We start from the raw sequence: 1,153,433 nt of genomic DNA on the forward strand, positions 1-1,153,433 counted from the left end.
TACTTGGGTTTATGTTCCTCTCAAAAAGTTTGTTTTTTTAGTCACCATAATTCTTGTGTGATGCACCCTACCAACAGACTCTATAGAAGAGGACATGTAAAACTAATATCACAGTTACTGCTGATGATGTGAGGCTCTTATCAAATAGTCATAATGAAAGTGATGACAGCTCAACCTTGTGACTGTATACTTATGGTCTGTAGCTTATTTAGGTGAATATACAAAGTAGTGATAACCATCTGTTCATTTGATGTTGTGCTGATGCATCATGGGATTGATAGTACAGAACAGTGAAAGAGTTAAGGCCCTTTTACACAGAACGATTATCGTTCAAAAAATCATTCAAACGAGCGAAAGTGAACAATAGTCGTAGTCTAAATGCAGCCAACACCTGAACAACGAACGATAAATCGTTCACTTTTCGTTCATCGCTCATTTTAAAAACCATCGTTGGTTCATTCACTTACTATTAAGTTTAAATAACGCTCGTTCAGTCGTTCTCATTCACTTATGCAGTGGATGTGAATGACTGAACGAATTCTGGTTTGAACAAGCCAATGATGTATCTGCCTGTTTAAACAGGCTGTCTGAGCGAACTCTGACATCGTTCACTCGTTCAAAAGATATCTTTGGTGTAAATGGACCTTAAGTAGGGGCAAATCTCAAAATCAAGATAGTGCCTGATAAGCATCAAACAAGAGGTCACACTGCATGGAAGTGTAAGCACTGTACATACGAGACATCTAGATTGTAACAGGCTATCAGGTGAGGGATGTAGGGATGTAAAAAAAATGTGTTTTCACTGGAATGGCCCTCTAAGATCTGGGTTTATATCTAAAGCTGTTTGAACTACAGCAGGTATATTCTTTCTTGAGTAGTTTCCAATATGAGTTCATACGTCCCACAACACAATCCAAACACTGTATGTGAGTATGCGGAGATAGTCATTTTTCTCTATACAATGCTTGGTTGGCTAGCTGCAGCAAAAAGACTCCTAAACTACTCTCTAATAGGAGAATAGGCAAGCTAAGCCTCACGTTTTACTGACATTGCAGTTAAAAAATAGGAGAGGACCTTGAGGTGAACATAGTATATTAGGCTGAAGAGAGACAATGTTCATCTAGTTCAGCTTGTTTCCACCCCCCCTTGTTGATCCAGAAGAAGGCAAAAAAACCCCATTGAGGCAAAAACCAATTTAGCCCATTTGGGAAGGACTATTGTTTCCAGGGTATGAGTTATAGGAACTCGCAAAAAGTCTTGCAGACTGATAAAACACATTTAGGTTTAGTGTGCCTTTAAAAGTAAGGATCCTTTCACACAGTACAGTTTATTTATTCAAAAATGTAGACTGTATAGGTCATAAGAGTGATATATTAGTAAGAGGAATAGAATAACACACTGTTGATACTTTCACAATTTTCTAATCAGAATAGTGCAAATGTCATACATTTAACTAAAATATGGCTGTAATCTCCATACTGGAAAAATATAAACAAGAGTAACTCCTGCACCAAAATAATTTATTAAACTTTGCAATATTTTACATCCCCATACAAAGAGAAGACCTTGAAGTAGGACAGTGCAGATGCAAAATGTTGTCTTTTCTTCTTAACGTGCGCATGTAGCGACCTCATAATTAGCATCAGTGACTGGGGATTTCGGTGCTGGTCTCAGTTTACGTCATATAAAATAGAAATATTTTATCTTTAACAATCCTTAAACATTTTGCCTTTAGAAGGTTCTGCAGTGGTGTGAATGACTTAAAGAGCATCCGTGCGATATAAAGACCAGGGTGAACCAATAGAGATAACAACAGGCAATCATATTGCTTAGAAATAGAATATATTCATCTACCTTATTGACTAGATTATAATCCAATGGCAGTTGGTTTCTACGCTGTGGAATACTTAAAAGGGGTGTATGAGTTTTAAAAAAGTCTGCTTTCATCCAGATAGAGCACCACTCTTGTCCGTAGGTCTTCGGTATTGAAGCTCAACAACAATCACTTGAATGAGGCAGAGGTGTAATAGCACATGTAGCCCATAGACAAGGGTGGCGCTCTTTCTGGATGAATGCAGCCGCGTGTTTCTAATCTGATACCACTTCTCTAAGGAAGTGCATGGTAACGGTACAAGAAGTGGGTTAGAATCTGCTTTCATTACGTATTTATCTTCATCTTGAATGTTGCTAATATTTGTTAAAAAATAGCGGCAGATAGAATCAGGTTTCTGTACGTTATGGCACAATTTTACTGCAGTTTCCTGTGCACTTCCAATATTCCCTCAAGTGGGAACATGTACATAGTCGAGTGCAAAGAAGGTTATCTAGAACAACCATGAAACTGTTGCTTTTAAACAGCCCCAGACAAATGCTAACTAGAGTTTTGACCAGAAAATGTAAAAGCACTGATTTTCTTTGCACTAGTTCCATTTTTTTTTTACCTGAACAGAACCATAATATTTTATCTTGTAAATTATAAGGGTAGTTCACGCTTGATTCTTTAAATTTTTACATATTTAGGCTTCATTCAGATGAGCGTGTGTTTTGCGCACACATAATGCATGTTTCTAAAAGAACTAATGGGTTCCGCATATGCGTGGAATTTGAAGTGCAAAACAGCACACACCTAAAAAAGATAGGACATGCACTATCTGTGGTGCACATTTTGCAGGAGTTTCTTTTGAGTTCTATAGAAACAGGAGTTAATGGAAACTCCTCCTCTGCCAGAAGCACCTTTTAAATGTCCCACTGTTAACTCCTTAGTCTCCGCGGGGATGAGGGGACTCCCGGAGGGTCTCATTAATACCCGCGGGGAGTCCCCTCATCACTGAACACTGTGACAGTGTTCAGTAATGAGGGGACTGCAGTGGGGATGAAAGAATCCCCTGCCACACCTGTGACAGGGGACCCAGATGCCTTTTCATTGCTTTTAATGGGGCCGGCACTGCTGTGGGATAGAGGCAACCCCCGCAGCGATGATTTTCGATGGGGAGTGGGGGCTTGAAATGTAAGCCCTACCCCGAAAATCATCCCTAGCTGTAGAAAAAAAAAAGAAAGTTAACTCACCTAGAAGCACTGTCCGGCTCTTCTCCCTGTCCCCGGAAGTCTTCTTCTGTATTCTGGTGGCTGGGCAGCGCTCAGCCATTCATTGAATCCCCAGCCACCAGAACACAGAAGAAGACTGCCGGGGACAAGAAGAAGAGCTGGACAGTGCTTCTAGGTGGTTTAACTTTTCGTTTTTCTTTTCTACAGCTAGGGCTGATTTTCTGGGTAGGATATAGGCGCGCGAAAAAGCACGCTCGTCTGAATGAGGCCTTAAGTGCATTTTTAGCTTTAGTTTTCCAACCCGTACACCATTGAGAAAAAAGTAAGGAAAAGCATATTTCTCCAAAAATATGGGATTTTCCTTAAATTGAAGTACATGGAGTACGGATTGGAGAACAATACACACTCTTAATAGATGCTAGTGTGCACACGCCCTATTGCTGCTGTCCATAAAGCTTGCTGCACTGTAACAGAAGCATTAGATATCTTATGCTTTGTTTAAGAGGCTACTTTAATTAGAGGACATTACAAAAACAAAAATACAAAAACACAAATAAGTCATCCAAAAGTAAATTTTCTTTAAAAAATAATAAAATATAGGTATAAGTAAAAATTTAAAACACAGGCCAGCCATTTACATCCTTACAATTTTAGACCTCACTTGTAAATTGGAGAGAACAGATACACTATATAAGGATGAATATGACGCTGTATCCTACAAGTGGTTGGCGAAGAAAATATTGTGTGTGAAAAATTAAGATCCTTAAAATGACTACTATAAATATTTAAACTGAACTTGTTACATTTAAAGCAATTTCCATCGTCGGTGAATTGATTTGGTACATGAGCAAGCTATATTTTTGACAATGCAGGGGCTATTATAAATCGCAACATATTGGTATAGTATATAACACTGCCTTTATAATGGTACTTCCTGTATTTGCTATAAATGTGACAGGCTGTATTTGGTTAAATGGCTGAAAAGACAAAAAAAAGATGTCGGGACACAGATCGAAAAACTAAGAATAATAATAAAAAAATCAGTCTAGATTAGAGCATAAACTTGTATAGGTCACCTTTGCCTTTGAAGACAGTGAGATAAGCAATATTAAAATACTCTTTCAAGTGGATTTTGATTTAGTTCTGCTGAATAATCAGACCTGCTTCTTTAATAGAAGAGCAGAAATCAAACATTGTACATATATTACAAAATAAAAAATAAAATAAAAATAAAGGCAGAATCTTTTCCCGATTACCGATTATAGAATTACAGCGCCTTCTATTAGAAAAGGCTGCCCACATTAAAAATAGCTTACATTCAACTCTTGAAATTTTTCTTAAAATACTGCAATCACTAATATTGTCTTTTTACAAGAGAAAAAAAATAACATATTTCTAACACTTAAGTATACTATTCTTGTATAACATCTGTTCTGTTTTCATATCCATAATTCAGCAACAACATACTTTGTGTGACGAATGTGCAACACAGAAACATGAAGTATTTGGTACAATAGTGCTTGAAATAAACTTTTAAGAGAAGCTGTCACCTACTTTTAGCCCTACAAGCTAAGCTTATGGGCTGAACGTAGGTGACCCGTAGAGCCATGGGGATCTAAGTGTTAGACTTACCTTACCCGTCATTCCTCCAGGGGGAGCACTGAAAGCTGTTGCAGTGTCTTGATAAGTAGGCCGGCCATTAGAAAATTAGAAGGGGCGGTCTACCTAGCACACCTCCCAATGCATTAAGCAGCATCTTTCAGCGATGACACCGGGGAACGACGGGGAGAGTAAGTATAACACTTACATCCCCGGACTTCACAGATCCCCTACTTTCAGTCCATAAGCCTAGCTTGTGGTGCTAAAAGTAGGTGACAGAGTCTCTTTAACTAAGTTACATATTAATTGTACAGACATTACCTTGTAAATCAACAGCCTACTGTAAAAGTAAACATCAAAAATCTGCTTTATCCATAGTTTTTTTTTGTCTTCAATATTTCTCATATAAGCAACAACTCTTCATAATTCTTCAGACATAAAATATGCTTTAAACACAATATTCTTTAAGCTTGTGCTGTAATCCTGTTACAACTCTCTAAATCCAATTATAAAAATGTATAACACTATAGGACCCTGCAGTCGACCATTTTCCTAAGGATTTTCCCCCACTGCCTGCTGTTGTCTCATGATTCAGCATTGAAGGCCTGTAATGCATTGCTCTGCAGTGTTTTGCAGGCCCTTCGAGGACTGAACAGGGTCGAAATAAAACGCTTACTACATTTCAAAAAATGTAATAAGTTCTATAGATTAGAGTCACCATTATGTTGTGACTGACTGATATATATATTTATATATATTTATATATATATATACTTTTGTACATTCGATTATCTAAGAAAACTCCTCCTCTGATGCCTCGTCAACCTGTAATAACCTGGTACCCAACCTGCTATATTTCTTAACTTTTGCTCTTGTTGGTAACTGGGAGGTTGGCAGCAGTCGTATACTTTTTGCGTTTGTTGTACTGTGGTGAAATTTAGGCACTTCTGCAAAGTCTTGGTTAAAAAACATTATACGCTCACAACTAAAATAAAGGTATTCAAGACTTTCTGGTGTATGACAGTCATACTGTGCAAATGATCACTTTTTTGTCCTTTTTGCTTTTTTTTTTGAATTCACATCTATTCCAACACAAGAGTGTTTTAGTTTCTCTTTTGTACACTGGGTGTGAGACCGGTTTGTATGCTTTGAATTTGTGCTTTAAAATAAGCCTTGGTTTCCACATTTGAGAGAGTGCTTTATCTTCTTGGTCTTCTCTACAAAGGGGAAGTTGATCAATTGCTATATTAATGGCTAAAATAATCTCTAATGTATTACTCATATCCACAATCTAATATTGTATATTAGCCATTGGAACACAAAAATAGTGGTAAATTTTAAATGTTTTGCAGCATTTACAATATACAATAGGACATGGGGGAGGGGCTAAACTCTTGGTTTTGGATGTGATAGGAGATAAGACAGTATTATCAAGTGGGAGCCAGGTATACAAAATATTAAAAAGTAAACTTTACCCACTAACATCACAGCTGGTATCAGGTAGTTAACTATTTTATGTTGGAATATATTACGCATATCATATATATTATCAATTTAGAATATAGCAGCACTAGCTTTCTAAGAGTTTGTAGTTTGTCCATAAAGAGAACAAGATCCTTTTGTTTAGCATGCAGTTTGTGGCAACTCTATAGAGGAGGAGACTGGATAGTATGTACAATATGAATGCTTTGCTATCTTCTGTGAATCTTCTTGATGCTCTACCCCGTTCTTCGTTATTATTTCAGTATGATCTGGTAAAGGGAAGACATGTTGTAAGTTAGTTCTTACATTTGAATTTTGGCTAAACAAATAACAAAAAACTCTGTTACAATTCAGCACAGTATTTTAAAGAGTCATCATGTGAAGTCAAAGAATTTCATTGATACAGAATTACACCATCCTGATGCACAAAAATAGTTCTAGATATACTTTTTAGGAAGCAAAAGACAAGGTCACAGACAATGGAAACTTCAGATTTGCAAATGTTACAATTTTTTGGAAACATTTAACCAGCCTTTATCACAGTGACCACAAGTTTTCCAATGTGAATAAGTTTTTATGAGAAGGCCAAGGTGTTCACCAGTAACTCGTGTCATGAGGGATGATAATGGGTGTCATGAAATTCCTCAGATAAGTCACCGGTGAATTATGAGGGCTCAGTCAGACGAGCGTTTTATTGACGCATATATAGGCATGTTAGAAAAATGCCAGATGCATGTGAAAAAAACATGTTACCAAAGCTAAAATTTGTGTGACCCCACTGAAAGCAATAGGAGAGTATCGCTATCCCCTGCTGCGGCTGTGGCAGCTGCAGCTGCAACAGGGTATTCCTTGGATGTGAAAACCCAGGAAGCTGTCACATCCAGGAGTTTCACCTTGTTGTCAAGTGCCGCCGCTTCGAAAACATAGGGAGAGGATTGCGCTCCTCTGCCACTGCTGTGATTCCTTCATCCCCGCGGGGAGTCCCCTGCCACAGCTGTCAGAGCAGTGTGCTCTGTGACAGCTATGGCAGGGGATTTCTTCATCCCTGCGGGGGTCCCTTCCTCACTGAACACTGTGAAAGTGCTGTCACAGTATTCAATGATGAGGGTACTCTCTACCAGAATGAAGGAATCCCCTTCCACAGCTGTAATCTTCCCCCATTGCTTTCAATGGAGTTGGCGCTGCTGAAATATAAGCTCTACCCTGAAAATAACCCCTAGCTGCAGAGAAAAAAAAATCACCTCCTGTCTTCTTCCCGACACTGTTCTTCATTTCTTCTGAGCGGGGATTGAAAAATCCCCGCCTCCTGGAAGCGCTGCCTCTGATTGGCTAAGCACTGTGACCAATCACAGCCATTCATTGAACAACTTCCACTAAATCATAAACTACCATTTTGTTGGACAAAACTTTAAAAAGAAATTCAGCTTAAGGGCTCAGTCAGACGAGCGAATTTTTCATGCATGTATAGGCGTGTTTAAAAAACAGATTACAACCACTGCTTTCCAATGAAAGTGGTCACATGTCCATATTTTAGAATGCCTGTGATTGGTCACAGCACTCAGCCAATCAAAGGCAGCGCTTCCAGGTGGTGGGGATTTTTCAATCCCCAGATAGAATGAAGAACAGTGCCGGGGACCCAGGGAGCACACATGCTGGAGCCGGACAGTGCTTCTAGGTGATGTATTTTTTTCTGCAGCCCTTATTTAAGGGCTTTGATAGTAGGATTTCCTACTGTCAAAGTTGCATCGCATTCCACTTAAACCGCGTTTTCATGTGAAGTGATGCAAGAGAGAGGAAGAATCCACTTCAAAAAACGCTGTTCTATCTTTCGCAGGTGCAAATTTTAATTCAAATTTTTTATTAGAAAGCACTGGTTCTAACAGATCCGTTTTTTAAACACGCCTATACATGCGTGAAAAATCCGCTCGTCTGACTGAGCCCTTAAGCTAAATTACTTTTTATAGTTTTGTCCCACAAAATGGTAGTTCATGACTCAGATAGTGGAGGTTGTTTAGGAAAAACAATGAAACTAATAAATGAAAACCATCTGAAGATTTCCAGTGACTTCTTGAGGCCAAATCGACGGTTTTAACATTAGAATAAATACATACTTCTATGTTTAACTCTAACATGATAACAACATAATACAAGGCAGTACAAATAGATTAGATTCTAACCATTTACCAATGTAATGTACAACCATGTCAATAATATTTAAATGAAGATTACTGCAAGTAAAATGACTCGTGGTTTAGAGATAAGTGCGTGCTGGACTCATTCTGCACAGATGACTTTTCCCAATACTCTCTTTCCGTTCTCAGGTTCACCCAGTGCTTACTATCTTGACCTAAAAGTGTAACTGTCTTTGAAAAGACTTTCAGCAAACACTGTATAATTTTGGGGACTCTTCCTACAGACTGTATAAGCCAGAGATGACATTATCTCAAAAAAGAGTGTAAAATGATAATTTGTAATGAGCTGAACTAAACAAACCTAAAGTCTAGCAGCTCTCAGATATGATTCCATTTGCCCATACATATTAGATAAAAATTGATCAAACCCATGAATTCTGTCAGAATTGGCAGATTATCTTATGTGTATGAGTCTCCCTAACCTTCCATAATGTCAGAGAAAAGAAGGATTGGGCATGAATGGAGTCCTAAGCTTTCACTCACGACCTGAAGGTTGCGGGTTCAATCTCCGCTTGGTTCAGGTAGCCGCCTCAAGGTTGACTCAGGCTTCCATCCTTCCGAGGTCGGTAAAATGAGTACCCAGCTTGCTGGGGGCTAATAAACAAATTACCTGAAAGGACTGCGGAATAAGTTGGCGCCGTACAAATAACAAGTCCCTTCTTGCAGAAGATAAAACATTTTGGCAAGTGTCTTATCTCCCTCTTCCAATTTAAAAAAAAACACGCAGACTTAGCCATCTTTATGGTAGAGTTTGAAGAAACAGCTGGTGACTAGAGATGAGCGACTATACTCGCTAAGGCACATTACTCGAGTGAGTAGTGCCTTATGCGAGTACCTGCCGGCTCGTCTCAAAAGATTCAGGTGCCGGCGGGGGGCGGCGAAGGAGAGCGGGGAGGAACAGAGGGGAGATCTGTCTCTCCCTCTCTCTCCCCCACTCACTGCCGCAACTCACCGCTCTCCCCCACCGGCATCCGAATCTTTAGAGACGAGCGGGCAGGTACTCGCATAAGGCACTACTCGCTCGAGTAGTTTGCCTTAGCGAGTACGCTCGCTCATCTTTACTGGTGACTAAAGAAGCATTCTGTCAACAGCTATCTCAAGTGCATTATCGGCTTTAGTTATCACAAGTGTACAGTTATTATAAAGCCTTGCACTATCTGTTGTAGACAGCACCTTCAATATATATGTGCTGTAATTCATGTATAGTGACATGTATAATCAGTGAATAAAGGGCAGGTCAAATAAGAGGAGAGGCCTTGTCTCATGTAATCCTATATAATGAAGATGGCAGCCATGACATATATCCATAAAGCACAATGCTAGGAGATTACAGTGTCTCACAATGTGAACACAACTATAGACAGAGAGCATGGTACTCAGATTTACATCCTATCTTCATTTAGCCCATGTGAAAAAATACAGAATAAGATTTTAGAAATGATGCTCCTCTAAGGATGTCTTTCTCACCTAGTAGAAAATGCAAGCACAGAAATTAAACAGCGCAATGCCTTTAAGACAAAGGGAGTTGAAAGCACATATAAAGCGGAGGCTTGTTAGCAAGTATTGAACATGAATTATGTTTTCATTGAGACATGTATGTGACATTTATGTTACAATTATAAATGATAGTCTTTGTAGCTTACAGTAGAAACATAATGGAAATATACTTAACATTGGAGAACTCCAACCTGTTTCCTATGGCCTGGGGTGCATTATCCTATTCTTTCTATTGTTGGCTATGGTGTTTTAAGTGGTTAGTTTCTGAGGTTGCCTAGCACTGAGATCATATATTTCACCCACACCATGACATTTTTGACAGTAACTATGAATCCAGGATGGAGTGGTCAAAATTCTGACTATTTCCCGTTAAATCTCCGGTGACTGATCTCCTATCTCCCCCGGTAGTTTTTATCTGCACTGAGTGTGATTTGGTCGAGTGCTTGTGGAAAACTAAATTTCCCATAATGCACTACAAACGAGTGAATGTGCACGGAGTATCTTAACTAAGTTGCTTGCCTGAGTCTGTCAGCATACTGATGGATTCCTAGAGGCAAGTAGTAGAATTCTGCGCTTCTTGGATGTGACTAGAAAAGAGGTACAATGTAGCTCAAAATCAGCACAATACAAGGGAAGCAAATGTTAGAGTTTTATCTAGATCTCAATTAGAATAATTTATGTAGGAATAAAGGGTGAATGGGGAAAGTATTACTTGAAAAGGACCTCCTGCTACTTTCAGTTATTTGTACGCATTGGTAAAAGTTACGTTTTTTTTTTTTGCAAGAACATGAAGTATAAACCTTAGTACTTCTGTGCATGAGAATAAGGCGATTCCAAATCTAACACTAGAACTCACTGCCTTCTCTTAATAAATATTAGCTCAATTGTCTTTACGCAGGATCTTTTATTATTTCCCTGTCTGCTCTGATCGGAATTACATCTGCGCTGACTTGGAGAACACATAAGCTGGGCATGTGCAACATGGCAGCAGCCATTGCCCATTTATACTAGGCACAGGAAACACCACTGTGAATATTAAAAGACAAAAGAAATTAACATTCAACTATTGTAAGTGATTATTGATTATGGTTCAGGTAGTCAGCTCAAGGTTGACTCAGCCTCCATCCTTCCGAGGTCGGTAAAAGGAGTACCCAGATTGCTAGGGGGTAAAGATGACTGGGGATGGCAATGGTAAACCACCCTGCAGAAACAGTCTGCTAAGAAAACGTCATGATGTGACATCACCCAAGGAGTCAGTCAGGACTCGGTGCTTGCATCGGGGGACTTTACCTTTACATTGTAAGTGATTATTGTACAAATAGGTGGCAGGTTGATCTTAACCCTTTCCAATCCACTGTCTGACCTCTAAAGACATTATGATTTAACCCCTTGAGTGGCAGGTTTCCTACCACCCTGTCGTGCCCACCAGGGCAGGTTTTTTAAAATGGTCTAATCATTGAATTTCAACTAGTTTTGCAGTTGCGTCTCAAGAGCCATAACTTTTTCATTTTTCCATTGACATGGCCATATAAGGGCTTGTTTTTTGCGGGACAAGTTGTGATTTTTTAAACAGGGGGGGCGGGGGGGGGGGGGGAGAATGGAGAAAAAAGAAAAAAGGGGCCATGTCATTAAGGGGTTAAATAATGTATTAACTTCCTTCTCTGGGTTATTACGACGCATGGATACCACATGTGTGATTGTATTTTTGATTTTTTACAAAGTAAAGGGAGACAAGTGTTTTTTTTATTTTTTTAATAATTTTTTTACTTTTTTTTTTTAAATTTTTTAAAAATTTTTTATTTTTTTTTGTCCCTTTAGGGGACTTCCACAGGGACCCATCAGGACCCCTGATCACATTCCGGGGGTCCGATGGTGACAGCCCTTTACATGCTGCAGTGACAGCCCTTTACATGCTGCAGTCACATAGACTGCAGCATGTAAAGGGTTAACACAGCAGAGATCGGAGGTTTTCTCTGATCTCTGCCGTAAGAGCTAGTACCTAGCTGTCCTCTGACAGCTAACAACCAGCTCTCCCTGCCACAGAGACCATCGGCTTGCTTCTGACAAGCCGATGGTCTCTATGGCAACCTGTAAACAAAGCAGGACATTGCCGACATGTCGGCAATATCTTCTGCTGGTTTTTCAAAGCCCTTGCTTTGTTCTCTGTGGGTCTGTGCAGGCAGAGCACACTGTCACAGCTTGTGGCATTGTGCTCTGCAGCTCCCATAGTGATACATAGCCCGGAAATCTTCCGGGGTATATCACTATGGGCAGTGGAGCTTGTCACGGAACTTTTCCGGGCGTGCCACTCAAGGGGTTAAGGCTGTACAGCTCCGATGTTGGAAGACATCCGTCGGGGTTCTCTTACTGTATACTGCCAGCCTCTCTGCTGTCGGAGCCTATCCAACGTGTCACCTCATGCAGTACTGGCTTTAGCCAGCAGATAGTGCCATTTCATAATGGCAGAAACAGAGTAAGCCCCCTAGGAAAACCAGGGTACAAATTGGATTGGAAAGGGTTAAAATCAATGAGATCAAACTGGTTTCTAGAGACACAACTGTTTGTTACATTTTTATAACAGTTAATACAGACTTATTGCTCGCCGATCCTCCATATTGCTGCTACTGTTCCACGATTAACCAAATCTACACCTGAATAGGGTCACAAGCAATGTGGCAGATTTCTATACCCTATAGGTAGTAACAGAAGGATCGGGGGCCTCTAAAGGAGAAGCATTAAATTGGGCCATATAGGTAAGCTCTACTGAAATGTATAGTGTGCCTCTCTTCTAGTAGAGGTGTTCTGTAAGGGCATTTATATTTTTCTTTGTTGTTTCTTGGCTATAGTATGTTACTTTAGTCCTAATACTGCAAGCTATACAAGTGGCAGTCATCGATCTGTTAGTAATAAGAGGTTAGCTTTGTAAAGTAGACCTCATAGCAAACTAAATGATAAAAAGGTTGTTTCATGAAAAAGGTGTGAGATACTAAAACATAGCCAGATGGTTTAAAAGGAGTCTGTCGGATCGAGCCTGCTGTCCAAAAGGCAGGCAGTGTGTTAGAGAGGAGGAGCTGAGCAGATAAATATATATGGTCCTGTGGGAAAAGACTCAGTATAACTAGTGGTTTATACATTTAAAGAGCCCCTGACAGCTACTTTGAGCCTTATAAACTGAGCTTACAGGCTGACACATGGGGATGTAAGTTTTCCCCGCTGTCAGCTCTCAAATCTGCTACTGTCATGGATGCCACAGACTACATGGCACGCTATGTAGTCCTCTCATTCTGTGCGCGTGCCATGTAGACAGCCAGAAGCGGTCAATGGCAGGTATGACAGCGGACACCAATGGAATGGTGTGCAAGGTAAGTATGAAACAAACATTCCCGGACTCAGTGTGTCAGCTACTTTGAGCCTATAAGCTTAGCTTATAGACCTGAAAGTATCTGACAGAGTCTCTTTAACCCCTTAGTGACAGAACTTTTTTGTTTTTTTTCTGTTTTCGTTTTTTTCCTCCTTCCTTTTAAAAAACCGTAACTCCTTTATTTATCCATCGCCGTCGCTGTATGAAGGCTTGTTTTTTGCGGGACGAGTTGTATTTTTAAATGGTACTATTTAATGTACCATATAATGTACTGAAAAACTTTTTAAAAATTTCAAGTGGCGTAAAATAAAAAAAAACTAAACGGTGGGTCTTGTTTCTACGGCGCACAAACTCTGACAAAAATGACATTATAACTTTATTCTATGGGTCAGTACGATTACTACGATAGCTAATAGTTTTTTTTTAGCTCTACTACTTGTATTTATTTGTAAATATATTTAATTTTCTTTAAATTACATTTTGTCTCCATCTTCTGCGCGCAATAACTTTTTTATTTTCCCGCCGACATAGTTGCGTGAGAGCTTATTTTGTGTGGTACTTCCTGTAGCTTCCGTTGGTAGTTTTCCGTTGAATACATACGAGTTTTTGATCGCTTTTTCTTACATTTTTTCATGGAGACAGGGTGGCCAAAAAAGCGCATTTCTGGCGTTCTATCTTTCTTTATTTTTAATTGGATGACGTTCACCGTGCGGGGTAAATAACGCATTACTTTGATAGATCGGACTTTTATGGACGCAACGATACCCAATATGTATTTTTGTTTAATTATTTAGATTCTCTTATTGTAAATATGACAAAAGTTTTTTTTAAAAAGTTTTATGACTTTTTAAAAAAAATAATTAGTAAAACTTTTCTTGTTCTTATTTTTACATTTTCTTTTAGTCCTCCTAGGGGACCACATGTGATGCTTTGATCGCTCCTGCAGTACGATGTAATGCCATAGCATTACATCATACTACAATCTGCCAGGCAGTCTATCAGGCCACCCCACGGGAATAGATTGATAGGCACACTGCCAAGACAGCCCTGGGGCCTTTCAAAAGACCTCTGGCTGCCGTGTCACCCGCACGACTCCCTGCGATCTCATTGCAGGGGGGCTGTATGGTACCACAAACATCGTTTGAGGGATTAAATGCAGCCGTAAGAATTGTCAGTGGCATTTAAAGTGTTAACAGCTCCAATCAGTTGTGCGGCTTGTCGGGATTGTTGCCCGCGGGTGTTAGTTGTAAGAAACAGCTGACACCCGTGATGTATGGAGGGAGCTCACAGCAAAACACTATAAGGCGGTCACTAAGGAGTTAAATATCTCCTCATTCTGAGCTTAAAGGTCCAGTGGGCGGTCTTATCAGTGATTGTCAACTATCTGTGTATAATTGTGCATAGAGAACTAGCTATTTTTCACTGACAGGACTGCCCACTGCACCTCTAAGCATAGAAGGAGCAGGAATTTAACCCCTTGATGACGTGCCCTATTTTTTTTAAACATTTTTGTTTTTTCCTCCTCATAGGTGATGAAAGTCTGATCTGTGGGTGTCTTACCTCTGAGACCCCCCATCAGTCCTGAGAGCCAGGCTCCCATGTCCCCTTCTTGTCACTGTGGGCTCCCACCCACTTGACGGAAATAGCTAAGTACATGCACTCAGCTGTCTCTGAATGGAGTGGTGCCGTGCATGGACGATACCTCTCCATTCATCTACAATGGGACTGCCAGAGATGATTCACTGCAGTCCCCTGCATTAAGAAGGAAACTGAATGGAGTCGCAGTCAAGCATGCATGGTGCCCTCCTTTCATCTTCAACGGCCTGACAGATAGCCGAGTGCTTGTACTCAGCTACTACTGCCATCCCTATTGAAATGAATGGGATGGTGCCAAACATCTGCGACTGCTGCACTATTCAATCTCCATGTCACTACAGGTGCAACGAGCCTGCAGTGACGAGAAGAGAGGAACATGGGACCCCTGTTCCCAGCATTGGTGGGGATCTCTTCAGTCTCAGTCAATCTTGGTACAACCCCTTTAAGTGCTAGCAAACAGGCTCTGGTACATAGTGATGCGGTGTGTAGCCTGCTACTATACTTTACATGCCAGTCACATGTAATGAGATCATTGCTATGAAGTGGCAACTGTGAAGTCTTCTAAAAACCAGCCACAGTTGTTTTAACTATATGAATTGATAACCTTGGCCAGAAACCTGCATCTGTGTGCACTATGGAAACAAGCAACTGTCTACGGGGTGGCATCGTAGGAAGGTGAATGGGCTAACAGCAGTGGAGGACAAACTATTCTTTCTAAAAGATAAATAGGTAAATGCAAATAGTTATTTTAACCCTTTCCAATCCACTGTCTGACGTCTGAAGACATTATGATTTAAGACTGTACAGCTCTGATGTTGGAAGACGTCCGTTGGGGTTCTCTTACTGTATATTGCTAGCCTCTCTGCTGTCTGAGACTATCCAACGTGTCACCTCATGTAGTTCTGGCTTTAGCCAGCAGATAGCGCTGTTGTATAACGGCAGAAAAAGAGTAAGCCCCCTAGGAAAACCAGGATACAAATTGGATTGGTAAGGGTTAAAGCGAATATTCCAGTGGATGTATCATACAACTTGTAGATACAAGTCAGTGCTCAAAAGTAGTCCAAAACCTATGCACCCTGCTTTAGTGAAAAAAAACGTGAAAAATTCTAAAGCTTTATTAAATCATGTTTACTGTATGCATTTAAAGGAGGACGATACTTTTGGTTATGTCACATTTATTCTGCAGTAGCCTGAGGACTGGGGAATAAAGGAATGATATTTGACACAAGTAATGATTGGTGACAGTGATGTTGAGATCAAAGAAATACTTCTTATTAGCCCCGGAGTTTAATAGAAAACAAAAACCACCTTGGGTGCCCGGCGGCACATTTCTAGATGGCTCCATGATCTTAGTGGTTTGTCTGCCCCATAGTGATGCAACATACACTGCCTAATCTTGGGGATCCTAGAACAGGCTCCATCACTAATATCTGTCTTCTCTGGTTTCCTAGGCACATCATAGTAAATATTGTAATACTGAGGTAATGACAAGCTTTTCTAATGCAGAGTACTGTTTATTTACCATAAACAGGGTGTAGCTGAAGATGTATTATGATGCCCCGTAATAAGACTGTCAATAATTGCAAAACATTCAAGGAAACATAAAACAAAAAGACCAATACTTGCAAAAATGTTAACTCTGAATAAGTGCAAACTGCTCATGAACACATTTGTAAAAAAAAAAAAAAAATTTAACAAAATAAAAATTTGATGGGTAGACATTTATAAAAAAAATTCTTCGTAGAATTTTTTTTAACATATTAGCACTCATTTAGAGTTTGGGATTTGTGAAAGAAAGCTTTAAAAGGAGCAAACCTGATTGGCTGTGGCTGTTGCGGCGAAGGGGACACTTGTTGCAGGAGTTGTTGCTGCAGAGACAGTGGCGGACGTAGCGCTGTGCATCATGGGTACTTTCAGGAGGGGAACCATGGAAGCAATGAACAGGAGGGTGTAGCATTATGGTAATAGAAGTGGTTTGGCATGGTGAATATCACATAGCAGCAAGCCATCATGGGTTAAACCAGCAGATGGCATGCAATCACAATGCAAAGCAAGGAAGCGTGGGAGAGAAATAAAAAAGGGAAAATAAGCTTATTACAGGTACAATTAAAGGAAGTTTGTAAAAAATATATTATCAGTGATTCCCAGAAAAAGAAGATTAAAGTGGTAGGCAGCTGAAATTCTATATGCCAGTCTAGATTAACCACGCTTTAGAAAATAATATCCGATCAACCGTATATATATATATTTCATGTTTGCACTTTTCTTGCTATTTTAATAAAATGATTCAATTACATGAAATCGTTTGGTGCCTGTACTGACCTCCAGTAATAAAAATGAATGTATACCATAAAGACACTGCCACAATACAGAACGCCAACCTTATGTAGAATGGCAGTGTATTAATGGGATCTGATGCACTGATACAGTAGTAGACCTGTCAACAGACTGACAGCACATCATCTTTTCCTGTGTTTCAATGCTACAGTTATTAAAATGTGTTGCAAGCTGGGATTGAATAGGTTAATTATTAAATCCACTCCTGTTAAAAGTGATTGATGCTGCCTGCTATCATTACGCTATATACGCTGTTAGTTATGAACCACGTTTCTGGGAAACTCTGATGAAATATTCTAAACATAGCAAAAAGGAGAAAAAAAGCACAACGCTATGACACGTTAAGACACAGGTGAAAACTACTTACACTTCAATTTCAATAAACTCAACAGACATCATAAAATAAAGTTAAAAAAAAAAAGCACATTTTTTTTTTGTTCTCAACACAATCTGCCAAAAGGTAAAATTAAAAAAGCCACAGAGCAATAGAAGACATATTACATATTATAGGTGATCATTAATTACAGACTGAATATTCTAAGCATTGAGTACTACAGTAACACGTAAAGAGCCGGAAATATTCTAGAACATTTTAGATAACATTGAGAATCACAGAAGGAAAACTTGAATAGCAAAAAAGTAGAGAGAAACCTACCAATACTGGTAGCTGGTGTCATGCACAAAACTGACCCTGCACAGCATGCAACGAGAGGTGGAGAAATGAATAAAGGGAAAGAAACAGGTTAGGAATACAGAGTTAACATCTGCAGTGAAATTCAGGCACAGTTTTAGATCAGTAGCAGTTAGTGCAAACATCATTAACCGAGGCCATTCATGGGTTCACATCTTACATCATCTTACTGCCCGAGAGATATTAGAAAGAGCATCCAATCAGTTTCCATTAGGCCTATCTACTCGGCTTTATCTTGCTGAGGCTTTGGTTTTCTTTCCTAAGCCCTCAGCTACCTCCGATTTTACCTTTTTATTTGAGGCTTACTATGGTCCATGCGATGCACACTACTTTATCCTACTACCTCAGGTAAGGCTCTGTTCACACTGCTGTTTGTATGAAGCGATCATTTGCAACTTTGTGCAAACCTACTGTGTGGTCTTACACTTTATTTTTTTACATGTTGATGGCTGGATCTAATGGACGTTTGATGGGTTGCATGGCGGTTGATTATTATCTTATATGTCTGGATGGCTAAAAAAAAATAAATCCTGTCTGTGCACATCTATCACCATAACCAGGGTTGTCTGATAACACTAAGATTCTTTCTGTCAAAATAATTTCTGGCCATTGCAACAATTATTGTCAAGTTAAAATTGTAATTTTGGGTCACTAATAGGTAGAGTTCCCTTTATTTTGTGCTTTTTTTAATGAGGTGTAGCAGGGCAGTGTCAGACTAGCCTGCAGAGATAGGCATTCTGACACCTGCAAAGAGAAGTAAAGGGTTAACACCTGATGAGTGTAGCAAGAATTGGCTGCATAAAAGCCAGTTCCTGCCAGAAGCAAGGGGGAAGTTACAGCTTGGTAGTGCAGGACAGGCTGCAAGCTGAGGTCCAGTGTGGACCAGTTGGATCTGTCACCCGTTCTGAAGGAGGTAGAGACACCCTCCAGACGCCCCAGGAGGGGTTAGTGACAGAACCCTGGGGGTTGTGAACCCCAAGCTTTGTGGACTGTATATAATGTACGTTGTTATGTGCTGTGAAATAAAGGCTGGCAGGAGCCAGAACCAAAGCGAATCCATGTCTCTGGGTCATATTTCGTGTGAGGTGGCCATTCCGGTATCCCAAGGTGGGCGATCCAGTGGCAAGCAGACCCCAACTTGCCACAGAGGACATCAATATTGTTTAATTGTATGAATTGTATTAATGGGGTGGTGAAAGAACACAAAGTTGTATAACTGTTCTTAACTACAAAGCGTATTTCTCATATTTTATTTTTGTTTAAACGGCAGAAAAATGACTTGTAAATTAGTTGTGGGGATCATCCATTACATGTGAAGAAGCCGGCCTTGGAAGCTTTATCTCCATTTATCAGTATAATTGTATGAAATAGGCAGTAAGTGCATAAACAAGTCTACCAGCCCAATACTACTGGTGTTTTATGGCTAATATAGGGCATATATCTATGTACTTTTCGGATAATATTAGGACTAAGGTTTGTTGAGGAAACTGATGAATGGCCTCAAAGTGAAGGGCAGCACATAGAGAGTACACCGCGTTCACAGAGGAGCTGCTTAAGCATTCTCTAAATAAACAGCTGCAAGGGGAACAAATTCCAGCTAGCTAAAGCACCATGGCAGAGCGAATCAGTCCAGGAAGAGAGAACTGAACAAGCTGAATTACACACGCCAGTTATGTGTAAGAGATCAAGTAAAGCAAATTCCTACATCCTATGGAGATAAGAACTGAGTGGGATTGGTGGCTGGTTTATTGGATAGGAAAGGTGTTGATTAGAGTGATTTCGATAACTAGAGTTAATGATCTAAGAAGCCATGAATAAGGTATATTGCCAACCAAAGAGCTGGCAAAACAAACAAGGTGAAGGTCTGCCTTTCCATATCAAATAAAGGAAATAGAACACAGGCAGTTATAGTGAAAGAAAGATAATTGGTAATATCAGAAGTTTTCCCTTTGAGCCTTCTGAAAACTCTTCTATACAAGCTTCAAACTTAGGGCTCATGCACATGGCAAAGCCACATACATTAAGCCTGTATAGAAGTGTGTATTACAGAGCTGTGGCCACTTTGTATGCTGATTCTGTGTTTCTCTTTATAAAATCAGAGGCACACAAGGGTACAGTATGAGCCGTATAAGGTTATGGGCACCATATTATGGATCCATACATGACAGATCTGCAATATGTACGTAAGCCCGAAGGGTAGGCTTACAAGCAGACTTTCATGTCATTTTGTCCATGCAACAAAATCATAACATGCGACCTACAGAATGTCATATAAAATGTCCCCGCTCACACAGTGACTTGTCATTGCAGCTTGCACCCACTAAAGCTAAGGATGTAAAATAGTTGCGGAATAGTTTGAGAATTGAGGCAGTGATGTGGATGCTGGAATAAGATTAAAAAAAAAAAAAAAACTACCATTGAACTGCCGAAGCACAAGGGCTCTGGAATTGTCTTTACACAAAACTGTAATTGTAGTGACCTAAGGCTTATGATTCTCTACTACATTTGTATAGCAGCATAATACTATTACACCAAGCGAACTGCAGAAAAACAAGCAAATGCTAACGTGTCCTGAAGAAGCTTTAGGCCAGTTTCACACGGGCGTAAACGCATTTATGCTCATATTTGCGCCCCGTATTTGCACAATAGGCATTGCGTATTTGCGCAGACGTGTGTTTTACTGTATTTTTTGTGTGTGCATTTGCGCGTGCAAAAAGAACACGCAACCATGCTCCGATTCATTGAAACGGGCAATTAAGTTAATTAGTTCAATATGTATTCTTTTTGTTCACAAATGTGCAGGAAAATATAGTTTGCTGCATTTTTTTGAACCACAGGCAGCATGAACATGAGACAGATCTGCACAGTGCCCCCATGCGAGTGCTACTAAACACATTCGAAAGTTTGTCTGTTTGACTCGGGAAAGGAGCTCTTGAGTCTAAGAGGCGGCCGGGCGGTGCAGGGCTCTCCCCACCTATAGCATGTTGACTGACATCCTTTCCCTTCTTGTGTATAGAGTCAGTCAACATGCTATGGAGAGCCCTGCACGGCCTGCCTCTTAGACTCAAGAGCTCCTTTCCCGAGTCAAACAGACAAACTTTAGAATGTGTTTCTTTTGAAAACACTGCAGCATTTTAGAATAACACTTACATGGAAGCAGTGTGCAGATCTATCCTGTGTTCATACTGCACAAGGTTCGGGCAGCATGAATCTGGTGACAGATTCCCCTTTAAACACTCTCTATTGAGCTGTAACTGATTGTCATCTATATAGATTAGGAACATGCAGTATAAGACGAAAGTCAGTTTAAGCTGCTTTGTCATAAACACTAGTAATTATTAAGAAATCATAGTACCAGTGTTTCTGGTGGCGTAATGTGTCACACAGCTGTGCTACATGGTACATCCATTATGATTCCCACACATGACACACACAGCTCTACTACATGCATCCTGATTCACACACACAGCTGTGGTATATCCATGCTGATTTCCAGACATCACCAGCTCAGCAAACTCCTGGATACAGCAATGAGCCCCTGGTCATGTGATCCCTGACTCCACCCACACCGGTGATCACATGATGGTGACATCATCACAGGTCCTGGTGGCTGCTGTCAGCTTATCCAGTATATAATACTTTCTACCACACTGCACAATGGCTCCTCCCCCAGCAGTGGCATCACCGCAGGTCCTTCAGCCCACCGGATCTCTGTAGTGACGGTAGGTCAGTGTCTTCTGTCAGGACTGCTGAGTTGTGTCTGAGATAATAATGGCTTAGTTGTATTCTCATTTTGTTATTTTTGTCCTCCCCTTACAAAAACCCTAACTTTGTTCTTCTTCTGTCGGTCAGGCTCTGTGTTCTATATATGTTGTAGGACCTGCGATGATGTCACCAGGGGGCACAGTGATGACATCACCAGGTGGCGGAGCATGAGAAGCACCCACACACAAACATACATACTCACGGTCAAGTGGTCGTTGGTAGTTCGATTCTATATTACAGTTATGCATGCATAATAGTGAATAGTATAAGTGGTATATTTCATTATAATAGGTGCCAACAAGCAGAAATTGCAAGCATTTCTCCAATTTACATCCACTGTGCACCTGTCCAATTGCTAAAACACTCAGGAATCACAACACACATGCTTGTTTTCCTTCAGTGTCTAAAATGTAACATCAAGTTTAACTTGACTGTAATAATTTTCTGCGACAAGTTATCTTAAGCTATTGAAAAGCTATTGTGAAGCTACTGAAAGGGTAAGCAAGCTATGGTACAGAAAGTTATCATAACGCGTTAAGAGTCAAATTATAGTTGGTTCCCTCTGTAGCAACAGTCAAATATGCTACAGTATGTCTGAGACAGACTAATAAGGCTCTCCCTAAATCATGTCGGTCTGAATAAACAAACATATGTATACTATAGATGTATGCTTTGTACTGGATACCGATATCCATTATATAAAAAAATATAACAACATTAAAATCAGTGTCCACCCTTGAATGTGAATTTTAAACATATCTTTATAGTAGTCGGACCTTTGTTTTTTTTATACAGAGTCTTAAATTCCCTACATAGTTCTAGAATTAAGTGTTAATATCAAATGCACTATGGACCTTAAAGGGATTATACTAAAATCGAAAGTTATTCCCTAAACACGACAGGGGATAACTTCATGATCTTGAGAACGGGGGTCCCATGTCCCCTATGAGGTCACTTCTCCCACCTGCAATAATGTCAATCTGAATGAAGTACTAGCCACACATGCGTGACATCTGGTCCATTAATTTCAACGTAGTACGATGGAAAATGCCGAGTAGATGTACTTGACCATCTCTGGCAGCCCCATTAAAAGTGAATAGAGTGCCACTGCACGTGTGCGACCACTGCTCCATTGAATTTCCTCTTCAGTTGTGACCCCCATGATCATAAAGTTATCAACTAGATAACTTTTTAAGGACTAAGCAACTATTTTTACTGTTTATCATCACACATCAAGATTGATTCCTTTTTTTTAGTTTGGCGCTATTTCAGAAAAATAAGGCTTTTGAAGACTATAAAATATATTTCAAAATAAATGACATTAGGAAATGTTGTACTAAGAAACAACATGGTGTTAAAGGGTGGACATTCACTTTAAGGCTTAACTTCATGTGTGGTATTCTGATGTAATGGAAAGTATATATACTAGCCAGACAAGTTTATGCTAAATGGATATCTTCCAGACATATACATCACTTGTAGTTGGCGAACACAGTGTGAACAGAGCCCCAAAAAATGGTAACTGAAAAGGCCAGCTCAATTGGGAAAATCTTATAGCGTCTTTCAGTCTAATGGGTTATTACTACTAACATATATATGAATTATTAATATTCTAAGAGCAGACTCTGGTTTGTGTACGATAGATATATTAGATAGATAGATAGATAGATAGATAGATAGATAGATATGAGATAGATAGATATGAGATAGATAGATATGAGATAGATAGATAGATAGATAGATAGATAGATAGATAGATAGATAGATATGAGATAGATAGATAATAAAAGTCAAATAAAGTAATTATCAGCACATAATGGACCATTTTAGGGGCAGGAACAATTTTGCGGTCACTAGTAATTACACAATAGCCTCATTCTAAGTGAAATAATAGACTACATTAGGATGACTACTGGTTGGAATACGCACAAGTTCTATAAGAAACATATACGTTGAGTAGAAATATGCCTTTTCAAACAGAGTAGTTTATAAGCTACTTAATACATTTGCTTAAGATTCATATCAATCAGTCAAGGAAAAAAAACAAACATATATTGTATTTTCATTACTGTAACGACTATGAAACATACCTGCTGGGAAAAATGCGGTAGGCTGTTGCAGCTGTGCACTCGCAAGAGCCTGTTGGTAGTGCAAGACACTAGGATTAAAAAGTGCGCTGGCACCATTGCTTTTTTCTAGAGCTGGTCTCTTTGGTAAAGTGTGAAGAACGCCGGGTGGAAAAGCCTGTTAACAAAGAATTAGATGACACTTGTAGAGGTCAGAATGTCTATGCAAACCTGGAAACACACATATACAACAAATTACGGATTGTGATAAAATCTGAAGTAAAGAAAAATTTAACTAAAATAAAGATGCCTTGCCATGCACCTTAACCCAAACTGAGGCAATGCAGAATGAGTGAGATTTGGTTATTGGTAGCAAAAGCATGGTTACCATAACATTAAGCCTGTAGTCACAAGACTACAGCAATGACATCATTTACATGAGCATTATAGCATCTGTGCAGATCAAATTCTATTCTTGATTTCGTCTATCGACAATTATAATATGAGATTTGCTACATTCCATATCAATTTGTAATTTGGCCAAACGTCTCTACTATTGCAATGAATGACATAGAACATAGGTTCAGCTTTATCTTGTATACAAGTACTTCAAAATGAAGCCATGTTAGCAGTATAACAGCAATCTTTATTTGTAACGTATGAAAAAAATGAAGATGGCTATTTACGACTTTGATCATTTCCATACATTAGCTATATGCATTGGTTGTCTCAGATGATGTTAAAAAAGCAATAAAAAAAAAATATTAGTTGCTTCATTGAAAAAGCTACATGCAAAGCAAAAGGTGAAAGGTCAAAGTACCAGATCTACAGTTGCTTCGAGAGGTCGCTTCATTGCTTTGGCAGTCGACTGCGTCTTTTAATAACAGGCAGCGAGCACATGATGGCAGTGGGCCAATGGGATTCAAGCGAATTAACATACAGGTAAACAGCAAGCAGAGGTGCATCATGGGAACGGCATTGCATTGTGGATAGGTGAGAAGGAAAAAAATATTCTGAATGCAATATACAACATATAAAACACTAGGCATGCACAACAACAAAAATGTTTCTTTAAAGAAATGAATATTACACCTTGAATTAGTACTAAAGCAAAATGCATCTACTGTACCTTAGTTAAAGCAGATAAGAGAGTAAAATACAGATGGTTCAGGTAAATTCAATTAATATAGCATCTCTCAGACTCCATTAAGCATTTGCAAATTAAAGATCAATTCATAGCAAGATTAAATAGCTTCCACCATGGCAGACGAGAAGTTAGTTGCTTATTTTTTAATATGTGCTGCCACCTGGACAATACGCTGTCATTGTATTTTACTACTCTTAAAAGTATATTGATGCCTAGTAACTTTAAAGCAAATGAAATAATAGATTATTTGTGTGATCATTTTAAGTTCTTGTATTGCAAGATGGGTTTAACCATTGTCTATCTCACAAATATTGGCAGCTAAAATATCATCTCACACACGTGATCAAATATAGAAACCGGCTACTTCAATGGCTCACTTATCAAAGTCTTTGGGCTGCACAGAAACAGTAATAAAGATTAGATCCTGTTGATGCTAGGGTAACACTCTACATTTTATTAGGGCTGGATTTGCATATTGGTGCAATTGAGAACCATGGCACAAAAAAAAAAAAAAAGAATTTTGATGCAATTTTGGGTTGTCAACATGCCCTACAAAAATTGGAAAATATACGTGATGAACCACATGTAAAATATTTTACATTACAGAAGTTGTCCAAGACCCATAACTAAGTTTATTCAACTCTTAAAGTTAATATTAACATAATAGGTTTGCTATTAAGAATACAGTGGTGCCTTGGGTTAAGAGTTTAATTTGTTCCGTGACGGAGCTCTTAACTTAAAACACTCGTAAGTCAAATCAATTTTCACCATTGAAATGAATGGAAAAGCCATTAATCAGTTACGGATTGCGAAGCTCTCCCACTGATTTCAATGGGGATAGCGTTGCCCCACTGAAAGCAATAGGACGCTAGCACCCCCACAGTGATTTTCGGGGAAGGGCTTTAAATATAAGCCCCTCCCTGAAATCATCCCTAGCTGTAATAAGAAAATAAAAAAATATATATACTCACCTGTCTGCAGGGGCTTAGGCGCGTCTAGCCGCCGCTTGTTCTCCCTGCACTACTCTGAAGCTTTTTAGCAGGTGGGAATTAAAAATGCAGGGAGAACAAGCGGCGGCTAGACACACCTGAGCCCCGGCAGCAGCGGACAGGTGAGTTTATATTTTTTACTACAGCTAGGGATGATTTTCAGGGAAGGGCTTATATTTAAAGCCCTTCCCCAAAAATCACTGCAGGGGTTGCCGGCAGCCCATTGCTTTTAATGGGGCCACCGACAGCAGCAGCGGCCCCATTGAGAGCAAGGCTTGTTACTAGAGATGAGCGAGCTTGCTCGTTTAAGGCTGATAGGCACCAGCTGCACAACTACCACTTGACCATTAAGCAGATCCACAGAAAGAAACATATTTTTAATAGTAAGCCTATTACAAAAATGTTAATGGTAACAGAAACAGCTGAATAAAGCTTAGTTATGGGTCTCTGACAACATCTCTAATTTAATTTTTTTATATTAGCTGTTATTCCCATTAGGTTTAAATCACATATGCAGGGCGGCTTTTGAGACAAAACAGAAGTGGATCTGTGAGAAAGGAGAAGTATAAATCCTTTCTTTATATTTCCTATGTCTTTTGAACCCACTTCTGGCTTTGGCTAAAAAAAAACTACATCAAAAAGCACGCCAAGGACTACATGTGTGATTCCAGTCTCAAAGGGAAACTGTCATCACGTTTAAGCCCCAAAATCTATGCTATGGGCCTCAAAGGTAAGGCAACAGGTGGCTGGGGAACTTTAACGGGTGTCCAGGGCTCAAAAGTACTGACAGGTCCCTTTGAAGACACGGTCTCATCAGGTTTTAGAGGCTTCCTTCACGCATAGGGGGAAATTTATCAACCTAAAAGTCGTTTAAAAAGGCACAAAGTTTGATGTTTTTTAAAAATTTTTATTCAGATGGGCATGTTTTAACATAAGGAATTGTGGACACCTTGACCACAGATTTAGTTATAATTTACACCACAAACGGACATAAATTATACCAGTAATCTGCTCTAGGTCATAGCTAGTGTATGTTTTCTAACAGGTGAACCGATGGCCCAAGACACACCAAATCTATCAAGAGGTGTGCGCCTCTTAAAACATTAGGTACATTTTAGGGTATGTTCACACGGCGGATTCCAATGCAGATTTTCCCATGTGGATTCCATCTCTAAAAACCGCAGAAGAAATCTGCAGCTGAAGAAGTGGATGGAGGAAACAGCATGACGCCAGACATTTATGGGCAGATTTATGAAACTGCCTTAAAAAAATGACTTAGTTGTCCATAGGAACCAATCACAGCTCAGCTTTCATTTTGCATTCTGCTCTGGTAAAAGGAAAGCTAAGCTGTGATTGGTTCCTACAGGCAACTAAGACAGTTTTTCTTTTAGACAGTTTCATAAATCTGCCCCTTAGTATTTCAAGGCTTGTTAACGCTTTCTGTTCTTGCTCATGGAGGGGGTATACAACAGACCTTTCCAGTATGGTTGAATGGTCAAATTTTTCCATGTGGATCCCCCCTCTAAAACCATGGCAGAAATCTACAGCTCAGCCCCGTATTTCTGCTGTGGGTTTGCCCCTCTGTTTCCAATTGGATTCATCTGTGGTAATGGTTTGGATTCCTTGTCAAGAAGTGATGTGCCACTTCTTTTTTATTTTCACTGTGTAAGACTTTAAAGTATGCGCATAGAAAAAGTCAGCGTCTAATGCCTATAAATGGGCAGTTTACTGAAGTGGATTTGCCGTGAATTTGATGCGGAATCTGCAAAGATTCCACGTCAAATCCACTGAATATTTCCATTATGTGAACATACCCTAACAGGGCACATGCACAGGAGTTGCCCTGATAGGAAAACTTCTTTAACGTCAGTCATAATAATTGGCACAAAAATACAAAAACTAGCTCATAAAGTAATTATATGAGAAAACAGAAAGCTCCAAAATTGGTGCAAAACTGCGCCAAATTTAAGTAAAAGAAAAAACTGTGAAAATTGGAATTTGTAAGGTCTAAAAACAGCCCTGTGAAGACCTGGCGTAACCCAAGTAGGAAACCTATGGTATAAACAATATACTACTGGAGCAAATTGGAATGAAATGAAATCACTGTCAGGTTTGTAGCCCAGAGACTTTTGTAAGTAGCAACTAAATACTGCTTGTTAAGATACAGAAATATTCTAGCAACAGTGAGGCCCACAACGACAATTCTGCTCAGGTTTACTTAAGTCGCTGAGTCATGTGACAGATGCTATGCTAAAACCAGGGCCCTCCTATATAGTGTCTTCCCAAGAGAAGAGTTTCCAATGGCTACGACAAAATAAACTAATCATAATGTAACGTATTTCCCATTTTAAATCTGGTAACCTATGGAGAAGAATGGTGGAGGTCAGTCAAAATAAGATCTGTCACTGTTGCAAAGTAGTTTGATGGCTAGATATGACCAATGCTGGCCCTGATAACGTAAAGATAGTGAACTTTACAAGAAAACACATGTAGGCCACAAGTGCAATCATTCCCTTTCGATGTGATTAACTGTATCATTATGAATGTGTATTACATAAATGTCACAACTGATTCTATTCCATTAGTACTAAAGCCTAGTGGGTATAGCAGTAAGCTTTTTAGCAGATGTACATTTCTTGCACTCCCTCTCTATCAGGATGTAGAGTCTTACTGTCTGCAAGCGTCACTGTTGCTATAGCATTTACATTCAGGTTCTTCACAAACAATAAAGAAGATGAGATTCAGAATTAACCATTACATAGAAAGACAATAGTAACAAGGCAAAACTTAACTCATATCCTAGATTTTAATTGTACACAAGAATTAGCAATACGTTAGGTAATCTTATACTGATCTCTGATACTAATGTCTGAGGGGATGGATAGAACAGGGGACTTATACATATAATATGCAGCCTCATTAATAAATCTAGAATGAACATAACATATATTGTATGAATATGACTATGCTAACACTTCATCTACTCCGCAGAACAGGTAAGGAACAGCTTGGTTACAGCTCTACAGCCATTATGCCACCACTTTCCAATGAATCCATGCTCATCAGTATATGAGAGGGAAGCTTCCCTATTACACGTTTCATCTATAATTCACTCCTTCCATTTATCTTGAAGGTGTTGCTTTTCTTGTATTATTACTTTTTAAAAATAATAATATGCACTTAAAATGGGTACACCAATAGAAAATCAACTCTCATATAGGAGAGGAAGTGCAGGAAAAACTACGATATTGATGCAAACTACAAAATAGTTGACTTTGAGGTGATAGGTGGTGAATAACTTTATTATATGCAGGCACGTGACGCGTTTCAAGGCAAGGCAGTCTCTTCTTCAAACAGCTGGAATAAACTGCAGGAGATGAAGTGTCCGATGGGGTATTAAATAATGAGCATTACGACCATGGTATTACTATTGGTACTCAGTGGCTACTAACATGAAATAGTGGCTCTTCATCTGATAACTCTCCAGCAGTTTATTCCAGCTGTTTGAATAAGAGGCCACCTTGCCTTGAAATGCGTTACGTGCTGGCATATAATAGTTATTAACCATCTATCACCTCAAAGATTCCTTTTCTGGTTTTCACCAAGATCCAAGTATTTCCTGCACTTCCTCTCCATGGCTCTATAGTGTCACTGGGATGACAGCACCCTTCGTCTTCATCAGACTTCCAGGTTCTTTCCACATTAGAAGCTCTGCCCACTCTCTGTTTTGGTCTATCATAATAGATTGAGGCTCTGTACACATCACACTATTGGTTCACATACATTATGCCATCTAGTTGCATACTGCCCCCATAGGCTCCTATCTTAAAGAAGCACATATGGCACAGTATATGTATTGTTGTATAACCTATGGACATTAAAAAAGTAGCTTACTACGCCTTTCAGAAGAAGAAAAGGCATACCTACCAAATGTCTGTCAATGAGACTCAGTCAGCAAACTTGAGCCCTATACGTTAAACTTATGGGCTCAAAGTAGCTGTAAATGTTATACTTACCTTCCCCGCCTTTTCCCCACTGTCATCTCCCAAACCTGCCACTGCAATGCATTCCGTGGACTACATACTGTAGGTGCACACCATGTAGTTCTTCCTTTCTATGCACAGGCCATGTCGGCTGCCTGATGTATTCAGAGGCAGGTCTGACAGCTGACACAGAGGGAACGGCAGGGGAGGTGAGTATAAACCTTCCGTGGACTCAGTAAGTCAGCTACTTGGAGCCCATGAGCTTAGCTTGTACGGCTCAAAGTAGCTGACAGATCCCCCTTAAAAAAATAATGGGATTCTGTTATTGTGTCTATCATTTTGATGGGAAAATAGTGTTATATGTATTCTTCCCTTCAAAACTTATGGAGTCTATGATGGAGCCTCCAACACAACACAGACGAGCCTTACAAACACATATACACGGCATGCAGTTGGTATACAGCTGCACCTATGTTTGGTGTATACGTTTAACTAACAAAAAACGAGTTTATACCTCTGACGTCACCCTGCTTTGTTGTGATAAAATGTGCCAAAATACAAATTTCGAAAATCCTCCTGACAGCAAAGCATGTTCCATTTTAGGATTTGCAGTTCACTTGCTGTATTCTTTTTTAATACTTGTGGGCTTAAAATGTTCCATGTTATCCAGAAAAGAAATGTTTTCTTTAGCATGACTCAGAAACTGGCAAGCGCATCAGTGGAACAGCTTTACTCCTTCGTAGCTATAAGGACATGTGGTGTGCTTTAGAGATCAAATCCTTTTCAAGGGTAGGAAAAGAATAATATGGATGTGTGTGAAAACAAGATTATAACACTGACTGCTGTACACTTACAGAAAAACTCCATTCACTAGAGACAAATTATCCCACCGGGGTGTGCTCTTACAGCGGACTATCTAAGGTAATCAGAAGACCTGACAGGCATTATCATACAGGTAATGACACGGGGATCTTTTCTGTGCTCTTGTACTGTAAATGTATATTAATCCGCTTTTTACTGCCCACATGCAAGTAAGGCAAGTACTGCAGTAGACAACTGAGCACAAGTTACATTAGCTATATAAGGTCAATGGGAAGAATTCTGTTCAAAAATCACTGCATCTGTATCCAACCACTGGATGACATGTATATTGTGTGGGCCAGTCTGAGACCCAGAACAGTTCAGTTCAATGCATTACACGAATAGAAAGAGCACAAGCCACAGACTCCCTTCTCCGCCTTTCCTAGAACTACTTCTACACATGTTCCCCATCCGAAGAGAGTCTGAGTCTCCCACTGGCTCAGCACCTTGCCGCAGGCATGTGAGTTTCTGCGGAGGGGCAGCGAGGGCACTCTGGTACCATTGTTAATGGAGGAACCCTAATGGCACTGTAAGGCTTCATCCGCATGGGCTACAAGACATCGCTCATGTGAAGGAACCCATTGGAAACCATGGGCTTCACATTGTAGCGAGAGTTTGTGGCCAGAGCGGATGCAGCCTCAAGCTGCTCATACACATGTGACAAAAGTTGACTGAAATGTCAGATTTTTGCCATTTTTGGTGACTCGTTGGAAAAAAAAAAAAAGCAAATGATGGCGATCAGACTATAGTCTGTCAAAGATGCAATCGGCCATGTTGAAAAATCTCGACCACAACTGGCTAAAAAGAGCAGCCTATGTGTGATTGACTGAATTTGGCTAATCATTAGCTTTTTTGCGTAAGGCTATTGCATTTCTTTTCTAGTTTTTTTTTTAGGTTTTGCACTTTGTTGGCTAGTTTAATCTCACTGTGACTTTACACCAGATGACTTTTGATCAACCAGCGACTACATTTTAGGCGAGCTGAAACAAAGCAGTTAGCGACTCATCGCCCCACTGGTGGCGCTCTTCACACTGAACAACTATTGTTTGAATTCACTCTCTCCAGTGATTATTCAGACGATAGTCATCACATGTGAAGGTACCTTAAGGCTGCCTTCACACGTGCGAGAAAATTGTGCGAGATTTGTGCATTGCGAGACGCAGAAATATGAACCCTATTCTTTTGAATGGGATCATACACATCAGCGATGTTTTTCTGCATGGCATTTGCAGGAAACAAATTGCAGCATGTCCTTTCTTTATGCGTGCTCTTGCATCGCAACGCCCTTTGTTTTCAATGGGGATGGCGGCAGCATCGCAGCACATATGCGAGGTCTCTTCTACAAAACAAAGGGAGAAACTCCACAATCCTCCGCCGCGGCTGACAGATGTGACAGATGATCGGTACAGCCCCGAAGTGATGCGAGGCGGTTTTGACTCGAAAACGCCTCACATCGGCTGGGAATTCACATGGTGGAGAGCGTGAGATGAGGCTGTGATTCCCGGCCCCATATCGCACTCGCCAGTGGGAAGTTAGTCTTACAAGGGAGAACTATGATGAACAATATGGGAGTGGTAAATATTTAATACAACCCTCATATCTATTGAGACAATGTGATGCAATCTACAATGCTACCCCTTTGCCATGGAATAGAACTCTGGTAGTGTTAAAACAAAGTAGTACAATATTTATAAAATGGATTGTAATACAAAAGTAGGACCAGTGGGAATGATTCTTTACATTTCCACTAGTAATAACCCAAAATGATCTCTAAATAAAAGTGATTTCAAGAGATAATGCAGAAAAAAGCAGTGCAGTACTACTCATCCATATCGGAAACGTAAGAGTTAAACTTTGCATTAAGTGAGCTGACAATGGTCTGCATTCATTCCCTTCATTACAATGTGTGTGGTATGAGCGCCAGCTTTGTGCTCATTAGTTCCGTACAGTAGTGCTTGTTGGCTTAGAATGCTGCTATTCTTCAGACACATGATTGGATATGACATGTCACACTTATATGTAAAGTGTATTATACGCCATTGTCTACCACCACTCGCATGGACACTGGCTTTTGTATACTAACAAAAGGAATCAGAATATAAGGTACAACGGATCTATTGAAAGGTCTAACCGATGATGAAGGACTGATGCCTGGACTAACTGTACCAACCGTGCATTGAGGAAACCAGGAAAAAAATATCCTTACAATAATAAATATGGAAACACCGGCTTATGACGCACGTCCAGAAACAAAAGTCCTGATTACACGAGCGGATGAAAAGGTGTGGAAATGAGCAGAAGGTGGAAGAGACCTATTATATGAGTACACAATCACAGAGACTGAAGCGTGAATCCAGACCAACAGTGCATAGTCCTGCGGTGTGTCTGCCTTGTCAGATTCCTACCTACTGTAAACTGCAATATCTGTCTTGTAACCCGAGAGCCGCTGTTCGAATTTTCATGCGGTTTTCTTTGTCATTGTATCTACATGAGAGGCTTTGTTTCATCCAAATCATCCAAAGTAATAACCTGAATAGCCTGAAATCTGTATTTTCAATGAAATATTATTCTCTCCATATGAAAGTTAAGTGATTTACATTTTAAGCCTTATTTTATTTAAACTGAAATTTATGCATAATATAAAAGCTAATTTTTTTTCATCTGCAATTTTCCTATTTCAATGAAATACAATGAAGCACATTTATGAAACTGTCTAAAAGAGAAACTGTCTTTGTTGCCCATAGCAACCAATCATAGTGCACCTTTTAGGCCTCATGTCCACGGGCAGGTCGGGTTCCGTGGGTGGGAGCCCACCTGGGAGCCCACCCTGCCCGCAGCATGAGGATATTCCGGACACGTGCGGGTCTTCCAGCATCTCCTCCGCACATGCGCAGTGGAGATTTTTTTTAAAAATCTCCCGCTTTCCCCGCTGCACACCAGAGTGACAAAACGCAGCATGCTGCGATCTGTTTTTCAGACTGGTAGGTCCAGAAAACAAACCCACATACTTTAATTAAGCTGCGGGCGCCCATGAATAGTCTATGGGCGGCTTGAACTCCGGATCATCCGCGCAGGTGCCCCACGCAAATCCCGGAAGTCAAACCTGCCCGTGGACATGAGCCCTTACTTTGTAAGAGCACTATTAGGAAGAACAGCTGCACTGTGATTGGCTGCTGTGGGCAACATAGGCAGTTTCTTTTTTACAGAGTTTCATAAATCTGCCACATTGGGGGCTTATTTACAAATACCGTCTTAGGCCGCCTGCACACAGCAGAGCCGGATTCCACATGCGGAAGCTCGCCGGGGAGTCCTACCCTGACAGCAGTGGCGACCGCGTGTACCTGTGATTTCTGTTCTTCATCTGTACTGCGGATGGACCTGGCGGCTCGCCGTCAGACATGCACAGTAAGGATTGAAAAAAAACTCGGGGATGACGCGGAATCTGCGACCTGTCCGCAATGTTAATTGCAGATGGGCCGTGGGTCAGACTGCTTCTGTTGACTTCAAAGGAAGCTGTCCACGCTGAACCCGAGCAAAAATAGAGCATGCTACGATTTTCCCTATGCGTGAGTTCCAAGCACGATAGAGGATCGGAAGTGTTTCCCATTCGAGAGCCATATGATGTATTTAATTGCAATCAATGGACGTTGCGCTCCGAGGAACGTGAACAAAATAGAACATGCCATGATTTTTTTCTTCGGAGCATGACTGTGAGGTAAAACTTCGCTCATGCCTATGATTCCATTCCAAAGAATGGAGTTCATGTTTGCGCAAGTTTTGTGAATCTCGTAATGCACAAAACTCCATGCGAGATTAGAACTCGTGTGAAACCGGCCTAAATGGGAATCCAAGAGCACAGAGAGAGAGATTAATATCTACATTACCGGGGGCATCAGGTAAGTTTTAAAAGGAAATTGTGCAAATAATACCTACCTACTCTCTATTGTGTATTGGAAAGTAATACAAACCAAGGATTATGACGAAGGCAAATAGTATTTGGATGATATATGAAAGTCGGTGACATTTGCTGTATATATCAGTAAGAGCTGTAACCGGATTACAGTACCTTTTCTGCAGAGCAGTACCTTGTGAGGCAACACAACAGTCTATTTCTCACCTACAATAATAGATATCAGTGTGTGTGATCCAGCTGTGTATATATGTAAAATCACCTAAACTGGCTTGCTTCATACATAACCATACTGAAGGTGGGTGAGTACTTTACTTCCACTTACCATTACGGTTGCAGCTGCAGCAGCTGCTTGTGCTGCTACTGCAGCCTGGTTGGCTTGATGTTGAGCAGCTTTGATTTTGGCCTGCAAATGTGCAGGAGGGTGAAAATATTTGCATTTCTCCCTCATGCAGCGACCCTTAATGTAATCCATACAAACGGTTACAGTGTTATCATTTGTATCAATCATCGTGCTGTCTGCTGGGTGCGCAAAGCGGCAATCAGTTTCTCCCCGTGCACAGTTTCCTCTCTGAAACTCCCTGCATACCTACATAAGACATACAAGGGTAGATCAATGATGGTCTGCACACTTCATATAGCTGCAATACAATGCTAGTACAACACTGAAATCTAGCTGACACATAGCAAATCCCAGGTTCACAAAAGTAGTGTAGAAAGCAGTGTGTAAGGCAACTAGAGATGAGCGAGCGTACTCGGTTCGGGTGTTTTTGAACTCGAGCACCACTTTTTCTGAGTAACTCACTACTCGGACAAAAAGATTTAGGGGGCGCCGGGGGATGGTGTGGTGGAGCGGGGGGAACTCTCTCTCCCCCCCCACTCCCCTCTGCAACCCCCCGCTCACCCCCGGCGCCCCTCGAATCTTTTCGTCCGAGTGCTCGAGTGCAAAAACACCCGAACCGAGTAGATTCGCTCATCTCTAAAGGCAACGCACAACTAATGTCAGATCAGCCATCAGGGCTTCACCCAAGTTACCAGCTTGGAACAGCTAGAGAACAAGCAGGACTTTGCTGCGTAGGAATGATGTTCTGTGCAGTCTAGGATTAGGCCAGCTTCACATGAACCGGGTTTTCCACAGCAGATACGCAGGAAAACTCCAGAGACCAGATCCACACCTGGAATTAGCCATGTTTTTTTAGCAGATCTGCTGCGGGATTTAACCTTTTTGTATTTGGAAGGGTTGAATTCCACAGCAGAAATAGACTTACTGTGGATTTCGAATCCACAGTGTTTTTCAGAAAGACTGCCGATTCATTGTGGAAAGTTTCCCTTTATGGCTTGTGTGAAGGTGACCTTAGAGCTGCAAAAACAATATTTTATATCTATATCGTCAATAAGCAGTTTTTGTGTGGAAGTAACAATAATTATCCCATCTAGGGATAGTTCTTAGTTGGAACAAGAAAAGGCACACATTAAAGGGGTTTCCCATGGAAAATACTATTGACGATCTATCCTCATTGATAGTCGATCGTCTGGGTTCTGTCACTCAGGACCCTGACTGATCAGCTGAGAGGGCGCATGCTGTCAGTGCTGTAAGTACACAGAGGTGGGAACCCAGTCAATCAACTATTATAGGTATAGGTCATCAATAGTATTCTCCCTGGAAAACCCCTCTAAAGATTAAGAACTAAGGAAATCCTGTTGACTAACTTGTGCAAAAATCTGATGTAGTCATGAATATTTCCAGGTTATGATGTAAACTGTACCTCCAATTTATCTGTCCTGAGAAGTTTCTGAGTAGCAGTAGAACCGGTGACAGATACAGGTGGACTTCCAGGAACAATGACAGGTGTAGAGGGCAAAATTTCAGTCGGGACTAATCCGACACCTTGTGTCATCGGAGTAAGATATGGAGCAAAACTAATAGCTGTATTAGCTCCTAATGCTGGACCTACAGGAAATGTGGGCTGGAAGAGAAATACATTAGTAAGTATAAGACACAAATGATTCTAACGGATTGTGTTTATACAAGAGCTATCTATCTATCTCTCTCTCTCATATCTATCTATCTCTCTCTCATATCTATCTATCTCTCTCTCTCTCTCTCATATCTATCTATCTCATATCTATCTCTCTATCACCTATCTATCTATCTATCTCATATCTATCTATCTCTCTATCTCATATCTATCTATCTATCTATCTATCTATCTATCTCATATCTATCTATCTTTCTATCTCATATCTATTTATCTATCTATCTATCTCATATCTATCTATCTATCTCATATCTATCTATCTCTCTCTCTCATATCTATCTATCTAATATCTATCTATCTATCTATCTATCACATATACATTTTTATCACAAATCCCATTATAGTCAGAAAGAGGTCAAATATAATGGGGTGAGCGGAAAAATGAAAGTGGGATGGAACCAGACTGCTTGTCCCGTCTTACCTTATGACTGGAGGTCCGGGTCAGTTTTTCGTTTAGCATCTCATACATGTGAATAATTTTATGTCTACTGTATTTTGCTACAACACATTCAAATCATAACATGTGCAGTCCATGTACTTTTGTGTACTTCATGATGTTCTTGCTTAGCTCCAGCACACAGGAACTAATGCTAGCCACACACATGGGAAAACCGACAGCCGCAACACGTCTACAGATGTAGCAAAGTTTAACTTGACACCTAACGCATTGACTAAAAGTTTTGTGACACAGTTTGCCGTTTTCAATGGCTTTTGCTGTACTAAGATAACTTGTTGCAGAAAGTTATCACTGTTCAGTTAGAGGGGGTTTTCGATTGATAAGTTATTGGGGACAAGTTATACATAACCAAAAAAAATCTGAGAACTCACTTCCCCCCGATTATTGGCTCCTGTGACCACTGCAGTCAATAGGAGGCCCAATAGGGACGTGATCTGCAACGTCCCATAAACCTGCCTGGGGTTTCTACATTAGTAGCTCACATGGCCGAGCCTTCTAGCCCTGTGGCGACACCTGTCAGATGCCGTGGCGGAAGTCTGGTGACATGTTGATTCCTCTGATTTTATACAGTTTTGGGCCCCAAACTATATGAAAACCTCTCTAAACTTTGCTACATCTGTCCTGCTGACAAGTAATGCATCAAGAAAAGGACTTTCATGATGGATTTGACTGATAATTGCTTGTAATCCGAAGTTTAAACCCTTAGTGATGGCCCTATCGTAAAACTACGTCCTGCTGTTGCAGGACGTGTATGGAGGGAGGTAGCGGCGCTATCTCCCTCCATACAGCGCGGGCATCAGCTGTTTATTACAGCTGACACCCGCGGGCAATAGCTGCGCTCAGCCGTTCGCGGCTATTAACCCTTTAAATGCCGCTGTCAATTCTGACAGCGGCATTTAAATCCCCCGAACGCTGTTCGGGGGTCCCGCACGGCCCCCCCGCGGTGAGATCGGGGGAGTCGTGCAGGTGTCATGGCAGACGGGGGCCTAATGAATGGCCCCAGGGCTGCCTTAGCAGACTGCCTATCAAGCCATCCACACAGGGTGGCTTGAAAGACTGCCTGAAAAAAAACAGTATGACGTAATGCTATAGCATTACGTCATACTGCAGGAGCGATCAAAGCATCGCATGTTAAAGTCCTCCAGGGGGACTTCAAAGTAATGTAAAAAAAATAATCAATAAAGTTTTTTTAATTGTTAAAAAAAAAAAAAGTTATAAAAGTTTAAATCACCCCCCTTTTGCCATATCAATTATTAAAAAATCAAAATCATAAAATAAAAATATGTATTTGATATCGCCGCGTCCGTAAAAGTCCGATCTATCAAAGTAGTGCATTATTTTTCCCGCACGGTGAACGTCGTCTGAAAAAAAAAATAAAGAACGCCAGAAATACACTTTTTTAGTTACCCTGTCTCCTAGAAAAAATGCAATAACAAGCGATCAAAAAGTTGTATGTATTCCAAATTGATACTATCGGAAACTTCAGGACATCCCGCAAAAAATGAGCCCTTGCTCAACTACATCGACGGAAAAATAAAAAAGGTATTGCGCGCACAAAATGACCGCAGAAAATAATTGAAAAAAATTAAATATCTTAAAAAGAATAAAATAAAAGTACTACAGCAAAAACAATACTATATAAGTTTGGTATCGTAGCAATCGTACTGACCCATAGAAAAAAAATATCAGGTCGTTTTTGTTTCAATTTGTGTGCTGTAGAAACAGGACGCACCGAAAGATGGTGGAATGTCGTTTTTTTTCCATTTCTCTCCGCTAAGAATTTTTTAAAAGTTTTTCAGTAAATTATATGGTACAATAAATAGTGCCATTGAAAAATACAACTCATCGCGCAAAAAACAAGCCCACATACAGCGACGTTGATTGATAAATTAAGGAGCTACGATTTTTTAAAAGGGAGTAGGAAAAAACAAAAATGGAAAAAAGCAAAAAAGCTCCGTCACTAAGGGGTTAAGCTTCAGATATCATATATGGGTCTGGTTTACTGTTGCATGGTGGTGTTGCATCCAGCAGTTACATACAGCACTAGCGCCACTAGACATAGCAATGTGGCACTGTGGCTAAATTATCTACATGTGAGGGACAGACGCATGAATGTTAATTAACATGAACTGCATTGTGATCTATATGTAGGTTTCCATCTATATTTTATGTCCCGCTCCCAAAAACCGAATAACCCCTTCTATGTTACCGCAATACTGGTTGAATATGTTAAAAGGAAAGATATTCTCAACATTTTCCCAAATCCTTCTAGTTCAAACCCATAGAGTTAACAAATTTCCATTTATGAGTAATTCTAAGACGTGTTCGGTAATTCTGGTGACCGTTTGTACACATGTTGCAATTCGGAAATGATTACAGAGAACCATTCACAGACCTTCCCCTTCCTGTCCCTCTTCGCGTCAGAATACTGGTAATCTCTCATTAGAGGGCCAGTCATCATGGTTTATCCCTGAAGGAAACAAAGCCGGGCAGATATTAACATACATGTGAGGGTTCACACTGAGACGGACTTACCATTGGCTGTAGCTGTGTACCCGGGAACATGAACTGCATTTGCTGGGCAAGCATAGCTGCAGCTGTTTTCTGCTGAATGAGATTGTTCCTGCCATTAATTTCTAGCTGGGTTTTGAGGTGTGTTGGCGGATGAAGGTATTTGCAGTTCTCCCTTGAGCAGCGTCCCTGAAAAATATAGAATTATTACATTCAGTCACTTTTTTCAAGGCTGATACACTGTTATTGAGGAACACGGAAAACAAGGTTATTTATTATTACGTACCGTTACTCCAGAAAATAAGCCCTACCCTGATAATACGCCCTAGCCAGACTAGGTAAAAAACAAAAAGCAATACTCACCTAGCTGCCAGCATCTGTGTCCCTTGCGTTGGTCCCTGGCGCTGTGGCAGGCTGCAGTCCTCAGCGCTGACAGGATTCTCTTCTGGTGACAGGGCTTTGAATACCCCACCTCTGGTAAGCGCTGTAATTAAATCGAGCGCCAGTCAATGAAAGACGGCGCTCGATCACTTACAGACATTCAGTAAATGACATCACTAAATGGCTATGATTGGTTTATTGAGCGCCAGCTCTGATTGGCTGGCGCTTGACCCAATTACAGCGCTTACCTGAGGTCGGGTATTCAAAGCCCCGTTACCAGAAGAGAATCCTGTCAGCGCTAAGGACTGCAGCCTACCACAACACTGGAGACCAGCGCCGGCGACTAGGTATTTTTTAACCTTATTGCTTATACTCACCTAGCTGCCAGTGTCTATATCCCTCTATATCCCTCGCGCTGGTCCCCACGCTGCTCCAGGCTGCAGTTGTCAGCGCTGACAGGATTCTCTTCTCCTGGTAACTGGGCTTTGAATTCCCCCGACTCCGGTAAGCGCTGTGATTGGATCGAGCACCAGCTAATCAGAGCCAGTGCTCAATGAATCAATCATAGTGCGTATTGGAGACGGGGTATTCAAAGCCCTGTTAACAGGAGAAGAGAATCCTGTTAGCGCTGAGGACTGCAGCAGCACAGGACCAGCGCGAGGGACACAGATGCCGGTGGCTGGGTAAGTATAAGACACCCCCTGAAAATATGACACTGTGCCTTTTTTGAGGCAAAAATTAATATAAGACAGTGTCTTATTTTCAGGGAAACACAGTATGAGCAACATTTTGGCATTTGTGTTGGGTGCTTTCCTGAAGCTTACATTGCACGTGAAGGTAGTATTGAGAGGACCTAAACTTATGCTAACATGTTGCATGTTGTCAACAGCATTTTACATATAAAACCACAAACGTGATGTTATGATATACCATAATGCACAGCAATCAGCTGTTTTGGATAACTAATGGTACAAATAAAGCATTTCACCTGATGGTATACATAAACAGAGATGAATAGAGATAAATTACAAAGACCAATCAACAGAGGTCTAACTTGATCAAAATACAAGATCTGTAAGTGCCCCTCCGCCACCACGTGCCATTTATATACTGGTGTCTTCTTAAGTGGCAGACAGGCCTTTGGGTCCCTTCAGACACCGGGACTTGGTTGAAAAGGCTACCTCTGCTGCCCCTATAGACACATCCATGCCGAGCAACATATTGTATAAATCATAAATTTCTTTAGTCATGAATTTAGTCTTCGCCATGCCCATTGGCACAGGGAGTGGTCAGGAATGCCGTATGTTGCTGTATGATGTTCCATTAGGTGTCGAATATTATCTATACAGAATCCGACAACTAAAACTTCTGTATGGAATCACAGTCTTGTGGGGGGGGTCTCATACGAACAGATTCTATTTGAGGAATAGCCAAACGCCGTCCACGCGGAGCGGCAAAACGCAGTCATTGAAGGCATGTAGTTTTGATATTTCCTTCACACTCGCAGATACAAATTGCATAATCCACGAGTAGAAGAAAAATCGCAGCATGCTCTATTTTGCCGCAGACTCTGCATGGACAACCTGCATTAAAGCCAATGAAGGTGTCCGAACCATAGCCCATACGTCATTATTAACATAGTGTATGGTCATCGCTAAGTGATGGTGCGGGAAATAACTGTACTGCATATGACCGCTGGTGAGCTGCGACAGTCATCCGCAATACAGTTCAAGCAGGTACACAGGGTCACCGGCCGGGCTTGCAGATGGAATTCCACTGCAGGCCTCCCGCACGGAATCTGACTCGTTGGTGCAAGCCTGGTCATACAGAGATACAATAAGGCTCCACGCAATTCTATAAGGGTCTGGACAACACATGTGCCAGAAGCCTAAATCACATTTGGACTTTTTAGGTTCCCTTAGGAAGTTGGTGTAGTGAATGGTCATGTGAAATGCAAATTGAAATCCTCAAGCTTTGTCTCTGCAGATCAGAAGTACTAAACAGGAATGAATGTAGATTCTTGCCCAAAAATGTCTTTCTGTGTAATGCACTTCCACATTTGACCTATTATGGGACGATGCTGACAATCCGTTCAGCTTACTGCTTGATATGGAGTGACGGATTTGAGTATAATATAACATTATAAAGATAACATCAACTTTGTATGAATGAATCACTTTAAGTGAATGTGCATATGTGCCGGACTGCCTGTGCTGAAGGAATAGTGAATGAGGAAACGTATAGGAGAATTGCCCATGCTGGGGCCATCTCTGGCAATTTTCATGGCAGGTTCTCCAGCACTTTTCCATATTGCCGTTTGATGAGAGTCCTTGTCTAAATGCCAAATTGAGGTGCTGAACAACACAACCTTCTGACAGATGGCAGCCTCGGCTTTATTTCAGTTTATTAACAGATCTTCGTGTATCAGATAGCTAAGCTTCTCATGGCCAGTCTGGTCTACTTTATCCTTCTGAGCAAATATCTTCTGAGCCAGCTTTGTGTCTGATCTGACTAGAAGGAGAAGATGAAGAAGTTTCATATTTCTCCTGAAGAATAATATATTAAATTCAAGGCAAAATGAATACGAATGAAGACATGTATATTTGAACCAAACATTAACCTATGAAAACATGTCTATATATATATATATATATATATATATATATATATATATATATATATATATATATATATATATAATATATATATGTCTTCCAGTTAGTATAAGCAGCAGGCAATTGGTTAATGTGTTAATATTTTACACTTTTATGGTCAAGATTCTTGCATTCTCTTTTACACATCGTTCTCAGGGGAAAACTGTCAAATAGAGCTATTCGTGCCCCCTCCCCTCGCACCCACCTTTGCATTTTTAGGCTAACGATCACAGTACAAGTTTCATTTCTCCTGGTTTCTTAGAAATCACGTGTTTTAATACTAACACACACCTTAAGGCGTTACCATATGATAATCATTAGAGATTAGAACGTATCCTGAGTTCTTATAACTTTATGGGGATGTAGCTCTACTGTTATGTCATTTTGTGTATATATGTACCATGATGCCATTAATAGATAGAGAGTTCCTTGGATACCACAAGATGCTGGTGTCTGTCTTATTTCTCTCTGCGTACTTGTCACAACCTAATATACAACCAATTTGGAACAGACAGTGAAATCAAGAGGAACCGATTTGGTTTCCACGACAATGAGAAAATAGGTGGTGCTAACTGCAGCCTGAACTAAGGGTTTACAAACATCCACTAGGACGGGTGCTCACAACTGTGCAGTGCTGTTTTGTGTTCTGAAGGAAGAGAACCCTGGAGAGTTAGAGACAGAGAGGTAGTCTGTCCCAGGAGGATAGAGGTAATAGAGGGAACTTCTATCAGTCTTGAGAGCTGTTGCAAAAGGGGCTGCTAAGGGCAAATACATGGACACTCACTGATTGCAGTACTCTTGTCTTTCGAGGAGCATTGCTGCAAAAGATGTGATTACTCACCAAGTGATTCTGTCAGCAATGACAGCTGATTATGAAAGGTTGCAATCTCCAACTAGCAAGAAATCACATCTACACCTGCTATGAAAAGGTGTAGCCTGGAGCCACAAATCCGCACCCTTTTTACTGATTTTACTTACAAAATTTAACTTAAACTACGTACATCTCCTTAGAGACCATGCTTATTTTTCTGCTTAGGTTTAACGAGTGAAGAGAAAAGACGATGTAAATTTGTTGTGCCGACAAACTGCTTAGCAAATGTTGGCCTGTGTCTTGTATAGGTATACCCAGCTCTATTTAACATCACCATGGGATATGGACTATGTTTCATATGAGTCAATCTTAGGGTTAAACTTTAAAGCAAGGACAGGCAGATTTCTAGTCTTCAGGGGTGACATGAACAGAAACCAATTCAAAATGTTAGGTGTCAATATATTTTAACCCCTTCAAGACAGATCTAATTTAGGTGGTAGGGACTGCATTTTTTTTTTTTTTTTTTGCATTGCCTATTCTGTGTTTACATAGTTGTATGAAGGCTTGCTTTTCAATGGTACCAATTTGTGGTGTACTTAAATTAAAAGTTAACTTGTTGTTTAACTTTTTTTTTAACTTTTTGAGGTAGAATGGAAAAAACTTTGTACACAATTTATCATGTTTCACAAATAATGTGTTAGCTCAATTGGATTATTGCAATATCAAAAACACGTATAATAGTTTACGTTTCACTAATTTTGCACAATAAAAGCATTTCACGGGAAAAATTGTTTTATGCCACCACATTCAAAGAGCCATAACTTTTTTTTCATTTTAGCTTGTTCGTTTCAGAACAAGTCATATTTTACAAATGAGGACTAGCCATTTTTTGATTTTGCTGTCATTTTTTTATCCTCACTTTTAAACAGGGTTACTTTTTTATTCTTCTGTTGACAAAGCCATAAGAGGGTTTGATTTTTGCAGTATGAGATGTATTTTTTAATTCTATCACTTAATGTACCTTACAATGTATTCAAAACTTGTAAAAGTTTCTAATGTGAAATGTGAAAAACAGCAATCACACCATTTTTCGCTTTTATGGTGTTCATAGTGAGGTAAAACGATATGTGAGCCAGTACAATAACAATACCAAATTTAGTTTGTATTATGCTTCAGTCCTAATATATTAGTATATAGTGCTTACTATGTTTTAGTACTAAAATATTAAGCTTAAAAAATGCTTTTTGTCACCAGATTCTGACTCCCATAATTTTTTTATTTTTCTATCATTGGAGTTGTACATTGGCTTTTGCAGGTTGAGCTATTGTTTTTATTACCAAAATAGGTAATAATACAGCTTTTTGATCACTTTTTATTCAATTTTTAAAGTGGCAGGGTGACAAAAAATTAGCGATTCCGAGTGTTTGTGGAAATAGTTAAATAATTAAAATATAAAATACCCAAGCATGGTTCAGAATGGGAGAATTAACCAGAGGAGGAAAACTTGGAGCTTGTCCACGAATGACCACAGGAGTAACTTGCTGGAGATAAAGATCTTTTCATATTCAACAAAGGAAACACTACCAATTTACAAAAACCTTGTTATTCCCATCCTAAAATTGGCCTCAAACAAGCTGAATCTACTGCTCCGAGAAAGCATATAGATTTTTTTTCCCTTCAGACCTTCAGGGCACCAGTGGAGATGTGGACTCCTATAATCATTGCTCAGAACCGAAAACACACAGCAGTAAATGCGCCGGGGTGAGGTTCCTCATTGCGATGTTCCTCAGCAGGCTCTTACTCATCTAAAATAGTGGGGAAAAGCCCTGCTTCCAGAGAGGTCACTAAAAGGGGTAACTTAGTTTCTTTACAGGCATCCCCCAACTCCAAAGCCCCTTTTTCCAAAAAAGGAACTCATTCTACCACTGTGGATGATCCAAACATGGAGAACTTCTGTTGCAATTTACAATCTTATCCAGGCATGGACAATCCTCTAACTACCAATTATTTAAGAAGCCGCTTTTGTCTCTTTAAAATGACATTTCTGAAGATGTACAAAAAATTCTAATCAACTTCAATCCAGTATCGACCATCCTGCCACACATGCATCCCATATTGAACAAAAAATTTGCAAATTTTCCATTGCTCACAATGAGCTGGTAGATGCTAACAATGTTCTGGAAGAAGTCTCTCATCTACATGAAAAAATAATAGACCTTCACAAACAAATAACATAACATTCTGGAGTCTGTGACTTTTCTCAATACCTACTCCAGCTTTTTCAAACTTTGCTTCCATTCCTGTCTCCACTGCGTCCATCCCTGTCTCCTGTGTGCACTGGAGAGCACATAGGATTCCTAAGGCTCGTTCCGTTCCTGGGGATACTCCACGATAAATCCTAGCTCAAATCCATTTTTACCAGACCAAGGAGAAACTTCTAAAAGGATTAGATATCTTTTAGTTGGGCATAAAATCACTCATCCTCAAGAAATTGGTAATGCATTTGGCTCATATTATTCCTCCCTTTATAATACCTCCAGAATATTAATCTCCTGTGTTTATCTTTTGATTAGCTTCTCTTTCTACACCGATCCCTATGTCTGAAGTTCTAGAAACCATCAAAACGTTAAAACCCTCAAACTTCTGGGCCCAGATGGCTTTTCTAATAATTAGTATAAAAATATTCTTCCCTTTTGGCTTTATATTTAGTAATGGTGTTTAATAAGGCAATGACTAAAGGCTCCTTTCCCTCAGAAATAGTGGAGGCCCTTATTGTCCCTTTACCTAAATTTGCGAAAGAAGCTACCGTATATACCGGCGTATAAGGCGACGGGGCGTATAAGACGACCCCCCAACTGTCACCTTATACGCCGGTATTCAGTGGAGAAAAAAAAAAAAATTCATTACTCACCTCCCCCGGTGTTCTGTCGCGCTCCGGCAGGATGTCGCTCGCTCCGGCAGGCTGTCGCTCGCTCCTCGTCCCCGGCGCAGCATAGCTTTCTGAATGCGGGGCTTGAAATCCCCGCTTCCAGAAAGCTAATACACACGCCGGCAGCCATGACAGCATTGAATGGCTGTGATTGGCTGAAGGCGCACGTGTTAGCAATCACACTATTCAATGATGTCATTGAATAGTGTGATTGGCTGAAGCCACGTGCGCTTTAGCCAATCACAGCCATTCAATGATGTCATGGCTGCCGGCGTGTGTATTAGCTTTCTGGAAGCGGGGATTTCAAGCCCCGCATTCAGAAAGCTATGCTGCGCCGGGGACGAGGAGCGAGCGACAGCCTGCCGGAGCGAGCGACATCCTGCCGGAGCGCGACAGAACGCCGGGGCAGGTGAGTAATGAATTTTTTTTTTTTGCACTTTTTTTTTTTTTGAATTACCGGCGTATAAGACGACCCCCGACTGCAGAGCAGATTTTTCGGGGTTCAAAAGTCGTCTTATACGCCGGTATATACGGTACTTCCCCAGCTAAGTTTCCGTCTTACTTTCCTATTGAATACTGATGTAAAAATTAATACTAAAATCCTTAGCACCCGACTCCTTTCTATTCTTCCAATGCTAGTTAGTGAAGAACAAGTAGGCTTGATCCCACAGAGACAGGCCTCCAATGGAACCCACCAGCTCCTGAATCTCATTAGGACTGCTGAGCTTGGTCATATACCTTCTTTATTCTTGGCCCTAGATGTAGAGAAAGCATTCGATTGGATCCACTGGGGTTATTTAGAGGCTACCTTAGGGAAATTTGGTTTCTCTGGTCCCATTAAATCTGCAATCATGTCATTATACTAAGCACCATCTGCAAGAGTTTTTTTTTATCAGGATGTATTTCCCCTTTATTTACAATCTATAAAAGGTACTCAACAGGGTTGATCCCTCTCGTCCCTCATTTCTGAAGATCAGAATGGATAACAATATCAAAGCAATTAAATTAGAACACAGGAACATGAAATAGGTTTATGTGCAGAGGACGTCATTTTAGCCTTAACGGACCCTATATCCTCTTAAAACAAGCCCAATCTGTAATTTCTGAGTTTAGGAAAATTTTATATTGCACAGTAAGCACAAAATCTCAGTTGCTAGGTGTTGAGATTGATGATACAAAACGGCAGTTTATAATTAATTATTTCCCATATGTATGGAATGGCCGTTATTTAGGTCATTTAACAAGACCCAACCTTTACCTAAGAATTATTTGCCCTTGCTTAGCTACATTTCACAACTCTTAAATAACTTTCAGAAACCCTTTATTTCCTGGGCAGGAAAAATAGCAGTGGTTAAAAGGATGATTTTGCCACGCATTCTTTATATTTTTAGAACTGTAGTGATTCCTATCCCCAAATCCTTCTTTACTAAACTTCAGACTATTCTTAGCTATTTCATTTGGGGCAGCACTCATGCTAGAATTAAATTCTCCACTTTAGTTAAGCCATATGAAATAGGTGGTATGGAAGTCCCTACCCGATATTAATATATTCATGAAGCAATTTTGGACCAAATCAAACATTGGTGGACATCTTCAAATAAAAGGTGGGTATCAATAGAATCCACAACTTTAAGAGCCCCCTTGATTTCTCTCCTGGGGGTTAAACCCTCTCCTTTATCATCTTATTCTCTACCAAGTTTGCTAATCTCAGCTCAGGTCTTTCAGTATTATGTTTTCTCATCAGCATTTTTGGTTCCGATCTCGGCCCTTCGTTTACGTTTTCTATCCCCCATTCTCACGGACTTTGATTTTGGAGCTTGAGACTCTCTGGGCATAAGAAAAATTGGCGATTTATATGAAAATAATTTTATATTAGGTCTTCCTTCACTTTGCAGGTGTTTCTAATACCTAGCAGTATGTTTTTTGCCGTTCTGAAATTGCAACATGCTCCTCAATCCCTAGATGTTCATAGACCTTTCCTAACCTGCTTTTATTTTGCCTGCACACTTGGGCATCGAGGGGTATTTCCATCTTTTCTGCCAGTTACCAAAAACAAATCTTCACACATGCCACTATGGGAAGGAGGAATAGAGGATGGTTCAATCTTAGACTAAAACAAGTATCACATGGAATTAGGCATTGGAAGCCTTCGCAAAAAATATTTATGTGCTGGTATCGAATTCGTGTTAAACTCCCCAAAATGAAAAATACAATCCCTGAAACATATTGGAGAAGCTGTGGCCTCAAGGACATCTACTTCCGTATGTGGTGGACTTGTCCTGTCATTCACTCCCTTTGGAATAAGATGTTTGATTTTGTTTGTACCGCATCACGTCATTGGCCCTGGACCCGGCACTGGTTCTGCTTTATATCCACGAACTCCCCTCTTTTTATTCAGATATTATTTCTCATATCTTTCTAGTGTCTCGCCTGGCAATTGCCAAAAAAATGAAATGATTTCGGATGCACCTTCTTTGAACGAAGTTACTAATTCTATTAACCTTACGTATCATTCGGAGGAGCTATGGGAACCTTGGACGGAATATCTAACTATAATGTAGTCCTTTTTATTTTATTGATTTGATGTGAACACTGGGACAAAGAGGGTGTTTTCAACTTCTAATATTTATTTTTTCCTAATATTGAAATGTTTTAAATTAAATTTATTTTTACCATTTCTTTTGATCTTGTGATTATTTGATTGCTTGTAAGGTCCCCTGCACACTTAAATTCCGCATGCGGAATTCGGCTCTGGCAGCAGCGGCGTCCGCATGTACCTGCTCTGTCAGCTTCTTTTCTGTACTGCGGATGGACCCAGTGGCTCACCGTCGCACATGCGGAGTACACATTTTTCCCCCTCACCCCATCCCTAGACGTAATCTGCGGCCAGTCTGCAATATCAGTCATAAGTTATTAAAAAGTTAATAGAACATTTCTAAGGGTTACATACAAAGCCTGTTTGAGGCCTCATGCCCACGGCCAGGTCGGATTCCGGCAGTGACCCCCAGAGACCCATACTCACCTGTCCGAATCTGCCGCAAGTGTCTCGGGTGGTGAGCTGATGCGCATGTACAGTGCAGGGCATGACGCGCCATCACGTCGGCGATGATGTGGATTTGTGGTGACTCGCCGCGGGACGGACGGCTTCCTTTGACTGCAAAATAGAGCATGCTGCGATTCTTCCCCACGAGTGGAAAATCGCAGTTGATTTCCGCTCATGGGCTTGGAAGAATCTTTTAACATGGCCTGCTATGGAAGGGCATTGCTGCGGAAATTCGCAGACAGATGCCCGTGAGAATTGGGCCTTAATAATGGGGAAAAATATTCCACTATTGCTGTTTGTTTTGTTGTTGTTCACCATGTGGTTTACCATATTTTATAGATTGTTATGGTCATGGTGATACTGTATATATATATATATATATATATATATATATATATATATATATATATATTTGCTAAATAAAACCATTCTTTATGGAAAGGTTTTCTTTTTTACTATTCTTTTTTTTTTTTAACTACAAACACTTCTTCATTCTTAATAAACTTTACTTAGTATTTTGTAGTCCCACTAGGGGACTCCCCATAGTGGTCACCTCTATAATGATTTGGTATATTCAGTATAATAAAGAATAATTGTCTGTCCGTGTTACATTGACAGGAAATCTGTTAGTAGTCTTTGTTAGACCCCCAGCTGCTATGGCAACTCATCAGCAATGGGACAATGATGGGGTCACATCTAAGGGGTTAAATTGCCAGGATTGGAGTTATGCAGGGTGCTGCAATAGGATATGAACTGTATATTACAACCATCACCCATGCCGTGTGATGCACTGGGTGTAACAATATGCATTATTGAGGTCTCAGGTCTGCATTTAGGACATAACAGTATGCCCATTTGCAGGAATGGATTAAGGCACATTAGCTACTTGGCTTCTGGGATTTATACAGCTCTGCTTTAAAGGGGCTCATGTAATCCCTGGATATACTGAGCAAAAGCAATTTCAGCCAAAGGCAGGCTGGATTATGAGCACGGCACATGCCCCAGTTCCTCTGCCACATTGGGAATATAGGGAGCCTCCACCATCTACCATCCATGCCGAAGGTTGTATTTCCCAACTCAGATGGGAATAATCAGTCATCCAGCAGGCGCTGGGGACCTTCAATTACCGGCCGCTCCATTCACCTTGTAGACCATGGCCTCATTTTAGGAAAGAACATGATCTTCCTAATATTCCATATATTCACTTTGCTGTTTACAACCTTTGAAGCTGTGCGAGGTTATCACAAGTGTCGGAGGCAGATGGTGTTCCTAAACCATGAATGTCAGTGTCTGTGCAAGATGCACTGTAAATGCTGCCTTATACAAGAGAAACCATCATTTCAGCTAGATGCATACATACATTTACGGTATGATTGTAGTAAAATAATATTTTATGCATTTTGAACAGAACTCTGTTTATTACACATAATCAGCTATATTAAAGCATTGGGAACCCATCATCATCCGGAATAACAGGTTGGTGGTGAATTCGGGAAGGCTATATAGTGCGGATAGATTCCCTTTAATTACTTACTATGCATCCCTCACTTGAGAAGGAGCGCAATGTATTTGAATACACACATTTTTAATCCAATCATCGGGTTTTATTTAGTGCTATGTCATAAATGTATTGTTATACAGAAGGAGGTCAAGATTCTCCTTACGTGTAGGAGGAAAATGCATTGATGCCAGAAATCACTAAGATAACGTTAAAGGGGTTGTCCCGCGGCAGCAAGTGGGTCTATACACTTCTGTATGGCCATAATAATGCACTTTGTAATATACATTGTGCATTAATTATGAGCCATACAGAAGTTCTAAAAAGTTTTATACTTACCTGCTCCGTTGCTAGCGTCCTCGTCTCCATGGTGCCGACTAATTTTCGCCCTCCGATGGCCAAATTAGCCGCGCTTGCGCAGTCCGGGTCTTCTGCAATCTTCTATGGAGCCGCTCGTGCAGAATGCAGGCTCCGTGTAGCTCCGCCTCGTCACGTGCCGATTCCAGCCAATCAGGAGGCTGGAATCGGCAATGGACCGCACAGAAGAGCTGCGGTCCACGGAGGCAGAGGATCCCGGCGGCCATCTTCAGCGGTAAGTATTGAAGTCACCGGAGCGCGGGGATTAAGGTAAGCGCTCCGGTAAGCTTCCTTTACCTCCCTGCATCGGGGTTGTCTCGCGCCGACCGGGGGGGGGGGTTGAAAAAAAAAAAAACCCGTTTCGGCGCGGGACAACCCCTTTAACCTAAAGGTTCAGGTCTACCATAGTGTTAGGCAGAGTGCCAAGGAAAAATACATTTTCCTATTGAAACACATGAAAAATGAGGAGAAAAAAAAATTGCATGTTCACCAATGTGACTTTCTTACAAATCACATCGCACTCACATGGGAAATCACATTTTACATACATGATATCAGTCCGAGATTCTCAGTCTGATATTGTGTTCGCCCGTATAGAGACAGCCGAAGAGAGGCAAAATAATATTGCAGATATTAAGCTCTTTCGAAGAAGCACAAAGAAACGGGCAGTATTGAGCACCGTAGACACAGCGGTCAGCCAAGGAATCGCAGTGCAGGACATAAAGACACATCATGCTTACTTCCCTTGGGAAATGGAAGATGTCCAGCAGTGCCATCAGCTCAGAACTGGCAGAAACAAGTGGGATGCAGGTGCACCCATCTACTGTTCGGACAAGTCTAGCCAGAAGTGGTCTTTATGGAAGAACGGTGGCCACAAAACTACATCTTTAATGTATAAACAAGGCCAAGCGACTCAACTATGTATGAAAACATAGAAAATGGGGTACAGAAAAATATTTGGCTGTAACGCTTTGTCCGCCGAAGGACTGGAGAACGGGACAATAATGAGTGTCTGCAGGTAGCAGTGAAGCATGGCGGAAGCTCCTTGCAGGTTCGGGGCTGCATTTCAGCAAATGGAGTTGTTCAAGATTAATGGTGTCCTCAATGCTGAGAGATACAGACCGATAATTATCTGTCATGTAATACCATCAAGGAGGCATCTGATTGGCTCCAAATTTATTCTGCAGCAGGAGAACAACTGCAAACATAAACCCAATGTCATTGAGAACTATCTTCAGCATAGACGAGTCCTGGAAGTGACGATACAGCCCCACATAGCCCTGATCTCAACATCATCTAGTCATTACATGAAGAGACAGAAGGATTTGAGCAAACCTACATCCACAGAGATCTGTGGTTAATTCTCCTGGATGTTTGGAACAACCTCTCTGTAGAGCTCTTTAAAAACCTGTATGCAAGTGTAACTAGAAGAAATGATGCTGTTTTAAAGGCACAGGGTGTTCACACTGAATATTAATGTGATTTACAACATACATTTCTCTTTGGTTTATTTAGTTTGTATTTTGTTAATTGAAAGAAATAAACTATTAACACTTCCAATTTGGAAAACAATCTTACTTTTGCACAGTACTATATACACACACAGGTGCACAGACATGGTGTGATTAATTAGCTTTTCAAAAAGCTACAGAACAGTAAATCCTCAATTAGTCCACAGAAGTAATAAGTGTAGAGTGTTATTGTCTCCAAGGGCCCTTTTACATGGAATGATAATTATCATTCAGTTTATCACTACCGTAGATTGTGCAGAGCTAAACGAATCGTTCAGTGTAAACACTGCCAGTGACTGAATGAGGACTGACCATTTGTCATTCAGTTTATGCAGGCATACTATGCTTCCTGGAAATGTGCGAATAACCGGAAACTTGTTGTTACCATTCCCAATGTCAATAAGTTGCCAGTTAACACATCTTAAATTGTGTAGGGTTCCCCTGTGAGTCGGTTGCTAACAACTGAATGTTAGGATCACAGCTACCAATTTGGAGTCTGGATTGGACAGTTAACCACTAGACATCAGGTATTCATGCAAGAACACAAACCCCTTCAGTAGACTAGATCACCAGGAATGCTAGATTTTTTTTTAATCAACCCCTCAACTACCCTGGATCATGTCCTACCACTAGGTATGTTGTGATAAACTTTCACTACCCTAGATCTCAGCAATGTTACCATTAAATATTGCTTTATACCACCAAGAATGTTAACATGATCCCTCTACCATCTTGCAATTAAGGAATTTTCCCCCAAATGGGCTAATTGGCTTCTGCCTCTTGGGGGTTTTGCCTTCCTCTGGATCAACTATGGGTTGAAACAGGCTAATCTAGATGACCATAGTCTTCATTCAGCCTAACATACTATGTTACTATGTAGACAACTAAGGAAGCTGTCACGAACCTTTTCCATACCCTAGTCCACCAGGGATACAGACATTAGTTTCACTTACTGATACCTAACAGGTGTTAATATAATCCCCTTTTTAACCCCAAAGTTTTATATTGGGTTCTTAGTATTAACTCATTCACCTCAACAGACCACTAGGTAGGCGGTTGCTTCAATGGGTAGGCTAGAAATTCTACAAGCTGCTCTGATTTTCTCTGGATGCTGAATGCAATATTTATTTAGAGTTTTACATTGTGAAAGTCTAGATACTATGAGATTGTTTAATGGACTCTGCTAATAGTCCAGGGAGATGCAGAGCAAAGGGGTGTTTCCTGATGGGACGACACCATTATATAGGGCTACTACGATCCTCTAGTTTGTCCGAAAATCGACAACCAAATCTACAGTAAGAACTACAAAAATAGAAATTGACAATAACAGGAAACTAAAAATTAAAAAGTTTTAGGGAAAAAGTTTTAAACATAGAGATAAAAGATAAGGTGAAAGGGAACCTATATTTTCTGTAGCTTCTGTACAACCGGCAAAATAAAACTCCCACCAACTAGGTACAATGAAGTAAGTAGCGGTACTTGGTGGTCACCGTTGTCAATTCATAGAATAGCAGACCTGGAACTACAGGTTGTATCCTGCAGTCATTATCAGTGACCTCAAAGGTTTCCACATCAAGTAGACCCATCAACACGAATTAGAGCGTGCTGACAAATGTCCGCTGTACACCAGCACAACCTGACAACTAAACCATTTCTCCCATTTAATCAAATCGGTTGATGTAAAAAACTATTTTAACAAAAGGTAAATATTAAAGAGCTAGCAGATTAGCAATGGCTAAGCTCCCCAATTGTGTCTACAATGTAGAGTATAACTGTACAGAAAGGGATTAGATATTAAATGCAGTCAAGTTAAAATGGCTAAGATGACACAGATTGAACCGTGTCCCTTTGTGCTTCATGGACTTAAAGGTTAATAACTAATTAGAGAGCACAGTCTCATTCTTAAAACCTATTAATAAACTCCTCAGCTTATTAAACACATTCTGCATGCACTCTCGGCTGGCATGCTTAAAAATAGGATAAAGCAGCTAACTTCTTAAGAAACTTATCCTGCTAGAAAAGACAATAGAAAAGCTATTAACGTGACTTAAAACCTACATCTCTAATGCAGAATTTATACAAATACACTCATTGTCAAAAAACAAAAATCCCTCCCCTAGAAGGAGTTGTCGGAATTGAATGAAACTTTGTGATTGTAACGTTTATATAAGTAGGTGGTTACAATATCAGAGCAAAAGGAGAATTTATTGTAGAAAACTGAACCCTTGAAGGGAGGCTCTAGCACCCTGTTATACCACCTCTAGCTTGGATACAAGATGTGATACGGGCGAGCATGGAGGCTCTAGTACCATGTTCTATTGCCTATAGCTTGGAGGCTCTAGTACCCTGTTGTACCGCCCCTAGCTTGGATCCAAGATGTGATATGGGAGGGCATGGAGGCTCTAGTACCCTGTTGTACCACCTCTGGCTTGGCTACAAGATGTGATACAGGTAGGCATGGAGGCTCTAGTACCCTGTTGTACCGCCTCCAGCTTGGATACAAGATGTTATACGAGCGGGCATGGAGGCTCTACTTCCCTGTTGTACCGCCTCTAGCTTGACTACAAGATGTGCTATGGATAGGCATGGAAGCTCTAGTACCGTTGGGACATGTCTATCTTGGATATGAGATGTGATACGGTTGGGCATGGGGGCTCTAGTACCCTTTTGTACCGCCTCTAGCTTGGATACAAAATGCGATACAGATGGGCATGGAGGCTCTAATATCCTGTTGGGCCGTCTATCTTGGATGCAAGATGTGATAGGGATGAGCATGGAGGCTCTAGTACCCTGTTGGGCCATCTCTATCTTGGATATAAGATGTGATACGGACGGGCATGGAGGCTCCAGTACCCTGTTGTATCGCCTCTAGCTTGGATGTAAGATGTGATACAGATGGGCATGGAGGCACACAGGTTCCTTATGGTATCCTGTGACATATGGCTCCACATTTGCTGTAACTGAGCCTCTAGATCATCAAAACTTGTAAGCTGTCTAAGCTGGCATCTCAGATGATCCCATACATGTTCTATTGGCAATAAATCTGAGGATCAGGCAGGCCATGGAAGTGTGACAATGTTTGGGGACATTCCTGTGACACCCTTACTGTGCGCGGCCGAGCATTATCCTGATGGAAAATGCCACTTGGAAGCCGCCATGAGAGGAACACATGTGGCTGCAGGATGTCCTGAACATATCGCTTAGCTGTCATTGTCCCTTGTATCACTGCTAGGGGTGACCGATTATTAAATGCTATGGCTCCTATAGTGGAACGCTGCCCCTACTAGCAGTGCGGGCAGTGTACCGCTCAACAGCAAAGAACACAGCCATCGTCAGCGCCCAAACTAAACCTGGATTCATCGCTGAAGACAACCCAGTTCCACGTTGCAGCAGTCCAGTTTCATAGTTCACTGCAAACGGAGGAGATGGTGGGTGTGAAAGACAGTACAAATAATTGGTGGTATGAGACCAAATGTCCTTTAGCCAAGTGCCTGGAAATGGTTCTGACAGACACAGGAGTCTATAGTGATGGGGCCGCCTGTCTCTGAATGATGGACAATGAAACACTTGGAGCTGACCGTGCCTGTTAAATGATCAGACGATCTACCGGTGGTGTGTTCAGGGCACCCAGAGCCCGGTCACCTTGTGTGCGTGCCCTCACACATCCACTGGTCCCAACACTTACTAAATGTCTGGTCACAACACCCCATGAGGCAGCCAATTCATCGATACGACCACCCAGATTCTCACATTTCAATAATGCACCCCCTGCATTAACTGGGTTAAATCTCTTGATTCTGTTGTAGAGGCGTCTAGTGGTCAACAAGCTCTACACAAGCAGAAAAAGATCTATTACACACAAGTAGCCACTGAGAGCCTTTTTATTGACCAAGGGTGAAACCACTTTTAGGGTCTCAGGTGGCAAGACCGTTCATCTAGTCAGGTAACTCTAATCTCTTGCATATCTGCCTGAGATGTAACTGCATGCCAAGTTTTGCAGCAAATGACAGCTTCTTCCAGGTGCTTGATTTTCCTATTACAAAGAGTGTACAATTAAAGGGTATGAAAGATAGATATGCACTCAGTTCTCAATCTTCCTAAGCCAAGTACCCTCCAAAGTTCATGAATGTAAGAACCCCCGAATCTATTAGCACTGTATGAGTACCCCCTAAACCCATGGCATGTGGCCCTTGAGGTACATGTACCACAATTGGAGAACATATGTATTAGACCAAACATGTTGCCCTATAAACAATCAGCCCAAATTGATTGTTAAAATGAATGTCCTCTATTGAACACAATTTTGATTTCAGATGCAGTAGTCTAAGCCGATTCATTTCATAATATAGAGATCCCTTAATGTACAATATTAATCGGCTCTGGGATGACCAATATGTTGAAAATATTGTATCTTGAAATCATAACTCTAAGGAAGATTGATAATTGGTTCCAAAGCCCACAAAATGTCAACCAAGAGTAATGCAAACGGAAGATCAAAGAAAAATAAGCATATAACTAATACAGATAAATCAAGTCCTTATATATAATGATGAGACATAGTTGCTGTAAGATCTACAGTAAATATCTTTCTATGTACAGGACCGGAGCCTCTTTAAGGTTGTATACAGTAGACACAGAATGATAAAAAAATACAGAGGAGCAGCCCATCCTGGCACCGGTAAGGAGAACATATAGTACCGTACTGTACTGTAGAGAGGCGCTACCAGACAGCTAATCACTGCATGTTCTTCTGTAATATAGGGGGTTTACCAGTGAAATGCCCATGCAGAATGGCTTGATTTCTCATCAAAGTGCACATGTTACAGATTCCGACTGTATATGGCATTGTATATGGAGTGCGGCTTCAAGTTACATTGGCTCTAGAAAGACCATTGAATGTTGAAAATATTGTATCCTAAGGCCATTGTAACTTGAGGGACCACTGTATATCTTTACAGGGGCTGGAGCTCCTCTGACAGGATACGATAAGCATCAGATAGAAGAGGTCTTCTGTTCTTGGCAGAAAGGTATCCAGCATGTGTGGTCACTCTCCATAGTATATGGGAGATCCGTGCTCACTTGGGTATCGTATCACCCACACCTTGGGTCCCAGTATTGGAGTCCCAATATTTCTAGTGGATCCTTTAAATATAGTTTGTGGGTTAATACATTTATGGCTCACTGACAAATAGACAACCTTTTTGCTTATTAGTTTTCTCAGGGAAATTTGTTAATAGCAATTCTAATAAATATTCATCATTTGCCAAATGTGAACTGGTTTGCCTTGGGACGCGAGCCAACACAGCAGTTCAATTACATTTTATTTGGAGGCTATTTTGCTCAGACAAGTAGTAAACTGATGGTCAGTCCAGTGGCCAGATCTGTGCCGGCCAACCTGCCTTTTCAATTAGAACATAAGATGTAATTTCTATCTTCTCTGGTTGTACCTGAGGTGATAATCCCGGGACTCTGACCTCTCCATCTGCTGAAGAGGAAATGAGAAAACTGGAGCACACAGAGTCCCAGGCTTACCAGCAGGAGCGCCCAGCAAGGGGAATCTGGGAAAAAGAACTGCAGATTTACCCCAAAGTATAAATAATATTTGTAGTATATGTACAAGAAACATATAAAACAAAGTGAACAATATTAGAGTATGTACACGTTAATCTCATACGGCAGGCTGCACGGAGGTAAACATTTACAGAAGCGAGAGGCAGCGGCATCCAACAAACTTACTAACTTAGGCCGGCTTCACACGACCGGCTTCCAACTGCGTCCCCAGCAAGTTGCATGCATTAAAAAAGGCATGGACTTTTGGTTTTCCGCTCATATTTGCGGATACGAATTGAGTATTCCACAAATGGAGGGAAAAAAATCGCAGCATGCCCTATTTTGCTGCGGAGTCCGTGCAGACGGCCTCCATTGAAGTCAATAGAGGCCATCTGACCCGCAGCCCATACACAATTAACACTGCGTATGTGCTGCAGGTACCTGCGTCATTACTTATCAACGGCGCAGGAAATACAAGTATTTAAAAAAAAAATCAGTACTGTGCATGACCGACAGCGAGCCGCCGCGGTCATACACAATGCAGAAACCAGAGGTAGCCGCATGCGGAATCCGACCCGCTCGTGTGAAGCCGGCTTTATATTGGGGTCCAGTATCTGTCATTTTCATGGGAAAAACGGAGCCCCACTCCAAAGTAGTTGTGAACGAACCTTACCTTTCTTACTTGCACAACGCCTGAAAATTACTTTTAATGCAGAGCCACAATTACAAAAACACTTTTTTTCCAAGAACCAATGGAGAAAGTTAAAGGGGTTGTTCTGTCCACCATATTTTCTTAAAAACAGGCCCGCCATCAGAGAAAATAGAGGTATGTACTCACCTTTGCCAGCTTCCCACATCTACCACACTGCAGCTTCATCCTCTGTAACCTGATCAATGACATCTATGATTGGCTGCAGCTGCCTGTGACATTCTGTACATGGACTGCTGCAGCCTGTAAATATTACATCATTGATGTACAGAGGTGGGACAGAAGACCATGCGCCAGTGTGTTATTTTCTATAATGGGGAACCTATTTAAAAAAAATAATAATAAAAAATTATATATATATATGTCGGACAGAACAACCCCTTTAAAAGTGTCCGGAAGTTATAATACTAGAGTAACAAATACATATCTGAGATCAAACTCCCAGTCTCCTCTACACTGGGCTGAGCTGAACATGCACTAATAAGAACTCGGGGCTACTGACTGATGGATAAACAATTGTTCAACAGCTATAACATTGTGACATTCCCACTGAGTATGCCAGAAAAGTCTGATGGGTAAGGGGTCTGGCGGCTTTACAGGCCGGAGAACTGGATCATTTGCAGAAAATACCTTTGTAAAACTGACATGATGGGTTAAAAAAACACGTGCATGATCCGCTGGGCCGAGGGTGCATGTATATAGCAGGGGGCTTGACTGACAGCCGTGCCTGATGTATGTGCAACCTGCAGAAAATGATGGTATATGGTCGGCCAGCTACTTTAAAAGGGGCTGCCTTTGTGAGATCTCAAATAGAACACCCTTGTCATACTCTTAATAGACGTCCAATTACAAGTTTATGCTGCAACTGCTGTGGCAAAAGTTCATATGTTTTCATTAAAGTTGTTATAGCAAAACAAAACACTTCCATAAAGAGCCATACAATGCTCAAATAATAATAATAGTAGATATAGAATAAATGAAAGCAATGTAGTTTTATGTCATTAGACCACGCTTGACGTTACATGAGCTGCTAAAGGTGTCTTGGGAGGAATGGTGCCGGGATCATGAGGGAGTAATGCATCTCTTACCCACATATACATCTGCTCTCTGCCCTACCGGGCTTCGGCTCCACATAGGTGAGGGGCAATGGCTGCCAATTTGGATCTCTGTACTTTTTTCTGTATGTTATGCCAAAGTAAGTGCCATCTCCATATCATAGGGTCTACTTCATTACTAAATCAAGTGCCTTGCTGTGACAGCTTCTTACAGAATTATGCATTTAAAAGTTAATAATCTCCTTAAATTAGGTGGAGACCATGTTCAAGGTGTAAACTACAGAACAGCCAATTGCAGGTTAATTATTCTACGAGCTGCGGCTATTTTAGTCTGTTGTAAGTATGTCAATGTACTAATTATTTCAATTTGCACTAAACAGGAATTACATGCTCCTAATTAAAATCCAGAAGCGTATTTTTCACCCATTTTTCTTGTGATCTCAATTTGATATTCTGCTTCTTTACAACACCTTGAGTATAGCACAATAGTTAGGTCCTTGCAATCATGTCACATTTAAAGGCACCCTATTACGTGCTCCGCAGATGGAAGAGGAACCGGTGCTGACAACGTTCTTTTTTATAAAATTTGGTTTCCAAACAATAGTCTGTTACAAAAAATGTTAGAACACGGGGTAATGTACAAGCCGTGACGGCACACAGGAGGATGCGGATTATTGGATGTGGGATCCACCGATCATTCCTATTACGGTGCACACATACAAGGTGCAGCATGCCATGACAAAACTAACCTCACAACCTACGTAAATATGACATGGGCTTCATTCTCACCTCAGTATTGGCTAGGGATGGTTTATCCACTTTGGGGGGCTGTAGACCACAGATTAGTTGTTAGCTACTGTGTGGCAATTCTGACAAATGTTTCATGTATGCAAAACTTGCTATTCTTAGTTAGGACATTCTGTGTTCTCACCACTGAGGTCTACAGGAAATGGATCACATTTTTAATCAAATGAAACCAGATAAAGGGTGTCAGCATGTTAAATCAGGAAATTCATCATATGTGTTGAATCAATAATTCACCAAATATGGCATATATTATATCTAGAGATGAGCGAGTATACTCGCTAAGGCACATTACTGGAGCGAGTAGTGCCTTAGCCGAGTATCTCCCCGCTCGTCTCTAAAGATTTGGGGGCCGGCGGGGGGGCAGGAAGCGGCGGGGAGGAACGGAGGAGAGATCTCCCTCTCACCCGCCCGCTTCCCGCCGTAACTCACCTGTCACCTGCAGCGGCCCCCGAATCTTTAGAGACGAGCGGGGAGATACTCGGCTAAGGCACTACTCGCTCGAGTAACGTGCCTTAGCGTGTATACTCGGTCATCTCTAATTATATCCCAATAGTTTAATATCTCATAGACCAAACTGTGTCATACAAATTGTTTACAAACTCATATACTATAATAACAAACCATATTAAACAAAAACATTGTGTCCCAATACCATAACAGATACAAAGTTCTTTGCACGATGCTGAGAGGTGTAGACTACAGATCCACAGGCCCTACTGAAAATCCTCATGCGCATAGATTCGTTTTCTTTGTACCTGTGTTTTTGACTGTTTGACTATATGTACTATTAGGTGGTTTATGTAATAAACTGACAGCCAATTAAATGTTGTTTGGTGTCTGTGGAATAAATCAGTAGCTTACAAGTTGGCACTGGTATGTTATTCCTTTTGCTGTACATCGTGTTCTGCCTTTTTGTTACATTTCTTCCAATGTGCTGCGGTTTTGTCAACATGAATGGGTCTGAATTTCCTAAACATTAATGAATTTCTGCATGAATTATTTAAAGTAAAGATGAAGTTTAGATTACGACGGCTGCTGTTTCTGTTGGTAAGACAGGTCTGGATATCTCTGCACATTACTGCGGTATATCTGGGTTGCTCACAGAGCTGCTGTCCATGTTCAAATGATCTTCATTCTGATTAATCTCTGCGGAATTCATTGCGATATTTCCCATGTGAATACTGGCTGTGTCGAAATCTGCGGCTTTTGGTTGTGTTTTTTGCAAGCGGAATTTCAACACGGAAAATCACGTTTCCGCGTCAAGAAGTGACAGGGCTTCGAGTTGTAATTCTGCATGCGAATTCTGCCCATTGACAGGGCAAAAAGCGCATGCAGATCTGCGGCAAAAATCTACGGCAGAATGTTGCGGATTTTGACACTTTTTTTGATGCAGAACTTGCTGTGAAAAGTTTTTGCAGGATTCCCCCGTCTGAACATATCCTGTTCAGAGCCTCCGGCACAGATCCATCAAAACAGTGAAGTCAATGGGTCCGTTTGGCATATCTGTTTCCATCACAAGATCTAGAGTTCCTCTTTTCTATAGTTATGAAGTAACAGAAGAACAAAGTAAAATGCTGCTGCTAGCCCAGTGTACAGTGTAACTGCCTGTGTCATACGGACATGATAGAAGTTGTGTTGGTGGGAATAACAGACATAGACGTCCATAGTGTAGTGAATTGCGCACCATCAGTTTCTCTTGACTTTTAACTGCAGAGGTTTATTCATCCCCTCTGTGACCTGCATTCACCTTTCCTGAGAGCAATAGGAGCATTGTGCTCTTCAGATGCCTCTTTGGTATGTCAACACTCATTGCTTTCAATGGTGGGGTGAACTTATCATTGAAAAACTTTATTAAAACTACATCAGATTCCATTTTTTATATTCAGATTTTTTTTTATAGAACACCCCTATAATTCCCATTGTGCCCTAAATGTTCCCACGCCTGCAGAAAATATTTGTAACTTTCTCTATTAAAGTATATGTTTGCAGAAAGTACCAATGAAGTATGGGCTAAAACATGCAATTGGCCAGAGCAATCACCTTCCCAGACATTAGTCTAATGACTATATTTACCTTGTCTGTCAGTGGAGTGGCACCCGTTATTCATACACTTTGGAGACAGCCCTCCTCCTCTTGGAGAAAAGACTATAAAATGTATATACTCAGAATTTCCAATACGAGACTCCCTTGGCCCGGATACACAGCGAGCCGAGGTGAGGATTTGTGAGCCCTGCAGAATTATCATTACTGCAGTTGTAAATTAATCTGACTTACGAAATGTATAGAACAGCCTAAATTCAGAAAAATGAAATCCGATGATCCCAACATCCCACATCCTCCTGTCTTTATTGGATGCAATGACCCATACGATGTCTTGGTTGGAGGGACTGAAAGCTATTATCATCATGTGAAGAAGATTGCCATTCAGATGCTTCAATAATGAAATGGTCCACAACTGTGTCTGTGTCCAATTTAGCATTTGGTAATGTGCCAAGCGGTGCAGTTCTTACTTGTATGCGCTATATTATTACACAACATGGCAAAATGCTGCTCATTGATGTAGATAATGGGGCCTGAGGAGATGTACGGAGTGTCCCCCCACCCTTGTATATTCCAAAATCCTGGCACAGTGATTACCAGGCACCAGCGACCAGGAATTCATCCCCTTTGCTTGCAGGATTGCCCTTTGTGCAGATGTACATAAACATGCAGTCATGGCTGGCACACCACTGGGGCCAAGTACTGTCTAAGTGAAGAGGAGGGCCAACAGGCTATAAAGGGGTTGTCCAAATGAAGGGAAACCCTTGTCACCAGGCCCCCCATGGTATAGAACAAATTAGCAGTTACTCACCTCTCCCCACTCCCCCATTCGTCCTTTGCTCCTGTCTTTGCTATCTGTTTACAGGCAGCTGTTTCCCTTAACCCTGACAACCCCTTTAATCATCACTGCATTTTTAAGAAACTTTACAAAAATTGATAGTTTAGGTTACACATGTCAATCACAAGGCCTGCGGGACGAATTCAGCCCACCGCCTGATTTTATGTGGCTCAGTGGCCAGGTATTAGACCTTAACCAGGGGTTATCCAGGCAGTGCTGGGATACACAGGGGTTGGTGAAAGCACTGCTCTGACCCCTGCGTAGTGGCCGGTGCTTGTAATTGCAGGTGCAGCTCTCAATTAAATCAATAGGACTCCAGCTTGCAATTACAGGCACAGCTCCCATTAATTTCAATGAGACTTGCACTTGCAATTAAGAGTGCTACCCACTACACAGGGGTCAGAGCAGTGCTTCCATCAACCCCGGTGTATCCCGGCAGGTGCTGCCTGGAAAATCGCTTTACAAGAATTCGACTCATCCGTCAGCAGCTCCGGTTTGGCGGCTCAGTGCACTATCTGTGCTGAGGTGAGAGGTCATCGGTCACAGGATCAGCAGCGTCTGTCACCGCTGGACCAGAGCTACAAGCAATGTGAGTGGAATGCATGTAGGGATGCTGCCCAACCAGAGCCTTCTGGCCAGGCAGCATACCTGGGACTACTACGGGCCTCAATGTAAGTACTGGGGTCAATATAGGGGCCACTATGTGGGTCACTGTTACTACTGGGGCCACTATGGTGGTGACTGTTACTACTGGGACCACTATTGGGGTACCTATTACTCCAGGGGCCACTGTAGGGGTCGTTATTACTACTGAGATCACTCTGGGGGCACTGTTAGTACTGCAGCCAATATGGGGGTAAATGACTACTACTATGGCCACTATGGGGGTCATTACTATTACTGTGGCCACTATACGGGCGTTAAGCGCATTTCGGTCATAAAAATACGCTGAGTATGTGTGCAACCAAAACTCGCTTACGCCAAAGTTTTTATATGCACAACTGCGTATTTGCACACACAAAAAAAGAACGCAACAGGCTCATTGAAATGGTGCGCAAATACGCAGTAAATCTGCGTGTTTCCTCCATACCCACTGCATATTTGCCTCTATTCACACACTTCAATAGTCTATTGCGGTGCGTAGTATGCACAAAAATAGGTCATGCCGCATATTTTTTCACGCGATTGCACAGCAAGTGAAAAAGTATGCTTGAAATCAATGGGTTTTATTCACTGCTGCACATGTATACTCATGTGAACGAGCGCTTACTATACAATTACAATCGGCCCTTTGAGGGCAACCATAAGGATGGTGTGCCTCTCGGTGAAAATAAGTTTGACACCCCTGGTCTAGGTGAACACAAGAGACTTGTTGATATATCTTATAGGAGAAAAATTCCCCTATTTATAGGAAAGACAATATTATGATGTGTACATGTGCACTCCATGGGTAACCAGGCTGTCACCACAGAGGCCAAGTACTGTGCAAACAAGTTGTCCTCTATCATCTATATATATAAAATTGAATGTATGTGTGTCTGTCTGCGTGTCTGTCTGTCCGTTATGCATTACTACATCATTCATCCGATCACCATGAAACTTTGGGAAGTTGTTGAGTACACTCCTGGAAAGATTACTGGCATAGTACATCTATCCTACGATAAATGGCGCGCGTGCGTCGTCGACAGTTATGCCCCCCCACGTAGATCGTTCGATTTCCATCATTGCCACTAATTCTCTCCCTTCCCGATGTCATAGAAACATGAAATTTGCCACGAGCATTGATTATGTCATAAATAGGAAAAGTTAATGGGTCCCAACTCGAATATTCAATTCTAAGTGCAAAAGAATTAGCATCCAAATTTTACGTATGGAATGTAATTCTCTCACTTCCTAATGTAATAGAAACTTGAAATTTGGCATGAGCATTGCTTATGTCATAAATAGGAAAAGTTAATAGGTCCCAACTCGATTACTCTATTCTAAGCGCAATAGAATTAGCGTCAAAATTTTATGTACGGAACCTAATTCTCTCACTTCCCGATGTCATAGAAACATGAAATTTGGCACGAGCATTGATTATTATGTCATAATTAGGAAAAGCTAATGGGCCCCAACTCGATTATTCAATTCTAAGTGTAAAAAAATTACCGTCCAAATTTTACGTACGGAATCTAATTCTCTCACTTCCCGATGTAATTTGGCACGAGCATTGATTATGTCATGAATAGGAAAAGCTAATTGGTCCCAACTCGATTATTTAATTCTAAGCGCAAAAGAATTAGTGTCCAAATTTTACGTACGGAATCTAATTCTCTCACTTCCTGATGTCATCTATATATATAAATGAATGAATGTCTGTCTGTCTGTCCTTTAAGCATTACTACACCATTCATCCAATCACCATGAAACTTTGGGAAGTTGTTAAGTACACTCCTGGGAAGATTACTGGCATAGTACATTTATCCTACCATAGGTGGCGCGCGTGCGAGCATCGTCGACAGTTATGCCCCCAGACAAAGATCGTTTGATTTCCATCTCAAGCACGAAAGCAAAAGGCATTACAAGCAACGGGATGCGTGTTCAACTACAAAATGATGCATCCGCCGAACGTTTCGCAAGACAATTGCTGGATATTGAGAATGCTGAGGTAACATGAAAGCTGTGCTGTGATTGGTTGCTATAAATTATACTGCTGAGGCAACATGAAAGCTGTGCTGTGATTGGTTGCTATAAATTATACTGCTGAGGCAACATGAAAGCTGTGCTGTGATTGGTTGCTACTTCTTATACTACTGAGATAACATGAAAGCTGTGCTGTGATTGGTTGCTATATATTATACCGCTGAGATAAAATGAATGCTGCGCTGTGATTGGTTACTATTTTTTATATTGCTGAGGCAGAATAAAAGTTGCGCTGTGATTGGTTGTTATATTTTATACTGCTGAGGTAACATGAAAGCTGTGCTGTGATTGGGTGTTATATATTATAAAGCTAAGGTAACATATAAGCTGCGCTGCCATTGGTTGTTATATATTATAAAGCTAAGGTAACATGTAAGCTGCGCTGCGATTGGTTGTTATATATTATATCACTGAGGTAACATGAAAGCTGCGCTGTGATTGGTTGTTATCTATATATATATAAAAACAAATGTATGTCTGTCTGTCTGTCTTCGCAGCAACGTGCGATGGGTAAGCTAGTCATCGTATAAAAAGAAGGATATGCTAACATTGCATGGATGTGCCACAGGCGAATCGGCTGTGATCCACAGCAGAAATCCAAAGCTGAAACTTGGCTAGCCCTCCACATGTGGATTAGCCCAATTGTGATTTAATCAAGCTTATCCACAGCATCTTCATGGGAAGTCTGCAGCTTTCCTATGCAGGTATATATATAAATCCTGACAGAATCAGGAACATGTGAACTGGGCCATATGCGGACTACTCATCTATAATCCAACCTTAACCCCGAGCACCGGGCACTAATTTTTCCAGGGCCACCTATAGGCACATGCCTCTTGTACCTAATGGAAATCTGGCGTTGCATAGCACCTACAATAATGTGATCTACAGGGGAGATCCTGTACCCATCTTGCCTCAGGTAACATAGTAGACATAACAGAAAAGGCAGCACTAACTATGGCATCAGTGAGAGCATTAATACAGAAGTACCAGATGCACGTAGAATGCTTTAAACCCTCTAACAATTCCATTGAAAATGTATTGGTTTAACATTACCTTCGATAAGCTATTCCACTAAGGATAATGCACATGGCTGGGCATGTAGCACATTATTATTTAGCTGTGGATGCAGTTTCAATCACATTCCATCTTCTCTACTAAGCCACAGATTACATTTCCTATAGTTCAATGTCTGTCAAATAAATCCATCAGGCGTTGTGCCAGAGAGGGCTAGAAGCGGCTATGGTACCATCGCTTAAAGCTGATTGAGTGATGTCACCTGATGAAAGCGTTGGCGATATCCAATAAATGCCCTGTGTGCGTCCTGAACGTGAGGAGGACCTGCGCTCTATATTGTTATATCATCAAGGACGCAGAACTGAGGGCAGATCATGCTATAAGCGTACCCACACTGTTAATAAGTTATCATGTGTGTACATGTGGAGTAGCACTATATATCACGTGTATATGCAATTGTTCAGCAGTTTCCTATCAGCAGGCTGTATTTTCTAGGTCTCTCAGCTGCTGGGAGTAGAAAAGCTTCTGTGATACATACAGAGAAGAGGAGATCCTGTTCCTTATCACTATCTTTAAGGCTGGATTCAGACGACCGTATATCGGCTGGGTTTTCACGCCGGCCGATATACTCGTCTCTCTCTGCAGGGGGGTGAGCCTGGAAGAGTCGGGAGCAGTGCTCTGAGCTCCCGCCCCCTCTCCGCCCCTCTGCACTATTTACAATGAGGAGAGGCGGGGAGGGGCTAATTCGCAAAATTTAGCCCCACCCCTGTCCCGCCTCCTTTCATTGCAAATAGTGCAGAGGGGCGGAGAGGAGGCAGAGAGGGGCGGGAGCTCAGTTCCTGCTCCTGGCTCTTCCACCCTCCCTTTCCTGCAGATGAGGACACCATATATCGGCTGAAAACCGAGCCGATATACGGTCGTCTGAATCCACCCTATAGTAGTAAAAAAATGTCATTTATTATGTAACTAGCCCCCCAGCATATAGAAGCTAGCTAGTATTAGCTCCATTTCTTCAGGTGGGTGATGTGATCTCACTGCGATCACTTGGGAATTACTTGTGTTTAGGTTCTCTCCAGAAGTCACTATTTCATGAATCTGTATGGGCTGTATCACACAAGTTCTTCACAGGGAGGATAGAAACTCCTATCATAGTTACTACTAATGATTAGATGCTCCTGTCACACAGTTATAATGAAGAAGATGACAGTTCATCCTCTATGACTGTATACTTCAGGTCTTTAGCTTATTTAGGAGAATATAGAGTGTAATGATAATCATACATCCCAGTAAGCAGAGAAGGTACTGGCTGTAGCTGGTCATGTGATGTTGTACTGATGAATCATGGGATTGCTAGCAGAGCAAAGAGAAAGATAGGAGAAACCTAAAAATCAAGATGGTGTCTGATATATATCAGACAGGAGGCTGCCCTGCATAGAAATCAGTGCAATATACATAGGAGATGTCCAGAGTGTAACAAACAATCGGGTGAGCGGTGCAGTGACGGAAAAAAGTATTATCACTGTAGTGGCCCTTCAATATACAGAGAAACAGCAGTATAGGGGGCATTATAGAGCAGTACTTAGTAAAAATGTTAACACAGCACCAAGAGTAAAAAAAACACTTACCAAAATCTGAAGCCCCCTCTCTGTGTGAGTTTCTCTGCTTCAGTTTCCCACCAGCTCCCCTTACCTCTCTATAGACTTCTATGGGCAGCATGAGTCATCCCTTCCCTCACTCGCTGTCCTCCGTCATGTTTTCTATGTTACTAGAAACGGATTTCACAAGACCCCTATGTGGCCAACACCTTAAGGCCGGGTTCCCACAGGAGGAAAATCCCGCGGCTTAGCCGCACCGAAAAGCTGGGGGATTTCCGCAGGAGGTTTGCAGCTTTAAAACCCGCGTCATTTCGCCGCGGGTTTTGGAGCTGTTTAGTCGCCAACATTCCATTGCAGCTTTCTCTCCCCATAGAGAGGAGAGAGGCCGCAATGGGAAAAAAAAAGAACTGACATGCTGCGGCTGTCAATTCCACGCCACAGCGCTGATTATGCCCGGCTTTGCCGCAACGGATTTGCCGCCCTGTGTGGACGAGATTTTTGCAAAATCTCATCCACATGGCTGGCTAATCCTGGAATTAGGAGCCAGAGGCGGATTTGTCACACAGACATTCCGCACAGAATTTCCGCGGCATACCCATCCCGTGTGAAGCCAGCCTGAATTTTGCAGCATAAAAAGATAATTTTAGGTAAATAAAGTGATTTCTACTTTTGACAAATATTTCACTGGCTACCACATGAGCGCAGGTTTTTGGAAAGTGCTGTGATCATTTTAACATTGCAATCACTACAAATGTGTGAGAATGGGAATCCAAAAACTCCCTCTCATTGACAGGTAACATCTGGCGGCTGTGCTGCTGACCGCAGCCTTTTCATAGCCGATTACTCCTAATCATTGGAAATGTCATGGCATGTAAAGCTGCCTGCAGACAAGTCCATGATTACCCCTTATTATGTTACCGCTAATGGTCACAGCACCTCTAGCAGCTGCTCGTCTTCTCCCAGGAACCACATACTGGATGATAAGGAGAAGCCAAGGCAAACTAGCCTGTACTTCTGCAATGTCAACAGCGGCAAAGCAAATAGTCTCTGGGCAAGTTCCATATTGTGGGGACTTCTGGGGTAATGGCATTAGTTCTACCTGCTCAGATCGACAGGCATAATTAACCCTGCTCCTCAGATGCAGGAAACGGTGGGGCACGGCAGTGCGGAGACATGGGCTTGTCTGGGCACATTAGGGAGTGGTATGGTCTTCGAATATCTTCCACACAGATATGTTATATTACACATTCCAGGATAACAATTAGGGCACGTAGGAAGTTACAGAAGAGCTAACAGAAGCTTACTGAGCTTGCAAAGAAAGGCAGCATTATCTGACTGGCTGTTTATGGGGTCAGAATAGAGCCAAGGACAAGACAACTACTTTGTAGAGTATAAGGCCCCCTGCACACGGCTGTATTTGCATTGGGGTATCCGAGGTCGGTGTTCGCCACCGCGTTCTGCAGCAAAAACCTTCCATAGCATGCTATTGAAAAGCCCTTTTTCCTGCCCACGAGGGGAAAAAAAAAATCGCTGCTCTATTTTTGTGTGGGCTGCGCACAGTTGACTTCCATTGAAATCAATGGAAGCTGTCCGTCCCGCGGCCCTTCTGCAATCATCATTGCAGAAAGGTCGCGGGACTTGTGTCATTGCCTAGTGACGGCACAGGTATATCTGTACTGCGGCCGGCACATCCAAAGCTCAGAAGAAAAGAAGAATGACAGGTTCGCAGGGGTCACCGGCCGTGCACAGAGACGGATTCTGGTGTGGCCTAAGGCTACTTTCGTACCCACATCAGGGTCAGTTCAGGGTTTCCATCTCTCTGCTCCGTTTTTGGAGGAACTGAAATAAATCTGATCCATTTTTCCCCAATTGATTTTAATGTGGTTTCACAAAAACAGAAAGCAAGTGGAAAGACTTCCTTATGCTTCCATTCCGCCAGGTTTCCATTTTTCTGGATGGAAAATAACGCTACAGATTGCGCTATTTTTCTGTCCAAAAAAAGGGAAACCCAATGGAATAGAGGTGAGAAAAAGCCTTTCCGTTTTTCTGAAACCCCATTGAAATCAATTGGGGAAAAATGGATCAAATTTATTACAGTTTTTCCAAAAACGGTGCAGAGAGACAGAAACCCTGAGCGGCCGCTAACACAGGTGTGAAAGCAGCTTTGATTTTAGGCAATAACATACAATACAATGTACTATTATGTATCACAAACATGAGAGGTGACTCTGCTTCTTCCATACTGACCCAAATGTAGTTTTACTATACTACTGGCTGTGTCAAACCAATTCCACACAGTCTGTCCTCCATAAAACACAAGATATCAGTACTTAAGGCATTTGTCCATCTTTTAAGACTATTTTAGTTGTCTCTGCATCAAATATGCGCTGCTTACATTGTATTGATATAGAGTTCTAATCCATTTTATAGCCGAGACGCTGCATTCAAAATTCTTCAGGTTGCTATTGGAAACAGTCAACAAGTTAGTAGACAGATGTATCTTAGCTCATCTCCCATAATGCAGTGCGCAGTTTCATTTGTCAGAGAACTAAGCAGTGCCTAACTTACAGATGCACATTCCCAGAATGCATTTCACCAGCGAAAGTTCTGTGCAGACATCAAAAAGGTTGTCCAATTGATTGCTGGGCTCTGCTATTGGCTGCAGCACATGGGACGTCCCCTAAACTAAATGGGACTGCAGCTGTAAACCAAAGCGGGGGACTGAGCACTGGCCTGGGACACAGCAAGAGAAAGGAGAGAGATGAGTATATTACTATTTCGGATGTTACTGCATGGGAAAGGGGTTGTACTGAGATCCTACAACTCGGACAAAACCCTTAATGATCTTCAAGAAAATCTGTAGACTGATTTCCCTCACACAACCACTTTGGGGCAGATGTACTAATATTGTCTAATAGTGCAAAACTAGCCTAAGAGTCTTAAATAGTGCCAGTTTTATCACAGTGGCTCATGCTGGCATATGTTAGACACTTCTGTTTAACTTTGTACCATCTATTAGCTTAGTGTATGCCAGTTTTTGTGCAAAACTTTTGGCACCCAATATTGTAATTAGGCCCTGCGCCCTCTTATTGTTAAAGGGGTTGTCCCGCGCCGAAACGGTTTTTTTTTTTTTTCAATAGCCCCCCCGTTCGGCGCGAGACAAACCCGATGCAGGGATAAAAAAAAACAAACGGGTAGTACTTACCCGAATCCCCGCGCTCCGGTGACTTCTTACTTACCTTGTGAAGATGGCCGCCGGGATCTTCACCCTCGGTGGACCGCAGGTCTTCTGTGCGGTCCATTGCCGATTCCAGCCTCCTGATTGGCTGGAATCGGCACACGTGACGGGGCGGAGCTACGAGGAGCCGCTCTCTGGCACGAGCGGCCCCATTCAGAAGGGAGAAGACCGGACTGCGCAAGCGCGTCTAATCGGGCGATTAGACGCTGAAGATTAGACGGCACCATGGAGACGGGGACGCCAGCAACGGAACAGGTAAGTGAATAACTTCTGTATGGCTCATAATTAATGCACGATGTATATTACAAAGTGCATTAATATGGCCATACAGAAGTGTATACCCCAACTTTGTTTCGCGGGACAACCCCTTTAAGTCATGCCCCTTTTCGGACACAAGAAAAAAAAGAAGTGTGTAAAAGTGTCTAAAACACATGACAAATGTAGTTCAATGTATGTAAGACAGCTTTCTGGTGCAACTTGTGCCATCAGCAAATCTTCCCCATTCAATGTGAGCTGTACCAATCGTGGCAATGTAGTTCCCAACCTTTCCTTATACAAAGTATAATTAACTTTACTACAAGCATGAAATACTCCCTTACCTTTAGGGAATCGAAGCAGGCTATAACACGTCCATTTTCAACCTGACAACTTTTAGGTGGATGTGCAAATTTGCATTCCTCATCGGATCTTGAACACGTCCCCCTCTGGAACTGCCTGCACACTTCGAGGGTCAGCCATTTAGTGTCTCTTACCGGAGCTACATTCAAAGCCATGCTGGAGAAACGGAAGGGAAGCTGAAGTCTGTCTGGTGACTTTCAAGCTGAAGTCAGCTGGAGCCTTGAACTATCCTCAGCAAGCTTTAGTAGAAGAACAATATAATTGCTCTAGATGGCCTGAACTGCTGAATGGAGTCCAAAAACGCAAAGCTGCATGAGAAAAGCCAATTAATCAGCATTGAGTCAGTCATCAATCAAGTCGCACTACTTCAACAAATTTGGCTGAGAAGACAACATACTCTGAGACCTCTACAGATGGAAACGTCAGGGTGGGATTACGGCTCAGTTGATAGCTGCTTTCCATAAAGTACTTCCAGTCTTGGTGGTTCTGTATGGAATAGGAATCCTCCCTTCAGTAAAAGTTTAGCTAAGATGAAACCGAAGATTGGCCTTTTTAGGGAATCCCAAGTCTTGACAGGACGGAGCCTATGTTCCCGTGTGCAGCAGATATTTAGTCCATTTCTCGATGAGTCATTGGCAATAACACAGTAGACATACAAGGTAACTTCAGATAAAACTACAGGGCAGGCTCTTGGGTGTTTGGCATTGAACGGGAGTCCGCTGTAGCACTTACTGGCAGAAGTGACTTTGGAAAAAGGCACTTTCCAAATAAGCAGAAGACCTAAAAGACAAAGAGTGCATATACAAGGTTAGTAAAGACAAAAAGGCGGGCTAGGAGAAAACGCTGATCGTAGACTAACCCCACCTATCCTAAGAGGAAGTGTCACATAAACCAAGTGCATAATACAAGCCTCTGTTCTGATCATAAAAAAACCCGTCAGCCTTCCCGCAGAAGATCTGCATGACAGCAGAAGAACCAATTGGAGCACATATTGCTGTAATATTCTAGGCATCCATCCAGCACATGGGAGTGACTCAGAAATGGATGAATGTTACAGACACAATAATTAGACAAGCCACTTCGAAAACAATTCACTCTAATGTGCTTAGCCTCCTAACCAATTTATTAAGACTCCCATTTCCAATTAATAGCAGATTTTAGTCCTAGAGATTATATTTTCTGTACATAAGAACTGTTGTGCTTGCCAATATTCCTTGCTTTACATTAGCCAAGATGAAGTAGTCCGGGCAGAAAAGACTATTTTCACAGTCAAGCATGTAAGGAGCAAGGAAGCTAGAAGTGATGGATAATAAAATATGCTACGGTTCTTGACATTTAGCAATCCTTACACGCCCACTAAGTCACACTGAGGGCTTATTCAGACCCGGCCGATATACGCTGTCCCTCTCCGCCCCTCGTCACTGTTTGCAATGGAAACTTAGCTACGCCCCGTCCCATTGCAAATAGTGGTGAGGGGCAGAGACGGGGCGGGAGGTCAGTGCACTGCTCCCATCCCGCCTCCTCCCCCTGCAGAGAGGGACACCGTATATCAGCCGGGCATGAAAACCCAGCCGATATATGCATGTCTGAATAAGCCCTAAAGCCCCATTTAGACAGAACGATTAGTTCAAACGAGCAAAACTAAGCAATGCGTGTTCAGTTTAAATGCGGGCAAATGACTCAATGACTAACAAGAATTGGGAGGTTCTCGCTTGGTGTTCAGTGTCAGCCGGCATAAAAACAGCAGCGGCTTGTTCACTTGTCGGGCAGTTTAAACTTGTTCAATGCTTCACGTAGGACTGTAGTTTAGACAGGCGTCCAGAGCGCGGATGGGTTAGTGATGATGTCACCAGCTCGTCCGCTCGGGCAAATGAGAATCATGAGATTCTCAACCCGTGTAAAAGGGCCCTAAGAACTTATTAAAATACATGAACAGTAACTTCTACCAGATCTGAAGATATTCCAGATAAAATGGGAGTATGGAGGAAGACATTTTTCAGCACACCTCAGATATCCTATTTAATAATCTGTAGCCTCTTGCAGCAACATAGTTAACACTGGGCTGCAAGTTAAATATAATACAACATGAAATAACTAATTTTCTCATAGGACATGGAGACATTTCAAGGGGCTGTCCATTTCCATATACTCTACTTGCTTATTGCTAATGGACTAATCTAACATGCAGTGAGTGCCCAAAGCAGATCCCCCTTTACATACATACACTAATAACTTCTTTTTCCCTTATGTAATAATTTTTACGGAGCTGATTGTGCGGTATGGTGATGAAGCAGAGGAGAACAGCTTGACACCCCAGAGGTAGGGGGGTCTCACACGAATTAATCTGAATTGCAGAATTCGAGATCGCCGTCCATATGGAAGATTCGCGAAAACGTTGGCATTGAAAGGCATGTATTTTCACATTTTCATTCACACTCACGAGTATGAATTGCGTATTCCATAAGTGAAAGAAAAATCACAGCATGCTCTATTTTAGCGTGGATTCCGCGCGGACAGCCTGCGCATGAGCGATGGAAAAGCTCGCAACTGCAAAGGAAAAACCATCTGAAAGAGAGATTATTCATCCGTGCGAACAATATGCCGTGCATAGCGCACATCCGTGCGGAAAAACGCCCACATCAACGATCATTCTCAATTACTTTCTGCGAATGATCTCAGGTCTTCCACTGTGTAAATCCACATGCGGAATCCAACCCGCTTATGTGAGCCCGGCCGTAGACTCCTGATATACTGTTCCACATGTCTGATGGCTTTTAATGCTTATCCAGTCCATCTACTGAGTGTCTCCGATTATTTGACATCTCTATCCTAGGAACGATGATGTCATCAGAGGCCCAAGGTTGTGTCAGTCTGCTTCTGCGTTTCGAGAATGATACCTGCTTTAATAGCAGATTGGCCTTTACCAAAAAGCCATTCTTCCTTAACCGGTGGCTTGGGAGCCACATGACACTCACTGGGCCCCTGTATACGGCTCCTCAGCTGCGGCATCCAGATTTTTTCTGAGAGTCTATTAAAAATATGGATAATATCTCCATAAATTGCATTTATGTGTTTGGTTTTGGTGCTATAGAGCTGTCTTTAGGTTGTGTAGCCTTTTGTCCAAAGTGCAGCAGGTTGAATGTGTGGAATTTTTAAGGCATTTTCTTTATAGGCTTTTCAATAGGACTTCAAAAACACCTTAAAGGGGTTGTCCCGCGCCGAAACGGGTTTTTTTTTTTTTAACCCCCCCCCCCCCGTTCGGCGCGAGACAACCCCGATGTAGGGGTTAAAAAAACAAACCGGAGAGTGCTTACCTGAATCCCGGCGGTCCGGCGTCTTCATACTCACCTGCTGAAGATGGCCGCCGGGGTCTGCTCCCTCCGTGGACCGCAGCTCTTCTGTGCGGTCCATTGCCGATTCCAGCCTCCTGATTGGCTGGAATCGGCACGTGACGGGGCGGAGCTACACGGAGCCGGCATTCTGCACGAGCGGCCCCATTGAAGACAGCAGAAGACCCGGACTGCGCAAGCGCGGCTAATTTGGCCATCGGAGGCCGAAAATTAGTCGGCACCATGGAGACGAGGACGCCAGCAACGGAGCAGGTAAGTATAAAACTTTTGATAACTTCTGTATGGCTCATAATTAATGCACAATGTACATTACAAAGTGCATTAATATGGCCATACAGAAGTGTATAGACCCACTTGCTGCCGCGGGACAACCCCTTTAAGAACAACTTGGTACTACAAATACATGTAAAAAAAAGCCTTAAAAAACATTCATAACCGATGGCTTTTTCTAATTTCTTTTTTAAATGCTACTGACTCTAAGGCCGATTTCACACAGGCATACATACCATGGGCACATTTTTTCTACTGTATGATGGCAACAAATCCTGGCCCTATTGCGGGTTTGCTGAGCCAAACTAACAACAACAGGGATCTGGCATGCTATTAGTCCGGGTCAGTAGAGCCATAGTCAGGCCTGGATTTGTGACTGCAATGCAGGCGCAAAACTGTACAATGCAAAGAGTGAAATATATGGAAAAACCACAACAAACCTTGCATGTCGCACAGTAGTATTTCCTCACAGATTTCATCCCAGTGCAAAATCTACTGCGGAAAATCTCTACTAACCTACATCTGGACTTACTCATAAACTCATGAAACCAGCCTGCAGCCATTCTGTGGATACATCAGTTCCTCAGTACTGGGCCACTCTGACGAATACACATTTTCCATCCCTACCCCCTAACCTGATTGCCTGTCACACTCTGCAGGTCTCCTCCATGTATTCCCTGTCACTTCCATGAAATGCAACTTCCTGTCTGATGCTTATCAGGCATCATATTGAAGAGTGAGATTTTTTTACTTTCAATCAATCCCATGATGCAGCAGCACAGCATTAGATAAGGTTATGCCATTCTGCGTGCTGGGAGGACAGTTAGTTTACTAATACCTTCTGTATTTACCTATATAAGCTACAGTCCACAAGTATATAGTCAGGAGAATGAGCTGTGATCTCCTCTACTATAACTGTGTGACAGGAGTTAGGTGTTCATCATCAGTAACTGTTATAAAAGTGCCTGTATCTCTTTTAGGCAGTTTCTGTGGTAGATCCATGTAACTGCATCACACAGGCTGAGAATCTGACAAGAAAATAAATCCATAACCCTGAATAGATCTGAGCTGGTCAGAACTGAGATCACATGACCATCTGAAAAAAAAAGACCAGGAGTTTCAAATAGAAATAACTGACCAAGGTAACACTAGCCATATATATACATATATATATATATATATATATATATATACACACATATATATACATATATATATATATACACACACATATATATATATATATATATATATATATATATATGTATACACACACACACATATATATATATATATATATATATATATATATATATATATATATATATATATATATATATATTGGGGGAATAGCTGCTTAAGAGTCCCTTTAATTTTCTTTTCATCTCAGATATGAATGGCGCATATTCATTGCAAATTTTCAGACCAGGAAGAGTCCATTTATTGCAAAATGTCAGTTTCAATGTATAAAGCAGATTACATTATTAGCTGACTGAGAAAAGCTGCTAAGTATAACTACTAAACCTTATAGCGCACATACATAAACACGCTCTTTTTATTTAGAGAAAACTTTGTAGCTTTAGTTACCATGAAACAGAAATAAAATAGGAATGGAGGAAGCGCTTGGTGTTACTTGTGATTTGTGTTTATGAAGTGTGAGACAATGGTTTCTGCCAACTTTCTATGACTACGATGAGTTATTCTCTCCCTGCAGCTGAGGCACCTAGCCATACATGGAGAACTATTTAGCAGAGTCCAAGTAAACAAGTAAAAGCCTAAAAGAGATGTCGGTTCTGCAGCCATGTACTGTACTTTTCAGGGATAAAAAAACAGCATTTAGGGCAATTCTACATAAAAATATAATCCAAGGAGAACTGCCACAAGTCTGGTGTAAAACGTTTAGTAACTCCGTAAAAATTCTCTCTTTTGTTCCTTAGCAACAAGACAACTTCTTGAGTGTATTTTTAATTACAAAGTGACATTTTGTACCCATTGTACTCAAAAGATGTTCCACATGTAATAATTTTATGTCAGTGCAAATATGTTACGCCATTTTTGTATGCTTTACCACAAGTGTATCTAATGGATCTAAGGTGACATTACATTTGTTACATTTTCTGCATTATGCATTGCATAAAGTAGAGATTTTAGCTTACAATATATTCCAAACGCCATGTGGTGCACAGGGGCAACCGTCTAAGGCTGACTGCATACAGGCGGGTTGGATTCCACATGCGGAATCAAACCTGTGCCCAGCATCCGCGCATACCTGCCTTTTCTTTTATCTTCTCTGCACTGTGGATGGTCCACACGGCTCGCCAACGAACATGTACAGTACACATTTTTTTTTTAAACCCCCTACTTTTCCTGGGTCATCGACTAGCGATGATGCTGAATCCGTGACCTTTCCGCAATGTCACTGCTTAGAAATTAATTCTTGTACAACCAAAATACTATTCGTATATGTAAAAATGTGCCAAAAAATGACAAACACAACTTCATCTATTGTGTTGATGTACATGACCCTCCAGATTAATATACACAAACCAAGTGGCTTAAATTATGGTATTTATTTGTACTGACGTGTACATTAGGGATAACGGTAATTCGGATTGGATCTATACTGGCCCTCATGAATATAAAAAAAAAAAACTGATCTGAAAAAAGTGTCAGCCTTATATCAGATTGTTTCTGCAGGAGGGAGGGAAAATGAAAAAAAGTAATCTGATAGATAGAAAACAACGCAGAGAATGTTGGTACTGCCTTACAATAGTTCTAACGGATGAGGCCCCGTGTCAAAGGAGAAACACATTGAGATGTGAACATAGGGAGTAACTTGTGTTATCATAGCTGAGTGCATTCTACATAAACACACACTTCCTAAGAAAAGTATGTCCAGCTAAGAAAAACATCAACTCTACATCCTAAGAAACTGTCTTCTTGTTTTCGGAAGACCTGCCGCTCCTCTCTCCCAACTCACTGGCAAAAAAAGACAAGTGAACATTTCTGTACTCCGCCTAATTCTTCTTCTTCTTTTACATAAGGAATGTATGTTGGAGAGGGATAAATGCTTTCCTCTATAGAAAACATCTGAAAGCCACCCATAGTGCAATAAAAATGCAGAAACTTACGGCGGCTTTACACAGATGTATTTGCGCACGGAAAACACAGAAACTAGAACCCATTGATTTTAATCAGTTTGTTCTCATTTCCTTTTTTGCACGCGCATGAGAAAAAAAATATCGGTCCTGCCCTACCTTTCTTCGTATTTGTGCAGCAAAGGTCCCCTGGAAGTGTATGGTGAGTGCACAAAAATCGCAAAGGGATGTGCAATACACTGTGCTAAATTGTGGGAAAAAGAACACATCTGGACCCTAGCCTTTTAAATCTAGTTTACTGTGCAAATACATTGCGCTGAGGCAGGTGTATTTGCACATACGCTCATCTGAAGCCGCCCTCCCGCTAACTCCACATGGGCGAGCGTGCTATGGGGGCTGTGAATTCCGCCCCCATCATGTGAATTCCTTAAGGATTTCATTTGAAAACAGCCTCGCATGACTTGAGGGACGCAGGGATCCTCCGGCGGGGCTGTCAGCCGCGGCAAAGGTTCGTGGAGTTTCTCCCGTTGTTTTCAATGGAAGTTCTCGCATCGCATGCACCAAGCATATGGCGCGATGCTGCCACCGGTCCCATTGAAAACAATGGGTGGTGCGATATAAGAGCATGCACAAGATTGAACATGTCGCAATTTGTTTCCCACATAGCATCGCATCATGGTGCCACGCAGGAAAACATCTCTCATGTGTCTTGCACAATCTTGACGCCCTTGTGAAGCTGGCTTTAGGGTAAGGTAAGTAGCAGAATTGTTGAGGAGTTTCGGCTGTGGAATGTAATGGGCCGAATGACAAAGCAACAAACTAAGCTTAGTAAAGTTACATACTTGTACTGTCAACCCATACAGAACTGGAAAATAATGAGAGACCATGATGGAGGGGGAGTTTACGTGTAATTCCTCATTGTTACAGTGATGGAATATCGGAGATCTCTAGGTTCTAATTCCTCTTCTAGAAAACTGTATTTAAAGATGCAAAAGAAGTAAATAGGTGGAGCCGAGGAGTTAATAAATACTTGCTGAGAGTATGACACGTCTCAGCAGCATTATGTGCCTGTGGCATCACACGCCTTGTACTGTGTTGGTTCTCACAAACCACCTCCCTTAGGCTCCCGCACATGGCAGCACGGGGTCTGTACGAGGCACAGGCCCAATGACTCCACATTATGGAGCTACAATTGTGCTGCAGTCTGCTCTTTCAGGCACCTTTGGAAGAAAGGGAGAAAACCATCGACTAGAAAAGGAGGTTGATTTCATGCATTTTGTTACCCATTAAAAGCTATCATATCTACAAGATTACTTGGTTTTTCTTGCTGGAAACATTCAGATTTTTCTCTTTGAAATGGGCTAAAATCGACTACGGATGATGCGCTGTGACTGCAAGTGCGGAACCAACGTGAAAAAATTTGACATGCCTTCCGCCGTGAGAATATAGCCTTTAGATACGTTAACATGCAGCGGGAATGCTGCGGATTTTGACTCAAAATCAGCTACGGATCCAACTGCCCGTCGCCTGTCTTACATACTTCACCCAACATCTGCTACTAAGAGCCACCGCCACCAGTCAAGTGATGCAGAAATGGGAGCATCACCTGCCCAGCGCTAAGTGGCAGATGCCGAGTGAGGGCTACACAGAGTGGCTGCTGATTTTGAGGAGGGGGGATCGGTAGGCTAAAATCATCTGGGAATCCGCAACTGATCATGAGTCAAAATGTGCACCAATAGTGCAGATTTTGACTCTTTTTTTGATGCAGAAATACTGTGGAATATTCTGGTTCAAAAAATCTGCAGCATTCCCGTAACCCAAAAACTATGTTCTCATGGCGGTATGCTCGTACATTACAAGTACAGGAAAAATGTGTACAAACACGCAAGTTTAAACACATAGGTTCTGTTTTTAGCATATACATTACACATGTAGCCATATGTCTTCATACATTACGGTTCCCTATATTTCCTATTGACTGTAATCTAAAAAAAAACATTCAGGACTTTTTTACAGACATTTGGGACCAAAAAACATATAGGTTAAAAGTATGAAAAGATACCGCCTTACGATTCCCTAGATTTGCTATTGCTTCTTTTGTAGAACGCTTTTCTATCCCACAAAAAAGTATACAAGCATAAGGGAAGTGAAACAGTCAGGGCGCCCATGCCATTGTGTTTTTTTAACGCGAATGTCAATGGGACTTTTTTAATGTCAAAAACGCATCACACAAAAATCGCAAAGCACAAACTTGTGATGCGTTTTTAACATTAGAAAGTCCCATTGACAATCGTGTTAAAAAAACCTGAAGTGTGTGGGAGCCCTCAGAAGTATGCAATTTTGATTACGTCTTAATACTCTTTTTTTGTATTCCATTTGCCTCTTACAGAGTATACTGTTGGCGTCCGTATACCTAGTGTATCTTTAGCCGTGTTCTCTTATATCTAGCTTCCTGGCTTTTTTTGTGTTGCGTCTCAGTGAAACGCAGGAGGGGCACTGATGCCATTGTATTTTGTGGGGCAGTTCGTGACATCAGTGCCTCAGTCTTGATGCCAGATGCTGCACCGGACAGAATAATGCTGCATGTTGCATCTCTGTCTGGTTACATCCGGCTATGGAGGCCAGACCTGATGTAATAAGGCATCAGTTGTGTCCAGCTCCAGCATGAAACAACCGGCTGGACACATCTGATAAATGAGAACCCAGATTTAATAATATGCAGAGGAAATAATCACTTTTAACTAAGGATGAGCGAGTATACTCGCTAAGGCACTACTCGTTCGAGTAATGTGCCTTAGACGAGTATCTCCCTGCTCGTCCTTAAAGATTCGGGGGCCGGCACGAGGCGGGGAGCTGCGGGGGAGAGCGGGGAGGAACGGAGGGGAGATGTCTCTCTCACTTTCCCCTGCTTCCCGCCGCGACTCACCTGTCAGCCGCGGCGGTCCCCGAATCTTTATGGACGAGCAGAGAGATACTCGTCTAAGGCACATTACTCGAACGAGTAGTGCCTTAGCGAGTATACTCGCTCATCCTTACTTTTAACCCCTTGACTACCAGTGTATATTGGGTCTGATTTGTGATGTGTGTTGCAATAATGGCTATAACTTTACCGATCAATGTAATATGGCTTCTCTATTATCTTACCCCCATTTGATATAATGAATATATAATTTAAACTTCAAAATTTGTCCATGTACCAGTAAATAACCCCTGCTTAGAATGAGCCGGGCGGTGAACTATCTGTAATCTTCTGTGATCGGGGATGTTCATATCTCCTACATCGAACTGTAGTATACATTCAATACCCTCCTCTTATTGCAGCGGCTCATACAAGGATGCCCTGAGTACATGGGACAGGAGGAAAGGGCTTGTCTGCATGCAACAACTAGCAAACCAAATCTTTCCAACCATAAAATGGCAAGAAATGGGATTATCCAGTTACATCCCCAACAATGTGATTTAGCATAACTAGTAGATATTTAAACTCTACATAAGCGTCACTGATGACCATCATAGTGATCACTAGCAGGCAAATTTGCATCTCGATTGTGATCCTTGTTTATGGAGCCTAATGTTCTAAAGTCCTTATATCCTCTAATATCAGCGGTCTATGGGTCCTAGTGCTGCCTATTCCTGAACGCTTTAAACATACGAGAGCTTGAGGCACAAGTTCAGCAGCTTGAAATAAGGCGATTACTTCACTGCTAAGGAAGCAGATCTGGAATGGTGCTAAATGCTAGCGAGTGCCTAAGTCTGTGTACCTTGCATGTTATGGACTTATTAAAGCCTCCAATTCACAGGATGATGCGTCAATGTCTACATGTGGCTCCGGTATACTGACTGCTATATTCACTACATCCATCATAAAATGTAGTCACAGAACTTGATAAAAATCAAGGTCTAACTCATAACAGAATGAGTCATATATAATTATCGCAGCCAACCGCCATCCTACACGCACACAGCTCTTGTAGCAAGGTAATGGAAAGTGTACCGCTTCAGCTCTTGAAAAGAAGTAAAGCAAACATATAACATGTTCTACCATTCACTTAGGCCACATTCACCCAATACATTACACACTGCAATATGGAGCCGTACTGCAGTTTGCATTGTGTGTAGTGTATATCCACTTCCACCAAGAAGTACTGAAGCATATTCTTTAGGGAAGACTATACTGCAGGCTTATATATGCATTGGCCAAATCGCACGGCTCCAAACTGCTAAGCTGACATTGTGGTGCCTATTAGGCTCAGTGCACAATGCGTTTTGCCAGCCGTACTTCCTAAATATTTCCCAATGTAAGGAAGGGTCTGACGTGTGCCACTGTATAAGCATATTGCGTTATACAATGACCAAAGGTTTTTTTTTTACGATGGCTCTCTATACAGGAACTGCTTTGCACTCTCTTGGCTCTATCACTCATGAGATAACCCCTTTAAAGATTTTCTGTCTACCAGATTGACCCCCTTGACTTAGGGTATCCAATAGACCATACAATACAGTTGTTACCAGATGGAAATGGCCAATCAGAGTGGTTGACCTAATCTCGCTGAAGCAGGGAAAGGCACGAGAGGAGAATGGATGTTCAGCCGAATATATCGAAGATAGGAAACCAAAGTTGAGCTTTGAAAATGTATCTCTTATGTCTGGCAATTATAAGCAATAGAAACACCTCATCACTCAGACAATATGGATATATGATACATCATATATAAAAAGACTACCAAGACAAGCGCATAGCACCATTCATTGCCACCCATGTCTTTGTTATGTGATTATGTATGAGTGTTCATAAGTCAAGAACCAAAGTTGGAAGTCTAGTCCACCACCCATAGTAAGTCCAGAAGTTCTTCTACCAGTTGGCATCTGCTCATTTTAGAAATTCTGTAATACCTGCAATGAGTTTATACAGCACTAAACGGGGCTTTTAATGCAATGAATCTGGAACGGTACAGCAGATGGACGTTAATTAATCAATTTACCATGATGAAACTGTGTGTACATCTCACTTACTGTAGCCACCACAATTGTTACAAGGAGGTACATAATAACCATAATAATAATGATCGTTATAAACCATCTTCCCAAAAGCCCAGCACAGATCATATGTTGTTGTCCTAAAAGCTTTTAACGTTCCTTCCTGATTCTTAAAGATTTTCATCTTCTATTTCTTTCCATTCCCGCTTCTTGGATTTCTGACTTCACACCTTCAAAGTTCTATTCAGAATGGTTGGCGATAGGAGACTAAAATCTATTTTAGAATGATTCCCCGTGCCATACTTATGACTCATCAGATATCATACTACGGGAAAGGGATTACGGTATTTAACTTCATGTATACAATTAGGTACAAAACCACCGCTAACAGTGACACACAGTGATACACAAGGAATGGCACTATGCTAGAAAGCATATAGCGGTTTTGCGTTTGACCTCTGCAGCTTGCAGGTATCCATCCTCTCACTTTAACCATCTCATTTTTTTGTGCATATGGACAGCTAAGGTGGTACCATAAAGGCAGTATGTGTAGCTGCCAAGGGGTCCTACAGAAAGGCCACATTCTAGTTGGCTAATCCTATTCTCCGAGAACCTGCATAAGACCCCCTTTTCCAAAGACACCTACAAAAAGAAAGTAGGGAACCAACCCGATAGTTGCTGGAAAGGGCTAGAAGCAAGCAAGTCCCAGGGCCACAGTCTTGGGTGGTTAGTAGTATTGTGTGCAAGCAACAGGGTCCTTCTACACAGAGCGAGTATTCTTCAAAAAATGGTTGCCCATGAGATAATGAAGGATAATCCATTAATGTAAACACGGCCAATGACTGAATGTTGAACGATAATTTCTTCTCTTTTTCTATATCGTTCATTTTAGGGGAATCTTACACAGAGTGATTAATAGACAATCATTTTTACACCATTTATTCCCCATAGCTAGTCCAGTCCATCGTTGGTCTGTCGAATGGGGGGGGGGGGGGCTGGAAATGGGTTGTAAATGACTGAACAATCGCTTTTTACGTGCAACAAGGGGCAAACAACGAACAATGATTTTTATGTCTTCATAAAATGAACTACGAACGATAAGTGAATGAATGAATGAGCGTTTATTTTCGCACAACAATTACTTGAAGGATAATTGTTTTGAGTTAAAAAAAAGCCCTTAAGCAGCTGTAAGAATCATTCATTGTTTGCCAGTCATTCTGTGTAAAACGCGATCGTTCAGCGGTTCACAAACCATTTCCTGACAGTCCGATGACGGACCGAATAAGCTATGCCGAAAAAGTGACAAAAACTATTATCCGCATGTGTTAACAGATATAGTTTGAAAGTAAATGACTCGTTCGCTCGTTCCAACGACTAATTGCTCCGTGTAAAAAGACTCTAAGATAATAAGGAATCATTGCTCGGGGTTAATGTGGCATTGACTAGAGGAAAACCGGGGAAATCACACTTTTTAGAGCCGTGAGGCCCGAACATTCAACATCTTGTCTCTAAAAGCCTTTCTCCAGTATGTTCAATGATACGTCGCATTCCCCCATCATCACATTAAAAGTGTCGAAAAAAAAGGTTTAGTACCGTGTTAGCCAGTAGAGCAAAATGTGATTCTACCCCATCCAGATCTGTTTCACTATGCCTGAGGAAGGATCCTGAGAGGTCTGAAAGCTCGCAATAACATCATGTATTTTTGTAAGCCATTAAAAGGTATCATATCTACAAGATTACTTGGTTTCTCTTACTGAGAACAATCACATAAAAAGTGTCATTACGGTTGGGTCTGTATCCAGAAAGAGAGGGATAGCAGAGCGGCGGTGGCCATGCTCTGTGACAGCAGTGACCTGGCTGGTGGCTTCACGAGGAATGGATAAGAACGTTTACAGAAGTCTATAAACACTGGCGTTTGGGACCCATAGTGTCTGGATCAGAAATGTACCAGGAAAGAAGTGTCCTGGTTGCCAATAACAACAAATATTCAGCTTTCATCTTCTAAACTGCGCCAGAGTGCACAGATAATGCGGGGGGTCATTGGCATTGTGCTAGCTCGCCAGTATAATACACCGGCATGTACATTCACAGTCTTTATCCTCCTAATGGATTCTGAGGGACTTTCCAACAACCTTGAATGTGTAACACTCTTTCATGTATATAGGCAATTCTAGTATGAAGAATACATTAGGGAATTGTTATTTATGCAGCTCTTACTATATTAGTTTAAATTCCCCAAAGACGTTCACATTAAACACCTATTCTAAAGTGATCTTAGCCTAACATGAGAGGTCGTACCAAGCGGGTAACCTCTTCCCTAAATTAAGACTCCTTAAAAGCGGGTTGCTGTAGATCATATATATGGGCAAGCCTTGTGCAGTCATGCATCTCCCTTGTAGCGGCCACTGCAGGAAGAATGTGGAATTACAGGCTGTATATTCCAATGAAGTCCTCCACAACAGTAGTAACACTTGTCTGCTCTGACTGGAAAAAAGATGGCTAAGGGGTGATCAAATAACTATGTATAAATACATGAGGGGATGATACAAGGATCTCTCCCATGATCTGTTTATACCCAGGAGTGCGTCGGTAACAAGAGGGCATCCGCTACATCTAGAAGAAAGCAAGTTTCATCACCAACACAGAAGGAGGTTCTTTACTGTAAGAGCAGTGAGACTGTGGAACTCTCTGCCTGAGGACGTGGTGATGGCAAAATTCATAGGGGAGTTTAAGAGGGGACTAGATGTCTTTCTAGAGCGGAAGGATATTACAGGATATAGACATTAGGTGACCAGTGGGGTTGTTGATCCAGGTCTTTGAGTCAGGTAGGAACTATCAAAGGTTGATTTAGGGATTATTCTGATTGCCATTATGGAGTCGGAAATGAATTTTCCCCCCGAAAGGGGTAATTGGCTTCTGCCTCTTGGAGTTTTTGCCTTCCTCTGGATCAACAGGAGGTTGAACTAAATGGACATTGTCTTCATTCAGCCTAACATACTATGTATGACTGAAGGCTCTTTAAGACGAGCCAACTTTCTGCCTTTTAACAAGCGCTGATCAATAAATAGTGCATTGATCGCGCTCGCTACTGTCGTTCAGATGTGGCAGAGTTCGGTATTATGGGGTGAACAATTGCTTATATGACCGTTTGTCTCCATATAGACAAACTGCGTCCGCAGCACGTCCTCATATTTAAATGGAGGGATTTCCTGCCGACAAGCGAGCATTTTTATAAAAGATCCAATCAGCTGGCAAACGAGTGTTTGCTCATTCATAGGCTGATCAAGGTCATATTCAGAAGGGCCAGAGATTGGGCAAACAAAGTTCACCCGAATGTTTGCGCCCAATCATTGGTCCGAGTAAATGGGCCTTAACAAATGCGGGGTACTTTAATAACGCATTCGGGCTGATACACACCGGCAAGGGAAATAAGCCATATCCAACTTTAGCTGCTCGTTTGCCATATGTGATGGTGTATTTTCTTAGTAGATCACTGGAAACTATAGTATTTGGTCAATGTCACAGGGAAGCACAGGGGAAACTATGGTATAGGTCTCCTCATATCTCAGGTACTGGAGCCAGGTTTTGGTAGAGAAGGGGAACCTTCACACAGGGCATAAAGAACCACAAAAGTATACCAACAACCAAGCACATATTTTTGTGACATGGCTTCATGAACTACACAGTCTAGATGTAAGTACCACAATAAAAAAGCAAGTAAAGTTGTGCTTATGGCTCTCACTGGAAATGGGGAACATTTATTGTATATGTAAATTGCAAGTCTATAATAAACCGAATGATGATAAATGTTACCGGAAAAGCCAATAAAATACAACATTCACAAAAAAATAAAGCCCCATGTAAGTAGCATGTTTCACTAATATTTTGCAGCTGATTAGCTATTTGTGCATGCTGAAAGCCTTTTATTACACTGCATACTTTTCTCCTAAATTGCGGGCATAGCAATTAAGTCATAGTCACTGCAGAGGTGCTGCAGTCAACTGCTCCCACTACTACTGTACAAAGTGGCTCTTCATCGCTGCAGCGAAGGAAATATAGCTTTTTCGGCTTGTAGCTTCTATGTCTCACTTTTACACAATGCGAGTTCCTTTTTTCCAGAAGAGGTCTGTGCTCGGTCCAGTGGCAGTCATGGCTGCACATGAGGCCTAGCCAGCCTGGCAGGGCTACAGACTTAGCCATAGCACTTAATATGCCCTTTGCTGCAGACACACAAATCTCAACTAAATATTTCCTATCTCGCTGAAAGAAAGCTAGAAAGTTATACATGAGCTAATAGTGGTTTTTCTAGGGGATAAAAAAAAAAATCAGATGCCATTAATTTATTCTGCTGGCTGTGTGTTCTCATTAATATTGCATGAACATGGCATAATTGAAGTAGGCGTTATTATCATACAAATCCAATATACACTTACAACCTATAGGGTCCAAATACTCGGAATCGATAACGAGCGGTCTAGATTACGCAACCCTTTACACTTTCATCAGAGGGATAATCTGAAGCAGACATATGCACTTAGCATAAGGTGTTTGCCTGAGCTGTCAAAGCCCACCAAGTACTTCAGCTTACAGCGAAGGGTAAATCTGCAGCATGACATGTAGCATCAGATGGTGTGCCAGCCATAGTTCCTGAAGCCCTGCTCCTGACTTGTGCATGCAACGTACAGTATGCAGCAGACTGCAGCAAACTCTTATTACATCCAGGGGCTCTTAAGAAATCCTCTTACCTTCCACAGCACTTGTTATTCCTCTGCACTGTCCATCCGCCCCTCGCTGACATGCAGCAGCATCCTTCAGACTAGACTAAGGAATAATCTGCAGCAGACACTGTTTTGTGCCCTGTCTTGTTGGCACCCTGGCAGATGCTTTGCCCTTCCAGGGGTTTCCCATCAGATGATGAAGCAGAGAGAGATGGCTTGTACAGTGTCGCTGGATATCTGCAGCCCTTCCTTTCTATCCCTCCCAGTCTACAGGAACCAATAAGAGGCAAGTTCCTCATCCCTAGTTTCTCTGCACTGGCTCAAGGATCCTGATTGACACTGCAATACAGCAGAACTAGTGTGCAAAAACAACAGTGCATCCATACTGATGAAAATGGAATTTCCTTTCCAGAATGTCCGCGTCACCCATATCTGGATCTGATGAGGGGATCTGCATCATGCTACTGCAGGGGTAAGCAACCTTCAACTGTCCAGCTGCTGCTGCTGAAATACAACTCCCAGAAACCTCAGCGCCTGCTTGAAGGTGATAGGGACTGTAACTCAGCAACAGCTGCAGTGAAAAGCTCCTCCGTCCTGCTGAGTAAACAGGAGAGCTTTCTGCACCACAACCAACATCACCCAGCTCTCACCATTCCTGCTGCAGTGCCACTGCAGTCTACCAGCTTCATGCACTACCATCCACTCCTGCATTACCCCTCCAGACATTGCTGCAAGTCACTGCTACACCGGCTTATAGCATGCATATACTCAAACATCTTATATACAGATGATACAGGTCACCCTCCAGTAATCATGGTTAGCAATGTGGACCTCTTTGCTACACTGTAACCATAAATCCCCCATAGGGTAGGTTTAGGCAGCCCTCTACTGGAGAAAACAGCAAGCCACAAATGTGCACCTTTTCTTGCAGTGGCATCACTAGTACTGATACATGTAGCAAGAACTAGTCTGCTACTATATGCTTATACTGATACATGTAGCAAGAACTAGTCTGCTACTATATGCTTATACCGATACATGTAGCAAGAACTAGTCTGCTACTATATGCTTATACCGATACATGTAGCAAGAACTAGTCTGCTACTAGCTGCTTATACTGATACATGTAGCAAGAACTAGTCTGCTACTAGCTGCTTATACTGATACATGTAGCAAGAACTAGTCTGCTACTATATGCTTATACTGATACATGTAGCAAGAACTAGTCTGCTACTATATGCTTATACCGATACATGTAGCAAGAACTAGTCTGCTACTATATGCTTATACCGATACATGTAGCAAGAACTAGTCTGCTACTAGCTGCTTATACTGATACATGTAGCAAGAACTAGTCTGCTACTAGCTGCTTATACAGATACATGTAGCAAGAACTAGTCTGCTACTAGCTGCTTATACTGATACATGTAGCAAGAACTAGTCTGCTACTAGCTGCTTATACTGATACATGTAGCAAGAACTAGTCTGCTACTAGCTGCTTATACTGATACATGTATCAAGAACTAGTCTGCTACTAGCTGCTTATACTGATACATGTAGCAAGAACTAGTCTGCTACTAGCTGCTTATACCGATACATGTAGCAAGAACTAGTCTTCTACCAGCTGCTTATACTGATACATGTAGCAAGAACTAGTCTGCTACTATATGCTTATATTTATACATGTAGCAAGAACTAGTCTGCTACTAGCTGCTTATACTGATACATGTAGCAAGAACTACTCTGCTACTAGCTGCTTCTACTGATACATGTAGCAAGAACTAGCCTGCTACTATATGCTTATATTGATACATGTAGCAAGAACTAGTCTGCTACTAGCTGCTTATACTGATACATGTAGCAAGAACTAGTCTGCTACTATATGCTTATACTGATACATGTAGCAAGAACTAGTCTGCTACTAGCTGCTTCTACTGATACATGTAGCAAGAACTACTCTGCTACTAGCTGCTTCTACTGATACATGTAGCAAGAACTAGTCTGCTACTATATGCTTATACTGATACATGTAGCAAGAACTACTCTGCTACTAGCTGCTTCTACTGATACATGTAGCAAGAACTAGTCTGCTAGTATATGCTTATACTGATACATGTAGCAAGAACTATTCTGCTACTAAATGCTTATACCAATACATGTAGCAAGAACTAGTCTGCTACTATATGCTTATACCGATACATGTAGCAAGAACTAGTCTGCTACTATATGCTTATACTGATACATGTAGTAAGAACTACTCTGCTACTAGCTGCTTCTACTGATACATGTAGCAAGAACTAGTCTGTTACTAGCTGCTTATACCGATACATGTAGCAAGAACTACTCTGCTACTAGCTGCTTATACTGACACATGTAGCAAGAACTAGTCTGCTACTAGCTGCTTATACTGATAAGTATAGCAAGAACTACTCTGCTACTAAATGCTTATATCAATACATGTAGCAAGAACTAGTCTGCTACTAGCTGCTTATACTGATACATGTAGCAAGAACTAGTCTGCTACTAGCTGCTTATACTGATACATGTAGCAAGAACTAGTCTGCTACTAGCTGCTTATACTGATACATGTAGCAAGACATAGTCTGCTACTATATGCTTATACTGATACATGTAGCAAGAACTACTCTGCTACTAGCTGCTTCTACTGATACATGTAGCAAGAACTAGCCTGCTACTAGCTGCTTATACCGATACATGTAGCAAGAACTAGTCTGCTACTAGCTGCTTATACTGATAAGTATAGCAAGAACTACTCTGCTACTAAATGCTTATATCAATACATGTAGCAAGAACTACTCTGCTACTATATGCTTATACCGATACATGTAGCAAGAACTAGCCTGCTACTAGCTGCTTATACTGATACATGTAGCAAGAACTAGTCTGCTACTAGCTGCTTATACTGATACATGTAGCAAGAACTACTCTGCTACTAGCTGCTTATATTGATAAGTATAGCAAGAACTACTCTGCTACTAAATGCTTATATCAATACATGTAGCAAGAACTACTCTGCTACTATATGCTTGTACTGATACATGTAGCAAGAACTAGTCTGTTACTATATGCTTATACTGATACATGTAGCAAGAACTAGTCTGCTACTAGCTGCTTATACTGAAACATGTAGCAAGAACTAGTCTGCTACTAGCTGCTTATACTGATACATGTAGCAAGAACTAGTCTGCTACTAGCTGCTTATACTGAAACATGTAGCAAGAACTAGTCTGCTACTAGCTGCTTATACTGAAACATGTAGCAAGAACTAGTCTGCTACTATATGCTTATACCGATACATGTAGCAAGAACTAGTCTGCTACTAGCTGCTTATACTGATACATGTAGCAAGAACTACTCTGCTACTAGCTGCTTATATTGATAAGTATAGCAAGAACTACTCTGCTACTAAATGCTTATATCAATACATGTAGCAAGAACTACTCTGCTACTATATGCTTGTACTGATACATGTAGCAAGAACTAGTCTGTTACTATATGCTTATACTGATACATGTAGCAAGAACTAGTCTGCTACTAGCTGCTTATACTGAAACATGTAGCAAGAACTAGTCTGCTACTAGCTGCTTATACCGATACATGTAGCAAGAACTAGTCTGCTACTAGCTGCTTATACTGAAACATGTAGCAAGAACTAGTCTGCTACTATATGCTTATACCGATACATGTAGCAAAAACTAGTCTGCTACTAGCTGCTTAGAAGAAAAATAAATCAGAGCAAATGTGTTACATTTCTTGACACAATGAAGCTGCTGCATTGCTTAATAGCCAGTCAAGAAAGACAGTACTTTATTCTTGTATTTGCTACAACCGAAATGTACACTTTATTTACACAAATTTATAGATTTTTGTAAGTCCCATAAAACTACAATTCTTTTTCAGAATATAAATTCACTTTGGGGCAAGAAAAAATTGTGCTAAAAATTTCTTGCATCTTATAGTCTGCAGTCAGGAATGCCCGACGGCGTCCAGAGGGAAGGCAACTAGGCCACTGAATGAAGCCTACTCCCACCTTGGGGCCTGATCCAACTACCACACATCATGTATGCCAGCCAACAGCTGCTGCTCTCCTACCCACATCTGCCAATGGTCACACTAATGCCACCTTGACCTGTGCCTAGGCAACGGGGACAATCAGCTCATGCTCCCATTTACATTTGTGCTATACCCTTCCAACGGGATTTTACATAGACCAGGCCCAGGTGGCTGTAATTTGCGGCATGCCACCCATGAGAGGCACATTGCACGTAGCAATGACATTTTGTGCTTGCTGCATGCCATCCATTGCCATGCACTATCTTGGCATTAATACACATGTAATACGTGCCAAAATAGTGCATTCTACGATTTTTCTTGCACCCGTTTGTGTGAGATTGGTAAAACCTGGAATACACTATGCACTGGTTGTCCGACATTGTGTAATACTGTTATTAATCTATTTCTTTATTCAGGCTAAAGAAAGATGAGAATGCAGAGAGGAAACGGGGTGCTCACGAGGAGTGTGGGGGAACCTCAAAAGGAGGAAGCTGCAAGCAGTAAAATGTGGAAGGCAAGGGAGTGACAGGAGTAGACAAGGGTCAAACATTGGGGGAACACATTAATAGAAGACAGCACTGATAAACAGACTGAGGTGGCATGGCAGAAGATAAGCAGAAAGAGCAGTGAACTAGACAGCAATGAACACAGCTAGATGAGGAACACTCCTGCCCGGACTGCGCTATATGAGAGCGTACCCCTCCAGCAGACCTGGGTCCCTCTACAGGTGCCACCTTCAGTGCTCTTCTTTCAGCAAACTTCTTGGTGCACCTTTATAACTTTATTCTTTATGCATTCATTCATTATACCAATGCCACTGACTTGTTTGCACAGTGCCACCCACCCTTTCCTCTTCCCAGTGACAGCATTCATCCGTTTTTACTACACATAAAAGGGATGTTTTCCTGCTATTATATGCCTGTGTCATAGGTATAGTATAAAAGGCATTTAAAAGCTTGCATCAAATACTTAAAGGGGTTGTCCCGCGAAACAAAGTTGGGGTATACACTTCTGTATGGCCATATTAATGCACTTTGTAATGTACATTGTGCATTGATTATGACCCATACAGAAGTTATTCACTTACCTGTTCCGTTGCTGGCGTCCTCGTCTCCATGGTGCCGTCTAATTTTCAGCGTCTAATCGCCCGATTAGACGCGCTTGCGCAGTCCGGTCTTCTCCGTGTTGAATGGGGCTGCTCGTGCTGGAGAGCTGCTCCTCGTAGCTCCGCCCCGTCACGTGTGCCAATTCCAGCCAATCAGGAGGCTGGAATCGGCAATGGACCGCACAGAAGACCTGCGGTCCACCGAGGGTGAAGATCCCGGCGGCCATCTTCGCAAGGTAAGTAAGAAGTCACCGGAGCGCGGGGATTCGGGTAAGTACTATCCGTTTTTTTTTTTTCAACACATGCATCGGGTTTGTCTCGCGCCGAACGGGGGGCTATTGAAAAAAAAAAAAAACCCGTTTCGGCGCGGGACAACCCCTTTAATGTAAAAATATTAACCCCCTCTTCTGCCCTAGAACACCAAAGTTAGGGCACTCTCACAAATGCGCTTTTTACCGCAACAAACATGGCGTTTGGAACGCGGTGGTAATCGCAGTATAATGCTCCTATTGATTTCACCTTGATCGTGGCGTTAGAAAATGCCGCATTTTTCAAGCTGTCTACTCTTTTTTCCGCCTTTTCGCACTTTTTAACGCACCTCATCACCTATCACAATTAAAACAGCTGTAAAATCGAGGCATTTTGACGACATTATGTGTGAGAGTGGCCTCAGTGACATTAACCTCTCCGTTGGCCACCAGGAAAGTGTTAATTATTATGATTTTTTTCCCCTATTTTTAGGTGCATTTTATAGATAAAAAAATATAGTAGATCTGCTTAAAGCCGACTGCACACGACCGGGTCGGATTACACACGTAGGAGACGGCAGTGGAAACCGACCCTGTGCCCAACCGGCATCCGCATATACATGATACTCTTCTTCTTTTTCTGTTCTGCGGATGGTCCGCACAGCGAGCTGGCAGACATGCGTGGTACAGTTTTTCTTTTTAAATTCCTGCTTTTCCTGCGTTGTCGCTAGGCGATAACACTGGTACCCGCAACCTTTCTACAATGTCATTGCGGATGGGCCGCGGGTCGGATGGCTTCCATTGACTTCAATGGAAGCTGTCCGCGCGGAATCCGCACTGAAATAGAGCATGCTGAGATTTTTTCCTCCGTGAGCGGAAAAATCGCAATTGGTTTCTGCTTGTGTACAGGAAAAGAACACTATTCTATAACATGATATGGGTGGAATGTGCCGCGGAATCCGGAGGCGGACGCCTGCTCTGGATTCCGCGTTGCAAATCTGGCTGTCTGCAGCCGGACTAAAGTGGAGAAAAAAAACAAAGGAAGGGAAATCAAAATATTAAAATCCTACAAAAAGAAATAAAGCCTGAAGTAATAAAATATACTGCAATCCCTATTGGAGATACCAGGCCACAGAGAACATGAGGCCACATGTTCCTTTTCCTGAGCACTAGTGCTTATGTTCTGCTCTGTGCTGCCCTACAACGATGACCACTCAATAAACCTAATGCGTAGCGGAAATGAACCACTATAGGATGTGTAACATGTCCCTGGCGGTTCCCTCGATTGAAGGGTCTTCAATGCAAAATCACTAATCCACTTCTTCCAAAACAGCAGAAGCGTAAACTAGAAACAGAGCAGAGGACTATGAAGCACAGAGAAAGACTACGAAGTCCATTCAGTATGACTTTTGATTATTTGATGTGGGTTTTGAGTGACCTTCTTCTTCATAAGATAGACTAGTAATTATTACCAAATTATAATACCAGTGTTTCTGGTGGCGCCACACAACTTTGCTACATGCACGTCACACACACAGCTGTGTTACATGGGCATATGATAGACACACACAGCTGTGCTACATATCATGCGCCTGACAAACACAGCTCTGCTACATGGCATGTCCGTCAGAGACACAGCTCTGCTACATGGCATGCGCCTGACAGACACAGCTCTGCTACATGGCATGCGCGGCACAGAAACAGCTCTACTACATGACATGCGCATCACAGACACAGCTTTGGTACATGACATGTGCCTGACAGACACAGCTCTTCTACATGGCATGTGCAGCACAGGAACAGCTCTGCTACATGCCATGCGCGTCACAAACACAGTTTTGGTACATAACATGCGCCTGACAGACATGACATGCCTATGTTACAAACTCGGCTCTGCTACATGACATGCGTGTCACACACACAGCTTTGGTACATGACATGCACCTGACAGATATGACATGCGCATGGTACAAACACAAATCTGCTACATTATATGCGTGTGACAGACACATCTGTGCCACAGTACATGCGAATGTTACAAACTCAGCTCTGCTACATGACATGCCCATCACAGATACAGCTGTGCCATGGTACATGCACGTTACAAACTCAGCTTTTCTACATGACATGTGCGTCACAGCACAGACACAGCTCTGCTACATGACATACGCGTGACAGGCATAGATGTGCCACAGAACATGCGCATGTTACAAACTCAGCTCTGCTACATCACATGCGCATCACTGACACAGCTTTGGTACATGACATACACCTGGCAGACATGACATGCGCACGGTACAAACACAGCCCTGAAACATTATGTGTGTTTGACAGACACATCTGTGCCACAGTACATGCGAATGTTACAAACTCAGCTCTGCTACATGACATGCACGTCACAGATACAGTTGTGCTACAGTACATGCACATGTTACAAACTCAGCTCTACTACATGACATGCCCGTCACAAACACAGCTCTGCTACATGACATGCGTGTGACAGACACAGTTTTGCCACAGTACATGCGCATGTTATAAACTCAGCTTTGCTACATGACATATGCATCACAGACACAGCTTTGGTACACGACATGTGCCTGACAGACATGACATGCGCACGGTAAAACACAGCTTTGCTACATTATATATGTATGACAGACGCAGCTGTGCCATAGTACACGCGCATGTTGCAAACTCAGCTCTACTACATGACATGGGCGTCACAGACACAGCTGTGCTAAATGACATACATCCATGCTGACTATACACATTACACGCACAGCACATTAGACAAACAGCCACCCACAGCTCTACTACATTTATGACACACACAGCTCTTGGATACAGTGATGAGCCCCTGGTCATGTAATCCCTGACTCCACCCACACAGGTGATCACATGATGGTGACGTCGTCACAGGTCCTGGCTGTTTCTGTTGGCCTATCCAGTATACAGTACTACCAAACTTCAGAATAGCTCCTCCCACAGCAGTGACATCACCACAGGTCCTTCAGCCCACCAGATCTCAGTGATGACGGTAGGTCAGTGTCTTCTGTCAGGACTGCTGAGTTGTCTCTGACATAATAAAGGCTTAGTTGTATTCTCAGTGTGTTAGGACCTGCCATGATGTCGCCAGGGGGCGGGGCTATATCTGCCAGGGGGCGGGGTTATAATGTCACCAGGGGCGGAGCAGCGACGTTGCCAGAAACGCTGGAGCACTGGATGGGCTATTAATATATATATTATATTTTAAATTAACATGTTGCGGAATTAAATCCTGAATTACATATCAATGTGCAAACGGGTTTTGTGTATATTTTTTGCACACCATGTGGATGATTTTCAAACTTTCATCCACTTTGCTGTTACAGCTACTGTAAATTCCGCAGCAAATCCGCCCCGTGTAGTAGTATTGACCCCATATATTGGGGGACCCAGTAGTAATATTGTGTCCTATATTGGCCCCAGTAGTAAGTGTCCCGTATATTGGCCCCAGTACTAATAATGTCCCCTATATTGACCCTAGTAGTAATAGCAGTGCAGATTACAATAGGGGCGATTGGGATGGCCGTTGGCCTCCTTGGAGTCTCGAGCCCGGGGCGGTCGCCCCAATCATAATCCACCATTGGTCCTTGCTTTACTCACCGCTGTAGTGGTGTCCGGACAGCCTGTACTGAGGAAATGAACATCCAGGACCTGCAGTCAGTATAGCAATGCGGATCACATGACCATAGCCGGCTCATCTGATCTGCGTTGCTATGCTGATTGCAGGTGCTGGACGTTCATTTCCTCAGTACAGGCTGTCCGGACACCGCTACAGCGGTGAGTAGAGCGGGGACCTAGACCCTCAGTTGGAGCACCTGATAATCTGCAGAGCACACTTTGGGAAACCCTGCTATAGGGTACAACTGTCTGATCAGTGACGATCCGACTACTGAGACCTCCACTGATCATGAGAAGAGGGGTCCCATGTACCCATATGGAGCGGTGGTCCAGTATGCACACTACTGCTCCACTGATTTATGTGGGACTACCGGAAGTAGCCGAGCACTGTACTCTGCTTCTCTTCAGCAGTAACCTAGAGATGAATGGGTTGACAGCGCACATCCTCAGCCACTGCTTCATTCATAGGACTATCCATTTCAAGCAGTTGGACCCCCACTGATCAGATGCTAATCCGCTATCTTGTGGGACAGGAACCTCCGTCTGGGAAAAAGCAAAGTTACCTTCTTTTGGAAAATGTCCACCTGACTGTAATTAAAACTGCTAACATAATCAATGGGGTTTCTGATCTTTTGGAACAACCCTGTATACACTGACTACATCGTAAAGATAAAAAATAGCCACTAACCAACCTTTCAAATTCTTATTATTTATCCTGCTGCTCCCATACGGATGGCTCTTTGAAACTTCCCCGATCTTCATTTACTTGGCGATGACATGTCACACTTGACAAGTGAACAGAGACAAGAGTGGTGTCAGAATGGATGGCATGCCTTCCACTATGGCATATGAACAAACAGTAGCAGGGGCTACAGAAATGGCACGACAGCAGGGAATTTTGTAAGTGGTCATAAGACCCTTTTAAAAGGTTTCAGTTATGTCAACACTCTTTATGTTCTCTCAAAGTTGTACGTATAATGTTCAACTTTTACTGCCATAGAGGTAAAAAACTGCAGTGCATCACTGATCATCTGTTTCTGCCAAAGTGCATAACAGCGCAGAACAGAACCCATTAGAGTCAACGGGCTCCGTTTGGCACATTTTGAGTACGGCATGTTCTGGATCCATCACTTCCGCATTTGCCGTTGTTCAACTCCTTAAACAGCGCCAAATAACAGAACTGTTAAACAGCAGTGTGAACGAGCCCTAAAACTAGTAAACCCAAGTTGATTCAAATGAAGGCAAAAACCACAAAAAAATATTGCGGAAACCCAGTTAGTAATAAAATAGAAAAAAAAAGTTGCTGGTACACAACTCTACATTAGTCCCACATTTTAAGCGAAATTCTATGTCACTACGTTCCATGACGTTATGGTTTGGACAAGTACTCTCAACCTTTATGTGATTCTTCCCAGTAAGAGAAACCAAGTAATCTTGTAGATATGATACTTTTTAATGGCTAACAAAAATACATGATGTTACAGCAAGCTTTCAGGCCTACACAGGGATCTTCCTCAGAAAATTCACTGCAGATTTCCTTTATCACAATATAATATCCTGCAAGTTAATCTGCACCAGAACTACAACAAAATCGTGTGCAAAATGTAATTGTGGAAGCAGAGTGGATACTTTCCACTGCATGTGAAACTAGCCTACAATGCCTGGTGAGCGGCTATGAACATCTCTGCAACTGTAGCACGTGCGACGGCGATGGTTTTTACAATACGACTTGTCAGGGACTTAGGATGCATGTCGCACACAAAGCCACGTTACATCTGCTTGGAGGCTACATATGGAGCCTAAATACCAGATTCTGTCAGATTTGACAGGAAGAATACACTATAGATACCATGACGGAACACGTGATACAGGAAGTCAGTGGGGGTCATCAGCAAAGGTGGAATTGGGTGGCAGATGTGAACAAGGCCTTATTTCATTATTTCTTATATTTTTTGTAGCTGTATTTTCAGACAATCTCCAATATTAGTTGCAGTGTAGCCACAGCCTTTCAGATGGGCGTAATATTGTATAAGTCATATTACAGTCACAAGACCAGAAACTTCTGCAGTTCTAGTGAACCTAAAGAAACACATTCCTATGTTTGGGGGGCGAGAAATGCATCACAATATCGGCGTCCTCTGCTGTGAACAATACAGTACTGCAGTTCCTCCCCTCCAGACTGTATATTCTGTATTTTTCCTTCAGCCTTCAGGTCACATGACCCATGCTGCCCACACCCCACCGTTAATGGAGCAGATTTATGGCAACTGTTATAAAGAAAAACTTACTTTCTTGACCAGAGCAACCAATCACAGCACAGCTTTCATTTCATATTCTCCTCTTGAAAATGAAAGCTGCGCTGTGATTGGTTGCTATGGTCAAGAAAGTAAGTTTTTCTTTAAAACAGTTGCCATAAATCTGCCCCATTAGCTGTAGGACATAGCAGAATATTTTACCAGCATACTATGCAACTGATTTTTGAAGAAGCACACACCTCTTCATATACGAGTCGCATCGCGGCTTTTACGTGCGCCAACACAGAAAGCTACTGTAGTTTCTGTCGCAAATCATACATAAATATGCCGCTCCAGGCTGCACAGTGAACGTTGTAAAAATATTTTTTTAAACTATGCAAGAATTGCTATTTTTCATACATTCACCTCCTAAGAAAAGCAATCAAAAAATCCCATGTACTCTAAATAGTACAAGTAGTACAGCTCGTCTCACAATAAACAAGGCCTCAGACAGCTCATTTGGCAAAAAAATGTCTTGTGGAATGCAGCGATGCTATTTTTTTTAAACTGATTTTATTGTGCAAAAGAAGTACAAAGAATCCACAATAAAACTTTGTTACTCTTGTAATCGTATAGACCCAAAGAATGAAGTTAACATATTACATAGGGCTTATTCTGACGTGGGTATATCGGCCGGGTTTTCACGCCTGGCCAATATACGCTATCTCACTCTGCAGGGGGAGGAGGCGGGCCAGGTCGGGAGCAGTGCACTGACCTCCCGCCCCCTCTTCGTCCCTTGCCACTATTTGCAATGGGAGGGGGCAGAACGTAGCCCCGCCCCCGTCCCTCTCATTGCAAACAGTGGCGAGGGGCAGAAGCTCAGTGCACTGCTCCTGACCCAGCCCGCCTCCTCCCCCTGCAGAGAGGGACAGCGTACATCAGCTGGGCATGAAAAGTTGGAATAAGCCCTGAGTCTATCTTCACACACAGCGTAAATCCGCAACATGTCTATTTATGAAATACAAGGGTTTAGGTGTTTAGGTGCAGATTTTGCCACTGCGCATTTCTTGTATATTTGCTCTGGGTTTTCTGCTGAGGAACGTCTGCAGAGAATATGTTTTGTGAGACCAGACACCAGACACCCGCCACGAATTCCGCAATAATATCCGTCCATAGACAGGCTATATTAAATGATTCTCCCCTACCCACAAGCGGAAATCAACAGTGATTTTCTGCTCACAGCGGAGGATCGCAGCATGTTCTATTCTCTGTGGAAAAACGCACGGACGGCTTCCATTGCAGTCAATGGAAGCCAACTGTCCCGTGATATTTCTGCTGCAGAGCGGAAGTACCGGGAGAATCTGCGTCACTGCCCAGCACCGGTGCGTCATGCGCTGCACTGCGTATGTGCGCTGACTCGCCGGGCGAGACACTCGTGGTGAACCCTGAGAGATAAGTATAGGGTCTCTGGGGGGCGCCGGATCTGTTTCCACTGCGAGATTTTGCCAGTGGAATCTGACCCGGCCGTGGGCATGGGCCCTAAAGCATAGTATTATGCCAGTATTGCTGGTTTTTGTTCATCTGCCCCTCAAAAAAACCTAATAAAAATGATCACAAACTCATGTGTACTCCAATATGGTACCTCACACAGCTCTGTTGGTGGAAAATTAAAATATTATGGGTCTTGGAATGCAGCAATGCAAATACAATTATTTTTTAAAGTGTTTTTTATTATGGAACTATAGTAACACATAAAAAACGAATAGCATAATAGTGGTCACTTCAGTGAACCCCCAAAAAACCTTGCGCTACTTGCAATATAAGAAGAAAATATGAAGGACTTACTTCACTAAGGAGGGATTTGGATAGCACCAACGCCTCCCCCAAATCCCAGTCAGACAAACACAAATAAGGCAGATAGTGGAGGAAAATCTTCGTCCAGATGTTTATTGATAATACAGACAATACATCACATGCAAATCTGTACAGGAACGCGTTTCGGGGTACACTGGACCCCTTTTTCAAGCCTGTGCTCAGTGTGTGCTCTACTTACTTAAATATTCTGGCTCCTCCTAAGTAAGTAGAGTATACACCGATAGTAAGCTTGAAAAAGTGGTCCAGTGTACCCTGAAACGCGTTGTCTGCCCCAAGTGAAGTAAGTTCTTCCATATTTTCTTCTTATATTGCAAGTTTTTTTAGGGTTGACTGAAGTTACCACTATTATACTGCTTATTACCGAGGCTGACAGACCGCAGATCCTCCTCCTATGCTGCTCTCCTGGCTTACTCCATCATAGTGGAGTACAATTTTTTGAATAAAAGTCGAACAATACATTATATGTATCCCAGAGCCATCATACAGCTATGTCAACGACAAGAAAAAAAAGTTATTGCTCTTGGAATACCACGATGAAAAAAAGCAAAAAAACGGGCCGGTCACTAAGCCGCAAAATAGGCTGATCACTAAGCGGTTAAAGGTTATTTCCTCCTTAAAAACATGTTTTTATTGGTCCAACGCATCAAAAATGAAAAAGGAAGCAGCTTTGCATGTCACCTTAATTAAAACTTTTCTATCATTTTATGCCTATATAAACCATACAGATATATAATATATATATATATATATATATATATATATATATGTTTCCATGGTAACAGACAACAAACAAACCCTGTGTAGTCATACTGCTTAAATTCACTAACTACTTATTTCTAACTTACATTTGGCAGGTAAGCAAAAAGTAGGGAATAGATGGCAGGAAGTAGGACTCCAGGATCAGGCTACACAGTGTTTGTTGTCTGTTACCATAAAGGTCTGTAAAGCAGCTGTAAACAAAACACAATAGCAAATGTTATCCAAAATAATTTGTAAAATTGCTTTTTAAGATGGTTTGGATCAATTTTAAAAATATTGGCAGTGAAGGTGTAACTATTTCCCCTTTACCAGCTCACCATGCTGCTCTCTATGGGTGTAGTATTATGGCTGTTGTCTTGGAAATTCGCAACACTGTCCGGAAGAAAGAATAAATTAAAAAACTTTATTGAAGCCTAAACAGTCCAGCTGCAAGTAACGAAGGCAGAACGTATAGCGTTAATACAGCTGCTCGGGGAAGTACCGGATGTTCCGGGCTCTATGGACGTCTCTCATGCACGCTTACTATAATATGCAGTATGGTGGCTAGAGGCCGCAACATTCGGTACTAGGAGACCGAAATACTTGGTGCTAACCCAAGCAGGTATACTAACGCTTCATGTGAAGCCTTGATTACTTGGGCTGGACTGTTTACAGCTCAATAACATTATGAGCTTTCCCAATAAGAGATTGCTGTGGATTGAGTGACGGTGACAGTTGTGCGAATGAAGCCTAACAAGCAGTGCAGTACTGTCAGGGCGCCAAAAAGAAATGTGACTTCTGGACTCTGCAGATGAGCAAAAAAGTTGTAGTGCAGCGGGCAGCGTATTGTATGAAAGTATTATCAACTATGTAAAAATATTATTTCATTGAGTGGTTCATGAGGGGGCTTAGGAGGAGCCAGGCTTTTTTCCCCTATATGATCTAGGCCGCCTGCACACGACCGGGTAGGATCCTGCAGCAGGATCCGACCTGATGCCCAGACGGGGACCCCGTGTACCTGTCCGGATTCTTCTTTTCTGTACTGCTGGCGCGCCGGTACACATGCGCAGTACAGATAAAGCTGCATCGTCGCTAGGCAATGATGTGGATCCTGCTACCTTTCGGCAATGATGATTGCGGAAGGGCAGCGGGTCGGATGGCTTCCACTGACTTCAATGCGATTTTTCTCCTGCGGATGCCCGCTTCTGATTCCGCAATGCAAATCCAGCCGTGTGCAGGTGGCCATACATGGTAAACTTTGCAACGCACCTTCCCGAACATTTAGCTGCACAGAAAGAAGTTGTCAGAATCGTTCTGCTCTGCAATAACACCTTCTGTGCACGAATAGTGCTTTTTGTGTAAACAGTCGGCTCCCCAAGAAAGACAAGTAGCCTAAATGTGAATAAGAAGCTTTGCTGCACGAACTGCAGGTCACTTGAAATGTGTCATTCTTTTCAATAACGGAGCACCTGCTGAGCATCTATTAAATCTCCAGCCGGTCAGCAGAGAGTGCGGAAGGACATGACATCACTGGTAAGGTAATTCTAGTTCTATTAGATAACTCTATACTGGTTGGCTCTGAACTCTTGGAGGTACTCTGAGAGGTGCTAATGTCTGCCTTTGAAAGGAATTGGATTGCCTAAGTGTCTCATCTGGAAAATATCTTACAAGAAAGTTGTAGTGTAAAAGCATTACGGATGGCTCAAACAATTCTATCAAGTAAATACATCATACGTCTAGCCTTTTTAAGGAGTTGTGTTGACATTTATCTTACATTAGCCCACAGCACCTTGTAGCAGACGGAGCAGATCCCCGGAGGCTCTACATAACCGTTATTTAATGATACTGCCCATGATGTGCGCAAATAATGCACTTCAGCTAAAAGTAACGGGATTGAACTGGATGTGGCAGAGATGAAGAACAGAAAACTGCTGCAAAATGGGGATCTTTGATGGCGCGTTATTTTTTTAACACATGAGGACTGACTATAAATCCATATTTTGCTAAATACTAAGCAATAAATTTAGCAATTTTAAACAAGACATCTGCCTTTTCTAATGGCATGGTATTATCAGACTTGCTGGTAACATTGGGATTTGTAAGGGGTAAAAGGTGAAAACTATTAGTACTCTATGATCGGCATGGTCTGTCCGCTTGGGTAGTTCTCTTCCATCGAAGTGAATGGGAGAGCGCTGCCCTACCAAACCGGCGCACTTCACTACATAAGGTGTTTGGACAGTTCTAGCCATCCACTGCTCTTTATTATCAGCTGATTGGTGGTGGTCCCAGGCGGCAGACCCCTGCCCAGCTGCGACTGGTAGCATACTAGATCAGCAATAGTTTTCAGCTGGATAAACACTTTAACACAGATCTACAATATTCTTTAAAATGCCATTTACAGACCTTAGACCAGTGGTGGTCAACCTGAGACAATATGGGGGTCTCAAATGCAGCCCTTAAAGGTGTACTAAAAAAAAACAACTTTTATCAACTATCTACAGGATACATGATGAATGTCTGATTATTGGGGGTCACACTGCTAAGATTAAGAACGGGGTCCCGTGTTCTTCACGTCTCGTTACTGCGGGTCAGCTGCACCCACCCACAGTGACGTCAGGCTGAATGGAATGACGGTCGCACATGCGCGGAGCCATCCCATTCATTTCAATGAGGCTGATGGAAATAGGCAGGTACAAGTGCTCGGATATTTTAAGCAGTCCGACTGAAAATTAATGGAGCGATGCAGCAATCTCCTCACTGCAGGGGGTGCAGCAAGACTGCAGTATGGAGGAATCAGGGAGGAGGGTCTCAGTAGTGAAACCCTCACTAATCAGATAAAAGTTGCTTTAAGGGCTTCTACCCACTAGCGCTTATTATACTAGCGAGAGGGATGATTATGAAATCAATGATTTTTAATGGTTTCATACTCATTTGCGATTTTTCACTCCAGCCTCGCAGCGCAGAGAAAAAATCTGCGATATCGCTCAGAGTTTTCAATGGGGCCATTGCTTTCTATGGGGTTGGCGCTGCTGCGGCCCCATTGAAAGCAGTGGGTTGTAGGCAACCACTGCAGCGATGATTTTCGGGGAAGGGCTTAAAATATAAGCCCTTCTCTGAAAATCATCCCTAACTGGTGAAAAGAAAAATAATTATATACTCACCTCTCTGCCGCTCAGGCACGTCCTCCTGCTGGCTTCCCGGCAATGCTGTGAAGCTCTTTCAGCAGGCGGGGATTTAAAAATCCTTACCTCCTGAAAGGGCTGTGATGATTGGCTGAGCGCTCAGCCAATTACAGGCTGCGCTCAGCCATTTGAAATCCCCGCTTGCTGAAAAAGCTTCACAGCAGTTCTGGGGAGCCAGCCGGAGGACGCGCCAGAGAGGTGAGTATATAATTTTTTTCGCTCTCGCAGCGCAAGGAAAAAAAACGCTAGTGGGTAGGCACCCTTACTGCCAACGAAAGCTGCACACCACTGTGCAGAGTAGGGCGCTACTTGCACACACATGTATGACTAGCTCACATAGACATACTCAGGGGCTGTGTTTATTCTACCATAGTAACATAGAACTTAAGGCCAAAAAGACATATTTCCATCCAGTTCAGCCTATTTTCCTGCAATGTTGATCTAGAGGAAGGCAAAAAAACCAAAAAACAGCAAGGTAATAGCTAATTTTCCTCATTTTGGGCAGAAAAAATTGTTTCCGTGTTCTTGTTTTCAGCAAAATACATATGGAGCGACCACAAACAGCACACAAGGCTATATATATTATATATACACACACACACATATATATAGACTAGCTCACATTTGGATACACATATCCATGTAAACACATCACAAGTTTTGAAGGTGGAACTGATGCAACAGTGCTCACATAGCAAAGAAACAGACAACAGCACTATTCTTCTCTTTCGATGGTTAACCCTTTAGTGTCAGGCCCATTTTACACGCTAATGACCAACCAATTTTTCTTACTTTTACTTTTTTAAGAAGATTTAAAAAAAAATAAAAAAATTTCACCATTTTGGGGGGGGGGGGGGGGGTTCAATTTTTACAGAGTTCGACATGCAGAATAAATAGTGTGAAAGCATTATTCTCTGGGTCAGTACAATTGTGGTGATACTAATAAATTGATGCATTTTTAAAAATATTTTCCTGGTTTTGTACACTAAAAACACTTTTTAAGATATGCTTTTAAGTCTCTGTATTCCAAGAGCCATAACATTTTCATTTTTACACCAACAGAGCTCTCTGAAGTCTTGTTTCTTGTAGGATGAACTGTAGGGCTTATTCAGACAGGCGTATATCAGTTGGGTTTTCTGCGCCCAGCGGGTATACGTTGCCCCTCTCTGCAAGAGGAGGGGGCGGGTGCACTGAGCTCCTGCCCCCTCTCCACTGCTTAATGGTGCTGTGGGAGGTTTTTTTTTGGCAGGACTTTTTAACGGTATCATTTTTTGATCCCTAAGACAGAGACAGAGTCTCTTCGGTCCTTGCTGTTAGAGTAAGTGCCAGGCTGCTGATGCAGCGCTGTAAAAAAGAGCATGCATTACAATAAACCCTCTTAACAGCAGCTGTCAAAAGGCGTATGGGTGATCGTTAAGGGGTTAAACAAATATGGTTTCTCATGGAATACTCCTGTCTAATCATGAGCTAGTACCACATTTGATGGTGCTACTTTCACCAAGGGCTTGACATATGAGGGCTATAGCCATAGAGTAAGGCCCCTGAGCCACCAAGTAGTTGTTGGGCTTGATGTTCATCTGTATGTGAAACTATTCCTTGTGTTTTACAAGGCAGTATAATGTAGTGCAATGATATTTACTATGTATGAAACCTGTCACACTTCAGAGAGAATTAACTATTAACAAAACAAACGGTCACATTTCCTATTACTTTAGTTTATACATTATTACAACAGACATTACAACACATATTACCACTAAAATAACAAGGTGACATTTGATAGAAATAGTATTACATCTTGGACTGCATTGACGATACTTATGTCTCCTGCAGACGGCCGGGTCGGACCCCACTCTGAGCATTCTTGCAGCGGGATGCACGCCGTGCCCCTGCAGTGACCGCTGCGGCTCACCTGCTCCCGGTGTCTCCCCGCTCTGGTATGTGTCATTAAGGCCTCTAGGACATGCTGCGGTTTGTTTTCACGCGGTCAAATTGCGGTCATCTGCATTGGATTGCATTATCTAATGCAATCCTATGGCAGTGGGCACGTGCGGAAATTATGCAGGAAATCCCTCCGCAGAATTTCCGCCTGTGTGCAGGAGGCCCATCTGAGGGACATTACAAGTGAGGGATCATCACCGTATAGCAACAACTTTCAAATATACAAACAACCACCAGATCCAAACTAAATAAGAAAATTCTGCAAAATAATCTAAAGAAATAAAATAAGGAAACGCACATTGGCCAATGGGTAATAGGTCACATAAAAGTTGTCACTGTATCTGTACACACTAATTCATGCACAATTTGCTTTGTGATAGAACATGCCCATCTAAAGTTAAAAACACACTGAATGGCAGCTTTTAACGCCTTTTACATAAGGGGGCATTGGTCCAATCTGCTAAGTGTTAACTATTAGGCCGAGCTCACACCAGCATATCTTGCTGCAAGATACACGCACGTATCACGCAGCCAATACGCAATTACATTTTGTACTGGCTGCATGCCTCTAATCGCTATGTACTATCTTGGCGTCTATGCATGCGTAATATGCATCAAGATAGTACATGCTGCGATTTGTCTTGCGCAATTCGTGTGAGCGGTAACATGGGCACCTATGGGAGAGTGGTACAGCGTATTCTGCACATGTGAATACTCTGTACCAGTGCACTGGGCCTTATGCTGCAATATTCAGGAAACCTCTTCAGTTTTCTTCGGTTACATGCCTAATAAATACACACCAGGCAGCAGAAAATAATCTGGTTCCATACGCAAAACAATGTGGTCCTAAAAATCTTTAGATTTTCCACCAGAAATAGACCAGGAAAGGACTTAGTAAGCTATAAACATCATATAACTGAATGTCAATGGAGGCAGTGCAACTACTAGTAGGAAAAAAAAGAATCGATCATATCGGGTTGCAACACTACCCAAAAAATTCTGCCAGAGGAGATGTAAGGGTACGTTCACACGCAGCGGAATTGTTATGCCATTTTCTTAGTAGAAAATTGAAACATCTGCATTGGAACTTCCGTCCGGAGATCCATCACGGCTGCGGCTGAAGATACTACAAGAAGTTAACAATGTTACTAATAAAACAATACGGCAGGGTTAATGCGGGGCGGAATTTCAGTGTGGAATGCCCACACAGCATTTCCACCCACGGCTCCTAATCCCGGGATTAGCCAGCAAAGTGGACGAGCTTTCGCACAAATCTCGTCCACACGCTGCGGTCAATCCGTTGCGCAAAGCCGCACGAAAACTGACTTGTAAATTATGTTATTGAAACTACTAATACAAATCATTGAAAAAGAAAAAAGAAAATGCTAGAAAAAAAAAGTGCTGCTTGTATGTTTCATCCCAAAGCCAGTCAGCTAGGCGGAGAGCGGGTAGACCCCATTATAGTCAATGAGATCAGCGTTCGGTTCCATCCAGGGAGAGAACTGCTCAGCTGCGGGGATTTCCAGTCGCTGCTCCCCAAACGGAGCAGGAAAGCGGAATCCCCAATGAAGATGTGAAACTAACCCAAGATTAGAGATGAGCGAACGTACTCGTTTAGGGCAATTACGCAATCGAGCATCACTTTTTTTCGAGTAACTGCCTACTTGGGCGAAAAGATTCGGGGGGCGCCGGGGGTGAGCGGGGGGTTGCAGAGGGGAGGGGGGGGAGAGAGAGCTCCCCGCTGTTCCCCACTGCTACCCCCCGCTCCACCACGCCGCCCCCTCAAATCTTTCCCCCCAAGTAGGCAGTTACTCGAAAAAAAGCAATGCTCGAACGAGTAATTGCCCTAAACGAGTAAGTTCGCTCATCTCTACCCAAGATCTATGTCAAAATACACTGCGGGTTTCGATGCGGATCCCCGCTGAAATCTGGCACCTTATACTAAATGTTCCCCACAGCAGCTGCTATAAAGGAAACGTATGGCCTGTCCAGACTTCCCCTGTGATGGCAAAACCCCATATCTACATCATGGGACCCGAAGCCGATTTTTGGCCCCCCAATTTCATTGAAAACCCATTTAACAAATCTTAAAAGTCAGTAAGAACCACAATTATCCAGACAGGTTCTGTGAATGTAGCAGTTCACCTGTTTATGTTTCACAGTATTTGGATTTACAAAACAGACTGAAGAGCAGGAACAAATGTAATTGGGACTGAATATGAAAACTTGTCCATTGTGTGTGCTCAGGGGAAAATGACAGACCTGCAAAGTTTCTGAAACTGATTGCAAGAGGCAATAATACTTTCAGGATGTACTCGGTGAAGACACTTTACTGATGTCTGTTCACACTTCACCTCAACAACAATGGCTCTCTTGGTGGGAACAAGAAATAATGATTGGAAAGTGGCCCACTTTCAGGCCTGAGTACAAATGCTGATTGTCTACGGCAAGAAAAGTGAATGACCCGGACATAAGGAAAACAAATAAAATAACCATCTCCACATAATATGTCAGGTGAGCAATGAAACAGTGAGCAGAATTCCCGTACTTCCCATATAATAGCAGATGATATGGAGATAAGCTTGTCTTGTTATTAATAGGGTGAGCTCAAGAAATAACTCCTTTCTATATGTCTCCTTGATTAGTCAGAACAGAGAGCTGCTTAACAAGAAGGACAAGTATTACAGTACATGGTTGCCCATTCTGTTAAATGGCTGGCATATAATCCTACATGTGTGGGACTTGCTTTGGTAATAGCACTAACCATCATGGGTTTCTGTGGCTCCCAGTGATCAGCTTATCCCCATCTGGTTTCATTGTAAAAATGGGCTGCCTTGAAGACAAAGCCCTTTTAAAGGGGTTGTACCGTAAAACACTTTTATCACTTATCCATATAAGAGATGATAAAAATGAGACCTTCACTGATCCTGGGAAAGGGGGTCCTGTGTCCCCCACCTCCTCACTGCAGGCTTACTGCACTCCCCACAGTGAGGAGGAGAATGAATGGTGCGGCAGCCCCATCAGTCTCACTGAAATAAATGGTACGGCGCCCACACATGCTCACCCGCTGCTGCTTTTAATCTGCCGTTACTATTTGTGGGTGTAGAGAGCCCACAGGGACACAAGAGGGGGAAACGGGACCCCCATTCTAAGGTTCGATGGAGGTCTTAGCGGTAAGAGCACCATGCTTTACACTTTTATTACCTATGCTAAAAGTATTCTCTGGTACAACCCCTTTAAAGGAGTCATCCACTTTAGACAATCCCTTTTATTAGAAAAGGCCCTCAATGATAGGCTGCTCGCCCAGGATTTCCCATTGTTGTGAACTCAGCAATCCCAGGTAATCCATGGGAAAATCTTTCTTTTAGGCCGTTTTCACAAGGCCCAAGAAAATCGCGCAATACTTGTGCGTTGCGAGACACACAAATCTCGCACAAATATTAACCCCATTCTTTTAAATGGAGTCAAACATATGAGCAATTTTTTTTCCCAGCATCATGGTGCAAGGAAACTTTGTGGCATGTCCTATCTTTAGCCATTCCCTAGCATCACATCACCCATTGCTTTCAATGGGACCAGCAAAGCATTGCACGGTGTGCGAGGTGCACAAAAGTGCAATGCGAGGTTTCCCATTGTAAACAATGTGAAACACTCCGCTTTTAGCTGCGATGGAGGATCGCTACTACCCTGAAGTGATGCAAGGTGGTTTAACACAAAAGCACTATGCATCCATGGAAACATCGCACATTGGCAAGCGTGATATCGGGTCGAGTTTCACAGCATGATATTGCACTTGCCCTACCTCAACAACACACCACTAGTACTACTTTATAAGGCCTATAGAGACGTTTCTGAACATATTCATGTGTGACACGCAGTCAGACTATTGGTCCAAGAGAAAAATCGTTTACATGAATTAACCCATTGAAATAGCTGGTCCTGTGCCTCTGCGATGTCTGTCCATCTCAGAATCAGACAGAACTCTCCTGGGAATATAGCCTCAAATAGTGTATGAAACTCTGTTTAACTAAACCAGACAGCCCCTCTAACATTATTAATGGTTATTAGTATTATTGATAGTACCAGTATTTCTGGTGGCGCAATGCGCCACTTACTAATGTAATATATAGCGAAAGGCATTGGAGTTGGTCAAAAAATTTTTGTGCAAATAGTTCAGCAGCTCGCTGAGGAGACATGTTGGCTCGTTGCTTTTGCATATGAGCTGCATGTGATTTATGAACTTCAGCAGCTCGCTGAGGAGACATGTTGGCTCGTTGCTTTTGCATATTAGCTGCATGTGATTTATGAACTTCAGCAGCTCGCTGAGGAGACATGTTGGCTCGTTGTTATTGCATATAAGCTGCATGTGATTTATGAACTTCAACTGGTGGCTGAGGTGACATCGTGTATATCGCCGGGTTATATCAGCTGCATTAGCTTCACAGCAGCGTTGAGCCCTCTGTGGTGACATGTTTGCACGACAACAATGGTTTGTTTCAACACTGGACAATGGTTCACGATTAGATGAAAGCTGGACTGGTGTTGGCGGTATTAGTGTATCTTGACGCAACCAGGAAAAACTGGTGGAGTCAAGATTGACAGGGGGGTGACGCCCCCTATATGTGAATGGCTGCAGAGCTCAATGGGCTGCAGGTCCTGGCAGCCCACTAAACTCAAGCAGCAGCTGCACTGATTTGTGAGAGGGATGGAGGGTTAGGATGAGGGCAAAGTGTAACAATTAGTCTTATAGATATAATATAAGGCTAACTGTTACACGTACCCCTCACCCTGGCACAAACTGTCAGACAGTGCTTTGCCTATGCCTCACAGCTGACAGCCATCCTCCCTTCCCTGGCAAAGTATAGTCCAGCGCCCGCTCCCCCTGTGACCGAAGCAGCCGGGAGTGATGTGAGTGCCGTCACCGCTGATGTGCCCTGCTCCCGTAGCACTGCCAGAATAGTGTTCACCTGCCGCTCCCCCTGGTAGATACTTTGAGGCGGCTGTGGAACGCGCTGTGCTGCCAGCGCTTCCTCAGTATCAGTAACCAATCCAGAGTGCAGGGAGGGTGGTGGGGAAGGCGCTCTGCCACCGCCGCTCCCTTAATGTCCGCACCCACAGCCCAGTGCAGCCAGGTCGGTGAGGAAAAGTTTTTGCCGCCGCCGCTCCGTCACGGTCACGTATCGCTCACAGTCCACAGGCACAGACCAGTAGAGGCAGGACGCCGCTGCTCCGTTACTTCCGCCGCTACTGCTAAGTGCAGGCAGCACAGTGGGGAAGGCGCTGTGCCGCCGACGTTCCCTGGCCTTGCAAGCACACGTTAGTGAATTGCAGTACCTGAGAGTGGGGAGTGGCCAAGCTATTAACCTGATTGTATCTTGTCACCACCCACACTTCTGGTGGCGTCAAGATACACTAATACCGTTGGCGGTATTAGCACCTGAGATGACATGATATCACATTCAGGAGATGTGAAGATAGTGGTGAAGGACTATGCTTTAATGTTGTTGGTCAATCTACACTGTGAGCTATGTATGTGGACATTTGTGAGCTGTCATTTATTGTAGTCTCCACACAGGTGTGCAGCTGTCTCACAACCAACTACAAACTGTCAGGCTGAGTACTGCTGTATCCATAGCAAATGAGGCCGCAGGGGTTTGTGGGGAATGTAGTCTGCCCATAATCTCTTATTCAGTGCACAGGGATGAAGCACCTGTGATGATGTCCCAGTCATGTAATCAGGGGTGGAGCCTAGAGCCCAGGTGACTGATCACATGACTTTGACATTATCACAGGTCCTGGGAGCAGACGGCTGCTGTCAGGCTCTGTGTTTTTTATATGTTTTAGAACCTGTGATAACATCACCATCATGTGATCAGGGGCGGAGCATGTGAGCACTCACATCCTCCCGGACAAGTGGTCGTTAGCAGTTTGAAGACTGTGTAACAATGCTATAATTCACATCAATATTTTTACATGTTTCATTACTAATTATTACTATTACTTTGTAGTATTATTATTATAAGTCCAATAAATGACTCAATACATTGTATTTGTTAGGGGAAAACACTGTATATTCATATTTCATTCCTCTTACAATAGAAAACAAACATTAATTTACCTTACTAGCTTTTTAGCATCCTCTTACCACGCTTTCTATCATACTATCAAATCTTTTGTGTGTACATCAAAGTAGATGAGTGACTTGAAGAAAACCTGTAAATTGCCCTGGCTGCTATTTCACTTGGAATATTGCACTTGAGAGCGTGCCACAGAGAATCCAGGAAGTTAACATTTTCACTGCTAAGTTTCCATGCCAAAATTATACAAAACAAGCCCTAGTATTTAGGAGAAATAGCTGGGAACAGTGTCCTAAGTATGGACAATTTATCTTCTGGGAAAAGAATAGAAACACTTTCAATACTTTACTTTTATGCTTTTTCTTCTACTTCTTTCGCATAAATCCAGTAAGAACGGATGACGGACGGTGTTACACTTGCTGAAATGTACCGCTATGGCCGCCTGCAGACGGGTGGAAATTCCGGATGCCCCACGCAGATTCCACAAATCAAATCTGCCCGTGGACATGAGCCCTAAGGTACAGATGTAGCAAAGTTTAACATGGACACTTATTAACACATTAAGAAAAAGTTCCATGCCGATTCTTATTTGCCTTTTCAATAGCTTTTCAGTGTTTTTTTTTGTGTCAAGATAAGAATTTGTTGCAGCAAGTTATCCCAGTTAAGTTACACTTTGCTACATTTGTACATCCTGGTTCCTAGGGGAGTGTAGAAGCGAAAATAAGGATATTTGGAACATTTAACAATAACTCATTACAGTGGCACAATCAGTCAGCGCAGGCACTTAAAATTCATTAAATATGACTCATTATGATACTAATGTGATGAAATTATTAGAATTTATGCCCAGGGGCATTTCTTTTGCTCATAAAAGCCTAAACAGCAAACAACTGCTAAAATGCTAAACTTATTACATAAAACTATGACCAGAGAACCTACTGTGATAGTTCAAGACCCACGAGTCTACTCATAACAACATCCTTGCCAATTACCCTAAGAGACCTCGCACTTGCTCATGCAGCCATCTATTTTAAGATGCTGCCATCAAAGGCCACATATGCTACCTTCCCGTTGGCCATATTGTTCTTCCCGTACATATGAGCACAATATACTGTCCTGTATATCCGGAAATCTTATAGTAAGGGCATGCATCCCCTAAATAATAATCCTTTACAATCTTTTACCCTATAGAAGAAGCTATCAGTAAACATGGAAAGTATGCCCCACAGAAACAAGGGAAATAGTTACTATATCTTCCGAAAAAATATTTAACAAGTTGACCAAAGCAAATAGATAACTACAGTGTTTCCCCAAATATAAGACCCTGTCTTATATTAATTTTTGCCCCAAAAGAGGCACTAGATCTTATTTCAGGGAATGTCTTATTTTACTTAACTAACAGGCTCGGTCCACATCCCTCATGGCGCTCTCCGAAGGTCCGCGCTGTTCTTCAATCCTAGCTGCTCGTAGAACATCACTTCCTGGTTACAGGATTCATAAATCCCACCTCCAGGAAGCGATGCTGTACGAGCGGCTAGGACTGACGAACAGAGCGGACCTCAGGAGAGCAGCGCAAGGGAGCCTGCTAGGTGATGTATTCCTTTTTTTATGAATTGTACCTGTGGCTTATTTTCAGGATAGGGCTTATATTTCAAGCTTCTCTGAAAATCCTGAAAGATCAGGGTAGGGCTTATTTTTGGCATATGTCTTATTTTCAGGGAAACATGGTATTACCAGCATCACAGTCTGTCGTATTTGGAGGCTATGGCAAAAATAAAAACAAAGGAGAACAAAATAACACCTACATAAAGAAAAACGTGCGCGGATCTAACACATTTCAACAGCAAAACTATTGAGACGGTTGTAACCTTTAGGCCTAATTCCCACGGGTGTTGCCCCACAGCTATTAGGTTCTATTGAAGCCAATAGCGCAATGCTATTATAACCCGAAATAACCCGTAATCACCCACGGCATGTTCTATTTGCTGCGGGCGTACGCGTAGACGGCTTCCATTGCAGTCAATGGAAGTCATCCGTCATGCTATCTTCCGTTGTAGCACAGCGGAAGATAGCGTGAAAACGCTTCCCTGACCACCGCTGCCCGCGTCATTTGATGTGGCCGGCGCATCATGTGACGCTGTGGGCTGTACTGCGCATGCGTGCCGGCACGGGATGCGGGACGTCGGGCAGCGGATCCGGAGGTGAGTACGTGGTCAAACATATTCTATTCTGATTCACATAATGCGGCAACTGTGACTTATGACAGATATTGGTCTACTCGTTGCGTACCAACAGTCCTAGGGGACTAAATTAATATAGAAGATATGATAAAAGCCAGAAGCATGGCGTAGATAGAAAAGATGGTGCCCCATAGCAAAGATCAAAAGGGGTTTTCCAGGCAAAAACTGTTGATGACCTATCCTTAACATAAGTCATCAATCAATCATTGATCTTGGGGTTCCCGGCAATTTCACTCCAAAAGTTTATTTTCTTAAATAGCACTATTGAAAAATACAACTCATCCTGCAAAAAACAAGCCCTCAGACAGCTATGATTTCTAAAAACGAGGAGGAAGAACCGAAAATTAAAAAAGAGTTGCGTTCTTAAGGGGTTAAGGATGGCAGGGGACAAACGTGTTGGTGTGAGGGTGCTATTAAATCATTTGCACTGAGGCACAGAGTCATGTTTCTGCGCCTGATCTTTGTCTTCCCTGCCATAGGGGGCAGTCCGGAGGACTGATATGGGACATTAATCTAATGTGTATAAACAGCTTATGACCAGAGAAAAAAATATTTTTGAAGTGCTTAAATTGAACCAATATCCTTCTATTGAAATCATTTCTGCAAGTCTGCAATCCAGTAACATTGATAATCTCTGACATTGCTGCATTACTATATGAGAGTAATTTTTGTTGTGATTACTTCAGTAACTAATTGCTACTTGTATCCTGATTTCAGTTTGGCAATTCAATTCTAGTGGGGATGCCATAATAGTGGAAACATCGCCATTATACTTGTCATAACAAGATACAATATTTGAGCAAATAGGAACACTTGTGTTTGTACTCAGTGATAATCTCTGCTTCTATGGTTAGAATGGGATTGTGTTCAACCAAGAGAAATGTCTTTCATCTGGAAATAAGGAATCAAGAAGGCTGGGACATTTTTCTAACCGTGTAGTTAACACTAGGTACTGGTAATTGGCCATCTGATAATATCCTTACGGGGCTGTACAGAAGAGTGTTCCTATTGTAGGGATTTGAAGAGTGGAGAATTATTCAGATCCTTGGGATAAATTAATTCACTTAATATTTTTTAATCTAAAAGCATATGGTATGTCAGTCAAAAATGGAGAAAAAACCCATATGAATGGAGATCATGATATGTAAATGAAGTAAAATGAATTACTGTGGGTAACAGGATTATCTAATCCAATAGGAGTGAGCTGGTCTAATCACTTACAGTATATACACTATGCATTAGTCAAGCTGTTGGATGACAGTGTATAGAATGATTCATCTTCCCTCCCAGCAGATTATGTGGGGGCCAGAAGTGGACATGTAGACAAGGACAGCAGATGTAGCCTTCCTGGCCTGTCACTGTTAGACAGGGATATCTGTATTTTCCCGTCTGGACTCTAGTCTTGCGTGGGATGAGTCAATACAGTGATAGCGGCTAAACACATTAAGAACTGCAATGAACTAAAATCGACACTTCCATATGCTAGATATATACATTAGCCCCAGTATGTGAGACCAATGTATCCCATTTATTCATAATACAAGAAAGCATGGGTTTGAGATCTGCTGAGTTTTTAGAAACCCCCGCAGTAAATTTCATGTTCTGCTCTGTTATCCAAAACACTCTCACTCCTAATAGGTGCACTTACTATTTGATGGCCCTCGATGAACCAGAGTGGACAGCCACTAACGGACTTGAACCGTCCATGTATCAGGTTCAGATCACAAAGGCAGATTATTGAGCCAAGCACAAAAGTGGATACAAAAAGAGAGGAAAAGTATAAGTCTGTTCTATATACAGGGGATGGACAAAAATATGGAAACACCGTATGAAAGGCGTGCCTTAAATTACATGGGATTATAAATCATATTTCAAAAAGACATGTAGAGACCAATTTTAATTGGAGCTAATATGACACAGATGCTGCCCGGCAGAAATGAACATCTGCCAGAGCGACAAGGTTCCATTGATCAGGGGTTTGAGCCACTCAGCGGCTGTTACAAGCTGGCTCCCAAAACTACCCAGAGCAGGGCAAGAGGTGAAGTGAACACAAATTTGGCAGGAAAGCTCTCAGCCAAATAGGGGTCAAAAGGGCAGCTCAATGCTAATGATTAAAATCCCATGCATTTCGTATGGCATTTCCATATTTTTGTCTGCCCCTTCTATGCTTCTTTCTTGAATCCATTCCTGTATTTAGATTACATAATCACACGTTGGGAAATAAACAAGCGGCTACATTAACATCCAGCAAAATCAGGCAGACCACCAGTGCAGCTCTCAGATTAAAGGTGTTGCCTGAGGTACATTATATGGTACATTAAGAGTTATGCTTTTTTGAAACTGGGGAGGAAAAACCAGAAATGAAAAACAAAAAAAAATGGCGGCATCCTTAAGGGGTTAAAAGAACAATTAGCCCAGTCTGCTGCAATATTTGTTCCATTTTAAAAACAGAAACCTAACAGAACACAGGCAGACATAAAGCTGAGCTTTAGAAAAAATCCCATTGACATCCATGGTAAAAACTGAACCATTTAATTCAGATTGACCCCTTAAGGACATTTTCTTATTTTTCATTTTCGCTTCTTTCCTCCCCACTTCCAAAGAATCTTTTTTTATTTTTACGTTTCCATAGCTGTATGAGGGCTTGAATACTATGAGAAGAGTTGTATTTTTCAATGGTACCATTTAATGAACCATATAATGTACTGGCACACTTTTTAGGATTTCTACGTGAAGTGAATAACATAATTTTCCCAGTTGTGGGGAGAGAGGTTTCTAGTTTCTACGGTGAACACAATGCAGCAAAAATGACACGCTAACTTTATTGTATGGGTCAGTACGATTATTACGATACCAAATTTATATAGTTTTACCTTTGCTGCACTACTTTTAAAAATAGCATATCTTTAGAAAAAAAATAGAATTATATTTCTACATTTTCTCACCACCATAATTTTTTCATTTTCCCATCAATCTAGTTGTGTAAGGGATAATTTTTCGTGGAACGTCGTATAGTTTCAATTGGTACTTTCTATTGGTACTGGTATTTTGGAGTTTATTTAAGTGTTTTAGATTGCTTTTTCTTAAATTTTTGGAGAAGACGTGACCAAAAATGCACAATTCTGGCGCTTTTGTTTTCAGAGACGTTCACTGTGGCGGGATAAATAATGTTACTTTGATAGATTGGACTTTTATGGATGTGGCAATACTAGGTATGCTTTTACTTTTATTTTAATGTGGGGGGTTTAAACTTTTACTTCCTTTAGTTTTTATGTTTTTTTGAACTTGAAGTCGTTTGATCGCTCATACAGTGTAATGCAATACCACATTATTACATTATACTGCATTTTGACAGACAGTCCATGAATGTGGGCCATTATATCCAGACTTTGCGTTTTTCACCAAGTTTTTCCCCTCTGGAGGCTTTATCTCTCAGTCTTTCTGATTGGAGGTTGTACAACAGGTGTTAAGAGGACTCTGATACACTGTACACATAGGAGAGCAAAATATCTTATTCTCTATCTCTAGTACACTTTCTTAAGTAACAGCATTATGAAGGACATTCTACAGCTCTACCGAGCAGTTAAGATGTGATTTCAGAAACTGTTAGACAGCAAACATGCACTAATTAGTTATGTAGGCCTTTCTCCCTCCCCCAGTGTCAGACAACACCTGTCTCCACTTCCTGTTATCTATCTTTTTATCTCTGTTACTAGAGACAGATTTCACTTGACAACTGGCAGTGGACAGCAATTTCAGGGCTCAGTCAGACGGGCGTTTTTTCGCGCGATTTGCGCATGCGCAAATACTACAGAGAGCAGTTCAGGAGAACTGCCGCCGGCCGCGGCAGCACTCCGTCTGCCGGGACCAGGTGAGTATATATATTTTTTTTTTTTTACACATTTCTGGATGAATTGCAGGGAAGGGCTTATATATTTAAGCCCTTCCCGAAAATTCATCGTGAGATCGCATGCAGCGCATTGCTTTCAATGGAGCGCATTGCTTTCAATGGAGCCGGCTGTATTGCCGGCTCCATTGAATTCAATGCGCTGGACAGCGCTGCACTGCTCCGGCCCGTTTCTATTGAAACGCGGCTAGGAGCAGTTTTTTCGGGCGATTTTTCGGCCTCGGTCACGCGATTTGCGGATGCGCATCCGTCATACGATCCGCAAATCGCGGGAAAAAACGCCCGTGTGACTAAGGCCTCAAGGAGACCTCTAGTAGTCAACAATTTAGATGGATTTTTAGCACAGAAAAAAAATCATCATTTTAGATAGTTATCACCTTGGCAATCACAAAAACACTAGTTGCTTGAAAAGTCAGTGACTATTTAATATAGCTTCAAAGGAGTTAACTTTAATTTTTAACTCCCTGACATCTGCAATGATTGCTGAATAAACATACTGTAGTTACATGACCTATTACATATTATGGTGGCAATGACACCGCAACTAAATATTAAACAATTAACCCTTTACATTGTGATTTCCAGACCGATTACAGCAATAACGAAATGAAGGTATCAGTAGAATTACCCCCATATCGTTACGGCAGGATACCTGTGGCATTATCCATGGCATTTACATTGAGGTATTTAACTAATTTACAGCTATATTAACAGCAGATTTTGCTCAGACCTCAAATGCATCATGTTAGCAGTTTCTATGACAACCCCAATCACTACTGATTCTCCCAGCAAGATAAGCACAGGTTGGCACAAATGTTCTGCATAATGGCCTTGAAAGCAATATTCATCTTATTTGGAGCATGTTAACTGTCTTTTAGTCTTCTATAATGGAAAACAGCTGGGGTCTGCGAAAGAAAATGCTTGGGTTCTGTTTCTTGACAACATAGAATTTATCATTTGGGCCTGATCACCGCGCTGACAGCTAAGGACAGAGGCTGTGCTAACTATACATACAGCCAGATCCACCTAGCATGTTTTCCATAGCCGAAATCTGAAGGTTTCTTCCACCCTATTCTGCATCGGATTTCATGACCTGGCGAGACAGACAGAGCCATTTTGGTCCTTTCCCTAAAAGACAACTAGCCCAAAAAATATTCAGAGTGAGAAAAAGTCATCAGTAAATCAATCGGAATGAGTGTCGGCTACATACAAAATGCTACTGCTACATCACTATGGAAGAGAGACCGGAACCGGTGCGAGCTGGCGACTATCAACTAACACTAAAACCTTGCATCCGAATAATCAAACTTATGCTTCTCTCACATGAGCGCATATCGGCTGGCCGTTTCACGACTAGCTAATATACGCTATGATCTGATGCATTAGATTCCAATGCGTGGCTGCTAAACACCCTCCCTCTGCTCTCCCCCCCCCCCCCCAGCAGACTCACCTCTCTTCTCCTCTCCGCTGGCTCTCTGCAATGGAAGGGGGCGGGATGGGGGTAGAGCAAAGCGCCGTCCCGTCCCCCCTCCTCCCATTGATAGCTATGGGCAAGTGGCGGGACGTGGGCGGAGCTAAGCTCCCGCCCTCTCCCCACCCCTTGTCCATAGCCATCAATGGGAGGAGGGGGGATTGGACCAGCGGTTTGGTCCGCCCCGTTCCACCCCCTTCCATTGCAAAAAACGAGCGGGGAGGAGACGAGAGGTGAGCCTGCGATGGGGAGGGAGGGGAAATGGGCGATGGCATGGTGAGCTCAACGCATATTACCAGATTTTTCACTCCCAAAGTAATGTATAACAATATATCCTTGTGCGAAAGAAGCCTAAAGCTGTCTGCAACACTCCTAATACTCAGTACTACAACCGCTAGCTGGGCTAACCAGTCTTAGAAAAAAACTTATGGGCTGCCTGGGCTATCAACCCAGCAGTTGGATAGCAGAAAGGGTGCTTAACCCTTTCCTGTCCAGGCAGAGTAAAACATATCAGTGCCAATAGGTGCAATATGAATCTGGAAGTCATGGCACAGCTACAATTCTATTGTTGCACTCATGTGAATGGATGAGAAAACGCTAATTAAGATCGTGACTCGATCACGGCTATTCTTCATTGATGCGACTTTTAGCTGCCATGCAGCCAGCGTAAAACCACAACACTCATGTAAATGAGGCCTCACCCTCAGCTAGAATAGCCAGGGCAATGCATTTCCCTTGCAGAGTTTTACAGCATTACATGTTGGCCGGTCAGTCGTGTTGTGCTTGTAAACTGCTTTATAGGTCAGGAGGTACACTAATGTTGTGCTTAGATGTCACAATTTTGCAAAGAGCCATCATGCAATCCAAGTATTATCTGATGAAATCACAGGGCATTCATTCTGATCCCGAGAACTGAAAAATACTTGTTTCCGTGCAGCAAGCAACACATTATTCTTCTTCTTTGATTACACAAATTTTAAGAAATGGCTTTCGATGACGATGACAGCGATTCTGATCAACCTTTGCTGTTACAATGTTTCAACATAAAGATAGATAAAGTAACAGTCCTGAGTAATGACGTCATTCCGATTTCAATGCCAGCTATATTGGACAGAATCTCCTACATAATTTGTTGAATGGTAAATAGTCAAAGGAGAGACCTTCTTATCAGATAAATTAGTAACAAACAGAAGTACAAACACTTGTCCTGCTCACTACCCAAAGCGTCATGTTACATTTTGCTGTGGACATATTGTCACCTCTTGAAATTAGGTCACCCATGTATTCAACAAGAAATTAATGAGCTTTGATAAATCATCTTAGTAAAAGCCTGCTGTCCTTTAACTATTACTCAATACCAAAGAAGGCAGATGTCATCGGGCTACAACATATATATTTACCGCACAAAATGACAAAATAGCAGGTCTTTATACATTTACTGTTACATCAGGGTAGTGTTTACAGCAGCAGGGGGCAGTGCTTGAGGGGTTCCTTAAAATGTCACAATGGTTTTGTTTAGAAGATGCACAACCCTTTCTGGGCAGTCCTTAAATGCGTTGTCCAGAACTTCAGGCATTTTTTTTCTATTGATGACCCTACCCCAATATAGGTCATCAATAGATGATCAGCTGATCACCACTGAATTTAATAGGTGCTGCGCCTGCACTACGGACCTAGACCGCTGCAGTACAGTTGGTGCAATCTGTTTCCTGCTTTTGTCTGGTAATATCTGTCACATGTGCTCAGTGTGAACCTGCTCTCATCTATGAAGAGAATGGGGAACTAATGCCAATTCTGTTTTTTTGTTTTTTTTTGGCAAATGCTAGTCCAGCTGCATGGTGGTGGGCTGTGAGCGCAGGTACCCACTTCACGGAGTTGGTTTCTTACAGCTTGGTCAGGTCATTTTGGAGGGCTCTGGTAGTGCTCCTCACACAATGGAGCACATACTGGTCCCAATGCTGGGCTGATGCCCTTGTACAGCCCTGCTGTGCTCTCCCTGGGTAAAGACCCGTGTCCTGATATCTGCTCCATGCTCTTAGTACTGTGCTGGGGGACACAGCTCATCTTCTTGCAACAGTATATATCGATGTGCCATCTTCGAAGAGCAAGACTACCTGTGCAACCTGATTGGGCTTCAGATACTGCCCTCTGCTACCAGTAGCGACAAGAAAACTAGCAAAATGCTAAATTAGAGAAGGATCAGTCAGGAAGGATGAGGAGAGAGTAATTGTCTGTGGCCATCACCTGCAAAACCATTCCCTTTTGGGGGTGTCCTGCTGTTCCTTCTCCCATGAACCTGTTGTCACTCTCATTTGCATAAAAGCAGGTGAAATCGATTCACAAGCACTAAAGGTCCATTTAGACACAACGATTATCGCTCAAAATTAGCTCAAAAGCCGTCTTTTGAGCGATAATCGTTGTGTGTAACTGCACTGACATTGTGCAGTTTTCGTTATGCCTTCGCTCATTGTTGTCTTTCAGCATGTTGAAAGAGAACGATGAGCCTTATCAGGGATTCACAGCGGGATACAGCTGATACTATTGTTTCAGCTGTATCCCGCTCCCTGATGACAGGCTGGGTATGAAGAACAGAGTGCTCCAGCTCTGTTCTCCATACCCCACATGGAGGGCTCAGCTGTATAACAGCTGGGTGCTCTGTGCAGAAAACAGCTGGATGCAGAAGACAAGTGGGGACACCCCGCTTGTCTTCTGCATCCTCCGCTCGCAGCACTCGTCTGTATAACAGCCGGGCACTCGGAGCAGGGAACAGCTGGATGCAGAAGGCAAGCGGGGACACCCCGCTTGTCTTCTGCATCCTCCGCTGGCAGTGCAAGGTGATCGCTCATCTTGAGCGATCATCTTGCACTGTAAATGACACAACGATTATCGCTCAAAAGTTGCTTGAACGACATCTTTTGAGCGTTTATCATTTTGTCTAAATGGGCCTTTATGCTTCTCAACTGGAATGATATCCCTTATGTTTAAGTGTTTCCTTAATTTTTTTAAACAGTATACATTACTTTTCTAAAAAAAAAACCTCATAAAGCACTACATTAAGTGAGATGATAGTGAAATCTTACTGTTCTGCTAATGTAAAACCTGATGTACACGATGCAGCTGCACACATAGTATGGAGGTATAGGAGCTATATGGTGCCTCCATATGTATTATGGAGATACTTTATGCTGTCCTAGAAGCAATATCTCTGTAACAGCATCTGATGGAATGTGAAATGATTTTTTCACTAATAGATTTATATAGATTCTGTAAAAAATGTTTGGGACCATACAATAGCAACCTGGTTATTAGTGCCTCATAGAAGTCTATGTGTTCCATGTTATGACTCCATACAACTCAGAGGTTGCACAGAGCTGTAATACAGTATTGTGTATAATCCCAAAGATTTGATCTATATAAATATATATATATTTTTTTAAGTTATTTTAATGCGTTACATTGGAAAAATGGAAACCTATAGCAAATACCCCATCACCATCATCAGGGAAAGTTGATTTCACTTTGACAGACAAGTATATCACACTAGTCATTTTTCAGCTTAGCAATCACTTTAGCAATCTGAATGCATATTGTTCATTTGCACTTTAAAGGGAATCTGTTGGCTGGAACACGCTGTCCACACTGCAGGCATCATGCTAGTGATCAGGAGGAGGTGAGCAGATTGATAGTTTGTAATGGATAAAAATTGGTATAACTTGTATTATAATCATTTAAAGGGGTTGTCATTAAAAAAAATGCTATACTTACCTATTCCCTGGCAGTCTTCTTATCAGAGCTTGACCTCACCGATCTTCTCCTGGCTCCTGCAGTCTCCCGGGTCACCTCACCTCCAGCTGTCCAGATCCTCCTCTTCCTGTGACGAAGCGTACATTGCCCGCAGTCTCCTTCCTGCAGGTCAATGTACCCGGTCACTAGTGACATAGCGTTCTCTGCCTAGCAGGGAATGCCAAACCCTCGGCAGCCTGCTTTAGTGTGACGGCGCATGCACGATGTCTCGCCGCTAGTGTTTCATATACTATATCGCGCATGCACGCTAAAGCAGCCAGCCGATGCTTTGGCATTCCATGCTAGGCTGTGAATGCTACATCACTCGTAGCATTCACTGCCATGCAGGAAGTGAACTGCAGCTAATGGACGCCCGAAAAGAGGAAAAAGAGGATCCGGACGGCTGGAGTTGAGGTCACCCGGGGGACTGCAGGAGACAGGAGAAGATTGGCGAGAAGAAGATCTGGTAAAAAGACTGACGGGGAAGGAATAGGTAAATATTGCTTTTTTTTAATGACAGAACTCCTTTAAGACTTTGCTCATTCTGCGCTGAACAGTCCAGTGGGCGGCCCTATCAATGATTGACAGCTACCCCAGCCATCCACAGATAGCTATCCATCACTGATAGGTCCGCCCATTGGACTGTTCAGCTAATTTCCCCTTAAACTATACATATATAATCTGCTCAGCTCCTTCTGCTCTATAACACAATGTTTGCAGTTTGAACAGCATGTTGGAGCTGACAGATTCCCTCTAACTCACCAAAGCATGTGATCTCATCATGTCTGCACTTCACCTCAATAGAAGCCCTATACAGTTATCTTTTGCGCAAACAGTAATCTGTATTAAACAAACACAACACTGCAGCGTGCAAAAAGTTTTGAAGTACAATAAATATTTATTTTTTAAAATCATATGAATAGGAGGAACGATCGAACACCAGCCCGATTTAGTTCTCCATCCAGATTTCAGTAATAAGAGACTGTTGAGAATAGTTCCAAGTCTCTTGCATTATACATTCAATAAGCTATTAGGACAGTACTGGAAGTAGCATCATGATGCTTGAGATATTGATTCGGAGAACATAAAACCCCGCACAGATATCTAGCCCGTTTTTTGTCATTTATCTTTATTAAACATTTGGATAGAGCTTTCAATTCTTGTTCATGCTTTGGTGGATAGCTTGTAAAGCAGAAAATAGATGATCCTGCTGCCAGGTACCTGCTCCTTCATCATCATGACACACAAGCCTGATATCTCCAACCCCAAAAAAATCATGTTTGAAATTTTAATAAAAGTATTTTTTTGAAGCACAATAAAGTGTCCATAGATTTGAAGATAAAAGCTGAGAATGCAACCTGTGTGGCCCACTGTGGAGCAAGCTGAGCCTCACAGTATTCTACATCTGTTCTTAGTCTTATCCATGACTTTCAGGGGTTGTCTCACCCAACAGAAGAGATTTCCTATGAAAAGGCTAAGGGATAACTAGCTGATAGGTGAAACTTTCTACTCCCACCACAACTCTAATCATTTGCATATCTGCCTGAGATGTAACTGCAAAATGACAACTTCTAGATGCTGGATTTTTTTATAAAGAGCGTATTTAGGACCCCAGAGTGTATTAGAAATTTATGTAACACAGGAACATCCTTTCGGTATACATTTAGCTGTTGAAGGCTATGGGTACATTGGCATGCATGTTGGGAGATTTTCCTGTAGATTTACACCAGCTGGGCACTAGAGACATCTTGTAAAGTTTTGAGCAACCACAATACTTTTTCTGCTTGTTTCCTATGACTTGATAAACAAACTTTATAGCATACAGTACATGTAAATCAATACCCCACATTGTACTGATAGTTAATGTATGCTTTCCTTATAGGACAGGTACGGGTGAACAGTTGCAGCAGGACTGGGGCCAGACAGACGACAAATCCAGGAAAGATTTCAAAACTGATAATGGGCTTACAACTGCAAGAATATTAGGGATGCCTCTGTAATAGGAAACATAGAACTAAAATGGCATGCTCGGCTAATAAAGCAGATTCTGGAGGAATGCCAATATGCCCCAGTGTATTGGGAGGTTAAAGTGTAAATTACATTTACCAAGAGATAAACAGATGCATCATCTTTATTGTGTCCCATGATAATGCCTGCATGCCACTCAGAAGGATCGTAACAACACAACGCACTTGATGGCAAACGGGTTTTGAATTGTATGAAGTATGAATGTCTATTATGGGAATCTGGGGATTTGTGCTCTCCCAACATGCCTCTTGTAATGCCTGCAACAACAGCTCTTTGCGGCTTCTTGGAGGAGCAAGCAAGGAACTTGAAGAACTAATGTGATGCACTTAGTAACAAAGTACTACACTAGACCATCTACTCTCACTTCTGCCTGTATGCTCATTATATTTTATATTTCTATGTTGTGCCTAATCTAGAGATGACCTGATGACATTATCAACAAATGAACAGTGATGGCTGAATCCCAGGTCATAGAATCATAGAATGGTAAAGTTGGAAGGGACCTTCAGGGTCATCAGGTTCAACCCCCTGCTCAGTGCAGGATTTACTAAATCATCCCAGACAGATGTCTGTCCATCCCCTGTTTGAAGACTTCCATTGAAAGAGAACTCACTACCTCCCGTGGCAACCTGTTCCACTCATTGATCACCCTCAGGGCCCTTTCACACGGCCGTAGGCATTTTTACATGCGTCCGCCGGCGTCGTAAAAACACGTGAACGGGCACACAAGTCTAATGTTTGTGCACCTGTTCAGACCACACGGGCCCAGCGCATATACGCTGAGCCCGCATTGCCGTCGAGTGGCGGGAGACAGTTTAGCTCTGCTAAACTGTCTCACCCTTCCCTCCCCCTCGCCGGCTCTCTGCAAGGGAAGAAGGCAGGACAGGAGTTACGGTGCTAAGCTCCCGCTCCCTCTCGGCAGCCAGCAATGGGAGTGGTGGGCGGAGCTTTGCATCTAGCTCCCATTGCAAACAGCCGGTAATTGGTAGAGAGAAGGGGGAGGAAGTTTAGCAGTTTAGGAGTGGACTGACTCATAAAGTGTTTTGTCTATTGCTAGTCATCAGAGAAGTGTGCAGTCTAAATTCACTTTATGGCTTGTCACTACAATACAGGATGATACGAACAGAGTATAAAGGGATATGTGGCAAATACTTTAATGCTCTATCAAAGCTTTGCCTAGTAGATTTAGGTATATTACTACATTACCCCATCCTTTTCCCAAAAAGGTAAGCCACATATAGATATCAATGCTGTGCCAAGCAATTATTTTGGCTAATATGTATGAATTACTCTATTACATGATTGATACAGTAATATGGGTTAGATCATTTCATTGTTTTGTACAGTTCATGAACAGGCTTGTTACTGTCACTCACACACACAGTTGCAATCAAAATGATTGAATTCCTATTGCAAATTAGGTTTTGACAAATGTACAAACTTTTAGCTGTTTGCAAAAACAATTAAGCAAGAACAATTTAAAAAGCCCAACACAGCTAATGTAACAAATGGTTTCTCCACTTACAACACAAAATGATGCTTTTAATGACTACTGCAGTCCCAGAATTATTAACCCCCCTGAATAGAATCCCTCATAAGAGCACAAATTTGAAGATCAGGTGTTGTCTTAAACACACCAGATGCAACTAATCAAGGTTTTCATTAGTTTCCTCAGATGTGCTTGAGATAAAACACACCAATCCCTGGACTCGCTAGGGCTTTTTGACTTTGACTGCAAGTTAGAAATGAAGTTAAGGCAAGATAGTGATGTAAAAAGTTAAGAAAAGAGATTGTTGCCTTGCACAAATGGAAAAGGATCTAAAAAGAGAGCAAAAGCACTGAATATTCTTAAAGATACAGTTGGAAGTTTCCATCTGCACAGCAAGGCCCATACTAAATGCTGAAGATCTGCATGCCTGAAAGCCACCTTTACTGACCCAAAAGCACAATAAAGTCAGCTACAATCTGCTCAAAACGATATAAAAAAGTCACAGACATTTTAGGATTCTGTTTTGTGAAGCAATAAAACAAAACTGGGGCCTATAGATCAACTGCATGTCTGCATGAGGAAGAATGAAACATACGCTATAAAGAACATCCAGCCTACAATGGGCTAAATTGGCTTCTGCCTCAGTGGGTTTTTTTTTGCCTTCCTCTGGATCAACAAATATGGGTGGAAACAGGCTGACCTAGATGGACATTGTCTTCTTTCAGCCCAACATACTATGTTACAGTGAAGCATGGCGGTGGCTTAGTGATGCTCTGGGGATGCTTTCATTCCTCTGGCACTGGAAACCTGTAACGTGTGGAAGGAAAGATGGATTCAATCAAGTAATAGGAAATTCTAAGAGAAAATGTCGTGCCTTCTGTGAGGAAGCTGAAGTTGCTGACCTTTCCAACAGGGCAGTGATCCCAAGCGTGCCTCAAAGTTCACCATGCCTTGGTTTTAGAAGAAGTCCTGAAGGATTCTGGAGAAGTCGTTACTGTCACAGTCTTCAGTGGGATTTAAAGAAGGCAATTGCAGCATGCAGACCCAAGAATATTAGTGAACTGGAGGCCATCATCCATGAGGAAGCTGGTGTGTGCCTGTGCATCACATTTGCAGCAGGTCATAAGAGCAAAAGGGTGCTCTACTAAGTATTAAAGACATTGGTCATGAAGCGGTTAAATAATGCTGAGACTGCAGTAGTCATTAGAAGTGGCATTTAGTGTTTAATTTAAAGAACTCGCTTATTATGTCAGGACCCATTCACATGCGTGCCAGAGGTTCCATTTGGAGCCTCTGAGGCAGATTCAGCAGAAAATCCCAGAAGAAAGAGTGCAACATACTACACTATTTCATCTGGGGAGCTGCCAGAAGGCCAGCTAAAAGCAAGACGGACCCCATTATTCATTAATTCAATGCCATTTGGTACGTGTAGCGCCATTTGGTTCAGGCATGTGCCGGATCCGGGTGGGTTCTTGTAGTTTTGGTATTTGGCTCTGAGGATGGAGCTGTATAATAGAACTCTGTCAAAGCCAAGGGTGCAGATGTGAATGGGGTGTCAGTTGGGTTGAGCTTTTTAAAATTGTTCTAGTTTATTGTAATTTTTTTTGCAAATAGTTAAAAGTTTGTAAATTTGGCAAGAAACCCGATTTGTAAAGGGGGTTGGGTTAATTGCAACTATACAATAGTGATGTATGATATATATGGAAAATTGGTACCATAGCCTAAATGTAGTTATCTTCTCTTCATATACTCAATATCTCTACCTGCAGTGTTTTGTTTTACAAGAACATAGATACAAATCATTTCAAATCTCATGTCAAATGTTTATTGCTCCCCACAAATTGATGTAAGTGCACTTTCTATATACCATGTTTAGGCGAAAATAAGACACTGTCTTATATTAATTTTTGCCCCAAAAGAGGCACAGTGTCTTATTTTTAAGGGAGGGGATGGGGGCTTATGACTCACCTGGTCCGCAGCATCCCAGTGCCTCGTACTGCTGGTCTCTGGCGGCGATGAGGCAGTCTGCAGTGTCCTCCGCACTGAGATATCCTCTTCTTTCTGGTGACGAGGCTTTGAATACCCCGCCTCCAGCAAAGCGAGTGCTGTGATTGAGTCGAGCACCAGCCAATCAGTGCCGGTGGTCGATGAACCAATCACAGGCATTCAGTGATGTCATTCACTGAATGGCTGTGAATGATCGAGTGCCGGCTCTGATTGGCTGCGCTTGATCCAATCACAGCGCTCGTTTTGCTGGAGGCGGGGTATTCAAAGCCTCGTCACCAGAAAGAAGAGGATATCACAGCGGCGCGAAGGACTCAGCAGCTTGTCGCAGTGCCGGGTCCATCGCGAGACGCTGCAGGCCAGGTGAGTATTGTTTTTCTTTTTTTCCATGTACTATAGGCCTCCTGCAGATGGCCGGGTCGAATTCCGCTGCGAGATGTTCCGCAGCAGGATGCAAGCCATGCCCCTGCAATGACCACCACGGCTCACCTGCTCGCAGTGTCTCCCCGCTCTGCTATGTGCCAGCTGCCAGCGGGCACATGCGCAGAGCAGAGCCGGAGCCTCACTAGTGACGTTTCTGCGAGGCTCGCACAGAAATAAGACATGCCACTATTTGTTTACCGTGCGAGATTTCACGCGTCAAATCGCGTCTGTCTGCATAAGATTGCATTATCTAATGCAATCCCATGGCAGCGGACACGGGCGGAAATTCTGCGGCAAATTCCACCGCGGAATTTCCGCCTGTGTGCATTTGGCATTATATAGGGCTTATTTTGGGGGGAGGTCTTATATTTCAAGCCCCCCTAAGCCATGGTAGGGCTTACTTTTGGGGTAGGTCTTACTTTTGTGAAAAAGCGGTATGTGGGGGTGCCAGAATTCTCAGGTGAAATTATGTCCACCACATTTAGCGGTAGGAATAAGGATACTTGACATATATGCTGTCAGCCATATTATCCACAACCAACTATTTTCTTTTCCAATCAGCAACCCAGTCATCCCATCCCTTCTAGAAGTAGAAATGTTTTTTCTGATCTCGGACTATCCTTACGATTGGAGATGATAATTGGCTGCAGATGAAACATATTACTGTGAATGAGAATCAAGAGATTGTCTTGTAAGTGTATTCTGATTATACATAATCAGACTGTGACATTTCTGTTTATGCACATATGATTTAGAGATCAAGGAAGGAATTATCACGTGTGGGCACATTTATTGCATATGATCTATGGTGACAACTTATTTTTGCTCACTGCCCTTCATCCTACACCATTCTGTGAAGCTGCAGAGATGTCAGTGTGTCTTGTATGAGTCAGCTGGTAGCACTGAAAGAAAAGACATCTGATTTATTACCTCTATTTTTATCTTTCCTAAACTCCTTCTAGCCATGTGCGCTCCTTTTCTTCGGCTTTTCTTGAGTAAAATAAAGTAAATTATTATCTGTAGTAACATACAGAGCAAACATGACACGTGATGATGGAAAACCTTATAACCTAAACACTATGTAACTTATACAAGGTCCAATGTCAGATTATGGTCATGCCATAAGGATCCAAAGGAAAACATGATCCGCAGTGTGCGAAGTGTCCAACATGAGTACAGATAAACTACCGTATTATGCAGTCATACTTCCTGCAGAGGAAAAATACTGTAGCAGCTCGCCAGCTTTACAATTATATGTACCTGCCCGCAAGAGACGATGACTAAAGAACATTCATTAAACGAGGCTTAGCAAAGCCTCCACAACAAACTTGTAGCATGCAACGGTATTAGTGTATCTTGACGCCACCAGGAACTCCTGGTGGAGTCAAGATTGACACTGTTGCAACGCCCCCTGTAGCTGATTGGCTCCAGAGGTGCTTTGGCTTCAGGTTCTGGAAGGGCAGTAAAGATGTAGAGAAAAGTGATACAGCCCAGGTGCAGAAGGCATACAACGTGGCCATCTGTACCAAGGGCTTCAACGCCAGTGATACTTAATGACACAGAGGAGCAGATGTATCCATATATCTTGTAACATATGTTATCACATAACTAAGATATTTGGAAATGGCTCTGTTCACATTTACACTCTAGATTTCTGTTGTTTGGTCCCATCTTAGGAGCCAAACATGAAAAATGATGCCGGGTCCAGCTCTTCACTGGCATGGCCGGTGCCCCTCGGACCTCATTGACTAGAATGGGATCTGTTGGGTCTCCATCATGCAGTCTGGACAATAGAGCTCGGCATACTGCACTATTCCGGGCTGGAGCCTCTGCAGCAGATATAAACAGAGCCGAGACACCTCTTCTGCGTCCTGTCTTCCAGAAGGAGCAGTACATGCTTGTGGTGTCTCGGTGAGGAGGACTAACAATGTGAAGACGGTTAGAGCGGCTGTAGAATATGTCATTGTATTAGAGTAGGCAATGCTAGATTGTAAATGGAATGTTTCAAGACAGCATATCCATCCTAATATTATAAATGTGGAAGTAACTGTCTTTTTGTCTGTTTGTTACCTTTTCGCGGCTAATCTGCTGAAGCGATTTTGATGATATTTGGCAGGGAGGTAGCTTGCTTTTTGAGCAAGGACATAGGCTATGTTATATCCCAAAAACTTATAGAGTTCTCTAGGGAGTGCGACAAGACTGATTTAGGCGGAGGGGAAGGGGGTGTACATCATACGCTAGGCCTGCCTAAACGGGCAGACACGTGAGGGCAGACATTGTTGCCGCACGCATGTGATTATTAAACTAGCAGGGATACCCAGCGTTGCCCGGAATAAAAAACTGAACAAAGACACATTAACATGGATTGAGATTTTTAAAGAAAATCTGTGTTGCCCATAGCAACCAATCACAGTGCAGCTTTTATTTTATCTCAGCAGTATAATAAATCCCAACCAATCACAGCGCAGCTTTTATTTTATCTCAGCTGTGTAAGAAATGGTTTCCTTTTGTAGTATTTGACAGTATTTCCTATCCATTTTTTGGTCTTGAACATGTTTTCCTCCTGGGCAGCTGTATGCGGCGGCTCACGTGTATACAGCCCACAAACCTTTATATCCTAGCCAAAGATGACAAGACCAACAACGTACAGAACTGTGCTGACATAGCATACTGCAGTTGCGTTCCTTTCACTATTTTTTTTAACTTTTTACGTTTCAGCAAAACACAGATTTGATTAAGAAAAATACAAATTTCATGCGGACGAAGTAGCGGGTAACAAGCTAGTAGTGAATAAATGTGTAATACACAGTTACAATGGAGACATTAGTCCTGCAACATCCCCTCTCTATATATGAACTTGTAGATAGAAAGACAAGATTGATGTTTTTAGCATTTGTAAGCCAATTATTTGCGTCTGATTTCCTGCTGTACCAACCTGATAACCGTGACTGGTTGGAAGTTATCCTTCCTTATAGATGCTGCACATTCTACATTGTGATGTTACAGATACTATACTGCGATCTGGGACTGCTCCCTCGGCACCGGTCCCCGGTGAGCTCATTACTTAACCACAGCAGGTCACCACCAAGTGCTGCCAAACACCATGCGCAATAATAGGATACATGGCAGCCTGCTTGTCTCACTGCCTCATGCTCCATCAGAACATAGTCAACTTCTGGCCTTACTAGAAGGCCTTCCAGAGCGGGCAACATTTATACCCATCTATACAAGTTTTGTAAGATTCTTCAAAGTAAAACATGACAAATATGGCATCCATTAATGTGTACAATGCTGCGAGTCTTCCGGTTGCTATTGGCACTGCGCATGTGTAAGGGCTGCGTGTGATACGTGGAGGAATAGAGCATGCTGCAATTTATTTCTCCTACATATCACTCAGGTGTGAATGAAAGAATGAAAGTCCATCAACTTTCATTGCCTCCCTTTACCGTGTGTTGCACACGGGACATACACGATACACCCGTGTAAATGAGCCCTTATTGTTGTTCTTTATGAATACTAGTCCCCACTTTGGGAACCGCCTGTGGTCCCCTGTACTCATATACTTTGCATATTGGCTGTCTTTTGTTTTTAATTGTTTTAAGCTGTGTCCAGAGATGCCCATGCTTTAATAAAGGCTGTTTCTGTTAGACTTTTACTACTTTTGGGTGTGTGCTACTTTTTGGATGTAGCTTTTTGTGCGATTTCCCTTCAGGGTGCATCCACATGGGTGAGTGCAATGCGATTTTTCTTTAGCCCACATAAGAATTAATGGACAATTCTGAAGCGAGAATCGCTGAAAAATAGGTCAAGCAGTGATCTTTCTATCTTGGACCATTGGTCCGCGAGAAAAATCATTTGTGAATAAACATATAAAAATCAATAGGCTATTTTCATGTGCGAGATTCGTCCATATCGCAGTCAGAGGGAACTCACACGTGAAACTCACCCATGCGAATGCACCCTCACATTGCATACTTGACGCGTGGCATGCAGTGAATTACGTATGTGTGAAGCCGGCCTTACTTGACTGGATGTGTCCGGCAGCTGCTAAACACTCTTGCCTACATAGACATTTATCAGTAAGATATATATATATATATATTATATATATATATATATATACACACATACACACACACATAACCTTTGTGACAAGTCTTCCAGATAGGTGTCCGATCACCTAGTGTCTGGTTGATGAGCCATGCATTCACCAACTCTCCGCTGAATCCAAGGACATCACCCTTTTTTCTGCAGATCAGTGGGGTCCCAGCTGTCTAATCCCACCGGTCTGAATATTAGGACATGCCTGATCGGACTAATCTCTGTTGAGACTCTGCACAGAGTGGGGTTGGCAACAATCAATATGCTGAGTTAGAGTCTCTTCATATGGTCAGTATTGTTTCCTTCGATATAGGTCAAACCGCCCGACTGTTGTCCACTGTTCTGTCTAGATACAAACATGCTTCTTCATGTGATCTCAGCTCGCCACTCTTGTGAGGGTCAGACTATTAGTCCAGCGGTTAAGTGGAGGAGCTTCATAAGTAGTCATAAAGTCCCCGGTGTTCCAGACTCCACATCAATCACAGATACAAGATCAGGGCAGTTTAGGAACAGACATTAGAACACAAGAAACACAATTATGTAGCAACTTTAATCTACAGGAAGACAACATCCCAGAGAGATCAAAGCCGCTACAAATGGAAGAGAAGCGGAGAGCAATATGGAGTGACACTTTCAGAAGCAGCTAAACCAGCTTGTCACATACAGGTTGGCTTTCTCACTAAATCCATACATCCTGGTCGTTAAGCTTTCTGCTGCGGAGATGAATGTATTTATCAATTACTGCTAAACATTTAGCCAAACAACAAATACATCAACTGGGCTAGACACATTGTCACTTATGTTTACTGTCCTCCCATAATACCAAAAATCAGAGGATGAGACCTCTAGATACGCGGAACACAAAAGGCAAACCAACAGGGTAACGCCATCATTAAACACCATAACAAAACCAAGGAGCGTCCCAAAACCCGGAGCACACCTACCCATACAGCGGGAAAAATAGCCATTAAATTAGATACAAAAGCTGCTAGTGAATTGATGATATAAAGAGTGCAAATAACATTAGAACTGTATGACACAATTCATTCTAATATTGTACCCCTCAGATATTGGACCAATATCAGGAGTATAGATACAAAATCATCCCAATTGGTCATTGCTCCCTCCCCAATGTGTGTTTAGATGCGCAAAAATGACACCGCAAAAGACAGAGCATCAGCGACTGAACACGGTGACTGATTTTATACGCGGCCAGAAAGGATAGGTCTTGCCTTATCTTTCGGGCGATATACGCTGGCAGCTCCCATAGGATTCGCCAGCCATGTGGACGAGATTTGTCAAAAAATCTCCTCCACACAGGACGGCCAATCCGTCGCAGCAAAGCTGGCACTGCGGCGCGGATTCCCTGACCGCAGCATGTCAATTTTTGTTTTCTGTTGTGGCTGCGCTCTCCTCTACGGGAGCACCATCTGCAATAAAAAAGCATGCAGCCGAGCCGCTCCGAAACCCGTGTCCAAGTGCAGCGTGTTTCGAAGCTGCACTTTCCTGGTAGGAAATCTCGTGGTTTTTCGCTGTGGCCAAACCGCAAGATTTCCGGCGGGATTCCACCCTGTGTACTTTTTCTTGTAAGTCAATAATGTGCTATTCACAGACGGTAACAGGACACTGCAGTGTTGATTGTATGGAAATGAGGCTCACAAAAGTGTAAGGCTAAATTTACACAAGAGAGTGCAATATCGGTAGAGTTTCATACTAATATCGCAATTTTAAACATGCGGTTTTTCTACGCGTTTTCTAACGCATGAAATAGCATGTTGCTATTAAAAAAAAAATCGCAATCTCATGAAAATCGCATGTGAGTTTGATGCAATTTTTGGGGGGCTCCCATGTAAAATAATGAGCAATTTCTGAATAGAATCGCCCCAAAATAGGACACGCTGCGATTTTTCTATCTTGCAGCATGGATGTGAGAGAAAATCTCCCGTGTAAATGTACTCATTTAAAGTAATCAGTTCTTTTCCCACTTGGTTATGTTTCTAGCGGCATACAATCTCCTGCAGTGCACCCCGGTAAGTAGTCCTCCTAATGCTGCTGCGCTCGCACTGCATGGTCCAGGATGCTCCTGAGCTCCTCTGCTCCCCTTCACCGCTGAAGAAAGCTGTGAGTCATCCGCTGAGCTGGCAGGGGCATCCGGACCTCATGGATATCCCAGACTGCTTGTTGGTTTTATTAAAAGTACAGCTGCTAAAAATGTAAGTGAGCTGGTGCATCACTCAGGACCCCCGGCACTAGACTATGAGGCCCACAGGGCCACATTCCCTTTATTATGAGCAACTAAGAAAATAAAATTCACTAAATACAGTATAAGGGCGCCCACCCACTGGCGTTTGCGATTTCCGTGCGTGAAAAACGCCGCGTTTTCGCGGCGTTTCCATTAATTTCCATTGACTTTCATGGGTGCATTAGGAGAAAAATAAGGACACATATGCAACTGACAGTTCCTATGTTAAAAAACGCCACGCAACGCAACGCAAAACGCCAGTGGGTGGGAGTACATTCAATTCTAATTGCACTTGAGAAAAAACGCAAAACGCAGAGAAACGCAAATCGCCAGTGGGTGGGCGCCCTAAGGAGGACAATCCCCAGGGAATCCCTGAGTGCACTACTGAGTACTTAAGATGCACCTAATTCTTCAAAATGTCACATGCAAAATGTAACACGCGCAGAGTGTTATGGCAGCAGAAATCCAGCCCTAAGCTCTTGCTAATGACCTGAAGGTTGTGAGTTCAATCACAGCATGTTTCAGGTAGCCGGCCCAAGGTTGACTCAGCCTTCCATCCTTCTGGGGTCGGTAAAATGAGTACCCAGCTTGGTGGGGGTGGGGGGGGGGGGGAGTAAAAAAGTTACCTGAATGTGCTGCAAAATAATTTGGCGCTATACAAAATAACAAGATTTTTATTTATTATGCAACTTTTTAAAAAAGTCGCATATTATAAATCAGGTCTACACCATTGTGCCATCTAAACCATGCCCACAAATTTAGACCTGGTGCACAATGTTCATAAATCCGTTGCAATGTAACTAGACCAGAAAAAGTTGCATTTTAGGACAAAATGCAGAGGCAACAGTTTTGATAAATCTCCTCCTAAATGTTTAAAATAGAAGAAAAACACCGCCAAAACTAACGTGTGTATGAAGGAGGCCCTATAATGGCCAATTCGGATCAGATTTATGCTATAAATTTTTATTATATGAGGGTGACATAGAAATTGTACAATCCTTCTTTCTGCTGCTCTCATCCAACTTGCATCCACAATATGCTGACTTGGCAGAACCATAATTATCAGCCGAGCGGACGTAATTGGGAGTGAGTAAAGTTCCCCACACTAAGCACTCTGAGGGACACAAACAGTAACAACCTAGCTGTACTCCAACCAGAGAAAATACTCCAGCTCAGCAAATACAGCAGAGATCTCCAAACTAAGGCAAGCCTCGGCGCTCGCAGCCCCACTACCTACTAAACGCAAATTCATTGTGAAAAGTTTATGTTTCTCCCACCTGCTTGGTGTAAGGAAGTTACAGCGCGGCAACTGGATATGTCGGAGCCTGAATGCCAAAAGTATTAAACGTCACATATTTGTTTAAATGCCAGCCATGCTTGAAACGCAGAACGGGGAAACGGGCTCTCAGCTGGGAGCTACAAAAGAACCTTATTTAGGAAATTCTGAAGAGTCACAGAGGCCATGTGAAATGGGAACAGAATAATATGAATGTATCTAGATGTCAAAGAGCAAGGAACGTCAGTATATAGAGCAGATAATAACCACCGTACAGCATGCAAGTCGGTATGGTAAGACTTAAAGCGCTACTGCTATAAATGTAACATCGCCACTCATCCTCTATACATATGGCATTTGTCTGAAAATCAAAGACGTAGAAGTGGTACCAGCAGCACTCAGGGGTCTCCCTCATGTACAATCACATCCTTAGATGTACCTTTACCTCGAGCGACATTGCCTTTAGCGAGTACCTGCCCGCTCGAGACGAAAGGTTCGGGTGCCGGCGCGGGGGAGCGATGAGTAGCGCCAGTCAGCAGGAGGGAGCGGGGAGGAGAGAGAGATCTCCCCTCCGTTCTGCTCCGCTCTCCCCCGCAGCTCCCTGCCCGCCGCCGGCACCCGAACCTTTCGTCTCAAGTGGGCAGGTACTCGCTGAAGGCAATGCTTGCTCGAGCAATTGCCTTTAGGGAGTATACTCGCTCATCTCTAGTCCACATAAAAGCAACGTTTCGACTTGCATGAGGTCTTTGTCAAGCTCGGTTGTTGCCCGAGGTGGTCCACTAGGTAAGCCCCATCAACTGCTGATTCATGCCGTCTATATTACCTTACGGTACATTTGGGTGGAACGATTAGGCTGCGTTCACACAAGGCTGGTACGGGTTCCGAAGTGGGTTTCATTGCGAATTCCTGTGGAGAATTCACTCCCTCAGCAGCGGAGACGGCGACATAATTGACATGTTGCGGATTTGAATTCTGCGCCGCAAGTCAATTTCCTCACTGGTGGGTTATTTCCGCAGCTTGCGAATGAGATTTTCAAAATCTTGCCCACTTTGGTGCTACTGTAAATGCAGCGGAATTTCCGTACAGACGGTCCGCACAGACATTCCACGACAACTCCACCCCGTGTGAACCCAGCGCCAAAAATATTGCTAAATCGTTCAGTGTAAACATGGCCAGCAATCAATGATGAACGATAATTAGTTCACTTATTTCATGCAAGCACGAAAATCATCACTGGCTCGTTCGCTAATCGTTGCGATCTAAATACCAATTGTTACTGTTGAATCCTATGATATACCGCAGCAGATATCTCAGGGGCGGTGAGAGGTTTTTTTAAGAACACAATCTCTACCAGAAGCCATTTATATATACATATACATACCTGCTAACAGTATATAATGATGTTTGATCTCTAGGTAATGAGGCTGTTGGAGGATATTGTGACAACTGTTGATATTACTTGGATCCTTGTGATATATCTTACATGCTTTTTGAAATAAAGGATCTCTGTGGGGAAGGATATTCACAAAAAGGGCCTGACTAGAGGAATGCAGACTGTGACCCTGGAGGCAGCGGGGCAGAACTTACTAATGGCATCAAGCCAGGCTTTCCAAAAGCAGGGTCAGGGCCGTCATCCTTAGCATCTACATAAAAGAGGAGAATGTTTTTCTATATGTAGAGAATAAGAGGAAAGAGGAGATTTACATCCCTACATAATATAAACTATTGGAGCTGATTACATACTTGTATTGTATTATGTTATATTAACATACTGCATGGTGGGTGCTGTTAAAAATAAAAAACATGTCAGAATGGCAGATTTTGTCTCCAGAAAAAATGGAATAAAAAGCAATCAAAATGTTACATATTCCCAAAAACTGGATAAATGAAGACTAGAGCTTATCCCGCAAAAAACGAGCCCTTATAGAGCTCAGTTGATGGAAAAATAAAAATACTACAGCTCTTGGAATGTGAGGACACAAAAGGAAATGTTTGAAAAAAAATTCGTCTACAATTTTGGACACTCCGTAAAAATGAAATCCAAAAAAACTAATGGCAGAATTTTTTTCCCCACTCCCTCTAAAAAAATGTATTAAAAGTTATACATTATATGTACCCAAAATAATGCCATTACAAATACAACTTGTCCTGCAAAAAAAAAAAATCCCATATGGCTATATAGCGACGGAAAAATGAAAAATGTATGGCTTTAGGAATGCTACAATGAAAAAAACTGAAAAATGAGTTGGTCACTGAGGTGCAAACAGGCCACTTGGCCACTAAGGGGTTAAGTTAAATTGTTGCAGAAAGTTATAACCCTCAAGTTAAAGCTTGTTGCATCTGTATGTTTACAGCCTTGAAGCAAATATCGTACGTCTTAGTAATGGGAAGAGCTAGTTGTTGCCACATAACTGATGGTTGAACAGTTATCATTACTCCCTGCCTAATTACCATGCCCAGCAATGATATATATATATATATATATATATATATATATATATATATATAGGTAGAAGCTGGCTATGGAAGGTCCAGCAGGTAGATGACTCTGTAGGGTCTCTCAGCACCTTACCTAATCCATCAATATCCGGCAATACTGGAGCTACACTTACAATGGTTATCCAGGGAACATTCTTTTGCCAACACCTGTACAGACTGTACCAACAAAAAAGAAGGCATATTCACCTCTCCTGTCGCTTTCACACCTTTGGTGCCCAGACCCCCGCTGGTCTTCATTTACAGGCGCACAATGATGTGACCGTTGCAGCATTTCATTGCCTCAAGTGAGTCAGTGATTGGCTGCAGCAGTCTCATGGCCTGTCAGTGACGTCATCGCTGGCTCCCTGCACCCAGACATGATGACCAGTAGGGGGCCAGGGAGCAGAAGTACAGGAGGAGAGATGGAGGAATCACTTTTTTAATGTTTGTACAGTAGCCTGAGTAGTTTGGGGGGGGCGGAGGGGGAAGAGTCCCCAGATAATCCCCTTTAAAGCTTCTACAATGTACACGGATCTACATCTGTCTACCGGAGTAAAGGTCTATTCACATCCACATCAGAAGATCCGTTTGGAGCCTCCATCACTGAATTCCGTTAAAGACAGGATGGAATGCAAAATTATTTCGGCCTGTAAGAATATGTCAAATGGACAGATGGAAGCCTAAAAGACCCCATTATAATCAGTGGGGTCCGTTCAGCGCCATTCATTTCTGTCACATGACAGCGCCATTCGATCACTGGGTGCTCCCATAACAGAGCAGGAACACGAAACCTAAAAGTGACAAAGTGGGCGAGCCTAAGAGCATGTGCCAACTATAACAGCGTTATCACAGGAAATCACCAGGTTTCTACATCCATGCTCCATGATGGTCCATGTAATGCACGGCAGCCATCAGGTCTACACGTCACTATCAGGAAACGTCTTTGCGGACAGTAAAATGCCTGGATGTCTGGAGAGGATAGAACTCGCACTGAGAAAAGCTGTCAGAGATGATCAAAAGTTCAACCAGCTTTCAGCGAAATCACGTGTGACCATCTGGTGGTGAGGGCATCTAACCGTATAGGCAGCAGGTTCGTAACTACCAGGATAGCCAGCTGTTGACAGGGTGCCATCAGACAAAGACTCAGACCTCATGCACACGGTCCGATCATTGCTGCGGAATCCAGAGCGGGCGTCCACCTCGGGATTTCGCAGCATTAACCCTCCATAGCATGCTATGGAAAAATGATTCTTCATGCACACGAGCGGAACCAATTGCGACTGATGAAAAATCGCAGCACACTTCATTTTCCTGTGCTTCCAGCACAGACGGCTTCCATTGAAGTCAATGAAAGCTGTCCGACCCGTCCACAATTGACATTGTGGAGGGGCCACGGATTCCGTGGGAAAAGCAGAAGTTTAAAAAAAAAATCTGTACTGTGCAAGTCCGATGGAGAACCGTACGGACCATCTGCAGTACAGAGAAGCCGGAAGAAGACAGGTCCGTGCGGGCACCAGCGAAGAAGATGACAGGTACGCAGGGTCACCCGCCGCAGTCAGGGCCGGATGCTGCGTGGGAATCCACAGTCAGAATTCGGACCTGCCGTGTGCATGAGGCCTTATTGTATAAATCACGTTTTTTATGTTAAGCATATTTCTAAAAATTCTTGTTTTTTTAAATTGCTGATGTCATAATAAATATTTTAAAAAGACCGCAATATCCTGCAGTTTTCACACTGACCACTGAACCTAATAGAGAAAACTTTTCAGCAGTCATCTCTTATTATCATCACAGGCGGGATTACAGTAAAGATAAGATATATGGTCACAGCTCACCTCCACTCCCTCCCTGCACAATGACCTCAGAGCATGCCTACAAATAGTCTCCCAAAGACACCAATGAGTCCCCTCCTGCCCTTTGTATGAATGACTATAAAAGACTTTTCAGAAAGTTCCTAAGGGCAGGGAAGGGGCTAACATTAAAAACTAAGCAGTACTCAGTTCTTGTAACTGTGGTCCCCTTAGTGCCAGCCTAAGAAGCTCTCTGCAGTGTTCTCGTGCCGTTCTTCCTTTAAAGAACCACTGCAGCCAATCACCGGTCTCAGAAGTCATGTGTGCATGAATGGCATGTGACCGCTGAGCTCAGAGATTGGCTGCAACAGTCACGTGACCGTTGCAGGAGCTCCCAGGACCTGTGCGGCAGGGATCAGAGCAGCTGCACTGAACTAGAGGGGCATTTAATTTTGCTTAATTTTTTTTAATTTCAGCCCATTCCCCGCCCTTAAGAACGTTTTGAAAACTCCTTTAAAGAAGTTATCCCCTATGAACTATCTCTTTCAGAGGCACTGGACATGTCCTCCCATAATGTTCTCATCATAGGGGTCCTGTGGGAACCCGCATGTGGAATCCAGCTCTGCCGTGTGCAGCCGGCCTACGTTGAATATGAACACCATTTTCTATCTCTTACTGGGGCATTAGCCATATTTTTTTAAAGGGAACCTGCCACATCATATAAGCACCATAACCACGCCCACCGCTGCGCACGGACTGACCAAGAGCCAACATCCACCGATGCCAGTGCAAGAACAGGGAAAATAATACCTACCCCGAAAATAAGCACTACCCTGATTTATTGGGATTTTCAGGGAGGCTTGAAGTCCGAAAATAAGCCCTAGTTACATTACATTTAAAAAAAGCAATGCACCTCCTGCTGCTCTCTGGAGCTCCGGCAGGTTTCCTGCAGTCCTCGGCCACCTACATAAGATTGCTTCAAGGTTACGGGATTCATAAATCCCACCTCCGTGAAGTGATGGGTCTGATTGGCTGAGCAGCGCTTGAGAACCAATCAATGCAGAGCTTGATGAGCCAATGTGATGGCTGTGATTGGTTCATCGAGCGCTGCATTGATTGGCTGAACAGCGCTCAAGAACCAATCACAGCCTTTAATTGTGGAGGCAGGATTTATGAATTGGTCAATCAATGCGCGGCTCAACCAATCCATAAATCCCGTTTCCATAAAGTGATGGTTGTGATTAGTACTCGAGCTCTGCTCAGCCAATCGGTGCAGCACTGGATAAACCAATCAGAGCCATCGCATTGACTGGCTGACCAGCATTCGAGAACTAATCAGAGCCATCGCTTCCTGGAGGCGGGGTTTAGGAATCCCGTAACTGGGAAGCGATCTTCAGTGCGCAACCGAGGACTGCAGGAAACCTGCCGGAGCTCCGGAGAGCAGCGGGAGGGACGTGGACTGAGCATGGTAGGTACGTAAAATAAAACATCCCCTGAAAATAAGACCTAGTGCCTATTTTGCAGCAAAAATTTATATAGGATGTAGTTTACGGTGCTCCCAGGACATAACAAGTTCCTTTCCTACATTTGCGCACACAGGGCATGTTCATTGGCGCACAGCAGACAAACGCGCCCTGATCTAGATGGGTATTTATCATCATGAGGTCCACGTGTTCTTTTTTCACAGAATTACACAGTGTATTGCACATTTACGTACGCATTCAGTGGGCATTTGCGCACCTCCCATAGACTTCTATGGGGAACTTGTATAAAAGTAGAGAATGCGCCATTTTGTTTCCACGTGCGTGATATACACACGCAAAAAAGAGAAGTGAAAACAAACTCATTGAAATCAATAGGTTCTATTCTCTGCATAATGAACGCGCAAATACGCCGGTGTGAAGCCGCCCTAAGGGTGCAAGTGTGACGCCAGAGCTGACCCCCCATCTGCGCCGCGCCATACGACCGTCACACTTTGTGGGGTTTCTCCCCTCGCACACGGCAGCTGTCTGCGGGGCACACAGTGTTATGGAACGCCATTCATATAAACGTAGGCGTACAACAGAACCCGGAGCCGCTGACACCCATCCTGGGCACAATGCCGGCGGGAGCAGAGGATAGCATTCATGTGCACATAATAATGGGGATAACATTCACAGAAACATGCCGAGAACAGCCGTGTCATGGGGGACATAGTCGTCATACAGAGACATGTAGGAGGGGCGCTCTGAGACTAACGTCCCCCGTATCATGTGGTACACGACATCCGCTGTTGGTGGTGGGGCAGAACAGTATGAAGCTTCTCACCAATATTTGATACATTTTGAGGGGAGAGGTGTGTTGTGTGAGCCACAGGTCTCTTCATATACTGTACACGTGTGACCGTGGTGAGGCTATCTGTATACTGTACATGTATGAACGAGGTGAGGGCTATGTGTTTTACTGTACATGTATGACCGTAGTGAAGGCTGTGTGTATACTGTACATGTATAACCGTGGTGAGGCTATCTGTATACTGTAGATATATGACCGTAGTGAGGGCTGTCTGTATACTGTACATGTATGACCATGCTGTGGGCTGTCTGTATACTGTACATGTATAACTGTAGTGAGGGCTGTCTGTATACTGTACATGTATGACCACAGTAAGGGCTGTCTGTATACAGTACATGCAGCACATATATGACCCTAGCGAGGGCTGTGTGTATATTGTACATGTATGACCGTTGTGAGGGCTGTCTGTATACTGTACATATATGACCGTAGTGAGGGCTGTCTGTATACTGTACATATATGACCACAGTGAGTGCTGTCTGTATACTGTACATTTATGACCATGGTGAGTGCTGTCTGTATACTGTACATGTATGACCGTAGTGAGAGCTGTCTGTATACTGTACATGTATGACCATAGTGAGGGCTGTCTGCATACTGTACATGTATGACCACAGTGAGTGCTGTCTGTATACTGTACATGTATGACCATGGTGAGGGCTGTCTGTATACTGTATATGTATGACCATGGTGAGGGCTGTCTGTATACTGTACATGTATGACCGTAGTGAGAGCTGTCTGTATACTGTACGTGTATGACCACAGTGAGGGCTGTGTGTATACTGTAGATGTATGAACGCAGTGAGGGCTGTCTGCATACTGTACATGTATGACAGTAGTGAGGGCTGTCTGCATACTGTACATGTATGACCGTAGTGAGGGCTGTCTGTATACTGTACATGTATGACCGTAGTGAGGGCTGTCTGTATACTCTACATGTATGACCACAGTGAGGGCTGTCTGTTTACTGTACATGTATGACCGTAGTGAGGGCTGTGTGTATACTGTACATGTATGAATGTAGTGAGGGCTGTCTGTATACTGTACATGTATGACCATGGTGAGGGCTGTGTGTATACTGTATATGTATGACCGCAGTGAGGGCTGTCTGTATACTGTACATGTATGACAGTAGTGAGGGCTGTCTGTATACTGTACATGTATGACCATGGTGAGGGCTGTGTGTATACTGTATATGTATGACCATGGTGAGGGCTGTCTGTATACTGTACATGTATGACAGTAGTGAGGGCTGTCTGTATACTGTACATGTATGACCGTAGTGAGGGCTGTCTGTATACTGTACATGTATGACCATGGTGAGGGCTGTCTGTATACTGTACATGTATGACCATAGTGAGGGCTGTCTGTATACTGTACATGTATGACCATAGTGAGGGCTGTCTGTATACTGTACATGTATGACCGTGTAGTAACATAACACGATTAGTTTCGGCGTGACCCTTGTATACATATGTTACACAGACATGTCTACAGGATGACTCAGTGTCCATCCTCCAGGATACAGTGTACCCCACAGACCTGCCCCGTCCTGCGGTCATACATGTAGTGTATGTGCAGAGCATTCTCCCTGTATGTAGTATGTCCTCCTACACGACAAGCACTAATAATAGCACCATGATGGCAGGCAGGCATACAGGGCCGGCCCGCACTACATTACACAGCAGCCCCCTCCCCCAGCACCCTGCCCGAGGAAGCACTGACACCCAGCAGCGGGACAGGGAGCGGCTGACACATGGAAATCCCTGCCTCACACACCAGCGCAGGCCCGGCACAGCGCCACCCGCTCCCGGCGGCCACATCTCCTCCGGCCGGGGGCCCCGCAGCGCAGGCCCGGGCCCCGACACAAGCCCGCTCTTACCTCCTGGCAGATGTCTGCAGGGTGACAGCGAGCAGCCGAGCCGTGCAGCCTATGGATGGCAGCAGGAAGGCGGATCTGCTGTTGTCACTGAGCCAGGAGCAGGGGGGAGGAGAGCGGGAGGGACCAGGAAACTTGTCAACTTTCCTCCACTCCAACTGCACTCAGGGGGGTGGCAGCTGCAGGCTGGACGGTCACAGTTATGTCCTGCACTACTAAGGACTGCAGTGTAGTGTGTGGCAGGTAGGCACACGGGCGGCAGCGCCATGAAGTGACATTTGTATTAGGTCCTCCACAACTGCACACACATGTATAACACAGGAGGACAGTGCAGGAACACATGTGCAGGGTGACATGACAGACCTCTGCTTGGTGTATTTACTGCCCAGTAGCTGGGCCACCATGGCAGTGTGATGATGGGGGGATATCTGCTGAACAACATGGAGGCATGAGCGGCATACACAGAAATAGCTTCATGACCAGATTCCATAGAACCACAGGTTGGTCCTTTCCTCATGGACCTCACATAGACGGAGCTGCAGAAGTGACTCAAGAGCCATTTTCCCATAAAGTTTCCTAATCCCATAGGATGTGTCCCCTTACATACCGTGTCCCATATAGCTGTGCATTAAAGGGACGTATGGAATAATAACTATACAATTTGCAAGAACACAAGTATGCAGGGGGTCCAACCGCGCATCTTGCAACGCACAAAACTCGCACAAGATTCACAGTCATATGAATGTAGCCTCACTTTGTCACTCCCAATCCTGACCGCCTCTATCCAGTATCGAGGGGAGGACAAGGGATGGTGGTCTCATCTTGGCCAGCTGCTGCCGTGTATCCCTCCCCTACTGTCAGAAACGGCCTGTGACAGTGAACTGTGCATGGATATTGTTGTATTATGTCGCCATCGGAAGTTAGGGGTGGCAACATAACACAGCAGTGTCAAAAAATGTTAACGCCCCCAGCTTCTGATTGGCTGGGGGTGTGTTTCATCTACAAAGTGTCGTCCTGAGGACCGCGGCACCAGGAGCATCTGTGACAACGGTACATGGGCAGAAACTGTAAGCATGGGACCGGGCGTGACAGAGCAGAAAGCCAGTCGGCAGCTGGGGACACACCACACAGGCGGTGGCCGGGACAGAGGCGTCATCCTCTGGGCGGCCAGGACGCATCAGACAGAAGCAGCATGGGACCGAGCACAGCTACGCCTCAAGGGATGGAGCACAAACGCGCTGGCTGGGAGCTCCGGTGAGAGTCAAAGCTGCAGCGTGTGCATTGCTTTTTGCCCGCAGGCTTAGATTATAAACTGTAAATGCTGCCATGTTATAGCTGTAATAAGGCAGCATTTACAGCTCATAATCTAAGCCTAACTGGAAAACGACCCCTAAGCCTGCAGGGCAGGCAAAAAGCAATGCACACGCTGCTACGACCTTCAAGCCTTGACTCATTCGGGAGCTTGGGGCATTCCTGCATCCAAGCTCTGTGAAACCCCTAGCTTCTGGTGGTGTCAAGATACAATAATACCCTGCACATGTCTGTTTTCAGGACTTGCATGTACAAGCAGGCACTGACTTCAGTCTGGTGTCCATATTGCGTGGCGGTGGGATTATTTGGAGAACGACGGGCGTTGTGTGGAGGACGACGGGTGTTGTGTGGAGGACGACGAGTGCTGTGTAGAGGAAGAAGGGGGTTGTGTGGAGGACGACGGACGTTGTGTGGAGGACAACGGAGGTTGTGTGGCGAACGATGGGGGTTGTGTGGAGGACGACAGAGGTTGTCTGGAGGACGACGGGGGTTGTAAGTAGTTGTGGGTGCCTTCACACTTGTGATAAAATTGCACAATTTTTCACATGATGCAAGAGTGAGTAAAAACGCAGAATTATTAAAACAATGATTTTCAATGGTTTCATTCCAATTTAAGATGTCTTCGATCTTGTTACAATAAGAAAAATCAAAGCCCTATTTTTCTGCGCTTTGCAAATTTTTATTGCTCCTGTTTCCTTATGGAGCCTCCTTTTTATTGCAACCCACGAACTTGCGATTTCCATGCGATGCAGTGCGTTTTAAGGGTGCCCACCCACTAGCGTTTTTTTTCACTGCGAAATTCGCAGGGTTTTTTTTTCTGCAGGGGGTCTATGGGACTTGTAATGTAAAAATCGCGATCGCGCAAAATTGCAAGTTTACCGCGATATCACGATTTTGCACGATCGCGATTTTAGCTTTGCATGTCCCATAGCCCAAAGACCCCTGCAGAAAAAAAAAAATGCTGCGAATTTCGCAGTAAAAAAACGCTAGTGGGTGGGCACCCTAAGCATTAGAAAGTCCTATTGAATTTCACACTTAAAAAATCGCGCAATTTTATCGCGCAAAAAAGCTGCAGGCAGCAGTGATGCGATGCAATATTATTGTCAGGAAAAAGTATCACTAACGCTCAAGAAATCGTGAGAACAAGGATGCGATTTTGCTGTGATTTTCTCAAGTGTGAAGGAGCCCTCAAGCAGACATCCTGCACACAATGCACGTCTTCTTAAGATGGCCTGTCTGCTGGCTTCCTCAATGACTCAAGAAGCTTAATTAAAAGAGACCAGTGTGTGTGTGGGGGGGGAAGCATGATTGGCTCATGTATGCAGCAGAGAAAGGTGATTTGGTGCGTGTATGCAATGCGGGATCGGGATCAGTGATTGGCTCATGTATGCAGTGTGGGATCACGATCAGTGATCGGCTCATGTATGCAGTGGGGGATCGTGATCAGCGATCGGCTCATGTATGCAGTGGGGGATTGTGATCAGTGATTGGCTCATGTATGCAGCAGAGGAAGGTGATTTGGTGCGTTTATGCAATGCGGGATCGGGATCAGTGATTGGCTCATGTATGCAGTGTGGGATCACGATCAGTGATCGGCTCATGTATGCAGTGGGGGATCATGATCAGTGATCGTCTCAGGTATGCAGTGGGGGATCGTGATCAGCGATCGGCTCATGTATGCAATGGAGGATCGTTATCGGCTCATGTATGCAGTGGGGGATCGTGATCAGTGATCAGCTCATGTATGCAATGGGGGATCGTTATCGGCTCATGTATGCAGTGGGGGATCGTGATCAGTGATCGGCTCATGTATGCAATGGGGGATCGTTATCAGCTCATGTATGCAGTGGGGGATCGTGATCAGTGATCGGCTCGTGCAGCGGGGGAAGGCTTGTATATGGTGCAGGGTGTCCCAGAGGAGACATGTGCGACCTGCATATGGATGTTGGGGGACAGGATATCATTATACTACGTCAGGGGGGGACTAGGTATGATTGTACTATGTCCAAGGGGTGGGGACGATGGAGACTGAATATAAGCACGCTGACTCTCGCTAGTGCATGTGTTTCTTGACAATCACCAAGCTGCACTTGCAAGTGCAGGTGAAGCTCAGCAATCAGTGATATTGATGCTTGTACCTAACGATGTTAGGTCCCATCGAAAACAATGGGAGATGCGATGTGAGGGCATGCCACGTGAAAACGGCCCAAGGCTAGATTAATACTGATGTGTTTGCACACGCAAAATTTACACACACAATACGTGAAAAATAGAAAACATTGATTTCAATGGATTTGCGTATTCTCCTGCGCATTTTTCGGTCACGCAAAAAGAACACAGCATGATCTATTTCCACGTGCATTGTGCACCAACGGTTCCCGTAAAAGTCAATGGGGGTGTGCAAATGCACGTGCAATATACTAGGAGATGCGTGATACGCTGTATAATTCCGCTGGCAAAAGAAAACATCTGGAACTCAGGCTAATTAGCCATTTCATGCATCTTTGTTTGCTGTGCACAAATGAACATGCCTTGCAAGTGCAAAAAGTACAGTAAAATACACCGATGAGTGTGCAAATACGCATACGCTCATGTGAATGGGGACTAAGGGCTTATTGACACGAGTGTATATCGGTTGGCGTTTTCACAGCCGGCCAATATATGCTTCCATCTGATCAGTCCCCCCTTCCCTCCCCCTCACGGCTCTCTGTGTCTCTCCTCTCCTCAAAACGGTTTGCTAAGCTCCCGCCCCTCCCCACCCCTTGTCCATAGCCAGCAATGGGAGTGGGCAGGGCAGAGCGGAGCTTAGCTCCGCCCTGTCCCACCCCCTCCTATTGCAAACGGTGGAGGAAAGAGGCAGAGAGGCGGTGAGGGGGAGGGAAGGGGGAACTGCTTAGAGCATATTGCTAAAGCGCATATTGGCTTGCGTGAAAACTCAACCGATATACGCTCATGTAAGTAAGCCCTAAGGGTGACTACCCACTACAGTTTTTTTTCACTGCGAAATTCGCAGAGTTTGTTTTCTGCAGGGGTCTATGGGACTTGTAATGTTAAAATCGCGATTTTGCGCGATCGCGATTTTAATATTACAAGTCCCATAGATCCCTGCAGAAAAAAAACGCTGCGAATTTCACAGTGAAAAAAAACTGTAGTGGGTAGTCACCCTTAGGGCGTATTTTAGGTCCGTGTTTTTTATGGGTGTAACACAGGCAGCATACCGCACCATTGATTTGCATTGGTCTATTCAGATCAGTGTTTTTTTGTAGACTGCTTGTTCACGTAACAGAGGCAGCTGTAGTTATGGATCGAAATTGCCCATTAACCCCTTAGTGACAGCCCTATCGTAAAACTACGTCCTGCTGTTGCAGGACGTGTATGGAGGGAGGTAGCGCCGCTATCTCCTTCCATACAGCGCGGGCATCAGCTGTTTATTACAGCTGACACCCGCGGGCAATAGCTGCGCTCGGCCGTTCGGCCGATCGCGGCTATTAACCCTTTAAATGCCGCTGTCAATTCTGACAGCGGCATTTAAATCCCGCACGCCCCCCCCCCCCGGCGGTGAGATCGGGGGATCCATGCAGGTGTAGGGGGTCAAAACCAGACCTTTCAGCTGATGCTGTCTGCTTCCGAATTAGTGTTAAATTATAAGAGTATACTCTTGAGGATTCTATGGACTCCACACAGTAGGTGTCAACCCAAGAAATGCCCGTTTAATGTTCAATGTATTCAATCTTTATACAGTTCTTACGAAGCAAGTGGCTTTATGCCAGATACAATTAAAATTTAACAAGCACATACATTGATTTAAAACATATCGTCCTCTTATCAGTATGTCCTCCTCTGTGTGGGGAGGTACATTCCTGTGGGCTTGTTAGTAAGTTTCCAGAACAGGACGTAAACCCAGTGTTTATCCAATTAGTAATTCCAGGTGGGTCATTATAATTGGAATCTAACATCTTTCTAGGTGAAAGTTGAAATCCATACAGATATATGTGTATTATAGCAGTTTGTGAAGAAATACAAAATGAAGACTCTGTAGTCTATTTTTAAAGCGTCAGCCCTTACACGTATAAGCTTAAATCTTTAGCAGAAGAAGACGCAAATTATAAACACATAAGTGTTCTGTGAAATACACTTATCATTCTCTATTTAAAGGCATAAACCTGAATTAACCCCCCACATTCCCCCGTTTGGACATAGGGTCCACCATCATGCTAGGTACTACAACCGATTCCCTAGAGTCATGTGGTGGTCCCAAAGTCCATCTGGGTGGAAGTTTAGCAAAAGCCTTTTCACTACAACGTGTGGTACAAGACATGATTAACTTTAAAGCAATATATATATATGACGAACAAAATCATCACTACTTAAAGCATACTTTGTAATATTCCCATGAACCACCCTCCTAAACCAGAGAACCAATTGGCAGGGTTCAAAGAACTAAATGTGTTACCCCACCAGCTATCCCTGGTTTCTGAGTTTTCATTTGTCCATGCAAACAGTTCCTTTTTTTTTTTTCCGACGGAACAGGAACAGCCAAGAAAGGAAAACTAGTGGCACCAGGTGTGTGTGTACAAGTCCAACAGTCTTTCACCTGTGAGGTGTTCAGTCCATCTACCAGTATTTGGTGGTGTCTAACAAGGTGGTTCTGGGCATTGTCCTTTTGCACCCTCTTACAAGGGCGAAGCATAGAGTGAGGAGTCCAAAAAGTCCATCAATAAACAAAATGTCCTTCATTTTCCTTCACATGGGGGGGGCAAAGTAGGGCGTAAAAAGTCCATTAGTCCCAAAACAAACAACAGTTCCTTCAACTTTACTGAAGTAGGTGTGATCAGCAGGACTTGATAGGGCCCCTTGAATCTGGGCCCTAGGGATTTCCGGACACGCCTCTTTACGACCACCCAATCTCCAGGTTGTAGGGAGTGAGATCCCCCTAGGTTTTCTGGGTCTGGAATGGGAGAAAAAGACTAGATTCTGGGTTACCATTAGTTGGTCACACAGGTGCTTTACACATCCGGCTACTATGTCATAGCCCTGCTGTAGGGCCTGTGGATGATACAGCCCCAATCTTGGCATAAAGCCAAACAACACTTCTTTTAACTTAAGTGTACCATTTAGTCTTTTAACTTTGCCTAAACTCTGCAGGTGTGAAGTGTGTACCTTTGTTTGAGTCAATCACTTCCAGTGCCCCATATCTGCAGGTTACCTCATTCATCAGCTCCTGTGCGATTACCTGCTTATTTACTTTGGTAACAGGGTAGGTCTCCGACCTGAAAAGACATCAACAACAACAAGCACGTATTCATACTTCCCAACAAGTGGGAGCTGAGTGTAGTCAATTTGCAATCCCTGAAATGGGTAGAGTGGTCTAGGCAAGTGTTATGTGGCAAATTTACTTCTGCCCTGTTGCTTACGGCAAAGATCATGCAAAATTGGACAAATGATGATGCAGCAGCTACAGAAAACCCAGGAGCCACCCGTCCTCGTTCAAGCGTCGACATCATTGCTGCTTTGAGAGGTGTGTCTTTCCGTGTATCAGCTGGGCCATCATGGGGCACAGGGACCGTGGTGGGCAAGTGCTGTTGACTGTTTGCCATATGCCGTCCCGTTTCTGTTGCTCCCATATTAAGTCCATTTGTCTTTTTCTTCCTTGCTGGCTTGTAACTGTAAAGTCTTTAGCATATCAAAGTCCAAGGTTTGTATCAAAGTCCAAAGTTTGTATCAAAGTCCAAAGTTTGTTAAATTCTTCTTTTCTTCTTTTCTTCCATGGCTTGAGGGCCACTGCCTTTGCTTTGTGGTCTGTGATGGCATTGCCTCTTGTTTCTCTGGTGTAGGAATTGGTGTGAGCTTTCCACTTTGTCAGGTAGAAGTAAGTAGGGCCTCCGTGAGATTCTGCACCGCTGCACCATTCTTAATTGGCTGTCCTGCTGAGGTAACAAGCTGTCTGGCCTTCCATGTTGTGCCGTAATCATGAGCTATGCCAAATGCATACCGGGAGTCAGTGTAAATGTTTGCCGTCTTACCTTCTACCACTCTACACGCTCCAGTGAGGGCCGTCAGTACCGCTTCTTGTCCTGAAACATGCGGAGGCAGAGCTTCTGCTTTTTAGGACATCTTGTTGTGTGACCACTGCATATCCAGTGTGGAGTCGTCAATCACCCCTGGTACCATCTATAAAAAACAACTCAAAATATGCATTGTTAGCAAGGGGCTTCAGTAACCTTTATTATGGCCACCTGTTCTGGCAACATGATGGCTTCCATTAGTAAACTTAAAGCTTTTCTATTCTTGATGGAGGAAACACAAAAGGCTTAGTGATACATTGAGGTAAGTATTTGGGTCAGGAGTACATAAAAAAAAGTAAATCATCAACATATTACAAGAGGGTGGTGCCCTCGGGAATTGGCCAGGCATCTAATATCAGCTTCATGCATCTGGTGAACTGGTTTTGGGCTATTCTGTGCCCCTTATGGCAGCACTGTCCAACAGTACTGCTTTCCTCTGAAAATAAATGCAAACAAATACTGACAGTCTGACTGGCCCTTTAAACTCTTTCTCTTTAACGGGGAACAAAAGGGGTATTGGCTGGGAAGACACATTTCTGAAGGGCTTTAAGTTAACATAAAGAGACAGTGTCTGCAATTGCATCTTCCTGGACATGTGCCAGGGGGTACTGACGGACCAAGGGGGCTAAGAGCTTGTTCCTCTGCGTGCGTAAGAGTGAGGACAGGGAGAGGTGTCGTTTGGTCTGCTGTCATCCGACAGAAGGTCGGGTGACTTTCAGACCCGGGGTGTATACGAGCCTCACCGGACAGGTGAAGTTTGATACAACATCCCAAGGGTCCCATCACGCAATTCTCAATATGCTTTCAGGACCTTCCAGCACAAGGAAGCGCGTGAGGCATCGCAACCCTTTAAACATTACCTCAAGCGGTTCAGTTTCTGCCAGCTGAATTGGCACTTCTGAACCCCTTGCACCGATTACTGCTAGACAATCAGGCTGGTATTCTATTTCAAATAGATCATAACCTTGTTGCAAGAAGGAAAAAGAATTTTTTTTTTTTAAATTTAAAAAATAGCAGACCTGCAATACCTAGATCACCTATATCTTCCCTCCCCCCCTTTGAACTAGGGTACTTAATTGGAAGAGTAACTGAGTTCAAGGTAGTAGAAGAATGACAAGAGCACATTGTAGCTGAATTTGACGGGCCAGAAATAAGTGCTTGGGTTGCACTTGCGTGTATATGCTCCGGATGTCATGGGGGGGGGGGGGGGTGAGGACCACTAAGGGGTTAGTTCAATACCAACTCCGAAGATTTATTAACCATTGCCTGTACTGCTGCCACCGCACAAACACATGAGGGAGCTCCTCCAGCCACTGGATACAGCCTCATGGGGTAGCATCCAGGTGGCCGTGGATGTCCCCCGTGCCTTTGTGTCAATACTGTCGTCCCCTGGCCAGAAAATTCAGTACAGAAAAGAATAAAGGATAAAGTGTAAAAAAAAAAAGGGTGAGAAATGAGCTTCAGGGGTGAGAGAGAGAAGAGAATGATTGAAAGACAGTCATAGAGTAGTTGCATAAGAGCGGAAACAGAGTGGACCCAGGGCCGGCAGTATGAAAACAAGGCCCAGAAAGGTGCAAAGTTTGGCAGCAGGTGTAAGTACAGGTATGGCCGTTTGCGCGTTTTTTTTTGTTTTTTTTTCTTCAACAGAACATTCTCTCAGAGAGAGTATAATTGTGGCTTGTTGGCAGGCTTCAAAATTATCAGCACACAGCGCCTACATCACACACATTATACATTCATTACAGTCTGAACACGGGTCATTAATTCTCATCCGTTCATGCGGTCAAGTCTCATTCAAATGTTAGTAAGAGTTCACACAGGACGTAACGCGTATGATGCAACTGTCCTCATCTTGCAAACAAATGCATTCAATTCTGTTCAAGCAAGCAGGGCTACTGCCCAGTGTTTTCGCTCTAATCTTTGGCCTTGAGAAGCACACATTCCTTCTCTGCAAATCTCACTAAACTCTGAAGGGAAGGGGGGCTGACAAGGGGGAACAGAGCTCCACACTAGTCAAACATTAACCCTCAATCTATTTCTATACATATATTCTCCATTTTCAAAACCATACAATTCACACAATACATTCAACGTCTGTCTTTTTTCTATGACTTTGAATTTTTTTATATCTCTATGGAACAGAACAATAACTAAGATTTTTGCAAAACAGACAGAATATCCAGACTCCAAACAAGACCAATCATTAGCAACAACAAGAGGTATATTTCTCTGCACAGACTATCAAACCCGGACGGCAGAGGAATGTTTAAACACATAAAAAAAGGACAAAGAAGACTGAAACGTATAACAAAGATTAGATTACATAACTTGAAGACAAACAATATTGGTTATTTGACACATAATTATCCACAGATTCTGCATAAACTTGCTTTATGTCCCAAAGGAACACAAACTATAAAAGAATTCCCTTTCTCTGATAACTGCCGTATCTACACGTGCCTCAATCCATCTATTCTAACATACTTTACCCAACCCTTGCTTATCTCTGAATCTTTACGAAACTTGTTGGTCTCAGATTCCCAAAATTCTAACCTACTTTTCTCAACAACTTGCTAGATTCTCTCCCCACGGCTAACTTGCTTTGTCTGACCTTTGCTATTTCTCTAGCTGTTCCCATATAGACATACTCCTTGATTTGTAGCCCCAGTGTCTATAAGGAAGGGCACTTCCTCACCTCATATGGAAGCAGGCTCAAAGGTCTGAGTGGCTCGGTCCTTTGTTTCCACGGTAGGGATACTGGGGCGGGATCGCCGGGACTTATGAAAGCAATCCCTGGCCAGGTGGCCTACCTTGCCGCAATTATAACACTTGTGTTTTTCTCTGTTGGGCCTGTCCTGGAGCTGCACCTTCCCTTCCTGGTTGCTATAGTATTTAACCGCCACTGCAGGGCGCTTCTCATCCATAGCAAACCCTACTGCCTTTTTATACAAGTCCCTGGGCTCGGCTTGTCGCCAGTCGGGGGTACATGCTTTCCTAGCCGGGTTTGGCACCGGGGGTGAGTACACAAGTATCCCGTCATCCCTTGTTGCGCAATCCCATGGTTCTACATTTACCTTTTTTCTATATCTTATTATGGTTTCTATCCCTCTTCCTAGACCGGCATCTCTGATCTCCTGCATGTGTTCTTCCTCGTACTGTTGCCAGAACTCATAGTTAAAGGTTCCCGCCGTTTTACCTATCTGTTTATATATTTCATAGGCTTGCATACAGATGTCCTTCCCTTCCCCCAATCTTATTATCTCAATGGGTGTCAGGAAAGTCTGAGACCCCATTCTAGCTATGGACTTTACTTCTCGATTTACCACTATTGTCCCTACTGCCGAGTCCGCAACTGGCAGGATACTATGGACTTTAAGTCCCTTCTGCCTACGTCCGCAACGGGGCAGGATATTTGAGGGCCCTCCTGCCAAGTAAGTATTGGCAGGATATTTATTTTCTGCAAGTCCGCAACTGTCAGAAATACTTTTGGACTTAAATGTCCCTTCTGCCACGTCCGCAATGGGCAGGATCTTCTGCGAGTCCGCAACTGTCAGAAATACTTTCGGACCCCCCCTACCTTGTAATGGCTCTTTTTTCATAATTTCAGGTTGTCTTTAATTGTTTAACCCCCACAGATACTTATAGAAGGATCTCAACCAGAGGACTCTGATATACCATAGATCGTTCAGTATTCGATGTACTGCTCTGGCCTATACTCCTACTATATTCTAACCACAAATGTTTGTAATGAAGGTATTATAGAGTGTCTCCGTGTGGGGAGAGTTAACAGTAATATTGTTTTTAGATGTAAAACTTTAATAAAAATTTGAATTTAAAAAAAAAAAAAAAAAAAAAAAAAAAAAAAAAAAAAGAAATACTTTCGGACTTTTCAGTCCCTTCCGCCACGTCCGCAACGGGCAGGATATTCGCAATCTATATTACGTATATATTACTACTATACTTACGGGGATAGAGGAAGGACCACGGCTTGCCTTACTGGGCGGCTTTTAGTAATCTTATTACAAATTACAGCTAACATTATGAGTCCGGCAAAAAAAACAATAATTTCTACAGCACACAGCAGACAGCATGGCAATATACACAAGGGTTCTTCCGTCTAGCACGGTTACTAAGAACACTGTAAATAACAGGCAGAAGTGTCCTATAAACATGCAGCAACTACCCGTCTGTCGACACGTGACTGAGGTCCGGGGAATCCAGATCTTAAAGTGGTAAGTCAAGGGCTTACCTTACACCGGTGTTTTGGAAATCTGGGGTCCCGTGGCCTCTAGTCCGGATGGTCGGCAGGCAGGGTCGTCAGGTATCGGCTGCAGGTAAGGAGTTAACTTCTGCCCCAGGTTGGATGCGCCAAGTATTGTAGGGGGTCAAAACCAGACCTTTCAGCTGATGCTGTCTGCTTCCGAATTAGTGTTAAATTATAAGAGTATACTCTTGAGGATTCTATGGACTCCACACAGTAGGTGTCAACCCAAGAAATGCCCGTTTAATGTTCAATGTATTCAATCTTTATACAGTTCTTACGAAGCAAGTGGCTTTATGCCAGATACAATTAAAATTTAACAAGCACATACATTGATTTAAAACATATCGTCCTCTTATCAGTATGTCCTCCTCTGTGTGGGGAGGTACATTCCTGTGGGCTTGTTAGTAAGTTTCCAGAACAGGACGTAAACCCAGTGTTTATCCAATTAGTAATTCCAGGTGGGTCATTATAATTGGAATCTAACATCTTTCTAGGTGAAAGTTGAAATCCATACAGATATATGTGTATTATAGCAGTTTGTGAAGAAATACAAAATGGAGTCTCTGTAGTCTATTTTTAAAGCGTCAGCCCTTAAACGTATAAGCTTAAACCTTTAGCAGAAGAAGACGCAAATTACAAACACATAAGTATTCTGTGAAATACACTTATTCTCTATTTAAAGGCATAAACCTGAATTAACCCCCCACACAGGTGTCATGGCAGCCGGAGGCCTAATGAATGGCCCCAGGGCTGCCTTAGCAGACTGCCTATCAAGCCATCCACACAGGGTGGCTTAAAAGACTGCCTGTAAAAAAGCAGTATGACGTACGTCATACTACAGGAGCGATCAAAGCATCGCATGTTAAAGTCCCCCAGGGGGACTTCAAAGTAATGTAAAAAAAATAATCAATAAAGTTTTTTTAATTGTTAAAAAAAAAAAAAGTTATAAAAGTTTAAATCACCCCCCTTTTGCCATATCCATTATTAAAAAATCAAAATCATAAAATAAAAATATGTATTTGATATCGCCGCGCCCGTAAAAGTCTGATCTATCAAAGTAGTGCATTATTTTTCCCGCACGGTGAACGTCGTCTGAAAAAAAAAAAAAAGAACGCCAGAAATACACTTTTTTAGTTACCCTGTCTCCCAGAAAAAACGCAATAAAAAGCGATCAAAAAGTCGTATGTATTCCAAATTGATCGGAAACTTCAGAACATCCAGCAAAAAATGAGCCCTTGCTCAACTACGTCGACGGAAAAATAAAAAAGGTATTGCGCGCACAAAATGACCGCAGAAAATAATTGAAAAAAATAAATATCTTTAAAAAAAAAATAAAAGTACTACAGCAAAAAAAATACTATATAGGTTTGGTATCGTAGCAATCGTACTGACCCATAGAATAAAAATATCAGGTCGTTTTTGTTGCAATTTGTGTGCTGTAGAAACAGGACGCACCGAAAGATGGTGGAATGTCGTTTTTTTTCCATTTCTCTCCGCTAAGAATTTTTAAAAAGTTTTTCAGTAAATTATATGGTACAATAAATAGTGCCATTGAAAAATACAACTCATCCCGCAAAAAACAAGCCCACATACAGCGACGTCGATGGATAAATTAAGGAGCTTCGATTTTTTAAAAGGGAGTAGGAAAAAACAAAAATGGAAAAAAGCAAAAAAGCTCCGTCACTAAGGGGTTAAATATATAGGATCACATAAAAATGCAGCAAATACACAGTTCCATGCATATTCACAGCGTTTTTTTTACGCATGTTGCCTGGACACAGAAGAAAGAAAAAATAACATCAATTGAGTTTTCTTGCAGTTTTTTTTTTGCAAAAACGCAATGAATACAAATGCATCAGGGGTGTAAAAAATGTGCATACACACCAAAAACCCACCAAATAGACACCAAAGGCACATACACACAGAGCGCATTTTTCGAAGATCAAAATTGCATACGCCCGTGTGAATGAGGCATTTGAGTGCTCTTAAACGAGCGTCGGGTAATAGTGGTAACTGCCAGGCTGCACATTCGCTTGCAGGTTGAGTTTGGCCATTGTCAGGTAAACACGAGCGTCAGGACTCCCTCACAAGGGCGTATTCTTCATCAGTATTTTGTGAGCCAAAACCTGAAGTGGAACGCACAGAAAGTGGAATGGAAACATTTGTATTTCTTCTGTATTTTGGACCTGGTTTTGGCTCAGAAGATACTGATGAAAAATACTGACGTGTGAACGAGCCGTTAGTGGCGGCCGCTAGCAGTCCTATAATAGCGCCCTTTTGGTACTATGGTGTGGGCTGAAGGTTAGAGAGCTCTCACACAACGCTATGGAAAGCGTGCATTGCGTTCCCCGCGGCTGGATTATCACTGCGGGGAACGCAATTTAATAACGCCCATGGACAGGCAGCCTTAAAAATGCCCTGTGCTGTTGATATGGAGATACTGATCTCCATGGTTGAGCAGAGGCCATCTCTCTGGGCTACTGCCTGCGCGATAATACAGAGACCGCCAGCACAACGACTCCTGCTGGCAGGAGGTGGCCCAGAGCGTATTTGTGGACAATGAGGACACTACCACAGTGCAGCAGCGCAAGCAGTTCTATTAGTAGTTTTTCATTGCTTTCTTTTGCCATCTTTATGCCTCCTATCAAGGAATGCACACCTTGTTTTATATGCGTAGCATGGCACTCTTTGTGACACTTTCTGTTGGAGTCAGCTGTAATTCTTCACAGTGCTTCTAGAAGTTGTGTGCATTTTAAAGTTAAATGAACCCCTGTACAATGTACATGTAAACAGATTTGGGGCTCACCTCTTTGTAATGATAACTGAAAAGCATTTTTGCCTATAATGCTCATATTGCCTGCACTCCTTTTTGTTTTTTGGCGGTGAAGTAAAGAAGATTCCACCTTTATTTGTATATACTGAGCAATGTAATTTTTTTCAGCCTCATAGTGAATGATGTCAAGACAAGTTAGCCCGGTGGGCCAATAGATCTCATGATACATTAAGAGCTACCTGGGACCCTTGGTCTAAATTGATTTCAGTATAAATGCTCCTCTAGATGGGTCCACTGCAACTCGTACTTGTTTCCTTGGTGGTGCACTGCTCTGAAAGCCTCCTAACCTCTTCTCTTCTTTCCCTCCTTTCCATCCATGTCCTCTACTCCTTTCACATCCCTTAGGGCGCCTACCCACTTGCGTTGCCGATTTTCGCGCGTGAAAAATGCGGCGTTTTCTGCAGCCCTCCATTGACAATCATGAGTGCATTAAGAGAAAAATAAGGAGACATATGCAACTGACAGTTCCTATGTGAAAAAACCCCACGAAACGGAAAAAAAACCCCAGATGGACAAGAACACATTCTATACTAATTGCTCTTGAGAAAAAACGCAAAACATCACAGGAAAAAAAATCGCAAGTGGGTAGGCACCCTAAGGGTCCTTTTACAAATAACGAGTGTCGGGCAAACACTGTCCGACGTTCGACCTGTGGTGCTCGCTCTGCACAGGGGTGAGTATCGCTGGATCACTGACAGCGCAGACAGCAGGGAGGCATGGCGTCTGGAGAAGAGTTCTCTCCCCACGTTCTCCCCTACTCCTCTCCATTCACTGGAAGCAGCGGCTGTTCAGTACTGAATGGCTGCTGTTTACATAGAATGATAGTCGTTCATCTTTTAAGCTGCTTAAAAGTGAATGACTGGTTCAAAACCCCGCGGGAGAACAATAATCGTCATGTGTAGAAGGGCCTTAACTCACTCCCCCCCCTTTTACTCAAACAAATGAGCGATAATTATACTGACATGTTATTTCATATCTTATGCCGAAGTTATTAAATCTATCAGCTATCTATGTTATTCGCTTGAAATTTCAATTAAAACAGAATTTGTAAAAACAAAAAGACAAGTTAGCCTGGGACCAGTACCCGCACAAATCTGGTTCCCAACCCATAAATATAGCAGACTATTGCAGTTTCTCAGGAGAGTGGTAGACAAGCCTCGGTACGTGTTTTACATCGTTGTATTCATTTTCTGGGTTTTGATTGTCATTTGGAAACTGTTCTTCACTGATAAATCACTATGTGCTCTAATTTGGCAGAGAAAAAGGTGACATTAGCCCAATAGTTATATTGTGTCACTAATGAAATGTCCCATTGGTATGGTTTACCGCAGAAACATGATGTAAATGCCCTCCAAACTGTGGAAAATTGCATTAACTAGTTGTGTTTTACATCCATCAGGTTTGCTTCATGAAAAGCAGACCGATACTTATCTGTGTTTAATAACTTTATAGAATTATATCTGTTAATTGCTTTGAACTTTGATAATGCAACAAATTCTTTAAAAGGACCGTTTGATTACAGTCTGTTTTTTCTTCTATTGGGTCATCTGTTAACTTTCCTGATGACGATATTAATGAAGGCGAGGAGACTGACCCTGCTGGCCTCTCCTCACCATGTACCATCACTCCTGAGACACAGGAAGCTGATTAGAATCTTGCATAGTCCCCTACCTCTGCGAGAATGTCATGGCTTGCTGCACCAAGGGCCTACTTGCAATCCAGGAGAAAGAAGGACTGGGCACACGTATACTGCCATAGTTTGGCACATAACTTCAGGGAGTTGCCATGGCAGAAGGTCCATGCCATGCAGGCTGCAATTGCGACGCTTTTTGAGGCCTCTCTACCGCCCATTGAAAGTGATAAATGCTTTTTGGTACTAGACTAATGGAGGATCAATCACAAAAGGCATTTGCAAGCTCATGCAGAATACTTATCTGCTTCTCCACCATCTTCCTAACCCCAGTACTATCGCTGTATGCACTATTTAATTGGCCATGGGTCTCAGACTTCATTGGATTGAACCCATGGTCATAGGCATATGACCGCTATTATTCCCTCCCCTTCTGCCCCACCTCAAAATCTTATCCTGAACCTTTCCCCCAGCCTGGCACTAGCACAATGGCTAGAGCACAAAGACTTGAGCTATTGAACCCACATGCCACTGAAAATTATTTGAGAGACCTGTAAAGTGTAATTTTTTGGTACCTGTTTCTTTTTTGTACAATTTTCTTTTAAAAACATGAAATTAATGTATAATTTATGTTCATTATTGATTATAATACGTTGGTTGTGTTGTAGTACTTTATTAATCTGACATGGTAAAGAGGTGCATGTCTACAGCTTAGTTATTGCCAAATGTCAACGTTTGTGGCAGTTATGAGCCACTGTGTATTCTCTGACAATATAAACACACTATTACATTGCTGTCATACCGTGTGCTACCATTCAGTTTCCCACAATATATGAAAGCAATAATGCACATGCAAACAGTATTGCACTACTGTGCATGACAGCTGTTAACTGTTCACTGTCGCAACTGTCTGACGCATTTTTAGTCAAATATATTTGTTTTAAGTGGGGTACCACAAGGCTCTGTTCTTGGCCCGGTGTTGTTCAACATTTTTATACTGTAAATGATCTGGAGGAGGAAATTGATGGGAAACTGATCAAATTTGCTAATGACACAAAGCTAGGAAGGATAGATAACACTAGAGAAGAGAGTATTCAAAAAGATCTAGAAAAGCTTAAACAGTGGGCGGTGACTAACAGAATGGTATTTAACAAGGAGAAATGCAAAGCCCTACACCTGGGCAAGAAAAATGGAAAAAGCACATACAGAATGGTAGGAATTGGTCTAAGCAGCACATGTGAAGAAGACTTGGGTATTTTAATAGATCATAGACTGAACATGAGTAAACAATGTGATGCAGCAGCAAAAAGGCAAACGGAATTCTGGGATGTAGTAAGAGACGCATAGAATTTAGATCACGTGAGGTAATTATCCCCCTCTACTTTTCCTTAGTTAGACCTCATCTGGAATACTGTGTCCAGTTCTGGGCACCCTGATTTAAAAAAGACACAGACAAACTAGAGGAAGTTCAGAAAAGAGTTACCAAGATGGTGAGCGGTCTGTAAATCATGTCCTATGAGGAACTGTTAAAGGACCTGGGAATGTTTAGCTTGCAAAAAAGAAGGCTGAGAGGAGACTTAGCTGTCTACAAATATCTGAAGGGCTGTCACAGTGCAGAGGGATGAGCCCTATTCTCATTTGCACAAGGAAAGACTAGAAGCAATGGGATGAAACTAAAAGGGAGGAGAGACAGATTAGATATTAGAAAAAAACTTTCTGATAGTGAGAGTGATCAATCAGTGGAACAGGTTACCATGAGAGATGGTGAGTTCTCCTTCTCCTTCAAGTGTTCAAACAAAGGCTGGACAGACATCTGACTAGGATGATTTAGTGACCCTGCACTGAGCGGTTGGACCCGATGACCCTGGAGGTCCTATCCGACTCTACCATTCTATGATTCTATGATGGCTAGACAATTGGGTCAGAGCATCTCTTAAATGCCACGTCTTGTGGTGTTGTCCCAATAAGCAGTGGGTGAACCAGCAACACAGCTATGGGTGCCTGCCCAAGGGTCATTGATGTAGATGGCATATCCCCCCAATACTGGTATAAACACAACCTCCAAACATGAACTAAAGGCCCATGTACACACAACGATTATCGCTCAAAATTCGTTCAAATGAGCAAAAGTGAGCAATTATCTTACATGTGGAATTGAAACTTTCACTCACTTGTTGTCAGAGGTTGTTTGGGTTAAACCATTTTCTACGTCCTGGAGCGTCGGGGGTATGCAGTGAGGTCGGGTTCGGCCGATCGTGGCTATTAACCCTTTAAATGTCAGTTCTGACTGCGGCATTTAAAGCCCCCGAACGCTGTTCGGGGGTCCCGTACGCCCCCCCCCCCCCCGCGGTGAGATCGGGGGAGCCTTCCAGGTGTTATGGCTGCCGGGGGCCTTCTGAAAGGCCTCAGGGCTGCCTTGAGAGACTGCCTATCAAGCCATTACGTCATACTGCAGCAGCGATCAAAGTATCGCATATTGTAGTCCCCCGGGGGGACTTAAAAGTAAAGTGAAAAAAAGAGCAATAAAGTTTTTTTAATTGTAAAAAAAAAAAGTAACAAAAGTTTACGCCCTTTTTGCCATATCTTTAATTAAAAAATCTAAATAATAAAATAAAAATACACGGTGAACGTTGTCTGAAAAAAAAATAAAGAATGCCAGAAATGTACTTTTTCAGTCACCCTGTCTCCCAGAAAAAAACGCAATAAATAGCGATCAAAAAGTTGTACGTATTCTGAATTAGTACTAACGGAAACTACAGGACATTCCGCAAAAAATCAGCCATTGATGAAGTATGTCGACGGAAAAATAAAAAAGTTATTGCGCGCACAAGATGACCGCTGAAAAAAATTGAAAAAAATTAAATGTATTTGAAAAAAATTAAATGTATTTGAAAAAAACAGAGTAGTATAGTAAAAAAAACTATACAAGTTTGGTATCGTAGTAATCGTACTGACCCATAGAATAAAGTTATCATGTCATTTTCGTTGCAGTTTGTGCGCCGTAGAAACAAGACACACTGAAAGATGGTGGAATGTCGTTTTTTTTTTCATTTTACTCCACTTTTTAAAAGTTTTTCAGTACATTATATGGTACTTTAAATAGAACCATTGAAAAATACAACTCGTCCTGCAAAAAACAAGCCCTAATACAGCGACATCAATGGATAAAGAAAGGAGTTATGATTTTTTTAAAGGGGGGAGGAAAAAACAAAAATAGGGAAAAAAAGAGCCGCGTCATGAAGGGGTTAAGCTGACTTTTGTGTCCGCTTAAATGACCTTGTTAGCACTCGTTAGCTCGCTGGCTTCTCATGCTGTCTGAAAGCTGCACGCACAGCACTTCCCATAGGAAGCACTGATCGAAAAGCAGACGAGAAGCGAGTGAGCGGCAGGACTAGGTTTGAAAGCACTGCACAAGCACTAACGACCTTAGCAGGGATATCAGCGCTCTTGCAGTTGCTGAAAAGATTGTCGGCCGGTGTAAAAGGGCCCTTACTTAACTTCCTTAACACTTAGGTATTTGATCAGTTTTTTATCAGTTCAAGTCTAGATGCACCTTAGCTGTAATGCGAATTGTGCCCAACTGATTCAGGCACAACTCACATTGGACAGCACGAGGACAGCCGTAAATTTACAGCGCAACGTGTTGATTCAAGAAAGAAAATCTGTTTAAATGTTTTCCATTATTTTACTGTGTTTATGATACTCTTAGTTTTGACCAGGGGCGTAACTATAAAGGGTTCAGGGGATGCGGTTGCACCCGGGCCCAGGAGCCTTAGGGGGCCCATAAGGCCTCTCTTCTCCATATAGGGAGCCCAGTACTATGAATAAAGCATTATAGTTGGGGACCCTGTTACAGGTTTTGTGCTGGGGCCCAGAAGCTTCAAGTTATTCCTCTGTGCAGCATGGTTTAGGTATGGGTACGGGTACAGATACAGACAGAGGGGGGGCCCAGCTCATCTTTTGCATCAGGGCCCCTGAGACTTTAGTTACGCCCCTGGTTTTGACTTAAAATACTGATCAAAATACTGGTGTGTGAATAAGGTATTATAGTGAGAAGTATAAAGATAAGGGTGCTTCACCATGGCTAAAAAAAATTAGCAAAGTCTTGGATGTCATTTGCACTGCAGATCTGGAACTTATTCAACAAAGTAAATGGTTCTTGCGCAGTCTTCTTCTCTTTCATAATGGGGACTTAGTTAAGCTACACTACTGGGCCATAGCGGTATACCCCCTAGCATTACCAAGGGAGGGGCTTCTGCTCTGAGATGCATCTGTTACTGTCTTTTCCTAGAATAAAAGAAGAATCAGGATTTAACCCTCCTGCTTTTCGAGCATACTTGCACCAGAATGTTGCTCTGTATAACAGTCTTTACTTTCTTGCTCATTGTATATCATGGCCATTTTTTGCTATTGTGGCATAATTATGGCTGGCAGCACCTCCTAAGTACCATCACAAGCACTTTTTTTATACAGCCTCTTGGGCATATAACATCAATTCTGATGTTAACTCCACCTGATTTCCTCTTGCGCCATGGTCACAAAATAAGTATTTGTATTTATGAAGATCAAATCAAAGCTAGTGCACTTCCTTTAAACTGATATTATGTTGAATTAATTGAAAAGTTATTAATCTACTAAATAGCTTCTCTATACATATTAAATAATTGTTACATATGTTTGCTTTGCGTTTGAATAAGGCCTTCGGCATGCTAATTCATATCTCTGTGCTGTGCTTGTCCGCGGCAAACCTTTCGGGCGCAGCTCACACACTCAGTAAGTTTGCAGCCGCCCCCAAATCTGAATGTATCTACAAATGAAATAGCAACATGACACTATTTGAAAGCTATAGCAAGAGGGGCTTTAACTTTTTTGGCACTTTTGATAAACATTTAAAAGCCAAGAAGTGAAATTTATGAATGTGCAGATACAGTGTCACGTTTGCCCTGAAAGCAAAACATACCACATCCAGGCCGAATGTGAGGCTGTGTTCACAAAGGGAGCAGACTGCGGCCTGGAGTGAAGAAACAATAGAATCAAAAGAAAAGAAAAGAAAAGATAACCTTTTCCTGACTTATAGGATGGAATAGCTCTGCCTAAAAGCCAGCTTATCGCCCTGAAAAGGTGGACCCATGTCCTGTGCCTTGGCACTAACTCTTACACCTAACACAAAGAAAATACAAATAGACAACAAAAGCACCACTTTACATTAAATCAGAAATAAACAAGAAGAATACTAATTATCAGCAGAGTTCCAAGGAACACAACCTCACTTCACCAAAGCTGAGACAATATTCAGTAACAACAAGCCCTTCTCAATGGGCAAAATGTGCGTGTAGAATTTTTGATATGGGTCTTCCTTAAAAATTGTCAAGGTAACATGTCACAACTTTTTTTTTATCACCACATGGATTTGAAATCTGCAGTCGAAAAATCCATTTCATGCAGCAGATTTTCTATTTTCTATTCAAATGAATGGGACGCATATTGTAAGCACATCTTGGTATGGATTCAGCCCTAAAATCTACCATGTGATGTTACCCTTTACATTTTTTTGCACTTCATTTAGCATTATAACTTTGTGCAGTTGTCATACTTCAGATACAATCTTCACCAATTGTCTGTATGAATAAGTACTGTGTTTCCCTGATAATAAGCCTTACCCTGATAATAAGCCCTGCCCTGATTATTTTTTTTTGGGGGGGGGGGATGAAGTATAGGCCTTCCCCGAAAATAAGCCTATGTAGCTACACTACATGTAAAAAAAACAATACTCACCTAGCAGCCAATACCAACCAATACTCACGCTGGGCTGCAGCACTGCTGCAGGCTTCCGTGTCCTCCTGCACGCCAACAGAGCAGTTTTTCCTGGTAGCGGGGCTTGAATACCCCACTTCCAGCAAGCTAATGCTCTGATTGGTTAATTGAGGACCACATCAGCCAATGAAAGACGGCACTCACTTAACCAAGCACAGCCATTCAATGATGTCATTCAATGAATGACTGTGATTGGTTAATCGAGCACCGGCTCTCATTGGCTGACGTGGTGCGTGATTAACCAATCAGAGCATTAGCTTGCTGGAAGCAGGATATTCAAGCCCTGCTATCAAGAAGAAATGCTCTGTCTGCGTTCAGGAGTACACGGAAGCCTGCAGCAGTGCCGGAGACCTGATTGCCGGCTGCTAGGTGAGTATTATAAGACACATCCGAAAATAAGACACTGTGCCTCTTTTGTGACACAAATTAATATAAGACTGTGTCTTATTTGGGGGTAAATATGGTAGTTACCACTCCGCTGCCCACAGTTATATATTACCCATAGGTCACCCATGCATAAGGTCTGCTTATTGAGGAATTTTACATAGAATATAACTTTTAAAAGGACATATCCTTTAATAAAGGTAGAAGCACGTACAATGACTGCCCTTTATATATAAATGTTCTACGGTTTCCTGAAATCCTCTTTTTTGCTCTACCCCCTTTTGTGCCTGCCACACTTTTATTCATAAATCTCTGCTGGCTTTCTATTCACTCTATATACAATAAAATGTGCTTTCTGTGCCCATTAAAGTCCACTGTTCTGTCTCATGCTGTTACTTCTTTGTACCCGGCTACTTTTATTAGAATTTTTATACAGTCCACATCATCACAATGTGCATGTTGTCATCTGTGTTTCATAATAAACTCTTAAGAAAATACTGCAAGAGCAATTCTGAAAATAAGCCTTGCTGGGGGATACAGCTGAAAGGAAGCAGAGAACTCTCAGTTCTAGCAGTATTAGGCCGGTTTCACATGGGTGACACAATCACGTGATTTTTTTGCGATGCAACAGTGCTACAAATCGTGTGGATGTGAAGCCCATGCTTTCCTATGGGTTCCTTCACATCAGAGATGTTTTGTAAGCTGCTACATTGCGAGAATCTTGCCGCAGTTTGTGAGGTTTTGTATTCCATGTTTCCCTATGGAGCCTTCCTTTCTGATGCAGCGCTGGCTCTGACCGGCTGAGCCGCAGCTCTCAAGAACCAATCACAGCCAGCACTTCCTGAAGGCGGGGATCTTGAACCTCCAAACCAGGAAGCGCTTGCTGAAAAGTACATGCAAGTCTGCCGGAGCTGAAGAGGAGATGTGAAATGGACCTGACAGTGGCTGTTAGGTGATTTTTTTTTTATTTTAATGCAGCCATGTCTTTTTTTGGGGGGTAGAGCTTATATTTCAAGCCTCCCTGAAAATCCCGGCAAAGGAGTGCTACAAAGTCACACGACTTTGTAGCGACACAAATTTGCGATATCTCTGCGAGAAAATGCAGCGATATCGCACAGAACACTGATATGGTATCACTGAGGTTTCTCCACTCCTGGCAGTTAGAGCAGGAGCCTGGCTGTCATTAGTCAGCCACGCAACCACCTTAATAAGATGTATGTGCAATTTTAAAGCCCATTAGTGAGTTCAGTAAAAAGGTGTATTGGCCTTCACTAAGGTCTTATGCACACGGCCTGCACGGATTCCGTGTGGGGAATCCCGCATGGAATCCGCCCGTGCCCGCTGCCGGCGACCCTGCTTACCTGTCATTTTTTCTTTTCTTCTGTACTGCAAATGTGCTGCCAGCGCACATGTGCAGTACAGATTTCTCTGCGCCGTCTCTGACACGATGATGTGGATCCTGCGACACTTATGCATTATTCACTGTGGAAGTGCCGCGGGACGGGCAGTTTCCATTGACTTCAATGGAAGCTGTCCCTGTGTGCCCACTCTAAAATAGAGCATGCTGCGATTTTATTTTCAGCATGTTGTGTCCGCAAATAAAATCCGCTTGTGTACGTGGAGAGAGGAATCTCCATGGACATTTATGGGCAAATTGAGCGGCGGATCGCCCGCGCCAGTGACAAGTGTGGGATCCGCAATTCAATTTGCCCATAGATGTGCATGAGGTTCTTAGGGGTTATACTGTACAGCGTGAAAGTTTGCATTATTGTAAACAGAATGAAAGAATTAACGGACCTGTTATGTTACATGACAAAATATTTTCTTTAAGTGGCTAAACTTTTAAATAATTGAAGTTCAGAACATCATCTAGCTGAAATTGTAGTAAGCCCCCTTCCTATTCCTTCCCCTAAAATTATTACATTGTAATTTTCCTTTTTATTGACTTCCTTTGACAAACCAAAATTCTTAAGCCCTTGAGGACACAACCATTTTACAATTTTCATTTTTGCTTTTCTCCTGTCCACCTTCAAAAAAGCCATAACTTTTTTTTTATTTTTGTGTCAACATGAATTTTTTTTTTTGCTTCACAAGTTATATTTCTCAATGTTACAATGTAATGTGCCATGTAATGTATAGCAAAAAATTACAAAACTTCCAAGTATAATGAAATGGAAAAATATGTAATTCTGCCATTTATGGGGGGTGGGGGGGGGGGGGTCTTTTTTTTACATTGTACACAGCACAGCAAAAATGGCATGTTAACTTTATTCTGTGGGTCAGTGCAATTAAGACAATGCCAAATTTATATAGTTTTACGTTGTACCACTTTTAAAAAATAAAATATCCTAAAAACATACTTTCTATCACCACCTTCTGACTGCCATAACTTTTTTGTTTTTCTGTTGATAGGGTTGTGGAGGCTCATTTTTTGCGAGTTGGCCTGTATTTTCTATTGGAACCATTTTGGATTTTGGGGTACATAACACTTTTATTGCTTTTTATTTAATTTTATCTTGAAGATGGAGTAACCAAAAAAAGTGCAATTCTGGTATTGTAATTTTTTTCTGATGGTTTTCACAACGTGGGCATTATTACCAAGGTTTAAAGTCAAAGTTTGAGAACCGCAGCACTGTAGGCAAGCTATTTGGAAAATATGCTCTCAATCCTGACAAAGGCCTAATTGCTTCCTATAAAGTCTCTTTATTAATAACGCAATGTGGCATATCACATACTATTGGGGAAACACTTGTTTTACCCACAGTTAAAGAGATTGTCAGTACTATGCTGGGGCCTAATGCATGTGAGACAATGAAGCATTTCCTCTAGCCTATCTTTGTTTCATTAATCGGAATGAAGAGGTAGTAGAGGAACTGTTGTTTACCAGAAATTTAACCACAGACACGAAAGGCTCCTCTATATACAAAAGAGGAAAAAACATCCGTTTACCAAATGTGCTTGCTTGTGCAACCGACGGAGCTGCATCCATGATTGGTCGATATTGCGGATTTATAGCCCAATTAAAATCTGCTATACCTGGCATAATGGCACTGTGTGATCCATTGGTAGCACCTTGTTGCTAAACATTTATGTGAGAGATTGCATGATTCTCTGCACTTTGTAATTAATGCTGTTAACAAGATAAAAGCACACTCTTTGAACGAACGGCTTTTCTGCAAGCTCTGTCAAGACCATGATGAATGGTTCGAATGTCTACTCCTACATACCAAAGCGAGGTGGCTGTCAAGAGGAAAGTGCTTACAATGCTTCTACAAACTTTTTGATACAGTAGTCGAGTTTTTTCGGCCGATTGACCCAAGCCTTTGTGATGCAACTACGAAGACTTGACATTGCCTATCTCACAGACATATTTTACAAACTCAACAAGGTCAACACAAAGCTACAAGTAGACGAAATTAATTTCATTAAGGCTAAAGATATAATCTCTTCTTTCATTTCCAAACTTGACCTGCATACCAAGCTCTATCAGTTTCCAAGTCTTCAAAAAATTGCACGCAAAGACAGAGATAAACTTCAAGATGCAAACCTAGACATTTTTTGCTCACACCTCAAACAAGCCAAAGAAGACATGCAAACTGGGTTTCCATGATCTATGTACTCTTAAAATACCAACGTGGGTACTCAATCTGTTTTCAGCAGACGCAGGAGAATTTGATCCCAAATTAAAAGAGTAGTTGATTGACTTGAAACGCGATAGCGAAGCCCTAGCACTTTTTCAACAATGTGGCTATGAATATTTTTGGGTGAAAGGGAAGAATTCCTAACCTATTCTGTGCCAGGAAGTTAAGTTGCTTGTGTTAGCTTTTCCATCTGCGCACTTAGTGGAGAGGGGCTTCAGCATGTTTCAGCAGCTCCTGACAAAAGCGAGAAACAAACTTCAGACATATAGTAAGGGGCAACTTGAGACTGCGGTTGATGGAAATAGAACCAGATATCGCGAATTTGGCGTCCGCTCATCAGGCCCAAGGCAGCCATTAATGACACAGATTAATGGTGGCAAACATTATTATTATTCTTAGTAGAATTACATTATTCTTGTATTTTAATTAGTCTTCTGACTATTAAGGATTAAGTCTATCTTGCATTTTCTTTATACGTTGTACGTTTCTATCGAATAATAATTAAAGGTTGTATTATTGCTTGCTTCCCCCAAAAAATTATCTCCTGCACTAAAATCTATTAATTACTGTATCCACAATTAACCTGTTTATAAATATTTAGCACCTACATTTTAGTAGCTAAAATTTAGCTAAAATACTTCTTTGGTAATTCTTAGAGACATGTTTTCACAATTAATGCTTATCTGTTAAACACTATCAAACTTTCCAAAAAAAAGTATTTAGTATTTTAATTTGGACTTTCACCTTTTTGTAGACAAGGTAAACCTTGAATGGGTTAATCTAGTAGGGCTTGTGGGGGGTGGCGGATGGGCTGGCCACCATCCCAATACCTAAAGGGGGTGCTGGGCTGAAAAAGTTTGAGAACTACTGATTTAGGACATGGTGGTATCTAAAGCTGTGTTCACATGGAGGAATACAACTAGAGATTTTTTTTTTCAATTCTTTATTTTCGCTTTTTCAGGTTCCATACATTAACATTTTACCACATTTCTGCAATCACAACATGTATATTGTAACTATTCCAACAACTATACTACGGATAGCTAAATTCCTAGAAAAACAGAGAAAACCATATGATAGCAAAGAACTTCAGGGTACCCGAAAATTCTCGGCTCTAAACTTTCCACAGTCTAACACTCACCTATAACATGGGTTACCGAAATAAATCTCAGCATGCTATCCTTCTGCTCTTTTTACATGAACACATGACACATAGGGGGATACGTTGGGGAGGAGAAAAGGGAAAGAAAAATAAAAAAGGGGGACAACTAGAGATTTTTCACATGGATTTCACCTCTAAAAACCACGTTAGAAATCCACAGAATTCCTGACACGTGTTCACACGCATATAACCCTGTGAATGGGCAAAATCCACGTGTGCAATTTCCAACTCCATTCCACGCAGATCCAAAGCTTTGTTTTGTAATGCTTATTAACAAAGCACAGGGAAAAACTTTGAGGGTAGCAGGCATGGATTTGCCCATTCCGTGTTTCTAGCACGGTCAGCTTTATTTGATGTGCTCATGGGTAGGCTCTAAAAGCAATCTTTTTCTCCTTGTAATGGATAGGAAAACAAAAAATGTGGTATATACAGAAAATCTGTAACACAAGTAAAAGTAATAGTATACTGTATAATAGCATAACAAACCTTTTACACAGAGTGAAATATTCTTCAACAGCCCTCCTGTAGAATATTCAGCCTCGAAATCCACACTGCTAACGTGTGCATTTAGTGTTTTAGTGCAGTACTAGACATAACAGAATCCTGCCAGTAATCCGCATCAAAGTCTGCAGTTACTAGTACGGATTTTGGTGCAGAATTCAGGGCCGACATATTTTGCAATGCTGTTGCTGAATATTCTGTCCCATGTGAAACGTCTATTAGGAAGGCATTTTCATATTTAATGGTAGATACATTCTGTAGACTGTTTCCAGAGACGTCATGGGCACCGTGAAGCCAAATGTCCTTCAGCCATGGTTCTGGAAATGGTTGCGACAGAGAAGGATTGCGGATAACTTTTTAAATATATGTTTCTTATTATTCTACACAATGCAATGGTGGAGAAAACATATAATTTATTTGATTTTGCAATAATGATACCTAATAGGTGCTGCATTTGTAGAGAATCAAGTCAGTCCAAAATAATATGATTGCTATGTTGCCCTGTTATTTAACCAGCATAGTAAGAGCTTTTTACTTGGTCCGATGACTGGACCTCTTGTAGGACGATGGTGTTAATTAAAATTTTTGCACCGCTTTGCTTCTGCAGCTTCTGTATACTTCTGTATACATTTCAGATCCAGTAAGGTCCACAAGAAAGTTTTATATCTTTTTTATAAAGTAACTGTGGGAGATGGCCGATAGGTTCACCATTTTGTATGTATTTTCTGTTGTCAACTGTGAAGATACTAATGGTGTCTATTATGTAAACCTCTGGGGGAAGGGAACATCGCCCCCCCCCCACCTCCACAAGAATTGGAGGAGCAGTGCTTTGTGTCCATAAACTGGTCAAACTGGTTCTAACTGGCAAAAACCTATCTAGGAATGTCTTTGTCTTGGACAAGCAGAGAGGAGAAACAGGATGTTCTTCTCATGAGACCAAATTCAAGAATGAACTGAGCGTGCTCACCGAAGTTCCTCCCAGATGGAAGACATCACAAGCTACCTCACAAATACCTCCCTCTGAGAATGACCTATCAGCACACTAAATAATGTAACTGTATCCTTAATTACTTAACTTCCTGTGTTAAAACTTTATTTAAACTTTACGCATGTTAATAAAGACGGACTCTTTTGGGACACATGATGGTCAGACGTGTGGTCTTTGAAAGGCTCTCCAGGCCTGCACATTATTCTTATCTAATATGACACCCACAGTATATCTAGAAGCGTAAAAATTGCGCTAACATAACTAATAACATTTAGCTACTGATAAATAAGAAGTGTATATAGTGTATATATGGTAGAATATGTAAGTCAAACTGTAGAATTTTTTAAATGAAACCCTACTGCAAAAATCATTTTCAGTCCCAAATATATGCATTTAAGCAAAGCAGTTGCCTCCAAGGATGTCCATAGCTTTTAAGGACACGATTTATGAGCCCAGCCTGCAGTTAACTTTTGTTCTGGATAGACTTAGAGACAGGAGACACCCTACTAAATTTAATTAAAGTGAAACATTAAGCAAGAATAGTTGGCAAGTTACCGTAACGGAATCGTCACTGAAAGTATTGCATAGAGAGCATACCTTGTCCCAATCCGAATCCATGTCATTCATCCTAAAGTCTCTAATCTATGTTTCAGAGATTGTTAAAGTCTTGGATCATAACTTCACATTTGGTGGTCCTGCCCAGTAACACAAAGATTCTGAAGAAAAGTAGCTCACCTCATCGCTTCGGTAGTGGGAACCTACCCAGGACTAAACACCACTATCGTGTTACTGGGCAATAAACTTACTGGTATTCACAACGCTCCTTTCAAAGTCTTACAATTTATCACCATGGCTGTCTGTATTCATATAGCACAGCAGTGGGAAAAATCCCAACTCCCTTTTCATCTACTCATTCAACGTATCAGTAGGATACTTCTTTACGAGAAATTGACGGCCATACGTCTCAGTAGTGTGACCCAGTTTGAAAAAATCTGTCATCCATGATTATCCTTTGTTAATGTACTAAACTTACATTACTATATCCAACTATATCATGCCTGAGGAAGAACCCTGAAAGGTTCGAAAGCTCGCTATAACATCATGTCTTTTTGTTAGCCATTAAAAAGTATCATATCTACAAGATTACTTAGTTTCTCTTGCTGGGAACAATCACATTTTATATCCAACTTTAAAACCTCATATGTCCATAGCAAGAATAAAGCAACATCTCCAGGGTTCTTCATCTGCCATAACTACCTATCTCATTAATAGAAAACTGTCAGCAGCACTCACCAGAAACCCCAATATTTGGTGGAACGAATCTGATGCAGGTCTCAAAGGATCAGACCCAGATCCACAGAACAGTCCAAATAACATGCAAAAAGGCAGCATCAGTGGTGCCAAAAAGTCATCCAACTGGATATGCTTTATTCCTCATGAATCAATAACAACGATTGCTGGGAGCAATCACATTTTATATCCAACTTTAAAACCTCATATGTCCATAGCAAGAATAAAGCAACATCTCCAGGGTTCTTCATTTGCGATAACGACCTATCTCATTAATTCAGAACAATACCTCAGCCACTAACTACAGTGAAGTCCTTTAGATGTAGTGGTATATAATGTTTTCTACAATGTGACCTTTAGTGTTGTTTTGTTGTGTTCTTTTCAATGTTTTATATTATATTATACAAATGCCTTTCACTATGTCGCTATCTATTCCCCTGCGTGGGGTCTTTAAGACAGTTTGTTCCCATATTTTTCTCTCCAAAATTCAATAAATACGTTTGAAACATAAATGTAATTGAAAATGGCAGGAGATGCAATGTAACTGCACAGTTCTACAGAGTATGAATATTTAGCACTTTCAGATTAGAATAGTTTTACTATCATAGACATTTACAACATCATGACATAGTTTACTGTAAATCTCTAAGAATATGGGTGCCCACCTGGTCTACCATAGCCAGCAGAGAGGAGGCAGCAGATCTTAGAATCTCAGCTTTTTGACCCAGCCAAACCAAACATTTATAGCATATCCCATTAATGTCTATGACTATTATGGGAACCTTTTTTTATTCAAAGTGGTGCATGTGATAGATGCAAGCTACCTTGTAAGCAAAAGAAAGAAAAATGTATTGTTCATAGGAAAGTAACCTATTCTGAGTTAATCATTAAAGTAATAATGTGGGAACAGTCCATGGGTAATTGGCAATTTGTAATTTTTGCTGCATTTTAATCCAGGAATATGTAATTAGGGATGCCCTATTTGACCTGAGTGTTTGGTGGAGTGAACTATTAATGCGCTATTACCTTTCTCAGGTGATACATTACAGTAAAAAAACGGAGTTGTGAAGAAAACTAATGTTCAAAAATGGGTTAAAAGCAAAAACTTTATTCACTTCATCTTAAAATACAAGTAGATTTCTTGGAAAGACCAATCAACTGTTTTTTACTAATAGTTCAATCTCATTTTGCCTGAGATAGCAGGCAATCCTTGAACAGGAGAAAAGCTTATTGGATATGATCTCACCGAAGTACTGATGTTTTACACTATCAGTGCTATCAAGCATACATCCTACTGTCTTAGGGGCACTCTAGTTTCCACTCTTTTCCATGGAATATATTGTAGATATGTCCATTTCAGAATAGGGGTCACATTCGTAACTCTTTCTGATACATATAGCACATGGTAGCATGATTTGTACGACAAGTGAGAACCTCACGATTCTTTTCGTCGTTCAGTCATTGGCTGCATTTCAACTGTACAATTATAGTTCAGTTTCACTTTGAATGATTTTCGGAACGGTAACACTGCCTACAAAACAAATCTTTTTTCCTTTCACAAGAATATTTAATAGTGATTCTAGTAGTATGGATTTCACATAATGTTGAATTACATAAATACTAAATTTATAAAAGTTGAAATGTGTGTCACAAAAAACCCTGATGGAAAAATTCTAACAACATCTTTGAATTACACTGATATACACATCCTGCCAGGGAGTCAAGAGAGTGTCTCCGTCTATAAATACCAACCGGAAAGCATACCCATATAAAGTGACTGCCAGAGAGTGACCCATTTGAAATTACTACCCAGAGAGTGCCAGCCATTGTGTCCCCATATTCTATGCCTGCCAGAGACTGCCCTTTGTACAGTCCACTGTCCCTCCCCATGCCCATACTTACTTCCCTCCTCCTATTTTTCAATAGCTTCTCAATGTTAGACTACAATGAATGGTATTTTTTTTTTTGGCATTTTATTAAAAAGAGAACTCTGTTTGGAAATATTCCCAGTGTAATTATGATATTCCATTCACTGAACTGTATCTTCGCACTTAATCTCACAATGTATATAAAGGCATGTACCGTGCTTTTTGCAGAATGATAAATGTATTAAAAATATTATGTATTCCAGTTATCATTAATATTCATATGGTTTCTTTTGCTAATGAAAGGAAAATTACAATAAATATATGCACATAACGAAAGATCTCAGTTAAATTACACATGCAGAAGAAATTTATTGAAAGCAATGGTTGCCACCTAGCAACTACTAGTGGGTGGCTGCAAGGCTTCTGAACAAAACAATGCAGCAATGAAACATTCCAGTGAGCAGTGGTACACCCACACATTCTTCACTGTGCATCAGCACCTCCGATGAGACCAAAGGAAATGAGACAGGACTGTAGTGACGGAAAATATACTCTTACTAACCGTCTGCACTTTATAAATCAAAACTTAAATGCGCAGATTATTTTAATAGGATGCCTTTAGTCTAGACTGCCAAACATGTTGTAATGTTACAGGAATGAACAAAAAAGTCTTTGTTCAAAATCTTAGAGAAGAAAACAGTTCTCAAAATGAAAAAACGGTATGTAAGTTTACAAGCTTGGCATTTCAACCAAGAAGAACAAAGCGCCAATATTTACAAAACTTAGCTGGACAAGAAGAATCTATGCCAATAGTCCTCCAGGCCCAAATGTTATTACAAGAACTCAGTTTCAGTGAGTGTGGAAGAGACATAATGAAGAATAATAAAGGATATAAGATGCTCTATGTGAAATGGCTTATAGGCTTTGTAATAAGAATATGCTGAGAAGTGATCATTGGTCTGAATGACTACTAATAACATAGTCAGGGCTTTTGCACAAGATTGTATTACATCTCTATATAAGTTCCAAGATGTATGAAGCTGTAATATTCAGGTGCATCATGTAAGTTTGGGACTGTGATGTACCTACTTATGGCTTGTATTTTATACAGAGGCATGCTAAGGGATTTTCCTTAAAATTCCTATGGAATCCATTAGAAAAAAAATGTGCCATGTTTTATAGGAAGTCAGATTATACAGTGATTAACCACCTAATACAGGGAATGCATAATATTTTATCCTTGTGGTAGGCGTAAAGACAGTCTAAGGACTCATGCACATGGCAAAGAGCAGTACACTGAGCCTGAATGGCACATGGAGTCCATCATACTGTGTAGTATGGAGCCTCTGTATATTGCTGTTCATTTTCCAACAGGAAGCATATATAAGAAGACATTGTGATCTAGAACTGTACTTAACTGTAGCATGCCCGGACTGGTAATCTACCAGGCCAGGCAGTTTCCCAGTGGGGTGGTCATTCACTGCCGAAGATCAAACTGCACTGATAATACCGGTCCTTGAGTATCAATGCAATTTGTGAGCCTAGAAGAGGATGAAGGACCAGTGAAGACATCACAGTCACATGACCATCACAGGTCCTTCATCATGTAGATGAACGGCAGTATGCAGAGGTAAGAGCCTATATATAGTGCTCTGCCTCCACCTCCATCATCACATGGAAATCTGAGGGGAAAGGTAAGGGGGACAATGCCAGTGCCGCTGTCACTGGAGGAGGGTGGGAAAGAAAGTGTTAAAGTTCTGCTGCCTGTGGGGAAAGGGAGGTGTAAAATGCTGCTGCTATTTGAGCTACACTGTCCTGTTTGGTGCAACTGAAAGATTACTTTACACTATCATGTAGTATTCATCTGGTGTTTCTAAGGCAATGCTTTAATAGGGTAGTTCCATCTTGACTTTTCATGTGAGACCCACGCCAGGCTTCTGATGTAGCTGCCGTCAAAATATGGCACTGTAGAATAAAGCCCCTTAATGTCCACCATCAAAAGATGTATGGGCAGTCATTAAGGGGTTAAGAAACTTGTATCATGCTTATAAAAAATTTTTTGTTCTTGTTATAATAGTCAGTTTTCTTACTCACAAATGGTGGTCTCACATGAACAGATTTTAATTCCGGATTCCGGTAAAAAGCGGGCATTGAAAGGCATGTATTTTCTAATTTTCCTTCGCACTCAGGGCTATGAATTGCGTATTACACCAGCCGAAAAAAGATGGCAGTATGCTCTATTTTAATGCGGATTCTGTACAGACGGCCTCAATCAATGTCTATGGATACAAGTGATCCACAGCCCATTACCGCAATTAACATTCATAGGAAAATAGAAAAGCTGGAGTGCTGGGTGGAGGGGGGAGAGAGATCTTTTTTCCACGTGGATAAAATATCCTGTTGTTATCCTAGATAGATAGTAAAGAAGCAGGGTCAGCGTCTCTATTCACACCTGACCTTTTACATTTAAGAATGGCTTTACACGACTGTATGCATAATACGCTCAGCGCAGCTGTGCATGGCACTGCACTTTTTGTACACGCCAGGCCAGTTCACAACCGCGTAACACAACCATTCTGTGGATTTCATGGCTAATTAAAGCCTAATGAGCTCCAGATGTGTTCTTTTTCCTGCATTTTGCGCAGTGTCACACATTTCCCCTTGTGTATTTTTGCACATTCCATAGATTTATATGGGACTTTTGCTGCACAAAACGCAGGGAAATCGGGCAGGTCTTACCATTCACGTAAAACGTGCTTATGAGAATGAGCCTATTGAAATCAAATACCTGCACAAACACGGTCATATAAAGAAGCCCTAACACTGATTTAGACAGTTTTAGTATGCAACAGTTTCTGTTGAAGGCCTCATTCACACTTGCATATTTTTGTGAGTACTTGCATTTGCATTTGTTTGCTTAAACTAGGAGAACTGTAAATCTTTCTTTTAGGCTGGATTGTACATTGTGTACACTTGTATTAGTAGTATATACTAATTTAGTAGTATGTACATATTGTACATACTAGTACATTGTGTACTAGTTGTGGAATTTTTTTGCAGCAAAATTGCGGAACTTTGTACAGCACAATGTTGATGAATGGGGCTTTAATAAACTATATTCACGTGGCTGAGAAAATAGTGTGAGATTTGTGCGTTTTGAGATGCACAAATCTCGCATGAATATGACCCCTATTTATTTGAATGGGGTCATACACATGAGCCATATTTTCCCACATGGCACCGCGATATGCTGCTATGCAGAAAACAAACCGCAGCATGTTATATTTTGTTGCATGCTTGTTTTCAGTGGGACAGCGGCAGCAGCGCCGGCCCCATTGAAAGCAATTGGAGAACTCTGCGATGGATGTGACAGCTGCAGTGGGGATTCCCTTCATCCTCAAAGTGATGCGAGGCTGTTTACACATGAAAACGCCTTGCATCCATGAGGATTTCACATGGTGACAAGTTTGGTGTCCTGCAGCAACAGAGACACGAGGCACATGCTGAGGAGATGGCGGGGGTAAAGATGGCACTTGTCATGGTGATTCTACCAAACTCCTTCCCAAGTGAACGCATACAGCCTCTTCCAGGCAATGCTGGGACAGCGGTTACCTGTATAGATGTGTAGTGGACTGAAGAAGTTGTCACTCATGACGCCACCATTTCTTCACACCATTGGTTGTCCATACACAGTTATAGTTGAATATCTCAATCACTGGGAACGGGCAGTGACTGGAACAGGGAGGAGACACCGAGCCTACAGTTGGCCTACAGTCCTAGTTATCTGTATGACTCTGCTCCTGGACAGACATGCAAACTCCAGGACACAGGATGAAATGGGCCTACAGGCTGAGTTATCTGTACAACTCCGCTTCTGGACAGAGACACCGGAGGTGGACAAAACACTCCACAGACACTCACTTTCGATGGTAGCTTAAACACTGCATGGTGGGCTCCTTTCTCCACTCACTCTCTAGGTAGGGATCCTGGGATGGGAACATCAGGATACCTCTCCTCAGCCTCCATTCTTCACCACATGAGGGTTGAAGGTACCCCCATGTGGCTGGTACTCTCTCTCAAGGAACCGAGAAGAACAGACAGGCAGAACTGAAGCCCTTTGCACACCTCTTGCAAACACATATATAATGCAACATCACGTGGCAAGACAATTTGTTACATTTTCCAGACATATCCCAGACATTCACAGACATTAGCCTCTAATTGGCTCTCACAGAACATGGAACCAGGATAAGTATGGACAAACCCAATGTACAAACTCACTTACCACACAACCTCGCATGCTAAAGCAAATGGTAAAACTGAATATAAAAGCAAGGAATTAGTTTGTACATTGCCCAATGAACTTAAGCTGCAAGGCTCCTCGTGTCTTGCAGTACCTATACTAGCAAGACACCAGATCAGTCAGCACAGGACACAGTTCACACAGCCTGGAACGCAAACAGATCACACTGCAAGCTGCAAAGCAAGACGACAAGACACTACTCACTCAGCAAGTTGCAAGCTGACCAGACACTACACACATAGCAAGATGCAAGCTGACAAGACACCAGCACAGGCAGACAAGACTGAGGAGATACAGCTTCCTCTTGCAGAGGGGCTGGGGTATATATCTACCCCCACACCCAGGGAATTGGCTGACCAGAATCACCACACCCAGCCAGCTCAATTAACCATCACCTGTGCAGGTGTGCTCCTGGAACCCTGTAGAACAACAAACTCTAGCAGCACAACCTAACAGTACCTCCCCTTTAAAAAAGGGGCCTCTGGACCCCTGAAGGCATAAACAAAATTTGTGCAATTCCAAACCACCCATGTGTACAGGATTTACAAAGACCCTGACACAAATGACAAAGCTGAAAAAATGGGATGGAGTAAAAAATTGTGCACCTAAAAACAGGACTACTGCGCCTTACACTACCAGCCTCAGTCACAGTAGCCTGCAAGGCAAAGTGCACCAGTCCAGAGGGGAAATATGGCAACCCTCCCTACTGACATAGCGTGCACAGGACTTATGACTACAGGCCTGATGCGGATGCCAGCCAGTCAGCAGGCGAAGGAAAGAAGCACCCAGGTACATAGCAACAGTAAAGACTTGTTCTTGATTATGTCCGCTGGGCTCACCTTGCCGCAGCACGGACCCGCTTGCTGGAACACCACTCAGACAACATGCATGCCACCAAAACTGTATGGAGCCACCACAATACCCACCGTACAAGGGGAAGGAATGCTAGGAACACCTATCCGGCAAATAAAGAAAATCATGGCCGGCATCACCAGTCCACACCACGCAGAAGAAATCAGATGTTTGGAGGCTACATCTGCCAAGAGAAAGGAGAAACCTGCGAGTGGCTACACCTGTGCGGTCAAGATACCACACACTACCGGGTGCACCACCCCAGAACTCCAGGAGGGGAGCAACAGTAGGTGTCCAAACCGTCTGTGGGAAAATACTGGTGAACTCACTCCAAACCGCATGCAACTACACCACAGCATATGCATACAACATAATCCAACATACGGAGAACAGGACTATCCACACCTGATGTCTGGAAACCTGCACAGACCCTGGACCTGACAAGGTTCATGCACAACATATCATTGCATACCACATACAAAATATCAACATACTGACATAACATAACGCATGTCATAACGTAACATATTGCAACAACATTATGCATACAAACATAGCATACCACACAATGCATAACAACATACATCATAAGGTCCCCCCCCCAGTTACAAAAGGGGGGTGCATTATGCGGCTTTGCTCCTGGAACCCTGTAGAACAACAAACTCCAGCAGCACAACCTAACAGATATCCCAATGTACTAATCCAGTTCACCTCTAGGAACACTGCACAGTCTCGGATTTCCTACCCTCCGGTTATTTATACAGAAAATTAACCCATTCTAGTGTTCTGAGGCCACCTAAAGAATGTCACTTTCTTAGTAAGACACTACATTATGACAGCATGTATGAAATAGTTTTGGCCAAAACCATGAAGGAACTTCTGCTATGCTGAACTGAATTCAAGATACACTAGCATAGCTATGGGGCATATACATGACTCTTCTCCCCAAAGACAAAAGATATGAGGCAAGTGGAATGAATATCACTTACTCTGGGAAAGAGAATACAACACTGATGCAGTACTAGAGAATAGAGAAGGGTGAATAGCAGGAAAAACAAGAGACAAGTAGAATGACCATCACTTTCTCTGAAAAGGAAAAGACTCTGTGACGGAAGGTAGCTTAAGTCAATATTCCCTATCCGGGACTAGAGGATGAGGTGAAAAGAATGCCCTATCTACTGGGACAGTTAGGACAGACACTGGCACAAAAGAAGCACGGTAGGGAACAAAACCTCCATTCATACACATTTATCATTCACACCATTTGTGCGGTCACATTCAAACAGGAGCTTTTAGCATATTAAGAATTACTTTATTTAACTTATTACTGTTTTCTCCTCCTGCACATAATCTTTAACTTTAATGTTGCAATAACATTGTAGCACATAATAACATAATGTACGGTATAAACAAGTAGCAGCATCAAACTATACATATGGGGGAAAATATAAACTTTGTAGTCCTTAATTTTTAAGGGGCTTACTGAACAGAACAAACTGAAATGTTTCTCACATAAAGAGCCTATGTATTAATATTTAAAACAGTTCCTGGGTCGCAACACCAAGAAATACGGGTTTTCCCTTTCTGAGTGAGTTATAAAACTGGTCTGTGTGGCATGACCTTCTCCCGAACTGTTCTCAATGACAGAACTCTCTGTAGGACTAGCTTGTGTAAGACTGCCACCTCTTCATCACACTCATCTACCGAATCTGGTTGAGCATGGCGAGTAGTAGAGTGTGGAATAGCCAGTAATTCCTCCTCTGAGGAAAAAGTGTTACTAATCACAATAGGAGATGCTACAAGTCCACTATGCGACTGTCTTAGTGGAGGGTACGGCACTCTGGGTTGCGCTCCCATAAAGTAGAAGGCATAGTTCTGATCCTCATACTCACATACAAATTGTTTTAGTAAATACGGAAGACAGCCCTTCACCACTAAATTATTCCGGTATATCAAGATCCAAGGTGGGTGGTTCGCTTATACAATGGCAACGGGCACTTTAGTTAGAGGCATTGTGAATTGAGAAGTCCAACTAGCCTCATGCCAAATAATTTTTTGTTTTTTATTGTTTTAATTTTTTTGTTATAAATATGGGAAAAAGTTATTTTTTTCTACTCATTGTTATAATTTTTCTTAGTTCATAGGGGACTTGATCTTGTGATCATTTGCAGGCTCAGTATCATTAACATAGTATTATAGTATACCACGATCGGACAGGTATGCAAGCAAGCCATGCCTTAGGTACTGAGCCATGGCAGTAATAGGGGTCTTCAGAAGGCCCCAGGCTTCCTTGGCAACCAAACAGGATCTCGCGATAATATAGCGGAGAGTTTGTTTGGGAGATTTAAATGGCACTGTCAAAACCGACAGAGGCATTTAAAGGGTTAACAGCTGTGATCAGCGTTCACTCTGATCACGTCTGTTGCCGGTGGGCATCATCTGTAAGAAACAGCCAGCTCCTGATTCCCCTCCATACAAACCCTGAACACACAGGACACCAATTCACATCTTGTGCTGTTAATGGGTTAAACAGAAAAGAAACTCAGGGTGACAGCATCCGTGTAGGTGACAAATCCATGTATTTATCAATGTATCCAACACATAATTGCTATAGTTCAACCCACACAAAGATCTCTACTTGATAATGCTTTGATAACGACCCCTATCTGGGTAGAAACGTAGCTATTATGTGATGGTTACATTAATAAATGTGCATTTTCTAACCTGCATAGATGCTGTCACTTTCAGTTCCAATGACCTATTTAAAGTCACTGAGTTCTTCAGTACGCCCCACGCTAATACCAATGTTTGTCTATAAAGATTGCATGGTTGTGTGCTTGATTGTATGTACCTGTTTGCAATGGGTAAGGCTGAAATGTCTGAACTCTGGCCTGGAAAATTGTGCTTGTAAATTATCTCTCTAGTTCCATCTAGAGATTGCTACTCTGTAGGTCAATACCTGATCCATTAACCCTTCAAGACCAGAGATTTTTCATTGTTTTATTTTAATTCTTTCTTCCCCTCCTTCCAAGAGTCATAACTTTTTATTTTTCCTTCAACTTAGCTGTTGCAAGGCCTGTTTTTTTGTGGGAGGAGTTGTGTTCTTCAATAGCCTGCTTTCTTGCACCATATAATACATTGAAAAACTCTTAAGCATTTTTAAGGCCTTAGTCACACGGGCGTAAATACGCGCGTATATACGTGCATAAAAACCCACGGGCGTAAATACACGCGTATATACGCGCGTAAAAACGCACCTACAAAAGATAGAACATATTGGTGGCAATGGACATGGTCACACGTTTTTTTTTACGTGCGTATATACGCGAGTATATACGCGCGTATTTACGCCCGTGTGACTAAGGCCTTAGAGGGGTGAAAAAAATCAATAGGCAACTGCATTTTTTTTAGGGTTTAGTTCTCATGGCTTTCTCGTTGCAGTAAAATTTTCATCATCATCTTCTGAAACCCATAGTGTTTTAATTTTTTTCATGTTGCGTGAGAGCTTGTTTGTCGCATGATGAGCCGTAGTTATTAATAGTTCCATTTTGTGGTACATACATATTGTCTAGTCAGGCTGCGGTCATTAGCTGCACTTCTAGGAGGAGAGTATTTGGGCTGGCTACCTCAATCTTTCTGGCAGGTAACCCTCTCAGATCAAAGAGATATTGCAATGCTTAAGTCTCTCTATGCTGATTTGAATTATGCTGTAATGCACCAACAAACTGCCCACCACAGATGAGTAGAACTAGCAACTCTGCAATGGATTGAATAGATATCAAAAGACTGGACTGGTCTGAATGTCAGTTACTCTCCAGCAACCTACCATCAGGGTTGCTGGTTACACTATCTCCACTATCTTCATTATAACTTTCTAGCTTTTGGCTAGGTATATCACTCTTAGAGCATACTTGGACCTTATTGTCTTAGACCTAGTCGTTCTAACGATTTATTAGAGGTTAGCTAAAGTCTAGACCTTGTTGTCTTAGACTTAGTCATTCTAGTCTCTTGCGAGTGGCTCATTCCTATTAGCATTTTAAGCCACTTATTATTTATTGATTTAGCTCTAGCTAGTTAGGGCCTTTAGGCCTACAACTTGTCCAAATCTTGTTGTTTTAGACTTAGTCATTTTTACGACATGCTATTGGCTTTCTATAGCCTAGATGCTGTAGACTTGCTCATTCTGGCTACTTTTGTTTGGCTCACTACTGTCGGCATTTAGGTTTGAGGACAGTCTCCTTTCATTGCCATTCATAGGTTATTATTCAAGCTCTCAGTTAGGTAGTACTATCTAGCCCTCTACATACATGCTTCTATCTAGACAGAGGTATCTGGATCCTGAAGAACTATGCAAATAGGGAACCGCGTTGAACCACGATATTGTACCATGAAATGAATCATGAACTTTGAACGAAAAAAAATTTAAATCATGAAATGAATTGCGAACTTTGAATCATATGTTTAATTGTGAAATTTAGGACAGAAAAAATTTTTGTTGGACAATATCGGTCTGATTTTTGTCCTTTTGGGACAAATGGTACACATTTTACAAACCTTTTGAGTACCTAGAAAGGGACATTATCCAATAATGTACTAGGGGCTTCTATCTATCCACCAGGAGTAGCGCTGACAGTTTTTTCAGTCTTTTTTTCCTGGGATTGGATTAAGTACGGACCATATAATGAGTCAGATGTACTCATTACTGCTGCGTCATTGCACCACGGATTTGTCATTCAATAATTGTGTTTGTTCCGATTGACATCAGAGTGTTTCTGTAGTGATTTTTCACAACTTAGAATTTCCCCTGGTCAGAGGCATTCTTTACCGCTTCTAGGCCCCAATGCAAAGACTGCAATGGGGTCCCTAAATATAGTGCTTTATTCACAGTACTTGAGGTTTTTATACAAGAGTAAAATTAGTTAAAAAGAACCAAATCAAACATATGAGTCAAAAATATTAGACTTGGTCATTTATTTATTGAGGAAAGTTACCCAATATCACATGATTGACAAAAGTATGTGAAGCTTTGCCTTCAGTATCTGGTGTGACCCCCTTATGCAGAAATAACTGCATCTAAAAGTTTTTTGGTAACTGTTGATTAGTCTTGCACATCGGCTTAGACATATGTTAGCAAAACAGGCCCAAAACATGATACCACCACCACTGTGTTTACAGATTGTATGAGTTTTATATGCTGTAAAGCAGTATTCCTGAATATACGAGTGCCTGGAAAACCTCTGTAATTGGAGGTGTCCCTGGAGTACTGAAGACATTCTGGAACACTTCCTGGCATGAAAGAGATTGTATTGTGGGCTCAGCAAAGCTCGAAGGAATACTGTTGCCTGTGACCAGAGACTGGAAGTGCCAGCCCAAGATATACTGCCAAGTTCAGTTAGCAAGAGAAGCTTTCGGAGCCTTTTGAACCTGCTGATATTGCATCTGATTTTTGTGTGCACTCTAAGAGGATCTGTATCCAATATGCTGCATATCCTCATTGTTCCATCTATTAGGCAGTAGCAAGCTCTGAGCCTTTAAGAGACTCTATAACCTGGTTGTGCCTTTAATCACCAAGCTCTGTACCTTGTACTGTGACCTGTGACCATTAAGCCTTGCCCCCCTTGTTGAAGTGAAGTTTAACTCAAAGTTACAGCCGTGTGTCTGCCTCATCACTGCAATATCCTCTAGTCGGGCCGCACAATAAGGTTTATGAGCCAAAAACAAAACTGACCTTCTTATAAACATGTTGCTCACTGTAAAACAGTGATTGTGTACTCACTGAGCCAGTTACTGGCTCATGGCTACTCATGATGGCAGCACTTTGCAGTTCTTTGTTTTTTTATCCTTTAACCTCTTCATATGGAATCTAGTCTTAACTGCAAGAGCCCCCAGGCTATTACCTCAAGAGTAGCCTTGATTCAGTGGAAGTTGACACGAACAAGTTATAACCACCATAACGCAGTATCGGCAGAACAGGTAGAGATATAGTCAATGTACAAAGTCAAGGTCAGATCAGATGAATTCTTCTATAACAATGAGACAAGCAGAGGGTTGGGGCAGGCAGAAAACAGGTACATTGCGGTCAAAGTACCAGCTGAGGTCAGGAGAGGAGAAGACAGTAAAGCTGGATAAATCAAGCATGGGTCAAACTAGGTGTAAGTTAGAATATAACAATGTCTTTGCAGAACCATGTAAAACCAATTTCTCAGGTACCCTCCAGTAGGGGATGGTGCCTGAAATAGCCAGAGGCGTATCCGGACTGGCTGGGGATAGTAAAGCTGGGCGCATGGACTGACACTTTAAGAAATGGGCCAAGCTTGCACTCACTTTCATGCAAGCTTACATACACCTAATAGGTGGCAGTGATAGGAGCCCTGACAGGGCAGATGGCACCATGTCTCTCGCAGAGGACAGGAGAGAGATGTTTGTAGTTCTGATTGGTGGAGAAATAAGATAGGGATAGCTGCTGGCTGTGATCAGCGACCATTACACATGCTATGATGTAACAAACTTTAGCCTGACATTTTCAATGATATATGATGTGCTAAATGTCAATTTAAAGTTTGCTTCATCATGGCTTGCAATGGGTAAAATTTCCAGTTAAGGGTTGCTAAATCTATAATTTATGGAAAATATTTTTATGAAGAAAAGAATGTGTAACCACAGTTTTATTGAATCTGGTGGCCTTGAATAAAATTCCTGCCAGATGTGAAAAAAACATTTTTCAAAAGAGAGAGGTATGAACCTAAAGGGAACTTGTCAGGTTCCTAATGCTCCCAGACGGTGGGTAGCACAGTATAGTGACAAACACATTGATTTCAGTGGCCTGTTATTTATACTGCTCTCGGAAGTAGTTTTTTTTTTAAAACTTGCATCTAAAACTCTCAGTATGCTGCCTGAAAAGTTTGTGAATTTTCTGGTCTGGTAGATCTGTCCTAGTCAAGGGTAAGTACTAGTATTGCGATATGGAGGCATCTGGGAGTAAAAACTGCTCATCCGTGAATTAGTAGAACATGCAAACTTACAGAGCAGAGTCGCTGAATGCTGAAGCACATGGTGTGCGATGCGGTCTATCCTATGTTCTGTTACTTACTACAGAGTTCTAAACTGCCTCTGGAAGTGTCATGAGCACAAGAGCCTTGAGGAAATGTATTTCTGTGTATGGACAGCTGTAGACAAGCCTAAGTGTGGCTTTTTATGGGATGATTGTTCGGCGCTTCTGTGCCCAACAGTCCTTTTATGATTTATCGCTGCTGTGCTTTCACACAGGACCAATAGTCACTCAGTGAATGGAGGTGGCCCGCCTCCATTCACTGTAAACAGGCGGTCATTCAAAGATGAATAACTGCCTGTTCACACTAAGCGGCAAGTTGCTCACTAATTGCCTTGTTGTGTGAGCTGAGAGGAAGCAACTAGATACTATTGAGCGATCTCTCACTCAGTACCCTGTCACGTCCGATATTTACATGAGACAACTATTGCTGAAAATTGTTCATTTGGATGATTTTTCAGCTTAAAATTGGTCCATGCAAAAGACACTCTATGAACACCATTTAATGGCCGGTGTGAAGCATGCCGCCATTGTATTCTGGAGCGGCGGAAACTTGTTCTCTAGAGGAATGAATCATGTTTCACTATCTGCCAGTCTGATGGAAGAATCTGAGTTTGGCAGATGCCCGGAGAATACTACCTATCAGAATGCATTGTGCATATTATTCTGCCTAGCATCTAATGCTATTATATAAAAAATGGTTTTACAGCATTAGATACAAGGTTGAATTGCCATGGCTAGCCCAGATCATGTATAGTAAATTATGTAATGGAAGCATTTTTGGCTACTTATTTTGGCGTGGCCATGTAGATAATTCCCTATTGCTGTACTATATTCACTTTGTTTTACAGGGTACACAAATGCAGGAAAGTCATGGTCAATTTTTCTGAAGATCTCTGCTTGTTTTTGTTTATTTTAAATGAAAAGGCCATTATTTAGAATATTCAGGATACTAACACTTAGGGCCCTTTCACACAGGTGGAATTTTTCCACATTCCACCCCACAATTCTGTCGCTGCGAATTCTGCACTAAAATCTACAAGACTCATTGCCGATTTTGATGTGGAATTGCTGGCAAAAGTAAGCCATTTTCATTCCACATCAAAATCCGCACAGTCCAGCAAATTTTGGTTCGGAATTTATCAAGGCTTGTGGTGCAAAATGCGGAAAAACCCATGTGAAAGGGCCTTTAAAGGGGCTTTTTTATTTTTTGTAAATAAAGCTGGTTAGTCATGTGAGGAAAAAAGTCACTTCATAATAAGTAGCGTATTAGCGTTTTGTATCATTTACCAGTACGAGGAAGGCATACAGAAATAATAATGGATTTTTTCAATGTATGTGCCATCATTATGTTCAGGGGCATGTATAGATCTTCTATGAAAAGTATTTATTTTCTTTATTTTTATACAAAATGTCATGGGTGTATATAGTGAATATACCTTGACCTAGCCATGGCAACCAGAAAGAATAAATAAATCTTGTCATTTGTATAGTGCTAACTTATTCCGCAGCGCTTTCAGGTAAAACATTCATTCTTCACAATACCATAGAAAACAGCATAAAACTCTCCACAAGTTTTACATCACAAAGTTGCTACAATTTGGAGAGAACAGCTTTTTTTTTCAAATAAGGTTTAGAATCCCTGTAATCTCATGTGTTGGTGTGTTTCATTTCCTGGGGGATATTTTGAGGTGTTTCTTTGTATTTAACTCAATATGCCATTATGTATGTTTCCTATCTTTATGATGAACACTAAATTTATTGGACCATCTTGCCCTTTCAGTACCTACAAAAATGTAGGATTTAAAATAGTTTGTGGCAGTATGTCTAATTGATTTGACAAAAACTTTTGTGTCACTTTCCTGTATAGAAGTACGTGTTAGGAAATGGTGGTCACATTGTAATGACATATACACCACTTGGTGATGCACCACTATTAGTAAGTGTGGTTTTTTGGAGCAATTTGCTGAAGTTCTCTAGTCAAGACTAAAGTTTTATTTATATTTACAAAGTTTTGCCTATATATTCTGTCCTGTAAATATAACCAAAAATCAAAAAAGTTGGGACACTGTAAAATGCAAATAAATGTAAAGAAAAAAAGATTGCAATGATTTTGAAATGTCAACCATATTTTTTCACAGACCAGTTCAGCACCCGGACTCTTCTGTGATGCAATGCTAATGTGATGGATGCAGTATATGGTTTAACATTGTTTTGCTGAAATATGCAAGGCCTTCCCTGAAAGAGGCATTGTCTGGATGCAACATCAGGCAGGGCAGTTGACTTGCTAAGGCAACTATATGATCCCTGAAGCTGTTTCCTCAGCCTAACAACAATTTAGATACCAGCTGCCATTTTTAAATATGATGGGCATGTTCACCACTTTTCTATTGTATTAGTTTTGTAAAAGGTTTGTTGTTTTTTAGCCTTGACATCCCTTAAAAACAATGGACAACTTGTGTAAAGCATGTATAAGACACACTCTTCAGAGTGGCTCTCCACTTTGGTACCTAAAAGAAGCCATAAACAGGGAACTCTGCTCTTTTACAGCCTTAGGGCATATAGATAGATTTTGGTTAAACCAGAAAACCCCTTTAAATGCTCTGTTTTGTCCTTCATGCAGAAGAACTGTTCTCAAAAAAGGCCCTTGGCAACTAATCAGATTCCAATTTTCATTATTCTGGTGCAGCTTTGAAAATTAAAACAGGGCAACATTTTATACTGTTCTTTTTTGTATGAATTGTATTGATGTCAAAGTTAGGTTAGATGCCTTTCTTAGAGGGGTTTTCCCATGACTTAAAATTGCTTCATAACCACTCTGTCCTTTCTGGTTTTCTGCTAACCAGGACATGTGACTGCTGCAGCCAATCACTGGCTATGAAAAGTCACTGCTGTGGCCAGTAATTGGCCCCGTTAGTCACATGTCCTGATCAGCAGCAATCAGAAAAGATAGAGCGGTTGTGAAGGAATTTTTAAAGGATTGTATGTGAAGAAAAAAAAAAAAACAGTTGGGCAGGTTACAGAATAAAAAAAAAGTGCCTACACGCCTGTCTTCAGCACCCTGGGACCCAGCTGACTGTCTCCCACTAACTTGTCCTCATCCTCCGACTGGCGAAAGTTAGGTGACTGCTGCAGCCAATCAGAGGCCAGAGAGTCACCATGCCAAACGCTTGGCATCATGGCAACTAGGATGTGAGTTCCGATGGCAGGAGTTCAGAAAATCACGCTGCGGCCTATGATTGATCGCAATGTTCATCTGATGTCTGGTGGCTGACACAGTGGACAGGAACGGGGGGATGATCAGCTGAGTCCTAGAGGGTTGGAGAAAGATGGGTGTGCGCTTTTTAAAAATTGTATCCCCTGCCTGGCCTTTACATTTTTTTTCTTTTTCTCACACAACTCCTTTAAGTCATGGGAAAACCCATTTAATGAATTCTGTTCTATATTCTAGTTGTTATTCCTTTAAAATCAGTTCCTCATTTAATAGTTACAATACCACTTTTTCTCACATTTATATTTATAGAATGTCACATGCTAATAAAGAATAGTTTTGCCCTTGAAAAAGCGTTTTTGTATGAGTCAGTAATTGTAGATAATTGTCTGACTAGGTATATGAGAAATAAACCTATTCAGATGCTATTTGGATGAAAGCTAAGAACAAAAGTACAATAGCATGTGCATGACATGAATAAGGCTCAGCACACTAATCTTTGTCTATGGACTACCATATGGTAGATTTAATTACATAAAAATGTGTTACTTCATGGTGGTATTCCATAGGGTGTTAATGTTTTATGGTTAATAAGTGCTGTAGAATTTTTCACTATATATAGTATTTATTTGAAAAATTAATTTCAACTACATCCACGTTAGACTGTATATTAAAAGTGACATTTTACATAATTTAAAGCATAATCTGTCTGTCAATATTTTATAAATGCTAAGAAAATGTTTTTCAGTGATAGTTCATTTCAAAATCAGATAATTATTTCAAATGAAAATTAATGAGAACAGACCACCTGACACTTACATGGGACATGGTATCAATCATAATTTATGACTTTTTGCTTACTCTATAGGCATTCTTGGATTATTTTCATAAAATGAGCACTAACTTCTCTGAGGAAAGCCAGTGTGAGCAACTCATAAGCATAAAAGTCGAGATAGCCAAGAACAGTGTTTGGCTAAATATGGCAGCCCCATAAAGATGAATGGAACACATGTCCACTACTCCATTTATACAGTGAAATTTTGGATCCCTATTTGTATGATCAGTAGAAGTGGGATCACACTAAACAGACACCTATCACCTATCATGTGGACAGGTGACATGTTGTTTTGGTGGGACAACCCTATTAAAAAATAATATCAATTAAATTTGATTTTGAAGCCATTGAAACCAATGTGAGAACATCACGATCCCTGCTGCAGCTGTGACAGCTGCAGAAGAAGATTCCGTCAGCAATCTTCTCCCATTGATTTTATTGGGGTCAGCACTGCTGCCGCCGGCCCAATTAAAAACATTGCAGAAAAACGCTATCTCCTGCTGCAGCGGTGATAGCCGCAGCAGGGATGAAGGGAACCCCTGCAGGGATGCAAGGTTGTTTTCAAATGAAAACACCTCGCATCCAGAGGATTCCACATGTTTTCAGTGGGTTTGGCAGCAGCAGCATTGCCGGTCCCATTGAAAACAATAGAAGAAGATTGCTATCTCCTGCCGTGGCTTAGACAGTCATGGCAGGAGATTCCTTCAGCCCTGCTGTGATTCGAGGCGGAACCGAACAGCGTTGAATGGACCACATTGATTATAATGGGGTCTGCTTTCTTGTTAGCTGGAAGAAAAAGCGAAAGAGAAAGCTTTTTCTTCCAGTCTTTTGTACGGGGTCTGTGACACAGCCTTCGATTGAAAGTTCCAATGCATATGTGAAACCACTCTCACTTGTCTTTATATATTGGCCAGGAGCTAGTGTTTCATTCATCAGAACCTTCTATATGATATTACATGAACTGACCACACATACCCTTCCCAGATAGGGCCAGAAACTCAATTACTGATAATGATTAGAGGCTTCTGTCACAGTTATGTTCAAAAAAAATTTTTATTAAATTTTCCAACATACAAAAAAATATAACATCCATAAAAAAATTGGGGTAAAAGTGAGTTCTGTACCATCTAGACAATATTCTGAAACTCAGATCTTGGACTCTGCCCGCCAAGGAGAGCTTGTGAGTCAAGAGCCACGCTCTGTTCCAGTCCTCGGGGGGAAGGACCTTACCCAGTTCCCTCTCCCAGGTCCCCACATACATAGGGTCCTCACCCTCTGCCTCCCGGGACAGCAGCAAGCCGTAGAGTCATATGCCTAGGGAGTGAGAGGATAAGGTACAATCATTCAAACTCCGTGGGGGGGAGCTCATTCACCCATGGTATCAGTGAGCAAACAAAACCTCGCAATTGGAAATATTGCAACCACATACCGGGTTGAACCTCGCTGTCACCCAGGATCTCCTGCATCGACTTCAGACCTGATTGTGATACAACATCACCTTGCCTTGGAATTGGGGTGTCCAGGAGTGACAATATAGGTGGGCCTCTGAAGGTGGCCTCAAACTGGGGGTTAAAAACTAAAGGTGTGAGTCTGCCCAGACTCCTTGTTAGGCCCCTAGAAACTGCGAAGCGTACCCAGTTTTTAATAAGTTGGACAAAGAATGGGGATTTCATTGGTAGGGCTTTGATCTGTTTAGGGGGGATCCAGAAGGCGGCCTTTACATACCCCTCCACCCCCTCAAGCTCTGCCTCCACCCAAAGTTTTGATGATTTATGTTTTAGTAGATCCAGCACACAGTTGAAGATACTGGCCCTGTAATAAAGAGAAAAGTCAGGGAGACCTAGACCGCCACTTTCCTTTCTTCTCGTGAGGAGCGAGAAATGCATGCGTGGTCTGCGCCCTCTCCACGCGAACACCGAGATTAGTCATCTCAGACTTTTTAAGTAGGGTCTTGGAAGCCTGATTGGAATAGATTGACATAGGTCGAGGAATTTAGGCAACGAGTCCATTTTGACCACACTGACCCTTCCACTCCCAGATAGGAACAGTGGACCTCACTTTCTCAGGTCTCCTTCTAGACCTGCCGCGAAGGGGAGGAAATGGAGTCTAAATGTCTGAGAGACATCTGCTAGGAGCTGTATCCCTAAATATTTTATGCTTGTGGAACGCCAACGAAAGGGGAATGGCCTCTCCAGGTGTGACACCTCAGCTTGCGGGAGCGTGACATTTAAGACCTCAGATTTTTGAGCATTGACCTTATAGTTGCTGACCCTGCTAAATCTCTCAAACTCCTCGAGAAGGACCAGCAGACCAACCCGAGGGTTGGACAGATAGAGAAGCAGGTCGTCTGCGAAGAGAGCCATTTTATGCTCCCGATTTCCAATCTGGATTCCCTTGATGGAAACATTACTTCGAATAGCATTAGCCAGTGCCTCCATAGCCAAAACATATAAAAATGGGGAAAGCGGGCACCCCCAGAAAGTGCCCGATTGACCAGAACTCTGGCTGATGGATCATGGTCTAGTGCTAGTATCCATTGTTTCATCCATGCCCCCAGACCTATGCTGTCTAGTGTGGCTTAGAGGAATGGTCAACTTACATGATCAAATGCTTTTACAGCATCGATCACCAGTAGGCACAGTGGGGCTCCTGAGCGCTTAGCCCTGTCCATAAGAGACAGCGTCTTGATAGTGTTGTCCCTTGCCTCTCTGCCAGGGATGAAACCCACCTGCTCTCCGTGGATCAGCCGTGGGATATTATTTTGAAATCTGTTGGCTATTAGCTTGACAAACATTTTAATATCTAAATTGATCAATGAGATAGGCCTAAAATTCCCACAGACTGAGGTGTCCTTGCCCGGCTTGGGAATCATCAAGATATGGGCCTATAACGCTTACAGGGGAAAACACCTTCAGCAAGGGGAGACAGCTCTTTCTTGAAAAGCTTGAAGAACCTAGCTGTGAATCTGTCCGGCCCGGGGCTCTTACCCATTTTCAGCTTTTTTTTACTATCTCGGATAGTTCCTGCGATGAGAACTCTAATTCCAGATCTTCCCTCTCCAGGTCCGTCAATTTCTTGGGAGCGTTGACGATGAGATAGGTCTCCACCTCTGGCTCCCTGCCCGGACCCTGAGTTGTGGCTTCAGAGTATATATTATACAATTCCTTTAAAATGTCTTTTGTCGAGCGCACCATATTCCCCCAGGAGGACTGGACTTTAGGGATATGTGTCGCCGGAGTTCTAAGATGTAAGGTTCTGGCAAGCCAACTGCCACATTTATCACCAAACTCGAATGAGCCTCTTTTATCTCTGTAAGTCAAAGATCTTTGATCAATAATAGTCTGAATTTGCTGTCAAAGAGAGGATATTTGGGCCTTAAGGGTGTCAGATTGCTGCCTCTTTTAAGCCATCTCTTTGATGGAGAGTTCTGATAAGAGGGTGGTCAGGGCCGTCGACCTTGCCTTTTTAAGTTGCGTTCCGTGTGATATCAGTATCCCCCTTAGCACACACTTTAGGGTTTCCTATTTCACGGCGGATGGGGTAGCGTCCGCACGATGGACCTCCACAAACTCCTGAATCTTTTCCCTAACATCCGACACACAGAGGGTATCCCTCAGGAGGTTGTTGTTCAATCACCAGGAATAATTTCCCCACAAAATTTTCCCAAGCGCCAACCCCCCAAGAATCGGGGCATGGTCTGACTAAATAAAACTCCCTAGTGAGCAGGTGGGGGAGACCATCAGGAGATCTATTCTACAGATCCACCAAATGCAGGGAATCTAACATTTTTTTTTAGGGAACTTTATTCCTGCTTGGGAGACAGAGGACTTACCCGAAGACATATCTAGGAGAGGGTCCAGAACCAAGTTGAAATCTCCACCCAGGATGATCCTCCATCCGTCGGCAAACTCCGCCAGTTCTCTCAAGATTCTGGAAGTATATGGAATCTGGTTCTGATTGGGGAGATAATAATAATAATAAACTTTATTTGTATAGTGCCAACATATTCTGCAGCGCTTACGTAGACAGGGGAATACAGAAAGACAAAATACAAAAATTACAGAACCACGGTTACATATAGTAATCAGTTGATTGATACAATAGGGGTGCGGGTCCTGCTCCAACGAGCTTACATACTATGAATAGCGGGGTGATACAGAAAGTAAAGGGGCTGGAGATATGAACGGTATGGCGAGGTGGAGAGTGAGGGATTCTATACACCTAGACAATGGTCAAATATTTAGCCGTGTGACGGCAGAAACAGTATGACTGCAGGAGCGGTTTATGATGGCTAGCAGGGATTGCAGTCACTAGGACAGAGAGCATGTTATCAAGCGGAGTACAGAGGGGTTTGTTTAGGGAATGAGATATGCCTCCCTGAAGATGTGCGTTTTTAGAGCACGCCTGAAGTTCTGCGAGTCCTGGATTGCTTGGGTAGCCTTTGGTAGTGCATTCCAGAGGACCGGTGCTGCTCTGGAGAAGTCTTGGAGGCGGGAATGAGAATTTCGAATTAAAGGGGCACTCAGTCTGGTTTCATTAGCAGAGCGGAGAGCCCGGGCTGGGTGATGGATTGAGATGAGGGAAGCAATATAGGGGGGTGCTGCACTGTGGAGGGCTTTGTGGATGAAGGTAACAAGTTTAAATTGAATTCTGAATTTAACGGGCGGCCAGTGCAGTGACTGGCACAGGGCAGAGGCGTCCGAGTAGCGGCTGGACAGGAAGATGAGCCTGGCTGCCGCATTCAGGATGGATTGGAGAGGGTAGAGTCTGGTGCAGGGGAGGCCGATCAGCAACGAGTTGCAATAATCGAGTCGGGAGTGGATGAGGGCAACAGTAAGAGTTTTTAGCGTGTCCACAGTGAGAAAAGAGCGGATTCTTGCGATGTTTTTGAGGTGCAGCTGACATGTTCGGGCCAGAGATTGGATGTGGGGGGTAAAAGAGAGATCAGAGTCAAATATGACTCCAAGGCAGCGGGCATGTTGTCTGAGATGCAGATGCCAGGATGAGGTCGGTTAGTGGAGGGTGGAAATACCAGTAAGTCAGTTTTAGAGAGGTTTAGTTTTAGGTAGAGAGAGGACATAGTGTTAGAGACAGCAGACAGACAGTCGGTGATGTTTTGGAGGAAAGGTGCAGAGATGTCACGGGCAGAGGTGTATAGCTGGGTGTCGTCAGCATATAGGTGGTATTGGAGGCCAAATCTCCTGATGGTTTGTCCAATAGGGGCTGTGTAGATAGAGAAAAGAAGGGGGCCGAGGACTGAGCCCTGGGGGACCCCAACAGCAAGAGGAAGAGGGGGGGAGGTAGAGCCAGTAAAGGAGACACTGAAAGAGCGGTCAGATAGATAGGAGGAGAACCAGGAGAGAGCAATGTCCTTTAGGCCAATGGAGCGAAGCATACTGAGGAGGAGTTTGTGGTCAACAGTATCAAACGCTGCGGAAAGGTCGAGGAGGATCAGTAGGGAGTAATCGACCCTCGATTTGGCTGTCAGTAGGTCATTGGATACCCTAGTAAGGGCAGTTTCTGTCGAGTGTTGAGGTCGGAAACCAGACTGTAGGGGGTCTAGGAGAGAGTGCTCTGATAGATGGCTTACAAGGTGGGAGTAAACCAGGCGTTCTAGTAGTTTGGAGATGAAGGGGAGGGTCGCTAGCGCAGGTGGTGGGGTGAGCAGAGAAGAGCAATTTGGAGACTTCTTCCTTTGTTGTTGGTCTGAGTACAGACAGTGAGCAGGAGCTAGATACAGTGCTGACAAGACTAGGGTCAGGGCTAGTCTGGGATTGGGAAGTAATTTCCTGACGGATGTCATCTATTTTCTTTTTGAAGTAAGCAGCCAACTCTACAGCACTGAGATCCGTCACTGGGGGCTGCGGTTTAGGGCTGAGAAGGGAGTGAAAAGTATCAAAGAGACGTTTAGGGTTGTGTGATAGTGAGGAGACTAGAGAGGTGAAGTAGACTTGTTTGGCGTGATGGAGGGCGAGGTTGTAGGTTCTGAGCATGAATTTGTAGTGGAGGAAGTCTGCGGACGTTTGCGATTTCCTCCACAGCCGTTCAGCACTTCTAGAGCACCGCCGGATGAAGCGTGTTTGAGGCGTGAGCCAGGGTTGCCGCGTTCTACATTGAATGGCTCGGGTCCTGGGGGGCGCCGCTTCATCCAGGGCATGTTTGAGAGCAGTGTTGTAGTGAGCGGCAGCCAGGTTGGGGCAGGCGAGGGGACAGAGAGGACTGTAGAGATTCGGCAAAGTCCTGGGTGTGAATGAAATTACACAATGCTGCAAAGCTCTGTGCAAAGCGATAGATACACTTCCGACTCTCCTCGACTAGTTAGGCATGTGGAACCAGAGTGGGTAATGACAAGAGCTGCAAAAATGCGTCTCCTGCAACATGGCCACCATAATCCCTTTTTTGATAGAGAACTTGCCTTTTTTTTGTGGGACGTTCAGCCCCTTCCCATTGAATGTACAAAATGTCAAGTCTGCCATATTGACCACTGCTCTAGAATATACTGCCCAAGGTCACTGCCCAGGGTCTGAAAACGAGACTGAAATATGAGGAGGGGACACAAGGGGGGAAAAAAAGAGGGTGGAGAGACAAGACAAAAAATGGGGGTAGACATAAGCAAATAACAAAAAAGAACCAGACTAACTGGACCTATGGTCCCAAACCGGACTATCAACTGCCTAAACTAGATGATAAACAGCTATCAACTACGCTGCCTTCCCTAGTTGGGTGGGAGATAGCCCATGGAGAACCTGCCTCTCCCCGTAACCAAACCCATGTTTAAACTAACTAATGAACTTGTTCAAAAATTGCATCCTCCTGCCACTCAAAGACCCTTCTCAGTAGGCTAAGACTGACTGAATGTGTGAAGAAGCACTCCACTCTGCAGGGACTACAGTTCTGTCATAAGTTTCCTGCAGGACATCTGGACTCTTCTTTGGTTCTTCGGCGAGAAGCTTTACATTGGCTGGATGTTTGTCAACCTGTTGTTTGCCAATGTGCTCTAGGCGGTGAGATCGGTAGGGTGCACATTGTTGGCCAATCTGGAGGAGATACTGTGGGAAGTTCCAGTGCGCTAAGAAATCCTGGAAGGTCTACCAAGCCCCTGAAGCTCGCCGATCTACCATTCTTTCTAGTGTGGAGCAGAAACGGGAAACCCCAACAATAAGGAATATTCCTTTCCTGAAGTAGGAGGAGTAAGGGTTTCGGCGCTTTACGAAGTTGCAGGGTACATCTAGAAAGATCCGTTAGAATCATAATCTGTGAGCCCTGGAATGTGTTTTCTGGAGGACTAAGTCCTTGTCTTTGTAAAAATGGATTCTGCAGACGGCATCTCGTGGTCTGTTGGGTACAGTGGACCAAGGGAGCGATGAATTCGATCGATCTCCGGTACTGTATCTGCTGGCCTATTCAGAATGTTGTTAAAGAACTCCCGTGCCCATTTCTCTAGTTGGTTTGGCCTAATCTTTTCTGGCAATCCTCTGATTCTAATGTTGCTTCTTCTGTGACGATTCTTCAGGTCGTCAATAAGAGAAAACAGATCAGATATTTGTTAGGATTGGGTGTGTAGTTCTTGCGTGTGGGCGTCAATGATTTCGGTTGTTTTTTCTTGAGCCTCCTCTACTGCTTCCAATTTTTGGCCCACCTGGCGGATCTCTTGATGGAGAGCTGCGACATCCTTCTTGCGCTCTGTCTCCATCCTACGGAATAAAGTATCTATTTCTTGTCTGTTTGGCATGGCTCTCTTTCTAGTCCCACTCATCTTCCCCTTCTTGGCGCCAGGTAGTTTGTGTTGAGGTAACTTGGTCGTTAGAGAGGCTGAGAGCGGGTGGATTACTGGGGGGCGATTTTGATGTCACCAAGTGACTCTGGGGATCTGTAACTCTTGCATAGAGTTGCTGTCTGTGTGATTGCTTGTATGTGGAAGCTTTCTGCCCCGAGCCTGTGTGGGGTGCACTGTGGCAGTGGCGGCCATTGGTTGTTCAGGACTTCATGCATTGGGCTATGACCCTTGGAGGGCTGATTCTTGTCCTAGGTCCCAGTCTAGCTTGGAAGGGAGGGCTTTATGGAGGGGCTTCGTGGGAACCCCTGCTATTTTCATTAGATTCTGTAGAGTCTGCTGAACCGGCTCTATCTTGATTATGAGAGGCCAGGCTGTGGGAGAGAGGGGCAGACCAAAGCTGGAGTTGTAAGTCCAGGTGGGGACTTGGGGCCTGACTCTCCTCTGCATGACTGAATGCCAGTGAGGGGTCATGCGAATGGTTTCCTTTATTTGGAGTATCTTGCCGGTCCTGCCCCTCTTCTTCAGCATGCTACCCCCCTGCACTTATTTGGGGGCAATGCAGGCACATCTTCCCTGAGGGCACTGGCTTTTTCTCCCTATTCTGCCTAGGCATCTGTCCTGGCCTCCGCTGCTGCACTCTCTGCTAGGAGCTCGGGGGGAGGTGCTCGGCACTGTTTTCTTTGGGGCCTGCTCCTTTCCTGGCCTCAGGGCCTGCCGTGTGTTCTGGGCTGCCCCCTCCTTCCCCCTCTTGTCCGGTGATGATGCTGCCTGTGTCGCTGGCTTCTGTGGAGGCCCTGCTCAGTCCGGCATACCTAAGGATTGAAGGACGCGCTGACTGGGCACGGGACCTTCGACCGGCATCTGCCTTTGGCTCCTCTTCACTGCAGTGTGTCGGCGCCATCTTGGGTTTCGCTGTCGGCAAATCCAGGGCCGTCGAACTGCATAAAAAGGCAGGTAACAAACCCGCCGCTGGCTTCTGGCTCCCTCCTAGCGTGGTCCTCTTCTTGCCCCTCACCATTTGGCCAGATTTTAGCAGGTCTGAGCAGCAAGGAGATGAGGAATAGCGGGCTGAAACGGGGAGCTTAGCAGACAGACATCCTAAGGCTCCATCAGCTAGCCCTGTCTGCCCTGTCACAGAGTTATAATGAAGGAGATGACTGCTCATCCTCGTTGATTATATACTTCTGGTGTTTAACTTATTTAGGTGCAGTTAGAAGGTAATGGTAATTACAGTTTCCTCCCAGTATGCAGATATTGTACTGGCTCTAGCTGGTCATGTGAATCTATGATTAGAGATGAGCGAGCCTACTCGGCCACGCCCCTTTTTCGCCCAAGTACCGCGATTTTCGAGTACTTCCGTACTTGGGCGAAAAGATTCGGGGGGCGCCGTGGGTGAGTGGGGGGTTGCAGCGGGGAGTGGGGGGGGAGGGGAAGAGAGGGCTCCCCCCTGTTCCCCGCTGCTACCCCCCGCACCGCCACGCCTCCCCCCGCCCCCTGGCACCCCCAAATCTTTTCACCCGAGTACTGAAGTATTCGAAAATCGCGGTGCTCGATCGAGTAATTACTCGAAACGAGTAGGTTCGCTCATCTATAATGCTGATGCATCCTGCAATTGGTAGTACAGCCTGGAGGAAGAGAAATCCGGAAGAAATCTAAATATTAAGATAGTGTCTTATGAGTATCAGACAAGAGGCTGCGCTACATGAAAATGACTACAATACACAAAGGAAACATTCAGTGTGTGACAATCAGGTGATGGGTGCGGGGCACTATATGGAAGTATTTGCAATATACATAGGAGATGTCCAGAGTCTGACAATCAGGTGAGGAGTGCAGCACTGGAAAAATGTGTTTTCACGTGAGTGTTTTCACTTTCAAGTATCTAGAATCTGTAGGATCAAATATAGTTTGCTTTTAAATAGGGGCATAGCTATAAATGTCAGGGTCTCATAGCCAACTTTTGAATAGGGCCCATCCCCTTTTTAAAAATTGTTTACCATGCAGTTTCAATAAGGTGTTAGCGCTGTTATATGGGTCATTACGATTGTGTATATTTTCTTTTACATTTTTGCAAAATGAAACCGCCTTCTACGGAAAAAAAATGTTAGTTTTTTTTTCTACTGTGAACTATTTTTTTTCAAAATAAACCTTAAAGGGGTTCTGTCATAAAAAAAATAAATTCTATACTTACCTATTCCTGCCCCGTCAGTCTTCTTACCAGATCTTCACCTCACCGATCTTCTCCTGTCTCCTGCAGTCCCCCGGGTCACCTCCAGCTGTCCAGATACTCTTCTTCCTGTGACGAAGTGTACACTGCTTGCATTCTGCTTCTTGCAGGTCAGTGTACCCGGTCACTAGTGATGTAGTATTCACTGCCTAGCAGAGAATGCCGAACCCTTGACAGCCTGCTTTAGTGCGACTGCGCATGTACAATGTCTCTTTATACTATATGAAACACTAACGGCGATAAATCGCGCATGCTCACTAATGCAGTCTGCCGAGGATTCGGCATTCCCTGCTAGGCAGTGAACACTACGTCACTCGTAGCGTTTACTGCCCTGCAGAAAGTGAACTGCAGCTAATAGACAACCAAAAACAGGAAGAAGAGAATCAGACTGGCTGGAGGTGAGGTGACCCGGGGGACTGGAAGAGACAGGAGAAGATTAGTGAGTAGAAGATGTGGTAAGAAAACTGACGGGAGGAGGAATAGGTAAGTATTGATTTCTTTCTAATGACAAAACCCCTTTAAACTATATTTATTTTTAGTCCCACTAGGAGACTTGCACCAATTATAATATTATTACTGATGTCAAACAACAAAGAAAAAGTGAGTTTTGTGAAGGAGGAAGTTGGCAATAGCAATGAGTAAGGTCTCATGCCCACGGCCAGGTCGGATTCCGCCTTCGAAATATCAGAGTGGAATCAGACCCGGTGCCTCTCAAAGACCCTATACTAACCTCACCTGATCTGCCGCGAGTCTCTTGCTCGGGGAGCCGGCCCGCGTGCGCAGTGTAGTGCATGACGCGTCGGCACTGGGCTGTGACACGGATTCTCGCGGTGCTTCCGGAGTGCTCACTGCGGAAGTATCCCAGAATGGATGGCTTCCATTGACTGCAATGTAAGCCGTCCGTGCAATTTTCCACACAGAATAGAACATGCAATGATTTCCCCCCACGAGCGGAAAATTGCAGTTGATTTCTGCTCGTGGGCAGAGGAGAATCATTTAACATCACATGTCTATGGACGGACATTGCTGTGGAATTCGTGGCGCATGTCTGACCGCGAATTCCGCAGCGATAACACGTCCGTGGGCATTGGGCCTAAACGTATAAAGTGCGCTAGTGTATTATGAGAAACGTTTTTAACATATAGCATGCTAAGCCACTGCATATAAATATTATTGTCATTTCACTTACAGCTTTGTTTCCATGGAAATGACATTTTACATTGGCAGAAATTGTTATCAAGAAAACTGCAGATAACATTATTATTGCTTTTGGTAAATTAGTAGCCCATTAATAAATACTGTGGATGATTAAAATATTTACAGGCTAGGTAATGCATGTGAACTTGTTTTTAATGCATTGTTTAACTCTTAAACCACAAAAATCCTTAATATCCTTCTATTAGTATGGTTCCATTTATGAATTATGATACAGGGAAACTCCTACCATCCTGGGCCAAACAGATTGTTTCCACATTCTTGGTTTTGGAACAAAGAAGAAATGACCAAAAAGCAAGCCAAAAGTAAAAAAGAAAAAACCCTTGGGACACATAAGGCTGCTACAGTTATATATACTGCATATGAAGCAAATCTTCACACTCCACATTTAAATGATGATGTTTTTTATTAATGCTTATTTATTCTATTATTTTCATAGTGTTGCTGTATAAAATATTTCTAATTTTAGACTTATTTTTTCTTAAACTATTTGTCATTTTTTTAGTTGCAAAAATGTACATACCCATTAAAGGCATAGTAAACCTAAGCAAAATGAGCAGTGAGAAATGGCTGCATACAGCTATATAACAGCTTTCTTCTTTGTAAAATCCCACCACATGCACTGGTTCTCCTGGCTGATTAGCAAACTTGTGGATCAGTTGGTTGTGAATTTGAGGGTTTCATGTTGGAACCCAGTTCATCAATAGGAGAAGCCAGATGGTATCAAAAACATGATAGAAATACCTCAGAACAAGTAATCAGTCTCTAATAGTGGAGGAGATGTACAGAATCTGGGAGTTTCACTTGATAGACTTTTGGACCACCTTCACACCAGTCTAAACATATAACCAGGTCCTATCTGTTAAAGGGGTTGTCCCGCGCCGAACCGTTTTTTTTTTTTTCAATAGCCCCCCCGTTCGGCGCGAGACAAACCCGATGCAGGGGTAAAAAAAAAAAACGTCCAGTGCTTACCCGAATCCCCGCGCTCCCGCGACTTCTTACTTACCTTAGTAAGATGGCCGCCGGGATCTTCACCCACGATGCACCGCGGGTCTTCTCCCATGGGGCACCGTGGGCTCTGTGCGCTCCATTGCCGATTCCAGCCTCCTGATTGGCTGGAATCGGCACACAAGACGGGGCGGAGCTACAAGGAGCAGCTCTCCGGCACGAGCGGCCCCATTCGGAAGGGAGAAGACCGGACTGCGCAAGCGCGTCTAATCGGGCGATTAGACGCTGAAATTAGACGGCACCATCGAGACGGGGACGCTAGCAACGGAACAGGTAAGTGAATAACTTCTGTATGGCTCATAATTAATGCACAATGTACATTACAAAGTGCATTAATATGGCCATACAGAAGTGTATAACCCCATTTGCTTTCGCGGGACAACCCCTTTAAGGTTGTGCAGCTGGGACATGTGGTTCTACAGGTTTCCTTGTGCACACCTTAACAGGTTGGGATTAATTGAGCTGGCTGGGTGTGGTATTCTCCACCAGCCAACCCCCCTTTTATGATGCAGATTAATACCAACAAACTCTTGGGAGAGATTGCTGGTCATTTTAGTACTTTACTGTTGTACCCTGTGTTGAACCCACTCAGAGCTGGCGTTTGCGTTCTTGTCTGTAGTGTTTCTCTCTCTCTTCCCCTGAAGATGGTCTGGACACCTGCTGTCCCTCCCTTTCTTGCGTTCTGGGGTGCATGCATTGTGTAGTGTGTGGTACGGTCACCACACCAGTGCTGGCGACCCACAGGTTTCTCCTTTCCCTGGGCAGGTGTGGCCCCCAGATGTCTGATGTCCTATGTGTGTGTCAGATGGGTGATGCCTGATACTGTTTCCTATGTCAGCATGGTGGCTGACTCTCTATTCCCTTGGTGTGAGAACACTTGGACTGGCTATGGTATACCATCTCTATGCATGTGAGTACTGGGTGGGGTTCCTGTTATATGTTGTATACACAACCTTGTATGTTGGAGTGAACAGTGACGTGAATGGTATGTCTATGCAGGTGGCCAGACATCTGCTTTATGTGCAGTCCTGTTCTGTGTTCTGTGTGTGTGAACAGTGTTGTGTCCAACCATGTGTGTTTTGTGCATCTTCTCCAGGTTCCTGATCAGAGATAGCTAGGTCCCAGATGAAGACAGTGGGGCCACCCTTATCGGGACGAGCACCCTGTTTTTAGGCAGGGGTATCCCACTTTCCTTGATTAGTAAGGGACAGGAGTCCTCCCATCATTGCCTGGAGAGGTACAATTGGTCCTTGCAAATACTATGTGTGTGTGTTTGCTGTTTTAAATGGATATATTTGCATCCATTTGGAGGCGCTCAGTGCACCGCACTGACGTAACACTATCTAGTTGAGGTCTCTGTCCACTCAATTTCTGCTGGGCCTTTGCCCAGTTTGCAAAATTATTTTTCCATCCCAAAAAAACCCAGAACCTTGACTAAGTGGAAGCAGAAGGGGCAGAAGGGAGCCTTTCCGTTTTTTGGAATGCCCATTGAAACCAATGGGGAAAAAATGGTCCTTTTTTTTAGTTTGATTTCAGTTTCTCTCCTCCCGAAATGCATTAGAGAGATGGAAACCCTGAACTGAGCCCTAACATAGGTGTGAAAGCAACCTAAGTTATTGTTAGAAATTAGAGATGAGCGAACGCGTTCGTCCGAGCTTGATATTCGTGCGAATATTAGGGTGTTCGGGATGTTCGTTATTCGTAACGAACACCATGCGGTGTTCTGGTTACTTTCACTTACTTCCCTGAGACGTTTGCGCGCTTTTCTGGCCAATTGAAAGACAGGGAAGGCATTACAACTTCCCCCTGTGACGTTCAAGCCCTATACCACCCCCCTGCTGTGAGTGGCTGGGAAGATCAGGTGTTCGCCTAATATAAAAGTCGGCCCCTCCCGCGGCTCGCTTCAGATGCCTGGTGAGTTAGATGAGGGACAGTGCTGTTTGTACCGGAGCTGCTGTAGGGAAAGAATTGGTAGTTAGTGTAGGCTTCAAGACCCCCCAAAGGTCCTTATTAGGGCCACTGATAGCTGTGTGTTGGCTGCTGTTAGCAGTGGCATTTTTTTTTTCTCTCAAAATCGGCCTTGCAGAGCGTTGCACCTGGCATTAGGGACAGAAGTGCTGCATAGGCAGGGAGAGTGTTAGGAGTGAGTGTAGCCTTCAAGAACCTCAACGGTCCTTTCTAGGGCCATATTTATCCGTGTGCAGTTCTGTTCAGGCTGCTGTTAGCTGTGCTGCATTTTTTTTGGGCTTCTCAAAATCGCCTCTGCAGAGCATTCCACCCTCCATTGATACTGCAGGGAAAGAATTGTATAGGCAGGGCCACAACACAGTTATTATTCATTGAATATACGCAGTGCTGCCTTTTGCTTGTAAAACAAGTGAAAATAATTCTATTTGTCCTGCCTCTGTCCGTCCTAACGCCTGTGGACACGTGTGAGCTGCGTGAAAAACATTGCTAAATCATACGCACCCAGCTACGCTTTACTGCTGGCTTCGCCATTTGCTTTCCTTAATTGGGAAAAAAAATACCTGCTCTGCCAGAGTTATAATAACTCTGCTACCCTCACGTTCTGTGACACATAAGCAGGGACACAGCACAGTTATTAAACTTCTCATGTTCATTGAATATACGCAGTGCTGCCTTTTGGTGGGAAAAAACTGAAAACAAATCTATTTGTCCAGCCTCTGTCCGTCCTAACGCCTGTGGACACGTGTGAGCTGCGTGAAAAACATTGCTAAATCATACGCACCCAGCTACGCTTTACTGCTGGCTTCGCCATTTGCTTTCCTTAATTGGGAAAAAAAATACCTGCTCTGCCAGAGTTATAATAACTCTGCTACCCTCACGTTCTGTGACACATAAGCAGGGACACAGCACAGTTATTAAACTTCTCATGTTCATTGAATATACGCAGTGCTGCCTTTTGGTGGGAAAAAACTGAAAACAAATCTATTTGTCCAGCCTCTGTCCGTCCTAACGCCTGTGGACACGTGTGAGCTGCGTGAAAAACATTGCTAAATCATACGCACCCAGCTACGCTTTACTGCTGGCTTCGCCATTTGCTTTCCTTAATTGGGAAAAAAAATACCTGCTCTGCCAGAGTTATAATAACTCTGCTACCCTCACGTTCTGTGACACATAAGCAGGGACACAGCACAGTTATTAAACTTCTCATGTTCATAGAATATACGCAGTGCTGCCTTTTGGTGGGAAAAAACTGAAAACAAATCTATTTGTCCAGCCTCTGTCCGTCCTAACGCCTGTGGACACGTGTGAGCTGCGTGAACAACATTGCTAAATCATACGCACCCAGCTACGCTTTACTGCTGGCTTCGCCATTTGCTTTCCTTAATTGGGAAAAAAAATACCTGCTCTGCCAGAGTTATAATAACTCTGCTACCCTCACGTTCTGTGACACATAAGCAGGGACACAGCACAGTTATTAAACTTCTCATGTTCATTGAATATACGCAGTGCTGCCTTTTGGTGGGAAAAAACTGAAAACAAATCTATTTGTCCAGCCTCTGTCCGTCCTAACGCCTGTGGACACGTGTGAGCTGCGTGAAAAACATTGCTAAATCATACGCACCCAGCTACGCTTTACTGCTGGCTTCGCCATTTGCTTTCCTTAATTGGGAAAAAAAATACCTGCTCTGCCAGAGTTATAATAACTCTGCTACCCTCACGTTCTGTGACACATTAGCAGGGACACAGCACAGTTATTAAACTTCGATTATTCATTCACTAAAGGCAGTGGGGCCGTTCGTTTTCCAAAAAGTGCAAAAATTATATTTGGCCTGCAGTCTTGCGCCAATTTATTTCCTGCCTGTGAAATCAAATCACTGGTAATACAGCATGCTGAGAGGTAGGGGTAGGCCTAGAGGACGTGGACGCGGCCGAGGACGCGGAGGGCCAAGTCAGGGTGTGGGCACAGGCCGAGCTCCTGATCCCGGTGTGTCGCAGCCGACTGCTGCGCGATTAGGAGAGAGGCACGTTTCTGGCGTCCCCACATTCATCGCCCAATTAATGGGTCCACGCGGGAGACGGTTATTAGAAAATGAGCAGTGTGAGCAGGTCCTGTCCTGGATGGCAGAAAGTGCTTCGAGCAACCTATCGTCAACACGCAGTTCTGCGCCGTCCACTGCTGCAAATCCGAATCCTCTGTCTGCTGCTCCTCCTTCCTCCCAGCCTCCTCACTCCACTACAATGACACCTGCTCAGGAGCGGGAACACTCCCAGGAACTGTTCTCGGGCCCCTGCTCAGATTGGGCAGCAGCGGTTCCTCTCCCACCAGAGGAGTTTATAGTCACTGATGCCCAACCATTCGAAAGTTCCCGGGGTCCGGGGGATGAGGCTGGGGACTTCCGCCAACTGTCTCAACAACTTTCTGTGGGTGAGGAGGACGATGACGATCAGACACAGTTGTCTTGCAGTGAGGTAGTAGTAAGGGCAGTAAGTCCGAGGGAGCAGCGCACAGAGGATTCGGAGGAAGAGCAGCAGGACGATGAGGTGACTGACCCCACCTGGTGTGCAACGCTTACTCAGGAGGACAGGTCTTCAGAGGGGGAGTCAAGGGCATCAGCAGGGCAGGTTTCAAGAGGCAGTGCGGTGGCCAGGGCCAGGGGTAGAGGCAGGGCCAGACCGAATAATCCACCAAGTGTTTCCCAAAGCGCCCCCTCGCGCCATGCCACCCTGCAGAGGCCGAGGTGCTCTAAGGTCTGGCAGTTTTTCACCGAGACGCCTGACGACCGACGAACAGTGGTGTGCAACCTTTGTTGCGCAAAGCTCAGCCGGGGAGCCAACACCAACAGCCTCACCACCACCACCATGCGCAGGCATATGATGGCCAAGCACCCCACAAGGTGGGACGAAGGCCGTTCAGTGCCTCCGGTTTGCACCCCTGCCTCTCCCCCTGTGCCCCAACCTGCCACTGAGATGCAACCCCCCTCTCAGGACACAGGCACTACCGCCTCATGGCCTGCACCCACACCCTCATCTCCGCTGTCCTCGGCCCCATCCAGCAGTGTAGTTCAGCGCACCGTCCAGCCGTCGCTTGCGCAAGTGTTCGAGCGCAAGCGCAAGTACGCCGCCACGCACCCGCACGCTCAAACGTTAACCGTCCGCATCGCAAAATTCATCAGCCTTGAGATGCTGCCGTATAGGGTTGTGGAAACGGAGTCCTTCAAAAGTATCATGGAGGCGGCGGCCCCGCGCTACTCAGTTCCCAGTCGCCACTACTTTTCCCGATGTGCCGTCCCAGCCCTGCACGACCACGTCTCCCGCAACATTGTACGCGCCCTCACCAACGCGGTTACTGCCACGGTCCACTTAACTACGGACACGTGGACAAGCACAGGCGGGCAGGGCCACTACATCTCCCTGACGGCACATTGGGTGAATTTAGTGGAGGCTGGGACCGAGTCAGAGCCTGGGACCGCTCACGTCCTACCCACCCCCAGAATTGCGGGCCCCAGCTCGGTGCTGGTATCTGCGGAGGTGTATGCTTCCTCCACTAAAGCACCCTCCTCCTCCTCCTCCTCCTCCTCTGTCTCGCAATCAAGATGTGTTAGCAGCAGCATGTCGCCAGCAGTCGGTGTCGCGCGGTGTGGCAGCACAGCGGTGGGCAAGCGTCAGCAGGCCGTGCTGAAACTACTCAGCTTAGGCGATAAGAGGCACACGGCCCACGAACTGCTGCAGGGTCTGACACAGCAGACCGACCGCTGGCTTGCGCCGCTGAGCCTCCAACCGGGCATGGTCGTGTGTGACAACGGCCGTAACCTGGTGGCGGCTCTGCAGCTCGGCAGCCTCACGCACGTGCCATGCCTGGCCCACGTCTTTAATTTGGTGGTTCAGCGCTTTCTGAAAAGCTACCCACGCTTGTCAGACCTGCTCGTAAAGGCGCGCCGGCTCTGCGCACATTTCCGCAAGTCCCACACGGACGCTGCCACCCTGCGCACCCTGCAACATCACTTTAAGCTGCCAGTGCACCGACTGCTGTGCGACGTGCCCACACGGTGGAACTCTACGCTCCACATGTTGGCCAGGCTCTATGAACAACGGAGAGCTATAGTCGAATACCAACTCCAACATGGGCGGCGCAGTGGGAGTCAGCCTCCTCAATTCCTTTCAGAAGAGTGGGCCTGGTTGGCAGACATCTGCCATGTCCTTGGTAATTTTGAGGAGTCTACCCAGGTGGTGAACGGCGATGCTACAATCATTAGCGTCACCATTCCTCTGCTATGCATCTTGAGAAATTCCCTGCAAACCATAAAGGCAGCTGCTTTGCGCTCGGAAACGGGGGCGGGGGAAGACAGTATGCCGCTGGATAGTCAGGGCACCCTCCTGTCTATTTCTCAGCGCGTACAGGAGGAGGAGGAGGAGCATGAGGAGGATGAGGAGGAGGGGGAAGAGACAGCTTGGGCCGCTGCTGACGGTACACCGGCTGATTGCCTGTCATCCTTTCAGCGTGTATGGCCTGAGGAGGAGGAGGAGGAGGAGGAGGATCCTGAAAGTGATCTTCCTAGTGAGGACAGCCATGTGTTGCGTACTGGTACCCTGGCACACATGGCTGACTTCATGTTAGGATGCCTTTCTCGTGACCCTCGCGTTGCACGCATTCTGGCCACGACGGATTACTGGGTGTACACACTGCTCGATCCACGGTATAAGGAGAACCTGCCCACTCTGATTCCCGAAGAGGAAAGGGGTTCGAGAGTGTTGCTATACCACAGGACCCTTGCGGACAAGCTGATGGTAAAATTCCCAGCCGACAGCGCTAGTGGCAGAAGGCGCAGTACCGAGGGCAAGGTAGCAGGGGATGTGCGTAGATCGAGCAGCATGTACATCCCAGGCAGTGCAACAGTCTTTAAGGGCCTGGCCAGCTTTATGGCTCCCCACCAAGACTGTGTCACCGCTCCCCAGTCACGGCTGAGTCGGCGGGAGCACTGTAAAAGGATGGTGAGGGAGTACGTAGCGGATCGCACGACCATCCTTGGTGACGCCTCTGCCCCCTACAACTACTGGGTGTCGAAGCTGGACACGTGGCCTGAACTCGCGCTGTATGCCCTGGAGGTGCTTGCTTGTCCTGCGGCTAGCGTCTTGTCGGAAAGGGTGTTTAGTGCGGCTGGGGGAATCATCACAGATAAGCGTAGCCGCTTGTCAACCGACAGTGCCGACAGGCTAACACTCATCAAGATGAACAAAGGCTGGATTTCCCCAGACTTCAGTTCTCCACCAGCGGACAGCAGCGATACGTAAGCAATACGTAGGCTGCACCCGCGGATGGAAGCTACGTTCTCTCTCACCATCCAAAACGGGGACATTTCTGCTTCATCAATCTGTGTCTAATATTCCTCCTCCTCCTCCTCCTGCTCCTCCTCCTGAAACCTCACGTAATCACGCTGAACGGGCAATTTTTCTTAGGGCCACAAGGCTCAGTCAAATAATTTTTCAGAACAATTTTTAAAAGTTTCAATGCGCTTAAAAGCATTGGAACTTTAACTTGAACCAATTTTTCGTTACACTGGGCTGCCTCCAGGCCTAGTTACCACTTAAGCCACATTAACCAAAGCGATTAATGTGTTTCACCTGCCCTCTTGGCTGGCCATGGCCAATTTTTGGGATGTACATTAGTACTGTTGATACAGCAATTTTTGTGGGCCCTCGCCTACAGTGTAATCAAATTAATTTTTAGCCCACCTGCATTACAGCTGACGTAACCTCAGCTGTGTTGGGCAATGCAATGGGATATTTTTATGTACCGCCGGTGGGTTCCAGGGAGCCACCCATGCTGTAGGTGCACACGGAGTTTTTAATACATCTGTACACTTCTAAAGAACCCCAGTCTGACTGGGGCATGCAGTGTGGGCCGAAGCCCACCTGTATTACGCACGACATTACTACCTCAGCTGTGTTGGGCAATGCAATGGGATATTTCTATGTACCGCCGGTGGCTTCCTGGCACCCACCCAGGCAGTGGGTCCACAGGGAGTTTAACCTACATGTGTCCACTTGTAAAGAACCCCAGTCTGACTGGGGCATGCAGTGTGGGCCGAAGCCCACCTGCATTAAGCACGACATTACTACCTCAGCTGTGTTGGGCAATGCAATGGGATATTTTTGTGTACCGCCGGTGGGTTCCAGGGAGCCACCCATGCTGTAGGTGCACACGGAGTTTTTAATACATCTGTACACTTCTAAAGAACCCCAGTCTGACTGGGGCATGCAGTGTGGGCCGAAGCCCACCTGTATTACGCACGACATTACTACCTCAGCTGTGTTGGGCAATGCAATGGGATATTTCTATGTACCGCCGGTGGCTTCCTGGCACCCACCCAGGCAGTGGGTCCACAGGGAGTTTAACCTACATGTGTCCACTTGTAAAGAACCCCAGTCTGACTGGGGCATGCAGTGTGGGCCGAAGCCCACCTGCATTAAGCACGACATTACTACCTCAGCTGTGTTGGGCAATGCAATGGGATATTTTTGTGTACCGCCGGTGGGTTCCAGGGAGCCACCCATGCTGTAGGTGCACACGGAGTTTTTAATACATCTGTACACTTCTAAAGAACCCCAGTCTGACTGGGGCATGCAGTGTGGGCCGAAGCCCACCTGTATTACGCACGACATTACTACCTCAGCTGTGTTGGGCAATGCAATGGGATATTTCTATGTACCGCCGGTGGCTTCCTGGCACCCACCCAGGCAGTGGGTCCACAGGGAGTTTAACCTACATGTGTCCACTTGTAAAGAACCCCAGTCTGACTGGGGCATGCAGTGTGGGCCGAAGCCCACCTGCATTAAGCACGACATTACTACCTCAGCTGTGTTGGGCAATGCAATGGGATATTTTTGTGTACCGCCGGTGGGTTCCAGGGAGCCACCCATGCTGTAGGTGCACACGGAGTTTTTAATACATCTGTACACTTCTAAAGAACCCCAGTCTGACTGGGGCATGCAGTGTGGGCCGAAGCCCACCTGTATTACGCACAACATTACTACCTCAGCTGTGTTGGGCAATGCAATGGGATATTTCTATGTACCGCCGGTGGCTTCCTGGCACCCACCCAGGCAGTGGGTCCACAGGGAATTATAAATGCATCTGTTTCCACTTATAAAGAAACCCAGTCTGACTGGGGCATGCAGTGTGGGCCGAAACCCACCTGCATTAACCCTTTCCAGTCCACTGTGTGACCTGTGAAGACATTAGGGTTTAAGGCTGTACAGCTCCGTTGTTGGTAGACGTCCGTCGGGGTTCTCTTACTGTATATTGCCAGCCTCTCTGCTGTCGGAGCCTATCCTACGTGTCAGCTCATGCAGTACTGGCTTTAGCCAGCATATAGCGCCGTTGTATAACGGCAGAAAAAGAGTAAGCCCCCTAGGAAAACCATATACAAATTGGATTGGAAAGGGTTAAGCACAACATTACTACCTCAGCTGTGTTGGGCAATGCAATGGGATATTTCTATGTACCGCCGGTGGCTTCCTGGCACCCACCCATGCTGTAGGTGCACACGGAGTTTTTACTACATCTGTCCACTTGTAAAGAACCCCAGTCTGACTGGGGCATGCAGTGTGGGCCGAAGCCCACCTGCATTAAGCACGACATTACTACCTCAGCTGTGTTGGGCAATGCAATGGGATATTTCTGTGTACCACCGGTGGGTTCCAGGGAGCCACCCATGCTGTGGGTCGACAGGGACTTCACAATAGGGAGTTGTACCTGCCTGTGTCTATGAATTAAAAAGCCCGGTCTGACTGGGGCATGCAGACACCTTGACAGAATGAATAGTGTGTGGCACATAGGTTCCCCATTGCTATGCCCACGTGTGCAGCTCCTGATGGCGGTGGCACAGGATTCTATTTCTCATTGCTTCTGTACAGCATTGTGGGCTATCGCTCCGCCACTTTTAAAGAGGGTCGCTGCCTAGCCGTGCCAACCTCTGCAGTGTGTGCCTGCGGTCCCTCGTCATGGCAGACGCAATTCTAAATAGACATGAGCGTGGTGTGGCATGAGGGCAGCTGAAGGCTGCCCAGGGACACTTTGGTGTGCGCTGTGGGGGGGAGGGGGGGCGGTTGGTCAGCATGTAACCCAGGAGAAGTGTCAGTGGAGTGTCATGCAGGCAGTGATTGTGCTTTGTTGGAGGTAGTGTGGTGCTTAGCAAAGGTATGCCATGCTAATGAGGGCTTTTCAGAAGTAAAAGTTGTTGGGAGGGGGGGGGGCCCACTCTTGCCGGTATTGTGGCTTAATAGTGGGACCTGTGAACTTGAGATGCAGCCCAACATGTAGCCCCTCGCCTGCCCTATCCGTCACTGTGTCATTCCCATCACTTTCTTGAATTGCCCAGATTTTCACACATGAAAACCTTAGCGAGCATCGGCGAAATACAAAAATGTTCTGGTCGCCCATTGACTTCAATGGGGTTCGTTGTTCGAAACGAACCCTCGAGCATCACGGGAAGTTCGTTCCGAATAACGAACACCCGAACATTTTGGTGTTCGCTCATCTCTATTAGAAATCAAGTGTTGCTAAATTAAATTGACATCAAGTTTTATACAGTCACTTTTTTAGGGGCGTAACTATAGGGGATGCAGGGGATGCGGTTGCACCTGGGCTCAGGAGCCTTGAGGGGCACATAAGGCCTCTCTTCTCCATATTGGGAGCCCAGTACTATGAAAAAAGCATTATAGTTCGGGACCCTGTTACAGATTTTGCACTGGGGCCCAGAAGCTTCAAGTTACGCCCCTGCACTTGTTTATAGTTACATGAAACTAGACAAAAAGCTTTTCCAACAGTGCATGTATTTTGACAACATTGTAGCAGAGCATTTTATTTTAAAAAAACTTGGTGGAACATTGCGCTTTGCCGATGTACTGTAGACAGAGAAATATTGGGAATGAAATGTCCTCTGATCTAAGCAACATAGATTTATAATAAGTGAACCATGAAATACTTCTATCATTCTTAATGTCTTTTGATAAGGTATCGGTACAGTAAGTTCTGCCAACTCAAGTGTGCTGGTGCAGAAATTACACTGCGGGATTTTTATTACCCTGCACTAACTTTAGTATATAACAAATCAGCAAGTCTCATGCTGTAATAAAGGGCTTATACTGCAGTTTTGAAATATTCATACATATTATAGACTAAAGGACCACTTTCGTGATTCTTTTTTAATTCATTATGTAGCAAGTGCCCCCACCCCCACCCTTCAGTATATATAAATCAGCTTGGTTAGTTATCTTGATTTCTAATTCCTCTCTCTCTCTGAAACTCCTGGCCTTTTTCTCCTCAGATGGTCGTGTGATCTCAGTTCAGACCAGCTCAGATTTAGGGGTTATGTGTTCAGGTTCTAGTCAGCTTCTCAGTCTGTGTCATGCTATTGCATGAGCCATACCTCGGAAGCTGTTTAGAGGGGTACACAGGCACTCTTTCACAATTACTGATGATGTTCACACAACTCCTGTCACAGTTATAATAGAGGAGATCACAGCTCATTCTCCTGCTGTATATTTTTGACTTGTAGCTATTTAGGTGAATACAGAATGTAGTGGTTGTGTTTACCCTGCAGCAGGGATGATATATTTTATAACTACTCATGTAATGCCCTGCTGATGTATCATGGGATTTATGTGAAAGTGAAAGCAAAACTTTCAACATCAAGATGGTGTATCATAAGTTTCAGACAGGAGTCTGCACTGCATGGAAGTGAGTGTAAAATAATTAGGAGATGTTCCGAGTGTGACAGGCAATCAGATGAAGGGGAGCAGGGATGGAAAAATTTGTTTTCGCCATAGTAGCCCTTTAAGAAACCATTACAGTATTACCTTATCACCATATACATCTAAATTGAAGATTTTTTAAAATTCTAAATAAATTTAAGCAGAACTATATTCTGTTGTCCACCATTAAAATACTCTAAATAGGAACAAACATATGTGCAGTGTAATTTCTTACATCTTTATAATTGTTGGAGCTTTGTTTTTGCAGTATAGTCATGAAATCTCTGCCTAGCAATGTGATTAAAGGAAACCTGTCACCATGTTCTTACTGGCCAACCATAGGTAGCATGAACCTGGGAGAGGTATACCTATTGCCCCCATGTAAGTGTTATTTTAAACCGCTGTGGTATTTTAGAATAAATACACTTAAAAGTTTATAGTGGATTGGAGCTCTTGAGTCAAAGAGGTGGGCTGCAGCAGCCTCTCCGTGCCCCAATCTTATAGACTGACAGCTCTCTCCCTGCTTATGTATAGGGAAAGCGCTGTCAGTCTTCATGCTGTGGACAGGGAGAAGGCAGCTTGGGCCGCCTCCTTAACTTTAGACCTCTGTTTTGAATCAAACTTTAAAGAGTATTTATTCTGAAACACGGCAGATCTTATTTGTCCCGGGGTTCATGCTGCCTGTGGTTCAGCATCATGAACCTGCTGCAAGGATTCCTTTAAATAAGAAAATTGTCTACCTGCAGTCACCACTAAAGGCAGTTTGGGAGCTTACTCTATGCTGCTAATACAGTGAACTCAGTAAAGAACAGTGTGCGATAAACTCCTAATCTCTCCTTAGTGGCAGCTGCACACCGTCAGATCACTATTAAGGGACTTTTGAGCTATGTGTAAAAATATGGTGCTCTTTCTCTTAAAGGAGATGTCCCGCGCCGAAACGGGTTTTTTTTTTTTTTAAACCCCCCCCCCGTTCGGCGCGAGACAACCCCGATGCAGGGAGGTAAAGAAAGCTCACCGGAGCGCTTACCTGAATCCCCGCGCTCCGGTGACTTCTCTACTCACCGCTGAAGATGGCCTCTTCCTCCGTGGACCGCAGCTCTTCTGTGCGGTCCACTGCCGATTCCAGCCTCCTGATTGGCTGGAATCGGCACGTGACGGGGCGGAGCTACACGGAGCCCCATAGAGAACAGCAGAAGACCCGGACTGCGCAAGCGCGGCTAATTTGGCCATCGGAGGCCAAAAATTAGTCGGCACCATGGAGACGAGGACGCCAGCAACGGAGCAGGTAAGTAAAAAACTTTTTATAACTTCTGTATGGCTCATAATTAATGCACAATGTACATTACAAAGTGCATTATTATGGCCATACAGAAGTGTATAACCCCACTTGCTGCCTCGGGACATCTCCTTTAAAGAGATATATTAAAATTCATAAACACAGAATACTGGATGTAGAAAAATTGCCTGATATTGAAGAGTGGATGTTCTTTTGTAACTGGTACTGAGATTCCTTCTCTTTCTACCTCAGAGATCTCTGTATAAGGAAACTGACCAAACTGATCTGTGGGGGTGTCCTCGCTAAGACCTCCCCCCCCTACACACTGATCTCAAGAACAGAGGTCTCATGTTCCTATCTTCCTCACTGAATGGTTACTGCACCACCCTACAGTGAGCAAGAGACTGAATGGAGTGCTGTTCGCTCAAGTGCACTCGCATTCCATTCACTTTCAATGGGGTCATGGAGATACTCGAGCGACAAGCAGTAGCCCTGCCATGCCTTATCACAGCGATCATCAGTGCTGTACTGTAAGTGCCCCAGAGGGACACAAATTGTGTAAAAAAAAGATAATAAAAATGTAAAAAAAAAAAGTTAAAGAAAACTTTTTTATGCTTTTTCTCATATTAGCATAAAAAAGGTAAAAAAAATTAAAACCCCACATATTTGGTATTATTGCGTCCGTAACGACGCATACAATAAGTTGCACATGCTTTTGACTGTGCACGGAAAAAAGCGTTAAAAAAAAACACTAAAAAACTGAGACAAAATGCTAATTTTTAGCATTTTGCCTCTCTAAAAGCGCAATAAAAGTGATCAAAAAAGCCATATGTACCCCAAAATGGTACCAATAAAAGCTACAGCTCGTCTCGCAAAAAAATAAGCCCTCATAGAGCTCAGTACATAAAAAAATTAAAAAGTTACAGGACTTTGAATGCAGCGATTTAGAAAAAAAAAAGATTTCCAAAAAAAGGGTTTTTATTGCAGAAAAAATAGATTGTGTCATTTATGCTGCATGATTAACGTTGTAAAAAAAATCTATGGCAGAATTGATGCGTTTTCTCTCCCTGCTATCATAAAAAAAGAAAAAAAAAAGTTTTACAATATAGTCTATGTACCCAAAAATAGCACTGATACAAACTACAGTTCACCACACAAAAAACAAGACCTTATACAGCCCCATTGAGGGAAAAATAAAAAGTTATGACTTTTGAAGCCCAAAATAGGCCATGTCCTTAAAGGGTTAATATCACTTAATACAGAAATCTGCAGTCCCTGCTGCCTGCTGTAATCCTTCCCAAATTATGCAGTGATATTTGCCTTCTGCTGGGTAAAACGACTCTAACAGCCAAATACAGTATATCTATTTAAGAAGGTCTTTGAGCGATCATTAGAATGATAGGCCAGGCTTCCTGCTTTCACTTTCATATAATAAACATATTAAAATCAATAAAATATAATGCTTTTTTTCTATTCAAATATCAGTGACAAAGGTTATTAATGACTCAAGCTTGGCTTTTAGCATAATATTAGGTATGGTGATTTTTTAATACGTTCTGCTTTATTATGTATCCATGCACTAATATTAATCTGCGCTATTTAAATAACGCTGTTGCCATAGCAAATATCCAAGCTGTTCTGCAAGCTGATAATTAGTTTGTTTAATAAAGGTTTATGGCCTAGTTTATAAAGAGGGTTTTCTTTTGTAAAAGATGAAATGTAGTTTTTCACTTGAGAGGATCCATTATGTTTTTTTGTAATCCATATGTATATGAAACTTAAAATGACATGAAGATGACACTATGCTTTTTAGAAAATGTCACAGAATTTGTTCACTTGTGGCTGTACTGTGTACAATGATATATGTATTAATTAGTACTTTAGAATGAAATGGTATATACAGTATAATGCCAAAAGCTATTTAAAGTGCATTAAACTATGAAAGAGAGAATTGTTTACTCTGTTCATGTCTCTGCGTACTCTTCTCTCAACACCGCATGGTAGCATCATTTAGGAGTAGATCTTTCAATCCTCAGATTCACCCACAATCATATTCTGAGCATTATAAAGAATGGGTGTAAAATATCAATGGTTTATATAGTAAGGTATAAATACACACATTCATCATTCTGCTTTTTAAAGTAGCTAACTAGCTTTATTTGCATGTATTTAGAGAACAGTGGGCGGTCTGTTCTCTAAATATATCAGTATTATTCTCTAGCGGGACAGCTGCTGAAAGAATGTTATCAGCGCTGCCCACGGAGGACTCAGCATGCGGTCCGTCTTATCAGTCCCGATGGATTTTAAGCTGAGCTGGACTCAGCGATGGATGAAAAGTGCACAATAGGCACACATTTACACACAACGATAATCACTCAAAAGATGGCTTTTGAGAGAATTTTGAGCGATCATCGTTGTGTGTAGAAGGGCCTTTAGGCATCTTCCTTTAACCCCTCCAATTGGGATCTGGTCTTAGCTGCAAGGAGCCCCCAGGTTGTTACCTCAAGAGTAGTCTTGGTTCAATTGCAGCTAACTTGGACAGGTCAGCTGTCAGGCAGAGACATAGTCAATATTCAGGCTAAGATCAGGGCAGGCAGAAATCTAATGTTAATGGAGAGACCGGCAAAGGGTCAGGGCAGGTAGAATCGGATAGGACATGGTCAGAAAGCAAGCCGAGGTCAGGACAAGAGAGGACAAGATAGCTGGGTGAATCAGGTTTGGATCAAACCAGAAGTCAATCACAATACTACAGCACATTTGCAGAACTAAATGCAAACATAGCTTAGACACCCTCCAGTGAGCAAGAGTGCCTTAAATAAGCCTAGGACAATCTGGATTGCTTGAGAATGTAAATGGGAAAGCTGGGTGTATGAACTGGCCCTTTAAGAAGCAGGTGCCTGAACACCCCACCGATGGCAGTGACAGATGTCCTAACAGGACAGAGAGTGTGGCATTTGAACCACATTTCAGAAGAAGAACATTGATAGCTATAACTGGCACAAGGAGGAGGTAGCCACAGCTGCACCCCTTCCCTTATGTCTCCTCTTCTTTAGTCCAGACTGCATATGAAACTTTCTGAGAAGATCCAGGGCACTGATATTTTCTGCAGGTTATCAAGACTTCTAAGAGCCAAAGCTCTTCCAGTTCACCATATAATATAGTTTCCTCTTTACTTTTTCTAGCATCCAGTGTCTCTTTTCTAGAGAAAAGACCTTCAGTTTTCCCAGAAAAGAGGAGTTAGATACATCCTGCACAGTATTTTGGGCAGTCAACCCACCGACCCCATATCTTGGTGAACTTGGCAGGGCATCCCCTCGCCAGATATGTCAATTTATATAAAGGGGCAACACTGTTTCTCTCGTGCAGCCAGGCAGCCTTAGGCTGCCTGTCCACGGACGAGTTTGAATTGCGTTCCCCGCGGCGATAATCCGGCCAGTGAAAGCGTTGCTATGGAGAGCGCAGCCGCCCTGTCCATGAGCATAGAATCATTGCGATTCTCCACTTGGGGCTGGCAAATCGCAGCATGCTGCGATTTGCCACGGTTCTCCATGGTCAGCCTATCTGTCAGATAGGCTGACAGCGGAGATCCATCTGCCGGCTCCTGCTCCCGGGTGGTGGTATCCCATGGCGAATCTCCGTGGACAGGCAGCCTTAGTGTTTTTTTGGGGATGTTTCCAATTAAGTAATATTACCTTTTTAGCATAGAAAAAAAGCAATTTGTATAGGGTGTGTGCTGCCGCATCGACTGAAGTGTCTTCCACAAGACCAAAGAGACAGACCTTAGGGTGTAGGATATGCGGTGCTCCCAGATGCATCTCTATTAACTCAAGAACATCCCTCCAATAAGCTTGTGAAACATGCTACTCCCAGAAATATGCATAATTGTGCCTGTATCCATCAAGCACCTTGGACAATTTAAACTAGGAGAAAAACCCATAGCGTTTAGACGGCTAGGAGTATAATAGACTCTATGAAGGAACTTGATCTGTATTAGCCTGTCTCTAGTACTTATTAAGGGAGGCCTAGAGCCTGCCAAAAGGCCTCTCCGGTCATCCAAGTTCAGGTCCGGTATATCCAAGCCCCATTTTTCAAGAGCCCTGTCTCCCAGTGAAGCAAGGCCACCTGCCCTTCATAATTTCTCAATTGGAACCCATTCAGTGTCTCTTTAACCCTCCTCAGAATCAGCAGAAAGAGGAATAAGAACAGGAGACCTGGAGAAGTGATTTAGGAAAGATGATGCAGCGTCTGTTGCACATGACAGAAGGAGAACATTGATGGCTATGACCAGAGGAAGAAGGAGGTAAGAAGAGCCACAGGCCAGTGACCACAAAAGAGAATGGTTCTCTCCCTCTATGAGTTACAATGGAGAGCAGCTCTATAATAGTGGCCCCCACTATGGTGCATTTAATCTGTTTATGCAGCAGCTGCTGCAGGAGAAATTACTGTATGGTGACAAAAACTGGACCCACTATTTGTTGTGGCATCACCTATCTTAAAGCAGTTGTCTCTAATTAAGGTGATCAGACGTCCCGATTTAGGTGGGACAGTCTCGCCTTGGGACCCTGTGGCCCGTCTTCCACCGTGACCCTAGCAGGACAGCCATTTGTCCTGTTTTCGGGACATTTGTTCCACTTTCTGGTGACGTCTGGTCACCTTTAAAGTGATTACTGGCTGAGGTGCTGCGGCTCCCTAGTCGGTAATTACTCTGCAGCACTGCGAACCACATGCACACACTGACGGCAGTGTGTGCATCCGCGATCTTTCTCCCTTCACCTCTCCTTTTTGGTTCCACAAGGAGGTGCTGCTGTGGGTGCACACGCACTTCTGAGAGGAGCATCGGCACTGATAAAACCAGGAGGAGGAAACCTCCTGTACTGCAAGCACTGACCCTTCTTATTGAGCTATCCAGCTTGTGAACACTTTCCCTGCATAACTCACAGCCTTGTTCTCTGATCCCAGATATCTAGCTTCTGCCTCCTGTCCCTGACCCCGCCTCTTGCCTTGATTGCATCTCCTATAAAAGCCTGGCTTTGCCACTCCCTCAGTGCACGATTATTGTGTTCCACCACCTTGATCAAGCTCCTCTTCCTCCTGCTCCTCTACAAGCATACCAATACCTCCTGCTGCTGTCCTTTGGCTTCCATTGACTACGATTCTGTCTCATCCATTTGTACTGCATACCGATACCTCCTGCTGCTGATCTTTGGCTTCCAATGACTATGCTTCCATGTTCCATCTCATCCCATTTGTACTGCATACTGTGACTTCCAGATAATGACTTCCGGCTATTCAGATTACTTTTTGGTCCTGCACAGCTACTACACCTGCGGCTCCAATCCAGCATCGGTAAGATACTTACAGCTGGGCTGGTATAGGGGAGTGCTAATACTATGGGGCTATTGTGGGGGTCACTATTATTGCTGGGCTGGTATAGAGGAGTGCTAATACTATAGTGCTACTGTGGGGGTCACTATTTTTGCTGGGCTGGCATAGGGGAAAGCTAATACTATTGGGGCTATTGTGGGGGTTACTATTTTTGCTGGGGCTGGTATAGGGGAGCACTATTACTACTGGGGCCACTGTGGGGGTCACTGTTATTGCTGGGGCCAATATAGGGGGCACTATTACTACTGAGGCCACTCTGCATATGGCAACATACGTCACGCTGACTTAGGAGACGTTTACACATGGTGAAAATGCTGCAGAATGTCCGCAGCAAATTCCGTTTCTAAAAAAACTGTCAAAATCTATACTGTTGGTGCAGATTTTGACTGGAAATCAGCTGCATATTCACAGCTGATTTCATATTATGCGGCGCACCCCCTCACCTCCTCCGAAGGCTTCCCGCAGTCAGTGCTCCCCGGTTTCCGGTTCCCAGCGGCCTGGTCACATGTGGCACCGCTGGTCTGGTGATGCTGGTCAGGTGAGGACAGTATAGGCCACTGGGAAATGGAGTTCGGGGAGCGCTGACAGTGGGAAGCTTTTGGAGGAGGTGAGGGGAAGCACCGCATAGTATGAGATCAGCTGCAGATATGCGGTTGATTTCCAGTCAAAATCCCCAGCACTGGTATCTATTTTGACTGTTTTTTGGATGCAGAAATGCTGTGGAATTTGCTCACTGTCCTTTTTGAACCTTCCCGGTACTTTTTATATAGACGGAGGTAAAAATCACATGTCATAAGCCACACCCCTAGCCACATCCCTTTGCCCCTGTTTTGACCCTGGGAAAATCTGGTCACCTCACTCTAATGGAACAACCCCTTCGTATATGCCATTTCACAATGAATTTGGAAATTTCTTTCAAATGGCTTTGGCAATGCCCAGCTATTTCTTAAGTCCAACATGTAACCCGTATGAGATCTTTGCACTGGTTGGTGTAATTAGCCAATCAACCTGTAGCTCTTATGTAAGCAGTGTCAGATTCTCTGACCTACAGACATATCAGGGAAGTGCCTTATGAGTAGCACAAGCAGTGAGTTGATTAAGATGAAAATATGGCCCATGCACCCATACACCTTCAAAAACCACTAGCTGAACAATCATTGGCTATTCAGCTGAGCATGCATATATTTCAATGGGGAGAATAGAAAAGCCAGACCTTTCTGGTAGTGGCTTATCTCCAGTGAGAACAAACGGATCAGAAGTAGAGATTCATGCTCACTCGTTCTTTCCCTGATATAATCGTGTCAGGGAAGAGTTGGGAGGCCCTCATATACATCAAATAGTCAGACGGTCCTTTTCTGTAATATGTATGGCGGACTTTAGTTAACTGATATGTAAAGTGGTATTTGCAACCAGTCAATGTCCGCAGATGTCATGTACCCATACTGCCGGCATCAGAGGCGTAACTTGAAGCTCCGGGGCCCCGATGCAAAACTTGTAACAGGGCCCCAAAATATAATGCTTTACTTGTAGTACTGGGTTCCCTATATGGAGAAGAGAGGCCTTATGGGCCCCCTAAGGCTCCTGGGCCCGGGTGCAGCCGCATCCCCAGCATCCTCTATAGTTATGCCCCTGGCCGGCATCACTGCTCAGCAATGGGAGCTATAATGCCAGAAGTACAACACATGACCTCTGCGGACCCCAACTGGCTACAGCAGCCTGCAGTATTGATATGGGTGAGTAGTTTATGTTTTATGATATTTACTGATCTTTTTAACTTTTTTCAAACCAAATAACCCCTTTAAAAGTTTCTTTTGCAACTTGGTTGTGCTTCCTCTTCTTTCCATGATATCTACAGAAAGACAGACAGAGTCACATGACAGTACTTTTTTTTCTGACCAGGCAAGAGTTCTTTCATAGTCTACACTGAAGTCTTGTTAGCAGAATGCATTCCTTTAAGTATGTGAAAGGACTGTGTCCAAGCATATCTCCAGACTAAACATATGACTTGAGCACTCTACATCATCCTTCTGATCTTGGCAAGGTTCCTCTGTGTGTGTTTTCTGTCTATTCTCAATACTGCAGATTTTAGAATCAATAAAGCTGGTTTAGAGTAACCTCTTCAATTGTATTATATGCCACAGTTCGCTGTGCTGCACAGAATATTCATGTATTAGTTTACAAGTCAGGTAATAACAGGGGCATAGCTACAGCTTTGAGCCTGAAGGGCAGCCCCAAGCCCCATCTACCACATAGCACATAGGGGGTTCTGAGACAGATTATGCATTGAGCCTTAGGAGCTTCAACTTACGCCTCTAGGTGGTAATATAAATTATTGTGTGTGAACTTGTTAGAAAGCTCCAAAACTAAAATGTACAATTGGCAGCAGGTCAGTTTGTACTACCTAAACATGATAACAGTATTAAAGGGGATGTCTGAGAGTAAAGAAAAAAAATCTGGGCTTAAAAAAACCCAATACTAATAGGTTAGATGTCCCCCCCATGCACAGTGCAGCCACCCTAGCCACCACCACTCTGGAATCAAAAGAAGCTGTAGTGGTTGCGTGCTGCTCATTGTACATGCGAATGCTCAGCTAGATCACTGGTTTCAGTGTGATACTACCATGAAAGCCAGTAATTGACTAAGTGGTCAGGTGTACAATAAATAACATGTGACCATTGTAGTTTCTTCTGAAATGAGATTAGTGGTGATCGAGGCTCCAGTGGTGGGGTAGGGGGACATCTAGGGGGAGGCTCACATGAGCATAACTTAGCAGCGTATTACGCATGCGTAATACGCAGTGAATGGAGTCAATAAAAGTACATTGATTTTCATTGATCTATTCCCACTTGCATATATACATTGCATGTAATATACACAAAAACAGAACGCAGCATGTTTTATTTTATGGTGTATTACGCACGATAGAGCCCTATTGTTTCTATGGGTGTGTAATAAATGCTGTACAAATGCAATTACATTGCATAAGTGTGGTGTTTGTACGCAACGTGGCTAAGCAACAGAGCGCAAAGTAAAGAAAAAGAAACGAGGAAGACTGCGCATGCGTGAGACATGTTGTCATGCGCAGTCCAAAATCGCAGCCATACAGGCAGTGGGTGATAGGCTAGCTCACACAAAGGTAAAACACTGCATGTTTTACTGCACACTCGTGGGAGCCAGGCCTTACTAGTGAGTATGGCTTTTTTTATTTTAGCCCATTGTCTGCACAGCCTTCTCTTTACTCTCATATAACCCTTTTAACTAAGGTGGGTATTTGTTTTACAAGAATAGACTTACACGTCTTCTGTATGCTTCGACCTTTTGCTGCCAAAGCGTGAGATCTTGAGTTTCTTCTTAATAATGACAGCTTTTCTTTGTATTATGATGTTTCCTATTCCTATCAGACAACATCCTAGAGATGAGAGATTTGTGCTGTTTCCAGGAGACACAATTATTGTTAATGTACTGTATACATATTCATTGGTTGCTGAACTGCAAACAAGTAATTTTCTAATCAGACATGGCTTCCAGGTGCAGTCAGTCCATAAACACTTCTCACTGTCTCATTTTCTAAATTGGGTAGCAAAACTGTTTTCTGAATGGCTTGCTTTTAACAATTCACTTCATTCCAAATGAAAGATATGATACCTTGTTTAAACCAGTGTTTCCCAAACTCCAGTCCTCATGCCCCCTCATGCGTGGTGTTTCTTTTGTTTACACATTTTTGATATGTTGTTTCAGGCAAGTTTTTTTCATGTGCTTCTTTATGGGAAAAAATTACAAACCTACAGCACTTAAGCATGTTTTGGGTCTAATTCTGCAGGTGGATTAGGCTTCCTGCATACGGGCGGATTTGCATTGCAAAATCCGGAGCGGGATTGGGCCTCTGGATTCTGCAGCAAATCCAGCCCACAGCATGCTATGACAATGCGCAAGGGGAAACCAATTGCGATTTGTGCGGGCTGCGCATGGCCGGCATCCATTGAAGACAATGGAAGTCATCTGTCCAGCGGCCATTCTGCAATCATCATTGCAGAATGGTCGCGGCAGTCACATCATCGCCATAGTGACAGCGCTGTGTCCTCTGTACTGCAAATGTGCACAGGAGAAGACGGCGGAGAGGTACGTTAGGGATCACTGGTCGGGCACCATGTTGAACTCCGCTGTGGGAATCCCACATGTGGGGTCTGACCCGCCCCTGTGTGCAGGCGCCATTAAGAAACAGAGCACCTATTGTGGTAAACAATAACAGTCTTTACCTGTTAGCTGAATGAGCGGTTCAGTCACTTTGTCCTGGTACACAGTTTCAATACTTTGGCAATGTTACTTTCACTACTCGCCAATACTATTGCTACTTATGGAATCAAGTTTCTTTCAAAAAGCACAATCTCTTTATATGCAGTACTCAATGCAGTATTCACAATCTGTTACACAGCAGGCTTGGTATTGTTCCGTAGACACTCTTAACCATTCACAATGATATACACTGAGTTTTTTAATGGTTGACTTCCACTCTCTTAACAATACAGCAGGTTGATGCCAGTGCTACAATGGTTCGACTGACCAGGCATTTTCAGCTCTGACCAGGAGGCTCCATGGTTCTCCACAGCTCACACTTACAAGTAGCACCCAACCTCTTCCACAGCCAGCTTCCCTCATGGCTCACGAGTCATAACCAACCTTGCACAGACTCCACATATGTGCTGCTCACTCCACCGCTGCAAACATAAAACATCTTGTGTGCCACTCCCTGCCCTTCCTAACAAAGATAGGCAACATCCTGCGGGGTAAAATGTACCGTACCATTTGTCCATCAGATGTAAATGCTTTGTCCAGTCAAGATACTTTCCACCTTCCAATAACTATCATGACTGGGATAGAGACCAATTCACAATGTCCACAAAGGCCATGACTGAGACTGTTACACAAATCCGTTGCATAATACACATTAGCAATGCACAATAAACCCTAGTAGTTGTGTAATAATCATCTTCCACTGCAGCAGTTGTAATAAACCTCAGTATTTACATATACAAATAAATGACTACAGCATAGTTCCCTTTAAACACCAGCATTTATATCACTTTCTTCATCATCCCCCTCAACAAATTCTAGTAATTAAAATGAGACTGACCCAATAAAGTACAAGTATGTTTAATATTTCCCTGTTGTCTTAAAAATGTGGCAAAAATGCCACAAAAATGTTACAAAAAAATGCTGGATTAAAAAAAAAAATCCTACAGGGCTTCTCACACAGGACGAAATCTGGCTGTAGAATACACGACAACATGCAGATGAAGTTACCAATGTGGAATTCTGCACCAGAATCCGCACAGCTAAATGTGGATTTTGATGTGAAATTACCTGCTTCCTTTTTAATCATATTCAATTTGCTGCAGAATTTTCTGTGTGTTGCACTTCATCCTGCATAAAAAGAAAAAAAGACCCCCTGGAGAAACCTGAGGCTGCAATGTATCAATGCCAAGCTGAAATTTACCCAAGTAGAGCAAATAAAGGTAGCCTTAAATCACATGCCTATTAATTAATATATAAAGCTGTATTATCAAATGATACTAAGATAGAGGGCTATGGTTAAAAGACAGGGATAGCTAACCAATTAAATAGAAGTATATTAATGCACCTACAATTGTGTGTCATATGTAGTATTAAATGTAGCAGAAGCACCTATATATTTGTGTAAATTAAAGGGGTTGTCCCGCGCCGAAACGTTTTTTTTTTTTTTCAATAGCCCCCCCGTTCGGCGCGAGACAAACCCAATGCATGTGTTGAAAAAAAAACCCGGATAGTACTTACCCGAATCCCTGCGCTCCGGTGACTTCTTACCTACCTTGCGAAGATGGCCGCCGGGATCTTCACCCTCGGTGGACCGCAGGTCTTCTGTGCGGTCCATTGCCGATTCCAGCCTCCTGATTGGCTGGAATCGGCACACGTGACGGGGCGGAGCTACGAGGAGCAGCTCTCCAGCACGAGCAGCCCCATTCAACACGGAGAAGACCGGACTGCGCAAGCGCGTCTAATCGGGCGATTAGACGCTGAAAATTAGACGGCACCATGGAGACGGGGACGCCAGCAACGGAACAGGTAAGTGAATAACTTCTGTATGGCTCATAATTAATGCACAATGTACATTACAAAGTGCATTAATATGGCCATACAGAAGTGTATACCCCAACTTTGTTTCGCGGGACAACCCCTTTAAGCAAAATGAGCCCCATACTGCATATAAGGAGCATCTCTGATTATGCTGGTAGAGAACACTGAGCTATAAAGATCAATAATCAATATAACCCTGTTTCCGTGATGACGTCATGCTTGTTGTGAAATATGCAGGCAATTCTGTATCAAAGTCCACATACAGCTGTTTATAATGTGGTTTTTTTCCTATAGAGAAGCCTATATAAAAGCACCAGAAGAAAAAATAGCAAAAAACATCAAAAAGACAGCAAACGTGGAAATAGATGCGATTACAAAAAATGCAATGCCTGCTGGGCATTTCATCTTTTACTATCGAATTACAGCGAACATTAGAACCAGCATTTTGCCTCAAAATGCATGAAAAACGTCATCTTTGTAAATAAGACTTTAGAAAAACCAGCTTTTGGCCTCATTTCCATGGGCGGGATGGATTCCGCATGCAGGAGCCCGCAGCGGAACCCGACCCTGCCCGCGGCCAGCGACCCTGCGTAACTGTGTCTGGAAGCAGCGTCTGCGCGGACCTCTCCTCTTCCAGGACATCTGTACTGCGGATGGTCCGCACAGCTCGCCGTTGGACATGCGCAGCACAGATCTCTTTTTTTAAGTCTCCTTTTTTTAAATTCCCAATTGTGCCAGAAAGCTGTCTTAGATGCTTTTAATCACTTTTGTGATGTGTTTCAGACACTTTTAGAGATGTATTTTTTGACACATCCAAAAAAGGAGCATAACTTTCCTGAAAGAGGACAGGGCCTAAATGTGCTAAACTTTTGTTGCAAAATCTGGCATAAACAAAGCCATACTAATAGATAGTATAACCTTACACTAGACAGTCTAAAAATCATCCAGCATGAGGGACTCTGATAAATTGGAATATTTTAAGACTGTCCAGTGTGTTTGCACTGTACAACTACCATGTTTCCCCCAAAATAAGACCCCGTCTTTTATTAATTTTTGCTTCAAAGGAAGCACTAGGTCTTACTTTTGAGAAATGTCTTATATTACTTACCTAGCAGCCACGGTCTGCGTCCTGCCTGCTGGTCTGTGAAGTTCCGTAGCTCCGCTGAACATACTGCACTTCTCGGCCGCCGACAGAACATCACCTTCCTCCCTTCATCCCGCCTCCATGAAGCGATGGCTCTGATTGGTTCAGGGAGTCCTGCTCGCAGCTAAACAATGCAGCGCTCCCTGAACCAATCAGAGCCATCGCTTTCTGGAGGCAGGATTTATGAACCCCAGGACCAGGAAGTGATGTTCTGTCGTTGGCCGAGGAGTGTAGGACACATGACGAAGAAGTCCTTTCTTTATACTTCCCTTATCTTTTTAATCAACTTCTGGTGTACCTAAAAATGGTACCAAATACTGCAAGAAAAACTGCCACAAGAACCTACATGAAACGAGCCTATAACTAGTTCTAATATCTTGTGTAAAAATGGCTTATCATTTTGTGTCCACAGCTCCTTTTCAGATCTACTGTACGTATTTCCATTTCCACTATGATACAACATACTATATTTATTTGTGGAGTCTGATTCTGCAGTTATGTGACACTACCTCCCATGTACCCCAGTAACATAGAGAGCGGAGAAGTGGAAAGAGAGTCACATATTTTATACTAAAGAGTTTGTGTGTCGTATGTCACCATAGAGGAAAATAGAAACTGTAAACAGAAATGTGAATTTTTGGAAAAAAGTTGCTTCCTTTATTTTAGAGACATTGGGGCATAGTGCACATCACACTTCATTTCAAATGGATTTGAGCAACACCCTTTCATTTTTGTTCATTTAGCACATTTCTTAGGTATTCGATCCTTATTTAAAATGTAAAAATGCCATTTTAACTGAATTTAAAAGCCAATTCAGCAAATACATGTTCTATCTCCAAACCTTAAACATTCAATATTTTGTCATCAGAGGTAGAGTGCTGATAGGTTCAGTCAAAGTAGCACCCTGATGATTGTCTACCTGGTGGTTGTCACCAGGTGGGTTTGCTCTGACTCACTCATACTGTTGTACAATTGTCCAGAGAGAGTCGGTGACAACACACAAAAACTGAATGAGTTATTAGGAAAAGCTTTTCATTACTCTAACAACGTGCAACGTTTTGGCTTTTTAAAACTTTTTCAAGCACTTCAAGTATTGAGAATATTCGATTTGGTTTCTGTGCTGATCTTACAGAGGTCTAGGTTAAAATCATGGAACATAATAGTTGGATATTCATATATGACATATTATTGACGTTTCTGCTATTAAACATGAGAGGGCTTAGTCACATGGGGGCATCTGGGCGCTGATGCACCCGTCTTCCTGCAGGATAAGACGGCCGCACTATAGGTGCGGAGAAAGAACACATGACTGGCTCCACTGCGGAGAGTTGTCCGTATCTGCAGTGCGGCTGTCTTCTTCATGCAGGAAGACGGGCGCATCGGCGCCTGGATGCACCCGTGTGACTAAGTCCAAAAAATGTACTATGATTTTCAATGAATGACCACTTACTGCAATATATGAGAATGAAATTAACTATTTTTATACTAAATACATATTGTATACAGCTCGTCACCGAAAATCTCTGTTGTTATGGGATTGGTGAAAATCTAAGTGCCAGTTCAATTTTCTCTTTGGTGGCACCACTTATAGAGAACTTGTAGTATATTCCAGGATTATAAGTAAGTCAATTCAAATGATGGAAGGAAGGATAAGACCATTTATAATTTCATCCTTTGGCTTGTGGTCCAACCATTAGATTACCTCCCATTTACATGTGGCATATCCTCCAAAGAACATGTTTGATACATGACTGTATTTAGTCTTGAAACAAGCATATTAGAATATACAATTACAATCCAAATTTCAATCCTATTGTTTTGACCATCTTTGAAAACTACGATTAAGGGCTCTTTCCCATATACGGTGCGTTTTCATGCCCGGGCATATATATAAGTTACTCATGTGAAGCATTGATTCACAATGCATTTGTTCAAATCGGCGATTATATGGTAAGTGAATACGCCGGCAGAACATATACGCGGCCGGCGCATATACGCTCAGCCAAAACATAGTTCTGGAACTATGTTTTGGCCAATTTACGCCGGTGGGTCCTATAGACTCCTATGGGAGCAGGGAAAGAGAAGGAAGGGGGAGGCATTTTTGCAGTGTTTAATGCTGCGAAAGTTTATAGGTGTCTCTGTATAGGCACTGGAAGGCATCCTGAAGATTTTGGCAGAGCGAGGGTTTTCTGGGGTGCGGCGTATTTTTTTGCTAAATAATAGACGAGAAAATGCTGGCCGTGGTCGCAGAAAAACATCCATTCAGGTGCAGGCGTGAAACCGTAAAAACGCTGTCGCCGCATATCTGCTTGTGGGAAAGAGCCCTAAATGTTACAATGGGAGATGATAATTGTGTAATCTTTGGATCTTCTTGACTGATATAAAAGAGATATGACCCATGATAGGAGCTGGCTAATGCAATTCAGATAGTATATTATTTCCTTCTGTTTTCTTGTGGGTTCGTTCAAATAATATCCATGGGAAAGACAAATTATTACTGTCCTAAAGATAGACAGGATCAAACCAGACAGGCAGAAACAACACAACTTTATCACAATAGCTCATGCTGTATCATACACACAATTATAGTTATTATTGACCTCTTGCTGACAGTTTGCCAGAAGACACACTCCTAACTATATAAGGTTTCACAGCTCATAATGCATATCAGAGCCACAATCAAGCCATGAGGAGGAAAGAACTGCCTGTAAAGCTCAGAGATAGAATTATGTGAAGACACAGATCTAGAAAAGGCTACAAGAATATTACTGCTGCACTGAAAGTTCCCAAGAGCACAGTGGCGTAATTCTTACATGGAAGACGTTTGAAACAACTAGGGCTCTTCCTAGAGTTGCTTGACCCACCAAACTAAGGAATCGAGGTGGGTGGGGGGGCCTTGATATAAAAGGTGACCAAGAACCAAATTGTCACCTCTCATACCTGTCACCTGTCTGGCTGAGCTCCAAAGATCCTGTATGCAGATAGGAGAAACCCCCAGAAAGTCAGCCATCACTGCAGCACTCCACCAATCTGGATTTCATGAAAGAGTAGCAAGAAAGAAGCCTCTGCTCAGGATAAGACACATGAAAGCCTGCCTGAAGTTTGCGAAAAGCACCTAAAGGGCTCTCAGACTGTGAGAAACAAGATTCTCTGGTCTGATGAAACCAAAGTTCAACTTTTTGGCCTCAATTCTAAGTGTTATATCAGAGAAAATCAGACACTGCTCATCACATGCCCAATACCATCCCTACAATGAAGCATGGTAGTGGCAGCGGATGACAGAGGATCGTGATGTTCTCCCATGAGTCTCGTATCACAGAGTGTTAAGGCAGCAGAATGCAGTCCTAAGCTCTCACTTACGACCTGAAGGTTAAGGGTTCAATCCCTGCATGGTAGCCGGCTCAAGCCTTCCATCCTTCCGAGGTCGGTAAAATGAGTACCCAGCTTGCTGGGGTGTAATGAACAAATTACCTGAAAGTGCTGGAGAATAACTTGGCGCAATAGGATGCAAGCAACCCCCGCAATGATTTTCAGGGAAGAGCTGGAAATATAAGCCCTTCCCTGAAAATCATTTCTTGCTGGAAAAAAATATATACATCACCTCTCCACCACTGTCCAGCTCCTCATCAGTGCTGTCACAGTGTCCAGTGATGAGGGGCTTCCCTGTAACATCACACAATGTTATGTGCAGCGTAGACCTTCCTGTTGCACGCATGTCCTATCTTTTGCAGGTGCGAGTATTTTGTGCCTGTAAAAGTATGTGAACACTTCATAGGAAACCAATGGCTCTAATAGATACGATTTGTTTTGCACACAAAAAAAATTGCTCGTCTGACTTGGAGAGAAGGTGATGTTTTCTTTAAATTTGCACAAGGCCACAACATAAAAAAATATAAAAAAAAGTGAGACTTTGCGGACAAACTGTATAGCCATGCACCTTTCTTTCCCCAGACCTTGCATTCACAGCTGTGCTCCTATGTGCTGCTATGCTTGTTGTTTACAAATGTAAACCATTAGTCATACACGCTTAAAAATAACAGAGCCTGTTTCCTTGGAGAGTGAGTTGCAGATTGTTGTACTACTTGCTTATGTAATACAATTTATCAGGGGAATAAATGGAATTATCATTTACATTCAACAAAAACAGGATTAATAACTTTGTAAGAAAGCAACACGACTCCTCGCACAGCGAGATAAAGCATTACTGCAGAGCTGTAACGTATACTAATTCATCTCTGACATCCAGCAGACATATTTATAGGGGTTAAAGCTATACCATGATGCTTATACAGTATCAGAGCTATCCCATTGTTTCAACGATATCAAATTGAGCTTTATTAACCCCTTCCTGCTTTTTGATTTTTTCCTGCTCACTTTGAAAAAATCATAACTTTTTAATTTTTCTGGTGACGTAGCTATATGAACTGGATCGGGAATGTGCAGTGCGCCACAAGGTCCATTCTGGGAAATTCTTTGGGTACCAGTATCCAATCCCCTACGAAAGGGGAGAGCTGCAGGATAAATCGAGGGTCTCTCCAGTACAGAGGGACCCCCCAAAGATAAAAAGAACAACGTATTGTTAGGAAAAGTTCAATCCTGCGCTACGGGGTAAAGGCCTTTATTAAAACTGTTACAACTTTCTGCGAGGCATTCGTTCTGCTGATATATTTGGAGTCATCACTTAGAGGAGGGGGTGTTTGGGCATCATGCCCCCCCCCCCCCCCCGCCAAGTAAGTGTTCCTTTGATTCAAGGCACGGAGTGTATAGAATTTATGCACACCCTGCACAGTACCGTACCTGGTAGCGCAGGATTGAACTTTTCCTAACAATACGCTGTTCTTTGTAGCTATATGAAGGTTTACTTTTTTTGTTGGATGGGATATTTTTCAGCAATACCATTTAACATACTGTAAAATACATTGAAAAACTTCTAAATAAAGCAAAATTGCAAAAATTGTGCCGTTTTTAGGTGTTTTTATAGCCTTCAATGTACAGTAAAAATGACACTTTATCTTTATTCTATGGGGGAGTATGATTATGGAAATGCTTAATTGATATATTTACCTTTTTACTACTTTGAGGGCTCAGTCATACGGGCGCCGATCCGTGTGTATTTCTGGGCAGAAAAACGTCCGCCTCTGTCAAAAAAAGAAGATATGGGTGGCAATGGAGCTGGTCATGCGCATTTTTGTCCACATGTAGTGCGGGCGCTTTTCCGTGCGGATCGCCGCCCGTGTGACTGAGTCCTAAAAAATAAAATATTACAAAAAAAACCTGTTATCTATCGCTATCTTTTGATTGATATTTGTCGATTGGGTTGTGTTTTTTGACCTGCAGTTTTTATTGGTACTCTTTTGGGAAACAAACAACATTTTGATCACTTTTTCTTAAAATTTTTCCAATTTTTTTTCCAATTATAAAAATCTCTGTTTTACTTGTTTGTTTTTTACTTTTTTTAAATCCTCATAGGGTACTTGAACTTGTGATAATTTGATCACGTACACAGCTGCAGTACTGTATTATATTGAATTGTTATAGGCAATCAATCATGGCAGCCTTGGGGGCCTTCAGAAGATCCCGAGCTGCCATGACACCCATACGGCACCCCGTTATAAAATAATCTTATCACAGGGTGTCCATTAGGGACATTACAGTCCCAATTGGGACATTTAAATACCACTGTTATAACTGATAGCAGCCTTTAAGGGTTAACAGCCATGAATGGAGGTATCTCTGATTGTGGCTGTTGCAAGTGGGTGTCAATAATCAAATTTTTTGACAGGCTTAGAATCGTGTAAAAGAAAGATAAAGGCAACAACTACCCAAGCGGCTCCCCATCCAGCACTTGAGCCCTGCTGTCACCTCTTGGGACCCTTGAGAAGCAGGCTGTTGGTCACATGTCATTCATTGCTCTCAGCAGGTCCCATTGGCACTACCCATGGTCACCACCACACTCCACCCCACTTGTTCTTTCCTTTACCTAATATGCTCTCCTATTGGTCCCCACTGTGCAGCAATGCCATGAAGCAGCTTTAAAGTGACAATCCGGTTTCGGACAAACAAAGATGGCTACCTGATGCACACTGTGCACTAGTATGCATCATCAGTCTGAGACAATACACACTTCTTTGATAGGCCATGTATTATGTCCAGGATGCACATGGGGATTTAGCCCTGTCAGCAGGTAACATCCGCATGCAGAATTTCCCACACTATTCCAGATAGATCCACATTAAACAGGAAGATGTTGGGATTTTTAGATGCAAAATCTGTGCAGAAAAATCTACGTCAGATTCAGCCATATAAACATACCTCGAAAGAGAAAGTAGACTCACCAAGAAACTGACTGAGGGGTAGACAGATTGGCTGGGTATCCTGCAACCAACAAGAAGGTCAATCCTCCTAATCATACAAGTAAAGCTGTCTGATGGGGCAAAGGGGAACATTTCAATAGTTCCTCTTCTTTACTGGAGTGAAGTACATAAGAGTCAACATAATTTTTGTCAAGTTAGTATTCATTTGCAGCTGCAATTTAGTGTGAGTGAACCTTTAAAGAGGCAGTACACTACTATTAAAGTGGTTTTCCATGGAAATACCTCAGAATAGGTCATCAATAGTTGATCGCCTGGGGTCCACTGCTCCAGGCCCTGGCCGATCAGCTGATCAGGCGCCCACCGCCAGCACCACAATACAAAGAGTGGGAACTGCTGATGGTGGCCGGCACTTGTAACTGCAGATGCAGTTCTCATTAAAATCAATGGAAGCTATGCTAGCAGTTACAAGTACAGGTCAGTACACAGGAGTTGAAGGAACAGCTTCCTCTCTGTACACCTGTGTATTGCGGCACTGAGAGCTGGTTCTCAATCAGCTAATTGGCCGAGGTCCCGAGCAGCGGATCCCAGCTGATCAACTATTGATGACCTATGCTGAGCATAGGTCATCAGTAGCATTTCCCTGGAAAACCCCTTTAAGGTCTAATATTAACGTTTTGCACTAGAACTGTATCTGCCACCATTTGGTCTAGGGAAAGAATCTGTGACAAATAGTGGTGCAGTAGCCAAAGTGACCCATGGAAACACTAATTCTGCTGCTATGTTTACTGGTGCAATCCCACAAGTTGTGCATAGACAGGGCAGGCTATGAAAGAAAATAGCATCTCAGAGACCCATAGCAACATGGAAGGACCAGTTGTAAGCCAACAATCACTTTCGCAGAGCTCAACTTGATGGGAAATACTGTACAGATTGAGATCTCCAACCCGGCTAGAAGGACTCCTCTCTTGAAGGTCATGCCACTTATGAAACAGTTTGTTGGCTTGCAACATCTGTGTGATTCCAAAAAGCCACTCTTAGAACTGTACTTTTAACCCCTTAAGGACACAGCCTATTTTGGCTATAAGGGTGCAACAATTGTAGGGGAATTTTCAACAGTTTTTGAAAGCCATAATTTTTTACATTTTTCTGTTGACCATATGGGGGCTTGTTTTTTGCATGGTGAATAGAGATGAGCGAGCATACTCGCTAAGAGCAATTACTCGATCAGTGAGCGGGGTGGAGGGGGGGGGGGGAGGGGGAGAGAGAGATCTCCCCTCTATTCCTCCCCGCTCTCCCCAGCCGCTCCCTGCCCGCCGCCGGGAGCCGAACCTTTTCTCTCGAGCGGGCAGGTACTCGCTAAGGGCAATTTTCGATCGAGTAATTGCCCTTAGCGAGTATGCTCGCTCATCTCTAATGGTGAACTGTAGTTTTTATTGGTACTATGTTTTGGGTACATATTTTAGTAGAACAATAAAAAAACATCAATTTTGTCACTTTTTTACAGTGTTAATCATATAGCATAAAATACATGATTTTTCTCTGTGGGTTGGTACTATTAGGACGATACCAAAATGATATATTTTTTAGGTTTTTCCACTTTTGCACAATAAAAAACTTTTTTGAGAAATTATTATATTTGCATTGCTGCATTCAAAGTCTCATAACTTTTTTTTACTTTTCCATGATGGAGCTTTGTCAGGGCTTGTTTTTTGTGTGACGAGCTATAGTTTTTTATTGGTACCATGGTATATGCAGATTTTCTGTTCACTTTTATTGCGTTTTTTGGGAGTCAAAATTAACAAAGCATTTTTAGGGATTCTTTTTGCAGTCCTTGCTGTAAAGAATAAATAGTATGTTCAATTCATTGTACATGTCATTACAAATATAATGATACCACATATGTGGGTTTTTAAAAAATGTTTTTCTTTTATACCAGAGGTTCCCAAACTTTTTAGCCCCGTAGACCACTTGCCGATTATTTTGTTTTCTGCAGACCCCCTGCCTGCATACGGCCGGATACACACGACCAGGTCAGAGTCCACATGTGGGTGCCCTCAGCGGAATCTGAGCCTGTGCCCAGCTGGCACGCATGCATACCTGTCATTTCTTCTTCTTTTCTGTACTGCGGATAGTTTGGCTGGCTTGATGTCGGCCATGCGCACTTCGGTTTATTTTCTCTTAAACCCCTGCTTTTCCCGCGTCATCGCCTAACGATGATGCGGAATCTGCGACCTTTCTGCAATGTCAATTGCTGAAGGGCCACGGATCAGACAGCTTCCATTGACTTCAATGTAAGTCGTCAGTGTGGTATCTGCTTTAAAATAGAACTTACTGCGATTTTTGCTCCTCAAGTGGAAAATTGTGATTGATTTCCGCTCGTGTGCAGGAAAACACATTTTTCAATAGCATGTTATGGATCATATTTGCTGCGGAATCCGGAGGCAGATGCCCTCTCTGGTTTCCGCAATGCCAATCCAGCCATGTGTAGCCGGCCTAATATTGTATTTACCTTAATTTACTAAAATCAAATGGGTTTTCCCAGCTGACACAGTGCTGCTCACTTAGATTGGGTTTTTTACAAAGTGGACAATTGTAAAACAAGAAAAACGTGTACAATTTTTATTCAGATCTTTATTGAAAAGACACAAAATGCAAATAAATATTTGGATTTGGGACAAAACAAATCAGAACCTAGTAAAATTCTTACATAAAATGAATCCACAAATAATGCTGTTAATAGGAGGGATGAGCCGGATGACATTGCTCAATATTTGGCTGCACATTAGTGAGGTATAGTCTTAAGTCTCCACATCCAGTGATTTGCAATCAATTTCTTTTTTTTCCTAAGAAGATTGGCGACCGCACTAAAACCCCATTCCACAAGGTAGGAAGATGGAAAAGCTATCAGAAACTGTCTTGCGATAGTCCATAATGCAGGATAAGTGACAGGTATGCGTGCAATGCATTGCTGCCGGTATAAAAACTTGCACATGAATATAGCACGCCACAAAGCAGATAGGTATAGTTTGTGCAAAACTTCTTGGGCTCTGGCAATCACGTGAAAACTATGCGCAGTAGAAACTTTATAGGTAAATTAGCTACTGCGCAGGTCTGTTTTGTCTATCGCTAGAGCCCAAGAAGTTTTGCGTGAATTCTACATAAACAATGAAATGAAGTAAATAATTTCTGTCTATTATAAGTATTATGTACACACAATCTGTGTAAGGTGCATTGTGTCATTTACAGAACGCCTTGTGCACCCTCAAATTCTTTTCTTGTGACATGGACCCCCATCAAGTCAGAATCAACCCATGGGGGTCCATATAACCACTTTGGGAAACACTGTTTTATACAAGCAGGGGAAAGTTTGCCAAATAAGGAGCTTGAACGGGCCCAAAGTCGGGCAACTAAAGTAATACATGTAATACAAGTAATACAACTACAATATCCAGAGAGGTTATCAAAATTGGAGTTATTTAGTTTAGAAAAAAGATGGCTGAGGGGTGACCTAATGACTATGTATAAATGTATCAGGGGACAATACAGAGATCTTTCCCATCATCCATTTATACCCAGGACTGTGACTGTAACAAGGGGGCATCCTCTTTCTCTAGAGAAAAGAAGGTTTCTACACCGACATAGAAGGTAGTTCTTTACTGTAAGAGCAGTGAGACTATGGAACTCTCTGCCTGAGGACGTGGTGATGGCAAAATCGATAAAAGAGTTCAAGAGGGGCCTGGACATCTTTCTTGAACTTTACTTGATCCGGGGATTATTCCAATTGCCAGACTTGGAGTCAGGAAGGAATTTTTTACCTTAAATTAGGAAAATTGGCTTCTGCCTCATTGTTTTTTTGCCTTCCTCTGGATCAACATTGGGGAGGGTAATAGGCTGAACTAGATGGATATATGTCTTTTTTCAGCCTAACAGACTATTACTAAGTCCAGTTGTGTTCTTCAAAAACTTGACCAGTTGTCAATCTATATATATAAAATTGAATGTATGCGTGTCTGTCTGTCTTTGTGTGTGTTTGTCCTTTATGCGCTACTACACCATTCATCCGATCGCCATGAAAGTTTGGGAAGTTGTTGAGTACACTCCTGGGAAGATTATAGGCATAGTACATTTATGCTATGATAAATGGCGCACGTGCGTGCGTCGTCGACAGTTACGACCCCCCCACATAGATCGTTCGATTTCCATCATTGCCACTAATTCTCTCACTTCCCGATGTTGTAGAAACATGAAATTTGGCACGAGCATTGACTATGTCTAAATAGGAAAAATTAATGGGTCCCAACTCGATTATTCAATTCTAAGCGCCAAAGAATTAGCGTCCAAATTTTACGTATGCAATTTAATTTTCTCGCTTCCCAATGTCATAGAAACTTGAAATTTGGCACGAGCATTGATTATGTCATAAATAGGAAACACTAATGGGTCCCAACTCGATTATTCAATTCTATGCGCCAAAGAATTAGCGTCCAAATTTTACGTACGGAATCTAATTTTCTCACATAGAAACTTGAAATTTGGCACGGGCATTGAATATGTCATAAATAGAAAACGCTAATGGGTCCCAACTCGATTATTCAATTCTAAGCGCCAAAGAATTAGCATCCAAACTTTACGTACGGAATGTAATTCTCTCACTTCCTGATATATATAAATGAATGTCTGTCTGTCTGTCTGTCCTTTATGCATTACTACACCATTCATCCAATCACCATGAAACTTTGGGAAGTTGTTGAGTACACTCCTGGGAAGATTACTGGCATAGTACATCTATCCTACGATAGGTGGTGCGCGTGCGAGCATCGTCGACAGCTATGCCCCCCAGACAAAGATCGTTTGATTTCCATCTCCAGCACAAAAACAAAAGGCATTACGAGCAACGGGATGAGTGTTCAACCAGAAAATGATGCATCCGCCGAACGTTTCGCAAGACAATTGCTGGATATTGAGAATGCTGAGGTAAAATGAAAGCTGTGCTGTGATTGGTTGCTATTTCTTATACTGCTGAGGTAACATGAAAGCTGTGCTGTGATTGGTGGCTACTTCTTATACTACTGAGGTTGCATGAAAGCTGTGCTGTGATTCGTTGTTATATATTATACCACTGAGGTAACATGAAAGCTGTGCAGCGATTCGTTGTTATATATTATACCACTGAGGTAACATGAAAGCTGCGCTGTGATTGGTTGCTATATATAATACCGCAGAGGTAACATGAAAGCTGCGCTGTGATTGGTTGCTATTTTTTATATTGCTGAGGCAGAATAAAAGTTGCGCTGTGATTGGTTGTTATTTCTCTTACTGCTGAGGTAACATGAAAGCTGCACTGTGATTGGTTGTTATATTTTATACTTCTAAGGTAACATGAAAGCTGCGCTGTGATTGGTTGTTATCTAGATATATAAAAACGAATGTATGTATGTCTGTCTGTCTTCGCAGCAACGCGCGACGGGTAAGCTAGTCTATATATATAAAATTGAATGTGTGTCTGTCTGTTTGTCCTTTATGCGCTACTACACCATTCATCCGATCGCCATGAACTTTGGGAAGTTGTTGAGTACACTCCTGGGAAGATTATAGGCATAGTACATTTATGCTACGATAAATGGCGCGTGTGCGTGCGTCGTTGACAGTTACGACCCCCCCACGTAGATCGTTCGATTTCCATCATTGCCACTAATTCTCTCACTTCCCGATGTTGTAGAAACATGACATTTGGCACGAGCATTGATTATGTCATAAATAGGAAAAGTTAATGGGTCCCAACTCGATTATTCAATTGTAAGCGCCAAAGAATTAGCGTCCAAATTTTGTGTACAGAATCTAATTTTCTCGCTTCCCAATGTCATAGAAACTTGAAATTTGGCACGGGCATTGATTATGTCATAAATAGGAAAAGCTAATGGGTCCCAACTCGATTATTCAATTCTATGCGCCAAAGAATTAGCGTCCAAATTTTACGTACGGAATGTAATTTTCTCACATAGAAACTTGAAATTTGGCACGGGCATTGAATATGTCATAAATAGGAAACGCTAATGGGTCCCAACTCGATTATTCAATTCTATGCGCCAAAGAATTAACGTCCAAACTTTACGTACGGAATCTAATTTTCTCACATAGAAACGTGAAATTTGGCACGGGCATTGAATATGTCATAAATACGAAACGCTAATGGATCCCAACTCGATTATTCAATTCTATGCGCCAAAGAATTAGCGTCCAAATTTTACGTACGGAATGTAATTTTCTCACATAGAAACTTGAAATTTGGCACGGGCATTGAATATGTCATAAATAGGACAAGTTAATGGGTCCCAAGTAGATTATTCAATTCTAAGCGCAAAACAATTAGAGTCCAAATTTTACGTACGGAATCTAATTCTCTCACTTCCTGATATATATAAATGAATGTATGTCTGTCTGTCTGTCCTTTATGCATTACTACACCATTCATCCAATTGCCATGAGACTTTGGGAAGTTGCTGAGTACACTCCTGGGAAGATTATAGGCATAGTACAACTATCCTACGATAGGTGGCGCGCGTGCGAGCATCGTTGACAGTTATGCCCCCCAGACAAAGATCGTTTGATTTCCATCTCAATCACGAAAGCAAAAGGCATTACGAGCAACGGGATGAGTGTTCAACCAGAAAATGATGCATCCGCCGAACGTTTCACAAGACAATTGCTGGATATTGAGAATGCTGAGGTAAAATAAAAGCTGCGCTGTGATTGGTTGTTATTTTTTATATTGCTGAGGCAGAATAAAAGTTGCGCTGTGATTGGTTATTTCTCTTACTGCTGAGGTAACATGAAAGCTGCGCTGTGATTGGTTGTTATATTTTATACTGCTAAGGTAACATGAAAGCTGCGCTGTGATTGGTTGTTATATATTATACCACTGAGGTAACATGAAAGCTGCGCTGGGATTGGTTGTTATCTAGATATATAAAAACGAATGAATGTATGTCTGTCTGTCTTCGCAGCAACGCGCGACGGGTAAGCTAGTAGTCTATAAATGTTTATGTCGGTAAATGCAATGTACTACGTGAAGACATTTTTCTATAGTCTAATAATTATAATTTGTTGAATGGCTATTGAATTCTCTCTACTCCAGCTAGGCTGGGAAGTTTCTGATCAATTCTCCACTGAATATTTACCTTTTCACTGGAGACCTTGGTGTTCTGGTGTTCTGTCCTGGAACCACTACTTTTCTCCATCTATATATAGGGCTTTGGATTTGAATGCAAAAATTTTCCAGTATATTACTGTATAAGCAGGGTAATGGGACTTCAAGAAACTCATGCACACAGTGTCGGTAAAATTTGCAGCGTAAATTGAAATGTGGTGCAGATTTTCAATGTACAGCATGTCAATTTATGTTTCAGACTTTCATTGTGGCTTTCACATCTTAAGATGAGGGAATGAAATCCATAGAGTATCCCTACCAAATTCATGGCAAATCTGCATGTAAAGCTACATTTCACCTTGTTTGGACACTTGTCCAGGCTTCCTGTCTGAGGCTTTTGTCTGAAATGCTGAAAATGGCATTCAGACAGAACCCTGGACAGCTCCATAAGCTTTTTTTTCAGAAATTAAACCAAAACTGCAAGCTTTGGTCTCCAATTCAACAGATTTTCGTTCGTCTCTGGCATTTTGGTCAGACACAATAGCATAGTCAACTATGTTATTCTGTATAGTGAAAATGCCAGAAATGAATAGTAAGCTGCTGAAACGGATTAAGCCTGGACAGAATACTGGAAACAAACAGAAACTTACTGAAAAGGAGACTTTACAGAACCGTCTAGGGTTCCATCAGAACTCTCAGATGGGAAGCCTGGACAGGTGCACGAATGAGGAGTCAATGTCACCTAAGGATCTATTCACATGGATGATGCGAGTTGTGCTTCAGATTCGTGTGTGCAACTCACGTCACACAACACATGGTCCAAATGGAAAATCACTCGTGTTCATGAACCCATTCAAATCAATGGATTCTTTTCTCTTGCCAGTTATACTTCTATACACACATACAATGATAGCTGTATATACACATACATAGGTAGTTTTATAGAATATAGATTTGCTGGACTTGAACTGTGCCAATGGGAAAAATTACTTTTAAGGCCTCGGTCAGACGGGCGTTCTTTAGCGCGATTTGCGGATCGCATGACGGATGCGCATCCGCAAATCGCATGACCGGGGCCGAAAAATCGCCCGAAAAATCTGCAGCTAGCAGCGTTTTCGGTGAAAAGGCCCCGATCAAAGGAGCGCTGTCCAACCCATTGCAATTCAATGGAGCCGGCAATACAGCCGGCTCCATTGAAAGCAATGGGCTGGCGGTGAGCGCGGGATGAATTTTCGGGAAGGGCTTAAAAATATAAGCCCTTCCCTGAAAATCATCCAAAAATGTGTAAAAAAAAAAATATATATATACTCACCTTGTTCCTGCAGCTGGAGTTCAGCCGCGGCCGGCCGAACATCATTCTTCTCTGCCACAGCTGTACAGCTGTGGCAGAGGAGAATCATTTCTGTAGTATATGTTCTCAATGGGGTCGGCGCCACCGCCGGCCCCATTGAGTGCATATAATAGAACACAAGGAATCGCAGATCGCAGATAGGCGCGATCTGTGATTCCTCATGTCCTATAATTTATCGTACATCCGCATAAAAAGCGGCCATGTGTCCAATGCCATTGCGAAGCAATGGTTCTATATATGCACAGATCGCATGCGCATGCGCAAATCGCACGAAAAAACGCCCTTTTGACTGAGGCCTAAATATGTAGATCTTCTAAAACCTTTGACCAGCAAGAGCAGTGGCAGATAGCACAGCCCAAGAGGCAACGGGATCGTCGCAGAGGAAGAGAACATCCCACCTGAACTTGAACTGTGAGGCCCTGATGGGTCGCAAATTAGACCTGATGGTTGATTGAGTGGGCTCGCACCTGTCCACCTCCCTCTCTCCCACTGTTTCTGTGGTGGGGAGGGAGGAGTCAGAATATGTGTTTATTCAGATTGAGTTCTAAATTGTGGGACCTCTCGCCCACAGGGTGGAGTGCGAAGTTATTTGAGGGATTATATTACAAGTTTTTTCTTCTTGGGCTGCCGGTGCCTGGAAATTATTATTGAAGACCTCTTGGAGGTCAGTTCATCTACATAAGTTTGGGGGTGGGTGTAAGCGGGGGCTGCGTTCCTTCTTGTGGTGTGCTCCAATTCCTCCTATTGGGTGACTTGTCACACGACAGAGTGTGACCTCTAGCGAGTCGCTAGCAAGCAGGGCTCACCGTGAGAGCAACAGCGGCTGCTATATGCCATTAGCAATGTTCTTTCCTACTTTCTATTTCTTTTCTCTTTTTTGTCTTTCCCTTTCCCATCCTTTTGTTTTTCATTCCTGGTCCCTTGTCTGTCCAGCTACAAAGGAGTATCACACGACAATAACATAATGGCAAGTCTCTCATTCGGCACCTTTAATGTAAGGGGCCTAAACAAACCAGCAAAGAGGGGACAGATTTTTGATTACTTACACAAACACAAAATTATGATAGCGTTACTTCAGGAAACACACTTTCAGACCGGGAAAATACCCGGGCTCGCACATCGCCATTATACCACCTGGCATCACAGCACCCACCCGGAGAAAAAAGCTGGAGGTACTTCCATAGCCATTCATAAACAACTTCCACATAAACTCATCTCGTCTGAGGCAGACACAGAGGGGCGTTATTTATTCCTGAAAATACAGCTGGGTACTGAAATATTTACGATTGCAAATGTGTATTTTCCAAATCAGGCACAGGTCCGTTTCGGGATCCAGATGCTAGGGGCTTTGGCGACCTTCGCGGACGGCTCCAACATAATCCTGGGAGGCAACTTCAACATGGGTATGATTCCTAACCTTGACTCGTCAGGTGGTAAGTCAGGGGTTTCCTCCACAGCAACACGTAGACTACAGAGGGAGCTTACCAACCTACGTCTGGTGGACATGTGGCGGGTCTTTCATCCTAGTATAAATAGAGAAGTCCTGCAGCACCACTTTCAATACCCAAACATGGGGAAGAATTCTCTGCACAGCCGATCAATAAAGGTGAACCGACCTTTGTATATTGCAAACTTGATAACTGAAGGAGATCCGCAGCAGACAAGGAGATGATGTAAAAAAGATGTTCTTTTATTCCAAATCCATAAAAGCAAACGGTACAGGCAGGTCTTACATCCTAGAGAGAGGGATTACAGTTTCTACTCACCGGCCCATAATAGTTACCATCGCCTGGACTACCTTTTCATTTCCCATAGATTACTAGACAGCAGCCCTAAGTGTTCCATTGGATTCTTTTTGTGGTCAGACCATGCTCCGGTCTGGGGGTCACAGGAGGGGGGGCAGGGAGGGAGAGTTAACCACAATTGGAGGCTTAACGACAACCTGCTGAATGATGCGGTGTGTCTTCAGGAGATCCAGCGGGTGATAGAGCAGTTTAAAAATGATCACGCTCTAGATGCCACCCCAGCACCCTTTAAGTGGGAGGCGCTTAAGTGCGTATTGAGAGGTATCTTTATCTCTCACGGGGCGAGACTAAAAAAGGACAGATTTAACGCCCTGGAGGGGCTTTCTGCCCGGCTGGGTCTCTTGGACTCATGTAATAAAGCTATGCCCACACATCAAAAAAATGCTGAAATCTCAGACGTTCATAACAAGATCCTTCTCCTCCTGGACCAAGCCTCGCTCTGCTAAAGAGACAAAGTGAAAGGGAGTTTTTATGAATATGGCAACACGTGTAGTAGGGGTCTGGCCAGGATCCTCAATCCGAGATCTTCACAGACTTACGTCTTTTCTATACAATCTCAGAGGGAGGGACAGGTGCACGCCAATACTAAAATATTAGATAGTTTTCACTCATACTACCACAACCTGTACAACCTGTCTGGGGGTCAGAGGGAGACCAGCGAAGAAGAGAACAAAGCGAGGGATACATACTTATCAGATTATGCCCCTGAGGGCATCCCAGATGCTGAAAGATGCATGCTAGAGGAAGACCTCTCTAGAAGAGGTGACTGACATTATCCAGACCCTCAAGTTAGGCAAAAGCCCCGGACCGGACGGTTTTACACCACGCTTCTTTAAAGCTTGTGGGGAAGCATTGGCGCCGGTAATGCTGGACGCCTTTAATGCCATTGCGCAGAGGTGCCCTTTTCCTCCACAGGCGTTACAGGCTATTATAACCGTCATACCTAAGCCGGGGAAGGATCCATCCGACTGCGGCAGCTACAGGCCGATCTCCCTGTTAAATATCGATACCAAGATTTATTCTGGAATGTTTGCTGCCCGTCTCCGGCCTCTTGTTCCCTCGTTGACAGATAAAGACCAGGTGGGATTTGTTCCTGGGAGGGAGGCAGGGGACAACACCATCAGAACCTTAGACATAGTGTCGAGGGCACGTCGATCAAGAGAACCCCTATGTTTGTTATCGGTAGATGCTGAGAAAGCGTTTGATAGGGTGGACTGGGGGTTCCTTGAGGCGACATTGAGGAAAATTGGCATAGGCCCAAAATTCTTGAGTAAGATTATGGGCCTTTATCATGGCCCAAGTGCCAGAGTCCGTGTTAATGGACAGCTATCGCGCCCGGTGCAGATTAACAATGGCACCAGGCAGGGGTGTCCCATGTCCCCCTTCTTGTATATCCTGGTGATGGAGACGTTGGCGAACGCGTTGCGAGCTAATCACAGTATTCGGGGGATCGAGATTGGCCGGACAGAACATAAGATCGCACTGTATGCAGACGACCTCTTGGTATACGTCGCCAACCCTAGAATAACACTTCCCTGTATCCTGAAAGAATTTGAGACGTTTGGTAAATTATCTAACTTTAAAGTTAATTTAAACAAATCCGAGATACTTAACGTGAGGCTACCTAGGACTGACAGGGAGTCTCTACAGTTGGCATTTCCCTTTCTTTGGAAAGAAGACGAGAATAAATATCTGGGAACTGTGATTACAGCAGATATTGATAATCTTTTTGAGAAAAATTATAGACCACTGTTGAAGGCCCTGGAGGCAGACCTTGACAGGTGGAAGACCCTCCCGCTGTCGTGGTTCGGAAGGATAAACACAATTAAAATGAACTCTCTCCCTAAATTTCTTTACATGTTCCAAACAGTTCCCATAAAGCTAACAGGAGCGTTCCTGTCTCAGATTAGATCAATAATGAAGTTTATCTGGGGAAATCGTAGACCCAGGCCGAATTGGAGATCCCTCACTAGTACCAAAGAGATGGGAGGAATGGGTGTTCCAAATTTCGCTCTGTACTATAAGGCATCCCTGACCAAATGTGTACTAGACCTGTTTCACAGCAGAACTTGCAAAAAGTGGGTGGTAGCGGAGCAAGATTAAGCTCCGTTCGGGGGGTTGGGGTGCATCTGGTTGCCGGGTAGTGAAGGATATAGGAAATTGGGGTTCTCTCCTTTTTTAAAGAATATACTGAGGGCTTGGGTGGGTCCTGCCATTAAGTCAGGGCTGATATCCACTCCAGGCCCTCTTACTCCACTGGTAGGCAACCCAGATGCACCAACCTTTTTTCGTGGTACCCCATTGACAGCTATGATAGCGAGTCAGGTCCCCCGAGTTCGGGATGTTATGATAGGCCATAGGTTGAAAACCTTGCAAGAGATTTTAGATGGAAGGGACCCCCCGACTGGAGCATGGTATCAATACTTGCAGTTGTGTCACTATGTGAGGTCACTTGGCAATTTACAACACTTGGGGAGACCAATAACTACTTTTGAGAAGACCTGTTTATCAAGTCCTGGCGTTCTGCTGAAAATTTCCCTCTTATATAGAACCCTCTTAGTGACTGAGACGTCGGAGGGAAGCAGGACACTGGAGTTGGCCTGGGAGAGGGACTTGGGTTTGGGCCTCTCGGGTGAGTTATGGAAAAAGGCTTACGTCATGACACATAAGATGAATATATCCAGCAGGATGCAGGAACTTAACTATAAAATCCTGACACGATGGTATAGGACGCCCGAACGGTTGGCCAGAGTGTACCCCCAGTATCCGGATCTGTGCTGGAGGTGCCTTAGAGAGAGAGGGACTTTAGTACACTTGTGGTGGTCCTGTGCGCTAATTCAGCCACTCTGGCAGGAGGTAGGAGCGCTGTATTCAACGGTCTGCAAACAGGTAATCAACCTTACCCCTGAAATTGCCTTGTTATCTATGATCCCGGGCTCGATGTCCCACATAAAAGGCTCCTTGTTGCGCTTTTTCTTGCTAGCCATGAGACAAATCATTCCTAGGAAATGGAAGTCCACGACTCCCCCCACGAGATTAATGTGGTTAGAGTCTCTAGACAATCTAAAATACATGGAGGAGCTGTGTGCCAAGGACGAGATGCGTTTCACCAAATTTTACTCAGTATGGGCGGTGTGGCTTCAGTTCCGCTCCTCCCCAGAACTGAACACCTGGTTGGATAATGGTGCCCTTATTCCCTGATTGGCCTGAGATACCCCTTGCCAAATGTACTAGACAATGATAGGACTGAGAGAACAAGCTGGAACCATGGTCAATGTGGACAGATTATCCCTATCCCCTTCCCTTACCCCACCCCACCCTATGTTTTCTCCTTCCTTCTTTTTCTTTCCTGTCTCTGTCTATTGTTTCTGTCGTTCTTCCTTTTCTCTTTACTTTCCCCAGGCGGTTGGTTCCTTCGGAGGAAGTTGTACTGGGGAGCTATATTATAACTGCTGCCTAAAATGTGGTTAGCTGAATAGCAAAACAGAAGGGTATTGTATTGCTACTTCTTTATTATAATTGTATTTCCATTCTGTATGCTTCGATATTAATGTGGCAGTGAATAAAATATATATTTTTTTAACCTAAAACCTTTGACCAGCTTGTGTGTATATATATATATATATATATATATATATATATATATATATATATATATACATACATGCTAGCACTAACGTTCAAAGGCTTTAGAGCACACACACACACACATATACATATATATATAGACTAGCTGATATACCCGGTTTCACCCAAGTTAATTTGATACAGGTGTTTACCTGTTGTTTGCACTGAAAATTTTCATGAAGTCATGGTTACTTCAGAGGAATCCAGGAATAAAATATGTATACACATAGAGGAGCGATAGATTTTTCTTAGACTGCAAGAATGCTTGTGAAAAATTTCACGCTTGTACTCAAGCAGGAAGTTACATTACATAGGGGTGCACTTACTTTTGCAATTAACATTGAATAATTGAGTTGTGACCCCTTTACTTTTCATATTTAGGACCTAAAGAATGCTTGTGCCAAATATTACACTTGTACGAAACCGGAAAGTTATTTTACATAGGGGTGCACTTACTTTTACAATTGCATTGAATAATCTAGTTGTGACCCCTTTACTTTTCCTATTTAGGACCTAAAGAATGCTTGTGCCAAATTTTACGCTTGTACGACACCGGCAAGTTACATTACATAGGAGTGCACTTACTTTTGCAATTCCATTGAATAATCGAGTTGAGATCCCTTTTACTTTTCTTTTTAGGATCTAAAGAATGCTCCTGCCAAATTTCACGCTTGTATGGCACTGGAAAGTTAGAGAATTAGATTAGGTACATTACACAGGGTTGCCAATACTTTTGCACTTAGCATTGAATAATCAAGTTGTTGTGACCCCTTTAGTGGTGAGTCAGTCAGTGAGTCAGTCAGTAAGGGCTTTCACCTTTATATATATAGATATACACACATTATTGGTGAAAGGTTTTAGAACACCTCACTTTTTCAAGTTATCTTTCACATTGGAACAGTTCAGGTCCAGCAAATAATGTGAAATGGTTCAAGGTTTCAAAAGTAAGTTAAAAACATAAAATATTTTGAAATTTTACCCTGAAACAAAAGTCTGAATTTATGATTTTTTACCAAAGGGCTTTTTCAGGGAACACAGCAGGGACAGCTGTTCTTCAGCACAGAAAGTAAATTATGGTTTGAAATTAGATGCAAACTATTTCCACAGGTGTCTCAACTTTTGTAAACTACTTTTAAATCCTCTGATTATATATAACCAGTGTTGGAACAGACTACATTACAGCACTCTTTGGGGCAGGATTCAAGCATTTTTGCTCTTTAGGACAGAGCACATTGCTATCAAAAGGGCAAGAAATAGGCAACTAACCAACGAAGACAGACAATTATAGCCCCTTAGAAGTGTAGGTCTGTCCTACAGAGAAATTGCCCAGAAAGACAAGGTGGCAGTCAGTACAGTTTCCTATACCAACAAAAGATGCTTGGAAACTCTTATAGGAAGAGGTCTTGCATAGCAAAGGTCAGTACAAAATCAGATGACAAGCTTTTGAGACTTAACACCTCGGCACCTCACATCACTAAATCTTCCAAAAGAGCTTAATGCCGCAAAAAATAAACAAGTTTCCATTTCAACTGTGAAGAGAAGACTTGTATCTGCAGGTTTGACAGGTAGAGTATCAGTAAGAAAGCCACTGTTAAAATTGCAAAATTAAAACAAAGCTTTGCCTGGGCCAAGCAGAACCTCCAGTAGACTACTGAAGAGTTGAAGAAGCTCTTATGAACTGATGACTCAAAATTTAATATCTCTGGAACATCACACAGGGTTTTTGTACACTATCGAGTAGGTGAAAGGATTGTTATAACTGTCATACATGGAGGAGGAAGCGTGATGATCTTGGGCTCTTTTGCTGGATCCAGAGTTAGCAACTTGCACAGGGTAACTGGCACATTGGACAAAAAGGGCCACCAGAGCATTTTGAAATGCAATACCCTCTGGTGTACGCCTAGTTGGTCAGGGGTTCATATTAAGGAAAGACAATGATCCAAAAGATACTTCTAGGTTATGTTAAAATTACTTAAGAAGAAAAGAAGAAGCTGGTAGGCTTTAAAGAATGGAATAGCCTGCACAGTCTCCAGACTTAAACCCCATTGAGTTTGCTTGGGATGAACTGGACAAAACGTGAAAGCTAGCAACTGACAATTGCAGCACATTTGTGAGAAATTCTGGAACAATGTTAGTAAGAGATTTTTGAACAATATCTAAATGCAATTTTAGAAAGAATGCCTCAATTGTGTAAAGCTGTTATATCAGCTCGAAGTGGCTACTTTGAAGAGTCAAAAATCTAGATTTTATTTGATGAATGAAAATGTATCCATTATATTTATTCATCTTAACTTATTTGTTCTATGCCTTCATTTCAAAGTGCATTTGAGACATTAAACGGTAAATATTAATGAAAACTGGAAAAATGTAAGTGTTCTAAAACTTTTGACTTGTAGTCTATATAGACACACATACGAGAACTTTTACATCGAAACACACATACATGTGATATATATACAAGGACATACACAGGAATGCTTTTACACACACATCTATCTCTTATCTATCTATCTATCTATCTATCTATCTATCTATCTATCTATCTATCTATCTCTATCTATTCCTTCACCACCATGGAGCATTCAGCTTCTGTGGAGGAGCTATTGACAATCAGCTATAGCCCAGGGGTAGGAGAGTAACAGGAGTCACCAGAGTACAGTAGAGAAGCCATCCCTCCTTCCACACTTCAGCTGTTAAGGCTGCCATAGATGCAGTCTGCTATGGAGAGAACCAAGGATAGTGGGCAGTGGTAAGTAGCCATAGATTCTCACACTTCCCCTCCCACCACCGACTAACATTATAAGCCACCAGTCATCTGCGCAGCATTCCCTGGTCTCTGGCTGGCCGACTCCCATCCTCCTGCCAGAAAAAAAGAGCCAAACCTACCAAGCTATGCTACACCTCACCCCCATCCTGTCCTGTCCAGTGGGAGGCAGTGGTTTGGGGAGATTGGGGAAGGAGATGAAAAAGTTGATAAATTTCAAATAATTCTAAATGCTCCAAGGGCCAGCCCCCCAGTGGCTGGATGCTATAGTCATTGGTCAGCAGTGCCTAGTGGCAAATACGGTCCTGACCATATCAGTAGCATCTACCTTCTCCTAATGTCTCCTTCCCCAGTAGATTCTAAGCCCTCATTGGAAGGGTTGTCTCTCCCTGTGTACCAGTTGGTCACTCATTTAGTCATGTGTTGTACTTGTTTTTCTTTGTTAAGCACTGTAAACCTTTTCCTTATGTGGAGCGTCCTGGAATTAATGACCCTTTAAAAATAAATAATAAAATATTATTTTGACAGAGAAACGACAGCTGAGCATTTATTGCTATTTATTGCTGGCTTACGTTATTTTGAGTCAACACCATGAGTGCATGTTAATGGATGCAGTTCATTGAGTTAAAAACCTGAAGGGTCTTGCAACTGTCTACAAGAATCATTGTCCATTTGTAAAGCAATTATTAAAAAAGCAAATATCAATTTGAGTGAACACACAAATCAATATTCTGTAGATTGTTATTGTCTGCCAACCCTCTTGTAATCGAAAATTTGGCAAGCGAGCTGTCCATTAAACTTAAAGAATAAAAAGGTGGTCATAAATTCTTGGATCAGGAATCCCTAAACCTCTCTGACAATTTTTATACATTAAGCTGTTTCTAGCTAGTAATCCTGGAAAGTTACACGGTTTGGGCATTTTAAAGAAGATTATTCATGCACTCTTTTTGTAGTGACCTGGACTGGCACTACAGAATAGAAATACTTTACCTGCAAGTTAAGAGCAACTATTCTAACTACCAGTTTAGTTAACAAAGAGTAGTTGTGCTGGACTTCATTTCATAAGAAGAGGGAGTCAGGATAGGGAACTAAATAGTTAATGGTGAGTAGGTTGTAAATCACGTAGCTAGAGCTGAACTGTGACAAGCGCCCCCCTTCCTTGGAGTAAGAAAAAGAGGAGGGTGTTTCTGGGTCATTTTGTGTTGCACAGTTAGAAATTATAACAGTCTTGGGAAATAGACATCAAGGGGGAGTATGGAGTGAGCCGGTAAGGAGTGCAGGCAAAGTGGAGAGAAATGGAGAGCGAGAAGCAAGGGGGGAATTAGAGAGGGAATGATGGAATTACCTGTGGCAAAACATTTTTCTAGTCATGGACACAACATATAACAGATGAGGGTTATCATACTGAAAGGGAACTTCAAGACACAGCATCACAGAAGAATTTGGGAGTATAAATTTATTGCTATTTTTGATACTCTCAAAAATGGAATGAACCTCAGAGTGGGGTTCTTGCATCAGTGGAGAAAATTTAAAGTCTGAAGGAGGTCAAGAGGGGTGTCCATAAGGAAAGCACCTGGGAAGGGGTGGATACACCTGGGGGGTGAGTGAGTCAAGCAATGGCTTTATTTCTTCCCAAGGAAGGGGTGCTATTCCCAATCAGGGTTTTACAGACTTGGTAAAAAATTGTGCATTGGTTTGAAGGAATGCTGCCTTACAATAGGTGACGCTGCAGAGGTATTGTTTCATTTTCCCTATTTGCAGGTCTGAAGGAGAGATAACACACAGGATTGTGACCCCCTCACACCAATTGAGAGATCATAAGACTGTCACATTCCTTACCAGAGGACTAATTAAGTATTTACTTCTGTGCTCATCTTGTCTGGTATTGTTTTAAGTGCAAATTAGTCTCACTATGTCTGTGCCATTTCATGTCTGTACATTTTTATATATATATATATATGCCACATCCAGATCTGTTTCATTATGCCCGAGGAAGGATCCTGAGAGGTCCAAACTTGCAATAAGATCATTCATTTTTGTTAGCCATTAACCCCTTGAGTGGCGGGTTTCTTACCACACTGTCAGACCCACCAGGGCAGGTTTTTAAATGGTCTAATCATTTAATTTCAACTTAATTTCCAGTCGCGCTCCAAGAGTCATAACTTTATCATTTTTCCACTGACATGGCCATATGAGGGCTTGTTTTTTGCAGGACAAGTTGTACTTTTTGATGGCATCATTTTGGGTTTACATAATGTATTGCATAATTTTTGTTAAAAAATTTGTAGGGAGATTGGGGGAAAAAAAGAAATCCTGCCATTTGTTTTTTGGATTTCATTTTTACGGCGTTCAGCATGCAGAATAAATAATGTGATAACATTATTCTCTGAGTTAGCATGATTCCGGTGATACCAAGTTTATACAGTTTTTTTATGTTTTACTATTTTTGTACATTTAAAACATTTTTTTTTCTTAAAGGTTTGCTTTGTGTTGCCACATTCCAAGAGCCGCATTAATGTTATTTCCCATTGCCAGAGCTCTAGAGGGGCTTATTTATTGCAGGATGAACTCTAGTCTTCATCTATCTAATTTTTTGGAGCATGTAAAATTTTGATCGCTTTTTATTCCATTTTTTCTAGTGGCAAGATTTACAAAATCTGTAATTCTGGCATGTTTTTCATTTTTATTTTTCACTGCATTCTTTGAGCAGTATAAATAATATATTAAAGTCATTCTACAGGCCAGTATGATTATGCCCATACCAAATTCTAATATTTTTTTTCTTTTACACGACCTTTTCACACTTAAAAAAAAAAAAATGTAATAAAAGTTCAAATCCCCCTCCTTTTGCCATATCTATAATAAAAAATCTAAATCATAAAAGAAAAATACATATTTGGTATCGCCGCGTCCATAAATGTCCGCTCTATCAAAGTAGTGCATTATTTACCCCGCACAGTGAACGTAGTCCGAAGAAAAATAAAGAACGCCACAAATGCACTTTTTCAGTCACCCAGAAAAAATGCAATAAAAAGCGATCAAAAAGTTGTATGTATTCTAAATTAGTACTAACGTAAACTACAGGACATCCCGCAAAAAATGAGCCCTTGCTCAAGTACGTCGATGAAAAATAAAAAAGTTATTGCGTGCAGAAGATGCAGCAGAAAATAATTTAAAAAAATTAAATGTCTTTGAAAAAAATACAAGTACTACAGCAAAAAAAATTATACAAGTTTGGTATCATAGTAATCGCACTAACCCATAGAATAACGTTATTGTGTCATTTTTGTTGCAGTTTGTGTGCCGTAGAAACAAAATGCACTGAAAGATGGCGAAATGTCATTTTTTTCATTTTACTCCACTTAGAATTTTGTAAAAGTTTTTCAGTACATTATATGGTACTTTAAATAGCACCATTGAAAAATGCAACTCGTCCCGCAAAAAACAAGCCCTCATGCAGCGACGTCGATGGATAAATAAAGGAGTTATGATTTTTTAAACAGGGGGAGGAAAAAAAGAAATGGGGAAGAAAGAAAAAAAAGGGCCATGTCATTAAGGGGTTAAATAATGTACTAACTTCCTCCTCTGGGTCGTTACGACGCAGGGATACCACATGTGTAATTTTATTTTTAATTTTTTACAAAGTAAAGGGAGACAAGTGTTTTTGCTTTTTTTATTGTTTTAATAATTTTTTAACTTTTTTTTGTTATTGTCCCTTTAGGGGACTTCCACAGAGACCCATCAGGACCCCCTGATCACATTCTGGGGGTCCAATGGTGACAGACCTTTACATGCTGCAGTCACATAGACTGCAGCATGTAAAGGGTTAACACAGCAGAGATAAGAGGTTTTCTCTGATCTCTGCTGTAAGAGCTGGTGCCTAGCTGTCTTCTGACAGCCAAGCCCCAGCTCTCCCTGCCACATAGACCACCGGCTTACGTCTGACAAGCTGATGGTCTCTATGGCAACCTGTACACAAACCAGTGCAGGGGTTTGAAATGAAAAGCGGGAGATTGCCGGCAGATCGGCAATATCTCCCTGCTTCTTATTTCAAAATCCTGAACTGCTCTGTGTGCCTGTGCAGGCAGAGCACACTGCCACAGCTTGTGGCATTGTGCTCTGCAGCTCCTATAGCGGTACATAGCCGGAAATCTTCCGGGCTATATCGCTATGGGCAGTGGAGCTCGTCCCGGAAAATTTTCGGGCGTGCCACTCAAGGGGTTAAAAGGTATCACATCTACAAGATTACTTGGTTTCTCTTACTGAGCAAAATCACATATGGTTTACTTACAAACTTGTGTTAGTCTTATTTTCCTACCAAAAGCTTTTTACCCAGGCTGTGGCGTGACAATCACCTAATTCCATTAATCGTCCTGATCCTGTTGTATACCTTCAACAGTGCACAAGAATACAAAGATCGTGCTGCACTCATCGCCACTGTGACACGGTTCCTCAGCCACATCTTAGAAACTGCTCAGAGAGTGCAGGCCTCTTCCCTCTTCTTGCACGTTGCACTTTGTCTCAGGGTGGCGTCACATGAGCATGTTTGCGCACACCAAACACCAAGAATAGAATCCACTGATTTCAATGAGTTCATTCTCATAAGTGCGTTTTGTGTGTGAATTTCGTGCATGCCCCAAAAAATACGTCAAGTTTCCTGCAGAGCAAAACTGCCATAGAAGTCTATGGCAAATGCAAAATTAAGCAGGAGGAAGAATGTGGCGCTGTGTAAAATACAGGAAATGAAAGCAACTGGCCCTTATTAGGTTTTAAATAGTCATCAAATTCCAAGGAAAGGGTGTGAAGTGGCCCTGTGCATGCAAAAATTAAAGTAATATGTGCAGACACGCGCAACAGTCTGATTACCTTGCTCTTCAAACTTTGTTCATGCGCAAATATGCTTCTCTGCTGATTTGTACAAACGCTTGTGTGATGCCGCCCTTAAATTGCCTCTTGATGTTAACTGCATGGAGAACTTTTCATACTATTTTTGTGGTGTACCGTAGGCCAATATGACATTAATCATGTATATCTCAACGTTCCCATAGACTTCCATCAATAAACATATGCCAAAAGGATATTCTTTTGCTTTACTCTTGACTAGGATTGGTTAGGATCCTGCAACCCTCAACTATATTAATATGCGTAGCACTTTGCAATACAACTCTAAAGTAATACGGTGTGCTATAGGCACACAGGTTACATATGTCAGGCTATACTGTATTCTTGGTCTACAGTTTCAAGCAATCCTGTCTATTAGAACATTGCTTTCGGAGGGGACCTACTGTCATTAGAAGCTCAGCAGAACAATCTAAGGCCACGACCAGTAACTCCATATCTCAGTGCACAAGCAAGATAACATTTGAGATGTGCTTTAACCTTTTCCCAACTGCATTATGTAAATATAAGTCATACGGTCATGGGAAGGTTATGGAGTGGAGCGAGCCCGCTCTATACCCGACAGGTGTCAGGATGGCAGGATATGAGGCCCCACACATGATAATGGTGAACACACATTATCCTCGGACAGGGTCTGGCTATAGATATAATTATATACTGTTTATGCACTGGTTAAGTTAACTAATTCACATCTATATATTATGGAGGGAGTTTCCACTTGAGATTGCTTGACCACTGTCACACAGTGCATATTAGTTGTTTCACCCATATTTTTAGGCAAAACCAGAAGTGCATGGGAAAAAAAACATGAATATCTACAATATTACAATTTTTCTGTTTCAGGATCACTTTTGGCTTTGGCTCTAAAACATCATGTAAAATATTTGTCAAGTTTGCACTGCATGAAAGTAGCCTCTATTAGATAGGACTGTAGACTAATAAATATTTGCTGTTTGCTAGGCATTGGTATAACTGGATGTATTTTGTTCATATATACAAGCGGGTATAAAATGCCACAAAGAATTACAGCTGTTTAAAGCAGCAAATATCAGGAAATGCGACATTTTAGAAGCCTGTTCACTACAATGTAACATCTGATTGTACCACCAGAATGGCCATTGATGGATCTTTCCTTTTACTGCACCAGCAAACTATAAGAGAAAAATATGGCTACAAAGTTTCATGTTTAATATAGTTTTAAAGGGAATGCTAGAAGGGAAGTGACAGGAGATTTTTTATGTCATGTGCCAAACTCAAGGCTCACGGGCTGAATTCGGCCTGCCACTTCATTTCATATGGCCCACAATGTCCGGACCCAGAAGGCCGGGCTCCACACTTTTCCTGGAGGACATAGCCAGAGCTTGGCAGGAGGCAGTGCCAGCAGGTGCCATCTTGGATTCTGAGCTACGGCCACACCGCTTTGTTCAGCAACTAACAGGTGGTGGTACAGTTCTGGTGGCCCCATCTGGGCTTTCTAGCCAACCTCCAAGGTAGGAAGCTTAGGGCTAAAGAGGTGGAAGGGACTGTTTGGGAGCATCTATCTGTGTGACACATGTTCAATTTTCGAATCTAAGCACAGATCACTCATTACCAATGACAACATCTATGCTGTGTTACAGATTGCTACGGCACAAGATCTAAAACCAAACATAGACACATGGACAACAAGAAAACGGTGTCAGATATCTGACCAGAGAACCAAATAAGTAAGCCTTTTAAAAATCCTGAATTAGAAATATAATAAAATGTACTTCGACCAAGAAATCTGGTTGAATTATATTTTAACGGTACGTTTGAATGGTTGTGCTTGCATTTTGTTTTTATTTCCAGAACATGATCAGTGGGTGAGGATGGTGAGTGATATGGTGTCTCAGGTCATTTAACAATATGTTAGAGTAATTACATTTATACAGTCTTACAATTATAACCGGTCCTGTAAGGGTAACCATAATGCTGTTGTGGCTTTTAGCGAAAATGAGTTTCACACCCCTGTTTTGGGCCACAAGCAAATGAACAGATTTTAGTTGCGGTATCTGCACCGGTCGACTGCGCCACAGATTCGCAGCAAATACCGTCCATAGGATGTTTTGGAGAAATGCTTTTTCTCATACACTTGCGGAAACCAATTGCAGAATCTGCGAGTGAGAAAAAATCACAGCCTTCCTTGTGAACAGCTTCCATTGAAGTCAATGGAAACCGTCCAACCCACGGCCTGTCTGTAATTAACATTGCGGACAGGTCGCAGATTCCGCGTCATCGCGTAGCAACAGCACAGGAAAAAACATTGAAAAAAAATCTGTAGTGCGCATGTCCAACGGCGAACCGCCTGGTTCATCCGCAATACAGATAAAGAACAGATATGCGCAGATGGCGCTACTGTCAGGATTGGACTCCGCTGCGGGCTCCCGCATGAAGATTCCGGCTCTGCTGTGTGCAGGCGGCCTTGTAGTCTTGGTGTTATTTATTTTTCACGGACGCTTTGGTCGCGTCTTACCTTACTTGTAGTTTGTTTTTCAGATGCCTGCACACAACACAGCAGTGCTGTTCAATCATAAATAACTTCAGAAAGGTTTCAACAAACATCAATATTTCACCATGGATTTTGGAAAATACTACAAAGATTTTAGAGCAAGTAGACTGCAATGTATCCTGTATTCAGACCTTTGCACGGGGCTCGCCTGCAGCTAGTGGAACAAACACTTGTTTCTGGAGCTTGCAAAAGAAATTACAGCAATTTGCTCTGGGACTGTCTAAGCACATTTTTGTATTACTTAATTGGTAGATACAGAGTAACAATGTTGTATTGGATGTGGCAGATTGTACAAAATGGACCACAAAGCTGCAATATATTCTCATATGCTAGTGATAAATGAGCCATCAACAATTTGTAATATTAATTGTCATAAGATAGAGAGTTTGAAGACAACGGTTTTAGAAACGCTTTACATCGCTGCTTGGATACTGTCAAAAACATCTTTTTTTTTAACAGATCATTCAATCATTTATTTATTTTTTTTAGAGTTGTTACCTTGGCAACCTGAAGACAGATATTCCCATAGTAACAACTGTGTTGGCAACAATAAATACGAGAAAGTGGTGTGAACAATATGCAAGTATAAGAGATTCTGTGGAGGGCTCAAGGCAATGAAAAGAGAATGACAAATGATTCTTTTAATAAGCAAAAGATAAATCTTTCAAGAACCCACATGCTGGTGGCGCAACTTGGCTTTACAATTATTTAGTTTTTAATTGATTTTTTCTATCATTTTTTTTATTTAGCTGAATAACAATACATTTCTGAAATTTCAGGAGAATGGAGAAATGTCCGTGGACTTTCTCCATTACAAATTAATGCTCAGAACCTACAACCTAGCTCTCCACCACGCCAAACAAGTCTACTTCACCTCTTGTCTCCTCACTATCTTACAACCCTAAATGTCTCTTTGACACCTTTCACTTCCTTCTCAGCCCTGAACCGCAGCCCCCAGTACGGATCTCAGTGCTAAAGAGCTGGTTGCTTACTTCAACGACATCCGGTAGGAAATAATCTCCCAATCCCAGACTAAGCCCACCCTAGTCTCGTCAGTGACAGCCCCTGCTCACTGACTGTACTCAGACCAATGACAGAGGAAGAAGTCTTCAGACTGCTTTCCTCTGCTCGTCCCACCACCTGCGCTAGCGATCCTCTCCCCTCACACCTCCTCTGGTACCTCTCCATCATGGTTATCTCCCATCTCACCACTATTTTCAACCTCTCTTTGATCTCTGGCATTTTTTCCCTCCTCTTTTAAACATGCCATCACATCCCCACTGCTAAAGAAACTGACTCTGGACTCGACTGATGCTGCCAACTACTGATCCATCTCCAACCTCCCCTTCATCTTCCAACTGCTAGAACTCTTGGTTTACCCCTGCCATAAAAGCCATCTATCAGAAAACTCTCTTCTCGGCCCCCTACAGTCCGGCTTCCACCCCCAACACTCAACAGAAACCGCCCTTAGAAAGGTGTCAAACGACCTCCTGACAGCCAAATTGGGGGGTGACTACTCTCTATTGATCCTCCAGCATTTGACACTGTTGACCACAAACTCCTCCTCAGTATGCTTTGCTCCATCGGCCTAAAGGACACTGCTCTCACCTGGTTCTCCTCCTACCTATCTGACCACTCATTCAGTGTTTCCTTTGCTGTCTTTACCTCCCCCCTCTTCCCCTTGCTGTTGGGGTCCCCCAGGGCTTGGTCCTTGGCCCCCTCCTTTTCTCCACCTACACAGCCCCTATTGGACAAGCCATCAGGAGTTTTAACCTCCAATACCACCTCTAGGCTGACGACACCCAGTTATACACCTCTTCCCGTGACATCTTTGCGCCTTTTCTCCAAAACATCACCGATTGTCTGTCCGCTGTCTCTAACACTATGTTCTCTCTCTACTTAAAACTGAATCTCTCAAAAACTGATCTACCAGTGTTTACGCCCTCTACTAACCAACCTCATCCTCACATCTCCATCTCAGCGTGTGACGCCACCATAACTCCCAGACAGCACGCCATATTTGAGTCTAATCTTTCCTTTACCCCCCACATCCAATCTGTGGCCAGAACAAGTCAGCTGCACCTCAAGAACATCACAAGAATCCGCCCTTTTCTCACCATGGACACGCTAAAAACACTCAATGTTGCCCTCATCCACTCTCGCCTCGATTGCTGCAACTCGCTGCTGATCGGCCTCCCCTGCTCCAGACTCTACCCCTCTCCAATCCATCCTGAATGTGGCAGCCAGGCTCATCTTCCTGTCCAGCCGCTGCTCGGACACCTCTGCCCTGTGCCAGTCACTGCAGTGGCTGCCCATCAAATACAGAATTCAATTTAAACTCACCACTTTACTCCATAAAGCTCTCCATAGCATTGTGCCACCCTACATTGTCTCCCTCATCTCAATCCACCACCCAGCCCGGGCCCTAAGCTCAGACAGTGTGCCACATTAATTTGAACCTCTCATTCCCGCCTCCAAGACTTTTCCAGAGCAGCACCAGTCCTCTGGAATGCACTACCCAAAACTATCTCCGCAATCCCTGATTCACAAAACTTCAGGCATGCTCTAAAAATGCACCTCTTCAGGGAGGCATACCATATACCCTAAACCAAACCGCTCTGTACTCCGCCTGATAATGTGCTCCCTGTCCTAGTGACTACAACCCCTGCTAGCCACCATTAACAGCCCCCGGAAGTCACACCAATTCAGCCTCCACACGGCTTAAAGTCTGACCATTGCTTATGTGTATAGCATCCCACACTCTCTACCCCACCATACTGTGCACATTTCCAGCCCCTTTACCTTCTGTATCACCCCATTATTTGTAGTTTGTAAGCTCGTTGGAGCAGAACCCTCACCCCTACTGTTTCCATCAACTGATTACTATTAGAGATGAGCGAGCACCAAACTGCTCGGGTGCTCGTTACTCGGGACGAAAATTTCGTGATGCTCGAGGGTTCGTTTCGAATAACGAACCCCATTGAAGTCAATGGGCGACCCGAGCATTTTTGTATATCGCCGATGCTCGCTAATGTTTCCATTTGTGAAAATCTGGGCAATTCAAGAAAGTGATGGGAACGACACAGCAACGGATAGGGCAGGCGAGGGGCTACATGTTGGGCTGCATCTCAAGTTCCCAGGTCCCACTATTAAGCCACAATAGCGGCAAGAGTGGGCCCCCCCCCAACAATTTTTACTTCTGAAAAGCCCTCATTAGCAATGCATACCTTAGCTAAGCACCACACTACCTCCAACAAAGCACAATCACTGCCTGCATGACACTCCGCTGCCACTTCTCCTGAGTTACATGCTGCCCAACCCCCCCCCCCGCACGACCCAGTGTCCACAGCACACACCAAAGTGTCCCTGCGCAGCCTTCAGCTGCCCTCATGCCACGGCACACTCATGTCTATTTATAAGTGCGTCTGCCATGAGGAGGAACCGCAGGCACACACTGCAGAGGGTTGGCACGGCTAGGCAGCGACCCTCTTTAAAAGAGGCAGGACGATAGCCCACAATGCTGTACAGAAGCAATGAGAAATATAATCCTGTGCCACCGCCATCAGGAGCTGCACACGTGGGCATAGCAATGGGGAACCTATGTGCCACACACTATTCATTCTGTCAAGGTGTCTGCATGCCCCAGTCAGACTGCGGTTTTTTATAAATAGTCACAGGCAGGTACAACTCCGTAATGGGAATTCCGTGTGCACCCACAGCATGGGTGGCTCTCTGGAACCCACCCACTGTACATAAATGTATCCCATTGCAGTGCCCTGGACAGCAGAGCTAACGTCAGATTAAATGCAGGTGGGCTTCGGTCCAAACTGCATGCCCCAGTCAGGCTCGAGTTTTTTATAAGTATACACAGGCACGTACTGTACATCTCCCTAATGGGAAGTCCATGTGGACCGACAGCATGGGTGGGTCCCAGGAAGCCACTGGCGGTACATAAATACATCCCATTGCAGTGCCCAGCACAGCTGATGTAACGTCAGCTTTAATGCAGGTGGGCAAAAAATTAATTGGATTACACTGTAGGCGAGAGCCCAAAAAAATTGGTGTACCAACAGTACTAATGTACCTCAGAAAAATTGCCCATGCCCAACCAAGAGGGCAGGTGAAACCCATTAATCACTTTGGTTAATGTGGCTTAATTGGTAACTAGGCCTGGAGGCAGCCCAGTTAAAATAAAAATTGGTTCAGGTGCAAGTTTCAACGCTTTAATGAGCATTGAAACGTCTAAAAATTGTTTACAAAAATTATATGACTGAGCCTTGTGGGCCTAAGAAAAATTGCCCGTTCGGCATGATTACGTGAGGTTTCAGGAGGAGGAGCAGGAGGAGGAGGATGAATAGAATACACAGATTGATGAAGCAAAAAGGTCCCCGTTTTTGATGGTGATAGAGAACGATGCTTCCATCCGCGGGTGCAGCCTACGTATTGTTTAGGTATCGCTGCTGTCCGCTGGTGGAGAAGAGAAGTCTGGGGAAATCCAGGCTTTGTTCATCTTGATGAGTGTAAGCCTGTCGGCACTGTCGGTTAACAGGCGGGTACGCTTATCTGTGATGATTCCCCCAGCCGCACTAAATACCCTCTCTGACAAGATGCTAGCTGCAGGACAAGCAAGCACCTCCAGGGCATACAGCGCGAGTTCAGGCCACGTGTCCAGCTTCGACACCCAGTAGTTGTAGGGGGCAGAGGCGTCACCGAGGACGGTCGTGCGATTGGTTTTATACTCCCTCACCATCCTTTACAGTGCTCCCGCCAACTCAGCCTTGACTGGGGAGCGGTGACACAGTCTTGCTGGGGAGCCATAAAGCTGGCAAAGGCCTTGGAGAATGTTCCCCTGCCTGCGCTGTACATGCTGCCTGATCTCCGCGCCTCCCCTGCTACCTGGCCCTCGGAACTGCACCTTCTGCTACTAGCACTGTCGGATGGGAATGTTACCATCAGTTTGTCCGCCAGGGTCCTGTGGTATAGCATCACTCTCGAACCCCTTTCCTCTTTGGGTATGAGAGTGGAAAGGTTCTCCTTATACCGTGGGTCGAGCAGTGTGTACACCCAGTAATCCGTAGTGGCCAGAATGCGTGTAACGCGAGGGTCACGAGAAAGGCATCCTAACATGAAGTCAGCCATGTGTGCCAGGGTACCTGTACGCAACACATGGCTGTCCTCACTAGGAAGATCACTTTCAGGATCCTCCTCCTCCTCCTCAGGCCATACACGCTGAAAGGATGACAGGCAAGCAGCATGTGTACCCTCAGCAGTGGGCCAAGCTGTCTCTTCCCCCTCCTCCTCATGCTCCTCCCCCACCTCCTCAACGCGCTGAGATATAGACATGAGGGTGCTCTGACTATCCAGCGACATACTGTCTTCCCCCGCCTCCGTTTCCGAGTGCAAAGCGTCTGCCTTTATGCTTTGCAGGGAACTTCTCAAGAGGCATAGCAGAGGAATGGTGATGCTAATGATTGCAGCATCCCCGCTCACCATCTGGGTAGACTCCTCAAAGTTTCCAAGGACCTGGCAGATGTCTGCCAACCAGGCCCACTCTTCTGTAAAGAATTGAGGAGGCTGACTCCCACTACGCCGTCCATGTTGGAGTTGGTATTCCACTATAGCTCTACGCTGCTCATAGAGTCTGGCCAACATGTAGAGCGTAGAATTCCACCGTGTGGGCACGTCGCACAGCAGTCGGTGCACTTGCAGATTAAAACGATGTTGCAGGGTCCGCAGGGTGGCAGCGTCCGTCTTGGACTTGCGGAAATGTGCGCTGACCCGGCGCACCTTTCCGAGCAGGTATGACAAGTGAGGGTAGCTTTTCAGAAAGCGCTGAACCACCAAATTAAAGTCATGGGCCAGGCATGGCACGTGCTGGAGGCTGCCGAGCTGCAGAGCCGCCACCAGGTTACGGCCGTTGTCACACACGTCCATGCCCGGTTGGAGGCTCAGCGGCGAAAGCCAGCGGTCGGTCTGCTCTGTCAGACCCTGCAGCAGTTCGTGGGCCATGTGCCTCTTCTCTCCTAAGCTGAGTAGTTTCAGCACGGCCTGCTGATGGTTGCCCACCGCTGTGCTGCCACGCCGCGCGACACCAACTGCTGGCGACGTGCTGCTGCTGCTGACACATCTTGATTGCGAGACAGAGGTTGCGTTGGAGGAGGAGGAGGAGGAGGAGGGTGGTTTAGTGGAGGAAGCATACACCACCGCAGATAGCAGCACCGAGCTGGGGCCCGCAATTCTGGGGGTGGGTAGGACGTGAGCGGTCCCAGGCTCTGACTCTGTCCCAGCCTCCACTAAATTCACCCAATGTGCCGTCAGGGAGATATAGTGGCCCTGCCCGCCTGTGCTTGTCCACGTGTCCGTTGTTAAGTGGACCTTGGCAGTAACCGCGTTGGTGAGGGAGCGTACAATGTTGCGGGAGAAGTGGTCATGCAGGGCTGGGATGGCACATTGGGAAAAGTAGTGGCGACTGGGAACCGAGTAGCGTGGGGCCGCCGCCATCATGCTTTTGAAAGCCTCCGTTTCCACAAGCCTATACGGCAGCATCTCCAGGCTGATCAATTTGGCAATGTGCACGTTTAACGCTTGAGCGTGCGGGTGCGTGCGGCGTACTTGCGCTTGTGCTCAAACAGTTGCGCTAGCGACATCTGGACGCTGCGCTGAGAGACATTGCTGGATGGGGCCGATCACTGGCTTCATTTCTTTTACCAAGCCCACATCTTCCTGTGATCGTTGTTTCTGGCTGGCTCTCGACTTTGGAATTGAAGTCACCCATAATGTAAATTATGTTCTTCTTTGGCACTTCATTTAGAGTTTCTGGATGTTGGCATACAAATCTTCAATGGTTTCCTCATTGACATCTGTCTTTGGGGCATAGACCTGTAAGATTGAGATGTTCACTGGCTTATCACGTATCTGGATAGCTAAATGTTCTAAAACGTTCTACTACATTTGAGGCCTGCTTGTTTGTAATAATGGCTACTCCATTCCTCTTGATTTCATCATGTCCAGCATACTGCAATTTAAAGTCATCAGACTGCAAGCATCCATTACCTGTCCAGTGCAATTTGCTAATTCTAAGAATAGCAATGTTACGTCTTGTCATTTTGTGTTTCACAATGTCCAATTTCCCTAGACTTAAGCCACGCACATTCCATGTTGCTAGTATGTGAGCTGTGGTACAGCGCAGTTCTTTCCTTTCATCATAAGGTGCGTCAGCAGCTGGGCTTTCCGAGTGGTTTTCCCTCGTTGCGTCATGAGGAAAGCCCTGACTACTTGTACTCAGACCTTTCTCTGCCCCAGTTGCATTTAAAGAATTCTTTGGCCTTGGGGGGAACTGCCATTAGATACCATATCTGAATCATTTGAGAGCTCTTTAATAGGGTTTCCAAGGCAACGTTTTTACAGGGTCGGTTGCCAGTTCTTTTCCTTACCCTCCCATTTATCCGGGCTTGGGACTGCGGTATATGGATGACTCCTACACGACTGGGTTGAGATAATATATATTGATACTATTGCTTTGAATTTCACCTCTCCTCTTTAGCTCTGTTATAATTGCTTTGATTATTATTTTACTCTCTTAGGGCACCTTTTTGTGCTTTTACACTACTGTTGCATTGTTATAATGGATGCTTATTAGAGATGAGCGAGCACCAAAATGCTCGGGTGCTCGTTACTCGAGACGAACTTTTCGCGATGCTCGAGAGTTCGTTTCGAATAACGAACCCCATTGAAGTCAATGGGCGACCCGAGCATTTTTGTATATCGCTGATGCTCGCTAAGGTTTTCGTTTGTGAAAATCTGGGCAATTCAAGAAAGTGATGGGAACGACACAGCAACGGATAGGGCAGGCGAGGGGCTACATGTTGGGCTGCATCTCAAGTTCCCAGGTCCCACTATTAAGCCACAATAGCGGCAAGAGTGGCCCCCCCCCCTCCCAACAACTTTTACTTCTGAAAAGCCCTCATTAGCAATGCATAACTTTGCTAAGCACCACACTACCTCCAACAAAGCACAATCACTGCCTGCATGACACTCCGCTGCCACTTCTCCTGGGTAACATGCTGCCCAACCCCCCCCCACGACCCAGTGTCCACAGCGCACACCAAACTGTCCCTGCCCAGCCTTCAGCTGCCCTCATGCCATGCCACCCTCATGTCTATTTATAAGTGCGTCTGCCAGAGGAACCGCAGGCACACACTGCAGAGGGTTGGCACGGCTAGGCAGCGACCCTCTTTAAAAGGGGCGGGGCGATAGTCCACAATGCTGTACAGAAGCAATGAGAAATCCAATCCTGTGCCACCTCCATCTGGAGCTGCACACATGGGCATAGCAATGGGGAACCTATGTGCCACACACTATTCATTCTGTCAAGGTGTCTGCATGCCCCAGTCAGACCGCGTTTTTTTAATAAATAGTCACAGGCAGGTACAACTCCGCAATGGGAATTCCGTGGGCACCCACAGCATGGGTGGCTCCCTGGAACCCACCGGCTGTACATAAATGTATCCCATTGCAGTGCCCTGGACAGCAGAGTTAACGTCAGATTAAATGCAGGTGGGCTTCGGCCCACACTGCATGCCCCAACCGGAGCAGGGTTTTTAATTCATAGACACAGGCAGGTACAACTCCCTATTGTGAAGTCCCTGTGGACCGACAGCATGGGTGAGTGCCAGGAAGCCACCGGCGGTACATAAATATATCCCATTGCTTTGCCCATCACAGCTGAGGTAATAAATTCATGTTTAATGCAGGTGGGCTATGGCCCACACTGCATGCCCCAGTCAGACTGGGGTTCTTTAGAAGTGGACACATACAGTTACAACTCCCTGTGGACCCACAGCGTGGGTGGCTCCCTGGAACCCACCGGCGGTACATAAATACATCCCATTGCAGTGCCCAACACAGCTGATGTAACGTCAGCTGTAATGCAGGTGGGCTAAAAATTAATTTGATTACACTGTAGGCGAGGGCCCCCAAAAATTGGTGTACCAACAGTACTAATGTACCTCAGAAAAATTGCCCATGCCCAACCAAGAGGGCAGGTGAAACCCATTAATCGCTTTGGTTAATGTGGCTTAATTGGTAACTAGGCCAGGAGGCAGCCCAGTTAAAATAAAAATTGGTTGAGGTGAAAGTTTCAACGCTTTAATGAGCATTGAAACGTCTAAAAATTGTTTACAAAAATTATATGACTGAGCCTTGTGGGCCTAAGAAAAATTGCCCGTTCGGCGTGATTATGTGAGGTTTCAGGAGGAGGAGCAGGAGGAGGAGGAGGAATATTATACACAGATTGATGAAGCAAAAAGGTCCCCGTTTTTGATGGGGATAGAGAACGATGCTTCCATCAGCGGGTGCAGCCTACGTATTGCTTAGGTATCGCTGCTGTCCGCTGGTGGAGAAGAGAAGTCTGGGGAAATCCAGGCTTTGTTCATCTTGATGAATGTTAGCCTGTCGGCACTGTCGGTTGACAGGCAGGTACGCTTATCTGTGATGATTCCCCCAGCCGCACTAAACACCCTCTCTGACAAGACGCTAGCCGCAGGACAAGCAAGCACCTCCAGGGCATACAGCGCGAGTTCAGGCCACGTGTCTAGCTTCGACACCCAGTAGTTGTAGGGGGCAGAGGCGTCACGGAGGACGGTCGTGCGATCGGCTACGTACTCCCTCACCATCCTTTTACAGTGCTCCCGCCGACTCAGCCGTGACTGGGGAGTGGTGACACAGTCTTGCTGGGGAGCCATAAAGCTGTCAAGGGCCTTAGAGAGTGTTGCCCTGCCTGTGCTGTACATGCTGCCTGATCTCCGCGCCTCCCCTGCTACCTGGCCCTCGGAACTGCGCCTTCGGCCACTAGTGCTATCGTATGGGAATTTTACCATCAGTTTGTCCGCCAGGGTCCTGTGGTATAGCAACACTCTCGAACCCCTTTCCTCTTCGGGTATGAGAGTGGAAAGGTTCTCCTTATACCGTGGGTCAAGCAGTGTGTACACCCAGTAATCCGTAGTGGCCAGAATGCGTGTAACGCGAGGGTCACGAGAAAGGCATCCTAACATAAAGTCAGCCATGTGTGCCAGGGTACCTGTATGCAACACATGGCTGTCCTCACTAGGAAGATTACTTTCAGGATCCTCCTCCTCCTCCTCCTCCTCCTCCTCCTCCTGCCATACACGCTGAAAGGATGACAGGCAAGCAGCATGTGTACCCTCAGCAGTGGGCCAAGCTGTCTCTTCCCCCTGCTCCTCATCTTCCTCCTCCTCCTCCTCCTCCTCACCGCGCTGAGATATAGACAGGAGGGTGCTCTGACTATCTAGCGACATACTGTCTTCCCCCGGCTCTGTTTCCGAGCGCAAAGCGTCTGCCTTTATGCTTTGCAGGGAACTTCTCAAGAGGCATAGCAGTGAAATGGTGACGCTAATGATTGCAGGATCGCCGCTCACCACCTTGGTAAACTCCTCAAACTTTCCAAGGACCTGGCAGATGTCTGCCAACCAGGCCCACTCTTCTGAAAATAATTGAGGAGGCTGACTCCCACTGCGCCGCCCATGTTGGAGTTGGTATTCCACTATAGCTCTACGCTGCTCATAGAGCCTGGCCAACATGTGGAGCGTAGAGTTCCACCATGTGGGCACGTCGCACAGCAGTCGGTGCACTGGCAGATTAAATCGATGTTGCAGGGTGCGCAGGGTGGCAGCGTCCGTGTGGCACTTGCGGAAATGTGCGCAGAGCCGGTGCACCTTTCCGAGCAGGTCTGACAAGCGTGGGTAGCTTTTCAGAAAGCGCTGAACCACCAAATTAAAGACGTGGACCAGGCATGGCACGTGCGTGAGGCTGCCGGGCTGCAGAGCCGCCACCAGGTTACGGCCGTTGTGACACACGACCATGCCCGGTTGGAGGCTCAGTGGCGCAAGCCAGCGGTCGGTCTGCTCTTTCTGACCCTGCAGCAGTTCGTGGGCCGTGTGCCTCTTATCTCCTAAGCTGAGTAGTTTCAGCACGGCCTGCTGCCACTTGCCCACCGCTGTGCTGCCACGCCACGCGACACCGACTGCTGGCGACGTGCTGCTGCTGACACATCTTGATTGCGAGACAGAGGTTGCGTTGGAGGAGGAGGAGGAGGAGGGTGCTTTAGTGGAGGAAGCATACACCGCCGCAGATACCACCACCGAGCTGGGGCCCGCAATTCTGGGGGTGGGTAGGACGTGAGCGGTCCCAGGCTCTGACTCTGTCCCAGCCTCCACTAAATTCACCCAATGTGCCGTCAGGGAGATATAGTGGCCCTGCCCGCCTGTGCTTGTCCACGTGTCCGTTGTTAAGTGGACCTTGGCAGTAACCGCGTTGGTGAGGGCGCGTACAATGTTGCGGGAGACGTGGTCGTGCAGGGCTGGGACGGCACATCGGGAAAAGTAGTGGCGACTGGGAACTGAGTAGCGCGGGGACGCCGCCGCCATCATACTTTTGAAGGACTCCGTTTCCACAACCCTATACGGCAGCATCTCCAGGCTGATAAATTTGGCTATGTGCACGTTTAACGCTTGAGCGTGCGGGTGCGTGGCGGCGTACTTGCGCTTGCGCTCAAACACTTGCGCTAGCGACGGCTGGACGCTGCGCTGACAGACATTGCTGGATGGGGCCGAGGACAGCGGAGGTGAGGGTGTGGGTGCAGGCCAGGAGACGGTAGTGCCTGTGTCCTCAGAGCGGGTTTGGATCTCAGTGGCAGGTTGGGGCACAGGGGGAGAGGCAGCGGTGCAAACCGGAGGCGGTGAACGGCCTTCGTCCCACCTTGTGGGGTGTTTGGCCATCATATATCTGCGCATGCTGGTGGTGGTGAGGCTGGTGGTGGTGGCTCCCCGGCTGATCTTGGCGCGACAAAGGTTGCACACCACTGTTCGTCGGTCGTCTGCACTCTCAGTGAAAAACTGCCAGACCTTTGAGCACCTCGGCCTCTGCAGGGTGGCATGGCGCGAGGGGGCGCTTTGGGAAACAGTTGGTGGATTATTCGGTCTGGCCCTGCCTCTACCCCTGGACACCGCACTGCCTCTTGCAACCTGCCCTGCTGCTGCCCTTGCCTCCCCCTCTGAAGACCTGTCCTCAGTAGGCGTAGCAAACCAGGTGGGGTCAGTCACCTCATTGTCCTGCTGCTCTTCCTCTGAATCCTCTGTGCGCTCCTCCCTCGGACTTACTGCCCTTACTACTACCTCACTGATAGACAACTGTGTCTCATCGTCATCGGCCTCCTTAACTACTGAAAGGTCTTGATACAGTTGCCGGAAGTCCCCAGCCTCATCCCCCGGACCCCGGGAACTTTCCAATGGTTGGGCATCAGTCACGATAAACTCCTCTGGTGGGAGAGGAACCACTGCTGCCCAATCTGAGCAGGGGCCCGAGAACAGTTCCTGGGAGTCTGCCCACTCCTCAGAATGTGTCATTTTCATGGAGTGAGGAGGCTGGGAGGAAGGAGGAGCAGCAGCCAGAGGATTCTGAGTTGCAGCAGTGGACGGCGCAGAACTGTGGGTGGACGATACATTGCTGGAAGCACTTACTGCCATCCACAACAGGACCTGCTTACACTGCTCATTTTCTAATTAAGATCTACCGCGTGGACCCATTAATTGTGCGATGAATGTGGGGACGCCAGAAACGTGCCTCTCTCCTAATCCCGCAGCAGTCGGCTGCGATACACCTGGATCAGGAGCTCGACCTGTGCCCACACCCGGACTTGGGCCTCCGCGTCCTCGGCCGCGCCCACGTCCTCTAAGCCTACCCCTACCCCTCAGCATGCTGTATTACCAGTAATGCAGAAACAGAACGCTGTAATTAAATGTGCCGCTTATTGGCCTGTGGTTGGAGGCTGACTTCGCTTACGGAACGCCAGGAAATAATTTGGCGCAAGCCTGCTGTAACACTTAGCTGGCTGCGTATGATTTTGTAGAACTACTACACCCAGCACAGACAGACCCAGAACACTGAGCACAGTGACAGGCAGGCCAAATAGATTTTTTGCCCCAAATTTTTTAGCAAAGGCCCACTGCCTATATTCAATCAATAATATGTCTTCTGTCCCTGCCTAAGCACTTCTGTCCCTGGAGTATGTCACAGAACTGCAGAGTGTTGCACTGTGAACTGCAACACAGCGGTGATTTCAGAGCCCAGACAGAGCCAGGAAATAATTTGGCGCAAGCCTGCTGTAACACTTAGCTGGCTGCGTATGATTTTGTAGAACTACTACACCCAGCACAGACAGACCCAGAACACTATAATATGTCTTCTGTCCCTGCCTAAGCACTTCTGTCCCTGGAGTATTACTGCAGGGCGCAATGCTCTGCACGGCCGATATACGAAAAAAAAAAAAAGTGCAACACTGCAAAAAGCAGCCTCCACAGTACTGCACACGGTTAGATGTGGCCCTAAGAAGGACCGTTGGGGTTCTTGAAGCCTAAAATACTCCTAACGCTCTCCCTATAGCAGCTCCAACAAGATAGCACTGTCCCTGATCTGTGTCAGAACGCATCTGTGGCGAGCCGTGGGAGTGGCCGATTTTTATACTCGGGTGACACCTGATCTCGCCAGCCACTCGCTGCAGGGGGGTGGTATAGGGCTTGAACGTCGCAGGGGGAAGTTGTAATGCCTTCCCTGTCTTTCAATTGGCCAGAAAAGCGCTCTAACGTCTCAGAGATGAAAGTGAAAGTAACCCGAACATCGCTTGGTACTCGTTACGAGTAACGAGCATCTCGAACACGCTAATACTCGAACGATTATCAAGCTCGGACGAGTACGTTCGCTCATCTCTAATGCTTATGCATATTGAATCTGGCATTTATTCTCCTAGGTTTTGGACTAGCAGTGTTACTGTTGATTACTACTTGCTTCTTTCACCTGTCTGCACACTACAATACTGGAGTAATAGTTTTTATTTCAGTTTAACAATGTAACAAGACAACAACACGTATAATACATTCAGTTGGGACTCAGAGAATCAGCTTGGTGCTGCAGAGGTGATTACAAATAGAAGCAGCCACTAATTTTATTGCACACGAGGAAAAAAGCCTAATTATGCCTAATGCAGGACCTGATATGGTGGCACATGGCATGCATCTTTGGCTGCTTTCAGACGAGCATAATATGGGCACATTTTTGCACCCATATAATGGACGACTTTTCTCACCCAACTGTGTGTCCACTGACCTAATCTCACAGCAGCATAGGTATAGATTTATAGGGAATTTACGCTAACCAATCATTCTTTTTATGCTACATAGTTCTGTAAACAGCAGAACCAGATACTTTTATGTGAGCAGTGTTCCGTCTACTGTGGATCAACAATAAAGAAAAAAGTGAGCCTGAGTGCAGCGTATATACATAAACTTATTATGCGACATCTTGAATGTATTAAGACATCTTGTACAGAATGTTTGCTGTCTGGTCTTTGTTTATACATTACTTTCAAATAATCTCTTTTATCCGATGCCCTTTGTTCAATAATAATGTGGGTTTGATTAAAAAACCCTAGCAACAACAAAATAAAATTAATTTGCAAGTCAGTGTGAATACATTACAGCTGGAATGTAGAAATAACAGACTTGAAGCTACATATCATTCACTCAGAATGTCAACGATCTTCATAGGAATAACAAGTATTATAATTATCATAGAATGGTAGAGTTAGAAGGGACCTCCAGGGTCATCAGGTCCAACCCCCTGCTCAGTGCAGGATTTACTAAATCATCCTAGACAGATATTTGTCCAGCCTTTGTTTGAAATAGCAAACAAGCTGACAAGAGCAGGAGACCAACAGAGGCAGGCTAGCTAGCTCACTGAGGGAAACCAATAACTGGCAGTGATTGCAAGTTACTGCCAGACTTATAAACAAAAGCCTCCGCCCAGGGGCAGAGAGAGGGAGAAGCTGACTCCCAACGGACAATATAAAAAGGAAGCTAGTGCACGGCAGCTGCACTCACCAGTGCGCGTGCGCACGGCGCTGCGAGCCACCAGCACACCGCCGGCCAGGCACCCGCGCCCCTGGCACCTGGACCACAAGCCGGGGGCATGCGCCCCGACTGCGGGACCCAGCAGTCGAAGCTGACAGGAGGCTGAGATCAAGAAAAGAGGAACGTCAGGCTCGCAAAGCTAGGGAATCCAGCAAACCTGCTCCCACTTCTCCCATGCCACCTGCTGGTGCCGAGCCTATGGAAGTGGACCAGCTAAGTCCCGAGAAATGGCGATGATTCCGGGTGGCTAAGCATCTCTGTCTCTATTGTGGGAAAGCCGGATATTGGGAAGCGACCTGTCCTCAGAAGCGGATGCAACATCAGCCTGAACTGACGGAAGAACTTCAGATCCTAGGCGACTGTCGGGAGGGTCACCTAGGATCACAGGTACTCCCTAAGTTGTTGGTGCCTTGGCTTCCAGAATTTTACTCGGCTCGGTCAGGCTTTTATTGATTTGAGTGCTGCCGCCAATTTGATTAGTTTAAGTTTTGTCAAGCCTCTGATAACTGAATTCTCAGCGTTAAAGATCCCCATACGCTTCACTAGTATTGATTCTACCCCTCTGTCTGCAGGTGTTGTACAATGGAGGACTCCCATTTTACAGTTTACTGTGGATGTTCTCTATTCAGAGAATCTGCTGTTCCTTGTAATAGAAAGAATGTCTGTGGATGTAGTGCATGGTATGCCCTGGTTGGCACTGCACAATCCCCGATTTGATTGGTCCACTCGGGAATTGACACATTGGGGGTTGTCCTGTCATAGTCACTTAACTACTATACCTATGTGTTCAGCAGATGCCGAACTTATTCCGGAGTATTTGTCTGATTTTCATGACGCATTTTCCAAGACACTGTCTGAGACTTTGCCTCCCCATAGGGAGTGGGACTGTGGCATTGATATGATCCCCGACAGTCCCATCCCTAAGGGAGCCATTTTTAATTTGTCGGGGCGTGAACACGAAGCCCTTAAGTCCTATATCTCAGAGTCTCTGGCCAAACAACATATCAGGCCATCCAGGCTTCTCCCTCTTTCCGCCCCTGGGTGGAAGCTTTTGTTTATAAGTCTGGCAGTGACTTGCAATCACTGCCAGTTTTTTTTGTTTTCCTTCAGTGAGCTAGCTAGCCTGCCTCTGTTGGTCTCCTGCTCTTGTCAGCTTGTTTGCTATTTCTTCCAGGTTATTCCATCTGCCTCAGGTCTGCTTTGTATTTTCGTGTTGGTTTATTACATCTGCCTTTTCTGTCGTTATTCTGCCCTTTCCGCCAGCATCCCTTCTCGGTCCCTAGCGAGAGTAGGGACTGCCGTCCAGTTGCCCGTCTGGGGTTAGCCAGGAGTGGAGGCAAGTACGCAGGGACAGGGGTTGCAGGTGAGATCAGGGCAACCCGGGCTGGCGTATCAAGGGCAGTATACCATAACATATATATCATTACCCATTTTGTGAACACGTAGCCATCTTCTGTGTCTCTTTTCACTGTATTCATTTGTCCTCTTTCTTGAGGATTTATGGATATTACATTTTAGGATTTTAGGATTAGGATTTATTAGGATTTATGGATATTATGGATTTATGGATTGGCTCAGCGTTGAGCCAATCAGAGGCAGCACTCACTCACCCATTCATGAATTCATGAATGGGTGTGAGTGAGAGCTGCCTCTGATTTGTGAGGCTGTGACCAATCAGAGGCAGCTCATTCAGCAGGCGGGGATTTTAAAGGTGAGTATAAATTATTTATTTTTTTTACACATTTTAGGAGGATTTTCAGGTAAGGGCTTATATTTTTAAGCCCTTCCCGAAAATTCATCCCGCGCTCGCCGGCAGCCCATTGCTTTCAATGGAGCCGGCTGTATTGCCGGCTCCATTGAATTCAATGGTCAGTGCTCGTTTAATCGAGACGAGTACCGCGTGGTGCTCGTCTCGAGTAACGAGCATCTTGAGCACCCTAATACTCGAACGAGCATCAAGCTCGGACGAGTATGCTCGCTCATCTCTAATAAATACCATGGCAAATTGGGGCTTATACTAAAACTGTCTAAAAGTTAGACAGTGAAAATTAGACCAAATGTGGCAGATTTATCACAGTAGCTCTGCCAAGTGGTAAATCTGCCAAAATTTAAGACTTCCTAGGCTAAGTTAAAACACTTTTTCGTTGGCATGGCTTACAAATTTGGCCAAAGTTTTGGTGCAGTTTGCCACAATTTGATACAATTTTTGGTGCAATTTAGGCCTTGGACGCTGCAAAAAGTGTCTGAAAGTGTCTAAAACACATTGTAAATATGGCTCAAAGCATGTCAGGCAGTTTTCTTGTGCAGTTTATAAGCCCCATTGTATCTTGTGAGATATACTTGCTTTTATTAACTAGGTAAGGCTCTTCAGAGACTTGGATTCTACTACCACCTAGTGGTAAAGTTGGGAAATTCTTTAGTAAAGCAGTTGCAAGAATTACCTAATACTTGTATGGTAAGTAAAAAATAGCAATACGTGATAATGGAAAGAAATATAAAGGCAATAAACAACTAAAAGAGAGACATTTATGCACAAAGAAAACATAATACCTTTTGCCCCTATTTGTGCCTTCACTTCATTAAGCTTAAATTATCGTAAAACTAATTCACCAGATTTCAATTTCTTTAAATGGATAAAAATAAATTACAAGTTCCTTATTTTTAGACCTAAACACAGATTTGTTGGCCACACCATGTGAAATATAGTAATTTGTCACAGTCCTTTCTGGCTATCTCACTTATTTCACGCATGTTAAATCATTACTTTTTATTTCACACATATTAAGTTTAGTATTTACAGTATTGTGCTTATTATGCACAATGCAAAATAAATATGATGTTTAAAACAACAGTGACATCTAGTGTTGAATATTGGTTTATGCAACTTTCGTGGAAAAAAAAGGGCTTTACTAAATCTAGTAACACAATGAACAATGCAAACAGATAGTACAGTGCCTTGCAAAATTATTCATTTGCCAATATCTATGCCCCAAGTAATAACCAAGTAGACTTCTTTTTCACAATTTTCGACCAATTAGAAAAAACTAAAAAAGGATTTTTATTAGCCAATCAAAGGCAGCGCTTTCTAGAGACAGGGATTTTTCCATCCCCGGCCACCAGAATACAAAAGAAGACTGCCGGGGACGGGGCGAACAGCCGGACAGCACTTCTAGGTGAGTTATTTATTTTTCTTTTCTACAGCTAGGGATGATTTTCGGGGTACGCCTTATATTTCAAGCTCCCCCCTGAAAATCATCGCTGCGGGGGTTGCCTTTATCCCATTGCTTTCAATGGGGTGGTAGCAGCGCCGGCCCTATTGAAAGCAATGGGATAGCATTGTGGTCCTCTGCCATAGCTGTGACAGCTGTTGCAGGGGATTCTTTCGTCCCCGCTGCAGTCCCATCATCACTGAACACTGTGACAGTGCTGTCACAGGGTTCAATGATGAGGGGACTCCCCGCGGGGATTAACGGAACCTTCCAGGAGTTTCTTCATCCCCGTGGGGACTAAAGGGTTAACAGCGGGACATTTAAAAGGTGCTTCTGGCCAGAAGCACTTTTTAAACGCCCTGCTGTAAAGAGCAGGAAAGCTATTGGCAGCACAGGAGTTTCAATTTCCTCCTGCTCCAAAAGAAGTCAATGGAAGCTTCTGCAAAACGCCTATGTCCTATCTTCTTTAGGTGCCCACTGTTTTGCGCTTCAAATTCTGCGCATATGAACCCTTCTATAGGAACACATGCTTGCCTGACCAAGCACTCAGGAGGCGACTTCAATGCTCCTCTGCAGCCCTCCATTGATACAGCACATGTACATCCTCAATATCCTATTCAGTATTAAAGAAAATTAATTAGAGTTAAATGTGCTTGACCCCTGGAGGATATTCAATCCTTCCACAAAAGATTCTTCCTCTTACTCACCCGTGCGCAAAAAATATTCTAGGATACATTATATTTACATTCCGCACCTCTTAATCAGTTCAGTGATCAAATCATCCTATGACTCAATTTTCTTTTCAGACCATGTCCCTCTTTTTCTTGAACTAGTCCTTAGAACAAAAAAAGATGCCCAACTAATTAGATACTAAACAATAGGCTTCTCCAAAACAAAGAGGACATCCTCACTATTGATCAAAATATCCTCATATTTTAAAGACAATGCAGGGTATTCCACAAAACCTGCAATATTGTGGAAATCAATAAAATTAAGGATTAAAACAACCAACTCCAAAATTAAACAGATGACATAGCCAAAATATTTAGTTCCTACTACTTGGGCCTTTATAATATTGATAAACAAGATAACACAGACCCAAATAAAGTTAGACTCATTCAAAAAATGTTTAACTCCATTTCCCCTCCACAGATATCAGATCCCCAAAAATCAATATTAACTAATCTAATCTCTCAAAAAGAAATTGAGGATGCCAACAATGCCCTCCCTAAAGGGGACTTTTTAAAGATGTTTTTATCTCTGTTGTAGTATTCTTTGAAGTGCAAGTTATTCACATCCATGTCTGTGCCTTGTCATAAGTATGTGTGTATATAAATATATATATATATATATACAGTAGAGATGAGCGAACGTACTCGGATAAGCACTACTCGTCCGAGTAATGTGCCTTATCCGAGTACCGCTGTACTCGTGCTGAAAGATTCGGGACGCACTGCGGAGCGGGGAGCTGCAGGGGAGAGCGGGGAGGAACGGAGGGGAGATCTTTCTCTCCTTCTCTCCCGCCCGCTCTGCCCCGCTCCCCGCTGCGACTCACCTGTCAGCAGCGGAGCGCCCCGAATCTTTCAGCACGAGTACAGCGGTACTCGGATAAGGCACATTACTCGGACGAGTAGTGCTTATCCGAGTAGGTTCGCTCATCTCTAATATACAGTAGCAGGACAATGTCAGAGTTGTCTTCAGAGGGTGCTAGATAGGCAGTCTGATAGCTAAAGAGAGAAAAGGTAAAGGTTAACACCTGATGGGTGTAGCAGGAAATGGCTACAAAAGAGCCAGTTCCTGCCAGAAATGCAGAGAGAGACTTGGCTGAGAGAGCCAAGGAGATGCTGGCTGAGAGAGCCAGGGAGGCGGTGAAGGGTGCCGCATCAGGGGCTTGGAGCCTGAGGTCCAGTGTGGACCAGTTGGGTCTGTCACTCAGTCTGACCGAGGAAGATGCCCTCCAGACGCCCCAGGAAGTGTTAGTGACAGCACCCTGTGGGTTGTGAAACCCAAGCTATGTTGGACTGTGTAACATTTGTGTTATATGCTGTGAATAAAAGCTGGCAGGAGCCAGAGTATAAAGAAATTTTCTGTTGCTGGAGCATATTTGTGTGCAAGGTGCGCCACTTCCTGACCGTGTTGACGGCGTTCCAGAGGCGAGTAATCCCTGACTTGTCACAATATATATATGCATGCCTCTTCAGATCTATTTTATTTAGGCCTGAGGAAGAATCCTGCGTTGGTTCGGAAGCTTGCATTAACATCATGTATTTTTGTTAGCCATTAAAAGGTATCATATCTACAAGATTACTTGGTTTCTCTTTCTGAGAACAATCACATTTAGCTCTATCTATAAAACGTTTAAGAACACCCTTTCCCCAGTCCTACACAAATACCTCAATTACATAAATGCCACAAATATTCTCCCAAAAGAAGCCTCTACTGCCCACATTTCTCTAATTCCCAAGGAAGGTGGCGATAATACCCTCAGCAGTAGTGAAGACCAATTTCACTAATCAACAAAAACATCAAATTATATGCTAAAACTTTTGCAAATAGAATCAAGACCCTTTTTGCAAACCTCATCAATGTGGATCAAGTGGGATTTCCCCCTCTTAGGGGTGCAAAAGACATTACTATCAGATTCCTAAATATGATATATCAGGCTAATTACACCAACCCTCCCCTAGCTCTCATTACAACTGAGGCAGAAGAAGTGTTTGACAGGGTAAACTGGCTTTTTCTCAAAATGACACTACAAAAATTCTGCTTCTCTCATAATTTCATTGATAAGTTCATGGCCCTATATAAAATGCCTTTCGTAAAAATTACAATCGACTGGAATTTCTCTCCACCCTTTAATATTAAGAACGGAACAAGAAAAATGAAATATACAGAGGTCAGCGTAGCGCTCCTGCGGTCATATATAGTGAGATATAAGATATTAAATGAGGACTTACCCGGTACTGCGCAGGGTCTTATGCCAAAACAGGCCCTGCCAGCACCTCTCGGTCCAAAATCGCCTTAAAATTTTTGATGAAAATTTTTCCTCCACATCCACAGATTGGGAGAGCTGCAGGGTTCCTTGAGTGCCCCAAGGAGGAGACCCAATAAATTCAGGAAAATGGTAGAAAGAAAAATGACCCCAGCGCTCGCTGGAGAAAAATTCCAATATGTATGGAAATAACTAGTTTATTTTGCAAAATAAACTAGTTATTTCCATACATATTGGAATTTTTCTCCAGCGAGCGCTGGGGTCATTTTTCTTTCTACCATTTTCAAGAACGGAACAAGGTGAGGGTGCCCTCTTTCCCCTCTATTTATTTTCTCAATGAAACTCTTTCTGGAAAAAATAAGACAAAACCAACAAATTGTTGGCCTAAAATTTGGGCAGGGGGAACACAAGACAGCATCTTTTGTGGATGATGTCCTGTTATTTATCTCTAATCCTCAACAATCCTTCAAACCTCTCCTGAGAGAATTTGACCTCTTTGGCCAAATCGCAAATTTTAAACTCAATCTCTCAAAATTAGAACTCATCATAAACATAGATAAATCAACATAGTCCCTACTATCTAAAATATCCCCATTTAAACGCACTTGCTACCACATTACATACCAAGGGGCAAAAATTTCAACTGTATTATTTGACCTTTACGAATTAAATTATAAACTTCTACTTGACAAAATCGATAAAGACCTAACTACATGGAAAACTCTCCAGACGTCATGGCTTGAGAGGAAGAACTTAATAAAAATTATAATTTTAACTCCTTCAAGTTCTTCTCATAGACATACCTCAATTATTCTTCACAAAATTGAAACGCCTAATCACTAGATTTATTTGGTGGAACAAAGGTCATAGGGTAAAGTACATAACATTATTTAAACACAGAAAATCCATGGGTATTGGATTACCTGACTTTGAATCCTACTACAACGCAGTACACCTAGACCGCATAATTGAGCTAACATATTCTTCTTAAAATAAGCTATGAACCAACTGGGAGCATCACTCACTAGGGACTAAATTACATTCACTAACTTGGCAAACTTCACACAACAAGCCTTTGCTAAAAGAGATTACCTGTCCTCTCATGTCAACCGCTTTTAAAACATGGCATAAATTAAACAGAAAATTAAGATTTATCTATATACATAAAGGCGAAAGCTCTCACTGACTGACTCGCCACTAATTCTCTAACTTCTCAATGTTATACAAAAATGAAATTTGGCACAACCATTCTTTAAGTCATAAATAGGAAAAGTAAAGGGGTCATTTCTCGATTATTCAATGCTAAGTGCAAAAGTATTGGCACCCCTATGTAACATACCTAATCTAATTCTCTAACATCCCGGTGTCATACAAACTTGAAATTTTGCACAACCATTCTATAGGTCCTTAGTAGGAAAAGTAAAGGGGTCACAACTCGATTATTCAATGCTAAGTGCAAAAGTAAGTGCACCACTATGTAATGTAACTTCTCGGTGTCGTACAAATGTGAAATTTAACACGAGCATTCTTTAGGTCCTACATAAGAAAGGTAAAGAGGTTTTTAATTTGATTATTCAATTCTTATTGTAAAAATAAGTGACCTTCCACCCCCTCTATGTAATGTATGTAATCTAATTCTTTAACTTCTCGGTGTCTTACAAATTTAAAATTTGGCACAGCCATTCTTTAAGTTCTAAATAGGAAAAGTAAAGGGGTCGCAGCTTGATTATTCAATTCCAAGTGCCAAAGTAAGTGACCTCTTATGTAATGTAAATAATAACAAACATCTGTACCTCACAAACTTGGCTCAAGCATTCTTTACATCCCAATAGGAATAGTAAAGGGGTTGCAACTTCAATATTCAAATCTAAGCATAAAGAACTGTAAAAATCTGCGATACATGAATCTGTATAGTGAGGAGAATCTACCTCACCTCTATGTGTATATTCTGAGGACAATCTAACACTCCTCTATGTGTATATACTAAGGAGGATCTAATTGACCTCTGTGTGCATGTACAAAGGAGAATCTAACTTACCTCTATGTGTATATACTGATTAGAATCTAACTGACCTCTGTGTGCATATACTGAGGAGAATCTACCTCACCTCTATGTGTATATTCTGAGAACAATCTAACACTCCTCTATGTGTATATACTAAGGAGGATCTAATTGACCTCTGTGTGCATGTACTAAGGAGAATCTAACTCACCTCTATGTGTATACTGATTAGAATCTAACTGACCTCTGTGTGCATATACTGAGGAGAATCTACCTCACCTCTGTATATAGTGAGGAGAATCTAACTGACCTTCGTGTGCATATACTGAAAGGCTGTAAAGTACATAAGGAAGTGGCCATGGACTGCAGGGATGGAGCCTGCCTTTAAGGGTAAGACAGGGCTGCTACCTCAAGTCTGGGGGTAAATTTGAATAAAAATGGGCATTACCTTTAAGGGCAAAAAGTGACGAGGGTGGCACATTCTGCAGAGGGACATCAGTACATGCAGTCTGAGGAGAATCCAATGCTCCTCTACATGTATACATATTGTATTTCTTGGTTCCTCTGAAGTAACCACGACTTTATAAAATTTTCTGTGCGAACAACAGGTAACCACCAGTACGAAATTAACTTTGGCGATGCTGGATATATCAGCTATAACCTATATAAGTGGATACACATGCTTCTTATACCTAATCCCAAACAAATTGAAACGCCTTCAAAAGCTACTATTACAAAATTCCAAACTCCCTAACACACCATCTTTGAAATTATTCCAAAACAATTTGTTTATCTCAATGCAAAACCTTCAAAACACACTAGGCTTGCCACTTAACAGCAAGGACTACCACTCAATTAAATATTTAATCTCACTTTTCCAACCAGATATTCTTAACACTGATCACTGCTTTTTCACAATCGCCTTGGGAAAGGACATTCCTTCAAGGGGATAATCTCCAAAATATACCAATCACTCATACGCAAAAAAAGAATACCCCTTATATATCTTTCGCTGGGAGAGGAATCTAGATACTTTGTTCTCACAAGACAAGATCCAAAGTATCGTACGAAACTCACACTCAAACTCTATATCGAAACACTACCAGGAGCTAAACTATAAAATAATGTCTACATGGTATAAAACTCCGATGCTTTAAATTTGCACACATCTGTTTAACAGTCCTGGTGTGAAATACAAAAGATAACCTAATTCTGGGGTGTGAAATTATACTTATGCACAAACTTTTTCTGCTTAATGTAGTTCCTTCGCTTGAATCCGTCAAGAGGAACTCTTTGCTCTCAATCCTCATGGATGCAGCCAAGATACTAATCCCTAGACGTTGGAAAGAAACAACCCCCCCTAGTGTCCACGAATGGCTCAACGAGATTGGTATTTTAAATAGTTTTGAAAAAAAAACAAGTGTCTTCAAGTAGGAAAAGTGGGAAAATGTCTGAAAATATGGACCACTTTTAGGAATAAATAATTCATACCTCATTTACTTCTTTTAGCCATACGGTATACCTCTGCAATACAATACATCCTTCTTATACTCCTTGAACTGGATCATAAAAGCAGTCTCCCCTGTTTAGGCTTTCCCTCCCTCATTTCCTGTTGTTGTTTTTTTCTTCTTCTTTTGTATGTTCAACTTGCAGTATAATACGATTCGATTTCCTTTTGGTTATTGTATTCCCCATGTCTCCCTCGCTTTCTTCCTTTCTGTTCCTATCCCATAATCTAAAAATAAAAAATGTATACAAAAAAGTATTCATTCCCCTTGTGTTTTTATCCTGTTTTCTGGGATTACAACCAAGAATCTGGCAGACTAAAACAGGTTTTCCTCCAGAACTGCCATGTATTGAATGTCATTGTTCTTTCTATCAATCCAAACCAGTTTTCCAGTCTCCAATGATGAATAGCATTCCCAGGACATAATGCGTGATTGGGGAGCGGTTTGTACCATTTGATTTACATAACATGCTGATCACTTTGAAGTATTTGCAAAATATTTTTTTACTGCAATACAAACAATAATTAGGGAAAATATCAGAGAGAACTTGAATTTGCATAAGAATTCACCTCTTGAAAGTTAATACCCTGTAGAGTCATTTTTTGATCCAATTACAATTGTAAATCTCTTGGTGTATGTCTCCATTAGCCTAGCACATCTATATACTGGGGGTTTTGCATATTTTTATGGGCAAAACTGCTTCAACTCCTGTTAGATGGGTTGCTTGAGTGACAGCAATCAAGTCATACCACAGATTCTCAATTGGACTGAGGTCTGGACTGTGTCTAGACCATTATAAGACATTTTCTCTTTACAACACCATTAACTAAGTTATAGTGCTATTAGGGGAGTAAACAGGGAGCCAAGTGATGTATTTATACTCACCTTCTCCCTGGTTGCTATGCTGTCACCTGCTGAAGTTGGCATGCCACACAAAAATTTGACTCTTCACATTGCTTTGCAAATGCTCACCCATAGATTTCTATGAAAAGAGTGAGATTTTTTAGATTTTGGTGCTGTAAGAAGGTGACAGGTTCTCCTTAAATGACCTTAGTATAGCATTAGAAGTATATTGAGGGTCATTGTCCTGCTGGAAGCTGACCCTCCGTTCCTGTTTAGAATTTCCGCCCGACTGAAGCAGGTCTTCCTCAAGAATTGCCCTGTATTTACTGTCATGCACCTTTCCTTCAATCTTGACTAGTTTTCCAGTCAGATGGAAAGTGTCCCCAAAGCATGATGGTGTTCTTTGGGTGGTAGAAAGTGTTGGGTTTGTATCACACATATAGTTTTCTCATGATGGCTGAAAAGTTCAGTTTTAGGCCTTAGTCAGACGGGCGTTTTTAGCCGCGATTTGCGCATGCGCATGCGTCCGGCGATTTTTTAAAACCATTGCTTTGCAATGGTATCGGACACATGAGCGCTTTTTATGCGCTCGTCCGATAAATTATAGAACAAAAAATCGCAGATTGCACCTATCTGCGATCTGCGATTCCTGTTCTCTTCTGTATATGCGTTCAATGGGGCCGGCGGCAGCAGCGCCGACCCCATTGAGAACATATAGAAGAACAGAGAAGAACGATGTTTGCCCATTGAATTCAATGGAGCGGCAATACAGCCGCTCCATGGAAAACAATGGACTGCCGGCGTGCGCGGGGTGAATTGTCGGGAAGGGGTTAAATATATAAGCCCTTCCCGGCAATTCATCCTAAAATGTGTTAAAATAAAAAAAAATTGTATACTCACCTTTCCGCTGCAGCCGGAGTCCAGCCGCAGCCGCTGTCAGTTCTCCTGAACTGCTTCTTGGCACTATTCAGCCTCTGACCAATCAGAGGCTGAAAACACTCACACACCCATTCATGAATTCATGAATGGGCGAGTGACTGCTGCCTCTCAGCGCTGAGCCAATCAGGGGCAGGTCTGACTCACATCCATTCATGAATTCATGAATGGGTGTGAGTGAGGCATGCCTCTGATTGGCTCAGCGCTGAGCCAATCAGGGGGCAGGTCTGACTCACACCCCCTTCACACCCACTGCAGGACGGCCGCGCGGAGCTCCGGCTGCCGGCAGAAGGTGAGTATACAATTTTTTTTTATTTTTACACATTTTAGGATGAATTGCAGGTAAGGGCTTATATATTTAAGCCCTTACCGACAATTCATCCCGGGCTCGCCCGCAGCGCATTGCTTTCAATGGAGACGGCTGTATTGCCGTCTCCATTGAATGCAATGCGCTGGACAGCTCCGGCCCGTTTCTAATGAAACGCGGCTAGGAGCAGATTTTCGGGCGATTTGCGGGCGACTTGCGCGCATCGGTCACGCGATTTGCAGATGTGCATCCGTCATGCGATCCACAAATTGCGCGAAAAAACGCCCGTCTGACTAAGGCCTTAGTCTCATCTAACCAGAGAACCTTCTTCTAAGTTTTAGGGGAGTCGGACACATTCTATTTGGTGAACTCCTTTTTTTCTTTCTTTACACAATAGCTTTTCTTCTGGCCACTCTTCAAATAAGCCCTTCTGTGGAGTGCATGGCTTATAGTGGTCCTGTGGACAGATATTTCCATCTCTGCTATGAATCTTTGGTGCGCCTTCAAAATTATCGTTGGTCTCTGATTAATGTCCTCCTTGTCCAGTCTGTGAGTTTTGGTGGGCGGCTTTCCCTTGTCAGGTTTGTAGTTGTACCATATTCTTTATATCGTGTTATAATAGACTTAATGGTGCTACATGGGGTGTTCAAAGTTTGGGCAAATTTTTTATAAGCCAACGCTGACCTATACTATACCACAATTCTATCTCTGACCTGTTTGGAAATCTCCTTGGCTGTCATGTTGCTTATTTAGGCTTCTTTCACACTTTGCTTTTCTGTCCAGTGCCAACTTCATCTCAGATTTCTGTCTTCTATGTATAGGAACATAAACCTGGAATGAACAGGGATGCAACCATAGGGTTTAATATGTGAGAAGAAGACTTCCTTGGTCTCTGTTGCACATGCTTTCACCCATTGTGAGTCTTTTTAGTGGATAGAGAACAACAGAAGGACCAAATAAGTTTCTGTCTCACATATTATATCTTATGTTTGCATCCAGGTTTTTGTTCCTGCACTGCAAAGAAAAATGAAGTGCTAAAAAAGCTTTAGTGATGTCAGAAACTAAGGGGCCTTTTAGAACAAGTGCATTTACACTTACATTATGTGACAGATCGTGTGACACTTTGATTGCACACAGGGGGACTGTATTCAACTAATTATGTGACTACTGGAGTTAATTAGTTGTGTCAGATGCTATTTAGGGGTTTCATAGCAAACAAGATGAATGCATAAGTGAGGATAGTGCTTCTCCATCAATTTAAAAAAATTGACAGGAACAGAAACCATGTGAGATGGAGACCACAGATGTCTTCGCCTCACATATTCACTCCAATGGTGTCGTTCAGGTCCTGTCCTGGTGTCCGTTCCTATGCAATTTTCTCCATAGAAGACAGGATGAAACCAGCACTAGAGTGTTAAAATGAAGTGTAAAATAAGCCCAACTGATAGCTTTAGTTAGACAGCTATATGATACAATCTATATCCTCTTCCATACCAGCACTGTTCTTTTACTGCTATGGATGACAGAACACAAACCCTTGGATAGAATGGATAGTTTTATTTTACCCATCTGAACTCTCAGCGCTGTACAGAGGCGATGACATGGATATGTGGATAGAAGAGTAGACTGTATTATTGGTCCATCTCTGTTTTCAGTCAGGAATACATTGGAAGAAATGTCATGTCTATTATACTGCTACTTTTACTTGGTAATTTTGATACCAAGGTAAGCAATATGTCCGACAAGTGCTACACTGAGGTATCTGTTTGCGTAAAGTATGAAATCAATTGAAGATGGCTACAAGTTTGCAATGTATATGTAGTCAATGTCATAGAAAGTGTTTTCCTGTATTATGTAAAGTAACTGCTTAATCTTCTCTGTGGTTCAATTTCTCACAATTTTCAAGATATCTGTTTATTGCTAGGGTACGGAAAACTTTCATTTAGCTACAGAGCCTGAATATCTGTTGTCATAATGTGCTGCTCACAGATGTTATGTTTGTTAAAGGAACCTAAGTTATGGTGCTGTTAGGGGAGATGACAGTATTTTTTATACTGCCCCCCTCCCCAGTTCCTATGATGTCCCCCACAAGAAAATGTGACTTTTTTCAGATTGCCATGTGTACACTCTTCCATACAAGTCTATAGGAGAGCGAGCGCATGGGAATTTGAAAATACTCAGATTTTTGGACAGCACACAGTTTTCATCAGGAGACACCACAGGAGCTGCACTAACAGTACCATAACTTAGTTTACGGCCCTGTAAGGAGATCCAGTTAATGGCTCGGGATATAAACTATCACTGGATCCCTGGCTTTTCGTTCTGTTTAAACGCTTCCCACTCAGCGCTTCACATAGAAGGTATAGCGTTGAGCGAGAAGCCATCGATCCAGTGATAGGTCTTGCAGTGTAAATGCTCTGCATCAGTGCCAACGACCTTTGCAGTGACATCAGCGCTCATGCAGTTGTTTAAACAACTGTTGGCCCATGTAAGAGGGCCATTAGTGAATCAGGTTTCATCTTATAAGAAGCTATGTACTGTACCTGCATGAGAAAGACTTAGGCCTCAGTCACACGGGCGCATCGGCGCCTGTACACCGGCGCCGATGTGCCCGTGTGACTGACACCAGCAGACGGTCGTACCTGAAGACGGCTGTCTCTCTGCAGCGCCGGGAGGAAGAACATGTGACCAGCTCCATTGCCGGTCATGTGTTCTATGATCAGCGCTGGAGAGAGACGGCCGTCTTCAGGTACGGCTGTCTTCTAACTGTCAATCACACGGGCGCATCAGCGCTGGTGTACAGGTGTAGATGCGCCTGTGTGACTGAGGCCTAAGGGCCTATTCAGACATAATTCTCATCCGTGTGCTGTCTGTGTTTGCACTTGACTGCACTTGGACAGCACACAGACCATTACAATTAAAAGGGCAATTCAGATGTATTTTTTACATGAACTGGTCTGATTTCTCAGATAACAGTTGCACATTCAAACCAATTGTTGCACATATACATAGAGAGCACAATATTTGCATGTGCTCTGTTTTTTGCGAATCCTTGCTCAACGACACTAGACGAAAAATTGGGCCTCCTGTTTTTTTGTGTGCAAGTAAAACCAATTACACACCGAAGAAAAAACATAGGCATACACAATGCATACAGATGACACACAAACCTATACACAAATTACAATTAGTGGGATTTTTGTGGACTGAAATCAGGCATACTTTTCTGACTAAGTCCTTAAGCTAGGTCTACATGAGGACTTTGACTTGACACAGGTCATGTGTCCAAAGATCACACAGTAGCCCTACAATCTTGCAATCTAATTGAAGTCAATGTAGTGACTTTTTAGACCACCACCTGCAGTTCTTAAGCAATCTAAAATAGTTTCTTTTCTTGAGATCAGCAAATCACAATGCAAACCCTACTGTTAATTGCAAGGTCGCAGGGCTACATTGTGATCTTTCGCCACATGACCTATGTGGCCCTGCCTTTCAGTTAGCAACTGACAGAACAGACATCCTATTAAGCTTTGTCTCTAATGGGGCCTAATAAACTTCTATGCAAGGCTGACTTGGAGGGCATTGTTAATCCGCTGGCTGCCATGGCAATCCATCGGTAAGCTATCATTAGTTTGCAGGAGTGGATGTGGTACATGGCACTCTGGCATGAGGCTCCCTAGTAACTGCCACTAAGTAGTGTATTGACGGTCATGAAGAGGTTAAACAAGAATTTTTCCATTCAGTGACATCATGAAGAGAAAACTGTAATAAATTAGAGCACAAAGTATACTATAAAGTTTCCAAACTTTTCATTATTGTAATATCTAAAACACCTACAAATTAAAGTACAACTGTTATAAAACAGAAGTATCTTAAAACAAGTCCAACAACAAGATGCCAGTAAAGGGTTAGTAAGACTGCTTTTCTCAGAGAACATCTGTAGTACAGGACCCAAAACTTTAATATGTGCCCCAGTACACTCCATTGTCTTAATCTGTCAAACTGCTACAAGTGTTCCTATAAGTAGATGGGGTTTTGAAAACTCCATCCACATGCCATGTAAAAGTGACCATAATAGGTATATAATGAGCACCATCAAACATGCATGTGGTTCACTAGCGGTAACACTTGATTACCAGGTATTTGCTAGGCTTTATAAGAAGTAGGTGGAGTGCAGTACTTACTAATCAGTAAATCTGTTGTATGGATACACCTCTGACATTAGCAGATTATAACAGTGTGTTGTGCAAATATAATTAACAGCCAGAGTAGAATATATGTCAGGGGCACATGACCTGTAATTACAGTTTATCTTTCAGACCATATTTTGTATACAGTATTTTCTTACGTCTTATTTTAAGTATAAGCCTAATAGCATAATATTAATTAGACCGTGTATTGCTATTATATGGTATTAGCAGCATTATACTCTGAATTGTTTCTTCTTCTCAGATGACATTGAACAACTGATCCCAATAGGGGACGTGTCTCAGGATAATAACCACTTTCCATATGCCTAAGGCCCCCTTCCAAGAGCCAGATTGGAGTAGGCCATATTTTAATAGGTTCGGCCCAGCCACCTCTAATGTGATTGTCCATTCGTTAAAAGAGGAAAATAACACAAATATGAAATATTATAGAAATATTATTTATATATAACTTATCTAACCAAAATGTCCCTTCCTTCTCACCCTTTATTGAGAAATATTTTTCTAAAATAGTAGATTTTTACATGGCTTCTGGATGTGACACCATTGCAAGTCTGCTTCTATACTAAAATAATACAAAGTGTGCCCAGAGTTTTAAACAAATTTGACAACTGAAAGTCATGCAGGAGATCATGGAAAATGACAGTCGGGATAATATTTATAATAACTTTTGTATTTAGGAACATTTTATAGAAAGTCTTGGAAATAATATAAATATGAATGGGTCAATACAATATCATTAGTGACTGATCTTGGAAATATCTTTAGCTTTATGCCGTAAATCTTTTGGCGCCTGTTAATATCCTTGCAATATACATCACTTGATTTACGGTATAAACTCATCTGATTTATGGTTGCTGTTTATAAGGATTAGCTTTATAAACTGACTGAATCGCCTGCTGGAAGTTCCCGCCAACCGCAACATAAAGTAACAAATTGCCAAATGTATTGAGCGAAGCTATCGGTCTAGATGCTATGTATGCCGCATGGATATGTTTTTCATATATACAGCCTACTGGATACAGTCGAGTTTCAACACGAATAGCTCTAAAAATATGTAAAGGTAAAAAACAAGCATAAAATACTACTAAAAGAATAACAACAAGACGACGAGCCTTTTTCTTGTGAGCATCGTTGGTATAAGGTCCATTTCCCAGACTGCAGTTAATGGCAGTATAGGAAAGAGTCACTACTAATAAAGGTATGGCAAATCCAATGGAAGTAAGGCATGCATTATACCAACGTACATTATATGTATCAAAGGACACCGCAAAGTCCATGCAAGCCACAGTATCTTGTACATCTCTCATGAGGACAACCATTGGAAGGACCTCGATTAGGGCAATTATCCACACAGCAGCACAAGCTATAACTGCCCATCTTCTTTTGTGGATCGAGTGAAACTTCATTGGATGAACAATGACGAAGAAACGGAAGATACTGAAGCAGGTAAGGAAAAGAATGCTGCCGTATAAGTTAAAGTGGAAAGCAACTCGGATAAGCTTGCACATAAAGTCGCCAAGAGTCCACTTCTCCTCATTCGCATAATTGTAAACCAAGAAAGGAAGACTACTGAGGTGGAGAAGATCTGTTATTGCCAAGTTCAACAGAATAATGATGCTGGTTCTCCATGGCCTCATCTTCATAACATATACTGAAATTGCAATAATGTTTCCTGGAAATCCAACTATAAAGATGATGCTGTACATCGTGGGTAGAAAGTATATTTTTATTATGCTGTCTACTAGAGGGTTTGTACAGTTCGCTGAGGCTGGTGAGGTGGTAGGCAAAAAGGTGGTGTTAAAGAAGTATTCGGATTCTGGAGGGTCTGTATAGTTTGTTAAGCCTTCTGAAGTGAGAGGAATAAAGGTGGAATTGAAGAAGTAATCGGATTCTGAAGGGTCTGTATAGTTTGTTGAGTCGTCTGAGGTGATAGGCATAAAGGTGGAATTGAAGAAGTATTCGGATTCATTATTTGCTGTCATTCTGTTGGGAAAATAGTATAATGAGCAGAATATGTAATTATATTTCCATATACATCATGTACAATATGTGCATTGTGATAATCTACAATGGGGGAGATTTAGTAAGTTCAATACCTCACAAAAAACATGTATTATGCGCTTTAGACTTTTTTTGCCTCTCGTTCAACTAGGGACATGGCTAATTAAAAAAGGGCATGCCTTTGTAGGACAGGGGCATATCTTAAAATATTGGTGCAAACTAAGCTAACCAATAGGTAGTGTAATACATGGTGCATATGTGGTAAAAATTATATGTCCCCATACCGGAGATTATCTGCCCATGTAAAGCCACTGAATGAGCGCAGATGCTATACTGTTGGCCAGCGCTCATTAGAACTAGCAAGAAATAGCCCATGTAAAAGAACTCTTCTATTAAACAGGGCTAGTAAAATCTGCTGCAATGCGCTTTTGTTCTCCTTTTTAGCAAAGTACAGTTCTGCAGCACTACTGAAGTGGACATTCCATCTCAGTCTTGGCACATGCATTCACATTGTAGTCTAGCTTGCATGCTCCAAGCAATCTGGAACTTAGATGTTTCTCATGGAGATCTTGATTGGATAAGCTTTAACAACTAATATCAAACTTGTAAAAACCTTAACAATAACAAGATGACTGGAAAATCTCCCAACATATATGATGACATGCCCATAAAATTTGGCCAACACATGTCAAAACAGTATCCTGTTGGCATATAGTTGGCCAGGATACATCGGAGAGGCTTCAACTGTATTGAAATTGCAGTTGAATGTTCATTTCCACACTTCTGCATACAGAAATAAGATTAGGGCCACAATGGGTATGTTTCTGAACACGGGACAAACAGGGGGATCTATTTTGGGGTGAAAGTTTTCATTCCTATGTATGCTGTACAAAAAAAACCTGTTTTTAAAATGACACAATTGCCCAAAAATGGAAATCGTAATTTTTTCCTACTGCCTTGCTTAGATTCATTCAAAGACTGTGGGGTCAAAATATGCAGTATACCCCTAGATGAATTCGGTAAGGGGTCTTGTTTTCAAAATAGGGTCATTTGTGGGGGTTCTCTGTCGTTTTGGCCACTCAAGGGCTCTACAAGTGGGCAATGGGGCCTAAAACACCTCCAAGCGACATGTCTATTCTGAAAGCCACTGGCTGCTCCTTTTGGTTTGGGCGCCCTTAGGCATACAGACATAAGATTAGGGCCATAATGGGTATGTTTCTGAACACAGGACAAACAGGGGTATCCATTATGGAGTGTAAATCCTCATTTTCATGTGCACTATAAAAAAAACCTGCCTTTAAATTGATGTATTTGCAAAAGTATGAAATTTTATTTTTTCTCCTCTAAATTGCATTAATTCCTATAAAAAAAAGTGGGGTAAAAATACTCCTGACCCCCCTTAGTGAATACATTAAGGGGTGTAGTTTTTAAAATTGGGTAATTTGTGGGGGTATCTATCATTCTGACACCCATGAGCCTTTGCAATCTTTGCTTGGTGCAGGAAAGCAAAGTGTTCCTCAAAATGTTGATAATCAATGTTAAATTTGTACGTTTCTTAAATGGTTTTAAAAAAATCAAAAGTTTTTCAAATGTGTGTTTAGAATAAAGTAAAGAGATGGAAATATATAACTTAGCAAAAGATTTCTATATTATGTTTGCACATATTTGAGAAATTGCAATTGAAAATGTGAAAAAATTATACTTTTTTCAAAATTTTCCCAATTTTGGCGCTTTTAATAAATATGCATAAATTCTATCGGTCTATTTTTACCGCCTAAATGAAGTACAACATGTGGTGAAAAAACAATGTCAGAATCACTTGGATATGCAAAACCTTTACGGAGCTATTCTATGTGAAAGTGAAACATGTCAGATTTCCAAAATTTGGCTCCGTCATTAAGGCGCAAACAGGCTTCACCACTAAGGGGTTAATCGATGCAACAGTAAACTACCATAAAGTTAAAGTTTCAATTTACGGTCTGACTTTTCCATTGATTCTACACTAGAAGCATGTTTTATTGTAGAATTACAATTATGTAGGGCATTTGAAGTATGGATATATAGTACGTATTGTGCTGTATAACTGCATATGTATCACAGTACTAGTACTATTTGATCACACAGTGCATGATGATCTCTGCTTTTTAATTGTAACCTGGATTTTCCCTTCCAATGATCTATTTCAGAATATATTTTACAAGATTTTTTCTCTTTATATGTGTTTTGAAGAATAGCTTAACACCATATACATGTGTATTTTCGAACCAGACAAGTATATGAAGTCCCTTGAAAATAACTATGATCTGCAATTTGTGGTTGTCATACAATCACTACATAATTGTATAAAAATGTTGCTCCTTATAAGAAAGAATAAAAAAATGGCACAATACCTGTCTCCAAATGATGTCCTGATGGATTTTATCACCCACACATTAGGACTGGTTATCCAGTAGAAAACCCTTCGGTAGTCATTTCACGGTGATAAAGCAAATAATCCCACAGGACAGATGTAGTGTACGTGCTACACAGACACAACACTCAGTTTCATATGAAAGTACTGCTTTGGTAGTCTTACCCCGCCCATTTACAAATGATGTTGACATGTTAATCATGATAGCTTTAATAATTATTATGGGAAGTGGTTCTCTGCTTGTATTTCTGCAGTGTTCGGCTCACTCTGACACATGTACCAAGCATGCTCTGTGCTTGTGAACCATGTGGTAATTTTCTGGAAATAAGAATAAAATAACATCAGGGTTATAGTGTAAAGTACATTTGTCAAAGATCAAGTGTCTCATTCCAAAACATGGACATAAATATAAAGCTGTTCCCAATTTTCCATCACATTTGCTCCAACTCCACTGGAAGTCCAGTAGATTTTAATACATGATAAATGTGAGTTTGGCCCCAAAAGAATTGGAGAGGTCATACACCAATGTTGAGTGATAACGCCTTGTTCAAAGTTGGCATTCCAGTTCATTCCCAATAGTTTCAGTAGAGTATGGTCCGTTTGCTTGTTGCCAAAATAGCAGTTCCATTACGTCCACCCCATAAGACCAGATCACAACCTTCATTAAACGTTGTCGCCCTGAGGGAAAATCCAGGCCTCGAATGTTAATATAATATCGCAATTGAAAACCAGTTCCACGTTCTGGGCAATCTCCCAAATGAACCAGAGGCAGCTTGGAATGTCACAAGAGACGCTATCCATGAAACCGCAAAGACCGTTCTTGGATACCGGTGTCCCCGTAGGCAGCCCTGGCTAATGGATGACACTAAGCAGGTCCTTAAAGCGAAGGCGAAAGCAAGCCTTAAAAACGACCAAGTGGAATGTAAGAGGCTGAAGGGTGTGTTCCGGGCAAAGGCCAAGAAAGACAGGGAGCGGTGCTATAATGCTCTGGCTGATATGCTGAGGAGGGTCTAAAGTCAAACAATCTAAGAGCAGCATACAAAGCAGTCGCCAGAATCCGAGGGTCCTCAGGGACCAGCCGGCATACGCCAATCCACAAATCCGATGGCAGCTCTTGTACCAACCATGACGAGACACTTCAATGTTCAAGGCTGGTGTGAACATTTCTCATCCGCCCTAAACCATCCACCAGCTAACCCGTCCCATGAGCTCGATGACCTCGCATCCGTTGCTGTGGATGACCATTCTGTGCCTACAGATGCTCCTTCACGGGAAGAGGTTCATTCTGCTATTCAGAAAATTAGATACGGACGCATGCCTGCTGAAATGTGCAATTGAGCCGATAAGCACTGCTTTACATCAACTATTTCTGCGCATCTGGTCTTGTGGTCAAGTCCCTGTCAAATGGAAGGAGGGCATCATCCTCGCCTTGTACAAGGGAAAAGGCCCAAAACCAACATGCACTAGCTACAGGCCGATAACGCTCCTCTTGGTTCCCGGCAAGGTCTTCGCGCATGTTCTACTCTCAAGGGTACAACCACTCCTGACCTCCAAGCGGAGACCCCAGCAGTCAGGCTTCATGGCTGGCTGCTCCACCATTGATGCCATACTCACTCTTAGGCTCCTCTAAGAGATACATAGAGAATTTAACAAACCGCTCCTCGTCACATATGTCGATCTCAAGGTGGTGTTCGACTCGGTCAATAGAGAAGCCCTTTGGAAGGCCTTGCATGGCATTGGCATCCCCACATCCCATCTAAACCTACTAAAAGACATGCATCAGGGCACATCCACCAAAATCCGTAACAACGGTTCAACCTCTGCTAGTTTTGAGACCTCGTCTGGTGTTCGACAAGGTTGCATCTTGGCTGCTGCACTCTTCTGCAGGGCCATGGACTGGATTCTTCAGCGTATTGTCCAACGTAATGGGATCACTCTTCCGGAGTACCACGTTACTGACCTGGACTGCGCCAACGATGTTGCACTTTTGGATGTCACATCTAATAATCTGAGACACTCAGTTGAACAGTTCGATTTTGAGGCATCCTGTCTTGGGCTTCACATCTCCTGGAAAAAACCAAGCTGCAGAATCTAGGAGCCGGCGCAATCCCTCTGGATCTAGACATAAACAACCAGAGAGTCGACGCTGTCAGTGAGTTTCTGTACCTCGGCAGCGTTCAGCACACAGATGGGAGGGCGCTTCCAGACATCTTGCGGAGAATAGCACTGGCAGCCTTAGCAATGAGGTCCCTAGATAAACTCTGGCGGAGGCAGAACATAACACTCAGGACTAAGATTCGATTCTAGCACCCCTGTTCTGTTCCCCCTGTTAACCCCTCCCAATACTATATGCCAAGAGTAAAAGATTGTATTATAAGCTAAATAATACCAGACAGCTTAACTTAAGCCCCCTGCGTGGGGACAAGAGCATGTATGTTACTGTCTCACTCTTGGAGAAAAAAACCTTCAATAAAAACCGTTGAAACTAAAGATTCGATTCTAGCAGACCTGCGTTATGCCAATATTATTGTACGGCTCAGAGACTTGGACTTTGCTGTCGCATACCTCGTCGTCCAAGTGAGATAACTAACTAACTAACTAATGGTCCGGCTTTTGTGTGGGTCAGTTAAGCTCATCTTCACCAAATCCTTTTTTATTTTTAATGCCGTTCCCTCATGCATGGTGACATTATCAGGTTAGAACACAACCTGATGCACACAATTCTTTAGGATGTTTGTGTATGCTGTAGCATGACAATTTCCCCTTACTTGAACAAAGGGGCCCATAGACCATAGACCATAAACCATAGAAAACATCCCAGGAGATTAATCAGTCCTACGCTCTTTGCATTTAAAGTGGAAGTATTTTTCTTGTATTGCCCAAAGCAGAATGCCAAATGGTAGTGATAAATCACTGCTCCACAGTTCAGTGGTAATTTACAACACTACTGCTAATGCTTGGCGCTGTTGTGGTGTTTCTTGGTGATCTGAGGTTTTGTGCATATACTTGGTAATTAACATTCAACCATTACAAACAGCCTTTGTCAAGCTTGACAAAGGCTGTTTGTAACGGCCGAAACGTTGTGTGCTTACTAAGGATGGAATAAAGAAAGAAAATACCTGTTTTATTGCACCTGAATGCTTCTGCTGCCATTTCTGGATAGGATTTTGGATCCATCTTCTGAACAGCGGCTGTGCAGGGAGAGCCTCCCCTTTGATAAGGGTTTGCTGTGGTGCTGCGGGCGCTTGAGTGTGTGTGGAGTGAGTAACATTCAACCATTGACACTCATGTTCAAATCTGACTAAGAACAACATCTGCCTGAAATTTTTATGTTCTCCCTGTGTTTTTGTTCCTTCTTCTCCTCCTCTGGATGATGAAGAAATAAGAAGGATGCATGGTGGCTCGGTGGCTATCACTATTTACTTGCAGCTTTGGGATTCTAGGTTCAAATCTGACCAAGAATAACATTTGCAAGGAGTTTGTATATTCTCACTAGAGGGAAAAAAAGCACGATGCCTCAGAGGTCAGCACTGTTGCCTTGCATCTGACCAAGCAGATGTTGCCTGTAGTCAGATTTGAACCTAGATGCAAGGATCCCAGTGCTGCAAGGCAATAGTACTAATCACTGAGCTATATTGGAGGAAAAGGAATAATAATAATTTAGCAGGGTTTGACAGTTTCGGTTTGCTCAACAGTACTAGAAAGACATAAGTGGAAGCAGGCCTTGAACAGTCCTGAGGGGCATTATAAATGCATGGTGATGCTGGTCTAGGTTGCATAATGATCTACCTACCTTCCTGGAGTTATTTAACAGTATGTTCTGAGAGTGTGCATCTTATTTGCATTGATGTACTTTTATGACAACTCAGTCATTTCCAAATCCATTTTTTTTGTTAAAGGGGTTGTCCCGCGGCAGCAAGTGGGTCTATACACTTCTGTATGGCCATATTAATGCACTTTGTAATGTACATTGTGCATTAATTATCAGCCATACAGAAGTTATAAAAAGTTTTTTACTTACCTGCTCCGTTGCTAGCGTCCTCGTTCCCATGGAGCCGACTAATTTTCGCCCTCCGATGGCCAAATTAGCCGCGCTTGCGCAGTCCGGGTCTTCTGCTCTCTTCAATGGAGCCGCTCGTGCAGAATGCCGGCTCCGTGTAGCTCCGCCCCGTCACGTGCCGATTCCAGCCAATCAGGAGGCTGGAATCGGCAATGGACCGCACAGAAGAGCTGCGGTCCACGGAGGGAGCGGACCCCGGCGGCCATCTTCAGCAGGTAAGTATGAAGACGCCGGACCGCCGGGATTCAGGTAAGCGCTGAGCGGTTTGTTTTTTTAACCCCTGCATCGGGGTTGTCTCGCGCCGAACGGGGGGGGGGGGTTAAAAAAAAAAAAAAACCCGTTTCGGCGCGGGACAACCCCTTTAAGCCTCGGTCATCTGTATGCTACATAAAAATTCTCGTATTTCAAATAAGAAAAAAGAAGTTTGAAGTCCAGGAACTTCCCTTTATAGGCTACGTTTTCTTTATAAGGTAAATTCAAAAAGAGTAAAAAGACTGCTTGTGATAGAAAGTCTTCTCCTTTATTAGATAAAAGTGCCAGTGTTACAGAGCCTGATAGGATGCGTTTCGATCCGGTACGGACTTACCTTATATAGATTACCAACCATGGACTGCGTGGTGAAACTGCTTTCAAGGAGGAAGTCTACTTGAACGGGAAGCAGACCTGTGTTGGAGTGTGGCAGTGAGCATATATTTTTCTTTTTTCATTTTCACATTGTTTTCTTCATGTGGTTTAAAATTAACTCTGAAGGTGCCTCACAGACTCTTGTGTTGTTTGCAGAGATTTTTAGCAACCACAAAACTCCTCAGTTACCTGACCGAAAGAGAAATTGATGTTGCTAACTGTGGATGGACGGTCAAGATGAGATTTCTGAAGGCCTCTATGCCAAAAATTTTTAAAGGCTTTCTTGTCTCATCTAACCTCCTATACCGGCCATATATAGGAGAGGTGACTACACATGCAGATGACCAATGGAAGTTTTGAAGACAGCAGAGCCACTGAATTCCTTAGACATCAAAAGTGAGAAAGACACACATATGTGTCTGCATGTTATTTGTCTGGATAGGTCTGCAAAACAGTCAGTGAGAGCCCCATTTTCTTGGAGTCCAAGAATTGAGCAGCATTTACGCTACCTAAATAAATACTAATTTCTAGGGGGTGACTAAAAATACTGTTCTACACAGATTAAAAAAACCTATCTCCATTCTAAATCTTACCTTCACTGATTCGACTCCTTAAAACTTAACTTTTAATAAACCTTATTTTTTTTAATAGAAGGCTTTTTAAACAAACAAAAATAATTAAAGAAATCACCTACCCACCCCTACCACAATAAATAGGTTTCATTCTTTTATCAGTGCATAAGAAACATATAACTAACTGATGTTACACTTTTTGCTCTTTTAAATGTGTTCAGTAAGAGCACAGGACTATCAACTCAGGCTGCCTGTATGTGAAAGAACACTCACTTATATAGAGTGAGGACACAACGAACAACACTCCAAATCTGTGTTGTCCACACTCCCCACCTCCATATGTGTATAAGGGTAATGGGTGGTGATGAAACACTGCCGTCAGGTCCCAATAACAACAGATTTTGTGTATTTTACTTTTTTTATATGTCTATTCAGAAAATGAGCCGGAGGAAATCTGGGCTCATATGAGCGTATCAAGCATTACAGTGCACTTTATACACCTGTCACATATCCGTGAATTGGTTTAGTATCCCGCGTCATTTTAGACCGGGTACAAAAGAACTTGAAACACTTGGTTGTATGTCTCACACACAGGAAGGTTACTTGAAAATCAGACACGGTAAGTTCCCAGTACCCTCCTATTATACTATTGACTCAAAAACTGATTCCAACCATTAATACAAAGAGTTTTTTAGTTCAATGGTTCTAGCGCTTTCTAATTCTATGGTTAAAAATTTACTACTTCACTAGTTTAGGTTCATTCACTTTGTGTGGTTCACACTTTCTAGTTCTATGGTTCTGGTTCTGGTTCATGTTCTCGTTCATTCTTGGAATCAAAGAATTGAGCAGTATTTACACTGCCTAAATAAATACTGATTTCTAGGGGGTGACTAAAAAAAACTGCTGACAGCGTGTTTTAGTTCACTCTATGATTGTGATGGGTGATGAGGTGCGCTAAACAGATAAAGATAGAGCAGACAGCGCTCAAAAATCACAGCGCTGGGAAATGACATCCAGCGCCACGGTCGAGGCCCCATTAATTTTAATGGCAGTGTTATACCGCGATTAAAACAGCGTTCATGCTAATCGCGGTAAAAGTGCCTGTGTAAGAGACTCCTAAGTAATAAGTCATAACCAAAAAAGATAAAAAGCACCACTCTTGCCAACAACCTCCACGAGAGGTAAATCTGATGCACGTCACTGGATGGACCGGGAGCACGATCCACAAATCTTCAAAGTACAAAAATGCAGGTACCAGGCAGCATCAGAAAATGGTGCAGGTTAAAACTCAACCATATCTGGAAGAGTTACTTTATTGTATGCAACTTTAGCATAATCAAGCAGCAACGCTGCAACCCACAGCAACAACTGGGTCTTTTAATAATGTGTTACTATTGGTTTTAACTGTGTATATATTACATGTATTGTATGTTAGAAGGTAGACCCAGTCGTTGCTGTGGGTCGAAACGTTGCTGCTTGATTCTGCTTAAGTTGCAAAATAATTAAGACATGCCTATAAATACCTAAAAGTATCAAATACTTACTATATATATATATATATATATATATATATATATATATATATATATATATATATATACATTACAGGAATGAAGAAAGTAACTATAAAATATTGGCACAACCTTTGCTCAGGGTTTCTGCTGCATATACTTGTGTGTTTAATATATTGTCAATTTGTTAAGGCAACAATAAAATATCTTGTTATAAAATGTGTTTGAGAGCTTTTTAAAGTAAAACTATTTAATGATTCTCTCGTAGCGTCATTTGTAGTGAAAGAATTTTCTAAAGTGATTAAGTGACCTACTTCTTGAGAAATATTTGACTAAACAAAAGTATTTTATTGCAATGTTGAACATAATTTAGGAGTTTTCCAGTAGAAGTTGTACTAAGCCACAATGCTATATTCCAGGCTGCACTAAGGACTAAAGAGCAAGTAATAGCAGGGACTAACATGTATTATGAGCTGGATTTGGACAGTTACAACAGATCAGGCAGTATATAGCACAGTCAAGGTAATACAGTAGTAGTTGTTGATAGGACAAAGGTACAAAAAGATAATAATGAAATGAGAAAAGTGGTGTAATGTGCTTTGAAATTGTTCATGCATATAAATCTATTTGCTATATGATATGCTTCTGGGGTCCAATTCAGTTAGAGGATAGCCGAGCCCGGGAAATAACTTTCACCACAACACAACTGGACGTGATCAAAACTTATCCATTTATTGATTGACAGGCAGCAGTTTTTATAGAGGCACATACTTTGAGTACAATAATTAAAATGTATTATAATTAATTTATTACCATTGGTTGATAAAACATAAACACAACATGAATATGCAAGATAAGGAATTTAACATCTAAAATGCCAAATAAACACAAGCAAGAGCAGTAGAATCACACATGATTGTCTTCTTGGAACAAGAAAATGCAGTAATGGTAAACAAATGAGAAATTGAAAAATGGGGCGTTACGACCCGAGTCATTCAATCTAGGACTTCGGAAGCATAGGTTTTAGTCTTCTATTTAAGGGCCAATAGTCTAATACAAGATAAGAAACATACATGCTTACCAATACCTGGAAACAACATTGCAGTTTTAGAGGCATTCTGAAACTTAACAGTTTATATGCCATAACATCCCCGATTACCAATATTGGTCATCAATGCATAACCTGTTCTTGAACAATCTATGAAAAACTCAAACCTTGCATTACCAATTGGTTTATCTTTAACATGCTCAGATGCAATTTAGTTCTGTGGGATCCAGTGATTTAAAATACAGAGTATTTTCAGGCTGCTCAGTGGTTACTGTTCCCATTTCCTCACAGTAAAGGGGTTTGAATCCACACAAAAATATTTTAGCGAGATTCAACATAGTTGTTTTTATTTCTATGGCCCCGACCCATAGTAAGGTAAGAATTGTTACTTTAATTGCTGCCTCTTATGTGGGACTCAGGTTGTATTTAGGTGTGCAAGGAAGAACAGCCCTTGTTTTTTGTGTGATCAAGATGGGTGGAGACTGGAAGCTTCCCAATTTCTGTCTTGATGGTTGCATTCTATGTGACCTGAGTACCAAACCCCTTGGACACAAGGGGCCCAAAGTTGTCCCTTTCCAACAGAAGCAATTCAGCACCTATTAGCAAATATCATTTACTGCTCCCTGCTGCCATGTTCTCTCCATTTCCAGGCACCCCTATACACAGAATTGCACAAGGATCCCGTATATGATCAGTAATCCTGACAGTCGAGAAGAACTGGGAGCAAGAAGTACCAGGGGGGTCGTTCAGTTATGGGCTACTAATGGCTCACCCTCAGGATAGGCCAATAGCAGCTGTTCACTGGGCCGCTTCACTCTGGCATTCTGCCAGATAGCAATGGCCCAGCTTGCAACTGCAAGCCAAATTCTTATTAACAGAAAGGAAAGAAGCTAAAATTATGCTATATGGCTCATCAGATCTTAATTGTGTCCCTACCATTGAGTAACATTATATTACTGGTATCAATTGATGAAATAGCTAGCTCAGAAGTTTGAACCTATACTGCAATGGTTATTTTAAAAAACTGTATCATACTGACAAAACTCACTTTTTGTGCTTTTTGCTACAAATCAATGTACTACAACTCTATATGTCTTAGACAAATCTCTAACACTGCTTATCCTTCACTTCTGAGTACATGAATAGAATGCTAGAGCTGCAGTGAAGACTGACACTAAAAATATGCACAGGCATAGATGAGAGGAAGAAGAGATGAGGCTGATAACTCCAAGGTCGCAGAGGAATTTCTGCAAAATTAAAGTGATAGGAGCAGATTTTAGAATGTTTATGATAAAACAACAGTAACAACAATAATATCTGAACATAGCTTGAATAATTCCCATAAAATCACCCTTCAATTCCTTTGAACCCATTTGCACCCTTTTTGAATTCCACCACTTGTTTGATTCTCCTTTCTCTCACTTGCAGTATACCAGCTCAATGTTCGCATTTCCTATACAACACATATACTTATATTGTGCATAAGAAAACTTACCACCCATTGGAGGAATCAGCAAAGAATCTTATTCACATCTTACAGACCTTCTAAATCACACCTTCAGACACCTTTTAAATCACCTTCTTATATCTTTCTTATTCAACTTTATTTTTTGCCTTTTGCTAAAGGCACACACATACCTGCTGAAACCATTTAATTTACAGTATTCATTTTTCTCCATAATTTCTTTCTCCAACATCTCACCTCCGCAATCCACCCATATAACATGCCTTTTTCTCCTGTTTACTGCAATATCTCTCCCTATGCTGACACTGCATTAAATTATAAATCTTACATGGGCATGACAGTCTCATCATATACATTAAGCATTAATCAGCTCTGTTATTGTGCTCACAATCAAAATACTACATAGTTCTAAAGCCACAATTAATTCAAAACCTGAAATTCACTTCAACATGCTGTTCAATGTTCTATTCATTCTGAGCAAGCAGTGGTTAGTTTTCACAGTGATACAAGTTTCATGCTCCTCACCCCTCCTTTTCTGTGTCTTTGAACACAGCTCCTCACTGTACATAATATGACTCTCTTATTTCTCTTTGTGAAGCAAGGGCTTTCTAACTTTTTACACATAATAGCTATTTTAGCACTGCGACATATTTTAAATATTGTGAAAGATATTAAAGAGCAGACAAAATCTATAAACAGCTTCAAATATTAGTAATAAAAGAGGTATATGTCTTTGTCTAAGTAGCAATATGAAAAGAATATGATGAAACACACATTAACAACATAATTGCATGGAATGGTTAACACATAAAAGGAACAGACACTTAGAAAGCTACCAGCTTTTTAACAGTCCTTCACTCCCACCTTTCCTGTATTTTTATTTTACCCCCCTCTCTTCACCACAGAGAAGAGCATCCCGTGAGTGGGGGCTCTACAGGTCACTCTCCTCTACAGTTATAACAAATGATGCTTCTACGCTTTCCTCCTTTAGCGCCATACATAACAATCGAGAGGGAGTTGCCATATGACATGTTGGATGACCTGTGATGAGCTCCTCCCTCAATGGCTCTCCAAGCCCATAAGCTGACGCAAACAGATGCTGATCTGAAATATTATGTTAGTTATATCCCATCAGTAGTCAGACAAAGAATTTCTGTACTGTCTTGTCTTTCTGTGTCATGTCAGTCAGAATGTGTGCCGGACACTGTTAAAGAGATTTAACAGTTATAAATGATGATTGCATGTCCAATACAGTGCATTGCTAAAAGGTATAGTTGGAATTCTTTCTGTCACAGTTGTCATTAAAACCACATCTTGTCACATCCTCTGCTACCTTTTTCTTCTTGTTAGCCATCTCAGTAAAACCGTTGTCACTCTCTCTCCTTCATGAGTTGCTTAGCTGTTATTCGGTCAATATCCTAGTCAGCATCACTACCTAACATGTTCCACATAATTTCCTGTTTCCTGTTACATTTCACCCGAATACTCAGAACAAGGATTTGCTGGCCAGCCTGGCTATTGTGTCCTAGTAGCATAGGTTATACTACTCTATGTGGGTAGTACACCTGAGAGAACAACACACTACTCATCTGGCAGTGTGTTCTATATTACTCTATCCTGATAATATACCTAAGCAATAAGCAATTCAGCAGTCAAAAGGAAATACACCCAAGAGGAGGGCAGGAAAAATAAACAAACACTTCACCCTGATGTATCTATGCCAAATTAAGATATTTTCTGTCTGAAGAAACACTTTCTTTAGTCAGATACAATATTTCAAATACATTTATATTTGCCAAATTCAATTTCTATCACCTCTAGTGTTAAATCATAACAATTGTCAGTAATCACTACATATTATTTAGTCCACTGTATTCTCAGGAATGTCAGTTAGAGTTTGAGGAAGAGGGGGAGAGTGAAACATCACCAAGACCCATGTATTCCAAAGACACCAGGCTTCCTAGCTAATTAACTCTTCCTTTCAATCCCCTCCAACACTTCTATTCATTGACTCAATCTTAGCTCAGGACAATAATACATCACAGCACTTACTTCTCGAATATCCAGACATCCTTCATGTACAGATCCCCCACAAAAAACACACCGATCTATCAGGTTCTTAGACACAGATCAAAGCATGACAGGTGCCCTCCTTGGCCAGTGATGAGGTATAATTTCAGTCTCGAGGGAAAACAGATTTGTAAAAAATAAACTTACAATTAAAGGGGTTGTCCCGCGGCGAAATCAAAATTTTTTTTCTACATACCCCCACATTGTGCCCCGTTAAAAATAATCCCTTTGTTATTTTAAAAAAAATTGCTTACCTGCATCCCCGTTCGGGCAGTTTCTTCTTTTAAAGATGGCCGCCGGTCCTTTCCCAAGGATGCACCGCGGTTTTCTCCCATGGTGCACCGCGGGTCTTCTCCCATAGTGCACCGTGGATGTCTTGCGTTCCACTGCCGATTACAGCCACCTAATTGGCTGATCGGCACCACGTGACGGAGGCAGAGCTACGATGACGACGTGCAGACCAGCTCTCTGGCGCAAGCACACAGCAGAAGACCAGACAGCGCAAGCGCGTCTAAAGAAGCCAGAAGATGCAGAAATTAGTCGTCGCCATGGAGACGGGGACGCCAGCAATGGAGTGGGTAAGTGTATAACTTCTGTATGGCTCATATTTAATGCACGATGTATATTACAAAGTGCATTAATATGGCCATACAGAAGTGTATAACCCCACTTGATTTCACGGGACAACCCCTTTAAACTAATATAGCATGCTCATCTGTTTCTCCCAGTAAAGAGAAGATCACTGTATTTTTTGTGTCACAGATGGGCGTCAAATTGTTAGTGCAAATAGTAATCTGTTTGCTATATGGTATGCTTCTCGGTTCCAAATTCAGTTAGAAGATAGCCGAGCCTGGGAAATAACTTTCACCATAACACAACTTGACATGATCAAAACGCATCCATTTATTGATTGACAGGCAGCAGTTTTTATAGAGGCACATGCTTTGATACAATAATTCAAATTTATTATAATTAATTTATTACCATTGGTTGATAAAACATAAACACAATATGAATATGCAAGGAATTTAATATCTAAAATGCTAAACAATTGCATGCAAGCACAGTGGAATCATACGTGCTTGGCTTCTTGGAATACAAAAGTACAGTAATGGTAAACAGTAAGTTATTTAGAGAGAAATTGGAGACCAGGGTGCTACGACCAGAGTCATTCAATCTAGGACCTTGGAATGTTCTAATCACTGAAGTTCCTTTTTATTCTTCAATACATTTGAGCAAATCTTGTTAAAGGAAAAGTATAAAACATTGACACAGACTATATCATACAAAATGGAAGGAGCATACTATAAAATGGATAGGGAAAAATGGAGCCATATTCATTTCACTAGCAAAATATACTGTAATTTTTTTTCACAATATAAGCCAATCAGCAAGCAACAAATGAAATGAATAACATTGTTTATCTTGTGACACTGACATCTGTGAAATATTAGGCAGCAAGTGAACAGTCAGTTCTTAAAGTTTATGTTTTAGAAGCAGAAATAATTTGCCAACATCAGGATCTGAATGATTTTAACAAGAGTCAAAATGTGATGGCTAGACAACTGGCTCAAAGCATAGACTCTCAGATAGGCACCACAAATATATGTTACACAGAGGTGCGGATAAAGGGTGCAAGGCCTAAGGATTACACCCAAGAATTATCACACACCACTCAATAATAAAAAGACAGAAAAATCTTTACTATTACAAAAATATATCCCTAATAGAGATGAGCGAGTATACTCGCTAAAGGCAATTGCTCGAGCGAGCATTGCCTTTAGCGAGTACCTGCCCGCTCGAGACTGAAGGTTCGGGTGTCGGCGCGGGGGAGTGGTGAGTAGAGGCAGTCAGCAGGAGAGAGGGAGAGAGAGATCTCCCCTCCGTTCCACCCTGCTCTCCCCTGCAGCTCCCTGCCTGCTGCCGGCACCCGAACCTTCAGTCTCGAGCGGACAGGTACTCGCTAAAGGCAATGCTCGTTCGAGCAATTGCCTTTAGCGAGTATACCCGCTCATCTCTAATCCCTAAATAACATTCAAAAAACCTAAAAAATGCAAAAGTGGATAATACCTATCAGGTTAATGTACTAAATAAAGTACGTGACCGCTACAAGCAGTTCTCAAATAGTTATACAAAGAGCAACAAATCAAAAACAAACTAAGATAAATAAGCATATACAAGGAAATTGCATATATAAAAGACCTAAAATGCACGTGCAAAAACGTACAAGTTACGTATACCTGAAACCATAAAGGCTTCTTCACACAACCATGTTTGCATGGGTATTTGCTAAAGCAAGGGTATGACAATTGCTAAAACATGGGGAAAAGAACACATTTGGACTTCATTAGGCTTAAATAGCCATTAAATTCATGGAAAGGGTGTGTCAAGCGCACCTGTAAATTAGCTGGGCATGTGTGAAAAGTACCCCCTCAAATCTCATTCATGTGCATATATGCTGCACTGTGGCAAGCATTTTTGCACATAGCCTCATGTGAGGCTGCCCTAAGATTGTATAATGATTGCATACTACAGACAATTTCATGGCTACTTTAGTCTACGTTAATCCAATTCTAGTTTTCAATCTTGGAGCATATGATACTAATTCTCTATTTCATCTGACTTCAATACCAAATCATTTTACAATCTTATGCTTTGAGGTATGCATCTCTTTGCACTTTAGGTCTTTTATATATACAAGTGTTTTTATATACTTAGATATATAAGTGTTTTTTATGGTATTTTTGTAATAATTGACTGGGGTAGAGGCGGGGGTGGATGGTAGTACAGAAGAGCAGGGGGAGCAGGCAGCTATCTGTGTGACAGATAGAAGGAGGGGTAGAGGGAAGAGAATCAGGGAGGCTAGTCCTGAACTGGCACAACCCAATAAGTTTGCAAAGTTGGCAGATGAAGGGAATGCCATTACAGAGCCAGCACCACTGCAGCACAACATGCCCTCTGAATGCCAGGGGGATGATTGCTCCAGTGAGAAGGGGACGGGGAGTGCAGGGCAGGTTAGACAGGTCCTAGTGGTGGGGGACTCAATTATAAGGGGGACAGATAGGGCAATCTGCAATAAAGACCGGGATCGTCAAACGATGTGTTGTCTTCCTGGCGCTCGAGTACAACACATTGTGGATTGAATTGTCAGATTACTGGGATTGGATGGTGAGGGTCCAGCAGTCATGGTGCACATTGGCAGCATGATGAACACGTGGAATCTCTGTAGGTTGAAATACAGGGAGAAAAAAATAACAAAATCCTGATAGGGGTTTTCTATAGGCCACCAAAAGAAAGAGAAGAAACTGAAATCTTACTATTAAGGCATATAGAAGAGGTGTCAAACCGCAATAAAGTAATTATTATGGAGGACTTTAATTATCTGGATATAACATGGGAAAGCAAAGCCTGCAAATCTTACAAAGGTGATAAGTTCTTGAAAACAATTGAAGATAACAACCTTACCCAACTTGTGCAGGATCCAACTAGAGGGAGAGCTACTCTGGACCTAGTGCTAACTAACAAACCGGACCAAATAATGTGGGTGCAGGTAGAGGGACGATTGGGTAATAGTTACCACAATATAATTGATTTCCAGCTTTCATTCAATACGAAACATAACAAGGGAGCGACAAAAAATAAACTTTAGTAAAGCAAAATTTGATAAGCTCAGAACTACTATCGGTAACATTAATTGGGACAACATCCTCAAAAATATCAGTACAGACAACAAATGGAAAAAGTTTTAAAACATCCTAATCACCTCATGTGAGCAGTTTATACCCTTTAAAAAAAAAAAGAACCACAAGTAGAAGGAAACCCATGTGGCTTGATAAGACTGTAAAGGGAGCAATAGGCGAAAAAAAGAAAACGTTTAAACTACTAAAACAAGAAGGCAGCATAGAAGAGCTAAAATGACACAGGGAAAAAAACTAAATAGGTAAAGAAAAGATCAAAATTGCTAAGGAGGAGGCTGAAAGATTGGTCGCCAAAGAGAGCAAAAATAACCCTAAACTATTCTTCAACTATATTAACAGCAAAAGGATTTGCACCAAGAGCACTGGCTCTTTAATGAACAATGCAGGAGAAATTATAGAAGACAATGTGGGGGAAGGCAAATCTATTAAATGGTTTCTTGTCAAGTGTATTCACAAATGAAAAGGAAATGTCCCACGAGATGCAGCGGAATAGAACGAACCCCCCGCTAAATATTGCATACCTAACACAGGAGGAAGCGCAGACCTGGTTAAAAAACATTAAAATTGATAAATCGACGGCCCCAGATAGAATACACCCAAATGTTCTAAGGGAACTAAGTGATGTGATAGCTAGACCACTATTTCTTATATTTATGGACACTATCAAAACCGGGGTTGTATTGGATTGGCGCATTGCCAATGTGGTTCCAATTTACAAAAAGAGGTCCAAAAGAGAGCCTGGCAATTACAGGCCGGTAAGTCTCACTTCAATAACTGGAAAATATTCGAGGGGTTTCTGAGAGATGCCATCCTGGAATACCTCAAGGAGAACAACAGAATAACTCCGCACCAGCACAGGTTCATTAGGGGTCGATCATGTTAGACCAATCTGATCAGCTTCTACAATGAAGTAAGTTCTAGGCCAGACCTGGGAGAGTCTATTTATCTCGTATATCTGGATTTCTCTAAAGCATTCAACACCATGCCGCATAATAGGTTGATATATAAAATTAGGCAGCTCAGACTGGGTGAAAACGTGTGTATCTGGGCGAAGAACTGGCTCAGAGATAGAAAGCAGAGGGTTGTAATAAATGGTTCATACTCTGATTGGGCCACCGTCGCTATCGGGGTGCCACAGGGCTCAGTATTGGACCCCATTCTGTTCAATATATTTATCAACGACCTGATAGAGGGACTGCACAGTAAAATATCAGTATTTGCAAATGATACAAAATTATATAAGACAATTAATACAGCGGGGGACAATATATGGCTTCAAAAGGACCTAGTTAAGCTGGTGGTTTGGGTAGAAAAATGGCAAATGAAGTTCAATGTTGATAAATGTAAGGTTATGCACATGGGCAGGAGAAACGGATGTCACCAATATAGACTAAATGGGGTACTGCTAGGGAAAAGTGATATGGAAAAAGACCTGGGGGTACTAGTGGATTGTAGATTTAACTGAAGCGATCAATGCCAGTCAGCTGCTGCAAAAGCTAATAAAGTCTTGGGGTGAATTAGAAGAGGCACATGGGCGAAGGACGAGAACATTATTTTCCCACTATATAAGGCATTTGTTAGGCCCCACATGGAATACTGTGAACAGTTATGGACACTGGTGCTTAGGAAAGATGTTGCAGTGCTTGAGGAGGTTCAAAGAAGGGCAACTAAATTAATAAATGGATTAGGAAGACTGGAATACCCAGAGAGGCTATCAAAATTAGGATTATTCACCCTGGAAAAAAGACACCTAAGGGGCGATAAAATAACTATGTATAAATACATTAGGGGACAATACAAGGATCTCTCCCATGAACTATTGATACCCAGAACTGCGTCGGTAACAAGAGGGCATCCACTATGTCTAGAGGAAAGAAGGTTTCATCACCAGCACAGAAGAGGGTTCTTTACTGTAAGAGCAGTGAGACTATGGAACTCTCTGCCTGAGGACGTAGGGATGGCAAAATCAATTGAGGAGTTTAAGAGGGGACTAGATGTCTATCTAGAGCGCTATGATATTACAGGATATAGACATTAGGTGACCAGTGGGTTATTATTCTGTGTCTTACATTCAGGTAGGAACTATCAAAGGTTGATCCAGGGATTATTCTGATTGCCATTATGGAGTTGAGAAGGCATTTTCCCCAAATGGGCTAATTGGCTTCTGCCTCTTGGTTTTTTTTGCCTTCCCCTGGATCAGCAAGGGGGTTGAAACATGCTGAACAAGATGGGCATTGTTTTCATTCAGCCTAACCTACTATGTTACTATGATTGGGTCAGAGCAAGTTTTGTAGCATGCTGCCAGTATTCCGTGGTTTGTACTAACTAAAAGTAGGCCAAGGAAAGACAATTAGTGAACCATTGACAGTGTCAAAGGCACCTACTGTAAGTCTCACTGAAACATATAGGGAAGTAGCTAGTCCATCTGGTCTGATCCTGCAGAAGAGTTACTATAGTACAAATTTCTGAAAAAGTTAATGCTGGCTATGACAGGAAGGTATTGGAACAAGCAGTGCATGTGGGGCTGCATGTTGGGGCTGTGTAGCTATAGACTGGTCACAGAGTCTATACTAATTCCTGTATATTACCTAAAACAACTACAATGAGCATGTGAGTATCAGAATTGGACAGTGAAGCAAGGATCATGACACTGTGGCTAGTGATTGGCTGCACTGGTTATGTGCTAGATACCACCTGACCATACAATAACCAGAAGCTAGTGATAGATGGAGTGGCAAGAGAGTTCAGGACATCAATAAGGAGAGTATAAGTTACTTATAATCCGCCATTGGTCCCGGCTCTACTCACACCTGTAGCAGTGTCTAGATAGTTTGTACTAAGGAAATCAGCATGCAGAACCTGTGGTCGGCATAGCAATGGGGATTCACATGACCGGAACCGGCTATGTGATCCATGTTGCTATGCTGATCGCAGGTCTTGTATGCTGATTTCTTCGGTACAGACTATCCAGACACTGCTAGTGTGGGGAGTAGAGCGGGGATCTAGACCCTTAATTGGAGCCCCAAGGACTCCGCAGAGCACACTTTGGGAAGCCCTGGCTTAGATCAACGGATAAAACTCTGATCTAAGTAAATGTGCCCCATTGGCCAAGATTTACTAAGCTAGAAGCACCAGAATTCTGGGTAAGCAAAAAAATTATGTTACAGCAAGCTTTTGAGGCTAATTAGGGCTCTTCATCAGGCTTATATAACAAAATATATCTGAAAAACACACATATACACATGGTGTGAATAATTTGCACATAAAAAAATAACAAAAGAGAATGAGCTTAAGCGTAAATTTTTAATTAGTCCACAGATAAGAGTGTGAGAGTTTTATTGAGTCTAAATTAATGTTAGTTCAGAGGCCTGGTGCCCCAACTATCCCTGCAGCAGATTTCTGGGGTTAAGTTTTTTTTGACTGTTCCTAGTATTCTAAATAACTATTTTCAATTATTAATCATTATCAAGTTTTAAATTATAGATGAAAAATGAGGATCATTATATTTCCGTAGGCTGTACCTTGTGCCCTGTAATCTATTGATAAAGTTGTTCAAAGACCTTGAATACAAGGGGATGTGATGATGTCATTACGCCTCCGAGTGGAACGCACGTCTTATATTCCACTGTATCTTGGAGCGATCACATGACACACGACTGCCACATTACGTCATTTTCCCTTGACATGGAGCCGTCCAGCAGCGGGAGCGTGACAGACGAATGTAAGTTAGATTTGTATGTATATATATATATATATATATATATATATGCTTCATGACTGTAATATCCATGCTTGAAAAAGGCCTTTGTGGCTGAAACGCATTGCATATTTTATTAAATTTCTAAAAATTTGGACAGGGTGATCCCTATCTCTTAATGCAAGGAGGGTGGAGGTTTTTTCCGTCTACATTATTGGCCTTTCTGTAATGAGGCTAGGCTGGCTAAGCAGTGTGGTCAGTTGATCACCTCCAACAGGTCAGCTGTGGGAGCAGTTACCTAACGATTGCTCCAACAGAAAGTTAGAAACTAGAAGATAATATTGCAGCAAGATTTCTTCTGCTGATCATAAGAGGTGTTTTATCTCATCACAGTGCTGGAGTCACATCTACGCTCCTTAGTACTGCTGTATAAGGTCCTCCATGATGTTGCTGATAGAAGGTATACTAGTGTAGTTTATGGGAAAGCTGACAATTAGAGATAAAGCCCGAAGAGGGGAAAACTAGTAAAAAATTCCATAGACAAGTCATACAATGGCCAGAAATAGTACTACTCCTCATATACACCAAGATGTCAAAATCACCTGATAGGACAAGTACACTTTAAGGTTTTAGCTCCTCTAAATCTAATTTCATAAAGCGTGTCAAGTACGCATATTAAATCCAAATAATCAGTGCAGAAAAAGAACATTATTGTACTTATTTGCATTAGCTGCTGCTTGTATTCTTTCCAGTCCACTAGATAAAAGTAAAGCAGTGACTCAGTAACTACAGTAAGAAGGTGACCATGATACAATGATTTAATTGCAGCTTTTGTTTCTCAATGTTTATATGTAAAGAGAATGTCTATTTTAACTTCATACAACAAAACAGAGATATACATAGTAATATACAGTATAAAGAACATGGTGTAATAAGTGCTAGATGACGCATACATCAGCGTAAAATACCAGCTTTTAATAGAACATCTGTTTTCTTAAATGGAATGTATCCATTATGAATCTTTTTACCAATTAAAGCCAAATAGGGAAAATATTATTTTTTGCTAATCTGCTGTTATTTTTTAATTGTATATTTTTAAATTCTATTTGCTTTACATCAGCCACAGGGATCCTCTAGAAGATGGAGTATCAGCCTATTATTAGGCATTGTGATTACAGTGAAAATACAAGGAGTTCAGAATTTAAAAAAATATAGATAGTGACATGGAAATTAAAAAAATACCAACAATTCTTAAAAATCTGTTTAATGTAAAAGTTTGATATAAAGATTAGGTAATTTCTGATGACATATTCCCTTTAATATCTGAATTAGGGCTTCTTTACACTGGTGGAAGAGTCAGTTAATCATTTCCGTTTTTCTGTTCCATTAGAGAAGCAGAGAAATTAAATGATATGGTTACATTTTGGTTCCCATTGATTTCAAAGGGTTTTCATTAAAAACAAAAATATATTTAATTCTGGTCATTTTCATTTTCGTTTTTCAAACAGAACAAGTATCATAGTTGAGCTTGCCTGCACACGGAAGGATTTGCATTGTGGAATCTGAAGTGGGCAGCTGCCTCTGGATTCCGCAGCAAGTACCGCCCATAGCATTCTATGTAAAACTGCTTCTTCCTCTACACGCACGGAAATCAATTGTGACTTTTTGCTTGCGGATGAAAAATCGCGGTATAATTTATTTTTGTGTGGATTCTGCATGGAGTGCTTCCACTGAAGTCAATGGAAGCCTTCAGACCCGCGATCCTTCCGCAATGACATTGTGGTAAGGTCGCGGATTCTGCATCATCGCCTAGCGACAAGGCGAGAAAAGCTGGGATTTAAAAAAACAAAAAAACTGTACTAGGCATGTCTGACCGCCCCGCCGTGCGGACCTTCCACAGTACAAGAAGAGAAGAACAGAAGCAGGTATGCACAGATGCCAGCTAGGCACAGGGGTGCAGGCTCCAGCTTGTGGAATCCGACTCGGTTGTGTGCAGCTGGCTGAAGGTATACAAATCTCCCACCAGTCTGACCAGTCTGCCAGTATTCAACACCACAGGGAGGGTGGCTTTGGGCAAGAAAGGGAGGTGTCTTCTCCAACATGTTTCTCCACCCATGAGAGAAGTATAAGGCCTCCTGTCCACGGGCGATATGTCACTGCATTATCCACGGCAATAATCCGGCCGCTGGTAACGCAGTGAACGTTTCCCATAGACTTAACTATGGGAAGCGCAGCCCAATGGCCATGAGCAGAGAATCATAGCAATTCTCTGCTCGCGGGATTCAAATTGCGGCATGCTAAGATTTGCCGCTATTCTCAGATAGGCTCTCAGATATCACAATGGCTCATCTTGGAGACCTGTCAGTTCTTCCCACTACTTCCCCGTGATGGAATATCGCTAATGACAGGCAGCTTGAAGGAGGAAAAACATTAAGGGGAAGAGGAAGGAAGAGGAGGGGGAAGAAGAAGGAAGAAGAGGGGGATAAAATAGCTCCGGAAGCAGGAGAGGGGGCTATGCAATGTTCCTTCCATTCATTACTAAGCCCAACTGTTCTATGTGGATGGCAGAACTTTGAGGCACTTAGTCATTTTGAGATATATAAGTGCTTTTATGCTGTAGTGCTTGCAGAAGAACCATCGCATAGCCCACATCAAAACATCAGATCATTACTGGGTGGCCACCCTCCTTGATCCCTGCTATAAGACCAAAACGACAGTCTTAGTCTGGCAGCGGACCTCAAAATGCAGAAGTATCAAGATAGACTGTTAAGCTGCTTGTGCAGAGTTTTTCCTCATGGCCACGAGGATACATCCATAATGGATGAAAGCTCTGACAAGCAGGAAGCCACCACAGCAGTGCCTCCTCCAGTGGCAGGTAAAGTCTAACAGAAATGCAATATCATTTTTCAGCCTGTTGCAGCATGCAGCAACAGCACAGGATAGAACTGACAGTCACAGGCAACACTTATCCATGATGGATCAAGAGTATGTCAGCTCCTGTGTGGATGTAGTCAGACATGGCACTGGTCCCTTTGACTTCTGGGTGTCTAAGCTGGATGAGTGGCCAGAGCTTGCACAACATGCTTTAGAGGTGTTTGCCTGTCCTGCTGCCAGTGTGCTATCAGAATGGGTATTATTCAGCATAACTGGGAACCTGATAACTGACAGACGCATCCGCCTGTCCGCAGACAATGTGGATCGAATAATGTTTACAAAAAAGAACCAGGCATGGGTTTTCCCTGACTTCTGTACCCCAATGGCAGATTTCCCACTGTACAATTTATTAAATTGCTTTTAAAACAAGTAGCATACCTTCAGTCTTTTGTAGCAACATTTTTGTTCTAGGAGACCCTACGTAGGCCTTCTTTTATTTGCAGTGCCACCTCCCCCCCCCCCCACACACCACTGCACACTATTTTGACCAATTTTTGGGAGGAGTACAGTGTTTCCGAGATTTGTGGCTGTATTCCCATTCAATTTGAGGAGCATTGGGTACTTTAAATATCTTTTTCGCTGACTGTTTTTTCCATTTTTTTATTTTATTTGGGGGTAAAAAGCTGAAGAAAAAGATTTTTTTTAACATATAGTTATTTTTCTTTAAATGAGTAAATTTAGACTAAAATAAGGCATAGGAATTAGTTTTCTTATTTTGTTTCGGATGTTTTGATATATAATATGTATGGTTTTGGATTACAGGGCGCATACGGCGACGGTTTTGGTTGGTGTTGGCTTGAGGTTATTTTTTTTCTTATGTATATATTTTTATTTTATTCTATAATTTTGTTTTACTTATTTATGTAATAATTTTTTTTGTTTACTATCTATGTTCTCCATGATGCCATATAAGACCTCTGGAGGACATTCACATGTTTTTTGTTTTTTTATTACACTCTTTTCCCCTGTAGCTAGGGCATCCATAGGAGCCCCAGTTACAGGGAAAACATTCCCCTGTAGTGACAGTAGTGCTGTGCCTGGCTTCTTTTTCTGTGAGTTATGTCTTTGAGCATTTTTTCTCACCTCTCTGATTTTATGTAGTTTATTGTGAAATAGCATAGGCTCTGTCGTACGTGCCGTGGCCTTGGGCCTAAAATACTAAGTGTGTGTTTTCTATGCATGTGGTTTGCTATAGATGCTGAAGGAGCCCAGGATGACATGCCAGTGTAGCACACTTATTAATGCAGGGCAATCCACTGATTATTCAGTGTGGGTTGTGTGCCTGTATGTGCGGCGCACCAATCTATGGCAGTCATCTTGGTATTGATTCATATTGCACAGACTGGGTTTGTTAGCAGTCACCCCTCCCCCACCATGGGTTGACTTGAGTGGTTGCTCAGTCAGTCTGCACATGAACATTTTTGCTCCTCTATATTGCAATCTGGCTTGTTACATGCTACCAGGTTAAACAGCGATGGAGCTTTTCCTGTAGTATATATCGTGTATCTGGCTTCTTTTTCTGTGAGTTATGTCTTTGAGCATTCTTTCTCACCTCTGGGATTTTATGAAATTGCTCAGTAGTCACTAGTCGCTTTGTTTGAACACACTGAAATAAAGTGACTAATGAGCGAGTTCTTGCTCAGTCTAAACAGGCAGTTGTTCATCTTTGAATGACTGCCTGTTCACAGTGAACGGGAGTGAATAGAAGTCTCGTCCATCCTCTTGCCTGTGAAAGCACAGGAGTGAGAGCTATTGGAACAACTGTTGGGTGCAGTAAAGTAACCCTCACTTGAAGAGGTGGGTTTTTAGAAGAATCTTAAAGTTTTGTATGTTGGTTTTATGGAATGGAGGAAAGCATTTCTAAGAGGAGGTGCAGGATGGGAGAAGTTCTGCTCATAGGAGTGAAGGTGATTACCACAAATGAAGAGAATAGTTGGCCTTTAGTCGAGTGGAGTGCATGGAGAGCAATTAAAGAATACAGATAGGTGCAGTGTTACTAAAGGCCTTGATTATTAGTCTAAGAATGAGATAAGTAACCAGTAAAGGAACTGCTAGAAAGAAGCAGTATTAAATGGGTTGTGCCAAGATAGAAAGTTATTCCCTATCCACAGATGTGCACATAGTCATCATCTTAATCCTCCTCTGTCACTGATTTAGAGACAGAAAGCATGGTGATTAAAAAGTGCAGGTAAGACTGTCTATCTTCTCATTTAATTGTGTGGAGATTTCCTGGGCAAGGTGTTCTGTAGGTGGGCATTACGATATTGGCCTAAGTAATGTTTTGAATGTACTCAACAGTTGTTTGGGCCCTTTAGCCTCATGCCCACGGCCGTGACAGAGTTTACCAGTGGAATATCGCAGCGGAGTCTGTCATGTCACCCCCCAAAGACCCCATACTCACCTCTCCGGATCCGCCACTCAAATCCCGTCCAGCGAGCCGGCATACATGCACAGCACAGCGCATGACGTGCCGGCAGTGGGCGGTGACATGGCCGGCGGTGAGGCGTAATCACGTGATACTTCCGCTGTGGTCACAGTATTATTATCGCATGATGGACGGCTTTCATTGAATACAATGGAAGCCGGCTGCGTGATTTTCTGCGGCAATTAGAGCATGCCACAATTTCTTTCACTCTGCGGAATTCCGCTGTAGAATTCCACAGCGTGAACATTGAGCTAGCTGCGGGATAACGCCGCGGATTTCCGACACATTTCACGCGGCAGAAATCCAGCCGTGGGCATTATATCTTAGTGAGGAGATGAAGTATGTAGGTTTGTTTAGAGTAGAATTGATTTACGTTCCTATGACAAGCAATGACAAGCATTTAAACTATCAACATGATCTATTTCCTACGAGACAGTTCTAGATCCCAAAACATATACTAAAATTAAAGATTGCTGCTCAGATAATGATCTGACCTTTCTAGTTTGAAAAGTTCAAATTTTGAACCCCTGGGATTTAAAGTCAAACTGCCAAAGAAAACAAGTTCTTGTGAGGCGCTTTTTATCTAGTAATTCTTTGGAGGAACATTACACAAGTTGTAAAGATGAAATCTGTCAGACCTAGAGTGTATAAGTGTATGTTTTTGCTTAATTAATCTAGTAACTAATTAAATTTAATAGAGGATTTCCAGGCTGTGACAGGATGGAAAATGTTAGAATAAAATGATTTGTTTGCTTGAAAGTATTAATTTTTCACCACCAAACACCAATCATTGCATGTACAAAATTAATCTTGCTCTCTGAAGCAATTCATTGTTTTCTGTTGTTTTTAGCCCCATTATTGTACTATGAATTTAGATTATTAATTTACTGCACAAATTGATAGACAAACCAAATAGCAGTTCTGAGATAAACTGAAACACCCAATAGATTCCAGAATATATACTAAAGTGCATACTTGTCAGTATAATGAATGGAGAAAAAGCACATCCAAATTCTAAGGGCTCCCACCCACTGGCATTTTTTTCTCCACTGCGCAGCGAGAGTAGGTGAAAACTCTCGCAGAGCAGTGTGAGAAAATCGCTGCGATATGGCTGCGACAATCTTTTCAATGGGGCCAGCGGCAGCAGCGCTAGCCCCATTGAAAAGATATGGAGAATGCCGCGGACTTCTGCCACAGCTGTGGCAGAAGTCTGCGGCATTCTCCATATCTTTTCAATGGGGCTAGCGCTGCTGCCGCTGGCCGCATTGAAAAGACTGGCGATGTCGCAGCGGTATCCAAGCAATTTTGGGATATCTGCCTGCGTTTTTCTCGCACTGCGATGCGAGACTTTAACTTTAGAATCGCATCGCAGTGGAGAAAAAAATGCCAGTGGGTGGGAGCCCTAAGGGTCATACAGATTTCAGAATGTTGGCCAATACTGCCATTTTTTGCAGTCCTGCAGACATTTAATGTGTATGATAGTATCATGACTCTCCCCACATGCAAATATTTTAAAAAATTTAGTCAATTTATCTTAATATGTTCATTCTGAACAAGTAGGACATTTTATAAGTTCTAGTAAATTGAGTCAGTCATGCTGCTAAACCAGAAATTGGTGCAAGCATAGAAAGGCCTGTTCACCAGATATTTAGTACTGTCAAGACTGCCTACCCAGCGAAACAATTGACCAACGGTTATTTCTCTCAGTTTGCCCAAGCATGCATGTATTCGCAATACAGAAAAGGGAGTAAGCTGCTACCAGACATCTCTGCCGGCGGCTTATCACCCTTCTTCAGACCAAAAGCGCAGTTGGGTAGGCAGTCTTAGCAACAGTAAATATCTGTTGAACAGTCTTTCTATGGTTGCACCAGACACTGGTTTAGCAATGTTACTGACTCAATTTATTACAGCTTGAAAAATGTTCTATTTGCTTAGGATAAGCATGTTAAGACAATTTTTGCATGGTGTATGACCAGTGTTGAGACCCAGAATTGATTATGTTGTGGCTGATGAGATGAACTAGTATATCTATCTATCTATCTATCTATCTATCTATCTATCTATCTATCTATCTATCTATCTATCTATCTATACACGTAGGAACTATGGATGATACTACTATACAGTATGACTGATATTGTAACACCCTATTCTACTATACACTGTATTTATTTTTATTTTTATTTGAGTGCAGTGATTTAGGATGTATACCCAGGAGTTATTAGGGCATACAATAGCTAAAGCCTGAAAGAAATCTGCTCACCTCCTAGAAGAACACCAATAAAATAACTTGAACACACTCATTGTATGATGAGATTTCCATTCTTTGCATTGGAATATACAGTATAATTAATGCATGATAATAGAAGGCTCCAGAGAGCTCCTGCAAATTGACTGCAGTAATGAAGTCACACTTTTCATATTCATTCAATATTAATGCATAGTAGTTACTATGTAGCCTATGAGACCATATAATTGCTGTAATGGAGATGAAGGGACCCTCCGCTCTTGGAAATACAAAGATGACCGCACAGCTTCTCTGATTATCTCATGCACACTGTGCATTAGTATACATCACTGGTCCATAGACCCATTTAGATGGGCCGAATGTTGGGCAAACAATGCCCGACACTCATCCCTGCACATACTAGCTCTCGTGCACCTGCATGGGAACTAATATCGCTGGCTCTCAGGGGGACAGCTGGAGGAGATTTCTCTCCTCGCTCTTCCCCGCCCCTCTCCATTGACTTAACATAGCAGCTGTTCAGTACTGAATGGCTGCTATTTACACTGAGTGATCAGCGATCAGCTCATCCTCCATCGTTTATGCTGCATAAATAATGGACATCACGTGGTTATGGAAAAATTCATTGAGGAGTTTAAGAGAGGACTAGACGTCTTTCTCAAGTGGCAGGATATTACAGGATATAGACATTAGGTGACCAGCGGATTTGTAGTTCCAGGTCTTACAGTCAGGTAGGAACTATCAAAGGTTGATCCAGGGATTTTTCTGATTGCCATTATGGAGTCAGGAAGGAATTTTCCCCAAATGGGCTAATTGGCTTCTGCCTCTTGGGGTTTTTGCCTTCCTCTGGATCAACTAGGGGGTTGAAATAGACTAAACTAGATGGACATTGCCTTCATTCAGCCTAGCATACTATGTTACCATGTTACTAGCTGAACGATCATCGCTCAGTGTAAATAGCAGCCATTCAGCATTGAACAGCCACAATGTTAAGTCAATGGAGAGGGGCGGGGGAAGCGAGGAGAGATATCTCCTGCAGCCCCCTGCTGGCTGCTGTGTGAGCTAGCCAGCAATACTAACTCCTGAGCAATAGCATGGGAGCGAGTGTATGTGGGGACGAGTGTCGGGTATCATTTGCCCAGCATTCGTCCCGTTTAAATCCACTTTAAGGCCAGATTGTAAATCATTAAACTAGACTTCAGTACTTTTTTTGCCCACCTGCGCCATCACTGATTTCCAGCCAGTTTAATTTTCCACATTGTTATCTAAAATAGTTGACGTTGAATGCAAAAGCCAAATCTCCCACAGTGTTATGGGTGGTTTCACACATAGCATTTTTATGGCATTTTTCTGAAAAACTGTGTTTTTTCTTGTGTTTTTAGCAGCATTTTATGAATATTGCAGTCACCTGCTTTTTTTGTTTGTTTTTTCATGTGTTCAGTAGACAAATATGAAATTCACTATAGTGAATACCTTTGCTGATTTCCCTCACTTTTGCTATGTTTTTTTCTGTTCATAGTGTTTTTCTCAAAATGCAGTACGCTTTAACTCTGGTGTTTTTTTTCCAGGCGTTTCCCATGGAGTTCTCCATATGTAACAAAAAAGGCATGTCAAGAATGCCTGGATAAAAATGACATAAACAGCCTGTAAAAAATAAATGAAATTCAGGACACTTTTTACAAGCCAAAAAATTGCGCATATAGGAAGCCTGTTAGAAATATTTTCTACCTTCCTCTTTCTTAATTAGTTTCTTCGACTCCCCAGTGGTGTACTGTGTTATGTAATTTAGGATTTTCAAGTTGCAATCAGTTGAGCAGTTTACAAGCCTTGATTCTTATGATGGGATATTTACTCAGTGAATTTTGCGAACCCTTCAAGTCGATTAAAACTTTCAATTGTTTATGTATAATGGCTACAGATTGATTAAAAAGTATTTCAGCATCATAACTAATTAAAGTTTGGGTATATCATATTACAGTGCAATTACGTTAGACATTGCTGGGTAATGCTACAGTCCCTTCTCTACTTTGTTCTTACACAGTTGACTAGAGCAATGTTTGGGTAATAAGAATACCATGAAGGTTCACTTTTATATTTATACAGGAATATGACTGAGTAATATCTTAATAGGAAAATATGGTGTGAAATCCAGGTATAAAGCTATCAAGATTATCATTGATGGTATTGATCATTAATACCATAATACACTGAGTGCATGGTCTAGAGTAGTCATACATATTATATAAAGATTGGCCAGACTCCCCAGCTGATCCTTCAGTGTGTAGTGACCTACCCAAGACTCCCCCGATGACAGATGTTGGGCAGGAGAAGGATCAACTACCCGCTTTGTTCTCAGGAAATAAACCACTGCCAGAGATGTCTGGCAGCAGCTGTCTCCCTTCACTGTTTCTAAGAAACATCCATGGTTATCAGAGCCGAGTGTGCATGTGTATGGGAAGGTCACCATATAACACCGGGATAACAGCTGTCCCATGTGTATAGGCAGCCTTAGACCTACTTTATACATAGAGGGAATTTACTAAGGCATTTGCAGCAGTTCTCTAATAATAAAAGTGTAATAAAGTTGCAAGTTTTCTTGCACTGATTTTTTTTGAGAAAAAAATGTGCGATTTTTCTTAAAAATGGGAGGGTGTGGCCTCTATAGCCTGTCAGACTTATTATAAATTACGCTACATGCTGACATTAATTATTGTGAAAATTTGTCTAAAATGGTAGCTATGAGTGGTCAAAAATTTGATTTTATGACACACAGACAGCTAAATAATGCACTAAATTTATTAAGAGGCATGCTCCTCTTTATACATTTGCTGCGTATTAATCCAGCTCACTTTATATTAAGACAGATGTTTAACATGCGGATTTTGAAGCAGATTTGCAAATGGCTTAAAACTGCCAGTCATTTAGACATGCAGATTTAAATTTTTATTTTGGTGCAGATTTTTACAGGGACAAATTCCACAGCGTATTGTGGAGTATTCCATCTTGTGTGAAAACATCCTAAGGCTTCCATAATACATAGTTTTTGTGTGACTTCTTTGCTGAATCTTTTGAATCCACGTCTCTCTTTAGTTAAAAAAATTACAAAAAAATGCCAAAAATGTCTATGTATGAAAGTACCCCTAGCATGGTTTCATGCACAGAATTTTTCAGAAAAAAAAAACACAGTTTTCGTGACAGTTTCTAATACAGGTTTTTGAACTAAAGCCAGATGTGAACAAGTAATGCTGTATCCATTTTTGTAATTGGCTCAACATACTGCATCAAAAACTTCAAGTAAGGGCTCTTACCCGCCTGCGTTTTTTTAACGCGAATGTCAATGGGACTTTCTAATGTTAAAAATGCATTGCACAAAAATTGCCAATCACAAATTTGTGATGCGTTTTTAACATTAGAAAGTCCCATTGACATTTGTGTTAAAAAACTGCAGGGTTAACGCAGCGTTTAAAAAAAACGTAAGTGTATGGGAGCCCCAAGGGCTTCTTCACATAGCCGTATGAGCAACTACACTCGCCATTACACTCGCCACTACAGAGCTTGCATGAACTGGGATTTTTTTTTCGGAGTATTTAAATTCCGCACTGCAGCGCGTTAGTTTGAATAAAAGAGCGGGAAGATAGGTAAGATAGGTCAATACTACGCACAGGAAAGATAGGGCAAGTCCGATCTTTTCTTGCCCGTACTATTAATTGGTAAGAATATCGCTAATGAAAACTAAACTAAACTGAAATCAATGGTTTTGTTTTATACTGTTATGCAGTTGTGATTATTATGGCTGTATAATGGCACAAAATGACACCCATGTGAACAAGTCCTCATAGACACATTCTGTTACTCCACCGCCAGTGGAATCCCAAACCTCCTAGACATGCTTTCCATGGTATAAAGTAGGATTGAACAACAATTTGAATCCCCAAGCTAACACATAAAAAAATAATTTAAATAATGTACAAACGTGTACCACCCTGATACGTCTTTTACATCCTGTCGATTGACAAAAAATCTCCAATCCCCAAAACAGCCTAAGAAATGCAAACTCCCAGGATGTATAGGTTACAAATTAAACATGTCATCTGTTTTCACCAACGGGGTTCCGTTCCCACAAGACTGCACCCAATCAATTGCCACATTGAATAATATATAAATCACAGGATAAAGTTCCAGATCTATGCTGTCATTTATAGACAGATTGTCAGGGTGTGCTGCTTGGGATCTGTTGTACTACAGGGTTCCAGGAGCACACCTTCTCAGGTGGGGGTTGCTTGAACTGGCAGGGTGTGGTATTCTACAGCACATGCAAACCCAGCTCCTGTCAGTGTTTGTCTGGTGTTCAGGGTTAGCAGTCAGGTTACTTCAGCTTGCAGCTTGCTATGTGACTTGCGTCCTGTGTCCTGTGCCCTGTTGTCTGTCCTGTACAGCTTGCTATGTGACTTGTGTCCTGTTGTATGTGCTGTTGCAGCTTGCGGTGTGAACTGTGTCCAGTGCCTCTGGACTCCTCGTTAGTGTAGGGACTAGAGGTATAGCCAGGAGCCATGACATGGCCCGCTAGGTTTCATATTTTCATCAAGATGTCAACTAATACCTGGCATTTATAGCTTGTCATCTGCTTCTAGTGTTTGCTGCTGTATTGTGTGAGTCCAGTTCTGTGTGTCGGCTTACTCTGCCCAGTTGTCCCTGTCATGGTGGCAATGTTTGTGTCCTATCCTGGGTGCATAGTTCCTAGGAGCAGCAAGGGCCCAGATCCGAAGACCGCTGGGCCGCCCTTTATAGGGAAGATGTCCCCGCTTAGGTAGGTCTGTGTCACTAAGCCTAGTAGAAGATAGGGAGAGGTGTAAATCTGGGGTAGTTGCCATGTCTTTCCTATCCTTCTTGGGTCACTGTCGTGTGGGCCCTGTGCTTAGTTGCCCACACAAACGTAACATAATGTACCCTCTTTTGTAACTGGGGGGGCATTATGTTAGTATGTTAGTAACATGTCTATGTCTTTTTAGGGCCTTGTCTGTTTCACCTGTCCACTGTGTTTGGACACCTGATTCCTGTTCCTGTATGTCTACCTTTCCGTTGGTAGGGAGACGCCTGATCTGAATCCTGTCCCCTTTGTCCATTGGTAGATGGATTTTAGGGCCCTGTCTGTCTGTCTGATCCACCCGTCCATTGGTGTTTGGGCGCCCAGTTCCTGTATGTTTACCCGTCCAATGGTGGGCGGACGCCCAATCTGAATCTTGTACCCTTGTTCGTTGGTAGGTGGATGTTAGGGCTTTGTTTGGTCTGTTTCCCTGTCTGTGTCTGAGTTCCAGCTCTGTCTGTTACCCGTCTGGCGTTATGCAGTCTGCATTCCTGTCTCGGTGTCCATCCTGCAGTGTGGTGCACCCTGCGGACGTAATTAGCTCTAGACCCCTGTATGGTATGTATCTGAGCTTTTTCCCTTCTCCTGCTGACTGGCTGGCGTCCGTATTAGACCCATACGAATAAGTCCTGTGCACATTATGTCAAAAGGGAGGGTTGCCATGGTTTCCCCTCTGGCTTCATGCACGTTATGTCTTACGTTTGCCCCCTCCTTTACAGGTGTTTGTGTGTTTGCATCAGGTCCATATGGATAATTCCTGTGCTACGTCTGTCCTGGTTGGGATATATTTGTGGCAGTACTAGGCTTATAGGATAAGTCCTGTACTGCGTGGGTGACTTTGGAGGAGTTGCATAATTTTTTTATGCTTAAAGGTTCCAGAGGCCCCTTTTTAAAGGGGAGGTACTGTCAGGATGTTCTGCTTGGGATCTGTTGTACTACAGGTTTCCAGGAGCACACCTTCCCAGGTTGGGGTTAATTGAGCTGGCTGGGTGTGGTATTCTACAGCACATATAAACCCAGTTCCTGTCAGTGTTTGTCTGCCGTTCAGAGTTAGCAGTCAGGCTACTTCAGCTTGCAGCTTGCTGTGTGACTTGTGTCCTGCTGTCTGTCCTGTACAGCTTGCTGTGTGACTTGTGTCCTGTTGTCTGTCCTGTACAGCTTGCTGTGTGACTTGTGTCCTGTTGTCTGTGCTGTTGCAGCTTGCGGTGTGAACTGTGTCCGGTGCCTCTGGACCAGGGGCGTAGCTAGAGGCTCATGGGCCCGGGTGCAAAAGTTTAGCTTGGGGCCCCCCTACAGACCCCTCCAACCCCCATTCCTTTTCACGGCTACTACTTCTACATCACTTTTAGCTACATTACTGTTTTTTTTAAATGACCCATCAATAGATCATTAGTAATCAGGGGTTTTAGCAGAATTTTAAAACATCCAGAACACAAGCCTCAAGGCACGCTTCGCTTCCTCAGGAAAGAAAATTTATACATACACACACATATACAATGGAGACAGCATAATAACAATACATACATTAGAGACAACATAAGCTAACTTTATATAACATGTTAGGGCTCATGTCCACGGCCAGGTTTTCACCACCTATTATGCGTGCGTTGCACACACATGTGGTGCGCAGTGAACGGAGTCAATGAAAGTCAATGGACTGCGTGTAGATATGCAAGAGAAATAAATCCCAGCATGCTCTCTTTCTTTGTGTACCATGCAACGTGAGCCCTGTACACTTGTATGGGCTGCATGTGATAAACCGCCCATACGCAATACATTGTTTCCATACGCATTGACACTCTAAACACTCCCCATCACATGGAACACCCCTTGTCGTCGTCGCCCCCCCCCCACTCCCCATCACACGAAATGCCCCTTATACCCCCCCACTCCCCATTACACGGAATGCCTCTTGTTTTCCCCCCACACACTCCCCATCACACAGAACGGCTCTCGTTCCCCACCCCCCACTCCCCATCAGACAGGATCCCTCTCGTTCTCTCCCCCCATCACACAGTATCCCCCTCGTTTTCCCCCCATTACACAGGATCCCCCTCGTTCTCCCCCCCCATCACACAGGATCACCCTCGTTCTCCCCCCCATCACACAGGGTGCCCCTCGTTCTCTCCCCCCCCATCACACAGGGTCCCCTTCGATCTCCCCCACCCCACACCCCATCACACAGGGTCCCGCACACTGACTGCAGTTTCAGCCCCACTTCAGTAGCCTTGAGCAATTCCAGCAACCTCATTGGTTGTTGGGGACACACCTTCCTTTCAGATGTGCCCGAGGATACAGTTACACAGAGCTGTGCACGAGAAGCAGGTGCTGACAGGAATACAGTTACACAGATCTGCGGTGTATTCACAGAGCTGTGGAAGCACCAGAAGCAGTGAATACACGGCAGATCTGTGTAACGGTATTCCTGTCAGCACCTGCTTCTCGTGCACAGCTCTGTGTAAATGTATCCTCGGGCACATCTGAAGGGAAGGTGTGTCCCCAACAACCAATGAGTTTGCGGGAAGTACTCAAGGCTACAGAAGTGGGGCTGAAAAGAAACATATGCGCGCGGGCCGGCAGCTTCTCCTGCAGAGGGGAGGAGTCTGAGCGGAGGTCCAGGAGGAAGCGCCGGCGTGCAGGAGAAGCTGCTGGCCGGAGCAGAGACCTTAATGAAAGTAACTGCGGTCAGTCCGTGTGAAAGAGGGCCCCCGGGGGCTCAGGGGCCAGGTCGCAACCGCGACCCCAGCACCCCCTATATGTACGCCTATGCTCTGGACTCCTGGTTAGTGTAGGGACTAAGAGTATAGCCAGGAGCTGTGACGTGGCCCACTAGCTTCCATATTTTGATCAAAGTGTCAACTTATGCCTGGTATTTATAGCTTATCATCTGCTTCTAGTGTTTGCTGCTGTATGGTGTGATTCTGTCTCTGTGTGTCAGTTTACTCTGTCGAGTTGTCCCTGTCGTGGTGGCAATGTTTGTGCCTATCCTGGGTGCGTAGTTCCTAGGAGCAGCAAGGGCCCAGATCCGAAGACCGCTGGGCTGCCCTTTATAGGGGAGATGTCCCCACTTAGGTAGGTCTGTGTCACTAAGCCTAGTAGAAGATAGGGAGAGGAGGAAATCCATGGTAGTTTCCATGTCTTTCCTATCCTTCTTGGGTCACGTTCGTGTGGGCCCTGTGCCTAGTTGCCCACACAAATCTAACACAGACCTTTAGGAAAGAAAGGTGTTAAATTAACCAAAACTTATTTGGCTCTTTTTTAGCACTACCTCCAACAGTAAAATTCTCTTTTTATCAATGATAAGTTTCTCAAAGGTCCCTCGATACATCCCAATTCAATCTGTTTGAAAAGCTTTTTAATAACTACTCCTGGGTTCTTTTTCACTGACTTCAAAGTTTTCTTAACCATTTTTAACTGAACGTCCATATAGAAAATCTTGAATCTATCCCTAATACCCTCTTTCAACAATTAAGCAGCCACCCTAACAGAAAATCTGTTTAGAACTGGTTGCATTTCTACCAGCTGGAAAGGAGCAATCCTTTTTATTAGTTGAGTCTCCCTCGCCTTTCTGCTTTCCACTACAGAAATATCTCAATGCTCCATATGTATTAAAGGAGTGTCTAAAATGGAGGGTGAGGAGGTAGTGGATGGAGGTGTTAGGGTGACTACCCACTACAGTTTTTTTTCACTGCGAAATTCGCAGCGTTTTTTTTTTCTGCATGGGTCTATTGGACTTGTAATGTTAAAATCGCGATTTTGCGCGATCGCAATTTTAACATTACAAGTCTCATAGACCCCTGCAGAAAAAAAAATGCTGCGAATTTCACAGTGAAAAAAAAAACTGTAGTGGGTAGTCACCCTAAATCTGACTAGTTACAGTGGGCTTTTTTTAAAGATGGGTGGCAAAAGGGGCAGCTAGAAGCAGCCTGGGTGATGATATGGTTCAGTGTATTGGGCATTGGGAGTTGATTCATTTTCATTCTTATGTCTGTCTAGGTGGTTGAAGAGGTTATAGGAGATGAATAGAGATGAGCGAATGTACTCGTCCGAGCTTGATGCTTGCTCAAGTATTAGGGTACTCGAGATGCTCGTTACTCGAGACGAGCACCACGCGGTACTCGAGTCAATTCCATTTCCTTCCCTGCATGTTTTGCGCCATTTTCTGGCCAGTAGACATGCAGGGAAGGCATTACAACTTCCTCCTGTGACGTTACAGCCCTATCCTACCCCCCCCTGCAGTGAGTGGCTGGCGAGATCAAGTGACCGCCGAGTATTTAAAGCAGTCCCGCCCGTGGCTCGCCACAGACACATGCTGGCAGAGATTAGGGAGAGTGCTGCTCCTGCTGATCCTGCTATAGGGAGAGTGTTAGGCTACTGTTGGCGTCTTCAAGAACCCCAACGGTCCTTCTTAGGGCCACATCTTACTGTGTGCATTACTGTTGTGGCTGCTAGGAGCAGTTTTGCACCAATTTTTTTTTTCACCTTGGGCTCTGCAGACTATTGAGTTGTCAGTCTGCAGCCAATTATACAGAGTATAGGGGCAGTACCGGTGAGGCAGGGACAGTGGTAATGTAGAATCCTGTCAACAAGTACCCCAAAAAAGCTCCTGCTTAGGGCTACCTGTGCGCTTGTGCAGTTTACTGCATGGCTGCTAGGAGTTGTAGTGGCTCACTATTAGCCAGCTAGGCCTTTCTGCATCCTAGCGTATAATATTTTGTGTGCGTTACATAACCGCTGTCAGCCTCCAAGTGCAGGCAAATAATTGCCTAATTTTTTACAACGCTCTGTTTCTGCTGTATTCGAAATACACCATGCTGAGGGGTAGAGGTAGGCCTAGAGGACGTGGCCGTGGACGCGGACGAGGACGCGGAAGTCCAAGTGAGGGTGTGGGCATAGGCCGAGTTCCTGGTCCAGGTGAATCGCAGCCGGCAAGTTTCTGGGGTCCCCAGTTTCATATCACAATTTATGGGTCCACGTGGTAGATCTTTATTACAAAATGAGCAGTGTGAGCAGGTCCTGTCATGGATAGCAGAAAATGTATCCAGCAATGTATCGACCACCTAGTCTTCTACGCCGTCCACTGCTGCAACTCTGAATCCTCTCGCTGCTGCTCCTCCTTCCTCCCAGCCTCCTCACTCCATGAAAATGACACATTCTGATGAGCAGGCAGACTCCCAGGATCTGTTCTCGGGCCCCTGCCTTGATTGGGAAAAAATGGTTCCTCTCCCACCTGAGGAGTTTGTTGTGACCGATGCCCAACCTGTGGAAAGTTCCCGGGGTCCGGGTGATGAGGCTGGGGACTTCCGGCAACTGTCTCAAGAGCTTTCAGTGGGTGAGGAGGTTGATGATGCTGAGACACAGTTGTCTATTTGTGAGGTAGTAGTAAGGGCAGTAAGTCCGAGGGAGGAGCGCACAGAGGATTCAGAGGAAGAGCCGCTGGACGATGAGGTGACTGACCCCACCTGGTTCGCTAAGCCAACTGAGAACAGGTCTTCAGAGGGGGAGGCAAGTGCAGCAGCAGGACAGGTTGGAAGAGGCAATGGGGTGGCAAGGGGTAGAGGCACGGCCAGAGTGAAGACTCCTCCAACTCTTTCCTAAAGCACCCCCTCGCGCCAAGCCACCCTGCAGAGGCCTAGGTCTTCAAAGGTGTGGATGTTTTTCAGTGAGAGCACGGACGACCGACGAACAGTGGTGTGCAAACTGTGTCGCTCCAAGATCAGCCGGGGAGCCACCAGTACCAGCCTCACCACCACCAGCATGCGCAGACATATGATGGCCAAGCACCCCACAAGGTGGGACGAAGGCCGTTCACCGCCTCTGGGTCGCACCACTGCGTTGTCGATGAGGTATCCGACCCCCAAACAGAATGAGTAGTGTGTGGACACATGGAGTCTCCATTGCTATGTCACCCGCAGCATCTTGGGCCACACAAGGTGTTTGCTGGGACAGAGGCTGACCCAGGGCCCGCTCACATACTTCCCATACCGAGTATTGCTGCATTGTGGAGATGTGTAGAAGTGATGGGCTGGCAGCGGACTCCCCTTTGTGCCCACGTTTGCAGCTCCTGTCGCAGGTGGCAAAGGATTGGAATGAAGATGGAACGTCAATCTATTATCAAATCTCAACAGCACTGTGAGCTATCGCCCACACTTTAAAAGAGGGTCGCTGCCTGGCCCTGCCAACCCTCTACAGTGTGTGCCTCCGGTTCCTCCTCATGGTAGACGCACTTATAAATAGATATGAGGGCGGTGTGGCTATGAGGCCAGCATGTGGCATGAGGGCAGCTGAGGGCTGCGTAGGGGCAATTTTGTGTGCGCTGCGGACGCAGGGTCGTGCGGGGGGGGGGGGGGGGGCGGGGGATGGGCAGCATGTAACCCAGGAGAAGAGGCAGCGGTGTGTCCCGCAGGCAGTGCTTGTGCTTGGTTGGCGGTAGTGTGGTGCTTAGCTAAGTGTGCCTTGCTAATGAGGGTTTGTCTGAAGTAAAAGTTGTTGGGGGGGGCGACTCTTGCCGCTATTGTGGATTAATAGTGAGACCTGGGAACCTGAGATGTAGCCCTGCATGTTGCCCCTTGCTTGCCCTATCCGTTTCTGTGTCGTTTCCATCACTTTCGTAGGTTTTGAAGATTTGCACAAATGAAAACCTTAGCGAGCATCGGTGATATACAAAAATCCTCCAGTCGCTCATTGACTTCAATGGGGTTCGTTACTCGAAACGAACCCTCGAGCATCGCGGAAAGCTCGACTCGAGCAACGAGCACCCAAGCAGTTTGGTGCTCGCTCATCTCTAGAGATGAACCTTTTTAAATGTAACTGAAAAATGTGTTTTTAATATAAATTGTGTTGGTGGTTTATGGCATTTTTTTTGCTATTTAATTTAATTTACAAGTCAAGCCCCTAATTTGATCAGGATAATGGGCCATTCCTATGTCTTTTAGGGGGTCTTAAAGACAGCAGTGAAATCAGATGGTAGACAGTAAGATTTCAGGAAAGAAGAAACAGTGGTGCAATGCACATGATGTTAAATAAAGTGTTACCAGAGTTTCATAGTTGTGCATTTTTACATAGGGCACCAGATGTCCTGTTTTTACACATAAGGGGGAATGATTTGTAGTGTCACCTTTTAGAGAGCTAGTTAGGGATATCAAGTTTGATGTATTGAGATTTTGACTATTCCCTGGTATTAGGTTGTGAAGGTTTAGGTTTTTGGACGTTCATGACCTCCTGGGGTGATATAATGTGGCTGTTATTATGTATGTTTGGTAAATAAAATGGCTGCTGTGGCCAATTTTTAATTTTCCATGTGAGATAAAATTATGTGTGCTGAAATGAATTGCCAATACCCATGTCATGGTAATCAACCAGCAAGGGGTGGAGAAGTCTTGCTGCTAAACTCCCTCCCACCTCCCTTCTCTGGCAGCTGTCATTGGCTCCCATAGGATTTTATGGTAGTGCTGGAAAGATAGTTCCCAGACTATCCTTTCTGTCCGTCGTAAAAGCGCCCAGCAGTATATTGGCTGGCCGGGCCCTTTTACGCCGCGGGAATACACCTGTGTGATCTGAGGCATTGGAATCCAATGCATCAGGTGGTAGCATATATCGGTCGGCCGTGAAAATGACGGCCAATATACGCTCATGTCAATAAGCCCTTAGAGATGATTTCTGAACTTATACTGCCCAAGGACTCATGTTGCTTCTTTAAGCAATATCTAAATTGATAGTGAAATATATGTTAAATTCTTGTTCAAATGGAAGAAATGATATGGATTTCTGCATGCATGTCCGATTTTGTGTCGATTCTGTAATATTCGCATTCCATTCATTCATAGTTTATATAGCAACAATTTGAAATCTATTTTGTGGGGAAAAAAGTAGCATGTCACTTCTTATCATGGATTCTGTGCAGAATCTGCGGCAGGACACTTGCATGCAGATTACCCCTTTGAATCATGCTAATCCATGTGCGGATCTGAGGCATCTATAAAATGAAAATCTGTAATAGAAATATGAGACTCAGCCATGTCACAGATTATATGGTCAAGTGCTTGTATTTGGCAGTCCCAAACAAATTAATAGAGTGGTATTAGGGGCAATTGAGACTCCCTTTTCATGATCAGCAGGGTTCCTGAAGTTAGACCCCACCTACTGATTAGATACTTATCTCTAATCCTTTACATAGGTGAAAAGTTAGTTTCATGAGATAACCCCTTTAATGCCAAAATAGGTTTGTTACTTAAAAAGTTAATATTTAGTTTCTCTAAGGCCTGCCTCCCACAGGCGTTTTTTCCAACGTTTAGCGCAGCATTTTCAGCGCTGCATTAGACGCTGTACAATGCTCCCATTCATTTAAATGGGGCTGCTCACACAAGCATTAAAATGCAGCGTTTTTAACGCCACAATTAATAGCGATGCATGTTCTATTTTTGGCCGTTTCAGCGGTTTTAAACACTGCATCGCCCATTGGAACAAATGGGCATCATTTTCAATGCAGCCGAAAACGCGGCACAACTTGTTACCACATTTTTCACTGCGCTAAACAAAGCCTCTCTCTCCTTAGCTGTGTTTTCGGCTGGGCAGAAAATGCAGCTGAAAATGCTATTACAAAGGCTTGTCTATGCTGCTGAAAGCACTGTAAGTGCAGCGTTCAAAAATGCTGCGTTTTTGAAAATATCTGTGTGACGGAAGCAGTTTTTAATACTGATGCCTCTTTTTCTAACACATTTTTATATTATAGTTATGACTGTTTAACTTGTTACATAGATTATGAAACTATTCCTATTTTGTATACAACAAGTAGAACTAATGTTCCAGAGCCCATAACAAGCAGTTTCATAATAGCTTTTAGCTTCTGAACTGGTCTAAACCATACTCCTTATTGCCTGAGGTTGGCTATATCACACCTCTTGCAGTTTAAACTGGACTATTAAAGGAATTAAAAGAACAGAAGAACTATTAAAAGAGTTAAAAGAACAGAATATGTTTATCAAATGAAAAGAGGGGGAATATCTAAAGAAGAATATAATGCGGCCTGCAGAAACTGTAGGGCAAGTGTCAGAAAAGCTAAAGCTAATAATGAATTGAGGCTTGCAACTGGGGCTAAAAGCAATAAAAAAGGATTTGGGTGTATGTCAAAAGCAAAAGAAAAGTCAAAGATGCTATTGGATGCTTACAAGATGAAAATGGTGAATTGGTTAACAATGATGTTGAGAAGGCCGAACTTTTAATTTCCTATTTTGAATCTGTTTTCTCTCAGAAAGTAGATGTAACGTCAGCTGATCTTCACTGTGCTATTGGGGGGAATAAAAGAATGCAGGCTATCTATAAACAGAGTGATGGTGAGGGAACACTTAGCTAACTTAAATGAATTCAAGTCTCAAGGTCCAGATGAATTACATCCTAGGATACTAAAAGAAGCAGTGGAGGTAATTGCTGAACCAATCGCCATAATCTTTGAAAACTCCTGGAGAACAGGAGTAGTCCCGGAAGATTGGGAAAGGGCAAATAATGTCCCTATCGACAAATATCTGCCTGAGATGATTTAGTGAATCTTGCATTGAGCAGGGGGTTGGACCAGATGACTTTGGTGGTCCCTTCCAACTCAACTTGTACCATTCTATGATTCCATGAAAAAAAAGAGAAGAATTATAGTCTGCAAATTTTGGGGCCAAAATAAGTTTTAGCTATTAATGCTCAATGAGTAAAGTAAAAGCACCATTGGTAACATGAAGAATGAGTCGCATGATTGACTCCAAAAATGTGCGCAAAAATTAACACGGGATCTTAATTTGACCTCTCAGTAGAAACAGATCAATTGCATTGGACAAGCGAAATTATGGAAATGATTGAGATAAAGGTATTTAAAATATCTTCTTAATGCTATTTATTTTTGGCTGCTAATTACTCATTTGATTCCAAATTTACTCTTCACAGGCAAAGTTCAAGAAGATCTTGACATTTCTCATGTTGATGATGTTTCATCAAAGGTTGTATTTTGCAGGTTCAAAAGGCAGAAATAGTGAAAAACCAGAAGCACAGATGACTAGTCACAGATGGTCAAAGAAAGTTTCCAGAAAAAATATTTAGAGGGTAATTTAGCTTTTTTGATAGCCTTAGAGAGGTTATCTGGGGGATTTTTTTTCAAAGTTGCTCAGAGTGCTGTTAAAAAAATTAGAAAAAACACGGTCGCCCCACCCATTTCCCCATGGCTCCTATTGGCTCAGTGGAAATGGTGTTGAAGCAATCTAGGTAAATATGGTTTGTTTCATTTTTTACAGCACTCTGAGCAACTTTGAAAACATTTTAGTCTCTGAATATCCCCTTCAAAGGTAATTAAATGTAACCCCTTCAAATTTTCAGACCTTATCAAACTGTCATCATCACAATAAGGTAAGGAATATATGGGATTAATAATGATCTCACAATGGTCAGTAATGCCTTATTGTTTATTTGTGGTAATGATAAGTAATAGAGATGAGCCAGTATACTCGCTAAGGCACATTACTCGAGCGAGTAGTGCCTTAGCTGAGTATCTCCCCGCTCGTCTCTAAAGATTCGGGGGCCGGCGGGGAGTGGCGGGGGAGAGCGGGGAGGAACAGAGGGGAAATCTCTCTCTCCCTCTCTTCCCCCCGCTCCACCCTGCTCCCCGCCGCAACTCACCTTTCGCCGGCGCTGGCCCCCGAATCTTTAGAGACGAGTGGGGAGATACTCGGCTAAGGCCCTACTCGCTCAAGTAATGTGCCTTAGCGAGTATACTCGCTCATCTCTAATAAGTAACATAACAAGGTATAGTATGCTGTATCTGAATCCTTATCCATAAAATTATTTTGTGCAGATGAAACATTTAATAGGGATTCTACAAAATGTACATATGAAACAATTGATCTTATTGTCAGCAGTGACCTTCAGCTAAATATCAGTAGCTGTTTTGTAAAAGAATTAAACTGCTTCAGTATCCATTGAAAACACTATTTCTACTTGTGCAACTCCTATTTTGGCCACAGATCTTACAGTAAGACAATGTCACTTCACAGCAACAGCCGAAATGCATTTTTCAATCAGTGAGTTGATAGAATCAGAGAAAGAAATGGAAGAGGAGGAGGTTTTAAAAAACCCATCACACTGCACTAAAAGTAAGGAAGAGGTGAAAGAAATCATTTTGTGAAGTTGTACCTTGGAACATATGCTTGTATATGTCATATGCATCACAGGGGTTGTCCTATGAAAACTATTGCTTATAGTTAAATCTAGCCTATAATTATAAACATTTTAGTATTTATGCTTAAAAAAAAATATTTGTCTCCACGTATTCCAGGACAAATGTTGGAAGAGAGCCACCTGCTGTTTCTATTCTCAATCCACCTCAGTAAGGCCCAATGCCCACGGATGGATTATCGCTGCGGAAATCACGCCAGACACCTGCCGCAAATTCTGCAGCAATGTCCGTCCATAGACATGCTGTGTTAAATGATTCTCCCCTGCCCACGAGTGGAAATCAACCTCGATTTTCCACTTGCAGGGGAGAATCGCAGCATGTTCTACTCTGTGCGGAAAAACGCACAGATGCCTTCCATCGCAGTGTGAGCACTGAGAAAGTATCGCGGGGGTCTATGGCACAGCCCCAGCCGGCGCATCATGCGCTGCACTGCTCATGCGTGCCGACTCGCCAGATGGGACACACACAATGACCCCAGCGGGATTGAAACGTCGCACATGTTTTTATATCTTTGGAAGCAATAAAGGAGCACCCATCCGGATGCATTGACTCTTTTACAAAGTTGTGGCTATGCTGCTTGTTCTCTTTACTACATGAAGTTTCCTTTGGATCCTGGGAGTCGGGTCCTGCCTCAAGCTGTGCATGCCTTATATACCTTGTGGGAGATGGCCGATAGGTTCACCATTTTGTATGTATTTTCTGTTGTCAACTGTGAAGATACTATATGGTGTCTATTATGTAAACCTCTGGGGAAGGGAACATCACCCCCCCCCCACCTCCACAAGAACTGAAGGAGCAGTGCTCTGTGTCCATAAACTGGTCAAACTGGTTCTAACTGGCAGAAACCTATCTAGGAATGTCTTTGTCTTGGACAAGCAGAGAGGAGAAACAGGATGTTCTTCTCATGAGACCAAATTCAAGAATAAACTGAGCGTGCTCACCGAAGTTCCTCCCAAATGGATGACATCACAAGCTACCTCACAAATACCACCCTCTGAGAATGACCTATCAGCACACTAAATAATGTAACTGTATCCTAAATTACTTCACTTCCTGTGTTGAAACATTTAAAACTTTTACGCGCGTTAATAAAGACAGACTCTTTTGGGGACACATGATGGTCAGACGTGTGGTCTTTGAAAGGCTCTCCAGGCTTGTACATTATCTAATATGGCACCCACAGTATATCTGAAAAAGCGTAAAATTTGCACTAACAGCCTCACACTAATAGTGCTACTCTCGTGGAGTGCTGCTGTATTTTCCATATTGAAACCGGGACACACACAACGCATCCGGACAGATGAGTATAGGGTCGCCAGGGGAGCCAGGTCTGATTCCGCTGTGATATTTCGCAGGCAAAATCTGACCCGGCCATGGGCATAAGGCCTAAAAGTTGCAGATCATTTGTAGCACAGTTCCATGCCATTGAAAGAGATGGTGCTGAAATACCTGCCATTTACATTAGTGTTAGTACGATGGTGTCTCCTAGTTTTCTTTCGTCCTATTTTGTCTCTTACTACAAAAGTGGGAAATATATTTAAAACAATTCTACGTGTCTCAGGAATTGCTCGCTCACACAAGCGTTTTTACCACATATTACAGATGTGGGTTTTGTACGCATAGTATGCGGTATCTAACTTTTCATCACTGTCAATGGAGCCTCACATACTCATGCAAAATGCACGCAAAAAAGAACACGGCGTGCATTATCTTGGCACGTATACACGCCAAGATAGTGCGTTAGGATTTTTCAGCATGCAGCAGTACCCAATGTTTTGTATGCTGCTACGTTCTCCCCATGAGGGTAATACGCGCACGGTAACACGCTCATGTCCTGTAATAGGTTGTAAGATAATTTACTGGAGCAGCAGCCGACAATGGACTTTCTACAGGACTGTTTCAGGATCATGCAGGAAATCTGGCAGACAGACAAACAATGAGGGCAACTATATTTCGTATTTAGTTTTATGTCTCACTTCTAGGTTTAGTCATTGTGATTTATTTACATTTTCTGCAGACAAAAAGGGAAAGAACAGTGTGAGAAAATTGCACGGGATCTTATGTGGTATTGATGTATAATTAAACCAACTTCATTGAATAAAAACACACAATTTTTTGGAGATAAAAGGTTGCGGTATTTTATTAAAGGGTTCAGTTGGGGAGTTTTACTCCCATAAACCAATATCATGATTCGCCATGTAATATTTCAAACCAATACTTGGTCACCTCGGCACAGGTAACCATATAACGTATGAAGGCCTTGTCATACCAACTCCAGCCCCTATACCACCATCAACTTTATAATAACTAAAAAAGAAGACTTAGTCCTACCAACTCAAATCCCAACCAATCAATTCTACCAAAACCACCCTCTTAATTGAATATCGCGATGGGGTAAACCAAAGGGATTATTCTGTCGGGAAGGATTTTTTTCCACTAGAAAGGGCTAATTTAGCTTCTGCCTCATGTTTTTCTTTACCTACCTCTGGATCATCTAGGGGTGGTGGAAACAGACTGAACTGGATGGACATTGTCTTTTTAGCCTAATATACTATGTTACTATGTAAAGGGGAGGGAGCTTTAACTTGGATTTTTTAACTACTGCTGTATCAGTGATCTCCAAGGCTTTTATAGAACAGCTCATTCCCACTGTTTGATAGCCAGCCAATCAGTCCTTGTCACTAGGCCAGCAATTCTGCTCCTCTTCTTCCCTCCATTTCCGCTCTGGCCAATGGGTTACTGTTGTCAGGCCAGCTATTACTAGGACAGATACTCAGGAATCTTCTAAGGATGATTTCATCTGACTCTGAAATGAACTCAAGCAAAAGGTGAGATATCTAACCCTAATTACTGAGGATATATATATATATATATATATATATATACAGTCAACTTACCATTAAACGCTCAGATCCCATGGTGTTTTTCTGCCTAAGGCCTCAGTCACATGGGCGCTTCGGCACCCGTACACCGGCGCCGATGCGCCCGTGTGACTGACGCCAGCAGACGGACGTACCTGCAGATGGCCGTCTCTCTGCAGCGCTGGAGGAAAGAACATGTGACCGGCTTCATTGCCGGTCATGTGTTCTTTCCTCCGGCGCTGCAGAAAGACGGCCGTCTGCAGGTACGTCCGTGTCCTTCTTGCAGTCACACGGGCGCATCGGCGCCGGTGTACAAGCGCCGATGCGCCGTGTGACTGAGGCCTCATAGTCATCAAGCTTACAAGTTGGTGAACATTGTAAAGAATTTTAAAAACACATATACCTGTTATTAAGTATAACATGGAAGACAAACTCTCAATCGCAGCCGGCGCTCGATCATTCACAGCCATTCAGTGAATGACATCACTGAATGGCTGTGATTGGTTTATCGAGCGCCGGCTGGGTTTGGCTGGCGCTTGATCCAATCACAACACTTACTTACACAGCGCTGACGGCGGGGAAATTCAAAGCCGAGCAGGAAAATGACAGCGCAGAGAATTCTCAAGCAGCTTGCAGCACCGCCAGGGAGACCATCACGCCGAAGACACAGACGACGGCTGGGAGGTGAGTATTACGTTTTTTTTTACCTAGTATATACTCGACTATAGCTAGGCTTATACTCAAGTCAAGAAGTTTTACCAGTTTTTTGTGGTAAAACCTATTGACTCGGTTTATACTTGAGTCGGCTAATACTTGAGTGCATATGGTAAACTGCTGTTTTTAATTTCATTATTCCCATAAGGCATATATTTCACAAGACCTATTCGAGATTCTTTTAAAGATATCTCATTAGAATTTTATACTTTAATTTTTGAGGGGATTATCTCAAGTTATGCCATTTAACTCTTTCCTGCTGCAAGTCTTTTTAATTTTTTCGTTTTAATTTTTTCTTCCCTAATTAAATAAAAATCATAACGTTTTTATTTTTCCAGCGACATACCCACATAAGTGCTTGTTTTTTTGAGAAATAAATAGTATTTTTAATGGTACCATTTAACATTTCATATAATACATTTGAAAACTTGAAAACAAATTCTAAATGAGCTTAAATGGAAAACAAACACAACAATTTTGACATGTTATCTTTATTGTGTGGGTCAGTGCGATTACAGTAATTCCAAATTTAAATACTTTTTTTTGTTGCACTACCTATAAAAATAATATACCTTTAAAAAACTAAAATTAAAAAATAACTTTTTTATTTTTCTGTTGATGGGCTGGTGTGAGAGCTTGTTTTTTTGGGATGAGATGTACATTCTATTTATAAGACTTTGAGGTACGTAGCATCCTCTGATTTTGGAGGGGCTGTTCGGATGACAGAGGTGTCCCCCTCCCTCCAACTGCCCATTTAAATGACAGTATTGGCTTCTAAAAGGTTAGCAGCCAGGACTTGACTTATCTCTGATCCTGGCCATTATGACTGGGTGTTAGCTGTCAAAGACAACTGACACCTGCCCTGTATGGAGTGAGCTCAGTGCTTGTCAGGAAGGGGCAAATGTCAGATCATAGCTTGTGAAAACTGACTTTACAAAGTTTAATAATTTAGTTGTTCTCCTAATAAAAATCTTATTACCCTATTAGGAACCACCAATATGCCTTTTTACAACAGTCATTAATGGTCTTTCTTCTGATGCTTATACCTTTTTTATGACTCAGCATCAGAAGCCTGGTACAGAACAGAAGGAGATCAGCTGCCTGATAATGGAATATGTCATTAAAGAGAAAGTGAGATGGCAGTTTTCCTGTGTCCAACTTCAATTTGTGGAAGGATGATTTGCAATCTCATTGTATGTCTCCAAAAGCCGAAAGTCTTTGTGTACCCTTTAGAACATGACATAGTTTTGGAGTTAAAGGGGTTGTTACCACTGTGATGTAGAGACTGCTAGGCCATCAGCCTTGTTCTGTGTGTTGGACTTGGACCTATATTCAGCATCCAATTTTTTTATCCACTGTATAATCCCAGGAATGCAGTTATAGAGTTTTTTTTAATTTTCCCCAGCCTGTCAATATTTACATTTAGAACAGGCCATTGTCTCACCTTCCCTGGACAAGAGCTATTTGTGAAGTAAATAACCCCTCTTTCTTTCTTCTCCCATCTGTATTTGTTTGGGTAGTATAAGCATGAAGATACTGGGTTGTATGACCATGCACTTGTTAATAGCTCGATATGAAATATATTTTCACAATCAGGCGGTCGAGCTGACTAAAATGCACCCACACATGTTTCAGTCCCTGCCCCGGAACACCCTCAAACTACGTATCCCCATACCTGACTATAATTTATGTGTTATGCTTAATATCAATGAATAGATAAATCATGATAACAACTATGGCAGGCTTATCTTCACGATCAGAGGACCTTGTGTGAAGATATAACCAAAATGGGGAATTATTGTTTTCCACAAGGCCATATGCATTTACCAGCCTTCTCTAAATGACATCAGAGGGCACGTCGAGGAGGTGTGTTCTGGGAAACTGTTAAAACTAAGGGTCTCAGATAGACTCAGTGCCAGACCATGGAGATATGCTGGATACATCGTCTGCCCTGTTTTGTTTCTAGGGACTGCAGCAAACATACCTTTTTGGGACGTGTATCCCAAAATCTGGTAACTTTATTTTAATTTATCCTATTTATTTTAAAATACTGTCCTGTTGTGTATTAATATGGTATTTCCTTATACTCCCATGTAACACCTTTTTTGTATATCTTTTGTAAATATTTCGATTTTATACTGCTAGACTTTTTCGAGAATAAATCTACAATTTATAAGTTAGCCTTGTCTGTTTTAGAACGATCATAACTCCGAAGATTGTGTGCGTAATTCATAAATCTGGGTTCCAGTTTACCTGTAACAAACTGGTGGCGGCAGTGTGTATTTGTGCGAGAATTGTAGAGTGCTGGAGTGGTTAAAATGGATCAGGTGGTGATTTATGCTTTCGGTCTGCATAAAGCAGGACCCGGTGAAAGCTGGATACAAATCAGCCTGTACCCTAATGACTCCAAGTTTGTAATCTCTCTAGAGTGATCGATTGAGGCTCTGCCATGATGGTTGGTAGCGGCAACTGCGTTCGGAATAGTCAATCCGTGAGTAGTTGGGGACAGAGGCAGAATTGATAGGCATTGCCCCCTCTCCTCTCTCCTCCTGTACGTGACAACCACAAGTACAAGTTATTTCCTATCAACAGCATAGGGGATAGCTTGCTGATTGTTGGGGGTTTCAGTACTGATTGCAGATCCCGTGTCCCTCATTCTCTTTACTGCGGGGTTACTGCACTCCTGAAATGAGGAGGAGACTGAATGGAGTGCTGATCACGTAAATGCACTAGCTCTTCATTCATTTTCAATTGGACTGCAGAGATACCTGAACAGCTTGGGTATTTATGTTAGCCTCATTGAAATGAATGGAGGACTCACTGCACATGCTCGGCCAGTGGTTCATTCATGAACGTGAGTCAATTTCTCGAGATTGGGATGTCTCAGCAGTGTGACCCCCACCAATCAGCAAGTTATCTCCTATCCTGCTAACTTGCAATTTTGGTACTGCCCCTTTAAGGACATCACCGTCCCTTCCCCATCCCATCGCGAAAGGCCGATGGGTTGCCATGGCAGACCCGAAGGCCATTGACTGGTGTCCAGTTGCCACGGCAACCCTTCGGCCTTCAGCAATTGGATGAGGGAGGGCCAGTGTTATCCCAGAGGGAGCTCCCTCCCACTGTTAACCTTGTACATGCCATCATAAACATTTACTGCGGTATGAAAAAAGGTAAATGGTGAGGATTGGTGTTCTCTTCCCACCATATCTGTTCTCACTGCAGATATGGTGGGCTCAGCTCCTGAGCCATTCACATGCTGTACATGTATGGCATTTCGTAGGAAGCCCTTCCCTCCCATAGCATACATGTACTTCATGAGGGAGGGAAGGGGTTAAACATTCATAGCAGTCAATCTTTGCAACCATCACTGGTATAGACATCTTCAATAGCTATCTTCTTTACGGGAAAACAGCATTTTTGTTCTCTGGTTTTGCAGAGCAAAAAAATCTTCCAGCTCCTGTGCTTTATCTGGGAGTATTAGATAAGTTATTTCATGTGGGTAAAGGGAAAACCCCAGGAGTAAAATGGCTATGCAACAAACTGGAAAAATTCCCAGTAGGCTGGCCGGGTGCTGGGGCTGGTAAAGGGAAAGAAATGTATCAAGATCTATTTCTCAAATGTCCAAAAATAAAATAAAAAACTGTTAAACTCACCTGTGTCGCTCCTCCTATTCCCATTGCCACAACTATTCCCACTAAGTTTGGGGTAGAGTGATCATGTGACAAGTATGTGAGCACTGCAGCCAGGAATTGGGCACAGTGATCACATGATCGCTGTACCGGACCTCATTGGATGAACAGTGCAGCGCTTGGAGCGGACTACAGAGGCTGGGAGCAGGAGAGAGACACAGGTGAGTATAACAGGTTTTTTATTTTGCTATATATAACTTTCATTGTGTATAGCTCGAAACTATGAGGGGCACTGATATTGATTGGGAGGGGGCCTGCTAGGGGCATTATCACTGATTGGAGGCATGTATAGGCCATATTTACTAAGTGGGGGCTATGAGGGGCATTATTAAGGAGCTTGCTGCTGTGAGCTATACACTTCTTCCCTCCTTCCATCCTTGCATCCATGCTGCCACTGACATTTACTGGCCTCTGCATACTTCATGGGGTAAGTTTTTAATTTTTTTTCCAGGGCCACTTTGATTTTCCAATCCCTCTTGAGAACCTGCAAAAGAAACAATGAGGTGTTCCTAGAATTGTGGTTATGCTGATGATTCAGTGCTTCTAGTAAAACTAGTACATATAGCCTGAGTAATTGTTCTCTATTAAAGTTTCTGTAAACTTGCAGCCTGCTACCATGGGACACATTGTACTAAATACACTTATTTATACACAGGTGATGTCTCTTTTATATAGAACAGCCATGGCAATAAACTTATATTGTATAAATAGTTCATGTAAAATTAATGAGTCTGACTTAAGCGGCAAATAAGCAATAATTGTTTTTCTATTTTTTCTGTATGTAAATAAAGCAGCATCATTTCCCTATAGTCAATGGAATGCCTAGCGAAAAGCTACCTTTTTAATCACAGTGTAAGCAGTGCGATATGAAAATGTAATTAGATAAAGGTTACGGTTGCCGCATTGCTAATATTGTGGGGAAACTTTTTGTGGCTATATTAGTGTTTCAAATGATTGAATTATTAATCATAAACTTCACATTGCAGGCATACTGCAAATTAGTCATACTTTGTTCAGCGGGCTGTGTGCGCCGCATAGTAAGTTTGGCTTCAGTGTACTTTGATACAAAATAACAGGATGATAAAGCACACTTATTTTTCTACTTTATAATTCCATAAGTAAATTTTCCTTAAAACTCCACTGTTAACCCTTTCAGTACTGGACTTTTTTGGGTGTAAATGGCCAAAGAAAAAGTTCACCAAATTGAATTTTGCATTCTAAGGGCTCAGTCACGTGGGCGCATCAGCACCCGTACACCAGCGCCAATGCGCCCGTGTGACTGACAGTTAGAAGACGGCCGTACCTGAAGACGGCCGTCTCTCTCCAGAGCTGATGAAAGAACACATGACCGGCAATGAAGCCGGTCACATGTTCTTCCTCCCGGCACTGCAGAGAGACGTCCGTCTTCAGGTATGGCCGTCTGCTGGCTGCAGTCACAGGGGCGCATCGGCGCCCGTGTGACTGAGCCCTTAGGGCTCGGTCAGACAAGCGATTTTTTAAATGAATAGCTGAGCTTAAAAAGCATCTCTATTAGAACCAATGCTTTCCAATGAAAGCGTTCACATGTGCGTTTTTTTGAAGCGCAAAAGAGAGGACATGCGAGTGCAGATTCACCCGTTCACTCGATTTTTCTACACGCTATGTGCGCTTTTTTTTTTTTGCGTGGCTATTCATGCGCTAAAAATTCGCTCGTCTGAGGCCTACATGTGATATTTTTTATTTCTTAGTTTACATAGATATTTTCATTTTTTTGCAGGACATATAAGACCAAATTTATCAAAATTAATGTTATTTTATGCAATGTCTAAATTAATGGGTCATTCCAGTGATTTTTTTTATTCATTATGTTATTAGCCCCCCTTATATATTTGAGCTGGAGTTACTTTGGTTAGTTATTCCTTTCTGTCTGAACAGTCTGGCCTCTTTTTTCCTCAAATGGTCATGTGATCTCAATTCTGAGCAGCTCAGATTCATAGGGGTTATGTGTTTAGTTTCTAGACAGTTTCTCAGTTTGTGTAATGCTGTTACATAATCCTACCACAGAAACTGCCTAGAGAAGGACACAGGTACTCCTATCACAGTTTCTGATGATGATCACAGAGCTCCTGTCACACCGTTATAATAGAGGAGATCACAGTTCCACCTCCTGACTGCTTATCTATGGTCTGTAGCTTATTTAAAAGAATATAGAGGGTAATGATAGTAAAACTGTTTCCCCAGTAGGCAGAAATGGTATAGTCTCTATATAATGCTGTGCTGATGCATCATGGGGTTGATTTTGAAAGTGAAAGAAAAATTTCAAGATTGCATCTGATAAGCATCAATAAGGGCTAAAGTTTTTTTTGCTGTGCATGTTTTTTGCATTTGCGATCTGCATCTATTAGAACCAATGCTTTTCAATGGCAGCGGTCACATGTCCATTTTTTTTACCTGTGCACAAAAATTTGCACTGGTAAAAATAGGGCAGCGGATTTTAAACCGCAAGTAACTACAGCATTCAAGATTTTTTGGATGTGAAACCCCTGGATGTGACAGCATCCAGGGGTTTCACCTTGTGGTCAATGGGGCCGGCGGTAGCGGCAGCGGCGACGACATTGACATACAGAGAAGATCGTGATCCTCTGGCACAGCTGTGACAGCTGTGGCAGAAGATTTCTTCATCTTCGCGGGTAATCCCCATCACAGAACGGTTCTGTCTCTGGACGGAACTAAGCAGCACCGGACAGTGCCCATTAACTGTAAGCTGCTCGGCTTTGGGGTGGAAGAAAAAGCACTGCATGCAGCCAGCCAAAGAGGGTGTCAGTTCTGAAGTGAGATAACTTTACCACTGGCTATGATGTAAAGCTTTGCTTTTTTCAGTGTTACTGTCAGAATGTTTGCTTGTGTCCTTCAAGTTAATGAATCCATTTATCTAGGATTATATATGTCTTTGCTGGTTTCATCAATGTCTTTTAAATTTCCCCATGAAAATTTTAATTCAAAATGGATAAAAATCATAATACAGAAGAACAGAGACACAAAAAACTGAAACGGAACATACAAACAAGTATGGTGTTAATTGGGCAGAGTATGGCAAGGAGGCTTGCTTGGTCTATACCCACTATGTTTTGTGATGGTATGACTTGGTCAGTTTGCATGGCAATTATTTCCTTTTACTGTAATTTTAGGTAATACTAATTACTGTTAACAACAAAGCAGAACGGTAGTGCATGCTTGCTGATATGTAAGTGCAGGTTGCACTGACATCTAGTGGAAAATATGAAAACAGCAATCATGGTGAGCTTTCAGTCATTCATATGGATCGTAGGGAAACCAAACTAAAGCAAACACTAAAAACAAAACTGCAAAATGGCTAATAGAAGTTCCTAGTGATACATTCATTTAACAGCATTTGTTAGATCTGATGTTAGCACTGTGTGCCTGAAGGTTTGAGAAAATGTGAGACCCAGGCACTCCCAGGAAAAAGTTTAAAACGTTAATTTTTAATTTGACTTATTCATCTTTTATTGTGTAACGGCATTGGATCACAATAGATATTATTATAAGCGTTTTAGCAACAGAAAAATCTCTATGTGTGGTGGTTTTCCCCAGATTTTTAAACTAGAATAATTTTAATTTGCAACATTAGAAAATGCACAGAATCATCAGGCTTAGGAACAAAAATTCAAAAGTCTGGAGACATTTAAAGGAACACTAAACATAGAAATGAATGCTAAAGTAAACAAAAGAATATTGCCTTCAGTTTGTTTCTTGTCTACAGGCTTTTCAGCATGAAACACACCGTTTGCAATTGTAATTAAAAATCTGCATCCTGGTAGCTAAGCCTCTTTTTGGAAAAAGTTAGTTTGTTTTCAGGGCAAATGCTTCATTTGACAATATAACAGATGGGCCAAGCTTATAGGTACCCAGAAGATGGCTATGAGGTGCGAAAGTAATTTCAGTTAGGAAAAGTCTGCTTCCAATCCGTGACAGCTTCAGCACTCTGGAGTCTGAACAGCTTCTGTGTCTGCCTACATCAATCACTACAGATTTATAGTTTGCACTTACTTCTGCCATCAGGGTCACTGAAGAATATTTTTTATGATTTAACCCTTTTACTGCTGCTTCTGTGTCCAGATCACGTTATATGCTGTGTGTCAAGCAAGCTCAGCTCCCAAGCCAGCTCCATACACAGCCTATATCCTGAATGTCTATATGCAGTCATGAGAAAAACTGAGTACACCTTCTTTGAATTCTATGTTTTTATGTATCAGGATATAATAAAAATAAAAATCTGCTCCTTAGAATGCCTTACAATTAGGTAAATACAGCCTCAGATAAACAACTATACGTAAGAATTGCAGAATGTCATTATTTACTTAAAGGGGTTGTCCCGCGGCAGCAAGTGGGTCTATACACTTCTGTATGGCCATATTAATGCACGTTGTAATGTACATTGTGCATTAATTATGAGCCATACAGAAGTTATAAGAAGTTTTTCACTTACCTGCTCCGTTGCTAGCGTCCTCGTTTCCATGGAGCCGACTAATTTTCGGCGGCTAATGGCCAAATTAGCCGCGCTTGCGCAGTCCGGGTCCTCTTCTTTTCTCAATGGGGCCGCTTGTGCAGGATGCCGGCTCCGTGTAGCTCCGCCCCGTCACGTGCCGATTCCAGCCAATCAGGAGGCTGGAATCGGCAATGGACCGCACAGAAGCCCTGCGGTCCACCGAGGGAGAAGATCCCAGCGGCCATCTTCAGCAGGTAAGTAAGAAGTCACCGGAGCGCGGGGATTCAGGTAAGCACTCTCCGGTGTTCTTTTTTAACCCCTGCATCGGGGTTGTCTCGCGCCGAACGGGGGGGGGGGGGGGGGGGTTGAAAAAAAAAAAAACCCGTTTCGGCGCGGGACAACCCCTTTAACAAAAATTAAGCCACACGAACATCCGCAAGCATGACCATGTGTATAAAAGCAAACAATTTGGCTGTTTGCTGGTCTGGAGTATACAGACATGTGTAAACACAATGCCAAGGAGGAAAGGCATCATCAATGATCTTAGAGAAACAATTGTTGTTACCCATCCATCTTTGGAATGGTTAAAAGGTTGAGATCTGGACTTTGACTGGGTCATTGCAGTAACTTGATTCTTTTCGTTTTCAGCCATTCTGATAGGTTTGCTGGTGTGCTTTGGTATACAGAGGAGTTCATGGTTAACTCCCTGACTGCAAGGTGCCCTGGCCATGTGACTGCAAAACAAGCCAAATAATCACCCTTCCACCACTGTTTTTGTTGGTATGAGGTGTTCATGCTGATATGCTGTGTTTGGTTTTCACCAGATATGTGCAGGGCATTGTGGCCAAACATCTCCTCGATGGTCTTATCTGCCCAAAGGATATTGTTTTAGACATCTTGTTGCTTGTTTATATGCAATGTTTCAAACTTTATCCATGCTGCCATGTTCTTTTTAGAAAGAAGAGTAAGGGAAGATTGCCAACTGTCTTGAATGTTTTCCACTTGTAAATAATCTTTCTCACTGTAGAATGATAAATTCAAAATGTTTTTTAAATGGCCTTATAACTCTTCGCAGATTGATGGGGAGCAACAATTGTTTCTCTAAGATCATTGTTGGTGCCTTTCCGCCTTGGCAGTGTGTTTACACATGTCTGAATGCTCCAGACCAACAAATAGCCAAAACATTTGCTTTTATAGAGCTGGTCATACTTGGTGATGATCATTTAATCAAGGGCATTTGATTAGAAGCACCTGCTTTCTACTTACCCTTTTAATTCCCATGGAAGCAGTAAGGCCTCTTTCAGACAAACGTATATGAGCCACCGTTTTCATGGAATCCAATGCATCAGATCGCATGGCTGTATTCCCGTGGCGTGAATGTGCCCAGCCGGGCCAATATAGCGCCGGGCGCTTTCATGCCGTCGCGCAAGGTCCTGGAACTATATTTCGGGCCAGAATACGTCGGCCGCTGCATGGGCTCCTATGGGAGCCAATGACAGCAGCCAGAGAAGAGAGGTGGGAGGGAGTTTAGTAGCATGACTGCTAAACTCCCTCCCTTTTCTCTCCTCCTCTCTTCTTTCCTCTGCCTGTTTGCAATGGGAGGGGGCGGGGCAAAGCTAAGTTCTGCCCCATCCCACCCCCTATCATTGCTAGCTGCAGTGAAGGGGCGGGAGCTTGGCTCTGCCCCCACCCCAGCCCCTCCCATTGCACACAGCCAGACAGGAGGAGAGAGGAGGTGAGCTGCTGAGGGGGAGGTCCAACAGCATTGCGGACTCGGTGTGTATGTGCTGGGGCCTGTGCCATCTGAATGGGCACACAAACATCAGATTTGTGCACTTGTTCATGCGTTTTTACGGTGCCGTCGGGCGCTCGTAAAAACACCTATGGCTGTGTGAAAGACCCCTAAGAGTGTACTTAATTTTTCACACACTCCTTCTGCATTTGGTCTAGCTATTGTTAACTAATTATGATGTTGTGTAATTTGTTGTTTGTCTGAGGTTACATGTACCTAATTTTAAGACTCTCTAAGGACCAGATTTTTTAATTTTTTTTTTTAAACAAATTTTTATTGGAGTTTTTCAGGTTAAATGACAATCTCTCATCACAAGGAGTAGTGTACAATTCGAAAGATTAGGCATCATTTGCTAGTAGATCATTATAAAGCAGGAGTTTAGGCGGAATGCTACGTTAGCTAAGATCCACATGACCTCCTATCTGATCTGCGGTAATTTACACACACAATGAGAACCACAATGAGAACCAAATACCAAAAACAAAAACAAGGGGTGAGGGGTGGTTGTGGGAGGGGGGGGGGGAGTATGGAAAAGAAGGCAGGGTAGAGGGGGAGAGAGGGGCTGATCTGGTAGCAGAAGGGAGACAGCAGCCAATGGAACATGGTTTTATATTTACTCTACCAAGGAGGTACTCATGGTCTAACGAGACCCACCACTCTGGTGGGCACCAGGAGCCACGAAGCCGCCCGAGATGGTTGCCGAGATAGTCAGGAACATCCTCCAACGCCAGGGGTCCGTGCAATAGTAATGGGCCGGCAGATGATAGGGAGTCAAAGGCCAAGAGACCAATTAGGGGTCTATGCGCGATATAGGGAATCAGGAGGACCTCCTGACTCTGCATATCTCCTATTATTTACTGGTGGGTGGGTCACCACCATAGTTTATTTGTCTCCATGGGTGCCATCTCTTTATTAATACAGCTATGTAACTCCTCTATATTATAGAGAGAGTCAACTTTGGTTTTCCAGTGTGCCAAGAGCGTTTTCTGGAGCCAGAGGGAGGGTATCAGAGCTTTGGCTGCGTCTAGAAGAAAGGCCAGTAGTTTATCTCTAATGGGATGGAAGTTTGCCGAGGGTCCCCACAGGAAAAGAATCTCTGCTGTAATTTGGAAATTGGGTTTAAGGAGGCACAGTACCTCTCCTACTTCTCTCCAGAATGTTGTTAGTGCAGTGCACTCCCACCAGATATGGCTATATGAACCTATTTCAGCATTGCATCTCCAGCATTTATCGTGATTAGCTAGTTTGTGCATGAAGAGCCATTGTGGGGTCTTATACCATCTAGCTATAATTTTATAGTGGCTTTCCTGAAGCAAAATGCAGGGGGAGAGGCTGAAGGAGGTCTGTAGTATCAGTTTAGTGTCTGAAGTAGTAAGAGAGATTTTATGTTCCTTTTCCCAAGATGTTAAGAAGGCTGGTTTATAGTGAGCCGTAGCTGTAATAATCTTGTTGCGGATACTGGAGATCGAACTACTCTTTGGTTGACTCTTAAGTATCTTTTCAAAGGGAGTCTCCAGCCTAGTAGATTTAGAGATTTTATGGAACTCCCTAAAGGCTTGGAGTATATGGGCCCTTTGTAAGAAAGAAAGGGGTAGTTGCAGTGCCAGGGTATTTAGGATGTCTTCTGGTTGTCTATGGGCTTGTGTTTGCAGATCACTTATACTGAGTGGGGCAAATCTCTTCCATAAGCTTCTATCAACACGATCTGTCGTCCAGCCCAGGTACCCGTTGAGGGTGCTCAGTGGAGCTGCAGGGGATGGGTCTGGTGCCAGGGATTGCCTAAGCTTATCCCAGACCTCGCAAGGGCCCCGTAAGAGCAGATTAAAGTTTTTGGATCTGTACGTGTTTTTGGATGGGTACCAGAGGTCCTCCAGAAAGGAGTCCCCTTCGCTTCCCCCCGCGAGTAAATGCAGTAGTTCGTCCCCAGCGGGAGAGACTAGGTCCAACCAGTACCTGAGCTGGACCGCCTGATAAAAGTCGTGGACGCATGGCAATCCGATCCCTCCCTCATTTTTCCTTTTAATCATAAGGCTGAAGGCCAGCCAAGGTCTTCTTTGTCTCCAGGTGTACCCGGAGAAGGCGGAGCGCAGGGCTTTGAAAAAAGATTGGGGTAGGTGAATTGGAAGCATTCTAAGCTTATATAAGATTTGGGGGAGGACATATGTCTTTAATATATTTTTCCTTGCAAACCATGAGGCGTATGGGATGTCATATTTCTGCAATTGAGATTTGACCTGAGTCAGAGCAGGTAGAAAATTGGCGCTAAACAGGTCCTCAATGTTTTTTGTAATTTTAACTCCTAGATACTCTATGGAGGTGTCGGACCATTCGAAGGGTGAGCTGGACTTCAACTGGGCACAGCAGGTTGGTGGGATGGAGATGTTAAAAATGGTGGATTTGGTGAAGTTTATCTTAAAATTTGATATGGATCCGAAGGAGTTTAGAAGGGTGATCAGATTGGGGATTCCTGTTTCTGGTTCGGAAATTATGAACATGATATCATCTGCGAATGCAGCTGTATTTAGGCTAACTGAGCCTTTCTCCAAACCCTTAATAGTGGGGGTTATTCTGACCTTCCTCAGTAGAGGTCCAGCGTGAGAATGAAGAGGGTCGGGGAGAGCGGGCAACCCTGCCGGGTACCATTTCTGATGTCAAACAGGGGAGAGAGTAGATTGTTGATTTTTAGTCATGCATATGGTTCTTTATATAGAGAGAAGATTGAGGAAATGAAGAAAGGCGGGAAGTTGAAGTGAATCAGGACCCTCTCCATGTAAGTCCAGCTCACCCTATCAAACGCCTTCTCGGCATCAGTTCCAACAAAAGCTAGTGCTATATTGTGAGTCTGTGCGTATCTGATAGCGTGGAGTAATCTATAACAGTTGTCCCTGCCCTCTCTATTTTTGACAAAGCCTGATTGTTCTTTGTCGATTATATCTTCTATTCTTTTGGCCAGAAGTTTTTCCCAAAACTTAACATCTACGTTGATAAGGGAGATGGGCCTGTAGCTGCCACAGAGCTCCGGGTTTTTATTTTCTTTTTGGATGAGCGTTATATGCGCCTCTTGCACTTGTTTAGGAAGTTGTTTCCCTGACAAGAGGGCATTCATCATACCCCTCAACTTAGAGGCCAGGGTGTCCTTGAATGTTTTATAATATAAGGCTGGAAAGGTGTCGGGGCCAGGGCTCTTTCCGGTAGGGCTACTCTTTATTATATCCTCCACCTCTTGTAGAGAAATGGGAAGTAATAGGGCGTGGGCCTCAGTGTCCTCCAGCTTAGGAAGGTTAACAGAGTTAAGAAAGTGGTCAATTTGCTCTTTGGCGCTGCTCGAGTTTGGGTGGAAGTCTGGGTTTTTAAGGTTGTAGAGATTGGCTTAAAACCTTTGAAAGGTCTCTGCTATTTCTTTTGATGAGGATGTGGATTTACCTAAATGGTCCTTGATGGAGGAAATGTGGTTCCTAGTTTTGGCTTTCTTAATTAGGGAGGTAAGTAGCTTGCTACCCTTATTGCCGTGAGCATAAAACTTGTATTTGAGGTAAAGGTGTTTTTTGTTATACCTAGATTCTAACAAGCGTTTGAGGTCTCATCTGAGGTCCATCAGTTCTTCTATATTGTTATTGACAAGGGATAGTTTAGAGAGTTGCTCCACCTTCAAGATCTGGGTTAGAAGGTTGTCTATTTTGAGCTGTTGTTGCTTCTCGACCCTAGAACCCAGGGAGATGAACAGGCCCCTCATGTATGCCTTGTGAGCTTCCCAAACAACCGGGGACTCCAAATCCCCGGTGTTGTTGAGTAGGAAAAACTCTTCCAGCAGACCCGAGAGGCGGTCCCTCTTTATCTCTGAGTCCAGTAAAGAAGCATTGAGCTTCCATGTTCATTCTCTATGGCCTTCTGCGGTAAGCCTGAGGTCAATGTGTATGAGGGAATGGTCTGAGATAGTGATTGCTTCTATTTTCGCTCTCTCTACCCTTGTCACGATCTCCTGGGAGACATAGATGTGATCCAGTCTCTGATACGAGGCATGTACTTGAGAGAAGTACGTGTAATCTTTCGTTGAGGGGTTGATGGATCGCCACGCGTCCACGACTCTCATATCCTGGAGTGTTTTATGTAGTTTTTTGATTTGCTTCTGGGAGATCCAGGATCTGCCCTTTGACAAGTCTAGTAGGGGGTTGATAAAGACATTAAAATCTCCTCCTATCACAATTGGACCCTCAGCGAATTCCTTCAAAATGTTGAGTTGTTCTATCAGCCAACGCACCTGGTTTGAGTTGGGAGCGTATAAATTTGCTATTGTTAATTTTATATTGTTAATGGAGCCTTTTATGAATAATGATCTACCCAACTCGTCTGAGTACCTAGCCTTGAGGGAGAACACGATAGATTTATGGAACATAATCGACACCCCTTTAGAGGCGGAGACAGGATGTGTGTTATGGTAACGCTGGGAGAAAATTTTCCCTGGGAGGTGGCTGTGCTTGTCAGCCTTAAAGTGTGTTTCTTGAAGAAGCGAAATCTTAGTGTTATATTTTTTGACCAATTGGGAGATGTTGTACCTTTTTTGAGGAGAATTCAGGCCCCGGACGTTGAAGGACATAACTCTCAGTGACTCTACGGCTCCGGGCTTATCCATCAACTCCTAGAAAAGTCGGATAATACTTTTTAAACTAGAGAGGAGAGAGGGATAGATCAGATCAGAAGTTATGCACTCTATGTTTCTATGAAGAGATAGGTAGTAAAGCAGACGTCGTAGTCTGGGCTGTTTCCCTGGTAGCTATCGTCGATGGGAGTTTTGTGAGAATAGAGGATAGGGGTGGGGAGGAAGGTTTAGGTATGGTGGTGGGGGGGACGGTAAGGAGAAACGAGAAAACAGAACAATAATACTAATACCAGTATATTAATGCACCAACAATCTCTGGTGCTATAGAAAATACGGGTGAGCTCTACAGAAACTTCCGGAGCTCAGCCGTATAAATAAGGCAGAAAGAAAATTTGTGCCAGTAACTAGGAAGGTTTAACTATCGCCTGATTGGGGAAGCACAATAAGGCACTTTCTTGTGAGGAGGTAGAATAAAAAAGGAAAAAACAACAAATAGCGCCAGACAACGAAGTCTGACTTAACAGTCAAACCGGCAGAGTCCAAAGTTCGAGTCTCCTCGGGCCTAGTAGGTGGTCATCTTAGGCAGTGTCGAGGGGGTCAAATTGAACATAAGGACTTGTCCCTTCGGTGACTGTATCTGAAGGATAGGAGATCAATTGTCCTTCTAGTTTCAGGTATCTCCAGCAGCATTTTCTTCTGTTTGCTTCTTTTTCTGCTTGCTGCGGTGGGATTTCGCATAGGTGGCTATGCGCCAGCTGTCTTGTGTGGGTAGATGAGGTAGAGTTGGAAACTCTGGGAGGGGGAGCCAAGTGAGGAGATTCATGGGCTCCAGCCCTAAGTGCTGCCAGCTTCCCTGTAGATCCTCTGGAGATCTTATGTTTAGCCTCCTCCCCTTGTGGGTGATGCTGATCCCAAAGGGAAAAAGCCAGGCATATTTAATGTTCTTAAATTTTAGTTCCTCCAGTAAGGGGTGCAGTAGCCTACGTTTGGCTAAAGTCGTAGGAGAGAGTTCCTGAAAAATCTGGATCGCTGTGCCATCGTATTGCAGGTTTCTGGAGCTTCGTGCAGCATTTAAGATGGCGACTGCATCCGGGAAAGCCAGTAATTTGCATAGAATGTCCCTAGCAGGGTCGGTAAGGGCTGGCTGTGGTCTGATGGCTCTGTGCACTCGTTCTATAGATATCTCTGAGGCTCTGTCCTCTCCTAGTAAGTCCATAAATATTTCCATGGCAACTTTCTGCAGGGCCTCAGAAGCCCAGGATTCTGGTAGTCCTTTTATGTGGACGTTGTTACGACGATTTCTATTCTCTAAGTTCTCTTGCATGAGGAGAATCTTATTGAGATGAAGGTGCTGCTCCTTCACCACTGCAGCCAGTTCCCCTGTGTGGATAGTAATTTTTGCTGTGGAGCCCTCAAGTTCCTCCACTCTTCTCCCCATGCTCTTTACCTCCTCCTTGATTACTGTTAATTCAGCTAGCAGCGGCCCCATGGTTGTGGAGAGTAGTTCTCTCATAAAGCCTTTTGAGGGAGGCTCATCTTCTTCTCCCTCTGAGGAGATCTCTCCGTCCCGCGCTGTGTTCAGGGCTATAGCCGCTGCCGGCGCCATCTTGCCTGCCGCGTGTGGGGAGCGGGTGCTCCTGTCTTTAAGGAATCTCTGCAGGTTGGACTGGCCTCGAGCTGGACGGGGAGTCCCTGCTTGATCTCCTGCCTTCTCCTTACTGAGTTTCCCCATTTTGAGGTAAGATCGCTGCTGATAAGTGCCTTTATTTGTGCTGTGGAGATGGAGCACAAACTCTATGCGGCCATCTCACTCCGCGGTCAGGCTCCGCCTCCCAGATTTTTTAAAATTTGTCTTGATACGTAAAACTATAGAATTCAAAAAGGAGGTATTTAGTTTTCCTCGTAACTGTATGTTCTAACTGCATAGAGTATAGGAATTTAGGATGTATATAGCTGTATGTCTCCAAGATGGTAAATCATTTGACCAGGAACTGAAATTGTAGGGATCCAGTCTGAAATCTGCAGAGGCAAAAATAAGTACACTTAATACATTTCTGCCTCCTCTGGTGTAAGCAAATATATGCCAAAATGACATAGCAATCTCTAATGCATAGAAAACTAAAAACATTATTGTGATTAGGAAATGCTCCACAGGGATAAAGTACCTCCTCATGTGTGTGCTAAAGGTTATAAAAAGGAGCAAGGTCCCCTGGAGATCATCAAATGCTGGAATTGCAATACTTGTGAAATCTTTGAACTTCTAAAAAAACCTGAAGAAGTAAAAGAGACAAATATAAATTCATTTAACAATGAATGCTAAAACACTTATAGGGCTCAGTCAGACGGGCGTTTTTTTTGTGTGCATTTTTTTGCAGAAAGCGCATGTGCAAAAAAATTTGCTCGACTGAAGTGGGCCTCACGATGAAAAAAATGCACTTGGCTGCGTTTAAATTTCACACATAAAGTGCGCTGCCCGCTATTCCCTGCAGCGGCTGTGACAGCTGCAGCAGTGGGTTCCTTGGATGTGAAACCCCTGGATACTGTCACATCCAGGGGTTTCACCTTGTGGTGAATGGGGCCGGCGGCAGTATCAGCGGCCCTATTGACAACATACCGAGAAGATCGCAATCCTCTAGCACAGCTGTGACAGCTGTGGCAGAGGATTTCTTCATCTCTGTTGGAGTCTCCTCATCACTGAACACTGTGACAGCATTGTCACAGTGTCCAGTGACAAGGGGACTCCTCACGGGGATGAAGCTGTGGCACAGGAGCCCGATGTTCTCCCATTGCTTTCAATGGGGCCGGCGCTTCTGCTGTCCCATTGAAAACAGTGAGATGCTGGCAGCCCCTGCAGTGATTTTTGAGGAAGGGCTTTAAATATAAGCCCTTCTCTAAAAATCATCCCTAGAATGTGTAAAAACATAAAAAAATTGTATACTCACCTCTCCGCAGCTGCCGGGTCTCAGGCGCGTCCAGCCACTTGTCCTCCTGAACTGTTCTGAAGTGCTTTGAGCAGGTGGGGATTTTAGATCCCCGCCTGCTGAAAGGGATGCTTCTGATTGGTTGAGCACTGTGACCAATCAGAGGCAGTGTTCAGTGATGAGGGGACTCCCTGCAGAGATGAAGCAATCCTCTGCCACAGCTGTCACAGCTGTGGCACAGGAGCGTGATGTTCTCCTATTGCTTCTGCAGCCCCATTGAAAGCAATGTGAGGGCTTGTTTGTTGCAGGGCGAGCTGTAACACAGAAAAACACGCTTGTATTTACAACAATGCATTCCCTATGGTGTGTGCACATGTCCATACTTTGCAGGTGCGTGCCTGCAAAGATAGCACATGTGTGCACCATTGGGAATGCACTCATTGTTTTCAATGGAGTCGCGGCTGCTGCCTGCAGCTCCATTGAAAACAATGCTCTGCCGTCACCCCTGCATTTTAGTGTTAAAAAAAACAAACAAAAAAAAAACTACCTATCCGCTGCTGCCATGACCCCGCGAGCATGAAGAACCCATCTGCCGCAGGCATAAGCCCTTCCCTGAAAAGCCATTTAAAATAGTGTAAAAAAACAAAAAACTCACCTCCCTTCGGCTGCCGGGCTTAGCCGTGCCTTCTCCTGGCTGTCCCTGGCTCTGTAGATCTCAGATATCAGCAGGTGGGGATTTAAAATCCCCGCCTGCAGGTAGCTCTGATTGTCATTGGCTGAAGCAGGATAGGCAGGATGTATAAGAGAAGCATAGAGTCTAGGTCACGTGAGTTAATTATCCCCCTCTACTCTTCCTTAGTCAGACCTCATCTCGAATACTGTGTCTAGTTCTGGGCACCCCACTTTCGACAAATTGGAGCAATGGTACAATGGTACATTAAATAGCACCATTGGAAAATACAACTTATCCCACAAAAAACAAGCCCTCATACAGCGACGTCGATGGATAAATAAAGGAGTTATGATTTTTTAAAAGGGGGGAGGAAAAAATGAAAATGGAAAAATGAAAAAAAGCTTGGCACTAAGGCCTAATGCCCATGGCCGGATTTCCGCCGCTTAAAACACGACAGAAATCCGCGGCATTTCATTGAAGCTATTAGGTTCTATTGAACCTAATAGCTCAATGTACATGCTGCGAAATTCCACCGCGGAATTCTGCAGCATGAAAATTACCCGCAGCATGTCCTATTTGCCGCGGGCATACGCGCATACGGCTTCCATTCTAGTCAATGTAAGCCGCCCGTCACGCTATACTTCCACTGTGTCATATGACGCGGCCGGCAGGTCATATGACACTGCTGACACATCATGTGGTGTACTGCGCATGCATGCCGGCAGTGGCATGCGGGAGCTACGCAGCGGATCCGGAGGTAAGTATGGGGTCTTTGGGGGGACGCCGTGATGGACTTCGCTGCGGTATGCCTGTCACAACCGTGTGCATAAGGGGTTAAGGCATACTTAAAACACATAGCATGAATCTGCTTGCGTATATAACAATATACAATGTATACATTATACAAATGACTATTCCGGCTACGTTTTGATGAATTGCTATAATTAGTAACTGTGCCTCTATCAGGTAAGACTTGTTTGATGAACTTTTTTAAAATCAATACTAGAAATGGAACCAATAAATCATATTTGAAAGTGAAATAACGTTTCTCAATAATTCCAGGTATACGTTTAATAATGTTGCAAATTTTATATTGTATGAATTTATTGTTCTTATAAATAAAGACCACCAGAGGGCAGCAACGTTCAATTTGTCTATTGTGTAATACAGGGACTTGTAATCATAAGAATAATAGTGACTGCATTAGGGAGGGATGCTTCGTCTCATAACTTGGCCTGGCCCAGAGATTATGAAGATGACAACATAAATAAAGCATTAATATTGAGAGAGATTTGCTATTTATTGAATCTAACAGTTATGCATATGACATTTTTTTCATTTTGATGATAAAAGAGATGGAAAATTCCTATTCTGTGTTACTACATGAATTAAAAGTCAGATGTCCATGAGAGGGGTTTGTCCCCTGTACACTGTGATCACAGGCTGCTGCAGCCAATCACAGACCTCAGCGCTTGAATGCTCATCAGGGGGGCCTATATGGGTCAGTATTAAAGGGTGAAGGCCTATATGGGGCATTATTACTGAGTGGGAGTCTGTATGGGGCATTATTACTGAGTGGGAGTCTGTATGGGGCATTATTACTGAGTTGGGGTCTGTATGGGGCATTATTACTGAGTTGGGGTCTGTATGGGGCATTATTACTGAGTGGCAGCCTGTATGAGCATTATTACTGAGTTGGGGGCTATATGTAGCATTATTACTGAGTGAGGACCTATATGGGGCATTATTACTATGTCAGGGATTATTTGGGGCATTATTACTGAATAAAGACATAATGGGAGCATAATCATTGAGTGAGACACTTTTACTGCGTGTAGGACACAAAAAGTGGCATTTACTATGTCGGGCCTACGGGGAGTACCAAAAGAAGGATACTATGACTATGTGGATCAACTCAGGTGGCATTACTACTATGTGGGGCACTATGGATGGGGAGATACTGTGTGTGTTGTGTATTTGTATTCACTTCTACAAAACACAAAAAAGTTTTTGCTTTTTTTAAACTGTGTAAAAGTTTGATTAACTTAAAGGGGTTGTCCCGCGAAAGCAAGTGGGGTTCAGCACTTCTGTATGGCCATATTAATGCACTTTGTAATATACACCGTGCATTAAATATTGGCCATACAGAAGTTATACACTTACCTGTTCCGTTGCTAGCGTCCTCGTCTCCATGGAGCCGTCTAATTTCAGCGTCTAATCGCCCGATTAGACGCGCTTGCGCAGTCCGGTCTTCTCCCTTCTGAATGGGGCCGCTCGTGCCGGAGAGCTGCTCCTCGTAGCTCCGCCCCGTCACGTGTGCCGATTCCAGCTAATCAGGAGGCTGGAATCGGCAATGGAACGCACAGAGCCCACGGTGCACCATGGGAGAAGACCTGCGGTCCACCGTGGGTGAAGATCCCGGCGGCCATCTTCGCAAGGTAAGTAAGAAGTCACCGGAGCGCGGGGATTCGGGTAATTACTATCCGCTTTTTTTTTTAAACCCCTGCATCGGGGTTTGTCTCGCGCCGAACGGGGGGGCTATTGAAAAAAAAAAAAACCCGTTTCGGCGCGGGACAACCCCTTTAATTAACATGTATTCTGGTATTTCTTTAGACCCACTAGGGACGCCATAATATCATCTTTGGTATACTCAGTATAGCAAAGAATTATTCTATGTGCATCTAAAACTGAAGAGTGATCTATTAAACTTTGCTAAAGCCACCTCCTAATTGTCATACGGCGGTCAGTCAACGCAGGCATGATGTGAGCGTAAAATGTCTGTCATAGCAGCTAAAGACAAGCCAGCATATGATGTTCATGTATGTCATGGAGGTTAACGGGTTAGAAATAGTTGACACCTATTTAATACAGTTCTAACATCTTCTGTACTTCATAGTAAATTTGCTGTGACTACGGTAGCTATGCATGCCGCATAGGCTTCTCCACTTTTACTACTTTGTGGGTGCGGCAAGCAAACTGCTAGTTTGGGCTTACCTTCAATATGGGACCACTTTGCAATTTTTTCCAGGGCCACTTTGATTTCTCAAAGCTGCTCCTCTTAGCATGTTTTTTTTTGCTTGATGTCAGATTGAGCTGGGTAATGAAATTAGACGGACAATTTAAGGAGTTTTGCAGATTCAGGTCATGTACTTATCTGACAACAGATGTAGCCACCAGTGGGTAGCACCATTTGATCTTTATGCTCTATACCTGAGTGTTTTCTTCTAAGGGTATGTCCAAATGGGGCAGAAATGCTGTGGAATTTCCTCTTACATACTCATGGGCTTAAAATCAAAAAAGTCCTTTAGAGAAAACACCCTCAGGCTGTATTCACATGGACATTCTATCACAGCGATTTTCCTGCGATAAAACGCCAGCCGAAAATTGCAACCATCTGATGCATTGGATTTCAGTGCATTTGTTCAGATGGCCAATTTTTGGGGGCGTAAAATTGGCCAGCCGGAAAAGATAGCGCATTCAGTGCGCATTCCAGCCGGATGATTTTACGCCGGCTGGAAAAGTAAGGTCTGGACCTGTCTTTTGTTCTGAATAAGTGATTGGTCCCATAGACTCCTATGGGAGCCCATGGGACCTGCCGGAAAAGGGATGTGGGAGGGAGTTTAGCAGCTTTGCTGGTGAGAGGCCTGTGACGTGGGTCAGAAACGCTATCTTTTCTCCTTAGGGAGAGCACCTAGACGGTGAGTGAGGAGATTCAAAAGGCCATTCATTCTCTTCTGGGTAATATGCAAAAAAGGGATATGGAAAAATACCTCCACAGTGCAGCATTCCTTCAATCCAAAGTTAGACTCTTGTAACAATGACTGGGAATTCAAAGCAAAGACAGACCCATGCACAGTGTGTGTATGGGTGTGTGTGTGGGAGTGTGTGTGTGTGTATGTGGGTGTGTGTGGGTTTGTGTGTGTGTGTGTGTGGGGGGTGCGTGTGGGTGTTTGTGGGTTTGTGTGTGTATGTGGGTTTGTATGTGTGTGTTTGTGTGTGTGGGTGAGGTGTGTGTGTGTGTGTGTGTGTGTGTGTGTGTGTGTGTGTGTGTGTGTGTGTGTGTGTGTGTGTATGGGTGGGTGCGGGTGGGTGTGTAGGGGAGTGTAGGGGAGTAGTTTCTGGAGGGAGACAGAAGAAAACAGATTCACACAGAGATGCTGCTGCAGCTTCTGGTTAGTGTCTTGTCTCACCCTAGTACTGGATTCACTGCTTAGTATTGTTGCAGTGTTCACCATGCTGGTGCTGCTTTTGTGTGTGTGAGAGGTGGCGATAGGGTAGGTGAGCAGGATCTCTTCTTTGCATGTGCAGTGTACAGAGGCATCATAGCAGCTAGTCTGCTGGCTCAGGGAAACCTGAGAATTGAAGATGGAGCCTGCAGAAAATGTCATATGCAAGTCATATAATAGCCAGAAATAGTGCCATGCCTCATGTACACATACATAGCAACTTATTCTGAAAAGTTACCCTGAAAGTGTAGTCGTACTTTAAAGGGGTTGTCTGTTTTTATGCCAACGTTGGACAATTGTGGCAAATGCATAAAACAATATAATAACTATAATTATTAGATCCAGCATTATTTCTCAGATTCTCCCGGCTGGGTTATATTTACCTGGCTGCAGTGATGATGTTACATCAGCATCACATGACCACTATAACTGATTTGCACTGAGGCCAGTGACTGGCTGTGTAATGACTCATTACTGGCAGTACTGTTGAGGTTGTTTACCTACTTGCCATGTTTTATACACTTACCACAGATCTTATAGATGACTATCATTCTGTCATCATCTATGGTTTCAAAAAAATGCCCATGCTGCACAAGTCCTGCAAGCAGACCTAGCTGTGGGCCTGCTGTTGGTGCTTCTGGGACTAGTAGTAGCTGATGGTGACAGTACAGCCTTTGTGTTTGTCTGTGACACTCTCTGTCTTAGCATGGTGTTGTCTCGCAATGTCCGTCTCTTCCTCCTTCACTTGCTAGGTGCTATCATGACTCTCCCTGTCTGTCCATGATAGATTGAGTACTTCATCCTCTCCCACCTCCTCTCGGTCGTTCTTCTTCTCCTGAGTGGACTCAGTGAGCACCGGTTGCTGGCACATCTATTTCCACATCCCCCCGAGTACACATTGTCTGTGGAGAGCTGACCCACCCTCATCTTCCTTTTCGGGGGAAAAAAATAGTTGCGCAACAGTGCATTCAGTGTCTTGGTTTTCTCCCTCTGGCTGTTTGGACTGACTGGTTGTCATCCATGACACTGAGTGATCAAACAGTTCCTCAGGCTGATCTATGTGGACTGCTTAAAAGTGTATGGGGGATTTGGCACAGGGTGAAGTAGAGGGGATGCTCATGGCTGGCTGGTGCAGACTGACTGCTGTGTGCTTACAACTGAGAGGAAGAGTAGGCAGTGGTACTCGAGGTATGCTGTATTAGCCACTCTATGACCTGTTCGGCATGCTACGAATGTAATGCATGGGCAGATCCATATCTAAGGAATTGCAGCATTTTTGCCTCGCCTTCTGCAGAATAGGAGCCGCTGAAGTGCCAAGTTGGCCTGTCCGGCTACCACTTTCACCGCCGACACTTCCCTACCACTTGTATGTTTCCTTTTTATTTATTTATTTTGTTTACTTTTTAGTGCAGTTTTATGTAACTTATCAGCTGACTGTAGTTTGCAGAAAACCACTACTAGCTGTGTAAGTCCTACAAATCATTTGTAATGGCTGGTCTGGCGACATTGAACAACATCTGAGGCCGTTGACACACACTATGTATATTTACTGTTTTCCTGTTTGGGTTTCTTTTTGTTTCATATTAACACAAAACACCACTGCCAACTAAATTAGTCATAATTCCTGGGCGGTACAATATGTGAGAACAGAAGACCACACAGTACAGCCTATATATTTGTGCACTGTCCCTGTTTGTGACAGTGTAATTGAAATGACCTCACCCTAATGCTAGCTGCGTATGGGCTGCAAATAATTTGCAGTCATCAGACTGGTGACTTTAAACGACTTCTGATGCCACAAACAGAGAACTGTAATAGTCCTTAAGGCGAAGTGTAGTTTGTATGTCTGCTTTGCTGCTATATACTTTGACAGCAGCAGAAATATACCCTCTCCCAATGTACAGACCACGTACAGGCATATAAAAGTGATGCAGCAATTTTCTTTGCTCCCTTCAATAGAACCCAATTAAAGTTCTCTGCTGGTTTACAAGCTTTTACACCAGCAATAATATATCCTCTGTAGAATTTCTGTTCCTATTAACAGACCATGTGTTATATAGGCATATGAACGTGATATATGAATAGGTTATGTGATGCAGGTGTCCAATGAAACTGCTGTCCATATGCCAGATAGAGGACACATTTGGTGGCATTATCAAGGCGTCCCGATTGCTGACTGATTTCATGCAGTAGGCATTATGAGAAAATAGATTTCCCCATATAATTGGTTTGAACTTACTCAATTCAATTTAAAGGGGTTGTCCCGCAACAGCAAGTGCAGTTATACACTTCTGTATGGCCATATTAATGCACTTTGTAATATACATCGTGCATTAAATATTGGCCATACAGAAGTTATATACTTACACCCTCCCGGTGTTGGCGTCCCTGTCTCCATGGCGACGACCAAACTTCTTCTCTGGTCGCAGGAACAGTCGCGCTTGCGCACAAAGGATTCTTCTCCTGGATGGTCCGGGCTCACGAGCTGCATCCTGGCTCCTCTCCCTTCTCAGCGTCATCGTGTAGCTCCGCCCCCGTCACATGGTGCTGATCAGCCAATGAGGTGGCTGGAATCGGCAGTGGAGCGCAGACAGCAGAAGAACATCCACGGTGCACCATGGGAAAAGACCCGCGGTGCACCGTGGGAGAAGACCAGCGGCAGCCATCTTGGACAGAAGATTTTTTTAAAGTTGCTGAACAGGGATTAAGGTAAGAGATTTTTTTTTTTTAATAACACATGGCAGCAGTTTTCCTTTACAGGTACTGTGGGACTGGGCAAAAAAAAAATTTTTATCTTTCGGTGCGGGACAACCCCTTTAACTAAAATTGGGGCAATTTTATCCTCTGGCCAATGACACTATTGATAAGTACATTCTATCAGGTTTCCATTGCTATTTGGGGTGCAGAATAGCATTAGTTTTTAAGCTTTTAAGAAGACAATGGCGTGTGGTAGACAAAGAATTAGTCATTACTGTCAATGTTACTGTAATAATGGAAGTCACGGTGCTCGTGTAATAGAACCTTACCTATGCTTAAGGCAACGTAATTAATGAATACATTTTTAAAAAATGACATTACACAGAAGTATAAGCTTCATAGACATTTGTCTTTTCAAGTATACATCTGATTTACCATCCAAAATTATGTCTGCATTGATTGATTCTTAGTCTGGGTTTTGTTTCTCTGTTATTTCAGCAGTATTTTCATCTGCATCCTCCATATTGCAAATACAGCTGTGAATGTAAGTATGGATTTGTATTAGAAATGGTGCATTGATGTTGGCAATGTGAGTTTTGCTACTGGTTTCTGAATGCTTTTCTTTCAGATGTAATACATGAAGCTCTCTATGCAGGATTGGGAGGAGAGAGATTGTTTTGTTATTTTTATTCTTTTAGTAAAAGCTTCTGCTTACCAATATGCCTTCTTTTCTGCAGCTAGTAATACCTTTCTGGAAAACCTTGGAAAGAACAAAATAATCAGCATGTGAATCACAGCTTCTGTAAAATTTGTGTCATTGACTTACACTCTTCCCCTCATATCAATGCATGCTTACATAGATTTTTTTTAGCAAAGAAACTCTGGAAAAAACATTGACACCTTGTAATATCTAGTCAACACCAAAGAAAGAACTCTTAAGTCCTGCATTGCATCCACTTCCAGGCTTTTTAAACGTCGGGGGAGTCCGGGGTGCTAGTACCAATGTTGTTCACCTTTTGGGGTGCAGGGCAGCTAACCAACTGGTATGGCGTCATTAATAGGTTGCTAGCCTGCATGGTGAACTACATGTATCCAAATGTCTGATACCCTGTATCAGACATTTACTACTTTGTGTAGGCATATACACTAAGCAGCCACCCCCCCTCTCATTGGTGTCCTCCACAAGTGTAATTGGCTCTCTCTTTTGGGATTCGGCTGCCTGCATGCTAAGGTGGTGCATATGTTTGCCCTCCTGAATCAGTAAGTATATGGCCATTTTTAGTGATCACTAGGCAAAACAAAAGTGTATCCTTTTTGCCTGGAGTGTTCCTTTAAAGAGGACCTGTCATGTTCTCAGATGAGTGGGGCCGGCTACATAGTTTTACAGCCGCACACCTGCTGACTCCAATGCTGGTTTTCTTTCTGGTGTACATCTGCCTGTTCACCTACAGGAGAACTTATCAGATACAGAGTTTATATATGATCGGAGCCAGTGTGGGCCAATGGGGGTCTGTTCAACAGATAGAAAACTGTCATAGGAGTCAGCCAGCCCCCTTGATCAGAGGTGTGACAGGTCCTCTTCAGAAGGGCTGTCTAGTTTACAAGGCACATTTTCATATGCCATATTAGAGAATTCTGAGTTAAAGTATACCTTGGATTATTAACAACTCCATCATCAATAGTGCAAACAAATATAAGAAACATTGCAATATATCCTGTCAGAAACAAGTGTTTTTTTTCTCCACTTATAAGATTAGTGATTGGGTGCAGCAGTCATGTGAGTAGTCTGTATCATCATTGCTGAGGCAACACTGTTGCGGGGTCACCACAACAGTTGCAGAATAAACTGGTGAGTTAGAGGTGTGTTTTTTTTAGCTTTATAATGATCCACTGCATACATTAAAACTGTGTGTGTGCAGGTGAGGGGTCTTGAGAAAACCCCTCGAACTGCTTCCTTACTCTGAATCACTAATCAAATCTATCTTCAGAGAGGATGTTGGTTTTTAACTTTACTAAAAGATTATTTTACCATTGACAATAGAAGTGAATAAAGATAAGAGGGAGAAAATGAAGCAGGAGAAGAAGACTAGCTTCTATGTCCTCTCTCATACACAGAATACAGAGAGAAGAAAAGATCCTGCTTCCCTATTTCTCTGTAGGACAGCCTCAGAAGTAGCAGCAGCGCGGGGGACATTATACAGCTGTACTGAGTAGTATATCTGTGAATCCAGCACTGGGGTGAGATAGAAACCTTGACTCTCTGCCTCTCTCTCTGCTACTGGTTACTTCTCCCCTTCCCTTCTCCATAGAAGTCTATGGAGGAGAGAGGATAAGGAGGAACCAGCAGCAACCAGCATAGACTTCTATGGACAACTGTCAACTAATCTCTTAGCGAAGCTGAAAAGCAGTATGCGTAGTGGAAATGGATTTTACATATCTTACCTGTGATTTCAGAGTTAGGCCTCATGTCCACGGGCATAATTGAATAGCAAAATTCGTGCGTGTCACCAGTGCGTGCGATCAGCTGCCCAGTCAGTCCATAAAGAAGCATTTTGTCATCCACACATAATTAAATACCTATGGATGTAATTTTTCCTGATTTGAGAATCATAAGCGTGGAAAAAAAATTGCAGCATGCTCCATTTTTCTGCGGGTCCTGCACGGATGGCTTCCATTGACTTCAATGGAAGCCATCCGATCCATGGCACACCCAAAGCTGACACTGCGGACATACCGCAGATGCCACGGGAAAGCAGCAGATTTAAAAAAAAACAAACTCCACTGAGCATGTGCGGCGGCATGTCGGCTGGTGCACCTGCCCACATGCCTGCGTGCCAACCCACATCTGTAGTGGTTTATAGAATGAAATAGGAGATACACCTTCATAAAGGGGGTCCTCTGTTCAGGATACTTCTGGCCAAAGTGACGAGGGGTACAAAGAGTACCTCTCACTCCAGAGTACCATACATTTTTTGTCCTACATTAATTAGAAAACCCATTGATTTGAATGGGCCCTGTGTACTGTTGAATTTCCCTGTAATGTAACTACAGGGAAATTGAGGACTTACTGTAAGGCTTTCCATAGGTTCTCTATAGAGTACAGCTGATTTCTGGGGTTCCCAGTAGCCGAACACTTTATGATCAATGTATTGTCAAGAGATCTTTCTACTTAGTAGAAATTGTCCACAGTAGAGAACTCCTTTAAGAAAGCTATATATGAACCCTATAGGAAATTGCCATCCATCTAAATTTTATAGAGAAATTCAATTTTAATTTAACCTATCAATTGAAAGCATTGTCCTTGTTGCTCCAGTGTGTTTACCAGGCTGCAATAACTTGATATTCTTATTGATTATATCATACTGAGCTCTATGGGAAAAAGTCACTGATGACTAACTAATGAATCCACAGAAGTGATGTGAACTAACGAAAAAACGGGTTACAGAAGAATAAGTATAGTATAAAGATATTTAGTTTTCTATTTTTAACAAGTTCCTAAGTTTTTAAAAACAGTCAAGATGCTGGAGGGATCCTTTAAAATGATAATGAAAGGCCTATGTTGCTTTTTAATTTCTGTACTCCAGTGATGTCAGTGCAGATGCAGCGTACATCAACTTCACATCATGTCGTCTGGCTTTGGGGCAATGCAACGTGGTTGTCAAAGCTAATTAACAAGTGGCAAAGAATATTCTTGTGCCAGACCAAAGCGCTCAATGCGCTGACAGGCGTCTTATAGAATTTATGAGAGTCAATGTTGAATAGGCCTTTTACTACATTTATGAATAAACCAATATTGTTTGCATTTACATCCCAGTGATAGCCAAAACATGTTAATTGACTTGGAGTGACATTAAAGTAATAGCCCAAAGAATCTCTTACAGCTATAAATTAAAAACCTTTTTACATTTGGGTGGTGGTGGTGGAGCAGAAATCTTATTGCTTGATGAGCTTATCCAATTTATTCCATTTAGTCCATCATGAATTTAAGTGCGGAATACACTAAATTCCATTAAAACAACCAATAATGTTTACAAGATCCAGGCTTTGATCTTCTAGCTGCACATGCAAGTAGATTGATTTAGTATAAAAGTATGTATGAGCACAATTTTAATGAAGTCTATTAGTCAGCAATGAAATCAAGATCTGGTGTTTTGTATGTCATTATCACAAGACAGGATGGCCATAATATATCTTCCTTGCAGATTATTAACAAGAGCAAATATAGAATGTTGATATATACATTAAATATTAGGTATTAATTGTGTGCTGATGTGTAAGAGTAGAATAAGCAATACATCTTTCTATGTATTGGTTTTTCTCAAACAGAGGCTGGATACAGAGCCATCAAATAGAATTTAATGGGGTCTTTTTCTTGAGAATTACCTTTATTAAGGCTATTTTTTAATAAAATTATGGTGTTTCAGTTGATGACTATTGCTAAAACGTGTTGCAGGTTAACTTACCATATATAAAGTATTCTGTTAATATGGAATCATCTGCTCGGATCTGAATTACAAATTCCTTATTATCTTGGGATGCTGATCACCAAGAAGGAACTGCAATACAGGAGAGAAATTCTAGCTTCTGGATTATCAAAAGGGAATCTATGACTGCAAACTGCATTTGTTGAAAGGATTAGGTTAGCCATATAATAACAGCTGGTGGGTGTCTCGGGAGCAGATGTGGGCCTGCTGTGCTACAGGTAGTTTAGGACTAGATCTGGGGGCTGCACCTGGGGATCTCTGAGTTTCATCTATTAACCCCAAAAATCAAGATCTGATTCTTGCTGTGGGGGACCCCAGATCATTAGTCTTGGTTATGAGACTACTGATGCAAACTGGTAGAGGTTTCTGCAATGCGGTACTGGAGGGTGTAGAGAGAGATGTAGAACAGAGTTGAGGTCAGGGCAGGCAACACTACTTTCATATTTAAGAAACAGACTCAGGGTCAGGGCAGACAACACATAGAGTAGTTGTGGTCAAATAACTAGACAATGAGTAGAGAAGATAGGAAGGCTAAGTGGAACAAGCACACATCAAAACCAGGAGAACTGGCAGAGATAACACCTTTGCAAACTATAGAAACTAATTGTGCAGATACTATCCAGTGGGGGAGAGTGCCTTAAATAGACAGGATCCTGCCCAAATTGGATGGGACCCAAAATATGGGAGTGTGTGCTGGTTCTTTAAGAGGTGAGCTAAGCTTGTGCACCCTTTGGATGGCAGTGACAGCAGGACAAGGATGGAGGAGAACATGGTGTCTACCGCAGGTGACAAGGAAACAGGGACCATGACCACCGAAGAAGGAGCTGGGACAATTCAATGACCACAGCCCCAATTAATCGCTGTGGATTACAGTAGATACTTCTCATTCTGTTCATTGAAAAGATCAAGGGCACCGATGCGCAGTGACTCTGATCATGTAATGGAAGCCTCACAATAGTGTTGAACTCCCTTCAGAATTTTTCTGCAGGAGGTCTGGGGGCTAACCTATACCTTTCCACTCCAGAAGATTCACTAAGGATTGTCAAAATCGTAAACTTATCAGATAATTTCCTTTCCAACCCTCAGTTTCCTGAATTTTTTTTATTTAAGCAGCACATTACATTGTGTATGAAAATAGGGTTAAATTGTAACAAAAATATTCAACAAAGAAAAGAAAGTAGCAATTGAGATCTAGCTCAAATCAAGCAGGGATAGAACCAGAGTCACTTAATAACTGAATCAACACAGTACTGTAGTTTAATTCCTTTCACCTTAAACTAGAGCTGAGATGTGGTGTAGAACTGTAGCTGTTTCTTAGGCCCAATGTCTACGGGTGGATCTGATTTGTAGAATCTCTGTGGGTCCCTTGCGCAAATGAAATAAAGCATACAGATTTGATTTGCGGACCTCTTAGGCTGATAAAAAATTGCAGCATGCTTCATTTCAGTGAAGTCAGTGGAAGCCGTTCAAGCCGCGGCCCGTCTGCAATTCAATTGCGGACAGCCACGGATTCTGCGGGAAAGCAGGAGTTTAAAAAAAATATAAAACTCGACTGCGCGTGTGCGGCGGCATGGTGGCCAACCGGCGTTTCCACGCACATCTGCAGGGAAAAAAAAGAAGGCCCGGACAGGTAAGTAGAAGATGCACAGTGGCCAAGGGCAGGGGCGGATTCCGCTGTGGGGTCCCGCATACGGAATCTGATCCACTCATGGACATGAGGCCTAGTCTCTGTGGTTTCCGCAGCCTAGAAGTGTGGCCTTATGGAAAGTAGTATGCAACTGAAAGGCAGGTCCATGTCTTGGAGATGCCTGAGAAGAGTGACAACCACATCTCTTTCTAGGCATCCGCTTTCTCTGCTATACAATGTATCTCCTCTTTCAAGGAGGAAGAAGAATAACTATCTCCTCATCTTAAGCAGTTGTCTTTTTAGATGTTCACATTCTGTGAGAAGTTTCCAGTGGAGACCTGTTATTGAGCAAGCTTCCTCCATCCTGCCTGCTGGTAAAATATTAATGGAAATCATGTGCTATCACAAGACTCCAGGAATATGTTCACAATTGCTAACTTTTAACACTTGAGATGTTTTCCAATGGCCGAAACAGTTGGCTGCTGCAACCCACCAGCGTTTGCTAGGTGGCTGCCTCCTATTGACTAAATCAGTTATGATATAGGGGGGGGGGGGTGTTCAAAGTAGATAGAAAAGTCAAAATAGGATGGGTGTTTGCCAAAACTGGACCCTCAGACCATAGTAGCATAATGCCCTGTTCCCGTTGCAGTAGGGCTGTACACTAAGTACATCCTTTAATCTATAAATCAGGAAAAGCTTCTGGCGCACATGATAAGGATATCCATAGGGTACTATTCACCTGAAGGATGTCAAAAGCATGTCCTATACGGCATAAAAAGTATGAATAGGCATAGTGGACTGCGCAATTGCGTACAATGCTTTACAATAAAATACTTTACACTGTGCACTATACTGTTCTTGTAATGGGACCCTATGTATATGTACAACATATTGCACTGTATGCCTTCATAAGAAGTAATTGGTTTCAGCCACATATTGCAAAAAAAGAAGCAAAATCAGCATTCTCGGAACAATATGACATTGTTCACAGTGACCAGGCTTCTTTAATGATATTACTAAATGTTTTACACACATTTTGTGTTATCAACAATAATTGAGTTCTCTAATGGCCATTGAGATTAAGATAATGAAGAAATAAGAACAATAAACCAATATATGTAATTTTAATTTCCTTTTGTGGCATGAAAGACCATAGCAGTCATAAAGCATGTTTTCTATTTTTGCAAAATGTTTATGCAATCTAATTAGTAGCTACAAACATCTGTTATTACTTTTGTCATGTGATACATTGGAGCCAGCATATATTAAATAGGAAATAGCAATTAATGGACTTAACCATAATTACTGTAAATATTTTTATTATCCATATACTTTCTTTTAATGAAACACAACATCAGTTTTCATCTTATCACACCACCTAAAAATAGTTTAAATTGTATACATTGAAAAATGTCGAGAGTTTAATCTACTGCAAAAAAGGAAACAAGCAAACATTGGAAGAGCGCACAGAAGTCCATTTGACATTTCCACAATTCTACCTGTTTTAGGCTGACATTTCATGTCTGAAAAACTGGAATGGGAGATGACAACAAGACCATGTCACAAAATTAAGAAATTGTAGAAGTCCAAAGAATAATCCTTATATCGAATGGTGACAATCCATAGAACAAACTGACAATATGTGCAACTCATTCAGGAAATGGCTGTAAAAGTTTTCTACTGCTTCCTGACATAATAAATGTTTTCAGATGATTAGATTTTTTTCCCCCTTTTAAAAGTTCAATTGAAAAGATTTTAAAAATTTTTGATAACAAATGCATGTAATTTTGCTATTATTAATTTTGAAATAAAAAGTTGGGAATGTCACCATCTTGCCACCTGACTGTTATAGTCTTCAGTGGTTGCAATGTCTGTTGGTTTTTCTTCTTTATAAAGTGAGTGGGCTTTATGTTCCCTAAGAAGTCTCCTTTCTTCCTTTCTCTTTTCTCTTTTTCTCTGATGCTCTAGTTGTCTGGTATACTGGAAGCGTTGTAAAAAAAGGTCCTTAGCATATTCATATAACTGCATGTCTAAATAGTTAAGTTCTTTTATACGTTCACGTGACCACTCATCGATGTCCACATTTGAGGCCCTGGTAGTGTTAAATTGAGTAAATGGAGAAATAAACTTGAGATTGAATGTTCTCTCAAACAGATATTGTGTTTTTCTTTGAAACTCAGTCAAGCCATAAAAAGCCATGTTTTTAAGGTTATTCTTTGCACTCTGTAGAAGAATATCATTCCTTTCACTTTCATTCATAAACGTTAAGTTGTAACACCCAACTAGACTTAGGTCAGCAAGCATCCGCACTTGACGGTTGTTAGCCAGGTTGTAGCTGCAGTCCATGAACTCCTGTAATGTGACTCCAGACCAGTCGTCCCCAAGATAACAGGTGGGCAATTCATCTGGTGTTGGACTTCGTCCATCACAGACATGGAGCGAGGCCTTCCAAGTTGCTCCTCTCTGGACATGTTTCCATTCACTCAGGTAACGAGATACAGGATCCCTCAGCATTGTGATATAGTAGAAGTTCCTAAAAGAGGCAACATATATATTTATACAAATGGCAGATTATAGAGTACATATTATACAGTTTGATGTCAACTTGAAATATTTCGGTGGTTGGAAGCATTCATTGCTAAACTAAATGTATAATGTTAGAGGAAAAGTAGAAAACAAACATGATGAAAAACTACCATGCACTTATTTCAGTAAATCTGTGTAATCCACATTGGTATCTGCTGGAATTTATAAATATTGCTATAATGCAACATTTTTAACTACATCCTAAAGGAGTTTTCCAGTCAAGTAAAAATATGGGACAATATTTTAGTTCTAGTTATCAGTATACCAATGAATTACAAATGACACTTTATTTAGAGTAAAGCTTCTGACCCCCATTGTTCTCAGCGTCAAGTGACCCAAAGAGTGTAATAGCTATTATTGGAGCAGGATGTCCTGTGTACAGGTCATTGGATCTTCTTCCCTGCTTGGCCTTCACAACACATTTGGAACAAGACGTTGGAATATGTACACAAACTGCTTGCTCCTTTCTAAGGTGCAAGGTCTATTGTATGCCTCAGCTGTAGGAAGGAGTAGGCAGCTGTTGCGTTCCATCTAAGGGGCAGGGAAGAAAATCCCATGGGTGGCAGATGGAACATAGAATAGCCACCATGCTTTTCGGGTAATGTGATGCTTCGGGATTAACAGATATAGTCAAAATAAAATGTAATTGGTAAATTACTGGTATGCTGACAACTAAATCATTGCCACATATTTTTACTTGACTGGACAAAACCTTTAATACATCTAATAAGTTAGCAAATATTTAGAATAATCCCAATAAAGCTGTTAAAAATGTCAGTTTTTACAATGTGTATTTGCAAGTGGTAATAGAAAATGTGTTATTGGATTGCTTCAAGAACTGAAGGTCCTGTAAAGAATGAAATCCTCCCTGGCCTCTCTTCCATTGGTATTTATTTAATTCAACTTTAATCCGTATAGTTATAACTATAATTACACAGACTCCTAAGAGCATCAAGACAATACACTCCGAACTGAGTTATCCTCAAATGGGATCAGTGAGGTCTAATATTATCCGAAGGCTTGTTACTGGTTAAGACTGTGAAATCTATTTCAAGCTGCTTTCTGAAAGTATTAAGCTTATTGGCATAAAAGGGGCATGTGAAAATTTAGTAGTATTGAAAGATAATTTGGATCAGTTGTTGGTGGGAATGCCTATTTCCCAATCATAATGTGTATGTACTAGTTTGATGTACAAGGCAAAATAAATGTTGACTGCAAATATTGCAACTCTACACAAGCTGTGAAGTGAGAGCCAATGTTTTGATGGCTGCAGCTCCTGACTGTGTAGAAGGAGGCGTTTGTTGGGTTTACTGCTTATCTTGGTTGTTACTCACGGTTATTTTGTATGGTGTCTGAGGACATGTTTTAAATATTTTTATGGGTCATGTCATTATTAGTGTTTCTTGTCATGATCAGCCAATGGTTAAAATCTGGCTGATTTCTGCAGAATCGGATCGGGTCAGCATAACCCAATTTTGGGCGCAAAATTGTCCTAAAATCGTCTTTCCCATAATACATGTTGAACCCAGTCAGCATGTACCCAATCAGCAGGCAGAGAGCCTTGATGTTAGTAAATGTGTCCTTCGTGTTGCATATGGGCAGCACTTATATTAGACGCCTGCATCACATGATCCAGCCATAGACACATAATATAGGCACTGTGTTAGTAGTGCCAATTTAGATCTCAGTAGATATGTGGAGAATATAGTCTGCAGAGTATTCAGTGCACTACAGTTGCTCAATTTAGTCTACCTGTAGTTATCTGTTAACTAAAAAAATAAAAAACAGGAACAAATAAAAAATATATTCTGTGTTTCTGGTGTCAGATATTTTTCCAAGTTCAGAATAATGCAACATTAGATTGTTACATATGTTACATACCTACTTGTGGGTTTCTGTAAACTAAAAACCAAAAACAGGAAAAATAACAAAAAATATATTCTCTGTTTCTGCTAACAGATAGTTTTCAAAGTTCTGAGTCTGCTGTATTAGATTGTGCCTGTGGATTTGAAAAAAAAATTAAGCGCCGAAAACATAAATAAAGAAATTGTAGTGGATGTATTGGTAGTCATGGTGGTAGATGACAGGCAAAGTTTTCCCCTCAATCGGCTCCCACTGAAGCAACGGCATCACATACTGCATGAGGCAATGCAAGTCTGCTGCACCAACTGCTGCCTTGGGGAGCCCACCTGAGCTTGAGCTAGAGGGCACACAGCCAGGTTCATCCTGCTGCCTCCTCTGCTGATGTGGCTACCTCTTCCTCCATCTCTCTCCCTGTAGCCTCTGAGCACAGAAAAGCAGGTTTGTCAAGGGGCAGTAGCAGGGCTAGTTCAGGCCTCTCCTCCAGCACTGAGGACCAGCCTGCAGGCTTCAGAACCAGGAGTGAGAAATGGAGAGCAGATGTGGAGCCATCTCCACTCTCCCATTGATTTCAATGGGTCTGCTGCTGCCAGCGCCCTATTGACAGCAATGGGATGCCGGCATTCCCTGCAGTGATTTTCGGGGAAGGGCTTTAAATATAAGCCTTTCCCTGAAAATCAACCCTAGCTTGTGTAAAAAATAAAAAAATATATATACTCACCTCTCCGATGTTGTCAGGACACAATGAATGGCTGAGCGCTGCCTGTGATTTGCTGAGCGCTCAGCCAATCAGACGCAGCCCTTTCATAAGGGGGGGATTTTAAATCCCCGCCTGCTGAAAGAGCTTCATTTCAGTGCTGGGACTAAGCGGCTAGGCACTCCGAGCCCCAACAGCGGTGAAGAGGTATTTTTTTTACACCACCTAGGGTTGATTTTCAGGGAAGGGCTTACATTTAAAGCCCTTCCCCGAAAATCATTGCAGGGGTTGCCGGCATCCGGCAGCAGCTGCGGTCCCATTGAAAGCAATGAGTGCGGAGCCTTGTTCACGTGTGTTTTGACACGTGCGTAGATGCACGGTTTTGCACGCATGTATGTATGTGCAAATGCACGCTCATGTGAACAAGGCCTAAGGTTTAAGGCTGGATTCACACGAGCGGCCTATTTCCGTCTGCTTTTTTGTACATCCAGGGCTGCATGTTTGCGCATACAACAGCGTTTTTCACTGTACTTTTGGTGTATGCAAGTTGTGTGTATTGCAAGTGCAAATTTTTTGCGCGCAAATGTGCACACAAGTATGTCCATGTGAAACCGTCCTTAAATACACACATTAATTAGTTACTGTGGGCAACAAGTACATGTTTTTCATTGTGACTGTTTCAATACATGATGCTATAGTTTTTTTTTTTACCTAGGGAAGATAAATATATAACGAATTGTGTTTGCATTATGCAGTAATATGTGACCCTATTAAATTAGTTTTACAACCTGCCAGCACTAGTCTATTACAAGTTCATTTCAATTTCTATGCACTATAGATTATATCTTTTGGGAATAGTTTTATGTTATGTACATTGTCTTTTTTCCTGCCAATGTACCACTTGGGAAAATAAGAACTTCTAGCCAATTTCAGTTTGCTAATATAGAGGTGACCATTATAAAGAGTGTAATAATGCAAACATGAAGATCTTGGTGATTTAATAAATAATTGAGTAATTTTAATACAACTAAATTTATCTGTGCAATGAGACACATAAAACATAAGCCTCTCTAGTATTGGATTTAATCACACACTAGCTCCAGATCACTCTGCCTTGCACTTTTCTCTCCCACTAGATTAATATTATAGTAATGATTATGCTTGCCATTTTGCCTTGACATTTTCCAATGTACAATAAAATAGCCCTTGCAAGAACTAAGCTGCAGCATTTGCTGGTTGTTTAAATGACCTGGCTAACAAACTCTGCATCAAATCTCTATTGCCCTCACCAGTTCATCCAGAAATAATAGATAGCCAAATTAGTTATGCAATTTTGCTGCAGAAATTTAAGAAAAAGATGAACAATGAAAAGTAGTGCAACGAAGGAAGGAAATAAGGAATAAAAAACGTTAGATTTGGTCTTAAGGTGAATAATTTGCTACATGCACATGGCAGTATGACTAACCTAACAATAAAAATAGATTAAACTCATACATCAAAGAACTGTAGTAGCAAACGTGTGAATGTTAAACTAAATAGACAAGAGGCAGTGTATTAAAACCTAGGGAATTAAATTAATTAATCATAGAATAACAGTGAATAATTAAACCCTGTTAAATAAACTATGTACTATAAAAATGTGCATTTTTGCATGCTTTAATCTTGTGTCAAAATGGTTAAAGCTGGAAAGGTCAATGTTTATTCAGTTGCCATTATACATAGAACCATAGAAAGTAATAACAGTTTTGTTAAAAAAAATTCTTGAGATTTGTTTCAAGGTATACAAGACACTAACCTACTTTCTACACCATGCGATGGCGGAATATTTACAATATTAATTTGCTCCAAAATGACCCACTGTATCTTGAAAATATTGTAACTTCAGACCATAACTCCATGGATTGGTAAACTCTTGTAGTAGACATGATGATTAGTTAGCGTAAAATGTCTATTGATTTGTATAAACTAGATGTATTATGCAGCTGTAGTGATTTAACTCTGTAGAGGTTAATGGCCACACAATTTCATTATGGTAATTGCTGGACAATGGCATGGTGAAAGATGTGTGCTATAACGTTAGCCTAATGTAAAGCTCCTCTGCAGCCTCTTAAGTGTTAAAGTCACAATGCTATACTGTAAGACTAAAGAACTGTATCCACTTTGGGCATTTTCCCAGCCCTCCCCCACCCTCAACTTCTGAGACAAAGAAGCTGCTTTTGCCTGACCATTTGTTGAGGAGACAAAGATTGGCTCATACACTGGACTTGAGAGGGGTGTGGGGAGGGGTGGGGGATTCTATATGGCCCAACAAATGAAAATACAATATGTTATTGATGTAATATGTTATACGCCCATAAAGGGCAGTTATTATGTGTTTCAATAAACCTGAGGCTCTGAGCATTGTATGCCCAGATCCAGTTTTAGACCCGAGACCTATAGCTTGTGTCTGACTGGTTATTGCAAGGCATGCGTATGCCATACTAAATAATTAGGTAGCTACAGAATACCTCAGAACCTGCTGGAGAAAATAACATCCAGTACACGCTGAAGCCCACAAAATGTCATCTCAAAAGTAAAGATTAAAAGGGTTATCCATTTGTAAACTATTGATGGTCTATCAGCAGGATAGGCCATCAATAGTAGATTAGCAGGGGTCTGCTGCCCAGGATCACCACTGATCAGCTGTTTCACGACTATCATAGTGCAGAGCCAGTATTTGAGTACATTATAGCTGTATTATGTAGAGATATACTAGAGCTGTGCCACTGCGACAAGCATCTGGGAAAATGACCCTTACCTGTCTGAAACTGACCATATAGAGAAGAAATATAGCTCCTTGGCTCTGGTGCTGTATTTATGTATTGCTGCCGATATTCCTCAACAGCCGTGAACAGGTGGACTTACTAGCAAAGAACTCAAGCCAGATGTACTGACTGCACAGACATTTGCGATGCACAGCATTCCCGAGCTGTCTCCACATGTATAAGCGACTCTACGCAAAGACTATCAGCAGATCTTCTCATAATGAAGGTTTCTGAAAACACATGGTTAGCTGAAAACACTCTTTTTTATAAACTCTTGTATATGTCTAGAAAAAATAGCAATATTGCTTTCCCAACTTTCAAAAAACTTTTGTATGTGTGTTGCTTTTTTAAATCAAGCCTCCAGCCAGTCTATTCTCATAAAATATGATAATTTTTCCAGAAATAATTTAAATTAGGCTGTCGTAGGCTCAATCCATGTATGTAGAATGGTTTTAACTAGAGATGAGCGAGCATACTCGCTAATGCAAACTACTCGAGCGAGTAGTGCCTTATGCGAGTACCTGCCCGCTCGTCTCTAAAGATTCGGGTGCTGGCGGGGGAGAGCGGTGAGTTGCGTGAGTGAGCAGGGAGGAGCCGGGGGGAGAGAGTGAGAGAGAGATCTCCCCCCCCCCTGTTCCTTTCTGCTACCACCACCACAAAGATGAGGTGGGCTGAAGGACCTCTGGTGATGTCCTGCTGTGGGAGGAGCCAAGCTGTGTTTGTATTGTGTGGTAAATAAGCTACTGTGTGTGTGAAGCGCCACCAGAAACACTGGTGCTATAATTTCCGAATAATTACTAGTCTATATATATATATATATATATATATATATATATATATATATATAAAATAGGAAGTATGTATGTTTGAATGTGTGTAAGTGCCACCATATCTCATGAATGCCTGGAGCAATTTCAACCAAACGTGGTACATATGTAACTCATCCCATGGCGACAAATTTGGGGGGGATAAGACTGCTCCACTACCCCTGGGGGGAGAGGGAGGAATGCCGGAATTGCAATTGAGCAGATGTTTTTTATTTCACAGTCTTATCTAACACAAACGACCTCCTCCTCATCCTACACTAATCTATTACACAGATGACCTCCTTCTCAAATACTAATATATTACACAGACCTCCTGCTCCTCAGATAATAATATCTTACACAGAAAACCTTGTCCTCTGCTCCAACAACCACACAGCACTAAGCCACTATGTACCACAAAGAAATGAGCCCAGCACCCACTCTTATGAAAGCTGTCCAAAAGGAAATCTGTGTTGCCCATAGCAACCAATCACAGCGCAGCTTTCATTTTCCTCAGCAGTATAACAAGTGAAAGCTGAGCTGTGATTGGTTGCTATTGGCAACAAAGATTACAGGGGAAGTCGGTGAGTTTTTGATATTTAATTACGCCAGTATTACACAGACCTCTGGCTCCTCAGATAATATCTTACACAGACAACTTCCTCCTCCTCAAATACTAATATTACACAGACGACCTCCTCCTCATATACCAATATATTACACAGATGACCTCTTCCTCCTCATATACTAATACCGTATATTCTGGCGTATAAGGCGACGGGGCGTATAAGACGACCCCCCAACTGTCACCTTATACGCCGGGAATACAGTGGAGCAAAAAAAAAATCATTACTCACCTCCCCCGGCGTTCTGCGGCGCTGCTGCAGGATGTCGCTCCCTCCTGGTCCCCGACACAGCATTGCTTTCTGGACGCAGGGCTTGAAATCCCCACCCCTAGAAAGCTAATACTGTGATTGGATAACACACATTATCAGCCAATCACAGCCATTCAATGACATCATTGAATGGCTGTGATTGGCTAACACATGTGCGCTTTCAGCCAATCACAGCCATTCAATGATGTAATTGAATGGCTGTGATTGGCTGATGGCGTGTCAGGGATTTCAAGCCCTGCGTCCAGAAAGCAATGCTCTGCCGGGGACCAGGAGGGAGCGACAGCCTGCAGCAGCGCCGCAGAATGCCGGGGGAGGTGAGTAATGATTTTTTTTTTGACACTTTCTTTTTTTTTGTATTACCAGCGTATAAGACGATCCCCGACTTCAGAGCAGATTTTTCGGGGTTCAAAAGTCATCTTTTACGCCGGTATATACGGTACATTAAATCAGCAGTAGTCAGCTACTAGTTTATAAAATTAATTGGGACCCAGGGTTTTATTGTTTGGAGAGACAACAATTACGTTCAGTAAAGTCTTCCTATAGCAGCAATTGTTGATCTGCTGTAAGAGACAGGAGTGATAAAGCGTCTGGAAAAGCATGTATACTCTGTAGGTCAGCGGGCTATGCTCTGTAAAGATCTTCATAATAATAATAGAATATTCTACTGATATCTCTCGGCATACTATATGTGACATTGGTGTGGGGGTTACGCAAAGAGGTGATAGGTTTGTGTTTTGTAGAGGCGCGTATAAGACGCGTCAAGCTTTTGTTCACTTCTGGTTGACACCCAGAAACCAAACCACCTGGCCTTGAATATATGTGTCCAACACATGCTTGGCTTCTTTATAAACTAAATCAGATTCTAGTGTGGGGTTTGCTCATATGTGTGTTGTATGTCAAGTAGTGTTTGCTTTAAATAGTAATATTGCTCTTTTTGCAGCCTTTCTCTTAAGTGCTGTATAGTTGATAACATGGCCTCTCGGTACGGCTTTAGCAATGTTAACAATCTGCAATGTTATTATATATGTGTATAGTGGATAAATTCAGAGATCTGCTATAATATTAAAATGACTGACAGGTGAAGTGTGTAACAGTGATTATCCTGAGACACTGACACCTGTCAAGCAGTACAATATATTAGACAGCAAAAGAACAGTCAGTTCTTGAAGTTGATGTGCTGGAAGCGAGAAAACAGGAGAAGCATAAGACTGATTGACTAAAATTGTGATTGCTATATGACTGGGTCAGAACGTCTTCAAACTGGCAAGTATTGTGGGGTGTTCCCAGAATGCAGTGATTAGTACCTATCAAAGTGCTCCAAGCTAGTACAACTGGTGAAGGGGCAACAAGGTCATGGACGCTCAAGGTTGATTGCTGCACATGGGAAGTGAAGGCTAGTCCAGTTGATCTGTCCTACACCACAGAAAAGTTATTGTACAAATTACTTAAAAGTTATTTTTCGCTATGACAGAAAAGTAAAATAATACACAGTAAATTGCATCTTGCTGCTTATGAGACTGTGTAGCTACCAACTGATCAGAGTCCCCAAGCTGACCCATGTCCACGTGCCTACAATGGGCTTGTGAGCTTTAGAACTGGATTTTGAAGCAATAGAAGAAAGTATCCTAGTCTGATGAACTACATTTTCTTTCACATTACTTGGATGGCTGTGCATCATTTATCTGGGGAAAAGATAACAGCAGGATGGGGAGAAAACAAGCCAGCGGAGGTAGTGTAATGCACTGGATAATGTTCTGCAGGGCAACCTTTGATCCTGGCATTCATGTAGATATTACTTTGACACATACGACCTACCTAAGCATTACTGCAGCTCAAGTACACCCATGGAAGTAGTACTTCATGGCAACAATATTTCTTAATAACATTAGTGTTTCCTTTAATCAGGATAATATGCCCTACAAAAGATTGTTCAAGGATGGTTTGAAGAACATTTCAATGAGTTCAAGGTGTTGACTTTCATAAACTGTGTATGTTTGAAATTACCCAGATCTCAATCTGATTGAGCATTTAAGAGATGTGCTTGCAAAACAAGTCAGATCCATAGAGGCCACACCTCACAACTTACTGGACTTAAAGGATCTGCTACTAATGTCTAGGCACCAGATACCACAGGCCACCTTCAGAAGTCTTGTGGGTTCTAGGCCCCAATGAGTCAAAGCTGTCTTGGAGGCAACAATATTAGAAAGGTAGTCCTAAGGCTTTGGATGATTGATTCAAATTGTAATTGTTGTATGAATTTAGTTAAGCCCAACATACCTATACTCTTTTTGCCAGTCGTATGCCATGCATTTTTACAAGCAGAGGAGACATCCAACACATGTTAGGGCTAATGTACACGGCCGGATTTCTGCCGCGCTTTACGTAGCAGAAATCCGCGCCATTATGCCGCAGCTATTGAACCTAATAGCTCAATGTTCACGCTGCGGAATTCCCCCGCAGAATTCCATAGCCTGAAAGAAATCGCGGCATGCTCTAATTGCCACGGGAATATGCGCGGCCGTCTTCCATTGCAGTCAATGGAAGCCGTCCGTCACTCTATACCTTTGCTGTAGCACAGCTGAAGTATCACGTGAATAGGCATCCCTGCCCACCGCCGGCCGTGTCATCCTGCACTGCCGGCGCATCACGCGATGTACTGCGCAGGCGCACTGGCCCACATACAGTGCATCTGGACAGGTGAGTATGGGGTCTTTGGGGGGAATCGTAACGGACTCTGCTGCGATATTCAGCTGGCAGAGTCCATCACGGCTGTGGGCATGAGGCCTAAGGCGTGTAATGAAATGTACAATGAAAACAACAACAAGCTGTGTTATCAACAAGGACTTTTCCTGCATAGAAGCCTTGTATTACAGTAGATGGCAATACTTTATCATACATAATAATATAGTATTATGTATAATTCATGTATGCATCAAACTAGCAATGTGGTAATATGAACAGAATATTTCACTATGGATGGTGATAGATAACGTTTTATCGCGTTTTGTATAGTAATGAACCAATGAACTATATTTACCTTCTTCTACTTTGCTATTTCCTGTGTGCTGATGAATGTTGTTAATTCTCACTCTCTAGCAGAACTGCAGCAATCCGAGATGGCATTTAGTTGAGAAATTCCTTGGCACATATCATTGCACTATAATGCTTTTGTTTGTGTGAACATACAGTACTCTCCAAGGAAATGCAGTCAAATTACACTCTTGTAATAGGGAAGCAATGGAACGAGTTACAAGTATGTCCAATTGCTAATCACCATCATTTCTAAATAAATGTCGGTTAGTAAAAATAATTAGCCCCCTACTATGTGCAGATGTGTACTCTACACACACAAGACTATTCTGGAAACTTTTTATTAAAAAAAAGTACGATTATACAGCTAGGTTTCCAATTAAAAGACTTGTTTATAAGGTGTTAATTGCTTTTGAAATATTATATTTTATTAAAATCCTGCTTCAATATGTTGCATCCCCAGTTGAACATTCTATATTTACCTCTGTTTTGTCAGGAGTTAGGTTTATCAAGCTTTTCACTCTGCCAAAAGACTAAATTCATTTCTGACAAAATATTTGGATTTAAAGTATTTATTAATAGCATCTTTATTTTTTATACTGTGATTTTATTCAGCAAAATTAGAAAATGGATTTCATTTCAACAATCTGTATAATGTTCTACTTTAAGAACTTGACATGCATTCATGCATTGAGGAAAGCACCCATTTTTATTAAAAACCCAGAAAGGAAATTTTACTTGCTAATTATCTTTGGAATGCAGCCTTGCGATGCTCTGATCACAATACTGTGATGTGTTATTCTAGATCAGTGTTTCCCATACTCCAATCCTCTCCCCAAGGTCATGATTTGAGGATATTCTATAGAGAGAACACTTGTGGCAATGTCTGAGGCACTGACAATAATTACATTACCTGTACAATACTGTGAAGATCCTGGAAACCTAAAGGCCCATTTACACGCAAAGATGATTGTTCAAAAGATAGGTTTTAAGCTTATCACCTTCGTTTGCATGTAAACGAGCCTCCTGGACCTGTATGCAAAGAACAGCAGGTGGTCTGTTCTCTGCATTCAGCTCCTTTGTTCTGCCACAGGCTGCCTTAGGTTTTCTGCTGAAAACAATGTCATCAGCAGCTCCCGTGCAGAATACAGCACCATGAACAGAAAACAGAGCATGCGCTCTGTGTTATCTTCTCTCCGGCTGAATCATAGATTTTTTGCACACCAAAAATCGTCGTTCACTTGAAGAGTGAAAGATGGTAGCATTTACACACACCGATTATCGATGGCTTTTGAGCGATAATTGTTGCATGTAAATGGGCCTTAAGTTTGGGGAAGTTGTGAGGACTGGAGTCTGGAAAAGACTGTTCTAAATAAATTGCATTTTCCAAATGATAAATTGAGGTAGTCTGTATCTCTGGTTTTAAAACATATCATATTTTTATAATATCCATAATCAATGAGGGGGACTGTGGTTTTAATCACTATATAAAAATGGGCAGATTGGCTGGATTAATTGAGAATGTTAGGAGCAAGTTGAATGGTCAGAGCTATTCTGCAATTCTCCTGCAGACATGAGTGAGATAATGTAATAAGAGTATACAAGTTTTAAGTTACTAACTGAGTAATATTCACAAGTCCCTTGGTTATTAAAAATGAGATGACAAATGTATGATGGTTTAACATTGTGGAGAGACGAGCAGTATGCATATTAGTAGAAAGCTCATCATAATAAATAGTTTAGTGACCTTCAATTTGACACTTTGATTGTTACTGATGGATTGCGTAGCCCCCTCCCCTGCCTCTGCATCTAGATTATCCCCCTGCTCTTCTTCTTCCTCCTCTATACTTCTTCCATGGTGGAGAAACATGTTGGAGAAAATGCCCCCTTTCTTGCCCAAAGCCAACATTGCTGTAGTGTTGAATAATGAGAGACTGGCCAGAGAGTTGGGAGACTTGTATCCCTTCCCCCTCCTCCTCCTGTGACAACAACATGTCATTGTCCCTGAGGCCTTGTAGGTTCTGTTTCAGCAGGCAGACAACAAGGATGGTCATACTAATTATGCTCATGACTGACCATTTTAGTCACTTCATCAGTCCCTGATCTGCAGTCCCTCCACAGACGTCAAGTGACTGACCTCTATACAATGTCTGCTAATGACCTACACCATCTGCTATGATCACTGACTGTTGCTGGCTTAGCCCCTGCAACACATGCAACGTGGAATTCCACCATGTAAGCACATCACATATAAAATGGTTGGGCGATAGCTCAAACTGTTGCTACACCTCCACCAGATGCGAGTAAGATGGGTGTGAACTTCGAAAATGTAAACACAGTTTCCTGGCCTTTTTCGGTGGGGAATATAAAACCTGGGTAACTGTTTAGGAAGCTCTGCATCACATGGGCCAGGCAAGGTACATGTGTGATATTTCTAAGGTGAAGGGCTGCCAGCAGGTTGGCCCTATTGTCATACAAGACCTTGCCTGGCTTCAGATTGTGTGGGGTTAGCCATGAGTCAGCCTAGGCCCGCAAAACTATCAAAACCTCTTTGGCCATGTGTCTGCGCAACCCTAGGCATATGAGTTCTAGTACAGAATTTTGGAGTTTAATCACATGCACTGCTGTATGGAGGTTGAATTTTGCCACATACAGACACTTGTGCTGATGTATAGGGTGTTGGAAGGTGGTACAAAGAGGTGGATGAAGAGGGGGAATAGGAGGGGGGGTAAGAAGACTGACAAGGATGAATGTCCCACAACTCTTGGGAGTATCATGAAATATGGACAACCATTTTCTGCTTCATGTCCCACCTGCGGGACATTGACCTAGTGTCCTGTTAAGGATATGTAACTCTCCTGATCATGCTTGCTGGACCACTGTCTGTGGTCAGGTGCATCCTGCCACTGACAGCATTATTAATGCCATGGTGGCTAGGAATTTAGTACTGTGGGTTAGCAGTACGCATCATGTTGTGGAAGGCATCTGTATCCACTAGCTTGAAGGACAGCATTTCCATTGCAATGCTTGCATTTAGGTTATGTGCTTTTGGATGGTTGGGGTGATATTATTGTTCATGTTCCTATAGCTGGGGGATGTAGGGCTGGCTGCTGACCTGGGACATGCTGGAATATGAGGTAGATGTCAATGTCGGTGAAGGGGGTGCTGATGTTGGCAGCTCTACTTCTGCTCTCCATTTTTCATTCCTTGCTCTGAAGCTTGCAACTCAATCATCAATTGCGGAGTAGAGGCCTGAAGTAGACATGATACTGCCTTTACACAAAACTGCCTCTCTATGCTCAGAGGCTACTGCATGAACAGGGAGGGAGATGGAGGAAGACGTAGTGGAAGAGGGTGCAGGATGAGGATGAATCTTTGCCCTCTGGGCCAGGTAGGCTCTCTGAGACAGCAGGTGGTGGGAGTTCTTGTGACTGTTTATACATGTCATATTAAGGTTGTTTACATTCTTGCCACTTTGAAACCACACGTAATGACAGAAAGTCTGTGATAAGCGTTTACAAGATACCACAGGGTGCACAAGTCCTGTGAGCAAACCTAGCTGTGGGCCTAATGTTGCTGTAGCGACTAGTAATAGCTGAGAATGGTCATCCATTCTACAAGTTGTTCTGCATGCTGTAAATGTAACACATGTCCAAAACCACTTCTAAGGAATGGCAGTGGGCCTGCCTTGCCTTCTGCAGAATGTGAAGCTGTTGCTTCAGTGGGAGCTGCTTGAAGTGCCAACTTGGCCTGTCCTCTACTAACTCCATCACCACAGGCACGTTCTCTACCCCTTGCTTTCTTCGCACTCCCTTTTTATGTATTTATTTTTTAGTGTAGTTTTATACAACTAATTAACTAACTTTGTAGTTTGCAGAAAACCACTGCCAGCTGCATAGGTCCTGTAAATAATTCATAGTGGCTGGACTATCAACCTTGAACGACGTCTGAGGCCTCTGACATAGGCCCCTTTCACATGGTTTTAGTGCATTATAAGCGCGTGAAAAAATTGCATCTAATAGAAGCAATGGTTTCCTATGGAAATGTTCACATGAAAGAATTTTAGATGCACCAAAAGCTCACACCTATCAAAGATAGAACATGTTACTGCAAAGCTCGCATCTAAGGTCCGTGGTGCGAGAAAATATAGGAGCTGACCTAGCTTGGGTTCGTGATCCATGGGAGTTTCCATAGACTCCTATGGATGCTGGATAACACACACCACACAGCTCCTGATTGCGTGAAAGAGCAATTTCACTCCTAATTAAGCTCCAGTCTTAATAGCTGGAAATCACCCGTTCACACGATTTTTGCATGAGTGAGATACAATTTTGTAACGCGGCTATTTGAGTACTAATACCATGCTCGTGTGAATGAGGCCATACACTTTGTGTATTTGCCATTTCTCTGTTTGGTTTGCTTCTTATTTTAGATTAACAAGAAAAGCACCACCAACTAAATATGCTGCAATCCAAAGGAGGCACAATATGTGAGACAGAAGGCAACAGTGTATAGCTTGTATCTTTTGAGCTGTCCCTGTTTTCCCCATCCTAATTGAATTCCCCAAACAGCACAGCTAGCTGCGTACGCTCTGCAAAGAATTCGTAGTGGTCGGACTGGCAACTTTGAATGACGTCTAAGGCCACAAACAGAAAACTGCCATATTCTCCATGCCAAAGCATAGTTTCTCTCTCTGCTTTGCTGCTATATACGTTGACAGCAGCAACCTCTTCCAAAATACGATTAGAGCAATAAATATATATCCATTTTCTATCCATCTTCTATCTTGTATATTTTAGCCTGTCACATTATATTCTTGTCATTTTCCTTTAACAAAAACTTTGCAGATGTACATCTAGTACACAAGCTTGCTTGGTCAGAACACCCTGTACGTCCAGGACTTTGAGACAAGGAAACTAGACTACACAACCTTGCTGTTATCATAACCAGTTCTCCAAGAATAAGCTTATTTTTGTAAATTTTGTTTTGAGAAGCTTATTACATATGATAGAATTATTTCTATCGATATGTAATACGATAGAATAATTATATTTTTACACTATATAATGGAGGTAAAAGATGAAAGGCTGAGACAAACTTGAGTCCGCTACCTGAACCACACAGGGATTGAACCCACAGCATTTCTGCTGCTCTAACACTCTGCACCACATGGTTCATATATGATGGAATGTACTGCTAATAAAGGGAGAGATGATTTCCAATCACATCTGGTGTGTGTGATCTGTAAGCATCCTCATTTTGGATGCCTAAAAACATACTAATTAGCGATATTACACTTTCCTCCCTTCCTCCCCTTTACTTTTCTCCATGCCCAGTTTAAAAAAAAAGGTTTGTTTTGTGTTAGTCGCAAATAAGGATATAGGAGTCAGTTTTAGGAAAAAGGACTGGAGACCATGCAGAGGTGGGACGAAGTTTCATGAACTTGGCTTGCAGTACCAAGCTGGGCTATTGCAATCTTGCTTAATGAACAGCTACACTTCGGCGTGAGGGTGAGCCATCAATAGCCCATAACTGAAGAGCCCCTTTGGTATGCCCAGCAAGACAGAAATTGTCCCACCTGTCTTGCTCATCCTGAAAGTAGAATTACATTTGACCATGTCGAAGATGAACCAATTGCTAATTCAGATTTTGAGTTTTTTGTAAATTCCTTCAGATATCATGAAGATAAACAAGCAGAACAGGTTATGCATTGATAACTAATATTGCTAATCGTAGGAAAAAAAGCACTCCTGGGACTATATCCAAGGAGGCTGGAGTTGATGGTGCTCGCTACAATGTGTAGACTGGCTTGAAGGTAAGACTTACTGTCAGCACTGACTCAAGGTATGTTCTTGAAATCACATTTGATTTCGCACCCTTGTATTTTAAATCACTAGTTCCCACAGAACAAAAATTGCATCTGAGCATGTGAAGAATAAACATAATACAGTTGCTAATGCAGAGTGTGAGTTTTTTGTAGATTGTTCCAGAATATCATGGAAATGGACAAGCAGAACAGGCAGTGGATTGATGACCAATATTAGTCATCGAGAGGAAAAACCACTCCTTTCCTGGTACATATCTGAGTAGGTTGGAGATAATGGCACTCGCTACAATATGTAGTCTGGGTTGAAGGTAAGACTTACTTTCAGCACTGACTCGAGGTACGTTCTTGAAGTCGCATTCGATTTAACACCCTTGTGGCGCAGTGGAAATTTTGTTGTATCATCAGGTAAACCAATCCAGAATGCAGAAGCAGTGTCTTTGTTGTACAAGGATTTTAGCTCTTCCCACACGGGTAGTTGTCATCAAGGTCCAGGTTTACACCAAGGAAGTAACTCCTGAGGCTCTAAAGAACTGGAAAGTAGACGCAGAATGCTGACTCTCCTTGACTGAGGTAATGGCTGTTAACTAGAGATGAGCGAGTATACTCGCTAAGGCACATTGCTCGAGCGAGTAGTGCCTTAGCCGATTATCTCCCCGCTCGTCTCTAAAGATTCGGGGGCCGGCGGGGTGGGGGGGGGGGGGGGCGGGGAGCGGCGGGGGATAGAGGGGAGGAATGGAGGGGAGATCTCTCTCTCCCTCTCTCCCCCCCGCTCCCCCCTGCTCCCCGACGCAACTCACCTGTCACTGGCGCCGGCCCCCGAATCTTTAGAGACGAGCGGGGAGATACTCAGCTAAGGCACTACTCGCTCGAGTAATGTGCCTTAGCGAGTAAACTCGCTCATCTCTACTGTTAACCTGGTTGCACGTGAAAGGGGTGTGGATATCTCTCTTTTGCTTAAATTGCAGGAACAGGCCTCAAATAGATACAAGGAAGACTGGTGGATGAAAAGAGTGATAAGAACACTGACTGGGTTTGAAAAAAAGATCATCTCCTGTGCCTCCCCCGCACTCTCTACTCCATTATGTCACATCTGAGCCAAGAGCTTACCCTTCAATGCAAGGAGGTAATATGTGGTATAATATCTTCTGCTTGGCTTGTCTCAGGGTTCAACATTGCTGTGACCTGGTATGTGCAGGGCTGCATGTTATGCGCCCGTCACAATCCATGCCAATTGGTCAAAGTGCATCCTCGCTGTTACTTTGGGGCCAGACTATCTATTTCAGTGACTGCAGATTGACTGCAGACAGCTATCAAAGGTAGGTGTTTTGGAGTTTGTCAGTTTGCATAGATCTCTTCTCAACTAGAGGCGTGGCTTGTAAAAATTAAATTATTAAAAATGTCAATGCCAAAACTATGGGTAAAAGATGAAGGAATTTGTATATGATGTTCCAGAAGTCATAGAAAATAATAGAGGTACATATTCTTCTTAGGCCTCTACTCAGTCAGACTTGTGCCTAAATGTAAGACTGAGTTTTTGTTTGGTAGGGCCCCCGTAACATTTCTATAGTTTCCCTAGTCCCAGCATGAGGATCTCACTTCCTATGTGAGTGCTTTATGTCAGGAGTTAACTGTCACTCATAAATGTGTATTTTCCTCGATTCCAGATCCAGACATGAAAGAGGAGTCACAAAGTTTTGCTTTCATGGGACTGGGTTGTCCTCAAAAGAACATATCAGGAAAAAAAAAGTTTGGAACCGAGATTTGATAGACCACACTAGATCCAGCTGGAGACTGTCTCTTCAGTCAAATTGGATGGAAAAGACAATTGGGTCCACGTCAACCACTGTATGTGAGTCTCCGTCCAAAAAGAAGAATCAAATACCCGCTAGAACCATGCATATCCTTTTTGTTATGGTTATGGTACCATTGGTTTGGAGCGTTAATAATAAGTTGGAAAATAATTGGTACAGTAAGTTGTTAAATCACAATAGTGCTAGATTACCTTACAGCTGCCCAAGAGTGGCATATGTCAGATTGTTTGGTACTTTGTCACACTTGGATATTCTCATGCATCACACACCCGACTAGAATTCAGAGCAAAAAGCGAATCCTGTCAGCTAGAGGAAACCTGTGAAGGACTTTCCACACTGTTGAGTAATGGTGAAGTAATAGCTTTGGGAGCATCAATAGTGGGGGGTCTGAGGACTAGCAATAACTAATGGGATGGTAATAAATATTATAGCATGTGATGGCAAGATCCCTTATCGCTACCTCACAGGCTCTTGACTTATTACTGTTGGATGTACAAGGTACTTGGAACGCTTTTCTACAAAATAAGGCTACAATTGATGGTATTCAATCATGGATGTGAGAAAATTTGAGGGTATGTGTTGTTTCAACCTAAGTGATAGTTATTATTAAAAAAAAAAAAGTTGGTACAGACACTCAGGCAAAATAAGGACCAGGGATAGTTTGATGGGCTTTCCGGTTCCTGGTTCAGTGCATCTTGGCTTTGTCTACTTTTCTATATAACCTGCTGTGATTTGCAGGGCTATAATCATAATCGTCGTAGATCTGCTATGATTTGCAGAGCTATAGTCGTAATCGTCGACGCGTTTCCACAGTGTGCAACTAGTTGAACACTGCTTCATCAGGACGAAAAGATAAATATGATGTTGAATTGTTGTTTAGACTCATACGAATGTTGAGTTGTTGTTTAACCTCGTACAGGAACAGCAAAACGTGGGTTATTGCAGTTTATAAACTAAACATGCATCTGCCTCGATGTTCCTTAACTAAGTGAGGTGCCAGGGAGGCTAATGCTGATAGTATATAGAAACAATTAAGCAGCTGTATTGATGCACTGAAAATAACAAGCTATCTGGTAGTTTATAATGGAGCCCAAACGGGCAGCACCTCAGTCTGTAGGTCTGTCGAGGCAGATGCATGTTTAGTTTATAAACGGCAATAACCCACGTTTTGCTGTTCCTGTACGAGGTTAAACAACAACTCAACATTCGTATGAGTCTAAACAACAATTCAACATCATATTTATCTTTTCGTCCTGATGAAGCAGTGTTCAACTAGTTGCAGACTGTGGAAATGCGTCGACTATTACGACTATAGCTCTGCAAATCATAGCAGATCTACGACGATTATGATTATAGCCCTGCAAATCACAGCAGGTCTATTATAAGAGTCACTACACAAATTACCAATATATGAGCAAGTTGTTATTTTGCCAATTGTATTGGTAGTTTGATCATTTAGTCGTGGAATTCCACGACTGAGAGTTTACCTCAATAGAGATCAGTCTCAACAAAATCACAAACCATGATGGTAGGTGATTCCTACACATGATTTGGTTGGGTCAGGATAGACCATTCATTAGTGTTTCAGCGGGAGGCAAAGATACAAGTACGCCGAATTTTTAATGTGGTATCAGAGTACTCCTACAAATACTATAATTGGGGGAACTAAATCGGTGGATCAACAATGCTACTGATTAACTACTAGCTGACCCATAAGGGACTTCTATCGCCCCTACTTGTAGTGGAAAATACATTTGTTTTTGGCACCAGTAATTAGGTATCGCAACCCTCCTAATACCTTGAGGTTCATATACCTCTGCCAAAAAAATTTCTCCGATATTTGCCTATCCCTAATTCATCTCAATGATAGATGAGTGATTACGTGTGTTCTGTCTGTAGTTGTGTGTCTGTTTAGATCAACCACCCTACTGAAGGTAGTGGTTTTTTATTTATTATATTAATAAAGTTTCTTTTATTTTTAAGGCCATATAATGGAATGTACCGCTAATAAAGGGAGAGATGATTTATAAGCATCCTCAATGCTTGAGAAATTAACAAAGAATATGGTTCCCTAAAAACATACCAATTAGCAATATTATGCTAACAATACAGACCATGTATCGAATAAACACATAAATGTGATGCAGCTCCTTTCTCTGCTCCCTCCAATAGAACCCCATTTACATTCTCTGCTGAGATATAAGCTTTTACACCAGTAGCAATATATCCTCTGTAGAATGTCTATCCCTATTAACAACAGACCACAAATCATATAGGCATATAAACATGATGCAGCTTCTTTCTTTATTCCATCCAATGGAACCTTGTTTATGTTCTCTGTTGGTATACAAGCTTTCAAACAAGCAGAAATATATGCTCTGCAGAATATATGGCCCCAACAAGAGACCACATGTTATGTAGGCATATAAATGTGATGCAGGTTCTCTGTCCTGTGCTCAACTGTAAAATGCCAGCTGTGCACTTTGCTTATGTCTGGTTAGGTTATGTGATGCAGGCATCCAATGAAACTGCTACCCATATGCAAGATGGAGGCCACTTTTGGTAAAATTAAAAAGCGACCGCTGCAGCAGGTATTATGGGAAATTTAATTCCCCTGCGATTTTTGTCAAAAATCAGTACAGATGTACTTGATTTGATTTTGAAAAAAATGGTGCAATTATATTACCTGGCCAATCAAGATGCGTAACACTAGTTTTGACTCATCGTTCACTATCCATTCTGCCTGATCAATTTAAGCATGGCAGATGCCAGGAGAAAGCTTCCTGCCCAAAAGGAAAGTGCCAAAAGAAAAGTATGGTATAGACAAAAAGTATGTTTTTTTCACAGTTTTGACTGCGATCATCAGTACCAGTGAAGGGATCCTATAACATTTTAGGAAACTATATAACTCAAACTTCAACACATCAGTTTTAGAGACATCACACAACAGGAAAGAGCAGTTTTGTAAGAGACCTTTCCTATTTCCATGCCCCTCAACATCACTGAACAGTTTTGGCATTTATTTAAATTCCTACAATGAGCCAGGTCTTATTGCCCAATTTGGTGACTGAGCTCATTAGTCATCTTGTGGCTCTACTGACTGAAATCCCTACAGCCAAAATCTACAGAACCTTCCCAGAAGAGTATAGTTTTATCAGCAGCAAAAAAGAGAGTAGTCCACATTAATCTCCATTGTTTTTACTGTTAGAATTCATATCATTTTGACCATGTACTATATCCTAAACTACCATGTTTCCCCAAAAGTAAAACCTACCGCTAAAATAATCCCTACCCTGATTTTTTTTTGGGGGGAGGGGTCTTGAAATATAAGCCCTACCCCAAAAATAAGTCATAGCCACACTACATGAAAAAGAAAAGCGATATTTACTTCGCAGGCAATGTCTGGGTCCCGGGATTGCTCTGATTGGTTCATCGAGCGCTGATTGGTTCATCGGGCTCTGGTTCTGATTGGCTGTGCTGCTTGAGACCCATTTAGAGCAATCACTTACAAACCCCATTACTAGCAAGCGATGTTCTGTCGGTGCTGAGAACTGCAAGCAAGCCTGCTGGAACGTAGTGTAGTGTAGTGTAGCTAGGGCTTATTTTTGAGGTATAACATTCTCCCAAAATAAGACCCTGTGCCTCTTTCTGGGCAAACAATTATTATAAGACAGAGTCTTATTTTCAGGGAAACATGGTATTACATTATTTGTTACTTTTTTTTCAAAAATATTTAATACAAGTAGAAATGTTGAACTTTAAAATAAGTGATTTTTTTCTGGCTACCTGTTACATATCCATAATTCGAGTAAAAGCTAGAAAAAAAAATCTCCAAACTTTTTTGGCTGTGACATATTGGGTTTTTACAACAGAAACAGCTGTGTGAGACAGAATAGTGCTCTTTTATTTATCACCTGGTATCAAGAGCTAAACACTTGGGGAAGCATAGAAAGACTATGAAGATTAATGATCCATCAAAGAATACTATTTTAAGATGAATCCATCTTACACTAATCAATATCAGTCTCAAAATGATCTCTCTGTGAAACACTATTCTTGTAGGCATAGCTGCCAGGCTTCCCTCCATCACATGTCATCTTTTCACTTCATAAATCTTTTCACTAGCAACAGTGGCTCATATTCTAGGAAGGACAAGTACCAGTTTATAGCAAAACCTAAGACAAAGCAGGCACAAATGCCTATTGTACTGAATGCATGGTGTTAAACTGAAGCCCACAGCCATGAGGAAATGTCAATTCATATCTATCTATCTATCTATCTATCTATCTATCTATCTATCTATCTATCTATCTATCTATCTATCTATCTATCTATCTATCTATCTATCTATCCTATCTATCCATCCATCCATCCATCCATTTATTTATCTATCTATCTATACAGAAGCAACTATATCTTCTCAAATAAAAGGTAAATGTATCGCATTTAAAGGGACACCATATATGCTACCAAATATAATAGAATCCCCTGAAAACCTGTTACTGAGGCAAATAGATGCAGTAGGGGGCCGCATATATATATATATATATATATATATATATATATATATATATAAAGACTTAGAGAGATCATGTGAGGTTTATGTGGACTTGAGGATTTTCAAAACTATAAACCCCCCTTTCCCACTTCACACATCTTTTTTTTTTTTTATTCTTTATTTATGAATTTTCCATTTTTCCAAAACAACAAGTTAAATCACTGTTAGGTAGTGCAAAGAAAATGACAACCTGCAACCTAGCCAGTGGTGCAGAATACGTCAACAGGATTAAGGCAAAGTGCTAAACATTAAAGCATGTACAATAAACCCCTGGAGGTGGGCCTATTCAGGTACTACCTATGGTATTGCAAATGTGAACTGCAATTATGGTTGGTCCCGGATTTTGCAACCCCTGTAAAGAGGTAAGAGGACCCTCATTAAAGGTCAGTCCCCGACCCATACCTCCCCACCCTTCTACCTAAACCCAACCCACCCCATGTACCCTCTATATTCCTCTATTCTCGTAATAGTGACGGAGAACCTCCTAATTTTAAACAGCTGACTGTGGTGTAACACTAGGACGGCGTAAGATGGAAAAATGAACCATAGGAAAGGAGGAAGAAAGAAAGAAAAAAAAAGGGGGGAAATCAAAATCTGAAGAGGAATGGAACAGAAAGGAGAAAGAGTACATCGTAAAGCATAGTCTTACATTTGTCCCCATATTATTTGGCAGGATCACACATCTATTTATAATATATATATTTATATACCGTATATACCGGCATATAAGGCGACGGGGCGTATAAGACGACCCCCCAATTTTTACCTTATACGCTGGTATACAGTGGAGAAAAAAAAAAATCATTACTCACCTACCCCGGTGTTCTGTCGCACTCCGGCAGGATGTCGCTCGCTCCTCGTTCCCGGCGCAGCATTGCTTTCTGAATGGGGGCTTGAAATCCCCGCTTCCAGAAAGCTAATACACACGCCGGCAGCCATGACATCATTGAATGGCTGTGATTGGCTAAAACACACGTGGCTTCAGCCAATCACACTATTCAATGACATCATTGAATGGGTGTGATTGCTAACACACGTGCGCCTTCAGCCAATCACAGCCATTCAATGATGTCATTGAATGGCTGTAACTGGCTGACGGCGTGTGTATTAGCTTTCTGGAAGCGGGGATTTCAAGCCCCGCATTCAGAAAGCAATGCTGCGCCGGGGACGAGGAGCGAGCGACATCCTGCCGGAGCGCGACAGAACACCGGGGGAGGTGAGTAATGAAATTTTTTTTTACACTTTTTTTTTTTGTATTACTGGCGTATAAGAAGACCCCCGACTTCAGAGCAGATTTTTCGGGGTTCAAAAGTCGTCTTATACGCCGGTATATACGGTAATATATTTTTTGATACATACTGATATCGGGGGCAATTCTTCTTCTTTCTTAGTTACCTTGGTGCACCATACTGTTTCAATAATTATCATAATTATCATTTTGAATTGCCAACTGTCATTATGTTTTTTTTTTAAATTTATCATCATATTTATCATTTGTTTATTTTACAGTAGGAGGCGTTCCACGCATTTTTTGCTTTTTTTACATCGATGTCATTGTGGACAGGATTCACAATGCAAATGGGACATGGATATAAGAAAGACGACTCTTGCATTTCTAAGCATTGTGTTAGAGCATTGTTGAGCAAAGTGCTGCGTTCTGGTCCATCCTGTCAGAGTGCCTTATGAGGTTTCTCAGATGCAGTTATAGGTCACACTAAGGGCGCCTACCCACTGGCGTTTGCGATTTTCGTGCGTGAAAAACGCAGCGTTTTCCGCGCGTTTTTCGCGGCTTTTTCGCGCCTTTTCCGTTAATTTCCATTGACATTCATGGGTGCATTAAGAGAAAAATAAGGACACATATGAAACTGACAGTTCCTATGTTAAAAATTGCAACGGACCGGAAAAAAAAAAACGCAAGTGGACAAGAACACATTCTATCCTAATTGCTCTTCAGAAAAAACGCAAAACGCAAAGGAAAAAAAATCGCAAGTGGGTAGGCGCCCTTAGAGAAAGGAAGTGGTTGCATTTCTCCATGCAGGACTGTCCCATGGTTGATCCATTGACAAAGCCCACAAGTGGAGCTCAGGAGTCACAGAATGAGATATTTGGTCTGATAGGCAGCAGTAAGTAAGTGGTGGTGTAACCATCATATCCCAGCCTTATGATAAAATTACATGTGTTCCTCTTTAAAAAAATGTGGTAGCTCTTTTTGCTTACCCCTGTATTACATCACACTTTTTGTGTACTTGGTTGGGTTTTATGTTGTAGAGGTTGTTGTCAGGCCGCTGCACAGGACAATTCTCAGAGGTGTCGAGCATAAGTGCATGAGATCTGCCATGCTGTGAATGGAGATGTACAGCAAGAACTAAGTATAGCTGCCATGAGGCATGACTGTGAATTGCTAAGAAACTGAAAGACTTTGGAAATCATTGTTTTGTCTGTGTGGGCTGTGGAGATATTAGCCTAGAGTTTTAGGGACCAGCTAGATTCATGCTAGATCGGCTTGTTGGTAGCCTTTTGAACCAAGTCAAATTGAGTGACTGGACTGGGTGACAAGGATGGAAAGTAATACTCCAGGTAGGAAACACAGTGAAGGTGCAAGTGTTGCTCTATGTTCTACAAGCACACATTTACTGGCGCTGAAGTTACAAGTATACTGCTGTTACAAGTTAAGTTGAGCAGTTCTTTAAAGAGAGACTATTGCAACTATAGTTTTTTGTTTGCAAAATATTATCCCATGCTTTCAGCACTGGGAAAACCTTGCAGATGACACTGGACCTCATTTATCAAAACTGTTTAACAGTAAGTCTTTGTTTCCTCTAGCAACCAATCAGACCTCAGTTTTCATTTGTGAAATTTGTTAAAATGAGAACTTAGCTATAAAGGGTTGCTATGGTTAACAAGGATGGTTCTACTGTTAGTGTTAATAAATGAGCCCAACCTTCTCCTGAAATGCGAAGGGCTCGCCAATTGGTGCTGCCCCCTAACGAACAATACACGCATGTTAGGAAACATGACACAAATCATCAATAAACACTAAACTCCTAATAATGAGTACTATTCGACACAAACTATGACCTGAAATAAGGGTTTCACTTCGAGTGACACACCTTGTATTATTATGTGTAGTTCCATACTATCAAAGAAAATGCTAATTTTACATTTCTGACACAAAGAGATTAAGAGGGGCAGGAACATCTTTATTAAGAGTTACAATATTGCATGTTATAGTCACTAATTACTTCTGAAAGGTTGTTGATCCAGGGATGTTTCTGATTGCCATACTTGAATTTAGAAAGGATTTTTTCACCTTTAAATGAAGGAAATTGGTTTTTACCTCAACGTTTTTTTTTTTTGGATCAACATGGGGGGGGGGGGGGTGGAGGCTATAAAGGATGAACATATGTCTTTTTGCAGCCTGACATACTATGTTACTATGATTTCTCTCTTTGTAAGCCGTTTTATTAGGAAGATAACAGGGTTATAAAATATCCATAAGACATTGGCAATTTGTGGTTTCTATAATTTGGTAAGCTCCATCTTATCTTTCGTATCTTGATAAATAAATATCACTACATGAAGGCAGTACATTTTCCTTAAGCAGGCAATTTCCTCCGCTTCTCATACTTTAGTCTCAATAATTCCTCTCTGTGTTGACATTAAACAAATGTTGTTCAACTGCAGAAAAGCTTGCGACAGGTTTAATTTGGTGAAATATTGAACTGAGTTCTTCGATGATGCAAAAAGTGAGTAAATGATGGCAGATTACATGTGTTGAAGATGATGCAGAATTATATGTTGAGTGTATCTCAGCAGATAAGATGTCAAGCCATTTTATGCTGTCAATTAACCTACAGTATCTTACAGATTCTGTCTTTCTAAAGCACTCAAGACTTCAAAGGCAATTTTCTATCATATGGAATGTAATGTGTTCTAAAAGGCAAAAACTATCTGTATTGAAGTACATTATAATTGTTGTTTAACCCTGCAGTAATTGGAGATAATCTTCTACAGGGATCTAGTTTCATGGTTGTAATGATAAGAAATATCATTAAAGGGTATCATATATAGTGATGAATTAACGGTAGTACAAACCATCACGGTCTGATCAGTAAGGATACAACAGAATCATGGTTTCACTCTACACAGTGGTGGTCTCTGTCCCCTTATTTTCAAGGTAAGACAGCACAGTTGAAGGGGTTTTCAAAGTTAGTGACAATTAATAAGTTCAGCCAATTATTCTTTTACATTTACTGAATGTATAGTTGAAAGAAAAAGTAAGTAAACCCTTTTGTAATGTAGATACGTTGTCTATCCCTGGATTGATGTACATCTAGGTTTTTAGCAATGCTTTGTAGTCCTTTCTAGTGTTCAGAGATAATTAAAATATTCGGGTTGGGAGTGCCTGCACTGATTTAAAAAAAAATAATTGTGAATTAGAACAGTCAATTCTGACTCCCTTAAATATCTCTGTCCAGATGCTGCCCATGGTCAGATTTATGCCTACAATTCCAGCACTGCTAACAACTGAGCTAGCACAGTTCTTTCTTTTCTCTACCCCAGAGGAGGAGAAGATGGAGAATAATCAAACTACTAACGACCAGTTGTCTGTCCAATTTGTGAGTGTGACATGTGAGTTCCATGCAGAGCCTGACAGCACCTGTGATGTCAGTTGTTACCGGCTTAGCTCCGCCCCCTGTTCACATGACAGTGATGTTATCACAAGTCTTTTATCCTCCTTCTGCAGTGAAGGAGAAATTATAGGCAGACTACATCCCTCACAAACCGGTGTGGCCTCAGATGCTATGGATACAGCAGCAGTCAGTCTGTTAGTTTGTAACTAGTTGTCAGACTGCTGTAAACCTGCAATAAATAACACCTCACAAATTTACACATACCGGCTCTTAGCTCCACCCCCTGATCACATGACGGTGACATCAACACAGGTTCTTTACACATACATAGCTGGCAGTGCACATTGACCAACAACATTGAAGCATAGTCCTTCACCGTTATCTTCACATCTCCTGAACGTGATACTATGTAATCTCAAGTGCTAATGCCGCCAACACCAGTTCAGCCTTAATCTAGTCGTCAAAAATTGGCCAGTGTTGAAACAAGCCATCACTGTTGTGCAAACATGTCACCACATAGGGTTCAACGCCACCATGAAGTAATGCAGCCTACATGACACAGCAAAAAGCCACAATTTCCCCTTAGCCACCAGCTGAAGTTCATAAAACAAATGCAGCTCATATGCAAAAGCTATGTAGCAGAGCTGTGTGCGTGTAACGTGCATGTAGCAGAGCGGTGTGGTGCACTGCACCACCAGAAACACTGCTGCTATCATTTCCTAATAATTACTGGTAAGAATAATAAAGACGAAGAGAGTATACAATTTCCATGTGGATGTTGTTGATAATCAGCCATGAACCTAGAATCCCAGCGCTACCAGGCAATAGTGGTAGCTACTGAGCAACCAAGCTTCTTCCATCTTCCTCCTCCTGCTTTATCTGTGGAGGAGGAGAAAGAGAAAAAGAAGAAAAAGATCCTATTCTCTGTCATCTCCTTATTCCTTTTCTCCTCCTCCTACTCATCCTATGCCTACTTCTCTTTTTTCTCCTTCTTATACTGTAGTTCTTATTCTTCTGCTTCTCATTGTTTTGCTTGTCCTTTCTTTTGTTCTCCTCTACCTCCACTGGAGGATGAGAGAGTAGAAAGAGGAAGGAGGAGAAGAAAGAAGAACAAGCATGGTGGCTCAATCATTTTCATAGTTGCATTGCAGTGCTGGTGTCCTAGGTTTAAGTCTCTCCAAGACCAACATCTGCATGAGCTTTGTATGTCCTCCATATGTTTTGCTGGAAGACCAAGCGCTGGTGGCTCAGTCATTAGCACTATTCCTGTGCAGTGCTGGAGTTGAAGGTTCAAATCTGACCAAGAGCAACAACTGGAACTGGTTTTTATGTTCTCTTTGTGTTTATGCCTGTTCTTCCCATCTTCTGGAGAAGATAAAACAAGTGTGGTGGCTCAGTTGTTAGCACTACTGTTTTACAGTTGTAGGTTCAAATTTCTCCAAGGGCAACATCTGGATGTTCTTTATGCTTATTCTTGTTGTTCTTGACTTCTTGCCAATTACAGTAGCTCTTGTATCTGCTGCCACAAAAAAAGCTCCAAACATTGTGGTGCACCCTTTTACAACATCAAGCACCTCTGAAGCACCTACAGTACTCTGGAAAACTGTTCACACTTATTTTAACTGTCTACACACCCCAGTTAAAATTCCATGTTTGTCATATTAAAAAATCTGCCAAAAATAAATTCTTTCAGATTTATTGCCACCTTTGATGTGATCCATCTGTACAATTCCATTGAAGAGCAAACGAAAATCTTTTAGGGTTGACAAATTTAAAAATGCAACCAAAATAATATGGTTGCATAAATATGCACACCCTAAAACTAATACTTTGTTCATATACCCTTTAACTTTATTACAACATTCAGTCTTTTTGGACAGTTGTCTATCAACATGGCACATCTTGACTTGGCCATTCGTCTGTTGATTTGGAGGTATGCTTTGGAGTGTTACTGTGCTTAAAGTGAAATTCCACTTCATCTTCAGCTTTTTCACAGAGTCCTGAAGGTTTTGTGCCAAAATGGACTGATATTTGGACTTTGCACAAAACATAACTTTGGAGTTATGCCCAAAATGTTCAACCTTGTTCTCATCAGACCATAACACATTCTCCCACATACTTTTGACAAACATGATGTAGGTTTTGGCAAAACATAGCTGGGCTTGGATGTTTTTGTTAGAAAAGGCTGCCATCTTGCCCCCTTTCCCCACAGCCCAGATATATAAAGAATACAGGAGATGGTTGTCACATGCACTACAAAACGAGAACCTGGCAGAAACTCCTGCAGCTCCTTTAATGTTGCTGTAGGCCTCTTGGCAGTCTCCTGAACCAATGTTCTTCTGGTCTTTTTATCAATTTTTAAAGGACATCTTGGTAATGTCACTGTCAATGTCACTTGTCAATGTCACAGCTGGCTCCATTGAAAGCAATGGGCTGCTGGCAAGCGCTGTATTAATTTTTGGGGAAGGGCTTCAAATATAAGCCCTTCCCTGAAAACCATCCTAAAAAAGTGTAAAAAATTAAAAAAAATCAATACTCACCTCTCTGCAGCTGCCGGGGCTCAGCCGCATCCAGCCGTCTCTTCTCCTGAGCTGCTTTCAGTAGTATTCAGCAGGTAGGGATTTAAAATACCCACCTGCTGAATGGGCTGCCTCTGATTGGCTGAGCACTGTGACCAATCAGAGGCAGCTCTCAGCTATTGAATGAATCTCTGGCCCAAACATGCCACATGCACCTCAGAAATATTGCTAAAATACGTCCATTCCTAACCACGGACACGCTAAAGACACTCGTGGTCGCCCTCATCCACTCCCGGATTAACTACTGCAATTCGCTACTCATCAGCCTCCCCCGCACTAGACTCGCTCCGCTTCAATCCATACTAAATGCAGCAGCTAGGCTCATTTTATTATCCAGTCGTTACTCAAACGCCTCTGCATTATGACAGTCGCTGCATTGGTTGCCCATCCACTGCAGAACTAAATTTAAACTCCTCTACCTCACTCACAAAGCTCTGCATGGCGCTGCGCCACCATACATCGCCTCCCTCCTGTCAGTACACCACCCAGCCCGCTTACTCCGATCGGCTAACACACTCAGACTAAACACCCCTGTAATATGAGCCTCACATGCTCGCCTACAGGACTTCACCAGAGCAGCACCCATCCTCTGAAACGCTCTACCCCAAGGCATCCGAACAATTCCTGATGCACGAAATTTCAGACATGCCTTAAAAACGCACCTCTTCAGTAAAGCATACCAAATCTGATCTGCACATGAAATTTCCTACTGCCTGTGTTCCCCACCCCTTGCACCTCCTGTACCACCCCCAACCCATTTGTGTTTAACCCAATGTACCTCACATTGTAATTGTTGTATTGTTTTGCATTTATCCATGCCTGAAAGCGCTGCGGAATAAGTTGGCGCTATACAAATAAAGATTATTATTATTTTTATTATTGAGTGACAGCTGAGAGCTGCCTCCGATTGGCTGAGTCCTGTGACCAATCAGAGGCAGATCATTGAACAGGCGGGGATTTTAAATCCGCGCCTGCTGAATACTACTGAAAGCAGTTAAGGAGAAGAGTCGGCTGGATGCAGCTGAGCTCCAGCAGCTGCAGAGAGGTGAGTATTGATTTTTTAAAAATATACTTTCCCTTTCAGCTGAACTCATCTTTTTGACCCATTAATTCCAGCTCTTTCTTCTTCAGACACTCCTCAACTTGGTCCACAAGCTGTTTATAGTTTTCAGCCTGCAAAATGGCATCCTTCATCTGCTTCAGAGCAGCAGACAGTTTCTTCTCACCTTCTTTAAATTGGCTCCTCATGTCATCTCTGTATGCCTTAATGTCTTCCATCTCTTTGGTAATTCTTCAGCTGCTCTTGCACCTCATGCAGTTTTTGGATAGCTTTGTCTCTATCATGGTTTGCAGTGTCTAAGACTATCACCCCCAGGCTACTTTCTAAGTACAACTTGGCATACTTTGTTGCTTGTAACTCATCTTTAAGATCTTCCAACAGGGTCTTCATTTCTTCTATTGGCTGTTGGGACACACTTTTGGACTTTTCCAGTTCCAGAACTCTGTTTTCGGCATTCTTCTTTGCGCTAGCCAAGTCTTGTATTTCTGTGCCCAACACGGGCTTCTTTTAGGGTGCTTGTCAAGGAGAATGCTTTGGTTTATGTTTTACAAGCCTGTAGTTACTTAAGGAACGCATTTCTCTCATCTTACATTTGTTTCAGTTTTGTACTAAAGGCAAGCTTCTGATGCGTTCCTTCCTGCAAGCTGTTGTCTTTTTTAGAGAGCTTCACTTGTAATCTGTCAACTTTTGTCTTTTCTGCTTGTAGCTTTTGAAGCTGAGCCTCTACCTTTTTTTTCTTGTGTTCAGAATCACTGTTGTCTTGAAGTAATATCTTTATTATCTGTAGTCTCTATGGTCATTTGGTTGCCACTAGCAACCACCTTAGTTTCACAGGAAGCTATACTGGCAATACCTCTCTTTAGTTTGCTGTCACTCTTAGGACTACATACAATCCTTTCACTATTTTTATGCTCTACCACTAGGGGCATACTTGAGCCAATTCCCGCTGTTGGTCTGTGGCTGAGCTTTCTGTACCAGCCTGTTCGCACTCTGCATTCAGCTGTGCAAACTGTAGAATACTTTCACAGATTAAAGACATTTCATAGACAAAACAATACATTCCATTAACCTTATGACATAAGGATTCTGTGTCAGTTTCATTAGACAAAATTTCATGTAAAAATATTTTTATCAATACATTCTCCATACACATTTTCCTTAAACACTAATGCTAATGCAAATTGTGCAGATTCCACTGCACGATCCTGTAAAAAAACATGTCAAACACATGACTTTGCCTTAACATTATGTCATTTTCAGCACATACATTTGCAACAGACACCTCCTGCATCAGAATTTTCAGGTCCATGCTACACACTTTCATAAGTCGCTGGAATGTTCCCACTATTCCTTAGACTTGACTTGGGGCACTACAGCTTGTTCAGACTTTAGACACAGTTCACACCATCAGTCAGTGAGGCTCTAGCAACCAAGTGCTTAGAGGCTGGATTTTGGCTTGGCTGTTAGACTGATGAATAGCAGATTATGTAGAAGGCTACATCTAATCTTCTCCCTCCCACAACTGCCAAAAGTATGGGAAGTCTCTCCCTAGTATAACAATTGTGTTCAATGCTGTACATTTGGCACGTTCATGCTGTATAGTCCCATAGTCACTCACAAACATAACCAGAACAGTTCCAACAGTTTCCAACAGACCCTTCTCCATGAACAGTAATATATATCGAAGCATTCATGATATTTCCTGGCTGGAGTCCAACTCAAGCAATTGTCGAGTTCTACCTACTGGCAACTTACATGTCCTTTTCTTTTCCAACTTTGCTGGCCTTCTGGCCAAAGAACATTCAGGTGCACATCTCTTCATGTTGTGCACCGCCAGCAAAAGTCTCCTTGCCTCTTTGGGACAACTACATGTTGTCAACATTTGTTAGCAATGGCAACTGCACTTTGTTCCCCTTGTCCTCCAAAGAAACACTTGGCATTAGTGCTCTTTCATTCACTAATTTTTTTTGTACGAGATCCTTCATGACAATTCTCACAGCAATGACCGTCTCATATCTACAGAACACAGCCTCACAGATTTTTGGGCATACTGGCCCTTTAAATTTCTGCAACATCATCAGCAGACTTTTTCGTTTTTCACCTGCAGCATTCAATCTTCAGTCAGACTGGCTATTTACTGCAATAGATCTCTTGCATCAGTAGAAACCAACACTTTTCCACTCGCCACCGGACATCTGTCCACTCAGAACTCCAAAGCAGGGTTGTGTACGGCATCCGAACACCATAATGTGGCAACTTGGCATTTCCGTGAGCTTAATACCCCCATCTTTCCTCTCCCTAGTAACCCACGTCCTGGCCAGAATTGTGGTAAAACTTAGGAAGTCCATTTATTTTGGCAACATCACAGACAGAATAACAGAAACTTCGTTCTGTTGTTAAGTGTCACATTAGATATGTATATGTTGACATATTCCCTGGCTGTCTGGGCTCTAAATAACATGTTATCTCTCTACCAAAGGCCTAGTGCATAAACCACATAACACAGCCTGTCATTTGTTTTTACCCAGCAGGGTGTCATCCTAGGGGGCATCATTCCCTGTCAGGATCCTGGCTTTCAATCATCATTTGGCTCTGCACTCTTCAGAGCTACAGTCCTTTTAGACCTCGCATGGCAATCTCTAAAGGACACTGAGGTTGGGCATTAGCAAGCTCAGACTGTATAGGGGTAGTGAGAAATGGGTCCTCACAGATGTAGATGCACTTGGTAAATTAAAAACCGTACTCTACGCCCGGACTATGGCAGCCACTGTCCCAGAGCTACTAGTCATTGAGCAGTGTCTAACCACCAATGCCAGGAGGATAGCCAGACAGTTTTTAGTGGGTGAGAGGGAGGATTCTAGGCTGGGCCAAGATTTGTTTTCATCAACACAGCACCAGTGTTAATTTGGTCTAGTAAGAAGGCATTATGGTAGTGCCAAAGTTTAGGCACCCCCATGCCACTAAGGCATAGAGGTCTGGACATTATGGAAAATGCAATCCTTGGTTTTATCCGAGCCAGATGAAGTTATTTATCTGGCGCTGAAAGGCTAAAAAGGTGGAATTAGGGTTGTTTAAATGGATTGATCGAACATAATATAAATTGTGTGGAAGAATTAGCATTTTATAAAGCACTAGTCCGCCCATCCAGCTAGGTTTGACGTTAATCAGTCTGTCTAGTTCTTTTTACAGGGAGGTCAGTAGTGGGGGAAAGACGGCAGTGACCATGTCATCTAGCAAAGAGGTAAGTACGAGAACGTGGAGGAGCGCCACTGGAACCCATATTTGTTTATTAGGAATTTCCTGATCCTATCTTTTATGTGGATGCCCATCATCTGCGACTTGTTTGTAATTACTTTGTAGTACGATACTAAACTGAATTGCTTACAGGTAGAAGCCACCTTTGTAGGGATAGCTTAGCATCAGTAAGTGAAAGAATTACAGTGTGTTAGTCTGTGCAAACTGAGGAAAGTTTGAAAGAGTTTCATGACTAATCCTGAGATCTTGATGTCGGTTGTTAAGCTTGAGATATGTTGCCTAGCATGTTCTATTTTCCAGCGCATTAGAGCATGGTAATAAAATGTGTGAAGTTAATTAGGCTAATCAGCTATTTTAATGTACGGGAGTGTGACTGCTGATTTTTTCATGTGCAGATGTTCACATTTTGAAAGCGCAAAATGTACAAATGCACAGAAACAGGGTGCAAATGCGCACGCAAAAACGCATCCAAATATGCATATGCTTGTGTGAATCTAGCCTAAAGGCTTATTCAGACAGGCATATATCGGTCAGGTTTTCACGCCCGGCCGATATACGTTGTCCCTCTCTGCAAGGGGAGAAGACGGCCTGGCCGGGAGCTAGTGCACTGAGCTCCCGCCCCCTCTCCACTCTCTTTCCCCCCTTTGCCACTGTTTGCAATGGGAGGGGGCGGAACTTAGTCCCACCCCTGTCCTGGCCCTCCAATTGCAAGCAGTGGCGAGGGGTGAAGAGAGCGTGGAGAGGGGGCGGAAGCTCAGTGCACTAGCTCCCGCCAAGGCCCGCCTCTTCCCCTTACAGAGAGGGACGGCGTATATCGGCCGGGCGTGAGAACCCAACCGATATACGCCTTCGTCTAACCATCAACAGAGGATAAGTCAAGATGTTTTACTTAGAGGAACTCAGTTAATTAATTAAAAAGAACAAGTAGATGTTTGAAGCACTGCAAAAACTTCTCCTAGTGGTGCCATAAATCAGAGATCAAGGACTGCTCATCAGATGTGGGAGCACCTGTTTAAATGCTCTAAATGACAGGGCTGCATCTAGGTGACAGATACCCTATAATTGAAGAACTTTCACGACCCTCTTTTTCATTACAGCTGCATGCACAGACTACTTTACATAAAGTTTTATTTCATTTAGGACTGCTGCTGTAGATGTATTATCACTGGAACATATCCTTATAATTATCTCAGTATTCAACTCCCTGGGTAGCAGGGAAAATACAAGCAAAAAAAAAAAGCAATAAGAAATATTGCACTGACCCACAGTCTTTCCCATCAAATTAATTCAAGTGTAGAGACGATATAAAACAGTTTATCCCAGCTGACAGCTTCCAAATAACTTGATGGTTTTTAATTACTAGGGTAATTAACCTCTGTGATATTGTTGCTTTGTTTTACTTCAAAATATCTACCATTACAAGCATCAGAACATCTACTGAAAGGAACAGGGAACAGAAAATGAAAGTTACTCATATAATCTAATAAACTATCTACGCCACATATACTGAGTCTTGTCTATAGAAAAAAACTATTTTCAAAAGTGACCAGTATCATGTAAAAAATGACAGAAAACACAGTTTCCTCATCTGATCCCCCACTGTGCCAAATTACGAAGATTAAGTCTGCGCCACTCTATACTTCCTACTGCAGCAATAATGTTATGAAACAGGGATATATGACTGCAGCAGCCAATCACTGATTGGGTTTGGTAATTTTTGAGTGGCAAAATGTGCATGACTGTAATTGTATGCATTGAGTTGGATAGCTGAATATTATAGTCTGATCAAGTTCCAGAAAGCTATTGAGCTATGAGTGATCCTATAACAGATTTTGTCTTACTACTCTGTATTTTTACCCCAAAAGAGGCACAGGGTCTTATTTTTGGGGGATGTCTTCTCATACTTACCTAGCAGGAGCTGTCTGGGTCCCTCAGGCTGGTCTCTGGAACTCCAGTGCTTTCGCTTCAGTCCTCAGCTGCTGTCAGAAGATCACTTCCTGGTTACAGGGTTTGTAAACCCGCCTCCAGGATGGTCCAAATGGTCCAAATGTAGAAAATTGTCCAGCAGCAGGTTGAGGTAAAAATCAACAACTTTATTACTCCATATACCAGTAAACGAGGTTTATAAACCCAGCTTCCAGCAAACGATGGCTCTAATTGGTTTTTGACCAATCAAACCTATTGCACTCGAGCGCTGCATTGATTGGCTCAGCCGTGGTGCTTGAGAATCAATCAGAGCCATCGCTTGCTGGAGGCTGGGTTTATGAACCCCATTACCAGAAGCCCCTGTGGGTAGCTGAGGACTGAAGCAAGAGTGCTGGAGCTCCAGAGACCAGCGGGAGGGACCTGGATGGTCCCTGTTAGGTAATATATTGCTTTTTTTTTAATTTACTGTAGCAAGGTCTTATAGTTTAGGTGGGTAGAGCTTATTCTAGGGATAGGTCTTATTTCCAGGGAAACATGGTATGTGTCATCATTCAGCTCTATTTATTGTACTAAGAGGACACAAACCTAATATATATCTAATATATAAACTAACCAAACCTAATATATAACTGACAAACTTGGCTGTTTCTACATCTACTGTTGAGTTTTACGGAGCTGCTACATACAACTTCTCATTCCTGGGGCCATTCTGGTGGAGGGATATGGGGGTCTCTCATTTGAGTGATATTTATAAATCTTATCAGTCGAAATCTTCATAAACTTACTGTTTAGTATCTATCCTGTAAATTGGTGTAACGCAGGCAATGGGTCGTGACTTTGGAAGTGAATATACACAATCCTGATTGACATGGAGAAAGGAGGGTTTGGAAATTTTGGGTATACTTTTTATATAGGTAGGCGACTAGGAGACTAGAAAATCCAACCATCACTTTGGAACACAAGCTACTATTCTAAGTAACATACTATGCAGAATAAAAAGAAGAGGAACATAAAAGGGTCTTATGATTTAATGGGTATAAAACAACAGTTCCGAACACTAGCATTTTTTAAATGATGTATTTCTTGATTCTTGCAGCATTATAGCTATTATAGGTAACTATCCGTGTGTTTTACAAGCTTATTTTCACTATATGCTCCTTATCAGAAGTATATATGTTATTTTACAAGAGGAAAGCATGTATGTATGTGTTGTCATTGAAATAACAGGGGCTACGTGATTCATAAATATTAGTTGCGAGAATGCAAATTATGAACATAGATATTAGCATGCTATGCAAGTACTATCCCCATGGATGTCTGCTCTGGGCAGCTGCAGTCTCTGTTTGTCTGATATACTCCTTAGGATTATTCTTTTTTCCTTGCCTGAATGACCTACCCTGTCGATTTACATCAAGAAGAGAACTAGTATTATGAGTAACTGGTGACTCAGAGTATTTTACTTTGAATTATGGTTTAAGATGCTGGCAAGATTGATTGCTGCACAAATGTGCTTACTATATATTTCTACATAGTTTCAGCAATTACTTTGATACTTAACTTATAACTAGAGATGAGCGAGCATACTCGCTAAGGGCAATTGCTCAATTGAGCACCTGCCCGCTCTGGAGCAAAAATTCGGCTGCCGGCGGCGGGCGGGGAGCAGCGGGGGAGAGCGGGGAGGAACGGAGGGGAGATCTCTCTCTCCCTCTCTTCCCCACTCCCTCCTGCTCATGGCCGCAACTCACCTCTCACCCGTGCTCGATCGAGTAATTGTCCTTAGCGAGTATGCTCGCTCTTCTCTACTTATAACTCATTGTTCTCTCATGAACTGAGTTCTGAGTGCTATATCTATTGATTTTCAGGAGGTTTAGCTTGGATGGCTTGTATATATTCTGCCAATCCACTAATCTACCCACATTATTAATCTTTAGGTGTCAAGATCCATTATAATTATGTTTATTATGCTAACTACATGGACAATGTTACTAATTGATTTAGCATCATCCACTTTAATAATCATTCAATCAGGCTTATACTCTGTGATGGATATAATTACCCTACAAGCCCAGGCCTGTATATAATAAAGAAAAAAGAATTCTTAATTTCCCAATAAGTCTTCTATATTTTCATTTCTAATATGGTTTACATTATGGATGCTTGCATTTGCCTCCCATTTCCTGAATATGATTCAATTCTTATTTTTGATCCAAAATATTTGAGTGGACCTTAATACATTTTTATATACAGGTGAAAGGAGGCGGCCTATGGTTATTGCTGATTAGGTTCGCTAGCAGGTTAGAGCATGGGGGATTTACCTGCACAGTTGACAGCTTTTTGGCAGTGCTCAACTTGAGCAGACATTTCCACCATATTTTTTATTCCTGGCTGCTTCCCGCATCTCAAATAATATGCCTGATCACAGGGCTGCAAGTAGGCCAACAGCGATTTCTGACAATCATTGAACTGGAATGCCATCTTGCACAGACATTCAACTTCTTCATTAACGAGTCACTGCTAACATTGTCTCACTTCAAGGGTAGCATGTCTAAGCACAATCAGAGTCAATTGAATCACCCCATATGGACAGTTTATCTTGCTGATCAAAAGACTTCTTAGTTTATACAAACAATAAAAAACTTTATAGTAACTCCTGGCCCATTGGCCTTAAGAAGTATATTCAATTCGAATCAAGCATTTACAGGTAGCAGAGTCCTCAGTCTCATGGCAGTTGCAGTAAGAGAAGGACCGGTCTGTTGAACATCTTTGCAGATCACATACAAAAAGTAGCTGTCACTAATGGCTCAGCTTATTTCTAGGGCAGTGTCCCACCCTTGTTACGGAAGTGAGAAGCAGCTCTGTGTCAGCGACCTGGTATAGGTTGCATCTGACACACTGTTCTCCACAACTTCCACTTGCTACGGACACATTCTGATGCCGTACGAGTACTACGTTTGGTTTCTGTTACTTTATAGATTTGCCGAAATAGTAAATTTGCTATTAGTTTATTATCAAGTCATACTGAAAAGGTTATGTCAGCTGAGAATAAATAAACTTGGTAATGGTATATATTCTTCTATATACTGTCATTTAATGGCAGGATACATCTACATTCATCTTTGTACAACCATATAAAGTTCCAATGTCTTGTTTTGCATTAAGTGCCTTATGATTTTTTTTATTTTATAAAAGCATTGAAGTGAGAAATACTATGACAACTTCTGTAAAACAGCTGAAATGCTTTAGAGAAAATTATTGGCAATCACTCAATCATTTTAAAAGCACCCAGTCACCGTTTATGTTTTAAAATGGTTCTGTCAACCAAACAGACCCATGGTTTATACTTCAAAAGATACCGGCTAAAACAAATCTTAAAGTGTTTCAGTTGATTAAATAAGGGTTACCTGACAAAACATCCCAAAGTCATCTTCATAACACTGGAAATAAAGTGTTACTGCGAAGTCTGAAGCAATAACTTTTAATCATTACATTTTTTTACTCTTGAAGTTTGTATAGTTTGAATGAACAATTTAATATGTGTCTCATATATGGCAAACATAGATATATTTTCAAATGTGTTTTACAGTAGTAAGTAGTAGAACTCCACAGGTGCATGCAGAAATGTACGGAAAGCCCACTGCAAAATCGAAATGCTCCCCTCCTTATGTAGATCTCAGCTGTATCAAATGTTCCTAGCTGCATGTTCCCGAACACAAGAGTCTGCTTCAGAAATACTACAGGTCTGACGACAGTAACAGTGGTTTGGCAGGTCATGGTTCTACATTGAACCTGCACTTCTGGAGTCCCATGGCAATGGTGCTGCATGCCTTCAAGACCACTGATTTAAATTGGTAATCTGAGCGGTTGAGTCGCAGTCAAGGGTATAACCACCAGGGTAGCCTAGGTGCCCACTCCAAATCCACTTCTCTTAGATTCTCATGTCAGTTTGTATATGTAGCCTTTATTTGTGATGTAGACCTCTCCTTCCTCCAACATTAACAGCAGTAATTTGTTATTGTGTGCCATGTTACAAATACAGTAGATGTGCTGCCCGGTCTCAGATACTTTCTCTACAACCGTGCTAGCTCACATTACACTTCCCCATTCATACAGTAGACACAGGGTTGCTGTAATAAATTCACTCTCAGGTGTTTGAAGTGAAATTCTGTATTTTTCCCCGATTCATTATGTAACTAGTCACCCAATGTGTATAAATCAGTTAGTATTACCTTTTTAGTTGTTCATTTCTATCAGAAAATGGCCACAGTCACAAAACACTTATGGTGAAATAACATGGAGCGTTCCACAAAGGAAGACACAGAAACTCCTGTCACAGTTTCTATTAATGATTAGATGCACCTGTCAAGCAGTTATAATGAAGACGACCACAGTTCATCCTCCATGACTGTATACTTATGGTGTTTAGTGTATTTAGGTAAATATGGAGGGTAATGATAATTCCACTCTCCTCCCAGCAGGCAGAGATGGTGCTGGCTCCAGCTGGTCATGGGATGCTGTGCTGATGCATTATGGGATTGACAGCATAGTAGAGAGGAGGAGAAAGTACGGAGAAATCAAAGGCAATGTTTGCAGATTTTTCCTTACGGATTCTGCTTCAAAATCCGTAGCAAAAATCTGTGTCGGAGTGTGGATTCACATGCTGCTTTAGCCTTTCTCAAAGGCAAATCCATGTTACCAGATGCAGATTTCATGCGGAATCCATAACAAGATGTGGCATGTCACCTTTTTTACGCACATAGAAAATCTGTGCAGTATAGGTAACAGCACAGATTTCCATTAGAACCAATGGGATATTTTAGGACACATTTCGCCATTGATTTGCTGAAGATGCGCGTGGAACTGGTAAAGATTCTATATCAAATATGCTATGAAAAACGCTGTGTTAACATACCCTAAAAATCCAGGGACAGAAGTAAAATATACATAAAAGAAGTCCAGTATGAGATAGACAATCAAGTGTGGTGTGGTGTGCAGTGATGGAAAAATGTGTTTTCACTGGAGTACTTCTAATTGTACAATGGGACGGTACTAATTTTAATGGTAAGTGGACCAAGCCCTAAAGGATTGAAGGGGGTGAATCTTCACAAATTTGCCTGAGATGACAAAACAAAAATGTAATTTCTAACCACTGTTAGGAATTTGGTGTGTATATCAGATTTCCCTAATGAAATTTAATTTCTAAATAAACATACATTATATATATGTTGAAATCCAATATGAAACATAGACAGAATTTGTTCCAGTATACAGTATGCGGTTGTGTATTTTGTACGAATAGAGGGAAAAATAGAAACCTATTAGAACACATTTTATTCCAATATTGAATGCCTGAATATTGAAGTGTTCAACCATAATTCTATCTCATTGAAATGACCTTCTCAAAAGTTGTACAGTTAAAATCTATTGCTGCCATATTGACTTTATACTTCCCCAGAGGATAGAAAAATAGAACATTCATAATCATGCCAGGCTTTTGTTACATTGTCTGAAAAAAATGCCAAGAGTATATGCAGAAAGCTTGTGAAGTTGAAAAAAGGCGCAACACTTAAAAACAGCTCTTCGGTTGAACCTATTAAATTCATATCAGGAGTAAATCAATAGTTCTTGCATGGAATAGGAGAAAAATAAAATTCAGTTGCAGACTGTGAATCTGGGAAAGAATTATTATATCAAGCTGCTGTAATCAGATTTTAAGGAATATTAATGTTAAGTCAAACTGGGTACAATTCAAAGGTTTGATTCACTGAAGATCAATAAAACAGTAGGTAATAACAAATTCATATGCAGAAATTTTGACTGTGTTCTAGAGAAGATGAAGAAGTAGAAATATAATTTAGGAGCAGTGTTTCATGCTATTAGTTGCTATTAAAATGGAAATTGGTTTAGTAATGGATAATATGCACATTTTCCATGCAATAGAATATTCTCATTGTGTTTTTTTATTTGTAGGTCAAATATAACTGTATACTGTGTTTCTTCTTTTTTTAATAGATCTAACTTTACAGATGGTAAAATGTACAGCCGATGAGGTACAGTACTATATACATAGGTAACACATTTTGTTTTTATATCCCAACAAAGTGTGAAGGTGAACAAGAGGTTTTCTGAATGAATAGAGAGCAGAAGACCATTAGAAGCTCTGGTTAATGTATTTCTCATTAAAATAATGCATCCAATGGATTTCCCCATCGTAGACATTTATGGCATCTCCACATATCTGATAGTTTGGCATTTAATTGCTAGTACCCACACTTTAATGGATGAATGAAGCTCCTCTGTCCAATAAGCCAATGTGTTTTTAGTGGGAAGAGGGGAATGAAATGTTGGGAGAGACCTCTGGCAGTGGTTTATCTACTGTGTAAACAAAGGATTGGGTATGTTGAAATCGTACATGCTCACTTCTGCTTTGCTCTGACACCTACAATATCAAAGTTTGGATATCTTTATACACATGAGAGGTTCAGCTGATTATGCCAAAAATGGTGCAAATGGTGAGTTATGGAGACTTTAAGACTGACCATTCATTATAACAACAGGCATACCCCTAGCAGTATGTTTTGGAACATACAGTAACATCAACGGTTGGCCAACAAATTGTATCCTTAGGGGTAAGCACTCAGCACTGGCCCATGAGTAGCAACCCATTCTTAAAGGGGCATTCCCATGTTGGGACCTTACCCTGTCTCAACACTCTCATCCTGCTAGCTGCCACTTGCACATTCCCAGAGGTGGTCTGGTCTTATGGGAACAATTGTGCACCCTGTGTTATCCTGTCTTCAAAACTCACATGGAAGTGAATGAAGGTTAAGCTAAATGTTGAGCACAGCGTAACTTGTGAGATGTGGAAAACAACTTAGCTTGCTCGGTTAACATAACTTGGTGCCTAGAAGGGTTAGAATGAGATAAGGCTATGAGATGGAATTATCCCTTTATCCTGCTTATTATTACCTCAGCAGAGGTAACTGGCATTAAGGTTACCATGGGTCCTGGGCTGTGTGAAGATTATAAACGCCCTACCAGTCTAAAGTTTTAATGATGATTTGATGCTTACTGCAAAGATAATGTAATGCAATCAAAATTACTGCATACATGCAGTACTAGAAACAAGCTTACTACATAGATATGGGAACCGAACCAGACTTATTACACAGATAAAGTATCAGAACCAAATTTACTACATAGATATGATAGCAGAACCAAGCTTACTACATAGATATGATAGCAGAACCAAGCTTACTACATAGATACTGCAGCAGAATCAAGTTTATTATATAGATACAATAGCAGAACCAAGTTTACTACACATATATGCTAGATCTGAGCTAACTGCATAGATACAGTACCAGAATCAAAATTACTACATACATATGTTAACAGAACCAAGTTTACTACATAGACATGAAAACAAAACAAAGCTTACTACTTAGGCATGGTAACAGAACTGAGTTTACTACATAAATACAATACCAAAACCAAGCATGCAACATAGAGACATTAACAAAACTAAGCTTACTACCTACATATGAGAACAGACATACACTTAAATTTGGCTTTGTGAGAACAGAAATACATCCACTACCAATTGTAAAAAAAAATTGGAACTCCTCAAAAATAGCATACGATTTTAAGGCAGAACCTACGCGAGGTCATGATGGGCGATTATGATAGAGCAGTAAATGTCCAGAGAGCATCAATATATTCTTCTCTGAACAAGCCTTCTTGCTGGATGGCTAATTTGGTGAGGAAAAAGGCCATTAAGATTAATGTTCAGTATGTGTGGGCCTCAGAAGACAAAAAAACTAAACTGACACACGCAGAACAAATAGCTGACTTGTTCCATTCATATTATAGCAATCTCTATAATTTAAAGGATGATGTTCTCACAACTCAACCCAATAGCAAATTTCCTCCAGAGAGTAAATTTACTTAATATTTCGGCCTCACAAACTGCCGTTAGTACAGCAATTATGAGGTCGTTGATATAAACTCCTCTTTAAAAAAATCAAAAATCTCCAGGTCCCAATGACTTTTCAGCCAAAACTATAAGACTTTTTTATGTCGTTATCTCTTTATATACTAAAACCTTTTAATGCAGTAATGCAGCAGGGGTATTTTGCTAAAGAAATGCTTCAAGTGCGAGCTCTGCTAAACCAGGGAAGGAGCCTAATGCCCCCACTAACTTTAGACCTATTTCTCTATTGAATACCGATATAAAGATCTATGCCAAAATGCTGGTGGGTAGACTTCTGAAAATACTCCCTGACATCGTGCACTCTGATCAGATAGGATTTGTTAAAGGTAGGCAGGCCTTGGATGGCATGAGAAGAATCCTTAATCTCATGCACTCAATAGAGATCTTTAATATGCCATCTGCAATGCTAGCCCTTGATGCAGAAAAGGCTTTTGATAGAGTCCATTTGGGTTACGTCTTCAAGGCCCTGAGGTGATTCAGTTTAGGAGAGGGGGCGATCTATACCATCCGGGTTCTGTACTCTTTCCCTTCAGCCACGGTGTTAGTAGATGGTACTATGTCAGACCCCTTTAACATAACCAATGGTAAGAGGCAGGCATGTCCGCTGTCCCTGCTATTGTTTGTCCTCATTATTGAGCCACTAGCAGAAACCATTAGATCAAAAATGGAAATTAGGGGAATTGCGAGGGGTTCTCGATAGCATAAGATAGGATTATTTGTGAATGATAAAATCCTGACGGTAACCAGCCTCTTGAGTCTTTGAGAGCCACTATGTAAGTCCTTGACCAATATAGTAAATTATCCTTTTATAAACATAATGTGGGGAAATAGCTAATTGTGGGCCTAAATATTCCAAGAGACATTATGTTTTCAGAATTTCCCTGGCAAGAAAAAAGGCCTACCATATTTGGGAGTGACCTTATCTTCCCCTTTAACTGCTATGGAAGATGAAAAATTCCTTCCACTTTTGACTTCCTTACAAAAAGAATTAGACCACTTCTCCAAAATATGCTTATCCTGGTTTGGCAAGATAATGACATACAAAATGAAAATTCTCTCCAGGGTATTATATTTCTTTAGAGATCTGCAAGTGCCAATTTCTAAGCCGACCCTAGATAAACTGCAAAGACAGGTATCCATTTTCATATGGGGTGGGAAGAAACCCCGGTTATTTCTTTTGATTCTCGCTCTCTACCACATAAACGGGGCGCTGATGTCCCCAATATAGAAGCTTACTATAAATCTATATTATTGAATCAAGTAAAATTCTGGTTCAATAAAGGGATCAATTCCTGCTGGAAAGCCACGGAGGAGAGATCTTTGGTAGGGTTACCACTGAATTCTTTATTATATGTGTAGACTATAACAGCTTTGCTAGATTACCCAAAGACTATTGTCACATGATTACCGAAGCAAACCATGATTGCCTGCAGAAACCCTAAATCACCTAATACCAAACCAAGCAGTGCTAAATTGGAAAAGACTGGGGTTGTTGAGGGTAGAAGATCTTACTACTTCAGGTGAAATGAAGTCCTTTTATCTGCTGCAATTAGAATACTACATCCCTGATTGTGACAAGTTCAAGTACCTTAGGATCAAATCCTTCCTAAATAACTTCCCGATTTACAACATAAATTCCACTCCGATATCATACGTAGGCTTACTTTATAACCTAAACATTTAAAGTCGGAAACAAGATGTTTCTACAATGTGCAAACGGGTAATTATAATTTAATGAAAAAATCACACTTGATCAATTGGGAAAAAGAACTGGGGGAGGAATTCTCTATGGAATCATGGGCAAATGCATTTAAAAATATTTTACAGTCCACAAAAGGAGCTATTCTAGAAATCCAGCTAAAGATTTGAATAAGGTGGTAGTACAACCCTTAAGTTATTGCTAGCCATCTGAAAAGTGGAAATGGCCTTTGCTGGAGAGAATGTGGACAAAAAAGCTCATTGTCTCATTTATTTTGGGTGTGTCCGAAGCTGCTAGTTTTCTGGGGGAGGAGCTGGGGGGGGGGGGCGTATATGACCTCTTACAAAAGGTATTGAAAACAAACATCCTAAAAGACCCCAGCCTGGCTCTCTTGCTGATATACCTAGATAGTTTTCCCAGGCCCACTAGGTATCTAGTAGGTCACACTTTTATGATGGCAAAAAAAAAAAATAGCGAAGCACTGGAACTTACCCCTCTCCCCAACAGTAGAAGAGTTTGAGAACCGTATGGCTGAACACTGTCCATTTGACAAGTGGCTAGCCTTCCGCACCAATTCTTATCAGAAAACTATAGATGCGTGGGACAGGTAGATAAAATATAACCATCATTAAATTCTTACTTTAAAGTTTGGGATGCCATCTAACTTTGGTAGCTTGTTAATGTTATTTTTTTCCCCTATAATAACAAAACTTTTATATGGAAATTCATTGGTCAATATAAGTTTGAGCATAACATATTGCAATGTCAGTTGTACTTATACCTATGTGCATCCTATCATTGTATAAACTTGCTTTATATGCAGTAGCATAATGTTCTGTATATTTTCCTGATATCTCTCCAATAAGAAAAACAGTTCAGTGGTGCCAGCAGACCATTGTCTTCGATGGAGCCGCCGGCAGCGGCAGCGGCGGCTCCATTGAATACAATGCCTGCATTTTTTTTTTTACACTAAAATTTTTCTTTTTCAGGGAAGGGCTTATATGTAAAGCCCTTCCCTGAAAAAGAATGCAGGGGTGCCGACAGACCATTGTTTTCAATGGAGCCACCGGCAGCAGCCGCGGCTGCTACGTGCCCGATAATGTAATCTACACTAACTGGCAGCTGAAGGGTGCTCGTTAGTTAAGGGGGTTTGATTGTCTTCCAATGGCTAATGGATAATAAAATGGTTGATTTTAAGTTAAAGATGTTTTATTAAGCAGCTTTAGGGTAATCGTGCCAAGGAGGGTGGGGGCTTAGGGATTTTTTATTACATTAAGTTAAAGGGGTTGTCCCGCGGCAGCAAGTGGGTCTATACACTTCTGTATGGCCATAATAATGCACTTTGTAATGTACATTGTGCATTAATTATGAGCCATACAGAAGTTATAAAAAGTTTTTCACTTACCTGCTCCGCTGCTGGCGTCCTCGTCTCCATGGTTGCCGTCTAATTTTCGCCGTCTAAAATGGCCTAATGGCCAAATTAGACGCGCTTGCGCAGTCCAGGTCTTCTTCTGTTCTCAATGGAGCTCCGTGTAGCTCCGCCCCGTCACGTGCCGATTCCAGCCAATCAGGAGGCTGGAATCGGCAATGGACCGCACAGAAGAGCTGCGGTCCACGGAGGTAGAGGATCCCGGCGGCCATCTTCAACCGGTAAGTATTGAAGTCACCGGAGCGCGGGGATTCAGGTAAGCGCTGTGCTGTTCTTTTTTTCAGTCCCTGCATCGGGGTTGTCTCGCGCCGAACGGGGGGGGGGGTTGAAAAAAAAAATACCCGTTTCGGCGCGGGGCAACCCCTTTAAGCCTTATTTCGACTCCAGTCTACAATTACGGGCAGGCTGTAGCAAACACTCTGTCCACAAGTTTTCCAACCTTTCCTCTTCCTGCTCCTTAGGGTGGCTTCAGATGAGCGTGTATTTTGTGCATGCATTCATTCGGCGAGAGCTGTCTGTGATTGGTTGACACGTGCATTTAAATGATAGGAGCTTGGATGCATAGAGATAAAAGCTTTCTTCTATTTACTCAGTATGTGCCCATAATACCAAGAAAAATACAACCGTCCTGAGGACGCATTTCAACCTTCTCAGGTCTTGATCACCTCATTCACAATATGTTACTTCCTTCCTTAAATAGTAATCTTATTACATTTTCACCTGTTAATTAACCCTTACATAAGCATGGGCTCCCCGCTCCTATGGGAGTTACCACTTATATACATTGCTTTTCAGTTTATACTAATCTTGATAAGATTCAATATTATAAAAAGTTTTAAATATTAAGTCTGTTCATTACATTAAACAGTGGAATAATAATAAGGAAATATTAGATCATCAGTTCAAATATGCATAAATCTTTCAATAAATGAAAATCTATCGCCCTACACAATAAGGATTATAGGTAATATCCGATGTACACCTTAAACAACCTATATATATTTACCTTTCATCAATAATCATTCATATAACAGGATATGCATAATTTATCATTAGTTGCCACAACATATTTTCAGAACAAAATATCATGATTCTGTTATTATACTCTGTTTCTATTACCCTATAGGTACTCGATAGCAAAAAAAAAAAAAAAAAAAATTATTTTCTTTTTTTCTTGAATAATACCTAATATATATATAATAGATCAGTTTTTTTTATTCAGCCCTTTTGGGTAGCGTGTTTCCAGGGTCAGTATCCAATAGCCCTCTCTTTTTAATAGCTCAGTTTGGTTTTTATTTTCCTTTCTATTATTAATAACTTTTTCAATACCGCAATAGCTGAAGCCCTCCAATTTCTGTGAGTGTTCCTCAATAAATTGCTTCGTTATACCGGAATGGTTAATATTGGGATTTTTTATGTGCCTTACATGTTCCGTTATTCTAGTCCTTAGTTTTCTCACAGTGCATCCTATATAGTGAAGATTGCATAAATTACAGAAAATCATATATACTACGTTTTCCGAATCGCAGTTGATATAATTTTTTATTTCATATTCCCTTCTCCCCTCCTTATCCTTGAATTTACTGCATATCTTGGCCATTGGGCAAACACTGCAACGGGACTTCCCACATCTAGTAAAACCTTTATATTTTAACCATTGTTTGGTAGGGTCTTTCGTTATCAGTACACTTGGAGATAATACATTGGCTAGATTTCTACCTCTTTTCGCTACAAATAAAGTTTTGCCCTCCAACAATTTACCCGTTGTTTGATCTTGTCGTAAAATTGTTAAATATTTATAGAATAGGCTCCTGATTTTATTGAATTCATTACTGTATCTAGTAGAGAATATTAGTTTTTTATTTTTATCCCTATTTTTTTTCTGTTGTTGTGTTCCCTTTATTAACTCCTCTCTACTCATGCTTTTCACTCTTGTCTCTGAACTATCCAGAATTCGTTTGTTGTAGCCTCTCTCTGTTAATCTTTCCCTAATCTCCTTCACTGTTGTAACAAAGTTGTCATTGGTAGTGCATGTTCTTTTTGCCCTTATCATTTCTCCTAACGGGATAGCTCTTATCACATGTGGCGGATGTGCACTCTCCGCATGTAAGATCGTGTTACCCGCTGTTGCTTTCCTAAATAATTTGGTCTCTATAATCCCTGTCTTCAAATTCCCTGACAATTCCAGGTCCATGAGATCATTACTTTTACTTGAATATTTGTGATTGGTTGAGCATCTCAGCCAATCACAATCAACTCTTTCAGCAGGCGGGGATTTTAAATCCCCACCTGCTGATAAATCAGCACCACAGTGCAGAGGACAGCAAGAGAAGATGCGAGGTATTTTTTTTTTTTTGCTGTTTTTTACAGCACTTTTACAGGATTTTCAGGGAAGGGCTTATATTTAAAGCCCTTCCCTGAAAGCAATTGACAGGGTGCCGGCAACAGAATCCTCTACCACAGCTGTCATGTGTGACAGCTGCGGTAGAGAATTGAAGAATTCCTCTGCTGCATCTGTCAAATGTAATAGCAGGGAATTCTTTTTACTAGCGGGGATGAAGGAAACATCTGCCGCATGCAGCAGATGTGTTCTTCATGCCCGCGGGGGACATGGCAGTGGCGGAGGGTAAGTTTATTTTTGATTTTTTTTTACACTAAAATTTTTGTTTTTCAGGGAAGGTCTTATACGTAAAGCCCTTTCCTGAAAAACGATGCAGGGGTGCCGTCAGACCATTGTTTTCAATGGTGCCGCCGGCAGCAGCCATGGCTCCATTGAAAACAATGCACGGACCAGCATTCACGCGTGTTTTTGCACGTACATGGGTGCACACTTATGTACGCACCTATGCACGCACAAAAACATGCTCGTTTGAAGCCACCCTTACTCCCAGTTGGCAACTTACAAAGAAAAACTCTGCAAGCTGCAGACCAGGAGCAGCATATACAGGTGAGGAGTGCCGCTAGCTCACAGATGCAACACAGGAGGCAACACTAGGGCCAAGATAGGAGGAAGGGGTGTACAGACTGGTAATATGTCATTCTTATCATAAGAATGACATATCAACGGTGCTGTACAATGCTTTCCAATACTTTATTCAAGCATTGCAAATTTTTGCATGAGGACAGGTCCAGAGACAGGCAAATCACAAGTGACATGTTGCACTGACACAGTAAGGCAAGCGGGCATGGGATGAGCCATGGCCATAGTGCAACTCACAGTGTCAGTAGAACAAGCTAGGCAGCCCTAGAGGCCCAAAGCATTTGCTGAGGGATCATCCCAAAGGGCTAATGCATACCTACCCCTTCGCCCAGCTGGCTCTGAGTAACGATAACCACTGAGGAACATTTATTTAAGAATTTCTGAACAATTATCTAATTGAAGTACATATTTTAACCCTAATAATAATTAGCTTAATCAACAAATTGTAATTTGGGATTGCCAGAATCCTCTGCAGTTAAATCAATTATTCTTCTATTTGCTTGATCCATACATTATATATTAAATTTAAATACATTTAGTTCATATTGGTATATAACATCAGAAATTTCTCTGTACTATAAATTAAGTAGACAAGTAAATGCCCAAGAGAAATACTTGTTAAACATTTCAGAAAAAATGTAAATTAAATATACATGTAAGATTCTGAGTTGTACTTACATTGTGTCACCCATACATTATGTAGCAAGGCAAGCACTTGAAAAGGCATTATTAAGTAAGAAAAACTACTAAGTAAATCCAACCAGGTGGTATTAACTTGATGTAAATATATACAAGCAAAAAGCTACATTCCCAGCAGATTGCGATATAAATAACTTAAGCAGAAGAATTAATAGATATGTGAAAGACATTCAAAGAAGAAAGGAAATTACTATACTTATGTTCAAACCTACAATGTTCTTTCTTTAAATATTCTTTTTTTATTACTATAATTATTTAGGTATTTTGTTGTCATGCTATGCTAAGATACTGTAGGAAAGAATACTTATTGTCGAAAGTGGGTCTAATTAACATTAGAAATGCATTAAAAATATTTGAAATTAACAAATCAAATTAGGAATCAAATATATTTTTGACCTAATCAAAAATTTAAACATCACACAATATATGTGACATTTTAAAAGCAAAGTATTAAACGGGACCTGACAGCTCTCCTGACATTTCTATTTTAATAAATACTTTCATTCCACATAAAATAACTATTTTGGGGCATCTTTTCTTTTAGTTCTGTTCCTCTATTATTTCTCCCAGAAATTTATGAATACATTGACAAATGGGTGATACGATCCCCTTATAAGAAGACCTCCTCTCTTTCCCTGTCACGCTCGCTAACATCTCTCCAGACCCACCTACCTACCATACCTACAGGAACCTTAAGGCCATTCACACCCAGGACTTTGCTGAATTCCTACAGTCCTCTCTGTCCCCTATCTCTCTCCTCTCCTGCCCGACCTGGCTGCCGCTCACTACAACACCGCTCTCAAACATGCCCTGGATGAAGCGGCGCCCCCCCATGACCCAAGCCATCTGATGTAGAACACGGCAACCCTGGCTCACGCCTCAAACAGGCTTCATCCGGCGGTGCATTAGAAGTGCTGAACGGCTGTGGAGAAAGTCACAAACGTCTGCAAACTTACTCCACTACAAATTCATGCTTAGAACCTACAACCTTGCCCTCCACCATGCCAAACAAGTCTACTTCACCTCTCTAGTCTCCTCACTATCGCACAACCCTAAACGGCTCTTTGATACTTTTCACTCCCTTCTCAGCCCTAAACCGCAGCCCCCTGTGACTGATCTCAGTGCTGTAGAGTTGGCTGCTTACTTCAAAAAGAAAATTAATGACATCCGTCAGGAAATAACTTCCCAATCCCAGACTAGCCCTGACCCTAGTCTTGTCAGCACTGCATCTGTACTCAGACCAGAGACAGAGGAAGAAGTCTCCAAATTGCTCTTCTCTGCTTGCCCCACCAGCTGCGCTAGCAACCCCCTCCCCTCACACCTCCTCCGATCCCTCTTCCCAGTGGTCATCTCCCATCTCACCACTATATTCAACCTCTGTCTGACCTCTGGCATCTTTACCTCTTCTTTCAAACACGCCATGATATCCCCACTGCTAAAGAAGCCGACTCTGGATGCGACTGATGCTGCCAACTACCGACCCATCTCTAATCTCCCCTTCATCTCCAAACTACTAGAACGCCTGGTTTACTCCCGCCTTGTAAGCTATCTATCAGAGCACTCTCTCCTAGACCCCCTACAGTCTGGCTTCTGACCTCAACACTCGACAGAAATTGCCCTTACAAGGGTATCCAATGACCTACTGACAGCCAAATCGAGGGGCGATTACTCCTTACTGATCCTTTTTGACCTTTCCGAAGCATTTGACCCTGTTGACCACAAACTCCTCCTCAGTATGCTTTGCTCCGTCCGCCTAAAAGACACTGCTCTCTCCTGGTTCTCCTTCTACCTATCTGACCGCTCTTTCAGCGTCTCCTTTTCTGGCTCTACCTCCCCTCCTCTTCCCCTTGCTGTTGGGGTCCCCCAGGGCTCGGTCCTCAGCCCCCTCCTTTTCTCCATCTACACAGCCCCTATTGGACAAACCATTAGGAGATTTGGCCTCCAATACCACCTGTATGCTGACGACACCCAGCTATACACCTCTTCCCGTAAAATCTCTGCACCTTTCCTCCAAAACATCACCGCTGTCTCTAACACTATGTCTCCTCTCTACCTAAAATTAAACCTCTTTAAAACTGACTTTCTTGTATTTCCACCCTCCACTAACCAACCTCATCCTGACATCTCCATCTCAGTGTGTGGCGCCACCATAACTCCTAGACAACATGCCCGCTGCTTTGGGGTCATATTCGACTCTGATCTATCATTTACCCCCTACATCCAATCTCTCACCCGAACATGTCAGCTGCACCTCAAGAACATCGCAAGAATCCGCTCTTTTCTCACTGTGGGCATGCTAAAAATGCTTACTGTTGCCCTCATCCACTCTCGGCTCGATTATTGCAACTCGTTGCTGATCGGCCTCCCCTGCTCCAGACTCTACCCTCTCCAATCCATCCTGAATGCGGGAGCCAGGCTCATCTTTCTGTCCAGACGCTACTCGGACGCCTCTGCCCTGTGTCGGTCACTGCACTGGCTGCCTGTTAAATACAGAATTCAATTCAAACTTACTACCTTCATCCACAAAGCCCTCCACAGTGCAGCACCAACGTATATTGCCTTCCTCATCTCAATCCATAACCCAGCCCGGGCTCTCCGCTCTGCTAACGAAACCAGACTGAGCGCCCCTTTAATTCAAACTTCTCATTCCCGCCTCCAAGACTTCTCCAGAGCAGCAGCGGTCCTCTGGAACGCACTACCAGAGCAATCCAGGACTCGCAGAACTTCAGGCGTGCTCTAAAACCGCACCTCTTCAGGGAGGCATACCACATTTCCTAAACAAACCCCTCTGTACTCCGCCTGATAACATGCTCCCTGACCTATTGACTACAATCCCTGCTAGCCGTCATAAACCGCCCCTGCAGTCATACCGTTTCTGCCATCACACGGCCAAATGTCTGACTATGTCTATGTGTATAGAATCCCTCACTCTCCACCTCGCCATACCGTGCACATCTTCAGCCCTTTACCTTCTGTATCACCCCATTACTTGTAGTATGTAAGCTCGTTGGAGCAGGATCCTCACCCCTATTGTTTCTATCAACTGATTACTATGTAACCGTGGTTCTGTAATTTCTGTATTCTTTTTGTCTTTCTGTATTCCCCCTGTCTATGTAAGCGCTGCGGAATATGTTGGGGCTATACAAATAAAGTTTATTATTATTATTAATGTCGCTACAATGTCTGGAACAGTCTGCAATGATTAGATAGTGTCAGACAGTGCAGGGATACCCCTCAACTGGTAACGCTCATTTGTTAATTTATGCCTACAAATAACGGAGGAATGCTACAGATAGAGTAAATAGGGACCACAGTTGTTATTTTATGGGGAATACTAGTATTTACTAAAACAGACACCAGGAGCAGTGACAGATTCTTTTTAAGTACTTTTTTACATGATAAATAATATACTTTTATAGTATTTCACGATATCAGATTTTAATTGTTTTTTTGACAATATGTAGCAAGTACTAGACTGGAAAAATAGTCAGTTTTGGCTGGTAGAGGTAAAAATTATGTTAAAGGCACTTTATCACCATTTTTTTCTATTAGATAAAACCATATATAGAGACTTTTTCATTTTTCCTAATGTTTTTATCTTGATTTTTTTATTCTGCTGTCTGTACATAAATATTGTGGCTGCAATTTTTCCTGCACTACATTTAACAGCATTTATTGCATTTAGAGATCTGTTTTAAAAATGAACAGATGGACAAGAGGGGACCCATTGACTTGTATGGGAGACTGTTCTAGATGTGCTCTGTAACTTGTGCAGAGGTCATTTTGCAGGAAAAGAGGGAGTAGATAGTCACAGCTTATACCTATTGTGAATGGTGGATCTTGTGTTATCTACATATAGATGTTTACCTTTCAGTGTAATACTGCCTGTGATTATAAGGAGATGAGATCTAGAGATCAGGAAGTATCAACCTATTATTGAGCTCTGTGGTCGATGTGGCAAATGTAGGGTTTTAGGGTGTTTAAAATAATATAAATTGTGACCAAAAATAAAATAAAAATTCATATTAAATATATTGATTTATATTAAATATATGACTATTGGTTCATTCTTACTTTGGTTTATGGTGCCATTTAAAGCAGTGTAATGAATTTATGTCCCAGACAAACAGTATTTAACTGTATGTCTATAGAGTTGCATATGTTTCACTTTGACTTCCCTTTTCAGAGTCCTGCACACATGCTCTCCCATAGACGTCTATGAGAGAGCGCACACACGACTCTGAAAAGAGTCAGATTTTCATACTGCGTGCCGACTTCAGAGGGTGACAGTACTGGATTGAGGGAGTTGGTGAATATAAAAACTACATCCCCAGCTCCCTGTCACATTCCCTAACAGCACAATAACTTAGTTTATGGTACTATCGGGACTTGACAGGTTCATACAGCAATGTTGCATCCAAAAATTAGCCAGAATATTTTGGAATAGTCGTGTTATTTTATATGTTAGATAACAGAAGTTATTTGATGTACATAGAAACTTTGTCATGAGAACTTGGAAATTTCTAAACTATATTCTATCAAATGATTGTGAATTTCTCTGTAATGATGTAGCAGTTATAATATACAGTAATATACAGTTTCTTAGCTGTTTATAATATACTTTTCCTCATATAAACATTTATTTGGAGGGCTTGTAGTGAACCACATAACAAAATAGGGAACCAATCTTAATGCTTTATTTTAGGCTCCATCTGCAGATTTAAAGAATAAATAACTACAGATATAGCAAAGTTTAACTTAACAATACACTAATAACTATATTAAGTCTATAAATGATGTACTAAACAAATAGCGTAGACGTGTTACTTTAATGGTGTAATCCAGTTTAGATAAACTTTGCATCATCTGTATAAATTTGACTTTTTCCCCTATGTTTTGTATACTTTACATATAAGAAAATTAGAAATGCGAAAACAGTGATATTAAAATAACACATTTTAAAAATCGCTATGTGTCATAGGAAAAATCACAAGGAAATAATAATTTTCATAGCTCAACAAATAAGCACATTAGGGCTGTTAAACCACCACTTGAACAAAATTGCTTAAAAGTGTCTGGTCATTTAGGACGGAACCACTCTAGTCATTAAGGGGCTTAGACATCCATAGTCACATTGTGTGGATTAGGAATTAAATCAGTAGCAACTGCATAAATGCCTAAACAATGCTTACATTTAAACTGACAGTATTGTACATTGCAATATTAGGCCTTATTAAGTATAACAAAATCTATGTACAGTATGAGAATATTATTGTCTGTTACCTTCACAAATAACAGTGCACTAGAGATTTTTAAAATAATCCAAAATAAATAAGCAATTCAGATTACTTTGTTATTAGTCACTCTACAGCTTGGAGGGGAAAAGTATATGCCATTTGCATTCTAGGCTTGCAATACCATATAACATTCTTAAAGCACAGCTATGGTTCTCTAGGCTCCTTCAAAGAAGTATGTAAACAACACATTTTGCTACCATGAAATATATTCCAAATCAACCTTGCACAAGTCTAAGCATAGTTATTATTTTTCACTTGACAAACTACAAAGTCACAGAAATTCCATAATTGGGACCTGGGCAGTCAATAGCGTTATCTGTGCAATGCACTGTATAAATCAAAATAAAGCACTAACTTTGCTGAGACCAAGAACCTGGAAGGCTGAGGATTTTTAGGAGCAACCATAAGTATTAAACATTACAATGGAACAATGCACATTTTTCCTAAAGCTACTCTTCCATTTTAATTTTAAGTTCACTTGCTTTAAATGTATCCTGTCAGCTGAGACCTTTACTTCACTTATTCCAAATGAAAGAGGCATCACTTTACATTAGATTTTATTAATTTCACGCTGTGTCTGAGCTATTTTGAAATATGAAACCAAGCATCAAAATCTAAGAAGGAATTTAAGTCTACCAATATGTAGTCTCTGCAACATTCCTACCCCCTGAGCAATGTATGAATGGCAAAATGTTAGCAATAAAAAAATGCACGGTATTGTGGGACTAAAAAAGTGTGCCGGTTAATAAGATAATACATGCTAATCATTTAACCTCTGTCTGCTTGACAAATAAAGCAGATGTGGCTATGAGTATTAATTATAATAACCTATATTACTATCATACAGTCATTTCGTACAGTGCTTTGAAAATGTATTTGCCCCCTTTCCATTTTCTTCTGTTTTCTCATATCTGTTGCACTTAATTGTTTCAGATCATCGAACTACTTGTAATATTAGACTAAGATAGCCCAACTAACCACAAAATACTGTCCTAAATGATGATGTTATTTCTTGAAGGAAAAATGCTGTTCAGCTCTACTGGGACTTATGTAGAAAAGTAATTGCTCCCTTAGCTATTTAAAGGGAGAAGACCTGTGCGGCGCGAGCACGCCGGAGCGGCCCCTTCAGCGCAAGCGCGTCTAATCCAGGGAGAAGAAGGCTTCAGTCGGAGCCATGGAGACGGGGACGCCAACACCGGAAGGGGTAAGTGTATAACTTCTGTATGGCCAATATTTAATGCACGATGTATATTACAAAGTGCATTAATATGGTCATACAGAAGTGCTTAACCCCACTTGCTTTCGCGGGACAACCCCTTTAATCAACCAGTTTACCTAATTCAATTGACAATTGGCTTCAATTTCTCTAGCCACATCCAGATATTCTTATTGACAAACCTGCTGTATATAAACATCACTTAATGGGAACCTATCTGTCAAAGTGAAGCAGGCTAGAAGGTCTCAAAAAAGCTGCGCATGATGTCGCGCTCTACAGAGAATCAAATACAGATGCAAAACAAAGTTATTGAAATATAACAGTCTGGAAAGGGTTACAAAGTTATTACTAGGGCTCTGGGACTCCAGTGAACTTCAGGGAGAGCTATCATTCACAAATAGAGAAAAATTGGAACAGTGATTAACCTTCCCAGGAGTGGCTGGCCTACCAAAAGTTCAACAAGAGCACATCACCAACATCCAATCCAGGAGGTCACAATAGAACCCCTGTGAACATCTGAAAAATCACAGGCCTTGCTTTCTTCAATTAAGGTCAAAGTACATGATTCTACAATAAAAAAGATAATGGTGTTCATGGTAGAGTTGCATGGCACAAACTACTACTGACCAAAAAGACCACAAAGGCTCATCTCTGATGAGTCAAAGGTGGAACATCTTGGAAGACATGGGCCCCATTATATCTAATTAAAGCTAGCACTGCATAATGCTTCTTTACTTTTGAAGGACCTGGACAACTTGTCATAATCGATAGAATGATGAGTTGTCTCTATCACAAAATCTTGAAAGAAAATGTTCACCAGTCAGTTCATCAACCCAAGCTCAGTTTGGTTATGCAGCAGGACAGCAATCTGATGCACAAAAGAAGGTCTCTGAATGGCTCAAAAGAAATAAAATTAGGGTTTTGCAGTGGTCAAGTCAAAGTGCTGACTAGAATTCCATTGAGATTTTGTGGAAAGACCTTAAATGGGCAGTTAGTGTTTGAAAACCCTCCAATGTAGCTGAATTAAAATAACTCTGAATAGAGGGTCAAAATTCCTCAACAGCGATGTAAAGACTCATCCCAAGTTATCACAAGCATTTCATTGTTCTTGTTACTGGTAAGGGAGGCACAACCAGTTATTGATTTTAGTGGGTCAATTATTTTTTCCCATAGGTGTTATAGGCTTTGAATACATTTTTATCTTATCTTATAATTTGAAAGCTGCATTTTGTGTCCACTCATGCTGCCTTCTCCTAAAAGTAGCTGGATGATATGCTAAATTTAAACGTGACAAGTTAGCAAAAATAGAAGTAATCAGGTGAGGGACAAATACTTTTTCACAACACCGTATAGAAGCTACATTTTCATAGATAGATCTCTGAGGGCCCTTTTACATCATATGATTACTATCATACACATAATTAAATACCATGGTTTGCACAATAATTGTTAGATGTAAATGTGCTCAGCAGCAAAACGATCAGCTACAAACAGTTACATTTTGGTGATTGGATCTTTCATGCAGACCTAAAAATCATTGTTTGTCTGCTGCAAATCCTTACTTGTAAACAGGAGTTGTAACAATTTGAGTGGTTATGTTCAAATGAATGCTTAAAACGACCCCATTATTGTTTAGTGTAAATACATGCCAAGCAAACGATAAACAATGCATGTTTGTTCCTATTTCTTGCCATGTAAAAAGGCCGTAAATGCAGAATCTACTTTGCACTGCTAATTAGAGATGAGCGAGCATACTCGTCCAAGCTTGATACTCGTTCGAGTATTAGGGTGTTCGAGATGCTCGTTACTCGAGACGAGTACCACGCGATGTTCGAGTCACTTTCATTTTCTTCCCTGAGAAATTTGCGCGCTTTTCTGGCCAATAGAAAGACAGGGGAGGCATTACAACTTCCCCCTGCGACGTTCAAGCCCTATACCACCCCCCTGCAGTGGGTGGCTGGCGAGATTAGGTGTCACCCGAGTATTAAAATCTGCCCGCCCGCGGCTCGCCACAGATGCATTCTGACATAGTTCAGGGAAAGTGCTGTTGATGCCGGAGCTGCTATAGGGAGAGCGTTAGGAGTGATTTTAGGCTTCAAGAACCCCAACGGTCCTTCTTAGGCCATAGAAATCGCAGATCGCACCTATGTGCGATCTGCGATTCCTGTTCTCTTCTCTATATGCGCTCAATGGGGCCGGCGGCAGCAGCGCCGACCCCATTGAGAACGTATAGAAGACAAATCATTCTTCTCTGCCACAGCTGTAACAGCTGTGGCAGAGAAGAACGATGTTTGCCCATTGAATTCAATGGAGCCGGCAATACAGCAGGTTCCACTGAAAGCATTGGGCTGCCGGCGATCGCGGGATGAATTGTCGGGAAGGGCTTAAATATATAAGCCCTTCCCTGCAATTCATCCAGAAATGTGTTACAATAAAAATATATACCGTATATACCGGCGTATAAGGCGACGGGGCGTATAAGACGACCCCCCAACTGTCACCTTATACGCCGGGAATACAGCGGAGCAAAGAATAAAATTCATTACTCACATCCCCCGGCGGTCTGCGGCGCTGCTGCAGGATGTCGCTCCCTCCTGGTCCCTGGCAGAGCATTGCTTTCTGGACGCAGGGCTTGAAATCCCCGCCTCCAGAAAGCTACTGTGATTAGCTAACACACGCCGTCAGCCAATCACAGCCATTCAATGACATCATTGATTGGCTGAAGGCACGCGAGCATCGGCGATATACAAAAATGCTCAGGTCGCCCATTGACTTCAATGGGGTTCGTTACTCGAAACGAACCCTCGAGCATCGCGAAAATTTCGTCCCGAGTAACGAGCACCCGAGCATTTTGGTGCTCGCTCATCTCTACTGCTAATGTACAGAAAATAATTCTTTTGAGAAAAGAGATTAAGACCACTTAGCCACAAGATAAACTCAATATACATGAGGTAAGTACTTTCTTATCTGCGAGTGATAATGTCAATTTTCGTATTAGATATGGATTACTTAAATGACAGATAAGTGTATATTATTTAAGAGTTTGTCATTAGTTGATTAAAGGTATGTCCCAAAGGAACTAAGTGTAGAAACCAAGTATTATTCTATAAAAAGTCATGTTTTTTTAAAAAATATGACTTCATCTAGATCATTATTTAAATTATCCATGATTTTTTTTTTTACTGATAACCCATTCTCATAGGCCATCAATAATAGACTGTGGGGGGTCCGCCATCAAGGAATCCTGGTGTTCAGCTTTTCACTAAATTCACTATGTCAGGGCTTTTTCACACAAGCGGATCAACGGCAATGGCGTTTTTACGTTTTCAAGCCTGCTCCGTATAAGTGACTGAATGGGTGTTTTTCCGCGATCACGGACAGCGTTTTCTCATCCATTCACACGACCGAGAGCGCTGCTTTTCGCGAAAAATACGCCGCACCCCAGAAAACCCTCGCTCTTCCTAAAACCTTGAAATACCTTCCAATGCCTATATAGAGGCACCTGTCAGCTTTTCGCAGCATTAGGCACTGCAAAAATGCCTCCCTCTCCCTTCTCTTTCCCTGCTCCCATACGAGTCTATAGGACCCGCCGATATATATTGTGGCCAAAACATAGTTTCAAAACTATCTTTTGGCTGAGCATATATGCGCCCACCACATGTATGTTCTATTTTTCACGCTTTACATGCCATATATTCGCCCATGTGTACGGCTGTATTGCAAACTAATGCTTCACATGGTTACCGTGTATGCGCCTGGGCGTGAAAAGGTGACATATATGCGCTTGTGAGAATGACGCCTTAGTGAACAGATCTGTCGTGTGCCGCACCGGTATTGCTTGCTCAGTCTATTAATGTTAAAAGGATTGAGCCTGCTATACCTTTGTGGCCTGCTGCACAATGTATGGAGCTATGTGTTTCCGGAACACTAGTTGTGCTCACTAGCTTGGCAGCCCAGGCAAATAGTTGATGACTGGGAGTTCTGGGTAGCAAGAGTCCTGCCAATCTTTAATTGATGACTAATCACCAGGATAGAATGTAGTTGGGGGGAGTATCCAAGTTATCAGGGAGGGCAAATGAAGGGTGCTTTTACACGGCACAATTATTGTTCACCCAAGCAAATGAATAAACAATGCCACAGTTTGCTGATTTGCTCAGACAGTCAGTTTAGAGCAAAGATAGATTGTTTATTTAATTATTAAAAAATAATTTTTTTTTGAACGATAATAGTTCGGCGTAAAAGTGCCTTAACATAGACTGTAGATAGGGAGGGAGACACACAAAAAACAGTTTGCAGGAGGAGGACAATGATTTACCTAAGCTGCATACGTGTGCACCCATGGCAAACTGTGCAGCAAAAACAGCATCAATGTCTATCAACACAAAGAAGGAATACCTCATGGGATGTAGAAGAACAAATCAATACAGAAATGAAGCAGTGCTGATACATGAAGGCAGCAGCATCCTTGTATTGTCAGTAGGACTGTTAAACTGTATTGGTATTGGGATCCATGTGTCCAAAACTATATAAAATCAATAAACCTACAGTGGCACCAGACCGCCACTGTGATGCCTCTGAATCAGACAGATTTACGGGATGCTATATGGCCTTCTGGCCAGGTGACATTACCTATCATGTGGGCTGGAGTGGCCCATAGAGATATGGCAAAAAATAAAGTGGCACCTAAACAGCAATACAACCCTCCCAATTTGTTACATCTGCTAATACTGTGTTTACCTGAAAATAAGACCTACCCTGATAATAAGCCCTACCCTATTTTTGCAGTGAGGCTTGAAATATAAGCCCTACCCTGAAAATAAGCCCTAGCTACACTACATGAAAAAAAAACAACCTCACCTAGCAGGCGCCGTTTGGATCCCTCCCGCTGGACTGCGGTCCTTTGGCAGGCTTCAGTGTAGTCCTCAGTGCCGACAGAGCATCTCTTGTTGGTGATGGGCTTGAATACCCTGCCTCCAGCAAGCGATTTCTCTGGTTGGTTCAGGAGACGCCTCAGCCAATCTGAGCTGGTGCTCGATGAATCAAACCCAGCTATTCATTGAATGACATCATTGAATTGCTTTGATTGGCTGAGGCGGGCACCTGAACCAATCAGAGCAATTGCTTGCTGGAGGCTGGGTATTCAAGCCCCATCACCAACAAGAGATGCTCCGTCGGCATTATGGACTGAACTGAAGCCTGCCGGAGCGCAGCAGCCCAGCGGGAGGGACCCATACAGTGCCTGCTAGGTAAGTATAAGACACCCTTTGAAAATAAGACCCTGTGCCTCTTTGGGGCAACAATTAATAGAAGACAGGGTCTTATTTTTGGGGAAACATGGTAGTAACGTTAGGGTAAAGTTTTAGCTTTAAATTCCAACTGCAAGACGATGTTCAAAACTAATATATATTATGAGAAATGACGCTTATGCGCAAGATTTCCAATTCCACAAGCCACAGCATTAATAGTAGCAATTTGCTTTTGTAAAACAACCACTATACTTTAAAACAATAAGTATTGACAATGGTATTTGTCATGTACTAATCGTATTTGTCCTGACAATCTACACATTTGTGCTGTTCCAAAGAAAATACCTCAAAATGTATGAACATAATCATCATTTTAGGCATCAGAGTAAGACTCCCTGTCCACGGGCGGGATTCCGCTGGCGGTAAACCGCCGGTGAATCCCGCTGTCTGAAGCTTTCCAAAGCATTGCTATGGAAAGCACCGGCCCCCTGTCCACGAGCAGAGAATCGTTGCGATTCTCAGCTCGCGGCCGGCAATTCGCAGCTTGCTGCAAATTGCCACGATTCTCCACGATCAGCCTATCTGCTAGATAAGCTGACAGCAAACATCTGTCAGCTGGCTCCTGCCCCCGGGCAGCGGCTCCCACGGCGGAGATCCACCGTGGGATACTGCAACGCCCGTGGACAGGCAGCCTTAAGTTATTTTCTTTTTAACTAATCCTAGAAATGAGAAATCTGCTATTGGTGATATCCTGCACATAGAAGTGGTAGACGTTGCAAGTATATTTTTCAGGTCTTTAAAATATTATGATTGTCCTGTAATTGTATAGAAAAAGTCTAGTACAATGAGTTCCATATAGCACAATTAACAAACGTAGCAAGTCTGCATCTGTTGTTCATGTTAAAAAATGACAATAAAATATATAAGGACAATATTATCATTAATATTACTATTATAAATAATATCTTAAATGTAACGTTTTAATAAAAAAACACTTTACATTTTTTAAACATTTCAAAGCTATAAATTGATAGTTTCTACCGGGTGACCAATGGAAATTTAGCTTTTTGTCTCTTTGATATAGCATGCATAAAAAATATATTAAACTCTAAAATGATAATAATATAAAAACAAATACTACATCTTGTGTTTATATGTCCTTAGTTCACACACTGTTATTCTCCAGATTTTATTAATATGATTTAAGGAACAGATTAAATATATATTATTACCATTCCTAAGAGAAGTTACTGTGCTTAGTGCGCTATATTTTATCCTAGATGAAATCCTATAGGCATTATCAAGTAAACCAAGACTTATTCCTCTACTTAGGTTTTTAATTGTTGCAAGGCCTGGCACATGTATTCTTTTGTGGTGAATTAGTAATAGCTCTAGTGACAGTCTCCCTAGGACACTGAGTAATATTTGATTAGCCTGCAGCCAAAGCAACTAAAGCTTATCTTCATTCTGCAGGTATTCCTCCACAATTGTTCTGCTAGAAGGGATGCAACATCTGCCAAGATAAACTTGTTTGTTTTTGTACTAAAGAAAATAGTAGCAGCCATTACTCTTTGGACAAGATTTTGCATTCTTTCCACTGCATAAGAAATCGGTTAACTGGAAATCTGTATGTATGATATGATCACTGTAGAGGGCGCTATCAACTTTGAGTATGTATAATTATTTCTTTTTTCCATTTCTTTCAATATACAAGTGTTGACTACTTGTAGATATTAATTGAATAATCACATAATAATTGAACATCTGGCATTAGGTAAGAAAAGCTAATACTCCATGGTGGTTACCAGAGATGAGCGAGCACCAAAATACTCCGGTGCTCGTTACTCGGGATGAAATTATCGTGATACTCGAGGGTTCGTTTCGAGTAACGAACCCCATTGAAGTCAATGGGCGACTCGAGCATTTTTGTATATCGCCGATGCTCGCTAAGGTTTCCATTTGTGAAAATCTGGGCAATTCAAGAAAGTGATGGGAACGACACAGCAACGGATAGGGCAGGCGAGGGGCTACATGTTGGGCTGCATCTCAAGTTTCCAGGTCCCACTATTAAGCCACAATAGCGGCAAGAGTGGGCCCCCCCCTCCCAACAAATTTTACTTCTGAAAAGCCCTCATTAGCAATGCATACCTTAGCTAAGCACCACACTACCTCCAACAAAGCACAATCACTGCCTGCATGACACTCCGCTGCCACTTCTCCTGGGTTACATGCTGCCCAACCCCCCCCCCCGCACGACGCAGTGTCCACAGCGCACACCAAAGTGTCCCTGCGCAGCCTTCAGCTGCACTCATGCCACAGCACGCTCATGTCTATTTATAAGTGCGTCTGCCATGAGGAGGAACCACAGGCACACACTGCAGAGGGTTGGCACGGCTAGGCAGCGACCCTCTTCAAAAAGGGGGGGGGGGGGGCGATAGCCCACAATGCTGTGCAGAAGCAATGAGAAATATAATCCTGTGCCACCGCCATCAGGAGCTGCACACGTGGGCATAGCAATGGGGAACCTATGTGCCACACACTATTCATTCTGTCAAGGTGTCCGCATGCCCCAGTCAGGCCGCGGTTTTTTATAAATAGTCACAGGCAGGTACAACTCCGCAATGGGAATTCCGTGTGCAACCACAGCATGGGTGGCTCCCTGGAACCCACCGGCTGTACATTAATGTATCCCATTGCATTGCTCATCACAGCTGAGGTAACGTCTGATTAAATGCAGGTGGGCTTCGGCCCACACTGCATGCCCCAACCTGACCGGGGTTTTTAATTCATAGACACAGGCAGGTACAACTCCCTATTGTGAAGTCCGTGTAGACCCACAGCATGGGTGGGTGCCAGGAAGCCACCGTCGGTACATAAATATATCCCATTGCATTGCCCATCACAGCTGAGGTAATGTCATGTTTAATTGCGGTGGGCTTCGGCCCACACTGCATGGCCCAGTCAGACTGGGGTTCTTTAGAAGTGGACACATGCAGTTACAACTCCCTGTGGACCCACAGCATGGGTGGCTCCCTGGAACCCACCGGCGGTACATAAATGTATCCCATTGCAGTGCCCATCACAGCTGAAGTAACGTCCGATTAAATGCAGGTGGGCTTTGGCCCACACTGCATGCCCCAGTCAGACTGGGGTTCTTTAGAAGTGGACACATGCAGTTACAACTCCGTGTGGACCCACAGCATGGGTGGCTCCCTGGAACCCACCGGCGGTACATAAATATATCCCATTGCAGTGCCCAGCACAGCTGATGTAAAGTCAGCTTTAATGCAGGTGGGCAAAAAATTAATTGGATTACACTGTAGGCGAGGGCCCCAAAAAATTGGTGTACCAACAGTACTAATGTACGTCAGAAAAATTGCCCATGCCCAACCAAGAGGGCAGGTGAAACCCATTAATCGCTTTGGTTAATGTGGCTTAATTGGTAACTAGGCCCGGAGGCAGCCCAGTTAAAATAAAAATTGGTTCAGGTGAAAGTTTCAACGCTTTAATGAGCATTGAAACGTATAAAAATTGTTTACAAAAATTATATGACTGAGCCTTGTGGACCTAAGAAAAATTGCCCGTTCGGCGTGATTACGTCAGGTTTCAGGAGGAGGAGCAGGAGGAGGAGGATGAATATTATACACAGATTGATGAACCTAAAAGGTCCACGTTTTTGATGGTGATAGAGAACAATGCTCCCATCCGCGGGTGCAGCCTACGTATTGTTTAGGTATCGCTGCTGTCCGCTGGTGGAGAAGAGAAGTCTGGGGAAATCCAGGCTTTGTTCATCTTGATGAGTGTAAGCCTGTCGGCACTGTCGGTTGACAGGCGAGTACGCTTATCTGTGATGATTCCCCCAGCCGCACTAAACACCCTCTCTGACAAGACGCTAGCCGCAGGACAAGAAAGCACCTCCAGGGCATACAGCGTGAGTTCAGGCCACGTGTCCAGCTTCGACACCCAGTAGTTGTAGGGGGCAGAGGCGTCACGGAGGACGGTCGTGCGATCGGCTACGTACTCCCTCACCATCCTTTTACAGTGCTCCCACCGACTCAGCCTTGACTGGGGAGCGGTGACACAGTCTTGCTGGGGAGCCAGAAAGCTGTCAAAGGCCTTAGAGAGTGTTCCCCTGCCTGTGCTGTACATGCTGCCTGATCTACACGCCTCCCCTGCTACCTGGCCCTCGGATCTGCGCCTTCGGCCACTAGCGCTGTCGGATGGGAATTTTACCATCAGTTTGTCCGCCAGAGTCCTGTGGTATAGCATCACTCTCGAACCCCTTTCCTCTTTGGGTATGAGAGTGGAAAGGTTCTCCTTATACCGTGGGTCGAGCAGTGTGTACATTCAGTAATCCGTAGTGGCCAGAATGCGTGTAACGCGAGGGTCACGAGAAAGGCATCCTAACATGAAGTCAGCCATGTGTGCCAGGGTACCTGTACGCAACAGATGGCTGTCCTCACTAGGAAGATCACTTTCAGGATCCTCCTCCTCCTCCTCCTCAGGCCATACACGCTGAAAGGATGACAGGCAAGCAGCATGGGTACCCTCAGCAGTGGGCCAAGCTGTCTCTTCCCCCTCCTCCTAATCCTCCTCATGCTCCTCCTCCTCCTCCTCAACGCGCTAAGATATAGATAGGAGGGTGCTCTGACTATCCAGCGACATACCGTCTTCCCCCACCTCTGTTTCCGAGCGTAAAGCGTCTGCCTTTATGCTTTGCAGGGACCTTCTCAAGAGGCATAGCAGAGGAATGGTGACGCTAATGATTGCAGCATCGCCGCTCACCATCTGGGTAGACTCCTCAAAGTTTCCAAGGACCTGGCAGATGTCTGCCAACCAGGCCCACTCTTCTGTAAAGAATTGAGGAGGCTGACTCCCACTGCGCCGCCCATGTTGAAGTTGGTATTCCACTATAGCTCTACGCTGCTCATAGAGCCTGGCCAACATGTGGAGCATAGAGTTCCACCATGTGGGCACGTCACACAGCAGTCGGTGCACTGGCAGATGAAACCGATGTTGCAGGGTGCGCAGGGTGGCAGCATCCGTGTGGGACTTGCGGAAATGTGTGCAGAGCCGGCGCACCTTTCCGCGCAGGTCTGACAATCGTGGGTAGCTTTTCAGAAAGCGCTGAACCACCAAATTAAAGACGTGGGCCAGGCATGGCACGTGCGTGAGGCTGCCGAGCTGCAGAGCCGCCACCAGGTTACGGCCGTTGTCACACACGACCATGCCCGGTTGGAGGCTCAGCGGCGCAAGCCAGCGGTCGATCTGCTCTGTCAGACCCTGCAGCAGTTCGTGGGTCGTGTGCCTCTTTTCTCCTAAGCTGAGTAGTTTCAGCACGGCCTGCTGACGCTTGCCCACCGTTGTGCTGCCGTGCTGCGCGACACCGACTGCTGGCGACGTGCTGCTGCTGACACATCTTGATTGAGAGACAGAGGTTGCGTAGGAGGAGGAGGAGGAGGAGGGTGGTTTAGTGGAGGAAGCATACACCGCCGCAGATACCACCACCGAGCTGGGGCCCGCAATTCTGGGGGTGGGTAGGACGTGAGCGGTCCCAGGCTCTGACTCTGTCCCAGCCTCCACTAAATTCACTCAATGTGCCGTCAGTGAGATATAGTGGCCCTGCCCGCCTGTGCTTGTCCACGTGTCCGTTGTTAAGTGGACCTTGGCAGTAACCGCGTTGGTGAGGGCGCGTACAATGTTGCGGGAGACGTGGTCGTGCAGGGCTGGGACGGCACATCGGAAAAAGTAGTGGCGACTAGGAACTGAGTAGCGCGGGGCCGCCGCCGCCATCATAGCTTTGAAAGCCTCCGTTTCCACAACCCTATACGGCAGCATCTCCAGGCTGATAAATTTGGCTATGTGCACGTTTAACGCTTGAGAGCGTGTGGGTGCGTGTCAGCGTACTTGCGCTTGCGCTCCAACACTTGCGCTAGCGATGGCTGGACTGTGCGCTGAGAGACATTGGTGGATGGGGCCGAGCACAGCGGAGGTGAGGGTGTGGGTGCAGGCCAGGAGACGGTAGTGCCTGTGTCCTGAGAGGGGGGTTGGATCTCAGTGGCAGGTTGGGGCACAGGGGCAGAGGCAGCGGTGCAAACCGGAGGCGGCGAACGGCCTTCGTCCCACCTTGTGGGGTGCTTGGCCATCATATGTCTGCGCATGCTGGTGGTGGTGAGGCTGGTGGTGGTGGCTCCCCGGCTGATCTTGGCGCGACACAGGTTGCACACCACTGTTCGTCGGTCGTCTGCACTCTCATTGAAAAACTGCCAGACCTTTGAGCACCTCGGCCTCTGCAGGGTGGCATGTCGTGAGGGGGCGCTTTGGGAAACAGTTGGTGGATTATTCGGTCTGGCCTTGCCTCTACCCCTGGCCACCGCACTGCCTCTTCCAACCTGCCCTGCTGCTGCACTTGCCTCCCCCTCTGAAGACCTGTCCTCAGTAGGCGTAGCAAACCAGGTGGGGTCAGTCACCTCATCGTCCTGCTGCTCTTCCTCCGAATCCTCTGTGCGCTCCTCCCTCGTACTTTCTCCAATTACTGCTACCTGAGTGATAGACAACTGTGTCTCATCGTCATCATCCTCCTCACCCACTGAAAGCTCTTGAGATAGTTGCCGGAAGTCCCCAGCCTCATCCCCCGGACCCTGGGAACTTTCCAAAGGTTGGGCATCGGTCGTGACAAACTCCTCCAGTGGGAGAGGATTCGGAACCATTGCTGCCCATTCTGGGCAAGGGCCCGAGAACAGTTCCTGGGAGTCTGCCTGCTCCTCAGAATGTGTCATTGTAATGGAGTGAGGAGGCTGGGAGGAAGGAGGAGCAGCAGCCAGAGGATTTAGAGTCGCAGCAGTGGACGGCGTAGAACTCTGGGTGGTCGATAGATTGCTGGATGCACTTTCTGCCATCCACGACAGGACCTGCTCACACTGCTCATTTTCTAATAAAGGTCTACCGCGTGGACCCATTAATTGTGAGATGAATGTGGGGACGCCAGAAACGTGCCTCTCTCCTAATCCCGCAGCAGTCGGCTGCGATACACCTGGATCAGGAGCTCGGCCTGTGCCCACACCCTGACTTGGGCCTCCGCGTCCTCGCCCGCGTCCACGTCCTCTAGGCCTACCCCTACCCCTCAGCATGCTGTATTACCAGTAGTGCAGAAACAGAACGCTGTAACTAAATGTGCCGCTGATTGGCCTGTGGTTGGAGGCTGACTTCCCTCACGGAACGCACAGCAGAGCCAGGAAACAATTTTGCGCATGCCTGTAGTGAGACGTAGGTGCGTATGACTGAGCTAGTGGAATTCACAGCACAGAAGCAGTCAAGTGGCCAAAGGCCAGTAGTAGGCCTTAAGTATTTTGTTTCTATTTTTTTAAAATGCTGAGCTGACACAGCAGACAGATACTGTAGGCAGCGTATAATATTATGTATACTGTTTCCCTCTGGCAGGATGACAGCGCTGATGTAACAGAGACAGCAGATCCAGGAAACAATTTTGCGCAAGCCTGCTGTAACGCTTAGCTGCGTATTAATTAGGACTACTACCCCCAGCAGATAGATACTGTAGGCAGCATATAATATTATGTATACTGTTTCCCTCTGGCGGGATGACGGCGATCATGTAACAGAGACAGCAGATCCAGGAAACAATTTTGCGCAAGCCTGCTGTAACGCTTAGCTGCGTATTAATTAGGACTACTACCCCCAGCAGATAGATACTGTAGGCAGCGTATAATATTATGTATACTCTTTCCCTCTGGCGGGATGACAGCGCTGATGTAACAGAGACAGCAGATCCAGGAAACAATTTTGCGCAAGCCTGCTGTAACGCTTAGCTGCGTATTAATTAGGACTACTACCCCCAGCAGATAGATACTGTAGGCAGCGTATAATATTATCTATACTGTTTCCCTCTGGCGGGATGACGGCGATCATGTAACAGAGACAGCAGATCCAGGAAACAATTTTGCGCAAGCCTGCTGTAACGCTTAGCTGCGTATTAATTAGGACTACTACCCCCAGCAGATAGATACTGTAGGCAGCGTATAATATTATGTATACTCTTTCCCTCTGGCGGGATGACGGCGATCATGTAACAGAGACAGCAGATCAAGGAAACAATTTTGCGCAAGCCTGCTGTAACGCTTAGCTGCATATTAATTAGGACTACTACCCCCAGCAGATAGATACTGTAGGCAGCGTATAATATTATGTATACTGTTTCCCTCTGGCGGGATGACGGCGATCATGTAACAGAGACAGCAGATCCAGGAAACAATTTTGTGCAAGCCTGCTGTAACGCTTAGCTGCGTATTAATTACGACTACTACCCCCAGCAGATAGATACTGTAGGCAGCGTATAATATTATGTATTCTCTTTCCCTCTGGCGGGATGACGGCGATCATGTAACAGAGACAGCAGATCCAGGAAACAATTTGGCGCAAGCCTGCTGTAACGCTTAGCTGCGTATTAATTAGGACTACTACCCCCAGCAGATAGATACTGTGGGCAGCGTATAATATTATGTATACTGTTTCCCTCTGGCGGGATGACAGCGCTGATGTAACAGAGACAGCAGATCCAGGAAACAATTTTGCGCAAGCCTGCTGTAACGCTTATCTGCGTATTAATTAGGACTACTACCCCCAGCAGACACGCAGTAAACTGAAGACGGTCACAGGCAGCCCAAATATAGTATTTTTCCCCAATTTTTTGGATAAAGCCCACTGCCTATATAGCCTGAATATCTCTTTCCCTGCCTCACCAGTACTAGCCCTATACTCTGTACAATGACTGCAGACTGCAGACGCAATGCTCTGCACGCCTGATATACAAAAAAAAAATTGTGCAACACTGCTAAAAGCAGCCTCAACAGTACTGCACACGGTCAGATGTGGCCCTAAGAAGGACCGTTGGGGTTCTTGAAGCCTAAAATAACTCCTAACGCTCTCCCTATAGCAGCTCCGGCACCAGCAGCACTTTCCCTGATCTCTGTCAGAATGCATCTGTGGCGAGCCGCGGGAGGGGCCGATTTATATACTCGGGTGACACCTGATCTCGCCAGCCACTCACTGCAGGGGGGTGGTATAGGGCTTGAACGTCGCAGGGGGAAGTTGTAATGCCTTCCCTGTCTTTCTATTGGCCAGAAAAGCGCGCTAACGTCTCAGAGATGAAAGTGAAAGTAACTCGAACATCGCGTGGTACTCGCCTCTAGTAACGAGCATCTCGAACACGCTAATACTCGAACGAGTATCAAGCTCGGACGAGTACGTTCGCTCATCTCTATTGGTTACCATTACCATAACCCTTATTTTTCACTTATTTGAAAATTAACTTAATTGGATAAAGTCTAAAATCACATAAGATACATAGAATAGAGTTAGTGAAATGACGAGTCTGAGTCTATACAACTTAATACCATTTTTAAATACAGCTGCTCGAAGAAACACAAAAGCAATGTAACAATGCAGTGTGTTACATAGTCTGACATAAGCACATTCATTTACATATACCGCATTAGTATTCAAACCAAAAATATGATTAGACTTTAAGCTGGGTTCACAATGCAGTGAGTTTGCCAACAGTGTTTTGGCTAAATTCACACTAGTGTTCTTCGACGGATCCAATTTTATAGCAAAAACAGAAAACGGTAAAATAAAAAGCATTTCTTCCATTTTTTTTTGACAGCTTTATTAAATGGATCTATCAAGCGCCAGATAGAATGCTTTCTGTCTAATACCATTTCACAGCATTGAAAATACATCCATTTTCTTGTGTAGTCTAAAAGACATATGAGAACAATAGTGGATGTTTTCCTTTTATACCACCACAGGTTTTTATGCTGAACTTAGGGAAGCTGGTGGTGGTGGTTCTTCGATTGAAATGGCTCAGTGGTTAGGACTGTTGTCTTACAGTATTTGGGGGCTAAGTTCAAATATCACCAAAGGCAACATCTGCATGGAATTGTAAAAACGCTATACAGATGTTCCACTTGGTTGGATTGACCCTAAAACTACCACGCCGCAAAGCAACTGTGCTAATAACTTGGCCACCATCCTGCTTCCTCCTTCTCTGGAGGGGAAGAAGAAAACCAAAGACAACATACAAATTCCATACACATGTTGTGCTTGGACAGATTTGAAGCTAGGACCCCAGCACTACAAGCCGATAGTGCTAACCACTGAGCCACCAAGCTTCTTTTCCTGCTTCTTCATTCTCCATAGGAAAGAGAAAATGTTATTTTTCATCTTCACGTCCTCTTCATTCTCCTCATCCACTTTTTTCTTCTTTTCCTCTTTCTCCCTCCTCCTCTGGTGAGATTTGAACCTAGGACCCTAGCAATGCAAGGCAAAAGTTCAAACCACTGAGCCACATTCTTTGAAGAACCACCACAACCATGCAGGTATCCTAAGGGAAACACAAAAACTTCCTGTAGTGCTCAGGAAACAAAACTGGAAATGAAAACCATATTGCTTTCCAGCTACACAGAAACCCCCAGACTTTCAATGAATGTCTGTGGACTGCAAAACTGAAGCGCTTTCTTTATATTTTGCAGTCCCCATTGTCAGGGGCTGCCCAAAAGAGGTTAACTGGTCACTATGGCAACAAACAGTGAAATGCAACAATTAATACGACAAATCAGCCAGTGAGACAAATTTTTTTTGCAACAATTTGAATTGAGCATACACAGAAGAGCATGGACTGAGGAAACCATAAAAGAAATTGTTTGCTTTGACACAGCAGCAGAGCAGAGATAGCAGTTGTGGTGGGAAGTTCTGCAAGCTGGACAGAGTGCAGGCGTCTGCAGAGCAGCAGCTGCCAGTAGAGGAGGACAAGTATATGACAGCATGTAACACTTTTCTGAGTGTAAGAAGAGTTCAACTTCTTGGAAGTGAGGCAACATGATCCCCTTGAACCCACTGACAACGCTATGGAACACCAGAGCAATAATTTGCAGAAAAGACAACAATTGATTGTGCTGCTCCAAAGGACCCATGTGCTACTGACTGTACAATTGTAGACTGGCAAGGAAAGCATATGCACAGTGATTCTTTTTATTACAAGAGACAAACTGTAAAGGCTGATTTACACGCAACGATTATCGCTCAAAATTCGTCTAAACGACGGCTTTTGAGCAATAGCTGTTGCGTGTAAATGTGTGCCCATCGTGCACTTACCGTGCACTTTTTGTCCATCCTTGAGTTTAGCTCAGCATAAAAGCCATCATCCCTGATAAGAGGGACAGCATGCTGTGTTCTCCGTGGGCAGTGCTGATAGAATTGTATGCAGCCTGCTGCCCGCAGCAACACAAAAGTGATGTATTTAGAGAACAGACGGCCCGCTGTTCTCTAAATACATGCAAATGAAGCTAGTTAGCTACTAATGAGCTGATTAGCCCAATAGTACCTAATGCAAAATGATCGCTCAAAAAGGTCAGTTTCTGACGAGTTTTGAGCGATCATATTTTTGTGTAAATAGACCTTAAGTGAGATCAACTCCAATACAAGTAATAAGCATTCACTCTGATACAGACTAGATAAATCACAACAGGCCTGTTGTATAGGGAAATGCTGTATCAGGTATTTAATGCAATATACAGACTGAGGCCTTAGTCACATGGGCGTTTTTTGCCGCGATTTGCGGATCGCATGACGGATGCGCATCCGCAAATCGCGTGACCGGGGCCAAAAAATCGCCCGAAAAAACTGCTCCTAGCCGCGTTTCAATAGAAACGGGCCGGAGCTGTCCAGCGCATTGAATTCAATGGAGCCGGCAATACAGCCAGCTCCATTGAAAGCAATGCGCTGCGGGCGATCTCACGATGAATTGTCGGGAAGGGCTTAAATATACACCCATTGGGTGTGAGTGAGAGCTGCCTCTGATTGGCTCAGCGCAGGGACCAATCAGGGGCAGCTCTCACTCACACCCACTGCTGGCCGGCAGTGCTGAACTCTGTCTGCTGGGACAAGGTGAGTATATATATATTTTTTATTTTTACACATTTCTGGATGAATTGCAGGGAAGGGCTTATATATTTAAGCCCTTCCCGACAATTCATCCCGCTATCGCCGGCAGCCCATTGCTTTCAATGGAGTCGGCTGTATTGCGGGCTCCATTGAATTCAATTGGCAAACATTGTTCTTCTCTGCCACAGCTGTTACAGCTGTGGCAGAGAAGAATGATTTGTCTAGTATATGCTCTCAATGGGGTCGGCACTGCTGCCGCCGGCCCCATTGAGCGCATATAGAGAAGAGAACAGGAATCGCAGATCGCAGATAGGTGCGATCTGCGATTTCTGTTCTATAATTTATCGGACGAGCGCATAAAAAACGCTCATGTGTCCGATACCATTGCAAAGCAATGGTTTTATAAAATCGCCGGACGCATGCGCATGCGCAAATCGCGCGAAAAGACGCCCGTCTGACTAAGGCCTGAGACAAAACCTATACACCAACTCCAGCTCTTAGAATAGATATGCTGTGTTCAACTATACAGTATGTTTAGTCATATGGTATTGCTGGCAGGGAAGTGCTAACTTTTCTCAGAAGGACTGTGTATTGTATTTCAAAAACTATATTTCAGTGCTGTAGGACTAATCTTTGCAAAGTATTGTTAATATTGTTTTCTAATACCATTGTTATGTTATTGCTTGTACTGATTATTATTCCTACAACTGAGTAACTGTAGATAGCGTTAGGAAACCATAGAATGAAAGTCAGGTTGCTTATTTAGTTTGATACCAGTATTATTTACATTTATTTATTCTTAGATAAACTTTGTATGTGTTTGGTAACTCCATTGACTTCATTGTATCCTGAAACCTGTGTTGCATACCACACCCCCCAACACCATGATCGAACAGCAAAACAGAAATGAAAACACTAGTGTGAAAAGACCATTGATGTGCAAATAAAAAAGGACTGAAACCAAACTAAACATATAGCAGCATAATGAAATAAATAGCAATGAGTGAACCTTTGAAAAGTTAGGTTTGTCTAGTTTACTGAACTTTTGCAAAATGTTTGGCTCGGTCCTAATTAGTTCAAACTGAACTGGAAGTTCACCCAAGTCCCTAAAACTGTTGTATAACAGTGCATAAGAGCCATAAAAGCCTTCTGTATAACACTCTGAATTTGTATGGCTCTTAGACAATATTAGTGTTGTACACCATTGTTCTGGACTAGTGGTGAGTGAACATAACAGTCGAAACCTTTTTCAGGTAGAAGTTTGCTAAAAGCTCGATATGGGTTTGTACTAAACTGAACTTTTGGCAAAGTTTGACCTGATACAGGGTTCTACTGGTTCAGTTCACTCAACGCTAAACACAAACAATGTTTTTCTGATTTTGAAAAAGAAAAATATTCCACCCAGAGTCTGTTAGTCCTAATATGGACACTATACATCACAATCTCCCAAAAGGAAAACGGTCATTCCTGATTTATCAAGATTAAAATGTATGTCTGCTCTTGAACTGTATTTTAAAGGTAAAATGGGAATAGTGTCCAAAAAATTGTATAACTCCATGAGTATATAATTTTACATTACATTGCTGATATACATATTCACATTTTGTAATTTTTATTATTCATATAAGCTTGTTGTCACATATCACTAGCTTAGCTTTAGAATAACAGCTTCATGGGAATGCACAGAGATGGGTCAGCTACTAACAAAAGGAGGCATAAATAGTGTCTTATGATTTCTGACCTTCTGATCGCTATATACACTGTGCTCATATGAGTGCTGTGTATGCAAGGGAAGCAGCAGCACTTCATTGCTTCAATGATCATGTAAATAGTTATCTAAAAACTATAAAGCAATAAAGTTCTTGAAAGCTCATTTCTTAAATAAGGGCTCTTTCCCACAAGCATAGACATTTTTACGTGCACCCCCAGAGCCGTAAAAATGTGTGAATGGGTGCACAAATCTAACATTTGGCCGCCCATTCAGACAGCACGGGCTTGATGCATATACACCGAAGAGTAAATGTCATTGCCTCCCCTTTGTTGGAACACCTCCTCTCTCCTTCCCTGTGGCTGTTTGCAATGGGAATGGCCGAAGTGGGGGCAGAGCTAAGCACCCGCCCCCTCCCATCCCCTTGTCGGCAGCCAGCAATGGGAGGAGTGTGGAGCTTAGCTCTGCCCACCCCACTCCCATTGCAAACATCCGGAGAGGAGGAGAGAGGAGGCGAGAAGGGGAAGGGAGTTTAGCAGTCACACTGCTAAACTCCCTCCCACCTCCCTTCTCTGGCCGCTGTCATTCGCTCCCATAGGAGGCTATGCAGTGGCCGATGTATTTTGGGCACAAAGATAGTTCCAGGACTATACTTGCTGCCCGGCGTAAAAGCGTCCGGCGCTATATTTGCCGGTCAGGCGCTTTTATGCCACAGGAATATGCTTATTAGATCTGATTCATTGGTATCCAATGTATCAGATAGTAGCATATATTGGCCGCCTGTGAAAAAGGCGGCTAATATACGCTCGTTTGAATAAGCCCTATTCATGTGGGGGGCTTTAAAGCCTAAAGAGAGGTGCCTGTAGAGCTAGGTACGCATCCATTGAGGTAAATCTTAACGTGTGGGATGGGCTCACACTAATTTTGACCAAATTGTGCGCTAAGTACCTTGCAATTTTATGCAATTAGTATAAATAATAGTTATGCATTTTCATGCAATGATTAAGTGTGTATGAGTGCTAACACATGTGTTTGTTACTGTATTTTGTTGCAGTCATAGCTTATTGCGCACCTTCATACTTAATTTATTTTTTGGACGTTCAAACTTTAATTTTTTGCTTTTTGTATACGTTTTATGCACAGTAAAAGACACATGACCGCCTTACTTTCTTCTGGGATTTTAGCAAGGAGGACTTTCCTTACTGGGCAAATAAGTTTGCAGTTCCCAATGCCTCAGCAATAAAGTGAGGCTGCAGTTGTGGTGTGAGGCCTCTACTACTGGAGGCCAATGTTACTGCTTTCTGCACAATGATTTATGGTAAGTGACCAGTGATATCATCGTGCTACACAGGCCCATCTAACTATACAAATGAATATGTAATTTTTTTTTGTATTGTATATAGATCCCATAAAACTTGATGTAATCACACATGGCATTAGTAAGTCATTCCTGATTAGGTGGAAGACCCAAGAATAGCTTTTACATGGAGCTTCAAGCTATGCCTCTGGGAGTTATGTAGGCTGCAACTCAATAAAGAATATGTTACTGTATTGAGAGAAATGATGGTAACAAATCTGGAAGAAATTTTAAAAGAAATAATGGTAGGGAATAAGGAGAAAAAACTGGAAGATAAAAAGGTAAAAACGTGGCAGAATGGCAGACAAAAGGAAATTCGACAAATTTAGATGTTTGGGAAAAGTTTGCACAATTTGCTATACAAACTGTATCAGGGAAAGCTCAGTAATCAACAACACAACTGTTACATATTTCTCTCACCCTCAAGCCCCCTTTATTATGGCTAACAGTGCAGGAGGAGAGAGCAGGGCTCATGGTAACATTCCAAGCAAGCGTAACACAAGTGAGAGACTTCCCCTAGAGTATCTCCATCTTTATAGAAATCCTTCCAGGTGACTGGCCAGCTACATTTTACAGGCTCATTCTCTGATCACCATGATTTTTACAGCATCAGGGCTTCTTCACATGGGCGTGTTTTTGTCCCGTTTTGCTGCTGTAAAAGTCCCAATGATTTCAGTGGTTTTGTTTTCACTATCGGGATCCCAACACGTTATTACTATGCTCGAGAAAAGATCGGACTTGCCCTATCTTTCTTGCACATAGTTTTTCTAGGTGCGAGAAAGATAGGGTAGAACCCATCTTCCTGTTTTTTTTAGTGTGGAGTTTGACTAGTCAAAAAACAAACAAACAAAAACCCTGGTTCATCCACCAATATGCTTTGTAGTGGCGAGCGTATTAGCACATGCGCCTATCTGTTTAAGCCCTCACTTCTTGTAATCTATGTTTCATTGCATAACCTCACCCATGTGCCACTCACTCCTCCATTTTTAATCATATCACTAGCTTTTTCTATGTGCAACTGCTTTACATTACCTCTCTCACTAGATCAGTGGCAGAGACATTTCATTGGCTACTGTCCCAAGGCAAAGTGAACCTTTCACTAGTTTAGTTGTCACCAACACATCACAATGTATAACAAAACATTTCAGTAATACCACAACCTATAATACACACCACAGGAGTGAGGGCTGTCCCTTCACTACTTTACACCTATTTCAATATTTTGAAGTATACCCTATTCTTAAAATTTGACAATATTCTTGATGCTTATTATACTGTATATATCAACACAGTAGGAATTATGCATGAAACTGCTGGTGTAACAAAATGTTGCATTGGTTTGCCCAGTGATAATATCCTTACCAACAATTTATTTACTTGTTGAAAGCCCTTGACTTAATGGCAAAAAAACCCAAAACATAACTTTTATTGATATACATTAAAATCCCAATTACTTAAAATTATATTTTGAGGAAAAGATCATATAGGGAAATGGGATCAGGACTGGGCAAGAAACAGAAGGAGTATGGAGTAACCTATATTCACCATGCAAGGCGCTGTGACTCTCTCCTACTCCTAAACAGAGTAACTGCCCTGAAAAGAGTGACCCTATACCCCATCTTCACCCTACTCACTCTGAAAATGCCCTACAATGGCATTCCCTAAAACGCAAAACAATGATGTATATAGGTCTTGGTACGGGTAAAGGATAAATGTACTAGTTGATCCATTAAGGAGACGAGTATTGATTTATTTAATATTCATTGAGGAAATAAGTAGTTTAACTATGAAGATTTATATGCATGTATATGATGGCTCCCTGATGAACCTGTGAAAGGGGAAATACTTTGTTAGTTTTTGGAATCAGGATGTATTCACCATTTGTCCTGCCTGATTTCAGTTTATTAAGTACTGGCATGTTACCCGCAACGTTGTCCACGTGGAGTTTGTATTTTTTTAATCTAATCTGTGTTTTGCTGTATACTGAAACATAAAAAGTTTAAATAGTTCCCAATTTCACTGGTTTGTTCTCTCTTTGGCATATGTTTATGTGCTTCTGTTTTCATTTAATCATTTCCCTAAAAATAGCAGACTATGCTGGGAGTTGCGGATCCTCTGTGCCTTTCCACGTCCACGCAACTTTCTAATTCCTGCTTGATAACCTGGTTCCAGATAGGGCTCTGACCCTAAAATGTGGTCCAGCAGCAAAAGTTTATAATGTGTTTGTTCATTGTTAGCCCAACAAACGCCAATTGTTATGGGTTTGTGTTTCTATTTTTTTGTGTTTTTAAGTTTTTGGACAGTTCTGCTGATGCTGTTTACTTAAAAAGTCCCCCCCCCCCCACCCCCATAATCAGCTCTGAACAAGTGGGCTTTATACCAAATAGAGAAGCAAAGGTTAATACTTCAAAACTTCTTAACCTGATACACATAGCCCATCATAATAAATCTCCACTAGCCTTCCTCACCACAGATGCCAAGAAGGCCTTTGATAGAGTTGATTGGTTATTTCTCAGAATGTCCCTTTAAAATGTTGGTTTCCCAGTAATATTTATAAACAAGATTATGGCGCTGTATTCCCTACTCTCAGCTCGAATCAAAATTAATTCTGAACTTTCCCCCACAGTCCTGATTAATAGCGGAACCAGAAAGAGGTGCCCCCTGTCCCCTCTATTATTTGTTCTAACTCTGTAAACTTTCCTGAAAAAAATCAGCCTCCTACGCAGACAATATGTTGTTTTTTCTTACATATCCCAAAATCTCAATTCCTTACATTCCAAAAGAGTTTAGGAACTTTGACCAGATTTCTAACTTTAAATAAATCTCTCAAAATCAGAATTGTTAATTATAGATATAGAGCCCAACCCAAGGACAGAAGCCTTAAAAATCTCTCTATTTAAAAACACGAGAAGACAAATTACACACCTAGGGGCAAGAATGTCCCAGAGTTTTGCAGATCTTTACAATTTAAATTTTGTGCCTCTATTTGGGAAAATTGAAAAGGATCTCACCTCCTAAAGCTCTCTTCCAATTTCATCAGGAAGAACCCAATTAAAATGGTCTGCCTGCCAAAAATACTATATGTATTTTAAACTTTGCCAATAGAGGTCCTGCAGATCTTCTTTGCCAAATTAAAAAATCTTGTAGCAAAATTAATCTTTCAGGGAAAAGGACATAGAGTTAAACATGCAACTCTTATCAACACAAAAAGGTGGAGTGGCATAGGGCTTCCAGACTTTGAAATGTATTGGATTGCATTGTACCTGAACTGCATGGTGGACCTAACCCGCGAAAGCTAGTCCTAAACTTTGGGTGGAACTAGAACTTCTCTCCCTAAACGATGACCTGAAACTCTCATTGTGGTCCACTACATACAACACAACTAAATTAAAAGAGATCCAAAACCCTTTTACTCAGCTAACCTTGAATGAGTGGCATGAATTAAACAAAAAGCACAAACTAGTACACCAGATTAGCGGCTTTACTTGACTCATCTCTTTAATTCCTAAGAAATGTAGAACACTTTAGCAGAAAATTATGAGAGACACCTGTTTATCCTCATTACAATCCTGTCATCTCATAACAGATGATTCTGTGCCCCAGGATTTTCAGTTCGTAACCCACCTAGGATATACTATATTCAAAGACGAAGACATACGCAATATTAGAGATACAATTATGACCCACTCTCCAGATACTGATCAGAACCTGTTATTTCACAATCTATTCTGAAATCCCCAACCTGTTAAAAATTCAATCTCTGAAAACTATAGGACTCTGACACAGAACAAGCAGCATCCAAATAATCAAAGTCGCAGCAGCACTCCGTTAGATCCGACCACTATAGTGGGAGGAGGGAAGAAGAAATGCGCAAAAAGCTCATATATGAGGACCTGATTCCTTTGGATCCTCAGAAGATCCTCAAGTGCACTTGAAAAAGACCCACCGTCGGGTCGAAACGTTGTGCGTTTTACTGGATTTTCTGCACTTAATAAAGAGGCATCTGCTGATGCACTTTTAAAAGGAAAGATTTAGCCACCTCTGGCGCTGCTCATTACTTTCTTATGAACTGACAGAACAAGCAGCAACCCTCCTTTATTCCTCAGTTGGAGACTGAATTAAACACTACTTTTACCACAGACTAGGTAAAGGAAATCTTACGTAATTCACACTTGTCTTCCTCCTCCACTAAGTTCCAGGAGTTAAATTACAAAATTGTCTCAAGATGGTATAAAACCCCAGCTCTACTCAACAAAACAGATCTACAGTAGATTATTCCCCCCTATGCTGAAGATGCTCAGATAGTATTGGCTCCTACTGCCATATTTGGTTTTCATGAACGCTCCTACGACCATTCTGGGAGGAGATTTTAAGAAAACTTGGCCTTTTCTGCAAAATTAACATCCCCCTCACACCTGCTCCAGGCCTCTTAATTAAGCGAAAATCTATTTTCCCGTTTCTCATAAACACAGCTAAAATCTTAATCCCCAGGTACTTGAGAGACATTACAATTCCCTCCATTCTAGAATGGTATAATGAGGTGAACACTATCTGCTCTATTGAGAAGGTCAAAGCTAGACGAGAAGGGGACTTGGAGAAGTTCAAGAACCTTTGCAACGCCTGCTTTACCTTCTCACATGGAGACCTCGTTTCACCTCCACAAATAGTTAATGCCCCCTAGCCATTGGATTACTTTTATTTCACCATAACATGAATATTTAATTCTTTGTGTCTTTTCTGATGCTCCTCATTGTATTTTCAACAGAACTGTCATTGTTCCTTCTTGTTTACAGGATTGAATGATTTACAAAGTGATTTTCATTAATTCTACCTCTACCTCTTTCCATAATTAAAAATACATTATATATATATATATATATATATATATATATATATATATATATATATATATATATATATATATATATATATATATATATATATATATATTTGAAATTGTGAAAGGAATGCAACTGCAATATGCTATGTCAGAAATCACAGGTGCAGGGGTGTAAAGAAAATGTAACCGCTATCACTGACAAAACTCCTTAAAATTATTTTAAGGAGTTTTGTCAGTAATATGCTACGTCAGCACAGTTCTGTACTCTACATTTTTGGTCTTCTCTTCTTTTGCTGGGATATAAAGGTTTTGTGGGCTGTATACATGTGAGCACACCACATACAGTTACCCATGAGAAAAACATGTTTTTTTCTAAATGTACATCTGCTACCTTAAGTGTTTGCCCCTGAGCCTTATAGATCATCATCGCAAATGCTATTTCTAGAGGGAATTCTAGCCTTTTGAATTGAAAAGCTAAATCCATTGGTATTATCGGAATGCATAGAATTAAAACTCTTTCTCCATTTGCTATTTCAATCACAATAATGGCTCTTAAAATATTTCGCCCCAGGTGTGTAATTTGTAATCGTACGCCAATGCACAGTTTTGGTGCATCAAGATAATGCATTAATAGGACCAGAACACCAACTTTAAACCTCCGCTTATGGGAAGCCGCTCCTGTCAAATCCAGAGAATTAAGGAACTCTACATGAGGTGACTTGTTCAGTATCCATAACATTATCCACCGACAGATGCTCTACAATTTCTCCTTCGACTTTTGAAGCAAAATCTGTCTGTTTGTGTTGTACAGCCCAGCTTTCAATTGTTATACTGCTGCAATAAAACAAAAGCTGCATTGGGATTGGTTGCTAGAGCTTAGCTTTCATTTCTTTCACAACTGAGGTAAAATAAAAGCAGTAGTGTGATTGGTTGCTATTTGCTATACTGCGGTGATAAAATATAAAACTGTCCTGTGATTGGTTGCAATGGGCCACATAGATTTTCTTTAAAATTTCAATCCATGTTAATGTGTCTTTTGTTTTAATCCTGGGTGTTACGTATTCGGGTGTGGAATCACTCTGTCATTACTTCGGGCAGGGAAACCACTCGGCAGGACTGACAGCCGACCCAGAGACCGGATGCTCAGTCCTCGGCATGAAAATTGGTATGAGGCAGAGACTGGAACTGAGCTAGCCCTGAGCTGGTGAGGGGTAATGAAGTCCTTGCCTAACATAGCAGAACGATTGTCCCAACAAAGATGGCCCCAAGCTGGAACCTGGGTGCTATATAACTCTGTCAAGGTCCTAACAGGAACAGGACATACCAAGCAGTAACAGTAACTGAGTATGTGAGCAGGAACAGAAGATCAGGATAAAGCACAAGTAGCTTGCAGCTACAGCAGACTTGAGATCAGTAGTCCCAGAGATACTGCAGAAACAGCAGCCACGAGCCATCATAGGAGTACAACAACACCCCGGAAGCACTGGATTGCAGATCTGGGGAAGCTATATAGTGGAGTGATTGGCAAACAGTCTCCAGCTGGGTGGAGAAGTCAGGAACTGTTAACTCCGGAGATGCTGGAGCAAATAAATGCAAACTTAGATAACGGACAGGGCAGAGCAGCGGAACTGTCTGCTATACCTAACACCAGGCAACTCTGCGCATCCCTGCTGGCTTAATAATTGCGTACGTGCGGCACTAACATCTGCCCTCACGTGTCTGCCTATTAGGGGAGGCCTAGCTTATGATGTGCACCCCCTTCCTCTCCACCACTTTTAATAATCACATACGTGCAGCAATGACGTCTGCCCTCATGTGTCTGCCCATTTGTGTAGGCATAGCTTATGATGTGCATCGCCTTCCCCTCTGCCTCGCCGCATGGTGCCGGAGCCGTGGTGCGCCTGTGCCTCACCAAATCAATCTGTCTTGTCACACTCCCTAGAGAACTCTATAAATTTTCAGGATAAAACGCAGCCTATGTCCTTCCTCAAGATGCAATCTATCTCCCTGCCAAATATCATCAAAATGACTTTGGCGGTTTAGCCGTGAAAAGGTAACAGACAGAGTTGCTTTCGCATTTACAATATTACTATGGATTGATATCTGGAATGGTGGTTTAAGAGAAATTTGATCCATTTTGCATGTGGAGTGGAGCACAGAGAATATTTAAACAGTTTTGTGAGCTATGGAATTTTGTCTAATGTATCTGAATAGGAGATATATCCTAAATACGGATTTAGGTCAACTTTATATCTTTTTGTGTTTATATAGGTTTATGTAACAAACAAAGCTGCTATTTAAGCAACATTTGAACAAGATTTTGGACCATGTGTTTTTTTCTAATGTAGTCAGTCACCTTATATGGAAATGGGAAAGCCGTATATACATCATTGTTTTGCCTTTTAGAACATTCCTACATCATCTTCTCTGACTTGTTTTTGCTCATTTTTGTCAAAAGATATATTATATAATTCCAATCAATTGGCACTTTAATGTATATCAATAAAGTTATATTTTAATGTTTTACCTGGGCATAGTGACAGTAAAAAATAAAAGAACATTCAGGCACAAAAGAGAGATTCCTTTTTGGCTAGGTGTTTGATTGTGTGATCAGCATTGATTGCAGAACCTGAAAAGTTAAACAGTTGCGATCAGAGCTAGCTCCAACTGCAGCTGTTGCAAGGAGGTGTCTGCACCCTGCTCCATACACCATCTGTGTGTGCCTGTCCTGCATTCATGGTGGGAGGTCATTAGGGGGGTTAACATAATTTTCAGTTTCTAGTATCAGTTTTTCTTTTCATCATTTTTTGCTTTCATGTGTTTTCCTTGGTGCTGCTACTAATCTGTATTGCTGGGGGGTGGACTCTGGACAGAATCAGTCTCCTTCTGATTCTAGCACCTGACACTATAGTGCCTTTTTACTACACTTGCAAGAGGTCTTCTCAGCTATGCTGCCATATTACTGAGAAGCTCTGATGCTGCCTGACAAGTGGCATATTCCCATATGGTTTGTTAGGGCATATGGACATAATATACATAATATGCAGGGGTCCCTGCTCAGGGCCCCCTTTAATTAGCGAGAGTGGAGTCCCACTGTTTGCACAGTCATGGTTCACCAGAAACAGTTCATTACAAAAAATTAAGAAACCAAAGAAAATACCTGTAGATTCTAACTACAATAGTCCTCCTCTGTAGTCAGGCTCTATCAGTAGAAGGTACCCTTGGACTCTCCAGCACAAAGTTTCCTCTAGAGTTTGATCCTGCTGCAGAATCCTCTCTTAGGTGTCACACAATAGACTGCAGAAAAACCATGTAAGCAGCAAGGAGAAAGGGTGGACTGAGTACATTTTACAGACTGCAATAGTGAGAGGTAGGGGTGTAGCTAAAGGCTCATGGGCCCAGGTGCAAAACTTTATCTTGGAGCCCCTCAACTTCTCTTACCCCCTTAACGCAGAGCCGTAACTTGAAGCTCCTGGATTTCAATGCAAAACCTGTAACGCGGCCCCCAACTATAATGCTTTATTTATAGTACTGGGCTACCTATATGGAGAAGAGAGGCCTTATGGGCCCCCTAAGGCTCATGGGCTCGGGTGCAACCGCATCCCCTATAGTTACACCAGTGGTGAGAGGGGTAGGAAGATGTGAGCTGCTTCAGTTTACAGAAAATAACAATTTCACATAGCAAAGGGAATGGAGAGTATGCAATAGATACCACAATGCAATTTGCTGTTATAATACAGCAGAAGGGGTTCTAATTTGATCTTTTATGAGGAAGCTCTGAAAATGGTAGAACCAAGAACAACAGGAAGACATCAAGGTTATAAAGAAAAAACAAATGTGTCTTCTAAAGATCCAGGCACTTTATAATTAATTCCAAAACATAAACTGTGTGTGCAAACTGAACCTTCACCTTAAAGTATTACTTATTTAATGCTATTCCATCAATAAGTGTGAAGTGTATCTAATAATTACGGATGAAACCAGATCTAAGTTTTCAATAGAAAAATAAAAAAGAGCACAGAACTTTTTACTGCAAAATGTTGTTATCTGTGTAATTTTGGCAATGTTAGGTAAAAACTACATTTTATGCCTGGTAAATTAACTTTGATGTCTGTAAATGGAAATGATGGTAATGTAAATTCCTTGCAACTTTTGTGCTCAAAACATAAAAAAACAGCTAAATAAATGGTGAAATCACCAGATGTTATTTTATATGTTTTGAACTAAAGCATCCACTGCAAATTAAAAAAAACCCCCACCATTACAGCATAAAGAGGGAGCTTCTAAGCCTACGACCATTAATGCAGTCTTGATATAAACTCTTTGAAAAAACTCTCTCATTAAACATTCCAAAACTACAACTTCTTACAGTCTATGACAAAGGTGATATAAATGTTTATGTCTGCTAACTATATACAAGACTACATGGAATATGAAAAGGATACTAGAATAAATGATGAACACTGAGAAAGATGGTAGATATACAAAAAAACATACTTTGATGATCCAGCAGTAGATGTCTAACTATGGCTAAAGAAGAATTACATCACATAGAAATTTTATTCTAAGGTTCCAACACACTAATGCTTTTTCGTCTGTGTGCATACAGGTTCATAATATTCAATGAGGGCTCAGTCACACGGGCGCATTGACACCCGTACACCGGCGCCGATGCGCCCGTGTGACTGACAGAAGACGGCCGTACCTGAAGACGGACGTCTCTCTCCAGTGCTGATGAAAGAACACATGACCGGCAATGAAGCTGGTCACATGTTCTTCCTCCCGGCGCTGCAGAGAGACGTCCATCTTCAGGTACGGCTGTCTTCTGGCTGCAGTCACACGGGCGCCGACGCGCCCGTGTGACTGAGCCCTGAGGCAGCACATACTACCGACTTTTTTTCAAACAGACACGGACTTTATGAAAAAAATCATCATACATACGATATGTGCTCACAATCCATGCATCAGATAGCATACAGATAGTCACTAGAGGTGAGCGAACGTACTCGTCCGAGCTTGATACTCGTTTGAGTATTAGCGTGTTCGAGATGCTCGTTACTCGAGACGAGTGCCACGCGATGTTCGAGTTACTTTCACTTTCATCTCTGAGACGTTAGCGCGCTTTTCTGGCCAATAGAAAGACAGGGAAGGCATTGCAACTTCCCCCTGCGACGTTCAAGCCCTATACCACCCCCCTGCAGTGAGTGGCTGGCGAGATCAGGTGTCACCCGAGTATATAAATCGGTCCCTCCCGCGGCTCGCCACAGATGCATTCTGACAGAGATCAGGGAAAGTGCTGCTGGTGCCGGAGCTGCTATAGGGAGAGCGTTAGGAGTTATTTTAGGCTTCAAGAACCCCAACGGTCCTTCTTAGGGCCACATCTGACCATGTGCAGTACTGTTGAGGCTGCTTTTAGCAGTGTTGCACAATTTTTTTTTTTGTATATCGGGCGTGCAGAGCATTGCGTCCGCAGTCTGCAGTCATTGTACAGAGTATAGGGCCAGTACTGGTGAGGCAGGGAAAGAGATATTCAGGCTATATAGGCAGTAGGCTTTTTCCAAAAAATTGGGGAAAAATACTATATTTGGGCTGCCTGTGACCGTCTTCAGTTTACTGCGTGTCTGCTGGGGGTAGTAGTCCTAATTAATACGCAGATAAGCATTACAGCAGGCTTGCGCAAAATTGTTTCCTGGATCTGCTGTCTCTGTTACATCAGCGCCGTCATCCCGCCAGAGGGAAACAGTATACATAATATTATACGCTGCCTACAGTATCTATCTGCTGGGGGTAGTAGTCCTAATTAATACGCAGCTAAGCGTTACAGCAGGCTTGCGCAAAATTGTTTCCTGGATCTGCTGTCTCTGTTACATGATCGCCGTCATCCCGCCAGAGGGAAAGAGTATACATAATATTATACGCTGCCTACAGTATCTATCTGCTGGGGGTAGTAGTCCTAATTAATACGCAGCTAAGCGTTACAGCAGGCTTGCGCAAAATTGTTTCCTGGATCTGCTGTTTCTGTTACATCAGCGCCGTCATCCCGCCAGAGGGAAAGAGTATACATAATATTATACGCTGCCTACAGTATCTATCTGCTGGGGGTAGTAGTCCTAATTAATACGCAGCTAAGCGTTACAGCAGGCTTGCGCAAAATTGTTTCCTGGATCTGCTGTCTCTGTTACATGATCGCCGTCATCCCGCCAGAGGGAAACAGTATACATAATATTATACGCTGCCTACAGTATCTGTCTGCTGTATCAGCTCAGCATTTTAAAAAATAGAAGCAAAATACTTAAGGCCTACTACTGGCCTTTGGCCACTTGACTGCTTCTGCGCTGTGAATTCCACTAGCTCAGTCATACGCACCTACGTCTCACTACAGGCGTGCGCAAAATTGTTTCCTGGCTCTGCTGTGCGTTCCGTAAGGGAAGTCAGCCTCCAACCACAGGCCAATAAGCGGCACATTTAATTACAGCGTTTTGTTTCTGCACTACTGGTAATACAGCATGCTGAGGGGTAGGGGTAGGCCTAGAGGACGTGGACGCGGGCGAGGACGCGGAGGCCCAAGTCAGGGTGTGGGCACAGGCCGAGCTCCTGATCCAGGTGTATCGCAGCCGACTGCTGCGGGATTAGGAGAGAGGCACGTTTCTGGCGTCCCCACATTCATCTCACAATTAATGGGTCCACGCGGTAGACCTTTATTAGAAAATGAGCAGTGTGAGCAGGTCCTGTCGTGGATGGCAGAAAGTGCATCCAGCAATCTATCAACCACCCAGAATTCTGCGCCGTCCACTGCTGCAACTCTGAATCCTCTGGCTGCTGCTCCTCCTTCCTCCCAGCCTCCTCACTTCATTACAATGACACATTCTGAGGAGCAGGCAGACTCCCAGGAACTGTTCTCGGGCCCCTGCCCAGAATGGGCAGCAATGGTTCCGAATCCTCTCCCACTGGACGAGTTTGTCGTGACCGATGCCCAACCTTTGGAAAGTTCCCGGGGTCCGGGGGATGAGGCTGGGGACTTCCGGCAACTGTCTCAAGAGCTTTCAGTGGGTGAAGAGGACGATGATGATGAGACACAGTTGTCTATCACTCAGGTAGTAGTAATTGGAGTAAGTCTGAGGGAGGAGCGCACAGAGGATTCGGAGGAAGAGCAGCAGGACGATGAGGTGACTGACCCCACCTGGTTTGCTATGCCTACTGAGGACAGGTCTTCAGAGGGGGAGGCAAGTGCAGCAGCAGGGCAGGTTGGAAGAGGCAGTGCGGTGGCCAGGGGTAGAGGCAGGGCCAGACCGAATAATCCACCAATTGTTTCCCAAAGCGCCCCCTCGCGCCATGCCACCCTGCAGAGGCCGAGGTGCTCAAAGGTCTGGCAGTTTTTCACTGAGAGTGCAGACGACCGACGAACAGTGGTGTGCAACCTTTGTTGCGCCAAGATCAGCCGGGGAGCCACCACCACCAGCCTCACCACCACCAGCATGCGCAGACATATGATGGCCAAGCACCCCACAAGGTGGGACGAAGGCCGTTCACCGCCTCCGGTTTGCACCGCTGCCTCTCCCCCTGTGCCCCAACCTGCCACTGAGATCCAACCCCCCTCTCAGGACACAGGCACTACCGTCTCCTGGCCTGCACCCACACCCTCACCTCCGCTGTGCTCGGCCCCATCCACCAATGTCTCTCAGCGCACCGTCCAGCCGTCACTAGCGCAAGTGTTTGAGCGCAAGCGCAAGTACGCCGCCACGCACCCGCACGCTCAAGCGTTAAATGTGCACATAGCCAAATTTATCAGCCTGGAGATGCTGCCGTATAGGGTTGTGGAAACAGAGGCTTTCAAAGGTATGATGGCGGCGGCGGCCCCGCGCTACTCAGCTCCCAGTCGCCACTACTTTTCCCGATGTGCCGTCCCAGCCCAGCACGACCACGTCTCCCGCAACATTGTACGTGCCCTCACCAAAGCGGTTACTGGCAAGGTCCACTTAACAACGGACACGTGGACAAGCACAGGCGGGCAGGGCCACTATATCTCCCTGACGGCACATTGGGTGAATTTAGTGGAGGCTGAGGCAGAGTCAGAGCCTGGGACCGCTCACGTCCTACCCACCCCCAGAATTGCGGGTCCCAGCTCGGTGGTGGTATCTGCGGCGGTGTATGCTTCCTCCACTAAACCACCCTCCTCCTCCTCCTCCTCCTCCTCCTACGCAACCTCTGTCTCGCAATCAAGATGTGTCAGCAGCAGCACGTCGACAGCAGTCGGTGTCGTGTGTCGTGGCAGCACAGCGGTGGGCAAGCGTCAGCAGGCCGTGCTGAAACTACTCAGCTTAGAAGAGAAGAGGCACACGGCCCACGAACTGCTGCAGGGTCTGACAGAGCAGACCGACCGCTGGCTTGCGCTGCTGAGCCTCCAACCGGGCATGGTCGTATGTGACAATGGCCGTAACCTGGTGGCGGCTCTGCAGCTCGGCAGCCTCACGCACGTGCCATGCCTGGCCCACGTCTTTAATTTGGTGGTTCAGCGCTTTCTGAAAAGCTACCCACGCTTGTCAGACCTCCTCGGAAAGGCGCGCCGGCTCTGCGCACATTTCCGCAAGTCCCACACGGACGCTGCCACCCTGCGCACCCTGCAACATCGGTTTCATCTGCCAGTGCACCGACTGCTGTGCGACGTGCCCACACGATGGAACTCTACGCTCCACATGTTGGCCAGGCTCTATGAGCAGCGTAGAGCTATAGTGGAATACCAACTCCAACATGGGCGGCGCAGTGGGAGTCAGCCTCCTCAATTCTTTACAGAAGAGTGGGCCTGGTTGGCAGACATCTGCCAGGTCCTTGGAAACTTTGAGGAGTCTACCCAGATGGTGAGCGGCGATGCTGCAATCATTAGCGTCACCATTCCTCTGCTATGCCTCTTGAGAAGTTCCCTGCAAAGCATAAAGGCAGACGCTTTGTGCTCGGAAACAGAGGCAGGGGAAGACAGTATGTCGCTGGATAGTCAGAGCACCCTCCTGTCTATATCTCAGCGCGTTGAGGAGGAGGAGCATGAGGAGGATGAGGAGGAGGGGGAAGAGACAGCTTGGCCCACTGCTAAGGGTACCCATGCTGCTTGCCTGTCATCCTTTCAGCGTGTATGGCCTGAGGAGGAGGAGGAGGATCCTGAAAGTGATCTTCCTAGTGAGGACAGCCATGTGTTGCGTACAGGTACCCTGGCACACATGGCTGACTTCATGTTAGGATGCCTTTCTCGTGACCCTCGCGTTACACGCATTCTGGCCACTACGGATTACTGGGTGTACACACTGCTCGACCCACGGTATAAGGAGAACCTTTCCACTCTCATACCCGAAGAGGAAAGGGGTTCGAGAGTGATGCTATACCACAGAACCCTGGCGGACAAACTGATGGTAAAATTCCCATCCGACAGCGCTAGTGGCCGAAGGCGCAGTTCCGAGGGCCAGGTAGCAGGGGAGGCGCAGAGATCAGGCAGCATGTACAGCACAGGCAGGGGAACACTCTCTAAGGCCTTTGACAGCTTTCTGGCTCCCCAGCAAGACTGTGTCACCGCTCCCCAGTCAAGGCTGAGTCGGCGGGAGCACTGTAAAAGGATGGTGAGGGAGTACGTAGCCGATCGCACGACTGTCCTCCGTGACGCCTCTGCCCCCTACAACTACTGGGTGTCGAAGCTGGACACGTGGCCTGAACTCGCGCTGTATCCTGGAGGTGCTTGCTTTTCCTGCGGCTAGCGTCTTGTCAGAGAGGGTGTTTAGTGCGGCTGGGGGAATCATCACGGATAAGCGTACCCGCCTGTCAACCGACAGTGCCGACAGGCTTACACTCATCAAGATGAACAAAGCCTGGATTTCCCCAGACTTCTCTTCTCCACCAGCGGACAGCAGCGATACCTAAACAATACGTAGGCTGCGCCCGCGGATGGAAGCATTGTTCTCTATCACCATCAAAAACGTGGACCTTTTAGCTTCATCAATCTGTGTATAATATTCCTCCTCCTCCTCCTGCTCCTCCTCCTGAAACCTGACGTAATCACGCCGAACGGGCAATTTTTCTTAGGCCCACAAGGCTCAGTCATATAATCTTTGTAAACAATTTTTATACGTTTCAATGCTCATTAAAGCATTGAAACTTGCACCTGAACTAATTTTTTATTTTAACTGGGCTGCCTCCAGGCCTAGTTACAAATTAAGCCACATTAACAAAAGCAATTAATGGGTTTCACCTGCCCTCTTGATTGGGCATGAGCAATTTTTCTGACGTACATTAGTACTGTTGGTACACCAATTTTTTGGGGCCCTCGCCTACAGTGTAATCCAATTAATTTTTTGCCCACCTGCATTAAAGCTGACGTTAGATCAGCTGTGCTGGGCACTGCAATGGGATATATTTATGTACCGCCGGTGGGTTCCAGGGAGCCACCCATGCTGTGGGTCCACAGGAAGTTGTAACTGCATGTGTCCACTTCTAAAGAACCCCAGTCTGACTGGGCCATGCAGTGTGGGCTGAAGCCCACCTGCATTAAACATGACATCACCTCAGCTGTGATGGGCAATGCAATGGGATATATTTATGTACCGCCGGTGGCTTCCTGGCACCCACCCATGCTGTCGGTCCACACGGAGTTGTAACTGCATGTGTCCACTTCTAAAGAACCCCAGTCTGACTGGGTTATGCAGTGTGGGCCGAAGCCCACCTGCATTTAATCGGACGTTACCTCAGCTGTGATGGGCACTGCAATGGGATACATTTATGTACAGCTGGTGGGTTCCAGGGAGCCACCCATGCTGTGGGTGCACACGGAATTCCCATTGCGGAGTTGTACCTGCCTGTGACTATTTATAAAAAACCGCGGTCTGACTGGGGCATGCAGACACCTTGACAGAATGAATAGTGTGTGGCACATAGGTTCCCCATTGCTATGCCCACGTGTGCAGCTCCTGATGGCGGTGGCACAGGATTTTATTTCTCATTGCTTCTGTACAGCATTGTGGGCTATCGCCCCTCCCCTTTTAAAGAGGGTCGCTGCCTAGCCGTGCCAACCCTCTGCAGTGTGTGCCTGCGGTTCCTCCTCATGGCAGACGCACTTATAAATAGACATGACGGTGGTGTGGCATGAGTGCAGCTGAAGGCTGCGCAGGGACACTTTGGTGTGCGCTGTGGACACTGCGTCGTGCGGGGGGCGGGGGGTAAATGGGCAGCATGTAACCCAGGAGAAGTGGCAGCGGAGTGTCATGCAGGCAGTGATTGTGCTTTGTTGGAGGTAGTGTGGTGCTTAGCTAAGGTATGCATTGCTAATGAGGGCTTTTCAGAAGTAAAAGTTGTTGGCAGGGGGGGGGGGCCCACTCTTGCCGCTATTGTGGCTTAATAGTGGGACCTGGGAACTTGAGATGCAGCCCAACATGTAGCCCCTCGCCTGCCCTATCCGTTGCTGTGTCGTTCCCATCACTTTCTTGAATTGCCCAGATTTTCACAAATGGAAACCTTAGCGAGCATCGGCGATATACAAAAATGCTTGAGTCGCCCATTGACTTCAATGGGGTTTGTTACTCGAAACGAACCCTCGAGCATCGCGAAAATTTCGTCCTGAGTAACGAGCACCCGAGCATTTTGGTGCTCGCTCATCTCTAATAGTCACCCGTGTGATGTCCAATGTGAGTTGCGTCTGAGCCTCTCAGGCGTAACTCAGGTACAAAGTAAGCCTGTGAGGATAATAATGAAAGAAGCAGAGCCACTTTGAGAGACTTATGTAGTGACACAAATCTTCCGAATTTCTTTTAACATCGAGGGAATTGTTTCTTTATTTTCATCAAAGTTGTGTTACTTATTTAGAGTAAACCAAGTGGGAATATGATTTTATAGAGATCTACCTTTTTCACTGTTAGTCTTTAATCTATAGTAGTTAAATTCATTTAGAATAGTTTTTTATCAGTTTGCTGAAACTAGATGATTTTCTATTGACCAAGACTGGAGAACATAACTGAAGATGAATGAAACAGATTAATTCTTTTTAACGATCTACCTTCAAATTGCAGACTGTAAAACTCTTTTTTTCTCTGAAAAGATTTTTAGAGATCAACGCACACACCTGTATATGTATGAAAAAATCTTTTGAAGGTCATTTCCACCATAAGGAACACAAGCACAGCAGGAATGCTAATCTCATTAGGAATATTTTTTTTGCATTTTAGCCACAGCAACCAATTATTAGTTGCTTTCTAAATAACTCCCTTTTGCAGAAAGTCTTTTTTTACTTTGGTTGGTTAAAATAATGTTGAGAAAAGATGTATAGATAGTTTTCTGGTTGAATTTCAAAGTGAAATTTCTTAAAATTTGTGTTTCAATATAATTAAATGAAGCCTTCAAACATAGGAGTTACATAAACAAATATTACATAAGTTTCATCAATTCCTTAAAGACTGCCTGTAAGCCTTTTTAAGGCAGTCATTAACAGGCTTTAATTGGATTAATGCACCTTTTTATGGGGCTCTGTCAGAAGCCTGGCATGGGTCTTCTGTGCCAGGAGAGCAGGGAATTGGCTGTGTAATTACAGCTTGGCTCCAGTTCTAATGGGGGGACTGGAGAAACCACTGATTCTAGTCATTTAATCCTTTACATTCCACAGTTAATATGACCGCAGTGTGTAAAAGGTTGACAGAGGCAGATGGCGCCCTCTCTTACCCTTTAGACCCGTGCAACGTGATTGTGTGATCTTGATAAGTGTTATGGCACCTAGAAGCTCAGAAGATAGCCTCTGGGTCTGCCATCTATGGTGGCCTATGAGGCTCAACCTGTGACTGAGCTACATAGCCCAATACAATACACCACATAACTGAAGTAATCCAGTGTATTATACAAATGATCAAGAGTTATGAACTCCAAGTCCTCTAGTGGGATCAATGAGCTCTAGCTCATCATGCAAAAACAAGCCCTAACAGAGCTCTGTTGATGGAAAAATAAACATATTATGGCTTAGTCCTCGGTCAGACGTCCGTTTTTTGCCGCAATTTGCGGATCGCATGACGGCTGCGCATCCGCAAATCGCGTGACCGGGGCCGAAAAAGCGCCGGAAAAATCTGCACCTAGCCGCGTTTATCTTAGCAGCAAAACGGCCGTCAGACACGAGGAATCACAGATCGCGCCTATGGGTTTCCAGGAGCACACTGCCACAGATGTGGGATAATTGAGCCGCCTAGATGTGGAGTTTCTCCAACCAGCCAATCACCAGCAGTCTGCTGAACATTAATACCAGCCCCTCTAGCTAGAGGATGCTGGTTTTCCAATACCCTGGTGTTTGCATTAGTGGATGTTGTTTGCGTGTGTGAACAGTGATGTGTTCACACCTTATGTCTGGCCATCTGCACAAACATACAGAACAAGTCACTGTTCACACCAAAATTCAGGGATATGTTTTTGAAATTGCCTTAGTAATACTCCAGGTTATGTAAACACAATTCTAATTGTCAAATGCAAAAAATACCCATAGGTAATATCCCCTAAAATATAATCTAAATACTTTATTATTCAACAAAGACAACATGTAATCATATTTAAAATAAAGGAGCAAATGGTGGTAGCAATGGAAGGTGTCCAGCAGTTATCAATTAGTATCATGTGTAATTGTGCATATACACACTAAATCATAGGACTTGATGGCTAACTTCCAAAAGCCTATGTGGAAATTAATAGGTCAGCACCACCAAAACCATATTAAAATCTAATCTATAGACACTTACTGTTCACACTAATACAAATTGAACATGACTGTTCACCTCTTGTCCAGCCACCTGCACAGACACACAGAACACGTCACTGTTCACACACACGCAAACAACATCCATTAATGCAAACACCAGGGTACTGGTAAACCAGCATCCTCTAGCCAGAGGGGCTGGTATCTATGTGCAGCGGACCGGTGGTGATTGGCTGGCTGGAGAAACTCCACATCTAGCCAGCCCAATTATTACATGCTCCATATATGATCAACTTGACTTTGTCTGGAAGTGGTGTATAGTTTAAGGAGTTTAAGTCTATCCATACTGGCTCAGTTTAAATCAAAAGTATGTATTATGCAAAACGGACCTTTGGAAGGGTACGTTCCTTTTAAGGAAGATAAGATCTGTTGGAGAGATGTTAAAGCTCATGGCTTTGAATTTGCTTGGATTTATTTTAAAAATTAAAAAGAATATCAAATTTCTGAGATATATCTTGGATTATAGGAAAGCCTTATTGGGATCAGTGAGGATTTGCATTAAATCATCTATGTAGGTTTCGGTGGTGTGGGATGTCTTCTATTTAGAAACCTTGGATCTGGGGGTCTTTCTAGATTTCAGTCTCCAGTCAAACATTCTATTACAATGTTTTCTTTAATTTTCTTTATTTTCTATAAAAAGAGAATTAAAAAAAGAGTTATAAGGGTTAAAAGCGCAGAGGTTGTTTTGTGCTTTAGCGGTTACCTTAGTTCTCTTTTAATTCAATTTGGGTAAAATTCTGTTTAGCGCAGTTAAGGATGTTTCACAAAAAAGACAAGGTAAAAAAAACCACCCTGTATTAAATTTATAGCATTTCATGTTTAATAGTTGCAAAAATTTTTAGACATATTCTTATAAAGATATGTTTTCATTTAGATGACGTATGCAGAAGAACATGGTACTCAGTGAGTTATGTTCAAGTATAGAAAAATGTATTTGAGCTTCACTTTCTGAGTACTGGGGTCTTCTTGAAAATAGTTAAAGTACAGTAAGGTCCTTTGCATACCTTTGCACTTGTCCTCAAATACTGTAAATAGTTATACAACTTATAATTCTGGACTCCACTGATCTTGTCAATACTTTCTTGTATTAAGTAGGTGCAAGTGTTGCAAGTAATAACTTTAAACACATTTCATCTATCTCTAAAATGATGTAAATTTCACTGTGAAAATGTAATTTATTTGGCACCAAAAGCAAGGCTCAGGATTTAAATGACAGGACAAGAACTGGTCTACACTAGTTTTTAATTAAAATTGGTTCAGAGAGCAAGTTTAAATTTTAATTAAGCAGGCTTATGATACAGACATCACTAGTCTGAAGTCTGTTAATGTCAGGAATAGCGCCAATGGTTACTGGTCACTTGCCATAAATTACAATCTACAATTAAAATAAAAAATCATTCGATTTCATTATAATCCTTTTTTTATCACTTTGTGACTAAATGTGTCAAAGTTGAAGTCAAATTTCAAATAGGAGAGGGCACATAGTTATGACAGTTAAGTGGTAAATATCACAGAGTAGTCAGCGAACCTTTTTAATTAAATTAGGTTTTCTTCTATAATTGACATTTCAAGATATTTAAAATATTGAATTAATTTTATGTGAAATGACACATATACACATTTAAGCCCACGGCGATACTTTGACATTTATAGGGAATTTTAAATTAACCCTGTGAAAGGGAAAAGGTTTGAAGAGAAACAATGTCTGGCAATGAAGTATGATAGTTGAAAAAAATCGGAATTAAGATCTGTTCATATCTGTGTTGTGGCTTCTTTTCCGAACGGAAGCAATAAAGCAGTGCTGGACATTTTATACTACAAATATAGTGCCCAACAAACTCCAGTGACTTATAATCAGATTCATTGGGTTAAATTGCCATTCCATTGTTGTCATGCGAAGAACAGCACGGCATGCAGCGCTATTCCTCCTATTAATTCCAACAGAGTTTGTGATCATGGCTTTGATTCAAATGTGAACACGGTTAAATTCTTTAAAATCATAATGCACATACAGTACTGTGCAACACTCAGAAGCCACACTTTCTTTTAGGCTAAGTTCAAATTTGCATTCAGATCCTCCAGCAAAAATCCAACATGAAATCCCAGACAAAAGAATACAACTTACTGTTCTGTTTTGTCCAGGAAAAATTCACCTTGCATGCCACAAGCAGGACAGATTCTATTTTAGTCAATAGCGTCTGCTCGCTGCTGTCCGAGCCTAGCAATGCCAGAGACGGCACTTACAGTTTTCTGTTGTTTGGCAGTAATGACGGAAAAAAACCAATAGAAACAAATAATGGTATTTTCATATAGCCTTGTTTATTTTTAGCGATAACCCCATGTGGTGCAAAGTGTTAAGGTGGCAGAAATGTAGTCCTAAGGTTGTGAGATCAATCCCCATGTGGTTCAGCTAGCCGGCTGAAGGTTGACTCAGGCTTCCATCCTTCTAAGGTCGATAAAATGAGTACCCATTAGCTTGCTGGGGGTTAAAAGATGACTGGGGAAGGCAATAGCAAACCACCCCACAAAAACAGTCTGCCAAGAAAACGTCACAATGTGATGTCAACCTAGGAGTCAGTCATGACTCGGTGCTTGCACCAGTGACTTTACCTTTTTCGTTATTTTTAGCTTTTTTTGTCAGCAACAGATAACACAGGTCTGCAAAAAAAACTTTTTTTAAAATTGTTTTGATTTTGTTAAATCATCTTTATGTAGTTTTTTGCACAGATTTAAAAAAATGACATGGGTTTTTTTCTATCACGTAAGGCTTGCCTACAAAATAAAGTTGAAGTATTTGGAAAAAATACCAAAAAACAGAAATTTTTTTATTTGTTTTTATTATTTTAACATGAAGTAAAAGCAAAAAAAAAACAACAATACCTAGCTAAAATAAGCATAATAGTGATACACATGTGTTGCAAAGTTATTATAAGTCTTTGTAAAAACGTTTTCTTTTTCCATGAAAGCTTCTTTTGGTACTTTTTCGGCTGTGTTCTTGTGAATTTTCCCTTTTTAACATCCAACAGTAGTCTGCCGTCATGTTGACATTCCATCGACCTTGTCATCTGCGCTCCATTTCTTTTAGATCTTGATGGAAACGTTCTCCTTGTTCCTCACTTACAGCCCCAAGATTTTCTGGAAAGTAGTCCAGATGTGAGTGAAGGAAATGGACTTTGACACTCATGTTGCAGCCCAAGATTTTGTAGTTTTGTAACAATTCAGCAAAGTTTTGTAGTTTGGGTCTTTTTTATTTCCAAGAAAGCCTGTTACAACAAGTTTAAATGAATTCCAGGCATTTTTTTCTTCCATTTCCATTTTAGTGACAAAGATTTCATCTTTTAAAAGTTTTCTTATGTCAGGCCCAACAAAGACTCCCTCTTTCAGCTTAGCATCTGATAGACCAGGAAACTGTTCACAAAGATACTTGAAACACTCTCCTTTGTGTAATGCTTTCACAAACTGTTTCATTAGTCCCAATTTGATATGAAGCGGTGGAAGTAAGATCTTTTTAGGATCCACTAAACTTTGTCTTTCAACATTTTTAACTCCATGAATAAAAGCCTTTCTGATTGGCCAGGTCTACTTGACATAGTGTTGTTTCCTGTCACGGCTATCCCATTTACAGAGGAAACATGGAAACTTTGTGTAACCACTTTGTTGACCTAGTAACATGGAAATAACTTTCAAATCCCCACAAATGGTCCATTTATGGTCAGAGTAGCTGAGCTTATTAAGAACAAACCCAAGATTTCCGTAGCATTCTTTCAAATGGACTGAGTGTCCAACAGGCACAGAAGCATATTGGTTACCATTGTGAAGAAGTACGGCTTTCAAACTCCTTTTTGATGAATCAATGAAAAGTCTCCATTCCTCTGGGTCATACTTTATGTTGAACATTTCCATGATTCCAGGTACATTGTTGCAGAAAACTAGTTCACCCTCTTCTGTAAAAAAAGGGACAAATTCCTATTCTCTAAGTTGGTACCATGAAAATGAAACACCGGAGGCTAACATATGTCTTTCTTTAAGTCTAGACCCTAACACTTCCGCTGAATCCTTTGGCAGGCCCAGATCTCGTACTAAATCGTTCAAGTCTGATTGAGAGAAAAGTTGAGGGTCATTGGTACCTGGATCATAGCTGTCATCATTATCGCTGCTACTATGTGACATTTGGTCTAAATCGTCTAAAATATTGTCTAGGGTATCCGGAGGTGAAGGAATAGGCAAGTCAGGTCCATGAGGAACAGGGCGAATAGCCGAACGTATGTTGGTTGGGTATGAAATGTCCTTCCTGTTTTTTAAATTGAAACCTTGCACTGAACAAGAACAAAAATAACAGTCATCACTGTGATTTTTAGGCTCTCTCCAAACCATGGGTTCTCCAAAACGAAATGATTTCTTCTTACCTTGAAATCATTGTCTCAGTTCTTCAACACACACAGAACACACTTTATGGGGAGCCCAAGATTTATCTTGGTCCCCTAATTTCATACCAAAGTATGCAAAATACACCTTCTGAACAAAATTAGAAATGTTCCTTTGTTGCTTCTTGACGGTATAAGACCCACAAATATAACAGAAACAGTTAGGAGAGTTGAGACATCTTCTAGTAGCCATTTCTTCTAAATACCGTATCACAAAACTGTTTGATGCGTACACCACAGTGGCTGGCTCCACACTGAGTCACTGACTGCAGTCAAGGTCACGCCTAGCAGACAGTTTAGATTTGTTGTCGTATGCGTACCGAACCTGAAAAACCCTGAAAATAAGAACATTTCAGGTGAAATTTGTGACTTATCTAGGGGTGATGGAATTTTTTCACTATTTTTACCGTAATCAGCACAAAAAATACTGTTAAACCCACTAATTAAATATGCTACAATTTTTTCATTGCAGACCTGTGTAATTACTAAAAAGGCTCAAACATTAACTTTAATATCACATCACACTAACAATCTGTGTTCTCCCAAAAAAGGTTGTTTTAAAACTGTCTTTCAGATATGCATCTAGTGAAAATATAGATATTTCTGAGAAGGTTAGATATATTCTATAATTCTCTATGCTCCTTTTAGAGCAGCTGATTCTCTTTGCATGAGCGAAGAAGCGGGTGACGTCACCGCTAGCGCTTTCACTTTTGTGCAGGCTGTTTATACAGGCAGATTCATCATTGACTTGTTCAATGAGAATCATTCAGTATTGTTCAGTCTTTCATATTAGCAAATGTAAAAGACTGAATGAGCACTGTTTAAATGGAATGAGAAGTGAAAGAGCGAATGATAATTTGTATGCCAGCCCAAAATGAACAACGAGTGAGAAGTACATGGTTCTTGTTCATCGTTCGGTTGTTGTCTTGTGTTACAACTGAACAATTATCATTCAATTTTACTTGTTTGAACGATTTTTGGGACAATAATCATTCTGCCTAAAGCATTTTAATTAACCACTAAAGAACTGCCCGTAGACTATAAACGTTCAGAAAGTCCTTATCTATTTCTGCAAGGACCTTTTAAAAGCTACACTCTCGCCCTCCCCACTGTGCCGGGCTTAACTTGGAGAACAATCATTGTGGTTTCCAGGCATGTGATGGCTGTGAAAAAATTGAGTTTGGGAGTGTTCTTCCAAATTTGAAAAATTACTGCTGTATTTATATGCCTTGTAATGTCTAGAAAAAAACAAAAAAATAAGTAAAAAAATTATGCGGACATAATGTGGACATATGGTAATTGCTATTTATTAACTATGTTGTGTGGTATGACTATATGTATTAAAAGCTTAAAAATTGTCAACCAAAATTACCATGGATACAAAGTAAAATGTATTACATAAATTCAGTCTCCAAATCACTTGAATATGTAATAGCAGTGAAACATGTCCTGTTTGAAAAATTGGGCTTGGTCACATAAGCCAAAACTGGCTTGGGGAGCAAGGGATTAAGGAAGGTAAAACTCAGGGGAAAATAAGAGAAAGGGAAGTCTGCTAAAGTGGAGTGTTGGGTGTAAAGAAAAGAGACTAATAACAATTCTTATAAGTAGACAATAATTTCCATTTTAGCAGTTGACACTGAGCTATGTGTTGTAATACAGTCTGTAGAAGATACTTAGAAATTATTTGGACATACTGAGCAGATATCCACTTGCACTTTTCAAGTGTAGAGAAATGTAAAGTTATACATCTGGATACTAATAATCTCCATGTAACATATGTAACAGCATACAACTTTAATCAGCTAATCAGCTGCTTCTACGGTATGGACTTACGGGACCACTTTAATAAGCATTTGTGCGGCCTCATTTAGAATATATGCATAATTAATTTTTATGAGAAAAGACATCTAAGGTGGAATTCATAAATTTTGTATAAATCTATAAATGGTCCGTAGAAAAAATATTACAAAAAAAGCTGTTCCATGCAAAATCCACTTGTATTCACAAAGATCTGTACATAAGACCCATGAATGGGCCTTTAGAATAGATGACCTCAGGAGCTGGTTTTCGCAGAAACAGAAAGGTCGCGTTCTCACAGGAATTCCATGTTGCCCAAATATGCACCTAAATGGTGTGGGTTTGGCCACGTTTTCATTTATGTAATAGTTACAGAATTCAACTCTTGTATTTCAAGAGTTGAATTCCGCCGTGCGTTTCCACATCATAAAAAGACATGCTGTGGAACAAATACTTTACTCACCACATGAAGAAGATTTGTCACTTCCCCTCCACATGGCTTATGCTGTAAACACTGCTGAATTTCCACAGCATTTCTGTAGCAGAAATTCCAGAGCATATCCTGCGTGTGTGAAGGTGGCCTTAATGTCTTCAAGAAAAAATGAGGGTGGCATTAGGTGGGCAAAGGTTGTTGGTGTTAGCCTCTATAGTATCCTACACAACCAGGGAAGAGGCGGAAGGAAAAGCATGATGGCTTAGTGGTTAGCACTGCTGTGACAGTCTGTGTGGAACAGAAAATATCAAGCAATGAAAAGCACTGCATAATATATATTTGCTATGTAAATGAAGGTGATTATTATGAAACACAGGGAGAATGCACAGACACATCACACTTATACGAGGTATCATCCATATTTTTTCATATATTCCAGTACTTTCACAGTCCAATTTACTTCATTGGCCTATTTTGAACCGCAATACGCATACTGTGACCGAAAATCGCATGAAAAATATGCATTTGTTAATAATCCCATTGAAATCAATGACTTCTATTCACTCCAGATTACTTTATTAAAAAAATATTTGTGTAAAAGGGTGCATATTTATTCCTGTGTGAATGGACTCTGGCAGTGAGGGAAAAAAGCTATAGATCTAGAATACAGAAGTTAATCTCAAAATTCTAAAACTGTATAATCCTTTGAAAGGCTCTAGATGGGTACTGATTACATTAAATAAATGGATTTAAACTGAAGTGCAGACTTGGTAGATGTCTTTGCATATACCGTCTAGATTGGTCATGTTCTACAAGTGTTTTATTTAGAAATATAATATTTAAAATTATTATATTTAGGGCAATTTTATAATCTATTTCTTTACAATGCACAACTGGCTTTCTAAAAGTAAACTACTACAAGATGAAAGATAATGGATCAGGTGTATAAACCATGAATGTTTAGGTCTGACGATATCTTTAAGCTGCAGCATGATTTTTTTTCTATTCAAAGTTTACTAACAGAAGTCTAAAACAATTGACGTGTAAAATCAAAAAAGAGCCAACGGTGTGAAAATGTTGGTGGGTTTTGCAATTTTTTTATCTTGGAAATTTAAACAAATAACATACAAAATGTAGGCTGTTGACTTCTAAATCCATTCCAGTGGTGATCAACAGACTCCATTGACTTATAATGAGATTTGTCAATGTTCCATCAAGGTGTCTATCCTCTTGACAGCAAGAACAGCACTGTATGCTGTGCTATGCTTGCCAGTAAAAAGGAAGATATTCCTGATAGAGGCTCTGAGCCCTTATATCAATAGAGCCTTATTAATGAACTTGCATATATTTATTCATGGATTTGAAAATCCTATAATACATTAGATTTGTAAGTTTTACGCAAAATCAAAATGTAATTGATATTATAGAATAGAAGCTAGAAAAAAAATGATATGTGTTGTATATACTAAAGCCTCATGCACAGGGCTTTATTATAAAGTTTAGAGCTGGAGGAGACTCCATGTGACGCAGTACAGCTGTGTGCTGAAGACCTTAATATATTTATTTAGCATCAATTAGCATTAATATGAAATTAAAAGTGCTGCAGAATATGTTGGTGCTATATAAATAAAGATTATTATTTGTAGTCAATACAATTCAAATCATCACCAGTTAATTAGTCAAGAGCAGGATGAATATGAGCACCTTGATAGCTATTTTAGTGCATACCAACTTGAAAACCTATTTTAGGTACAAGTACATCTAGATGGATGTAGGCACTGTAGTTCCACATGGAATCAATACAGTTTCATATTACAGAGCTGTAGGCACTCTGTGTGCTGCCTTCTAGGGGAGAATAGCTGTGTAAGCATTGGAGAATGCCACAATTTGGGGGGAGCCTGTGTATCTTCAGAATCATAAGTACAATGAAGTTCAGTATGGGTTCATAGCAAGCTATTGGTGCTTTCTTATGAATCTGTCAAAAAAACCTTGTGCCCACAATGCAGAACTAGACATTTCCAATATAAAGGTCTTCAATATTTCAAACAAAATTGTAATTTGCAGCCAAATACACACCATACGTGGAATCAAATGAAGTTTTTACTACTCATTCATTTGAATTCAAGGTTATATCAGACCAAGCTCAACTGTCCGAAGTGGCCATTGTCCGAATTTCATCTCATTTCGAAAAGCAGAATGTCCTCCAGAGGCCCTTGAGTTGTGGAAGCTTACTTTTGCTAGCTCTGTACATACACCTACTGGTGAAAGAAGGCCTGGGCGCCACAACAAGTCATTTTTTTTAATGCACATTTTTTTTCCAAAAAAACCCTGCTTTGTTGGAAAAGTGAATAGAAATGACAAAAAAAGCCTTTACAAAAGCAACATTTCTTCTTAGAAACTAAGCTTCACTATTGTTCACTATACTCATTGGCAGAATAGAGCAGGTTAGACAATAGATTATTTTTTTATTCTTGGTCGTATTAAGCCACTTTATAAGCACTTAACGCATTATACATCATTAAACAATAAACATATGGCACTGCTATCTACAGGGTTATCTTGTCATTCATTAGACAAATGCCATTATTCCTGATAGAAGTCTAACAAAGCTCTGATCCAAGTGAACACTTTGAAGATATTTCTCATGAATAACGTCCTGTCTTTTAATGATGTGAAACATCTATTCTATTAAACTTATTGTATTGAAAACAGAAGTTCATTTTTCTCCCTTTGATATGAGTTTGGAGACTTTCTGTTTCAATCATATATGTTTAAGTAAAGAATCCTTTCATTCATTGGCTTTCGAGATCTTTTGTTCCACATAGAGTCAATAGTATAGGGCACTGGGTACAAGGAAACACTTTCATATTCAGAGTCTGTCTGCATTGCATTAATGGCATTTTCCTTTACGTGAGGAAATGATTTAAGACATGGTTTGTGAATTCTACACAAAATGTTCTAAGGTGTACGGTATGCATTTATATACTAACTATATTAAGTACCGTATATACCGGCGTATAAGGCGACGGGGCGTATAAGACGACCCCCCAACTGTCACCTTATACGCCGGTATTCAGTGGAGAAAAAAAAAAAAATTTTATTACTCACCTCCCACGGCGTTCTGTCGCGCTCCGGCAGGATGTCGCTCGCTCCGGCAGGCTGTCGCTCGCTCCTCGTCCCCGGCGCAGCATAGCTTTCTGAATGTGGGGCTTGAAATCCCCGCTTCCAGAAAGCTAATACACACGCCGGCAGCCATGACATCATTGAATGGCTGTGATTGGCTAAAGCACACGTGGCTTCAGCCAATCACACTATTCAATGACATCATTGAATGGGTGTGATTGCTAACACGTGCGCCTTCAGCCAATCACAGCCATTCAATGATGTCATTGAATAGTGTGATTGGCTGAAGCCACGTGTGCTTTAGCCAATCACAGCCATTCAATGCTGTCATGGCTGCCGGCGTGTGTATTAGCTTTCTGGAAGCGGGGATTTCAAGCCCCGCATTCAGAAAGCTATGCTGCGGCGGGGACGAGGAGCGAGCGACAGCCTGCCGGAGCGAGCGACATCCTGCCGGAGCGCGACAGAACGCCGTGGGAGGTGAGTAATAAAATTTTTTTTTTTTACACTTTTTTTTTTTTTTTTACCGGCGCATAAGACGACCCCCGACTGCAGAGCAGATTTTTCGGGGTTCAAAAGTCGTCTTATACGCCGGTATATACGGTATAGTTTATATACAAGCAGGTCTTTTACATAGAAAGTTTAGGAGAAAGCTTCTGACATCACTATAAAGGAGTAACACAATTTGATACATATAGAATACAAAACTGTTACTTGCAATACTTTGCTTTAACCTCTTCCTACCCAGTGCCATAATAGTACCTACCCATGTTTCCCCAAAAATAAGACAGTGTCTTATATTAATTTTTGTTCAAAAAGGTTTAACTTTTTTACACGTATAGCTGCCTGGACACTGTTTAAATTGACTTTTTAAATTAACTGTTAACAGGGCTTAATTTTGGAGTAGGGCTTATATTTCAAGCATCCTCAAAAAGCCTGAAAAATCATTTTGCATCCTCAAAAATTCTGGAAAATCATGCTATGTCTTATTTTCAGGGTATGTCCTATTTTCAGGGAAACAGGGTACTAATACACAGTATGGCTGGGGTACTACTTACTTCCCATGTGCAGAATTACTATTACAGCACAGTAGTTGAGGAGTTGTGCCTGTATCATCACTTGCAGGTGCCAGTTGTACAGGAGCCAACTCCAATTCTGCCTGTTTAACTCCTTAGATGCTGTGGTTGATAATGGTTGCAGTAAATGATGAAAAGGATAAGCTCTTTCAACACATCTGTCTCCTGTGAAATTATTGCAGGGTGCTAATGGGCCTTAACTCTATATCGGTATAGATTTATGAGGCATTAGTCCTGTCAAACCAATCTGATCAGCTTCTCCAAGGAGGTAAGTTCTAGACTGCACCGTGAAGAGTCATTGGATCTCAAATATTTGTATTTTTCCTAACTGATTGATACTGTGCTGCATGAAAGTTTGGTATATAAAATGGGAATGCTTGGTCTAGGCAAAAATATGTGTAAATGGGTAAATAACTGGCTTAGTGATAGAAAGCAGTGAGTTGATGCAGGCATATATTCTGATTGCCAGATTTGGAGTCATAAAGGATTTTCCCCCCTGAAATTAGGATAATTGACTTCTATCTAATGTTTTTTTCTTGCTTCTTCATGGTTCTACATTGCAGGACAATAGGCTGAACTGTATGAACATGTGTCGTTTTTCCGCCTTACTTATTGAGTTACTATCAGTATAGCTGTACTGTTTGTAGTTTTTGAAAGATTCTGATTTGGGGTAAATTAAGTTTTTATTATAAAAACTGTATTAAACATAATTAGTAGAGATGAGCGAGCATACTCGTCCGAGCTTGATACTCATTCGAGTATTAGGGTGTTCGAGATGCTCGTTACTCGAGACGAGTACTACGCGATGTTCGAGTCACTTTCATTTTCTTCCCTGAGAAATTTGTGCGCTTTTCTGGCCAATAGAAAGACAGGGAAGGCATTACAACTTCCCCCTGCGACGTTCAAGCCCTATACCACCCCCCTGCAGTGAGTGGCTGGCGAGATTAGGTGTCACCCGAGTATTAAAATCTGCCCGCCCGCGGCTCGCCACAGATGCATTCTGACATAGTTCAGGGAAAGTGCTGTTGGTGCCGGAGCTGCTATAGGGAGAGCGTTAGGAGTGATTTTAGGCTTCAAGAACCCCAACAGTCCTTCTTAGGCCATAGAAATCGCAGATCGCACCTATGTGCGATCTGCGATTCCTGTTCTCTTCTCTATATGCGCTCAATGGGGCCGGCGGCAGCAGCGCCGACCCCATTGAGAACATATAGAAGACAAATCATTCTTCTCTGCCACAGCTGTAACAGCTGTGGAAGAGAAGAACGATGTTTGCCCATTGAATTCAATGGAGCCGGCAATACAGCAGGTTCCACTGAAAGCAATGGGCTGCCGGCGATCGCGGGATGAATTGTCGGGAAGGGCTTAAATATATAAGCCCTTCCCTGCAATTCATCCAGAAATGTGTAAAAATAAAAATATATACCGTATATACCAGCGTATAAGGCGACGGGGCGTATAAGACGACCCCCCAACTGTCACCTTATACGCCGGGAATACAGCGGAGCAAAGAATAAAAATCATTACTCACTTCCCCCGGCGTTCTGCGGTGCTGCTGCAGGCTGTCGCTCCCTCCTGGTCCCCGGCAGAGCATTGCTTTCTGGACGCAGGGCTTTAAATCCCAGCCTCCAGAAAACACACGTGCCTTCAGCCAATCACAGCCAATGACAATGATGTCATTGAATGGCTGTGATTGGCTGAAGGCACGTGTATTTTCTGGAGGCGGGGATTTAAAGCCCTGCATCCAGAAAGCAATGCTCTGCCGGGGACCAGGAGGGAGCGACATCCTGCAGCAGCACCGCAGAATGCCGGGGGAAGTGAGTAATGATTTTTATTCTTTGCTCCGCTGTATTCCCGGCGTATAAGGTGACAGTTGGGGGGTTGTCTTATACGCCCCGTCGCCTTATACGCCGGTATATACGGTATATATTTTTATTTTTACACATTTCTGGATGAATTGCAGGGAAGGGCTTATATATTTAAGCCCCTCCCGACAATTCATCCCGCGCACGCCGGCAGCCCATTGCTTTTAGTGGAACCTGCTGTATTGCCGGCTCCATTGAATTCAATGGGCTAACATCGTTCTTCTCTGCCACAGCTGTTACAGCTGTGACAGAGGAGAACGATCTTTATGCTGACAGTGCGGGGGGGGGGGCACTCTTGCCGCTATTGTGGCTTAATAGTGGGACCTGTGAACTTGAGATGCAGCCCAACATGTAGCCCCTCGCTTACCCTATCCATTGCTGTGTCGTTCCCATCACTTTCTTGAATTGCCCCGATTTTCACAAATGAAAACCTTAGCGAGCATCGGCGGTATACAAAAATGCTCGGGTCGCCCATTGACTTCAATGGGGTTCGTTACTCGAAACGAACCCTCGAGCATCGCGAAAATTTCGTCCCGAGTAACGAGCACCCGAGCATTTTGGTGCTCGCTCATCTCTAATAATTAGCATCAAAAGGCAAATGTTGCCTAAACATCCATGCCAGCCATGTCAATATACATGGTTGGAAGGATGTTTTAATCTGATGGATGGCTGAATGTATGCTTCCATACAACAACCTTGTGCTTTATCTCCAGTATAGCAGAAAGCTAAATTAAAAGATGATAATCTGGCTGTTTTTTGTAATGTCTTTAAAGGTTAAAGTTCTTTAATTCATTTCGGTGACATTCAACAAAGCCATTGACTTGCAAACTAAAAGTTCATATTTCAGTAGTGTAAATCGGATAGCGAGCATTTAATCAAAGGTTCTTAGCCACTGATGCTACTCATATATATTATTCATCTTGTCTTATTAACTAGATTATTTTAACTTTTACTTAATGCACTGTAACCATTAGGTTAAGGGTGACATATACCCTTGTCAGTTAAGTTAAAAGCAAAAGTAGAGATTGGGCGAAAGTTGCAGGAGGTACAGTAAGTTAAACATATCAGGGTAACAATAAATTTAGGGTGCTAGCTAATTATTAATGAACCATAGGCAAAATGTGATATTTAGGCTTGATCTATAGAAAGATGTTGAGTGCTGCATAGATTACATATAGCAAAAACAGAAGTATTCACATGAGGGAATGCTCATGGATATTTCAGAACAATACTGGGGGAATTTATTATGAAGGTTTTTTTAAAGTCAGTTTTACTGGAGGTCAAGTTGCTGGTATTTGTGACAAATTCATCCCTGTTGTTGTATGCAGATGATAAATTAGTATGCATTTTTTTAACAATCATTTTTATTGAGTTTTCAAATATGCATACGTACAAGGGCACAGCAGTTTGGAAAAATTTCCACTCTTAACGCAAAAGTGTAGTTATAAGCCTTGTATCTTCTAAATGGGTGTATAACAAAGTAATAGCAAGCAGTCGTTATTTTAGTTCACAGCTGTCAGTGCTAATTTCCGGAAAAACATTATACGGTAAATAACAATGGCCTCGCCAGGGCCAAATAGTATGTCAGGAGGGGAAAAGGGGAAAGGTGTGATGGTGGGGTGGGGGAGTATTCCCTCTCTCTCAGGACTGATGCCCGTAGGGGTAAAGGCACCAAGAAATCATATTTAGGTTAGTAGGTTCATCCCCGCCGTAGGAAGGGCATAATTTATCCATGGAGTCCATATACTAAGAAATTTATCATTTTTATCTTCTGCTATTGAGGATAGCCTTTCATTTATCAAATACCAATTCATGCGGCGTTTAACTTCAGAAAAGTCTAGTGAAGCTTTACCCCAGGAATGGACAATGGTTTGTTGCGGCTAAGAAGAGGAAAGAAATCAATGTTCTGGAATTTGGGGATATATTCCTGATCTTTTTGTTCAACAGGGCCTCCCAAGGATTTTTGCGCAGGTTATGGTACGTTACTGAGTAAATGAGGGAGTATGTTCTAATCCAAAGTCTTTTGACTCTAGGGCAAGACCACCATATATGGAGCATATCTCCAGGGGAAGAACAACCTCTAAAACATTCTTTAGAGTAGCCAGGAACCACAATTCGTGTTGGGACCAAATAACAACGGAGGATTTTATATGAGGTTTTCAACATTAATATGTTACGGACCCCTTGATTGGTAGAACTCCAAATCTGAGACCACTCCTCCTCACTTAGAACATCCCCTGAGTCCCGCTCCCACTTGGCTACATATGATAATTGTGTGCGATAAGTGGTGTGAACAAGTTTTGAGTATATTTGAGAGATGAGACCTTTTGCCTGCGGGTGTTTAAGACAGAAGGATTCAAAGGGGGTAAGGGTGTGCGGAGATTTTGTAGTTTTCAATAGAGAGGACAGCCAGTTTTTTTACTGTAAATAATGGAATATTTCCGAGGGTGGCATCTCCTTATTTTTCTGTTGGGTAGGGAATGTGGTCACACCTTCCCGAGAGAGTAAATGGTGAACCTTAGTGATGCCTCTATGTGTCCAATTTTGAAAAGCTAAACGGAAGTCATGACCTGGCGAAAATAACGGATTACGCAAGAGTGGCAGCAGGGTTAGATGAGGGGAGAGTATTTTATGGAATCCCAAACTCTAAGAGAATGTTTTATAATTGGATTAGATATTGCGGGCCTATAAGTCGGGGGGATCCATAATAGTGAATCTACTGTGAGGGGATAAATTTCCATGGCCTCTATCGAAAGCCAAAGAGGGGCATTTGTGGTGGAGTGTAGGGAGGCCAACTGGGCCACCTGGGCCACTTGGTAGTATTTTGTAAGCTGTGGGAATCCCAAACCTCCTTGTCGCCTATGCCTGTACAAGGTGTAACGTGCCACTCTGGGGATAGAGTTATTCCAGATAAAGCGGAGGGTCAAAATTAGTTTGCATTTTATTAATATGTCTAGAGATGTGGGGTCACTTTTTACATTGTCCAGCTACTGCAATTACAACAGACTTTGTGACTTTTGAAAATAGTCACAATACTTAAATCTGTCTAAAGACCTCATATCACACAAACCACACCCCTTTTTTCGCTCTTTTTTTTTACAAGTAGTCTCAGAATTGTAAAACATCAAGAAGTTGCAGGTTTTTGAACGAAAATTCATTTATGCAAAAATGTGTGAATTTTTAATGATAGAATACTACTGTAGAATCCTTGATAAATTCACCTCAAGTGTTTCTAGAAGTATAATAAAAAGCAAAGTAAGCCAAATAATGTTTCTATGACTTGTAAAAGAAAATCAAGCACCTACAAGGAGTTGTCTTTTTGCTGCAAAAGTCAGCCACATCTCAGGCAGATATGCAAATGATTAGAGTTGTGGCACAATTAGATGAGCAGTCTTGCCACCCAAGGCCCAAAATGTGGTTTCACCCTTAGCCTAGGCTCCAGGAGGCTATTTGTGTGTAGTGGACCTCTTTTTCTGTTTGATGACTACTACACATGCCTCTGTGTTGCAATAAAAAGAGATTTTGCTCAGTTAAAAGAATTTGAGAGGGAGCGCATTATTGGAATACATGAAGCTGGATTGTTGTATTGCCTAAATTGCCTTCCACCTAGGCCATTCTGACCAGACTGTTAGGTGGGTTTGGGAACAGTGGTTTTGTGAGGGCATGCACACAAGGTGACCTGGCTCAGAACGCCCTCGACAGACCACCAGTAGAGAGGACCGTCTGATCATCCGAGTATGAGCAATTCCGACTGTTTCATTGTTCACCATGCAGATACAGGTTGCACTATTGTTACAGACCCCTTTGTCTGTCTGAGCCATTTCCTGGTGCTTGCCTGAAAAACATCTGGTCTCATGGCGCCCATTACATGTACTGCCTTTGACACCCACTATCTGTCGCCTCCGTTTGCAGTGGTGTTGTGAACAATGAAAATGGACTGCTATAGAGTGTAACCAGGTTATCTTCAGCAATTAATCCAGTTTAGTTTGGGGACTGATGATGGCTGTGTTCGTGTCTGGAGACCTAGGGGTGAGCATCTCAGTCCCGCCTTTGCTATGGAGTAGCACACTGCCCCCATTGCTGGTGTGATGGTCTGGAGAACCATCAAATTCAGCAGGTGGTCACCCCAAGTAGTGGTACAAGGGACAATGACAGCTCAGTGATATGTTCAGAACATCCTGCAGCCACACTGCTTCTCTGACTACTTGATGCACACTGTGCATTAAAAATACATTTGTGGCCTAAGACACTACATGTTTATTTGACTGGTCAGCACTGCTCACGTGGACAGCACTGATCAAACAAGTATGTAGTTTCTTAAGGCCCATTTAGATAGGATGAATGTTGGGCAAACGATGCCCGACATTCGTCCCCACACATACTAACTCTCGCGCTGCTGCATGGGAGCTAGTATCACTGGCTCACAGCAGGGAGGCTGGAGGAGATTTCTCTCCAAGCACTCCCCCACCCCTCTCCATTGACTTAACATAGTGGCCGTTCAGTACTGCAGCACAAAGGATGGGCGATGAGCTGATTGCTTATCGCTTAGTGTAAATAGCAGCCATTCAGTACTGAATGGCTGCTATGTTAAATCAATGGAGAGGGGCGGGGGAGCGAGAGGAGAGAAATCTCCTGCAGCCTCCCCGCCCCCCCCTGCTGGTGCTCTGTAAGCGAGCCAGTACTACTAGCTCCTGTGCAATAGGACACACAGGCATGAGTGTCAGGCATCGTTTGCCCAACATTCTTCCGGTGTAAATGGGCAATGTATATCAATACACAGTGTGCATCAGGTAGTCAGAGAAGTGGTGTGGCCATCTTTGTTTGTCCAGGAATGAAGGGTTGCTTTAAGCACTAACTAAAGTACTAAAATTGTTTAGTAGATTCTTGAAATGCAGCTTAGGTTTATAGTCTCTTAAAAGTTTATCAAATAAATGCTTAATTAGCAATGTACTGATATGATGCAACTATTAGAATTGTTTACTTTAAAAGCAAGAGATGTCCATCCTGTAAGTTTCCAAATACACTGAAGACAGAAGCTGTAATGATCTCATTATGAATCTGGTTGATGATGACTGCTACATCTGCCCCAAACAATATAGTAACTATAAAGTAGTCCTCTAGTTCTGCATTTTCTAATATGCTACTTAGAAATGTAAGTATATTACATCCATGAGGTTCTGAATTTGGGGTAACCATCACGGCTCTGAATAAAGGAGCATGGGTACTAAATAAATACCCAAATGTCTTCAGATTTTATTAACAAGCAAATAAGGAATAAGAAAGCTCAGAAAGTCCCTGATTTTAGTTAAGTGCTGACCACACACACATAGCCATTACTCAACTTAGGCAGATGTTGCAGAAACCAATGAAAATGCACAGCCCAATAGACATTGATATGAACGGAAAGGACGTTTTTACCTTAAATTGGGAAAATTGTCTTCTGTCCCATTTTTTTTTTGCCTTCCTCTGAATCAACATTGGGGGAAAGGGTGGGGGATAGGCTGAACTGGACGGATGTATGTTTTTCGACCTAACATTCTATGTTACTATGATACTGATAGTCAAAGGATCCATAAATGTGCTTACTGACAGAGTATGTTTAGGTCACATTTGCAGTAGTATGGCAGTATGTTGATCAAACTTTTGCCTCCGTATTTGTAGACAAAAGCAGGAGTGGGAACAAAACTACAAAGAGGTATAAATCATTCTATTATACTCTCTCTCTCTGTTTGTTTCTTCCATTCCTAACTTTGGCTTAAAAGTATTGATGCGAAATACTGACCAAAGTACTGTACTGCAAAATTGACCAAATCATTGATTTAACATCAAGATCCTGTACCACTATCATTGTGAGGAAAACACATTTTGAAGTACCTACAGTAGGTCATCATGGTAATAAGGTCATTCTGTACCAATCGGTGCAACGCAATTTTTGTAACTTTCATAAATACACTTTATAAAAGAAAATTGAGATCTGAGAACTTTATTGCAGGATCTTATAGCTATAGCTCTTCCTGTGCTTACATATTACACAATGGAGTAAAAAAGACTTATGAAATTCTTTGGTACGCGGAATCTACCTAGTTGTACAGATCTGAGTTTCCTGGATTCCGAAATTCTAGAAGGGAGAGAACAGCGTATTATGTGAGGGAATATATTAAGTGAAGTCCATAGCTATTTCTATATGCAAAGTCTTATACAGGAGATGTTGTCAATCAACAGCGAAAAGGCCAGGGAAGTTGGAGGTGAGTTGATATGCATGAGTCTAATGTATTGCTTTTGAAGTATTTTTTATAAAAGATTATTTGAAATTCTGTTTTTTTGCTATGAAACCAGATAAGTTTTTCTTCACTATGCTGTGTGTCATGGGACCTAACAATATAAATGTATAACTGTACTCTAAGCTCCATTGGGAGAGGAATGGATACAACAGAACTCAAAAGGTGAATTCATTTGCTGCAGTAATTTCTGCAACTGGATTAGAGATCTCTTCCAGCTATCCACCTCCATCTACAGCGAAAAAGTAGTTGTTCATAGATATACTGTTACATAGCAGCGGTGAAGGGAAGGAAAAAAGGCTCTTAGATTGTGGAGTGACTGGTACTCTGCATGTCAACCGGATAAGCGACCATCACCTACAGTCACAACTCTACAGCAATCCACCTGGCCCTGCACTGTAAAATCAACTTGTCCTTCACTGAGGAGAGAGGGGAAGGGACAATACCTATCAATCTCACCTCTATCCTCAAACACTCTACAGTATTGCAAGCTGGCAGGTGTTAGAATACAGGCTAATTTGTAGCCAGCTTCTGCCGGCTTCAGCACACATGTGAAGCGAAAGCTCAAATCACCTACCTGACCCGTTCTAACGCACTCCAGAGCTCTACAATATGCATACAAAACGCTGCCACCACCAATTTCATAACAGTAAATTGGAACCCGATTTATGAATTATTAATATTATCTTCAGAGCATATGGTTTCGTGTTAACATGGACCAGGTTCACTAATTAATTTAAAGTTTAATTCTCAAAGAAAAGAGCAATGCTTATTTACAGAAAAATACAAAAACGATGTTACAGGATAATCAGCAAGAGACTTACATATGATATTACAGACATTAAAATAACAAAGATTATAATAAGAGTGTTACCATTCTTATGCGTGGAGGCTCGTGGGTTATTATGGGGCAGTCATCACGCTATAGTGACCTCCAAGTGGCTGACGCCAAGCACACATTCGTGTGCAATTTTTAAACTCTCACTGGGTTAAACGCCCATTTAGTTCCTTCCAGCCCCCATAGGGGCTGGCTTACCTTGGAATAGATAATCCTGAAACACATCTTTTCCTTATAACTCCGTGTAGGAGTAACCCACCATTGAAATATGACAATGATGTTTCCTCTCATGATTTTACGTGTGTTTTGAGCCCACATATGAGTATTTTCGGACATATCTGGTCCGAGATACGCAATTCTCGGTTCCTTAGCATCGTGCAAATATGGGAGTCCCTGCATCTTATTCGCGGTGATGTGACATTTCACAAAATATCCTTGTCAGTGGGCTGTGACATACATATCTGGTCCGAGATACGCAATTCTCGGTTCCTTAGCATCGTGCAAATATGGGAGTCCCTGCATCTTATTCGCGGTGATGTGACATTTCACAAAATATCCTTGTCAGTGGGCTGCGACATACAGATCTTTCATAATTTCTAAATTACATTTTTTCATTTCTTGAGGGCCTGTCCTTTGTTAACTTTGCCTCCAAAAGTTATCAGGTCTGGCTTTTGGTCTTCAGGAAATGGGGACTGAAAAGTTCCCAGTCCTTATCAACTAATATAAACAGTTTCTTCTCTGGCTTCAGAGGGGCTGTAGGACATCAGAGACCCCCTGGGGGAAAGTGTAACAGCCTTTGCTGAAGTCTACTTAAAAGGTATTTTAGCAGCCAGCTTTTCTGGGTACTGAAAAGCGTCCAACTCTTTCACCTATAAGCCACACACCAGTGTTGCCACACCACATGGGACTAGGGTCCTACCTCACATATACAACTAATAGTTTACATGGGCCACCAGTTGCTTGGTTTTAGGTAAGCAGAAAACCAAGGGAGTCCAGCAAGTGGGTGAAAAATCACTTAGTGCCTGTCGGTGGCCGCATTTACACATCACAACTATCGCCCAAATTAACTATTTACAGTGCATTTTTGGGCAATAATTCCCACATGTACAGAAACCCTAAGACAAAATTATATACATAGCTTACTCAATTTGTAATGGTAATTAAGGTCATGCACACAAGGGTGAGCCTAAAAGTATAAACTTCCTGAGAAAATTAAATGTTTCAGATATAATTTGGGGAAACTTTTCATGTTGAATCATGTTACATGCAAGGGAATAGCATTAAACCTAAGAAGGCTTCACATTATGTAGGTCATGTCCTGTATGTTGCAGATCTAACCTCTTGAACGCCAAAATATATACAGAGCTCTGAGCCAAAAGTAAATACAGACTTACCCCCACACCTTTCAGACTATACACCACAAAATAAATACAAAATCCAGACCAGACCCTACAATAAATATATACCCCAATCTTTAAAATAAATGCAGATCAAAACCCCAAAGAAATACAGGCCACTAGAAAACAATCAGACCCCAGAATAAATTTAGACTCCACACTAACCACATATTCCAAAATAAATTCAGAGTTCATCCCAGATCCCAGAATAAATGTTAAATACTAGGGATGAGCGAGTATACTCGCTAAGGCACTACTCGCTCGAGTAATGTGCCTTAGCCGAGTATCTCCCTGCTCATCCCTAAAGATTCGGGGGCCGCCACAGCTGACAGGTGAGTTGCGGCGGGGGAGAGTGGGCGGGAGAGAGGGAGTGAGAGATCTCTCCTCCGTTCCTCCCTGCTCTCCCCCGCAGCTCCCCGCCCCGCGGCGGCACCCGAATCTTTCGGGACGAGCGGGGAGATACTCGGCTAAGGCACATTACTCGAGCGAGTAGTGCCTTAGCGAGTATACTCACTCATCCCTATTAAATACATATCTCAAAATAACTTCATTCCGCAGACCAGACCACAGAGTAATCAAAGACCCCAGACTAAGTCCCAGAATAACTACAGGCCTTGGACCAGACCTCAGAGTAAATAAAGACCCTATATCAGACCAGATCCCAGAATAAATGCAGATTACATACTCCAGATAAATTCAGATACTAGACCAGATCTAAGAATAAATACAAACCCCATACCCAAAAATACATAGATATCTCATATCAGACTCCCTAAAACTATACAAATGTCATATCAGAACCCAGTGTAAAAAGGCCCTCAAAGCCCCTAAGCAAATACGAACCCCAAGCTGAGAACACAAAAACATCACACACACATAGTTTACACAAACACATAACACTCAGACTCAGTCTTCTTCTCCTGCTCTGTGTGCTCCACCCCCTGGCTAGAGGAGCTGAGTAGATATACCAGTCATGTGAGCTCCTAGTCATGTGAGCTTATCTGTGCAGGTCCTTTAACAGCACATGCATACATCTCTGTCAAGTAACATTACACATTGCAGCTTTGGCCCATTTTTTTGCCATGATTCATGGCAAAGTCATGACAAAATTGCAATATGCAGTCTTCCTTGCACGCAAGCAAATGATGCCTCTGCAGTCCTACAAGTTGTTTGGAGCTCAGATATGGTGTTCTTAGACTTCTATGAGATTCCACTGTATTTCTGTATGGATTTAGAATTTCTTCTGTTTTTTTGACATATTATCAAGGTATCCTCCCTTAAAGTAAAATGAAGGCAAACGAAGTGTCTACAGGGACTCCATACAGGCTCCATGGACATGGTTTATTGGTGTACCTGAAGCCTTAAGGGCCTTTTAAATCTAGCAAGAATATTCACCCAAATGTTATTTCACCAAAAACTTTGGGCTGTGCAAAAGTGCAAATGATCAGCCGACGAATAGGCAAACACTCAATTGTCAGCTGATTGGCTCATCTATGTAAGCATAAAAATGCCTGCTGGTTGGCTGCACATCTCCCTATGTAAACAGGAAGATCTGCAGCTGACCAATGGCAGCTGTGTGGGGATAAAAGATGATAATAATGTCCATCCCTTAATAGATTTCGATTCGGTCTGATTGCAAGGCAAATTGCTACGTGTTAAAGGACCCTAAACATAAATGTTATTCAAGAGCACAGTTTTTCTTTAAGCATACATATTTAACAATTTATGATACTATAACATTTTCAGAAATGTTGCAGTATCATTGATGGTTAAATTAAATGAATGCATAACCTAAATATGCAACTAGCAAATGTTTCAAAAGAAAAAATCCAGGGAACAAAAGATCAAAAAGGTGACAGGAATGCAAGCTGAGAGGTTTTCACTATTTGATTTGTCAGAAATTCTTTTACTACAAGTAAAATCTTTTTCATTCTTCCACAACATTGACCAACCTGTTTCAGATCTGTTTGTCCTTCAGGTGCTATTTACTGCCAGCTCTGCCTGAGCAGTAACATTCAATCCTGCAACAAGGATTGTGCTGTTCTTTTTATGTTCCACTTTCATCTTTCCCTTGGTGGCTAAATATACTGCTAACTACGCCTCTGGAACAGAGGGTAACACAGGCAGAACTGACAGCGGTCTATTTCAGCGTAGCTCTTGTTTATTAATGGAAATTCGACATTTCACTGAAACATTTATAAATCTATACAACATAATGAATAATAACAATCTCCAAACCTATTATTCATTTTATGCTCTTTTACAAGTGAAGTCATGTTTGTATTGTAAAATGTTGCATCACTATTAAAGCCAAAACTTTCTCACGCAATTCAGATCAGCAGTATCCTGCGTTTGGTTCTTTCTTGAGCTTTACAATATCCATTTTTCCCCAATGGATAATTGACAGCATCTTTTATATCCATGTTGGTGGAGAGAATTGAGGCTGGTTTTAACACACAGCATTTTAATATGTTTTCAGTGGCATTTTCACAACATTCTATTTAAAAATGCTAGTTACCTTTGAAGTCTTCAGGAAAATACTGTCAAGCCTTAACACAGCGAATTGTTTTGTGGCATCTTTGTATCTATCTATCTATCTATCTATCTATCTATCTATCTATCTATCTATCTATCTATCTATCTATTTTGTGGCTTTTTTATGGTTGGTAGCTTAAAACAATGCAGCATGTTCTATGTATGATGTCTTTTACATAGTTTGTATTGGACTTTAAAAACACAAGGGTGAGGACCAACCATGTTTTAAGGACTTATCCCTTGCAGAAATTTTTGACGATATCTTAGTAAGTGATACTTTTATCAAAATGTGATTTTTCTCAGTAAGAGAAGCCGAGTAATCCTGTGGATATGATATATTTTTATGGCTAACAAAAATACATGGTGTAAATGCAAGCTTTCAGGACCCTTCCTCATGCCATGTATTTTCGCTAGCCATTAAAAGCCATCATATCTACAGGATTACTTGGCTTATCTTACTGACAACAATCACATTTTGCTCTACTGGCTAACATAGTACCAAAACCTTTTTTTTCCTCGTTTTACTTCTACCAAAGACACAGCCATGAAAGCCATGCTGAAGGCTTTACAGATTTCTTTGCAATCTAACTTTGCCAAACTTGGCCTATAAATTTTATATACAATGGCTGTCACAATAGACAAATGGCTATTTCATAATAGACAGGTCACATAGACTACCTCGCTCTAAGCACCTAGCTGATCATATACCAAGAGACTTTCTTCTCTCATAGTCACTACTTTCATGTGAAAGAGAAACTACTGAACACTGACAGGAAGATGAGCCCACTGCCTGCACCATACCAAGTGCTATCTTTATATACAGACGTATCTGCGACAACCTTGGCACAACTACAACAATTACCCCCTGTAACTACAATGCTCAGAGAACGCAAAATCTTGTACAAGTGGGAATTCCCTGTTTGTCTCCTCATTACATACAAAAGCAATTTTGTCATCAAATCTTTGGAAGACGTGATCAGCTTCTAACGACAGTAGAATTTTGATGTTTCTCTGCCCACTAAAGACCCAAAACAGCCTCATTAACAGCTATCGGCAGAATGACATGCAGTGATACCTGTAAACAAGCTCATCGTTAAAAGACAAGCACATCCTGTTGGTGTGTAGCACTGAACACTGATAAAATTCAGAAACACCTGAAAACTTGTTCCCCCCACACATGAACTTCAGCTCTGGAAGAACTTTATCGTCTTCTTCTTCACTTCTAGCCTTGTGAAGATTTGTTCGCTGTTGCTGTTGTTTTTTTCTGTTTTCCTTTCTTATCTTTTTTTGTCAAATATCAGGTACATCTATTGGCTTATCTGGCACCTACTAGATGACATATTTAAACCACTGTATGAGACACTATGTAATTATTAGAGATGAGCGAACGTACTCGTTACGAGTACTTACGCACCCGAGCACCGCCATTTTCGAGTACATCAGTACTCGCGCGTAAAGATTCGGGGGGCGCCGTGGCGGCACGGGGGGTAGCAGTGGGGAGTGGGGGGGAGAGGGAGAGAGAGAGGGCTCCCCCCTGTTCCCCGCTGCTCCCCCCCCGCACCGCCGCGCCGCTCCCCGCCCCCCGAATCTTTACGCCCGAGTACTGAAGTACTCGAAAATGGCGGTACTCGGGTGCGTAAGTACTCATTACGAGTACGTTCGCTCATCTCTAGTAATTATGCTTTATTTTCTTATTTTTTATTATAGTAGTTAAGGTAGTATCGCTAAATGTCAAGGGGCTCAATAGACTCCAGAAAAGAGCATAATATGGTCAAATGTAAAAAGATTAATTCTTGATTTTTTTTGTGTGCAAGTAACACAAATAGTTTCAAAATATACTTTCTGTATAAAACATCTAAGTTATCCTACAATATTTCAGTCCCATAGTCTGTTCTATAAATAATCCCAAATTTTACATACGAATATCCCCAGTGACTTATTACATTATTTACAAAACGAACATCCCTTCGATTGGCAACTTAAGGGCATTTAAGTATTTGGGCATAACAATAACCGCCTTACATAAAAATCTCTATCAGCCTAACTTTGATCCTATGTAGAGATGAGCGAACGTACTCGTAATGAGTACTTACGCACCCGAGTACCGCCATTTTCGAGTACTTCAGTACTCGGGCGTAAAGATTCGGGGGGCGCCGGGGGGCGGGAAGCGGCGCGGCGGTGCGGGGGGGAGCAGCGGGAAACAGGGGGGAGCCCTCTCTCTCTCCCTCTCCCCCCCACTCCCCACTGCTACCCCCCGTGCCGCCACGGCGCCCCCCGAGTCTTTACGCGCGAGTACTGCTGTACTCGAAAATGGCGGTGCTCGGGTGCGTAAGTGCTCGTAACGAGTACGTTCGCTCATCTCTAATCCTATGCTAAAAGCACTGCAGGATGAATCCCAAAACTAAATTTGAGATATTGTAGCTGGAAAGAATAGCCTCTTATAAAATGCTTTTGTTGCCAAAACTACTGTTTTTACTTCATACTCTTCCTATTGAGCTACTAAAACGTTTCTTTACTGCCATGAGTCAGACTGTATCTCATTTCGTCTGGGCGCACAATTCTTACAAAGGACAGATGGGCAGGGATTTGGGTCTTCCAGATGTTTATGATTATTGTATGGATGTGCTGGTCTACCAACTAGCTTCATTTTGCAGGTTTAAATATAGAAATACTGGGTCTATGTAGAGAATCACTTAGTATCTCTGGCTCCAACTAAATCCTGACTTTTCATTCCCTTGTGGAATTTATCTCTGTGTTCTTGTCTTTTCCCACATATCATTAAAGGTCTGGAAACAATTCCATGATCATGCCAAACCTAAAGAAGTTCTCCCATGGGACCATATATCACTGGATGTGCTCCAACATGCTATCCCATACCTGGATATCTCTAAGTGGGTTTCACTAGGTATTTCGACAAACTTTCTACAATCTATTTCGACTGGGTTTCGACAAACTCTCAATTTTATGCATGGAGACTCTCTTGTGCCATACAAGCAGTTATTATCCTGTTATCCACTGACTATGAGAAACCTCTACAAATACGTATGTACAAATACAAAATGTTTAGACACTCATAAACCCTCAATGCTTCGAGGTAACCTAAACATATTTCAAATATTTTCCAAAGGAGCCGAAGAGCTTAAACCTATATGCTCTGTACTACATGATCATGGTATTTTTCAAAAAACCTACCCACTGAGGGAATAGAAGAAGGAGTTCACTCGAGACTTTCATGATAAAGAATGAAGACAAACTTTACACTTGACACATAAAGCCCTTAAATGTAGCTCACATGTGGAAACTATAATGAGAAGTACATTGTGTTGGTATTACACTGCAGCTCGCCTGGCCCAAATGCATCCCAACTGTATGACTGATTGCTGGAAGGGTTGTAGTAATAGGGGAATTTTGCTGCATTTCTTATAGAGCTGCCCTCTTCATCAATACTGGGACTCGGTATTTAATTTATTATCCTCTTTGATTGGTCAGAGAGTCTCAAAAACTCCATAGGCATTCCCAATATAAGAAAAACTGTCATAATCAACCAGACGTAAGATTATAAAAAAATGCATGTCTGCAATACATTTATAAATTTCACGCTATATGGAGCGCCTGTATTTCCTGCAATCATTGTGTTTCAGAATGAATGTAACTTTCTTTTTACCTACAGCTGCCAACTAGCTCTGTGTACAGTTGACATTGCATCTGTCTTAGCCGCTGCTCATCCAAAAAAAATCTTGCTAATATCTAGATCAAGCATAACTTTTAAAATGATGTTACCATTACAATACCAGCTATTTCTTTTATACAAGGCTGACATAATACATCATGCATTTGCTACATATGGTACCTGTGTAACTCAGTGACAGAAATGGGCTAATTTATCTGTCAGGAACTTTTAAACTAATCAATTGAAGGATAACATGAATCCCCTTTGTATTAAAACTTTTCAAGCTCCTGCTGGAAACTTGCAAACCATTCAAAGCAGATAAGAGATTACAGAGGAGTTGAGAAAAAAAATCTGTAATCTTCTGAACATGGAAGGACTATTTCTCATCCATGCAATATCTGCTTCTTAAAAGGAAGAAGGGAAGAAAGTATCTTTTCAAATCTCATGGAAAAATAACATGTCTCATCCACAATTTAGCTACTGACAAATTTCATATTACCCCACAAGCAATGTGTGCAGATAATAAAATTTTTCTCTGAAGATAAATCTAATTGATGTGAGGCTGTATTCTTTTGTCATGAATCTTCAGAAGGGCAAACCGTGAGCTAAGGATCCAAGACATGGCCAGCAATTTTCCTATAGGTTTTACATCTGTGACATTCTACTAGTATTAACCACATTTGCTTGTATGCCAATTTTCGTGGTTTTAGGAATATAACATTAAAGGGTTTTGTGTCTTTAGGCCGAATGCAGACGGGACAGCAAATGGAACTATGATTTTTTTCTCTTCAATTTCATATAAACAGTATACAGCAGAAACAAAACTCTGTTTACCTTGGTATGAAATCAGATGCATATGCGGATGCAGTTTGGCCCCACTGATTTCTATTGATGTCATATTGTATCTTTCCAAAGCTCAGACCTTGTACAATACTGTAATCTGGCATTAGAAAATGACTGCTATGTATTTTTGAATGTTCTGGTATAAAACGAGCGGGGTCACTTTTGTAGGAAGTGATATTCCACTTGTACCTTGTAACATTTTATTTTTAGCTGCTCCAGGAAGGAAGATAAATATTTCATTGTGATTCCTATACTCTGGTGTCAACTGACCCCCTGTAAAGAAACTTTCTATAATCAATTGCTTGTAAGGTAACCAAGCAGTTACAAAGTGCTGTATAGCTTTAAGGGCTCAGTCACACGGGCGCATCGGCACCCGTACACCGGCGCCGATGCGCCCGTGTGACTGACAGTTAGAAGACGGCCGTACCTGAAGACGGACGTCTCTCTGCAGTGCTGATGAAAGAACACATGACCGGCAATGAAGGCGGTCACATGTTCTTTCCTCCGGCACTGCAGAGAGACGTCCGTCTTCAGGTACGGCCTTCTGCAACCAGCAGTAACACGGTTATCGATGCGCCCGTGTGACTGAGCCCTAAGTGTCTCTGAGTTTCCAACAAGTTTCTTACACCAGGTTCTTCTGACCCAATCATTTGCTGCTGTTTTCACCCTGTTTCATGCTTGTTAGGGCTCACACCCACTTGCGTTTTTTTAACGCAATTGTCAATGGGACTTTCTAATGTTAAAAACGCATTGCAAGTTGGTGCTTTGCAATTTTTGTGTGATGCATTTTTTATATTAGAAAGGTCCATTGACATTCGCGTGAAAAAAAATGCAGCGATATTGCGTGAAAAAAATGTGCAAGAAAAACGCAAGTGTGCAAGAGCCCTCAGATTGATTTTCAGGTTGTCTTCCCCTTTTTTTGTTGCTCCACTGTTTGCATTTCACTTTCATTTAGGAGGCACATAGCAAGCCTAGCATTCTGCCAGCAGTTCATGTCCTGACTTTCTTGCCCTTACTTCCCATGTTGCATTGCACTGTCTCTGGTCCAGTCAGTAGGGAGGCAGTATCTGAATGTCTACCCCTCTGCCTTTCCAGTATAGTCAGGCATTTAGAGGCATTCTGTCCAAATAATTAGTAAACCCACTATAATGTGTGTGTAATGTGCACACGCTGTAACAGCAGGAGAGGCAGAAACTGTGGAGATCAAATGTGAGTTACAGTGTTGAAGCAAGAAAATATTTATGCGAAGCTTTACATATATAAAATTTTCCTCAATTGTTACTAAAAGGAATGAAGATGGCATGAAAGTTACCAATTATGTGATAAGTACTATGATAGTAGTATGACTGGTAGGCATAAATAGCATTTAGAGGCACCATAGCAATGTCAAAACACCCCTCTGTTTGCAGATTAATTGACTTTTACTTGAGAAGTAATCGAAGGAAGAATAGTGTCAAAAAAGAAAGAAATATCATATAGCAAATCCTCTGTACAAAGGACTACTCACAGGTGCAAGATTGCTTTCACAAAAAAAAGTTGTAACAATAGTGCATTTCCTGTATTGTGGGGCTCCTCAGCCTCCAGGACCCACAGTGACTACTATGATATAATAGTTATGACCATCCTTCTTCTGCAATTTACATTTGGGAGGCTTAATTGCTAGACTTGTCATCCCTATCTTATTCTCATTTATCCATTATAAGGGCTTAGTCACACGGGCACATCGGCACCTGTACACGGCACCGATGCACCCGTGTGACTGTGCCCTTACTGCAGGAAGAAGACGGCAGCACTTTAGGACGGACAACTCCCCGCAGCACCGAAGAAAGAACACATGACCGGCAATGAAGCTGATCACATGTTCTTTCTTCCGACGCTGCAGAGAGACGTCCGTCCTGAAGTGCAGCAGTCTGCTTCCTGCAGTAACACGGGTGCCGATGCGCCCGTTTGACTAAGCCCTCACTTGTCACATATATGAGCTGAATTGTTCATGACAAACCATTCAAATGTTCGGATACCGGTAATTATTAACTCTGATGTAATTAGTGCCAAACGTCCTGTTGTTTTCTAAGTATATCTTTGTTTAAAAGAAGAAAATAAAGAGGAGGTTGGCTGAGGGATTTATGTTAAGAACTAAGTCAACCCTCTTCGTCTTCTTCTTCTCTTTGTGGCTGGACTCTAAGGAACACTGATGACTGCCACTCTTTGATCCATGGATGGCCCAGAGGTGAGATCCCCATCTATCACCTTTGTGGCATACTGTATATGAGTATGCCATAAATGTCTATTGTCAGAATATCCTTTTAAGCAAGACATTTGCATGATGTGTGACATTATCAGACACCATTAAAGTGAAAATGATTTGCGTTTAAATCATTTCATTGTTTAGTGAAGCAAGTCAAAAGTTAGGTCAATATTAATGACCATAGAAGACTATCTAAAATGTCAGCAGCTACGTGGATTAGAATGGGTTGTTGATTGAGCTTTGTGCAAAGAAAGATGAACTGTTAAATAGAGAGGAAGGGTTCATAAAACAAACCAGCTGGTATCCTGGGGAATCCAGTGATTAGCTGCAGGGGGACACGGGATGGGTAAACATTGGCAGTGAGAAGGAGCATGGCTTGAACACAAGCAATACACAAATTCCTAAACAAGCCAGATGGTGTGTTGAAAACGCAGCTACTACACTGCTGTGTTCAGTCAATGGTGTAAAATACGTTAAGTACCACTATAAAAGAATTAGATAAAAAGCTATGGAGATCCTGTATATCCTTACAGATCAGTGTTGTCTAGCTAGGCATTCAAGGGCTATCATCTGTTACTGGGTTATTATATTTAAACACAGTGGTGCTCATAATTAATATCATGTTGTGCATTTCAATCTTTTTAAAGTGTTTTTGTAGAAATATGTATTTTAATATTGTCTGATTATAAATCTAGAACATTGACAATATGAACCAAGTTATTCCTATTAATTGTGAAAACAACTTTTGGAAGGTACTGTTACTTCTTGAGCAGATCCAGCTGGTTTAGGGAGTCCTCGGGAAAAGTACACAAAATAGCTTCCCTCTAGAAGGAAAAACTGTGTAGTGCCAACTATAGGTAGCAACCATAGAAGTCAATGTCTGATACATACATTTCACAAAGTACATTGCCTATAAGATTCCCTACATCAACTGCCAGATCTCCGTAAGAAGAATCAGTACCTGCAGTGACCTACAAAAGGATCTCACCTAGACACCCAGAACCAAACTTTGTACTAATGAGGAGCAAGAACCCCAAAACAGTTATCTGTTGATATCCTTAGTCAGGCTCTGTGATAAGGGCGTAACTGCCTATAGGTGGTATTAGAGAGGCAATTTTCTTCCATTTGCATCAATTGATGGTCCCAGAGTACAATACAGATATCAAAGTGTACACTTTTTATGAATAGATGCCGGATAACAAATAGATTGAAAGTAAATAGATGCCGGTTTTTATGAATGAATACTGGTAGTAGTAACGGGAAGGATCACATGATGTTGAAAGTGACGTGTAGAACATGTGACCATTACGTATGATCACACGTGACCGCAAGATGGCTACGGCAAGCGGCGTTCGTGGACCCATGTGAGTGCAAATGAAATGTATAAATGTATGTTTGTTACATGTTTATTCTATGCTTGAAGAGGGCGGTCTAGTCCGCCGAAACGCGTAGCAACTACTAATAAAATATAATTATATTACATGGACCATTATGTCCTTTGATATCCTGGGAGACCACGAGCGCTGGGGAAATTTTCTCGGCTTCTATAAAGTGTACACTTTTCATTTTAGTATGTGCAGAGCCAATTGGTTTGAAATGAAAATTGAAATGCTCACCCCAATCCTTACAGGCCCAAATGAGATTGATCCACTTACTCACTGTTTCGTGTTCCTGGCAACTCTTCAGCTCAAGGCGGTGATATACACTATGTCATAACACAGTTGGGCAATGGAGGTGAAGAGGGACCAGGAAGGAAGAAGAAAAGTGTCCTGTGTTGCTGTGTAACAGTTTTCACTGTTTTCTGCACACCAGATGTCTAGTTTTAATGGCCATCCGAAACATTTTCTTGTCCATCAAAATTAAGCAGATAATACACAGACCTACTAACAGCAGAAGACATCAGATAAATATCAATTTAGTAGAACAAAATGAACGGAACAATACTGATACCATACAAAACATTTTTCTGAAATACTTAATTATTTATCCGGTAAAATATTTTTAATTCTCCTAAAGGCTTGCAATATTTTAAAATAATAAACTAAGCCAATACTCACCTTTTTCAGCCCAACTCTCCAGTCCACGATGCTCTGGTCCATGTCGGTCTGCGCTTATCTTTGGGCAGTTGATCACATGTCATCTAAGCATGCAACTTTTCGAGTTTGCACTATACTGGGTGAGCTGATTTTGCTTGAACTAGTCAATCCACCATATTGGTTGCTTTTTGCAGAGCCTGAATTCCATTTACTTGACCTTCTGTGCATAGTAAGCAACATTTCACACTTTCAGTGCTGCTTTCTCAAAGACTGGATTGCTTTTACATCTTCAGTAACTTTGGCTGTGGCCATTAGGCATGCATTTCAGTTTGTGCTTGGCATAGTTCCCTGAATGGGAATCTTGCCATGGCCTCTAGGTACATTATTTCTGTGTCAGTTCATTACAGTCTTAGGAATTCTCAGTTAATTGTTTCCTACACCTCAATGCCATAAAAAGAAGTAGTTTAAGAACAAGTAATTGGTCATTGTTTCCTGATTATTTGAGCCAGGTCTTTCTGTGCAGAAACTGCCATGTCATTGAAGGTCTGGAAATAGACATCCATTCTAAATTAGTGGAGACATGCAACAACGCAAAGTGAGAACTTAGCTATTATGGCACATGGTAGGCAGGGTTCCCAGCCACAGGAAAATTCTTGGGTAGTCCACAAAAAAGACACCTTTTCCATTGTATGTAAAAAAAAAATGGAGCTTATATAATTATTGTTTTTGTAGTTATAATTTTACAACCGACAGTAAATGCTGCCAATGTCTTCATATTAGTATCTCAGATATAGATATATACCACCTAAAATTATAACATATTCCACAGCACCTCACAAATCAGAGGGTACATGTACAGACAAAATCAGACATTACATACATTACTATTAAATAATTGCAAGAGCTTGCAATCTCTAGGGAAATACAGCACGGGCAACACGAGATAAAAAGTGCGTTTTGTACAATGGTACAATCATCTTAAAATACACATGGTACTATACATACAACCGCAAGAGACAGTCACCAGCCAATGTCTATATTTACTAATGCATATATATATATATATGAAGTGCATTAGGGTGTATGGGGTATAGGGGATACTGTGATTAGGTTATGAGGGGGAATTGTAGAAAATGGATAAATGGGGAAGAGGTAGATTAGGGGATGTGATATGCCTCTCTACAGAAATGTGGTTTTAGGGCTGACTTAAAATTTGAGTATTGATGATTAACCTGATTGTCTGTGGTAGTGCATTACAGAGAACTGGAGCCACTCAGAAAAAGTCTCCAAGATGGGAGTAGGAAGTTCAAACTATAGCAGAACTTATTCTAAGGTCATTACCAGAATGATGAGCACAGGTAGGGTGGTAGACAGATATGAAGTTGGAGATATATAGAGATGTAGCACTAAGGAGATCTGTAATTAGCAAGAATAGTGTAGTATATATATTCTTGCCATCAAAAAGACAAAATGTTTTACAAAGTCTTAATCAATTTAACTAAATGCAATGGTTTACATAAATAATAAAAGCCATAACACAAACATAAACTTACTCAGAGTGCTTAAAAGGGTTTTCAGGGAATTATAGAAAAGGAATATAAGAAAAGCGTGTCGTGTTCTTTTCCAAAAAATTGTAAGGGGTGAATATTAACTCACCTGGTGCATGGTGGGTTAACCCTGCCTAGGACTATCCCACCTGCACCCCTCGTCCAGGTTAGCGTTGAATTAGGAAGGCCTTGATCCACTTATCTGGAATAACCAGAGAGACGTCTGGAGGCAAAGAGGGCTCCCTGGATAACCAGGGGCCCTCATCAGATATCAAAAAAAATGAAAAAAGTCACTCTGCGCTCTAGCTGGACTAGGTATACTTCTCAATCAGTAGAATTTAGCATTCCGTAAGCCGAAACAACTTCTTTATTCAAGATTGCCACGCGTATCGGCACTACTCATAGTGCCTTTTTTCAAGTTGAATTTTTTTAAATTTTTTGTTAGAATTAAAAAAAATCTGTATTTGACTTACTTTTTAAGGAGACTTGAAACTGTACCTTATGCTGTATTTTACAGGCATTCTATTAAGACATGCCACAGGCACGTCTTAATAGGCAAAAAATCAGGGCAGCCCTGAAGGCCTTTAGAAGGCCTTAGGCTGCTATGATACCTAAACGGCACCCCAGTGATCACATCATTTAAATTGTGCTGACATAACTGACAGCAGTGGGTGTCAGCTGTCAAAATTTTAATAATGCTATAAACTATAATTTTAGCATTATTAACATGATACTTCAATCAGTCAAAAAATAGAGATTTTAGTTTTGCATATGGTAAAGACAAAATCTTTTATAAATAGGCCCGTGGTAATATCTTAGTATGCATAACTATTTTTATTCCAGAATATTCTGCCCTAATTTAATTTTTCTGGAACAGGCATTATTTTACATTTATAAAGTATATATCAAGTTCATTGATAAAACAACATATGACTTGTATAACAGATACAATAAGCCATGTAACACAGCTGCAGACATTTTCTGGTGTGATGCCCTCTTGCCCTTATCGATATCTTCCTGTCTGCAAGTGTCAAATGACATTAATTTTCTTTCTCAGTAGCTGCAGAGTCATGTGCTTCTTACTTTCATAAGAAAATTGCTGAATTATATTCCCATCTGTTCTGAGACCTAAACACAACTAACTTGAGTCTATATCATTGGATAAACACAGTGATATATAGGCTTATACTGCATCCTATTATCTTATAATACATATTACTAAGTTGCTCACTATGATATGTCATAATAATGTTTTTGAAATATTCTTAAAATTAACCCTTTGCAATCCAATTTTGGATTCAGGGTTTCCTATGGGGCTTCCTCTTTCTGCCATTATACGATGGCGCCATCTGCTGGCTAGAGCCAGTACTGTGGTATGGGACATGCTGGAGAGGCCCCCTGACAACAGAGCAGCCAGTAATATACAGTAAGAATACCCTGTCGGACGTCTTCCGACATCGGAGCTGTACAGCCTTCAATCACAATGTCTTCAGACATCAGTCAGTGGATTAGAAAGGGTTGAAGGGTTTTCCAGGACTTCTCATCTTTGGGTGCGCCATTAATATTACTATTGTGAGTAACTGACTCATAGTACCTCTGCCAATCAGCTGTTTGAAGAGGCCATATTATGACTGAGTTATAATATTATGGGTATTATAACTCAGTACACATTTGTCCCAGTCAATTATATGGGACTGGGCTGCAATACCAGGCACAGTCAGTACAAAAATAAGAAGTTTGTGCCTGGTGAACAATGAGGGATATGCCACACCATGCTTGGCAGAATGCAGTGGCTCCTCCGAACAGATGATTGGCAGGGGTGCAGAAAGTTGCCCCCTACCAATTTAATACTGATGAGCTGTCCGAAGAATAAGCTTTCAAATTTAAAGTCCCAGATAACTCCTTTAATGCAATTATAAACGACATTGTTTTACAATAATATTGCAACTTTCGGTTAATGTTCTGCAAATTTTTCTACCAAACATAGTTCCAGCTTTAAACGATTTTACCTGTATTTTTTTTTCACATAAGAAAAGGATTTTGAATACCTGAACAGCTCATTACTGACTTTCACCACATTTCCCTTAATAATGTTGAGGAGGATCCATATATATATCTCTTTTTATAGACTGGATTGCGCTTCCTCTGTAATTTGCATTTAATAAGGAAAATCAATTAGATTATTTTGTGCAGGATAGAGAACTAACTAGTGTCCTTTTCTAATGTAATTTGACATGTTCAGCTCTATTGTGCTTGGCAAGGAAAAAGCACCTTCAAATAGAGATGTGCATAGGTCAAAGTCATACCAATGAGTTGCGCTTCATTCAATAAATCTTTGAAACTGTTAAAATGATTAACACCTGCAAACTTTTACCTGCACATGTCGAGAAATAAAATAGCAGTATATACCATTATTGTGCATTGCATTAATATGCTTGAGTTCATCTAAAAATATCGATATCAGGTACAATAAGACTGTTCTTACACAACCACGAATAACCCGCAAATATTGTGTCATTGCAAGATGCACAGAATAGTATTTTAGTTGGAGTCTTGCGTAAGAACTGGACTTGCAATGTTTGGTCTCCTGCACATAGATAAGAGGGCCTGCTTTTCCAGCACCCCTTTTGTTCATGACCGCTCTGGTATTGCAGTTCAAGAAGAACATAGTTGCACAGTAGAATTCTTTTAAAATGCCCATAAGGTTTATGGAAGTAATCCAGATGTTCATAATAGTCTGCAGTTTGCAATGTTAACATTTCGAGCTAGTGCCCTTAGTTAAGCAGAGCTAACCAAGCTTGGGACACATATGTTTAAATCTACAATTCAGCTTGGAAACAGACGGCATCCGAACAATGTGCATAAATATCCTGTGATAGGGAAACCTGGCTGGCGACTCTGGCCTCCTCTTCCCCTATCACAGCCAATGTGACATAATAGATTTGAGGTGAAGAATAATCTACATATGTAATCTACAAATCTCATCACTTTTTTTCTGTAGACTGTGTTTATGGAAATGGTCATTACAACGTGTAATATGTTTTGTCAGTAATCCCATGCACTCTTTTTCTTATTGATGGAGCAGTCCTTTCTTATTAATTGCTTATAAAAGATGTCAAAATTGAGGAGAGTCCTCATATGTCCTTTGTTAAACTCCATAAAGGTACTATCTATCAGATTTGTAACTCATATGACATGAATATCCCAGAGAAGAGAAAGACAGAAGTGCCAAATCCAGCACATGCTAAATCTTAACGGTGCCGGATAGACTCTATTGACTATAATGGGATCTGTCTGGTTTCTGTCCGGTTCTCAAGAATTTTCCTAATGAAATAGCTTAGCATGGACAATTTATGAACACTTATAACCAATATACCTGTTTATTGTGAATGGAGGCAGGCAGACTGGAAAGATACTCGGCCCACTCTGCCTCCATTAACTAGCAATACTTGTTCTTGTGTCAAATGGCTCTAATGAAAGGGTAAGCAAACCGTGGCACAGAAAGTAATATTAATGCTTTAGAGGGGTTATACCAAAATCTAAGGTTATTCTGTATCCACAGCATGGGGGATACCTTTAAGATTGGTGGGGTCTCACCTCTTTACTTCGAGCTTAGTGCATCCCCCACAATGAGGAGGAGATTGAATGAAGCGATGGCCACACATGTATGGTGCCACTCCATTCACTTTCAGTGGGACTGCTGGAGATAGCCGAGATACAAGCACTCAGCAATTTCTGTCAGCTCCATTACAAGCAATGGAGCAGTGGCTGTGCATGCTCCGTCATCCCTCCATTCAATGTGACATCACTGCGAATGGGTGAAGCATCTACACAGTGATAAGTAGAGGGTGGCACTCACCCCTCTGGATAGGGGATAACTTTAGACTTCGGGATAGCCCTTTTGAGGGTGAAATTAAACTTTGCTACATCTGTAGCTAGTCAACTGACCACAGTTTACAGACTGATATAAAACAGACTGTAGCTTGGTAACCAAAGGTGGGACAAACTTTCACAGTGCCCAAGGCAGTGGTTTTAGAATCTACCCCATCTGCAGTTCTGAATGAAAGTTGTTGAATGGACAATCATTCTTTTAACTGCCGCTTGTTCCGTTGATTGTTAGAAATGTCAGAAAATTGAGGTAAAATTACTACAGCTTAGTATTTAGACAGGCTAAAGTTAAATCAGGCAGTCAGAAGATGCATTTATCACTGTGGTGCCTGCTGTATGATAAACTGGGTGCAACTCTAGGCACCTTTGTCTAACATTGGTTAGCATACTTTAGACCATTATGTTATACCAAAAACTGGCGCAAACCAATAATAAAGTTGGTATATTTTACAACACTATAAAACTGCACTCTCTTTTCTAGACACTTTGGAAAGGTTTTGAATGTTATGCAAACATCTGTTTTCTTTTGTGTATTTTATAGACAAATGTGTCTAAAATGAATTGTTCCTAAATTATGGCATAATTTATACTAGAACTTTGGCACAAGAATGGCGAATTTATCTTATTTTTCATCCATAAACTGCTATTCCCTTACCTCAATATTGCCTCAAAGGTGTTGTCTGGTTGCCGGAAAACATCCCTCCAATAGGGCTGGCTGTGGTAAAATAACAAAGAGAGCACTATCTACCCTTTTGCTGCTCCCAGGATCAAGCGTTGTAGCCCCGCTATGATCCCAGTGATTGTTGTGACAGCTCACATCAGAAGAATTCAGGTGGCTACTGCAGCGAATCAGATACTACAGCCTCACTGCTCATTCTCCTGGCAATGGCTCTCACTTCCTGAGCGCCATGATGCCAGGTATTCGTTAACGGTACTCTGCAGCCTCTAATTGGCTGCAGCAGTCACTCAACTTCTGGTGATGTCAGCTGTCACAACAATCGCCAGGATCATAGCGGGGCTGCAACACTATATCCTAGCAGCTATGGAGAGGTAAGTAGAGCTCTTTTTTTATTGTACTACAGTCAACGCTATTGAAAGGATGTTGTCTGGTAACTGGAGACAACAAACTACTCTACCTACCGCTTGCTCCACCACTGCTACCCTGTTTCCCTGAAAATAAGACATACCCTGAAAATAAGACATAGCATGATTTTCCAGAATTTTTGAGGATGCAAAATGATTTTTCAGGCTTTTTGAGGATGCTTGAAATATAAGCCCAGCTCCAAAATTAAGCCCTGCTAACAGTTAATTAAAAAAGTCAATTTAAATAGTGTCCAGGCAGCTATACATGTAAGAAAGTTGAACTTTTTTGAACAAAAATTAATATAAGACACTGTCTTATTTTCGGGGAAACACGGTAGCAAATGGCACCACGAACCATACAGTAATTACTATGCCCTTAGAAGGTGTAACTCAGGTCAGGAATCCCTTTATATATTATGCTTTGTACCTCCCAATCAATGATACATATTAATATATATATATATATATATATATATATATATATTTTAAAATTAAAATGTAAAGAAACATTCACAGCGAAGACCAAAGAATAAATGAGAAGGACAGCAAAAACACAAAAGAAAACTTCAAGTCTCATCTTGTAAAGGTCACATCTACTTTTCATTGTTATTACTATGGGAATCAGAGCTGTGAATGTGAAAGCTGTCACATGTGGTTTTGTCAACAGTGGTACATTCAGATTGTGACACACATCATTATGTTCTGCATTAAGCCTGAGTAGGATAAGCGGAGACTTGTGCAGTTTCTATATATCTCGAGCTCATGATAGAAACCCAGGCCATATCATAGCAATTCTTCCTGACATCACTTATTGGAAAGGAGTAAATGAAGTCTGACATATTGCTGCAAGATAACTCAAATTACAAACACAATTTGTTTTAATGTCTAACACGTGTACGTTGCGATGTCTACCAGCAGCTCAAATTAATTTTTCATTGTCTGTTCACTGATGGATCCACGTTTTCAACCTTCCGTGTCAAGTACTAAAATGTCAACCTATTGAAATGAAGACGAAACAAATATATCAAAGCTTTTGTTGTTATCTCTAGTTCTGTATACTAATGTGATCTGAATAATATTCATCCTTTGTTTTGGCAATGCATTGTCAATCACAGCTTAAAATGTATTGTGAAGCTTGACATCAACAGCAAGATAGTTTAATTAACATAATCAGAAAGAAATGTAATATTTAACAACTGGATATGTTGTCATCGCTGTGATTTTAAAAGATATGCCTTGAGAAGTTACATGTGGGTCATTATATTTATTTATCCAATATGTCTTATGGGATTTGCACTGAGAAATTTCTATCAAAGCAGAAGATCAGCTGTCTCATGGGCAATGAGCTGTGGCAGAAATAGTTTTTCACATCAAGCAACTATATTAAATGAATGGAATCCATCATAATATTCAGCTGTAACTGGTAAAACTCTTTTGGGGAGCCTTGTAATATTAGAGCGTGTGTGGATTCGGAATAAATCAATGCAAGCTGGCGAGTCATACCGCTATGTGACATTTACCTGACTTTTCAACTGGAATGGACATGTGTTCTGCTGTAATATTGTCTACAGAGACCTCAGAAAAGCATGACGCCTGAATTTAAAGAGAGAAGACCCAGTGCATCAAGGGCACCAGAAACATGGGCAACGCTGGGTATATAAGATAGTTCTATATTGGACAGACTCCATGTACCCAGGCTGCAGTGGGAGAGGAAATGCACATTTATACTAATAAAAAAGATCGGCTCAGAATTAGAAAATTATAATTATAGTGTCAAAGAAAATGTCCAACATTACATTCATATGAAAGTTATTATGCAGTGTTAAATTTGTCACATGCGTGAAAAAAGTAGTACTGCTCCTGATAAAAGATACGTTGTGAGGGACACTAATTTATCTTTCTGGGGTGTTGCTAGGTTCTTAAAAGATCAGGACCACAAGTCCCAAGGCATATGACATGCTCCCATCCCCACCCAAAAAATTATATATGCTCTTTGTAAAAAAAAAAAAAATCCAGCACTTAGAAGGAGTTGTTGTTTTGCTGCAAGACTCGTCCTGCAGTTACATATCTAACAGATATGCCAATGATTAGAGTTGTGGCGTGATTAGATTAAAACTATTTTGCCATCTAACGCTCTAAAAGTGTTTCTGCTGTTGGCCTATAAAAAGCTTTTCAGAGGCTTCCTGTGTGTAGTGAACCTCTTTTTCCTCTTGTGTAGTTTGTTGACCACTAAACATGCATCTACGATGCAATCAAAGAGATTTCGTCCAGATAACAGACTGTTAGAAGGTACTGGGACAAGCGGATGCATGAGGGCATGCACACAAGTGACCCGGCTCAGGACGCCCTCAACAGATCAACAGTAGAGAGGATCGTCTGATCATCCAACAAGTGTGAGTAGCGGCATACTTGCAGTAAACGGGACCCTCGTTGAAGGACCTGGGGGGGCGGGGTTGGCTCTAGTGAAGCTGGGAATTGGGTTGGGTTAGGAGCTTTGGGGGTGGGGCTTTTGTATGATGTGATTGGTGGGGTGGAATCCAGCAAGATGAATGAGCTGAGGCTGTGCTGTATGCAGCTAAGGCAAAATACATGTGTGTTTGAAATGAAAAGGATGAGGTGGACTTAATGGGAATGGTAGATTAGTAGTGCAATGTATTTAGCTAACAGATAATATCCAACGGCAGCAGCTAACATGGTTTGAATTCAGAAATATGAGTCAACATATTAAAATATGCTAAATCACATGTTGCAGCATATCTTTCACGCCACATGAATTCATCCAGGTAACTGGGAATCATGTCTGTTTGTGTGCCGTTCATGCGCTTGAAAACCGATTTTGCTCGTTTCCAATAATTTTCAATGTTGTTGGTGTGAGCGCCCGTGAGCGGATCGACAAAATGTCTGCTGTGATTGACAGTTTGATGAGAGTCATTATTTGGCAGTTACGCGATGCTTCGATATGCTGCCCATTCGTCAGAAATTATCATTGATTCTGGAGCGATGACTCGAATTATTGGCAGCAAAGTAGCTGCATCTCTTTTTGTGACAAAAGGGATGAAACCTTTTTGATTCTCAACATCATCGGCTCCAAAAATCCATCTGTCCTGATGTTGCAAGTTGCGGCCGCGTTGATACTTTGCTTTCACTAGAAGAGACTCGTCAATTTGCACTTCTTTTCCTGGACCGCCCAGCTGAATAATCTCCACTAATAACTTCCAGGAGCATTTCTGAAGGATTAATAATAGTCTACTGCAGTATGCACCGCAATATCCAAATGCTGCAATGCTGTTTGCTGAGGCATTTCAGTCGCCCAATAGAACACTAAATATAGGAATTAGGCGGGCACAATTTTGGCTCCTTCAATCAAACTATCTTTCAAAATGGACTGCTTGCTTCTGCAGCTGGGATGTCTCCACACTTAACCACTAAGTTTACTTGAATCTTTTACTGGTGTTTCTAATTTGGTACTGGTGTTTCTATGACATCGGGAAATGAGAGAATTAGATTCCGTACGTAAAATTTGGACGCTAAATTGTTTGCGCTTAGAACTGAATAATCAAGTTGGGACCCATTAGCTTTTCCTATTTATGACATAATAATCAATGCTCGTACCAAATTTCAAATGAGAGAATTAGATTACGTACATAAAATTTGGACGCTAATTCTTTTGTGCTTAGAATTGAATAATTAAGTTGGGACCCATTAGCTTTTCCTATTTATGACATAATCAATGCTCGTGCCAAATTTCAAATTTCTATGACATTGGGAAGTGACAGAATTAGATTCTGTACGTAAAATTTGGACGCTAATTCTTTTGCACTTAGAATTGAATAATCGAGTTGGGACCCATTAGCTTTTCCTATTTATGACATAATCAATGTTCGTGCCAAATTTCAAGGTTCTATGACATTGGGAAGTGAGAGAATTAGATTCCATACGTAAAATTTGGATGCTAATTCTTTTGTGTTAGAATTGAATAATCGAGTTGGGACCCCTTTACTTTTCCTATTTTGGAGATAATCTATCCTTGTGCCAAATTTCAAGTTTCTATGACATCTGGAAGTTGGAGAATTAGTGGCGAGTCAGTGAGTGAGTCAGTCAGTCAGTGAGGGCTTTCGTCTATATATATATATATATATATATATATATATATATATACAAATTGTTAAAAGATATTATTGTTGCTGCTATGCCAGAAGCAAATATAGCAAATAATACCACTATACAGCAGTTTAATACTATCTGCATACTGTTATGAAAAGGATGCCCTATAAAAACATCAGGGTTACTACTATACAAAGCTCAAGTTAAACCACCACACCATTACCACTACTACTCCATAGTGACTGACTAAAATGATCAGATTTCTACTAAGTAAAAACAGCTATAGAAAGACTAATATTACCACCATACAGTAACCATGTAGCGATAGATACTGCTTTGAAACAGGTGCTCTGGAGACATTATAAGCAATTACAGTACTGTTGTATCCAGCGATCATGGTGATGTCCATTCTGACTGGAGTTGTTCATTTTGCTGTTTTGTCTATTAAGCGCTGAGCACCATGATGACTTCCTCCAGCCACAACTTGTTTCTGCAAAGTTTTCTGCAAAGTTTGCAACACAGATATTTTTGGCTTCTTGCTATTCTGTGCCTGTTGCTGCCCTTTCTGCCCTATTACTGTACCAGTTGTATAATGCAATGCTCCCACATTCTGTGCTTCAGAAATACTAGTGGGCTAACTGTAATAAACCCCCAAAATAGTGCCACACCAGTACCCCTGAAAATTATATTGCCAGATATATAGTGCCCTATATTGTGCCATAGATGTAATTAGTGCACCGCACAGTAAAAGTGTTACCATGTTAAATATTCAATACTAGTGCCTCCTTTGTACTCTCACATAGTAATAATACCTATTGTGTGCCCATACGTAGTATTAATAGTCACAGTAGTGCTCCCTTGACATTAATAATTCCCTTTGTGTTCCTCCTAGAAGCAGTACCCTCTTTTGTGCTTTTAAGGTAATAATTCTGCCTATGAATACATCCTATGAGTGACCCGTTTTAAGAAATAATGACTCCCCTTGAGAACCACTCTACAATAATATTGTTCCCCTTGAATGTGCCATATAAAGTAATAATGACCCCCCTGAAACCACCTATAAAGTAATAATGACCCCCTTGAATCTCTTCTTATATAGTAATCATGTTGTCCCCCATAAGAGCCACCTTCTATAATAATATTGTCCCACATGACTGTCCCCTTATATAATAATAATGCCCCCTTACAGATGTGACTATTTTTACCTTGATTGCGATAGCATGGCACAGAAAGTTATCTTATATTTTAATAAGATATTGTTCTTTTATCTTAACGCAACACATCCAATTGTAAAGTAATCCAAAGTGTAAATAAACCACTCTGATAGCACAGCACACTGTTATATCACATCTTGTTAAGGGCTCCCGCACACTTGCAATTGCGTTTTTTGTTAACGCAATCTGCATATAGTAACAGTGCCCCCTTATAAAGTAATAATGTTCCTTTATATAGTGATAATGTCACCTTATAAAGCCATAATGCCCCTTATATAGTGGTATCTTATAAAGTAATAATGCCCTTTTTTAAAAAGTAGCAATATCCCAATTATGTTCCCCAGTAGCAATGTTCCCATTGTATGCTCCAGAGAGAAAAAAAACATTACACTCCACTAATCCCCAATCAACACAGCATTTTATTCCCCTCATTTTTTAATTTATATTCTGTGTGGTTTGCAATGGAGAATAGCAGAGCGGGGAGTCTCTACCTGGAAATCTGAGCCAAAGCTAGAGTCATCTCTAGAATGAAGAGATAACCATATACAGATAAGCTCATCAGTGTACAGTAGGTTGCTGGCTGGTTGAGAGGACAATGATGTGGGTCAGAAGAGATAAAATGTTCCCTTAGGGAGAGCAGCTAGTTGGTGTCAGGAGACTTATTTCCACTGGGAAATTTGGCTCATAATCCCAGTAATTGTCCTAAGGTCAGACATTGACTTGCAGGAATGCTGTCTTCTCATAGATGGCACTGTAGAGGCTTCTGTTTAACGCTTATACAAATACTGTATATTTCACCTCCCGTTGAAGAAAAGTTACATCAACTTTTTTGCTGTTTGTCTGCCTCTTAACTGCATAATTCGTGACTGTGGTCCTGTTATAAGGGTCAAGCTCTACACACAGAAATGACCCTCTTACAAACACACAAAGTAGTAGTAGAAAGTATGTATTGTTTATACTATGCATTGCTTACTATTATCTCCTACTAGGATATACTATATGGAAATCATAATGGTGGTCTCATGCTAAGAACAAAGAGCGACTTTGTAAGCTACTCTGGCTGACCTGTTGTTTTCATGCAAAACATAGCTAGTCTTCCACTTGAATGTATCCCTATGCACAGCATGCCCAGATGATCACCAAAGGTTAGAGAAGCCTAATCCATGGCAATCAGCTGGTAGCCATCCAAATTCCCCTTTAAGGCTGTGGTCACACGGGACGGATTCCCAGTAAAAATCTTGCGGATTGTCCGCAGCGAAAAATCGTGAGATCTCCGCTGGGAAAGTGCTGCTTCAAAACCCGCGGCAGTTAGCCGCGGGTTTTGGAGTGGCTTGGCCGCATGCTTTTCCATTGCGGCCGGCGGTCCTATAGAGAGAAAAGAAAATTAACACGCTGCGACCGGGAAATCTGCGCCGCAGCACTGGCTTCTGACAAATCTCATCCACGTGGCTGGCTAATCCCGGGATTAGTGGCCGCAGGTGGATTTGCCGCAGCAAAATTCCGGATGTGTAAACCTAGCCTAAAGGTTCTAAAGAGCCTCTGTTATCACCTTTGAGCTCCATAAACTTAATTATGGGGCTCAAAAGGTAAGTGAACAGGGAGTTCAGGAAGCTGATTTCTATTTTCACTGACATTTCACAAGGCTGCGTGTGCTTTCCCATTCATCTCTATGGGAGAGCATGCGCAGAAAGGCGTGTAAAAAGAGTCAGTGTGTGCGCCTTCTGATTTCTCAGGGGCACAGTGTGGGAACAGGGGACCCAGTGATTATAAAAAGCAGCTCCACAGAGCCCTGTCCCGTCCCCTCACCTTTAATCCCTACCATATAGTTCATGGGGCTCAAAGTTGACGACAGAGGGCCTTTTAAAGGTCTGGTCTCCTATAGCACCCTATATGAGGCAGCATATAATAAAGGTTCTGGGGCAGTTTATTGCCATATAATAAACTGTTTACCCCACTAATAAGAATTCAATGAATACATATAATCCATTGAATACAACTATCTACATTGTTGAAACAATCTGCTCTGTTCATTATTGGCTTCTTAATATCCAGAGTAGGCCGTATAAACTCTGCAAAGAAATATGTTGATTTTTAACTTTGATTCAGTCTGAATCAGTCATATTCTCTTATCATAAATTCCAAGAACATACATTCAGCAAGCTGACCCTGATATATACCAGTGGATGTGATAGTTCATGATTTTATAGATTACAGAGCATGAAAAGTTCTTTTCAGTTGGAGTTTTCTAGAGAAGCACAGTGCATCAAATGTGTAAGAAGGTTCACCTAGGGGAATACTACAGAAGAGTTGATTGAACCAGGAAGATTGTTTAAATAAATTTTATGGTATTTTCAAGAATGCCTAGAGGACTGAAATCTAATGAATTGTGAATCGGTCTGCATGTTTTCTTCTACAAATATATTTGGTATGTTTGTGTTTTCTCAAAATGTCATGTATTTTCCAACTGTTTCTTGAAAATCGGGAGCAATTTTCTGATATCTGTCTTTGCTTCTTAACAATTAAACATGGTCTCCCATTTCTATTGCATTGTTTTGAAGGGCAATATTAATCGAGAGATTAATTGATTGAATAATTAATGTGATAAGTTAAATTTACATCACAATTCACTCATTTCTAAGCTATCATAATGAAAATAGTTATAAATTGTTGATATTTGTCAATTGTGCTCACACAAGGCTCCATCACCATTGTTGGCAAGCTTTGTAAATGTTGCTCATCAATATATATAAAATAGGATGTATGTATGTATGTGTGTGCCACCATAACTCATGAATGTCTGGAGCAATTTCAACCAAACTTGGTACATATATAACTCCTCCCATGGGGACAAGTATGGTCGAGATAAGGAAGCTCCACTACCCCTGGGGTGGGGGGGGGGGGGGTGAATGTATGTGGGATGTATATATGTGTGTGTGTGCCACCATAACTCATGAACGCCTGGGGCAATTTCAACCAAACTTGGTACATATATACCTCCTCCCATGGGGAAAAGTTTGGTAGAGATAAGACAGCCCCACTACCACTGGGGGGGGGGGGGGCAAAGAGGTGATAATGCCTGAATTACACGTGAGCAGATGGTTTTTTATTTCACTGATGACCTCCTCCTCCTCATACACTAATCTATTACACGGACCTCCTGCTCCTCAGATAATAATATCTTACACAGACAACCTTGTCCTGTGCTCCAACTACCACACAGCTTCCCACCAGCACTAAGCCACTATGTACCACACAGAAATTAGCCCAGCACCCACTCTTATGAAAGCTGTCCAAAAGGAAATCTGTGTTGCCCATAGCAACCAATCACAGCGCAGCTTTCATTTTACCTCAGCAGTATACCAAGTGAAAGCTGATCTGTGATTGGTTGCTATTGGCAACAAAAATTACAGGGCAAGTCGGTGAGTTTTTGATTTTTAATTACAGCAGTATTACACAGACCTCCTGCTCCTCGGATAATAATATCTTACACAGACAACTTCCTCCTCCTCAAATACTAATACTACACCTCCTCATGCATTAAGAGATTGTTACCATGCGGCGGTTGCTGGTCCTCCTGGGGTGGCGGTGTGCAGGGTCCCGCAGTCGGGGCGCGTCCCCCCGGCTTGTTGTCCGGCTGCCGGGGGAGCGGGTGCCTGGCCGGCATGGTGCTGGTGGCACCGTGCGTGCATGCACCTGTGAGTGCAGCTGCCATGCACGAGCTCCCTTTTGTTGTTTTCTGTTGGGAGTTGGCTGTCTCCCTCACTCCGCCCCTGGGCGGAGGCTTTTGTTTAAAGGTCGGGCAGAGACTTGCAATCACTGCCAGTTATTGGTTTGCCTCAGTGTGCTATTCTGCCTGTGTTGGTCTCCTGCTTCTGTCAGCTTGTCTGCTACACTTTGCTATTGTCCGCCAGGTTTTTCCATCTGCCTCAGTTCTGCTTAGTATTGTGCGTGTTGGTTTTTTACATCTGCCTTTTTTATCGGTGCTCTACCCTTTCCATCCTGGTACGCCAGAGTCCCTTTTTCGGTCCCTAGTGAAAATAGGGACCACCGCCCAGTTGCCTGCCTGGGGTTAGCCAGGAGTGGAGGCAAGCAGGCAGGGACAAGGGTTGTGGGTGAGATCTAGGGCACCCGGGCTGGCATATCAAGGGTAGTATACCATAACAGATATTATACAGATGACCTCCTCATGCAGTAAGATATTACACAGACGACCTCCTCCTCAAATACTAATATGTTACACAGACGACCTCTTCCTCCTCATATACTAATATATTAAATTTATATATATATATATATATATATATATATATATATATATATTAATAATGAGCGAACGCGTTCGTCCGAGCTTGATATTCGTGCGAATATTAGGGTGTTCGGGATGTTCGTTATTCGTAACGAACACCATGCGGTGTTCTGGTTACTTTCACTTCCTTCCCTGAGACGTTAGCGCGCTTTTCTGGCCAATTGAAAGACAGGGAAGGCATTACAACTTCCCCCTGTGACGTTTAAGCCCTATACCACCCCCCTGCTGTGAGTGGCTGGCGAGATCAGGTGTTCGCCTAATATAAAAGTCGGCCCCTCCCGCGGCTCGCCTCAGATGCGGTGTGAGTTAGATGAGGGACAGTGCTGTTTATACCGGAGCTGCTGTAGGGAAAGAATTGGTAGTTAGTGTAGGCTTCAAGACCCCCCAAAGGTCCTTATTAGGGCCACTGATAGCTGTGTGTTGGCTGCTGTTAGCAGTGGCATTTTTTTTTTCTCAAAATCGGCTCTGCAGAGCGTTGCACCTGGCATTAGGGACAGAAGTGCTGCATAGGCAGGGAGAGTGTTAGGAGTGAGTGTAGCCTTCAAGAACCTCAACGGTCCTTTCTAGGGCCATATTTATCCGTGTGCAGTACTGTCCAGGCTGCTGTTAGCTGTGCTGCATTTTTTTTGGGCTTCTCAAAATCGCCTCTGCAGAGCATTCCACCCTCCATTAATACTGCAGGGAAAGAATTGTATAGGCAGGGCCACAACACAGTTATTATTCATAGAATATACGCAGTGCTGCCTTTTGGTGGAAAAACAAGTGGAAACAAATCTATTTGTCCAGCCTCTGTCCGTCCTTACGGGCGGTGGACACGTGTGAGCTGCGTGAAAAACATTGCTAAATCATACGCACCCAGCTACGCTTTACTGCTGGCTTCGCCATTTGCTTTCCTTAATTGGGAAAAAAAATACCTGCTCTGCCAGAGTTATAATAACTCTGCTACCCTCACGTTCTGTGACACATTAGCAGGGACACAGCACAGTTATTAAACTTCTCATGTTCATTGAATATACGCAGTGCTGCCTTTTGGTGGAAAAACAAGTGGAAACAAATCTATTTGTCCAGCCTCTGTCCGTCCTTACGGGCGGTGGACACGTGTGAGCTGCGTGAAAAACATTGCTAAATCATACGCACCCAGCTACGCTTTACTGCTGGCTTCGCCATTTGCTTTCCTTAATTGGGAAAAAAAATACCTGCTCTGCCAGAGTTATAATAACTCTGCTACCCTCACGTTCTGTGACACATTAGCAGGGACACAGCACAGTTATTAAACTTCTCATGTTCATTGAATATACGCAGTGCTGCCTTTTGGTGGAAAAACAAGTGGAAACAAATCTATTTGTCCAGCCTCTGTCCGTCCTTACGGGCGGTGGACACGTGTGAGCTGCGTGAAAAACATTGCTAAATCATACGCACCCAGCTACGCTTTACTGCTGGCTTCGCCATTTGCTTTCCTTAATTGGGAAAAAAAATACCTGCTCTGCCAGAGTTATAATAACTCTGCTACCCTCACGTTCTGTGACACATTAGCAGGGACACAGCACAGTTATTAAACTTCTCATGTTCATTGAATATACGCAGTGCTGCCTTTTGGTGGAAAAAAACTGAAAACAAATCTATTTGTCCAGCCTCTGTCCGTCCTAAGGGCGGTGGAGACGTGTGAGCTGCGTGAACAACATTGCTAAATCATACGCACCCAGCTACGCTTTACTGCTGGCTTCGCCATTTGCTTTCCTTAATTGGGAAAAAAAATACCTGCTCTGCCAGAGTTATAATAACTCTGCTACCCTCACGTTCTGTGACACATTAGCAGGGACACAGCACAGTTATTAAACTTCTCATGTTCATTGAATATACGCAGTGCTGCCTTTTGGTGGAAAAACAAGTGGAAACAAATCTATTTGTCCAGCCTCTGTCCGTCCTTACGGGCGGTGGACACGTGTGAGCTGCGTGAAAAACATTGCTAAATCATACGCACCCAGCTACGCTTTACTGCTGGCTTCGCCATTTGCTTTCCTTAATTGGGAAAAAAAAATACCTGCTCTGCCAGAGTTATAATAACTCTGCTACCCTCACGTTCTGTGACACATTAGCAGGGACACAGCACAGTTATTAAACTTCTCATGTTCATTGAATATACGCAGTGCTGCCTTTTGGTGGAAAAACAAGTGGAAACAAATCTATTTGTCCAGCCTCTGTCCGTCCTTACGGGCGGTGGACACGTGTGAGCTGCGTGAAAAACATTGCTAAATCATACGCACCCAGCTACGCTTTACTGCTGGCTTCGCCATTTGCTTTCCTTAATTGGGAAAATAAAAACCTGCTCTGCCAGAGTTATAATAACTCTGCTACCCTCACGTTCTGTGACACATTAGCAGGGACACAGCACAGTTATTAAACTTCTCATGTTCATTGAATATACGCAGTGCTGCCTTTTGGTGGAAAAACAAGTGGAAACAAATCTATTTGTCCAGCCTCTGTCCGTCCTTACGGGCGGTGGACACGTGTGAGCTGCGTGAAAAACATTGCTAAATCATACGCACCCAGCTACGCTTTACTGCTGGCTTCGCCATTTGCTTTCCTTAATTGGGAAAAAAAATACCTGCTCTGCCAGAGTTATAATAACTCTGCTACCCTCACGTTCTGTGACACATTAGCAGGGACACAGCACAGTTATTAAACTTCTCATGTTCATTGAATATACGCAGTGCTGCCTTTTGGTGGAAAAACAAGTGGAAACAAATCTATTTGTCCAGCCTCTGTCCGTCCTTACGGGCGGTGGACACGTGTGAGCTGCGTGAAAAACATTGCTAAATCATACGCACCCAGCTACGCTTTACTGCTGGCTTCGCCATTTGCTTTCCTTAATTGGGAAAAAAAATACCTGCTCTGCCAGAGTTATAATAACTCTGCTACCCTCACGTTCTGTGACACATTAGCAGGGACACAGCACAGTTATTAAACTTCTCATGTTCATTGAATATACGCAGTGCTGCCTTTTGGTGGAAAAACAAGTGGAAACAAATCTATTTGTCCAGCCTCTGTCCGTCCTTACGGGCGGTGGACACGTGTGAGCTGCGTGAAAAACATTGCTAAATCATACGCACCCAGCTACGCTTTACTGCTGGCTTCGCCATTTGCTTTCCTTAATTGGGAAAAAAAATACCTGCTCTGCCAGAGTTATAATAACTCTGCTACCCTCACGTTCTGTGACACATTAGCAGGGACACAGCACAGTTATTAAACTTCTCATGTTCATTGAATATACGCAGTGCTGCCTTTTGGTGGAAAAACAAGTGGAAACAAATCTATTTGTCCAGCCTCTGTCCATCCTTACGGGCGGTGGAGACGTGTGAGCTGCGTGAAAAACATTGCTAAATCATACGCACCCAGCTACGCTTTACTGCTGGCTTCGCCATTTGCTTTCCTTAATTGGGAAAAAAAATACCTGCTCTGCCAGAGTTATAATAACTCTGCTACCCTCACGTTCTGTGACACATTAGCAGGGACACAGCACAGTTATTAAACTTCTCATGTTCATTGAATATACGCAGTGCTGCCTTTTGGTGGAAAAACAAGTGGAAACAAATCTATTTGTCCAGCCTCTGTCCGTCCTTACGGGCGGTGGACACGTGTGAGCTGCGTGAAAAACATTGCTAAATCATACGCACCCAGCTACGCTTTACTGCTGGCTTCGCCATTTGCTTTCCTTAATTGGGAAAAAAAATACCTGCTCTGCCAGAGTTATAATAACTCTGCTACCCTCACGTTCTGTGACACATTAGCAGGGACACAGCACAGTTATTAAACTTAGATTATTCATTCACTAGAGGCAGTGGGGCCTTTCGTTTTCCAAAAAGGGAAAAAATTATATTTGGCCTGCAGTCTTGTGCCAATTTATTTCCTGCCTGTGAAATCAAATCACTGGTAATACAGCATGCTGAGGGGTAGCGGTAGGCCTAGAGGACGTGGACGCGGCCGAGGTCGCGGAGGGCCAAGTCAGGGTGTGGGCACAGGCCGAGCTCCTGATCCCGGTGTGTCGCAGCCGACTGCTGCGCGATTAGGAGAGAGGCACGTTTCTGGCGTCCCCACATTCATCGCCCAATTAATGGGTCCACGCGGGAGATGGTTATTAGAAAATGAGCAGTGTGAGCAGGTCCTGTCCTGGATGGCAGAAAGTGCTTCGAGCAACCTATCGTCAACACGCAGTTCTGCGCCGTCCACTGCTGCAAATCCGAATCCTCTGTCTGCTGCTCCTCCTTCCTCCCAGCCTCCTCACTCCACTACAATGACACCTGCTCAGGAGCGGGAAGACTCCCAGGAACTGTTCTCGGGCCCCTGCTTAGATTGGGCAGCAGCGGTTCCTCTCCCACCAGAGGAGTTTATCGTCACTGATGCCCAACCATTCGAAAGTTCCCGGGGTCCGAGGGAAGAGGCTGGGGACTTCCGCCAACTGTCTCAACAACTTTCTGTGGGTGAGGAGGACGATGACGATCAGACACAGTTGTCTTGCAGTGAGGTAGTAGTAAGGGCAGTAAGTCCAAGGGAGCAGCGCACAGAGGATTCGGAGGAAGAGCAGCAGGACGATGAGGTGACTGACCCCACCTGGTGTGCAACGCTTACTCAGGAGGACAGGTCTTCAGAGGGGGAGTCAAGGGCATCAGCAGGGCAGGTTGCAAGAGGCAGTGCGGTGGCCAGGGCCAGGGGTAGAGGCAGGGCCAGACCGAATAATCCACCAAGTGTTTCCCAAAGCGCCCCCTCGCGCCATGCCACCCTGCAGAGGCCGAGGTGCTCTAAGGTCTGGCAGTTTTTCACAGAGACGCCTGACGACCGACGAACAGTGGTGTGCAACCTTTGTTGCGCAAAGCTCAGCCGGGGAGCCAACACCAACAGCCTCACCACCACCACCATGCGCAGACATATGATGGCCAAGCACCCCACAAGGTGGGACGAAGGCCGTTCACCGCCTCCGGTTTGCACCCCTGCCTCTCCCCCTGTGCCCCAACCTGCCACTGAGATGCAACCCCCCTCTCAGGACACAGGCACTACCGCCTCATGGCCTGCACCCACACCCTCATCTCCGCTGTCCTCGGCCCCATCCAGCAGTGTAGTTCAGCGCACCGTTCAGCCGTCGCTTGCGCAAGTGTTCGAGCGCAAGCGCAAGTACGCCGCCACGCACCCGCACGCTCAAACGTTAACCGTCCGCATAGCAAAATTCATCAGCCTTGAGATGCTGCCGTATAGGGTTGTGGAAACTGAGTCCTTCAAAAGTATCATGGAGGCGGCGGCCCCGCGCTACTCAGTTCCCAGTCGCCACTACTTTTCCCGATGTGCCGTCCCAGCCCTGCACGACCACGTCTCCCGCAACATTGTGCGCGCCCTCACCAACGCGGTTACTGCCACGGTCCACTTAACTACGGACACGTGGACAAGCACAGGCGGGCAGGGCCACTACATCTCCCTGACGGCACATTGGGTGAATTTAGTGGAGGCTGGGACAGAGTCAGAGCCTGGGACCGCTCACGTCCTACCCACCCCCAGAATTGCGGGCCCCAGCTCGGTGCTGGTATCTGCGGAGGTGTATGCTTCCTCCACTAAAGCACCCTCCTCCTCCTCCTCCTCCTCTGTCTCGCAATCAAGATGTGTTAGCAGCAGCATGTCGCCAGCAGTCGGTGTCGCGCGGTGTGGCAGCACAGCGGTGGGCAAGCGTCAGCAGGCCGTGCTGAAACTACTCAGCTTAGGCGATAAGAGGCACACGGCCCACGAACTGCTGCAGGGTCTGACAGAGCAGACCGACCGCTGGCTTGCGCCGCTGAGCCTCCAACCGGGCATGGTCGTGTGTGACAACGGGCGTAACCTGGTGGCGGCTCTGCAGCTTGGCAGCCTCACGCACGTGCCATGCCTGGCCCACGTCTTTAATTTGGTGGTTCAGCGGTTTCTGAAAAGCTACCCACGCTTGTCAGACCTGCTCGTAAAGGCGCGCCGGCTCTGCGCACATTTCCGCAAGTCCCACACGGACGCTGCCACCCTGCGCACCCTGCAACATCACTTTAAGCTGCCAGTGCACCGACTGCTGTGCGACGTGCCCACACGGTGGAACTCTACGCTCCACATGTTGGCCAGGCTCTATGAACAACGTAGAGCTATAGTCGAATACCAACTCCAACATGGGCGGCGCAGTGGGAGTCAGCCTCCTCAATTCCTTTCAGAAGAGTGGGCCTGGTTGGCAGACATCTGCCATGTCCTTGGTAATTTTGAGGAGTCTACCCAGGTGGTGAGCGGCGATGCTACAATCATTAGCGTCACCATTCCTCTGCTATGCATCTTGAGAAATTCCCTGCAAACCATAAAGGCAGCTGCTTTGCGCTCGGAAACGGGGGCGGGGGAAGACAGTATGCCGCTGGATAGTCAGGGCACCCTCCTGTCTATTTCTCAGCGCGTACAGGAGGAGGAGGAGGAGCATGAGGAGGATGAGGAGGAGGGGGAAGAGACAGCTTGGGCCGCTGCTGACGGTACACCGGCTGATTGCCTGTCATCCTTTCAGCGTGTATGGCCTGAGGAGGAGGAGGAGGAGGAGGAGGAGGATCCTGAAAGTGATCTTCCTAGTGAGGACAGCCATGTGTTGCGTACTGGTACCCTGGCACACATGGCTGACTTCATGTTAGGATGCCTTTCTCGTGACCCTCGCGTTGCACGCATTCTGGCCACGACGGATTACTGGGTGTACACACTGCTCGATCCACGGTATAAGGAGAACCTGCCCACTCTGATTCCCGAAGAGGAAAGGGGTTCGAGAGTGTTGCTATACCACAGGACCCTTGCGGACAAGCTGATGGTAAAATTCCCAGCCGACAGCGCTAGTGGCAGAAGGCGCAGTACCGAGGGCAAGGTAGCAGGGGATGTGCGTAGATCGAGCAGCATGTACATCCCAGGCAGTGCAACAGTCTTTAAGGGCCTGGCCAGCTTTATGGCTCCCCACCAAGACTGTGTCACCGCTCCCCAGTCACGGCTGAGTCGGCGGGAGCACTGTAAAAGGATGGTGAGGGAGTACGTAGCGGATCGCACGACCATCCTTGGTGACGCCTCTGCCCCCTACAACTACTGGGTGTCGAAGCTGGACACGTGGCCTGAACTAGCCCTGTATGCCCTTGAGGTGCTTGCTTGTCCTGCGGCTAGCGTCTTGTCGGAAAGGGTGTTTAGTGCGGCTGGGGGAATCATCACAGATAAGCGTAGCCGCTTGTCAACCGACAGTGCCGACAGGCTAACACTCATCAAGATGAACAAAGGCTGGATTTCCCCAGACTTCTGTTCTCCACCAGCGGACAGCAGCGATACGTAAGCAATACGTATTATGCACCCGCGGATGGAAGCCACGTTCTCTCTCACCATCCAAAACGGGGACATTTCTGCTTCATCAATCTGTGACTAATATTCCTCCTCCTCCTCCTCCTGCTCCTCCTCCTGAAACCTCACGTAATCACGCTGAACGGGCAATTTTTCTTAGGGCCACAAGGCTCACTCAAATAATTTTTCTGAACAATTTTTATAAGTTTCAATGCGCTTAAAAGCGTTGGAACTTTAACTTGAACCAATTTTTCGTTACACTGGGCTGCCTCCAGGCCTAGTTACCACTTAAGCCACATTAACCAAAGCGATTCACCTGCCATCTTGGTTGGGCATGGCCAATTTTTACTGAGGTACATTAGTACTGTTGGTACACCAATTTTTTGGGGCCCTCACCTACAGTGTAATCATAGTAATTTCTATGTTCTTCGCCTGCACTCATGGTACAGAAAGGTGTGTGGGGTTGGCCTACACTTTAGCTACATAAATGTCACTTGTGCCTTGGCTATACTAAGGCTACTGAAATGGAACTAAGACTGCGCTCCCGCTATACTGCTGCTTCGGAATTGTTACTGGGGCCTGTCTTGAGTGCTACTATTGCTTACATGGAACGAAGACTGCGCTCCCGCTATACTGCTGCTTCAGAATTGTTACTGGGGCCTGTCTTGAGTGCTACTATTGCTTACATGGAACGAAGACTGCGCTCCCGCTATACTGCTGCTTCAGAATTGTTACTGGGGCCTGTCTTGAGTGCTACTATTGCTTACATGGAACGAAGACTGCGCTCCCGCTATACTGCTGCTTCAGAATTGTTACTGGGGCCTGTCTTGAGTGCTACTATTGCTTACATGGAACGAAGACTGCGCTCCCGCTATACTGCTGCTTCAGAATTGTTAATGGGGCCTGTCCTGAGTGCTACTATTGCTTACATGGAACGAAGACTGCGCTCCCGCTATACTGCTGCTTCAGAATTGTTACTGGGGCCTGTCTTGAGTGCTACTATTGCTTACATGGAACGAAGACTGCGCTCCCGCTATACTGCTGCTTCAGAATTGTTACTGGGGCCTGTCTTGAGTGCTACTATTGCTTACATGGAACGAAGACTGCGCTCCCGCTATACTGCTGCTTCAGAATTGTTACTGGGGCCTGTCTTGAGTGCTACTATTGCTTACATGGAACGAAGACTGCGCTCCCGCTATACTGCTGCTTCAGAATTGTTACTGGGGCCTGTCTTGAGTGCTACTATTGCTTACATGGAACGAAGACTGCGCTCCCGCTATACTGCTGCTTCAGAATTGTTACTGGGGCCTGTCTTGAGTGCTACTATTGCTTACATGGAACGAAGACTGCGCTCCCGCTATACTGCTGCTTCAGAATTGTTACTGGGGCCTGTCTTGAGTGCTACTATTGCTTACATGGAACGAAGACTGCGCTCCCGCTATACTGCTGCTTCAGAATTGTTAATGGGGCCTGTCCTGAGTGCTACTATTGCTTACATGGAACGAAGACTGCGCTCCCGCTATACTGCTGCTTCAGAATTGTTACTGGGGCCTGTCTTGAGTGCTACTATTGCTGACATGGAACGGACACGTGGAGAGGACACGTAGTGCCTCAAAAACATCCCCCTCCTCCTCCAACAGGGAAAACATTGTTGGCAAATGCCTTTGCATTGGTTCGTCTGGTGGCAGTCCAAGAATTTCACCTTTACCGACACTACAAGAGAGCCCCCCCACCATCCCCCCGCCACGGCCTACTTAATCCTGGCCACATTCCGAAAACCAACAAAATACAACCGTGCTACTAGGTCCGCAGTCACCACCACATTACCACCAATGCGGTTACTGTTAAGGTGCATATAACCACGGACACGTGGAGAGGACACGTAGTGCCTCAAAAACATCCCCCTCCTCCTCCAACAGGGAAAACATTGTTGGCAAATGCCTTTGCATTGGTTCGTCTGGTGGCAGTCCAAGAATTTCACCTTTACCGACACTACAAGAGAGCCCCCCCACCATCCCCCCGCCACGGCCTACTTAATCCTGGCCACATTCCGAAAACCAACAAAATACAACCGTGCTACTAGGTCCGCAGTCACCACCACATTACCACCAACGCGGTTACTGTTAAGGTGCATATTACCAGTCTGACTGGGGCATGCAGACACCTTGACAGAATGAATAGTGTGTGGCACATAGGTTCCCCATTGCTATGCCCACGTGTGCAGCTCCTGATGGCGGTGGCACAGGATTATATTTCTCATTGCTTCTGTACAGCATTGTGGGCTATCGCCCCACCCCTATTAAAGAGGGTCGCTGCCTAGCCGTGCCAACCCTCTGCAGTGTGTGCCTGCGGTTCCTCCTCATGGCAGACGCACTTCTAAATAGACATGAGTGTGGCGTGGCATGAGGGCAGCTGAAGGCTGCGCAGGGACACTTTGGTGTGCGCTGTGGGGGGGAGGGGGGGGGCGGTTGGGCAGCATGTAACCCAGGAGAAGTGTCAGTGGAGTGTCATGCAGGCAGTGATTGTGCTTTGTTGGAGGTAGTGTGGTGCTTAGCAAAGGTATGCCATGCTAATGAGGGCTTTTCAGAAGTAAAAGTTGTTGGGAGGGGGGGGGGGGCCCACTCTTGCCGGTATTGTGGCTTAATAGTGGGACCTGTGAACTTGAGATGCAGCCCAACATGTAGCCCCTCGCCTGCCCTATCCGTCACTGTGTCATTCCCATCACTTTCCTGAATTGCCCAGATTTTCACACATGAAAACCTTAGCGAGCATCGGCGAAATACAAAAATGTTCTGGTCGCCCATTGACTTCAATGGGGTTCGTTGTTCGAAACGAACCCTCGAGCATCACGGGAAGTTCGTTCCGAATAACGAACACCCGAACATTTTGGTGTTCGCTCATCTCTAATATATATATATATATATATATACACACTTAAATTCTTTTCATGTCTAAAAACAAAATACACGGGCAACGCCGGGTAATCAGCTAGTACAGTATAAAATACCATGACTAGGCTGTGAGAATGCCCTTCAGATCCTCGAGAATGATTTTTCAAATCTCCATTTGTTCCATGGAAGCTAGGTTGAACTGCACGCATTCAGCATGACAATAACCTTTTGATATTGCCTTTGCTCTGGAAGAAATGCTGTGGTACATAGCGGACAACCAAATTAAATATATGGGCAGGCCGAATCTACCAGAGCTAAAGCAGCTGCAGCAATGCTCTCTGTTCTGGCTAATTGAGGGGGGTCCCCAATAAGACATATGGACAAGGGTTGTTATGATTGGTAGCCCCAATTAGCTATAGAGCAATTCAACAACTAATGGGATTGTGCCACAGTGGACATTTATCGCCAATCAACAGGGAGGCTACACTTCCATCAGCCCCATAGACTTTAAATGGACTAGTATGCTTGACTACCTCTCAAATTCAAACTAATACTCACTGTGGTTGTGTAGTGAGAAGGAATGGTGGGCATAGGACCTTCTGTACAACTGATCATGGCTGTCCCAGTGGTGGGTCCTCTAAGAAAAAGACATTTAAGACCATAGGATACATGATAAGTGACAAAACCTGTTTGAGCACTGCTAAATCTAGAGTTTATATATAAATAATTATCATTTTATATTGTAACATCTAATATAAATAAGCCTACATGCGTTTTCTTGCACCACGCTTTGACCCCTCTGCTTTAACTTTGGTGGCCAATTTTGGTGTCATTAGATGAGGCACATGCTTACCACCGATGTAAAATCATTAAACCTGAGTTTAATAGGTTCAGTGAGGAGTCAGACAAATTCAAAGTTACAATGTTAAGTCTATGGCTGCTCTGTTGTATCAGCTCCAGAGAGTGAAGGGTCGCGTTGCTGAGCAATGCTGATAGAAAACCGTGGTGGCAAATGGTGAGGCTGAAGGGGAGAGGGAGAGAGACACACTGCAGACAGAGACAGAGAGAGAGAGTAAGAGATACACACAGGGCAGACAGAAACAGAGAGAGACAGACAGGGAGAGAGAGAGAGACACACACACACACACACACACATGGCAGACAGAGACAGAGACACAGAGAGACAGAGACACACATGACAGAGAAAGAGACAGAGAGAGAGAGCTTTTTAAACTTTTTTTACACTTTTTTTTTACTTTACATGATCGCCGTTATCCCTTGGATAATGGCGATCATATGACCGGCGATCGTATATCATGGTCTCAAGTGACTAGCATGAGTAGTGGAGAGCAGGGAGATTTGAAATCTCTCCAGCTCCCAGGCCTTCTGCGCAATGCGCCGGACATCTTTTGTCTGGCGCGCATGCGCAGAAGACGACGTCAGGCCCTGGAAGGACCAGAATGCCGCGAGTCATCGCAGAGGATGGAGGAGAGTAGTTTCAGCTCCCCTCATGGATCCGATCTGTGAGGGGAGCTGAAACTTTAACTTTCTTTCACTTTTTGTTAACTTTTATGCAATCGCAGTTATCCAATAGTGACTGGGGTTCGCATATCATGGCCCCCCCATGGCAGCTCCTGGCTGTCAGCTACCTCTGGCAGTTGACAGCAGGGAGCTGTCACATTTACAGCCCTCATTGCTTTAATACCCAAGGCGAGCGTATTTTTACGGCCCTAGGGATTAAAGCCCAGCAAGCCAGGACGTAAAAACACTACAGGCCAGTCACTAAGGGGTTTAAGACAATTTAAAAAATATATTCACCTTTAGACAACTCCCTCACCAAAATTTACTTACAGGATGGGCACAAACAAAATGGTCTGTGTACGATGTATTTGTATTTATTGGGTCTACATTTGTCAGTCATAGAGATTGGACAAGTTTGACAATTCATCAATCTTCATTTTGCACAACCTTTTTTCTCCATGTAACCCCTTAATGATCACCCATAGGACTTTTGCTAGTGGCCGTTAAGTGGTCTTACTCTGATACATATGGCTTTTTATGGCGATGCATCAGAAGCATCTCATGGGTCTCTTGTTCCAGGAAAAACAGGTGCTCGGCTGTCAGATGACAGCCCGACACTTCCTCTAACAGCAGGGACTGGAGTAAGCACCGATCCCTGCTGTTTAACCTTTTACATGGCGCAATCAATGCAACTGCAGTATGTAAAAGCCTGACAGAGGGAGGGAGCTCCCTCTGTCACCCACTGGGCCCTTTGAGATGTGATCGTGGGGTTGCTATGGCACTGAAGAAGGCTTGAAGATGGATTGTGGGTTTGCTAGGGATTAGGGTCTATGAAGCTCAAGCAGGGTATTACAAGAACAATTAAAAGTGATGAAATTAAAGTCCCCTAGTGTCACCGAGGCAGTAATCCTTCAAACTAAACTGAGGTAATTCACTGAAGAAGAATCTATTAAAATTTACTAACTTTATTGAAAAAATATTTAAAAACTTGAGTGGACAGAACAGAACATATATAGCACAACTAAGGAGTCTCAGGAATTATGGTTTAGGATGAGTATATCCCTTGCCTCCACAAGTAGAAAAAGCACACCCGTTCACAAATGGCCACCCTGTAAAATAGTGTACAGTTAGTGGAGTGATAACTTAATATCCTTAGTTAAAGTGCTCATAGGTTGGGAAGGCGACACCTTTTTATATTCCCCAGGAAGTCACCCCTCTTTTCGGGACTTCCAGGTAAGCCCAATTTTTCCAAAGAGTCAGGTAGCGATGTATTACATGTGCTAGATTGGCACAAGATTGCATCTTTTTTAGAGATGAGTGAATATACTTGTTTCGAGTAATTACTCGATCGAGCACCGCGATTTTCGAGTACTTCCGTACTCGGGTGAAAAGATTCGGGGGGCGCCAGGGGGCGGGGGGAGGCGTGGCAGAGTGGGGGGTAGCAGCGGGGAACAGGGGGGAGCCCTCTCCCTCTCCCCCCCACTCAACCACGGCGCCCCCCGAATCTTTTCACCCGAGTACGAAAGTACTCGAAAATCGCGGCGCTCAGGTGAAAAATGGGCATGGCCAAGTAGGTTCGCTCATCTCTAATCTCTTTATAAAAATTATTTACCCCATTTATGAATCTCGCATGAGGAAGTTGTGTTAGTCCTTGACACCTTATAATTAAATACTGATAGACCATGCAGTCAGGGATGTCATGACAAGAGGGGGGAAAGGATGAATACCGCCGATTAAATGCCAGATCTTAAAAAGAACCCCCCATCCTAAGGGAACATACAGAGGAGAGGAGGGGTTAAATGGAGGTCAGAGTCACTGGTGTAGGTGTGGAGAACAACACCTTCAAGATATATAACTTGTCACTACTGCTTATGTAATACTATATGCAGTCTGTGCAGTTATGCCTTGCAAATGTCCATTCAAAAAGAAGGGTGAAAAAGTTCCAAAAATAAAAGCTATTTAGATTTGGTATAGATGTAATCATACAGACCTGCAGAATAAATTGAACATGTCACACAGTGTATGCCATGAATGAAAAAAAATTATGTTGGAATTGCCCTTTACGGTAAAAAAAATAGAAAAACATAAAAAAGAAAATACAGTTCCTTAAAAGTTCATTCACACCATGTGCAAATCAACACATAGTGAACCCATAAACGACTTCCTCACTAGTCAGTCCTATATAGTGACCCTCTTCTTCATGTACACGGCTTAACCATGTGCACGAAGACTTCACAGAGGCACATAGTTGACATATAGTGCTCTGCTATAGTGCTGTTTTACAGAGTTACTCCCCCCTAGAAGAATGTCACTGTATTATGGTGACCACACATGAAATCAAAGACATGCAGAGGTATAGTAGAGCTGCATAGAAGTCTACGGGTTAAGTATGATGGCTCTGTACAGCTTAGTGGTTGTACGGAACCAAAATAGACTTGAGTGCTTGAAGCTTTAAGCAAAGAAAGATAAGAGTTGTGTTGTTGGAACTCTTTAGGGCACAGAATGGTTGAATTTTTATTCAGCCCCAAGATTATATTAAAATAAAAATTTGTTCAAAACCTAAAACTGAAAAGCTGTAGAAATGGACAGAAACAATTACATTTAATAAATGAAATAGGTCTTAAAACTATTTTGAGCTAGTATTGCGCGTAGCCATGATAAAAATAAGGTCTGCAGCCACCACTAGAGAGAATTTAGGAGCTTACTACATATTGTTGATACACTGAACTCAAACATAAGACAATATGCGGAAAGCTGATAAGCTCTCCCTAGTGGAGACTGCAGACAGACAAAACTTTATCATTGAACTTTATGTCTATGCATGAGATTTGGAGAACCGTGTTTGTACCGCTATATTCAGAAAGGAATCAGCAAAAGGATACCTAAATATGACATGACAATGAAATGTGAACAGTCACTTTAAATAATTGTGTAAAAGGGATTCCCTGTGGAATGACGCAGACCATTGAGGTAGATCAGATGACTTTTATATTACAATCCGTTAATCTACTACCTTTCATGGATGCCCGGCATTCTTGCATTGCCTGTAAGCTGCACAAAACAGGAGTATGATTCCAAGGCTACACAGTGACTAATTCAATCCAAGTCCCTTTGGGTACCATTGCTTTAAGGCTGCTGAATTTAAGTCCCAGTAACAACGAGACAACAGTAACTTTAACACAGGTTATCTTTGCTTGCACAATACCGTGCAATACTCTATTAAACTGTAGCAGGTAGGATGCCTTGCTTATTTTTAAAGGGCACCTGTCAGCACCTTTGAGCCCCTTAAATAAGTTACAAAGACAGTTTCACACAAGCGTATGCACGCTGTCAGGGACCGTTCACATCCGTTGAGTGATTTAAAAGGCTGTGAAGCCTAATTAGTACCAGATGTGTTTGATTGCCTGCATAATTGCACAGCATGTTGCGCAATTATGCGGGCATTGAGTGCGAATTTGCGCAGCCCCCATAGACTCCTATGGGGGCTGTGGTGCGCAAATGCCTACCTAAATAGATCATACTATGACTTTTTTATGGGTGTAAAATGTGCTCGCAAAAATAAGAAATAAGAATGAATCCATTGAAAACCTTGGGTTCTATTCTCTGCGTATTTCGCACGCAAATTTTAAGCATGCAAATATGCCTGTGTGAATCTGCCGTTAGGCTCAAAGATAAGGGAACAGGGAGTTCAGGGAGCTTTTTATTCTCACCAGGTCCCCTGTTTCAGCACTGTCCCCAGAGATCAGCACGCATAGATAGTACAACACTTTTCAGAAGGCTGTGTTTACATGTCTTTCTCATTGATTTCTATGGGAGAGCGCACACACAAAGCATCCTGAAGTGGGTTACACCGTGTGCTCACACTGATTTCTTAGGGTACAGTGCTAGAACGGGGGCTGCTGTGAGTATAAAAATCAGCCCCTGGGACTTTCCATTCCCTCACCTTTCAGCCTGGCAATGTAGTTTATGGGGCTCGAGGGTGCTGATAGTTTCCCTTTAAATGTGTCTCCCCCCCAAAAAACTAAGTTCATTATTGTCTTTGTTATTCTTCTAGTCCACTCAGTCTTCTAGATTTGGATGGATGCCTCAGTAGGCATCAGGGCAGCCCATTTCTCACCATCTGCTGGACATTTCAACTCTGAGCTGGCACACTGTTAGGTTGTGCTGCTGGGATCTGTAGTACTATGAGTTTCCAGGAGCACACCTTAATCTGTGGGATGATTGAGCTGGCTGGGTGTGGAGTTCTCCAGCCAGCCAATTCCCCTGGCCTGCTGCATATAAATACCAGCTCTTCTGCCTAGAGGATGATGGTCATTTACTCATCCCTCTCAGAGCTGGGTGTTATGCATGCTGATCTAAAGGGTTTCTCTCTCCTTCCCTGAGGACGGTCTGGACACCTGTTGTCCCTGTCGGCATGTTCTGCGGACCCCCTTCTCCCTTACACTTTGACAGGTGTGGCCTCCAGACGTCTGATGTCATGTATGGTCAGATGGGTGATTCCTGACACTACTCCCTTTATGTCAGCACGGCGACTAACTCTCTTTTCCTTTGCTGTGAGGACACTTGGACTACCTATAGTTTATTAGCTGTATGCAGGTGAGTTCTGAGCAGGCTTCCTGTTCTGTGTGGTTTGCATTACCTGGTGTGTAGGTGTGAACAGCGACGTGTTTTGTATGTCTATACAGGTGGCCAGACATGTGCTGCACGAACCATTCTGTTCTATGTTGCATGCAATCCCTAGTGTGCTGGTGTGAACAGCGAGATGTTCAGTGTCTATGTAGGTGTCCAGACATGAGGTGTGAACAGTCCTGTTCTATGTGTTGGTGTGAACTGTGTCCTGTCCTGCTTTGGATCGTTTTCCATCTAGGGTGAGGTAGATCCCTAGATTCCAGAGATGGGGACGAACCATTTTCCATCAGGATGAATACCCAAAAATCATTTCCTGTGAAGTGGCTATTTACAGGTATTGTAAAACTAGAAGATTGTAAAAAGATTGCCTTAATTACCCAATGAGCTTATCCACCAAATTGTATCCACAAATATTATTTACTTACAATTATCCACACTTTACGATGTCGGCTAATAAGCTGGTCATCTGTCTGTGTACTTTTAATGACACTGAGCAATACTGTCAGTGATTCACAGTCCGTTACACGGGATGTACATGTCATATATAAAGACATAACCTCATTATTTTATAGATCATTAGAGTCCCTAAGTTATGTGGTATAATTTGAATGCAATATCAGATTCTGGGGGTCTGGCTTTCACTATTGTTGCAGTTTCGAAATCCTATTTGTTGACTAGGTATATTATTATCCTATATAATCTGATCTTTATGTTCCTGAAGAAAAATGTACTAAACAAAACCAATAAAACCCGTAATGCTAATAAACTGTACATGCAACAAGAATAAGTACAGCTTCAATATTAAAAAAGTCACAATTAGACTCTTTTGTAATTCATGGTGCTGCTGCGCAGGAAATATAACAACATTATTGTCTGCAGAAGAATAATACATCTGTGCATTTTTGAATGAATAAGGTATTTAAGAGAGAAAATACATTTCTGCCTCCACTGCTGCTAGCATTGATCTCTTTAATCGTTTTCCTTCAAGAGTTTAAAGTGAACTAAATTTACTAGAGGTAAATTTAAAAGCATAGAAAACAATGCTATCTTTTTCCTTGATTCATAAACAGCTTTTTCTCCAAATATTTCAGTGTCTGTAGGCTTCATTGTATCTTTCATTATAGGGAACTTTTGTTTTTATTTATTTGGAAATGTTCTATATTGTATCAAACCTGCAAAAAAAAAAGAATAGCAGTACCTTTTTATTGTGTGTTGTGGACATGGACTTTAATCATGTAAATTGAAGATGTACAGTACACTCTTTTTTGAGAATTCTCTGAACATGTTCCATTCTACAATGCCAGTACCCTTCACCATTATATATACAATTGTTGGTAGGAAATATTAATCTACTCTTTACTATTGTGTTTGCCATCAAATGTGAAATACAAATGGAGCATGTCTGAAAGGCTCCTGACAGGGTGCCATCAGGGCAGTATAAGTAATATTTCTATTTCATAAGCTGGTTCGTCGGGTGAGCTGCTGTAGAGCAAAAACAGTAAAGGGTCTGCAGAGCTGGACCTTTGGGTTCCAGAAGTCAGATGCCCATCAATCACAATGTCATGGGATATCCTTCCTAGCAATAGTATTATTGTATCTGGATGCCACTGGAAGCTAGGGGTTTGACAGGAGGAATGCCCTGTCACACCCCTGGCTCCTGATAGGGTCAAGGCTATAAGGTCCTAGCAGCACTGTGTTGATTGATTTGTGCCAGTGATGCAGACTTAGCCTGAAAGTTACTTTGTTTGTTAGCCTTACATTAATACCTGTAAATGCTGCCATTTTACTGCTGTAATATGGCGGCATTTACATGTAATAAAGTAAGTCTATCAAGCAAAGTAACCCTCTGCCTAACTCTCCAGGGCAGGCAGAAATCAATGCAGCCACTGCGGCCTGTGTGCTCCATCCCAGGCAGAATTTTAGCCATGCTTACCACCCGGCCGCCGCCTCACGCCTCCGTCCCAGCCGCCCCCTCATCCTTCATCCGGCTCTGCAGTTGCGTGCTCCGTGGTGGCGGCTGCCTAAGTGCTCCATCGCGGCTGGTGCCTCTGTACTCGGTGACGGCAGTCGCCTCTGTGCTTGGCGAAGATGGCAACCTCTCCTCTCAGTGACAGCGACCACCTCTCTCCTCTATGATTCCTGACGCCAGCTGCCCCGCTGACAGCTCACAAGGAAACCAGATGCTTCCAGTAAAGTAGATTAACGTTACTTAGCCCTCCCTGCTGGGGTTCCACATTTCAGGGCGCCTCCGGGGAAGCCACTTGCACCTGGGGCTGCGCAGCTGCAGCGCCGGCACCCGGTGTGTGCCTTTTCTAAGCATCTTTAGTGTCCTTGCAGGACCTGCAGCCGAAGAAGCTCTGCAGCCAATCACGTACAGGGGGTGTCACTCACCTGCCAATCTTGGCTCCACCAGGAATTCCTGGTGGCGTCAAGATACAATAATACCCCTAGCAATATGCCATCACTTTAGGAGATGGGAATACCCGTTTAATCCCTTTCTGCATAATTAGATACATGTGACTCAGTGGAAGAGTCCCTTTTCCACATTCTCACATATACATACTTGATTGTAATCATGCAGTGTAATCATGTGATCAACTGCTGCAGGACGCCTGTGATCTGAGCTACTTTTTATCTCTTTGTGATCTTAATCTCTTTATATGTAGCTTCCCATAGTTATACAGGATGGGCCATGAAAAAGTAGTGTAGCACCGCACTCTTATGAAAACTGTCTAAAAGAAAAAACTGTATTTGTTGCCCAATCAATGTGCAGCTTTGACTTCTTGTACTGCTGAGGTAAAATGAAAGCTGCACCGTGATTGCTTCCTGTGTGCAAAAAAAAGACAGAGTCCTTTTCCGTGACCTATCCTCTTATTAATACTTATTATATGATTCAGTTAAATTTGTTATATGACATGTTAATGAATCTACTAAATACAAATGAAGCTGTGTAATTTGAAGCAGTTTCCAAAGCCTTTTTTTTGTCCAAAGACATCCTAATGGGAGGCAAAGTATAGTGGGAACACGTTATAATTTCCTTCCTTATAGGTTAAAGAAAAATACATCAAAACTGCAGTGTCAACCTGTCCTAAAGCATTCCTTCATACTTGATCTTTTATTAGGATTCAAGAAAAAAAGAAAGTAAAAACTAGTAATGGAACAGGCAGGTGCTGGACTACCATTTATTCTAGATTATTAGTCATATGTCATACTCTCTGATAAAGGTTTAGAACTTTAAGGAAGAAAATCCACAACTAAAACTTTAAAAAAGTATGTTACTATAGCTTCATTTTTTAATCGAATGACAACATAATTCTTACCTGTCATGTGGAGTTTGAAAGCAGAGTAGCCCCATCCATGATGTGAAAGATCACAATAATGAAGAACATGTTAGAAAAAGGAAAGAAAAGAGAATAATATGTTAAATGCATTATCCAGGAATCCCCCCCTAAAAAATCAACAAAAATATTTTGCATACAATTTACTTACATATGGAAAAACAATTGAAAAGCTAACATTTTATGTTGTTCACTACATTGCAATATATTGGCAGTGAAGTTGATATTTGAAGCAGAGACACCGGACCGATTGCTTGCTGATGTACTGTGTGTAGCTTACTGTATGATTATTACAATTATGACAATGTTCATTGGTTCACCATAGCGAATTGCGAGTGACAAAAGTTTGAAGAAAACACCACAGCTTATAAGTGATTCTTTGGTACAATGCCAATAAATTACAAAATTGAAAGAAACATGGTAGGGAGGGAATTGTCATAGATTTTTAAATTATAATGAGTAATGGTTGACCTGATAAAAAGAACCTCTTTCACATAACCGTATGCGTTTTTGTGTTGGCCACATCACAGGTAAAAATTGCGTGAATGAAGAATAGCCCCGATCAAGTCCCAAGCTTTAGCTGCGCTTTCTTGCCAATTCACACAGGCGGCTGCAGCGTATTGGCAAACAAAAGAAAAACGCTAATGTGCGGAAATTTCTCGATTGGCAGAAATATTCGTAATTACTATCAATGCTTAAATTAATGCTCTATTATTCCCGGCGTGATGTTTTTACATGACTAAAAATCACTAATCTGAATAACTACACTGGAAACCAATGCTTCAGATTGTCGCGATTTTTTATCGCCGCTAAATTAGCCACATATATACGGTCATGTAAATAAGGCCTTATGGTGACAGGTCACAGGAAGCATTATCCTTAGTAAGAAATGTGTGAACATATCTGGGGCTAATTAAAACATTCACTAAATGATCTCAAGACAGAAATTTGGTTTTCCGAGTAGACCACATGTTTGCTTGCTGTCTTTAGAATACATACAAGTAAAAGGTTACAGATGGACATGGAACTATAAACAAATAAATGAGGATTATATAATGACTTTTAAATATGACTAAATACTAAAATCAATATCACATTGATACACTGTATGTGCTATATAGCCACATGATATGTGTAAACTTTGTCAGAAAGTTGACCAGTGGAAACCAGAGACAGTTAGGCCTTGGATACAAACATATCCGACTCTATTTTAGAGCTCTACGTCTCACCAGATGAACTCATCAGCCTTGCAGGTTCACTGCTAGTTGAAAAACTACAAGTCTCAACATCCTCTTCTTTTGCCTCTGCTCGCCTATGCCTATCCACTGCACAAACCAATCCAAAGACCCTTTTACACGCAAAGATAATATTTCAAATGAAAGAAAGATTAAAAGATTTATCAATCAATTTGCATAAAGTGTTAATGGCCATTAACACTTTATCATCTTCATTTGCACATAAAAGGGACTGCAGGATTTATTTACAGAGCCCAGCTTGTGTTTAAAAACATGCCCACCTGTGTAAGCAGCTGGCCACACCTTCCATTGTTCTCTTCTGGCTAGTGTACACATGCCTTGGGGAGAACAGAATGCAGTCTATTGAAAGATAAACGTGCTTGCTTTATCTTGTGGCTGAAAGCTTGGATTTTAAGTTAACCTTAAAATCATTGTTCAAAAGAAAAATGCCTGATGCCCACTAACATGTAATGATTATCACTCATTGTCGGCCGTTTGAACGAACTTTGTGCGATAATCGTTGCTTGTAAAAGGGCCTTAAGCAGATTTTTGCCTAAAGCAAGCCTCTCACTTGTATCTCCCATTCGTGTTTGAAAATCAGCATTTGATCACAGGGATCTGGCAATTTTACTCTGTTCAAATACCTTGTAGTCAAGTGATCGGTGATGAGCTAACATGAACAGAAGGGAGACATTTGCTCTGTCACATAGGGCTGAATTGATAAGTCAAAGCACAGGAAAACGTTACAGAACTTCCTCTATGATGAAACCGAGGAGTGAAATGAAAAATTAGCACATATTTACTTTCAAAGTTAGTAAGTGTTCTATTTTCAAGGCATAAAATGAATGGTGAATATTTTATTTAGCTGAATGACCACTTCAATGTTACATCAGAATAGACTGTAAGGCCTTAGTCACATGGACGTTTTTTCCCGCGATTTGCGGATCGCATGACGGATGCGCATCCGCAAATCACGTGACCAGGGCCGAAAAATCGCCCGAAAATACTGCTCCTAGCCGCGTTTCAATAGAAACGGGCCAGAGCTGTCCAGCGCATTGAATTCAATGGAGCCGGCAATACAGCCGGCTCCATTAAAAGCAATGCACTGCGGGCAATCGCGGGATGAATTGTCGGGAAGGGCTTAAACATATAAGCCCTTCCCTGCAATTCATCCAGAAATGTGTAAAAATAAAAAAAATATATATACTCACCTTGTCCCAGCAGACGGAGTTCAGCCGCGGCCAGCGGCAGTTCTCCTGAACTGCTCTCTCTAGTATTCAGCAGCCGGGGATTTAAAATCCCCGCCTGCTGAATGAGCTGCCTCTGATTGGTCACAGCCTGAATTCATGAATGGGTGTGAGTGAGAGCTGCCTCTGATTGGCTCAGCGCAGGGACCAATCGGGGGCACACATTTCTGGATGAATTGCAGGGAAGGGCTTATATTTTTAAGCCCTTCCCGACAACTCATCCCGCGATCGCCGGCAGCCCATTACTTTCAATGGAGCCGGCTGTATTGCCGGCTCCATTGAATTCAATGGGCAAACATCGTTCTTCTCTGCCACAGCTGTTACAGAGAAGAATGATTTGTCTACTATATGTTCTCAATGGCGTCGGTGCTGCTGCCCCCAGCGCCATTGAGCGCATCTAGAGAAGAGAACAGGAATCGCAGATAGGTGCGATCTGCGATTTCTGTTCTATAATTTATCGGACGAGCGCATAAAAAGCGCTCATGTGTCCGATACCATTGCAAAGCAATGGTTTTATAAAATCGCCGGACACATGCGCAAATCGCGCGAAAAAACGCCCGTCTGACTAAGCCCTAAATGTTGAATGTCTCATGCTTTTCTACTATACAAACTAGTATTGAAGAGACTTCGGCAGCTACTTTAGACTCTATAAACTTAGCCTTGGGCTCAAAGTAGCTGACCCACTGAGTCCAGGATGTAAGTTTTATACTTACCTTCTCCGCCATTTCCTCATTGTCAGCACTTTGAGCTTGGCGCTAAGTAGTCCTCTTATTCTAAACCTAGGATAGGAGGACTACTTAGCATACCACTTAATGCACTGCAGCAGCCTGTTTCAGCTGACACGGGGGAAAATGGTGGGGAAGGTAAGCATAAAACTTATTTCCCTGGACTCAGCAGATCAGCTACTTTGTACCCATATGCTTAGCTTATAGGGCTCAAAGTAGCTGACAGATTCCCTTTAAATTATGATCTGAGCCGAATGAAAAACAGTAAGTATATGTAACTTACTGTACAATGACTTTAAAATATACAATAACACATTATCAAACTATATTATGATTTTAAGCATTTCTAATCCTTCAGATAATGCTTCCTCCAGCTGGCATGTTCCATGGCTTCGATTTCCCCCCTAATGAAGTTTGATTTTTATATCTAATTAATTAGCTAATGATTTTAGGCTAGGAGAACTGTGTGTATACTCCACATTCCTGTAGGCTCACAGCAGCTTGTAAACCACTTATGAGTTAAGTTATTGTACATTGCTAGCAATTTTCATTCCCTATTTTAATATTATTTTGTTAGTTCATCAGATTTAGGGGCTGAATTTACATAAAGGATTTAGGATTTTTCCTATAGAAATAAAAATAACTGGTTGTTTAAGTTTGGCTGCTGACATTGGGGGCACTATAGAGAGAGGAATATTACCATAATGATGGATAGCTTTTCATCTATGGTTATTTACTATGAGGCTTGAACTATGCAAGCCAGATCGATCGATATATCTATCTATCTATCTCATATCTACCTAAAGTGTGCAGAGTTTGTCAGTAAGTCAGCTAGTGAACAATTGAACTGTATAGTTAGTCAGTGTGACCATGTGTGTAGTTAAGAGGATTTAGTCAGAGAAGTGAGAGAATTAGATAGTTAAAATCTTTGGGTGTCCATCAGAGAGAGGGACGGTGTTACTGTGTATAGAGAGTGAGTTAGGATTACCGGAGAAGAAAGATCCCTGTCAACATTACAGTCAGGGAGCTCTCGGAAGCTACCGGAAGAGTTGTTGGATCCAGAGGCGAGTTGTGACCTGTCACAGGAGAGTCCCTGCGAGGTGGCCGAGACATGAGAGGTAAAACACAGAAGTATTCATTTTACTATGAGGAGAGGGCCCCATATACAGAGCAGAGTTATAATTGCGGACGCCAGAGCTACAGAATACCCTCATAACCTGGGCCAAAGCAAAGGTGTATACCACTCACAGTTCATGCCACTGAAGAGCCATTAAATTGGCCCAAGGTAAACTAACAGCACTGTCATATGTTACCCAGAGAATCATCTCTGTCTGTAACCTGAAGAATCCCATGTACATTATTGCTGTTAATGATACTCTTAACATATAAAGAAAATAACCACTTTTAATGAAAGGCTTGTATGTGTACACTGCTATATGATCGCTACTGACATCAGCAAAGAAAAAGAAAATAAAGTTATTACATTTTTGTTTCTGAAACCCTGGTTGTGATTTCTTAATTGTATCACATTGAACATTCTTGTGCTAACATAGCGCTGGCGTCCCGATTTACTAATAAAAAAAGCACAATAACACCACGAAGAGGCCATTGTTGCTCTGTCGCAGACGACAGGGAGTTGCTTCAGAGCACCTAAGCAGCCGACTCGTACATATGGTTCTCAGAATTGTTTTTCAGGTTATTGTCACAAGAAACCATCCAGTAATGGGTGTTAATGGGAGAAAAGACATCTATTGGGTTACTCTAATGGGCAATCTTCCAGATAGTCTCATACTGGTGCCAATTATTAATTATAAGCCTGGTAAGATTAAGGTATTTATGCATATACCTTAATCATGTCATTTCCATTATACATCCTATTTCTATACATTTGTACCTCTTACATTTATTTTACCTATTAGAGATGATGAGGGGCAGTTGAAGCGCAGAGCTGCTACCCTTTGTCTATAATCTGAACTGTGTGTCCTCTGCTTTTTCTTAAAGGATGTGGTCATATACAACTCTTATCTCAATTTTACCTCATTTGTTGACTTTTTTAATAGAGATGAGCGAGCGTACTCGGAAAAGCACTACTCGCTCGAGTAATTTGCTTTATCCGAGTATCGCTGTGCTCGTCCCTGAAGATTCGGGTGCCGGCACGGAGCGGGGAGCTGCAGGGGAGAGCGGGGAGGAACGGAGGGGAGATCTTTCTCTCCCTCTCTCCTGGCCGCTCTGCCCCGCTCCCCGCTGCGACTCACCTGTCAGCCGCAGCGGCACCCGAATCTTCAGACCCGAGCACAGCGATACTCGGATAAAGCAAATTACTCGAGCGAGTAGTGCTTTTCCGAGTACGCTCGCTCATCTCTATTATTTAACACCAGTGTATTCTTGGAGGGATCTTAATAGCACACCCACTCCTAATGAGACTAGCAATAGTTCTGAATGTTCTCCAATTGTAAATAATTTGTCTAACCATGGATTGATGTACAACCAGATGTTTAGCACTGCTTTTTAGCCTCTACAGCCTAACGTGTCTCTATAACATGTTTTCTGAAGATTTCTGAAAGTTATTTGCATGGAAACATGGGTCACACTAACCAATATTTCTTGAGAAGAACAGACTGGTCAGTAAACAGGCTTGGTGTGGTTTTGTTTAATGGGCAGAGCAACTTTGAAACCTTTACTTCCAATTTCTTCATGAAACATACTTTGTCAGTTAGCTCTTGAAGAAGTTATTATTAAACCAGAGGTTCACTACATTTTTTCCCCTGTACTGTGGATATTTACTCAGGGTGCAACTACTTGTGTGTCATCAATTTAGTTATATTCTGTTTGTCAATAATTGTGGTTTAGGAATCACCATATTTTATTTATTTCAATACAAAAATCAAGGTAATTTCACAGGATTCACTTATTTTTTTCTTGCAACTGTAATTATATGTGATCAGTATATATACATACAGATAAATCTCAGGCTTATCAGTAAATAAACACGTGAAATGAAGCTACTGGAATCTACAGTTTGACAGATAGTTGTAAAAATAGCATATGCATCCATGACTTCTCCATTTAATGTCCTGGCATTGATCAAAATGAAGGATTCAACTAAGGCAATGATGGAGAAAACTAATTTCATGGTGAAATAATTCTAAAATGTACTGTGGGTACATTGGCACAGCTATTTTAAGAGAATCTGAATTGCAAGGCATTTATATGAATTGCAGACTGTGTTCTGGATGTCTATGGCTGTTGAAGGGTAACTGTAGTATTTCTTCTATTATTCTATGGCAAGATCCCTATTCCAGGGCACTATAGCAGAAACATGTAGATCAACAGTAGAATGCTGGAAGGCTCTAGAAAGCCAAAAAGGGATTATGTGCAGGCAACCAGAGTAATCTGTATGCAGCACATCTCATGGTTTAGCGAGGATGTGAATACAGAAGTGTCTATAGTATATCTTGATTCAAACTAATAAAGGTTGTGTGCACAGTAAATAACGCAGTGCCCCTGAAAGTAGCAACTAAGGATCTCCCCACACAGATGAAAATACAGTATGTACTTAAACTTAATAAATACCATATAAAATACAGCTGTGTCTCCTGAAGTAGACTGCGGTCGCACACAGAGTCTTTGCTGGCATTTCCCACAGCAATCAGGTGTGCAGTTTTAGTGCACTGGAATTGCATCCACACATTGCAACATTTGCCATTGCAGTTTTAGAAGTGTGTGTTAAGTATTTTTACAGTCATTAAATCATAATTGTCATCCTCTAGGTTTGTCTGGTTATGGTTTTTTTCCATTGCATTAAGTGGAAAAAGTGGAACATTATACTTTACAAGTTCCTATAATAAGGAGCAGTTCTAAGAATGTTCCCATAATCAGCATGACTTTTTGTGCTGCGAAGGTTGCGCTATTGTGGATCCATTGAAAGCAATGATTTCTAATCTCTGCGCACGCAGCTGCAGGTGCCAAAGGCACTCGCATGAGTAACTCCTAAGGGCAGCTTGAGACGAGCGCATGCACAAGTACGCTTACCTCAGTGCAATCAATTTGTGCAGTGAACAAGGTTGATTTGGATGCGTGTCTGCACATAGTAATGCAGGTTTTATTGCCAGCAGGGCTGTTCATATGTGTGCGCGACACCCCACCCGTCTTGTTTTAAAATACTATTTAGCCTAATGAGGTCCACATGTATTCTTTTCCCCGCTGCTTTGGTCAGCGTATTGCTTATCCTCTTGTTTATTGCGCATGCATTTGGGTACCTCCCATAGAGTTCTATGGGGTCCTTTGCTGCGCAAATATGCAGAAAAATAGAGCAGAACCGATTTTTTTTGCTTGCACAAGAAAGGTGCGGAGAAAAAAACGAAATGAGAATGAAACCCATTACAATCAATAGGTTCTATTCTCTGTGTTTTGCACACACAAATTTTGCATATCGATGGCACCTTAATCTTCCGTTTAGGCTACCACTGAAAAGTGTGTGCCATATGTGAATTATGGTGCCATCTGACCTGATTAGTCAAAGGCCACCTTATTTAAAAAAGAGGAGATCAGCACAACTCACATGTTAAATGCTGAATATGTTTTTTGCAGAATTGACACAAGATTCTCATAAAGCAGTCCAATCCACACTTACATGTTTCAAGCGAATGCCCGCTCTTAATCATACCATAGTAATTGGATTCAAGGATACATATACCAACAAAGACCAAAGAGATGTTAAAGTGGTTTAACTCATTAGAAACCACTTCATCACGGTCCTAACATTTGCGAAAATAAACAAGGTTTACACAGACAACACCAAATGACATACGAAAAGGAGAAACATCACATGACCCATACTAAAGAATTATTTCATAAAGATGCCTTTTATTATTTTAAAAGTTTAGGCCGGTAGGAAATCTGGTATTGAGTTTTACAATCCAGCTTTCCTTCTTATTAAGGCCACCTTATGGTTGGGGCTGTAACTCCTTTTCGCACATAAGAGCTGTAGCCATGACCAGGCAATGCCTCTTGGCCAATTAAGCCGGAAGATGCTGCTACTAGCATAAAAGGCATGTTTTTGAACACCTGTTCAGGGCACTATTTGGCGGATACACTAGCACCAAATGAAGCATCTTATATATTCTCTTTATGTGACATATCCCTTTACATAGATGTGACTGACTATAACTGCTACAATAGCTATAACTTTAAGATGATCTCTATTCTGCACAATCCTGGTAGAATATGAAGCAGCTCTTTTTAAGTATTTTACATTTGCAGCTCCTATTTTATGCCAATCTTTTTAAAGACCAACATTGAGGGGGTGTTAAACATTTTTGTTACATTTCAAAACCTGCTATTTATATTTTGAAATTCCTTTCGTGTCTTCATATGGTGCAGCAAGTCCTCATGTTGAGGTCTTTCAAGGTGAACTAGAACACAATTTAAGCATTAGAAAAATCTTTTTAGAGATACCAGGTGTTTATGTGCTGGCATAAGCTCCAAGCACTGGTCTGAATCCAAAGCCAGGTAATTTGATAAAGTGAATATTGCTGGCTTGGGCATACTTTTTGGAACTTTATGGTCACATGGTAACGGTAGGATTAAACTTCTTAAGTTAGCTCACTGATTTGGAATTAGAGATAAAAGCGTAATATAACACAGGAAAATGCTAACAAAGCAGAGTCAATTAAAATGTTGCCCAATGTTCTTCTATATACTTCTTCATCAAAGCCTAAGAGAATGTGATAACTGAACTAGCACTGGCGTGCTTTAAAAGGCACATAAAGGCACAAAAGCAGCCCTCCTGGCAAGCAGCAATTTCCTGCTTTAATTTCTTTTCCAAGAAATTCTGATGTCAAAATGCCAGCATGGTGCATGTGCAGCAGGGTTATCCATGATTAAATGCTGATCACTTTCCACATTTGGCCCATAAGATGCCAGTACTAATTAACTTGTTGCATACATATACTATTATGGCTCATTACAAAAGTTTTCTAAGGTCATCATTATATAAGGAATTCAAGAAACCATACTTTTGATTTGATTTGATTTACCTGAAGCTTATTATATATAACAATGAAGAATAACAATTACTTGTAGTGAATATCGAGCTGTAATCATCAATTCATTTTAGCTGATTAACTAACTGATTTACTAACCTATCTCTATAGGGTTCAGCACTCTGTTGTTCAGATACAGAACTCCAAATAATTGGTTTCTTTTTACAGAGTGGTAAAGGGGTAAATGGTAAATATCAAATGGCTTACATCCACCACTAAGAAAAGTTTCGGAGCACACATGCAGACCTTTGAATTCAAAGGGAACTTTGTAAATCCAAATGCATGAAGTTCCCCATTGTAAAAACTTACAAGCTAGTAGTATCTGGGATTATTTTCTCATAAAGGTGTTGCATAGTGTTTCCAATGTACAAGCAGGCTTTGCTGAAAATATCTTAATATCTGAATGGTAGTTTAGGGTAAAACAAGGAATACATGTTATGCATGCTTGACAAGAGAGGTAGTACTATATTTCCTATTCAGACTCACATGCTGTGCCTGCCATTGCAGTTCTTTAGTCATGATCCAGTGCAAACTTCAACTGAGGACTAGATGATGTCTAGAGCAGTGACGAGTTGCTTTCAAGAAAAGTTGGAGGGCACATAAAGTACAGTGCCATAACTTAAAATGCTGACTTTTTAAAGCTAAAATGTTTGTTCCCTAGCCCGCGTTTCCATTTACTGAGCATCCAGGCCTTACAGATGTGGAAAAAGTTGCAAGATTAATAAAATGTCATAGGGGTAAGAGGATTCAATTCCGATAAACAGTTTTTAGTGAACAGTGGTTTAAATAGATATTCACAGTTCATTTCAGAACAATAGATGGGAGGCTCAGACATTGAACATTACACAACTATAGTAAAGTCCACAAGTACCGTGATGGCAATGGTAGTGGCTTTCCCTTGTATCTCTTTTGTAATCCTTCCCTAATGCAGCAGTATTAATGTCCAAAACATTTTGCTGAGCCTCCCTAAGAACTGTTTTCCATAGGTCTTTCAGCCTCTTTTATCTATGGCATCCAGCTTCCGACTCTCCACCCAAGTACCAGCCTCCAGTACTCTCATAATCTTTCACTCTGCTGCAGCAACTACTCCAGAAAACCATCTATATTTTTTTGGAAGAGAACACGCGAAGAACACACTCAGGCAGTCCAGGTGCCAACTTAACCTCCTCAACCTAATTACATCATTTTTCTCTTTGCTTACTCACAAAGTATATGACCATCTTTCAGCAAGCTTATGGACTTTCTTGAACTTTCGTTAGTGGAAGAGAACAGCTTCTTATCAACATTGGGGGGTGGGGGGAATAGGCTTAACTGGATGGATATATATAATAGGCTGAACTGGATGAATATGTCTTTTTTCGGCCTTACATATTATGATACTAATTGATCTGCTTAGCATGAGCAGCGTGGCATCCTAACACTGGTGGCTGCCATTCCCCATTCTATGACAAAACCTGACAATTTGATGCAATCTCAACATAGTTGAAGTGTAGCAGACATCGAAAAATAAAATACTCAACTAGAGTCTAGTAACACAATGGCTCATCCTGGGCAGTAACATTTGTTAGCCATATATTGCTGTATTGTGATTACTGTCTGGCTCTTTCAGATTATACAGCATGTGACACCAACCAGTGTTACATATTCAATGGGTACCTGTTCCCTATTTTACTGTAAACTAATGCTCCAATCTCTGTTTGATGCCATAGATATATTTTTATATTAATGACTACACATTTAAAGAAACAGCCCTGAATGTGGCCGGAGGAAGTGACTCAACTGACTTTCAAATTTCAAGTGTACATTTCAATAAACTAATGTCATTGCTTCTTTAATTTTAGCCCCATTGGTGTGAACTAACAGCTATCTTTCTATGATAAATGTTGTATGTAGAAGCACTGATGCCTATGATTGACATTTGTAGTCAAGTCAAATACAATCACCAGTTAGGTCTTCTGTCAGTAGTCAGTTCCATGATGATACTCAACTACATTACCATACAAAACCCCTATTCATGTTCCTACCTGAAAAAGCTTAGTGTACTTCCATATAAAGCATTTTAAAATTGTACATTCTGGACAAGATTTGCTGCCTGCTCCGCTGACCCCCATATCAAGCATGATATGACATATGTACATGTCTATGTCTACCATAAAAGTGACATTTTACGGTTGCCTTCTCAAGGAACCCCTGACCAGGTTCCAAGGAACTGTGTTTGTGAATCATTGTGCTATCATGTACTCTAAATGAAATACCAGATTGATGACAGAGTTCTTCAATGATTACATAACAACATTTTTGCTCCTACAGATATGGTATGCATAGAGCTTAACCTGCTGATGTGTAAGAGTATTTTAGATGTCTTCTTAAAGGACCAACTACTAAAATAGTAAGCCCTGCACGGCATCTTAAAGAAATGCTGCCAATTATGAAAAAACAAATTAGTTGTGACAATGACATTGAAGATCTTCTAGCAAAGCAATGTGCATAGGAGCGCATACATTGTTGTATCGTCAAGTGTGTTATAAGTTGAAGGGTATACGCCTTTGATATTGTATTGTCAGTACTAGAAATTGATCCCAGTTGTTCCTGGTAATACTATATATACGATGATTAGCACAACATAATCCATTGTGGCATAGCAAATTCAAGCTCTGGTGGAACAATATTCTATTTTGCTTTTGGTAAATGAAAGATTTACAAGAGCATTTACATATCCAACATAATTAGATATATATTACAACTTATAAAAATGATGAATCACCATTTTTAGCCAGACGATTTCTCCTTGGAAATCATTATAATCCTATAATGACAATTTTATTGCTAAATGAATACAGACACCTTTATGTGCCATGAAAGAAGACTCATATTGATTAAATTATGTTAAGCTCCAACTTATCTCCCTATTGGTGAGTATTCTGCTGGCTCAGAGTATCTTTTAAGAGGAAAAGAAGTGCTTAGAATCAATACTGTCCTACCCAATTGTTCCTCGCTGTTATCAAGGACACTTGTGTAATTAAGAAGCTATTCTATTAAAATGTCTTTCGTTCCAGAGGGAATAATCTTCAGAGTCTCCAAAGAAATCATCTCTTTAATTTCTCAGCTTTATATTGTAGTACTGTGTATAAAATTAGCCCAGCACCTGCAATCCAACATTTCAAGTCTAAGCGGCTTTACATTCTATGACAACTACAAAAATCATGTGTGAAAATATATATTATATAGACTCTAGGTACATTTTTCCAATGTCACAACAAAAATCAGTTTCTCTGAAAAGATTTATTTTCTATTTTAAAAATATTATTTTATGCCATGACAAACTCAAGATATGTAAAACTAAGTATATTTGAAATTCATTCGGCTATTACGTAGCCCCAGAGCTGATTTTACAGGAAAAACGGAATCTAACACAAAAGTGGGACGGTCTTGGGCTATGGCTTTACAGCATTGTCCATGAAACATCTTTGGCGTTTCCTTATTTCCTTTGTTAATGGGCTTGTTCAGGTGTTATACAAGATTTTAAAAGTAGATCCAAATCTCTTAAAATAATGAAAGCAGCAATACTTACCCATCGTCAGACCTGCCGATTTAACACTACAGCCCCACCATGCTCCGAGTCTTTGCTGTGGAATGGCTACCACTTGACTACTGCAGCCAGCCAGAGGCCACAGAGGTTAGATGCTATTCTCCTGGCATAATGGCTCCCAGCATCTGAGTCGTTATGCAATGGCAGTGGCACTTGACCAGCCTCTGTTTGGCTGCAGTGGTCAGGCGGTAGATGTTCCACAACAAAGTCTGGGAGGACTGTGGAGCTGCAGTACTGAATTGCCAGGTCGCTACTTTTATTATTGTAACAGGGTTGGATTTGTTATAACACCGGGACAACTCCTTTAAGAGAGAGTCCGTTTTGAAGAAAGCAAAGTACAATCAGATTAAATTAGATGAGACCTGAAGCTACGCTAGATTTTAATAAAATCCATTGCCAATCTTCTGGACAATCGAATGCTCTAATGGAATGGCATGCATGAATGATGGCCTAGTTATCTATTGTCTATGGATACATTAAAGGGGATTTGTAGATTTATTTTAATATATATGTTTATCATGTAATGGAAAGTACTACATATTTATAATGTACTTGCAAAAATTGCTCATTGTTTTCAAGATCTGTACTTGCTTTGAATAAGTCCTCATTCACACGGGTGAAAATACACTGCATATTTTTTATAACATGTAATACACAGTGAATAGAACACATTGATTATAAATGGGTTCATTCACATCTGTGTATTTTTCCTTTGATTGTCAGTTGCGTGAAAAAAAAACATAGCATTTTCTACTTTGGTGTGTATTACCATCGAAATAGGGCATAGATGTGAATGATCTAGTGCAAATACAAGGTAAATATTCATTCATCATGCATATTCACTGCATTTTTGCACTTCGAAACAATAGACCCTTCTGCGTATTTTTTTGCATGTGTAAGTATGCTGCTTATTTAAGTGCCTTAATAGTCTACAGAAGGGCCAAATTACACAAGGAATAGGCGTTTTTCATTTCATGAATGCACATTCACAGACTGAAATATGTTTACACTTGTGTGAATGACCCCAACATGAAAATCTTGTTTGGAATCAGAGGCTGAAAACCTCATCTTTCTAGTTAAATCTATCTTCATTATTACTATTTCACACAGATGTCAGTTATTACAGTTTCTGATTCACTAATCTAAACCTGACAATTAGAGATGAGAGAGCATACACGCTAAAGGCAATTGCTCAATCGAGCATTGCCCTTAGCGAGTACCTGTCCGCACGGAAGAAAAGATTCGGCTGCCACCGGCGGGCGGGGAGCGGCAGGGGAGAGCGGGGAGGAACGGAGGGGAGATCTCTCTCTCACTCTCTCCCCCCCCCGCTCCCCCCTGCTCACTGCCGCAACTCACCTCCCACCGCTGGCAGCCGAACCTTATCTTCCGAGCGGGGAGATACTCGCTAAGGACAATGCTCGATCGAGTAATTGTCCTTAGCGTGTATGCTCGCTCATCTCTACTGACAATCCATATCCAAGTGTGGTCTATTAGCCAGAGCAAAGAACCACAGCAAAAAGTAGCCCTGTGCTGGAGGCCTTGGTGCACAATGTACATTATCAACCATTCATTGCATACGTGTAGATGATAAATGCTGATTATAACCAATTTGAACAATGAGTCTAAAGGCCTTTTTACACGCAATGATTATCGCTCAAAATTAGTACAAATGGCTGAAAATGAGCGACAATCCTTATATGTAAACGTGGGCATCATGCACATTTCGTTTGAACGATGGATTTAAGTTAACTTAAAATCCATTGTTCAGCTGCTGAAAGACTGAGCAAATACATTGCATTTAAATGTATTTCGCTTATCTTTCAATAGACTGCAGGATTTTCTCCTCACGGCATGTTTACAGTTGCTGTGAGGAGAGCAATGAAATGTGTCGGCAGCTGTTTACACAGCTGGGCATGTGTTTGAACACATGCTGGGCTCTGCAAGCAACTTGTGGAGGTACTTTTACATGCAAATGGAGATGATAAAGTGTTAATGACCATTAATGGCCATCACCACTTTATGCAAATAGATAGCTAAATCTTTCAATCTTACTGTTGTTTGAAAGATTATCTTTGCGTGTAAAAGGGCTTTAAAGCCACATGGTTCATCTGGTCTCATTTTGCCAAACCACAAAGACTGCAGTAGTTAATGCCTGAAAGACTTTGCATCAAAATCATGTGCCCATTTGCCACATAGGATGAAAATTGTTTAGTCATGTGTGGCGAGTCAGAACATGTGTTTTCACCTGAGAGATATGATACACTGTATACATCTGTTAAATTGGAAAGGATCATCATAAATTGTCAAAAATATAAACAAGCTATATAACTTTTAATGAAAGAAAGAATTTGCTTTATTTGCATAGAATCAGAAAACCCCTTTAAGTAGTTCTCTTTTTCTTTACAGCAGATGGCATTCCAAGTTACTCCTCACTAAATGTAGACTAAAAGGGCACGAGGACAAACACTCTAAGGGTTCATTCACACAAGCGCTATGGGCACGCAGTATAGCCATGCACAGAAAGCGTTTCTATAGGAACCAATGGTTTCCTTTCAAAGCAATCACATGAAAGAATGTTAGATGTGCTAAATTTGTGCACCTAACAAAGATAGGACATGCGGCTGCAAGATCGCATCTAAGCTCCGTGGTGCGCGCAGAGATAGGACCTGACCTATCTTTGCTGAATGCTTTCCATTGACTCCTATGGGAGCTGGTAAGCATGCACCACGCACCTCGGAGCGTGTGGACGGTCTAATTCAAGTAAGGGTGCAGTCACACGGGCGCATCGGTGTCCGTGTTACTGCAGGTAGCAGACGGCCGTACCTGAAGACGGACGTCTGTCTGCAGCGCCGGAGGACAGAACATGTGACCAGTTTCATTGCCAGTCATGTGTTCTTTCATCAGCGCTGCAGAGAAACATCCGTCTTCAGGTACAGCCATCTGCTACCTGCAGTAATGGCTCAGTCACACGGGCGCATCGGCGCCGGTGTATGGGTGCCGATGCGCCCGTGTGACTGAGCCCTAAGTGTAATTAACCCATTCACGCGATCTTTAGTGCAGTATAGCTGCGATCTTGCACGCTATACTGCGCGCCCACAGCGCTCGTGTGAACGAGCCCTAAGAAGAATACCACTTCCATTGGTCTCTATTATAATGAACATTGCTTCAAAATCAATTAAGCAGTGCAAGGTTCCTTGTAAATTATTACCTGGCTAATTAGTATTTTAACTTTTTTATGAATTATATTTTACTTTTTTGTCTTGAAATTATTCACATAATAATTTCATATACTAATTAATGAGCGTTTATACATAATGTTCGACAGATGAATTAACTAATTATTGAATTATGACAGTGGTATCATCTTCAGTAAATCAGTACAATTATTGTCAGTCCTTATACATAGATTTATGAAACGCTTAACCAGCTTTATTTTATTCAAAGAAAATACGTAATCATTCATAAACTATATGTATAAGTTTCCTGCACTCACTCCTAAGGGCACAATAGGTCACCCACATTGCTTGCTGGAAGCGTAGGTGAACTCCTTTAGGTGAGTAGTGTTTTTTTCTTTAACCAATTCAGGACAGCCCTCAGACTATAAATGTCCTGGCAGTCCTTATCTGTCTCTGCAGGTACATTTTAAAATGTCCCTGCAGAGAATCCACCTAGAGCCACTCCTCCCCACCACCACCACCCCGCTGTATACAGTGCCGTCTAATCAGCATTATGGACCCCGGGCAAGGCAGTGTGTTGGGACCACTACGACAACTACTCACAGGAATAAAAATGGATTATTCACCTGGAATAATATATTGTATGGGGATGCATCAGGCATGGGACGGTATCAAGAAAACTCGGGGGGGGGGGGGAGTTAGTAACTGTCAACCTAGACTGGAGAACTGGAAGCCTAATTCTCTAGGGTCCATTTTCCTCTTGCACTGTAGACGTCTCTTTGTTCATAGTGCCAGGCTACTCTACACTAGAAAGTAATGAGACAATGTACTACACTTCACAAGATGTTGCACATATACATTCTATCTTTTTGTAATAGAAATTATGGATTATTTACAATAGGGATTGTGGGTCATTTGAAAGTGAAGCAGAAAGTGACAAAATGAAAGACTCTACACATGGCATAGACAGATTGGAGCCAAGTTCATATCCTGCCACACAACATTATCATATATGATACAAGGTGCATTGAAATGTTAACATACATAGATTAGTATGAGGCCCCCTATGCTTGTGGGGCCCCTGGGCAAGTGCCCATCAGGCCCATGCATTAAGATGGCACTGGCTGTACAGGAGCTCTGTCTATTGACAGCTCAGCATGGTCTCCAGGCAGGTGATGTCCATGACCGACAATCACAGCCATCACATGTAGAAAGTAAATGTGGCAACATTCATGGGTGTAGAAGTCACGAAAGATTCCTTTATTCTCCCATAACAAAAAAATATACAGGCTACGTTTCGGTCCCCAATTGGACCTTAGTCAAGCTCCACATTGACAAAGGTGCAATTGGGGACCAAAACATAGCCTGTATATTTTTTTGTTATGGGAGAATAAAGGAATCTTTCGTGACTTCTACACCCATGAATGCTACCACATTCTCTTCCTACATTTGACTGTGGGTTAGGTCCGGATCCGGGTGGCTGGTGTATTATTGAGGGTCCCACCACAGAAGTGGTTGTTATATTGTGCTGCTGGTAATATCTATACTTTGTAAATCACAGCCATCACAGTGACAAAGCACTGCTGCTCTCTCCCCCTACATCTTAGAAGTCAGGGAGCTCATCTCATTTAAAAAAAAGTTTAAAAAACTATGCTGACACAACGTGGACTTGTGGTAAATGTTATTAATTAACTATTTTGTGTAGTATGGCTATCTGTATTACAAATATAAAATTTTGAAAAATGCTAATTTTTCCAAATTTTCTGTAAATTTGGGATTTTTTTCTAAATAAACGCAAAACATAACAATCAAAATTTACCATGAATATAAAATAAAATGTGCCATGAAAAAAATCACCCTTTAGAATCACTTGAATAATTATCAGCATTCCAAAGGTATTACCACATAAAGTTAAACATGTCAGATTTGAAAAATTGGGCTTGGTCACATAGGCCAAAACTGGCTTGGGAGGCAAATGGTTAATCAGATATAAATGTCTATTGACACTGGGAATACAGGGAACGTAGCTGCATTTCAGAATCAGTACTTTTTAGCAGATGTCTGTGAATTAAAATATAGTATTGCCCATAACTCTATTCTACCAAGTTAAACTACAATGATTGAGCCAAACATATAAGGAGAGCTAGGTTCAAATGTAGTATAAGCTGACTATATCAATATATCACCCCTAATAGTAGCTATAACTTTTCACTAAAGCTTTCTAACTTAGAAAAGAGGTTGTTAAAACATTAGTCCTGTTTTACAGTGAATTGTTGCACCCTTGGCCGGAGCCGTTTAGCTTTATACCATACTCACAGATAACCATCTTGATGAGAAACTCTAAAGAACAAGAGTTCAACAAATTAAGCAGATGGATACAGTAATTTCTGTACTGAAGAAGCTAGTCAATGCTCTGGAAGACCAAAATGCAGATTTAAATCAGGAGCAAGCATTTATTCATAGGCCTGGCAAAGACAAGCGATGTCAAAGGCAATACAAAAAAAGACCTATTGCTGCATTACATATATCCATTCCTAGGAGTTCCTCTATAATATCCCCTGCTTTATTTATACAAACTGCCAAATACCACTGACAGCTTTAGAATTCCCATGAGTGTAAGACAAATAAATGCGAATGTTCCTGCAAAACAAGCCTAAAAGGAAATGTAATGAAAGCAAATCCATTGGTCTATTCTTATATGTAATTATGTGCCCGATATTTCATTATTTTTAGATGTTTTTTTATTGCATTTTAATAGCTCAATCAAGCTCTGCGGTAATATAACAAGTTAGGCTAAATTCAACTACGCAATACATCTGAAGAATACCATTACTTCTACATGGAATGTCTTTTTCTCAACTGAACCAACTGGCAAACGTGTTACCGAGACATTTCCTATCTATACTAGGATTAGTCACACTCTGGGGCAGCGGAACAACTGTTGGAAAGCTATAGGTTAAGTACCACTGCTTTATGGTTTTCAACAACTTTAAAGTAGTGCTTTATACTTTATCCAATGGATCAGTGAACAGTGAAGCCTCTCCAAAAGACCATCTCTTTAAAAGGACCACCACCTTAACCAGACCAGATTTCCTTTGAAAGAGTTTAATTCCACCATATACTATACATATACATGTTGGTGATCTGCGATGAAAACACTACCGTGTCCTAGAAAACCATTTTTCAATGAGTGGTCGACTCACAGAGGTTTCACATCTGGTGGATTTGCTGCCAATCATCCACTATGGGAAAAATATGCAGCAAAGCTGCTTTTGGCCCTTCACAGTATAGACAACTTGGATAAAATAAAACAAAACCTTTATTTCTAAATTATTAAAATTCAGGCTGTCCAAGAAAAACATACACAACAACTATTTGTGGGGACCCCTCATAAAGTTAATTGACTATCAGTAGACTAGGTGTTGTATGATTTTTGTCACTTTTGTGGGGTATCCTCAACAACAAAAATTGCAAAAAGGTCCTTTAAGCTACAATAGCACATTATATTGTGGCTAGAGTAGAGCGAACATACTCTGTCGAGCTTGATGCTCGTTCGAGTATTAGCATACTCGATGGTGCTCGTTACTCGAACGAGCATCAAATCGTGTTCGACCCCGCCCCAGTTTTTGGCTCCTCCCCACTGTGACGTGCCTGTTTGGCCCCTCCCCGCCGCGACACAGCAAGCATCATTAACAAATTTTTTGTCTGGCAAGCAGGGGAGAGAGAGAGACAGAGAGAGAACACACGAACCAAGAAAAAAAAAAGCTCGGGACCCGGCGTCCCACATACAAAAATGCTCGAGTCTCCCATTGTAGTCAATGGGGTTTGTTACTCAAGTAGAGCTCTCAAATTTTACGAAAAGCTTGACTCAAATAAGGCAGACCCGAGCATTTGGGTGCTCGCTCATCTCTAATTGTGGCATAAAGATGACCACTTGTAACCCACTAGGAGAAATGTCACAGAGTGCCAGGGGTGTCTTATCCTTAGTACCAAGGGAAATTGGGGACGGTCTTAGGGCTCAATCACACAGGCGTATCGGCACCCGTACACCGGCGCCGATGCGCCCGTGTGACTGACAGTTAGAAGACGGGCGTACCTGAAGATGGCCGTCTCTCTCCAGTGCTGATGAAAGAACACATCACCGGCAATGAAGCCGATCACATGTTCTTCCTCCCGGCGCTGCGGAGAGACGTCCGTCTTCAGGTACGGCCGTCTGCTGGCTGCAGTAACACGTGCGCCGATGCGCCCATGTGACTAAGCCCTTAATCTGTAAGTACTATTAAAAAAGTAATGATAATTTACTAGTACTTTGGTAAATTAACAAACAGACACAGTTACAAGAGATGATAAATCAATTTTATGTCTAGTAGTAAGGAAGACTAGATTACTGATGAGCCTCAACAAAGCAATAAGGACCTTAAGAATTGATAAGAGGAGCCATAGAAAAAAACATGACAAAAACATACATATTGCAAAATTGTTGCAGTGACTTAATTGACTTAAAGGGGTTGTCTCGAGGAAGCACTGAATTTTTTTTTTGCCCAGTCCCCCTAATTAAGCATACATTACTAAGCCCCCCTGTAAATGACTTTTCTAGCTGGTTTGTACTTACAGTTCCAGCGTTTCAGCAACTTTTCCCAAGATGGCCGCCAGCTCTTTTCCCATCGCTTGCTGTAGCCCGACATGCGCGCTCCCGAGATGCTACCAGCTGTGTCTCCCTGACAACCAGACACCCCGCAGCCGCCGACCGGACCCCGGGATTGAACGCGGCCGACCAGTCACCCACCGCCAGGCAGCAGGTAACCGGCGCAGCGCCCCCCCCATCACAGCCCCCCCCGACACAGCGACAGCCCCCCCATCACAGCGGCAGCCCCCCCCCCGGCACAGCGACAGCCCCCCATCACAGCAACAGCCCCCCCATCACAGCGGCAGCCCCCCCGGGGCAGCGGCAGCCCCCCCATCACAGCGACAGCCCCTCCATCACAGCGGCAGCCCCCCCATCACAGCGGCAGCCCCCCCCCCCCTGGGGCAGCGGCAGCCCCCCCATCACAGCGACAGCCCCTCCATCACAGCGGCAGCCCCCCCATCACAGCGGCAGCCCCCCCCCGGCACAGCGACAGCCCCCCATCACAGCGACAGCCCCCCCATCACAGCGGCAGCCCCCGCTGGCGCAGCGGCAGCCCCCCCATCACAGCGGCAGCCCCCCCCCGCGCAGCCCCCCCCCCGACGCAGCGGCAGCCCCCCCGGCCCATCACTTACCTGGGCGGCAGGACGGCGGGACAGCTGGGCGGCTTCTCAGGACAGCTGGGCGACTCTGCACCTTTCTCTAACAGAGGATGGTACAGAATGGCCGCTCCAGCGCGCTCCCGAGCAGTGACAGCTCGTCTGCGCATGCGCAGAAGAGCTGTGGCGGGGAGCACACTGAAGCGGCTCGTGCTGAAAGGAGAAGACCGGACTGCGCAAGCGCGTCTAAAAAAGCAAGCTGCCAGCGAATTTAGACGGAACCATGGAGACGAGGACGCTAGCAACGGAGCAGGTAAGTGAATAACTTCTGTATGGCTCATATTTAATGCACGATGTACATTACAAAGTGCATTAATATGGCCATACAGAAGTGTATAACCCCACTTGATTTCGCGAGACAACCCCTTTAATAGAGATGCATTTGGCTATGTTTTATTGTAAATGATCAAAAATAGATGAAAAGTCAGATTAGTCTCTTAGTTAAAGTGCTATCTCTACCTTAATGGCAGATCCACAGGCTTTTTCGCACATATATATATATATATATAGAGAGAGAGAGAGAGAGAGAGAGAGAGAAATTTAACTAAAAGATGATAATTTGCTGCAAGTAATCTTAACACAACAAAAGCCATTGAAAAGTTATTGCAAAGGCAAGAAAACATACTGTGTCACAGTGTGTTTAAAACATTAAGTGTCAAGTTAAACTTTGTTACATCTGTAAGTCAATCGGGGGAGTTACGTGCTCTTTTCCACATTTGTTTTGAATGATAAAAGTGGCAGCTGATGGTCAGTTTGAATCAGCAATTGAAGAAAGGAGCAGGGGCGTGAGTCACCTGTTCTTCTATTAAGGCAGGATGCCGAAGGTAGAATCCATACCAACTGACACTGCAGTACAAAAGTGCTGCAGAGCATTATCTGAGTGATCATAGGATCACTTGTTCAAGTCCCTTACATGGACATTAAAAATAGAATAGAAGTTATATAATATGTTTTATGTGCCCCAAAATAATACCATTAAAAACTACAGCGCAACGTGCAACGAATCAGCCATCATATAGCTCTGTGGATGTAAAAATAGAGAAGGAACAGCTTTTAAAAAGTAAATTCAAAAATCCCCCCAAAATCAATACATCCTTCCGTATCAAACTGAGCTATGTCATTACAGGGTTAATTATTACTTTGTAAGTCACCAGAATTGTAAAACATTACTACAAGTAATATATGATAGTAAGTTAAGCAGTGCTACAGCACATTTCCGCAGGTTATTGCTTTTATTTCTGGCCATTTGCTATAAATTATGTTGCATTTTATTCTATGTTTTATATGTTCAATGAAGTCATGATAGGATAATATTTTATATGGCTCTAAGCACACTTTTTCATTACGGTGTAAATCTAAGATGGCATAGGACCTTGTGCTAAAATAACATTTTTGAAAAGGGCTAAAATGACATGTGTCAGGGGTCACTGAACATTAATTAGAGACATTTCCAGAGCTGTGTGTCATAGTAATGTAGAGGATATACATAGTCAGTGTTATTCTCTACAGCAAACCACAGGTCAGCACTGGTTCAGCGATCTTCACAATAACATAAGATGCATCAAGTAAGAGAGAATGTGCAAAAATGTGCTATCTTTACCACTATACCACAGCTGTTGCAACAACCAGTAAAGGACAGTTTGTTCACACAAATGTTAATTTTGTCAGAAATCTCTGCCAGGTCAAGGGTGTCTGTTCTTGTATAGATATTTGTAAAAGTGATTTCTTATATCCTCAATTTTGTCAGGATACAACTAATGTGAACTGTAATTGGATGTGCTGGTAAAACCTGTTTAGTATGCCGATTGTGTAGATTGTTATCTTGTAAACAATTGGAGGCTTGTAATTATCTGGCTCTTTCATTGGGTTTACAAGGCAACATTTTTACAGGGTAAATCGCCAGGTCTTTCCCTAATCCTCCCCATTTTCTGCAAGAAAATCGGCTCAGGATAGTAAACACATGGTTTATGCAACCCAAATGCCAACTGTACACGTGGAGATCTCCCAATGGCATACATCAAAATCAGATTGATTACATCCTGTGTAATCGTCGTTGGCGAAGTTCAGTCATTGCAGTAAAAATCTTTCATGGAACCCACTGCGGCACTGATCACAAACTTTTTGCAGCTAAGATCAAGATCAAATTCCGTAGCATTAAGAAAGGTGCTCCATTGAAAAAAATTGACACCTCTAAAATCCCCCAATAATACACTATGCAGGTAGAAAACAGATTTGAACTGCTTGCCACATCAGAAAAGCATCCAGAAGAACTGTGGCACAATATACAGTCCACAGTTAGGGAAACAGCCAGTAAGCATCTTACCTATAAAAAGCAGGAAAAATGACATTGTCTGAGCAAACCTTCAGAATATCTGATAAAAAAAGAACTGCAAAGGCAGCCAGCCATTAATTTAAAGGAGACTGAAATTATGACAACTGCCCAAAAATGGCCAAATTCAAATCAAAATCGACAACGAGGCCGTAGAATGCGTGTGAGACTTCATGTTCCTTGGCTCAAAAATTGACCAGGCCTGAGAATCTATGCCAGAGATAAAATGTAGGATAGCATTGGAGCGAAGCACAATGCTAAACATGGACAAAATCTGGAAAAGTAGGGATATTGGTATAGCAGCTAAAGGCAGGATAATGCAAACCACCGTTTTCCCAATAGCCATGTATGGATGTGAAAGGTGGACTGGGAAAAAAGCTGATAGAAGGAGGATTTGAGCTCTGTTTGAGCTGTGGTGCTGGCAAAAGCTGCTGCGTATGCCCTGGATGGTGAGAGTAACAGACAGAGAAGTCCTGAATCGTATAAGACCCAATATATCACTGGAGGGCAAGATGATCAGACTCAGACTCAAGTATTTACATGTAATGTCAGCAGAACAACTAAAAAAATCTATAATACTTGGAAAGATCAGTAACAAAAGAAGACCCGGCCGTCAAAACACTCAATGGCTGATACTGTCAAAGCTGATACTGGCATGGATACCACACAACTGAAAAAAGCAGTGCAAAACTGAAAAACATGGAGGGAGGGAGCCTTTAGAGTCACCAAGGGTCGTGAACGCCTAAACGGCCAACAACAACAATTATCTGGCACTGAGCCATCAACTGTCTGAATAATCTTAAAAGCTTTGATCATGGTCTTGTGACCTTTGCCTGAGGGATTGGCCACCCATCGGTGTTTTAAAGGACCTTTAACACACAATGATTACAGCTCAAAATTCATCCAAACGGGTGAAAAAGAGCAACAATCGTTACATGTAAATGCGGGCATCATGCACTTTTCATTTGAATGATTGATTTTAGCTCCGCATAAAATCCATGATTCAGCTACCTCCATTTGAATGCATTTCACTCATCTTTCAAAAGACTGCAGGGTAAACAGTGTACTCCTTGTGTTTTACTTTGCATACATAACAACTACATTGTGTACTTTGCAGCCAGGAGAACAATGGAATCTGCTGGCAGATGTTTACACATTAAGCTGGGTTTACAGGGGATGATGTTGGGCAAACGATGCCTGATACTTGTCCCTGTGTGTCCTCACTCTTCTGCTCCTGCAGGGAACTAGTAGTGCTGTCTCGATCACAGAGCGGCCAGCAGGGGGAAGGCGGGGCGGCTGCTGGAGATTTCTCTCCTTTCGCTCCCCCGCCCCTCTCCATTGATATAACACAGCGGCCATTCAGTATTATAAACGATAGACGATGAGCTGATGGCTCATCAATCAGTGTAAATAGCAGTCGTTCAGTACTGAAAGGCCGCTATGTTATGTCAATGGAGAGGGGCTGGGGAACCAGAGGAGAGAAATCTCCTGCAGCCTCCCTGCTAAGAGCTAATGATACTAGCTCCCCTGCAGGTGCACAGGAGCTAGCAGGTGTGGGGACAAGTGTCAGGCATAGTTTGCCTGACACTTGTCCCATCTAAAAGGGCCTTTAAACAACTCCTGGAGGAAAAAGAAAATGATTAAAGGTCCTTTACATGCAAATGAAGATGATTAAAGTGTTAATGGTCATTAAAGCCATTAACACGTTATGCAAGTACATCTCTAAAGCAATCAGCGATCTGCTCATCGTCCATTATTTATGCAGCATAGACGAAGAGCAGATCACTTATCGCTCACTGTAAATAGCAGCTGTTCAGTATTGAATGGCCGCTGTGTTATGTCAATGGAGAAGGGCAGGGAAGAGCAAGGAGAGAAATCTCCTCCAGCCTCCCCACAGTGACCCAGCGATACTAGCTCCTGTGTAGGTGCACGAGAGCTAGTATGTGCGGGGACGAGTGTCGGGCATCATTATATATTGTATATAATTTTGTTCAATTATCATATTAATAAAATTGTGTTGCATCAATCAATCTGTCCATCTCTAAAGCCATATCGAAACTCGTTGCCTTTCAACTTGGCAATAAAGTTCTGTGCACTTGCACGGGGAGCATCAGCCACTGCTTCTGAAGGAGATGTCACATATAGTCTGTCTACTAAGGCTCAGGCCACCCACAGATCTCAGTATTAATTGCAAAGAACTATTGTTTAGATGGTTTATAGCATTGTTATTGCTTTTAATATGAAGCTGCTATTTGGGCACTGTACTTTGCTAGTATGTGCACAATGTATGACTGTACTTACTAAGGCATTGTGTGGAATAACAACTTTAGGTTTTTTTGGGGACTGTAATATTGATGATCTATCCTTATGGTCCTTTTACTTGAGCTGATTATTGAGAATGAGTGCTCAATGTATAAAGAGAGCAATGACAAGCGGACAAATGAGCAAACACTTGTTCATCGGCTGAATATTTTAATTACGCAAGCATAAAAATTCTTGCTAATTGGTGGTACACCTCTCTGTGTTAACAAGGAGATGTATAGCTGGCCTATGGAACAAACGTTTATTTGTCCCAATGAGCTGATTCTCAACCCGTGTAGAAAGAAAATGAAACAAGTGCCAATCAACATGGGTGTTGATTGTAGCGCTTTACACCAGGCTGGAAAATTGGGCAATTGTAAAAGGACCAATAGTATAGGGTGTCAAGGTCAGATTGGTGGACGTCTGCCTCCTGCCATCTCCACTGATTAGTTGATTGAAAGTTCTGTCAAGTTGAGAAAGAGGGAGGTGCCCAAAATGTGGCACAGGTGTTGCACACATACATTTCCAGATTATTGCTTCACCACCTTTGCATAAGATAAAATCAATACCATACCGATGCATGCCGAAGAATTTATTTTACACGTGTAGAGCGTTTAATTGTTTGCATTAAAGACTTGAAGATATTATAAGACGTTCTCTGCCATTGATATTTTAGTATTTAGATTACTGAGCTAGAATAAGCTAATGCATGAGGCAGAGCTGCTACAGAATTTACAGACTTCTGCCTGATTAACAATGAAGAGGCTACAGCGCTTGACCAAGCTGATGTTGATTGACTTTGCTAAATTTACCATACATTTTTTATGTGATAGCAACACAGTTATTTGGACAACTATATGAATGGATGGGGTATCAACAGAAGCTGTTGCTCGGTGCTCCTTCCACTTCTACATAATACTTCTGGTAACTAAAACATAACTGTGATGCTGTTGTATGTAAAAAAAAAGTAATGCAAGAGTGCTGAACTTTTACAGTTTAAATGCATTTCTTTTTCATAAATCTACAATCTGTGGCAGACTTTTTTTTTGTCTACTGTATTTTATTCAATTTTCATAGACTATAATGGGTGTATTTTTCACTCTCAATGAATCTTATAGGTGCTATGTCATGGTCTGCTGCTGCTAATACTGTTAAGAAGAAGGTCTTCAGCAATAACAAAGCTGACACCTAGCTTCTACTAGCAAATAGGAAATTAGTACTGTTTTAAGAGTACAATTTTGGAAGTTTTCAGTAGCTTAGTGTCCCTTGGATGTATACTGCAAAAGGTACACCTATGTCTTTAAATTTTATATAGCTATACTTTCAAAGTGTGATAGTTAGCAACAAATGAAACACAATTTATGTAGAAATACAGACGAAGGTTTCTTTCAGAGGAGCCTATTTTTAGCCCGTATTTGGTCCATGTTTTGCAAACCATTATACAAAGTTAATGGAATCTATGTATCTATTTACATGGGTGTACTTTTCATGGTCATGTTTTAAAAAACTCAGCATGCTCTATTTTATTCCATATTGTGTGACATACACCCATTAAAGTCTATGAAAATCGATTAAAATACAGATGCAGAATGGTGGCTCAGTGCTTAGGACAATAGATATGCAGTGCTAGGATCCTGGATTCAAATGCAACCAAGAACAAAATCTACATGGACTGTGTATGTTCTCCTCATATTTGAGTAGGTTTCTACTAAGAAGTTTGGTTTCTATCCACATTCCAAAAACATAGTAATAGGCGGACTAAGACTTTGAACCCCAGTAAGGCCAATACCAAGTGATATACAGCGCTGTTTAATATGTATATGCTATATAAATGAGTAAACATGAATAAATAACTGTAACCCTATGTCATCAGTATTGTCATCATAATATAATCTGTATTTACATTCATTGGTAATATTTTCTATTGGGCAAATATGGATGACTATTTTTCCAGCAGAAGATAAAACCAATGACAGCAAATACAGATCAAACACTGATTACATACGGCTGCAATATCATCTGTAATATATCCAGATTATGGACATGTTGTAAAGAGAGCATGTAAAACTGGCCTAAGACGAGTTACCAGTAGCAATGTTAAGGAAAAGTTGTGCAGATTCTGACAGAAACCAGATCAGATGCCATCTTTAATTTTTCAAATGCACTTTGGAAGAATAAAAGTGACCAGATTAACCAGATTGGTAACTATGCACAAGTGCCTGCCTTTTTTTAGCACTTTGATTAATCCTTTCAGAGATTTCCTTTCATTTTAACTTGAATAATATATCTGTTTCACCGAAAAAGAAGAATATAATTTAAAACTAACCTTTATTACATACTCATTAAAAAATATGGACAGACTTAAACATATATAAGGTGAAACCCTAGTGTGTGTGCATAGCCACCTAAGGGTTAAACATCTGATATCCTCATAACCTATTCCTTTTTGGCTGGATAGTGCCGGAGAACCCACAATTCCGTAAGGTAGTGTACTATTTGGGTCCACGGCACTATACCATATACAGCAAGTGAATAGTAAGGCACTTCCTTTTTAAAGCTAAGAGCTTATGGTTTGTTGGCTCTCAACATACAGATTTGAATGGGATTCCTGACATTAGGGGTATTCAGGGACATCAAGATGACAGGCGCATTACTCGGCATTTGCTCCGCACAACCTGTTATTCTATGAGCATAGATTTGATTCCCGGCTTCCAGTAGATAAACAGGGAGGAAAGGGTTAAATGTAGATGATCAATATCTGAAGGGAATACCCTAACTCTCTAACCTATGGTAAAATGCTGAGGAGCAGCGTTTTACTTTAGCTTGATAGGCACCGTTGTAGCCACCTGATGGATGGTCTCAGGCAGCCGGCTACACTCAGCTAAACTACCTGGAAGTGGAGCACTGACTACCTATTCTATGTTTATACTGGCGGCATCGATGTGTTTCCGCAGTAAGGTCCCGTACTGACTGCTTAATCAGGATATTATAAAGCAGACTTAGACAGCTGTGATGCCTGGCCACATGTTCATAGTGAACCCATGTAAATAGATGCATAGATTGTCTGTCCATATTTTTTTACGAGTATTTAATAAAGGTTAGTTTTAAATTATATTCTTCTTTTTCGGTGAAATAGGTTTAATTAGTCAAAAGAAGTATACTGTCTCTGTGAGTTGAAATAATATATCTGGGATTATTTAAGTTTAAATGAAAGGAACGCTGGGCAAATCTGTACCAAATTTGCCACATAGGTAAATCAGATGCTTCGGACGGTTTTACATAGGGTTTCATTCAGCTCTCTAGGAACCTACTGTTCACGACATATTAGTAAAAAATTGGAATATGGCCAAACGACTGGACCAATCTTCATGAAATTTGCCACATTTGGAAAATCAGTCATTTTGGAAGTTTTTACACCGGGTTTCAGCTCTCTAGCATCTACTGAATTGAGAAGACGTCTGAATAGGGCCAAAGGAATGGACCAATCCCAACCAAATTTGTTAAGAGGTAGATCAGGCACTTTGGAAGGTTTTAGACTGGGTTTCAGATCTCTAGGACCTACTGTTAACAATGTATTCATAACATTCAAAATACAGCCAAATGACTGGACCAATCTGCACAAAAATTGCCACATAAGTAAATCAGGTGATTCAGAAGGCTATAGGCCAAGCTTAAGCTCTGTAGGACCTAACATTCTTGACATATCAGAATACAAATGCTGAAACCCAGTCTACAATCTTCTGAAATGCTTGATTTACCTATGTGGTTAATTTGGTACTAAAAAAGTTGGATTCATATCAGTAGCAAACAAAGTTTTTAGTCACACACACAAACAATAAACACTTAGACTAAATGTTTAAGCCAGGGAATTCTGCACGTATGTATATACTTATATATATATATATTCCTCATCAGTGCCCAATCTAAACCTGGATTTATTGCTAAAGACAACTTGTTTCCACTCCGTAGCAGTCCAGTTTTGTTGCTCACAACATCACTTCAAACGGTCGCACCTTGTGTGTATGCCCTCATGCACCCACTGGTCCCAACTTGCCGATATCACCATCCAGCTTCTTACATTCCAATAATGCGCTCCCTCTCAAACTCTGTTACCTGGGGAAATCCTTTCAATTGCATTGTAGAGGCGTCTAGAGGTCAACAAGCTCTACACAGGCAGAAAAAGAGGTCACTACACACAAGTAGCCTTTGAAAGACGTTTTATAGGCCAAGATTGGAACCATTTTTAGGGCCTCATCAAAACACACCCCAACTTTAATCATTTGCATATCTGCCTGAGATCTATCTGGATGTCGAGTTTTGCAGCAAAACGACAACTCCTTCTAGGTGCTTGATTATTTATTTATTTTTTTACAAAGAGTGTATATACTGCAAATATCAATGCTGAACCTTGCTGTAAACATTAATTTATTAATCTAACATTAATATTAATACCAAAACGTTTTTCAATGTATTAACATCAATTCAGTTTTAATTATAAAAGGCTATAACTAGTCATAACATCGAGACTGATGAGATATCTATCAGTGAAGGGTGAAAATACATGAATTTGGCAACCTAAAATAACATATTTCAAGCCTGAAGCACATTTGCCTAGTTTTGTCTTTTTGAGATTAATGCAACAGATTGAATAATTTTGAGAAGCTGTCAATGCAGATATGGCATTGAATTAAATTAGGAAGATACTATGTTCGATTAAAAATTAAAATGTGTTTTAGTCTACATGTCTATAATGTTACTGTAGATAAGTGCTGTAATATCGGTCTTGTAATGTTCTAAACTATTAATCCATAGAATGGCATGTATAATTAAATTAAAATCCTGTGATCCTGCATTGTATATTGCTCTTTATGATACATATCTAATCTTCACAGGCATGTTGTGGTTAATTTTATTAATTACATTTAAATATTTCTTTACAGTCTTCTTCTCATTTTCATTGTGTTCACATTCTGGCAGAGTATAACCAGATTCAGAAAATTCCGGCTGTGAGAACACTTCCGGGTGCTGACTGCGGCTCCGATTATCAGCTGCTAGTTGCAAAAATCAAGGTCAGATTCAGCAACATCAAAAGGTCACCAGCAATATGACGTTTCAATGTAGACAACATCCATTCATGATACACAGTCAAAGTAAATAACAGATTTGAAACACTTGGTACCATCAGAAAAGACCCTGAAGAATTATCGGAGGAAATCAAATCCATCACACTGAATAAAACTGAACAAATCATCCCCTTAAAAAAATCAGCAAAACAACTGTAATGGCTATTGGATGAATCCATCATGATCGCCAACAAGTACCGAGCAGCTAAAGCAGCAGGCACCATTGTTGAATTCAGACAGCTAAATGCGAAATTTCAAAGAAATAGTCAGACAAGACAAGGATCGCCACTGGAATGACCAATGCGCGAAACTGGAAGAAGCAAACCAGCAAGGCCACACCCGAGCTCTCTTCACACCACGCAAGGCAGCAACCATCAAAGATGGGGAATGGCAAATTATTACAAGAAGAAAATAAAATCAAGCGTAGGTTGTGAGAATATACAGCAGAGCTGTATGCAGGCGATCAAACAGACAACCTGTTGGATCACATGCATCAAGTAGAACAAGAGTCGGACATTCTGGAGGAAGAGGTCACATGGGCCCTGAAACAACTACCAAACAAGAAAGCTCCGACCATTGATCACATAGCAGCCGAACTGCTCAAACCAGTGTCAATCAAGATCCTTACCGACCTATGCCAAAAGATCTGGAACTCCAAATCGTGGCTCAAAGACCGGACAAGATCTGTCTTCATCACACTTCCAAAAAAAGGTGATTCTCAAGAATGTTCCAATTACCGCACCATCGCCCTCATACCTCACACAAGTAAAATTATTTTAAAGATCATACAAAAACGCATTGTCATAATTGTTGAATGGGAACTGCCAGATGTTCAAGCTGACTCCTGCAAAGGACATGGCACCAGAGACCAAATTGCGAACATGCCCTGGATCATGGAGAAGACCCGGGAGTATCAAAAGGATGTGTACATGTGTTTCATCAACTACAGCAAAGCTTTTGACTGTGTCAAACATGACAAGCTTTGGAAGTGTCTGAAGCAAATTGTTGTCCCAGAACATATTGAACAGCTTATAAGGTAGCTTTACAACAGCCAGGAAGCAACAATCAGGACAGCTTATGGAAACACGGATTGGTTTGGAATCGATAAAGGCATATGGCAAGGCTGCATTCTATCACCATTCCTTTTCAATGTGTATGCAGAAACGATCATAAGGTGATGCAATTTAGCTGAATTAGAAATCAGAGTCAAAATCGGTGGCAGAATTGTCACCAACCTCCGATATGCAGATGACACCACCCTACTTGCAGAAAGTGGAAGGGACCTGGAATACCTTATCCAATGAGTGCAAAAGGAAAGCAAACACATGGGACTGTACCTCAACAGCAAGAAAACAAAAGTCATGACCATGGTAGGCAACTGTACAGTTAACATAAAAATTAGCAACGAGGAAGTCGAGACGGTCCAAGATTTCATCTTCCTGGGATCCATAATTGATTGCAACTGGCAATTTGGACCTGAGACCAAGAGACAGATTACACTTGGTAGAAATGCAATGCAAGGAATAGAAAAGATCTAGAAAAGCAAGGATATTAGTGGTGCAACAAAAACCAGACTGGTCAATGCAATCATCTTTCCAATAACGACGTATGGTTGAGAAAGTTGAATGTTCAGAAAAACAGACAGAAGGAAAATTGATGCGTTTGAAGTATGGTGCTGGAGGAGAATGCTACGGATACCTTGGACCACCATGACAACGAACAAGGTAGTGTTAGATCGCGTCACAGCGAAAGTATCACTAGAGGGCAAAATCATCAAACAGCGGCTCTCTTTTTTGGCCACGTGATGCATGGTAACTCACTGGAAACAGTACTGATGCTTGGCAAGGTCAGTGGAAAGAGAAGATCAGGATGACAAAGAATAAGATAGCTAGATACAATCAAGGCCACCACGAACATGTCAATTGCGGAATTGAAACAAGCCATGAAAGACAGAAATGCATGGAGAAGATTGATCCATGGAGTGACCGAGGGTCGGATGCGACTGAATGGATAATCCTCAATTATATATAAAGGGCTTGAGGGAAGAATGATCAAAGTCCACTTCTATTCAAAATTGATCATTTTAATTTTTAGGTTCCATAACTCGTCAAGCCTAAAGTATACAATGAAATGGAATTGGACATGGTAATACATGCACGGATCATTTCTAAGGGCTTAGTCACACGGGCGTCCGTGTTCCTGCACTGAAAAACGCCCGTACTGAAGATGTGGACGAATCTCCGTAGTGCTGGAAGAAACAACATGTGACCAGCTCCATTGCCGGTCATGTGTTCTTTCTTTCTTTCACAGGCCAGTAAGTCTCACTTCAGTAACAGGAAAAATTTTCGAGGGGATTCTGAGAGACGCCATCGATGAGTACCTCAAGGAGAACAAGGGAATAACTCCTCACCAGCATGGATTCATGAAGGGTCGCTCATGTCAGACAAAATCTGATCAGTTTCTACGATGAAGTAAGCTCTAAGCTGGACCTGGGAGAATCTATTGATCTTGTATATCTGGACTTCTCTAAAGCCTTTGACACCGTGCCACATAATAGGCTAATATACAAAATGAGGCAGCTCGGACTGGGCGAAAACATGTGTAAATGGGTAAAAAATTGGCTCAGAGATAGAAAGCAGAGGGTGGTAATAAATGGTTCGTACTCTGATTGGACCACAGTCGCTAGCGGGGTGCCACAGGGTTCAGTATTAGGCCCCACTCTGTTCAACATATTTATCAATGACCTGATAGAGGGGCTGCACAGCAAAATATCAATATTTGCAGATGACACAAAATTATACAATATAATTAATGCAACGGAGGACAATGTGTGGCTACAAACGGACCTGGATAAGCTGGGGGCTTGGGCAGAAAAATGGCAAATGAAGTTCAATGTTGAAAAATGTAAGACTATGCACATGGGCAGGAGAAATGGATGTCACCAATATTCACTTAATGGGGTACCACTAGGGAAAAGTGATATGGAAAAGGATCTGGGGGTACTAGTGGATTGTAGACTGAACTGGAGTAACTAATGCCAGTCAGCTGCTGCAAAGGCAAATACAGTCTTGGGGTGCATTAAAAGAGGTATAGGGGCGAAGGATGAGAACATTATCCTTCCATTATATAAGGCACTTGTCAGGCCTCACATGGAATACTGCGTACAGTTCTGGTCACCGGTGCTCAGGAAAGATGTCACAGTGCTTGAGGGGATTCAAAGAAGGGCAACTAAACTAATACATGGAATGACGGGACTGGAATACCCAGAGAGGCTATCCAAATTGGGATTATTCACCCTGGAAAAAAGACGGCTAAGAGGTGATCAAATAACCATGTATAAGTACATGAGGGGACAATACAAGGATCTCTCCCAAGATCTGTTTACACCCAGGACCGCGATGGTAACAAGAGGACATCCGCTACGATTAGAGGAAAGCAGGTTTCATCACCAACATAGAAGGGGATTCTTTACTGTAAGAGCAGTGAGACTGTGGAACTCTCTGCCGGTGAAAGTGGTGATGGCAAAATCCATAGAGGAGTTTAAAAGAGGACTTGATGTCTTTCTGGAGAGGAAGGACATTATAGGATACAAGTCTTAGGTTAATTGTCAATCCGGGTATACAGGCAAGTAGGAACTATTAGGGGTTGATCCAGGGAACAGTCTGATTGCCATTAGGGAGTCAGGAAGGAATTTTTTCCCCAAAAGGGCTAAATTGGTTTCTGCCCTTGGGGTTTTTTGCCTTCCTCTGGATCAACACAGGAGGATAGACAGGCTGGACTAGATGGACATTGTCTTCATTCAGCCTTACATACTATGTTACTATGTTACTATGTTCTTCCGGCGCTGTGAAGAAACATCTCTCCTGAAGTGTGTCTGTCTTCTTCGTGCCGATGCACACATGTGACTAAGCCCTAAAGCTAAAAACTTGTCTGAGGTCTCAGTCACACGGGTGCATCAGCACCCGTACACCGGCGCCGATGCGCCAGTGTGAGTGAGCCGTTATTGCTGAAAGAAGATGGCCGTACCTGAAGATGGACATCTCTCTGCAGCGCTGATGAAAGAACACATGACCGGCAATAAAGCCGGTCACATGTTCTTTCCTCCGGCGCTGCAGAGAGACGTCTGTCTTCAGGTACGGCCGTCTGCTACCTGCAGCAACACGGGCGCGACGCGCCCGTGTGATTGAGCCCTGAAAGTTATATAGTAAAAGAAAACATTGTTCATTGTTAATCATTGTTCTTCTAACAACCTTATTTTTTTTGCATAGCTCTGGAATGGACAATAATTTTTCATTTATCTGTATTCTGTGGAGGAACCTGGCAGTAGATGTTCTATTGTACTGCAGTGTCCACATGGGGTAAAGGACACATGACACAGTTCCAACTCCTTTATCAATGCATTCTACAACATTAATCTATAAAATGGCAGGTTCATTTTCAAAGCACAAAAGAGTGGACTTTGTTTTTCACCAAGCTCTAATAATAACAATTTGATCATTAATTTCATAACTTGACAATTTTTTTCTCCAAAATCTGTGAAAACTGGCACACAAAAATGTCTTCCTGGACAAATGTTTATTATCATATTTACAATATAGTAAAACCTCTACTAATGTTGGTAATCCATTCGAAAGCAATCGGCTTTACCTGAAACCTACTCAAGCTAATTATTTCCATAGGAATTAATGTAAATCAAATTAATTCGTTCTAGACATTCCAAAAAACACACCAAACCACATTTAATAGAGAATAAATATGGTTTTTAATACCATAAACAATATCAATAATAAATGATTAGACTACTGTAATAAATGAATATTTAACATGTTATTGAACATATTACTGTGTGCTACCTGTGGTGTTACACAGGACTGCAGGTCACATCTACTACATCATCTGTGCTCAGCGTTATCACTGTATTCTCTGTGCTGTTACATAGGACTGCAGGTGACATCTGCTGTACTACAGTAAATCATCTGTCCTCAGCATTATCGCTGTGTTCTCTGTGCTGTTATATAGGACTGCAGGTTACATCATTATCTGTCCTTCGTGTTCTGACTGTGTTCTCTGTGCTGTTACATTGGAGTGCAATTGTATAGTACTGTACTAATCTATTACCCGTCGCTGATGATGAAGAAGGGTGGGTTGCATTAGCAGCAGGAGGAGGAGGAGGAGACACCAAGCAGGAGATCATGTGGGCTCAGCAGCAAGGTCACGTGGGCCAACACACACCAGTATTATTAGAGGCAACCAATGTTACTAGAGACAAAATTTTGGCTAACAAACGGCCTTACTCGAAATCAGCCTTAGTAGATGTCAATGCTAGTAGAGGTTTTACTGTACCTTAAAGGGGTTGTCCCGCGAAAGCAAGTGGGTCTATACACTTCTGTATGGCCATATTAATGCACTTTGTAATGTACATTGTGCATTAATTATGAGCCATACAGAAGTTATCAGAAGTTATTCACTTACCTGCTCCGTTGCTAGCGTCCTCGTCTCCATGGTGCCGTCTAATTTTCAGCGTCTAATCGCCAGATTAGACGCGCTTGCGCAGTCCGGTCTTCTCCTTTTGTGAATGGGGCCGCTCGTGCCAGAGAGCGGCTCCTTGTAGCTCCGCCCCGTCACGTGCCGATTCCAGCCAATCAGGAGGCTGGAATCGGCAATGGACCGCACAGAAGCCCTGCGGTCCACCGAGGGAGAAGATCCCGGCGGCCATCTTCACCAGGTAAGTAAGAAGTCACCGGAGCGCGGGGATTCAGGTAAGCACTGTGCGGTTTTCTTGTTTAACCCCTGCATCGGGTTTGTCTCGCGCCAAACGGGGGGGCAATTGAAAAAAAAAAAACCCTGTTTCGGCGCGGGACAACCCCTTTAATTTAAAACTGAATCTTTGCATTGTATCTTTTTCTTTAAAATCATTAACTTCAAAACTTTCCTGGTCTCAGCTACAATATTCTCCAATCACCCCACATTATACACTACCTTTGTCCTTGTATTCGGTGCCAGCACGTCTTGGGAAAAGAAAACTTCACATAAGTACAGACAGTGATTTGAGCAGAATGCAGCAAATACCATGGGGATCTATGGTCCTGGCTTACATTGAAGGCTAAGTAGGTTCTGCTTAATTGAAATCTCTCTGAAGTTGGAGGTACACTTTAAAGTGTACCTTCACTGAAGCTCTTCCACTCAATGTGACATTGGGCACAGAGAAACAGCCACGATGCCCTTCAGGTATCATGCATATTTACTATTAATTTGAATAGGTCTCCTGCACAATCACGGTTGCTTCAGCAATTGTACTGGACAGAGAGCAGGAACATCTCTCCATGCCCGATGTCAGTCCTAGTGGGAGCATTTCAGTGAAGGTATACTCTTATTAAAAAAATGGAGACAGGAAAACCATGACTTTGTGCATTTTAGCATCACAAGTAAAAGGAAGAGAATCACAGAAATAAGGTCCCCATTAAAATATAACTTTTAAAGGATATCCATTAATGTAATTGTCCAAAAAGAGAAAAGACACATATAACTATGCCCCACATAGCTATGATTAATAAAAAGACTCAATATCACATGGGCATCAGCTCCCAAAATTTGGGAGAGTTCACGTGAAACTATTGTGCTCAATTTCCTGCTTGACAGTATAACAGGTGACTGGGACTCTCAAAAATGTGCTCTCCTCATTAAAGTCATTTATTGAAGAAGTTCCTCAATCAGGTTCTGGGGACATCCCACTGTATTGCTCAGGCTGTGATATCAATATACAGTGAATGGTCATACGAAGGAGACTTTTATTATGATAAATACTTATCTCTTAATTTCTAGTATACCAACAATGTATTTTCTCTTTCCATACGATCATCTAATCAGTAAAGGTGTAGTGGTATTACTGTTGACAAGATTAAATTAAACCACACAGATTGTGGAATACACAGATATAATGGAAGGGACAAAAAATAACAATTAATGCCCACTTGATATCTGTGCCATAAGATATATGCTGGCTGTGACGAATAGCATCCGAAGTAACAGCATATAGTCCATCAAAGCCACCCACTAACTTAGTGCATGGATATACTGTACTACAACTCCTCCTGCTAAAATTGTACATCACTACTGATTGTCTGTGATTTTCCAAAGGTGCATGATGTATCAACACTAAATATATGTAGTTCACTATTGATAGTATATTAATATTATATAATGATATTTGCTTTAGAGCACACACTCAGCAGCATTTGCTTACACCACAGCACACACACAGTAGGTTCTCCCCTATTAATAATAACGATGCATACTGATAGAATTTGCTCTCCGGCTGAAGTGAACCACTGCTAATATCTGCTTTACATTAGAACACAGCCCCAGTAGCATTTGCTAACACCACAGCAGACTCTCAGTAAGTTCTCCCATATTACTAGCAATGCATACTGATAGTTTTTGCTCTCTGGCTGAAGTAAACCACTGCTAGTGCCTGTGCTGCTAAATCTGCACTGTTAGCCCTAATATCTGCTCAATGCATTTCCCTTCATAAAGAAATTCATCAGGAGCTAATATGAATCAAGCTAGTATACTCCAGTAGCTATACACTTCAGTAGGTAGCACAAACTGGCTGATAACAAATAGTAGGACCAGCAAAATAACAAAAGCACCACCAGCCCTGATGGTGACCTGGTGGTGAATGTGATAAACGCCCATTATGGCCCAGAATAGGTACCACTCCCATTAGGGGTCTCAGTCTAGGGAGTGATTACACGGAACAAGAAGCCAGAAATCCAGCAATACTTTTTATCCTGACTGAAAATCATCCATAATTACTTGCAAATTAATAGTTAGGAATTTTTTGCATTTACACTTTTGAACTAATTTTGAGCAATAATTGTTACATGTAAATGGGCCATAACTTATGTCCTGCATGATGTCATCACGCATTAAATCACTGGCTCCACCCAGTGGGTGCATCAGTTTGCTAGTGTTCAGGCACGCCGACCAATCCCTGAGAGGAGGATAGACCCCTGGTGTTTACAGGCATGGAGCACTGTTAGTTCTGCCCATATATGCTAAAATAAACAAATAATTAGAGCTGAATGCCATTTTACTTCATGGAGGGTCCATCCAGGTAGTGCAGATGAAAAATTGTAGGTGCAACAAAAGGACTTAATACCAATATCTTACTTATGTCATATAGACTCGACTGACTGATAAATAATGTTATAAAATGCAAATAAGGCATATATCTCATATAGTTCTTAAATACAATGTAATTAAGTAATAGGACTTTCGTACAGAATTTGAACCCAATATCACAAAAGACATAAAACTTTTTGAGAAATGCTGAAAAAGATAGCACCTTATTTGGACCCTTGGACTGACAGGAATCAAGCCTAAAGATCCATGCAGATTCTTTGCTCAGCAGTTTACTGTCAATATCCCCTCTCCTTCCATTTGGCCAAAATAATTCAATACCTTGAAATCTAATATGACTAAGGTCATTGTCATGAAATTGATGCATATGCACTGCCAAGGGAGTATGTTCTTCTCGTTGTATGTTTCCTATACGTTTTGACATGTCTTACCGACATAGTTTTGGGCAACTGCATGTTGCGATATAGATAACTTTTCTTGTTTTGCAATTTATGAACTCACGGTTCTCATATCTCTTATTGGTTGATGCACTTGTAAAATGGTCACTCTATCAAATATACTGGCAAGCACTGCAATCAGAGCATGGGAACATCACTTTGATCACATCGCATTTGAGTCACATGGAGGACATTACTTCTGGGGGCAAATAACTATTCACTAGTCTGTCACGTATGTTCCCGCCCCTTTTAAAAGTGATAGAAGGATAGGGTGGCATGACATCCACCAGATCAGCATCTTCCTTCAGTATATCTTAGTAACTTTTAGATAAAGATGTCACGGATATCCCTACTGCGTACATCATAGTCCCCAACAATTCTAATACAACTACCATTCTTAGTTTGCCTCCATGGAACAAACGAGGTCTCCCTCTGTTAATTTGTGGTGAAGTTCCAGGAGTCATCCAATAGTTTATCTGGATAGCCAAGATTCCTAAATTGTCTCTTGAGGTCAGAGGCTTTGATCACAAAATTATGATTAGCACTGCAATTTCTGCGTAGATGCAGAAACTGCTTCTTCACAATGCTGCACTCGAGTGGAACCAGATGGAAACTGGTCCAGCTTAGAAAACTATTGGTTGTAGTTGGTTGCGATAGACTGACGTCACTAGTTTGCCAGACTCACTCCTAGTAATTGACAGATCCAAGAAGGAGATAGTAGATTTCTTAATTTTGGATGTAAAGTGCAGGCCAAGAGAATTATCATTAAGTTGGCAAACAAAATTTGAGAATGCTGCAACAAAACCCCATAGAGATGTCACCCATCCAGCTATCACAACACTCCAGGAAAATAAATTTTTCCTCCCACCAGGCCAGGTATAGATTTGCGTACGATGGGACACAAGGGCTCCCCATCATCCTACCCCTGATCTGGTGGAAGAATCTTCCCTCAAATAGGAAGAACTTGTGATACAAAATAAATTGAACTAGTTGGATAATAAAGCTGTTATGAGCCCTGTATTGCATGCCTCTCTACTGCACAAAATGTGATACGACAGAGCATTCTTCAACATTCTCCAAACTAGCTAACTTGGTGTTTTCACAGATGGTTATTTCCTCAAGATGTCGAAGGACATCCATAGTGTCCTTTATGACAGAGGGAGTGGCATCAACATACAGACGCAATATCCTATCCACATATATGTTCAGATTTTGAGTGAGATTTCCAATACCCCAGGCAATAGGGGATCCCTTGAGGGGAGTCAATCATTTGTGGATTTTGGGGAGACAATAAAATTCCTCAGCAGATATAAGATTGCTCATTCTGGCCTGCAACAAAATCTCCTTAAGTTCTTATACAAACCTATCTGATGGATCAGAATCAAGACATCTATAAGTACTTGTGTCATTTAGAATACTATGACACATTGCCCATAGTCCTTTCTTTTGAGAAATACTAGGTTAGTGCCTTTATCAGATGATTTAATGATGAGATTATGATCTGCCTCCAGGGCTATTAGACTCTTCAGCTCTGTATTTGTGATGTTGCTTATAGACATAATAGTATCAGGTAGTTTTTGGATTTCATGTAGGACCATGTGTTCAAACACATCTATATGTGGGCATACGATAGGAGGTGGGTACTTAGGTCTCAAGGTGGTAAATCGGCCATCACCTGTAGTACGTTGTTCCTCCTCCCACAGATCCTCTAGCATTCTGAGATGGCCAATGTCAGCATTCTCAAGGCCCTCATCTCTACATTGATCTCTATCTGCTTGTTTAAAAAATGATATGCCATCTGAGTCTGCAAATAAATTATGAGATATCCTTCACCCAGGTAAAGCAGTCCAATCTCATGCAGGGGACAAAGTTTAGTCCTTACGTAATAGACTCTTGTCTGATTCAGTAATATCTTTATCAGATAGGTTAATAACAAGTCAATCATTATCATTTAATGTATTATTGGTAGGGTCATATATATTCAACCTACGATCTGCATTAATAGGTGGTCCTTGCAAAGTCCCTATCCCTGATTTACCAGTTTTCATTATTCTTTTCGCTCCCTGAGGAGATAAGAAATATTAGGGAACCCTGAGGTAACTGCTGAGGTAAAATGAAGGGGCTATGGTCCCTTCCAAAATGTGTGGTGCTAGGATCGGAGGTGGACTACTTTTCCATGACTCTAAACTAAACACACACTTTCCACTTACAGCATAAACAAGTTATCCCACATATTTGTGAAGAAGTCTTTTTCCTAGATTGACATAAATCGTTCTTCTAATCACCATATTATCCTGATCAAGTCTTATCCATTCTTCCACCATAGGCAGGTTTATAGATATCCACTTTTTTTAAAATCAACCTTTTGGACTGCTATAGGTATTTTTTCCCCAGCCGTTTTAGCATAATAATATTCTCCTACTCCAATAGAACAACCTAAGATGCAAGTTTTTATATCCCACAGAAACTTAATACCAAGTTTATTTTCCAAACCTGATATATCTGTTTAACTTCTATAAACTCTAACTTTCTGAATCCTTTTAATGTATATTAATCTATGCTGAAGTAGCTATTACAATTTCTCAAAATAGCATACTGCTTACTGTACATAGTACAGCAGATAGTTTCCCCAGGTAAATCACCTTGGATAATATTCTTTGAGTATTTGTGTCTATTTTCCAGGCATCATATCTAACTAATACATCTTATGTAGATAAAAGTGGACAATTACCATGAGATAGTGAATTTCTAGAGAATGGCTGCATGATATCTCAATTTAAGAGAAACTAGCTAGATTTGTCAACATCTGTACTCAAACTCTCGATATTAGAGACAATTTCAAGAAAAGACAACTAGTCTAAAGGTGTTTGAATATTGAAAAGAAAGCAACAAAGGAAATTACTCTTAAAATAAGGGGAAAATAAATCTTGATGCAAACAGTTCCCAAATCAGAATCTACAGCCTCGGTGCTGCAAGGCAGTCATTTATCCTACAGTGTCACAGTTTCAGACCTAGAATAAAGTGGGGTAAAGTTATGATAAAGTAAAACTCATGTAGTCTCACAGCCCTCAAATTGTACACAAACAGCTCTGATTTCTTTGCATCTTGGGAGTGGATTACAATCTGTTCTAAAATAATGTACTGTCCAGAAATTCATAATCCCATGATGCAATACATTTCACAACCCTTTCCATATTTTATATATGCAATGATACATAAAAGAGCCTGTATAATTCCAACAATAGTGACTAGATAATTAATGTAAGCAAAATTAATGACCTTAAAGTTTGGATATTGCTATTATGAGTAGTGAGATGTGTGTATCTTCTGAGGCTGTAGGACTGTTCTGCAACCTTGAGAAACCAGGCATTTTAATGCCAATTCCAACCATGGCTAGAGGAAGTCTGAATGACAGTATCATTTATCTTCAACAACAGGGGAGATAGTTTGTTCAATCCATCTAGCTTTCCCAGGAGATTCCATCTATACTTTCATTAGTGGAACTTGATGTATTTTCTTTTCTGAAATTCTGAATTTCCCAGTTTTTCTAACAACATTTGTGTAGTTAGATTGTGAGATTGGCCAAATCAGTTTACAAAAAGAAAAGAAAATTGATAGATATCCAATAAAGTTACTTAAAGCATTTTTGCTTATATTAAATTGTTTAAAATTTGAAGCATATAGTGAAAGTATTATTGAATTATTTACTGAAACCTTTTTTCAGCTCAATGTCCATATAAGCCCCCCGCCCTAACAAAAAATGTTTTTAAGGAGCATGGGGTAGATTATTCTAACTTCCTGTTTAATTACCTTATAGTTATGACAAATTTAATACAAGATGAACCAAAATTTTATTTTAATTTATTTGAAGGTCTCTTTGAGTCTGTAGGCACTGAAAATGGTTGATTTGTTTATGTGAAAGGAAAATAATTCCATGAATTAAATTCTATTTACTAAAACATATTAGGTCGGTAGTAGAGATGAGCGAACATACTCGGCCACGCCCCTTTTTCACTCGAGCACCGCGATTTTCGAGTACTTTACTACTCGGGTGAAAAGATTCGGGGGGCGCCGTGGGTGAGCGGGGGAGTTGCAGAGGGGAGTGGGGGGGGAGAGTTAGAGAGAGAGCTCCCCCCTGTTCCCCACTGCTACCCCCCGCTCCACCACGCCGTCCCCCGCCCCCCGGCACTCCCCGAATCTTTGCACCCGAGTAGCCAGGTACTCGAAAATAGCGATGATCAATCGAGTAATTACTCGAAACGAGTACGTTCGCTCATCTCTAGTCGGTAGTTTTTAATGGGTTTGTTAGTTGTAAACCCGAGTTTGACAATGTCATCTAACCAACATAAAATAAGCATAGTTTTGTAAGTAGCTATTGCTGGTTAGAGAGAAGTAATTTAACAATACAAGTTTACATTTTGACTTCCTGTTTACATGGTTCTCCAGATTCCACACATACTGGAATTGACTGAAGAGTATGTGACATAGGAAAATTATAGACTGCGGGAGTGCATTATCTGTACACTATGAATAATGAATAGATATTTTGTAAAAGAAGCACTCTAATACAATTCTTTTTAGCTATGGATAAACACATCATACAGGTCACCGCAAAATGTCAACAATGCAACAGGCTATTTCATGATAAAATCAATTACAAGAGCTGTAGATGCTCAAAAGCATAAATATCAGGTCACTCTTCATTTAAATTCCAAGCAAAGTATTAGCTAAAAAAACTCAATTACTCATCAAGCCTGCCCATTTAATAATCCGTCAACTAAAGGGATTAGCATGCCTTATGTTTATGGAATTATGGGGCAGCTCTGTCACAGTCAGAATCAAACAACTATTAGTGAACACATTCTTAGCATGTATTAACATTTCTGAGCTGCCATCGGATAATATATCAACTAGACATCAAGAAAAAAAAAGTCACGTCTTGAAATACTTATGGGCTGTAAAGTATGATATAACTAATTACTTGTAAAGTAGCTATGTTGACATGGCAATGGTTTTTTGGAAGAAATGAATTACTGATGATTCTGTAACAGCAGTCGGTCTCTTATATATAATGGACATTATTATAAAATAAAATTAGAACTTGTCAAAATATCTAATGGCATACTCCAAAACAGGTAATACTATGAATAGCCTGGAGGCAAGAATGTAATTTTGTATTTTCCATTTAAAGGTATATTATTCATGCACTAAGAAAGAATACATCTGGCTTTAACTATATCAAATGCTCATACTTTATTGTTCTTTGGCAATTCAATCTGAGTCATAAGTAATGATGTCAGTAAGTTATTACCACCTCAGACAACTTTTGAAATAAAAAAATAATCAATCTGTATGTCAATTGATTTCATAATCATAGAACAGTACTTTATATCAAAAAGACAGACTTTTTTGTGTTACTAAATTGATCTTAAAGTGACACACCAGGCAAATTCTCATGCTTAGCAAAATGAACCTACCAGTTTCCAAGCTGCTCTGTACACTATAGGTCCTTAGCATCTCAAGAAAAGTGGCTGCATCTTACTGAGATGCACAGGAGAGGTTGCCAAAATAATGCGATTTTCTTTGTGACCACTTCCTGTTCTGCAGATATTGGCTGAAGTTGCACTACAAAGACTTCCTGTTCTGCCTGTTCCCTGCACACAAATAATACTGTTAATGGTAAGAGCTCTCCTCATTTCTTTAAGCTACAACCCCCAGTTTACCAGTCCAAATGCTCTCAGTATTAATAGTACTACTGCATGTGCAGAGTGACTGTGAGGTGAGGTGCAGCTATTAGCTGAAGAGCCCTCAGTGGTATTAGAGAAGAGGCATCATTTTGGTAACTGCCCCGTTACAGCCTAGTAACAAGACGTATATGTGTTAAAGACCTATAGTCTACAGATACCTTGGAAACTTGCATAAGTAAATGCAAGGACATCATTTTGTAAATTCAATGCAAGTTATTGTTTTAGAGATAGTGTATGATTATAATAGACCCTTGAGGACATGTAAGCTAGACTGTGTAATTGGAGTTGTTAAATGACCTCTTAAAGTACTAATTTAAGGGCTGACAAACACAGCTGCATATTGCTCTCCCTTCAGTGAATATTCTTCCAGAAGATGGTTGTCCTTACATAAACATGCATTCTCAGCTTGGATGATCATCTGAGGGAACAAAGGATCAGGCATATTAAACTCCCATATACCCAATCCTTTTGCCTGATAGCAGACATTTGGAGACAGTCAGATTGTCCACATATACTTCAGTCTGTTGGCTGTATCTACCCATTTTGTATGATTGAAATAATAATTAAAATGATCACAATCTTCAGTCATGGCAAAGAATCTTGCTATAACTTTCAGGCTTCTAGTTCCGTCTAGTGCCAATATGGTGGAAACTGTGGTGTGTGGCTGTGCTGACACCCGTAATTAGATTTCAAAACAGACTTTATTGATGATGTGGGCAAGTGCTCCTGGCACTTACCAGCACCTGTCTGAACAATCCAGGAGCCATTGAGGAATATAGGCTTGAAAATGTCACACAACTGATTGGCAGGAGTCCCAAGCAGCAAATCTGCACCAATCAGATAATGATGGCCTAACCTGAGGATAGGGTATCAATTTTAATAGGCTGGATAACCACTGTAATGCCATTGTACCCATCTCTGTCTAACTGAGAATATCTCCATGTATTAACATAGATATCGACTGCACAAATTTCAGAACATTTTACTGTACATTGTATTTCATTTTTCCTGTACGCTTTTCATCTTATTAAAATGTAAAGCTAAACTTGGCTGCCTATAGAAACCTGCAGGACACTTCCCTACTGCAATAGTTAAAAAGACATTTAAAAAGTCAATGGGACTTAATTTATTAATACTTCCTGAAAGTTACACAGTATAAACTGAGACTAGACAGTCTTAAAATGTGCTAGATTTATCACAGTAGTTCTGCTGAATGACAAAGGAATCACATTTTCAGATTGTCTAGTCTAAGTTTAGACAACCTTGTTGTTAGCTTAGTTTATACCAAAAATTGCACCAAAATTTGACTGATTTATTTGGTGCAACTTAAACCACACACCCTTTTTACAAAGGAAAGCCCCTTTTTGTTGGACACAGTAAAAACGGTGTTCAAAAGTGTTTAAAACACATAGTAAATGTGGCACAAACTAAGTTTGACAGCTTTCTGGTGCAATTTACGGCAGAAAACTGTTGAATTTTTAATAATAATTTATACCAAATGTGTAAGTTCAACATGGTAACAAATGACGTCCTGTTATAATTAGAAGTCTTATCACATATATTGCAATACCTGTGAAATGTCTACAGTAGATAATAATTTGTATCATGTAATGTACATAGAAAGCTAATAATATTAAGCATTAATGTTTCTGAAATTCAAATGTATTTTTACCTTAGGAATGCTTGAAGGGGTTGTCTCGCACCGAAACGGGTTTTTTTTTTTTCAATAGGCCCCCCGTTCAGCGCGAGACAAACCCAAAGGATGGGTTAAAAAAAATATATATATATTACTTACCCGAATCCCCGCTCTGCAAAGACTTCTTTCTTCCTTCTCCAAGATGGCCGACGGGATCTTCACCCACGATGCACCGCAGGTCTTCTCCCATGGTGCACCGTGGGCTCTGTGCGGTCCATTGCCGATTCCAGCCTCCTGATTGGCTGGAATCGGCACACGTGATGGGGCGGAGCTACGATGACGACGCGGGACCAGCTCTCCGGCACGAGCGGCCCCATTCACCAGGCAGAAGACCGGACTGCGCAAGTGCGTCTAAAAACGCCAGAAGACAGCGAATTTAGACGGATCCATGGCGACGGGGACGCTAGCAACGGAGCAGGTAAGGGAATAACTTCTGTATGGCTCATAATTAATGCACGATATATATTACAAAGTGCATTAATATGGCCATACAGAAGTGTATGACCCCACTTGCTGCCGCGAGACAACCCCTTTACGTTATGAGAAAACAAAGTGCAAAATGTAATTAGTCTATGAGGCATTTGCTCTTATTGACCAGCGTACACATTGTCATTGATCAAAGTTAATTGCAGATTAGTTGCCTTGGGTAACAGCACATTTTAATAGAAGGTAACCACCGTCAATTTATCCACTGCTAGGATATGCCAATATCCCTACAAATTACAAGTTTGGATGTATAAATGTATGTAATTGGTAGACATACTGTAAGATATAAATACATTAGGACAATTTTACATTAATGTTAAAAAACAAATAAGCATCAGGAGAATCAATACTGATTTTCTGAATCATCATTTATTATAATTTACTTAACATTTGTGATTTTGCAAAGCAATTAAGAAAATCCCATTATATTACTTTTTTAAAGGATTTGTCTGCTATATCTGTATGCCATTAGCTGAGATACGATTGGGTGTTACGATGTTAGATGTATAATAATGCATCAGTTTTACTAACTGTGCCTAATAATTAGACTATGTAAACTTAGACTAGACAGTCTAAAATCAATTAATTATAGTGATAGTCTAGAGGCACACAAACGACAGAACAAAACAAAATACATATCACATATGCACAGCATATATGTATATATTGCATAACACAATATCATGACACAAACAAACATAGATGAATTCTAATAAGTTTCCATATCTGCCTTCAAGTATTGTCCTCCCATGGCAAAATCTCCTAAGGCCTGTCTCACGGGCTGAGCAGGAGTGCATTTACCCATTTCCCTAATATCATGTCTTTCTGCAGATCCATCACTCATAGGAGTTTCCCTTTGCTAAGCCTCTTCTTTGGGAATCTCTTCATGTTTCTAGTCTAATTTTTTTCTTTCTTTAGTAGCATGGAACCTTTGCCTCTCATGTGGCTTTAGCCACACATTATCTCACTTCCTGCTAGTGGTTCCCTTATAGAACCTCAGCCTAGCCCCTGCTACAAAATGGTCATTGTGCAGTAAAGGTACACTCACTTAGTGTAAGGGTTAACTGGTTTTGACATTCACTTAGCTAAACATTCTTTACATTTTTTATGGGAAGATATTTGGACACGCCTCTCTAACTGAGACAAAAGGCCTCATCTCCCAAGGGATGCGATAATGACTGCACAATACCTCATTAAATATTTTGTAAAAATAACATGTAGTATCATCCATGGTATATAAGTCTGTTCTAGACAAAGAAAGGGCAGAGTCCAGCATGGGACCATACAGGGGAAGTTCAGTCTTGGACTCTGGGATTGACGAATCAACAGGGCTCTTACCATATCATTAATGCAAAGTATGATATTGCATTGATTTTCTATATCTTGTTGGTATACTTTTTGTATATCTTGTTTAGATCATTTGATCTTATATGTCTCTTTTGACCATTTTCTTTGATATCTTGTATGTTTTTATCTCTTTTGATTAAATCTTTTGATAGCTTGACTGTTTTTCCACTTTTTATCCCTTTAAGTACACTTAACTAATGCTTAGCCTTTGCATGTGAACCTATTTATTCTCGCATCTTAGAATTTACTATAAAATAGCCATCTAGTGGAAACAGTTTATATTGCAGCATAAACTCATACATTGGGTTACTTACAAAAACTATGATAAATAACAGTGAACTCATTTACTACATAGGAAAATAGTCCCAATAGAAAGTGGTGACAATGCTTACTCCCTTAAATACAAGCCCAGAAATGTGACACAAAATACTATTTTATTAAATTTTGTATGCAGAATATTGTATTAGTCTCTGGAGGGGGATGGGTGTACAGTACTGATTTTCCCGGTATTTAAAACTAAGTTACTGTCTCCTTTTAGATCTGCCTGACATTCACATGACATTATCCCTCACATATTAATTTCCTATTAAATAGTGTAGCTGAAAGTAAATGATAGTAGAACAGGATAATTAAAAATGATGGGGCTTGAATGCAGCTATTAGCATGACCACAATATGCACATTTATTGTTTTCATAAATAACCCCCAAGATGTACAAAGGGATTTGAAATGTATCATTTTTATTGATTTACTTGTGTCGTTTTTATGTATTTGTCATTAAAGTTGTCAACTCTTCTCCATCTGTTATACTAACTAAAGATAAATTGTTCTACACAATGGGATTAAAATCTTCCTTTTACGCACCATATGGTTTTCATACAATAACTGATCACTGTTGAAGTAAAGTATTCACATTAAGATATTAAAATAAATTGAAATAACTCGAGAATGATAACTTTACTTTCATTGTATCTATATACATCTGGAAATATTTGTACCTAAATATTTTAATAAAATGTACTAAAATCTCTGGCCCGAACATTTCAGCTGCACCTCAAGAACATCGCAAGAATCCGCTCTTTTCTCACTGTGGACACGTGAAAAACGCTCACTGTTGCCCTCCTCAACTCTCGGCTCGATTATTGCAACTCGCTGCTGATCGGCCTCCCCTGCACCAGACTCTACCCCCTCCAATCCATCCTGAATGTGGCAGCCAGGCTCACCTTCCTGTCCAGCCGCTACTCGGATGCCTCTGCCCTGTGCCAGTCACTGCACTGGCTGCTCGTTAAATACAGAATTCAATTTAAACTCGCTACCTTCATCCACAAAGCCCTCCACAGTGCAGCGCCCCCCTATATTGCCTCCCTCATCTCAATCCATCAACCAGCCCGGGCTTTCCACTCTGCTAACGAAACCAGACTGAGCGCCCCTTTAATTCGAACTTCTCATTCCCACCTCCAAGACTTCTCCAGAGCAGCACCAGTCCACTACCAAAGGCTACCCGAACAATCCAGGACTCGCAGAACTTCAGGCGTGCTCTAAAAACGCACCTATTCAGGGAGGCATACCGCATTCCCTAAACACACCCCTCTGTACTCCGCCTGATAACATGCTCCCTGACCTACTGACTGCAATCCCTGCTAGCCATCATAAACCGCTCCTGCAGTCATACCGATTCTGCCGTCACACGGCTGAATGTCTGACCATTGTCTGTATATAGCATCCCACACTCTCCACCTGACCATACCGTGCACATCTCCAGACCCTTTACCTTCTGTATCACCCCACTATTCGTAGTATGTAAGCTCGTTGGAGCAGGACCTGCACCCCTATTGTTTCTATCAAATGATTACTATGTAACCGTGGTTCTGTATTGTTTGTACTTTAGTCTTTCTGTATCCCCGCTGTCTATGTAAGCGCTGCGGAATATGTTGGCGCTATACAAATAAAGATTATTATTATTATTACTATATTCTTTTCTACTTTGTACAGAGATTAATACATTGTAGAGATGAACGAGCATACTTGATAAGGCAAACTACTCGAGCGAGTAGGGCCTTATTCGAGTACCTGCCTGCTCGTCTCTAAAGATTCGGGTGCCGGTGCGGGTGACAGGTGAGTTGCGGAGATCTCCCCTGTATTCATCCCAGCTCTCTCCCACCGCTCCTTGCCCCCTGCCGGCACCCGAATCTTTAGAGACGAGCGGGCAGATACTCAAATAAGGCACTACTTGCTCGAGTAGTTTGCCTTATCGAGTATGCTCTCTCATCTCTAGTACATTGATAAATGCTCTATATATTATACTCATTTAAGTCTAAGCATCAGTGCAAAAATTAATCTTGTGTATATGTAGAGTAAGCTCTTACATCAGACATTTTTGTATCAGTTTTTCACTTCACACGATGCAGTTTATATAATGTGTTATCTCTTTTCTATGTGTCTGTACTATTATGATAATACCATAGATAAATATTTTTACAACAAAGTGCTTTTTAATTCTCTTGTTATGAGATTGGTCTTTTTTTTAATTTTATTACAGTCTTTTTATACTCTTTGGAAAATTTGGCACCCTCTCAGGAACAAAAGGGCAAAGTTTGGGTCAAAACATCAATAGAACGGCAGTAATAAATAGACCAGTTACCTGTACTATGTACAGCTTTTTCTTTCACCCTTTTCCTATCTATTCTCCTATTACATGAGGGGTGACATTTATTCTGGTGGACAGGGCATGTGGTATTAACACAGCTCTGTCTTATCAATCCTACCATTAAGCCTTTGAACTTCCATAGCAACTACTGGCTGTAGAAGTAAGATTAGGGTGGTATGTGTTCATTATTTTTCTTATATGTTTGTCCTGAGCCTGTACATGTTTTAGTTGATTATTATTAAAAGTTAAGTCTTAGGGATCATATCAGTAAATATATATGGGGATTGATGTGAAAGCAATAAATTGCACATCAAGATGGTGCACAACAAGTGTCAATAACTAGAGAGGCCCTTTAAATGTTATTTATCTTAATTTCACTTTTCTCTTACAAATGTGGGACTAGAAGTAGCTACTTTTTGATCACTATTAGAGGGAAAAGAAGAAGAGTCAGATAAATGGAGAAGATGGCATTTTTTATAGTTGCAAAGTATATAGCAAAGCTTCTAATCACTGCCTGTACTTTTACTTTATGTCTAAACATGAAACGACGGTTACTCTTCAACTTTATGGTTATGCTGGAGATATGGAAGTCTATAACAAAAAAACTGATTTCCAACCCCTATAAATATATAATAAGAATTAGTTTTCTTCTATGACACCTTTTCATATATAACGATATACTAAAATTTAATTTGCTGCACTAAAACGTAAAACATTTTTATTAGTACCAATATACAATGAATATGAAAAGTATCCATGCCATGTTATCCAGATCTTTTCAAGTCTTGGTGTGCAAAAGCTATGAATCACATTGGATTTAATCAAGATATGGAGGCTTATTAGAGTTCATCTATGTAAAATCTGAAATTACATAACACGGTATGGAATATATTAGGTATAGTCAGCCATTATTTCCCATAAACTCAAATCAAACATAATGAAAATTATTTCTGCACCATGTGGGTCAATAACACAATCTAACTATTTATAAAATTGGCGAATTGAGTTCTATGCCATTTAACACATATGATCATTCTGGCCTCTCCCTCTCTAGGGTTATTTGAAGGAACATTATAAATATCTTTTCAGATTCATTTTGATATTCTTACATCTCCCACAACATTCTGTCCCATTTTATTTTTAACATGTTTTTGACAAACTAATCTGAATTATCGTCTTACAATGTATTATTATATTAACAGCACATATCATATTCAGCAAATACTTGATAGTAACTGTGCATGTCACTCATTTTCTACATAAGCAATGAGTAAAATATATTGTACTTTGTTATATATTTTAGAGCCTCATATGGTGCATAGTGCTAAGGCAGCAGAAATGCAGTCCTAAGCTCTCACTCACGACCTGTGAGTTCAATCCCTGCATGGTTCAGGTAGTCGGCTCAAGGTTGATTCAGCCTTCCATCCTTCCGAGGTTGGTAAAATGAGTACCCAGCTTGGTGGGGGGTAATAAATAAATGACTTGAAAGCACTGGGGAATAAGTTGGCGCTATACAAACAACAAGATTTAATTTATTTTATTAGTACACATAGTTTCTACTATTTTGTTATTTTAAAGAATGTTATGTTCAATTTGCTGGTATATTACTCAATTAACTATTTTACTCATTTCAAATTCCTCCACCGGTATAATCAATACCATTCAGCACCATTCCTCTCAGTAATGGACTTTGCTAGTTGCCACAGTGTTCACATACTACTGAGATCTTTTCTCTTGCCCTGTAATCTGTCTAAGGAAGATCTGGCAACTAGATTGAAACATCACTTAACCCTTTCCAATCCACTGTCTGACCTCTGAAGACATTATGATTTAAGGCTGTACAGCTCCGATGTTGGAAGACGTCCGTTGGGGTTCTCTTACTGTATATTGCAAGCCTCTCTGCTGTCGGAGCCTATCCAACATGTCACCTCATGCAGTACTGGCTTTAGCCAGCATATAGCGCCGTTGTATTATGGCAGAAAAAGAGTAAGCCCCCTACGAAAACCAGGATACAAATTGGATTGGAAAGGGTTAAAGTATCTGTGGATTGTCTATAAATTCACCCTTTCAGCAATTTACTTACAGTGTTGTCTATGATTACTAGATGCAACAGCAGTTGTAGTATGTACTATGTGGCCCAGAGGCTGAGTCTAAGTTTTCATTTGAGCAAAGGTTCTGATATATACTTTGATCCATCCTTTAGTTAGTGCTCAAGTAAAAGTAGTTATGTTGTTGGCATCATTGTTACAGCTAATTTTACTGTCACCAGGATGTGGGGCAAATTGCAGACCTTTTAAGGGCCATTTGAATTCTGGCTGCCTGTACATTAGACAGAATATGAGACAGAGTGGAGTAACACATAACGGCAAGTTTTGACTACAGACAGAGTTTGTTTAGTATCTGTGCTAAGTAGAAGCTCATCCTGTAACATCATATTTCAGTTTATACCTAGAAATCCAATAAGCTACTTAAAATTTGAGAAACAATTCCAACACTTCTAGTTATGTTGAGCATCATATATTATAGCCTAGAGTTGCATTTGCAAGTCTGCTGGTGGCTAATAAAATTGGCAGATACAGTGTTAACAATTTAACTACATTCCTTAATTCTACAGATTAAAAGGCTTTTGTAAGTTTTTTTTTAAGCAGCAATTGTAAAGGCAATAAAAAGACATATGCCCACGCCGGCTCTAGAATGATACAGTAATGAGCAGGAGTAGTAGAGCAATGAGGCGTTTTTGTGTTTACGCCAGCAGAATGGCGGATTAACATAGAAACACACAGATTGGTGAAGCAATGTGAACTTTTTACTTTGAAGAGGCATAAGTTTAGTGGTTACACTTTTAAGATACAGTTATTGGTGGTTACAGTTCTTCAAAAAACTACATTTTTAGTGTTATTTGGTGGTTTCACTACTATAAAGTATAAACTCTTGGTGGGTGTTTAAATTAACACAATATGGGACACTATGATGATACTTTCCAATGGTCTTTGCCAGCAGTAATGGGTATGTTCATCTGCCTGTGGTCAAATGAGTCGCTATGCTGAGTCAACAAGTTACTATTCAGCCAATCATCAACAGTCTCTGACAGTACTTACTGCCTTTGCACATGGCTGCTTGCACCGTGCCCGTTACACATAGAGCATTTTCCACCCTCCTTGGCTAATTGTCAGTTTTTACCCTGGTACATTCATGTAGTATAAGGGTAATTTGTTTTAACATTCACTTATTCTTAAGCTCATAATCTTTTAGGAAAGATATTTAGACATGCACAGAGCCTCTCATGACTGATAAGAAGAGGCCTCCTAAGTGATAAGAAAATGGCTGTGTAATGCTTCAGTTGATATTTTGCAAAAAAAAAATATCATTCACGAACTACACAGATGAAATCTACTCTTGAACTCTGGGCTTGATGAACAAATCAACAGGGCTCTCCCCAAATTGTTACCTGCTCGTCATGGATACAAGGTATAATACTATACTGATTTTCTGTATTTTGTTGTTATACTATTTGTATATCCTGTTTGCATCCTTTGCTATTATAAGTCTCTTTTGTAGATATCTTTTGATATCTTGTTTCTTCCCACTTTTATAACTTTAAGTAAACTATTAATGCTTATTTTTGTCTTATCCATGAAATAATTGGTATATTGGCAGTTGGTCACAATATGATGCAGTAATTTGTATCTCACTGTTACCATGAATTTTACAAGTGATAGTCCACCATCTATTTTAATGATATTTATTCAAAGTGATGTCTTAACTAGCTCATATCACCGATTCTTGTGCAGCAAACAAGTACGGAGACACAGGGCACAGTCAAAGACTTATATTGGCCTTCTCTCATTTAGATGGGGGGGGGGGTCAAACATTAGCAGCTTGACCTACTAGTTCATGTATACTGTGATTGGGTTACGTAAATAATAGAGATGAGCGAACGTACTCGTCCGAGCTTGATGCTCGTTCGAGTATTAGCGTGTTCGAGATGCTCGTTACTAGAGGCGAGCACCACGTGATGTTCGAGTTACTTTCACTTTCATCTCTGAGACGTTAGCGCGCTTTTCTGGCCAATAGAAAAACAGGGAAGGCATTACAACTTCCCCCTGCGAGGTTCAAGCCCTATACCACACCCCTGCAGTGAGTGGCTGGCGAGATCAGGTGTCACCCGAGTATATAAATCGGCCCCTCCCGCGGCTCGCCACAGATGCATTCTGACATAGCTCAGGGAAAGTGCTGCTGATGCTGGAGCTGCTATAGGGAGAGTGTTAGGATTGATTTTAGGCTTCAAGAACCCCAACGGTCCTTCTTAGGGCCACATCTGGCCGTGTGCAGTACTGTTGAGGCTGCTTTTTGCAGTGTTGCACCTTTTTTTTTTTTGTATATCGGCCGTGCAGAGCATTGCGTCCTCAGTCTGCAGTAATTTTACATAGTATAGGGCCAGTAGTGCTGAGGCAGGGACAGTGAAAAACGTGAAAGACATATACTGTCTATATAGGCAGTGGGCTTTTCCAAAAAAATTTGGGACAAAAAAATATATTTGGGCTGCCTGTGACCGTCCTGACTGTACTGCGTCTCTGCTGGGGGTAGTAGTCCTAATTAATACGCAGCCAGCTAAGTGTTACAGCAGGCTTGCGCAAAATTCTTTCCTGGCTCTGCGTTGCCCGTTACATCATTGCTGTCATCCTGTCCAGAGGGAAACAGTCTGCACTGCAGTAATTTTACATAGTATAGGGCCAGTAGTGCTGAGGCAGGGACAGTGAAAAACGTGAGAGACATATACTGTCTATATAGGCAGTGGGCTTTTCCCGAAAAATTTGGGACAAAAAAATCTATTTGGGCTGCCTGTGACCGTCCTGACTGTACTGCGTCTCTGCTGGGGGTAGTAGGCCTAATTAATACGCAGCCAGCTAAGTGTTACAGCGGGCTTGCGCAAAATTCTTTCCTGGCTCTGCTGTGCGTTCCGTAAGCGAAGTCAGCCTCCAACCACAGGCCAATAAGCGGCACATTTAATTACAGCGTTCTGTTTCTGTATACTGGTAATACACCATGCTGAGGGGTAGGGGTAGGCCTAGAGCACGTGGACGCGGGCGAGGACGCGGAGGCCCAAGTCAGGGTGTGGGCACAGGCCGAGCTCCTGATCCCGACTGCTGCGGGATTAGGAGAAAGGCACGTTTCTGGCGTCCCCACATTCATCTCACAATTAATGGGTCCACGCGGTAGACCTTTATTATTGTGTGACACTTTTTGAGGGCCACACCACAGATATTAAACTTCTTGTTCATTGAATATACGCAGTGGGGTCTTCCCTTTGCTAAAAAGGAAAAGAAATTATATTTGGCCTGCAGGCTTGCGCCAATTTATTTCCTGCCTGGGAAATCAAATCACTGGTAATACAGCATGCTGAGGGGTAGGGGTAAGCCTAGAGGACGTGGACGTGGACGTGGCCGAGGACGCGTAGGCCCAAGTGAGGGTGTGGGCACAGGCCGAGCTCCTGATCCAGGTGTGTCGCAGCCGACTGCTGCGCGATTAGGAGAGAGGCACGTTTCTGGCGTCCCCACATTCATCGCCCAATTAATGGGTCCACGCGGGAGACCTTTATTAGAAAATGAGCAGTGTGAGCAGGTCCTGTCGTGGATGGCAGAAAGTGCATCCAGCAATCTATCGACCACCCAGAGTTCTGCGCCGTCCACTGCTGCAACTCTGAATCCTCTGGCTGCTGCTCCTCCTTCCTCCCAGCCTCCTCACTCTATTACAATGACACGTTCTGAGGAGCAGGCAGACTCCCAGGAACTGTTCTCTGGCCCCTGCCCAGAATGGGCAGCAATGGTTCCTCTCCCACCGGAGGAGTTTGTCGTGACCGATGCCCAACCTTTGGAAAGTTCCCTGGGTCCGGGGGATGAGGCTGGGGACTTCCGGCAACTGTCTCAAGAGCTTTCAGTGGGTGAGGAGGATGATGACGATGAGACACAGTTGTCTATCACTCAGGTAGTAGTAATTGGAGTAAGTCCGAGGGAGGAGCGCACAGAGGATTCGGAGGAAGAGCAGCAGGACAATGAGGTGACTGACCCCACATGGTTTTCTAAGCCTACTGAGGACAGGTCTTCAGAGGGGGAGGCAAGTGCAGCAGCAGGGCAGGTTGGAAGAGCCAGTGCAGTGGCCAGGGGTAGAGGCATGGCCAGACCGAGTAATCCACCAACTGTTTCCCAAAGCGCCCCCTCGCGCCATGCCACCCTGCAGAGGCCGAGGTGCTCAAAGGTCTGGCAGTTTTTCACTGAGAGTGCAGACGACCGACGAACAGTGCTGTGCAACCTTTGTCGAGCCAAGATCAGCCGGGGAGCCACCACCACCAGCCTCACCACCACCAGCATGCGCAGACATATGATGGCCAAGCACCCCACAAGGTGGGACGAAGGCCGTTCACCGCCTCCGGTTTGCACCACTGCCTCTCCCCCTGTGCCCCAACCTGCCACTGAGATCCAACCCCCCTCTCAGGACACAGGCACTACCGTCTCCTGGCCTGCACCCACACCCTCACCTCCGCTGTGCTCGGCCCCATCCACCAATGTCTCTCAGCGCAGCGTCCAGCCGTCGCTAGCGCAAGTGTTTGAGCGCAAGCGCAAGTACGCCGCCACGCACTCGCACGCTCAAGCGTTAAACGTGCACATAGCCAAATTGATCAACCTGGAGATGCTGCCGTATAGGCTTGTGGAAACTGAGGCTTTCAAAAGCATGATGGCGGCGGCCCCGCGCTACTCGGTTCCCAGTCGCCACTACTTTTCCCGATGTGCCGTCCCAGCCCTGCACGACCACGTCTCCCGCAACATTGTACGCGCCCTCACCAACGCGGTTACTGCCAAGGTCCACTTAACAACGGACATGTGGACAAGCACAGGTGGGCAGGGCCACTATATCTCCCTGACGGCACATTGGGTGAATTTAGTGGAGGCTGGGACAGAGTCAGAGCCTGGGACCGCTTACGTCCTACCCACCCCCAGAATTGTGGGCCCCAGCTCGGTGGTGGTATCTGCGGCGGTGTATGCCTCCTCCACTAAACCACCCTCCTCCTCCTCCGCGGAGATCAGGCAGCATGTACAGCACAGGCAGGGGAACACTCTCTAAGGCCTTTGACAGCTTTCTGGCTCCCCAGCAAGACTGTGTCACCGCTCCCCAGTCAAGGCTGAGTCGGCGGGAGCACTGTAAAAGGATGGTGAGGGAGTACGTAGCCGATTGCACGACCGTCCTCTGTGACGCCTCTGCCCCCTACAACTACTGGGTGTCGAAGCTGGACACGTGGCCTGAACTCGCGCTCTATGCCCTGGAGGTGCTTGCTTGTCCTGCTGCTAGTATCTTGTCAGAGAGGGTGTTTAGTGCGGCTGGGGGAATCATCACGGATAAGCGTACCCGCCTGTCAACCGACAGTGCCGACAGGCTTACACTCATAAAGATGAACAAAGCCTGGATTTCCCCAGACTTTTCTTCTCCACCAGCGGACAGCAGTGATACCTAAACAATACGTAGGCTGCACCCGCGGATGGAAGCATCGTTCTCTATCACCATCAAAAACGGGGACCTTTTAGCTTCATCAATCTGTGTATTATATTCATCCTCCTCCTCCTGCTCCTCCTCCTGAAACCTGACGTAATCACGCCGAACGGGCAATTTTTCTTAGGCCCACAAGGCTCAGTCATATAAGTTTTGTAAACAATGTTTATACGTTTCAATTCTCAATTGAATAAAGCATTGAAACTTGCACCTGAACCAATTTTTATTTTAACTGGGCTGCCTACAGGCCTAGTTACAAATTAAGCCACATTAACCAAAGCGATTAATGGGTTTCACCTGCCCTCTTGGTTGGGCATGGGCAATTTTTCTGAAGTACATTTGTACTGTTGGTACACCAATTTTTTGGGGCCCTCGCCTACATTGTAATCCTAGTAATTTTTGGCCCACCTGCATTAAAGCTGACGTTACCTCAGCTGTGCTGGGCACTGCAATGGGATATATTTATGTACCGCCGGTGGGTTCCAGGGAGCCACCCATGCTGTGTGTCCACAGGGACTTCACATTAGGGATTTCTACCTGCCAGTGTCTATGTATTAAAAACTCCGGTCAGACTGGGGCATGCAGTGTGGGCCGAAGACCACCTGCATTTAATCGGACGTTAGCTCAGCTGTGATGGGCAATGCAATGGGACATATGTATGTACCGCCGGTGGCTTCCTGGGACCCACCCATGCTGTCGGTCCACACGGAGTTGTAACTGCATGTGTCCTCTTCTAAAGAACCCCAGTCTGACTGGGGCATGCAGTGTGGGCCGAAGCCCACCTGCATTTAACATGACATTACCTCAGCTGTGATGGGCAATGCAATGGGATATATTTATGTACCTCTGGTGGCTTCCTGGCACCCACCCATGCTGTGGGTCCACAGGGAGTTGTAACTGCATGTGTCTACTTCTAAAGAACCCCAGTCTGACTGGGGCATGCAGTGTGGGCCGAAGCCCACCTGCATTTTACATGACATTACCTCAGCTGTGATGGGCAATGCAATGGGATATATTTATGTACCGCCGGTAGCTTCCTGGCACCCACCCATGCTGTCGGTCCACACGGAGTTGTAACTGCATGTGTCCACTTCTAAAGAACCCCAGTCTGACTGGGGCATGCAGTGTGGGCCGAAGCCCACCTGCATTTAACATGACATTACCTCAGCTGTGATGGGCAATGCAATGGGATATATTTATGTACCACCGGTGGGTTCCAGGGAGCCACCCATGCTGTGGGTGCACACGGAATTCCCATTGCGGAGTTGTACCTGCCTGTGACTATTTATACAAAACCGTGGTCTGACTGGGGCATGCAGACACCTTGACAGAATGAATAGTGTGTGGCACATAGGTTCCCCATTGCTATGCCCACGTGTGCAGCTCCAGATGGAGGTGGCACAGGATTGGATTTCTAATTGCTTCTTTACAGCATTGTGGGCTATCGCCCCACCCCTTTTAAAGAGGGTCGCTGCCTAGCCGTGCCAACCCTCTGCAGTGTGTGCCTGCGGTTCCTCCTCATGGCAGACGCACTTTTAAATAGACATGAGGGTGGTGTGGCTAAAAGGCCAGCGTGTGGCATGAGGGCAGCTGAAGGCTGCGCAGGGACAATTTGGTGTGCGCTGTGGACACTGGGTCGTGCAGGGGGGGGGGGGGGGGTTGGGCAGCATGTAACCCAGGAGAAGTGGCAGCGGAGTGTCATGCAGGCAGTGATTGTGCTTTGTTGGAGGTAGTGTGGTGCTTAGCTAAGGTATGCATTGCTAATGAGGGCTTTTCAGAAGTAAAAATTGTTGGGAGTGGGGGGCCCACTCTTGCCGCTATTGTGGCTTACTAGTGGGACCTGGGAACTTGAGATGCAGCCCAACATGTAGCCCCTCGCCTGCCCTATCCGTTTCTGTGTCGTTCCCATCACTTTCTTGAATTGCCCAGAATTTCACAAATGGAAACCTTAGCGAGCATCGGCGATATACAAAAATGCTCAGGTCGCCCATTGACCTCAATGGGGTTCGTTACTCGAAACGAACCCTCGAGCATTGCGAAAATTCCGTCTCGAGTAACGAGCACCCGAGCATTTTGGTGCTCGCTCATCTCTAGTAAATAAGTAAATAGTGGAAGAAACAGTTGAAAATTGATTGACTTTTTTAAAAGCAAAAAGATCTGACATCTCCAATTAATTTTACAATAAACATTAGTGAATGCAGATATTTTTGAGAGCACCTTTCAATCAAAATCTTTAGTAATTTATGCAGCATCACATTACATGCAAATATCTATCTTTTGGATCAACACAAATAATAGTAGAATTGAATGTAAGATCAATGCAAAACTGCAGTGCCTAAAGCTACTCTTAGACATGAGGATATGGCAATGGGGTTTGACATTGCATACATTATAAATGTGTAATTTCGTTTTTCAAAGTTTGCAAATGACTTTTCAGCTAAACACATATTCCTACTACTTTTACTTATTTATTTTTAATTTAATCTAGACGTAGAATAGTGAACTCTAAAATGACATATGTTTGGCTTGGGGCACAATGCAAAGCAGCACATTAATGTACAGTCATATTAATCAACATTAAATAGAATTCCCGTAATACAGAAACTATTAACTCAATGAAAGACTGCACATATAAAGCTTTGTAATTGTTACTTAGCAAACGATGTATCCAATTTATTGTGACTGTGTGAGCAACATATGACTATAAGCGTAGGTCAAATATGACCATTCTACAGCAAACAAGCTCTTACTTTATTTTAAATAGTAAAACAATGCTCTCCATAGAGACCATTGAGATGTATGTAGATGTGTAAGGTATGTCCTCTAGTGTAGTTTGTAAAATCAATTCAGTATCCCAATTTCTCCACCTTGTTCTGTGCATTTTTTTACAGCTTTCAATAATCTTATTACAAAATGCCTTTGAGGTTTGATTATTTTCAGGTACATTTTGTTTCTTTATATTACTTTCTTGTAGCTCTCATAATTAAAAGGATTGAATCAGAATACACTTATCACCTATACCTAAAATAAGCGATAAAAGTCTGATTGGTGGGAGTCTCAATGCTGAAACGCCCACCAATGCTGAGGATGGGCGTCCCAGGTCCCGTTCTCCTCCTTACTGTGGGCTTACTGCAGATCCTGCAAGTGAGAAGGAGATTGAATGGAGCAGTGCTACTTCTTTCATTAGGTTGTCAGAGATAGTCGAGAACAAGCACTTAATTATTTCAATCAATTCCAGTAAATAAAAGGAGCAGCAGCTGTGCATGCGTGACCACCACTCCATTAAATCTAACATCACTGCAGGTGAGTGAAGCAACCCCGCATTGATAAGATGGGGGCATGGGACTTCCACTATCAGGATCGGTGGTGGTCTCACACCTAGGAATAGGTGATAAAGGTTGATTCTGGCTTCAACCCATTTAATTCATATGTTGTAAATAGAGATGAGCAAGCACCAAAATGCTCGGGTGCTCGTTACTCGGGACGAAATTATCGCGATGCTCGAGGGTTCGTTTCGAGTAACGAACCCCATTGAAGTCAATGGGCAACTCGAGCATTTTTGTATATCGCCGATGCTTGCTAAGCTTTCCATTTGTGAAAATCTGGGCAATTCAAGAAAGTGATGGGAACGACACAGCAACGGATAGGGCAGGCGAGGGGCTACATGTTGGGCTGCATCTCAAGTTCCCAGGTCCCACTATTAAGCCACAATAGCGGCAAGAGTGGGCCCCCCCCTCCCAACAACTTTTACTTCTGAAAAGCCCTCATTAGCAATGCATACCTTAGCTAAGCACCACACTACCTCCAACAAAGCACAATCACTGACTGCATGACACTCCGCTGCCACTTCTCCTGGATTACATGCTGCCAACCCCCCCCCCTCCCCCCGCACGACGCAGTGTCAACAGCGCACACCAAATTGTCCCTGCGCAGCCTTCAGCTGCACTCATGCCACACGCTGGCCTCATAGCCACACCACCCTCATGTCTATTTATAAGTGTGTCTGCCATGAGGAGGAACCGCAGGCACACACTGCAGAGGGTTGGCACGGCTAGGCAGCGACCCTCTTTAAAAGGGGCGGGGCGATAGCCCACAATGCTGTACAGAAGCAATGAGAAATATAATCCTGTGCCACTGCCATCAGGAGCTGCACATGTGGGGATAGCAATGGGGAACCTATGTGCCACACACTATTCATTCTGTCAAGGTGTCTGCATGCCCCAGTCAGACCGTGGTTTTTTATAAATAGTCACAGGCAGGTACAACTCTGTAATGGGAATTTCGTGTGCACCCACTGCATGGGTGGCTCCCTGGAACCCACCGGCTGTACATAAATGTATCCCATTGCAGTGCCCATCACAGCTGAGGTAACGTCCGATTAAATGCAGGTGGGCTTCGGCCCACACTACATGCCCCAGTCAGACTGGGGTTCTTTAGTAGTGGACACATGCAGTTACAACTACCTGTGGACCCACAGCATGGGTGGGTGCCAGGAAGCCACCGGCGGTACATAAATATATCCCATTGCATTGCCCATCACAGCTGAGGTAATGTCATGTTTAATGCAGGTGGGCTTCGGCCCATACTGCATGCCCCAGTCAGACTGGGGTTCTTTAGAAGTGGACACATGCAGTTACAACTCCGTGTGGACCGACAGCATGGGTGGGTGCCAGAAAGCCACCGGCGGCACATAAATATATCCCATTGCATTGCCCATCACAGCTGAGGTAATGTCATGTTTAATGCAGGTGGGCTTCGGCCCAACTGCATGCCCCAGTCAGACTGGGGTTCTTTAGAAGTGGACACATGCAGTTACAACTCCCTGTGGACCCACAGCATGGGTGGCTCCCTGGAACCCACCAGCGGTACATAAATATATCCCATTGCAGTGCCCAGCACAGCTGATGTAACGTCAGCTTTAATGCAGGTGGGCAAAAAATTGGATTACACTGAAGGCGAGGGCCCCAAAAAATTGGTGTACCAACAGTACTAATGTACGTCAGAAAAATTGCCCATGTCCAACCAAGAGGGCAGGTGAAACCCATTAATCGCTTTGGTTAATGTGGCTTAATTTGTAACTAGGCCTGGAGGCAGCCCAGTTAAAATAAAAATTGGTTCAGGTGCAAGTTTCAACGCTTTAATGAGCATTGAAACGTATAAAAATTGTTTACAAAAATTATATGACTGAGCCTTGTGGGCCTAAGAAAAATTGCCCGTTCGGCGTGATTACGTCAGGTTTCAGGAGGAGGAGCAGGAGGAGGAGGATGAATATAATACACAGATTGATGAAGCTAAAAGGTCCACGTTTTTGATGGTGATAGAAAACAATGCTTCCATCCGCGGGTGCAGCCTATGTATTGTTTAGGTATTGCTGCTGTCCGCTGGTGGAGAAGAGAAGTCTGGGGAAATCCAGGCTTTGTTCATCTTGATGAATGTAAGCCTGTCGGCACTGTCGGTTGACAGGCGGGTACGCTTATCTGTGATGATTCCCCCAGCCGCAATAAACACCCTCTCTGACAAGACGCTAGCAGTAGGACAAGCAAGCACCTCTAGGGCATACAGCGCGAGTTCAGGCCACGTGTCCAGCTTCGACACCCAGTAGTTGTAGGGAGCAGAGGCGTCACGGAGGACGGTCGTGCGATCGGCTACGTACTCCCTCACCATCCTTTTACAGTGCTCCCGCCGACTCAGCCTTGACTGGGGAGCGGTGACACAGTCTTGCTGGGGAGCCAGAAAGCTGTCAAAGGCCTTAGAGAGTGTTCCCCTGCCTGTGCTGTACATGCTGCCTGATCTCTGCGCCTCCCCTGCTACCTGGCCCTCGAAACTGCGCCTTCGGCCACTAGCGCTGTCGGATGGGAATTTTACCATCAGTTTGTCCGCCAGGGTCCTGTGGTATAGCATTACTCTCGAACCTCTTTCCTCTTCGGGTATGAGAGTGGAAAGGCTCTCCTTATACCGTGGGTCGAGCAGTGTGTACATCCAGTAATCCGTAGTGGCCAGAATGCGTGTAACGTGAGGGTCACGAGAAAGGCATCCTGACATGAAGTCACCCATGTGTGCCAGGGTACCTGTAAGCAACACATGGCTGTCCGCACTAGGAAGATCACTTTCAGGATCCTCCTCCTCCTCAGGCCATACACGCTGAAAGGATGACAGGCAAGCAGCATGGGTACCCTCAGCAGTGGGCCAAGCTGTCTCTTCCCCGTCCTCCTCATGCTCCTCCTCCTCCTCCTCAACGAGCTGAGATATAGACAGGAGGGTGCTCTGACTATCCAGCGACATACTGTCTTCCCCCGCCTCTGTTTCCGAGCGCAAAGTGTCTGCCTTTATGCTTTGCAGGGAACTTCTCAAGAGGCATAGCAGAGGAATGGTGACGCTAATGATTACAGCATCGCCACACCACTGTTCGTCGGTCGTCTGCACTCTCAGTGAAAAACTGCTAGACCTTTGAGCACCTCGGCCTCTGCAGGGTGGCATGGCGCGAGGTGGCACTTTGGGAAACAGTTGGTGGATTATTCGGTCTGGCCCTGCCTCTACCCCTGGCCACCGCACTGCCTCTTGCAACCTGCCCTGCTGCTGCCCTTGTCTCCCCCTCTGAAGACCTGTCCTCAGTAGGCGTAGCAAACCAGGTGGGGTCAGTCACCTCATCGTCCTGCTGCTCTTCCTCCGAATCATCTGTGCGCTCCTCCCTCGGACTTACTCCAATTACTACTACCTGAGTGATAGACAACTGTGTCTCATCGTCATTGTCCTCCTCACCCACTGAAAGCTCTTGAGACAGTTGCCAGAAGTCCCCAGCCTCATGCCCCGGACCCCGGGAACTTTCCAAAGGTTGGGCATCGGTCACGACAAACTCCTCCGGTGGGAGAGGATTCGGAACCATTGCTGCCCATTCTGGGCAGGGGCCCGAGAACAGTTCCTGGGAGTCTGCCTGCTCCTCAGAATGTGTCATTGTAATGGAGTGAGGAGGCTGGGAGGAAGGAGGAGCAGCAGCCAGAGGATTCAGAGTTGCAGTAGTGGACGGCGCAGAACTCTGGGTGGTCGATAGATTGCTGGATGCACTTTCTGCCATCCACGACAGGACCTGCTCACACTGCTCATTTTCTAATAAAGGTCTACCGCGTGGACCCATTAATTGTGAGATGAATGTGGGGACGCCAGCACGTGCCTCTCTCCTAATCCCGCAGCAGTCGGCTGCGATACACCTGGATCAGGAGCTCGGCCTGTGCCCACACCCTGACTTGGGCCTCCGTGTCCTCGCCCGTGTCCGTGGTTGGAGGCTGACTTCCCTTACGGAACGCACAGCAGAGCCAGGAAACAATTTTGCGCACGCCTATAGTGAGACGTAGGTGCGTATGACAGTGTCTCTCCGCAGCGCCGGTAGAAAGAACACATGACCGGCGGTCATGTGTTCTTTCTCTGCACCTGCAGTGCGGCCGTCTTATCCTGCAGGAAGACAGGCACATTGGTGCCCGGATGCACCCGTGTGACTAAGCCCTCAATTTCAAAGCAGTTTTTACAAACAAAAAGTTTTACAAATAATTTTACAAACAAAAAGTTTTGTTTCTCATCTGATGGCCATGCCGAAAAATAACAAAAGAACATATACTCATCAGTCCTGGGCCGCCACATCTTCAGCACCGCATCTACATCTCTTCCTGCTAGGACTGTTTACATTTTTCAGTCCGTCTGTATATAGGACATTATAGACTGCTGCAGCCAATCACAGATTGTATAGGAGAGCGTTCCAGGTATTCTTTATGGAGTGAACTTCAGCCATCATGCACTTTCAATAGTGTGATCTTGTGTTATTTCTCTGTACATGTTACCTTTCACTCTAATCCTGTCTGTTGTGATAATGACAGAAATTTCATTTCTCTCCCAACTTAATTTTTTAATAAATGTGTCACATGATTGTCTATTAAAAGAGTCACTTTAAAAAAAAAAGACTTCCTGACATATTTATAGATTTGATAAATGTGAATATTTATCTCCTTAGAAAAGACATTTTAGTTGACTTGACTAAAATGACACAACAGGGATTCATGCCGGGAACATATAAAGCAATATTCTGCCATTACGATTATTATAACGGATGTTGATTTAGCTTTTGGCGTTAATCTACTTCTGACAACACTTGCAGAGACCGAATGACTTGTCTTCAATGTGCATAATAATTGTTATAAAATTCAAGATTCAGGCATTGACTGCGAACACTTCAGTGAATTGCTATCAACGGGGGTCATTTTGTAACATTTTACAAAGTAGATATTTTTTTCACGGTTTTGCTTTAGAAAATCAGTCTTAAATAGTGCAGCGTGTTTTGTGGTCTGTGGAACTCTCTTCTGTTTGTATTTCAAAGGCTCTACGTATCTGCCACACAAATAGTAATCCCCCACAGTCCATAGTAAGGCACTCATATCTTGACACATGCTAGACTTGAAATGAAATGTTAAATAGGCTTGAAATAAAAACGTGATGCTGCTTTTTCAGAAGCTACGCATAAAATTCTATCCATCATCATTAGAAATTGGACTTAATTACATGGAAAAGAAAAAAATCCTACAATTTTTTTGTCTTATAACATTACAAGGGTGATGGCAAGTTTGCTTTTAAGAAAATATTCTCTATTCAGATTGTTAGTGGTCTTTAGCTAAAACTATTCACTATTCTCTTCCGCATTAGAATCACAGATACCATATTGTAAATCTACCTCATAATATCCTACTTTCTCAGATCAAGAGACTGATTGTTGTTTGGCAAAATTCCAACATGATCTACCAGAAACCTATAGGCTACATATATATAATAGATTATCAATTCTTATTATTAAACATCTGTCATAACTGATTAAACTGCATACAATTACCCACTAATTAACCAAACAATGTTATTTATTTAAATCCAACACATAATCCTCTTTTGGGAAGACTGGGAAACCAGTGGCGCTCTCTCTTGGCCATGCTTTGTTTGTCATTTAGAGATGAGCGAGTATACTCGCTAAGGCACTTTACTCGAGCGAGTAGTGCCTTAGCTGAGTATCTCCCCGCTCGTCTCTAAAGATTCGGGGGCCGACGCGGGTGACAGGTGGGTTGCGGCGGGGAGCAGGAGGGAGTGAGGGGGAGAGAGGGAGAGAGATCTTCCCTTCATTCCTCCCCGCTCTCCCCCGCCGCTCCCCGCACCCCGCCGGCCCCCAAATCTTTAGAGACGAGCGGGGAGATACTCGGCTAAGGCACTACTCGCTCAAGTAATGTGCCTTAGCAAATATACTCGCTCATCTCTATTCATGACCTAGATTTTATTTATCACAAACTTTAAATGAGACTCTTAGGCCCAAAGTCTATGGGCAGATATGATTTGTGAAACGTGCCGATATGATTTGTGGTGCCCTGCGCGGGAGATCTTTAAATCAAGCCACCCATAGGGATGCATTAGCATCTGCAAAACAATTTTAAGCATGCGGATGTGATTTTTCCCGGGCATGTGGATCGCACGTGCGGGAAGAAATCGCAGCATGCTCCATTTTTCTGCAGATCCCGTGGGACGGCTTCCATTGAAGTCAATGGAAGCCGTCCGATCAGCTGTCACTGTGGCTGTGCCATATATCTGCGGAAAGCAGGAGATTTAAAAAAATAAATAAATACACTACACATGCATCCTGCACGTCGCCGGCACATCTTGATGCATCCACCATGCTGAAGAAAGAAGATCCGGCCGGCACAGAGAAGACCCACGCGGGATCTGGACAGGTAAGAAAATGTCTTTTCCTGTCCATGTCTGTGGGCACGGATGGATTCCGCTGCAGGATTCAGCATTGGAATCCATGCGTGCAAGTGGAGATGAGGCCTAACTCTTCTTCCCCTAACTAGTGTTTCTGGAATCATCACCATTTACTGGCTGAATCAAATCGAAGACAAGTAAATAAATGTGTGAATAAATACATGAATGCACCAAATGACATAGCCCCTGTTATAAATTATAAGCAGGAGTGTACCGAATGTTTCTGATGCTTGAGGCAAACACTAAATTTGTGTCCCCATCTGCATCATAAGCTGGAAGTGGTTATAGAGGACATCTGTAGAAATGAAGAAAAAATGATATCACTTTTATGCTCACACAATGTGGGAATTTGTAAAATGCGAGTGTATAGGATATTAAAAACAAATCCAGATTACATGCTGCGTAAAATGTGCAGTGTATTATTTACCTGCAGATAGATTGCATATTTACCCACACTCACAATATTAAAATCATCTATTATAGAGCAGCATGTGTATATCCAGCATCACAGGCATGCGCGGTCCACTAAAATTTGGTCTGGGAGAATTATGAAACATTTTTTATATAAATTCTGTCCACCAGAACCAAGTTTAGCTCATAATAACAGAATTAGAACCAAGGACAATAAATAAATACAGTACCCAAACCAGGCTCAGATAATATAATTCCAGAATTAAGCTCAGTATATAAACACTGTAAAATAATCAAGCACAGTGCATAGAGTACTAGGACTAAGCACAGTAAATGGTGTATAAGAACCATCCTCAATACATTACAGTTCCAGAATTAGGCATAGTACATACAGTACCAGAACTAAGCATGGTACATAAACCATATCTTAGCACAATATATAAATACAGCACCAGATCCAAGCACAGTAACAAAACTAAACATATACCGTATATTCCGGCGTATAAGGCGACGGGGCGTATAAGACGATCCCCCAACTGTCACCTTATATGCCGGGAATACAGCGGAGCAAAAAAAAAAAATCATTACTCACCCCCCCGGCGTTCTGCGGCGATGCTGCAGGCCGTCGCTCCCTCCTGGTCCCCGGCAGAGCATTGCTTTCTGGACGTGGGGCTTGAAATCCCCGCCTCCAGAAAGCTAATACTGTGATTAGCTAACACACGCCATCAGCCAATCACAGCCATTCAATGACATCATTGAAAGCTGTGATTGGCTAAAACACACGTGCCTTCAGCCAATCATAGCCATTCAATGACATCATTGAATGGCTGTGATTATCTAACACACGTGCGCCTTCAGCCAATCACAGCCATTCAATGATGTCATTGAATGGCTGTGATTGGCTGACGGCGTGTGTTAGCTAATCACAGTATTAGCTTTCTGGAGGCGGGGATTTCAAGCCCCGCATTCAGAAAGCAATGCTCTGCCGGGGACCAGGAGGGAGCGACAGCCTGCAGCAGCGCCGCAGAACGCCAGGGGAGGTGAGTAATGATTTTTTTTTTTTTTGACACTTTCTTTTTTTTGTATTACCGGCGTATAAGACGACCCCCGACTTCAGAGCAGATTTTTAGGGGTTCAAAAGTCGTCTTATACGCCGGTATATACGGTATATCACACATACAAGACCCCACCACCTCCTTCCATCTCTAGCTCAAAAACATAACTCAGCTAAGATCTATCCTCAACCTTGAGTCAACAAAAATGCTAGTGCATACCCTCATCATCTCCTGTCTGGACTAATGCAACATTCTCCTCTGTGGCCTCCCTTCCAATTCCCTTGAACCCATCCAATCTATCCTCAACTCCACTGACCAACTTATTCTCCAACCTCTCCCCTCTGCCACTCCTTTCACTGGCTTCCTTTTACCCAGGGAATCCAGTTCAAGGTATTATGAGTTACATGCAAGGCTGTACATAACCTGTCACCTCCATACATCTCTGACCTGATATCCCAATACCTCCCAACTCTTAAGGCCGATTTACACTGAAAGAATCGTTCAAAAATCGCTCAAACAACATCTTTTTATAATTCTAAGTAGCTAATTAGCTACTTAAGAGTTAATGGAGGCAGAGTGGGACATGGCCACACTAGCTCCAAGAACAAAGCAGCTGTTTTGTATATGCAAAAAGCTGCCTTGGTCTCAGAGCTTTCAGCTGATTTCCCGCTGGGAACTGCCAGCGGGATACCAGCTAAAAGAATACTATCAGGGTATTGAAAAATTAAGTTTTTAGTAATTTTCACATTTTTGTGATTTGTGAAAAACCCTGACGTGATATGGAATCTGCAGAAAAAAATCAATTTTGATACACCTCTTCATCTCAAAACAAGAAAACCTTGCGTATCTGTGTTAGCCATTTCAATGGTTGTGTCGTTGTTTGCCGCGTGCAAATGAACATGCCTTATGAGTGCAAAAGAGTACAGTAAAATAAGCTGATGCGTACACAAAAAACATAATTCATTCTGCAACTACGCAGCTCTTAGGCATGTGCAAATACACGTATGCTCGTGTGAAGGCTCAGTCAATGTTCTTTATATGTAGTCCTGTTAGTCTATATTAGAACTTGGAGGAAGGTACTGAAAGTGAATAAAACCTATTTTTTGCTAACCACTGAAAATGCACTTTTATGTAAATTCTAAATATATTGTCCTCATTACAAATTCTAACTAACAGTTGAAGTCTGTCATGGTGTATCTCCGCATTTCAGAAATATAACAATATCTGCCATACCAGCCTAATAATATATTCTCCGTCTATTTTTCTACAGTAACAATACTTTGACATTCTAACGCAAATAAAAGTGGTAAAATGGAGGATTTTTCCTTTTTTATTATCTTAAGCCCACTATTCATACTATTCACAGTGGATGTTTGCATTATTTAAAGTGTACCTGAGTTGTCAACATGTTTTCTATAGCAGGTTTTCGTTACTCGCTATTTTAGGGTGGTTTTCTGTAATTCTGTTGGTTTCCTGCAGGGTGCATGTAGCAAGCCTAGCATTTTGCTAGTAGTTTACTGTCCTGCACTTCCTTGCTCTGACTTCCCATGCTGCATTGCACAATATGTGGTCCATATTCTAGACCACATGTTCAGGCATTCTAACCAAATGGTGAATAAACCCAATATAATATGTATACACACACACAAAGGAGAGGCAGAAACTATGGAGATCATTATCACAGTGTCCGCAGATATTTCAGCCTGCAGCCTCTAAGTGTGTGGAATCCACTCCCATGAAGATAACCCCTCCCTAATTGCCAAGAAACATCTCTGTGTCCTTGTTACTGCAGAAGCTCTATACTTAACGACACATAGTGGATTGCAGAGAAGCTGGAAGGGAGACCTCCATTAGCAGCCTTTTCTAACAGAATTTCCAGTGGAATAGCAACAACATTTTTTATGCAAATATATTACAGAAATTATGAGACTAACACAATGAGGAAATGATCATAAGTAGAGATGAGCGAGCACCAAAATGCTCGAGTGCTCGTTACTCGAGTCGAACTTTCAGTGATGCTCGAGAGTTCGTTTCGAGTAACGAACCCCATTGAAGTCAAATGGGCGACTCGAGCATTTTTGTTTATGACTGGTACTCCGCTAAGGTTTTCATTTGTGAAAATCTTAGCAAATCACCAAAGTCATGTAAAAAACACAGGCGAGGAGCAACATGGGGCAGGCGAGGAGCAACATGTAGGGCTGCATTTCGGGCTCCGAGGTCTCACTATTAAGCCACAATAGTGGCAAGAGTGAGACCCCCCCCCCCACTGTCAGCATAACGATCGTTCTCCTCTGCCACAGCTGTAACAGCTGTGGCAGAGAAGAACGATGTTAACCCATTGAATTCAATGGAGCCGGCAATGCATTATATTTTTAAGCCCTTCCCAAAAATTCATCCCGCGCTCGCCGGCAGCCTATTGCTTTCAATGGAGCCAGCTGTATTGCCGACTCCATTGAATTCAATGGTCAGTGCTCGTTTAATCGAGACGAGCACCGCGTGGTGCTCTTCTCGAGTAACGAGCATCTCGAGCACCCTAATACTCGAATGAGCATCAAGCTCGGACGAGTATGCTCACTCATCTCTAATCATAAGTTGTCTGAAAAGTTAGTGCTCCTTTAAGACTTGAAATTTACACGGTCTTTATTACAGTAAGGCCCATGCAATAGAATAATGAAAACAGTCTAAAGAGTTAAATGAAAATTTGTTCTTTCTCACAATTATGCATTTATTTGACAAACGTTAGTATTGGATAAATACAGAAGTTAGATCTGCTTACTATAGTTTCCAATTTCAGGAAAGCACTATACAGCATTATGTAAGAGGCAATAAAATGATTCTTACAGGAATATGTTCCACTTCACAGATTGTGGTTAGTTTATGGTACAGAGCTAATCATTTTTTTTGACAATTAAGCACTAAATGAAGCATTCGGTAATGTTAATATCAGCAGCTATGAAGATGAAATCAATTAATTTAATGTTAACAAATCTGACTAGTCTAACTAATGAAAAATTGTGTGCTCCTAAGAAATAACACATATCTTTAAGGGCTCCCACACACCTGCATTTTTTTAATGCTGCGTTAACGCTGCGTTTTTTTAACACCGTGTTAACACTGTGTTTTTTTTTTAATGAAAATGTCAATGGGACTTTCTAATATTAAAAACACATCACACAAAAATCGCAAAGCACAAACTTGCGATGCATTTTTAACATTAGAAAGTTCCATTGATATTTGCATTAAAAAATGCAGCGTTAACAAAACGCAAGTGTGTGGGAGCCCTAAAACTATGTAGATTAGCTCTCTTTAACAGGTTTTGCACAATGACAAATAATATTAGCCAAATCAAGAAAAAACAGGACAACTGAGACCTACATGAAAGACCTGGAGAATAAATATGGTTACTGACAGCACTCAAGTCAGGGCTCGGTCACCCCGGTGCCAATGTGCCCGTGTTACTGCACGATAAGACGACCACACCGGGTCCAGATGTCTCTCTGCTTGACCGGCTCCATTGCCAGCCACGTGTTCTATCTGCCGGCCGAGTCGTCCACACCAGCAATGCAGCAGTCTTATCCTGCAGAAACACGGGCGCATCGGTACCCATGTGACTGAGCCCTCAAGCTTAAATCAGCAAGGGTAGATCACATGCAAAGCCACTACACAGAGATCTGAACTATGATCTCCCAAGTTAGTTCAGGATAAATAGAAATGTCATGGCAGCATCAGTGGTGAAATTAAAAATGAACTTTATTCATTCCATCTTAAAAGAAGCAAAGTTTTGGCCAAAACAAAATTTGTACATCATTCTAACTCAATTTACAGAATTGTAGCACATTGCAGTTAGGTTATCATAATGTTCGCCAGTTGAAAACCTATGTCGGCTATCAGTTAGAGTAGAGTTTTGCTGTAGACTACACTAAATATTACAGGCTGCTCATGACAGTGCCCAAAGTTGGAAAAGTTGCAGCCTTGTGCATTCCCCTGGCATCCAGAGCATAATAAATAGACAGTGTTTGTAGTTCATTTCAAATTTAACTTAATCAGGAAGTCATGGCGAGGAGGGGGAAAAGTTTCCTTGAGAAGAGCACCGAGGAGGTATAGGGAGTCTTATATAAGCCATGCAATGGTCTGTAAAAAAAATGGATTAATCCCCCACATAGCCATTTTTTTCAAATGGTAGCTTCCCTATTAGTTAATATCTAACCTTTTAACAGGCCTTACAATATGACTAGAGATATAAGCCAAACCAGAAACCAAACCAGTATCCTGAAGTGCTCCCCACAAGGAGAAACATTACTGCCCTGGACTTACATTGATGGCCTCTCACCTAGCCAACCAGAATCCTATTGTACACTGATGAGGAGTAAGAATCCTGAAGCAGCTGTATGTACTTTGATATTTTGGTTTGACTTATATCCCAGGTTAAAAGGTTGGATATTGACCCATAGGGAAGCTACCATTCTAATAGCTGGTGTTGTGGAGGGTTAGTCCATCACTAATTTGCATTGCATATAGACTTCAATAAAACATTTGGCCACAAAACAAAATGTTTCATATGAGAGAAAAGTTGGCCAAACATTCCAATATAAATTGGATTGAATGATAATTTTCTGTGTATGGGAGATCTGCCAACTGCCCACCAAAACAGATGTCTCTTCACAGAATAGGATTAAAAAATAACCTCTATTGACTTAGATTAAAACCAGATCAATTTGGCAATTAGTGCCGGATAAAGATACAACATTGATGAGAGGGGTCCCAGGTATGGACTCGTCCCTCTGATATCTCCTTATAACGGGGATTCTTACCACCAAAAATGATGCTACACTTAGGAGAGGCCTCTTCAGCGAAAAGCAGTCACCAAATATGGTGTCACCTCAGGGGTACCATGCCAAGTCAAAATCTACTATGATCATAGAAATGTCAGATATTGTATCTCCCAAAGGCCATTTTACTAGATTCCTCTAGATTCTTGGTGGATACCTATGGCAGGTAATTCAGCTGCTAGTCAGATTAAGTAATGACATAGCATGACCCAACACGCAAAGTACCCTCTTATCCTCTGTGCAGACCAAATGTGAGTGCCAGCCCAATGGATACTAACCAGGCATGATGCTTACAAATGGGTTTCAACATTAAGTCAAAAACTCTACCTATGGTGGATGATCTGATTACTAGCCAGATTTAGTTTTGACTTACCCTAGCCCACCTATAGTATACCTAGTATCTATGGATTTACTCTGAATCATCAGTAGAAAACCAAACTGAGTGCCAACCAAAGATAAATATTGATTGTGTGTAACACTCGCAAATGGGTTCCAAAGTGTTATAAAAGATTCAGAATACCACCATGCATTCACAGACTTGATCTAAATCCTCAGTGGAAAACCAAAGTGAGTGCCAGCCAAAATAGATGCTGCCTGTGCGTAACAATCACAAATGGATTCCAGCACATTAAATAAGACCCAATGCATTTCTTAGATGCAGATAAATACTCTTTCACCACGAGTCTAAGGCTAGGTAGAGACAATCTGTTGTATTAGCTGGCAGGATACACCAAAGCTTAGTAAGTCAATCTTCATGCCCTGATATCTGGCTGGATAGACTAGAGTTTGGTAGATAATTCTAACTTCACTGATAACTAGCGACAGGAAGCACCAAACCCTAATATGTTATTCTTAATGCCCTGATATCTGAAGATAAGTCACTGCCAAAGGGGTCTGGAAGTGATGTAGGCTCTGTTCACATTTGTGTTGTGGCTTTTATTCATAACAGAGGCCAGTACAATCTGCCAGATCCATTGCACAATACCTGCAAATAAAATCTAACAGACCACTTGGATTTATATTGGGGTCTGTCAGCTTCTACTAAGGTGTCCTTCATTTTTCTATTGAATATCAGCATTGCTTGCAGCACCATTTTTTTCATCAAATATGACTTAATCTGCTTCTAAAAGAGTCTCAAACGCAAATTTAAATAGGGTTCTATTCCCCTTCCCTCATTGAAATACTGAGGGAACTGTGCATGTCTATGGCAGAAATAGTTGCCAGATGAACAGTTTCAGATGAGAGTATTGTAACATATCCGTAACACGGCTCCATATTATGGACATGCTACAGATGACATAACAATCGTATGTACTCAGTATTTGATCAGTATTTGCTGTCATATACTTCATTTCTATAGGGCAAATACTGATCCTTACCCCCCCCCCCCCCCCCATGCCCACTCACAAAAAAAATAGCAATACGGAGGCAAATGTACAAACTAGTTGAAAAAAACAACTGTGAAACATATAACAAAATGAACAGATATATAGATTTACATTAGCTCCATATGAAGGGCTGCAGAACACAGACCATATACCCTTGTTTGAAAACCAGCCAAAGATGTGTCTGATTACAATCTGCAGTAGGTTGTTATACTTAGATATTTTTAAGAAACATTGTGGGAAATGAAAATAAAAAGCACTAAAGTCTATAAATATTAACAATCATTAACATTTATTCCTTATTTGCATCAGACCCTGAGGGCTGCATGAAGAAGACAGCCGCACCTGCAGTGCGGAAGACTCTCTGCAGCGCCAGAAGAAAGAACACATTACGAGCAATGGAGCCGGTCATGTGTTTTTTCTGCCGGCGGTGCGGAGAATTGTCCATACCTGCAGTGCGGCCGTCTTATCCTGCAGGAAGACAGGCGCATCAGCGCCCGGATGCACCCCTGTGACCAAGCCTTAACATAAATGTTATCTAATGCAAGTAAATTCCATAGACGGGGAGGCACTGGTGTGACAAACGTCCTGCTTTATTGTTTAAAATATGTGCATAATCACAGAAAAAGAAGGACGCGTTTCAACTCTATCAAGAGCCTTGTTCACCTCTACATGCACTCTGTTCACAAACCTTTAAAAAGCCTTAGCCTTAATTGACTGATTAAAACCAAACTGTGAAATTCAACCCTTAATATGCCTAGTAGCCAGACTAAATATTTCTGTCAGTCTCGCCCCATAAGAACTGACAAGAAAGCAGTCAATGCTATCATTCACCTCACTGCAATATACACATATGGTTCCATAAATATTAGTAAAATAACTGGTTAATATTTTATAATAGAAAAAGAATCACTACATGTTATTTATTACATGGAAACAGTTCATATTTTTAAGGCCTCGGTCACACGGGCGATTTTCCGTGCCACCTGCGCATGCGATCTGCGACCTTAGAGAACCATTTCTTTGCAATGGTATCGGACACATGAGCGCTTTTTATGCGCTCGTCCGATAAATTATAGAACAGAAATCGCAGATCGCACCTATCTGCGATTCCTGTTCTCTTCTCTACATGCGCTCAATGGGGCCGGCGGCAGCAGCGCCGACCCCATTGAGAACATATAGTTGACAAATCATTCTCCTCTGCCACAGCTGTAACAGCTGTGGCAGTGAAGAATGATGTTTGCCCATTGAATTCAATGGAGCCGGCAATACAGCCGGCTCCATTAAAAAACCAATGGGCTGCCGGCGATCGCACGATGAATGTTGGGGAAGGGCTTAAAAATATCAGCCCTTCCCTCAAATTCATCCAGAAATGTGTAAAAACAAAAAAAAAATATATATACTCACCTGGTCCCGGCAGACGGAGTTCAGCCGCGGCCGGCCGGCAGTTCTCCTGAACTGCTCTGAGTAGTATTCAGCAGCCGGGGATTTAAAATCCCCGCCTGCTGAATGAGCTGCCTCTGATTGGTCACAGCCTCACCAATCAGAGGCAGCTCTCACTTACCCATTCATGAATTCATGAATGGGTGAGTGAGTGCTGCCTCTGATTGGCTCAGCGCAGGGACCAATCAAGGGCAGCTCTCAGCTGAATGAATTCATCGTGAGATCGCCCGCAGCACATTGCTTTCAATGGAGCCGGCTGTATTGCCGGCTCCATTGAATTCAATGCGCTGGACAGCTCTGGCCCGTTTCTAATGAAACGCGGCTAGGAGCAGTTTTTCGGGCGATTTTTCGGCCCTGGTCACGCGATTTGCGGATGCGCATCCGTCATGCGATCCGCAAATCGTGGGAAAAAACGCCCGTGTGACCGAGGCCTCAGGGTGCATTCAGACGATCGTATATCAGCTGGGTTTTCACGCCGGCCGATATACGTCGTCCCTCTCTGCAGGGGGAGGAAGTTGGAAGAGCCGTGAGCAGTGCTCTGAGCTTCCGCCTCCTCTCCACCCCCTCTCCGCCCCTCGCCACTATTTGCAATGGGAGGGGACAGAGCAGGGGCGGAGCTAAGTTCCCGGACATGTTCCGGAATACGGGTTCTGATTTTGCGTGTCGTACAACCAATGTAGTTCTTATTGCATTCTGCGCATGAGATCAAATAGATTGCATTACTGGTGTTACAATTCATGTAGGTTTTAATTTTATATTCTTTAGATCCCTCACTATCCATGAAGCTAGTTTTTCTATTATCAGCCAGATGACATATGCTGCATCGAGAGTTGTAGACAGTATATTAGATGAAGGGGTTATGGTCGTGTCTAAAAAAAGTAGGAATTTAGGGGACATGCTGTCTCCTAGCACCTTCAAATCAGGAATGAAAAAAACACAATGGCTGAAAAACAATGTTTTTTTTAGGTTTGGTAACTCTTGATGCAGCATATCTATATTATCTTAAATATAGAGGAATAGACCAATAGAAATTGTTATTTGTACCTTCCATTCTGCATGTAATAACACCAAGCAAGTGCTCTAGGTACGACTAATTGCATTTATTTTGTGGGTACTACTGCCTTTTATTTAAAAGAAATGCAACTAATTCCAATTGTGACACATTGGTAAGGGTGCAATATTGTCACTCACCTGATCTCAGTGTTCAGTAATCTAATATGCTAAATTGTAATTAATGTCATTTGTAATCGTATAATTTTTGCAGTGTACAGCTTATTTTAAATGCAAAACAGATTGTTCCTCAGGTTTTAAATCTCCACAGAAAGAAGCAGTGTGAGGTTGTTTCACTACTATTAAGAATCTGAAAAATAAAACAAAAAAATTGCAAAAATAGAATTCAGTTCTTGTGGTGATATGAGACACTGTGTATGGAGGTCTGTAGGATAGTGCAGGGGAATAGGACAGGGCGGACAACCATCTAGAAATTCCTGTACAGTCTGTAAAAATAAAACACTTTTTTAGGGCTTAGTCACACGGGCGCATAGGCCAGCATCAGACCTGGCGGAATAAGTTGCATCAGACCTGGCAGAATAAGTTGCATCAGACCTGGCGGAATAAGTTGCATGCATCCAAATAAGCAAACTTGGACATTGTTTCTGACATGTATGGCTGTCCCCAAGGTATGACCAACATGTGTCACATGGGTTGTTGAAACGTAGAAAAAGCAACTAGTTTTGTGGTTGATAATGACACATATATCACATCTTAAGGCCCTTTTACATGCAATCATTATCGCTCACAATTTGTCCAAATGGCCGAAAATGAGCACTCATCATTATTTGTAAACGTGGGCATTGTGCACTTTTTATTTGAACGATGGATTTTACTTCACATAAAATCTATCATTCAGCAGCTGAAAGACTGAGCAGATACTGTACATTCCATTTGAATGCTTTTCGTTGATCTTACAAAAGACTGCATAATGTTCTCCTCATGGCATGTCCATACAAGTTGTGAGGAGAACAATGGAATGTGACAGAAGCAGTTTACACAGCTGGGTGTGTTTAAACACATGCTGGGCTCTGCAAACAACTCTTGGAGGTTCTTTTACATGCAAATGAAGATGATAAAGTGTTAATGGACATTAAAGCCATTAAAACTTTATGGAAATACATTGCTAAATCTTTCAATCTCTCCGCTGTTTGAAAGATTATCTTTGAGTGTAAAGGACCTTAACTTACACATTTAACACTATGCCTGGGATACACAAGCATGCTATGTATGTTTTTGCTTTGAAACAAATGCTCAGGCATAAAATCACTTATTTCCATTCTTTACACAGGAAATATGTTCTATGGTTATATAATTCCTACATATCAACACCCGATAACCGCATTTTTTGACTAATAATTCCTCAGGAATGTCACAGAAATGTACTGACCTGCGTTGGACGTGCAAGAACCAAACTAGTACCATGCAACTGGGGTGAAAAATTGAGAAATAATGTAAAACTTTATATTAAATGCTATAACTGCCTTTGTACTCTTCCCTTTACAATAGTTTATCTTCAATAACACCCTAGATAGTTGCCTGCTGCGCCTTCCTCTTGGCAGAGTCTTATTTTCAGCCACTGCAGATATATTCAATTTACAAAGTATTGCATAGTCTGCATACAAGTGGATCCACTTCTCAGCTGAGAGCAGAACTAGCTAGGAACGGTATTTCAGCCTCTGCATGTAAACAATTGTGTTTTTGATTACGCACAAAATTTATGTCTTGACAATCAAAAGGAATTGAAACACAGTTTATTAGATTGTTGAAGAATTTTTCATTATATAGCGGTTATGCTTTATTTACATAAAACCAGAAAAACCATCAAAGCCTCCCTAGGTATTTGGTAGGAGATATCTATAATAATCATACTAACTTGCATATTTCTTGATTGTCATGACAGAGGTAAGGCGAAGTGGTTTGTTTTGGTGATGTGGAGCATGCATACTACACACATATAGTAACCCTGCTCCACCCAGAAGCACTGATTAACAAAGAACACCATAGGGAAGATTTACTATTCCTGTCTGATAGTTAGACGTTGTCAACTTAGACTAGATAGTCATAAAATACGTCAAATTTATCACAGCCGCTCATGCTGTATAATACATTTTTTGCATTTCTAAACTCTTGTTTAACTTTATACCATCTTCTAGTTGACTTAATTTACTTCAAAATTTTGCAATTTTGGTGCACCCGCCTCTCCTCTTAAACCAGTACTCTATTGGGCTACGCTAGTGTCTGCTGCCATCCTCTGGTATCTGATGTTCACTGGGTCCCCAGTTCTTATTAGCCCTCCCGATGGTCTATTGGGCATTCCTGGTGCCCACCCTTAACAGGAGTGGCAGCCTCTGCACTGGTCCCTTGCATTTGTAGACTAAGCCCTATTGGAAGCTGCCCTCCATTTATAGGTGTTATGTCCAGCTCACACATGCAGCAGGGACTATACAGCCAATGCATATATATCTAAATTAGTTAACCTTTCCTTGTAATTTCTATTGGGCTTTTTTTAGCAACTGGCTGTTGCAATGATCTATAATTCTATTTGTCTTTGCATACACAGAGAGGAGACCTCCTCCATAACCACTGCTATATTGTATCCCCCTGCTCTGTAATTTGTGCACAGATAGGGCACAGTCATATGAGCGTGGTTTACACGCTGCTAAGCAACGTGTAAACCACGCCGCTGTCATCCTGAAAAAGATTGCGTGACTGGGCTGCTTCTAGCTCCATGAAGCAGCCCGGTCACACATCCGTGGTGTGGGCTGCATGCTTCCATGGCTGTCATAGGAACCTATGGAAAGCAAACTGCACTGCTGTGCACCATGGAGCTGACAGGCGAGTTGTCACTCACTGTCCATTATTTTTTAGAAGCGCAGATTCTGTGCTACTAAAAAGGGTCAGTGTGAGCGCTATCATAGGAACCTATTGGTTCCTACAGCAGTGTGGTTAACACGCTGCTGTAGCAGCGTGTAAACCACGCTTATCTAACTGCACCCTTAGTGACATTAACCCTTCCACTTCCTCAGATCACATTTTAATTTAGCGAACACTTGGAAAACATACGAACGCCAGGCAGATGTTGCCCAAGATAAAAATGATTTGTGTGATCATTGTTTTTCAGTGCATATCAGTACTAATATGATATGTAGTATATAAAACTGCTACACATCAATACCGTTAGTAAGTTAAGTATATTGCATATGGAATTTAAAATATGTATCTGTTATAAGTGAATGCATATTTACCCAGTAATAATTAGGATACATTTTAATCCTGATCTGAAAGTTACATAGACAGTCTGTACAGAACACCTGTGTTAAATCAGGATAGGATGCACCAAGCATACCACAAAGTCACAGAAACAAGTGTCCCCAATTGACAAAAATTATTGCAAAACAAAGCTTAAATTAAGTGTCTTAAAATTTTAACAAAAAGTTTTTATTGCTTCTATGATGGGTTGATGATATAATGCTATTATGGATAGTTGTGCTGAACTCTGATACAGCACCACTAGAGATGAGCGAGTACCCAAATGCTCGGGTCCTTGTTATTCGAGTAATGAACCCCATTGACTTCAATGGGAGACTCAAGCATTTTTGTATAGGACCCGCCAGTTGCCGAGCCTTTTTTTTTTTACCTCTCTCTCTCTCTCTCCTCCGCCAAGCCAGCCACAAACTACCGTTGACGTGCGCAGCGGGGAGGGGTCAAAACTGATACGTCGCAGCGGGGAGGGGCCAAAACTGGGGCGGGGTCGAATACAGCGTGATGCTCGCTCGAGTAGCAAGCACCATCGAGTATGCTAATACTCATATGAGCATCAAGCTCGGAAGAGTATGTTTGCTCAACTCTAAGCACCACTTTTTCTTTTGGATGAGCGGGTGGTAATTATCAGCGAAATGTATAGGATAGTTTTTATGGCAATGATTTAAATTATGTATCATAGCCTTGATAGATTTTGCTTTGACATGTAAGATCATCTTAGCTCATGTAGTTGCATTAGAGTTGTGATTGTTTGCCACATATAGGTATTTTGAAGGGTTTTTTTTCCTGACCTGGTGATAATTAATATTGTGATTACAGGGCACACTAGGGTCATGATTCTGCACGGGGTTACCCCTTTTGGGGTGGGTGCTCTGTATACAGAATAGGGGTCAATAGGGTTATGATAATAGTTTTTTTGATATATTTTAAAGACAATAATAAAAGTTTCATGTTACAATCATTTTTGTCAGTCTGGAACATTTGTTTCTTTGACTATGCTGAAAGTGACATAAATGCACAATATACAAAATGTCATAAATACTATTCTAGTATACAAATACATTGCCTCTTGAATAAATAGGACTTATTTTAGTGTAAGTACCATTAAAAAAACTCTTCCTAAACCTAATCTCATATATTGCAGTCCTTGAGAAGCTAATAACAGTTCATATCATCATATCTTTAAAAAAGCAGAAATTCCTGCAACTCGCCAAGTGTCGTCTTCCCGACAGAACTGCCAACATAGTGATAGGAGAATGATGCTATTTATAGGGCTGACAGTTTTTTATCTAGCAGCTCACAATTTTACTCATATTTAGCAACTCAGTATTTCAGGCAGATTCCTATTTAATTTACATTAAATGTTACATTTATGAGAATAATTTGAAGGACAAGGAAACACCTATCAAGAAGTTTAAGCCACATTATAATCGATATAGATATAGATATATGATATCTATATCAATGTAACTATATTTGTAATCAGTCCTTCATTGTCTGTACAATATTGTACTGTTAAATAAATATCCGTATTTAAAATAATTATTGGAGATTGAGATAGCAAGCAATCATGGACGCTTTGTTATTAATTGATTTAACTGTTATAATTTCAGTTTAAGTTTTTTTTTAACTTTTATATTGCCCCAATTGTACTCATTTTTTACATATGCAAACGGTATAATTACCGTACACTGGCATATAACATGTGAGGTCGTATACACTGTTTCTCTTTATAAGACTTTGTAAACTTTATTTTGATAAATTCAATAAAATTCTTGGAATTTAAAATCACTGAAAGTGTAAACAGTTAATTGTATTATGCAAACATATCAAATTGGCCCTGTTTTGGAGAAAAATATCCTGTTTCCTGTTTTCCCAAACGCTTTTTTTTTCGAAAAATTGTTTTTCATTTGATACTCATTAATTTGAATTAATAGCAGTCACCATACTAATAAGCTAGCATCTTAACAGGAAGCTACAATATTCAACATTTCAGAAAAAATAGCTACATGTACAGTAGAGAATTCAAAGCTACTGACAGAGATGATTCAACTCTAAACCTTGGCTGGAGCTACACATGCAGTTTTCTGAGCCAAACACAAAAGTAGGTCCAAAAAAGGAAAAGTATAAAGAAAAGACTGATACTGAACTTCTCTCTTTTACATCCAGTCGTTTGTAAAAAAAAAAAAAAGAAAATCCACAAACACTGCATTTGCCACTGCAGTATAATTACAGTATTATCAAAGGTATATACAAGCTGTGTTAAATATATGTATAGCACTATAATATGCATATAGCTTTTTATGGTGGTGAATGTTCACACTTTCAGGGCCCGTTCAGACGAGCGTGTTTCGCGCGCATATACGCGCGCACAAAACTGCGCTCCTATATAAAACTATGGAGTTCCTATGAAGTGTTCACATGGGCGTGTTTTTAGTGCGTGCGAACGCGCGCAGCAACGAATAAAGGACATGCGTACCAGTTTGCTCCGTACTGCGCTGCTCTTAACATTGGCTCCTATGGGACACGCTGCACGCGAGTCCGCTCGTGTGAACGACCCAATAGACAGCAATGTAATTTTTTTTTTTTTTATGCTAAAGCTAAATGCTTTTGTGTCTTTCCCTTTGCATAAAGCACTCCATGACGTGTTCCGGATGTGTTTGGTTGTAAACACCAATAAACGATGTGCAGCCTGTTATATAAAGGAAGAAACCTAGTAATCCAAAGTTCGCTGGGGCGCCAAAGAAATCGTGTGTCTCACAACTATCAATACTTAAAATACTGGCGCCGTGTATATTGGCTGGGATGCTGATACAGCTCAAGGTATGAAGCGCATCTACATGCGCTCCATGCAGCCAACATCACATTTGTTAACACGCATATGTAAAGCACGGACCTTCGTTCACGCGCATTTTTGTGCGCACGTTCAAACGCGCGCATTAGCGCATACGCATACGCTCGTCTGAATGGGCCCTCAGAAACAGGGTTAAAAATATAGCATTTTTGACCTTCCTTGAACTCTGTCTTATCATGATGTAACATGTTTATAAGCTCTCTTATTTTATTGCAACATTTTCTTAACTTGCCAATGCCCACGGACGGATGATCGCTGTGGAATCCGGGACCAGACACCCGCCACGGATTCCGCAGCAACAGCCGTCCATACACTTGCTATGTTAAGGGATTCTCCCCTGTCCACGAGCGGAAATCAACTGTGATTTTCTGATCGCGGGGGAGAATCGCAGCATGTTCTATTTCGTACAGAAAAACGCAATAATGGCTTCCATTGCAGTCAATGGTAGCCATCCGTACCGCGATACTTCCGCTGTGAGTGTTTCTTTTCATGAGACATTGTCTGTTAGATTTTGAGGGCTTTCTTAATCCTAAATTATAGAAAATTTTGAAAAATAGCAATTTTCAAACTTAGAATTTTTTTTTCTTGTTAGACTGATAATCAAAATAGCTAATAAATAACATTTACCATATGTGTACTGTATGTTGGTATCATTTTGGAAACAAACGTTTGTTTATTTTGGATGTCAGATTGTTATTCTAGTGGCAAGTTTTCTAATTTTGATGAAATTACCCACATCTATTTTTAATGGAGCAATTCAGTTCTGAAGGGACTTTAACCTCTTAGTAATTAGGTCTGTTTGGGCCTTAACGACAAGGCCAAAATTGGAAATCTGACATGTTTCACATTAAGGCTTCTTTCACACGAGCGCATATTGGCTGGCCGTTTTCACAGCCGGCCGATATACGCTACATTGTTAGTAAAAAATCTGGTGAACAGGCGCACAAATCAAATGTTTGTGCACCCATTCATATGGCCTAGGGAGGCTGGCGCAAATGCGCCGACTTTACCAAGCCATCTCCCATTTCCCCTCCCTCCTCATTGCAGGCTCACCTGTCTTCCTCTCCTCTCGTTCTGTGCAATGGGACGGGGTTGGAAGGGGTGGAGCCAAGTGCTGGTCCGCCCCGCCTCCTCCCATTGATGGAAACGTTTTTTTTACTTTTACATGATCGCTGTTATCCATTGGAAAATGGTGATCACGTGACTGAGGAACACTCACCGTAAATGCGGGTGACATTTCCAGGCTCAGGCTGGTATCCAGAAGCAAGGAGATCTTGAATTTTCTGGGCTCTCCCAGCTTTTGCACATGCACGCCACCACTTTGCCAGCAGCACGTATGTGCAGAAGTCGAGGAAAGGTCCTTGCAGGACCAGATCATTGTAGGACATTGCGGAGGCCAGAGGTGAGTAATTTCATCTCCTTTCGCAGATCGGAAACTTTAACTTTATTTAAACTTTTATGTGATCGCCGTTATTCATTTGATAATGGCAATCGTGTGACTGGGGATCGCATACCGTGGCCTCCTGTGAAAACTTCAGACTGTTGGCTACCACCTCTAGCCGATAGCCAGGAGCTGTTCCTCTCTCCAACCCTGGAACTTTATTCTAGAGGGCTAGCATTTCTTTATGGCCTTGTATAATAAAGCACTGACAACAAGGACGTGAAGAAGTTTGTTGATTCAGGAAATGGTTAATCTCACCAGCTCCAGTTTTGGTGGATGGAGATATTCAATTTGAGATAAGTCGCAACTTGTCAAGTTGGAGATCCCTACATCATTTAGTACATTGGTGTGGTTTTAGTCCTGAGGAGAGGACATGGGTACCAGCTGCAGACGTCCGTGTGGATCAGCTTGTGAAAAAGTTTCTCAGACTAAATCCAAATCGACCTGGTCCTAAGGGTCCTGGGCCTCTTCTGAAAGGGTAGGCACTGTTGCAGTGGTTGTGGGATTGCTGCCATGCTGATAGTCTGTTGCAAGTTTTGCAGGTATTTCTCCATTTTCTGGCCCTGGTGGATATGGTATTAGGTAAGACATGCTTAGCTGCACCTAAGGCTAATTGTCAGGCTATTTAGTCTGACTGAGGCTTGACAGGTTTGCTGTTGAATCTTCAGTCTAGCTCTGACTGTAGTCTCAGTCAGAGCTCTCTTCTGGATCATTTATTTGCCTGCTGCATCTAAGCTAAGTTTGTGTTTATTTTCTATTTGTGTTGTTTTTTTCCCCTGTCCCACAAATGGTTAACTAAGGGCTGAGGCACGAGGTCAGGTACACCCTTGTCAGGGCGAATTGCCTGTGTTTAGGCAGGTCCCTGTCCCTGAGGTTATTTAGCTGGGGAAAAAGTTCTCATATGTTGGTTTGTTTTTGTTGTTACACAGCTTGTTCACATTTGTGCAAGATCTGCAGGTTATGGATCCAACACGTCCTGGGTGGACATAACAGCAGTATTTACACGTAATTGTGAATGCTTGAATAAAACTCTATTTACTTCTATTGGCTCCATTCAGTGCGTGGCATACGGCTGTGCATCGCGGCCACAATACATGCCAAAATCATGGCTGTGTGAATGAGCCCTTATCCACATCCTTTACCATCCTTGCTTGAACCACATGAACAAATGTATTTTTTCAGCCTTTTTAACTAACTATGTTCTTTAAAATTGTTGCTTTAACTAATTTATTGGTATACATTTCTGAAAATTAGTTTCCAAGCTATATCCACAGCTCAGTAAATCCCAAAATGTCTTCTCCTGTGCTTAGCCTTTCTAAGCAGAATGTCTGCAGGAATCTTATAAGACAGCCAAAGAAGTAAAAATTGTTGGAGCATCATCAATTTGATCAACTCAGTAAAATGAAATGTTTTCAACATTTTAAAGTAGAACATCCTGACCAAACATAAAAGATAAAATCCCTTGTGATAAGTCAATCAGAGGATAAAATGTTCCTGCGCTCCAGTGGTACAGTATAAGACAATCAATCTGTATAGAAGGGTGTCAAATAGATTGAATGTCTTATATTGTACCCCTGGAGTGCGGGAAACTTTTATACTCTGATCAACCTATTTCTTTGCTTGTCTGGGGTGTATTCCACCTGCGGAAATTTCATAGACGCTCTCCACTCTGTGGATATCCAGTAAGAACGGGGGACTTTGGCAGTAGTTCAAATTTTGAGTCTCAAGGCAAACCCGGACTATAGGTGGGGAAGTGACGGTTCACGCCAGGTGAGTCACTTCTGATTTAAAATTTTGTTTGTGCTGAATACACTATTACATTTGGAGAGCTGCCTTCACTTTAAAAATCCCTTGTGAGGGTAACATCAGTGTAATATTTAGCAGCTTTATACATTTTGCACTTTAGTAGAATTTAACTACATTAAACCTAATGTGCTGCTGTTTCAGTCTGTTTGTGATTAATTGAAACACACTTTTAGGCCTTAGTCAGACGGGTGTTTTTTCGCGCGATTTGCGCATGCGTCTGGCGATTTTTTAAAAACCATTGCTTTGCAATGGTATCGGACACATGAGTGCTTTTTATGCGCTCGTCCGATAAATTATAGAACAGAAATCGCAGATTGCACCTATCTGCGATTCCTGTTCTCTTCTCTATATGCGCTCAATGGGGCCGGCGGCAGCAGCGCCGACCCCATTGAGAACATATAGAAGACAAATAATTCTTCTCTGCCACAGCTGTAACAGCTGTGGCAGAGAAGAACGATGTTTGCCCATTGAATTCAATGGAGCCGGCAATACAGCCGGCTCCATTGAAAGCAATGGGCTGCCGGCGAGCGCAGGATGAATTGTCAGAAGGGCTTAAATATATAAGCCCTTCCCTGCAATTCATCCAGAAATGTGTAAAAACAAAAAAAAAAATATATACTCACCGCTGAGCCAATCAGGGGCAGGTCTGACTCACACCCCCTTCACACCCACTGCAGGCCGGCCGCGCTGAACTCCCTCTGGCGGGACAAGGTGAGTATATATATATTTTTTTATTTTTACACATTTCTGGATGAATTGCAGGGAAGGGCTTATATATTTAAGCCCTTCCCAACAATTCATCCCGTGCTCGCCCACAGCGCATTGCTTTCAATGGAGCCGGCTGTATTGCCGGCTCCATTGAATTCAATGCGCTGGACAGCTCCGGCCCGTTTCTAATGAAACGCGGCTAGGAGCAGTTTTTTGGGTGATTTTTTTTTGGCCCCGGTCACGCGATTTGCGGATGCGCATCCGTCATGCGATCCGCAAATCGCGCGAAAAAACGCCCGTGTGACGAAGGCCTTATGGTGAATTCTAAGATGTGAGAATAAATAGGTTCAGATACAAAGGCTAAGTATTAGTAAAGTATATATAAAGTGATAAAAAGTGGGAAAGCAAACAAGATATTAAAAGAGCTATAAGATCAAAGGATATAAACAGGATATGCAAACAGATCAATAAGATATGGAAAAGCATGACAATATTACGCTAAAGCCACTCTCAAACCGCCACTTTTTACCGTAATTAGCGTGGCGTTACAACACTCCCATTGATTTCAAATTTGGGGAAAAAATTGAAAATAATTTAAGAATAATTGAAAATAATTCAGTTGAATGAAGCTAAATGTGTATGTTGGGGTGCAGGGATTTCCAGATCCTTGGTTATGCGGTAACACTTTATTATATACATGACATTGAACTTGGTTGCGCCTATTGTAGGTTAATATGAGCATGATTTTCTTTGGGAACTTCTTGTATGTGACCTGAGTGGATGTATTTCCCTTGTATAAATGCTGCATTTTCTTCATGTTCTGTTTTTTAACTGTTTTTATTATATATGTCATTAGATAATACACTATATGTACCATGTATTATGCCTGTCAGCCAGAGCTAATAGGAATACAAACTAGGCAGACCTGCCATGGAAACCTATCTGCACCCAACTGTTGCATTTGTGGTGGAGACAGAGGGTGACAATGGGAGCTTTCTCTCTGAAACCACTTAGATGGTGCAGTTGCTGTTGACCCTGGCATGTAAGCGGTTAAAAGGCTGGAATATGGTTTCTTTCATCCTGAAAGTTCGAGCAGCTGCCCACTGTCATTAGACAGCTGAGCATCCACTACAGCTGGCAAGATACATGAATGCTAGGCTCTGAAGAGTACACGATAAAAAGGCATATTGATAGATATAAGGATCTTTAGTAACTGCAGTAAAACATGTATTAACAGTCCCTAATGGGTTAAAAATGGAGCAAAATAATGTAGATAACAATGCATACCTTTGGGACATTTCAGAAGATAGCATCACTGACAGTCTGTGAACTGGGACTCCAGATGATTACTAGAATGAAAGGCACTTCATTATATTGATCAGTGGGGGTCCTAATTCATGAACCTCCACCAAAGCCAATCTGAGATGACATGCCAGCACATTAAGAGGTCCAAATAAAAGTGAGTGTAAAGCGCCTTTACATTTCTTCTTCACTTGACATATGTAAAGATATTGGTGGGATCTTTAACAACAGAACTTAGCTTCATCTTTAGCAGTCATCTCTTCTAGATACTGTCAGGACAGTGTCCGGGATATGGGGGTCCCTGATATATCCCGCAACCCCTGTCCCTGCCTACTTGCCCCCCTGGGCTAACCCCCAGGGCGACAACTGGGCGGCGGTCCCTACCCTCACTAGGGAAGCGGGACACGGGAAGACAAACAGACACTGAAGACAAACAACGGTAGAACGGTCAGACAATCCGGGTCGGCAACAGGAGGGTACGCAGTACAGGGGGGTCAGGCAAAAACGTAGTCAAGGTCCAAAAGCAGAGGTCAAGAAAGCCGGGGTCACAAACAGGAGTCAAAAGAATACGCGGGTGCAGCTGGAAGACCAAACTGACACTGGCAAGGCCTGAGAGGAAAACACACCTATTTAAATGCTGTCAGCGCTCCCGCCCCAGAAGCTGATTGGGGCGGGGAGCCTGACAGCAGCAGGGCTAATCAGGGCGGTGCTGGGGGCACGCCCCCAGTCTCACTGCACAGACAGTTACCAGGGAAGCCAGCCTGGTAGTCAAGCGACTAGAAGCACCAGCTGCCTCCCTAGCAACCCGGCGGCGACCAGCCTTACAGCGGCCCGGGGAGATCACAAGAACCGGGGTACCTCTGCGCCGTGCTCCTGTACCCCGGGTGGCCGGACCGGTGGTGCGGGTACGGCGGCCCCGAGAGTTGCCGGTTCTGACAGTACCCCCCCTTCTACGGGGGGACACCGGACCCCCATGGCCAGGTGCGGGCTTAAGCGGGAAAGCCCTGTGGAATGCCTGGACTAGGCGTGGCGCATGAACGTCCCTGGCAGGGACCCACGTCCTATCCTCAGGGCCAAATCCTCTCCAGTGGACCAGGTACTGCAGCACACCTCTAACCCGTCGGGCATCCACCAGCCTTTCTACTTCATACTCCAGTTCCCCCTGTACCAGAGAAGGAGGAGGCGGGTTCTGGGTGGGTAGAACTGGAGTCACATACTTCTTAAGTAAGCTTTTGTGAAAAACCTTGTGGACCTTCCAGGGGTCAGGAAGTCGCTCGCTTCTGGCGAGCCTTCTGTAAAAATCTAAACGTAAATTTGTCCTTCTCCTCCGCTTTCCATCCCGAGAGTAACGGACAAACGGAACGAATGAACCAAGAACTTATCCAGTATCTGCGACTGTTTGTCTCTGATAACCAGTATCAGTGGGCCAGTGTTACTGTCAGGACAGTGTCCGGGATATGGGGGTCCCTGATATATCCCGCAACCCCTGTCCCTGCCTACTTGCCCCCCTGGGCTAACCCCCAGGGCGACAACTGGGCGGCGGTCCCTACCCTCACTAGGGAAGCGGGACACGGGAAGACAAACAGACACTGAAGACAAACAACGGTAGAACGGTCAGACAATCCGGGTCGGCAACAGGAGGGTACGCAGTACAGGGGGGTCAGGCAAAAACGTAGTCAAGGTCCAAAAGCAGAGGTCAAGAAAGCCGGGGTCACAAACAGGAGTCAAAAGAATACGCGGGTGCAGCTGGAAGACCAAACTGACACTGGCAAGGCCTGAGAGGAAAACACACCTATTTAAATGCTGTCAGCGCTCCCGCCCCAGAAGCTGATTGGGGCGGGGAGCCTGACAGCAGCAGGGCTAATCAGGGCGGTGCTGGGGGCACGCCCCCAGTCTCACTGCACAGACAGTTACCAGGGAAGCCAGCCTGGTAGTCAAGCGACTAGAAGCACCAGCTGCCTCCCTAGCAACCCGGCGGCGACCAGCCTTACAGCGGCCCGGGGAGATCACAAGAACCGGGGTACCTCTGCGCCGTGCTCCTGTACCCCGGGTGGCCGGACCGGTGGTGCGGGTACGGCGGCCCCGAGAGTTGCCGGTTCTGACAGATACGAACAAAGTTTTTCAGTACTCAGATACCTCCAGGTCTTACAGTAGAGTCAAGTAGTATAACAACTGGATATTGCAAAAAATATAGATATGGTTGCGCCTATTGTAGGTTTATATGAGCATGATTTTCTTTGGGAACTTCTTGTATGTGACCTGAGTGGATGTATTCCCTTGTATAAATGCTGCATTTTCTTCATGTTCTGTTTTTTAACTGTTTTTATTATATATGTCATTGTCAATAAAAAAATTTTTAATGATAATCTCTGCAGTCCTGTCTTGGACATTTATTTTTGGGTTGTGGAACAGAGCTCTGGGGACTTAGCCTGCCAGCAGTGGTGTTGTAAGGAAACTAGGTCGCTCCTTCTATAAGTGCTGTATTGAGGCAGCAGGGACCACCATCTGCACTGTGCCCTGTAGCATGGGCACCCACTATAAAGAGGTTGCTATGAAGTGGCTAGTGGGCTTATATAATTTGATCAAAATGTAACAACCAGCCTCATGTTTATAAATATTGCTGAGAAACACTAGATCAATGCATAATATGTGGATATGCAGTCCATATCTTTTTTCTATAATGTTGGTGTATTGGCATTATAGTGGGTTTCCAAGCTCAAGTTTTTCAAGTTCTTTCTTTCTCATTTAAGGAGACAAGTACTATAAATAAATCATTATAATTTGGGAGTCTTGTTATAGATTTTGAATTTGGGGCCCAACAGATTCCAGATTCCTTCATGCATTATAAGCCTTCTCGGCTTTCGCCTCTTAGCTATTATCCTAGAGTAGCTATTATTGACAAACTCTTGAAAGAATACAGTACATATAAGGGTCTGAGCACTATTGATGTATACATGGATGGTCCTAGCTATGTGTGACCTGTGCAGTTGCACAGGGTGTCAGCTACCAGCTTGTTGGCGGGAAGTGGGGGCACTAGCTTATTTAGGGTTGGGGTCATCGCCCCCCTCCTTTGGTCTGCCTGGCCAGATGGTCTTTTACCAACATGTGGCATGCAGCAGCATGTTGCAGAGCTATATGAATCATCTTCTTACTAGCGCTGTCTCCTTCCCTCTGGTATCTTGGAACATCAGAGGGGAGGAGAAAAGCCGGGAGGAGGATGATTCATGATGGAAGTGAGCATATTGAAAAAGTGAGCCTAAACTGTGCACTGAGGAGGAACTTCTGGGGTACAACAGGAGTACTATTACATTATGGAGTCACACCTTATAAAGGGAGAACTATTGTATTGTACTGACACAAAGGGGGCTCCACTACCTAAATATCAAATCATCTATATATCAAGTCAACATTTGCTACATCTATAGACATTATCCTGATAAATGTGTCTGATTTAACCATACTTTGTACTGTTTTAATGTCTAAAACTAAGTAAAAATCCAGAATCATAATATGACCCAATACAATCCAATAAGCATGACAATTCCTGCTGTTTTAGCCCAAAATGTTTTAACATATATATTTTTTTTTATCAAGAACCATGGTGAACATGAAAGAGAAAGAGGGTTGCTGTGGGAATAAGGTATGAGTTATGAAAGATCATTTTTGGAAGGTATCTGAAATCATTGAAGTGCTGTAAATCTGACAAGAAGCTAAAACATTTTTATCCAAAAAATAACATAAATCTCAGATTTCAAACACATTAGAAAGAAAAAAATGTGATTCTATCATTCTGAAAAGCAATAAGATGACATATTGAACAAGCGGAACAGCTAATCATGTCATTTGAAGTAGCAGAGTAGAATGTTCTTTTCTAAGAAGAGTGCATACATTTTAATATTTGAACACATGGATGAGAAAGCAAATCAATTCTAGATCATTCTCATACTGCAAAAAGCCAGATTTTAATACATAATGTTTCTTAGCACCAGTGTAATAAAGGTATTTAGAAATATTGTAACATACAAATCAATTTGTTTGTGATAGACAGTTGGCAAAATGTGATATTGCATCTTCGTATGAAAATGTTTGCAGCATTGTATAAATAGGAATGGCAATATAAGGATAAAAATCACACAAACAGAACTGTGGGAGGGGGTTTCTGCTAAACTGCAGTAAAATATTTAAGTTTAACCCTTTCCAATCCACTGTCTGACGTCTAAAGACATTATGATTTGAGGCTGTACAGCTCCGATGTTAGAAGACATCCGTCGGGGTTTTCTTACTGTATATTGCCAGCCTCTCTGCTGTTGGAGCCTATCCAATGTGTCACCTCATGCAGTACTGGCATTAGCCAGTAGATAGCGCATTTGTATGATGGCAGAAAAAGAGTAAGCCCCCTAGGAAAACCAGGATACAAATTGGATTGGAAAGGGTTAAAGTGTAAGGCCGGCCTCAGACGGGCGTTTTTTCGCGCGATTTGCGCATCGCATGTCGCATGCGCAAATCGCGTGACCGGAGGCGAAAAATCGCGGGAAAAATCTGCACCTAGCCGCGTTTATCGTCGCTGCAAAACGCCCGTCTGACCGGAGAAAAATCGCCGTGCGCATCAAAATGCGCATGAAACTTCGTCTGACCGGCGCAAAAAATGATTTTGGTGCGCACATAAAACGCAGAACGCAGATAGGCGCGATCTGCGAATCGTCGTGTCCTATAATTTTTCGCATATGCGCATAAAAAGCGGACATGTGACCGATACCATAGCGAACCATTGGTTCTATATATGCGCAAATGCGCATGCGCAAATCGCGCGAAAAAACGCTCGTCTGACTAAGGCCTAAGTGTTACTCTAAAATGCTGTGACATTTTCAGAATAAACACACTTTGACGTTTGCCTTTTGACTCAGAATTGCAGCTCTGAAGAGGCAGGTTACACTGGGATGTTGGCTGACAGGTCTCCACTATACACAAGCAGGGAAATGAGCTGTCAGTCAACAGGCTGTGCCCGCCTCTTTGACTCCAGAGCTTCATTACTAAAACAAATAGGAAACTTTTAAGTGTGTTTTTTCTGAAATAATGCAACGTTTCAAAGTAACACTTACATGGGGGCACTATGCATATCTGTCTCTGGTCCATGCTGCCCATGGTTCGGGTAGCATAAACCTGCTGAAGGGTTCCCTTTAAGCCTGTCCCACAATTCATACTTTCAGAAGTTATGTGGGTTTTTGGAAAAAGATGAACAAACCTAATATTTGTTGAGTTTTTCTTTAGAGTTTTTATGAAAGGGTAAATAACATTGCATTGTATAGTTAGGGTTATTATGGATGCGGGGATACAAATTCTGTTAATTTTGTTATTTTCATTATTTTCATTTCATTTTGTGTGGGGAAAAACTATATCTTTTTAAACTAGGGGATTTTTTACTTTATAAAATTCTGTTTCATTTTTATTTAAAACATTTATTCCCACAACAGGACTTTGAGATGAGATCGCTTGATCACTTAGATTATACACTATATGTGCCATGTATTATGCCTGTCAGGCAGAGCTAATAGGAATACAAACTAGGCAGACCTGCCATGGAAACCTATCTGCACCCAACTGTTGCATTTGTGGTGGAGACAGAGGGTGACAATTGGAGCTTTCTTTCCAAAACCACTTAGATGGTGCAGTTGCTATTGACCCTGGCATTTAAGTGGTTAAAAGGCTGGAATATGGTTTCTTTGATCCTGAAAGTTAGAGCAGCTGCCCAACTATCATAAGACAGCTGAGCATCCACTACAGCTGGCAAGATGCACACATGCTAGGCTCTGAAGAGTACACTGTAAAAAGGCATATTGATAGATATAAGGATCTTTAGTAACTGCAGTAAAACATGTATTAACAGTCCCTAATGGGTTAAAAATGGAGCAAAATAATGTAGATAACAATGCATACCTTTGGGACATTTCAGAAGATAGCATCACTGACAGTCTGTGAACTGGGACTCCCAATGATTACTAGAATGAAAGGCACTTCATTATATTGATCAGTGGGGGTCCTAATTCATGAAGCTCCACCAAAGCCAATCTGAGATGACATGCCAGCACATTAAGAGGTCCAAATAAAAGTGAGTGTAAAGCGCCTTTACATTTCTTCTTGACTTAACATATGTAAAGATATTGGTGGGATCCTAAACAACAGAAATTAGCTTCATCTTTAGCAGTCATCTCTTCTAGATATGAACAACGTTTTTCAGTACTCAGATACCTCTAGGTCTTACAGTAGAGTCAAGTAGTATAACAACTGGACATTGCAAAAAATATAGATATGAAGCATGCATTAATACAGCGAAAACTCAAATGCAACTATGGTCTCGCTATGAGGTGACAGAAGCCGAAGGTGATGAGGATGATAATGACAATGAATGTAATGAAATAGGCAACGAGACTGCGGCAGATGATATATGGAACCCAAATAGCAACCAGAGAAATGCTGACTCTAAGGGCTCGGTCAGACGAGCGTGGTTTTCACTCTGCTACAGGAGCGAGTAAACCACACTTTTATAGCAACCAATAGGTTGCTATGGAAGTGCTCATATGGACCCTTTTTAGAAGCGCAGAATCTGCGCTTCTAAAAAAGAATGGACAGCAAGTCCCGACTCGCCTGTCAGCTCCGTAGTGCGTGCTGTCCAGGGTGCTTACCATAGCCTCCTATGGAAGGTGTGGAAGCAGGCTGCCCGCACCATGGATGTGTGAACGGGCTGTTCCGCGGAGCTAGGGGCAGCCCATTCATGCACATAATCCCTGCATGATAGCAGCAGGGTTTACACGTAGCTTAGCAGTGTGTAAATCATGCTCACCTGACCGAGCCCTAAGGGTACATTCACACAAGCAATAAAATTGCATGAGTTTTGTGCATTGAGAGATGTAAAAAACTCATGTGAAAATAGAACCTATTTTTTTCAATGGGTCTATCTATATGGGTGATTTTTCTCTCGCAGCAATGCTGCGAGACAGGAAACTTACAGCGTGTTCTATTTTCATGCGAGTCGCACATGAGAATAGAAGATGCAGATGTGCGGTCTCCCACACATCACACAGCACATGGACTGGATGTTTGTGTCCTGTGTGATGTGAGTCGCTCCCGAGGATGTTGGGCATGACTAACGCTCGCCCATGTGAATTCACCCTAAGGGCTTAGTCAGATGGGAGTTTTTTCGCGCGATTTGCACATGCGCATGCATCCAGCGATTTTATAAAACCATTGCTTTGCAATGGTATCAGACACATGAGCGCTTTTTATGCACTCGTCCGATAAATTATAGAACAGAAATCGCAGATCACACCTATCTGCGATCTGCGATTCCTTTTCTCTTCTCTATATGCGCTCAATGGGGCCGGCGGCAGCAGCGCCGACCCCATTGAGAACATATACTAGACAAATCATTCTTCTCTGCCACAGCTGTAACAGCTGTGGCAGAGAAGAACGATGTTTGCCCATTGAATTCAATGGAGCCGGCAATACAGCTCATGAATGGGTGTGAGTGAGAGCTGCCTCTGATTGGTCAGGCTGTGACCAATCAGAGGCAGTTCATTTAGCAGGCGGGGATTTTAAATCCCCGGCTGCTGAATACTACTGAGAGCAGTTCAGGAGAACTGCCGCCGGCCGCGGCTGAACTCCGGCTGCCAGGACCAGGTGAGTATATATATTTTTTTTATTTTTACACATTTCTGGATGAATTGCAGGGAAGGGCTTATATATTTAAGCCTTTCCCGAAAATTCATCGTGAGATCGCCCGCAGCGCATTGCTTTCAATGGAGCCAGCTGTATTGCCAGCTCCATTGAATTCAATGCGCTGGACAGCTCCGGCCCATTTCTATTGAAACGCGGCTAGGAGCAGTTTTTTTCGGGCGATTTTTCGGCCCGGTTACGCGATTTGCGGATGCGCATCCGTCATGCGATCCGCAAATCGTGGCAAAAAACGCCCGTGTGACTAAGGCCTAACACTGGCATTCCCTATGTTTCTTCCTAATCCCTTATTGACACTGTCCTTTGACATTAAACTGCACTGTGCGAAAAAAGCCATAATTTGTCCCTATAGCTGACCATGTCTAAAACACTATTCCTGAGAATATTAGGAAACTAGAGCCTTGACAAGGAGCAAAATTAGAAATTGTTGAAATGACCCAAGTCAGACAAACAAACAAGCAAAAATTAGACAAACTACAAACTAGTTATAAGTAGAGATACAGGATGCAATCAAAAGATGTATGTGTCAAGGATTTTAATGTACCCCAGTGAGCTATAAATCTTATCAAGGAAGTCTCAACCCTTATGAATTATAAAGACATTGCTGATAGACACTTTTAATGACAGTAACATATATCCATTAACTTGTATTATCTAACTGTCTAAAAATTATATAAATTATGTCTAATATATATCCTTTGTAAAAACTTATGGAATCTTTTTGGATAATATCCAATATGATTTTCTGAATTTCTAATGTATCACTCTCTTATGACTTTAGATCATTATTTCAAAATTCTGAGAACATGAAAATCTCTTATGTAATTGTTGATTGAAACTTCCGGTAACTTCACATATAAATTTCCCAGTAATTTTCAAGATACAGCTCTATGTTAATTTCATAATCTGGCATTGTGTTGATTTATGGACTATAAGATACAATGTCTTTATATCATGTCACTGCATTTTACCTGCCATGAGATCATTTAAATGCATTGATTGGTGTCTTGCATTCCTGTTTGACAGACCAACATTTCACTAGGTAATACAGACTGCAGTAGAAACACTGATTGGACAGACTAGACAAGTTTGGACTAAAACTGGAAGCTTGGAACTAGAACAAGGAATACTGGATAGAATGCAAGTTGTCACAGTTATAGCTCTTTCCCCCACTGCAGAAACCTAGAGTATTTAAAAAGAGGCTAACCAATCAGATACTTTCTCTGTAATAAGGCTAAACTGAGCAGTTCGGTCAGCTAGCAGCTGATCCCTCAAACGAGTCAGCTGTGAAAGCAGCTACACAGCAACTGTCCCAACAACAATTTAGAAAGTAGTAGATAACAATTGACTTCCTGCTGATCATAACGAATCAGTGTGCGGTATGAGCAGCTTTGGAAATAAACATGATTGTAGCCACCCATTTGTTGTGATGCAACTTGGAGTCCATCAGGGGTTTTGCTAGAATATCACAAGAATATGTTGAATTGTATTTTCAGAGATTGAAGTCCTTAATGTAAGTGTTGAAACTTCTGTATGTACAGTACAATATGCAAGTGATGGCTGAAAAGTGGTTAAAACAGAAATCCAAAACAAGTGGCATAGGATGGGAATTCATTGTATAGAAGTTTGAAGTTATTCACTTTCCAGTTGACAACATTATTCTGCTTCCATATGAACATTTGTGGAAATCAGAAACTTTAATGGACCTGGGAATTCTAAAAGAAACCCACAGTGCAGCAAGTTATAAAGAGGCTAATAAGATTTTGGGTTTCATATGCCACGAGTCATTAATCAGATTCTTTTTCCTATATGATGCATGGCTTGGGCACCACTCCACTCATCAGAACTGAAAAGGATAACTGAGATATATGCAAGGTCATTTCGGAGATAATGAACCTTTCATACTAGAAATTATGCAATTTGGAAGAAATAAGACTTATCACACTTTCAGCAAAACAGTAACAACTCTCCAAATGCTAGTACAAGTAGCATCATTTCTAGACTTTGGTTAAATTAGATTATGGTAATAATCCCTTCCCGCTCCAGGACATACATTTACTTCCTGGAGCGTTGGGGTATGTAGGAAGAGAGGTCGCGGGGTGACCTCTCTTCATACAGTGTGGGCTTCAGCTGTGTTTTTACAGTTGACACCCGTGGGCAATAGCCGCAATTGGCTGCAATTCTGACAGCGGCATTTAAATCCCCTGAACGATGTTCGGGGGTCCCATATGGCCCCCCTGCATAAGATTGCAACCGGAGGGATAAATAACTTCAAAAGGGATTTATAAAACACCCTATGTACCCTCTAAAAGAATGTGGTAAATCCAACTCATAGGCAAGAGGATTAATGACTTGTGTTATGGCAAAGGGACTGATAAAACGCGGCGCAAGCTTTACCGAGGGGAGCTTCAATTTTAAATTCTTCGTGGACAGATAGACCTTCTGACCGACCTCAAATGGCTCCGAAACAGTGGACCTTTTACAACTACGTAGTTGCATATGACCACTTGCTTCCTCCAGGTTCTTGTGTACACCATTCCAGACCTCCGACAACTCACTAGTAACAGCATCAACCACGGGACAAACTGTAGGTACTGGAATGGAAGTCAGGAACTGGGGATGCCGACCGAACACACAAAAGAAAGGTGACACTCCCGTCACAGAACTGATACGATTATTTATGGCAAATTCAGCCAAGGGGAAAAACTCTACCCACAGACTGACCCTCTCGCCTACAAAAAGATGCAAGTATTGTACTAGGTCTTGATTTTTACGTTCCGTTTGCCCATTCGTCTGCGGATGAAACGCTGATGAGAAGTTAGGAAAACCGCAGGAAAAACAGAGATGTTCCCAAGTTTTTACAGAAGGCCCTCCAAAATTGGGCCACGAATTGCACCCCCCAATCCGAAACTATATTGACCGGTATTCCGTGCAACCTTATAATCTCTTTAATGAAAATTCTTACTAATTCAGTGGCAGACGGTAATTTTTTCAGAGCAACAAAATGGGCCATTTTCGAGAACCTGTCAATAACTACCAAAATAGTGGAACACCTTTGTGACAGAGACAGGTCAGTGACAAAATCAATGGAAACATGCGGCACTGGCAACGGCCTTAAGGGTCCCTCAGGGCTCTTACGGCAACTCTTGCCACGTGCACAAGCTGAACACTAATTTCCAAACTCCCGAACCTCCTGTGCCATGCTGGGCCACCAGTAGAATCGGGAACATAGCTCAAGAGTCCCCTAGACTCCCGGATGCCCTGCAAAAACAGAGGAATGAGCCTCCTCCAGAACCAACAAATACAGAGACCTCAGTACAAATAACTTCCCTGCCAGAACCCCCTCCAGAGCTTCTAGCTAATATTCCTGTAGCTGAGATGGAAGGTTCCATGTCAGGGCTGCCACCACGACACCGGGAGGGAGGATGCCTTCCGGAGAAGAGTCCCCAACCTCCGGAGTCCCGAAACTGCGGGAGAGAGTATCAGCTTTCACATTTTTACAATCTACAATCCGCTCTGACTGCCAATTCCATAGCCTGATTCAAGGTGGATGGTGACGGATGGGACAGCAATAGATCCTTTACAGCGTCGGAGAGGCCTACCAAAAATAAATCTTTGAGCGCACAGTCATTCCATGAAGATTCGCCAGAATACTGCCTGAAACTAGAGCAATATTCTTCTGCCAACTGGCGTCCCTGGGGTATAGCCAACAACTTACTGACTACATAACCTGCACGATCGGGTTCATCAAAAATATTCCCGAGCTCAAGAAAAAAAGAATCTACCGACTGCAGACAAACAGAATCAGACGGTAAAGAATAGGCCCATGACTGAGGCCCTACTCTGAGCAACGACATAACAATCCCCACCTGTTGGGACTCAGACCCAGAGGAACGAGGCCGCAAAAGGGAAAAACAACTTACAAGCCTCCCGGAAGACAAATAATTTTTTCCGGTCCCCCCAAAACACCTCAGGTAATGGGCATTTAGGTTCTGGTACTGGATCAGCGGCCACAACCAACCGCTGCTCGTGATGGCTGAGACGCCCCAACAGGTCCTGCACCATCCCGGCCAGGTCACGAATCTGACCGGTAAGCGCATTGTAGGACTCTATTCACACAGTGAATCCTGCCCCCCCCCAAAAAAAACGCAGGAAAAAATGTTTTTTTTTGGGCCAGTTATTATGTTACAGTACTAGTGGGGTGCATAGGTATGCACAGCGTGGGGCTCCCTGACCCTCACCCACGCCCAATGTCCCTTCCTGCAGATAGCCCTGAAGGTGGACTCGCCCAGGCCACCAACTCTGACCCTACTCTGCCTAAAGGCAGGACTGGCAGGAACCTCTGTACCTATGCAGGTGACTACTCACTAGTACTGTCAGGCTAGGCAGATGAAATAACCAACAGGAAAACAACACCACAGAACGCAGGCAGAGCTGGATCAGGACTAGGTAACTTCCACTGGAGAAGGACCAAGGTCAAACACACAGAGGACGGAACCAATAACTGGCAACTGCTATCAGCAGCTGCCAGACTATATTCAGGAGTCTTCACCCTTAGGGCGGAGACCAATCAAGCCGGCTGACCGAAGCTCCCAGCCAGCCACTATAACTCACAGAGATAGAGCGCGTGCTCCTCTCACAGCAGGCACGTGCGCGCGCCGCTGCTTGCCGGCCTAAACACGGATGCAACGTCATCCCAGGACGCGGCAGCGACCCGCGCCCCTGCCACCCAGAGTCCTCATGGTAACATAAGATAGATAGATTTTTTTTCTCCTGGTATAACACCAAAAATATTTTTCTATCTTTAAGATAAAAAACAAAGTATATTCTTTGTATAGAATTCTAAAAGTGATATGCACACTGGCTTCCATAATCAAGTTAAATTGCAAGATTTTGAGAAAAAGAATGTGATAAGTTAACAACGGATCTTTTTCTTCAAAGTAAAACCAGTACAGAAATTGATGACAGAATTCTGACAATTCATTGAAGCAGGTAGATGTTTAAATTGGATTTAAGTATAAAAGAAGTGGCAGTTGTATAAGCAAAAGGCACAATATGCACATTCATAGCAACTACCAGCATATTCCAGAAGTCAAGAAGATTGCACAGCCATCTCTCTTGATTTAATCATTAATATCACAGCCATTAACATCTCTCTAATGATTCTGGTATCTAGCATGTCAACAGATGAACATAACTCTGTGCTTTCATGGAGCTTTTCAGTCATTTGTAATAATTTTCCTCTATGACAGAATACAAGTGATGGTTATAGGGGATTCTGTTATGAAATTGGGATAGTTACACATTCCAAAAGCTTCAGATGTTCACTCGGAAATCATTTCACTTCGCTGTGGGAAATATTTCAAAGGGAATCTGTCACCAGGTTTATGCTGCCCAATCTGACTACAGCATAAAGTAGTGAAAGAGACCATGAGTCCTTCAGTATATCAATTACTTGATGTCTTCCTATAGTTTTAATTAAATCTCTGACAATTAGCCACAGTGGGAGCCATGGCTGTAGTCTGCACACTTCTATGCATATGCAGTGTAATTCTTGATATTCATAAGCTGAATCTATTCATGCCAACTCTCCGCTGATTGGCAGCTTTCTCCCTTTTCACAGTGTAGAAGGGGACTGTCAGTCAGTGGTCGTAGAGTAAAGAGTTGCAGCTCATGAATATCAAGAACTTAGGCTGGGGTGATAAAGTGTGATTTAATGAAAACTACAAGATATCCAGTAAGTGATACACTAATAAAATTAGGGTCTTAAAAACTATTTTATGTTACTCTCAGATTGGGCAGCATAAGGACAGATTCCTTTTAATTATAAATGTCAAAAGGTTAAATTCTGTCAAAACCTTTAGGCCTCATGCCCATGGCATGCGCGGATACCTGCATGTCAGTACGGAAATTATTTATAAATGCTTGCCAGTGATCGCGGTTGTGATTTTTTTTTTCTGTGCAGATGTACCCGGATGCACTGCAAAACGTCCACGCAGAAAAAAAATCGCAAGCCCAAAGTGCCTGTTTTCCCCCTCCTCCCCACCCCCCTGCTTGGTCTCCAAGCACACAAAAAGGTATCTGCCTACAAATCTGCAATGCATCTGTAATTAAATTGCGGATCGCTTCTATAGAGATGAATGGAGCCCATCCACGTGGAATCTGCAGTAAAATGGAGCATGCTGTGTTTTTTCCCCCTGCTTGTGGAATCCGCAAATCAAATCTGCATGTGTTAATTGAAGTGTAGACGTCCGATGCTTCCCTATGAGTTGCCTGAAATGCGGATCGTCCGCGCAGAGGTCCCGCGCAGATTCCGCAATTCAAATTCGCCTGTGGACACTGGGCCTTCGGCTCCATGGAATATGTAATTTATTAAAAGATTTAAGCTTTATTACAAAAGGTGCAAAAAGTATAACAAAAATGATATACATACAAGGCAAAACAAAATAAAAGGGAATAAAATAAAAATTAATAGACCTTTTGCTAATTAGATTGGCTTAGATCTACCAAGAAGATTTCCATAAATATCTGGACAGTGAGGTTTACTGCCAAGTTGGATTGCAAATTCCCTTTAGTTTGACATGTGTTGTTGGTTGGTAGTCCCATTTTAAAGGCTCATAGCTATACCCTCATAGCCATCATCTTAAGGGTGCGGGCAGACGAGCGTAGGCGTATTTACGTTCGCACGAGCGCAACGTATAATCGCCCGAGCGATCGTTTTTTACCGATCACGACCAGAGCTAGAAAGCGTATTTTCGTTTGTTCCTACTTTGCAAACGGTCTTTTCGGCGATCGAATATGCGTTGGCGCGTATTTCGGTCGCATATGTTCCGTTTTTTTTCGAATTGCCGTTTTTACGCGCCGTAAAATCGCCCATGTGAACGAATACATTCGAAACCATTGCCTCAGATGGTCACGTATATACATTTGGTCGCAAAAACGCGCCGTTTATGCGCTCGTGTGAACGCACCCTTAATGTGAGAGAAGATGCCTAATTACATACAGGATAACATAATTGCAGAACAAATTTCTTAGTTAGGTCATATCTCCCTGTAGAAAAGTCTAAGTGGGAGATTGTAAGCATGTTATAGAACATATTTTTACCAATTTATGCAGAACATCAAGTGTGATAGATTAATAAATTAAGCTGATGTTGAACTCTAGGATTCCCTAATGCCCCCATTCCTGGTGCTTGAGATATATGAAGCAACAGGATACAGAGCCTCGTGTGGGACAAAGTGTTAAGGCAGCAGAGATGCAGCCCTAGGCTCTCGCTCATGATCAGAAGGTTGCAAGTACCATCTCCGCTTGGTTCAGGTAGTCGGCTCAAGGTTGACTCAGCCTTCCATCCTTCCGAGGTTGGTAAAATGAGTACCCTGCTTGGTGGAGGGTAATAAATAAATAAATTACCTGAAAGCGCTGCAGAATAAGTTGGTGCTATACAAATAACAAGATTTATTTCATTATGTTTTATTTATCTAGATCATAAAAACATAATTATGGTTACCCAAAAATGAATTATATCAGGGATAGCTTGATATTTCCTCTTCATGTTCACATTCACTACCTTTTGTTTACAATACAATGGATGTGGTTTGTAGAGACAGCTCCATGGGACTTGTGTGTCTGGATATAAAGTGGGCCTGTTATTTAGGTGGTGACTAGAGATGAGCAAGCACCAAAATGCTCAGGTGCTCATTACTCGAGCCAAGCTTTTTGTAATGCTCGAGAGCTCGTTTCAAGTAAGGAACCCCATTGAAGTCAATGGAAGACTCGAGTATTTTTCAAGGTGACCCATGCTCTGCATTGAAAACAATGGTCTGGCGGCACCCCTGAAGTGGTTTTCAGGGAAGGGCTTTACATCTGTCACAGATGAGGCAGATGTAGCAGCAGGGAATTCTTTTTAGTTCTTCATCCCCGTGGGGGACACGGCAGCGGCGGAGAGGTAAGTTTATTTATCTATTTTCACACTAAAATGATTGTTTTTCAGGGAAGGGCTTATGTTTAAAGCCCTTCCATGAAAAACAATTTAGGGGTGCTGGCAGACCATTGTTTTTTTTATTGGAGCTGCCGGACGCAGCCGCAGCTCCATTGAAAGAATGTGGGGAGGAGAGGGTAAAATTTTTTCCAGCACCCGAGCTACACGTCATGCTCGGCTCGAGTAACGAGTACATCGAGCAGGCTAATGCTCGAATCAAGCTTGGACGAGCATGCTCACTAATCTCTAGTGGTCGCAAAAAATCTGTTCTGGACAACAGCTGCACATGATTAGAAATATCATTTTCATTACTGGACATAATTAATAAAAAAGAATATTAAAGTTGAAGTCTTAATGTGATTTTATGACATAGATCTATGGCAAATTAGGTCATTAGATCATTGTGACTGAATTTCCCCTTTTAATACACATTTATTTCAGTTAAAATAGTTTTGCAAATATTAAGTCTCTGAAACTGAGAAAAAGTAGCTGATTAGAAAACTTAGACCTTCACCTTGATCTTTCGTAAAATGACTTACAGGCCCAAATCCAAGTTCCATTGAAAATGTTTTGCTCCATTAGCAAAATGCAGCCTTTTTGATTTATATTACATATTAAAATTACTTGTATACAGAAAAAGCTCCCTTTAAAAAAGTAATTATAATATAGTTAAGGAGATTAATGCAGTAAGAAGGAATAATGTGGTTAATGAAAATTATTGCATATTATAGCTACTGTTGTATGTCAAAGTCATTGTTAACTATCAATGATACAGAAAATCATTATTCTCATTCCCTCATTTGCAAGTAATATTAGGGATAATTGGAATATATTTTAAAGGAGTTTTTAATATTATGCATTTCTTAGAAAGCCTAATTTTCATTTCTGAAAGCCCCATGGCAAACATCCTGTACTGTAAAGATGAATGCAACACAATTAACACCCACTGCTGCATACGATGGAGGGAAATATGAAAAATAGCTACTAGAGATGAGCGAACGAACTTGTTTCGAGTAATTACTCGATCGAGCACCGCGATTTTCGAGTACTTCAGTACTCGGGTGAAAAGATTCGGCGGGCGCCGGGGGAGGCGTGGTGGCGCGGGGGGTAGCAGCGGGGAACAGGGGGGGAGCCCTCTCTCTCTCCCTCGCCCCCCCACTCCCCGCTGCAACCCCCCACTCACCCACGGTGCCCCCCGAATCTTTTCGCCCGAGTACGGAAGTACTCGAAAATCGCGGTACTCGGGCAAAAAAGGGGCGTGGCCGAGTACGCTCGCTCATCTCTAATAGCTACCTATGATAAAGGGCCTTAGAAATAGCTACTAGAGTTCCCAATGAAAACCACAGTACATGTTGCAGTATAGGATGATGAAATATTGCTTTTACAAACACAGGTGTACATATAGTAATTAATGGTTACTGAAATAATATCAATAATTCTAATGTAGAGGTGCAATTAAATATATTTTTAATATCCCTTATGGTACCTTTGCACAACGCGATCATCTCCTGAATTCTCTCTGGAAACAGGAAGTTTGGGTAATAATCATCCCGTGTAAACTCAGCCATCGACAGGACACTGAGCAAGAAATTGCTTACCTGTCGGAGCAGCATGGCTTTTAACAGAGCTAAAAACCAAGCGGCTGTCAAGCCTGTTTACTGTGAATGGAGGTGGGCAGGCTACTCCACCTCCATTCGCTTGAACAAATATCACGCCTGTGTAAGTACAGGAGAGATAGTCGTCCTGTGTAAAGGTACCTTTAGTCGGCTTTTTGTTTTGTGATGTGATCTTCAATGACCTCATCATATCATACTTTGATACAGTATGTACTTTTTAAAACTGATTTCAGGGAACTAGCATGCATGGACCTTCAAAGCAGTATTTTCTGAAATACTACCTGTACCACAGGCTACATAAGAAAGGGAGGTAAACAAGTGGGTCCAGAGTTAGTGTAGAACGGAGGGGTTTGAGTTCCTGGAGAACTGGGCTGACTTTTCTGTACAGGAATGGGCTACTATAGGAATGGGTTGCATCTCAATGCAATGTACAGGGAGAGAAGATGGCTAGAAGGTTGAAGGAGTGTTTAAACTAGGGATTGGGGGTGAAAGGACAACCAGAGAGATAGGAGGAAAGACAGTGTAGACAGTGGGACTAAGTAATGGAAATGGGGCAGAGTGGTGGGAGTGGTTAGTACAGTTAGAACTGGCAGAACAGTTAGTAGGAATACATGTAATATAAAAAATAACTAAAACCTTCTAAACTGTATGGTGACTAATGCTAGAAGTCAGACCAATAAAGTAGTTGAACTAGAATAATAATGTCTGAGGAAAACTTCGACATAGTGGGAATAACAGAGACCTGATTGAATGAAAGCTGTGAGTAGGCAGTGAATTTACAGGGTTACCGTCTGGTAGTTCAGAAGGTATTGTTAAAACCAGAAAGGGGGAGGGATTTGTCTGTATGTAAAATCCTGTTTAAAGCCCCCCATATTACGGGAAGATAAATAGGAGGAAAATGAACATGTGGAGTCTTTTTTGGGTAGAAATACATGAAGGGAAAAACTAAACTAAAATCCTTATAGGGGTTTTCTATAGACCACCAAATATAACAGAAGCCACTGAAAATCTACTATTGTAACAAACAGCTGAAGCAGCCAATCACAATGAGGTAATTTTTTTTTATGGGGGACTTTAACTATTTAGATAAAAACTGAAAAGCTGAAACCTGCGGATCTCATAAAGGCAACAGCGTCCTGTCAATTACTAAAGATAAGTACCTTACCCAACTTGTACAGGACTTGAATAGTGGACGACCATTTTGCACTTAATATTAAGCAACAGACCTGAAATAATAAGAGGGGTGCAGGTTGGGAGGCACCTGGGAAACAGTGACCATTATATAATACATTTCAGCTTGTCCTTCAAAAGAAAGTTTTAAAGGGGAGCTGCAAAAATACAAAATTTTAGGAAAGCAAAGTTTGATCAGTTTAGTGATGCCCCTAACCTTATTGACTGGGATAATGTCCTCAAAAATAAGATTGCGAACAATAAATGAGAAACATTTAAAACATCCTAATTACTTACTGCGAGCTGTTCATACCTTATAAAAGACTTAGTAACAGAAAAAAACAAAGTGACTCAATAAAGATGTAAAGAGAGCAATAAATAGCAAAAGTAAAGTGTTTAAACTATTAAATTAACAATGCAGCGAAGAAGCACTAAAAACCTATAAGAAAAAAAAAATGTAAACATCAGATAAAAGCAGCAAACATGGAGACAGAGAGACGTATTGCCAAAGAGAGTAAAACTAACCCTAAACTGTCCTTTAACTATATAAATAATAAAAAGATTAACACTGAAAGTGTTGGCCTTTTAATACATAATGTAGGAGAGTGATAAGAGAAAACAAATCTATGAAATATTTTTGTCTCCAGTGTATTCACAGAGGAGATGCAAAGTGATAATGTAAACTCTCCAATAAATGTCATTATTTTAACCCAGGAAGAAGTGCAGATGTATTAAAAAATTAAAATAGGCAAATTGGGGGGTCCCGATGGCATACACCCCCGGGTTTTAAGAGAATTAAGTAATGTGATACACAGACCCTTGTTTCTTATATTTAACCCCTTAAGGACATGACCTATTTTGGGCTTAAGGACGCAAGGATTCTTGGTGGATTTTCTTCTCCATTTATCAAAAGCCATAATTTTTTTATTTTTCCATCGACGCGGCTGTATAAGGGCTTGTTTTTTGCGTGGCGAACTGTAGTTTTTATCGGCGTCATTTTTGGGTACATTTGACTATATTGTAAAACTTTTTTTTTTTTTTATAGATAGCAGGGAGAGAAAATGCATCAATTCTGCCATAGATTTTTTTTACAGCGTTAATTGTGCAGTATAAATAACACAATCCATTTTTTCTGCGGGTTGGTACGGTTACAACGATACCAAAATTCTTACATTTTTTTTAGGCTTTTCCACTTTTCTGCAATAAAACCCCTTTTTTGGAATTTTTTTTTTCTAAATCGCTGCATTCAAAGTCCTGTAACTTTTTTATTTTTTGATGTACGGAGCTCTGTGAGGGCTTATTTTTTGCGAGACGAGCTGTAGTTTTTATTGGTACCATTTGGGGGTACATACGGCTTTTTTGAGCACTTTTAGTGCGTTTTTAGTGAGGCAAAATGCTAAAAATTTGCATTTTGCCTCAGTTTTTTACCATGCAAAGTCAAAAGCATGTGCAACGTATTGTACGCGTCATTACGGATGCGACAATACAAAATATGTGGGGGTTTTAATTTTTTTACCTTTTTTTATGCTAATCTGAGAAAAAGCATAAGAAAACATTTTTTTTCTTTTTTTTTTACATTTTTTTTTAATTCATTTTTTTCATCTTTTTTTTTTACAACATTTGTGTCTCCCTGGGGGACTTTGACAACAGTACTGCCCATCGCTGTGATAAGGCATGGCAGGGCTACTGCCCTGCCATGTCTTATCGCTTACACAGTGATCTCAGGCACTGGCAACAGGACGCCAGTGTCTGGCATCCTGTTGCCATGGCAACCGACAGGGCTCTCGCGATAACATCGCGAGAGCCGGCCGAAGACACAGAGGGATCTACTTAGATCGCGGCAGGGAAGGGATTAACAGCGGGGGGCGCATCTCCAATGCCCCCCGCTGTTGCAGCGGGATGCCGGCTGTGACTGACAGCCGGCTCCCGCTGCGGGATAGCGCGGGATCATATGTGATCCCGCGCTATCCCCAGGACGTAAGTTTATGCCCTGTTATGGGAAGTAACCCGCTCCCAGGATGTAAACTTACGCCCTGAAGCGGGAAGGGGTTAAGGATTATAACGTGACATAGACTGCTCCACTAGATTGACACATGGCCAATGTGGTGCCAATATTCAAAAAGGTGTCAAAAGGTGAATCTGAAAATTACAGGCTGGTAAGTCTTATTTCTATTGTGAGTAAAATGTTTGAAGGGTTTCCAAGAGATGCTATCCTGGAGTACCTCAAGGAAAATGAGATTTAACACTGATAAATGTAAAGTTATACACATGGTGGGAGGAAATACTTGTCACCATTGCACATTAAATGGGGAACCTCTGGGAAACACTAACATGGGGATTTTAGTTAACTGTAAACTTACTTGGGGCAATCAGTGTCAGGCAGCTGCTGCCTAGGCAAATAGGACTATGGGGTGCATTAAAAGAGGTCTTAAGATACATGACAAGAACATTGTTCTTCCTCTTTACAAGTCATTGGTCAGACCACACATGGAATATTGTGTACAGTTTTGGGCACCGGTACTCAAGAAGGACATATCAGAGCTTCAGCGGGTACAAAGGCAGGCAACTAAAGTAATAAATGGAATGGACGGATTACAATACCCAGAAAGGTTAAATTGTGATTATTTAGTTTGGAATTTTTTACTTCAGTTAAATGCAAAGCTGACTATCATTTTTGCAATAGGGTTCAATTAAAAATGTTGCACCATTTGTCTTCTGCACCTTCTACATATCACTGTATAAAGAACCTGCAGTCTAAGGCCTTAGTCACACGGGCGTTGTTTCCGCGATTTGCGGATCGCATGACGGATGCGCATGCGCAAATCGCGTGACCGGGGCCGAAAAATCGCCCGAAAAAACTGCTCCTAGCCGCGTTTCAATAGAAACGGGCCGGAGCTGTCCAGCGCATTGAATTCAATGGAGCCGGCAATACAGCCGGCTCTGTTGAAAGCAATGCGCTGCGGGCAATCGCGGGATGAATTTTTGGGAAGGGCTTACATATATAAGCCCTTCCCTGAAATTCATCCAGAAATGTGTAAAAACAAAAAAAATATATATACTCACCTTGTCCCGGCAGACGGACTTCAGCCGCGGCCGGCGGCAGTTCTCCTGAACTGCTCTCTGTAGTATTCAGCAGCCGGGGATTTAAAATCCCCACTTGCTGAATGAGCTGCCTCTGATTGGTCACAGCCTGACCAATCAGAGGCAGCTCTCACTCACACCCATTCATGAATTCATGAATGGGTGAGTGCTGCCTCTGATTGGCTCAGCGCCAATCAGAGGCAGCAAACATCAGCTGTGGCAGAGAAGAATGATTTGTCTACTATATGTCCTCAATGGGGTCGGCGCTGCTGCCGCCGGCCCCATTGAGCGCATATAGAGAAGAGAACAGGAATCGCAGATCACAGATAGGTGCAATCTGCGATTTCTGTTCTATAATTTATCGGACGAGCGCATAAAAAGCGCTCATGTGTCCGATACCATTGCAAAGCAATGGTTTTATAAAATCGCCGGACGCATGCGCATGCGCAAATCGCATGAAAAAACGCCCGTCTGACTGAGCCCTAAATCTCAGTAGGAGATTTATCAGTGTGCTGGACTGACAGCTTGGTTTCCCTCTGTTCTGTGGAATTTAGAGTTTATTTTCATTGGGGTCATAAACTAACTGATAAAAAGTGCAGGAAAGAAGAGAAAAGGCCTTAAAACTAAGCAGACAGCCCTCTCTCACTAACCAATCTCCTATAGGCACTTAGGCCTCCTTCACACATAGGCTGGGCAAAATGCCGCGATTTTCATCACGGCATTTTACTGCGAATTTACTTTCATTTTTGGACACAGGTTCCTGCATCTGACAGCAGGTTTTTAGTGCACCTCATCATTGAGATGGGGGAAAAGGTACACTGAAATCGAGCACATGTCTGCAAGGTCCCATGAAAATCATTAAGAGCTTTATACCGCAAAAATGGCGTGTGAGAGAGCCCTTAGACTGCAGTGTCTATATATAGTGACTAGCTGATATACCCAACCTCACCTGAGTTAATTTGATACAGGTGTTTACGTGTTGTTTGCACAGAAAATTTTATGAAGTCAAGGTTACTTTAGAGTAACAGAAGAATAAAATATGTATAGAAAAGCATTAGAGTCTCCTTGGCCTGCATGTACCGATGTCCCTCTGCAGAATTTGCCACCCCCCCCCACTCTGTTCATTTAAGACCTAAAGAATGTTTGCACGAAATTTTATGCTTGTATGACACTGAGAAGTTACATTATATAAGGGTGCACTTACTTTTGCAATTAACATTGAATAATCGAGTTGTGATCCTTTACTTTTCTTATTTAGGAACTAAAGAATGATCATGCTAAATTTGATGTTTGTATGACACCGGGAAGTTAGAGAATTAGATTAGGTTCATTACATAGGGGTGCCAATATTTTTACACTTAGCATTAAATAATTGAGTTGTGACCCCTTTACTTTTCCTATTTAGGACCTAAAGAATGGTTGTGCCAAATTTCCTGTTTGTATGACACCGGGAAGTTAGAGAATTAGATTAGGTACATTATATCGGTATGCCAATACTTTTGCACTTGGCATTGAATAATCAAGTTGTGACCCCTATACTTTTCCTATTTAGGACCTAAAGAATGATCATCCCAAATTTCGTGTTTGTTCGACATCGGGAAGTTAGAAAATTAGATTTGGTACATTACACAGGGGTGCCAATACTTTTGCACTTAGCATTGAATTTTCGAGTTGTGACCCCTTTACTTTTCCTACTTAGGATCTAAAGAATGCTCCTGCCAAATTTCATGTTTGTACAACATTGGGAAGTTAGAGAATTAGTGGCGAGTCAGTCAGTCAGTCAGTGACGGCTTTCACCTTTTATATATAGACTAGCTGATATACCCGGCTTCACCCGAGTAATTTTGGTACTGGTGTTTATCTGGTGTTCACACAGAAAATCTTATGAAGTCGTGGTTACTTTAGAGATACCGGGAAAAAAATATGTTCAGCATTTTGCATGGTTCTTTGCGTTACCCAGGAAACACCACGTGGAGGTAAACATGCGATGTTTCCTTTACATAAAATGACATCAGGAAGTGAGAGAATTAGATTACGCATGTAAAATTTGGACGCTAATTCTTTTGTGCTTAGAATTGAATAATCGAGTTGGGACCCATTAACTTTTCCTATTTATGACATAATTAAAGGGGTTGTCCCGCGCCGAAACAGGTTTTTTTTTTTTTCAATAGCCCCCCCGTTCGGCGCGAGACAAACCCGATGCAGGGGTTAAAAAAGAAAACTGGACAGTGCTTACCTGAATCCCCGCGCTCCGGTGACTTCTTACTTACCTGGTGAAGATGGCCGCCGGGATCTTCACCCTCAGTGGACCGCAGGGCTTCTGTGCGGTCCATTGCCGATTCCAGCCTCCTGATTGGCTGGAATCGGCACGTGACGGGGCGGAGCTACGAGGAGCCGCTCTCCGGCACGAGCGGCCCCATTGAGAGAAGCAGAAGACCGGACTGCGCAAGCGCGTCTAATCCGGCGATTACACGCTGAAAATTAGACGGCACCATGGAGACGAGGACACTAGCAACGGAACAGGTAAGTGAATAACTTCTGATAACTTCTGTATGGCTCATAATTAATGCACAATGTACATTACAAAGTGCATTAAAATGGCCATACAGAAGTGTATACCCCCACTTTGTTTCGCGAGACAACCCCTTTAATGCCCGTGCCAAATTTTAAATTTCTATGACATTGGGAAGTGAGAGAATTAGATTCCGTACATAAAATTTGGACGCTAATTCTTTTGCGCTTAGAATTGAATAATCGAGTAGGGACCCCTTAACTTTTCCTATTTATGACATAACCAATCCTCGTACCAAATTTCATGTTTCTACGATATCGGGAAGTGAGAGAATTAGATTACGTATGTAAATTCTTTTGTGCTAGAATTGAATAATCGAGTTGGGACCCATTAACTTTTCCTATTTGTGACATAATCAATGCCCATGCCAAATTTCAAATTTCTATGACAACTGGAAGTGAGAGTATTAGATTACGTACATAAAATTTGGACGTTAATTCTTTTGCGCTAGAATTGAATAATCGAGTTGGGACCCATTTATTTTTCCTATTTTGGACATAATCTATGCTTGTGCCAAATTTCATGTTTCTACGACATCGGGAAGTTGGAGAAGTAATGGCGAGTGAGTGCTTTCGTCTTTATATATAGATATGTAGAAGCTGCAGGAGAAAAGTGGTAAAACATTTTATTTTAACTCTATTGGGGAGGGATTAGACACTCTCCTACGTAGGGTGATCATTTGACCTCTCAATGGAACGCTATGTGTGTTCCAATGTTTAGTTAAGCTTTATTGATCATGTTACCTTCTCGGAACAACCGCTTACTAGCGCTTTTATTTTACCCCTTTTTTAAAAAATTATTAAAAGGAGTTCATATATTAATTTATACAGTACTTTTAACTATATAAAACTAATATAAAGAAAAACTATTCATCCGGTATATCATAATCAAACCAATTGCATACATTCACTAAAATTCTAGAATTATAAATACACATATTTTATCTGATTCACTTCAAGCCTATTAAAATAATTTAATTATCCTAAAATTAATAAAACTATTTATATAAAAATTCAAGAGGAAAAAAAAAGGATAATATAATAGACCATAATACTGCTCATAATGATCCACCTCCATAAAACTTGATAATTTAAATACATTAAATGATATTCTCTTTCTAAAATTTCTCTAAAAGTTTGTTTAGTCCCTGCGGCATAAGGCTATGGAGTCATGAATGGGTGTGAGTGAGAGCTGCCTCTGATTGGCTCAGCGCAGGGACCAATCAGGGGCAGCTCTCACTCACACCCACTCACACCCACTGCCGGCCAGCCGAGCTGAACTCTGTCTGCCGGAACAAGGTGAGTATATATATTTTTTTTATTTTTACACATTTCTGGATGAATTGCAGGGAAGGGCTTATATATTTAAGCCCTTCCCGACAATTCATTCCGCGATCGCTGGCAGCCCATTGCTTTCAATGGAGCCGGCTGTATTGCCGGCTCCATTGAATTCAATGGGCAAACATCGTTCTTCTCTGCCACAGCTGTTACAGCTGTGGCAGAGAAGAATGATTTGTCTAGTATATGCTCTCAATGGGGTCAGCGCTGCTACCGCCGGCCCCATTGAGCGCATATAGAGAAGAGAACAGGAATCGCAGATCGCAGATAGGTGCGATCTGCAATTTCTGTTCCATAATTTATCGGGCGAGTGCATAAAAAGCGCTCATGTGTCCGATACCATTGCAAAGCAATGGTTTTATAAAATCGCCGGACGCATGCGCATGCGCAAATCGCGCGTAAAAACGCCGTCTGACTAAGGCCTCATTGTGCAAAAGTGGAAAAACCTAAATAATATATATAATTTTAATACTGTTATAATCATACCAACCTGCAGAAAAAAATGATCATGTCCTTTATCAGTGGCAGGAGTGACGATTATTTCCTCCTTGCCCTCCAAACAAATTACTATATGTGGTGGGAAAAGAGCTTGTATAGCATTCAAAGCACTACAACAGCACAAATCGAATGGAGGGATAACCTTTCCCTATATCAAAAACTATCTTAACATATGTAGTCTAAGAACAATGGCTATCATCTCTAGCCTCATTACCAAACATCCTCCACCTTCTTTATATGGGACTGTCAGAATACATTAAAGATAACCCTTTACTATTTACTGCATGGAGGGCATGGAACAGATTGCGCTATGATAGCTGGCCACCACCTATTGTGTCTCCTCATCTATCTTTTATACACAATTCCAATTTTCAAGACAATAGTCCATACTGGATCTTTTATATATGGCACACATTGTCAATGTCATTTGTTTAAATTGACATTGACATTGAATGTACTGAATTGACATTGTCAATGTTAATTCAGTAGAAAAACTGCTAAACAAAAAGGAAATATATAGGGAAATGAGACACAAAATTCCCTGAGTTACAAATACCACTCTTTTCTTATTTAAAGGCCAAACAACCTTTAACTTGTACAACGGTGCTTTGGCTATAGACTGGTGGCACCTAGATGTCTGGACCAACGAGCACATGGGGTTTGATCACCAGGCTATTCGCAGTCCACAGGAGTTGGACAATTCTGACTTCAATTTTGGGAAATGGTCAGTGGATGTCCCAGAGTTAACCCCTTCGTCAATCTTTACATCCATTGAGGCTGCCAACAGGTACCTACCCTCTGCCAGATTTTTTAAAATGAGGCTGCTGGTCTGTCATAAGGCATACTTAACACTCGTATGCGGATATCAAATAGGTATATATACAACCATAAATTGCTTTAATTGCAACACACCAAATACCAATCTATATAATTGCCTGTGGGTGTATCCACTCATACAGATCTTCTGGACACAGATTCATACTTACACTACTACACACTTGATGACTTTTTATCCGCAAGAACCCTCATGGGCCATCATTGGGTATTTAGATGCTAACAAATACCACTTTTCTGGGGGGTAAAGGAATGCACATTGTTGCACTTTATAACTGCAGCAGGATTGAAGGCTATCCAACAGACGTAGCTACAGACAACCACAGCCCCTTTGACAAACTAGCATTTTTTCCAAATAGATTGGACTGAAAGGTCACTTTTAAGGAAAAAATTGTGAAATTTTTCTTTGCCACATGGGGGAGTTTCATCCAGGTACTATCTCAGAGAATTAGAGATAGGCTCAGGAATAGTTTTTATTTTTTATGTCCAAGAGCAAATATGACATTGTTCTAAATGGATGTCTAAGGGCCCGTTCAGACGAGCGTGTTTTCGCACGCATATACGCGCGCACAAAACTGCGCTCCTATATAAAACTATGGAGTTCCTATGAAGTGTTCACATGGGCGTGTTTTTAGCGCGTGCGAACGCGCGCAGCAACGGATAAAGGACATGCGTACCAGTTTGCTCCGTACTGCGCTGCTCTTAACATTGGCTCCTATGGGACACGCTGCATGCAGCCAACATCACATTTGCTAACACGCATATGTAAAGCACGGACCTTCGTTCACGCGCATTTTTGCGCGCACGTTCAAACGCGCGCATTAGCGCATACGCTCATCTGAACGGGCCCTAAGGCTGTGGGGGAGGGCCGGTTCCGCACTGCCAATTCCTAAGACAAAATTTGTTTGCTTAGTTTTTTTTTTCTATCAGCTCCTGGGAAAATAGTGAGTGTCCTGCCCTCTTCGAAGATATGAAAGCAGGTCTGACTTTATTTTTATGCTTATTTTTGTTTTGTTTGTGTTTATGTTTTGCTCTGGTTTTGAGCACTGGAATGGCTACATATGCCTACTAATTAATGGATTTAATTATGAAGCCTTTATCCTTATTTTTACATGATGCTGTTTGATACAACTATAGTTTTTCAATTTGCTCTGCTCTTTATCTCATATTGAGTAGTGAAAGTAGCAGACTTCAATCTCGTAAACCAAATAATGCATCCATGCTTGGGATAACAATAGACCTATCCTAAGAGAGAAATAGAAAATAAATAATATAAGATAGGACCATGTGGTCTTTTTCTGCTATCACATCTCTATGTTTCTACCTTTTTTTGAAGAAATGATGCTGCTAACTGAAAAGAAAGTTAAAAATGCTTAGGGCAGTATGTAACATCACCTCTAGTCACTGGAGATATTGCTTAAATATAGCAGACAATACGGGCCTAATCTTAACACTGTATATCCCAAACTTAAAGGGCTGAATTCAATAAGACAACCCCTTTTCATATGGCCTAAAAGGATGTTAGAGTAGTCTCTTAAAGGGGTTGTCCTGCGCCAAAACGGGTTTTCTTTTTATTCAATAGGCCCCCAGTTCGGCGTGAGACAAACCCAATGCATGTATTAAAAAAAAACCCGTTTAGTACTTACCCGAATCCCCGCGCTGCGGCGACTTCTTCCTTACCTTAGCAAGATGGCCGCCGGGATCTTCACCCATGATGCACCGAGGGTCTTCTCCCATGGTGCACCGTGGGCTCTGTGCGGTCCATTGCCGATTCCAGCCTCCTGATTGGCTGGAATCGGCACACGTGACGGGGCGGAGCTACGCGATGATGCGTAGAAGGGGGCGGAGCCAGAACTCCGCTCGTGCCGAGACCCAAGAGAAGGGAGAAGACCCTTCTGCGCAAGCGCGTCTAATCGGGAGATTAGACGCTGAAATTAGACGGCACCATGGAGACGGGGACGCTAGCAACGGAGCAGGTAAGTGAATAACTCCTGTATGGCTCATATTTAATGCACGATGTATATTACAAAGTGCATCAATATGGCCATACAGAAGTGCTTACCCCCACTTGCTTTCTCGGGACAACCCCTTTAAGTAAAGCCTCAGTAGGACTGCAATTTTGTGGCATGTACGGTGGTGGAGTCGCAGCTGACTCCGCATTGTCTTGCACTCCCGACTATCTGCCTGCTGCCCTCTTAATTGGACCATATAAATGTATATCCTACTTTCTTTGTTTTTATTTCTAGCCTTAGGCCCAAAAGAGATGTATGCTAAAAGGTAGGAACCCATCTTTTCCAGTTTATAATTAAACCACCTAGTATTAGTGTTAGGACTCATCCTTAAGTATGGTCACCTGGACATTGGTGAATGGGCCAATATACATTGATCAAACTATATACTAAGAACCTTGCATTTTCTAATGTGACTAGTATATACATTAGAGTTATGTATTTTTCTGCTTTAAAAAATGCATTTGAGTGCTGTTGCCATGTGTTTCAGCTAGGACTGGCAGATAAGTCTCTAACAGTATCTCCAAATTTAGGATATCAGTATTGGGTAATGGAGAACACACAAACTACACAACACAGATGGGTGGGTACATTGGAGTCTGGCTGGAAGTTGCCAAATCCTGGTTGGGTGTTGGCCACCAATCAGAATATAAAGTAACAAGTAAGAGATAAATAAGATATGCATATAATAGTTTAGAAAACTAAGATGAAAGCTCGAGTTTGCTTATTAGAAGTTTTCCTAGCATGCTCACTGCGCATGTCCCCAGATAAACTGGGCTTGAGGTTATAAATGCAAATCAAGGCTGCATTCTCAGAGAAAGAAGAGAAGCGAAACTTAGATTACATTACACTGACTCTGGTTACTTTACTTTGGGAAATGCATAGGCGAGACTGCATGACCAGCTGCAACTTCCTGTGGTGAAATCCAGAGTTTACAGAATTGGCACCCAACCAGTGGACCTCAAGTCCACTGCATGTGATTCCCCAATGGTTGACAGCTGCAGAAATGATTTTGCACCACTGGCACCATGGATGTCACAGCAATAGTAGAACATGACACTTTTTTCTCTGAATTAATAGTATGCAACATTATAAGACAACCTGTCATTTGAAAGTGGTTCGCAAGCTACAAATGATTTGGGAATGCTAAATTAGAGCATGTAAATATGCATGATAGTTATTGTCTAGAGCAGTGGTTCCCAAAGTGGTCTATATGGACCCCCGGGGGTTGCTTTTGTCTTGCTGGGAGTCCATGTCAGCAAAACATTAATTTGGGGGGGTACGGGATGTAAATGGGGGTCCATGTGAGTGGACTCCATTTAGGCAGGTCATCATCCACATTTAGGCGTTCTACAAATGACATAATACACCTTATACAGATTGTGTACACAATACTTATAATAGACATAGAAATTACTTACCTCTTTGATATTTCATAAAATTATTTATGTAGAAATCGCACAAAACTTCTTGGGCTCTGGCGATAGACAAAACAGACCTGTGCAAATTTACCTATAAAGTTTCAATTATGCATCATTTTCACGTGATCTGCCATAGCCCAAGACGTTTTGCACAAACTATACCTATCTGCTTTGCGATGTGCTACATTTATGTACAAGTTTTTGCAAGTTTTCATACCTGCAGCTATCGGAGCATCCGTGGAATGAAAAGCAAAAGATGGCTTATGCTCAATGGATTATCTGGAATGATGCACATATAGTATATTAGATATGTTGGAAAATGACATTTACTGATTGGGCGGGGAGGCGGGGGAACTCTTCATGAGACCCCCCTACAACATGTTAAGGTGGGAGAGGAAGGATCTTTTAAGTCCCAGAGTCAGTCAAGTAGTTAATCAGATCTCAGCGGATCAAATAGCAGGGATAAAGCAACGCGTTTCGGCCCCTAAAAGGCCTTTTTTAATGTTGTGATCCAAATAAATACTAGATTGATACTCTGGGACTGAAAAGATACTTCCTTTCCCACCTCAACACGTGTGTGTGCATCATTCCAGATGATCCATTGAGCATAAGCCATCTTTTGCTTTTCATTCCACTTTTGTTTTTCCTGGACTGTTACCCATGCTTCCTGTTGTTTGGGACGTTTGATCTCCATTTCTGTGGATTTAAGGACATCTGGAACATTTGCTATATCAAGATATTACTGCAACAACCTATGGTCAAGTTCGCTTGGCCATAGGAGTTAAGGTGAGCTGTTTTCTACTTAAAACGTTACCAGAGTCATTCCTGATGTTTGATTTGGTATCTGGAGCGCCGTCTCTAAATTTTTCTTATCAGAGCATCCGGCTCATCCCTCCCATTAACAGCATTATTTGTGGATTCATTTTATGTAAGAATTTTACTAGGTTCTGTTTTGTGTCGTTCCAAATCCAAATATTTACTTGCATTTTGTGTCTTTTCAATAAAGATCTGAATAAAAATTGTACATGTTTTTCTTTTTTTTACAATTGTCCCTTCTATAAAAAACCCGATCTAAGTGAGCAGCACTCTGTCAGCTGGGAAAATCCATTTGACTTAAAAAAGGTAAGGAAAATTCAATTTTAGGCCAGCTGCACACGGCCAGATTTGCATTGCGAAATCTGAAGCGGGTGTCCTCCCCTGAACTCCGCAGCAAATACTGCCCATAATCTGCTATTGAAAAATGCTTTTTCCTCTACAAATCGTAGCATGTTCTATTTTTAAGCGGATTCCACATGGATGGCTTCCATTGAAAGGTCATGTATTTCTTTTTTAAAAACCCGGTCTGCCATGTCCAAAGTGAAACTGTGCGGACCATCACAGTACAGAAAAGAAGAAGAAATGACCGGTATGCGCGAATGCCGCTAGGCACAGGATCGGTTTTCCCTGGGGGCTCCTGCATGCGTAATCCGACCTAGTCGTCTGCAGCTGGCCTTAGGGAGGCAGGGGGTCTCCAGGAAACCAAAAAAAATCAGCAAGTGGTCTATGGATCAAAAAAGTTTGGAAACCTCTGGACTAGAGCATAGTATAGCAAGCATGAGAGAAATGATTATATGTATTGCAAAGGTTTGCTTTGGTTATAGCTAGAGTAATATTTATTTTGATCTGAAAATAATTAGCAATTATAGACGGTAATATTTAAAGTATGCAAATTAATGAAACCTGGCTGAATACTTTTATATCGTGGTATGCTGCAATTATTGTGTTTAGCTTACTTCTCTAATTAGAGTGGCTCAATTCATACAACAAAACCATAACCTACAAAATCTACATAATGTAATGCTGTTAATGTTTACTTCTGTATTTACTCTAAAGGGCATATCCTTATTATATTTAGCTACAGAGATTATCGGTGTTTTAAAAAAAGACACAGCCGCACAGTTTTATAGCTATTTTTAATTATTTTTCAACTCATAACAATATTATGTAGAAACATTTAAAATCAATTAAACATGACCTGCATTATGTGTAAGTAGCAGGAATTTTAAATACATCAGCATAATTATTTTTAATGCTTGCTGCTTATTCATGTGACTGTTTTTTTTTCCTTTTCCTTTGAAAACGTGTTCTTCAGATCCACTACGTGTAGTCTTAAAGGTTTTCAGGACCTAGGTGGGTTTAGATTATATTTATCAGGGTATGTACACATGTGGTGTTTTTACGGGCTTTCAGATGCAACAATTGTCACATTTTCCCTTTGTTTTTAAAGGCGTGACATAAAAATGTTTTTCTGTAGTTTAAAAAAAAAAACTGCAAAAATTTGTGAAAAAATTCTGCCTTAGAAATGCAGCGAGAATGCTATTTATCAAAATAACTGCAAGTTGTGAACAGTATGAAATAAAGATTTGAAGGTCCAAAAAAGATGACAATATGCATTAATTTAAGAGTTCTAACTCTTTTTTATTTTGTAATTTTGTTTACAAAAGGTTTCAAGGGTTGACTTAAATATGATGGTCTACATGCATCAATCCAGGCATATCTCATATTTCGAAGGCACTTGCGCTAAAAAAAAGTGCGAAGATAAGTTCTGTCCCATCTTTCTCAAACGTAGAAAACTAGAAAAGTCCTAACTTTCTTGCGCGTACTATTAATGCGTGAGAATCTCGCTAGTGAAAATGAAACCATTGAATTGGTTTATTTTCGGCCTATTTTGAAAATCATGGCCGTAAAATGGAAAAAAAATTCCAGTCATGGGAAGAAGCCCCGACAGTTTGCTTGCAGTATGTTTAGGGCTAAACTTGCATATTGTGACATGATATATTAAATGTGTATTTTAAACTGAAGAATATGTGCTAATTAGTTTTACATTTGTGGCTTATAATATTTTAAGTCAGCAGTAGAGTTGAGTGAACATGCTCTGCCGAGCTTGATGCTCGTTTGAGTATTAGCGTACTCGATGGTGCTCGTTATTCGAATGAGCATCAAGCCGTGTTGAACCCTACCCCAGTTTTTGGCTCCTCCCCGCTGTGACATGCCTGTTTTGGCCACTCCCTGCTACGACGCAATGCGAGTCAATGGCAAATTTTTTGTCTGGCCGGCAGGGGAGAGAGAGAGAGAGAACACACGAACCAAGGAAAAAAAAAAAACTCGGAACCCGGCATCCCACATACAAAAATGCTCGAGTCTCCCATTGTAGTCAATGGGGTTCGTTACTTGAGTAGAGCTCTCGAATTTTACGAAAAGCTCGACTCAATTAACGCGGACCCAAGCATTTGGGTGCTCGCTCATCTCTAGTCAGCAGATATAAGTTTTTGTAACATTTTAAAAATGTTGCAGTTAACAAATCTGTGTGAGGTTGGTGGCACCCATAGTGTTTCTAAAAGCACCGCAAAAATGGATAGTTGATGGAAGCCAAGGTGAAGGTAGCTATAACCATGCAAACAGAAAAAGTATATTGAAAAGTAAAAATAGACCTAGAATAGCATGAATGGACTAAGCTCATGTCGTAGATTCAGGGAAATATGAAAACCCTGGTCTGTATTATAAGTTTTGCCCACCAATAAATACTATAGAACAAAATTGAGCGCTCTTGTAGACAGCAATACAATCTGAATAGTACATAAGAAGTTTTCGACTTGCTCAGAAGTTTTGATCATACATTTACTTAGTGTTGTCTAACATCTCCTAATTTATATTCTCTAAACATATTTCAGTTCATGATATTTCTACCTTTTAAGAGCATTAGCTTTTCACTTTCTAATCCTCATAGCATAAACTAAGATATTCTATAATTCAGCAATGTTTCAGAGTGCAAAAAATCTATGCAGCTTTTCTACGAGCTAGCCTCTGGTGGAACAATGTTCATTCCTGAATCTCTCGCTCGCCTTTATCTGATACAGTTCCCTACATTTATGAAATCCGAAGAGCATTTAAAGCATTTGAAACATAATGTTTGAATACACTTCATTATCCTATCTCAAAAGTAATTGCCCCCTGTATAATGCAGTATTTAACATATTGTACAGTAGGTAACTATTTTCCAACATTACCAATTTAAGTTTCCATCTCCTGTGCTTACTTACTTGGAATGCGCCTCAGAGAAATGAAGAAATCAATTTTAGCAACATGCAGTATTACACTTAAAATATGTACTCTCTTGGAAGGCATCTCAGAATTACACAGACTTTATGTAAGAAATCACTGGGCTCTCCAGAGGGTCATTGACTTACAGCACACTATACCTCAGTAAATTAGTGTAGATAGTTTAAAGAGACTTTGTGCTGAGCACTGCTAAACAGGTAATACTAATGGAAGCTGTATGTTGATTCTCAGCTCCATGACCTTGATGGGGATATTCCATTGTGTATTATTAGGTCATGATATTTCTTACCGATATTCTCCTAAGGGCAGCTTTATTGCCATACAGTATAGTGCAAAAGGTTAATTATATGCTGTGGCATAAATAACAGGTTATTACTGCAATATATTTGCATCTATGTAAGTGGGTTTTACTGTAAACAACTTCCTCGATTGCTGCACAAAAATGAAAAGAAGACGTTATCCAGAAGTACAAGCTCCATAGGTTTATGGCAGTTTACTGCACTCTCTGTTTATACAGGCTCTGCAGGATTCTAAGGGTATGTACAAATGGGGTAGAGAGTCATAGATTGCTGCAACTGCGGTATCATGATCGCAAAAATCAAAAATCCATCCTGCTACTTGTACTGCAGCTCTATTGAGCTCAATAGCAATGTGATGCTACAGTGCTGCACAGTGATGTTGTGGCCAAAGTTGTCATGTAGCCCTTGCCTAAGTGCTGCAAATTTCCCATATACATTTTTTGCAAGGAAAATCTGCAACAATTACAATACAAGCCATGCATGTGGTGCAAAAGAATCCATGCAGATGGATGGAATTGGCAGATACTGAGGATTTTAAATCCACAACATATCAATTGTTGCTGTGCATTTCAGCGCAGATTTTATGTTCTGCAATTCAAATTCACACCAAAATCCATCCATTGTAACTTTTTATGCGATGTGATTTTAACATTAGAAAGTCCCATTGAAAAAATTGCAGCGATATCGCAGCGTTACAAAAAATGCTAGTGGGTAACAGCCCTTAGATGAAGATTTGGCTGCAGCACATTTACTGCTGATTTTCCACTGCAGAAAATCCTCAGAGGAACATACACATGTGACCAGGGGCGTAACTATAGGGGATGCAAGGGGTGTGGTTGATCCCGGGCCCAGGACCTTTATGGGGCCCATAAGGCCTCTCTTCTCCGTATAGTCAGCCTAGTAGTATGAATAAAGCATTATAGTTGGGGGCCCTGTTACAGATTTTGCATTGACACCCAACTGGTGTCAGCAGAACTTTTCAGCTTTAGTTGGGATGCAGGTTAAATCCACAAAGGGAACAAGCTCTATCAGTTTTCAAATTAATGGTTCCCGAATGCATTCCACCACCTTTGGTCCCTGAAGTTTATCATGATTGTTTTTAGATGCAGGGGCATAACTATAGGGGATGCAGTGGATGCAGTTGCACCTAGGGCCACGAGCCTTAGGGGGCCCATAAGGCTTCTCTTTTCCATATTTGGAGCCCAGTACTATGGCTAAAGTATTATAGTTGGGGGCCCTGTTACAGGTTTTGCATTGGGGCGCAGAAGCTTCAAGTTATGCCACTGGTTAGATGGACCATTAACTAATAACTGCCCTCTTTCGCTCCTTCCCCAATCACGGTGTAGCTTTCATTCTACCAGAGCAGTTTGAGAAATGAGAGCAGAGCTTTGGTTAGTCTCTATCAGCAGCAAATATATCTTTTCTTTTAGACAATTTTGACAAATGAGGCCCATTGCTTGTTTTCTTAGTGTATAAATTAGAACACTCGCCTCAGTGGTACTAGGTGACCATCTACTACACCATTCCCTCTTCCTGCTCATGGCAAGCCAGCAGAAGGAGGGCAAAGTAGAAATGTTCCTGTACACTGCAGCAAGTAAAGTTCAGTCACAATGTAAATACAATATTACAAATTGTACTGCATGTTTAATGTTAATTTGTACTCAATCCCGGTTATGTTATACGGTAGTAACTAAAATAGCATGAATGTCAATGGGTGCAAAAATCGAATGAACTGCAAAGGATTTTAGAAACTGATACTATATATCGAAATAAACTTTGCTTGTCCAGCATTAAATAACTGTAATTCCGTGAAGCAGCTTGATGAACTTTTATGGCATGATTTGTTCTGCCTTAGGCCTCGGTCGGATAAGTGTTCTTTTGCGCACAAATAGCCGTGCAAAAAGATGGCTGCTTGCATGTGGAAAAATCTTGTGAATGAAGCTAAAGGCACGATCTACATTTGCACATGATTTGCTCATTCAAATGATCTGTGGTGCAACCGGTGATGATTTTTATGCAGGCTGAAACTGAGCAACAAACGATAAGCGGACAAAAAGTGCATGACCGCTTCACATTGAGGCCTTAGTCACACGGGTGTTTTTTGCCGCGATTTGCGGATCGCATGACAGATGCGCATCCGCAAATCGCGTGACCGGGGCCCGAAAAAACTGCTCCTAGCCGCGTTTCAATAGAAACAGGCTGGAGCTGTCCAGCGCATTGAATTCAATGGAGCCGGCAATACAGCCGGCTCCATTGATAGCAATGCGCTGTGGGCGATCGCGGGATGAATTGTCGGGAAGGGCTTAAATATATAAGCCCTTCCCTGCAATTCATCCAGAAATGTGTAAAAATAAAAAAAAAAAATATACTCACCTTGTCCCGGCAGACGGAGTTCAGAGCGGCCGGCCTGCAGTGGGTGTGAGTGGGTGTGAGTGAGAGCTGCCCCTGATTGGCTCAGCACTGAGCCAATCAGAGGCAGCTCTCACTCACACCCATGTGTGTGAGTGAGAGCTGCCTCTGATTGGCTCAGTGCTGAGCCAATCAGGGGCAGCTCTCACTCACACCCACTGCGGGCCGGCTGCGCTGAACTCCGTCTGCCGGGACAAGGTGAGTATAAATATATATTTTTTTTTTTTTACACATTTCTGGATGAATTGCAGGGAAGGGCTTATATATTTAAGCCCTTCCCGACAATTCATCCCGCGATCGCCGGCAGCCCATTGCTTTCAATGGAGCCGGCTGTATTGCCGGCTCCATTGAATTCAATGGGCAAACATCGTTCTTTTCTGCCACAGCTGTTACAGCTGTGGCAGAGAAGAATGATTTGTCTTCTATATGTTCTCAATGGGGTCGGCGCTGCTGCCGCCGGCCCCATTGAGCGCACATAGAGAAGAGAACAGGAATCGCAGATCGCAGATAGGTGCGATCTGCGATTTCTGTTCTATAATTTATCGGACGAGCGCATAAAAAGCGCTCATGTGTCCGATACCATTGCAAAGCAATGGTTTTAAAAAATCGCTGGACGCATGCGCATGCGCAAATCACGCGAAAAAACGCCCGTCTGACTAAGGCCTAAAAATGTATTAGGAAAAACTTTTTGGGTGAAAAAACATCTTTATTACATTTTGTTGATACCACCAAACTGTTGTTTTTACCGGTAATTATGTACAATGATTTATATATTTCTGACATACAGTACATGTTATTTGCTATCTTTACATGTTTGCATATGTATTTTTTTCCAGATACTCTGTTTTAATTTGCTAGTGAATGCCAATGTGCCTTTTTACTGTGAGGGGCTTTCTTCCAATGCAAGAGTTTTTTTTAATGGCACTGTATCAGAAGCCGAACATGGGAAGAAACAGGAGCTCAGTAGTATGATGATTGTGCAAACGTAGGGAAAAATAACAAAACTATATAAATTTGGTATTTCACTAATCATACTAATCCACGGAGTCAAAGTAACATGTCATTTATACAACATGATAAATGCTATCAAAATATCCTAAATACAATGCCAGATTTGTAGTTCTTTTTTGTTAATCTTGGTTCCAAAAATGGGACAAAAAGTGATCAAAATATCTTACATGGTCCAAAAATGGGAAAAAAAAAAATAAAAGATTATCCCTAAAAACAGCCCTCATAGAGCCCTATCAATGGAAAAATAAAAATGTTATAGCTTTTAGAATGCTAAAGGATTATAAAACAAATAAAAAAAAGTCTGTCTAGTTTGCAAACAGTAGTAAAATATGAAAAAACTATCAAATTTGTTATCATCATAATTATGCTGATTCAGAGAATAACATTATCATGTTGTTTATACCACAAGCTGAATGCCATAAGAATTAAACCAAAAAACAAAGGCGCAATTTAAGGATTTTTATCCCAGCCAAAAGATTGTGAAGTTATACAATAAATGATATGCATCATAAAATAATGTTAATAAAAAATACGACTTGCCCCCAAAAAACAAGTCCTGATACGGCTATGTTGACGGAAATAAAACAAAACTCCTCATCTTAGAAAACTCATCATTTTCTAACACAGAATAGACTACCCTCACCACAACAGCTCAAAGAAAATTTGTTGTTAACCAACCACTTATGGTTGGAGCTGAACCAGATTTATGGCTTCATACATACCCTAATACCTACTACTCAGACCAGATGTAACCCCTCAGCTTTTGAGAAATGATGTCTATGGAACCCATTACTCCCAGACACTATTTCCCTTCTATATTCCATAATGAATCAAGCCCTAGAAGGTGTCAAATTGCAATTAATGTCAGGATAAGGAGGACTTGAATAGGCCACTTTCCACAGAGCGATGGCAGCATTGCTGCAATTTAATATTGAAGGACAGCCATTAAGTCACTATGGCGGACACTTCATTCAAAATTTTACACAGAGCCTATCTAGTCCTAGCTAGAACTCACAAGTTCCGTCCGGATACATTCCATGATTGTTTTAGAGGATGCAACACTTTGTGAACAATGGTACACAAATGGTGGACATGCCCTACAGCACAGTCCTTCGGGAAGCAGGTGGCAAGGATTATTACTAGAGTTGTAGGCAAAACATGTCCCCTTTTTATTATGGCATGCCTGTTGGCTAACAAACCTATAGGATACAATAACCAGCAACATAAATTGTCCCAGTATATCTGCATGGTGGCCAGAATATATTTAGCCTCACAATATTAGACCAATCATTGAGAGGATCTCTAGGATAATGTTGTATGAAAAACTTTCAGCAATGATGATGATACAATGGAAAGGTTCCTCAGAACCTGGTCTCCATGGTCCAGTTATCTCGACTGGCCGGGACTCTCTGAGTCAGACAATTAGAAGCTAGCTTGATAGCAGGGAAAATGAAAGAGGGGACCCCCAGCTGGTTTAGATATCAACTACTATTAGTTCAATGCTGATACTTGCTGCTCTTCATATTATCAGTAGTTTAACATTGATGACTTATATAACTGTTATTGTTGTTGTTATATAGTTGGATATGCTATAATTATTTCTTCTTGTACCATCTACAAGGAGAATAACCAGCACAAAAGGCATATGTAATTTGGTTTAAAATAAATAAAAATCCTTTTGAAATCAAATTGTAATAGAATACATAGCAGAAAAAAATCTAGTGCGTAAGGTATGGATTAATTTGGGAATGTTATCTGCATGCATTCCTCTATACTTGTCATTTTACCTTGTACCATCTCTATACAACACACCGTATGTGTTGTCATCCTCTGCCCTCTAATTGTTACTCTATGCATAGTATGTCCCCAGCAAATACAGAGGGAGAGGATTGACATCCTCCAAACGTGTATATATGCCGGTTATACAATAAACAGACAAGTTAAATGAATACACCGTTGTATAATCTTTTTATATTCCCAACTTTTAAACGCATTTAGCATTTGTTATCACAAGAGGAATTGTCACCTCATTAAACATGTTTCTTTTAGTAAGTATTTGTATTCCCTATGAAATAACAATTCTGGCACATCGTTTTAGAACTCAATATCGTGCCATTCCTCTGCTATTGGGCCTGGAAATATATATACAGTTAGGGCCAGAAATATTTGGACGGTGACACAAGTTTTGTTATTTTAGCTGTTTACAAAAACATGTTCAGAAATACAATTATATATATAATATGGGCTGAAAGTGCACACTCCCAGCTGCAATATGAGAGTTTCCACATCCAAATCGGAGAAAGGGTTTAGGAATCATAGCTCTGTAATGCATAGCCTCCTCTTTTTCAAGGGCCCAAAAGTAATTGGACAATGGACTCTAAGGGCTGCAATTAACTCAGAAGGCGTCTCCCTCGTTAACCTGTAATCAATTAAGTAGTTAAAAGGTCTGGGGTTGATTCCAGGTGTGTGGTTTTGGATTTGGAAGCTGTTGCTGTGACCAGACAACATGCGGTCAAAGGATTTCTCAATTGAGGTGAAGCAGAACATCCTGAGGCTGAAAAAAAATAAAAAATCCATCAGAGAGATAGCAGACATGCTTGGAGTAGCAAAATCAACAGTCGGGTACATTCTGAGAAAAAAGGAATTCACTGGTGAGCTTGGGAACTCAAAAAGGCCTGGGCGTCCACGGAAGACAACGGTGGTGAAGAAGAACCCGTTCACAACATCAACTGAAGTCCAGAACACTCTCAGGGAAGTAGGTGTATCTGTCTCTAAGTCAACAGTAAAGAGAAGACTCCATGAAAGTAAATACAAAGGGTTCACATCTAGATGCAAACCATTCATCAATTCCAAAAATAGACAGGCCAGAGTTAAATTTGCCGAACAACACCTCAAGAAGCCAGCCCAGTTCTGGAAAAGTATTCTATGGTCAGATGAGACAAAGATCAACCTGTACCAGAATGATGGGAAGAAAAAAGTTTGGAGAAGAAAGGGAACGGCACATGATCCAAGGCACACCACATCCTCTGTAAAACATGGTGGAGGCAACGTGATGGCATGGGCATGCATGGCTTTCAATGGCACTGGGTCACTTGTGTTTATTGATGACATAACAGCAGACAAGAGTAGCCGGATGAATTCTGAAGTGTACCGGGATATACTTTCAGCCCAGATTCAGCCGAATGCTGCAAAGTTGATCGGACGGCGCTTCACAGTACAGATGGACAATGACCCCAAGCATACAGCCAAAGCTACCCAGGAGTTCATGAGTGCAAAAAAGTGGAACATTCTGCAATGGCCAAGTCAATCACCAGATCTTAACCCAATTGAGCATGCATTTCACTTGCTCAAATCCAGACTTCAGACGGAAAGACCCACAAACAAGCAAGACCTGAAGGCTGCGGCTGTAAAGGCCTGGCAAAGCATTAAGAAGGAGGAAACCCAGCGTTTGGTGATGTCCATGGGTTCCAGACTTAAGGCAGTGATTGCCTCCAAAGGATTCGCAACAAAATATTGAAAAAAATATATTTTGTTTGGGTTATATTTATTTGTCCAATTACTTTTGAGCTCCTAAAATGTGGAGTGTTTGTAAAGAAATGTGTACAATTCCTACATTTTCTATCAGATATTTTTGTTCAACCCTTTAAATTAAACGTTACAATCTGCACTTGAATTCTGTTGTAGAGGCTTCATTTCAAATCCAATGCGGTGGCATGCAGAGCCCAACTCGCGAAAATTGTGTTACTGTCCAAATATTTCTGGCCCTAACTGTATATATATATATATATAAATTGATGGTGTTACTAGTTTTTTGTTGTTTTTTTTTGGGGGGGGGGGTCTCTGCACAGTCTGGTATTATCCAGTCAGTAGTAATAGTAGCAGATTGTGTAGAGGCACTCCCTTTTGACAAGGGGAATGGTAACACCCAGTTGTCATTTTAGCCATAAACCTCTAGGAGAAATAACAGAGGAATGTGCAGAGTTATAGGATAAGCTCCATCAATGTGTCTGTTTTACAAAATACTTATATTTACCATAAACCAGCAATGTCAGAAGAGGTGACAGGGCTTTAGGGCTCAGGCAGACGGGCGTTTTTTGCTGCGCATGTCTTTGCGATTTGCATCTATATAGAACCAATGCTTTTCAATGGTAGCAGTCACATGTCCGATGTTTACATGCACATAAAATCCGAACCCACAAAATATAGAACATATGGGTGTCAATGGACGTATTCACGTGTTTCATTTTTACGCGCAAAGTGCGATTTTTTTTTCACGCGCAAAGAAATGCACGTATAAAACGCCCATCTGACTGAGCCCTTACAGTCCATTATTTACAGTATTTTTAGTCTCATGCCTGTCAGTTTGTACTTTTTAAGAGCCAGTATTGTACCATGGAGATTGTAGTGTATTTATTATCTTAGTTAACGTTATGAATAATTAACTACATTTCTAACACATGTATAATACATAGAAAAATGCTGCCTACAATTCACTAAGGATTCCACGTTCCTGGTGAATTGTATGGAAAAATTAATTATGTTGACAGCTTCTCAAAAACATTTATGTCATTAGTAAGAATATTCTAATGAGGTTTATTAGTCTCTACAATTAGTTACAAATCACTCTGTATGCAAAGGAAGCAGAGCAAGCTTATTTTTGGTGAAATGTCCTCATACTTTTAGAGTTAGGAAAGTCTTGGAGTAATCCATACGGGCGTATTTTGCATGCGTATTTCATCCATATTTTTTGCGGACATAATACACACAGCATAGTGCAACATTGCTTTCCATTGGTTTATTCTGACCAGTGTTTTGTGTGAGCATTATAAGGGGATTCCAGAGCCTGAGAAATTTTCAAAATTTCTATGACGTTTCACTTACTGACATTATTCCAAGTGTCCATCTAAATGATCAAACTGAACTCCAGTATCTTTTTTTGTCAATCTGCATCACCACTGCTTTCTAGCCAGCTTCAGATATCCAAATTGTTATTTAAAATACTACATTTCCCACAATGACCCATTGCCAGTTACTGATGAGTACACAAACTGTATCATTATTGCAGAATTTCAAGACACTAAACATGCCTACCAGTAAAACAGATCATAACCATTAGCCACCAATAGAGAACTAAGCAGGGGAGGGGCTACAGGTAAAGCAACATCAGCAGTTTTGTAAAACAAGTTATCAATTATATTACAAAACTACTTGTTATCGCCTTAGGGCTCAGTCACAGGGACGGCGATGCGCCCGTGTTACTGCACGAAGAAGACGGCCGCACTGCTGGTGCAGACGACTCTCCGCACCACTGGAAGAAAGAACACATGACCGGCAATGGAGCCGGTCATGTGTTCTTTCTTCCGGCAGTGCATAGAGTCGTACGCACCTGCAGTGTAGCCGTCTTATCGTGCAGGAACACGGGGTGACTGAGCCCTTATGTAGCCTATAACTTTCACTCTGAATCACCGGAATACAAGTTTCACAAGAACATAATATGTAAAAAAAAAAAAAGAAGGTGGTTGGCACTAACTACAATCTACAGTAAATTCAGTAATAGACTAGGAAAGTCTGCTAGGTGGGGTTTTGCCCCTCAACATACAGTTCACATTGTCTGCAATGAGGAGAAATAAACAAGAATGTTGCTTCATTTTAAGCATCTTGCAGTGGACCTTCTATTATTATTTCATTCAAGATACCTGATTTTAAGTGATTCACTGTTGCTGATGAAATGTGTATTTTTTTTGTACAGTACTTTACTTGTGTACTTTATACGTTTTTTCGTGGCAGATGTTTTCTTTATTATTTCATTATAATTTGCCCATTCTTTTATACTCACCTGTATTTTGAATAGCAATGGTTTTTTGGCATTTACCTATTTAAAATGATTTATTTTTTGCAATATTGCTTCATATGATCTAGTGTGAATTAAAGTTTTATTACCGTTTTTTTTTGTATTTCTGTATTAGTTTTGTTTTCATATATTTTAATAAAAGAGCTAATTATATAACACATATTATAGGAAGAAGTGCTCAAAAAATATAATAAGTATAAATAAAGAAATAAACAGAGGGGATGTTTATTGCATGTAGAATTTCATTATCCCTCATGGCTTGAAAATACCAGATGTTCTAGGGAGAAATAATAAGACAAATCTAGAATTCCTTCCTTCTAGTGGCGCATGAGGGTCCACTTTGAGCAAAATCTTTACCATCCAGCTGGGTAAACACAAATGAGTTCACAGTAACATGTAGCAAGAGAGTTAGAAGATCAACTAGTCATGCATGAAATTGATTTTTTAATAACAAGTATCTGTTGCCTTCTATAAGGCATGCACCTAATTCTAAAAATGGGTAACAATAGAAGCAAATCATTAACTGTTCTTGGTAAATGAAGCACAGCGAAATATGAAAGAAATCCGCTACAGTATTGACCCTAAAGTTTATGCAATGTGTAAGTAATTTAAGTATAGGATCAGTTCATTAGATTTCATATTTTTGCTATGTAATACTGGCTTATTATATATTTAATACAATAAATGTTAACATTTCATTTTGCTGATTACAGAATTATTTTTCCAAAAATGACTGATACTGCTGGCTACATTTCGTGCGCTTGCACAATTTAAACAGCAAAAACTCTTTAGGAAACCTGTACAGTACAAATGACAGTATTTTACTCAGCTAAACTAATATAAATACATTACGTCCATTAACTTCTATAATCCGACCCAGTGGTGTAACTATTGGGGATGCAGGAGATGCGGTTGCACTCGGGCCCAGGAGCCTTAGGGGGCCCATAAGGCCTCTCTTTTCCCTATAGGGAGCCCAGCACTATGAATAAAGCACTATAGTTGGGGGCCCTGTTACAGGTTTTGCATTTAGGACCAAGTACTTCAAGTTACGCCTTTAGACCAACATATCTACTAGGATTTTTTGCAAAAAGAACAATTTTGAAATCACTTTAAGGAGGTTTCCTATCTATGACATTAATATCATATCCACAAGAAATGCTTTACTAGTTAGATACTGAGAGAACAGGGCACCCCTGACCCACATTCCACTAGACAAAGCAGTAGCCACATCCATGTAAAGAATGAATGAACAGTTAACATCACATGTACACAGCTCTCCATTCACTGTTCCATTCAAACCTATGAGTATTAGAGAACAGACTAGAGTGTGATCTCCACAGACTTGAATGTAGAGAAAGTCAACCCAATTTAGGCCTCAGTTACACGTGCGCATCGGCACCCATACATCGGCGCCCGTGTGACTGACAGTTAGAAGACGGCCGTACCTAAAGACGGCCGTCTCTCGCCAGCGCTGATCATAGAACACATGACCGGCAATGGAGCCGGTCACATGTTCTTCCTCCCGGCGCTGCAGAGAGACGGCCGTCTTCAGGTACGTCCGTCTGCTGGCTGCAGTCACACGGGCGCATTGGCGCCGGTGTACGGGTGCCGATGCGCCCATGTGACTGAGGCCTTAAGCAGAAGAAGCAGTGACATCTATCAAACATTTATGGCATATCCTCTGATTACATTAGACTTACATTTTTAAAATATACAGTGACTCTCCAGTTGCGGGACAAAATTCTGCCCAGGTACCGGAAGGGTAGGGGGGTATATTACCTGCAATTCTGCTCTGTTGTCCCTCGGATCAACTGGTTCCACATCCTATTTTCAGCCATCCAAGATAGTCAACATATCTTAAGTCTACCTAATCCCCACAGTGCATTAGTAGTGTTAGACTACTAGTGCACTACACCTGCTCTCTGATTGACTGACTGATTGATTGGCTAAGCAGTGCTGGCCAATCAGAGAGCAGTGTATAGTAGGCATTAAATAGTCAGAAAATTACTATGGCCATTTTGGACACCTGAAAACTGGGCCCAGAAATGGTTGCTCAGAGGGGTAGCAGAGAAAAACAACTGCAGGTAATATAACTCCCTCTCTTGGTGTGACACAGAATTTTGTCCCTCAATTGGAGGATCACTTTAATTCAAGTTTGCCATTTGTACAGTCCAACAAGTTAACAAGCTATTCTTCAACCAAACTAGTTATATACCATTACAATATCTAGAGTCGATGGTCTCAACAGTGTAGTAGATGGATATTGTAGAACACTCAGTGAAATGGTGCATGCTAGTGTATATATCCCACATTAAGGCTCATTATTAGAGATGAGCGAACGCGTTCGTCCGAGCTTGATATTCGTGCGAATATTAGGGTGTTCGGGATGTTCGTTATTCGTAACGAACACCATGCGGTGTTCTGGTTACTTTCACTTCCTTCCCTGAGACGTTAGCGCGCTTTTCTGGCCAATTGAAAGACAGGGAAGGCATTACAACTTCCCCCTGCAACGTTTAAGCCCTATACCACCCCCCTGCTGTGAGTGGCTGGCGAGATCAGGTGTTCGCCTAATATAAAAGTCGGCCCCTCCCGCGGCTCGCCTCAGATGCGGTGTGAGTTAGATGAGGGACAGTGCTGTTTATACCGGAGCTGCTGTAGGGAAAGAATTGGTAGTTAGTGTAGGCTTCAAGACCCCCCAAAGGTCCTTATTAGGGCCACTGATAGCTGTGTGTTGGCTGCTGTTAGCAGTGGAATTTTTTTTCTTCTCAAAATCGGCTCTGCAGAGCGTTGCACCTGGCATTAGGGACAGAAGTGCTGCATAGGCAGGGAGAGTGTTAGGAGTGCGTGTAGCCTTCAAGAACCTCAACGGTCCTTTCTAGGGCCATATTTATCCGTGTGCAGTACTGTCCAGGCTGCTGTTAGCTGTGCTGCATTTTTTTTGGGCTTCTCAAAATCGCCTCTGCAGAGCATTCCACCCTCCATTGATACTGCAGGGAAAGAATTGTATAGGCAGGGCCACAACACAGTTATTATTCATAGAATATACGCAGTGCTGCCTTTTGGTGGAAAAACAAGTGAAAACAAATCTATTTGTCCAGCCTCTGTCCGTCCTTACGGGCGGTGGACACGTGTGAGCTGCGTGAAAAACATTGCTAAATCATACGCACCCAGCTACGCTTTACTGCTGGCTTCGCCATTTGCTTTCCTTAATTGGGAAAAAAAATACCTGCTCTGCCAGAGTTATAATAACTCTGCTACCCTCACGTTCTGTGACACATAAGCAGGGACACAGCACAGTTATTACACTTCTCATGTTCATTGAATATACGCAGTGCTGCCTTTTGGTGGGAAAAAACTGAAAACAAATCTATTTGTCCAGCCTCTGTCCGTCCTAACGCCTGTGGACACGTGTGAGCTGCGTGAAAAACATTGCTAAATCATACGCACCCAGCTACGCTTTACTGCTGGCTTCGCCATTTGCTTTCCTTAATTGGGAAAAAAAATACCTGCTCTGCCAGAGTTATAATAACTCTGCTACCCTCACGTTCTGTGACACATAAGCAGGGACACAGCACAGTTATTACACTTCTCATGTTCATTGAATATACGCAGTGCTGCCTTTTGGTGGGAAAAAACTGAAAACAAATCTATTTGTCCAGCCTCTGTCCGTCCTAACGCCTGTGGACACGTGTGAGCTGCGTGAAAAACATTGCTAAATCATACGCACCCAGCTACGCTTTACTGCTGGCTTCGCCATTTGCTTTCCTTAATTGGGAAAAAAAATACCTGCTCTGCCAGAGTTATAATAACTCTGCTACCCTCACGTTCTGTGACACATAAGCAGGGACACAGCACAGTTATTACACTTCTCATGTTCATTGAATATACGCAGTGCTGCCTTTTGGTGGGAAAAAACTGAAAACAAATCTATTTGTCCAGCCTCTGTCCGTCCTAACGCCTGTGGACACGTGTGAGCTGCGTGAAAAACATTGCTAAATCATACGCACCCAGCTACGCTTTACTGCTGGCTTCGCCATTTGCTTTCCTTAATTGGGAAAAAAAATACCTGCTCTGCCAGAGTTATAATAACTCTGCTACCCTCACGTTCTGTGACACATAAGCAGGGACACAGCACAGTTATTAAACTTAGATTATTCATTCACTAGAGGCAGTGGGGCCTTTCGTTTTCCCAAAAGGGCAAAAATTATATTTGGCCTGCAGTCTTGCGCCAATTTATTTCCTGCCTGTTAAATCAAATCACTGGTAATACAGCATGCTGAGGGGTAGGGGTAGGCCTAGAGGACGTGGACGCGGCCGAGGACGCGGAGGGCCAAGTCAGGGTGTGGGCACAGCCCGAGCTCCTGATCCCGGTGTGTCGCAGCCGACTGCTGCGCGATTAGGAGAGAGGCACGTTTCTGGCGTCCCCACATTCATCGCCCAATTAATGGGTCCACGCGGGAGACGGTTATTAGAAAATGAGCAGTGTGAGCAGGTCCTGTCCTGGATGGCAGAAAGTGCTTCGAGCAACCTATCGTCAACACGCAGTTCTGCGCCGTCCACTGCTGCAAATCCGAATCCTCTGTCTGCTGCTCCTCCTTCCTCCCAGCCTCCTCACTCCACTACAATGACACCTGCTCAGGAGCGGGAACACTCCCAGGAACTGTTCTCGGGCCCCTGCTTAGATTGGGCAGCAGCGGTTCCTCTCCCACCAGAGGAGTTTATCGTCACTGATGCCCAACCATTCGAAAGTTCCCGGGGTCCGAGGGAAGAGGCTGGGGACTTCCGCCAACTGTCTCAACAACTTTCTGTGGGTGAGGAGGATGATGACGATCAGACACAGTTGTCTTGCAGTGAGGTAGTAGTAAGGGCAGTAAGTCCAAGGGAGCAGCGCACAGAGGATTCGGAGGAAGAGCAGCAGGACGATGAGGTGACTGACCCCACCTGGTGTGCAACGCTTACTCAGGAGGACAGGTCTTCAGAGGGGGAGTCAAGGGCATCAGCAGGGCAGGTTGCAAGAGGCAGTGCGGTGTCCAGGGGTAGAGGCAGGGCCAGACCGAATAATCCACCAAGTGTTTCCCAAAGCGCCCCCTCGCGCCATGCCACCCTGCAGAGGCCGAGGTGCTCTAAGGTCTGGCAGTTTTTCACAGAGACGCCTGACGACCGACGAACAGTGGTGTGCAACCTTTGTTGCGCAAAGCTCAGCCGGGGAGCCAACACCAACAGCCTCACCACCACCACCATGCGCAGACATATGATGGCCAAGCACCCCACAAGGTGGGACGAAGGCCGTTCACCGCCTCCGGTTTGCACCCCTGCCTCTCCCCCTGTGCCCCAACCTGCCACTGAGATGCAACCCCCCTCTCAGGACACAGGCACTACCGCCTCATGGCCTGCACCCAGACCCTCATCTCCGCTGTCCTCGGCCCCATCCAGCAGTGTAGTTCAGCGCACCGTTCAGCCGTCGCTTGCGCAAGTGTTCGAGCGCAAGCGCAAGTACGCCGCCACGCACCCGCACGCTCAAACGTTAACCGTCCGCATAGCAAAATTCATCAGCCTTGAGATGCTGCCGTATAGGGTTGTGGAAACTGAGTCCTTCAAAAGTATCATGGAGGCGGCGGCCCCGCGCTACTCAGTTCCCAGTCGCCACTACTTTTCCCGATGTGCCGTCCCAGCCCTGCACGACCACGTCTCCCGCAACATTGTGCGCGCCCTCACCAACGCGGTTACTGCCACGGTCCACTTAACTACGGACACGTGGACAAGCACAGGCGGGCAGGGCCACTACATCTCCCTGACGGCACATTGGGTGAATTTAGTGGAGGCTGGGACAGAGTCAGAGCCTGGGACCGCTCACGTCCTACCCACCCCCAGAATTGCGGGCCCCAGCTCGGTGGTGGTATCTGCGGAGGTGTATGCTTCCTCCACTAAAGCACCCTCCTCCTCCTCCTCCTCCTCTGTCTCGCAATCAAGATGTGTTAGCAGCAGCATGTCGCCAGCAGTCGGTGTCGCGCGGTGTGGCAGCACAGCGGTGGGCAAGCGTCAGCAGGCCGTGCTGAAACTACTCAGCTTAGGCGATAAGAGGCACACGGCCCACGAACTGCTGCAGGGTCTGACACAGCAGACCGACCGCTGGCTTGCGCCGCTGAGCCTCCAACCGGGCATGGTCGTGTGTGACAACGGGCGTAACCTGGTGGCGGCTCTGCAGCTTGGCAGCCTCACGCACGTGCCATGCCTGGCCCACGTCTTTAATTTGGTGGTTCAGTGGTTTCTGAAAAGCTACCCACGCTTGTCAGACCTGCTCAAAAGGCGCGCCGGCTCTGCGCACATTTCCGCAAGTCCCACACGGACGCTGCCACCCTGCGCACCCTGCAACATCACTTTAAGCTGCCAGTGCACCGACTGCTGCGCGACGTGCCCACACGGTGGAACTCTACGCTCCACATGTTGGCTAGGCTCTATGAGCAGCGTAGAGCAATAGTGGAATACCAACTCCAACATGGGCGGCGCAGTGGGAGTCAGCCTCCTCAATTCCTTTCAGAAGAGTGGGCCTGGTTGGCAGACATCTGCCATGTCCTTGGTAATTTTGAGGAGTCTACCCAGGTGGTGAGCGGCGATGCTACAATCATTAGCGTCACCATTCCTCTGCTATGCATCTTGAGAAATTCCCTGCAAACCATAAGGCAGCTGCTTTGCGCTCGGAAACGGGGGCGGGGGAAGACAGTATGCCGCTGGATAGTCAGGGCACCCTCCTGTCTATTTCTCAGCGCGTACAGGAGGAGGAGGAGGAGCATGAGGAGGATGAGGAGGAGGGGGAAGAGACAGCTTGGGCCGCTGCTGACGGTACACCGGCTGATTGCCTGTCATCCTTTCAGCGTGTATGGCCTGAGGAGGAGGAGGAGGAGGATCCTGAAAGTGATCTTCCTAGTGAAGACAGCCATGTGTTGCGTACAGGTACCCTGGCACACATGGCTGACTTCATGTTAGGATGCCTTTCTCGTGACCCTCGCGTTGCACGCATTCTGGCCACTACGGATTACTGGGTGTACACACTGCTCGATCCACGGTATAAGGAGAACCTGCCCACTCTGATTCCCGAAGAGGAAAGGGGTTCGAGAGTGTTGCTATACCACAGGACCCTTGCGGACAAGCTGATGGTAAAATTCCCAGCCGACAGCGCTAGTGGCAGAAGGCGCAGTACCGAGGGCAAGGTAGCAGGGGATGTGTGTAGATCGAGCAGCATGTACATCCCAGGCAGTGCAACAGTCTCTAAGGGCCTGGCCAGCTTTATGGCTCCCCACCAAGACTGTGTCACCGCTCCCCAGTCACGGCTGAGTCGGCGGGAGCACTGTAAAAGGATGGTGAGGGAGTACGTAGCCGATCGCACGACCATCCTTGGTGATGCCTCTGCCCCCTACAACTACTGGGTGTCGAAGCTGGACATGTGGCCTGAACTAGCGCTGTATGCCCTGGAGGTGCTTGCTTGTCCTGCGGCTAGCGTCTTGTCGGAGAGGGTGTTTAGTGCGGCTGGGGGAATCATCACAGATAAGCGTAGCCGCTTGTCAACCGACAGTGCCGACAGGCTAACACTCATCAAGATGAACAAAGGCTGGATTTCCCCAGACTTCTGTTCTCCACCAGCGGACAGCAGCGATACGTAAGCAATACGTAGGCTGCACCCGCGGATGGAAGCTACGTTCTCTCTCACCATCCAAAACGGGGACATTTCTGCTTCATCAATCTGTGTCTAATATTCCTCCTCCTCCTCCTGCTCCTCCTCCTGAAACCTCACGTAATCACGCTGAACGGGCAATTTTTCTTAGGGCCACAAGGCTCACTGAAATAATTTTTCAGAACAATTTTTATAAGTTTCAATGCGCTTAAAAGCATTGGAACTTTAACTTGAACCAATTTTTCGTTACACTGGGCTGCCTCCAGGCCTAGTTACCACTTAAGCCACATTAACCAAAGCGATTAATGGGTTTCACCTGCCCTCTTGGCTGGCCATGGCCAATTTTTGGGATGTACATTAGTACTGTTGATACAGCAATTTTTGTGGGCCCTCGCCTACAGTGTAATCAAATTAATTTTTAGCCCACCTGCATTACAGCTGACGTTACCTCAGCTGTGTTGGGCAATGCAATGGGATATTTTTATGTACCGCCGGTGGGTTCCAGGGAGCCACCCATGCTGTAGGTGCACACTGAGTTTTTAATACATCTGTACACTTCTAAAGAACCCGTCTGACTGGGGCATGCAGTGTGGGCCGAAGCCCACCTGTATTACGCACGACATTACTACCTCAGCTGTGTTGGGCAATGCAATGGGATATTTCTATGTACCGCCGGTGGCTTCCTGGCACCCACCCAGGCAGTGGGTCCACAGGGAGTTTAACCTACATGTGTCCACTTGTAAAGAACCCCAGTCTGACTGGGGCATGCAGTGTGGGCCGAAACCCACCTGCATTAACCCTTTCCAGTCCACTGTGTGACCTGTGAAGACATTAGGGTTTAAGGCTGTACAGCTCCGTTGTTGGTAGACGTCCGTCGGGGTTCTCTTACTGTATATTGCCAGCCTCTCTGCTGTCGGAGCCTATCCTACGTGTCAGCTCATGCAGTACTGGCTTTAGCCAGCATATAGCGCCGTTGTATAACAGCAGAAAAAGAGTAAGCCCCCTAGGAAAACCATATACAAATTGGATTGGAAAGGGTTAAGCACAACATTACTACCTCAGCTGTGTTGGGCAATGCAATGGGATATTTCTATGTACCGCCGGTGGCTTCCTGGCACCCACCCATGCTGTAGGTGCACACGGAGTTTTTACTACATCTGTACACTTATAAAGAACCCCAGTCAGACTGGGGCATGCAGTGTGGGCCGAAGCCCACCTGCATTAAGCACGACATTACTACCTCAGCTGTGTTGGGCAATGCAATGGGATATTTCTGTGTACCGCCGGTGGGTTCCAGGGAGCCACCCATGCTGTGGGTCGACAGGGACTTCACAATAGGGAGTTGTACCTGCCTGTGTCTATGAATTAAAAAGCCCGGTCTGACTGGGGCATGCAGACACCTTGACAGAATGAATAGTGTGTGGCACATAGGTTCCCCATTGCTATGCCCACGTGTGCAGCTCCTGATGGCGGTGGCACAGGATTCTATTTCTCATTGCTTCTGTACAGCATTGTGGGCTATCGCTCCGCCACTTTTAAAGAGGGTCGCTGCCTAGCCGTGCCAACCTCTGCAGTGTGTGCCTGCGGTCCCTCGTCATGGCAGACGCAATTCTAAATAGACATGAGCGTGGTGTGGCATGAGGGCAGCTGAAGGCTGCCCAGGGACACTTTGGTGTGCGCTGTGGGGGGGGAGGGGGGGCGGTTGGGCAGCATGTAACCCAGGAGAAGTGTCAGTGGAGTGTCATGCAGGCAGTGATTGTGCTTTGTTGGAGGTAGTATGGTGCTTAGCAAAGGTATGCCATGCTAATGAGGGCTTTTCAGAACTAAAAGTTGTTGGGAGGGGGGGGGGCCCACTCTTGCCGGTATTGTGGCTTAATAGTGGGACCTGTGAACTTGAGATGCAGCCCAACACGTAGCCCCTCGCCTGCCCTATCCGTCACTGTGTCATTCCCATCACTTTCCTGAATTGCCCAGATTTTCACACATGAAAACCTTAGCGAGCATCGGCGAAATACAAAAATGTTCTGGTCGCCCATTGACTTCAATGGGGTTCGTTGTTCGAAACGAACCCTCGAGCATCACGGGAAGTTCGTTCCGAATAACGAACACCCGAACATTTTGGTGTTCGCTCATCTCTACTCATTATTGCTAAGAGAATATACACCAGAATAATATCATGAATTCCATCAAATAGCAGATGGTGTCAACCAAATTTAGTAGAGGAGTTCTTTTTAACTACCCCCACCAACAGTTTAGTAGAAGCTCTGTTACTTTTGCTGGTAAAGGCCTTTACAGTTTTGGAACAGAGCTAATTCTACTTTTAAACAGCTGTACCCCTGGTTCTACCTGTGCTACTGGCATGATTTTGGTGTAATTTTAAATCTAAGATAATTGACTTTTAAAAGGCAAAAGCATGTCCATAGCTCTTATAGAACTGGAGAGCTACAGCTGTTTTTTAACTTGGGTTGGGAATACTGAATTGACAACTGCCACTTTTCAATCAGTGAGGGCAGAGCAGAGAGGGACTGGGACCAGCAGAGAAAATCTGTGATTCTCCTGTATATTCCCCTTTCCAAGGGGAGGGGTGACATGGGCTTTTTTCATGTTAACCCCCCCCCCCTCCACAATCATAGAGTATATTTGTTGGGGGTGGGGGGTCACATATGGAGGTCTGGTTTTCCAGAAAATAGTAAAATTACGAGGACTGTTCATCAAATCACTCCCCTACACTGTTTATCCACACAGATGCTGCAGTCATTGCTGACCATGACATCTAAACGTTTTTACAGAAAAAAAAAACCTATTGAAAAAAATAAAGAGACTGAAAAAAAAATTATAATTTAGTATCACCACATCCATAACAACCTATACTACAAAATATTACATTATTTATCCAGTGAGGTAAACTCCATTAAAAAAATAAAAATGCCAAAATAGCAGTTTTCTATTGATCTTGCATAGATTAAAATAAACATAATATTTATACCACATGGGAAACTCCATAAAATAACCACAGAATACAGTAGTGAAATAGCCTATTAAAAAAAAGTTATTCAATATGTTAGAACTCATGCTACAAAATACAAGGTCTAATACAACTGAAAAAAAAAAAAAGTTTGGACTGTTAGAACACATGATTTACTGGCTCTTAACCCTTTCCAACCCACTGTCTGACCTCTGAAGACATTATGATTTGAGGCTATACAGCTCTGATGTTGGAAGACGTCCATTGGGGTTCTCTTACTGTATATTGCCAGCCTCTCTGCTGTCGGAGCCTATCCAACATGTCACCACATGCAGTATTGGCTTTAGCCAGCATATAGCGCCGTTGTATAATGGCAGAAAAAGAGTAAGCCCCCTAGGAAAACCACGATACAAATTGGATTGGAAAGGGTTAAGGCTAAAATTTGTTATGTCACCAAAGGATTAAAAAGACACTTAAGAGGCTAAATTCTGCATCAAATATATTTACATGAGACAAAAATTCAGAATCTACAGTTTTAAAAAATGACATTCTCAGGAAAGTTTGTCCAATTTAATTTGATTATTAGAGGGTTAAAGGATTGCCCTATATCAGATGCTTATGGCATGTCCACAGCATTTTCTGTAAAATTCTGATATTAGGAGTACAGGGGTTCAACAATTCCTGTTCCATTGGGCAAGGAAGTGGCCACTTCAATGGAAAGGTGAACCCATAGTTCTCTGCATTTAAAGTAACACTATGGGCCTGGGGAAACACAATGACTGAAATGTTATGTTTCTCTGACTACCTGATGCCCACTGTGTATTAATATGCATCAGTAGTCTAAGACATTACATGCTGATATGACTAGCTAGTGCTACTCATGTGGGCAGTATTGATCAATCAAGGCAGGTGTAGTATCTTATACTTACGATGCATACAAAGGGTGAAGTCACACGAACGTATATCGGCTCGGTTTTCACGCCGAGCCGATATACCTTGTCCTCGTGTGCAGGGGGGAGGATGGAAGAGCCAAGTGAAGGAACTGAGCTCCCGGCCCCCTCTCTGCCTCCTCTCCACCCCTCTGCACTATTTGCAATGGGGAGAGGTGGGATGGGGGCGGGCTAATTCACGGAACTTAGCCCCGCCCCGCCTCTTCCCATTACAAATAGTGCAGAGGGGCGGGGAGGAGGCGGAGTGGGGGCCCGGGAGCTCAGTTCCTGCTCCTGGCTCTTCCATCCCCCCCCCCCCCTGCACACGAGGACAACGTATATCGGCTCGGCGTGAAAACCGAGCCGATATACGTTCGTGTGACTTCACCCAAATGCACAGTGTGCACCAGGGAGGCAGAGAAACTAGTGCGGCCATCTGGGTTTCTACGGGCCCGGAGGGTCGCTTTACATCAATAAATATTAAGGAAACCAGTAAAAAAAAATTTATAACTCCCATACACCCGAAAAGAAAGAGTCATACACATTATGGGCTCAGTCACACGGGCGCCGAAGCGCCCGTGTTACTGCAGGTAGCAGACGGCCGTACCTGAAGATGGACGTCTCTGTGCAGCGCCGGAGGAAAGAACATGTGACCGGCTTCATTGCCGGTCATGTGTTCTTTCATCAGCGCTGCAGAGAGACGTCCGTCTTCAGGTACGGCCGTCTTCTTTCTGCAGTAACGGCTCAGTCACACGGGCGCATCGGTGCCGGTGTACGGGTGCCGATGCGCCCGTGTGACTGAGCCCTAAAGCTGACTTAAGGTGGCTTTACACAAGTGCAAGCGTAATTGCGCACACTTCAGCACAATGTATTTGTGCTATGAACTAGGTTTATCTACACTTGTATCAGCACATTTAACTGTACTTTTTGCACAGGCAGGTCATCTTCATTTGCACGCAACAGACAAACAAGCCCTAATTTAAATGGCTGTTTAGCCTAATGAGGTCCAGATGTCTTATTTTTTTCAGCGTACTATACATTTGCGCTTCTCCCATAGATTCCTATGGGGACCCTTGGTGCACAAATGCACAAAAAAATAGAGCAGATTCTATTTTTTTGCCACATATATTTCAAATGCAGGAGTCCGGCTATTGTGAAGAACCTTGCTTTTATTCCAATAACTTCGTGCTCATACAGACAAACAGAGTACGCGTTTCGGTTCGCAGAACCTTGCTCACCTTGCTCGCATGCACAAAAAGAGAAAATGTGTACAAGCCCATTGATATCAATGGGTTTTATTTTCTGCGTATTGCTTGTACAAATAAGCGTGCAAATACGTCCATGTGAAGCCGCCCTTATAGTACCACTCACACCTATCAGGCATTTAAAGTACATTTTGCAATTAAATTATATTTATGTTTTGAAATATACAGTGATTCTGACTGGGTTTCTCATAGCACAGAATTAACGTACAATTACCTTTAAACGCAGTTTGCTAATTGTGCAACAAGGTTACAGGTTATTGTGATGACGACCTACGGATGTGGTACTACACTGTATAGAGCTGATGGACGGGTGATAGTAAATGGATTGAGTTAGGAAATTACCATATATACTTGAGTATAAGCCTAGTTTTTCAGCACATTTTTTATGCTGAAAAAGCCCCCCTGGCTTATACTTCAGTGAGGTAAAAAAAAACCCCACAATACTCACCTCCCAGCCGGCATCTGTTTCCCCGGTGTGATGGCCCCCCGGGGGTGCGGCAAGCTGCTTGAGAATTTTCCCCGCTGTCATCTCCCTGTTCAGCTTTGAATTCCCCCGCCATCAGTGCTGTGTAGGTAAGCGCTGTGATTGGATCGAGCGCCAGCCAATCACAGCCGGAGCTCGATCATTCACAGCCATTCAGTGGATGATACCACTAAATGGCTGTGATTGGTTTATTAAGTGCCGGCTGTGATTGGCTAGCGCTCGATCCTATCACAGCATTTACTTACCTAGCGCTGACGGCAGGGGAATTCAAAGCCCAGCAGGGAGATGACAGCCGGGAGAATTCTCAAGCAGCTTGCCGCACCACCGGGGAGACCATCACGTCGGGGACACAGACGCCGTCTGGGAGGTGAGTATTGCATTTTTTCTTTACCTAGTATATACTCGAGTACAGCTAGGCTTATACTCGAGTCAATAAGTTTTGCCAGTTTTTTGTGGTAAAACTTATTGACTCGGCTTATACTTGGGCTGGCTAATACTCGAGTATATACGGTAAGTTTTTCTATGTTTTTGGAAATTTCTGATATGTACCTACATGACGCTTACTTTCAGAAACCATTGACATTACATTTTCATATAGTCTGCTGAACTGACTAAATATTACCTGAAGAAGGAGCTTTAAACATGACAGAGGAGTTGTCACGGTTGAAGAACAGAAAGTTTTCTAGGATGTTATGTCAGCAATGCATGACTGAATCCCAAACATATTTACATCTCTGGTTACCTTTCTGGGAAAGGTTCACATTTTCCTCGATTCCTCTTTTTAGCTGGAGGCCACAGGAATGTACAGCCGCATGAAAGCCTTGTAAATCATCTAACTATGACCAGATAGAACACTGACAGCAATATGTGGATTTCTTAATAATCTCCCCAGTATTTTACAGTCATTCTATGCCATTCATTAGAGAGATAATGTATATCAAATATTGCAGCTAAACTAAACTTTAATTAACCCCTTAAAAACAGTGTTTTTGTATAATACATATATATTTTTTTGTTACTCTGTAATTTTTTACTTATTTTTGTAACGTTTTAAAACATAGATGTTCCTCATGATGTCACATTCGCTCTATGCTTTTTTTTTAAATTTCCCAGTTTAACACTGTAACTGGGGCATCCACAGGAACCACGTCCATAGGAGCCCCAGTTACAGGTAAAAATATCTCTCTAGTGTGACATTAGTCACTGTGAGAGCTAGCTTTGACATGCTGTTGGGGTTGCCTTTTATCATGTCATCGATGGTTCCTATGCAGTGCTATGCTTTCTACACAGCTCTCATAAAATGGACAGGAATAGAACATGGCATTACTTTTTTTCACACAAAGCTTCAGTCTGTGTAAAAAACATCCATGTGTATAGTCTCATAGGCTACAATGGGGCTGTGTGCAGCGCGTGGAGTTACACATCATCATCATCATAGAATATCACTCGTGGCCGAGCATGATTGCCTTCCAAGTATAGAGGCTTAGCGGTGGGTCCTTGGGTGATTATTCTTGATCTACAGGTTCTTTCACAGTGGGGACATTGGTTTCCAAGTGGAAGGGTTGGCTTGACATTCTTTTCTATTAATACATTTCTCCCTTTCGCTATCCATTCTTGCCTCTTCAAAATTCACAGTGTTGGTAATAGCTAACCCCCAAATTGAGCACACAAGGGCCAAGACTTCCCAGTTCTCGATGTCTATGCCACAGTTTTTAAGGTTAGCTTTAAGCCCATCTTAAAATCTCTTTTGCTGTCCACCAACATTCCATTTTCTGTCCTTGAGTAGAGAGTATAGTAATTGCTTTGGGAGATGATAGTCAGGCATTCGCACAATGTGGCCAGTCCAGCAAAGTTGATCGTGAAAAATCATTGCTTCAATGCTGGTGGCCTTTGCTTCTTCCAGAATGCTGACATTTGTCCACCTGTCTTCGCAAGAGACTTGCAGGAATTTTCAACAGGCAATGCTGATGGATTCGTTCCAGGAGTTGAGAGTGACATATTGGTCCACATTTCGCAGTCATATCACAAGGTAGGAAGTTTATAAACAAGCATCTTGCTATCCCTACGAATGTACCAGTCCTCAAACCCCCTCTGCTTCATTCTTAAAAAAGTTGCACTCGCACAGCTCAGACAGGGTTGTATTTCGACATCAATGTTAGCTTTTGTGGAGAGGTGGCTGCCAAGGTAGCAGAAATGGTCAATATTTTCCAACGTTACACCATTAAGCTATATTTTTGACATTGCAGAAGAGTTATGGTAGTTGGTGCTGATTAGAGATGAGCGAACGTGTTCTTCCGAGCTTGATATTCGTGCGAATATTAGGGTGTTCGGGATGTTCGTTATTCGTAACGAACACCATGCGGTGTTCTGGTTACTTTCACTTCCTTCCCTGAGACGTTAGCGCGCTTTTTTTGGCCAATTGAAAGACAGGGAAGGCATTACAACTTCCCCCTGTGACGTTCAAGCCCTATACCACCCCCCTGCTGTGAGTGGCTGGGAAGATCAGGTGTCACCCGAACATAAAAGTCGGCCCCTCCCGCGGTTCGGCTCAGATGCCGTGTGAGTTAGTGAGGGACAGTGCTGTTTGTACCGGAGCTGCTGTAGGGAAAGAATTGGTAGTTAGTGTAGGCTTCAAGACCCCCCAAAGGTCCTTATTAGGGCCACTGATAGCTGTGTGTTGGCTGCTGTTAGCAGTGCCATTTTTTTTTTCTCAAAATCGGCTCTGCAGAGCATTGCACCCGGCATTAGGGACAGAAGTGCTGCATAGGCAGGGAGAGTGTTAGGAGTGAGTGTAGCCTTCAAGAACCTCAACGGTCCTTTCTAGGGCCATATTTATCCGTGTGCAGTACTGTCCAGGCTGCTGTTAGCTGTGCTGAATTTTTTTTTGCTTCTCAAAATCGCCTCTGCAGAGCATTCCACCCTCCATTGATACTGCAGGGAAAGAATTGTATAGGCAGGGCCACAACACAGTTATTATTCATTGAATATACGCAGTGCTGCCTTTTGCTTGTAAAACAAGTGAAAATAATTCTATTTGTCCTGCCTCTGTCCGTCCTAACGCCGGTGGACACGTGTCGGCTGCGTGTGCAACCTGTAAAAATCATACGCACCCAGCTACGTTTTACTCCTGGCTTCGCCATTTGCTTTCCTTAATTGGGAAAAAAAATACCTGCTCTGCCACAGTTAATAACTCTGCTACCCTCACGTTCTGTGACACATTAGCAGGAAAACAGCACAGTTATTAAACTTCTCATGTTCATAGAATATACGCAGTGCTGCCTTTTGGTGCAAAAAAACGGAAAATAATTCTATTTGTCCTGCCTCTGTCCGTCCTAACGCCGGTGGACACGTGTCGGCTGCGTGTGCAACCTGTAAAAATCATACGCACCCAGTTACGTTTTACTCCTGGCTTCGCCATTTGCTTTCCTTAATTGGGAAAAAAAATACCTGCTCTGCCACAGTTAATAACTCTGCTACCCTCACGTTCTGTGACACATTAGCAGGAAAACAGCACAGTTATTAAACTTCTCATGTTCATAGAATATACGCAGTGCTGCCTTTTGGTGCAAAAAAACAGAAAATAATTCTATTTGTCCTGCCTCTGTCCGTACTAACGCCGGTGGACACGTGTCGGCTGCGTGTGCAACCTGTAAAAATCAGACGCACCCAGCTACGTTTTACTCCTGGCTTCGCCATTTGCTTTCCTTAATTGGGAAAAAAAATACCTGCTCTGCCACAGTTAATAACTCTGCTACCCTCACGTTCTGTGACACATTAGCAGGAAAACAGCACAGTTATTAAACTTCTCATGTTCATAGAATATACGCAGTGCTGCCTTTTGGTGCAAAAAAATGGAAAATAATTCTATTTGTCCTGCCTCTGTCCGTACTAACGCCGGTGGACACGTGTCGGCTGCGTGTGCAACCTGTAAAAATCAGACGCACCCAGCTACGTTTTACTCCTGGCTTCGCCATTTGCTTTCCTTAATTGGGAAAAAAAATACCTGCTCTGCCACAGTTAATAACTTTGCTACCCTCACGTTCTGTGACACATTAGCAGGAAAACAGCACAGTTATTAAACTTAGATTATTCATTCACTAGAGGCAGTGGGGCCTTTCGTTTTCAAAAAAGGGAAAAAATTATATTTGGCCTGCAGTCTTGCGCCAATTTATTAGCTGCCTGTGAAATCAAATCACTGGTAATACAGCATGCTGAGGGGTAGGGGTAGGCCTAGAGGACGTGGACGCGGCCGAGGACGCGGAGGGCCAAGTCAGGGTGTGGGCACAGGCCAAGCTCCTGATTCAGGTGTGTCGCAGCCGACTGCTGCGCGATTAGGAGAGAGGCACGTTTCTGGTGTCCCCACATTCATCGCCCAATTAATGGGTCCACGTGGGAGACGGTTATTAGAAAATGAGCAGTGTGAGCAGGTCCTGTCCTGGATGGCAGAAAGTGCTTCGAGCAACCTATCGTCTACCCGCAGTTCTGCGCCGTCCACTGCTGCCAATCCGAATCCTCTGTCTGCTGCTCCTCCTTCCTCCCAGCCTCCTCACTCCACTACAATAACACCTGCTCAGGAGCGGGAACACTCCCAGGAACTGTTCTCGGGCCCCTGCTTAGATTGGGCAGCAGCGGTTCCTCTCCCACCAGAGGAGTTTATCGTCACTGATGCCCAACCATTCGAAAGTTCCCGGGGTCCGGGGGAAGAGGCTGGGGACTTCCGCCAACTGTCTCAACAACTTTCTGTGGGTGAGGAGGACGATGACGATGAGACACAGTTGTCTTGCAGTGAGGTAGTAGTAAGGGCAGTAAGTCCGAGGGAGCAGCGCACAGAGGATTCGGAGGAAGAGCAGCAGGACAATGAGGTGACTGACCCCACCTGGTGTGCAACGCTTACTCAGGAGGACAGGTCTTCAGAGGGGGAGTCAAGGGCATCAGCAGGGCAGGTTGCAAGAGGCAGTGCGGTGGCCAGGGGTAGAGGCAGGGCCAGACCGAATAATCCACCAAGTGTTTCCCAAAGCGCCCCCTCGCGCCATGTCACCCTGCAGAGGCCGAGGTGCTCTAAGGTCTGGCAGTTTTTCGCAGAGACGCCTGACGACCGACGAACAGTGGTGTGCAACCTTTGTCGCGCAAAGCTCAGCCGGGGAGCCAACACCAACAGTCTCACCACCACCATGCGCAGACATATGATGGCCAAGCACCCCGCCAGGTGGGACGAAGGCCATTCAGCGCCTCCGGTTTGCACCCCTGCCTCTCCCCCTGTGCCCCAACCTGCCACTGAGATGCAACCCCCCTCTCAGGACACAGGCACTACCGTCTCCTGGCCTGCACCCACACCCTCACCTCCGCTGTCCTCGGCCCCATCCAGCAGTGTAGTTCAGCGCACCGTCCAGCCGTCGCTTGCGCAATTGTTGGAGCGCAAGCGCAAGTACGCCGCCACGCACCCGCACGCTCAAACGTTAACCGTCCGCATAGCAAAATTCATCAGCCTTGAGATGCTGCCGTATAGGGTTGTGGAAACGGAGTCCTTCAAAAGTATCATGGAGGCGGCGGCCCCGCGCTACTCAGTTTCCAGTCGCCACTACTTTTCCCGATGTGCCGTCCCAGCCCTGCACGACCACGTCTCCCGCAACATTGTACGCGCCCTCACCAACGCGGTTACTGCCACGGTCCACTTAACTACGGACACGTGGACAAGCACAGGCGGGCAGGGCCACTACATCTCCCTGACGGCACATTGGGTGAATTTAGAGGAGGCTGGGACAGAGTCAGAGCCTGGGACCGCTCACGTCCTACCCACCCCCAGAATTGCGGGCCCCAGCTCGGTGGTGGTATCTGCGGAGGTGTATGCTTCCTCCACTAAAGCACCCTCCTCCTCCTCCTCCTCCTCCTCTGTCTCGCAATCAAGATGTGTTAGCAGCAGCATGTCGCCAGCAGTCGGTGTCGCGCGGTGTGGCAGCACAGCGGTGGGCAAGCGTCAGCAGGCCGTGCTGAAACTACTCAGCTTAGGCGATAAGAGGCACACGGCCCACGAACTGCTGCAGGGTCTGACACAGCAGACCGACCGCTGGCTTGCGCCGCTAAGCCTCCAACCGGGCATGGTCGTGTGTGACAACGGCCGTAACCTGGTGGCGGCTCTGCAGCTCGGCAGCCTCACGCACGTGCCATGCCTGGCCCACGTCTTTAATTTGGTGGTTCAGCGCTTTCTGAAAAGCTACCCACGCTTGTCAGACCTGCTCGTAAAGGCGCGCCGGCTCTGTGCACATTTTCGCAAGTCCCACACGGACGCTGCCATCCTGCGCACCCTGCAACATCACTTTAAGCTGCCAGTGCACCGACTGCTGTGCGACGTGCCCACACGGTGGAACTCTATGCTCCACATGTTGGCCAGGCTCTATGAACAGCATAGAGCTATAGTCGAATACCAACTCCAACATGGGCGGCGCAGTGGGAGTCAGCCTCCTCAATTCCTTTCAGAAGAGTGGGCCTGGTTGGCAGACATCTGCCATGTCCTTGGTAATTTTGAGGAGTCTACCCAGGTGGTGAGCGGCGACGCTACAATCATTAGCGTCACCATTCCTCTGCTATGCATCTTGAGAAATTCCCTGCAAACCATAAAGGCAGCTGCTTTGCGCTCGGAAACGGGGGCGGGGGAAGACAGTATGCCGCTGGATAGTCAGGGCACCCTCCTGTCTATTTCTCAGCGCGTACAGGAGGAGGAGGAGGAGCATGAGGAGGATGAGGAGGAGGGGGAAGAGACAGCTTGGGCCGCTGCTGACGGTACACCGGCTGATTGCCTGTCATCCTTTCAGCGTGTATGGCCTGAGGAGGAGGAGGAGGAGGAGGAGGAGGATCCTGAAAGTGATCTTCCTAGTGAAGACAGCCATGTGTTGCGTACAGGTACCCTGGCACACATGGCTGACTTCATGTTAGGATGCCTTTCTCGTGACCCTCGCGTTGCACGCATTCTGGCCACGACGGATTACTGGGTGTACACACTGCTCGATCCACGGTATAAGGAGAACCTGCCCACTCTGATTCCCGAAGAGGAAAGGGGTTCGAGAGTGTTGCTATACCACAGGACCCTTGCGGACAAGCTGATGGTAAAATTCCCAGCCGACAGCGCTAGTGGCAGAAGGCGCAGTACCGAGGGCAAGGTAGCAGGGGATGTGCGTAGATCGAGCAGCATGTACATCCCAGGCAGTGCAACAGTCTTTAAGGGCCTGGCCAGCTTTATGGCTCCCCACCAAGACTGTGTCACCGCTCCCCAGTCACGGCTGAGTCGGCGGGAGCACTGTAAAAGGATGGTGAGGGAGTACGTAGCGGATCGCACGACCATCCTTGGTGACGCCTCTGCCCCCTACAACTACTGGGTGTCGAAGCTGGACACGTGGCCTGAACTAGCGCTGTATGCCCTGGAGGTGCTTGCTTGTCCTGCGGCTAGCGTCTTGTCGGAGAGGGTGTTTAGTGCGGCTGGGGGAATCATCACAGATAAGCGTAGCCGCTTGTCAACCGACAGTGCCGACAGGCTAACACTCATCAAGATGAACAAAGGCTGGATTTCGCCAGACTTCTCTTCTCCACCAGCGGACAGCAGCGATACGTAAGCAATACGTAGGCTGCACCCGTGGATGGAAGCTACGTTCTCTCTCACCATCCAAAACGGGGACATTTCTGCTTCATCAATCTGTGTCTAATATTCCTCCTCCTCCTCCTGCTCCTCCTGCTCCTCCTCCTGAAACCTCACGTAATCACGCTGAACGGGCAATTTTTCTTAGGGCCACAAGGCTCACTCAAATAATTTTTCTGAACAATTTTTATAAGTTTCAATGCGCTTAAAAGCGTTGGAACTTTAACTTGAACCAATTTTTCGTTACACTGGGCTGCCTCCAGGCCTAGTTACCACTTAAGCCACATTAACCAAAGCGATTAATGGGTTTCACCTGCCCTCTTGGCTGGCCATGGCCAATTTTTGGGATGTACATTAGTACTGTTGATACAGCAATTTTTGTGGGCCCTCGCCTACAGTGTAATCAAATTAATTTTTAGCCCACCTGCATTACAGCTGACGTTACCTCAGCTGTGTTGGGCAATGCAATGGGATATTTTTATGTACCGCCGGTGGGTTCCAGGGAGCCACCCATGCTGTAGGTGCACACGGAGTTTTTAATACATCTGTCCACTTCTAAAGAACCCCAGTCTGACTGGGGCATGCAGTGTGGGCCGAAGCCCACCTGCATTATGCACGACATTACTACCTCAGCTGTGTTGGGCAATGCAATGGGATATTTCTATGTACCGCCGGTGGCTTCCTGGCACCCACCCATGCTGTGGGTCCACAGGGAATTATAAATGCATCTGTTTCCACTTATAAAGAAACCCAGTCTGACTGGGGCATGCAGTGTGGGCCGAAACCCACCTGCATTAACCCTTTCCAGTCCACTGTGTGACCTGTGAAGACATTAGGGTTTAAGGCTGTACAGCTCCGTTGTGGGTAGACGTCCGTCGGGGTTCTCTTACTGTATATTGCCAGCCTCTCTGCTGTCGGAGCCTATCCTACGTGTCAGCTCATGCAGTACTGGCTTTAGCCAGCATATAGCGCCGTTGTATAACGGCAGAAAAAGAGTAAGCCCCCTAGGAAAACCATATACAAATTGGATTGGAAAGGGTTAAGCACAACATTACTACCTCAGCTGTGTTGGGCAATGCAATGGGATATTTTTATGTACCGCCGGTGGGTTCCAGGGAGCCACCCATGCTGTAGGTGCACACGGAGTTTTTAATACATCTGTACACTTCTAAAGAACCCCAGTCTGACTGGGGCATGCAGTGTGGGCCGAAGCCCACCTGTATTACGCACGACATTACTACCTCAGCTGTGTTGGGCAATGCAATGGGATATTTCTATGTACCGCCGGTGGCTTCCTGGCACCCACCCAGGCAATGGGTCCACAGGGAGTTTAACCTACATGTGTCCACTTCTAAAGAACCCCAGTCTGACTGGGGCATGCAGTGTGGGCCGATGCCCACCTGCATTATGCACGACATTACTACCTCAGCTGTGTTGGGCAATGCAATGGGATATTTTTGTGTACCGCCGGTGGGTTCCAGGGAGCCACCCATGCTGTAGGTGCACACGGAGTTTTTAACACATCTGTACACTTGTAAAGAACCCCAGTCTGACTGGGGCATGCAGTGTGGGCCGAAGCCCACCTGTATTACGCACGACATTACTACCTCAGCTGTGTTGGGCAATGCAATGGGATATTTCTATGTACCGCCGGTGGCTTCCTGGCACCCACCCATGCTGTCGGTCCACAGGGACTTCACAATAGGGAGTTGTACCTGCCTGTGTCTATGAATTAAAAAGCCCGGTCTAACTGGGGCATGCAGACACCTTGACAGAATGAATAGTGTGTGGCACATAGGTTCCCCATTGCTATGCCTACGTGTGCAGCTCCTGATGGCGGTGGCACAGGATTCTATTTCTCATTGCTTCTGTACAGCATTGTGGGCTATCGCCCCGCCACTTTTAAAGAGGGTCGCCTGCGGTTCCTCCTCATGGCAGACGCACTTCTAAATAGACATGAGGGTGGTGTGGCATGAGGGCAGCTGAAGGCTGCGCAGGGACACTTTGGTGTGCGCTGTGGGGGGGAGGGGGGGGCGGTTGGTCAGCATGTAACCCAGGAGAAGTGGCAGCGGAGTGTCATCCAGGCAGTGATTGTGCTTTGTTGTAGCTAGTGTGGTGCTTAGCAAAGGTATGCCATGCTAATGAGGGCTTTTCAGAAGTAAAAGTTGTTGGGAGGGGGGGGGGGCCCACTCTTGCCGGTATTGTGGCTTAATAGTGGGACCTGTGAACTTGAGATGCAGCCCAACATGTAGCCCCTCGCCTGCCCTATCCGTTTCTGTGTCATTCCCATCACTTTCTTGAATTGCCCAGATTTTCACACATGAAAACCTTAGCGAGCATCGGCGAAATACAAAAATGCTCTGGTCGCCCATTGACTTCAATGGGGTTCGTTGTTCGAAACGAACCCTCGAGCATCGCGGGAAGTTCGTTCCGAATAACGAACACCCGAACATTTTGGTGTTCGCTCATCTCTAGTGCTGATAGATCACTTTGGTTTTCTCGATGTTCAGTAAGAGGCCAAGCTTCTCATATGCTTCTGTAAAGATGTTTAAAGTAGCTTGTAGATCATATTCTGAATGAGCACAGACTACGTTATCATCAGCATATTGGAGTTCTATAACAGTTGCTGTGACCTTGGTTTTGGCTTTTAGTCTGTTATGGTTAAATAATTTACCATCTGTCCGATAGATTATTTCCACGCCAGTGGGAAGCTTCCCATCAACGAGGTGCACTTTTATAGCTATAAAAATGGAAAATAAAGTTGGGGCAATAACGCAACCCTGTTTGACACCTAACTCCACCTTAAATGGGTCACTTTGGGAGCCATTGCTGTCCAAGACCGTTGCTATCATGTCATCATGGAGAAGTCGCAGGATGTTCACGTATTTATTAGGGCATCCGATTGTTTGGAGGATGGTCCAAAGAGCATTGCGATTCACTGTGTCGAAGACCAGAGAACTCAAAAACATCTGGTGGACAAAAAAGGCTCAAGAAATCCAACATTTTGCAGATATCCATGATGCACGGGGTTTCTTTAAAGCCACAAAGGTCATCTATGGCCCAACAAATCATAGCATACAACCTCAAGCAATGAAAAAAGACTTCGGCAGCATCCAGGGTGCAAATTGATATCCAAAGTTTTATTCCTCCATCACAGAAAAACAGGCAACGTTTCGGCCATGTTGGCCTTTGTCAAGCTCATAGCATACAACCTCTATGTTCATCAGATGGAACCAAGCTCCTAAAGGACAAAAAAATTCAATTGCACTACGTTGGAAAGAGCACTATCATAACCTCCTTTACTGCAGTTCTAATATGTCTGAAGAGGCTCTCTTGCAAATCCTGCAACAAGTCAGAGATGAGCCTTAAGCACTGCCTAGCTTGGAGGAAGTCAGCAAAGTCATCAGCCAATGAAAAAATAACAAAGCCATCAGAACTGATGGGATCCCTGCTGAAATCTTTAAAGAGGGTGGACCGTAGCTGATACAACAACTCCACCAGCTGATTGAAAAAGTGTGGGCGACTGAGAAAATCTTGGCGGACTTTAAGGATGCCTTTTTTTTACGCTTTTCAAAAAGGGGGAAAGAACAGACTGCGTAAACTATCCCCCTTCTAGGGAAGAATTCTTCCAAACAGTCTTCTACCCATTTCAGAAGGCATCCTCCCGGAATCCCAAAAGGGCTTCCACCCTTCCAGAGGAACAGTGAATATGATCTTCACAGTGCAACAGCTCCAAAAAATGCAGAGAACAAAACCAATCACTGTATATGGCCCCAAAACACCAGTGTACACCTACCCTACGCAGAATTCATCAAATTATATTGTACATTTACAAAGAGTAGTACATGTGTGTACCAAATCTTATTTCTCTGGCTTACTGGCATACTTACTTATTCAACTGTATGGAATAGTGTAGTCTACTACACTATTCAATACAGAGACATCCAGTAAAAAAGGAATATCATGCAGTATGCTTTATTTCCAATGCGGAAGCCTATGCTTGACATATGCCTATACATTGGAGGCATTTGTCAGAGGTTCTGTATATATACTCTACTCCTGCATCATATAGACTCTTAATAACTAAAAACAAAATTCAAAATTGCAGACATACATGGCTGCACATTAGCTTTTAACCAAGTGAGTGATTTTTCACGCTTCCCATACAATAAGCATTCATGCTTGGCTCAGCCAACCATGTAGGTTTATTCAGTGGGGAGACGGGAGTAAAACACCTTTGGGAGCATTTTATCTACTACGAGAACAGAGGATTAGCCATGTTAAAATCCAATATTCCTGGTCCTTCTTCACTCCAACATTACTTTATCATGCTGACATCTATCAATTAGGTGACTTTGATATACAGTTTGTCCCAAAAGTCATGGTGGGGTTCAAATGATTATATTGTTAGAATGAAACAAGACAGACACATGAAATAGATGTCCAATTACCAAGGTGTCCATGATTTCCATCTTGAGGTTAGGGAAAGTACATATCCATGGTGATAAGAGTGCACAAAATTATGACAGTTCAATGTGTTTTGTGGCTGGCAAAATTGGAATCAGTGACTTGTGTGCGACCTGAGTACCATTGTGTATTTATAGAAGATCCATGACACAAAATAAACATTCGTCTTTAGAATGGACAGTTGAAAAATATGGGAATCATACTTGAGAAACAGCATTCAGTAAAACCATGCAATAGTGATGAGCTGGTTGAAGACATTGGAAGACCTTACATATGCAATCCAAAGAAAACAGTGCGCAAATGTGCTCAACAATTAAGCCTTTTTAAAAACCAACCGTTCACAGAGTTCTAAAAACCATCTACATTTTACTGGTTACAAACTTCAGTTGTTATATGCAGTCACCCTGGGTAATAATCGCTAAAGATATTATTTTGTTATGGATATTCCTAATGAAATTGAGAATAATGAGCAGCCTTCACATTGTATATTGTTGACTTATCCCATTGCAGGATATGTTCATCAGCACAATCTAATGATATTAACTAACAAACGCCCCCATGAATTTGTTGAACATGAGAGTAATAGCTCTAAAATGAATGTGCAAGGTTCTCTTTCCAGAAATCTCATGATTGGTCCATTTTGCTTTGCAGAAGGCACTGTGACATCACACGATTACCTCAACATTGTGGGAGATGGCCGATAGGTTCACCATTTTGTCTGTGTTTTCTGTATTTTTGTCAACTGTGAAGGTGCTATGTTGTGTTTCTGGTCTGAACCTCTGGGGGAAGGGAACATCACCCCCCCAGCTCCACAAGAATTGGAGGAGCAGTGCTCTGTGTCCATAAACTGGTCAAACTGGTTTTTACTGGCAGAAACCTATCTAGGAATGTCTTTGTCTTGGACAAGCAGAGAGGAGAAACAGGATGTTCTTCTCATGAGACCAAATTCAAGAATGAACTGAGCGTGCTCACCGAAGTTCCTCCCAGATGGATGACATCACAAGCTACCTCACAAATACCTCCCTCTGAGAATGACCTATCAGCACACTAAATAATGTAACTGTATCCTAAATTACTTAACTTCCTGTGTTGAAACATTTAAAACTTTTACGCGCGTGAATAAAGACAGACTCTTTTGGGGACACATGATGGTCAGACGTGTGGTCTTTGAAAGGCTCTCCAGGCCTGCACATTATTCTATCTAATATGGCACCCACAGTATATCTGAAAAAGCGTAAAATTTGCGCTAACAACATGCATATGGTGGCTGTTACTCTTATTTTAATAACTTAGCCAGAGAGAGAGAGGAGAAAAGGGCTGGCATAGTTATTAAAATAAGCCGAACAGCCACCCCCTGCAATGATGTGACAGGAACAGAAAAGAGTTCATACCACATATCCAGGCATCAGAACTGGGTTGGAAGTGGAGGTTCTACAGTGAAGATCTGGGTAAAGACTCTCCTCCCTGGACAACACCTTTAATTTAATTCATGTTTAATAATATGTACCATGTTTCACATCATCATAAACTTCACTCTTTTGAAATCCCACCATAACATTTTGGGAAATAAACTTCATTTGACACCTGTTTCATGTGTCTGTTATGTTTGATTCCAAATACATAATCATTCGTAAGCATACCATGCATACTTTTCGAACACACTGTACCTTGTATAAGAAGCTTTTACTTCAGGAAATTCCTGATACCATCAGTGTTTGTACCAAGATGGGACAGTATTATAAACCACCTGGTAATCTGTATAACAGATATTATTTATAAGATTGTAGCAGAGAGAGGCCTGGATTTTTCAGCATCATGGTACTACAGATAGGAGGTATTGTAGATGGGGAGACATCACTCAGAGTCGGGGCTTTTTTAAAGTTTTTGCTCAGATACCTACTTTATAAAATGCTTTGTACAAACCACAGGCTGATTGCAAGTATTTTGAAGGGTTTAGAATGAAATTTTGTATATGCTTTCAGATCACAGTACTTTGAAAGAAAAACACAGTGGGCTGTTTTATTTATTCCATGCAACAGCCTTAGTATATATTGGTCTTGGTAAGACGATAAAAGAGCAGAAGCATTTCCCTTTAGAAATCAATAATTCATTTTCATACCTCAGTATACATTCTATGAAGCAAATCTTTTGTAGTGCGTATCTCCTGCAGCCTAAATCAATTACCATAGATGTTTGATCAGAAACAGAGTTCAATTCTCATTAGTCAGGGAAAGTTTTGCATTAGTTACTTAGGCAAGTTTATATCTCCTGTTTTAATATTAAACTGCATAATATGGTGTCTGAAGTACAGTTACGTTCACTTTTACAATCAAAAGCACTAGACAGACAAAACCATTTACACAACTTGTGTTGTGTGTCTGATGACTGGTGCATGTACTATATCTATCTTAAAACAAAATTCACTACATGATGGTATGGCGCATGGGGCCCTGAACATGGATTTCAATATTGTGTCTAGCCCCTGTAAGAGATAGAGAGTGAAACCCAATTGCAAAGTTGAAGATTAGCATGTGAGAAGCAGAAATCTACTTTCTAAATCCTGTGGGACTGCTGAAATCCCTGTTCAGGGGCCTGCAAGGGCCCATGCTCCATACCATCACATAGTGCATTCATGCTTTTCTATTCAAGTATGCTACTGTTATTTCAATATAGGACGCCAGTTTCAAAATGTGTCTAAGCATTGACATGGTGTTACACGGTACCTACCATTTGTAATTTTATGGATTTTTTTGAATAAAAGGCTGCCTTTTTTTCTGGACCCAGTTCTATATTTTCATGCATAGTTGAGTCACTTGGCCTTGTTTCTATGTCTAAGGTATGGCTTCTCACTTTTTTCTGACAGTTCTGAGCTGATGGCACTGCTTGATATCATCCAATTTCAAAGGGAAGTAAGCATGATGTGTCTTCCATTTGCTGCTCTAAGTTTCCTTGACCAACCACTCTGTCTATGGTTCTCAACATTGCCTGTTTCTTTGTGCTTCTTCAAAAGAGCTTGAACAGTTTACCTTGAAACTCCAGTCTGCTTTGAAATTTCAGCCTGGGAGAAAGCTCTCTTACTGTGCAGCTTGTAACTGGAGGAGCACATCACTTGTTGTGAAGGGCAAGCACATCCAGGAGAATTCTTCACCACAACACTACTGCCCTACTGCTGTCTAATACTAGCAGCTGTTTGAATAGGAGGAAAATGTTAATACTGCATGACATCAAAGAATTCTAAAAGCCACCAAACCCACTAGATCACCCTGCTCTGAGTCTCGGCCAGCTTCATTAGTTAAGGCAGCTGTGGGCAAACTGATACTACTGCCTCTTAGGACCTTTGAGTGGAGGAGAATTAAAGCAAGAGCTCCAAAAGGCACTGGATCCCACAAAACAAATATGCACTTTGCCTGTATGACGGTGCATAAAGAGATAGCTGTAAATCACTGATAGCTCCGCCCATTGGACTGTTCAGCTCAGAATGTGCAGAGATATAACTGGAGAAAATACAAGTTATACTGAATCTTTTCCTATAAGACTATATATTGATCTGCTCCATAACATCATACAGTTTGGACAGCACGTTTGAACTAGACTCCTTTTTACATCTAGAGGCCTGTGCCCAAGATCATAAATACATTGTCTTGAACCTCTCATTAGCTCAACACTGTAAAAAATAGCTGCTTTAAAAAGGAATCACTCATGGCTGAATGACACAGCACAGAGTGAAGCAGCAGTTGGCGTATTGTTCAATGGAGACAAAGTGTTTAATTTATAAATCTATAACATCTCCCTATTTAAAAAGGTTCAAATCAGATCTTTCATTAATTGTTCCATGAAATTTGTAAAATATACATAACAATAATATATATATATACTTACAAGGTTCCTGGTACCTTCACCATGTGGGACGTACCACGCGCAGCCTACATTGTAGAATGAATAAACACAAATCTAACATAAAATATGGATTTCTGAACCATAGTGTTTCCTGTTTTGCGTCTTTTGTACACAATCATAACTTTGACGCCTTTTCCATAATTGTCTTGGAATAAATTCCACTAAACATCTCTAACAGATTTAAAACCCTTAGGCCTCATTCAGACGAGTGTGGTTGACACGCTGCTAAGCAATGTGTAAACCATGCTGCTGACATGCAGGGAATTCTGCACGTGAATAGGCTTCCCCTAGCTCCGCGGAACAGTCCGTTCACACTTCAGTGGTGCGGGCAGCCTGCTTCCATGACTCTCATAGGAGCCTATGGTAAGCACCCTGGACAGCACTCACCAAGGAGCTGACAGGCAAGTCGGCACTCGCTGTCCGTCCTTTTCTAGAAGTGCAGATCCTGCATTTCTAAAAAGGGTCCATGTGAGCGCTTCCATAGCAACCTATTGGTTATTATTAGAGATGAGCGAGCATACTCGCTAAGGCAAACTAGTCGAGCGAGTAGTGCCTTATGCAAGTACCTGCCCGCTCGTCTCAAAAGATTTGGGTGAGTTGCGGGAGTGAGCAGGGGGAAGTATGGGGGAGAGAGTGAGAGAGAGAGAACTCCCCCCCCCGTTCCTCCCCGCTCTCCCCCGCCGCCCCCCGCTGGCACCTGAATCTTTAGAGACGAGCGGGCAGGTACTTGCATAAGGCACTACTGTAGCAGCATGTAAAACATGCTAGTCTGAATGAGGCCTTAAAAACAAAAAGATTTTTTTATTTATAAATAAAACCCATTTTTTTCTGATGAGTCTAAAAATAAAAAACTGGAAAGTATTTTTGACAACTAATGCATCTGCATTTGTGTGTTCATCCAAATTATTCATGTTGAATTCACGTTATGTTCTTTTCCCCAGTTTGACATATACGTCTTCAATTCATGATGTGTACATTGTCTATTTTATCATTTTATTCTTTTTTGGGTCTGTATCTGCCACGGTCCATTTTATTCCTTTCCCCTTTTTCCATTAGCTTCACTTTCATCGGACTACTCTCATCTACCATTTTTTAGATTCAATATTTTTAATTTATACAGTATACACAAAATCCATTTGCCCATAACTTTACATTTCAGTTTATCCCCATTTTATTCACATTTTATACATAAAATCCATAAGTTCATATTTCACCACATCAGTTTATTTCCATTTTATATTATTTCATGTATTTCACCTATAATTCTTATTTAATTTATTCCCATGGTTCATCTCATCAATTCCCCATTCCGGTATAAGCCCCATCTAACACAATTTTTTTACATTTCTTCTAATTAAGCATACTAATATTATCAGCCCATTATATTTTTGAACTATCATAATGCTATTAAGCTAAACAGCCTTTTATATTCAGAGTAAATCAGAATCAATTTCTATTTATTAGTTTATACCAGCTGATACAATCAAATGTTACACATCTCATATTGATTCCAGCTCTCCCTATGCAGGACTTTAGAAATGTGACTATTGTTCACTATGGTATGCATTCACTGCTCTGTGGGCCTCTGAGATACTGCACCTGGCCTCTGCGTCCAGAGTGGTGCACCACTATAGTACACATGCGCTACCTTGTAGGCCTTCGAGACACCACTTCTGCTCTCAGCCCCAAAAACAGAGCACCGCGCATGTGCCCCCTCCCCTTTTTCTCTCTGCTATGCAGGTTTAAATATCCTGTCCAAACACTGAAGTCCCCATCTTCTTGATTTCATTCAGACACACGTCTTAAAACCAACTCTCCACATCTGACATTAAGAACCCTCTTCATAACAAAGTATTACTCACACATCCACAGACCTTTCATTATTGTACCATTATAAACCATCGACTCATCCATTTACCGCAAGTCACCATTATTCATACACGAAAATTTCTACAACGCTGATCAGCTGTTCTCTAGGCTATTGTCTTTCTATACTATGCTGATTTCTGCAGAAAGAAGATAACTCCATTCTCACTGCTGTGGGCAGACTTAGTATTATAGGCAAAACTCCCATTGAGTGAATGGGAACTTTAGTTGTAATACCTAGTCTGGCCACTGCAGTGAGAACGGAGCTGTCTGCTTCTTGCAGAAATAAGCACAGGGGATGCGTACAATGGCCTAGTGAAGAGTTGATCAGCAGAAACTCACTGATCTTCTAATCCGAGTTTGGCAGGATCCATCCTGCATCCATATCCCGTCCATCGTTCAAAACTGCACAACCCCTCGAAGTGAAGTTCATTTATTGTATAATGAAAAGTCCTACAGCTTTCTCATATACTTCGTGTTTGGATTGTTCACAATTATAAAGCACTCTTTGCTGGCACTGAATGGGAGCCATGAGTATTTCTATCAGAGGCAGAAAACCTATACTGATCATGGTTTACATAGCAACTTGTGTTATGTGTCTTGAAGAGGTCTCAAAACACATTTAGGTAATACGCAACTATGCTAGTTGGACATGAGCCAAAAAGCTTTCACGCTTTGGATATATCCAAAAATGTTTCCACTTACTGACAGAAAGCAGTGATTTTGAAAATGCTACAGTATTAAAACACAATCCCCTTTAAATAACGAAGTAAAATAGGAAAAATGTGCTGATTACCCCATCTTAAATAACCAGCCTTTTTCCTTAGCTGTCTATAATTAATTACAGTAACTTTTGATTTGGTTTTGAATGTTTCCCATGCACTTGAGAATCCTGACCTGTATTTCACTCCTACAGCCCATCAATAGCTGTCAGATTTTGTATATAATGTTCTAATGAGATACAGTTAATGTTTCCGGCCTTCTGGTATATGGGGATTCTCACTGCAAATAATTGGCTTTGTAAAGAGTTGTTGTCATGCTCCGCCACTGAACTTCAAATTAATGAAATAGGATGTTAATAGTTTGTGTGAAGGAGGCAGCCGGTGTTAATGTGAACTTAGGGAACATTTTCCGGAAACAAAGGACACTGCACACCAAAACAATGAGAGGAAACAAGTGGGCTTTACTGCACTGGTATAGGCTCTCTCTCCAACAAACAGTTGTAGCATGTGCCAAAATAGTAGTTGGCTCATCCTGTTACATACTTTCCCTTTTTGAGGAGAATAAGAGGGCACATTTATAAAAACTTACATGTTGCAAGCAGATTCTTATATTGGCAAAAAAAAGTACAATTTGTATTTCACCTGCTCTAAAGTTGGTTAAACCGATCAGAATAATCATGGCCGAACCCACCAACTTCGGCGGCATCAACCAACCATCTAATGTTGTAGATGGTTCTGTCTCTCATCCAATGGCAGATGTCAGGGGAGAGAAGAGTCGGGCAATTTCTAACCTATCCAATCCTTTTGTTCTCAACAGAAATATGCTGAGGAATCTTGCAGCAGGTCTATGGGGGAGAGAACACCTGCACACTCAGCCAAGTGTGCATATGTATGGTGGGCTCAGGATGCATAGCTTGTTTGGCCAGCTTGAAGAGTAAATGCACTTTTTAAAAACTTTTGATGTCAGAGCGCTTTACTCTTTCGGCTGTCTTTGCTGCCCATTTGCTCCTCTCAGCAGCTGAAGATGGACACGTAGACTTCTATAGATATCTATGTGTTTGTCTTCAGTTAATAAGAGGAACCAAGAGAAAGAGAAGACAGAGCTCAAGTGAGCAAGGCAGCCCATTTATTTCAGCAATCGGCAGGGGTCTCTTGGAGTTAATTGTACTTTAAAATAATAATACATAAAAGACAGAAAAAATAGTCAGCTTATTTGCCCTAGATGTAAAATAATTTATTCTTCAGATGAACTTTATCCTGTATCCTCAATATTTTTATCTTTTTCAATTCTGAATACTATAAGCTAAAGACTATATTAACCCCTTAAGGACCAGGCTGTTTTGTACCTTAAGGACCAGACACTTTTTAGGGATTTTACTCATGTAGTGGTTTTACTGCCCTATTTTGTTTCCTTTAGTTTCCAAAATTATTTTTACTGCAATTTTTTTCCGTGACATATAGGGTGATTTTTTAAATATCTTTTTCACTGACTTTTTTTTCCTGTATTTTAGTTTTATTGGGGGTAAAATGCTACAAAAAATGATTTTTTTAACATTTATAGTTATTTTTTTTGCTAAAATAAAGTATGGGAACGGGTTCCTCTATTTGTTTCGGACGTTTTGATATATAGTATGTATGGTTTTGGTTTACAGGGCACATACGGCGACGGTTTTGGTTGGCGTCGGCTTTGTGTTATTTTCTTTCTTATGTATGTATTGTTGTTTTATTCGGTAATATTGTTCTACTTATGTATAGAAAACTTTTTTTTTACTATCTATGTCCCCCATTACGTCATATAAGACCTCTGGGGGACATTTTTTTTTTTATTTGACACTTTCCCACTGTAGCTGGGGCATCCATAGGAGCCCCAGTTACAGGGGAGAGCAACTCCTGCAGTAACATTAGTCACTGGCAGAGCTGGCCAGGGTTTAGTTTGACCCTCCAGCTCTGCTGTAGCAGGAAACCTCGGAGGTCACATGAGCCCCCGGGCTCCCGGATAGAAAGCTACAGTTCTGCTTTCACTTTCTAGTACACAGTGCTCATTGAGCACTGTGTACTAGGGGAAGGAAAGGCAGAAAGAGTTAAAAACCCCTCCTGCTTTTTCCACCGGGTTATCAGCTGTCACTTACAGCTGATAACCCGTTCCTGCCTCTCATTGATTGCAGAGGCAGGAGACTTAAAGCACCGCCGTAATTTTACTAGCGGCGGTGCTTTAAGCCCAGGACCAGGTGCGGTAAATTTACCGCACCTGGTCCTTAATGGGTTAAATGTTAATACATATTGCTCCTCTAAAAATACAAAAACACAATCAATGTTATGGAAAGCTATTGAGCAAAACGATTGGTTTTGTCCAGTTTTGTGCAGCCATCAATTAATATCCTAACAACTTAAAAATAAAAGCAGATTTTGTATATTTAATGGATTTCAGAACACATATTTTGTGTAAGTAAATATTGAATTATTAGCATTCCTTCTTGTATATAGTCCTTTCCAGACACGGAAAGATATAGCAATGAAATGTATAATGAAAATAAAAGTATTGCTAAAAAGCATGTTGAAACATGGATTCAGCTACATATCATGACCGTCGATGTGCCAAGAGACTATAAAAATGTCCTTAATGAGCACTCTAGGGTCCTCTAGACAAGAGTATAAAATTAATTCTGCTGAAACACCAGTTGGCGCGATATAGCATACAATTTATTTTAAAAGAAAAATCTCCCACAGAAGAAATACACCTTTGTACAAGCTTCTTCTATTACGAGTTGAATACATCCATTTAGCAAATGCTGCTAAAATACTTTCTTTAACAAAGATAGATATAGACAATTTTTTAAATCTAATGTAAAACCATGTTGTTCTTTGCTGGTGTCCCTGTGTTGCTCTGAGGCAGTGTGCAGATCAAAGTTCACCATGAAGAGTTTTAACAAAATTAGCATAAATGCAAAGTGCTTGAGGCTGCCTCTTGATTCTCCATTTGTCAAAACTCTAGGCATAATGCTGGGCCTCTTAGAAGCCTGAATGCTTGCCTTTAGGGTGTAGAGCTGATGAATTGCTAAACTTTGCAAATAAGGTGAAAGCAAGTTTCCCTAACTAGCTCCGGTCAGTGCCAAACTGCAGCTAATGTATTCTTCCATGTTTTTTTTCCTCAACAACATTTTAAGATGGAGAGTTTATATGAGTTATCTCTCATTCATATCACATACGTACTGTAAATTACAAAGCTGTCTTTATATGTTCAGCCTTGGCTTATACAAATATATAGCAACTACCAAACAAACGTTTGTCGCTCCATGCTAATAACGTAGGATGCCACATGCTCTACACTATTTACATACTGTGGACAATCGATTACTAACAGTAAGGATAGAGGCTGCTAATAATATTCATTTGGTGGCTACTACATTTGTATGTATAAGGGAATCTGTTACCTTGGAACAGCACCATAAGGGCTTAGTCACACGGCGCATCGGAGCCCGTGTTACTGCAGGTAGAAGAAGGCCGCACTTCAGGATGGACGGCTCTCTGCAGCGCTGGAAGAAAGGACATATGACCGGCTTCATTGCCAGTCTTGTGTTCTTTTTTCAGCGCTGCAGGGAGTCGTCCGTCTTGAAGAACGACCGTCTTCTTCCTGCAGTAAGGGCTCAGTCACACAGGCGCATCGGCGCACGTGTACGCGTGCCGATGCGCCCGTGTGACTAAGCTCTAAACTAAAGGCCCTTTTACACGGGAAGATTATCGTTGAACGACTAAAAGACTGAACAAATTAATAACTTTTTTGCAAAAAAAGCGGAAAATTTTAACGTACAGAATATCTTCTGAAATCCTCTCCATTTCCCTCATTAGCTAAGGTAAACGCTGTATATATTTGCTCAGGTGGGCGTGTGTTTATGGGATGAAAACTCTGGCTGGCAGATTTTCTAAGTAGTGTGAAGGAAACCATTGTCTTCTGCTGGCATGAGTAAACAAGTAATCATTGTGCAAACAGTCACCCCACCTCTCGAGTCTTTCAGTCTTTCAAAGACTGAAGGAATGCCATTTAAATGGAGCGAACTACCTAGCGACTATTTTTATGCAGGATGAAACTAAATGATAAACGACAAGTAAATGAATAGTGCACAATGGCCGCACGCTTACAAGTAACGATCATCGCTCACCTTCGGCCGTTTGAACGAATTTTGAGCGATATTCATTGTGTGTAAATGGACATTAAGTTATGGTGCAGTCATGAGAGCTAATGGGAGCTAGGGGATGGTTTTTTATACTCACCTGCTTCCCCATTCCCACACTGTCTACTAGTGAAGATTGCGCATGGTCTGAAACTCTGACTCTTTTCAGATCACTGTGTGTTCACTCTCCCAAGTCTCCCAAGGCAAAGTTCGACTTAAAACAGGGTTCAACTGTTTCAGTTCATTCAACACTAGTTGCAATGTTTAGAGAGAAGAAAGAGAAGAAGGGACAGGACCTTGTAAATTGCAGTTTATTAAAGAGTACCTGCACTTTTGCTTTAGAGCAGTTCTGCTTTGCTGGCCATTTTTAGCTCTTTCCAGGAGCTGAAGATGGCCTATATAACACTATATAAATGTTAAATGGGACTATATGGGGCCATTTCAGCTGCCAGAAGAAGCCAAAGACAGTGGATAGAGCAGAAGCACTCTGAAGTGAAAATGCAGATACTCTTTAATGAATTTAGTTACTAACCCTAGATGAGGACCTCCCGGACCCTACTTCTATTGCATCACGGTGTTTATATATTTTTGTGCTCCATAATGGAACAAGAAAATGGAACCTAAAAGCACTGATGTGAATGTACCCTTAATATGCTATACACTAGAGGTTGTAGATGCTCAGTTGCCCATAAAGGGCATAACAGAACAATTTGCATATATCAGTCCAATAACCCAGAATAAGGATTAAAATTTCCTGGTTTTGTGGACATTGTATCCGATAGAAGAAAACATGTAAATAGTTTTGATTTAAGATGGTCCTGCCGAGTTCCTAATTGTTTGAGTTAAAGTACATTCCATCAAGGGTCTATTCACATTTTCTTGCAATGTGCTTTCAGCATATGAAATAGGAAAAGCTTCAGATGCAAATGCTGAATTTACACATATATCTTCTCAGTCAGATGAATACCAGAAAACTGAACTTGGCATCCCCTGTGCTGGTATATGTCCATATACCTTTTCTTTGCTGCAAGCAAAGACTATTGCACTTTTGTAAACATATAAGCACCACAAAACCTATCTTGCTTTACATGTCTTTTTACAATTGGGACCATTGGCAACATACAGTATGTACCTATATCGATATGGTTGCATACGTCTGAAGTGTCCATTGGAAGTGTGCATAAGGAGTATTTCGGATGCCTCTCATACAGTGTGAACAGTGGCTTACTTTTAGCCATACTCATTCTAATTATGTTGTTTCTCAAATTTTACTAAATAACAAAGCTCTTTGTATATGAGCAAAAGCAAAGAAACAGGCTCACCTTAATGGAAAACTCCTTTTTTGAGCAAGCTTATATCCAAAATTAAAATCTACTCAGAGAGAGTAATTTACCAAAGACTTTTTTATCTGGTATTGATGAGATTTACCCCATTATTAGAGATGAGCGAACGCGTTCGTCCGAGCTTGATATTCGTGCGAATATTAGGGTGTTCGGGATGTTCGTTATTCGTGACGAACACCATGCGGTGTTCTGGTTACTTTCACTTCCTTCCCTGAGACGTTAGCGCGCTTTTCTGGCCAATTGAAAGACAGGGAAGGCATTACAACTTCCCCCTGCAACATTTAAGCCCTATACCACCCCCCTGCTGTGAGTGGCTGGCGAGATCAGGTGTTCGCCTAATATAAAAGTCGGCCCCTCCCGCGGCTCGCCTCAGATGCGGTGTGAGTTAGATGAGGGACAGTGCTGTTTGTACCGGAGCTGCTGTAGGGAAAGAATTGGTAGTTAGTGTAGGCTTCAAGACCCCCAAAGGTCCTTATTAGGGCCACTGATAGCTGTGTGTTGGCTGCTGTTAGCAGTGGGATTTTTTTTTCTTCTCAAAATCGGCTCTGCAGAGCGTTGCACCTGGCATTAGGGACAGAAGTGCTGCATAGGCAGGGAGAGTGTTAGGAGTGAGTGTAGCCTTCAAGAACCTCAACGGTCCTTTCTAGGGCCATATTTATCCGTGTGCAGTACTGTCCAGGCTGCTGTTAGCTGTGCTGCATTTTTTTTGGGCTTCTCAAAATCGCCTCTGCAGAGCATTCCACCCTCCATTGATACTGCAGGGAAAGAATTGTATAGGCAGGGCCACAACACAGTTATTATTCATAGAATATACGCAGTGCTGCCTGTTGGTGGGAAAAAACTGAAAACAAATCTATTTGTCCAGCCTGTGTCCGTCCTTACGGGCGGTGGACACGTGTGAGCTGCGTGAAAAACATTGCTAAATCATACGCAGCCAGCTACGCTTTACTGCTGGCTTCGCCATTTGCTTTCCTTAATTGGGAAAAAAAATACCTGCTCTCCAAGAGTTATAATAACTCTGCTACCCTCACGTTCTGTGACACATAAGCAGGGACACAGCACAGTTATTAAACTTCTCAGGTTCATTGAATATACGCAGTGCTGCCTGTTGGTGGGAAAAAACTGAAAACAAATCTATTTGTCCAGCCTGTGTCCGTCCTTACGCCTGTGGAGACGTGTGAGCTGCGTGAAAAACATTGCTAAATCATACGCAGCCAGCTACGCTTTACTGCTGGGTTCGCCATTTGCTTTCCTTAATTGGGAAAAAAAATACCTGCTCTCCAAGAGTTATAATAACTCTGCTACCCTCACGTTCTGTGACACATAAGCAGGGACACAGCACAGTTATTAAACTTCTCAGGTTCATTGAATATACGCAGTGCTGCCTGTTGGTGGGAAAAAACTGAAAACAAATCTATTTGTCCAGCCTGTGTCCGTCCTTACGGGCGGTGGACACGTGTGAGCTGCGTGAAAAACATTGCTAAATCATACGCAGCCAGCTACGCTTTACTGCTGGGTTCGCCATTTGCTTTCCTTAATTGGGAAAAAAAATACCTGCTCTCCAAGAGTTATAATAACTCTGCTACCCTCACGTTCTGTGACACATAAGCAGGGACACAGCACAGTTATTAAACTTCTCAGGTTCATTGAATATACGCAGTGCTGCCTGTTGGTGGGAAAAAACTGAAAACAAATCTATTTGTCCAGCCTGTGTCCGTCCTTACGCCTGTGGAGACGTGTGAGCTGCGTGAAAAACATTGCTAAATCATACGCACCCAGCTACGCTTTACTGCTGGGTTCGCCATTTGCTTTCCTTAATTGGGAAAAAAAATACCTGCTCTCCAAGAGTTATAATAACTCTGCTACCCTCACGTTCTGTGACACATAAGCAGGGACACAGCACAGTTATTAAACTTCTCAGGTTCATTGAATATACGCAGTGCTGCCTGTTGGTGGGAAAAAACTGAAAACAAATCTATTTGTCCAGCCTGTGTCCGTCCTTACGCCTGTGGAGACGTGTGAGCTGCGTGAAAAACATTGCTAAATCATACGCAGCCAGCTACGCTTTACTGCTAGGTTCGCCATTTGCTTTCCTTAATTGGGAAAAAAAATACCTGCTCTCCAAGAGTTATAATAACTCTGCTACCCTCACGTTCTGTGACACATAAGCAGGGACACAGCACAGTTATTAAACTTCTCATGTTCATTGAATATACGCAGTGCTGCCTGTTGGTGGGAAAAAACTGAAAACAAATCTATTTGTCCAGCCTCTGTCCGTCCTTACGCCTGTGGAGACGTGTGAGCTGCGTGAAAAACATTGCTAAATCATACGCACCCAGCTACGCTTTACTGCTGGGTTCGCCATTTGCTTTCCTTAATTGGGAAAAAAAATACCTGCTCTGCCACAGTTAATAACTCTGCTACCCTCACGTTCTGTGACACATAAGCAGGGACACAGCACAGTTATTAAACTTCTCAGGTTCATTGAATATACGCAGTGCTGCCTGTTGGTGGGAAAAAACTGAAAACAAATCTATTTGTCCAGCCTCTGTCCGTCCTTACGCCTGTGGAGACGTGTGAGCTGCGTGAAAAACATTGCTAAATCATACGCACCCAGCTACGCTTTACTGCTGGGTTCGCCATTTGCTTTCCTTAATTGGGAAAAAATATACCTGCTCTGCCACAGTTAATAACTCTGCTACCCTCACGTTCTGTGACACATAAGCAGGGACACAGCACAGTTATTAAACTTCTCAGGTTCATTGAATATACGCAGTGCTGCCTGTTGGTGGGAAAAAACTGAAAACAAATCTATTTGTCCAGCCTGTGTCCGTCCTTACGCCTGTGGAGACGTGTGAGCTGCGTGAAAAACATTGCTAAATCATACGCAGCCAGCTACGCTTTACTGCTGGGTTCGCCATTTGCTTTCCTTAATTGGGAAAAAAAATACCTGCTCTGCCACAGTTAATAACTCTGCTACCCTCACGTTCTGTGACACATAAGCAGGGACACAGCACAGTTATTAAACTTCTCAGGTTCATTGAATATACGCAGTGCTGCCTGTTGGTGGGAAAAAACTGAAAACAAATCTATTTGTCCAGCCTCTGTCCGTCCTTACGCCTGTGGAGACGTGTGAGCTGCGTGAAAAACATTGCTAAATCATACGCACCCAGCTACGCTTTACTGCTGGGTTCGCCATTTGCTTTCCTTAATTGGGAAAAAAAATACCTGCTCTGCCACAGTTAATAACTCTGCTACCCTCACGTTCTGTGACACATAAGCAGGGACACAGCACAGTTATTAAACTTAGATAATTCATTCACTAGAGGCAGTGGGGCCTTTCGTTTTCCAAAAAGGGCAAAAATTATATTTGGCCTGCAGTCTTGCGCCAATTTATTTCCTGCCTGTGAAATCAAATCACTGGTAATACAGCATGCTGAGGGGTAGGGGTAGGCCTAGAGGACGTGGACGCGGCCGAGGACGCGGAGGGCCAAGTCAGGGTGTGGGCACAGGCCAAGCTCCTGATCCAGGTGTGTCGCAGCCGACTGCTGCGCGATTAGGAGAGAGGCACGTTTCTGGCGTCCCCACATTCATCGCCCAATTAATGGGTCCACGCGGGAGACGGTTATTAGAAAATGAGCAGTGTGAGCAGGTCCTGTCCTGGATGGCAGAAAGTGCTTCGAGCAACCTATCGTCTACCCGCAGTTCTGCGCCGTCCACTGCTGCCAATCCGAATCCTCTGTCTGCTGCTCCTCCTTCCTCCCAGCCTCCTCACTCCACTACAATGACACCTGCTCAGGAGCGGGAACACTCCCAGGAACTGTTCTCGGGCCCCTGCTTAGATTGGGCAGCAGCGGTTCCTCTCCCACCAGAGGAGTTTATCGTCACTGATGCCCAACCATTCGAAAGTTCCCGGGGTCCGGGGGAAGAGGCTGGGGACTTCCGCCAACTGTCTCAACAACTTTCTGTGGGTGAGGAGGACGATGACGATCAGACACAGTTGTCTTGCAGTGAGGTAGTAGTAAGGGCAGTAAGTCCCAGGGAGCAGCGCACAGAGGATTCGGAGGAAGAGCAGCAGGACGATGAGGTGACTGACCCCACCTGGTGTGCAACGCTTACTCAGGAGGACAGGTCTTCAGAGGGGGAGTCAAGGGCATCAGCAGGGCAGGTTGCAAGAGGCAGTGCAGTGGCCAGGGGTAGAGGCAGGGCCAGACCGAATAATCCACCAAGTGTTTCCCAAAGCGCCCCCTCGCGCCATGCCACCCTGCGGAGGCCGAGGTGCTCTAAGGTCTGGCAGTTTTTCACAGAGACGCCTGACGACCGACGAACAGTGGTGTGCAACCTTTGTCGCGCAAAGCTCAGCCGGGGAGCCAACACCAACAGCCTCACCACCACCACCATGCGCAGACATATGATGGCCAAGCACCCCGCAAGGTGGGACAAAGGCCGTTCACCGCCTCCGGTTTGCACCCCTGCCTCTCCCCCTGTGCCCCAACCTGCCACTGAGATGCAACCCCCCTCTCAGGACACAGGCACTACCGCCTCATGGCCTGCACCCACACCCTCATCTCCGCTGTCCTCGGCCCCATCCAGCAGTGTAGTTCAGCGCACCGTTCAGCCGTCGCTTGCGCAAGTGTTCGAGCGCAAGCGCAAGTACGCCGCCACGCACCCGCACGCTCAAACGTTAACCGTCCGCATCGCAAAATTCATCAGCCTTGAGATGCTGCCGTATAGGGTTGTGGAAACGGAGTCCTTCAAAAGTATCATGGAGGCGGCGGCCCCGCGCTACTCAGTTCCCAGTCGCCACTACTTTTCCCGATGTGCCGTCCCAGCCCTGCACGACCACGTCTCCCGCAACATTGTGCGCGCCCTCACCAACGCGGTTACTGCCACGGTCCACTTAACTACGGACACGTGGACAAGCACAGGCGGGCAGGGCCACTACATCTCCCTGACGGCACATTGGGTGAATTTAGTGGAGGCTGGGACAGAGTCAGAGCCTGGGACCGCTCACGTCCTACCCACCCCCAGAATTGCGGGCCCCAGCTCGGTGGTGGTATCTGCGGAGGTGTATGCTTCCTCCACTAAAGCACCCTCCTCCTCCTCCTCCTCCTCTGTCTCACAATCAAGATGTGTTAGCAGCAGCATGTCGCCAGCAGTCGGTGTCGCGCGGTGTGGCAGCACAGCGGTGGGCAAGCGTCAGCAGGCCGTGCTGAAACTACTCAGCTTAGGCGATAAGAGGCACACGGCCCACGAACTGCTGCAGGGTCTGACACAGCAGACCGACCGCTGGCTTGCGCCGCTGAGCCTCCAACCGGGCATGGTCGTGTGTGACAACGGCCGTAACCTGGTGGCGGCTCTGCAGCTCGGCAGCCTCACGCACGTGCCATGCCTGGCCCACGTCTTTAATTTGGTGGTTCAGCGCTTTCTGAAAAGCTACCCACGCTTGTCAGACCTGCTCGTAAAGGCGCGCCGGCTCTGCGCACATTTCCGCAAGTCCCACACGGACGCTGCCACCCTGCGCACCCTGCAACATCACTTTAAGCTGCCAGTGCACCGACTGCTGTGCGACGTGCCCACACGGTGGAACTCTACGCTCCACATGTTGGCCAGGCTCTATGAACAGCGTAGAGCTATAGTCGAATACCAACTCCAACATGGGCGGCGCAGTGGGAGTCAGCCTCCTCAATTCCTTTCAGAAGAGTGGGCCTGGTTGGCAGACATCTGCCATGTCCTTGGTAATTTTGAGGAGTCTACCCAGGTGGTGAGCGGCGATGCTACAATCATTAGCGTCACCATTCCTCTGCTATGCATCTTGAGAAATTCCCTGCAAACCATAAAGGCAGCTGCTTTGCGCTCGGAAACGGGGGCGGGGGAAGACAGTATGCCGCTGGATAGTCAGGGCACCCTCCTGTCTATTTCTCAGCGCGTACAGGAGGAGGAGGAGGAGCATGAGGAGGATGAGGAGGAGGGGGAAGAGACAGCTTGGCCCGCTGCTGACGGTACACCGGCTGATTGCCTGTCATCCTTTCAGCGTGTATGGCCTGAGGAGGAGGAGGAGGAGGAGGATCCTGAAAGTGATCTTCCTAGTGAAGACAGCCATGTGTTGCGTACAGGTACCCTGGCACACATGGCTGACTTCATGTTAGGATGCCTTTCTCGTGACCCTCGCGTTGCACGCATTCTGGCCACTACGGATTACTGGGTGTACACACTGCTCGATCCACGGTATAAGGAGAACCTGCCCACTCTGATTCCCGAAGAGGAAAGGGGTTCGAGAGTGTTGCTATACCACAGGACCCTTGCGGACAAGCTGATGGTAAAATTCCCAGCCGACAGCGCTAGTGGCAGAAGGCGCAGTTCCGAGGGCCATGTTGCAGGGGATGTGCGTAGATCGAGCAGCATGTACATCCCAGGCAGTGCAACAGTCTTTAAGGGCCTGGCCAGCTTTATGGCTCCCCACCAAGACTGTGTCACCGCTCCCCAGTCACGGCTGAGTCGGCGGGAGCACTGCAAAAGGATGGTGAGGGAGTACGTAGCGGATCGCACGACCATCCTTGGTGACGCCTCTGCCCCCTACAACTACTGGGTGTCGAAGCTGGACACGTGGCCTGAACTAGCGCTGTATGCCCTGGAGGTGCTTGCTTGTCCTGCGGCTAGCGTCTTGTCGGAGAGGGTGTTTAGTGCGGCTGGGGGAATCATCACAGATAAGCGTACCCGCCTGTCAACCGACAGTGCCGACAGGCTAACACTCATCAAGATGAACAAAGGCTGGATTTCCCCAGACTTCTGTTCTCCACCAGCGGACAGCAGCGATACGTAAGCAATACGTAGGCTGCACCCGCGGATGGAAGCTACGTTCTCTCTCACCATCCAAAACGGGGACATTTCTGCTTCATCAATCTGTGTCTAATATTCCTCCTCCTCCTCCTCCTGCTCCTCCTCCTGAAACCTCACGTAATCACGCTGAACGGGCAATTTTTCTTAGGGCCACAAGGCTCGCTCAAATAATTTTTCTGAACAATTTTTATAAGTTTCAATGCGCTTAAAAGCATTGGAACTTTAACTTGAACCAATTTTTCGTTACACTGGGCTGCCTCCAGGCCTAGTTACCACTTAAGCCACATTAACCAAAGCGATTAATGGGTTTCACCTGCCCTCTTGGCTGGCCATGGCCAATTTTTGGGATGTACATTAGTACTGTTGATACAGCAATTTTTGTGGGCCCTCGCCTACAGTGTAATCAAATTAATTTTTAGCCCACCTGCATTACAGCTGACGTTACCTCAGCTGTGTTGGGCAATGCAATGGGATATTTTTGTGTACCGCCGGTGGGTTCCAGGGAGCCACCCATGCTGTAGGTGCACACTGAGTTTTTAATACTTCTGTACACTTCTAAAGAACCCGTCTGACTGGGGCATGCAGTGTGGGCCGAAGCCCACCTGTATTACGCACGACATTACTACCTCAGCTGTGTTGGGCAATGCAATGGGATATTTCTATGTACCGCCGGTGGCTTCCTGGCACCCACCCAGGCAGTGGGTCCACAGGGAGTTAAACCTACATGTGTCCACTTGTAAAGAACCCCAGTCTGACTGGGGCATGCAGTGTGGGCCGAAGCCCACCTGCATTACGCACGACATTACTACCTCAGCTGTGTTGGGCAATGCAATGGGATATTTTTGTGTACCGCCGGTGGGTTCCAGGGAGCCACCCATGCTGTAGGTGCACACTGAGTTTTTAATACTTCTGTACACTTCTAAAGAACCCGTCTGACTGGGGCATGCAGTGTGGGCCGAAGCCCACCTGTATTACGCACGACATTACTACCTCAGCTGTGTTGGGCAATGCAATGGGATATTTCTATGTACCGCCGGTGGCTTCCTGGCACCCACCCAGGCAGTGGGTCCACAGGGAGTTAAACCTACATGTGTCCACTTGTAAAGAACCCCAGTCTGACTGGGGCATGCAGTGTGGGCCGAAGCCCACCTGCATTACGCACGACATTACTACCTCAGCTGTGTTGGGCAATGCAATGGGATATTTCTGTGTACCGCCAGTGGGTTCCAGGGAGCCACCCATGCTGTGGGTCGACAGGGACTTCACAATAGGGAGTTGTACCTGCCTGTGTCTATGAATTAAAAAGCCCGGTCTGACTGGGGCATGCAGACACCTTGACAGAATGAATAGTGTGTGGCACATAGGTTCCCCATTGCTATGCCCACGTGTGCAGCTCCTGATGGCGGTGGCACAGGATTCTATTTCTCATTGCTTCTGTACAGCATTGTGGGCTATCGCTCCGCCACTTTTAAAGAGGGTCGCTGCCTAGCCGTGCCAACCTCTGCAGTGTGTGCCTGCGGTCCCTCGTCATGGCAGACGCAATTCTAAATAGACATGAGCGTGGTGTGGCATGAGGGCAGCTGAAGGCTGCGCAGGGACACTTTGGTGTGCGCTGTGGGGGGGAGGGGGGGCGGTTGGGCAGCATGTAACCCAGGAGAAGTGTCAGTGGAGTGTCATGCAGGCAGTGATTGTGCTTTGTTGGAGGTAGTGTGGTGCTTAGCAAAGGTATGCCATGCTAATGAGGGCTTTTCAGAAGTAAAAGTTGTTGGGAGGGGGGGGGGGGGCACTCTTGCCGGTATTGTGGCTTAATAGTGGGACCTGGGAACTTGAGATGCAGCCCAACATGTAGCCCCTCGCCTGCCCTATCCGTTACTGTGTCATTCCCATCACTTTCCTGAATTGCCCAGATTTTCACACATGAAAACCTTAGCGAGCATCGGCGAAATACAAAAATGTTCTGGTCGCCCATTGACTTCAATGGGGTTCGTTGTTCGAAACGAACCCTCGAGCATCACGGGAAGTTCGTTACGAATAACGAACACCCGAACATTTTGGTGTTCGCTCATCTCTACCCATTATGTCTACATGTAAATTAAGAACTTTGCTGGTGACCAAAGAGTTCAGATGAGAGCTAAGTTGTTGGATCACATACAATACAGTAACTGATAGCAAAGTGACTGTTACCAAACAAAACAACTGCAAATAGTTACAAAACAGTACAGCAAATATTATTAAAGTTACTCAAGTTGTTATGTAAAGTATGGAGCACCTAAGTGGGTTGTTTCAAGATGGATACTCCAGTTCATTATGCCATATTAGATTATGAACATTATGGGTGTTCCGAAATTGAGACCCCCCCCCCTCCCTTTGATCCAGAATGGAGACATTATGAGAAGTGGTTCCCATTTTGGCAGACTTGAGCCATCCGTGTTTTACAGGGACAGCCATTTATGTGAATGGTTGTCATGTAATATTATATTTCCCTTGCAAGTTGTCTCTGATGAGGTAGCCCCTAAAACTGGGATTACATTTTAGAGAATTATTTCACTAGCTGCATACATCAAGGTGACTGTTATTTATGTTTATGTAGCAAGTTATGTCATAAACTAAAATAGCATCCTAAAGATTTTTTTTTTAATTGAAAGCATCTGTAGTAATGTTACCATACCTAGCTCTAGAGGTAATTTTTTGAGATTTTGCAGAGGAAAATAACACATTGTTTAATATTTACTTAAAATTCTTAGGAACTGCTTTATAGCGGAGGACCAGAGGATATAATTGTCATCTAAAAGTTACATAGTGCTTAGCTTCTGCACACAGGCCTTTTCTGTGCATACATCAAACACCATGAAACAACATGACGCACAATCAAATATATTCCATCTGTCTGCTCTGAAACTTCACACTAGGATGAAAAAATACAGATTTATTTTATAGAATATCTTTAAAACATTTAAGAATTGAGTTGTGTAACCCCACATAGTCTTGTCCACATGAAGAAATCTTTTATCACAAAGTAAAATCTAATCTATATTAAAGGAGTATTCCCATCTCGGAAATCCCTTTTCAATGTGTTAGCAATGTCAAAATAATACACTTACCTATAAGATTATTATTTCAAAAATGCCCCATTCACCAGGTATTCTTCTCTGTCCATTTTTGCTGTCTGAGTTGGAAACACTACTTTAAAGGTAAATTGAAATTACAAAGTTTATTAAAGGGTACCTACGCTTTCACTTTGGAGTGGTTCTGTTTCGCTGGTCAATTTTTGCCCTTTCCGGCAGCTGAAAACGGCTCCATATAGCACTATATAAATGCTACATGGAGCTATATGGGGCCATCTTCAGCTGCCGGAAGGAGACGAAGATGGAGCAGAAGAGCTCTGAAGTGAAAGTGCGGCTACTCTTTTATGAATCTAGTTGCTAACCCTGGATTAGGACCCAACTTCTATAGCATTATGGTGTTCATATATTTTTTTGCTCTATAACGGAAAAGGAAAATGGAACCTAAAAGCACTGATGTGAACGTTAATGTAGTATACACAGGAGGGAGTTGTTTGGGAATATTTTTTGGAGTGAGTGACTGTTCAACCCTCTTTAGGTTTTGTGTATAGAGAGTAAGCATGTAACATGTTCCAAATAATAAAGTGTTTGGTGGGATTTTATTTAGCATAAATGTCTTTGATTTTCACTATTGGCTGATTCAGAAATAATTCTAAGCAATCCCTTCTCTATCCTGCGCAATCAGCTGTTATCTTATTCATTGGCAACTATAGGACAAATGTAGCATTATGTGACACATATTTAAATGGACGGGAGCCTATATACTGTAATATATCATCACAATGTTTTCTCCAAAGGAGGATATGGTCTAGAAGGCTCTCAAGCAGGTGACTCGCCATATGAAGTCCTTCTCTAATAGGATATATAGACACAGGTTTTCCTAATGGGACAACATCTGTAAGAAAAGTATCCTTTTAATACATATTAATTTGTACCCACCACTATTTAGTAATTTTACTAACACTGTTGGAATTGTAACAAAATATCAGTGTTTCTTTTTTCGCTAAAAATATACAATATATTACTAGAGCCATAGCTTGGAGCTATACCTGTATCTGGTGCACAATCACATTTTACTTCATATTCCACCCTGTATGATGATATCATTCAGTATAGGTTAGATTATACAATATATCAATGAATAATCCATTTCCATAGTGAGATAGGTCTGTAGAGCATTATACCATCACTATGCAGCTAACATAAAACACAGCTGCACATCCACATCACGCATATACAGTGCTCCACTGGCAATGGAGTTGCATTGCAACAGCTAAGGCTACCTGTACACAGGTCGATTGTTCATTGCGTTACCCACAGCAATTATCCGGCCACGGGTAATGCAGTGAATGCTTTCCATAGCGTTGCGCAACCGCTGTGTCCATGAGCGGCGAATCATAGTGATTCTCCACTCATGGGATCTAAATCGCGTTGTGACGCAATTCACCATGATTCTCCGCAGTGAGCCTATCTGTCAGATAGTCTCACCGCAGAGAACTCACGCCCCCCCCCCCCCCCCCCCTGGAGTGGAATATCACTGGCACTCCCTTTAGCAACTACACTGCATCACACATAAAAAATAGATAAATAGTATCTATGTAATACAATAAAACCTTAATTAAAATTAAAATACATTAATCAAATTTCAATAATATTGCTTTTTAGTGGCCCTTAACATGTTGGGATACTTTTTAAAAAAGTTTTACAAACTTTCTTCAAACCTTAGTTGACATTTTCCATTTATTCCCCATACATAAATCCCCATAGCACTCTGGTCAGCTGCTTCCTTTGGCTATCATTCACCTCAGCAATGCCGCATAGTAGAAATATTTTATAGATATTACAGCTGCATATTGTTTCCCTATTTGTCATTTGGTTTAGCATTAAAAAAGATCAATCAAAGTTTCATTCTAGTCACATTTTACAATGTACCCGTGCTGTCTGTTCTTTATAATATTATGCACTGTTAAATTTCATTGCTATTGCAATAAATTATATCACAAGTCTTAGAAATTTAACAATCAAACAAAACTTTCCTTCTGGAAACTTTCTTTAATCATTCTTTTATGAAACACTCGCCACATTGATCATTTTATCTAGAAAAGAAGAAATATCAATATAAAATAAATGTGTATCATCTGTCTTAATTTGTATACAATGCGGTGAATGTCTTCACTATCTTTAGAGATCCACTTTCAATAAAACAATTACTGTAGATTTGAAGCAGTAAATTAAAGCATTCCTGTAATCATTCCAAGTAAATTGCTTCTGTTGCAATTATACAGTTCTCTCTTTTACTTGTAAGATAACCAGTAAACATTCCTACAACTTTCTTTATTTCTGAGTTTTCTCTTTACTGTGATAAAGACATTTTGATTTGTGAACACACAAGACAAATAAGATTTCCATGTCGGACTTATATTTCTGTAATGTTTTTAAAACTTAAAGAAACGGTAATTAAAATACAGTTCTATGCACATCTAACATGTAATTACTATATCGAAGGTGAACAAATGTACTCAACCATATTGCACTGCTATAAGACAAGGATAATTAGAAAGCTGAACATGCATCTACACAATGCTGTATTTCACATCATGAAGAGGTAGTAACTAGAGATGATCGAGTATACTCGCTAAGGCACATTACTCGAGCGAGTAGTGCCTTAGCCGAGTATCTCCCCGCTTGTCTCTAAAGATTCGGGGGCCGGCGGGGGGCGGGGAGCAGCGGGGGAGAGCGGGGAGGAACGGAGGGGAGATCTCTCTCTCCCTCCCTCCCCCCCGCAACTCACCCGTCACCCGCGCCGGCCCTCGAATCTTTAGAGACAAGTGGGGAGATACTCATCTCTAGTAGTAACCAATGTTTCCTTAAATGGTACAATGCAAAATTCTTCCAATCTCGCAACTAAGCCTACTTAAGCCACGTGATATGATATCTCCTAATAGGATACACTTAAAGGGGTAGATTTACGAAACTGTCTAAAAGAAAAACTGTCTTATTTGCCTCTGGCAACCAATCACAGATCAGCTTTCATTTTACCGGAGCAGAACAGAAAATGAAACTTGTACTGTGATTTGTTGCTATGGGTAGCTAAGACAGTTTTTCTTTTAGAAAGTTTTATAAACCTCCTTATTAGACTCTCTTTTACAGATCCAGGTAAGGACCAACTCTAAGCTAATTAATTTTTGTAGGACGAATAGTAATGATGGGTCATTTGAATTTTGCCAATTGCCTGACCACTTTCTTTCTTATGTGCCATTATAGAGTATCAATACTTCAAAATGTACTATAGACATTGGAAATTGCTATCATCTATTTCCCCTTATATTGAAAGTGAATTTCTACCTTTCATTGGGTTTGTCCAGACCTACCGTATATTCTGCTGATTTTTCATATGGATTTGCGTCATGTAAATCTGCAGGTAGTTGTCACACTGTTATACTGATAGTAGCTGTTTTAGTGATAAATTACATTTTTAATCCCCAATGCAAGCCTTGATAAACGTATGATGACTCCCTGCACCTTGCTTCTACGAAGAGTTGTAAGCAGTCTTACATTCGCAAAACTGCTGATAGAATCCATTTAAATCTTGTCTTTTCAGGGAATTTGGAGCTGTGTATTATGTCCATATGCCCCAAGAGTCCTCTTAAAAGTTGGATCATGTTATTCCTTCAAGAAATGAAGGGATTATCACTTCCTTACTGCATATAAAAGCTGTAATCTTGACTAGACAGGACATTCTTCTGCTGTATTAACCTAACTATACATATTAGATAGCCATCTTCTGTCGATCACTAGTTTAGCCCACAACGATCACTCCTGATCCCCTCCACATACATGTTTGGGCAAGTGCACTTGTATTTTATATGTGGCGAGAGGAGAAAATCACTGATTTAAAAGCAGAGAACCCCAACAAGGGGAAGAGAAGAAGTAGAGCCAGAAAAATATACACTGAATGAGCAGTCAGAGATGTAGGAAGTAAGCCAAGAGAGAGCATTACCCTTAGGAGTTCCAGTTAATAGCAATCATTAAAGATTTCCCCATAAAACACACTAGAGCAGCTCATGTCTATCCAGCACTGGCATCATTTCTCAATCCCTTGTAATCCCAGTTATGCTTGGTAGTCTATGAAACATGATATATAATAAAATGTTACTGCAATTTCTTTTCTAATTTACAGAAATTGCTGAGGACACAAAATGTACAGTATTACCAAAGTTTTGGAAGTCTGCATATTGTTTCCTGCCTTAGTGGGAATGAATATGTGCGCCTCTTGTATTGCAAATGATGACTGTTGTAGCTGCTGTCTTTGAGTGTTAAATCATTCATTCCACTACATTATTTGTCAATTGGAAAAGTTCTCCTTTTATTTTATTTATTTGTACGGTATCTTCAGCAAACTGAGCGAAGTGCCCTTATCAATGTTTAAAGCACAAGACAGGTGAGAAGTCTCGATTTGAGTTATGACTATATCAGCTTTTTCGTTTTAACATTAATAAGCACCATTATGAAATTGTAGCACTTCACAGAGGTTTTCTCATTGCTATTCTGGCTGGAAAAGAACACTTTAAATTATTGTATAAAACAAAAATGTCACAATATATAACTTGTTACAACTCCTGAAAACCTTTTTTTTCAATCTCGATAAATACCGTATGTGTCATAAAGCGTATACGTTTTCAGATGGCTTTGCAGAATAAGCTACCATGTATGTATATGAGGAATAACACTGTTTCTGGAAATTCTATGACTTGTATAATGTATTTTGCCAATTGTCTCCTCCCCAGGGTGTATAGCTGATTCTTCATCCTCTCAGCACTGGTGGGATGAGCTTGTTATTATGCTGTGTTCTACAGACTGTACATAGAGAACTGCAGAGATTCTAGTCTCAGTATGATACACACAGACATAACCTCATCATGTAGGAGCATAGAGCAAGATTTAGCACTGTGCATGTGTATAAACAGCAGCAGATATCTCAATATTAGCTCCAGTGTTCCCGTCTGTGTGTGTCTCTCCCTGCATACAGTTCAAGAAGCAGGATGACGGGGGAGGGGGGGGGGAGAGTGAGAGAGATCTACTATTAACACTTTAAATGCTGCTGTCCATTCTGACAGTGGCATTTAAATCCCCCAAACAATGTTCGGGGATCCCGTACGGCCCTCCGCGATGAGATAACAGGGAGCAGTGTGGGTGTCATGGCAGCCGGGAGCCTTCTGAAAGGCCCTAGGGCTGTCTTAGCAGACTGCCTATCAAGCTATCCCCGTCGGGCAGCTTGAAAGACTCCCTGCTCGATAGCAGTATGAATGATGTGGTGCTATGGCACTACATCATATTCCAGAAGCGATCAAAGCATCTCTAGTTGCTGTGGCCTGTACGGACTGAAAAAAGTAAAAATTAGAAGAATAACGTTTTACCAAATTTTTTTTAAAAAGTAATAAAAGTTAAAAAAAAAACCCTTTGCAATGTTTATTAAAAAAATCTAAATAATGAAACAAAAATGCATATTTGGTATCGCTGCATTTATTAAAGTCCAATCTATCAAAGTAATGCATTATTTACGCTGCAACAGTGAACATCATCCGAAAGAAAAAATAAAGAACGCCAGAAATGCACTTTTTTGGTCACCCTGTCTCCCAGCAAAAATGCAATAAAAAGCGATCAAAAAGTCATATGTATTCAAAAATGGTGCCACGCAAAGTATAGGACATCCTGCAAAAAAATGAGCCCTTGCCTCTAGAGCTATGTGGATGGAAAAATAAAAACGTTATTGGGCACAGAAGATGGCGGCAGAAAATCATTTTAAAAAATTCAATGTCTTTGAAAAAAAATAAAAGTAGTACAGCAAAAAAAAAAACAATATAAGTTTGGTACCGTAGTAATCGTACTGACCCATAGAATACATTTTTGTTGCAGTTTGTGCGCCATAGAAACAAAACGCACTGAAAGATGGCAGATTGTCTTTTTTTTTTATTTTACTCCACTAACAATTTTTTCTAAGTTTTTCAGTACATTATATGGTACATTACATGGCACCATTGAAAAATACAACTCGCCTCGCAAAAATTGCTGGTCATGTCGCTCCGCATATCTTGGGATATGTCGAGCCAAGATTATAAGTAGAAAGAGACACATATTTATGTCAGATATTTGTCTCACCTTGGACTGCTACTACGGATCATTTTACAAGATCTCTTCTAGCCAGATAAGGTAAACATTTCATTATTTTCTTAGTGTTTAGAATGCTATTGGTTCCTCACATATGGCTCGTTAAAATCCTTCATGAACTTGCCCCACTAAGCCCATCATAAATATCAGCAATGCTGCCAGCATTATGCAGCCTAATTTTAAAAAAATATATCTTACATAAACCTATATTTTACATTCTTACACTGAAGGACAGAGAGTCTCAAATAATGCGCACCTACTTATACTTACACCTTACATATAACTACCATATGGTGTCAAATCATATCTTTTTATTTAGAGTCAGGATTTAGCTACTTGTCAGGGCACATAAATTGATCATACTGAATATTCTGGGATATATAAACCTGTTTAGATAAATGTTACCATCTGAGGCTAATGAGCAGCTTGACTCTTGAACATTTTTATTACTATTTCTGTGATTCAAGCTCCTTAAAGTATGGCTCTTTAGTGCATCTTGTACTGATTTGACTTACAAATACATATTTTCTTTTCCGTACATATCTCAGCCTTCTGCTTTTTCCCTATTAACAAAGTAAAATATATTGTCGAAGCTCAGATGACACAATACGGATAGTTTTAGACAACCACAAAGCTTGAACACTATGTGGTTCTACTGAACTTAAAGGGATTGTCCAGTTATATTTGCAAAATGCTTTATTCCCCCCTGAATAAATATGCGCATATGGTCAAAAAAAAAAAAGAGTCTTAAAATGCATCAAAACTATCAAAAACTACATGTATTAATCTAGTCTTATGGTGCCATTCTAACATTGCATTCCAATGTTCCACACCAAAAAATTCAAATAGTAATTGAGCTTTAATGACTTCCATTGTCCCTTGTGACTACTACAGCCATAAACATAGCTGGAGGGGGAGTTACCAGCCATTGAATGTTCTTATCCTCTTTCTTGGCTAGCAGTAGGAACTCATCGGTTCCTGCTGGCTAGTAGACCCAAGACTAAGTACTTCAGCTCTTTCCAATCACATCCACTTGTAGTTTTTCTAAGGTTACCAAGAACTGTACTTCTGATTTAAATAATATACACAAAAAAAGCCAAGAAATACATGTATGTGTTTTCCAGTACTGCTCTGTATACAACTATTTGAGCAGTTGTGAATAATTGCAGGACTCGTCAGGTTTGTGCTTCATGATTGACTTTGTAATAGAGATGAGCGAACACCAAAATGTTCGGGTGTTCGTTATTCGTAACGAACTTCCCGTGATGCTCGAGGGTTCGTTTCGAACAACGAACCCCATTGAAGTCAATGGGCGACCAGAACATTTTTGTATTTCGCCGATGCTCGCTAAGGTTTTCATGTGTGAAAATCTGGGCAATTCAGGAAAGTGATGGGAATGACACAGTGACGGATAGGGCAGGCGAGGGGCTACATGGTGGGCTGCATCTCAAGTTCACAGGTCCCACTATTAAGCCACAATAGCGGCAAGAGTGCCCCCCCCCCCCCACTGTCAGCATAAAGATCGTCCTCCTCTGGCACAGCTGTAACAGCTGTAGCAGAGAAGAACGATGTTTGCCCATTGAATTCAATGGAACCGGCAATACAGCCGACTCCACTGAATGCAATGGGCTGCCGGCGATCGCAGGATGAATGGTCGGAAAGGGGTTAAATATATAACCCCTTTCCTGCAATTCATCCAGAAATGTGTTACACTAAAAATATATACCGGCGTATAAGGCGACGGGGCGTATAAGACGACCCCCCAACTGTCACCTTATACGCCGGTAATACAGTGGAGCAAAGAATGAAAATCATTACTTACGTTTTTAGATGATCTGCGGCGCTCCTGCAGGCTGTCACTCCCTCCTAATCCACGGCAGACAAGCTTTCTCTATGAAAGACTTTAAATCCCTGCCTCCAGAAGCACACGTGCCTTCAGCCAATCACAGCCAATGACAATGATGTCATTGAATGGCTGTGATTGGCTGTGTTTCTGGAGGCGGGGATTTCAAGGCTTGAAATCCCCGCCTCCAGAAACACAGCCAATCACAGCCATTCAATGACATCATTGTCATTGGCTGTGATTGGCTGAAGGCACGTGTCTTTCTGGAGGCAGGGATTTAAAGTCTTTCGTGGAGAAAGCAATACTCTGCCGTGGACCAGGAGGGAGTGACAGCCTGCAGGAGCGCCGCAGATCATCTAAAAACGTAAGTAATGCTTTTTATTCTTTGCTCCACTGTATTACCGGCGTATAAGGTGACAGTTGGGGGGTCGTCTTATACGCCCCGTCGCCTTATATGCCGGTATATATTTTTAGTGTAACACATTTCTGGATGAATTGCAGGAAAGGGGTTATATATTTAACCCCTTTCCGACCATTCATCCTGCGATCGCCGGCAGCCCATTGCATTCAGTGGAGTCGGCTGTATTGCCGGTTCCATTGAATTCAATGGGCAAACATCGTTCTTCTCTGCTACAGCTGTTACAGCTGTGCCAGAGAAGAAGGATTTGTCTTCTATATGTTCTCAATGGGGTCAGCGCTGCTGCCGCTGGCCCCATTGAGCGCATATAGAATGCATCCATAGCGAACCGCGGGAGGGGCAGACTTTCATATCAGGCGGACACCTTATCTCCCCAGCCACTCACAGCAGGGGGGTGGTATAGGGCTTAAACGTTGCAGGGGGAAGTTGTAATGCCTTCCCTGTCTTTATATTGGCCAAAAAAAAGCGCTAACGTCTCAGGGAAGAAAGTTTAATTTACCAGAACACCGCATGGTGTTCGTTACGAATAACGAACATCCCGAACACCCTAATATTCGCACGAATATCAAGCTCGGACGAACGCGTTCGCTCATCTCTACTTTGTAACAATCGTTAATTGCTGGGATGCACAGATGACAAAAGAAAATGGATTTAACATGTTATATAACTTTAAAGAATATGTATTATATACCTAATCATGTACCGAGCTCCTCCATATCACAACCTGTGTTCTTGTTCTGTTTGCAAACACAGAGAAGGATTTTGTATTCTATATGTTGCTTCACTTTAGGCATTGCGTTTAGTTGTTTTCTCCTTCACTGTGACTTTGTTTTCATGCTTAACTTTACGTAACTGACAATTCATTTATCATTTCAGATGCTGTGAGCTAACAATGGTTTATTCTAATAGGAAGTCAGGAAGGAGTTTTATTTTTGTTCTGTTTTTATAACACATCAATATAATATATAGAAAAATCTCTGCACAAATTGCAAAAAGGCAGATGTAGAGCTTTGTATGGATGAGATGTGAAAAGACAGAAAAGGAAAATACTGGAATGGTTTCGCTATAAGTATTGTTTTGCTAATAGTTGCCTCCAAGACTTCTTTGTACACCAATATAATACCGTATTTGTTAATTAGTTCAATTACATTCGCGGCTCAATGTCTTCTCAAAAGTAGCCTACGGTTTAATGCACACAGGCATATTTGCACTGCGGGACCCGAAGCCGCACTGCGCATGTGCGGCTGTGCACCAGCCGGCACATCCACTGTGCAGAGTGAAGACACCGGACAGGTAAGCCGGAGATATGTGGTCTTTTTACACAGGATAAGCTGTAGGGCAAAGAATGTCGGGCGGATCTTTCCAGTGATGCTCGTTCTGGTGCTGTTACACAGTAGTGAGTATCGCTGACATCGATCACAGTGCTGCTGGCTTGGAGGTGGAGTGGGCCGAGGAGCATTCTCTCCCCCTTCCCGACTCCATTTACAGTAAGCAGACAGTTGTTCAGAAGTGAACGGCGACTGTTTACACTTAACGACCAGTCGATCGGTATTCTACATGCAGAAACAGAACAATTCTCATTCAGTTGCTGCATGCACTTACCTGGGACGATCATCATTTAAATTCCCATGGAAGCACGGGATTCTGAATGATAATTGTCCTATGTAAAAGGGCCATAACTTGACTGGAGAACTTGCAATACGTTATCTTATCTTAAGCCATTCAAAGGCTATTATTATCTTAATACAACAAAATCTATTGTAATGTTATTGAAAGAACAAATAAACTGTGACACAGAACATTTTCTTAATGCATTAAAGGGATATTTTTGTAAGGGGTTCTTTTTTTTATATAGTTTTCACCCATCCACTGGATGGATGAAAACCAATAGGTGAGGTCTGATCCCTGGGACCTCCACCGATCAAGAGAACATGGGCTACTATTTGCCCATCTCATGGTCAGCACTGCATCACAGCACTGAGTGGAGTGAATGGAGAGCTAGCCGCACAGGCTGCTACTCCATTCATTTCAGTGGGGCTGACAGAAATATTCTTGGCTTGTTTTAGTCAGCCCCATTAAATGGGGAAGGGTGTAAACTCTAAGAAAGGGACCCTTACAGGTATACCCTCTTAAAGGGGTTGTCCCGCGCCGAAACGGGTTTTTTTTTTTTTCAACCCCCCCCCCCGTTCGGCGCGAGACAACCCCGATGCAGGGAAGTAAAGAAAGTTTACCGGAGCGCTTACCTTAATCCCCGCGCTCCGGTGACTTCAATACTTACCGCTGAAGATGGCCGCCGGGATCCTCTGTCTCCGTGGACCGCAGCTCTTCTGTGCGGTCCATTGCCGATTCCAGCCTCCTGATTGGCTGGAATCGGCACGTGACGGGGCGGAGCTACACGGAGCGGCTCTGGCACGAGCGGCTCCATAGAAGACTGCAGAAGACCCGGACTGCGCAAGCGCGGCTAATTTGGCCATCGGAGGGCGAAAATTAGTCGGCAACCATGGAGACGAGGACGCTAGCAACGGAGCAGGTAAGTATAAAACTTTTTATAACTTCTGTATGGCTCATAATTAATGCACAATGTATATTACAAAGTGCATTATTATGGCCATACAGAAGTGTATAGACCCACTTGCTGCCGCGGGACAACCCCTTTAAGTGTCAACTTTGCTACATTATTTGGCTACATACTTGACACATTTATGCTGAATATGTAGCAGATGTTGTAAATGATAAGTTTCTAGTATATTATTAAGATAATGTTTGCATGACTAATTTAACCACCTCCTGCATCCCAATGCAAATATAAGGCACTGGCACACACTTCCACACATCAGCATGCATTTAAGGCAGCGTGCTCTCCAAAACATGGTAGTTATGTTTATGAGATCAGTGGCAAGGGCAGGAGTGACTGACCTCTGCAACTCCTACCCCCCCAGCAATGACCTGGAAGCTGCTGCCTTAAGGCTCATTTAGACACAACGATTATCGCTCAAAATTCGCTTAAAAGCCATCTGAGCGATAATCGTTGTTACTAAATGCGCTGCCATTGTGCACTGTTCGCGCACTATTCATTCATTGCTCATTTCTAGCCAGCTAGAAATCAGTGATGAGCCTGATCAGCGCCGCGCGCTGATATAATTCACTGATAGCATTCTTGTAGCTGGTATCCCTCTAGCAGTTCTCAGCAGGCTACCAGCTGAAAGCACTGAGAACAATGTAGCTGTTTGCATATACAAAACAGCTGCATTGTTCTCCGAGCTATCGCGGCGGTATCCCACTCCACCTACATAACTCTTTAGTAGCTAAGTAGCTACTTAGAGTTATGCAAAGATGATCGCTCAAAACTGTCACTCAAACTGTCATTTGATCGAATTTTGAGCGACCATCGCTCCGTGTAAATGGGCCTTAACACTTTAGATGCCATGAGCAAAAGAAACGTTATTGCGGCATTGAGAAAAGGAGCAGGTTCCCTTTCATGTGCCATTGTTTTTGTGATCACCAGGGCAGACGGCTTAATAAAGTTATGAAGAAACCCCACAAAGAAAGCAAGTGTAATAAAGGTTGTTAACTAAAATTAATATAATAAAAATGTACACTCTAGGCATCTCCATGATCTTGATAATCTGTACAAGGAATTATGTCTTCAACAAAAAAAAAATCAGATAATAGTGGTTGGTTTATGATGTGATTTACTTGCTCAGCTTGGTTATTGCTAATCCTTTATAAAGTTAGAATGCAGGATTTTTTTAAAAAGTGCCTATAAAGGGAGTATAAATTGTGACCTATATACTGTAAGAAGTACAGGAAAGACAGCATATCACTGTGTAACGGTAAGAACTTTTTGCCCTTTGAGTTATTAATAGGTTTTCTTTTTTACAACATAGGCAATAGAATAACAGATTAAAAATGGAAAGAAATAAGTATCAAAAGGATGAAATCCTGTTAGTAGGGCCCGTAGAAAAAGTTATTTATGTGAAGCTGACACTTGGTCTCTTCAGTCAGGTCTGACCCGTGGATACTTATAAATAAAATAAATGTGACGATGTGACCACTGTTGTCCCTTTGGATTTTTAAATAAGAAGTTGTTTTAGACTTATTGTGAGTGGTATTATCAACGCATTGGTCGCTTACTGCAACGTAGTATGAAATCCCTTGTCCAAGATGACACAGAGATAGAAAAACTTGTAGTTCCTTAAATTATTTTTGCCATTAAAAGGTAAATTTTTTAGCTCCTCTGACTAGTGCCAACTCCTAATGACATTATCAGTGTATCTCTTCTTTTCGAAGAATATCAATATTATAGCTAAATATTGGAACGATCCCAACCCTCACTCTACAGCAGAAATAATTAGCAATGCTATCTTATCTATTTAAAAAGATTATAGCTTCCAATTTCCCCAACCTTCTCGATTTTATACCCAGTGGAATGTCTGGTTCGAATCTCCCCATAACACAATTCTTCCCCTTTAGAATAACAAAAGATATGCAATATTATAGGAAGATTTTCCTATCCATTCCTCTTTTAACCGGAATATGTCATATGTTTCTATTTTTGTTGTAGTAGTTTTTGATTTTTAAGAGAGTATATACATATGCGGAAGTGATTTTATGTTAATCCTATATGTCCAATATATATATTTTGTTTTTCAACATGCTACTACAGTATGTTAGTTTTGCATCGCCTTATTAAGCTCTCATAATCTTCTAATAAAAATGTAATGTAAAAACAATACAACAATATTATAATGGATTGGTAGTGTTGAGTGTGGGCAAAGGCCTTAGCCTTCTGTCCAACAATGAGGGTTGCTGGCATGAAAAAGTGCCTCAAGCTTTTTGATTTAGTATTTTTGTTAAAAAGCATACTATTCTTTTAATATACAGTACTGTGTAAAACCTTTAGGCAGGTGTGGAAAAAAATGCTGCAGATAAAGAATGCTTTCAAAAATAGAGGTGTTCACAGTTTTTGTCAATTAACAAAATGCAAAGTGAGTAGAGAAAATACGAGCCTAAATTAAATGAATATTTGGTTTTACCACCTTCAAAACTGCATAAATTCTTCTATGGTTTGTGAAGGAACTTGGCAGGGAGATTGTTCCAAACACCTCGAAGAACTAACCAAGGATCCTCTGTGGTTGAGATCAGGGTTATGTGGGGCCATATCATAACTTTGAGGACTCCTCGTACTTCTCTATGCTTGTATTTCTCAGAATTGAGGACACCACTAATCCTAACCCCATTCCTAACTCGATTCCTAACTCTATTGTCTGCAGACACTCATTATAATAATTATTATCCCGCACTCCACCCCTTCAGCAAATAAACTGCCTTCAGTTAAAGCTAAATATTTCAAATTTTGATTCATCAGTCCAGAGCATCTGCTGCTTTTTTTCTGCACCCCAGGTCCTATGTTTTTGTGCATAGTTGAGTAACTTCGCCTTGTTCCCATCTCAAAGAAATGGCTTTTTGGCTGCTATTCTTTGATGAAGACCACTTATGGCTAGACTTCTTCGAACAGTAGATGTGTGCACCGGGGTCCCTATGGTTTCTGCCAGTTCTGAGCTGATGCCACTGCTGGACATTTTCTGATTTGGAAGGGAAGTAAGAAATATGTATATTTCATCTGTTACCTTGGCCAACCTCTGAATCTATGGTCCTCAACGTTGCTCGTCACTTTGTGCTTCTTCAAAAGTGCTTGAACAGCACATCCTGAAACCCTAGTTTGCTGCAACATAACTAACTTATGTCTTGCTGCTGTGCTTAGTCTTGCCATGGTATACTGCCTATGACATGAAACTATCTTCCACTACCTCAGCTTTGTAACAGAGTTTGGCTGTTCCTCACCCACTCTTAAGCATCCTACACAGCTGTTTTTGTTTCAGTTACATATGAAAATTAGGATCATTATCACCTGTTTGGTATAATTAATTAATCATGCACTTGACTATAATCCTACAAAATCCCTGACTTTTTGCAAGTGTACCAAGATGAACTGATGCTGTTTTTAAGACAAAGTATGGACACACCAAATATTGATTTAATTTAGATGTGTCTTCTGTTCATTAATTTTGCATTTGAATTGGCAAAAATTAATTATTAATACCCATTTCTGAAGGCATACTTGTTTTGCAGCATTTTTTCAGAATAGATACATTATTTCTTGTTCATTTATTTATTAATTTTTAATAAACTTCATTGAGCAAAAACCGATTGTTAGGTTGTCAAATTTTTAAATAATGATACAAAGTATTATCAAAAGATAATTGTAGCTGATGAAAAATTTTACATAAAAGAACTCAATTTCTTTCTTTTTTTTAATTACATAAAAAACTGTAAACATAACAAATAACAGGTGACTTGCAAATCTGGAATGCCTCCGATAAGGTTCTATCTAAAAAGCTAGTAAACTTATGTAATGTTAATAAAGGTAGAAGAATAAAGTGGTGAATTTATCCACTTCCTTAATGTACCCTCCAACCTGCAAGTGTTGCTAACATAGGTGGTAAGCTCAGACATCACAAGAACCCTAGTGATTTTCAACAATTTCGCAATCAGAGACTTTGCTGCTACTAGGACATGGAAGACTATGGTCTATTAGTAGGGGCAAAACTTGCAACGCCAACATGCATCAGTGCTAAGGAGCAGCTCTATATTACTGGAATACTTGAAGTATTTTGCAGAAGGAATTTAGTTTGGCTCCAAAAGCAGTTAATACTCAGGAAATCCCAAAATATGTGTTTCAAGGTTCCTTTGTCACCAGAGCATCTTGGCATTTATCTGAACTTGTAGGATAAATAGCAGCAAGGCGTATACGAGTAAGATGCAAATAATAGAGAATCTTCCTTGTCGACTCGAAATAAGATGCATATTTTGAAAGCGAGCTTGGTAATGTAAACATTTCATTCCATTCTTCTATGCCTATAGAGATACCTAGATCTCTTTTCCAATGAAGAAAGCAAGGGAGCCTCTCCCCAGAGATCTATCCAAAGTAACCAAGTCTGGAGATGCCTTTGGCAGATTTATTTAAATCAGAGATCACAAATTCAAACGTAGTTTTGGGAAGAGAACACAAGTTAGGAAACTGAGTTATAAAAGTGAATATTCTAAGGAAATATAACATTTTTTGTTAGGAATGTGAAATTTGGCAGAAATGTCCCTAAAAGACAGTAAGTGATTACCTTCCAATGTATTTGAGATTGTAATTATGCCTTCAGTGATCCAGTTACTGATTGAGATATCTGGAATAATAAAAGGTATCACCTGTAAGGGTAATTCAGGCAGTCTAAAGGGGATAATAGATTTGGAAGTTATTATGTGCTTCCATGCTGTGATCCCAGATAAAGGATCCTTAAAAGCCCATTTAGAGAGAACGATTATCGCTCAAAAGATGTTTTTTGAGTGACTTTTGAGCGATAATCGTTGTGTGCTTTTAAGCGCAAGGTGATCGCTTAAACGTTGAGCAATCACTTTGCGCTCTGAGCGGGGGATGCAGAAGATAAGCGGGGCCACATGTCTTCTGTATCCAGCTGTTCTCTGCTCGGAGCGCCCGGCTGTTATACAGCTGAAAGCTCAGAGCAGGGTATGCAGAACACAGCTAGACCGCTGTGTTCTTCATACCCCTCCTGCTCACAGAGCGCTCAGCTGGTATACAGCTGTGTGCTCTGTGCGGAGTATGAAAAACACAGCTGGACCGCTCTGTTCTTCATACCCAGCCTGTCATCAGGGAGCAGGATACAGCTGAAACAATAGTATCAGCTGTATCCCGCTGTGAATCCCTGATAAGACTCATCGTTCTCTTTCAACATGCTGGAAGACAATGATAAGTGACGGCATAACGAAAACTGCACGATGTAAGTGCAATTACACACCACGATTATCGCTCAAAAGACGGCTTTTAAACATGAATTTTGAGCGATAATCGTTGTGCCTAAATGGGCCTTAAGTTCTTTTACATTGAGCGATATTGGAAAGTCATTTGTAGAGTTTATATAAATACAGTGAAGCACCTTCTGACCAGCTAACAATATGTAGGTATGGAATCTACCATTCAAAAACTGATAGAAATATGAATTAACATCAAACAACACAAACATATGTTTGAGTATAAAATGATCCTTCAAAGCGGGGTTTAGAAGTTAAGAACATCTAACTAGAGATGAGCGAACGTACTCGGATAAGCACTACTCGTCCGAGTAATGTGCCTTATCCGAGTACCGCTGTACTCGTCTTGAAAGATTCGGGGCGCTCCGCTGCTGACAGGTGAGTCGCAGCGGGGAGCGGGGCAGAGCGGGCGGGAGAGAAGGAGAGAAAGATCTCCCCTCCGTTCCTCCCCGCTCTCACCTGCAGCTCCCCGCTCCGCAGCGCGTCCCGAATCTTTCAGCACGAGTGGGGAGGTACTCGGATAAAGCACATTACTCGGACGAGTAGTGCTTATCCGAGTACGTTCGCTCATCTCTACATCTAACCAAAATGTGTGTGTATGTCATTTCTGAGCTACGATGCATGCAGTATGTAAGACATCCTGGTAAGGATACTCAAGAGCAACATAAAAAAAGCTGAACAAAATTCAACCAAAGTAAATAAGGTTGTAAGGTAAGAAATGTGTCCTTTAATCCATAGAAATGGGAAAAGTGTATGGTCACTAACTGATATAATCTACTTCTTTAAGGGGTTGATTTTGTCAGTTATTCATCTTCTAGTCTCTTAGCTTGCTTTTCTCTGGGTAATTGAACAGTAGTGAATCCACAGTACTGGAAAACCTCTGTCAGCTTGTCAGGAGAGTAAAAAACTACCGTGTTTCCCTGAAAATAAGACATCCCCAAAATAAGACCTACTCTGATAATAAGCCCTACCCTGATTTTGGGGATGGATTGTTGAAATATAAGTCATACCCGAAATAAGCCCTAGCTACACTACATGAAAAAAAGCAATACTCACTTAGTAGACGACAGTTGGGTCCCTCGCGCTGGACTGCAGTGCTGCTGCAGGCTTCCGTGTATTCCTGAACGCAGACAGAGCATTTCTTCCTGGTAGCGGGGCTTGAATACACCGCCTCCAGCAAGCGATTGCTCTGATTGGATCATCAAGCGCTGCGTCAGACAATTAGAGCCCAAATGCAGCTGCTAGGTGAGTATTATAGGACACCTCCCGAAAATAAAACACTGTGCCTCTTTTGGGGCAAAAATTAATATAAGATAGTGTCTTATTTTTGGGGAAACACGGTAGTTGCTTCTTCCCCTTTCTTGTTAACACTAATTTCAAAGGAAATCCCCTTTTGAAGGGAATATTGTTGGTACGCAGAATTTTTGTGGCAGTTGCAAATTTGCGATTTCTTGCCATAATGACCGCAGATAGATCAGTAAACATGGAAATGTCTTTAAATCTGTCTAGAAGGTTTTGTACATCCCTAGCTGCTATCATTAGTTTATCTTTAAAATGGTACAAATGTAGAAAGGCAAAAAAGTATCTTGGAGTTGATGCAGGCAGAGATTTAGGTTTTAGTATTCAGTGCACTATACCTATTAACACATCGATTTGAGGTGTATCTGGAAGGACCTCAACAAACTACTCTAAGATATCCAGCAAGCCGCTCTGCTTTAACTGTTTCAGGTATGCCATGGGATTGTATGTTGTTACGGCAAGACCGATCTTCCAAATCTGCCACTTTCAATTTCATTGCTCCTTCCTCCCCCTTCTCCTCCTCCTCCTCTAGGGCATTATTTCCATCCACTAACTTATTGTGAGCTGTTAAGAATTCTACCATTTTAGATTCAATGTGAGAAGTTCGGTCTCCCAGTTCTGTAAACTCTGCATTTATGTTTATAAAAGCAGCATGTATTTCTGGGATTGATGCTCTCAGCTCCAGCAACATAGCTTTAAGAGATTCCTCAGACACTGGTTTTAGGGAAGACAGAGAGTGATCGTACTGAAGCAAGTTCTGCTGAATAATGTGTTGCTGATCAGATACAACATATGCAGTCACCATATAAGAGTTAGCTGCCGCACTTACATGTCCAGCAGGTTTGGGTCCACCTTTCTGCACTGTGAGCTCCAGCAAAGCTATAGGATGGTGAGAGGGTGAATTACCAGAGCCTCCATAAGAAGGAACTGGTGATGAAGCAGGTGAGGACATTTATGAAGCTGCAACACTACGGCCTCTGATTCAGTGAGCATGCTGCTAACTCCATTCTGTGACCTTGTGGAAGGAAAGAACTCTGAGACTTCAAGAAGTTAGCTTATTTTTGCCTTCCCTATGATGCAGGAGCAGTAAAAGAGATATGTGATCCAATTCTGTCACCAGGGACCCACAAAGGATGCAGAGGAGAGCCGATTTTTAGCCCAGGGCAATGGAGCTGGTGAATGTACAGCTTACTTCATGAGCTGCAGGCCATGCCCCCTTCCACCTTCCTAAAACTTTTCAAAGTACTGTAACGCACACTGATCAGTGTCTTTTCAGATCTAAACTATCAGTACTAATAATTGTGCATGCTGCATTGCTGCATTGTGTCTGTACATGTATATTAAATAGTGAGTTCATCAGTGAGTTCAGGAACTTGTATATATAGCTGATGTTCCACCATGAAACTATCTCTTTATTTCTAATATGCTCTAACATTTGTGCTGATCTGACAATGAAATGAACAATTAATATTTATTCTTTCCGAAACACCAAGCTGCCATAAGCATACAATAAATATTATTAGTAATTTTCACTGTGAAGTCAAAGACGTCAAACTGTTGTTGCCAAGGAAACATAAATAGTATATTAAACTGAATGCTGGAGATGATAACTACAATGATAAGTACAACCCTGTGCACAAATACTATTCTGCACATCATTTTGTCATGATAGTGTAATTGGATTCACAGGGCCTATAAACCAATCTGGCTTATTGCCAGATCCAGAAGCTATACCAATGGGGACCTGGTCTTTGCTGTGGGGAATTCCAGCCATCACCCCAGAAATAGTCTTAGTTGAGAGGCAGCTGATGTAACTTGGTCAGGTTTGCCATAATGCAGTATTGGAGGGTGTCGACAGAGACGTGGTCATGAAAAAGAGCTAAGGTCAGGGCAGTCAAAATTCTTTTGATGCAATGAATCACGCCAACAGTTCAGGCAAAAAGTAAACAGAATAATCGTGATTAATAAACAAGCCAAGGTCAAGAATTAAGAGGTCGGGAACGTTGAGTGGAACATGAGAGGATCGAAACTAGGAAAGTAGCCAGAAACACTCTAGTGCCTCTTTTATATGTCACAACTATCGTGTGAACAATCATTGACTTGAGTGGTTTTGTTTGATAATTGTTAGGTATAAATGTGTGCAGTGACCGAATGATCAGCAATAAATCATTAGATTCTCTCTAATCGGATCTTGTATGCGGACCTAAAAACTATCATTCGTCTGCGGCAAATCCCTTTGTATAAACAGGCGTAATGATTTGCTAACTAGAAAAAAGTGGCAGAAGGGTTTACTTGATGGCGATGAACCAATAAATGGTCGAAAATGACCAAGTACTGTTGAGTGTAAAGGCATGTCAGGAGAACGATATACAATCGCTACTTCACTGTTTGTCACATGTAGTTCCAATTAATCTTGCAGTGTAAAAAGGGCCTTAACATCTTTGCATACTGGAAGACTAATTGCTCAGGCAATATCTAGTGGGAGAGGGTGCCTTGGAGCCTATCCAGATTGGCCGGGAACTGTTAGGCTGAATGCAGATGCTGACCTTGAAGAGGCAGGCTAAGCGAGTTCCACCTGCAGGCAGTCATGAGATTATGCTCCGTGTAAATGGGCCTTAAGCTTTAACTGCTTGTTTGAATGGCACATAATAAAATTCTCCAGACCTTTATTTTAAATCCGCCGTTATCTGATGAATATAATTAATTCAATAGGAGATACAAAATTTACACTTGTAACGTGCCCTTTTAAACTCTTATTCTCCCAAAAATTAATAACTTCTACATTGCTGACCAGGCACCACAGCTTTTGTAACAGGCAACAGATTGTAATTACCTTGATGCACACACACTTACTGTATTTTTTGTTCTATAAGACGCACCGGACTATAAGATACCCCCCCCCCTCCCCGCTTTAGAGTGGGACAGCGCAGGGTTAGTGCCAGGCGAGGGAGCAGAAGAAGCAGCAGAGTCTGAAAAACCAGAGCTCCATGTCACAGCGGCTGTTTGGTGGAGGGAAGAAGCCGTTTGGTGGAGGTGGGGAGCAGCAGCAGTTCCCGCTGGCGCCCACCATCAATCAGCGGTACATATGGCCGGCAGTGGGGAAGAGAGAAAACTGTTAACTAATCACAAATTTGCTTGTGCGATCACGCGTTCAACGCGCGATCATGCTAACTAATTCGCGGTTGCGCTTTAAACTCACGATCATGTGAAAAAATGATCGCGTCATATAGAGCGAAAAATACGGTAGTTATGTAAAAGTAACACTAGTACCTGATATTAGTTCAATGTATTCTACAGAATATATCACTGGAGGGCAAGATGACTGGACTCAGACTCACGTATTTTAGCCATGTAATGTGAGAAGAGTTGCTAGAAAAATCTATAATACTTAGACAGATCAGAGGCAAAAGAAGGCCTGGCCGCCAAAGGACACGATGGCTGATACTGTCATAGCTGATACTGGCATGGATATCACACAACTGAAGGAAGCAGTGCCAAACCAAAAACCATGGAGGGAGTTTGCCTTTAGGGTTGCCAAGGGTCATGAACGACTAAACAGCTAACAAGAACAACAGAGTTAGAAAACCATGCTGCTTTCTTTCAAACACAGCGCTACCCTTGTCCATGGGTTGTGCCTGACATTTCTGCTCAGCTCCCATTCTCTTCCATGGGGCTGAGCTGCGATACCATACACAACCCTATGGACAAGGGTGGTGCTGTGTTTGGAAGAAAGCAGCCATTTTCTTTCTAACCCTGAACAACCCCTTTAAATGGTAATAGGCTTCTATGGCTGTTCTTATGACTATTGGTCATTTAAATACATGTAAATAATATCTAATGTATACATTAACACAGAATATGAAACACCAATATTGTATATAACCTATATAATTAACAAAAGAAATGCTATTTTTGACATGTAACTTTCATAATTTTCACCTATCTTCATCTTTCGTGTTTTCATATTATATAAAGAGGTGAGCCAGGCAAAACCAAGAACTGAGTGTGAAGTTTAATAAATATTGCCAAAAGTAAACATTGTGTTAATGTCAGTTCTATGTGTTCCTCTCCAGCTTTACGGACACAGTATGAATGTTTAATGTGTGTCTATAAAATACTTGGCAAAATCATATATTGTATCTGCTCTCGATATAACTTTTTATCTTCAAATAGTTCATTTTAATGCAGCTTGTAACCTCTGTTGCAGAACTATTTTCACAATTGTAATCGCATTTTATTGATACTCCAGCTTCATTTCTTTCCCTGCTCCGACCAGCAGTACACCATTAAATTTGGTATATCTGTACTATTTAAAATGCGCAGAGACATTAGCACATTAACAAAGCATGTTTTATTCCTGAAACCACTTACAATCACTTCAAATATCAATATGCTGGTAAATACAAAGAGGATAGAGGCTGTCGGCTCCAAATATGGCTACAAAAGTTATTGCAAGTCACAATTAAATCACACCCAGTGGAGCTAATTTTCAAAAGGCCAACTTTGTCCTTTTTGTAGCAGGATGTTTCACACAGTGCATAGGCATCCAAGCTTTAGAAGTGCCACCATAAATAACACGGGCTGCTAGAAGACTCTAGGGGGGGGGGAAAAACTGCATAAAATGTCAACCTTCCTTCAATTTTAGAAATTACCTTTATTTTCAAAAACATTTCCCAAATTTCTCTTAAAATGCTATGATTTGCTTTATTTCTGTTTCCTATGTATCATTTGAAAGCTCAGGGCTTTTGGGGGATAATGTGTTTCTCATACATAAACATTATGTTCAGATGATAGTCTCTTGGAGCATATCTATGAATTGTGGTCCTCACATAGGACCCTTACTAGCTGTGTAAACAACTTTTTGGAGAGCCTCTATTGCATATATAGGCACAGCAAAGCACATACCTGGTGCTTCAGCTTAGCCCTGTTCACTTAAGGCTGCCTGTTCACGAGCGATGATCCGCTTGCGATAAATTGCCCATGGATCACGCTATGAAAAGCTTTCCATAGCCTAACTATAGAAAGTGCAGCCCGACGTCCACGAGCGGAGAGTCTTAGCAATTCTCCGCTCTCGGGATTGAAATCACGGCCTGCTGCGATTTGCCTAATAATAATCTGCGGTGAGCCTATCTATTAGGCCTGAACAAACAAAGATGGCTAAATTGACTCTCTGACTACCTAACGTGCACTATGCATTAGGATGCATTATTAGTCTAAGAGCTTCTTCAGTTGTGCGTGATTATCACAGCCGCATAACGGGATGAATCAAAACCATTGATATCAATGGTTTCATTTTCACTATCGGGATTCTCACCCATTAATAGTACAAGCAAGAAAAGATAGGACCTGTCCTATCTTCTCGCATATAGTTAATATTACGTGCAAGAAAGATAGGGCAGGACCTATCTTCCCACAGTTTTTTTTTAAACTCGCACGCTATGACACAGAGTTTGAATGGCCGAAAAAAAACTATGCATAGTGGTTCATACGCCTACGTGCTTTTGCCTTAATAAACTATATCTTCTTTGATTGAGTAGTGCTGTCCACATGAGCAGTGCTGACCAGTCATATCAGCATGTAATGTCTTATGCCCCATTTACACACAACCATTATAGCTCAAAATTTGCTCAAAAGCCATCGTGTGAAAATGCTCCCATCTTTCACTCTTCGGCAGAACGATGATCATTGTTCAACCGGAGAGCTTATAGCAGGGACCTCATACTGTGTTTTCTATGGAGAGAGCTGATTGCATTGTATTCAGCTTGCAGCCCCATGGCAGAACAAAGGAACTATATACAGAGAACAGAACACCTGCTATTTTCTGCATAGAGCTCCGGAGGCTTTACATGCAAATGAAAGTAATAAGCTGCTAATAGGCATCAGTGCCTATTAGCAGCTTATGCAAAATGATCGCTCAAACTATCATCATCCCTATCTTTTGAACAAATTTTGAGCGATCATCTTTCTGTGTAAATGGGCCTTTCGACTACAAATGCATACTAATACACAGTGTGCATCAGGCAGTCAGAGAAGCAGGTCAGTCATCCTTGTTTGTCCAGATTCGAAGGGTCACTATAAATTGCAAATCCTTGATAATCCCTTCAATTAAGCTGACATGTTATTGAAAAACAGCCTACTATTTCTTGCAAGGATGGAAGGAGCACAAACCTGGTAACCTGCCATAATCATTTTACCTTTAGTATAAAGGTGCTCATACAGCTTTAAAAGCTATTGTCCAAATGCTTGTTTGACTAACAGTTATTCCTCTCAACTCCTCTGTCCACATGAATACTTGGTTTGGCAGAGGGTTCATGTTTTCTATGGGGAGAGTAGAGGAAGCCATAGCTCGGCTCCTCTGGCGGCGGCTTATCTCCAGGAGGAACAGTAGAATTGGGCATTGATATACAATGTGCCCAAACCCTCCTACATCATCTGTAGGGGGAAAGTCAGGAGCCATATGAGATTGATCTAGTTCCACTGAAAATGGCAGGTTCAGACAATTTTTCACTAATATGAATGTGGGCCTTAAGAGTAACAAATTATAAGAAGAATCTTAAAACTTGAGAAATACGGAAAGGAATATAAAATAAAAAAGCATAAATACCAATGATCTAATACTGGACAATATATAATTCAGAGAATATAATGTTATCTGAAACAATGCCATTAGCCATGGCAGTGTTCAAATAATAACCCGCAGGGCAGTGGGAATTTCTATTTCCCATGCTTCTCCTGCAGATCTGTCAGTAGCCACAGTCTATTTTATGATAGCTTGCAGTCCATTTATCTAGTTTACTGCACCGACTACAATGAACAAATACAGATCATAGCGTACAGATATGTATAGTAGTAAGATAAAGATTTATTTAGTAAAACACTGTAAAATGCACTATACAATCTGAATGTATACTTTTGTTTAATTGATCTTCATTTCAGGAACATGAATAGAACAAGTATAAAGAAAAAAGAAATTCATTATTTTATATCACAAGGTTCTTCGTAGAAATAAGAGACATGTTTATATTTCAATGAATCATTTCTATTGCTGTTTCTCTGCAGGATACAGAGAAATGTACTGAACAGAATTTTATAAGGTATTGTTCCTACCACCAAGTGTTCGAAAAACAATGCAGCTGTTTTCTTCAGTAACCAATCTGCATAATCATTACCTGACCGCAGTCATCTTATAATCAGATGACTAAGCTAAAGACACAGCGCAGCATTACTGTGTGGTACATCTGTTCGCATCTAATAGCATATATGTGCCAATTTTAAATCTCAATAAGTTTTCTTCCTCAAATCTCTACTTAATTAGTCAAATTTATCAAAACAGCACCTGCTTTATATGACTATAAACAGATGTTTACTGTTGTCATGTAGGATCTCATTATTCTTTTAGCTATTTTTAGACGTTGATTAAAACAATTCTGTTCTTGAACTAAACTTTATTATCACTATTTGTTATCATAATGTCATAATTAAGGCATAAATTCTGTATATATTGAATTCGCTCCATATGTTGAGTTTTATGTTACAGATTTTGCTTAAAGGTACCTTACCTGAGTTCTGTAGCGATGTCTGGTATGCATTGGTGTCTTGCTGCTCCACCTTATAATCTCACAATAAAAAGCAGATAGAACATCTATGCCCTTATACTATAGTAGAACCAGTGTGAGTTTAATAATAGAAAATGCAGAAATAGCTGCACTAATGTTTTTCAGATATAACCAGTCCTTGTACCCCACACCGGGAGTAATCAGTCACTTGGAATCTTTTTGTAATTCCTTTGTTTGATATACAGTAGGTACACTTATGAGATGGTCAAAATTCTACTGGGAGAAGAATTTCTCAAGAATAAACCAAAGCTAATATAACTTTACTATGTTCCTCTGATCTGTGCACACTAATTCAGTCTTTTCAAGTAGTCTAGTTACTTACTGTGGCTTATTTCTTGTATTGCCAGAAGACCCCTTTAAATGGGAAGGCTCTCAGGACTGGAATCGTAATGGCTTGCCCACTTCAGTAAACAATAGTTGCTCAAAGAGTGGTTCCTGTTTACATAGGACGAAAGCCGCTTGGTTTTTTGTATTGCTCAATGCCCTGTCAGCAGCTGTGTGTAGAAAGGATGATTATTACCCAAATTCGCTGTTTCCATCAAGAATCTGGGTGATGATCACCCCATGTAAAGGCACCTTTAAGATAATTCTTCCCATCCAAGACTTTCCTGCACTTTGAATACTCCTAATGACCCAAGGAGTTTTTGTTGTCCACCAAAAACAACAGAATGAGAAACACATGTGTGAGAACAGCAGTGGTCCATATGTTTGCGACTTCAAGGTAACTATAGTTGAGAATGAAAGAGAAATGGAGTAGCTAGTGGCACTGTAGGCAAGTTGAACGGTTATGATACTTTTTAATTTATTGTCAAAGACCCTTCTAACACATTGGGAGAACCCTCAGCAACCATGCAACATATTTGCACTATATGAATGGTTTGCTTTTACTTTTATGTCCATAGAAGTCAAGAGATATGTCATGTGACTATCCAGCAACAGTTGTGGACAGAATGAATTTCCACTGTCCTCTATGGTGTAAGACTTTCACATGGTAGGGTCTGATCATAAAAAACTACAGTTACCATCAAATATCATGTGTGTAACATAGTAACATAGTGTGTAAGGCTGAAAAAAAGATACATGTCCATCTAGTTCAGCCTATTATCCCACCCACCCATGTTGATCCAAAGGAAGGAAAAAAATCTCCATGAAGTAGAAGCCAATTTTTCTCATCTAAGGTAAAAAATAATATTTTCTGGTCTCCAATCTGGCAATCAGAATAAATTCCTGGATCACCAACCCTTCAGAAAGTATTAATTGACAATAAAACGTGACATTGTTACACTCAAGAAAGGTGTCTAGACCCCTCTTGAACTCTTTTAATGAATTTGCCATCATCACGTCCTCAGGCAGAGAGCTCCATAGTCTCACTGCTCTTACAGTAAAGAACCCCTTTCTCTGTCCGTGTAGAAACCTTCTTTTCTCTAGTAGAGAATGCCCCCTTGTTACAGTCACAGTCCTGGGTATAAATAGATAATGGGAGAGATCTCTGTATTGTCCCCTGATATATTTACACATAGTTACAAGGTTGCTCTCAAGTTGTCTTTTCTCTAAACTAAATAACCCCAACTTTGATAGCCCCTCTGGGTACTGTATTGCACCCATTCCATTTATTAACTTAGTTGCTCAAGTTCTGATCTGTCTTCCTTGAGTGTATATGATAAAACACAACTTTCCTTCTTATATACATGTGTGAACCTTGATTTTTGTAAGCTATGATAAAACAAATAAAATCTATTAGAAAAGTTAGTTTGGAGTTGTTCTGAACTAATATAACACCTCTTGTAAATTGTGTTGTGCATTACACAGCCAACTAGCAAATTAGAGATTTCTGTCTACAGACTTCGTACGCATGACAAAGTCTTGTCCACAGAGCAAGTATAGAACCACGGGCAGCCTGTATGCCATTGTATAGTGCTTCCACCATGTGCATGTGTCCTTATTTAAATGATTCTAGACTCTAAATATGTCCCTTTCACAATGTTGGAATCACATTCACTAAAACCAGCCAGTAATTCTACAAGTTTTAAACATCAACAACACCAAGAAGTATGGCCACTCAAAACTCTCCATCACATGCTAGAGAGCAGCATTCTAACACCTAACAATATTCTATTGTATAACTGAGAACCTGCTGTTCAATACCATTAAATTACAAAATGAGAAGTTCAATGAATTTCCATATGTAACGAAACCAGTTAAATAATTACAGTTGCAAACAAAATCAAATATACAAAGTTCTAAAAGCACTTTGTTCTTCAGTAATAACATTGTTTCACACCACTGTAATACTACAGGATCCATAAATAATGTGTTTGGAATTACTCTGACAGGATCCAGTTTTGTTCTTGGAGCTAAATATTCAATGCATTATGTATGGATAATTAGTTGCATGAAGACCAAGCCTAATGGTCTACTTTATGGAATTGTATTTTCATATGATTGAGTAAATGGCCATGAATGAGTGTGCCCATAACAGACTGAGGATCATCTCGGCTGTTCTATGTTTTCCAGGACTTCTTAAGAGATGGATTTAGCGGTTCTGCTTTTTTGACAGCTTCAGAATGAGTTATCAGACAGCAAAGAAAGCAAGTAGGATGCTCAGCTGCATAGCTAGAGGTATAACTAGTAGAAAGAGGGAGATTGCCATCCCCACTGTATAGAGCTCTGGTGAGAACACATCTGGAATAATGTGTTAAATTCTGCAAACCTCACCTACAGAAAGATATTGAGGAAATAGAATGAGTCCAAAGACTGACTGCAAAAAATAGTGGAAGGTCTAAAGAACAAAACTTAACAGAAAGACTTAACTAAAGCTCCATTTAGATGGGACAAATGTCGGGCAAACGATGCCTGACACTCGTTTCTGTGTGTCCTTACTCCCATACTGTTGCACGGGAGCTAGTATCTCTGGCTTGCTCACAGAGCAGCCAGCAGCAGGGCAGGAAGCTGCAGGAGATGTCTCTTCTCGCGCTCAACCATCCCTCTCCATTGACTTAACATAGCGGCCGTTCAGTACTGAACGGCTGCTATTTACACTGAGCGATCATAAACGATGGATGATAAGCAGATCGCTGATCGCTCAGTGTAAATAGCAGCTGTTCAGTATTGAACAACCGCTATGTTATGTCAGTGGGGAGGGGTTAGGGAACGTAAGGAGAGAAATCTCCTCCAGCTTCCTCGCTGTGAGCTAGCAATACTAGCTCCCATGCAGCAGCACAGGAGAGAGTATGTGTGGGGACGAGTGTCGGGCATCGTTAGCCCGACATTCATCCCACCTAAATGGAGATTTAATCTCAATAGCCTGGAGGAAAGAAGGGAGAGGGGGACCATAATTGAAACCTTTAAATATGTTAAAAATATAAAGAAAGGTCAGAAGGGAAATGTTTTTGCTAGGAAACTAAGCAGTAAAAGAAGGGGACGCAATCTGACTTTAGTTGGGAAAAAATCAGAAGTAGGGTTGTGAAAGATTAGTAAATGCTTGAAAAAACTTCCAGCTGATGTGCTTGGAAAATCAACAAATGAATTCAACCATACCTGGGATAAGCATAGATCCATCCTAAGAGAGAAATAATGTAAGGGCAGACTGGATGGACCATGTGGTCTTTTTCTGCCATCAATTTTCTTTCTTTCTATGTAACTAATGAAAAATGAATAAGCCCGATAAGGTTAAATTGAAAAATATTGCTTTATTTCAGTTTTATAGAACTAAACTAAAAGGAATATCAGGGGAACAAGTTGAATAAAAACATATTTTCTTAAGGTGCATTTAGACACAAAGATGATTACTCAAAAGATGTCTTTTGAGCGATCATTTTGCATAAAACTACTACTTGGTACTAATGTCTATTTGTACCAATTAGTAGCATGTGAGCCGCCATGAGCCGTATTCAGGGAACAGACCACCCGCTGTTCTCTGAATAAATTCTCTTTGTTCTGCCACAGGACTGACAGCTGAGGCAATGTAATCATCTGTAATCAGCGCTCCGCGGGCAGAACACAGTGTGTGGTCCTGTGTATCAGCTCTTCTGCCGAACGATGGATTTCATGCCGAATTGAGATCCATCATTCGACAGAAGAGTGAAAGATTGACACATTTCCATGCAACAATTATTGCTCAAAAGATGGCTTTTGAGCAAATTTTGAGCAATATTCCTTATGTCTAAATGGCCTTTACATTTAAAGCACTTAGTTTGGTAAATTAGGTTCTTTTCACACAACGTATAGCATTTAGTTGCATATGTCTACCATAGACTCCTATTGTTAAAAAAAAACGTTTTCTTGCGGGATGTTCTTGTATTCAAAAGCATAGTTGACTAAACTATGTTTTCCAGTACAAATTAGAAAAGTTATGCCAATGCATAGCATCAAGAAGAATGCCAATCGTACACTATTTTAGCATAGCATTGAGGTCTGGAGAACTTTATTATGCACAATTGAAACAAGTGGTTAAAGCTTAAAAGAAAAATTCTAATTTTGAAGCAAATATATTAGGATTTACTTATTTACCCTTTTTGATGTCTAGAAAGAGAAGCCAACTTCAGTACCCTATGTAAGATTTATTAGATGAAGTGAAATGTTTAATTCTCAGTGCCATGTTAATTGGAAAACAAATATTGGGCATATTACAGAGCATGAATGAAACGTAATATTTAAAGGAATAACAAAGTCAACGCTAACCTATGCCATGAATGTAATACAATTATTTATTGTTCATACATTATGTAATACTCAAGATTTGTTACATAAGATGGACAAAGAGAAAAATTCTAGTCTTAAATACCAGTGCAACCAAGCAGACTTGATCCATCTGTTACAGAGGTACCCTAGACTACATAGTTTTTGATCTAGTGCAGTAGGGAAACTCAAAGATATTCTAAGTAATAATTTGCTCAGTTGTACAAGTGCAGCTTTGTCATGGTTGGTGAATGCAGCCACCAGGTCTACCTACTTCCTGTCTGGCCGTCATGGTCCCAGGTTCTCTCCTGCTTTCACATTCAGTAGATGCTGCATCCTTTTCCAAACTGGGGCTCTTGTCATTGCCAGCCAAAAAGATGCAGACATGTGCCCAACCAGCATTTTAAAGTAGCACATGCATGCAGTTTTTACATCTCCAGACAATCCACTTTGCACTTCTGCCACTTAAGTCACCACTACTGCTTGAGTGCCTGAGTAATCGGCTTCATATAGTTCTGCAAAAGTTATTCTGTATTCTGAGTGGCTCCTGGTTTGACCCAAGCCTGTTTCACCCAGCGTTTTTATCTTCTCCTATCCTTATCCGGCTTGTACTTTGGCCACGTTATACCTGTATGCTGACTGCCCTGCTACTCTTATTATCTTCTGACCTCTGCTTTGTATATAATCTAATCAAAAGGCTTGGGACAGATGGGAAACATAGTGTGCTCAGCAGATATGGAGATACTGCTGACTTAATCTGTTTTTTTATTTTGCATTTACATTTTCAGAGGATTGGCTGCCTCCATATTTGTTATGAACTCTATTTTCTCCATCTGCCACAAGCCTTTTAATTGAAGTATATAGCTGGATCCTACTTTCCCCAATTGCACTGGAGGCTTAGTCCCAAAGAGAGGAGAGTCTGCTTAGAGTAAGCTCCCATTTGAATAAAAGTGACCTGGACATGGCAGAAGGGCCCACTTGTTTTGATCAAAATATGTATGTCTTAAGAATAGAGATGAGCGAGTATACTCGCTAAGGGCAATTGCTCGAGCGAGCATTGCCCTTAGCGAGTACCTGCCCACTTGGGAGCAAAGATTCGGCTGCCGGCGGCGGGCGGGGAGCTGCGAGGGAGAGCGGGGAAGAACGGAGGGGAGATCTCTCTCTCCCTCTCTCCACCCTGCTCCCCCCTGCTGACTGCCACAACTCACCTGTCACCCCCGCCAGCAGCCGAACCTTCTCTGCTGAGCGGGGAGATACTCGCTAAGAACAATGCTTGATCGAGTAATTGTCCTTAGCAAGTATGCTCGCTCATCTCTACTTAAGAACCTTGCATTTTTAAGTGGTTAGTGAATGTAACAGTTATGCAATTTTATTCAGATATTAAACATGTATAGGTGATGAGGCACATTTTTTAGTTGGTACTGGATTTGTCGCAGCCATGTTCACATGCAGCTGCACGTTTCATTTATTTGTTCAGTTGTTTGATATCAGTTGTTTCTAACTGTAGACAACCTCTTTAATACAACTACCAGAATTTTACCTTGATATAGCAGAAGTAAAGACTGAAAAAATAAGAATTGTTACATTGATGTTATAAGGTAGTTAAATTTCAAGGTTGCAGCATGACCTTTAATTTGTCATTGTGCTTCTTCTATACACTGTTCTACAAGCTATTCACATTTATTTATAGAAAGTGCTCACTGAATCTGTTTTTTGTTGTATTTGACCAAACTAACATAGTAGGTTAGGCTGAAAAAAGACATATGCCCATCTGGTCAGCCTATTACCCTCCCCAATGTTGATACAGAGGAAGGCAAAATAAATCTGATTCAATAGAAGCCAATTTTCCCCATTAAGGGAAAACATTCCTTCCCGACTCCAATCTGGTAATTAGAATAATCCATGAATCAATAACCATTCTGAAGTAATTAGTGACTATAATATGGAATATTGTAATGCTCAAGAAAGGCATCCAGGCCTCTTCTAAACTGTTTTATAGAGTTTTGCATCACCATGTCCTCAGGAAGAGAGTCCCATAGTCTCACTCCCTTAACAGTAAAGAACCCCCTTTTGTGTCCGTGTAGAATCCTTCTTTCCTCTAGTCATAAAGGATGCCTCCTTGTTACAGTCACAGTCCTTGATATAAACAGATCATGGGAGAGATCTCTGTATTGTCCGCTGATTTATTTATGCTTAGTTACTACGTCGCCAATCAGCCATCTTTTTTCTAAAATAAATAACCACAATTTTGATAATCTCTCTGGGCATTGTAGTCCACTCATTTCACTTATTGCTTTAGTTGCCCATCTTTGAACCTGCTCTAGCTCTGATATGTTCTTATTGAGTACCAATGCCTAAAACTGTAAACAATATTCCATGTGTGGTCTGATCCGTGGTAAAGAGGAAGAACAATGTTCTCGTAATGTGCCCCTATACTACTTTTGATGCACTTCATGATCCTATTTGCCTTGTTAGTCGCTACCTAATATTGGTTGTTCCAGTTAAGCTTACAGTTAACTAAAATCTCAGAGTCCTTTTCCATGTCAGTTTCAATGCGTAATGCTGACATGTATTTCCCCTGCCCATGTGCATAATCTTATATTTATCAGTGTTAAATTTCATTTGCCACTTGTCTACCTAAGCCCCCAATTTATCCAGATCCTTTTGAAACCACATTCTATCCTCTCTTGTGTTAATTTGTTTACATAGTTTTAGATCATCTGCAAATACTGCTATTTCCCTGTGCAATCCTTCTACCATTAATAGATGTATTAAAAAGTATAGGGCCCAATACTGCCCCCTGTGGTACCCCACTAGTAATGGTGACCCAATCAGAGTATGTACCATTAATGACCACCCTCTGCTTTCTATCACTGACCAGTTACTTACACATATTATTGCCCAGACCAAACATTCTCACTTCATATACCAATATTTTATGTGGCACAGTATCAAATGCTTTGGAAAGATCTAAATACACAAGATCCAGTGAATTTCATCAGTCCAATCTAGAACTTAACTCCTCATAGAAGCTGATCAGATTGGTTTGGCAGGAGCGATCTCTCATAAGCCATGCTGATACAGAGTTATACAGCTATTTTCCTTGAGGTATTCTGGATAGTATCTCTTAGAAACCCTTCAAATATTTTACTAACAAATAGTCTGCTATTTTGGGGGATACATGATTTCTAATATGGGTCTCCAAAGATACCCTGAAAAGTTGTCTGCAATACTTAACTGAGAGAACAACTAGTGTGTACCTACCTTACTACAGACCAATTTGCCTTAGGGCTATTCCTGAGGGCAGCACCTGGAGTCACCTGTTTTTCACCTTTTGACCTCAACAATCGGGTTATAATATTTGGTACAGGGACCCTCAGGCTGTTACCATAAAAATAGTCTAGGTTCAATGATAAGACTAGCTGAGAGTCATGTCAGGCAGCAGACAGGTATAATGTGGTTGAAGTAAAATTTGGGGTCAAGATAAGATAAGACAGAAACACTGGGTGAAACATGCAGAGGTCAAACTAGAAATCAGACGGAATATAAAATCAACTTTGCAAAGCCATACAGAACCAATTGCTTAGGTATCCAGCAGTAGGGAATGGGGCTTAAATTGCAAACTGGATGGGCCAGAAATAGAAAAGTTGGTTGCACGTGTTAGCCCTTTAAGAGGTGGGCTGGGTGTGCACCCTTTGGGTGGCGGTATCAGGAGCCCTATCCTGGAGGAAGATGTAGTGATTCCTACATCTGACAGCAAGAAAAGATCGAGAACTATGACCTCCAGACAGAGGAGGTAGGAGAAGCAGGCGGCCACAGTCACCAACCATGACAAGTTTTTGTATTTATGTCTACATCTCTCATCAGTGGTTTTCTATAGCTGGATGGGGGCAGTACTGGGATTGGGGGTTATTATATAACATATACTTTATGTGCTTTCTTAAAGAACATAAAGATTCAAGGTAATCACTTTTTGCTTTCAGGTTGCCTTTAAAAGGCTGCAGTTTGTAATTGGTCCATTTACTGCATCTAAAAAGATGGACTTTTCTTATCTTTATAAGATTGTTTGAGTAACGTAACTCTTGAAGAGGCGTTTGCGGAAACATGTAGTAAAGTGCTTAACAACAAAGAGAAATTTAAAATACTTTTTTTCAGCTAGAAAAAACTCTCGTATTGAAAAAGCAAATTGACATTTTGTTAAATTAGAGAATTTTACATTTAGATTTATAGATGTATAATATTAACTAAAAAGTCAAACCATTATGATGCAAAATATATCATCAGCATCTGAAAAGGCCACATAGAAGTTCTTCGATAAGTGATAATAGGGAACTAGACATTAAGGAGCATTTGCATTAAAATAGAATACATAGGTCCTCCAGTTGTCCTCTGTGTAGTTGACTACAGTATTCTATATTCTGTATTTAACAGAAAAGAACAGAGACCCTATCAAACGGACCCCAACATGGTGTCCGTTTTACTAATGACAGTGAATGGTTCTGTTCATTTCCATTTGGGGCTTCTGTCACAGTTGTATTTTCAACATCTATGATATAAACCCTGGATGGAATCCCACAGGGTAGTGAAAAATGCTATTGGAACACTCCATTACAGTATTTAAAAACACAAAGCATAAACTTTTGTATTTCCAATCGGTTATTTTTGCCCATTCCTAATATATGAACTGAATCCAAAAATGAGTATGAACCCACATCAACTAGATTATATTCCATTAACTATACTCATATGCATAAATCCCAAAATTTTAATATATGGTGTAAACGTTTGCATAAACTCGGTATTATCAGACTTTTTCACATGTACTTTCTATTCTCAGCATAAATAAAACAAGTAGAAGCTTCATAGTAAGTTCCAGAATTTGAATATCTAAAAAAAAGATTAAAAAACAGATATTTCCATTTTACTATCTGCATTGCTCCTATAGGGTTCTTGTCTTGCAGCGCTTTCAGCTGTTTCCCATTGCAGCATGTGACTAGACACTCTATTCACATAAATGGCAGAGTACTTTGTGCAATTATGGATAATACCATTTTGTATTGTCATGGTTTCCTATATAACACACTTCTAACTTTTACGTCATTTTGGCAATGTTTTCTAAACTCACACACATAACAGGAACTGCTAGAGATTACAGCTTAGCTGAGTGTGATCTGACTGTCAATTATGCTCCTGAAGGTTTTGCTCAGTACATCTTGAACACAGACATAGTTATTTTCAGTTACAAAGTTGCATGACTGAGGATCCAGAATTACTAAAAAATTTAAAGAAAAACTAAAAATATAGGTTTTATCGATTTTTAAAAAAAGTTGTTGTTTTACTGTTAAAATGTAGCTTAATAGTTTTTAATATAAAACATGTAATTTCTTTATATTACATTGACAGCTAGAGTATCTCCGTGTATAATATCAACACTAATCCAAGTGCTAGCAGACCTGCGGAACTTGTCGAACGGATTGTCCACTCTATCTAGATAAACTCACTTTGCCAGAAAAACTTGTTTGTCTCTCTGGGATCCCTGGGACCTGAGAAGGGAATGGGAACATTAACTTTAATAAGAAGTATAAGACATTTGGCAGAGCTCACAGTCGGTAGGTGGGGTTATTTTAAAATGCTCCATGTGGCCCTATGCACATAATAGAGTAAATTTACTACTCTTGTCTAATAGTTATGCATCTACAAATCTCCCTGGTCCACCCATCTTCCAAGCAGGTGCTGCATGTTTTGTTCTCTTCCCCCAGGGCCAGGAGCATACATAGAACCCATATATTATATAAGACAACTTTTATAATACAACAGGCTTAGATATAGCAGATTATTTCTACATATGGCAGTATACGGTACCTCTAAATAATGCAGTCACCAAATAATAATCAAATACAAGCTCTACACAATAATAGTGATTACAGTACAGTTACTTCCAGTGACCACAAATGATATTATCGCTGATTAGTGATGTCCCTTTTTCTTCTCTATCTGGCCCAGACCACCATGAACACTTCTTTCAGCCATGATTTGTCTTGACACATCCTCCCAATCCTGCTGCTACCCCTTTTTGCAGTGCCATAATAATAATGCCCCCTTGTGTCCCCAGTAAGTTATAGTGCCACTTCTGTATCCCGATTTAGTAATAATTCCCCCTCTGTGACCCACTTAGTAATAGAGCCCCATTCCTAAAATTCCAGCCACTGGCAGTAGAATCATCTTCTCACAGTCTCACTTATACAGTACTACTAGTTGAGGTCACACTTCTCACTGTGTAACCTGACTCCTACCCTGTCTCCTGCTCTCACAGTACAGTAAGTGCTGGAGATGTGGAGGAGTTACCTTATGCGAAGAGTTGAATAACCTCAGGCAGCAGAATTGTGTGAGAGAAAAGATATTTTACCATAGTGGTAGGGGGGGCATTCAGTCCCAGGCCCTACTGCCCCAAGAGCTCCATAGCAGCTACATAGTCTGCTACCCTTGGCGGCACACTACTCCCCAAGGCCCAGTGGAGAATCCTCTGGCCCTCCAGTGGACCAGTCCAACAGTGGAGCTGCTTTACTCAGTCTCTGATCACAGAGCACTCATGGCAAAAAACAAATCTATCATGGATCTGATTGTACTTCTAATGTATTTTGTATGTAAGTGTTTTTTGCATGAGTTAGATGAACAAATTTTGTACTTACAACCCCAATAATTAGATTATTATTATGCATTCATTATAACTGAGTGACTATGTTTCAGTTGAAATATTACTATTGTATGGTAACTAATACATCTCTTGAAAATTATTTACAATGGTAACTCCGTTTTATTTTCATATACAAGCATAGTATTTTTTGATTTTTAGCTTTTGACATAATGGTGAATAAACATGAGCATTTTGAATGTGACCTTCACTTGCCTGTGGGGCATGTTGGCTGTCTGGTAGCGGCTCACTGGATATATGGCTATTTTTCAGAGAAAACAAAGATAAAGGCGTTATGTTGTGAAGGGTTATGATCTTTGTAGTACATCATTCACAAAACATTGAATTTCTGATTATTAAATTGCTCAATTATGAGGTCAATTTTACAGGACCCGGATAAGGATCCATCAGAACCGATGATTAGTGTAAGACCAGTGACCACTATTTCATCTCTGAAACGGTCGCTCCACTTTAATAGCGATATTAACCATTCCTCTCATCATTCAACGTTTTCTAGAACTGCACAAACTGCCCATGAAAGATGTTATCTTTAAAATACGTTAACACTAAAATATTTGTGTTTGTAAATGTGAAACGCTAATGAGAAGACTAGTGCTGTGCTGGAAAAGAAATACGGCTATTGGTGATATTAATAGAAGAACTAAAATAGCACTAATTGTAGTTCTCTGTAATTACCCATGTAAAATTCACCAAGAGTAAATCTGAGTAAATACATTTGTTTTGATTGTTCTGTAGTTGCTTTAGTAACCCTGATATCTGTCACTGCAATTACTAGCTGTTGAGATTTAATAATGAGCTACCATTTAGGAGAGCAAATGCTCATGAATTTAAGAGCCTTAGATATGTTTGTTTCAAGACCAATTAGCAAATATTATTTCAGAGGGATGTATGATTTAGGAAACCAATGTAAAATGCTTATTGTTGATTTTAGGTGCTCATTATCACTTGCCACAGACCTGTTTGTAAGACAACAAGAAAAATAAATATGCCGTTTTTAAGTGAACCTTTGCTTTACAGCAGGGACATATTTACAGCTAGCTTCCTCTTAGAAAACAAAGCTATATACACACTTCGCTTTAACAGTTGAGCTGCAGTTGTCATTGATTACCCTATTTGTGGTACATTCACAAGCTGCGACTTTTCGAAGATTTTCACAAAACTGAGGCTCCAGGCGCATGCGCTGTCTCCCCCTCGGCAGGAATGACGCCACACGCATGCGCCATCCCTGTGCAGTGCAGGCATGCCGTACGTGGAGTGCATGATGTCTCCAGTAGCCGGAGCTGGCGATATCCACCAACATAGAAGGGGGCATTTTTAGCAGAAGAGGAAGGAAAAGATTCTGGACCGTTGGCAGATGTGAACCGCCCATCAGATGGTCCGAGTCTAATTAATAGCCTTTTTGCAGCTTTATTTAGAGATTCAGTTGCCCATATGTCAGTGTATTGAGTATAATAGGCAAGCATATTCCGGCCACAAGATAAAAGCAGAACTACTTTTTCAGCCGTACGTAAAAGCGCCTGGTGGAATCGGCAACATACGTGCTATTTTTCCCCATTGGCCGATTGTTCGCGATGCAAAGTGATTAAATGCATTGAAGTCCAATGTCTCAAATGGATGTGATATTCATCCAGGCATGAAAACACGGCTTAATAGCCGCGTAAATACTCTCTTTTCAATAAAGCCTTAAAGAGTAGCGGTGTGTCACCTGTAGTTTGCCAGCTGTAAAGAAATTACAACAGCATGCTCCGGATCTGATGCCCATGGGGGTATACTGGAAGTTATAGATTCACAGCAGCTTTAGGATAGCATGTTACACGTCACTGCTCTGTAGAGTAATGGGGTTTTATAAGTCCCAGAGTGTAAGATAACGCTTTCTTGAAATTATGGTGATTATTTGTAGTGTGTGCCACAACTGTGTCGTAAGAAATTGTTTATTAGGGTTATGTAATTGTTCCTTTGATATACCTGCAAGTTGCCGGGCGCACCTGAGTGTTAGTGAAGGATCTTGAAATGTTACGAGAGTAGGGAATCTTGGGAGTTTATAAAAAGTCTGCATAAACTACTGCGGTAGGGTCTATGTTTCATATAGAAATAGAGGCACTCTTATAATGTACATGGCTTTACTATTGTATTGCAGTTTAAAGAACTTGTCTGAGTCATTTTTATTTAGCAATTTTGGCCTCAGTTTCCACCCCAAACTACACTCCATTAATGATCTCATTAATGGCGCTGGAGCGCCATGCTCTGATGCCATGCCGTTTGACAAGTGACATCACCGAGTCTTTTGGCCTAGTGACGTCCCATAAAACTGTCATGTGGGCTTCTAATGTAGAAGGCCTGGTAGGTTTACACAATGTCACTAATGACACCCATGTTGGGCCTCCTATTGGCGGCAATAGCCATATGGGTAGACAACCCTGTGAGCTCGGCAGGCAAAGTAAACAGAACCACTGGTATTTTTTTTATATTTCTTTGACATTACCCAACTAGCACACATGTAACTTTGTGTTGGAAAAGCCATTTAGCCATGTTCAAGTGAAAGGAATGACTTCCAGAAAGAAATGTGTCATTGTAAGCCACACACAGTTCAGTCAGATTTTGAGTATGGAATCTTGTTTTGAGCACCAGTCCGTGAAAAAGATATTAGAGAGCTGGAGAAAGTTCAAAGAAGGGTAACCAAATTAATAAGAGCTATAGAAGGTCTCTGTTTGGTAGAAAGATTAAAAGTCAAATTTAGTTAAATAATTTTTTTTTGCCCTAGATAAGGCTGAGGGGGATATATCTTTCTATAAATGTGAAATTATATCACCATCCATTTTCTACATTTGCTAACACTGAGGATGATCCATCAACAAAACCTGAATGAAGGGGAAAAAATTGTCTCTTTTCTCAGAAGACAAAATAGACAAGAGCCTGCTCATACACCACATATTGTAGATTGTTCCAAAATAAGGCAGGCTGTCATTAGGAGCTTCAATACTCCGAGCTCATTATTCTGCAGATACTCGAAGCTTGACAGTTTTGTATGTGACTTGTGTAGGTGCAATTTTAGAACAGCCTGATTTACTGTCATTTTTATATTCATCGGAAACATTTTTTCATTAAATAACTTTGCCCTAATTAGGATTGTTCTGAAGCACACATAATGTAAGTATAAATAATACATACTAAAGATGCACGGAATTTTGTTATTGTGCTTCTAGAAAATATCAACTAAGGTATTTTATGCATATTCAGAAGGAACCTGAATTGCTTTCTACTACCTACGTTTGACACACTTGATAAAATAGGGTCATTTACCAGTGCTGTTACAGTTATCTGATATTACTGCATTGAAAAAAGTACATTTGGCATGAACACAACATATTTATAAGGGTCCCAGTCACTCTATGTAATAGAAATAGTATTCCCTTAGACCAGTGTTTCCCAACCTTTTCAGTCTTGGGCACTACTGGTAAAATTATTTACTGCGGGTCACCCCTACCAAAAAGGGGGTGTATTCAGGAGCATGGCTTATCTCAATGTATGATTTTACCTATGATATTCTGATCAACCGGTGGCCTATAGTGAGTGCAGTGCCACTGGCCACTTTCGCATCACCTAACCAGCGGCACTGCGCTGACTAGAGAATGCCAGGTGCCAGGTGATGGAGACACCAAGGGCATAATGACTTTGGAGGTGAGAGGGAGTGTGGCATCTTCTGAAATTAGATGCAGTAGTGCAGTTGATGTTGAGTCAAAGTCCATACTAATGATGCATATTTTGACTCTGTGTCTCAAAATTTTCTGCTGCAGAGAATCTGCAGCATTTTTACTACGTGTAGAAAGCTGGATCCACAAGGGGCTGATTTGCTTCAGAATATCTTTAGCGGACATTCTGCAGCAAATCAAAACTGGAAAGTCTGCCTCAAAACCCGCACCATGTTATTGTGTATCTTTGTGGGGAATTCACCCCCTTATTGAGAAAAGGTGAATTCCACAGCAGAATCGGCGATAAAATAGACATGCTGCAGAATTAAATTCCACACCGTATGTCAATCTCCACACGGATCTTGTGTAGATTTTTTCTACTGCTTGTGGGTGGGATTTTCAAAATCTCATCCACTTTGCTGCTACTATACATGCCATGGAATCTCTGTGCAGAGGGTCCGCATGGAAATTCCACAGCAAATTTGTCCTGTGTGAACATAGGCTAAAGGGGTTTCCCAGGCAGCGCCTGCCGAGATACATCGATGCTACTCCAACCCCTGTGTATTGCCAGTGTTTGTAATTGCAGGTGCAGCTCTCAAATCAATGGGATTGCAGAGGCAGCTGCTAGCTCCTGTAATTGTAGGCACAGCTCTCACTGACTTCAATGAATGCTATGCTTATAATTAGGAGCGCCATCCACTACACAGAGGTTGGAGCAGTGCTTCCCCTCCGGCCCTGGAGGGCCTGGAAAACCCATTTAATGTCACCTGAGGGATTCCTATTCTGGGGGCCGCAGCATCCCTGGTAGGTTCTTGCAGCATGCCAAGGTGTTACGGCACCCCAGTGGGGAATCACTGCCTTAAGGTCCATTTACACGGGACAAATGTCGGGCAAGCAATGCCCGACACTCGTCCCTGTGTTTCCTCGCTCCCATGCTTCTACACGGGAGCTAGCAGAGCTGTCTTGCTCATGTAGCGGCCAGCAGGGGGGTGGGGCAGTGCAGGAGATTTGTCTCCTCTCACTCCCCCGCCCCTCTCCATTGAGATAACTCAGTGACCGCTCCCTACTGAAGGCCTCTGTTTAAACTGAACAATTAGCTCATTGCTGATCTTTTTTGCTGCATAAATGATTTCTCTCCTGCACTGCCCTGCCCCCTGCTGGCCGCTCTGTGAACCAGCCTGCTCTGCAAGCTCCCGTGCAGGAGCATGGCAGTGAGGAAACACAGGCACGAGTGTCAGCCATCGTTTGCCTGACATTCGTCCTGTGTAAATGGACCTGTAGGCTATGTTCACATTTGCAGCATGGCTACAATTGATGGTAGGAGCCAAATCCAAGTGTTTGATCTGTCATACAACACATAGCAACACTGGTGATAGACCCCATGGACTTATCATTGCTTTATCAGTAATATTTAATGGCAAGAACAGAGCTGCATTCTGCTCTGAATGGAGCATCCCACAGCAGTGCGAGCCGTCAATCTTTATATATGACCTCTAATAGCTTCTAGATAATATACAGTCTAAAATATATACTATTATAGCATCTATGTAGATGATATCTTCCAAAAAAATCCCTTTTGGTCTAAAAACAGGGGTGATTTAAACAGTTGTGTACAAGCATACCTGTAAATATGCATATCATGGGTAACATTGCAACAGTCATCTGTATTGTATCTATACTGCAGATTTTTAATACTGATGGTCTATCTTCTGGGTAGTAAATTGAACTATATAAGACAGACCCTTTGAAATGGTGTTGCCGTAGAACACATACTCATAACATAGAGATGTATCTATTTTGAACACTCTTTACAGACTTCAAAACGTTTTCTTTTCATTCGAAAAATGAATGGTATCTAAAATATAGTAAAAGCACAAGATGTAGCTCAATGTGTAGATTAAAAAATCAATTCTTTATTAAACGCAGCATAAAATCTTCATGGTGTACAGCACCCATACAGTTATGAACTAGAAGAATGGAAGCTATGGTCTATGCATTTCAGACTACACGCTCCTAACCATGACCACATATGGCATACAGCAGGGGGCAGTCATTGGGGAAACATAAGATCTATGCAAAATATGCAAACTCATTTTTACATATTGGAGTTTTAATAGAATAATATCATATTCTTACAGGATCTATGGTGTTCAGATTAAGTGTGGGCAACCTCTAGCCAGATAAAGCAGTGGTCATGGAGCAGTAATTCATTAGAGCGCGAAGATATTTGTAGCAGGCTGATATTCGGCCTTTAGTGGTAGTCCAGAGTTTTTGGTCCCAATTAGAATCTGATGGAGTCTATGGAGGCATTGGCGAACATAACTAACCACTTGTAGGTATGAAAATCTGGGAAAAGGGAGGTTAGAGTATTGGGATTGTAGAGCTTGTTGTGTATGAACTAGTTTAGTTGACTGGTCAATGAATTGATAAAGGGAAAGGAGAGCCTTGCAATACCAGAATTTTAAGACAGTTTAAGGATAACCATCCTGAAATTTTGGAGTTCATAACACTGTTTTATATAAGTAGTAAGCAGGATCTAGACCCTTACATGTAATCATCTTCTGGCAAGCATGCCAGCCTGGCATAGAAAGAATATTAGCATGTGTAGGGCATGGCAATATAGTGTAAGGAGTTGGGCAGCAAGAAATTCAGCTATAGGCTTAGTCCAGTATGGAATACTATATATTGCCACCAAAGAGGATTTTTAAAAAGGGCATAGATAACTACTATTGACCTGTATGTACATTTCTTGGGACACCCTGTATTTTAACCTCCCAACAGTCATGTTAAAATTGGAAAAACCATCCCAAAAAATGTCCCTTTTTTACGATTTTGAATTTGTCTCATGTGAATGTACTTGTCACAGAACGATGTCAGCTGAAGTACATTTTTGACCCCTTAGTGACATAAGTAATTTTAGTCTTGAGAGCCAGTAAATTGTATACCCTTTTATGTTTCAGTGGTTTTACACCTTTTTTATAGTTTTTATAGGAAGTAGTATTATATAGGAAGTAATGTATTGTATAACTTATTTTTTATTTGATGGGGGCAATGGTAAAAAAAACTATTTTACCACAGTTTTGTGGGACTTATTTTTATGACATTCACAGTGTGGTATAAATATTATGTTAACTTTATTCTACAGGTCATTACAACTATGACAAAATCAAATCCATAGAGGTTTTATTATGTTTTACCACTTTTGCACAATATAAACACTTTTTTTGCAACAATACTTTTGGTTTGCCCCCACATTCGAAGACCAAAGCATTTTTATTTTTTAGTAGGCAGAGCTGCATCAGGCCTAATTTTTGTGGGACAATTTATATTTTTCTTGACACCATTTTGAGTCATATATGATTCTTTAATTAGTTTTTATTCCTGTTTTGAGAAAGCAAAATGATCAGAAAATGGCTATTTTAGCTTTTTTTTAATGACATTTACCTGCTGGATAAATAATATAATATTTTATAGTATGTTTTTCTATGAATGTGGCTATATCAATTGTGGCGTTTTTTGTTATTATTGTTTTTTTCAATGTTTAACGCATTGTGTAAGGGAAAGAAACTTGTTAAAAACATTTTCCCAATAAACATTTAGATGCCATGGTCAGCAATGACTGCAGCATCTGTGGGGTTAAACGGTGTAGGGGAGTGATTAGATGAGAAATTCCCCATCATTTCACTCCTTTTCTGAGAATATCTCCATATGTGACAATCACAGAGCAAATACGCTCTCTAAATGATGGAACATGAACAAAAGTTAATTTCCCCCTCCCCTAGGACAGGGGGAGAGGCAAAGCCCCACAGATCTTCTGTACTGCAGGCTCCTCCTCTGCTCTGCACACAGACTGAAATGACAGCTGTAAATTCAGTATTACCAACTCCAATTAGAATGTCTATAGCTGCAGTTGTGTAAAGGCTACCGATATGCTTTTTATGTTATTTTAAACCCAAGAATCTTAGCCTTAAAAGGACTCCAAAAAGCCCTGATAAAACCTAGTTACAGCTGTTTAAAGTAGAATGAGTTCTGTTCATCCAAATCTGTAATGTCCTTTACCTGCAGAAGGAACAGAGCATATCCTAAATTTGCTGGATAAAGGTTGGGTGAATATGATAACAATAAAAGGTACTGTATAGTTATTTTTGTATTTCACAAATGCTGGATGATTAGAATGTGATTGAAGCAGTGATATGTGCTATTATAAAATTTTCTTTCCTAATTTGCAATTTTCCTCTAATTTTTAGGTTGTTGGAGCTAAAAATGCTGTGATTTATACAACCAGTAAACCCGCACAAGAGCCCACAATGCATGAATATGAGAATATCTTCTACTGTCTACTAGACTGTACAGTCTTGGACTTGAGGTAGGTACTCTTTAAATCACCTGTTAGATAGGTGTAAGTCCGCATACACCATGTTAATGTATATTGCTTGCTGCTTTCTGTATATACCTCTGGAATATGAGAACTATTTTAGGGCTAAATTAGTTAAAAGTACAAAAGAAAATAAATGGAATGGCATTTTCGCCAGTTCTCATTTATAGACACTGAGGCAGCGAGCAATTCTTGCCATATAAGTATTAGGCCTTCTTCACACGGGTGACATGGCATCGCAGCGAGAAAATTGCAGTGATAGTGCATTGCTGGTCAGTGCGATATCGCTGTGGTTTGTCGCGGTGATACCACGATTTTGTAGCACTACAAAGTCGCATATGGTGCTACAAAGTCACATGCCTTTGTAGCACCACATGTGAGGATTTTTTTGGCGGGGGCTCTAAATATAAGCCCTACCCCGAAAATATGCCGTAGCTGCAAGAAAAAAAAAGTGTACATCACCTAGAAGTGCTGTCCTGGGTACCAACGCAGCTTTTTCTCGGTTCCCGGCAGTCTTGTTCTTCATCTCTTCTGGCCAGGGATTGAAAAATCCCCGCCTCCTGGAAGTGCTGGCTGTGATTGGCTGATGCTTAGCCAATCACAGGCAGCGCTCGATGAATGGCTGTAATTGGTTCATCGAGTACTGGCTGTGATTGGCTAAGCATCTGCCAATCACAGCCAGTGCTTCCAGAAGGCGGGGATTTTTCAATTCCCGGACAGAAAAGATGAAGGGAAACAGTGCCGGGGACCAAGAGAAAGCGGCAGCAACGTCGGGCAGTGCTTCTAAGTTGATGTATGTGCGTTTTTTAATTTTTCCCCGCAGCCAGGGTTTAGATTAGGGCTTTGCCAGTAAGATTTCCTATTGTCAAAGTTGCATCACACCACATGAAAATCGCATTTTTGTGCTATGCAATGCAACAGAGAGGAAGGCTCCATAGGGAAACATGGGCTACAAAACCGCGGGCATATCGCCGGACCTGCGAGGTTTTTGCATGCTACAAAACAGCGCACATGTGAAGGATCCCATAGGAAAATATGGGCTTCACATGCATGCAATTTGTAGCATTGTGGCATATGACTTTGTCGCCCATGTGTAGGAGGCCTTAGCGTTTAATGTATTTATTTATACCTACATAACTTTGTCTTTTATTGGGGGCTGGGATGTGTGTAGGACATTTAGCTTCAGTGTAGTAATGCATTGATTAGTATCAGAGCTCTCCTTACCCTCCCTCAGTCCTTCATAGCACTTCACATTATTCCTCTTATCTTCATGTAAAACACTTAATGCGGCGGCAGTTAGATCCACTTTCCCACAAAGTCAAAAACCTAAATATCACACAGATTGTGCCTGTAATTATTCTGTCACCATTAATTACTTGAAAACAAATCCCAAATGAAAGAAAAACAGCAGTGTACAGCATTTTAATACCATGTATACCAATGGACTGTGATGCCAAACCAAGAATTAGGATATCTTTTTACTGGTATTTAATTAAGTGCTGAAATTATATTATAGAGAATTGTGCTGTTATATCTGTCTCCCCCTGGGAAATAAATGCTATAAAATTGATGAGGTTTGTTATATATAGAGGACATATTGCTTCTTGTATTGCATATTAAGTGGTTTTTATTCATGATAAAAATCAGGATACTTAACCCCTTAGGAACATGGCCATAAGGACACGGCAATTTTGGGGGGTTTTATTTGTTGGTTCAATGGTATTTATTAAAGTTTACAACCAGAATACAACCAGTTATGTAATAAACTTTGATGGACGGAGAATATACTTCGGATAGCATATAAAAACAGTTTAACATTAATTGAATGATTTGAGTGTATAAACATGGTACTGAAAAGAATACAAAAAAACACATGAAAACAGAAAAACAGCTACCAGGTGAAAGGAGGAATAATTCAGTCAGTGCTCAAAGTCCCTATCTTCCTGCTATGCTGGTTTATTTGGTGTTTCATAGGAGTGATTATTGATAATTAATCAGGTGTACAATAGGAGCTAGACGACCAGATCTCCCATATATGATAAAATTTAGAAAGTGTAAAGGTATTGCTCATGACCCGTAGGGTGTAACTAAAGGTACAGAGTTCTGGGTGCAAAAGTTCAGCTCGGGGGCCCCCCCACCTTTACCTGTACCCATACTCAGAGGTATAACTTGAAGCTTCTGAGCCCCAATGCAAAATCTGTAACAGGGCCCTCAAATATAATGCATTATTCATAGTACTGGGCTCCCTATATGGGGAAGAGAGACCTTATGGGCCCTCGGAGGCTTCTTGGCCCGGGTGTAACCGCATTCCCTGTATCCCCTATAGTTACGCCCCTGCTCACAAATATTTCCTTGTAAACATAAGTCTGATTAATCAAGGCTATGGTTTCTCCTAAAATAGGGACATCCACATCCACAGAGTTGTACAAAGTTGCCATTTTAGGTGTGTCAATCCTGTGCCAAATGAGCTATAGATGTACCTGATAGGCAACAAGAAAAGAAGAGAACCAAAGATCGAGAGATGTAACATTAACACCAAACAGTTCTTCACATCGCAGTGATCATAGAAATGCAACAGCTTTCCCAAAGTTGCATAACTTGTTTGTGGGTATAAGTTCTCAGGTGTTTCCAGGGTTGTAATGTTCCATAGTAACACTCCAGGAGGGTAAGCTTATCTATTTTCCTGTCAACTGTTGAGGAAGTTGAGTAGGGTCTTTGGTAAGCAGGGAGATGTTTAAATCCTATTGTCATAAAAGGTTAATCCTGTCTTCGAAAGATTTGATGACAAAGCTATAGTTTTGGTAATCAAGAGACAAACTAGAAATCCCCACTTGTATGGAATTTTGTTGTTCCTCAGTGTCATAGTAACAGGAATCAGCTGTTGTCTTTGTGTTTGTATAGCTGTAGATAGATGTGTATGCAAAGATAGTGACTGATATGGCGCATGTAATGGGTTTATTTTCCTTTTGGTCTCCAGCCATTTCTCTTTTATAAGAAAAAAATGAACCCGGGCCAGGACATCTCTTGGAATATGGTCCACTAGGTGTTTGGGGCAAGGATGTCTTTGTGCCCTATTAATTATAAAGTCCTGGAATTAATACTCTGGCAGCATAGTTTTCATACTAGTATCGGTAACAGAAGTGTTAGATACAGGGATGTTGTCAAAAATGTCTGCCATCAGCAAGGGTATAGTTTAGTAGGTGATTAATCACTCACCCTGGTACTGGGTTGGCCCTTCAGAGAGTCCAACCTCTGTCTTTGTTTTGTTGGGATAGTAGAAGGAGAAATCTTGTGATGGTGCAGATGATGATGATGTTGCTGTTGTAGAGACTCCTGCTATCCAAACCTCATGGTGTGGGAGCAATTGTAGCCATGTGGCCTGTATGGAAAGCTTCAGTATTAGAAGGAACAGGGCTGCTTCCCTGCCCCTGCTCTGTAGAATCCATACTCTCTGGTGACTGATCTGCAGGCTGTGGAGAGCTTCGGTCGCACCATCTTAGTGTCGCTCTGGCGAACAGGAGAAATAGACATGAATACACTTTTCCGGCTTAGCAAATATCTGCTACCTCTTACGCTTCATCTTAGATGTCTAAGCAGCAGGTGAGGCCTGAGGAACCTTAGATTTTATTGCTGTAAAGTTGCTCTTGCTCCTTGGTGAATCAGGAGATCTGCACTAAGCAGCCATTCACTCCAGTGGCCAAACCATGCCCCTCTACATCTCTACCTTTCAAAAGCCATCACTTTTTTATTTTGCCATCAACATGGCAATATAGTGGCTTGTTTTTGAGTAGTAGATGGTAAGCTTTATTGGTACCATTTTTTAGGTACATACAATGTATTGTAAAACTTTTATACATTATTTTTGGAGGGCAACGTTTGTTTTTACAGCGTTAATCATACTGCATAAATGACATGATACATTTTTATCTTTGGGTTGGTATGATTACAATGATTCCAAAATTACATTTTTTTTAGGTTTTTCTACTTTTGCACAATAAAAACTTTTTTTTATATATTTTTTTTCCATCACTGCATTTAAAGTCCCAAGACTTTTTATTTTTCCATCAACGGACCTATGTGAGGGCTTGTTTTTTGCATGATGAGCTGTACTTTTTATTGGTATCATATTGTGGTGCATACAGCTTTTTTGATAACTTTTATTGTGTTTTTTCGGGAGGCAAAACAAGCAAAATTTTGCTCAGTTTTTTAGGTTTTTTGAAAGTTTTTGCCATGCAGGATAAATAGTGTGCTCTATTCATTGTACAATTTATTACAGATACGATAATACCAAATTCCGTGATTATATAGATGAGGGGCGATGACCTCACAGAGGGAGCACAATCCCTCTGTGAACCCTTTACATGTGGCAATCTACATTGATAACGACATGTAACAGGTTTACAACGGGGATTGGTTGCTCATCAATCCCCGCTGTTGTAGTTAGAGGCCAGCTTTCAGTCACACACGGCCCCTGCTCCAGGATGGTGTAGGCTTCCTTCTGAGCCTGTGCCATCTACAGGACATGCATTTATGTCCTTTTGTGTTAAGTACCATGCACCCAGAATGTAAACTTATGTCCTGTGGCATTAAGGGGTTAAAAATGATTCATTGTCTAGAAGCATATGAATTTCGGCAATGTTCTTTACCTGAGTTCAAGGAATGCAAATAATAATCATGTTCTTCCTGCCTCTTATATCTCATTGGTAACAATACAATAGAGCCAGATCATGTCTTTGCTATGTGATCCAAGAAGAGAAGTGAGTCAACCTTAGTTAATCCCATCCTTTTTAATCCTCAGTGATCGAAGGTGTCCTTTTTGATCTTGGTGCTATGTGGTTTCCTATCTTCTATTTACTCCATTGAATCCAAGATGTGAGGGATACATTTAAATAAGCTATTCTTGGTGTCGTTTTGGGTAGAGTTTATTTTAAGATGTATTCTTAACTGTTAGAGATGAGCGAGCACCAAAATGCTCGGGTGCTCGTTACTCGAGATGAAATTTCCGCGATGCTCGAGGGTTCGTTTCGAGTAACGAACCCCATTGAAGTCAATGGGTGACTCGAGCATTTTTGTATATCGCCGATGCTCGCTAAGGTTTTCATTTGTGAAAATCTGGGCAATTCAAGAAATTGATGGGAACGACACAGCAACGGATAGGGCAGGTGAGGGGCGACATGTTGGGCTGCATCTCAAGTTCCAAGGTCCCACTATTAAGCCACAATAGCGGCAAGAGTGCCCCCCCCCCCCCCACAACAATTTTTACTTCTGAAAAACCCTCATTAGCAAGGCATACCTTAGCTAAGCACCACACTATCTCCAACAAAGCACAATCACTGCCTGCATGACACTCCGCTGCCACTTCTCCTGGGTTACATGCTGCCCAACCCCCCCGCACGACGCAGTGTCCACAACACACACCAAAGTGTCCCTGCGCAGCCTTCAGCTGCCCTCATGCCACACGCTGGCCTCATAGCCACACCACCCTCATGTCTATTTATAAGTGCGTCTGCCATGAGGAGGAACCGCAGGCAGACACTGCAGAGGGTTGGCACGGCCAGGCAGCGACCCTCTTTAAAAGGGGCAGGGCGATAGCCCATAATGCTGTACAGAGGCAATGAGAAATCCAATCCTGTGCCACCTCCATCAGGAGCTGCACACGTGGGCATAGCAATGGGGAACCCATGTGCCACACACTATTCATTCTGTCAAGGTGTCTGCATGCCCCAGTCAGACCGGGGTTTTTTATTAAGTAGTCTTATTAAGTTTTACTTAAGTAGTCACAGGCAGGTACAACTCCGCAATGGGAATTCCGTGTGCACCCACAGCATGGGTGGCTCCCTGGAACCCACCGGCTTTACATAAATAAATCCCATTGCATTGCCCATCACAGCTGAGGTAACATCAGGTTTAATGCAGGTGGGCTTCGGCCCACACTGCATGCCCCAGTCTGACCGGGGTTTTTAATACATAGACACTGGCAGGTACAAATCCCTAATGTGAAGTCCCTGTGGACCCACAGCATGGGTGGCTCCCTGGAACCCACTGGCGGTACATAAATAAATCCCATTGCATTGCCCATCACAACTGAGGTAACGTCAGGTTTAATGCAGGTGGGCTTCGGCCCACACTGCATGGCCCAGTCAGACTGGGGTTCTTTAGTAGTGGACACATGCAGTTACAACTCCGTGTGGACCGACAGCATGGGTGGGTCCCAGGAAGCCACCGGCGGTACATAAATATATCCCATTGCATTGCCCATCACAGCTGAGGTAACGTCCGATTAAATGCAGGTGGTCTTCAACCCACACTGCATGCCCCAGTCTGACTGGGGTTTTTAATACATAGACACTGGCAGGTACAAATCCCTAATGTGAAGGCCCTGTGGACCCACAGCATGGGTGGCTCCCTGGAACCCACCGGCAGTACATAAATATATCCCATTGCAGTGCCCAGCACAGCTGAGGTAACGTCAGCTTTAATGCAGGTGGGCTAAAAATTGCTAGGATTACAATGTAGGCGAGGGCCCAAAAAAATTGGTGTACCAACAGTACAAATGTACTTCAGAAAAATTGCCCATGCCCAACCAAGAGGGCAGGTGAAACCCATTAATCGCTTTGGTTAATGTGGCTTAATTTGTAACTAGGCCTGTAGGCAGCCCAGTTAAAATAAAAATTGGTTCAGGTGCAAGTTTCAACGCTTTATTGAATTGAGAATTGAAACGTATAAACATTCTTTTACAAAAGTTATATGACTGAGCCTTGTGGGCCTAAGAAAAATTGCCCGTTCGGCGTGATTACGTGAGGTTTCGGGAGGAGGAGCAGGAGGAGGAGGATGAATATAATACACAGATTGATGAAGCTAAAAGGTCCCCGTTTTTTATGGTGATAGAGAACGATGCTTCCATCCGCGGGTGCAGCCTACGTATTGTTTAGGTACCGCTGCTGTCCGCTGGTGGAGTAGAGAACTCTAGGGAAATCCAGGCTTTGTTCATCTTTATGATTGTAAGCCTGTCGGCACTGTCGGTTGACATGCGGGTACGCTTATCCGTGATGATTCCCCCAGCCGCACTAAACACCCTCTCTGACAAGACGCTAGCCGCAGGACAAGCAAGCACCTCCAGGGCATACAGCGCGAGTTCAGGCCACGTGTCCAGCTTCGACACTCAGTAGTTGTAGGGGGCAGAGCCGTCACGGAGGACGGTCGTGCGATCGGCTACGTACTCCCTCACCATCCTTTTACAGTGCTCCCGCCGACTCAGCCTTGACTGGGGAGCGGTGACACAGTCTTGCTGGGGAGCCATAAAGCTGTCAAAGGCCTTGGATAGTGTTCCCCTGCCTGTGCTGTACATGCTGCCTGATCTCCACGCTTCCCCTGCTACCTGGCCCTCGGAACTGCGCCTTCGGCCACTAGCGCTGTCGGATGGGAATTTTACCATCAGTTTGTCCGCCAGGGTCCTGTGGTATAGCATCACTCTCGAACCCCTTTCCTCTTCGGGTATGAGACTGGGAAGGTTCTCCTTATACCGTGGGTCGAGCAGTGTGTACACCCAGTAATCCGTAATCAGCCATGAAGTCAGCCATGTGTGCCAGGGTACCTGTACGCAACACATGGCTGTCCTCACTCGGAAGATCATTTTCAGGATCCTCCTCCTCCTCAGGCCATACACGCTGAAAGGATGACAGGCAAGCAGCATGGGTACCCTCAGCAGTGGGCCAAGCTGTCTCTTCCCCCTCCTCCTCATGCTCCTCCCCCTCATCCTCCTCCTCCTCAACGCGCTGAGATATAGACATGAGGGTGCTTTGACTATCCAGCGACATACTGTCTTCCCCCCGCCTCCGTTTCCGAGCGCAAAGCGTCTGCCTTTATGCTTTTGCAGGGAACTTCTCAAGAGGCATAGCAGAGGAATGGTGACGCTAATGATTGCAGCATCGCCGCTCACCACCTGGGTAAACACCTCAAAGTTTCCAAGGACCTGGCAGATGTCTGCCAACCAGGCCCACTCTTCTGTAAAGAATTGAGGAGGCTGACTCCCACTGCGCCGCCCATGTTGGAGTTGGTATTCCACTATAGCTCTACGCTGCTCATAGAGCCTGGCCAACATGTGGAGCGTAGAGTTCCACCGTGTGGGCACGTCGCACAGCAGTCGGTGCACTGGCAGATTAAACCGATGTTGCAGGGTACGCAGGGTGGCAGCATCCGTCTTGGACTTGCAGAAATGTGCGCTGAGTCGGCACACCTTTCTGAGCAGGTCTGACAAGCGTGGGTAGCTTTTCAGAAAGCGCTGAACCACCAAATTAAAGACGTGGGCCAGGCATGGCACGTGCGTGAAGCTGCCGAGCTGCAGAGCCGCCACCAGGTTACGGCCGTTGTCACACACGACCATGCCCGGTTGGAGGCTCAGTGTCGAAAGCCAGCGGTCGGTCTGCTCTGTCAGACCCTGCAGCAGTTCATGGGCCGTGTGCCTCTTCTCTCCTAAGCTGAGTAGTTTCAGCACGGCCTGCTGACGCTTGCCCACCGCTGTGCTGCCACGCCGCGTGACACTGACTGCTGGCGACGTGCTGCTGCTGACACATCTTGATTGTGAGACAGAGGTTGCGTAGGAGGAGGAGGAGGGTGGTTTAGTGGAGGAAGCATACACCGCCGCAGATACCAGCACCGAGCTGGGGCCCGCAATTCTGGGGGTAGGTAGGACTTGAGCGGTCCCAGCCTCCACTACATTCACCCAATGTGCCGTCAGGGAGATATAGTGGCCCTGCACACCTGTGCTTGTCCACGTGTCTGTTGTTATGTGGACCTTGGCGTACAATCTTGCGGGAGACGTGGTCGTGCAGGGCAGGAACGGCACATCGGGAAAAGTAGTGGTGACTGGGAACCGAGTAGTGCGGGGCCGCCGCCGCCATCATGTTTTTGAAAGCCTCCGTTTCCACAAGCCTATACGGCAGCATCTTCAGGCTGATCAATTTGGCTATGTGCACGTTTAACACTTGAGCGTGCGGGTGCGTGGCTGCGTACTTGCGCTTGCGCTCAAACACTTGCGCTAGCGACGGCTGGACGGTGCACTGAGAGACATTGCTGGATGGGGCCGAGGACAGCAGAGGTGAGGGTGTGGGTGCAGGCCGGGAGACGGTAGTGCCTGTGTCCTGAGAGGGGGGTTGGATCTCAGTGGCAGGTTGGGGCACAGGGGGAGAGACAGTGGTGCAAACCGGAGGCGGTGAACGGCCTTCGTCCCACCTTGTGGGGTGCTTGGCCATCATATGTCTGCGCATGCTGGTGGTGGTGAGGCTGGTGGTGGTGGCTCCACGGCTGATCTTGGCGCGACAAACCTTGCACACCACTGTTCGTCGGTCGTCTGCACTCTCACTGAAAAACTGCCACACCTTTGAGCACCTCGGCCTCTGCAGGGTGGCATGGCACGAGGGGGCGCCTTGGGAAACAGTTGGTGGATTATTCGGTCTGGCGCTGCCTCTACCCCTGGCCACCGCACTGCCTCTTCCAACCTGCCCTGCTGCTGCACTTGCCTCCCCCTCTGAAGACCTGTCCTCAGTAGGCTTAGCAAACCAGGTGGGGTCAGTCACCTCATCGTCCTGCTGCTCTTCCTCCGAATCCTCTGTGCGCTCCTCCCTCGGACTTACTGCCCTTACTACCACCTCACTGATAGACAACTGTGTCTCATCGTCATTGTCCTCCTCACCCACTGAAAGCTCTTGAGACAGTTGCCGGAAGTCCCCAGCCTCATTCCCCGGACCCCGGGAACTTTCCAAAGGTTGGGCATCGGTCACGACAAACTCCTCTGGTGGGAGAGGAACCATTGCTACTCATTCTGGGCAGGGGCCCGAGAACAGTCCTGGGAGTCTGCCTGCTCCTCAGAATGTGTCATTGTAATGGAGTGAGGAGGCTGGGAGGAAGGAGGAGCAGCAGCCAGATGATTCAGAGTTGCAGCAGTGGATGGCGTAGAACTGTGGGTAGTCGATAGATTGCTCCATGCACTTTCTGCCATCCACGACAGGACCTGCTCACACTGCTCATTTTCTAAAAAAGGTCTACCGCGTGGACCCATTAATTGTGAGATTAATTTGGGGACGCCAGAAACGTGCCTCTCTCCTAATCCCGCAGCAGTCAGCTGCGATACACCTGGATCAGGAGCTCGGCCTGTGCCCACACCCTGACTTGGGCCTCCGCGTCCTCGCCCGCGTCCACGTCCTCTAGGCCTACCCCTACCCCTCAGCATGGTGTATTACCAGTAGTGCAGAAACAGAACGCTGTAATTAAATGTGCCGCTTATTGGCCTGTGGTTGGAGGCTGACTTCGCTTAAGGAACGCACAGCAGAGCCAGGAAAGAATTTTGCGCAAGCCTGTAGTGAGACGTAGGTGCATATGACTGAGCTAGTAGAATTCACAGCGCAGAAGCAGTCAAGTGTCCAAAGGCCACTAGTAGGCCTTAAGCATTTTGCTTCTATTTTTTTTAAGGCTGAGCTGAGACAGCAGACAGATACCGGAGACAGCGTATATATGTATACTGTTTCCCTCTGGACGGGATGACGGCGGTGATGTAACCGGCAACGCAGAGCCAGGAAACAATTTTGCGCAAGCCTGCTGTAACACTTAGATGCGTATTAATTAGGACTACTACCCCCAGCAGACACGCAGTACACTCAAGACGGTCACAGGCAGCCCAAATATAGTATTTTTCCCAAATTTGTTTGAAAAAGCCCACTGCCTATATAGACAGTATATCTCTTTCACCTTTCTCACTGTCCCTGCCTCACCAGTACTGGCCCTATACTATGTACAATGACTGCAGACTGAGGACGCAATGCTCTGCACGCCCGATATACAAAAAAAAAAAAGTGCAACACTGCTAAAAGCAGCCTCAACAGTACTGCACACGGTCAGATGTGGCCCTAAGAAGGACCGTTGGGGTTCTTGAAGCCTAATATTACACCTAACACTCTCCCTATAGCAGCAGCAGCATCAGCAGCACTTTCCCTGATCTATGTCAGAATGCATCTGTGGCGAGCCGCGGGAGGGGCAGATTTAAATACTCGGGTGACACCAGATCTCCCCAGCCACTCACTGCAGGGGGGTGGGATAGGGCTGGAACATCACAGGAGGAAGTTGTAATGCCTTCCCTGTCTTTCTATTGGCCAGAAAAGCGCGCAAATGTCTCACAGATGAAAGTGAAAGTAACTCGAACATCGCGTGGTGCTCGTCTTGAGTAACGAGCATCTCGAACACCCTAATACTCGAATGAGCATCAAGCTCGGACGAGTACGTTCGCTCATCTCTATTAACTGTATTTTGAAAGTCCCACCTTTCTTAGCTCCTGCATTAATTTTGTACATGTGAATGATAGGGGTTTCTTGGACTCCTGGAACATCTTGGAAGTGAGTCAGAGTTTTAAAGCTCACTAAAGGAAAGCTCCACAAACAACGTTATAAAAAAGGCATAATACCATCACTCAATAATATAATAATGTGTAATTTGGGAGTACTTCATTTCAACTATTTGTTACAAATAATTGCTCAGCTACTAAAATACAGGCCTTTAAAAAATTATTTCCCATTCTTTACAGGCCCCAATAATGGTGTGTTCGTTTCTTAATGATTTATAAGAACATTTTATTGTCGTCTAAATTACCATATTACTTTTATTGTGTTTTTTAACCAATCATTGTGGAAAATTGATGTTTATTTTTGCTTAGCCTTAAATGAAATCAATTCTGGATGTGACATAGTCCCCACAGTTATTGATGGTAGGAAAGCTTTAGAGAACGGCATAGTTCAATGAGTGTTCTCCAAGCACGCAGCCATGTAACCATTACGACACCTAATAAATGTGAGATTATTCTTAGAGAGCTGTGTTACAACAGATATCATTTAGTATGCCAGAATTCCGATGTGATTTGTATTCTTCAGGAATGAATTTCACATGATATAAACAAAGCCAGTTAAGAAAGACAAGCAGCCTGATGTCTTTATTTATTAAGTCATGTTGCAATGACTTGTTGTGTTCTTTGAATCTAGATTTTTTAAGTTTACAGACATTAAGTAAAATAGCTGAAGGCAGGAAATGTAGCTCTGTGTTTTTTATTACCAAGGGGGATTCGCTGCAGAAGGTGCAAATATAGCAGTCATACCCATGTTTGGGTGTTTTAAGGATCCATAAGGCCCTTTGCCACATAAGAGCACACCAACATCATGAATGGCACAAGGTAGGTGGGAAGCCATGTTACAGATTTTGCCTTGACACCGGCATATGTATACTAACGTCTCACACCTGTAAAGGCCCATTTAGACACAATGATTATCGCTCAAAATTCGATCAAAGCCAATCTTTTCAGCGATAATCGTTGTGTGCATTTACAAGGCAAGATGATTGCTCAAATATTGCTCAAACGGCAGTTTGAGTGACAATTTTGAGCTATCACTTTGCATAAGCTCTTAAGTAGCTAATTAGCTACTTAAGAGCTTATTAGTGTGTAAATGAAGGCTCCTGGAAAGCTGTTTTCTGTACACAGCTGTTGTCTTCTCGGAACACTTAGCTGGTATCCCGCTGTATACCCCATTGTTCCGAGCAGGGTATACAGAAGACAGCTGGAGCACTGTCTTCTGCATACTCCTACTGTATTCTGTTCTCTAAGCGGGATACCAGCTGAAACAATAGTATCAGCGGTATCCCGCTGAGAACTCAGTGCGCGGTCCTGATCAGACTCATTGTTGTCTTTCAGCTAGCTGAAAGACAACGATGAGTGAATTGCTAACGAAAACTGCACGATGGCCGCGCATTTAGACACGATTATCGCTCAAAATACTGCTTTTGAGTGAATTTTGAGCGATAATCGCTGTGTCTAAATGCCACTTAAAAAGCAGAAAATATTGGCATGATGCTTGACAGTGTAAGGGCTTAGTCACACAGGCGCATCGGCGCCTCTGTTACTGCAAGAAGAAGACGGCCACACCAGGACGAAAGAACATGTGACTGGCTTCATTGCCGGTCGTGTGTTCTTTCTTCGGTGCTGCGGGGAGTCGTCCATCCTGAACTGCGGCCGTCTTCTTCCTGCAGTAAGTTCTCAGTCACACGGGCGCATCGGCGCCCATGTACAGACGCCAATGCGCCCTTGTGACTAAGCCCTAAAATACAAAGCAACTGTTAACCTAATACAAATAAAATGTTTTTTCCTTAAACTTTATTAGTATTAAAGTACACTCATTGTCAAATAAATCCATCCCTTAGAAGTTTGTATTATGAATAGAAGTATGCATTATTGTTTTGTGTGTATGAAACAAAGTCGTTACCCAAATCTACCTCAAGGAGGAGATCACACACCGGATCAAAGAGACACCAGAAGGCATAAAATTTAGGCCATCCAGGAAAAGGACAATGGGTCAGTAGAAAAAGTTATCGGGTGCTCACAGGGTAAAATGCAGCTAGGTGTCTTATGGCAGAGCACTTACTCATATAGGAGGTCTCACACCTGGAACTGTTTCTTTGGGGGGTCTCCAGGTGTGAGACCTCCTATATGAGTAAGTGCTCTCCTATCAGACACCTAGTTGCACTTTATGGTTAATCATTTTTTATTTATACAAACATAACATATGGTAATCCAGAAAAAAAAAAACAGATAGAGCTTGGTTCTCAGCTGGAGCATGGACATTTAACGTTACTATAACTTATTTTAATAGCTGATTATAACTGGCAGATTACCATCAAAAATAAAACATAATTAAGTAACTCCCATCCAAGACTCCTTGAATGTGTGTATTGGAAAACGAGGTGTGAGGAAAAAGAATTAGAGGGGAAGGGGGATTCGAATGGGCCCCACTCGCTTCTGTCCTAGTTGCACTTTACCCTGTGAGCACTCAAGCTACGGACTCATTGATTAAAGTAAGTGATTACAATATCACAGCGAAAGAATAATTTACTACGGAAAACTGAACACTTGAAGGGAGGCTCGAGTACCCTGTTGTACCGCCTCTAGTACCCTGTTGTACCGCCTTGGATGGAATAAGGGAGGAAGACACACCCCAGAAACAGGCCAAATGGGGTAGTTTCAGGGGAAAAAAGGCACACCCGACAGGGTACACGAGAAAGGAGCAGAACAGAGCAAATGTAGAAAGCAACCCTAACTAACACTGAGCAAATGTCCGCCCACACACTGACAGAACTCCTCACTGAAGAAAACCGCTGACTCACAAGACCCGGATACAAGAAGTATAACTGATGTCTTCTGCTCTGAGGAGCCAGTTTAAATAGCCAAACAAAGTTTCTGACTGATTGTATGGGTTGCCAATTACCCCAGCCAGCCAATTAATTAACAGGAAGTAGCAATTACCAAATAACAGTGAGTATGTGCTGGCTTTGGTGGCTTTGGAGGAAATTTGTAGGATAGTTGCTATGACACTTATGCTATGCAAAGATTTAAATATATATATATATATTTTTGTATTACGTTCTGCAATCCAAAGTGGTACTCTTTCCTGCTGAATATACCCAATACTTATGGTAACATGACGCTACAAAGGGGTCCCTCAGTATAATGGCCCTTTAGAATGATATATGAAACTTGGAATACCCAAATAACTAGTTAAGTGCCAAACAATTGAGCTTCCAATGGATTTTTTTCATTCTGGAAATCTGTAATGATCTGATATAACACATATCACCAATGTAATCTCTTAACTATGTATGACATATCAGAGTATCATTTTATCTGAATTTCCTCTTTAAGGTGTGGAGCTGTATAAATCTCCCGGCATATTCAAATCTCCCAGCATGAAGCCTGGAGTACATCTATTCCAGTTAGCAGACAACTCCTTTTCATTAAAGGGGTTGTCTCGCGAAATCAAGTGGGGTTATACACTTCTGTATGGCCATATTAATGCACTTCGTAATATACATCGTGCATTAAATATGAGCCATACAGAAGTTATTCACTTACCTGCTCCGTTGCTAGCGTCCCCGTCGCCATGGTTCCGTCTAATTTCGGTGTCTTCTTGCTTTTTTAGATGCGCTTGCGCTGTGGGTCTTCTCCCTTCGGCTCGGCTCGACAGCATCGGCGTTTTGGCTCCGCCCCTTTGTACGCGTCATCGCGTAGCTCCACCCCATCACGTGCTGATTCCAGCCAATCAGGAGGCTGGAACCGGCACACGTCATGGGGCGGAGCTACGTGATGATGCGTAAGAGGGGCGGAGCCAAAACGCCGATGCTGTCGAGCCGAGCCGAAGGGAGAAGACCCATCTGCGCAAGCGCGTCTAAAAAAGCAAGAAGACACCGAAATTAGACGGAACCATGGCGACGGGGACGCTAGCAACGGAGCAGGTAAGTGAATAACTTCTGTATGGCTCATATTTAATGCACGATGTATATTACAAAGTGGTTTAATATGGCCATACAGAAGTGTATAACCCCACTTGATTTCGTGAGACAACCCCTTTAAGACCCTATGGGAAAATAATAAACAATGATTGAAGTTAGCTGCTTAGCAGCAGTCATGATTGAAGTTAGCTACTTAAATGCTGTGGTCAAAGCTAACCATGTGTCTAAGCAGCCAGCTGTAATGGTGGCTTCCTACAGCATCCATTCTGATCTCCCCATGTCGCAATTGCGAGGTGCTGATGACCCATTGAAAGCTCCCAGGACTGCTACACATGGATGCCTGTGGCAGGGCTTAAAAGGCAACATTGGAAAGTACCCCAGTGTGATACTCTTGCTAGGAAACCTAAACATTCCTCAATAATTTTTGCCGGCCGCTACACAGGACTCGGAGCAGTGTTTCTGCTCCAACCTTGGTGTATCCCAGCAGGCACTGCCTGGATAACCCCTTTAACAAAGGAATTTGGCTGTGGCAACCAGTGTTATATTTGTGACTGCATGGGGTTATATAATTTAACACATATTATAATGAAGGGTATGGAGCTCATGAACATTTGATTAAAATCTTAAATAAAACATAAAGCAATAATGTAATAGACCATGGGCTGCTTCATATGGATGACTGTCAATTGGAAGCTACTTTATGTATAATATGAAAGACTGAAATAGAAATAAAGATTGTGACCAATAATAATTTATAGTAGTATTAAGACATTTGGCAGTGACTTTTACATAATCAAAGAATAACATTTCCCATGAATTGACTAATGAGACAGCGCCATGGAGATTTTCTATGTGGGAATTCAGCTACAATAAAGCCAGTTCCACCTCATGATTCTTATAGCATATGCACCTTACTTGTTATAAAGTGAGCGCTGTTTCACTGTGACAAACCACCTGCTGTTTTATTGGCAGATATTGTATAATGAATATATCATTCTGAATGTTCTCTGTTGCCTGACATTCTCAAAAAAACGCCAAGACAATTCCTACATAGCAGTTAAGATTATCTTCAATAAACAGCAGATGCCTACTGAGCATTCACCCCCATCAATGAGCAATATAAGGCTATATAATGGATTCGGTGTTGCTGTCTTACAAATTATATACAAGTAACTACCAGTTGGTGACAAATGCTTTTTAGTTTCAGAAATGTTACTTAATTGTTTCAACTTCTCCATTGGGGCAGAACTGTGAGTATGTGGTTTAAAGAGAACCTTTACCCTCATTGAGGGGGCATAAAGTAGTGATAGACATGCTGATTTCAGTGGTCTCTCTTATTGGATAAGGGGTTAAACACAGGGGCGTGTTTTAGTCCCGTTATACGGCCATGAAAATCATGGCTGCATAACAGAATGAAAGGAAACCATTGATCTCAATGGTTACATTTTCACTATCTGGATTCTCATGTATTAGCGCATGCACCCATATTTTTTGCCCTAAGGTACAATATTTTTTTTAATTAACTTACAGATTGTCCCTGCAGCAAGAGATGAATCCAGCTTATTCATGACATGCTGCTAGCTCCACCTACTTGCCGATTGACTGTCTTCTAGCGATTACACTGCATTTTGAGAAAACTGCCAATCACAGAGGGTGGGCAGGAATAGCATTTTGCTGGGAGCTGTAGAATAGGATAAGAAATTTGAGGACCAATCTAGTTATTTAATGCAAAGGTTTGTTGATAGGGTTACAGTCAGGAAAATATCAAACAGGGCTATAGAAGTGCCCATGCAATGCAGTGGATATAGTTGTTGCACCCAGGTGTTCATAGAAGGAAGAATGGTGATCTGATTAGGTTTATCTCAACACGTAATAATAAGTGGGATACTATAAGGTCTATTTGGAAGAAACAATGAACCATACTTAGAATGGAACCTTCTTTAGATGCTGCTTTATCTGATGCCCCAATTACAACAGGAAGAAGAAGTAGGAGCTTCAAGGGTGTATGAGTTAGAAGTCACTAAGTATCCAGAACTCCAAAGTTTTTTATGCCCAGTAGCCCATTGAAAGGATGTTGTCCATGTGAGGACTGCCTGCTGTATAAGAATATTCCCCCTACTGCAACATTTGAGTCTTCAGATGTGAAGAGACAATTTAAATTCCATGTAGCACTGCTTGTGGGGTATATTATGCAACCTGTAGTTTCCTGAATATAAATATGGATTTAATGTTGGCGTATCTAGCATCCTGTGAGACAATACATATACGCTGAAGGCTATCAGGCATTAATGATTACGGATTACATGCAATGAGCAATTGAGTGCATTTAAACTGGACATTACATGTATCTGGTATTTCCTGATGAAGCCAACGCGAAACGCATGTCGGCGATCCATGCACTGGGATAATGGGTATAATTTACCTGGTGTTCATGGGTTTACTATATTATGCAATAATACTTATTAAACATTAACTAGGTTCTTCGACATGTTTTCCCCAAGCTTGGGATTACTACTGTGACACATTTTGGAACAATAAATTGTAATGTTCTGTATATGTTTATAACATCACACATTGTGTGGTTATTTGAAGACCCTTTTTGAAATTTTTTAGTGTCTTTGATTTGTAATTTTTAAGTATTTTGCAATAAGTTATTCTTTACTTATACTTTTAGGACAGTCTATTACTCCTTTTTGCATGTGCAGATAGATGATTGCTTACATTGCTTAACATTTCTCATCCATAATTATCAGCCTTGCCAATCACCTCTTTGCCCACCATTGTTACAAAAAAGGAAGAGAACATTACCCCCTCGCTGTTTAGCCTTCACATTTTTACTCACATTGTTGAGGTACAGTGATAGCAAGCCGGATACCTTGGTTGAAGTGGCATACTTTACTGTAAAAGTAATTTGTCAAGTATTTTGACCAAGCAAAACTGCTGATTGCACTATGTAGGAGTCATGAAGATGGGTTTAAAAGTACATTTATTGATGCTTTTATTAGGGCATTTGCCACTCTTGCTACCCTGAAGGGGCTTTCTGCATTGAGCTGTGGCATTGCCTCTCCCCTCTGCTTTGATTGACAGCTATATGGTTCTCCTGGTTAGATGCTAGAGCTCTCAATCAGAGCATAAGAGAGCATCGGGAGGAGCAGCTCAATGCAATGAGCAAAGTGCACTTCAGGTAAAAGGACCATTTTCAGGTCAATGCGGAGCAGTGCATGCTGGAATAAAAACTAATTTTCACATGACTTCTACCTGTCAACAGTTTTGCATGGTCAAAACTACTCACATATTCCCTTTTAATTGCATTTATTAGGTTTTGTACATACTGATGATGGAGGCTTCCTTAGAAGTCTCAAATAATAGTATGCAGCCCTATTCCTCTCATCAAATAACTGAAATCACTATAGAACCCATTGGATGCTACTATGAACTAGAAGGCACATCGCATGGGAGGCTTCAGTCTGAATTGCCTATCTTCCTACCTTAGCAGAATATTTTGTTCAGTTTTCAATAGTCTCAATACTAATCTTTCTAGTGAAATGCTACATTCCAATTTACTACATTACATAGCAATTTGTTATATTACTCTTTAGCAATGTCTCTGTTATCGGTAGAGGTATTACTAGGATTTTTATTATCTTTTATTAACTTAAGTATATGGTATTTTGTGGTTTAAATATAACTATAATATATTTATTAACATTGAATCCTGTCAGGGATGATTTCATTTCTCTGCCAAGTACAATTTTTCCAAGGAACCTGCTAAACAACCAATTTGATGTGTGGGAAGTAAAACTAATGGATACAATAACAAACTCCATGCAGATATTTACCAAGTTAATATGATGCCCATGAACCCAATGTCAGAGGGCAGCAGAAATGTCAATCGCACTAAGCAGCCTTTGTTCATGTGTATGCCTTGCATCTCTTTCCTGGCATACGGTGATTTAAATAGGAAAAAATGTTACTGCTCTCAGTAAGAGACATAAAATAATCTAAAAGAAAAAAGTTTGGTACAAAACATATGTCTATCCTATTAGCTATACCAACTCAGTTCAGGGTTTATGTCAAGGTGGTGACATTTACTGCTTATGTGTCATGCTCTGATATAACATATGCCTTTAGATACCTTGCTGTACTAGCCTGAAGAAGAGACCTAAGTAATCTCAAAAGCTTGCTGTTTATCATGATTTATTTTCTTCATATTAGCCATTAAAACCTATCATCTGCAAGAATAATAATATGTTTCTCTTACTGAAAGCAATAAAACATTAGCCCCCTAACCATCATCATGTACCATCATCAGCTTTGGTATGAATGCTAGAAATGTATTTTAATTGTTTACTTTATTTTTTGACTTCATATAGATTTCCCTGTTATTAAAGTAGACCATGGGTGATAAAGATTCCAACTTATTATTGGCTTAAACGTTATATTTTCTGGACATTTACATCAAGGATCACCATTAGAGATGAGCGAACACCAAAATGTTCGGGTGTTCGTTATTCGTAACGAACTTCCCGTGATGCTCGAGGGTTCGTTTCGAACAACGAACCCCATTGAAGTCAATGGGCGACCAGAACATTTTTGTATTTCGCCGATGCTCGCTAAGGTTTTCATGTGTGAAAATCTGGGCAATTCAGGAAAGTGATGGGAATGACACAGTGACGGATAGGGCAGGCGAGGGGCTACATGTTGGGCTGCATCCTAAGTTCACAGGTCCCACTATTAAGCCACAATAGCGGCAAGAGTGGGCCCCCCCCCCTCCCAACAACTTTTACTTCTGAAAAGCCCTCATTAGCATGGCATACCTTTGCTAAGCACCACACTACCTCCAACAAAGCACAATCACTGCCTGCATGACACTCCACTGCCACTTCTCCTGAGTTACATGCTGCCCAACCGCACCCCCTCCCCCCCACAGCGCACACCAAACTGTCCCTGCGCAGCCTTCAGCTGCCCTCATGCCACACCACCCTCATGTCTATTTAGAAGTGCGTCTGCCACGACGAGGGACCGCAGGCACACACTGCACAGGGTTGGCACGGCTAGGTAGCGACCCTCTTTAATAGGGGCGGGGCGATAGCCCACAATGCTGTACAGAAGCAATGAGAAATACAATCCTGTGCCACCGCCATCAGGAGCTGCACACGTGGGCATAGCAATGGGGAACCTATGTGCCACACACTATTCATTCTGTCAAGGTGTCTGCATGCCCCAGTCAGACTGGTTATATGCACCTTAACAGTAACCGCGTTGGTGGTAATGTGGTGGTGACTGCGGACCTAGTACCACGGTTGTATTTTGTTGGTTTTCGGAATGTGGCCAGGATTAAGTGGGCCGTGGCGGGGGGATGGTGGGGGGGCTCTCTTGTAGTGTCGGTAAAGGTGAAATTCTTGGACTGCCACCAGACGAACCAATGCAAAGGCATTTGCCAACAATGTTTTCCCTGTTGGAGGAGGAGGGGGATGTTTTTGAGGCACTACGTGTCCTCTCCACGTGTCCGTGGTTATATGCACCTTAACAGTAACCGCGTTGGTGGTAATGTGGTGGTGACTGCGGACCTAGTACCACGGTTGTATTTTGTTGGTTTTCGGAATGTGGCCAGGATTAAGTGGGCCGTGGCGGGGGGATGGTGGGGGGGCTCTCTTGTAGTGTCGGTAAAGGTGAAATTCTTGGACTGCCACCAGACGAACCAATGCAAAGGCATTTGCCAACAATGTTTTCCCTGTTGGAGGAGGAGGGGGATGTTTTTGAGGCACTACGTGTCCTCTCCACGTGTCCGTGGTTATATGCACCTTAACAGTAACCGCGTTGGTGGTAATGTGGTGGTGACTGCGGACCTAGTACCACGGTTGTATTTTGTTGGTTTTCGGAATGTGGCCAGGATTAAGTGGGCCGTGGCGGGGGGATGGTGGGGGGGCTCTCTTGTAGTGTCGGTAAAGGTGAAATTCTTGGACTGCCACCAGACGAACCAATGCAAAGGCATTTGCCAACAATGTTTTCCCTGTTGGAGGAGGAGGGGGATGTTTTTGAGGCACTACGTGTCCTCTCCACGTGTCCGTGGTTATATGCACCTTAACAGTAACCGCGTTGGTGGTAATGTGGTGGTGACTGCGGACCTAGTACCACGGTTGTATTTTGTTGGTTTTCGGAATGTGGCCAGGATTAAGTGGGCCGTGGCGGGGGGATGGTGGGGGGGCTCTCTTGTAGTGTCGGTAAAGGTGAAATTCTTGGACTGCCACCAGACGAACCAATGCAAAGGCATTTGCCAACAATGTTTTCCCTGTTGGAGGAGGAGGGGGATGTTTTTGAGGCACTACGTGTCCTCTCCACGTGTCCGTTCCATGTAAGCAATAGTAGCACTCAAGACAGGCCCCAGTAACAATTCTGAAGCAGCAGTATAGCGGGAGCGCAGTCTTCGTTCCATGTAAGCAATAGTAGCACTCAAGACAGGCCCCAGTAACAATTCTGAAGCAGCAGTATAGCGGGAGCGCAGTCTTCGTTCCATGTAAGCAATAGTAGCACTCAAGACAGGCCCCAGTAACAATTCTGAAGCAGCAGTATAGCGGGAGCGCAGTCTTAGTTCCATTTCAGTAGCCTTAGTATAGCCAAGGCACAAGTGACATTTATGTAGCTAAAGTGTAGGCCAACCCCACACACCTTTCTGTACCATGAGTGCAGGCGAAGAACATAGAAATTACTATGATTACACTGTAGGTGAGGGCCCCAAAAAATTGGTGTACCAACAGTACTAATGTACCTCAGTAAAAATTGGCCATGCCCAACCAAGATGGCAGGTGAATCGCTTTGGTTAATGTGGCTTAAGTGGTAACTAGGCCTGGAGGCAGCCCAGTGTAACGAAAAATTGGTTCAAGTTAAAGTTCCAACGCTTTTAAGCTAATTGAAACTTAGAAAAATTGTTCTGAAAAATTATTTGAGTGAGCCTTGTGGCCCTAAGAAAAATTGCCCGTTCAGCGTGATTACGTGAGGTTTCAGGAGGAGGAGCAGGAGGAGGAGGAGGAGGAGGAATATTAGACACAGATTGATGAAGCAGAAATGTCCCCGTTTTGGATGGTGAGAGAGAACGTAGCTTCCATCCGCGGGTGCAGCCTACGTATTGCTTAGGTATCGCTGCTGTCCGCTGGTGGAGAACAGAAGTCTGGGGAAATCCAGCCTTTGTTCATCTTGATGAGTGTTAGCCTGTCGGCACTGTCGGTTGACAAGCGGCTACGCTTATCTGTGATGATTCCCCCAGCCGCACTAAACACCCTTTCCGACAAGACGCTAGCCGCAGGACAAGCAAGCACCTCAAGGGCATACAGGGCTAGTTCAGGCCACGTGTCCAGCTTCGACACCCAGTAGTTGTAGGGGGCAGAGGCGTCACCAAGGATGGTCGTGCGATCCGCTACGTACTCCCTCACCATCCTTTTGCAGTGCTCCCGCCGACTCAGCCGTGACTGGGGAGCGGTGACACAGTCTTGGTGGGGAGCCATAAAGCTGGCCAGGCCCTTAAAGACTGTTGCACTGCCTGGGATGTACATGCTGCTCGATCTACGCACATCCCCTGCAACATGGCCCTCGGAACTGCGCCTTCTGCCACTAGCGCTGTCGGCTGGGAATTTTACCATCAGCTTGTCCGCAAGGGTCCTGTGGTATAGCAACACTCTCGAACCCCTTTCCTCTTCGGGAATCAGAGTGGGCAGGTTCTCCTTATACCGTGGATCGAGCAGTGTGTACACCCAGTAATCCGTAGTGGCCAGAATGCGTGCAACGCGAGGGTCACGAGAAAGGCATCCTAACATGAAGTCAGCCATGTGTGCCAGGGTACCTGTACGCAACACATGGCTGTCTTCACTAGGAAGATCACTTTCAGGATCCTCCTCCTCCTCCTCCTCCTCCTCCTCAGGCCATACACGCTGAAAGGATGACAGGCAATCAGCCGGTGTACCGTCAGCAGCGGCCCAAGCTGTCTCTTCCCCCTCCTCCTCATCCTCCTCATGCTCCTCCTCCTCCTCCTGTACGCGCTGAGAAATAGACAGGAGGGTGCCCTGACTATCCAGCGGCATACTGTCTTCCCCCGCCCCCGTTTCCGAGCGCAAAGCAGCTGCCTTTATGGTTTGCAGGGAATTTCTCAAGATGCATAGCAGAGGAATGGTGACGCTAATGATTGTAGCATCGCCGCTCACCACCTGGGTAGACTCCTCAAAATTACCAAGGACATGGCAGATGTCTGCCAACCAGGCCCACTCTTCTGAAAGGAATTGAGGAGGCTGACTCCCACTGCGCCGCCCATGTTGGAGTTGGTATTCGACTATAGCTCTACGCTGTTCATAGAGCCTGGCCAACATGTGGAGCGTAGAGTTCCACCGTGTGGGCACGTCGCACAGCAGTCGGTGCACTGGCAGCTTAAAGTGATGTTGCAGGGTGCGCAGGGTGGCAGCGTCCGTGTGGGACTTGCGGAAATGTGCGCAGAGCCGGCGCGCCTTTACGAGCAGGTCTGACAAGCGTGGGTAGCTTTTCAGAAACCGCTGAACCACCAAATTAAAGACGTGGGCCAGGCATGGCACGTGCGTGAGGCTGCCGAGCTGCAGAGCCGCCACCAGGTTACGGCCGTTGTCACACACGACCATGCCCGGTTGGAGGCTCAGCGGCGCAAGCCAGCGGTCGGTCTGCTGTGTCAGACCCTGCAGCAGTTCGTGGGCCGTGTGCCTCTTATCGCCTAAGCTGAGTAGTTTCAGCACGGCCTGCTGACGCTTGCCCACCGCTGTGCTGCCACACCGCGCGACACCGACTGCTGGCGACATGCTGCTGCTAACACATCTTGATTGTGAGACAGAGGAGGAGGAGGAGGAGGAGGGTGCTTTAGTGGAGGAAGCATACACCTCCGCAGATACCAGCACCGAGCTGGGGCCCGCAATTCTGGGGGTGGGTAGGACGTGAGCGGTCCCAGGCTCTGACTCTGTCCCAGCCTCCACTAAATTCACCCAATGTGCCGTCAGGGAGATGTAGTGGCCCTGCCCGCCTGTGCTTGTCCACGTGTCCGTAGTTAAGTGGACCGTGGCAGTAACCGCGTTGGTGAGGGCGCGCACAATGTTGCGGGAGACGTGGTCGTGCAGGGCTGGGACGGCACATCGGGAAAAGTAGTGGCGACTGGGAACTGAGTAGCGCGGGGCCGCCGCCTCCATGATACTTTTGAAGGACTCCGTTTCCACAACCCTATACGGCAGCATCTCAAGGCTGATGAATTTTGCGATGCGGACGGTTAACGTTTGAGCGTGCGGGTGCGTGGCGGCGTACTTGCGCTTGCGCTCGAACACTTGCGCAAGCGACGGCTGAACGGTGCGCTGAACTACACTGCTGGATGGGGCCGAGGACAGCGGAGATGAGGGTGTGGGTGCAGGCCATGAGGCGGTAGTGCCTGTGTCCTGAGAGGGGGGTTGCATCTCAGTGGCAGGTTGGGGCACAGGGGGAGAGGCAGGGGTGCAAACCGGAGACGGTGAACGGCCTTTGTCCCACCTTGCGGGGTGCTTGGCCATCATATGTCTGCGCATGGTGGTGGTGGTGAGGCTGTTGGTGTTGGCTCCCCGGCTGAGCTTTGCGCGACAAAGGTTGCACACCACTGTTCGTCGGTCGTCAGGCGTCTCTGTGAAAAACTGCCAGACCTTAGAGCACCTCGGCCTACGCAGGGTGGCATGGCGCGAGGGGGCGCTTTGGGAAACACTTGGTGGATTATTCGGTCTGGCCCTGCCTCTACCCCTGGCCACCGCACTGCCTCTTGCAACCTGCCCTGCTGATGCCCTTGACTCCCCCTCTGAAGACCTGTCCTCCTGAGTAAGCGTTGCACACCAGGTGGGGTCAGTCACCTCATCGTCCTGCTGCTCTTCCTCCGAATCCTCTGTGCGCTGCTCCCTGGGACTTACTGCCCTTACTACTACCTCACTGCAAGACAACTGTGTCTGATCGTCATCGTCCTCCTCACCCACAGAAAGTTGTTGAGACAGTTGGCGGAAGTCCCCAGCCTCTTCCCCCGGACCCCGGGAACTTTCGAATGGTTGGGCATCAGTGACGATAAACTCCTCTGGTGGGAGAGGAACCGCTGCTGCCCAATCTAAGCAGGGGCCCGAGAACAGTTCCTGGGAGTGTTCCCGCTCCTGAGCAGGTGTCATTGTAGTGGACTGAGGAGGCTGGGAGGAAGGAGGAGCAGCAGACAGAGGATTCGGATTGGCAGCAGTGGACGGCGCAGAACTGCGGGTAGACGATAGGTTGCTCGAAGCACTTTCTGCCATCCAGGACAGGACCTGCTCACACTGCTCATTTTCTAATAACCGTCTCCCGCGTGGACCCATTAATTGGGCGATGAATGTGGGGACGCCAGAAACGTGCCTCTCTCCTAATCGCGCAGCAGACAGCTGCGACACACCTGGATCAGGAGCTTGGCCTGTGCCCACACCCTCACTTGGCCCTCCGCGTCCTCGGCCACGTCCACGTCCACGTCCTCTAGGCTTACCCCTACCCCTCAGCATGCTGTATTACCAGTGATTAGATTTCCCAGGCAGGAAATAAATTGGCGCAAGACTGCAGGCCAAATATAATTTTTGCCCTTTTTGGAAAACGAAAGGCCCCACTGCCTCTAGTGAATGAATTATCTAAGTTTAATAACTGTGCTGTGTCCCTGCTTATGTGTCACAGAACGTGAGGGTAGCAGAGTTATTATAACTCTTGGAGAGCAGGTATTTTTTTTCCCAATTAAGGAAAGCAAATGGCGAACCCAGCAGTAAAGCGTAGCTGGGTGCGTATGATTTAGCAATGTTTTTCACGCAGCTCACACGTCTACACAGGCGTAAGGACGGACACAGGCTGGACAAATAGATTTGTTTTCAGTTTTTTCCCACCAACAGGCAGCACTGCGTATATTCAATGAACCTGCGAAGTTTAATAACTGCGCTGTGTCCCTGCTTATGTGTCACAGAACGTGAGGGTAGCAGAGTTATTATAACTCTTGGAGAGCAGGTATTTTTTTTTCCCAATTAAGGAAAGCAAATGGCGAACCCAGCAGTAAAGCGTAGCTGGCTGCGTATGATTTAGCAATGTTTTTCACGCAGCTCACACGTCTACACAGGCGTAAGGACGGACACAGGCTGGACAAATAGATTTGTTTTCAGTTTTTTCCCACCAACAGGCAGCACTGCGTATATTCAATGAACCTGCGAAGTTTAATAACTGCGCTGTGTCCCTGCTTATGTGTCACAGAACGTGAGGGTAGCAGAGTTATTATAACTCTTGGAGAGCAGGTATTTTTTTTTCCCAATTAAGGAAAGCAAATGGCGAACCCAGCAGTAAAGCGTAGCTGGCTGCGTATGATTTAGCAATGTTTTTCACGCAGCTCACACGTCTACACAGGCGTAAGGACGGACACAGGCTGGACAAATAGATTTGTTTTCAGTTTTTTCCCACCAACAGGCAGCACTGCGTATATTCAATGAACCTGCGAAGTTTAATAACTGCGCTGTGTCCCTGCTTATGTGTCACAGAACGTGAGGGTAGCAGAGTTATTATAACTCTTGGAGAGCAGGTATTTTTTTTTCCCAATTAAGGAAAGCAAATGGCGAACCCAGCAGTAAAGCGTAGCTGGCTGCGTATGATTTAGCAATGTTTTTCACGCAGCTCACACGTCTACACAGGCGTAAGGACGGACACAGGCTGGACAAATAGATTTGTTTTCAGTTTTTTCCCACCAACAGGCAGCACTGCGTATATTCAATGAACCTGCGAAGTTTAATAACTGCGCTGTGTCCCTGCTTATGTGTCACAGAACGTGAGGGTAGCAGAGTTATTATAACTCTTGGAGAGCAGGTATTTTTTTTTCCCAATTAAGGAAAGCAAATGGCGAACCCAGCAGTAAAGCGTAGCTGGCTGCGTATGATTTAGCAATGTTTTTCACGCAGCTCACACGTCTACACAGGCGTAAGGACGGACACAGGCTGGACAAATAGATTTGTTTTCAGTTTTTTCCCACCAACAGGCAGCACTGCGTATATTCTATGAATAATAACTGTGTTGTGGCCCTGCCTATACAATTCTTTCCCTGCAGTATCAATGGAGGGTGCAATGCTCTGCAGAGGCGATTTTGAGAAGCCCAAAAAAAATGCAGCACAGCCAACAGCAGCCTGGACAGTACTGCACACGGATAAATATGGCCCTAGAAAGGACCGTTGAGGTTCTTGAAGGCTACACTCACTCCTAACACTCTCCCTGCCTATGCAGCACTTCTGTCCCTAATGCCAGGTGCAACGGTCTGCAGAGGCGATTTTGAGAAAAAAAAAAAAATCCCACTGCTAACAGCAGCCAACACACAGCTATCAGTGGCCCTAATAAGGACCTTTGGGGGGTCTTGAAGCCTACACTAACTACCAATTCTTTCCCTACAGCAGCTCCGGTATAAACAGCACTGTCCCTCATCTAACTCACACCGCATCTGAGGCGAGCCGCGGGAGGGGCCGACTTTTATATTAGGCGAACACCTGATCTCGCCAGCCACTCACAGCAGGGGGGTGGTATAGGGCTTAAACGTTGCAGGGGGAAGTTGTAATGCCTTCCCTGTCTTTCAATTGGCCAGAAAAGCGCGCTAACGTCTCAGGGAAGGAAGTGAAAGTAACCAGAACACCGCATGGTGTTCGTCACGAATAACGAACATCCCGAACACCCTAATATTCGCACGAATATCAAGCTCGGACGAACGCGTTCGCTCATCTCTAATCACCATTCATTTAATAATTTTAAGCAATCATTTCACACACGGGTGTTATATTATTGTATACATAAGATGGCAATGATTACCAAATCAGGGTTTCTGCCATAATACATACCGTGTATACTCGAGTATTAGCCGATCCGAGTATAAGCCAAGACAAAAAGTTTCCCCACAAAAAACTGGGACAACTCATTGACTTGAGTATAAGCCGAGCTATACTCAAGTATATACTAGGTAAAAAAAAAACCTCCATACTCACCTCCCAGCTGGTGTCTGTGTGACAAGCTGCTTAAATCCTCCCTGCTGGCGCTCGATCCAATCACAGCGCTTACTTACACAGCACTGACCAGGGGATTTAAAAGCCGAGCAGGGAGAATTCTAAAGCAGTTGGATTGGCTGTGAATGATCGAGTATCGGCTGTGATTGGCCGGTGCTCGATCCAATCACAGCTCTTACTTACACAGTGCTAACAGCGGGGGATGACAGAGCCGACTAAAGAGAACGGCAGGGGATAACAGCGGAGAGCATTCCAGCAGCCTGCCGCACCGCCGCCAGAGACACAGACACCAGCTGGGAGGTAAGTAAGGAGGTTTTTTTTTTCTAAGCCTTCCCTGACTCGAGTATAAGCCGAGGGGGGCTTGTTCAACACAAAAAAATGTGCTGAAAAACTAGGCTTATACTCAAGTATATACAGTACATATGAAGCAAACTTTAACTTGGCTGTGATAACTCTGTGACAAGCTACATGTAAAGCCATTGTAAAGCAACTGAAAGGGTAAAGAAAAGCGTGGCACTAATAATTGCTATAAGCCTGCATAATGTATTCTTTATTCTATTAAAACTCTAAAGTACATATGCGCTTTACATTACAAAGAGTGCAATGTTGACAGTGCTATCTGCTTCCAGCGCTGTCCACACTGATGGCAGGCTTGGGGATCAGCTGAGGACAGGTAACCAATAGTAAAAGTCCCAGAAAACTCCTTAAGTTTAGGTGACTTGGTCTGATAATGCAGTAATGTTTGTTGTTTGTAGCTTGCTTTCCCCAATAGGAATGACTTCAGACAACACGAATCCACATGAATGCTGGGTGACCTCCATTTTTTGTGAACATAGGAAATAGTCTGAGCAAAAGTACTGAGTTTTCTTCTGTACTGTAAAATCTGGAAACATATCTGTACATATAATGTGAATGTGGACAGGGAACAGGACATTTACAGGGTATTTCATAAAACATGTTTATATACAATTTTCATTGCAAAGTGATTTCTATTGACAGCAGGTATAATGGACTGTTATACATATGTAGTGAAAATGTAAGATGACCTTTGATCCTTAAAGGAAAGCAAATGTACTTGAACATTTTCAGCATCGGTGTTGCTGCACGCTGGCTGCAATCAGGGAGTGGAGCCGGGGTGATGTCACATGACAACACCTTCAGAGCATGCACCCTGTCACTTGTCGCTGGTTGAGTGCCTCCTTCCTGTCACTGCCGAAGGCCCATGACATGTTGTCTGTTGGAAATTTCTCAGTGGGCTCAGTGTATAATGAGCCCTTTTTCAAACCCTACTGCAATATTTTCTGTGGTGTATGGACTGATTGGCCCATAGGTAAGTATTTTCCCTAGCTGACCAATCAGCTATAAAGAAAGCGTATTTATTCCAGGCCCTCCTCTACCGGTTAATGTCTTGCCTGAGGTGTTTGTGTGGTAGCTAAGTACCTTCTTTGGAAGTCGCCTTCACCACCCTCCCTGGCCCTATGGACACATAAAGTAGAAGAAATTCAGTGGATGGAGGAACTCACTGCCTCACTGTATGATAAATATGACTCCTGGTATCATACTTGGGCCCTTTGGGTAAGTTTTTAATGCACACAAAAATTATTGGGATATCCTGGAATCTACTTAGGTTATTAGTTGAGAGGAATATGAATGACTTAATGACAAGGTCAACAGAGATGCTCTGGAGTGTTGGGTGTGACAGACCGGCGCCCGGCGGATCCTGATGCCTTCTGCCCCCCCCCTCCCTTTTAGGCCAAGGTCTAGGGCAACCTGCCTTGAGAGGTGTGCCATCCTTTTCCTCTAGGAATGGAGCATACTACGATTGGCATTCTCTAGGCTGTTTGTAATGTTACTGATTGCACTGCCCTTTTAGAGAAACCTGTTCTTTGTTTTCTTTTTTGGAAAATGTATAAAAACTTTAAATAAAGAGTTCATTAAAAAAATTATATATATATATCACTGGTCTACGGTATTAAGCCTCAACCCTTTTAGTGGATTACAGCTAAACTACAATATGAGATATAGCCCATGATCACTACCTGTATTTCTTGAAAAAAGAAAAGCAAGCATTATCTTCTAAGCTCCTACTATCCCTTTAAGTAAACATAAAAGCTCATTAAGAAGCGTATCAAATGTTAGGTATTTACTAATGTTTCCAAATCTTTGTAATTTCTTCAGTTCACATCCTATTGTTTATGGAAATGTAGCTAATTATTTAATTGTAGCCTGCAGAATGCATTCTTTATCTCTGTTGGGATGCAATGAAGATGGGGATTAGAATACAATACAATGTCTTTCACAAGGATAAACATTGCATCACATGTTTTAGCCACCACATGATGAATATAACAATATATGCTGCCATCTGCTAATGTAGAAACAATGCAACAAGGGATGAATTGATAGGCATATGCTGACAAGCCTGTCTCTTCTATAGTTGAAAGGCAGTATGGGAAAATTATAATGTAAACCAACATCACACTATCATAGATATCCATGCAACTTGGGCAACCCTGCATCAATAAAAGAATCTATCTGAAAGTGAACTTGTCAGGTTAAGTATGCGACTGCAATCTTAAGAGTGCAGTGGGAGGAATTACACTAATTGACAGTTTGCCATGTACTATCAGTATCAGTGTGCATACAGATATAGCTGTCAATCACTGAGGAGGGCCATCCACTTGACTTAAAAAGGCAAAAGAGAGCAGAAACTTAAAGCCTATGGACACTTTTTGGAAGGGGGCATTTTTTTTCACTTAAATTCATGCATTTTTGGCTGTCAATCATTTTTGCTATAGGGCTTGATTAATAATTGTGTACCATTTCTCTTCTGCATCTCCTATATATTACTAATGTCCATTAGCAGCTTATCACCTTCATTTGCATGTTAATGAGCCTCCAGGAGCTATATGTAGAGAACAACAGGTGGTCTGTTTTCTGCATACAGCTATAATGTTCTGCCATGGGGCTGCCACAGACTCTGCTGAATACAATGTTGTCAGCACTCCCGTGGAGAATTCAGCACCATGGACAGCAAACACAGCATGCGGTCTGTGTATTCTTTACTGCGGCTAAACAATGCATTTTATGCACAGCTAAAAGTCATCCTTTAGCTGAAGAGTGAAAAATGGGAGCATTTACACACAACGATTATAGCTCAAATGATGGCTTTTGAGCAAATTTTGAGCAAAAATCATTGTGTGTAATTGAGCCTTAAGTCCCAATAAGAGATCAGTCAGTGAGGCTGGACTGACAGCTTGGTTTTCAGCCCTTATCTCTCCTCTACTGCACGTTTTATCAGCTAATGTATGACCACAGCAAATAAAAATATTGCTGTCCTCATAAATTAGCTGATAAGAGTGTGCAGAAGAGAAGTGATCAAATAGAAACCGAGCAGTCAGTCCAGCCTCAGTGATGGATCTCCTGGACTGCAGGTTCTATATACAGTGATATGTAAGAGCAGAAGACAAATCGTGAAAAATTTGTAATTAAATCCTATTGCAAAAATCATATTCAGACAAAAAATTGTCTCCAAAGGTGTCCATAGCCCTTAACCCCTTGAGTGGCACGCCCGGAAATTTTCCGGGACGAGCTCCACTGCTCATAGTGACATAGCCCGGAAGATTTCCGGGCTATGTATCACTATGGGAGCTGCAGAGCACAATGCCACAAGCTGTAACATTGTGCTCTGCCTGCACAGTCCCACAGAGAACAAAGCAAGGGCTTTGAAAAACCAGCAGAAGATATTGCCGGCATATCGGCAATCTCTGCTTTGTTTACAGGTTGCCATAGAGACCATCGGCTTGTCAGAAGCAAGCCGATGGTCTCTGTGGCAGGGAGAGCTTGGTGCTTGGCTGTCAGAGGACAGCTAGGTACCTGCTCTTACAGCAGAGATCAGAGAAAACCTCCGATCTCTGCTGTGTTAACCCTTTACATGCTGCAGTCTATGTGACTGCAGCATGTAAAGGGCTGTCACTGCAGCATGTAAAGGGCTGTCACTGCAGCATGTAAAGGGCTGTCACCATCGGACCCCCAGAATGTGATCAGGGGGTCCTGATGGGTCCCTGTGGAAGTCCCGTAAAGGGACAAAAAAAAAAAAAAGTTTAAAAAAAAAAAAGTTAAAAAATTATTTTAAAAAAATTATAAAAACACTTGTCTCCCTTTACTTTGTAAAAAAATAAAAAATACAATCACACATGTGGTATCCGTGTGTCGTAATGACCCAGAGAAGGAAGTTAATACATTATTTAACCCCTTAATGACACGGCCCCTTTTTTTCTTTTTTCCCCATTTCTTTTTTTCCTCCCTCCTGTTTAAAAAATCACAACTTGTCCCGCAAAAAACAAGCCCTTATATGGCCATGTCAATGGAAAAATGAAAAAGTTATGGCTCTTGAGACGCAACTGCAAAATTAGTTGAAATTCAATGATTAGACCATTTTAAAAAACCTGCCCTGGTGGGCACGACAGGGTGGTAGGAAACCCGCCACTCAAGGGGTTAAATCAACAAATTCCAAGTTCTACTGAATCTTTCCCAAAAAAAGTATTTGATAATCTGCTTGTTTCCTCTTGCTCTACATCAGCTGCATAGCTCTAGCATGTTCAACATATCATATTCCCTTTAAAATGCTAAAATTGAAATCATTAAAAATTTACTTTTTTGTTGGCATTTAATTGACCACACTCTTTGGAGGAGGCTGTAGCCCATTTCGTTTTACCTCAGCCCTATAAGAAATGAAAGCTACATTGTGATTGGTAGCTATAGGGAACAAAGACAGATTTTCTTTAATGGTTTAAAAGTATTTTATTCAAACTGCATCACACTGTTTACAGTATATCCATAAAATCGCAATAAAAATAGCATTAGCACAAAACTATCTGTTCTAATTTGTACTAAAACTTAGCTATTTATGCAGTACTTTTAATTAACTCTCCTGTCCATGACCCCCAGGGTCTGTTGGATCAGGGTCCATAGGAATAGAGATGGAAAAGATAACCGCACATAGAAGAAGGAAAAGAAAAAGTATGGTAAAGAGTACCTTGAAGGAAAGAAAGGTAACAGAGACTCAGGGACAAGTAGTCTGGATTGGTCCCATCATCATCAGCGACCCGCTGCAGATTTTCTCTTAGACAGCTTTTATATTGTGGAAGGCTATTTGCAAAGTGGATCAGTTAAAGGAAACGCAAGAGGTCTTCGCTGACAAGTACTCAAGTACAAAACCACCTCATAAAATTCAGAGCCTTGTTCAGAAATGGTGCCAAAGCAGGACTGTCACAAACATGAAGAAACTGAAGCCTCTGTCAGTCTGGATCTCCGAAGTCATCCATGACATTCAGCTGCAGATTGCAAATAGGCATCAAAAATCAACTCTGAGACTGTCCTAGCAAGTTGGTGTATCACGAGCGATGTGTCAGCAGTGCTGAAATCTTTGAACATGAAACCATACTGAATAACGTGTGCAGGAACTGAAAAAGCTCAACAAAGCTAAACGCATAAATTACTGTATGTGGTTGCGGACTATGATCGCTTAAGGACTTTTAGACCTATTGTTTTTTGACAGTTGAAGCGTGGTTTCATTTATGAGCTCACATGGTTGTACAGCATATATAGTACTGGTCTATTGAGATTCCCCACCTGACTCATGAAATACCACTGTATGACCAGAAAATTGGCATTTGGTGCTCAGTGACAAGAACACAAATAGTAGGCCCATTTTTTTTTTTTTATCAACTGTGAATACTGTGGTTTATCTCGACATGTTTGGCCAGTTTTATAACCAACTAACACCAGAAGAAAGAACGTACTGCCTTTTTCAAAGACATGGGGCAACATGCCACACCTCCCATGACTTATTAGCATGGGTTGCTGAACTATTTACAGAAGAGTGAACTGTGAGCTAGGGGATATTACCTCCACTTTCCCCAGACGTGTCCACATTGATTTTTATCAGTGGGAAATTTAAAGCAGAAAGTGTATGCTAATAATTTGCATACCCTTCATGAACTCAAGGAAAACATTCCAAACACTATCCACAATATCACAATTGAAGAGCTGCAGGCAGTATCAGCCAACATATGACGACATGCTCACAGGGGGCATAGAAGTGAACGGAGACCAATTCCATCATCTGTTGTAACATGTGAATAACTCAATAAAGCTTTGGGAAAAAATGTATCCACTTGCTTGTTCTTCTTGTCAAAGTATTGTCAGAAGTGGGCTACTTTTCCATGGCCCACCCTAAATAATGATTAAAGATTTTACTCAATGCCTATACAAACTGTTCTGCTAATATGCCTGTGCAATTATCGTATATATGTATTGTGTTTATTTCCTATTAGTAAAGTTGTCATAACCCGTTATCCAAAACATCTAGATGGCATAAATCTATACCATAATCAAGCTTCTCATATGCAATTGTTTCATTTTGCAGTTTGTTTTCTCTGGTCTTATATAGGATTGCAGGTAAGACAAGTGAGTTGTCTTCAGTCTGATTTATTATGATGGACAAGCAATCTATAACAGATGGCTGGATAAATTCACCCCTACAACATTTGTGATGTAAGTATATGATCCATCGTATGATTTTTCAGCATTTAATTTCCTGCGTGTTTGCTGAATTCAGGCTCTAGTGGCTAGACTTGTGGAATGCTGTAAATTTATATTATCTCCACTCATAAGGAAATGGAGAGGAAATTAATCTCTGCTAAATGTCGTAATGCTCTACATATTTTTTTACATAAAAAGGTGATATACTCTGTGCTTTAAGGATGATGATGTGGCCCACAATAGAGCAAATAAGGACATTCTGCTTTTCATGTGACCATAAAAAGTGGTAAAAATGTTTCATTGCTTCTGGTATAGATTATTTGCATTCTCTTCACATTGCTTATATTTCATATCTCAACCAGCTCGAGCTATGCTTTCAATAGCCCAAGATAACTTGTAAGTTGTGAAAATGTTGCCTTCACTAAAAGCAAATATATTTCATTATAAATCAGAAGCCTATCTGTATGTACCAAAACTGAGTTACTGTTATGAATCACAGTAAAAGGTTCTGGATTCAGCTACAAGGAGTAAAACATATTTCTGCTGAGCAAGAGGAGTATTACGCTGAAAGATTAAAAAAGCAGATGACATCCTAGTACATATACTTGCCATGTTATAACAACTCTGTCTGAAGAATTGCTAGATGTAGAGCATGATTTACAATAGTCGGGGCTGGCTTTGTTTCACCATTGCTGTTTCTGGGGCACATCAGCCACCCTTGATAAATGGGATGCAATAGATCAGGGGTTCCCAACTCCAGTCCTCATGGACCACCAACAGGTCATGTTTTCAGGATATCCTATGGTAAGAACACCGGTGGCTATGTCTGAGGCACCGACAATAATCACATCACCTGTGCAATACTGAGGAAATCCTGAAAACATAACCTGTTGGGGGTCCCTGAATACTGGAGTTGGGGAACACTGCAATAGATGGCCTCTCCAGATCCCTTTAGATTTGTCATGGATCTTAAAGGGGTTCTGTCATTAAAGGGGTTGTCTCGAGGCAGCAGTGATTTTTTTTTTGCCCAGTCCCCCTTTTTAAGCATACATTACTATGCACCAGTGTAAATGGCTTTTAAAGCAGGTTTCTACTCACAGTTCTTGTGTTTCATCAACTTATAAAACGTTTCCCAAAGATGGCCGCCGGTTCTTTTCCCAAGGATGCACTGCGGTTTTCTCCCATGGTGCACCGTGGGTCTTCTCCCATGGTGCACCATGGGCTCTGTGCGTTCCATTGCCGATTCCAGCCTCCTGATTGGCCGGAATCGGCACACGTGACGGGGGTGGAGTTACGCGATGACGCGTAGAAGGGGGCGGAGCCAAAACGCCACTCGTGCCCGGACGAACCAGAAGAAGAAGACCCTTCTGCGCAAGTGCGTCTAAAAAAGCTAGCAGACAGCGAAATTAGACAGAGCCATGGAGACGAGGACGCTAGCAACGGAGCAGGTAAGTGAATAACTTCTGTATGGCTCATATTTAATGCACGATGTATATTACAAAGTGCATTAATATGGCCATACAGAAGTGTATAACCCCACTTGCTTTCACGAGACAACCCCTTTAAATAAAAAATTCTATACTTACCTATTACTCCCACGTCAGTCTACTTACCAGATCTTCACCTCACTGATCTTCTTCTGTCTCCTGGGGAGGGTCACCTCACCTCCAGCTGGCTGATTCCTCTGATTCCTGTAAGGTTACGTACATTCACAGGCAGTCTCTTTCCTGTCTGACAATGTATGTTACATTACAGTTCACAGGCCAGCAGGGGGAGTGCCGAGCTATAGCAGAGACTGCTCATGCCCGCTGTCTCTGCAATAGATCAGCATTCCTTTCTAGCCAGTAAATGCTACAGCACAGGGACGTGACCTTTACTGACCCAGCCAGAAGAGAATGCAAGGAATGCAGCCTTCATAACAAGTTGACCAGCGTGCAGTGAGGTGACCCAGGGGGCACTGGAGAAGCTCAGCGATGAGAGATGTGGTAAGGAGACTGACGGGGAAGAAATAGGTGAGAATATTTTTTTTAGGACAAAACTCCTTTACTGGTAAAAAGTTTTATTTTTACATTATATAACATTGTGATTATATTACTTTATGTATGAAGCTGTTATTTGGTCATTGTGTGTTGGTACTACAGTATTTGAACACTGTATTGAGGTACTTACTTAGACATTGTGCAGCACTGCTTCTGTACCTTGTATCATTACTGCCATGTATGGTGGTGGTAGTATCATATAGTATTGTTTTTCAGGCAACTGAATGAAAACGTTACTTGGCCAACATATGCCAGTTACTTGGCAGGAAATTGCCTGATGCTAATATAATTATACGCTGGATATTTGCACATATGGGAAAGTGAATCAGCTGAACATAGCGAACAGATACCCTTTCTTATTTTACTAATGTAAGTTAAATTACTGGGGTATTCACTTCTTATATGCACTGTATGATATCTCCCTAGAAAATGTCAACAAATTATGGGGTGATCATCAGTTGAGGTGGCAGATGCATAGGAGCACCAATTGTGTCCATAGACTTGAATATGAGTAGTATTAACAGACTTATCTCATGGACAAGTGATACTGCTTCTGGAAAAAGACTATGAGGGAAATTTACTATGACTGACATTTCCATTGCCAGTCTTAGTATAATGTTCCCAGTGCACACTGCTCATAATACATGAAGACGTGCTTGCCTCATCATGTATGAAGGCCCTTTTATATGCAAAGATAACCTTAAGGCCCATTTAGACACAACGATTATCGCTCAAAATTTGCACAAAAGCCGTCTTTTGAGCGATAATCGTTGTGTGTAACTGCACTTACATCGTGCAGTTTTCATTATGCCGTCGCTCATCGTTGTCTTTCAGCGTGCTGAAAGATGACAATGAGCCTTATCAAGGATTCACAGTGGGATACAGCTGATACCATTGTTTTAGCTGTATCCCGCTCCTTGATCACAGGCTGGGTATGAAGAACAGAGCGGTCCAGCTCTGTTCTCCATACCCGGCATGGAGCGCTTGGAGCAGAAAACATCTGGATGCAGAAGACAACAGGGACACCCTGTTTGTCTTCTGCATCCTCCATTTGGAGCGCTTGGCTATATAACAGCCGGGTGCTCCGTGCAGAAAACAACTGGATGCAGAAAGCAAAGAAATGGCCATTAATACTTTATCATCTTCCTTTACATGTAATAGGACCTCCAGGAGTTGTTTGCAAAGCCCAGCGTGTGTTTTAACACACACCCAGCTGTGTAAACAGCTACCAAAACATTCCTTTGTTCTCCTTGCGGCAGACGTCAGATTGCATTGTTCTCTTTGCGGCTAGTATAAACATGCAGCAGGGAGAACATCATGCAGTCTATTGAAAGATGAGCGAAATACATTTGAATGGAATGTATTTGCTCAGTCTTTCAGCTGCTAAATAATGGATTTTAAGTTGAACAAAAATCCATTGTTCAAACGAAAAGTGCACAATGCCTGCGTTTACATGTAATGATTCGGCCATTTTTCAGCTGTTTGGATGAATTTTGAGCGATAATCATTGCATTTAAAAGGGCCTTTGAGCACATCTCCACACCTCTGTGTGCTTACTTAGAAGTGAAAAATTGTAAAATTTGCAACTTTTTTCGCCGGAAACTGGCATAAAAGGTTTTTTAACTGTCCTCATATTTTTCTAATCTTATTCAAATCTTGTATAGAGTGCTTGAGGACGCCTTTTAAAAACACATCCAAAGAGCGGGGACCTCTACTTAAACTTTTGTTTGTGTTAAACCTGTGTTTTGGCCATTTAGCTAGCAAATTATTTTTTGTCGTCCAGTCGGGGCATGAATTTACACTGAACAATAATTGGAATGATATACCGGTCCGTGTAAAAGGGCCCTTACCCTTTGTGGCAATTATTAATTTTTTTCATATTGGTACTATTCTAAGTAGTTTTTGACAGCGTTACTGTCTTTATTGACCTGACTTGTGTCTGATCACGTCTTTTGGATTACCCTTTACCCTCTTTCTGGTTTATCCCCATTATTGACCCTGCAGTGGTCTAACCATCCACTTCTATTCTGTCCCACTCTCTGTAGTGCTTCTCCTCCCAGCTAACTCATGACTAAACTTCTATGCTTACCTGTAAATATTCTACCTGCTATCTTTTGTACTTCTGGCTCTTACTCTTGGGTAACTTCTGACTATGCTCTGCTTCCGATTCCTATATACTACATCGGACATCTGTAATACTTTCAGTGTTGCATCCAAGCTTGCTTCAAGTTAGCTTATTGTCTCATCTCAAGGTTCTGTCTTTCTCCTGGTGACTATGGTGTTTCATCACTACATACTTTTTTGATTCATATAACCAACTGCTACCATTTGGAAACTATCCTGAGGATCAGACCTGGGGATCCTCTGCAGCCAAAACCAACCTGCCCTGCAGAAGGCAAGGGTGAAGACTAGGGGATTGTCCCAGATGCGAGTGTGCCAAGTCAATTGTAGTTACCTGGATCCAGAGTCCAGGTATACATGAATCATATAGCAGTATTATATATGTGTGCCATATAGCAGCACAATGTTTATTTGCAGTATGATGTATATGGGTGGTATAGTAACACTATTTATATTTGTAACATAGCCCCATAAAATATGTATTATTATAAGCAATCCAAATGGCAGTTACAGAACTTTTTCTCAGTGCTACTTTGCATTATCAAATACATGTTATTGGAATTAGGGGGGCACACTAAATCTTTGAAGAAACGTCTTCCTACGGCTCTGCAATAGTTACTAATATAATATGCTGCAAATCCTTGTAGTCTAGTATTTATAATATAATAGTCATTGCTTTTATTGTAGTTTTATACTGTCTCGGGTTACATCACTGGTCACAAGGAACTCTATCTCAACTCTGTACCTGCAAGCAGTCAGTGGGGGGTTCCCTTTGACTTCAATTCCTCTTTCTTTCACAGAAAATGAATGAGTAGATAAAAAAGGGTTGAAACAAAGTATCTAGGACCAAAGGTTTTTCCTGTGCACTGTCTAAGATGTGTAGGAAGAAAAACAAAAAGAATTATGCAACTTTGGTGACTATAAAGTGATGTATCAATACCACCACTGACATTTATTTAGAACTCATGTTCTCAGTGACAATGGGTTTCTCACATCTATGGCATGTACTGTATGACTTTGTGGCTATTACCTTTCACTGTGCTGCTGAGATTACTTTCTCTGATTAATCAATTCTGGCATCTGCAAATTAAGGGTGGCTAAAGTCATCTATTGTCATTTGGTATCTACCTGAAGTGAAAGTCACTTACACTGAGCAGTTATAATAAGACCAAATCCCAACTGCCTGTGTTATTTTCTATATTAGCCTACAGGCTTATAAAGTGCAGATGGATATGTGGAATGCTGGTACAGTGACAGACAGAGACAGAAACAGTGCAACAAAGTTTGAAATTTTACCTGGAACATAGAAATTAGTTACGGGTCTGTCACTCCATAGAAGAATACTATACCTAAATGTTGCATATAACTTTATGGTACACTCCAAGGAAGCTAAGCAACACATAGGCCTAGAGCCCATTCAGGCAAAGTCTTTCTACCCTAACTGGACTGCCGTAGCTCCAAGCTCACCCTCAGCAGTCCATGGAGATGTACTTACAGTCTCTCGGGTGGTAAAGCTTCTGCTCACTAAGCAATGGAGGATCAATGACTGATGTTCCTTCAACTCCTTGGTACTACAATTCGGCGTCTGGTGGCAGCAAGATGTATTGCGGTGGGCATGCTATTCACTCAGCAGTAGTTCAGGATTGGCCTACTTTTTGCTTGGCTCGGATCTCCTCTCTCTCTGACTCAGTTCAGCAGACTTTCTTCCCAGCTGTTAGTCCTCTTTGGACTTGTCAGCACTCATCCGCTTACACAATTGGACCCTGACTTGTACTCTGCTGTCATTCTGTGCATTTGAGCAGTTGTCTCTCTTCGTCTGTCTCTCTGTCACTTCATTCCACAGCAACTTATTTCTCTTACACTCCACTCTTCATAGTGGATTGCCTCTCTCTCTTCCACGTGGGAGCACCTCTCCCTTTATGCATTTGACTACACACAGACCATATGCAGAATCCTTGTCAGCATACATGTACCCAGCCACTGCATAAAGTTTCTCTCACTTATTTTTCCAATCGCAGAAGCCCTTTTCCACTCTCCACTGTTCACTTGGTCTTTCTTTCTCACAAAGTTCACTTTCATTCTCAGTTCTATAACAGGCCTCTCATTATCTGAGTCATCACAGGAGCAGCTTTTTTTTTCTTCTTTTCTTTGTGTCTCACAACTTCATGCTACAACACTCTTCATCTGCAAAGCTTCCACTGCACAGAGCTTCACAAGGCCCGTCTCTACTTGTGGGCCTCTGGTCACTTGGCCTCTGCATTATTTGAGGTCTCTGGCTGCCCCGCAGCATGGGGATGTAGCTGTAGGTATGCCTAAGACCCCCCTTGTACTTCTGGCATCTCCATGTGGTCTACAGCATGCCCTTCTAAACTACTTCAACTGTCCTATTACTGTTGCACTCTTGTAAAGTGGCACCATCAGGTGGTTATTTTAAAGGTCCAGGTACTTTTAGGATGTCATCAGGAGAGAGCCAGCACTTCCCTAGCAATCCCCTGATTTTTTGGTCAATTGACAAGCTAATTTTGTCACTATCCACATCATAGATGGGCATCGCTTCTCCTTTTTGTGCTTCATGTGCCAACAGCAAGCCCCCCCCCCCCCCCCCCCCAGTTAGTGTCAACAAAGGGGCATGGCTTGCTGATGACAGTGTTGCAGCTGCAAATAAAGGACCTTCTGAACAGAACTTATAGCTCATAAGCTGGTCAGTGCACAGAGCCAATACTGTTACTAAGTACACAGTCATACAGCCTCCATGTGCTGCCATATGTGCGCAGATAGAATATGCAATAATCTTTTTATGATGGATTTGTATGAAATCTGACAAATTCTGTGGGCCTCCATAATTCATCCATGCGCATGAATCCTTAAACTTCAATCAGTCATCTGTATCATAAGATTTATCATGGCTACATATAACTGAAAGCAACTCCTATACCAGACAGACAAAATTACACCAAAATCCAAGCTTAAAACAAAATATCCAAGTTGACGCTTAGCAGATAACAACGTATGGAGTGCTCTGACTAATAGCATAGGGAAAGGTTGTGATTTGCAGGCATATTGCGGTGTGAAAAAAGTCTCTTTATATTCTCAAGTCAAATGTGATCAGTGGCTTAATAAATATGGGTCCAGAAAAGTCCATATTGTAAAGTCTTTGTAGAAGTCTAATAGTTACTTTTTCAAACACTAGCTATATAGTTGGTTTTTCAGTTGATTATTTAATTTTTAGTTAGGATTTCTTTACTCTATTGAATTATTATTAAATATGTTATTGCTACAATATGAATTTTTATAAAATAGTTTATTAACAGTGTTATCCTTCTTATTCAATAAGTGGTGTTTGTAGCTACCTAAGTATATGACAGTGATATTTGATTTTTACCTTCGCAGTGATGTTTGTAGGGCCGCTCTCACACAGTCCGCTTTTCACAGTGTGTCAAACACTGCGCTAAACCCTGTAAAATGCTTCCAGTGATTTCAATACGGCTTCTCAGACTAGCGTTCGAAGCGTTCGGCTGTTTTTGATAGGTGGTCCAAAGTAGAGGGCTGGGTTTTCGCATCTCAGCCATGAAAAGCTGAAATAGGAACAACCCCTTTAAGTTTGACAGCTGGAGTGCAGTGAGTGCCCATGTACCCTAGTATGTCACCAAAATTACACATATGGTCTGCCTTACAATGAAATGGTCAATGGTGGTGGTGTGTTTTTCTGGGGCATGTCGGACTATTTTGGGTGGGGTGATCTATGCTCTACCTCATAATTTGTACAGAATTAAAGGAGTGGCAGTAGATCAACACCTTATGATCATGTCCATGTCAGGTGCTGAGAAGGGCCGGTTCCTGACACTCGAACAAACAGATTGATTACTTTTGCCCCAAGATTCCTGCTAATCATCAGAATAAGGGTGCATTCAGACAAGTGTGTGGTGGTGCTTACATAGGTGCGCACAAAACCAGCATGTCCATTTACATGCACAAACTCGCGTGAATGCAGGTCCATGCAGCATTGCTTTCAATGGGGCCGTGGCTGCTGTCGGCAGCCCCATTGAAAGCAATGGTCTGCCGGCAACCCCTGCAGTGATTTTTAGGAAAGAGCTTTAGATATATGCCCTTCCCTGAAAATCATTCCTATATGGTGTAAGAAATAAAAAAATATATATACTCACCTCTCCGCCGCTGCCGCGGTTCAGGTGTGTCTAGACACTTAGATCCCGTCACTGTAATGAAGTTCTTACAGTAGACGGTGATTTAAAATACCTGCCTGCTGAAAGGGCTATGTCTGATTGCCTAAGTGCTCAGCCAGTCACAGGCAGCGCTCCATCATTTATTGAATGAAAGCTGAGCGCTGCCTGTGATTGGTCACAGCGCTAAGCCAATCACAGACAGCACTCAGCAATTCATTGAATTAATTGAATGTCGAGCACTGCCTATGATTGGCTGATCGCTGTGACCAATAACAGGCAGCGCTCAACTGTCATTCAATGAATGATTGAGCGCTACCTGTGATTGACTGAGCGCTGTGACCAATCACAGGCAGCACTCAGCTTTCATTTAATGAATGGCTGAACACTGCCTGTGATTGGCTGAGCACTGTGAACAATCACAAGCAGCGCTCATCTGTCATTCAATGAATAGCTAAGCACTGCCTGTGATTGGCTGATCACTGTGAGCAATCACAAGCAGTGCTCAGCTGCTGTGATTGGCTGAGGGCCGTGACCAATCACAGACAGCGCTCAGCTGTCAGTCAATGAATGGCTCAGCCAATCAGATGCAGTCCTTTCAGCAGGCCTGACAGCTGCGGAGAGGTATGTTTTTTTTATAACTAGGATTGATTTTCAGGGCAGGGCTTATATTTAAAGCCCTTCCCCGAAAATCACTGTGGGGGTTCTGGCATCCTATTGCCTTGACTGGGGTCGCCGGCAGTGTCGGCCCTATTAAAATCAATTGGAGAGCTTTGCAATCCTCTGCCACAGCTATCACAGCTGTGGCAGGGGATTCTTCACTCCTAGCAGGGAGTCCCCTTGTCACTGAACACTGTGACAATGCTGTCACAGTGTTCAGTGACAAGGGGACTCCCCGCGGGGAATATTGACTCGTACCACAGACCTATGCAGTTTACACAAGTCCCATGTTTTACAGGTGCGCACGTTTGCACCAATGGTTCTAATAGATGCGTGGTTATGTGCGTACGTATGTATGCACATAAACACACTCATCTGAATGCACCCTAATAGTGAATGAGGCTGAGCTGCAGTTCCATGCACAGCTGGATTTATGGAGGAGTGATTGTGCATGGATAAGCTCACTGAAGCACCATGCCCCCTTCATTCTGCTCATTGGCAGCAGTTCTGGTGGCAACTTCAGTCTGCTTATTGGCATTGGATTGGACCTGCACCAATCAATTGTTGATGCACTTTCCAAATGCCATCAATGCTTAAATGCCATTGATGATGACCAATGCCTTGAACAAAGGTAGAGACTGGCAGCCCATTCACTTTTGACACTTTAGGAATACCCTAAATAGTACCAAGAAGGGAGCTGTTCTTTGTCTGATGAAAACATCAGTGGAAGTAATGTATAATATGACATCTAAGGTAGTTTTTGGCTTACTCTTTTATTGATAACAATATGGAAATACCATGCAAATAAAAACAGGCAAGACATGTTTTATAAGTACAAAATATAGAATAGTAAATTATTTTTATCAAATAAAGGTAAATGTAAATACATACTTTTGTATAAAAGGGTTGACATTTACAGAAAACCACATTCTATACTTTAAAAGGTTCATTAAGATGGTGGTTTTTATTTGAAATATCAAAACATTAAAAAATAAAAAGTATATATTTTAGTAGAAGAATCTATACTTGTAAGAGGGTACTCCAGCATAACTTAACTACTAATTACACAGTACTGCACTAGACTGATAACTTGTTGCTGTGCACTTGAGCTGTTTGATACACCATTGAAGCTAACTGAACATTCATTTTGTGTGCATGTGTATTGTCACTGTGTTGTTAACCTACTTTCATTCACTAATCCTGTAATAGGTCTTTAAAAGTTGTTGTGATGCTTACACTGTATACAAGCAGGAACATTGGGCTGGTGATGTTTCTATTCAATTGTATGGAGGCAGCAATGTGGCACTACACAAACTCCAAGCTTGGGTAAAGCAAGTGCCAACTATGATTTCTACCCATGTAGAGCATTCTTTTAGCCTGAGATTATTTTATTGCCAAGAATGTATGTAGTCACATATCTTGATTATGTGATTTGTGTAAACTTTCCCATGTCTATATGTTTTGTTACAGCACCTAGTTATCCATTATAAAATATGATTAGGGGTTGGCTCAGGGGGGCAGAGCTGCTTCTTCCTTTGACTAAACTCAGCATGTGTCATCTGATTTATTGAAGGGGTGTAGTCATATATGACTCTCATTTTAACTCTACCTGATCTCATGACTTCTTTAACAGTTGAGGCCCCAGTGAGATTATAACTGGGCTTTTTGACTTTCTTCAATGAATGAGTAGAGTGGGTGCATTTAGAGCTTGCACATAACTTGTCAGGTGTAAGACAAGCAAATATGGCACTGATATTGCATCTGAGACCTGGAAGAGGTCTGTGGAAAGGAGTTGGGTACTCTCAGTGTTTCTAGCTGAAGAGTTAACCCTTTTAATCTTGCTAGGCAGAGAATACTTTATGACTAGTGATGAATGATTAGTAGTATAATCAGTTAGTACCAGTAGTAGGCCGATTTCATGAAAAGCATTGTGAATCGGGATGGTTGATTCTGACTCCCATTAAAATCAAATAGGAATACAGCCACACATCTGGGGACCACTGTGCTCCTCCCAAAAATTGATCAAAATAATGTATAGTGGTATAGGGGGTCACTCATAGCCCAGGGGTCTCACTGAAACAAAAGAAGGCCCACATAGGGTCTCCTAGATGAAAAATTGCTCCAAAGAAGACAACAGTGTGCTTCTTGTTTTAAAAGCAATATCATAAGTTTCACAAGGAGAAATTCTGCCAGGGGAAGACAACACTCAAGTATGGCCCTACTCTAAGGAACAGCTATTGTGTTACTTAAAATCTTGCTACGAAGGCAGCAGGTGTGGTGCTTGTTTTAAAAGCAATATTTTGAAGTTTGCAAAGAAAAACTTCTCCCTGGTGAACAGAACAGCCAAGCATGGGCCTTCTCCAAGAGAAAGATGTAGTGCTACAACTGCATCTTGTGCTTTAGAAAGTTTTTGCTTTAGGAGAAGGAAGAGAAGGAGGAAACATGGCTGAAGCAGGAGGACATCAGCATGCTAACTAATCAGTGGAATTTGCTATTGGGGTGCAGAATTAAGGTGAAATGCATGCCTGGTTCATTTTCATAAACGTCAGGCCATCAACATTATCTGTGTACAGGCAGATGTGTCTGCAAGTTATCACCCTAACTGTTTTGCTGAACAGTCTTTCTGATAACACAGTGGCAACGGGGTAGGCAAGTACCTCTAAAGCAGTGTTTCTCAACTCCAGTCCTCAGGACCCCCAACAGGTCATGTTTTCAAGATGGCCTATAGTAAGAACACTGGTAGAAATGTCTGAGGCACTGACAATAATTACATCATCTGTGCAATACTAAGGAAATCCTGAAGACATGGCCTGTTTTGGGGTCCTGAGGACTGGAGTTGAGAAACACTGCTCTAAAGCATGTTGTGCAAGCTCTGACCACTCATCCAGCTTAGACACCCAAAAGTCAAAGGGGCCAATGCCATGTCTTAGCACATCCATGCAGGAGCTTACGTACTCTTAGACTATCATAGATAAGGGCTGCCTGTGACTGTGTTCTACCCTGTGCTTTTGCTGCAGGCTGAAACCTGCTGAAAAAAAATGTCTGTTAGCCTTTTCCTGTCACTGGTAGTAGTGCTGCTGATGTTAGCAGCTCTTTGTCCATGTGGCTGTGGTTTCCTAAACATATGAGTTTGAGGTCAGCATTTTAGAGTTTACCACATGCAGTGCTGTATGTAGGTTAGATTTTGTTACATACATATTTCTGTGCTGATGTGGAGGCGGTTGAAAGGTGGTATGAAAAGATGGAGGAAAAGAAGGAGGAGGAGGGCTGAGGAGAGGGCAGACATGAATGAATGCTCCACTACTCTTAGGGGTACCATGAGACGTGGACCACCACTATTGACTTCATGTCCCATCTGAAGGACAATGACTCCGTATACCGTTAAGGATATGTAATGACCCTGGCCATGCTTACTGAACCACATGGCCATGGTCAGGTGCACCCTGCCACTGATAGTATTTTTCAATGCCAGGGACATGTTATCACTCATATAGCAGTGCAGGACAGGAATGGCTTTTTGGGCAAAGAAATGGTGGCTTGGTATCTGGAAATGTGGGTTTGTATGGAGCATCACGTTGCAAAAGGCATCTGCGTCCACTAGCCTGAAGGGCAACATTTCCATTGCAAGCAGCTGTGCAATGCTTGCATTCAGGCTTTGTGCTCATGGATGATTGGGGTGGTATTGGTATTTTTTATGTTCCCATAGCTGGGAGATGGAGGATTGGTTGATGACCTGGAACATGCTGGAATATGGGGTGGATGTCAATGCTGGCAAGGGCAGTGGTGTTTTCGTGGCGCACCTTCTGCCCTCCGTTTCCTACTCTTGGCTCTGAAGCCTGCAGCCAGATGATCAATTGCAGAGGAGAAACCTGACATAGGCATGCCACTGCCTCTACGCAAAACTGTCAGAAGGATGAGGCTGACTCTTTGCCCTCTAGTCCAGGTGGGCTTTCCAAAGCAACATGAGTTTGTATACACATTGTGTTGAGGTGGTTTATGTTCTTGACACTTTTTAAATACTTATGAGAGATATTACAGATAACCACTCTTCTGTCACCAAACATTCCATTTTAAATAATGGCCAGACTGCACAATCATCTGAGCAGAACTAACTGTACGTCTGGTGTTGCTGCTGCAGCTAGTAGTACCTGAAGGTGGTCGCACTGCGCTTTTGTTTCTCTGGGACACTCTACTTGCTGCCTTGGTAGGGTACTGCCTTACCATATCTGCCTCTTTCTTCTCCCTCTGCGAGCTGCTACCATGACTCTCCCTGCCTCTCCATGTTAGATCAAGTACTTCATCCTCTTTCACCTCCTCTTCCTCTTTATTGTCCTTCTATCCATAGGTGGACTCTATGTGAGCACCAGGAGTTTGCATTTCCATTTCCACATCCCCCTGAGTACATATTGGCTGTGGAAGGCTGACCATGCACACTGACCCACCATCATTTTCCTCTTTGGAAAAAAAATGGTTTTGCATTGGTGCACTAAATGTCTTATCTTCTCCCTCTGGCTGTTTAGACTGCTTGTTTGACATCAATGACACTGAACGATCAACAGCTTTTTGACTGACCCATATAGACTGCTTCGGAAGGTGTGGGGGATTTGGCACGGAGTAAAGTAGAGCTAAATCTCATGGCCAACTGGTGCAGACTGACTGCGGTGTGCCTGTGACTGGGAGGAAGAGGAGGTGGTGGTACTTGAGGCATGCTGTGACATCCACTCTACAACAGGTTCCACATGCTGCAAATGTAAAGGACGGGCAGAACCACTTTTGAGGAATGGCAGCAGGCTTGCCTAGTCTTCTACAGAACTTGAAGCTATTGCTTTAATGGGAGCTGCTTGAAGTGCCTACTTGGCAAGTACTCTATCACCTCCACCACCACTGACACATCCCCTACCCCTCACTTTCTTCAAGTTTTCTTTTTCTTTAGTTTTAGTTTTACTTTTTAATGTAGTTTTATGTAACTTATCAGCTCACTTTTTACTTTGCAGAAAACCACTGCTAACTGCGTAAAACCTGCAAATAATTTCTAATGGCCGGACTAGTGACTTTGAACAATGCTTGAGGCTGCCGACACGCAGTGTGTGTTTTTGCTTTTTCCTGGTTTTGTGTCCTTTTCATTTTATATCAAGAAAAAAAGCACCACCAACTAAATAAGACACAATCCATTGGAGGCATTATATGTGAGAATAGAAGGCCACAGAGCAGACCATAGCTTGTATCTTTCTGAGCTGTTCCTGTTTAGCACAGCATGATTGAATTCCCCAAACCCCACTGCTGCAGAATCTAAGTTCTGCAAATAATTTATAGTGGCCAGACTAGAAATTATGAACAACATCTGAGGCCACAAACAGAGAATTGCAATATTTCCCATGCCAAAGCGCAGTTTGTTTTTCTGCTTTGCTGCTATATACAGTATGTTGACAGTAGCAAAAATGTACCATCTTCCAATGTACAAACCATGTTTGATATAGGCATAAAAACGTGACGCAGAAAGTTTCTCTGCGCACTCCAATAGAACCCCATTTAAGTTTTCTCCTGGTATACATGCTTTCATACCCAGCAGCAACATATCCTCTGTAGAATATCTGTCCCTATAAAGAACAGACCACGTGTCATATAGGCATATAAACGTGATGCAGCTTATCTGTCCTATGCTCATTTGAAAAATGGCTGCTGTCTTCATTGTGCCCTTGTTATATATAGCTAGGCCATGTGATGCAGGCATATAATAAAACAGCTGCCTATATGCAAGATAAAGGACACATTTGGTGACATCAGCAAGATGCCTTGGCTGCTGGTTAGTGGCACGCTGAACTGTGTAGCGAGCATCATGGGAAATTAAATTTTCCTGCAATTTTTTCCAAAAAATCGGTTTGGGCTAACCCAATTCAACTTTGCTAAAATCAGGACAATTTCATCTCCTGGCCGATCAAGCTGAGCAATAATATTCATGACTAGAGAAGACCCAGTGCATCCAGAAACTGGTCTTGGATCACTTCCTGCATATTTCTGTACTGAGGGCTTGAAAAGACTTATCATCCTAGCCAGTAAGTTTTACCAAAGACCAGTAACAGTGACCCAGCATTCCTTAAGTGCCATAAGTTTTCTTGTATGATTAACAGAGACCGTAATGCCAGAGCTGTGTGTTCAGGTGAGACTATAACTGCCAGGCTGTGTATGCCCTATTAAGACTGTAAACACCAAGCTGTGTGTGCCTAATAGAGACTGTAATCACCAAGCTACATACCAGTATTTATAACCATTGTGCTTTGTGCTCCTGCTAGAATAAAGTTCTGTTCTACTGAACTGTGCTGTGGCCACCTCTATTACTGTGCCTTACTCAAAGGATATACTACATCAGGATCAAGAGCCACACATGAAGGTCATTTCCACACGGACAACAAAATTGCGTGAATTTCCGACTTTTGCAATTTAAAAAAGTGCAATTTTATCACTGGTAGCAGTGATGCGATGCAAGATTATTCTAAGGAAGAAAATTGCTGACGCTCAAAAATCACAGTAACAGAGCTGCGATAGTGCAATCGCCTGTGTGAAACTGGCCTAATACTCACCTTGTAACATTTAATTTCTGTAACATGTTTTTGAAACACTGTACAGAAGTAGTTCAAAGAATTACAAATTCCATTTTTTTAAGGGAAAAAAATCGACATAAGAGAATATGACACATAAGCAGTATGAAAACAAGATCTGAAGTGCTTTGTTAATACACAAGTATGAGTGTTAACTGCTTTCATATACTAAGAAATCAGCACAAGCAGCATTTTCTGAGTATAAGAAAAACAGTAGAATGTTTCCTTATAGCAGTTTATTCTTTTGTTCTCCGCCTTTGAAGAGCTATGTAAGGTTACGTCCTCAGAAATCAGCTAGCACAGAGTTTTTCCTTTACACTTCTAAATGTGATACAAGCAATTTATGAATGTCTACTTCATGTAATTGGTACTGTGCAAGAGAAAATGTTGCTTAAAGGCTTATTCACGCAAACACATTTGCGCTGCGTATTAAATGTTCAAAATTTGTAGGCGCAATACACAGTGAAAAGAACCGTTTGTTTGGTGCATTTATTATGGCACACGCATTTTGGTCAAGCAAAAAAAATGCCGTATGTCCTATTGTTGTGCGTATTTCATGCAAAAACTAATTAAACTTAATTGCCTATTACAATCAGTGGGAGCATGCTTTCATTTTTTTTGCATGCACAATAATGCAGGGCATGCGTGTGCAAAAACTACAGTCAATACGCACACACGCAGACACACAGCGCCAATGCACACATATATATGCTTATGTCCGTGTGAAGTTATAATTAAACCTTCCGATATATTTAAACCAGAGTATCACCACAATTATATAGATGTTTGGACCCACAAGCAAAGCATCTCAACCAGAAAGTTTGCAAACTTTTAAGGGCAGTTTTACAAAGTAGCATTTTGGTCAATATTTTACAGCAGTATTTGTTATCAAGAGTCAATAGCAACAGTAAAAATTTAAAAAAAAGAAATTAGTTCAATATCTACAACATAAAATTTTATTTTTCAGAAGAGAAAAAAAACAACAGTATATAAATAAACACATGCAGTGTAATACAATATTATATTCTACACCAGAGGGCAAAAAGTTCAATGTCATGGTTCAAACCATGTGGTGCTAGACAGTTTAGGATAAATATTAGAGATGAGCGAGTATACTCGCTAAGGCACATTACTCGAGCGAGAAGTGCCTTAGCTGAGTATCTCCCCACTCGTCTCTAAAGATTCGGGGGCCGGCGCCGGTGACAGGTGAGTTGCAGCGGGGAGCAGGGGGGAGTGGTGTGGAGAGAGGGAGAGAGAGATCTCCCCTCCGTTCCTCCCCGCTCTCCCCCGCTGCTCCCCGCCCCCCGCCGGCACCAGAATCTTTAGAGACGAGCGGGGAGATACTAGGCAAAGGCACTACTCGCTCGAGTAATGTGCCTTAGTGAGTATACTCGCTCATCTCTAATAAATATCCAATAACTCTCAATTTACGGCATTTAATTAATTAATTAGGGTAACAATCTCAATACCCCTCAAAAAACTTGTATCCTTCAAAATCCAATTATGTTTAACAATAAAATCATGGGAAAGGGGTGGACAACGATACCCTTTTTGATATCATTTCAATGTTCAGTAATTGGTTTAAATAAAGGGTGTTTAGTATGCCCGACATATAAGTACTCGTAAGGGCACCTAATAATATAGATTAGTCCTTTTTGTATGACAAGTAATATATATTGTTGTATTCAAAACTGGATATTATTTGTGGTCTCACCAAAATGATTAACAATTAGACCCAAAGTCTACAAACTTGGCACCTTCCACAGGGTTGGAAGTCATCCTTATCTTTTAGTCTGGTGGTTTGAGGTGATGGAGTTTCATGTAGCAGTAGTGCATAAATTCTCTGACAGGTAGGGACTTGACTATTCCGGAGGAAGAGTGTTTTTTTGTCCCTCTTGGGACACTGTGACTTCACAGCGCAGTGTTGGCATTAGCTGCATGTGAGTCACTGCCAGCCAGGGTGTCCCAAATACTGTACTGTCATTTCTCTTCAATCACTTCTCTGATTTCTCCTCTTTCTTTTAAAAGGACCTGACATGCTATTTTACAACATTGCTTTAGCATCCACCATCCCAAATGTAATCAACATTGAAGAGGTGAGTACTTTGAAGTCTGTCAGCGTGAGCCATCAGGCTAGCTTATTTTCTCCTGTTTATTTAACCCTGATGGAGCCTGCTTGCATTTATGGAGTGAAGCTTTGTCTGGCACTTGTAGATGCTATTTAGGTGATTTATCCTTGCATCTGTGTTGTTTGCTTTCCAAGTATATGCACAGCACTATTCTTATTTGGGGAATATGCTGTGTAAAAACAGCCTAGAACCTCAAGAGAAATAAACAGAATGATGACTAATAATTGACACTTAAGTACAGCTCTCCTTTAGGTTGTAATCGCATATACAGTTATTGTGATTTTTTTGATGCTGTCTTTTAAACCAAATTCAGGAGTGATCCAAAAAGAAGGGCAAATATAACGGAAAGACAATGGCTTCTCTCTTTTGTATCCACTCTTGTGGTTGGATCAAAACTGTATTAAAAAGTGCATGTATGATTCCAGCATTTGACACAAGGCAAGGTTTCTGATACTCAGTCTTAGGAAACCTAGAAATAACATCAAGAAAAAAATGCTTATGCTCAGTATAGTAAAAATAATGTAAGTCCCCAAAAAAATGTTAGTTTTTTTTGTATTATCTTTACTAATAATGTTAGTGTACTACCTGTATGCTAAACTTTTCAATTCCATAATGAATGCACATGCAAGGGGATATATCCCTGGTTAATTTTACAGGTAGGTTCAATGCTGGAGACTACAGTAGATGGGGCTACTCCAGTACAGCAAATGATCAACTATCCACTACATGTTAAAAAAAAATCAAAGCTTCAATTAAAAGAGTACTTTGAATAAAATTGATACAAGGAACATCAAAGTGACAACTCATGTGTCATATACCTCGTCTGCCTAAGACCCTGCATTAGTTATAACACTGTATTAGTTTTATCTAGAGCGTTCTTCAGGCTTGGAGAGACTTTTTGGTAAAATTAATAAAGGAATGTCCTAATAAAAAGTAGTTAATCAAAACAATCCCATTACAAGAAAACACAACTCATACATAGAGTATGAAAACCTATGGCAAATCATATTTTACTCAACTTTTCAGCAGTCTAGCCCAACACTATCGGTTGTATTACGTCAGGTCTGTTTTCCCACAGACGAACTACAAAACACCATAAACTCCATGAGCATTTGCTGTCAGCCCACCACCAGGACTGACATGCTGACGGTTTTTTTCATTTATTTATTTTGATTTCAATTTTTCCTGGGACTTTAGATGTAGGGTTTAGTTTATTCAAAAGACTACTGCAGATAGAAACTACCTAGTATAACCTGCACAGCATCTGGGTATCTTTAAAACCATTTAACCCTTTATGGCTATATCTGTGCCTAAATCTTTAGATGCAGAGTTTTGCTTTATCTAGAAGTTTACTGCAGCTAGAATCTACCTATAATAACCCGCACAGCATCAGAGTGTCCCAGGTAGTTATCTTACCCCGTAACGGCTATATTAGCCCCAGGCTTATTATCCCGGGCTAATTTATCTGTTTGAGACTAGACCATATTCTGAGAGTAATCTGATAACTATAACGATCAGATTACTCCTTTTTGCTTATGTCTTGGACACAGTTTGTCTGTGAAGACGATCATACAATTAACTGGCTCTGGTCTTAGAGCCACTTCTAGACAGCTGTATATTCGAGTCTGAGTTGTCTGGCTCTATTCTTCCAGACACCCCTGAATTCTCGTCAAAACAATTGTGCTAGCCACAACCCAGTACACTACTGGTATAGCGTATTGATACCCCTGAGGAACCCACCAAGTGGGTGAAACGTGTAGGGTACCGCTGGTTAACGCCTAAATGCGTGTCAATTCTATTTTATACATGACACACAACTAACAGGACTGACTATTTTAGTCACGTTTGTTGACCAATAACCTACACAGGTCGAGTCTTAGTGCTTTACTTTGACTTTGCGGGCTGAGCGGTACCGGTCGACTCTAACCCGATTGGTCTCCATCTATGTGTGGCAAATGCTCTCATTATCGTCTTATACGATTTATTAATTGTTTGTTTTGTTTTTCTCTTTTCCTTATTTTAGTTATTTCTAATAAAAGTTACTTTTTAATATTATTAGCTTTACGGTCCATACAGTTAAGTCTTTTCCATGAGCATTTGCAAATTAATTTACATCCTGTAACAATATCTCTAATTCAAGGATAGAAAACCTAAAATAAAGGGCGACTTTCACATGTCAAAAAGATTACACAATAAATTGTGACAGTATTCATCAACGCAAACTTTGGCGTTAGCATTGGATGTTGAGATGGCATTGAGTTGCCTGAACCCGCTACTAAAAAATCCAACTCTGCTGTTTACATAATTAACACCCCGCTGTCATTAAGACTTTCCAGATGGATTGCTGTGAGGAGCAGCAGTTAGAATTTAGCACCTGATAGTTGTAAAACCTTTACAGTAATTAAAAATAAAGAGTGGTTGAGTTATAGCATATAACATTTAGCAAATTAACATATTTAAACTACTAAGAAATAATCCAAGATCTAACTCTATAGAAAAATGGTATGGTTATTGTGAGAGAAGTAGAAACATGGGCCATTATCCTCAGTGAGCTTACTACAGGTCACTTATTTATCTTGGTGGGAAATGGCTTTAGGAGAAATATATTTACTGAACTTTTTTGTAGTAAATGTCCAAAGTCATTTTACAGAATCCAAACACTATTAGAAGAAGATAAGTAATTAAACGCATATTGATTTTTGGACACAAAAAACAATTATTTTCATCAATTGCATTTAATTTGCAGGTCTAGCGTAATGATTTCAGGAACACAACAATTATTTCTTATAACTCAGTAAAGGCTAGATAGTTGCTATGTAAAATGGAAAGAGGTTCTGCTTGACTCATTGAGAACAAAACAAAAATGTATTAAAATTTAAGTTCAGTAACAAAACAACCGAGATGTAAATCAAACTCAAGACACTTCAATTCAGAAGTTCTTTTGGCAAATTGTAAGGATGGAAACAGTGTTGGTCCTTAGACATTCTGCAGACCTTATGATTATCCGGAAGGTCGCCATTGAGTTGGGTAATGGAACTACCAATAATAGTGATGTAATTGCTAGTCAAGCAGCTTTTCTCTCCTAGTAATTACATCTCTACTGTTGTTCATGTCATTATCCAAGATGTTTTACAATTGTAACGCTCAGGGCAATCAGATTTTTACATGACAAAACTATAGTTTGGCCTCTATACAAATCCATATTTAGACAACACATTGAAAAAAAAATGTGCATAATTTTGGGCACCTGTGCATGAAAAGGGAATATCTAAACTAAACTCAATGCAGAGAAGAGTAATCAAGGTAATTAAAGCAGCACTACCGCAAAGAAAAAGTTTGTCTGTATAGCACAACATAGGCTATTATTAAAGAATAATGTAGACATTCTTGTCTATGAATTGTGTATATAGATGTGTCCTTTCTTAGCTTGCCTCTAAACTTGACACATCCCAAGATATATAGTGTAAGACGTTAAAAAAGTATAAATCCTTTGGATACTCAGCAGATGCCATCTATTCACAATCACTATCCATCATCCATTTAAAAAAATTGTTTTACATACAATATTTATTTTTTACTGGTTGGTTGTGACAGATGTTTTAATGGATTCCATCCATTGACTCCCATGTTAAAAGAAAAAAAGTACACATTTAATGCATACCTCTTTTAAGTGGATGGTGCAAGAATCTATTGAATTGGTGTCCTGACAAACTGTACAATGCAATTAAAAAAAGTCAAGAATGGACACATCTGTACCTGTTTTAGTTGATATGCCATTTTTAGGTTGTCTGTCGTCATGATTCCTATCTTCCCCCTAATATGGTTCCCCTAATGCAACCTAGATTTCTCATCATGCTGCTGGCTCTTCAGAGACAATGAGGCAGAGTCTCATCACACTGCAGTTGCTCTGCTCTGAGTCAGGTCCAAGGACAGCAAGTGATGGATCAGTGACATAAAACTCATGTCCCTTAACTCATACTGCAGAGACTGTGTATTTCTATGTTGTGCAGCTTCACCCTGCTCCCCTCTACACTCTGTATATGATAGGTTTCTCCCTGTCACCTCTTACAAGCAGGAGACAGAAGAGAGCAGTGTGAAGCTGCATCTCAGAAATACAAAGGAAATTCAGCATATAACACACAAGAAGTATAGAAAATTAGAATGAGACAGGGGAGTTTTATAACTCTGCATCATCGTATGGACTCACTTATTATATAACTGTTCTAGTCTCTTAGATAAGGCACAAATTATATCTTCCACAACACTTTATACTATGGATATACAGAGGAACAAGTAGGCTGAAGCTTGGAAAGGAAAGCTTGTAGGGGAGCTTTTAGGATCTGAAAGATACTGATGTAATCTTGTAGTTCAAAGAAAGCCAAATCACACAGGAGAACAAGCTCTGGATTGGAAGTCAAACTGAGGATCACATGGCTCATTTGCCTATAATGAAAAGATTCAAAATGGATGTTTGCACATTATATAATGTTATCTTAGCAATATTCTTGCAGTGTATGTAAAACAATCCTACATACTCTCCATGCTAGAGACATAAGACTTTTCATGATTCTGGCACTGGATTGGAGTCAGCAAAGGCAGGCAATGGTGTCAGGCAAGCCGGTGGGTTGGTACGCAGATAGGGTAAGACAGTACAGAGGATTCAACAGGGACATAGTCAGGAACAAGCCAGTGGTCGGTACACAAAAGGACAATCTTCTTTTAAAGGGAGCAGGTAGAGGTAGGAGCTGGTTTAAAGGCTGAGTGCTCAGAGCAGAGTAAGCATGCCATAAGGGAGTGGCAGGGCCAGGCTTTTATATTGTGCTTAATCAAGAGAACAGGGTGGAGAAACAGGAACTGGATTACAGGGGCAAGGAACATGAAGCTAGGTTTATGCAGGGGAGCTATGCAAAGGGCTGGATAGCTCACTAAGGAAGAGCTGTTGCCTAGAGTACAGGAGCTCCCAGTTTCTAGTCCTGACAGTTGCCCCCTCCTTCCAGGATGTCTTCCGAACATCCGAGGGGCTAGTTTTCCTGGATACCTGCAATGGAACTCTCTTGTCAGCCTAGGGGCATGGACATTGGAGGCTGGGTCCCAGGAATTCTCCTCTGGGCCATATCTCTTCCATTGGACTGTAATTGGACTGGGCCATATCCCTTCCATAGGTACTGTAATTTCCTTCTATATATTCTGGAGTCCAGAATCTTCTTGATTTTGTACTCCTCCTCTCCTTGGATCTCCACTGGTGGCGGAGGTGATTGAGTCCTTCCTGGAAAAGCATTTTCTTTGAAAGTTTTGTGGAGCGATATGTGAAAAACCAGATGGATACTCCATTTGCCAGGCAGGTCCAGACAAAATGCTGTGATCGGGAAAGTCCCAACTAATTTATGCCCGAGCTTGGGGGAAAGAACATGACTTTTAAGATTCTTGGTTGATAGTCATATTTTATCTACTACCTGAAAGGTAGGGAAGGCTTTTTGATGTCTATTTACTGCTTGCCTGTAACTTTTCTGACCCTTTTGTATTACTTCTTTTTACTTCTTCGGAACTCCCTGCAATGTTACAAGTCTCTGGGTGACAGTGGAGATGGGAGTCTGGCGAGGGTGGCCAGGAATGAATACGGGATGTAGCCCATAATTTGCAAAAACGGACTCTGAGAGGTTGAACAATGTTTGGCATTGTTTTATGTGAATTCTGACATTGGTAGGTAATCCACCCAATCATCCTGGAGGTGGGAGATAAAACATCAGAGATATATGTTCCAAAGTCTGATTTGTTTTCTCGGTCTGACCATTGGACTGGGGTGGAAAGCAGAACATGAATTAATAGTGATGTCCAGGGCTGTGCAGGGATTCCATGCAGTCTGACTAATTCCTTGATCACTAGTTCCACAGGATACTCAGCTGTTGGAATTCCTTTGGTGGGAATGAAATGAGCCATCTTTGGGAGCCAGTTTACCACGACAAGTATGGTGGTCAACTCTTTCGATAGAGGCAAATCCACAATAAAGTCCATAGATATGGATTCCCAAAGTCTAGGTGGAACTGGAAGTGGCTGCAGTAGCCCCGAGGATGAGTTTGGGGAATCCTATTGCTTGCACACATATCACAGGATTCAACATATTTTTTTTCACATCACCCTTGCATTTGGGCCACCAGAAGAAATGAAGCAGGAACTCCAAAGTCTTTGTGATCCCAAAATGTCCAGCAAATTTAGAGTCATGGATTTGTGGTAAAACCTCAAGTTGACCCACGTATGGAACATACAGTCTATTTCCCTGCATCCAGAACCCCCTCTTAAACTATAGGTTTACCTCCCTGAAAGGCTGATTGAGGAAAAGATCATTTTGATAGCCTTTTTTAAACCTTGCTAATAGTCCTTTTTGGTTGAGAATCCCCAGGAAATCTCTAGGAACCAGAATAGTACTGTCCATACTAGCCTCTACCCCTGATTTAACAAGAATTTTCGACAAGGCATTGACCTTACCATTTCTGGAATCAGGCAAGTAGGAGACTTTAAAGTTAAACCTCGAAAAGAATAAGGCTCATCATGCTTGTCTTGCTGATAATCTTGTGGCTGTATGGAGAAACTCTAAATTCTTATGGTCCATAAGAACAGTCACTGGATGATGAGCTCCCTCCAAATGATGTTTCCATTCAGAGAAGGCTACCTTAATGGCTAAAAGTTCCTTATTCCTATTATTTTTGTGAGAGTGTAATAGGCAAGATGTTTTTGAGAAGTCCTTTATGAATTTTCAGCAAAAATTTGCAAATTCAACAAAGCATTGGACATCTTTTAAGTTTTCTTGGAACAGGCCAATCCACAATAGTCCTAATCTAGTTAGGAGTCATACTCAGACTGTTTGAAGAGATGATATACCCCAGAAATTGCATCCTGGTCTGCTCAAATTCACATTTCTCTAATTTGAGATAGAGACAGTTCTTCCAGAGTTGCTCCAAGACCAACTGGAAGTGGCTACAATGTTTCTCTAAGTTGTGACAAAAAGAAAGAACGTCATCAAGGTAGGCCACCACAACCTGATCCAACAGATCTTGAAGCACATTGTTAATAAAATATTGAAAGGCGGCAGGAGCATTGCAAAGGTCGAACGGCATGACTAGATATTCAAAGTGTGCATATCTTGTTCTGAAAGCAGTCTTCCATTCATCCCCAGAGTGGATCAGTATAAAATTATATGCTCCTCTGAGATCCACTTTGGTAAAGATTTTAGCTGCATAGAGCCTCTCCGGCAGTTCCAAGATTAATGGGAAAGGGTAGCTCTTCTAAATAGTAATTTTATGTAGTTATAAGTAATCAATGCATGGTCAAAGATTGGAGTCTTTCTTTTCTATGAAGAATATGGGTGCCCCAGCCGGGGAGGAAGGGTGCCAAATGAAGTTCTTTAGATTTTCATTCAAATATTGCCGGAGGACCTTCAACTCTGATTCTGAAATATTTTAGATATGCCCAAAACAGAATTAAAGTTCCAGGAAGCAGACATTATTGAACTGATGGTACTGCGATGCCAACTTCTCATTTTCTAGATGACACCTCTCGGAGTCTTGCCCCTGATTGGAAGTGGTTAGCTTTGATCAACAATTCACCCTACAATACTCTAAGGTAGGAAGGTAATAGTTCTTGATCCCCAGTTGATGGCAGGGTTGTGAGTGGAGAACCAAGAGATTCCTAATATAACTGGAAATTTTCGAGAAATGAGATGAAAACTAATTGTTTCTTGATGGTCCGGTTCAGTACAGGGCAATGCAGTACACAGGATTCAGCAGAGGCATAGTCTGAAGCAAGCCAGTGGTCAGTACCCAAAGAGGGCGATGCAGTACAGGGGATTCAGCAGAGACATAGTCAGGAACAAGCCCATGGCCGTTACACAAAGGCAAATCTTCTTTTAAAGGTAGGTAGAGGTAGGAGCTGGTTTAAAGGCTGAGGGCTCAGAGCACAATAAATACACACTAAGCGAGTGGCAGGGCCAGGCTTTTATAGTGTGTCTAATCAAGAGAAAAGAGTGGAGCCAGACAGGGAAACAAGAACTGGATTACAGGGGCAAGAAATGTGAAGCCAGGTTTATGGAGGGAAGCTATCCAAAGGGCTGGATTGCTCACTAGGGAGAGCTTCTGCCTGGAGTACAGGAGCTTCCAGGTTTAAGTCTTGACAGATTAACTGTGTATGCTCAACTTTAAATTAATTTCTATCTGTTCCATTGAAGTCAATTGCACCTATTCAAGTCTATGGATGCAGCCAAACATGTGCAGTGATAGACAGAGCACATCTCTGCTAGAGAAAAAGACTTCCCACTGATCTGCTGCAGTGGAAAGCCCTGTCCTCCAAAGGAAATAGAATCAGTGAACAACATAGACTCAACAAGGGACAAAAGTAGAATGAAATTAGGTGCCTTTTAGATGGACAAGATCCAACAAGAATCTGAACAAAAGGCTAAACGCATGCACTGACTGAACAACGTATGATCATTTGTATGCTTATCATTTGTCGTTCAGTTTCTGCCTGCATGAAGAGAGCACAATATTTTTAAATACAATACATTACAAAAATGTTTAACTTTTTAAAAAGGGAATTTATTGAAGGCGTTTAAGTTAAAGGGTTTGTCCCGAGGCAGCAAGTGGGTCTATACACTTCTGTATGGCCATAATAATGCACTTTGTAATGTACATTGTGCATTAATTATGAGCCATACAGAAGTTATAAAAAGTTTTATACTTACCTGCTCCGTTGCTGGCGTCCTCGTCTCCATGGTGCCGACTAATTTTCGCCCTCCGATGGCCAAATTAGCCGCGCTTGCGCAGTCCGGGTCTTCTTCTTTTATGAATGGGATCGCTCGTGCAGGATGCCGGCTCCGTGTAGCTCCGCCCCGTCACGTGCCGATTCCAGCCAATCAGGAGGCTGGAATCGGCAATGGACCGCACAGAAGCCCTGCGGTCCATGAAGACAGAGGATCCCGGCGGCCATCTTCAGCAGGTGAGTATGAAGACGCCGGACCGCCGGGATTCAGGTAAGCGCTGTGCGGGTGGTTTTTTTAACCCCTGCATCGGGGTTGTCTCGCGCCGAACGGGGGGGGGGGGGGTTTAAAAAAAAAAAAACCCGTTTCGGCGCGGGACAACCCCTTTAATGGAAAAACCCCTTTAAATGCTTATATACTATACACGAGTAAAGAAAACAAAAAGTCATCTGTACATGTTTGATTAATGTGCAATTTTCTTCAATGCTACAGCAAATAAAACTTGTATAGAAGAGAAATAGATCCATGTCAATATATAGAAGTGGCTATTCGTCGGAGGCCTTGTTGTTATCAGTGTTGCAGCGCTACAAGCTGTCTGGGATTATAAACACGACAACAAACCGCAGTCACTCTTGGTAATTAATATTTAATAGAATTCATCCTGTAGGAACTCAACAGATCCAATGTGTTGATTAAAAAGAAATTGGAAATACCATCCTGTCAAGTTAATTTAGCATTTTCAGATTAGCTGCTTCAGTGCTAGACCATTAACCATTGTTTTGAGCTACACAGGAGCAGTGAATGTTATAGTTGTATAGAAGTGTTAACATGCATTGTATGGAAAGGAAACTTTCACAGTATATGTTGGGTATAAAGAACTCCTACCTTTTTAATTTGAACCATTCTGTAATCAAATGTCTCTTTTTCTGCATTGTCGAAGTACACAGTATAACATACTGAACATATATATATATATATATCATACAGTATAACATGACATAATATGACTCACTGCGTCTAAACTATGCTTCTCAAAACACCCAAATTTCTGTATCTTTGTTTTTGGTAAGTTGACATAACCTGCAACGACTGGTATCATTTTCCACCCTTTTTAATATTTTTTTCATTGACCTCAATGATAAAAAAGAAATTGGATCCTGTAATCCAATGCATCAGATGGTCGCATATATTGACCCGCCATGAAAACGCGGCCGATATACGCTCGAGTGAATAAGCCCTAAAGAGAAGCCGAAATTCACATGTGAAGAGAACTTGGATTTTGATACCTATCCAGACATTTCATCATGACACATCATGTATAGAAACTGATCATGACTGATCTTATTTACATCTCAACTCTGAAATTTTGTTAAAAGTTGGAATTAAGCTTTAAGTTTGGTAACTAGAAACACCCACCCTAGGCCACGTATTATGATAGATCCAGTAAAGAAAATGGTCACGATGATCTTCCAAAGATACTGGTCATGACAGAGACAAAGATAAATGTATCATAGAACAAGGCAAAGCAGCCACTAAGGGTCAACTAGTGAGAGACAGACCTACTCAGGAATTGCTGTTTTCCTAGGTATAAAGGATGGTAAGAACCTGTGCTGGGTTCCACAATGTTAGCAACTAAAGGTGTGAGAAATTAACCCAAGGGTTAGAGAAAAAAGATAGGGGCTCTTGTCTCAGGTTGTTAAGGGTGTGGAACTGTTAACCAACACTAGAGAGGGGCCCATTTTAATCTTTGCTTTGAGTAGTGGGACTCAAAGCATATTATATCCCCCTTAAATCGAATTAATGAAGACTCATGCACTTTAGTGTTAGCTTGATTTATATATCTTGTAACAATCGGCTATTAAAAAATGTTTTTACTCCCTTATTCTTGTTGCAGGCCTGTTAACAGGTTAGATATTGATCCATAGGGTAGGTAGCATTGCAATAGGTGCTGCTGTGGGTGATAATTCCATCACTTCGCATCATTTGCATGTAATAAGAACAAGAATTTAGCCCCTCTTTTCCCTATATACACACACACACACACACACACACACACTGAGGATTGCTGTCAACTTCAAATCCTGAAAATAATAAAGGAATGGCCAGATCGTAGCTAAAGTTCTGATGCTGGATGTGTGCAGACCAAATAGTTGAGTGCTGCAAATCTTCTTCGGCTCTTTTTACGTGCTAAGAAGAGTTCTTCTAATTAATTTAATGAGGATAGAAAGGCCAAGGTCGCTGTGGAGAACAGGAAGAAGGTTTAGTGAGTTAATCGATTTTAGGTAAGATAGTCTCAAAGAATCCTTACATAAGACCCCAGTACATACTGAATAGAACATTCTGAAGTTTCTGATCATTAAATATTACTTTGGAATTTCCTAAAAAAAATCTTATAGCCTCAGAAATAAGGATACACAAGCAGAAAATAGTACTGATTTCTGCACATGGATACAGCAAATACTTCAAGGCTTGTTCCGACAAGATACAACATGTTTTCTCATCTTCATGTTGAAAGATCAGTCTCATCCCCAGAGGTTCCAGCAATAACCCCATCATAGAAGAGCTTCTCTTCTTTGCGGGTCAGTATCATTTTTAACAATGACAATCCTTTGTATATCATAAAGAAGGCTAGCCCATTGGGAAACCAACACAAACCATAAAGTGCAAAACAATACATTTCTACTGACGTTAAAGAAATATGCAATATAGTTTTCTTTCCCTGCTGATCACTTTACAAATCATTACAGGGCTTGCCTGGTCTTGATAAGTTCCACAAAGGGAACTGGCAGAAAGATACATTTGAAGAAGTGCAAGACAGCCATTATGAAGCAGGGGCAATGCCAGCAAGCTCTACTTTGTAGAAAAGTAGGGGCAAACTGCATCAAGGGTGTAATAAAGCCTATCTCCATTGGCAAAGCTATAGGGGTCACAGTTGCAACCAGGCCACTAAGCCAGGTGGCCCCAAATGTCCCCCTTGCCATTTTGGCAGCCACGGCTGTCATCATTGGGCCCCCCCAAACTGCAACTCTGACTTTGGCCAGTGTCTAAACTCACAGTAACTTCTCTACTCCACTCAGGCTGCTGCTTCAGCAGTCAAACTCGTCCCTCGACTCATCCTGCACAGAGAAAAGGGAAATGGGTAGAGGAATTGGGCCACTCAGACAGCTTCAAGTGTGACTGTGAAGAGGTCTATGGAAGTTGAGACACTGGCTGGAATTGCACTATATGTCTCTACACAGTTGGAATCACTATGCAAAGCTGGCATTATATGATGACTGCAATATTTAGAGATATACTAAAGCTGAGACACTGTATCTAAGTCGACTGTGTTCTTAAAATTTTCTAACAGATGTGTTCTCTATGAGATTATATATACATTTTTTTTTACTTTTCTCTGTTGGCTGGAGAGGGGGGTAGTGCATGTCTTTTGGAGCTTGTGCCCCATACCTTTTAATACTCTAGCAATGGTCCTGGCTGATAGTGCTATATTGATCAGCCACTTAAGAGACCCAGCGGTGCAGCAGTACATTCTCAGTGGACCACGACTGGTAGCCATACACAGCAGTAGTGACGGGGGCCCAAGCTGAACTTCTTGCACCAGGACCTATAGGTCTTTAGCTATGCCCCTGCCTATCCTTTTCATTGCTCAATGCTTATCTTACTGTCTTTACCTCACACAAAAAAAACCTACTTCCTGCCAGTCATATTATACTTTATGGGCTTTTCCAGTCAAATAGTCCTATTGTGTATTTGTACATATGTAATGCTTCTCCTTTACCCTTCCTCTGTCAGATCCTCTTAACCTTCCACTTACTGAACATAGATATGACTCACTAAATGAGTAAGATCACTAACAAAATAGTCCTAGACTGCATCAAACCTATGTTTTCATTGGAAGTCAAAATTATAAAACAGAGACTCTCATACTTTGGCCACATGATGCAAACTAATTTCTTGGAAACATTGATAATGCTTAGAGTGGTCAACAGCAAAAGAAGACCGGGCCATCAAAGAATGCACTTGACTGATACTAGCAAAGCCAACACCAAAATGCAAATGATTGAACTGGAAGAAGCCATACAAAAAAAAACCAAAACACAAGGAGAGGGCTGATTCATAATGTGACTGATAGTCGGCCCCAACAAAACAGCTAAAGATAGATAGATCTACTTATTATTATTATTACATATAACAATATAAGAAGTATATTTAATAGGAATATGTATGCAACCTGTGACTCTTCATGTGATGTGAAACTACAATGCTAGTATGCAAAATAAGCTGAAGACTGTGAATAAGGCTGGTTACTGACATTTTAAAACAGATGGAATACTAAAGGTTGAACATCAGGGAGGTAAAAAAAAGTATAGAATTGGCATAAACACATATAAAGCACCTCCAATTAAATACCTGGCTGCTAGATATGCTGGCAATGTAGTTCAGTGGTTACATCATCGGATGGGAAGTAAGTACCTACATGGCATTTAGATTCCTTCCATCACATAGGCACAATCACTGTGCATTTTATATTTAGCTTGGCGTATTAAAACTTGAAAAATTGTAGACACCATTACACAGTGTGATGACAACATATGATGACTGTGTATTTGTGAGTGTATTTGATGCCCACATGGTTAACTTGATCTTATCTGGTAAGCTCTTTACACTGGCCAAGATCTTAAATTGCAGGAAAGAGTTCTTGGAGGGTTCTCTCATTCTTGGAGAGAAGTGGCATATTCATCACCAAATGCTGGTCAAACTGGTTTCAATCGCAAGCAAGATGCAATTGGACAAGTTTCAAAGGAAAAAAGCAGATGGACATTTTCTGGGCTAAATCCAGCATCTTCCACCACCAAGTGGGTGGAGGAAGTACAAGAAGGTGGTTGGTTCGAAGGTGGACTTCTTCCTTGGGTTTGCTCCTTGTTACCTGGTTGCCCGGTCTTAGGCCAGGGACTACGGAGTGGGTACATACCAGAGGTCCCAGTGAAAAGTATAAAACTTTATGCTGGACAATCGGATGGGACTGTTTCACATTTCATTGGGACAGCTCATTGTAGCTGGAGTGTCTGCCATTTGCTATCTACCCTCAAGAGCAGAGACATTAAGAACTTGATGTAAGTTTAGGTTCCTGTATCTTTCTCCCTTTTATTTTTATAACTGTTCTACATTTTTGCTTTGTGTTCTATTTTATCTTGCTTTAATCACTGCATTTTTTTGTATTAAAGTCTAAAAACTTTGATAAGTTTGGCTCTTGTTACTGTGAACTGTTGTGTGGGTGTATTTAGGGGAATTCTGGCCCAATCTGGAGCGTTGGCAGCAAGATTATGGGTGTATGGACTGTGTTAGAGTGTGATAGATGCTCAATTTATAACCTGAGTGGAAGGTAAGCACAAGATTAATTGAATGAAAAAAAGATTAACCCCTTGTAGTTACCCCCAAGTTACGTATTCAGAGAGTGTGTTCATGACACACAGCCTGAATGCTCTTTTGTCCAGATGACTGAGCATGTACAACAATATTATTATAACTTTTCAATGCTTTATTGTATATAACTTTGCAATTGAATTATGAGCCCTGTAATATTCTTTATAAAACACAATGGCTGTATGATTTCATTGAAGAATTCCTCAGAATGATTTACATAATGAATTGACAGAAATTTTTTACAAAAAAGCAAAAAAGAATGCATAACCATTTACATATAGATGAATTTCACTATAGCAATTCATAGAAATAATAATGTAGAAATAATGACAGATGAGTAATTTTGCTACCTACCTAACTGTTACAAAGAAAAATCTTTGGTATACCGAACTGCAAAATCTTTCTTGGTAGACCAATTATAAACACATTAGGTGTTCATTAAGGTGCATTAGCCAAAGGACGCTATACTGTTACATTTATAGGAAGTGGCATTGCTTTAATGCGGCTAATATAACCTATTAAAAGGTATTATAGGAAACAATTTAGATGGCTGGTAACAGAGAAGCTAGGAAACACTTGTTAGTAATTACTGACTTTAGCTTTGGATGAAGATATCTGGATGACTGCTGGCTGGACATTTCAGAAGATCTTAATTACAATAATGAATATGTTTTTAAAATACTAACTAAACTTTAAAGTACAATTCATTATTAGTATTAGAATTGTACTTATAACTGAACAGTTATAAGTTTCATATAATGCATAGTTTTACAGATAGTCACACAGACTTCTCTACAGGAAAAAAAAACTGAAAAAAACATGACTGTATAAAAAAGCCCCCCCCCAAAAAAACTTTTTTAAATACACATGCAGAAGACAGTTAACTCTGTCATACCAAATAATTATTTCTCGTCTGTATCATTGCGGGAAACAGCAAAGACCTTGGGTATAGCTTCTGCCATTAGGAGGCGGCACTAAGCATAAAAAGTGTTAACTCCTCCCACTAGCTATACCCCTCCTGCAGGCATAAGCTAGCTCAGTTTGTATGCAAGCAGTAGAAGCAGCCAGTAGGATACGACATTGGTTAATAAATTACAATACATAAGAACCGTAACTTATTCTAACTCATGTGCGACCGCACTGAGCACACTCCAACAAAGGAGTATATGATACAGTCCTAATATCAGACTGGGTGTGTGCTGTGTCCCACAACGAACAAGTTGAGAAAGTGATTTTACGGTAAGTTATACCAAAAAAAGTTTTTCTCCTCTGCATCATTGGGGGACACAGCAAAGACCTTGGGATGCTCTAGAGCAGTACCCAATGGGGTGAGAAAACATAATAAGCCATAGGTGTAAAGCAGCGTAAACAGCTCTTCAACCACAACTGGCATTAAGGAATGCCTGGGCATCCATCATGCCCAGAGACGGAACATGAAAGGTTAATGGTCCCATCCACCCACCAGGAGAAACTTCCCGACGAGGAACTACCAACAAGACACCCAGGTTAATGGTCCCATCCACCCACCAGGAGAAACTTCCCGACGAGGAACTACCAACAAGACACCCGCTGTCCGGGTAATGAGCCATAACACAGCCTGAACACATCGTGTCCCTGACATGGAAATCCTGTACTGCCATGAAGCAGCGCCAGTGCAAGGAGCCCACTAGGAAAACCAAGAATGGGATTTGTCTTGTCAGGAGTACCAGTAGAGATCTGGGACTGAAGTCTCCATTAACGTGGGGTCACGATGCCACATGTAGAACAGTAACATGCAACCGGTTGATAACGGCTTCCTTTGATGAGAGGGAGATTCCGCCCACTAGCGCCTCCTGCATGGATGGGAGAGAAGTAGCCAAAGCAAGCTGGATGCGCCATCAGTAGCATCGGCAATGGAGCTGAAACTTCAAAAAGCTGGGGACCTTCTAGCTGTTGACCTAGTTAAACAGCAGGGTCCATTGAGATCCAGACTGTTAAACCCCAGCTATGCAAGCTGTTGTTAATGACAGCCCCACTGATGAAGGGTTAGTAGTAAGCATCCCAGACGATGCGTGGGAGCTACTGCTACCAGAGAGAATGGGAGCTGTAGATGCATGGCCCAAAAAACTACTAGTATCAGCCTCTGCGCCTGTAACATGGCCACGGTATCCACCTTTTGCATGAAGTCTATGGTTTTTGACGAAGTCTAGGCTTGGAAATGGCTTCTCTCTGGGATGTCCACAAAGGTAGCTGCTTACTAAGGTGTCATCACAACCACCAACCAGGCAACAGAAAAATGGGCGAGGATCTTGCTGGTCCCATCGTGGAAAACATTCAGAGTTGGGAGCGCTAATGATTGAAATCAGTATCCGTGTATGCTTTTTCACGGTCTCCTGCACGCAATCATGCAGCAAGATCATGCTCAGGAAGATCACAGTGTTATAGTCTATAAAGGTGAACGTACCTTAATAAATTTTAGAAGATTTGGGGTCTATGGTGTAATTCCCCCATAGATGCTGACTTCATCTATACTTGGACTCCAGCGGAGCCCACGTTCAAACACGAGATCTTAAGATGCAATCAGTGACATCCAGAATGTTTAGCCCTGGTATTATCTTTCTGCACCTACTGGGTACCAAGGTTCTGAACCTTTCCACCAAGTGTTATGAGCAATAATTTGTTAGCCTGTCTAATGAAGGGGCCTGTATGCTCTGAAAGGTTGCAGATATAAGTTTTCTGGTTTGCCAATGAAGGCATCATTCCAATAATATGTGTCGTGTTTACATAAAAATACTTCATAAGGCTTTACTCACACGAGCGTAAACCGGCCGCTGTTTTTACAGCCGGCCGATACATGCTACCATCTGATGCTTTGGATGCCAATGCATCAGATCACACAGGCGTATTCCCGCAGTGTAAAAGCGCCTGGCAGGCCAGTATAGCGCTGGGCGCTTTCACACCAGGCAGGAAAGATAGTTCTGGAACTATCTTTCCTGGTCGGAATACGGCCACTGCCATAGACTCCTATGGGAGCCAATTACAGCTGCCAGAGAAGGGAGGGAGTTTAGCAGTGTGACTGCTAAACTTCTTCCCCTTTCTCTCCTCCTCTCCGCCCCTTGCCAGCTGTTTGCAATGGGAGGGATGGGACGGGGGTGAAGCCAGTTGCTAAGCTCCAGCCCCCTTCCCGCCCTGTCTTGTCCCTTTGCAGAGATCCGGAAAAGGGGGAAGGAAAGGGGGAGACAGCTTAGCAGAGCTAAACTGTCTCCCCCCACCTGACGGCAATGCAGGCTCAGTGTATATGCGCTGGGCTCGGGCTGTCTGAATAGGCGCACAATCATTGTTTTTATGGTGCCGTTTTTGATTACATTTTTGAACCAAATCAGATAAGGGAGTAATATGTTATGCTTTGCCTCCTTTTTGTTCCTAAAACTGCGCCAAAAACTGTCACAAATGGCACAATGCCAGTCAACCATTTAGTGCATAGTCCTAATGTAACCTACAAAATCCTAATATCTGCTTGTATTAAAGCAATGTATCTAAAAAGTTTGTCATAAATTTCTGTTTCCAGATTTTTGTCTATTTTGTTAGATACAAACACTTTTCCAGTTACTGCTGTACCATAAGATGCTCTGTGCCAAAACTGGGAATCCTTATAGCTTTTTAGCTCATATCACCAATCATCCAACAAACTACTCTATATTACTCATATGCGGCTTTCGAATAGATGCTCATATTTTCAGCCTGCAGTAAATAATGTGTTGCATTAGCTAAATTATTACAGCCAGTAGTGGAAAATACATAAAACTGAATACAATTCTTGCTGGTTAATATTTAGTCAAAGGGAATATATCACATATATTTTTTTTACTAATTCAAACCACAGAGTGAAACATTTTCAATTTTCTAATTAGATTTTTTTTCTGAATCTAGATTTTTTTATTCTATTTTCTGTACACAGCTATGGGTGCTGCCATCGAACCTGAGCTGCACTGAACAACATTTAGAGATATGTTTTACAGCAGCTTCATTCACACAATGGAGAAGGGCTGACCCATTGACTTCTATGGAAGAGTTTTCTAGGCATTTTTTGTGACTTGTGCAGAGATCATTGTGCATGGAGGGGAAAAGATAAACTGCGACCATCAACTATTCTGAATGTTGGATCCTGTGTTATCTATATACAGGTGTCACTTATCCCAAGCAGCATTAGAATGAGAAGGAGATGACTGCTGAAAATTTGCCTCTGCATAACAGGAAGTATCTATCTATTATAAGGCTTAGGGCCCTGTCACACGGGCTTGTAAATCCTTCAGATTACCCCACCCAGGAGGTAATCTGAACAATTATTATTCAATGTAAATGCATACCCCGACTAAATAACAAATGCGAATTTGGGTGTACACTACTATATATTTCAACTTGTTGCACAGAGACTCCATGTCAGTTTCATCGGGCCCGGCGGCGAGCGAGCGCGCTGTGAGGGAAGAATCTGTCTGCAGAATAGAACAGCTTCCCTTCACAGCGCCTGGGGATGGCGGCGGCATTTGAGCAGAGAGAACAATACAACACATAGGGAAAGGGGGGAAGGGGAGGGACAGAGTGGGGGCAAAGTGTTAGTGAAAAGAAAGTGTATCTAATAGGGACCCCTCATACACTGTTCTACACAACAGTACAGTAGTGTCTGCAGCTGTTCTATAGAGAACAGGTACAGCCACATCTGGATGGATCTTCCTCTACTGTTTTACACTTAGGTGTGGATGGATTTGTCAGCCTTGTCTTCACCTAGTTGCATGGCAGATTTGTTTTTTTTTTTAATGTACAGAATAGGCTGCTACAACCTTTTGCAAAAATTCTTTGAATTGCCTATTTTGTACATTTAATTTTTCCCATGTTTTTATAAATTTTGCACTCGTAGGCCTAGTGCCCACGGCTGTGACAGGCTCCGCAAGCGGCATACCGCAGAGGAGTCCGTCACGGCGCCCCCGCAGAGACCCCATACTCACCTCCGGATCCGCTGCCCGATGTACCGCATCCCCTGCTGGATAACCCCTTTAAGCATTTAATAACTGCAAACTTTTCTTTGCATAGGCACTAGAGATGAGCGTACTCGCTAAGGGAAAATACTCAAGTGAGTATTGCCTTTTGCGAGTACCTGCCCGCTCATCTCGGCTTGGGTTCTGGCAGGGGCTGCAGAGAGGCGGGGGAGAGCGGGGAGGAACGGGGGGAGATCTCTCTCTCTTTTCCCCCTGCTCACTCCCGCAACCCACCTCTCACCCCTGCCGGCAGCCAAATCTTTTGAGACGAGCGGGCAGGTACTCGCATAAGGCACTACTCGCTTGAGTAGTTTGCCTTAGCGAGTACGCTCGCTCATCTCTAATAGGCACTTTAGTTCTTTTCATATGGGTTGAACAGCAGGGGCATTATTTTGGAGCGTCTACCTGTCAGATTAGGCAAAATTTGTGCAGCATCTTGTTATAATTTGGTATTTGTAGGAAAGTATTATGATCTGCTATGATCTGTTTTTTCCTCATATGTAATGAAGTCGTCAGGTTCTTAACAAATGTCTGCTTTTCTTAACTAGACAGTATACGCAGCATGCTACATTATTCTGACCATTTAAAAGCAATTGTAACCTGATGGAAAAAAGTCCTGAGAGAAGTGTGAACACATAATTTGATTTCACTGTTATCTCTTTGCTTTAATCAATCTTCACTATGGTAAAGCTTCAAACACTGGCAATAAATGGGGACATGACATTGCTTACACAATTACTGCACCCCTAGTAATTATATTATCATTATTTCTGTGGTGCCTGCTGGAGGACAGATTTGTCAGCAACTGCAATGTAATTTGACTATAAGGCCTTAGTCACACGGGCGTTTTTTTGCGCGATTTGCGGATCACATGACAGATGCGCATCCGCAAATCGCGTGACCGGGGCCAAAAAAATTGCCCGAAAAATCTGCTCCTAGCCGCGTTTCATTAGAAACGGGCCGGAGCTGTCCAGCGCATTGAATTCAATGGAGCCGGCAATCAGATTGGTCCCTGCGCTGAGCCAATGAGTGGCAGCAGTCGCTCACCCATTCATAAATTCATGAATGGGTGTGTGAGTGAGAGCTGCCTCTGATTGGTCAGGCTGTGACCAATTAGAGGCAGCTCATTCAGCAGGCGGGGATTTTAAAGCCTCGGCTGCTGAATACTATAGAGAAGCAGTTCAGGAGAACTGCCGGCGGCCGCGGCTGAACTCCGGCTGCAGCGGAAAGGTGACTATACATTTTTTTTTTTTTTTTACACATTTCTGGATGAATTGCTGGGAAGGGCTTATATATTTAACCCCTTCCCGTCAATTCATCCCGCGCTCGCTGGCAGCCCATTGCTTTCAATGGAGCGGCTGTATTGCCGGCTCCCTTGAATTCAATGGGCAAACATCGTTCTTCTCTGTTACAGCTGTGGCAGAGAAGAATGATTTGTCTTCTATATGTTCTCAATGGGGTCGGCGCTGCTGCCGCCGGCCCCATTGAGCGCATATAGAAAAGAGAACAGGAATCGCAGATCGCAGATAGGTGCGATCTGCGATTTCTGTTCTATAATTTATCGGACGAGCGCAGAAAAAGCGCTCATGTGTCCGATACCATTGCAAACAATGGTTTTAAAAAAATCACCGGACGCATGCGCATGCGCAAATCGCACGAAAAAACGCCCGTCTGACTAAGGCCTAACTGAGTGTTACTCAGCACAACCTGTTCCAGCACCCCGCTCCTATCCATGTTCTAAACACAGCTACGTCACATCTCCTTGATAATCATAAAAATTCCTTAGGCTACAACTTCACGGCCATCTTCACACATGGCGCAAATGTGGCGGATTTTTGGCTGCTGGAATTGCAGCAGAAATTCCACAGTATTTACAGTTCAAGGCATGTGGAGGAGATTTCTAAAATGTTTCACATACTGTGGAAAATTTCGGCAACAAATCTGCAGTGTTTTAGAAAAATGATGCAGATTCTAAATCCACGGCATGCTTTATTTATGTTGGGGATTTCTGCTTCGGCGTTCAGCCCAATTTAAAATGCTGCTGGCAGAGTTTGGCCACTAGAGAAGATGGCTGAAGAATCTAGAGCTCCTGTGTCACAGCTCTTTACTCACCCTTAAATCCCTGCCAACAACTTGTTTATAGCATATCCCATGCCTGGGTCAACTTCTTTGCTGGATCATCAGCCACCTCATCTAGTGTATTGGACTATCTTCCAAACAGTGAAGCGAAACAGAACCAAAAGCTGCAAGCCTCAATCCAGACACACCAGACTGCTTTGAGAAATTTAAAACATTAGATCAATCTGTTTCTGAAAATACCTTAAAAAATGCTCATAGCTCTGAGAGGATCTCTCCACAATGGCTTTACTTAAGTCATTCAGCCCTTCATTAACTGAAATTGGTGACAAGAGTATCTTACATGGAGAACAAAGTGGCATTTTTTGCTTCTGTATACATGAGTTGGTAGACTCAAACAATAAACTGGAAGACAAATTCTCCCAATTATAGGCAAAGTTGACTGAAGACCCATTTACATGCAAATACAATCTTTCAAATGATTGAAAGATTGAAAGTTTTTGCGATCATTTTACATAAAGTGTTAATGGACACTAATGTCCATTAACACTTTGTCATCTTCATTTGCATGTAAAAAGGTCTCCAGGAGCTGTTTGCAGAGCTCAGCATGTTCTCACATGGGCTGCCCGCAGAATACAATGTAATCTCCCGTCTTCTGCTGAGAACAAAGTGTGCGGTCTATTAAGAGATACTTTATCTCCCTGCAGCTGAACGATGGATTTTATGCTCACCTTAAAATCATCAGTCAGACGAAAAGTGCGCGATGTGCATGTTTACACGTAACAATTATTGCTCCTCTTCAGTTGTTTGAACGAATTTTGTTTATTTATGTATATTATCAGAGACTTTTACATTTAATATTTAACAAACTTAAAAAGTGGGTATGCAGTCATAATAATAGCTAGCAATTTCAATAAATGAATAAACATCTAAATACAACCCCATGATGATCATAAATAGAGATGAGCGAGCACCAAAATGCTCGGGTGCTCGTTACTCGGGACGAAATTATCGCGATGCTTGAGGGTTCGTTTCGAGTAACGAACCCCATTGAAGTCAATGGGCGACCGGAGCATTTTTGTATTTCGCTGATGCTCGCTAAGGTTTCCTTGTGTGAAAATCTGGGCAATTCAAGAAAGTGATGGGAACGACACAGCAACGGATAGGGCAGGCGAGGGGCTACATATTGGGCTGCATCTCAAGTTCACAGGTCCCACTATTAAGCCACAATAGCGGCAAGAGTGGGCCCCCCCCCCTCCCAAAAACTTTTACTTCTGAAAAGCCCTCATTAGCAAGGCATACCGTAGCTAAGCACCACACTACCTCCACCAAAGCACAATCACTGCCTGCATGACACTCCACTGCCACTTCTCCTGTGTTACATGCTGCCCAACCGCCCCCCCTCCCCCCCACAGTGCACACCAAAGTGTCCCTGCGCAGCCTTCAGCTGCCCAAATGCCGCACCACCCTCATGTCTATTTAGAAGTGCGTCTGCCATGAGGAGGAAGCGCAGGCACACACTGCAGAGGTTGGCACGGCTAGGCAGCGACCCTCTTTAAAAGGGGCGGGGCGATAGCCCACAATGCTGTACAGAAGCAATGAGAAATAGAATCCTGTGCCACCGCCATCAGGAGCTGCACACGTGGGCATAGCAATGGGGAACCTATGTGTCACACACTATTCATTCTGTCAAGGTGTCTCTGCATGCCCCAGTCAGACTGGGGTTCTTTACAAGTGGACACAGATGCATTTATAATTCCCTGTGGACCCACAGCATGGGTGGGTGCCAGGAAGCCACCGGCGGTACATAGAAATATCCCATTGCATTGCCCAACACAGCTGAGGTAGTAATGTCGTGCTTAATGCAGGTGGGCTTCGGCCCACACTGCATGCCCCAGTCTGACTGGGGTTCTTTTCAAGTGTACAGATGTAGTAAAAACTCCGTGTGCACCAACAGCATGGGTGGGTGCCAGGAAGCCACCGGCGGTACATAGAAATATCCCATTGCATTGCCCAACACAGCTGAGGTAGTAATGTCGTGCTTAATGCAGGTGGGCTTCGGCCCACACTGCATGCCCCAGTCTGACTGGGGTTCTTTTCAAGTGTACAGATGTAGTAAAAACTCCGTGTGAACCTACAGCATGGGTGGCTCCCTGGAACCCACCGGCGGTACATAGAAATATCCCATTGCATTGCCCAACACAGCTGAGGTAGTAATGTCGTGCTTAATGCAGGTGGGCTTCGGCCCACACTGCATGCCCCAGTCTGACTGGGGTTCTTTTGAAGTGTACAGATGTAGTAAAAACTCTGTGTGCACCAACAGCATGGGTGGGTGCCAGGAAGCCACCGGCGGTACATAGAAATATCCCATTGCATTGCCCAACACAGCTGAGGTAGTAATGTCGTGCTTAATGCAGGTGGGCTTCGGCCCACACTGCATGCCCCAGTCTGACTGGGGTTCTTTTCAAGTGTACAGATGTAGTAAAAACTCCGTGTGCACCTACAGCATGGGTGGCTCCCTGGAACCCACCGGCGGTACATAGAAATATCCCATTGCATTGCCCAACACAGCTGAGGTAGTAATGTCGTGCTTAATGCAGGTGGGCTTCGGCCCACACTGCATGCCCCAGTCTGACTGGGGTTCTTTTCAAGTGTACAGATGTAGTAAAAACTCCGTGTGCACCTACAGCATGGGTGCGTGCCAGGAAGCCACCGGCGGTACATAGAAATATCCCATTGCATTGCCCAACACAGCTGAGGTAGTAATGTCGTGCTTAATGCAGGTGGGCTAAAAATTTATTTGATTACACTGTAGGCGAGGGCCCACAAAAATTGCTGTATCAACAGTACTAATGTACCTGAAAAAAATTGGCCATGGCCAACCAAGAGGGCAGGTGAAACCCATTAATCGCTTTGGTTAATGTGGCTTAAGTGGTAACTAGGCCTGGAGGCAGCCCAGTTTAACGAAAAATTGGTTCAAGTTAAAGTTCCAACGCTTTTCAGAGCATTGAAACACCTAAAAATTGTTTAGAAAAATTATGAGTGAGCCTTGTGGCCCTAAGAAAAATTGCCCGTTCAGCGTGATTACGTGAGGTTTCAGGAGGAGGAGCAGGAGGAGGAGGAGGAATATTAGACACAGATTGATGAAGCAGAAATGTCCCCGTTTTGGATGGTGAGAGAGAACGTAGCTTCCATCCGCGGGTGCAGCCTACGTATTGCTTACGTATCGCTGCTGTCAGCTGGTGGAGAAGAGAAGTCTGGGGAAATCCAGGCTTTGTTCATCTTGATGAGTGTTAGCCTCTCGGCACTGTCGGTTGACAGGCGGGTACGCTTATCTGTGATGATTCCCCCAGCCGCACTAAACACCCTCTCCGACAAGACGCTAGCCGCAGGACAAGCAAGCACCTCCAGGGCATACAGCGCTAGTTCAGGCCACGTATCCAGCTTCGACACCCAGTAGTTGTAGGGGGCAGAGGCGTCACCGAGGATGGTCGTGCGATCGGCTACGTACTCCCTCACCATCCTTTTACAGTGCTCCCGCCGACTCAGCCTTGACTGGGGAGAGATGACACAGTCTTGCTGGGGAGCCATAAAGCTGGCCAGGCCCTTAAAGACTGTTGCACTGTCTGGGCTCTACATGCTGCTCGATCTACGCACCTCCCCTGCTACATGGCCCTCGGAACTGCGCCTTCTGCCACTAGCGCTGTCGGATGGGAATTTTACCATCAGCTTGTCCGCCAGGGTCCTGTGGTATAGCAACACTCTCGAACCCCTTTCCTCTTCGGGAATGAGACTGGGAAGGTTCTCCTTATAGCGTGGGTCGAGCAGTGTGTACACCCAGTAATCCGTAGTGGCCAGAATGCGTTGAATGCGAGAGTCACGAGAAAGGCATACTAACATGAAGTCAGCCATGTGTGCCAGGGTACCTGTACGCAACACATGGCTGTCCTCACTAGGAAGATCACTTTCAGGATCCTCCTCCTCCTCCTCAGGCCATACACGCTGAAATGATGACAGGCAAGCAGCATGGGTACCGTCAGCAGTGGGCCAAGCTGTCTCTTCCCCCTCCTCCTCATCCTCCTCATGCTCCTCCTCCTCCTCCTGAACGCGCTGAGATATAGACAGGAGGGTGCTCTGACTATCCAGCGACATACTGTCTTCCCCCGGCTCTGTTTCCGAGCGCAAAGCGGCTGCCTTTATTGTTTGCAGGGAACTTCTCAAGATGCATAGCAGAGGAATGATGACGCTAATGATTGCAGCATCGTCGCTCACCACCTGGGTAGACTGATCAAAGTTTCGAAGGACCTGGCAGATGTCTGCCAACCAGGCCCACTCTTCTGAAAAGAATTGAGGAGGCTGACTCCCACTGCGCCGCCCATGTTGGAGTTGGTATTCCACTATAGCTCTACGCTGCTCATAGAGCCTAGCCAACATGTGGAGCGTAGAGTTCCACCGTGTGGGCACGTCGCACAGCAGTCGGTGCACTGGCAGATTAAACCGATGTTGCAGGGTGCGCAGGGTGGCAGCGTCCGTGTGGGACTTGCGGAAATGTGCGCAGAGCCGGCGCACCTTTACGAGCAAGTCTGACAAGCGTGGGTAGCTTTTCAGAAAGCGCTGAACCACCAAATTAAAGACGTGGGCCAGGCATGGCACGTGCGTGAGGCTGCTGAGCTGCAGAGCCGCCACCAGGTTACGGCCGTTGTCACACACGACCATGCCCGGTTGGAGGCTCAGCGGCGCAAGCCAACGGTCGGTCTGCTCTGTCAGACCCTGCAGCAGTTCGTGGGCCGTGTGCCTCCTATTTCCTAAGCTGAGTAGTTTCAGCACGGCCTGCTGACGCTTGCCCACCGCTGTGCTGCCACGCCGCGCGACACTGACTGCTGGCGACGTCCTGCTGCTGCTGACACATCTAGATTGCGAGACAGAGGTTGAGGAGGAGGAGGAGGAGGAGGAGGGCGCTTTAGTGGAAGAAGCATACACCGCCGCAGATACCACCACCGAGCTGGGGCCCGCAATTCTGGGGGTGGGTAGGACGTGAGCGGTCCCAGGCTCTGACTGTGTCCCAGCCTCCACTAAATTCACCCAATGTGCCGTCAGGGAGATGTAGTGGCCCTGCCCGCCTGTGCTTGTCCACGTGTCCGTAGTTAAGTGGACCTTGCCACTAACCGCATTGGTGAGGGCGCGTACAATGTTGCGGGAGACGTGGTCGTGCAGGGCTGGGACGGCACATCGGGAAAAGTAGTGGCGACTGGGAACAGAGTAGCGCGGGGCCGCCGCCACCATCATAGCTTTGAAGGACTCCGTTTCCACAACCCTATACGGCAGCATCTCAAGGCTGATAAATTTGGCTATGTGGACGGTTAACGATTGAGCGTGCGGGTGCGTGGTGGCGTACTTGCGCTTGCGCTCCAACACTTGCGCTAGCGACGGCTGGACTGTGCGGTGCGAGACATTGGTGGATGGGGCCGAGGACAGCGGAGGTGAGGCTGTGGGTGCAGGCCATGAGACGGTTGTGCCTGTGTCCTGAGAGGGAGGTTGGATCTCAGTGGCAGGTTGGGGCACAGGGGGAAAGGCAGCGGTGCAAACCGGAGGCGGTGAACGGCCTTCGTCCCACCTTGTGGGGTGCTTGGCCATCATATGTCTGCGCATGCTGGTGGTGGTGGCTCCCCGGCTGATCTTGGCACGACAAAGGTTGCACACCACTGTTGGTCGGTCGTCAGGCGTCTCTGTGAAAAACTGCCAGACCTTAGAGCACCTCGGCCTCTGCAGGGTGGCATGGCGCGAGGGTGTGCTTTGGGAAACACTTGGTGGATTATTCGGTCTGGCCCTGCCTCTACCCCTGGCCACCGCACTGCCTCTTGCAACCTGCCCTGCTGATGCCCTTGCCTCCCCCTCTGAAGACCTGTCCTGAGTAGGCGTTGCACACCAGGTGGGGTCAGTCACCTCATCGTCCTGCTGCTCTTCCTCCGAATCCTCTGTGCGCTGCTCCCTTGGACTTACTGCCCTTACTACTACCTCACTGCAAGACAACTGTGTCTCATCGTCATCGTCCTCCTCACCCACAGAAAGTTCTTGAGACAGTTGGCGGAAGTCCCCAGCCTCTTCCCCCGGACCCCGGGAACTTTCGAATGGTTGGGCATCAGTGACGATAAACTCCTCTGGTGGGAGAGGAACCACTGCTGCCCAATCTAAGCAGGGGCCCGAGAACAGTTCCTGGGAGTGTTCCCGCTCCTGAGCAGGTGTCATTGTAGTGGAGTGAGGAGGCTGGGAGGAAGGAGGAGCAGCAGACAGAGGATTCGGATTTGCAGCACTGGACGGCGCAGAACTGTGGGTGGATGATAGCTTGCTCGAAGCACTTTCTGCCATCCAGGACAGGACCTGCTCACACTGCTCATTTTCTAATAAAGGTCTCCCGCGTGGACCCATTAATTGGGCGATGAATGTGGGGACGCCAGAAACGTGCCTCTCTCCTAATCGCGCAGCAGTCGGCTGCGACACACCTGGATCAGGAGCTCGGCCTGTGCCCACACCCTCACTTGGCCCTCCGCGTCCTCGGCCACGTCCACATCCTCTAGGCTTACCCCTACCCCTCAGCATGCTGTATTACCAGTGATTTGATTTCCCAGGCAGGAAATAAATTGGCGCAAGCCTGCAGGCCAAATATAATGTTTTCGCTTTTTTGCAAAGGGAAGACCCCACTGCGTATATTCAATGAACAAGAAGTTTAATATCTGTGGTGTGGCCCTCAAAAAGTGTCACACAACTATAGTGTAGCAGAGTTATTAACTCTAGCAGAGCAGGTATTTGCCAGTCAGGAAAGACAATGGCGCTAGGCTGCAGTAAAGCGTAGCTGGTTGCGTCTGATTTTTGTATGTTGTACACGCAGCACACACGTACACGGAGACCTTAGGACTGACACAGGCAGGCAAAATATAATTTTTTTCCTTTTTAGCAAAGGGAAGACCCCACTGCATGTATTCAATGAATAATAAATGTCTTCTGGCCCTGCCTACACAATTCTATCCCTGTAGTATTAATGCCGGGTGCAATGGTCTGCACAGCCGGTTTTGAGAAAAAAAAAAAAATATGCAACACTGCTAACAGCAGCCTGGACAGTACTGCACACGGATAGAAGTGGCCCTAGAAAGGACCGTTGGGGTTCTTGAAGCCTACACTGACTCCTAACGCTCTCCCTACAGCAGCACCAACAGCACTTTCCCTCAGCTAACTCACAAGGCATGTGTGGCGAGCCGCGGGAGGGGCCGATTTTTATACTCGGGTGACATCTGATCGCCCCAGCCACTCACAGCAGGGGGGTGGTATAGGGCTTGAACTTCACAGGGGGAAGTTGTAATGCCTTCCCTGTCTTTCAATTGGCCAGAAAAGCGCGCTAACGTCTCAGAGAAGAAATTGAAAGTAACCGGAACACCGCGTGGTGCTCGTTACGAGTAACGAGCATCCCGAACACCCTAATATTCGCACGAATATCAAGCTCGGACGAGTACGTTCGCTCATCTCTAATCATAAACCCTCAAGAGTGGGATTCTAAGTAATATATATCATTGCGATTCTATATACATTTATATATATATATATATATATATATATATATATATATATATATATAACATTGCCCTTGCTTGCTTCCTTTAGTGTTTGATTTGGCTCCGACCGCCCACTCCGGTTCCTCTTGGATAGCCAAAATGGTACTTGTCAAGTCCTCACCAGACACTATTAACCCCAAAAATTCTTTATAAACTAATATTATCTCTTCATTAAAGAAAGGGAAAAAAGAGAGAGGATAAAGAGAAACAGAGAGAAGAAAAAAAAAAGGAACTCATGACAAAACAAAAAATATAAAGCAAAAAACGTAGTCTCTGACCGTACTGCCCACTTCAGACGCTATTACTTTTCCTATTACTGTTTCTGTTTTCCCCTATCTCTCTTATATCTCCCCTAACCTCTCCCCCTTACCTCTTTCCCTCTTAGCCTCTCTTATGTTGTACAGCTCCATCCACAAGCCACCGATCACACCTTGGGACCAGCGGAATCTCCTCCAGGCCTCCCATGTTGTTTTATATGCCAACCAGTTAGCTTCATCCTTGGGACTGAGTTCCTCCATATAATTAATAGAAAATATTCTATTAGAAAAAGTGTCTCTGCGCTTTGTGATAATGTGATATAGTATAAGCAGAATATTTATCCTAAGAACCAAAATTATAGCAAAGAAAGACAATTACTGGACAGGAGGGGGGGTATTCAGAAACCCCCTCCTTGAAGTGTTGACTCCAATATCAAAGGTAGGTGCACTACAGTCCACTGGGGTGCGATCCAAAAGTTTTTATATTAAAAGCCTGTGCCCCCTGTTTTTGCGATCATTTTGCATAAAGTGTTAATGGACACTAATGTCCATTAACATTTTATCATCTTCATTTGCATGTAAAAAGGCCTCCATGAGCTGTTTGCAGAGCCCAGCATGTGAGCTGGACTCTGCATACAGCTGCATTGTTCTCGCATGGGCTGCAGGCAGAATAAAATGTAATCTCCCATCTTCTGCTGAGAACACAGTGTGAGGTCTGTGGAGAGATACTTTATCTCTGCAGCTGAACAATGGATTTTATGCTCCCCTTAAAATCATCGTTCAAACGAAAAGTGCACGATGTGCGCATTTACATGCAACATTTAATGCTCATCTGCGGTCGTTTGAATGAGTTTTGAGCGATAATCTTTGCATGTAAATGGGCTTTTACTCTGAAGACAAAGATAAGAGAAATTTTGTTAAATTTAGAGGTATTCCATGATCTATTCCAAATGCTGAACTCAGAGCTTATATTGAAAAACTTTAATTCCCAACATAAGGAAATAGGAATTATGCATCGATCGAACTCACCGGGTCACCAAAAAAAAAACATCTCCCAGATATGATTGCTAGTGATGTGCTAGCTAGATACACCTTCTTTCGTGTAAAAGAGCAACTAATGTTCCAAGCTAGAAAACGTCAACTTCTTCCATCACCGTACTCCCACATTTTGTGGACTTATTAGCAACAAATATCCAGGCACTGTTCTATTTGTTTTTGTTCTCAGTTATCTTTTACCTTTTTGTTATGTATTATACAATGTAACTGTACCAAACTGAGTCCATTGAGTCTTACTATCCAGTGCATGCATCATACTTATTATAACTGTGATACTCTTGTCTCTTTTATGTGGATACCTGCAGGTTCTTTTATGCTTTCTGCTCAATTTCAAAATTGGTATCGAGCTATTATCATTGAATGTTAGAGGATTAACTAGCCCTTTTAAGCGGTCTCTACTGTGGCATTAAGTCAAACGTCATAACAGTAACATAATTTGCTTGCAGTAAATGCATTTTAAGATGGAAACCCATCTCAGATTTATTCATAAAGAATTTCCCCTTGTATTAAGCTCCTCCTTCTGAAAAAAGGGGGAGGGTAATAATTGCATTTAAATCATCATTCTTTGCCAGTTAAAATCCACTACCATTTCATAAACCCTTAGGCCTTGGTCAGCAGCGCCGATCCCATTGAGAACATATAGTACAAAGATCATTCTCCTCTGCCACAGCTGTAACAGCTGTGGCAGAGAAGAATGATGTTCGCCCATTGAATTCAATGGAGCCGGCAATACAGCCGGCTCCATTGAAAGCAATGGGCTGCCGGTGAGCGCTGGATGAATTTTCGGGAGGGGCTTACAAATATAAGCCCTTCCCTGAAAATCATCCTAAAATGTGTAAAGATAAAAAAAATATATATACTCACCTTGTCCCTGCAGCCGGAGTGCAGCCGCGGCCGGCCGGCAGTTCTTCTGAACTGCTCTGTGTAGTATTCAGCAGCAGGGGATTTAAAATCCACGCCTGCTGAATGGGCTGCCTCTGATTGGTCACAGCCCTCACCAATCAGAGGCAGCTCTCACTCACCCATTCATGAATTCATGAATGGGTAAGTAAGTGCTGCCTCTGATTGGCTCAGTGCAGGGACCAATCAGGGGCAGCTCTCAGCTGTCATTCAATAGCTGAGAGCTGCCCCTGATTGGTCCTTGCACTGAGCCAATCAGAGGCAGCACTCACTCACCCATTCATGAATTCATGGAATGCCCATAAAGCATTTATCAGGGGGGAATTTTTGAAACTGGGTAGTGAATTAAAAAAAGATGCAAAAAATTCGGATTCTATCAGTAAAATACATAACATAGAGTCACTCAAAAAAGGAAAAATTGCCTTTGCTACATCCTTTGAGTTGTCAAAGGAATTTCTCCACCTTCAAACATACTCCTACAATAGTATAAGCATGCTTTCAAAAAAATAAAATTTAAATATTACACACCGGATAACAAGAGAAGCTCCTTATTGGCCAAGAAAGTAAAAAATAAATTCCAAAAATCTAGAATCCCTGTTATTAAATATCCCTTCAACAACAAAACCATTCTTTCATGTAGAGGGATAGCAGATGTGTTTAAAGATTACTATCAACATCTCTACAACCTAAAAGCCTCTAGGTTCTCTAGACGCCTCTACAGAACAACTTTCACAAAATCAAATTGATGGCTTCTTGGACAGCCTCCAACTACCTAAATTATCATCTGAACAACTCTATTCCCTTAATTCTCCCATTACAACTCAAGAAATACTCCATAGTATCTGTTCTATTCCACTTCACAAAGCACCTGGTCTGGACAGGCTCTCCAATGATTACTAAAAAAAAGTTCTCTGGGCTATTACTTTCCCATCTACAATCAGTTTTCTAACTAGCAACCCTTTACAGGAGAGTTTCATAAAGTAATGCTCCCAGCATTAATAATTACTCTTCCCAAATCTGGAAAGTCCACTGATACCCCATCAAAACTCAAGCCCTTCACCCTTTTAAATGAAGATATCAAAATATATGCTGAGATTCTAGCGTCTCGCATTATGCCTATACTACCCTTCCTTGTGAAAAGAGACCAAGTGGGATTCTTTCCTGGCAGACAGGCACCAGATAACAGAAGACGACTATTTTCACTCCTTCAACATTGTGAACATAAGAAGACACAAGCCACAATTCTTACAACTGCTGCACAGAAGGTATTTGACAAGGCTAATTGGCTATATGCCTTCTCTATTGAAATTTGGCTTTTCAGTCCACATATTTTCAGCAATCAAAGCATTATACTCTCATCTGACCACAAAAAGTACTTATCAACAGAGCTCTCTCTCAAGAATTCATGCTCACGAATCACCACTATTTCCATTCTTTCCTTAGGACCCCTAGCAAAAGCTATAGGGAGCAATAAAGACATCAAAGGCTTAGTAGTGTGCCTAACGAAAAATAAAATTACTTTATTTGCAGATGACGTTATACTTAATAATACAAACCCTATTAAATCTCTCGAATCAGCTTTTAACACCTTTAGAGCCTTTAGTAAAATATCTTATAAAATAAACCAACTGAAATCTCAGATTTTACCTTTAAGCAGTCCTTCTCCTCAACTTCAGTGTTTGAAGACAGAACTTACCCTTGATTAGCAAAAAAGAGAAGTATCATATTTAGGTATAAAACTTACCTACCCATTTCCATGTTGTACCAACAAAACTTCCTTTAGCTTCTCTAAGATACAAATAAAGATATGGGAACTACTCTTGTTTTGGGCGCATTGCTGCCTTTAAAATGCTTTTCCTACTTAAAAACCTATATTTATTTAGGACCATTCCTATAGCCCTACTCAGTTCCTATTTCACTCAAGCGAAAATACAACCTTTAAAATCTATATGCTAAGGGAAGAAATCTAGAACTCCAATGTCTATCATGACCAAACATAAAAATGTAGGAGGTTTAGGCTTACCTGATCTTCAAGACTACCATTGTGCCTGTACATTGGACCAACTGCCCAATGGGTGGACATCCAACTCTGATAAATCCTGGATTGAAATAGAATGCTATTTGAGTGGTTACACTTCTTTGAAGTTGAGATTACTTGCCCCTTTGATTAATTTAACTATGCTTCCAACTTACTTGGCTTCAATACAAACTTCAGACAAGGCCTGGAAAAAGCTAAATGATTCATTAATAAAATATACTTCTTAAGGCCCATTTACACGGAGCGATGATTGCTAAAAGGCGATCGTTTTAGCGATAATCGTTGTGTCTAAATGCACGCCTATCATACCCTTTTCGTGCACTGCTAGCTGATCGTTAAATTCAGTCCAACCTAAAAATCTTTGTTAAGCCTTATCAGCAGTTCTCCACGGGTAATGCTGATAGCATTGTTTCCCGCTGAAGAACAAAGGATCTGAATACAGATAAGAGCCCTCGGGCTATTAACTGCTTTCAGCTAAGGCTTCATTTGCACACTTAATTGCTCTTAAATAGCTACTTAATAGTTTATGCAGAATGATCGCTCAAAGCTGTCACTCAAACTGTCGTTTGAGCGATCATCGGGCCATGTAAATGGGCCTTTATCCCTTGAGCCAAATCTAGAACTTCTAGAGGTCTTTATACCTAACCTGGGAAATTGAAATAGAAATGGGATCTATAACATGCAAGACTTGATGGATCCCTCTGACTCTGACTTTTCAGCACTTTAGCCAGAAATCCTAGCTACTTAGCAGAGGTGTCTTTAAATTCCTACAAATTAGAGACTTCTCTCAAATGTATTCTGGTTTTTGGTGCTGTAGAGATATGATAGGTTCCCTTTAAATCCATTTATGGCATTACTTCTTATAGATTTAGATAGTTTCCCTTCAACACAAAGATTAGTGATAGTCCACCTCCGAATATGTACTAAAATAGTGATTTTCAAGCACTGGAAATACTCTCATCAACCACTCATCCAGGAAGTCATTACCTATGTTAATCCCACTTGCGTCTATGAAAAGATGTATGTTATACACAATGCATTCCAATGGTTTTGGAGATTGTGGGAAACTTGGATGAACAGCTCCTACTTTTTCACTTATGTTATAGGAAATAACAAGCAGTCATGGACTCTTTGTTCTTAACTGGTTTAACTTCTTTGTTTAAGGTCTTTTCTACTTTGATTTCACTCAAAATGGCAAAATATTTGTCAATCTAAGTTTGCACTCAATTTTTTTACATCAGCAGATTCTGTATAATTACTATATACTTGTATATAAGATGTAAGGTCGTATAGAAAATAAATTATACCCTTATTTTGAAAAAATCTAATAAAATTCTAGGAATTAAAAAAAACACTCCCAATTCACACCTTTTAGGTATAGATTTGGGCACTGAGGGGGTACTTGCTGTGCGTTTTCCGCTGCAGAAAGCCAGCAGCAGATATATGCTGAATAAAGATGAGCGAACGTATTCGTCCGAGCTTGATATTCGTGCGAATATTAGGGTGTTCGGGATGTTCGTTATTCGTAACGAACACCATGCGGTATTCGGGTTACTTTCACTTCCTTCCCTGAGACGTTAGCGCGCTTTTCTGGCCAATTGAAAGACAGGGAAGGCATTACAACTTCCCCCTGTGACGTTCAAGCCCTATACCACCCCCCTGCTGTGAGTGGCTGGGAAGATCAGATGTCACCCGAATATAAAAGTCGGCCCCTCCCGCGGCTCGCCTCAGATGCCTTGTGAGTTAGATGAGGGAAAGTGCTGCTGGTACCGGAGCTGCTGTAGGGAGAGAAATAGCAGTTAGTGTAGGCTTCAAGAACCCCAAAGGTCCTTATTAGGGCCAGTAATACCTGTGTGTTGGCTGCTGTTAGCAGTGACTTTTTTTTTCTTTCTCAAAATCGTCTCTGCAGAGCGTTGCACCCGGCATTAGGGACAGAAGTGTTGGATAGGCAGGGAGAGTGTTAGGAGTGAGTGTAGCCTTCAAGAACCTCAACGGTCCTTTCTAGGGCCATATTTAACCATGTGCAGTACTGTGCTGGCTGCTGTTAGCAGTGCTGCATTTTTTTTTCTTCTCAAAATCGCCTCTGCAGAGCATTGCACCCTCCATTGATACTACAGGGAAAGAATTGTGTAGGCAGGGCCACAACACAGTTATTATTCATTGAATATACGCAGTGGGTCCTTTTGGTGTAAAAAAAGGGAAAAGAAATCTATTTGTCCTGCCTCTGTCCGTCCTAAGGGCTGTGGACACGTGTGAGCTGCGTGTACAACGTTAAAAAATCAGACGCACCCAGCTACGGTTTACTGCTGGCTTCGCCATTTGCTTTCCTTACTTGGGAAAAAAATACCTGCTCTGCCAGAGTTAATAACTCTGCTACCCTCAAGTTCTGTGACACATTAGCAGGGCCACAGCACAGTTATAAAACTTCTCATGTTCATTGAATATACGCAGTGGGTCCTTTTGGTGTAAAAAAAGGGAAAAGAAATCTATTTGTCCTGCCTCTGTCCGTCCTAAGGGCTGTGGACACGTGTGAGCTGCGTGTACAATGTTAAAAAATCAGACGCACCCAGCTACGGTTTACTGCTGGCTTCGCCATTTGCTTTCCTTAATTGGGAAAAAAATACCTGCTCTGCCAGAGTTAATAACTCTGCTACCCTCAAGTTCTGTGACACATTAGCAGGGCCACAGCACAGTTATTAAACTTAGATTATTCATTCACTAGAGGCAGTGGGGCGTTTCGTTTTCAAAAAAGGGAAAAAATTATATTTGGCCTGTAGTCTTGCGCCAATTTATTTCCTGCCTGTGAAATCAAATCACTGGTAATACAGCATGTTGAGGGGTAGGGGTAGGCCTAGAGGACGTGGACGCGGCCGAGGACGCGGAGGGCCAAGTCAGGGTGTGGGCACAGGCCGAACTCCTGTTCTAGGTGTATCGCAGCCGTCTGCTGCGCGATTAGTAGACAGGCACGTTTCTGGCGTCCCGACAGTCATCGCACAATTCATGGGTCCACGCGGGAGACGGTTATTAGAAAATGAGCAGTGTGAGCAGGTCCTGTCGTGGATGGCAGAAAGTGCTTCGAGCAACCTATCGTCCAGCCACAGTTCTGCGCCGTCCACTGCTGCAAATCCGAATCCTCTGTCTGCTGCTCCTCCTTCCTCCCAGCCTCCTCACTCCACTACAATGACACATGCTCAGGAGCGGGAACACTCCCATGAACTGTTCTCGGGCCCCTGCTTAGATTGGGCAGCAGTGGTTCCTCTCCCACCAGAGGAGTTTATCGTCACTGATGCCCAACCATTCGAAAGTTCCCGAGGTCCGGGGAAAGAGGCTGGGGACTTCCGCCAACTGTCTCAAGAACTTTCTGTAGGTGAGGAGGACAATGACGATGAGACACAGTTGTCTTGCAGTGAGGTAGTAGTAAGGGCAGTAAGTCCGAGGGAGCAGCGCACAGAGGATTCGGAGGAAGAGCAGCAGGACGATGAGGTGACTGACCCCACCTGGTGTGCAACGCCTACACAGGACAGGTCTTCAGAGGGGGAGGCACGGGCAGCAGCAGGGCAGGTTGCAAGAGGCAGTGCGGTGGCCAGGGGTAGAGGCAGGGCCAGACCGAATAATCCACCAACTGTTTCCCAAAGCGCCCCCTTGTGCCATGCCACCCTGCAGAGGCCGAGGTGCTCTAAGGTCTGGCAGTTTTTCACAGAGACGCCTGACGACCGACGAACACTGGTGTGCAACCTTTGTCGCGCAAAGCTCAGCCGGGGAGCGAACACCAACAGCCTCACCACCACCAGCATGCGCAGACATATGATGGCCAAGCACCCCACAAGGTGGGACGAAGGCCGTTCACCGCCTCCGGTTTGCACCCCTGCCTCTCCCCCTGTGCCCCAACCTGCCACTGAGATCCAACCCCCCTCTCAGGACACGGGCACTACCGCCTCATGGCCTGCACCCACACCCTCACCTCCGCTGTCCTCGGCCCCATCCACCAGTGTAGTTCAGCGCACCGTCCAGCCGTCGCTTGCGCAACTGTTGGAGCGCAAGCGCAAGTACGCCGCCACGCACCCGCACGCTCAAACGTTAACCGTCCGCATAGCAAAATTCATCAGCCTTGAGATGCTGCCGTATAGGGTTGTGGAAACGGAGTCCTTCAAAAGTATCATGGAGGCGGCGGCCCCGCGCTACTCAGTTCCCAGTCGCCACTACTTTTCCCGATGTGCCGTCCCAGCCCTGCATGACCACGTCTCCCGCAACATTGTACGCGCCCTCACCAATGCGGTTAGTGGCAAGGTCCACTTAACTACGGACACGTGGACAAGCACAGGCGGGCAGGGCCACTACATCTCCCTGACAGCACATTGGGTGAATTTAGTGGAGGCTGGGACAGAGTCAGAGCCTGGGACCGCTCACGTCCTACCCACCCCCAGAATTGCGGGCCACAGCTCGGTGGTGGTATCTGCGGAGGTGTATGCTTCCTCCACTAAAGCACCCTCCTCCTCCTCCTCCTCCTCCTCTGCAACCTCTGTCTCGCAATCAAGATGTGTTAGCAGCAGCATGTCACCAGCAGTCGGTGTCGCGCGGTGTGGCAGCACAGCGGTGGGCAAGCGTCAGCAGGCCGTGCTGAAACTACTCAGCTTAGGAGATAAGAGGCACATGGCCCATGAACTGCTGCAGGGTCTGACACAGCAGACCGACCGCTGGCTTGCGCCGCTGAGCCTCCAACCGGGCATGGTCGTGTGTGACAACGGCCGTAACCTGGTGGCGGCTCTGCAGCTTGGCAGCCTCACGCACGTGCCATGCCTGGCCCACGTCTTTAATTTGGTGGTTCAGCGCTTTCTGAAAAGCTACCCACGCTTGTCAGACCTGCTCGTAAAGGCGCGCCGGCTCTGCGCACATTTCCGCAAGTCCCACACGGACGCTGCCACCCTGCGCACCCTGCTGAGCTATAGTCGAATACCAACTCCAACATGGGCGGCGCAGTGGGAGTCAGCCTCCTCAATTCTTTTCAGAAGAGTGGGCCTGGTTGGCAGACATCTGCCATGTCCTTGGTAATTTTGAGGAGTCTACCCAGGTGGTGAGCGGCGATGCTGCAATCATTAGCGTCACCATTCCTCTGCTATGCATCTTGAGAAATTCCCTGCAAAGCATAAAGGCAGCTGCTTTGCGCTCGGAAACGGGGGCAGGGGAAGACAGTATGCCGCTGGATAGTCAGGGCACCCTCCTGTCTATTTCTCAGCGCGTACAGGAGGAGGAGGAGGAGCATGAGGAGGATGAGGAGGAGGGGGAAGAGACAGCTTGGCCCGCTGCTGACGGTACACCGGCTGATTGCCTGTCATCCTTTCAGCGTGTATGGCCTGAGGAGGAGGAGGAGGAGGAGGAGGAGGAGGAGGATCCTGCAAGTGATCTTCCTAGTGAAGACAGCCATGTGTTGCGTACAGGTACCCTGGCACACATGGCTGACTTCATGTTAGGATGCCTTTCTCGTGACCCTCGCGTTGCACGCATTCTGGCCACAACGGATTACTGGGTGTACACACTGCTCGACCCACGCTATAAGGAGAACCTGCCCACTCTCATTCCCGAAGAGGAAAGGGGTTCGAGAGTGTTGCTATACCACAGGACCCTTGCGGACAAGCTGATGGTAAAATTCCCAGCCGACAGCGCTAGTGGCAGAAGGCGCAGTACCGAGGGCAAGGTAGCAGGGGAGGTGCGGACATCGAGCAGCATGTACATCCCAGGCAGTGCAACAGTCTTTAAGGGCCTGGACAGCTTTATGGCTCCCCACCAAGACTGTGTCACCGCTCCCCAGTCAAGGCTGAGTCGGCGGGAGCACTGTAAAAGGATGGTGAGGGAGTACGTAGCGGATCGCACGACCGTCCTCCGTGACGCCTCTGCCACCTACAACTACTGGGTGTCGAAGCTGGACACGTGGCCTGAACTAGCGCTGTATGCCCTGGAGGTGCTTGCTTGTCCTGCGGCTAGCGTCTTGTCGGAAAGGGTGTTTAGTGCGGCTGGGGGAATCATCACAGATAAGCGTACCCGCTTGTCAACCGACAGTGCCGACAGGCTAACACTCATCAAGATGAACAAAGCCTGGATTTCCCCAGACTTCTCTTCTCCACCAGCGGACAGCAAGGATACGTAAGCAATACGTAGGCTGCACCCGCGGATGGAGGCTACGTTCTCTCTCACCATCCAAAACGGGGACATTTCTGCTTCATCAATCTGTGTCTAATATTCCTCCTCCTCCTCCTGCTCCTCCTCCTGAAACCTCACGTAATCACGCTGAACGGGCAATTTTTCTTAGGGCCGCAAGGCTCACTCAAATAATTTTTCTGATCAATTTTTAAAAGTTTCAATGCGCTTAAAAGCGTTGGAACTTTAACTTGAACCAATTTTTCGTTAAACTGGGCTGCCTCCAGGCCTAGTTACCACTTAAGCCACATTAACCAAAGCGATTAATGGGTTTCACCTGCCCTCTTGGCTGGCCATGGCCAATTTTTTGGATGTACATTAGTACTGTTGATACAGCAATTTTTGTGGGCCCTCGCCTACAGTGTAATCAAATTAATTTTTAGCCCACCTGCATTACAGCTGACGTTACCTCAGCTGTGTTGGGCAATGCAATGGGATATTTTTATGTACCGCCGGTGGGTTCCAGGGAGCCACCCATGCTGTAGGTGCACACGGAGTGTAACCTACATGTGTCCACTTGTAAAGAACCCCAGTCTGACTGGGGCATGCAGTGTGGGCCGAAGCCCACCTGCATTAAGCACGACATTACTACCTCAGCTGTGTTGGGCAATGCAATGGGATATTTTTATGTACCGCCGGTGGCTTCCTGGCACCCACCCATGCTGTGGGTCCACAGGGAGTTGTAAATGCATCTGTTTCCACTTGTAAAGAACCCCAGTCTGACTGGGGCATGCAGTGTGGGCCGAAGCCCACCTGCATTAAGCACGACATTACTACCTCAGCTGTGTTGGGCAATGCAATGGGATATTTTTATGTACCGCCGGTGGCTTCCTGGCACCCACCCATGCTGTGGGTCCACAGAGAATTATAAATGCATCTGAAAGCACATCTAAAGAACCCCAGTCAGACTGGGGCATGCAGTGTGGGCCGAAGCCCACCTGCATTAAGCACGACATTACTACCTCAGCTGTGTTGGGCAATGCAATGGGATATTTTTATGTACCGCCGGTGGCTTCCTGGCACCCACCCATGCTGTGGGTCCACAGGGAGTTGTAAATGCATCTGTTTCCACTTGTAAAGAACCCCAGTCTGACTGGGGCATGCAGTGTGGGCCGAAGCCCACCTGCATTAAGCACGACATTACTACCTCAGCTGTGTTGGGCAATGCAATGGGATATTTTTATGTACCGCCGGTGGGTTCCAGGGAGCCACCCATGCTGTCGGTCCACAGGGACTTCACAATAGGGGGTTGTACCTGCCTGTGTCTATGAATTAAAAAGCCCGGTCTGACTGGGGCATGCAGACACCTTGACAGAATGAATAGTGTGTGGCACATAGGTTCCCCATTGCTATGCCCACGTGTGCAGCTCCTGATGGCGGTGGCACAGGATTATATTTCTCATTGCTTCTGTACAGCATTGTGGGCTATCGCCCCGCCCCTTTTAAAGAGGGTCGCTGCCTAGCCGTGCCAACCCTCTGCAGTGTGTGCCTGCGGTTCCTCCTCATGGCAGACGCACTTATAAATAGACATGAGTGTGGCGTGGCATGAGGGCAGCTGAAGGCTGCGCAGGGACAACTTGGTGTGCGCTGTGGACACTGGGTCGTGCGGGGGGGTTGGTCAGCATGTAACCGAGGAGAAGTGGCAGCGGAGTGTCATGCAGGCAGTGATTGTGCTTTGTTGGAGGTAGTGTGGTGCTTAGCTAAGGTATGCATTGCTAATGAGGGCTTTTCAGAAGTAAAAGTTGTTGGGAGGGGGGGGGGGCCCACTCTTGCCGCTATTGTGGCTTAATAGTGGGACCTGTGAACTTGAGATGCAGCCCAACATGTAGCCCCTCGCCTGCCCTATCCGTTGCTGTGTCGTTCCCATCACTTTCTTGAATTGCCCAGATTTTCACACATGAAAACCTTAGCGAGCATCGGCGAAATACAAAAATGCTCCGGTCGCCCATTGACTTCAATGGGGTTCGTTATTCGAAACGAACCCTCGAACATCGCGGGAAGTTCGTTTTGAATAACGAACACCCGAGCATTTTGGTGTTCGCTCATCTTTAATGCTGAAGCATTTATATATCTTCTGTAAACCATCTAGACAACAGGCTTTGTTACAGATGCCTCCAACTTTTCATTAATCATGACAAACAAGATTTGAATCTTAGTGAATCCCAGAAACCTACGTCCAACAATAACTAACACAAGTGTCATTATGTTATTATGTGCACTATCCTTGAAGTACAATCCATTAGGATAAGATTATGTTCTATGGTTTTACCCACTCATCAGGAAATGTTTTTTTCAACTGGCTGTAATGTATGATCTGCTACAAAACAGCTTGTATGACTTATTATTGACTTATTTTTAATGGGTTGATGTTAGTTTTTATGCTTGTTTATATTTGACATGTAATTGATTCAGACTTTTAGAGCTCGTACATGTAACTGTTTTTGATTTTCGTTTTGCATTTCCTAAGACTTTTCTGAGTTTCAGCTAAGCTCAATTCAATTTCATTCCATTTGATTTCCATTTTTTTAAATAGAAATAACAGTACAAACTGCTGCACTATTGTTTTTGTGACTAAAACGGAAATCAAAGTGAATGGGCATTTCCTTTATTTTTTTACATTATAGTCAAAAGACGATGAAACAAAGCAGGAAGGTTTCTGTTTGATTCTATTTTTTATGTCTGTTTAATGGATTCCTTTTTAAATAAGCAGATGTAGGAGGCTAGAATGGCAAAAGAATGCAAAAGAGATCTGTTTAAGATGGAAGGAAATGGCAATAAACTGATAGAAACTGTCTATTTTTTAATAGGTCTACCATGGCCTCGTGTGGTGCAGTGTGTTAAGGCAGCTCTCACTCATAACCTGAAGGCTGCAGGTTCAATCCCTGCATGGTTCAGGTAGCTGGCTCAAGGTTGACTCAGCCTTCCAAGGTCAGTAAAATGAGTACCCAGCTTACTGTGGGGTGCGGAATAAGTTAGCCCTATACAAACCCCTTCCCCCATCTGTTAAAAAACAGAAACCATGGTTTCCATTTGAATTCCGGTTTGCTATCCATTTCATTAAAAATACCATCTGTTCAAAATGAAAATCCAATGCTGATGTGAATGAGCCCTTTATCTAACTAATATTCTTTAAACATTAGAACCTATATTATATTACCTTATTTAGGACTTCAGTGTAATTGAATTCTTGGATATGAATTTTGTAATTAATCAGTTGCCACTTTACTGTATGTTTTGATCACATTATTAACCTTTAACAAGATGAACCAGTTTTAGCTTTTTACATCACATAGCGCAGAGGAGGGATTTGAGAAGCAGTGTTGGTTGCAATTGGTAAGCCCTTCCTAGAGCATTGTCTTTCCCTAGGGAGAAACAACAAGAAGGTAGGAATACTTCAGACATCAATCTCTGTGAGAACACATAAGTAGCTCTTCCCCAAAGGCTTAGGATCCATGGAGACCTTTGATCACCTATAGTTCACAGTATAGTCTTGGGATTACAAGCTCAAACTTTTTGGAGAACAAGTTGTGAGTGTCTTTCAAAAATATCAAGAATTACAATCACTGTTGCAATTGTAATATGGCTTTTTGTACTCACAGGGAAACATTAGGATCACATCTGAGTTGTAGCAATGCTGTGATTTTACTATGGCTTACTGTGAAGCCCTTGTTTTAAGAGAAAAAAAAACTTTACTAAAGTGCCATTAAAGGGGTTGTCCCGCGCCGAAACGTTTTTTTTTTTCAACAGCCCCCCCGTTCGGCGCGAGACAACCCCGATGCAGGGGTTAAACAAGAAAACCGGACAGCGCTTACCTGAATCCCCGCGCTCCAGTGACTTCTTACTTACCTGCTGAAGATGGCCGCCGGGATCTTCTCCCTCGGTGGACCGCAGGGCTTCTGTGCGGTCCATTGCCGATTCCAGCCTCCTGATTGGCTGGAATCGGCACGTGACGGGGCGGAGCTACAAGGAGCCGCTCTCCGACACGAGCGGCCCCATTCAGAAAAGAAGAAGACCCGGACTGCGCAAGCGCGTCTAATCTAGCGATTAGACGCTGAAAATTAGACGGCACCATGGAGACGAGGACGCTAGCAACGGAACAGGTAAGTGAATAACTTCTGTATGGCTCATAATTAATGCACAATGTACATTACAAAGTGCATTAATATGGCCATACAGAAGTGTATAGACCCACTTGCTTTCGCGGGACAACCCCTTTAACTTCCTTCTGGAGAATTAATTGTATTGACTTACATAGCAGTCCTGAAAATAGATATAAGCTTTATTGACATAAAAAAAAATCTGCTTTGCAAGTTCACTAAAGATCATCTTTTTATTTATAGATATAGCTAAATTGTACAACTGAGCTTTCATAGCCTGCTAAAAGAGAAAGAGAAGAGGAAACATCTCTGAGTATAGTATCGATTGGTCTTTTAGGTTGTAAATCTTCTAGACTCTCTTTGCTGCCAGGCATTACAAAGGGTTAATCAACTGTTACACTTAGCTCCTCCATTGGTTAAACTGCAGTATGTTGGCCCTATCATGTCTGCTTACAAGAAAAGGCTCCTAGAGCTGTACTATTAGAAAGCCTTTTAAGATAACTTAATAGGCTAGAAAATAGTTATAGGGGACTTACATGACTTGTTTATGCTAACTTTATTAGACAGTATTTAACAAAGACCGATTAGAATCAGCAGGGCTAGTTGCCTGGTTCTGCAGCCACCGCCCTCTTAAATCTTTCCCTGTTTTTTTAAGCTCTTGATTAACAGACCAATTCAACCCACTGAGAGTGAACTGTGGAGTCCACCCACGTGACACATTGACCACATGGAGAGTCGAACCTAAGAATGCAATGGAAGGCAAGATAGCTGTACAGGTATACAGTTAGCCCCATGAGCGATCTTCTTTAAATACTGTCTAATAAAGTTAGCAAAAAGTCATGTAAGTAAAATAGAATAAACACGAACTGTTTGAACAAAATAGATTGCTAAATAACAGTAATAAAACATAAAAAATATACATATAAAGACAGTTACAATATACATATATACAGTTAAAATGTTACTGATGGTGCAAGGTGAATTGCAAAATATTGTCAGAAAAAGCTACCACTCAACCACCAAAAACAACCTTTTACAGGGGCATCAATGAAAAGATAAAAAGTTCTGGCTATAGGAATGTCATGAAGCAAAAAAGAAATCATTTACCTTTTCCTTAAGCCCCAAATTGTCTGCGTCCTTACAGGACGTCCTTAAAGACTGTGTTGTTCTTACTACACAGCCTGCACCACCTCCTGTTTTAGATCCTGCTGCCTCAGCTTTGTGTTTGGTTAGAATGACACTTTAAAGCTTACATTTTAACACGGTAACAAGCTCGGGTACAGCAATGAAAACAACAGCAGCCGCACTAACATTACTGCTAATGAAACGCGGGATATTATTCCTGCCATCTTTTTTCACAATAACTTCCCTGCAAATGAGACAAGTCATTTGTTTAAAAACAGATAAGAATGACAAGTTGGAAGTTGCTTGACACCTTCCTTCCCCCAAAGATGTAGCTTGTACATATTATAATGAGATGTAGCTCCCGTTAATTACCTGAAACTTCCATTGACATTTTGCAAATGGATTGTGGCTGCTTAATGATCAAAACAGAAAGGTTTGTGCTGTCATCATCATTGCAAAAAAAAGCTTAAAACAGGTGATATTCATCGAACAGCAGTATGTGTGGCTAATCACAATACTCCAAGCATTAACCGTCCTTTATTTAAACACACACTTATGTATAATTAGACCATGTGCAGAAAGTGAACGACCCTATGACATACACACCTTAACTATATGCTGGAACCTAATCAAATAAGTGGGATCTAGGTAATTTCGTCTCTTGGAATTTCTCATCAGAACATAATTTAATTTGTGACCTTCATTATGTAAGACTAGCGTAATCTTACTTCACTCAGCAGAGTTCCAGATGACTAGGCAGCAATAAAAGGAGGGGAGTAACTTAACAGCTCACAACTTGTAACATCATTAGTTCAAGAGACTGAACAATTGGTAAGGATTATTACTCCAGTCAATTGTTTGAGGTTTGGGCATAATCTTCCTCACACAAGATAAATCTCAATTATACCTTTCATTCTGATGCTTCGATTGACTCGAATTTATAGCAAATATTAAAAAATCACTATAACAAACTGAAAATGAGCTTTTCTTTCTATGGGAAAATGTTGCAAAATGGGTGCACGTTCTTATATAAAGATAATTATTGAACTGAGAAGACTGAATGTGTGATTCATACTAATGAGCATGCATTACCAAACAGAAACTTTTATATGCTTTTAATATGCTGAAATAAAGAGAAACTATTTAATCTATGTAGCAAGCTTCACTTTTCATCTGTGTGGCCAACATAAATCTTGTTGGAGAACACAGGATAGGGGATAACTTTATGATCAGTGGAGGTTCAACCACTGGAACACCCCCCGATCCTGAGTAAATGGAGCGAAGGTTGCGCAGGTGCACCACTGCTCCATTCACTTCAATGACAGGACTGGAGATTGCCAAAGTAGTTGAAATCAGTGTTTATCAATGCTATTATTGAAGTGAATGGAGCAGCGGTGTGCCTGTGCGATCCTCGCTCCATTGTTTCGAGGACCTTCTGGGCCTTCATTCTTCAGATAAGTTGGGGCCCCAGTGTTAGGATGCCTACTAAAGATGAGCGAGCACGCTCGGTTAAGGATGTTATTCAAGTGAGCATCGCTCTTCTCGAGTAACTGCATACTGGTCCGAGCAGAATTAGGGGGGCGGCGTGGGGTGGCGAGGGGGAGAGAGTGAGAGATCTCTCTCACTCTCTCCCCTGCCATGCCCCGCCCCCCCCCCCCCCCCCGAGCACGTTCGGACAAGAATGCAGTTACTCAAGAAGAGCGAGGCTCGCTCGAGTAACTGACTTATCCGAGTGTGCTCGCTCATCTCTAGTAAAGATGTAAACAGTGTTGATCCTTAAACATTCTGCAGACTTTATGATTATCCGGAAGGTCGCCATTGAGTTGGGTAATGGAACTACCAATAATAGTGATGTAATTGCTAGTCAAGCTGCTTTTCTCTCCTAGTAATTACATCTCTACTGTTGTTCATGTCATTATCCAAGATGTTTTACAATTGTAATGCTCCGGGCAATCAGGTTTTTACATGAGAAAACTATAGTTTGGCCTCTATACAAATCCATACTTAGACAACACATTGAAAAAAAATTGTGTATAATTTTGGTCACCTGTGTATGAAAAGGAAATAGCTAAACAAAGAAAAAGTTTGTCTAATAGCACAACATAGGCTATTATTGAAGAATAATGTAGACATTCTTGTCTATGAATTGTGTAAATAGATGTGTCTTTTTTCTTAGCTTGCCTCTAAACTTGACACATCCCAAGATATATATAGCGTAAGATGTTAAACATTAAGAAGTATAAATCCTTTGGATGCTCAACAGATGCCATCTATTCACTATTAGAGATGAGCGAGCACCAAAATGCTCGGGTGCTCCTTACTCGGGACGAAATTTTCGCGATGCTCGAGGGTTCGTTTCGAGTAACGAACCCCATTGAAGTCAATGGGCGACCCGAACATTTTTGTATATCGCCGATGCTCGCTAAGGTTTCCATTTGTGAAAATCTGGGCAATTCAAGAAAGTGATGGGAATGACACAGCAACGGATAGGGCAGGCGAGGGGCTACATGTTGGGCTGCATCTCAAGTTCCCAGGTCCCACTATTAAGCCACAATAGCGGCAAGAGTGGGCCCCCCTCCCTCCCAACAATTTTTACTTCTGAAAAGCCCTCATTAGCACTGCATACCTTAGCTAAGCACCACACTACCTCCAACAAAGCACAATCACTGCCTGCATGACACTCCGCTGCGACTTCTCTTGGGTTACATGCTGCCCAACCCCCCCCCCCCCCCCCGCACGACCCAGTGTCCACAGCGCACACCAAAGTGTCCCTGCGCAGCACACACTGCAGAGGGTTGGCACGGCTAGGCAGCGACCCTCTTTAAAAGGGGTGGGGCGATAGCCCACAATGCTGTACAGAAGCAATGAGAAATATAATCCTGTGCCACCGCCATCAGGAGCTGCACACGTGGGTATAGCAATGGGGAACCTATGTGCCACACACTATTTATTCTGTCAAGGTGTCTGCATGCGCCCAAGTTAGACCCCGGTTTTTTATAAATAGTCACAGGCAGGTACAACTCTGCAATGGGAATTCCGTGTGCACCCACAGCATGGGTGGCTCCCTGGAACCCACCGGCTGTACATAAATGTATCCCATTGCAGTGCCCTGGACAGCAGAGCTAACGTCAGATTAAATGCAGGTGGGCTTCGGCCCACACTGCATGCCCCAACCTGACTGGGGTTTTTAATTCATAGACACAGGCAGGTACAACCCCCTATTGTGAAGTCCCTGTGACCGACAGCATGGGTGGGTGCCAGGAAGCCACCGGCGGTACATAAATATATCCCATTGCATTGCCCATCACAGCTGAGGTAATGTCATGTTTAATGCAGGTGGGCTTCGGCCCACACTGCATGCCCCAGTCAGACTGGGGTTCTTTAGAAGTGGACACATGCAGTTACAACTCCGTGTGGACCGACAGCATGGGTGGCTCCCTGGAACCCACCGGCGGTACATAAATATATCCCATTGCAGTGCCCATCACAGCTGAGGTAATGTCATGTTTAATGCAGGTGGGCTTCGGCCCATACTGCATGCCCCAGTCAGACTGTGGTTCTTTATAACTGGACACATGCAGTTACAACTCCGTGTGGACCGACAGCATGGGTGGGTGCCAGGAAGCCACCGGCGGTACATAAATATATCCCATTGCAGTGCCCAGCACAGCTGATGTAATGTCAGCTTTAATGCAGGTGGGCAAAAAATTTATTGGATTACACTGTAGGCGAGGGCCCCCAAAAATTTGTGTACCAACAGTACTAATGTACGTCAGAAAAATTGCCCATGCCCAACCAAGAGGGCAGGTGAAACCCATTAATCGCTTTGGTTAATGTGGCTTAATTTGTAACTAGGCCTGGAGGCAGCCCAGTTAAAATAAAAATTGGTTCAGGTGCAAGTTTAAACGCTTTAATGAGCATTGAAACGTATAAAAATTGTTTACAAAAATTAATAGACTGAGCCTTGTGGGCCTAAGAAAAATTGCCCGTTCGGCGTGATTACGTCAGGTTTCAGGAGGAGGAGCAGGAGGAGGAGGATGAATATTATACACAGATTGATGAAGCTAAAAGGTTCACGATTTTGATGGTGATAGAGAACAATGCTTCCATCCGCGGGTGCAGCCTACGTATTGTTTCGGTATCGCTGCTGTCCGCTGGTGGAGAAGAGAAGTCTGGGGAAATCCAGGCTTTGTTCATCTTGATGAGTGTAAGCCTGTCGGCACTGTCGGTTGACAGGCGGGTACGCTTATCTGTGATGATTCCCCCAGCCGCACTAAACACCCTCTCTGACAAGACGCTAGCCGCAGGACAAGCAAGCACCTCCAGGGCATACAGCGCGAGTTCAGGCCACGTGTCCAGCTTCGACACCCAGTAGTTGTAGGGGGCAGAGGCGTCACGGAGGACGGTCGTGCGATTGGCTACGTACTCCCTCACCATCCTTTTACAGTGCTCCCACTGACTCAGCCTTGACTGGGGAGCAGTGACACAGTCTTGCTGGGGAGCCAGAAAGCTGTCAAAGGCCTTAGAGAGTGTTCCCCTGCCTGTGCTGTACATGCTGCCTGATCTCCACGACTCCCCTGCTACCTGGCCCTCGGAACTACGCCTTCTGCCACTAGCGCTGTCGGATGGGAATTTTACCATCAGCTTGTCCGCCAGAGTCCTGTGGTATAGCATCACTCTCGAACCCCTTTCCTCTTCGGGTATGAGAGTGGAAAGGTTCTCCTTATACCGTGGGTCGAGCAGTGTGTACACCCAGTAATCCATAGTGGCCAGAATGCGTGTAACGCGAGGGTCACGAGAAAGGCATCCTAACATGAAGTCAGCCATGTGTGCCAGGGTACCTGTACGCAACACATGGCTGTCCTCACTAGGAAGATCACTTTCAGGATCCTCCTCCTCCTCAGGCCATACACGCTGAAAAGATGACAGGCAAGCAGCATGGGTACCCTCAGCAGTGGGCCAAGCTGTCTCTTTCCCCTCCTCCTCATCCTCCTCATGCTCCTCCTCCTCCTCCTCCTCAACGCCTGAGATATAGACAGGAGGGTGCTCTGACTATCCAGCGACATACTGTCTTCCCCCGCCTCTGTTTCCAAGCGCAAAGCGTCTGCCTTTATGCTTTGCAGGGAACTTCTCAAGAGGCATAGCAGAGGAATGGTGACGCTAATGATTGCAGCATCGCCGCTCACCATCTGGGTAGACTCCTCAAAGTTTCCAAGGACCTGGCAGATGTCTGCCAACCAGGCCCACTCTTCTGTAAAGAATTGAGGAGGCTCCCACTGCGCCGCCCATGTTGGAGTTGGTATTCCACTATAGCTCTACGCTGCTCATGGAGCCTGGCCAACATGTGGAGCGTAGAAATCCACCGTGTGGGCACGTCGCGCAGCGGTCGGTGCACTGGCAGATGAAACCGATGTTGCAGGGTGCGCAGGGTGGCAGCGACCGTGTGGGACTTGCGGAAATGTGCGCAGAGCCGCCGCACCTTTCCGAGCAGGTCTGACAAGCGTGGGTAGCTTTTCAGAAAGCGCTGAACCACCAAATTAAAGACGTGGGCCAGGCATGGCACGTGCGTGAGGCTGCCGAGCTGCAGAGCCGCCACCAGGTTACGGCCGTTGTCACACACGACCATGCCCGGTTGGAGGCTCAGCGGCGCAAGCCAACGGTCGGTCTGCTCTGTCAGACCCTGCAGCATTTCGTGGGCCGTGTGCCTCTTCTCTCCTAAGCTGAGTAGTTTCAGCACGGCCTGCTGACGCTTGCCCACCGCTGTGCTGCCGTGCCGCGCGACACCGACTGCTGGCGACGTGCTGCTGCTGACACATCTTGATTGTGAGACAGAGGTTGCGTAGGAGGAGGAGGAGGAGGGTGGTTTAGTGGAGGAAGCATACACCGCCGCAGATACCACCACCGAGCTGGGGCCCGCAATTCTGGGGGTGGGTAGGACGTGAGCGGTCCCAGGCTCTGACTCTGTCCCAGCCTCCACTAAATTCACCCAATGTGCCGTCAGGGAGATATAGTGGCCCTGCCCGCCTGTGCTTATCCACGTGTCTGTTGTTAAGTGGACCTTGGTAGTAACCGCGTTGGTGAGGGCGCGTACAATGTTGCGGGAGACGTGGTCGTGCAGGGCTGGGACGGCACATCGGGAAAAGTAGTGGCGACTGGGAACTGAGTAGCGCGGGGCCGCCGCCGCCATCATACCTTTGAAAGCCTCCATTTCCACAACCCTATACGGCAGCATCTCCAGGCTGATAAATTTGGTTATGTGCACGTTTAACGCTTGAGCGTGCGGGTGCGTGGCGGCGTACTCCACGACAGGACCTGCTCACACTGCTCATTTTCTAATAAAGGTCTACCGCGTGGACCCATTAATTGTGAGATGAATGTGGGGACGCCAGAAACGTGCCTCTCTCCTAATCCTGCAGCAGTCGGCTGCGATACACCTGGATCAGGAGCTCGGCCTGTGCCCACACCCTGACTTGGGCCTCCGCGTCCTCGCCCGCGTCCACGTCGTCTAGGCCTACCCCTACCCCTCAGCATGCTGTATTACCAGTAGTGCAGAAACAGAACGCTGTAATTAAATGTGCCGCTTATTGGCCTGTGGTTGGAGGCTGACTTCGCTTACGGAATGCACAGCAGAGCCAGGAAAGAATTTTGCGCAAGCCTGCTGTAACACTTAGCTGGCTGCGTATGAATTAGGACAACTACCCCCAGCAGAGACGCAGTACACTGAGGACGGTCACAGGCAGCCCAAATAGATTTTTTTCCGAAATTTTTCTGGAAAAGCCCACTGCCTATATAGACTATATATGTCTTTCACTGTCCCTGCCTCACCACCACTACTGGCCCTGGACTATGTAAAATTACTGCAGACTGTTTCACTCTGGACAGGATGACTGCGGTGATGTAAGAGGCAACGCAGAGCCAGGAAAGAATTTTGCGCAAGCCTGCTGTAACACTTAGCTGGCTGCGTATGAATTAGGAAAACTACCCCCAGCAGAGACGCAGTACAGTCAGGACGGTCACAGGCAGCCCAAATAGATTTTTTTTCCCAAATTTTTTTGGAAAAACCCACTGCCTATATAGACTGTGTATGTCTTTCACTGTCCCTGCCTCACCACCACTACTGGCCCTGGACTATGTAAAATTACTGCAGGACGCAATGCTCTGCACGGCCGATATACAAAAAAAAAAAAAATGTGCAACACTGCAAAAAGCAGCCTCAACAGTACTGCACACGGTCAGATGTGGCCCTAAGAAGGACTGTTGGGGTTCTTGAAGCCTAAAATCAATCCTAACACTCTCCCTATAGCAGCTCCGGCATCAGCAGCACTTTCCCTGATCTCTGTCAGAATGCATCTGTGGTGAGCCGCGGGAGGGGCCGATGTATATACTTGGGTGACACCTGATCTCGCCAGCCACTCACTGCAGGGGGGTGGTATAGGGCTTGAATGTCGCAGGGGGAAGTTGTAATGCCTTCCCTGTCTTTCTATTGGCCAGAAAAGCGCGCTAACATCTCAGAGATGAAAGTGAAAGTAACTCGAACATCGTGTGGTGCTCGCCTCTAGTAACGAGCATCTCGAACACGCTAATACTTGAACGAGTATCAAGCTCGGACGAGTACGTTCGCTCATCTCTATTCACTATCCATCATCCATTTCAAAAAAATATTTTACATACAATATTTATTTTTTACTGGTTGGTTGTGACAGATGTTTTAATGGATTCCATCCATTGACTCCCATGTTAAAAGAAAAAAAGTACACATTTAATGCATACCTCTTTTAAGTGGATGGTGCAAGAATCTATTGACTTGGTGTCATGACAAACTCTACAATGCAATTAAAAAAAGTCAAGAATGGACACATCTGTACCTGTTTTAGTTGATATGCCATTTTTAGGTTGTCTGTCATCGTGATTCCTATCTTCCCCCTGATATGGTTTCCCTAATGCAACCTAGATTTCTCATCATGCTGCTGGCTCTTCAGAGACAATGAGTCAGAGTCTCATCACACTGCAGTTGCTCTGCTCTGAGTCAGGTCTAAGGACAGCAAGTGATGGATCAGTGACATAAAACTCATGTCCCTTAACTCATACTGCAGAGACTGTGTATTTCTATGTTGTGCAGCTTCACCCTGCTCTCCTCTACACTCTGTATATGATAGGTTTCTCCCTGTCACCTCTTACAAGCAGGAGACAGAAGAGAACAGTGAGAAGCTGGACCTTTTAAGAAGGAGTCTATAGAGCATGTGGATCCAGGGCACATGGATGAAGACATAGGATGGGAAAACATGTCAGGGGATCAACATGTATTGAATTTTTAATCAGCATGTCGGCTAATGCTGAATAAGTACTGTCCCTCATCAAGAGAGGGTTAAGAACTAAAATGAATAAAATTAGAAGTGCTATCAAAAATGCTATAATGCGGTAATGGAATGGCAAGATGCACCATGGTGCAAGAACAACTTTTAGGGTCACTCACTATACTAAATTAGCACTATCAGATGGGAATAACTTTTGAAAAACAAACTCCGGTGACAAAAGGTGTCAGTTCACACTCATGGAGCATCTAAACGGCTTCCTATGAAGGAAACATTTAAAAACCATCATTTCAGATAGTCATAGACAATAGGTGTATAAATTATGTGATAATTGGAGTTTTTCTTAAAGACATTGCAGGGTTCAACGTTTCCCAAAGTTAAGAACATAACATACGTGAAACTGAAGCAAGACCATTCACTGAAATACCGTATATACCGGCGTATAAGACGACTTTTGAACCCCGAAAAATCTGCTCTGCAGTCGGGGGTCGTCTTATGCGCCGGTAATACAAAAAAAAAAAAAGTGTAAAAAAAAAAAATTTTATTACTCACCTCCCACGGCGTTCTGTCGCGCTCCGGCAGGATGTCGCTCGCTCCGGCAGGCTGTCGCTCGCTCCTCGTCCCCGCCGCAGCATAGCTTTCTGAATGCGGGGCTTGAAATCCCCGCTTCCAGAAAGCTAATACACACGCCGGCAGCCATGACAGCATTGAATGGCTGTGATTGGCTAAAGCACACGTGGCTTCAGCCAATCACACTATTCAATGACATCATTGAATGGCTGTGATTGGCTGAAGGCGCACGTGTTAGCAATCACACCCATTCAATGATGTCATTGAATAGTGTGATTGGCTGAAGCCACGTGTGCTTTAGCCAATCACAGCCATTCAATGATGTCATGGCTGCCGGCGTGTGTATTAGCTTTCTGTAAGCGGGGATTTCAAGCCCCACATTCAGAAAGCTATGCTGCGGCGGGGACGAGGAGCGAGCGACAGCCTGCCGGAGCGAGCGACATCCTGCCGGAGCGCGACAGAACGCCGTGGGAGGTGAGTAATAAAATTTTTTTTTTTTTCTCCACTGAATACCGGCGTATAAGGTGACAGTTGGGGGGTCGTCTTATACGCCCCGTCGCCTTATACGCCGGTATATACGGTAACAGTTTTATCAATACAGTTTAATAAAATTGACTCGTTCTTAGCAAACCCTGAATACATTAATATACTGTACAACTTTGGTGTGTGATCCACAGCTACATGCTGCTTTCTGTAAGGTCACAAAAAATAAATAGCTTTATCTCAACAGGAGACCCAGTTGCTGTCTGTCCCTACATTTTTCATTATTTATAAAGGCAAGGATACTGCAGTGATTTTCTCCCTACCTGTTATTTATTTTGTATCATTTGCAGAAAAAAATATATAGAATTCTTTATGCAGCTACAATCAGACAGTCTTTTTAATAATTTGAAATATGTCCCTGAGAGGAGAAAAGGAAAAAGCTTATTTCTAATCTGTAATTGATTCATTCTTTCAATTGAGGATAAAGAAAATATGGGGGGAAGTTTACTAAGCGTGGCCATTGTGACGCCGGGTTTACTACAATTTCCACCGGTGTACCAAGTGCGGAATATATGAAGCGGTACATGCTTCTTCATATATTTAGCACATCCCCAGCTCATCCAACCTGGCTTTCATTTCTGGTATAATTTATGCCAGTTTTTGGTGTAAATTATATATAAATCTGTAGGTCTTGGGTGGCTATGCCTCTTCCTGACACGCTATGCCCACTTCCAAAGAAGTTGTGAGGCCAGTGCAGAAAGAATAAAAGTTGCTAATTTTTGTGCAAATACCCACTTGCACAAACAATTTTCAATTTTTTACACCACAAACTTGCATAAAAAGTTTTTCAAGTGTGCTCCATAGTGTCTAAACCTGAGTAGTAGAGATGAGCAAGCGTACTCAGCCACGCCCCTTTTTCGCCCGGGCTCATTAACTACTCAGTAGAGATGAGCGAAGCTACTCGTTTCGAGTAATTACTCGATCGAGCACCGCGATTTTCGAGCACTTCCGTACTCGGGCGAACAGATTCGGGGGACGCCGTGGGTGAGTGGGGGGTTGCAGCGGGGAGTGGGGGGGAGAGGGAGAGAGAGAGGGCTCCCCCCTGTTCCCCGCTGCTACCCCCCACTCCGCCACGCCTCCCCCGCCCCCCAGCGCCCCCGAATCTTTTCACCCGAGTACTGAAGTACTCGAAAATCGCAGTGCTCGATCAAGTAATTACTCGAAACGAGTAGCTTCGCTCATCTCTACTGAGTAGTTAATGAGCCCCAATTTTCTAACAATGACAAGAAGAATTTGCCTATTGGCAAAAAAGTCCAAATAAAATGTCCTTAACCAATAAAATCTGTACTTTATTAATACACTATATAAAATAAAATGATACGAAGGGCTAAAATGAAAAGCACAGATCATTCCACATATTAGCTTATAATGCCTATCAGACTCCACCATATACATGAGGGATCTCATATATTAAAGTAGGTAAGTATATTACTATCACAACATGTTGGAGGGGGATAGGTGGCATAGAGTCTTTATTGCAAACTGCAGATCAATATATAGACATAGAGCTTGGAGTTCACTGTTAGAAAACTGGGGACTTCGCATTTTTAACTAACAAGGCCCCCTATTTACAGTACTGGTGTCTTCTCAGAGAAAACACTGAGTCTCTTCATCAGTTCATAGTTATAATTACAACGTCTGACACGTCTTTAATATAAGTTAAGAGTTTGAAAAAGTTATATCAGACTTGAAGAATTACTTAGAATGTATTGCATAATTCATACATTTCCAAATATTGTAATGGATAGATAGATAGATGTATTTTTATATCTCCACTTCATCTATATATATCCATTGTCTTGACTATAACATTTATGTGAAGCATTGAAAAGTTAATGTTCTGTTCAAAACATTTTCTATCTAGTGATCTCTATTCTAGGGCAATGCCAGACCCTGTCAAAATGGTGCACAAGCTGCTATCCCAGCTGTCATCTTCCTCCAGCTCTTTTTCCAATTTACACGTTCAGCATTAGAAGGTTGAAGATTCAAGCTTCACTCTTAATTAGTCTAAGTGAAGCGTACAGTTTTATGTGTATCATTGTTCTCTTCTTATCGGCATAAGTGATTGCTCAATCTTTTCTTGCCATGCAATGCCCACACAAATTACAGATAAAGGCAAGATTTGTTGAAAGCCATGAACAATAACACATTTCTACAAATACATTAGTGATGTATGGGTCATTGCATAACTATATGTTACAGCTCAGAAACAAGAGAAGAGATAGCAGACACACTAGCAATGGCAGGATACTGTAGAATATGATCTTGATCTTGCATACTCATTTAGTTCCACCTACTGGTCTATGATCACTTAGCAACTATATTGACACCATAATGCTACTCATCTTTACACCAATTAGCTGTGCCCAATTATAAATGTGATACTTAACCTGGTAACTTTTTAATCAACACTTGGTCTTGTGAAACACCTATTTCTGATAAAAAGTGTGTTTGGAAATATCGATGAAGCAGCCGCGCCGGGCACGTATAAAAATGTCATCAATTTTATTGAAAGTTGTTTCACTTGGGACATGGTTTCATTAAACTGTAAAATGAAGTTAAATTGATTTTTTTTTTTAAATAAGAATGATAAAACATCTAGTTTTAATTAAATCATTCAGTCAGTACACTCATTTCCTAACTTATTGATTATTTAATTTTCTACATTGTCAGCTTTGTCTAATGTAGCTCCGGGGGCACCATCAGCTTTTAATGCTGTTAGACAGTGAGGACAGCCTGGGATTGTTTTCAGATTAACCTGAAAGCAACTGCTGAATTAGGATGAAACAATGTATGTCATCTTCTTATAGTCCAAAGATCTAGTTAGCTTTGGTGGGAATTCAGGGAATTCACAACCTGAAGTTTTTGGGCCCCAGTCCAAAATCTGCTATCGGACCTATACCTTAACCCTTTTCAATCCACTGTCCGATGTCTAAAGACATTATGATTTAAGGCTGTACAGTTCTGATGTTGGATGACATCCGTCGGGGTTCTCTTACTGTATATTGCCAGCCTCTCTGCTGTCGGAGCCTATCCAACCTGTCACCTCATGCAGTACTGGCTTTAGCCAGCAGATAGCACCATTGTATAATGGCAGAAAAAGAGTAAGCCCCCTAGGAAAACCAGAATACATCGCATCGGCGTCCGTGTGACTGAGCCCTGAGTGTAACTGCTACTGCTGCAAACCTCATAGCCTATAGTGAGATTTTCTTGAAATCTATTGTATGTGACCCACCATAGACATTAGATTGTCTGTAGATCCCACCTCAAATTACTGGATCTACTAACAAAATTGTCATGTCTGTGGTCAGTATTAGTTGTGTCCCTCAAATGTGGCTATGTACAGTGATTCAATTATTTTATGCATTTTCTAGAAATTCAAAGCCTCCTAGTTAAAGTTCTATATTCTCGGTTGAAAAACATTTTTGAAGGTGAATGTTCCATATAGGCTGCTTTTAGAAAAAGTTAGGACCTGAGCGAAAGGTGTCTGCCAAAAGAATTTTCAGAAAATAGAAAAAATCTGCAAAATGAGTCACTGAAAAGTACAAAGATTTTTGTGATATTTTTGGGTTCTTCATTTTACAGGTAGTAATATCAGTGGTCATGTGGGTGGGGGTACATTGATTTATCTGCTATGCATGAGAACAGCTCACATGACCATATGTTTAACACGTATTAAGTGGGCTCTGTATGCCCATGTGATATACGGTAACTGGCAGGTAATCAATTACATTGACTTACGCAGTTACTCTTACATTGGCGTGTTAGAATTGCGTAACACATAAGCGCAAAATAGAATGCAGCATGTTCTACTTTGTAGTGTATATATACACGTCCATACGCAATTATATTGCATATGGGCGGCAGGTATGTGCATAGTCAATCAGTGACGGTGCGGGAAATATAAGCAAAAAAACCAGGTATGCTGCGCGTCTCCATATCTGTAAAACGCTCATAGCCGACATATATCTAAAATGTGGACTTAAAGGGGTTGTCCCGCGAAAGCAAGTGGGGTCATACACTTCTGTATGGCCATATTAATGCACTTTGTAATGTACATCGTGCATTAAATATGAGCCAAACAGAAGTTATTCACTTACCTGCTCCGTTGCTCGCGTCCTCGTCTCCATGGTGCCGTCTAATTTCAGCGTCTAATCTCCCGATTAGACGCGCTTGCGCAGTCCGGTCTTCCCCCTTCTGAATGGGGCCGCTCGTGCCGGAGAGCTGCTCCTCGTAGCTCCGCCCCGTCACGTGTGCCGATTCCAGCCAATCAGGAGGCTGGAATCGGCAATGGAACGCACAGAGCCCACGGTGCACCATGGGAGAAGACCTGCGGTCCACCGTGGGTGAAGATCCCGGCGGCCATCTTAGCAAGGTAAGTAAGAAGTCGCCGCAGCGCGGGGATTCGGGTAAGTACTATCCGTTTTTTTTTTTTCTCCCTGCATCGGGTTTGTCTCGCGCCGAACGGGGGGCCTATTGAAAAAAAAAAACCCGTTTCGGCGCGGGACAACCCCTTTAAAGATTTTTTTAGAGTTAATTACTATATTTACACACTCCCTCTCTTTCTTATACACATATATATGTATATTGAAATCATGACTCCTTCCGCTGCTCTATTCAACCCCACTGCTTTACACTGCAGTTCTGCTTGCTGCATAGTATAAGCACAAACCCAAAATAAGCTCAGACAAGGTTCATACATTGAAAGATTATTCTACATTTACAGTTTCTGAGGCTGAAAGAGATAATTAAAGGAGATGTCCCGAGGCAGCAAGTGGGGTTATACACTTCTGTATGGCCATAATAATGCACTTTGTAATATACATTGTGCATTAATTATGAGCCATACAGAAGTTATAAAAAGTTTTATACTTACCTGCTCCGTTGCTGGCGTCCTGGTCTCCATGGTGCCGACTAATTTTTGGCCTCCGATGGCCAAATTAGCCGCGCTTGCGCAGTCCGGGTCTTCTGCTGTTCTCTATGGGGCTCCGTGTAGCTCCGTGTAGCTCCGCCCCGTCACGTGCCGATTCCAGCCAATCAGGAGGCTGGAATCGGCAGTGGACCGCACAGAAGAGCTGCGGTCCACGAAGATAGAGGATCCCGGCGGCCATCTTCAGCGGTAAGTATTGAAGTCACCGGACCGCCGGGATTCAGGTAAGCGCTGTGCGGGTGGTTTTTTTAACCCCTGCATCGGGGTTGTCTCGCGCCGAACGGGGGGGGGGTTTAAAAAAAAAAAAACCCGTTTCGGCGCGGGACATCTCCTTTAATTTCTTTTCCCTGCTCTCCTTGCTGCTGCCCATACAATCCCCGGCAGCCTGTACGCAGCAGGGCAGGAGAGACGAGAGCAATGAAAGGAAATAAATATTGTCAAAACAGAACCAAGTCCTCAAGCATAGTGAAGCCTCATTCATATGGTAGAAATGTGTTCAGTATTTTGCATTAGTATTTGTGAGTTAAAACCATGAATGGAACCTGCAGAGGGGAAGAATAATGGAAAGTATTGCATCACTTTCAAATTTTGGATCCATTCCTGGTTTTGGCTTACAAATACTGAAACAAAATACTAACCAAAGTCTTGTGGCCTAAGGAGCTGGCATGCCATGCTTCCTCTGATACTGCAGTGTATTGGAGCAACCTGCAAGCATAGAAAATAAATGGTTAACCATTTTTCATAAGAGCAAAATATTATTTAAAAATACAGGGGATTATTAAAAAAAACAATGCTGTCTGTAGCTCTTAGGCCGGCTGCACACGGCCGTGATGGGCTCTGCGGCGGAGCCCGTCACGGCGCCCCCCAGGAGACCCCAAACTTACCTGTGGATCCGGCGTCCTTGCTCCCGCATGACGCTTCCCCGCCCACTGCCTCCGCGTCATGTGACACGCCGGCCACGTCATATGATGCGGCGGCGGTAGGCGGGGAAGCGTTTTCACGCTATCTTACGCTGTGCTACAGCGGAAGATAGCGTGAACGGACAGCTTCCATTGACTGCAATGGAAGCCGTCCGCTCGTACACCCGCAGCAAATAGAGTATGCCGCGGATGAGGACGGGAGATTTCACGGTGCGGAATTCCGCGGTGGAATTCTGCACCGTGAGCCCTGAGCTATTAGGTTCAATAGAGCCTAATAGCTGCGGGCAACGCAGCAGATTTCTGCCGCGAATTACGCGGCGGAAATCCATTCGTGGGAAGGAGGCCTTAACCCATTCAATGAGTAGTGAAGATTTAGGGCTCAGTTACATGGGCGCATCCGGGCGCTGATGCGCCCGTTTTACTGCACGAAGAAGGAGCCGGTCATGTGTTCTTTCTTCCGTCGGTGTGGAGATTCGTCCGTACCTGCAGTGTGGCCGTCTTATCGTGCAGTAAGACGGGCCCATCGGCGCCCCGATGCGCCTGTGTGACTGAGCCCTTAATCTGAATGCACACGGGCGTATTTGCATTGCGGAATCCAGAGTGAGAGTCAGCATCCAGATTTCGCAGCAAATAGCGCCCATAAACATGCTATGGAAAAATTGCTTTTCCATATCCACGAGCGGAAATCAATTGCAATTTCCCACTCGCGGAGGGCAAAACGCAGCATGTTGTATACCAATGCGGACTCCATGTGGACGGCAATCATTATTGTGGAAAGGTCACGGAATCCACATCATCGCCTAGTGACGACCCGGCATAATCTATACTACGCATGCACGCCGGCAACACATCCGCAATACAGATCAGGAGAGGTATGCAGGGGTCAACAGCTGGGCACAGGGTTGAATTCTGCTGCGGGATCTCACATGCGGAACCAGACCCTGCCGTGTGCATTGGCCTTATGCAACTTTCTAATATATCTTGTGTTTCAATCTCTCTTTATTTTTATGCTCTCTATCTCTGCTTGCTCATTGTGACCTTTTTCTTAGTATAAGAACTTTTCATGATAGTGCTGCTCACAGGTACATGAGGCTGAGCTTTGACGCACTTCTGACTCCAAAATGAATGAGAACTGCAGTGTTACTATTTGATGACTATAATAAGAGACCTTGGTGAGGATGTAAATACAAAGGGGAAGATTTCGCAAAGCTACCGCACTTCCATGTTGTCCTAAAATGCGACTTTTTCTGGTCCAGTTATCGTGCCCCTAACTTGTGAACATTGTGCACCTGTTTTTTCAATCTGTAGGCCTGGTCATGCCGTTTTCATTTTAGTCTAAAATGTTGGCGTGATTTAGGTGCCGCAACAGTTTAGACGCGATTTATAAAGTGCAACTCTTTTAAAAAGTTGCATAAAAAGTTGCACAGCTGCTCCAGTGCTGAGGAGGTGTAATTTCTGCACAAACTTTCACACCACAGTGAAAGAACATATTTGCGCCTAATTTAACATGCTGCGTGTGACATTTTGAAGAATTAGACTAATCTTAGGCACAAGCATAGCCAAAAACATCACAACAAACAACAGCAACAAAACTGCTGATGTGATAAATCTCCCACAAAGTATTTTAGAAACTTTGCCTAAATTCATTAGATAGGGACTTCCCACTCTAATTTCAGTGTTGTAGAGATGTTCTAGTTTAATTAATGCTATCTTTACTTAGCAACTGTAATAACATATGTTGATATAAAACAACACATTCATTTTGGCTATCATCTGGGTTATGTTGGAATCCAATTTGTAGAACAGCAAGAAGACAAAGCACTTCTGTTTGCACTGTGCTTTTGTGTTAGACGTTTCTGTATGCTTAATCAAGGAATTTTATTACAGTTAGAATGGAGCTGTCACCTACATGGTGCACACAAATTGAGATAAGCAGCTTTTATAAATGGTGGTACTTGCGTTTTAATGGCATGTTTTTACATAGTTCGTTACCATCTTAGGTCCAAAAAGTCCTTTAAAGTAGCTGTTCATGCTACTAAAAAAAGACTTTTTTTTTCCAAAGAAGCACAGAAGTTTTTGGCGTTTGGATTCTCCTACAATTCTCATACAATTATTGAAGATGTGATGTTGCCAGAGTCACATGACCATCCACATTGTTTCTGAATGTTCTCGACCATCAAATAAAGTTAAAGCAAAATACATTGCAAACATCTGAGATCGCATTAAAGTGGTTGTGGAGAGTAATAAAAAGGGTCTTCTTTCATCCACCTAGAAACAGTGCCACTATAGGCTATGTCTGGTATTGCAGATCTTTCCATTTCAAAAGGATTTGACTGAACAATACTGGATACAGCCCAAGAGAAAGAGTTGCACTGATCAAGCAAATTAGACCCTGTTTTGAATCCTGGAAACTCCATAGTAAAACTTGACAATCAGTTTTCCCAATCCCCTTCCATTGTCCATAGTTATCACTAACTGCACCTTATGGCTAGGAGTACAGCAATGTACTTTGGACAGCATGTGGCCCCATTATGGCCTATAAGGCTATACACATGGACATATTTTTAACACTTATTGATGCTCCGCATGAAAAACTCTCGCCATGTCCTATTCCTGTCCATTTCACAGACAAAAAAATAGGACCTGCCAATGCGTGTTAATGTGCTGTGTCTGTGTATGTTGTTGTTGTTAGCCGTTTAGTCGTTCACGCCCCTCGGCAACCCTAAAGGCAAGCTCCCTCCATGATTTTCGGTTTTACACTGCCTTTTTCAGTTGTATGATATCCATGCCAGTATCAGCTCTGACAGTATCGGCCATCGTGTCCTTTGGCAGCCGGGTCTTCTTTTGCCACTGATCTGTCCAAGCCTTATTGATTTTGCTAGCAATTCTGCTTGCATTACATGGCCAAAATACGTGAGCCTGAGTCCAGTCATCTTGGCCTCCAGTGATATAGCGGGTCTTATATAATTTAGGACTTCTCTGTTTGTTACTCTTGCTGTATGTGTACATCGGACAGCATATGGACGACTGTACATGTGCTGTCCGATGTGAGTTGCGTCCAAGTCTCTACAGCTCAATTCGCAGTTACAGCTAGTATGCATCTAGCCTATGCCTGAGTGGAAATTGAGTCCCTTAGCAACTGCTATGCCTGCTACCACAGTAGTTACACCCATTAGTGCAATATAAACTGAGATAGAATAAAATAATAAAAGGTTTGTACCTCTTTTGTGTTTTGGACACACTTCTGGTTTTGGCTTACACAAACTGATGCAAAATACTGCCCAAAATATTGCAGTGTGAATGAGGCCTAATCTTGAAATGTGTATATTGAGTCTTTCTCAATCTAGAGTATTACTTTAATTGAAGTGATCCTGTAAGAAATGACTTACTTAAACATTAAGTGTTATATAAACAAATCTATTAGAACATTATGGTTAAATTGTTGGCAAACACTCCAATCATGTAATGTGTAACTATATGCAATGAGGTAATGTGGAATGCAGCTAATTTAATTAAGGCTGTGTAATTACGGTTATCATGTTTCCTATTTTTATCGTGAATAAATTAGTATTCTTAAGCTGATATGAAGCTTCCTTAAACATATAACATAAGCTTTCCAAATTGTAAACAATGTTGCTTTAGAAAGGATGCCTATTAGAGATGAGCGAGCATACTCGCTAAGGCAAACTACTTGAGCGAGTAGTGCCTTATTCGAGTACCTGCCCGCTTGTTTCAGCAAATAGAGTGCTCCCCTCACCTCCCAATTTTTCAAGCACAGCCTTCCACCCAATACCCAGTAGCCTCTAGTGAGCAGAGCACCACTAATTAGGTAATGCGGAAGTGGCATCACCTGACCAGCAGTGCTGCACTAACTAGAGACTGCTAGGTACCGGGTGGAAGGCTGCACTGATAGCTTGAAGAATTGGGAGTTGAGGGGAGCGCTGTATCTTCCGAAATCAGCTCATTTTGAGTCTATATCCGCACCAATGATGCAGATTTTGACTGCAGACATGCTGTGGAATTTGCCACGGAATATTTTGCAGCATTTTCACCCCATTTGAATATACCCTTAAAGGGAATCTGTTAGCTTTTTCAATATGCCTCTCTTAGTAAATGCTTGCATTACCCATGAAATCACAATTCTAGAGCATTTTTCCTCATAATACTGCATTATGCCGTTCCTCTGGCATTCCCTCTGAATAAGTTGAGAACTGGACAATATCATACTCCTCGACAAGGGTATGCTCCTACACATCCTGGCACTGGTAACACTGATTGGTCAGCATCTGACTGCATATGCCCCTCCTTATCAAATTGGTTAAGCCTAATTTTCAATTTATTCATACATTTCTTGAAGGAATAACAGGAATGGCACAATGCAGAGTTTTAAGATATAATGCTCTAGAATTGTTATTACATGACGAATACAAGAAGAATTCTAGATACTAAAAGACTCCTCCCGATACAGCTCTGAACTAAAGCCCATAAAATATCTGGAACAAGATGATCTTATTGCTATGTAACAGGATCTAACCTAATTAATGCTCTTCAGAGGATATACCTGCAACCATGTTACAAAGCATGATGGAAAGCCTCTGAAGCACAGCAACAATTTGGGGAATGTGATGCTCCACAGATACATAATGATGTAACATTCAATATCCACAATGTCATGTCCAGTTTATGGAACTGAAGGTGCCGAGAAATAGATAGACTGAAAATAAATTGGTATGGAAGATTACAAGGACCGGAATCACCCAAACCAGACCAGACCCTCAAGCAGAACATCTATCCAGAAAAAAAGATCCTACTATAGGAGAGAGACCAAAACCAATCCAAGCCATCTGAAGACTACCAAACTAATAAGGTCTGTAACAGAACTTCTAACAGTGAGAACTATAACACAGGATTTACTGGTATAACATATGGCCAACACACAATCAGTATAACCAACAGCTAGCTGGACTAAGTAGCACCAGAAAGAATGACTGGCTGAGCTATCAGTCATCTCTGCCCACCAAGCAGCTACACAACATAGGGAAGGATTAACCCTTCCCTGCCAGGCAGAATGGAAAATACCTGTGTCAATAAGTGCAATATGAATCCAGAAGGCACAGTGCAACCAACATTGTGAAGCACATTTTTCATGATGTTGGGTATATACATTCATTATACTATACCATAAATTAATTTCTCTGCTGTCATCAGAACGACTCAAACATAATGTTAGTATCTGCATTTGCTTTATTAACCATATAGAAAACAATAAAGTGTTTCTTGTACAAAAAAAACAAATTCTAAAAATGAAGCTGTAGCATGTAGTAATCCCGGTGCGCATTATATTACGACGCATGAGGTGTTGTAGCTGCTATAATAGTGAAGCACCTTTATTAAATACAATGAAAGTGGTATTTATGGATATGCCATAAATGTGTAAAATGGGAAATATCCCTTTAAAGTGGATGTTGTAAATTACAATATTTTATTGCATTTCATTATATCCAATTGCAATTGCAATCTTTCTTCCTGACATAATAAATGTATTATAATGAATAAAGTGGTGGTAAAATCACCAGGGTTTTACCTTTTATATCTTTTCCGCTTATCGCACATGTACAGGTACAGTATGTCTTTCTGTATATAAATTTCTACAATATCTAAATCTGAATGCAATCTTTAACATTTTCAGCATGCCGTCTGACATCGTTCCTCGTTTAAAAAGTATCACGCAGTGAGATGTTCACGAGTATATCAAGTCAATGAACAGAGAGAAAAGAGTACATAGAACAGGACATTCTTGTCAGCAAGTGTAGATAACAATAAGCCATAGCTGCTACTGAAAGGATCATAGTTATTGCAAAAGTTTAGTATCTTTGTAGAAACTCAAGTTTTTAAACTGAAAGTACAGATTAATCACTGCCCGAAAGCTCTTCTGTTACCCCACGATTTCACAGTTAAAGTTTTTCAAAAATAGTTAACTTTGTAAGTAGGTTGCAATATTTGTCATGTACACACCTGGGCAACATAATATATTTTTTATTTTGCTGATGTCTAAAACTGATTTCAAATTTTTGTAGGCTTCCTGTTACCAGAGAGCAGTGTATTGGAGTTCAGAGCAGTTATTATGATTACAGCTATGTTATGAGATCCCAAGTCTGACCCCACCGATGCTAATCCAAAATCAGCCAAAGTAAAGATGTGTCCTTCCTCAACTTATCTCTAAACTCCTCATACTGTACTGACTTAACTCTGAACCCAACTTCTGAAATTCATGGTATGAAGTTTTAAACAAACATGCTAAATAAAATGTATACCTCCAACAGAGGCTTTCAATGGAAGCTATCAATCGGCCATCTGTCACCCATAGACTCCCATGTTAAATAAAAATGTTATGAACCAAATTCTAAAAATGTTCACGAGTATATCAAGTCAATGAACAGAGAGAAAAGAGTACATAGAACAGGACATTCTATCAATCGGCCATCTGTCACCCATAGACTCCCATGTTAAATAAAAATGTTATGCTTAATGTATACTTTTTTACTGTACAGTGGAAGGTTGTATTGAATTGGTATCATAACAAATTGTATGAGGACCTTATAACTGGCCCACAAGCTGCCCACGGCCTGTAGAGCTCAAGAAAGGAATTATAATATAATAACTAGATGGTACAGGTGTCCGGCTCTGTTGCATTGCATCTTACCAATTTGCTGAAGGTGTGATAGGGAAATAGGAACCATGCTGCATATTGGTGGAATTGCCCTAACAATGCACATTTTTGGGATTTAGTGTTCTCCACTTACAAGAAGATTTACAAAATACTCTATTACTCCCTCTCCACAGATTGCGCTCTTGTCTATGCTACGTGGCTCAGTGTCCGCTCACAAAACAAAAACGCTGTTTCTTTCTAACAGCCACACACTCAGTCATATCTAGATATTGGAAAACACAAAAGATATGACAACGGTCAAATGGATGCAGGAGGTTCCCGAGTTGATGACTATGGAGGAGTTGGTGGCAGAGGAGAGGGATGGTCGGTAGACCTTTATACACATTTAGAGTCCCTGGATACATTTGCAGAGATCTCTAGAATGTTGGAGATTGATTGAAAACTTGCAGGCCGTTGTTTAGGATTGGTACATTGGCGATTGAGGAGGGATAACTCTGCATGGTTGTGGACTAATATCTTCGCCTTTAGGTATCCTTATATTAAGTATCCCTTCTATCCCGCTGATGTGTGTAAGGTGTGTGGATCTTTTTTTTTTTCTCCTTCCCCTCTTCTCCCTATTAGGATATTTTAATTTGAGTAGTCGTACTAGGAGCTAGGATATAGGAAAGCTCAGAGTTGGGTTTAGAGAAGCACAATTCTTGGTTCATTCAATTGAGGTACTTAGGGACTTATAGCACAAAGAGCCAGATGTGTTACAAAAGGGAACAGACCAAACTAGAGTAGCTGACCCGATATAAGAGCCCATGAATGAATGCCACCATAATAGCCCAGGAGCCAAAAGACTGTATCCTTGCGGGCGTTAGCCCCTGTTGTCCATGTGTGAAGTGACCGTCAAGAGCAAGCTTTAGGTTTTAGATTGCAATGTTTAAAGTATTGCTGCCCTTCTGAGGAGAGAGGATATGTGATGCATATAGTTAGGTTTTATTGTGTGCTGCAAAAACTTCTGTTGGCTCCATTTGTCACTGCCAAGCCTTTCACAACATCTAACCTGCATCACATATATCTCTTAACAGAGACACCAAGATGGAATACAGGGAGTGTATTCTGAAAAGTCGCCAGAAAAATCAGGTATGCTTTAAGCAAACAGAAAAAAAAATGGTTGCAACCACTATTGATGATAAATGTCTTTACAGAGCTTTATAGAACTGCTTAACCACATAACGACTAAAGCTACATTTACTAGTTCATTATACAAAACATCTCCCTGAGAAGATGTCTCTGCGTGACGCCTCAGTTTTTTCCGCTTATCATTGTTTATAGAATTTAACCAACTTCCAATTGCTTTGACATAAATCCATAAATAGAATTCCGTTCGGTCCTTCAACACTTTGTAAAAAAGAATATCAAACCAAGCCAGCTTCTTTATTACCAGTGAATCACGTTTTTGATTTACGTCCAACATATTCGATTAGAATGTAATGATGCGCCATTTACAGCTCATATAGTGTTTTTAATTATCTCTTTTTACTACAGAACCTGATCACAACCATTTTATCTGTACGCTCGGGTAAGAGATATCGACTGAAAAAATGATTATATTCTTTCCTTTAGATTCATTTTAAGATGCTTTGTTATGCTTTAGACTAATGTAGATCAATCACCATTGTTCAGCTGTGCTGCTTTTATGATAACACTAAAATTCTCTGTTTGAAACTGTAAAATATTAAATAACTGATCAATAATATTTAGTTCTAGAAAAGAAGTATATGGAAAATTATATTTATTATACGGAGGAAGAAAGCTAATTAAAGAGCTATATTCCAAACAAAGTAGTGTTGAGAATTTAAACAAATATGTACATTAACTCGTTCCACAAATATGAAAATGTTTCCAGCAGAGAAGAATAAAATGTAGCAGACACCATCTAAAGAAATGTGTTGTCATTATGTATAGTTCTCAATAAAAGTGATAAACTGGTTTGCTTTTGTTCTCATCATGGGTATACTACAGCAATATAGCTAGAAGCTGAGGGGGTTCCACTCGGGTGCAGCAATACTACCCCATTTCTTTTTTAGGTGATTTCTGCATTATTATTATTAATTTTAAAGGCCTGTTGACTGCGATGTACAGGAGTTATATACCTCACATTATATAAAATGACAAGAACAATAAATATATACCATACTGAATGTCTAGCAAATTGATACAGATGGAGTGAGGACCCTACCGCAAAGGCTTACAAACTACAATGGAGGGCTAAGGAGACAGTAGGCGAGGATAGAAGCTGCTCATGTTGTTATGGCATTAGGGTCACTGTAGTGTTTCAGCTTTTCTGAAGTGGTAGGTTTTCGGGTTCTTTTTAAAGTTTTCCAAGGTGGTAGATTCTGATGTGTTGGGGTTCTAAATCCTGGACGCACCTATGTAAGGAACAGACTAGCAGAAAGCTAGGGGAGAAGGTCTTGCAAGGAATGGAGATTACGTGTGAGGAGGTATTGGGATATTAGGTCAGAGATGTATGAAGAGGACAGGTTATGGACATTATGTCATTAATAATGTTTTGAATTGGATTTTCTGAATGATGGGCATTAACAAAGGGATTGACAGAGGGGAGAGGCAATGAAGTAACAAGGCGGAGGTGAGTTATCCAGGCAGTAGAGTTCAGGTTGAATTGGATTAGTAAAAGAACATTGGATATGAGGCCACATAGAAGGATGTTTCAGTAGTCTAGACAGGAAATGAAGAGGGCATGCACTAACATTTTTGTTGACTCAGGGTTGAGGAAAGATCATATCTGAGAGATGTTTTTGAGCCAGAGGCAGCAGGAGATGGCAAAGGTTTGTATATGTGGTTTGAAGGAGAGGACAAGGTCAAATGTTACACCGAGCAGATTAGTAGGACTGGTGAAAGTATGGAGCCATTGATTGTGATTGATATCTGGTGAGAATGAGATCAGTTTTCTTCATCTTGAGTTTTAGAAAGGACATATAGAAAAAGCAGGATGTGCCCAATGGACATTTTGGAGTTCTGGATAGGAGAGAGGTAATATCTGGGCTAGAGAGGTAGAATTAAATGACATTGGCATGAAGGTGGTACTGAAAGTCCTGGGGTTTTATGTGCAGTTCTAGGCCAGATGTATAGATTGAGAAGAGTGGTGAGCCTAGGGAAACTCCTTGAGAGACACGAACAGAGAGAGGGCGAGGATGTGGCGTGCGAGTGAGAGACACTAAATGTTCGATCAGTGAAATATGAGAAGGTCCAGGAGAGAGCAAAATGTGTGATGTCAAGATAGGAGAGAGTTTATAACAGGGTGGAGTAGTCCACTGTGTGGAATGCAGATAAACACGCACGGGAGAAGAACTATCCTTGTTTGGCCAATAATTATCTCTCCTAAAAGCCCCCCCCCCTTAAAGGGGTCTGTTAGTAAAATTTTTAAAAAAGTATACTCGCCTGCATCCTGCCCTGCATCCCTGTAGAGTTAAACCTGTGAAAAGAAAAGCCTGAAAAAAAAACTCCCCTAATTCCGTTGCTGTTCTCCTTCTGCTGTTTACCTGCTGCGTACAGGGTCAGCTCCAGCAGCTCCTTAGCGTTCCCGCCATCCTGGCCGCATCTAACCTCTGCCGTCCATGGAGAGTTGACGGCAAGTGCGCATGCACGCTGGGAAGGGGGACGCATGCACACTCGCTGTGGACTCTCCGAGGACGGCAGAGGTTAGGTGCGGCACTTGTGACGCGCCGACCACTGACCCGGGTGGCAGTACTTGCCGCCCGGCTTGGTCGGAGCAGGGGTGGAAGCTGGGACTTTGCCAGCTTCTGCCCTGCTATTGGATGGCTGCTGGAGAGAAAGAAGAGAAGCAGCAGCCTCCGGTGACCGGCCCTGTACGGCACAGGTGAGTATGGTTTTTTTTGGTTTTTTTCTGACACAACCCCTTTAACACAAGTACTCTAGGCTCAGCTGAATGTGCAAATGTTTTGTAAGTAGTCATGGGGAAAAAAGCTGCTGTTAGTGCAGATTTTAGTGTGGATCTACTGCACAATTCAGCCCTTCTATTGAAAGGGTGAAATCCATTTAGTTTCTACACCATAGTCCGCACCAAAATCCACACTATTGGTGCAGGTTTTGAAGCGGAAATGATGTGGATTTTGGTGCCGATTTTTTACTGCTGTAAATGCACACCATTTTCCGCTACATGCAAACAAACCCAAAATTAGCTATACAGTTGTTGGCATTATGACAGTTCAGGTTGCTATGGAACTTAGGAATCTAAGGCAGGTTTTAAAATAGAAGCATGATTGGTTTATAGATGCAACAAAGAATGGGCTTTTTTTGTGAGCACAGCTTTCATACATGATGCAAAGTTTCCTATTTTTCTCCACAAGTCTGCTGCTGGTGCGAAGTGTGTTTGTGACTTTTGTTAGACCGGTTTTATATCTGCATCTGAACCTCTGGTGGGAGGTCCTGTCGCAGATCTGACTGTAAATGCAGCAAAAAAAAAGGCTGCATGCACTGCTTTTTCCTCCATCCCAAAAACTGGGCAGCTGTAGTCAATGGGGTCCGCCCAGCAGTGTTCGGTTCTGTCCACAGATGGAATCGTTCGGCCACGGGGATTCCCCTTTCCAACTCCCCAAATGGAGCAGGAAAGTGGAATCCCCAGCACAGGTGTGAAAGCAGCCTTAGTTCTTTTGTTTTAAAATCCTGAATCTACATGAATTATTACGTTTTAGTACTTAGTAGGAGAGCCCTTTAATAGTGATGAGCGAGCATACTCGCTAAGGGCAATTGCTCGAGCGAGCATTGCCCTTAGCGAGTACCTACCCTCTCGAGAGAAAAGGTTCGGCTGCCGGCGGCGGGCAGGGAGCTGCAGGGGAGAGTGGGGAGGAACAGAGGGGAGATCTCTCTCTCCCTCCCCCCCCCCCCCGCTTCCCCCTGCTGACTGCCGCAACTCACCGCTCCCCCGCGCCGGCACCCGAACCTTTTCTCTCGAGCGGGCAGGTACTCGCTAAGGGCAATGCTCGCTCGAGCAATTGCCCTTAGCGAGTATGCTCGCTCATCTCTACCCTTTAACCCTTTCCAATCTACTGTCTTTCCTCTGAAGACATTGTGATTTAAGGCTGTACAGCTCCGATGTTTGAAGACATCCGTCGGGGTTCTCTTTCTGTATATTGCCAGCCTCTCTGCTGTCGGAGCCTATCCAATGTGTCACCTCCTGCAGTACTGGCTTTAGCCAGCATATAGCCCCTTTATATAACAGCATAAAAAGAGTAAGCCCCTTAGAAAAACCAGGATACAAATTGGATTGGAAAGGGTTAACAAGTCTAAATTGCCCAAAGAGGAAGTCTCTTGCATAGACCATGAAACTTTTTTTTGACTACTGTAGTTTATGTAGCTACAATATATACACTGAGACAGTAGTAACTCATACAAGAGGGAAAGAAATGGTTAGGTAATCTGAACTAACACAGCAATACAACTAAGTAGGCTTACAAGGAAAGAAGAAAAAAGATTCAGCGGTTTGGTCGCCATTTCACTAATTAAATTCAATCGTACCATTCCATCTGGGGTTTCGACTGATTACCATTTCCGGTGATTCAGATGGGAAACGGAGAGGCTGAGCAATACAAAAGCACAAAGTGAACCCAGCGTTAAATACAGTAATCATGATAGCTGAAATGTGTATTCCTGTTATGTGATTAATGTGTTTATCCTCTTAGAGGATCATTAAATGATATATGCTTCACTCCTTTATTGCCTGTAAATGTACTTTCACAGAATTGAGGTTTTTTTCACAGCTCACTTTATTTTAAGTGACAACATCATTTCAGATAAACCTTTTACATTTCCATGGTAACAATAAATCAGTCTGCTTGTCATTAATAAAGATAGCTGGTATATATGGTACAAATAGTTCAACCTGTCTTTACCGTTTGAAAAATCATCTTGCTTTTTCACAGTTTGTTCTAATGATGATAATGCGGTATGCTGCCAAAATTCTGCAGTAAGGTGTTTGCAATCAATGATGGTAGTAAAATAACACAATACAGTAAGTCCTATGATATTAGTAATTTAACGATGCAAGTATCATCTGTAAGCCTGCAGCAGAGAGAGTAGATACGTATCGTAACATCCATTGGAGATATATTGTCCCTTCACCAGAAGGCTCAAATGTTATGGGAAAACGAAAAGTTGGCGAGCCAACTTGCATGATTCCCTTTTTGTGGTAGTATAGTAATTTTCTAATTCCCCCTTAACCTTTTGTTGCCAACCAGAGTTCCTGTAAACGGGGTCATAGTGGTCCAGTGAATATTGTGTCCCCTTTTCACGTTTTACATCGGCACTAGAGATGAGCGAACGTACTTGTTTCGAGTAATTACTCGATCGAGCACCGCAATTTTTGAGTACTTCAGTACTTGGGTGAAGAGATTTGGGGGGCGCCGGGGGGTGGGCGGAGGCGTGGTGGCGCGGGGGGTAGCAGCGGGGAACAGAGGGAGCCCTCTCTCTCTCCCTCTCCCCCCACTCCCCGCTGCAACCCCCACTCACCCACGGCGCCCCCCGAATTTTTTCGCCCGAGTACGGAAGTACTCGAAAATCGCGGTATTCGGGTGAAAAAGGGGCGTGGCCGAGTACGTTCGCTCATCTCTAATCGGCACGCATTGTGGGTTATATGAACAGAACATTATTATTTACTTAGAAAGTGCCATTAATTCCAAGGCACTGTACAACTGGAGAACACGGTTGAACTACATTACACTACATATAAACAGTAAATACTACTACATATATCGCCACATTACATATATAAAGAAGGAACGCTAAACATCCACTGAATAACTAACAACCTGATATAGAGGGAAAGAGGACCTTACAGGGGAAGGGAAGGGGACAATAGGTGGGGGTAGAAGGTACTCATCTTGGGGTGGCAGCAGAGTTACTGCAGAGCTGTCAAGTCACCCAGATATCCCGGGAGACACCCAGGTTTTGGCTTCTTCTCCTGGTCACCCAATCCCCTTTTCCACTCACCCAATTTCCTACCCTATTCCCTGGTGAGCTGTCAAAAAAAAATTACCTTGCTCACGTCTCATTCACTCTTCCTGGCTGCTTCAGTCACCATCTTCCTGGGGATAGGCTAGGGTGGAGTGGGCTAAAAGGAAGTCTGATCTCAGAAGGTCAGCTGCCATTTCCCAGTCACATGACAAGCAGAAATGGCTCTGAGAAGGCCAGTATTTCCAGAGATCTCTGTGGAAGATGCAGCCCATTGAAGAGATATCTGGACGATGCAGCAGGTCTCGGGTTTTCCATGGCCTGTGATCACTATGAGAAGTGATAATGCATTGCAGTACAGAAGTATTGCAAAGTATTATCAGTGCAATCATAGCATTGCAGGTTCAAGTACCCTACAGTTTAAAAAGGCCCTATATTTGGTATTATCAAACCCATAACAACTTTTACAGCTGTAAAAAAAGCAACAAAACTGAGCTCAAATGCTTTTTTCTGTTAATTTCAACTCCTAATTAAGGTCAATAAAGGTGATCAAAAAAGCCATATGTACCACATAAAAACTACAGCTCATCACGCAAAAACCAAGGCTTCATAGAGCTCTGTACATGGAAAAATAAAAAGTCAAGCCTATTCTGTCTTTAATTGTATCACTTTGAAGTAAATAAAGTTGAACAGCAGCACTCACCACTACCAGTTCGGGGGGGAAAAAAAATCCTAAGCTGTATCCTTCAGCCTTGTCTGCACGCCCAGACCGGGAACGAGTCCAAATTCCCAAAAATATGCATATAGTAAGAAAGACGTCAGGCAGCTGTGCTCTGCTCTAGCCTCAGGGGGAATGATTACTGGTTATTGTGGCAATGGAGGATGACCTGTCATGGGCTCTCCCAGCAATCTGAGGTCAGTCACTTCCGGGTTACACACATGACTGCAATGGCGTGCACCAGCTATGTATTCTATGGGCTGTGAAGTTCACCATGGGAATCCAGCGCTGAGGTAAGAAATACACCTGTTCCACTTTATCTTTTTAATGATTATTATGTGATTGGTGAAGGGGCGTATAAGAGCATAGGTTGTGTTAATGTGTAACTAGCTTGACAAAGACTCATTCTTTAGAGTCGAAACGTCGCCATCTTGTGTGTTGAGGAGGCATTACTATCTGTGTATTCTCATGAATGCATAAAATACAACCGCACCAAACCTGCTGCCTGACGTCTTTAATTGTATCACATCACTATTGCATTCACATGTAAGTTCAATTGCATTCCAGTTTGATGTACCACACATCTCACCATATCCTTACCTTTGTTAAGATCCCACTGGGAACTGTAGTTTCACATGGTAAAATCTTCTATGGCACACAATGGGTTGCCAATAATGCTTTGCTGTGCTAAAGCATAAAGGTGATACTGTAAGCCGTGGATTGTATGAGCTGTCCTAGACCACAGGTGTTGATGGAGAATAGTAGGGCTCCTAGTACTGAGCCTTAGGGACACCACAAATGTGGTGTGTAAGTGGGAGACACAAAGTATTTGGTCAGTGAGATAGAAGGACATCCACTAAAGGGCCAAGTTTGTGATGTCAAGGGAGGAGAGAGTTTGTAACAGGAAGGAGTGGTCAACCATGTCAAAGGCAGAGGACAGGTCTAGGAGGAGGAGTACAAAGTAATGTTTTGAGGCTTTACCAATTAGCAAATCGTAAGCTACTTTGGTTAGGGCAGTTCAGTAGACTGGGGAGGGAAAACAGATTTCAGTTAGTTAAACAGTGAGTTGTAGAAGATGTAGGAGGACAGTTCAAGGTGGACATGTTAATCTAGAAGTTGTGACGCAAATGGGAGCAGCAATATGGGGCGGTAGCTGGACCGGAAGGAAGGATTGACGGATTTTTGAGGATGGGTGTGATGGATGCATATTTGAAGGAAAAAGGAAAGATGCTGGTAGTCAGAGAGAGGTTGAACAGGTGGGTTAGGGCTGGGTTGCACACAATCGTAAGGTTGAGAATGAGATAGGATCGGATTGTTTTGAGAACACAGGAAGGGAGGTACGATTTAGAGAGTAAGGTGAAGAGCTTGTGCTCAGTAACAGTGGGGAAAGAAGGGAGAGACTATGAAGTAGTTGTGCAGAGGGGATGCGTGGACTGTAGTTTGAAGCTTTATCTAATGTTGTTGATCTTGTCTTTGAAGTGTATGGTAAAGTCTTTGGCAGAGATGGGTGGTGTGGGGAGTCGAATTGGGGGATGGAGAATGAAGTTAAATGTGCTAAACAGCTGCCTGGGGTTGTGGCTGAGGGAGAATATGAGACTGGGGAAGTATTGCTGTTTGGCAGAGGTGACTGCAAATTTGAAAGTGAGAATGGCCTGTTTGAACACTGCGAAGTTTTCCTGTGAATAGGTTTTTTTTTCAATGCCTCTTTGTAACTCTAGTTGCTCATTGATACACTGTGTCTTTTAACATATGAGAGGAACAGCTAAGACCAGGGCTGATGTAACTGTGGCATTATAGAAGGTAGCAGCTACATCTATGTCTTCAAGTGACAGTATGGTATAGAGAGATAGGAGGGAGTCAGAGAGCATGCTACTGTCAAGATGTTTGAGGTTCCTATGGGGGTACGCTAGTTTCTGGATAGGGGGAGCAGTTCAGGAGAAGACAAAGGTGAAGGTAAGTAAGTTGCGGTCAGAAAGCCAGAAAGCAGAAGTGAGTTAGAGAAATAGGGAGCAGAGGCTAATGAAGATGAGGTTCAGCGTGTGTCCATCTTTGTGAGTATGGGTGGAGGACCATTGCGAGAGACAAAGGAGACAGTGTGCGATAGGAGTTTGTAGGTAGCTGAGTGCAGTATATCAGAAGGGATGTTGAAGCCATCCATGATGATGGTGGGGATGTCAGAGCCAGGAGCCAGGTGGTGAAGTGGTCTAGGAAGTTAGTGGCAGGGCTTGGTGGGCAGTAAATTATGGCTAGTTGGAGATCAGAGGGAGAGTAGATGCAGACTGAGCTTTGAAAGAGGGAAGAGTGAGGGCTGGTAGAGGCATAATAGTAGTGAATGTGCAGTAATCTGACAGGAGAAGGCCAACTCCTCTGCCATATTTGTTGCCAGGGCAAGGAGTGTTGGTGAATTGAGGGCTATCATAGAAGAGTGCTGCAGATACAGCAAAGTTGAACTTGACGCTTAAAGCATTAACAAAATGTTTTGTGCAACAATTTATTTTCCAGTTCAACAGCTTTGCAATGGCTATTAGTGTATTATGATAACAGTAGCTTTCCAGTGGCTTATAAGACAACCTGTCACAGAAAGTTATGAAAGCCAAGTCAAACTTAGCTACATCTGCACACATAGCTGGTCCTGACACTGCAGCTCAGTCTCATTATACTCCTGAGTGGTGTTTTAGAGTATGTCTAAATAGAAGTGCTCTGGGTTTCTGAAGCACATGTTCCCACTTCAATGTAAGTGATTTCCATTTGTATAATAATCTTGATTTATATAGCGGCAGGATATACTAATCAGTTTTCACACAAAATATATACAATAGATACACCATTTTCATTACCTTTTTATCTAAATAGATATGATTGAGTGCTGCTATATTCTATAATATATTTTTTTGCAGTTGTTCAAACTCCATTTATCATATTACAGAAAAAAAGTTCAAATCCGTTCAGCCTCAGTTTATCACATCTACCTGTTGAAGTATTCCAAATCCCATATTTCCATTCTATGTAAAAATCTAGTAAATAATTGACCGGCGTTGCATTTTGCACTTTAATTGAGATGATGTGTAGATGCAATGTCACAACTATTCATTAAACATGATTCTCATTTTCCATCCCGCATTATGTACATCACCAGACACACTGAAGGCTTCTTTAATTATAGTTTTGTAATTTTTCTGGATATAAATGATTCAGACTGCTTTTCAGGCCATCTGGTATGACAGAAAATTGGGAACTTTATAATGGTGGTCAGGTATAACAGGAGTGACATGCCAGCACCTCAATCAACAGCAGGATTATCCTTGGGAATTAAGGTTAGACGACCTCATTAAGCCATCATCTGGTTAACACACTGTACAGATCTTACAAAAAATACACCATCATGTGAATTCTAAGGTAAATCATAAATAACAACCCAGTTAATACTTTAATACTTTTTTTATGTTTCTGGGACAATCAGTTTTTAAAGTATTTTGATCATGAAGCGATCAAGCGAATCAACTGTACCTCAATTTGTATGCTTTTCTAATGAGATAATTCAGGTTTACCGTGAAAAAATAATTTACAGTTAGTGAAAAAAAGGTACTATACTACAGAGTGATTGCAAGATAATAAATCATATAAATAAGCACCCACATTTGGTGAAGGTAGGTTCCCTACTAGAGATGAACGAGCATACTCGCTAAGGACAATTGCTCGATTGAGCATTGTCCTTAGCGAGTATCTCCCCGCTCGGAAGAAAAGGTTCGGCTGCCGGCGCGGGTGACAGGTGACTTGTGGTCATGAACGGGAGGGAGCGGGGGGAGGGGGGGGAGAGGGAGAGAGAGATCTCCTCCGCCGCTCCCCACCCGCCGCCAGCAGCTGAATCTTTGCTCCCGAGCGGGCAGGTACTCGCTAAGGGCAATGCTCGATTGAGCAATTGCCCTTAGCGAGTATGCTCGCTTATCTCTATTCCCTACATAAAACAATATTATGCAAGGGTTGTTTTCTCTAACAATGTAATTCTTACCTCTGAGTTCTTGCTCACTCTCTTGCAGTAAGAAAGGCAAATGGCCCATGCCCTGTGACCTAATGAAACATAGAGGTCCTGCTATATTTCTTTGAATTTAAGAATCCGGGAGAACCATCACAGAGCAGATCATTTTGTGCTTCATTTTGTTGTTCTTGCATAATAATTGCATATTGTTATTAATTCATAGAGGTTGTAAACTCAGATCTGTGTACTTACTGTGATTGAATTCTTTGCCTCTCTCAGGAACAAATCTCAGCAATCTCAAGCACTTATCATTGAATTTAAGAGGTTCTCTGAGGTATTACCAAAATCAGGTAAATGCAACAAAGGAAGCTACAGTATGTTTATTAGTTCCATCCCTTGAAGCTCCAGCACTGCGGCTTTGGTCTTCCTCAACAGGCATTGTGTATATGACTGCAGCGGAAGCATGCCCATATACACTCATGACTACTCCAGCCAATCACTTGGCTCTGTGGTATATGGTACAAGATTGCTAAGGCTACTGATTGGTTGCAACAGTCATGTGGGTATACAGGGACATCACTGCTGCATTTAATCATTTTTTGCAAGATCTTGGACAACAGCATTAAGCAATACGTAACTAATGAAGACAACCCGTGTCATAGATGGGGTGCCGCTATGTGCCAGAATGAAGACATGTCCTGTATGAGCAACTCCAGATGTGACAGAATCACCATAGTCACTTGAATGTCTACCAGATACGAGGGTCTGGTTTAACCCAGAAAGAAACGAGATAGGAAGATCAAACTTTACATTTATTCCACATGCTCTCCACTGATGTCAAAATACTTGTTATATCGGTATTCCAAGTTCTGTAAGCCTTGCAAAAAGAAGGATTTCGATTGTGCCTCAAACCAGTCATCCATAGCAGCCATGGCATCAGAAATGGTGTGAAATTTGTTACCCTTGAGGTGTTTCTTCAGGTTTGGAAACAGATGATAGTCGGAGGGAGCTAGATCTGGTGAATAAGGTGGGTGGTCAACCAGCTGGAAGCCTAGTTCCACCAGTTTTCCAGTGGTCGCTTGTGCAGTGTGAGCAGAGGCGTAGTCTTGCAGGAACAAGATTCCTTTGGACATGCCTTCAATTGGTCCAAAAGTTCAATGTAATACCTTGCATTGATGGTGGAACCATTTTGAAGGAGTCCACTAGCAGCACGCCCTCCTTATCCCAGAACACAGACACCATAACCTTAGTGACTGATTTTTGCACCCTGAACTTCTTTTGGTGAGGAGAACCACTGTGCCTCAACTCTTTTGACTGCTCTTTGGTTTCAGGGTCATACAAATAAATCCAGGTCTCATCCATAGTGACCAGTCAATCCAGGAAGTTCTTATCAGTCTGGAAACGCTGACAAATGGACCGGGATGTTTTCACTCGCATGCTTTTCTGATCTGTTGTCAAACATTTGGGGACCTACTTTGCAGATAGCTTCTTCATGTTCAAATGTTCATGGATAATGACACAAACATGTTCACCAGAAATCTCCATGATGTCCGCTATTCTTTTAGCTGAAATTGGCCGATTCTCCAGTATGAGGTTGTGCACAGCATCGACGATCTCCAGAACAACAACCTCTCTCGGTCGCCCAGCACATTCCTCATCATTGGTGCTGAAGTGGCCCATTTTAAATTTGGCAAACCAGTTCTTAACTGTAGAATATGAAGGACATTGATCCCCCAATGTCTGCGACATATCACCATGAATATCCTTCGCAGACTTTCCTTGCAGAAACAAGAATGTTATCACTCCTCTGCTCTCACTTGCTGTGAATATCGCCTTAGACTCCACCAGTGCCTAGATCACTGTTGCCATAAGTTACAAACACAAAAATTTTTAAACATATATTAGACACATAAGGCTTTCATGTGATGTAACATTCGTTACCATAGAAACAAAAAAGAACAGAAAGCCAAAGACTTATTAGCAGCCCCTCGTAATACTACATTTCCAGTGCAATAGCCAGTGGAGGGTAAATACCCAACCTAGCAAGCCTACCCCGAGAAAAATAAGTAACTAATTGAAAATTCCCATTCAATCACTAAAATCACGATATTAAAAAAAAAAATAATAACTTTCCTTTATACAATGCACACTTAATTTGCTTAAACAGGATATTCCTTTAGAAAAGAAAAAACTTTCAAAGATTATGAATATGACCATAGAGAAGGCCAGGATGCCAGAATTTTACATCCAGAAGTTGCAATTTTGATACACTCTCCAAAACTACAATATTTCGGACATGCATGCCACTCCCTGATGGGGCCTGATGTTAGGGGGCATAGTTGCGATCAGCCTGTTACATTTGTTAAAATGTACATCAGAAAATGGCTTAGATTATAGCAAAAGCCTACACCAGCTCCTAGGCAATGCTGGTTTCCAACAGGCAAACTGAGGTATCCCCAGATGAAACAAATGTATTATGAATCTTACGCCTCTCAAAACATATGTCATTCATGGTCGGGAACAGGGTTTACATAGTCTGGGGCATGAAATGCAAGTCTAAGTAAACAAGCCCCCTGTGTATATAGAAATGATTCAATTTTTAACAGAAGCTTTTTTCATACCGGGTTCCCAGGAAAATCCTTCAATTCTCAATAAAATATACTTGATATAACACTCAGAAAATCTAAATACCACAAGAGCTTATCACTTCCAATAAAGCTGGCTTTCTGCACAGAAGAATCCCTGAAAATATGGAATCCCATGAATAATCTAAATATAAAATAGATCACAAACAATTTATATTTCTATTCAATTTATTTTTCCATTCAATCTTTGAAGTAATCCAACAATAAATAGGGTAATGTACAAAGCAAATAAATAGACTCATAAATGAATGTGTATATATAATAAACAAATCAATGTATAAGGAGATGATAATTAAATTAAACTGATTTTATAATAACATACGGATCATGGAAACAAACAAAATAAAAAAAAAACTATTACTGCAACAGCAGAGTTAGGGTATAAACAGTAAACCCCATGCTGCAATGTGGTAACATCGTTGCAGAGGAAACTACTTGTGTTTATGAACATCATCAACACCTTGAACATTTTGCACTGTTGCACAGGTAAATACTTTAGGTGTAGATTCAGTAGTGCTCAACCATACATTTTATAGGTCAGGATCGGCAGTATAGGCTTTGTTAAAAAAAATAAATCAATCACTATCCCTCCTTAAGTAGCTGTAGATGTACATACAGTTTTATAGATTAAATGCATCCTGAAATTTTTTTGTGTAAACTATACATTTTGGGTCTTTTCTAGACCTTTAATGGCTTATTTGAATTTATAACAGATCTTTGCATGTTTTTTGAGTGAACAGGCTCTTCCTGGTAGAGGATGGTTGTCTTTGGATCAGTATTGTTTCCTGCTGCCCATGCAGTCCACAGTACTATACAGCATTCTGTGTCAATTGAATATCTTTCCACTTAATATGGCATATCCTGTGGATTTGCCATAAATTTCCAAGTTGGATAAACAAATCTAACTGTACAGGGAGAAGCATGAATAAAAAAAGCTATAGAGATACTGGCATTTTGGAGTTACCATTTTCAAGGCCAAATACACACAGCCATGTAAACTATATTATTCAATGGAGTGCTAAGAATACAAAACCACTGCGACAATCTACCCAATTCTATGAAATAGTTGTTGAAACAAATCATGGTGTTTAGTAATGATCATGTCTATATTGGAGGCAATGGCATGCAAAAAGTAGGATCGCAAGATCAAAAACTGCCCTTTGACATGAAGATCACGGAGCTTGCACCCCAAACGCCAGCCTGCAAGTATCTATCTGAGGTATCACTATCCATCCTCCCTAATGTCACTGTAGTATTCACAATAATAAAAAGGGGATCTTAAGCACAAGTAATATTTGCTGAGTTGATATCTTTAACTGATGTATCGCACAGTATAAAGTTCAAAAGTAGATATAGAAAATAGTATATAGCCGACCGTCTTAGCATGTGCTAGTAAGGCAATGATTCAGTGGCACATTAGTGTCATCTTATCACTTACTTCCAATGTACTTTGCAGATGTTTATCTCACTGGTAAAATAAATCCCGTTTGCTGTAGCGGCAAGTAGGTTTATCAGTACATTTACGGGATGGATTATATGAGACTTAAAGGTTTGTATTGATAGAACTGCTCATTAAGCTACATAGATGTCTCCATTCTTACTTTTCCTCAAAAGTCTTTAAGGACTCCAATTTCTTACTATATGAATCCAATATGATTTGGCAACATGCTAGCAAAACCCTTGACAGGCTGCAACGCAAATCACAACTGCTGGGCAAACACATATAGACACATAATGTACATATCTCCTAAGACAGTATTGTGAAATCATTTTTTTAAAGTTGGACATCTTATGCTAAACATGTCATATATGTCAAGCCAGGAGGAAAGGTAGGGAAGGACAAATCTGTGCATAGAACCTCCTACACCATAAGTCAGTACAACAAATGCTAATATTGATAGTGCTACTGGTTCTGCTGCCCATTTCCAAACAGTAGTGCATGCATCTGCTCTACTTGCTTCTCTCTGCAACATCTGTGTAGATTTCTTAAAGGGGCTGTCCACAATTAGAAAAAAAAGCTTTTTCCCCAGTCAAACAATAGTGCTACTGTTGGCTATAGCCCGTGTCTGGGATGGCAGCTCAGACTTATGTGTTCGCAGTTTTTGGCTTCTAACAATATAATCACATGTAGTAAGGTATATAAAATGAATACATTATTGGCCATCAGATTTATTGCTGCACTAGAAAGAACATATTATTGGTTATAAGTAGAGATGAGCGAGCGTACTCGGATAAGCACTACTCGCTCGAGTAATTGGCTTTATCCGAGTATCGCTGTGCTCGGGGCTAAAGATTCGGGTGCCGCTGCGGCTGACAGGTGAGTCGCAGCGGGGAGCAGGAGAGAGCGGGCGGGAGAGAAGGAGAGAAAGATCTCCCCTCCGTTCGTCCCCGCTCTCCCCTGCAGCTCCCCGCTCCGTGCTGGCACCCGAATCTTTAGCCCCGAGCACAGCGATACTCGGATAAAGCCAATTACTCGAGCGAGTAGTGCTTATCTGAGTACGCTCGCTCATCTCTAGTTATAAGTTAAATACTTGCATTTAAGCTGACAGATCTAATGTGATATCAAATGTGCCCCTATTGCTATTTTGAAATCAACTTTATAAAAAAAAGACATATGTTCAGTTCAAGCTCCACCAGACAGGATATATAGACAACTAAAGAACACCAAACAGTATGCAAGGATGTATTCATATGCTCCATTGTGACAGTTTTGCAATTCATAGCAAAATTGACATGTGTGTATGAAAATTGATATTTTTATACCCAATCACCTTGAACAATTGCTATCAGACAGAATTTGAGGATTATTATAATAGCTGAAATGATGGGTTATATTATTGTGTAATAAGTACATTGACATCCAGGGGCACAGCTGTACAAGATGCAGAGACAGCAGTCATCCCCAGGCTCTGGTGTCTGATGGTGCCCAAGGGCACCTCTGCTATATAGCAAGACAACAGCATTATAAATGGCACACTGTTACTAATGGTGTATTGGGCCAAGAGTTTCAAGTTATGCTCAACAATTAACCTAACAATTATTATTTGAACTGAGTTAAACTCAATATCTCTCCCCTCACCCAAAAATCATGGGTTCAGGAAACAAATATTTAGGCAGCTGCATGCAATGAAATACTATCCCTGTGCTTGTGGGTTGGCACAGAGGTAAAGAAAAAAAGGTCTCCACTGAATTTCCATGATTCCTGTAATTTGGAGAAGGAAGGGGATCATGATTAACTGCATATAGACCCAATTTAAGATTTCATTAGTTTTAAAAGAAATACTACAGTCCATATACAGAAGTATTGCAGGATATTGTAGAAGCAGTCAAACTATTGCAAGTTCAGGTCCCCTATGGGGACTAAAACAAACACATGAAAATAACTATAGTAAAAATATTAAAACTTCAACCCCTCCTTTTCACATTTCTCATACAAAAATAAATATATAAAATAAAAACATCATAATTGGTATTGCCCTGTCTGTAAAGACCAAGCTATTAAAATATATCAATTATCCTACATGGTGAATCTTGTAAGGAAAAAAATACATAATGATAGAATTGCAGTTTTTTGGACACCATGTCTCCTAAACAAACTTGAATAAAAATATTCAAAGAATCATATATGCACCAAAATAATACCAATAAAAACTACAAGTTTCCCCACAAAAACAAGCCCTCATACAGTCCCATCGATGGAAAAACAAAAAACTAATGGTGGTCAGAAAATGCCAACAGGAAAGGATTTCAAAAGTAATACATTAACAAAAACTGTAAAACTTTGGTATCACCACATTTGCACTGTTCTGCAGAATAAAGTTAACATGTCATTTTTGCTGCACCAAAAACACTGTTAAAACAAAAACCCAAAAAAACAATGGCACAATTATGTTTTCTTTTTAAATTTCACTCCACTTAAAAAGTTTTAAAATGTTTTCAATACATTACTGCATATATTGCATTAAATATTATTAAAAATGCAGCTTTTTCCATAGAAAATCAAACCCTCATACAGCTATATTGACAAAAATATTTTAAAAAGCTGTAGCTCTTGAAAAGGGGAGTTGAAAAAGCAAAAAGGGAAATTTGAGAAATGTGTTGTCTTTAAAAGGGCATACTGACTCTTGTAAGGGCCTGACCATAAGGGGGGCAGAAGTTTAATAGAAGAGCAGAACTCCCATTGATATCATAGAATATCATAGAATCATACAATGGTAGAGTAGAAAGGGACCTCCAGGGTCATCTGGTCCAACCCCCTGCTCAGTGCAGGATTTACTAAATCATCCCAGACAGATATTTGTCCAGCCTCTGTTTGAACACTTCCATTGAAGGAGAACTCCCCACCTCCCATGGTAACCTGTTCCACTCATTGATCACCCTCACTGTCAGAAAGTTTTTTCTAATATCTAATTTGTGTCTCCTCCCTTTCAGTTTCATCCCATTGCTTCTAGTCTTTCCTTGTACAAATGAGAATAGGGCTGATCCCTCTGCACTGTGACAGCCTTTCAGATATTTGTAGACAGCTATTAAGTCTCCTCTCAGCCTTCTTTTTTGCAAGCTAAACATTCCCAGATCCTTTAACCATTCTTAAAGGATCAATGGGAGTAAAGCCATCATTTTCACTTCTTGCCCTGAAGACTGATAACGACGTCTGGCCCCACTGCACTGACAGTGGGCCAGACGATCAGCTGACGGAATCCCGAGCAGCGGAGCCCCGTCAATCAACTACTATACCTATGCAGAGGATAGGCCATAAGTTATAAAAGGCCAGAATACCGATTTAAGGGGTAAAAGGGTTTGTGCCAAGTTATAAAATAATCCTAAGGATAGGAGGTAACTTTATAAAACATGGAGGTATAAACGCTGGGACCTCCACCATTCCTGAGATTCTAAAGGTCTCCACATGAATGGAGCGGGGGTCACACATGTGCTCCATTCATTTCAGTGGGAGCCTAAGAGATTGCCAAGTGCTTCTACTACATCTACAACCTTTCCCATGCCTTTGTTGAACTTTATGAAGATAATTCTTATTTTAACTGTACTATGTAACTACTGTTATATAAATCCATATAGTTAGTGCCCAAGGGTCTGCACATAACTCACAGAAGAGCAGAAATGGCCATAAACTAGAATTGTGACTGAAGAGCTCTGCACCATCTGTCTAGACTAATGTTTCAGATTATGTGATATTTGCATTGAAAATTTCCCCTGCAGCTGTCTTTCCCTTATCTACTTATTCCTCCGACATAAATGTCATACCACAAAGAGGTTCTTCTAAACAATCAATATTGTTCATCTTAATTGCTTTATTGTCAAGTTCAAAGGCCTTTTTAATCTATCAATCTTTTTACATGAAAGACTAATTACATTATTAAACAAGGTGTCAGAGATTGAAGCACTTTATACTGTATATCAGGGAAAGAAAAGGCATTCTTCATTCTATGTTTGATTCCCTGTCTTATAAATTATAATGTGATCGCCTTCTCTTATGAGGATTTCCAGTTAAATAAAGCATAACATAACCGGTAGAACATCATTTAGGAATATAAATAATGTGTCACTCAATAGCTTATAAACAGTTTTCTTTCATGCTTTCTAGAATCAAATGGTTGATGATAAGGAACAGTAGGATATTGTTATTTCATTAGAACATGTTCAAAATAGTTGTTCGGAGAGTGCATTCAATAATGTTGATCTCTATTATTTGGTGCTTACAAACTTATGTCACTACTAAAGATGTACATATAGACCAGAAACAATTTTTATGAGATATTTAGGAGTTTGGATGACAATGACAGAAGGGGAGATGGAAGTAGAGCCCAGGGAACACTCTGGATAAGTAGGATGAGAAAGGAGACCAGGAGACCAATTTGTTGTCCCATGAGATATAACAATGAGCAAAGTGAATTTTTCACTTTTGCCTGGATGTAGACGTTAAAAATGTAAGAACTTAGGTATATGTTATAGAAATACTTACATATACTATATAATAACCAAAAGTAGGTACAGATAGCAGAATAGGATCTCCAGAACTCGTAGCTTCATTAAAATATATTTCTTTATTCCATTACAGTTATAGGCAAAGGTTCTAGTTTTCCTACTCCTGTCCCTTTGCCTATAACTGTAATGGAATAAAGAAATATTTTTAATGAAGAGACGAGTGCTAGACATCCTATTATTCTATGTTCCTATACTGAGGCTGAAGCAGCACCTATCCCTACTGCATTGTTATATGAGACTGCTAGTTATCCCTGGAAGTGCTGAGCTGGTTAAAAACGTAACTTTCTTTATAATTGTTGATAATGTATTCTGTTTATGAGTCTTGCATTCACAATTTCAACCTTAATTTAAGATATTGGTTGATTCTTTTTATCCTTTATTTTTATAATGTGTTAGGACTGGCAAGTCCATATTTCAGAATACATATTGATAATCATCATTTTATTGGATCCTTCTCTTCAAATCTTGGGAATCACCACTGTGGTACACTGCTAACCAGGATTAGGGGGTGTTCTCATCTAAGACCACCCCCCTCCCCCATCCCCCCATCCTATGAAGTAAGTAAATATCCCTTACTCTCAATAATGGTTTGTTTGTTTATGGTCAATCACCTGGAGTGCTGAGCCTTTTTCACATATTGCTTATCTGCATTTCTACTTCTGAAATCCACATTGGAGTCCTATTGACACTCTCATTCTTTGGATATCTGACTGACCAGGGCAGGTTGGTCCAATAACGTACAGCCATTCTAATTGCGTGCACGGACTTCAGGCGTGACGGACTACCCCATACCGGGTGGCCTGTTCACACCAGGTAAGTGGCCTTTATTTTGCTCTGAACATCTATATACTTCCTTACCCCAGGAGCGCTGCCTTTGTTTACTATTTTTTAAATTTAAGATAGACGTACAATCAGAAGTTGGAAATATTACTTATCATTCATTTACTTCTAATCGTAAATTAGATGTAAGATATGCAGATTCTAATGTGTTCCTTGTAATGGTAAAAATAACATATTTCAAGAATTTACATCTAAATATATAACCTTTTAACATTAATGTAGTTGATTTTTTAACTTGAAAGATGATGTAGAATTTTGACTTTGCACTTTAACATATTATGTTGTACTATCAGGTAAAAATGAGCAAAGACTGCTTGCTAAAATAATGCATTGGGAAAACAAAATTTGAGGTCTGTGAACTCAAAAGCACTATCTTTCTAAATTCTCTATTTATCCAAATGGACATTTCAGGACTTCCCTAATGATCTAGTTATGTGACTAAAGTTGAACCCACATACCACCATCCTGGATAATGTCGAACAAACCAAAGCAGTAGAACCCTGTTTTGGGTTGAACTTTGCTAAAAGTTCAGTTTTGCAAGAACATTAACAGAGCTTTGAGCAAAGTTATATCCAAAACGGGATTCTACTAGTTTGATTCACTCAACACTAATCCTGAACACGGGTGTAAAAGATCAATAAAAGCCCTCTATAATACTATAACATACATACACCAGTTTTAAGGGTTTTGGTGAATTTTCAGTTCGGCTAAACCAAACTTTTCGAAAGTTCACTCATCAGTAAATAAAGGCTACGCATTGTGTAATGGAAAGCTAATCAACTTTTATTACTGTTTTTAAAACCTCTTCTTCAAATCATCCAATAGAAATTATCATTGTTTACTTGTGGAAACAAATCTTCCCTGGTTATGTGATATATTGGTTCCTGTTTGGCTAAAATTATGTTATAGTTATGAGAGCTCTGCCTTGCAATAAGCTGAGTGTCCATTGCATGACTACGACAATGCACAATGAACTTTTTTTATTGAATATCACCAAGCAAAGATCTTAAAGGGGTTATCCAGGGTTAGAAAAACATGTCTGCATTCTTCCAAACTCAGTGCCACCCTTGTCCATAGAGTTGTATGTGGTATTGCATTCAGCTGAGCTCCATTAAAAAGAATGAGACCTGAGCTGCAATACCAGACACAACCCTATGGATAAGGGAGGCACTAGATTTTGAAGAAAGCAACAATATTTTTCTAAACCTGGATAACACCTTTTAAACCTTTATAAATGCAAAAAATGTAAGAAATTTTCCAAAATACAAAAGATATATTGGAAAATTGTATAATTTTTCATTATGCAAAGAATACAGTATATACTCGAGTATAAGCCGAGTTTTTCAGCACAAAAAATGTGCTCCAAAGCCCCCCTCGGCTTATACTCGAGTGAGGTTAAAAAAAAAAACCTCAATACCCACCTATTAGCCAGCATTTGTGTCCCCAGCGGTGCGGCCAGCTCCTGAAGTCTTCTCCCTGGCTTGCTTTTTAAATCCCCGCCGTCAGTGCTGTGATTGGATCGAGCGCCGGCCAATCATAGCCGGCGCTTGATAAACCAATCACAGCCATTCAGTGATGTCATTCTGATTGGCTGTGATTGGTTTATCGAGCACCGGCTGTGATTGGCCGGCCTTCGATCCAATCACAGCGCTGACAGCGGGGATTTTAAAAGCAAGCCAGGGAGAAGACTGCAGCAGCTGGCCGCACCGCCGGGGAGAGCATCGTGCCGGGGACACAGACTCTGGCTAATAGGTACTCTAGTATAGCTCGGCTTATACTTAAATCAATAAGTTTTACCAATCTCTTGTGGTAAAACTTATTGACTCGGCTTATACTCGGGTCGGCTTATACTCGAATATATACGGTAACTTTTATTTTACAAAACTGGAATACTCGTATAAGACTGTAGGTTGCACTCTACTGTGACAATAGTACAGCACTTGTGTGTGTATCCATAGGCTGCTCTGTATTGTGATGATGTTGTACTACTTGTACTGTACATGTAAAATGTAACCTTCGCTTTAATCTCTCTTTTTTTAAAATAGTCTTTGAGTGTACTGCAAGGATGCACGTTTTTTGTATGCTTATATACAGGCTGTGCGATGTCTGGGATGTGTTGCAGTTTGCTAAATTTTAGTGTATTTTCTAAATAAATACTTCCTATTCTGTTTTTTCAAAGCTGTTGGATTTTGTAATTATTATATCTACAAATTATAATTAATGAGTATCTTTTCTGTCAAATTGTGTATAGACCCAAATTGTAGCTGCATACACTGTTATAGAAAGTATCAAAAAATAGTTGTGTCAGAATATACAGTACAGTGCAAATGTTTTAAGCAGGTGTGGAAAAAATGCTGCAAAGTAAGAATGTTTTCAAAAACAGAAGTGTTAGTAGTTTTTTTGGTCATTTCACAAAAGTCAAAGTGAGGGAACAAAAGAGAAATGTAAATTAAATCAATATTAAGTGTGACCACCCTTTACCTTCAAAACAACATCAATTCTTCTAGGTACATTTGAACAGAGTTTCTGAAGGAACCTGGTAGATCATTTTTTTTGTTTTTTCCCCAAACATTCTGAAGAACGAACCACAGTTCTTCTATGAATGTAGGCTTGCTCGAATCCTCCTTTATGTTATCCCAGATTGACTCGATAATGACCGGGATTCTGCGGGGGCCATATCATCACTTCCAGAACCGCTTTTATTTTTGAAGCTCAAGATAGTTGTTAATGACATTGGCTTTATGTTTGGGGATGTTGTTAGACACCTTCTATTTTTTTTTAATATTTTGAAAAATATACACAGCAGCTTAAAGGGGTTGTCCCGAGGCAGCAAGTGGGTCTATACACTTCTGCATGGCCATAATAATGCACTTTGTAATGTACATTGTGCATTAATTATGAGCCATACAGAAGTTATAAAAAGTTTTATACTTACCTGCTCCGTTGCTAGCGTCCTCGTCTCCATGGTGCCGACTAATTTTCGCCCTCCGATGGCCAAATTAGCCGCGCTTGCGCAGTCCGGGTCTTCTCCTCTTCTCTATGGGGCTCCGTGTAGCTCCGTGTAGCTCCGCCCCGTCACGTGCCGATTCCAGCCAATCAGGAGGCTGGAATCGGCAATGGACCGCACAGAAGCCCTGCGGTCCATGAAGACAGAGGATCCCGGCGGCCATCTTCAGCAGGTGAGTATGAAGACGCCGGACCGCCGGGATTCAGGTAAGCGCTGTGCGGGTGGTTTTTTTAACCCCTGCATCGGGGTTGTCTCGCGCCGAACGGGGGGGGGGTTTAAAAAAAAAAAAACCCGTTTCGGCGCGGGACATCTCCTTTAAGGGCTGGCCAGATTTCCGCCACAGCTATTAGGTTCTATTGAACCTAATAGCTCAATGTTCCCACTGTGGAATTCAGTGTACCTAATAGCTCAATGTTCACACTGCGCTGCCGGCTTCCATTGTAGTCAATGGAAGCCACCCGTCACGCTATACTTCCGCTGTCAGCACAACGGAAGTATCGTGTGAATACGCATCCCCGCCCACTGCCGGCCGCGACATGCGCTGTACTGCACATGCGCGTCGTCTCATCAGGCGTTTTATGCAAGATGGATTAAAGATGGAGTTTTAAACTTAAGAAGACTATTTATCTGATTGACACTCCTGATGCTGCTGATCTACTTTTTATTGGATGAACTTTGGTTGGATGTCTGGTCCACATCCGTAATTCAGCTTTGCATCTGGAGCCTGGTGAACAGCTCTAGTGAGTATTTTTCTCCTATTGTGGAAGTGCCGCAACAATTCTCTTTGCTTGGACGGTCTCATCAGGCGGAATGCGCACAGCAGATCCGGGAGGTGAGTATGGGGTTGGGGGCACCGTGACGGACTCCACTGCAATATTTTGCTAGCGAAGTTCGTCACAGCCGTGGGCATTAGCCGTAAAACTTTTACACAGTACTGTATATATTGTAGGTTTTGAGAATGTTTATGTGAGTCCAGGGGAGTAATGCCATTAAAATGATGTAAGGAGTCTGGTAGGCCATGCATTGCTCCCTGAAAAAAGCTATGTAAATGAGTAATGAAATAATGGTTTCGCAACATCTTCTATCAAAGATAGCTACCCTATGAGTCAATATCCAACATTTTAACAGGTCTTGCAATATGATTAGGAAACTTAGCTAAACTAGAATACCCATCTATATACAGCTTTTTCACAGCACCACACGGGACTACCATAAGGGTATAGAGTGTCTTATAGGTCATGCAATGCTTCCTGGGAAAAAAGAAATGCAAATGAGTCATGGAATCATCCTCCACTGCGCCACCTATTGGAAGTTAGTTACCCTGTGAGTCAATATCCAACTCTTGCTGTACATAAATAAGAATGCTGCTTTGGCTTTCATCCCTAGTAATCTTGCTAGACCTCTTGAAAGATTAAATATTAATTCATAGGGTAGCTCCAGTAGGTGGAACTGTGGAGGCATTATTCTATCACTCATTTACATAGCGTTTTCCCAGGGTGCATTGTATAGCCTGTAAAATTCTCAATACCGTTCTCTCCACAAAGAGAAACATTACACCCTCCCGACCTAAATTGATGGCCTCTCACCTAGCCAATCCAAACCTTTCTATGCGCTAATGAAGAACAAGAACTCTGAATCAGCTGTATTATATACCGTAGTAGAGTCAATTGGTTTTTACCATTCATTTAGCTAAAGGGTTGCTTTTTTTAGCATTCATTTAGCTAAAGGGTTACTTTTTTAGCATTTGTTTGGCTGTAGGGTTAATTGGTTTCACTTAACTGAACATCATTGACATTCCTTAGGCTGCCTGTCCACGGGCGTTGCGGTATCCTGCGGCGGATCTCTTCCATGGGAGCCGCTGCCCGGAAGCAGGAGCCGGCAGACAGATCTCCGCTGTCAGCCTATATGACAGATAGGCTGACCGCGGAGTATCGCTGCAAATCGCAGCTTGCTGCGATTTGCCGTCCGCTAGCGGAAAATCGCAATGATTCTCCACTCGTGGACAGGGAGGCTGTGCTCTCCATAGCAATGCTATGGAGAGCATTCACTGCGTTCCCCGTGGTCGGATTATCACCGTGGGGAACGCAATTCAAACCCGCCCGTGGACAGGCAGCCTAACGAATGAGACATGTGCAGTGTCTCTACAAAATATAAGAATAAAGCTCTACCTTACAACAAATAGGAGAATAGCAATAATAGCAAAAATGCCTCATTGGATAGTTTTGTAGAAAATTCATGTGTCGTCCATAGTATATATGTTTGCTTTAGACAAAGAAAGAAACACATGGAATGGTGTTGATGGAGTCTACTTTCAACCTCTGAGGTTGATAGAAATTGACATAACTCCTCCTAGATGGATCTTGCCACATTTCATGGATGCTGAGTATAGTATTGTATTGCCTTTGATATCCTGCTGATATATTATTTACATATCCTGTTTACATCTTTTATGTCACGTTTGATTATATCTTTCTTGATATCTTGGATGTCTTTCTATGTATATGTTTTTTTTCTCCTCATAAGATATGTATGTACATGGATATTCTGCTTTGGCTTGCATCCCTAATAATGTTTCAAGGCCTGTTAAAAGATTGAATTCATAGAGTAGCTGCCATTTTAATAGATGGCACTGTGGAGACATTATCCCATCACTTATTTGCAGGGCTTGTTCAGGCAAAGTAAACATTGGTCAAAATTAACAACAGTAAACATCATTACCATTTTTCCTATTCCCTAAAGATCTAATCAAGCAGACCTAGTTGTGTGAGTCATCAATGAGTTAATGAGTTTTGTAGTGGGTACAAAATATGTTTTTCTGTATAAATACAATAACGTGATAGTCATGAGGTTGTTCATACAAGGTTCATGAAGGATGACAGTAGTCCTCCGTGTTCTTAAAGGATTTTCCTGTAAGATATGTAATTTGTTGATAGAAATATTATTTTCTACTCTAGTGATGTACATAAGACCAAAGTGTTGGAGTTATTTTTCTTACCGAGCACTTTATTCATAAATTAGCAACTCCATTCTGGTCCTGATCTCCTGCAAGACCACGCTATGAATAATAGAATCATACAGCCTCTTATGTATGGACTGGAAGTCAGTTTTTCCATACATGCCTATGAGAGCCTCAATGTGACTTTCATTGGAACGCAAAGAGAAATTGACTTCTAGTCTACATATATGACACCGATTCTGAGAGTCAGAGTGCAGTGATCTGAGACAGCAGAAGGAATGGGGTGGATGATTTATGAATAAAGCGCTTGGTGAGAAAAATAACTCCACTGCTACACTGATGTGCCAAAATTCAAGGGACAGCATAACGTGAATTAATTATGGAGTGGCGTTACCTCAGATGATGGCTTGAGAATGCCCACACCTCTATATGTTGTGAGATGTTACCGGGTTCCCACATGCATATCTCACATATCAGGGCAGCGTTCTTAAGCATATATGGGTTATGGGAGCAGAAGAACCAGCAAAATGCCTCTGTTAACTCCATGACACCAGACACAGTGTCTCACATGGGCTCATGAGTTTGCTAGCAGGACCCTACAGGATTGGCAGCATGTGTTGTGGTCTGATAAGTCATGTTACTGATTGTTTCTGGCTGATGGTAGAAATCATGTGTGGCACAGACTCCAGGAAGCTATGGATACCAGTTGTCAACAAAGCACTGTGCAGACAGGTGGTGATTCACTACTGGTGTGGCTCAAGTTTTCATGGCATTGGTTGCGTTCACTGGTCCGTCTAAACGTGTCATTGATTAGTTCTCACAGAATTTCACTGCTTGGTGACCATTTGCAATTCTTTCTGTACTTCATGTATCACCACAATAGGGATGATTTTCAGGGAAGGGCTTATATTTCAAGGCCTTCCCGGAAAATCACTGCGGTGGTTGCCTGCATTCCACTGCTTTCAATGGGGCGGTTGCAGCGCTGGCCCCTTTGAAAGCAATGGGAGGAGATTGCAATCCTCTGCCACAGTTGTGACAGCTGTGGCAGGGGATTCCTTCATCCCCACGGGGAGTCCCCTTGTTATTGAACACTGTAACAGTGCTGTCACAGTGTTCAGTGATGAGGGGACTCCACGCAGGGATAGTTTAGGCATAGCATGGACCTTGCCGCTGCATGGATGTCCTATCTTTTGCAGGTGCGAGTATTTTGCGCCTGTAAAAGACAGACATGTGAACACTACATAGGGAACCAATGGTTCTATCAGACGCGTTTTTTTTGCACACATAGGGGCACGCAAAAAAATGCTCGTCTGACTTTGCCCTTGGCACCTCATTCAGATGAGCGTGTTTGTGTGAGTACATAGGTGCGCACAAAACCGCGCATCTATTTAGAACCATTGGCTTCCTATGATGTCTTCATATGTCTGTGTTTTACAGGCATGTAAACGTGTGCACCTGCAAAACATAGGACATGCGTGCACTGCATAGGTCCATGTCCCAGTGTTCAGTGACAAGAGGACTCCCGCAGGGAGCAAAGAGTCTGCTGCCACAGCTATGGCAGAGAATCACGATGTTCTCCCATGGAATTCAATGAATGGCCGAGCGCTGCCTGTGATTGGCTGAGCGCTGTGACAAATTACAGGCAGTGCTCAGCTGTCATTCAAAGAATGGCTGAGCGCTTAGCCAATCACAGGCAGCCCTTTCAGCAGGCGGGGATTGAAACTGACAACCCTTGTGGGTGCTTTAATGGCTGCCCTAAGTAGTTATCAGCAAGCATCTGTAACTATGATAACAAAGCATATTAATCTACTTCATGCTAAATGACAACTCAAGTATTTACACTTTTTGTTATTTTTTTAAGAGGAAATCTCTCTAAATAGCTAAGGACAAACCAATTTTTCATACTCAGTATATCGCATTTATTATTTAACACCATGAACAGCCTCGGCTGCCCGCCTTGTTTTGTGCTGTAACGAGTTGCATTATGTCAGCATTAGCTGCTTTGCTGTAGCTGTATATTACTGATGAGCAGTGACACAAGTGACCTTTACATTTCCCTTCAGTTTGGCCAGTTTATTCTGTTATATAAACCAAAGGCCACAGTGCATACCAAACAAGTAGCACCACTTTACAGTAATCAATATTCATGAAAGGGATAGCTTTCGAAACCATTTATGAAAGGAAAAAAAAGCTATCCATCTTGTCTTTTGGTTTTGCTCCAGTTACAGCATATCAGCAGGAAAATAACTCTGAAATGAATAATGATTTAGTGCTTGCAGAAAAAAACGTAGGATAGATGTTTGAAATGAGGGTTGCGCTAAGGTCATGAAGAAATCTCCACATGATTAAACAGTTTGTTTGTTGTTCATTCTGTCAACAATACCAAATTATACTACAAATAATTTTACACCTCATTAACATATTTTTTAAATTTATTCAACATTCATCTCAATGTTGTTTAACTACGTTTCTACTGAATCATCCATTACAACTAATGGATTCCTAGACAATTTTATCTACTAAAGTAAAGCTCCATTAACTTGGAACCTCTCAGTTTGGAACTCTGGCATTTGGCATTTGACAAAGTTAATGCTAAATAAGTAGAAAACCGTCCAGTGGTCTAATATTTGTCAATGTAAAAGCCTAAGTGGCAGAAAAGGTGAAAACCTCTTTGCATGGATTAGTCATGTACAAGAAATAACATGCAAAGTAAACTTTGGTGAACTATATGATTCCGGAGGTCAGTAGTACAACAAAAGTTGTATTTCTAGCACTTCATAGACCCAAAATATATGGAATTGTTACAGTGCGCCTGACCTGTATGTTTAAGGGAGCCTGCCACCAGGTTCACACTTCATGAATCATGGGCACCATAAACACAGGACAGAGATGCCCATTGACACTATGTATGTGTTATTCTGACACACTGTGAAACAAAGCTCTGAGTCAAAGAGGTTGGCCGTACTGTCCTCTATCCACCCACAACATGTTTACTGACAGCTCTCCCCCCATACACAACAGGGGAGAGAGCTGTTAGTCAACATGTTGTGGGTGGGTAGAGGACAATGCGGCCCACCTCTTTGACTTAGAGCTCCATTCTGGGTCAAATTTTATAGTGCAATAGGCATCCTGGTCTTGGGTTCATGCTGCCCATGGTTCAGACAGCAGTTGCAGTAGGTTGCTTCAGAATATACAGACAATGTGCTGTTAGGCCTCCTGCACACGGGCGGATCGGACCCGCATGCGGGATTCCCGCTGCAGAGTAACGATTGCAGAATGGCGTTGGGACGGACGGCTTCCATCGACTTAAGGGCTCAGTCACACGGGCGGTATCAGCAGCCGATGCGCCTGTGTGACTGAGTCCGTACTGCAGGTTGAAGACAGCCGTACCTCAAGACGGACGTCTCTCTGCAGCGCTGAAGAAAGAACACATGACCGGCAATGAAGCCGGTCACATGTTCTTTCTCCCGGCGCTGCAGAGAGACGTCCGTCTTGAGGTACGGCCGTCCTCCTCCTGCAGTAACACGGGCGCCGATGCGCCCGTGTGACTGAGCCCTCAATGAAAGTCGGCAGTGCGTAGCTCACACAAAATCGCAGCATGCTGCGACTTTTCCCCCACGAGTGGAAAATCGCACTTGATTTCCACTCGTGGGCAGAAAATTGCGTTTTCTAACAGCATGCTATGGGCTGGATTTGCTGCAGAATCCAGAGGCGTAATCCCGCTCCGAATTTCGCAATGCAAATCCGCCCGTGTGCAGGAGTTCTTAGGGAATTTACTGCCAGAATGTATCTATAGGTAATACAACAATGATAAAAATCCTGCTAGCTCAGGTCTAGTATTGCATTGATTTAACTCTCAGAAGAGTTTTTGCATAATAATAAATAAATGAAAAGTTTAGCATCCATAGCAGAAAGAGTGATTGCCATAAACAAACAACAGGCTCTAATCCTTTTTCACAGTACATTTAACATTTTTCCTCATGCTGATTAGATTTTTTTGTTGTCCCCCATGCAACTGAACACTACTTATAACAGATGACAATTGTCACGCAGATTGGCAAAATGCACAAAAAATAATAAATCTACAGGACACACAAGGGAAACTGTTTGAGGTAATTTTCATCAATTTCTGACTCGCTTACATGATTCTGTAAAATAAAAACTTATTGTGCTATGATGTAAAAAAAACCCTATAAAACACAAATCAATTACCAATTGCAGGGCATGTGAAACATCTAGCCACATAGAGAGGCCGTTCTAGTTCATTCACTTTGGACTGACTAAATCATGTCTCCCATAATCTTAATGTTCTGCAGTTACCTTGTCTTAAAATAGATATAGCAGGGGTATGGCGCTGAGAGGACGCATGGAGACCTAGCTCCTCTGACTTTCGCCTAATTTTGGTGATATTTGTTTATTATCAGACCCAAATCCCCCTGTGAGTAGCTATATCAGCTGCCCTGTACACCTGCACACTTTGCAGTGGTGGCCAGTGGTGTTCATTGTTCGTCCTTCCTGGGGCTGAGCCATAGCTGCCAGCGATGACAATTTCTGGTGGACATGGGACCGCAGCCCTTGGAGGATCCCAGAGGCTTCCCAGTGGTCCTCTCCAGTGCTCAATCCTTGACTGTTGGGGCTGGCGGTCCGCCGTACTGAAGAGCAATGGAACGATTCTCCATCGGTTCTCTTTTGGGCCCAACTCACCTCACTGAAGAGGACACTTGGATTTTCCCGCAGGTGACTGCACCCCAGAGACAGTGGCTCTGCCACAAGGAGCACATGGAGAAGCGCTGCGTTATCCCCTGGTAGGTGTAATAACCAGAGGGAATAAACTATGGCATGTACCCATAGATTATCCCTTCTCTCAGCTTTTAAGAAAAAAGTGCAATTAGTTTAAGGGAAACAAATACCTCAATCATTTTATTATTAGTGAAGTTGATTTGAATGCCACATTGATCCACATAGCCACACATGTTTTAGAATAGAACTGTTTAACTGCTGTACACACAGTTAAGCCAGGCTCACACAGAAAGATTCCAATTGTGGAATCTGCAATCAGCGTCTGCACAGAAGATCTGAGGCAAAATGCAGGCATTGAAAACACATACTTTCACTTTTTCGTTGACTCTCTCGAATACAAATTGCGTATTCCACGAGAAGAAGAAAAAATCGCAGCATGCTCTATTTTGCCGTAGACTCCGCGCAGACAGCCTCCATTAAAATCAATGGAAGCAGTCCGACCCGCAGCCCATACGCAATTGACATTGTGTATGGGCTGCGGGTATCCAAGTTATCGCCCTGTATTCCTGTCTTCTTATAGGCTTCTCTTTGCTCTAAGGAGCCTTCTTATAAAAAGAGATCTCACATCATTACATCTGGTGCCCTTCAGATGGAAATTTTCTCTAACGATTTGCAATCTTACCAAGGTATAGATAGTCCTTAACTACTAACACAATGAAGGAATTGCTTTTGTCACTTAAGAAAGACATGTCTTGAGATATGTAAAAGATTTCTTGCCAATTACAGTCTAATATTGATCACCAAGACACATGCACAGCCCATGCCAAACAAAAAACGGGCAAGTTTTCCACCACACATAATGAATTAGTGGATGCTCATATTGCTTTGGAAGAGGAGGTTTCCTATCTGTGTGAAAAAATAATAGACCTTAAGGACAAATCGAGGAGAAATAATATCAAATTTCGAGGTATTCCGGAATCTGTATCTCCAACAGATCTCCTTTAATATCTACTCAAACTTTTTCAGACTCTGCTCCCGACCTTATCCTCATTTGAGTATGCTGCCATCAGTAGAGCCCACAGGATCCCTAAAGCTTGCTCTGTCTCAGAAAATGCTCCAAGAACTGTCCTGGCTCAAATTCATTTCTACCAAATTAAGGAGAAATTACTAGCTGAAGTTAGACATAGAGGATCTCTGCCTGCTCCATGTAATTCTATATTGAGGTTTCCAGTGACTTTGCAACTCCACAGACAATTCTCCTCAGTTACCTCTGCTCTACATGAAGCCAACATTAAATACAACTAGGGCTTCTACACTAAGCTTTTTATTTTAGGGAACATCCTATGTTGCAGAATCTATAGCAGACGGATAATCTCTTCTTAAAACAAGAGGTATTTCTGTTGACCAAGCGGCAGCTCCTTCAACAAGTAAGTCCTCACCTCGAGTTACGCAAGAGTAGTCCTCTATTTGTAAGAATGGTCATCATTCTTAATTAACCATTACTTTAATGATGTTGCTATCTTTATCTGCCTTTTGATACTATTTACATTAAGAAGTTACTCAAGGTATTTGAATATGCTAAACCCCCCCAATTATTATCATTCACCTTTGGTGCTTTGTGCAATTGGTGAACTATATTATATTTCCAGTTCTTTTACTTTTTCTCCTATTATTTTAGTTTTGGTTATTATATTCAAGGGTCTTTCTACATGTCCACCACCCTTTTAACATTTTTATTTATATGTACATAACGACTATAACTGTTACGTCGGTGGAGCACTAGAGCACCGCGCCTCAACGTGGACGCAGGGAGACGTCCTAACAAAACAGCAACAACACTCACAGTATATGCTAAAACAGATTATAACACTCCAGGCCAAGAAAGAAGGAGAAACTAGTCCCTCACTAATTAGGGGAAGTGAGGAGTCTCTACTTAAAAGCGGGGTAGGCGTCCTAATAAGGATGAGTGTCCTTAATTTACAATGGATTGCCAAGGGCCTCCTGAGCTTAGACGGTCTCAACATACTATAATATTGTAAATAAACAGTAAACAATAGGTAGCGCTCCAGAGGGTGGATATATTAAAAATTGGTAAATTAATAGAAGAAGAAAGGACTCACTTGACGTTACCGGATAACTCCTAAGGGGTACCGGTACGTCTAAAGGCCAGGATAGCGTATAGCCCTAGTAGTTCCCAGGGTCACTCAGGATATTCAGGTTCCAATACGCCGGTCAGTTATGGCATCCCTTCGGGAGAGCCTCGTGGTGTAATTCCAGGTATACACAATTACTAGGAGATGTAAATGAATGATAACAGTTGGTGAAAAAGTACCAGCGCTCCGGTGTATATATAAAGATAAAAGGTATATAGGCAGAAACTTACTTCACAGGGGTGCCTTGTCCTCGGCACCCCTGAGTCCCAGATAGCAAATGGTATATCATGTTATCATAATATTGTAAATGTCAGACTATTAAAATAGAATGCAACTGATCTCTTTACATATTGTCAATTGGTGCTTCCAACCATTATGTTTAATAAAGTGTGATGACCACAAAAGAACTCTGATAAATTACTGCAGCTTGCACCCCTACAACATGTAAGGTCTATACCAAGGCCATCACTGGAAAAAAAAAACCTTAGTAACATTGTGCTTACTCTAGCTGCAGTTCTATTAACATCACCAGTACACCAAGGATGTCACTAACATGCTTTTATCTTTACAAGTTTATTAAGCGACTGACAGTTACAGAAAGACAAAGCACAGCTCAGCAGAGTTTTCCATCCGACCATAGTGATCACTTTACGTAACTCCTGTCTCTAAAAATTTATTGAAGTCTCTACTCCATTGTTATTAATATTGAAGAAAGCATTTCATTCCTAGCAGTCAAAGACTTGCAAGAAGAAAGAATGGAAAATGACCCTCCACTAAGCTGTGCTACTGGACAAATGGAGAGCATTTCAATACCATTACATCTGATTAATATTCTATGTGATCAGAAGAGGCAAAGAGGGGAGACTTGTGTCTTGCTAGATCAGCAGTCTTCTTTAGACTGAAGAATATGTTTGAGATTTCCCTTTACACTTAGCGAATGACTCTATTTTGTCTACAGTATATGCTGTTACATTATTTTCTTTGGGTTTCTTTGCATCGCTTCACTTTAGATACCATTGTTTAGACTTTGGGTGTGAGTTCTATATAGCAATACAAAATTCTTGGCTTAGCTTTTTTGCTACATTTGTATGACCTGCTATATCCTATGAATTTTTTAATGATACCTTATTTTGAGACAAATCATGAGCCTGGGAGAATCACTGCTTATTGACTGCAGCAGTCACATGCAGTGAATCCCAATGTTATCACTGAAGGACAATGACAAGCGGATGCACCACAGCAGTTGTGCTGGAGCCTCCGCACCGACCTCTGTGTAGTGGTTGGCGCTTGTAACTGCAGGCACGGCTCTCATTGAAATCAACGCAAGGTGTGCCTGCAGTTACAAGTGTCGGCCACTATAAGGAGGTTGGTGAGGAGGCTTCCGCTCCAATCTCTGTGTACTTGGAGTGAAAGTCTCCACGCCAACCACCCATGTAGTGGCCGGCGTGTGTAACTGCAGGCACAGCTTGCATTGATTTAAATGAGAGCCGTGCCTGCAGTTACAAGTGCCGACCACTACACAGACATCGTAGAGGAGGCTTCCGCTCTGACCTCTGTGTTATTGCTGCGCTGACAGCATGCACCCGCTCAGCTGATCGGTCAGGATGCGATCAACGGACCCCGGTTGATCAACTATTGATGACCTATCCTGATGATAGGTCATCAATAGTATTCAACTGGAAAACCCCTTTAAACTTTGCACACAACAGCCTCCTACCATTTTAAATTATCAAGACAATAATTGATACATTTTATAATTAATCTATATATTATTTTTAGGCATATAGTTACAGTCCTTTGGATTTTTCTATTTTGTTATCATCATTTGTAAAAAGTACCACCTTTGTACTATGTTTTTTCTCTGCAGGATAAAGATCATGTTGTTACCTGCAGTGACTGAATCTCAATCCAAATTTCCTAACAGGACCCACAACTGTCATATAGTACTGGTGTTCTCTTATGTGACAGCAGGGCCATTGGACTCCCAGACACCAGGGAGTGGGTGTGCTTTCAACCTATGCACCCTGTTATGGTCTTGCCTCTAGTTTGGAGGTACCTGGGATTAAAGGTAAGGAATCAGCAGAGGGTATAAGTTATATGCGATTCTATGACATTCTTCATTAGCATGTTCTCTCTTGTTGCAAGAGAAAGGATATAAACCTAAGAAAGTTGCAAATGAACCATAATTCTCTTCAAATGTCCTAACGGCATTGGCCAGGATTATAAAAACATGGCAGCTTTCTTCCAAAAACAGCACCACGGCTGTTCACAGGTTGTGTGTAGTATTGCAGCTCAGCTTCCACAAAGTAAATGGAACTGAGCTGGAAGACCAGACATAATCAATGGACAGGTCAGAGCTGTTCACAATGATTATACTATATGCCATTTTGCCCTATGAGATACATGTTTCCACTATATGATTTTATGGTTTATGTTCTACCAAGAGATTTGCACATACATATATAGAAGTGCATATACATACTCTCTTGGGTGATGACATGCAATTTATTTTATTTATGAGCCTTTTTTTCAGCCTTTTTTCTAATGTCTTCTCATCATTGACATGCATATTAATGTTTTTTCTTGTTCCCTCCCTCCCTTCTTTATTCCTTCCTCCCCCCTCCCCTGTCTTTCCTACCATAATGTTTGTACCATTTATTTAGACTTGTGCTTGAGAAGGGAGCTCATCTATGCTCGGAAACGCATTGCACCATACCAACCCCAGTTTTTTGATACTGGTCTTTTACTGACTGTGTCCTAATAAACTGGAATTTTGCAGTCTAGCGGATGTTGGCATTTGATTATACACGGCGATCTGGGACCATATAAGGTGGAATTTCACCCAGCCATCCACCAGCTAGGTGTTCTCCCCCCTCCTGAGTGAGTACCCTCTTCTCCTATCTGGGCTTTTCAGTCTGAGCACATTGGGCCATACTCTAACTGTCCCCCCCCCCCCCCAGCACCCATTTCACATATGGGGGTTTATCTTTTTTCCAAATTCGCTCTCCCCTGATGTGGATCATATGAGAACTTGAAGAAGCTCTCCCTCCCCCTATGACCTATATTGTCTTCCGAGGCACTGTCTCCTCTTCGTTCTTCTGAATGATTTAATAGTTTATTAGCGCATTAAAAAAACAATTGGAAATATTAATTTACAATAAAAAAGTAAAATTTCTTCAGATTAAAATGATGAATCCTGTCATACATTCTAGAGAGAGTGACTCATCCACTAGAGGTGGTCCCATAATAAGGTGAATGCACAGACCATCTCACACAGTAGATTTCATAAGAAGCAGGAAACCTGTCAATTTACAAGGTTGTAATTGAAGATGGAAAAAAACAACACTTTACTGTTGGCAGAGCTTATATTTTCTACATGGTTGTTAAAACTAGATATGGTTTAAAGTGACAAGGTTTTCCTATTCAAACATTCTATTTTATATTAACCAATGCGTCATGTTGACTCATTAAACATATGACAGAATGTATCACTGAATGTTTCGACTGAGCCGGCACACTATTTTAAACCAACAACACTATCTACATCAACATATAGAGAATTATGTCTTTATTCCACAACAATAATGTCTTTATTCCATTTACAATTGTTTTTTGCACTGGAAATAATGTATATCCACTCCTGGAAATGTGGTGGGGCAAATGATTTTTAGTTCATTTAGAGACCAAGTTCATCATATTTGATTAGCTACAGAAATAGAATAATAATTTAAGTATGACTATAGCCTTGGGATCAAAAAGTCAACAATTGATGCACATTTAATGTTCCTAAACTTCTAAATAAAGTCATATACATACTCCATTCCAAGACAAGTAACAATTACTTAGGTCTGTCTATTCAGCATAAAGAGCATAAGGCAACCCATACTGTTATTTGGTGAAATTGAGTTTGTATTAACCTCCAGTAGTTTAGGACAAGCTCGATTGGTTCTGAAGGAGAAAGACATTACAATTTTGGATGAACAGGGCTCATTCTAATTTTATTGGCTGTTGCTCTTGTTCTAACAGGACTATTGGCATGCTTATCATGTTAAAGATATGATTCCCATATAGAACCAGAGATATAGGTGTTTGAAGTTGGGTTGGGGATACTGAATTTATAGCAGTCAGTTTCAGTCAGTGTATGCAGAGCAGAGAGAGGGGAAAGGGGTATCAGCCAAAGCAAAGAATGATGGTAATTCACCTGTATATCTCCCTGTTCCTGGAGAGGGGTGACATGAACGTTTGGTCATGTTATTACCCCAACATCACTCAGAGAGCATATTCGTCAGAAAAAGAGCAAAATGATAAGAAGTTGCTCATCTAATCTAAAGTTTAAAAACTTTTCCCTTACACAAGGCTTAAAAAATTTGGGGGAAAAGGAACAAAAAAACTACACACAATTGGTATCTCCACATCCATAACAATACGCAATATAAAATATTGCATTTATCCAGCACAGTAAACGCCATTAAAAAAATCTGAAGAAAATGACAAAATAGCAGTTTCTTATCTCACTTCACCAAAACAGGAACAAAATGAAGTAAAAAGTTGTACTGAAAAATGGTAAAAGTTAATAAAACATCTGTAAATTTGGTGTTGTCATAATTGTAATAACCTGTAGGATAAAAGCAACATAATAAGTATAGCACACTGTAAATGCCATAAATATAAATTGCAAAAACAACAGTGAAATTGCTTTTTTTTCCTCAATGTCTCCAGCAAAACAAAGTTATTCAATATATTATATTTAGCCGAAATTGGTTCCTATAAAAACCAGAACTTGACCCACAAAATACAAATAGTCATACAGCTAGATTGATCAAAAAAGTTAAGACTGCTGGGACACAAAAGGGGATATGATTTACAGGCTCGTAAGGCTAAAGGGAAGAAACAGTGAACAACATATATTCATCAAGGATTGAGAACTGTCTCAAGCCTGCTGAAAAGGTCCTTCTATATTTCCATCATTGAGGTATAAGTGAGTAATTCCAGAATGATTGTTTCAATCACACAAAAATATACAGCAATGTAGATATTTTTGGACTCCAATACTGTACTTGATATGTCAGCTTCTTTTAAACAAAAGTTAGTGAAATTCTGGAGAGGAAAGAAAAATTACCAGGCTTCCGAGAGGCGAACATTTTTATATTTATATATTATGCCTTAAGCGTGATCAGGGTTTTAGCTCTGAAATAAAACAATTACTGGAACTAAAATATGGTTGATGGATTTTCTTTATTCTAAAGACAGCCTAGATCATATGCTGCCTAGATGAAATTTACCAAAAAGGTCCAAAGCCAAAGATGTGAAATATATTGTATTTGAAAAAAATTGAAGAAATACAATTCAAAGTCAATGGGATTTTGTAACTTCAACTATGTATTTGGTTTGGTCATGATGTACATTTATTCAACGTAGTCTAATAATTGTGGCACCACTGATAAACAAGTGTTTGGAAGAATCATAAGGGTTGATTAGAGGGAAAATCAAGAATTTTCTCCACAAATAAATTGCATTCTAACTTAATGGAGAGAATTTATCAAGGCTTGTGGTATAAAAAAAGTAGCTAATTATAGCATGGGACATATTTGCCCCCAAATTGTTGCAACTTTTGCCCTTTTTGCATTTCTTTTGTCACCAAAGTGGTAAGGAAATTTGGCAAAAACAGATTCACTAGCATGTCAGATTTGAATTTCTGGTGTATGTGTAAGTGGGTCAGAAACGTTAACCCTGTGAATGTTGAAGTAATATTTAATAAGGTGTAGTTAGGTAGGGCGTATAGATTGTCAGCTGTTGAAAGAAAAATATCATAATTCCCATGATTATGAGGGTAAAGGCTAGTAATGCGTCTAATTATTAAAGCTATTTATTACTAATGTAATGAATGCTAGGATGATTTCCCAGAAAACTATTAGTTATGCATAAAGTTAGTTTTACTTGCATTTAAGACTGGTGTTGGTTCTAACTAAATTGCAACCATTATTTTTGCAAGTTTTTTTCTAATTTACACTTTCCACCAGGCTTTTTTCACATTCATATTTTATGTCTATGATTTTTTTTCACTAAAATGACACACTAAGCACTCTTCTGTATTTTAGATTGTGCCCAAAGACTTGGACATACCCAAGAGCAGCAACTATACATACCAACTTAGGCCGCCTGCAGACGGGCTGAAATTCCGCTGCGGGATTTCCCGCAGATTTTCCGCCCCTGGAAGCTGCCATAGGATTGCGTTAACAAATACAATCCTATGCAGACGGCCACGATTTGGCCGTGCGAAATCTCACGCGGCAACTGAATCGCGGCATGCTCTATTTTTGTGCGGGCCCCGCACAGAAACGTCACTCACCGGCTGCCGGCTGCCGGCTCCGCTCTGCGCATGCGCCAGCTGCCCGGCAGCCGGCACATGAAAGAGCCGGAGCTGCGGGAGCAGGTGGGTGTCACGCTGCTCTCTGCAGACGTTTGGGTCGGGTCCCGCTGCAAGAATTCTCGCAGCGGGATCCGACCCGGCCGTCTGCAGGCGGCCTATCATGAGACACAGGCTGGAGAAACATAAAATGCTTAACTATAAAACAAAGCTTTGTCACAAACGTTATGTATGATCAGATCACTAATATAAACCACACTTTTAAGTTGTTTAACAATGGGAAAATACCATGCTTCGACTACACCCTACCTTAGAGTACTACAAAAAATTGGAGATTGGTTACTCAATTTACAATATTGCCTTAAATGGGTTGTCCAAGTTTTACAATCTTGGTACAACCTATTCCCCATGCAGTAACGTAGAAAACAGTTATATACTCACCTATCCCTGCTTCCAATGTGTTCCAGGCAGCCCCATTCAGTTTATCAGAGATCACAAGGACTGCAGCCAATAAGAGAACTCAGCCATTGATTATTGGAGCTTGGAGAGGTAAGTATATGACCTCTCACCTCTCAGAAATCACAGGTTGCTGCAGCCAAGGACAGACCTCAGCACTCAACTGCTGAGGTCTGTGATTACAAGCTGCAGTCAGTCTGTGTATTGGACATCACAGGCTGCTGCAGCTAAACATAGACCAGATATGGAGAGTGGACCTGTGGTGAGGTACATTCAGAGACCTTAGAGAGGCAAGTGAAGGGCCGCTCATTATGTTCTAACATGGAAAACCTGTTTTTGAAATGATCTTGCAGAACCCCTTCAGCCCATTAGCCCTCCAGAGATGCGATTGTGCAGTGCCAATGGGTTGCTACTGTTGCCAGGGCCTAACAATTTTAGTACACCTAGTAAATCAAGTCAGAGGCACAGCCTAATAGAATTACAAACTGACAGGAAATAGTACACTGAAATACAGAAGTATAGCAGTGCATTATAAAACTGATCACATGTTCAAGTCTCTTAGAGGGATGCAAAATTAAGGATTAATAAAATGTTTAATATACTGTATATATATATAAATTTGATATCACCTGCAGAATAAAAGTTGACATGTCATTTATACCGCACAGTCAACAGCATAAAAAATGCAGAATTGCTGTTTGGATATATTAATGGAATTTTTTTTTTTTAAGTTAAAGTTCCTGGAAGAAGGGGATGAAAAAATAAAAGGATTGACACATCAAAAAAAGCCAAAATTGGCTGTGGCAGTAAAGCGTTAAACTGCATTTAACTTTGTGTTAGCTTCCATGTATAAAAACTAGCAATTTGAGATTGTCAAGTAGTCTTCTTTAGTGCTTTATTGATATTTCAGTCATGTTAATCAACATTTATCAAGATAAAGTAGTAGAGAGATAAAGTTGTACAATAGTTTATACCAGACTAGATATATGCCCTAAGTCTACTACATGATCAATAATAATGCTGAGAGATAAGCATTGATAAAGAATAAGACACATTTAATATAGGCTGATTCTGTCTGAAATGTGTTAGTGTAATAAATGTTCAGAAAGGCCAGATAAAAAGCTCCTCTTTTGATTGATGGCTGACTTGTATCATCACTCAGACTGTGCTTTGTATAAGTAGATACTCCATCTCCTGACTCTTGTATCTTGAAGAGCTGGGGTTCATTAACCCATTCCAATCCATTGTCTGACCTCTGAAGGCATTATGATTTAAGGCGGTACAGCTCCGATGTTGGAAGACGTCCGTTGGGATTCTCTTACTGTATATTGCCAGCCCCTCTGCTGTCGGAGCCTATCCAATATGTTACCTCATGCAGTACTGGCTTTAGCCAGCAGATAGCACCATTGTATAATGGCAGAAAAAGAGTAAGCCCCTAGGAAAAGCAGGATACAAATTGGATTGGACAGGGTTAATAGAGGGTACAGGGTGGCATATGGCACTATTCTGTGCCAGGTCCAAGGGGATTACCCTATGGGAAATCCCTCAGATCTTGACATCATGGGTTACCAAGCATGTACAATTTTACTGAATGGAAGATTAATCCTACGCTACAGATGTTTTGTTGATAGGTAATATGTGTGTCACTACAATAATGTGTAATCTTGAAAACAGCCCTAGTGCAGTTTGTCATACAATTTTCTATAAAACAGAAACAACGTTCCATAAGGACTCTAGATTTAAATGCTTCAGTCTCGGGTGCAGGTTGTAGAATGCCTTCTTATATTGCTCCTGACACAAAAAAATAGACTTTATCTTATAAACATTTGACCTCTAAACTTGTTTTTATTGAAAAGCATTTTGTTGTGTTAGAGTTATCACTAGGTATCCTTATACTTTCCCAGTGGAATGGAGATAGAAAAATAAATGTGCCAGTAACAATAATAAGTACAAAGGATACGTTTACTGTCAGTAAAGTTTGTACATTTGCCAGTATGTGGTCATAGTGACTTCATATTCAGTTAGACAAGTTTTCTTCTAGTTAATTAGATTATCTAGTCAGATGACAAACATTAGAACATTGTTATTTAAGTAAGATCTAGATATATTAGGCAAGGAATATTAAAACGTAACCTATGCAGTCGCCTAGGCTGCATGGATCATCCATGAGTTGCAGTTTTTTGCATAATCTTAGTATTTTCCTATGTGGGGAAAGTTGAGTCCCAATAATACTGCAATTATATCACCATGGCTGTGTAGCCCAAAGTGCACCCTCTACTAGACTGGATCAATTTCTGTGTCCATAATATAGACATGTGTCCCAACCTGACCATGGGGTTTACTGACCTGAACTGTCACTATCATAGATTTCTATGACAATGACTTCGACAAAAACAGCGAGATACAGGCTTGCATGGGGCTTGAGTCAATCACAGAAACAATAACAAGGAGACGACTCACACTTTTTGGTCATGTTGCACGCTTGTCAGAAGCTGTCCCGGCCCATGGTGCTCTAACTGCAGCAATTGCTAAAAAAAAATCGAGAGACGACCCCCTGTTGGATGGCAGAGGCCTCCTGGTCGTCCGTGGCGCTCGTGGGTGCAATAGATAGGCGATGGTACCTCCTCCAACATCTGCACTGAATGGAACAATGCTCTTGGTCGTGGTCATTCTAGACTGGCGCTATGGACCATCGTTGTCCATGCATGATAACTAACTAACTATGACAGTGACAGTTTAGGCCAGTAAACCCCTTGGCCATTTTATAGGAAAGAGCCGTATGACTTTAGATGCGTAAGCATTAACATGTGATTATGTGTTTCTGTGTCGATATAGTGACATGTCATCAGGAGTCATTTAAATAACCGGTCACCTTAGTAGACATGTTGGACAATAAGAAATAATTAAAAACAATTCATGGCTGATCTACTGAGGTGTAGTTCATTGTGTGATACTTTCCAAGGGGGTCAACCCATGTACTGGAAACCAACAAGCAAGTACGATAGTCAGAAACCAACTAAAGGCTCAAATGGAGTCTATTTTGGAATTTAATCAACAAAATGATATCAGCGCACAAAATTTTTCCTAGGGGGATTACACTTTTTCTGCCGTTATACAACAGTTATTCCAACATCGGAGCTTTAGAGCCTGAAATCATAATGTCTTCACAGGTCAGACAGGGGATTGGAAAGGGTTAAGTTCCCATCCATTTCAATTTTGGATTTTCCCATCTATTTGCAATAACAAGCTTGGCCACTGCAGTAAGAATGGAGCTGTCTGCTTACTGCAGAAAACAGCTTAGTGCAAGAGCATGCCAATCTGGCGAATAGCTGAACAGCAATTGTTTTTTGGGTTTGGCTTATACCATGTGGTAATACAGTACATGATATATTAGTTTTATTTTCTAGGTTGCTATGATTATGGAGATACCAAATATATAGGTGCATAGTTAGCACCATTGAATAAAGACCATCAATGTATAAGTGATTTGAGTAGCTGAAAGACAATAGACACCTGTTAGCTGCTGCAGCACGTCTATATTAGTCTCTCCGCCTCTCTCTTCCTCCTACCCCCACCCCAAACCATATTCTTCCATGGGGATCTACTTTTTTTTCAGTCTTGTGGTACATCAGGCATATTAATTCATTTCAATTCTTTTTTTTTGGAACACAGATGAACAAAAAACAGCAATTCTACCATTTTTAAGCTTTTTTTATGGTGTGTGATAAATAGTGCTTTCTATCTATAGTATGAGTCATTATGATTGCAGTGGTAACTATTATGTATAGTTTTTCCATATTATAAAGCACTTTGTAAGGGGAAAGGTTTTTTATTTGAATTTGAATTTTTTTACAACATAACTATTTCTTTACAATTTAGGCCTGTGTTGCACTGGTGTATTTTAGCAGCATTTTGCACTGCGCAATACGCAGTGAATACATAGCATGCTCAATTTCCCTGCATTTTGGCCCAAGAAAGTAGCACATATTGAACTACTTAAGGTTATTGCCCATTTCAATGAATGAGAGCATGCTTGTGTGATGTTTTGGATGCACCAATGCGCACAACTTGTGTACGCCAAAGGTACAGTAAAACACGCATGCAAAATCACAATGCCCATTGCTCAAATATGCGGAACAAATGTGCACGTAAATGCGCTTACACTCATGTGACACAGGCCTTTTTATTCCCATAATGGGACTTGAACGTGGGATCCTTAGATAACTTCAACAGGCAGACATCCTAATTAGACACTGCCTGATTAGTTATTTCAAACCCCAAAGCAGCGTGGCAGCTGTAGTAGGTCAATTTCACAAATCTATCACAGAAGGCCTGACGGTCCAATAATAGAGATGACCGAGCATAGTCGCTAAGGCAAACTACTCGAGCGAGTAGTGCCTTATGCGAGTACCTGTTTGGGCGGGGAGCAGCGGGGAGGGACCGGGGGGAGATCTCTCTCTTACTCTCTCCCCCCGCTCCCCCCTGCTCACTGCCGCAACTCACCTCTCACCCACGCCGGCAGCCGAATCTTTAGAGACGAGCGGGCAGGTACTCGCATAAGGCACTACTCGCTTGAGTAGTTTGCCTTAGCGACTATGCTTGCTCATCTCTATCCAATAACAATTAATAAACAAAATCTCAGAGTTGGACCAAAATGACAAAAAGGAGAGATTATTGGTTGATAGCGATGCTCCCCCCAGTGTTGGAGGTGGAGCAATAAGTACATAAACCCTAGCCAGCCATTCTTAGTCTAGTTGCCAATGCAGCCAGCAGCCAACCATCATGTCTGTTTGGCATTTATTTCTACTGTAGCTCTTTTTTCTTTTATTCCGAAGCAGCGACTTCTGTTACAAGATAGGTTCAGTTTAGCCAGTATCTTGCTAATATGCTGTCAGCCTGTCACTAGGGCTGTATGGCAAAAGGAAGTTAGCCTTAGACACAAGCTGATAGTCCTTCGTAGTTGGTTTTTCTATAGGGCTGCACAGCAAGAGGACCTTTTTTGGTCATCTGACCATGTGAAGTAACCCCCCTATTCTAACCCATCTCTATTCCCAGGCTCTTCTTCAAACACCTAAACTCCTTAATGAACAAATTAATCTTTGCAGATAAATCTCCTCCTATTGCCAGGTCTACTCTTTATAGATCTAAACTGGAGGAAGGTCTGGGTCTGCCAAACCTGACGGTGTACCGTCAACCATCACAACAAGATTTCATTGCGCTAATTGTCTAGACATGCGTGCCACTCCATTGATACCGATACCGAATTGCAAAGGTTTCTGTTAAATGAAAATAGTGCCGAGGGGCGGAGAGGAGGCAGAGAGGGGGCGGGAGCTCAGTTCCTGCTCCTGGCTCTTCCAGCCTCCTCCCCCTGCAGAGAGAGACGCCATATATCGGCTCGGCGTGAAAACCCAGCCGATATACGGTCGTCTGAATGCACCCTAAGGGCGCCCACCCACTGGCGTTTGCGATTTTCGTGCGTGAAAAACGCAGCGTTTTCGCGGCGTTTTTTGCCGCGTTTTCGCGGCTTTTCCATTAATTTCCATTGACTTTCATGGGTGCATTAGGAGAAAAATAAGGACACATATGCAACTGACAGTTCCTATATTAAAAAACGCAACGCAACGCAAAAAAAAACGCCAGTGGACAGGAGTACATTCAATTCTAATTGCTCTTGAGAAAAAACGCAAAACGCAAAGAAAAAAAAATCGCCAGTGGGTGGGCGCCCTAAAACAGGCCGTAAATGCTGCAGAACATGCACAGTGGAATGTGCTGCAGAAATTCTGTGGCATTTACATTACAAGTCAGGTGACGGAAAATCTCCTTCACATGGAACGGAAAACTTCTGCATTGAATCCACAGCGTTTTTGAAAAATGCTGTGTTTTGTAATTTCAGAACATGGCTATTTATGCTGGACTATATGCTATGGATTTCCAACTTTGAAGTACAAAAGTTAAAATCCGTAGCAGATCTGCAACAATGTCCGCTGCAAAATCCGCACTCTTTAAGTGTAGATTTGGCCCTTGTGGGTTTGCAGCATACTTGATGCAGATTTTCCACTGCAGAATGCCTGCAGTGAATATACCATGTGTTGAAGTGCCCTTAAGACCCAAAATAGCTGCAACCTTAAAGGGCTTGTCCAATTGTAAACTATTGATGGCCTATCCTTAGGACAGGTCAGCAATAGTAGATTGGTGGTCAGTCTGTCATCGTAACCCACACCGATCAGCTATTCGCCAGATTGGCATGCTCTTGCACTGAGCTGTTTTCTGCAGTAAGCAGACAGCTCCATTCTTACTGCAGTGGCCAAGCTTGTTATTGCAGGCAAAGTTCCCATCCATTTCAATGGGAACTTAACCTGAAATTCCAACCCTGGACACTGCATTAATAACAGAGCTGTCTGCTTCCTGCAGAAATTAATTGAGTGCACGAACACACCAGTGTAGTGAACAGCTGATCAGCAGGGGTCTTGAGTGATGGATTCCTGCCAATCTATTATAGAAGACCTATCCTGAGGACAGGCCATCAATAGTCTACAACTGGACAACACATTTAAGAGGTCATGGTCCTGGTATAAGTACTTTATACAATAAAGTTGCTATAATCTGTTGAGTTTCCAGCCCCACATTACATTGTCTTCATCTTATTTCTTCTTTTCTTGTTTTTCTTTTACATGTATTTTTATATTCTGTACAACATATTAGGAGAGAATGATACAAAGAGACATTGTTCAAAACCCAATCAATTTTAAAACACCTGCACTTTCCTTCTGAAAGAGAAGCAGATGCATTCATAGAACCAAATTGCAGCAGAGAGTTAAACAATTGTAAGATAAAGTATAATTTAAGTGTCATGAAAGAATGGTTAATTGCTCTTCCTTTGCAATAAGAATAAAATGAACGAGGTACATATGAAAAAAAATAGCTATAATAAGAAACAAAAAAAGAAGCAGAATTTCATGGATAATCAGATGGGCATCACGGAATAATAATACAGAAGCGGTAAAGCTGTATGATACATTATATACTAGTGAATGTGCAGTTGTATGATTTTATTCTCAGTGAAGCAATTTTTAAGAAAAGTTGGAACCGAGCCAAGAAATGGGGGAAGCATACAACCTTCCTGAACATGATTCACACACACTATTTTTGGTTCAGTTTTTGATATAAACATAGTAGATATTTTGTGTCCTACCTGTGTTAAAACTGCACCAAAAACTGTCACAAAAACTGTGTGTATGAATCCAGTCTGATGGTACATCCACACAGGGTGTAAATACTGTGGATTACAGGGCTTATTTAAACGACCATATATTGGCTCGGTTTTCACGCCGAGCCTATATACGGTGTCCCTGTCTGCAGAGGGGGGAGGATGGAAAAACCAGGAGCAGGAACTGAGCTCCCGCCCCTTCCCCGCCCCTTGCCACTATTTGCAATAGGAGGGGGCGAGATGGGGTGGAGCTAAGTCCCACCGCTTAGCTCCGCCCCATCCCACCCCTCCCATTGCAAATAATGGCGAGGGGCAGGGAAGGGGCGGGAGCTCAGTTCCTGCTCCTGGTTCTTCCATCCTCCCCCCCCCCCCTTGCAGACAAGGACACCGTATATCGGCTCGGTGGAAAACCAAGCTGATATTTGGTCGTCTAAATAAGCCCTTATGCTGTGGAAAATCATCAGCATTTACAGTGACAGCATTGTAGATTCGATTTTACTTAACTTTATCAATGCACTGCGAAAAAAAAAAATCGCAGCATAAATTTACTTCATGTGTATTTCTTCATTAGTTTTTCCATAGACTCTTTTATAAGACTGGAAAAATGCATGAAAAAATGCTGCTCATAGAAGTATTTAGTGAGGAGAGAGGGTAGGAGGATGCCCGTTTTTTGTCTGGGATATCTAATAAAGGTACGCTTTTTTTACTTTTCTACTCCGTGGTGGATCTCCTCCTTATACCAAGTATTTTTGTTCAGTGCTGCTGGTCCATTTTCTCCTTTATCTTTATACGCTGTTTAGCCCATTGAAGAGTCTGGGCTCAGGCCCAGCGTGCACGACACCATTGCTTTTTTTGCATCCCCACCCCCTTTAACGGAGTTTGAGGGGTGCCGCTGCCAACCCTGATCTTTTGGAGAGGTAGAGAGAATCACACAGATGTGCTGCAGCAGCAAATTGATGTCTATTGTCTTACAACTATTGAAATTACATGTCCACTGCCAAGTACTGCTGTACAATATCCTACATGTTGAGTAGGATTTCATTTTCTTTATGTTATCAGCTAGTCTCCACTCATCAACTCAGGGAAATTGAAAATTAGAGATGAAGGCTGCAGATGGGAAATACTAGTAAAAAATCCCATATACAATTTATATAATTTATTTTACTTATTTATATAGTGCATACATACTCCACAGCGATATAAACATTTCTCTTTGACTTTAAAAACAGCACAAAAACTCAGAAACAAAATATAGAAAATATACAAAGGAGATGTGAAGAGTGTGAGAGTCAATGAGGTGAGGGGTGCAGGAATGAAAAAAATGTATTTTCAGGGGAGTGCTTCTTTAAAATCTAGGATCTGTCCTTTTTAATCTGATGTATCACTAATTGGTTTGCAGTACATACCGTATGTCAAGTTTTACAAAATGCTGATTCATACTATTCAGCTTGAAAGTACTGAAGTAGCTTATGCTATATTTACAAGGCAATAAATGCTATTCATCTAACCCATTACTGCCTTGGAACTGATCAAATTCATCAGTTTGATCTTCACATAGATAGCTATACACATCTCTACATTTATATAAGCAGACCCACTACAGAGACAAAATGAAGATGCAGCATTTGACAGAAGTACACAGGTCTTTAATTATGGTATAGGGCATTCTTAGAGAATGTGCCTCCATTATCACTTTAATTAATTGCCATTGACATACCGTCTCCAGGCAATGATTAATCACACTAGTAGAGTACCAACAAACATTTTATTCAACAAAAGGATAACTAAGGGGAAAAAAATCTTTGTTAATTGAGCATGCTTTGAGTGCTAAATGACTGAAAATCACATGGCTAAAACTAGCAAAATACAACCTATATTTGATGGAAACAAGCATAAAATACAAGCAAATCAGTTTTATGCAAATGTGGTCATTATAAATTATGTATTATTTAATATTGAGCTGTCTTTTCAATGATATGATATAAAGTCGACTTAAAATGGTTGTTTCATGAAGACAACCCATGTCCATGTACCCTATTAGGGCATATAGACCTTTGACTTGAGTTGTCTACATATTACATTGATGGTTATTCATATGAAATGTCTGACTGGCTGAGACTTACCTCCACAGAATAAATGAATAATCATATATGAAAGGGGTTGTTTTGTGGTGGGACAACCCCTTGAGGCTGCATTCCCACGAACGTATATCGGCTCGATTTTCCCGCCGAGCCGATATACGTTGCCCTCGTGTACAGGAGGAGGGGAGGATGGAAGAGCCAGGAGCAGGAACTGAGCTCCCGCCCCCTCTTTGCCTCCTCTCCGCCCCTCTGAACTATTTGCAATGGGGAGAGGCGGGATGGGGGTGGGGCTAATTATCTAAACTTAGCCACGCCCCTGTCCCGCCTCTCCCCATTGCAAATAGTGCAGAGGAGCAGAGAGGAGGCAGAGAGGGCGCGGGAGCTCAGTTCCTGCTCCTGGCTCTTCCATCCTCCCCCCCTGCACACAAGGACAACGTATATCGGCTCGGCGTTAAAACCGAGCCAATATACATTTGTCGGAATGCAGCCTAAGCCAGATATTCTAATTCATATACTGGTTACAGCCATTCAGAGGCAGCGCTTCAGAGGCAGAAATACAGAAGAAGAGTGCCGGGGACCGAGGAGAAGAGCCGAACAGCCCTTCTAGGTGAGTTAAGATTTTTTTTACTGCAGCTAAGGACGATTTTCAGGGTAGGGCTTATATTTCAAGCCCCGTCCACCAAAAACCATTGCTGCAGGGGTTGCTTTCATCCCATTGCCTTCAATGGGGCAGCAGCAGTGCCGGCCCCATTGAAAGCAATGTCATATCATTGCGGTCCTTTGCCACAGCTGTGACAGGGGATTCCTTCATCCCCACAGGGAATCCCCTCCTCAGTGAATTCTGCGACAGTGTTCAGTGATCAGGGGACTCCCTATGGGGACGAAGGAATCCCCTGCCACAGCTGTGGCAGACGAGCGCATCTTCTCCCTATGTTTTTAATGGGGCTGGCGCCGGCCCCATTACCAAGAACAAGGTGAAACCACTGGATGTGACAACATCCAGGGGTTTCACATCCGAGGAATCCCCTGCTGCAGCAGGGGATAGCGATGGGACTGCACTTTTATGTGGGAATTTTACCATCGCATGATTGCACAAGTGCAAATAAAAAGCGTGTCTGCTGCTTCGGTCACTTTTTTTTTTTCATGTGTTTTGTGTTTCATTTTCAGAGACCTATACATCCATGTCTAAATGCTCGTCTGACTGAGCCCTTAGTGTAGTTCACATTTTATTAGCCTATTTCTGTCATGTTTGTTTTGTCAATTATGGAGGTGTTGTATTGTTTGATTGACTTTGTATCTACTATACACGTGCTGTTTAGGTATAAATGGCAATCTGTCTGGATTGTATACTCGTATGTGCTGACATTAATACAGTTTGATGAATTATTCACAATATTCATCAAACATTAAAAGTATACATCTGTACTTCTAGAAACTCCATGTTGATGTGGGTTTCATAGATAAATTATTCTTAGGGTTTCTGCAGCGATCTGAACTTTGTGTTTTTGCAGCTGAGCCATTTCTTCTAGGATATATGTCATTTTCTGGTATTTTGTGTCTTTGGTGTTCTGTGATTGTTTTCCTGTCTCTTATTTTGTGAACCTTCCCAGCAGTCTTTTTGCTTATATAAGGCCTCGTTCACACGAGCGTGTATTTGTGCACACAAAACCATGTGTCTGTTAGAGCCATTGTTTTCCTATGGTGTGTTCACATGTCCTTGTTTTTTTCAGGCATGCAAATTCGCGCACCTGCAACAAATAGGACATGCGTGCATTGCATAGGTCCATCCTGCGTGTAAATATTCCCTGCCAGCACTGTCAGAGTGTTCAGTGATGATAGCTTTCCCCGCATTGAGAGAAGAATCCCCTGCCACAGCTGTCACAGCTGTGGCATAGCATCGTGATGTTCTCCTATTGCTTTCAATTGGGCCGCCACTGCTACCTGTAACCCCTGTCAACTCCTGCAATGATTTTCGGAAGGGGCTTTAAATGTAAGCCCTTCCCTGAAAATCATCCATTTCTTGTGTAAAAAAATATATACAGACCTCTCCGCCGCTATTCACATCTATTAGAACCAATGATTTTCAATGGCAGCGGTCACATGTCCGATTTTTACCTGTGCAAAAAATTTGCACCGGTAAAATACAGGACAGCGAATTGCAAAACGCAACTAACTGCGGCATCAGGATTCTTTGGATGTGAATCTGTCACATCCAAGGGTTTCACCTTGTGGTCAATGGGGCCGGCGGCAGCAGTGGCGCCCCCCTTTGACAACATACAGAGAAGATCGCGACCCTCTGCCACAGCTGTGACAGCTGTGGCAGAGGATTTCGTCATCTCTGTGAGGAGTCTCCTCATTACGGAACACTGTGACAGCACTGTCATAGTGTTCAGTGACAAGGCGACTCCCCACGGGAATGAAGAATTCCTCTGCCACAACTGTCACAGCTGTGGCACTGGAGCGCATTGTTCCCCCATTGCTTTCAATGGGGCTGGCGCTTCTGCAGCCCCATTTAAAACAAGGGCATGATGGAAAGCCCTGCAGGGATTTTCAGAGAAGGGTTTTAAATATAAGTCCTTACCTGAAAATCATCCCTAGCTGTAAAAAAAAAAAAAGAGAAAAAGTGCTGACCGGCTCTTCGCTCCGTCCCCGGCAGTGTTCTTGAAGCCTCCATGAAGTGCTGCCTCTGATTGGCTGAGCACTGTAACAGATCAGAGGCAGCGCTCAGCCATTCATTAAATTCAGCCTCACAACCTCCAAATCCCATCAGCTTTCCTATGATACCTCAATACCATGTAACATTTCAGACAGTCTGACCTTAATCTAATACCCATGTTATACAACTTCAATATTGTATGATATACTCTATGCACTAAATACAATTGCAGTAATCACAATTGACTTTCAGATAGAGATTTCATTGGAATGATACACAACACTGCAGCCTATTATATTCACTGATATGACCTACATATTTTTCCCAAACACAGCTCTAAGTGGGTACAAGACAGTGATATATAAAGCAATAAAATGACCAGCATCAACTACTGAGATTGCACGGACCAATTGCACCTCTCCAGAAAACAGAATAGATAACTGTCCCTAATTGATCAGGGAAAGAGGGGCACCCCTGCCTAAAAGCAGAGTCATCGCCTCGATAAAGGTAGCCCCACTGTCTTCTTCTAGTGACCTGGCTATCCTTGAGCAGAGAGCTAGAGATATGCACTAAACAGACACACAGGACACTGTACTGACACACCAAACACAGAACAGGACTAGACATAAGGAACATGCCTGGCAACCAGCACAGACATATCAAACACGTCGCTGTTCGCACCAAACATACAAAAGATAGTGCATATAACAGGAAACCCACCCAGAGCTCACAAGCAAACAGACAAAATATCACAGCAAGTCTAACTGTCTTCACACCAGGGGGATAGACAGTCAGCCACCATGCTGACATATGGAACTGAGTAGGACATCACCTATCTGACACACAAATGAGACATGAGACGTCTAGAGGCCGCACCTGTCAAGGAAAGGAAAGAGGGGGTCCGCACATGCTACAGATGAGGAACACAGGTGTCCAAACCATTCACAGAGAAGCAGAGAGACACTAATAGACAGACAGGCAAATACAGCTCTGAGGCACAAGACAGTGATATCCAAGCAGTAAAATGACCAGCATCAACTACTGAGAGATCCTGTTTTTTATATGCTGCAGACTAAAGGGGATTGGCTGGCGGAGAATACCACACCCAGCCAGCTCAATTAACCCCTACCTGTGAAGGTGTGCACCAGGAAGCTTGCAGAACAGGTCCCAGATGCACAACCTAACAGTATGCAGTCTCTAAAAAATGCATTTGGTTTTTGAATACCACATGCAGTTTTTTGATGTGTTTATTTTAATTGTGGTTCAAAAATGCAACAAAAAACATTAACAATGTCAAAGGTGCTACAAACACATTTTCACATAGTCCAGGAAGTGAGTCATGCTTAGAAAGCTTAGGCCAAAGGTCTGTGTTTTGTAGCTGTATGTAGCAAGTTTATGTATGAGTAGGGGTCTCCAGCTGAACTTTTGCACCCGGGCCACTAAGCCTTTTGCTATACCCCTGGCTATAGCGATTCTGCTATCATATTTTCTGTGGTTCTCTCAATGCAGAAAACATCTACATAATTCAACCATGTGATAACACACCAGTTTTCTGTCATCACCACCATGGTCAATAGCACAAAAAGTATCTGATCCCAAATAAATGAATGGTTCTATTAGATATAAAGATATATTACAAGACAGAATTATTTAATGTCCTCCAAAATGGCTAAAAACTTAGGCCCAATGGCCACGGGCGGGAGCCCGCAACAGAATCCAACACTGCCTGTGGCCGTGGACACTGCTTATCCATCGGGGTCTTCTGCATGCCTTTCGAGGCCCTTATATGTTCTTCACTGCGGGATTGTGTGTAAGTGCTGGCCGCGTGCCACTGCACATGCGCAGTGGAGTGTGTTTTTTTAAAATATAAAATGCCTGCTTTCCCACAGAAAGGGTCCAAAAAACAAATTCACATGGTTTAATTCATGTGTGGATACCCATGCTTCCCTACTGGCGGCTTGATTTGTGGATCTTACGCATGGATGACCCGCAAATTAGCTCTGCCCATGGACATTGTGCCTTAGAGATTCACTCTTTTTGAATGAAGTGTACTTCTAATAGTATATTGCTACTATTCTTATATTGTTCCAAATTGCTTTAAGATAATCATCTAGTACAGTTCTTCCCAAAGTGTAGCTGTCAGTGATTAAAAAATTTGTATAAAAAGATTATTTGCTACATTTCATTATATTCGATTCAAAGTTAAAGAGAGGAAATTATTTCTGGCAACATGTTGACTATCTGTCTGAAAAGTAGTGCATGAATATAGCATATGCATACTTTTTATGCAAGCCTAATATCACAGAGCTTTCATGTAAGGCGAGGCTGGCCAACCAATAAAGAAACTACAAAAGCATAAGATCATAGCTACATTTATTTGAAAAGCAATAAAAGTGATAAAGGTCCCTGTGAGCAGTAAATGTCAAGCAAGATAATCCCTGATAAAACATTGCTTTTCTAGCTTCTCAAATATGCCTGGTTTGATTTGCTGTTTATATTCTGCATAGGGCATAGATAAATTTGATTTAAACATAAAAGGATTTAGAATGAGGTTAACATTAAAGCTCAGTAGGAAGCACTCAAATGACATATGGAAAAAGGAACGGCGTAGGCAAATTTACAACTTCCATGAACAACTGAAGTTATCGGCTGTATCCATGTATTCTGACTCGTACATACCTCCCATTTGTCTATGTCTACAAAATATCACTGATATATAGTCATTGTTAAAGTTACTGCCCGGCGTAGAATAAACAATAATGGTGCTGCACAAGCAGCATTTTTTCAAAAACATACTTGCAGTTTTTGATGCAGTTTTTTGAGCCAAAGCCATAAGTTGATCCAGCAGAAAGACGAAATATAAGTCCTTCCTCTGTAGTTCTCATTCTTTTTGAATGCATTTAATTTTTTAAATGATTTTAACTAGTGATGAGCGAGCATACTCGCTAAGGGCAATTACTCGAGCGAGCATTGCCCTTAGCGAGTACCTGCCCGCTCGAGAAAAAAGGTTCAGGTGCCGGCGGCAGGCAGGGAGCTGCGGGGGAGAGCGGGGAGGAACGGAGGGGAGATCTCTCTCTCCCTCTCCCCCCCCCCCCCCCGCTCCCCCTGCTGACTGCCGCAACTCACCGCTCCTCCGTGCCGACACCCGAACCTTGTCTCTCGAGCGGGCAGGTACTCGCTAAGGGCAATGCTCACTCGAGCTATTGCCCTTAGCGAGTATGCTTGCTCCTCTCTAACTTTAACTAAAAAAAAAAGAAAAATGCAAATGCGTTTTCTTAAAAAAATTGCTGTGTGTGAAGCCACTCTAATAGTACATGAATAGCCAAACTAAACTGGAAATTACCATCCTTGTGGAATGGCAGATGTCTTCCCCACCTTTTCAGATTTCCTGACTCTGAATATTGGATTCTTACACCAGTGCCTCCCCTTCTATGGAACTTACTTGTCCTGTAGGATTAATCTCCCATCTATACATTTATTTATTAAGGACTACATTTTTTAGCATGCGACTACAGCTAGAAGACAAATGGAGATCTCTTATTCCCAATCTCACAGACAAAGATTGGTCCAATGCTATGGAATCACATTTAATGGTCTCTGCAGCAGCTTATAATAAACTTATACAATTTTACAATTCATTGTTACCTAACTCCTACTAAACTGCAACATATGGAGACATGACCCACCTCTCAATCTCATAGATGTTTAACACCTGATGCTGATATTTTTTTACCTAATGGGGAATTGTAGTGTGATCTAATCATCTAATCATCTTGGAATGAAGTTACAGACTTGGCCAATCAGCTGAATTCTGTTCTGGAAACCCCACAGGCTTGTTTACTAGGTTTTCTAAATGATGAACAATGGCATCACCATACACGAATCTTACTCAGTGAAGTACTCTGTATGGCCCGTAAGACAGTAGTGATGAGATGGATGGGCAAGCGACTTTAGCTCAATGGCATAACACAGTTAATACAATTATGTATTATAATGAAAGAGTTGTTTTATGAACAGAAAATGTCATGAAAAATTCCACAAAATATAGGATACATGGTGTAGCTCTGTAAAAGCAGTTTTACTCAATCTTACTAGTACTTACTAGAAATGAGCGACAACGCTCGGATAAAGCAGTTACTCAAGTGAGCATTGCTCTTCTCGAGTAACTGCTTACTAGTCCGAGCAGGCTCTGGGGCATGGCAGGGGTGAGAGGGGGTGGCGGGGGGATGAGAGAGAAATCTCTCTCTCTACCCCCCACTGCCCCCCCTAGCCTGCTCGGACCAGTAAGCAGTTACTCGAGAAGAGCGATGCTTGCTCATCTCTAGTACTTACCAATATTGTCAAATAATATAACGTATCCTGAAAACTAACTAATGTTCATTATTGTAAACCCAATATTTAAATCTGTAATGTACCATTTCTCCTATGATAGCATATTTCCTATACCATTGATTCTTACCTTCTTTCTTTTCCCTTCCTTACAAAGAACCAAGATCGGCATCAAAATCAGAATTTTATGTAGCTTGGGATTGTAGTCTTCGTAATATTTTAGTTAAAAAATGCTGAATCTATCACACTTATAGCAAGCTTAATACAATGTAAGTGTAGTTGTTCATATTAGTGGAATGTGTTAATCTTCAATAAAATGAGTTAAAAAATGGAAATAAAGATAAAAAATATTTTATTTTTAACTTTATTTACATTTTAGTCTGATCCTTTTTATTTTTGTTCACGTGACCTGGCTAAGTGTTATGGTGTCCTTTGATGTTCTGCCGGTAATTGTTTCAATGTCCTCTTGCACCAGGAGACACATGATCCTATCACATTACTAGCCGCCTTGCTCAGGTTTTTAAAAAAGTTCTCTGTGCTTGTCACTATGTAATACAGGTCAGATGAAGATGCCGTATGGCAAGGAAAACATATTGCTGTTTTCATCCTCCTAACATCTCTGGGTCCTCTGTCAAGCGTGCCGGCATTCCCTTTTTCCTGTTCATTGATTACCTCCTAAAACATTTCTGCACCAATCATGTCTTTAGTAGATAATTATAATTACTGCCACTACAATCCTCATATTCCCATTGCCCAATCCCCCTTATCTGAAGTTGCATTGGACAATTAGGAAAAAGTTTTCTACTTCTCTTCCTCTCTATTCTGCTAAAGTTTTTAAACAACTGAAACCATATTATATTTACCCCGCTAAACACCCATCAGTGGTGCAATGAATTATCGAAAGGGTCCACCCATATTTGGCAGAAGCTTAGACTATAATGCATTGCAAGCTTATACCTATTCTCCGTGTCACAGCTGCTACAAACTGTGAGCATTATAAATACTTTGAAAGGTCAGCAGTAACTGTACCTAAAACGTATGTTTCACAGAGTGAAAAGTCTAAAAAACTGGCAATTGACAGATAAATATTTTAACAGTGACACTTAAATAACATTACTACTATTCAAAATGACATGCCATCACATTTTATTAGGTTTTATTATAATACACTCTAATATATTTAATATTAATATTTGCCAGCAACATCATAAAGGTTAATGCATATTATAGGGCTCATACTGTATCTTTAGTCTTCATTTAATAGATGAAAAAGTATGAAAGTGCAAAGTGGCATGCCTTAGCTTACAGTACATTTAATCTATCCACAAGTCATTACAAACACTAGACTGGGCCCACTAATGGCCATTAAGTCAGGGTAATGGAACATGACGTTAGTTGACCTACTCAATAAGCAAATTACATTTTATAATCTAGACTCATTATAAAGTAGGTAATATCCCATGTTATGATAGGTGAACTTTGTGTCCCGCAATGTGATATCAATCGGCTGATTTCATGGCAGCAACCTGAGTGTTTAACTTCAATTTCAAATAATAAAAAAGTTACATGGTTTAATTTAATACAATTTAACAAGAATCAGCAGAACTTACATATTACTGTTAACAGTATAATGTTTGAGACCAATGCTCATTGTTCATCAAATATTAAAAGTATCCATCTGTATTTTTAGAATTGAAGTAATGATGTGGGTTTTATAGATAAATTATTCTTTGGGTTTCTGCCAGGAAATATGTCAGCTATAAGGATTCTGTGTTTTGTCTTATGTTCTATGTTTGTTTCCTTGACTGTCTCCCATTAATTAAGACTGCAGTGAGTTGTCCTGCCATTACTTGCTATTCTGAATGGTCAAGATGTGTTTTGTGGAGACAGAGACTGCAGAATGCAAATACATTTTGGACTACATTCTCCTGTTATTCTGCAAACATTGGAACTCTGGAATGCTGCCCTTTGTTAGTAAGGTTTTAAAGCCATGTTTAGTTCATGAGATGTCCCTCATGTAGTATCACTCCATACACAGTATTTATACAGTGGTGCCTCAACATGCATTATTAATTGGTGCAGGGATGACCATTGTATGTTGAAAAATATTGTTTGTTGATACCATAACTATGCAGGGTTGCCAATCATCTAGCAATTCCTTGAAGTCCGTAAGAAGAGGGCATATTTTTACATTTTTCCAGTGTCCATTGAAAAAAAGATTTCTTCATGATTTTTTGAGGCTACTGGCACTTATGCAAGTCATTGAAAATTGTAATTATTTGTAATTTTATTAGTCATAGTAAATGATGGCAATGAGTTCATATCAGTATCTGAAATATACTATGAACATGTATTACTTATAATATTCATCCTTAATTGTCATTTTCCAACACGTCTGTCAAAAACATTGGCTGTCCTTGATAAGTTGTCCAGAAGAAAAGAGAAATTCTGGTTGGCAACCCTGACTCTATGGAAAACTGGCAACTGGTTCTGAAGCCTTCAAAAATATCAACCAAATGTAATACAAGATGAAAATTAGAGTAAATTAAGGAAATAACTTTTAGTGCTACATTTTTACATATAAAAGGCCACTGAAAGTTGTAAATCCCTGTCTGTGGTGAGGATAAGAGCTTCTTTGGGGTTTTGTATAGTATACACAGTGTACCATAAAAATAAAATTAAGCCAGCCTAACCTGATGCACAAAGGAGCTGCTCATCCTGGCACAGGTAAAATGCAGTACAGTGCATGCAGTACCACATTGTACTAAAAAGAGGTGCCACCAGACAGCCTATTAGTGCATGCACTTCAGTAATACAGTTGTTTTCCAGTGAAATGCCCATCCTGACAACATGGGAAAAATACTATATTCCAAGGCCATTGTAACTTGAGGAACTACTGTATAAGAAAAAAATTACCCAAATGAACAAACTTGGATTCCTGATACCAAATTATGTTTCCCAACACATTCTATATGTACAATTCCAATTCTAAAAAAAGTTGGGACGCTTTGTAGAATTTTAATAAATATAAAGAAAAATAGAATGTAATGGTTTTAACATTTTCTATAACCATATTTTATTCACAGTAGAACATAGGACACATATCAGAAGTTGAAAGTGAGACATTTTTTCATTTAACTCACGTAGAAATTGATGGCAGCAACAAATGTAAATAAAAGTTGGAACAGGGCCAGATCTAACATTGTGCAGCAGACCCGCTTATTCCTACAACAGTCTGTAAACATTTAGAAATTGAGGAGACCAGTTGATGTAGTTTTGGGAGAGGAATGTTGTCCCATTCTTGTTTGATGTAGGTCCCTAGCTGCTCAATTTTTTGCTTCATAATGTGCCAAATGTTTTCTATTGGTGAAAGGTCTGGACTGCAAGCAACCAGTTCAGCACCCGGACTCTTCTACAAAGCCATGCTGTTGTGTTTTGATACAGTATGTGGTTTAGCATTGCAATATGCAAGGCCTTCCCTGAAAGAGACATTGTCTGGATGGGAGCATATGTTCTTCTAAAACTTCCATATGCCTCAGCATTGATAGTTCCTTTAGAGATGTGTAAGCTGCCCGTGCCATAGGCACTAATGCAACCCCATATTGTGTTTACATATGGCTTCTTCTTTGCATCTTAGAGCTTTAACTTGCATTTGAGGATTGTACACTGAACTGTGTTCACAGACAATGATTTCTGGAAGTATTCCAACCCCAAGCAGTGATTTGCATTACAGAATCATGCCTGTTTTTAATGCAGCGCCACCTGCGCTGCAGTAGATCTCGAACATCCTTGTCCTTTGTGTAAATGAATTTCTCCAGATTCTGTGCTGTAAATGGTAGGATCTTCTTCACAATTTAACTGTGAGGAACATTTTTCGGAACTTGTTCAATAATTTTTAGATGCAGTTTTCCACAGATTGGTGAACCTCTGGCAATCTTGGGTTCTGAGAGACTCTGCCTCTCTAACATGTTCTTGTTATACAGAATCATGTAACTTATTAGAAAATTGACCCTCCTGCTGCTTTTTATTGTTAACCCTGACCCAACCTTTGTGAGATGTGCTGCTGCCATTAATTTCTAAAGGAGTTAATTTTTTTAAATGAAAAATAAATCTAATGTATTTTTTAAAATCACAGAGACGAGAGAAAAAATAAGGACATTATTCACTAAAAAGGAAGCCAGTAATGCAAAACCTGATAGACTGCAGGCCAGGCACAATCACCGTAGACCCTAGTAGAATGCAGTGGGCCATACTAGGGTCTACGGTGATTGTGCCTGGCCTGCAATCTATCAGGTGTTGCATTACTTGCTTCCGTTTCAGTGAATAATGATGTAATTCTGGACACTGTTCAAAAACATGAGACAAAAAAGATCTATACACATAAATAATAAATCTATCACACGGCATGCACATCAATTTTTGTTGCATAATTAGAGACAGAATTCTGGTGCATTTGGCTTAGTAAACCGTCCTCAATGTGTTTTAGATATGTTTCTATGTTATTCTTCCTTTTCCATGTGAATGCCATAAGTATATCTGCTATATCACCTGAATTATCTTTTGATCTAAAAACATGATATTTTACAAGAAGCCATACAGAAAATATAACCATTTCTGTTTCACATTGGTCACATGCAAGAACCAAGAACTGTATATTAGCTGACTCAAGTATTGCAAAATTAGTTCACAAGGTTATACATACAGATTACCTGAGATAATCTAAGCTTTGTAGATGAGTAGCACCAGGTGTCAATACTCCAGCATCTAAAATGTCTGCAATCACTGTCTAATTTATAGAAAGCACAACATTCTCTGGTATATCTATCAAAATATTTCTCTTTTTAAGATGCTTGACAATAGTACAATTTGTACAAGTGTTGACATGATAGACGATAAAAAATACATCAAGGCATCTTCTGAACACAGTGATTTTATGAAACAGCTCTGGGATGTTTCTGTACAAATAAACTATGTGCTACTTTCATTTCAACAGAAAAATGAAATGGAAAATCATACTAGATGGCTCCAAATCAACTTCTACTAATACAGTCCATTTATAAGTACCAATTTCCACACCACTGTATCTGCCAATGTTTTAGTCTTGCCAGTTGTCAGTACGAGTATGTCATGTACTGTATATTCAATTTTTAAACAGAACATCCTACTTCTTATGACATCTGTTGTAAAAGCACTGAGTACAAGCAGTCAGCTATCTCAAGCAGCATCTCTATAGAGTTCAATGGAGCTGCAGGGTGCATATTAAACCACATAATCAAACTCATCGAGGAGACAAGGACATTGAACCAACATTCTCTGAATTGATGGAAGTCCCAGCTGTGAGACCTCTATAGATTAGACATTTGAAAGTGGGAAATAAAAGTCAATTCTGGTACGACTCCTTTAATGTTATTAATGAATAACTAGATATATTATTTGGATATGGTTTCAGATACATCAACGTCCAAATCTTTTGTTTTCTTAATTCAAAATAAAGTTGACCGTTTTTTTTTTTTACTTTGTGCATACTAAAATACATTAGGAGTTGTGGTACTCCAAGAATACAGAAACACAGTTCTGTAGGAAAAAAATTGAAAATATAGAGCAGCTACTACATTTCCAATACATAGTCTATGAGAGATATAGTAATTATTCTACTACAATTAATTACACAACACATTTGATAATTACACCAATTATTTCCAACCTGCAACTCTCCATCTATTGGAATTTTTTAGAGCAAGCCGTGAGTTGTGGTTTTTAAACAGCTGTTGAGTCATCATGCTATATTTAAGGGCTCTCTGCGAAATGCATAAGACTATTTTCTCCTACCTGTGCAAAGACACGTTGGGTTTTAGAGATGTCCAATAAATGAATGTTTGTATTACTACAAGATGTTTCCTATAATGGACTTTCCCTTTTTATTACTCTACCTACTTTGCTTGAGAAGTGTCTGTGTGCAGAACGTGGCTCTTGATTTCTTTTTGATGTGGTTATGTTGGGTGAGCAGACTTTTTTCTTACTACAGCCGAAGAGCCGTAGTTTGTAGACCACATACATTGCCTGCTGATTGAAGAGTATATAAGTGCAACTTTTAAGCAAAAAGCTAGTGGACAACTACCTTTCCTGTTTATATATCCAGGTATGCCAATAAAATAGACCCGCGCCGTAAAAAGAACGTCTTTTAATTATCGCTACGTGTTTCAAGCTAGGATTAGCTTGCTAAAGACACTTGTTATGTGTTGAAACGCGTAGCGATAATTAAAAGAGGTTCTTTTTACGGCGCGGGTCTATTTTATTGGAATACCTGGATTTACTTATACCGACTGTGCGTGGAAGCACAAGCCCGGATTACCCTGGATGCCGCTCCCTGACTGCAAAACCAGAGGAGAAAAAAGAAACCGATTTAAAGCCAACGTGAACAACAGGTGCCAGAGGGTTCATTTCCTTTGCATCAGGTTAACCCTTTGTGCACCAGGTGAGTCGTCCATTTACTTTTTCTACCTATGCTAAAGAAGTTGCCTGAGGCGCATTTTTTAATTATACATATTTCTTCCTGTTTACATAATGATTTTCACACTGGCACTGCTAACACATAGTGACAGTAAAATGAATTTCCTGATCAAAAACTAAACACTTTGTTCCATCATTTCCAAAAGTTTCTTAGAATGAAAATTTACCTCCCTGCTTCTTTTATTATAGACATTATCAGCTGCATTCATTGTTCAAAAACAAAGAAACAAATTGTATCATTAGCAGAACAAATAAAGTATACCACTGAAGCCTGATGTAAGCGAAGACAGCTAATGGAGCATCAAATCATCTGCTCCACAGCAATTACAGTATAGAATAGGTTGCTTGATTAGTTTACAAATCACATATTTTACTACAGCCAAAAAGAAGAAGATAGTTATTAAGCCTATCAGCGTAACTCTGATGGCAATACGCGGAGATTTTTAAATATTGTGAATTAGGCTCCCCAATTATCACAGGTTTCTTAGTTTTACTATTTATTGTACATTCTGCAAAATATTTACTAAGTAAAATGTGACAATACTGTTAAACCTTGAAATGGAGTACATGGTGTGCATAAATCTGTGTGTTTGTGTTGCACCAAATCTGTGATACTTTATACTTCTTTTGACAATTTTGAATAATGCATTGAAGATGGGATTGGCTAAGTTATCATAAAATGTAAATTAACACTGTGAGCATTACAATTTTGAACACAAAATATCTAAATACATTGGGCATGAATTGCTGCAAGGCAGAGTAGTGTGTCTAGCTGCCTAGAAGGTTGTGCCAAATTTATTATGACAGGCACCAATTTTATAAATTTGGCACAATTTCTTGCAGCTTCTTTCTACCTGCAACTTTCAATACAATTGATAAATCTTACCAATTATGTAAACTCGTATAAGCATTAAAGTGACCCTGTGATTTATAGTAAAAATTCCACTATACATGCAGAATGCATAGCTATACCTGGTGCCCTCCTGTTCAATGATTCTGACACGGTTCATCACATTGCTCATCCCCTATTCATATATGTAACATGTGCACCAGATTCAAACTATACACAGTAGGGACATTTATGAAGGCTTTATGCCAGTTTTCTGGCATAGAAAAGTAGCAAAATTTGGTGCAAGGATCACTTGCGCAAAAATGTTGTGACTTTTCTGCCTGCTGTGCAAGCCCTGCAACTTTTTTGAAAAGTGAACTGGACTTGTTGGGAGGGGGCGTGGCCATCCGTATCAACAGATTTATGTATAATTTACGTCATAAACTGGTGTAAATTAAGCCAGAAATTTACATCTGGTCAGGGCCAGAAATATATTTGTGTCAGCGAGCATGGAGCCTCCAGGATGCGCTGAATACATGAAGACGCCTGCGCCTTCAGGCACTGGTATGTTAATTATACATTCTGCACAAATTGTGAAATCAGGGCAATCCATCTCATCCCCACTCAGGTGAGTGGTGATCAGGTCTAAGTCTTTAGAATAGATGTTTTAGTTCTGAAACCCCCTTTTAAATGTGCCTTATGATGTTACTATGAAATAGAGCCAAAATCTGTGCATTGTTTTGGCTGTTCAATATTGCGTACTTGTAGCTATATTTTAGAGTCATCTTAATTGAAAACAATAGTAAAAAGTAAGATGGGACAGTATGAGCTGACAGATGTAAAAATGGTAAAAATGTATATTATGACATATTTACTTTTGGCATCTTCTAATATAATTTGTTATTTAGAACTTAAACGGACAATAAAGTCACATTACCAAAAATGTAAAATACTACTCAGTTCTTCTATCCCAGCAGTCCAGCGAGTATGCTACAGCGGTCCCTGACAGTCTTTGTTTGCAAGCTGCCAGCACATGACCAGTGCCGCCAATCAATGTTCTCTGTTGGTCATCTGTTGTACTACTGGCATCACCATTCAGCTATGTTGCCAGTGAGTACAGAATGTGACTGCCTGGGCCAGAGATTAGCTGCAGCAAACACACACCGAGGAACAAAGTTTAATGGGGAACTGTCGAAACATCTGCACTGTATTGCTGGAATCAAAGACGTGAGTAATGGATTTTCTTTAATGACATTTTCAGCTCCTTTTATTTTGTTTTTCAAAAACTAGATAATCCGTTTAATTTCATTAGGTACATTGACCTAATATGAAGTTATATCCTCATATGCCTTTATAATAGTTTGAATAATCATAACGCACAGTCATATGGATGCTGGCCAAGACTAACTCCAAAGCTTTGTGAAATGCCTGGCAATGGATTGCTATGCAAATAAGCTCATTCCATTGTGCTCCCTAACGTCAAATCATCAGTGGCCTCTTTCGAGTCATTGATAATTGAATCGTAGCTCAATTTCAATAAAACCATGGAGGATCCCAAAGGCGTTACTCTTCCTGACAAGTTTATGGAACACCTTACAATGCAGCCACTCAAGGCAAATATATGATTTATGTCCTCAGTTTACTCTAAATATAATTTTTATGTAACCTGGATGTTGCCATTTATTGGAAAGTCAATTCCGCTAATAGGAGTATGCACTTAATAAACTAGTAACTAAAGAGTACTTTACACAAATGGTACATTACTTCACATACAATTTCAATCTCATTTTGCTACAGGTTGGCTACTGAGTTATATGATCTGTCCAACAACATATACTCATTATTGATAGTCAATATATTATTTTTAAGGTAAAAGGGGTTGTCAGGTGTAGATAACCCCTTTTCTTTGTGAAGCCCTGGCATCCTCTGATCAAAGTGGATCTACAGCCAACAGTCCTACCAGTTGGTTGATCACTTGAGTCGGATGATATCACTACTTTAATGAAAATGCATTGCACAGACCACTAAGATCAATTAATGTTGGTGGTCCTCTATGAAGTCTTTCAACATTAATAAGTCAAGACGCCTCCTACACACATTCAAATAGATCACATCAAAGTACCCCCAAGACTATTACCATACAATATGCTGCACCAAATAAAAGCACATCATGAGGACAGTGATAGTACCCACCAGAAACATGAAGTTTACCCTATTATGTACAAGTACCACAGATTGAGAACCATCAGCAGTGGTCAAAATGACTGCTGTAACAGAAAGTAATGAAAACCACACTAAATAACTCACTAAGCATCAATAGAATATTAGGAAAGGTGTGGTCTAAAAAAGAGAGCATCTTTTATGCCCAACATGTCGATAGCTGTAGTCTACATTGTTTCATCTGGTGCAAAAAGACAGTCATTTGTCTTCCATTGATCCACCAATACATTTTGCAGGGAGGTGTATGCTCCAGAGACCGGGAACATGAACAGCAATCGCTCTGTGTAAAAGCACACAAACAACGGTCATTCGTACACTCGCTCTAGTGACTATATTGAGCAACTTTTCGAAAGGTAAACCGACACTAAAGCACATACCTGATAGCACAAGGCACGCTGATATCAAATATATCTATGTCATTTAAAAAACTGCTATTTGTATGCTGTTGGCAATTCTTCTTAACCTTCATGTCAGCATGAATTCTAAAAGAAGCTATGCTAAAGACTAATGGACTCCGAAGCAGAATTACATGTCAATGATCATAACAAGCTACTGCTACCGATTCATATACAGTTAATATGGTTTGCAGTTTGATGCAGATGATCATTGATTAAAAACACTGTAAACAAAGCAAACAAGATACTGCGCCCAGTTTCATTGCTACTGAGAGTGATATAAAAAGCTAGCGTTATATCTTTATGTAGTTAGGGTATAATGATAAAACCTATTCTATAGTTCTACTGTGGGCAATAAGATCAAAAGACTTTCGGATGGAAATATATGTTCGAAGCCACACAGAGATTTGTATGGAACAATATGATACTGTACCAGTAGAGAATTCGAGTCTCTTAGGCCTAGGGGAGACGGCAACATTTTCCACAACATTAGTTTAGGTAAGAAGCCATTGCTCAGTATGGCAGCCCATCACGCTCACATTGGCTCACAAAATGCATGTGACTTATAGAAGTCATTTTGTAGCAGTTTCCAAAATGTGCAGCTAGTAGTTGCAAGTGTTACACAATAATGTGATGCAAATCCATAGAAATCAAGTAGACTAGCATGCATGCATGGTGGTCAAGTAGTATTTCCATTTAAGTGAGAAGGCGCATGACATAAAAATCTCATCTGCAACTGTAGTCTTGTGACAGTCCTGCATGAGACATTACACTAAGGTATAACCTATGGAATTAATTCTGGTTTAGAGCTTAGATTGTGCCATTAAACATGGTGCTGGACCTTTGAGCAGGACATACACTAAGCTTTTGGTTATCATCAAGATTTTAACAGCATGGAACTTAGGGCTCACATGGGTGTATCCAGCCCTCATTTTTTTTATACTTGTAATACGCAGCACACAGCAAATGTACATATAAAATAAGTATTTACTGCATATATTAAATTACCATAGGCTATATTGATATGAAATATGTATCAAAATAGGCCATGCTGCTATTTTTTTTTTTTCAAGCGTGTAATACGCACGTGAAAAAAAAAACGTGTGAGTGGCCCAATAGAAATCAATGCACTTTGATCGTCACATATTACACACGTGAAAAATATCTGGGCCACATACGCCCATGTGAGTGAACCCTAAGAAAACATATTGAGGACCATAATAAACCCCAACGCAATACTTCTCATTGGCATCATCAAAGTGTTTTGTCTTCCACGTTTAGTATCCCTTCTTCGTCATACACTATAAGCTATTATTGCCTACAATTTCAACATCTGTATAATTAAAAAGAATAGATATGCACATGTTTAGACCATATGAAGAGTATTAGGATCTGGACCATAGGAAGTTAGTTGATCACATTTCATCCACAGCATTCATGGTTGTATATTTCATTATTCGTACATAAATCCTAAGATTCCAGTACATATCATATAGATTATCTGTAGTAGACTACAGAAATATAAATGGGAAAAGACTCCATTAAATTACAGTATTCAATAATTATTAAGACCCATTACAGTGCAACCTATACAGCTTTTTCTATAGAAGATAAGTATTGCGTCCATGCTGGACACAGAACACCTCATCTGCATCCAACATGATTTGTTGTCCTAAAAGGATGGATATATACACAATATACTGACGCGGAAAACACAAAATATTTAAAACTAAACCGAAAAATGAGGGAATAGGAAATCGTAAACTACTAATGTAATGACAAAAGTGGAGCACTCACTCTGATGAAGGCGACCCCACATCAGGAACTTAGGGTAACCCTGACTCTCCTTATTTGGAAAACAGGGATAAAGTTTACTACAATAAATATGGTATAGATTTTAAACAAGCATGCAATGAACCAGCTAGTACTAATGCAGAAATAGCAATTAGGCAGAAGATAGATTTGTTACAACACCATAAATATCATTAACATCCAACTTATCTGATAGTGGAACAAGAGAGGAGCCACCAACTTTACCAGAAACACCTTCAGACGAGAAGAATAACTGGTGTACTCCATGAGGAGGAGCCAAAATAAATGTATACAGAGAAGTGCTAATTGATCTAAGCCGACCAATCCATTCACATACCAGCAGAGAAGTGCACATGTCCATGTCCAATGCCGGAATTACACTAAGCATGTGCCAGTGAGTGGATCACATGGGCCTGGCCTGATGCTGTGAAATTACCCCGATCCCAATCCAACATGGCTGGTGAGCCATGGCATATAATTACTATAAAAGAAAATGAATGGGAATCGTTCTATAAACTAGATTTCCACATGTTATGTATATAGGAATCATATTTATTATGACATTTTAGCTCAAGCACTTGAGTAGTTCATGTCCCAAGGTTTGTGCCAACCTACAAAGGAGAGTGCCTTTCAACTGGTCAAAAAAATCACATCTTCTGGCTTGCTATAGATGGCATCATCTGTTTAATGGACAGGGATGGTTGAAATGTTTCATATGTTTATTGATTTACTGAACAAGGAACATTTTAATTTATGCTTTACACCAAAATGAAATGTAAAAGTTCATGCTGCAGATTCCATCACTTCTTGGGATTATAACATTACTGCGTTTAATAGTAAATTAAAGAAAGTCAAACTTATACTAACATAATCAACCTGAATGGTTTTATATCTGCTTGAACCTTGAACTTACACCAAACACGGAATTGTACAATTTAAACAGATTTTGATGTGAAGCTGTGGGGACTGATAAGCTTTTTCAAAAAGATGATGATATCAATTAGGAGAAACCATAAGTACGTGATATTAGTTCGAAAATTATTCTACTATATAATAACGATACCAGAATAGCTTTTCTCCAAAATGGCATTTGTTACACAAGGAATAACTCTCATAGTAGCTTATGTTTACAAGGCCTCATTCATAAATATGGGCTTGAGGGAAACTTTAAACTTCAAATATTACCAGGTTAAGGCCCAATGTCCATGGAAGGACTCAAATTGTGGAATCCGCAGTTCAAGCCACCCATGAAGAAACAAAGCCGCCATAGGGAAACAAGGTCGTCCGCAACTGAATTAAAGCATGCAGATTTGCTTTGTGGACTTTTTGGTCCAAGAAACAAATCACAGCATGCTCAATTTCAGTGCAGTTCCCATATAGACGGCTTCCATTGAAGTCAATAGAAGCTGTCTGATCCATGGCCCATCTGCAATTCAATTGTGGATGGGTCACAGATTCCATGGAAAAGCAGGAGTTAAAAAAAAACTCCACTGGGCATGTGAGGTGGCGCACCGGACTGTACTTTTGCACACATCTGCAGAGTAGAAAATAGAAGACCCAGACGGGTAAGTAGAAGACCTGGAGTGTCCTAGGCCACCGGCAGGGTTGGATTCAACTGCAAGCTCACGCATGCGGAGTGCGATCCGCCCATGGACATGGGGCCTAAAGCAGACTTGCTTGGTGTGGTAGATATAAAGTATTTAGGATATATACAAGTAGACCAATGGCATAGCTATATAGCTTGGAGGGCTAGCAGTTACATCTGTGCCCTGGTGGCTGAGGGGGCCCAGAAGCATCAAGTTATACATCTGAGACAGACAAACTAAGTAAGGATGCACATAAAATTTATTTGAAAAAAAGTATGCAATGAATAAAGAAATGTGTTCTCTTTAGCTACACATATACAGTGTCAAGTTTATGGATATGCAATACATCAACTGCAAATGTTGTCAGAGTCAGATATAGAGTATCAAACTTACTGTATAGTTTCAGAATGAGGCTTTAGGAGACTGAATAGTATAGTAATAGCATAAAAAAACTAATTGAGAATAAACAAGTAAAACACAATCTCACAGGACTATGAAAATCCAATAAGACTATAAAACTTACGAAACAATGAAAACATACTTTTATTTAATTTCCAGTTAAAGAGAAGATGAACTGTGTCAAAAGATGTCCGGAACATAGTATATTGGGGCATTCACTTTAGCAACAAAGAGATCATTCATCTAATCATAAAGACACTGCACACATACAATAGATATACAGTGGAAGAAGGGAAGCCCCTGCATCTGAAGACTGCTTCACTGCCCCAGCCATTGTCATTGTGAGCGCTCACAGAGCCGACGCCAGGGAGAGACAGGCGATCCTGTAGCTGAACGAAAGACTCTGCAGCCAAACGCTGCTTCCCAGCCCACAGTCATCCCCATTATCGTGCTGAGTTCACATGCAGCATGCAGCGGGGACAGACAGGAGATTCTGGAGCTGAACAAAAGACTCTGAAGCTACTTTACAGACCACAATCATCATCGTTATGGTGCACAGTGCATATACAAGCGGTGCTGGAGAAGGCCAGGAGCTCCTTTAACTGAACACTGCTGCACCCTCCCTGATAATCTTCATCATCACATAGAGAAATAAACACAGAAACAGCATCCCACGTGCACCAAGATCTCCCACTGAGGAGCAGAGATTGACAACCAAACAGTACCCACAAAGGACATATACTAATAAGGGCTGCATACTGTATCTGTGATATATGATCCAGACAGTGAGTATATCAGTTCACTAACATCCTTAGTAGAATATAACTGAAGGACACAAAGATGTGTTGAATCTTGTGGACAGCTGAATACTGTAGACACTCACTGAATATTGATGATACTTCAATATATTGTATTTTACACTAGTTAAAACCAATTGATTGTATTGGATGTTTATATGTTTTATTAAACTACCTTTATATATATTTCTATAGAACTTGTGAGAGTCAAACAGTGTAATATGTGATAGATACAATAATTATATATACAAGTAGAAATGTATGTAACGTTAGTAGTGAATTAAATGCTAACTGCATATAAAATACTATTAGGTAAGGTATGCATGCTGTGAATTGTATTCTGCATTGGTTTCTTTCATGCCTCTGCTCCACTGAATGCAGTGCAGTACATTAACTGGAGCTGGCAGGCGAGCAGCGCTACTGTCCGTGGTGCTGAAATCCAGATTCACATTACAGAGTGCTGTCCAGCTTCAGCACCTGGGGCATCACCCTCCTAGGAGAGAATAGTAACCCACACAGCAACATATAAACCTGTCATCTATGTAGCAGCATATAAACTACTGTGCATTATAATGTGTACTACAGATGTATTTTGCAAGGGAACAGAGTATTGCACCACTTGCTCCCTTTCGTATACATTGAACTTAGGTAATAGGCAGTGCACTGACCTGTGATTCTTTTGGCTGTCCTTTTTCTCCATGATAGCTGGTACACAATTAGTTAGCTCAGTCCAGTCTGCATGCAATCCGCAACTCCAGCCTGTAGAGAAGCGAGAGAACAACCAGGTCTCCTTCCTTCCAGGACGGTGGCAGGTGCACTTCTTCTGGCCTGGCTTGCAATCACAGGGCTGTTCCAGATGGATATTCCTAACCAAGTGCCTCCCAAAAGTAGTGCCTCCTGTTTTCTGTATATGCAGGAACACAATCACATCATCCCCTTTGATGTTAAAATCCACAAACCTGTAGAGGTCTTTGGCCATAAAATTGAAGGTCGGCTGGAATTTCTGAGGGATGTTGTCCTCAGGAACTTCACTCTCATCATCCTCACCCTGCCACTGAGCCTCTGCCATGGCAGCAAACTCCGAGGACTGGGCTGCCCCTCTCAAAGAGTCTCCTGCCCGAAAATGCCATGAGCTGGTCCCAGTGGGGCATATGTATTGGTAGACAATCATTACAAAGAGTACAGCAAGAACCGGGGCCAAGATCAACTTGTTGGCTCTGTCATCCATGATTCCAAAAAGGCTTTTCTCATGAATAAAGAAGGACAGCACCTTTATTCTATGGGATGACATCAAGTAACATAAGTGAGCTTGTCTTTAGAGTCCAGTGTTGTAACTTGCTTCTTCACAGTGCCCATCTCTAGAGGAAATGTCCTACAACAACCTTATCTGAAGGAGAGCAGTCACTGCATTACACAATAAGTTCAATGCAGTAAGGAAGTTACAAGTGGGAAGAGAACACGTGAAGGAGCCAGGTGTCACACAGCATTCTTAGCTGTCTTCTTACATTGCCTGCACACAGGAAACCCTCGCCGTCTGCTTCACAGAATGCTAGAATTTCTAATACACATAAAGCCAATAGCAAACTGATGTCTCAGTTCTCATACCCAATCACAGACTTCTGCTGGGAATAAACCAGACGGCATCTTAGACCAATAGAAAATGTAAACAGGGAGTAGATAGACTCCTACAATGCAGACGCCAATGAGAAATGCACTGATGGCTAAAGGAGCCCAATCAGTCAGGGGTGGGCAAGGACGGAAAGAAACCAATGCGAGCAGGAGCTGGATGTGGAATAATCACCTTTCTCATCCACGTTCAGTTACTGCAGCACTGAGCGTCTGCAGCATCTTGGAATGTGCATTGTACTAAGAGGGAAAAAAACTTTAGAGAGCCTTAAAGGACAACTAAACTGTACAGCTTATCAATATAAAGCTTAGAAAAAGGACTAATATTCACACATAGACATACAAGATGATGGAGAGAGATGAGCAAATCAGTGTAACATCACCTAGTCATTCTCTATTACAGCATATAAGATAATGGATGCTGAAGTACAGATCTGTATTCCAGCTTTTCAGCCTATGTTGTCTGATATATTGCAAATATGGATTGTAATAGGAAAACAACAACCAGCTCAATTTTTAATATCTCTAGTAATGATCAAAAATGAAAGGCATTTCTCTGGACTTCCTATAAATAATTCCATTATAAAGAACACTATATCCAATCTCTCCTCAAGGCTGCTTCCAGATAACAATAGATGCAATTCTGTAACAAATAACCTTACACATTGTCCTTACAGTTACCAAATCTCAGTTACTAAGTAGATTATATCAGACTGTAAGGAAACTGCAATGGAAAATAACTACCTGCTGTAGAAGTATGACAAATGGCTAGTGTGTTAGTTTGCAGTGTGGCTTCTACTGTACTGTATACAATTCTACATATTTGAACGCTCTAAGTATCACTGGTCTCTGGGGGGCTGCATTTATCACTGCTTCTCTGGTGTACACAAAGACAGATTTGTCACACATTGAAAGGAGCTGCATTAAATTTCATTGAATTAGGCTGGTAAATTAGAAATCTGTGTCAAGTGAAAACATGAAGTGATTTAAAGTCACTCCAGAGATTTCAAGCTCTTGTCTCTATTACTTGGTGCTAGCATTCCGTTATTTCCTGTTTTTCTATAGTGTGAAATAACACAGATGCAATAATATAGTTCTAACAACTAGAATGCAATAATTACATTGGCACATGCTGTAGCTGATAACATGGCATGATCTGTTTAAAGAACCATGAATGCAGGTCATGTTTAACTCCAATGTAGCAAACAACCCTTTTTTATTACCTTGATGATTTTTATCTTTAAAGTCAGGGTTATTCTCACACCTGTTCTGACATCAGGCAACTGCATGATGGGTATTACAGTCTCCAAGGCAACTGCATGATGCCTAGGTCCTATACTACTAAATAGGACCCATGTATGATACCCACTAGACATCATATAGTTGCCTTGGCAACTCAGCAACTATATAGCCCAGCATACAGTTGCGTTTCTCCATGCTCAATGTTAAAATAGTTGGAGAGTAACCTTGAAAGTACAGTTTGATAGGGATGATTAAACCAGTGTGCCAATTTTGAGAATTGCAATGAAATAAAGAGTTTTTCAAGAGATTTAATGAAACACAAGTAGTTGTGGCAGAAAAAAAATATTGACATCAGCCAGTCAGCTCTGTCCTTACAGGAAATGTGCCACTTAATGCTAGATGATGATATATACCATCCTACCAAAAGTGATTGGAGCAAGAATCCAAAGTAGCATTTATTTCCATATGTTAATACTTATTGGGGCTCCTTTGGCCCTAATTGCATTGGCTACTCTCCATGGCATACTATCTACTAACACCTGATACACCTCAGCTGGTATTTCCCTCTATTCATCCTGCAAAAGTCTGGTGAGTTCTCTCAAAGATGAAAGCTGTTCATACATTTTTAGATCCAACATTCCAGTTTGTCCCAGAAATGTTCAATAGGGTTCTGTTCAGGACTCTGTGTAGGGTAGTATAATTGTCAAACATCCATATCCTCAAACTGATATAAAACAGCATCGGATGTGTGACAAGGCGCGTTGTCTTCCTGGAAGTATTCCTGACCGTTTCCAGAGTATTGCCACATTGTCGGCAGCACATTCTAGAATGTCAGGGTACACCGCCGTGTTCATGGTTCTTGGCCTTGCCACCAACGGACCGGGTCCATGCCACATAAAACATCTCCAGACCTTAATGGAGCCTCCGCTGTACTGAACAGTTGGGACAACACACTCAGGCAGAAGCCGTTCCTCTTGCATCCTCCTTACCCAGGTTACTCCATCTCATGTGAAGACGGAGCAGTGTGATTTATCACTCCGTAGAACGTTCTTCCACTGCTCAACCGACCAATGACGACACTCCTTGCACCATCATACATGGGCTGATGTATTGCACTTCCTGATGGAGGCATGCAGGTCCCATTCCAAACTATGGCGGACGCCTCCAAGGGTCTGAATCTCATATAGCATGGTTTAGGACATGTGACACGCTAATAAGACTCAATCCATTCTACTAATAGACTTTCAGTAGAATAGTGTATATCACTGCAGCATGCTTCTGGAGCAATTGTCATCATTAGGGTGTGCTGAACCCAGCTTTATAAGTATGAGTGAGAATTTACTACTAGTGATAGGCCCATTTACTCAATCAGTATTATCTATGCACTAGGCAGTGTGCTAGCTCAGCAATTACAGCATTCTCTACAAATATGAGTTAGTTAATGATGGAGCATCGGGAAATTGTGCCTCTGATGCCTGTGCTGGCATTGCACGTATAAGTAGGGTGCTGGTATACTCTTAGAGAAAGTATAATTTTTTAATTCCATTCTGTGGACAAAAAAACCTTCAAAACAATAGTTATCTCAGCTAAGTGTTAGGGTGCAGTGTGCGCATTAGTAGGGTATTAGCTTTTGGGGTCCTCACGAAGAATATATTTTATAATTAACTGTTTACTGGTATTGCTATGGCTAATAGAGAGGTGGAAGTCACACCTTGGCAACAAAAGGGCCCCTAATGGGGCCCAGTGGCCCTACATGAAAAGTATTATAAATGATACAAGTGGAGGAAGATTTTGCATTGGGGTACAGGATAATAAAGTTATGCCTCTGCCTTTGTGTAGAAAAAAATCATTCTCTGGCAATCTATAAGTACCAGTTGGTATTTGCGTGCAGTTTACATGCATATACATGGATAACAGTAATCGCCTTTACACAAATTCCTGTCCTGTAAACAGCAGACATGTCAACTTGATGTCCATATGCCTAGGTTGCTTGTGGTAGTCACGTTCATTCTGGTTTGTAAATATGGAGGCTTCCCTTGGATTAGCCAAGGTGAAAGAACCAAACACATAATTATTTATCTTTTAACGCCATTCCCACTCTGTTCAACCATGATGGATTTCTCCATTTTTACCTATGTACATGCCACCTGTAATGCCTCAAGTATTAACCTTCTTTTCAACGATACTGACAAATGTGTTCCCTGGTGGTTAAGCCTTATCAAGTACAGCCCATGAGCCCTAAAGCATCATTACACTTACACTGAATTCAGCAATATTAGCTAGCATGTGGAATCCACCTTATCTACTAGAGACTACCCTGTACGGTCAATGAAGAATTTTCTTTGGAAAGTAAATGCCATGGAAATGCATGATGGAATCCTCCGTAGCACCACTTTTTAAGGCCCATTTACACTAAATGATTATCGCTCAAAATGCGTTCAAATGACTAAAATTGAAGCTATAATCTAAGCCCTAGATGCAGGAAAATTTTTTTTTTTAAAACATCACCTTATAAGCGCTCTCTGCCGCTGCCACAGCTTCTTCTCCAGTCCCGGCACTGCTTCTCTTCTTCATCTTCTGGTCTGTGATTAAAAAATCCTCGCCTTCTGGAAGCGCTGGCTGTGATTGGCTGATGCTTAGCCAATCACAGCCAGTGCTCGATGAATGGCAGTGATTGAACCAATCACTGCCATTCATCGAGCACTGGCTGTGATAGGCTAAGCGTCAGGCAATCACAGCCAGCGCTTCCAGGAGGTGGGGGGTTTTCAATCCACGGCCAGAAGATGAAGAAGATGATCAGTGCCGGGACTCGGGGAGAAGCTGCTGCACTGCCCCAGACAGCGCAGGAGAGGTAATGTATACTTTTTTCCCCTTCAGTTACAGCTTATTTTCAGGGCAGGGCTTATATTTCAGCCAGTCCCCCTGAAAATCCTCATATGTGATGCTACAAAGTCGCGCAACTTTGTAGTGGTACAAAATTGTGGTATTTCCGCGAGAAGACGCAGCGAAAAATCGCACGGTGCAGCGATGTGATATTGCTGCAATTTTCTCGTGGCGATGCCGTGTTGCCCAAATGAAGGACACCTAAAGGCAATTCTTATCTCAAATCAGGAAGTCCGAAATGAAGTTAATCTGGGGAAATCATAGGCCGAGGCGGAATTGGAATGCCCTCACTAGCCCCAAGGAGCTGGGAGGAATGGGCGCTTCAAATTTTTCACTATATTACAAGGCCTGACAAAATTCATTTTAGATCTATTTCATAGTAGAACATGCAAATGGTGGGTGCCGTTCAGAGGTTAGGATGCGTCTCATTGCTGGGTGGAGAGAAACACAGGAATCTGGGAATGTCTCACTTCCTGGACAATTTAATTGGAGCTTGAGTCAGCCCACCAAATCAGGGCCAATATCAAAACCAGGCCTTCTTACTCCTCTGGTAGGCAATCCAGATGTACCAGCATTCTTTCGGGGCACCTCCTTGACAGCCAGGAAAGCAGATCTGGTCCCCCGGGTTCGGGACGTGATGATAGGTGCTAGGATTAAAACTCTATGGAAGAATGGAAGATTCTGGGTGAAGGGGGCTTCCTGACTGGAGCATGGTTCCAATTTCTACAACTTTGTCATTATGTTAGGTTCCCTGGTAATTTACAACACTTGTGGAGACCTGCAACTGCCTTCGAGAGTCTATGTTTGTCAAACCCTGACGTTCTTTCGAAAATTTCTACCTTACACAGAACACTTTTAGAGGCAGAAATATTCGAGGGAGGCAGAACACTTGAGTTGGATTGGGAGCAGGACTTGAGCGTCAGCCCCTCAGGGGAGTTATTGAGAAAAGCATATGTCCTGACTAGAGATGAGCAAGCATACTCGCTAAGGACAATTGCTCGATTGACCATTGTCCTTAGCGAGTACCTGCCTGCTCGGAAGAAAGGGTTCGGCTGCCGGCGCGGGTGAGAGGTGAGTTGCGGCAGTGAGCAGGGGGAGTGGGGGGGGAGAGAGGGAGAGAGAGATCTCCCCTTCGTTCCTCCCTGCTCTCCCCCGCCGCTCCCTGCCCGCCGCTGGCAGCCGAACCTTTTCTTCCGAGTGGGCAGGTACTCGCTAAGGGCAATGCTCGATTGAGTAATTGCCCTTAGCGAGTATGCTCGCTCATCTCTAGTCCTGACTCATAAAATGAATATATCCAGCAAGATACAGGAGCTTAATTGCAGAATTCTGATGCAGTGGTATAGGACCCCTGTTTGGTTGGCCAAAATCTACCCCCAGTATCAGGGTCTTTGCAGGAGGTGCCTTCGGGAGCGAGGGACACTAATCCACTACTGGTCCTGCTCACTAATTCAACCACTCTGGCAGGAGGTGGGCGCATTGTACACATTGGATTGTAAAAACCTGATCAACCTTATACCTGAAATTGCTTTGTAGTCAATGATTCCAGGCTCGTTGACCCAAATAAAAGGTTCCTTGCTGTGATTTTTTTCTACTGGCCATGAGGCAGATTATCCTTAGGTAATAGAAATCTATGATTCCTCCCTTGGAGGTTGATGTGGTTAGAATCATTAGACAACCTAAAATATATGGAGGAGCTATCTGCTAAAGATGAGTTGAGATGTACCAAATTTTATTCAATGTGGGAGGTGTGAATACACTTTCGTTCTGCCCCAGGTTTGAATGCCTAGCTTATTAGTGGTGCTATTATGCCTTGACTTGACGTAAATGGCCTTTTGCCAATAGAGCCAAGACTGCGCCTGGATGGCAGGCTTAGATTACTGATTAAGCTGGACAGGTTGCTCCCTTTCCCCTCTCTCCGTATTACCTCCCCCACCTCTCCTGCTTACCTCCTTCCATCTCTCTTCCTGAACCTATTTTTCAATTTCTTTTTTCTATTTTCCCCAAACTAATGGATCTTTAGAAGAAATATGGGGATTATGTTAAAATTACTGCATAAAATGTTGGGTAGTTATAAAGTAAGAGAGAAGCGGGGTAGTGTTGATATTATATTTTATTGCAAATATATGCCCATTCTGTATGCATTGCAATAAATGATGCAGTTAAATACTTTTTGAACCATAACACTAATGACAAAAATAAAGACAATTCCAAGGTGTTGTTCAAGGTGTATTGTTGAGATTCCATATTAAAACCATGTATTTTTTTACTGCTCAATGTTTTGTCAAACCTAATTGATTTTTTTCCCTATTTTTCCAAAAAACTAGTATTAGAATGTATAGACTGATCATCTAGTAATTTGCGTATAAAAAATCTTTGCACTCATAGGAGGAAAATTGGAAAAATATTGCTGTCTACTGGGATAGAAATGATGATCCAATGTCACTTTCTTGAAAGGAAAGAAATATATATACATATTTGAAGGGACCTTTTAATGATTTTTAATTGAATTTAAGCTTTTAAAAAATCAATTACTCTGTACACCCAATCTTTATTTCATTTAACATCCCATCTAGTACAATTCTTAATCAGTATATTATACATCAGTATCATGGGAGTATCTTTTCCCATTTGTCGAACAATAAAGTTATTCTATTGTAAACCCTGTGAGTGTGACGTACACGTGAGAACATCACGACACATGCATTAGCGGTACTACATGATCAGAGACGTGAATGGGCGTTACATTTTAGTAACAACAGGGTGGCATCCATGAGGGACGCTGACCGGCATGGAGGCTTGACATGTGCCTCGTACAGCAAGGCTGGAACAGGGATTGGGAACACCCATCCCCAGGATGGTACACTCTCCCCATTTCAGGTAATTGATTTTTTCGCTTTATATATAACATTGCAGTTTCATGACGATTAGGCTTGAGAAAGGTACAGCAGTTGCACTAAAACGCGTTGCTTTATTTTGCTCCACTTGTACATCTGTCGTGGAGTTTATTGTTTGTCTGTATGTACTATGGTTTGTCTATATTAAAAAGATTCCCATGAAATTGCAGTCTCAAGAGTGATAACCTGGGCTTCGTCTACCAATAGGAGGGGGTTCTGTGACTCGCATTCATCCCTCCTATCCCATTAGACAGCACTATTTTTCCAATTTTCCTCCTATGAGCGCAAAGATTTTATATACACATATCTTGTTTATACAAAACTCCTTCTTGGAGTTTTGGTCATTTTGGCAACTCTCCGGTGTCATCTGGATACTTTCAGCATAGGAGGTCACCGCTAACTTCCAGTAGGACTACAGATGTGACACTTGACCCATCAGGCATGGGTGGCCACACCAGGTGAGTCTCTTCATCTTTTTTCTTTATTGTTGTCTTGAACCATCTATGTGAGGCGCTTTCCTGATCATCTACCTTTCATCTAGTAATTTGTTTTCTTTTGGTATAGGTCCTTGACTCCTTATATATCCTTTTTTCCCCAGATTACTTAAAGAACTGTTGGCAATAATTTTCATCATTTAAAATAAACCTAGGATGACATAAAAGAAAGAATTGTTTTAGCAAGACTATAAAAGTAACCTACGTACACTTATTTCATCATGTGCCTGACTAGATAGCTTTAGTGTATAAATAAAGGTCTCTTCTCAGGCATTTGAGAGACAATAGCACTTTTTAAAATTGTCATTTCGATAAGAAGTTTAAAAAGCTATTTCTTGAGTAAGACAGAAAGATATTTAACAAGTCCTTTATCAAGACTCTTTTTGTCAAATGACTCATCAAGTGAGGGGTAAAGATCACAAAAGTGCAGTGAATGAGTCAAATACAAAATGCCAAAGCAGTAGACATGTCCTCTGCCTGGAGCAAAATCTGATTTCTGTTTGTACTTCTTGTTCTTGGTGTAAAGCATCAATTCACAGCTCCAGGAATGATTTTATGTGGCAGAAGCTACAAGTTCCATGGAATGATCTTGAGAACAAGGGCAAGCATACAGTATACCATCACATAATGTCTTAAGAAGAATTATCAGGCAAACTGAAATTTGCACTTTATGTGATATCAAATATAACTAAACTTTGAATGCTATTTGATTTCCGCATCACATTTACCATATAGTTCTGCATGATTCTGTTAATGCTCATGGTATACTTAATAGAATTACAGCAAAAGCTGATTACGGTATGCTTGGAGCAGGTACAACCAAAGTGCTTCAAATTTTATGAAAAAGTATATACTGTATATTCTGTAGTTATCTTCCAAATTAATATGCAACTTACAGATTTAGCGGGATAAAATTGGTCATTGAACTGTTTTCTTCATGCTCAGTGGCAACTCAATATACTCATACAATAAAATACCTGCCATCCAATGCAAATAAAAACATAAAATCACCATTATATTATAATAAATGATATTGAAAAAAAATAGCTCTTCTACATTAAAAAACTACATTGCTCTACATTGTCATTCTATTGATGGGGTTGGCTTTGTTAACTGCTGGCTATAGAGCAAAATAAAATTGTGACGCCATGTTAGCCAAAAAATTCCATGTGATGTTAAATTCTCTTGAATAAAAAAAGACAAAAGTATTATGGAGGCGATACGCTTATTGGATAACCAGAAAAGGCAATGCTTTTGAGGGGACTTATTCCTCATTAGCAGACTTGAGAAACAGTATATATGTTTCTCCAGGTATATGTTGTTTCTAGCCTGATGAAGAGGCCTAAGTAACCTTAAAAGCTTTCTTTTATCTCTTGACAGTGATCTAATCGCATCCCTTTCTGCCTTAGTAACATTGCTACTGGTATGGTTGGTGCCGCTAGCACCTGGGAACCAGAACTGGGCTGGGTTACATAGGGAAAACCATACAAGAGGTCAAAAAGAGGATTACTCAGCATAAGATAACCATTCAAACAAAAATGAAAGATTTACCGGTTCCTAGACACTTTTTGGAATGTAATCATTCTGTGAATCAACTGCGGTACAGGGTCATAGACCATGTTCCAGAGTTGAGTAGGGGTGGTGATAGGGCATTGCTGCTTAAGCGAAAAGAGTTAAAATGGATCTACACGTTAGATAACATGGTGCCAAAGGGATTGAACATGAACTACAGTTATTTGCCGCACATTTAAGCCAAGGTTCATGTAATAAGTATCAGTTGTTTTTAATTTCTTGCCTTTGTGTATGCACTCATTTGCTGAAATAAGGAATTGATCCTTTTTTGTTCCCCTCTTTACAGAGCTAAAATCTTCCGGATTCTGGGTGTCTGGTGGGTGACCATCCTTTTGACATTTCTATTGAGCATTTGTGGAAAAGAGAAATTTTATCTCACCTACTGACTGCAATTGTTGATATTTGTCCGGTCTATAATATAGAGCATTGAACTATATTTTTTGTTTTGATTTTGTTTTGTTGACAGATTATTAGCTTGTCCCTTCACCTCTCGTGTGATCCTAATTTAGACATGACGGGGCAGTGGAGTCCAAGAGGATATGATGGGATCTTGTGATCCTAATGTAGACATGACAGTGGAGTGGAGTGCCAGAGGTTAGAAGGATATCTAGCATAACGTAAAAATGGTATATGGGGTCAAATAGGATTGTGGTATTGAAGGTGTCTTTGGAAACAGTAGAGTGGTGGTCACTATGGGCGCTTTGTAGTAGCTGTTGCTATGATGGTATGCGCATGTGCGAGAAGTTCAGGAGCTGACATGTAGCACCTAACGTGATTGCTATGCTGAGTTGAAGTAGCATGATGATGCATAGACACACTGTAAGCTCACCGGTGCGGGCGCGGTGAGAGATAGTAGGACGTGGTGTCAGGTGAGTACGTAGAGACGTGGGTGACGTCTGTAAGCGCTTGCGCAATGGGATAATGTAATGGTACATGGATGTGGAGAGTGCTGGCGCATATGCAGTGGACGAGCATGGAGCATCGGACCATGTGATGGGAAGTGACACGGCGTATGACAGCGGCCGTACACACCAAGGTAACTAAGGAAGTTGTGGACGTAGGAGGATCGTATGGTTGGCGCCGCTAGCACCTGGGAATCGGAACTGGAAGTGGTCATAAGGAGCTTATTAGAGGTAATTGTTGTGATAAGTGTGTACATAATTATGAAGAGGAGGGGTGATTCCTGAACACCTGATTGGTCACAAAGGCATTGATTTTATAGGTTGAATGGAGATGTATGCTTGATAAAGACCAGCATATGGTCGAAACATCGCTGACTATCATGTTTTAAAGATGGAATAAAACATTATTTTTATGCACCGAAGCTGATCTGCTGCCATCCATGCTTATCTTGTATTTACATCTATTAATAAAAGTTTGTATGCACATATATACTAGGAATAATTTTAGAATAGTGCGGGATGCTACTTCTATTCTGGGTCCACCACAGTAAATGTTCCAAGGTGGTCACACATGCTCATTCTTGCTTCTTTCTGCTCCACTAGGTATGTGGAGAGATCCCTGGTGTGGTGAGCAACTGCTTCTGAAGTTGCAGGATCTTCTCTGATGGCAGAAGAGATGCAAGTGATAAGAGAGTGAGATAGCGTTACTATAATTGCTCAGCATCTCTTCTGACAAAAAGAGAAGATGCTGTACCTTCAGACACAGCCACTCACAATACCAGGGATCCTTCTGCTTACCCAGTGGAGCAGAGAGAATAGCAAGACTGAGCATATGTGACCACCCTGAAACATTTACCAAGGTGGACACAGAGTAGAAACAGTAGGTGGCGCTATTGTAATATTTTTCAAATATCTGAGGATCTATACGTTTTAATAAGAGTAAATAAAAAAAATGTTTATTATTATGGGTTGGATTTAATGATATACAATAATTTAGTGGGACAACCCCTTTAATAAGATAAGAGAAGCGGCAACTGCTATGAAGATATAAAAAGGAATTAATCAGTACAAAATATTGTACCTAAAAAAAGATATTTTTCAATGTGAAACCAAGTGTAGCCATTTTTTCTATACCTGTTCAAACTATAGCATTGCTGTTAAGGCCTCATTCAGATGAGCGCACATCTGTTAGAATCATTGGTTTCCTATGATGTGTTCACATGTCCATGTTTTACAAGCATGCAAACAAGTGCACCTGCAAAAGATAGAACATGCGTGCACATAGTGCTGTGTCGCGTGTAAATTTTTTCCTGCGGGGGTTCCCTCATCACTGAACATTGTAACAGCACTGTGACACCAAAGGTGGACAGGTCCAGGCCGCCAACACTGGCCCTACGCTGCCTAGTGGCAGGACAGGAAGGAACCGCCATACCAATGCAGAGGACAACTTACTAGTACTGACAGGCTAGGCAGATGGAATAGCCAAAACGACAGGAAAGTCACAGGTCCAAGGCAGAGGCAGATCAAGCCAAGGTAACCTCCCCAGGAGCAGGACAGAAGTAAAACATACAGGGAATGGAACAAAGTACCAGAGCCAGACACTCAGCAGGTCTGAGCAGCAGGACTGCTCAGGGATCACTGGAGAATAATCGGCAACTCCCAGGCAGCAAGAGCTGGCTCTTATAGGGAGGAGGAAGAAGCTGACTGGCAGACAGACATGTCAATCACCAGCACACCTCTCAGACCCTAGCAGGGTAATTAAGCAAGAGCAGAAAGCACAGGAGCTGTTAACCCTGGCTTGTCTGGACAGAGCCTACAGAAACAAGGTGTGCTGGCAAATAATTAACTATGTACTGACTGAAACATGACAGTACAAACTCAGCTCTACTTTTTTATATATGCGCGTGACACAGATGTGCCACAGTACATGCACATGTTACAAACTCAGCTCTGCTACATGACATGTGCATCACTGACACAGCTTTGGTTCATGACATGTGCCTGACAGAAACACAACTCTGCTACATTATATGCGCTGACAGAAACGGCTGTGCCACAGTACATGTGCATGCTGCAAACTCAGCTCTACTACATGATATGTGTGTCACAAATATAGATGTGCTACATCACATGCATCCATGCTGACTATACACATTACATGCATAGCACATTCGACAAACTGCCACCCGCAGCTCTACTACATTTATGCTGACTGCACACATGACACACAAAGCTCCTGAAATACAGTGATGAGCCCCTGGTCATGTGATCCCTGACTGCACCCACACAGATGATCACATGATGGTGACATCATCACAGGTCCTGGTACTTTCTGTTGGTTTATTCAGTATACATTACTACCAAACTCTAGAATGGCTCCTCACACAGCAGTGACATCACCACAGGTCCTTCAGCCCGCTGGATCTCTGTGGTGGTGGTAGGTCAGTGTCTCCTGTCAGGACTGCTGAGTTGTGTCAGATATAATAATGGCTTAGTTGTATTTTCAGTGTGTTAGGACCAATGATGTTGCCAGTGGGCAGGGCTATGGCGTCACCAGGGGTGGAGCTATGTCGTCACAGAAGTGGGGCTATATCGTTGCCAGGGAACCGAGCTATGAGATTCACTCACTCACATACATACAGACAGGTGGTCGTTAGTAGTTTTACACATGCTAGGGATGATTTTCAGGGAAGGGCTTATATTTAAAGTGCTGCATTTTGTGCATGCAAAATAACACTCGTGTGAACGAGGCCTAACACTTATTTCACAATGATAAAATGCTGGCATGCGTTAAGAGAAATTTCTAGAATTCCTATTTATGTCTAGAGACTCAGTCTACCAGATCTGGTATGATTTATCAAAATCATATTATAACTGCAAATCATGAAATACTTGACTGCTTCCTATGTGGGTACCGCTTTGTGGTGGTGCCATACCCAGTACCATAGGGACCCACAAAAAAAAGTGGTCACTGTAAAGTGGCTAGTGCACTTATACTATTTGATCAAGATGTAACTAAGAACCTCATATCCATATTTATAATATTGTTGAGAAGCAGGATATTATTATATAATATGTATTGTGTGGTCCATGCTTTTCTCTAGTGTTTAAATATAATCTGTGATTGTTTTTTTGGTCCTGACGATGAGACCTAGCTTCAGCTCACAAGTACATTGTAGTTTAGTAAAAGATTGTAACTTGGACAGCATCAGCTTCAGGCAAGAAAAACTGTAGATAGTTCTAAGAATCACTCTTTTATTTTAGAAGACAGTGTGTTATAGGCAGTTTAGAATTTTTTTAAGGAGTTGCCTGCAGCAGAGAGCGGTCATATATAGACATAGCCAAAGATTGTGTACATCAGCATACAAACATCTACTCTCGGGCACGATGAATTGCCTTTGATAGTTGCTTAAATTCTGCATCTTTGATATTAACAATGCAGGTTCACATTGCTTCAATTTTACTAAGAATCAAAATTGTAATCATGACCATTTAGACAATTAGTTCTGCTGAATAAAGGAGAAGATGTATCATACTATGCCTAATCGCATTACCAAAATAATTCATCATTTTAGCTGTCTGTTTGCTGCAGAAACACAATACCTCAGGTCTTTAATTATACCAACATTTTCTTCAGCAATTCTCGCATAACACCAACAGATCAGCAATAATTTCACCCTTACTTTAGTATTTTACAGCCACATTTGCTTTGTAATGATTTTTAAAAATAATGAAAATTTATACTTGAACCTAAAAGTGTTCTCCAGTGTATCTGCATGGAGCAACAATGAAGTTAACAAGGCTTTTTTACTCTGATCAGCAGACTCTAGCTAAAAACCAAATCTCTCTAAAACTATCTAGAAACAATGATTAAAAATACAACACTATAAAATGCTTTAAAGGCGTTTTCCGAGACTTAAGAAAATGTACAGGCTTAGGGCTTATTCAGATGATTGTATATCGGCAGGGTTTTCACGCCCGGACGATATACGGTGTCCCTCTCTGCAGGGGAAGGAGGCTGGAAGAGTCGGAAGCAGTGCACTGAGATAAGTCCCAGGACTTAGCTCCACCCCCGTCCCATCCACTCCCATTGCAAATAGTGGCGAGGGGCAGAGAGAGGGCGGAGAGGGGGCGGGAGCTTAGTGCACTGCTCCCGGCTCTTCCAGCCTCCTCCCCCTGCAGAGAGGGACACAGTATATCGGCTGGGCGTGAAAACCCAGCCGATATACGGTCATCTGAAGCCTCCCTTAAAAGTGTGTAAAATAAAGAAAAAAAAGGCATACTCACCTACTCCAGAGACTTCCTGTCCAGGCTGGAGTACTGGTGCCCACTGCTCAGAGCCCAACAGAAATGGCAGGTGAGAAGCAAGAAGCAAACAAGTCCTGTGATTCCTCTGTCAGTCCTCCTGTCCCCTGGGAGGGGTAACAGGGACTTTTGTTTATGTTATTTATTCCCTCCCATCAATCAAAGAGCAAATTTGCTTAGATTGTCACATTTGGGGGTCTTTTTTCCACAAGAAAGAGTGAAAAGGTGAGCACTCACTCTTCTAATTATTACTCTACACTATTTAAATCCGCAGATTCCACAGCTATTACAGGAAAAAAATCTAAAGTTGTTTCCCCCTTACACAATGTTTCAAATATTAAAACAAAAAGAACAAAAAAAAAAACTAACCATGATTGCGCTATAAAATATTACATTATTTAAACAACACTGTAAATTCTGTAAAAAAAAAAGTTAAAAAAGAAAATGCTAAAATTGCCAATCAAAAGAAATCAAAAAGTCATATATAGTGGTAACAAAATTGTACCAATATAAACAAGTCATCGTGCAAAAAACAATCTCTGTCAACTGAAAAATAAAACTGCTCTGGACCTGGAATGTGGTAACACACAAAAAGTCTTTTTGTAAAAAAAAAATTGTTTATATAATGCAAAAGTAGTAAAACAGAATAAAACCTCAATAAATTTGGTGTTGTAATAATTGTAATGAGTCATAGAATAAGGGTAACTTATGGTGAATGTCATAAACAGAAATCCCAAAAAGTAATGCAAAAATTGTTTTTTTTTCCATTGCCTCCCAGTGTAAAATGTTATTCAATGCATTACTTGTACCGGAAATTAGTTCTTATAAAAAGTCAACCTTGTCCCGCAAAAAACAACTTCTACATTGACAAGTAAAAATAAAAAAGTTATGACCGTTGGAACAGAAAAGGGAAGATGATTTACTGGTTTAAGACAAAAAATCTACCATTAAAAAAGTAACGCTTTTTTTTCCATTTTCCAGTGTTGCAGGATTAAAGCAGTAATTGGTCAATAATAGAGATGAGCGAACGTACTCGTTTCGAGTACTTACGCACCCGAGTACCGCCATTTTCGAGTACTTCTGTACTCGGGTGAAAAGATTCGGGGGGCGCCGGGGGGCGGGGAGAGGCATGGCGGTGCGGGGGGTAGCAGCGGGGAACAGGGGGGAGCCCTCTCTCTCTCCCTCTCCCCCCCCCACTCCCCACTGCTACCCCCCGTGCCGCCACGGCGCCCCCCGAATTTTTTCGCCCGAGTACGGAAGTACTCGGAAATCGCGGTATTCGGGCGAAAAAGGGGCGTGGCCGAGCACGTTCGCTCATCTCTAGTCAATAAGAATGAATTAATGATCAGAAACTTTCAAGATCTCACATTCCCAGGCTGCTTCATGCCATAGGGGTGTGAGGAGACCAAAATCCCACAATGCCTGACCGATTTTTTTCTAAAAGTCACAGAATTCAAGCAGCAGTATGGGGCATTTTTTAACGGCTTCTGTTTAGAAAAACATTTTCTACATTGAGTTGTAAAATGAAAAATGATAGGCAGGATGAGGTTATAGATCCTCTTTAAAACCTTTTCATATATGGAGAGCCCTGCAATTAATGGCACTTCAAAGTAAATAATAATAATTGTATGGTAGTTATTGCAGTAAAGCTGAGAGCATGAGTGAGCAGGAGAAAAACGCTCAGAGTGACTGGGATATTTGACATAATATAGAATCTGCCCAGAAGCTGTAGACACATTTTAGTAATCAGCACAGGTATAATCTGCTGCAGTAATATGTAGAGATGTAGCAAAGTTTAACTTTACACTTAACAGATTAAATAGGTTGTCCAGTTCTCAACTACTTATGTCTTATCCTCAAGGGCTCAGTCACACAGGCTTTTTAACGTGTGATTATTTGCACGTTAGAAAAGATCGCACTATATAGAACCAATGCTTTTCAGTGGCAGTGATCACATGTGCGAATTTTACATGCACATAAAATTTGCATGTACAAAAGATAGAACATATGGGTGGCAATGGACGTGGTTACGCGTTTTTTTAATGCACGCAGTGCGATCTTCTTTACGAGCAAATAAACGCGCCTAAAAATGGCCGTGTGACTGAGCCCTAAGACAGGTCATCCATAGTAGATCAGCAGGGGTCGGTCACCCAAGATCCTCACTAAATAGCTATTCACCACAGCCAACAAGCTTGTGCACTGAACTGATTTATGCAGGAAGCAGATAGTTTCGTTCTTACTGCAATGGCTAGACTTGGTATTGCAGGCCAACTTCCTATTCACTTCAGCGAGCAGCTTATCAGCCAGTATCCTGAATAACAGACCTGAGGATAGACCATTAATTGTTTGCAATTGGACAATCCATTTTAAGAAAACCACAGTTTATTTGCCTTTTCAATAGCTTTACAATTACTTTAGGTGTGATAAGATACCCATAGCTTTTAAATGGATTAAGATAAGATAATTTGTCCCAGAGAATTATCAAGTCAAGTTAAATTTTGCTAAATATGTGTTGACAAGTCCATGTTTTACAGGTGTGCAAACGCGCGCACCTGCAAAAGGTAAAAAATGCGTGCAACATAGGTCCGTGGTGGGTGTAAATATTCCCCGCGGGGAGTCCCCTTGTCACTGAACACTGTGACAGCATTGTCACAGTGTTTGGTAATGATGGCACTCTCTGTGGGGAGTAAAGAATCCCCTGCCACAGCTGTCACAGCTGTGGCAGAGGATCGCGATGTTGAAAGCAAAAGCCACGGATCATCATTCACGTGTGTTTTGGCATGTACACGGACGTGTGGTTTTGTGCCCACCCATGTACGCACATAAACATGCTTGTCTGAATGAGGCATGATACAGGAAGCGATGAGGTGACATTCACCAAACGCATAACCCGCTAAAGCTAGCTGTTTGGCTGCAGAAGTCATGTGAGGGATAAATGTGACATCAGTGCTACCTGTATATTCCACGCGTGGGTCTTGAACACCTAATACGCTCTACCAATCTGCCACAAGCAGCCATGTCGCCGCTCACACGACTTGCTCGAAATACACATGCAAGAAAAATCGCAGCATGTCCTATCTTGGCACTTATTAAGCAAGCATACATGCCAAGATAGTACATGGCAAAAAGTAATTGTGTACTGACTGCGTGCCACATGCGTATATCTCGCAACCTGTACACTGCAAGATACATTTGTGTGAGCCCAGCCTTACTGTCTCTCCCGCTATGGTTGTTATAGAAAGTGTGCAAAAAACCCTTTTTTTAGTTATTTTTAGAGATGAGCGAACGTACTCGTTACGAGTACTTACGCACCCGAGCACCGCCATTTTCGAGTACAGCAGTAAAGATTCGGGGGGCGCCGTGGCGGCACGGGGGGTAGCAGTGGGGAGTGGGGGGGAGAGGGAGAGAGAGAGGGCTCCCCCCTGTTCCCCGCTGCTCCCCCCCCCGCACCGCCGCGCCTCTCCCCGCCCCCCGGCGCCCCCCGAATCTTTACGCCCGAGTACTGAAGTACTCGAAAATGGCGGTACTCGGGTGCGTAAGTACTCATTACGAGTACGTTCGCTTATCTCTAGTTATTTTACTAACGTGTTTGGATAATCTCTTTCTTGGATACTGGTATCTCTACTTTTTTTGCTGTTGCTATGCATTTTTTATAACTGACTAGCTTACCCGTCGCGCGTTGCTGCGAAGACAGACAGACATACATTCGTTTTTATATATCTAGATAACAACCAATCACAGTGCAGCTTTTTTAGGTTACCTCAGCTTTATAATATATAACACCCAATCACAGTGCAGCTTTCATGTTACGTCAGCAGTAAGAGAAATAACAACCAATCACAGCGCAACTTTTATTCTGCCTCAGCAATATAAAAAATAGCAACGAATCACAGCGCAGCATTCATTTTACCTCAGCGGTATAATATATAGCAACCAATCACAGCACAGCTTTTATTTTACCTCAGCATTCTCAATATCCAGGAATTGTCTTGCGAAACGTTCGGCAGTTGCATCATTTTGTAGTTGAACACGCATCCCGTTGCTCGTAATACCTTTTGCTTTTGTGCTTAAGATGGAAATCAAACGATCTTTGTCTGGGGGGCCATAACTGTCGACGACGCTCGCACGCGCGTGTGCCACCTATCGTAGGATAGATGTACTATGCCAGTAATCTTCCCAGGAGTGTACTCAACAACTTCCCATTAACTTTTCCTATTTATGACATAATCAATGCTCGTGCCAAATTTCGAGTTTCTATGACATTGGGAAGTGAGAAAATTAGATTCCGTACGTAAAATTTGGACGCTAATTCTTTTGCGCATAGAATTGAATAATCGAGTTGGGACCCATTAGCTTTTCCTATTTATGACATAATCAATGCTCTTGCCAAATTTCAAGTTTCTACGACATTGGGAAGCGAGAAAATTAGATTCCGTACGTAAAATTTGGACGATAATTCTTTTGCGCATAGAATTGAATAATCGAGTTGGGACCCATTAACTTTTCCTATTTGTGACATAATCAATGCTTGTGCCAAATTTCAAGTTTCTATGACATTGGGAAGTGAGAAAATTACATTCCGTACGTAAAATTTGGACGCTAATTCTTTTGCGCATAGAATTGAATAATCGAGTTGGGACCATTAGCTTTTGCTATTTATGACATAATCAATGCTAGTGCCAAATTTTAAGTTTCTATGACATTGGGAAGCGAGAAAATTAGATTCTGTACGTAAAATTTGGACGCTAATTCTTTGGCGCATAGAATTGAATAATCGAGTTGGGACCCATTAACTTTTCCTATTTATGACATAATCAATGCTCCTGCCAAATTTCACGTTTCTATTACATTGGGTAGCGAGAGAATTCGATTCCGTACGTAAAATTTGGACGCTAATTCTTTGGCGCTTAGAATTGAATAATCGAGTTGGGACCCATTAACTTTTCCTATTTATGACATAATCAATGCTCGTGCCAAATTTTAAGTTTCTATGACATTGGGAAGCGAGAAAATTAGATTCCGTACGTAAAATTTGGACGCTAATTCTTTGGCGCATAGAATTGAATAATCGAGTTGGGACCCATTAACTTTTCCTATTTATGACATAATCAATGCTCCTGCCAAATTTCACGTTTCTATTACATTGGGTAGCGAGAGAATTCGATTCCGTACGTAAAATTTGGACGCTAATTCTTTGGCGCTTAGAATTGAATAATCGAGTTGGGACCCATTAACTTTTCCTATTTATGACATAATTAATGCTCGTGCCAAATTTCGAGTTTCTATGACATTGGGAAGCGAGAAAATTAGATTCCGTACGTAAAATTTGGACGCTAATTCTTTGGCGCTTAGAATTGAATAATCGAGTTGGGACCCATTAACTTTTCCTATTTATGACATAATCAATGCTCCTGCCAAATTTCAAGTTTCTATGACATTGGGAAGCGAGAAAATTAGTGGCAATGATGGAAATCGAACGATCTACGTGGGGGGGGGGGTCGTAACTGTCGACGACGCTCGCACACGCGCCATTTATCATAGCATAAATGTACTATGCCTATAATCTTCCCACGAGTGTACTCAACAACTTCCCAAAGTTTCATGGCGATCAGATGAATGGTGTAGTAGCGCATAAAGGACAAACAGACAGACAGACATACACGCATACATTCAATTTTATATATATAGATGATGCTTAGGCCGCTCTCACACACGGTGTCAGTAAAATGCTGCATTTGAATGGCATTTTCGAATGCATGTTACAGCATTCGACAGCCTTTTTTAACACACCCCATCATTGTGATGGATGATGAGGTGTGTTAAAAAGCACAAAAATGCACAAAAATAGAGAAGACGGTACTCAAAAATTGCAGTGTTGAAAACGCTAGTTTGTGAGGCTCCATTGAAGCTGCTTGACAAAGATCTGACACCAGATCGAAACGTTGCACAGAGGAATAAAGACAACGCTTGACTAATCACTGCATCCTTATTGCTGCTACGGCTTATTTTCTATTGCAAGCTAATGGTAGTGTTGTATCATTCAAAATGCGGCACTAATCACGGTAAAAAAGTGCGCTGTGTGAGAGCAGCCTTGTACTTTACATGAAAATGAATAAATTCAGATTATACATTTAATTTTGTGTCAACATGCAGATAATACACTCGATAAGGGAGCATATCTTGTTATTTAGGATGGGGGTACATGGGGACTTTTTGGAGAGTAACGCCGCAATTTTAACTATTATAGTTGCACTTCAAAGGAGTGTACCCAATTACATACAACTCACAGGGGTCAGGAACACTATTTTTTCTACTTAGGGAGAGCACCTTGAAGGTGAGTGAGTTAGAATATTTATAAGGCCACTCATGCTCCTCTGGGTAAAATGCAAATAAGGGAACATGAATGGCCTTATAAGCCTCCTCACTCTCGTACCTTCTAGGTGCTCTCCCTAAGTAGAAAATATAGCGTTCCTGACCCACATTACAGGCCTCCTGCTAGCCATGCCAGAAGCCTACTGCACACTGATGAGGGCAAAAACCCTGAAACAGCTGTCTCTGTGTGAATTCTGTCTTGCTTTCAATTCCGAAACATTGTTACAAGGTTTGTATAAAAGGTCTAAGGGCTCTTCCCCACTGGTGCTAAGATTCTCCAGCGATCAAAATGCATGAGTTTGAAACCAATGATTTTCAATGGTTTCATTCTCACTGCAAGTTGCTATAAGAAAATCTGAGATATCGCCCATTGTTTTCAATGGGGACAGCAACAGCAGTGCCGGCCCCATTGAAATCAATGGGAGAAGATCGCGAAGGATCTGTGGAATCCCCCATTGCAGGGAGAGAGAGGGGTGGAGCTATAGGGGATCTCTTTCATATCTCCCTATATTTGGAGAGATAGGGCACGGGCCTAGATGACTCTCCCAGGACTTTCCCGTGAGCAGGGGTGAGGGGCAGGGCTAGAGAGGGGATGGGTCTAGAACCCCCTGTAGCCTCACCCCTACTCTCAGGGAAGCCCTGGGAAAGTCCTCTACCCCTGCCCAAATATGGGGAGATTTGTAAGAGATCCCCTGTAGCTCTGCTCCTCTCTCTCTCACTGCAATAGGGTATTTCACAGCTCTTTCGCGATTTTCTCCCATTGATTTTAATGAGGCCGCGCTGCTGCTGCCGACCCCATTGCAAACAATGGGCGATATCGCAGGTTTTCTTACAGCAACTTGCAAGTGAAAACATTGCAAGTGAGAATGAAACCATTGAAAAGCATTGGTTTCAAACACATGCATTTTCACTCATTCTCACATCACTGGAAAATCTTATTGGCAGTGGGGAAGAGCCCTTACATTGACATGCAGAAATGCTGCCTTCCAATAGGTGACGCTGCAGAGGTATTGTTCCATCTCCCTTATTTGCATGGCACTCTAAATAATCCCCTGAACTGAAACTACAGCTTGATGTAGTTAAAATTGTAATGTTGCACTACAAAAAGTCTCCAGGTTGCCCCTGCGTTACCTAAAAGCAGAGTGCGGATTATCAATTCTGCCTTACAACTCCCCTGACAATTCCGCTCATATATCTGCGGACGTGTGTAGTGACATATGATAGGGTGATTACTCTATCATTTAGACCAAGAAATAGAGCTGCATGAGGGATTTGTTTTTCATTAGCCAATTACCTGGACAATAACCGACTTTGTATGTGCCTACATATATGTTGTGCATTCTGAGCTCAATATCCTGTTCAGGATTTTTTTCTCAGTGAGTTTAACTGATAATTAACAAATGCCAAAAAGAATACATTTTCTCAAATACAGTAGCTCTCTGCCTTCAGTAAAATGTACAAAAATGTTACATTTTATATACATTTTGACTGCTGTACGTTCTAAATGGTGTTTCCTTTAAGTATATCCTTAGTATAATTTAAAACACCATATAATGCAATATGATTTGTAGAGCTATTTTTAAATGAATCCCTTGCCTGCAATGTGCTTGTAATAATCATACTGTGCTTCAATTGCCAAATTGCCATTACATCCCTAGACCTGAACATTTTGTATTAAATATGTAGACAAACGGCAGCAGCTTCCAAAAATGTAAAGTTTGATTTGTGGCAGCAATATCTGCATGTTAACACTCTCAGAAGTGCATTTTCTGCTCTGCAAAAGACGTATCAATTATAGAACCATGTTATAATACTCACAACACATAATAACTATGAAAATCATAATAGGCCTGAGAAGAAAAAGTATTGTTTTAAAAACTTGAATATACTTTTTGTTTGCGGACAAATTAAGTTACTGTAGTGCCCCTATAGGTCTGCATGGGATCAACTGGAACAATACAAGACTCAATAAGTGAATGCTATTCAGTGGAGAATAGATAGATAGATAGATAGATAGATAGATAGAGATAGGAGACAGAAGGATATGAGAGAGACAGAAGGATATGAGATATATAGATAGGAGACAGAAGGATAGGAGACAGAAGGATATGAGAGAGACAGAAGGATATGAGATAGATAGATAGGAGACAGAAGGATATGAGATAGATAGATAGGAGACAGAAGGATATGAGATAGATAGATAGATAGGAGACAGAAGGATATGAGATAGATAGATAGATAGATAGATAGATAGATAGATAGATAGATAGGAGACAGAAGGATATGAGATAGATAGATAGATAGATAGATAGATAGATAGATAGATAGATAGATAGATAGGAGACAGAAGGATATGAGATAGATAGATAGGAGACAGAAGGATATGAGATAGATAGATAGGAGACAGAAGGATATGAGATAGATAGATAGGAGACAGAAGGATATGAGATAGATAGATAGGAGACAGAAGGATATGAGATAGATAGATAGGAGACAGAAGGATATGAGATAGATAGATAGGAGACAGAAGGATATGAGATAGATAGATAGGAGACAGAAGGATATGAGATAGATAGATAGGAGACAGAAGGATATTAGATAGATAGATAGATAGATAGATAGATAGATAGATAGATAGATAGATAGATAGATAGATAGATAGATAGATAGATAGATAGATAGATATGGTGGGAACTGAAATCTGGAGAATTTAGAGGCCAAGTAAGCACCTCAAATTCTTTGACATGTTTTTCAAATAATTCCAATCTTTGCAGTGTGGTAGGTTGCATTATCCTGCTGAAAAAGACCACTGCCTCTAGAGAATACCATTGCCATGAAGAGATGTCTTTTGTTTGCGACAATCTTTAAGTAAGTGGTAGATGTAAAAGTAACATCTGCATGACTGCCAGGACCCAGGATTTTGTATCAAAACATTACCCTGAGCAACACACTGTCTCCAACTTTTGCTCTTCTGCCCATAGTGTCATCTCTTCCCTAGAAAAGTTGTGCACACACACACTCAACCAACTACATGATGTAAAACAAAAAGTAATTCATCAGAACAGACAACTTTCTTCATTGCTTCATGATCCAGTTTTGATATTCACATGCCCATTGTAGCCAAATTTGGTGGTGAACAGAGTTCAACATGGGCACTCTGACTAGTTTGTGGCTACACAGCACCAAACATAACAAGCTGCAATGCATGTCTTTCTATTGTAGCCAATTTTTTCAGAAACTTTTGTTACAGTATTTCTGCGGGATCAGACTAGATAGGTTAGCTTTCAACTCCATGTGCATCAATAACCCAGATATTCCAGGTCTAAAGTTAGAATAGCTCCACCTGCTGTTTCTATTCTTTGTCCACAATAAATATGTACAGTATTCAGAGGCGTAACCTGAAGCTTCTGGACCCCAATGCAAAATCTATAATAGGGCTCCCAACTACAATGCTTTATTCATAGTACTGGGCCTCCTATTTGGAGAAAAGAGGTCTTATGGCCCCTTAAGGCTCATAGGCCCGGGTGCTTCCCCTATAGGAAGATCCACTAATCAAATGGATGATGCAAAGTGTCGTATACTCCATTCATAACATGAATTAATTGTAGCATTCTAACTACCTTTTCAACAAAACAACATAACAGGTTAATGTATCGTCTAGCACAATCTTCACAACTTCTATTTTACTGTCTGTGGAGTTCTAGGATAGGTGATTTTCCTGTCTAGACAAAGACATAAAGTTAATGTGCGCCATCCTGGTGCCTTTATTTACAGGAAAATCTGTATAGTAGCTTGTTACATTTCATTTCCTTCACCCACCATTGCAGCAGCTCTGTTTTTTTCTTTGCTATTGTTTGCTTTCATGAATTATTGTTATTATCTGGCACTGTCTTCCTGTTATATTAATTTGCTTTTGTTCTTAATTGTCCCAGTACATTGGACACCTTCTAAGATGTAGCATCTTATTTTCCAGCCTCTGTGATGAAATACAGCAATGTGAACAGAACGTACATAAAACATTATTCCGCACGTGCTTACTGCGAGGCAACCTTTGTTACTTAGCATGTGACATAAGACACTGGTGCAATGAAACAGCATTACCTGCTTTACATTCTGTAAACTGCCATCTGCTGTAACATCATTAGCATGTCCCTTACTGTTCAGGAAAAGGAATGATTTTGTTGCAGAGTACATTGTATGTACTGTATACTATCTGCTGTCATGAGAATACACAGTATTTTCATTTCCCCATCATTCGACACATTAACTGTCATACAACACTGAATCTTCATTATTCCAATATGTTATCTGTTACACTTAGGGATACCCAGTGATGTGAGCTACATACAATGCTCAGGCACGGCATTAGTGTGGCTCTTAGATTCTGTTGATATAGGATATTATACATGTGGGAAGACATGTCCATTTGGTCTACTCTTCTGATTGTAGGTCCATTGTTTCTCTTTAAAACTTGTTTTATACAGAAGCTCATTTTCGCTAACACATTCCCTTTAATCCCTGAGCCGGCTCCATACCTTGTGGGTGCTGACTTTTTTAAATAGCTGACACCCACAAAAGCCTCAATAGCAGCTAGCTCCAATCGTTGCCATTTAACCTCTTTAAAGCATCAAAGTAGGGAAGAGCCTACTTAGGTTCCTTCTTTGGCTCCCCTGCAATGCCATGACTGTGGGTGATGGGTTGCCATGGCATCCTAGGGTCTAGTGAAAGCTTCCAAGTTTGTCATTGATTCTAGCCTATTAAATGGTATGCATGGCTTATTAGACTAATGCTGCAAATACAATATACTATAAGGCCGCGGTCAGTTGAGCGTGGTTTACACAATGACCTAAAAATTCTTTCCAAAATCATGTCCCTTAGACTTCATACCTATATCAGTCAGTATATTCATCCAGACCAGGTTGGTTTTATCCCTGGTCGGCAAGCTACTGATCAGATAAGACAGACAATTGATATTGTCTCAGTGGTGTGGTCTGGCTAGCACGGGAATGAAACTAGGAAAGGGCTTTTCTGAAAGGCTGCAAATGGCTTTTGACTCAGTCTTCTGGCAATATTTATTCTTTATTCTTGAGGAAATGGCATTTGGAATAAGGTTTAGAACATTGATTCAGGCTCTGTATTCCTTCCCCTCTGCATCAGTTCGGACTCGAGGCTTCGAGTCCGACACAATAGCAATTAAAAGGTGGACTACCATTGAGCCATTGGCACCTATGCTCAGAGCAAATGTGAATGTCAGTGGTATCCACATTGGGGGACAGGAACATAAATGTGCTCTTTACGCAGATGATGTGCTGTTATTTGTTGATTCACCCCTCACCTCTCTCTCTCTAACATATATCAGATTCTGGATAAATTTGGATCAACATCAGGCCTCAGAGTCAATGATACTAAATCATTGGCACTGAATTTAAATTTACCCCCCCCCCCCCCCGCCTCCCCATGCTTAAACTCCTGATACTTAATTTTAATTTTTGGGTCACAAAAAGCCTTCCTTATTTAGGTATATATCTTACAAACTCTTTTAAGACCCAATACCAAGCCAACTATCCTCCCTTAATTAAGAATGTAGAGCAAGCCCAAAATACTTGGGAATCATACAATTTATCCTGGCTGGGTAGAATCCATTCTATCAAAATGTCATGGCTTCCAAAAATTCTATATCTCTTCCGGGATTTGCCCATTCCTATCCCGGCTGTAGATTTGAAAAGTTTACAGTCCAAACTTTTGGCTTTCATTTGGTCTAACAAATCTAGATGTATTCAGCAGTCTACCCTATATGTGCCTCGGAGCATAGGAGGCTTGGGGGTCCCCAATATCATTAAATATTATCATGCAGCCCAATTAGCTCAATTAGTCTCCATCTTCTCCCCTCACAATAAACCACTTTGGGTATTAATTGAGGCACAGGCAGTCTTTCCCCTACCACTTGAAGAAATCTTTTGGCACAGGACGGAACATAAAAAAACAATCATGAATCCCACTCTTTCTTCCTCCCTGGCTCTCTGGGATAGACTCTCTAAAAGATATAAACTGATATCTAGGCCCCTCCCCATATCTAGTATCTTTGGTAATCCCACCTTCCCCCCGGGTATAAACAAAAAGGAGTTTGGATGGTGGATAGAGAGGGACCTCACCAGAATAATGAATTTTGTGGATGCACTTGGCTTCAGACAGCTTGAGTTTTTCCAGGATGTTCACTCTATTCCAGGCTCGGAGATGTTTTGTCTTCAACAAATTAAATACTTTGTTTTAGCACTCATGGAGAATAGAGGGGACTTTTCTCAACTAACTAGTTTTGCGAGCCTGTGCAGCTCAAACGCCAGGAGTCCTGGGAAAATCACCAAATTGTACTCCCAGTTTACAACACCCACGGATAAACTTCAATAAATGAGGGGATAGGAGGAAGAGCTGGGTGAGGAATTGCCTATCTCGGACTGGCATAAAATAGCCATTTCAACCGCAAAGCTTTCTGTTAATGTAGCAATAACAGAGGTGGGCTATAAAATGTTAATGCAATGGTATATGGTTCCGAGACGATTAGCCAGTATGTTCCTGGGGACGTCAGGTTTATGCTTTAGGGGATGTGGAGGTGAGGGTTCCTTCCTACACATTTGGTGGAATTGCCCTAGGCTTTGTAGGTTCTGGATCCAGGTATATACTTTAATATTTTCCATTACAAACCTGTCACTACAAAAATCACCCTGGGAAGCTCTACTGGGTAAACAAATTCCTAACATCCCCAAACAAACCCACAAATGGATATCCTATTCCTTCCTAGCTGCACAGATCGCAATCGCCGGTTCCTGGAGGAAAACCTCAGTTAGTATTGACTTTGTGAAAACGAAATGATCTTGGATCATGGTCAATGAGAAGCTGGCAGTTATTTCTATGGATCAGGAAGGGTTGTACTAAAAAACTTGGTCATCCTGGTACCATTATTCGCAGACTATGCGCCTATGGAACCCAACAGCCAGAGCTTTGACCCTTCCAGGGCAGTCTAGTTTACCTTCAAGCATTTTATCTACTCCCCCAACAGATTTATGAGGAGCATGGTTCCAGCCAGGTTCATAGAATAAATTCATTTTTATTTTTCAGGCTTACCCACATAATAAACCATATTACAGCTTCATCCCTTTCTTCCCTTTTGTTTTTTCCTTATGTCTTCCTCTTGTGTTCCCCTCACTCGTTACTCTCATTTATGGTTGTCTAATGTTTATTCTGACTTATCTGATGAGGAGTTGCAGTAATTGAAGAAGTGAAAATTGGCACTTTACTTTTATTTTACTTTGTATGTTTATTAGAAATTACATTTGGTAATGTAACTCCTGATTTATCTGTTCAATCTACTTGCCATTGGACTTTACACACGACTGTAATGTTGTAATTTTTGATTGATATATTTTGGAACATCATAAACCAACAAAGTAAATTGGTAAACTAAATATTAAAAAGTTAAGAGTTGAAAAAACCTCTGTTTACCCAATTTATTGCATAAAAAAAAAATCGATAATAAAAAATATATATATTAGGCATTGCTATGCTATGCCTGTAGAAGTTCAAACTATTAAAATACTGCATTATTTATCTTGCATGGTGAATGCAGTAAGAAAGAAAATACAATGCTAGAATTGCATTTTTAGTCAACCCATCTGCCCCCCAAAACAATTAAATAAAAAATAAATTTAAAAATTTCTAGTTACAATACAAACTACAGCAAAACAACAACTCCCCTGCAAAAACAAGCCCTCACACAGCCCTTTTGACAGAAAAATAACAAAGTTATTTACCTCAGAATACGGCAACAGAAAGTAATTTTATTTTAAAAAAGAGACTTTTAAATTTTTAAAAGTAGTAAAATAAAAGAAAATTATTCTGCAGCTTAGTATGATTACCAAATGTATATAAAGTGAACATGTCATTTGTACCTCCCCATAAACATCTTCATGTAATGCGAGCAGAGTTGCTAGAAAAAACTATAATGTTTTGACAGATCAGCGACAAAAGAAGACCCGGCCTCCAAAGAAAATGATGGCTGATACTGTCAAAGCTGATACTAGCATGGACATCACACAACTGAAAGAAACCATGCAAAACCTAAAAACATGGAGGAAGCTCGCCTTTGGGGTCGTGAACGACTAAACGGCTAACTGTACAAGGTCCTACAACATATATAAAACACAGAGCCAGACCGACAGAAGAACAACACAGTTAGGGCTCTTGGAAGGGGAGGACAAAAATAACAAAATGAGAATATAACTAAGCCGTTATTATCTCAGACACAACTCAGCGGTCCTGACAGAAGACACAGACCTACTGCCACCACAGAGCTCCAGTGGGCTGAAGGACCTGTGGTGATGTCACTGCTGTGGGAGGAGCCATTCTGCAGTTTAGTAAAAAGCACTGCATGCTGGACAAGCCAATAGCACCTACCATGACCTGTGAATATGTCACCGTCATGGGATCACCTTTGTGGGAGGAGTCAGGGATCACATGATCTGAGCTGATCACTGTATCCAGGAGTCTGTTGAACTGGTGATGTCTGAAAATCAGCATAGATGTACCACAGCTGTGTGTGTGTGTGATGTGTGTGAATCAGGATGCATGTAGTAGAGCTGTGTGTGTAATGTGTGTGAATCAGGATGGATATAGTACAACTGTGTGTGTAATGTGTGGGAATCAGGATGGATGTCGTAGAGCTGTGTGTGTGTGTGATGTGCTGTGTGTGTAATGTGTCTGTATTGGGATGCATGTAGCAGAGCTTTGTGTGTAATGTACTGTGTGTGTAAAGTGTGGGAATCGTGACGGATTAATAGAGCTGTGTGTGTAATGTGTGGAAATCAGGATTGATGTAGTAGAGTGTGTGTGTAATGTGTGGGAATCAAGATAAATGTAGTAAAGCTGTGTGTGTAATGTGCTGTGTGGGAATCAGGATGGATGTAGTAGAGCTGTGTGTGATGTGTGGGGATCATAATGGATGTACCCTGCAGCACAGCTGTCTGGCGCACTGTGCCCCCAGAGCCACTGGTACTACAATTTCCTAATAATTACTAGTAGTCATTTACATAACAGAATGCAATCTTCTCTCACCTGTATTGATTAAAATGATCATGTTCCAACAGAGCTGCACTACATCAAAATAGGTCCGGTGTACAAGTGGCAAAAGATACAAATAAGCTATAGAAAACTCTTACCTCATCCAAAGTGATATAACTCTGTCTCTAAGTTAGTTGAAGCAAGACTAGTTTTATCTATTCAAGAAGCCCAGAGATCTTCAAATTTCTTTACTGCCTCATGTTCAAAAAATTTACCATATTTTTCGCTTTATAAGACACACTTTTTTCCCCCCGAGTGTGTCCTATAAAGCGAACATGCTGAAATGCGGACTCGGACAGCAGCTGTATGAGAAGGATTGCACATCCTTCACACACAGCTGCTGACTGGGACCACATAGATACCATGTTTCCCTGAAAATAAGACCTGCACCAATAAGAAGCCCTACCCTAATATTTTGGGGTTTTTTTTTGGGGGGGTGTTAAAATACAAGCCATGCACCGAAAATAAGCCGTAGCTACATTATATGGTGAAAAAAACACTACTCACCTATTAGATGGCCTTTGGGTCCCTCGTGCTGAGCTTCAATACCCAGCAATATCCAGCAACCAATTTCTCTTATTAGTTCATTGAGCGCCACATCAGTCAATCAGAGACAGCGCTCGATGAACCAATCACAGATATTCAGTGATGTCATTCAATGAATGGCTGTGATTGGTTAATCGAGCGCCGGCTCTGATTGTCTAACGCGGTGCTCAATGAACCAATCAGAGCAATCGCTTGCTGGAAGTGGGGTATTCAAGCGCCGCTACCAGGAAGAAATGCTCTGCGTTCAGGAGTACTCGGAAGTCTGCAGCAGCGCCAGAGACCAGCACGAGGGACCTGAACGTCGGCTGCTAGGTGAGTATTATAACACCGCCCCTTCCCCCGAAAATAAGACACTGTGCCTCTTTTGGGGCAAAAATTAATATAAGACAGTGTCCTCCTTCTGGGGCAACACAGCCGTACAGGCAGCTCTCCTTCCTTGCTAACAGCTGATTGGTGGGGTGTTAGAGCAGCAGCAGTGGCATTCAGTAATCAGCTGTTTGTAAGGGTGGCTCTTCTTCCCTGCTGTGTGATAAGGCTCGCACATCCCTAAAAGCCATTCATACTAACTGCTGATTAGTGAACTGGAGGGAACTGTTGCTGCTCTCTCACCCCTACCAATTAGCTGTAGGATGACTCTCCTCCACTCCTTATCATACAGCTCCTGGCTACATAGCAAGGGAGGGGGAACCTCCCATAGGTACAGATGATTGTTGCCTAGTTGTGCTGAAATTTATACCCCACCATAATCAGAGGTGCCATCAAGGGTTCCTGAAAAGTTGGGTGACAACTACTGGAATCATCATTTCATTGTCACTAAGCTCCTTCAGGATCCTGAATGCCAGCTGCAAAGTTATGCAAGCATTTATACCACATACATCACTATAACTCTTCAAACATTTCATTCAGGGCTCCTGGAGAGCTGGGTGACAAGTAATAAGACCACCATCACATACTCAGCTGTCCCTGCATCCTGAATAGCAGGTTGACCTAGTGGTATATAATTCATTCGGAGGTGGTACTACAGCTTTTTATTCCTCTTGTAATACTTCCCTCACTGCTTGGTCTGGGTGAGTTCAAAATTTTTGTTCTTCTATTTTCCTCATCTAAAGCCTAGGTGTGTCTTATAAAACAAAAAATATGGTAATATTGAATGGTTGTGACTAGAGATGAGCGAGTATACTCGCTAAGGCACATTATTCGAGCGAGTAGTGCCTTAGCCGAGTATCTCTCTGCTTGTCTCTAAAGATTCGGGGGCCGGTGGGGGGCGGAGAGCGGCGGGGGAGAGCGGAGAGGAACGGAGGGGAGATCTCTCTCTCCCCCCCGCTCCCCGCCGCAACTCACCTGTCACCCGCGCCGGCCCCAGAATCTTTAGAGACGAGCAGATCTATGTAGATCGCGGCATGGGAGGACTTCACAGAGGGAGCGCGCTCCCTCTGTGAACCCCTCCCGTGCCGCGATCTACATAGATCACGGCAGGGAAGGGGTTAACAGCGGGGGGCGCATCTCCGATGCACCCCCGCTGTTGCAGCAGGAGGCCAGCTATGACTGACAGCCGGCTCCTGCTGCAGGATAGCGCAAGATCATAAGTGATCTTGCTCTATCCCCGGGTCGTAAGTTTACGCCCTGTTGCGGGAAGTACCCCGCTGCCAGGATGTAAACTTACGCCCTGGAGCGGGAAGGGGTTAACAATAGAGATGAGCGAGCACCAAAATGCTCGGGTGCTCGTTACTCGGAACGAACTTTTCGCGATGCTCGAGGGTTCGTTTCGAATAACGAACCCCATTGAAGTCAATGGGCGACCCGAGCATTTTTGTATTTCGCCGATGCTCGCTAAGGTTTTCATGTGTGAAAATCTGGGCAATTCAAGAAAGTGATGGGAACGACACAGAAACGGATAGGGCAGGCGAGGGGCTATGTGTTTGGCTGCATCTCAAGTTCACAGGTCCCACTATTAAGCCACAATAGCGGCAAGAGTGGGCCCCCCCCCCCCCTCCCAAAAACTTTTACTTCTGAAAAGCCCTCATTAGCATGGCATACCTTTGCTAAGCACCACACTAGCTACAACAAAGCACAATCACTGCCTGGATGACACTCCGCTGCCACTGGGTTACATGCTGACCAACCGCCCCCCCCCTCCCCCCCACAGCGCACACCAAAGTGTCCCTGCGCAGCCTTCAGCTGCCCTAATGTCACACCACCCTCATGTCTATTTAGAAGTGCGTCTGCCATGAGGAGGAACCGCAGGCACACACTGCAGAGGGGTTGGCACGGCTAGGCAGCGACCCTCTTTAAAAGGGGCGGGGCGATAGCCCACAATGCTGTACAGAAGCAATGAGAAATAGAATCCTGTGCCACCGCCATCAGGAGCTGCACACGTGGACATAGCAATGGGGAACCTATGTGCCACACACTATTCATTCTGTCAAGGTGTCTGCATGCCCCAGTCAGACTGGTAATATGTACCTTAACAGTAACTGCGTTGGTGGTAATGTGGTGGTGACTGCGGACCTAGTTGCGCGGTTTTATTTTGTTGGTTTTCGGAATGTGGCCAGGATTAAGTGGGCCATGGCGGGGGGATGGTGGGGGGCTCTCTTGTAGTGTTGGTAAAGGTGAAATTCTTGGACTGGCACCAGACGAACCAATGCAAAGGCATTTGCCAAGAATGTTTTCCCTGTTGGAGGAGGAGGGGGATGTTTTTGAGGCACTACGTGTCCTCTCCACGTGTCTGTGGTTATATGCACCTTAACAGTAACCGCGTTGGTGGTAATGTGGTGGTGACTGCGGACCTAGTAGCGCGGTTTTATTTTGTTGGTTTTCGGAATGTGGCCAGGATTAAGTGGGCCGTGGCGGGGGGATGGTGGGGGGGCTCTCTTGTAGTGTCGGTAAAGGTGAAATTCTTGGACTGGCACCAGACGAACCAATGCAAAGGCATTTGCCAAGAATGTTTTCCCTGTTGGAGGAGGAGGGGGATGTTTTTGAGGCACTACGTGTCCTCTCCACGTGTCTGTGGTTATATGCACCTTAACAGTAACCGCGTTGGTGGTAATGTGGTGGTGACTGCGGACCTAGTAGTGCGGTTTTATTTTGTTGGTTTTCGGAATGTGGCCAGGATTAAGTGGGCCGTGGCGGGGGGATGGTGGGGGGGCTCTCTTGTAGTGTCGGTAAAGGTGAAATTCTTGGACTGGCACCAGACGAACCAATGCAAAGGCATTTGCCAAGAATGTTTTCCCTGTTGGAGGAGGAGGGGGATGTTTTTGAGGCACTACGTGTCCTCTCCACGTGTCCGTGGTTATATGCAGCTTAACAGTAACCGCGTTGGTGGGAAATGGCCTCGCCGCCATCATGTCTTTGGGAAGCCTCTGTTTCCACACCCCAGAGACATACCATTAGCAGCGGTATAGGCAGAGCCCAGAATTCGTAACATTTCAGCCGTAGCATTAGGACAGGCCCCACTAACATATCACTAGCAGCATTATAGCGGGAGCGCAGTCTTCGTTCCATGTCAGCAATAGTAGCACTCAAGACAGGCCCCAGTAACAATTCCGAAGCAGCAGTATAGCGGGAGCGCAGTCTTCGTTCCATGTCAGCAATAGTAGCACTCAAGACAGGCCCCAGTAACAATTCCGAAGCAGCAGTATAGCGGGATCGCAGTCTTCGTTCCATGTCAGTAATAGTAGCACTCAAGACAGGCCCCAGTAACAATTCCGAAGCAGCAGTATAGCGGGAGCGCAGTCTTCGTTCCATGTCAGTAATAGTAGCACTCAAGACAGGCCCCAGTAACAATTCCGAAGCAGCAGTATAGTGGGAGCGCAGTCTTAGTTCCATTTCAGTAGCTGCAGTATAGCCAAGGCCCAAGTTACATTTATGTAGCTAAAGTGTAGGCCAACCCCACACACACTTCTGTACCATGAGTGCAGGCGAAGAACATACAAATTGCTATGATTACACTGTAGGTGAGGGCCCCAAAAAAATTGGTGTACCAACAGTACTAATGTACCTCAGTAAAAATTGGCCATGCCCAACCAAGATGGCAGATGAAACCCATTAATCGCTTTGGTTAATGTGGCTTAAGTGGTAACTAGGCCTGGAGGCAGCCCAGTTTAACGAAAAATTGGTTCAAGTTAAAGTTTCAACGCTTTTAAGAGCATTGAAACATATAAAAATTGTTTCGAAAAATTAGATGAGTGAGCCTTGTGGCCCTAAGAAAAATTGCCCGTTCAGCGTGATTACGTGAGGTTTCAGGAGGAGGAGCAGGAGGAGGAGGAATATTAGACACAGATTGATGAAGCAGAAATGTCCCAGTTTTGGATGGTGAGAGAGAACGTAGCTTCCATCCGCGGGTGCAGCCTACGTATTGCTTACGTATCGCTGCTGTCCGCTGGTGGAGAAGAGAAGTCTGGGGAAATCCAGGCTTTGTTCATCTTGATGAGTGTTAGCCTGTCGGCACTGTCGGTTGACAGGCGGGTACGCTTATCTGTGATGATTCCCCCAGCCGCACTAAACACCCTCTCCGACAAGACGCTAGCCGCAGGACAAGCAAGCACCTCCAGGGCATACAGCGCGAGTTCAGGCCACGGGTCCAGCTTCGACACCCAGTAGTTGTAGGTGGCAGAGGCGTCACGGAGGACGGTCGTGCGATCCGCTACGTACTCCTTCACCATCCTTTTACAGTGCTCCCGCCGACTCAGCCTTGAGTGCGTGAGGCTGCCGAGCTGCAGAGCCGCCACCAGGTTACGACCGTTGTCACACACGACCATGCCCGGTTGGAGGCTCAGCGGCGCAAGCCAACGGTCGGTCTGCTCTGTCAGACCCTGCAGCAGTTCGTGGGCCGTGTGCCTCCTATTTCCTAAGCTGAGTAGTTTCAGTACGGCCTGCTGACGCTTGCCCACCGCTGTGCTGCCACGCCGCGCGACACAGACTGCTGGCGACGTCCTGCTGCTGCTGACACATCTAGATTGCGAGACAGAGGTTGAGGAGGAGGAGGAGGAGGAGGGTGCTTTAGTGGACGAAGCATACACCGCCGAACATACCAGCACCGAGCTGGGGCCCGCAATTCTGGGGGTGGGTAGGACGTGAGCGGTCCCAGGCTCTGACTCTGTCCCAGCCTCCACTAAATTCCCCCAATGTGCCGTCAGGAAGATGTAGTGGCCCTGCCCGCCTGTGCTTGTCCACGTGTCCGCATTGGTGAGGGCGCGTACAATGTTGCGGGAGACGTGGTCGTGCAGGGCTGGGACGGCACATCGGGAAAAGTAGTGGCGACTGGGAACTAAGTAGCGCGGAGCTAGCTTTGAAAGCCTCCGTTTCCACAACTCTATACGGCAGCATCTCAAGGCTGATAAATTTGGCGATGTGGACGGTTAACGATTGAGCGTGCGGGTGCGTGGCGGCGTACTTGCGCTTGCGCTCCAACACTTGCGCTAGCGACGGCTGGACTGTGCGGTGCGAGACATTGGTGGATGGGGCCGAGGACAGCGGAGGTGAGAGTGTGGGTGCAGGCCATGAGACGGTTGTGCCTGTGTCCTGAGAGGGGGGTTGTATCTCAGTGGCAGGTTGGGGCACAGGGGGAGAGGCAGCGGTGCAAACCGGAGGCGGTGAACGGCCTTCGTCCCACCTTGTGGGGTGCTTGGCCATCATATGTCTGCGCATGCTGGTGGTGGTGAGGCTGTTGGTGGTGGCTCCCCGGCTGATCTTGGCGCGACAAAGGTTGCACACCACTGTTCGTCGGTCCTCAGGCGTCTCTGTGAAAAACTGCCAGACCTTTGAGCACCTCGGCCTCTGCAGGGTGGCATGGCGCGAGGGGGCGCTTTGGGAAACAGTTGGTGGATTATTCAGTCTGGCCCTGCCTCTACCCCTGGACACCGCACTGCCTCTTGCAACCTGCCCTGCTGCTGCCTCCCCCTCTGAAGACCTGTCCTGAGTAGGCGTTGCACACCAGGTGGGGTCAGTCACCTCATCGTCCAGCTGCTCTTCCTCCGAATCCTCTGTGCGCTCCTCCCTCGCACTTACTGCCCTTACTACTACCTCACTGCAAGACAACTGTGTCTCATCGTCATCGTCCTCCTCACCCACTGAAAGGTCTTGAGACAGTTGGCAGAAGTCCCCAGCCTCATCCCCCGGACCCCGGGAACTTTCCAATGGTTGGGCATCAGTGACGATAAACTCCTCTGGTGGGAGAGAAACCACTGCTGCCCAATCTGAGCAGGGGCCCGAGAACAGTTCCTGAGAGTCTTCCCGCTCCTGAGCATGTGTCATTGTAGTGGAGTGAGGAGGCTGGGAGGAAGGAGGAGCAGCAGACAGAGGATTCGGATTTGCAGCACTGGACGGCGCAGAACTCTGGGTGGATGATAGCTTGCTGGAAGCACTTTCTGCCATCCAGGACAGGACCTGCTCACACTGCTCATTTTCTAATAAAGGTCTCCCGCGTGGACCCATTAATTGTGCGATGAATGTGGGGACGCCAGAAACGTGCCTCTCTCCTAATCGCGCAGCAGTCGGCTGCGACACACCTGGATCAGGAGCTCGGCCTGTGCCCACACCCTCACTTGGGCCCACGCGTCCTCGGCCGCGTCCACGTCCTCTAGTCCTACCCCTACCCCTACCCCTCCGCATGCTGTATTACCAGTGATTTCACAGCCAGGAAATTAATTGGCGCAAGCCTGCAGGCCAAATAGAATTTTTTCCCTGCTTTTTACAAGGAACACCCACACTGCGTGTATTCAATGAATACTAAGTTTAATAACTGTGTTGTGGCCCTGCCAATTTGTCCCAGAACTGCGGTGATGCAAAGTAATTCGCTACCTACAGCAGATCAGGGATTTCCCATGCAGGAAAAAAATTGCCGCACGCCTGCGGTAAAACGTAGCTGACTGCGTCTGATTTTTTCTGAACGTTCAGCGCACAGCACACACGTACACAGAGCTCTGAGTACTGTAAGAGGCAGGCCAAATAGAATTTTTTCCCTGCTTTTTACAAGGAACACCCACACTGCGTGTATTCAATGAATAATGTATGTCTTCTGGCCCTGCCTACACAATTCTATCCCTGTAGTATTAATGCCGGGTGCAATGCTCTGCACAGCCGGTTTTGAGAAAAAAAAAAAAATATGCAACACTGCTAACAGCAGCCTGGACAGTACTGCACACGGATAGATGTGGCCCTAGAAAGGACCGTTGGGGTTCTTGAAGCCTACACTAACTCCTAACACTCTCCCTGCCTAACCCCCACTTCTGTCCCTATTGCAGGGCGCAATGCTCTCCAGATCCAATTTTGGAAAAAAAAATAAAAAATACTGCGCTAACACAGTACTACACACTAGTAGATGTGGCCCTAAGAAGGGCCGTTGGGGTTCTTGAAGCCTACACTAACTCCTAACGCTCTCCCTACAGCAGCTCCAGCACGATAGTACTTTCCCTCAGCTAAGTCACAAGGCATGTGTGGCGAGCCGCGGGAGGGGCCGATTTTTATACTCGGGTGACATCTGATCTCCCCAGCCACTCACAGCAGGGGGGTGGTATAGGGCTTGAATGTCACAGGGGGAAGTTGTAATGCCTTCCCTGTCTTTTATTTGGCCAGAAAAGCGCGCTAACGTCTCAGAGAGGAAACTGAAAGTAACCGGAACACCGCGTGGTACTCGTTACAAGTAACGAGCATCCCGAACACCCTAATATTCGCACGAATATCAAGCTCGGACGAGTACGTTCGCTCATCTCTAGTTAACAATGATTGGGAATATGAAACCAAGCCAGAAAACCACACACAGACTGTTTCGTGGTGATTGCCCCTCCTCAGTGTGCAGAAGGCTTCTGGCTTAGTCTGTGAGGAGCCTATGATGTGGGTCAGAAGCGCTATCGTGTCTCCTTAAGGAGAGCACCCAAAAAGTGTGTGGAGACAACTAGGGGGTGAGTGGGGATGGTATAGTTTCTCCCCAAGGAGAGTACCCAGAAGGGATGTGGGGAAACGTAAAAGATGGGTAAGGAGACTTATAAGGCAATGCTAGCTCCTCTGGGAAATCTATGCAAATAAGAAAGATGGAAAAATACCATATTCCCAATCATTGTTTGAAGGAATGCTGCCATCCAATATATGGTGCTGTAGAGGTATTTTCCATCTTTCTTATTTGCATAGATTTCCTAGAGGAGCTAGCAGCATCCCTTCTCGTCTTTCCTACCATCATGCGTGTACCGCTTATTTAGACTTGTGCTTGAGAAGGGAGCTCATTTATGCTTCGAAACGTGTTGCAACATACCAACCCGAGTTTTTTGTATACTGGGCTTTTACTGACTGTGTCCTAATAAACTTGAATTTTGCACTCCAGTGGACGTTGACATTTGATTACACAAGGCGATCTGGGACCGTATAGAGTGGAGTTTCACCTAGCCATCCACCAGCTAGGTGTTCTCCCCCCTCCTGAGTGAGTGCCTTCTTTTCTTCTCTGGGCTTTCCAGTGCGCATTGGGCCACACTCTAATTGTTAAGATTTGCTATGTCAATTTGATTTGAAGGAATGCTGCCACCCAATAGATGGCGCTGTAGAGGTATTGTTCCATCTTTCTTATTTGCATAGAAGTCTTCTTACTCATCTTTTAGGTGTCCCCACACCTGTTCTGGGTACTTTCCTTGGGGAGAGACTATTCTATTCCCTGACCCACTCACCCCTAGGTGTCTCCACACACTTTTTGAGTACTCTCCTTAAAAAGACATTACACCACTTCTGATCTTTTTCTGAAACACCCTGTAAATGTCGTTCCATACCCAACAGCGAATGAATGCTATTAATAAATTATTGTATACATTTTTTAACTACAAGGTTTCTGGCCAACTATAACAATCTAGCCTCTGCCAACTGTATTGGTTCTGGCGCGAGTAAGTCCTCTACATAACTCACAGTACACGCATATGGTGAAGGAGAGACTGATAGATCATAAACTGAGTACATCAAGTCAATCACCACCTCGAAAAACTGTTAATTTAGGACATGACCATATCATATATGTGAAGAATTTAATGTTAGTTGTGAAACGGGTTGCAGGTGCAGAACATGGCCCCGGTTATGGAGAAGCTTTACACCAGTTCAGTCAAACAAGAAATGCTTTACAGAACGTACAATAAAGAATAATATGGCAAAAACATACAACAGTATTACTTGGGCATAGTGGAGTTAACTAACATTCAGCTAACACTATAACTTGGTCTGTACCCAATGAATAAAGTGTCCTTAATATTGAACACACAATATAGAATTATCACAGTCATTAAATGGTATTCCCTGTTTGAAAATAGAAATCTCCTCTGAAGTTACTTAGCCTTTTAGGAGCTTTAGTTAACCAAATGACTAAATCCGCTAAATGATATATGCAGTTACTATCATCTGAAGCAGTATTAGCACAATGCCTTTGTGGAGGCTGTACAGTGATGGAATCAAAATAATTAGTTTTACTGCTGAAAACCTGAGGTGATGGTACTGTCGATTACACACCATCGCAACTTGAATATCCAGATGCTGGCTGTTGATCTATTTGCTCTCAGTGGTCTCTCTCCTGATGATAACTCAATGCTTGCATTCATTAATGCAGCTGACATTTCCTTGGATGATCAGCAAAGCTCCTATTGGCACTCACATTGTAACAGCTAGGTAGCATCACTCCAGAAATCTGAAGTTGTGCCCTCCCTCTCTTTCTCACTGGTACAGCAAAACTCAGCTCTCCAATAGCAGTGGGGCAGCTCACTCCTCACAAAACTCTCTGCAAAAACTGATGAGTCACCCTGGACCTGCTTTGTATAGCTAACTCATCAGCCAATCAATGGACAGCTCCTTCTCTCTTTATCCCCAGCAGCAAAATTACAGCAAAAAGCACAGATATGTGACTTTTCTGTAGGTTCTAGGAAAACAATATACTGTATAAAGTCCAGCAGTAATATACATAGATATATACGCATGGGTATTTAACCCCTTACAATTGCTAACACTTTATAACAGGCCACTTTCACAATGCAAAAATACAGGAAAATTTTATTTTCCATATTGCTGTTGACAAACCCAGTTTTCCAGTTGTGCTGTCAAATCACATGTACTTGTATTGCTGCTATATAAAAGTGGCCTTACATGGATTACAGCTAGGAAAAAAACACTTTGAGGATCATTTGGGAATTCTGGTCATGTGCAAGCAAAGCAGCAGAACCCGAAGCCAAGCAGTATTTACAAAAAGCAAAATACGGTAAACTTCTGGCTTTGTAGCAAAAAAGGTGGATGTGAATGTAATAAAAGTACATAAGTCAGGCCAATTCTTACATACATCTTTTTCAACATCATTGCTCTGGGACTCATGAAAAAGGAAAAATATGCAGGATTGTCTTGAGGGTGCAGTTAAGGTTGGGACTCTATGCTTCTATGACTAAGGCCTGATTCACATGTGCGTAAATCACGCCTGTGTGCTGTCTGTGTATTCCACAGACAGCACATGGACATATAATAGTCACTGAAGCTATCCACACAATCAATTTTTCACATGGCCCAATGGTTTTTGTGAAAAAAAAGATTGCATGCTTTCATTCGAGAATAGCAAACACAAAGTGTGAACTCTGAACGACGGAAAGTATACGGACGGTGTCTGTGTGCTCTCAAATGTTTTATGCACCCAATTTTTATGGGAGCAGCATGGGCACGCCCTTGTGGCTTCAGCTTTAGGGTGCTTTCCCAAGAGACGGAATATTCTGCAACAGCAGTGGAGGAAATTATGGAGCAGCGTTAGTCATGCTTCTACGAGTCCTAAAAATGTAAGTAAAAAGGAACAGGTCAATTTTCAAGAAAATGAAGCTCACATCGTGCTGCTTGGCGAGAATTCCATAGATAGCTCCATTTGATAAAGAAAACACAGATTTATTGGTGAGGAAGTCAATGTGTTTCAAAACTGTGCCATATTTTTATTGCATTGACATCTTCACCAATAAATCTGTTTTCTCCATTGCTTCGAGCTATCTGTATCTGTGGAGTCATTACCAGGCAGTGCGGTTGTGCATGAGCTTCATTCTCTTGAAAATTCACCTGTGAATAGCAGGTAGACATCACTCCAAAAAGACATGGGGTATGTAAGAGTTCAGGAATGTTTTTCTAGACTAGGCTATTGCTGCAAGAAATTTCCTGAATGAATGGGTAATAACACTGGTCAACATGATTTCTTTTCACAAGAATATTTAATGGTGATTTCAGTAATCTTTCAACGCCTGAATTCAAATAAGTTGTTAAAAAATTTTCCATCACACAATTTTTTTTTAAATTTAGGTGTTCCTTATGGTTTGCCATTGGATGAATTACCTTTATATTTAGTGTCATATTCTGCAGCATTTATGCATTTGAAATCTAAATTTCCCAAAGTTAGTGATGCGAAACTGAAAGAAGGAATTTTTATAGGGCCACAAATAAGACCAGTGATGGATGATGAAAAAGTTCAGAAAAAGTTAAATCCATTGCAAAAGGCAGCCATTCACAAATGTCTCCTTTTCTTTTCTTAGAAATCATAAATCAGGAAAGTATTATGATCTAGTCATGATCTTGTGAAATCATACCAAGCTATGGTATTCAATATGTCCTTAAAACTTCCCTTCTCGGACTGTCACCTGGACTTCCTCACAGAAAATCTTGGGGCTGTCAGTGACCAGCATAGCAAGTGTTTCATTCAGCAGATATCTACGATGGAACAGAGGTACCAAGGCAAGTGGAATATGCTGGCTGACTACTGCTGGACCATGAAGAGAGATGTCCAAGAAGCAAAATATTCTCATCAATCATGTTATGTTTGTGTGGGCAAACAAACACCGAGCCCACACGAACGTGACCAGGACACAAACAGGAACCGACTGACAACACACACTCAGGACAGAGCACTGCATACTGCGGAATGGACTGACGGACAGACACAACATAGGGACGGCAAATGACCAAAACACTCGCCATGCATAGCTGTACAAATAAGCAGATAATATAGCTATAAAAGTATGAGGTATTGGTTCATACATTGGCCAATGAAATTAAGCCACAAGGCCACGACAAGGCTCCTCATGTCCTGCGGTCCCTACACTAGCAAGACACATGTACCAGAGGACCCTAAGGGCCACCCTAGCCCAGATATAGCAAACAAACTCGGCAGGACAAAGCAGAGACAAACTGACAGAAAACAAACAGACACAAACCAACAACACACCAAACACACTACAAGCTGCAACGGACAAGGATACATGACTGCTCACCCTGGACACCAAACAGACACTGAGAAAAGCTGGGTATATATGTGAGCAAAGACCCAGGGGATTGGCTAGCAGGAGATCACCACACCCAGCCAGCTCAATTATTCCACATATGTGGGCTTGTGCTGTTAGAAACCACAGTACTACAGGTCCCAGCAGCACAACCTAACAAATCATCATCAAAAACTTTCTAGGTAAACTGTATTTCACATAATGTTGACTTACTTAAGAATTAATTTTATAAAACTTAAAATTGATTAAATGAAGTCACTGCTACATAAAAATATAATATTATGCGACGGTTGTGATTGGTTCATCAAGCGCTGCAGTCATTGGCTGAGCCGCGACGCTCAGGAACCAATCAGAGCTAGCACTTCCTGGAGGTGGGATTTTTGAGCCCCTGACCAGGAAGTGCTGGCTGAAGACTACAAACAGGTGCCGCGGAACTGCCAGAGGAGAAGTGTGGCGAAGCTGACAGCACCTGTTAGGTAATGTATTGGCTTTTTTTTTAATGTAGCTAGGGCTTATTTTAGGTAAAAACAGTAGGACTTCCGACTGCAATGCACCACAAAGGAAGGCTCCATAGGGAAACATGGGTTACAAAACATCGCATATCGCGATGCCACAATTTTTTTTTCTCGCAATGTAGCAGCCAACAAACATGTGAAGGAACCCATAGGAAAGCATGGGCTTCCCATACATGCGACTTGTATCGTGCGATTTTGTGGCCTATGTGAAAGCGGCCTAAAGTTGACAACTCACATTAGCCAATACCAGTATTAAGCACCACACCACCCATAATGAAATTTAGCACACCATCTTTTTTTGCTTAGAAATTAAATGAAGCAGGCGACCATAGTGCAAAAAGGCCTCAACTGGTTAAAAGCTCTGTAAAGGTGTTTATTCATACTCACAAAAGGCAATAAAACGGATCTATGTAGCAGTCAAATTAAGTCCTTTCAGACCTCAGCCTTCATTACCTGACTCAAATTTTGCTGTTAGTCCAGCTTCTTCCAGGACATAATCTTTGATGCCATAGGAGCCAATGTATGAGGCTTATTTATAATCACCGTTCTGACAGTGCTGTTTCCAAGTACCTGTCCCCCATCAGTACAGAGGAAGATACCCATTATGCATTCTGAAAAAAACACCTTTAGGACTTGGGCGTATGCGGAGCTATGCTCACCGCTGCAGACCGTTGTTGCTCATGAACAAGCTAAAAATCTTTTTTTTTTTTAAAGCTTTTAAACTCCGCTGCAGCCAGGTGTTTAACTCCTTAATGCCACTGCCCTTTTTTTTTCGCTTTTCATTTTTTCCTCACCCCTTTTAAAAAATCGTAACTCCTTCGTTTGTCCATTGACGTCTATTTTTCAGTGGTGTTATTCAACGGACCATATAAAGTACCAAAAAACTTTAAAAAATTCTAAGTGGAGTAAAATGAAAAAAAAAAAATTTCTGGGAAACAGGGTGACTGAAAAAGTGCATTTCTGGCTTTTCTTATTTTTTCAGATAACGTTCACCTTGCAGGGTAAATAATGCACTACTTTGATAGATCGGACTTTTACGGACGCGGCGATACCAATTATGTATTTTTGTGTTATGATTTTGCTTTATTTTTTTTTTATTATAGATATGGCAAAAGGAGAGTGATTTAAACTTTTATTACCGTATATACTCGAGTATTAGCCGATCCGAGTATAAACCGAGTCGATAAGATTTACCACAAAAAACTGGTAAAACTTATTGACTCGAGTATAAGCCGAGCTATACTCGAGTATATACTAGGTAAAAGAAAAAACCAAAACCCTCCATAATCACCTCCCAGCTGGCGTCTGTGTCCCTGGCAGGGGTGCGGAAAGCTGCTTCAATTTCTGTGTTCCCGGCGGCGGTGTGGCAAGCTGCTTGAATTCTCCCCGCTGTCATTCTCCGCCGTCCTTTCTGCTCGGCTCTGTCATCCCCCACTCTCTTCATATATATCCCGACGCTGCATGACCTAAATGCACGTCATATAGCGGGAAGGGGTTAAAGTGACTCTCTAGGCCTGGACAAACAAAGACAGGCGCTCGGCTTCTCTGGCTACCTGATGCACACTGTGCATTAGTAGGCATAATCCTTGAAAATGAGACATCAGAATTTGAAATCATGGCTGCTAAAAACTACATCTGAAAACCAACATTGAATGTAATTACTATTAATTTCATCTATGTTTTATAAGCCTATTACCATTCCCAAATTAGTGAGTTCTAAGAGCTAATTTTCTGAATTGTAGCATGATATAAAAGCCCTTTAGTTGCACAGGCTTCAGATCTAACTCAGCCATTTCCTGTATATTGACATCCACACACCCTTCATGTATAAATGTGTTATATAACATATGTATCACAAATATTTCCATACTATTATAAGTTTCAAAAAATGACCAGTTCAAATCCCAATTTCTATGTATCTGGTTAAGCATAACATTTAAATGCTTTCAGCTCCGGTCTTTCATCTGTTTTGACATCTGGACATAGAGCGCTCCCTGAAACTAATAACATTTTATGTGTGCTACTTCTCAAAGTATAACAATCCAGCAGTTTGTAATTTATCTTTTGGACTACAGTGCGGTTCTAGCAGATGTCCAAGTAATGGAAGATATTAACACATACAGAAAATATTCATCTGCACGGTCATGTTCATTTTCGCAAAGAAAATTCTTTCTGGTCACAGATGTAACACTGTAGCCAGGCTCAAATTAAAACCACTGTACCAAATTTATTTTAATGTACTCTAATTATACATTAGTACAAATTTGGAGTAAAAAGTAAAAATGGTTTCAAAAAATCATATATTCAACCCAAAGTTGACAAACTTTCATTTTATTATCTAGATTAGAATATTGAAAATTTGAGCGATTATTCCATGAAGACGATCCATGTTTAGAGGCTGATGTAGCTGACTTCTCTAATTCCCGACAATCAATGTTATCATTAGCGGAACCCATGTCCGGTTATACATTTCACCTATAGAGGCCATTGGAGAGGAAATGTAGCATTACATGTTAGTCATTCAAATTACTGCAACGCATGGACATGCCAGTTCCACAACAGCAAAAAACAATGTCATTAAAACACTAAATGCTACATTAAGCAGAAGCAGATAAACATATGGCAAAATAAAAGCACTAAACACCAGTCCTCAAACAGCACCTCAGAATCACTTAAATGTAACATCGACCAGGCAGCATAATTGTACCATAAAATCAGCCTTAAAGGGTTTATCTGAGTTAAAGGAAACCACTGTCAACAGGTCCCCCATAATATAAAATAACAAAGTTACTCACCTCTTCCCACTCCCCCCTTTGCCCTCCGCCACCATCTCTGGTCTCCGCTCTCTATTTAAAGGAAGCTGTGATGCTTTGCAGACCTGCTTTAGCAGCCAATGACAGCGCTTAGCCATAATTGCTGAGCCCTGTCATTGGCTGCTGCAGCTTGTTTGTAGACAGGCTTAGCCTGCCAAATGATGTCAAAGGGAGACCAGAGACCAGTACAGAAGCTGTAAAAGCCCTAAGGAAGAGCAGGGGATCACCGAGTCCTGCTGTGTGTGCCCAGAGGAGAGAGACAAAACTTTTTCTTATAGGCAGGGGTGTCATACACTGTGGGGAAGAAGTACTGGGGGGGGGGGGGGGTAGAGAAAATGCTTGTAGGGAGGATATATACTTGAGGGAGAGATATATAGTAAGGGGATTTATAGACTGTCGGGTGAGTAATATGGACTGGTTGTTCAACAACCATTGTTACATATGAAGGACTCAGGCAGATGGGCGTTTTTATGTGCGCATGTTACTTGCTTTTGCGATCCGCATCTATTAAGAACCAATGATTTCCAATGGCAGCGGTCATATGCCCAATATTGACTTGCACGCAAAAATGTGCAGTGGTAAATATAGGGCAGTAGATTTTAAAATGCAAGTAACTGCAGCATCCATCTTTTTTGGATGTGACAACATCCAGGGGTTTCACCTTGTGCTTAATGGGGCGGGCAGCAGCAGCGCCGACCCCATTGAGAACACACAGTGAAAATCGTGATCCTCTGACACAGCTGTGGCACAGGAGTGCGATGTTCTCTCATTGAATTCAATGGAGCCGGCGCTACAGCTGGCTCTATTGAAAGCAATGGGCTGCCGACAAGCCTTGTAGTGAATTTTGGGGAAGGGCTTTAAGTATAAGCTCTTCCCTGAAAATCATCCCTAAAATGTGCAAAAAATATATATTTTTATTTTTTACACATTTAATGGATGATTTTTCACGGAAGGGCTTATATTTAAAGCCCTTTCCTGAAAATCACTGCAGGGCTTGCCGACAGCCCATTGCTTTCAATGAAGCTGGCTGTAGCTCCGGCTCCATTGAATTCAATGGGATAGCATCGCGGTCCTCAGCCACAGCTGTGACAGCTGTGGAAAAGGATTTCTTCATCTCTGCGGGGAGTTCTCTTGTCACTGGACACTGTGACAGTACTGTCACAGTGTTCAGTGACAAGGGGACTCCCCGCGGAGATGAAGAAATCCTCTGCCATAGCTGTCACAGTGTTCAGTGACAAGAAGACTCCCCACGGAGATGAAGAAATCCTCTGCTACAGCTGTATGTAAATGGGGCCGCCGCTGCTGCCGCTGGCCCCCTTAACCAAAGGTGAAACCCCTGGATGTCACAGTTGCAGCAGTGGAGAGCAGTCAGCGCACTGTATGTGGGAATAAATGCTGCCAGGTGCGTTTTTTTTAGCATGACGCCTGCTTCAGTCACGCAAATTTTACGCATGCGTTTTCTCACACGTAAATTCACACATAAAAACGCCTGTCTGACTGAGCCCATAAAGTGGGGAGAAAGAGAAAATAGTGTGGTGGGATTTCATATTGTGGGGGGAGACATATAGGGTGAGGTGAGAGATACATACCGGTAATGTTCAGAGCAAAAAACAACTGATGAAAGCTAATCAATCCATTATAAGTATCTCATTAAAACAACGCAAGCTGTCATGCTGGAAATAGTACATTAAATGGTGTCATTGATCTCTTCCTGACATGCACCATACATATACAGTTCAAAAAAGTCTTTTGTACCCCAAAATTGCACTATTAAAAACACACAGATTACCCTGATTAGGATTTCACATGCCCCTATCGACAGAAGAATAAAAAAGCTGAGAGGATCCAAAGATGGCAATAGAATTTTTTTAGAAGGTATTTACATTTTTTAAGCAATACTACATTACAAAAAAACTATATCATTGTAGTATTGCCATGATTGTATGGAATGAACACCGTAAAAGAGGTTTTTTTTCAATTTTTCCCCATTTAGAAATTTTTTTAAGTTTTCCAATATTTTATACAGTATTATAAATAGTACCATTGCAAAATACAACTAGTCCCACAAAAAAACAAGCCCTCATATAGCTATTCTGCGAAAAAAATAAAGAAGTTAGGTTTTTTTGAGAGTGGGGAGAAAAAAATGAAAATAATAAAATGAAAAAAGGGAAAAGATGTTAAAAATATAACTCGTCCTACAAAAAACAAGCATATATGACTAAAAAATAAAATTCTTCAGTTCTTAGAAGGCATGAATGAATAAACTGGTTGCGATATCAAGTAGTTAAAATGGAAGCAAACTTCATATGGCCAGTTCACACGAGAGTATTACAGCTGCATGCCTGTGTTCGTAATATGCTCTTGTGAAATCGTCCTACAACCCACTTTAATAATCTGCATTCTTTTAACTGACCCGGTGAAGTTCTACCCAGTGTTATACTTGGTGTTTTTTGTTATGTTAGGGAGGGGGAAGGGGTGCACCAATAAAAAATTTCTCAAAGGGCGCCATATAACCTAGGGCCAGCTCTGCCAGCAATATTGTGCTGCCATTGGCTGTCGCAAGTGGGTGATGTTTGGCCGTGTGTGGACAGTCGCTCAGTCTGTTTCCACCCTTAACGTGTTCATCTACTTAGGATGAATATGGCATCAGAACTAATTTTAGTGTATATGTACACAGCACCAGAACCAATTTCGCAGCATAGATATGGTACTGGTGTAGTAGCCAGAAGTCTATGTTGCTGGCCCCTCCATAAGTGTCATACATGTACTGTCTTTTGTAGGTGCACTATGCACAAGTGTCTTGTCATTCTCTTATGTGTATTGCACAGCTGCAGCAAATGAGGGGTTAAAGGGGTTGTCCCGCGCCGAAACGGGTTTTTTTTTTTTTCAACCCCCCCCCCCCCCGTTCGGCGCGAGACAACCCCTGATGCAGGGACCTAAAGAAAAATCCGCACAGCGCTTACCTGAATCCCCGCGCTCCGGTGACTTCATACTTACCGGCTGAAGATGGCCGCCGGCATCTTCTCCCTCCGTGGACCTCCTGATTGACTGGAATCGGCACGTGACGGGGCGGAGCTACACGGAGCTACACCAAGCCCCATTGAGAAGAGCAGAAGACCCGGACTGCGCAAGCGCGTCTAATTTGGCCATTAGACGGCGAAAATTAGACGGCAACCATGGAGACGAGGACGCCAGCAACGGAGCAGGTAAGTGAAAAACTTCTTATAACTTCTGTATGGCTCATAATTAATGCACAATGTACATTACAAAGTGCATTAATATGGCCATACAGAAGTGTATAGACCCACTTGCTGCCGCGGGACAACCCCTTTAAGTGTTTGCAGGAGACTAAGAGATGCTTGCAATGTATCAATTTGTCTTGTCACGTGGTATGAGTGAATATATAAATATGAGTGTCTTGGGTGTGTTGAGACCTTTTTGCTTTTTCGATTCTGGGAGTTTTATTGAAAGTGCCAGCCAACTCCCATGTGGTGAAGAATGAAGAAGAAAGAGCAGTTCCCGAATATCTGTACGCCAGTGACCTTGGAGTAGTGAGCCCCAAAGGAGAGAGAGTGTGAGCGTGTTGGTGGTGAGTTAGGGCCAAATCCCTGTGCAGAGGTACTTTAATCTTGCTGTTCCTGTAAACTGCACCTTTCACCAATTGTTTATGCAAAGTAAAGTTTTGCAGGCCCTGACTGTTCCTAGGGACCTTAGGTACGTTACTCTAGTCTGTGGCTCAATTATTTACCACCAAGGGTCTTTCCAGTGGGTAACAGAACTGTGGCGTCACCCAAGACAACCCCCTATGACCTGTTCACAAAGTTATTGGGCATCCCTTCCCGAGGGGTACCTGAAAGAGGCCCAACGCTGCCCTGGCCAAGTCAATGAGTGCCCCCCCGGGAGGGAGCATGGTAAGTGCCACTGTGATCAGTGATCATCTTGCCCTCCCAGGTCCTCAACATATGCCCTGTGTCCGGGGTCACCCTACGGGATGCTGCACCGGAACCGAGTTCAGAACATAAGATAATAGTGACCCCTCCTCTGTGACTTCCTACAGGACATAGTTAACCCTCCTCTTTGGCCCTCTATAGGTACTTGTGCTCCCCCTATAGGTAATAGTGACCCCAAACATCTATTTTCTTTAACTAGCTCTGTAAAGTTGGATGCAGCACGCTGTGCTCTATGCTAAGCACCTGTGTTCTCCCCCAACTCTTCCACGTACTGTAAGAGACAGGGGAGGAGTTAAGCTCTCAGCATAGAGCACGGCATGCTGTGTCTAGTGGTACATTGAGTAAGATGATTTTTTTTGCTGTGGAAAATCTGCAGCAAATCAACCACATGGGAACATGCCCTTATACAAGAAGTCAGTGGATCAGAAAACATAGAAGAACAGAGCCCCAAATAAAGCTGGTAAATAAATAAAGGGGACACTTCCTGGGTGTCGGGGATGAACACACTACAGGTTCATTCCCAAACACCAGTAGCCAAGAAAGCTTCAACATTCATTTCTAGTAGACACAAGAACCCCCATCCAAGAGGAGACATCTCACACAGAGAGCGCACCTCAGCCACAGGCCAAAGATCTCAGTCACAGGACCAGAAAGAAAAGGAAAAAAGGCAGTGCTCAGAGGCGGTGGCAGATAGTAGTGGTAATAAATCAATATGGGAGCTCAGAGATTTACTTTTGTGAGGGGGGGGAATCACACCCCCTTCCCTTGCCATCACTTGGAGTGAAATAAAAAAAAATAGTCAGGATCCTTTGACAACAGGAACCTCAAACCAACATCACTACATGGTAAGCTGTACCATACATCCCAAATAATCACAGAGGCAGAGGTATGTCTAAGTAGTAGAGTTTTAAAGCCCTTCACAGAAATAGACTAATTAAAATGTAGCTTTTATTTATAACTTAATAAAACTTTTCCTTCAGACGTGGGCTAAACAGACAAACAAATAAACGAAAAAGAGACAGAGGACGTATAAGTCAGAGTTGGTCCATAGGATAGAAGCCTAAATTGGGTAATTGGTGCAACCGTGACTTAGATACAAAGGCTTATGTCTATATTTCGTGAATAGACAATGGAAAGACAATGGGACTTAAGATAAAGTCCTTCGATTGATATTGACGCTTTGATAAGAAAATCCTTAATATCTGAGAGCTAAAGTCCTCAGAGTAAGGACAAGACATCAAACGTGACCCGGCAATCTTTCAAGGTGTAAGATAGTGAGGATTCAGGTAAGTATGCGCTAGATGTGACTAATACACCTCTAGACATAAAGAAGCTCAGAAAGATATTTTTTCTCGCAAAAAATGGTGTAGCTCAGAGAAATGGTATGGCTCGACGCGTTCCTCTACTGGTGTAGACAGTAGTTCATCAGGAGCCCAATTGTATGATAGTGCTTTCAGTAGCTTAATTTCTTAATAAGAGAATGCTCAGAATTGCCAGTAAAAAAGGCCAAAGATAGATATATGGCAAAAAGTGTATCAAGCCTCTGTCAGCTTGTTAGTAAGGTATCAGAGGAGATACTAAAGGAGCCTTGTAAAAGCTGTGCATAGAAGGTTGAGAATGTACTTCAACAATCTATTATGCACTACTCTTGAAAAAAAGATAATTTGAGGTGCCTTGTATGGGTGGTGCATAAAGGGCAGAAGATGTCCTTATAAATTGTATGATGCACTGCCCCAAATCGGTAAGATCAGCATTCAAGGGATCTAAATAAAGCCCTAGTCGTTTAAGCAAAGAGCCCTAATCGTTATAGAGAAAGCCGCATAATAGCGGAATTTAGATAAAAAAATATCTTTACGGGTTTTTTCAAAAGGAATGCTATCTTAAAGAATAAGATCAGAACCTAAGATACCAAACAAAAGAAAATAAATGCAAGCACACAATGGTAGAGCCTCCAACTCTGATGAAGAAGCAGAATATCCAATGTATCTACACATGTATTTATACTTACAAATAATTGCATTCCTATTGACCAGTGCACCTAACTGCTCTATTTTAGTGTCACCCTCATTATAGCAGCGTGCTCTCCAAGTACCAGAAGTGGAAACACTACCCAGCCCAGGCCCGCTAAGACTTATGTGTTTACATAACTTGCCATCCACTGTCATGTGATTGGATGGCTATAAAAATGAAAGCCTTTCAAACCCATAAGGATGTGCATTTCTCACTGAAAAAGGCCCGAAAATAAAACATAATCTTTATTAATTTAAAGGATAAAAAACCCCTCTAGATTCCGGGGGTAATTGAGACCCGAAACAGACACAAAGAGACAAACACACAAAAAACCTATGGGAATTTAAGCAATTGGCTTAGATACATCAATTCATACCGACCTCATTGGTTTTAGAGGTAGGTAATACTGTGAGGGCGTAAAATGAATTAGTGAAAGCGGTGGCCGTTTCCTGTGAAAGGGGGCCAGAAAGGTGGTCACTAAATAATTAGCTTGTGGTTATTATCCACTGGTGGAAACGTGCGCGTTATGTTAGAGGGCCTCGTTCACACCAGGATATATTGCCACTCCACAGTATTAAGTAAGGGGTGTTGATACTCAGCAATCCATTACACAAAAAAATATTATTATATTCATATCCAATTGTGACAACAATGCCCTGTGTCCATTTGTCACAATTGCTACAATTGCTATTCCGATAGGGGCAACGGTCCGTCAAGACCCAAAAATGTGATATAATCCCAACCTATGTTGGGTCTGACAGCGATCTAAATGTTTTAATAAAAAGCTGGACTAAAGTGGTGTTGACAATTCCTTATGCCAATTATATCAGAAGGAGTCAACAACGTTTATAGTATAAATAGTACACGACAGACATACACTTGATTCATGTGTGTGTCAAACGCTGTAGTCTAATAACGACTAAAGCCAACAGAAGTCGTCCGTAATCGTCGACGCGTTATTAGACTACAGCGTTTGACACACACATGAATCAAGTGTATGTCTGTCGTGTACTATTTATACTATAAACGTTGTTGACTCCTTCTGATATAATTGGCATAAGGAATTGTCAACACCACTTTAGTCCAGCTTTTTATTAAAACATTTAGATCGCTGTCAGACCCAACATAGGTTGGGATTATATCACATTTTTGGGTCTTGACGGACCGTTGCCCCTATCGGAATAGCAATTGTAGCAATTGTGACATATGGACACAGGGCATTGTTGTCACAATTGGATATGAATATAATAATATTTTTTTGTGTAATGGATTGCTGAGTATCAACACCCCTTACTTAATACTGTGGAGTGGCAATATATCCTGGTGTGAACGAGGCCCTCTAACATAACGCGCACGTTTCCACCAGTGGATAATAACCACAAGCTAATTATTTAGTGACCACCTTTCTGGCCCCCTTTCACAGGAAACGGCCACCGCTTTCACTAATTCATTTTACGCCCTCACAGTATTACCTACCTCTAAAACCAATGAGGTCGGTATCAATTGATGTATCTAAGCCAATTGCTTAAATTCCCATAGGTTTTTTGTGTGTTTGTCTCTTTGTGTCTGTTTCGGGTCTCAATTACCCCCGGAATCTAGAGGGTTTTTTTATCCTTTAAATTAATAAAGATTATATTTTATTTTCGGGCCTTTTTCAGTGAGAAATAGTCTAACAGCTTATAAGAGCCTTGGTTGTCGCAGTGAATTCATAAGGATGTGCATGGTCACATGATAGGACATCCATGGACACATGAGCAGTCTACTGTGGCAACCGGAAGCGACCTCAGACAATAATGTGCACCCACAGGAACGCATCTGCATATTAGGGAATTAATCGCTGGCTAGAAACATTGTGATAGAAGACTTAATGCCGAGACAATACTGCTTGAAAATAGCATAACTGATAATGATGGACTATAGTTGATTAGTTATATCATGAGTGGTTAGGCATGCTGGGCACAGGGAATGCAAACATTTATAAGTATAAACACGTGTGAATTATTATGGAGTTGATGTATGTTTTTGAGAAATGGGTGATAGCGGACTCAGAAACACGTTGCATGGTTGTTACTTCATACTTTCCCAATAAACCTTGTGGATACGTTGACTATTTGGCTTCTGTCCTAATTGGGATGCATTATACGGGTATCCATGTAAGGACATCAGTTTGAGCTCCTTATTGTTCGAGGTTCGTGACTATTACTTCTTGGCTACACTCCGTGTGATGGCAAGGGAGGGGGTGTGATCCACCCACTCACAAAGGTAAGTCTCTGAGCTCCAGGGGCTGGCTGGCAAATTTCAGCCTGGGGGCAAACACAAAACACTGGTCTTTGAGTAGCAGCCCACCCCTGGCTTATGTTCACATGTGGCAGTTTTGGGGAAGATTTTCTGCAATAGACAAAATCTACAGCAAATATATACCATATTATGTGGATTGTGATGGGTATTTTGGTGCGTATCTGTAGTAGATTTCACTCCTTCAACTGAAAGGGTGAAATCTACAGCAGATCCACACCAAAATCTGTGTCAAAATATGAAGATTTTGTCATGCAATTTTGGTGTGGAATTGTTGCAAATGTTTCTGCTGTGCCTACCAACTAGTGATATATTTTCTTGCGATGCGAGAGCGAGTGAAAACACATGATTATGAAACCAATGATTTTCAATGGTGTCATACTCATCTGCAATTTTTACTCTCAAGCCTCGCATCGCAGAGAAAAAATCTGCAATATTGCTCAGTGTTCTCAATGGGGCCGGCGACAGCAGCGCCAGCCCCATTGAAATCATAGGGAGTACATTGCGGACTTCTGCAACAGCTGTGACATCTGTGACAACTATGGCAGAGGATTCCTTCATCCTTGCGGGATCCTCTGCAAGAGCTGTCACAGCTGTAGTAGAAGTTCATGATGCTATACCATTGCTTTCAAGTCCGGTTTTTCTCTCCGGCCCCGATAGTCGTCTTCAGTCTTCTGGAGGCCGAGGATTAAAAAATCCCTGCCCCCAGAAAGCACTGGTCTTATTGGTTGAGCACTCATTGAATGACAGCTGAGCATAGCCTGTGATTGGCTGAGCGCTGTGACCAATCACAGGCGACAATAACAAGGCTCAGGTCAGAAACACAGGCAAAGGTCAGAAGCACAATACACAAACTGGGGTTTTATCAAAAGGCTGATCAGACCAATTGCTTAGACATCCTCCATATAATGTGCCTAATGTAGTCCGATCTGAATGGGGATTTGTGGTGAACATGTTTAGGTCATAAAAAAATTTCTATATTTTTATTTATTACAATTCAAAAGATGTTACAGTACAATAGAGATGAGTCTCCAGTGTGTAGCAGACAGCTACCCCCTTAGGAAGCTTGGGGAGAAACACGTGTCACTTCGCAGGTAGTAAGGTGGAATTTACACATTATGTACTTCTGCTTATATGCATCAATTCAATGCTTTGTATGATTAATATGTCATTTTGTATGATTAAATGTTTGTTGACAAATAATTTTGCATACATGCACTTTTTGAGCATTTATTTCTATGAACTTGATATGTTGTATACCTTCCTTCTGCCTGTCTGTTGCACATTGGAGACTCATCTCTATTGTACTGTAACATCTTTTTAATTGTAGTGAATAAAATATAGAAACGTTTTTTATGGAAGCTTTGCATGCTGACTAGAGATGAGCGAGCGTACTCGGCCATGCCCCTCTTTCGCCTGAGCGCCGCGATTTTCGAGTACTTCCGTACTCGGGTGAAAAGATTCGGTGGGCACTGTGGGTGAGTGGGGGGTTGCAGCGGGGAGTGGGGGGGGGGAGAGGGAGAGAGAGAGGGCTCCCCCCTGTTCCCCGCTGCTACCCCCCGCTCCGCCACGCCGCCCCCCAGCGCCCCCCGAATCTTTTCACCCGAGTACGGAAGTACTCGAAAATCGCGGTGCTCGATCGAGTAATTACTCGAAACGAGTAGGTTCGCTCATCTCTAGTGCTGACCTATTATTTTTGGATTGATTGTGCAGCAGAGCGTGTGCTGCTGGTTGTGAGATGCAACCTTTATTTATAACATTGCATGTTTAGGTCATGTACACTCACCATTTAAGGGATCGAGTGCAAGCACACACACATTTTACAAGCAGACAGGAATGGATCATGCATTGTACCAGACTGCAGTCACAAAAGCAGCAGAGCACCGTGATACCACTTCGCATCCAACTTACTATTCAACCAACTGTAATCTGGCTTCTGACCACACCACTCTACTAAAATCTCCCTAACCAAAGTCACTAATGATCTATTAGCCTCAAAAGCATTAAATAATTTCTCCCTACTCTTCCTAGATCTGTCTTGCTCCCTCCTGTTACAAATGCTTTCCACCCATCACAAACTTGGCCCTCACCTGGATCTCCACATACCTCACTGACTGAGCATTTAGTGTCTCTGAATAACACACTACATCCTTGCCTTGCCCTTTTTCTGTTGCTGTTCCCCAAGGCTCTATCCTAAGCCCTCTACTCTCTCCATTCACACCTTTGGCCTAGGACAGCTTATTTTAGAATCCTATGTCTTTCAGTACCACCTCTATGCTAATGACACTCAAAACTACCTTACTGGGTCAGATGTTACCACTCTACTATCCAGAATCCCAAAGAACCTATCCTTCTTCTCTTCCTGCTTTCTAAAACTCAGCATGCAAAAAACTGAACTTTTTCTTTCCCCCCCATCTCACTCAATACCCCTTCCTGACTTATCAGTCACAATCAATAGCTCCATATTTTCACCAGTCCCACAAGTCTGCTAGCTCAGTGTAACATTTGACTACATCCTCTCCTTTAAGTCACACATACAAGCTCTAGCTGCAAGGTGGGATCTTTATGGATTGAAAATATTTTTCCAACACATCCCACAGATGCTCAATCTGATTGAAATCTGAGGAATTTGGAGGCCAAGTCAATACATTAAACTCGTGTCATGTTCCGTAAATATTCCTAGACAGTTCTCATAGTGTAGCAGGCACATTATCCTGCTGAAAGAAGCCACTGCCATTAGAAAATACTGTTGCCATTAAAGGACGTACTTGGTCTGCAACAATGTTTAGGTAGGTGGTATGTGTCAAAATAAAGTCTAGATGAATGCCAGGATCCAAGGTTTTTCAGCAGAATAATGCCCAGTATATTACACTTCCTTTCCCAGACCTCCTTCTTTACATAGTGATGCCATCTCTTTCCAGGGTAAACGATGCACTTGCACCCAGTTATCAGTATAATGTACAAGATAATGCAGTTCATCAGACCAGTACACCATCTTGCATTGCTGCATTTCCAATGTTCATGTGCCATTGTAGTGGCTTTCAGCAGTGGATAGGGGTCTGCATGGACACTCTTGTAGGTCTGCAGCTACGCAGCCACATTTATAGCAAAATATGACGTACTGTGTATTCTGATACCTTTCTATCATAGTCAGCATTAACAATTTTAGCAATTTGTACTATAGTAGCTCTTCTGTGGGATCTTATCACTCAATCAGTGAGTCTTGGGAGCTCATGACCATGTCACAGGTTAAAAGATTGTCCTTTTGGGGCCACTTTTGGAAGGTACTAGCCACTGTATACCAGGTACACCTGACCCAGTTGTTTAGTCATCACAATTTGTCCCTTGTCAAAGTCATTGGGATCTTTACACTTGCCCATTTTTTCTGTTTCCAACACAACAAATTGAAGAACTGACTGTTCACTTTGTGCCTAAATATTATGTTCCTTGATAGAAACTTTTAAAGCATACTTGTCTCTTCAGGTGACTTTTCAGAACAAGCTGTCATATGTATGCTCTTTTGTGTAGGCTAGCTGCTATCTTTGTCTCCTATACAAAGCAAACGCAGAAAAAAATTGAAATCCTGCTCCTCTGTCTGTCTGTAGCACACTCTCAGAAGCAAGAGCAGCATGGAGGACATTATACAGCAGTATTGAGGGGAGTATATGTTAATCCACTACTTAAGTGAGATAGAAAACATATTAGACCTTTTTACAGAAGTGTCTCTGCCTCTATCACTCTGCAGCATCTTAATCCTCTCCTCTCTATAGACATCTATGAGCAGCATTTAATCTGATTCCTCAGAGAGCTGATCCATCAAAGTGCATAACTGGGGGAGGAGGAGAATAAGTGTCTCAAGCAGAGAAAGAGGCATGTTTCTCTAATCAAATATACAGGGGTTTATCAAAATAGTGGAAACACCTAGATGAGCATATCAGACCTAGGGGTTTCTACTATTTTGATAAACTCTTGTATTACAAAGCTTCTTAGCTTTGCGTATTTTATTAATTTACACGTATGCATGTTTTTTTTTAAATGACAAAGCTTATTTAGAAGCTATTTTAGTTGCATAGTTCCCTCTCTACAATGCCTGTGCATACTTAATATTAAAATATGCCTCTAAAAACCAAGGCTGTGTTCATTAATTAAATAATGCAATGTTTGCTATACAGTTAAGACTCCAGTCTTTCTTGACCTTATTGTCAGTGCAGAATGCAGAAGTTCTTCAAATGCAGTTGTATGGTTTGTGTTATTACTTGTTATGAGTTGAACTGTTCCGGCATACTCGTGCCTCGAGCTTTTTAGCAGATCAAGTACAACATCTATCTTTTGTGGTTTTTTTCTCATATATATTTTAACCAACCGTGATTCATTCTGTAGCAGAGGTGGCAGTAGTCTAAAGCTGTAGCAACAATTCTACTAATGAGGTCTCAAATAAAATAGTGGAATAAAGAAAATAATCACATCGGGCTGCATCATATGGAATTCATTAGTCATATACAGTATATTTTATTAAAAATTTGTAATATCAGTATAAGCAAATGGGACTTAAGCCTATAACTGAAAACAATTACATGGGTTGTCTCAGCACAAACATTCATAACATATCACTAGGATATGCTATTAATGTCCGATCATTGGGGATCTGACGCTTTGACCTTCACTTGCTGTTAGAACCAAGTAGCTACAACACTTCATTAGGGTTTTTATTTGAGGCCGCAAGGTCCATCTTTGACTATAAGGAGTTGACCATGGAGCCTCCAGATAAGATCAAGCAGACCAGATGGAAGACCAAATGACACTGCACATTCCTAACACTACTGCCACTTCATTCTGGCAATTGACAAGGTTACGGTGGTCAAACCGCAACAACTGGACATTGATGGCCTATCCTAGTGATATCAATGTTGGCGGTGCTCAGTTACAGCAGCAAGCATATTACAGTTTAAAAAATCATCATTGATTTCCACTTCTGTTTGTCTGGCAGGTACTTTCCTTGCTAAAGAAGAGTTTGGGCTCCAGAGATTCTATTTCTTTGGAGTCTGCTATTTTAGATTAACCAGTCAGCAGATTTGGTTTTATGAATGTGAATGTTGTGGTCAAAAGCTGCCAATCAGCATACACCCACCTGACATCTCTATGATCTCTCATGTTTCTCTACAAGTCTGTTACAGTGCATTACTCCCATAGTTTACACATTTGTCGATTTGTTTGCCTGCTTAGATTAGTAGAGGCACTTCTGTACTCACACAAAAACACACAAATGTATTATTGGTATTGGCTTTTATCCATCTTCATGGAGGCCTTTGACTGGGATATTAACCCCTTAACGACCGGCCCATAGTCTTTTTACGTCCTTACTTGCTGGGCCTTATTCCCTGAGGACGTAGAAATATGTTTCCTGCAGGGATTAAGGCCCTGCAAGCTGAGGACGTGACAGCTCCATGCTGCCGGCTCCCGGAGGTAGCCGGCAACCTGGAGCTGCCATTCCGGGCTGCGGATCCCCTCCCCTGGTCACATGATCGCCGCCATTTACCGAATGCCGGCGATCATATAAAAGTTAGTAAAAAGTTTAAAAAAGTGAAAGATTCAGCTGCCCCGGTGGATCAGAACCATCGGGGCAGCTGAAAGTACTGACCCACCTTCGCCCCGATGATCGGCGGTGTCCCAGCCTCCAGGTCCCGTCGGCACCTTCTGCGCATGCGCGCCAGACGTCATACCTCAGGCGCGCGCTCAGAAGGAGCGCGGCCCGGGAAATTTAAAAATCCTTCTGCTCCTGGCTCCCATGTGTAGCCGAGAGCAGAGGGGTGTCACCGGGAGCCACTGTATGCAGTTCCCGGTCACATGATCGCTGCTATCCAATGGATAGCAGCGATCATATAAAGTAAAAAAAAGTTTTAAAAAGGATTTTAAAAAAAGAAAAAAAGTTTAAGCTTCATCTCCCCTCACGGATCATATCTGTGAGGGGAGATGAAATAACGTACCTAAGGCACCGCATTTATCTGTTGACTTCACCACGGCTTCTGCGCACGCGCCCGCCGCCAAGATGGCAGACGCATGTGCAAAAGGCACAGATTGCTAGGGTAATTTAAAATCTCCCTGCTCCTGGCTACCAAATGTAGCCGAGAGCCTGGAGATTTCACCGGGGCCCGCAAAACGCCAATCCTGGTCACGTGATCACCGTTTTCCAATTGAAAACGGCGATCACGTAAAAGTAAAAAAAGTGAAAATTTCACCTCCAATCACAGATCAGATTCGTGACGGGAGGTGAAATTACTTACCTAAGGCCTCCGGCGATGTCCCCTAGTGGGATCATTATCCACGGACCTTTCCCCAACTTTGGCGCATGTGCCCATTAGCAAAATGGCGGACGCAAGCGCAAAAACTGTTGAGGGCCCTGGAAATTCAAAGTCTCCTTGCTCCTGGCTACTAAATGTAGCCAAGAGCCTGGAGCAGTGACCGAGGGCCGCAGTGAGCGGTCCCCAGTCATGTGATCGCCGTTATCCAATAGATAATGGCGATTATGTAAAATTTAAGACACAGTTGAAATTTGATGCACCTTTCCTTTTGAGCCCCGTTGTGCATACAGACATAATATTAAGGCCACAATGGGTATGTCTCTGAAAATGAGACAAAAGGGGGTATCTATTTTGGGGTGAACTTTTTCATTCTTATGTACACTGTACAAAAAAAAATGTTTTTAAAATAACACAACTGCCAAAAAAATTAAAATCGTAATTTTTTCCATCTGCTTTGCTCAGATTCATTCAAAAACTGTGTGGTTAAAATATACAGTACACCCCTAGGTGTATGCGTTAAGTGGTCTACTTTTCAAAATGGGGTCATTTGTGGGGGTCCTCTGTCGTTTTGGCTGCTCAAGGGTTCTACAAGTGTGCAATGGGGCCTAAAACGCCTTCACGCAAAATGTCTGTTCTAAAAGCCACCGGTTGCTCCTTTAGTTTTGGGCCCCGTTGTGAATACGGACATAATTTTAGGGCCACAATGGGTATGTTTCTGAACACAGGACAAACAGGGGTATCCATTTTGGGGTGAAAGTCTTCATCCCTATGTGTGCTGTACAAAAAAAACGGGTTTAAAAGTGACATGATTGCCAAAAAAATGAAAATCGTAATTTTTTCCTGCTGCTTTGCTTAGATTCATTCAAAAACCGTGGGGTCAAAATACACAGTACACCCCTAGATAAATTCCTTAAGGGGTCTAGTTTTCAAAATGGGGTCATTTGTGGGGGTTCTATATCGTTTTGGTACATCAAGGGCTCTACAATTGGGCAATGGGGCTGAAATCGCCTTCAATCAAAATGACTGTTCTGAAAGTCACCGTCTGCTCTTTTCGGTTAGGGCCCCATTGTGCATATGGACAGAAGATTAGGGCAACAATGGGTATGTTTCTGAACACAGGACAAATGGGGGTATCCATTTTGGGTGCAAATACGCATTTTCATGTGTATTATAGAAAAAAAATCCCATCTTTTAAATAGCATATTTGCAAAAACATGAAATTTTATTTTTTTTCCTCTAAATTCCATTAATTCCTGAAAAAAATCTGTGAGGTAAAAATACTCACGACCCTCCTCAGTGAATACATTAAGGGGTGTAGTTTTTAAAATAGGGTCATTTGTGGGGGTATCTATCATTCTGACACTCATGAGCCTTTGTAATCTTGGCTTGGTGCCGGAAAATAAAGTGTTCCTCAAAATGCTGAAAATCAATGTTAAATTTTCACGTCTCTTAAATGGTTAAAAAAAAACTGAACTTTTTCTAATGTGTGCCCAGAATCAATAAACAGATGGAAATATATATCTTATTAAGAATTTGTACAGTATGTTTGCACATATTTGAGATATCGCAGTTGAAAATGTAAAAAAATGAATTTTTTTTCAAAATTTTCCCAATTTTGGCACTTTTAATAAATATTCACAAATTATATCGGTCTCTTTTCACCACCTAAATGAAGTACAGCATGTGGCAAAAAAACAATATCAGAATCACTTGGATAATAGAGATGAGCGAACGCGTTCGTCCGAGCTTGATATTCGTGCGAATATTAGGGTGTTCGGGATGTTCGTTATTCGTAACGAACACCATGCGGTGTTCTGGTTACTTTCACTTCCTTCCCTGAGACGTTAGCGCGCTTTTCTGGCCAATTGAAAGACAGGGAAGGCATTACAACTTCCCCCTGTGACGTTCAAGCCCTATACCACCCCCCTGCTGTGAGTGGCTGGGGAGATCAGGTGTCACCCGAACATAAAAGTCGGCCCCTCCCGCGGTTCGCCTCAGATGCGGTGTGAGTTAGATGAGGGACAGTGCTGTTTGTACCGGAGCTGCTGTAGGGAAAGAATTGGTAGTTAGTGTAGGCTTCAAGACCCCCCAAAGGTCCTTATTAGGGCCACTGATAGCTGTGTGTTGGCTGCTGTTAGCAGTGGCAAATTTTTTTTTCTCAAAATCGCCTCTGCAGACCGTTGCACCTGGCATTAGGGACAGAAGTGCTGCATAGGCAGGGAGAGTGTTAGGAGTGAGTGTAGCCTTCAAGAACCTCAACGGTCCTTTCTAGGGCCATATTTATCCGTGTGCAGTACTGTCCAGGCTGCTGTTAGCTGTGCTGCATTTTTTTTTGCTTCTCAAAATCGCCTCTGCAGACCATTGCACCCTCCATTGATACTGCAGGGAAAGAATTGTATAGGCAGGGCCACAACACAGTTATTATTCATAGAATATACGCAGTGCTGCCTTTTGGTGGAAAAAAACTGAAAACAAATCTATTTGTCCAGCCTCTGTCCGTCCTAAGGGCGGTGGACACGTGTGAGCTGCTTGAACAACATTGCTAAATCAGACGCACCCAGCTACGCTTTACTGCTGGCTTCGCCATTTGCTTTCCTTAATTGGGAAAAAAATACCTGCTCTCCAAGAGTTATAATAACTCTGCTACCCTCACGTTCTGTGACACATAAGCAGGGACACAGCACAGTTATTAAACTTAGATAATTCATTCACTAGAGGCAGTGGGGCCTTTCGTTTTCCAAAAAGGGCAAAAATTATATTTGGCCTGCAGTCTTGCGCCAATTTATTTCCTGCCTGTGAAATCAAATCACTGGTAATACAGCATGCTGAGGGGTAGGGGTAGGCCTAGAGGACGTGGACGCGGCCGAGGACGCGGAGGGCCAAGTCAGGGTGTGGGCACAGCCCGAGCTCCTGATCCCGGTGTGTCGCAGCCGACTGCTGCGCGATTAGGAGAGAGGCACGTTTCTGGCGTCCCCACATTCATCGCCCAATTAATGGGTCCACGCGGGAGACGGTTATTAGAAAATGAGCAGTGTGAGCAGGTCCTGTCCTGGATGGCAGAAAGTGCTTCGAGCAACCTATCGTCTACCCGCAGTTCTGCACCGTCCACTGCTGCCAATCCGAATCCTCTGTCTGCTGCTCCTCCTTCCTCCCAGCCTCCTCACTCCACTACAATAACACCTGCTCAGGAGCGGGAACACTCCCAGGAACTGTTCTCGGGCCCCTGCTTAGATTGGGCAGCAGCGGTTCCTCTCCCACCAGAGGAGTTTATCGTCACTGATGCCCAACCATTCGAAAGTTCCCGGGGTCCGGGGGAAGAGGCTGGGGACTTCCGCCAACTGTCTCAACAACTTTCTGTGGGTGAGGAGGACGATGACGATCAGACACAGTTGTCTTGCAGTGAGGTAGTAGTAAGGGCAGTAAGTCCCAGGGAGCAGCGCACAGAGGATTCGGAGGAAGAGCAGCAGGACGATGAGGTGACTGACCCCACCTGGTGTGCAACGCTTACTCAGGAGGACAGGTCTTCAGAGGGGGAGTCAAGGGCATCAGCAGGGCAGGTTGCAAGAGGCAGTGCAGTGGCCAGGGGTAGAGGCAGGGCCAGACCGAATAATCCACCAAGTGTTTCCCAAAGCGCCCCCTCGCGCCATGCCACCCTGCGGAGGCCGAGGTGCTCTAAGGTCTGGCAGTTTTTCACAGAGACGCCTGACGACCGACGAACAGTGGTGTGCAACCTTTGTCGCGCAAAGCTCAGCCGGGGAGCCAACACCAACAGCCTCACCACCACCACCATGCGCAGACATATGATGGCCAAGCACCCCGCAAGGTGGGACGAAGGCCGTTCACCGCCTCCGGTTTGCACCCCTGCCTCTCCCCCTGTGCCCCAACCTGCCACTGAGATGCAACCCCCCTCTCAGGACACAGGCACTACCGCCTCATGGCCTGCACCCACACCCTCATCTCCGCTGTCCTCGGCCCCATCCAGCAGTGTAGTTCAGCGCACCGTTCAGCCGTCGCTTGCGCAAGTGTTCGAGCGCAAGCGCAAGTACGCCGCCACGCACCCGCACGCTCAAACGTTAACCGTCCGCATAGCAAAATTCATCAGCCTTGAGATGCTGCCGTATAGGGTTGTGGAAACTGAGTCCTTCAAAAGTATCATGGAGGCGGCGGCCCCGCGCTACTCAGTTCCCAGTCGCCACTACTTTTCCCGATGTGCCGTCCCAGCCCTGCACGACCACGTCTCCCGCAACATTGTGCGCGCCCTCACCAACGCGGTTACTGCCACGGTCCACTTAACTACGGACACGTGGACAAGCACAGGCGGGCAGGGCCACTACATCTCCCTGACGGCACATTGGGTGAATTTAGTGGAGGCTGGGACAGAGTCAGAGCCTGGGACCGCTCACGTCCTACCCACCCCCAGAATTGCGGGCCCCAGCTCGGTGGTGGTATCTGCGGAGGTGTATGCTTCCTCCACTAAAGCACCCTCCTCCTCCTCCTCCTCTGTCTCGCAATCAAGATGTGTTAGCAGCAGCATGTCGCCAGCAGTCGGTGTCGCGCGGTGTGGCAGCACAGCGGTGGGCAAGCGTGAGCAGGCCGTGCTGAAACTACTCAGCTTAGGCGATAAGAGGCACACGGCCCACGAACTGCTGCAGGGTCTGACACAGCAGACCGACCGCTGGCTTGCGCCGCTGAGCCTCCAACCGGGCATGGTCGTGTGTGACAACGGGCGTAACCTGGTGGCGGCTCTGCAGCTTGGCAGCCTCACGCACGTGCCATGCCTGGCCCACGTCTTTAATTTGGTGGTTCAGCGCTTTCTGAAAAGCTACCCACGCTTGTCAGACCTGCTCGTAAAGGCGCGCCGGCTCTGCGCACATTTCCGCAAGTCCCACACGGACGCTGCCACCCTGCGCACCCTGCAACATCACTTTAAGCTGCCAGTGCACCGACTGCTGTGCGACGTGCCCACACGGTGGAACTCTACGCTCCACATGTTGGCCAGGCTCTATGAACAACGTAGAGCTATAGTCGAATACCAACTCCAACATGGGCGGCGCAGTGGGAGTCAGCCTCCTCAATTCCTTTCAGAAGAGTGGGCCTGGTTGGCAGACATCTGCCATGTCCTTGGTAATTTTGAGGAGTCTACCCAGGTGGTGAGCAGCGATGCTACAATCATTAGCGTCACCATTCCTCTGCTATGCATCTTGAGAAATTCCCTGCAAACCATAAAGGCAGCTGCTTTGCGCTCGGAAACGGGGGCGGGGGAAGACAGTATGCCGCTGGATAGTCAGGGCACCCTCCTGTCTATTTCTCAGCGCATACAGGAGGAGGAGGAGGAGCATGAGGAGGATGAGGAGGAGGGGGAAGAGACAGCTTGGGCCGCTGCTGACGGTACACCGGCTGATTGCCTGTCATCCTTTCAGCGTGTATGGCCTGAGGAGGAGGAGGAGGAGGAGGATCCTGAAAGTGATCTTCCTAGTGAGGACAGCCATGTGTTGCGTACTGGTACCCTGGCACACATGGCTGACTTCATGTTAGGATGCCTTTCTCGTGACCCTCGCGTTGCACGCATTCTGGCCACGACGGATTACTGGGTGTACACACTGCTCGATCCACGGTATAAGGAGAACCTGCCCACTCTGATTCCCGAAGAGGAAAGGGGTTCGAGAGTGTTGCTATACCACAGGACCCTTGCGGACAAGCTGATGGTCAAATTCCCAGCCGACAGCGCTAGTGGCAGAAGGCGCAGTACCGAGGGCAAGGTAGCAGGGGATGTGCGTAGATCGAGCAGCATGTACATCCCAGGCAGTGCAACAGTCTTTAAGGGCCTGGCCAGCTTTATGGCTCCCCACCAAGACTGTGTCACCGCTCCCCAGTCACGGCTGAGTCGGCAGGAGCACTGTAAAAGGATGGTGAGGGAGTACGTAGCGGATCGCACGACCATCCTTGGTGACGCCTCTGCCCCCTACAACTACTGGGTGTCGAAGCTGGACACGTGGCCTGAACTAGCCCTGTATGCCCTTGAGGTGCTTGCTTGTCCTGCGGCTAGCGTCTTGTCGGAAAGGGTGTTTAGTGCGGCTGGGGGAATCATCACAGATAAGCGTAGCCGCTTGTCAACCGACAGTGCCGACAGGCTAACACTCATCAAGATGAACAAAGGCTGGATTTCCCCAGACTTCTGTTCTCCACCAGCGGACAGCAGCGATACATAAGCAATACGTAGGCTGCACCCACGGATGGAAGCTACGTTCTCTCTCACCATCCAAAACGGGGACATTTCTGCTTCATCAATCTGTGTCTAATATTCCTCCTCCTCCTCCTCCTGCTCCTCCTCCTGAAACCTCACGTAATCACGCTGAACGGGCAATTTTTCTTAGGGCCACAAGGCTCACTCAAATAATTTTTCAGAACAATTTTTATAAGTTTCAATTAGCTTAAAAGCGTTGGAACTTTAACTTGAACCAATTTTTCGTTACACTGGGCTGCCTCCAGGCCTAGTTACCACTTAAGCCACATTAACCAAAGCGATTCACCTGCCATCTTGGTTGGGCATGGCCAATTTTTACTGAGGTACATTAGTACTGTTGGTACACCAATTTTTTGGGGCCCTCACCTACAGTGTAATCATAGTAATTTCTATGTTCTTCGCCTGCACTCATGGTACAGAAAGGTGTGTGGGGTTGGCCTACACTTTAGCTACATAAATGTCACTTGTGCCTTGGCTATACTAAGGCTACTGAAATGGAACTAAGACTGCGCTCCCGCTATACTGCTGCTTCAGAATTGTTACTGGGGCCTGTCTTGAGTGCTACTATTGCTTACATGGAACGAAGACTGCGTTCCCGCTATACTGCTGCTTCGGAATTGTTACTGGGGCCTGTCTTGAGTGCTACTATTGCTTACATGGAACGAAGACTGCGCTCCCGCTATACTGCTGCTTCAGAATTGTTACTGGGGCCTGTCTTGAGTGCTACTATTGCTTACATGGAACGAAGACTGCGCTCCCGCTATACTGCTGCTTCAGAATTGTTACTGGGGCCTGTCTTGAGTGCTACTATTGCTTACATGGAACGAAGACTGCGCTCCCGCTATACTGCTGCTTCAGAATTGTTACTGGGGCCTGTCTTGAGTGCTACTATTGCTGACATGGAACGGACACGTGGAGAGGACACGTAGTGCCTCAAAAACATCCCCCTCCTCCTCCAACAGGGAAAACATTGTTGGCAAATGCCTTTGCATTGGTTCGTCTGGTGGCAGTCCAAGAATTTCACCTTTACCGACACTACAAGAGAGCCCCCCCACCATCCCCCCGCCACGGCCCACTTAATCCTGGCCACATTCCGAAAACCAACAAAATACAACCGTGCTACTAGGTCCGCAGTCACCACCACATTACCACCAACGCGGTTACTGTTAAGGTGCATATAACCACGGACACGTGGAGAGGACACGTAGTGCCTCAAAAACATCCCCCTCCTCCTCCAACAGGGAAAACATTGTTGGCAAATGCCTTTGCATTGGTTCGTCTGGTGGCAGTCCAAGAATTTCACCTTTACCGACACTACAAGAGAGCCCCCCCACCATCCCCCCGCCACGGCCCACTTAATCCTGGCCACATTCCGAAAACCAACAAAATACAACCGTGCTACTAGGTCCGCAGTCACCACCACATTACCACCAACGCGGTTACTGTTAAGGTGCATATAACCACGGACACGTGGAGAGGACACGTAGTGCCTCAAAAACATCCCCCTCCTCCTCCAACAGGGAAAACATTGTTGGCAAATGCCTTTGCATTGGTTCGTCTGGTGGCAGTCCAAGAATTTCACCTTTACCGACACTACAAGAGAGCCCCCCCACCATCCCCCCGCCACGGCCCACTTAATCCTGGCCACATTCCGAAAACCAACAAAATACAACCGTGCTACTAGGTCCGCAGTCACCACCACATTACCACCAACGCGGTTACTGTTAAGGTGCATATTACCAGTCTGACTGGGGCATGCAGACACCTTGACAGAATGAATAGTGTGTGGCACATAGGTTCCCCATTGCTATGCCCAGGTGTGCAGCTCCTGATGGCGGTGGCACAGGATTATATTTCTCATTGCTTCTGTACAGCATTGTGGGCTATCGCCCCGCCCCTATTAAAGAGGGTCGCTACCTAGCCGTGCCAACCCTGTGCAGTGTGTGCCTGCGGTCCCTCGTCGTGGCAGACGCACTTCTAAATAGACATGAGGGTGGTGTGGCATGAGGGCAGCTGAAGGCTGCGCAAGGACAGTTTGGTGTGCGCTGTGGGGGGGAGGGGGTGCGGTTGGGCAGCATGTAACCCAGGAGAAGTGTCAGTGGTGTGTCATGCAGGCAGTGATTGTGCTTTGTTGGAGGTAGTGTGGTGCTTAGCAAAGGTATGCCATGCTAATGAGGGCTTTTCAGAAGTAAAAGTTGTTGGGGGGGGGGCCCACTCTTGCCGCTATTGTGGCTTAATAGTGGGACCTGTGAACTTGAGATGCAGCCCAACATGTAGCCCCTCGCCTGCCCTATCCGTCACTGTGTCATTCCCATCACTTTCCTGAATTGCCCAGATTTTCACACATGAAAACCTTAGCGAGCATCGGCGAAATACAAAAATGTTCTGGTCGCCCATTGACTTCAATGGGGTTCGTTGTTCGAAACGAACCCTCGAGCATCACGGGAAGTTCGTTCCGAATAACGAACACCCGAACATTTTGGTGTTCGCTCATCTCTATTGGATAAGCAAAACCTTTACGGAGTTATGCTATGTCAAAGTGAACAATGTCAGATTTCCAAAATTTGGTCTGGTCATTAAGGCGCAAACAGGCTCGGTCACTAAGGGGTTGAGCTATAAATTTATTGTGTTAAAACAATTTTTGCATTTCTAAAACAGCATTGTGATTGTTTCACTCACATAACATACAGTTTAAATTTTGTCATTTGAATAATATGTAATTTTGCATACTATTTTCTGGCTGTAGACGATGGACTTTTTGATGTGTTTAGGATGGGAACTGTCTCATCTGATGTATGTAATGATGGACTTATCCCTGCAATGTAAGGAGCTGCAAGACCTGCCCACATGTACTGACAATGAACAGGATACAAATGAATCTCGGAGGTGAGTTCTTACATCAGTATAGATTATGAGATATGAGAAACCCAGAGCAGAGGTAACACGCTAGCCTGCTGTCCCCCTATCAATTTAGAGACCTTAAAACTTTCACATTCTGTGTCACTGGACTGATTAAGTATTTACTGTTATCCCTTTCTGGTATTTACCTAAGTACTATTAATCACACCATGTCTGTGCCCTCTTACCCTGAACTGGAATTCGCTTCAAGTGCAAGTTAAACACACAATGTTTATGCCCTCCCATGTGATCATGTGTTTATGTATTTATATATAAATGCATCTTTAGATCTGTTCCATTATCCCTAAGGAAGAACCCTGAGTAAGTTGGAAAACTCACTATAACATCATGTATTTTTGTTAGTCATTAAAAAGGTATTATATCTACAAGATTACTTTTTTCTCTTACTGAGAACAATCACTCTACTGGCTAACACAGTACTAAACATTTTTCGTTTTTCCTTAAAGGGGTTATCTCACGCCGAAACGGGTTGTTTTTTTTTTCAATAGGCCCCCGTTCGGCGCGAGACAAACCCAAGGGATGGGTTAAAAAAATATATATATATATTACTTACCCAAATCCCTGCTCTGCGGCGACTTCTTTCTTACCTTACCAAGATGGCCGCCGGGATCTTCACCCACGATGCACCGCGGGTCTTCTCCCATGGTGCACCGTGGGCTCTGTGCGGCCCATTGCCGATTCCAGCCTCCTGATTGGCTGGAATCAGCACACGTGATGGGGCGGAGCTACGATGACAACGCGGGACCAGCTCTCCGGCACGAGCGGCCCCATTCACCACGGAGAAGACCGCAGAGCGCAAGCGCATCTAAAAACGCCAGAAGACAGCGAAATTAGACGGATCCATGGCGACGGGGACGCTAGCAACGGAGCAGGTAAGTGAATAACTTCTGTATGGCTCATAATTAATGCACGATGTATATTACAAAGTGCATTAATATGGCCATACAGAAGTGCTGAACCCCACTTGATTTCACGAGACAACCCCTTTAATGGATTGTTTCTCAACAGATACAATGTTGTGGGGGAGGTTTTTCAATGCAGATTCCCACTCTATTTCAATGTTACTATTGACATGAGGCAACACATTACACATTCTTTCTAAACTGAAGATCTGGTTCCTGGGCTAATATAACTTTTTCACTACCCACGTACGTCAGCCCATTGAGTATTCCACACAAAAGCCTAGGTCAGAATCTGTGTAGAGTAGGTCAGAATTTCTGTGGGAGTAGCCAAAATTGCTTACAAATTATCTACATTCTTATTGTGGTCTAGAATTGCAAATTGTATATGCACTACCATAGCGTAATAATAGAAATACACTGGTTTGCGCCTATTTGAGGGCACTACTATGAAAAATCTTTATTTCACCAGTGTGGCAAAAGTATGACAGCTCGCAAATATCCTCGAGTAGCACACTTTTTTTTAATGATTTTTCTCAGCTGCTCATCAACTAATGATTTCTGGTCTTTTGTCAACAGTGCATGTTTGCATTGGTTTAACTCATTTTCTGATTCCCACTGATACTCATTTAACCCTTTCCAATCCACTGTCTGACGTCTGAAGACATTATGATTTAAGGCTGTACAGCTCCAATGCTGGAAGACACCCATCAGGGTTCTCTTACTGTATATTGCCAGCCTCTCTGCTGTCGGAGCCTATCCAGCGTGTCACCTCATGCAGTACTGGCTTTAGCCAGCATATAGCGCTGTTGTATAACAGCAGAAAAAGAGTAAGTCCCCTAGGAAAACCCGGATACAAATTGGATTGGAAAGGGTTAAGACATAGTGTGTAAGTGATGTCCACTGCTGTACTGAGAGGTTGGCATCTTTGTGACAATTACATGAACATCACCACAGATAGTTTTTAATCTGGGTTACCCACTGTTCCCATTGTTAGCATGAACTATGCTACAATGCAAACATACAGTAAATCTCTCTACAAATCACAAAAACTCTGTTAATGTGTCCACTGTTCAAAAAAAACAAACTGCGGCTCAAGATCACTTAAATGTCCTACAGTGCTTCTTGGAAAATGTTTTATGAACAGATGAGACAAAAGTTGAACGTTTTAGCACTAATATAAAACGATACGTTTGGGGCGTGGCCTGGCCTGGCCATGGCGGAGTGAACACGCTCTTCTTTGAGCTCCCGTCCCTGGAGGTGCCCTCAGCCTGCCACGGCACATATTTCATACCCACTTTGAGCCACCATGGGCAGCAATAGAAAGAGCCGCACACAGCGGCGCAGGGAGCACAGACGGGGAATCCTGCCGGCCGGGGAATTGATATTTTCCTCCTCGGAGGGCAGCGGCCAGGTCCCGTCCGAGGAGAGGTGAAAGATGGCGCCGCCAGCGGGCAGGAGAAGACACTGTTGGCAGGCAGCTCAGCAGTGGAGCGGTGTGATGCAGACTGGAGCCCCCCCCCCAGCTACTCACCGCTAGTGTTCTGGAGGATCACAGGGAGCCAGTCACCTTCCCCTGCAGCGGGCCCGACAGTGGAGAGAAGCAAGATGGCACCGGTAGCACACAGGATGAGACACTGCTGACAAGCAGTGCATCGGGGGAGCAGCACGCTGTGAACCGGAGTTCCCCTCATCTCACTGCCAACCCTCTGGAGAACTGCAAAGTTGCCGTGGACTGCAGCCAGCGGGCAGGTACCAGTGAAGGTTCTTCCAGTGCTCCTGAGCACAGCCCCACGTGGCAGGCTGCAGCCACAGCACAGGAGCATGATGAATGGACTCATGGAGTCCCCAGGCAGGAGAGACCAGGTAGGAAGGTGGGGGAAATGAGGGAACCCCTATGCAGCCACCCAGAGGGGGCTCACGCCCTGGTCACAGAGCAACCTTCCACCAGCCCACCCCAGAATTGCCTGTGGCAACCGGCCCAGGAGGACTACCACCTCACAAGCTGTGCATACTAGCCCCCTGGCAGCTATCTCACAGGCGGCCCAAGCTCAGCCTGCCTGACCAAGTCTGGGGCATTTCTCACCCCCCTCCAATTCAGCTGCGGACACCTCAAAACACCTGCAGGAGGTCCAGTCTTTATATACGCCCACCTTTCTTCCGGATGCAGCTGCGCGAAATGGCCGGAGCCCGGAGATGCAGCAGGAAGAGGCGCAGCCATCAAGTGGGTCATGGGAATCCCCTGCTCCTTCATCTCAATACGGGGTTGGACTCATACAATATCTGAGTTCCGTAAATTGTGAGCGCAGCTGCAGTCTATTCCTACTAGAGAGGACATGGAGGCCTATATTTCACGCCTGGAATCTGCGTACAAGTCAGAAATTTGCTGTGTCCATCAGGATGTTCATCACTTTGGTGAGAGGGTCTCGATAACGGAGGGTGCCATTTTATCCCTCGCCAATAAAATTGAACACCATGAATCGGCTCTGGCCACCATATTTCACCAGTTACAGTATTTAATGGATTCCATTGACGATGTGGAAAACCGTGGGTGTAGGAACAATATCCGTATCAGAGGTCTCAGTGAAACTATACAACCCCCCCCCCCCCCCCAGTTGGAAGAAACTGTGCCACACAAAGTTTAATGACATACAAAGCCCCCCCCCCCCCCTCCCCAGACGCTCCTTTGGAACTTGACAGATGTCATAGGGCCCTCAGCCCTTGTTCAGAGACCCAGACCACCCGCGCGATGTTGTCTGTAGGGTCCACCAGTTCCAGCTGAAGGAAGCTGTCATGAGGGGAGCTCGGGAGCGACGGGCAATACAGCACGAGGGGTCTTAGCTTCAGATCTTGCCCGACCTTTCCAGATTCACCCTGGCCAAGAGGAGAGCTCTTTGTTCATTGCTGGAGGAATTTCGCCGTCGTGACATGGCCTACAGCTGGGGATTCCCCTTTCACCTGCAGGTTCGCCACAGAGGGGCCATGAGAGAGCTGAGACATCCCAGTGAAGCTCAGGTCTTCTGTGACGCGCTCGGCCACCCTGTGATTGACATCTTGGACTGGCCAACTCTACCCACTTTGCCCACCAATGATCGCCCTCAAATGCCACACAGGGGGCCCTGAAGAGGACGTCGCCGCCGGGAGGTTCAAGGTGCTGTTCAGTCCCCGCCAGACTCTCCATGTGACTGATCGACACAGGTTAAAGGAACTCTGCCTATACATAATGATCTAGTGGGATTTATAAAAGGTCGGGAAGCTAGAGACATGCCAATAAGACCCTCCTGCTGATTAGCCAAGCCAAGCCACTGTTGCAGCCGTTTTGTCTCTCGGTGGACGCAGAGAAGGCCTTCGATCGTGTTAGCTGGGACTTTCTACGTTCCTCCCTGATGTGGTTGGGGTTGGGGCCCAAGTTTCTGAGCTGTATTTTTGCACTGTATCGGAACCTGTCAGCACAAATTCGTGTGAACGGCCTACTGTCTGACCCGGTACCTATCAGGAACCAGATGAGACAGGGTTGCCTGTTGTCCCCCCTTCCCTATGCCATTGCTATGGAGCATTTGGCTGTGGCACTGCAAAATAATCCCAATGTACACAGCTTGCAGATCGGGACCAGGACTTGCAAGGCTGCCCTATACACAGACGACCTTTTAATGTTTATCTCCCAACCACGCATTTTATTTCCAGCGATTCTCGAGGAGTTTTCTAAATTTGGGCATCTAAGTAATTTCAAAGTAAACTTCCACAAATCCGAAGTCATTAATATCTTCCTCCTGGCTGGTGAGGTGGCTCTCTTAGCTGACCAATTTGAATTTAAATGGAGAGCAACGTCCATCCTATACCTACGGGCACACATTGCAGCAGGTGTTTCATCCCTATACCATATTAACTATGTTCCTCTACTGGAGAAAGTGACACGTGACCTAGACGGGTATACCACTACACAATTGAGTTGGATTGGGTGGGTAAATGTCTTAAAAATGGATGTGGCCACAAAATTCTTATACCTATTCCACACTCCTGTACAGTTCTTTAAACTAGTCCAATTGCTGTTTCATAGATTTGTGGTGGGGGGGGTGGTCGGAATAGTCATATCAGCTATCGGACCATGTCTCGCACAAAGTCAAGGGGGTGAGTGGGTCTACCTGACCTTAAAATCTATTACTCAGCCATGGTCCCCACTAGACTACTTCACTGGAATCATCATGCCGGCTCAAAACAATGGGTGGATCTGGAGAAGGCGCTGGTGTGGCCTCATGTACACCTGCTGCCATGGATCCCTTCAGAAGATAGGCCTGTGGCTCTTACCCATACACCATTGACCATGAACTGTCTGGACGTGTGGGATAGGTTGATGGCTAGAGGAGATATTGTGACTCTTAGAATGGCTTTAGCCCCCTTATTCCACAATCCCGCATTTCCCCCAGGTAAAGAGAAACAGAGCTTCCTGTGTGTGAGAGAGGAGGAGGACATACAGTGCTGTCAGATGGCCGACTCTAGGGGTCTTCCATCATTTAATGATTTACAGGCATCTCGACCAGATCTGAAGCTACAGTGGCTGGAATATCTCCAGTTGTCCTCCTTCTGGAGGGCACGGATGTGGTCGTGTCGCTTCCGGGATCCCACTGAACCCATTAAAAATTTGTTTCTTCAAACTAGCCCCCCTGCACGGGTCCTCTCCAGGATTTACGGTATCATACTAGGCATACTAGGGGAGCTCACCCAGGGTCTCCCACAATACACCAAGGGATGGGATAGGGACTTTTCCCTGGAACTACAGGACTCTGATTGTGAGAGAGCATTCACGTTTGCTCACAAATTACCCCTGGCCTGTGTGGCAAAGAAGAAAAACTTTAAGCTCCTCTCAAGGTTGTACAGATGTCCAGACCTGATTCACCGCATATTCCCTTCAGTGCCAGATTCCTGCTGGAGATGTGGGTCTGGGCGTGGCACCGTGCTGCACATTTGGTGGGAGTGTCCGCTTATTCAGCCTTTCTGGAGGAAGGTTTTCGAGCTGTTTGAGGGTATGTCTCGTAGCATGGTGGAGGTCACCCTGCAATTGGTGCTGCTCTCTGTTATCCCTGGTGCTTTCGCCGTGATTAAAAAGGTTCTCATGCGTCATTTCCTCACTGCAGCCAGGGCTGTTATCCCACGCCATTGGCGAAGCAACGTCACTCCTTTGATCCTCGAATTTATCCAAGAGCTGAATCCAAGAGCTGAATCAGCTAATGTACATGGAGGAGCTTGGAGATGAGGACTCGGGTGTCGCGAGCTTGAGTAGACGCGCCTGGTCAATATGGAACGAATTTCGTGACTCATCTGAGTTTCAGAATATCATGGGATGGTGAGGGGGACGGGTCGTACCAGGGTTTTCATGAGGTTAGGGAGCGGGCTCGATATCAGGACTATTACCTGGCTGGTCTCGTGCGGCCATACACCTATTTTACTTGCCATTGAACGGTCTTTTTCCCTCTCTATCTGAGGCCCCTTCTCTTTATCCCCCACTCTTCTTTCTGTCTTTGTCCCAGGTTTTTCCGTTCCAGTTTTTCCTAGTATTTTTTGTTTTTAATGTCTCTATAGACCCAGTTGTTCAAAAATTGGATTTTTACGTCGATAAGGGCCAACTATTTCAGTGGGCCTAGCTCTCGAATGATCCACGGTTTAAGTATAACTACTGAAGAGGTGCTTGTTAGGCACTTAGCATTTGGGAATCATGGCAAATATTGATATGACTTGTCATTTTCCTAGTTTCTATACTAATGCAGCGGTCCGGCGATACTAGCTATTAGTTACGTTTTTCCTTTTTTTTTTGTTTGCTATTACTGTGAAAAATTTTACAGAAGATCTAATGAAAACATATTAAACATAAAATGATACGTTTGGAGGGGGAGGGAAGAGACATGAGTATCAAAACCTCATCCCAACTATGAAGTTCGTTTGAGGCTGCTTTGCGGTCTCAGGGCCTGGACACCTTGTGATTATTGAACACTGAATTCTAAGGTGTATAATTTTGCAGGCGAATGTAAGGACAACAGTTTATGATCTCAAGATGAAAACATGGGTGATACAATAAGAAAAATGGCTCTAAGCACACAAGAAAATCGACCAAAAAATGCTTATAAAAGAAGATTTGTGTTTTGGAGTGACCAAGTTTTGACCTTAATCCTAATTAGCTGCTGTGGCCTGACCTGAAGAGGGCCATGTATGCAAGACATCCCAGAAATACTGATGAAGTAAAGCACATTTACAGGGAGGAATGGTCCAAAATTCCTGTTGTATAAATCTTATTTGCAGCTACAGGAAACATTTGGCGGAGGCAATTACTGCTAAAGAGGGATCTACAGGTTATTAAATTCAAGAGCTCATTTACTTTTATTCCCGTCCTGTGGATGTTTATTCAATGTGCTCGATAAAAGTCATGAATGGCACAACAGTTTGTGTATCATTACTTTAGTTAGATGGTGTTGTCTATAATTGTGACTTCAATAAAAATCAGATCACATTTTATTAGTAATCAATGCAAAAATCCAGGTAATTCCAAAGGGGTCATATACTTTTTCTTGAAACTGCATGCTTGTATCTGTTGTTGTTGTACCTGAGTTCATCACAAGTGCTAATGCATTACAATTTATTATATCTGTGTATTTGGCCCTTTATGTAAGATCAATAAAGTCTGCTAAATATCTCATTGTATACGTGGTTTCCTGAATGTTCAAGGGTTACTATATTGATTTGTACATTCTGGCACCTTTTCTCCTTGGTCATATCCTGAGCATTCCGATGATCTTACATGCATGGTTGTATTTGTACTTATTTTAACAGTAATTAGGACACCAGTTTCACTTTCTGAACTTTCAGCACACTTGATATCTCGCCATGTAGATGAGTGAGGCAAATAAAAGGTTTAGTTATTAATATGCTGTTAAATGTAATATCACTAATGGTCGCTTATCTAAACATATGCTAACTTCAAAAATAACCCCTTCTTATTATATACTTTGAAATGTTTCTGTATTCAATGGCAGCATGCAGTACATTCTTCATTAACTGCTAAAAAGTAAAACAATGGTGTTATTCTCTGGTTTCTCCATAAACAGACAGCAATAATATCCACAGGTACACTCTTTCAGAAGAAATATGAGAGAAATCCAGGTGTCTTTTATGTTGAAACAACTTTATTAAGATGATAAACTTTTGAAAGTGTGGCCACGGGCTAAAAAAGACTAAATCTTAGCACAAAGAACCTCTGATCTGTCTTTGAAATATGAAGGTCTGTACTGTAAGAAGCCAATATATCAATATAACTACAAGATATTCCTATTTGCTTAGAACTTGGATTGTTTTTGAAATGTTAAAACAATGCCAAGAGCATCCCTATAATGGCATATTGCAGATTTGTTTAAGAGGAGTATACCAGTGATAGCATATCACTAGGTGGAGTCAAGAAGAATAGCTGCTGGCTGAATGAGTGTTCAGAAGACAACTCACTCAGGTGTATAGCCTGCTTACGTGACATTTCCCTCCTTCCCACTTATCCAAGGCTGATTTCAATTAGAAGCTTGGATCCGATATGCTCTGAAATATGGAAGCCGAAGTCCTAAGAAAGGTGCCTGCTAGTCTAAAGTCCCAACTAAAGATGTCGTCTTGTTGCTGGTCAATGGGTTTGTTATAATTTGATCAAAATTTGATATGAGAGCAAACATGTGCACCAACATCAGCATGCAGGCAGCCATGCTGCCAAATGAGGGAGCCAATTACACCTGTGGCGGACACCGATGAGACAGCCACTCACACAACCTCCTATATAGAGGGGGTAGCTGCTTATGTATACTGCACAGAGTAGATACAAAGTGTCAGACCATCCTGATACATGCAGTGCACCATGGAAACAAGCAACCTATTAATGATGCCATAATAGTTTGGCGGGCTGCCCTGGACCTTAAAAAGTGAACCACATTGATATTGTGCTCCCCCAGCGTTTAAAGCTGTACTGTATGTGAATAATACATAATGAATGTGAGGTATTAGTTGGATTTTGACCAAAATACTTGAGCTCACAAGCCAATCATCAAGGATCCTCATGTTTTTTGAGTCCCTACACTAATATAAATGTATCACAAAGGGAGAAGTAAATATATGGCCGTTTTCAATGATTGTTGGTTTTTATATTTTGCTTTCTGTGATAAATTTGCTATTAGACGCTCAAATTTATATACATCTATATATATAAAATTGAATGTATGCGTGTCTGTGTGTCTGTCTGTCTGTCTGTGTGTTTGTCCTTTATGCGCTACTACACCATTCATCCGATCGCCATGAAACTTTGGGAAGTTGTTGAGTACACTCCTGGGAAGATTATAGGCATAGTAAAACTATCCTACGATAAATGGCGCGCGTGCGAGCATCGTCGACAGTTGCGCCCCAACATAGATCGTTTGATTTCCATCACTGCCACTAATTCTCTCACTTCGCGATGTCATAGAAACTTGAAATTTGGCATGAGCATTCATTATGTCATAAATAGGAAAAGTTAATAGGTCCCAACTCAATTATTCAATTCTAAGCGCCAAAGAATTAGCGTCCAAATTTTACGTACGGAATCTAATTCTCTTACTTCCCAATGTCATAGAAACGTGAAATTTGGAACGAGCATTGATTATGTCATAAATAGGAAAAGGTAATGAGTCCCAACCTGATTATTCAATTCTAAGCACCAAAGAATTAGCGTCCAAATTTTACGTACGGAATCTAATTCTCTTACTTTCCAATGTCATAGAAACTTGAAATTTGGCACGAGCATTGATTATGTCATAAATAAGAAAAGTTAGTGGGTCCCAACTCGATTATTCAATTCTATAGGAAAAAAAATTAGCGTCCAAATTTTACATACGGAATCTAATTTTCACACTTCCCAATGTCATAGAAACTTGAAATTTGGCACGAGCATTGATTATGACATAAATAGGAAACGTTCATGAGTCCCAACTCGATTATTCAATTCTAAGCGCAAAAGAATTAGCATCCAAATTTTACGTATGGAATCTAATTCTCTCACTTCCCGATGTAATTTGGCACAAGCATTGATTATGTCATAAATAGGAAAAGTTAATGGGTTCCAACTCGATTATTCAATTCTAAGCTCAAAAAAATTAGCGTCCAAATTTTACGTACGGAATCTAATTTTCTCACTTCCCAATGTAATAGAAACTTAAAATTTGGAACAAGCATTGATTATGTCATAAATAAGAAAAGATAATGGGTCCCAACTCGATTATTCAATTCTAAGCGCCAAAGAATTAGCGTCCAAATTTTACGTACGGAATCTAATTTTCTCACTTCCCAATGTCATAGAAACTTGAAATTTGGCACGAGCATTCATTATGTCATAAATAGGAAAAGCTTATGGGTCCCAACTCAATTATTCAATTCTAAGCGCCAAAGAATTAGCTTACAAATTTTACATACGGAATCTAATTCTCTCACTTTCCAATGTCATAGAAACTTGAAATTTGGCACAAGCATTGATTATGTCATAAATAGGAAAAGTTAATCGGTCCCAACTCGATTATTCAATTCTAAGCGCCAAAGAATTAGCATCCAAATTTTACGTACGGAATCTAATTCTCTCACTTTCCAATGTCATAGAAACCTGAAATTTGGCACAAGCATTGATTATGTCATAAATAGGGAAAGCTAATGGGTCCCAACTGGATTAATTAATTCTAAGCGCAAAAGAATTAGCATCCAAATTTTACGTATGGAATCTAATTTTCTCACTTCCCAATGTCATAGAAACTTGAAATTTGGCACGAGCATTGATTATGTCATAAATAGGAAAAGGTAATGAGTCCCAACCCGATTATTCAATTCTAAGCGCCAAAGAATTAGCGTCCAAATTTTATGTACGGAATCTAATTCTCTCACTTTCCAATGTCATAGAAACTTGAAATTTGGCATGAGCATTGATTATGTCATAAATAGGAAAAGCTAATGGGTCCCAACTCAATTATTCAATTCTAAGCGCCAAACAATTAGTGTCCAAATTTTAAGTACGGAATCTAATTCTCTCACTTTCCAATGTCATAGAAACTTGAAATTTGGCATGAGCATTGATTATGTCATAAATAGGAAAAGCTAGTGGGTCCCAACTCAATTATTCAATTATGAGCGCCAAAGAATTAGCGTCCAAATTTTACGTACGGAATCTAATTCTCTCACTTTCCAATGTCATAGAAACTTAAAATTTGGAACAAGCATTGATTATGTCATAAATAAGAAAAGATAATGGGTCCCAACTCGATTATTCAATTCTAAGCGCCAAAGAATTAGCATCCAAATTTTACGTACGGAATCTAATTCTCTCACTTTCCAATGTCATAGAAACCTGAAATTTGGCACAAGCATTGATTATGTCATAAATAGGGAAAGCTAATGGGTCCCAACTGGATTAATTAATTCTAAGCGCCAAAGAATTAGCATCCAAATTTTACGTATGGAATCTAATTTTCTCACTTCCCAATGTCATAGAAACTTGAAATTTGGCACGAGCATTGATTATGTCATAAATAGGAAAAGGTAATGAGTCCCAACCCGATTATTCAATTCTAAGCGCCAAAGAATTAGCGTCCAAATTTTATGTATGGAATCTAATTCTCTCACTTTCCAATGTCATAGAAACTTGAAATTTGGCATGAGCATTGATTATGTCATAAATAGGAAAAGCTAATGGGTCCCAACTCAATTATTCAATTATGAGCGCCAAAGAATTAGCGTCCAAATTTTAAGTACGGAATCTAATTCTCTCACTTTCCAATGTCATAGAAACTTGAAATTTGGAACAAGCATTGATTATGTCATAAATAGGAAAAGTTAATGGGTCCCAACTCGATTATTCAATTCTATGCGCAAAAGAATTAGCGTCCAAATTTTACGTACGGAATCTAATTTTCTCGCTTCCCAATGTCATAGAAACTTGAAATTTGGCATAAGCATTGATTATGTCATAAATAGGAAAAGTTCATGGTTCCCAACTCAATTCTTCAATTCTAAGCGCAAAAAAATTAGCGTCCAAATTTTACGTACAAAATCTAATTCTCTCACTTCCCAATGTAATAGAAACTTAAAATTTGGCACGAACATTCATTATGCCTAAATAGGAAAAGCTAATGGGTCCCAACTCGATTATTCAATTCTAAGCGCCAAACAATTAGCGTCCAAATTTTAAGTACGGAATTTGATTTTCTCACTTCCCGATGTCATAGAAACATGATATTTGGCACGAGCATTCATTATGCCTAAATAGGAAAAGCTAATGGGTCCCAACTCGATTATTCTATTCTAAGCGCAAAAGAATTAGTGTCCAAATTTTACGTACGGAATCTAATTATCTCGATTCCCAATGTCATAGAAACTTGAAATTTGGCATGAGCATTGATTATGTCATAAATAGGAAAAGTTAATGGGTCCCAATTCGATAATTCAATTCTAAGCGCCAAAGAATTAGCGTCCAAATTATACGTATGGAATCTAATTCTCTCACTTCCCGATGTAATTTGGCACGAGCATTGATTAGGTTATAAATAGCAAAAGTTAAAGGGTCCCAACTCAATTATTCAATTCTAAGCGCAAAAAAATTAGAGTCCAAATTTTACGTATAAAATCTAATTCTCTCACTTCCCAATGTAATAGAAACTTAAAATTTGGCGCGAGCATTCATTATGCCTACATAGGAAAAGCTAATGGGTCCCAACTCGATTATTCAATTCTAAGCGCCAAACAATTAGTGTCCAAATTTTAAGTACGGAATTTGATTTTCTCACTTCCCGATGTCATAGAAACATGAAATTTGGCACGAGCATTGATTTTGTCATAAATAGGAAAAGTTAGTGGGGCCCAACTCGATTATTCAATTCTAAATGCAAAAGAATTAGCATCCAAATTTTACGTACGGAATCTAATTCTCTTACTTTCCAATGTCATCTATATATATATATAAATGAATGACTGTCTGTCTGTTCTTTATGCATTACTACACCATTCATCCAATCACCATGAAACTTTGGAAAGTTGTTGAGTACACTCCTGGGAAGATTACTGGTATAGTACAACTATCCTACGATAGGTGGCGTGCGTGCGAGCATCATCGACAGTTATGCTCCCCAGACAAAGATCGTTTGATTTCCATCTCAAGCACGAAAGCAAAAAGCATTACGAGTAGAGATGAGCGAACGTACTCGTCCGAGCTTGATGCTCGGGCGAATATTAGGGTGTTCGGGATGCTCGTTACTCTTAACGAGCACCACGCGGTGTTCGGGTTACTTTCACTTTCCTCTCTGAGACGTTAACGCGCTTTTCTGGCCAATTGAAAGACAGGGAAGGCATTACAACTTCCCCCTGTGACGTTCAAGCCCTATACCACCCCCCTGCTGTGAGTGGCTGGCGAGATCAGATGTCACCCGAGTATAAAAATTGGCCCCTCCCGCGGCTCGCCTCAGATGCCTTGTGAGTTAGCTGAGGGAAAGTGCTGTTGCGTTGGAGCAGCTGTAGGGAGTGTTAGGAGTGAGTGTAGGCTTCAAGAACCCCAACGGTCCTTCTCAGGGCCACATCTATCCGTGTGCAGTACTGTGGAGGCTGCTGTTAGCAGTGTTGCACAATGATTTTTTTTTCAAAATCGTCTGTCTGCAGAGCATTGCGCCCTGCAGTAATAGTCCAGGGACAGAAGTGGTGGTTAGGCAGGGAGAGTGTTAGGAGTGAGTGTAGGCTTCAAGAACCCCAACGGTCCTTCTTAGGGCCACATTTAACCGTGTGCAGTACTGTGCAGGCTGCTGTTAGCAGTGTTGCATATATATTTTTTTCAAAATCGGCTGTGCAGAGCATTGCGCCCTGCAGTAATACTACAGGGACAGAATTGTGTAGGCAGGGCCAGAAGACATATATTATTGATTGAATATAGTCAGTGGGCCTTCCCTTTAAAAAAAAAGGGAAAAATTGTATTTGTCCTGCAGGCTTGCGCCAATTTATTTCCTGCCTGGGAAAAATCAACGCTCTGCTGCACTTCATATAACACTGCAGTTCTGTGGAACACATTTCTTATCTGATTGAATATAGTCAGTGGGCCTTCCCTTTAAAAAAAAAAGGAAAAATACTATTTGTCCTGCAGGCTTGCGCCAATTTATTTCCTGCCTGGGAAAAATCACCGCTCTGCTGCACTTCATATAACACTGCAGTTCTGTGGAACACATTTCTTATCTGATTGAATATAGTCAGTGGGCCTTCCCTTTAAAAAAAAAGGGAAAAATTCTATTTGTCCTGCAGGCTTGCGCCAATTTATTTCCTGCCTGGGAAAAATCACCGCTCTGCTGCACTTCATATAACACTGCAGTTCTGTGGAACACATTTCTTATCTGATTGAATATAGTCAGTGGGCCTTCCCTTTAAAAAAAAAGGGAAAAATTCTATTTGTCCTGCAGGCTTGCGCCAATTTATTTCCTGCCTGGGAAAAATCACCGCTCTGCTGCACTTCATATAACACTGCATTTCTGTGGAACACATTTCTTATCTGATTGAATATAGTCAGTGGGCCTTCCCTTTAAAAAAAAAGGGAAAAATTGTATTTGTCCTGCAGGCTTGCGCCAATTTATTTCCTGCCTGGGAAAAATCAACACTCTGCTGCACTTCATATAACACTGCAGTTCTGTGGAACACATTTCTTATCTGATTGAATATAGTCAGTGGGCCTTCCCTTTAAAAAAAAAGGGAAAAATTGTATTTGTCCTGCAGGCTTGCGCCAATTTATTTCCTGCCTGGGAAAAATCACCGCTCTGCTGTACTTCATATAACACTGCAGTTCTGTGGAACACATTTCTTATCCGATTGAATATAGTCAGTGGGCCTTCCCTTTAAAAAAAGGGGAAAAATTGTATTTGTCCTGCAGGCTTGCGCCAATTTATTTCCTGCCTGGGAAAAATCACCGCTCTGCTGCACTTCATATAACACTGCATTTCTGTGGAACACATTTCTTATCTGATTGAATATAGTCAGTGGGCCTTCCCTTTAAAAAAAAAAGGGAAAAATTCTATTTGTCCTGCAGGCTTGCGCCAATTTATTTCCTGCCTGGGAAAAATCACCGCTCTGCTGCACTTCACATAACACTGCAGTTCTGTGGAACACATTTCTTATCTGATTGAATATAGTCAGTGGGCCTTCCCTTTAAAAAAAAAGGAATGCAGGTGGAGGGATTCTTTGAGGTGTGGGAGAGTTTCATTGATGTCCTACCGCAACAAGTGAAAAGGGCAATCGAGGAATCCTTCAAAACAACCATATGGTATATGGAGAGATCTATATCCGGAGATCCACCAGTTAGTGGGACTTGACCTGATGTGGGAAACACCTTGGGGGCCTACTCGCTGGGACATAAAATAGACATGTTTCTATAAACGGGGCCGGATATTCGCAGAGGAGGAGAGATGTAAGAAACCGATTTAATAATGTATCAGGTGTCAAAATTGTTTATTTTCAAGGATGTTACTGTAGTGGGTTAAGTAATGTAACCCCTACATATGTTTCCCACCCCCACCCCCCCTACAACCCCCCACTACCTTGATTCCTCGATCCCCCACCCCTCCCCAAGTACACTAAGGGAAAAGGAGAAAAATAGAAATCTGGTGAGAAGCGGTGGCTGTCTTGACAAAAGATATAATATGCAGCCCTATGATGCAATAATGTGTACAGCTCTGTATAAAAATGTATCCCTTAGTGCATGTCCTGGATGTAAGCAGAAACCCTGCTCAATGGAAAGATGCTCGATAAAACCTTGTCGAAATAAAACAGATTTTCGACAAGACAAGGCTCCTAACCTTACACCCACCCCCTCCCTTCTACCCTCCCTTTCCTCTCCCCCCACCCCCGTTCTCCGCACATGCTGGGACAGAAACTCAAAGGAAAGTAATTTTAAAAGCCATAATGGACTTACTGATGGAAGTATATCCTAATACTTTTGTACTATGCAATCTGACAGACAGCCTAATGTAAATGCATGATTATTACTGCAAACCCTGTATGTGAACGGAGATCCTGTTTAATTTGAAAAATGTTTAATAAAAACATATTAAATAAAAAAAAAGGGAAAAATTCTATTTGTCCTGCAGGCTTGCGCCAATTTATTTCCTGCCTGGGAAAAATCACCGCTCTTCTGCACTTCATATAACACTGCAGTTCTGTGGAACACATTTCTTATCTGATTGAATATAGTCAGTGGGCCTTCCCTTTAAAAAAAAAAGGGAAAAATTCTATTTGTCCTGCAGGCTTGCGCCAATTTATTTCCTGCCTGGGAAAAATCACCGTTCTGCTGCACTTCATATAACACTGCAGTTCTGTGGAACACATTTCTTATCTGATTGAATATAGTCAGTGGGCCTTCCCTTTAAAAAAAAAGGGAAAAATTCTATTTGTCCTGCAGGCTTGCGCCAATTTATTTCCTGCCTGGGAAAAATCACCGCTCTGCTGCACTTCATATAACACGCATTTCTGTGGAACACATTTCTTATCTGATTGAATATAGTCAGTGGGCCTTCCCTTTTAAAAAAAAAAGGGAAAAATTGTATTTGTCCTGCAGGCTTGCGCCAATTTATTTCCTGCCTGGGAAAAATCACCGCTCTGCTGCACTTCATATAACACTGTATTTCTGTGGAACACATTTCTTATCTGATTGAATATAGTCAGTGGGCCTTCCCTTTAAAAAAAAGGAAAAAATTGTATTTGTCCTGCAGGCTTGCGCCAATTTATTTCCTGCCTGGGAAAAATCACCGCTCTGCTGCACTTCATATAACACTGCAGTTCTGTGGAACACATTTCTTATCTGATTCAATATAGTCAGTGGGCCTTCCCTTTAAAAAAAAAAGGGAAAAATTCTATTTGTCCTGCAGGCTTGCGCCAATTTATTTCCTGCCTGGGAAAAATCACCGCTCTGCTGCACTTCATATAACACTGCAGTTCTGTGGAACACATTTCTTATCTGATTGAATATAGTCAGTGGGCCTTCCCTTTAAAAAAAAAGGGAAAAATTCTATTTGTCCTGCAGGCTTGCGCCAATTTATTTCCTGCCTGGGAAAAATCACCGCTCTGCTGCACTTCATATAACACTGCAGTTCTGTGGAACAGATTTTTTATCTGATTGAATATAGTCAGTGGGCCTTCCCTTTAAAAAAAGAGGGAAAAATTGTATTTGTCCTGCAGGCTTGCGCCAATTTATTTCCTGCCTGGGAAAAATCACCGCTCTGCTGCACTTCATATAACACTGCAGTTCTGTGGAACACATTTCTTATCCGATTGAATATAGTCAGTGGGCCTTCCCTTTAAAAAAAAAGGGAAAAATTCTATTTGTCCTGCAGGCTTGCATCAATTTATTTCCTGCCTGGGAAAAATCACCGTTCTGCTGCACTTCATATAACACTGCAGTTCTGTGGAACACATTTCTTATCTGATTGAATATAGTCAGTGGGCCTTCCCTTTAAAAAAAAAGGGAAAAATTGTATTTGTCCTGCAGGCTTGCGCCAATTTATTTCCTGCCTGGGATAAATCACCGCTCTGCTGCACTTCATATAACACGCATTTCTGTGGAACACATTTCTTATCTGATTGAATATAGTCAGTGGGCCTTCCCTTTAAAAAAAAAAAGGGAAAAATTGTATTTGTCCTGCAGGCTTGCGCCAATTTATTTCCTGCCTGGGAAAAATCACCGCTCTGCTGCACTTCATATAACACGCATTTCTGTGGAACACATTTCTTATCTGATTTAATATAGTCAGTGGGCCTTCCCTTTTAAAAAAAAAAAGGGAAAAATTGTATTTGTCCTGCAGGCTTGCGCCAATTTATTTCCTGCCTGGGATAAATCACCGCTCTGCTGCACTTCATATAACACGCATTTCTGTGGAACACATTTCTTATCTGATTGAATATAGTCAGTGGGCCTTCCCTTTAAAAAAAAAAAGGGAAAAATTGTATTTGTCCTGCAGGCTTGCGCCAATTTATTTCCTGCCTGGGAAAAATCACCGCTCTGCTGCACTTCATATAACACTGCATTTCTGTGGAACACATTTCTTATCTGATTGAATATAGTCAGTGGGCCTTCCCTTTAAAAAAAAGGAAAAAATTGTATTTGTCCTGCAGGCTTGCGCCAATTTATTTCCTGCCTGGGAAAAATCACCGCTCTGCTGCACTTCATATAACACTGCAGTTCTGTGGAACACATTTCTTATCTGATTGAATATAGTCAGTGGGCCTTCCCTTTAAAAAAAAAAAGGTAAAAATTGTATTTGTCCTGCAGGCTTGCGCCAATTTATTTCCTGCCTGGGAAAAATCACCGCTCTGCTGCACTTCATATAACACTGCAGTTCTGTGGAACACATTTCTTATCTGATTGAATATAGTCAGTGGGCCTTCCCTTTAAAAACAAAGGGAAAAATTCTATTTGTCCTGCAGGCTTGCGCCAATTTATTTCCTGCCTGGGAAAAATCACCGCTCTGCTGCACTTCATATAACACTGCAGTTCTGTGGAACACATTTTTTATCTGATTGAATATAGTCAGTGGGCCTTCCCTTTAAAAAAAGAGGGAAAAATTGTATTTGTCCTGCAGGCTTGCGCCAATTTATTTCCTGCCTGGGAAAAATCACCGCTCTGCTGCACTTCATATAACACTGCATTTCTGTGGAACACATTTCTTATCTGATTGAATATAGTCAGTGGGCCTTCCCTTTAAAAAAAAAGGGAAAAATTGTATTTGTCCTGCAGGCTTGCGCCAATTTATTTCCTGCCTGGGAAAAATCACCGCTCTGCTGCACTTCATATAACACTGCAGTTCTGTGGAACACATTTCTTATCTGATTGAATATAGTCAGTGGGCCTTCCCTTTAAAAAAAAAGGGAAAAATTCTATTTGGCCTGCCTCTGACAGTCCTCAGCGTTCTGGATACGTGTGTGGTGGGTGGAGAATGTAAAGAAATCATACGCAGCCAGCTACGTTTAACAGCAGGCTTGCGCCAATTTATTTCCTGCCTGGGAAAAATCACCGCTCTTCTGCACGCTCTTCTTCATATAACACTGCAGTTCTGTGACACACAGCAGGGCCACAGAACACATTTGTTATTTGATTGAATATAGTCAGTGGGCCTTTCCTTTTTAAAAAAAGGGAAAAATTCTATTTGGCCTGCAGACTTGCGCCAATTTATTTCCTGCCTGGGAAATCACTGGTAATACAGCATGCTGAGAGGTAGGGGTAGGCCTAGAGGACGTGGACGCGGCCGAGGACGTGTAGGCCGAAGTGAGGGTGTGGGCAGAGGCCGAGCTCCTGATCCAGGTGTATCGCAGCCGACTGCTGCGCAATTAGGAGAGAGGCACGTTTCTGGCGTCCCCACATTCATCGCCCAATTAATGGGTCCATGCGGGAGACCTTTATTAGAAAATGAGCAGTGTGAGCAGGTCCTGTCGTGGATGGCAGAAAGTGCTTCGAGCACGCTATCATTCACCCACAGTTCTGCGCCATCCTGTGCTGCAAATCCGAAGCCTCTGGCTGCTGCTCCTCCTTCCTCTCAGCCTCCTCACTCCACTACAATGACACATGCTCAGGAGCGGGAAGACTCCCAGGAACTGTTCTCGGGCCCCTGCTCAGATTGGGCAGCAGTGGTTCCTCTCCCACCAGAGGAGTTTATCGTCACTGATGCCCAACCATTGGAAAGTTCCCGGGGTCCGGGGGATGAGGCTGGGGACTTCCGGCAACTGTCTCAAGACCTTTCAGTGGGTGAGGAGGACGATGACGATCAGACACAGTTGTCTTGCATTTAGGTAGTAGTAAGGGCAGTAAGTGCGATGGAGGAGCGCACAGAGGATTCGGAGGAAGAGCAGCAGGACGATGAGGTGACTGACCCCACCTGGTGTGCAATGCCTACTCAGGACAGGTCTTCAGAGGGGGAGGCAAGGGCAGCAGCAGGGCAGGTTGCAAGAGGCAGTGCGGTGTCCAGGGGTAGAGGCAGGGCCAGACCGAATAATCCACCAACTGTTTCCCAAAGCGCACCCTCGCGCCATGCCACCCTGCAGAGGCCGAGGTGCTCTAAGGTCTGGCAGTTTTTCACAGAGACGCCTGACGACCGACGAACAGTGGTGTGCAACCTTTGTCGCGCCAAGATCAGCCGGGGAGCCACCACCAACAGCCTCACCACCACCAGCATGCGCAGACATATGATGGCCAAGCACCCCACAAGGTGGGACGAAGGCCGTTCACCGCCTCCGGTTTGCACCGCTGCCTCTCCCCCTGTGCCCCAACCTGCCACTGAGATCCAACCCCCCTCTGAGGACACAGGCACTACCGTCTCCTGGCCTGCACCCACACCCTCACCTCCGGTGTCCTCGGCCCCATCCAGCAATGTCTCGCACCGCACCGTCCAGCCGTCGCTAGCGCAAGTCTTTGAGCAGAAGCGCAAGTACGCCCCCACGCACCCGCACGCTCAAGCGTTAACCGTCCACATAGCCAAATTTATCAGCCTTGAGATGCTGCCGTATAGGGTTGTGGAAACGGAGTCCTTCAAAAGTATGATGGCGGCGGCGGCCCCGCGCTACTCAGTTCCCAGTCGCCACTACTTTTCCCGATGTGCCATCCCAGCCCTGCACGACCACGTCTCCCGCAACATTGTACGCGCCCTCACCAATGCGGTTAGTGGCAAGGTCCACTTAACAACGGACACGTGGACATGCACAGGCGGGCAGGGCCACTACATCTCCCTGACGGCACATTGGGTGAATTTAGTGGAGGCTGGGACAGAGTCAGAGCCTGGGACCGCTCACGTCCTAACCACCCCCAGAATTGCGGGCCCCAGCTCGGTGGTGGTATGTTCGGCGGTGTATGCTTCCTCCACTAAAGCACCCTCCTCCTCCTCAACCTCTGTCTCGCAATCTAGATGTGTCAGCAGCAGCAGGACGTCGCCAGCAGTCGGTGTCGCGCGGCGTGGTAGCACAGCGGTGGGCAAGCGTCAGCAGGCCGTGCTGAAACTACTCAGCTTAGGAGAGAAGAGGCACACGGCCCACGAACTGCTGCGGGGTCTAACAGAGCAGACCGACCGTTGGCTTGCGCCGCTGAGCCTCCAACCGGGCATGGTCGTGTGTGACAACGGCCGTAACCTGGTGGCGGCTCTGCAGCTCGGCAGCCTCACGCACGTGCCATGCCTGGCCCACGTCTTTAATTTGGTGGTTCAGCGCTTTCTGAAAAGCTACCCACGCTTGTCAGACCTGCTCGTAAAGGTGCGCCGCCTCTGCGCACATTTCCGCAAGTCCCACACGGACGCTGCCACCCTGCGCACCCTGCAACATCGGTTTAATCTGCCAGTGCACCAACTGCTGTGCGACGTGCCCACACGGTGGAACTCTACGCTCCACATGTTGGCCAGACTCTATGAGCAGCGTAGAGCTATAGTGGAATACCAACTCCAACATGGGCGGCGCAGTGGGAGTCAGCCTCCTCAATTATTTTCAGAAGAGTGGGCCTGGTTGGCAGACATCTGCCAGGTCCTTGGAAAGTTTGAGGAGTCTACCCAGGTGGTGAGCGGCGATGCTGCAATCATTAGCGTCACCATTCCTCTGCTATGCCTCTTGAGAAGTTCCCTGCAAAGCATAAAGGCAAATGCTTTACGCGCGGAAACGGAGGCGGGGGAAGACAGTATGTCGCTGGATAGTCAGAGCACCCTCCTGTCTATATCTCAGCGCGTTGAGGAGGAGGAGGAGGAGCATGAGGAGGATGAGGAGGAGGGGGAAGAGACAGCTTGGCCCACTGCTGACGGTACCCATGCTGCTTGCCTGTCATCCTTTCAGCGTGTATGGCCTGAGGAAGAGGAGGAGGATCCTGAAAGTGATCTTCCTAGTGAAGACAGCCATGTGTTGTGTACAGGTACCCTGGCACACATGGCTGACTTCATGTTAGGATGCCTTTCTCGTGACCCTCGTGTTGCACGCATTCTGGCCACTACGGATTACTGGGTGTACACACTGCTCGACCCACGGTATAAGGAGAACCTTTCCACTCTCATTCCCGAAGAGGAAAGGGGTTCGAGAGTGTTGCTATACCACAGGACCCTGGCAGACAAGCTGATGGTAAAATTCCCCTCCGACAGCGCTAGTAGCAGAAGGCGCAGTTCCGAGGGCCAGGTAGCAGGGGAGGTGCGGAGATCGAGCAGCATGTTCAGCACAGGCAGTGCAACACTCTTTAAGGCCCTGGACAGCTTTATGGCTCCCCACCAAGACTGTGTCACCGCTCCCCAGTCAAGACTGAGTCGGCGGGAGCACTGTAAAAGGATGGTGAGGGAGTACATAGCCGATCGCACGACCGTCCTCCGTGACGCCTCTGCCCCCTACAACTACTGGGTGTCGAAGCAGGACACGTGGCCTGAACTCGCGCTGTATGCCCTGGAGGTGCTTGCTTGTCCTGCGGCTAGCGTCTTGTCAGAGAGGGTGTTTAGTGCAGCTGGGGAAATCATCACGGATAAGCGTACCCGCCTGTCAACTGACAGTGCCGACAGGCTAACACTCATCAAGATGAACAAAGCCTGGATTTCTCCAGACTTCTCTTCTCCACCAGCGGACAGCAGCGATACTTAAGCAATACGTAGGCTGCACCTGCGGATGGAAGCATCGTTCTGTATCACCATCCAAAACGGTGACATTTCTGCTTCAGCAATCTGTGTATTATATTCCTCCTCCTCCTCCTGCTCCTCCTCCTGAAACCTCACGTAATCACGCCGAACGGGCAATTTTTCTTTGGGCCACAAGGCTCACTCATATAATTTTTCCAAACAATTTTTATACGTTTCAATGCTCTTACAAGCGATGAAACTTTAACTTGAACCAATTTTTCGTTAAACTGGGCTGCCTCCAGGCCTAGTTACCACTTAAGCCACATTAACCAAAGCGATTAATGGGTTTCACCTGCCATCTTGGTTGGGCATGGCCAATTTTTTCTGAGGTACATTAGTACTGTTGCTACACCAATTTTTTTGGGCCCTCACCTACAGTGTAATCATTGTAATTTCTATGTTCTTCGCCTGCACTCATGGTACAGAAAGGTGTGTGGGGTTGGCCTACACTTTTGCTACATAAATGTAACTGGGGCATTGTCTATACTGCAGCTACTGAAATGTGAAACAGACTGTTATCTCCCTAAACTGCTGCTTTGGAATTGTTACTGGGGCTTGTCTTGAGTGCTACTATTACTGAAATGGAACTAAGACTGCGCTCCTCCTATACTGCTGCTTCGGAATTGTTACTGGGGCCTGTCTTGAGTGCTACTATTACTGAAATGGAACTAAGACTGCGCTCCCCCTATACTGCTGCTAGTGATATGTTAGTGGGGCCTGTCCCTAATACTACCGCTGAAATGTGAATAATTCTGGGCTCCGCCTATACCGCAGCTAATGGTATGTCACTGGGGTGTGGAAACAGAGGCTTCACAAAGACATGATGGCGGCGAGGCCATTTCCCACCAACGCTGTTACTGTTAAGGTGCATATAACCACGGACACGTGTAGAGGACACATAGTGCCTCCAAAACATCCCCCTCCTCCTCCAACAATGAAAACATTCTTGGCAAATACCTTTGCATTGGTCCGTCTGGTGGCAGTCCAAGAATTTCACCTTTAACGACACTACAAGAGAGCACCACCACCATCCCCCCGCCACGGCCCACTTAATCATGGCCACATTCCGAAAACCAACTACATAAAACCGCGCTACTAGGTCCGCAGTCACCACCACATTACCACCAACGAGGTTACTGTTAAGGTACATATTACCAGTCTGACTGGGGCATGCAGTGTGGGCCAAAGCCCACCTGTATTGTATCTGACGTTAGCTCTGCTGAGTAGGGCACTGCAATGGGATATATTTATGTACCACCGGTGGGTTCCAGGGAGCCACCCATGCTGTAGGTGCACACGGAGTTTAACCTACATGTGTCCACTTCTAAAGAACCCCAGTCTGACTGGGGCATGCAGTGTGGGCCGAAGCCCACCTGCATTAAACATGACATTACTACCTCAGCTGTGATGGGCACTGCAATGGGATATTTTTACGTACCGCCGGTGGCTTCCTGGCACCCACCCATGCTGTCGGTCCACAGGGAGTTGTAAATGCATCTGTTTCCACTTCTAAAGAACCCCAGTCTGACTGGGGCATGCAGTGTGGGCCGAAGCCCACCTGCATTAAGCACGACATTACTACCTCAGCTGTGTTGGGCAATGCAATGGGATATTTTTATGTACCGCCGGTGGGTTCCAGGGAGCCACCCATGCTGTGGGTGCACACGGAATTCCCATTGCGGAGTTGTACCTGCCTGTGACTATTTATAAAAAAACGCGGTCTGACTGGGGCGTGCAGACACCTTGACAGAATGAATAGTGTGTGGCACATAGGTTCCCCATTGCTATGCGCACGTGTGCAGCTCCAGATGGAGGTGGCACAGGATTGGATTTCTGATTGCTTCTGTACAGCACTGTGGACTATCGGCCCGCCCCTTTTATTGGGGGGGTCGCTGCCTAGCCATGCCAACCCTCTGCAGTGTGTGCCTGCTTTTCCTGTGGCAGACGCACTTATAAATAGACATGAGGGTGGCGTGGCATGAGGGCAGCTGAAGGCTGGGCAGGGACAATTTGGTGTACGCTGTGGACACTGTCGTGCGGGGGGGGGGGGTTGGACAGCATGTAACCCAGGAGAAGTGGCAGCGGAGTGTCATGCAGGCAGTGATTGTGCTTTGCTGGAGGTAGTGTGGTGCTTAGCTAAGGTATGCCATGCTAATGAGGGCTTTTCAGAAGTAAACGTTGTTGGGAGGGCGGGGGGCCCACTCTTGCCGGTATTGTGGCTTAATAGTGGGACCTATGAACCTGAGATGCAGCCCAACATGTAGCCCCTCGCCTGCCCTATCCGTTGCTGTGTCGTTCCCATCACTTTCTTGAATTGCCCAGATTTTCACACATGAAAACCTTAGCGAGCATCGGCGAAATACAAAAATGCTCGGGTCGCCCATTGACTTCAATGGGGTTCGTTATTCGAAACGAACCCTCGAGCATTGCGAAAAGTTCGTCCCGAGTAACGAGCACCCGAGCATTTTGGTGCTCGCTCATCTCTAATTACGAGTAAGCGTGTTCAACTACAAAATAATGCATCCACCGAACGTTTCACAAGACAATTGCTGGATATTGAGAATGCTGAGGTAAAATGAAAGCTGTGCTGTGATTGGTTGCTATTTGTTATACTGCTGAGGTAACATGAAAGCTGTGCTGTGATTGGTTGCTATATATTATACTGCTGAGGTAACATGAAAGCTGCGCTGTGATTGGTTGTTATATATTATACCGCTGAGGTAACTTGAAAGCTGCGCTGTGATTGGTTGTTATCTAGATATATAAAAACGAATGTATGTATGTCTGTCTTCGCAGCAACGCGCGACGGGTAAGCTAGTATTAAATATAGCAATAATGCAGTTCATATATTCAATATTAGTATGTTTCTTTGTTCTTGCTGTGTGCTGTTATGCCATTTGTATTTTTGCTGTAAGCATTGCAGCTGCAGGAACAAGCACCTACAGGACATATACTGTTTTTATTTTATTTTGGAAGTGCTGTCTAATGCTTTTTTTGCATTGTATATTTTCCTCTAATAATGCCCACATACATACTTCTAGTGCAGGTTTTCCAAGTACATCATTTTCTCAGTCCTTACCAAGGTTTGATTTCCATCTAGGAATATGTGACAAAGTGAAGAAGTGGAGTTGAAGGTTACAAAATAGTAAATACCCTTTAAGTAATTTTGAGGTGAAGGTGAAAAATGGAGAGAGCTGGGAAGGGGAATACAAAAAATCACAGAGGTGAGGAAAAAGAAAAAAACAAACACATTCACTGAAAAAGCCAAAAATACCTGAAGGTCTGCAAAGCAGACACGGTCGCCATAGGCACGATCGCCATAAGGCAGGCACAATCGCCACCGGCACAATCGCCGTAGGGCAGGCGCAGTGGCCTTAAGCCCTGAGGATATGTAGTCAGCCAGACAATAATGTGTGGAGGAGCAACTTGTTCCTGGCAAGCTAATATGCAGTCACCCACTCAACCCAGCCCAAAATGGGGAGGAGTGACTGCATATACTAAAAGCCTGCACATGTGAACGATACCAAAGATGTCAGCCATAGATAGGTGGTGACCCACCATACAGGATATCAACCCTGGCTGATATGACAGCGGGTTGCCCTGTATCTCTAAGGTGGGCCACACTGGCTGACATCTTGGGCTCCCCCACCAACTAGCAAACTACATACAAAAGTACTAATGCATACTGATAAAATGCGGGTGTTAGTACTGCATTTTGGCCAAAACGCATAGGCTGACGGACCGCGTCGAGGTCACACCGCTTCCGTCAGTACCTACGCTAACTCACGATAAATTACATAAAATCACAGAGGTGAGGAAAAAGAAAAAAACAAACACATTCACTGAAAAAGCCAAAAATACCTGAAGGTCTGCAAAGCAGACACGGTCGCCATAGGCACGATCGCCATAAGGCAGGCACAATCGCCACCGGCACAATCGCCGTAGGGCAGGCGCAGTGGCCTTAAGCCCTGAGGATATGTAGTCAGCCAGACAATAATGTGTGGAGGAGCAACTTGTTCCTGGCAAGCTAATATGCAGTCACCCACTCAACCCAGCCCAAAATGGGGAGGAGTGACTGCATATACTAAAAGCCTGCACATGTGAACGATACCAAAGATGTCAGCCATAGATAGGTGGTGACCCACCATACAGGATATCAACCCTGGCTGATATGACAGCGGGTTGCCCTGTATCTCTAAGGTGGGCCACACTGGCTGACATCTTGGGCTCCCCCACCAACTAGCAAACTACATACAAAAGTACTAATGCATACTGATAAAATGCGGGTGTTAGTACTGCATTTTGGCCAAAACGCATAGGCTGACGGACCGCGTCGAGGTCACACCGCTTCCGTCAGTACCTACGCTAACTCACGATAAATTACATAAAATCACAGAGGTGAGGAAAAAGAAAAAAACAAACACATTCACTGAAAAAGCCAAAAATACCTGAAGGTCTGCAAAGCAGACACGGTCGCCATAGGCACGATCGCCATAAGGCAGGCACAATCGCCACCGGCACAATCGCCGTAGGGCAGGCGCAGTGGCCTTAAGCCCTGAGGATATGTAGTCAGCCAGACAATAATGTGTGGAGGAGCAACTTGTTCCTGGCAAGCTAATATGCAGTCACCCACTCAACCCAGCCCAAAATGGGGAGGAGTGACTGCATATACTAAAAGCCTGCACATGTGAACGATACCAAAGATGTCAGCCATAGATAGGTGGTGACCCACCATACAGGATATCAACCCTGGCTGATATGACAGCGGGTTGCCCTGTATCTCTAAGGTGGGCCACACTGGCTGACATCTTGGGCTCCCCCACCAACTAGCAAACTACATACAAAAGTACTAATGCATACTGATAAAATGCGGGTGTTAGTACTGCATTTTGGCCAAAACGCATAGGCTGACGGACCGCGTCGAGGTCACACCGCTTCCGTCAGTACCTACGCTAACTCACGATAAATTACATAAAATCACAGAGGTGAGGAAAAAGAAAAAAACAAACACATTCACTGAAAAAGCCAAAAATACCTGAAGGTCTGCAAAGCAGACACGGTCGCCATAGGCACGATCGCCATAAGGCAGGCACAATCGCCACCGGCACAATCGCCGTAGGGCAGGCGCAGTGGCCTTAAGCCCTGAGGATATGTAGTCAGCCAGACAATAATGTGTGGAGGAGCAACTTGTTCCTGGCAAGCTAATATGCAGTCACCCACTCAACCCAGCCCAAAATGGGGAGGAGTGACTGCATATACTAAAAGCCTGCACATGTGAACGATACCAAAGATGTCAGCCATAGATAGGTGGTGACCCACCATACAGGATATCAACCCTGGCTGATATGACAGCGGGTTGCCCTGTATCTCTAAGGTGGGCCACACTGGCTGACATCTTGGGCTCCCCCACCAACTAGCAAACTACATACAAAAGTACTAATGCATACTGATAAAATGCGGGTGTTAGTACTGCATTTTGGCCAAAACGCATAGGCTGACGGACCGCGTCGAGGTCACACCGCTTCCGTCAGTACCTACGCTAACTCACGATAAATTACATAAAATCACAGAGGTGAGGAAAAAGAAAAAAACAAACACATTCACTGAAAAAGCCAAAAATACCTGAAGGTCTGCAAAGCAGACACGGTCGCCATAGGCACGATCGCCATAAGGCAGGCACAATCGCCACCGGCACAATCGCCGTAGGGCAGGCGCAGTGGCCTTAAGCCCTGAGGATATGTAGTCAGCCAGACAATAATGTGTGGAGGAGCAACTTGTTCCTGGCAAGCTAATATGCAGTCACCCACTCAACCCAGCCCAAAATGGGGAGGAGTGACTGCATATACTAAAAGCCTGCACATGTGAACGATACCAAAGATGTCAGCCATAGATAGGTGGTGACCCACCATACAGGATATCAACCCTGGCTGATATGACAGCGGGTTGCCCTGTATCTCTAAGGTGGGCCACACTGGCTGACATCTTGGGCTCCCCCACCAACTAGCAAACTACATACAAAAGTACTAATGCATACTGATAAAATGCGGGTGTTAGTACTGCATTTTGGCCAAAACGCATAGGCTGACGGACCGCGTCGAGGTCACACCGCTTCCGTCAGTACCTACGCTAACTCACGATAAATTACATAAAATCACAGAGGTGAGGAAAAAGAAAAAAACAAACACATTCACTGAAAAAGCCAAAAATACCTGAAGGTCTGCAAAGCAGACACGGTCGCCATAGGCACGATCGCCATAAGGCAGGCACAATCGCCACCGGCACAATCGCCGTAGGGCAGGCGCAGTGGCCTTAAGCCCTGAGGATATGTAGTCAGCCAGACAATAATGTGTGGAGGAGCAACTTGTTCCTGGCAAGCTAATATGCAGTCACCCACTCAACCCAGCCCAAAATGGGGAGGAGTGACTGCATATACTAAAAGCCTGCACATGTGAACGATACCAAAGATGTCAGCCATAGATAGGTGGTGACCCACCATACAGGATATCAACCCTGGCTGATATGACAGCGGGTTGCCCTGTATCTCTAAGGTGGGCCACACTGGCTGACATCTTGGGCTCCCCCACCAACTAGCAAACTACATACAAAAGTACTAATGCATACTGATAAAATGCGGGTGTTAGTACTGCATTTTGGCCAAAACGCATAGGCTGACGGACCGCGTCGAGGTCACACCGCTTCCGTCAGTACCTACGCTAACTCACGATAAATTACATAAAATCACAGAGGTGAGGAAAAAGAAAAAAACAAACACATTCACTGAAAAAGCCAAAAATACCTGAAGGTCTGCAAAGCAGACACGGTCGCCATAGGCACGATCGCCATAAGGCAGGCACAATCGCCACCGGCACAATCGCCGTAGGGCAGGCGCAGTGGCCTTAAGCCCTGAGGATATGTAGTCAGCCAGACAATAATGTGTGGAGGAGCAACTTGTTCCTGGCAAGCTAATATGCAGTCACCCACTCAACCCAGCCCAAAATGGGGAGGAGTGACTGCATATACTAAAAGCCTGCACATGTGAACGATACCAAAGATGTCAGCCATAGATAGGTGGTGACCCACCATACAGGATATCAACCCTGGCTGATATGACAGCGGGTTGCCCTGTATCTCTAAGGTGGGCCACACTGGCTGACATCTTGGGCTCCCCCACCAACTAGCAAACTACATACAAAAGTACTAATGCATACTGATAAAATGCGGGTGTTAGTACTGCATTTTGGCCAAAACGCATAGGCTGACGGACCGCGTCGAGGTCACACCGCTTCCGTCAGTACCTACGCTAACTCACGATAAATTACATAAAATCACAGAGGTGAGGAAAAAGAAAAAAACAAACACATTCACTGAAAAAGCCAAAAATACCTGAAGGTCTGCAAAGCAGACACGGTCGCCATAGGCACGATCGCCATAAGGCAGGCACAATCGCCACCGGCACAATCGCCGTAGGGCAGGCGCAGTGGCCTTAAGCCCTGAGGATATGTAGTCAGCCAGACAATAATGTGTGGAGGAGCAACTTGTTCCTGGCAAGCTAATATGCAGTCACCCACTCAACCCAGCCCAAAATGGGGAGGAGTGACTGCATATACTAAAAGCCTGCACATGTGAACGATACCAAAGATGTCAGCCATAGATAGGTGGTGACCCACCATACAGGATATCAACCCTGGCTGATATGACAGCGGGTTGCCCTGTATCTCTAAGGTGGGCCACACTGGCTGACATCTTGGGCTCCCCCACCAACTAGCAAACTACATACAAAAGTACTAATGCATACTGATAAAATGCGGGTGTTAGTACTGCATTTTGGCCAAAACGCATAGGCTGACGGACCGCGTCGAGGTCACACCGCTTCCGTCAGTACCTACGCTAACTCACGATAAATTACATAAAATCACAGAGGTGAGGAAAAAGAAAAAAACAAACACATTCACTGAAAAAGCCAAAAATACCTGAAGGTCTGCAAAGCAGACACGGTCGCCATAGGCACGATCGCCATAAGGCAGGCACAATCGCCACCGGCACAATCGCCGTAGGGCAGGCGCAGTGGCCTTAAGCCCTGAGGATATGTAGTCAGCCAGACAATAATGTGTGGAGGAGCAACTTGTTCCTGGCAAGCTAATATGCAGTCACCCACTCAACCCAGCCCAAAATGGGGAGGAGTGACTGCATATACTAAAAGCCTGCACATGTGAACGATACCAAAGATGTCAGCCATAGATAGGTGGTGACCCACCATACAGGATATCAACCCTGGCTGATATGACAGCGGGTTGCCCTGTATCTCTAAGGTGGGCCACACTGGCTGACATCTTGGGCTCCCCCACCAACTAGCAAACTACATACAAAAGTACTAATGCATACTGATAAAATGCGGGTGTTAGTACTGCATTTTGGCCAAAACGCATAGGCTGACGGACCGCGTCGAGGTCACACCGCTTCCGTCAGTACCTACGCTAACTCACGATAAATTACATAAAATCACAGAGGTGAGGAAAAAGAAAAAAACAAACACATTCACTGAAAAAGCCAAAAATACCTGAAGGTCTGCAAAGCAGACACGGTCGCCATAGGCACGATCGCCATAAGGCAGGCACAATCGCCACCGGCACAATCGCCGTAGGGCAGGCGCAGTGGCCTTAAGCCCTGAGGATATGTAGTCAGCCAGACAATAATGTGTGGAGGAGCAACTTGTTCCTGGCAAGCTAATATGCAGTCACCCACTCAACCCAGCCCAAAATGGGGAGGAGTGACTGCATATACTAAAAGCCTGCACATGTGAACGATACCAAAGATGTCAGCCATAGATAGGTGGTGACCCACCATACAGGATATCAACCCTGGCTGATATGACAGCGGGTTGCCCTGTATCTCTAAGGTGGGCCACACTGGCTGACATCTTGGGCTCCCCCACCAACTAGCAAACTACATACAAAAGTACTAATGCATACTGATAAAATGCGGGTGTTAGTACTGCATTTTGGCCAAAACGCATAGGCTGACGGACCGCGTCGAGGTCACACCGCTTCCGTCAGTACCTACGCTAACTCACGATAAATTACATAAAATCACAGAGGTGAGGAAAAAGAAAAAAACAAACACATTCACTGAAAAAGCCAAAAATACCTGAAGGTCTGCAAAGCAGACACGGTCGCCATAGGCACGATCGCCATAAGGCAGGCACAATCGCCGTAGGGCAGGCGCAGTGGCCTTAAGCCCTGAGGATATGTAGTCAGCCAGACAATAATGTGTGGAGGAGCAACTTGTTCCTGGCAAGCTAATATGCAGTCACCCACTCAACCCAGCCCAAAATGGGGAGGAGTGACTGCATATACTAAAAGCCTGCACATGTGAACGATACCAAAGATGTCAGCCATAGATAGGTGGTGACCCACCATACAGGATATCAACCCTGGCTGATATGACAGCGGGTTGCCCTGTATCTCTAAGGTGGGCCACACTGGCTGACATCTTGGGCTCCCCCACCAACTAGCAAACTACATACAAAAGTACTAATGCATACTGATAAAATGCGGGTGTTAGTACTGCATTTTGGCCAAAACGCATAGGCTGACGGACCGCGTCGAGGTCACACCGCTTCCGTCAGTACCTACGCTAACTCACGATAAATTACATAAAATCACAGAGGTGAGGAAAAAGAAAAAAACAAACACATTCACTGAAAAAGCCAAAAATACCTGAAGGTCTGCAAAGCAGACACGGTCGCCATAGGCACGATCGCCATAAGGCAGGCACAATCGCCACCGGCACAATCGCCGTAGGGCAGGCGCAGTGGCCTTAAGCCCTGAGGATATGTAGTCAGCCAGACAATAATGTGTGGAGGAGCAACTTGTTCCTGGCAAGCTAATATGCAGTCACCCACTCAACCCAGCCCAAAATGGGGAGGAGTGACTGCATATACTAAAAGCCTGCACATGTGAACGATACCAAAGATGTCAGCCATAGATAGGTGGTGACCCACCATACAGGATATCAACCCTGGCTGATATGACAGCGGGTTGCCCTGTATCTCTAAGGTGGGCCACACTGGCTGACATCTTGGGCTCCCCCACCAACTAGCAAACTACATACAAAAGTACTAATGCATACTGATAAAATGCGGGTGTTAGTACTGCATTTTGGCCAAAACGCAGTACTAACACCCGCATTTTATCAGTATGCATTAGTACTTTTGTATGTAGTTTGCTAGTTGGTGGGGGAGCCCAAGATGTCAGCCAGTGTGGCCCACCTTAGAGATACAGGGCAACCCGCTGTCATATCAGCCAGGGTTGATATCCTGTATGGTGGGTCACCACCTATCTATGGCTGACATCTTTGGTATCGTTCACATGTGCAGGCTTTTAGTATATGCAGTCACTCCTCCCCATTTTGGGCTGGGTTGAGTGGGTGACTGCATATTAGCTTGCCAGGAACAAGTTGCTCCTCCACACATTATTGTCTGGCTGACTACATATCCTCAGGGCTTAAGGCCACTGCGCCTGCCCTACGGCGATTGTGCCGGTGGCGATTGTGCCTGCCTTATGGCGATCGTGCCTATGGCGACCGTGTCTGCTTTGCAGACCTTCAGGTATTTTTGGCTTTTTCAGTGAATGTGTTTGTTTTTTTCTTTTTCCTCACCTCTGTGATTTTATGTAATTTATCGTGAGTTAGCGTAGGTACTGACGGAAGCGGTGTGACCTCGACGCGGTCCGTCAGCCTATGCGTTTTGGCCAAAATGCAGTACTAACACCCGCATTTTATCAGTATGCATTAGTACTTTTGTATGTAGTTTGCTAGTTGGTGGGGGAGCCCAAGATGTCAGCCAGTGTGGCCCACCTTAGAGATACAGGGCAACCCGCTGTCATATCAGCCAGGGTTGATATCCTGTATGGTGGGTCACCACCTATCTATGGCTGACATCTTTGGTATCGTTCACATGTGCAGGCTTTTAGTATATGCAGTCACTCCTCCCCATTTTGGGCTGGGTTGAGTGGGTGACTGCATATTAGCTTGCCAGGAACAAGTTGCTCCTCCACACATTATTGTCTGGCTGACTACATATCCTCAGGGCTTAAGGCCACTGCGCCTGCCCTACGGCGATTGTGCCGGTGGCGATTGTGCCTGCCTTATGGCGATCGTGCCTATGGCGACCGTGTCTGCTTTGCAGACCTTCAGGTATTTTTGGCTTTTTCAGTGAATGGGAAGGGGAATACAAGAAGTAATATTCGATTGGAGGACTCAAGTACTAGCAGAAATGTGTTTGGTGAATTGCACAATTGATTAAAAAAAACCTACTATTGGCAGCTGATAGTCCGTACAGTAGTCAGAGTAAAGACTTGTCACAAGATTTTTAAGAGTACGTTCACATGTCATGGAAACGCTGCAAAAAAAAAAAACACTGGGAAAAGGATTTACTATTAGAGAGAATGGGAATTAAGCAAATCCTATTCATATGCAGAGAAAAAATGCTGCCCATTTTCTGCTGTAACTGAACTGCAACTGTAATCTGCGGTTTTGCTGTGGATTCGCCCGCAACATGTGAAAGCTCCCTAAAAGAGGAAACCCAAGTTAAAATAGCCCTCTTACTGGCAAATAAAGCATAATACTTCTTAATCAATGGTTCAAATTATGTTTCAGTTGAGTAAGGGTTCATTCACACAACCGTGATTTCGGTGCATATTATGCATGCAATGCACGGCCACGTGATACACGATGAATGGAGTCAGTGAAAGTACATGGACATTCATTGATCCGGTCACATTAGCCTGTGAACACTGCATGTAGATACGCTTATGAAAAAAGATCACAGCATGCTCTATTTCACTGCGTATCATGTAACATGAGACCTGTTCTTTTCGATGGGTAGTGTATGCAATGCTGTTCATATACAATATATTGTGTATGGATGACAATAAATATGCAACCCTGCTATGGGACAGCACGGGGAATTAACAAAAAAAAAAGACATAAGTCACAATGCGTATGACCGCATGCGTGAGATACACTGTCATGCACAGTGCACTCGCTGCCATGTACAGCAATAGCCAGCATTTACAGAGCAGTAAAACACTGCATGACCCACACAGTGTTTTACGCATACGGTTGTGTGAATGAGACCTAAAGCACAGTAGTTATGTGTGTAATACATTACTGAAAGTAAACAGATAGTAGCTACACTTGGTACCCACATAGGGGTCATATCCTATAATCAATATACATAAAAGTGAAAATTTGTTTGTCGTTCATAGGATCCTACATGCCTTGATGGTTTTTAACCAAACTTGGTTCACAAACTCTTCATGATCCAACTGAAAATACTGGGGGTTTCAACTGTTTGCTGCTCATAGCAACGAATTCCAACACAGCTTTCTTTTTACTAGAGCAGCTTTCTTTTTATTGCAGATTGGCTACTTTGTGCAATAAGCATAGTTTTTTTACACAGTTTCAATAAATGAGGACTATTGTATAATCTATGGTAAAATAAGATGCTTTGTGATTCAGCATAGTGAATAATTTAGACATGCAATGGATCCAGAATGCCTATGAAAAAAATTAGAAACCCATAAGACAAGCCCATCTGAAAGCTAAGAAAGTGAACAACATGACCGACAATTTACGAATGAGTGGAAAAGAGCCAGGACCTCATGGGCTGCAGAGGAAACAGAGCCAGTGCATCCGGGTCGGCAAGTCTTTTCAATGTGTTGCTGGTAGTTTTTCAATATGATCCTCGCTAGGACTACAATCAACATCTGAAATTTATTATTGGATGAATGGACTAAATATGTAGCTACTGTCATGCCAAGAAATTTAAAACTGAGTCTCCTGGAACGTACTGTAGGAGTGGAAACGCAGGCAGGTATATGAACTAGTAATTATGAACTATAAGCGGTTTCACACATGGAACATGTGACCAAATCTAACCATATTTTAAAAACTTACTGGTAAAGAATACTTCAATATTGTGGGAGGTACTGCGCACGGATCCCCAACAATGACAACTTTTGACATGTTTTATAACTGGAATTATAATGTAACAATGTTTTCTAACTTTGCTATTTCTGCGTGTAGCAATGAGAACTAGTGGTTTTGTAACTGTGTCTTTCTAAAACATAATTCAGAAGCTGTACATTTTAAAAGGCAATTATACAGCCAATGCTAATTTATGTACGTATTCTTTTTAGTCAAAGCAAAGCACAACTATGAAATTGAATGTTGAAAAAGCATAATAACCCACAGTGCAATTATTTTACTTTAGTTGTAAATTGTGCATTACTTATGCTACATAAACATATGCTTTCCCATTTCAAAATAGCTTTTTATGAACAATTTAAGACGCACAAAAATAAATAACAATTACAGATGGTTATATGTAACTGTTGTTGGAGTCGTGAAATTATTTTAGTGTTCTGGAAAAGAAAAATAAAATAAATAAGTTTACAGATCACTAGATTTTAATATCATGTTTCTCACTGCATCTCATTATGCTGCAAAAGCACAGCAGTCCAAAGACCATTTACAGATGTAACTGAATTTGCCAGATGCATCAAAGCATTAGGACGGAGTTTATCATGTGGCACAACTCATCATAATATCATGATTAGTTACCTGTGGCTGTATATAAGTAAGCCTTCTATTAAAAATCGAGCTTGAAGACTTAAAAGATAAATTTGCCTTTGCAAAAGGATTTTAAAACTATTCTTGAGATATTTGGTAAACAATTAAATCTTGAAGAAATCATTCCATTAAGATGAAATACACACCATATCAGAAAAGTTTTTCTTTGTAGTTATTCTCAAAAAAGCATAGCAGACCACCATTTTCAGTATTGCAAAAAAAGGGGCATTTAAATGCAAATATGTCAATCCTATGCCAAAAGGGCACTGGTTTAATGTACATCTGTTATTTTATAATAGAAGTCTTTGGATGCTGTACAGTATGTGTCTGGGTGTTTTTTATGGTATACAGATGTACAGTATATGCATAACATAGAGCAAAAATGTATTGTGACCAAGTCCAACTAATGCAGGTGGCTAAATCGCGTCAACAGTGCTTGACTTTTTCAAAGGCCCTTTTGATTGACCTATTACAGTCAATGGCTAAGCATACAGTCTCCACAAATAGAGTCAAAGTGACACAATGCTTTCACAAGGGAGGTCATGGCAATCAGACTCATCAATTAGACCAATGTAAGACAATGTTTTAATGTCCACCACTACCAAACAAATTTTATTTGGAAATCCACAAACAGGTACAAACTACAGGCAACGTGTTTTGGGAACATAGGTCCTATTTCTCAAGTAGATGGCAGGGGAAAGGGGACCCATGTTCCTGAAATGCATTGCTTGCAGTTTGTAAATGTTTGTTGAGTTCCAAATAAAATTTGCATGGAAGTGGGGGACTGTGCCTTATGTAAAGAAAATCGGTTTTATTCTTCAAGAGCAGATGAGGGATTAACTTGACTTGTTGCATAGAATTCACATTAGATGACTTTAGAAGAAACAGTTACAGTTGCAGGCATTAATTACTTCTGCATTTTCTCAGGGGCTTGGTACAGGGAACTACATTTATCCTGTGTGATTTGCCTTCTAGCTTTGCTCCCTGGCTGTGCCTATATCTGGCCGACTTGGTTTCCTTTCTTGCTGTGTCTATGTATGACTGACTTAGTTCTCCTTCTCCTCTCCTCTTTCTCCTCTGCTACTAAAATGCTCTTGCTCTTGAGTACTCACACTTTAGTTGTTCCACCTCCCACCACACTGGCTTTCTCCTTGTTCCTCCCTTAGCCTCTCCTAAGCTTGAACTTAGCTCTGCCTTGGAAGACTGACTTAGCTCTGCCCATTATCTCCTTTTGCACTGTTACTAATGCAGCCTATCAAGGGGCTTTACCAATCACAGGCTCTCTATACCTGGCTAAACACTCCCCTGACTGTTGCTAAATGTGCTGTACTCACCAGAGGCTGAAGAATATTGTCAGAACACATAATACAGTGAGAAATATGAAAACATAGCATCATAACTTAATTAAAGGTTAATTAAACCTGATTTTACACTGCAATCACAGAAAATTCTGGATTACCCAACTCTGGGGTACTACATTAGCATCCTGTTCAAGCAAACACGGGCAATATGGTCCAAGTTATGCAGATTTGAACATACCAATGTGATATGCGCTTTTAACTTTATTGATAGGCAAGCCTCCCCATGTTCACTCTCCCCATTATTTATTTATATTTATCCAACCTGTTTAAATTTTTTGAAACAGCAATGTCACTACAATACACAAGATTTTTGCGCTTATGACACTCATCATGACAAAAAAGTCATGTAGTCCTCGCTGATTAATCAGATTGGTAGCATGTTGATACACATAAGGTCCTGATTTCACACTACGTTTCGAGTAGAGATGAGCGAACGTACTCGTCCGAGCTTGATGCTCGGGCGAATATTAGCGTGTTCGGGATGCTCGTTACTCGTAACGAGTACCACGTGGTGTTCGGGTTACTTTCACTTTCATCTCTGAGACGTTAGCGCGCTTTTCTGGCCAATTGAAAGACAGGGAAGGCATTACAACTTCCCCCTGTGACGTTCAAGCCCTATACCACCCCCCTGCTGTGAGTGGCTGGGGAGATCAGATGTCACCCGAGTATAAAAATCGGCCCCTCCCGCGGCTCGCCTCAGATGCCTTGTGAGTTAGCTGAGGGAAAGTCCAGTTGTATTGGAGTTGCTGTAGGGAGAGTGTTTGTAGTGAGTGTAGGCTTCAAGAACCCCAACGGTCCTTCTTAGGGCCACATCTACCTGTGTGCAGGCTGCTGTTAGCAGTGGATATTTTTTTTTTCTTCTCAAAATCGGCTGTGCAGAGCATTGCACCCTGCATTAGGGACAGAAGTGGTGGTTAGGCAGGGAGAGTGTTAGGAGTGAGTGTAGGCTTCAAGAACCCCAACGGTCCTTTCTAGGGCCACATTTAACCGTGTGGAGTACTGTGCAGGCTGCTGTTAGCTGTGTTGCATTTTTTTTTTTTTTCTCAAAATCGGCTGTGCAGAGCATTGCACCCTGCATTGATACTACAGGGACAGAATTGTGTAGGCAGGGCCAGAAGACATATATTATTGATTGAATATAGTCAGTGGGCCTTTTCTTTAAAAAAAAAGGGAAAAAAGTATATTTGGCCTGCCTCTGTCAGTCCTCAGGGCTCTGGGTACGTGTGTGCTGCGCGGAGAACGTAAAAAAATCAGACGCAGCCAGCTACGTTTTACAGCAGGCTTGCGCCACTTTCTTTCCTGCCTGTGAAATTCCTTGCTCTGCTCTAGTTAATAACTCTGCAACACTAAAGTTCTGTGACACATTTGCAGGGGCACAACACAGTTATTATTCATTGAATAGACACAGTGGGCCTTTCATTTTAAAAAAAGTGAAAAAATTATATTTGGCCTGCCTCTGTCAGTCCTAAGGGCTCTGGGTACGTGTGTGCTGCGTGGAGAACGTAAAAATAATCAGACGCAGCCAGCTACGGTTGACTGCAGGCTTGCGCCGATTTCTTTCCTGCCTGGGAAATACCTGCTCTGCCATAGTTAATAACTCTGCAACACTAAAGTTCTGTGACACATTTGCAGCGGCACAACACAGTTATTATTCATTGAATAGACGCAGTGGGCCTTTCCTTTTTAAAAAAAAGGGAAAAAAGTATATTTGGCCTGCCTCAGGGCTCTGGGTATGTGTGTGCTGCACGGAGAACGTAAAAAAATCAGACGCAGCCTGCTACGTTTTACAGCAGGCTTGCGCCACTTTCTTTCCTGCCTGTGAAATTCCTTGCTCTGCTCTAGTTAATAACTCTGCAACACTAAAGTTCTGTGACACATTTGCAGGGGCACAACACAGTTATTAAACTTATTATTCATTGAATAGACGCAGTGGGCCTTTCCTTTTAAAAAAAAGGGAAAAAAGTATATTTGGCCTGCAGGCTTGCGCCAATTTCTTTCCTGACTGGGAAATCAAATCACTGGTAATACAGCATGCTGAGGGGTAGGGGTAGGCCTAGAGGACGTGGATGCGGCCGAGGACGCGGAGGCCCAAGTCAGGGTGTGGGCACAGGCCGAGCTCCTGATCCAGGTGTATCGCAGCCGACTGCTGCGCGATTAGGAGAGAGGCACGTTTCTGGCGTCCCGACATTCATCGCACAATTCATGGGTCCACGCGGGAGACCTTTATTAGAAAATGAGCAGTGTGAGCAGGTCCTGTCGTGGATGGCAGAAAGTGCTTCGAGCAACCTATCGTCCACCCACAGTTCTGCGCCGTCCACTGCTGCAAATCCGAATCCTCTGTCTGCTGCTCCTCCTTCCTCCCAGCCTCCTCACTCCACTCCAATGACATATGCTCAGCAGCGGGAAGACTCCCAGGAACTGTTCTCGGGCCCCTGCTCAGATTGGGCAGCAGTGGTTCCTCTCCCACCAAAGGAGTTTATCGTCACTGATGCACAACCATTGCAAAGTTCCCGGGGTCCGGGGGGATGAGGCTGGGGACTTCCGCCAACTGTCTCAAGACCTTTCTGTGGGTGAGGAGGACGATGACGATGAGACACAGTTGTCTTGCAGTCAGGTAGTAGTGAGGGCAGTAAGTCCGAGGGAGGAGCGCACAGAGGATTCGGAGGAAGAGCAGCAGGACGATGAGGTGACTGACCCCACCTGGTTTGCAACGCCTACTCAGGACAGGTCTTCAGAGGGGGAGGCAAGGGCAGCAGCAGGGCAGGTTGCAAGAGGCAGTGCGGTGGCCAGGGGTAGAGGCAGGGCCAGACCGAATAATCCACCAACTGTTTCCCAAAGCGCACCCTCGCGCCATGCCACCCTGCAGAGGCCAAGGTGCTCTAAGGTCTGGCAGTTTTTCACAGAGACGCCTGACGACCAACGAACAGTGGTGTGCAACCTTTGTCGCGCCAAGATCAGCCGGGGAGTCACCACCAACAGCCTCACCACCACCAGCATGCGCAGACATATGATGGCCAAGCACCCCACAAGGTGGGACGAAGGCTGTTCACCACCTCCGGTTTGCACCGCTGCCTCTACCCCTGTGCCCCAACCTGCCACTGAGATACAACCCCCCTCTCAGGACACAGGCACTACCGTCTCATGGCCTGCACCCACACCCTCACCTCCGCTGTCCTCGGCCCCATCCACCAGTGTCTGTCAGCGCACCGTCCAGCCGTCCCTAGCGCAACTGTTGGAGCGCAAGCGCAAGTACGCCGCCACGCACCCGCATGCTCAAGCGTTAACCGTCCACATAGCCAAATTTATCAACCTTGAGATGCTGCCATATAGGGTTGTGGAAACGGAGTCCTTCAAAAGTATGATGGAGGCGGCGGCCCCGCGCTACTCAGTTCCCAGTCGCCACTACTTTTCCCGATGTGCCGTCCCAGCCCTGCACGACCACGTCTCCCGCAACATTGTACGCGCCCTCACCAACGCGGTTACTGCCAAGGTCCACTTAACAACGGACACGTGGACAAGCACAGGCGGCCAGGGCCACTACATCTCCCTGACGGCACATTGGGTGAATTTAGTGGAGCCTGGGACAGAGTCAGAGCCTGGGACCGCTCACGTCCTACCCACCCCCAGAATTGCGGGCCCCAGCTCGGTGCTGGTATCTGCGGCGGTGTATGCTTCCTCCACTAAAGCACCCTCCTCCTCCTCCTCCGCAACCTCTGTCTCGCAATCAAGATGTGTCAGCAGCAGCAGCACGTCGCCAGCAGTCGGTGTCGCGCGGCGTGGCAGCACAGCGGTGGGCAAGCGTCAGCAGGCCGTGCTGAAACTACTCAGCTTAGGAGAGAAGAGGCACACGGCCCACGAACTGCTGCAGGGTCTGACAGAGCAGACCGACCGCTGGCTTGCGCCGCTGAGCCTCCAACCGGGCATGGTCGTGTGTGACAACGGCCATAACCTGGTGGCGGCTCAGCAGCTCGGCAACCTCACGCACGTGCCATGCCTGGCCCACGTCTTTAATTTGGTGGTTCAGCGCTTTCTGAAAAGCTACCCACACTTGTCAGACCTGCTCGTAAAAGGTGCGCCGGCTCTGCGCACATTTCCGCAAGTCCCACACGGACGCTGCCACCCTGCAACATCGCTTTAATCTGCCAGTGCACCGACTGCTGTGCGACGTGCCCACACGGTGGAACTCTACGCTCCACATGTTGGCCAGGCTCTATGAGCAGCGTAGAGCTATAGCGGAATACCAACTCCAACATGGGCTGCGCAGTGGGAGTCAGCCTCCTCAATTATTTTCTGAAGAGTGGGCCTGGTTGGCAGACATCTGTCAGGTCCTTGGAAACTTTGAGCAGTCTACCCAGGTGGTGAGCGGCGATGCTGCAATCATTAGCGTCACCATTCCTCTGCTATGCATCTTGAGAAGTTCCCTGCAAAGCATAAAGGCAGATGCTTTGCGCTCAGAAACGGAGGCGGGGGAAGACAGTATGTCGCTGGATAGTCAGAGCACCCTCCTGTCTATATCTCAGCGCATTCAGGAGGAGGAGGAGGAGCATGAGGAGGATGAGGAGGAGGGGGAAGAGACAGCTTGGCCCACTGCTGACGGTGCCCCTGCTGCTTGCCTGTCATCCTTTCAGCGTGTATGGCCTGAGGAGGAGGAGGATCCTGAAAGTGATCTTCCTAGTGAAGACAGCCATGTGTTGCGTACAGGTACCCTGGCACACATGGCTGACTTCATGTTAGGATGCCTTTCTCGTGACCCTCGCGTTACACGCATTCTGGCCACTACGGATTACTGGGTGTACACACTGCTCGACCCACGCTATAAGGAGAACCTTCCCACTCTCATTCCCGAAGAGGAAAGGGGTTCGAGAGTGTTGCTATGCCACAGGACCCTGGCAGACAAGCTGATGGTAAAATTCCCATCCGACAGCGCTAGTGGCAGAAGGCACAGTTCCGAGGGCCAGGTAGCAGGGGAGGTGCGGCGATCGAGCAGCATGTACAGCCCAGGCCGTGCAACAGTCGTTAAGGGCCTGGACAGCTTTATGGCTCCCCACCAAGACTGTGTCACCACTCCCCAGTCAAGGCTGAGTCGGCGGGAGCACTGTAAAAGGATAGTGAGGGAGTACGTAGCCGATCGCACGACCGTCCTCCGTGACGCCTCTGCCACCTACAATTACTGGGTGTCGAAGCTGGACACGTGGCCTGAACTAGCGCTGTATGCCCTGGAGGTGCTTGCTTGTCCTGCGGCTAGCGTCTTGTCGGAGAGGGTGTTTAGTGCGGCTGGGGGAATCATCACAGATAAGCGTACCCGCCTGTCAACCGACAGTGCCGACAGGCTAACACTCATCAAGATGAACAAAGCCTGGATTTCCCCAGACTTCTCTTCTCCACCAGCGGACAGCAGCGATACCTAAGCAATACGTAGGCTGCACCCGCGGATGGAAGCATCGTTCTCTCTCACCATCCAAAACGGGGACATTTCTGCTTCATCAATCTGTGTATAATATTCCTCCTCCTCCTCCTGCTCCTCCTCCTGAAACCTCACGTAATCACGCTGAACGGGCAATTTTTCTTAGGGCCACAAGGCTCACTCACATAATTTTTCTAAAAAAATTTTATACGTTTCAATGCTCTTAAAAGCGTTGGAACTTTAACTTGAAACAATTTTTCGTTAAACTGGGCTGCCTCCAGGCCTAGTTACCACTTAAGCCACATTAACCAAAGCGATTAATGGGTTTCACCTGCCATCTTGGTTGGGCATGGCCAATTTTTACTGAGGTACATTAGTACTGTTGGTACACCAATTTTTTTGGGCCCTCACCTACAGTGTAATCATAGCAATTTCTATGTTCTTCACCTGCACTCATGGTACAGAAAGGTGTGTGGGGTTAGCCTACACTTTAGCTACATAAATGTAACTTGGGCCTTGGCTATACTGCAGCTACTGAAATGGAACTAAGACTGCGCTCCCACTATACTGCTGCTTCGGAATTGTTCCTGGGGCCTGTGTAGGCTGCTACTATTACTTAAATGGAACTTAGACTATGCTCCTCCTATACTGCTGCTTCGGAATTGTTACTGGGGCCTGTCTTGAGTGCTACTATTACTGAAATGGAACGAAGACTGCGCTCCCACTATACTGCTGCTTCGGAATTGTTACTGGTGCCTGTCTTGAGTGCTACTATTACTGAAATGGAACTAATACTGTGCTCCCCCTATAATGCTGCTAGTGATATGTTAGTGGGGCCTGTCCTAATGCTACGGCTGAAATGTTACGAATTATGGGCTCTGCCTATACCGCTGCTAATGGTATGTCTCTGGGGTGTGGAAACAGAGGCTTCCCAAAGACATGATGGTGGCGAGGCCATTTCCCACCAACGCGGTTACTGTTAAGGTGCATATAACCATGGACACGTGGAGAGGACACGTAGTGCCTCAAAAACATCCCCCGCCACGGCCCACTTAATCCTGGCCACATTCCGAAAACCAACAAAATAAAACCGCGCTACTAGGTCCGCAGTCACCACCACATTACCACCAACGCGGTTACTGTTAAGGTGCATATAACCACAGACACGTGGAGAGGACACATAGTGCCTCAAAAACATCCCCCTCCTCCTCCAACAATGAAAACATTCTTGGCAAATGCCTTTGCATTGGTTCGTCTGGTGGCAGTCCAAGAATTTCACCTTTACCGACACAACAAGAGAGCCCCCCCACCATCCCCCCGCCACGGCCCACTTAATCCTGGCCACATTCCGAAAACCAACAAAATAAAACCGCGCTACTAGGTCCGCAGTCATCACCACATTACCACCAACGCGGTTACTGTTAAGGTACATATTACCAGTCTGACTGGGGCATGCATACACCTTGACAGAATGAATAGTGTGTGGCACATAGGTTCCCCATTGCTATGCCCACGTGTGCAGCTCCTGATGGCGGTGGCACAGGATTATATTTCTCATTACTTCTGTACAGCATTGTGGGCTATCGCCCCACCACTTTTAAAGAGGGTCGCTGTCTAGCCGTGCCAACCCTCTGCAGTGTGTGCCTGCAGTTCCTCCTCATGGCAGACGCACTTATAAATAGACATGAGGGTGGTGTGGCATGAGGGCAGCTGAAGGCTGCGCAGGGACAGTTTGGTGTGCGCTGTGGACACTGCGTCGTGCAGGGGGGAGGGGGGTTGGGCAGCATGTAACCCAGGAGAAGTGGCAGCGGAGTGTCATGCAGGCAGTGATTGTGCTTTGTTGGAGGTAGTGTGGTGCTTAGCTAAGGTATGCCATGCTAATGAGGGCTTTTCAGAAGTAAAAGTTGTTGGGAGGGGGGGGGCCCACTCTTGCCGGTATTGTGGCTTAATAATGGGACCTGTGAACTTGAGATGCAGCCCAACATGTAGCCCCTTGCCTGCCCTTTCCGTTGCTGTGTCGTTCCCATCACTTTCTTGAATTGCCCAGATTTTCACACATGGAAACCTTAGCGAGCATCGGCGAAATACAAAAATGCTTGGGTCGCCCATTGACTTCAATGGGGTTCGTTATTCGAAACGAACCCTTGAGCATTGCGAAAATTTCGTCCCGAGTAACGAGCACCCGAGCATTTTGGTGCTCGCTCATCTCTAGTTTCGAGCGGTTACCTCACTTGCAGTCAAAGAGCAGGGTAGCCACTCAAAAAGCATTAATGTGGAATCTGGACCTAGTGTATAGCAAAATGCTTTTAATCTGATTACCTACAGTTTTGATTTTATAACTGGATAGTGCTGGATGTCTGTGGTCATTTACCTATATATACTTCTGCATTATGAGCCTGTTGGAAGTATAAGGAGGATAACAAGTACAAACATGCCAAAAAGAAAATAATCAGTACATTTATGGTCCGTTCTACATACATTAATATATTATAGCAAACTAGTATGCTTTTCTGTTGCATTCATTTTAATATAACTGCTATAGTTTGATTTTCTGATTACATGGTCAGTAGACCCTAACCATTTTCTTTATGACCTCTATTGCTCCTTTAAGTGAAGAGTCTAAAATTGTGCCAGATAGAAGGGACAAGAAGAACTAATTAAAATAGGACCTTATGAAATAATTATACTCCCAGCTAATATTCCAAGTCATTTTCTAAATAGATTTCTTCAAAATACATTCCTTATCCCTAATAATTGTGTGAATTAGTGCTGACTATTAGAATCATGCAGCAGTGTTAAAATATGGGTCAAATAGAGAATATGATTTATTACTTCCCATTCCAGCATGAGCATTTTGATGCAGTTCAAGTAGCAGATCATTTAGAATTTACACTTACACATGTGAATTGGTTAAAATAGAGTCCTTTACACAAACTAACTTAATATTGAAAAACGCAATACCTTTCTATAATTGTAACATTTTTCATGTATGAAGCTGTACACATAGAATACAGGACATCACAGAATTGTTTGTATTTTTTAATCATAATGGTAACTGAAATCACACAGAAGGATTATGTATCACACCGAAGAGGTTGTGTATCCTCCACATCTGTACCTTAGGCTTTATTCAAACAAGCGCATATCGGCCGCTGTTTTCACGCCCGGCCGATATATGCTACGTTGGGAGAGAAAAATCTGGTGAACGGGCGCACAAATCAAACGTTTGTGCGCCCGTTTAGATGGCCTGGTGAGCCCGGCACAAATGTGCCGAGCTCACCAGGCCATCACCTATTTTTCCTCCCTCCCCATAGCAGACTCACTTCTCGTTCCTCACCGCTTGTTCTGTGTAATGGGAGGGAACGGGGCGGAGCTAAGCGCTGATCCACACTGCCTCCTCCCATTGATGGCTATGGACAAGGGGAGGGTGGGTGCTTAGCTCCGCTCACATCCTGCCCCCTGTCCACAGCCATCAATGGGATGAGGCAGGGTGGAACGATGCTTAGCTCTGCCCCCGCCCGCTCCCATTGTACAGAACAAGCAGGGAGGAATGAGAGGTGAGCCTGAATGGGGGGGGGGGGGGGGAGAGAGAACAGAGGGAGTAAGTTTAACTCCCTCCCACCTATAGTCCCTGCCATGGGCTCCCATAGGAGCCCATGCAGCAACCAATGTATTCCTGGCCCAAAAGATAGTTCCAGGACTCTCTTTTGGGCCCGACGTAAAAATGCCCGGTGCTATATTGGCTTGGCCGGGCGTTTTTATGTCTCAGAAATATGCCCATGTGATCTGATGCATTGGAATCCAATGCATAAGATCACAGCGCATATCGGCCGGCCGTGAAAACAGCCAGCCGATGTGCGCTTGTGGGAAAGAGCCCTTATTTATGTATGTGTTTAAATAGGAAATCTGTTTCTTACAGCAGTTCTTGGGAAACTCTTGTGCATTTCATCCAAGCTGCACTGATTTTCATGGTCACTATGTTATGGAAAACCAATACTTCCAATACTTTGGCGCCCAATAATCTAGTCTGAAGGTGAAAGATTTTAGAAAATTAATTATTTAGAATAAGCACAAAGTAATTTAATATGAGAAATAAGAAAAAAACAAAGAAATAAGAGCAAGACAAGAATACATGATCACAGAGATTCTTGACAAGAGGTAGCCAGATAATCTATCCTGAATGCTGCAGTGATTGTTTAACCCCTTAACGACTGCCCCATCGGGAAACTACGTCCTCAGAAAGTGGGCTATAATCCTAGAGGACGTAGTTTTATGCATCCTCTTTGGATTGATGCCCACTGGCCTGAGGACGTGACAGCTCCATGCTGTCGGTGCCCGCAGGTAGCCGACAGCATGGAGCTGTCATCCCAGGATGCGGGCAGTCCCCCCCGGCATTGCGATCGGCGCTATCCAAATCGATAGCGCCGATCGCAAAAAAGTAAACAAACCTGTGTAAAAAAGCAGTAATTCAGCTGCTCTGATGGATCGGATCCATCACGGCAGCTGAAAATACTCACACGGCTTGTCGGCGGTGTCCCCCGGAGATCTGGTCCTCCCAGACCCGCCGGCGGCCTTCTGCGCATGCGCGCCAGGCGATGACGTCACGCGCACCCGCAGAAGCCCGGGTGTCCCCGGCAAATTTAAAATCTCCTGGCTCCCGGCTCCTGAAGGTAGCCGGGAACCAGGAGGTGTTACCGGTGACCGCTGTGAGCGGTCTCCGGGCCCGTGATCGCCGCTATCCATTGTTTAGCGGCGATCGCGAAAAAGTTGAAAAAGTAAAAGAAGAGTGAAGTTTCACCTCCCCTCATGGATCGGATCCATGAGGGGAGGTGAAAATACTCACCCCCGGTCCTCTGCGATGTCCCGATGTCCCGGGACCCGAAATCCCCGTCTGCGCATGCGCGCCCGATGATTGACATCGGGCGCGTGCACAGAGGGACTCGAGCCCGGGAAATTCAAAATTCCTCTGCTCCTGGCTGCCATGTGTAGCCAAGAGCAGAGGGATGTCACTGGGGACATGATCACTGTCATCCAATGGATGACAGTGATCATGTAAAGTTTAAAAAAAAGTGCAAAAAGTAAAAAAAAAGTTGTAAAAAGCTTGCGTTTCATCTCCCCCCCAGGATCATATCCGTGAGGGAGGATGAAATGACGTACCTAAGGCCCGCGGATTTATCTGCGGACCTTACCCCAGCTTCTGCGCACGTGCCCGTCGCCAATATGGCAGGCGCATGCGCAAAAGCCGTGGTAATTTAAAATCTCCCTGCTCCTGGCTACAAAACTTAGCCGAGAGCCTGGAGATTTCACGAGGGGCCGCGGTGAGCGGTTCCTGGTCACGTGTTCGCCGTTATCCAATGGATAATGGTGATCACATTAAAGTAAAAAAAGGTGAAGGTTCATCTCCCCTCACCGATGCGATCGGTGAGAGGAGATAAAACTTTTTACCGGAGGCCTCCGTATTTGCACCCCGACGCAATCTTCTTCCGTGAACTTTCCCGTATTCTACGCATGCGACCGCCGGCAAAACACTGGACACATGCGCAGGAGTCGGGGAGCCCAGGAAACTTAAAATCTCCTTGCTCTCAGCAACCATCGGTCGCCGAAAGCCTGGAGCAGTGATGGGTGGCCTCATTGAGCGGTCCCCGGTCACGTGATAAAAAGGTAGCGATCTACCTTTGGCCGGTCTCACATGACCGGATAGGAATTACGGATTCCGCATGCGTCTGATCCGCGGTATTACGCAGATCAATCGCATTAGATTACACAATTCCGCTCATTAGTGGGTTGGAATTGTGTAATCCATTCGCAGAAAAGAGAACGCAGCAGGTTCTATTTTACCGCGGATATCGGCAACATAGAGCCCATTGTGCTCCATGGTCGTGGATATACCCGCTGCCCATACGCAACTACCTTGTATACGGGCTGCGGGTACCCGTGTCATCGCTAAGCGACGGTGCGGGAAATAAAAACAACAAAAAAAGTTAACTGCGAATGACCGCCTGCGTGAATAGGCAGTTATGCGCAGTACATTACATGGCCATACGCAGGGTCACAGCCGGGCTCACAGCTGGGATCCGCTGCGGACCTCCCCAAGCGGATTCCGCCTACGGCTGCGTGAGCCCGGCGTTATTCAGACCGCTACCTGTGATACGTATTTTATAAGAAGCCCCGGGAACGCTCGCCTTCCTGCAGTTCCAGGAGCAGCTTGTTGAGCGCCTTCTATGTGAGACCGCCGCACCTCATCAAGCTTACGGAGACTCACGGAATGCCAGTTTTTACACCCGATACCTGCCACTGAGGTCAAGAAATACCCCCAAAAAGCATGAGAGAAGGGGGGATACATGGTTTTATTGCCCCATGTACCCATCCCAACCAGCCTCCGTAATTACCCCTGTCTTTGGAAATACTACACAGTTCACATTATTACTTTTATCGAAGATTTGGGGAACGCCGAAAAAGATGCGGAGGGGGGGGATATTTTTAGGGAGTCAATTTTTATTCCGTACAAATGAGCAATGGGGCCTTGAATTTATTCAGTTGAGCCCTGCAATCCAACGGGTGTTCCCTGCATTACAGGCCTTGCCATGTTTCCTGTAAGTAGATTAGGGCCACAATGGGTATGTTTCTGAACACGGGACAAACGGGGGTATGCATTTTGGGGTGAATGTCTTCATTCCTATGTACACTGTACAAAAAAAACAGTTTTTAAATTGATACAACTGCCAAAAAAATGAAAATTGTAATTTTTTTCCTACTGCTTTGCTTAGATTTATTCAAAAATTGTAGTGTAAAAATACACAGTACACCCCTAGATAAATTCGTTAGGGGGTCTACTTTTCAAAATGGGATCATTTGTGGGGGTTCTCTGTCGTTTTGGCCGCTCAAGGGCTCTACAAGTGGGCAATGGGGCCTAAATCACCTTCATGCTAAATTTCTGTTCTGAAAGCCACCGACTACTCCTTTCATTTTGGGCCCCGTTGTGCATCCAGACAAAAGATTTGGGCCACAATGGGTATGTCTCTGAACATGGGAGAAACAGGGGTATCCATTTTGGGGTGCAAGTCTTCATTCATGTGTGTGCTGTACCAAAAAAACAGTTTTAAAATGACAGAATTGCCAAAAAAACGAAAATCACAATTTTTTCCTTTTGCTTTGCTTGAATTCATTCAAAAACTGTGGGGTCAAAATGGGCAGTACACCCCTCGATAAATTCGTTAAGGGGTCTAGTTTTCAAAATGGGGTCACTTGTGGGGGTTCTCTTTGATTTTGGCCGCTCAAGAGCTCTACAAATGTGCTATGGGGCCTAAAACGCCTTCAAGGAAAATCTATGTTCTGAAAGCCACCGACTACTCCTTTCGTTTTGGGCCCTGTTGTGCATCCAGACATAAGATTAGGGCCACAATGGGTATGTCTCTGAACACGGGAGAAACAGGGGTATCCATTTTGGGGTGAAAGGCTTCATTCATGTGTGTGCTGTACAAAAAAAGCTGTTTTTAAAATGACAGAATTGACAAAAAAACGAAAATCATAATTTTTTCCTTTTGCTTGGCTTGAATTCATTCAAAAACTGTGGGGTCAAAATGGGCAGTACACCCCTAGATAAATTCATTAAGGGGTCTAGTTTTCAAAATGGGGTCACTTGTGGGGGTTCTCTTTGGTTTTGGCCACTCAAGAGTTCTACAAAAGTGCTATGGGGCCTAAAACGCCTTCAAGCAAAATTTATGTTCCGAAAGACACCGACTGCTCCTTTCATTTTGGGTCCCGTTGTGCATCCAGACATAAGATTAGGGCCACAATGGATATGTTTCTGAACACGGGAGAAACGGGGGTATCCATTTTGGGGTGTAAATCCTCATTTTCATGGGTTCTATAGGAAAAATATATATCTTTAAAATGACATATTTGCAAAAATATGAAATTTTATTTTTTCTCCCCTAAATTGAACTAATTCCTGAAAAAAACTGGTGGGGTCAAAATACTCATGACACCCCTCAGTGAATACATTAAGGGGTGTAGTTTTTAAAATGGGGTCATTTGTGGGGGTATCTATTATTCTGACACTTATGAGCCTTTGCAAACTTGGCTTGGTGCAGGAAAACAAAGTACTCCTCAAAATGCTGAAAAGCAATGTTAAATTTGTACGTCCTATAAATGGTTAAAAAAACACAAAAAAGTTTTTCAAATGTGCATTTAGAATAAAGTAAACAGATGGAAATACATATCTTATCAAAAATTTGTACAGTATGTTTGGACATATTTGAGATATTACGGTTGAAAATGTGAAAAAAATGACAATTTTTTCAAAATTTTTCCAATATTGGTACTTTTAATAAATATACACAAACGATATCGGTCTCTTTTTACAACCTAAATGAAGTACAACATGTGGCGAAAAAACAATGTCAGAATCACTTGGATATGTAAAGCCTTTACAGAGTTATGCTACGTTGAACGACGCATGTCAGATTTCCAAAATTTGGCTCCATCACTAAGGCGCAAACAGGCTTCGTCACTAAGGGGTTAAAAGGAGGAATTCTGCGTAACTGCCAAGAAGAACCATCTTACTTATTGATTGACCCATTTCTGACCCAACATTTATGAGTTAATATAATTAAAACATTCTTAGTCACATTGCATTGTTTTGGCTAAAGTCTGTCTCAAGCGAAACAGAAACCTTGAGTTTGTCTCTAAAGGAGAAACATTCACAATACTACTGTCTCAACATTCTTGTTTACATTGGATTGCATGAAGAACATTAATTATTGAAGGCATAGGATGAAATATGAAGTCAGCATATACAGGCCCAGTTACAGTATATGTTGAGCTTACAATATATTGGCAACTAAAAAATTGAAAAACTATACTGATTGGTATTATTTTCCTTATCGTGCAGAAAAACAAAAGAACTTGTCAAAGGATCTGCAAATAAAAGTGCTTCAACATTATATATCAGGAATAGGATATAAAAAGATATATAACTGTTACATTCGCCCTGAACTGCCAAAGGAAACCTGAGGTCCCTTGGTACAAGGGCAGTCAGATCGGACGTGTAGGTTTGCTATACTGGTGGCTAGATGCAGGACTAACAGAAATGAGAGGTAATGGACAGAGCAGGGCACTCTGAACCCCTCAGACTGAACCCACCTTGCAACAGAGCACCTGTCCCAAAGGAGATGACCCCACTTCTTCCACAAGGACAGGTCAAGGACCTGAGGGGAACCAGGGTACTGACAACCAAGGAACAGAAAGAGACTGACAATAACTAAAAGAACAACAGAATACCAGACAAACAGATACAAATGGAGAACAAACCCAAACACAGGAACTAGAGATGAGCGAGCGTACTCGGATAAGCGGTACTCGCTCGAGTAATTGGCTTTATCCGAGTACCGCTGTGCTCGGGGCTAAAGATTCGGGTGCCGCTGCGGCTGACAGGTGAGTCGCAGCGGGGAGCAGGGGAGAGCGAGCGGGAGAGAAGGAGAGAAAGATCTTACCTCCGTTCCTCCCCGCTCTCCCCTGCAGCTCCCCGCTCCGTGCCGGCACCCGAATCTTTAGCCCCGAGCACAGCGGTACTCGGATAAAGCCAATTACTCGAGCGAGTACCGCTTATCCGAGTACGCTCGCTCATCTCTAACAGGAACCAGACACACAGGAGCACTGAGCAGGATGACCACACAGGGAACACTGAAAATAACCAGCAACTCCCAACCAGTAAGAGCTGGATTATATAGGGATGAGGAAGATGCTGACTGGTTGACAGAACTGTCAATCACCAGCCACACCTCGCTAACAGCTGCAGGACTAATTAACCTGAACTAGTAAGCACAGGAGATGTTAACCCTAACTAGTCAGGATAGAAACCACTAAAACAAAGGTGTGCTAGCAAAGACTTGACCATGTGCTGGCTGTAATGTAACAATAACACTTTGAAATGCCTATCAATTTTGTTTAAGGGCGCCCACCCACTGGCGATTTTTTTTCCCTGCGAAATTTGCTGCATTTTTTTCTCTGCAGGGGTCTATGGGACTTGTAATGTTAAAATCCCGATCGCGCAAAATCGCGATTTCGCGGTAAATTGCGATTTTAACATTACAAGTCCCATAGACCCCTGCAGAGAAAAAAATGCTGCGAATTTCGCAGGGAAAAAAAAATCGCCAGTGGGTGGGCGCCCTAAAGGGGGTTTTCCAGGAATTTACTATTGATGACCTATCCTCATGACTGGTTATCAATAGTCAATTGACAAGGATCCGCCACTTGGGATTCCCACTGATCAGCTGATCCTCCGGGCCACTGTCAGTGCAGTGCTAGATCCGGACATATGCACTGGGGTCTGAGATAGAAGTATAATAGAAAGGCTGTGCTACAAAGTTAGTAGTAAAACTAAGCTAAAAACTAAACCAAAAAAATGTAATAATGAAAACATAAAGAAAGCAATGGATAGGGGACGTGTGAGTAGTGGTGGTAGAAGACAAGCTAAGTTAGTACTTCAAGCAGCTACTATTGAAGTAATGGCTCCATGTTCTGCAAGAGGGAAGACAAGCCTGCTGCCATTCCTTAGAAAATGTTCTGCCCATGCTCTACATTCTCAGCACTCAGAACAGGTCATAGAGTAGATGGCACAGCATGCCTCAGCTACCACCACCTTCTCTTCCTCCTAGTCACAGACACAGAGTAGTCAGTCTGCAACACTTGGCCAAGAGCATCCCCCCTTTGCTTCACCCTGTTCCCAGTCCACCACACACTTCAAAGCAGTCCACATGGATCAGTCTGAGTAGCTGTTTGACCGTTCAGTGTCATGGATATCAATGGGGCAGTCCAAACAACCAGAGAGAAGATCAAGTCATTGAATGCACTGATGCCTAACCCTTTTTTCCTCTGAAGAGGAAGAGGAGGGTAGGACAGTCAGCCCAGTCAGCCCTCCACAAGCAATGTGTACTCAGGGGGTTACGGAAACTGAGGTGCCAGTTCCCAGTGCACTATGTAGCATAGAGTCCACTCAGGAGGAGTAGGACGACAAAAAGAAGGTGAAAGAGGATGAGGTACTTGACCTAACATGAAGAGGCAGGGAAAGGAGTAGAGGTGGATGTTACAGGGCAGGGTGTTACAGAAAAACAAAACGCCCACACTGCCACCGTCAGCTACAACTAGTTGCAGCAGCAACATTAGGTCTGCTCCCAGGAATTGTGCGGCTTGGGGATTCTTTGAAACCGTAAGTGACAACAGAACTGTGGTCATCTGTAAGATCTGCGGTACATGTTTAAAACTCAGCAAGATCATAAAAACCTCAATACAACATGTATGAACAGCGACATGAAGTCACATCACACACTCCCTTGGAAAGGGTAAAAAGTCAGCCTCATCCTGCTTCCTTTTACGTTATTGTAGCTGCATCTTCCTCCATCTCCCTCCATGTTCATACAGTAGCCTCTGGGCAGACAACCAGTAGCATGTCTAATTCAGGCCTCTGCTTTGCAATTGATGACTGGGCTGCAGGTTTCAGAGCCAGGAATGGAAAATGGAGAGCAGAAGTTGAGCTGCCAGTATCAGCACCACCTTCACCAACATTGATATCTACCCCATATTTCAGCTTGTCAAAAGCCAGGAGCCAGCCATCCATCACCCAGCTACGGGAACATAAGAAAAAAAAAACACGCCAACCACCTCCAAGCACAGAACACAAGCATTGGATGGCTGCTGGTGAAGGAAATGTTGCCCTTCAGGCTAGTGGACGCAGACACCTTTGGCAATGTGATGCTCCATGGTAACCCATAGTACCAAATGCCCAGCTGCAATTTATTTGCCCAAAATGTTGTCCCTACCTTGACATGTGAGTGTCTCACTACCACACCGCCATAGTACACCAGGATAGATTACTCAATCAAAAAGGCCCTTATCCCCAAATGCGCATGCGCTGACCTCACAAAATCCACAACTTCATGCGCACGCGCACCCTAATCCAAGTATCGCAAGATCACGGGCTCACAGTTAGTCTGCAAGTGTCTGTGCCATTGTCATAGTTACCTTAAAGTCCAATCGCGACCATCATGATAGGCCATTTTTCTATGCAGCAGCACACAATAATGTAACCGACATAATCAGCACAATCACTCAAGTATTTGTTGATCTATATATCCTTCAGCTGTCCACAATAATATATGCTTATTTGTTAACGCTATGATGATATATATTTACTGTTGCCACTTAAGCTCTCGCAAGATTTTGTGAGGTCAGCGCATGCGCATTAGGGCATGAGGCCCTTTTTGATTGAGTGATCTATCCTGCTGGGTGTACTATGGCGGTGCGGTAGTGAGACACCGGCTGTCTACATACTGCTTTAGAGATCTTAATTGTGACGCTGGAGCTTAAACAGATGCACCTGACGTGGGACCCACTGGCCAATACAGAGGTTATTAAACATGGAGGCATGCGGAATATGTTGGCGCTATACAAATAAAGTTTATTATTATTATTGGTGTTTTGTATTGTGTATATATGGGTGCTTTTAGATGCATGCTCTTGTGCTTGACAAGGACCGCTTTAAGGTCGAAATGTTGCATGTTTCTGTACATTATGGAGTGAATTAAACGTCTTGGATTTTTTCAAACAACTTGGATCTGCAATGAGTTCCTGAGTGCCGCACCATTATATGCTATTGGGTGCATTACTAATGACCAGGGGGTCAACTGTCGCTGTGGAGCAGTCACCATAGCTGCATTTCTTCCTCAGTGTGTGATAACGATTGGAGTGCTGCTGGCTACTTTCAGTTTTGGATAAATTAAAAACAATAGGCATCTTTTATCTAATCATTCACGTTTTCTTAAGAAAACAATACACATATTACAAATTTAGCTGCTGCTATGTAAACACATTAACACAAATAAGTCTCTGGCTGTTACTTTTGGGTTCTTTTCTGCATTTTTAGTATTACCTGTTATGTTCTTGGAGTAACCTTAACAGGACACCTACTCTTTGGGAGAGCAGGAACAGTCCTGAATGTTCTACATTAGTAGAATATGTCTAACCTTGGATTGATGTACACCCAGATCTTTAGCAATGTTTGTGCAGCCTTTCCCTACTCCATGCGACTCTATATGTCTTCCCAATGTTGTTTGCATTGAAGCAGGTTTCACACTAATCTATCTTTCTTGAGAGTAACACATTTGTCAGTAACCAGACCTTGTGTGCCTTTAAAAGGAACCATTTGTGTATTCAGGTTTTCACAGCACGATAAACTAGGTTATTGTGCTGTTAGGGGATGTGACAGGGAGCCAGGTGATATATTTTTCAGACTCACCCACTTCTGCAATTCTGTTGTGTCCCCCTCTGAAGTCAGTGTGAGGCACAAAAACATTACTTCAGAGAGGCACACTGCTTGACTTGTATAGGAAAGTGCACACACAGGACTCTGAAAAGAGTAAGATTTTCATGCCAGAGCTGACTTCAGAGGGGTACATCGCTGGATCACAGTAGTGAGCAAGTATAAAAGATACCTCAACCGGCTCCCTGTGTCCGGACTTGAACCTGAGACCTACTGTGCTCCAGGCAACAGCTCTCCCCAGTGAGTTATCCAGCCTGTTGGACAACTCCCCTGCTGAATTGTGTCCTGGTTCCTTGTTTCCGCAACCCAGTTGCTGATTAGCTCCACCCCGTTCCTAATTGGACTTCCTATTTAAGGCTGGCCATAAACTTACCTCCTTTGTGTAATTATTGTGCGCCAGGCTTGTAGTCAAGCTCTACCACCTGGTTTCTCCTCTGAACTGCAAACTGTTACTACTCCTGTATTGACCCCTGGCTTCCCCTGACTACGCTACCTGCTTGTTCCTGTGTACTGCAACACATACTTCCCGTGTACCGATCTCCGGCTTCCCCTGACTATGCTACCTGCCTGCTCTTCTGTACTGCAACAGCTACTACCCATGTACCAACTGCCTGCTTCGCCTGATTACGCTACTTGCCTGCTCCTTTGTACTGCAACAGATACTTCCTGTGTACTGACCTTTGGCTTCCCCTGACTACGCTACCTGCTTGCTCCTCTGTACTGCAACACATACTACCCATGTACTGACCTCTGGCTTCATCTGACTACACTCTGCCCACATTGGTTGCAATACTAAGGCCATTACACCCTGTAACTTAGTTTATAGTGCTGTGGGAACGTGACAGGTTCTCTTTAATTAACAGGCAAAGGGGGCGTGGCTTACCCATGCAGGAGTAAGGCACGCTTTTGCTAAGCTCCCGGCTCCCCAGCAGCACTGACCTGCTTAAATAAGTGTTTTCCCGGCGAATAAGCGGTCCCCAAGCAGGCGATGGGGAAGAGGAGACCCTCAAGCAAGTCCGGGGCGGCAGGAGAGGACGAGCCGCCGACAATACAGAGATTTTTCGGGGCGCGCGGTCCGGCGGCTCCCTCTCCCTCTCACAAGATGGCGCCGGGCAGAGCACGCTCGCTCTCCACCCCCCGCAGCAGCGGCAGCATGGAGCCCCGAGAACGGACGTCTCCCAGCACAGAAGGACCAGGAGGACCTGAGGAGACAGATAAGTGCCGACATGCACAAAGGGGACACTCACTAAGGGCAGACAGCCCAGGCCCTCCCCCCAGCCCTCACAGCTCCCCCAGTCCACATGCTTCCCACAAAGGGGATAAATAGGCAGAGGGACATGAGAACCCTGAAAGCAGCAGGGAACAGCATACATCCCCACAGTCACCTCAGAAAGATCCTGACAGAGTCCCAGTGAAAAATGCCCCAGCTACACGTCCAAAAGCACCAACCAGGAGGTCCCAGCAGTCTGAGGGGAGTAGTAGTCCGGGGCTCCAGGAAAACCATAGAGGCCACACAAAAGCCCCGACAGCACACTCAGCAACCCCGCCATTTTACAGTGACTCCTCGTCAGATGAAGAGTGGGATTGGAAGGCACACCTAAGAGCCCTCCCGACAAAAAGAGACTTCCAACGCTTGGAAAGCTCACAAAAAGGAAGCGATGTCCCTAATACAGCAAGAACTTAAGCATATGGGGAACCGCATTGGCGCCATGGAGGAGACACAAGAAGAGATATTTACAACACTTGAGACCCACAGCCAAATCATAAATGCACAAGCACAGCAAATGACGGATATGATGTCTCATTTGGATGACCTTGAAAACCGTCATAGACATAACAACCTTCGCTTGCGGGGACTTTCAGAGGAAATCGCCCCCTCTCAGCTCGAGGACTGGGCCCGAAATTTCTTTAGCTCATTACTACAGTGCCCACCAGATCGACCAATAGAAATTGATCGCATCCACAGAACCCTAGGCCCCAAGCCGGACGACCCAGAAAGACCGCGAGACATCGTGTGCCGCATACACTTTTTTAAAGACAAAGAAGCCATCCTAAAAAATGCACGCGACAGGAAGGACCCCCTCACCCATAATGGCGCCCCAATAGCGATCTTCCCGGACTTGGCCAGACGCACCCTCCAACTCCGCAGAGCCGTTAAGCCGCTCCTCGACCTTCTCCGAGCCAACAAGGTCCTCTATAGATGGGGATACCCCTTTCAACTCTCCGCCTCAAGAAACGGGAAGTCAGCGGTCTTTATATCCCCCGCAGATCTTCCTAAATTTCTCGGCATCCTGGAACTACCGATTGTCACGATCATAGACTGGCCCCATACGCCCGCGCTGCCCATCACGGCACCCAGAACATCCTGGCAGGAAGCCAGGCCAAGACGCCCGAGGAACAGGAACCACTCCACGCGCCCACCACCATGAACAATCATACGGGAACATCTCCCAGCGCAAACAACGCACTGCGCCGACTAACTCCACGAAGGAATGTCACCGTTGACATACGCCAGTTCAATCTTCCTGTTTCATATGCTTCATACTCCCCCACTTGAGTCGCTACACTATTTACACTAGTTAACACACCGAGCTTCCTAACACCTCACTAGCCTGTCTCTTATCCCCCCTCCCACAAAACATCTTCCCCGACAGCTAATTCGCCACACATTTAGCACCTTATCGCAGGTCACACAAAAACAGTCAGCCCTAGCAAGCACATGAGCACAGAAGGGGACGCCGGGAGCAGCTCCGGCATCCTCAAGTCACATCCCCCAACGGGTGGACGCCACCATGGTGCCGTCCGATTCTGACCATAGGTCCGAAACCCACCTTACAAGATTGGGACACCGTGTCCTAATCGACGGAAACTCTGCTTTCTGTCCCCCTCCACCCCTTCACCCCCCCCCCACCCTTTTGCCCCCCCCCCCTCATCTCTCCAACCCCTCCATGTAGCGTCCCGGGTGCCCTAGGAACCCCGCCACACAACACCAAGCAACCACCATGACAGGTCTCTCGTTCTGCCAGAGGCCTAAACAACCCCTCTAAGAGGCCAGATCCTGGCGCAGCTCCACAAAAAACATATCCTAATCACATTCCACCAGGAAACACACTTTAAGAATGGCCATATACCTAAATGCACTAATAAATTCTACCCTACATGGCACCATAGCCCCCACCCCGAAAAAAAGAAAGGCGGCGTTTCAATAGCGATCCACAAAAATCTTCCCCACAGAGTATTAGCATCAGAAAAACTGACCCCGAGGGCAGATTCCTATTCCTTAAGCTGGATCTGGGACATCGTGTGGTAACAATGGCTAACATTTACTTTCCCAACACAGGACAAACGACCTTTGGGCTCAGTACTCTGGGGAAGCTGGAACGGTTCGCAGAGGGGTCCGGCATCGTACTCGGAGGGGAATTCAATGTTGCGATGGAGCCTGGCCTGGATACGTCATCAGGTAAGTCCGGGGTTCCCCTGGTAGCCTTACGCAGACTACGGAGACGCCTACTAGATCTCAGACTCGTTGACCTTTGGAGGACTCTTCACCCAAAGGCCAAGGACTTTAGTCACCATTCCACCGCACACAATAGCTATGGGCAACTAGACTACTTGTTCATTTCTCACGTCTTCTTGGACCTGTCCCCCAGAAGCTCTATAGGAGACATCATATGGTCCAACCACGCAACTGTTTACGGAGCCCTACTGGGACAGGCCCACAGGGGGGGGTTACAACTCCTGGCGCCTAAATGACAACCTCCTAAGCGATGCCTGTTGCCGAGACGATATAAATAGAACCATTGAAACGTTTGTTGAGACCCACCGAGACGACACCACCTCCCCTCCCATACAATGGGAAGCGCTCAAATGCGTACTACGGGGAATCTTTATATCCCACGGGGCGAGACTTAAAAGAGACAGATCAGGTAAATTGAAAGATCTCTTCACAAAGCTGGATAATACAGAAAAGGCGAACAAAGCTAAAGCCTCCCCCTCCCTAAACGCAGAGATCGCCTCCATTCGTCAGCAGATATTGGCCATATTAGACCAGGCCCACCTGTGCATGAGGGACAGACTAAGAGGCGGGCTATATGAGTACGGCAACAGATGCAGCAGGTGGCTAGCAAGAGCCCTAAACCCACGCGAACAACAATCCTATATATTCGCTCTTGACTCTCCACAAAAGGGGAGGGTCCACGCAACTGAAGACCTACTTGATTGCTTTGGGCAATACTACACAGAACTTTACAACATCACAGAACCTGTGGAGGCCGCCCAGGGCAACCCCTTAGGTCAAGTAGAATCCTACCTACGCGAATATGCCCCTAAACTGATCCCTGAGACAAAATCAGAGGCCCTAGATCACAACCTTACAGAGCAAGAGGTGTCAGAGGAAATACGGAATCTAAAAGTAGGAAAGAGCCCCGGCCCAGATGGCTTCACGCCCCGATTCTATAGGACGTTCGGAAACCTACTGACACCAATACTCTGTAAGACCTTTAATGCCATCTCCGACAAATGCCCCTTCCCGCAACAGGCCCTACAGGCCATCATCACAGTCATACCAAAACAAGGAAGAGACGCTCTATCCTGCGGGAACTACAGACCCATTTCTCTACTAAATGTGGACACCAAAGTCTTCGCAAGAACATTAGCCACCCGCCTTGGACCACTTATTCCCATGCTCGTACATAGAGATCAGACTGGCTTTGTCCTTGGCCGAGAGGCAAGAGATAACACCATCAGAACTCTATCCCTGATAAGCAGGGCGCGTGACGCAAAAAGCCCGCTATGCCTCCTATCGGTGGACGCCGAAAAGGCGTTCGACCAGGTTAACTGGAAATTTCTTGAGTCCACCCTACAGAAGATAGGTCTGGGGGAGAGATTGAGAAACTGGATAATGGCCCTATACAACAAGCCCACAGCCCAGATAAAAGTAAATGGGAAACTCTCCCACCCGATCAACATCAGAAACGGCACACGCCAGGGGTGTCCACTCTCCCCAACCCTGTATGTGTTAGTAATGGAGTCCCTGGCCAACGCAATTAGACTGAACCCGGAAATTCAAGGTTACAAAATAGGCCAAACTGAGCACAAAGTGGCCGCATTTGCGGATGACCTTTTGGTCTATATAACGAACCCCACCAGAGCCCTACCCGCCCTCCTACGAGAATTCGATAAATACAGTAAAGTCAGTAATTTTAAAATCAACCTACAAAAATCCAAAATCTTAAACATAACGCTACCGCCTACTGATTTAGCTCAACTGAGACCCTTATTCTCACTATCGTGGCGGGAAGATCACATTAAATACCTAGGCACAAAACTACCCTCAGACCCGGATCAGATATACGACTTAAACTTTGAGCCCATATACCGTTCGTTGATGAAAGACACCGAAAAATGGCGCCCACTAACACTTTCCTGGACAGGCAGAATTAATGCGGTCAAGATGAACTTCCTCCCGAAACTCCTGTACCTTTTTCAGACCCTACCAATACAACTTCCAAGGAGCTTCTTCATCAAGATATGAAAGACTGTGACACATTTCGTATGGGGAGGGTCCAGAGCCCGTCTGAGTTACAAACTCCTCACCCAGAAAAAGGAAAATGGCGGGCTGGGCTTGCCCGACATGTTGCTATACTATAGGGCCGTAATAAGTAAGACCGTCCTGGACCTTATGCACAGGAGGCAAACTAAATTATGGGTCTAAATGGAACAGAGCTCTGCTCCATTCCGAGCTCAAGGTCTCTTTTGGCTCAAAGGCGGACTGGGCAGAAGGGGGATCAGAGTGTCACCATTTCTGAACTCACTCCTACGAACATGGGACAACTTCGCGAGCAATAACGGGCTGATATCCACTCCGGGTCCCTGGACCCCTCTGGTGGGAAACCCAGACTTCCCTCTTGGGATCGGGGGCCTGGCACTCCTGGGTAAACTAGGAGTCCACCTGCCAAGAATCCATGACATACTAGGAGAGGAAGGAATTAGGCCACTGAGCTCGCTGGTGGAGGAGGGAGGGGCCGTAACGGGTGCGTGGTTTCAATACATGCAGCTATGCCACTTTATCAGAACACAGGGCAAAGCCTCAGATCTGTCTACCTCGCCCACTCCTTTTGAGAAGCTATGTGCGGACCCCCATGAGTCGAAGGGATTGATCTCCGTGGTCTATAACATGCTGGTGGCCGGGGGAGCCCAGGACTTGGAAAGAGGTTACCGCAAGACCTGGGAGAGAGAACTAGGACAGCCCTTACCCGACGAGGACTGGGCTAGGGGCGTCAATCTGACTCACAAAATGTCAGTCTCGGGCAGACACCATGAGCTAAATTATAAGCTTATTACGAGATGGTATCGCACACCGTCATTACTAGCCAAAATATATCCTGGCAGTTCAGCCACCTGCTGGAAATGCCTGAAAGAAACAGGAATGCTCACACATATTTGGTAGTCCTGCCCTGGGATTAGAGGTCTGTGGTTGGAGATACAAGCCCTGTACAATGTATTGAAAAGAAGCTCACTGGTTCTCTCCTCGGAGATCGCGCTCCTCTCAATCCTGCAAGGCTCCATCGCTGCCATTAAGAGGGACATTCTGAGATTCTTCCTCCTAGCTATGAGAACAGTGATTCCCCGACTTTGGAAGTCCCAGACGATGCCGACACGCCTGAGCTGGACAGCGGCCCTAGATGACATCAGATATATGGAAGAGTTGCGAGCCAAAGATGACAACAAATGGCTAAAATACTACGACATGTGGGAGGTATGGATGACGTTCCGAAATTCTGACAACTTCAAGCAATGGCTTGAACACAGGGTTTTACCCACTTGATAGACGAAAGGGAAGTCACTAAGGGCTCTACCCGGGACGCTACCCCCCCCCCCTTACCCCCTTCTCCCTCACCCGCCTCCCCTCTCCCCTACTACACTATTACCTTCCTTCCCCCCAATTTGCTTAGGTTCTACTCAACCACTTTCTCTGATACTACCTTTCACATTCCACTTTCACACACACCACCTTTCTACCTCACAACACACCACACCCACGTTGAGTCGAGGATCTCCCTTAGATGACCCGACTCCCATACACCTTTTAAGGTTAAATTCCACACAAGTAACAAACACGGTTTGATAATTTGCAAAAGATTGCTTTTGATAATATTTAACTGTTGAATTTAATCCCTGAAGTCTGGAGCTACGTTACATTCTCTTGGTGCGGTGCCAGACATCTTCACCGCAATGGACATTTGTACCCCTCTACTGTACTGCCAACCAGACCTCAGGATAGTTAATACCTCTTATGCATGTTAACCACTTGCTAAACTGCATGTTTAAAATCCTGAATAAACACATTTTGATAGTAATTAACAGGCAAAGCATCTGTGAAGCCCACACATCCACCTTTTGCCAATTAGCTCTTGGACAAGTTATTAATGCAGAGGATTTTTTACTTTTTCTCCCTGCACTGTGGATGTTTACTCAATGTGGTCAATAAAAGATGAGGTGCTTTTCGACTGAACAATTTACGTAAAAAAAAAAAAAAATTCAAACTAGCGAAAGTCAACGATAATCGTTTGGTCTAAACACGTGCCAATGACAGAATCTTGAACAATTAGCATTCACTTTTTGCTTGCCATTCATTTTATGCAGGCATAAAAATCATTGTTGGCTTGTTCACATATCATTTGGTTTATTCAGCAATCGTTCAGTCCCTTTCATTCACTTATACAGCGAATGTGAAAGACTGAACGGTTCTAAAACATTTCTCATTTGAACGAACCAATGATGTATCTGTCTGTCTGAACAGGCTGCATGTGCAAACGAGCTAACTTTGACGTCATTCGGTGACTTGTTCAAACAATCAATTGGCTTGTCTACAAGTACAACTGTTTGTGTTATTCCATCGGTTAGCTTGTGTTTGACCCTATTTGTGACTTTAATAATAATCAGACCACATTTTATTAGTTATTAATGGAGAAACTGAGATGATTCCAAAGTGTTCACTTACTTTCTCTTGCAATTATAAATTCCATGAATATTTAGAATATTTAGTGACTGAATTACTGATTGTTAAAATAATATGATGAAGCATTTCTATTCTTAATCCATACAATAGGTTGGCATCAATCTTCCCATATTAGAAACTGCTGAATAGAGAGAGGCAGATGCTTGGGGCATTTTAGATAGCTCCTAACAAAGTAAAAAAATATTTTCTCTCTAAATTCCACTAAAAGTCACTTATATATGGAAACCGCCTACATCAATATTTCCTTGCAATATTAGTTATAATTAATTTTTTTTAAAAAGCTTTCCTGGAATTGATAATCAGCAGATCTTCAAAGTATACTAAAAACTCTTTCTAGCATTCCGTGTTGAATATGCTGGTCTAGACTACTAATAGGGCTAATCTATGTTAATGTATAACTGTAGAGCCAGCAGAGAGCTGATTTAAGGGGTTGTTTGTTTTGTGATAAAACATACAACTATTTCACAAGCCCATCTCCCCACATATAAGAGCAGCACTATATGCAGGTGGCATGGACGCACATTTCTAATTGAAAACTGAAACAATCATTTTAATGTATGCACAACAGATAGTATTTTCTCACAGCCTCTAAACATACCAACAAAAAGTACCGTATATTCCGGTGTATAAGACGACCTTTTCACTCCGAAAAATCTGCTCTGCAGTCGGGGGTCGTCTTATACGTCAGGTATACAAAAAAAAAAGGTGTAAAAAAAAAAAAAAGCAGTACTTACCTCCCCCGGCGTTCTGCGGCGCTGCTGCAGGCTGTCGCTCCCTCCTCGTCCCGACAGGGCATAGCTTTCTGGATGTGGGGCTTGAAATCCTCGCCTCCAGAAAGCTAATGCTGTGATTGGCTAACTCACGCGGCGTAAGCCAATCACAGCCATTCAATGACATCATTAAATGGCTGTGATTGGCTGACGCCGCGTGAGTTAGCCAATCACAGCATTAGCTTTCTGGAGGCGGGGAGAGACAGCCTGCAGCAGCGTCGCAGAATGCCGGGGGAGGTGAGTACTGCTTTTTTTTTTTTACACCGTATTCCCGGCGTATCAGGCGACAGTTGGGGGGGGTCGTCTTATATGCCCAGTCGCCTTATACGCCGGAATATACGGTACATAAAGGTATACAGCTTCTGATTGTATTACAATATTACACTCATTGTCAAATCAAACCCCTAGAAGGAGTTGTCGTTTTGCTGCAAAACTCGGCATGCAGTTACATCTTAGTAAGATATGCAAATGATTAGGGTTGTGGCGCGATTAGATGAACAGTCTTGCCACTTGAGGTGCGAAAACTGGTTCTACCGTTGGCATATAAAAAGGCTCTCAGAGGCTACTTGTGAATAGTGACCTCTTTTTTTTTCACTTATATAAAGCTTTTTAACTAATAAGCATGCCTCTACAAAGCAGAGTTAGGGCCCATTTACAGGCAAAGATAATCCTTCAAAAGATAGGTTTTGAGTGATTGTTTTGCATAAGTTGCTAAAGGACATTAATGTCCATTAGCAGCTTATGAACTTTATTTGCATGTTAATGAGCCTCCAGGAGCTCTATGTAGAGAACAGCAGGTGGTCTGTTCTCTGCATACAGCTCTATTGTTATGCCATGAGCCTGCCTTAGGCTCTCCACTGGATGCAATGTAATCAGCACTCCCCTGGGGAATTCAGCACCATGGACAGCAAACACAGCATGCGGTCTATGTTATCTTCACTCCAGCTGAAAGATGGATTTTATGCACAACTAAAAATCATTGTTAAGCCAAAGAGTGAAAGATTGGAGCATTTACGCACAACGATTATCGCTCAAACAATGGCTTTAAGCAAATTTTGAGTGATAATCGTTGTGTGTAAGTGGGCCTTTAGAGAGGGGGCACATTATTGGAATTTGAGAAGCTGGATGGTTTTATCTACAAATTGCCCGCCACCATTCTGTCCAGACTATCAGGAGGTGTTGGGACCAGTGCAGGCACGCACACAAGGCGACTGTGCTTAGGATACTCTTGACAGACCACCAGTAGAGAGGATCATCTAACAAGCACGAGAAGGCAAAATTTTTTCATCGTCCACCATCCAGAGAAAGGAGGCACCATCATTACAGGCTCTAGTGTCTGTCAGAACTATTTCCTGGCTGAACGACATTAGGTCTCGCGGCGCCCATTACGTGTAGGGCCTGTGACACCCACAGACCGTCTCCTCTGTTTGCAGTGATGTTCCGAACAACAAAACTGGACTGCTACAGTGTGGAACCAGATTGTCTTTAGCAGCGAATCCAGGTTTATTTTGGGAACTGACAGCAGCCGTGTTTGTGTCCGGAGCGCCTCAATCCTGCCTTTGCTGGGGAGTGGCCCAACTGTCCTCACAGCTGGTGTGATTGTCTAGAAGGCCATCGCATACCCCAGTAGTGGTACGAGGAACAATAAAAGTCAGCAATATATTTAGGACCTCGTGCAGCCACATATGTTGCCTCTCATGGCGGCTTCCAAGAGACATTTTCCAGGATAATACTTGGCCACACACAGCAAGGATGCTACAGGAATACCTCCACAACATTGCAACACTTTTGTGGCCTACCCGGTAGCCAGATTTATCAGCAATAGAACATGTATGGGACCATCTCGGACACCAACTTCGGCAGCCTATAAGTTTTCATAATCTAGAGGCTGGGTTACATCAAGTGCTGCAGGAACCTGTATGTATCCATGCCCACCTGTATCACATCTTGCATCAAAGCTAGAGGTGGCCCAACAGGGTACTAGAGCCTCCATGCCCGCCTGTATCACATCTTGTATCCAAGGTAGAGGCAGTACAACAGTGAACTAGATCCTCCATGTCAACCTGTATCATATCTTGTATCCAAGCTAGAGGCAGTGCAACAGGGTACTAGATCCTCCATGCCCACCTGTGTCACATCTTGTATCCAAGCTAGAGGTGGTACAACAGGGTACTAGAGCCTCCATGCCCACCTGTATTACATCTTTTATCCAAGCAAGAGGTGGTACAACAGGGTGCTAGAGCCTCCATGCCCGCCTGTATCACATCTTGTATCCAAGCTAGAGGCAGTACAATAGTGTACTAGATCCTCCATGTCCACCTGTATCACATCTTGTATCCAAGCTAGAGGAAGTGCAACAGGGTACTAGATCCTCCATGCCCACCTGTGTCACATCTTGTATCCAAGCTAGAGGCAGTACAACAGGGTAGTGGATCCTCCATGCCCACCTGTGTCACATCTTGTATGCAAGCTAGAGGCAGTACAACAGGGTACTAGATCCTCTATGTCCACCTGTATCACATCTTGTATCCAAGCTAGAGGCGGTACAACAGGGTACTAGAGCCTCCATGCCCACCTGTATCACATCTTCTATCCAAGCAAGACGTGGTACAACAGGGTACTAAATCCTCCATGCTCGCCTGTATCACATCTTGTATCGAAGCTAGAGGCGGTACAACAGGGTACTAGAGCCTCCCTTCACGTTTTCACACTAAACTATCTTTTTCTCTGATATTATAATCATTTACTTATATCAACGTTACACACACACCTATAAGGTTTCATTTGATGCTGACAACTCCTTCTAGGGAATGGATTTTTTCTTTTTTTTTTTTTTACGAAAAGTGTATTTCAGTTATGTGAGAAGTTTTACTAGGTGTGTTTGGTGTAAAATCAGGGTGCAAAGACATTTGGTATGTTTCTATTCAAAACAGCTGTATGTTACAGTGTTGCCTTAAAATTTGGAACCATGGTGCTTCATGGCTAACCGCAGTTAAAGGAAACCTGTCACTATCATCATGCTGCTCAAACTACAAGCAGTTTAGGATCTAGACAGGCACCCGCATTGCAAGGACATAGGCCCCCTGTCCATGGGCGTTGCGGTATCCCGTGGCGGATCTCTGCCGTGGGAGCCACCGCCCAGGAGCAGAAGCCGGCAGATAGGCTGACCTCGGAGTATTGCGGCAATTCGTAGCAGGCTGCGAATTGCCGTCCGCAAGCAGAGAATCACAATGGTTCTCCGCTCGTGGACAGGGGGACGGCGCTTTCCATAGCAACACTATGGAAAGCTTTAGACAGCGTGATTCACCGGCGATTTACAGCCGGCAGAATCACGCCCGTAGACAGGGGGCCTTATGTTGCTATGGGGTTTCAGAGAAAACATACTTTTAAAAGCAGACACTAATGTCCAGCTTCGATTGATTAATCATTTTCTCCCCATTTATGTTTAGGGAGAGACATGCCACTCTAGCCATCAATCTTGTGGCTCGGACAGCATATGACAGGTTCCTTTTAAACATTTGGTGAGCAAAGGCATGAAACTTCTATACAAACAGGATGCATTCCTCTATTCTACCAACTCTCCATGATCTCCAACAATGGCACAGTTACAAAGATATTGTATTTGTGATACTCTGTCACTGTGATGAAAGACTTAACCCCTTAATGCAACAGGATGTAAATTAGCATCCTTGCTGGGGGGTACTCAATGCAACAGGACCAAAACATATGTCCTTTGGATGGTGTGGACTCAGCGGGAGCCCTCTGTGACTGATAGCTGGACGCTCCCAGATAAGAACAGCAATCCCCACTGTTAACCCCCCACATACTAAGATTAATGTACATTGCAGCATGTAAAGGGTTCACAGAGGTAGCGTGCTACGGTTTTACTGCTGTTAAAAAAAAACTGTGGCAGAATTAATGTGTTTTCTCTCCCTGCCCTTCAAAAAAAAATTCATAAACATTTTGCAATATATTATATGCACCCGAGAATGGTACCAATAAAAACTACTGTTTGCCAAGTCCTCATATGGCCATGTTGATAGAATATTAAAAAAAGGTTATGGCTTTTGAAAGGGGCACTACTTTTTCAGACAACTTATGCTTATGCACTAGTCGAGGTGTGTATCATCAGTCATGTAATACACTTTAATTAAAAATGTTGTTTTATCACTTAAAGTCAAGTTTGAGGTGTCTGCCACTAAGGGCTCATGTCCACGGGCAAAATAAGAATTAAAATCCGCAGCGGATTTTAACTCTTCTCCCGCGCGCGGATCCGCACCCCATAGGGATGCATTGACCACCCGCGGGGTAGATAAATACCCGCGGATCGTCAATAAAAGTGATTTTTAAAAAAATGGAGCATGAAAAAATCTGGACCATGCTCCATTTTCATGCGGGTCTCCCGCGGGGACGGCTCCCGCGGGCTTCTATTGAAGCCTATGGAAGCCGTCCAGCTCCGCGGGAGACCTAAAATAGGAATTTAAAAGAATTTACTCATCCGGAGCGGGCAGGGAAGGTCTTCTCTTCCTTACGGCCGCATCTCCCTTGCTTCGGCTCGGCGGATGTGCCCGGCGCATGCGCGCGGCACGTCGACGACGTGCCGGCGACGTGCCGCCGGCGTGACGAATTCATCCGCCGGCCGAAGAAAGAAGATCCGGCCGCGACGCAGAGAAGAAACGGAGCGGATGAGAGGTGAGTTTATTCTCATTTATTCTTATTTTCAGCGCTCATGTCCGCGGGGCAGGAGGGACCCGCTACGGATTCTACATGTAGAATCCGTAGCGGGCCCGATTTTCCCCGTGGACATGAGGCCTAAAGCTCTCACTAGGGATCCGGTCCATGGGCGTATGAGAAAAATGTTGCGTATCACAAGCACGTGGTTATGCGCAGTGTGACTTTCTTTTTTTTAATTTCCCATCTATTTCAGAGTGGGGATGCATATGAAAATGCTACCCATATGCAATGTATTGCATATAGACAGTGTTTCATATGCTGCTTATACCAATGTATAGGACCCACGATGTGTGGTACGCAGAGAAATAGAGCATTCTGCGATCGATTCCTCCTGTGTATTGATATGCAGTGAGACTCCTCCTGATATGCAGTCTCTACACACTCATGTGCATGGATCAATGAAAGTCTATTGACTTTCATTGACTCCATTCACCGTGTACCACGCATCTGTGCATCGCATGCGTAATACGCGGTCAAAACGCGGTCGTGAACATGAGCCCTTAGCCTCTCTGCAATCCACTGCTTGTTGTTAAGTACTTCTGTAGTAACAGGGATGCTGGGCAGTTGTCTTTGCTGTGGAAGAGGGATATTATCACAGGCTTTACGGGCTCAATCCCTGTACTCACAGGCTGACAGATCTGCAGACACTGTGTAAACAATCTCCAGACTCTCTGCCTGTTCTGCGGTTACAGTATGTGTGTGTGCACATTATTTTGGGTTTATTAATCATTTGTTCAGAATGTCTCTGAATACCCAACTGCTACAATCATCCTGGTACTGCAGAGGAGTGGGCTTTCAGATACTGTATTCCTGCTGATTAGACCAAAGACAGCACAATGCAGTACGGGAGGTGAGGGAAAAGAAGTACAGGACAGTGAACTACTGGCAGAATGGTAGGCTTTCAAATTGCCCCTGCCTGAAGGTGGAATGCAAACAGCAGAGCAGCAGAAAAATGGGGAAGACCACCTGAAAATCAGAACTTAAAAACATGAAAGAGGGTGCAAACAACAAATAAGTAGGGAGAACCTGTTATATTTTAGAAAATGTATTTAAGATGCTTCAAAGGAATAAAGGAATGCCCTTTATTTACATACCTGCCCAGTGCCTTGGATGTTCATGCTTTTTACTGTATATAGATGGGATGAGTCATCATCCAAGTATAGCTTGGAGTAAATATAAATGTGAGGCATATAGATGTAGATCCACCTTGCCATACACTGGTTTGACTTTTGGATATCTGTGGAGACTGCGCCTGTAAAGCCCAGGTTTTCACCATTGACCCCTCCGAGCAGGCTATGGTCTTTGCTGTGGGGTCCCCAAGCCATTACTTGGACAGATACTCCTGGCAGTGTAGCTGTTGATGTTGCACTTTATGGAGGCACAGTACCTGAGGATCTGAACAAGAGCATAGCAGGAAGACAGGCTGTAGTCAGGGCTGGTGGCACAGGTACAATAACGAAGTTCAAGTTTTAGGTCAAGGCAGGCACCAGACAATAATGAAGTCCAGAGTACAGAGCCGAATCAGGGAACACAGAACTCAGAATGGTCAAAATTAGGCAAGGGTCAGAATCAGAATAAACACAACCAGAGAGTGCCCGACAGCGGGTCCAGTGATAGGTAGGCCATGGCGGTGCAAGTTGACAATAAAAGTATAACCCAGTTGAACTTCTTTAACCCATTAAGGACCAGGCACTGTAAATATACGGTGCCTGGTCTTGGGCTTAAAGCCCAGCTGTATGTAAAATTACAGCAGGGATTTAAGCCTACTGTTTCTGCAATCAATCAGAGACAGGACAGATTGTCAGCTGTTAGTAACAGCTAATAACCCAGAGGAGGAGGCAGGAGGGTGTTTTTTAAACCCTTTCTGCCTTTTCCTTCCCCGAGTACACAGCACTCAAGGAGCGCTGTGTACTGAAAAGTGAAAATGGAAGTGTAACTTTCACTATGAGGGCTGGGGGTCACATGACCGCCTTGATTCCCTGCTATAGCAGAGCTGCAGGTTAGTACTAGACCGTGAACAGCTCTGCCAATGACTAATGTCACTACTGGGGTTGTTTTCCCCTGTAACTTGGGCTCCTATGGATGCCCCAGCTACAGTGGGAAACTGTCAAATAATTAAAAAAAAAACATGTGAATGTCCCCCAGAGGCCTTACATTACATCATGGGGGACATAGATAGTAAAAAATATAATTACATAAATAAGTAAAACAAAATTAGAGACTAAAACAACGATATATACATAAGAAAGAAAATAACCCAAAAGCTCCCTGTAATCCAAAACCATACATATTATATATGAAAACGTCCGAAAATGAGCAACCCGTTCACATAGTATATTTACGCTAAAATAAAGTAAGTTAAAAAAATAACTAGAAATGTTTAAAAAATCATTTTTTTAGCTTTTTACCCCTAATAAGACTAAAAAAACGGGGGGAAAGTCAGTGAAAAAGATATTTAAAAAATAGCCTCCACAGAAAGAAAAAAAATGCAGCAAAAATAATTTGGATTCCCCCATCTAACAGAATTATTTAACTCCCTTCTCGGCGGGGAATCCCTACCCAAACAAGCGCAAGAGGCGCATATTACGTTGATTCATAAGGACAATAAAGATCCGGAGGCCTGCGGAAGTTATAGGCCGATATCCCTTATCAATTTCGATGTAAAATTGTGGGCAAAACTTCTCGCAAAAAGGCTGGAAAAATTTATTCCATCCCTTATTAATAAGGAGCAGGCTGGTTTTGTCGGGGGCAGAGAGGGAAGAGATAACTGCGTCAGACTTCTCCACGCAATTAGGCACGCCCAAAAGCAAAATATACCTTTGGCTCTAGTAGGCACAGATGCCGAGAAAGCCTTTGACCGTGTCAATTGGTTATATATGCGCTCGGTCCTGACCCATTTTAAAGTTCCCCCCACTTTCATCTCGGCCATTTTCTCCCTGTACGCGGCCCCACACGCCAGACTGAAGATAAATGACATTCTCTCGCCCCCATTCAATATCAGTAATGGCACCCGACAGGGATGCCCCTTATCCCCCTCTTTATTCATCCTTGCCCTAGAACCGTTTTTGCAGAAGATCCGAATTGATCCAATTATTCAGGGACTAAAAGTAGGTCGGGCTCACCTCTCACTAGCAGCCTATGCTGATGATGTGATTTTCCTGGTCACGAATCCCGAAGAGGGCCTGCCGCGTCTCACTGAGCTTTTGGAAGATTTTGGGGTCCTTTCGAATTTTAAAATAAATTATTCAAAGTCGAAGGTCCTCAACATCTCGATCCCGGCAAATCGTTGCCGAGCGCTAAAGGCTAACTCCCTCTTCTCGTGGGCCACAACAGACATAGATTTTCTGGGCATACAGCTCACGAGAAGAGCAGAGGATTTGTTCTCGGCTAATTTCTCTCCTCTCCTGGCGAAGCTGAAGGGTCTTCTGCGCTCATACGACCTCTCTTTCTTGTCATGGATGGGGAGAAAGAATATTTTACAGTCTTACGTCATCCCAATCCTTTTATATAAAATGCGTCTCCTCCCGATTCACATCCCCAACTCCTTTTTCAAGTCCTTGCATTCGATCATCCTAAATTATGTATGGAGAGGGAGGAGACCGAGATTGGCCCACAGTCTTCTAGAAAGGAGAAGGGCTGACGGGGGAATGGATTTTCCTAATCCAAGGGCTCTATATCTCTCGATCCAACTAGGCCACTGGATGGAGCTAGCGCTTCCCTCTAAGGACCACTTAATACAAGAGCTAGCACTGTCCTCATATGGCCCTACTCTCCTCCAGGACTTATGGTTCCCGGCGCAGACTCTGCGGAGGCGAAGGTTGGTTTGCCCTCTCCTCAGAGGAACCTTGGAGACCTGGCACAAGCTGGGTGACAAATTGGCCCCCCTTCCTTCTCCGCTTATCCCCCTGACCGCCCTACATAAGACAGTGGACTTGAACCTGGACCCCTGCTCGGCCGGCTGCTGGCAGATCCTATCGGACAAAAAAATAGCGGACATACAGACAAGGGCCCATCTCTCCCCTGAGGAGATCCTAAAGGACTTAGCACCTAGTCATAACCTCCCATTCTTAGTGACAGCACACATGACAGAAGTCATTAAAAAATTTCTAACTCAACACAGGTCGACTAGACCGCTAACAAACTTTGAGAAAACCTTGACCGATAACAACGCTTCTAGGAGGAAACTGGCGGCTATTCGAAAACAATTTATATCCCCTACGGGCAATAATAAACCAGTATTCATCACCTCCTGGGAGAAGGAGCTCAAGGTATCTCTCTCAGAAAAGGATATTAGAGTCATACTCAAGAATGCTTTCGGTGCCTCGCCCTGTGTTACCGCACAGGAGTCACATTATAAATTAATATCGAGATGGTATAGGACTCCCCAATGGCTCTATGATCACAAGCTATCACCTAAAGATTCCTGCTGGAGATGTGATTCAGCAACGGGCTCGTACCTACACTTGTGGTGGGAATGCCCGGTGTTGGCACCCTTTTGGAGAGACGTTGGGGGTGTGCTGCGCAAGCTCCTCCCGGGGTTGGTGCTTTCCCCTGAAGTGGTCATCCTGTGGAGGCCATCGGCTGCCTTCCATCCGCAGAGGCACAAATTAATAGCACTCCTCTTAGATGTGGCGAAATCGCTCATCCCACGTCTTTGGCTCCGTAAAGACCCCCCTTCCCTGGAAATGTGGAAGGAGAAAGTGGATCTCCTCTCAAATTTAGAGGAATTGTCCAGCTACTCCAGGGGCTCTCATGAGGAGTTCCTGAAGACATGGAGCTCATGGCGCGCTATTAGGGTTGATCTCTGAGGTGGGAGCGGGACCCATCGGACTTGGCGGGTGGGGGGAATAGGCGCTCACCTGCTTCTCTCAGGTGGGGTGGCTATACTACCCTACCGGGGATTGATGGAGTAACCCCTCTACTCACAGGTCCACGGAGCCTCACCAACCCCCCGATACAGAGGCGTTGCCCTTAACTGGATCGCTACTGTCTGCTATGACCCCTTTCTATACTTAGAGGTTGGCGGTGCGCGAGTCTGGGCCCCCCCCCTTGACCCCTCCCCCCTGCTCTGTTAGTTTCCCACTGTCTCCCTCCTCCCCACTTTATAGGTTGATGATGCTGGTTGGAGGGAGGGATCCCGAAGGGGCTGTTGCCCCAATGGCAGGGGTTTCTCCCCCCTCCCCTAGTGGCTTGGCCACTCTGTTGTCCTTGAATGTCTCGAAAATTACCAATGGGTGTTGTATGATGTTAATGGCTGTTTAGTACGCTTTTGATCCACCTATTAAGCTATCCGAGACATTGTTCACTGTTTGTCGATTGATTGTTTAATACCTAAAATGTCAATAAAAAATTGAATTTAAAAAAAATAATAATAATTTGGATAGCTAATGGAAAAAAAATAGGTCAGAAACACAACCACATGGGTAAAATCTAGAGATGAGCGAGCACCAAAATGCTCGGGTGCTCGTTACTCGAGACGAACTTTTCGCGATGCTCGAGGGTTCGTTTCGACTAACGAACCCCATTGAAGTCAATGGGCGACCCGAGCATTTTTGTATATCGCCGATGCTCGCTAAGGTTTTCATTTGTGAAAATCTGGGCAATTCAAGAAAGTGATGGGAACGACACAGAAACGGATAGGGCAGGCGAGGGGCTACATGTTGGGCTGCATCTCAAGTTCCCAGGTCCCACTATTAAGCCACAATAGCGGCAAGAGTGCCCCCCCTCCCAACAATTTTTACTTCTGAAAAACCCTCATTAGCAAGGCATACCTTAGCTAAGCACCACACTACCTCCAACAAAGCACAATCACTGCCTGCATGACACTCCGCTGCCACTTCTCCTGGGTAACATGCTTCCCAACCCCCCCCCCCCCCCCGCACGACCCAGTGTCCACAGCGCACACCAAAGTGTCCCTGCGCAGCCTTCAGCTGCACTCATGCCACACGCTGGCCTCATAGCCACACCACCCTCATGTCTATTTATAAATGCGTCTGCCATGAGGAGGAACCGCAGGCACACACTGCAGAAGGTTGGCAGGGCCAGGCAGCGACCCTCTTTAAAAGGGGCGGGGCGATAGCCCACAATGCTGTACAGAAGCAATGAGAAATATAATCCTGTGCCACCTCCATCAGGAGCTGCACACGTGGGCATAGCAATGGGGAACCCATGTGCCACACACTATTCATTCTGTCAAGGTGTCTGCATGCCCCAGTCAGACCGGGGTTTTTTATAAATAGTCACAGGCAGGTACAACTCCGCAATGGGAATTCCGTGTGCACCCACAGCATGGGTGGCTCCCTGGAACCCACCGGCTATACATAAATGTATCCCATTGCAGTGCCCTGGACAGCAGAGCTTACGTCAGATTAAATGCAGGTGGGCTTTGGCCCACACTGCATGCCCCAGTCACACTGGGGTTTTTTATAAATAGACACAGGCAGGTGCAACTCCCTATTGTGAAGTCCCTGTGGACACACAGCATGGGTGGCTCCCTGGAACCCACCGGCGGTACATAAATAAATCCCATTGCAGTGCCCAGCGCAGCTGAGGTAACGTCAGGTTTAATGCAGGTGGGCTTCGACCCACACTGCATGCCCCAGTCAGACTGGGGTTCTTTAAATGTGGACACATGCAGTTACAACTCCGTGTGGACCGACAGCATGGGTGGATCCCAGGAAGCCACCGGCGGTACATAAATATATCCCATTGCATTGCCCATCACAGCTGAGGTAACGTCCGATTAAATGCAGGTGGTCTTCGGCCCACACTGCACGCCCCAGTCTGACCGGGGTTTTAATACATAGACACTGGCAGGTACAAATCCCTAATGTGAAGTCCCTGTGGACCCACAGCATGGGTGGCTCCCTGGAACCCACCGGCGGTATATAAATATATCCCATTGCAGTGCCCATCACAGCTGAGGTAATGTCCGATTAAATGCAGGTGGGCTTCGGCCCACACTGCATGCCCCAGTCAGACTGGGGTTCTTTAGAAGTGGACACATGCAGTTACAACTCCGTGTGGACCGACAGCATGGGTGGGTCCCAGGAAGCCACCGGCGGTACATAAATATATCCCATTGCATTGCCCATCACAGCTGAGGTAACGTCCGATTAAATGCAGTTGGTCTTCGGCCCACACTGCATGCCCCAGTCTGACCGGGGTTTTTAATACATAGACACTGGCAGGTACAAATCCCTAATGTGAAGTCCCTGTGGACCCACAGCATGGGTGGCTCCCTGGAACCCATCGGCGGTACATAAATGTATCTCACTGCAGTGCCCTGCTCAGCAGAGCTAACGTCACATACAATATAGGTGTGCTTCGGCCCACAGTGCATGCCCCAGTCAGACTGGTAATATGTACCTTAACAGTAACCGCGTTGGTGGGAATGTGGTGGCGACTGCGGACCTAGGGGCGCGGTTTTATTTAGTTGGTTTTCGGAATGTAGCCAGGATTAAGTGGACCGTGGCGGGGGGATGGTGGGGGGGCTCTCTTGTTGTGTCGGTAAAGGTGAAATTCTTGGACTGCCACCAGACGGACCAATGCAAAGGTATTTGCCAAGAATGTTTTCATTGTTGGAGGAGGAGGGGGATGTTTTTGAGGCATTACGTGTCCTCTCCACGTGTCCGTGGTTATATGCACCTTAACAGTAACCGCGTTGGTGGGAAATGGCCTCGCCACCATCATGTCTTTGGGTAGCCTCAGTTTCCACACCCCAGTGACATAGCATTAGCAGCGGTGTAGGTAGAGCCCAGAATTAGTAACATTTCAGCGGTAGCATTAGGGACAGGCCCCAGTAACATATCACTAGCAGCATTATAGGGGGAGCACAGTATTAGTTCCATTTCAGTAGTAGTAGCAGTCAAGACAGGCCACAGTAACATTCCCGTTGCAGCAGTTTAGGGAGATAACAGTCTCTTTCACATTTCAGTAGCTGCAGTATAGACAAGGCCCCAGTTACATTTATGTTTATGTAGCAAAAGTGTAGGCCAACCCCACACACCTTGCTATACCATGAATGCAGGCGAAGCCCATAAAAATTACTAGGATTACACTGCAGGCGAGGGCCCAAAAAAATTGGTGTACCAACACTACTAATGTACCTCAGAAAAATTGCCCATGCCCAACCAAGAGGGCAGGTGAAACCCATCAATCGCTTTGGTTAATGTGGCTTAATTTGTAACTAGGCCTGTAGGCAGCCCAGTTAAAATAAAAATTGGTTCAGGTGCAAGTTTCAACGCTTTAATGAGAATTGAATCGTATAAACATTGTTTACTAAAGTAATATGACTGAGCCTTGTGGGCCTAAGAAAAATTGCCCGTTCGGCGTGATTACGTCAGGTTTCAGGAGGAGGAGCAGGAGGAGGAGGATGAATATAATACACAGATTGATGAAGCTAAAAGGTCCCCGTTTTTGATGGTGATAGAGAACGATGCTTCCATCCGCGGGTGCAGCCTACGTATTGTTTAGGTACCGCTGCTGTCCGCTGGTGGAGAAGAGTAGTTTGGGGAAATCCAGGCTTTGTTCATCTTTATGAGTGTAAGCCTGTCGGCACTGTCGGTTGACAGGCGGGTACGCTTATCCGTGATGATTCCCCCAGCTGCACTAAACACCCTCTTTGACAAGACGCTAGCCGCAGGACAAGCAAGCACCTCCAGGGCATACAGCGCGAGTTCAGGCCACGTGTCCAGCTTCGACACCCAGTAGTTGTAGGGGGCAGAGGCGTCACGGAGGATGGTCGTGCGATCGGCTACGTACTCCCTCACCATCCTTTTACAGTGCTCCCGCCAACTCAGCCTTGACTGGGGAGCGGTGACACAGTCTTGCTGGGGAGCCATAAAGCTGGCAAAGGCCTTGGAGAGTGTTCCCCTGCCTGCGCTGTACATGCTGCCTGATCTCCGCACCTCCCCTGCTACCTGGCCCTCGGAACTGCGCCTTCTGCCACTAGCGCTGTCGGATGGGAATTTTACCATCAGTTTGTCCGCCAGGGTCCTGTGGTATAGCATCACTCTCGAACCCCTTTCCTCTTCGGGTATCAGAGTGGAAAGGTTCTCCTTATACCGTGGGTCGAGCAGTGTGTACACCCAGTAATCCGTAGTGGCCAGAATGCGTGTAACGCGAGGGTCACGAGAAAGGCATCCTAACATGAAGTCAGCCATGTGTGCCAGGGTACCTGTATGCAACACATGGCTGTCCTCACTAGGAAGATCACTTTCAGGATCCTCCTCCTCCTCCTCAGGCCATACACGCTGAAAGGATGACAGGCAAGTAGCATGGGTACCCTCAGCAGTGGGCCAAGCTGTCTCTTCCCCCTCCTCCTCATGCTCCTCCCCCTCCTCCTCAACGCGCTGAGATATAGACATGAGGGTGCTCTGACTATCCAGCGACATACTGTCTCCCCCCGCCTCCGTTTCCGAGCGCAAAGCGTCCGCCTTTATGCTTTGCAGGGAACTTCACAAGAGGCATAGCAGAGGAATGGTGACGCTAATGATTGCAGCATCCCCGCTCACCATCTGGGTAGACTCCTCAAAGGTCCAAGGACCTGGCAGATGTCTGCCAACCAGGCCCACTCTTCTGTAAAGAATTGAGGAGGCTGACTCCCACTACGCCCATGTTGGAGTTGGTATTCCACTACAGCTCTACGCTGCTCATAGAGCCTGGCCAACATGTGGAGCGTAGAGTTCCACAGTGTGGGCACGTCGCACAGCAGTCGGTGCACTGGCAGATTGAACCGATGTTGCAGGGTCCGCAGGGTGGCAGCGTCCGTCTTGGACATGCGGAGATGTGCGCTGAGCCGGCGCACCTTTCCGAGCAGGTCTGACAAGCGTGGGTAGCTTTTCAGAAAGCGCTGAACCACCAAATTAAAGACGTAGGCCAGGCATGGCACGTGCGTGAGGCTGCCGAGCTGCAGAGCTGCCACCAGGTTATGGCCGTTGTCACACACGACCATGCCCGGTTGGAGGCTCAGCGGCGAAAGCCAGCGGTCGGTCTGCTCTGTCAGACCCTGCAGCAATTCGTGGGCCGTGTGCCTCTTCTCTCCTAAGCTGAGTAGTTTCAGCACAGCCTGCTGATGCTTGCCCACCGCTGTGCTGCCACCCCGCGCTACACTGACTGGTGGCGAGGTGCTGCTGCTGACACATCTTGATTGCGAGACAGAGGTTGCGTAGGAGGAGGAGGAGGGTGGTTTAGTGGAGGAAGCATTCACCGCCGCAGATACCAGCACCGAGCTGGGGCCCGCAATTCTGGGGGTGGGTAGGACGTGAGCGGTCCCAGGCTCTGACTCGGTCCCAGCCTCCACTAAATTCACCCAATGTGCCGTCAGGGAGATATACTGGCCCTGCCCACCTGTGCTTGTCCACATGTCCATTGTTAAGTGGACCATGGCAGTAACCGCGTAGGGGAGGGCGCGTACAATGTTGCGGGAGACGTGGTCGTGCAGGACTGGGACGCCACATTGGGAAAAGTAGTGGTGACTGGGAACCGAGTAGCGCGGGGCCGCCGCCCCCATCATGTTTTTGAAAGCCTCCGTTTCCACAAGCCTATATGGCAGCATCTCCAGGCTGATCAATTTGGCTATGTGCACGTTTAACGCTTGAGCATGCGGGTGCGTGGCGGCGTACTTGCGCTTGCGCTCAAACAGTTGCGCTAGTGACGGCTGGACGCTGCGCTGAGAGACATTGCTGGATGGGGCCGAGGACAGCGGAGGTGAGGGTGTGGGTGCAGGCCGGGAGACGGTCGTGCCTGTGTCCTGAGAGGGGGGTTGGATCTCAGTGGCAGGTTGGGGCACAGGGGGAGAGGCAGTGGTGCAAACCGGAGGCGGTGAACGGCCTTCGTCCCACCTTGTGGGGTGCTTGGCCATCATATGCCTGCGCATGCTGGTGGTGGTGGCTCCCCGGCTGATCTTGGCGCGACAAACCTTGCATACCACAGTTCGTCGGTCGTCTGCACTCAGTGAAAAACTGCCACACCTTTGAGCACCTCGGCCTCTGCAGGGTGGCATGGCGTGAGGGGGCGCTTTGGGAAACAGTTGGTGGATTATTCGGTCTGGCCCTGCCTCTACCCCTGGCCACCGCACTGCCTCTTCCAAGCTGCCCTGCTGCTGCACTTGCCTCCCCCTCTGAAGACCTGTCCTCAGTAGGCTTAGCAAACCAGGTGGGGTCAGTCACCTCATCGTCCAGCTGCTCTTCCTCCGAATTCTCTGTGCGCTCCTCCCTCAGACTTACTGCAATTACTACTACCTGAGTGATAGACAACTGTGTCTCCTCGTCATCGTCCTCCTAACCCACTGAAAGCTCTTGAGACAGTTGCTGGAAGTCCCCAGCCTCATCCCCCGGACCCCGGGAACTTTCCAAAGGTTGGGCATCGGTCACGACAAACTCCTCCAGTGGGAGAGGAACCATTGCTGCCCATTCTGGGCAGGGGCCCGAGAACAGTTCCTGGGAGTCTGCCTTCTCCTCAGAATGTGTCATTGTAATGGAGTGAGGAGGCTGGGAGGAAGGAGCAGCAGCCAGAGGATTCAGAGTTGCAGCAGTGGATGGCGTAGAAGTCTCGGTGGTCGATAGATTGCTGGATGCACTTTCTGCCATCCACGACAGCACCTGCTCACACTGCTCATTTTCTAATAAAGGTCTACCGCGTGGACCCATTAATTGTGGGATGAATCTGGGGACCCCTGAAACTTACCTCTCTCCTAATCCTGCAGCAGTCGGCTGCGATACACCTGGAACAGGAGCTCGGCCTGTGCCCACACCCTCACTTGGGCCTCCGCGTCCTCACCCGCGTCCACGTCCTCTAGGCCTACCCCTACCCCTCAGCATGGTGTATTACGAGTAGAGCAGAAACAGAACGCTGTAATTAAATGTGCCGCTTATTGGCCTGTGGTTGGAGGCTGACTTTGCTTACGGAACGCACAGCAGAGCCAGGAAACAATTTAGCGCACGCCTGTAGTGAGACGTAGGTGCGTATCACTCAGCTAGTGGAATTCACAGCGCAGAAGCAGTCAAGTCACCAAAGGGCAGTGGTAGGCCTTAAGTATTTGGCTTCCCTTTTTTTAAATGGTGAGCTGAAACAGCAGACAGATACTGTATGCAGCGTATATTATGTTTACTGTTTCCCTCTGGCGCTATCACGGCGGTGATGTAACGGAGACAGCAGAGCCAGGAAACAATTTTGCGCACGCCTGTAGTGAGACGTAGGTGCGTAGGACTGAGCTAGTGGAATTCACAGCGCAGAAGCAGTCAAGTCGCCAAAGGGCAGTGGTACGCCTTAAGTATTTGGCTTCCCTTTTTTTAAATGGTGAGCTGAAACAGCAGACAGATATTGTATGCAGCGTATATTATGTTTACTGTTTCCCTCTGGCGCTATCACGGTGGTGATGTAACGGAGACAGCAGAGCCAGGAAACAATTTTGCGCACGCCTGTAGTGAGACGTAGGTGCGTAGGACTGAGCTAGTGGAATTCACAGCGCAGAAGCAGTCAAGTCGCCAAAGGGCAGTGCTACGCCTTAAGTATTTGGCTTCCCTTTCTTTAAATGGTGAGCTGAAACAGCAGACAGATACTATATGCAGCGTATATTATGTTTACGGTTTCCCTCTGGCGCTATCATGGTGGTGATGTAACGGAGACAGCAGAGCCAGGAAACAATTTTGCGCATGCCTGTAGTGAGACGTAGGTGCGTAGGACTGAGCTAGTGGAATTCACAGCGCAGAAGCAGTCAAGTCGCCAAAGGGCAGTGGTACGCCTTAAGTATTTGGTTTCCCTTTTTTTAAATGGTGAGCTGAAACAGCAGACAGATACTGTATGCAGCGTATATTATGTTTAACGTTTCCCTCTGGCGCTATCACGGCGGTGATGTAACGGAGACAGCAGAGCCAGGAAACAATTTAGCGCACGCCTGTAGTGAGACGTAGGTGCGTATCACTCAGCTAGTGGAATTCACAGCGTAGAAGCAGTCAAGTCACCAAAGGGCAGTGGTAGGCCTTAAGTATTTGGCTTCCCTTTTTTTAAATGGTGAGCTGAAACAGCAGACAGATACTGTATGCAGCGTATATTATGTTTACTGGTTCCCTCTGGCGCTATCACGGCGGTGATGTAACAGAGACAGGAGAGCCAGGAAACAATTTTACGCATGCCTGTAGTGAGACGTAGGTGCGTAGGACTGAGCTAGTGGAATTCACAGCGCAGAAGCAGTCAAGTCGCCAAAGGGCAGTGGTACGCCTTAAGTATTTGGCTTCCCTTTTTTTAAAATGGTCAGCTGAAACAGCAGACAGATACTGAATGCAACGTATATTATGTTTACTGTTTCCCTCTGGCGCTATCACGGCGATGATGTAACGGAGACAGCAGAGCCAGGAAACAATTTTGCGCAAGCCTGCTGTAACGCTTAGCTGCGTATTAATTAGGACTACTACCCCCAGCAGACACGCAGTACACTGAAGACGGTCACAGGCAGCCCAAATATAGTATTTTTCCCCAATTATTTGAAAAAGCCCACTTCCTATATAGACAGTATAGCTCTTTCACCTTTTCCACTGTCCCTGCCTCACCAGTACTGCCCCTACACTGAGTAAAATGACTGCAGACTGAGGACGCAATGGTCTGCACGCCCAATATACAAAAAAAAAAAAATTGTGCAACACTGCTAAAAGCAGCCTCAACAGTACTGCACAAGGTCAGATGTGGCCCTAAGAAGGACCGTTGGGGTTCTTCAAGCCTAAAATAACACCTAATGCTCTCCCTATAGAAGCAGCAGCATCAGCAGCACTTTCCCTGATCTCTGTCAGAATGCATGTCTGGCGAGCCGTGGGCGGGGCAGATTTTAATACTCGGGTGTCATCTGATCTCCCCAGCCACTCACTGCAGGGGGGTGGTATAGGGCTTGAACGTCACAGGGGGAAGTTGTAATGCCTTCCCTGTCTTTCTATTGGCCAGAAAAGCGTGCTAATGTCTCAGAGATGAAAGTGAAAGTAACTCGAACATCGCGTGGTGCTCGTCTCGAGTAAAGAGCATCTCGAACACCCTAATACTCGAAGCTCTTCACAGTTTAGACATAGATTAAAATCAGTTCCTTTTATTAGATAATTTAAAGAAACACAATAAACAAAAAACAGGGCACTACAAATAGCCCTCTGAGTTACCAGAGGTATATAAACCTTAATTGAAGGTAAGCGACTAATGCTGTCTTAATGATATTAGTGTGCCCTTCCTCGATAATACTCGAACGAGTATCAAGCTCGGACGAGTACGCTCGCTCATCTCTAGTAAAATCCCTAAAAACTGTCTGGTCCTTAAGGTACAAAACAGCCTGGTCCTTAAGGGGTTAAATGTCTGGTCATGTTCAAGCACTTTTGTTGAAGGAGGAAAGTGTTGATGGATAACAAAAATGGTGATCATAGTTGTTGTCATTGGAGAGAAGGCATATTTTACAAAAGAAACTACCAGGTATATGTAATGCATTTTGCAAGATCTAAGCCAGTAAATATTAAATTTAATGTATCTCATTTAGTTTTGAACACAGTTTATTTAACTTCTGTGTCTCCAAGGAAGAAACATATTCTGTAGAATAGGTAAATAATGAACAAATAAATGGTGAAATGTGAAAGTGCAAAAATTACCACCTAAACCTAAGTCACAGACACCCAGTAAGAGGCCAGAGCATTAATGGAGGATTAGCCACAGTAGAAAGCTTTTTGCAGGCAACCCCTGAACTTTGAAAACGAAAATTACTTTTTCAGCATATACTTCATTTTTCTCAACTTGTAGGTGCACTTTTAGAGCTCTCAGTCTGAATTATAACTCCTAAAGACAGATTACCTGATTGATATACTTTTTCTGAAAGCTGAAAAATCTGAATTTTATTTTGGACTTTTCTCACATAAATTGATGAATATTATCAGTTGGCCTATAGTAGCAAACAGAAAATCAAACAGTAACCACCCATTGTATCACACAGCAAGCATCATCCTGATTGCCATTAGGCCTCCCTCACAGAGATGCTTTTTACAGCATTTAGTGCTGCCTTTTCAGTGCTTTGCTAAACGCTGTACAATGCTCCTATTTCAATGCTCCTGTTTCAATGGGGCTGTTCATACACGCGTCAAAACGCAGCATCCTTAACCCTGTGAAATGAATGGGCAGCATTAGTAGCGCTGCTGAAAACGTGGCACAACTTGGTGCCGCATTTTGGGCAGCGCCAGCTGCACTACCAAAAAAAAAAGTTATACTCACTGATGCTGGCGCTGTATGGTCCCTGGCGCTGCTTTCTGGTCCTCCAGGCACTTGTCAGAGGATCTTTTGCTAATGACAGGGTTTGAAGACCCCGCCTCCAGCAAGAGATTGCTCTGATTGGCTAACCCAGCCCTGGATGCACCAATCACAGCCATTCAATAAATGAATGGCTTGCTGCTCAGCCAATCAGAGCAATCTCTTGCTGGAGGCGTGGTCTTAAAACCCTGTTAACAGCAAAAGATGCTCTGCAGGCAAAGACAAGTGCCTGGAAGCTTGGAGGGATGGTGGACGGCTCCTCCTAGGTGAGTATTTTATTTATTTATTTTTTTCAGCTCCCTAGGGTGTGGTATTAGCTGTGCTGAAAACACAGCCATAACGCTGGCATAACGTATGCCAGCACTGCTGAAATTGCAGTAAACGCCTATGTGAGGGAGGCCTTGTTGTGTTAATATGGGGCACTAAGTTATGCTGGGGAAATCTCTGTGTCCTTGAAAGAGGTAGATGGAAATAATCTTGAGAATTTGTGTTGATCTCAACACTTTCTGATGCACTAAATTGAAGCAAAGTATTAAAAATAGCTGTTTTACCATTAGAAATACATTAACCCCTTAAGGACCAGGCTGTTTTGTACCTTAAGGACCAGACACTTTTTAGGGATTTTACCCATGTGGCGGTTTTACCGCCTATTTTTTTCCCTTTAGCTATCAAAATTATTTTCGCTGTGTTTTTTTTCCCCGTGACATATAGGACTGTTTTTTAAATATCTTTTTCACTGACTTTTTTTCCCGTTTTTTAGTTTTACTGGGGGTAAAAAGATAAAGAAAAATGATTTTTTTTTTAACATTTCTAGTTATTTTTTTAAAAAAATTAGTATATTTACTCTAAAATAAAATATGGGAACGGATTCCTCATTTTGTTTTGGACGTTTTGATATATAATATGTATGGTTTCGGATTACAGGGCGCTTACAGCGATGTTTTTGGTTGGTGTTAGTTTTGGTTATTTTCTTTCCTTTGTATGTATTGTTGTTTTACTCGTGTTTTTTTGAATACTCGTGGGAATTTTGTTTTATTTGTGTATGTAATTATGTTTTTTACTATCTATGTCCCCCATTACGTCATGTAAGACCTCTAGGGGACATTCACATGCTTTTTTATTTGACACTTTACCACTGTAGCTGGGGCATCCATAGGATCCCCAGTTACAGAGGAAAGCAACCCCTGTAGTGACATTAGTCACTGGCAGAGCTGGCCAGGGTCTAGTATGACTCTCCATCTCTGCTGTAGCAGGGAACCCCGGCGGTCACGTGACCCTCCGGGCTCCTGTAGTGAAAGTTACACTGTACTTTCACTTTCTAGTACACAGTGCTCATTGAGTTAAAAACCCCTCCTGCCTTATCAGCTGTTACTAACAGAGAAAGGAGGCTGTTATTGCAGAGCCAGGAGGCTTAAAGCGCCGCCGTAATTTTACATACGGCGGTGCTTTAAGCCCAGGACCAAGTGCCGTAAATTTACAGCGCCTGGTCCTAAACGGGTTAAAAGGGAATGCAGATTATAACTTAGGGCTTAAATTTTAGGCTACTTTTAGATGGGATGACTATCAGGGTCTTATGTGCCCACATCCTTCCCAACGACTATCGCTCTTGTGCTTTCACACAAGAGCGATAGTTGTTCAGTGAATGGAGGTAGAACGCGCCAGAGACATCTCTCAGCCACCCACCTGCATTCACAGTGAACAGGCGTTTGTTCATATATGAACTGTTCATAGATGAATGGCTGCATGCCATCACTAAGCGCGAAGTCGCTCATTAGTAGCTTTGCTTCAGTGAGCTGATAGAAAACAACTAGTGACTAATAAGCAATTTTTCGCTCAGCCCCCTGTTGGGTCCCGCTTTTACATGAAACGACTATTGCTGAAAATCACTTATTTGAGAAGTTTTTTTGCCTATAGCTGGCCATTGTAAAAGTACTCATATATTTTAGTTATTACAGAAACTTTGAAAGAAAAAAACAGTACCAGGAGCAAAATTGGGCTGATCTCATGTGTTATATGAAATCAGCAAGATAATATTAAAGATACCTAACTTCCTGTGAGTCTAGCCTAAGTCAAATTTCGGTCCGTTTAATAACATTTTATATTTCTTCCCCCTTCCTGCTGCTTTAGCGATGTGTCATTTTAACCTAGCATCTTATTGCATTTATATTGGTTCGAAATGCTCAAGCCCAGCAATGCTAAAACTGCTATTCCATCCAGTTAGGATGAGGACATTAATGTAGATGGTGAACTTGAGTAACACAATCTCCTTATGATAAGGAGGAACAGGACTAGAGTACAGAAGAATAGGGAATATACAGTAGATACAGGACCTGAAACATTTCAGCATGTCCTCAAATAGACAGTGGAAAAATCTGCTACATGTAATTGGGGTTTTTGAAAACTCCATTCATATATACTGTGCTGCAGGTATTTGGTGTGGTATCCACATCAAAAACCTGCTACAACAACCCTTTGTCGGAATGTGGTCTTTAAATGACTGATAGCGTGGAAAAAACTATAAAAATGCAAACATATGTCACTTTTTTCACATATACTAAATGTTCTGTATTGTGTTTGAAAAAGTGATGTTCTCATATTCTAGCAGGTTTGTTAAACTTTTCAGTGGCTGCTAGCAGCGTGCAAAGAGAGAGAAGAGGCCTTTGTTCACATCTGTATTGTGACTTCCATTCAGAAGCACAATGCTGTGCCGGATTCATCGCACCAACGCCTGACAGCCCATAGTAAATGGTATTTTTTTATATATAACACCAATTCATCAGCAATGTACTGGCAGTATCATTAGTTTCATCCTAGTTCACTTGTATCCATACATTTTGAATCTTTTCATTATATGAGCAGCTGTGTCCCATGATCCTTAGAAAATTATTAGAGCGACCGTGTTTGCTTGAGTATTTGCACACGCAAAATCTGCACACACTAAACACAGAGAATAGAATCCATTGATTTAAATGGGTACGCTCTAGAGATGAGCGAGCATAGTAGCTAAGGACAATTACTCGAGCGAGCATTGTCCTTAGCGAGTACCTGCCTGCTCGGAAGAAAAGATTCGGGTGCCGGTGGGCGGCGGGGAACGGCGGAGGAGAGCACGGGGGAATGGAGATCTCTCACTCCCCGTTCCCCCCTGCTCACTCCCGCAACTCACCGCTCACCCGCGCCGGCACCAGAATCTTTTCTTCTGAGCGGGGAGATACTCGCTAAGGACAATACTCGCTCGAGTAATTGTCCTTAGTGAGTATGCTCGATCATCTCTAGTACGCTCTCATGACATGGAGAAAAGTTGAACCTGCCCTATTTTTCAGTGTTTTGCACAGCAAAGGCTGTCTTAGAAGTCTACGAGAGGAGCTCAAATATGCGAAGGGAAAACGTGAAACACTGCGCAAAATGCAGGGAAAAAAACACATTTGAGCTCATTAGGCAAATTAGCCTTTTAATCCACATAAAGGCTGTGTCGCGTGCAAACTTGCCTTGTGTGTGCAAAAAGTACAGTACTATCCGCAGACATGCACTCAAAGCTACCTTCAAAACCTCGTTCATGTGCAAATACGTTGCGCTGCAGCGAATGTATTTGCACATACGCTCGTGTAAAGACTCCCGTTTTCTGGCTACCAGTGCAGAGCTTGTGTGTAGACATTATGTTATGTGTGACTAACTTCCTACGAACTACAGGTTTACATCATCAACTCCCTCCTTGCAGCTCTCATACTCCTTCCCTTTCCTCCAAGATCTGCCCTACTTGTTCCTCTGTATGTCCCTGCATGTATAGAGTGCTGCTGAAGATATTTCTGTGACATCTTAGGGCGTAGGAGTGCAGTGATACAGTGAGTCCATAGAATGATCAGCTGCTGAGTTAGATATGTCATTCCTTGCCATTCCTCTTGACTCAACATATCCCTGGATGTGTGATGCCAAATGACCATTTTCATATAAAATGTGATTTTGCAATACTCTGATGGGATATATAGAGTGTTTGTGTGTCTCCATTCAGTGGTTGTGATATGAACTGCAACCTGTTGAGGGGTTTGCCAGCGAATCACAATAATATATTGAATTTGCATCATGAGAAATTGGAGTTCTTGACAAAATTGGTAGAAAGTTAAGGGTGGACACATCTGTATAAAGCTCCCTTGAATCGCACTGTCTGTTCTAACTTTTAGTGCTTTGTGTAGAATCTCTAGTGTATTTTTGTGAGTTGCAGCTTCATACTGCATGTAAGAGCTGACAGGGAGAAATCTATCAATTACGAACAGGAGGCAGCGAAGATCAGTACGAAGCTGCATCACATAGGAATACACTGATATTCCACAGTATGAGTTTAGGGGAGTTTTATAACCAATGCCGGGCTTATATGACCGTGTCGGTATAGCGTATTCTGTGTGATACGCTGTACTAATCCGAGTTCGGTGGTCATGTTACTGCTCACACGACTTGCGTGAAATACAAGTGCAAGAAAAATCGCAGCATGTTCTATCGGCGCGGATTACCCGTGCATACATGCCAAGATTGTAAACAGCAATGAGTGGCATGCTGTAAGTAGGTAATGTCATTGCGTATTGGCTGCATGCTGCGTGCGCATCTCTCACAGCCTGCATGCTGCGAGATACAGTTGTGTGAACACCGGCCTAAGGGACATAGAACAGTGATACAGAACTTATCACAGGGAGCCATGCAGGTGTCATGGTAGCCGGAGGCCTTCTGAAAGGCCCCAGGGCTGTCATAGCTGAATGAAAAGTGGCATGCCCTGATTGAATGCCTGTCAGACCGCAGTATAATATAATGCTATGGCGTTACATCATACTGCAGGAGGGATCAAAGCATCGCAAGCTGGTGTTCCCTCTGGAGATTAAAAAACAAAGTAAAAATAAGTTTTAAAAAGTTTTACTTATAAAAAAAAAAGTAGTAGGTTAAAAAAATAAAACCTTTTGCCATATTTATAATTAAAGAATCTAAATAAGAAAACAAAAATACATATTTGGTATTGCTGCATCTGATCTATCAAAGTAACGCATTATTTACCCCCCACGGTGAACGTTGTCAGAAAAAAAGAACGCCAGAAATGAGCTTTTTTTGGTCATCCTGTCTTCAAGAAAAAATGTAATAAAAAGTGATCAAAAAGTCGCATGTATTCAAAAAGTACCAACGGAATTTACAAGACATACTGCACAAAATGAGCCCTCGCACAACTATGTCGACGGAAAATTTAAAAAGTTGTGGCGGCCAGAAAATGGCGACAGAAAATAATTTTAAAAAATTAAATATCTTGAAAAAAATTAAAAGTAGTACAGCAAATTAAAACGAGATAAGTTTGTTATCGTAGTAATCGCACTGACCCATAGAATAAAGCTATCGGGTCATTTTTGTTGCAGTGTGTATGCCGTAGAAACAAAACGCATTTAAAGATGGCAGAAATTTTGGGGTTTTTTCCATTTCACTCCACTTAGAATGTTTCTAAAGTTTTACAGTACATTATATGGCACCTTAAATAGTACCATTAAAAAATACAACTCATGCCGCAAAAAACAAGCCCTCAGACAGCATCGGCGATGGATAAATAAAAGAGTTATGATGTTTTAAAAGCGGGGAGGAAAAACTGAAAATGGAAAAAAAAGGGCCATGTCCTTAAAGGGGTTGTCCTGAGGCAAAAGAGAAAATTTTTGTTTTGCCCAGTCCCCCTTCTAAAGCAAACATTACAATTTACACGTTTAAAGCGTTTTTAATGATGGTTTATACTCACCATTCCAGCGTTTCATGAACTTATAAAAGTTCATCTTTAAAGATGGCCACCGGTCCTTTCCCAGGGATGCACTGCGGTTTTCTCCCATGGTGCACCGCGGGTCTTCTCCCATGGTGCACCGTGGGCTCTGTGCGGTCCATTGCCGATTCCAGCCTCCTGATTGGCTGGAATCGGCACACGTGACGGGGCGGAGCTACGCGATGACGCGTAGAAGGGGGCGGAGCCAGAACGCCGCTCGTGCCCGGACCGACCAGCAGGGAGAAGACCCTTCTGCGCAAGCGCGTCTAATCGGGCGATTAGACGCTGAAATTAGACGGAGCCATGGAGACGGGGACGCCAGCAACGGAGTGGGTAAGTGAATAACTTCTGTATGGCTCATATTTAATGCACGATGTACATTACAAAGTGCATTAATATGGCCATACAGAAGTGTATAACCCCACTTGCTGCCGCGAGACAACCCCTTTAAGGGGTTAAGGTTAGGGGACTTTTATTTATTCACTTCCCTAACTTGTTCTTTACACTTACTCCTAAATTAGAGCTATATTTTAAGATAACTAAAGTAGCTGAATCCATATTGTTAAGCAGAAGGACCTGTGTGTATATTTGTAATAATTCGCAGGCTGTTTTCATAATGTAAGCACAAGGATTATGAGCACGGTATTGTTTTTCATCTTATACATATTTTAGACATAAGACAAATGCATGTCCTACAAGCTTTTATAACTTATGCATTATTAATATCATTCTTTTTAATCTTAGAGTTCTTTTCTTGCAATCATTATTATCCTGTCACTATAGGCAGAACTATACAGTTTTTGTCCCCCCGAGTAAAGAAAAGCTAGTACATTACCATTGTTTTAATAATCATTAAAGGCTTTCTTCTGTACTTATTGGACTGAACATGCTACGGGCTTGACTAAATATCAACAGAAACCCGATGAGGTCATGAAAATTTGAGATTTGAAATGCAGAAGAAAAAAGTAATTTCAATCAATCCTTAGAAGTCAAGTACTTTTCAATACCTAATATTACTAATATTTACAAAGTGTAAACAAATTCCACATTGCTTTACATTTTGGGGAAATAACTATAATGACAAGGAATGAAAACAAATTAGCAATGAGATAAAAGGAAAGAAGTCCTTGTCCTTCAGAGCTAAAGGCCAATTTAGACACAAAGATCACTGCTCAAAATTCGCTCATCTTCCATCTTTTGAGCGATAATTGTTGTGTGCATTTACACGGCAAGATGATCGCTCAAAATTCGCTCAAATGGTAGTTTAAGTGACAGTTTTGAGCATTCACTTTGCATAAGCTGCTAAGTAGCTGATTAGCTACTTAACAGCTTATTAGTGTGTAAATAAAGCTCATGCTGTATACAGAAGACAAGCAGGACCACTATTTTCTGTATACAGCTTGTTACCATGCAGTGGTTGCTGGTCCTCTCGGGCGGCGGTGTGCTGGGTCCAGCGGTCGAGGCGTGTCCCCCCGGTTTGTTGTTCGGCTGCCAGGGGAGCGGGTGCCTGGCCGGCGTGGTGCTAACGGCGCACGCACACCTGTGAGTGCAGCTGCTGTGCACCAGCTCCCTTTTATTATGTTCTGTTGGGAGTTGGCTGTCTCCCTCTCTCCGCCCCTGGGCGGAGGCTTTTCTTTAAAGGTCAGGCAGAGACTTGCAATCACTGCCAGTTATTGGTTTCCCTCAGTGTGCTAGCTAGTCTGCCTCTATTGGTCTCCTGCTTCTGTCATCTTGTCTGCTATACTTTGCTATTATCCGCCAGGTTTTTCCATCTGCCTCAGTTCTGCTTAGTATTGTTCGTGTTGGTTATTTACATCTGCCTTTTCTTTCGGTATTCTACCCTTTCCATCCAGGTACGCCAGCGTCCCTTTTTCGGTCCCTAGTTAGAGTAGGGACCGCCATCCAGTTGCCCGCCTGGGGTTAGCCAGGAGTGGAGGCAAGCAGGCAGGGACAGGGGTTGTGGGTGAGATATAGGGCACCCGGGCTGGCGTATCACGGGTAGTATACCATAACACAGCTGTTCTCTTCTTGGAGTGCTCAGCTGTTATACAGCTGAGCACTCCGAGCGGGGTATACAGAAGACAAGCGGGACCACTTGTCTTCTGTATACGACTGTTTTCTTCTCGGAGCACACAGCTGATATACAGCTGAGTGCTCTGAGCGGGGTATGCAGAAGACAGCTGGAGCGCCTGTCTTCTGCATACTTGTGATTTGTTCTCTGAGTGAGATGTCAGCTGAAACAATAGTATCAGTGGTATCCCGCTGAGAACTCTGTGCGCCGCCCTGATAAGGCTGATCGCTGACTTTTAGCAAGCTAAAAGTCAGCGCCTAGCGAAAAGTACACGACAGCCGCGTGTTTAGACACAATGATTATCGCTCAAAAGATGGAAGATGAGCAAATTTTGAGCAATAATCATTATGTCTAAATGGGCCTTTACAATCTAAGTAGAATTGGAGAACTGACAGGCACTAAATTCGACCAGGAGAACAGCCCATTGTGTTGGTATGGGGAATATAAATAAAGCTGCATGAAGCTATCACTTAGTGGTTATTTGAGCTAAAATGAATATACAGTAAGGGCAAGGTTATTTGTATAGCGCCAACTTATTCTGCAGCACTTTCAGGTCATTTTTTTATTACCCCCAAGCAAGCTGGGTACTCATTTTATTGACCATGGAAGGATGGAAGGCTGAGTCAACCTTAAGCTGACTACCTGAACCAAGCGAGGAATGAACCTGCAACCTTCAGGTTGTAAGTGAGAGCTTAGGGTTGCATACTGCTGCCTTAACACTCTGCACAAGGCCCCACAGTAAATATATCGCAGCCTGGTACAGCAGCTTGCTGCAGCTCAGTCCTATTCAAGTAAATGGGACCGAGCTGCAGTACCAGGCAAGTCATTACAAAGTGTATAGACAACCACAATCCCATCAATCAGCTGATTATGGGGGGTTGCCAGGAGTCAGATCTCTAATGATCCGATAGTGATGCTAAAGATAGCCCATCAATACTAAAGTTGAAGAAAACTCCTTTAAAGTAGAAAGAACTAATATAGTTCATATATACAAATTTGTTTCTCAGGATAAAAGCCCAAAGGACTTAGGAATATACATTTTTTCTGTGCCACAGTCATGCTCAGGGCAGTTGCCACTTTACTACCACCTTACTGGCAGCTCAAATTGTATTATCTTAAAACAAAAGAAAGAATCTTGCAAGGTAAAAAGAACATGAAGTGAGTATGTGCATATTTGTCTTGTTTCCTTGTCAAATAGGATAATCCTGTTTATTCACCTTTTCACCTGTCATCTTCCTATGTTAGAACACATTCATTAGTTTAATTTAGTAGTGGAGGTGCAAAAGCACTTTGTGGCCCCCAAACATCAGTTTGGCAGGCTGTAAGGACACACACTGTGTAAATCTGTAGATCTATCTCAAGGCCAGCTTTTCTATAGAACATGCACAAAGGCAACAACTGCTTGACTTCTATGGACTGGGCATATGCCAAAAGAGTGTCCTGCATTGGCGCACCATTTTTTAAGTGTATTAGAAAGAGTAACCAATACAAGGGCATCCTGTGAAAGACAAGCATCTGTTGTAAAGTATACTTTTTACCATGGACGTCTATAGCAGATACATGCAATTGTATAGTACATAGTTGTATACATCAGTGCTATACATGTATGGTATACATATGGCAATGTTTCTAGCGTACAGTATATGGTGGGAATATATATCAAATGTGCTGTAAGCAGAGCCTAAACTTGTCTTTACTATCAAAATTAGTTGCTTACTGAAACATGGAGCAAATTGGACTGGTGATTCTCTTTAAAAAAGTTTTGTACTAAAATTAAATTTTGCCGCAGAGGTTGCACTGTATCCAAGATAGATGCTATGGCAATCTTGACTTTGAGCTGATGCTGTGTTACTTCTTAACAACTTTTCCAGGCCTTCTGCTCAAATATGCACAGAACTTAAGTCCCGTAAATCTGCTGCTACAGCCAGTGACAGTGCTCAGTGACAACCGTTGAGCAGTGTCATTGGCTGCAGCAGCTTGTTTGGAGATGGCTTAGGCTGACTGCAGCCTGTAAAGATGACTTCAGCACAGAGACCCGAAGACGCTGGCAGGGAACGAGCTGGGAGAGGTGAGAATCAGCTGTTTTATTTTCACCATGTATGACCCCTTAAAATGCATTTTACATAGCTCGAACAACCCCTTTAAACCAATTTCTTCCCTTTGATTCCACTTGATTCTGTAAATACCTTTGCTTATTATCTTTCTGTGTATAAAGCATTAAAATCATATACTACTCATGTAGATGATCCATTTGTTCAGTAACCTATTCACACAATTATTCAGTAACCTACTCAGACAATTCACCAGAGATAACAACAACAAAAAAGCAGCTTATCAATAAAGCAGTGAGAAACTGCAGGGCTAAACTTAACTGGACCACCATCACAGACATAAATATTGATTGCCATCACTTTTTGGATTTTGTAACTAATTGAGATGCAGAAAATGCTACATAACTTTTGCTTTCACTGCAGCTTTGGAACACTTTGGAATCATGCCTTGAAATAGATAAAAGCTTTGCTGAATTAGTCTCTAAAGTACACATAGTTAAATTATCTATCAAGTAAAACTAAAAGCAGCAAATGCTGCTATTGGCTGGATTCAAAAGCTCGTTGCTACTTATTAGAATAAAAAGCTTGTAGTTACTTTAAGAGGTATTCCCCCTCAGCAATTATATTGTCACAGCATACTTCCATCATGACTCACCTGTTCCGGCAGCTGTGAGGGGTTGCCACCATGCTGATGCTACTTCCTCTACTCACTCCCTGAGTTCTTTCTGTAGGGAGTTTTGTCTGTGCACTTCCACTACTCGTTCCCCTCAAATCCAGCCTCTGCACCGCATATATTAGGCATACACACCCAGGGTTGGGTGCCTAAGCAACTGGTCTCATTCTACCATTTGTGGCAAAGCCCCAATTTGTGTTTGTTCTGGTTCTGACCCTTGCTTGAATTTGACTATTCTGATTTCTGTGCTCCCTGACCTTGGCACTGTATGCTGGACTCTGTTATTGCCCGCTACCTGCCCCGGCTTTCAGCCTGGAACTTGTTACTGCACCTGTGCTGCCAACCCTGACTCCAGCCAGTTTCTCCACTACCGTCCTGTTCAGACCTTCAAGTACTGCACCTCAGCCCAGTGCAGTGTCAACAGCCACACTGCTAGAAGTGTATGTTTGTGTAACTCTTTGGAGACTCAACAGCAAAGCCGGAATCTCACCTGGAGGGGTCAAGAGTGAAAACCAGGGTTTCCTGGGTGATGCCACTACAGATAGCCCAAAGTCACACTGGTGTGTGGCAAGGTGGATCTATATTCATATGCCAGTTTGCTTAGGCCATGGATCCTGCTGACACTGCAAACACCAAGCTGCATCAAGCCATGTATTCCAGGATCAATCCTGCGGATCCTGCAGATCGTTGCATGATGTTTGGATGCTCTGAAAACCACACAGTCTATTCGAGCTGCAATTCAAGCCACTACCCAAGTTGCAACACAAATAGTCACCCAGCTTTCCAGACAGTTATCTACTCATCTGACTGTCCAGACTATGTCTCTGTCTTCTGCTTCTACTCTAGCCATTTACCTCTACCACCACGCTATCATGGAGTTCTCAAGTCTTGCCGACAATTTTTAAATCAATCTCTGATACATTTTGAACTTAAGCCAGCCTAGTTTCTTAACGCAGTAAAATCGCATTTATCATCTTGCTGTTCAATGAAGCTCTGGCCTGGGCTACACCATTATGGGAGAGCAATACTTCCACAATCTCTAGCCTTCAGACCTTCCTGGCCACATCCAAGACTGTTTATGAGAAACCTTGATTGAGTTTCTTCTATAATCTCTGCACTTCTCCTTCTCTGCCAGGACTTTCTGACCTGTATGCTATACAGTTGTGTGCAGAATTAGAATGGAATGACCAGGTACTGCATTTTATGAATGGTTCAACAGCAGCATTAAGGATAAATTAGCAGGCAGAGAACCACCCATGTCTCTGGAGGGCCTCATTCTCCTACCCTCCAGAATCGACATTCATTTTAGGGAACATCAACGCGAGGCATTGCAAGAAAAGACAAGGGTCCAGCTGGCTCCTAGTTTCACCAGGCCACTTCAAGCTCCTCCTAATTCTCATGCTGAAGAACAGATGAAGGTTGAGGAGAAGGCCAAGGTTACTACAGAAGAGAGTTTGAGGAGACATAGGTGCATATACTGTGATGGAAATGGATATTTCTTGGAATAATGTAGAAGAGTCTGCACTAGGTGAAACTGAGTCCTCTCCAAGGTTTCTACTTATGTACTTCTGTCATATGGAGATTACTCGTTTGCCACAAAGGCTTACCTGGACTCTGGTGCTGCCAGAAACTTCATCCACCAATCCTTGGTGGCTAAGTGCAGGAAACCTAAGCTACCCTTGAAGAAGCTTTTGTCCATTATTTCTGCTGATGGGGAACTCCTGTTTGAAGTCTTCAGGTTCACTACCATTCCTCTGGACTTTGATTGGAGTCTTCCACAGAGAAAAAATTACCTTGCTGGTCCTTCCCAAGTCCATAAACTCCATGTTGTTGGAACTTCCCTGGCTCTGTCAGAATTCTCCAGGCATCGACTAGCACACTGGCCAGGTTTCATGTTGGATTACCAATTGCTATACCCATTGTCTGCTATCTGGCAGTAGTTTGGGAGAAATTTGGATTTTATTAGTAGCAGCCAAACAAAGGAAGTATCTCTCCATATTCATGAGCTGCAACTAGCCACACCCACCCTACCTCACAGCCAATGATTAGTAGCTCACTCTCTATGCACAGTAAAAGGCAGACAGCTGTCAATCACTGGCTGTGTGGTGGGCAAGGCTAGCTGCAGCTTATGAATATTGAGAGTTACTTCCTGTAGTCCTCCATGTATGTATGTATGTGCTGCTACTGTAAAATATAAGTTTTTTCCAAAATTACTGCACAGTTATATAAAGCAGACATATCACTAATCAGCGTACTGTCATGGTCTTCAAAAAGGTCGCAAAAAGATGGAGACAGATTCCCTTTCAGAGACATATGTGAGCAATCAGCCCGATAGGTTAGGGTCCTGCCAACCTAAGGGTGCATTCCCACAGCATTTTTTACCGTTCAACAGGGGTTCTGTTCATCATCATTTTATTTGGAGTACAGAATAGTATAGTTAAGTACATTATTATTCTATACTCCAAATAAAATGGAAACAAATGGAACCTTTGTCAATCAGACACCAAAGAGGTGTCAGTTTAATTAAAGGGGTTGTCCGTGATAGCAAGTGGGGTTATACACTTCTGTATGGCCATATTAATGCACTTTGTAATATACATCGTGCATTAATTATGAGCCATACAGAAGTTATTCACTTACCTGCTCCGTTGCTAGCGTCCCCGTCGCCATGGTGCCGTCTAATTTCAGCGTCTAATCGCCCGATTAGACGCGCTTGCGCAGTCTGGTCTTCTCCCTGGTGAATGGGGCCGCTCGTGCCGGAGAGCTGGTCCTCGTAGCTCCGCCCCGTCACGTGTGCCGATTCCAGCCAATCAGGAGGCTGGAATCAGCAATGGACCGCACAGAGCCCACGGTGCACCATGGGAGAAGACCCGCGGTGCATCGTGGGTGAAGATCCCGGCGGCCATCTTGGTAAGGTAAGTAAGAAGTCGCCGCAGTGCGGGGATTCGGGTAAGTACTAAACCTTTTTTTTTTTTAACCCATCCCTTGGGTTTGTCTCGCGCCGAATGGGGGGCCTATTGAATTTAAAAAAAAACCGTTTCGGCGCGGGACAACCCCTTTAAGGATGGTGAATGGTTTTGTTTGTTTCTGTTTGGCGGTTCTCTCATACTTGAAAAATACTATGGAAATGCTCCCTTAGCGTATAAGCCTGTCAAAGCTCACTGGCTATGCATATTCATAGGGTCCCATTTACTTGCCAGAGGCCAAAAGTATGGAATAGCATAACAGACTATACTATTACATACCGATGGTATACAGTAAAAAAGTATATCACATCCTCTGTCTTTTTACAATGGGACCGTATAGATGACATATTCCACTTTATGCCTGTGCAATGGGATATGTTGCTGGCCATAGTTATATGAACGGGACCCATATTGGAAACACAAATAGTACAACATTACAAAATACTAGATAGATACAGTATCAGTATATAAACAGTACTATTACACAATAACTAGTATCAGTATAGTCAGCTGCACCTCAAGAACATCGCAAGAATCCGCTCTTTTCTCACTGTGGAGACGTTAAAAACGCTTATTGTCGCCCTCATCCACTCCCGGCTCAATTATTGCAACTCGTTGCTGATCGGCCTCCCCTGCACCAGACTCTACCCTCTCCAGTCCATCCTGAATGCGGCAGCCAGGCTCATCTTCCTGTCCAGCCGCTACTCGGACGCCTCTGTCCTGTGCCGGTCACTGCACTGGCTGCCCGTTAAATACAGAATTCAATTCAAACTCACTACCTTCATCCACAAAGCCCTCCACAGTACAGCGCCACCCTATATCGCCTCCCTCATCTCAATCCATCAACCAGCCCGGGCTCTCCGCTCTGCTAATGAAACCAGACTGAGCGCCCCTTTAATTCGAACTTCTCATTCCCGCCTCCAAGACTTCTCCAGAGCAGCACCGGTCCTCTGGAACGCACAACCAAAGGCTACCCGAGCAATCCAGGACTCGCAGAACTTCAGGCGTGCTCTAAAAACGCACCTCTTCAGGGAGGCATACCGCATTCCCTAAACAAACCTCTCTGTACTCCGCCTGATAACATGCTCCCTGACCTACTGACTGCAATCCCTGCTAGCCATCATAAACCGCTCCTGCAGTCACACCGTTTCTGCCGTCACACGGCTAAATGTCTGACCATTGTCTATGTGTATAGCATCGCTCACTCTCCACCTCGCCATACTGTGCACATCTCCAGCCCCTTTACCCTCTGTATCACCCCATTACTTGTAGTATGTAAGCTCGTTGGAGCAGGACCCTCACCCCTATTGTTTCCATCAACTGATTACTATATGTAACCGTGGTTCTGTAATGTTTGTATTTTGTCTTTCTGTATTCCCCCCTGTCTATGTAAGCGCTGCGGAATATGTTGGCGCTATACAAATAAAGATTATTATTATTATTATTATTATTACTACATATATATTTGTGGCAATATGAAGTAGGATAGGATTAGTCATCTCACAGGTTTAGCACCTTTCCTCCACCTGGTGGGTGGCCACACTTGAAGAAGCCATATCCAGACCAGAGTAGGTGGAAAAATTCAGGAATTCTATATTATTTGGCAGTAAATACTAATTACAAAAGGCACCAACTCTTCGCACTGCTGTTTAGTCAAAGTGCACACTTAAATCAAAAAACGAAATCCTAAACATCTCGCTGCTAACTCACATCGGGTTCTCTCCTATCTAACACAGTAGCCTAGCACCACAACCGGGTGTCAGTCTAGGGGCGTCCTTCCCTGTCAGACTCATTGGTAGTAGCACAGCCTGGTCTGCCACAGACCTCAGACTTTCAGCCTCCTCGCAGGTTCTCTCCCAGGCAGTAGCTCCAGCAACAGCTCTGCCCTGTCTTCTCACAACAATGTATCTGGAGGTTTTAACTCCTCCAGACACTGTCATGTAGTTGTCCCTACTCATGAGTTCCTCCACATGCCTGCTCTCAAGCTATTTGTTGCACTGTCTTGCCACAATACATATATACAAAAATATGTATACATACACTACCGTTCAAAAGTTTGGGGTCACATTAAAATGTCCTTATTTTTGAAGGAAAAGCACTGTACTTTTCAATGAAGATAACTTTAAACTAGTCCTAACTTTAAACAAATGCACTCTATACATTGCTAATGTGGTAAATGACTATTCTAGCTGCAAATGTCTGTTTTTTTGTGCAATATCTACAAAGGTGTATAGAGGCCCATTTCCAGCAACTATCACTCCAGTGTTCTAATGGTACAATGTGTTTGCTCATTGGCTCAGAAGGCTAATTGATGATTAGAAAACCCTTGTGCAATCATGTTCACACATCTGAAAACAGTCTAGCTCGTTACAGAAGCTACAAAACTGACCTTCCTGTGAGCAGATTGAGTTTCTGGAGCATCACATTAGTGGGGTCTATTAAACGCTCAAAATGGCCAGAAAAAGAGAACTTTCATCTGAAACTCGACAGTCTATTCTTGTTCTTAGAAATGAAGGCTATTCCATGCGAGAAATTGCTAAGAAATTGAAGATTTCCTACAACAGTGTGTACTACTCCCTTCAGAGGACAGCACAAACAGGCTCTAACCAGAGTAGAAAAAGAAGTGGGAGGCCGCGTTGCACAACTAAGCAAGAAGATAAGCACATTAGAGTCTCTAGTTTGAGAAACAGACGCCTCACAGGTACCCAACTGGCATCTTCATTAAATAGTACCCGCAAAACACCAGTGTCAACATCTACAGTGAAGAGGCGGCTGCGGGATTTTGGGCTTCAGGGCAGAGTGGCAAAGAAAAAGCCATATCTGAGACTGGCCAATAAAAGAAAAAGATTAAGATGGGCAAAAGAACACAGACATTGGACAGAGGAAGACTGGAAAAAAGTGTTGTGGACGGATGAATCCAAGTTTGAGGTGTTTGGATCACAAAGAAGAACGTTTGTGAGACGCAGAACAAATGAAAAGATGCTGGAAGAATGCCTGACGCCATCTGTTAAGCATGGTGGAGGTAATGTGATGGTCTGGGGTTGCTTTGGTGCTGGTAAGGTGGGAGATTTGTACAGGGTAAAAGGGATTCTGAATAAGGAAGGCTATCACTCCATTTTGCAACGCCATGCCATACCCAGTGGACAGCGCTTGATTGGAACCAATTTCATCCTACAACAGGACAATGACCCTAAACACACCTCCAAATTGTGCAAGAACTATTTACAGCAGAAGCAGGCAGCTGGTATTCTATCGGTAATGGAGTGGCCAGCGCAGTCACCAGATCTGAACCCCATTGAGCTGTTGTGGGAGCAGCTTGACCGTATGGTACGCCAGAAGTGCCCATCCAACCAATCCAACTTGTGGGAGATGCTTCTAGAAGCGTGGGGTGCAATTTCACAAGCTTACCTCAACAAATTAACAGCTAGAATGTCAAAGGTGTGCAATGCTGTAATTGCTGCAAAAAGAGGATTCTTTGACTAAAGCAAAGTTTGATGTAAAAACAATGTTATTTCAAATACAAATCATTATTTCTAACCTTGTCAATGTCTTGACTCTATTTGCTATTCATTTCACAACGCATGGTGGTGAATAAGTGTGACTTTTCATGGAAAACACAAAATTGTTTGGGTGACCCCAAACTTTTGAACGGTAGTGTATATACATAATTAAACATTACACACACATACCCTGTATATACACATACAGCATACACAGACACATGCCACTACACAGATATTATAAACATACATGTACATAGATACAAACAGATATAGAGTTACACATATACCTTTTATGCAGTTTGGGTACTTTTATACGTAGTGATAATTGTTCAACTGAGCGAATGACATCACAGTTTGCTTGTTTGCTCTTGTTTGCGGGGTTGTTTGCCATTGCCTTCCCCAGTCATCATTTACCTCCCAGCAAACTGGGTACTTATTCAACCGACCTCAGAAGGATGGGAGGCTGAGTCAACCTAGAGCCGGCTACCTGAACCAAGCAGGGATTGAACTTGCAACCTTCAGGTCATGAGCGAGAGCGTTTAAAACACAAAGATAAATAGTTTTTTTATTTTTTTTTACAAGATAATTCAGTTCACTATACCAGTGAATGAGAACGACTGAACAATCAGTGTTTAAACTGAATGATTAGCGAACAAGCCAACGATGATTTTATGTTCACAGTAAGTGAATGAATTATCGTTCATCGTTGGCTGTGTTTACATTGAATAATCGTCGTTCAAATACGAACATTCCAGTGATTTTTTTTTTTATGATGAACATTCCATGTAAAAGCACCTTTAATTGTAGCTTCAGGCAGGCTGAGCACTAGAGAAAAAACTTCCTGGATTGTGCAACCCCATTGTTTGCAAATTCTCTCTGGCCCAACCAGATGAGGTCTCTGTGCTTATACCTGTATAATGTTACAGGCATCAGAAGAAAAGGCTGGAGTGGGAGGAAGTAGAATGCATGAGAGAAAGGAGAACAAGTGCAGGGAAGGGACTGAGGGCTGTATCCTGTGCTCTTCTATTGTGCTACTCAACCCAGCATCTTGAGCACAAGCCTCACCTGCCCTTCTCTAGCTATGGCCCTGGTGTCTAGAATAGGATGGCTCAAATGTCACAGCTGGCGCACCAGAACTGTCCTATTCAACTCTATTGCAATGTAGAGGGGTGGTTGGACCAGGAGCTATTGTGCATGTGCCAAAAGCGTGTGCTCCGGAGAAACAAGACAGGCTCAGATGTCACTGTGCAATTGTGGCTACTGCTGCAGTGACTGCCTCCAGTGGAAACCGAACATGAACAACATAAGGGACCAAGGAAGAATATCCAGAGAATGCTACAAAATACTTGAAGCTATTTACATATTTTTGTAACTTTATATCAGTGACTTTATGAGATATGATTGCTAAAATGAGAATGATGGCAGAATGCAACTGTCTTTAACATGATGGCAGATTGTAGCAAACCACAAAATTTAGCACCGTGGCTACTAGCAGCATAATCCTGAACTTTTATTTTTTAGTTGGGCATCTCCTCTACCCTAAACTGAACACTCCTCTTCCTTTATGATTTCAATTGTCTCCATCAGTAGCTTTATCTGCATAGTAAGAGCAATAGATAGTAAGCTTCTATAAAAATGTAAACAATGCACCGTCATGTAACCGGTATACAGGATGTAGTCAAAAAGACTGATCCTTACTGCTGCACCTAAAAAAATAGGAAATTCTATTTCCCTTGTTAAGCCGCGGTGTGCGAGACTACAACATCAAATAAAGACATGGTTGATTGAAACCTGCATTCTTGATCGTTTATGGCTCCAAAGCGGCTCATAATCCGACCATGCAAATCAGTTTTTGTCATTTTTCGCAATATGTATAACGAACATTCTTGACTCATCTATTTGTGGACCACAAGAGTAACTTGCTGAAGATAACTATCCTTTCTCAAGATATACAAAAATTTCTACCCAACTTCAATCCAATATTGACCACCTTGCCACATGTACAGCCCATGTTAAGCAAAAAATGGGCAAATTCTCCACTGCCCACAATAAATTGGTGGATGCTTGCAATGTCTTAGAAGAGGAGATCTTCCATCTACTTGAAAAAGTTATAGAATTTAAAGATATGTTACGAAGAAACTAAATTCTGTGCGAATCTGGAATCTGTATCTACTGTTGACCTTCCTCAATATCTACTCCAGCTCTTTCAAACTTTACTTCCATCCCTATCTGGACTAGAAGTCACCATTGATAGAGCACACAATTCCTAAAGCTCGCTCCATCCTAGAGACTGTTCCACAGGACCTCTTAACATAATTCCATTTTTATCACACCATGGAGAAACTTCTAGACAAAGGAAGGTGAAGTAGAACTTTACCTAGCCCGTATAATGCCGTACTGATGTTTTCTGATCTCTCTCCAGCAGTTTTGTAACTCCAAAGACAAGTCTCATCAGTCACCTCTACTCTTTGTGGTGCCAACATTAAATATAAATGGGGCTTCTCTAGTAAGCTTTTCATCTCAAGAAATGATGCGTCCTATGTACCAGCTTCAGTAATGCATGGACTGTTAATACCCCAAAATTACTATTCACCTTTAGAGCAATGGGCACTAGGCAAATAATATTTTCAGTTTTTTTATTTGTTCCTCTGTTACTATTGTTTTTGTTATATTAATGAGAGGTCTTTCTTTATGCTACATGTCTACCACTATCTATCTGACATGAAGTCAGTGCATACATCATGCCTATTACGGTATTTCTTCGCTAGCTGTTAAGGGCTTGAACAGTCCATTTAAACGCAGTTTGCTCTGGTCCAAGGCCCACAACTTATACGCTGATGCATTCTTTGCCCAAGAAGCGCATTTTATAAAAGATATACACCCTAAAAGTGCTCATCTTAAATTCCCCCATTTTTTTGCTTCAACTCCTATAGAGAAAAAAAAAGAGTGTTAATTGCAATCAGTAATTCAGTATCATTTTCTCAGCAGGACTTATACATAGATCCTTTAGGTCATTTCATAAATCGTGCTTGTGAGATTAATAATGCGTCTTTCACTTTAGTGAATTTATATTTCTTGTATAAGCAGCAAGCTTATTTTTTCATGTTTTAAAAGAAACTGCTAAGATATGAAAGGGCACTTTGATAACTGGGAAAGACTTTATTCAGTTATGGATCCGACTCCAGATTCCACTACTGCATCTAGATTACCTTCTGCTATAGTCCCGCTTTTGCAGAACGAGGAACTGTATGATGTTTGGCGCTGTCTTTATGGCTCTGAGAAAGACTATACTTCTTTATTTTAGCTCCTTCTTCTTATTCAAGAATTGATTTGTTTCTCTTGGATGCCAGAGGATTGAGGGAGGTTATATGGACCGAGATCAGAATCATTACCTGGTCGGATCATGTCCCAGTGTCTTTATCACTGCACAAGACGTTTTCCCTATTCTCCTTCCTTAATTGGAGATTTAACGAATATATTCTTTACCACCCAGAACACAAATCTAACTTGAAAACTGAATTAAAAATATTTTTTTTACCATGAACTTAGTTAATAGTCAGTTTCTAGCGTCTTCTCGTTATGGAATGCCCAAAAATTCTATAGGAGAGGTTTTATTACAAAATACTATTTTGAGGCAAAAGGATGGAGAGGAATAATTAACTTCCCTGACCTCTCAAATTAATACTATTGACTCCCTAAATCATCAAGGGCTCTTGTTATCTTGTAAGTTTCTACACTAACAAGATAACTAAACCACAGAAGAGAGAACCCTGCCTAGAAGCAGGGTTATCCTCCCAATAAGGATAGCCCCACACTGGAACCTAGGGACACCTGTCTAGCTCTAAATAGGAATAGGTAGGAACAATAGACATAATACACACCATGTGTCTGGTTTTCCCGGGAGTCTGTAGGTGTGCACACATACACTGAACAGTGTTCAAATGTTCACACCCACAGACGAAAGGGGCAGAACGTCAGACATCACCCATCTGACAGAGTGAAGAAATCCAATGTCTTTAACGAACAACGTTTGTGAGCTTCTATGTTCCTCTTGTTCCAGCCTTGCAAATATAAAGCATGTAGCACATAATAAGTCTTACTGTAAAATAGGCTGCAACGAATAATAATTGAAAAATAGCTTGTATACTACCCATAAATTAAACCTCTTATAGACAGGATTTAACATAGAAAAGGTGTAGCCTCTTATCTTTCATTTCCTGGATTATTTGAACACTAGCCCTGAACTGAATATCCTGCCTTGGATCTACATAATGGCAGCAGGCAGGTCCTATGATCTGACATATCGCACCCTAAGCAGCTGTAAGCTAATCCAGTACTGTTGTATGTTGGTTAGTAACCACAATTGAGCTTGAATTGCATTAGTTTGATTAACCAGCTCCAATCAAACTGTGAAAATCTAATCGTCAAGATATTCTGTAGCTCTAGTTTATCACACATTTGTAGTATACATGAACAAATAAACCATCTTGTTAATCATGCCCATAGACATAACATGAAGCTTACCATTTGGCCTTGACCAATTATCCGCAGCTCTCTTGAAGAGTGTGTGTTCAGGGCTTACCATTTATGACAGACCATCACACAGTAATTCAAAGGGGGCATGGCTACTACCATGCAATCTAGGATGACAGACAATTGTCATCCAAAACTCAGGGCATCCTATGTTCTGGCCCAATTTTCTACCATGTTATATTGTCCCACACATTGTACACATTTATTAGGTAACCCATTGCAATCCCAAAAGGGATAACAGTCTATAGTGACACTCTTCCAGGGTAAATAAGATAGTATGATGATACCCAGTCCATGAACAATTAAGAACCAACCAGGGGTCACCAAGCTATACTCCAACGACTATTGGGGCAGTTGTGCTCTGCTGTTTTTGTGACAACACAGGAGTACCAAGACTTTTATTAGACCATGACCATATCTCCTCCACAGTGAGAGATATAGCCACAAATAGAGTAGAGGAGGATGCTATAGGGGCATGAGTACACATTCAACAATTACTGAATTTCTCTGCATTATCAAATGCTGCAACAAGTACTTCATGATATTTAACAGACTTATTGTCCCAATCATTTTTCAAGATATTATTTAAGCCTCAAACCCATGGTATCATAACTAGAAGGGTATGCATGGTTCTAGTGGGTATTTGATTCTTCTCCTTGCTGGATGGAGACTCATTTACAGTAGCTGGTGTGGACCCACTTAGGCTTTTCCCCCCAATTTGACTGACATGGCAGTCGTCAACTGGATCTGATGTGGTCCATCAAATCTGTTCCAAACTTTTTTTCCGATATGTCCTTTTGAGGACAATCCAGTCACCTGAAAGCAAAACTATGCAACTCCTCTTATTTTGGCCCATGACTCAAGTGTGACATCATGAAGTAGAGCGTGCGGAGGAGGCATAGAAGCTGACCCTTCTGTTCCTATCTTTTGTCACACTTCCTTTTCTTCCTTTTGAAGCCGTTTCCTGCAATTTAGGCACCACCCATTTTGGGTGCAATCAGGTTAACAAACATTACCTCAGTCAAGAGGAGTCGGGCTGCAGCATCTACTCTCCAGTTCCCTAGAGCCTCAGGAGTTGTCTCCTTGGTATAAGCCTGGTCTTTGATGACAGCCACTTGTGCAGGAAGAGCTAAAGCCTTGTACAACAAAGACACTACTTCTGCATTCTGGATAGGTTTACCCGATGAGCCAACAAAATTTCCACTACGCCACAAGAGTGCGAAATTTAATGAGATTCCAAAAATGTACCTCGAGTCAGTGCAGACACAGTCTTACCTTCATCCAGTCTACACACTGCAGCGAGCGGCATCAATTCCCACCTCTTGAGCAGATGTCCCAGGAAGGTAGTGTTTTTTCTTTTTTCCTACAATTGCCAAAGTTCTTTACAACTGCATAACCTGTTTTACTCGTCCATCGTCATGATTTTTAGGAATAGTCTACAAAAAAACTCAAAATCTGCATTAGCAATTGACTCATCTTTAACATGCTCAAATCCAACAGTTTAAACTGCATTTTCAAGATCTCTAGTTTCACTTCCATTAATTCCAGATCATCATGCACTTGAAATTCAATGTCATGGTCTGCCCCTGCCTTCCCCCTTTCCAATTTCAGCGGAAGCAATGAAGCTGTATTTAGAACTATTATGAGGGTGCTAGCAGGGTGGTTTTATACCTAGTGAGTCTGGCAGCTGAAGGATTTCTAATCTGTGCTAAATGCAGGATGTTCATGCCTGAATGAGGGACCATGACAGTTAAGGGCCCACAACACCTTTGGTACCTGCGCAAAAACTTGTTGCAAACAGGGGGAAGAATTTACAATCTATAACGAAAAGAACTGCCCAAATGGTGGTTAAATGCTGGTTCATTAAAGGCCTAATACCCCTAGTACCGTTTGGGGTATATTCAATTTTTGCTTCTATCACTGTAAGTGGTACGTCTGCCCTAATAAGTTGACTGAGCAGGTCTCTGTACCATAAATCTACCCACATTAGAAATGTGATTCCCTTTAAGTAATTTTTCTTCTTAATTTGATTCTGTTTGCAATGCACTAATCAGGTTTGTCAAGTACACAATTATCTCATTTTAGCATTACATACTTCAATAGTATTCAAATAAATAAAACCCGACATTTTGTTTGGCCCATGTACTATAAAACTATATATTATTATATGGTTCTTAAAATTCAGATTATAGAGAGAATGGATGCTAGATTACAAAATGGAGTTACTATAGATTCAATCATTTTTTCACAAGTGTTTTCTCAGAGGAGATTGTTGTTCAAACATGCACAATGTCTCTACTGACCAGGCGGTTTATTTGGTACTGCAGCTAGGTCCCATTCAAGTAAATGACACTGAACAGCAGTACCAGACTCAGTAACGGTCATATGTATAGTGCATTGTCTATGTAAACCGATGTGACTTCAGTGCCACTGCTCCTTCATTTTCTTGATTGATGGGGGTTTGATGGGTTATCAATGTTTAAGCCCCAGAAAACACCATAAAAGGGGTTGTCCAGAATATTTTTTTTATTCTAATAGCTGACCACAGCTTTTTGCTATATACAGTACTTACCTGACGAAGATGGTCCTCTTCTTCGTTCCAGTGGTACGTCACGCAATCTGTATACAGGGCTTGGAGCAGATTCCTAGTCTTGGAAACAAGATCACATTCCATTCAGGGCAGTTACTGGCTGTAGTGATCACATGTATATTCATGCACGGCACCATGGCAGCCAATGTAGACACGCGGTGAGGATACAGTGATGGTGGGGGGGGGGGGGGCAGCGGGCACATAGTAGGAAAGTATTTCTTTTTCTTAAATATTACAACCCTCCTCCTACTGCCACTAATCTTTAGAGGGTCACTCTGGTGATTTTTATTTATTCATTCATTATGTAGCTATCCCCCCGGTATATATAAGTCAGTTACTGTTACCTTGGTTAGTTATTTCTTGGTGTCTGAATCTCCTGGCCTCTTTCTCCTCAGGTGGCAGTCTGACCTGCTTAAATCTACTTGGGGGTTTATGTGTTCATTTTCTAGTCAATTTCTCATTCTGTGTGATGCTGTTATATGGACCCTATCACTGCAACTACCTGGTCACAGTCATTCTGATGATGATCACACTATTATAATAGTGGAGATCACAGCTCATCATCCTGACTGTGTACTAATGCTCTGTAACTTACGTGATTAGAGAAGGTAATAATAATTAAACTTTTCCCTCTGCAGGCAAAAGTGGTATATCCTTAAAGGGGTTGTCCCGCGAAAGCAAGTGGGTCTATACACTTCTGTATGGCCATATTAATGCACTTTGTAATGTACATTGTGCATTAATTATGAGCCATACAGAAGTTATCAGAAGTTTTTCACTTACCTGCTCCATTGCTAGCGTCCTCGTTTCCATGGAGCCGTCTAATTTTCAGCGTCTAATCGCCGGATTAGACGCGCTTGCGCAGTCCGGTCTTCTTGTTTTCTGAATGGAGCCGCTCGTGCCTGAGACCGGCTCCTGGTAGCTCCGCCCCGTCACGTGCCGATTCCAGCCAATCAGGAGGCTGGAATCGGCAATGGACCGCACAGAAGCCCTGCGGTCCACCGAGGGAGAAGATCCTGGCGGCCACCTTCAGCAGGTAAGTAAGAAGTCACCAGAGCGCGGGGATTCAGGTAAGCGCTGTGCGGTGTTCTTTTTTAACCCCTGCATCGGGGTTGTCTCGTGCCGAATGGGGGGGGGGTTGAAAAAAAAAAAACCATTTCGGCGCGGGACAACCCCTTTAACTAAGGCTGGGCTGATGCATCAGACAGGGAGTTGCATGGCATAGAACTGGCTAGAATACACAGAGGAGACCTCCAGAGTTGACAGGCAATCAGGTTAGGAAGGCAGGCATGAAAAATAAAATTCACCAGAGTAGCCCTTTAATAACTATTCAGGAAACCCCTGTAACTATCCCAGCACTGCTTAATCATCAGAAGCTGAAACAAAGTAGATTGCACTTAGTATTAAGGCCAAGGCTGAAAGGTATTCTATCTAATCGGGGAAATGAAGAACAGAAAAATAATTGACCAAGCTCAAACCCATCCAAACAACTCTAGTGATGTGGTGAAAAGGTTATGAAATTCCGAATTGTTTCAGCATACATTATTCATGTCAATAACTTTACCCTCTCAACAGTATAATGATTTGCTGGATGCTTTTGAACATAAATATTTAGTGTAGTCACAAAATATATATCTTTTGCAGCTTCAAGCTTATTCTGCCTAGAATAACCATTTAATTTTTCTCTTAATCAGCGATGCATACAATAGGGTATGGCAGAACTTAATACATTAATAACAAATTGTGAGCTCATGTCAAGCAAAAGAATAGTAATATATTTCAGGATTCTACTCATGATCATCAGCAAGCAAAGCATCATGAAAATCATAACTACAGAAATTAATAACATTTAGTATTCTAGGAAAAGCTCTTCAAGTAACAATCAATAAATGCACACAGGAGTGTCAAACTCATTTCCCCCGAAGGCCACATTAGCCTTAGGCTACATTCACACGGGCGTATATGCGCATGAATGTTTTGTACGTGCAATACGCAGAAAATAGTCAGTAGCGCTTACTTTGCATCTGCAATCACATTGCGCAAAGACTTGCAGTCAAAAGACACGGCTGCATATTTGCAAGACCAAAAAGAGCTTATGCCCATGTGAATTTGTCCCAACAGTGACTCCCATAGTGGCCCCATGTAGTAATAGTAACCCCATAGTGGATGCAGTAGTAACAGTGACCCACATAGTAGCCCTACTAGTAATAGTGACTCCTATAGTGGTCTCAGTAGTAACAGTGACTGCTATAGTGGTCTCAGTAGTAATAGTGACCCCTATAGTAGCTGCATTAGTAATAGTGTCCCCCCTATTGGCCTCTGGCTGGGCAGCATCCCTACAGACTTTCCACTCACCCGGCCTATGGTGCAGCAGTCACTGCTGAGTCGATAACTGCTGATCTCTCACCTTTGCGTCTGCCCTGCGTACAGAATGGAGCGCACAGACACTGGGGTGGGGTGGGGAAGAGCAAGGAGCTCAGCAGTCACAGAGTACAATGCTGCTGCGGGACCGAAGCTGCAGGCGTGGTAAGTAGAATGCCTGTTAGACTTGCTGCACAGCCAGTGGGCCACATAAAATGAAATGTTGGGCGGGGTTCAGCCCATGGGCCTTCTAATTGACATATGTGCCCTACAAGAAAGGGAGCACGTGCTTTTATACTGCATATACCAGACTTTAATTCCTTTAAGACACCACCCTCCTTTTTTTTCCATTTTCAGTTTTTTCTTCCCCATTTCAAAAAGTAATAGCTCCTTTATTTACTCATCAACATATATGTCCGCAGGCTTGTTTTTTTCTGGGATTAGTTGCATTTTTCAATGGTACTACTTAATTTGCTATATAATGTGCTGAAAAGTCTTTAAAAAATTCTAAGCAGAGTGAAATGGAAAATAAAAATACTCCTTCACCATCTTTGGGAGGAGGATCTTGTTTCTACAACGGACACACTGCAGCAAAATTGATATAATTTTATTCTATTCGTCAGTATGATTATGCCAATAAAAAAAATTGTATTTTTTTTTTTGCTGTACTATGTTTAAAAATAAAAAAAAATCTTTGAAAAAAATAAAATTATTCTCTGCCGCAATCTTCTAACAGCCATAGTTTTTTAAATTTTTCAACAGTTTCAACATAGTTGATTGAGGACTTGTTTTTTGTGAGACATCCTGCAGTTTCTATTGGTACAATTTTTGGACTATATACGTTTTTTTAAATGCTTTTTATTACATTTTTTCTTGGAGAGGGGGTGACCAAAAAAGAGCAATTCTTATATTGTGCATTTTTTTTTACAGTGTTCACCTTTCGGTTATCTCGAATAGTGAACATTGTGTTACTTTGATAGTAACATAATGTGTTACTTTGTAAGACTGGACTTTTACCAAATATGTCTTTGTTTTTTTATTTTTATTTTTGTTTTAACATATATTTGGGAAAAGGAGGGTTTTTACATTTTTATTACCTTTGCTTTTTTTAATAAGTAAACTCATGCTTCTTTAAACTCATGCTTACAGTTTTTTATTCACCGTAGGGTACTTGAACTAGTTGTTTGATCACTCCTCCTGCAGTATAATGTAATACCACAGTATTACATTATACTGCAGGATAATGTAATACCATAGTATTACATTATACTGCAATCTGTTTACAGGCATGGCTTCATATGCAATTTACATTGGCAGCCTTGTGGTGGGCCTTCAGAAGGCCCCAGGCTGCAATGGCAATGATACAGTGCCGTGCGATCTCATCACAGGAGGCAGTTTGTGGCCCTCAAACTCCAATCGTGGCATTTAAATGCTGCTGCCTTTGTTTCTTTCATTTTGATTCTTTTAAATAGATATAGGAAAGGGAGGGTTTTTACATTTTTATTACCTTTGCTTTTTTAATAAGTAATAAAACTTTTTCAACTCATGCTTACGTCTTCTTAGGGTGGCTTCACGTGAGCGCGTGCATACGTGCGCACAAAAACATGCGTCTATTAGAACCAATGCATTCCCTATGCTGTGTTCACAAGTCCATGCTTTTCAGGCATGTGCTTGCAAAGATAGGACATGCGTGCACCATAGGGAATGCACGCATTGTCTTCAATGGAGCCGCGCCTGCTGCGGGTGGCTCTATTGAAGGCAATGGTCTGCCAGTACCCCTTGTTTTTCTGGTAAGAGCTTTAAATATAAGCTTTAAATATAAACAACCATTTTAGTGTTAAAAAAAAAAAAAAAAAAAAAAAAAAAAAATTATATATATATATATATATATATATATATATATATATATATATATATATACATACATATATACATATATACACATACACACTTACCTGTCTGCCGCTGCTGTGTCCCCCACGGGGATGAAGAACACATCAGCTGCATGTGGCAGATGTTTCTTCATCCCTGCGGGGAATAAAGAATTCCCCGCTGCACCTGCCACATCTGTGACAGATGTGGCAAATGAGTTCTAAATTCCCGCATGGAATAAAGAATTCCCTACCGCTGCTGTCAAGGATGACAGCTGCGATAGGGGATCCAGCTGCTGGCACCCCGTAATTGTTTTTCAGGGAAGGTCTTTAAATATAAAGCCTTCCCTGAAAAACAAGGCAAAGTAGTGTAAAAAATAAAAAAAAACATACTCACCTTCCTTCAGCTGCCGGGGCCCAGACGCGTCCTCTCTACGCTATCCCCGGCTCTGCAATGCAGTTTTTTGAGCAGGCGGGAATTTAAAATCGCCGCCTGCTGAAAGAGCTGCTTGTGATTGGCTGTCACAGGCAGCTCTCGCCTGTCATTCATTCAGCGATAGCTGCCTCACCCAATCACAGGAGTTCAAAGCAACCCCCCCACAAATCTACTATTGATTGCCTATTCTAGGCGTAGGCCATTAGTAGTTTACAACCCCTGTAAATGTCCATATAACATTGTGAAGTTTTTTTTTTTATTATACTAAGGGATGAGCAGGGAGAGAGTAGAATAGATGGTATACTTTATAGTATGTAGACACAAACATCTCATTACAACACCATAAATTTGATCGTACTTCTGCTGTTCACTCACTTGGGAAAGCTTTCCATGAGATTTAAAGTTTACCTAACCATTTAGGTGACTGTTTAGAATAAGCAGTTCTGTGTGTAGATGTGGACATTATATGACTTGTATCCTGCATTATTAGCTGTTTTCACCTCTGTAGGCTCCAACTCTAATTCTCAGTTGTCCCCAAGTCAAGATTAGCTGCTATGTCGTCTCCCATATACCGTGCACAAGGAAAAAGAGATCCTGCTCCCCTATCTTCATCAGGGTGCATAAACACGGGCGATAAACCCGCACAAGTTTTGTGTGTTGTGAGACACACAGAAATTGCATGAAAATAAAACCCATTATTTTCAATGGTTCTATTTACAATGGGCGATTTTGAGTTAAAAAAATAGGTTTTAGTTTTTATGTCCTATTTTGCTATGATTTTAGACAATTTCTAGCCCATGATTTCCTATCAACATGGGTTGAAAAATCTAATTTATTCTTTTAAAATTATATAATCCCTTTTTTTGTGGTAAAATTTTAAAATATTATCCCATAGAAAAAGCAAAGGCTCCATTGACCAGCCTTTTCAGCAGGCCTGTACTGCATCATCAGACTGGTGATAGTTCCTGGCCAGAATGCCATGTGATGGGCCGTATGGCCTTCAGTTGTTGAAGCCTTGCGGCAGGTTTACTGGAAGACAATGATGACATCCCTGTCTGACGTCTATTGCTTTCGGCGTTGACGTAGTTTATTCAACAACGTTACCGCTGTTTCAAAATTAAAACAGAGGACAGTATGAAAGCAAAGCGGCCATAGGGGAGCAGAGTTTCTGCGCTGGATGAGAATGTTTGCATGTACTTCACTATACACCTTGTCCCATAACAACCCCCAATGGTTTTTTTTTTAATTTGCCAGTTATCCATATCTTAATATATCTGTATAACCCCATTCCCCATGGAGTAACATAATAAATAGTCATATACTCACCTCCCCTTGTTCCGGCTGTATTCTGCGCCGATGCTCATTCCCTCGCTGCGGTCTGTGTTCACTCTTGCAGTCCTATCCAAGTTATGAAACATCACAGGGGCTGCAGCCAATAACAGAGCTGAGTGATAAATATTACAACACAGACAACCCCTTTATTTTCCAAAATTTGTAACAACCTTTTTAACAAAAGAATAATGAAGTAAATTACAAATAAATGTGCTTACAGACATAACTTTACAATACACAGCTTAGAATTGATATCTTCAACTTCAAAGTAATCAATTTTTATTTCTTCCCCCAATTAGGAATTTAAAAAATATCATTCTCTACTTTAAAAATATATATATTAAAAAAATGAATTTAATTGATATTAAATAAGAAAAAAACTAAACAAATTTACTGTCTTTTAGAACAAGCGAGAGGATTGCCCTCTGGCCAGACGTGTTGATCAGCGAGTTCTGCACCATCTGCAATCAGAAAGAAATCCAGACTGGGTTTATAACTTTGCCCAAACTGTGGCCAACAGCCCAAGGTCAACACCAGCGGAGCACCTCTTTTCAATACAAGTCACAATCAGTACCCTGTTTGAACTGTGTGCACCTTCAAATAATCTGGCTGATCTTTTTGAGGGTACACACCAATATAGAATCAACCAGACAAGACACCCCTCATTTCTACCTCCACAAGAAATGTATATCCCATCCCCTACACAACCACCTGTTCATCAACCTCAAAAACAGAGGTCCTATTTCAATCATGGACCAAACCCCATATATTAACATGGCTATTACAGATATTATTATTCTGGCCCTGCCCATTAGGAAAGATAAGGGATGTATCAAAAGGATGTGATAATAGTGGTTAAGATGGCTATTTGTAGCCTTCATTTTATATAGTTTTAGCCATGTATATACTTTTTATAAACTATTCTTTGTAGGTAGTTTGTTGTAGATCCTAAAACCTTGAATGTATCCTGGCATAGTGCCATTCTTGTCTGAGGCTAATGTCTTGTGATCCTGACTACCTCACAACAAGTGATTGGCCACTACCAGGTGCAATGGCTTTGGTAAACAACACGTCAGCATTGATACGTAAGCTATGGTTTGAGTGTAAAGTAAGCTGGCGAGCCCCAATTGAGTTAGAAGCTCTGTACCCATGACCAGAGATGTCCGCTTGGTGATGTGAATTTCTAAGGGGTTCTTTGTCTTCGCTAGAGCTTCCCTAGCTGATGTTTAAGACAGATGATGCTTGTAGCAGCCCTTGGTGATGTGTAAGTAACTAAGTACTTAACCTTTGTAGAAATTATTGCAAAAGTGTATGTGATATCATTTACTACATGCAACTATATTACACCTCATTCTGTTAATTAAGATTTAACTCCTCCTCCTTCTTTAACCCCTTAATGACATGGCCTATTTTGGCGTTGAGGACCAAGCCATTTTTGGTATTTTTCCATCTCCATTTTTCAAAAGCCATAACTTTTTTATTTTTCCGTCGACGCGGCCGTATGAGGGCTTGTTTTTTGCGTGGTGAACTGTAGATTTTTTTTGGTACCATTTTTGGGTACATAGACTACATTGTAAAACTTTTATTATTTTTTTTATGATCGTAGGAAGAGAAAACGCATCAATTCTGCCATAGATTTTTTGGGTTTTTTTAAAAGCGTTAATTATGCAGCATAAATGATACAACACATTTTTTTCTGCGGGCCGGTACGGTTACAATGATACCAAAAATTTTTTTCACTTTTCCACAATAAAAACCATTTTTTTTGGAAATTCTTAATTTTTTCTAAACTCACTGCATTCAAAGTGCTATAACTTTTTTATTTTTTCATGGATGGAGCTCTGTGAGGGCTTATTTTTTGCGAGACGAGCTGTATTTTTTATTGGTACCATTTTGGGGTACATCTGTTTTTTTTAATCACTTTTATTGCGCTTTATGGGAGGCAGAAGGCTAAAAATTAGCATTTTGCCTCAGTTTTTTAGCATTTTTTTAACGCTTTTTGCCGTGCAGGATAAAAAGCATGTTCAATGTATTGTACGCATCATTACGGACGCGTTGATACCAAATATGTGGGGTTTTTAATTTTTGACTTTTTTTATGCTAATATGAGAAAAAGCATAAAAAAAGCTTTTTTGACTTTATTTACATTTTTATTTTTTGAACTTTATTTTTCTCTTTTTTGTTACAACACTTGTGTCTCTCTGAGGGACTTTTACTGTTACACTTCAGATCGCTGCGATAATGCATGGCAGGGCTTCTTCCCTGCCATGCCTTATCGCTTACTATAGCGATCATAGGCTATGGCAGTACAGGACGCGGTAGCCGGCGTCCTGTTGCCATAGCAACCAGCCGGGCTCTCGCGATAACATCGCGAGAGCCAGCCGGAGACACAGAGGGATCTACTTAGATCGCGGCAGGGAAGGGGTTAACAGCGGGGGGCGCATCTCCGATGCCCCCCCCCCCCCCGCTGTTGCAGCGGGACGTCGGCTGTGACTGACAGCCGGCTCCCACTGCGGGATAATATGTGATCCCACGTTATCCCCAGGACGTAAGTTTACGTCCTGTTGCGGAAAGTACCCTGCTGCCAGGACGTAAATTTACATCCTGCAGCGGGAATGGGTTAAAGGCGTATCAGAACCTCAAACACAAAAAACATGGCAATACAAAGGGTTGTAATTCCTTAAGATGCATTAAATTTTCTACAGTACTTACCAGTGTGTAGATCCTTGTTTAATGCCTGGAAGATCCATACAATGATTACAAATTCTTTATTATCCCATCCTTTTAATAAAGCACAAAGTATTGACAACACTTTATTTAAAAAAAATAATGAGGCATTGGTAATATTATGGCCACAATTTACATTTAAAAAAGCTACACATGATTTGTTTTTACTTTATTTTAAATTTGCTAGCTTAAAAATTGGCAAAAATACATAAGCTTGCAACCCACATCAAGGGTCCTCAAAAACATCTGCAGAAACAATTCCAATTTACCTCCTTCCATGGAGACATTCCAGCTGCCAAGGCACAGATCCCTGTGGAGAAGAAAAATAGTCTGCAAATAGATCAGGAACACACAGGCCAGATGTTGGAGTTTTCCAGAAGACACTTTCTGCTGATGATCACCCAGTGATAGATGTTAGATGCAACATCATGAATATGGATGAAATTATGGAGTACCACACGTGCCTGAATGATGGTAGTCACACTCTCTGGATCAAGCTGAAGTGTGCCCTGAAAAACTTGTCACTTGCTGACTATAACTCCAAAAGCACACTCCATCACAACAGCCTGCCCTAGTAAGCCTGCAATTCAAGACTAGTCTTCTGTTGTCAAGACCACAGTGGGGAAAGGGACACAGAACATGTTCTGTGAGCCCAAATCCGTAATCCGCAACAATGACAAAGAGGACAGAAGGATCAGTGCATCCGGGAAGGTTGCAAGGCCCCGCGAGAAAGAGATGTTGTTACTGAAACCGCTGCCCTATTTGGGAAACACAGTAGGAGATGGTGGAGATCCCAGCAGGAATTTAAAATGTAGAGAGGTATAGATGGTTCCCCGTGACCAGAAACCTATACAAAAATTATAAGGTCTACATAAATGTAGTGGGCCAGAAGGGTACTACAAAATCGCTAATTTTATGTAGGCTTGCAATTTACACAGGGCATGCAAGGTTAACTCCAGTTTAATCTGCCCCATCCTATAGCCGGGAGACGGCCCAGAAGTGACAGAGGCCTAGTGAAGTGCTCCTGAATGATGGAGACAGGGCAGCAGCCAGGGCCAGGATTTGTCTAATGCTGGTAACAGAAAAACTGTGTTGTAGATTGACAAAGGTCAGAAGGCCAAGGTATATAAATTGTGATATTTCTGCCTCATCTCTCCAAAACATCCTTGGCCACCTTCCATGCAAATTATGTGATCTGCCAATCTAATGTCTGTGGAAAAATGCTGCTTAGTATCACTCTATACTGAGACAAATACTATTTTACTTGCTCTGATGAAATTACAGTAAAGAAGGTTTACTTTAATGTTTTTATAAACACTAGCCTCCGTGTATTACTAACATCCAACAAGACATGGCTAAGTGTAGCAGCGGGCTTTCACGAAGTAGCCAAATTCCCCAATTGCGTGGGTGCAGTCGATGGCAAACATATACAGGTGATTCAGCCAGCGCACTCAGGATCATGGTTCTATAACTACACAAAAAACAATTCTGTGTTCCTGATGGCGGTGGCTGATGCACACAAAAAAAATAGTTCCATCGATGTTGGTGCCTACGGCAGTACTGGAGACTCTCGTGTGCTGCAAACTTCAGCAATTGGGATACAAATTCTTCAAGAAGGCATTACACTCTCAGCCCCAGACCACTTCCGGGAACAACCCATCCAGTCCCCTTTGTTATGGTATCGGATGAGGCTTTCCTTCTAATGTCCAACCTGGACTCAATGCCCTGAAGAGGATATTTAATTATAGGCTGAGTTGGGCACGAAGAGTGGTTGAGTGTGCCTTTGGAATCATGGTTAGTCAGTGGAGAGTCTTAACCATGGTCATCCTCGTAGACCCGAAAACAGTTGATGTCCTTGTCAAGGCATGTTGTGTGCTTCACAACTACCTACAGGAATACAGACCTGAGGTAGATGTGGATGTACTACACCCTGCCTTTGACACAGACATCAACTGGGATCCTGGCCTTCCCACCACTTCGGGTGTCCAATCAAGAAATAACTTTGCTGACTATTTCATGAGTTATGAAGGCACTGTGCCTTGGCAGTACTCCTGTGTTGCTGGTGTGTGGTCCTTACTGCAGATTGGATCCTCCTGACTGCCTTTGGTGTTCTGTGTACTAAGAAGAACCACCTGGCCCACTTAAAGCAAGTTCATGTTCCAAACTAGAGATGAGCGAGCATACTCGTCCGAGCTTGATGCTCGTTCGAGTATTAGGGTGCTCGAGATGCTCGTTACTCGAGACGAGCACCACGCGGTGCTCGTCTCGATTAAACGAGCACTGACCATTGAATTCAATGGAGCCGGCAATACAGCCGGCTCCATTGAAAGCAATGGGCTGCCGGCTAGTGCGGGATGAATTTTCGGGAAGGGCTTAAAAATATAAGCCCTCACCTGAAAATCATCCTAAAATGTGTAAAAAGTCAAAAAATATATACTCACCTTGTCCCGGCAGAACGATGTTAGCCCATTGAATTCAATGGAGCCAGCAATACAGCCGATTCCATTGAAAGCAATGGGCTGCCGGCGATCGCACAATGAATTTTCTAAATATATAAATATATAAGCCCTTCCCTGCAATTCATCCAGAAATGTGTAAAAATAAAAAATATATATATACTCACCTTGTCCCGGCAGACGGAGTTCAGCTGCGGCCAGCTGGCAATTCTGCTGAACTGCTCTCTGTAGTATTCAGCAGCCGGGGATTTAAAATCCCCGCCTGCTGAATGAGCTGCCTCTGATTGGTCAAAGCCTGACCAATCAGAGGCAGATCTCACTCACACCCATTCATGAATTCATGAATGGGTGAGTGAATGCTGCCTCTGATTGGCTCACCGCAGCTCTCAGCTGAATGACAGCAGTTCAGCACCACAGTGCAGGGGACAGCAGGAGAAGACGCGGCTGTGCCCCAGCAGCTGAAGGGAGGTGAGTATCTATTTTTTTTGTTTTTTAAATCACTTTTAATTCATTTCCAGGGAATGGCTTATATTTAAAGCCCTTCCCTGAAAAAGAATTCAGGTGTGCAAGCAAACCATTGTCTTCAATGGAGTCGCCGGCAGCAGCAGCGGCTCCATTGAAGAGAATGCCTGCATTTTTATTCTTTTTTACACTAAAATCTTTCTTTTTCAGGTAAGGGCTTATATTTTTAAGCCCTTCCCGAAAATTCATCCCGCGCTCGCCGACAGCCCATTGCTTTCAATGGAGCTGGCTGTATTGCCGGCTCTATTGAATTCAATGGGCTAACATCGTTCTCTGCCACAGCTGTTACAGCTGTGGCGGAGGAGAACGATCTTACTGCGTACATAATTTTTTTTTATTTTTACACATTTTAGGATGATTTTCAGGTAAGGGCTTATATTTTTAAGCCCTTCCCGAAAATTCATCCAGCGCTCGCTGGCAGCCCATTGCTTTCCATGGAGCCGGCTGTATTGCCAGCTCCATTGAATTCAATGGGCTAACATCGTTCTTCTCTGCCACAGCTGTTACAGCTGTGG

The 1,153,433-nt window shown here is 42.8% G+C and overlaps 3 protein-coding genes across 17 annotated transcripts; all 3 read right to left on the reverse strand.

The window, feature by feature from the left end:
- Nucleotides 1–1,503: 1,503 nt before the first annotated feature.
- On the reverse strand, nt 1,504–147,950 carry MBNL2 (muscleblind like splicing regulator 2). Of its 15 annotated transcripts, XM_066580395.1 has the most exons (12): nt 147,863–147,950; nt 73,262–73,644; nt 72,846–73,172; nt 39,553–39,717; nt 36,288–36,488; nt 34,847–35,110; nt 24,452–24,505; nt 23,656–23,809; nt 17,765–17,800; nt 16,588–16,682; nt 10,335–10,402; nt 1,504–6,395 (listed from the first exon to the last, which is right to left on the reverse strand). In XM_066580395.1, exons 3-12 carry the CDS (start codon nt 73,017–73,019, stop codon nt 6,386–6,388), a joined length of 1,221 nt encoding a protein of 406 aa, XP_066436492.1. In that variant the 5' UTR covers nt 73,020–73,172; nt 73,262–73,644; nt 147,863–147,950; the 3' UTR covers nt 1,504–6,385. The 15 variants fall into 15 exon arrangements, with proteins under 15 accessions (XP_066436492.1, XP_066436474.1, XP_066436482.1 ...); XM_066580377.1 differs by lacking the exon at nt 147,863–147,950 and adding an exon at nt 89,305–89,463 and having other exon boundaries at nt 72,846–73,644; XM_066580385.1 differs by lacking the exon at nt 147,863–147,950 and adding an exon at nt 73,729–73,803 and having other exon boundaries at nt 72,846–73,644.
- A 147,420-nt stretch (nt 147,951–295,370) lies between these two features.
- Nucleotides 295,371–299,678, reverse strand: OXGR1 (oxoglutarate receptor 1). Its single transcript, XM_066593033.1, has 2 exons — nt 299,541–299,678; nt 295,371–297,132 (listed from the first exon to the last, which is right to left on the reverse strand). The coding sequence occupies exon 2, from the start codon at nt 297,129–297,131 to the stop codon at nt 295,995–295,997; it is 1,137 nt and encodes a 378-aa protein (XP_066449130.1). The 5' UTR covers nt 297,132; nt 299,541–299,678; the 3' UTR covers nt 295,371–295,994.
- Nucleotides 299,679–378,399: 78,721 nt separating this feature from the next.
- On the reverse strand, nt 378,400–961,968 carry HS6ST3 (heparan sulfate 6-O-sulfotransferase 3). Its single transcript, XM_066580515.1, has 2 exons — nt 961,409–961,968; nt 378,400–379,282 (listed from the first exon to the last, which is right to left on the reverse strand). Exons 1-2 carry the CDS (start codon nt 961,966–961,968, stop codon nt 378,574–378,576), a joined length of 1,269 nt encoding a protein of 422 aa, XP_066436612.1. The 3' UTR covers nt 378,400–378,573.
- Between the last annotated feature and the right edge of the window lie 191,465 nt (nt 961,969–1,153,433).

Source organism: Eleutherodactylus coqui, chromosome 1 (assembly GCF_035609145.1).
Source record: "Eleutherodactylus coqui strain aEleCoq1 chromosome 1, aEleCoq1.hap1, whole genome shotgun sequence".
Classification (NCBI taxonomy): Eukaryota; Metazoa; Chordata; class Amphibia; order Anura; family Eleutherodactylidae; genus Eleutherodactylus; species Eleutherodactylus coqui.

Coding starts and splice junctions, on each gene's coding strand:
- HS6ST3 (XM_066580515.1), bottom strand. CDS start 961,968: ATGGATGACAGAGCCAACAAGTTGATCTTGGCCCCGGTTCTTGCTGTA. Junction 379,283..961,408: donor GACAGCCAAAAGAATCACAG/GTCAGTGCACTG, acceptor TGCCTCTTTTAG/GAACTTCTACTATATCACAA.
- OXGR1 (XM_066593033.1), bottom strand. CDS start 297,131: ATGACAGCAAATAATGAATCCGAATACTTCTTCAATTCCACCTTTATG.
- MBNL2 (XM_066580395.1), bottom strand. CDS start 73,019: ATGGCTTTGAATGTAGCTCCGGTAAGAGACACTAAATGGCTGACCCTC. Junction 24,506..34,846: donor CTGCAGCTGCAACCGTAATG/GTAAGTGGAAGT, acceptor TGTTATTAAAAG/ACGCAGTCGACTGCCAAAGC. Junction 23,810..24,451: donor TCGAAGCAACTGTAGATCTG/GTACTTTGACCT, acceptor CTTTGTTAACAG/GCTTTTCCACCCGGCGTTCT.